The 1,137,106-nt window shown below is 42.4% G+C and overlaps 8 protein-coding genes, 6 long non-coding RNA genes, 1 other non-coding gene and 1 pseudogene across 73 annotated transcripts; 7 read left to right on the top strand and 9 right to left on the bottom strand.

Annotated features, from left to right (window-relative positions):
* Positions 1-23,295: 23,295 nt before the first annotated feature.
* Positions 23,296-38,557, bottom strand: LOC146395664 (uncharacterized). 2 transcript variants are annotated; one of them, XR_014830954.1, is made up of 3 exons: positions 38,414-38,557; positions 28,136-28,256; positions 23,296-25,735 (listed from the first exon to the last, which is right to left on the bottom strand). It is a non-coding gene; the product is annotated as an uncharacterized LOC146395664 (long non-coding RNA). The 2 variants fall into 2 exon arrangements; XR_014830955.1 differs by having other exon boundaries at positions 24,005-24,704.
* Positions 38,558-43,970: 5,413 nt separating this feature from the next.
* On the bottom strand, positions 43,971-106,938 carry RNF145 (ring finger protein 145). Of its 6 annotated transcripts, none has more exons than XM_085001874.1 (12): positions 106,637-106,938; positions 104,798-104,827; positions 100,080-100,282; positions 91,431-91,539; positions 76,053-76,144; positions 66,887-67,122; positions 64,157-64,332; positions 60,737-60,877; positions 57,432-57,614; positions 50,410-50,557; positions 47,873-48,229; positions 43,971-45,584 (listed from the first exon to the last, which is right to left on the bottom strand). In XM_085001874.1, exons 3-12 carry the CDS (start codon positions 100,261-100,263, stop codon positions 45,201-45,203), a joined length of 2,010 nt encoding a protein of 669 aa, XP_084858000.1. In that variant the 5' UTR covers positions 100,264-100,282; positions 104,798-104,827; positions 106,637-106,938; the 3' UTR covers positions 43,971-45,200. The 6 variants fall into 6 exon arrangements, with proteins under 6 accessions (XP_084858000.1, XP_084858002.1, XP_084858001.1 ...); XM_085001876.1 differs by lacking the exon at positions 106,637-106,938 and adding an exon at positions 105,678-106,296; XM_085001875.1 differs by lacking the exon at positions 106,637-106,938 and adding an exon at positions 106,232-106,296.
* A 12,113-nt stretch (positions 106,939-119,051) lies between these two features.
* On the top strand, positions 119,052-133,859 carry LOC146395663 (uncharacterized). The gene is made up of 2 exons (XR_014830956.1): positions 119,052-119,234; positions 130,580-133,859. It is a non-coding gene; the product is annotated as an uncharacterized LOC146395663 (long non-coding RNA).
* An 11,606-nt stretch (positions 133,860-145,465) lies between these two features.
* LOC146395662 (U1 spliceosomal RNA) lies at positions 145,466-145,633 on the bottom strand. Its single transcript, XR_014831661.1, has one exon. It is a non-coding gene; the product is annotated as a U1 spliceosomal RNA (small nuclear RNA).
* Positions 145,634-152,718: 7,085 nt separating this feature from the next.
* Positions 152,719-175,231, top strand: UBLCP1 (ubiquitin like domain containing CTD phosphatase 1). 4 transcript variants are annotated; one of them, XR_014830953.1, is made up of 11 exons: positions 152,719-152,782; positions 156,368-156,566; positions 157,341-157,432; positions 157,841-157,926; positions 158,007-158,122; positions 159,542-159,640; positions 162,346-162,383; positions 162,935-163,680; positions 167,203-168,347; positions 172,295-172,422; positions 174,176-175,231. XR_014830953.1 is itself a non-coding variant. In XM_003134100.5 (11 exons), exons 2-11 carry the CDS (start codon positions 156,413-156,415, stop codon positions 174,201-174,203), a joined length of 957 nt encoding a protein of 318 aa, XP_003134148.1. In that variant the 5' UTR covers positions 152,719-152,782; positions 156,368-156,412; the 3' UTR covers positions 174,204-175,231. The 4 variants fall into 4 exon arrangements, 2 of the variants coding, with proteins under 2 accessions (XP_003134148.1, XP_005672635.1); XR_014830952.1 differs by having other exon boundaries at positions 162,935-163,833; positions 167,210-168,347; XM_003134100.5 differs by having other exon boundaries at positions 162,935-163,033; positions 168,231-168,347.
* Positions 175,232-199,219: 23,988 nt separating this feature from the next.
* On the bottom strand, positions 199,220-214,666 carry IL12B (interleukin 12B). Its single transcript, NM_214013.1, is given in 8 exon segments — positions 199,220-200,280; positions 200,763-200,894; positions 202,258-202,415; positions 204,096-204,298; positions 205,892-206,009; positions 206,570-206,845; positions 210,586-210,673; positions 214,614-214,666. Coding segments are annotated over 6 exon segments (975 nt in total). The 5' UTR covers positions 214,614-214,666; the 3' UTR covers positions 199,220-200,280.
* Positions 214,667-215,704: 1,038 nt separating this feature from the next.
* Positions 215,705-664,524, top strand: LOC106508256 (uncharacterized). 4 transcript variants are annotated; one of them, XR_014830950.1, is made up of 7 exons: positions 237,794-237,931; positions 246,091-246,234; positions 267,978-268,121; positions 485,169-485,298; positions 521,449-521,540; positions 524,364-524,419; positions 661,394-664,524. It is a non-coding gene; the product is annotated as an uncharacterized LOC106508256 (long non-coding RNA). The 4 variants fall into 4 exon arrangements; XR_014830949.1 differs by lacking the exons at positions 485,169-485,298; positions 521,449-521,540; positions 524,364-524,419; positions 661,394-664,524 and adding exons at positions 215,705-215,822; positions 278,524-280,819 and having other exon boundaries at positions 237,625-237,931; XR_014830951.1 differs by lacking the exons at positions 237,794-237,931; positions 485,169-485,298; positions 521,449-521,540; positions 524,364-524,419; positions 661,394-664,524 and adding exons at positions 263,572-264,455; positions 278,524-280,819.
* LOC146395661 (large ribosomal subunit protein uL30m pseudogene) lies at positions 618,425-626,730 on the top strand (annotated as a pseudogene).
* On the bottom strand, positions 619,881-763,086 carry LOC106506544 (uncharacterized). Of its 5 annotated transcripts, XR_014830946.1 has the most exons (6): positions 660,505-663,237; positions 631,279-631,476; positions 624,535-624,657; positions 624,172-624,303; positions 622,726-623,120; positions 621,052-621,330 (listed from the first exon to the last, which is right to left on the bottom strand). It is a non-coding gene; the product is annotated as an uncharacterized LOC106506544 (long non-coding RNA). The 5 variants fall into 5 exon arrangements; XR_002339712.2 differs by lacking the exon at positions 631,279-631,476 and having other exon boundaries at positions 619,881-621,330; positions 660,505-663,190; XR_014830947.1 differs by lacking the exons at positions 621,052-621,330; positions 622,726-623,120; positions 631,279-631,476; positions 660,505-663,237 and adding an exon at positions 762,860-762,980 and having other exon boundaries at positions 624,170-624,303.
* ADRA1B (adrenoceptor alpha 1B) lies at positions 763,010-816,047 on the top strand. The gene is made up of 2 exons (XM_013984885.3): positions 763,010-764,378; positions 814,914-816,047. The coding sequence occupies exons 1-2, from the start codon at positions 763,430-763,432 to the stop codon at positions 815,519-815,521; spliced, it is 1,557 nt and encodes a 518-aa protein (XP_013840339.1). The 5' UTR covers positions 763,010-763,429; the 3' UTR covers positions 815,522-816,047.
* A 10,984-nt stretch (positions 816,048-827,031) lies between these two features.
* Positions 827,032-849,902, bottom strand: LOC146395660 (uncharacterized). Of its 3 annotated transcripts, XR_014830942.1 has the most exons (5): positions 849,482-849,857; positions 847,437-847,563; positions 842,956-843,074; positions 830,593-830,686; positions 827,032-829,095 (listed from the first exon to the last, which is right to left on the bottom strand). It is a non-coding gene; the product is annotated as an uncharacterized LOC146395660 (long non-coding RNA). The 3 variants fall into 3 exon arrangements; XR_014830941.1 differs by lacking the exon at positions 842,956-843,074; XR_014830943.1 differs by lacking the exons at positions 842,956-843,074; positions 847,437-847,563 and having other exon boundaries at positions 827,461-829,095; positions 849,482-849,902.
* A 110-nt stretch (positions 849,903-850,012) lies between these two features.
* Positions 850,013-906,866, top strand: TTC1 (tetratricopeptide repeat domain 1). Of its 10 annotated transcripts, none has more exons than XM_005672575.4 (8): positions 850,013-850,041; positions 851,365-851,725; positions 881,930-881,990; positions 883,421-883,533; positions 888,318-888,354; positions 894,007-894,155; positions 896,544-896,598; positions 906,235-906,866. In XM_005672575.4, exons 2-8 carry the CDS (start codon positions 851,396-851,398, stop codon positions 906,366-906,368), a joined length of 879 nt encoding a protein of 292 aa, XP_005672632.1. In that variant the 5' UTR covers positions 850,013-850,041; positions 851,365-851,395; the 3' UTR covers positions 906,369-906,866. The 10 variants fall into 10 exon arrangements, 3 of the variants coding, with proteins under 3 accessions (XP_005672632.1, XP_003134145.2, XP_020932575.1); XM_003134097.6 differs by having other exon boundaries at positions 850,013-850,067; XM_021076916.2 differs by having other exon boundaries at positions 850,013-850,228.
* Positions 906,867-916,317: 9,451 nt separating this feature from the next.
* Positions 916,318-1,030,010, bottom strand: PWWP2A (PWWP domain containing 2A). Of its 29 annotated transcripts, XR_014830933.1 has the most exons (7): positions 953,902-954,546; positions 952,332-953,046; positions 948,121-948,190; positions 931,736-932,700; positions 923,486-923,564; positions 919,872-920,056; positions 916,871-917,554 (listed from the first exon to the last, which is right to left on the bottom strand). XR_014830933.1 is itself a non-coding variant. In XM_085001868.1 (5 exons), the coding sequence occupies exons 2-5, from the start codon at positions 1,023,558-1,023,560 to the stop codon at positions 917,541-917,543; spliced, it is 1,140 nt and encodes a 379-aa protein (XP_084857994.1). In that variant the 5' UTR covers positions 1,023,561-1,023,666; positions 1,029,946-1,030,010; the 3' UTR covers positions 916,318-917,540. The 29 variants fall into 29 exon arrangements, 7 of the variants coding, with proteins under 7 accessions (XP_084857994.1, XP_020932570.2, XP_005674590.4 ...); XR_014830930.1 differs by lacking the exons at positions 923,486-923,564; positions 948,121-948,190 and adding an exon at positions 927,098-927,517 and having other exon boundaries at positions 916,318-917,554; positions 919,937-920,056; XR_014830926.1 differs by lacking the exon at positions 952,332-953,046 and having other exon boundaries at positions 916,318-917,554.
* Positions 1,030,011-1,060,531: 30,521 nt separating this feature from the next.
* Positions 1,060,532-1,066,616, top strand: FABP6 (fatty acid binding protein 6). The gene is made up of 4 exons (NM_214215.2): positions 1,060,532-1,060,666; positions 1,061,782-1,061,957; positions 1,063,427-1,063,516; positions 1,066,502-1,066,616. The coding sequence occupies exons 1-4, from the start codon at positions 1,060,600-1,060,602 to the stop codon at positions 1,066,553-1,066,555; spliced, it is 387 nt and encodes a 128-aa protein (NP_999380.2). The 5' UTR covers positions 1,060,532-1,060,599; the 3' UTR covers positions 1,066,556-1,066,616.
* A 5,620-nt stretch (positions 1,066,617-1,072,236) lies between these two features.
* Positions 1,072,237-1,136,773, bottom strand: CCNJL (cyclin J like). 4 transcript variants are annotated; one of them, XM_085001870.1, is made up of 6 exons: positions 1,136,430-1,136,624; positions 1,135,924-1,136,038; positions 1,101,483-1,101,696; positions 1,080,356-1,080,658; positions 1,078,369-1,078,528; positions 1,072,237-1,072,437 (listed from the first exon to the last, which is right to left on the bottom strand). In XM_085001870.1, the coding sequence occupies exons 2-6, from the start codon at positions 1,135,984-1,135,986 to the stop codon at positions 1,072,344-1,072,346; spliced, it is 834 nt and encodes a 277-aa protein (XP_084857996.1). In that variant the 5' UTR covers positions 1,135,987-1,136,038; positions 1,136,430-1,136,624; the 3' UTR covers positions 1,072,237-1,072,343. The 4 variants fall into 4 exon arrangements, with proteins under 4 accessions (XP_084857996.1, XP_084857997.1, XP_003359878.3 ...); XM_085001871.1 differs by lacking the exon at positions 1,072,237-1,072,437 and adding an exon at positions 1,073,927-1,075,986 and having other exon boundaries at positions 1,136,573-1,136,773; XM_003359830.6 differs by lacking the exon at positions 1,072,237-1,072,437 and adding an exon at positions 1,073,927-1,075,986.
* LOC146395659 (uncharacterized) lies at positions 1,089,611-1,092,409 on the bottom strand. Its single transcript, XR_014830944.1, has 2 exons — positions 1,092,343-1,092,409; positions 1,089,611-1,092,181 (listed from the first exon to the last, which is right to left on the bottom strand). It is a non-coding gene; the product is annotated as an uncharacterized LOC146395659 (long non-coding RNA).
* Positions 1,136,774-1,137,106: the final 333 nt, after the last annotated feature.

Genomic DNA, 1,137,106 nt, shown 5'->3' with positions numbered 1-1,137,106 from the left:
TCTTGCTAAAATAGAAGTGATTTGCAGGCTTTCCCTATGGAATCCAGTTTGACTCTCCCCAGAGCTAAACACAGGCACACTAACCCCAAAGGGAGGAGGCGGGGCCGGCGCCTCAAGGGGCCGCCCCCTCATTTGCATAACGTCATCCTTCCGCCTCGCCGCAGCCAATCGCAGCATAGGTGCCTTCCAGCTCTCAGCGTAGGGCCTTGCTAGCTCACTAACATCCCTCCTCGGGTGGCGCAGGGGAGCCGGCCAAAGTTCCTCGCAAAGTGGCAAACGAAGAATCTCCGAGCACCGACATCCGAGCTGGGGAGGAGCGGGGCTGAGCTGGGCAGACTCGGGCAGAAGGGAGACAGAAAGAAGGGGAGCAGGATTTGAGTTGGGGTCTGCATCCTGGCCTTTGCGGTCGGTTTAACATCCTCGCCGCGCCCTGAAAGCGCTAGAGGCGCACAGGCTGCGCCCTCGCTGGGCGGATGCCGAGTTCTGCTCCGCTGTTCTGGGACGTCGGGGGCAAATGTGGAGGAGACAGGAGAGCCCGGGCAGAAAAAGCAGGACGTGCATCCCAGGTGCCCACCTCTTCGCTTTGAGGAGGGGGTGGTGGGTTGGAAAATGGGTGCGCGAGATCGGTATTGGGAGTCTGCGGAGGGCACACTGCCTCCACGCTGGCAGGGAGGAGTGGACCCTGGGCCCAGGCAAGCGAGGCGCTATGGATCCGCAGGGAGTGGGGACCAGTGCTCTACCCATAGTCAAGCCTCCGAAATGCTTCTCGCTCGGCAGCATTTAGCCTGAAGGGCGGCGATTAGCCTGGAGGGCGCCGGCGTTAGGCACTGTCCTCACATGCTCACTTCTCCGGAGCACTTCATGTAAAGTGTAAACGGCGGAACGGATGCTCTCCCTGGAGCTGTGCCATGATGCATTTTAAATTTTACTCGAATTCAACCCCCACCCCCTTATCCCCTCCACAATAGTTTTTCTTTAGAGTAACGAACAAAGCAACAACAATGTCTCTGATTAGTTATTTGGTGTAGGGTTTCTCTCCTCCTCATTCTTTCTGTTAAAATGAGGGGCTTGGACAAACCTTTGCCCAACTTCTGTCACCTGCCACCTGTCAAGGAAGAGAGAGACGGAGGAAGGAGGGAACGATCATCGGAGGGAGGAAGGGAAGAAGAAATGGTCTCCTACTTCAGACCTTTCAGCATATATGCTTGTGGCTGGCAAAGGAAATAGCTAGATGTTTCTGGGTAATGCGGCCATCATTTTTTAGCGGGTTGTAACCTCTAATAAGCACAGGCCGAACTTCTGTTTCATTGCCCTCAAAGGAACTCCCTGACTGCAGCCAAATCTGCTAAGGACTCCTTCGGGGAAATTCTCTGCCAGAAATCCAGGTCCCCTTTCTGCCGGCTTTCCTTGGCCCTTTGATTTAGGAAACTCATGGGGTCAGTGATGGAAAAGTACACATGCCCATGTTGAATGGAATGGAGACAGGCAGAAGTTATGCTTTGTGCTCTTGGCAGAGCAGGAAAGTGGGAGCTACTTCCAGACTTCTAAACTAGATTAAAGACTGTGTTTCAGCCCTGAGGCTCCATCCACTGTCCTCAACACTGCTTTATCTCTTGTGCACAAAGCCTGCCCAGTCTCATACCATTTAATGTGGAGCACTTAATGTGATGAGCTCTTTCTCCCTGGTACCATAATTAAATAATTAATGCCATCTCCTCCAAGACCCTCTGGAAGAGATCTGTCTGATCCTCTGGATCCCCACAGCATCTATCAGAGTTCCTAGCACACAGGAGATGTTCATGAAGGCTATGTTGGTAGAAACACTGGAAGGTTTGTAAAGAGGGGAAAGGGGGAGTTGGATATTCTCCATCTCTATAAAAGTTTAATGCACCATTGCCTGCTAAAAACTTCCTAAAGTTCTAAATTTAACCTCCAAGGCCCAAAGCATCCCCAGAGTCAATCCTTTCCCCTGCCTGGACCAGACCCTGCCTTCTCTGAGGGGAATCCTTCAGAGAAGGAGGACCAGGAATCAGGGGCCCCCCTCCTATCAAAGAGTCCCAGATAGCACTGGCATAAGACCCAGACCTCCCCCTCCTTAATTGCCTGAGCTTCCCTTTTACTCTCCGGAGCAGTGTTCGTTCAGGAGACCAGGTTGAATCTGATGAGGTACATAACCCAGTGATGGGGAACACAGAGTTGGGATAAGATCACTGCCAAGGGTGACAGAGAAAGGAGAAACAGCCACTCTGAGGTCCAGGATCAGTGAGAGGCACACAATACATGGATTTCCGGGGGCGGGGGGGGGTGTGAGCAAATCTAGAAGTACTCAGCAAATGAGTGTTTATTGAGGGGCCTGAAGCTGCCTGATCCTAATGAGAAACTGTCCCACAGAAAGAAGCCTTCAGCAACCCAATTCCTACGAATACCTTCTGCCCCATTAAATAAAGTATGCTCACCAACCCAGAGCCAAATAGCACTGGTCTTATCAAAAGATTCCTACCCCCTTTTATTTTTCCTCCTATGGCCTGGTGTGTGTGAAGGTTGTCTTCCTCCTATTTAGTTCCCAGAGATAGCTGGCTCTGGGGCAGGAACTGGGTTGCCCTTGTGCTTTCAATCTGGCTTTCTCACCCAGGAAGAAATGTTTAGGTAGAAAGGGAGCTAAAGAGAAGGTAGAAAAGAGACAGGGAGTGTGATAGAAAAAACTGGGAGCAACACCCAGACCAGCAGAGTGGTAGCTTTTCATGGATTTCCTCTGATGAATATTGAACTAGCCCTTGCAATTTTAAACTTTGAAAATTCCCATAAGCCATTGAAAATTCCCATAAGCCATTTTCAGTCTTATATGTGGAAGGAGCAATTGGAAATGCTCGATATTTCCCCAGGAGTTCAGACTCCCTCAGAGCTTCTCAAAGTTTCTTCCACGGGGAGTGGGATTTGGTGTCTACACCCCTCCCTCTCAGTTGCTCTGAACAGTAGAGTAGAGAGAGCTGCTCAGCCCTCAGGGACTCCCCACACTGAAAGCAGCTCAGGCCCAGTGAGCAAGCCCCCCTCCTCACCCCAGACTTTAAAACCTTCCTGCTCTTGGCTATCCCAACCCTCTTAAGGCACAGAGAGATCAATTTCCTTTCCTGAAGAGCATCAGTAGCGGTAGTAATTTCTGCGGGTGCAAATGGAAACACACCCACCCCCTCAAATAGCAGAGACAAGATAAACACAACCCAACAGGGACTATAGGGACGCCCCAGGGAAAGAGGGAATCTTCTCTGCTCGTTCGCCCCCAGGAGGCCAGACTGAAGACCTGTCCCTTAGAAAAGTCCCTCGATGTTCGTTCGCCTTATGAAGCAGCACACGAACAGCCCCAAAGACGTCCACTCACAGCCTGGAGTCTTGGGCGTGATGAGCAGAGGCCAAGGCGTTGTCCACAAGGGGAGATGGGTAAGAGTGGGTGATGACCCAGGGTCCTGGGAAACTGAGGACCTGAGCGGGAGGCAGCTCCCCAAGGGCCCCAGAGCAACACCCGGATGCCAGCGGGGTGATCGAACAGATCCCCGCCGCCCAGGCAAAAACCCTGCCTGCCCCTGCTCCCTAAGACCTCCACCTGCCCCCCCCCACCCCCGGAACGCACAGAAGCAAGAGATCTGTAGTTCCACCAGATATCTGTCTGTCCTCTCCCCTTACTCCCAGCCCTTTCTGGTAAATGGCAAAGGGAAGGTGGCATTTCCCTTGACACTGGACCCTGTTTCCGACCCCCATGGCTACGGGGAAGGCCCGTCTAGCTGACACTTCCGCATCCTGGGAGTATGTCTCTGCCCATAGTACAAACAGGGAAATTGAGGCCTAGAGAGGAAAAAAAGTTATCCACAGAGAACCAAGAGGTAGAAACCAGGCAGTTAACACCTTTGGGGCTCTGGTTTGGGGGCGCTTTTGCTGCCTAGGACAAGGACTTGGGACACCAAGTTCCAACAAATCTTTCCAAGATCAAGCCCGCCCGGACTCTCTGGAGTTTCCCCTGGAAAGCCTCCAGATAAGAATAGACCGCCTTTGTTGAAGGCTTTAGGGGCAGAAACTCACCGAAGTCCCACAACAGAGAAGGCAGGTAAGATCGCCCCCCGCCCCACTTTACAGATGAGAAAACTGACGCTCCGTGATTGAAATGAAACTTGCCTATGGCCGCATTGCTAATAAATGAAGTCGCTGAACCAAAATTTCCCCAGAACGAGTGCCCTGAACCTTGTGTCCAAACCACTCACCCAGCGTCGGCGCTTATCTCCCACGTTCGCCTTGTTGCTTGCCCCCCAGTTCTCAAAGATCCCTTTATCTCTCGAGCCTCTGGGTATACAGGATGACAAAGGAGCTCGGGCGCAAGTTGCCACCACCACCGCCCCCCCGCCCTCGAGGGCAGGCAGCAGAGAATACAGGAGGGTAAACTGTTCTGAAAAGTCCTAATGCGCAGACTGTATGCGCATTCCCGCGGTCAGACACCGACGTGAGTCTCTCCGCAGCCAGCGACAGGACACACAGGGTCGTGTCCTCTCCAGCCCTGGCTCTGCCATATTTGCTATATGACCTCCGGTCAGTCACCTCTACCAGCCCTAGCTGAGGTTTTAGAGTTCCAGGTGCACGCAAAGTCGCCTAATTGAAATAGACCGAATACAAAAGTTTGTGGGGATGCCTGAGATGCCCATCAGAGAGCAGAAATCTGGACACTTGGCGGATGTGCTTTATTGGAGGAAGACCAGAGCTAAAAGCTAAAGTTATTCTGTGCAGAGAGAATACAGCTGGAGGTACTGCCAGAAAGGTCCTAATCCAAGGCTGACCCGGAGCGGGACCTTATCCCACCCCCTAGCCCTTCCCTACTGTTCTCCATCCGGCGAGATTGGAGTCTGATCAGGCTGATTGATTCTGGAGTCGGAATGGGCTTTGCTCCCCGGGCGGAAGGAGACATCAGGGTGGTGTAATAAGACTCCCAAGGCTGTTTAGAAATTAGCATCCTTTTCAGTAGCACAAACCCGAAAGAAAGAAACCGAGGCCATGGAGGATTTGGAGTGGAAGAGGAGGAGGAGCAGATCTGTTGGCTTAGAGGAAAATAGAAGGGAAAAGTTTAGGAGCCGAGATTCTCGGGTGACAAAAAGTTCGCGCATGTGTTTCCTTTAAGGTGCAATTCACTGGATGTTCACGCATCGCTCCCCTTGGAGGTCTTGGATGCGTGCAATGTGAGTGTGCAATTAAGTTTATATGAACGAAGAGTGGTTGCCATTTGTGGGGCTCTGCAATAGGTGTGTGGCGGGCAGTGAGCAACATCGCGCGCTTGAGTAGCATGCGTGTGACTTGTGCCGGAGGAGGATTGTTGCAACCGTGAGTATGCGTTTGCATGTGTATAGTATGTGTATATGTCATGTGTAGATGTGTCTCGTTTATGTCGGTGGGTGTGCATGTGCAGAAATGTGTGCAAAAGCATCGTACACGTGTGTAAGCCTGAGCTCATACGTGATTCGTGTGTCCGTGCGTGCATGAGAAAACCAGCAAAGTCGTCCCAAAAATCTCAGGTCCAATCAAAGGAAAGATGCAGGCAGGATGCCGACTAAGCGACCCCCGGCAAGAGTGGAAACTGTTGCGCCTTTGGCCTGCGGGTCGCAGGGAGCCCACGGGGTGCAGGACCCACCCAGAGGCTGTGGGTCAGCGCCCAGCTCCGCTCCGCACCGGCAAGGCAGGTTCCCGCCGGGGCCCACAAGTTACTGAGATTGCGCTCTCAATGATCCCTGCTGGACAGTTCCGTGTTTTTAATTGTTCCTGCGAACAGTTTCCGATTATTGATGCCTCATGTCCTAAAAGAGATTGTTTCCGGGTTATCTGCATACTTATTATCTTTATCACCGTCATTATTTGGTGGTTGTTGAGGATGGTGCCAAACCCACCAAGACCGCCGTGCTCTCGGAGGCCGCCCTGGGCTGGCGGTGACCCGCGGTGCCGGAATATTCTCCTTACATGGAGCGACAGCGCCGCCTTGTGATCATCCGGCCTCCTTCGCGTCACTGCCACCGAAGGCAGAACCTTTCCCTGTCCAGACACCTTCTGTTCCCAGTACCTGTTTTCCATTAGCTTCGCTATTCCTCTTTCCCTCACTAGAACGTTCCACCTCACAGAGCCTAGGAGTTCCCAAAACACACCTTTGCCGCTGCACCTTTGTACAGGAGCGGACCTGCCTACACCCTTCTCCGTCTGGAAAAGCTCCTCTCGCCCCGCACATGCTGGGTCAAGTTCACCTCTTAGGTGGAAACTTTACGAACTCATTCTACAGGCAGTCACTCGTGCCTTTCCCTGTTTTGCCTAGTGCTCATTATCACATTGGACAGGAAATATTGTTTGTGTCTCTCCCCCCCTTCCTAATCATGGTGCTCCCCCACAATGTCTGTGGTTGCCTATAGCAGCAACAATAACAGAAGTGACAATAAAGGCTAGTATTTACTGAACATATACCATGGAGCATCTTATAGAATTCATAGTGTACTGTTCTAAGCACTTGACTTTCATTATCTCACTTAATTTACCCAGTAAAATCATGAAGTAATAAGCATCAGTAGAATTACCCATTTTGCGGATGAACCTAGAGCCCCTGTCCAAGGTCACATTGCAGAGCCCAACCCAAGTTTGTTGGTCTGATGTCAGAGCCCACTTTTCCTGACTTCTGTGCCTTGCAAATTTATTCAGCTCTATATCCACAGGCTTTAAGACAGGACCAGGCACAGAGTGGGCATTCATATATTTATGAATAAAGGAATCACTGCCAAGTTAAATTCTTTCCTCTCCAAGAGACTTGGATTAGAAAAACACTGCAATTATCAGATAGTCCGGTTTAAATGTTATCACAACGATTTATCCCAAGAGAAGATGCCACTACTAACTGGTAGGTGACCTTGGTCAAGTCACTTCATCCTCAATTTACTCATTTGTAGTAGAAGGTTTACTGTGAGGAATGAAGGGAAAATATGAAGTAATTGATAGAGCCCTTTGTATTGTAGTCAATACTCAAAAAGTTTGCTATTCATATAATTAATACGGACAATTGTAAAAACTAAAGCACAAAACACAGAACTGACTTACCCCTGGTCACAGAGAATTCACGGTACCTCTGCATAAAATTATCTCACTATTATATCTTCGTTTTCATCGTGGACATAAAATATGTAATAAAATATGCTTGGTTTATTGTGGTTAGGGTGTTAATGTTAACCCTGCTCTGTTATAAAATTTTAAGGGGCAGGGGGGAAAGATATAATTAAACAGTAAATCAGCAGACTTTGACTCTCACCCCTTCCTTGTGCTTTGTAGATTTTTACCAAGAAGGATTTAAAGAAAGACTATAAAAATGCTTATTATTCTGGAAAGTACAAACTCTATTTTTCAATTTAGGGATATTCTGAGCTAGTTTTTTCCCCACTTGAAACATTTTGTTGCTAGTAATACACTAAGAGTTTGAAAATACACATCTCAGCAAATAATAGTACCCAAATAAAAGAGACAAATGAGAGCTGTTTAAATGTATTCTAGACCTTCAGTCATTTCACAAAAAGGCTAAGTTTTAAAGACTCAGGGTCTCTTTGTAGAGTGACCCATTAAATAATTACTCTTTTTAGCAATTTAAGTGAATAGGAAATTTTCTGTCTGATCGGCCTCTAACTTTCCTGCTATCAAGTTATTTAGAAAGATTCTATTGACTGGTATAATCATGTCATAAAAAAGCCACTTCTCCTCAGAGAAATGAATCGAATCAAATCCACCAAAGGCATAAATGTGTCTCCCCATTTCACTGGGATTTCTAGAAACTTCAACCCAGCCCCAATTTAGTTTAGTTCATTAACACCTGCTTCCCATTCTATGCAAGAGTAATGTATGAAGATGAAGAAATGGACGCAGGACATTTTACCTGCAGCAGATTGATGTGTGAAGAGGTTTTATTGTATAGCTGACAGATATTTTATTACCCCTGATTGGGGATTTGCTTCATATTAATGGTACGAAACACTGGCTTTTTGAGAGTCGATAGGGGAGGTCTGTTCTGTTTATTTTCTTCTTTGTTTATTCCTAGTATGGTAGTCATAAGAGATGCTCACCAAAATTACATTTTTTCTTCCTCCAGGTGCATAATAAGATTGAAGCATTCTGATCCTTATGCTTGCAGATGTGACCTTGTAATTTGCTTTGACACATGAGGACTTAGCAGAAGTAGTATGTGTTATTATTTATACGCAGAAGCTTTAAGTACGCCATTCACCAGTATTCCATTCACCAAATTCCCTTCCCCCGTGTAGTTGGCCACCCCCAGATGGAGTTTCTTTCTGCCTGCCACTCTTCAAAAAGATAATGCAGAGTGAAGAGCCCTCCACACAGTGGACATTGAACATGAATAGGAAATAATCTTTTGTTACTATAAGTCCCAGAGATTTTTTTACTGCAGCATAATTGAGCCTGTCCTAATATGCCTAGGAAGGTAACATCTTTGTGTATGTGTGTGTGTACAATGTGAAAATTCTCCTAATGAAAAGTAGACATCCACATCTAATGAAACAGAATAATCAGATAATGAAGTTATTTAATTTGATATCGGTATCTGGTTTTCTTACTCAATCCATATATTTCCTGTGAGTCAAAACATCCCTGGGAAAACTGTGAAGTGGAGAAAACAACTGAATTTTATATATGCAGGAAAGGAATCTCAAAACCATTGCTGGACCGTCACAAGAATTTCCAGCAGGCCCTTTGGCCACAGGCAGATATACAATGAAGGGAATTTCATAGTCTCTGATTTTATTAGCAGTTACATGTGGGAACAGAGTACCACTTCTTCCTGCACTGTGTTCTCTGTAATTTTGGGTTGGGGAAAGGGAAAAAAATACTTGACTAATCCCTCTGTAATTTAGGAACATGCTCTAGGGCAAATCAGTTAACTTTTCCAGACCTTACTTTCTTCATCTGGAAAATAAGGATGCCATGCTGCTTTACTAAGCTAGAACTCCACAATCCTTGACAAAGAGTTTCAGGAATTAATGCTGTAGTTTAAGAATCTTCCCGTGTTTCTATCCTCAGCACTATTTTGTGAGATAGTTGTAATTTTTTTCATCCTGATCCCCAACTTAAAGCTATGGAGACAAGACAGATAGTGCTTCTTTTCCTCAACCTCAAATTTTTAAATGTGGGCATCTGCCAGAAAACTGGACCATATAGATTCGGGGCCATGTGAAATGCTTTGTTATTTTCTAGCCAAGAGGAAACTTTTGCTTTTTTTTTTTTTTTTTTTTTTTAAATCAGAGAGCTATTCTCCTCAGGTTTCATTAGCAGATCACCTAAGGAAACTTCTTGTTAATTTTCAGGAAAATATTGCAGGAAAACATTGATCGTGTGACAAGTGCTGTCCGGTAAAATCATTACAATCCACTCTTTATCCTCAGTGTGGCGTGACTGATTGCCAGAAACAATACCATTGCCTTCATTTGGATAATAATTTACAATTGACAAAGAGGTTGCAAGTGAGCGATTGCCTTGACTCCTCTCAACAAACCATACAAGTGACATTTCTCCCTCATTTCACAAGGAAGAAGCAGAGGTTGGGATTTGCCCTTGCCCCATGGCTAGTAAGCAGCAGGGTTTGGCTATAACCCAAGAGCCACAGCTGCCCATAAAATTAAGAAAGCTGTCTGCAACTCTACCAGGGAAGAGAAACTGTTGAAACCAAGCCACAGGGCACGCCTTTACAGAAAGATGAAGGATGTTTTCTGTTACACACATTATTGCTGTCAGCTGATTCCTGCTTTCTCTCTCCTCTGGGCACCGCCACCCCCCCCCAATTACAGTTCTCTCCTTGAGATTAGATGTGGTCATCTGACATCCTCGAGCCAGAGCATTTACTTATATGTGAGAGGGGCCCAGAGGAATCACTCCCCTCGGCCAGAATTACCAAGGGTAGATCCTTCATCTTGGTCCTGCTGTCATGATCACAATGAGCAGAGGGCTTTGCAAACACCCAACAGATTTCATACAAGCAAGTGGTTTAAGCCACTGAGGGCTAGGGTTTTGCTGTTTATTGCAGCTTCACCAGACTGGCACAATTTCCTAATTCAAATAGAAGCCCTTGGTAAAAGAAAACTATCTCAGTAGGGTGGCCTCGTGTAAGCTTGAGTCACGTGTAATCGACCCTCCATTTCCCCATGTTCTAGATCCACGGTTGGCTGAATCCACCAGATGCAGAACCCATGAATACTGGCCTACACCATTTTACTAAAGGGACTTGAGCATCCTTGGATTTTGGTTTCTGTGGGGTCTTGGAACCAATCCCTTTTGGATACCAAGGGAGGACTGTAACATACCTATTTAAAAGAAAATATTCCCCTGATCCCTCATGTTTTTATTTCAATTAATTCTACTGTCTTACTTAAAGATGAACAAGTATAAAACTAGGGATAAATTCTTTATGCATGTAACACTTAAACAACATGAAACAAAGTTAGAAAAATAATGAAAAACACTACAAAACCAAAGATTTATAAATAAACAATAATAAAATGCTGAAAAACACTGTTTTATGGAAACTAAATTGCCACTCAAATGGCAATATGGTTCTGAGTCCAATAAAGTAGGTTCTTTGGGGGTGGCATATCTATAAAATCTTGTGTAATGTTTCAATTCTTCTACCATTTTCCTCTTTTTGGAACCACAACAAAGCATTCCTTAATTCATATAGTATTAGGAAAAGCTTAAAGGAGTTATTTCAGTATGAAATCCATCTCTGCCCTTTTCTTAGTAGCTAATGACTATTAAGAATCACTGTTGGGAGTTCCCTTCATAGCTCAGCAGTTAACAAACCCAACTATGACCCATGAGGAAGCCAGTTCAACCCCTGGCCTCGCTCAGTGGGTTAGGGATCCAGCACTGCCGTGAGCTGGGGTGTAAATCGAAAATGCAGCTCAGATCCTGCATTGCTGTGGCTGTGGTATAGGCCAGCGACTACAGCTCCGATTCAACCCTAGCCGGGGAACTTCCCTATGCCACAAGTGTGGCTCTATAAAGAAAAATAAATAAATAAATAAATATCGCTGTTGGCACCAATAAACACAAACTAAAAAGTGAGACTGGAAGTCATTTTGCATCAGTCCACAGTTTTAAGGAGAGGAAAGTCTGCCTCTGCTTACCTTTTCAATAGCATCATTGAAATGAAAGACTTGAGCTTTGAAAGCCCTATCGGAATCTAAGAAAATTTCCACTCTCAAAAGTATATTTTATACACCACTGAACTATACACATACAAGTGGTTGAAATGGCACATGTTACGTATATTTTACCACAAGGTTTTAAAAGAATTTTTTTCAGAGAGAACAGTTCGAGCTTCCGAGCAAGATATCCTAACTATCAAATGCCCCCTCCCGCTATTTTGATGCTGGGCAACCTTGAGGCAAGTTTGCCTCTGAACCTGGACAAGCTTGAGGCAAGTGTGCCTCTGAACCTCAGGTCCCTCATCTGCAAAGCAGCACTGCACTTTCAGTTGTTCTAAGGAACAAAGAAGACAGAGTAAATGGAAGAGTCTAGCACAGTACCAGTCTCTGGAGAACTGCTCTGTGTTTTCCTCCTGGGCCCTTGTTAAGGCTGCATTTCTCATCTTCCCTAGCGGCTAGGTAAGGTTATGACTGAGCTCTGGCCAAGACAATGGAGGGGGAATTGATGGCAGCCATTTCCAGACAGAGTCTGCAAAAACCTCCCACAGAATCTTCCACTCTTCTTCTTCCCAGTTCCGTAGGCCGAATCAAAGAATCCAAAACAAGATTCCAATGCTCCAAGGCAGGGGTTGGCAAACTTTTTCTGTAAAGGTGCTGAGTCACTATTTTAGGGTTCCCGGGCCAGACGCTCTCGGCCTCCAATACTCACTCTGCCATTATAATGTGAGAGCTGCTCCAAAGCAGAGGTGATACATAATGAATGGATGTGGCCACGTGCCAATAAAACTTCATTTACAAAAAATTATAAAAATAGTATTCAAATTTGATCCACAAGCCATATTTGTCTAACCCCTGCTCTAGGATGTCAGAATCACAGGATCTGGGTCCCTAAGTGACTACATAAGGAAATACACTTTGATCAAGCAAGAGATAAAGTTCACTTGTGTCATTATGTCTTACGTCATTGAGACTTGAGAGCTGTGTTGGTGTTAGCCTACTCTTACATTTTTGGGAGGAGGTCATGGAGGAGATGTCACCGCCTGTTGAACCTGAGCTGAACCAGGGCAAATGGAGGTGCCTCACCCCCTCCCGTGTCCTTGAAATGTACATGTGCCCTCTGGTCCCCCAGTGGGAATGTTTTTCAAGGACGCAGGCTTGAGAGAGCAATGCATTGTTGAGACCATCTGGATGGGATACGTGACCGAATCTCATTAAGGTAGAATCTCGTTAACATTCTACCTCAATGTTTAAGTTTCTTGCAGGCAAATGTGAAAAACTCCTCATCTTGCAGCCACCCAAGACAAGCCTTATATGTAAGTTCTCATGCTGATCAAACCTGTCACCTACCAGTCTGGAGGGGTCTCTCCTTGCTTTCCACGCATAGGAGCCAGTTTCAGATTTCACCTAGGAAGCTTGTGAGGTTTTGAACAGAGAGACATCACACCTAACCAAAGTGTATGGCTTTCTGCACAACAGACTTCCCTTTCTGCCCTACAATTTCTTTGAAGACAGGGACTCAGAATTATTCCTCTGTTACAAAGCCTTCCTAATACATGCTAATGAAAGAAATAAAACACCATCGAACAGATAATCACAAAGTCAGCCTTTGGTTGTGGCTAGCTACAAGGTAAGAGCCCTCAGAGTCTATCATCTGCTAGACTGCCAACACCACCATTGCAGCTTGGTAGTTTTACCCCTAATTATGAGCAGGGAGCTGAGACTCAGAGGGGCTAAAGAACTTTTCCAAAATCCTATGCTGGCCACACCAGAAACTCAGGCCTATGTGAGTCCCAAATACCACTGGGAGTCTGGGGTTAATAAATGCAAACTATTATATTTGGAGTGGATAAGCAATGAGATTCTGCTGTATAGCAAAGGGAACTATATCTAGTCACTTGTGGTGAGACATGATGGAGGATAATGTGAGAAAAAGAAAAATATATATATATATATGTATGACTGGGTCAATTTGCTGTGCAGTAGAAATTGATATAACATGGCAAATCAACTATGATGGAAAAAATAAAAATCGTAAAGAAAAAGCAAATATCATGCTACCTACCCAGAGTTGGATTCTGAAACCTCTGAAATCTCATCCACCTTCCCTGCTTGAAATGTATTTGTTGGGGAACAATTAACCTCAGGATGAGTAATCTGTCACCATTCTGGCGAGTTTCAAATTTTCCCATTACAAGAGGAAAAATGAGAAAAATATGTCCTAGATAACACAGAGACAAATGCTTCGTTGTCTTAATTGCCTTTCTATTTCAATCAAGGAAGGCATTTAATTATTGCTGAACTACATTCAAAACTCTCTCTCTCAAGAATATTACTCTCTCCAGGTGACCTAACCAAATCTGTGCAAAACAGTTCTCGTGTCTGAATATTGATATTAAACATTTATTGAGCACTTTTTATATGCGAGTGACTAGATTCCTTCCCCTTATGATCTCATCTATTCTTCACAGCAAGTCCATGAGGTGGAAACAGCCATGGTTCCCTTTCAATAAATGGGGAAACTGAGGCACAAAGAGGAGAGAGAGTTTGTCTAAGTTCCAGAAGGAATAGGTGGTGAGGTCAACATTCAATCCCAACCCCCCAGGGTTCGCTGCTCTCTCCATCCTGCTACCCACTGACTCTGGAGAGAGAGATGTACTTTTCCCTTTGAGATTTCAGTTTCTGAGTAAATGTGCAAAACTGATATGGAAGAATCACCCACGGTGACTTCTGTCCACTGCTCTGGGGTCTCTCAGAACCTCAAGCCTCTGGAACTTGAGGTGGGTCATTTAGAAGCTATGTCATCAGAAAGGGAAAATGTGGTTTGGCTTTTGGCAAAAGAAGAAAAGCTCTGGCTGCTCATCACCACTGACCTGGGCCCTGGAAAGGCCCCCACAGCCTTCACTTGGTGAATGACTTCATCACTGCGTTGGAAATCATAAGAAAAGGCAATCACTTTTCCATGATATGCACTGTAAGACCATTATTCTTACCTCACTTTTCTTTTTAAAGAATGAAGAACAATCAATTCGCTATTCATACTCTAAAATTGAATGGCATGAACACATTAAGAAAAAAATTTTCTTGTGTGATGGACTTTACCCTTCAAAAAGCATACTGTAAGACAGAATAGGAGTTCCTGCTGTGATGCAGTGGGTTAAGAATCTGACTACAGCAGCTCAGGTCACTGCAGAGGTGTGGGTTCAGTCCCTGGCTAGTTGCAGTGCATTAAAGGATTCAGCATTGCTGCAGCTGAAGCATAGGTCACAACTGTGGCTCAGATTCAATCCCTGGCCCAGGAATTTCTATATGCTGCAGGTGCAGCCCCCCCCCAAAAAAAGAGGAATAAAGATTAGATTTTGCAATCTGTGGGCCACATCAGTAGGAAGGCTGTCACCTGCAATTTTCACAAGAATTTTTACAATACAGTAAGCTTAGGACAATAAAAGTACACTTATATCTTCAGACCAAAATGTTTTATAATTTGGGTTAAATTTTTTTAGTTTTCACAGTAGTCTTAATGTTAATAGCATAGCTATTTTAAAATATTTCAATGAAAATATTCTATATCACTAACTTTGTGTAGGAGCATGTATGAGAAAACAAATATTTTGAAAATATAAAATATCCTATATTCCTAACAACTAAGAGCGATTGTTAATTCCTTAATTGTGTGTCTTTGAAGGCTTCTATGCATAAGCCTGATCATTTGTTCAAAGGAATCTATTTTCTCTGCAATGAATATGTTAACACTTAAAAAGACTGTATAAGCTCAGCTTTTTGTTTCAAGACTTGTAGAAATCATACAGCCTCGAGACATGAAAGCAATTGCCTAGTATATATTCTTAAACAGCTGGAATTAGGTGAGAAGTGTGAATAAACTTCATTTCCCCCGGTGCTGCTCCATCGCCATGTGTAGAGCACTTCATGAACATTTAAACACCCAAATTCCATTATATTCTGGGGATACCATGCCAACTTGGACTCATTTAAAGGATGTTAGAGACTCAAAGCAACACCATCGGCTTCCAGTTTCCAATCACATCAGCTATCATTATTCAGATCACTCCCCCACACACACACCCACACACACACCCAGCACAACACTGGCTTAAATATTTTCAACATCTCCTGAAAAGGACTGAGGAGTCCAAACAATAGTAGGGAGTGCCCTGGCCAATTTTTTTTTTTAAAAAGACGCATAACCAGAGAGGTAAGTGGAATATTGGAAGCACTGACATCTGCAAGCATTTCCGGTTATTGTTGACTTGGGCTTCTGCTCAGGGAGGGCATGCAGGGAGAGGCCACAGAGGTCAGGGCATGAAGCCTATGCAAAGTGGGCATTTTTTAGACAACCTGCCCACTTCAAGCTGGGGTTTCCAAAAACTTACATCTTCAACATCAGGGCAAAATTAGTCAAAATCTATCCCTCTTTCCCCAAAGCTGGGGGACTCTAGGGCCCAGACTGGGCCTCGGGAAGATTTACATACACCCTGGGACTCACATCCTGAGTTGACTAAGGAATCTCCAATGGTGAAAATGGTACAAGGTGATACCCAACTGGTGGTGCACATGGGTCCTTGACAGAGTGAACTCAAAGCTTCCCAGGGAGCAAGGACACCTATGCCTGGTCTCTGTTACTCCTACCAAAACCTGACAGAAGCAAAGAAGGCTCTCAGTCAAAGGTTGCCAGGAACAGGAAGAAGCACCCCTCTACTGCAAGAACCAGGAGAACCCAAGGAGGCAGAAATACTCTCAGACATGAACAGTATCAAACAGACTAAAAACAGCACCATCATTACCAAGCTTAAAGAAATAGATGGCTAACTTGAAAGTATCTGCAGGAAGCAGGTATAGCAGAGAACACATTGTTATAAGAAACTATCAAATGCGTCCCCACAAAGTTGAGAAAGAAACAAACAGAGTTTTGTAAATAGATAAACCGGTAACCAGTGCTAAAATTGTACTGAATGGAGTTCCCGCTGTGGCGTAGCAAAAACAAATCCTACTAGTAAGCATGAGGTTGTGGGTTCCATCCCTCCTGGCCTCATTCAGTGGGTTAAGGATCCGGTGTTGCCCTGAGCTGTTGTGTAGGTCCCAGAAAGAACTTCCCCCAGACATCCTCTTGGAAAATTCATGTCCTTCAAATCTTTTCTTGAATGTCATCATCTCAATGAGACCCACACTGACCACACCAATAAAACAGCCATCTTTCCTCTCCCCACACACTTATACTCTGAATCCCCTTCTTCAAAGCACTTTACCAAATTCTACCATGAACACTTCTCTCACTTACTGTGCTTATAGTATACAGCCTGCCCCTTACCAGTAGAACGTATGCCCCACGAGACCAGCAATGTTTGCTTGTTTTTAGTTCACTGCGGTTTCCTAGATGCAAAAATATCATGTCATATTATGACACAAACAAATATCAGTTGAATGAATGATCAGTGTAGAGCACCTCCTTGTTCTAGAGACAATATCTTTATTAATGTAACCTTAGACCAAAAGCTATTGTGTGGCAGCCACAGCACAACAGCCATGCACATTGACATCAATGTCACCTGCACTTTTCTCACAAGCGCTGCCTTCCTCTCCTTCCACTCAGCTACCCTCTCCCACACCAAAAGTCCTGCACACTACAACACACAGTTATGTTTCTCTCTTCAGAAAACATGAGCCTAGGCTTATGGGTCCATTGTTCTAACCAACTACGAGTCTAAATTAGACTACAAATCCGTAAGATTGCGTTGGAGCCAGCACTCAGATTACTAGTGCTAAGGGCAGAGAGAGAAGGCAGGTTGCAGAGGTTTTTTAAACTACAATTAATGGGTTTAACAACAGATTGGATAAAACATAAGGAGAATTAGTGTGAACTGATTAATTAGACACATTTTAGATATAAAACTAATTCCATATGTAAATTATGTACAATGTATAAATGCATATTAACCATAAATTAGAATACACTATCCAGAGGAAACATGGAGTTGAAAAATATTTAAAACGGACTAAGCCACAGGGAGGGTACAGTGAGAGATCTAACATGCATTTGATCGAGTCCTAGAAGGAGAGGAAGGAAAGGATGAGCCAGAGGAAATGGCTGAAAATTTTCCAGAAATGAAGAAACACATTCATCTATGGATTAAAGTGATCTGAGGAACCACATGCAAATAAATAAAAATAAATCTTCTAAGAAGGTAGACTCTGAAAGTTCTTTTTTCATAAGGTGAAAAAAATTATAACTATATGAGGTGATGGCTGTTATTAAACATGGTAATCATATTGCAACATATACAATGTCCAGTTATTCTGCTGTGTGTCAGTTAGCTCTCAATGCAACTGGAAGAAATAAAGAATTCAAAAATATGCAACTGGATGCATTGATAGTAAAATTACAGAGAAACATACATAAAGAGAAAAATCCTAAAAGTAAAAAAGACAAGTTACTTTTAAAGGCATGGCAGCTAGGATTTCCTGCTGTGGCACAAGGGGACTGGTGGCATCTCTGGAGCCCTGGGATACAGATTCGACCCCTGGCCTGGCACAGTGGGTTAAGGATCCGGCCTTGCAACAACTGCAGCATAGGTCATCTGATCCCTGGCCAGGAACTCCATATGCTGTGGGGCAGCCAAAAAAGATAAAAAATAAAGTCATGGCAGTTAGACTCCCCTCTAACCAAAGAGCCAAGTATTTTCTCGACAGCAATAATGGAAGGCAAACAACCACGGACCATTTTTCTCTGTCTGACATTTCACTAAGCATAATATTCTCAAGATCCATCTACGTTATCACAAATGGGATTATTTAGGGTTTTTTTGGCTGAGTAATATTCCATATATATATATATATATATATATATATATATATATATATATAGCACATCTTCTTTATCCATTCATCTATTGATGGACCCTTGGGTTGCTTCAATATCTTGGCTATTATCAATAGTGCTGCTATGAACATTAGGGTGCACGTATCTTTTCAAATCAGTGTTTTCATTTACATGGGATAAATATCCAGCAGTACAACTGCTGAATCATATGATAGGTCTGAGTTTTTTGAGGAAACTTCATGTGATTTTCCACAGTGGCCGCACCAATTTACAATCCCACCCACCAGTAAACTAGGGTTCCCTTTTCTCCACATGCTAGCCAACATGAAGCATTAAAAAAATAAAATAAAACAAATCAATGTATATAACAAAACAGAAACAGACTCACAGATACGGAGAACAAACCAGTGGTTACCAGTAAGTAGGAAGAGGGAAGTGGGGAAAGGTGAGATAGGGGTATAGAATTAAGACACACTACTATGGGCAAAATAAATAAGCAACAATATATATTGTACGACATGGGGAAATATAGTCATTATTTTGCAATGACTTTAAATGAAGCATAATCTATGAAAATACTGAATCTCTATGTGGTTGGTGGACTGTGCCCACAGGTCTACAAGCCCTGTACTTGCCAGCCTCAAAACTGAAGAAAGAGAGCTGGAGACAGCGACAGAGACATTAAGAATATTGGATCCAGGATCTTACATGTCTGAAGCAAAAGGGTCCTGGAGAAACATCCCACCATGTATGAAAGACAGCAGGCAAAACAAGATAGCTACCTTCACTACTCAGGGGAAAAGGAGGCTACTATTTATAGGGGGAAGTGACGTCACATTGGGGCATCAGTTACCAAAGAAACCAGCAGCTGAGTTACATCCCTCATAGCTCCTCAGATTAATGATCATGGGGCAGATGTTTCCCTTTAGGACACTAGCAGGTGGAGCCTTTCCAGCTTAAGGATTAGAGCAATCACTAGCTGGGGCAGAGGCAAAGGCATGCATATAAGTCAGTGTAGGGGAAGCAGGGACTGGTGGAGCAGCCTCAGAGAAAGTACGGAGGCTCCTTAAACAGCTAAATATAAAAGTACTATATGATCCAGCAATCTCCCTCCTGGGTATATACCTAGAGAAACCCATAATTCAAAAAGATACATGCACCACTATTTTGCAGCACTATTTTCAATAGCCAGGAACCTAAATGTCCGTCAACAGAAAAGTGGATAAAGAAGATGTGGTACATGTAAGGATAACTTGATCCCCTTGCTGTACAGTGGGAAAAGAAAAAAAAAAAAGAAGATGTGGTACAAATACACAATGGAATATTACTCAGCCATAAAAAAGAATGAAACAATGCCATTTTTAGCAACATGGATGGACCTAGAAATTGCCACACTAAGTGAAGTAAGTCAGACAAAGACAAACATCGTATAAAATTCTAATATGTGGAATCTAACAAAAAATAATACAAAAGAATTTACAAAACACAAACAGACTCAAAGATTTTGAAACCAAAGTTATGGTTTCCAAAGGATAAATGTGGAGCAGGAGGAATAAATTAGGGGGTTGGGATTGACATATACACACTACTATATATAAAATAGATGGGTAACAAGGACCTACTGTATAGCACAGGGTAAACTATTCAATACTGTGTAATAACCTGTATGGGAGAAGAATCTGAAAAGGAACAGGTATATACATATATACATATATATATATATATAAATGATTTACTTGGCTGTGTATTTGAAACTACCACCACTTTCTAAGTCAATTACACTCTAATAAAACTCATTTAAAAAAATAAAATTGTAGAACTAGAGTGTATTATTCCAAACTAGTAGATGTGAACTGAATTATTATGAAAACTTAAGATTAAAAATAATATTGGTACAAAAACCTAACAAGAACAATGTGAGAAAGAAACGTTATAGGCTAATCTTCATGAGCCCAGGTTTTAAAAATGTATTTAAATATTAACAAATTCAATTCAAAATATAAAGAAAGATTTTGAGGTTGATGCCACATAACAAAAATGAATTAAAATAATCTAATCATTAATAGATTAAAAGAGAGAAAACATATTATGGTCACATATAAGAGAAAATAGCATTTGATTAATAGCATAGACAATAATAGCACCTACATCCCAGGGCTGTTATAAGCCAGGGTGTTCTACTTCTTTATTTCTAATAGGTTCTATATTTTCCATTTTTTTGTCAGTTGGTTATGGCAATTTGTGTCTTTCTAGGAATGCGTTCATTTCATCTAAGTTGTCTACTTTATTGGCATAAAGTTATTCATCATATCCCCATGTAATCTTTTCAATTTCTGTAGGGTTGGTAGTGATGTCTATTCTTTCCAGATCTGGGGCACTTTGTATCTTCCATATTTGTCAGACTTGCTAAGGACGTGTAGATTCTCTTAAAGCTTTCAAAGAATCAACTTTTGCTTTCACTGATTTTTCTCTCTTGAGAGAGGGGTTCTAGTCCATTGATTTCTGCTCTAGTCTTTTCTATTTACCTCCTTCTGCTTATAGTTTCTTAAGGACAAGCTTAGGTTATTGACTGGGGACTTTTCTGATATAAGTATTTAAAGCTAAAAATTTCCCACTAAGAGCTTGATACAGCCCATAAACTTTGGTATGCTGTGTTTTCATTCTGATTCAGTTCAAAAAATATTTTAATTTCCCTTGTGATTTCTTTTTAGACCCAGGGGTAATTTAAAAGTGTGTTTTTTAATTTCCAAATATTTGAGTTTACCCATAATCTTTGCTGTCGTGGATTCCTACTTTATTTCTAATATGGTCAGAAAACAAACTTTGATATATTTCAATCTTTCAGAGTGTATTGAGATGTGTTTTGTGATTTACTATCTGATCTATCCTGGAGAAGGTTCCATGTGAATTTGAAAGGAATATATATTCTGCTTCTACAGCTATCTCACATCTGAACATCGCTGTTAGATGCTTAGTGGCTGGTTAGTCCATTGCTTACCCCAAATAGGACCATAAACTCACGTCAGTGGAGCTGCAGGCTCTTCCTATCTCCCTGGCACCAAGACGGCCCCTTTAATGAACAATGCTCCAGGCCAAGGAGCCCCTTCTGGTGGCAGCAACAAGGCCGCTGGCCCAACCTGGATGAACCACCGTCACAGAACTGGGGGTCAGAGAAGGGAGGGAACAGGCCAGGCATCAATGCCACCACCTCATGCGGTTCTCACTCAAACCTCAGAAGATTTAATCAGTTTGTCTTATGCTTTTGATCCATTTCCAGAGAACTGAAATGGCAGTTTTTAAAGTCTTAACCAACTTAATAGTTATTTTTTTAATGGAAACTGTTGAACCTTTTCACTCCATGATGCCAAAGTCTAAAAACATAACCTGGAGTGAAATAATTAAGGTGTAGAAGAGTACATACAGTAGAAGTCCATAATTCCCAAGCTACATGGTTTAGGGATGAGTCTATGCCACTTTTTTTTTTCTTTTTAAGGCCATGCCTGCACCATATCAAAGTTCCCCGGCTAAGGGTTGAATCGGAGCAGCAGATGCTGGCTTACAGTACAGCCACAGCAATGCCAGATCCAAGCGGCATCTGAGACCTACACTGCAGCTTGCAGCAACACTGGATCCTTAACCCACTGAGTGAGGCCAGGGATACTAGTCAGTTCTGCAACCTCACGGATACTAGTCAGGTTCTTAACCTGCTGAACCACAACAGGAACTCCAGGGATGAGTGTCTAAATGGTGATTCTGTGAAGTAAAGCAAGTAACTGATCATATAAGTGAGAATAGTAGTATAGTAGTTACTTTTGGAGGAGGAACACTTTGTGGATTACAAATGTGTACACGATGCCCTGGGATCATTTCCGAGATGCCAATACCATGCTCTTTCTAATTAGGATCGTGGTTAACAAATGTTCACTTTAGAGCCATTTCTTTTTTTTTTTTTTTAAGATTTCAAATTTTATTTATTTTTTCCCCCACTGTACAGCATGGGGACCAAGTTACACATACATGTATACATCATTTTTCCTCCCATTGTTGTGTTGCAAAGTAAGTATCTAGACATAGTTCTCAGGGCTACACAGCAGGATCTCATTGTAAATTCATTCCAAGAGCAACAGTTTGCATCCATTAACCCCAAGCTCCCAATCCCTCCCACTCCCTCCCCTCCCCCTGGGCCACCACAAGTCTATTCTCCAAGTCCATGATTTTCTTTTCTGTGGAAAGGTTCATTTGTGCCCTATATTAGATTCCAGATATAAGTGATATCGTATTGTATTTGTCTTTCTCTTTCTGACGTACTTCACTCAGTATGAGAATCTCTAGCTCCATCCATGTTGCTGCAAATGGTATTATTTCATTCTTTTTGATGGCTGAGTAGTATTCCACTGTGTATATATACCACCTCTTCCTGATCCAATCTTCTGTCGATGGGTGTTTGGGTTGTTTTCATGTCTTGGCTGTTGTGAAGAGTGCTGCAATGAACATGAGGGTGCATGTGTCTTTTTTTTTTTTTTTGTCTTTTTGCCTTTTCTAGGGCCACTCCCGCAGCATATGAAGATTCCCAGGCTAGGGATCTAATCGGAGCATAGCCACCAGCCCACGCCAGAGCCACAGCAATGCAGGATCCAAGTGGCATCTTCGATCTACACCACAGCTCACAGCAACACCAGATCCTTAACCCACTGAGCAAGGCCAGGGATCAAACCCGCAATCTCATGGTTCCTAGTCGGATTCGTTAACCACTGTGCCACGATGGGAACTCCAGCATGTGTCTTTTTTAAGGACAGTTTTGCCTGGATATATGCCCAAGAATGGGACTGCTGGGTTATATGGTAGTTCTATGTATAGATTTCTAAGGTACCTCCATACTGTTCTCCATAGCGGCTGTACCAGCTTACATTCCCACCAACAGTGCAGGAGGGTTCCCTTTCCTCTATACCCCCTCCAACACTTGTTGTTTGTGGACTTATTAACGATGGCCATTCTGACTGGTGTGAGGTAGGTGGTATTTCATGGTACTTTTGATTTTCCTTTCTCTAATAATCGGGGAAGTTGAGCATTTTTTCATGTGCTTTTTGGCTATCTGTATATCTTCCTTGGAGAAATGTCTGTTCAGGTCTTTTGCCCATTTTTCAATTGGGTTGTTGGCTTTTTTGCTGTTGAGTTGTGTAAGTTGATTGTATATTCTAGAGATTAAGCCCTTTTCAGTTGCATCGTTTGAAACTATTTTCTCCCATTCTGTAAGTTGTCTTTTTGTTTTCTTCTTGGTTTCCTTTGCTGTGCAAAAGCTTGTCAGTTTGGTTAGGTCCCATTGGTTTATTTTTGTTTTTATTTCTATTGCTTTGGGGAACTGACCTGAGAAAAAATTCATGAGGTTGATGTCAGAGAATGTTTTGCCTCTGTTCTCTTCCAGGAGTTTGATGGTGTCTTGTCTTACATTAAGTCTTTCAGCCATTTTGAGTTTATTTTTGTGCATGGTGTGAGGGTGTGTTCTAGTTTCATTGACTTGCATGCAGCTGTCCAGTTTTCCCAGCAATTTTTGCTGAATAGACTTTTTTTCCCATTTTATGTTCTTGCCTCCTTTGTCAAAGATTAGTTGACTGTAGGTGTCTGGGTTTATTTCTGGGTTCTCTATTCTGTTCCATTGGTCTCTATGTCTGTTTTGGTACCAGTACCACACTGTTTTGATGACTGTGGCTTTGTAATATTGCTTGAAGTGTGGAAGAGTTATGCCTCCTGCTTGATTTTTGTTCCTCGGGATTGCTTTGGCAATTCTGGGTCTTTTCTGGTTCCATATAAATTTTTGGATTATTTGTTCTAGTTCTGTGAAAAATGTCATGGGTAATTTTATAGGGATTACATTGAATCTGTAGATTGCTTTGGGTAGTATGGCCATTTTTCCAATATTAATTTTTCCAATCCAGGAACATGGAATATCTTTCCATTTCTTTACATCTTCTTTAATTTCCTTGATTAATGTTTTATAGTTCTCAGCATATAAATCTTTTACCTCCTAGGTCAGGTGTATTCCCAGGTATTTGGTTTTTTGGGGATGCAATTTTTAGAGGTATTTTATTTCTGTATTCCTCTTCTAATATTTCACTGTATAGCCATTTCTTAAACAATATATATGTAGCTATATGCATGTCTCTGTACGTACATTACAGGTGACCCTTGCACAATAGGGGCTTTAGGGGTGACGACCCTGCACAGCAGATAATAAGAGTACTCTAATCTCTGCCTTGAAAACAAAGGCACTGCTAAATGATTCATCTAAGCACATGAAGGAGAAACAGTTTATGTAGAATCAGGACTCAAACTGGTTCTTTTCATTGCACATAGTGTGATCTCTAATCACACACAAATTTTCTCCAGACTCAAACATCCATACAATGAGGAGTTCTCTTGTGGCACAGCAGGTTAAAGATCTGGCCTTGTCACAGCAGTGGCTCAGGTGGCTGCTGTGGGGGCAGGTTTGATCCCTGACCAGGGAACTTCCACATGCCCTAGACTTGGCCAAAAAAAAAATATCTGGGAGTTCCTGCTGTGGCGCAGTAGGATGGGCGGCATCTTGGGAGCACTGGAACACAGGTTCAAACCTCTGCCCAGAACAGTAGGTTAAGGATCTGGCATTGCTGCAGCTGCAGCTTAGGTGGCAACTACAGTGGGGCGGCCAAAAAAGAAGAAAAAAAATATGTGAAATGAAAATACAGGTACTATATTTGTTGAAAAAAAAATCCTCACATAAGTGGACCCCTTCAGTTCAAACCTATGTTGTTCAAAGGTCAACTATCTATAAAAAAAATGTATAAATCATATTGTTAATTTGATAATTTATTCATTAAATATTTGTTGAGCAACTTGAGTATGAAAGGCACAGTTGCAGACAATAATAGAGAGAGAAGGTCTCTATTCTCAGGGAGGCTATAGCTTTGCAGGGAGACTGACAGTAAAATGTAAGCCCTCCCCAAAAAAGGTAATTTCAGATTACAATAAAGAGGACAAAACCCAGGGTAATGCACAATAGAGGGCGGCATTGGGGATGAGGGCCTTGAGCCAGGTTTGTCCAAACAGGTCCCTCTGAGGCCAACATCTGAGAGCTAGAGAGGCAGAAGCGTTCTGTATAAAGATTTGAAGCAAATGCCTTTCAGGGAGAGAAAAATAACAAGTTCAGAGCTCAGAAGTGTCTGGAGAAGATGAGAGTGACTTGGGAGGGTGGGAGAGACTTGCAAGCTGACATCGAACATCTGAAGGGTTTGCTCTGGAGGAACTCAAGGCAGGGGAGTGAGGATGAGCAGGTGAAAGCCGAGGGAGCCAGAATGCTGCTCAAGGAAGGGCTGGATTTGCCACCAACAGATCTTAAAGGAGATGGAGTGGACTCTGAGGTGAGGCTCCTGGAGGGGAGCCTCTTTCACAGTCATCCTTTGTACCATGCGAAAGCCACAGGAAGTCATTCTGCATCCCTTTTTTTTTGGAATGTCTCCTGGACAAGCACATGAACTGCAGGAACTTTAGCTCTAAGACATCATCTATTTCAGTAAAATGGTTCTTTGCCTTGTACTACAGAGCGTACGGTATTCATTTGAAGGGTTAGAACCAACAAAGGAAACAAAATGAGGAAGAGGTGCCCAGCCTTGAGGAGTGGTTTTGGGTAGGCATGCTATTTATGAATTGACATCACCAGTTCCCCCTGGTAAAAAGTAAGACTTAGGTTAAACCTCAGAATATTTTTTTAGAGGTCTTTTTCACAGACATATACTGGGAAACTCATTTCATACTGAACTGACTGAATAAAATACATTTATAGCCTATAACTATATACACTTACAGCTTTTTTATAAATATGAACTCTAATTTGTTGTTTAGTTCATATCTGTCTGAGTGGAACATTTAAGGAGAGGCAAAACTTTTTTTAAAAAAGGTTAATTTAGAAAATATCATAGTGTAAACAAATTGTACCACTTTTTGTTTTAAAACAAGACTCCTGATGCAAAGCTGAAGCCACTCAAGAATACTGTGCTTCTCTAAAGAAAGCTGAGATTTTCAAAAGAACATGTGTGAACTGTCCATGATTAATAAAGATTCCCTTTGAGTCTGAAGGGAAAAAAAACTTTTTTTCCTCATATTAAGAATTAAACACAAATGTTTGCACCTGTTTTACTTCCAATCATCAAAAATGGGAAATAACAAATGTCCATAAACAAATGAATGGATAAACTAATAGTGGTGTATTTAAAAATAAAAATATTAGTCAGAAAAATTCATATGTCAAAGATGAATCTCAAATCAATTATCAAATATCAAAGAAACCAGAGAAAAAGAATAAACATTTTATAATTCTAATAATATAAATTCTAGAAAATGCAAAGGTATCTATTGCAAGGGAGAGTAAATCAGGGGTTATTTGGAGGGCTGCAAAGGGCAGGGAGAGAGATTACACAAAGACATGAGGTAAAGATACAGTGACAGATACAGTCATTACCTTGCCTATAACGATGCTTCACTGATACACATATATGTCAAAACATCCCCTACTACACTTTAAAGATGTGCAGTTTATTACCTATAAAGTATACCTTGATAAAGCTTTTAAAAACACCTAAGGAGTTCTTGCTATGGCTCAGCAGGTTAAGAATCTGACTGCAGCAGCTCATGTCACTGCAGAGGCGTGGGTTCTATCCCTAACTCAATACAGTGGGTTAAAGGATCTGGCATAGATCCTTACAGTTGTGGTTTGGATGCAATTACTGGCCTGGGAACTTTAATGTGCCGCGAATTCAGCCATAAAAAAATATATATATATCTATATAAACATAAAATTAAAAAAAAACTGGAGATTTAAAAACATCTCTATGTCCCACTCTTTCTTGGGAAATAGGTTTGTATTAACTCACAGACACCTCATCAAGAGGTACATGAAGAGTCAGCACAGCCCTGTGACTGGAGGAGATTGTCACTCGAATAAGGTTAGTGAACACACTTTTTTTTTTTTTTTTTTTGTCCATTTCTCCTTCCTAAAAAAAGAGCCTCTAATTGTCTTGGAGGGGAATTATCTCTTCTCTATTGTGACAACCTTGATTTAAAAACAACCCTGAACAAAGGGTGGTCACATCATGACCTAAGATGAGTCCAGGGTACCCTCTTCTCTGCAGTGGCATAAGGTGTAGTGGAAGGACAAGGCAAAACTGATGCCCCCTAGTGGTTATTTTAAGGCAGGCTTATCATTTCTGTGTAGAAGGGTTGGGCATGCCAGTCTGGTTGAGGGCAGGACGGGGGTGGTGGGCAACTTTAAACTACTTTTACATAGCATTTTGAAAAGACCCAAGAAATCTCAAGTGTCCAGACTAAGAATTGGGGTGAAGGATAGTTTATTTTATTTTATTTTATTTTTGTCTTTTTGCCATTTCTTGGGCCGCTCCTTGGGCATATGGAGGTTCCCAGGCTAGGGGTCCAATGGGAGCTGTAGCCGCTGGCCTACGCCAGAGCCACAGCAACGTGGGATCCGAGCTGCGTCTGTGACCTACACCACAGCTCACGGCAACGCCGGATCCTTAACCCACTGAGCAAGGGCAGGGATCAAACCTGAAACCTCATGGTTCCTATTCGGATTCCTTAACCACTGAGCCACGACGGGAACTCCGAAGGACAGTTTAAAGTTCCCCCAACTGACACTGTCGGTTATCACCTGGTACCTAAATCCCCAGTGTCAAGAAGTTTTCTGACCCTTCCTAGCCTTATTCTGTGGCTGGTTTTATTTATTCCATGAGCCACCTTTTATTTATACCATAAATACCCTTTTGGTTTCTGTTGCCTGCACGACAAAAGTCTGATAGATGAGGACCCAGGCACCAGATGGGATGAAGGGCTCTTTAAAGCCTCTTTTGATGCTGTGGTCCTAAGCTAAGCACAAATATAATGAGGCCTCTCTTATAGGAATCAGTAGTTATAGATGTGCTGGGAAGATGATACATAGTTCAGTATCTCCGACACGGTGGCTCTAGACACTTTAAAACAATGAAATAAAGCATAATTTGCAGACCAAGGATATACTGGGGATATCATTCCAGAAAAGGGTTCAAAGGACACTTACCAGTGATCCTCAAAATCTTGGAGGAAGATTCTGCCAGAAAACCGTCATCTATTAAGACTGATGTCAACACATAATAAAACAATGGGGTGAATATCGGTAGGGGCAGGGAGGGGGCAGGAATCTGTAAACATCAAGAGAATAATGGAATCATAAACATGCATCAGCAACAGGAACAAATGAGGTGAGAAGGAACCTGAAGAATTCTCTAGCAAATCTTAATAAGGTCTCTCACCAGAAAATCATCATGCTTTGTATTTGATTTTCATTCATATATTTAGTCTATTTCATGAAGTCTTTACTATCGACTCACCTTGGTTTGACTCTCAGCCTAGTTACAGTGGTGAACACTGAGTAAAGAAAAAAAAATAAGAGTTCTCACTCTGAATTAGGGTGGGTGGGTGTAAGAGCATTATAGAATTTGGCATACAAAAAAAATTTCCATTGATTCAAAATCAGTCTTCTTATAAAAACTTCTGGAAAGTTCTCGCTCTAGATAGTTTTTTCCTTTGTTTGTTTGTTTTGTTTTGTTTTACAGGTAGGAACAGTGTTTTGTGCTAGAGAAAAAGCACGCGATCTTGTTGAACACAGAAAATGACTTCTCAGCTTTTGGCTTCTAATGGCAAATTCAATCCACCTCACCAAGAAAAGAAAATTAAGAAAAAAGGAATTTTTATAGTGCGGGAAATAATTGATGTATTGACCGCTATGGATTTCCTGGTTTATTTACCTGGTGATGGTTTTCCTTAATGGCGACTCTGGCATTAAGAAAACAAAACAGTAGTCCCGTCGTGGCTCAGCGGAAAGGAATTTGACTAGCATCCATGAGGACACAAGTTCCTCACTGGCCTCACTCAGCGGGTTAAGGATCCAGCGTTGCTGTGAGTTGTGACATATGCAGGTTGCAGATGTGGTTCAAATCCCACGTTGCTGTGGCTGTGCTGAGGGCCAGCAATTACAGCTCTGATTTGACCCCTTGCCTGGAAATCTCCATACGCTATGGGTGTGGCCCTAAAAAGACAAACAAAACAAAACAAAACATATCTGGGAGCTCCCATTGTGGTGCAACAGAAATGAATCCAGCTAGTATCCATGATGATGCAGGTTCAATTGCTGGCCTCGCTCAGTGGGTCTGGGATCCGGCATAGCTGTGAGCTGCAGTATAGGTTGCAGAAGCAGCTGGGATCCAGCATTGCTGTGGCTGTAGCACAGGCCAGCAGCTGTAGCTTCTATTGGACCCCTAGCCTGGGAACTTCCATATGCCTCAGTGCAGCCATAAAAAGAAAAAAGAGAGAGAAAGAAAAAAAACAAAACACATCTGATAGAAGTTCTTTGCCTTCTCCCTTTTAAATTATTTAGTAACACTGGGTAGCTAAGAAATTGTCTCTGCTCCTCCAAAACCCCCTATGCTAATTGTGGCCAGAAAAGTAGTCATTATAACAGATTCTACAAAGCAGGAAGGGGCTACGCTAATGTTAGGGAGTAAAGAGTGCAATTAGGTGGCTCAGCCTTTGACGTCTTCACTCTGAATCTCTGTGAAGGATAAAGAAAAAAAAAAAAAAAAAAAAAAAAACCTCTGCGCCAAAATTGAAGGGGACCAGTTTTCTGATTGTGTCCTGGGGGATTTGGATAAAGCTCAAGCAATTTGAAGCATACCCTCAGGTTGTACTCAGCAGAATTGCTGACCTCTGCCACTTCCTATCTATCATAAGCCTTTATCAGGAGAAGATGCCAAGTCACAAGCCATTTGGTGGCATATAATTGCTTCGACATTGACAGCAGAGGGGTATATATCATCTCCTCTGCTAAAGAGGGAATGAGTGTTTTAAATGGAAGAAGACTGAATATAAAAGCAAATTTAAATAAACACCAAAGGGAAGCTAAGCCAATACTAAACTGAAAGGAATACCAAAATAAAATGACAGCTCACATATAGGTGGAAGAGAACAATTAATAATGTATGATTTCTAATGGCCCTCTTTCTGATCTATTAGAAATATTGAAGAATCAAAAATGAAAAGAAGAAAGAAAGGAAGGGAGAAGGAAAGCAAATATATAACTTAGAACAGCTTATGAAAGCATGGAACTGATTTTAGATGGTATGTGGAGCACTGTGGATGGTTTGATAGATACAGAATTAAATAGCAGTAAACTGCATAGAGAGAACTGTCTTATCTTCTAAGTCTCAATTTGTTTACATCCATCAAAAGGAACATCTCAGGGTTAGTCTTTCTTCATCTTTTCTTTAACACCTCCCAATCTCCCTTTGAAGAGGAAAAACAGAGCCGGCCATAGGCTCTGAGCCTTTGGCAGACAACAGCATCCAGCTCATATTTAACTACATTATGTTGTTTTTATTGCATTTATTTTTGTGGTTACCTTCTATTTATGGCAAGTGAACTGGTTTCCATTTGTGATCAACCTATACATTTTTTTCCTTCATTTACATTAAAAAAAAAAAAACAGCATCAACTTAAAGACAAAAGCCAGATAAAGTAGAGTACTGGGTGAAGAGATGAAGAAAACCAGTAGTGGGTCTAAGGTTGGTTGAGTAAAATCTTTAAGAAGCACTGAAGTGATTTCAGTGTAAAAAAAAAAAAAAATTTTTTTAAATCATAGACTGTCAGAGTTACAGGCTGCTGGGGCCTCGTTTTACATGAGGCCCAGAAACAGGGCAGGAACCGCCAAAGATATGACAGTACAGCCTGTAATGGCAGAGACAAGATTTAGTCTAAGTTTACTACCTCCTCCTCCTGTGCTGTACCATTCTCTTTAACTTGTAGGCATCTCAAAAGCTCCATGTGTTAGAATTAGCTAAATGTGTCCAGTCCACAAGGACGTCAAAGCAAGCAGGCAGCCACAAAGGAATTTATATTCTTTACGGACCTGGAGAAAACTTGGGCAACTTGCAAAACCACAGTGACATCTAGTGGTGATTTTTGATAATGCAAGCCTTGTTTTAATTTGGTCATTAAAAAGCAAGCACTGTTTTGCAAGTTATTCCACATTGGAGGTTTGTCTACTTTCTCATAAATAGGGTTGATTTTCAATGAAAATATCACCCAGGTAAAGCTATGCTTTCTTTAATGCATCATACCAAGAGGCACACGGTGATTATTTGTTCCATCTTTGGTGATAACTTTGACAACTTAAACTATTTCAGTTAAGTTTACCTATTGTAAAGTTACTGTCTCTTCCTTTCCAATTAATACATGATTTATGAGGCAATATTTTGAGGCTCTGTAAATATCTTTTTCCTCTTCCAACATTCATCCGCTGGTTTTAGTATTCATTGATGATTCTTGCCTGAATCAGTTACTACTTATGAAGGCTGCAAAATAATAACTTCATAATTCTGTTATTCCTTCCTATATTTGTATTAGTTAAATTCTCACTTAAGGAAGATATTTCCATAGTCTCTTATTTATTTGTGTTTGTATTTTTTTCTTCGTCTGAACTCATAATTTTTTACGTCTATCATCTATACCATAGATTATATGTATAGATAGCCAATATGGCTACCTTATTGGACAAAGCAGACAAAAAAAAATTTCTTCAGGTTTCCAACCGTGTCCTCTCTTAATTCTGGGTCTTTGCCCTTATTGTCCCCTCTCATTCAAAGACCTCTTCCTAATAGGTTGTAGATTATGAAAGTACCCATAAGTATATTTATATATGCATTATGTGGTACATATTATATACATTAGATATATTGTTGATTATATGTTCATGTATATGTTATAATGTGTACTATACCTATCTATAATCTGTTGCTATTGTTATTTCTCTTCAAAAAAACAAAAAAATAAAAAATAAAAGTCAAAAAACATGAAGAAGAAAAAACATGAAGAACTGTTCCAGATTAAGGAGTTATGACAACTCAATGCAATGCTTAATCCTGGATTAAGTTCTGTGAGGGGTGTGGGGGAAGGACTTGGAAGCAGCTAGAAAAGACATCATTGGGATACTAGATGAAATCTGAATAATCCAGTGAATCACCTCGTGTGGATTAAATAATGATACTGTACTGGTTTTGTTTCCTGTCTTAATTATTTTACTGTGATTATGTGAAAAAAATGAGGTCATGAGGTCACGAAGGGGCTGATACTCTAAAATATTTAGGAATAAAGCAGAGTTGTCTGCAGCTTATTTTCAAGTGGTTTAAAAAATAATAATATGTGTGTGTTGAGAAAGAGAATGATAAGCATTTGTGGCAAAATGTGAACAACTGGTTGAATATGGGTGAAGGATACACAGAGATTCTTTGTACTATTCTAGCAAATTTTTCTGTAAGTTTAAATTATAAATCAAAATAATAATGACAAAAAAGGTAAAATAAGATTCTAAGGAACTTTTTATGTCTTATTTATTATAAAAAAAAGAGCAAAATAAATGCATAAACTTGCACCTAGAGGCTTGAGAATTTCAAAGTCTCAGCTCCTAAGCTTCTTTCCACTGCTGCTTACAGTTTGAGATAAAGCCTTGCTCTTTTCATGAGGGAATTATCTTGCTAGTCAAGGAAATCTATTATAAATTACTAGTTTAAATTCCCTAGATGTCTGACGAATTCCTCAAAGGCACACGTATTTTATAAAAGCTCACACACTTAATATCAGCATGTACAAAAAACTTTTATCCCGGTTGGATTCTGGTATTGAACCCAACCAACCAACGAGCTGTGATTACCCTTAATTGGGAAGAGAAGAAGTTGGCTTTAAAAAAAAATGCTCTGAAATATCGTTCTCTCCACCTGAAGAGGAACAGAAAATGAATGCGGGTGAAGATGCAGGCATAGAGATGGACTCACTGGGTTTGGGGGGAAGTTGATGTGAACACTGTATAGAGAGAAAAATAAAAAAAAAATAATCTCAGGCTTTGTAACTCAATAGCCATGGGTCAGAATCACAGTTCTAGACCTTACTAGCGTGTGGCATGAGGTCTATCTATTTAACTGCTATGAACCTCAGTTTCCTCACCTGGAGCACTGGGGCTGTTTTTAATGGATATTCCATGCCTGGAACTATAAAATGAATGTACTCTAGGTCCTGAGCCAAGCCTGGTGGATAATGGATAATGTCTGACGGCTGGGGCATCCTCATCTCGTCCCTGAACTGTCACAGCCTCTTATCAGATATTAAGGATCTACTCTGGTCCCCCTTGCAATCCATTTTCCACACAACAGTAGCATGAGCTTCCCAAATGGTGAATCTTCAGCTCAAAGTCCAAATGTCTGAAAGTGGAGGATCAGCCCCTCGGTGACCTCGTGACCACATCCCTGAGTATCTCTCCAGCCTCTCTCAGAATGCCCCTTCCCCACCCTCCTTCTTTCATCTCCTGCACTCTCTAAGCTCTAGTGCCGTCCAACAGACTTTATACAACGATGGACATGTGCCATCTCTGCAACATGGTAGCCACGAGCCACACATGGCTATTGAGTGCTTGAAATGTAGCTAATGTGACTGAGGAGCTGAATTTTTAATTTTTGAAATTTAATTTAAACTTAAAAACCCACACGTGGTTAAATTAAAGGGCTACCATACTGGACAGAGAAGGCACACAAACCTTGCCTAGGTTTCCAACCGGCTATGTCCTCTCTTGCCTCCGGGTCTTTTCCCTGCTCTTCCCTCTCATAAGAAGACCTTCTCTTCATCCTTTGTCTCAGCCTGTACGTCACTTGTTAGATGCTTTAACAGAATACGTTGTGTATCAATTCCGCCACTGACAAACTTTGAACCAACAAATTTTCATTGGTACATAAGGTTATATTTCAGAGAAGGAACACATTACTTTTCTTTTTTTTTATGTCTTTTTAGGACCATACCAGTGGCATATGGAAGTTCCCAGGCTAAGGATCAAATTGGAGCTGTAGCCGCCAGCCTATGCTACAGCCACAGCAACGCAGGATCTGAGCCACATCTGCGACATACACCACAGCTCATGGCAATGCTGGATCCTTAACCCACTGAGCAAGGCCAGGGATCGAACCCGCATCCTCATGGATACTATTAGGGTTCTTAACCTGCTGAGCCAGGACGGGACCTCCAAGAACCCATTATTTATGTCCTTTGCTTTCAACAGATGATGTACAAAGTATTTTTCTCTTTGCCCTTGGCTTTTCATTAATCAAGTGGATGGAGGGCGTGCCACAGGCCATGATTCAACCCATCAGTGGTTTTTTTTGTGTTTGTTCGTTTGGCCTTCACAACATGTTTTAAATAGTGCCCACATTTTAAATGGAAGAGACGTCACTAAAAACCTGGATTCCTGGATGAATGCTCAGGAAAGATGAGAACATTAGGCCCCACTGGGCCCACCTTCACTTCTGCTCAGTAAAAATCCACTAGACTCAGTCCAACAGGGTAGTCTCTAGTCACATGTGGATATTTACATTAAAATTAATAAAAAGTAAATGAGATTGAAAGTTCGACTCCTCAACCCCACAAGCCACACTTCAAAGGCTCAAGCCCCTTGTGGTTAAAGGCTACCCTACTGGACCTTCTGAAATATCATTCTCCCCACCTGAAGAGGAACACAAAATGAATGCCGGAGAGGATGCAGGCATAGAGATTGACGATGTTCTATTGAGCCACCTTAGCTAGAGGGTGGTCGGGGGGGCTGCCTCTGACAGTGGGAGAAAGAGCTCTTCAGCCCTCCGGGGTCCCCAGCCTGCCCACTTCGCTTCATCCCTTTATATCACCCCGTGACCCCTGCAGGCATCTGAACGCAAGAACCTGGACTACCATGTTCTTGGGGCTTCTGCTTAGTTTTGCAATGTTTTGGAAAACACCACTAACCTTATCCGGCCACGAAAGTTTAAAAGGCCTAAAAGCTGCAAGTGATCTGAGAAAATGAATATGAAAGCAGCGATGATAAACCTGGATCTGTGTGTCTGTGTCTGCCTGTATGTCTGTCTGTGTGTCTGTGTGTGTGTGTGATCAGTGCTTCCTTGGAAGAAACTATTCAAGCAGGAAGCAAATTATAGTTGGAAAGTGCTGTGCATATGTGATCAATATTATCAAAAGGTGAGCAAAAGCACTTGTCAAAATGGAATAATTCCACGGAGTTCCCATTGTGGCTCAGCATTAACAAACCCAACCAGTATCCATGAGGACACGGCTTTGACCACTGGCCTGCTCAGTGGGTTAAGGATCCGGCCTTGTTGTGAGCTATGGTGCAGATCACAGACCCCAGCTCCAATCTGGTGTTGCTGTGGCTGTGGCTGTGGCATTCATAGGCCAGCAGCTGCAACTCTGATTCGACCTGGGAAGCTTCATATGCAGTGGGTGCAGCCCTAAAAATTAAAAAAAAAAATAAATTAGAAAGGAATAATGTCTGAGTATGTGACCTGCAGGGGTCACAGGTAACAGGTGGTGGCCGTGGTAGAGCCTGGTGAAGTAGTTCGAGGGAGAGTAGATGCCGTTTAAAGGGGCAGGAGCCCCTAAACTCCTGGCTTATATTACAAGTAGGAATGGGCTTAGACTTTCTGATTTTTCCCAGAGAAGCCAGGAACCTGAATTCTTTATGTGAAATCAGATTTTCAGATGTTAGCTCAAAAGTTTTGGAAACACTGTTCAAGCAAAACAAAGCAGGTTTGCCAGTCAGATTTCATCCTCAGGTACCAGTTTCCCAAGTCTGAGTCCACAGGTTGATGACAGCAGCAGAGAGCCACTCACCAGGCTGAGTCAAGAGAAGACTGGATATTGAAGGATTTACAGTGGGGAGAACGATGCTTGGTTGCCAAGATCCCAGGCTTATCAAGATCTATCTACAGGGCATTCAAGTGACAGGGCACCAGAGAGCACGGATGTCTCGCACACTCTAATTCCCAGACTTTGGGGCACACAGGGATCCCTTAGGGAGCTTTTCAAAATCCTGATGCCCAGGTTTCACCTCAGGCTAACTGAATGTCTAGGGGAACCCCAGAGAATTCCAATGTGCCGCAAAGTTTGAGAACAACCTCACTAAGAGATGCTCTGTGATTCTGAGAACCTGTCTCCACAGTGTGGATAGAGCCAGTCTTTGGAGGTAAAACATGCCTCAATATGTCACAGAGAAGGCGAGAAGGATATTTGGACTTTAAATATTGGAGGTTTTCTCACATTTGGTGGAAAGTGAACCAGGAACAACAAGATTAAACCCCTCCTCAGCCACTTTGGACTTAGGAACAACAGACTTCACACATGGCCACAGGTAGGTAGAGAAGTTGGACCCCACCACACATCAAGGAACACATCACACTTCATTGTTCCTATTTACCGGTGCATCTGCGGAATGGACTGTGAAAGCTCCATGAGGGCAGCGACTCTCCCTGGCATTGAGCCCATGTCTGGTGCCTGGAAGTTACTACAAACCTGTGATTCGATGCCCTGGGGACAGAGGGAAGGCAGGAAGTTGGGGATGGGGAGGATGTGGGATAGGACACTGGTTGAAGCTGTATCTTTCCAATGTCTTACATAGAACTGAGAGAACATCCGTTGTCCACATCAAAGGACAGATGTGGCATTTCACGGATATCATCTGTGGCAGCTACTGAACAAATGAAACTGGCAAAGTATCCAGCACAGAGCAGTGTCCAGGAAGGAGTCCCTGAGATGTCTTTCCTACCACCTCCCCTGATTTTAAGGATAAGAACGAAAGATTCTGAGAAGCAGGTGTCTGTGGACAGGCACACCCCATCATGTAATCATTCAGCGGACCCTGAAGTCAGACTGCCTGGGTCCAAATCTTTAGCACTTGGGACTTTGAGCAGGTCACTAGGTTACTCTGTGCTTCAGTTTCCTCATCTAGAAAATGGGGATGACGATACCTACGTCAACAGATGGGTGCAAGGAGTTAAGGAGCTTTTTCGTGTGTAAAGGGACTAAAAGAGAACCTGGCATGGGGCAAGGGTGAGACAGTATTCTGTTGAAGAAGATGAGAGAAAAGAGGATGGAGTGCTCCTTTGGGATAAACGGGGCAGACGTTTGGAAAACATGGTCCATGAGCTCAGTTAACTAGAAAGCAGGTTCACAAGGCCTTAGGGTCAAAGGCTAAGGGTAAAGGGAGGGGATTCCATCCCCTAGTTCTCAGACCCTATCTCTCTCTCTCTACAGACCTGGGAGCAGTCACTGAAAGGATTAAGTGATTCCATGAAATGACGGCACATGCGCTGGCCCCTCAGCCCTCACCCTGAGCGGGGCGGTGCGTGGGGGCCCCACCAAGTCCATGTCCTCTGTGTCCGTGGTGTGTTGTTAATTGTGCCTCCATATTGAGCTCAAAAGGCATCACCCAGCCCCTGAGTCCACTGAACTCCCTTCATCTCTGTCTCCAGAGTCTAATGTGACACAGATGCACATCCATTTGACAAAGTGAAATGTTAGTCTCTGTTTGCATTTGTGACCTAAGAAGAATCTGCTCCAAGTTTCAAAGTATTCTTTTTCTAACTAGTTAATACAGCTTTCTGTCTCCTTTTTAAACAAAAATATTTCCTAAAAGTTGGGTTTTTTTTCAGAAGTTCGTGTTGTGGCTCTGTGGGTTAAGAGTGCAACTAGTATCCATGAGGATGTAGGTTCGATCCCTGGCCTCTCTCAGTGGGTTAAAGATCCAGGGTTGCTGCAAGCTGTGGTGCAGGTCATAGATATGGCTCAGATCCCACATTCCTGTGGCTGTGGTGTAGGCTGGCAGCTGCAGCTCAACTCAACCCCTAGCCAAGAACGTCCATATGCCTGCCATGGGTGTGGCCCTAAAAAGAAAAAAAAAAAAGAAGCTGGGTTTTTTCCTTCCTCCCCAGTAACTAAGGGTCGTTTGGTTGCTGCTTTCCACTTGAGGCACAAATGCATTTCTTAGGTACCATTTCTTCAATATTGCAGAAATGACAAAAACCTAAACCTCTAACATACCATCAATGGCAATGACATGAAGGCAGCTGTGGACCTGGGAGGTACAGACTGAAAGCTTTACATGTTCTCATGATACCAAGTAGCTCGGCTAATTGGCTTTCTTCCCTTGGCAACATACACATACAGGGCCTTTCAGATGTCAATCCTCCGCTGTCAGCAACACCAACATGCAGAAGCTCCCATCTTTCAAGCTCACTGCTGTTTGAGGAGCTCAAAACATGTGGTTTTTACAAATGTAAAAAAAAAAAATGTGCTTCAGTTTTTTCAAGGAGAAGGAAGCGTTTCAGGGTCATTTAGAGAAGGCTTTGGAAAAGAATAATTAAACAACTAGAAAGAAGACAGGGATTTATAATGTTTCCATCTATCCCTCACATGTTGTTCTTCAGAGTGATGCAATACTTACCTTGCGAAGAAAGCAGTTTTGTATTTGAAAATCTTCTAAAGCAAGACTTGACTCCTCAGTCTCAAAACTTCCCATCTGTCCCCACAAACAGTGATCACAAGGTCCGCACAATTCGTGGCTCTAACCACACAGGTAGCGTTTTCCTGATAAATAAAATATAAAAGGATATTTTATAGCCAGCAGTTCCAACTGGAATTCAGGAGATCCAAGCACCTCTCCCAGCTTTGCCATCCACTATGTGGCCTCCAACAAGTAGAATAATGTGCTCTCTTGTAAAAGAGAATAAACAATCCAGATCCCTGCAGGCTAGTTTACCTCCAAAAATTCTATGGTTCTTTAATTTTGTGTGCTTGTGGGAAAGAACCTGACAGTGTTTTACCTTCAAATATAAATAGTTTCAGACATTTCTGGGTGATCAATCAACCAACACGGTTGGTAGCCCAGGTCAGATCTCACACATGCACTTGTGCTAATGGGCTGGCCAGGCTTTGCTGCTTCACTGCAGAAGCGCTGTAGGCTGTTACATCTGCTGCAATCCTTAACCACAAATGTTCCTCAAGAAAAATGTCTTCATGTCTATTTCTTGTCTAAGAATCTTCTTCCATAAAAGCAGTAGTTCTATCTCCTACTGAAATGAAGGGGTTCTCACACATCTTCTCACCAAAACAGCAGGCGTATTTGCTCCAGAGCAAAAGTTCTCAACTTTTCATGGGATCAGAATCATCTTCAACATTTGTAAAAAGGAAAATGCTCATTCTCCATCCCAAACCTACCCAATCAGAATCTACAGGATTGGGCCCAGGCACCTGTATTTTTCACAAGCTTCCCACCTGCTTCCCATGCCCAACAAAGATGGAGAAACACTATAACAATTTCATGTTAACAACATTGCAAAATTCAAATGTAGATCCAAATTGAAAATACATTCAGATGAAGCATTAGTCAGTAATTCTTTTTTTAACTAACGTAATTAAAGAGAAAATGAAAATATACAGATTCTACACTTTCACAAATGAACACTAGATTCATCCACATTGCATCTGATTCTCTGATAATTTTCACTTTCATCAATACAGAGTATTTGCACTATACAATTATTAAATGAGAACACTAACTTGCCCAGTAATGACAGCATCTCTCGTGAACAGAGGGCTTTGATGACTACAATCTAATTTTCCAGAGCAGGTAGTTGTGGGGAGGGTACCTGGGATGGAATCAAAAGCCCACTCAACCCACCTCCACTCCTGGCAACTGCTACCAGGCAGGAAGGAGTAATCTCAGGTGGCCAGCTTTCCCATTTTCCCAAGGAAGATAGAAATTAAGTTTGTATGTATAGTCTTGCAATTTTTAAATGGTTGGCAATTAATTCAAATGCGTTTTAAAACATCATCTAAAACTGTACCATTGAAGTTCAACAAAATAAAGCAAATTTCATCACCCCAGATTTCAACTGAATGTCCCAAGTGCATAAGCTCTCTTCTGAAATTCTGAATACTGAACCTGAATTCAGTTAGATAATCAAAAATTATCTCACAGAAATTGCTTCTAGCTGGCATGTAATATGCTTTCTGCCTGGAGAATAGAATTCTCTACCATTTTTGAACTAAGGGGTGTACAAGGAGCCATATATAAAGTTCTGGTGTTCACTCAGTAGGTAAGGAGAGAGCTCCTCCTCTGTGCCAGGCAGGGGTCAACCCAACCATAGTTAAGTTTAATATCTGGTAGAGCACATAAAAAAATACACGAAGCTCATCACTCCCTCAGTGGTCAAGATGAAAAATACAGAAGGGCAAAATCTTAAGAGCAAAATAATGGCTCAAAGATTATTTTTTCAGATGAGGCTGAAGCCCAGAAAAACAAAGGCTGGCCAAGGATTACGCAGCTTGAAAGGGAGTAAAAATGATAGCTCATGGAGTTCCCTGGTGGCACAGTTGGTTAAGGACCTGGCATTGTCACGGTCACTGCTGTGATGTGGGTTTGATCCCTACCTGGGAACTTCCACGTTGTCGCAGGTGGCAAAAAAGAAAAAGAAAAAGAAAAAGAAAAGGAAAGAAAGAAAAAGATAGTCCAGAGTGTCTGCCTTTACTCAAGGATCCTCTGGCTACCTATTTCCCTAAATCCAAGTGGACTGATACAAGATCATGAAAAGAAATTAACTGGCTTGATGCCAATCAGAAAGACGACTTCAGTTTGCAAGTTGTCGTTTGGAAAATAATACTCCACCTAGAATTGACTCAGAATTCTTCTACATTCATGGAAATTATCATTTCTAGGTCATCAGAAGCCATTCTCTCTTACCTTGGAACATATATAAAACAACAGCAAAGAAAGGAGTTGCTTATATATATTAAGACTAGAAATGAAAATTAAGGGTCAAACAGCAAAAGTTCATAAACAATAGGTTAGGAAAAGAACACCAGGGCCAATGTTAGGGAGAGCAAGGAAGATGCCTGGGACACAGTGTGGTTAACAGGAGGGTTTGCTGCCTTCACTGGAAATGTCTCACCTTTTATCCTCAACCACCCTGCAATCAAATGTCCAATCCACTGGAGGAAAGTATTTTTCTGAGTGGCCACAATCACTTGTTCTATAAGCTGTTTCTGGTGTTTTTGACTGTTTCCTAAACAAGTTCTGCCTACAAATACAAATATACTATCCTCTCCCTTCAAAGATGGGAGAAACAGGTGTGCCTTAACTGATGAATTACAAAATTGTTTGGAATGCATTTGAATTTCAGAAGCCAAATGAAAGTAAGTGAACTTTAAAAGGAGAAGTGAAAGAGACTTCTGGGTTGGGTGGGTGTGCTTGAGGTTGGGGGAGATTCTGCTATCACCAAATATAAAAATGACTTGGGAGATTAATTCCAAAACTGAGATTATGGGTGATTTTTGTTCTTTTTAAATCCTTTACTTTCAAAATAATAAGTAGTGTTGAAAAAAGGAGGAAAAGATATTTTTCAAAATCATACAGCATTTAAAAAAATTAATCAGGGAGTTCCCGTCATGGCTCAGCAGATATGAATCTGACTAACATCCATGAGGATGAGGGTTCGATCCCTGACCTTGCTAAGTGGGTTAAGGATCCAGGGCTGCTGTGAGCTGTAGTGTAGGTCGCAGAAGCGGCTTGGATCTGATGTTGCTGTGGCTGTGGTGTAGGCCAGCAGCTACAGCTCCGATGTGACCCCTAGCCTGGGAACCTCCATATGCCACCGGGGCAGCCCTAAAGACAAAAAAATAAATAAACAAATAAAAATCTTATTAATTTCTGGCTTCAATTTGCCATGATTCTAAAATTGGAGAAATTCTATTCTAATGAAAACTAGAGTGGAAGTAACTAGAACACAAGACTTCTAAGGTGGTTTTTTTTTTGTTGTTGTTTTTTCTTTCTTCAAAATTGGCACATAATTTAGTAATACCTAAATCTCGGTAAGGCTCTTGTCCCATCACTATAGCCATAGAAAAAAGCCCTTCCCATTTAAATTTGAAAACTACAAAATTTCTCCTTCTCCATAACCAATTAAATTTACAACTTGTCAAAATCTTCTGGGAAAGCAGAGTGTTTCTGACGTAAAAGTCTCATGAAAACACAGCACATTCTTAAAATACAGAAGCCCTAATGAGGGGTTTCAGGAAGACTCATGTTCAGCTGCGTTTGAAAATCAGACCTCTAGAGCCATGCTGTGCAAATAGCATATTTTAGACCATTAGGACAATAGTTTTACATGACAAAAACAAAAAGCAACGCAAAGTGTAAATATATGTTGCCAACTGGTATGACAGTTTTAACTGTTTAATTCCAACTTCGATGTCAAAGTTCATAAGGTGATAAAGTTTTTAAGACAAAACTGGTCATGAGTGAAAATACATATTCACCATATGAAAAACAGTGGAAATCATTAAGCAGACAGGGCCCATGGGGATGTGATATTTTCTCAATTATTTGATCAATGTCATAGAAGGGAAAATGACTCTAACGGTCTGGTTTTCTCTTCAATAGTACAAATTAGATGGTTAAACTTTCATGTCCTCTTCTTGAGTCAAAAGTCTGGCAGTGATTTGAAGACTATTTAAAAAAAAAGAAAAAAAAAAAAAAAACAAGAAAAAAAAACACCGGAAAACAGAAACTTGAAATACAGATAGCACTATATAATGCTACCGTCCTAGCATATTAGAACAAAGAACAAATGAAGTCAGAAGTTCTCAACACGTGTGTGTGTGTGTGTGTGTGTGTGTGTGTGTGTGTGTGTGTGTGTGTATTTTGTTTTAGGGCCACACCTGCAGCATATGGAAGTTCCTAGGCTAGAGGTCGAATCAGAGCTCTAGGCTGCCGGCCTACACCATAGCAACAGCAACATCAGATCCTTAACACACTGAGCGAGGCCAGGGATCAAACCCACATCCTCATGGATCCTAGTCAGATTCGTTTCTGTTGAGCCACCACAGGGGCTCAACAGGTATATTTTGAATCATTCACAGGTGCGCTCCCAAATTTTGGATAATGTTTAAATAAAAAATTAAGTGTTACTTCAGCTGAGGTATGGCAGTCTTTGGCACAGCTGGTGCGTTCTTTCCAGGCCCGCAAGGAAGCCTGAACTCCTGCACCCTTTTGTGCGGGTAGGGCCACGGTTCCAGCCATGGGGTGAGGAGCAGAAGGAACATGGGTCCATCGCTGGGAGGAGCATGTAATTGCTAACAGACAGCATTCCAAAGGCCTTACATTTGCTGTGATCATCAGGAAGGTTCAAGACAGGCTGGCTGCACCAGATACAGCACTGCCACCAACTCACCAAAATACACATGGGCTGTGTTAAGTGACATAAACCTTTGTTTTGAAGTACATGAAATCTTGAGGGGTTTTGTTACTACAACATAATATTGCTCACCTGATTGAAACAAAAGGAGACACACTGATAAGGTGCTATTTGTCCACCAGCCTGCTGAGCTGAGAGGCTCATGTGACTTGGTAAATGGAGCTGGGGTCTCTGCTATCAGGAGGTTAAAAGGTGTAATATAAAATTGATGCCAAAGAAATCCCTATTTGTATGAAAACATCTGAGTACTTTTCCTGAGGTCTACATAAGAGAGTCCCTTGGTGCTAAAAATGACCAAGTTCACTGTGCCGTAATTTCAACTTTATCTGCAATTTTATTTCTTCAAACAGGGTACCAAAAAGTTTAATATCTGGATTTGCACCTTTACACAAGGCTGAAAATCAGTTTTAAATCTGAGATCGTGGCTAGATCTTTGGACAACAGCCTGACTACCCCTAGAGGGAGCCATCTGCTCTGTTTTCTGACTCAACAGGATCACCAGGTCTGAAGCAGGGTTCAGAAATAATTAAAAAAAAAAAAAAAAAAAAACTCCCCAGATGCTTCTGCTGCAGAGCTGGGTTTGTTACCACTGGTGTACAAGATTTCAAAGGACTGATCCTTTTCAATCAAAAAGTTCTGCCATCTGCAGGACATTTTAAAGATATGAGAAGCCTAGTGGGATAAATAAAACCTCCTTAGAATTTCAACACAGCACTTTACAATGATAGTCATCACAGGAATAAAATACAGTTATCTTCAAATTTAAATTTATTAAGACATTCAGCTATGTCTGTCAGTCTACATCCAAATTTGCTACTAAAAATAAAATAAAGTCACATCCCACATTAGGAATACCGAGTCTGAAAAACACTTTTTGAGCCAAGCCTATTGTATAAATAAATGACTAGTTTCTTTTCATATCAAAATTCCCATAAAAAATTACATTCCCCCTCCCCAGTTCTACCTGTAGCCATGATGAATGTAAAAATTTAAATATGACACATCCTTGTCAAAGAAAAGGTGCAAAGTCTATTAACAGCTTTAAAAGTGGCATTTGCAAAGTGTGATCATACAGTTATGTACTCATTCCCAAAGTGCAAATATTGCCATAATTTAACACTGTTTTGATTCAGTTGCAAGAATTAAACATTACACAGGATTGAAAAGTACACTTAGGGCCTTCCTCAGTGCCCTAAAGCCCTTCCCACTTTGGTCTCCTACACTAAGGAAGATTCCAAAGTGTTCATCAGAGTTTTAGTTTACTTCACACGGCCAACACAGTATACAATGTATTAACAAAAGTTTCATATACATCAAAATATTGAAGACTCCATCATAAAGCTCAAGAGTCAGATTACATGAATGCACCCGCAAGGCCCAAGTGCCCACCCACCCCCTCCCCCAAAGCACATACGAAGTATGAGCGTGCTTCAATCTTTGAATATGATCAATGCTTTTACATCTTTGATTTCATTTCAGTGCTGTACAAATAACCACCTGGCTGAGTTCCAATTAACTGAGGGAAAGGGGGTGGAGAAAAGGGCTGGTCACTACTCATACTTTGTAAAAAAGCGTTCCTGTCCCATAGAAAGTGAGAGGTCAGTTTCACTTCTGCCTGCTTCCTCCATGCTCTGGCTCAAGCTCCTCATCCTTCTTTCTTTAGCCCCTTTTAGACACTCAAATCTGATTTTGTTTATCCCGCACAAATCAGGGGCAGTTTCTGAAGTTGCTAAGGTTGAATTTCCTTGGCAAACCTCTACCAAACATCAGCATAGGATGTATAAACACTTTGATTAGCACACGTAGCAAAATTTCTTCCACAATGTCAAAGGGATGAAAGCAGGAGGTCTCCACTGAGAGAACTTCTTGGATTAGATCCTTGGAATGTCAAATCTCCTATCTATCACCTCATACATTCATTCCTCAAATCTGAGCACGAATGCCATTGTGAGCTAATGTCTCCAGAGAAGCAAAGCATCACTCCTGCTCCTTTTCTTCCAGACTGCCCTCAACAGGATGCGCTTCATCTTTTGCACTAAGAGGATTTTCCCTGGGATCACAAGCCCCTTCCTGGCCGTCTAATCTTCTGGCAACGCACTCTTCATTGTCCTTAGAGTCTTCTTGCACCCTTGTGTCCTCAGAACGCTCTTGGCTTGGGGGTTCAGTACCTTCCTCAGGCACATTTTGCTCTGCTCCAGCAGGAGGCTGTGGAACTGGCTCAGACCCTAAGCCTGGCAGCTGCGAGGAGTTTTTGAGGTGGCAGTGGCACAGAGGGCAGGTCTCCTGGACATACAGCCATTTTTTGAGACAGCCTGCATGGAAGAAATGACTGCAAGGTGTGATCACTGCAGATTTCATGTCCTACAAGGGGGGAAAAAGACACCTCATAAACGTCTATTATAAAACCTCTGCTACATTCAAATTCTACTTCCAACACTTCTTTGCCATAAATGCTCCAGAGAAAATATGTAACACAAATCTTAGAATAAGACCTATTTTATACTTCAGTAATAATCTTCTTGCCATCAGAGACACCTTTACACAAATAATGCAAGAACCACTGGCTAAGCAATTTTTTAAAAGAAATAAAAACCAAAAATGAGGAAGGAAGGAGCTTCTTAACTGGGTTCTGCCTCAGTGTGAAACACAAGGCTTACACAACTGTGGCAGTATGATTACCAGGTCTCCATCAGCACAGTGCAAGTGTAATTACAATCTCAGAAAATGTGATGAAGACAGGACTTTTTCCACAGTTTTGCTTCAACACAGCTCAACAGATTATTCCATGATGAGATCATCGGCAAGGAGACAAATCAGCCACATACACCAGGGTATTGGCAAGGAAGTGGCAATTTCGTTAGGGAGAATGTACATCCCAGTTTTCACGATATGGCATAAACCAGTGTTTCTCAACTTGCATCAGAACCACCCGGAGTGCTTGCTAACCATGCATGTTCTGGGGCCACCCCAGACCTACTGATCTGGCTTTCTGAAGATGGCATTCACAAGTCCATAGGTACGGCAAGCCACCCATGTGACTTTATCACACACTCAAGTTTAATAACCACTGAAATAAGAAGTGGTATACTTTGCATTAATAGCACTTGCATAAAATATATTTGGGGAGGGAGGACTGAGGACATGAAGTTTAAAGTGTAAGAACATACATTTGGTAGATCAACCATTAATTTTGTTTAAAGTCCTAGAACAAGGAGTTGTGGCTATAGCAGAAATTCCTTGCCAAGAACTGGTAACACCTGGGAGTCAACTTTTAAGCAGAAAGCCATCCAAGGAAAAGCAGCCAGCTGGGAAGTTAAGCAACTTGACTTTAATTTTCTGTGTGGTATCAGCAGGTAGTTCAGACACCTCAAAAAAAGTGATGTGACAACAGGAAATACAAAAAGAGGCCTCTCAAACCCCAGAGATGGTATATTTATACATTAGCTGCTGAAGTTGATGTGCCCCAAATCTATCTTTGTTGTGCTTTGTCTGCATACAACAAGACTACTGAGCACAAAGGAGCCAGAAGGAAGACAATGCCCCTTAACCTGGGAGGGTAATAACTACATCGCTTCTCAATCTCCCCACCTAGAAACCATTACTTTGCTAGTACCTAAAAGTATGATTCTAACAATGATCAAAATGTGGCAGTTGAATCTTACTCCTAGGAAAAACTCTTATTCTAGACAGCCTTCACACACACACACACACACACACACACACACACACACTCTCACTCTCACCATCTACACTGGAAAGCAGCCTTGGGGCAGTACCTCCCCCGTATATTCACTGATACTACCCATAGTTTTATTCCACTAGCCCACATTCTTCGAGAGTGATTTCAAAGGAAGCGTTTGCACAGTCGCCCAAAATTTCTGCCTGTACTTTCAACTGTACAGTTTAGCTGTAAAAGCTGCTACACTCAAGGTCACCCTCCTGCACAAGTGACTGATGACTAAACTCTAGGTCTACTTTTTATTACTGTTATATTTCCAAGCTGATACAATTACTATTTTTCAATTCTTTCATGACAGAAGACAATCATCAGCTATCCAGGGTGCATACGCCAAAGATGCCAGGCAGACCAACTGCAATGTACACCAACTGGTCTCCTCTGCCATCTCTCCCACTCCACCCACCCACTTCCACACAGAAGCTGCACCCCTCTTAGATAGCCCTCAACCCACAGGTATGCACACGTGCTCCTCGGCTACATTAAGTGAATGGACACCTTTTCCCCACCCTGGAAAGACCAGAGGGAAGAGTCAGAATCTTGGCACACCACTTTTCAGAAGTTGCTGACTCCTGATTGACAGTATATGCTTGAGAGTACATGTATTTGTGTGTGCATATGTTTGTTCAGGAGTGAATATAAAATACACCTGACCTGTTTTTCCTTTATTTATGGGTGAGCAATAATGTTGAAAATAACAATAAATTAGAACTTGAGGGACTAAATTAAAAACTTACTTTAGAAATAAAATGGAAATATTTTATCAGATCTTTAATAATTTCTGAGGTCCACTTTTTTTCAATCCAGAAGATAATTCTGCCTGGAAATTTAACTTATATTTGGGTAATGTCATTAAGGTCGAACAGGTTACACTACATGACCCGCCCAACAGGCTTTTTACAATGCGAGTTACCTGATAACAGATGGCACAAATATCATTGTGTTTCTCAAGCTGCTCTTTTGTAGCAATGGGTAATGATTTAATCTTATTCACAGCATCCCTGCGCAGAAGGAAGCTCTTCCACCCCAGCTGGGCCCGAAGCCACACATTATAGTAGGAATGGATGAAGATGATCATGGAGCCCATTACTGTCCATTCTCCAAAGATGGTCTCTGAGACTCCATAGGCCACCACACAGAGGGCCACAAGAAACTCCAGGAGGCGGTAAGTGCCATTCACGTAGTAGATGACATCATCCATGTTTTCTACTGGCTCTTTTCTGAACTCCTCAACCATAAATAAGACATAAATAAAAAGCGTTCCCAAAACCTGAAGAAAAATTTATGTACATTAAAAACAACATCATCACTAAGAATGATTTTCCACAGACTTTCAACAATAACTAAAGGTATTAATAATACCTTTAGGGTACCAGCTTTAATATCCAGAGGAGACAGTGGTATAATTAAAATGTGGGTGCTATCAGTATCCAGGTATTAGATGCTGAAATGTAATACCTCCAGAGAGAACTTTCCTTAAGCGATTCTGATTAGTCATCAGTCTTCTCTGACTTGTCACTTCACCTTTTCCCCTGGTCACCAAAACCCTAAAAATTCTATCTAAATTTTCCTAATTCCGCACTCCTGTTTCTCAACTTTCAAAGAACCTTCACCTCTACAAGGAAAAATGAATAAATTTTTATTGCCAGTGCTGTATTTTCTTTTACCTTTTACTGATTAGGCAGCCAAGATTCACCTTCAAATCACAATAAGTTTATCAATTCCAAGGCCACACTGTGTGTGTGTGCATGTGTATAAAGTATGTATCATGTCTGTGTAATATATACACAAATCATATATTTATATACATCAGGAAACTATGGACATTTTTGAGTGGGCATTTACTGCAAAACGTGCTCCAAGCAAGCACTAAAATCTCTCTCTCTTTTTTTTTTTTGGTCTTTTTTAGGGCCCCACCCACGGCAAATGTTCCTTGGCTAGGGGTCTAATCGGAGTTGTGGCTGCTGGCCTTCGCCATAGCCACAGCAATGCCAGAATCCAGCCGCGTCTGCAACCTACACCACAGCTCTTGGCAACACTGGATCCTTAACCCACTGAGTGAGGCCAGGGTTCGAACCCACAACCTCATGATTCCTAGTCAGATTCGTTTTCACTACGCCACAATGGGAACTCCCAAGCAGTAAAATCTTTTTAATATTTTATAGTTATTCATCTATTTAATATTTACCTGACAGTTCTGTATCCCACCACTTTGAAAAAGTTTATTACCAAGATTAAAAAAAATACAGTGACACAGGAGAAGTTCCCATCGCGGCTCAGTGGTTAACAAATCCAACTAGGAACCATGAGGTTGCGGGTTTGATCCTTGGCCTTGCTCAGTGGGTTAAGGATGCGGCATTGCCGTGAGCTGTGGTGTAGGTCACAGACTCGGCTTGGATCCCAAGTTGCTGCGGCTCTGGCACAGGCTGGCGGCTACAGCTCCGATCAGACCCCGAGCCTGGGAACCTCCACATGCCGCAGGAGCAGCCCTAGAAAAGGCAAAAAAGACCAAAAAACAACAACACAACAACAACAACAAAAAAAAACAGTGACACAGACAGGCCTAGTATTTTAATAACCTAACTTCTAACTCCTATGCTCAAATAAATGTAATGCATTTATCTAAAAAAGGGACGGATACAAATGAACTTCTCTGCAGAAAAGAAACAGACTCACAGACTTTGACCATAAACTTATGGTTACCAAAGGCGGTGGGGAGGGATGGACTGGGATGTGGGACTGGCCTATGCACACTGAGGTGTATGGAATGACTGGCCAATGAGGACCTGCTGTATAGCATAGGGAACTCTACCCAATATTCTGTGACAATCCATGCAGGAAAAGATTCTGAAAGAGAATGGATGTGTATGCATGTATAACTGAATCATTTTTTTGTATAGCAGAAATTATCACATGATAAATCAATTCCTTCAATACAACTTTAAAAAATGAAAAAATAAAAAATATATAATGCATTCTAGTAAAGAATATGGGAAGTATACACCTAATAGGCACACCCCCCCCTTTTTAGGGCCACACCCATGGCACATGGAGATTCCCAGGCTAGGGGTCGAATCGGAGCTACAGCTGCTGACCTAAGCCACAGCCACAGCAACTTGGGATCCGAGCCACCTCTGCGACCTACATCACAACCCACAGCAACACCAGATCCTTAACCCACTGAGCGAGGCCAGGATCGAACCCGAAACCTCATGGTTCCTAATCAGATTTGTTCCCACTGCAGGGAGTTCCCATCGTGGCTCAGTGGTTAATGAATCCTAGAGAAGGCAAAAAGACAAAAAAAAAAGATTTGTTTCCACTGCGCCATGACAGGAACTCCTAAATAGGCCACTTATAATCATTAATCTTAAAAAAGTTTAATTCCTTTTCTGGAAAGAAAAATAAGAAAATCAGTTATTACAGTTATTATATAATGACAATTAATCTTACCTGTAGAGAGGTGAGAATGCTGCTAGAAATAATGATAAGAAGCCAAAAATCCATGTGGAAAAACTGGCAAATCATATAAGCCATGTAAGCAGGGAATACCAGTAAAAATAAACAAAGGCTCACAGCACGGAAGTGTTTCCATAAACTCCTAGGGAAAGAAAAGAATTCTTTTAACGTGCCTGTCACTAAGTAGCACAACTAACAGGTCTTGCACCATGCTTCAATTTCACATTTTCTGCACGCCCTTCTCCACGCCAGTCACAGTGCAGATTTCAGGGCAAGTCACGTCAAAGGCTTGGTATTTCAAAGCACCTGACTCATTTCTCTTCTCTTAGCCTCCACACTCAGTCTTTTGACAAGTACCATCAATTCTGTTTTTCTTTTCAATAGTTTACTTTTAATCCCATTCCCATTCCTAGCAATTTCAAGATTTCAGGCTTGTGCAGTTCCCATCGTGGTGCAGTGGTTAAGGAACCTGACTAGGAACAATGAGCTTGCGGGTTCAATTCCTGCCCTCACTCAGTGGAATCTGGTGTTGCTGTAAGCTGTGGTGTAGGTTGCAGACGCAGCTCCGATCCTGCATTGCTATGGCTCTGGCTTAGGTCGGCAGCTACAACTCTGATTAGACCCCTAGCCTGGGAACCTCCATATGCCATGGGTGCGGCCCTAAAAAGCCAAAAAAAAAAAAAAAAAAAAAAATTAAATTAAAAAAAAATTTTCAGGTTTGTGTAGCATTAAACCCTAACATTTTAATCTGAAATTTTCTGTCTTAAATCATGGCATCCTCTCCTCACTTGCACCACCCTTGATGAAAATCTCTGCAGTCATGAGTGCAGTGTTTCTAATAGGAAAGGCTCTCCAATGAACAGGGGTATCGCCCCTCCCCTTTGCTGAGGATGTATGGAAAACTATGAACAAGAGGGCTCTAAGACCTACTAACTAGCTGATCTCCCTCCTTCCCAGCCCCTGATCCTAGACAGATGAGTCATTCCAAAGCTCTACTAGCACAATACTGTTAGTACATCTCCTGAACTTCCTAGCCTGGCAATTGAGGCCCTCTACTCCCAATTTTTCAGTCTAAACTTGTCAACATCTGTCACCCCACTATAAGCAAAGATGGTTGTCTAACAGAAAGCACTCTTAAACATCCCACCAGAAATACGTCCATCCCACTCTTTCTTTTGCTAAATTCTTTAGACTAGCTCAAGCTAAAGAAATATGTTCAAACAGGTAATGTAAAACTTTCACAAGGAATCACCTACCTGCTCAGAATCCTTAACACCTATATACCAAACAATCATACAATGAACTGAAGCATTGTTTCAATATATAAATATTTATATATACATATTTTATATATTATATCTAAACATTCTTACTTATACTTTTATACTTATTATCTAAATAAAATTATTTCTATATATGTACACACACACACAAAGTTCTTACCACCCAAATTTAAACTTCTTGAGAAAAGGACAGTAACTCCAGCTCCTAAGCACAATGGCTTGTCTGAAATTAAGTGTCAAATAAAACTTGAAAATTTATTTCTGCTTGATAGTTTTCTAATTAGTTTCCAATTGTTACTAACTATTCTTACCTATCCATCTATCCACCCAAGTGCAAAGCCTTATGATGCAGGTAGGACAAAAGTTAATCACAGTTATTACACAAGTGAATAGTTACATGCATAACTTTATGCTTTGAAGACACACAACAAGTCAAGAGATTTCCTGACTTAAGATTCCCCTTGAACCTTCCTTGTTGTTAATAGTGGAACACATAGGAGGAGGCCCCCATTATGGCAAAAGAAGAAACATAATCTTTTGTTTACTTCTTTGTACACTGTAATATACCAACAGATCATCCTTTAAATATACCCCCTGCAAGTTTATTATTTACTTTATATACCCAATTTGTAAGTCAACAGATGATGGAATGACTTAATACCCACATAAGGGATTAAAAAAAAAGATGCTAGATATGCCATTTCCTGAGTAAATAAAAGCCAAAGTTGGAGTAATTTTTCTTCAACATAAGGATCACAAATCTAGAAAGAAATCAGCACAAGCCAAACAGCTATCCCTTCTCTTAAAAATAAAACTCAATTACAATCTACATAAACTGCATATTGAGACAAATTTTTTAATGATTTCCTATTAAAACAAACACAGAATATTTAAAAACATTAGGAAGAAATGTGACTTTCAACCAAAATAGTTAGAAGTCCATGGTTACAACAAAATTAAGCTGTTTTAAGAAAACATCAGCATCTGCAATATGTTCTGAAATCCACGCAAACTATCTCAGGGAGACAGAAGAGTAGCATAAATCATCCTTTCTACTTTCAACTCTATCACAGTACAAGTGGGAGGAAAAATACCCACACAAAGTTAAACGCTATATTCTGTGGGACTGTCTACAATTAGCAATTCTGAAAAGAAAGTAAAATGGTTAAAATTTGGAAAGCATCTTCCATCTTCTCTTGTCAAACATTTTTCTTATCCTAAGTTAAGGGAAAAACATAAAACCTGCCACAGTAGCTCTGCTGTAACATTCCAAACATAAATACTTTTATTTTTTTAAAGAAAGGTAGGCAGAAAGGAACTGCTTTAACAGTATTTATAAATAAGGCAATTTGCCTTAAAACTTCCAATAAATTTTTCAAAATCAAGTTAGCTATGATCCATTGAAATAATGGAGGTATATATTTCTACATATATACAAACATATTTATACATGTACACAAAAAGTAAATACAACATTATGCCAAAAGTTTTAAACTTATACCTACTCATTTTATATACAAATATATAAGTATGTATAAATCCTTATTTAGGCAGTTAAAGTTCAATAAAAATCTAATTTAAAATTAAACATAAAAAGAAAATCAGAAAATGATACTGGAATCTTGTTTCATTAATAGGTTAAGTACTATTAAACAATAAAAAAATTGTTCTAATCTATCCCAACCCATTGGGGTAAAAGTTAGTCTTTTGAAAATCTGCTATGTAATCTGAATATAGTAGGCTAGAGCTGTAAAATCCCTTTTAACAACTGTAATAAAATTTACAAATAAAAGTTACAATTAGATCCATGGCTCAAACTACCTGAGATCTTTTTAAGTTAAATACTGTAAATTACCTGTAGTCAGATCAAAGACACATGTGGATTTCTCCCTGATAATCATTTTTTTTTAAAGACAGAGACAAGTAGTGTTTCAATATTACCTTTCAATTTTTCTAATTGAGAATTAAGATATTTTTCATTTCCTTTTTTAATCCCCAGTACACACAATTGAATTCACCACAATCCTCGATTCAAAATGCCATCTTTTAGTGGTCTGTGCATAGCCCTCTTTTTATTAGCTAGTATCCAATTAGCTATTTTCAATACCTGAAATGTAACATGCATTCATGACTCCATCTGCCCGTACAAAAGCAAGGGACTGGACAATAACCCACTCTAACCATGTGGCAGGCCTGCCTATTCCGGGTCCTGCCTCCTTCCACCCAATGAAACCACTTCACGTATCCTGTGCTCTTTACTCCTTGCTTGCTTCCCTTTCTATGGTTTTATTTAATCTATCTATCTATCTATATATATATATATGTATATATATATATATACACATATACATATATATGTATTCCTAAAGCATATATTTCTGTTTTAACATAAAAATAACATTCTATATGTCTTCTTTTTAGATTTATTTTTTTGCTTTACATTGCTATGAATCATTCATAATATTTAACGTGTCACTTTTTAACATTCCACTGTGGCTACTGTAACATTTATTCACCCTCTTTCCTGTCTGATTGGCATCTGAATTGTTCCCAGGCTTTGGCTATTACAAATTGTGCTGTGAACATTCTTCTAAATGTCCCTCCTGAACAGGTACCAGAAGGTCTCGGGCATATATGTAGGAGGAGGTAATGCCAAACTGTTTTCCAAAGTGATCACACCAATTTACACTCCCACCAGCATGCTGGGACCTATACTTTCTTCTGCCCCAGGTATCAGCTGACTTTCCTTCCCCTCTCTCCCTTTCTTCTTCCCTATTACTTATTCATTGCTACTCCGTAAGTTTCAAACACTGTCTCACTGTGGTCTTGATTCACACTTCTCTGACCACTATCGGACCACTAAAGAAGATGAACTTTTCTTCACATTCACTGTTTCCTCTTTCACTAAAAAGCCTGATCATGTATTTTATCCATTTCTCTTGCCGATTTGAGTTGTTTATATATTTTTGATACTAATTATTATGCAAGTGTGAATACCAGTTTTTAACTGAAATTATTTTTAGGTAATGTTATTAGTTTTAATAGTTAAATTTATTGCTCTTTTCTTTCATAATCATAGTCATTCTTGGTTTCAGTCCTTCACACCCAGCTCTATCAGTGTAAGAAAATGTTTCCTATTTGAAGGTCTAAAATATACTACTCTATGTAGAGATATAATTTTTTATTGACATTTAAGTCTCTACCATTCTAAAACTGATTCTTTTGTTTACGGCTGTGACAGGAATTCAATTCCATTCTTTTTCAAACAAAAACCATTATTTTCTAGCTACGTTAGAGCAGAGTACCACCTGTGCCCACTCACCTGACATGCCACTTCTGTCCCACACCAAAGTTCCACACGTACATGGACTGGTTGGGGGCTCTGCTCCCGTTTGGTCAAGTTGTCTATACTTGAGCCAATCATTACAAAAACCTCATATCTCCTACTGTGAGCGAAATGAATTTTAATTTATCTTTCTCAAATTGTCTATCTGATTTCAATATGGATATACACTGGCTTCACAGAATGAGCTCAGGGGCATTCTTTCCATTGTCTGGAAGTGTTTGTTTAAAACAGGGACAGCCACTCCTTCAAAGTCTGGCAGACGTGCCTATAATGGCCACTCTGGTCAGGATGTTTCTCATTTGTTTCCATTTCTTTAACAGTTACAGAACTATCCAAGCTTTTTAATTACTGAATCAGCTCTAGTAAGTTATATTTTTCTCACAACTTTTCCATTTCATGTGTTTAAAAAGTACTGCTCTTTTACTACTGATCGTGTTTTCTTATTATTGTAGGCAATGGAGAGAGAGAAGAACAGAACCCTGACAGTATCTTATCCTTTCACAGCCAAGAGCTCTCTTGCCTCAGGCTGATGCTGCTATAGACACAGGTACTAACAGTGACACCAATCCAAAATAACCACTCCACACCCACAAGGGCTTCGCAGTCTTGCTAGTTTCCCTCTAAATTTCCTCTGCATTTGATTTTGACGGAAAAAGCCAGTAATGCTGCTAGTACAGCATCATGGAAGGAACTAGAACTGAATTTACTCGTTCTTATGGCAACGGAATTATGAGGGTTTTTTTTTTTTTTTCTCTTTTCTAAACCTTCCACAGTATTATATTAGCCTTTTAATTAGTATAATTAATAATGCTAAAGGATACTGCCAGTGATGACAAATTAGCAATTGTACTTAGGTCAAAACCCAATTTAAGTGACTATTTAACTGAGTCCATTGAAGTCAACATCTTAAATGCTTCTACTGAGAAAACCAAATTGCAAATAACTGAAACGATCAAAATTATCTGAAATATATCCAAGAGCATTGAGCTTATTTAAATTAAATTCACCTTTCAACCATTCTACCATTTGAGAATTTTTCAGAATGTTTGGCAATCTGGGATATGGGGATAGAAAGATAAATCTGATCAACTATAACTACAAAGATAATTTGGAATAGTTTTTTGTATTATTTTTATTTATTTGTTTATTTACTGATTCATTCATTCATCATTCATTCATTCATTTTGCTTTTTAGGGCGACACATGCAGCACATGGAAATTCCCAGGTTAGGGGTCAAATTGGAGCTGTGCTGTCAACCTACGCCACAGCCACAACACCACCAGATCCAACCTGCACTTGTGCCCTACACTGCAACTTGCGGCAATGCCAGATCCTTAACCCACTGAGCAAGGCCAGGGATTGAACCCACCTCATGGATACTAATCGGGTTTGTAACTCTCTGAGCCACAACGGGAACTCCTAATTTGGAATGTTCCTAAAATCTTTTGTCAAAATTCTATCTCCCTCAAGACTGTCTGCTTCCTTACTTACAAAGCGCTACCAAAGAAGCAATTAAATGAAATACCTCAAACATCAATGATCAGGGTATACACAAGAATGCTGGAAAAAAAAATAGTGGCACTGAGTTTTAAGCAATTCCTTACAGAATATCCTTGTCTAAGCTACCATAGCCAAAACAGAACCTTAAAGAGCTAAATAATAATTTGACTTTTATTCCCTAAGAAAATTTCTGTAATATGAAATGAACAAGAATTCAGCTGGTCCCATAAGGTGTCAAGTTACCCCTACTCTAACCTTAGTTAAATGTAAAAAGCCAGCAGATCAAACAGTTCTTCCACAGATGCCTGTCTTTATAATTGCCTGACAGCTTTTATTTTTCTCTGCTTCACTTACATCTCTCTCAATAGTTTTTCCCCTTTAGCATTACACAGAATAAAATTATATATTATCTGCTATATTTACTGGGCTCAATTTTATGTTCTACATCTTTAAAACTAGATAAATATAGAAAAGTATTATAATTCTTTGAGAAGAAAAACCTGATTTGTAATTACTTGGCCTTTAGTGTGATTTTTTATTTTATTTATTTATTTTTTTGGCCATGCCTGCTGTGACATGAGGAAGTTCCCAGGCCAGGGATCAAACCTGTGCCACAGCAGCAACCTCAAGCTGCTGCAGTGATGATGCTAGATCCTTAACCATGGCTGCCACAAGAGAACTCCTAATGTGACTTTTAACTATAGGAATGTTGAGGGATTAAAAAAAAAAACCCAGAAAAGTCAAACACATAACAAAAATAAAAATATAAACTTGTTAATAAGCTAATACCAACTATTCATCCATCTTCTGTCTCTAAACAATATCTAAATCTTCAAACAACAAACTCATGTAAAGAATATGGCAAAAATTCTGTGAAGTTTCTTACTTGTCTCTGGATGCTCCCAGCGCCAAAACAATGGGATCTGCAATCTCTAACATTGACTGTAGGATAGAAGCTACAACAATGAAAAGGATGATACTGAGCAGGAATGCCCGGTGAACAACCTGCAGTTCTATCAGACCAGTTTGCACTGCCAGGATCAACAGCGTAACTCCTTCTGTCATGCCCCTAAAAAAGTATACATTTTCAGAAAAAAAAACAATCAGAATCACACTTACTTCTGAGAGAAAAAAATCCAACAGCTTATACTATTGTTACATATTTGTTACCTAACTTAAACAGAAAACCTGATCAGAATATTAATTTATAATGTCAATATAACAATATACAATCATAACATATCACTACATGGACAAAACATAATTGCTATTATATTTTACCGTACAATGAGGAGAAAAAAAAGCAACTTCTAAGATAAATAAATAAAAGTGCTCTAACCAAGCTTTGCTAATAATAATAAGTCAGATAACTTTACCATTCTTAGATATCCAATGAATACACATATTTACATCATGAGCTATATCTCGATTATTAAAGAAAGAACCATAGGTAAACATATTTATAAACGTGGAGTAGGAAAGATCTAAGAAGACCATAAAAACCAGAGATATAAATACTTCTTTGGAAACTCAATTTCCATATGGAAAATATATCCAAAGTCCTAAGACCTTTTTATCCTACTGATTTGAATTACAAAGAATCTTGCAAATAAATGAGAAATGAGCAAGTATAGGTACAGTTTTCAAATCCACAAATAAGCAAATATTTCAAAATTGATGACCCAAGCACTGACAAGGAATGCAAAAATTATGGGCAGACCACTGCTGATATATAAACAGATAAAAGAGTTTCTGGAGAAAAATCTGATAATAAATTTAAAATATACACATACACTTCAATTCAAAAATCTTACTGGTAATTTACCCTATAGATGTACTACAAAAGTTAAGATACAGATTTTTAAGATATAAGTATTATATGAGAAACACAGTGAATAATGGAACATGTTAAGCTACCAAGGGGATACATTCAGTATATCCCAGACTTAAAAAACTAAGCAGGACAATCTGACATGTTCAACAAATAAAATGAAAGAGAGATAATACAGAGCTAGCATGAACCTAAGCACTGAGAGAGACTTTAAGAGGCATACCAATCATTTGCAATATGAGCCTTACTGGGTTGAATCAACAAAATGATTTAAAAAATTCAGATAGGTAACTAGGAAAATTTGAATACCAAATTGGGTATTTGATGTCAAGGAATTACTGTATTAGAAATGAATGCTCTATTGTAATTACGGTTTTCTGCCAGAAGATTTATAGGCAAAGTAATGTATCTAGGATTTCTTCCAAACAAATGCAGCTAGCGTGTCATGGACGAGATGACAAGGAAGGTGGAGTTGATGGGGACACACACAAGACTGACCTATTACTAGAGGTGGGTGCCAGGTAATATGAGGGTTCATTTTACTATTCTCTCAACTTTGTTGGTTTAAAACTTTCCTAATTAAGGCTTTGAAAAGACACGAACAAAGATACCCACAGTAGTAGTATTTTTAAAAAGGAAAACAACTCCAAAGGGACACATCTGTTTTTGCAATACTACGTCTTCATCAAAAAGAATGAGATGTATCTGCATATGTTGACATAAACAACACAACCAAAAAAAAATTTTTAAAAACCTATCCAAACCATATTACGTGAAAAAATAAGGTGTAAAACAATGCATATAGCATGTGGAAACAAATATATATACCTTTTCCTATAAGAACTTTTTAAATTGTACAGCAGAAGTTGGCACAACATTGTAAATCAACAATAATTTTTTTTAAAGAAAGAACATTACTTTTAAAAATAACCGTCTAGGGAGTTCCCATTGTGGCACAGCAGAAACAAATCTGATATGAGGTTGTGGGTTCAATCTCTGGCCTCGCTCAGTGGGTTAGGGATCCAGAGTTGCCGCGAGCTGTGGTATAGGTCGCAGATGCGGCTTGGATCTGGCGTGGCTGGGTCTGTGGCCTACGCTGGCAGCCATAGCTCTGATTAGACCCCTAGCCTGGGAACCTCCATATGCTGTGGGTCCAGCCCTAAAAAGCGCACGCACGCACGCATGCGCGCGCGCACACACACACACACACACACACACACACACACACACACACACAACCATCCAGAGCTGTTACCTTTGGGGAGAGGAAATGGGAAGTAGAGGGAGAAAGCTATCACCTTCTATTTGGTGCTTTTTAAATAGTAGAATTTTGTGAACTTAAACATGAATTATTCTTTCTTGCCCCCACCCCCTTTTCCCATTATAAAGGTGGTATTTCTCACTGGCAGGAAAACTATTATAGAACACAGGTTTTTTTCTTTCTTGTCATTAAAAACCTAATATACAACAAAATAAAAAATCCCTTTAACTTACAAGGTACTCAGCATTTACTAATTCTGATATTGCATAAAGATTTAAATACTTTAAAGTTTTTATAAACTTATCTAAATGAAACTATTAAACCCCTAGGTTAATTAAGGTAACAGAACATGACAAGTTCTAGAAATAGTTTCCTAATACTTGAGCTTAGTGATTTAATAACAAATGGATTACTATATTACATCCTCATTAATGTGTTCTTTGAACCTTCCATCAGTATCAAAATCATGTTCAAACTAAAAAAAAAAAAAAAAAAAAAAAAAACTTCAAGAAAGTATCAAATATAGAAATCTGATTTTAACAGTGTAATACTTAAACTTCAAATGGGAAAATGCAAGTTATCAAAAATTACATATATCTAGGAAAGGAAAGTGTCTAATACGCACTGTTAAGTACATACAAGAAAAATACATATTTTACATACAGAAATTGTTTTTTATGGTAGTTTAATTCAAATATCACAACCATTCCAAAAAAAAGGTCCCCAAATTCCATTTTCCTCTAAAATTCATCAACAGGAGTTCCTTTTGTGGTTCAGTGGGTCAAGAATCCAACTAGAATCCATAAGCATACAGGTTCGATCCCTAACCTCACTAAGTGGGTCAAGGATGAGGCATTGCTATGAGCTGTGGTAAAGGTTGCAGATGTGGCACGGATCCAGCATTGCTGTGGCTGTGGCACAGGCCAGCGGCTACAGCTCCAATTTAGCCCCTAGCCTGGGAACCTCTATATTCCATAGGTGCGGCCCTAAAAAGACAAAGGAAGGAAGGAAGGAAATGCATCAACAAAGAAATTCATCATTACTTCTTCAAGGTATCTAAGATATAAATATCTAGAGCTATTCAAAGTAAAGAACTTACCGATTCATGGCAGGATCATTCATGAAAGCTCGATAACCCTGCAAGTAAAACTTGCAGAGTGTCAAAACACCCAAGGCAACAAAAGAAACCGTGAAGACCAAACCCAAAAGTGAGTAAGGAGTGCTGCAGCATTCAGCAATACTAGAAAAAAAAAGGGGGGGGGGGAGGGCGGATGTTGACAGATAAATACTGTTTATTTGGAATAAAAACATCTTTGGCCTTTAAATAACCACCAAGCTTGATCTGTTCCTCAATGAAAACACCCAAAATTTGGGATGAAATTACCTAATCACTCTGTAATAATTTAAATCTAATCTTATTATTACCCTAACCTCATTGTTCTATCTCTCTGGAAAATATTCAGTACATAGCACCAAATCTGAAACAATGCCCTTTTTATTTATCTATCATCTTCAAATGTAGTAAAACTCTAAGGTCTTTAAATATTGTTCAAACTGATACTATTTAAAAGAAACTTGTACATTTGCCCACTGTGCCCCAGGAAAGGCTCTGGCTATTCAAATTGCTCGGACTGTATTGCCAATGTGGTCGCTTGTCAAAACTCCTCCTCTAACCAAATTGCTGTGGGCAAAAGCTGTGCTGATTCTGCAGCCTGTAACTCTGCTTGTTACAACAGTGTCTCCCATACCACTGGTGCTTTAAATTTTAAGTGTAAATGCATTTTTTCTGGGTTATTCTGAAAGCATGTCCAAGAATACAGTCCAGAACCATTTAAAAATAACTTTAATATCAATGTTTAATAAGGAAAACTGGACTTAGACTAAAGTCTGGAAATACTTTCATATTTTATAGAAATATATTCGACACTCTCATTGAACATGTTAGAGAATAATTAACAAGCACTTTTCAAATATATGTAATATTATGTATGCATAATTTGGATTTAGCATTTACACAGCAACTAATAAAATATGTTCAAAGCACAACATCTTAAGTTTTAAAATTTTAGTGAAGAATGTCATGTGTATGGATGAAGAACTCACTCAGGCAGATCAGTGCCTGTCCTTCGCTCTGTGGCTCCATGCCTCCATGCCTCTGCTACATGGTTATCCTTCCTACACAGCTGCTTACAAGTTACTTTTTATGTCAAAATATTTAATTTTAAGTGGGCCAATGTGCATTAAAGAAAAAAATGTGTGGCTTTCAATTAGGAGCCAAAATAGTTACCAATCACAGCAGTTAGCAGCTAAAGAATAAATAATTTTTTGGCATTCTTACAAATCTAATTTTTGAAATGCTTGAAATGTTTGCTCTTTTTCTCAGGGAAATTATTATGTAACATGCTTTAACAAATTGTCCAATAATTTTAAAATATGAGAATCATGGCTAAAAATAATAGTAAAAATTTTACTTCATTCCCACTGGAAAAGTCTGAAATTTTACTGAACACCCACACAATTTCTCTATTCTTTTGTATATATTTAATCTTTTATACTCAATGATTTAATTACATTTTCAAGAGGAACACATTCTTTTTCTCTTACTTTAAAAAAGAATGTGGTGCTGTTTTTCCAAAGAGCACACTAAAGAAAACAAAAGGTTTCAACCTAGCTTTGGGGAAGTGAAAGAGGGTGGGGAATTTATAAAACTTTTCTTCTCTTCTCTCTTCAATGTGACATTTTATTGCCTTTACTTTCAATTTCCTGGCTGCAAAAAAAAACCCTTTTTCTTTTTCAGTTTGTTTGCAGTGCTATCTATGTTGGTTTGTTTTTGTCAGGGTATCCTGGTAAACTTGCAATCCTCCTGTTTTTGTAAGTTGTTCTTTGGCAAAGCAGCACACAAATATAACCTGGCATACAGGAGCATCAGGGACAAATAATAATGCTTAGAGAGATATAAACTAATTAAAGAACCATATGGGAACTTCTCTATTGGGCACCAAATTAAAACATTCTTATACTGAGAAGGGGGAATCTATCCTACCTATGGTAAAAGAATAGAGAAGAAAATCATTTTGACAAGATACCTAGGCGTTACCTAAAACCTCAGAATTACTTTCCTACTTTGTAAGTCCAAATTCATTCACAGCTTAATTTGTTAACCTTATGACACTATACTTCATTTTTGATTGTGCTTCATTATGGATAATAATATGGTTTAAAACACGACCAACCTCAGTCCCATCCTTAGGTTATCCTAACCACAGAACTGTGTGGCTCTTTTTCTCTTTAAATTCAGTTACTTTTTGGATTATTTCAAACTTCTGTATAAATATCTCCATAATATTTACATAAAAACAGTGAAACTTAAATATGAATTACCCATTAAAATGTACCTGATATCAATTTATTGCACATTTATAGAAGCTACTTTAAGTCTTAAAAAGTACAAAATCTGACTCAGTTCCAATAAGTTTAATTATTTTTTTAAAACAGGTATCACCCCATGACATTTTTATTTACTTTGTAATGTTTTCACTCTTAACAAGTAACATGCTCCTTAAAGGAGTGTAAATTTGTCTTAAGTTTCTCACTCCCTACACCATTTGGCACACAGTACTGCATCATTTTGGATGGCTGAGAAACTAAAACTCAAAACTTTTATTCACCTATATGTACTTTCCAGGAGTTTCTTTCTTGCCTTTTAAAGTGACAATGAGCAAGGGAATGAAGATGTATACCCATCTGCTAGATTCTGAGGGCTTGAGATTCAAGCCTGGAATGGAAAAATGGCAAATGTCTAGCATAAGCTCACAACAAAGACTGAGGGGGAAAAAGAACTCTTGATGCCTTAAGATATTTTTAAAAAATCATTTACCTTAAAAATCAAGTCTTAGAATTCATTTAGGTTAAACTATAAAATACTGTGATATACCCATTTTACCATTATTTGACTCTATCTCAATACTGAAGCAAAACATGACAAATAACAGGACAGAGTAAAAGCGTATAGCTAAGTCACAGGGTTTGGACTCAGATGGGGTTTGAGGCTGCACTCCTGCTTCTAGCACTGTCCCCCGAGGCAAGTTACTTTTGGTACAGTTTCCTCTGCTCTAAAATGGTACCTTTCTCACAGGGTTGCTATAAAATTAAGTATGAAGAAGTGTTCACTAGTGCGGCTGGCACATATTAAATACTCAAAAAAAGTGAGTTATTTTTAGTAATGTATTTTCCTTTTCTAATAATTTAACTTGAAACTGAAAAAACATTTTTACAATTTGCTACGTGCCTTTCCACAAATCATTTGCTGCACTTTGGTCCACAGTGCAGCCAAATATACCACCATTACTATATTAGTACCTCCCTGAATTGCCAGACCTATGAATGAAAATCCTATCTTAATTAAATATGTAGCACTCTAACACAACTGACAAAAGTTAATTTGTAAAACTTACTATGCCTAGATCAAAGTTTTCTCTTCCTAAGGTTACATTCTGTATCATACACGCTTAGTAAGTACCTTGTCAGGAAAAGGAAAAGAAGCCTCTCTCGTGATGCGGGCTGATCTCGAGTACTGAAATAGGAGTAAATCTGAAGAGCAAATAAGACGAGCCAGAAAACCATGAACAGTACAGGGACTACCAGTTGATTCCACAGGGACATTCCCAAGGCTAGAAGGCCATATACCTCCACTACCTGAGGAAGAAAATAAGATAGGAAAACATCTTGTATCACTACCATATACACTTTTAAACACAAAAGAGTTTTACTCTAAAGTACTTAAAGAGAAAAACTAAATAGCTTTTCTTTTTTTGCAGGATTGTTTCAGCTAAATTCCTCAGAAGTTAGCTCTTAGGAAATATCGTAGTGTTTTTTACACCACTGGAGTAAAAAAACCATGGTGTTTTTTACACTGGTTTTGCATTATTATTAACAATTGACACACTCATCAAATGGCAACAGTGAACTGCCCTAACAGGGCAAGGATAACACTAAAATAGTCACATTCAGAGTAAAACTATGTAAAGGCAGTTTGAGGAGGCTTGGTAAACTTACTCATGTCTAATCAAAATGATCAGGACTGGCATGAACAAGGCACTACTGCCTGAGGTGCTAGGACAAAGGGAAATGTAAAAGAATTTGCCAGGGTATGTTCAGGAATGTCACACATGAGAAATGGTTTGATGGAAGACAGAATAATCAATCATTTGAGAAGTCTACTCTATTGTGGAGCAAAGACAGTTGGCAAGTCCTTTCCCCCAGATAAATCAATTCCCCTTGCTCTTACTGCGTATTTATCAAACATTTGTCAAATGACCTGGTCTGTCAAGTATATTAACACTAGCAAAAAAGACACAAATAAAAAAGTACACTAAGCTTCTGTAAGTCAATAGATTCTCTGTCTAGCTTATAAAACAATCTCTTATGAGACTGATTAGGAGGAATTAATTCTTACAATCTGATTAATCCTAAGAGTACAGATGTAACCAAGTTTCTAGAGTTACTAAGCCAGGGACCAGAGGCTAGTAACACAACAGGGTACTGCCAGGTAGGTTACAAATGTTAACCTAAGAAGCCAACCAGTCCTCCTGGAACTCTCGAGATAATATCAGAATGTTTCAGTAACTCTAAAGACCTTAAATTAAAATACATCAAATTGCAACTTGTTTGGGTTTCTAATTAATATCTACTTCTGGGTAATAAAGATCCAGAAGTATCAAGTTTAAATACACTGACCTGCAGGTTATTCTAAATTTACATTTTTTTCATCTGTAAATCAAATATTTTTTCTAAAATGGAGTCGAGACTAACCCCTATTTTTCCTCAACTAAAAAACACTGAAAGAAAAGGAGAATTGTCCAGTTAGCTGCAAAGTTATTATCAGCAAACTGATCATTGAGCAGTACTTTTCCTCCTTTCCATTAAAGGAACAGACCACTAAAAAACCTGATATTTTCCATTTCTTGCCTATCCATTCTTTCCAGGTCATGAATTTCATAACCTGTATTTTATTTTCAACTACAATCCTAGTGATACATGAATCTCACAGCAACCAAAAAAGTAAACATTTCATTGAAAAATGGAGGTTTTGTCCTTAAGGTGATTAAATAAACAGTATCCAAGAAATATTTACTGAGTATCTACTGCTTCTTACAAATAAGGGTAGCTCTGTAAGACTGAATTCAGATAAAAAATACATAAATTTGTCATTCTGAATCTGAATAAAACAACCCTTCCCCCTGAAGAACCACTTTCAATAAAGAATGAAAATAACTTCATCTTCCCTGGAAGATGTACTTTCAGGAAAGTTGCCCAAGTTAATTGTTATGTAAGATGATGAAATCAGTAGAATCAGGCTGAGGCCAAGAGCTTAGGGAAATTTTTCTGGAAAATCTGCCCCTGAGGCCACAACAATAGCAACAAGGAACCCTTCACTTAGTACTATCAGTTTGACCAATCTGAAAGCTTCCTGTACCTTAAGGTCATATGCACAGTATAGAGGCAGAAGAGAATGCCCATTTTAATACTCTCTTCATACCCATGCCAGTTTTAAGATCTATTTTATACACTGAAACTTACTGATTAAATCAAATAGAATTATTTATGTCCTGAACACCTACTGTTTGTGTCTGAGAGTAACCTAAGAACAAAGACTTAAAAAAAGCTGGATAAACAGAAGGACATTCTGTTGGCAAAATCAGTTCAAGTATCATATCTAAACAAAATCTGTCAGACCATAGCCCAGAACTATTTAACTTCTCAGTTCAAATAAATCAAACAAATGTAAGGAAGAAACTGTAATCAGAGTAGGATTATCATCAGGGAAAAAAACTGGCTTTGACGTCTAGGTATTCAATTCTACATTATTCTTGTCTTTGTTAAGTTACCACTGAACATTATCTGCCTGGCACTGAATTCATTCAAGCCTTACTATTAGCCTATGTGTTAAGTACAATGTTATTATTAGTTATATTTTACAGATACATGAACTTAAGGGACTAACCCCAGGTTACATAGCTAGTAAGCAGCAGCACCAGAGTGAAAACTCAGTCGGCTTCCAGAGAGGAACACACTTCACTCTACTGCTTCTCAAGAGAACTTAATAAAGAGTCTCAGATGCTTAATTGGGTCCAAAATAGTTGCTATTCTGAAGCGGTCAAACTTAATGTTAATGTGACCATGAGTGTAAATTATAAGAGAACTAAATCTTTAACATGCTCTATGTGGAATTTTATCTACATTGTCTTACCTGAACCAACTCTCTGTATGCAGACTTGGCAAGGTTATAAGGTACTAGAAGGTTAGACCCAAGAAAATAGAGAACTTCCAATCCAGTAAAAATCATAGCAAATTTGTTGATGATAACAATTGTTTCCAGAGGAACAAGGCAGAGGCGTGCTAGCAGAGGAAGCATGTGAGCTGAAAAAAGCCAAATCTGCTTTGTTTTCATGACACAGGAGCATAAAGTACACACCACCAACTGACCTAAAATGGGGAGGAAAATGCATTTAATTTTGAGATTTGATATCCACAAAATCAAAAACAAAAACACTGTCAGTAAGGATGATGACACAGCTTTTGAAGATGTCTAATTAGCATCCCTTGGATAATATTTTAAAGTTTTAACTTCATCTGACCATAATTACATACTCATATGTTCTGTGACTTCTGAGCACAAATTCCTTGGGATCGACTTGAAAATAACAGCACAAAGATCTATTGTCTTTATTACATTCCAGATGGTATATATGATATGCAGAAAGTTTTTTTAAATGTATTTTCAGTATTTTAACTATTTTTAACAATTCATTTACTACCAAATATATTTAGCTCCTTTTACAAAGGCCCTCAATATTGAAATGTTCTGGTCTAGAGGTGGAAAGTATAAAATCCAAGAGATAAAGCTGTCCAAGATCATTCTATAATGAGATTTATTCTGAAATTTTCGATCTTTAATTACTTTCACAGGCTCACACAAGCCTTTCCAAATGACTCAATAATGAAAGTTAGAACTAAAACGTTTAAACAACAAATTCTTCTCACAGAGGATTAATCATATATGATTATAAAAAAGTTAGGAATACAGAGAAATAAAAAAAGAAAAAAATCTCCATCTCCTATAATCGTGTTACCCAAAGGTAGCTCTGTCAATGTCTTCGGTTCATTAAATAAAGTACTGAATGTAAAGCCTTAGCACTGCATCTGAAACCTAGTTAGTGCTCAATAAAAGGCATTCACATGATTTGTTACTTTTTCAGATTTATTCTACACATGTGAACATACACAAATGTTTTAGACAAAGGGGATTATAGTGTACATACAACCAGCTTTTTTCATTTAATACATATTATGCATACATCTCTATAGTAAATATATATACTTGGGTTTGGGGGTAATTACTGAACATATAATGACATAATATTAGATTTAGTTATCTTCAAATATTTCATAATTAGGAGTTCCCATTGTGGCTCAGTGGTAACAAACCCAACTAGTATCCATGAGGAAGCAGGTTCAATCTCTGGCCCCACGCAGTGAGTCAATGATCCAGTGTTGCCATAAGCTGTGGTGTAGGTCGAAGACGAGGCTTGGATTCCACTCTGTGGCTGTGGCATAGGCCGGCCACTATAGCTCTAATTCGACCCCTAGCCTGGGAACTTCCATGTTGCAAACCTAAAAAGACTTTTTAAAAAATTCATGCCTATAAAAAAAAAAGCTTGTAAATTTATGACATCCTTGTATAAACTACTTGGAGCACATTTCCTAATATTTTCTTAGTCTAAGTTTCTGAAAGGGATTACTGAGCCAGACGAAACATTTTTTATGGCTTCTGACACACACTGTCAATTGCCCTCAGAAAAAAAACACCCAGTGTACAGGGTCCCCATTTTCCCACTGACTTGCCAGCAGTAAAAATAATTTAAGAAAGGGAAGGACAAGGAATTAACATTACCAATAAATCTATAAAAGCTTTTGCAATGATTTGGTGAAATGCTTGTTCACATCCTTTGCTCATTCTTATGCTGGGATCTGTAGCCTTGTGTTGTTTGATCAAGATATGAATCTCCTTTGCCATGTGCCTGTATTTTCCCAATGTGTCACTGGAATATTTTAATAACTTTTTTCCCTTATAGTAGGGAAATTTTTATTATAAAAAGTCAAGCCTATCAAGCTTTTCCTTAACTGTTTCCTACTTTCACTGCCATGGTTAATTACACTACTCCCCCAACTCAAGATTACACAAGTTATCACCTAAATTTTTTAGTATTCTTTGTTTAATAATTAATATACTTGGAAATTGTCTTAGAATATGATAAAAAATAAAGATCTAAGTTTGCTTCTCCAGATATGGAGTCAGTTGTCTCAAAACTAGCTATTGGAATCATCCAGTACTTTCTCTCTCTCTTTTTTCTTTTCCTTTTTTTGCTTTTTAGAACTGCACCTGTGAAATACGGAAGTTCCCAGGATAGGAGTCAAATCGGAGCTATAGCTGCCAGCCTATGCCCCAGTCACAACAACATGGGATCCGAGCCTCATCTGTGACCTACACCACAGCTCACAGCAATGGCGGATCCCTAACCCACTGAGCAAGGCCAGTGACCAAACCCACATCCTCATGAATACTAGTTGGATTTGCTTCCACTGCACCACAACAGGAACTCCTCATCCAGTTCTTTTTGAAATGCCACTTTAGTATTCTCCAAAATCTTTTGTATGTATTTGTGTCATACTTGCTATTTTTTTAGTGATCTACTCTGATGACAGTACCACACTACTCCATTTCTCTGACTGGACAAGTCTCCTTTAATTGCTCCTCTCAGAATTTCTCAGAAATTCTTAAACATGCTATCTTCCAAATTAATTTATAAATCAGTCATTTTCTTCCTTCTTGCCAATGAAAAGCAAAACAATATTTTTGTGTTCTATCTATATTGTTAGAAGAATACAAAAATGGAAGATCATTTATATACAAAGCTGAACATTTATTAACAATCTACTACGCTGTAACACATGTGGTATTTTATCCCACAAAGTATTATTATTATTTTTTTTAAGGGCCACACCCAAGGCATATGGAGGTTCCCAGGCTAGGGGTCCAAACAGAGCTGTAGCCACAAGCCTATGCCAGAGCCACAGCAACATGGGATCCAAGCCGCATCTAAGACCTACACCACAGCTCACGGCAAGACTGGATCCTTAACCCACTGAGTGAGGTCAGGGATCGAATCTGTGTCCTCATGGATCCTATTCAGATTTGTTGAGCTACGACAGCAACTCCCACAAAGTATTAATATTAGCCTTTAAAGAACTGATGTTCAAATCACATGAAAAACATTCATAAGGCATTTTAAAAAAAGAAGAAAACTCATGATAATAAAACTGAGACAAGTGGGCACCTAGTGATACAGGTCAACAAAATTTTAGGGGACAGAAAACAAAGATGTACAGGCAACTAAGTGTGGTTTTAGCCAGGCCACTATTCTTTCCCAACCCTGGGAAGAAGGCAGAAGTTTGCTCTCTGGAGATGCTGAAATAGGCTCCTGGATACCATGCATAGGCCAGGAGAGATGTGAGGTGCAGTGCCCCAAAGAAGAGATTATTATTATTAAAAATCTGCACCCAGAAAGATGAGATCTCTCTAGGTCTCTCAAACACTGCTGCCATGCTCACTGCCACCCAACTCTAGTCACTGAGACCAGCTTCCCCTAGAGGGGACAGAAAGATTCCTCCTTGGGTAAACTGACCAAGTCCAAATGAAAAGACCTATAAATATGCACACTTAGGAGTATCCTCAAAAACCTGAACACCAACCACAAAATACATTAGTTGGTAAGCTTTAACAAGGTTCCAATCAACAACTCAGTAACAGTTTAATACAAACGATCACACAAGGACCTCAGATATTTATGTAAAACTCTTGGTTTAGCAGCCTCGGATGGGGTCTAAGCATCACTATTCATAATTTGTTATTTAATATAACCAGGTGATTCTAATCCAGGCTTAAGAAACACTGCTGTCCCACATAAGATAAAGACCAAAACAAAAAGAAAAAAGATTTCAGGGGAAGTGAAGAAAATGCAAGGAACAAAAGAAAGCCTCAAAGTAAACAATATCTAAGAAATCTAAATGACTGTCACAAAGAAAACAAACTCCAGGATATTAAAAACAACAAAAGGGTTGGAAGATAAAGTTAAGAAATCTCAGAAAATAAAAGAGAAAGAGACATAAAGAAAATAGAAGAGTAAGTTATACAGTAGAAATTGGCACAACGTTTTGTAAATCAACTACACTAAGAAAGAAAGAAAGGGGAGTTCCCGTCGTGGCGCAGTGGTTAACGAATCCGACTAGGAACCATGAGGTTGCAGGTTCGATCCCTGCCCTTGCTCAGTGGGTTAACGATCCAGCGTTGCTGCGAGCTGTGGTGTAGGTCACAGATGCGGCTCGGATCCCGCGTTGCTGTGGCTCTGGCGTAGGCTGGCAGCTACGGCTCCGATTAGACCCCTAGCCTGGGAACCTCCATATGCCACGGGAGTAGCCTAAGAAATGGCAAAAAGAGCAAAAAAAGAAAAAAAGAAAGAAAGAAAATGAAAGAGAGAGAGAGAGAAAGAAACGAAGAAAGAAAAGAAAGTAAGTTAGGGGCTCAATATGGGAGGAAACTTATTCAATTAACAGGGTTTCCAGAAAGGAGCAAGAGAGAAAAGAGCATAGAGAAAATGATGGTGAGTTGAGAGAGGCCTCTGGGGACTGATACCTGAGAGTAGAGGGTTGTGGTGTGGAAAAGAGCTGATTTTCATCATAAAACTGTGGTATTTCTTGACTTTTAAAAGTAATTATACTTCTTTGATTAAAAAACTACCTAAAATGCCAAAAGAAATAAAAGTATTTATGGGAAATGCTTTAATACTAGGAATGATTAGGAATTTTCATTCTGGCATATTTTACTTTCACTGTACTCACAGCTACAATATTTAAATTTCCTTGTTCAGCATGATGTAAACTTCCTCTAAGCTCTGCAAATTCCCATAAGTCTAGGCCAGCACATTTAGTGTTCAGCCCTGATTACAGGCTTCATTTATCTACTTCACAGCAGAGTATGACTCACATGCTATGATTCTAAGAGAAAACTACTCCTGCTATTTAGGCAAAAGAAGGAAGGAGTTAGTGTTAGCGGGAATCTTTTCTACACTGCTCCCAAAGAATAGGAAGCTGTTTAACTGGACATGCTGATTCCAAACGGACAATTCTGAATAAATCAAAAAGAAAATGAACTCTTTGGATTTCAATATTCCACTATAAGAAATAACTCCAAGAAATCTGTAACCCTAAGAGTTGATGACATATTCAAATTACTTAGTTTTTCATTAAAAGCTCATTAGTGAAATTAAAGAAGAGGAACAGAAAGTTACTTTAAAGTCAAAGTCTAAAGAAAAATGCTGCTTAATAGTTCATGGATTTTATTTCCAATTAATTGAATCTTAGTTGAGTAAACACACTGTCATAACCACTGACAGGGAAAATCTAAGGAAATATACAGATTTATAATAAATTGCAACAATCACAACATAAAGAGAACACTTTATGAGTTTTCTAACCTAGCAAGTATTTTCATCCTTGGATGTTACCATTATGGAATACACCAACTCACAGAATAGAGCCACTAAGCGACATTATTTTGGAGCCCTACTGTCTGTGAAGAAGAGTATTCTCCTGTACCTAAGGCAAGTTTCATAATTTTTCTAAACTTGCACAGGTTACAGCCTCAATCTAATAATAAACAAAACTTTGAAACTGATTTAAAGTTGTGGCTTTTCACCATCACATCCAAAAGAATAAAATACCTAGGAGTAAATCTACCTAAAGAGACAAAAGACCTGTACTCTGAAAACTATTATAAGACACTGATGAAAGAAATCAAAGATTCCATCCACAAATAGATGGAAAGACATACCATGCTCTTGGATTGGAAGAGTCAATATAATCAAAATGACTATACTGCCCAAGGCAATACACAGATTCAATGCAATCCCTATCAAATTACCAAGGACATTTTTCACAGAACTCAAAATATTTTCAAGTTTGTCTGGAAGCACAAAAGACCCAGAATAGCCAAAGCCTTCCTGAAAAAGAAAAATGGAGCTGGAGGAAACAGGCTCCCTGACTTCAAACTATACTACAAAGCAACAGTCATCAAAACCGTATGGTAGTGGCACAAAGACAGAAATATAGATCAGTGGAACAGGATCGAAAGCCCAGAATTACACCCACGCACCTACAGCCAACTGAATATACAATGGAGAAAAGACAGCCAGTTCAATAAGTTGTGCTGGGAAAACTGGACAGCCACGTGGAAAAGAATGAAATTAGAACACTCCCTAATGCCATACACAAAAATAAACTCCAAATGGATTAAGGATCTAGATAGAAGACCAGACACCATAAAACTCTTAGAGGAAAACACAGGCCAAACACTCTCTGACATAAACCACAGCAACATCTTCTCAGATCCACCTCTTAAAGTAATGACAGTAAAAACAAAAATAAACAAATGGGACCTAATCAAACTTAAAAGTTCCTGCACAGCAAAGGAAACCCTAAGCAAAACGAAAAGACAATCCACAGAATGGGGGAAAATCTTTGCAAATGAAGCGACTGACAAGGGATTCATCTCCAAAATTTATAAATACCTCCTACCGCTCAATACCAAAAAAACAAACAACCCCATCAAAAAATGGGCCAAATATCTAAACTCCAAAGAAGACATACAGATGGCCAAGAAACACATGAAAAGATGTTCAACATCACTCATTATTAGAGACATGCAAATCAAAACCATGATGAGGTACCACCTTATACCAGCCAGAATGGCCATCATCCAAAAGTCTACAAATAATAAGTGCTGGAGAGGGTGTGGAGAAAAAGGAACCCTAGTACACTGTTCGTGGGATTATAAATTGGTGCCACCACTGTGGAAAACAGTATGGAGATTCCTCAGAAAACTAAACACAGAACTACCATTTGATCTAGCAATCCCACTCCTGGGCATCTATCCAGAGAAAACCATGACTCACAAAGACACATGTTCTCCAATGTTCACTGCAGCACTATTTACAATAGCCAAGACATGGAAACCACCTAAATGTCCATCAACAGAGGAGTGGATCAAGAAGATGTGGTACATATACACAATGGAATATTACTCAGCCATTACCAGCATTTTTAGCAACATGGATGGACCTAGAAATGATCATGCTAAGTGAAGTCAGCCATACAATGCGATGCCAACATCAAATGCTTTCACTGACATGTGGAATCGGAAAAAAGGACAGCCTGAACTTCTTTGCAGAACAGATACTGACTCAAAGACCTTGAAAACCTTATGGTTTCCAAAGCCGACAGTTTGGGGGATGGGGGAAGCGCTGGGGTTGTGGGATGGAAATCCTATAAAACTGGATTGTGATGATCATTGTACAACTAAATATGTAATAAATTCATTAAGAAATAAAATAAAATAAAGTTGTGGCTTTTCCTCTACTCTAGCTCAGCCTCCTATGGCATCAGAGAAAAGCTACAATTGTGAGAGGGAGTGAAGAGGTTACAACAAACTTCTTCCTTTTTCTGCCAGCACAACCTCATGCTCTTCCTGACTGACTGAAGCGGGCAGAGAGTAAGGAGAAGGGGGAAATAGGGAACACTTACTCCACTAAGTTCTTAAAATAAGGTGTTGGTGCTCCCTGGAGTTGGAGCGTTTACAACAGATATCCTTTCTCTGGGGCATTTTTTAAGAATTCTTCTGACTGCTCCTATCACCATGGATCTCTCACCTGCAGTACCCTTGATGCTTGTTACATACCCTCCTCTGGCTGTTTTTGGTTCTTTCCTCAGCTCCTGGGAATCTGGAAATTCAATCCTTGTTAAATCTTCTCATCCTTTAAAGGGGCCTCCTGGAAGGACCTAAGGCAATCCCATAGACTCTTGGGGCCCTCATCTAGTCCACAGCAAACTAACATCCTTTGCCTACAAATATTAGATGATACAGAAGAATCCCACAAGACATTCTGACCCCATAGTCATAAACCCAAAGGCCAGTCAGCCCACTGTTGGCCTTTACATCAGATTGGAATTATAATAGTAACCATATATAATGTTTAATATTCTGGAAACATCATTTTATAAGGAAAAAGAAGGAAAATTAATTAACAGTATATTCTATTTAACCTAATATATCCCAATTGATCACATACATTCAATCTATATTAAAAAATTAACAACACATTTTGCATCTTTTTTGTATGAAGTTTGAGCAATCGCGTATTTTACACTACAGTACACCTTAATTTGGACTAGCCACATTTCAAGTGCTCATGAGCTACTTGTGGCTTGTTTCAAATGGTGCAGCTCTAGATTTTGCAGGCCTAAATCAGACACTAGTCTGCACTATCCCTTTTAAGCCACAAAAACCATGTGACTCTCCAAATGGTCCACCACTAACTTCCAAAATGTGACAGGCTGGGAAGGTATTCTGAGAAAACAGCTCTCTAGAGAAATCCTCCTTTAAACTCCAACATTCAAACTCTTAATAACCTCTGCATGGGTAAGTTTAATAATCACATACACGTTTTCTCTCACTTCCTTTTTTCCCACTCTGGCATGGCAGCGTCTGGAAATTCACTTTGGAATATATCTGCATGGTTAGTGTCCTAGCAAACACTTTTGTTTTAAACATCCCACTACCTGAATATTTCAATCATGTCTCAAGATTGTGCTGTTTCTGGCACTTTATTTTTACTATAGGATAACGGCTTTTAACAATAATAAACAACATTAAGACATTTTAGTCTTACAAAGTAATTATTAGCTTTATTTCAAAATTAATCTTCCCAAATACTTAAACAAAACACAAGCAAGTACAGGCTATATGAGATTACAAACATGTAAAATAAGAAACACCTATGTACGGGAGAAAAAGACTAATAAGAAAATATAACATTTGAGCTCCCATTGTGGCACACCGGAAACTAATCTGACTAATATCTATGAGGATGCAAGTTCAATCCCTGGCCTCGCTCAGTGGGTCGGGATATGGTACTGCCATGAGCTGCGGTGTAGGTCACAGATGCAGCTCGGATCCTAAGTTGCTGTGGCTGAGACGTAGACCGGCAGCTATAGCTCCGATTTGACACCTAGCCTGGGAACTTCCATATGCTGTAGATGCAGCCCTAGAAAGCAAAAAAAAAAAAAAAAAAAAAGAAAGAAAGAAAGAAAATATAACATTTAACAATGGCTATATTTTGAAAGAGTCAAGAATAACTGAGTATTCCAATATTTTTTTGTATTGCATGTGCACCAATTTTATACCATAGTAATTAAGACTGGTTCATTCCTACCTACACTTTTCCTTTTTTTATAATACTTACCTATTAAGGCTGTGGTAAACCGATTCATGGACAGGGGTTCTAAATACATGGGTCCTTCATAGGCTGACTCCAGTTCACTCCGAACGTAGTCCCTAAATAAGTAAAATGGTTAGAACGTATTAGATACATTCCAAACACATACGGGAGAGAAGTAGCTAAAGCACAGTATTCTTATAAAAAGCACATTATGTTAATAACACTTCTCTCCCCATCTATACTTAGGAAAAATTTAGGTACCAAAAATTACAGAGGGATGGCCTTCATCTCCTTCTTCCATGGCTCTGGAAACAGAATTAACTGAAATTGAATTTTACTATGCAGAGAAGCAGCCAAAGCACCACTTCATGGGATTTTCTTTCTTCCCAAGGCCTTATTAAATAATTTATGCCCAGGAAAACACCAGCTGAGATGCCATCTCTCAACCCTATTACTTAATTGACAACACCTAATAATATTACATTAAATTTCCCCTCTTTTAGCTAGCTTCCACCATCCCTATCTTATTTTTTTCAAAGTTTTGTCTCCAATTATACTTAATTAGTTACAGGTAAAATCACAAAACTGACTTGTGGCAAGATGATCCTTAAAAAGTCATTTTTTTAATGCATTTTATTGAAGTATAGTTGATTAACAACATTGTGTTTCTAGTATACTGCAAAGTGATTCAGTTACACATACATATATTATTTTTCATATTCTCTCCTCTTATCGTTTATTACAGAATAGTGAATATATATAGTTCCCTGTGTTACATGGTAGGACCTTGATGTTTATCTATAACAGTTTGCATCTGCTAATCCCAAACTTCCAATCCATCCCTCTGCCGCCTCCTTGGCAACCACAAGTCTGTTCTGTCTGTCTGTGAATGTTTCTGTTTTGTAAACAGTTCATTTGTGTCCTATTTTAGATTCCACAACTAAATGATATCCTATGGTGTTTGTCTTTCTCTTTCTGAATTATTTCACATAGCATGATAATCTCTAGGTCCATCCATGTTGCTGCAAATGGCGTATGTCATTTTTTATGGCTGAGTATTGTTCACACACACACACAAATATCTTCTTCATTCATCTTCAGTGGACACTGAGGTTGTTTCCATGTCTTGGCTATTGTAGACAGTGCTGCTATGATCACTGGGGTGCATGCATCTTTTCAAAGATATAATTCTGTCTGGATACATGCCCAAGAGTGGTAGTGCTGATCATATAGTCCTACTTTTAGTTATCTGAGGAACCTCCATACTGTTCTCCACAGTGGCTGTGCCAATTTACATTCCCATCAACAGTGCAAAAGGGTTCCCTTTTCTCTCCACACCCTCTCCAGAATTTATAGTTTGCGGACTTTTTAATGATGACCATTCTGACTAGATAGTACCTCATTATAGTTTTGATCTGCTTTTCTCTAATAATTAGCCATGTGGAACATCTTTTCATGTGCCTGTTGGCCAGCTCTATGTCTTCTTTAGAAAAATGTCTATTTAGGTCTTCCACCTAGTTTTTGATTGGGTTGTTTTTCTGTCTCTGAGTTGTTTAAGCTGTTTGTATATTTTGGAAAGTAATCCCTTGTTGTTCTCATCATTTGCAAATATTTTCTCCTAGTCTATACAATGTTCCTTCTTTTGCTTATGGTTTCCTTTGCTTTGCAAAAGCTTCTAAGTTTGATTAGACCCCATTTGTTTTATTTTTGCTTTTATTTTTATTGCCTAGGGAGACTGACCTAAGAAAACACTGGTACAATTTATGTCAGAGGATGCTGTGCCTATGCTCTCTTCTAGGAGTTTCACTGGGTCTTGTCTTAAGCTTAAGTCCTTTAAGCCATTTTGAGTTTACTTTTGTGTATGGTGTGACGATGGGTTCTAACTTCACTGATTTAGACACAGCTGTGTCCACTGCATATTCTTGCCTCCTCTTTGGAAGATTAATTGGCCAAAGGTGTATGGGTTTATTTCTGGGCTCTATTCTGTTCCACTGATCCATGTCTGCTTTTGTGCCAATATCACGCCTTTTTTATTACTGTAGCTTTGCAGTATTGCCTGAAGTCTGGGCAAGTTATACTCCCTGCTTTGTTTTTTTTCTTTGGGATTACTTTGGCAATTCTGGGTCTTTTATGGTTCCATATAAATTTGAGGATTATTTGTTCTAGTTCTGTAAAATACATCATGTGTAATTCAATAGGAATTTTATTAAATCTGTAGATTGCTTTGGGTAGTATGGCTATCTTAAACTTAATTCTTCAAATTCACGAGCATGGAATATCTTTCCATTTCTTCCAATTATTTGCAATTTCCTTTATTGTTTTGTAGTTCTCAGCATACAATTCTTTTACCTCGTTGATCAGGTTTATCCCTAAGTATTTTCTTTTCTGATGTGATTTTAAAAGGGATTAAAAACTGTCACTTTCAACTCTACAGGGAATCTATAATTAGAACTACAACATTTAAGTATGCTACAAATCTATTTTGAAATAAGTTTTTAATCAAATCTAATATTCCATTTTAAATATAACTGACTTAACATTGATTAGTGAGAAATAACATGATTTAAGTAGTGGCCAAAGAGCCTTTACACTCGGAGAAAACAGAATTTTTAGGGCAGAGGCAAGAAGCAGAGGAAGACATAATTTAAATTATTATCAATAAGTTTCATGGTAACAGAACACAGTTGTCTTAAGTTATTCAGACATCAAAGTATGGAAATTTGTGTAAATAAATTCTGCTTTTTTTTCAACTGCTGAATGCTTTATTCCTTGTGCTTCAAAACAGTTCAAATGTTTCCAGTAATGCTGGAAAACTCATATGACTATATTTACTTTTTCCATGAAACTACTTCCTATTAGGCAATCAAGCTGAATTCCTTTAGCATAACAGCCAAACAAGAAATGACCCTTACATAATAAGCAGGAAAGTATTGCCAAAAATCAAAATTAAAAACTAAGATAAAAATTTTAAAGCAGTTTTGGAAATGATTATTTAGAAAAAAAAAATCAATGAATGACTAGGCTTCTTGAGTGATTTAGCAATTCTCCTCTATCACTCTATAATATTTCCAACAAATAATGTATTAGCAGTCTCTACTGAAAGAGAAGACCAAATTCTTAAGAGGAATGATTCTAATGCAGTGGTTGTCAATCAGGAGTTGAAACCTGTTTTAAAGTAGAGAGAGACAAATGCTACAGAGGTGCAAATTACATAGGTTAGTAGAAGAAACCATCAATATAGTCATTATATATTATATAGTTTTAGGATAGAAAGCTAAAGAATTAAGAGAATTATGAAGTTTCATTATAAAATACACATAAATACCACTTGTGTTTACAAAATCTTTGAAAATGCTATTAAAGAAACAGATTTACATTTAAAAGAGATCAAACTCTGAGTCCTAGTACTATCTAAGCCTTTAAAACCAAATAATTTCTTTTTGGCCATAGCATATCCCTCTCAAACAGATCTAGTTTAATAAGAGGCCAGGGACAACATATAAAGACAGAAAGCTTGCTGCTTGCCAGGGGCTGAGGGGAGGGAAATTGGAAATAAGTATTTAAGGGTACCAGCTTTTATTGTGGGGTAATAAAAACATTTTGGAATTAGTGATAACGGTTAGTTGCACAACATTTTGAACATATTATGCCACTGAACTGTTCACTCTAAAAGGTTAATTTTGTTATGTTAATTTCACCTCAATAATTAAAAAAAAAAAAAAAAAAGGCAGGGGTGGAGCCTACAAGAGAACTATCCCCAAGGGGAAAAATAAAAACGTGACCCAAAAGGACCTCAGTTCCAGGAGCTCTCCCATGTGAGGGCCAAGGGGAGAAGAGGGCAGCGTTGGGTTCCCTGTCATGTTTTCTCTCACATGTTTGCTTTTGTCACCTAATTATTGGTGTTTCACGAATCCAACAAGGAACCATGAGGTTTCGGATTCGATCCCTGGCCTCGCTCAGTGGGTTAAGGACCTGGCGTTGCCATGAGCTGTGTGGTAGGTTGCAGATGTGGCTCAGATCTGGCTTTGCTGTGGCTGTGGCATAGGCTGGCAGCTACAGCTCCCATTAGACCCCTAGCCCCATATGCCCCGGGTACAGCCCTAAAAGGACAAAAGACAAAAAATAATAATAATAAATAATTATCGGTGTTTCATAATAAAATTCAGAAAAGTCAACATTATCGAGAATCTCTTATTGCTGAAGCATTTGTTAAATGTTCTGCTTTACTGCCTAGCCTACTGTAGTTTACTCTGGTTTTTTTTTAAAGGGTCGCACCCAATGTGGACGTTCCCAGGCTAGGGGGAACTTCAGAATTGGAGCTGTAGCTGCTGGCCGACACCACAGCCACTCAAACACCAGATCTGAGCCAGGACTGGGATATAAGACACAGCTCACAGCAACGCCTCAACCTCATGGATGCTGGTCTAGTCTAGTTCATTATTTTTGGCTGCATCCAGGGCATGCAGAAGTTCCTGGGCCAGGGATCAGATGGAACCTGCACCACAGCAGAGCAACCAGAGCTACGGCAGTGACAAGCCCGGATCCTTAACTCACTAAATCCACCAGGGAATGCCAGTTTACTCTCTTTTTTAAAAGTCTTTTGTTTTTATTTAGTCCCTTACCTTAAAGTCTAATTTCACATAACAAAACTTCTAAAGCAAATTAACATTCTCCATACTTTAACCCAAAGAGAACTTGCTAAAAATATGTTGCCAGCACACTGCTATGCTCTGGGAATACTGAAGCAGACAAGAAAGACATAGCTGCTGTTAGGATGAAGCTTACAAACCAGGAGGGGAGCTATATATTAAACAAATGCTTATCCTAACAATTATTTAATTACAACTGTGACAAACGCTGTTATGAAAAAATAGAGAATGATGATTTTTTAAATTTTTATTTTTATGTCAACAGCTCTATTTATTTAAAAACTATTTTCATTATCTTTACTTCTAGATTCATACTTTTCCATTAAGCTAGTTCTTTTTGCATTTTATTTTACCTATTTTTACCTTATTTTACCTCCCACCTACTTCATAGGGTCATTACAAAGGGTTTAATGCAACAACTTCCTTGTCTTTATTCTACCCTATATTTCTCTGTTGTTGTTGGTTTTTTTTAAGTCTCCTCTTAACTTTCTAATTCTTTTTATAACTACCTTTTAGTTCTTCTGCACTTTTCATATTTCATTACTCCGTAATTTGCTGAGACTATAGGACACTAAGGGACATCTACATTTTAGAATCATCATCAACCTTTAGGCTTTAAGAACAACACCCTGATGTTAAAGTTCCCTGCCCCCAAGCGCTCCCTCCTCTGTGACCCTAGGAATAGGTCTCTCTCAAAGCTGCAACCTCCCCCAGGACTGCCCAGCTTAAGCCACTGGATCAGTCATCCCACCACAGACATTAACATCTTCCCTGGGTACTTTAGAGCCTCTCTCCTTTGCTCAACTCCCGTCTCTCAAGACCATCTTCAGCATCTCTCTGTTTGGATGACTCATAATAAGCCCCATCTCAGGAAAGACAGCTGGGCCTAGAAAGCCTGCAGGCCTCTTTGGACCCACTGAGCTTGGCCTGCCAGAACGAGGGCAGTGATTTTGGTGAAGGCTAAACAACTTGTCTTGCCAAGCAGCCACTACTCTACTGTCCCTTCTGAGAGAACAATCTAGGCACTGCATTCCAAACTATACAGAAAAATTGGGAGGCGGGGCATCAACAAAGATCTCTAAGTTATGTATACTGTCAGAGGATCTCATGCTGGCAATGAAAACTTTTGGTTACTCAGTCTTAACAGAGTGGGTCACAGACAACATTAAACACACACACAGACAAGAAAATAAGTCTAAAAAGGACCCAGAGAAGGAATTATTCAAATAATGAGTCATTTTAAGCCAAAATTTAGTCCAAGGAAAGAGCCATGAATTTCCAATTTTTAACAGAATTTTCTAACTATTTTAAGACTGAATCACATGAGATGTTCAAAAGTAGTATCAGAATTTTTCAATTTAGAAGATTTAAATAGTAGAATGTATTAAGCTGGTCAGAGGCAAGAATTCCTTCCTTCCACTAGTAACTGGGAAAAAACCTCCTTCTTAAACCCCTCTTTTCATTTGAGCAATTTCTGCAATGCTGACAATCAACCCTGAGTACCAATAAGCTAAACACTTTGAAAATCCACTTATCTACATCCCCTACGGTAGTCTACTCTCTTTCCACTGTAACTGTTTGGGGGCATAAGGAATGTGTAAGATACATAAAAAGAGCCCCCAGGGACAGGTTCCAAATTCTTATTATAAAGAGAAGCATACAAGTTATAATAATAATAATAAAAATAAAATAATAATGAGTTCCTGTCGTGGCACAGTGGAAACTAATCCAACTAGGAACCATGAGATTGTGGGTTCAATCCCTGGCCTCACTCAGTGGGTTAAGGATCCAGCATTGCTGTGAGCTGTGGTGTAGGTCACAGACATGGCTCAGATCTGATGTTGCTGTGACTGTGGCGTAGGCCTGTGGCTATAGCTCCGACTGGACCCCTAGCCTGGGAACCTCCATATGCCGCAGGTGTCACCCAAAAAAGCAAATTAAAAATAAATAAATAAATAAATAAATAAATAAAACCTAGAGGCTTATTAATTCATCAACTGATTGACGACCTTTATTTCTCACAGTCTCTTAAGCAACCTGGCTGAGTCACCGAACAACCTAGGAACAGTCTGTACATTCTGGTCACTTGAAGTTTTCAAACACTATTAATTACAAAGAAATTTAATCATTTCTACACAGAACAAAGTGGTGAGACTTCCAAGTTATCTTTCACAACATGTGCAAACAAAAGGCTCTGCTCAATTTAAGAGATCCTAGATATGGAGAGGTTCAAACACGAGTACCTACCACACTCTCAGCACTGTGCTAGCAACTCAACAGTTCATTTCCCCAGGGTCTCATTATTTAAATCTCCTCTGCCACACTGCCACCCTGTTTCTCTCTTCAGCTTCTTCCTGACCACCTACTAAACATTTAGTACCTAGACCTGATAATGCTCAAAAGAAGAAAACACATAGCACACCAAAATGGGTCAATTTTATCCCTGTCAAAATTAAAAGTTGAGTATATAATGATAAAATTCATTTCACAATGCCTTTACCTAATAAGCAGCAGTTCTCAACTGAGGAAAATTTTGTTCCCCAGGAAAAAACATTTGGCAATTAGGGACACTTTCTGGTTTCACAATTGTGGGGAAGGGATGCTCTGTGATCAGTGAGCAGAGACATGGTATCATCAACATCCCAGAATGCCTCACAGCAAAGAATGAAAGAAACCCTCATCTACAGCTTTGAATTTTACAAGCGTTCATAAAATGAAGAACTAGTTACCTGTATCCGACACATACATAACTCTTGGAATAGTTTTACTTGAAATCATAGCTACATACCCAAAACAAGGATGAAAAAGAATATACTTGCATCGTTTACAGCCCATGGGCTCTTAAGTCATATACATACAAAACTGATATATAGGTTCATAAAACCAACAATAAAACAAGGAATTTAAGAATAATGAAGTCTAAAAATTTTAGAGGAAAACACTTAACCTTGATGTAAAACCATGACAATATTCTCAAAGAAATGGTCATGTCAGTTAGGTTTTTCTTTTTTTCCCTATAATCTGGATTGTCTCAATTTTAAAGTAGGATTGGTACTGGAAAATATATTCCTTAGATAACTCAAAATGAAAAGCATAGTTTAGAATTTTGAGAATTAAAGACCCTGACATTTATCAAATTCTTATGAATTCAATTAGAATATTAATATTAAATGTTCATGCTACATTAACTGAGCCTACGGATTTTCTATAAAGTTTAAGTCTTCTGAATTGCAGGGTATATCCACTTTATAGACATATTTGTTTTTATTCACTTAAGGAAAATCAGCTTCATTATGTGAGTAAAGGCATACCTTGGAGATACTGTGGGTTCAGTTCCAGACTACCACAATAAAGTATCACAATAAAGAGAATCACAAGAATTTTTTGCTTTCCCAGAGCACATACAAGTAATGATTACATTATACCGTAGTCTACTAAGTATGCAATAGCATTATGTCTAAAAGAAATGTACATACCTAAATTTAAAAATACTCTGTTGCTAAAATATGCTAACCATCATCTAAGCCTTCAGCGAGTCAATCTTTTTGTTGGTGGAGGTCTTGCCTTGATCTTGATGGCTGCTGACTGATCACGGTCATGGTTGCTAAAGACTGGGGTGATTGTGGCCATTTCTTAAAATTAAGACAACAATGAAGTTTGCCTCGCTGAAGGACTCTGGCTTCCAAGAAGGATTTCTCTGTAGCATGCAATGCTGTTTGACAGCATTTTACCCACAGTACGACTTCTTTCAAAATTAGAATCAATTCTCTCAAAATCCTGCCCCTGCTTTATAAATAAGTTTATACAATATATAATATTCTAAATCCTTCTGCTGTCATTTCAACCATCCTCAAAGTGCCTTCACCAGGAGTAGATGCCGTCTCGAAAAAACATATTCTGTGCTCATTCATAGGAAGCAACCTATCAAAGTGTTGGGAGACTGCAACAATTCAGTCACATCTTCAGGTCCCACTTCTAATTCTAATTTTCTTGCTATCTCTACCACATCTACAGTGATTCCCTCCAGTGAAGACCTGAACCCCTCAAAGTCATCTATGAGGGCTGGACTCATCATCTTCCAACCTCCTCTTAAAGTTGATTTTTAGACCTCTTTCCATGAATCACAAATGTTCGTAATAGTAGAATGGTGAATCCTTTCCAGAAGGTTTTCAATTTATTTACTTTGCCCAGATCCATCGGATGAATCATTACCTATGGTAGCTATAGTCTTAACGGGATGTATTTCTTACATGATAAAACACAAAAATCAAAATCAAAATTACCCCTTGATACCATGGGCTGCAGAAAAGATGCTATGCAGGTTTTGTGGTTCCATTTATAGAACACAGAGTAGATTTTAGCATAATTCTTAAGAGTCATAGGATTTTCATAATGAGCACTGGCTTCAACTTAAGAGTCACTAGCTGCATTAGCCTCTAAGAGAGTTAGCCCGTCCTTTGAAGATCTGAAGCCAGGCATTGACTGCTCTTCGCTATAAAAGTTCTAGACTGGATCTTTTTCCAAAATAACACTGTTTTGTCTATACTGAAAATCTATTCTTTAGTGTAGCCACCTTCATGAATATACCAAATTTTATGTGTGTGTGTGTGTGTGTGTGTGTATATATATATATATCTCATCTTCTGCATAACTTGCAGCAGCTTCGAAACCAGTACTTGCTGCTTCATCTTCATGTTATGGAGATGGTTTCTTTCCTTAAACCTCAAGGACCAACCTGTGCTAGCTTCAAATTTTTCTTGGGCAGCTTTCTTACCTCTTTCAATCTTCACAGAATTGAAGAGAATTAGGGCCTTGCTCTGGGTTAGCTTTGGTTTAAGGTCATGTTGTGGCTGGTTTGGTCTTCTCTCTAGACCACTAAAACGTTACCCATATCAGCAATAAAACTATTTTGCTCTCTCTTCATGTGTTCACTGAAGTATCACCTTACTTTCCTTCAAGAACTCTTCTTTTACATTAACAAGTGGGCTAAATGGCACAGGAGGCCTAGTTTTCCTCCTATCTCAGCTTTCTTTTTTTTTTTCCGTCTTCTTAGGGCCACACCCGTGGCATACGAAGTTCCCAGGCTAGAGGTCTAATCGGAGCTACAGATGCTGGCCAAAGCCATGCCAGATCCAAGCCGAGTCTGCATCCTGCACCACAGCTCACAGCAACACCAGATCCTTAACCCACTGAGCAAGGCGAGAGGTCAAACCCATGTCCTCATGGATACTAGTCAGGTTCATTAACCCCTGAGCCACAACGTAAACTCCTATCTCAGCTTTCTACATGCCTTCCCCATTAAGCTTAATTATCTAGCCTTTGATTTAAAGTGAGAGACATGTAACTCTTCCTTTCACTTGAACACTTGGAGGCCACTATAGGGTTATTGGCTTAATTTCAACATTGTTGTGTCTTAGGAGATAGGGAGGCCCAGGGAGAGGGAGAGAGATGGGGAAAAAGCCAGGCAATGAAGCAGTCACAACAAACCATCTATTAAGTTTGACATCTTATATGAGTGCAGTTTGTGGCACCCTCAAACAATTAAAACAGTAACATCAAAGATCACTGAACACAGATCACCATAACAAATATAACAATGATGATGAAAAAGTTTGAAATACTGTGAGAATTACCAGAATGTGACACATGACATGAAGTGAGCGAATGCTTAGAAAAATGACACCAAAAGACCTGCTCAATGCACAGTGGCCACAAAACCTTGAATTTGTAAAAAAAAAAAAAAAAAAAAAAAAAAAAAATGCAGTAAGGCAAAGCCTAATAAAACAAGTATGCCTATACATGTATTAAAGGAAAAAATAGACCCAGCTTTTTAAGAGTTTATGAAATGTTCAATATTTGCAAACATCTTTTTCTACAGCCAATTTCTGAAGTACCAAATTAATTATTTACATTATCCAGGTATTAATTTTCCTTCTCAGGACAATACCACCCTCTACCTTGATAAAACTAGAGTGGAGTGAATGCTGGAAAGTATTTGTAAATCAAATAATTGCTGGAGTTCCCATCGTGGCTCAGTGGTTAATGAATCCGACTAGGAACCAGGAGGTTGTGGGTTCAATCCGGGCATCGCTCAGTGGGTTGAGGATCTGGCATTGCCATGAGCTGTGGTGTAGGCTGCAGACAAGAATAGGATCCCGAGTTGCTGTGGCTCTGGCGCAGGCCGGCAGCTACAGCTCTGATTGGACCCCTAGCCTGGGAACCTCCATATGCTGCAAAAGCGGCCCAAAAAATGGCAAAAAGACAAAATAATAATAATAATAATAATAGCAGCTAATGGACTGGTGTCCAGAATAAAAAATCCCTACAACTCATTCTTTTTTAAAGATAAATAACCCAATTATATAATAGGCAAAGGATCTGAATACACATTTCTACAAGAGAAATTTACAAATGGTTAATGAACACAAGAAAAGATGCTCAATATCATTAGCTATCAGAGACATGCAAGTCAAAAGCACAATGAAATATCACTCCACAGTTACTATGATAATTATACTAAAAAAGACAGATAACAACAAGTATTAGCAAGGATGCAGAGAAATGAACCCTCATATGCTGCTGGAGGAAATGTAATATTGCAGCCACTTTAGAAAAGCTTAAACATAGATACTATGTGATCCAGCAATTCCACTCCAAGATATTGGCCTCCCCCCTAAAAAATTTTGTCCACAAAAAAATAACTACTATTCACAATATTATTCCTAACAACCAAAAAAGCAGAAACAACTCAAATATCCATCATTAATAAAATGATGAATGCATTAATAAAATTTGGTATATTCATACAACAGAATATGATTTGGACAGAAAAATAAAAGTACAGACACAAGCTACAACACAGATGAACCTTGAAAATATTCTAAGTAAAATACGCCAGGAACAAAGGACCACATATATACAACTCAATGTATATGAAACATCCAAAATAAGCCACTCCCTAAAGACAGAAAAGATACTGACATGTGCATAGGGCTGGGGGAAGGGATTGGTAGGAAATGCAGAGGAACTGCTGACAGGTACAGGGTTTCTTTTTGGAGTGATGAAATGTTCTAAAATCAATGAATGTACTCAAACCCATGAGCTGTATACTTTAAATAGGTATGTGAATTTTATCTTAATACCGTTGGTTTTTTTTAAGATACTTGGTTATGAAGCTGCCACATGATCGCTTCTCGGCCTTTTGGCTAAGATCAAGCGTGCAGCTGCCACATGAAACCTGAACTATTACATTTTAAAACTAAAAAATTCAGTCTTAACATTCTATAAATGAGACATTCAAGACTCAATATTTATTAAATGTGACATTTTGTTAATAATTCATGGATAACAGATCTTTGCTAGCCTTTTTTGAGAGGGCACCAAACAGTGTAAATTATACTAAGATGAGAAACACTAAAATATGCCCTTTCTTGACCTTTGTTAATTTACTATCAAAACTAACTTCCTAAGATAGATATTGTCTTACCTCACAGTTTCAAAGAAACAACTTGCCAAAGCAACACATTTACTACATAGGAAAACTATTTCATACCCTACTGATCTTAAAACTAATTTTCTTTCCACTAACCATGCTACCTCCCTAAGAGGACTAAACTAGGAATCAGAAAACCTGAATTCAGATAAAAGTCTAGGACCATCCCTTCCTAGCAGTTTGCCCATTTGAGTTTTTTCATTTGTAAATCCCAAAGGATTATAATAAGGATTAAAATGAAATAAAAAGCAAGAAATGTTTTTGCACACTGTCAAACTTTAATATAATTCTTTTTACTGTTTAAAATAAGTAAAATGTCCTGATAATGAAAATAAACTATAAACATTGGAAAAAACATTCCCATAAACTAAAAGTAAAAAAGCTGAAATTGTCAAAGAGAAATAAACGATTAGGAAAAGGCTTTTCTTTATCTCTGACACTGTCAGGGTCCCCTTTATCCCTCCATAACAATTGTGAACTCGCTAGAAAAGCCTAGACGATAATACCACAGATAAAAATAGAGTGACATGGTTTCAGCCGTCACTACATCACTAAACCATATGGAAACCGAAAAACTGTAAGGTGAAAGTGCAGGTTCGTTGTTTTTTCACCCAGAATTATACTAACAAATAAAGGTAACAACTTTAACGGTTCTACCATCAACTCTGAGATTTCTTCAGCTGATCACCAAACTCCCATCAATTCTAAAAAGCTATCGTCATACAGCTATACCATGGAATGCTCTGCCATGAAAAAAAAACATTTTTTGAAATCTAATGACACAGGAAAATGCTCACAAAACACTGCTACACAATAAAAGCAAGACATAAGAAAGTTGGTTAAAATTCTCTGAGCATTTACGTCATGTGTCAGACACTGTGCTTAGTTTTTTACATGCTTAATCTTAACTGAATCTTTACAACAGCCCTTGAAGAAACTATCAGCATTTTATGGAGTGAAAAAGCTGAGACATATCTTTCTGATAAGTGATCCTAAGGTTACAGAGCAGTAAATAAGGAACATGGAATTTGAAACTATCCAATCACCCAGCCATTTTCCCAAAACACATAGACTTTTTAGGTGCTGAGGCACTCATTTACACACTAGAATGGTGACTCAGGAGCCCACACTAGATACTCCCTAGATATCATTTCTGTTTAAAATGAATACATTAAAATAAGGAAGTGTCTCCACCTTGACCTTGTGCTCAGATTCAGAGGTAGCTGAGGAAGGCCAGAGGAATAGACTGTGTCAAGGTTTGGGACTGGGGGTCCTGAATGGGAGGATACCATGTGGTCTGACTCATGCTGATCCTTGGACTCTAGACTAGACTCTGTGGAGAAAAATGCTACAAGTGGTTTCCGTAAAGGAGGCTAGGATACCAGGACATACTTGTGTGACACAAAATTAGAAAAGTCATTGTCTACACTTTAAAGCAGCTTGATTTAAATCACTGTGACAATTACTAGAAATGCAGCACTACTTTTGCAGCCCCATATTTTGCAATTCTGACATTGGAGGACATAACCCTGGACAAGGACAGCAGCAGAAGTTAAAGACGCCACCTCCAGGTACCATTTTAAGCAAAGGAAATCAACCAGACAGGAACAGAGGAGAGTTACGTGTGAGAAGATTGAGTTTCTAGGAAATACTCTGAAGACTTCCAGAAATAATTAGATGAAATAAGGAGGTGCTGCTTCAACAAGAGAGGCCGAGAGTCAGTGATTATTAGTAATTTTTACTCTTTTGTATCCACTGAAGTGGTGAAAACTTGAAGGTATTAGAAAACTTAAACATGAGAACTTTAACGGGTTATCTCTGAGTGGTATAATTTCAGGTGATTGCTACTGCCTTTAAACTGTCTGTATTTCTCAAAAACTATCTACGGTAAACAGTATAATTTTATAATCGGGACGGGGGTGGGGCGGTAGGTTTTTAAAAAGTCATCCATTCAATTCTAGTAATATAAAAATTCTATTTCTAAGATTAAATTTCAAACCTACACCAAAATCTGTGTTTAAAACCTCTAGACAATTATATCTGGCTATATATGCAAAGTAACTGTCACTCTTCTAACTTCGAGTATATTTTATTTCAGTTATACATTTCGATCAAAATAAAGGAAATATTATACATGCAAATATATTCTACCCCATTATATTTATTGTATGGCTTTTGGTTCACCTGTACTTTAATATTCTATTTCAAAGCAGAAGTTCATATTCATTGGTAGACCAGAGTCTTAAAATTTAAAACCAGCAGACCAAGACAAACAGATAATACCTCACAAGAAGCAGATGTTCTGAGCTCTACAATTTACCTCATGAAATAAAAACTAATATCAATCATCCACCATATCCATGGTTGCACCTTTTGCTGATTTTCAAGCATCATATACTGACTTCCTAAATGATGAAAGTAATAAAGTCTATAATCATTAAACAGTTCCTACAGCCTGTCTTTGGAAATTCTTTTCTCAGGTACTATAGAAAAGCTCATGAGTATATTTATAAGCATAGCCCTTAGGCCTATTTCTATTAAGATTGCTTTTAAAAACAGAAATAAAATTTGAGGTATAATGCCAGTTAGTAATTCTTAATTAATATGATAATATTTATTTGCTTTCTTTTAAAAATCTTTGTTGACAAAAATGTTTACATATTTATATCATTTTCACATTATTTAAGTTTCTATTTTTTGTTTCCATTTATATACACTGTTCATAAATTTATTATTTTTATTAGCAATTCAACATTCTACCATATTGGTGTCATCATAATGACAAATCTCCTTGAGGCATGTGACTTACATCTGGTTTTTCACAATTATTAGTAGAGATATGAAAATCCTATGTGATAACATTTCTTTAGAAAACAAGTATCAAAAAACCAGTTCTGAATACCTACCAGAGCCTCAGCTTCTTAGCAGTGTCCATGAAAAGTATTTTATTGGTAAAGGGAAAAAAAAAAATTTTTTTTTTTTAAGGGCTGCACCCTCAGATCATATGGAAGTTCCCAGGCTAGACGTCAAATCAGAGCTATACCTGCCAGCCTACACCACAGCCACAGCAACATGGGATTGCAGCCACGTCTGTGATCTACACCGCAGCTCACAGCAATGCCGGATCCCTGAGCAAGGCCAGGGATCAAACCCATGTCCTCATTAATACCAGTCATATTAGATTCTGCTGCGCTACAATGGGAACTCCAAAGGAAAATTTTAAATTTAGTCATACATTTCAAAAATGGGTCACATTCTTACCTGGAGATTTGATGTCCAGCATAGAGGAGCAGGGCAGTCAAAAAATATAGGTAAAGCTGAACCAGATGCTGCCTGGGCAAGGTTAGTAGCACAACACTTAAGATATAACCTGTAGTAGAAATTAAGAGAGATATAAATAAAATACAATTCTAATTTAGTTTCCTAATTAATTACACTAATATAAAGAGCTTGAGATAAATTACTTTCCAATTAGGTTTCAACAACTCTGGGGTTTTTTTTACTTCACTACCAAAGTAAGTTTAGTATAGTAAAATCACTGTGGATGTTTCTATTGAAAATATAAGGCATTTTTCACTTCCTTTGTAGATTTTTCTACTTTATAATTGAATACATCACATAAAGGTACAATAGGATTCCTCTCATGTAGTTTTCCTTGTCTCCCTCTTTCTTCCACACCAATCCTCTCATTCTCTGGTCCCAGAGGAAGAGTGCCCTACTGTCCATCTCTGCAACCGCCCTCTCCGTGAGACTCGGATTTACTTTTCCAACTCTGAAAGACCCTCTATCTCCTCTATCTCCCATCATTCCCCTGACACCACCCTTACCTCTCTTTTCAAAGGACCTGCAGGGCTCTTCCCTCCGGTGTGAAAGAAAAACTTCTCTCCACCCTGATTTCTCCTTTCCCTATTACCAATTCTTCTCATTCCACTGACAAATGGAAACTATCTATACCGATGCCTCTATTGTCTAACTATCTATTATTCCCTCTTCACTCTATACAACCTTAAATCCTCTATGAACCCCCTTTACCCTTCCACTCAAAAGAACCTGGAAGCCAACAACTACTTACTTGCCAAATCTAAAACATCCTGTTTATCACTGTCCCAGCATATTCCTTGGCTCTGTGACATGGATTTCATTTTACCCTCTAAATCCTCCCTCTACTTTTCTTTTCACCCTCTCAAATGAACAGAGGTAATTTAGTCCCTAAGCAACTTCTTTTCTCTATATAAAGTATCTACTTCAAAGATCTATTTTGTTGCTTCAAATATACGTTTCCAGATGATACAACAGTTCTGAGAGCAAAAAACTTACTGCTGTTAAGTAGACATCTCATAGCCCATGATGCCTGAGATAACAGTCCACCTAAATGTTCTCATACACAATGAGTACAAACTGAGCACCCTTCCTCCTCACGTGACAAGCTAACTCACCTCGCCTTCTTTCCCTCTAAATTCCATTCTCTCTCACTCAAATCTGACTCATGTGTTATCACCCAGTCCTGCTGAGTCTTCCTCAACAGGCCTCTCATGTTACCCCTCCTTTCCAGTCCCTATGCCCCATCCCAATCCACTCTGTAACACACGAACATACTAAATTCTATTGTTCTTTCAGACTCACTCCATCCTTATCCAACCTATTCTTTGTTACCAAGGTAATATCCCCCAAAACATCACTTTCATTTAGACAATTCCCTTGCTGTGAAACAAAAGTTCTGAACCTCTCAGTGTAGCATTCTATGTCTTGCAATATCTGGTCCCAGTTTTTTTTCCTTTTATGAATGAGTCTGTATGAGGGCAGAGACCTCTTCTTATGCTGAATCGATCATGCTTAAAGCTAAAGAAACAGGGGTAGTGTGCTAGGGACTGAAGAGGAAGAATCCAGATTTCCCACACATCCTAACTTCAAGAACAACCCAGCAGAAGCCGTGTTTTTATTTACTTTTCATTACTTAAAATAATTTCCCCAACTTATTTTGTTAATCTCTATCTAATAGGACTTTGAAGTATTTCAAAGGATGTTTATTATATTTAGGAAGCATTTTTAGTGTTTGTGGCCAGAGGATTTTCTAATCAGTCTATTGCATGAAATCTTTCCTTAAATTCTCTGACTTTTAATGAACTATTATTTTCCTTTCTAGATATTTTTAGTGCTCCCTTTTTCTGCACATCTCATAAAATCAGCTCCCAAATCCTCTAGATTGAACATATTCATTTCATTCATTCAATTATTCAGTCATTCAACCATTATGATAGTAAAAGTATGATACAATATTGGTGCTCTAATAAACAAACATTAGAAGGGCTACAGTTAAGTAATTACGTTTGACCTGGACCTCAAAGGGTAAATGGATCTTTACCAGGCTAACAAAAGGGAGGAAATTTCTAAGAAAAGAGAACAGCAGGTCCTAAAACCATAAAAGCACAAAGAATATTTTAGGAAACAGTAAATCCTATAGGCTAGACTAGATTTTGGTGTAAAAAGAAAAAATCCTGGGAGGGTACTGGGAGATGATGCTGATAGGACTGGTGGCTAAAGCTTCAATATAAAGACATACACGATAATGAGTTTAGCCTGGGCTAATGTTCTCAAATCCTGTAAATACATTTAGGTGAAGTATGAAAACAAAAAATAATGGAGTTCCCACAGTGGCTCATCGGGTTAAGAACCTGATGTAGTCCCCATGAGGATATGGTTCAATTCCGGGCCTTGCTCAGTGGGTTAAGGATTCTGCATTGCCACAAGCCGCAGCATAGGTCATAGATTTAGCTTGGATCCGGTGTTGATACAGCTGTAGTGTAGGCCAATAGCTGCAGCTCCAATTCGACCCCTAGCCTGGGAGGGAGCTTCCATATGCTGCAGGTACGGTGGTAAAAAAGAAAACAACAAAAACCCTATGGCTCACCTTTACTCTCATTTTCCCATTCCAGGGAAAGAATAACTCTGTGATAATAAAATATATCACACAAGAAGATTTTTGAGAAATTATGAATAATTATGGCGATGTACGAGCAGTAAGAATAAATCATCTGAACTACAATAAACAGTTGATCCTTGAACAATGCAGGGTTTAGGAGCACCAACCCCCCTCACAGTAGAAAACTCTAGTATAGCGTCATAGTCGGACCTCTCTATCTGCAGTTCCATATCCATGGATTTAACCAACTGCAGACTGTGGTACTGTAGTATTATTTACTGAAAAAAAAAAACACATGTATAAGTGGACCTGCACAGTTAAGGGTCAACTGTATAATAATCTAATTATCTGAAAAATACAAAACTACTGCTGATGCAAATATGCATCACTATGCACTCTACAGGATTTACAAAAAAAAAAAAAAAAAAAAACACAACCATCTAAATTGACAAGTGAGGCTAACCCAAAAGTAATTTATAATTAAAAAGCAAGAGCTGGAGCATTTAAAAATGATGACCTGATGAATCTTCCTAACAAAATATAGGAATTTCTTCTATTTAAGGGTTATTTTAGTAGTGGGGAAAAAATGAGGACATGGATTAAAACAGCAGCTTTAGGAGTTTTCATTGTGATACTGTGGAACAAATCTGACTAGCATCCATGAGGATGTGGGTTCTATCGCTGGCCTCACTCAGTGGGTCAGGGATCTGGTGTTGCCATGAACTGTGTTGTAGGTCGCAGACAATGGCTCACATCCCACATTGCTGTGGCTGTGGCGTAGGCAAGCAGCTGTAGCTCCAATTCGACCCCTAGCCTGGGAACCTCCACATGCCATGAGTACAGCCCTAAAAGGCAAAAAATAAATAAAATAGCAGCTTTAAGTAAGGAGTTGGCAGGATCAGCCATGAGATATGTATTTAAATAGATCTTATTGGTAGTCTACTGGTGAGTAGTTGAGAACAAGGAAATAAAGACTGTTCTGATGTTCTTTCTAGCTTGGGTAATTGAGCAGATGGCTTTGCTATTAAGATAGGAAATACATAAAGAGGAACAGGTTTGAGATAAAGATGATGAATTCAGTGACTGATAGTAAGTGGAGGTGTCTATTGAATATTCAGGTGGAGTTATCTAACGGTAGTTAGAATTCCTTTATTCAGCATCAGGCACTAGTTAGGTGCTGGGGATACTACTATAATAGACAACCCCATTCCTACCTTAAAGGAGCTAAAAATCTAGTAAGGAAGACAGATGAGTACAGGGACCCCCAGAACACCGCACAATAAGTGGAGGTATGAACTAAATACCACAGGATGGAAGAGGAGGAACACTACCGAAGCAGTGAGGAGATCAAGATCTGCAGCCCAAACTATGTGCTTTTCACACAAACAACAAAAGATTTTGTGAATACCAACACTAAAGAAATCCAAAGAAAAAACACAGCAAAAGAGTCAGAAGGAATGCTAAGTTAAAAGAATCCAGAAATATTTTCAATAGAGAGGAAGTGGTCAACAGCTTCATGAAAATAATGCAGAACAGGGAAACGAAGTTTGAGTTTTACATTTTCAGTCACTAACAACTTTAGTAATTGCAGTTTCAAGAGAAGTCATATCCACTCTTTCCTTCGCAACTTCTACCATGCTAGCTCTGCCTCTCATTACATCTCACCTAAAATCCCAATGGGTCTTCTTACCTCCAGTTTCTCCCCTCCCCAATCCATCACCCTATGCAACACTTCCTAATCAATCTCTAAGACGCAGCTCAGATTCTCAAAGTCCCTTAATGTCTCATCACTACCTACCGAATTAAGCACAATACATAACATGTGTATTCAGGGCTTTTTCACAAATAGCTCCACTCTACCTTTTAAATATAATTTATATTCCCCCTTTTATATCCTGTATGTGGCAAAACAGTTCTATTATTAACATTCCAACAATTACATTTAGACAGTCATTTCTCTTTGCTGTTCTCAGAACCCACAGTGAAAAGCTTCTAAATTCCAAGGTATAGTATAGTCCATAAACATAAATATTACCACTTCCTACTTTGATTTTTAAGCTTATCCTAACAATGAATTATAGAATATAAATGGGGAAGAAAAACACAAGAGTAATTTAAAAAAGATAAAACAGGAGTTCCTGCTGTGGCAAAACAAGTTAAGGATGCTGTATCTGCAGCAGCCCGGGTCACTGCTGAGGTGTGGGTGTGAGCCCCAGCCCAGTGCAGTAGGTTAAGGATCTGGTGTGGCTGCAGCTGCAACACAGGTCACGGCTGTGGCTCAGATTTGATCCCTGGCTCAAGAACTTCCATATGCCATGGGAGCAGACAAAAATAAATAAAATACCTAGAATGAACTTATCAGTAAAAGTCTAAGACCTATAAAAAGAAAATTTTAAAACATTCCAGGACTCAAAAGAAATCTTGAACATAATCAAGTCTCTCTGTGTTCTTTCCTAAAGAAGAGTTAGCGTCCTTAGCTCTCACTTCATCCTAACTTTAAGTTTTAATAATATGCAATCTCAACAAAAATGTCAACAAGGTTGTTGAACAAGATTAGATAATTCTGAAGTTCATATATAAAACAAACAAACAAAAAAAACTCTCTGAAATAAAGAAAAATGAAGAGACTAACTCTATCAGACAGTAAAATAAAACCTAAATCTTCACTCAGATAAGGAACAGAAAAAATGTTTAAGAACAGAATAAAACATACTATACATGCAGGTAACTCCTAAGTGGAGTGAAGATTTAAATGTAAAAATGAAACCACAAAAATAATGCAATAAAACACGACAGAATTTTTCATAAGCTCAAGAATAGAATCAAGTCAAAATCTTAAAGCTATAAAAGAAAAAATGATAAACTACATTAAAAACAAATTCTATATGTCAAAAAAATCTTAAGCAAAATCAAGAGAACTGAAATCGGAAAAAGTAACTCCAACTCATCACAAAGGATTTATTTCCCTAAAATACACAAACTCCCACAAATTCGTAAGAAAAGGTTAACAATCCCATAGAAAAGTGAGCAAAGGACATGTACTCTGAGAGAAGGAAACACACATTTTTCTTAAACACATGAATAAATTTAATCTCACTTGTAAGAGAAATACAAATTAATACTACATTAAAAAAACTTCCAGGGAGTTCCTGTCATGGCTCAGCAGTTAACGAACCCAACCAGGATCCAAGAGGATGCAGGTTCATCCTTGGCCTTGCTCAGGGGGTTATAGATCTGGTGTTGCCCTGAGCTGTGATGTAGGTCGCAGACGTAGCTCTGAACTGGCGTTGCTGTGACTATGGCGTAGGCCGGCAGCTGTAGCTCCAATTCAACCCCTAGCCTGGGAACTTCCATATGCCTCAAGTGCAGCCCTAAAAAGCAAAATTTAAAAAAAAACTTCCATTTTTCACCCACTGAGCAGCCAAATATTAAAGTTTGATAATACTGTTTTAATAAATATATAGGACTGCAGAAACTCTCAACCACTGTCTGTGGAGGTACAAAATAGAATAAACCCTATGAAGAGCGGTATCAATAAGTATCACAAATGTATGTAAATTCTTCAACCTGGCAGTTACACTTCTAAAAATTTATCATAAGACAATATTTGCAGCTGTTGAAATGATAGCTATAGAATTATTTAGTACAGGAGTTCCCGTCATGGCGCAGTGGAAAAGAATCTGACCAGGAACCATGAAGTTTGGGGTGTGATCCCTGGCCTTGCTCAGTGGGCTATGGATCCGGCATTGCCGTGAGTTGTCACAGATGCGGCTTGGATCCTGTGTCGCTGTGACTGTGGCGTAGGCCGGCAGCTGTAGCTCCTATTAGACCCCTACCCTGGGATCCTCCATATGCTGCAGATACAGCCCTAAAAAGCAAAAAAAAAAAAAAAAAAAAAAAAAATTTAGCACAACTGAATGAAACAGCAAAGACAGAAACTATCTAAAATGTCCTCCAATGAAGTAATTAGTGTAATAAAATATAGTACAGCCATACAAGGGTACTATGCCACTATGAAACAGAACTGGAGGGCTACAGGGATGAGAACTCAACACTTAATAAAAATCTTAAGATTTGGCAGAACAGAAAGTGTCAACGTAAAAAAACAATGAATACCTAAAAGCAATAGTTATGTCTGATACACCATGTTACAACAAACAAAAGGTTTAGGACAATAATGTAACATGCGCTCATCTATGCAAAAAGAGGGAAATACATATATCTACACTTATTTATTATATTTACACTTATATATCAATATATCTTTTTATTAACTTATAATAGAAATAGCTCTAGAATTATACACGTGGAAATAGAAATAGCTACTTGGACTCAAACTGAGAATCTATGGATGTGGAAGAGACACAGGAAGAAGGCACTTTTCACTGTATACTTTTTATGCTCTTTTGTTTTTGAACGTAAATAACCAATTTTTAAAATGTATTTAAGGGTGAAATTCTGAAAACTGGAACATTACATAAACATTACATAGTACTCTGACACAGAGGTTGCTCTAACCAAAAAACTGCTCAAGCTGAAAATTCTACTCATGTAATCACTGAGTTTACTCCATTACAGCATGTAGTAAGTGTATTTAAGAAGGCTCAGCTGAGCTCCCGAAGCTGTAAACCAGTGAGTATGAATTGCAACTGTACTAGAACCCATTTAATTTCTAAAATTAATGTTTCTGGTTAGTAGGCAGCTGTTTTTATAACAAACATTCCAATCTATTCAGAAATAATACATATAAGCACATTTTTAAAACCTCAGTACGAATTACTTTAGCTGATTAAGCTAAAAATGTAAGCCAAGTACCCAATTGTTCTTCTACGAGAGATGGAATTATTTCCCTAAGTTGGCTAACATACAAGCCCTTAATAAAGGGCTGAGAATTTAGTGTCTTGCCACATGAAAGAACCTTCTCATTTCAGAGACTTTCCCAAAGTAGTGCCAACTAAGAGAGATGAGTTCATTGTACCCAGATGTTCTGCCTCTAGCCCACTGTCGTTTCTACTATACTATATTCCTTCCCATAATGGCTTACTCGGTAGTCTCTTAGGGTTGTGAGGGGTTCTGAGGGCTAAGCTTTGGAACCCAGAAAGTTCTTCTACAGATAAAAATAAATCTCACAGAGACATAACAACCCTTAACACTTTTATAAAAGATAACTTTCACAATTTTAAAAAAGACATACTTGTAGATAAGCAATTCTAATAATAAAAATATTAATCAAACCACTGCAATACATCATTCAAACCATGTCTGGAGTTATAAAACAGCAATGTTAAATGAAAAATATTGTTGCTATCATTACATATAAACCAAAAATTAATCTAAAAGTTAAGGGTGACTTTTACTATAGAGGGATTTTATCTGCTTCCTGCCTGTATTTCTGGACTTTAATTCCTTTAACCTCTCTACATTATTTCTACCACTAACTTTAAATCATATTAATGACATTTCAAGGAGTATTTTAATATTATACCACCATTTCCCACATTTCATGTAACTGAAATAAACAGTTTACCTCCAAATGATATTAATGTTTTGGAACAATAAAGAATATTGCATTTAAGAAAGCTTACTTTCTGAATTACTACCAAAATCCAAAATAATGAAAAATTAGATCAGGACAAATGTTTGGAAAGGTATTTCTCATTATTTAATCTTATCACATCAAAATTTAAAATGTTTTCTTCTATGTACATGAATTATATCTCAACAAATCTGGAAGATAAATTAAAAAAATGTTTTCTTCTGCCTTCTACATAGTTTCATACAGTAAATATAACACTGTTTTCCTCTAGCCTTAATAACTCATATGTAACTAAGACAAATAAGACTATAAACAACATTCATAAACATTCATCCATGACTATATCACTGTTATCTCAATGTAAATGGACCTTATTTTACCCAAATTCAAGAATATATAAAGATATAAATCAGCATGCTCACCAAAAGGTTAGGAAGATGATGTAGACACTTACCTACATAATGCATATTAAGAGCCAAATACTTATACTGGAAAAGAGGGTTGTTACTGAGGCTACTCCTTTGGATCTGCTGGAAGAAGGAACTGACATCCCATCTGTACAGGACATCCAACAACATGATGCTTGGCACCCGCAGGGCCACATTTAACACCGCCTCCAGTTTCTCCTTTGCAGCCATGTTTCTTCTTGGAGCAGACCTAAAATTCAGGAAACACAATACATAAAAATAAGTCACCTCAGGAGTTCCCGTCATGGCTCAGTGGTTAACGAATCAGACTAGGAACCATGAAGTTGCATGTCCGATCCCTGGCCTTGCTCAGTGGGTTAAGGATCCAGTGTTGCCGTGAGCTGTGGTGTAGGTTGCAGACGCGGCTCGGATCCCGCGCGTTGCTGTGGCTCTGGCGTAGGCTGGTGGCTACAGCTCCGATTAGACCCCTAGCCTGGGAACCTCCATATGTGTGGGAGCGGCCCTAAAAATGGCAAAAAGACCAAAAAAAAAAAAAAAAAAAAAAGTCACGTCAAATAGCTTTTAGATATCCTCTTAATGGATTGTCACATACCATACAAAAACTACGTTAGAGTGTAAAAAGCTCCTTAGCTACATCTATTACTTGTAGATATTTATGAAATAAGCTTTGCATTGTGTTTTCACATTGACTCTCTCAGGTGTGCTCAACTTTACCATTCTGATGAAATGTTCAGGTCTCAAATATTATCTTCAAAAAGCCCCTAATTCCAAATCTACACACTTAACAAAACACCCCATAAAAATACTGTAGCTTTTGTCCAATTAACTTGAAGAGAAAAATTCACTCCTTTAAAATTGAGATTTATGCAGCCTTTGAAAAAGGAGGACAAATTTTAAATAGTTATACATGAAAAAGCTATTCAATAAAAATTTGAAAATTATACATTTAGTGCACAGCATCTCACAGTCTATCCTTTTCCTTATTACTCACAATCAAAATTGAAGTACTGAATTTATGTGATATAGATACAATTCAAAGGATTCATGATATAGGAAAAGGTAACATTATCTGCAATATTGTTTCCTTGAATCATTAAATTTACATTAAAATTCCCACCATCTGCCTTCAAAGTAGGAAAAAGCTTATCAAATTCTTCCCATGACACACAGACATGCTGGCACATGGAAGAGTCAGGCATCATGAGTCTGCAGCCTCTTTGCTGAGGTGTTGATGAGTAGTAGCAGTGGAAGGGGGAAAGAAAAAAAAAAGGGAAGAAAATGAAGAATTTCCCAGACAATCCAACTATTTAAAGGGACAATTTAGAGCAATAATGCTTTATAAGACAGAGCTACAAATTAATCCAAGGAATTACAGGAAAGAGAACAGAACAAACTAAAGTGGTAAAGGATAATTTTAGGAGAAATGATAATTCTGGATTGTTGGCTCTGACAATATCCTTTTAAGAACTTTGCTGAAAAAGCAAAATACACTTCTAGCTTTGGCAGTAATTTCAGACATTACAGGACAAATGAAAACATTTATTTCTGAAGAAAATTATAGTGACAGATTGCTGTGCTACAGTTAAATATTTGTCAGTATTTCCATTTTACCCTCTAATTTTCATAGCTTCCCTAGCTCAGATTGTTGGGGGAAAAGGGGAGAGGCAGCTCAACTTGGCACACCATTAATGTAAGTCTTTCAATCACTGAAAAATTGATTTATTATATATCGTCCCCATTATCTAAATGTTATATATCCTAACAATAATGCAGAATTAACATGTTTATAAATAAATACTGTAATTCTGATTACTTTAAATGAACAAGACCAATTTAATAATTTTCCTACATATAAAAAAATATTTTAAAAGAATTACAACCAAATAGATGTGTCCTAAGGGGGTTAAAAAGCACTGAAAAATAAAATCTCTAGTCAACACATTACAAATTATGCCACTTAGCAACCTTAATTTCTCAAAGCTCGTGATATTTTTAAAGGAAAAAAAAATTCTGAGAAGAAATAGACCAAAATATTCACATTAATATCCTTCTGACAGTGGCCCTGAGGTGATTTTTATTCTCTTCCATCTTTTCGTTTAACAAATGTTTTAGCCTGCTCATGTGTTGAATAGGGGGTAGCCCACTTTAAAAAAATAATTTACTGGAGTTTCTGTTGTGGCACAGCAGAAATGAATCCGACTAGCATCCATGAAAATGCAAGTTTGATCCCCAGCCTCTCTCAGTGGGGCGGGGATCCAGCATTGCTGTGAGCTGTGGTGTAGGTCACAGATGCGGCTCAGATCCCATGTTGCTGGGGCTGCAGTATAAGCCAGCAGCTGCAACTCCAAATGGACCCCTAGCCTGGGAACTTCCAGATGCAGTCAGTGAGCCCCTAAAAGCAAAAAAAAAAAATTCTTGGTAAAAAGTGTAATGTGTCTAGGCCATCTAGATGACATAAAGAAGTACACAGGAAGTAACTACTTACTCTGATGGTCAAAACTGATAACTCAGTGCACTCTTGGGAGTTTATTTCAAAGTACATGACTGATACATTTTTCTCACAAACTTCCAGTCATGTGTGAAAATTACCATGTACCTAGTAAAAACATCACTGACAGGCTTTATTCCATAATGGAGAAAACTGTTTTTTTCCATTTTCTAGAATCCAATATAAATCACTGCTGCTTTTGTAAGTAATAAAAACGGGACAATTACTGAGTTGATATTTGTGGTCTATATTTACTTCATCAGACTTGGAGCCTTTGGTATGTTTTTATTGTTTTGGGGTTTTGGGGTTTGTTTTTTTCCTTTTTAGGGCCACACCTGTGGCATATGTAAGTTCCCAGGTTAGGGTCGAACTGGAGCTGCAGCTGCCAGCCCACATCACAGCCACAGCAACGTGGGATCCAAGCCTCTTCTGCAATGTACACCACGGCTCATGGCAACAATGGATCCTTGACCCACAGAGTGAGGCCAGGGATGAAACCTGCATCCTCATGGATACTAGCTGGATTCGCTCCCGCTGTACCACAATGGGAACTCCCATATTTTGTTATTTTTAAATGTGCCCACTTTCACTATTTATTGTAGCTCTCACAGAGGTAAAGAAAAAAAATTAAACAAAATATTCAATCCTGCATTAGTCAATCAAGACCCAGACTGCTACGGGGGAAAAAAAAAAATCCCCTTAATTCTTACAGAGGGCCATATCCTTGTTACAAAAAACCATTAGCAGAATGGTAAGTTAGCTCTTAATTACCAATACTCCTGCCTCACTAACAGAACAAGAATAAAAAGAAAATCTTGTGTCCCTCAAGCTATTAATACTGAAGAATATCCAAGACAGATCCCTAAACTCTATTGCCTGGTAAACTCAAGGCTCAAATGTCTGAATTCTTAAGAAGGACCTTGGGGAGAAAGAAATATGCCCTTTTAATAACAAATATATTGCTGACTAAATGTTTCATTTATTTCCATATATGAGTGGTATTTCAGTAAGTCACTGGCAAGGTGGTCACGTATAGGGACGTGGAAGAAACAAATTTAAAACACGGAACACCAAATCTAAAATGTTACCCGTAAGAATTGAAAGAGGAAAAAAAAACCAAAAACATTTTGAATCCTTCACGGTAGAAGTGCCATACGATAGGGTTGTGATCATCCTTAATCCATAAATACCTAAATAAATACATACACTACACTCGAGTACGACATACTAAACCAATACCTAAACTGTTGAAATATATCTTATTTGCAGATACCTGCTATCATTCACATCTGACAAATCACTAAATTAAAAACATGAAATAAAAATGGAGTTTTCTCTCTTAGACTGAGACATTATTATATCTCTAATATGTCTGGTTCAAGCCCAATTTATCTTTCTCTTAGATTTATTGTTGGACAGAGCTGAAGAGCACATTCTAAGTGAGAAGGAGCTCAAATTCTCTTAAAACCAACACAACACTAAACAATCCTCAAAAATAAGCAGAAGAGGTGACAGCAAAGAAAATCCAAAGGCTTGACACTCTCTAAAGCCATACATGTGATATTTCCTGCCTTGTTCACTCACATATACTTTACCTCCCATGCAAGATTTTTAAATCTCCTCCTTGAAATGTTTAAACTACTAGGAAAGTTACACTAGGGCATACTGTCTCAGCAAGTAATGGAAACTAAATGTGACTCAAAGTTAAAGATGCTTTACAAAGTAAAAGAGCTTAAAAAAAAAAAATCCATACTTTCTTTTCAATAACGGATAAAAAGGCTCAACAAAAGCTAACCAAAAACAGGATCACACCATTTAATTAAATGACTTTCCCAGGCTTGGAAGCAGCAAATTGCTACTTACGGACACAAGAATGTCCTGTACAAGTATAACACAATTCACCATTCACGTTTCTGGGTTAGCAAACACAGGGGGGGGCCTCATTCTACACTTTCCTGAAAACACTACATTTTGGTTTTGAATATAAAGATATCAAACAAATCATCCTGAACAATATGAAAAATTTAAGTTTTTAAAGTCATAGCTCTTCCTCTTCTCATCTGCTGAAGAACTGTCAAATAAGAAACAGAAAAGGAAAATGTTACCTTACCAAAAAATGAAGAGAATTCACATCTCCAATATACAACAAAAATAAGAATGCCATAGAGCCCAATTTAAAATTATTCCAGTACAATATTTAGAAAGTATTTGACACCTTTTTACCTCCCCACAAGAAAAACAAAAACTATCATTTACCATCAATTGCATCCCTCTGTCCAATCCAATCTGGGAAAAGAAAAAAACTACCATCAGCTAAAGCCAATCTTAAGAAAGACAGATTTTCTGGTTGTCCATATGTTAGGATGGTAAGCCCTGAAAATGTTACTGGGCAGAGGTAAAGCCTAAAATCATAAGCAAACTCATCCAAAAATTGAGATACCCGGGAGAAGAACACACTTCTTACATAAGCATCGGAACACGTTTTAAATATAGCTGGTGCTCCCCCACTCCCACTCATTGCTAGCTAACTTTGTAAGTACCTGATTTCCACAAAAACTACTAGCAATTCGGTGGTTGCTGGTTATCCCCAAATCGGCAAAGATAGGGAGTCCACTCTGAATACAAGGGCCATCTTTAGACTTAAGCAGCCAGACAGAGGAAATAAAAACTGCTATCTCTGCCATTGGGCGTTCAGCCTGGGTCACCACTGCAGCATAGACAGCTCATCTTTTGGGCAGGATTCAAGATTCAGTAGAACTGCACAGTCCGTATTTTTAAAAATTTGGAGGAAAAAAAATGCCTCTCCTCTGCTTTCAAACTAGTTTCCTGTTTACTGCACACTGCAATGCAAAGCCATCCATTAATCTTTGATGCCTTCCCACAGCAAAGCCCCCTTCCTCTCTCCCAGAACCTCCTCCCCCGCCCCCCCCCCCCGACGCCTGCTGATCTCAGTTGCGTTTGAACTATAGTAACCCCAACCCAGCTCGCTGCAAAGCAGGCAACGCAGCAGCAGCCGGGCCGCTGCCGCCGCGGGGCTAGGGGATTACGTTCACAAAAACTCTGCCAGGAGAGAGGCCCGTGCCAGGGAGCTCCCCTTCTGTCTGGCCAAGGGTGCTGGCTCCGCCATGCCACGCACCAAAAAGCTTCTGAAGAAAGAGGCGGGCAAAGTTCTTCATCCATGAACAGAAAGGAGACTCATTCATGAAGGGAGCGGCAAGGATCTCAGGGTTCTCGGTTGGGAAAAAGCAAGAGTAGAGGGGGATGCAGAAGGGAAGGAAGGCAAACGAGACACGAAGCGATGGTGAAAAAAAGGAAGGGGTGAGAGAGCTCTTACTGTAAAAAAAAAAAAGAAAGAAAAAGGACTGACAGATGGGATGCACAGTAAATGGGTCCCCATTCGACGAATGAGTTGGCAGGCCTTTCCGCACCCCTAAACAACCTCAAACCCAAGGAAAGGGCGGAAGCTGAGTTTGGGGCTCCGTAAACCAAAAAAGAGTAGGGAAAAAGGAAAGAGGGGGGAAGCTTGGAAGCAAAGTGGACAAAGACGCAAAAGAGGAAAAGTTCGAAGTTGGGACTGGAGGAAAAGAGCTGGAAAGGGGCAAAGAAAGGGGACGCTCAGGAAGGGGTTTAGAAAAGGCCCCGAAATGGGGTACTGGGGAGGCGAAGGAGGAGCGCGCTAAGTGAGGGCACCTTAGGAATGCCGGAGGAGATGAGGGATCGCTCCAGGAAGGTGGAGGAGTGGAGAGGCGGCGGACAAGGCCCGAGAGCTGGGAAGGGGGCTGAGCCCGCCCCGGGAGAGGAGGGCAGAGTCGGAGAGAGCCGAAGCGGGGGGGGGGGGGGGGGGGGGGCGCAGGAGGACCGCGGGCGGGGCTGGCGGTTGGGAGGGAGGGGGCGCTGCGGGTTAAGAGGGGCTGTGGACGCCGCCGCCGCCGCCGCTGGGAAAAGAGGAGGGGGGCAAGGGGGGAAGGGGCAAAGGGGAAGAAGAGGACAGAACGGGCCACGGCATGGGGGAAGGGAGAGGGGAACAGAAGATGTGGGATGCCGACAGGGGCGCGGGGATGGGAAGGGGCGGGCCGGCGCGGACGGCTCAGTCACCTCGGGCTGCGGCCTCCCTCCCTGCGGGGCAGCACCGCGGCGAACGGACGGGCTCCGCAATTCCCCGGCTCTCTCGCCGACCCTCCCGTTCTCCTCGGGCGGCAGCGGCGGGGACCGGGACGGCGCGGCTCACAGCGGCGGCTCCTCCACGCCGGGCCTTAGATGCTGCGTTTTGGGAGGCGGCGGCAGCGGCGGCGGCAGCGACCCGACCCGTGTGGTCACCATCGTCCGCGGCGGCAGGCGCTCGCGGGCCGAGCTCCTCAGCAGCCGGCGGCGGCCATGGCCTCCTTGGTTCACTCCTCCCGCCCCCGGCGCTCTGCGGCGGCCGTGGCCCGGCTGCCGCGCTGTGCGCCTGCGCGCGCCCCTGCCAGGGCGGCGCGCCCCTCCCCCGTCCTGCACGGCTGCGCACGCGTGCTCCCGCGCTCACTCACAATCGCGCTGGAGGGGTGGTTCCCGGGCCGCCTCCGGTACGTAGGCGGGCGACACAAGCCTCCCGAAGCCGCACAGCCGGTCTGGGCCGCTATGGAGACGCGTACCACGCGGACACCAGCACGCGCACTGTGACACGCGCCATTCTGACACACGTGCCCTCTCACACTCCCCAAACACCGGGAGTCACACGCGTTCACACCCACACTTACCTGCAGGGACCACGTGGGAGAATTGGAGGAGCTGATCCTCACCGAAGGCAACCGCAGTAGCAATGATGCCAGAGTTTTATTTAACTCCTATACTGACTGGTCTAGACTGTCAACTCCTTGGCCTCAGGGACCACTTCTGTGATGGCTCGGCCAGCCGTGCGTAGCACAGAATAGGCGCTCCATAAGCTTCTGTTGAATAAGTGAGTGGATATATAAAGAAATGACTGAGAACTGTTCACTGAGTATTTTCAATTTAAAAATTCCAACCCCTGGTTTAAAGAATCTGTACAAAAAATGTTTACTGTAGCATGAAATTAAACGGTATGTGTTTGTCTTATCTTTCAGTCCAAGGTTCAAAACAGGTTATTGTACACACCCCCTTCCCAAGGTAAGGAAATCATTTGTTCTGCCTAAGTCACTACCACTGATCAGCATTTCTACCTTAATTTAAATGTCAGCACACCTTGTTCCCCCATTTAACCACAGTACAAACCCTGAAACACATTGGGTTCAGAATGAATCAAGGATTTTGCCAGTTTTCTGGGCTTTGGCAGGCCTCCTTATCCCCAGATTTTCTACTTCCCAGCCTCACCACCACTCTCCACAAATTCCCTTGTCCCAGCCCCTTCCAAAAAAAAAAAAAAACCTCTACACTGTTTCTTGCTTTGTCTTTGGTTTGTTTCTGGAAAGTCAGTTGCTGCTACCAGAACCAAACCAGTCTGGCGTTTGAGGTTGGCAATGCCTGCATACACAGAAGATACACACTCAGTAGTGGGTAAAATGTTGCCACTAAGCTGAATCATCCTGAAATTGTAAAGCCTCAACTTCTGCATGTTGGAAGAGAAATTAGGTCCTTCAGTTAGATTTGTGTTGGGGACCCTCCTTGGAAATTCAAGCCTATGGCCCCTGCACTTTGAATGGTAAACCCCAATTCTGAGCAACCTTCCTATCCTGCTAAAATTGTAAATGCAAGCTCTGCATCTAGAAAGTGTAATTCTTGGAGGCATCAGTCAATCAAATTCGGAGTAACTTCCCTTCCACCATTTTGATAGCTCTATAGAATCAAGTTTTTTAAATGTCTGGGAATTGTGTTCATATCTCTATAGCCACCTTTTTTCATCCTGGTGCTTTAGACTACTTTAATCATTAAGCCTGCTACATGCCAAGGAGGCAGTTTTATGAGTCTCTTTATACAGCCTGGTAAATGAGAAATTACAGAGGCCACATGACTAATGACTAAAATAGGAAACTGCCCAAGATAGCAAGACCTTTCCTTTGGTTTCTTCCCTGTTTTAACAATTTTTATATTGACTCAGTCAAGAAAACATAAGGCCAGAAACATTACGATGAAGTCAAACGCGAAACAGATTCTAACTGGATTTATTTATTCTTCTAGGGTGAATTACAGAATCTTAAAAATATTTCTTTAGCACTGTTACTGAATTTATGTGTTTTGTTTAAATGGAGGAGAAGCCTACCTCAGCTTCTGAGAGAGAAGGGGGAAAAATAGGTTCAAAGCCCTATAACCCTCACTATAAGTACTCTGGACTTGTAAAAGCAGGAAAAAAGTCTCATGTCTTTTTAAGTTTTGGATTTTACAGCAGCTGCCTGTAAATGATGGAGTTCAAAACAAGCAAAGTAAATTACTCCGGTAATGAAAGAGTTACTGCTATTACATTGCTGCTAATCCAGTTTTGGGAAAGCTCCACATAGCCAGAAGCAGGTAACCAAATCAAACTAAAGAGAAAAACAGAGGGAAAAAGAGCAGGGGGATGAGTAATAGAGAGGACTGCTCAGATAAAAGAGAACAATCACAGTGCAGAGTAAGTACTTTCTAGAGGCGCACAAACCCACACAAACCAGGAAAGGTCAGGAGAAAAATATGGTAAGTACCCTAAACCAAGCTTAAGGAAATACCCAAATGCCACAGCTTGTCCATAAAAGGAATGAGCTTCAAGTGCTTGAAGGAAAGAAGTAGAGTGTTTGTAACTGTGGAGTGGCAGACCATTCAAGATAACTCTAAAGGTTATCTTACTGTTCACTGTGTCCAACGTTGAGGAGAAAGTCAGCTTAAAGTTGGGAAAAGTGCATATTTTTTATAGTTCTATACATTCCAAAAGGCGAGTTTTTCAATTCCTTATAGCACCAACTCTTGCTAATAATCACATAGAGATAGTCCTTTGTTGCTAATCTGCAGGTAACTGGTTACCAGTTATACACTGCCTTTTTAGATCTAGAGATAAGATCCCATATAATAGATTTCACATAATGAGGCCAAAATCCAAAGAACTTGGATAGCCAACTCTGGAAATTTGGGGAAAGGAGAATTTTCATGAATTCATTTATTCACTCACTATTAGGAACTATTCATTCCTAATAGTTTCTGGGCACTTTGAGATTTTTCTCTGTCCAATTCAAAAAGAGTTAACTGTCTTGAAGAAGAGTCTAAATGATATATAAAATCTCATTCAACCTAGCTATCTCCATGGTTTGATTTTTTTTTTCCTTTTACTCATATAACTTTTTTCTCTTTTTTTTTTTTCTTTTTTTTTTTTTCTTTTTATTTTCCCACTATACAGCAAGGGGGTCAGGTTATCCTTAGATGTATACATTGCAGTTACAGTTTTTTCCCCCACCCTTTCTTCTGTTGCAACATGAGTATCTAGACATAGTTCTCAATGCTATTCAGCAGGATCTCCTTGTAAATCTATTCTAGGTTGTGTCTGATAAGCCCAAACTCCCGATCCCTCCCACTCCCTCCCCCTCCCATCAGGCAACCACAAGTCTCTTCTCCAAGTCCATGATTTTCTTTTCTGAGGAGATGTTCATTTGTGCTGGATATTAGATTCCAGTTATAAGTGATATCATATGGTATTTGTCTTTGTCCTTCTGGCTCATTTCACTCAGGATGAGATTCTCTAGTTCCATCCATGTTGCTGCAAATGGCATTATGTCATCCTTTTTTATGGCTGAGTAGTATTCCATTGTGTATATATACCACTTCTTCCGAATCCAATCATCTGTCGATGGACATTTGGATTGTTTCCATGTCCTGGCTATTGTGAATAGTGCTGCAATGAACATGAGGGTGCATGTGTCTCTTTTAAGTAGAGCTTTGTCCGGATAGATGCCCAAGAGTGGGATTGCAGGGTCATATGGAAGTTCTATGTATAGATTTCTAAGGTATCTCCAAACTGTTCTCCATAGTGGCTGTACCAGTTTACATTCCCACCAACAGTGCAGGAGGGTTCCCTTTTCTCCACAGCCCCTCCAGCACTTGTTATTTGTGGATTTATGAATGATGGCCATTCTGACTGGTGTGAGGTGGTATCTCGTGGTAGTTTTGATTTGCATTTCTCTAATAATTAAGGATGTTGAGCATTTTTTCATGTGTTTGTTGGCCATCTGTATATCTTCTTTGGAGAAATGTCTATTCAGGTCTTTTGCCCATTTTTCCATTGATTGATTGGTTTTTTTGCTGTTGAGTTGTATAAGTTGCTTATATATTCTAGAGATTAAGCCCTTGTCAGTTGCATCATTTGAAACTGTTTTCTCCCATTCTGTAAGTTGTCTTTGTGTTTTCTTTTGGGTTTCCTTTGCTGTGCAAAAGCTTTTCAGTTTGATGAGGTCCCATGGGTTTATTTTTGCTCTAATTTCTATTGCTTTGGGAGACTGACCTGAGAAAATATTCATGATGTTGATGTCAGAGAGTGTTTTGCCTATGTTTTCTTCTAGGAGTTTGATGGTGTCCTGTCGTATATTTAAGTCTTTCAGCCATTTGGAGTTTATTTTTGTGCATGGTGTGAGGGTGTGTTCTAGTTTCATTGCTTTGCATGCAGCTGTCCAGGTTTCCCAGCAATGCTTGCTGAATAGACTTTCCTTTTCCCATTTGATGTTCTTGCCTCCCTTGTCAAAGATTAATTGACCATAGGTGTCAGGGTTTATTTCCGGATTCTCTATTCTGTTCCATTGGTCTGTCTGTCTGTTTTGATACCAGTACCACACTGTTTTGATGACTGTGGCTTTGTAGTATTTCTTGAAGTCTGGGAGAGTTATGCCTCCTGCTTGGTTTTTGTTTCTCAGGATTGCTTTGGCGATTCTGGGTCTTTTGTTGTTCCATATAAATGTTTGGATTGTTTGTTCTAGTTCTGTGAACAATGTCATGGGTAATTTGATAGGGATTGCATTGAATCTGTAGATTGCTTTGGGTAGGATGGCCATTTTCACAATATTGATTTTTCCAATCCAGGAACATGGAATATCTTTCCATTTCTTTACATCTTCTTTGATTTCTTTGATTAAAGTTTTATAGTTCTCGGCATATAGGTCCTTTACCTCTTTGGTCAGGTGTATTCCAAGGTATTTGATTTTGTGAGGTACAATTTTAAAAGGTATCATATTTTTGTATTCCTTTTCTAATGTTTCATTGCTGGTATACAGAAATGCAACTGACTTCTGAATGTTAATCTTATATCCTGCCACTTTGCTGAATTTATTAATCAGTTCAAGGAGTTTTTGGGTTGAGTCCTGAGGGTTTTCTAGGTATAGTATCATGTCATCTGCATACAGTGACAGTTTGATCTCTTCTCCTCCTATATGGATGCCTTTTATTTCTTTTGTTTGTCTAATTGCTGTGGCTAAGACTTCCAAAACTATGTTGAAGAGCAGTGGTGAGAGTGGGCATCCCTGTCTTGTTCCAGATTGGAGTGAGAAGGCTTTCAGTTTTTCCCCATGGTTTGATTTTTGAAAGCCAATTCTAAGAGAAAAACTATAGTTTTCTCAGGCAACAGTAAAAGAGAGAGTGACTCTTTTTGACATATAAATGAGAAATGTAATTATTCACATACCATACATTACACCTGTTTTAAAGTGTAAAATTCCATGGGTTTTAGTATACTTACAGAGCTGTGCAGCCACCACCACAATCAATCAATTTTAGAACATTTTCATCATCTCTCTTCCAAAAAACTCCCTGTATCCATTAGCAGTCACCGTCCCTTCCCCCCAGCCTTAGGCAACCACTAATCCTTCTGTCTCTACAGATTTGCCTATTCCAGACATTTCATATAAATGAAGTAATACAAGATGAGGTCTTTCATGTCTGGCTTATTTCACTGGGCATACTGTTTTCAAGGTCCATCCATGTTGTAGCAAGTAGGTATTTCATTTCTTTTTATTGCCAAACACAATTCCATTGTTATGGATATACCACATTCTGTCTATCCATTCACATGTTGAGGGACATTTGGGTTGTTTCCACTTTTTGACTATGAATCATGCTGCTACAAACATTTATGTACTACAAGCTTTTGTGTGAACACATTTTCATTGGTCTTGGGCATATACTTAGAAGTAAAACTAAATCGCTGGGTTATATGGTAACTCTATGTTTAACTTTTTTTTTTTTTTTTTTTTTGTCTTTTTGCCATTTCTTGGGCCGCTCTCGCGGCATATGGAAGTTCCCAGGCTAGGGGTCTAATTGGAGCCGTAGCCACCAGCCTACGCCAGAGCCACAGCAACGCGGGATCCGAGCCGCGTCTTCGACCTACACCACAGCTCACCGCAACGCTGGATCTTTAACCCACTGAGCAAGGGCAGGGATCGAACCCGCAACCTCATGGTTCCTAGTCAGATTCGTTAACCACTGCGTCACCACGGGAACTCCTATGTTTAACTTTTTAAGGAATTGCCAGACTGTTTTCCAAATTGGCTGCTCCATTCCACATTCCTACCAGCAGTGTATGCAGAGAGATTTACTCTTAGATTCAGATGCACCCTATTTGTTACATGTGGGACCCTGTGCCAAGTGTACATGATTTATAAACACCTCCATTTGTCATGTGTAAAACAAAGGATAATGATAGTATCTACATCGCAGGATTATAATGAAAAGTGACATAAAGGAAATGATGTATGCTAACATTCCTGGTACAAAGAAAGCCCTCAATAAATGTTATTAGTTCCTTTCCTTCTGTCTTTGGTATTTGGTTGGCAACATTTATTCTGTAGTAAAGTTGGATAGAGATAAAATTATAATTCCCTATTAACAATGAGATGCATACACAGTTGGTACTGAGTAAATATTGTTCACAGATAATTGGAAAAGCAGTAGAACTTGTATTCTTTTAATATCAAAATAAATTTATCTTTTTCTACCTCCTGTGGAACTAATACCTAGACTGCAGGAGGAAAAAACAGAAATGTCAGCTTTCTGTTTGGTTGGGATTTTTTAGATTTTTTTCCCCAAAACATTTTTGATTTCTTCAACTTTTTTATTTTGTAAAGTTTCAAATATACAGAATTAAAAGAATATTACAGTCATCACTCATACACCCACCTTCTAGATTCAACAACTGTTGAAGTTCCCTGGTGGCTTAGTGGGCTAAGGATTTGGTGTCATCACTGCTGTGGTACAGGTTTGATCCTTGGCCCAGGAACATACACATGTTGCAAGCACAGCCAAAAGAAAAAAAAAATTGTTAAGGTTTTGAATATTTGCTTTATCTATGTGTGAGTTTTTTATTAAGCTGAGAATAAGTTTCAAACATCAACACACTGCACCCCTAAACGCTCTACCCTCTTTTAAAAATAAGTGTTTTTTCCAAAATTACCAAAGGCCATTACCATACCTAAGAAAATGAAGTTTAATTCCCTAATTCTTTTACTGTCCAATCGATACTTAGATTTTCAAAGTTCTCCCTGAAATATCTTTTACAGATAACTTTTTTCTAACCAAGATTCAATCAAGTTTCACTCATTGCCTTATTATTAAGTCTTATAGGCCAGCTTTGCTTTCAATCAGTTGAGTACTTGTGACTATACTGAGTCTCTAAAATCAACAGAGAAAAAAAAGTTTCATTGTTTTCAGATTTAAGTTCAGCTGATATACCTCTATCCTACCAAGTCACTTTGTCTTGATTCTGTTTTGTTTTTTGTTTTGTTTTTGTCTTTTTAGGGCCACACTGGCGCACATGGAGGTTCCCAGGCTAGGGGTTGAATCGGAGCTGTAGCTGCCTACCTACACCACAGTCACAGCAACACCAGCTCCTTAACCCACTGAGCAGGGCCAGGGATCGAACCCTCGTCCTCATGGACACTAGTCAGGTTTGTTAACCCCTGAGCCATGACAGGAACTCCTATTTATCTTGATTCTAATTAAACCTGAGACCGGCAGCAATACAAAACCATGTGTTCCTTTTCAAGCATGATGATATCCAACTAAATTGAATGGATATTGATTGTCATAGACATTATTTTACTTCCTCCATACCTATGATACCTTCTTTTTAATACCACTTTGAATGTTCTAGCCATGTAGTCTATTGGTCGTTGGCCATGGATGGATCAGTGACTTTATCCCATCTCACATAGCGATTAGTCCAGGGAGGGATCCTTGACCCAAGTCAAGCCAAATCAGGGCAAGACACAACAAGGCTTTTTACTGAACTATTGAGAGAGTAAATCTTCTCTTTCTCGCTAGACCTAAAGAAAAAATCCTTTTTCGGTGACTACAGACAGCCACCTCAGATCCAAAAAAGGAAGAGCCAATCTGAAAATTTACTGAAGGATGTAAAAGAATCCGAAATATCAAGAGAAACCAGGACCTGCTCACAGTGTATGAGCCCTGACCTAAAACTCATCTGAAGCCAGTTTGCTCACCTTCTAATTAGCCAATAAATTACCCTTTTTGCTTAAACTAGTTTGGGGTGTGTTTTCCATTATTTGCAGTTAAAAGAGTCCCAAGGCCTTAAATGTTTTAAATTTGCTAGTGCTGTTATAAAGATGAGAAAGTAACTACAAAAAAATGCTATAATGATAAGTACAAACATAACTGTACAACTTAACAAGTTATTATGAAACCTAATCTAACTACTATCCAGAAAGTCTATCCATAGAGTCTGACTGTGTCAGAAGTCTCCCACATACTCTCTCATAGTCACAGCTGTCTAACCATAAAGTTAACCATTTTTCGGATTTTAATATAGTGACTTCTTTTTTTTTTTGACCACCTAAGTATGAACTCCTAAACAGTGTAGTTTACTTTTGCCTGTTGTTGAATTTTATATAAATGAAATCATATGGTAACTATTCCTTTGTGACTAGCTTTTTCTGCTTAACATTGTGCTTGAGATTCAACTACATTCTTGTGTGAAACTTCATTTTCATCACAGTATAGAATTCTATCTTAGGCATGTAACACTATTTTTAATTCATTCTGCTATTTATGAACATTTGGGTTCATGAACACCCAATTTCCACTTTGAGGCTACTATGAATTACCCTGCTATCAACACTTTTGCACTTGTCTCCTGGTGCACATGCACACACATTTCTCTTAAAGAGAATTGCTGGGTTTGCAGGTTTTCAATCTTTTTAGATAAAACCCAACTGTCTTCCAAGATGATTGTACCTGCTTGCACTCTTCAAGGACAGTCTATGAGCATTCCTATTGCTCTATATTCTAGCCTGCAATGAATATTGTCAGTCTTTTTGATTTTAATCATTTTAGCAGACTTTTTAACTTGCATTTCCCTAACTGCTGATGAGGTCAAGTACATCCTCATATTTGGTGGCCTCTTGGACTTCCTTTTTCTTGTGAATTGCTCAAGCCTGTTACCCAATTTTCTCCTGGGTTATTTATCTTTTGCTTTTTGTTTTGTAAACTTTTGTATATTGTGAACACAAACACCTTGCTACTTACACATGTTGCAAAAGACTTCTTTTGTTCTATAGCTCTCCTTTTCATTCCCTAAATGGTGTTTTTTGCTGAACATAACTTCTGAATTTAAACTTAATATTTTTTATGTTTAATGTTTGATTTAAGCCTGTTTTTCTCCTGCTCCATAGTGCCTTCCCTGTCATAAATCAAGTGTACATATTTGAGGGCATCTGTTCCTAAACTCTCTGTTCCAAACAACTGATTTATCTCTCCTTGTGCCAGTACCAACAGTTTAAATTATTCAGGCTAAATAAGAAGTCTTGGGAGCTCCTGTTGTGGCACAGCGGAAATGAACCCGACTAGGAACCACAGGGTTGCGGGTTCGATCCCTGGCCTCACTCTGTGGGTTAAGGATCCAGCACTACCATGAGCTGTGGTGTAGGTCGCAGATGTGGCTCGGATCTGGCATTGCTGTGGCTGTGGTGTTGGCTGGCAGCCATAGCTCTGATTTGACACATAGCCTGGGAACCTGCATATGTCACAGGTGCCACCCTAAAAAGCTAAAAATTAAATAAAAAAATAAAAGAAGTCTTGATGTGTGATAGAGCAAGTCTTCCCACCTAGTTTTCTTTGCTGTGTTTTGTATTTTTCAAGAGGACCTTGGCTCTTTGCATTTACTTACCAATTTTAGAACCACATTTGGAATTTTGACTTGTTGAGTTTTCCAAGACCCCACTGAGATTTTTAGTTTTCGACACAGAGGTTTTTTTGTATCTTTTATTGCATAAATTCCTAAGATATTTGATGGTTTTGATGCTATCGCTAACGGTAATTTAAACTGTATTTTGTTAGGCTTTGAAGAGCTAATAGAAAATCCCAAGAATCCCTGTCTTCCAGAACTTCCAATCTCATGCAGTTAGGAATAAAGACAGAAATGGGAGGTTTTTTTGCTTTTTGTTTTTGTCTTTTTGCCTTTCTAGGGCCACACCTGAGGCTTTTGGAGGTTCCCAGGCTAGGGGTCTAATCGGAGCTGTAGCTGCCAGCCTACACCACAGCCACAGCAACCCCAGATCCGAGCCACTGAGCAAGGTCAGCAATCAAACCTGCAACCTCATGGTTCCTAGTCGGACTCATTTCTGCTGCGCCACAATGGGAACTACAGAAATGATTTTAACACAAAGTGGATTGGATTGGTTGTGACAGAGGTGGGGAAAGGTTACCATGGAAATACAAATGGAAGAGATTAGCCCATTCTCTGGGGTCATGGGGTGGGAGGAAGGGAGAGGCATTATAAGTGTTGAAAATAGGTAAGTGCTGGCCAAGTGAGTAAAGAGTAAGGCAAACAGAGGGGAGGAGAGCACACATTTGGAACACACATTTTAGAGTGGTAAGATGGAACACTTCCTGCCTCAGTGTGAACTGAAGTGCCAAAACAACAGATTCAGAGACCAGCCATGGGTATGAGGCAAATTTCCTCATGGCCATAATTTATAAAAGGAATGTGAGCAAACTAGTTCCAAGACTTCTTAAGCTAGATAAGGTCATCAAGTGGTGTAAAAGGGTGAGCAGAGAGAGGGTCTGGGAAAGGTTTCTTTGGAGGGAGCTGTTGCTGTCTGTACTACTGGGCAAAGGAGGCTTCTGGAGCCGGGGTATGGGGGTGGGGTTGCTACCTCCTGCTCTATTCTAGTGATAGTGTGATCTTCCAAGGGACCATTCACAGAGGTTGAAATGTGACCCCTGCATAGGGCTGGTGCCTGATGCCCACCTATGAGAGTGAAAGCTTCCTAAAGTTACAGAAGAGAAGCAGCTGCCTGAGGATAGATGAGCATTGCTAGAGTCTGTCAGTGCAAGCAAGAGGGGTGTGTATGTTTTCCAGGGACAAGATGTGTGCCACATGAGAAACAGTTCTGGTCCTGGTTGTTCAGGGTCCTATGCAATAGGATTAAATAGAAGTAAAGAGGGGCCCAAAAGTGAGAAGCTAAAGGTAAAAATCCTATTCCTAGGGTCACAAGTAATAACCTAGAACAGAGATGCATCCATCCAGGTCACTGATACTAGAATTAAGAATCCTCAAACAGGAGTTCCCGTCGTGGCGCAGTGGTTAACGAATCCGACTAGGAACCATGAGGTTGCGGGTTCGGTCCCTGCCTTTGCTCAGTGGGTTAACGATCCGGCGTTGCCGTGAGCTGTGGTGTAGGTTGCAGATGCGGCTTGGATCCCAAGTTGCTGTGGCTCTGGCGTAGGCCAGTGGCTACAGCTCCGATTCGACCCCTAGCCTGGGAACCTCCATATGCCACAGGAGCGGCCCAAAGAAACAGCAAACAAACAAACAAACAAAAACAAAACAAAACAAAAAACCAAAAAAAAAAAAAAAAAAAGAATCCTCAAACAATCCATAGAGATCCACCAGCTTCTTACCATAGTTGATCAGTAATTAAAAGCCAGCTAGCTTCCACTATTTGAAATATCAGTAGCAATAGGCAGCCTGTGCACTCTGCAACCAGGGCCCTACTCTAGTTACTGTATGGGGTAGTTTCCCAGAGCAACTAGAGAAGCAGTGATATTGTGAGGCTCCATCTATCAATGATATCACTTTATATATCCATATATCCTTTTCAATAAAATGCTATTATAAATTTTTAAAAACAAATTTAAAAAGAATATGCATGTGGCACTCAGAAAGAAAGATTCAGGTTTAGCTACCTGCCAGATCCAGAGAAGGTGAAAGCTAACAACAAGTAAGAATTGCATGTCCCTGACCTGTCCTGCTTCAGGTGGATTCCCCCTGGGAGGGGTCTGATGCAGCTGCTGGTGCACAGGGAGGAACTGAGTGGGGAGAGAGCAGAAGTTGACTACAGGTCTTCACACATGGAAAGAACTCTCGCTTTCTGAATGGGGATGGAAGCATTTCAGCAACACCTTTGTAATTACAAAGGAAGACTGTTATTTGTGACTTAAAGTGAGTAGCGCTGCTCATTTATTAAGAAGTCTGCCCAAGTTTGCATTGGAGGGTGGAGGAAAATTACCTCTTCTGAATAAAAATGCCAAGGGTTTGTGGGTGACAAAATCAGCTTGTGTTTTGACTACACCCCAAACATTGCTAGGTAACCGCAGCATGTGAAATACATGCAAGAAACAACAAGCATACAATTATGATAGGATCTCAGATTTACAGGGGGAATGCAGGGAGAGATGAAGTAAGCTGGCGTCGGTTCAGAAGCTGAGCAAAGACTTTCGATGCCATCTAAAGAGTTTGGACTTTAACAGGAAATGGAGCATCGCTGAGGAGTCTGTGCAGGTGAGTAGCTTTATTTGGCATTCACTGTGCTCTAGGTTTTATACTAGGTGGTTTACATGAATTATCGCACTTAATCTTCATTAAAAAAAAATCCTAGGAAGTAGATAGGATAATTATCTTCATCCTACAATTGAGGGAACTGAGGTGCAGAGAGGCCAAGTACCTTGCCCTTTGTCACAAAATTAGTCAAAAGCAGAGCTTATATTCAACACAGAGGCTTGGTTGTGTCACCTCCCTGACCACACTGTACCCTGCTCTCTGTCAGACTGACCCTACAGAGAGGTAATGAATTTGTTCAGAGAGCCACTTCCCAGAGTCTGGAACTCAAACTCCACTGGTCTCCCTTTGGAGAGACCAGAAATTATTCTTATTATTCTCCAAAACTACCTATACACACAGGAAAGAGAGGAACGCTTCAGGACCATTTCCTATGAGCACTCTGAGATGCCTGTACATGGTTCCACAAAGTGAGAGAGCTTGCTTTGCCTATAGGTCTTTGTCATAGACCTCAGAGTACAATGTGGAAAAAAGCCTTTTCTTAAACAGGGAAAAGAGATGGTAGCTAAGAGAGTGGAGCCTGGAATTATTCTACCTCGGTTCATAGACTGGCTTTGCACTTCCTAGCTGTGTGAGTAAGAGCAAGTAACTCAAACTTTCTGCGCATAATTTCTCATTTAATAACACCTGCTTCATACACACACACACACACACACACACACACACACACACACACACAATATACATACATTGTTTGGAGCAATGCCTGGCACAAGGAAGGCAGCCTTAACTATTGCGATTGTTATTATTGCTGTTTTTATTTTGACTCATCATGCTTATAACTTTATTATTCAAAGATACTAAAGATACTAAATGTCAGTCAATATTTATTGAGCACATATTCATAGCATTTGTTAGCTGCTAGGTAGGATATAAATAAATCAGAACACACAATTCCTTCAGACATTAAGTATGATACAAATGAAACATCTAACTTCTGCTTTCAAGCTTCTTCTTAATGTCAGTTGGATGGACTACTTATGATGCCTTGTTTTTAAAATGCTTTGTGTAGAGAGTTCCCATTGTGATGCAGCACAAACAATCTGACTAGGAACCATGAGGTTGTGGGTTTGATCCCTGGCCTTGGTCAGTGGGTTAAGGATCCTGTATTGCCATGAGCTGTGGTGTAGGTCGCAGACGCAGCTCGGATCTGGAATTGCTGTGGCTGTGGCATAGGCCGGCAGCTATAGCTTCGACTCGACCTCTAGCCTGGGAACCTCCATATGCCGCTGGTGTGGCCCTAAAAAGACAAAAGACAAAAATAAAATGAAATAAAATAAAATAAAATAAAAATGCTTCGTGTATATTTTCTTCTTGATTATAATCTCCTCCATGATATGAGCCAATGTTTATTTTTCTTTGGATCTCTCACCTCCTCTCCTTTCCATTTAGGATATTGTATATAGTTAAATTTTTAAAAATTTGGTTGAATGAACATGAAGCAAGCAAAGAACAAATTTATAGGACTACATACCGATGTGACAATACAAATGGAGTGGCTTCACGCTTGGTCACTCTCTCTCATTCTCTGATAATCTTAGATCTGGTTAACTGAGTTCCCTCTTATCTTTGCTTCTGTCCTCATTCTTGGTGACTTCAACAACCACATAGATAATCCATGTGGGTTTTTTCTTTTTTCTAAATTGAGATAAAATTCACATATAAAATTAACCAGTTTAGGAGTTCCCATCATGGCTCCACACAAACGAATCTGACTAACACACATGAGGATGCAGGTTTGATCCCTGGCCTTGCTCAGTGGGTTAAGAATATAGCGTTGCCATGAGCTGTGGTGTAGGTTGAAGACATGGCTAAGATCTGGCGTTGCTGTGGCTGTGGTATAGACCATCGGTTATAGCTGTGATTCAACCCCTAGCCTGGGAACCTCCATACGATGCAGGTGCAGTTCTAAAAAGACAAGAAAAAAAAAAAAGCCATTTTAAAGTGAAAAATTCAGTAGCGTTTAGTACATTCACAATGTTGTACAATTACTACTTCTACCTAGTTCCAAAAACTCTCATTACCCCAAAAGAAACACCTGTTAAGCAGCTATTTTCCATTCTCCCCTTTCCAGTCTCCTAGTTTAATCTGCTCACTTAAATGATCTTTTCCTCCAACCAACCATATTTATCTCTCAAACTGTCATTAACATCGACTTCCCAAACCTCTCTGGAACATCTTTCTTTTCATCACGCCTACAAACATTCCAATTCTGTTCTCTATAGTGCCTACACTTGTGTTCTTCTCAGCATCAAGCTTCCAATCCATTGAGCCTACCAACTCTTTAAATACCCTTCTTAGGTCTTTGCACTTCTCTTTATCCACCATAGATTCTATAATATATAATTTAAATTTCATGCTTATAAATGTTCTTAGCTTTGTCTTTTTAGGGCCTCACTGGCAGCATATGAAAGTTCCCAGGCTAGGGGTCTAATCAGAGCTGCAGTTGCCAGCCTACCCCATAGCCATAGCAACATGGTATTCTTAACCCACTGAGCGAGGCCCAGAATCAAACCTGCATCCTCATAGATACTAGTCGGATTCGCTTCCACTGAGCCATGATGGGAATTCCTTAACCTTCTCCTCTATCGGCTCTGTACTCATGAGGCTGATACTGCTGGATAAACCACACAACTGACCACAATTCATGGAATTACTGCTCCATGAACCCACTGTATTGTGCTGATAAACTTGTTCTCCATTTCCCAGGGGCTCACTCTACTTTCTACTCAAACCTCCAATACCACCTGCCCTCTCTCTCCTCCACTTACTTTTAGCTGAGTAGCTGAGAACACAGAAGTAATCTATCAAATTCCTCATCTTTCCACCATAAATCTGCCAGCTTTTATGATGTTTGGGGCGGTTCTTCTTATACAGTGGGAGAAAGTTCTCTGCTCCTATCAAAGAGCAGATCCTCCACTAGTGATCTGAATCTCAACATTTTTGGCTTTCTTAAGGACTCAAAGACTTAGAACTTGCAGTAATTCCCTTTCTGTTCTATACCATCAACTTTTCTCCCTACTGGATGATAGCTACCAGGATATAAATGTATATAAAATACAGTCTTTAAGGAGTTGCCGTCGTGGCGCAGTGGTTAACGAATCCGACTAGGAACCATGAGGTTGCGGGTTCGATCCTTGCGCTTGCTCAGTGGGTTAATGATCCAGCGTTGCCATGAGCTGTGGTGTAGGTTGCAGACGCGGCTCGGATCCCACGTTGCTGTGGCTCCAGTGTAGGCTGGCAGCTACAGCTCCGATTGGACCCCTAGCCTGGGAACCTCCATATGCCGCAGGAGCGGCCCAAAGAAATAGCAAAAAGACAAAAAATAAAAATAAAATAAAATACAGTCTTTAAAAAAATCCTTTCCAATTTCATGTGCCACAACTGTCACCCCCACTGCAAATGCTTTCTAAAAAATTGTCGACAGCCACTGTCACAACTTTCTCTTCATTCTCCCCTCAATTTACTCCAACCAGAATTCTATTCCAAATATACACCCAATACTGTTCCCAGCATGGTTATCAAAGACTTCCTCACTGTCAAACCCAGTGGTCCCTGGTTAATCCTCATCTAATGCTACTTCTCAGCAGCAGCTCATGTGCCCATCAATCCTCCTTTGTAAAACACTTCCATTTCTTGACTTATACATTGAATTCCTAAGGCGGCTAGAACAAATGACCACAAAATGGGTGGCATAAAACAACAGAAATTTATTTCCTTACATTTTTGGAGGCTAGAAGTTCAAAATCAAGTATCAGCAGGGCCATGCTCCCTCTGAAGGCTCTGGGAAAGACTCACTCCTTGTCTCTTCCTAGCTTTTGGTAGCTTCTTTGGTGATCCTTGGCTTATTGATGATGCATCCATCATCACATGGCCTTTAAATAGAACATCAGTCATTAGATTCAAGGCCCATCATCACTGAGTAAAGACTTTATCTGAACTTAGCTAATTACATGTGCGAAAACATTATTTCCAAATATGGTCTCATTCTGAGATTCCAGCTGGACATGAATTCTGGGGTTAGGGTTAGGAGCTACTTTGTTTCCCTTGCCTGAGCTTAAATGTTGCCATTGACCTAGAGCTTGGCCCTGCCTTTTCTAAATGCACTCTCTCCTGAGGGAATATCATCTATGGTTTTGAAATTCCACTGATGATTCCCAGATTCATGTTCCAGTCCTCACCTATCACCCAAATTCCAGCCACACATTGATAATAGTAGTTAACAATTACTGAATACTTTCCACATGCCAGGTCCCGTAATAAGCTCTTTATATATATTAAGTCATTTAATCTTTATGACAGACTTCCGGGTTGAGTACTCTTTTTATCCCCAGTTCATAGATGAAGATACTAGGTACAAAGAGTTAAGCAAATTTTGCAAGCCCACAAAGCAAGGAGGAGCCAGAATCGGACACTGGCTAAGCTGAGTCCAAAGCCTCCCCTCTTGACTACTATGTACTCTGACTTTCAAGCTCATATATTCACCTGCACAGCTGACATCCACACCTAGATATCTAGTAGGCATCTTAGACATGACCTAAATAAATGCTTGACTCCTGCCCCCCACTACCACCTTAATCTTTCCTTCCCTGTTTCCATATCTTAGCATATGGCACCATGAATACCCAGATGCTCAAATAAAAAATCTAGAAATCAAATTTGATTCTGCTCCTTCCCCATCCACACTAACCTGCATTCCCACTTCCAACAAATCCATCATTGAGCCTATTGTCTTAAGCTCTAGAATAAATGCCTGTTCCGTCCATTTCTCTCCATTTCCACTACCAGCCTTGTTCACACTGAGTTGTCATCATCTCACAAGTTACTGCAATTACTTTCTACCTGGTCTTTCCACTTTGTCTTTTGTAATCTATCTGTAACTCAGCAGCTAAATGGGTTTTTGAAACATAAATCAGAATGACACACCCAAGTTTCAAAGCCTCCAAAGCATCCCCTGACATTTAGAATTAAATGCACACTATTGTTCTTTGTCTCCAGGCCCTGTTTGATCTGGCCCTCCTCACCTCTCTGCCCTTACTTCTACAACTCTCTTTCCTGCTTATTTGGCTCCAGTCACAGCCTCACCCATTTTTCCAGGCCTCTGTACTTCGTCATCTTCAAGCGAGAAAGGCTGTCACAAATTCTCCACCCTCACATCTTCTTCCCATTATGCAGGTCTCAGGACAGAGTCCTTTTCTGAACCCATAACTAATGTTATCCTCCAATAACTTTCTGTCACATTGTCCTATGTTTGTGCTTTAATAGCGTTTATCACTATTTGAAAATGCCTCGTGTATTTGTTTTATTTGAAACAGAGACCTTCTCTGTCTTATCTACGTTAATATTCCCAATGCCTAGAGTGGTGTCCAATACACAACAATTGCTTTGTAAACATATTTTTAATGGGAGAATGAATGAAAATAATTGAATATACAAGCATGGTTAATCCTAGAAGGGTATTCAGGTCATTTTTAAGGCATAGTTAGAAAGTAAGGAAGATGATAAATTATTAGAGAGGAGAAAGGGAATCTCTAGCAAAGAAAATAAGATACACAAATGATCCAATCTTTTTTTTTTTGTCTTTTTAGGGCCGCACTCTAGCATATGGAGGTTCCCAGGCTAGGGGTCAAATTGGAGCTACAGCTGCCAGCCTGCCCCACAGCCACAGCAATGTGGGATCTGAGCCACATCTGCAACCTATGCCACAGCTCACGGCAATGCCAGATCCTTAACCTGCCAAGCGAGGCCAGGAATCAAACCTGCATCCTCATGGATACTAGACAGATTCATTTCCACTGAGCCACAAGATGGGAACTCCCCCAAAATGATCCAATCTTGAATAAGTAATAACAAACAGAGGCTAGTAACTATAATTCAAGTGATATGCAAAGTTGGTCAATACAGAAATAAAACTAATTTATTAGAGCAGGGAGTCATGATCATTTGTTTAACACTGAATGTCAACGTAGGGTGTTTAAATTCATTTATCCCTTCAACAGGTATTAATTGAGTTTCTGCTGGGTTCTAGGTATTGTTCTAGGTATTTTTATTATAATAATGAACAAGAGAGACATAATCTCTGCTTTCATAGTGTTTACAATCTAGTGGAAGATTGGCATCAAATAATAATATTCCATAAACATTTGGAATCGCCAAACTGCCGAAGGGGGTGCTGGTTAATATTTTGGTAACATTGATCAATGTGGTTTCTGTCCCCAGCATTTTCTGTTCCCCTTTGGCCCTTATTCATTTAGCTCATTATTCAGTATGTAATGACTCAGAAAAGGTATGACACAGCAGAACCCAATTTATAACTAATAGGAATTTGTCCCAGCTCTCGAGTTTCAAAATCCCAGTCTTCAGGAGGCAGAGAATATAACTCTGGCATGAAAATTGATTGGGAAAATACTTGATGAGTCAGAGCAAAGCTTCCTGGCCCAAAGACTAGCAGCATTTCCAGGCCGGAGAAGAGATCAGAAGGGAAGTGATTAAAGCTTAGGTGCTACTGGATCTCTGGGAAAGGAAGCCTCTGTCCTCTCTCATTGCCCTGGCCATGGCCCAGTGAATGACAGAACTCCAAGGTAGGTTTGTGGTGCATGAGAGCAGAGGAGACTGGTGCTTCCTTTCTAGGTGAAGCCTAGCTAGTTGATCAACTTCGGAGGAGAAATGGCTTTGTGATAGGTCTAGGAATTTGACCTTTAGAGCCTCACAGAGTCACCAGTGCTTCTCTTTGGTGTCGAAAAGCAAAGTGATCCAAGGCCGCAGAGGAGTAAAACTCCAAAGAAGCTTAGTATTTTTTGCTGATGGCAAGTCTGTCATTTTCCCAACAACAACCAATTCTCTCCTTCTCTGAGACCAACAGGGTGTCCAACAATTCAACTCAGTACTGATCCTAACTACCTGGAACTAGTACAGACCCACAAGTTAAGGGCTCAGTCCCACAAAAACACCCCTACTTTGCATGTCAGTCACAAATGGGATTCCCATGCTACTCGCACCTGCCCAGATGACTGCACATTTGGGAGTTCCCATGATCTCCCCTCCCCCAGGTTCAATAATTCACTAGAACAACTCATAGAACTCAGGAATGTAGTCTACTTACCATTTTATTATAAAGGATACAAATCAAAAACAGCTAAATGGGAGAGATGCGTGTAAGGCAAGGATGGGAGGAAAGGGTAAGGAGAGTTTCTCTGTCCTCCCTGGGTACACCAACCTCCCAGCACATGGAAGTATTTGTTCACCAACCTGGAAGATCCCTAAACCTTGCTTTTGTTTTTTCTTTTTCAGTCACACCTGTGGTATATGGAAGTTCCCAGGTCAAGGGCTGAATCCAAGCCAGAGGTGCCAACTTCACCAGAGATGCAGCAATGCTGGATCCTTGTGCTGGACCAGGGATCATACCAGTGCCTCCAAGGAGACAACCCAGATCATTAACCCACAGTGCCACAGTGGGAACTCCCCCAAACTCTGTTGTTCTAAAAATCTTAATCAATGTTTCATTATGTTGGAGAACTGCTCAGATTGTCAGTGTCGGAAAGTGAGACACATGAACACGGGGAGATCTCGACAAGGCTCCTTACTTCTGCAGAAGGGTGCGGGTACTCAAAAAGCGCAGGCAAAGAAGGAAAGACCCTCCCTCTTTACCCCTAACGCAGGTGATATACCTGTCCATTGGTCAGGTCAGGGTGCACATTCTTCTCAGTTGGCTAACTGAAACAAACTGTTGTTGGGAGAAGAGGTAAAGAGGAGGGGGTCGCAGGAGGGCATCTCAGCCAAAACGGAGCAAAATGGAGTAATCAAGATTTCCTTTGATAGAAAAGACATGTTAATTCTCACAATTACACAGGCATGATTGATAAAATCACTGGCCACTAGGGATTGAGCTTAATCTACAAGGTTGGAGGTATAACTGAAAGTTGCAATCCCCTAACCTTGTGTTTGTTTCCTCTGGTGACCAGCCCCCATCCTGAAGCTATATAGAAGCCAAGAATCATTTTACTAGCATAAATTCAGGTATGAAGGAAAGGGGCTTGCTATGAATAACAAAGACCTTCCTGTCAGAAATGCCTAGGGTTTTAGGAGCACTGTGCCAGGAACAGAGAACAAAATTTTCATTATATCACATACAGAAAATTTTCCAGGAGTTCCCGTCGTGGCGCAGTGGTTAACGAATCCGACTAGGAACCATGAGGTTGCGGGTCCGATCCCTGCCCTTGCCCAGTGGGTTAACGATCCAGCGTTGCCGTGAGCTATGGTGTAGGTCGCAGATGTGGCTCGGATCCCGCGTTGCTGTGGCTCTGGCGTAGGCTGGCGGCTACAGCTCCAATTCGACCCCTAGCCTGGGAGCCTCCATGTGCCGTGGGAGCAGCCCAAGAAATGGCGAAAAGACAAAAAAAAAAAAAAAGAAAGAAAGAAAAGAAAAAGAATATTTTCCATAGCTCAGCATGGTACAGGAGCAGTAGAATGGATTGCCCCAGGCCTAAAGGATATATGGAAGGAGTAAGGCAGAACAGTACCTAGAAAGCCCTATAGATGAGAACCAGATGGTGACAGAAGAGGCCAGCATAGGCTGTTACTGAGAAATTGAGGGAACAAGCGACTTCACAGGAGACATCAGCTTGAATGGATGACAACCAAGGACCACACTTGCCCTTCTCTCATGGCACTAAATAATCTCCCTCATTGAATGGAGGCTCAAATTACTAATATTAGGAGTTACATTTTTTAAAAATAAGAGTTTTTGCAGATCTAAGTTTGCATATTGAGATCCACCTCTGCATTAAATAGGGCTGTAAAAACTCAATAACAACAACAAAAAACAAACAGCCCAATCAAAAACTGGGCAGAAAAATTAAATAGACATTTCTCCAAAGAAGACATACTGATGACCAAGAGGTACACGAAAAGATGCTCAACATTGCTAATTAGCAGAGAAATGCAAATCAAAACTATAATGAAGTACCATCTCACACTGGTCAGAATGGCCATCATTAAAAAGATGATACAAGAAAAGGAGTGGGTAACTATGCTGCACAGCAGAAATTGATACAACATTGTAAATCAACTATAGTTTAATTTAAAAATTAAAAAAAGAAGGAGTTCCCATTGTGGTACAGGGGAAATGAATTGGACTGGGAGCCTCGAGGTTGCAGGTTCCATCCCTGGCCTCACTCATTGGGTTGGGGATCTGGCATTGCCCTTGGCTGTGATGTAGTTTGAAGAAGCAGCTCGGATCTGGCATTGCTGTGGCTCTGGTGTAGGTCAGCGGCGGTAGCTCCGACTGGACCCCTAGCTTGGGGGCCTCCATATGTCGTGGGTGTGACCCTAAAAAGATAAAAAGACAAAAAAAAATTAAAAAAAGAAAGAAATGAATGCAAAAAGTCTTTTCCACTTACAAATAGAACAATGTAATTTTTATTTTGAATTTAGAGGCTTAAGGACAAAAAATGTTGCCAGCCATTTCAACAGACAAATATTATTGCCCACCATTAAGCCATCAGCCACTCCAACTGTGTCCAATGGTGTGCCCTGAAGGGAATTCAGGGTGGAGAAAAACAGGATACTGGCCCTAGTCAGTTAAGATGCATATCTAAAGGAGTTCTTGTGGTGGTGCAGAGGAAATGAATCTGACTGGAAACCATGACCTTTCAGATAGGTCCCTGGCCTCGCTCAGTGGGTTAAGGATCTGGCCTTGCCATGAGCTGCGGTGTAGGTCACAGATGCAGCTCAGATCTGGCATTGCTGTGGCTGTGGTGCAGGCTCCGATTCCACCACTAGCCTGGGGACCTCCATTTGCCACAGGTGTGGCCCCTTAAAAAAAAAAAAAGAAGAAAAAAAGATGCATATCTAAGGAATGATTTCAGTGAGCTCAGACTCCAGCATCCCTCCATACTTAGAAAGGCACTAAAGTCATTAACTTGAGAGTCTGAGATTTTTTTGAGATTAGCAGTAATCTTTTTTTGATGTTTGACAACTAGTTTTTGTTTTTGTTGTTTCCTAGCAAAACTCTTACATAGCCTGGCTCCTCCCTGACCTCTTCTGAGCACTTCCTGGGAGCTATCTGAGACGCTGTCTCCTGGGCTATAATCCTTAGCAAGTTTCCTGAATAAAACATAACTTGCAACTTTAAGGTTGTGAATTTTCCTTCAGTCAACAGGCTTAAGATGAACAGATTTTTGATCTTATAACCTGAAGAGGAGTACTAAATTGTAAAACAAAATTAATCATAGCTAATCTTTTCTGGACACAAACTGCCACGAAAAAAACCTGTATGGGCAGTACCCACTATAGCGAGTGCCTTGAAGGCAAAGAATATGATGCCATGAAAGAGACTCAGCGAAAGGGCTTAATTTCCAATTAGAGGTTCAAGGAAGGCCTCTCTAAGAAGGTGTCTTGTGAGCAGAAACTTCCTAAAAAGGGATAACCAGAGGAAGAAAAAGGAGAGGAGAGCTCCAGGCGGCATCCTGGAGAGAGCTTGGTGTGGTAGAGGAACTGAAGGAGTCCAGTGCATCCGGAACAAAATGAGTCAGAGGCAGAACAGCATAGATGGAGCAGGATAGAGAGGAGTTTGGGCTGGTCATACAGACCCTCAGAGGCCATGTTAAATCATCTAATATAAAAATATAAATAGGGTATAAATCCTTAAGTGTAATGGAAAACCACTGAGGATTTTAAGGAGAGAGCATAGGTGCTGAGTATGGACACTGCCCCACTCCATCAAATGCTGTTGGCCAAGTCTCTGGTGTGACACAACATTGTCTCTATGCAGGTGACACAAGCACATTAGGATTTTTTTTTTTTTTCTTCTTTTTTGGCTGTCCTGCGACGTATGGAGTTCCCAGGCCAGGGATCAGATCCGAGCTATTACTGCAACCTAAGCCACAGCTGAGGCAACACTGTATCTTTAACTTACTGTGCCAGGCAGGGGATGGAACCGGTGTCCCAGTGCTCCCAAGATGCCGCTGATTCCATTGCACCAGAGTAGGAACTCCTCAAAACAAGATTCTTAAAAGAGCAAAGTGAGTGCTAGGCAGAGAAGATTTGTAGGGCCACAGTGGAAGCAGGGAGGTCATGTAAATGGCTAATGAAGTTTTCCATCAAGTGGCCTACCACAGTTTTTGTGACAGAGAAAAGCAGACAGACCATATTTGCTATTTCCAAGGTAGGCAGCAGAGGCACAGGTAGATTCCTAATTTAAGAGCAGCCGGATTTATTTATTTATTTATTATTTACTTATTTATTTGTCCTTTTTGTCTTTTTTTTTTTTTTTTTTGTCTTTTTGCCAGCAACGCAGGATCCGAGCCGCGTCTGCAACCTACACCACAGCTCACAGCAACGCCGGATCGTTAACCCACTGAGCAAGGGCAGGGACCAAACCCGCAACCTCATGGTTCCTAGTCAGATTCGTTAACCACCGCACCATGACGGGAACTCCAAGAGCAGCCGGATTTAAATGGTGCTTTAGAAAAATTAATCTTCTGGGAGCTGATTGCAATACATGCACTGGCTCATATAAGCTGATTGTGTGCACCTCTCCCCAATTCCTCATTCAGTGACACCCAGCTGATAGTCTGAAATCTGCTTTGGTGGGAGTATTTAAACCATGGAAATAGGCAAGTGGTACTAACAGAGCTTCTTTCTCCAGAAGGCTGGTTCTGATACATTTACTAGCACGCCACTCCCTCCAGCTCTTTTTGATATGCCAACAGTAGAATATTATTTAAAGAATCACTGAATAAGATATGGTATGAAGTTATGAAACATTCACAAGGCCGCTCTAGTTAACATGAAAGACATGACATGAGAGACAGTGGGAAGAAAAACGTCTGCAAGACTTGATGGTTTATAAATGGCAGCAATGGAAGAGAGGGGCAGATTGTATTTTCTCCCCTGGAATAAGGCATCATTTCCAGAGCACATCCCTTTGGTGAAGATAACAGAGAGAACATTTCACAGTTTGGTTCCCTGTCATATGTATTTTAAATGTTCCTGCTTCAGCTGTCAATGATTGCAAGTACCTTTTTAAAATTCCGCATTACTGTAGCACAGACTTCTGAATTCTATCACCATTTACTGGTGGAAATAAATGAATGGAACACTAATTGAATCCCAAACTCTCAGTCACTGAGCATAACTGTCTTGACAAAACAAAAGCTCTCCAGAGATATGAGAAGAACACGCTTTAAAACTCAAAAACATCTTGCATTTTGTGAATGTTGTGGAATCAAGCCAGCTTGTTTGGAGACTGACTCTAGCTTTAAATAGATATGTGAAGTTCACATAAGGGTTTTTAAAGGTCATTAGGAAAGGAACTAGAAGGAGATACTAAGGGATTGCTCCAAACATTTTTAAGCATGAAAATAAGTATTCTGTAGGAGTTCCTGCTGTGGTGCAATGGATCGGTGGCACCTCTGCAGCACCAGGATGCAGGTTCGATCCTGGCTCGGCACAGTACGTTAAGGGATCTGGCATTGCTACAGCTGCAGCATAGGTACCAACTGCAGCTCTGATCTGATCCCTGGCCCAGGAACTCCATATGCCATGGGCAGCCAAAAAAGAAAAAAAAAAAAAGTATTCTGTAGAATTTAAAATTTATGTTCGAAGAATAATACTAAACACCTTTTATCATCAAGTCATTCATCTAGCATTTCAAAAGTACTAAATGTGTCAACCCCCGAATCAGTATTAAAAATATAACCACATAAAAACATACAAATATATAAAATACATTAAAAAATAAATTCAAAATGGATTAAAGACTTAAACATGAAGTATGAAACCACAAAACTCCTAAAAGAAAACATAGGTAGTATATTCTTTGACATCAGTCTTAGTAATATTTTTTTATATATGTCTCAGACAGGGGCAACAAAAACAAACTAATGGGACTACATAAAACTAAAACGCTTTTACACAGTGAAGGAAACTATCTACAAAATGATGAAAAGGCAGCCTAATGAATGGAAGAAGATATTTGCAAATGATATTTCTGATAAGGAGTTAGTATCTAAAATATATGAAGAACTCATACAACACACACACACACACAAAAAGCACCACAAACAACCCAATTTAAAAATGAGCAGAGGATTGAATAGACATTTTTCCAAAGAAGACATACGGAAGGCCAACATCACTCCATGATCAAGGAAATGCAAAATCAAACCACAATGAAACAATACCTCATACCTGTTAGAATGGCTATTACCAAAAAGACAACAAACAAGTGTTGGTGAGGAGGTGGAGAAAAGGGAACCCTCACACACTGTCAGTGGGAATGTAAATCGGTGCAACCACTATGGAAAACATTCGAAGATTTCTCAAAAAATTAAAAATAGAACCACTAACAATCTAGCAAATATTCTAAAAGATATATGTAACTGTTCTCAGCAGCATCTACAATAGCCAAGATATGGAAGCAAACAGATAAATGGGAGTTCCCATTATGGCTCAGTGGTTAACAAAACCAACTAGGATGCAAGGAGGACACGGGTCCGATCCCTGGCCTTGCTCAGTGGCTTAAGGATCTGGCATTGCCATGAGCTGTGGTGCAGGTTGCAGATGTGGCTCAGATCCTGAGTTGCTGTGGCTGTGGCTTGGCTGGCAGCTATAGATCCGATTCAGCCCCTAGCCTGGGAACCTCCATATGCTGCGGGTGCAGCCCTAAAAAGACAAAAGACAACAAAACAAACAAACAGATAAATGGGTAAAGAAGATGTGATACACATAAACATACACACAGCAGAACACTACTCAGCTATAAAGAAGAATGAAGTCTTGCCATTTGGAACAACATGGACAGATCCAGAGGGTATTATGCGAGGTAAAATAAGTCAGACAAAGACAAATACCATGCTCATTTATATGTAGAATATACAATACAAAACAAATGAACAAATATAACAAAGCAGAAACAGACTCATAGATACAGAGAACAGACAGGTAGTGTTCAGAGGGGAGGTAAGTGAAACAGGAGAGGAAAATTAAGAGATACAATCTTCCAGTAACAAAATAAATGAGTCACAGGGATGAAATGTTCAGGAATATAGCCAATAATAATGTAATATCTTTTTATAGTGACAGATGGTAACTAGACTTATCATGATTATCATTTTGTAATGTATAGACATTGAATCACTATACTGCATACCTGGAACTAACATAACTGCTGTGGATCAAGTATACTTCAAATACAAACTTATAGAAAAAGAGATCAAGTTGGTATTATCAGAGGTGGGGGTAGAATTGGATGAAGGTGGTCAAAAGGTAAAAACTTCCAGTTATAAGATAAATAAGTACTGGGGATAAAACGTATCATGTGATTAATGCAATTAACACTGCTGTATGTCATATATGAAAGTTTATGAGAGAGTAAATCCTAAGAGTTTTCATCACAAGGAAAAAATTTTTTTTTCTTTTTATTGTATCTACATGAGATGATGGATGTTCACTAAACTTATTATGGTAATAATTCCATGGTATATGCCACATACCTTAAACTTACACGCTGCTATACATCATTCATATTGCAATAAAAATGGGAAAAAATAAAGCAATAAAATAAAATGATAATAACTTCATTATTTTTTCATACTTTCAGCAAACTTTTGTTGAAGGCATTCTATGTGACAAGTAGTTCCCTAGATCCTAGAGACTATTTGAAAATGAATAAGACTACCTTGGTTTTATAAATGGTAATTGGGAGAGAAGGTAGAGTCATAAACAGATTAGAGTACAATGCGGACAATGCAGGAATTCAGTATTTAGAAGGTACTACGGAAGCCCAAGGAGGGCACACAACCCAGTGCTGGGTGAACAGAGGTAGGTTCTAAGGGAGATGACACTAAATTGAATCTTAATGGATAGAGGGAAATGTGTGTGTATGGAGAGAGAATTCCAGGCAGAGGGGAGAGCATGACAAAAGACACGGAAGTGAGAAATGCCAGAGTGATTCAGCTTTAGATCCTTACCTGAAAGGCAGACTGGAGCAAGCCAGGAGCCTGGAGACCTTCAAATCTTCAGTGGTATACCAAGGAGAGGGCAACTGAAGTGCTCCACCTCAGGTGCAGTCAAAAAGGGGTGCACTATCTGTGGGGTATTTTAAACCAATAATAAGAATGACTAAATTGCCAACAATTCTGAACAATAATAAAATACTCCTCTCTGTCAAGGTGGGCATCCCACTGAATGCACCATTTTATGTTCTTCCTAAAGACCTGGGACAAGGAAGTGACCTAATCTGCTTTCTTGACCTGTGAAGATAACAGAGACGCTAGCTGCAATAATAAGTAAGAGAATCTTCTGTTATATCCCCACTCTCGATCCCAGACAGATGAAGGGCACCTCCACTGAGCATCCTCAGAGCACCAAGCACTTTTCCTTAATAACCTTAGCAGTTTCTAATCATATCTACCAAATGAGAGAGAGAGAGAGAGAGAGAGAGGGGAGAGAAGTTTTCAGAAGATACATAGAGCTTGGGATAAGTTGAATTATTAGTAACCTGTGGAAGATCAAGAAGAGATATATAGCAACTGTACATTGATTTGGGGTTGGAACTGCAGATTCAGGAGTCATCAGCATAGAGGCGGTGGTTAAATCTTTGGGAGTGGAAGAGGTAACCTAGGAAAACAGTGGGCCAAAGACGGAACATCAGGAAACTGAGTATTTCAAGGGCAAAAGATGGAACAAAAGTCTAAGAAAGAGACAGTGAAAGCATGCTCAGAGGCCTAAGAATATGGATAGCATAAAATTGTGGCAAAACTTCCCAGGGTCAAAGGGAGGGAGAGTTTGAGAAAATGCCAGAGTTAAATATCAGTAAATGTCCTTGAGGAAAGAGGTCATAGCCATTGTACCTCTTTGTGTTGGGAGGTGGCTACAATGTTAAGAATGCAATGGCAGAAAACTGAAAGATCAGGGAATTACAGACTCTCATCTTATGGCTTAAGTAGATCTATGGTTCCCCTGCCCAAGTCCCACACTGAGCCCTGGAGGTGACAAGACCCCAGAGCTTACCCACAGCCCAGTGTGTAAGGGAGTAAAATGGACATGACCCAGTGTGGTTCAAGAGCCCAGTGAGCATCTCCTTTGCCTTTTAATTGGCATGTGCCCATTAAAGAGACTCACCAGACCAGAAAAGGGAGGGTCCTGGGTGGAAGATGACCAAAAACCAGGTGGGATGAAGAACATTTCAAAAGAGCTGAGGCCCAGAGATGCTTCACATGTGATTCAACATTACATAAGCCTGTACTCACCCTTTGCCTCCACTTAAATATTATCTCAGAAAAATTTACATTATCTAAGAATAAGTTTTTGTCACTGAGTATAAGAATAACACTAATCTGATTAGATTCACAATCCTTTACCATGAGAAGGAGGAAGGAAGAAGAGGAAGAGGAGGGGAAGAAGGAAAGGGAAGTTGAATCTATCTAAGTGGGAAAGAAAGAAAGATAAGGGAATTTAGAAAGCAAAATGTCAGTGTGAACTGTAGGAGAAAAAGTTTGAGGAGGGAGATAGAGGTGTAAATAAGAGGATCCAAAGCAATTCAGTGTGGGAAGAGAATGTGGAAGAGAGAAAAGGGGGGAGGAATGGGGTTATAAATAGCTTCTCTGTGAAGATTTTTGAGCAGTGAATATTAAAACTCAGATTTTTATTTATATTATTCTTAGCTGTTGGTACAGTATCACAAAGAATAAAGATCCAATGAGTCCAGGATTTACAAATTATTTTTTTTCTATAGCAAACATGTGAATTCCAGTTCACAAACTGATGTATGTAAGAAATGTGACTTTATCTGTAATTGAAGTCAGATTTTTACTTATTAAAAATAAGTTTTATGCAAATAAAAACAAAGGACTAGTCATTGGAATTTCTGCCCTCCTGGAGGAAAGACATCAATATTTTTATAAGCTTAACCTCATTCAGACAGAGTTGGAAGCTTTCAATCTACTATAATATAAACCAGACTTGAGAATAAATGATTGTAAATACAAAAACTGGTGGCCATTGATAAACACATGGAAATACCCAACTCTTTATTTGAGGATAAAGGAGAGATTCTGAGGAGAAATCCAAGCATTTGGAACAAAGGTGAGCTGATGGCTGACATTAGAAGTGAGACTTGATCTTTTAAAAAATGCATCAAAACATATCTAGTTTGGAGTTCCCATCATGGCGCAGTGGTTAAGGAACCCAACTAGGAGCCATGAGGCTGTGGGTTCAATCCCTGGCCTCGCTCAGTGGGTTAAGGATCTGGCATTGCTGTGAGCTGTGGCATAGATTGCAGATGTGGCTCAGATCCCACATTTCTGTGGCTGTGGTGTAGGCTGGTGGCTACAGCTCCCATTAGACCCCTAGCCTGGGAACCTCCATATGCTGCGGGTGCGGCCCTAGAGAAGACCAAAAAAAAAAAAAAAAAAAAAAAAAAAATCCAGTTTCAAGTAGTCGCAAACAAAAGTCTTAAAACATACATCCACTAAATGAACAACTCAAGGTGGCAATAAAGGATTTTTAAAAAAATATTTGGCACTTAAATGGCAGAGATCCCTACATTCTTTTTTTTTTTTTTTTTTTTAGCTGTACCTGTGGCATATGGAAGTTCCCAGGCTAGGGGTCAAATCAGAGCTGCAGCTGCCGGCTTACACCATAGCCATGGCAATGACAGATCCTTAACCCATTGAGCAAGGCCAGGGATTGAACCGATATCCTCAGGGAGACTGTGTCGGGCTCCTAACCCACTGAGCCACAGTGGGAATTCCAAGGATGGTTTTGATGAAAGCACTGATCTTTAGGAAAGCATAAATTTGCTTACACGGGAAGCTAAAGAAGGGAAAGAAAGAATAAGTGAATTTAATAAACAGAAAAAACTTACAGAAGATGAGAGAATGGGCTGCTCTTACTGTAGAAAAGAACATGGATGGGATCTTGGAAGTGTATATAATGAATGTATCTGACAATGGAGATCTCATAGAATTTCATAAATTTTCGTAGATTTCATTAACGCATTTCTAATAGAGGTGAGATTCACATAACATAAAATTCACCATTTTAACCATTTTAAAGGTTACTGTTCAGCAGCTCTCAACTATATTCACAGCATGGCCCAGCACATCTTTCACTGCAACAATAAACTTCTTCTTGTCTACAAGTGTTGGATTTTGATTTTTGTCCACACAACTTGAAAATAATGAGCCTTTACCTGAAGATTATAATCATGGGAAAAATGAATTTTCGCTTTCTCCTAAAGTAATTCTGATATTTCCTTTTAATTTCATTCCTATTAAGTGATCATTCCAAGCCTCAAGTGGAAGACAGAATTATCTTTTTTTTTTTTTTTTTTTTTGTCTTTTTGCCTTTTCTAGGGCCGCTTCCCGCGGCATATGGAGGTTCCCAGGCTAGGGGTCTAATCGGAGCTGTAGCCGCCGGCCTACGCCAGAGCCACAGCAACGCGGGATCCAAGCCACGTCTGCAACCTACACCATAGCTCACGGCACTGCCGGATCCTTAACCCACTGAGCAAGGGCAAGGATCGAACCCGCAACCTCATGGCTCCTAGTCAGATTCGTTAACCACTGCGCCACGATGGGAACTCCAGAATTATAATTCATAGCATATCGCTTTATAACTGTAGATTATTTAAATGTGAATCTGAAAAGGAAATTGTTTCTACTTTATTCTATTAGGTAAGGTAATTACAGTATTTTTGTTGTTGTGGGCAAGCCCACTGAAATAATCCAGAAACACAGCAAAAATTTTGCCTTCTAAAATAATTTTTAATATTTTCTCTTTTAGTTTTGTTGCTATTAGTTAAGTGACATAAAAGTGCTCAAATGGAAGCATGATAGAATTATTATTCTCAGGGTAATGTTTTACAAATATACATTATATGTATGGGAGTTTTATTAGTAAATTGCTTCTACATTGCTCCATTTCTACATAAAGTATATTATTGTTTGATGTTGCTATTTAACAAGTCTCTTCTATTGATTCAGGAAAACACAATAGTTTTGTATCCTAAGGTATTCTTCAATGTTCTTTCCTTCAGTTTTTAGGCTTTCCTTCAGTTTTTAGGTAGTTATGTGATTACACAATTGCTCAAATGGAAGCTCAATAGAAGTATAATTTTTAAAATAGTGTTTATATGGGAAAAATAAAGATTTCAAGTAGAGGAAAAATAAATAAAATAGTGTTTATAAATTTATGTAAAAGTGAATGTCATTTTCTTCTATTTCTACACAGTATGAAGATAGTATTTCAATTGTTGGTGTTTAAAGTTCCCAATAACATGAACTGTGGTTGTGGTAAGAGCTCTACATAAGCAGTTATAACCCATAGAAACATCTGAAATTCAAAGTCCATTTCTGTATGACAGATGCTGTATTTACTCTAGTTAAAGAATAACAGGAGTTCTCTTGTGGCACAGCAGGTTAAGGATCCAGTGTTGTCACTGCAGCAGCTACGATCACTGCAGTGGTGTGGGTTTGATCCCTGGCCTAGGAACTTCCACATGCCACAGGTATGCACCCCTCCACCAAAAAAAAAAAAAAAAAAAAAAGACTAATATACTTATCAAAACAAATTTTAGTTTTAAAAAAACTGTCTTAAAATAACTTCCTCTTCTAGATGACTTATAAGAGGCAATCTAGGAAAAAGCTACATTCTTCCTTTTTTTTTTTTTTTTTTTTTTTTGGCTACAGTGTTCAGTAGGATCTCAGTACTCAGGCCAGGGATTGAATCTGGGCCACAGCGGCAAACGCACCAAATCCTAACCACCAGACGGCCAGGGAACTCCCCAAAGCTACATTAACTTTCTTCTGTCAACCATGCTATATGAATCTTGGGAATCTGGGTTTTCTTTTAGCCATTACAACCTTACATTAATTAAAAACAAAATATACCTTTAAAATAAAGGGGAAGAAATCTGCCTCTAAACTGCTTTAAAGACTTACAGTGTACACTGACCATTAAGATTGGGATTTCCGTAGGGAGGAGACTTGGGAAAAGCAGGTAATAAACATGTCTGCACTCAGGTCCCATCTCTCACACATGCCTGCCCTTCTTCATGGACACCTTTGCCTCCCTTGTGCCAACTGGTAGTTTGTGTCACTGCAGGTACCCAACAAATGTTGAGTGAATTCAATTCATTTTGAACCCACAGATACTAGTTAAACTTTTTTTTAATGTTTTAAAGACTTAAAAACACCAACTACATCTCTCCCCATAAATGAATTACAAATGCAATAAGAGTTTTCTGAGCATTTGGAAGGGGTGCTTGAACTTTGCTCTTAAGTGACTTGATTTTTAAAATTTCCATGCCCAAGTTATGGATTATTTCAATTTGAATATGATAAAATTTGCAGAAATGCAAAGAATCTTCAAAAAATCATAATGAAGATATGATAGTATAGAATACTGGGGGAGGCATAATAAAGAGTTAAAAAGGATACTCTCTCCTCATGTATAGCACAGGAAACTATAGTCACTTGTGATGGAACATGTTGGAGGATAATTTGAGAAAAAAAATGTGTGTGTGGGTGTATATATATATATATATACACACATATGACTGGGTCACTTTCCTGTACAGCAGAAATTGACAGAACATTATAAATCAACTATAATCACAACATAAAAAACTTAAAAGGATAGTCTAAAGCTCTGCAGCCAATAGCCACCAGCCACATGTGGCTACTGAGCACTTGAAATATGGTTAGTATGAACTGAGATGTGCTCTCAGTACAAAATACAATGGATGTCACAGACTTAGTATGAAGAAAAGCATGTGATATATCCCATTAATTGTACATTAACTCATGTTGAAATGATGTTTTTGACATATTAGGTTGAATAAAAGTATTAAAATAGATATTTCTTGTCTTTTTTTTTTTTTGTCTTTTGAGGACCTCACCTGAAGCATATGGAGATTGTCAGGCTAAGGGTCAAAATGGAACTGTAGCTGCTGGCCTACATCATAACCATAGCAACATGGAATCTGAGCCACGTCTGTGCCCTACACCACAGCTCACAGCAACACTGGATCCTTAACCCACTGAGTGAGGCTAGGGATTGAACCCACATCCTCATGGATACTAGTTGGCTTTGTTAGCCACTGAGCCATGACAGGAACTTCTTTCCTGTCTTTTTTAATGTAACTACTGAAAATTTTAAATTATATATATGTGGCTTGAATTATAATTCTACCGGATAATGCTGCTCTAGAGTCAAACAACCTGGGTACAAATCTTCCACAAACCGTTGGTGTGACTTAAGCACTTCACCGTGTCTCAGTTTCCTTACCTGCACAATGGGTATAATGATTATACTTAACCTAGGTTAAAGGAGTTTCTCAGACATATTGCTATTGGAATGTGTCAGTGATTGATAACTTAAGAGTAAGGGAACTAGCAGAATGTTCAAAGAGTGAGCGAGGTCAGAGAACATAATTGGAAGTGGGGTATGATTGAGAAATGGACGGATCACTGGAGCAGCCTATTAAAACAAAACCAAAAAGCAACCAGGCAGCTAATTAGGTAATGTTTGAAGGATGATTTCTCATGGTCATAAAAGCATCATGTCCAAATCAGTCGATACAGAATAATCTTGGACAGAAGTTTGCACCATTCATTAGAAATAAAAATCAGGAGTTCCCATTGTGGCTCAGTGGACATGAACCCGACTAATATCTATGAGGATGAGGATTTGATCCCTGGCCTCACTCAGTGGGTTAAGGATCTGGCATTGCCACGAGCTGTGGTGTAGGTCACAGATACAGCTTGGCTCCCCATTGCTGTGGTAGTGGCATAGGCCAGCAGCTACAGTTCTGATTCGACCCCTAGCCTGGGACTTCCATATGCCACACCTCTGGCCCTAAGAAAAAAAAAAAAGAAAAATAGAAAAATCAGACATGACAGAAGATAATATGAGAAAAAGAATGTATATATATATGTATGATTGGGTCACTTTGCTTTGCAAAGAAATAGAAATTAACACAACATTGTAAATCAGTTATACTTTAATAAAAAAAAGGAAATAAAAATCAGTACATCTAAAAAGCAACGCTAATGATATTTCTGTGGCTGTTTACTGGAGTCCTAACGTTGCACTCTCCAGCCTTGCTGAGGAAGCAGAAATTGAGTTAAACCAAGGTTAGAGGAAGAATGCCAAGCAACAAATTGTGGTTTTAAACAGACAGCCACCACAGATTTTCTCAAACAATGTGCAAAATGCAGAATATATAGTTTGCTCTTTTGTTTTGGGACCAAAAAATCTAATCTGATATGCATAAGATTGTAATGAGAATTTAATTAAATAACCATCTAAGGTGCTCTCAAGAATAAATAATAGCTACTATCATTGTTATTAATTAGGAATGCTATTATAGGAAGGTAACAAAGAAAACAAGAATTAAAGATTAGATTCATTATGCAGGAAGAGACTAGTAATAGTGACTCATGACAACATCAGAATTATTGAAATGTAATCAAATTCTGAGGGAGCAATTTTAAGAAAAAATTGAGAGAGATTTGTGTTAACCTAAAATATGAACTACTTGGAACTATTTAATCCTTCTCATGTATGTTAGGAACAGTGATAGAATAAAGTACATTTGCAGGTTGTAGAATTTAAAATTAGTGTAGGAGTTCCCATTGTGGCTCAGCTGTAGCAAACCTGACTAGTATTCATGAGGGTGCAGGTTCGATCCCTGGACTCACTCAGGGGGTTAAGGATCTGGTGTTGCCATGAGCTGTGGTGCAGGTCGCAGATGTGGCCCAGATCCCGGGTTGCTGTGGCTGTGGTGAAGGCCTGCAGCTGCAGCTCCAATTCGACCCCTACCCTGGGAACTTGGATATGTCACAGGTGCAACCTTAAAAATAAAATAAAAATAAAATAAAATAAGTGTAAATCCAAAGAGCTGAGATATTGATAGAGAGGAAGAAGAGAATATGAATAATTTGCTCACTGATAAAATGTGACTATTATTAAAGAATAGAGTGGATAAATGAATAATGAATTAACTAGAATGTGAAAGAGAGAAAAAGAGTAATATTGAGACCTGTCAGGAAGAGAATTAAGACCCTTAACTATCAGCATAGGAGATACTTTAGGAGTGGCTGTTTTGACTTTCGGGGAGGCCTTCTTCCTGAGAACTCTCCCCAACAGTCAGGGGCAGGCTCAGGCAGAACCTGATGCCTTAGGAAGAGATGGCTAGTCCAGAGATAGATATGTGACCTAAGTTATGCCAGTAAGATCTGATTCCAGGATTTGGGGATTTGAAGCTGAGTGATAGACTGGGAGTCAGAGTTATACTAATAGCAGTACTCTCCTAAGGATAAGGTCTGTGGATTTACTATGAAGGATCTTAAACTTGCTTTGGTACCTGGTTCAGCAACACTCAACTAATACCCTATGTCAGGTACTGTGCCCGTTTAATACTTTCCTTCTTCCCCACCTCCCACTTTTTTAGATCAAGGTAGCCTGATTTTCTGTTAGTTAAAATCATAGATAATATTTCAAAACAAATCACTTGAAGTAATATTTATACAGCATCACAAAAAAATGTACCACTTTGGTGTTATCAATGAAATTCTAAATACTAAATGTAAATTCCCTATGAAGTTTATTTCAGAATGAAAAATGAAGCTCCAGAAATATCAAGAAAGATAAACACAGAAGTGAGAGAAGTAATAAAAGCTATCAATAAAGAGGAAGAACAAGAGTTCCCATTGTGGCTCAGTGGTTAGCGAACCCAACTAGCATTCATGAGGACAGGGGCTCAATCTCTGGCCTCGTTCAGTGGGTTAAGGATCTGGCGTTGCCTTGAGCTCTGATGTAGGTCACACACTCGGCTCGGATCCCACTTTGCTGTGGCTGTGGTGTAGGCTGGCAGCTACAGCTCCGATTCGACCGCTAGCCTGGGAACCTCCATATGCCACAGGTGCGGCCCTAAAAGACAAAAAGATCAAAAAAAAAAAAAAAAAAAAAAAAAAGAACATGATTTTTCCATTTGGCTTTAGGACAAAGCATTACACCATCCTTACATTTCTAATCTTGAAAGTGAAAGACTGATGGAAACCATGGCACAAACAGGTCTACAGGCTGTCATTTGAGCACTACTGAGTTAAAACCTAGAGATTTACAATACAGAATTTAAAAAAATCTTTGGGTTATTCAATTGGCTCATTTTATAAACAGGGATTGATGTCAGGGGAAATTGATCACCTCAAGGTCAAAAGGATAATTTTAGACAAGGTTGCTTCTAGAATATCATCTAATGCTCTTTGGACATAAACACATTGCTAAAGAAATGTTTCCTGACAATTACAAGTATAATGACTAAAACAATGGTAGCCTATTCATTACAAACAGCTTACTGGTGATCAAAGCTTGCTTTGTCACGTTATAACAGTCTAGACATTTCACTAATATTTATTGAAGCTTGGAAAATATAAATTTATCCACTTATGAGTCACTGTGGATACAAAAAACAAATAAACGAAACTGCCCTCATAATGTGAAATACCACAACATAATAACAATTTGATGTTCTTGTTTAAGATTTCAAATTGAATGTGGATTAGGTAGCAGTGAGTTATGCTAAATTTTCATCGTGGTTCATTAGTCTAGAATTTGTGGGTAGAGACATTTGTAATCACCTCTCCTATGGCAGAATATATTGTCTTCTATGCACGTGAATTTAAATGTAAACAAGAAGCATTGGTTTTATAGTTAACGCTAAACATGGGTGACTGCCTGCAGGAATATTATATTGTATAACAATAATTTTTTTGAGGATAAATCCCATGTTAAATGTTCTTTAATTTTTAAATTTTTACTTTTTTTTTTTTTTTTTTTTGGTCTTTTTCAGGCCACACCCATGGCATATGGAGGTTCCCAGGCTAGGGGTGGAATCGGAGCTGTAGCTGCCAGCCTATGCCACAGCCACAGCAATGCTGGATCCAAGCAGCATCTGCAACCTACACCACAGCTCATGGCAAGGCAAGATCCTTAACCCATTGAGCGAGGCCAGGAATAGAATCCGTGTCTTCATGGATGCTAGTTGGGTTCACTAACTGCTGAGCCATGACAGGAACTTCAATTTTCAAATTTTATTTTATTTTTTATTTTTAGGGGCACACCTATAGCATATAGAGGTTCCCAGAATGGGGACTGAATTGGAGCTGCAGCTGCTGGCCTATGCCATAGCCACAGCAATGCCAGATCCAAGCTGCATCTCTGAACTACAAAGCAGCCTGCACATCCCTAAGCCACTGAGCAAGGCCAGGGATTGAACCCACATCCTCATGGATACTAGCAAGGGTTCTTAATCTGCTGAATCACAATGGGAACTCCCCATGTTAAATCTTTTTTTTTTTTTTTTTTTTTTTTTTTTTTTTTGTCTTCTTAGGGCCACACTGGTGGCATAGGGAGATCCCCAGGCTAGGGGTCAAATTGGAGCTGTAGCTGCTGGCCACAGCCATAGCCACAGCAATTTAGGAGCCAAACTGCATCTGTGACCTACACCACAGCTCATGGCAATGTCAGGTCCTTAACTCACTGATAGAGGACACGGATCAAAACTTTGTCCTCATGGATCCTAGTCAGATTCGTTTCTGCTGAGCCATGATGGGAACTCCCTTAAATGTTCTTAATCCAATGAAAAAATTAAACCTATGTTTTATATACATTTTGTTTTCACATCAAAAATTTTAAAAATCACTTTCTTCCTAATTATAAAAGTAATACAGAGATTTCCTGTTCTGGGATGAAACAGAGTAGTTGCATTTTTTCCCCCAATCCTTCAGACAAGTACAGCTAAAAACCCTAGACAGAATTATAAAACAAATATAAAAAGGTTGGAAGGTGGACAGAAGGCAGATTGGCTAGCTACCTAGAAAGACAAGGCAGTGAATTCTCAGGGTTCTTTATTTTTTTCTTTCTTTCTTGGGCCACACCTGCAGCACATGGAGGTTCCCAGGGTAGGGGTCCAATCGAAGCTACAGCCACCTGCCACAGCCACAGCCACAGCAACTTCGGATCTGAGCCGAGTCTGCCACCTACACCACAGTTCATGGCAATGCCAGATCCTTAACCCACTAAGCGAATCCAGGGATCGAACCTGTGTCTTCATGGATACTAGTCAGATTCGTTTCTGCTGAGCCACAATGGGAACACCTCTTCAGGGGAAAGCTCTAAAGGCAGTCCCCCACTACTACAAATTACACAGTCGAGTTTCCTTCATTTGGGGAAATTGCAGGAGGGGGTCAGCACATCCGGAGTGCAATGGATAAGCCTCGCCCTGGGAAACCACCTTCATGATCATGGTATCTTCCCTGCCAGGTAAGTATTGAGTTTTCTTTTTAATTCATATTTCTTGGACTACACGCCGGAGACACAACCTAAAAACACCCATGGCCTCAGACGAAAAAGCCTCCAAATCCCACTCTCTCTAGACAAAAAACCAGGAAAGCCATAACCTCGCAAGGAAGAAAACATTTAGTTAATGACCACTTGTGCAGAAAAAAATTTAACATGAGAGGCCCAAGGCTTTTCTCTGTAGAAAGTCCTTTTTTCAAGGTTGGCCTTTGGCTGGCATCTGGGAACTTCACTGATAGCTGCCTACACTATTAAACCTTCCCTAAATGAGAAGAGTGTCTCACTGTGCCTAGACTGTTCATGCAAACCATGTGGTTTATGCTGCTCACTTGCTTTCCTTCTGGGAGCCTGGAATTGGCATTACACAGTGAGTACCTATACCACCAGCTCTCCAACAACCATGGGTATTGAATCTCTAACGAGCTTCCAAGGGAGACAACACTTCATACCTGGTACCAGTCACAACTCACTGATGAACAAATTAAGCATATCCCAGGCCATTCCACCGAGAGAGTACTCTTAGAATCTGGTGCCTGGTTTCCTCCGGACTTCATTCCATAAAGCTTTTCCTTTTGTTGATTTTGTTTTGTAAGCTTCTGTTGTAAATCTCAACTGTGAACACAAACAATAAATTGAGTCCTGTGGGTCCTTCTGGGCATCATGGAACAAAGGAATGTTCTTAGAGACCTTTGATACATTGTTATACTCCAACCAAACATCACAGGAAGAGCAGGGGTTCCTCCATCACCTCTGTCAGCAACAGCCCAGTGGGAAGCCTAGACTTTCACTCCTGCCAGACTATAATGAGGTACTCCAACCCCTCCGCTTCCAGGGTGGTATCGGAGAAGACTGAGTGGGAAGCCAGAACTTTTACCATCTTCCAGTGGAGGTCATGTGGGGAGTAGTGATGAAGCCTCCCTCCCCTGCCATCTAGGTTGGTATCAGCAGAGGCTGGTGAAGAACCAGAACCCCAACCCCTGCACAAGAGGAATAGGGTGCTCTTTCCTGCTCATATGGGGTGGGGTGTCAAAAGAGGCCTAATGAGCAAACTAGACTATACCCAACCTGGGAAAGTATTTGAAAATTTCCCAAAGGGGCAAAAGACATAAACCCACAGAACAAAAAACACTTGAGTAAATCTCAAACAGAATAAACCTAAGTAAATCTCCACCAAGACACAGCATAGATAAACTTCTGAAAACTAAAGACAAAGGAAAAAAATCTTGAAAGCTGCAAGAAAGAAACAACAGGTTATAAACAACAGGAAAAACAATTCAAATGACAGTATACTTCTCCTCTGAAATGGTGGAGGCCAGAAAGAAGTCACACATTTTTTAAGTAACAAAAGAAAAGAGCTGTCAATTATGATTCTATAACCACCAAAAAACCCAATGGACCAACCAAACGCACAAAAAAACCAGATTCCACAACCAGTGAAAATATGCTTTAGTAATAAAGGGAAATCAAGACATTCTCAAATGAAGGAAAAGACCTATCCTAAGAAAATGATTAAAAGAAGCCGTCTAAACAAAAAGGAATTTCCAGACATTAGGAAGGAAAAAAGGACAATGGAAAGAATAAAAATATGGGTAACGGCATTCCCGTTGTGGCTCAGAGGTTAACGAAACCGACTAGGAACCATGAGGCTGTGTGTTCAATCCCTGGCCTCACTCAGTGGATTAAGGATCTGGCGTTGCGGTGAGCTGTGGTGTACGTCGCAGACGTGGTTCGTGGTTCGGATCCTGAGTTGCAGTGGCTGTGGCGTAGGCTAGTGGCTACAGCTCCAACTAGACCCCTAGCCTGGGAACCTCCATATGTTTGGGTGCAGGCCTAGGAAAAAAAAAAGTTAAAAAAAAATATGAGTAACAACAACAAACTTACCTTCTCCGTGAAATTTCTAGGTTATATTTCATGATTGAAGCAAAAATTTTAACATCGTTTAATATGGTTGTCAATGTATATAAACTAGGGAGAGAACAGGAGAATAGGGATAAGTTTTTGCACTTTGCATGGACTAGTAAAATATCATCACCAATAGACTTATAAGTCATGTATATATAATGCCATTATTACAGCAACCATTAAAACATTTATACAAAAAGATACACTTTAAAACAATACAGACAAATCAAAATGGAATTCTAAAATCACATTCAAGTAACCAACAGAAAGACAGGAAAACAGAAAACCCAAACCCAGAATATAATAAAATGGCAGACTGAAGCCTTAGAGTATCAATAATTACGTTACATAAAAACAGTCTTTTTTGAAGTTGCCATCGAGGCAAAGTGGAAATGAATCTGACTAGGAACCATGAGGTTGTGGGTTTGATCCCTGGCCTCTCTCAGTGGCTTAAGGATCCGGCGTTGCCATGAGCTGTGGTGGAGGTTGCAGACACAGCTCAGATTTGGCGTTGCTGTGGCTCTGGCATAGATCAGCAGCAACAGCTCCGATTAGACCCCTAGCCTGGGAACCTCCATATGCCACGGGTGCGGCCCTAAAAGGACAAAAGGCAAAGAAAGAAGAAAGAAGAAAACTCTAAGAAATCTATGATAAAACTAGTAAAACCAAAAGAAAAACAAATGGAAACAGCTAAATGTCCAGTAGGTGAGTGGTTAGACAAATTGTGATAAATCCTTGAAGAGATCTCATGGGCATTATGCTGAGTGAAAAAGGCCAATCTCAAAAGGCATATAGTGTACAACTCCACTTATATAACATCTGGAAAAGATACCATCATAGAGATGGAAAACAGATTAGTGACCAAGGGTTAGGAATGGTGACAGAAACGGGAGTGGATGTGAATATAAAAGAGACAGCACAAGAGAGATCTCTGAGGTGATGGAAGAGTTCTGTATCTTGACCTCAGTGGTGCCTGTATGAATCTACATGTGACAAAATGCCACAGAACTATATGCACAAATGTCCCAATGTCAGTGTCCTGGTTTTGACATTATACTGCAATTACATAAGATGTCATTATTAGAAAAAACTGGGTAAAGGGTACACATGGTCTCTTTTTGCAACCTCCTGTAAATCTATAATTATTTTAAAATATCATGTATAAATGATATACATATATGCATATATGTCTAACACAGGAAAGATTTTCAATAATAGGCATAAAAATTAACAGGGTAAGGATATGCTTTACTATTTTTTATAAGAAAGAAAAATAGTGCAGACATTGTAAAAAATTCAAATATAGAAAAATATAAACAAGGTGAAACTCATCCGCTCTATGATGCCATCAAGAGATAATTTCATTTGTTAACAAATACCTATGAGTTCATCCTATGGTCCCAAGACCTTTAATACTTTGTTATGTATTTCAGAACTCTTCAGAGCATTCGGTCATATACAAATTATAATTCTTATAATCACTGACATGTATAATATGTATTATTACATAACACACTCTCATTATTGACATTCTATTCATTCATTATTCATCCATTTGCAAATATTTACTGAGTACCTGCTTTAGCTAACGTCACGCTAGGCTCTGAGATTACAGAGGTAAACAGGGCAGACATGGTCTGTTCCCACAACGAAGCTTATAGTATGGTAAGAGACTATCACTAAAGAAATTGTCTGAAAGAAATACACAATTATAGATTATGTCAAGTTTAGACAAATGCAAACAGTGCTTTGAAATGGCCAATTATGAAAAGAAAGGATAGTAGCTATGATGGCAAGATACCATGGCATATTTATCATTGATGGAAATGAGCCAGCAGAGAGAGAGAGGTTAAAAGTACAAGAGCAAGAGAGCAATACTGGATTTATAGAAAGCTTCCTGGGAGGGAAGGAGCCAGAGCACAAGTTTATACTTGTGGTGGCTTCAGGTAGAAGGAAACTGCCATATTAAAAACAAGCAAAAGATGGGAGGACAAGTACATATGTAACTTAGTTTGTAGATTTGGAGGACTGAAGTCCAGGCATCCTCTTTGAGAGTTTCTATTTTCCTAGCAAAATATGAGGCAATGTCGTCTGCCAAGAGCAAGAATGTAAACTGGAAGATCTGAGGTGGGAAGAGATTTGAGGTTTTAAGCAGTTATTTGTGAAAGCAGGTTGAACACAGAAAGGCAGGAGTACATTTGCCAGGGTGAGTTAAGGGCCTGTAGAGTCTATTCTATGGGGCAGATTCTAACCATTTTCAGCTCACTGATTGCAGTCACAGGGGAAAGGGGGGAAAAACAGTAGAAGAGAGAAACAAAGTGCCACAGTGTACTAAAAGAAAAAAAAAATTAGAAAGAGGACTGTTTTTCAACTGGAAGGAGAGGAAGAAAGTGGCCTGAGAGAGAAAAGGGATGGAAGAAAACAGGTCAGGGGAAGATGGAGAAACAAGCAGGGTGGTGGTAGATTTCTGGCTGGGGTGCAGGAATGTCCTTCTGTCTTTCAATGCAAACATGGTCACAGTGACGTCAGCAGTTTATCATTTGACTTGGTGAAATTGCTCCACAATTCTTTTAATCCCTTAGATGTGACAACCTATCAAAACATTACCAAGGAATTCCCAGGCACTTTTAGTGGCTGCAGAGGAGTATGAGGCACAAGTATATCAACCTCCACACATTAAGAAGGGAGGCTCTAGGGGAGTTCCCGTCGTGGCTCAGTGGTTAATGAATCCGACTAAGAACTGTGAGGTTTCGGGTTTGATCCCTGGCCTTGCTCAGTGGGTTAAGTATCTGGCATTGCCATGAGCTGTGGTTTAGGTCGAAGCTGAGGCTCGGATCCCACCTTGATGTGGTGTAAACCAGTGGCTACAGCTCAGATTAGAGCCTTAGCCTGGGAACCTCCATATGCCTCAGGTGCAGCCCTAAAAGGACAAAAGACAAAAAAAAAAAAAAAAAAGAAGGTTGGCTCTAGTGAGCAACAAGATGCAGACATCAAATTTTTCTCTTCTTATAGGCAGTTGTGAGTTGCTGTGAGTGCTTTTTAAAGTCCACTTTTTTTTTTTTTTTTTTTTTTGCTTTTTAGGCCTGCCTTTGAGCACACAGAGGTTCCCAGGCTAGGGGTTGAATCAAAGCTGTAGCTGCTGGCCTATATCATAGCCACAGCAATGCAGGATCAGAGACATGTCTGCAACTTACACCACAACTCACGCCAATGCCAGATCCTTAACTCACCGAGCGAGGCCAGGGATTGAAGCTTCGCCCTCATCCTCGTGGATCCTAGTCAGATTTGTTTCCAGTGAGCCACAATGGGAACTCCTAAAGTCCACTTTATATTCATTGCTAGTTACCAAGAGTCCAGTTCTTTTCTTCAAATGATAGCTTTCAATCGACTTGAAGTGTTTTCTCAACATTATCTTTGATATAATGAATGTTTAGCTAAAGATAAATGGACTTGGAGGAATTGAGATATGGGCATAACTTAAAATCATCTGTTAAATGGACCATTTGACTACAATACTCCACTACCATTATTTTCTGAGAAATACTACTGTTCAACACTTGGTTAGATGATTTGTAATTATTAAATTATTTACTTTAGTAATACCAGACTTATCAGACCATTTGTACAAAGCTATTCCATGATTAAAAAGAACCTCCTTATGGATCCTGTTGCTTAGAATTAGTAAAGCCTTAAAAATGTTTTAGCTCACTGTAATATTAAGAAAAACAAGCTTCTCAGTTGTCACGGCAGCAGCACGGGTTTCTGTTGTGGCAAGGTTGGATTTGCCGCCTAGGAACTTCTACAAGCGGCAGGCTTGGGCCCGTCCCCTGGGGGTGGGGAGAGGAAACAAGCTTCTTTAACCACCACTGCAAAAATATGAAGTGGTCAAGAAGCTGCTTGGCATTGGAACAAATAAAAAAAGATTGGATTGAAAGATTATAATTCATTCTGGAGTCCAGTTCCTCGCCTTTTGACCATCTCTTTGGCTGGATTGCTAATGTATGACTTTTGTACAAACTCTTTTAACGTGGGGTTTTCCCTTCCCTATTTTTTGGAGGAAAGAGGTAATGCTTTTTGCTGAAAATGTTTCATTTTTAAAAATGAGCACACTCATACTAGTGAAGTAAAAATTACCACAAAAGTAAAGGAAAACGCAAAGTAGTTTACATGTCTTAACTAAAAAACTGCTAAGACATAAAACCTGGCTCTTTGCTTACTTTCCACGGCAGCCAAAGGGAATCATGGATCAGTTACAATCGCTGCCAAGAAAGAAATATACAAGTAATTTAAGGACTGGTGCATACTTGGTGCCAATATTATTTTTACCTTCCTCAAACCCAAGTTTTGTTTGGCGCCACAACAATCTGGTGGGCAATTTTTTTTTCCTAACATAAAGTGATGCACATTGAGAGTTCGCTATAAATACCAGCTAAGGGCTGCTCCAAAAATCCACTGAAGTCTGGAATTCTTTTGTCAAGGTTTGTAATTAACATTCTGAGGGAAGATTGAAGGGGCGGGTGGATACAGTACTACAGTAACCTCGACGGCAGCTCTCAAAATCAGATTTGCTTTCTTGTCTTCCAAGACTTGGGCTTGCCCCTTCCCTTTCTTGAGGAATCTGTTTCCCTTTACATTGGGAAAAATGGGTAGAATTACTGGTGTTGGTGGCCCCGGGGGCCAGGAAGAGTTCTCAAGTTTACAGTCCTCAAACGTCACCTTTCAGACCTCATTCGGAACATAACAAAGCCACAGGAGTCCTAGGCTTGAGTCCCGCGAAGATCTCAAGAATAACCGGGGAAGCCGGCGAAGCGACTCCGTCCCAGCTCCGACTTCGGCGAAACAATACCAGAGACGTCATAGCCCAGCCCTCCAACCTCCGCCCGCCTCAGAGCCCGCGAGTGGGACGCATGCGCAGAACAGGTGAGGGCCGCCACCGCCGTGGGATCGCAGGCATCTGCACAGCGGCCACACTCTCGTAAAGGCCTGGTCCCCTAGTCTCGGCGACGACGTCTCTATGAAGCAGGGGCTATGCAGCATCACTACCCAAAGAGAAACAAGGGAAACAGCACTCCCGTCCCCCGCGCGCTTCCGTTTAAAAGCCTAACTTCCGGTTCGTTAACCGGTTCCGGTCCTCGCCTCTCACTTCCGGTCGTCTGGGGTTCCGCTGCGGTCGGATCCTGCGTCCGCTGTTGCCGGGGATCCTGCGTCCGCTGTTCCAGGTGAGGGGAAGAGGAGTGTAGCGGCGCGCTGGCCGCGGAGACACCGTTGGGCTAGGGGACCGCAGCTTTGCTGTCCCCTTGACGTCTCCTCTGCTTCCGCCCGGCGTGCAGGCTGGAGCTGCTTGTGGGTGCCCCGTCCGCGTCTGCCCTGGTTCGCGGCCCAGGCCTCCAACCTCCGCCGGCTCAGCACTAGGGCTGCCGCCCTCGCATCCGGCCTCCTCGACTGTGTGGAGGACTCAGTGGGTTTTGCGTCCCCAAACCTCATTTCTCCCTCGTTTCTCTTCTGGGGTTTGCCCATCTCTTCTCCTACCTGTGGAACGCATCCTGGCCCTCTTCGGCTGGGGGCATCTCTACTCCCCCGCTCCCTTTTTTGGGCCGCCCGGCGACATATCCGAGCCACCGACATGACCTAAGCCTCAGCTACCGCAACTCGGGATCCCCAACCCACTGGGTCGGACCGGGAATAGAACCTGCGCCCCAGCGCTACCAAGGCGCTAATCCTGTTGTGTCACAGCGGGAACTCCTCTACCTCCTTTTTATGCTGTCCCACCAGTTACTTCCCGAAGCTCTTGCCTCTCCACTCCCTCGCAGTTGCTGCTGCTGTGCTGTCTCGAGTTGGGAGTTGACAGTACTTTAATAGTTACCTTTTAAGTAGGCAAGTTGAAAAGTTAACTCCCTTATCTCAATTCCTAAGGTGTTAACTTTTGCTGCTGTTATTTTCAAGTTAACAACCTTTGCTACTTTTTAGTTGTATGGTCTCTGGCAAGTTGTTTTTCTCCTTTTTCGGTTTTCTGATCTGCGTAACGAAGACACTAGTTGTCAGTTTAGATTGTGAAGATTAAATGAGATGATTCAATTAATTTGTTGAGCATGTTACTTTTCTATCATCACCGCCATTCATATTGCTTTTTACAGTCTACATAGTGCTGTCACGGCTGTTACCTCATGCCCTAACAGTATTCTTGTCAAGTAAAAATTCCTGCCTTGACTAGAGAAAGTTACCACTGTATGTTTGTTAGGAGAATTTACCCAAACAGCCATTCTTAACTGTTGAGAGGTACACCGTAAAGGAGTGCTTCTTGCTTACTCCTTTGCATTTGATTGCCACCCCCACCCCCAAGTCATTTTTCAGTTAATAAATCTAAGAGGGTCCAAGGTGATACAAAGCATTAGAATTGTGTAAGAAAGAAGGCTAAATGTGAAAACATAAAATGACTCGTGCGTTTGCAGTGTGTTGCTTCATTGTTGTGAATGATCTGAATATTGAAGGAATGAAGTTCAGAAACTTTGAAAAACAGTTTTAAGGACTTTATGTATTAAAAGTTTTTCCGGTGTTTGTTTTGTTGTGCTTGGTTCTTTAGGACAGTTGCCAATTGGGAATTCTTGCTTGGGGCATAGGTGATGCACAACATTTGTATACTGCTTTACTAAGCATATAGAGCCCAAGCCATCTGCATTTTCTTTTTTAAGGCTGAGAAAATTGAAGAATCTGGAGCACTGGCTCTCAGACTTTAGGGTTCCTCAGAGGTGGGGGGAGGTGAGGACTGGGATTTGCTAAAACACAGATTGCTAGGTCTCATCTTTCCAGACCAGTTATATTTTTCACAAGTTACCAAGTTGGGTCCTATTATTGGTTGGTCTGGAGACCACGCTTTGAGAACACTGTCTAGAGGTGCAAAGACTTATACACACTCACCTGGAGTTCAAGTGATCTCACTTCAAATATTCTGCTCTCCCCAAAAGGACATACTGTATTAGTGCTGGTTGCATTCCTGATTCTTCTAAACTTTAATTTTACTTCCATTTCTTACAGAAAAATAATATTTAAATGGTATTTCAGTTTGACTCAAAAGGTCCATTTGACTTTTTATTGAGGATCACAACATTTGTTAGAGCAAGTTCTCTCCAAAAGGAATACATTAACTTCAAGTAATACACCTTTAAATTTTTAGTAGAGCAGGTTATAAACATAAGAATAAATGAATTTGTGGTGCTCTTTTCTAACAGGCATTGTTAAAGACATCTTGTTTCCGAATTATGTTTGTATGTTAAAATTCAGAATTTGCCACCTTTCTTGCAGTTGGTCATAATACTTGAGTGTTTTATTAAATATGTGACAGCATTTGGAAATACAGTACTTTGGGACTAGAAGATCTAGTTCTCTGACCTGTTAGGGGAACAGATTTATTAAAGCTGGTAGAAAGCTTTTGGGGGGACATTCTTGATAAGTGGCAGCTGCTATATAATTTTTGTGTACTTATATTTGTGTGACTTTGTGTTTGGTGTTTACTGATCTTTGGTGCCTTAACTCCTCTAGATCTAATTCAAGAGAGACTGTTGTATAGGAGAAGGAAGAGTCAGTTATGGAAACCTCTTCTGTTATCAGCTTTGAGGAGATTACATAGCCTTTCTGAAACTTCTATTTCCTTGATTGTAAAGGAGAGAGCTTTTGAGACAACCTTGTTAAACGAGATTGCAAAAAATTGTCCAGTATATTAAATATGAAACAAATAATCAAATATTTACTTAGCACAGTGCCTGGAACGCTTCAGTTTCAGTTTCTTTGTGTGTGTATGTGGAGGGGGGGTGTTTTAACATCCTACTAACTAATAGGCACCTTTTTTATTTGTAATAAATCATTTGAGTTTCTAAATATCATATTGGGAGTTCCTGCTGTGGCTCATTGGTAATGAACCTGACCAGTATCCATGAGGATGTGGGTTCGATCTCCGACCTGCTCAGTGTGTTAAGGATCTGGCGTTGCCCTGAGCTGTGGTATAGTCACGGATGCGACTTGGATCTGGCGTGGCTGTGGCTGTGGCATAGGCCAAGGCAGCTGCAGCTCTGATTCGACCTCTAGCCTGGGAACTTACTTAGGTGCGGCCCTAAAAAGAAAAAACAAACAAGACAACAGCAAAAACCAAAAACCAAATAAAATATTATATATGTATGTAAATACATCTTATTTATTTATTTAATTAAAAAACATTTTATTGAGGAATAGTTGACAGTTTCGTTTTTTAAAATGATTTCTTTAACCAGTACTTATGTATGTAGAGCTTTCAGTGGGCCAGGTTCTAAGTGACTTTACAGATGAGAAGACCGAGGCACTAATTGTCACTTAACTTCCCAAGGTTACATAGCTAATAAGTGGAAGAGCTGGGATCTGAACCCAGGTAATCAGGCTCTAGAGTTTGTTCTCTTAACAACTCACTGTCCTACAGTGATGGTAAATGACTTGCAGATGGTAAATGAATATGAATGGTTCATCACGGAGGAACTTGCCTGTAGCATAAGCCTGATCAGAGAGGGAATAGGTAGCTTGTTTTGCAGCTTTCCAGTTGAACAGAGAATCACTGATAGAATATTAGAAAGTAGTAATTCAAAGCCAAAAATTGGGAAAATTTTGACTTTGAGTCCTAATAACTTTGGTATTTTCATAACATTGCTGTAAAGAGAAAATCTTATTTCTTACCATCAAGTTTTAAAATAGGACGCAAGGGATACAGTTTATAAAACCCGAAGTTACAGTTTGGATACATCCGTGATATATCTATTTTAACTTATATATGTCTTTCTTTCTAGGCATCTTTTCCTGAAGGGAAAGCAGCCTCATCATATGTTTCAAGGATGGCTCTTCCTATCATTGTCAAATGGGGTGGACAGGAATATTCAGTGACCACACTTTCAGAAGATGATACTGTGCTCGATCTCAAACAGTTTCTTAAGACCCTTACCGGCGTGCTACCAGAACGCCAGAAGTTACTTGGACTCAAAGTTAAAGGTAATTTTCTCCTCTCTTCACATTTATTGCATTCATGTGTTTATGACTATTTGCAGAATTTATTATATGCTCTCTATAGTAAGTCTTTCCCCTTGGAGATTTCTTTGATAGGGATATTGCTAAAATTATTTAATGATGCAAGTAAGAATATTTAAGGATATCTGAAAATACCACCACTATTAAGATTACATTTGATTCCTCTGACAGTTGGTGTTTGCTTGTTAAACCTTTGACACAGAAGTCCCAGGTAAATAGTGTACTTTTTGATAGCTATCTTCCAGCAGAGCCTTTTCATTACAGCTTGGGCCTTTTACTCCCATCTTTTTTGTTTTGAAAGTAATAATGATAAAAATTAAAGGCAGTGTTGCTATCCAGTTAAAAGGCGTGTTCATCGTGTTAGTCCTATCACTGAAGGGTGAGTTCTGAGTAGCAGTAAATTTGTAGCTATCTTAGACAATCAGTTTTCAGAACTTTCTGGAAAACAGTTATCTTCATCTTGAACAACAGAGTAAAACATGAATTTATTTTTGTTAGTTGAATGAAAGGTGTTCCTTTTAGACAGCATTGGGGAAAAAAATCCAACCTTGCTGTAGTTGTTGCTTATTAGTGTGTTAGAGATTGCTAATTCACCAGTAACAGTTTGTTAATTTAAGAGGAAAAAAAACCTGCTGTGGAATCTGTACCAAACCTTTTAACATTAGGGGTTTGTATAATGGGATAGTGAAACCAGCATCTGAACTTTAGTGAGAAAACAGTCATTTGCTTGTATTGTAGGCAAACCTGCAGAAAATGATGTTAAGCTTGGAGCTCTCAAACTGAAACCAAATACTAAAATCATGATGATGGGAACTCGTGAGGAGAGCTTGGTAAATGTTTACTTTTGTTACCATTTGACCCTTTGAAGATAATATGATTTATATCACACTGTTGCCTCCTGATTTTTATGTGGTAAAATTGTCAGTTGAACAGTCAGTGAAAAATAAAAGCTGCCCAGTGAATGTGGTCTTAACTCAGCAGAAAGCAAATACTAGGGAACTCGTTAGTATATAGTTAGCTGTGTAAGTATAGTGGTAGTGCTAATGGTCAAATTTCACATGGTAAATCTACCCAGTGAACATATATAACGAAATAGAAAGTGTGGAAGTTTTCCTGTAGTGTGTACTTGCAAGGTTCTTGGACTCAAATCAAACCTCTCATTTGTTTTTTATGCTTTTGCATGTATTTGTTATGTTAAAAATTGTGTGGTAAAACAAAATTATTTTTCATCTCAATAGGAAGATGTCTTAGGTCCACCTCCTGACAATGATGATGTTGTCAATGACTTTGATATTGAAGATGAAGTAGTTGAAGTAGAAAACAGGTGAGTGCTTTTCACCATCAAAGGAAATTGTTTGTAATATGAGAAAGTGAATGTTTCATCTGATTGTATTTATTCATTAGGGAGGAAAACCTACTGAAAATTTCCCGCAGAGTGAAAGAGTACAAAGTGGAAATTTTGAATCCTCCCAGGGAAGGGAAAAAGCTTTTGGTACTAGATGTTGATTATACATTATTTGGTAAGTCAGCTAAAACTGTGCTGCATCTTCTATTACCCACAACAACTTTTTTCCTTTCATTTGTGTATTTTGCCGTTGTAATATGAAATATTTAAAAGCTTTTCTTTTTATTTTAAAAGTAAAGCGTTTATTGTAAGTGAAAAAAGGAGTTACCTGTAATCCCCAGACACAAAGATTACCACTTATATTTTTATGTTATATGTTCCAGGGTATTTGTGTGTATATCCTTTTTATGTTTGGTTAGTGATATATGGAACATCTCAGTCATTTAATGTTCATAGTGAGTTAAATATATCTATTTTTTAGTCAGGCAGTATTCTAGTTTAGGGATACATGATAATTTAATCAAGTCATTTTCTATTGATCAACATTTAAATTTTTTTGTGAATGTGTGTTTCTGGGTTACTGTTTTAAACATTTAAAATTTTTGAGGATTATTTAAAAATAATTTTTGATATTTTATTCCTGGTTTTCTATTTAATTATGTTCAGGGCAGATTTTTTTTTTTTTTTTAATATATTACTCATTGAATTTATCACATCTGTAGTTGTATAATGATCAGGGCAGATTCTTGTGTTTAAAATTTTTCATGTTAACAAAAGAGAAACATTTCATCCTCTAATATTGTTAAGAAATGATTAGTTAATTCTTTTATTTTTTTGTTGTTGTCCTTTTTTTTTTTTTTTTTTTTTTTTTTGCCTTTTTGCCTTGTCTTTTTGCTCTTGTGGCATATGGAGGTTCCCAGGCTAGGGGTCTAATCGGAGCCGTAGCCACCGGCCTACACCACAGCCACAGCAACGTGGGATCCGAGCCGCGTCTGCAACCTACACCACAGCTCACGGCAACGCCGGATCGTTAACTCACTGAGCAAGGGCAGGGATCAAACCCTCAACCTCATGGTTCCTAGTCGGATTCGTTAACCACTGCGCCATGACGGAAACTCCTAATTCTTGATATTAGAATGAATTTATGTACTGCTAACCCTAAACTTTAAGAATATGTCATAGGTTAATGTATACTTATTTTAAAATTTGATTATTAAGTTAATTGGACCTGTCATTTTGGTGAAATGTGACTGTATTTGGAAGGTGAATGGCTAAAAGTAAGTATAGGTGGCCTTAGTTTGTTTTTCATATCCTATAATAACATCTACACTTTAGAGGTTACATGAAAAAAAAATTTACAGTTTATTATATAAGCCTGAATTCTGAGTATTGCTCTTTGCAAATTGAACAAAATTGATCAGTTAAAATTGGATCACAAGGATATTGAATTGTGTGCTTTGAAGACATGTCTTTGTCAGCCAGTGTAATTTAGTTCGAAGGAGTTTGTATTTGAGTGTTTTTATTTCAGAAGTTTAATTGATGTTAGGACTTGTCCATGATAATAAACTAATAATCATCTCTGATTTTCTTTTAGACCATAGGTCTTGTGCGGAGACTGGTGTAGAGTTAATGAGGCCATATCTTCATGAATTCCTAACATCTGCGTATGAGGACTATGACATTGTTATTTGGTGTAAGCTATATTTCTTGTTTAGATTTCCGTGAAAATAATGTTGTTCCTTATGTTATTTTGCCTTATAAAATGTGACTTACATTTTATATTTAGCAAATTTCTGACAAAGCATGTTAGGCTTTCTTGTATCTTAATATAAACTTATACTATATTTGCCATAATACCACTGAAATAGTTAAATATGGGGAGAGATTAGATTATGGTGTCCCCAAAAAAGGGCTTATTTTCTCATAAAATTCCACCTTGAGTAGGAACTTTTCTTTCTGATCTTTTTCTTTTTTTTTTTTTTCTTTCTGATCTTCATTGTAGAATCTTTGTATTATTGCTTTCTCCTTTCTTCATCACTTTGATCTGAAAATACTTGGAGAAAGATATGTATTAAAAAAATATAGTGCTATAGCTCAGAAATAAAGGCAATAGGAGTTTATTTAAGGAAAATTAATAGATGAAGGGCTAAAGCAGTGTTACTCCAGTTGTGGTCTGCCATTCCAGGAACTTGTAGGTCTATGATCAGAATGAGTTTGCTCCAAAAAGTAAATTTAGTCCATTACTGAGCACACTGTTTAGTTTAAGTGACTTTTTATTTTTTTCCTTGAAAAGGGAAGGGGAGTGTGTTGATTTACAGCCCCTCTTCCCACAAACACTTAAAAGTTGCGCTTGGCAGTGTCATAAACAGAAAGAGCTATCCTAATTGTGAATTAGGTAAAATCTCATCAGTTAAAGATGGTACTAGGTTTTTGATGAGAGACCACATAGTTCTTCAGTCTAAATTTAATTTGTATTTTCTATTATAATCAGTTGTTTGGTATTAATATGAGTTCACAGCTGTTAGGATTGAATACATAATTTTCTGGTTTTTAAAGATTCAAAAAAGAAAGCTTCCTGGGAAATGATTTTTTGTTCAGCAGTTCTGACATTGGACATGGCATTTGAGAAAAAAGTTTATCCTCTAAATGTTATTAAAGTAAACTTAGTAACTTAGGGAATTTTTTGCAATCATATGTTTAAAATAAGTTATTTTTGTAAATTATGTAATTTCATGGCAGTATGTTGAAAAAGGCACCTCATCTTGGAGCTCAAGTTGACGAGGGTCTTAATTCTGGCTCTGACTACTGTGTGACTCTGGGCAGGTCAGTTAATCTCTCCAAGCCTGAGAAATGAAGATGAGTAAACCTATGTCACAGTGTAGTTGTAAGAATTAAAATACTGGTATAGCTACTAGTAACATGTCTGACATGTAACAGTTACTTAATAATTAGAAACCCCCTTTCTTTTTTTAAGGGCTGCATTTGCGGCATATGGAAATTTCCTGGGCTAGGGATCGAATCGGAGCTATAGCTGCCAGCCTACACCATAGCCATAGCAATGCCAGATCCCGAGCTGCATCTACAACCTACACCACAGCTCATAGCAACGCTGGATCCTTTAACGCATTGAGCAAAGCCAGGAATCGAACATGCATTCTTAACCTGTTAAGCCACAATGGGAACTCCTAGAAACTCTTTTTATTAATAAGCTGTGAATCTGTTTTTTATTTGAGAATTACAGACCAAAAATATATATTGAATTAAAAAATTGTTTTTCCCTGTCTCATGGTTGTTGTCATTGTTGATACATCACTCTCTAAAATTTTAGTTCCACTGACCAATTTTGCATATAAGGTGATTCTTTTGGTTCTTGTGTGTGTACTAAAGATTTTTATTTTGAGAATTCAGGTACCTCTTTTGCCCTTAAAAAAATAACATACACCCACTTTAAGTAATTGAACTTTTCCCCTTTTAAACATTTTACTTGATAATACCTATATAGTTTAGTCCAGGAACTTGAGATGAGTAGCACATAAAACTGAAGGTTCATTTTTTTTGTTGTTTTTCAGGGCCACATCCTGCAGCATATCGAGGTTCCCAGGCAAAGGGTTGAATTGAAGCTGTAGCTGCTGGCCTATGCCACAGCCATATCTGAGCTGTGTCTGTCTGTGACCTACACCACAGCTCACAGCAATACCAGATCCTTAACACACTGAGCGAGGCCAGGGATCAAACCCACATGCTCTTGGATACTAGTCAGATTCATTTCCACTGAGCCATGATGGGAACTCCTGAAGGTTGAATTTTAATATCAGTGATCTCAAAACTGGTTGGTGTCTAATGATGAGTAAGTACGTTTTATGATTTAGTTGTCTCAGACTTCTTGTTAAAAGCTGCTGGACTCAGTGAGCACCAAGTTTGCTACGCTGGCAGAATGCCAACTTTCATTAACATTTTTCAGTGGCCTTCAGCCTAGTAGCCTTTAATATAAACTTTTGATGCATAACATTAATCTGCTTATTTGGACATATAAACCTGTAAGTTGCAGTAGGAACATAGAAGAAAATAGAGATCCAGGCACCCGAAATTCAAGTTTAGAACTGATAGAGAATAGTATTAGGGCTGTTATATAAAAGGATATGAATTTCCTAGGTTCAGAGCTCTTTTAAACATTAGTTACCTGTATCTTTTGGATAGCAGTTTAATTTTGTTGCCTTGAAGACACACTAAAATAAATTTATTTTATAGTTAAAATTACCATAAATATGCTGGGGTTTTTGGGGGATGTATTTGAACTTTTAGTTTTGCTTAGAAAAACTTAACTGATTTATACAGAAGAAATATTTTTGAAATTAAATTCAAGCTTTTCATTTATTGTTATCATTCCTCATGTTTTAGCTGCAACAAATATGAAGTGGATTGAAGCTAAAATGAAAGTAAGTGTTAGGAAACAATCCATTTAAGAATGTTTCAAAACTGCTTTTGTCTTTCTAAAAAGTTCTGGGTTGAATTCATTTCATTGTCGTTGGAGGGAATAAACAAACCAGGAGTTAGAGGTGTGTTTAAAGTCTGTTTAATGGTGGAAACATTAACCATAAGAGTACTTCGGTCTTTTTCAAGAACAGGTACAGCAAACCTTGCTTCTCTTTCCACCATCTTACGATAGTACTTTCTTTCTCGTTTTCTCTCTGGTGTGTGATTCTTAAAGAAATGACGCCCTTCTGCGACAGTAAATCAAGAGGTCACCTGTTTCTGGTGGTGTATTGAGAAGGGTACCTCATTTTGGAGCTAAATAGACTAGGGTTCTTTGGACTGCAATTTTATTAGCTTAGCTTAGTGAAACAAAAATCTTTGCTAATTGTTGAACAAGATGTGGTAGCCGGGGAGGGTAGAAAGTTGGCACTATGGGAAATTATAACTGGACTATTTATAAAACCTGGAATTTTCCACGTTATATTTTAACCATATTGAATATTTGTATTTATAGGAGCTGGGAGTGAGCACAAATGCAAATTATAAGATTACCTTCATGTTGGACAGTGCTGCTATGATTACAGTGCATACTCCAAGGAGAGGTTTAATAGATGTAAGAAGTCATTTTGCTTTTATTTAAATGTTTGTTTGTTTTCAAGTGTACTTTTTGTATTAATATTGATGGAGTAAACCACAGAGTTTTGAAATACATCAGAGCACATAATAAAGTATCAGTTGCATTTTGACATAGAAAGATTTATTTCAGGCTAATATATTTGAATTTTAATGATAAAATTAAGGATCTAGAGGAAGGACTGTCAGGAAAAGTCATGGTTAATTGTCCCATGATGATAGCAGCATGGTGTTGCTAAAGATTGAGCAGGTGAGCAAAATTACCGAGTATCGTCAAGGAAGGTACTAGAAACAGGCCAGAACATACTTGCCCTGCCCTATATAAAACTGATAAATGAGTGCAGATACATAATGTTGCGTGTACTTTGGGGTGATGTGTATGAAGCCCTAGAGTGAGCAACAGGAACCATTGGGAAAGTGTCGGGCTTAGACAATTAAGGTTCTTCTCTTTCGTATTATGAAATTCTACTAACTGCAAGGCCCTGCGATGGGCACTGCGGGGAATAAAGAGATGAGGAGACATAGTCCCTGTCTTTCGGAAACACACAAACAGTAAGAATTGGGGAGAACCTAACAAACTAGGAAAGCTCAGGGGAGACAGTATTTAAAAATTGTCAAAATCAGGAAGTTCCCATTGCGGCTCAGTGGTAACGAGCCTTACTAGTATCCCTAAAGACCCAGGTTCAGTCCTTAGCCCCACTCAGTGGGTTAGGGATTCGGCATTGCCATGAGCTGTGGTGTTGGTCTCAGACACGGCTTGGATCCTGCGTTACTGTGGCTGTGGTATAGGTGGGCACTTGTAGCTCTGATTCAACCCCTAGCCTGGGAGCTTCCATATGCCATATGTGTGGCCCTAAAAAGATTAAAAAGACAAAAAGAATTTGTCAAAGTCATAAATAGAACTTTAAGTCCATGGGATTTTTTTCAATAAAGGAAATACTGTATACATCAGGAAAAATATAATTCATTGCTTACTAAAGTGGTACATTGACAATCTAAATAGTGAAAAGAAGTTTGGGAAATGTTAAACATAGGAGTGTTTATTTTTTTAATTTATTTTTATTTTTTTAATTACTCAATGAATTTATTACATTTATAGTTGTACAATGATCATCACAATCCAATTTTATAGGACTTCTATCCCACAACCCCAGCACATCCCCCCTCCGCCCAAACTGTCACCTTCGGAAACCATAAGTTTTTCAAGGTCTGTGAGTCAGCATCTGTTCTGCAAAGAAGTTCCGTCTGTCCTTTTTTCAGATTCCACATGTCAGTGATAGCATTTGATGTTGGTGTCTCATTGTATGGCTGACTTCACTTAGCATGATAATTTTTAGATCCATCCATGTTGCTAAAAATGCTGGTATTTCGTTCCTTTTAATGGCTGAGTAATATTCCATTGTGTATATGTACCACATCTTCTTGATCCACTCCTCTGTTGATGGACATTTAGGTGGTTTCCATGTCTTGGCTATTGTAAATAGTGCTGCAGTGAACATTGGAGAATATGTGTCTTTCTGAGTCATGGTTTTCTCTGGATAGATGCCCAGGAGTGGGATTGCTAGATCAAATGGTAGTTTTGTGTTTAGTTTTCTGAGGAATCTCCATACTGTTTTCCACAGTGGTGGCACCAATTTACAATCCCACGAACAGTGTACTAGGGTTCCTTTTTCTCCACACCCTCTCCAGCACTTATTATTTGTAGACTTTTGGATGATGGCCATTCTGGCTGGTATAAGGTGGTACCTCATCATGGTTTTGATTTGATCTCTCTAATAATGAGTGATGTTGAACATCTTTTCATGTGTTTCTCGGTCATCTGTATGTCTTCTTTGGAGTTTAGATATTTGGCCCATTTTTTGATGGGGTTGTTTGTTTTTTTGGTATTGAGCGGTAGGAGGTATTTATAAATTTTGGAGATGAATCCCTTGTCAGTGGCTTCATTTGCAAAGATTTTCTCCCATTCTGTGGGTTGTCTTTTCGTTTTGTTTAGGGTTTCCTTTGTTGTGCAGGAACTTTTAAGTTTGATTAGGTCCCATTTGTTTATTTTTGTTTTTACTGTCATTACTCTTAAGAGGTGGATCTGAGAAGATGTTGCTGTGGTTTATGTCAGAGAGTGTTTGGCCTGTGTTTTCCTCTTAAGAGTTTTATGGTGTCTGGTCTTCTATCTAGGTCTTTAATCCATTTAGAGTTTATTTTTGTGTATGGCATTAGGGAGTGTTCTAATTTCATTCTTTCCATGTGGCTGTCCAGTTTTCCCAGCACCACTTATTGAAGGGGCTGTCCTTTCTCCATTGTATATTCTTGCCTCCTTTGTCATAGGTTAGTTGGGTGTAGGTGTGTGGGTGTAATTCTGGGCTTTCGATCCTGTTCCACTGATCTATATTTCTGTCTTTGTGCCAGTACCATACAGTTTTGATGATTGTTGCTTTGTAGTATAGTTTGAAGTCTGGGAGCCTGTTTCCTCCAGCTCCATTTTTCTTTTTCAGGAAGGTTTGGCTATTCTGGGTCTTTTGTGCTTCCAGACAAACTTGAAAATATTTTGAGTTCTGTGAAAAATGTCCTTGGTAATTTGATAGGGATTGCATTGAATCTGTGTATTGCCTTAGGTGGTATAGTCATTTTGATTATATTGACTCTTCCAATCCAAGAGCATGGTATGTCTTTCCATCTATTTGTGTCACCTTTGATTTCTTTCATCAGTGTCTTATGATAGTTTTCAGAGTACAGGTCTTTTGTCTCTTTAGGTAGGTTTACTCCTAGGTCTTTTATTCTTTTGGATGTGATGGTAAATGGAATTGCTTCCTTAATTTCTCTTTCTGATTTTTCATTGTTAGTATATAGAAATGCCATCGATATCTGTGTATTAATTTTGTATCCTGAGACTTTAATAATGAAAATTTAAAGGAGTAAAAATAAGTCTTCAATAAACAAATTCCTACGACAGTAGGGAATTGGTTGTATAAATTTTTGATCATCCATTTAATGGAATTCAGCTTATTATTTGATGTAGTATTTATTTAGTGCTTTAACATTTTTTCATGATACATTATTAAAGTGAAGGAAGTCTTTTAGCAGTATTTTCAAACTGTTAGAAAATAGTTTTTAACCTTTGGTTCAGAGTTTCTGTTAGCTTAACAAAAGATCTGTGAACTTTTTGAGGCTGCTGCTGTTTTTCAAAAAGACTGGTGGTAAATACATGAGGATATCTAGTTGCAATCTTTGATACTAACTGGATTATAGGTAATTAAAAATTTTCTTTTGTGCTTTTTGGTGTTTTCAGATCTTCCCACTGTCAGCAATATTCTCTAATTGAGAACAAAGTAGTTCATGTTTTGGGGAACATATGGTGCTTGACCTAATTACAAAATGACAGCACTGTATAAGAGGATATCGGATTTCTAACCCTGGATCATGCCGCCCGTCATATTTCTTGAGGCTTTTTTGTTGGCTAAGAAAACCAAGAATCTGGTTTATTGTGTCAGTTCTTATATACTTGTCTTCAAGTATTTGGAGTGTTTGTTTCAGTAATAAATAGTGCAAACAAATTTGGTGAATAAAATTCTAGTGAAGTTAAAATATTTTAATAGCTTTTGTAGTAGCGAGGACATTAAATAGAAGAAAAAGACTTTCTCCATTTTAAAATAAATTATAGAAGAAGAAAATGAAAACATGACCCTTGTCATCATTTTTTTTTACTACCATTTAATCTCAATTATTATTAGTATATAATCTCGTAGCACCATAAATGATATTATTGCCTTCAGCGAAAAGTGTTTTTTCTTCCAAAAGTTAATATATTCAGATTTTTTTCTGGATATGTAAAATATATTCACAGGATTCACAAATGAAGTATATAGTGAAGTCTTCCTCCTACCTGGACCTGGCAGCCACTTAACTCTCCTTACAGGCAGTCCCTGTTATTTCTTACAGAGAATTTATACAAATATCAAAAGATACAGATATATGCGGAATTATCCTTTTGAAGGCTCATTTTAAGAATTCAGAAATAAAAGTGAGAATTTACAAATTAATGGTACTTTTGAACTTAAGCAATCAAATGCCCTAGAAATTATGCGCCTATGCCACTGATTTTTTTTGTTACTGTCGTTTTTTTCTTTTTAGGGCCGCACCCATGGCATATGGAAGTTCCCAGGCTAGGGGTTGAATTGGAGCTACAGCTGCCGGCCTACACCACAGCCACAGCAACACCACATCCAAGCCTAGTCTGCCACCTATACCACAGCTCGTGGCAGTGTCAGGTCCCCAACCCAGTGAGTGAGGCCGGGGATTGAACCCACATCCTCATGAATACTAGTCGTCTTTGTAAGCTGCTGAGCCACAGTGGGAACTCCAAAGCATGTTTTTTTGTTTTTTTATTTCTTTTTCGGCTACCCTGCGGGATATGGAGTTCAGAGCCAGGGAATCAGATTCAAGCTGCAGCTGTGGAAGTGCCAGATCCTTAACCCCCATGCTGGGCTGGGGATCAAACCTATGTCTCAGTGTTCCCAAGGCGTTACCAGTCCTGTTGTGCCACAGTGGGAATTCCCTGTGCCAGTGAATTAAAGAGAACGTCAAGGAGTTTCCTCGTGTGGTGCAGCAGGTTAAGGATCTATAGTCACTGCAGCGGCCCGCGTTGCTGCTGTGGCACAGGTTCGATCTCTGGCCTACTAATTTCTGCATGCTGCAGGTGAGGCCAGAAAAAAGAGAGAGAGAAAGTCGGTTGATCCTCTACAAAATATTTAAATATTGTAATAAAAGAGACAGGTACATTGTTTTCTAGTTTTGAAAACAAACCCCATGTGAAACCTCAAGCTCTGAGGGAATATGTGACTGTTCAACAGACATCTAAACAGTTACTATATTCTTAGTTTTTAAATTAAATAGTTAATCTTTTTTTGACCACAATCTTCATGTTAAAATTATAGAAAGTCTTATAATGGGCTTAGTTCAGTTAGACATGAAAAGTCTTTTCAGAAATGAACATTTGGAAGTATATTGTGCCTTAAAGTGTATTGATTGCATCTTCGTTCTGGTCTGTTTGCACAGCCAGCTGTCACTGTCTCACAAGAAAGAAACGCTCTGGCATCATTCTGCAGGGCATTTTGCAGTATTTCTGCTTTTAAGAAAAGATGAACTATTGATAAAGTTTGTTAAATCTAAAATTTTATTCTAAGGTGAAGCCTCTTGGTGTTATATGGGGAAAGTTTTCAGAGTTTTACAGCAAAAAAAACACCATTATGTTTGATGACATAGGAAGAAATTTTCTCATGAACCCACAGAATGGATTAAAGGTAAGACATAATTTTACTTGCTATGCTCATATAACCTGTAATATGTAGTAGAACTTTAGCACTATTGAATTTCATAAATTTTTGCAAGTAATGTATTGCTCTGGCAAGAAAAGCTTAAGGATTTAGAAAAATTCATATAAAATTGAACATCATCTCTTTTGCATTGATATACTTCCTGAGTTAGCCAACTCATCCAGGTGTTTTATTTAGGAACAACTTGAGCTTGCTGACATTGACTTTTACCATCAAAAAGTGAAAGCGTCACAGTTCTATTAGGGATATAAATCTTAGAGAGTTTCTGATGTTTTATTTAGCTGGAAAGCTGGCAGTTAGGTTTTTTGCATTTTTAAACTGAAACTAAGGGAAGTTTTTTTTTTTTGTCTTTTTTTTAGGGCCGCACCTGCGGCATGTGGAGGTTTGCAGGTCAGAGGTTGAATTGGAGCTGTAGCTGCCGACTACACCACAGCCACTGCAACTCAGGATCCAAGCCTCGTCTTCAGCATACACCACAGCTTACGGCAATTCTGGATCCTTAACCCACTGAGCAGTGCCAGGGATTGAACCTGCGTCCTCATAGATACCAGTCGGGTTTGTTAACCACTGAGCCACGATGGGAACTCTCAAGGGAAGATTTTTGAAAATTCATGCAGTATAAATAGATTAGAATTATAAAATGCCAGAGCTAGAAGGAACCTCAGTCATCTTGTCATCTTAATTAAAATTTTTTTTTTTTCTTTTAGGGCTACACTTGCAGCATATGAAGTTCTCGAGCTAGGGGTCAGATTGGAGCTTCAGCTGCCAGCCTTTGCCATAGCCACAGCAATACCAGATCTGAGCTGCGTCTGTGACCTACACCAGAGCTCATGGCAACACTGGATCTTAATCCACTGAGGGAGGCCAGGGATCAAACCTGCATCCTCAAGGACACTAGACATGTTTGTTACCATTGAGCCACAACAGGAACTCCCTTGTCTTAATTTTATAGAAACAGTGTGAGGATCCGAAAGTTCATGACTTGCCTAAGATCACGTATATAACTGGTTAATGATAGAATTTGAATTAGAACTTAAGTACCCCGTTTCTAGGCCAGTGATGATCTTAGCATGAAGTCACATAAAATCTTACATAGATGTGATAGTGATATTTAATCGTAGTAGCAGCATAAAATTGGTAAGAGAGAAATTTGAAACTTGTAATATCTGGCACCTATAGGTTGCTTGTATGTCAATACAATACGAGAATGGAAAAGACAGCTCTATTTTTATGGTACTAATGCAAATGGAGTCTCCATTTGAAGTGAAAATCCTGTTACTAAGATATTTTTGATCTCAGTCTTAAACTTTTTCCACAAGCTGAGTTCTTGATAACTTTAAAAGACAAGAGGGAAAGACTTGAAGAAAGTACATTTTTGAAGCTTTCTTTCCAGACTGCTGATGTGGTCTTTAGTGTATAGTGAGGTTAGTCTGAGGAGCAGGTACTAATCTAGGTGGTGAATTGTCATAAAATACAAAAACTGTTTACTTGGAAGAAAAGTACTCAGCAGTAGGTTGGTGATTATGTTACTCTTAAAAAATACTTTCTTTTTGAGGCCTTAGGAGAAGTGCTCTTCCTATATGTGGGAATATAAGCGCTTACCAGGTATAAATACAAAAATATATTCTTACAGTCTTGAGAAAAGATTCAACTGATCTAAGCTGAATTTTCTATGAAACTAATGGTTACTATCTGTACTGGAAAGGAGGTAAAGTCTTTATATTCAAGGAATCAATACAATTTTTAAAAAAATTATATAATAGGGAGTTCCCTGCTGGCTCAGCAGGTTAAGAACCTGGCATTGTTCCTGATTCAGTTCAGTTACTGACCCTGGAGCTTGCACATGCTGTGGGCACAGCCCTCCCCCACCCCCACCCCCCCAAATTGTGGTATAATATTAGTTTTATGTGTATAATATAACTTAAGATTTGATATTTGTATATATTGTGAAATGATCACCACAGTGAGTCTAGTTAACATCTGTCACCATACATAGTTACAGAATTTTTTCTTGTGATGAGAACTTACAAGATCTACTCTATTTGGCACTTTCAAATACAAGATATGGTATTACTAATGATAGTCACTGTGAGGTACCTTACATCCCCATGACTTATTTAGAGCTGGAGTTTTGTACCTTTGACTCCCTTTACCCATTTCTCTCACCCACCAGGCTCTGGCAACCATCAGTCTAATCTGTTACTTGTATGTATGAGCTTGATTTTGTGTAGGTGTTTTTGTTTTCTTTTGTTTTCAGATTCTACATATAGATAAAACAGGAAATGATTTTTTTAAAGACGTTTACCTTAAAAAAAATATTGTTTTCATGTTTGTTTTTAGAAAAAATACTATTTTCCAGTGAATGTTTGTACCCTCCTCATCTCTGGATGCAGAGAGATGATGATGGAAATTTCTAGTTCTTTATGTTACTTTAGAGCAAGATTTTTTTTTTAACCAAGTACTCAGTTGAATCAGTGAAAGAATTCCTATACGTAAGTCTCTACCTCCAAAAGTTCTAACCCAAGAGAGGTATTTTTAAGCATTCCTCAGGTAATCTTTCACACATCTCCTTTTGATCTGCCCACATTGACATACATAAACATGGTTTTGAAATTGAGAAATATTCTTCAAGTCTGTGTTATCACAGTTTCATAATGCTTTTGATAGAAATCTCAAAGATTTCACAGACATGATTATTTTTAACGTAGTTAACTTCTACTATAAGCTTGCTAATCTTGAAGTTTGAAATAGGAGGCATTGTAGTTTAAGAATTACAGTACTGAACTAAAGGAACTTGAGTTTTGGTCATAGGTAAATAAATAATTACTCTGAAAACTTCACTTTTAATATCTATAAGGAAATGATATAAGAGAATGCAGAAATCTAAATAGTGTTTGTATCTTTGATATGAGACAATAGTGTTAATGTATTTGCCTGCCCTGCTAGGCAAACTTAGATCATTCCTGAAGAATGGTACAGTAATTATCTGAGAACAAGTAAAGTCAACTCGGAAATTTTTTCCATTTAACCAGTTTGACTCTTAGATCCAGAATCATCAGGGTACTTTAGTTTTGTTGTTTAACAGTGCTTAAGACCAAATGTTTAGAAAGTAAAAGTAACTTAACAGGGCCTTGGGTTGAAAATCTTACTTACCAGTCACTGACTCGGTACTTTCTCTTTCAGTCTGAATCCCTTCCTGCTTTTATACTTGGAATCACTTGGGTCCATTGTATATTAATAGTTTAAAAGTTCATATGTTGCCTTTACAGTCTTCCTTAAATGAGGGAATGCTTTGCAACACTGCGATATTGCCCTGGGATTATGCAGAAACTAATCTCACTACATGGTAATATCATGCCTATTTACTCCTAGCTGCAGGGCTAAGCAAGTCCGTGCAGAGTCTTCTTGATCTCTTGTATTCACTGCTGCTGCTGTGAAACAGCGCTGCTTATGCTGTTTGGAGTAGGATCTCCTACAAGAATTGCTTCTGTGCAGACTCTGACGGTGCTACTCAAGCTGTAGGAGCCTAGCTAACTAACAGCTGTGGAGTTCCCTGGCCCTGAGTTGTTCTTAAGCAAATAGAACATATGGGAAATTTTTTTCTGTCCATTTCAAGCTGGTAGTGTGTTTTTCCAATGGAAGAGAAATATATATATATATAAAATCTTTAAAATCTTCTCTACTCTTGATAGATATGGTATCAACTCCTAAGGGCTCATTGTTCTCAACAGGCGGCAATGATTAAATGTCATACCATGACTGCCAGTGGGATAATGTAAAAGTAATTTGTAGTATTGCCATCCTTGGTGATATTCTAATCTCATTAACCATATTTAAGTGATACAGTAGTATAGATTTGAACTAGTTTTCTTAACCGCAATGTGAAGTGTTGGATAATGTCTGTTTTCTGACAGATAAGACCTTTTATGAAAGCACACCTAAATCGAGATAAAGACAAAGAACTTTTAAAATTAACCCAGTACCTCAAGGAAATAGCAAAATTAGATGACTTTTTGGACCTAAATCACAAATATTGGGAAAGGTAAGTGCTAATTGCTTACTCATTTCCTGTTTACATGAATGAATGAAAAGATCGTCTAGCACATGGAGAATAGACTTGTGGTTGCCAAAGGGGAAGGGGAGGGATTGGGATTGGGATGGCCTGGTATTTGGGGTTAATAGATGCAAACTACTACACTTAGAATAAATAGACAATAAGAGCCTATTGCATAGCACAGGGAGCTATATCTAATCTCCTGGGATAGACCATGAGTGAAAATAATGTTAAAAAAAAGAATGTAGGTATATGTATGACTAAATCATTTTACTTTACAATAGAAATTGGCACAACATTGTAAATCACCTATACATTAACAAAAAAGAAAAGGGCAACCTTGGTATGTACATAACTTTTATTTTTATTTAGAATGGATGAATTCTAAAAAATTTTCTGTTAAAAATTACACGTAACCTCATTGTGTAGCAGAAAAATTAGAAAATTTACTCCTTTGGGAAAATAATTACTTATGATTATGAAAGGTAACCATTACTATTATCAGCTTGGTATTTAGTTTTCTAGTCTCTTTTCTGAGCACAAACATATGCACAAATCTATATATGGACTACATAGAAATGTCAAGACTTTGAGGCAAGGAAAAAAACCTGGAGAAGTGGACAGGAATATTATGTACTGCAGGTACTTTTTTGGAAGTAGATCTTTAATAAAGATTGGATTTCACTTGTACAGCAACAAAAGAAACTACGTAATAAAATGACACTGGGAGTTCTCATCATGCCTCAGTGGAAATGAATTTGACTAGTATCCATGAGGATGCGGGTTCCATCCCTGGCCTCGATTAGTGGGTTGGGGATCTGGCATTGCTGTGGCTGTGGTGTAGGCGGGCAGCTGTAGATCTGACTTGACCTCTAGCCTGGAAACTTCCGTATGCCACAGGTGTGGCCCTAAAAAAAAGCAAAGAAAAAAAATGACACTTTGGCCCTTCAATTTATGCTGTTGATTTTTCAGATCACTCTAACGCATAGAGTCTCATAATCCTGTTAGGCTGGCATTTTTAATTCCCATTTCCATTTCGTGGATGGTGTAACTAGGTTATAGAGATAATAAATGCCACAGTGTGAACAAGTTTTACCATCAAAACTCCAGGTCTCCTGAATTTAAGAACTCTTTTCCCTATCCCTATAGCTCTTAGTAATTCATAAACATGAGAAAGAGATCTAAAAATTTTATTAGAAGACTCCTATAAAATAATATGGATAAAAACTGCTTAGTAAATTATTGTCTTTGCATCTTTGTACTCGTGGTCAGAGTTCTTTAGCAGCTTTGGCACACTCTCTTTATGCAAGAAGATCTTTAAATAGAATTTGAGTTTGGGGGAGAAATTATAAAACTAGTTAATATGTTCCTTTCATATTTGGAAGTAAGGCACTTTGGAGTGATAGCATGCAGCCTTCAGAACCATGTTTTCTTCAGTCTGAGCTCTGCCACTTTTTAGCTGTGTGAACTTGGGGAGGTTGCTTAACCTCTTTGTGACAGAGTTATTATCATAGAAAACTCCTAATAGAACTGTTGTGAAGACTAGCTGAATTAATACATATACTTAGAACAGTATTAGTTTAGTTCTAAGCACACAGTCAACACATGTTAGCAGTTATTAATAGTTATTACTTGTCTTGAAAAGTTTTGTTATTAAATAACTTTCTTTGCAGAGGAGAGTTAATGGTTAACTTAAATTTAATGTGATACGGCTTAGATATCTCTCTTTTGTTTCTTGCAGGTATCTCTCAAAGAAGCAAGGACAGTAGTTACAAGTCATACTGGCAGTTATCGAAGATACTTGAGATCCATGAACTTCTCGCTTTTGTGCTAGAGATCATTATGATAGTGCTGGACACTGTAGCAAATACCAGACTGCTTATACTTGGTCTTCCAGTTTTTTTGTAAATTTAATTTTATATTTTTTGAAGATCATAGCAATACATGGAAAAAGATCCCTTTTTCTCCCTCTCTGAATATACTGTAACTCTGGAAAAATAGGTTCTCCAGCATGGAGTACAAACACAAAAAGTGGACAAAAATGTATACTTTACAATGTCATTTTGTGACTTTGGAAACAAGTATGTCATGTGTTTTTGTCTCATTGTGTTGTCTAAGCCCAAACCCATCTTGAAACTACAGTTTTTCTCTTTAAAAAAGGTTTTTAGTAAGGAACCTAGTTTGGTGTGCTTAACATCACTGAGAGTTTTTTTTTAATTCCATTGTCATAAACACAATTTCTCTTCTTACTCCAACATTTACATCTCTAAATTCTGAGCTATCTCAGTTTGGTCTATATGTGTGTCAGTGTTCTTTGAGTAAAACTGGAAAACGTCTGCTGTGATACAGATGTGTCATAGTATGACAAATAGAAAACACAGGACTGAAGAATAAAAATAAGGAACAAGAGTTTGTTTCTTTGTAGTGGCTAAGTAGAAGCACTCCTGCCTGAAACCCTTGTCCTAAAGGCAGTTTGAGGCAGTATGTTTTACGATGGGACATATCACTCGTTCAGCCCTAAAAAGCATGGACAACAAGTTTTTGTTCTGTTCTAGCTCTAACTTGTCTAAGTGCAAACACTGTTTCAGTAAAAAATATCTAGCCATAAGATTAAAAAAAAATTATTTGCATTGCTTATGCCTGCAGATAGGTAATGTGACCACTGTTTTGTGTTTACAGTATTGCTTTATACAGTTCTTGTATTTGAAAGGAATCTGATCCTTTCAAATAAACTTGGTGTATATTGTTCTTACGGGACTATTTCAGTGGTGTAAATAATAAATTCCTTTTCTTAAAATGTTGATAATGTGCTCTTTGTTATCCCAGATATTTTGCCTGTTTGTTGAATTACAAAACAAAGCATTAGGTTCAAGCCAAGACTGCTTATGTGTATGGTTTTAAAAGTGTTTATATCATTGTGCATTTGGAATTTTAGCAGCAAATTAAATATTTTCAATTACTTCTAATAAGCACCATGTTTTCAAAAAGATAAGCTGTTTTCTTTGTGACAGGTTATTATCAAGATATACAGTGCGGTAGAGTTTGGAAACTCTGAATTAAAATGACTCAATGAATACCTCTTAATTATGAGGCTAAATTTAAATATTTAAGAATGGAGTAGAATTTTTTGAGAGCATGTCATTGGTACATTTTCCCACTGTAAGAAGCAGTTTATTATTCCAAAGTAGTCATGGGAAGGGTTTTATCTTTTTTAAGAAAACTGAACACTTAAACCTACTTGTATTGGTCAATAAAGAGCAGGCACTTTCTAAATATAGCTAAAATACAAAAATTAGCAAGACTCGGGAAGCAAAGTTGGATTATTAAAAAACATTTTCTTCCACTAGGTGGTGCCCAAACCAAAGTTTATTAATAAGTTATTCACAATTAAGCAATCCTGGGAGAACATTGTTATTGCTGGCTTAGTGAGATCACATATGCTTGTGTGATTAATACATTCATGTAGTGTGAGAATTTTGCTTTGTCTTTTGTGTCTTAGGGTTTATTGAACAGATCTACCTCTGTATCTCTATGCGGTGTACATGACAGAACCAGGAGATGACAATTCAGGTGCATATTCTAGTGAAATAACAGGTTAGTTTTATGAATATATGTTTCACACTTTCAATTTGTGCCTCCTATAGTGTATTTAATCTAGGGAGTTCCCGTTGTGGCTCAGTGGAGACAAATCTGAATAGTATCCACGAGGACACAGGTTTGATCCCTGGCCTTGCTCAGTGGGTCAAGGATCTGACATTGCTGTGACCTGTAGTGCAGGTCACAGATGCGGCTCGGATCTGGCGTTGCTGTGGCTGTGGTGTAGGCTGGTGGCTACAGCTCAACCCCTAGCTTGGAACCTCCATATGCTGTGGATGCAGCCCTAAAAAGACAAAAAAAAAAAAAAAAGTGTATTTATTTAATCTAAAAACTGCAGAACATCATTAAATTGTTGATTTAAAGGGAAGTTTGGGACCTATCAGCCCCTCAGGTCCTTTATGAAAATCAGTTATTAAATTAATGATATGGTAGGAGTGAGTTTTCAAGGCAAAAATAGACAAGTAGATCATTACCTTAAGGAACTGAAGTCTACTTTATTCGTAGCAAGTAAAATGATCATCTTTTGTGGAGCAGAGGTGGAGCTGGACAGGGACTGGGGAAGAAGGATATGCAAAACAAAGGGAAAATTCAAATTGCTTAGGTTATTGCTTGGTCTTTAAATGATAGTTGATTGCCAAGAATAGTAGTAAAACATATGAATAGTGAATAAACCGGTTGAGGGTTTTTCTCGTCCCAGGCAATCCTCTCTTGAGGAACAGATTGTTAGTTTCCCTGAAAGTATCGATACATCAAGATTTATTAATCTCGGAATTCCTGTTGTGGCACAGCAGAAACAAATCCAACTAGGAACCATGAGGTTTCAGGTTTGATCCCGGGCCTAGATCAGTGGGTTTTAAGGATTCGACATTGCTGTGAGCCATGGTGCAGGTTGCAGATGTGGCTCAGATCTGGCGTTGCCGTGGCCGTGGTGTAGGCTGGTGGCTACAGCTCTGATGAGACCGCTAGCCTGGGAACTGGGAACCTCCATATGCTGTGGGTGCGGCCCTAAAAAGGCAAAAGATTTATTAATCTTATTCAAGTGGTATCTCTAGAGATTAAGTACTTATATATTTGTGTAAGGATATACTAGTTTTGGGAATTGCTTTGGAGAAGTTGGCAGTACATCGATTCCCAACTACCTTTTGGGCCCCTGTTATGTGCTAGACCGTATGCCGGGAGCCAGGTCTCCTGTGATGGAGACGGTGTTAGATGTGATCCCTCCCTCCCTGTGGACAGGGACTGAGCTGTGCATGGACAGAGTGGCAATCTCAGCCCTCTGGGCCTTGCCATTTGCTAAGATATTTCATTTGAAGATTAGAGAACTAGACATAGCAAAGTCAACATATAAAGAGCCTTTCTCACTTTACCCACCACCCGTAGTGAAAAAGTTCTCTGTGCTGTCCAAGAGTGGACCTAGGATGGAGTATCCAGCATGAGGATGTGTGGTGGCCTGAGACAGTGTCAGGGAGAGTACCCAGGAAGATAGATCAAAGGCCCCTTTCTGCTTCTCTGGGGAGTTGCAGTGAGAATATCCCCTTCTAGGCGTTTCATACGTGGGCACCTGAGAACATCCTTTACAGTGTGTTTTGCCTCCCTGCTCTGTATACTGCCACTTCTTCCCCAGTATGTAGTGGGGTTACAGTATAGGCCCTAAGTCTGTGTCTGAACTCTGCCAGGTATTTCCTCAACTCCCAATCCCTAGAACCCTTTCCTCCAATCTTTGGGAATTCATCTCCTGCAGACTGATCCAGAGGCGCTGCATTATAATCAGATCTTTTGGGACATGCACTGCTCTAAGTTTTTGAATTTTTCTTAAAGCAAAAACAAAAAATAAGCCTGAACTTACTCCCCCCACTGGGGGGAATAACGAAGGAACGCTTAAACACTGTTGTATATATTACTCAATTTTTTTGTTTGTTTGTTTATTTTTTGTCTTTTTAGGGTTGCACCCACAGCATATGGAGGTTCCCAGGCTAGGGGTCTAATGGGAGCTGTTGCCACCGGCCTACGCCAGAGCCACAGCAACACCAGATCCGAGCCGGCCAGATCCGAGCCGTGTCTGCAACCCACACCACAGCTCATGGCAACGCCAGATCCCCAGCCCACTGAGTGAGGCCAGGGATGGAACTCGCAACCTCATTGTTCCTAATCGGATTCATTTTTGCTGCACCATGACGGGAACTCCTATATTACTCAATTTTAAGACGATTTACTTAAAAAAAAAAAAATGGGACTACAAATATTCATTTTCCCCCTAAATGGTTCTTTGCTCAAAGAGGAATGGATGCACATCAGTGTTTTGGTGGATTTGATGGTTCTGTTTAATGTTAGACCTAGTGGTTTAAAAGATCTTTGGCGTTTCCGCTGTGGCACAGTGAGTTAAGAATGTGACTGCAGTAGCTCGGGTCTCTGTGGAGGTGCAGGTTTGATCCCTGGCTCAGCGCGGTGAGTCAAAGGATCCAGTGTTGCCACAGCTGTGTTGTAGGTTGAGCTGCTGCTGGGATTCAGTCCCAGTGTTTGGTGGATTTGGTGGCTGTTTAATGTTAGACCTAATAATGGTTTAAAAGATTCTTTGGAGTTCCACCATTAATATGTAAATAAATAAGTAAAGAAGTTAATAAAAGATCCTCACTAGCTACATGTGATTATTTTTATTTTTAAGGGCTATTTTAAGAAATACATATAATTATTAAAGATAATGTATAATCTCACCACCTAAAGGTAAGCACAGTTAACGTTGTGATATACTTCCAGCTTTACTCTCTGTTCATGTGCACTGATGAAGTATCTGTACAAGAATGGCAAGATATGCCTCAGTGGCTCTATGCTTGAATTAGTCTGTGTGTTTATTTTCAGACCCATACAGTTGGAAAGCCTCTGGAAGCAGAGACCATATTTCTTTTTCTTTGGAATTCTTTCCAGGTACATAGTAGGTCTCTGATTTTGGTGGTTATATGATCAATGTGAGTTAAACTAATAATGTATAAACAAACAAGCCATAAAATATGCACTGTAGTTATGTCATTATTTGAAACATTTACTTCTTTAAATGCTTCCAAATGTAACAAGACTCATGACAATATAATGCATGTATTATTTTCCTTTTCTTTTTGCATCCCTGTGTATTGATTTTTTTCCATCCACCTTTATAGGAGGATATATCGAAATAAAGAAGGTGTTTTCATGAAAGCTTATTGTACAGAAGGTATTTGTAATTCTAGTAATGATGTGATGTTGGATGGTTGAACCACTATTGTTTTATTGTCATGATGTACGAGAGAGATTTTCACCTGTCTCTTAGGTACATTCTGCCTTTAGTGTAGCAGTAAATTGACTCATGTAGTTTACAGATACCTTCACAGGACAGTAATAGAGTGCATAGCACCATATCTAAATGCCATAATTCTTTCTCAAAAATTGATATTCTTGGCATTCTGGGAGCTCAAGACCAGATGATTGTTCTGATTAACAGGACACTGATAGGTATTATACCGATGCCACGGAGCAGTAAATCATCAAAAGCAAAGTGCTCCAATTTGCTTGCTGCCATCCACTTCACTGAGTAACTAACTAAGCAGCCCCACTGTGGGGTGCAGGGGATTTGTTTGGGAGCCCACATCTGTAGGAAGTTTTTCCAGGGCCTCTTCTCAAACAGGGTCCGAGATGGGCCCATATTACTGTTACTCTGTCAGACAGCTGCAGCATACTGAAAAAGTGGTGGGGTGCGCCAGGTGATCCAAGTCAGGGAAGGTCCTTCGGTTTGAACGAGGAGAGGAACTCAGCTGAGTCATGTTTTGGAGCTCGGGCTTGGAGCTGAAACAACGTTGAAAGCACATGCAGAAGCAGCAGGTTGGGGCTTGGCCCTGGTGAATGTGGGGGTCAAGAGACCCAGGTTGGAGATCCAGTCCCACCACTTATGTGGGGTCTAAGGTGAGAAACTTAACCTCTCTGAATTTGTTTTCTATTGTTGCGTAACAAATTACTATTACCAAAACTTGGCCTCAGTCCACCAGTGCCGAAGAGAAAATCGGAGACAGAATTCTGGGTGAAGGAGAAAAAGATAGCTTTATTGCTTTGCCAGGCAAAGGAGGCCACAGCAGGCTAATGCCCTAAAGACTGTGCCCTCTTTTGGGAGAGAATAGGAGGTGCTCTTATAGTTTTGGAGTGGAAAATAAGGCCACAGATAAGGATTTGGGTAGATGAAAGCTTTCATTATTGTTCAGATTTGGTTTTTAGTGGCCCCAGGAATGTTTTTTTTTTTTTTTTTTTTGCTTTTTAGGGCCGTACTCACAGCATATGGAGGTTCCCAGGCTAGGGGTTGAAGCAGGGCTATAGCTGCCAGCCTGCCCCATATCTTATGTGATAACATGGCCTCATGACAACGGTAGATCCTGAACCCACTGAGTGAGGCCAGGGATCGAACCTGCAACCTCATGGTTCCTAGTCGGATTCCCTTCTGCTGCGCCGCTATGGAAGCTCCCCCCGCCCTTTTTTTCTCCTTCTTTCCGGAATGAAGAATATTTCACCAAGTAGAGAACAAATTTGTTGGAGGTTTTAGTTCTGCCAAAGTACTCAAAGATATTGTTACGTATATTCCTTGAGGAGGGACCAGGACCCTGCCCCAAGGCTGCATTGTTGTTTCTTGGTTGCTCCTTCCTTGCCTCTGAATCTCCTCCCTTCCCTGATTTGTAACTGTTTGAACCTGTCATTTGGAACTCAGGGAAGGTCATGGAGGCTGAATGAGGCCTGTTTCCTAAAAAACACTTTTGTGCCCACGAGCCCTACAGGGCCCAGCTCAGTTTCATTACCACAAACTTAGTGGCTTAAAACAATACACATTTAGTTCTTCATGATGTTAGGAGTGTGAGCAAGGCTTATCTGGCTCCTCTGTTCAGGGTCTCATGAAGCTACAACAATGTATCCACCAGGCTGGATTTTATCTAGAAGCTTGATTGGGGGAGAACCTGCTTCTAAACTCATTCAGGTTGTTGGCAGAATTCATTTCCTTGAGACTGTATGACTGAATATATGACTGAAGTCCTCCCACTTTTTGGTGGTTGTCAGCTGCCCTCATGTTCTAGAGGCTTCCTGAAATTCCTTGCCATGTGAGCTTCTCCAGTATGGCTGCTTACCTTATCAAACCTGCAAGGAGAGTCTGTGACTCCAGTCTGCCAAGAAGTTATCTTGTATGACATGAAGTAATCATGGCAGTAACACCCCGTCACGTTTGCCATACTCTCTTAGAATCAAGTGACAGGTCCCTCTTATTCTCGGGAGCAGAGATTACACAAATGTGTTAACACCAGGATGTAGAATCATTGAATTATTTTATGGTCTCTGTGCCACAGTTCCTGTTCCTAATCACTGAAGCTAGTATGAAAATAACCTACTTCGGAGTTCTGTGGCTCACTGGGTTAAGAAACCCAATGTTAGTCTCCATGAGGATGCTGGTTTGATTCCTAGCCTTGCTAAAAGTGGGTTAAGGATAGGGCATTGCAGCAAGCTATGGCATAGGCCTCAGCTGCAGCTCTGATTTGACCACTAGCCCGGGAATATCCGTATATTGTAGGTGCGGCCATAAAAAGAAACAGAAAACAACCTGCTTTATAGATTGGTTATATGGATTCAAAATGAGATCACATATAGCGAGTGCTTACCTGGTGCCCAACATATAGTAAGCATTCAATAAATGTCATTGATGATGATGGTGACAAGCATTGGTGATAACCAGTGGATATCCTGATAAATGCTTACAGTCTTGCTAAATCATGGAGACTGTTGTAAGAACTCATTAGAGTATAGAGAATTTCAAGTTTTGAACTTGGGTCTTTCAAAGGATAGCATAAAAGTAGTTGTCTCTGTGATATGGAGAGGAAGGCAATGGCATTATCCAAGACAGTACATAATTCAGGAATAATCTCTAACTTGACTTTTAAATAAAAAGGTTTTTTTTCTTCCTGATTATTTTTGCTTAGGCACATTATTCCATATAACAGAGGAACTCTAATTACTCTAATTTACTTAACTCCCTATTGTTGGACGTTTAGTTTGATTCTATATTATTACCAACAGTGCTGCAGTCAGTAGCCTTCTGCATATATTTGGTGGATTTGTATGTTCTTGTAGGAAGAAGTTATTCAACCATTTATTGAGAGCTTATTATGTATCATATCAGACATTGGGCTAAATGCTGGGTGAATAAAACAGATATGCTACCTTCCCTCATGGAGCATACAGTCCATTAAAGTTTACAGGCATTAAACAAGTAATTCCAAGTATGGAGTGTGTATTATAGGAGGACCTAATATAGTAGGGAGGAGGATGAGTTTGGTGCAGGAGAAGGAACGACAGAATGGCCATGTTCCAGGTCTCGGGTGTGTCCCTGGAACAGGTGCCAAGTGAGGATCCTTGGCTTTGTGCAGGAAAAAAATTCAAGAGGGGATTCAAAGTAAAGTGAAAACAGGTTTATTTAGAGAGATACACATTCCATAGGCAGAATGTGGTCTGTCTCGGAAGGCAAGAGCAGCCCTGGGATGTGGGGTTGTTAGTTTTTATGGGATTAGTAATTTCACATGCTTTTTTTTTAGTGGGAGAAATAATTATTTGGGAGGATTCCAGAATTGGGCCACTGTCCACTTTTGGCCTTTGATGGTTGGCCTTGGAACTCTTACGGAGCCGGTAAGTGTGTTATTTAGCATGCTAATGTGTTGTGATGAGCGTCTAATAAGACTCAAGGTCTCCTGGAAGTCACATCTTCTGCCATCTTGGGCCTGGTTGGTTCTAACTGGTTTTTGCCATATCAACAGCTATGTCATTTTCTTAGTGATTGTGCCTTGCTCCCTTCCTTCATGTCTCAAGGTGAGGTCAGATGCAAGCACTGAAATGCAGCGAAGTTTTGGGGGCCGGTGCAAACAGGTAGGCCATCTCTAGAAAAGGGGCAAAATCTTTTTATCCAGAAATAACAACATTGGAGCCATATTCCTAGTATCATTGAAGTAATCAAAAAAAATGTACAAATTTTGGACCATTAACTCAGAAATATGCTTTTCTTTTCCTTCCTTCCTTCCTTCCTTCCTTCCTTCCTTCCTTTCTTTCTTTCTTTCTTTCTTTCTTTCTTTCTTTCTTTCTTTCTTTCAGGGCCGCACCTGCGGCATATGGAGGTTCCCAGGCTAGAGGTCCAATTGGAGCTGTAGTTGCCAGCCTACACCAGAACCACAGCAATGCCAGATACAAGCCGCATCTGCAACCTGCACCACAGCTCACAGCAACACCGGATCTTTAACCCACTGAATGAGGCCAGGGATCGAACCTGCTACCTCATGGTTCCTAGCTGGATTCGTTTCCTCTGCGCCACGATAGGAACTACTCTTTCTTTCTTTCTTTTTTTTTTTTTTAGGGCTACGCTTGTGGAATAAGGAGCTTCCCAGGATAGAGGTCAAATTGGAGCTACAGTTGCCAGCCTACACATAGCGACAGCAACGCAGGATCTGGGCCGAACCTGTGACCTACACCACAGCTCGTGGAACTGCTGAATCCCTAACCCACTGAGTAAGGCCAAGGATAGAACCTGTGTCCTCATGGATTTGTTACCTCTGAGCCACAATAGGACCCCCCACTAATATTCTTCTTCTTTTTTTTTTTTTTTTTTGTCTTTTTGCCTTTTCTAGGGCCGCCCCTGTGGCATATGGAGGTTCCCAGGCTAGGGGTCTAATCGGAGCTGTAGCCACCAGCCTATGCCAGAGCCACAGCAACCAGGGATCCCAGCTGCATCTTCGACCTACACCACAGCTCACGGCAATGCCGGATCCTTAACCCACTGAGCAAGGCCAGGGATTGAACCCGCAAACTCATGGTTCCTAGTCGGATTCATTAACTACTGGGCCACAACGGGAACTCCCCACTAATATTCTTCTATAATAAAATTTATTTTAACAGCCCCTGATCTCCTGAATAGTAGAAACTTATTCTTGGTCATTTTGGAATTCCCTATGCTTTCCTCAGTGTTGGATCTAAGCCCTGGGCTCTAACATTGTGCCAAACCATTGGGGGCCTGGGATTGAGATGGACAGGGTGCTGGTCTTTGGCTGTCATTTAGCCACACTGGTATCTGCTAAAGTCTCTGAAATCTGCTCCAGACCTTGGCCACTGGTCCACATAGGCCATTGCTACCTCAACCCTTCTTCCAAGTCAGGACCCATTTTTCTCCTTCTTATGTCCATACTTCTACTAAATGCACAGAATTCTGTGGTTCCCTCAGCCTTGAGTCACTCTGTGGAGCCAAAACCCTGTGCTACCTTAGAGCCACTCTCAGCAGCCTTCCTAAGGCCCCCTTCTCCTCTCACAGAAGGGGAAGCTGAGCCAAGGGAAGATGCTTGGAAGCCTCCTAGGTTTTCTCTGCCCAGGGGCACTATGCAGTCATTTCTTTTCTGAATCATGGTGCTCTGGGTGTGGGGCAGCCGTGGCCTGTGGTGTCTTAAAGCTGGATCTCAGTTTCCTGACCAGGGATCAGATGTGGGCCAAGGCGGTGAGAGCACCAAATCCTAGCCATTAGACCACGAGGGGCATATCTTCTTATCTAATAAACATGTAAAATGCTTCTTAGATGAGAAGATAGGCCCCTCGTACAAGAGCCAGGGTTGAGTTTATTAGGAGAGAAGATGTGTGGGAAGAAAGCATGGGGGTGCTCAGAGAGAAAGGGAGAGCCGTGTGCTTTTGGGTGTTTTAAATCACCTCTGTGGGGGTAGTTCTTCCGGGTTTCCTCTAGCCAGCCATCTTGCTGTGTCTGGCTCTGAGTCCATATTTGGTCTGAGTCAGCCCCCACCCCCGCCCAGTGGGCATGTGCATTTTTAGCCAAGTTGGATTCCTGTGCAAAGGTCTCTGGGAAGTTAACAGAACATCTTATGGTCTAATGTCCCCTTCCCTGAGGATCCTATTTGTGCATGTGTAGCTTGGCAGGGGGTGGGAGGGGAGTGCTTGAGGTTTCCTTGACCTCAAGAATGAGAAATATGTGGTCTCTTTATCTTTTATCCAAGCAAGACTCAGCTCCTCCTTGCTCCTGCCATTATCTTTAGTTCGAAGGATCTGTTCACAGGGGACAGATTCCAGCAGCTCAGCTTGGGCCCATCTGTCTTGTGCTTCACTGGTACCTCTCATGGGCACCACTTGAGAAGGCATGCATTTGCTTTATCTTTGATCTCATAAACCTTCATGGAGTTCTTCCTGCCCCCTTTCTTCCTGGGGTTATTTTTTTCCTCATACACTTACTCAATTCCAGAAGAAACTAATCTAGTTGGGAGGAAGTTTTGATCTAACTTATCCCCTGTGTTCCCGAAATTATTGCCTAGCTTTTGAGATTCAAAAGCCCAAGGCCAATTAATTTATTCTCTGTTTTTCTCTGAGGTACCCATTCCCCAAGGCAATGAATGGCTGTGTGAGGGGGAGGAGCAAGAGGTGCAGAGAAATACAGGGAAAAACTTTGTTTAATATTTCAAATTTATCAATCTACTATAAACAGTATGTTGCATCTGGTAGACATGCAATGATGTGTTTGAATCTGTTAAAACACCAAACAATTTTAGGGGGGCCTTTCTTTCCAGATCAGGCTGTTAAGGATTGTTATCCTTGGGAAAATATGATTTATGAATGGCATTCCCTGATAAAGCAAAGTTTATTTTATTCCCACTTTTCCTCGGATGCATCCAAGCCATGAAACAAGAATTACTTGAGTTTAAAATTATACTTAGGGGGAGTTCCCGTCGTGGCGCAGTGGTTAACGAATCCGACTAGGAACCATGAGGTTGTGGGTTCGGTCCCTGCCCTTGCTCAGTGGGTTAAGGATCCGGCGTTGCCGTGAGCTGTGGTGTAGGTTGCAGACGCGGCTCGGATCCCGCGTTGCTGTGGCTCTGGCGTAGGCCGGTGGCTACAGCTCCAAATTGACCCCTAGCCTGGGAACCTCCATATGCCGCGGGAGTGGCCCAAGAAATAGCAAAAAGACAAAAAAAAAAAAAAATTATACTTAGGGACATAAATATTCATAGAAGCATTATTCACAAATAGCCAAAAAGTGGAAACAACCCAAATGTCTATCAACTGATGAATGGATAAGTAAAATGCGGTGTATTAATGCAATGCGATAAAAAGAATGAAGTACTGATACATGCTGTGACGTGTTTGAACCTTGAAAACATTATGCTAAGTGGAAGAAAGAAGTCACAAAAACCGTATGATATAGTTCCATTTACATGAAATGTACAGAATAAGCAAACCCATGAGGCAGAAAGTAGATTAGTGATTGCCTTGGACTGCTGGCAGAGTAGGAAAATGCTGGGATTGGGGCTAATGGCTAAGGGGTGCTAGGTTTCTTTTTGGAGCATTGAAAATATTCTAAAATTGGTTGGGATGATGGATGTGCAACTTTGTGAATGTACTAAAAGACACTGAATTGTATGCTTAAATGGTCAGTTGCATAGTGTATGAATTATACTCACTAGTTGTTAAAAAACCTTGATATTCAAATTGTAGTAGCTAATCATGACTTCAGTTGATAGAAAAGTGAAGCCTGATGTGAGAGTTTATTTATATATATTTAAACAACGTTTTCATCATTTAAAAGTAAAATTTTCCCTTTTTGTGGATCTGGGCCTGAATGTAAACTTATAAATTGCTTATTGGTATATATTAATTAGCCTTTTAGAGGTCAGTACTTAGTATTTCTCTTACCCAGTGAAGTTTTGTTCCTGAATGCAAGTTTTTATGCTCCATGCTCAGTGAGGACAAACAAACTGAAATGTTGGAGTTTGGAGCAGAGAAATGTTTGTTGCAGGGCCAAGCAAGGAGAACAGGTGACTCTGCTCGAAAAACCCAAACTCCCCAATGGTTTTCAGGGAGAAGTGGTTTTTTGTTTGTTTGTTTTTTTGTTGTTTTTTGTTTTTGCTTTTTAGGCCCACACTTGCGGCATATAGAAGTTCCCAGGCTAGGCATTGAATCAGTGGAGTTGCAGCTGCTAGACTACACCACAGCCACAGCCACATGAGATCCGAGCCACATCTGTGACCTACACCATAGCTCGTGGCAATGCTGGATCCTTAACCCATTGAGGGATTGAACCTGCATCTTCATGGATACTAGTTGGATTCCTAACCCACTGAGCCACAATGGGAACTCCAGGGAGAAGTTTTTATAGACAAAATTTGGGGTGCAGAGTGTGTAATTTTTCTTCTGATTGGTTGGTGGGGAGGTAATTGGGGGCATTCCAGGATTGTCAATCATCAGCCTGCCTTCTGGTTTCAGCCAGTCTGGCGTCTCAGCAAATAGTTACCATCTTCCACCTTGCCTTAGTTCCTGAAGAAGAGCTGAAAGATTTTGTGTATATTCCTTGAGGAGGAACCAGGACCCTGTCCCAAGGCTGCACTCTTGTTTCTTCCCTTCCCTGATTAGCAATTGTTTAAATCTGCCCTTTGGAACTCGGGAAAAGTCTAGGAGGCTGAATGAGGCCTATTTCCTACAAACCAGAAATGGAGGACCCAGAAAGGATTTGTACACAGGGGGGCCCCACAGGTTTCAGTTTCAAAATTTACAGAATTGAAATTACTCAGATTTAAATTTCAAAATTTATTTATGTACAGAAAAGACATATAGCAAAAGCATTTGAAAGCAGATGGTGGATTTTTCTGAAAAGTACAACATTTGGAGTTTTCATATCACGATCCAGTTAAATCCTTTTGATTTTGTTACCAAAGTAAACTTGGGTCTGCTCGCCTGTGCAGTAAAGCTAATCTACCGACACCAGGTTGTGGTGAAGGGAAGTACAGTGTTTAATGCAGGGGGTCAAGCAAGGAGTCCAGGACGTCTCATGTTCTCAACACTCGAGTTCCCTGATGGGTTTCAGCAAAGTTCTTTTAAAGGCAAGATGAGGGTATGCAATTGGCTCATGCACAGTTCTCTGACTGGTTGATGGTGAAGTAACCAAGTGATGTCACAGGGGTTGCATTATCAACCCTTAGATGCCAGTTGCTCTGGGGGCTCCAAGCTCGTGGTCATCAGGTAGTTAATCCTTCCATTTGATGAGGGTTTTGGCCTCTGCAAAACAGCTCAGGAAATGTACATCGATACCATTATCTAGGTCTTTAGAGAGGAGCTAAAGCAGAGGATATGAGGGAGGGATCTGCCCCTAGAAGGCCCCATTTTCACCCTGCTCCCTCTTCGCTTATGAGCCATCCTCCTGGTGGAGAGAGCTGGCTGCCAAAGGGGAAATGGCTGGGTTGAGAGCTGGTAATAATAAAATTCAGCTGCTGAGCCAGGCGGGCATACTCTGAATTCTGACCTCTTCAATACAATAACATTTTTGCATGATTAAGTCTGCACAGTTTGTTCCAAAACATTACCTTGCGAAGCAGGCTGTTCTGTGCCTGGATAGCATCCTAAGCTTGGTCCTCGTGGTTTGTGAGCAAGGAACTGAATACTGAAGGCTTGTACAGAGTAGACCATGGACTGGATCAAGCACAAATGGTCACCCCAGGGATATGTGCAGGGAAGTGGGGGCCAGCCATGCCTTGTATTTCCTATGGCAGCATGTATCAGAGATAACAGGTTCTGCGTCTAAGGATCCAGGACTTACAGGCCAGGGTACGTCAACGCATTTGCAGACTCTAGAATCACCCTTAGAAAATCATGTCCTCCAGAGCTTACAGAGAGGCTGCCTGTCCCTCACAGAGCATGTGCAGACAGGGGATGGGCTTTAATTTGGCCTTGTGGCTGATTGGAAAATATTTTTACTTTCTGGACTTTTCTGAGCAGGCACAGCATCCTTTCCTCCTCCAAGCCCCTAAACAGCCCCCCTACCGTCACTGGAAACAACTGTAAGGGTCTTTTAATTTTTTTTTTTTTTTTTTTTTTTTTGCTTTTTAGGGCCACACCCATGGCATATGGAGGTTCCCAGGCGAGGAGGTCAAATTGGAGCTGCAGCTGCTGGCCTACACCACAGCCACAGCAACACCAGATCCTTAGCCCACTGGGTGAGGCCAGGGATTGAACCTGCAACCTCATGATTCGTAGTCAGATTGGTTTCCTCTGCACCACGATGGGAACTCCCATAACATATGTTTCTGTTCAAAAAATACAGCGAAGCCAAAAGAAGGATATAAAAAAAAACAAACAACAACAACAAAAAAAAAAACCCCTTAAGATATATCCATTGTTATCTCCTTGGTATGTATTAGTCCTATCCAACAAAATGAGATGAGGAGTTCCTCTCGTGGCTCAGTGGAAACAAATCTGACTAGTATCCATGAGGACGCAGGTTTGATCCCTGGCCTGGCACAGTGTTACTGTGGCTGTGGTATAGGCTGGCAGCTACAGCTCTGATTCAACCCACATCCTGGGAACCTCCATATGCTATGGGCGCGGCCCTAAAAAGTAAAAAAAAAAAAAAAAAAAAAAAAAGTTGTGGTGGGAGAGTAAGTTGGAAGTTAAAAAGCTTGAGACTTAGCAGCAGAAATCTGTCAATATGTATAGCAAAAGGGGATGGACACAAGCACCACCCCCACGGGCAAATGAGGCAGTTGTTGCCCCTAAAGCAGAAGTGGGATACTTGCTGCTCCTTTTCTTGAAATGTTTCCTGTACCCCCACCTCCACACCAACTACAGGGCTTCTCCCTCACTTCTTTCAGTCTCTGCCAAGGCTTTGCTCAGCTACCTCATCTGAGGCACCATCCCTCTTCGCTCACACTGTCTGAACTAGAGGTTCCTTTGTGTGCCATTCTCTCTCCCCTCACTCTGCTCCATGTTTCTTCAAAGCAGCTGCCACTTACAGGATTTGTTATTTTGTTTGTAGTTTATCTCCCCCAAGAAACCATAAGCTCTATAGGGCAGGGGTTCAGTTATTTTTGTTCACTTTGGTCCTGGTACTTAGAGAAGAAGCTGACACATCCTGTGTTTTCAGTTAAGTGGTTGTTGAATGAATGCCCGATTGATTAGGAGAAGGATACCTGAAAAGAGGAGTAAGCAGGCCCTGTTATTAGTGCAAATAAATGTTTTCATAAAAGACAAAGTCATGGTTTTTCTTTTTTATAAGAAGAGCAATTTTGTTTTCAAGTACCTAGAATAACATTAGGCTAACTAAGGACTTCTGGAATGCTGTGGGATTTCTTTGAATGAAGAGATGAAAATTGTATCTAATTAGCATTAATTTTTATGTGTAAGTGGGTGCATCTAAATTGTATAAAAGCAGTTCTCTTGAATCATTTAAACATCCTCTTTCACCCTTCAAAGCATTTAACACACACTTCCCTCAAAGATTCTATTAATGGGAACTGAAATCATGAAGTTTAAATGCAAAATAATGGAGTTTTTTTCCTTTATGGAGATACGTAGTGAATACCTCAGAAATGGGCAGACCCAACAAGCAGTAACTAAGGACCCCGGGAAGTTAACTCATTGGCCTTGGATAACCTCAAATTTATTAAAAAGAGTATACAAAGAAGGGAAACCCTTTTTATGGGAGAATTCAAATTTAAAAATGTGGCAAGAATTATGAAAATAAAAAATCAGCATTAGGCAAAACAACTGCTGCAGGCAAGTGTCATCACCATATGCTAAAATTAGTGGTTGAAAGTATAATGGGAAAGAGGCTATTAACATAGGCTCGAAGTATCTCTCCATAAGATATACTGATTTTCAAGAGAAAATAGAACCTTCCCAGTGAAGGAGCCTGGTAGACACTACCTAATCAGAGTTAACGTCACCAGTCCTGAGGCTGCAGCACATCAGCTCTGTGATTCACTGAGATGGGCACAGTATCACTGTGTGGGAGCCTTGGCAAAAATGCAGAATCCAACTTAACCCTGAGGAAATGTCAGGCAAACCCAAATTGAGAGGTACTTGACAAAATAACTGAATGCTGCGCTTCAAAAAATGTAAAGATAACAGTTCCCTGGTAGCTCAGTGGGTTAAGGATCGGTGGTGTCACTGCTATGGCTCGGTTGCTGCTCTGGAGTAAGTTCAGTTCCTGGCCTGGGCACTTCTGCCTCTGCTGGCATGGCCCCAAAAAAAAAGGAGAGATGATGAGTGATTAAGGAAGACCAAGGAACTTGGATTTGAAGTAATTATGGGGGGAAGGAATTAAGTGCAATGTTGGATCCTGGAATAGATTCTGTCCCAGAAAAAGACGTTTGTGGGACAATTAGCAGAATCTGGGTAAGGTCTATGGATCAGTTAATAGTATTGTATCAATGTTACTTTCCTGGTTTGGATACTTATACTAAGATTATGGATGCTATCAACATTAAGGGAAACTGGGTAATAGCTATAAGGGAATTTGTATTATTTTTTAGTTTTTTTTCTGTGTCTGAAATGAATTCAAAGTTTAAAAAAAAGGAAAGATAGGCAGATTTATTTGGTCATCTGAATTGAGCAGAATAATGATGTTAACAGTAATAATACTGGCTGTTATGGGTTGGATCTTGCCCCCAACCTCAGTTCTAACACCCTCAGAATGTCACCTTACTTAGAAAAAGGAACACTGTAGATGTAATGAAATTAAGATGAGGTTAGGGAGTTCCCGTCATGGCTCAGTGGTAATGAACCTGACAAGGATCCATGAGGAAACGGTTTCAATTCTTGGCCTTGCTCAGTGGGTTAGGGATCCAGTGTTGCTGTGAGCTGTGGTGTAGGTCACAGACACAGCTCAGATCCCACACTGCTGTGGTTGTGGTGTAGGTTGACATCTACAGCTCCAATTTGACCCCTAGCCTGGGAACTTCCATACACCAAGAGGGCGGCCTTAAAAAGCCAAAAAAAAAAATTAAGATGAGGTTATGTTGGAGTTGGGTTTCCCCCTGGGAAACCTAGGTTTTAATATGCATCCTCTCTCTGGCAATCAGCTATTCATTTAAAAGCAGTCTTCTGGAAATTATAACTTAATAGAATGGGAACTGCCAAAATGGAAGTCAGGAGCCCCAAGTTCAAGTGTGGACCCTGGCATTAATCAGGCTCCAGGTGCTCAGGCAAGGTACTGACCTTCTCTGGCCTTCAGTTTCCTCACCTTGAAAACTAGAGGTTCTCAAACTGTGCCCTGCTGAGTTTAGGGGTGTTGAGGTGGGGCCCGAAGCCTCTCAGTGGTGAATGGGGAGGTGGGACTGAGCAGATGGGAAGATTCAGCCAGAGCAGCTCCACTTTTGTCTGTTTTATGTATAGGACTTAATAAAAATTAATTTTTAATTATGCAGGAAATCTGCTAATGCATCCTTTTTGTAAGCAAATAGAACATTGTAGAAACAATTAAAGCCCCACTGGCACCCATCCTTCCCAGACCCTCTGTAACTTGGGAGTTCTTTGAGATTTCCATTTGATCGAAGGGATCCTGGCTCAAACAAGTTAGGGGACTATTGGTCTGGTTATCCTCTAAGGACCCCAAAAGTGCAAATAAGAGGGATTTCAGAGAAAGGGGCAAGCCGCGACTGGAGAATGTTCTGGAAGGTTGAGTGGAAACCCATGCAATGATTTGCTGAAACAGAATGTCATTCTGGGTGCTGTGATTTGGGGCAATGTCACTGCTGTGTGCTGGCAGTGTACCTGGGAGAGGGCTGGTGGGTGGGAGGACATAGATTTCTGAGTTAGAACAGGAAGGCTTATGTACGTGTCCCAAACCTGCCCTCATCTCCATGGGGAGGGACAGTGAGGTGGCAGTAGGATTGCTTTTGGGGGGCTGAGTTTAGAAAAACAGCAGCTGCAACTAACATTGTGTGCTGGCTAGTGCTGTGAGTCTGATCTCTATTATCCCTCACAGCTTCTCCGGGAGCTGTGACCCTGCCAGCGTACTTGTTTCAGAGGTGAGGAAACTGAGGCAGAAGAGATGAAGGAATGGCCCTGGGGCACATCCCTGTCAGTCGGGAGTGGGGATTTGGGCCTGGGCCAGGTGTACATACCTGTGCTCTGCCCTCTCCAGCCAGTGCCTGCTGCCACTGTAATTACATCCTACCTATATGAGTGCCAGCTGGTGGGTGTGGGAAGGATGAAGCTCACTGGACACTGTTGTCTGTCTAAGATTTGTCCCCAGACTTTCCCTCTCTCCCAAACTCTGGGACCATGAGCAAAATGCTCAGTTCCCTGGACTGCCCCCCTTGCTCAGGTTAGCAAGCAGGTAAGGAAGATGCCAGGGTGGGTGGGGGTGAGAATGGGGGTGGGGTGGCTAGGGCGAAGGGCAGAAGAGGGACGGTTTGTGCTCTTTATAAGAGGAGAAGGGACACTAGTGAGGGCCGCAGAGCCCTGCAGCTTATCACTGGGGCATCCACGCGGAGAGAGGCTGCTCACGACCATGCAGGACCCAGGCCTGGGAGAAGGAAAATGCGAATCAACTCCACTTTCTGCAGGAGGCTTTTCATATGCACGCCTGGTCTCCTGAATGCTGATTTTATTTTTGCATTTTATGAGCTTGAGGGAATTCATTTTCTTGGTATAATATGACCCTCTGGAGAAAGTCTTGTCCAAATCCATTTTGCTCACAGATTCTGTCCTGGAAGAGGGGCTGTACTGAAATGAAATAGAAAGAGGTGATTAAAGTCTGATTTATAGGTGAGGTGAATTGGTAGTTTTAATGCCGCTATTGTATCCAGGAAGGTGAAAGGGAATGAAAAGCTCTTCCTGGGAGCTGGAAGCCTTTGTAAAAAGCAATATTTAAGGGTGCACATGCTCTTATGCCATCCAGGCTGTATTTTAATATATTCACCATGTTTGCCCCTTTTCTCTCTCTCACTAGACTGTACAATCCTTGAAGAAAGGAGCTGGGTTCTTTGCGTCTTGGTATCCCCCACCGGGATATTTTTGCAATTTTCTTTATAAGAAAGGGATTCTACACTGAGGAGCTCTTTAGTCTCAGGAGACTGAGCTGCCTCTTTTTTTCCCCATTGGCTAATTAATATGCCCTCATCCAAACCCAGTTCTTAGAGACATCAGGGCCTCCTAACAATGACTCCTCCGTCTCCCCGCCCTCCAAAAACACAGGGTCTAGAATTAGCCTTCTTTCAGGTGAAAGTACCATGATAAGAATATTAGCAGTAAATTTTTATTGAGGATGTCTGTGGGTCAGATAATTGTCTAGGCATTTTCCAAATGTTAACGCCATTTAATCCTCACAACTACCCTGTGAAATAGGAACTGTTATTGTCCCATTTTACAGATGGGAAAACTGAGGTTTGAGGTGCTCCAGGAAGTTGTTCAGGATCACAGAGTGAGTCAGTGGAAATAGTTACCATGTGCTGGCTGCTTACTGTGGACCAGGCGCTTTGCCAGTCATGTTAAACTGATGATCTCATTTCACATGTTCTTAACCTTCAAGAAATGACCTCCAGTGCTCAGAACGTAAAGCTTAATTCTTTGGAGGCTGGAAACTGTGTGAGGGCAAGGTCTTGTTCACCCTTGTATCCAGAAAGTAGAGGCTGGTGCCAGAGGCAGAGTGATAACACAACCAGTGTTTATGGAGTGAATGAAGGAACAGCAGAGGTGTATGTCCCATGGGATCTGCTTGTCCAGACCACCCCCATACCCACCTCACATAAACATGTGAGTCCTCCTAACACTACGGCTGCCCTTGGAGCAGGCTTCCTGGACATGGTCACCTCTCTGCAGGCACATAGGGTATCACCAGGACCCTACCTGGCACTGCTGGAAATCAAGTGCTCCAGGGTTTCCCCAGGACCATGCCAACTGTAAGGGACACAACCAGATTTTCTGGGTTTTTTAAAAATTTTTTTTATTAAAAAAATTTTTTTTATTACTCAAATGAATTTATCACATCTGTAGTTGTATAATGATCATAACAATCTGATTTCACGGGATTTCCATTCCACAGCCCAAGCACATCCCCCCACTCCCCAAACTGTCTCCTCCAGTGACCATGAGTTTTTCAATGTCTGTGAGTCAGCATCTGTTCTGCAAAGAAGTTCAGTCTGTCCTTTTTTCAGATTCCACATGTCAGTGAAAGCATTGGATGTTGGCGTCTCATTGTATGGCTGACTTCACTTAGCATGATCATTTCTAGGTCCATCCATGTTGCTAAAAATGCTGGTACTTCGTTCCTTTTAATGGCTGAGTAATATTCCATTGTGTATATGTACCACATCTTCTTGATCCACTCCTCTGTTGATGGACATTTAGGTGGTTTCCATGTCTTGGCTGTTGAAAAGAGTGCTGCAATGAACATTGGAGTACATGTGTCTTTGTGAGTCAGGAGTGGGATTGCTAGATCAAATGGTAGTTCTATTTTTAGTTTTCTGAGGAATCTGCATACTGCTTTCCACAGTGGTGGTACCAATTTACAATCCCATCAGCAGTGTACTAGGGTTCCTTTTTCTCCACACCCTCTCCAGCACTTATTATTTGTAGACTTTTTGATGATGGCCATTTTGGCTGGTGTAAGGTGGTACCTCATCATGGTTTTGATTTGCATGTCTCTAATAATGAGTGATGTTGAACATCCTTTCATGTGTTTCTCGGCCATCTGTATGTCTTCTTTGGAGAACTGTCTGTTTAGATCTTCTACCCATTTTTTGATGGTTTTTTTTTTTTTTTTGGTATGGAGCTGCAGAAGGTGTTTATAAATTTTGGAGATTAATCCCTTGTCAGTCGCTTCATTTGCAAGGATTTTTTTCCCATTCTGTGGGTTGTCTTTTCGTTTTGTTTAGGGTTTCCTTTGTTGTGCAGGAACTTTTAAGTTTAATTAAGTCCCATTTGTTTATTTTTGTTTTCACTATCATTACTCTAAGAGGTGGATCTGAGAAGATGTTGATATCATTTATGTCAGAGAGTGTTTGGCCTGTGTTTTCCTCTTAAGAGTTTTATAGTGTCTGGTCTTATATTTAGGTCTTTAATCCATTTGGAGTTTATTTTTGTATATGGTGTTAGGGAGTGTTCTAATTTCATTCTTTTCCACATGGCTGTCCAGTTTTCCCAGCACCACTTATTGAAGGGGCTGTCCTTTCTCCACTGTATATCCTTGCCTCCTTTGTCATAGATGAGTTGGCTGTAGGTGCGTGGGTTTAATTCTGGGCTTTCCATCCTGTTCCACTGATCTATATTTCTGTCTTTGTGCCAGTACCATACAGTTTTGATGATTGTTGCTTTGTAGTATAGTCTGAAGTCCAGGAGCCTGTTTCCTCCAGCTCCATTTTGCTTTTTCAGGAAGGCTTTGGCTATTCTGGGTCTTTTGTGCTTCCAGACAAACTTGAAAATATTTTGTTTGAGTTCTGTGAAAAATGTCCTTGGTAATTTGATAGGGATTGCATTGAATCTGTGTATTGCCTTAGGTGGTATAGTCATTTTGATTATATTGACTCTTCCAGTCCACGAGCATGGTGTATCTTTCCATCTATTTCTATCATCTTTGATTTCTTTCATCAGTGGCTTATAGTCTTCAGAGTACAGGTCTTTTGTCTCTTTAGGTAGGTTTACTCCTAGGTATTTTATTCTTTTGGATGTGATGGTAAACGGGATTGCTTCCCTAATTTCTCTTTCTGCTCTTTCATTGTTAGTGTATAGAAATGCTATCGATTTCTGTGTATTAATTTTGTATCCTGTGACTTTGCCAAATTCGTGGATGAGCTCTAACAATTTTCTGGTAGCGTCTTTAGGATTCTCTAGGTATAGTATCATGTCATCTGCAAATAGCGATAGTTTTACTTTTTCCTTTCCAATTTGGATTCCTTTTATTTCTTTTACTTCTCTGATTGCTGTGGCTAGGACTTCCAAAACTATGTTGAAAAGTAGTGGCGAGAGCGGACATCCTTGTCTTGTTCCTGATCTCAGCGGGAATTCTTTCAGCTTTTCACCATTGAGAATGCTGTTTGCTGTGGGTTTGTCATATATGGCCTTTATCATGTTGAGGTAGGTTTCCATTATGCCCACTTTCTGGAGGGTTTTTTTAATCAGAAATGGGTCTTGGATTTTGTCAAAGGCTTTTTCCACGTCTATTGAGAGGATCATATGGTTTTTATTCTTCAGTTTGTTAATGTGGTGTATCACACTGATGGATTTGTGGATATTGAAGAACCCTTGCATCCCTGGGATAAATTCCACTTGATCATGATGTACAATCCTTTTAATGTATTGTTGGATGTGGTTTGCTAGTATTTTCACAACCAGATTTTCTGATGCCAGTTCTATCCTGGCTGGCCTGGCTGCTTTGTCTGACTTGGCCAACAGCCTCTCATAGATGAGGATCTGAATGTTTAGGAAAATGACTTTATTTAATTTTCAGTTTATTCATTTTCTTTTTAAAAAACAAGTATGGAGAGTTAATGTTTATTGGGTACAGAGTCTGTTTGGAAAGAAAAGAAAATTCTGGAGATGGATGGTGGTGATGGTTGCACAACAATGTGATTGTAGTTAATATCACTGAACTCTGTGCTTAAAAATGGCAAGTTTTATGTTATGTGTTTTTTGCCACAATTTTAAAACCACATATATGGGTCTGTTTTTCTAACATGAGAAGTCTGGGGTAGGTAGTTACGGAAGTTGTTTCAACCCTTTGATGATGTCATTAGGGTCCCAGCATCTTCTTATGTTCATAATCTTTGCATGGTGGTTCCATTCCGGGTGCAAGGTGTCCTCTAAGACTTCTGACATTCAAGGAGAGGAGGGGAGATGCCAGCCATAGCTCAGTCTTTTATCAGGAGAACCCCCCCTCCTTGAGAATTTTCTTATATCTCACGAGTCAGAACCGGGTCTTATGGCCTTGCAGGGCAGCTGGGGCCAATGGAGAAGTGATTACTTAGCTCCCAACCTTTGAGCTGAAGAGGGAGAAGGCAGGTGGGAGTGAGAACTGATTGGACAACTAGCAGGTTGTGTCCAGTGCTCTGACGAGGGTCAGATGGTCATGTAGGAGGGCTGGCCAGGCCCAGGGCTCAGTCTCCTGGTTCCCAGCTCTGAGGTCTTCTCCTAGGACATTTGATACATTTGTAGTGGCTAGTTTCCCAATAGAATGGACTGTCCTGGAGAATATCTTTTCAAAGAGAAACTCTGTCCATTGCTTACATGTAACTGAAAGTAATCAACTGCTAAGCGGTCTTGTTAGTAAAGCACTGGGCATGGTGGGAGTTGGAACACCTGAGTGGTGCCCCAACCTGGCCATAAATTTGGGACAGGTTCCCAGGTTTTGTGCTTATAAAGTATGATTACTTTTTTCTTAGTTAGTGTGATCATTAAGTGCCCATTAAGTGTTTTGGTGTCTCTATATGAAAGGCCTTGAGGAGGATACATAGTCGTTATTAACGAACCATGTGAAACCTTATAACCCAAGATGGTATGTTTCAAAAGTTGGATGAGGGTGACAGAAACGTCACACCATCCCTGTAGGACAAGAGCAGAGTGGAGCGAGGGCTTCAGGGGACACGTAAAATAAAGAGTGTAAACGAACATCCCTATTCTAATTACCTTGCCACCTCGAGGAAGTTGAATGGGTGCACTTAGCTTTTGAAGATAGCAGAGCATGGACACCACTCTCTCTGGTCCCACCAGTTGCACTTTCCATGGGAGACACCACGAGGAATTGGCAGGAATATTTGAGCCCAGAGTGAGCACCTCCCCTTCTCTATCAAGCCTTCCTGGGTGACTCCAGGTTACACAATTGTTCTTCATTCTCACCCCAGGGTACCATATACACTGAGCATTTTAGTGTTGGGTGGTATTGAAGTTGACTTTTCATCCCAGTCTCATAAGCTGTGCCAGGAGTGGGCACTGTTTGGGGGTGGAAACCTGAGGTTTTTCAGACTTCCTCAACCCCGAGGCCTATCTTATGTCCAGACACATGGCGAAGCCTCAGTAAACATGAGCTGACCCTACAGGGATGGGCTGCACATAGCTCTACCAGGTCGGTATTTTTTTTCATGATGCTTTGGAAATGAGTAGAGTCAATTCTAGGTTCAAAGGTGAAAGAAACAAGGGTATCCAGTCCCCGAAGGGGCTTAATGCAGTTCAGCGCCTTTGCAGAGTCCCTTGTTGTTGGAACACAGGGACACCACCTGAGCTCAGCGAGACACTGACTTTGGGGATGCTATAAAGGGAAAGGGACACTCTGCAAAACTCAAAATGAAATTGTGTCAAGGAGGGGCCAGAGTTTCAGTGGTTGTGGAAAAACACTGCAGTCCTGGTAAATGTGGGGACAGGATATCCAGTCAACTGAGGAAGCTCAACAAAATATTATTGCAAAGAAGAATTATATTTTATTTGTATACCATCAGAATATAAAAATAAATAAGTAAACAGAAAACAAATGGAATCACTTTACAGGAAGCACATTCATTACTTAAAAGTAGCATTTTAATGGCTAGGCACTTTCTGGTCACATCTGCTTCTTATGTTCCCCCATGCTGACAAGTAAGAAATTCTTGGCCTTTTTCCTCCACATCTGTCTGCTTCTTCATGTGGCATTAAGGAGCAACCAGCAATTCTGACAATTTTATGTCCTTAACCATAACTACACTTGTCTTCTGTCTTGAATCATAAGATCTTTTTACTTTCCAGAGACTTATCATGTCTCTCCTATGTCTTACAGATAGAAGGGGGTGGGGAGTGAAGTTGAATTTCAATTTCAATCATCATTTTTTTAGCTCTACGTTCAGGTATCTAAAGGCTAAACTTGCCTAGAGGTACCAGTGGCCCTGAATTACCACCACCCCTTCAAGGAAGTTTTCATGGACACAGGAACTAACATGTACTCTCCAGGACCTCCTCAAAGAGTTTGGGTCTCCATGCCTCATTTAACTATCTCTTGTGTTCCCACCCATCAAAAATGTATTGTGGCACTGGAATTAGGACATTATGTTCTTACTGTTCTTACTCTTACTGAGGGCACTTGCAGGCTAGACTGAAAAATTGTCAGTATAAATAACACATACATTCACATTTTGCATAATAAGGCCCATTCCTCATAAATCAGGTCATGAGTATATGAAACATACATCTTGGCACACACATGTTAAATAATAGTAATAAATTAATAAATACATAAATTACTTAAATATTTAAATAACATAAAAGTCAGCTGTGATCTGCTAGCTGGAAAGCCTATAAATAAATTAGTTGATTGTTTCAGTGGACATTTAACATTTAAATAATAAAATACAGCAAAGACATCTTTATAATCCTAAAAAAAAGCAAGTTGGTAGAAAATATCTTTGGGGGAGGGGTCTGCTCCATCATGTCTTTTAACAATTTAGCATAATCCACTTTTCCTCCATGGTTTTGTCCCAAGATTAGAACCTGAAAAAGAAAGCTGAAAGTCTATATGGATTCGAAATTCAGCAGCAAACCCTTCTTTGTCAGATAACACATTATCTGTGGCAATTGGGTTTGGGGATTCCATATCAGAAGGGTCCAGCCCTTCCTTATGTGACTGATTTTGCTGGTACCATGCTTGCTGAATAGCCCCCAGGGATCCCCAGCTAAGATTCTCATTCCTGGGAACAGCTTGCAGGCCACCCATGCTCTGACCTCTGGCTACTTCTGTTTGCCTTCCCTTCTAGAAGGGCAGGACCTGTGTGTCCCTGTGCCCAGCATAGGGCATGGAATAATATGGTCATCAACTAAATATCTGTTCATGACCCAATGTATGTTTCTGCCCTGGCAACTGTGTGTTGGGCACTCCATACCCCCTTTCTTGTCCTGCAGCATCCCCACCATTGTCCTGCATGTGGGTACACTGAGTATGTAAGGTCTGGGCTGGACCTCATGGGCCTGCTCACCTAATTGCAGGACACAGATGCCCATTCACTCCAGGAGGAGCTGTAGTAGCGGTCCCGGGCTTGCACGCGGATGTTGGCATCCTTGTGGCATGTAACCTTGGCTGAGATTTGGTCCGTGAAGAGTTTATCTTTCTGCAAAGGAGAGGGAAATCTTTGGGAACACAGTCTTAAGATGGACTGGGCATATTTTGGCAAAGCACAAATCTCCCCATATAACCACACCTTGGTCTTGGGGCACCTCACTTGTGATTCATTGGGGTGTGTGTGTGTGTAGAATTTGCACTATCTACTGACAGAAGCTCTCAACAGAGACTCAGTTTTTCTACTTTGTAAGATCTAAGGGATAAAGTGTTGGGTCCAGCTTTCGTCTTTCTAGCACAGCTGCCTTGCCTGGGCCCCATGTGGACTCACCTAGTCCAGGCCAGTGGTGGGACTGAGACAGATTTGCTCTAGCTGTCCCCTGGATATTCTGAAATACCATATCCTGATCCTTTTATCAGAAAACTCGTGTTCTATCCCAGGCATTGCAACTTATTAGCTAGCTCTCTGGCCACAGGAAAATGTCTTAGGCTCTGTATTCTCAGTTTTCTCATTTATAAAAGAGGGGTAATAATCACCACTTCTTCACAGAGTTGTACAATTTAAAGTAGCAAAGTATTTAACCATGTAGAAAGTGTGCTATAAATACTACCTATGAATGATACAGATCTTACATGGGAAAGTATCTATGCAGGTTTTGAATAATATTTAGGTAACATATACTCCAGAATAGCTTTTCCCTACCCCACAAAAAAATTCTTAGGAAGTGACTGGATCACTGAATTCTGCCATAGGCTAACCATTACACCCTTTATCCAGTTATTTCTAAAACCTGGGTCCAAGGAGACTCAGGCTTTATAAAAGGGCCTCTAAGGAAGGTTCAGGTAAGGAAGTTTGAAAGCCACTGCCATAGCCTATGTAAACACCAACATTTTGTAAAATAAAATAATTTCACAAAATGTGGAACAGCTGGGAATTATCTGTTTTTGGCTGAGAGAGAGTAGGAATATTCTGTCATCCATTATATTCATTCATCTGAAATAATATTAGGCTCCTTGAGCCCAGATGTCCTATGCCAGGACAAGTTCTGAGAGCAAGAATTAATGATCAGCCATACTGGTGGCAGTAGGGAGGTTAGGTACATGGTCTTGGTGTCCTGGAGACTGAGGTTGTGCCCTGGTTGTGCCACTTCCTGGCTGGGTGGCCTTAGGCAACTCCCTTAACCTCTCTGAGTTTAAATATCATCGCTAGTGAAAGGGAACAAATAACACGGCCTGTCTTTCTGGAGTAACTGTGAAGATTAAGTGAGATATACCTGTGAAGCCCTTAGCAGTGTTTCAGGCACCTAGAAAGTGTCAAATAAACATTGGCTGTTCTTATCATCATTAATCTTCCCCTAGATGTGGACATGCATAAAGCTGACCCCAGAATAGATGGCCCCTGAATCACATCGTACCTTTTCTCTTTTGTTCTTGCCCTGAACTTGAACACCAAACATCAGGGAAAAGTAGGAATGTGGGGTGCTCCAGGTGTCAGGGTACTCCCAGCTGATCTCCACGTGTCGAGAATTCTTTAATGGATTCAGCTGCAGATTCTTGGGAGGGTCTGGTTTGACTGTGGAAGAGAGAGAAACACCCTTTATTTTCCCAAGGGGGCCTTGGAATGAGGTGGTTCTGGCTTTTGATCCCACTTTCACCTCCGACCAGCTCTGAGTCCACATTATAGATACTTAGCTTCCCCAAGCACGTGGTTAGCAGATGCGAGGAACCCCCGCTGGCTGGCGCTCTTGTTGGTGCCCTGGGAGGCAGCATTCACCACGGCCGCCTCCTTTAGGCTCAGAATCCTTCTCGTCACTGCCCAATCATACGGGCCCTGGTGGCAGAACCACCTCTGCTTGGAGGAAAGTTCTTAGAGTCAACAAGACCCTCACATCTGGACTTGCAGTGAAGGGTCACCCTCTCTGTAATCAAACCCCCTCTTTGCCCCAAACTTGGAACTGGGCCGAGCCTTTCACTGGGGGCAAGATGAGGGATTTTTCACTTAGTGTTCTTTCTTTAGTCTTTTCATGGAATCTGACACTGCCTTGTCCAATAGCAGTTATAGCCAAATTGTCTCTATGCTTGGGGCACTCAGGTATTCTCTTAAAATCCCCCATTAGGTGGCAGCCATTGGACTGTGCACGGAAAGGGAAGCCATGAGGGTCAACAGACTATCCTCAAGTAGTGTGCCTTCTTCCAGAAAGGTCAGGGGTGGGGACCGTCCACGGAACAGGCTTGGGCTCTCTGGACCCAGCACCTCTCTTCACAAAGACCAAGGCTCCTAGCACAATGCTCCATAAATATTCTTTCCTCTGTTCTTAACACGATGACATCTTTTCTTTAGGACTCAGCTAAGTGCCACCTCTTCACAGAGACCTTCCCTCACCACCCTGTGTGCACAAGACGCCACCCTTGGCGTTCCCATCGTGGATCAGTGGAGATGAATCTGACTAGCATCCGTGAGGACGTAGGTTTGATCCCTGGCCTTGCTCAGTGGGTTAAGGATTCGGTGTTGTCATGAACTGTGGTGTAGGTTGCAGATGAAGGTCAGATCTGGCATTGCTGTGGCTGTGGTGTGGGCCGGCAGATACAGCTCTGATCCAGCCTCTGGCCTGGGAACCTCCATATGCCATGTGTGTGGCCCCTCCCCCCAAAAAAAGATCCCACCCTCTCCTTCCCACCAAAGGTAGTCTCCCCACAAATGCTAGAGCAGGTTCTGTGATTCGATCACCTCTTATTTCATGATGCCTGTTGAGTGGATAGATAGTAAAGGAAATGACAAGTGGCAAAATCTCCATCTGCCAATTAAAATAGATGTCCATTTTGGAGGGGTTTGTATTCCAATAAAAAGTCTTTTTCAAATGCTAGGGAAACATTACCTGGGAATAATTGCAATTAGTAGGGGGACGCTCAGGTCCTGCATATAAATAGCATGCTTCAGGGACTGCTCTTGGATTCATCACAGAAGATGCGTGGGCAGCAGAATAGAAGTGTCATCAAGAGTCTGCTATTTCTAGTGGGGGCAGATCTGAATTGCGAGCTGTGAGGTCTGCAGCAAGCGGTGGAACCCAGCTAGGACTCAATTTCCTCTTCCTTAAAATGCAGGTAATTGTATCTACAGCGTAATGATCTTGGGGGGGGCGGGTGCACAATAAATGAGATAAAGCACGTAAACCCCTCATTCCAGCGCGTGGGGCCCTGTGAACCTATGACGGATATTAAACCTTATTAAGCACATAGAATCCAGCAAACTCACTGATGTCCCTGATGAAGAAGCTGCTGGTATAGTTTTCATACTTGAGCTTGTGAACAGCTTCCAGCACGACCTCAATGGGCAGGCTCTCCTCAGCGGCTGGGCAGGCACTGCCCTCCTGACACTCCACTCTGTACTTCTTATACTCCCCGAGGTCCTCTGAGAGCGTTGCCGTGCCACATGTCACGCCACGGGGGTCAGTGGAGCTGAAATCAAAGAGGCATTATCCTGTATCCCTCATTGGCAGGTGAATCCCTAGCAGTGGCAGCCAGACGGCCATCTGAGGACACGATTTCTCCAACTGGTTTGGTTCTTCTCAAGGGGATTGTTCTCATGTCCTTTCCATGAGAACAGGCTTTGCCTCTAGGTAATACAAATGTTTAGAAACCATTCTGCACTTACGTGCCTCTGGCCGAAATGAATCCGAACATTTTTAGAGCCAAAGTTCCTGGTTAGATCTCCTTATTAAAAATAGCCATTTCTTTTCCTGATTTTAATTGCAAAAATCAATATATACCAATTAGAAAAAAATTTTAAAAAGATGTCTATAAATGAAATTTGTATGCCTCTTTTAACCCAAATTCCTTTTTTAACGCTAATCTAACTCCATAGATAGAAATGCTATTGACAGCTTATTGTATTCGACATTAACAATAATCCCAGACATTATTCTCTGATTGCTTAAAGCAATCAATCATATAGCCACATGTGTATACACACACGTACACATATTGTGTATATATATATACAGATAGATTTATGACTAGGATCTCTATATATAAAACTAAATAAATACATTTATACATATATGCAGTTATATATTTGTAAATAAATTAATTTTTATATACGCAATAATTATATTTTATATATATATGCATATATATATATTTATAAACAACCATGTTCCCCCTTCTGAACACATTATGGGGACTGCTCCATGATTTGAGACTGCGTATTAAGCTGGGGTGTCATGCACCACAGTTCATTTAACCCGTGCCCTGCTAATTACCAAGAACATCACAGTAACCCTTGCATCTACGTGTCTGTGCACCTGTACAAGCATTTCTTTAGTAAGCATTTTCATTTTAAAGATGAAAAAGTAAGACCTCCAAGGTTAATTTACTCTGTTAAATAGTGGCCGGGCCAGGATAGTCACCTAGGGTTCGCTCTGTTGTCCTACATTGTTTGGGAGCTTAGATGAGAGGGAAGGAAGTCACCTAGAGGGGCTAGTGTAGGTTCTGTATCCCTGGGGACGGGTTTCTCTGGGGAAGCCCAAGTGCACTGGACAAACAGTGAACTTCAGATTAGTGGTGTCAGCAGAAGAAAAAGGGAATTGCAGTGGTCTTGGAAAAATTTCTAGAGGCTTCACAGAGTTTTGGAGTCTGCCTCAGGGCTTTCAGGACCTATGCCCTAGAGCTCTTGTTTCTATTTTTGACTAGAGGGGCAATTCTGGCAAGTCCTTCCTAGCTTCGATCTCTCCTTCTATCCTTCCCGGTGGTGCCATGAGCCTTAATGAACCATCGCCAGGCAGTTTGGATGAGTGGGTTCAAGCACAGCAGAGGCTATTCCCAGGACCCAATAACGTCCTGCCCTAATGCATACATTTGTTCAGGCAATTAGCTTAAATCTCCATCTTCTTTCCCTAATTTAGGCAAGGGCGTATGTGTGGGGGTGGGGGGTGGGTGTTGAAAAAAAATAGGTTTGCCTTTATTTTCTCCCTTAACTGATAGACCATTGCTAGGCTGCCCTTATTTTCTGAGTGAGAAAGTTCTAGGAGAATGCTGAGTGGTTTCACTTACCCTCTGCTGCTTTTGACACTGAATTTCAAATCAGTACTGATTGCTGTCAGCCACCAGCAGGTGAAACGTCCGGAGTAATTCTTTGCCTCACATTTTAGAAAGCTCTTGTTTTTGGGCTCTGGATTTGAAAAGAACAAAAATTCAGTGTTTAGGGGTCTTCTTTCTTTTAAAATTATGAAGATTTTTATTGCGATGAATCACAGGCCACTGAATAGCGAAGATAATCCATTAATTTCCTTGGAAAATGCTGCTGTTCTCCTTGAAGGTGGTTCAGCAAAGACTGGGACTGTCTCAACAGGATGCTGATTCTGTAGAGTATACTACATATCGAAAGGAGGTATTAAGTTTTTTCAAGGCTGTCAGCCCAGTGCTGAGTTATGCACTATGCACGTTAACTTCCATTCGCCATCCAGTAATGTCACTGTTATTTAAAAAGAACAGCAGGAAAAGCATGCAATCCCCATGAACTCAACATGAGATTTTGATGGCTAATAACCCAAAGTGTCCAGCAAAGGAAAAACAAAGCAAAGGAAAATGTAGATTTCAGGTGGTTTCAGTAGGAGACTTGATATTATTTCTTTAACTACATAATTATGTCTTGCCTTTTAAATTTTTATTTTTTTCAATCTCTTTTGGAGCAAAAGAGAAAATTGACACCATCCAAGGGAATGGAATTACCTTTCTGGTCTTTTAAAATATCAGTGGACCAAATTCCATCTTCCTTTTTGTGAAGCAGCAGGAGTGACTGGCTCAGAACTGCGCCTCCTTTGCGACAGGTGTACTGGCCAGCATCTCCAAACTCTTTGACGTGGATGGTCAGGGTTTTGCCAGTGCCCAAGACCTCACTGCTCTGGTCTGAGGTCCACGTGATGCCGTCTTCTTCAGGGGTGTTGCAGGTGAGGACCACCATTTCTCCAGGGGCATTGGGGTACCAGTCCAACTCTACGACATAAACTGGAGAGCACAGGGATTGGGGGTCAGGCTATAAGCTCCACGAACTCCAGGATTTTTGTTTTTGTTTTTTAGGGTTGCACATGCGGCAAACGGAAGTTCCCAGGCTAGGGGTCAGACTGGAGCTACACCTGCCCGCCCACGCCACAGCAACGATGGATCCGAGCCTCGTCTTCGACCTACACCACAGCCCATGGTGAAGCCAGATCCTTAACCCGATGAGTGAGGCCAGGGATCGAATTGGAGTCCTCATGGATACTAGTCAGGTTTGTTACCACTAAGCCACAACGGGAACTCCCCGACTGTGTTTTTTTGACCACCTGGGCATCTGCACAGCTGAAGCACAAACTTGATCAAAACAGCTAATGCTTACTGAGATCATCCCAGGGAACTGGGCCCCACTTGGGTGCAAGGTTGTAGAAGACAGAAGCAGAGTTTAATTTTGTTCATGGACTCATTACGGTTAGGCTGCCGTTAATAATTAACCTCTGATTAGCTGGCTGGTGAGGGAAGCCTTCACACACCAAAAAATGAAAACAGCATAGTATTCCTTCCTGAAGGCCTGGTGGAGATGAGAAGCTTCCAGCACAATTCACTTTCATAGAAACTAAGTGTTGAAAAAGATAGACCAGCACTGACATACTGTCCCCACTAGCTGGCTGGGGAATTGGAGAAAGATGTTTAATCACCTCAGTTTCCTCATCTGTAAAATGGCAATAATAATAGTCTCTGCCTCATAGATTAGGTTGTGAGGATTAAATTAAAAAAGCAGGTAAAACATTTAGCACAGTAGCTGCCACTCAGCATTAGCTGTTATTGTTATTCACAGACCAATGGTCAGACAACTGTTCAGAGAAATTGCCTTCCAATTTTCCATGGGGATTTAAGGATTTAGTTCCCTACTGCATGGAACTCACCAATGGAGATTTTCATTCTCTGTTTTTTTTTTTTTTAAGCTATTTTACATTTTTATGAGGCAATGCAGCAGATCCTAGTCTTCCCATTTTATAGAGAAGGGAACCGAGACCATGAGGTTAAGCAAGGTTACATCAAGTTAGAAACACAAGAGCTGTATCTCAGATCTTCTGTCTTTGCAGCCTGGCATTGGGTCTTCAACACTAGTATCTAAACTGGCACGTGAAGAATACCATTTCAGAGTATGTCACATTAAGTCTTCATTCATGCATGCATCAATTATTAATTAGATGGAATTGTTTAATGCAGTGGTTCCCAAAGCATGATCATCCAGCTACTACCAGAGGCAGCAGGTGAGACTCTGTTAGCATTGCAAATTCTCAGCTGCATCAGGAATTTTGACACTGGCCCAGTCACCTGTTTTTTTCCTCTCCAGATGATTTTGAAACCCACTCTAGTTTGAGAGTCACAGTGGTTAAAAGCCTAGATTTTGGAGTCACACAGGTCTGGGTTTAGATTTAGTCTTATCTCTTGTATTAGCCTGTGGCTTTGAGTAAGGCAATCAATTACTGTTTCAGTGTCATCATCTTTAAAATAAGCAACATACTAGTACTTGTTCCAGAAGGTGGATATATGAATAACACCAGCTAATTCACATAAGAGCTTGACACAGTGCCCTTAAAGGCCCTATAACTGGTGGCTCTGGTGATTGGCATCCAAATGTAAAATGCTGTGGAAAGTCAAGTTTACACTTGACATCAAAGGGACTTGTAACTGAGTGGGTAACAGAGATAGAGGTACAAAGCGCCTGGGGCCCAACTCTCAAAATCGCCAGCTTTGCTGCCACAAGACCACGTGGCACCTTTTGGCTTTCTCTCGTTTTTCTCTGTCCCAGGGGTGACTGAACAGCATGGCCATTTTCCTGTCACAACTAAGACTCAGAAGCCGTCCAAGACCCTTGCCCAAGGGCAGGGGAAACAGCTGTGAAGGCAGCCTGAAGAGGCAGGTCTAGAACCTGTGCTGGACTGCATCTCATTGTACCTCCACAATTGGAAGCCGTCTCCGTGCTTCTTGCATTGCTCTCTGCGGTTTTTGTGGTTTACCAAATCAGAAGTAACTGGGGGTGGACTATGCAAAGGCCAACACTCCTGAGCTCACGAAAAATCCCAGGGTTGGAAGGGATCTGGTATAATCATCTGACTCAGGCCTTTATCTTTTTTCAGGGGAGGGTCTAGAACTCTCTAACCCTCCTGGGGCAGAGCAGAGACACCTGCTCTGCCTTCTTCCAGAAATTCTTAAGACTGGAGGAATAGCCCCCAATTTTTTTCAGGCATGTTAGTGTTGTATCCTCCTCACTATTGAAAGATCATTTCTGATCATCAGCCAAATGTCTTCATTTTAAGTGTATAACTATTTCCTCTTGCTCAGCTGTCCAAGGACAGAGGAAACAATTGCTTCATGTCCTTCTTGTAAAACCATCTTCAAATACCTTAAGCATAAGCACTGAAGCAAGACAATTGGGATCAAGTTCCTGTTCCACCCTTACTAGGTATGTGAAATTGGGTAAGTTACCTAATCTCTGTAGCCTCTATTTTTAACATCTGTAAAATGGGGTGCAAATATTCCCTATCTCTTATGGATGTTGTGAGATGCTTTGCTCAATGAATAGTCACTGTTATTATTATACAATTAAAGATAGTAATTACCAACATTATTAAGTTGGCTTTAATGAGAAACATCTGAGGGTCTTTCAGGCCAGCTCACAATCCGTTAATACATATTTACTGTGTGTGAGATACTAGAAGGACAGAGGGAACTTCTTATTCTAATAATACCTTTTGTTCTACTAATAATTTTTATTGATCACTGGCGTAATAAATAGGTTCTCTTGAATCACCAGAGACATTATTTTAAACAACCCAAACAATAATACTCGCTAACATTTACTGTCACTTCATCATCTGCTGTCTTCTGCATTCTCTAGTACATTTAATAATCCATGTAGGAGTTCCCGTCGTGGCACAATAGTTAATGAATCTGACTAGGAACCATGAGGTTGCGGGTTCAATCCCTGCCCTTGCTCAGTGGGTTAAGGATCCGGCCTTGCTGTAAGCTGTGGTGTAGGTTGCAGATGTGGCTCGGATCCTGTGTTGCTGTGGCTCTGGCGTAGGCCGGCGGCTACAGCTCCAATTCGACCCCTAGCCTGGGAACCTCCATATGCCAAGGGATCGGCCCAAGAAATGGCAAAAAGCCAAAAAAAAAAAAAAAATTTCCATGTAGTAGGTATTATTTTGTAATCTTCAGTTTACAGTCAAGGGAACTCAGGCCCAGAGGTGACCCAGCTCAAAATCACATAACCAATAAGTGTTAGAATCAGACTGGAACCCCTGTCAGTGTGAATCTAAAGTCCATGCTTTCCCCAAAGTGCTTGGCCAGAGCTAAGCCATCTCGGTGCCAACTGAGGGGGTGATAATTTGTGCTGGAATGGAAGATGATAGGACATAGGTCTTAAACATTTCAAATCCTTCACTCTGGAATCTTAATCATATGATACAGCTGGTTTTAGTACGACTGGCAAAGTCCACATCCCTTCTTCAACCACAGTCAACAAAAACCTCCTTCTCTGGTATGGAATGTGGAAGCCAAACAATATAGGTACCCTCAAGGGTGAAGCAAGGACATGGACCCATGTTTTCCCGGAGTGATGGCTCTCATTCGGAAGCCCCAGTGCAGGCCTGCCCACTGCAGTCTGACTTCCCAACAGGGACTGCCTGACAGTCCTGGCTTAGATGCTGGGCCTCTGTAGAGAATTAGGAAAGGCTAGTTACCATTTTTCTCCAGTTCCCATATGGCCACGATGGGAGATGCCAGCCAAACCAGGGAAAACCAGGAGACAACCAGCTGCTGAAGGTGCATCTGCAGGAGGAGGAGAAACAGAGGAGAAGACAAAAGCAAGAAGAGGAGAGAATGTTAATAGTTACGCAGTCACCTTTGGAAACCATATTCACATTCTATCGTACATTGTTTTTGATCTTTATCTTCCTCTTCCTTCTTTTCACTGCCAGGTTAATACTCAGTGAATTCCAGAAGCTCTCTGCCAGTCTCTGGCTGAGAACATCTCCAAATAGAGAACCCCAGACTATCTGGAGCTAAAAGAGACCTAAAGCCAGCCAGCGGATATAATCCTCTTATTTTCAAGATGAGAAACTTAAGGCTAAGAGAATGAACATGGTTTGTTGGGTCTGACATTTAGATATTATTTACTTGGTACCTCCTACATAAAGGGCACTGAGCTGGAGCATTTGACAGTGAAAAGGGATTTTTACCCTGGACCCTGACTTGCAGGTGCAAATACTTTCATTCCGCATTTTTTTTTTTTTTTGCTTTTTGAGGGCTGCATCTGAGGCAAATGGAAGTTCCCAGGCCTGGTGTCAAAAAGGAGCTGCAGTGGCCAGCCTACCCCACAGCCACAGCAATGAGGGATCCAAGCTACATCTGCGACCTATACCATAGCTCATGGCAATGCTGGATTCTTAACCCACCGAGCAAGGCCAGGGATCGAACCCGCATCCTCATGGATACTGGTCAAGCTCCTTACCGCTGAGCTACAACAGGAACTCCCCACAAATGTTTCTTAAGTCAGTGTGTTGAATACCTTCTCTCTAGCTGGGGAGAGAAACGTCACACCTGTGTTGCTATAGCACAAGGCAGTATGTGTGGTGAGTAACCCCAGGCCTAAAGGACTTGGACTGAGGGAGGAAAGGTAATACTGAAGACATCTTTCAAGTTCTGGCTATGAGGCTAGGCTTTGTTGGAGAGGTTTACTCTCTCTCCCTGTTTAGACTGCAGTTGCTCTAACTCAAAGATTACTTCCTCCCACATTATGTAACCAGTGGTTTTCAAACTGCAGCATATGTCAGAATAGTCTGGAGGCATTGCTTAAGCACAGATTTCTGGCCTCCACTCCTATCCTGACCCTAGAATGTCTGACTCAGCAGGTTTGGGGGCGGGGGCCTGAGAATCTGCATTCCTCCACGTTCCCAGGGGAAGCTGATATTGCTGGTTTGAGGATTATTCTTCGAGATCCATTGGTGTAATCCATGTTCAGGGTCCAGAGCCCCTGAAAATCAAGATGCTCTTTGGGAGAAGACCATAAAATATTGATCTATCCACCATGAGATAAAGAAATGCATAATTTTCTGCTAAATCAGCCACCGTCTTAGAGTGAAACTCAGTCTAGATTAGTATCCAGGGTTTATGAACATCTTGCTATACCCCACCTGTGAATTAGAGAGCAGTGATTATTATTTATTTTCAGTCTGTAACACCTCCACCTATCTTGGAGAGCACCAGTGTTCTTTGGGAACATGGTTCCAGAAACCATTGGGCTAAATGAAGAACAAGACTGAAGTTTTTGACCAAATATCCATCTCAAAGGGTTGCTGGGAGCCTGCAGGGAGATGACAAATCATGGAAGCCAATCACATGTGTTAGCTTGTACCAAGGGGAAGAGATAAAGGGAAAATCTGATTTTCCTCTGTGTTGTATGTGATGGATAAGGAAATAGAGGTGCTGCAATTACACAGGCCTACAAAACCCAGATGTCGGCACTCTGGGATGGGAAGCAACAGAGATTCCTGGCACCTCCTGGTGATTCCGTTATGCTCTCTTAACTCTGGGGTTTCCCTTTGGCTAGGTGCCTGGCACTTCCTCACTGGGCCTCAGTCAGAGGCATCTGAGAATTTCAGGTGAACGCCACCTCAGGGTCAAGGGAGCCATGGTGATGGTTCTAAAAACAACTCCAATCTTTGCATCACCTACATTTGAAACCCCAGGACACTGCCAGAAGGTGGCAGATGGTGGTGGGTCACTGTCTGAATCAAACCCAGGGGAAACCAAAAAGGGAGCAGCATGCAGATGCCCTGCTGTTCTCTAGACCCCCTGAAACCATGGGCTACAGTTCTGGTTCCACCCCTTGCTAGTTTCATGATACTGGCCAAATTACAATCTGAACCTCAGTCTCCTCAGCTGTAAAATGGACATAATACCCATCTGAAAGGGTGGTTGGGTTTTATTCCACAGCCCACATTTTTTCGGCATGCTAAGTTTGAGAGTTTGAAGAATTAAACATTTTAAAATAATTTCATTCATTTTCTAAACTCTGGAAATCCTTGTAGGAGGGACACAGGGCCCTTAGGTGTGTTCAGGCTCTTTAACACTGGTGCCAACATGGGCATGCCAGTGACACTTGGCTGGGCATCCCTTTTTCAAGTCTTATTCTGCTTGTTACTTTTTTCATGAGAAAAGCGAATTATTATTTAAAAATAAAAAGACGTAGTCATAAGAGGTGTGAGTAGCACATGCAGAGGGTCCCAGTTCTAGAGACAGGCAGACCTGCGCTGGCATCCCAGTTCTGCCACTTGTTGGTGGTGTGACTCTGGAGGAATCATTTGACCTCTTTGAGCCCCATACTTTTAATCTGCAAAATGGGCAGCTGGTTGTAATGAAAAGATAGTGAAGTAATTAACATAAAGTATCCAGATTGGTGCCCTGATGAAGTCAGGACTCCCAGCTGTTTCCTCTTAGAGCACCATTCCTCCTTTCATGGGGCTGATTACAACTGAAATCCTGTAGTTACTTCTTTTTTTTTTTTTTTGTCTTTTTAGGCCATACCCACGGCATATGGAGGTTCCCAGGCTAGGGATCGAATTGGAGCTACAGCTGCCAGCCTACACCACAGCCACAGCAATGCCAGATCTGAATGGTGTCTGTGACCTACACCACAGCTCACAGCTACACTGGATCCTTAACCCACTGAGTGAAGCCAGGGATCGAACCCGCAACTCATGGTTCCTAGTTGGATTCGTTCTGCGGCACCATGAGGGGTACTCCCCCTAGAGTTACTTCTTTCATGTTTCTCTTTCCCACCATACTGAGCTCTCTGATGGCAGAAATTATGTCTGTCTTATTCCAGAGTCTAGCAGAGAGGGTCCAGCCTAGAGGGGTTTCATTAATTATTAAAGCCTGTGTGAATAGGCAGAAATCATAAAATTTCAGTAAAATGAACTCTTAAGAGGCTGCCCAAATTCCTTCTAATATCTTGAAATTCCTTATTTGAAAAAACTGGGCCATCAGCTCCAGTTTAGTAATCTTTGTCTTAAAATGATATTTTAACCTGATTGTTATTTTTTTTCTAACCTGAAAATTGTCGCACATAATTTACGTGGGTAACTGTAAGACACCAGTACAGTAGACTATCATTTTTCTTCCTTCTCACATTTTAAAACTTCAGAAAGTAGTTTTAAACATTGGTGTTGCTTTCTATTTTTAAAGTGATTAGTTAATGCAAAAGATCTGGGTAACCCAGCTGTCAGTCTAGTTGACTGTCACAGCTCTTAAGCCTGTCACAAATATGGGACCAACTATGCTCACTTATGCGGTATACGTATGAATTCAATTATTTATAGAATTCATTCTTATTTACTGAATGAAAAGCTTTTGAAAAGTTTGTAGTTATAAGGGAAGCTGTTACTATACCATCCCTTAACTGGTGAGTATTAATATTAAGGAACACACTTTTACATACATACCACTTTAAAACAAGACAAACTTTTCTATAAAATATGCGTTTGTCCACAGACCTTAGTATACAATTATTATTAGTTGACTTTTAAAACTAATACTTTATACATGAATCCCCAAAGCACTGACTTTTCACTAGTGTCCCAGAAAGTAATGCTTTCAGGAGTCCACACACTCCACGATGCCTGGTACAGGGGTAGCACACGAATGGTGTCCACCCCTGGACAGACTACGGGCCTGTGGAAGGGGTGGCAGGGCCTAGGGAAGTGCTTACCTTGCTCTGGTCAGGCTGCAGAGTTCGTCGTGTCTGAAACCGTTGTTGCTTCTGCTGCTGCTGCTACTATTGGACCTTATATACCCTGCTCCTACTAAGCTTTCTGATGGAAACTTAAACTAGAAACTGACTTGTTCCAAGTTGCAACACTGAAAACAACTCTCAAAACCTTCTGGGGGAATTTCAAGAAGTTCCTTTTTTCTCTCTCTCTCTCTCTCTGTGTATCAATAATGCAGAAGGAACATAGGCATCAAAATCCCAGGTAGTGAACTAAGAGGAAATGACTTTGGGGTGGGGAAAAAGGAAGGAGATGGGATGCTCAATTCTTTGGGTTGACATCATGGCCAAAGTGCTTAGAGACAATACAGGCAGCCTCCCTGGGCTCCAAAGACTAGAGAAGAAGGAAGGCCAAGGAGAGGTCACCCAGGAGGATGAGTTCAGGACAGGATCCAGCAGCTGTATGCCAGAGCACCCCAAAGTAAAATCTAGGTTTCTTCTGAAGTCAAACAGGATGAGATGAAGGGCAAAGCACCCTCTGCCACATTATTCCTTTAACATCGGGATTCCAGAAACACGCTATTAGTGGTCCATGCAAACCCCCCTCCCCCGTTGTGCTCCATGCACCCCCCCCCCAAGTGCACAGTCATGCAGACACAGCCCTGGGGAGATGATAAATGAACATGTGTGTATTACTAGTAACACTCAAATATACAACAATACTGCCTAGCTCATAGGTACTCACTCATAGATGGATGGGAGCAGAAAGTGAAATATCCACAGTCAGGCATACAACCCATGCCACACTGAAGGCACATCCCTTTGGGCACCTATGTTATATCTTCACACTCATTTGCACTCAAATCTATGGCCCAACGAGCTCTACACAGATGCACAGAGTTAGAAGGACTATCTAGAAATTTCTAGCAGAATTTCACATTGCTAAGAGGGGTACAAAGTTGTACACGGGTGTACACGGATCGTACACATCCCGACCCCCACCTGCACAGCAGCAGGAGCACCTACACCAAGTACTGCAGACAGAAAGATGAGTGCCATAGTCAAATACGTACGCCGCCGACAGATGGCGCTACTGCGAGGCGGTCCTTGCGCGGCGGCGACGCGGTCCGGGAGCGCACCCGCCGGTGACTTCTGCATCTTGGTCTCCAGTCCCAGCCGCGAGGGAAGTTCCTGGGGCCGGCCGGGCGTAAGGTGGGTGCAGATTTCCGCACTAACTTTCCTCTCAGTCTCAGCCGGGGAAAACGGGAAACCCGGGCGAGAGCGGCGGAGCTTCCCAGCCACACACTTCCTCTCTCCCTCCGGGTGTCCTGGCGGTGGGAGGGCGGAGGCCCTGCTTAGCTGGCAGTCCCACTGGTTATCCGACCTTGTGCTTTGGTTTGGGCGGGGACATTACCTCTCGCTCAGAGCGCCTTCTCCGTCGCCTCTGTCCTCTAGGCTTTAAGTGGAACGGAAGTTCTTTTCAAATGAAATAGCAAAGCTAAACATCCTAGGTCGAAAATACATGATTACGTGAACAAAGTAGGTTGCATTATATGTTGGTTGAATGTGTGTGTGTGTACGTGTTCAAATGTGCATGTGCCTTTTACAGTGGGCCTCCCTGAGGAGTATAGCCAGGTGGTGATGGGGAAGGGGCCTTTCCACAGTTTACCTTTGTTGTTGTTATTTTAGGATATGCACCGCGCATTAAATATGTTGTTAAAAATAGATATTAAGTTGGGGGGTTCTTTCTGTAAAAATGCATTCATGTCCCCTGATATATCATCAGATGTTACTAAACCGAAATTTTAAAATGAATTTGATGTGAAATAGTTTCACTGATTCATTTATAATGGCTGTACCACTGCAGGTGGGCCCTTCTGTGACCCTCCATAAAAACATTCATACATAAAATAAGACAAAACATGTTTTCAATGTGTTCATAAAAGCATCTTTAAAATTTTAAAAAATCGATCTGAAACAATATCTAAGTAAGGACAGTGTGCTATTTATGCACAAAAAAGATCAAGATCAACTTTTCCACTCAGATTGCAGCCCCAGGGCCAGTCCTATATAAAAAGTATGGGGTCGCCACTGTTCACTTACCCCAAGGACAAGTACTAAGTGTTTAAGAGCATAGGTTGTGTAATTAGAGACCTGGATTCCAGCACCTGCTCTGCAAATTACTTAAGTAACTTCTCCAAACCTCTGTTCCCACATTGGTAAAGTGGGATTGGTAATAAATAGTACCTGATCTTGGGTTTGTAGTGAGGATTAAATGAGATACGATGCAATGTAGTTATCGCAGCCTCTGGCTAAGTGTTTAATCAGCAGCTATTTTTACTCGTTTATTCATTTACCCTGCCTGTCCCAGGAAAACTCTTGGTAGCTCACTAGCAGACATTTGAAGATGGCAAGAGGAATGAAAGAAGTCAAGGAATTAATGAGAGGAGCCAGAAACAGGGCTCCTAATCATCCTCATGCCATGAAACCGTATGGCAACAGTTGGGCCATTCATTTGGCTCTGAGCGTCCAGGTATCCAAGATGAGAAAAAAGAATCTGTCCTTGCCCTACCTCTGCCCCAGAGGACTGACTTCCTGTTTTGATGAGGCCACTTCACCCACCAAGGAAAGTAGTTCTCATACTTGATCTACAGATAAGAAAAAAAAAAAAAATGAGGTTTTTGCCCCCCGCCCCCCAGGAGGTGGAGATTCGCTAGGTCAGGAGTGGGGCTGAGGAGTTTACATTCTAACAGGTTTGCAGGTGATTGTGATGTGGGAACTGTGGCCCACACTTGGGGCATGCTACACAACCACTGTGGCCACTGCCCTGGAGATACATCCTGTGCCTTACTCATCTTGGGATGCCCTGCAAAGCCGACCAGCACTCTGGTGATGTCAGCCAAATGCCCACGTTCTGCTTTCACAGAAGAGGTTTATCTCTCTGTCCCACTTCACCTTTCAGACCCTGACCCCAGGCGAGCTGAGCCAAAGTTCGTGATCTCTCTGTAGCTTCTCCTGTGGGAAAGGAAGTTCGGGTGACAAACAGGAGGCGTGCGGAGCTCTGAGATGGAGAGGATCCCCCTAGAAACTGAAAATAACTTGAAGAATTTTTTTGACCACAGATCTTTTTTTTCTCTGGAAGAATGCTGTGAATTCTAGCACAAGTTTCAAGTAAAGGGGAACCCACGCATACTCTCTTAAAATTGAAATGTTTTAGGAGTTCCCTTCGTGGCCCAGTGATTAATGAACCCAACTAGGATCCATGAGCATGCAGGTTTGATCCTTGGCCTCACTCAGTGGGTTAGGGATCTGGCATTGCCGTGAGTTTTGGTGTAGGTCACAGATGCAGCTCGGATCTGGTGTGGATGTGGCTGTGGTGTGGCCCAGCTGCTACAGCTCCAATTCAACTCCTAGTCTGGGAATTTCCATATGCCGTGGTGCGTCCCTAAAAAGAAAAAAAAAAAAAAAGACATCTTTTAGAAAATTGCATAAGCAATCCATCTGGCTATATAATTGGATTGTACTATACATATTCTTCAGCAAGTTGCTCTTTTTTTCATTTTTTAAAGTTTTATTTAAGTATAATTGATTTACAACTTTGTGATAATTTCTGCTGTACAACAAAGTGATTCAGTTATACATGCACACACATCCTTTCTTTTTCAAATTCTTTTTTCAAATAGACCATTACAGAATATTAGGTAGAGTTCCCTGTGTTCTACCATAGGTCCCCAATGGCCAGTTGTTTCAAATCACAAGTTGCTCTTTCATTATTATAGTCTCTTTTGTGTCCGGTGACCTCCTGTGTCTTCCTCTAGGTCATCTGGACTCTTCTATCTGGGTCACGTAAGGTGCTTCAGACTTTCTTCCCCAGCCAGCTTCTCTCAAGCTCCTAAAGTGGCTCTTCAGTTCCAGGCATTTATCTACACAGGACAGCTTCTTGGACAGCAAAAGGCCATCTTTTCTCGTGTGTCTCTTTTCGGAGCAAAGACTTTGTACCAGGAGCTCCCATGGCTTTCTCTTTGTCTCCCTGGTCCCCTACAGCCAATCACTGTGAAGGAAGATGGGCTCCCAATGAAAGTGTGAGCGGAGTCAGGTTTGCCCTGAGTTGTGAAGAGGATCAGGATTCCACAGGGGTGTATTCTGCAACCAGGTGGAAATGGATGGACCATCAAGAGGCAGATGTGCCTCTCGGGTGAGCCCCAGTGGTTCGTGCTGCTGCCAAAGTGAAGAAATATGGCATTTGTGGGGCTCATGAGGACCAAGGCTTCTTCCCCTAGATGGTCAGTTGCTTTTGAAGAGACGCTTGCAGTTTAAAGGCCTTGGCAGTAATTCCTATCTGCCATCTCAGAAATGTGTGCTTCTGCAGAGAAAAGCCTGGAAGGCTTTATAGCCAAAAATGTAATAGTATATATACCTGAGTGGTATGAATTGTAGATGATTTTTGTCTAATTCTTTGTGATTTCCTAAATAGTCCAGTGTGTCTACAATGAGCTGGTATTACTTTTCTAATCCGAAAAAAATGTCATTGAAGAAAGAGATGAATGAGGGAGTTCCCGTTGTGGTGCAGGGGAAACGAATATGACTAGGAACCATGAGGTGGTGGATTCGATCCCCGGCCTTGCTCAGTGGGCTAAGGATCTGGCGTTGCTGTGAGCTTCGGTGTAGGTAGCAGGTGTGGCTTGGATCCCGTGTTGCTGTGGTGTAAGCTGGCAGCTATAGCTCCGATTAGACCCCTACCCTGGGAACCTCCATGTGCGGTGGGTGCGGCCCTAAAAGCGAAAAAAAGGAAAAAAAGAAAAGAGATGAATGAAGCAAAAAAAAAAAGGCAGAATATTTACTGGTTAGGAATTTATATTCTACAACCAGACAGTCCCGGGTTAGATCGTGAGCCCTATGTCAACTATAATTGATTGCGCTCCTGGATTATAACCTTCTCCTGGGATGAAAGTTGCCAAGTCACTGTGAAGTGCTGTACTTTATGGGTGGTGATAGAAAGGCGTCTGTGCTAGGAATGATGTTCAGGCAGAAGACTGCCTGAAGTGATCTTATTCAGTTATTTCAAGTGTCCTTCAAATACTGTTTTTTTTTTGTTTGTTTGTTTTAGTGCTTTGTAAAAGATCCCTAATGTCAGCTTCATCTTAAAGAGACTAAGACGTCTTCACCAACCTCCTCCCCTTCAGCCGTATCCATAACTCTGATCACATTTCTACAGTGTCATCCTTCTCTCCTGAGCCCGGGTTAAAAAGGCAGCTGGTGTCAGAAGTAGTTACGGCTGAAGCTTATCATCCAAGTGGGTATCTCAGGCTTGCTCTACTGGACTGACAGCAGAGTAAGTCATATATTCCACTCTGAAATTGATTTCTCAATTTGCATATGGAAATCTTTTTCTCTTCCTTTCTACATGTGTTTTTATGTTAATCCCAGTGAAAGGAATGGGTGTGTGGACAGCCGGAAGGAAGTGGGTATGGCCTGGGCTATAGAATTGCTGAGGTATTTAAATGCTTTTGCTGAAAGGTGTGGGAACAGTTGGTCTGGCCTTGCTGTCAGCACAGACAGGTAGAACAAGACAAGTGGGACAAAGATGGAGACGGCAGGCTTCTGGGGCAAAGCCCTATCGTCTGCATCTGGTGGTCCCTTTCGACATCAACTCAAACCAAGATAATTACTGTATGTCAACTGGCTGCCCCTGCACTTGTAGGATGAATGGTTAAACCATCCTTTAATGAAGCATATTTCCTGCTGTTACTCATCCTAGAGCACATAGAATTCTTTAAGTGAGAAGTAATGTGGCCAAAAATCAGGGCCTGGGATTTGCATCTTCCATTGTGACTTGGTTTGGGAACTCACGTTTGAGGCTCCATTTGTTTTTCTGTTCATAGGAATTTATATTCATCTGGGCTTTTGTTATATCTTGCTCTAGAAATCTGCTCTGGAAAATAACTATTGACCCTAGTCTCTTGCCCTGTCATTTTCTCTCCAGTTTTGAGGCTTAAAAAATCCTCTCCATTTATCTGTCTTTATGTTTGATGGTACTCAAAAAAACAAACAACAACAACAATAACCAAAAAAAAAAAAAAAAAAAAAACCAAACCAAAAAAACCCCATGCTGCTGGTTTAAAAAAATCAAAGAGTACAGGAGTTCGTGCTGTGGCTCAGAGGGTTAAGAACCTGACGTAGTGTCTGTGAGGATGCCCTGACTTCTCTCAGTGGGTTAATCCTCAGGCTGTTGGTATGGGCCTCAGCTGTGGCTCCAGTTCAGTGCCTTGCCTGGAAACTTCCATATGCCACAGGTGCAGCCCTGAAAAGAAAAAGAAAATCAAATAGTACCAAGGTTATTAAATGTATTTACCTGCTTGAGGTACCTTATATACTCCCCAGTGTGAAAATTGTTTATACCTCAGCCAAGTCAGGCTGTCCTAAACTTATCCTTCACATTTGGTGATGATTTTCCAGTCATTTTACTTGAATATATAACAACTGAATATGTAACAACCAAGTAGACAGAAATTTAATTTTGTGCTTTTTTTTTTTTTTTACTAGCTGAAAGATGTTCCTTTAGGCCTTGGGAATTAGTATCATAAGACTAAGACTTGGGCATTGTGACAAACAGGTTACGTTCATGGTGGGGAAACTTGACAAGGCATGAACGTTAAATGATGCCAAGATGAAAGTGTAGCCACACCCTGAATGGGTGATTAGAAACCAAATGAATTTATGCCTAAGGCATTATCATGTTTGGGGTATAAGCAACAGTGGTGATGAAATACCACTCTGTAGGATTTGGGAAGCCAGAGAAATTTAGGAAAAAAAGAAAAGCTGCATCCTTACGAAGAGCAAGATGCAGCAGATCAAACAGATCCTGGAGTTGAGCAGCCCTGGGTTTTGGCCTCAGCTCTGTTCTACTAGCTGGATGATCTTGGGAAAATTACTTCAACTTTCCAAGCCTCGGTGTTCTCATCTGAGGAAGGAGGTACTACTTATAGTACCTACCTCAGAGGAGTTGTCAGGATCAAATTATATTTTGTGTAGAAGGTGGATCAATAGGTGATAACTCTTATTAAAATTAAATAATATAAAAAAGAGGAGTTCCCATCGTGGCTCAGTGGTTAATGAGCCCAACTAGTATCCATGAGGATTCGGGTTCAGTCCCTGGCCTTTCTTAGTGGGTTAAGGAGCCAGCATTGCTGTGAGTGGGGTTATAGGTCACAGACGAGGCTCGGATCCCCTGTTGCTGTGGTGTAGGCTGGCAGCAGTAGTTCCAACTCAACCCTTAGCCTGGGAACCTTCATATGCTGTCAGTACAGCCCTAAAAAAAGACCAAAAAAAAAAAAAGAAAAAAGAAAAAAAGAAATGTGGTTGATTGCCAGACCAGCCTCTGGTCTTATATTCGAGCAATCATTAGGTCTTAGACAAAAGCAGGTCATTAGGTCAGTTGCAAAGCTTTTACAAATTATTTTGTCTTTATTTGGTTGTTTATTTAATTCATTACTTTTTATTTGGCCCCAGTTTTACTGGGCACCTGTTTTGTGCCAGATGCTATGTCAGTGTAGGAGGAACACTGTCCCTACCAGTAATGTCTCATAGTAGCCTGGGGAGCAACCAAAAAGCCAAGAGGCAAGGATACTGCAGTGTGACACATCTTACTATGGTGATTGGGGCAGGGTGCATTAAAAGACGTGCATTTTTGGGGTGGTGATCAGGGAAGGCTTCCCAGGAGAGGTGATGTCTAAGCTGAGACCTGAAGGATGAGGAGTTTGTGAGAAATAATAATGGCAAACTTATTGAATATTTGAAATAATAGCTAACTTTTGTTCTTCTGTCTACCAGGTACCATGCTAGGTGTTTCATGTGTGTTTTCTCATCTAGTACTGACAACAAAACTATGAGGTAGATGCTATCCTACCCACTTTACAGATGAGAAAACAGAGGCTCAAAGATGTAGTTAACTTGCCATGGAAAATGTAGCTAGTAAGTGGGGAATCTGGGACTGAAACACATCATATGTTTGAGTCCTTTGGTACCACCCGTCATGAAAGGTATATTTTGTTTATAAAGTGAGGGCAACTCAGGTTAACAGGAAAGGCATTATCCTCAGCTAAGTCATATGTATATAGGAGGCCAAAGGGATAAGTGGTTTTCTGAGATGTGGAGACATGTGAAATGGGAAGTGCAGAGAGCTCTTGAGAAGAAGAATGACCCGATTCCAGTGGTTTCTGAGAATGATGCTTCCCATATGAGGGTCCGGTGCAGGGAGACTGGGTGCAGAAGGCTCAGGAAAGAGAATGCACAGAAGTCTCGTATGGATGAAGACACCGCTCATGTGTCCTCCCCCTGCACGTAGCATATCTGCTCTCTGATGATGCGCTTCCCAGGTGCCACTGGGTAGACACCAGGTTGCACTGTGCTTACTTTTAAGCCTAGAATATGAAGAGGGCTTGTTAAGAGGAAGCAAGCAAAGGATTGGGAAGATCAAGCAAACACACTTAGTGCTTAGTGTCATGGTACAGGCCAGGTCTAGACAAATTAGCAGTTATCTAGCTAATACTTTCCATTTCTGTTATCCAACTGGATAATCAAGTTTCCCTACAAATTCTTTTTGTTTCTGATCTTGAGTTGAGCTAGGACCACCAATAGGTCTGGGAGTTCGTTGCTTATGTATCAGTTTTTGCAGTGATTTATATATTCTAAAATGAGCAATAAATAGATAAATAAATAAAATAAAAAGAGCAAGAGTCATTTGGACCCATCAGTTTCTGAGGCCAAAACTTCTCCTAAGAATGACCTGTAGGCTTCAGTGGGGAATCCTTGGATGCTGTCTTCATAATGACAGCTCACTTCTTTTTGAAACACTTATTTCTTGCCAGACACCGATTAAGAGCTTTACAGTTAGTTCTCATAGCAACCCTTTTATAGGCAAAGTCACTGAGTGTAGAAAGACAGAGTGAGTAACTTGCCCAGTGTGAGCCAGCAGAGAGATGGCAGAGCTGGGATTCCTGGTCTCAAATGCTGCCCTGGACCACCTCTGCCCAGGGCTGGCGATGTAGTTGGTCCTCATTGTTGTCTGATGGACTCTTTGCCAGAAAAGCCTTCAGAAGGCTTTGGGCTTGAAAGGACCCTAGTCAAAATCTGATCATTTGTTTTCAGTGATGGACTGATTGACAAATTATGCGCTAAGTCACTGTGCTAAGTTCTGTGGACACCGCTGTGAGCAGAACAGCCAGAGACTCTGCCCCCCATGGAAGGAAGAATGGATGTGCCGAGGATGGAATGCTGCAAAGAGGATGAATGGTGGGCGAGACAGAGTAACAGGGAGCCCTTGCTGCAAGAGGTCAGCAGAGCCCTTTCCTATGAGGTGGCATTTAGGATGGGACCTATGAGAAGTGCCCACCATGGCAAAGAGCTTGGTGTCTTTGAGAAACTGAAAAGAGGCCAGTGGGAGGAGAGATGCCCAGTGAGGCCGTGATGCCTTGGCTGGATTCTGTTTCAGAAAGGCCTTGTGTACTGGGCACCTCAAGCACCAAAAGGTGGAAACATTACTGAGCTGAAGCGACCACTGGATGCAAACCAAGACCAGGTACAAATGAGGTTCCTGGGGGCTGCAAAGCATCACTGACTAGACCAGAGGGTTTCAAACCAACTCAGTTTATGGAATGCTTAGCGGCCTAGTGGGATTTTTTTCTTGGTGCCCTTAGGCCAAAAGAAATACATAATGGTTCCATTTATAATTGTGTTCTTTTTTTTCTTTCTTTCTTAACAGCTGCACCTGCAGCATATGGAAGTTCCTAGGCTGGGGTTTGAATCAGAGCTGCAGCTGCTGGCCTACACCACAGTAGAGCAAGATCTGAGCCACATCTGTGACCTACGCTGCTGGCAACACTGGATCCTTAACCTACTGAGTGAAGCCAGGGATTGAACCTGCATCCTCATGGATACTCGTCGGGTTCTTAACCTGCTCAGTCTCAATAGGAGCTCCTTTCATGGCATTCTTAAATCACGCAGTTGCTAATGGGATGCATGTGCCTATTAGGCACTGGACAACTGCTCAAACTTTGGAATCTCTGGAATCAGATTGGATACTTCCACCTTCATTCCCTCTGCCACAGATTGCCTTGTGGTACTCGATTTTTATCACAGTTGCTGAAGGAAATATGACCTCACAAAGATATGGCATCACTGAATGGAAAGCAGCATGATCTAATGTTGACGCTGAATAACCTTGGGTTGGTGCAGCATTCAACAGATGTTGAGTATTTCATGTTTCTTTCCGGGGATTTCAGGGGTCTCACAGCATTTCCATGAATTTATATGGTGCCTCAGGGTGACTTGGTTTCCAGTTTAGGGACCACAGAAACAGACATATTACTTTCAGAATATAGAACAAAGATATTCCTTTGCTGCTAAATCCTTTCTCAAAGCCACATTTGAGCACCTAGTAACATTAGGTGTGGGGATTCCAGCAAGGAAAATTGTCACCTTTTCTGGAAATTGTGTCCTGTTTGCCTATAAAACAATAGGGATGGCCCCAGAGTGCTACCTCAGCCTGGCTACTTTAGAGGAGAGGGGGGAAAAGGTGAGAAACACATGTAGTTCTTCAGCACCTAGCGTGAAAGCATGTGCTGTTGAACAAAGAGGAAATGAGTGTCTGATGTGCAATAGTGATTAGAGGTCCCCTGATGAAGCAATAAATGCCGAGATTCTGAAGGTTGTTGTCAGAACCTGCAGTTAAACTGGCCAAGCCTTGGGGCGTTGTCCCTTGTAATCAGGAACATCCTGCCAGAAGGCAATCATAGGACATGCAAAAAAGGAATTCGACACCCAGCTCCACCAGCACATTCCTTTGGTTGCTCTCATCTGTTTTCTTTCTTTTCTTTTTTCTTTTTTTTTTTTTTTTTTGGTCTTTTGTCTTTTTTAGGGACGTACCCACGGCATATGGAGGTTCCCAGCCAAGGGGTCTAATCAGAGCTACAGCTGCCGGCCTACGCCAGAGCCACAACAATGCCAGATTCGAGCCACATCTGCGACCTACACCACAGCTCACAGCAACGACGGATCCTTAACCCACTAAGCAAGGCCAGGGATCGAACCGCAACCTCATGGTTCCTAGTCGGATTCGTTTCCGCTGCGCTGCAACAGGAGCTCCTCATCTGTTTTCTTAGCTGGATGCCTTTCTTGGTGAGTGAGAGAAAGTGTGAGAAATAGTGAGCAGCAGATAAGCAGACCTGTCTTTGGAATGCCCCAGAACCTTGATGCAATCAAAGTACCGTGTTTTCTTAATGAACAGTAATGGGTAGAACCAGCTGACTTGAAGGCAGTTGAACTTTCTCTTTCCGCATGATATCATGTATGCAAATTTTCTGGGCTGGTTGAGACACTTATGAAACCAGTTCCCACAGCAACAGGGAGATTACCTTACATCATCCTTGGGATGGTTCAACTCAGGAAATCAGCTGGAGAATCCACAGTATCACTCAGAGGTGGAATGTGTTCTCATTGGTCAACATTTTAGGCATGAGAAAAATCTACTTTGAGTGAAGAAGAGCTCTTAGGTTGGTTAGGCCATCTCCTTCTGTCTGGTAGATGATTAGAGACACTGGGGGGAATCCTAGCCTTGGAAATTTTGCACTTGTAGTCACCACATTGAATGGTCCAAGTTCTCTTTGCAAGGTGAGTGTTCTCCTGGATCCACTGATGTGTCATGGTGTGCCACCTGGAAAGTGGTATCAGTGGTTAAGTTATGTAGAAAAAGCATTGTGTTTTTGGGGGCTGAGAGTGGGGATGGAAAAATAGCGGTTTATCCTTTCGAACTTGGTTGATCTGAACTGGAGCCGCCTGTCCTTGATACATACTACATTTATTTATTTATTCATTTATTTATTTTGCTTTTGTCTTTTTTAGGGCCACACCCATGGCATATGGAGGTTCCCAGGCTGGGGGTCGAATTGGAGCTACGTCTGCTCGCCTACGCCACAGCAACGCAGGATCCAAACTGTGTCTGTGACCTACACCACAGCTCACAGCAATGCCAGATTCTTAACCCACTGAACAAGGCCAGGGATCGAACCCGCAACCTCATGGTTACTAGTTGGGTTCGTTAACCACTGAGCCAGGTTGGGAACTCCACATACTACATTTAAAGTAAACTCATGCCACTTTCTGTGGTGGCATACAGGGCATAGTTAAGCATCATGATCTCTAAGAGCTTAGTTGCTTAAACACTGACTCTACCATCTATTGTTTATATGGCATTGGGAAGGATATTTGATCTTTCTGTGCCATACTTTCCTCATATTAAATGGGGATGGTTTTTCTAGTGCCTCCTACAAAGGGCTGTTGTGAAGATTGAAGGAGATACTGTACGGAGAGGACTCATATGCTCTATGAACACAACCTGGCTTATCACAGACATTCAGTACCTACTAAATATTTTTTTTTGAGACACCTGTCATCCAGGACTATATAAATAGATTACAACGTTCCTTGAGTCAAGATGCCTGTTTTTTCTTTCTCTTCTAAGCCTTTCAATCTTTAGAACAATATTGGGCACACACTTGGTGCTGTTGATGAATAAATTATAAAAAATGTTTGCCAGTGAATACTCAGGCATTTCTGAAAGCTGCAAGAACTCTCAGGGGGATGAGGGGAGAGAGAGAAACCCAGTTGCAGAAGCCCCTCTATAAGTCACATGGCTTCTGGCACCATCTCTCCTGGTTCTCCCTTCTCTGCTGATACTTCCTTTTAAGATCCAAAAGGGCACAGCTGACTTAAACCATCTCCAGGGCCAGACACTCCTGGGTGAAAATGAGGGGCTTCTCGAGAGGAAATGAAAGAAGGTAGAGATGTGGTTTTGCCTTAAGTTTCTCTGTTGTGAACCACTGGACGGACTCATTTTGAAATAGAAAGAGGGGCCTGAAAGCGTGATGTAAGTGCAGGCGTTTGAAGTCTCTGCTGGAGAACACACAGAGGTGAGGAGGGATTCTCCAGAATTGTCTTGCTGGAGTCTTTGGCTAGGATGTGGGCTGTGGTAATGGAAAGGGCACAGAAATAGAAACTAGACCATCTGGGGTCTTCGATTCCGTGTTTTCCAAAGGGCAAGTGCCATGTGAGGCGATATTAGGCTGTTAGGGGAACAATTTGTAAACAGTTACTAATTGCACATGAGAACTTCTTTCCATTTCAAGGTTTTTTCTGATTCCCTTGAAGAGGAAGTCTCAGTTTTGGGCTAGTGTGTCTCTAACGCCTCTCCATCATTTGCTGAACTATCTTTTTAACAGAGAGGCGTCCTCAGATACAGAGGTTTCAGAAGGCAAAAGTATCAGGTCCAGAGGGTCTCATCCTTGGCTCTCACTCTACAGAAAAAGAGCTGTAAAAATTACTTTTGCCTGGTCTCCTCCTTCCCCTGAAGAAATCTGTTTTAATCGGTCAGAGATAGGGCCTGGGCATTGGGACTTTTCAAACCTCTCCAGGCAACAGTTTCTAATTAGAATTTTATATTGTATATATTAATCTATTTATGGCAGGAGATCCTGATTTTCTATTTAAGGTAATGCGGTAGAATTTCTTCTCAATGTCAGTCGATTTAGGTAAAATTAGCAAGTGTCTGTTTAAAAAAATGGCACAGTGCAGGTGGCATTTAGATATGGAGGTAACAGTGGAGTTCCCCTTGTGGCACAGCAGAAACAAATCCAGCTCGTATCCATGAGGATGCGAGTTTGATCCCTGGCCTCACTCAGTGAGTTAAGGATCCGGTGTTGCTGTGGGCTGTGGTTTAGGTTGAAGACACTGCTTGGATCCTGCATGGCTGTGACTGTGGCATAGACTGGCAGCCGTAGCTCTGATTTGACCCCTAGCCTGGGAACTTCCATATGCTGCAGGCGTGGCCCTAAAAAAATAAATAAGTGAAAAGAGGTTCAAACTCAAATGCCTTCAGCACCAAAGAGGTGACCCAAATGTATGGCTCTGCCAAGGAAATTGGGAGTGGTCAGGGCTGTGGCCAGGTGGAGAGCACAGTCTCATCATAAAGGTATTCAGATTCAGTTTCTAAAAACATGGTGTGATCTAAATAATAATTCTGCAAGATAACAATTGCCGGTTCTTGGATATGGCAGTTTCTAAGATCTCCTTTAGTTCTAAAAATAAGTTTATGATAGTAAAAGAAATTCAAAATTTCTGCTAGAGGTTTTTGATATGATGGCTATATTCAGAAACCCAGGGGCTTCCTTGATTATAAGGCCTAACACTTATAATAAGAACTAAAATTCATATGCTAAATTCTTTAAAACCGTTGTCTTATTTAATCCTTTCCGCAGCCCTGTGAAGTCAATACGTTTCTAACTGCCTCGTAACAAATGAGGAAATTGAGAATTTAAGTCTTTTGTGTATGGTCTCTAAAACAGCACCATCCAATAGAAAATATAATGTGAGTCATGTATGCCATTTTGAATTTTCACATAGTCATATTTTTAAAAAGTGAAAAGAAAAAAGTGAAATTAATCTTAATAATATATTTTACATTACTTAGAACAATATCATCTCAAAATGTAATCAATATTAAAATTAATCACTGAGGTAGCTTACATTGTACTCAGTACTTGAAATCTGATTTTTTTTTTTTTTTTAAACATAGCTTAGACTTTCCAGTGGGTTAAGAATCCAACTGCAGTGTCTTGTGTTGCTGTGGCGGCGCAGGTTCAATCCCTGGCCTGGGAACTTCCATAAGGCTGTGACTGTGGCCATAAAAAATTTTTTAAAAAATTAAAAAACACCCCCCAAGCTTTATTGAGCTTTAATTTATATACTATACAATTCTCCCATTAAAGTGTACACTTCACTGATTTTTAGTACATTCACATTTGTGCGTCCATCTCCATAGTCAAGTTTAGAACCTTTTCATCACCTTGAGATGAATCCCATACTCTTTAGCTAATTACTCTCCTGGTACCCTGGCCACCCTCTCTTCCCTGAGTAACCACTCATCTACTTTCTAAGGGTTTCCCTACTCTGTTCATTTCATGTAAATAGAATGATACATAGTCTTTTGTGACTGACTGCTGCTTTTGTTTTCAAGCTTTATCTGTGTTGTTACATGTGTCAGTACTGCATTCCTTCTTATGTGCAAATGCAAATAATAATATCCCATTGTACGGCTGTATCATGTTTGGTTTGTCTGTTGATGGATATTTGAGTTGTTTTCACCTTTTAGCTACTATGAATAATCCTGCTATGACATTTATGTACAAGTTTCTGTGTTGACATGCATTTGAATGTCTCTTGGGTAATTACCTAGGGTTGGAATTACTGGGTCATATGGTAACTCTATGCTCAGTCGTATGAAGAACTTCCAGGTTGTTTTCCAAAGTGACTATACCGTTTGACGCCCCCTTCTGTAGTGTATGAGCTTCTATAGTCTTACCAACATTTGTTGTTTACCTGACTTTTTTATTCTAGCCGTCTTTGGTGGGTGTGATGTAGTATCTTATTGTAGTTTTGATTTGCATTTCCCTGATGACTAATGATATAGATTATCTTTTCATGTATTTATTGGCCATTTAAGACCTTTCATGGAGAAATGTCTATTCATATCCTTTGCCTCTTTTTAAATTGGGTTATCTTTCCATTATGTAGTTATAAGTGTTCCTTATGTATTCTAAATATAAGTCCCTTATCAGATAAATGATTTGCCAGTATTTCCCCCCATTCTCTGGGTTGTCTTCTTACCTCTTTTTTTTTTTTTTTCTTTTTTTCTTTTTAGGGAATCACCTGTGGCATATGGAAGTTCCCAGGCTACGGGGTCGAGTTGGAGCTGCAGCTGATGGCCTACACCACAGCCATAGCAACACAGGATCTGAGCGACATCTGTGGCCTATATCACAGCTCACAGATCCGAGGCCAGGGATCAAACCTGCATCCTCGGGGATACTAGTCGAATTCGTTTTCACTGCACCACATGGGAACTCCATCTTCTTACCTTCTTGATGGTGTCTTTTGAAGCAGAAAAGTTAAATTTTGATAAAGTCTAGTTTATCTATTTTTTTCTTTTATTGCTAGTGCAGCAAAAGCTCTAGGATGGAGGTATGTAGTTGTAAACACTTCATTAAGTGAAAAAAAAGATCTCAAATAAGCAATCTTAATTTATACCTTAAGGAACTAGAGAAAGAATAACAAACTAAGCCCAAAGTTTGCAGAGGAAAGGAAATAAAAAATATCTGAGTGGGAATAAATGAGAGAATAAAGAGACAATAGAAAAGATAAATGAAACTATAGCTTTTTTTTTTTTAAAGATAAAATAGACAAACTGTTAGCTAGCTTTACCAAGAAAAACAGTGAGAGGACTCAGATAAAAATTGGTAATATTCTTGTCTCTAATTGTGGCTTTTCTTTTTTTGCCTAGAGAAGTTCTTTTAATAGAGCTGATTTGGAGGTGCTGAATTCTCTTAGCTTTATGCTTGTCTGATAAGCTTTTGATCTTTCCATCAAATCTGAATGAGAGCTTTACTGGGTAGAGTATTCTTGGTTCTAGATTTCTGCTCTGCATCACCTCAAATAAATTTTGCCACTCCTTTCTGTCTTGTGGAGTTTCTGCTGAAAGATCACCTGTTATCCTTATGGGGGTTCCCTTGTATGTGATTTGTTGATTTTCCTCTGTGGCTTTTAATATTTTTTCTTTAAACTTAAGTTTTATCAGTTTGATTAGTATGTACCTTGCTGTGTTACTTCCTGGGTTTATTTTGTACGGAATTCTCTGTGCTTCTTCTGTTTGAGAGAGTGCTTCCCATTTTTGGGAAATTTTTAGTTATGATCTCTTCAAATATTTTCTCTGGCCCTTTCTCTCTTCTCCTTCTGAAACCCCTGTGATGAAAATGTTTAGTGTTGTCCCAGAGGTCTCTTAGACTGTCCTCAGTTTTTTTCATTCTTCTTTCTTTATTCTTTTTTTTTTTTTTAATGAGAGTTGCAACATTAATTTCAGGTTCTCTCTCTCTCTCTCTCTTTTTTTTTTTTTTGTATTTTTTTTTCTTTTTTGCCACACAGGCAGAATGTGGGAATTCCTGGGCCAGGGATTGAACCTACACTGCACAGCAGCAACCAGAGCCACAGCGGTGAGAATGCAGGAGCCTCAACCCACTAGGCCATCAGAGAACTCCCTCTTTATTCTTTTCTGTAGCAGTGATTTCTACCACTCTGACTTCCACCTCAATTATTTGTTCTTCTGCCTCTGTTAACCTGCTATTAGTTCCTTCTAGATTATTTTTCATTTCAGCTATTGTGCTGTTCACCTTGCTCTTTAAATCTTCTAGCTTTTTGTTAAACATTTTTTTAAGTTCTCCATCTGTGTCTCCATTTTTTTTTCCCAAGTTCTTGGATCATCTTTATGATCATCACTCTGTTGAAAACATAGAGTTATTCATGGAATGAATGGGCTCTATGCTCAGGGTCAGAAGGTCTGGATTAAATACTTCTGAACCTATTATGTATCAACTGTATCAACCATGTGAACTTGAGCAATCAAATGAAATTAAAAAAAAATTTGTATGGCCACACCTGTGGCATACGGAATTTCTTGGTCATAGATTGAATTCAAGCTGTAGCTGTGACCTATGCTGCAGCTGTGGCAATGCTAGATCCTTTAACCCACTGTGCAGGGCTGGGGATCAAACCCGCACCTCTGCAGTGACCGAAGGTGCCGCAGTTGGATTCTTTACCCACTGTGCCATGGCAGGAACCCCTCAAATGAAATTTTCTTAGCCTTAGTTCCTTTATTTATGCAATGAGGATAATAATGTTTCCTCTGAGATACTGAATATAAAAGTTCTTTATATGAAGTATAAAATCATAATGAGACATTTTTAATGTGATAGAAAATGTCTTATATGTCCCAAATTTCTTTCTCTTTGGATTTCCATGGTATTAAAAATTCACTCCTTTGGAATAGACATTTTGTTGTGTTTGGTTCTGGCTAAATTATGTTTCCTGGAAAAGATAACATTTTTACACTTCTGTAGCCTTTAACATGTCGGCAGGAATTCACAGACTTCATTGTCACTAAAGGCATGGGATATAGGAGAGATATCTTTTGATGGAGAAAGCAGCAAATAAAGATCTGAAGCATGCAAAAAGGAAGTTCTGGAAGGGCAATTTTAAATGAGCACTAGGGAAAAATTAAGAAGTCTTTTATTAGCTGGGTTAGGCTAGGTTATGCTACAATAAAAATCCACCTCAAAATTTCAGTAGCCTAACCCAGGAAAGGTTAGTTTCTTGTCCATATAAAGTTTGCTCTGAATCTATGCTACTCTCCAGGGGATGGAGGCAGGAGTAGTGTAATTTACATTTTCGTGTGGGGGACATAGTAGGAAGTCTTAATTAAACAACTTTAATAAATTTAATATAGTTTAAATGAGATAATTAAAATCTTCCTATGTCTTGGTGGAAGATTTTACAGTTTATGTAGGAATAAACTTTAAAATATATTTAATATACTATTGTGATTCTGTATGGCCTTCCACCTAGAGTTTAGGTATGATTATTGCATTCTCCTACTGAAAGTTGTATCATGTGGCTTAATGAATATATGTGTTTATGGGGGGGGATGGGACACATCATTTGAGTTAGAACATTAACAAAAATGTATGGCCTTCCACCTAGAGTTTAGGTATGATTATTGCATTCTCCTACTGAAAGTTGTATCATGTGGCTTAATGAATGTATGTGTTTATGGGGGGGGATGGGACACATCATTTGAGTTAGAACATTAACAAAAATGCTACCATTTATGTACCATACTAAGGGCTTTAGATATCCTGTCTCATTTAATCCTCAAAACAGTTTCCCGAGGTAGGTACTAGTGCTGTACCCACTTCATAGCGAGGGAACTGATGTTCAGAGGTGTGAAGTAGTTCGACTTCAGTCACACAACCAAGTTAGACCAAATTCAGGTCTGGTTGGCTCCAGAGACCATGACCTTAACTATAATGTAATGCTGCCTGTCCCTTCCTGTCTCTGGATAGTACATCCTGGGTGTACAGATTTATCGACAAACCAAAATTGATGAGGATGATAAATGCAATAAAATGGTGGGGGTTATATTTGATTTGGCAGCATTTGGGCTCTAGTTTAGGCTGCCAAAGGTGTCCTATTGTACATGTTTAACATTCCTTAACATTACTCCTTTCGGTTAAGACTTTGTGTGTGGTACACCCATTTTAAATGCAAATATCTTTCTCAGGCGCAATAATAATTTAACGGCAGTCATTATGACTACATCATCAAAAAACCCAATTTCTGTCATCAGGGAATTGTCAAGTACAGAAGCCGAAATTTAAAATAGAATTACTAGAAGGCAATTAAATGCAATATATACTCAAATGAGAATTTAACTATAGTTGATTGGAAGGTGCTTTTCATATAAACATAATGGGAAAGCCAGTGATGGAATGGTTTCATAATGGTCAATTATAATAATCAGGAAAGACTTCTTGGAGTAGGTGGCACTTGAAAGGAGTCTTGAAGTCCTGGTTGACATGAAAACTGTATGTTTGTCTAATAATCCTGATTTCCTAAACCACTCTCTAGTAATTGTCTATTTTTTTTCTGCCCGTAACAGTCTCTCTCCATTTTCTCTTCTTTCTTGACACTAATTTAAAAAATGTAACAAACCCGACTAACATCCACGAGGATGCGGGTTCAATCCCTGGCCTCAGTGGGTTAAGGATCTGGTGTTGCCAGGATCTGTGGTGTAGGTCGCAGACACAGTTCAGCTCTCGCATTGCTGTGGCTGTGGTGTAGGCTGGCAGCTACAGCTCTGATTTGACCCTTAGCCTGGGAACTTCCATTTGCTGTGGGTGTGGCCCTAAACACACACACACACACACACACACACACACACACACACACACACACACACACAATGTGACTTGAGTAGGGGCTTCATCTTTTCAAAGATCTCTCTCCTAGGTAGTGTTCATTGGCTTAAAGGTAGGCACTTGATCTACTCTGAACCAGTCCTGATACTCAAACTTACAGCCATCATTGATGAGTTCAGTGATGGGTAGTTGACCCAAGACAAACCAATCAGCTCTGTTTGTAGGATTTTTGAGTTTGGGACTAGAGAAAGTAAGTCTGGGCTCCTCTGTGGGTTTGTGCATTGTGAGATCTGAGATACTGGAGCTGCAGGCAGCCATGCTTCTGGCTGATCTATTTCAAGAAACAATAAAGTTGATCTGAAGAATGAAACAAATGAGAGGCGCAGAAGGGTGTTGGTAGCATTTAAGTTTCCGATTCTACGGGTCTTTGAGATCCACTTTTATGCACAGGTTTGGTTGTTGAATCTTCATATGAACAACTTCTAATATTCCCCGCACCCACCCCGACTCCCACCATCTATCTTTTGCCCTAAGCTTGTCTAAGTTGAATTTTTTTGTCACGTGCGACTAAAAAGAGTTCTGACCAGTATTTCATTGTGACTTCACATTGAAATACATAGAGAAGGGATTATCTTTATTTTATAGAGGAAAAAGTGAGGCTCAGAAAATATAACTAAAATACTAAAAAAAAAAAAAAAAAAAAAAAAAAGAGAGAGAGAGAGAGAGAGACGATCCAAAGCAAATACCCACATACCCACTCTTCTCACACAGGAGAAAACACTGGTAGGTACACAGAGATGCAGGCAGGGAAAGTTTAGGAGACTCAATATATAAACTATGAATAAAATAGTTTCCCATGGTTGCAGGTATTTTGAGTTCTCTGATGCCAAATTTTGGTATCATTTTAGGTTGGGTTTTTTGTTGTTTGTTTTTGTTTTTGTAAGCAAAACCTTGGCTTTTGAGGAAAAAGTAGGAAGCCTGATTCCACCACAGCAGCCACTTCCCATTTTACTTTAGGTCCATGGGGTTACCCAGGTCTGAAATAAGTCATAACTCTCTGTTTGTCTCTTAGTGATGTAATACTGAAAAGAATGGCTTTGACAAGGACCAACTTCAAAATGGTACTTCATGATTGTTTCATTCTTATCAAAGCATGCTCAAATCTGCATTAACGTAGGGATACCGAAAAATTCAGAAAGAACAATCCCTGGAATTTAAGGACAAATTTTGTTTGTACTGTCTTTAAAAAAAGAAAAGATGGAGTTCCCGTTGTGGCACAGTAGAAGTGAATCCGACTAGTATCCATGAGGATGCAGGTTTGATCCCTGACCTCACTCAGTGGGTTGGGGATCTGGCATTGCCATGAGCTGTGATGTAGGTGGCAGACTTGGCTCTGATTTGGTATTGCTGTGGCTGTGGCTGTGGCATAGGCCAGCTGCTACAGCTCCGATTGGACCCCTAGCCTGGGAACCTCCATATGCCGTGGGTGTGTCTCTAAAAAGAAAAGAAAAAGAATTTAGGACATTTAAAATTTTATCTCCCTTTTATTTTGAATAAGATTTAAGGTGGTTTAGAAAGATATAAAAATATAGAAAGACAATAAGTTAAACATAGAGGAAAAATAGAAAAAAAACAACAGTAAGAGTTAGAAGAGGGGCTTATAAATAACACATGTGACATAGCTCTATATATATTTGACAGCTGGTCCCCAGTTTGGGCCTTAAGCTTTCTTGTCAGTGCAACAGGGAAACCCAGCCAATTACACAGTTTGCAATGTCCATGAAATAAAACAAAACCAAGTCCTTGGGAGAAGTACAACTGTATCTAATCCTGTGACCAAAAATAAATGTGCCTCTGGGTTCTTACAAAAAGAGTGCTATGTTATATAAAGTCAAAGGCCTCAAGGGCTCCTTCCAGGAGACTCAGGGATAAGGTTCACAGCCCAGGTTCTCATAGCCAGCAGTATTATTTCTCAATTTTTCTTTTTCTTTTTCTTTTTTTTTTAAGGGCTGCACTTGAGGCATATGGAAGTTCCCAGGCTAGGGGGTCACATCAGAGCTGCAGACACTAGCCTCCGCCACAGCCACAGCAACACAGGATCTGAGCCATGTCTGAGACCTACGTCAGAGTTCACAGCAATACTGGATCCCTGATCCACTGAGAGAGGCCAGGGATTGAACCTGCATCCTCATGGATACTAGTCAGGTTTGTTACCACTGAGCCACTACGGGAACTCCCTGTTTCTCAACTTTTAATCATTGTTATGATTTCTGCCATATCTACTTACTACATTTAAAAATTATTAACCTAATGTATTTTTTGTCTTTTTTTTTGGTCTTTTCAGGGCCACACCCATAGCGTATGGAGGTTCCCAGGCTAGGGGTCCAATCGGAGCTGCAGCTGCCAGCCTATGCCAGAGCCAGAGCAATGCCAGATCTGAGCTGTGTCTACAACCTATACCACAGCTCATGGCAAGGCCGGATCCTTAACCCACTGAGCCAGGCCAGGGATGGAACCGGCCACCTCATTGTTCCTAGTTGGATTCATTTCCACTGCACCATGATGGGAACTCCAAACCTAATATATTTTTATATTTTTAACATAGGTTTCACTAGTATTCTATTTTAAACTTAATTTCATCTTAGCAAGGTAGATGGGCTAGCTCTATTTTTCTAACACTCTTTAAGTTTATAAGTCTATCATAACCAAAAAATTTCTGATGTACCCTCCTCCCTCCCCACCCCAGTGCTACACTTTGGGAAACACTGCTTAGGGAAAAAGACAAATGCAATATTTGAATAACCATGACCTCATTACGTTTTTGTTTTTGTTTTTTTTTTTTTGCCGCACCCACAGCATGTGGAAATTGCTGGACCAGGGATTGAACCTGAGCCACAGTGACAATGCTGGATCTTTAACCCTCTAGGCCACCAGTGAACTCTCCTCATTATGTCTTAATGTCTCTCTAGCGAAATATTATGACCATCAGAGTTGAGAAAACTGAGGTTGAAGAATTTGCACAAGGTCCCACCATAACCGAGCCAGATAAAGCTCAAGTCTTCTAATGAAATTCCAGTCCAGATGAATGTGTGGAAGGCCGTTGCCCCAAACCGAAGTTCAGGTCCTGTTTGACCGTTTGGCCCTTTGCTTCCTCCCAGGATGCCTCACCCGCTGCTTGGTGCACAGATGCCAGCCTGTGGTTATTGGAACCTGTCTGCCAGACCAAAGGGAGGAAATCTGCCAGACAAGATGTGGAACCTAAAAGCGGAACGTCACTAACTGCTGTGGGCATCTCTGCCACTTCATGACCCGTGGACTTTTGGGGAAGTATTTTTGTGGCTCACCAGTCTCTCATTAGGCAAGGGCCAGTTGTCCTGGGCTGGCCTTCTCTACTGGTGGAAAGTACAGCTGGGAGATTTGGAATGGTTGCTGTTTGACTCTGATTCTTGGCCATGAGCTTTTTTGGTAAGATCCTGAGCTGAAATTTGCTGTTGAGGATTGCAGGATTCCTTCTAATCTTTGGGAATGTTTTGAATCATAACTGGCAGTGGCTTTCCGAAGGCAACTTGAGCAAGCTCAGGGAAGAAGCCATCACCCTCTCTCACATGAATGTGCCTTTGGGTAAATCACCCTGAACCCCAGACCCAGAAATGCCATCTGCCTTTTTCCTGAGCCCTGATTTAGAGTGTAAACCTTTTTCTTCTTTTTTACATGAGTAGATGTATTGTTTTCTGCTTCCTCCTTCTCTTAAAGAGATTTTTAAAGTCTCCTGTAATTAAAAAACTTTTTATTATTGAATATTTTTTTATTTTGAGATAATCGTAGATTCATATGCCTTTGTACAAAATGCTGCAGAAACATCCCATGTACCCTTGGTCCAGCACCAGGGATGAACTTGGGTGTTTTCTGTCAACATGAGACCATGTGTTAGGTTTACCCATGGTTTCAGGCTTTATCACTCAGGAGGTACATCAACATTTATTTTGATATCAAGTCTTGATTTGTTTCCTATTTCTTTATTTTTTCCATTGGCAAATTCTTTTTTGTTAAATTATAGTTGATTTATAATGTGTTAGTTTCAGGTATACAGCAAAGAGATTCAGTGTGTATATGTATGTGTTTCTCTCTCTATAGTCTTTTTCAGATTCTTTTCATTATATGTTATTATATGATATTGATTATAGCTCCTTGTGCTATACAGTAGGACCCTGTTGTTTATCTATTTTTAAAATAGTGGTGGGTATCTGTTAATCCCAAGCTCCAGATTTATCCCTTACCCCCTCCCGTTTAGTAACCATAAGTTTGTTTTCTATGTCTGTGAGTCTTTCAGTTTATAAATAAGTTCATTTGTATCACTTTTTTAGATTTCACATATAAGTGATAGCATATGATATTTGTCTTTCTCTAACTTCACTTAGTATGATAATCTCTAGGTCTATCCACGTTGTTGCAAATGGCAATATTTTGTTCATTTTTATAGCTCTGTGTGTGTGTGTGTGTGTGTGTGTGATACATCTTCTATACCCATTCATCTGTTTATGGACACTTAGGTTACTTCCAAATCATGGCTATTGTAAATAGTGCTGCTATGAGTATTGAAGTGCATATATCTCTTGAAATTAGAATTGTCATCTTTTCTAGAATTTCTGCCCAGAAGTGGGATTGTAGGATCATACAGTAGCTCTATTTTTGTTTTGTTTTGTTTCTTTTTAGGGCCGCACCTGTTGCATATGGAGATTCCCGGGCTAGGGGTCCAATCGGAGCTACAGCTGCCAGCCTACGCCACAGTCACAGCAGTGTGGGATCTGAGCTATGTCTGTGACCTACACCACAGCTCATGGCAACGCTGGATCCTTAACCCACTGAGAAATGCCAGGGATTGGACCCGCAACCTCATGGTTCCTAGTCAGATTTGTTTCTGCTGTGCCATGACGGAACTCCCTGGTAGCTCTATTTTTAGTTTTAGTTTTTTTTTTTTTTTTTTTTTTTTTTTTTTTTTTTTTTTTTAAGGAACCTCCGTACTGTTTTCAGTAGTGGCTGTACCAATTTATATTCCCACCACAGTATAAGAGGGTTCTCTTTTCTCCACACCCTCTCCAGCATTTGTTGTTTGTAGACTCTTTGATAGTGGGCATTCTGACTGATGTGAGGAGGTACTTCGTTGTAGTTTTGATTTGCATTTCTCTAATAATTGCTGATGTTGTGACTTGCTCCGTATTTTCCCCTTGCCTCCTGTGGTCTCTTCCCAAGGGTGGCTGTTAGCCCGTATATGCTTTGAGTAAGACAATTTGATATAGGCCCTGTAGTGTAGTGGTTCATACTCTGGGTTTGCTTCTTTGATCTTCCATTTACCACCCTTGTCAGAGGGTGTGTTGTCTACTCTCATTGTACCAGTTACTTACTTATAAAATAGGAATAATTTGACCTATTTCCAAGGATGGCTTGCAAATTACACAATATCATCGATATTAAGGACCCAGAAAGATATCTGGCATACAGTAAGTGCTCTACACTTGTTAGCTATTATTGTTCATATTTCCTCCTTCCTGGCCCTTCTATTTGAGGCATCTATCTACTGTTTCTGATGCATTGGTCCCCTGGGAAAATTCACTTGGTGTTGCCCAGAGCCCTCAGGATGCCAAGGCTGCATTTATTAATTCATTCAAAAAAAAATGTAATCGAGGCCTGCATGTGTCATTTGGTTCTAAGCATTAGAGTCATCAGCTATGAACACCGTAGAAAAGGAGCTTGTGTGCTAGAGTGCAGGACTGACAATAATCATAAAACAAAGAAATGAGCAAAACACTTTCCATGTGCTCACTGTTACGAAGAAAAATAAAATGGTGACATGATAGAGAATGAATAGGTAGCTACTTCACATTGAGTGCTCAAGAAAGGCCGCTCTGAGGAGCTATCATTTGACCTGAGGTTTGCACAACAAGAAAGTATCATCTCATTTAAAAATCTAGAGGAAGAGGGGTTCCCACTGTGTCTCAGTGGTTTAAGGACCTGACATGGTCTCCATGAGGATGAAGGTTTGATCCCTGACCTCACCCAGTGGGTTAAGGATCCAGTGTTGCTGCAAGTTGCAGCATAAGTCACAGATGTGGCTTGAATCCTGTACTGACATAGCTGTGGAGTAGGCTGGCAGCTGCAGCTCCAATTTGACACCTAGCATGGGAACTTCCATATGTTGCAGGTGTGTGCCTAAAAAGAGAGAAAAAAAAAAAATCTAGAGAAAGAGTGTTTTGGGCTAGTGGAACAGGAAGTACAAAGGCCCTGGGGCAGGAATGAACTTCACTGGTCCAGGGAACAGGCAATAGGTCAGAGTGGCTGGAGTACACAGATTACGGGGAGAAGAGGAAAGCTGATGAAGTCACTGAGCTACCCAGGGGCCATACCACACACAGGCCTGGCAGACCAAGGCAAAGGTTTTGATTATCTTTTAAGTCCTAGACAGAGGGTTTGAAGCACAAGAGTAACATGACTTGCTTTATGTGTGAAATGTCTCACTTTTGCTGTAGCATGGAAAGATGGATTGGAGGGTAACAGGAGAGGAAGTAGAAAGGCAATCAGTCTCAATGTGAATAGGTAGGGAAGTAGGTAGGAAAGGCAAGGAGAATGGCTCCTTCCTAAACTCTTTCCTTTTCCATTCATTCATTCATTTATTCCATGGCACTTTCTTGAGTGTCTGTTACGTATCAGCAGCATGTTAGGTCCTGGGACTATACCGATATATGATATTGTTAGGAGCTTTGCAGCCACTGAACTTTCAATGAAATGTCCCTCTCAGTTTCCTGGGTCCTTGAACAGTGCTGTCCATACATCTTCTTTCATGAACCTTAATCCTACAGTCGTGTACCTGAACCAACCACATGCACCTTCACGTGGGCTCACCACTGGGGCGAGGAACCATGTCAGATTCTATCCTCCTAGGTACCCATAATGTCCTGCCTCCCTCAGCAAAACACCAGAGATGCAAATGTGGGGATGCAGAAGAGACGTGGGGGGTGAAGGAAGGCCTCTGAACTGACCCACCAGAAGCCTAGAACCTCCTGGAAGCCCGAGTGTATTTGTGAGCTCCACGTTACAGGGGCCTCTACCTCCAAGGATCGTTGAAAGAACCGCAGGTCATAAAGATGACCTTTGTTTCTGGTCTGTTATCAATGAGGTCATGCTTTTTTTTTTAATAAGATAATTTTTTTTAAGGTAGTGAAACAACATAGCCTAGTATGAAGAGCACTTTTTCAGATTCAATTCACAACCACAGTTTCTTGTGTGAAATTCTGGGTCTAACCACATTTCTCAAATGGTAAAGAAAATGGGTAATCAGCTTTTTTTTTCAAATGAAACCAAGCACCTAATAACTGTCTTTCACTGTCCGATAGTCAAACCCATGAAACTAACTCCAAAGAAAGTCCGCTATGTAGGCTAAACGCCATGATATCTTCTTTACAAAATAGAAATGACAGTTGCAGTTTTTCATGGCGAGAGGGTGGTTCAAGTTCAAGGCACCAATGACCTTGTGGGTTCTTGGGGTCAGAGACCTACTCTTTGGAATGAAGAATACCCAAGGGGCATTCTAGAAAAAGGACAGGTGAAAAAAATCAGTTTAAGCTAGCTTCAGAATTTTTTTTTCATGGCAGGATAATCCTTTGTTTCAGAATATTATTCAGAGACCCAACATGAAAAAGAGAGAAAATAGGATCTACTTTGAAAGTGGGAGAGTAAGAGTAAGGCTCGGCCTGTTGCCACCCACCATACATCTCTCCATCCCTGGCAAGTCTTAGAGCCTGAGACCTTCAGGGAATCCAGCTGGAATCTTATTGGTTTAAACCATGTTAGAGAACAAAGATTGTGTTAATACCTTGCCCCCAAGTTAAATTTTCTTTAGAGTACACCATGTGTAAGGCACTTTGCTATCGAAACAGCGTACGTACCCAGTGCTACCCTTGATCTCATGAAATGTCAAGATGAGGTTCAGGGCGGCTAGATCATGAACCCAAACTTACACCGTTACTAAGGGGCCAATCTTGGCTTAAAACTCAAAACTGGCACCAAAGCTTTTGCTTTTAACTAGTAAACTCTCCTGGCTCTTTCTCTTTGACAGATTTCTTCAGTTCTCAACAGAGCACAAGTATTTCAGGGAATGTTTATAGAAAGGAGACAGGGAGGAGGAGGAGGAGAAAGAAAGAGTAATATGGAGGAGGCCGAGGGAGAGTAGGACTTGGACTAGTGACAAAGAGGAAATTAGTGTAAAATGATAAAAACCCAAGGAACCAGCTGCTAAGAAATGAAACTCCATGGAAAATCCCAAGAAAGATAATACCAGGATGAGAGAGAATGAAGAGGTGGGGGTTCAGCTGTAAGATCACTGCTTACCAGTGGCTGAAATGCCAAAATTTCAACCAGGGCCAGACCCTAGGTTTCTATTGTGGTCTGATTACTTTGTCCTTGAAAGCTGGATTAATATTCACCAACAAACAAATCAACTTCACGAACAGATCAGGAGACTGGTCCAGGACATAGGAGTCCTGCAAAATTGACTTGGACTGCAAATTGAACTGGACTTGGAAAGCTCATAAAGCCAGACAGTGCCCAGGCCTTGGATGGTGGCTTTCCGTGATGTCAAAGCATCATTTCCCCCCCATTTACTGAAGTTTTAGCTAGGTTGCTGAGATGACTGGCTGACAGTGAACTCACCCAGGGGACAATCCAAAAGACAGGAATCTGACTGTGGGATGTATTGTTCTCCAAAGGAATAAAGCAGGGAAAAGAAACATCTTGGCTTGTTTGTTGTGACCGGTCTCTGCCATTGGCTGGTTCACTCAATACCTCTAGTGTTGACACAGTGGAGCACCCACGTCACGGGCAGAGTTGGTGGCAGAGCTTCTAATACTGTTAGGGGTTGGCTGAGTGACTGGGTGACAGTTGTAGTGGAAGTGCCTGCCCCGAGTGTGAGGGGCAGATGGCTACCTGATTCTGTGCCTCTGTTCATCTCTCTGAAGCACTCCACTCATATTTATGCCTTACCTGCTTCTTCAGGTAAGGGATGTGGGGTCACAAGCCAGGAGTGTTGGAAAGCACCTCGAGTCTTATAGGAAGGAAAGGAGAGAAACATTCAATGAGGATATTCTGTATCCAGGCAATTCACAGGCCTTCTCTGATCAGATTTTTTTCTTTTTTTAAGGATAGGCACTATTACCTCCTTTTTTGTTTGTTTGTTTGTTTTTTGGGGGGAGGGCTACACTTGTGGCATATGGAAATTTCCAGGCTAGGGTGGAATTGGAGCTGTAGCTGCTGGCCTACAGTCACAGCCACAGCCACAGCCACACTGGATCCGAGCTGCGTCTGCAACCCATACCACAGCTCACGGCAACACTGGATCCTTAACCCACTGAGTGAGGCCAGGGATAGAACCCTCATCCTCATAGATACTAGTTGGGTTCATTTCTGCTGACTCACAATGGAAACTCCTAGTATAGCTCCATTTTGTAAGAGATACTCAGAAGTTTCTGAGACTTGGAGAGATTGTGTTGTGTGTCCAATTCTTCTCCACTCCTTGTTGCATCCCCTTCTCCTTTAGCTGCCCTGCATCCTTTTAGATGCTTAACCCAAACTCAAGGACACCAGGATAGACACCAAAAGACTGGTCAGGGCCACTCCATGGGCTAAGCAGATAACATGGCTATGGGAAGCAGTCACGAAAGGGGTAACAGGGAGAGGAGGCTAACAAATGAAAAGTACATGTAAAGGCATTCAGCTTTGAGGAAAATACATCGGTGAAAAGGATAAATAAAGTCAGAGCTTTCCAGCTTGTAGCTTCCTGACTAGATCAATCCAATTCATTTCCAATCCCAGGGTTTAATTTTTTTTTTTTTTTTTTTTTTTTTTTGCATCCCGTCAAAACTAGCATATCCCTTTTCTGTTCTCTTCAGGCTCTGCTTTCTGTTGGTAGGAGTGGGTGGTGGCAATGAGCTAATCAGACATGCTAACCTCTACTGTGGGCCAATTAGCCAATGGGCAGCTCTTCCCATGACTTATTGCCATAATTGGATTAAAGTACATCCCTTCTGATCTTGACCTGAAGGATTGACAAATGGTGGGAATTCACACTTCTGTGCCCAGCATCCCTGGGGACAGCACCCAGTACAGGGCTGGACAGGAACTGACGTGTGACCCAGCCTGTTTCTCTGCAATTGTGGCATCAATAAAATGGCTGGAGTCTATTATTTGGACTGAGAACTCTGGTTTCTGTATTATGTGGCGGCCCTACAAGGGGGTGGGAGGTGGCAGGGGTGGGGGAACCATGACAATTTTAAAGTTATTTCTGCCCAGCTGTATTGAGAAATAATTGACATGCATCACTGCATCAGTTTAACGTGTACAGCATGATGGTGTAGTTTACACAGATGGTGAAATGATTACTGCAATAGGTTCAGCTAGCATGTATCTTCTCGTATAGATACAGTCAAAAGAGAAGAAAGAAGAGTAAAGGAAAAAAAATTTCTCCTCGCGATCATAACTCTTAGAATTTACTCTCTTAACAACTTTTCTGGACTGTATGCTTGAGTGTAGAAAGATTGTAATGAATGTAAAATGGGGGATCTGGGAGGGATTTTCCATAATTGTGGAAGCTCAGGTTTCAGGAAAATAAAGACATGCATTATCTTGGGTTTGTAGAAAGTTTTCTTGTTTACACAAAGGCTTTCCTATTCATCATTATATTCAGGTCTCTTACTGGCTCTCCGCATGGAAACGGGGAGGCAGTATTATTTCCACGGCATAGATGAGGAAACCCAAGTTCCCAGAGGTTGAATTTCCCAACAGCCAGTGCACACATTGCGCTAAGGGTGTGGGTGTGGCAAGCCTTACTTCAGTGGCATCTGCAGTCTTGCGGTTAGATTTCAGGTGTGGTGAGGAGAGGGTGGAGATGTAAGATAATTCCTCAGATTTCAACACTTGGCAAGGCTGGCTGTTTTGCATAAGCTGACAGCCAGCTCTGGTTCAGGTACTCTCCTGACTTTACTTTCCAGGTTTAAATTGGCTCCTGGCCCTGGGTTTCCCAGGTATGGAAATGGCACCACCACTGCTTGAAGCAGAGGAGCAGCTGGAGCGCCAGGCCCTCAGCCAGCCTCACCCTCCCACTCTGGGGCAGGTTGGAGGCTGGGTCGCTTCTTCCCAGTGTCTGTGCTTCACATGCCAGTGCCAGCTTCTCTCCCTTTTTTCCTTTACCCTTCCCTTAATTATGTGCCATGGAAGGGGAGATGTCTCTTTCCTCCTTTCACCTCCTTTGCCTCCAAGGAGGGTGAGAAAATGGCAAGAAAGTCAGGCTGGTTGAGGGCAGTACGCCAGTCCGCGTGCTGTGCTCCTGACATCGGAATGTCAGGGGACTTTAAGTTCACTCTCGGGGACCTCACAGCTATTTGGGATGGTTGGTCAGTCCCATAGCAGTGTATATGAGTTAGGAATCAAAGCAACAGAGGTTTTAAGAGTCTTTCTTTCTTCTGAACTCCCTGATGTTTGGAGCTTGGTGGCCCAGGACTGGTCTGATTGCTCTGTGGTGTCAGCATTATGCAGATTCCTTCTTTTCTCCTGATCCTTTTTTTTTTTTTTTTTTGAAGGATTGCTTCATGGTCAAAAGATGGCTGCTAGAGATCCAGTTTTCATGTCTCAAACAGGAAGAAGGAGAAAGCACTAAATGCCAACAGAGTCTAAGACCAGATTATACCCTCTTTGAACTGATTTCCTGGAAGCCCCGCACCAAGGTATTGACTTAACATTTCCTTGGTTGCCCCATCTGCAGAGGTGGCTGGGAGATGTTGTGTCTGTTACTTTTTTTTTCTTAATTTGGGCATATTGCTATCTCCGACAATACAGCCTTTGTTATTATGAAAGAAGAGAAGCAATGTTGGGTAGATCACTAGTAGCCTGAGCTAATCTAGACAATTTTAGTGCATGGCGGTACATTCAGTGCATTCTGCTGAATGCGTGGTTAATTTATTTAGCTAAGTAATTATACCACTCTGGGTCTCAATGTTCTTACCTTCAAAATGGACATAATAACACCTTGTAGTGACTAAATTTTTAGGAGCATTATGAAAATTCAGTGAATTTTATGTCACTATCTTAGATCTACAGGAGGTATACCAGAAGTGCCTAATAAATGTTAGTTGTGCTGGTGATTACAGCAGGTAATGATGATCCATCTTTTTTTTTTTTTTTTTGTCTTTTTGACACTACACCTGTGGCATATGGAGGTTCCCAGGCTAGGGGTCTAATCGGAGCTGTAGCCGGCAACCACAGCAATGCAGGATCTGAAGCATGTCTGTGACCTACACCACAGCTTACGGCAACACTGGATCTTTAACCCACTGAGTGAGGCCAGGGATTGAACCTGCATCCTCATGGATACTGGACAGGTTGGTTAACCACTGAACCATGATGGGAACTCTGATCTAGATCTTGAACTCAGACCAGCAGCACTTTCTGCTCAGTCATGTGTGTGTTACTATGATTCAGTTCTTTAGTGGTCAAATAGGAGGATGAGAGAACTTGCCTCTTTGAAATGCTCTCATTATGGAGATGATCCGTGTACAGAGCTTAACAAAGTGTGTGGTGTATCACAGGTTCTCAGCGAATGTTACTCATTATGATGGGAAACAGGGAGAAGGGGTGTGTGACCGACTCAGTGAGGCTCAGTCAGGAAGGCTTCCTGGGCTAGTGGTCCTGGGTTGTGTTGGGGCAGGTGTAAAGGGGGAGCCAGTGAAGAAGGTGGGCAGGGTGTCACCAGCTCATGGTCTGTTTTCAGAGCAATGATGAGAAGTGTCTGGTGAGACCGGGCCTCAAGGTCAAGGTAGGAAGCCGGCCGAGGTGAGGTAGGGAGGAAGGCAGTGTTTGGGACCTGGAGGGCTTGTGTGCCATGATGAGGAGCCAGCACCCTTGCTGCCCCATCTCATGGGGCTGGTTCCTGAGGGTGGATGAGGTCACATGCACAGAATCAGACAGGGAGTTAGCTGATCTGAACGGTGCTTGGATTGTTGGCATCTGTAAACTGCTACCTGTTAACCGAAGGCCTGAGGCTCCAATGTTGCTGGGATCCTCTGCGAACAGGCCATTAATCAAATAAGGATGGCCACTTTGGCAGAGAAGGGAATGCTAATACCTGGGAGGCTGATCTTATGACTGGGAGAAAGGAAGGCTGCCAAAGGCTCTTGCAGGGATACTGTGTAGCGCAGGGAACTGTATCCAATCTCTTGGGATAGGACATGATGGAAGACAGAATGAGCAAAAGAATGTATATATATGTATGATTGGGTCACCATGCTCTACAGCAGAAATTGGCACAACACTGTAAATCAACTATACTTTAATAAAAAATAATGTTGACCCATTTCTACCGAGCTTTATTCTCCATTAGAAAATAAGGACAGATTTATTTATTAGATTCCCCTAGAAATTATGGTGTTTTGAGGCAGCCCAAGAGGTAAATTCAGAGGTGAGGAGAGAAAGAGGAGGTGCTAGGAAGATGGGGACATGGTGCTTAAGGGATCAAAGGGGCAGCTGGGGCCTCCGTGGGGAGGTAGAATAGAAATAGCACTTGACGTTAAGTCCTGAGTACTTGAGTCCAGTTTCACCTCTGACCCCAAGTTCCCCAAAACTATGTACAGTGTTCTGTAAAAGACGGACAATACTTCCGCTACTGGCCTGACCAGGCTCTTTGATCAAATGAGAAAACACATGGCTGGAAAGTGCACCCAGAATAAAATGCAACCACTGCCCCCATCTCCCAGGCCTCCTGACACATAATAGGACACACTAGCCTCTTTCCCACCTTTATCCATGTGATCCTTTTCCTACTAAAACATTTTTAAAATTTTTTGTATTTTTTATGACCGCTCCTGGGGTTTATGGAAATTCCTGGGCCGGGAATTGAATCTGAGCCACAGATGTGACCTACACCACAGCTGTGGCAACACTGGATTCTTAACCCACTGAGTTGGGCTGGGAATTAACCCAAGCCTCTGCAGCAGGCCAAGCTCCTGCAGCCGGGTCCTTAACTCACTGCACCACAGTAGGAACTCCTGTTTGGAACATTCTTCGGCTGGTGCTTTCCAGGCTTCTATCAGTTTATGTGTCACTTTCTCAAAAAGGCCTTCCCTGGCCTATAGACAGCATGCTCTCCCCTCTGAGCCTCTCCTGCCTAGGACAGTTCGTGGTTAAGCACTCAGGCTCAGAATCAAGTCTCTCAGGTTCAAGTTCACCTCCGGCACATACCAGCAGTGTGACCTTGGGCAATCACCCACATTCCCTGTGCTCCCCTTTCTGCATTTGTAAGGTGAAGGTTATAAATAATATATACCTCACAAAAGTAGTATGGACAAGGATGACTTTAATAGATGTCAGCTATTATTACTATTTATCAGAGCAGGGCACTTTATTTCCTTTCTAGAACTAACCATGTTTATAATTAATTTATTTGTATATATGCTTATTAGCCATCACTCACCCTTTTCCATAACGGGATATTGATGAGGGCAGTGATCATGTCTTTCTCATCCTTTCTTATATACTCTGAGAATAGCTTGGAACTAGAAAATGCTCAAGAAATAGTTGTTGGGGCCAGGAATGTACTGAATGATCATTTCCCAGAATCAAGCCCTGGGGTGACCCAGGCAGTCCCAGGACCCACCAAGGAGCTTGTCAGATGGTCCTGCTTTGCATTTCCTTGTCCCCTTGGTAGGGCTTTCACTTATGTAATGGAACAGCACTGTATCTGAGGGCTTCCCCTCCAGCCAGCCCAGTATTTGACCACAAAAAGGGGGAAGAAAAAATAAGAGAAAAAGAAGAGCTTCAAACTGCATACTTCTTGGGACAGAAAAATGAGCTGTCTTTTTTCCCAGAGTCATGTGAGGGTATAGTGACTGGTGGCAGACTGGGCTGAGCCTCAGAGCAACCAAGCCATGAGGAATCAAGGGCCCCAGCCTGGGTGTCAGCAGTTGAGGCTTTTTCCACCCCTGACCCTAACTTGCTGTGCAACCTTCATCGAGTCACTTTCCCTCTCTGGATCGCTTTAGTGTCTCCTATGCAAATTGAGGGGATTGGAATAAATGATTAAGGTAGAATGCTCAATGCAGTCTTGGTTTTGCCTGTAGATCAAATAATAGTATAATTATTAAGAATAACCTCTTTCATTTTCTAAGTGACCTGAATTAGGTGATAAGTTATAAGGTCCATTTGATTCAAGTCACACTGTTTCCATATTTTTTTGATATGATAAACAGCGCTACAGTGAAACTTCTCATGTTTTTTTTTTTATTTGACAAATATTTGATTAGTACCTATTACATGCCAGGTATGGTTCTATGTGCTGGGGGACTGGGAAGAATTGGACAGATAAGATCTGTGTGGAAATTACATCTTTGTGAGGGAGGCAGATGATAAACTAGAAAACAACAACAACAAAATAAATATTAGGTAGTTAACAAGAAAATAAAGGAGAAAAATGTGATAGATGGTAATAGTGGTCCTACTTTATAAAGTGTGGGGAACATTCTCTTTGAAGAGGTTGCATTTGAGCTGCAACCTGAATGATAAGGAGCCAGTTATATAAAGTCCTAGGGAAACTATACAGCACATGCAAAGGTCCTGAGGCAGGAACAGTGCTGAGTTTGAAGAACAGAAACAGAGCCAGCATGACTGAAGTAAACCAAGTGGTTGGAAATGAGGTTAGACAGATAGGCAGGGATCAGCCCTTAGATTACATAGGGCCAAGGAATTTGAGTTTCATTCTTAGTGCAGAATATCAGTTTGTATTTTTTTTCTTTTTTGGCTGCCCCTCTGCATACGGTGTTCATAGGCCAAGGATCAGATCTGAGCTGTAGTTGTGACCCACATGGAAGCTATAGCAGTGCCAGATCCTTAACCCACTATGCTGGACCAGGGATTGAACCTATGTCCTGGTGCTGCAGAAACGCCAATGATCCTGTTGTGCCACCAGGGGAACTCCCATGTTGTATTTTTTTTTTTTTTTTAGGGCCACACCTGAGGCATATGGAGGTTCCCGAGCTAGGGGTTGAATTGGAGCTACAGCTACAGGCCTATGCCACAGTCACAGCTACACCAGATCCAAGCCATGTCTGTGGCCCACACCATAGCTCATGATAGTGCTGGATCCCCAACCCACTGAGCGAGGCCAGGGATCAAATGCACGTCCTCAAGGTTACTAGTCAGATTTGTTTCTGCTGAGCCACGATGGGAACTCCTCAGGTTGTATTTTAATCACTGGAAAATCATAGAATAAAATTAGCTCTGTGTAGAATGGACTGTGAGAAAAAATTTCACGTATCGGGTTAGTTGCAGCTCAGAAAGCCGTTAACTTCACCCCAGGCTCTGTGGCACTGTGGAAAGAGAATGAACATCAGAGTCAGAGATCTGTATTCCAGCTCCATTGGTATATATCCAAAAGCAGTGAAAGTGGAATCTTGGAGAGATTTGTAAATCCATGTTCATAGCAACATTATTTACAATAGCCACAAAATGGAAGCAACCCAAGTGTCCACTGATGGATGTGTAGATAAACAAAATGTAGTATATAGATACAATGGAATATTATTCAGGCTTGAAAAAGGAGGGAAAGTCTGACACATGTTACCAGATGGATGAACCTTGTAGACATTGTGCTAAGGGCAATAAGCCAGACACAAAAAGACAAAAACTGTAAAGTTCCGCTTACATGAGGCACCTAGGATAGTTTAATTCACAGAGACAGAAAGTAGAATCGTGGTTGCCAAGGACTAGGAAGAGGTCAGACTGGGGAGTTGTTTAGAGGGTATGGAATTTCAGTTTTGTAAGATGAAAAGAATTCTGGAGGTTGGTTGCACAAGAATGTGGATGTATTTAATACTACTGAACTGTACACTTAAAAATGGTAAAAGCTAGTAAATTTCATGTGTTTTACCATAATTAAACAATTTTTAAAAATTCCAGCTACATCATTTGTGGGGAGTGTGATTTGTGGGCAGTGTGGGCAGTGGCCATTAATCTCTCTGAGCCTCAGTTTTTACTTATGTAAAATGGAGACAGTAATATCTCCTAGCTCTTGTGAAGACAGGCTCAGATGCTGTCTGTTGTAGAATTTCATTGCAGACTTTGGAATCTCAGGCTTCCTAGCCTTCCCAGGCAACTCCAAGACCCCTTCTATGAATCTTATTTGAGTTGCCCTTGTGCCTAATATAGAATAGATGCTCAGTGAACGTCTGCTAACTGACTGGCTGACTGGACCCACTTGTGTCGACATGATCTAGAAGAAGCCATATGTGCAAGGAACTATGTACCTGGTACGTAGTTTTCACTCCATAAATATTTATGCAACAGGTGAATGAACAAAGTGGATGATACATCTGGCCATGAATTGTAAAACAGGCTGCCTTTTCCAAAATATAAGCAAGATTTTTTTTCTCCTCTGGTACCATAATACTTGCTTCAGAAAACAAAATAACTGAAAGCCCTTCTGACTGAGTCTTGTGTGAGCATCTGTAAAATTTTCTATTCCTAGAAAATAGCAAATTTCCACAAATTCAGTGGCTTAAATAATAGCAATGTATTACCTTACAATTCTGTAGGTCAGACGTCTGACATGGGCTTTACCAGGGTAAAATCAAGGTGTCGGTGGGGCTGTATTCATGGCAGGAGGTTTCAGGGAAGGACCTATTTCCTTGTACATTTGGGTTTTCTGCAAAATTTATTATTTTATTTTATTTTTTTGTCTTTTTACCTTTTCTAGGGCTGCTCCCCTGGCATATGGAGGTTCCCAGGCTAGGGGTTGAATCAGAGCTGTAGCCACTGGCCTACACTACAGTCACAGCAAAGCGGGATCTGAGCCATGTCTGAGACCTACACCACAGCTCAAGGCGTTCCTTAACCCACTGAGTGGTGCCAGGGATTGAACCCGCATCCTCATGGATACTAGTCAGATGCGTTAACCACTGAGCCACGACAGCAACTCTGGTTTTCTGCAAAATTTAGTTCTTGTGGTTATAGGACTAAGATACTGTTTCCTTGCTGGCTGTCACTGAGGGCAATTCCCAGCTTCTAGAGGCCACTTACGTTCCTTGACTTGTGTCTCCTTTTTTCATCTTCAAAGTCAGCAACTCTGACACAGAAGAGAAAGGTTCTCCACCTTTAAGGACCCAACTAATTAGATTAAGCTCAGCTGGAAAATCCAGGCTACTCCTCTCATCTCAAAATCCTTACCCTTAATCCCACCTACAAAATCCATGTGAGAGATTGAAAGATTCTGGGGATTAAGGCAGAATGTCTTTGGAGGGTTATTATTCTGTCTACCACTTCATCCATTATCACTTTGGAAAAATTGGTTTCTCAGAGCAGGTAATTGTCTCTTAGCAAAGAGCTCTGGGAAATGAGGCCAGCCAAAGGGAATTTTGGATGAAGGGCAGAGGGGAGGCATTGGCAGTAAATGTGTTGGCAGACCTGAGAGGGATGCGACAGAAAGGTTCCTGGTTTCATGGAATCGAAGTTGCTGAAAAGAAGAAAGATGTAGTCACAAAGGCCAGAAAGTTAAACTTGGTGTGTCTTTACAGTTTCCCCTCTGATTCTGCTCTGTTCTGCCAAGGAACAAGCAATCTTTACCTGCCAGGAATAATCAGAATTCTTTCTCCCATCGTTTTCTTCAGTTGATTGATGGGTTGTTAGTGGTTCATTGCTGCCAGAATGAAGAATGCATGTCTTCTTTGCTGGCTTGGTGAAGCTTCCAGATGTTATCAGAACAGGCATGACTTCAGCTTAGCCAGCCCTGGCATAGACTCTGCATGTTGTCATTGGCTCCTACAGCAGGTTCATCCACTAAGCGGGGAACTGGTGGCGTCTGACACAGACCTTTATGTCATTTCTGGATCTTCCTTTCCAGAGAGTCTTAGTAAGTTATGTTACTAAGATGCTGTCTATTTCTTTTCTTTTCTTTTTCGGAGCCTTTTCTTTTTCTTTCTTTCTTTCTATCTCTTGGCCATCCTCCTTTCTCCCTCCTTCCTCTCTTTTCTCTTTTTGCTAGCTTCCTGATGTTTTAGGATGGAAATAATGGAAAAGAATAGAAGCCAATTCAACTAGGGAAGCAATCCAAAGAAGGAGTGTGCACCGTTGTTGTGTGTGATTTCAGATCCACTTGTTTATAACAAAAATGAAATTGTTTTTAAGAGTGGAGTTGTTTTGGGAGTTTCCATCGTGGCTCAGTGGTTAACAAACCCAATTAGAAACCATGAGGTTGTGGGTTTTGATCCCCGGCCTCGCTCAGTGGGTTAAGAATCTGGCGTTGCCGTGAGCTGTGGTGTGGGTTGCAGATGCGGCTTGGATCGGGTGTTGCTGTGGCTGTGGTGTAGGCTGGCAGCTACAACTCCGATTCAACCCCTAGCCTGGGAACATCCATATGCTGCTGGTGGGGCCCTCAAAAGACAAAAGATGAAACAAAAAAAAAACAAAAAGAGTGGAGTTGTTTTGAGCTAAGAATGCAGTTGTCTTTATAAGTAAAGTTGTTTTTATACGAAGAAGGTGCAGGAGGATGTCTCAACATCCATGGTTGCCAATAAGCCCTCGGTAGCTCAGCTTCCCACGGGCCCCACTGGGAGTTTATCATTAATATGAAGAAGCTTCTATGATGAGGGGACCATGTAGGCTATAAATACCCAGAGTTTGAGAGGATAATCCGAAAGTTTGGGTTTGGGCAAGGTGACCCTTTGCTGATGTAAGCAGTGCTCTGAAGACTTTGGGACGTTATGTCCTGCCCGGGTAATGTGGTGATGGCTACTCTTTTAGCCACAGTGGGGAAAGGGATGCAGGGCCCCACGCAGGAAATCACAAATGGAGTTTCCCTAGCAACGTGCTTCAGCTGCAGGGGACTTTTGTCTTGCTGGTAGCTAGATGTCAGGTTCTCAGTTGGCTAAGCTGACTCTCCTGCAAAGGCACACCTTGATTAAATTAGGACTTTATTCCTTTCCTCTCCTCTTGCCTGGAACAATAGTGTAATTAATGTATTAGTGGTTTGGAATATGTTATTTCTTTATTGGCTTATTAAGAGACATCACTCTGTATGCTATTAGCTTGTGAAATTATTACAGTTCCTGAAGTGCACCTGTGTTAAATATTGTCAAAGACAACCTTGGGCAATGAGATTCTGCTGTATAGAACAGGGAACTATATATTTAAGCACTTGCGATGGAACATGATGGAGGATAATGTGAGAAAAAGAATGCATATATATTTATGACTGGGTCACTTTGCTGTACAGCAGAAATGGACAGACTATTGTAAATCAATCATAATAAAAAATTAAAAAAAAAAGACAATCTCGGTCTTGAAGCGTCATTTGCCCCAAGCAAAACTGAAGTTCACTGTTCTAATTTTCCTTGTTGTGATAAAAGGAGTGTATTTTCTGCAAAGGAACATATTTTCTGGTTCTCTTTGGGGAAATGAGGCAATGAGGCTGAAGTGGCCCTGCCCTGGGGGGTGGTGGGCTGTGTGCTGCCTGTTGATGGAATGCAGACTAAAGCCAGAGGGAGGAAATGGCCACTTCTGAGGCCACCAGGGTTATAGGTTTCATAACCCATGGTGGTAATAATTCTCCCGCATGTCATCCTGCAGTGGGATGGCGAGGAAACTCTTCCCCACTGTTTGCTCTGAAAGAAGGTGTGTGTTGGACTTGGACTTGGACTTTCTTGATGCTGCCCAGTGGGAAACCAGAGTCTCATCGGCTGTTAATAGAGGTTACAGCTCTTGGGGATGGAGGTTGTGACAGAGAGGAAACTCCCCCCCTCTGCCCCTGACCACACTGTAGCTTCTCTCACCCAGTCACTCAGATTGTTCCAACAGAGGCAGCTCTGGGCAGGACATTTGGAAAAGGCGTTAGAGGGTTGAAACTATTGGTGTGGTGTCGTCAAGAAGACTCTGTGGGAAACCCAAAGGAAAAAGAGGTAGTTGAGCCAAGAAAGATTGCTAGAATTTTCTTTGGCTTGAGACATTGTATACATTTGAATAATCATAACCAAATTAATATTGAGAATTATAGTAAGACTTGAGCCACAGTTATGTGCTGATCGTGGTTTTACATGGTTTATCTTTAGTTGTTATACTAACTCTAACTCTGTCAGGTGGGCATTATCTGTATCCTATAGATGCTGAAGTTGAGAAAGAGATTAGGAGAGATGTCAAAGGCCAAAGGGCATGGGGGTGGGGCTGAGATTCAAGTTCAGATTCTTTGTTTGTTTTTTTTGTTTTGTTTTGTTTTTTGCTTTTTAGGGCTGCACCCTCAGCATATGGAAGTTCTCAGTCCAGCAGTCAAATCGGAACGACTATGCCACAGCCACAGCCAGAGCAACGCCAGATCAGAGCCGCGTCTGCAACCTATACCTCAGCTCATGGCAACCCCAGATCCTTAACCCACTGAGCGAGGCCGGGGATTGAACCTTCATCCTCATGGATACTAGTCAGATTCGTTTCCACTGCACCACAGTAGGAACTCCCAAGATTCATTAATTTTAAATCTTATTTTCTTTTTCCCTTCCTCCCTCCTTCCCTCCCTTCCTTCATCCCTTCTTTCTTCTTCTATTTTCTTTTTGTCATGCTTGCTTAATATCCTCTTTTAAAATAAATAAAATGTGAGCTCTCACTGTGGCTCTGCAGGGTAAGGACCACTTAGTGTCCATGAGGATGTGGGTTCAATCCGAGACCTCACTTAGTGTGTTAAGGATCTGGCATTGCTGAAAGCTGTGGCGTAGGTCACAGATGTGTCTCAGATCTGGCCTTGCCGTGGCTGTGGCAGGTATGGCTGTAAGAAGAAAAAAAAGGAAAAAAAGTTACACTTAGTGGAAGTCCCTTTGTGTCCCTCCTCATCTCATTCCCCTTCCTTCCTATCCCGAGGCAACTTCTCAATTGACGTTCGGGAATGTCACTTCCATCCTCATTGTGTATGTCTATGGCCATAAATCTCATATAACGTGGTGTGTTTTAAGATTTTACATATGTGAAAAAGGGATAAGAACTCATTTACAGAGAAAAAGATACAAATGGCTATTAACTACAAGAAGAGATTCAACATCTCATTCATCAAAAGAGCAAGGTGAATGCCAATCACCTTGAGATACCATTTTTTTAAACCTGTTAAATTAGTCAGTACTCAAGATTTGGTAACACAGTGTGTAGAAGAGGTTGTGGGGAAAGGGGCACCTAAATTTTGACTGTGTATTAGTAAATCAGTATAATCTCTATAGATGACAATTTGACAATCTCTATCGTAGAGCAAATGCAAAACATTACAATGGAAATTCCATTTCTGGGAATTTGTCTTTAGATATATTTGAATTTCTTTAAAAGCCCATGTTTAAGGTTATTCATTGAAGTATTGCTTGTAATAAAAAGACTAGAAAAAAAATCCATGTATCCATCAACAAGGGACTGGTTGAATAAATTGTAGGGTATCCCCATAATGGAATCCTCTGAAGTTCTGAAAAAGAATGAAGACACTTTCTGTGCTAATATGGAAATTTCTCCAATACGTATTGAGTCAAAACAAAACAAAACAAAACAACAAATTGCAGAAGAATGTGTACATAGTATGTAACCTTTTTTTTTTTTTTTTGCAGCAAAAGTGAAAATGAGCCTAGTTATCCATTGTTTTTTGTTATGTGTGTAAAGAAACTCTGGAAGTTTATATATAAAAACTAATCACAGTTTTGCACGTGGGAGGAAAGAGGGGTGGGGTAAGAGAAAAGAGGAAGATATTTAAATGGATTCCTTACAAATCTTTTTGAGCCATGTAGATGGACTGTGCTCCCTATTGCAAAAGTTAAATGAAGTCAGAGTGATGTTGCACTGTGCTTGTCACTCCATACCTAACCTTTTCCAGTCTGGTTTATATGTTCAAGGCCTAACGGTGTGGTCATGACCCCCATCTTGCCATTCATTATGCTGCCTTGAACTGTAGAATTTTACAACTGGAAACATTCCTGGGGATTACCCAGCTCTCAGCTTTCGCATTAGAGGAAAGAGAACTGAAGGTGCTGAAGTGGCAAGTGGTTGGCCCAGCAGGCCAATGGCAGAATCGGGCTTGCCCTCAGTTCTGCCCACCCCGACTGGGAGTCTGGGGCTGCCATTCCACCCTCCTTGCCCAATGCCAAAACCACCTCTGGATTCTTACTAAGAGGTTAGTAACTTTATGTGTTATCCTTTCCTAGGGACATTTGCTTTTCCGAAACAAAACAAAGATAAGCAACCATCTTCGACCAAAAACTGAGTGGTCACCGTTTTAAGCCATAGGGGTTATTCCAGTCTCAGAGGGTATTAGAGAAAGATGCTTTGGGGTGAGGGAAATGGTTGGGGGTAGGGGATGCTAACAGTGGTGGTGTTGGTAGCCAAGGATGGGGTAAACTGTCTAGTATCTACTTTCCCCTCTTCTCCTCCAAAATAAATAAGTAGTAAAACAAAGGCAACTATAAACAAAAGACAACTGAGTCATCACTCTCTCACTTATAAGATAGGTTCTGCCTTCAGCTCAGGAAGGAACCCATTAGAGGTTTGGATGGGTGATGGTATTGTTGCAAACATTGTTCATGTAACAGTATGTTATCAGACTTTTTGTTGCCGCAGAGACAGTCAAGGCATTACTAAGAAACCCCCCAGCCCCCACCCCAGCAAAGGAGAACTCTGCCAGTCATTGCTCTGGTCCACTTCTCTGCCATCAGGCAGTACCTCATTAACCATCCTGACAGATGAGCACCTTTTAGAATTTACCTTGATCAATGACCCCAGACCTTCTGGAGCTCTTACAGTCAAGCACTCTGTCAAAGAAGTGAGAATACAAAACTCAATAAGTTATGTACTTTCCCCTCAAGTTAAATGGCATAGATGGGTGTCTCCAAAAATTTTATAGCAAGATATTTATTTTTGTTTTTCTGGCCTTGCTCATGGCACGTGGGAGTTCCCAGGCCAGGGATCGAACCTGTGCCACAGACAGTAGCAACCTGAGCCACCACAGTGACAATGCTGGATGCTTAACCCACTGTGCCACAAGGGAACTCCTGCAGCAGAATACTTATAATGGAGTTCCTGTTGTGGCTCAGCGGCTAACGAACATGACTAGTATCCATAAAGATGGGGGTTCGATGCCTGGCCTCGCTCAGTGGGTTAAGAGTCCGGCATTGCTGTGGCTGTGGTGTAGGCTGGCAGCTGCATCTCCAATTTGACTCCTAGCCTGGGAACCTCCTTATGCTGCGGGTGTGGCCCTAAAAAGACAAACACAACAACAAAATAGATAAACAATGAAGGAGCAGCCCTTTCCAAGCTTGGAACTTTGATCACATTTGGGATTTTACCATATTACTTCATGCAAATGCTATTATATTAGTAAATTCCACTAGCAATATAAATAGGTTTCCTTTACTGTTCACATTTCTATTCTATTAACCATTTTTTTCTCCCCAGTCTTCTAGTAAAACTGATGCTCCACGAAGATACCTGTGTTGACTAGTGTATTTGGATATATTATGTGTGGAGCCCAGATCTTTGTGTACTCAAGTTTAAGAAGCATGGATTAGCCATAAGTTGAAAGACTTTTTTTTTTTTTTTTTTTTTTTTTTTAAGAAGGCCAGACAGTAAATATTTAGGCTTTGTGGGCCATATTGTTTATGCTACAACTGCTCAGCTCTTTCTTGTAGAGTAGCAAAAGCAGCCATAGACAGTATGCTAATGAATTGGCATGGCTGTATTCCAATAATCATTTGTTTACAAGACAAACAGATTTAGCCTGTGGCCTGGATTTGGCCTTTGGGCTGTACTTTACCAACTCCTGGATTAGACCATAAAAGCCCAAGAGTTTATAAATGGAAAATATTTTCAGCTGGGACAGATAAGGAAGAAGAGTGGGAATAGAAATACCTTTGATCATTGAAGGCTACACAGTATTTCAAAGAGTAGAGAGGACACGACAACATTTTTAATAAGCCAGGGTAGACAAAAGTGAATGTTTTTAGATTTATGGATAGGTAGGGGACAGGAAGTACAGTAAGTAGATCAGTTTGTCTGGAGGAAGGAAGTCATGTCTAAGAGAAGCATTCTTAAGTTTCAGGGCTGAAGTTCCTGTCGTGGCTCAGCGGAAACAAATTTGACTAGGAACCATGAAGTTGAGGGTTCCATCCCTGGCCTTGCTCAGTGAGTTAAGGATCCAGCGTTGCTGTGAGCTGTGGTGTAGGTTGCAGATGCGGCTTGGATCGTGTGTTGCCGTGGCTGTGGTGTAGGCCGGCAGCTGTAGCTCTGATTCGACCCCTAGCCTGGGAACCTCCATATCCTGCGAGTGCGGCCCTAAAAAGCAAAAAAAAAATAATAATAAAAAAATAAAGTATCAGGGCTGGAAGAGACTTTGCTGATTTTGCTTCTCATCATATTTCCTATTGATTGGGCAATTGAGGTCAAGAGAGACTTTAGATCTGGAAAGAGCCTGAAGAGTACTTAGCCTTGAATACTAAGCTAAGAGATCTCCCTTCTGCCACATACTGCTCAGTGAGGTTTCAACATTTCATCATTTGAATGTTTATTTGTTAATCAACTTGCTACGTGCCTCATGACCAGATGTCTCCCAGGATTTCCTTTGGGATGGAGTTACTTCTCAGCCCCTGTACACCATTGTGTTTCCTTTCTGGACAAGCGTCATTGATTATCTTACTTCTGTCCTTAATCCCTCCAAGTCATCCTCTAGGAAACAACCTGAAGGCTCTTTTAAAACATATAAACCAGGGAGTTCCTGTCGTGGCGCAGTGGTTAGCGAATCCAACTGGGAACCATGAGGTTGCGGGTTCGATCCCTGGCCTTGCTCAGTGGGTTAATGATCTGGCGTTGCGGTGACCTGTGGTGTAGGTTGCAGACACGGCTCGGATCCTGCGTTGCTCTGGCATGGGCCGGTGGCTACGGCTCCGATTGGACCCCTAGCCTGGGAACCTCCATATGCCGCAGGAGCGGGCCAAGAAATGACAAGACAAAATAAATAAATAAAATAAAACATATGAACCAGACCAAGTCACTGGATGGACTCGATGGAAACTCATCAATTTCTTTGTTTTCTTCCTCTTCATGTTTGTTATCTGTCTCCTCTCACCCACCACCCTGCAGACACACGTGCCTTCCTCTGTTCCTTGAACATAGCACACTCCCGGCCTTGTCCCTCTGCTTTTCGCTTGGCCTGGAAGGCTCTTCTCAACCTTCAGGCAGCAGCTGTGGAGACTGAGACAAATCACTGGGTTCAGGATATATTTTGAAAGCGGCAGAGTTGGCGCCTGTTGAGCAACTGGCCATGGAGGGCTGGGCTGGTGCTGGTGGGGGTGCTGGTGAAGGGAAGGCAGAAATCAGGGGTGACTGCTGAGTCATTGTTCCAGCCACCTGCTCCTCACAACCACCAAGGAGTCCTAAGCTCTAGGGGTCTGGGATGTCTAGGAATCTCTCACTTAAGACAGCTGAGCCTTTAGCGCGAAATGAGGTAGGGAGCGAAAGTAATATCGATGGTTGAGAAGGAAGAGAAATAGAAAGATGGGCTATTTGAAAACTAAAATTGCCTTGAATTCTATTACAGGCTGTCCTGGAAACAAGAAGAGGAAGATAGGCTGAGGGGGGAGGTTAGTTTTTAACCAAGTGTGTTTTTTTTTTTTTTTTTTTTTTTTTTTTTTTTTTTTTTTTTAAGGGCTGCACCTGCATCATATGGAGGTTCCCGGGCTAGGGTTCTAATCTGCTGTCTACACCAGAGCCACAGCAATGTGGGATCTGAGCCACATCTGTGACCTACACTACAGCTCACAGCAATGCTGGATCCTTAACCACTGAGTGAGGCCAGGGATTGAATCTGCGTCCTCATGGATGCCAGTCAGATTTGTGTCCACTGAGCCATGACGGGAACTCCCTACCAAGTGTTTTTCTGCCAACAGAGGAAGAGAGACCAGAACCACAAACGAAGTTAACATTTTGTACTTCAGCATCATTTGATCTTAAAAAAACTCCCTAATCTTAGGAGGGGTTGTCCCTGGATAAGGAGTTCTGTTCTGAACTGCAAGATCTGAGTGAAGCATGGATGAAGTTTAGGGTCCCTTCCTCAAATCACTCCTCCTCCGCATCCCATGATGCTGGAATTCCCCAGGGTTAACTTAACTTTCCTTTTGGCTACAATTAATGAAGCTCATTTAATGCATTCCACTACCGTGTCTCAGTTTACAGATGAGCTAATTGAGGCTGGGAGAAATTAAACCGTTAGTGCGAGTTCATACACCTGGTAAACCACACAGGGCAGGAAGAGGACCCAGGTCTGTTTTGAGTCCAAACTCCTTCTGTCACACCAGCGGCCCCAAAATATATTTACTCTTTTAAAACTGGGTACCTTCTCTGTCGACTCTGTTACATGGTACATTAAGCAAGGTAGCCAAGTTCTCAGATTGGGGTGGGCTTTGGGGTCAGGGGGGCTTGGGTGTGAGTCTTGACCCCCTCATTGATCGATCAGTTGTGTGATTTTGGGGAACCTCACCTTCCGTCTACTCAGAAAGGAGGATAGGCTGTGAAGAAGAAGTCCAATAGTATGTGGTAAACATTTTACAAGATGATTTTAATTTTTTAAAGCTGTATATTCTTTAGCCATGAGCTAGCGGTAACAGAACGGGAGAACAGACAACAATGATCAGAACAATAGCTAATATTTACTGAGTGCTTAGGATGGATCAGACACTGTGCCAGGTTCTCTCCATGTCCTATCTTCCTTCATTCTCCAAACAATTCACTGAGGTCTGTACAATAAACAACATCAGTGCATGAACAAGAAGCACATCCAGCTACAAGTAGAGGAGCCAGGATTTGAACCTTGGTGGATGGACCTGGGGGCTGGTGCTCACCACCATGGGATAAGCTAGCATGGGTCTTCTTGGGAAGTTGGAAGGAGGTTGTGATGCTTAGGGGGCATGAATGGGGGGCTTTGGTCCTGGAGGCAGCAAGGGGATTTGGGCATTGGAGAGCAGAGAGGAAGGTGACAGGAACAAGGCTAAGATAAGGTAACCATGGACTGGGGAGTTGGGTGTTTGAAACTACTGTCGCCTGTGGGGTGATGTTGAGGTAAGGCAGCTGAAGCTTGATTCCCAAAGTCAGCCTGTTGGATTTGCCCTGTACCTAGAGACGGTCTTCTGACGGTCTTTGAAACCGTGTTCCACGGTCCCTCAGGGTTCCCCATGGGGTGGGTGAATGGAGGTAGCTCCCTTTGAGATACAACTTAAAGCGCAAGGATCTGAATGGTAAAGCTTGGTGAATTTTTATATATGTGTGTGTCCGTGTAGCCACTGCCTAGGTCAAGATAAAGAACACTTTCTGCACCCCTGGCCCAGCTCTCTACGGTTCCTTCCCAGGCAGTGTCCTCCTCGAAGGTAACCACCATTCTGATCTGGCCTCTTTTTGAACTTTGTATAAATGGAACTACAAAGTTTACGCTCTTTTGTCTGGATTCTTTTGCTCACCATTATATCTGAGAGATTCATCCATGTTTTTTGCAGGTGGCAGTAGCCTGTCCTTTTTTGTTGCTGCGTGGAATTCTGTTTTGTCACTGCTCTGGAATTCTGATATGTCACTGCATATCACTATTTATTGATATTTTCCACTGCTGATGGATGTTTGGGTTGTTTTGAGGTTTTGGGTTTATGAACATGGCTGCTATGAACACTTGTGCACAAGTCTTGTGGTGGACGAAAATGCCTTTCTGTGGAGTCTCTACTCCTGGGTGCATCTAGGGTGGCTGAATATTTAGTTCTGGTAGTTCAACTCTCCTTTTGAATAGATGTTTCATAAAGCGGAGATCCTCATAAGGTTTCACTTGGGGAAAGGGTGTGGTTGCTTAAGATTTATCTTAAAATAAAAGTAAAAACGCCTCCAGTGCAATCTTTTTTTTTTTTTTTTCATTTAAAAATTCAGGACGTGAGTCTCAGAGAGGAGAGTGATTTGCTCAAAGTGTGGGAAAGCTGCATCTGGAACCCAATTACTAGACTGGAAGTTTCATATGGACTTTTTTTTTTTTTTTTTTCGCTTTTTAGGGCCTATACCACAGTCGTAACACAACAACGCCAGATCTGAGCTGCATCTGTGACCTGCACCACAGCTCATGGCAATGCTCGATCCTTAACCCATTGAGCAAGGCCAGGGATCGAACCTGCATCCTCATGGGTACTAGTCAGTTTCGTTATCTTTGAATCACGATGGGAACTCTTCGTATGGACTCTTGAGCTCCCTGAAATGGGGGCTAAATATCACTCAAACTGGCTGCTGGTCAGATGTGGAGAGGACGCCACCATTCAAGTCCGAAGCCCTGGGTTCAAGCCCTCATGCTGTCACTAACCAGTGTGTGACCCAGGGCAGGATGCCCACTGCTGGGAGCCTCAGTCTCCGTCGCTGAGAAGTGGATGCTCCTGCTTGACAGCCTTCTGGGATTAAAGGAGATGACGGTGTGGAGACTCTATAGGCTCAGGAGTATCGTTAGCATCATTATTGTCAAAATGTATTCTAAGGAGTGCTTTCGTAGTCATGCTGTGTTCTTGCAATATTAATGCCTATAATAATTCACTGCTTTACATTTTCTCCACTCTTGGTGGGGATGTTAATTGGTACAACCACTATGGAAAACAGTATGGGGGTACCTCAGGACACTAAATGTAGAGCTACCATATGATCCAGCAATTCCACTGCTGGGCATATATCCAGACAAAACTTTCATTGAAAAAGACACATGCACCCACATGTTCATAGCAGCACTATTTGCAATAGCCAAGACATGGAAACAACCTAAATGTCCATCGACAGATGAATGGATTGAGAAGATGTGGCATATATACACAATGGAATACTACTCAGCCATAAAAAGAACAAAATAATGCCATCTGCAGCAACATGGATGGAGCTAGAGACTCTCATACTAAATGAAGTAAGCCAGAAAGAAAAAGACAAATACCATATGATATCACTTATTTGTGGAATCTAAAATATGGGACAGATGACCCTATCTAAAAAAAGCAAACAAAACAAAAAGCAAACAGAACATGGCCAAGAAGAGCAGACTTGGGATTCCCGGGGGTGGGGGGAAGGGGAGGGAGTGGGAGGGATGGGCATTTTGGGGGTTTGGGGAGTGCAAACTGCTATATCTGGAATGGATGGACAATGGATCCTACTCTACAGCACAGGGAAATGTGTGTGATTGGGTCACTTTGTTGTACAACAGAACTTGATGAAACAATGTAAATCAACTATAGTTAAAAAAAAAAAGCTAATGTGGGAGTTCCCATTGTGGCTTAGTGGGTTAAGGACCTGATGTTGCCTCTGTGAGGATGTGGGTTTGATCCCTGGCCTCGCTCAATGCGTTAAGGATCCGACGTTGCAGCAAGTGCAGATGCCGAGGTGCATTGTGAAGGTCGCAGATGCACCTCGTATCTGGCATTGCTGTGGCTGTTGTGTAGGCCGGTGGCTGCAGCTTGACCCCTAGCCTGGCAACTTCCATGTGCTGCAGTTGTGGCTGTAAAAAGAAAAAAAAAAAGCTTATGTGGCAGATAGACTTTTCCAAAGATGGCCATAGCAACGTATGCCCCATCCTACATGCTGCGCTTTGATGGGACATTTTTATAAAGTGACACATTTCCATTAAGTGTAGGGGCCAGAGGGTCAGTGTTCTCCCTTCTCAAACCTGGGCAGACCTTTGTAGCTACCTCGACTTAACCCATCTTGGCAGAAATGATGGTGTGTGAGGATGAAGCCACAGTTAGAAAGGAAAAGTCTACATTTTGTGGGTATTTCCTAGCGAGAACCGAAACATCCCTGGGGAAACACACCGCAGTAGTTTTTACCTTTCTGATTTCACATTGTGGTCCTTTTCATTTCTCAAGTCTCTTCATTTAAACTTTCCACACAAAGGAAGAAACTTCTAGGTAACACCCCCTCGAGTTAAACGTGAGACTAGAACTGGGTGCTTCTATGTTCCAACTCGGGCGGAATTGTAGTCCTTAGTGAAGAGCCCTCTGACTCCTGGAAAGAGACCTAGGGGCCACATCCTCCTCTGGGGTCTGGGAGTTGGGGGGTGGGAGTGTGGGTGAGGGCGTGTGCACCTGGGATGAAGATGGCTCGCCTGAGCCTGTGAGGACAGCAGACTCCTTTCACCCTGAGTCCTAAACGCGGAATGACATGGATGGGTTTGGGTGGCTGAGAGTCACATGGAGAACTAAATTTTTGCCTCTTCGCTTTTGCCTGAGAACTCTAGATTCCTGTGAAAGAAGGTCCGTCTGTCCAGGAGATCTTTACTACAAATTTAAAAATAACAGATTCTTCACATATGTAAATTGCTTCACCTATTGGGAAGCAGGTTCCCATGTGTCGCTTATTTGATTTTTCCAATAGCCCTGTAAAAAGCCAGAAACTGAATCATCAAGTTCATCATTTTAATTTTCCATTTAAAGGAGCTGAGAAGGTCAGGGCCTTGCCCATAATCCCATAGCTAGCAGGCAGAAATGCCAGTGAAAGAACAAGGTCTACTGGCTTCTGGGCTAGTTTCCTTAGCACAGATTCCAGTGGGAGTGAGAGTTTGGGGCACCAGAGCAGATTGATGGCAGAGTAACTTGAGGGGGTTAAATTACCTCCTCACTCTTTCACCCTGCCCAGTAGCTCTTTGCTGTAGGCGTATTGTTGGCTTTATGTGGAATAAAGTGCCGTAAGTCGGTTACCTCTGTTACCCCTGTCAGAAAAGAACCGTTATATCAGTCATTTACATTTTAGTGAGAATTTCAGGACCTAAGTTTCCCTTCTCAGAGATACTTGCATCTTATGTCTTATCTCTTAGTGTGATTTTTGACATCTGGAAAAGCATTTTCTCAGGGGCAGGCTGGAAGTGCATAGAGAGATTTTATAGACACCCTGGCCCCCAATGACATCATATCAGCAGATGCCAACTTCTTGAATCACAAAAAATCAGTTATCAAGTGACTGGGTGCTGGGCGCCTGGGACACAGTGATGAGTAGACTGTGGTCCAAGGAAGCAGTCACAGTCTGGTGGGGTAGACAGGCAAGGAGGCAAGTATCTGTAATATTATATGGTCAGTGTTCTTATAGATGTATTTAGGGTGCTATGGGTTCAAGTAGGCACTGGAGCAGGAGTGGAGGATGTATCGGAGCTTCCCTAGAGGAGGTGACATCATTTGGGCTGTATCTGTAAGAAGCACTGGAGTATCTTAGCCCAGGTTCTCTGTAGGAGCAAGTCAGCTGATGCTATGGAGATGTGCAGCCTCAGGGAAGCAGGTGTGAGGGGAAGGTGCACGTGTGGAGAGAGGGTAACAGCTTACAACAAGGGGTGAATTACTGCATGGGTCCAGCTCTGGAACTAGCAGGCTGCTTGCTCCATCATGCTGAACATCCTCAGAGAGGCTTTATGGAACTCTGTCCCTGCAGTATCCTGTTGGGGGATGGAGAGGAAACATTTCTTATGCTTCTCTCCCATTTCTGATCCCCCAGTGGCCAAAGTTCACCTCCTGGGGGGCGTTAACTCTCATGCATTTTTAGTTCAAGTCACAGGACCTGCAATTGGCAATTTCTCAGAGTCTGAGTCTGGAAGTGATGGGAGGTGCCAGGAATCACCAGTGGCAGCCTTAGTGGCAAACGCTGGTGGCCCTGGTGGTTGCAGGGGAGATCACCGTAGCCTGGAGTAGGCACATCTGCAAGGTGCCAGGGTGTTTACACACACTGGAGTGTCTCATTCTCACAGTATCTCTGGGATGTGAGTTGCAACGTGGACCCCCCTCCTCCAAAGATATGTTGAAGTCCTAACTCTTGGTATCTGTGAATGTGACCCTATTTAGAAATAAGGTCTTTACAGATGTCAGTGAAGGCATTCTCATGGTGATGTAGCCTTAATGAACCCGACTAGTATCCATGAGGACTCAGGTTTGATCCCTGGCCTCACTCAGTGGATTAAGGTTCTGGCGTTGCTGTGAGCTGTGGGGTAGATTGCAGAGGTGACTTGGATCCCGCTTTGCTGTGGCTGTGGTATAGGCTGGCAGTTGCAGCTCCAATTAGACCCCTAGCCTGGGAACTTCCATATGCCTCAGGTGTGGCCCTAAAAAGACAAAAAAGAAAAAAGAGAGAGATGTAAATGAAGATAAATCCTACTGGTGTAGGGCTGCCCGCAATCCAATATGTCCAATTGTCTTTTAAGAGGAGACGCAGAGACAGTTACATACACGGAGAAGAATGCTGTGTGGTGACAGGGCAGAGATTTGAGGGTGCATCTGTGAGCGAAGGATTGCTGACAAAACTAGAAGCTGAGGAAAAGGCATGGAGCAGCTTCTCCCTGGAACCTCTTGAGAGAGCACGGCTCTGAAGATGATCTTGGGCTTCTACCCTCCAGAGGAATAATGTGAGGGAAAAAATTCTTTTAAGCCACCTGGTTTGTGCTGTTTTCTTATGGCAGCTCCAGAGGGACGGACAAGCCGACCAGAAGCACAAGATGCAGATAACTGCTGCTGAGACCTGTAGAGTGAGCCAGGGTGATGACAAGGCAGTGATGCTGATGATGGAGAGAGCTAACGGCTGCTGGGAACATTCTACATGATGAGTGAGGTTCTTTTTTTTGATTTTTAAAAATTATTTTATTGGAATATAGTTAATTTACAATGTTAGGTTGATTTCTGCTATATAGCAAAATGGTTCGATCTCTCTCTCTCTCTCTCTCTCACACACACACGCACACACACACATCCTTTTTCCTATTCTTTCCCATTGTGGTTTATCATAGGATATTGAGTATAGTTCCCTGTGCTGTACAGAAGGATGGAGGTTGTTGTTTGTCCATCCTATATATAATAGTTTGCATCTGCTAATCCCAAACTCCAAATTCATCATCCCTCCCCACACTTCCTCCCCCTTGGCGACCCACAGTCTGTGAGTCTGTGTCTTTTTTTTTTTAATTGTTATTTGTAAATAAGTTCATTTGTGTCATATTTCAGATTCCATATATAAGGGATATCATATGGTATTTGTCTTTCTCTTTCTGACTTACTTCACTCAGTACGATAATCTTTAGTTGCATCCATGTTGCTGCAAATGGCATAATTTCATTCTTTTTTATGGCTGAGTAATATTCCATTGTATACATGTACCACATCTTAACCCATCCCTCTGTCCATGGACATTTAGGTTGTTTCCATGTCTTGGCTATTGCGAATAAGAGGTGGACACTGTTCTGAGTGCTCTACATGTATTTATTCATTTGATCCTCACTGGACCTGGTAATGAGCAGCTTTTATAATCTCCATTTTCTGAATAAGGATAGCAGGTAGAGGGTCTAAATAATGTGATTAATGTCACAGGCAGTAGAACTGAGACCTTGGCCACAGAGCCTGTGGTCTTTGCTTCCACGCTGGGTTCATTCATCTAAGGTTGTAAAATGCCCCCTCAGTGCTAGACATTAGATGCTAGGTACAGAGATGAACATGCTTTGGTCTCTCTAACCCCAAAACTCTCACTGTCTTTCTGATCCAATCTAGCTGATGACCCCGCCCACACACTGGAGAGCTGTGCTGTCCAAGTATGACAGCCACTACCATATTTCAGCCACTGAGCTCCTGAAATGTGGTCAGTTTGAACTCGCACATGCTGTGTGTGTAAAATACACACTGGGTTTAGAAGACCTAGTACAACAAGGATGTAAAATACCTCATCAATATTTATTTTACTTTATTAAAAATTTTTATTGGAGTGTAGTTGACTTACCCAGCTGTAAGTGTTGTGTTAGTTTCAGGTGTACAGCCAAGTGGATCAGTTATAAATATATTCATTCTTTTTCCCATAGAGGTTTTTACTAACTATTGAGTAGAGAGTTCTCTGATGGCCTAGTAGGTTAAGGCTCCCACATCTTCACCACTGTGGCTCTGATGACTGCTGTGTGGTGTAGGTTCGATCCCTGGCACAGGAACTTCCCCATGCTGTGGGTATGGCAAAAAAAGAAAAAAAAATTAAAAACAGAATGAAGCAAGAGAGAACCTGAAATAAACATTGCAACTCTCAGTCAAAAAACAGACTATTGAGCAGATTTTCCTGTGCTCTATAATAGGTTCTCATTAATCCTCTATTTTTCACAGTAGTATGTATATGTTGTGCTTCCCTCCCCTTTCTTCCCTCCCCCCAACTCATCAATAATTTTTAATACTGACTGTGTGCTGAAATGATTATGTTTTGGATACAGTGGAATAACTAAAATATATCATTCGAGTTCATCACACCTTTTAAAAAAGTGGCTATAAGAAAATTGAAGTCACATGTGTGCTCACGTGACACTTCTCTTGATGGTACTGCAGTAGAATGTGAGTTCCTTGAAGACAGGTGCCATCTCTGCCCTCTTTACCTCTGGTCCCAGGAGCCAGGACCAACATTCAATGGTCCCTCCATACATAGGTGTTGGACAGTGGAGTGAATAAATACACGAATAACCAAATCCCATCCTCTCCTTCATCTGCTCATCTGTTTCCTGAAACACGTAGGTTGGATCTCACTTTTACCTTGCTTTGTCTCTCTGGGCAGTCTCTCCATTTCCCTGAGGCTTACAGAGAATGGATGCTACTCTGTGCCAGGAAACTGAGAGGCTGGATGCGTGGAGGAATTTGGAGAATAAAAACAGAGTATTTCCAACCACAAGGGCAATTACCACTCACTGGGTGCAAATTACTGAAGAAAAAAAAAATGTGCCTGCTGTTGTTCTCAGTGCTTTATCTGGAGTGAGTCATTTAATTCTAACAACCTATGATGTCAGTCCAGCTGTCAACTCCATTGGACAGATGGGGGAAATTAAACCTCAAACAGGTTAAATCTCACCCCCAGGATTACATAACTGGATTCATACTCAGTGACTGATACGACACTGATATGGCATCAAGCATAGGGAAGGGGGGGACTGGTGTCTCCCACCCCAACAAGAATAATCCTGCCTTGGGTCCCCTTTGTTCTGAGGCCCCAGAGCACCTTAGACAGCAGGTACGCCAACTCTAGGGACACTGGGGAACATATCAAGTGTGGGTAGTACCACAAAGCATCTGGCCACATCCTGCCTGTGCATCCAGCCATTTCCTGTCTCTGCATCTTCTTCACTAGATGGCTGGGATTCCCACAGGCTGGCTCTCTTCTGTGCCCGTGATGTGGCAATGAGTGAATAGGTGAGTGACCATCCCAGGTCAAGGAACAACCCTCACCATGCCCTCTGATGACATATCCCTCCCCGTCCTACTGGACCTCAGCTTCTACAGCCAGGACTCTCAGAGAAGCCCCAAACCCCTTATCCTGGCACCACTGAGGGAGACATGCCAAACTTCCACAAGTCTGTGTTAGTTCCTCGTCCCTCCAGGCCAGGTGGTGGGTCTGGAGGTCATGAACCCAGGCACTGGGGGCAGCAGAGTGCAGGTCAGTTCTGAACCTCACCTCTAATGAGCTGTATACTGTTGGAGAAGTCATTCTTCTCCAAGGCTCAGCCTCCTCTTCAGTGAAATGGAGATAACAAGAATCCACTTGTATTATTACTACTCCTGGTCAGGGTGTCACCCCCAGCCTCTCCTTGACCTTTGCTGACCCCCTATTTTAAACTGCTACCATAATCCCCACTGCTGCACAGATTAATATCCGTTTATTTATAATGCCATGTGGCAGTGTTCGTGGATCTGGCAGGTTCGCAAGGACCTTGTAGGTAAATAGTTTACAATTTACCCTTAAGCAGGTGCTTGAACACCGCAAGCCCACTCCCACCTCAGCATCTCTGCATGTGCTAATTTGCTTGCACGCTCCTTGCCCCAGATTTTCTCATGGCCAACGTCCTCTTATCCTCCAGGTCTTTAACCAATGTCTCCTCATCATGGAAGACTTTCCTGACGTGCTTTTCTCCCTGGCCCGTCTCACCTTCCCCCAGGGCACTTATGCTCACTTGGACACCTTGTGCGTTTATCAGGTCACCATGTCCCCTTACTTCCCCCTGAGAGGTAAGGCATGGTTGTGAGGGCGCCATTTTGCCTGCTCACTGTTGCACACCTGAATTAGCGCCTCCTGGTACAGAGTGGGTTCTCGAGAAACAGTTTTGAATAAATGAATATGCATACCTACACATTTGTGTGTACATAGATGATATGTACCTGGATGGAGTGCATTTATCTACTTTTCCTCATTGATCCATTGCAATACTGAGGCTCAAAGCTGAAAATCTGCTTCTAGAGCAAATCTGCGGAATCCCATAACTATAAATGAGCCTTGTGCTCCGTGACCTTCACAGCTACGTCATACCCCTCTGCATTTCATTTCCTTATTTTTAGGGCCACACAGGCAGCATATGGAGGTTCCCAGGCTAGGGGTCCAATTGGAACTACAGTTGCTGGCCTACACCACAGCCACAGCAACACAGGATCTGAGACGTGTTTGCGACCTACACACAAGTCATGGGAATGCCGGATCCTTAATCCACTGAGCAAGGCCAGGGATCAAACCTGCATCCTCATGGATCCTAGTTGTGTTTCTTACTGCTGAGCCATGATGGGAACTTCTGCATTTCACTTCTTCATCTAGAAAACAGAATAGAAATAGTCCTTACCTGATGGATTTTTTTTTTTCCTTTGAGGATCAGATGAGTTAACCAGTGCTTAGAGCAGGGCTTGGTTAGAGGAAGCAGTAAATAAATATTAATTAAATATGGACCGTTATCACTGGTTTTTAGTGAGAGGTATACCTGGGTGGCAGTGTCTTCTGAGGCACTTGACTATGCTGGAGAATTGGAGTGCTTCCTGGTGAGAATGTATGGTGTACATTTGTTTGATGCACATTAATTGAACACTTACTGTATGCCAAGCATTCTGTCATATACTGAAGGTCAGAAAATGAAGACATTATCTCTTTTCAAGAAGCTCTCAACCCACTTAGGGTTACAAACACATTCATTTACATATTGAAGTATTGTTAATAGTAATTATGGACAATATAGTTGATAATATGTAAATAACAAGTAATGAATTATTAACAAAGATTGTATTTAATCACACAATGCATATTTTTGGGGTTGTTCCTATGAACGCATGTGTGGTACATACCATGATGGAGGGCACACATCTTATAGCCGAGAGGGGAGAGAGCCACGAAGACAGCACAGGTGACAGATGGCGGGAGGCTACCAGCACACAGGGGAAGATGCTCAACTCCGTTCTGGGGGCAGCCAGGGAATCTTGAGGAGAGAAGGGGCATTGCAGCTGAGTGGGAGGGATATGTAAAATCAGTTGTGGGAGGTGAGAAGAGAATGTTTCATGCTGAAGAAATAGCTTTAGCAAAGGCCTGAGGGGAGAGTGAGTGGGGCATCTTATAGGGACAGAACAGGTTTTTTTTTTTTTTTTTTTTAGGGCTGCACCTGTGGCATATGGAGGTTCCCAGGCTAGGGGTCGAATCAGAGCTACAGCTGCTGGCCTTTGTCACCGCCGCCGCAGCAACACAGGATCTGAGCTGCATCTGTGACCTACACCACAGTGCACGGCAACGTCAGATCCTTAACCCACTGAGCAAGGCCAGGGATCGAACCCACATCCACGTGGATACTAGTCGGGTTTGTTACTGCTGCACCGCAACGGGAACTCCCAGAACAGGTTTTAACTGCAGAGAAGGGGAGAGGAATGACAGGAGGTAGGCTTGCGAACACAGAGGCCATGGAGGGCTGTGAGATCCGTTAAGGGTTGGACTTTATGTGAAAGGTGTAAGGAATCCAGTAGGGAGCATGTAAAAAGAGTCATTTAATGTGAGGTGCTGGAGCTAGCTTGTACTTGCTCACAGGGGCCAAGGGTTCAATTTTTAGGAAATTTGCAAGCCAAATTTGTATTAAATCACCATAGCTTGCAATCAACGATGGTAAGAGCATTTATACCATGGAAACTGGCAAACACTACAAATCATGGCTCCCCTCCCACTCCGCCTCCCCAGAGAGCTGTAGTTAAACATTTACCACCACTTCACTGCCTTTTTTGTTTGTTCGGGTATTTTTGTTTTGTTTTGCACTTTTCCTTAAAAGAAAAATGTCAAACAACCCAAAGTGCACAGCTGAAAAACCAACGATCTCCATCCTTCACCAGCCTCCACAAAGATGAGAAGGCTTTGCTCATCTTTCCTAACACTGGTACAGAAATATAAAAACATTCATCCATAGACAAAGGGTTGTTTTTTCCCCCAGCAGATGGTATCATGCTGCATAATAACTACAACTTGCTTTTTTCCTATTTTCCATTTCACATTAGACATGGGCATCGACACCTATAGCTCTTATTCATCCTTTTAGAAAATTAGATTATATTCCATAGAATGGATGTACCGTAACACACCACAAAGGGTTTCAACAGAGGGCTGTGTGAAGCGCTTGGGGGATATAGAGAATGAGGCTGTTGGTGTTACCTTACTCAGCGTGGGCTTCCCAGAAGAGGTAGTATTTAACTGGGTCCTGGAAGATCAGTTGGGAAGGAGCGGGGGAAGGCACGTCCTATGGAGAGAGAGCAGCAAGGGCTGGAGGTGAGAATCTGAAGGCCAGGGAAGGGGCTTGCCCCCTCTCCTGGGGCCCTGGGCAGCCATAGCAAGTCGTGGAGCGCCGGTATGGTGGGCATTGCTGAACCCTGCATCTTAACAAGCCTAGCCTGGCTGTGGTGTGGAGAATGGATTGGAGGCAGAAGGTCAAGTGCTATTGGAAACCAGCTCCTTTTGTGCAGTGATGGTAAGTGAGAGTTAGGAGGAGATGATAGACTGTGCCTGCCTTCCTGTTTTCCTTGACAACATTGCAGGAGAACTTGTCCCACGCAGGTCCCAGCTGCCTCTCTCGGGAGTCAGTTCATAATTGGCTGCAGAGCATTCTGGGAAACAAGGGAGATTGCTATGAATCTTTGTAATGAAGGATATAATGGGTTTACACCTGATCTGGGGACCTCCCTTCCACCCAGGCCCCTGCCACAGTCAGTCCCCCGAGGGCTCTAGAAAGTGGGCGAAAATAACAGCAGGAGTGGGCACTTTCTCAGTGTCAGCCTCTGTTCAAGGCTCCTTACCTGTGTTAACACCCTTAGTTCTATATCCGTGCTTCTCCAGCTACTCCAAAACTATGTTAGTTTGAGCATCTATTTTTCTCATTTGGACATTTTTTTTGTCTTTTTGCCTTTTCTAGGGCCTCTTTCGCAGCATGTGGAGATTCCTAGGCTAGGGGTCCAATCAGAGCTGTAGCCGCCAGCCTATGCCAGAGCCACAGCAACGTGGGATCCGAGCCGTGTCTGCAACCTACACCACAGCTCATGGCAACGCCGGATCGTTAACCCACTGAGGGAGGCCTGGGATCCACCCTGCAACCTCATGGTTCCTAGTTGGATTCGTTAACCACTGTGCCACGACGGGAACTCCCTCATATTGGAGTCACCTCCTAAATGGTCTTTCAGCTCTACCTTTGACTCCATACGGTCTGTTCTCTACACTGCAGTCAAGGTGCAAGTGTTCAGTGTATTAGTGGAGTGTGTCCTTGAAGGAACAACAATTGTTCACCCCATTTTTACAGGTGAGAAAATCAGAGAGATAAAGTAACTTGCTCAAGGGCCAGCCAGTGAGTGGAAGCGCTGGGTTCACACTCCAGAGCCCAACCTCTTAACTGCTGTCCTCTGCTGCTTCTCCATGTTCAGATATTGTGCTTATTATTTGTGCAATCATTACAGCTCCTATTATTAGTTCCCATTTCATAGATGAAGAAACTGAGGTTCAAAGAGGGTTCACAGTTGCCCCAGGTCTCGCTGCTAGTGAGTGGCAGAGCCGGGACTTCAACTCACATCTGTCAGAATCTGCAGCCTGAGCCACGCCTTCCAGGAAGGGAAGGGGGTAAGAAAAGATGAGAGACGGTAAGTATGGGGATCCAGCTGAGGACCCCTCACCAGAATGCGGGTGTTCTCCAGCCTCTGATGTTTGGGTCTAGCATCTTCAAAAGGATGACTTTTGTTTTCATAGTTTGGAAATCCCGTAGCACAGCACACACATCATGAGCAACGGCTCTGCCTGGCCACACCCACCTCCTCTCTTGGCCAAGACTGCCTTCAGGATGTGACAGCAAAATCTTGCCTCAGAGTTGGAGTCTGCAAAAGACAGGGCTCCCCTCTGGGTCTGGGGGATAGGTGTTTCAGGAAGTGGTTTCATCCTGCGTGGAGAAAACTCCTGTCCAAACCTGGTCTCACATTTCAAAACTCTGCTCCCAGGCAGTGGTATTGGTGCCCATCCGTGATGGGTAACAGACACCCAGTGATGGAGTCTGAATCATTGCTCAGGGGCCACCACAGGCTAGGGAAGAGCCGAGAAACTGGCATATAATGAATCAGGCATCGCTTGGTTTCCTAGCCAGCCTCAGAATTCACTGATGCTAACCTTGCAGAGCTGGCCTTGAGGAAGCCAAGAATCAGTATAACAGTAACTCACATAGGGAGCACTTGTACGAATCAGGAATCAGCATGTTACACACACCATCCGCTGAATGGTCAATGCTGTGACAGGTTTTATCACTCCTGGTTGAGAGATGGGGAAACTGAGAGTTTAAGGGGCTTACCTCAGAGCTGAGTCTAGATCTGAACCCAGGTCAGACTCGATATGCACAAACAGAACACTTGCACCTTGGCTGCTGCATAGAGAAAAGACTGTAGGGGGTCAGGGGTGGAGCCAAAAGAGCATTTAGGAAGTGACTTCAATAGGCCAGGTGAGAAAAATGGATGCTCAGACTAACATAGTTATGGAGTACTTGGAGAATATAGTTGATTCACAATGTTGTATTAGTTTCAGGTCTACAATTCAGTGGTTTGATATTTTTATAGGTTATATTCCATGTAAAGTTATTGTAAAATCCTGATTATCTTCCCTGTGTTCTACATTACATTCTTGTATCTTATTTAATTACCTAGTAATTTGTACCTCTTAATACTCTTCCCCTGTCTTATTCCTTCTCTAACCCCTCCCCACTGGTAACTACTCGTTTGCTCTCTATCTTTGAGTCTGTTTTGTTATACTTGTTTTTTTAGATTTCACATATAAGTCAAAGCATATAGTGTTTGTCTTTCTTTATTGGACTTACTTCACTAAGTATTTAACTCTCCAGGTCCATCCATGTTTTTGCTAATGACAAAATTTCATTCTTTCTATGACTGAGTAGTATTCCAGTGTGTGTGTGTGTGTGTGTGTGTGTGTGTGTGTGTGTGTGTGTGTGTATACATACCTACCACATCTTCCTTATTCACCTGTTGATGGACACTTAGGTTGCTTCCATATTTTGGCTGTTGTTGTAAGTGATACTGCTATGAACATAAATAATGTGGTTACATGGTGCACATATCTTTTCAGGTTAGTGTTTTCATCTTCTTCACATATATGCCCGGGAATAGAATTGCTGGGTCATCTGATCATTCCTTCCTGCTGTGAATCGTGGTTTAACACCTGACTTCACTTCTGGACTCTTAAGTGCATGAAGGAAGGGCCAGGCTGCTTTGTGTCGCCAATGCATGCCTTGTGTCGAGCCCAGGAAGTGGCATATAGTGGCATATAGTAAGAGTGCAACACAAAATTATTGACTGAGTGTATAAGTAGGTGCTGAATGCAGGACCTAAATGAGCAGATGGCGTTCCCCTAGCAGAGCAATGCAGGTGTCTCTGAAAGGTTGTTTAAAAGGCAAATATGATACCAAATCTTACTCCACTTACTTTAATTACAATACTAAGGAGGAGGAATAAATCTCGCTCTTGAAATGCAATAAAGTCATACTCTAAAATCTGGGCGGACTCTTCCACTCGCTTATATATTCAAATAAGACATAAATAATGGCACCTAAAACAGGTTCCTGACTTGGCTCCACCGCTAACTAGCTGCTGATTATGGACAAGTCAGTTAACTCTGCCTGTCACTATGTGCCTCGTATGGTTTTGGGAGGCTCTAGGTTGGTGGTGTGAAAACCCTTTGAAACCACGGTCTTATTTTTTTATCCATTCTTCTCAGCCTTGTTAGTAACAAGAAGGAACAGGCTTTGAGCCAGAGAGAGTGGAGTCGATTTGCAGGGCTGGAGGATTGAGGCCACAGAGAGGAATGAAAAGGTGGAGAGATGCTTCAGGGGGTGGGTAAAGGGGGGAGAGGCCCAGAGATCACGAGGAAGGGGATTATGTCCTGCGGGCTAAGCATAAGGGGGGAGGGGGTGACTGATGGTTTCTGAGCTGGGGAGGGGGACCTGAATAAAATCGCCCTGGTGGCCGAATGCCCACATGAGGGAAGGCAAAAGAATAACCCCTTTGGCTGGCCGTGTGGTTACACCGGAGTGATGCTGGGCATCCCCTAGGAGACCGTGGCTGCTCTGGGCTGCGGCTCTGAGCACAGGTCTGTGAGGTTGCACCCCGCCTGGCAGCCGTGGGAGGGCAGAGCGTGGAATCCCTGGGAGTGGGCATGGGAGCCGCCAGCCCAGAGCAGGAGCAAAGCCAGCAGGGCAGAGCCCAAGGCCAGGTGGAGAGTGTGAGGAGGAGGCAGCCCGGAGGGGTCGTCCTGCACAGCCTGCCTGGGTAAAGAGGCTGCAGTCCCCCCGAAACAGCCCACAGTTCCCGTGTGGGAATGGGGCGCCATCGTTGACAGCAGGCATTTCCAGAGAGGCTGGGTTTTAAATGTGGGATTATGCTATTTGCAGTTAAAACAAAACCCAACCAAACAAACCAAAAAAACCACAGGCCCAACAGGACAGGTCTGAGGCTGTGCTCGGGTTTCCCTTGTGAGATCCTATTTGATCCCTCTCCCTCCCCTCCCCCTTCAAAGGAAAAAGCCCAGCAAACTCAACTCATCCTCCCTTTCCATCCTGTTCACGCCATTGTCCGTTCTCCTTGCTGGAGCATTTAGTAGCAGCAAAGTTGGTATTAGCTGGAGTCCACTGAAGATGAGTCCACTCGTTCATTCATTCATTCATTCAACAAACTTCCCTCTAGGTATCACACACCGCTTGGTGCTGCGAACACTGCCGCCGTGGTGATGAATGCAGAATTTACATTCCAGTGGGAGAGGAGGACTATGAGACGTAAACAGACTTGGAGGAAAGTGTCCGCTTGTGATAGGCCCTGTGAATAAAGATACCGCGGGGAGAAGAGAGAGCAGATATTTTAAGTAAGAAGACCAGCAGAGGCCTCTGTACCCTCCCTTTTCCCATGCTCTCAGTGATTTAACAAGATGTCACGGGGCTTCCCTGGCCTCACTCATGGGTGCTAATGAGCAGCTGGGTGTTGGCTGAGTAGCTGCAGGGATTAAAAAGGGTTTCCCCTCCACCCTCTGGCCTCTGAAGTAGTTCAGCCCCAGCCAAAGGGAGCAGGTGCAAAGCCCAAATCCTGATTAAGAGCAGGAATTCCCTTTTGCTTGTACAGCTGGAAACATCTGACGGCTGAGTCTGCTGGCAGGGGAAACGCCAGGCTGTGGTGGTCCATCTCCTGCTCGGGCAGGCTGACCTGAAGGGGAACAGACACACGGTACAGGGTAAGTCAGAGTAAGCCTCGCTGCACCCCATGTATCTCCTGCCTTCCAGGTATCCCTGATGCAAGTCTTGCCATGGGTTACTCACTTTTTTGGAAGGTGAAATGGCATCTCGAAATCTCTTCTTTACCAAGACAGATAATTGTGGGAGGTGTGACAACCTCCCATCTTGAAGAGAATGACAAGGTTCTTAGCATGACCCACACAAGGCCCTGTGTGATATGTAGCCCTCACTCACTCCATGGTTGGGGCTGCAAGCTCTTGGGGGCCCAGTGCACAATGACCACTTGGCTCACTGCATGATTGTGACCTCTGGGAGGGCAGAATTTTTGTCTTTCTGTTTGGGTTGGATGGCTGCTCTGTGGCCAGTGCCTGGCTCCTGAGAGGCTCACTCTGTGTTGTTGAATAAGGCATAACGTGAGTCATGAGGTGGATGTTCCAGTAGGGCTTCTTTTAACATGTGTAAAGGACCTTCTGTGTGTCCAACACAGGGCGAAGGCAGTGGTTTTCAACCCTGTTTGCAAATGAGAATCAATCGCCCCCGGAATTCTTAAAAATCCCAATGCCTGGCTCCACCCAGAGCTGTTCTATCAGAATCTAGAGGGGGAGGGCCTCCGTATTTTTCCGCATTTCAATGTGAGCCAAGCGTGAGGACCAGGGACCCAGCTGTATTCCACTTGGTGCTGAAGGCCTGTGTACATCAGAATCACCTGGGCAGCTTGGTTACTGCTCAGATGCCTAGGGCCATCTTCAGAGATTCTGGACCAATATGTTTGAAATGGGGTGGCCTGTTTATACTAAAGTTTAAGAACCTGAAATATCTTGTTGATGTCTATGGTTATCTCTGTTTTACAGACAAGAAAAAAAGAGGCCAAGAGAGGCTACATAGTTTGTCCAAAGGAACAAAATAGGTGACTGGCAGAACTGGGATTGGAACCCAAGGCTTTTGGAGCCATAGTCTGGGCTTACCCATGAGCTCCTCTGCCTTTCCTTAGTGATGAAAACCCTAAGTGTACTCTGGGAGTAAGGGGACAATTTGATTGTGAAAATTAAATAAACTACTATTTTCAAGATGGGCAAATTGGTATTACTACCCCCATGGGAAGGAAGCAAGTCCAGCAGTGCATTGACCTTCATCCCTAGGGTCACCCTGGCTTTAAGGGGGTGAGCTGGGATTCTGACCCTGGTTTCCAGACTCCAAATCTGGCCCATTTTCCTTAGATCCTCAATTCGACATTAGCGAGTGAATCACTGAGGACCTAGGGCATCTGGTAATTTTGTTGCTTGTGTCCTGCGCATAGTAGGTTCTCAAGCAGTGAGATTTACAATGAGCAGCCATGGGGGTGGCTGGCTAGCCGGGTGGGTGAGAGAGGGAGTAAAGGATTCTGGGTGCAGCTTGGTCTCTGTGGTGGGTTTACTGTCTCTATTTTTCAATTAGAGTTGATACCACTAGAGGGCGATATCGGACAAGGAAAAGAACAAAAGATGCTTCTCCGCTGTTTCTAGGACTGGAAGAAGTAATATGTTTGTGGCATGAATTTAAACCGGAAGGGGAGGCTCTAATTCACAGAGCAATTAAAGTGAGCTTTGTTTTCCCCTGGGCTTGTAGGCCATTGGGAACCTTCTACAAATGATGGGAACACATGGGGCCATCCCTGACCTTTCTAGATTTAAAATCAACAGATCAAGGGGAGGAGAGGGGACATCTTGGCCTGAAAAGTGGATGCTTATTGAATAAAAGGCAATTTTTAAGAAAAGACATTCCATAGCTTCCCAGACTTTTACAACATTGATGGGAGTTAATGTTTCGAGAAATGGTATTATGATGGAGTTGAATGCTGAATTAATTTTCCATAAATAAAACCATACATTTTCACAGACTGCTTTTTCTGCCCTATCATGGGGGTGTGAGCTCCTGGTGGGTGAACATTCTCTCCCCTTCCTTTACCCACCCCATCTCCTCTCCACGAGCCCTGGAGTCAGATAGACCAGCTTCGAAGCTGGGCCATGTTGCCACTGGTTTTGACTTGGGGTAAGTCACTTAACTTCTTAGAGGTCAGAGTCATCAGCTGGCAAATAGGGAGAGGAATGATACTGCAGGTTTGTCATGGGGTTCAAAGAGAACACGTGTGGGAAAGTCCCAGCTTGCTGTTGAGCCCTGGACACATGGGAGCCTTTTCCTTGGGATCAGCGTCAAGACTGAGAGATAGGCTAAGTCTCCTTGGGAATTCCTAGCTTCTGCCCCTTCCCCTTCCTCTCCTCTCCTTTTACACGAGGCACAGAAAGTTCAGCCTTCAAAAGAACAGCCAAGTCAACAGTGAGAACTAACCAGTTGCTCTTCCCTGGGGGCTACCAGGAACTCACCTCAAGATTTGCATTTTAGGAGAGGCCTGAGTTGGAGAGAGACCCAGAGGAAAGACTGTTACATGGTGGCCTTTCAGAATCAACACTTATTTTGTGCTAATAATCATGATAATTCTAAGAACATTTCCCAGCATGTATGCTAAATGTTTTATATGCATTGTCTTTAATTCTTACTACAAACCCTGTGAGGAAGGTGTTTTATCAAGTTCTTTTTGCAGATGAGGAAATGGAGAATCAGAGAATTTAGTAGCTTGGGCTGAGGTCACACAGCTATTAAATGGCAAAGCTGGAGTCAACAGCTCTGCTGTTGCTGTTGAGAAGGGGGCTAGAGTAAATACATGCATCATTCACACCACTCCATGTGGATGTCACAGCAAGGTGTAGCGTGTCGGGGAGGTTGAAAGGAAGGAGAGGACACGTGTGACAGAGAGACCCAGAAAAACGGAGGTGGTACCATTTGAGCAGTGCCCTAAGGACCAGAAAAGTTTCCAGCAGATAGAGATGTGAAGGGAAGAGGGCATTACAGCTGAAGGATCCACTGAGAGCAGAGGCAGAGAGGCTGGCAAGCATGGGGTTTGCTTTGGGGACATGGATGTGTCCAGTAGTACGTCACTGTATGAGGGTGGTGCTACTTATTAGTATTTTCCCTTGTTTGGAGAAGGAATATGAGGCACAGAGAGGGCAGTTAACTTGGCTAAAGTCACACAGCCAAGTGGTAGAGCTGGGATTTGAACTGCCGTTTGTCTGACTCCAGAATCTCTTTAAGGTGGAGATCATGATGGATCTCGGCTCAGTCACTAAGAAAAAGGCTTTAGTACTTGCAGCTTCTGGGCAGATTCCAGGCCCAGCAGCCCAGCCATACCCAAGACAGCAGACCAGTGTGTGCCCCTCCCTAGAAGGGTGTGGGGGCCAGGAAGGGGGAGAATATTGAGGAGCAGGACAGCGTTCAGATCCTAAGACAACTGTAGTAGGACATATGACCACCTGCCTTCCTTCCCCTTGTGCCTTGGCATCTGGTTACTCTCGCTCATTCTTTTGCATTGAATCATAATAATAGCCCATTAACCACATGCTGACCCTGAAAGAATAATGAGTTAGGAGGTGGACTTCAGTTTAGAGACCTCTTGAGGTCACAGAAGTGACGGATGGAAGATTCAAGTGCAGCCAGTGCTGCTGGCCACTGCCCTACTCGCCTCCTGGTGATTCTCATCCTGGTCTCAGAACAGCCCCAGAGAGGTAGGTCCCTGAGGCTCAGGGACTCGAGACTGTTGAGCCTGACTCCTGGCCCCCTGCCCTCCAGCCCTCAGAGCCTCCAGGCACCACCACCTCCTCCGTCGTGTCCCCAGGCAGCAGTTGTGATGGACCCTGAGTGTCCCCACCATCCACAGGTCCTGGCCTCAGGCTCCTGTCACCTGAGCACTCAGCCTACAAGGGCAGGAACCCCAGGCCACTTGCGGATCTGTTTATGTGGGTTCTAGGATCCATAGGGTCTGACTCATTTCACATCTGTGACCAGAAACCACCTCGGCCCTGGAGGGACATCTGTTGGGGAGGGACAATAGCCAGCGATGGACCAAACAGAAGTCTCATTTAGAGGAAGGTGAGGTGTGAGGGGTGCCGGAAGGGGTTCCTGCTGCGGATTTAGAGGGATTCCCAAGGTGGTGGGCAGAGTGGAGACTCACCTCTGTGTCTTTGTGGCGGAGAAAGGAAGAACAGGTGTGTATTCATTCTGTCATTCGGTGGTTCATCCGTTCACCCAACATACACACATCCATCACCTGTTCTGCCTCATTCACACTGGGTGTAATTGAAGCCGTGGGAATGGAGGAGGGAGGGTACTAGCCATGAGTAGTCAGAAGTGAGCTGAAAACTCTGCCTATTAAAGCTGGAGATGTGTGCGCCTGGAATGACTAAGACCTTACTGACGTGGAAACCCTGCCCATCTCCATGCCCGAGTTCTGTCTGAGGAGGCACGGGGGCTGGGGTGAGGAGAGGTCTAGGGTCTCCTAGGTGTTAGCTCCCTTCTCGGGGCCCAAGGGCGTTTAATCAGCCTTTGAGAGTTACTGAGTCACTGGACACCCTCGCGTCTGAGTCAGCCCACGTCCCCCTCCCAGGAAGGGCTCCCAGTGTCTCTCAGAGGCAGCACCACCTGCCTGGTTTATTGGAGGGGCGGGAAGGCAGGGGTGTGCCTGTCCTGGACAGAGGGCTGCAGAGTGTAGTCAACATGGGATCCCTCATGACAGCAGCACACAGAAAGCATTTGCTGGGCTTGAGGGTGCATGACACACAATTCTGGTAGTTGTAGCATGTTGATCTTTTTAGGATAGCTTTCTTGGGCCACTTTTAAAATAATAACAGCTGACATTTATAGCATCCTCATTGGATTCTAGACCATGTGCCAAGCATTTTACCGGCACCATCTCAATTCATCCTCACAGGTGGGCACTCTGGCTGTGCCCATCTTACTAATGAACACATGGAAGCCCAGAGAGGAGAGAAGTGCCTTGTGCTGGGCTGTGCAGTTTGGAGTCAAGGGACCTGGGTGTGAGCCCCAGCAGGCTGATGCTAAGGCTCCTACAGTTGACCACCTTATCACATAGCTGCTGCCTGGTGTGTTCTTTCTCAGAAGATGGACCTTTGCCATGTGTATTTTCTTGGCCTCATGCTCAAACACACCCGAAGCTCATTCCCAGCTTTCCCATGGGCTGGCATGTGACTTGGGCAAGTTGCTTACTTCTCTGTATCTGTCTTTGTCTTTTGTAAAATGAGATAATTGTGCCCATTAAAATAGGATTTGGGGTGAATCTAAGGGGAATGACACATAATGATTGTGGAGCATTTAGGGCCATGCTAGGAATGTAGTAAGTGCCTATGGCAGATGGTACTGCCCAAAAGTGGCTGTGTCAGTATCTATCCCATCCCACGGGCTCCTTTCCTTGTGTTCTGGCAATACTTCTTCATTGACCATTGGGTTTAGAGTGCCTCCTCTTGAGCCAGGATGTACCTTGCTCATCGTCTTGACCACCAGAATATGATGGAAGTGATGCTTGGTGACTCCTGAGACTAGGTCTGAAAGTGTCCAACTGGTTCTCTCACTCTCTTGGGATCAGCGCCCAGGGAACCATGACACAGCATGTAAGTTGCTTGGTTACCCTGAGGCTAGCATGCTGGAAGCAGCACGTGGGGAGACCCCCTTCAGAGATGGAGCCCCAGCTCGTCCAACCCCCAGACCTCTGAGTCTTTCACTTGAGGCACCAGGCAGAGGGTGAGTAAGGCTGAATGCCTCGCCTAAGCTGCCACTGCTGACACCGAGTGGAGCAGAAATGACCTGTCTTTACTGAGCCCTGGCCAGGTTGCAGATTGGTGAGCAAAGTAACTGTTTTTGTTTGAAACCCCTGTGTTTGGAGGCAGTTTGCTATGCAGGACTAGATATGAGAGCAAAGCCCAATCACGGCTTCTGGTATGATTACCTCTGCCTGGATGTGCACCAATTCCAGAAGCAAGTGATGAATCAGGAAGATGATGTCCCAAGATGGGGTAAGTTGGGGGCTTGGAAAATCCAAAAAGCACGTCATACTCCTCTGGCTATTTGGGAGTTAACAAATGGCTGTAGAGGCTAACTGGCTCATCTGAGACCAGAAGGTTTGGACTGTGCAGACGAAGGACAAGCAGGAGGCAAGCCCTCTGTGTGGCCGTGTGGGGAGGGGCATTCCTCCTGCACCTCATCCTTGGGAGACCTCTGTGAGTTAAGATAATTTTAAGCTTTCCTCACCACTTCCATGTCAATAGTCTCATATCAGCCACACTGTATGCCTCCAGGATGATGTAGGACTGGAATTATTTACTCCACACTCCTGCCGGGCCAACTGAGGCACAATGAGGGGAGGTGGCAAGATTTGAGGACTTGTAGTTGCTTAGGGACAGAGCAAAGCAAATATATTCTCCTTGCTTTCAAAGCCTAACTCTTCAACTTGCTAGCTGTGTGACCTTAGGCAAGCTACTTGACTTCTCTGTGCCTCAATTTTTCATCTGTAAAACAGGGATAAAGATGACACTGTTTTAGAGAGCTGTGGTGAGGATTCAATTAGCTCTTTCATTCGAAGTGCCTAGGACATTCCTAGCACGTAGGGAAAGACTAGGAAGTGGCTGAATTGGCTTTCGAATCATGTAGTCACTGCCTCAGTAAACCATACTTTATACCCTGTAGGAAACAGTGTTCCTCTCACTCGAATAAGGTGAATGAAGAGGGTTTTGCTAAAGGTGAGGGCAGAGTTAAAGGAATCCAATAAGGGAAGTTGATGTATCCTTGGCGCTAACAAGAGCTGGCAGCTTTCCCTCTGCTGTGCTTGACCGGGCAGGGGAGAGAACAGTTACTGGGGCCAGGAGAAGGTGGTGGGAGTTGTAGGGTGCCTGGCAGGACCCGTGGCCTCAGGTAGAGGGAGGCAGTGAACCCAGTGGGAAGGAGCTGAGAAAGTAAGTATCTCGACCTCATTCTCTCCTCCTCTCCAGTCTCCTGCCAGTGCTTTGATTGGCATAATCTAACTGGAGGCCAGAGTACAAGAGATCCTATAGAAACAATCCATAAATGTTACCCTCCTCAGGGCACAAAGGGTTGAGACAGGTGGAAAGTGCGTCTCGGAACAGCATATGGAAAATATCCAGCACATGCCAAACCAGGTCCCTCTGCAATGTGCTGTTCCAGATGACTGTACTTTCTCACTGTAATGCTCCTTCTGATGTATTGTATCTGCTGGGAGACTAAGCACGTGGTGAGCACTGTGTCAGATTTGTCCCTAGACCTATTCCCAGTGCCTACGCCTGTGCCTGGTTGGCAGTGGTGCGCATTAGAGCTTGGAAAATGAGTGGGTGGATATGTCTGATGTCCCCTCATGGGCCATAAAAGTCTGTGGGAACAGCAACTCTCCCAGCACACTGCTTGCACGTAAAAGGAACTATTGGGTGAATGAATGTCTGTGCAATTGAATGCATGGATGAATCCTAAGGAAGGGCTACCTAGAAGAGCCGATGGTGCCAAGTGCATGTCAAGATTCAACCTCAAGTTAATTAAATTTACCAAGACCTGTTCCTTCCTCAGAGGCACGGTAATGCATACATGAGTCTTCTCCCACCTGTATTGGCACCTCCCTGGTCAGGTGGCACCACCTCCACTTCCGCAGAAGCAAACTAGGGATAGTTGCCTTAAATCCCCTGCTCAGCGCTAGTAGAGGAGTGAGTTGTGGCGATCAGACTCTCCCTGGGCATGGCCTCTCAAATCCTCTGATGATGAAAAATGTGCACTTCTCTTTGTTCTCTCTCTCTTTTTCCCTTTAAGTTGATCACAGGTAGTATTTGTTGTGTTCATTCAAAAACCTATTCACTCAGACTCTGGGAGAATTCCAGGCTCCTCTGGCCATATGGTGATATGGTTAAGTCTTGGGCTTTGCAGCTGCACTGCTTAATTTGAATTCCACCTCTGCCACCTCTTGGCTGTGTGACTTCAGGCAAATTACTTGCCTTCTCTGTGCCTCAGTTTCCTAATCTTCAAAATGGGAGGGTCCAATGCGTTGAAGCAGGCACGTACTTTTAGTACAGTGCCTGGCACGTGGTGAGCACTCCGTCAGTATCATCAGGGTCTTGACCATTCTAGCAACTTGAGAAAAAAAAATTGATGGAAGTTATACTTCTTTGAACAATGGGGAAAAGAAGAGTCACAATCATAGAATAAATTGGGATGAATTAGGTCTCCTTGTGTCTTCTGGCCCACTCTGCTCTAGGGTAGGTACAGAGGGAAAAGGCTCTAATGCTATTTCTAAAGGAGGCATTCAAAAATGAGCTGGTGCCTTTTTAATTTTTCAAGAAAATCTAGAGGCCCATGGCTGTGTCTGGTATTTTCTCTCTCTCTTTTTTCTGGGAAAGTTCATGGGTTCTTGGCTCTAAATACGCTTAGGTCGCTATAGCTTCCCACAAGGAAATTAAATTTTCAGGACCTGCACAAAAGTTTACTTATCACTAATATAATCATCGGTGCTGTCACTGTAGAGCTGTAGGATCCAGGAAGGCGGAGGATGGGATTTGGCGGCAATGAAAAATCATTCCACTGCTGGCACTCTCTCTCAGACATGCAGACCTGTGTCCCTCAAACACACACCAGCCCCACCATGCACGCCTGTACACAGTGGGATGGGGCTTCCTCAGGAGCAGTTATTATCCTGAGTGATTAAAACAAAAAACAAAAAACTTCATCCCAACTAGCCTTTTGGGGGTGCGTGGTTAGCCTGGGCCAAGCATTGAGGCAGCAGGAGAGAGCAGGATGCTACCAGAATGTTTATGTCCTGGTCTTGCCTTCCAGGAGATTCCAGGAGATCACAGAGCCATGTGCTGGGGGACAGAGAGACACCTACCAATAGAATGTAGACTGTGATAAGAGCTATGTAAGAGGTTAAAAAGTTGCCAAAGTTTGCTTTCTTTCTTTCCCTTATTTGTGTGTGACTCTGGGTAGTTTCACACATTCTCAGTGTGGTTTTGGAGGCAAGCAGCCTTGTTCTTTATCCGTCTGGATTTGGCTACAGATTTGCTTCTTAAGAGTAGTGAGTGACACTTTCCGAGGCTGGTGTCTTAGTCTGTAAACAGGATATTAATATCACCTCCCTGGATGTGTTAAGATCACATTCCACTGCAAATAACAGAGGTCAGATGGCTGTGGCTTAACCAAAGAAAAGCTTATTTTTCTCAGGGAAAGTTCAGAGGTAGGCAATCCGGGCTTGGTACCGTTGCTCAAGGGACTCAACCAGGACCTGGGGTCTTGCTGCCCCCTAGTTCAAGGCCACAAGGTGACAATCTGAGTTCCAGGCAAAGTGGCTGGAGGACAGCTATCTGTCCCCCTTTGAAGAGTTTTCTGGAGAGCCCTACCTAGTGACTCCATCTTATACTTCATTGGTCACAGCTGTGTTGGGATGAGCAGCCCTGTCTGCAGAGGACTCTGGGATATCAATTATTTTAACTGGACATATGGTGATCTCAAACTAAGCTGAAGTCCTGTGAGGGAGCAAGAAGGGGAGGGCCCAGCACTATCTGCCACACTCTGTTGGGGATTTGAGAGGTTTCGCTGAGATTATTTATGTCGAACTCTTGACCCAGTGCCTAACATGTAACTGTCATTATCAACTGAGACTCTTTCCAATGTCTTCCCCAGGGATCCCCCAGCAGAGTGGACAGTGGAAGCTCAGGCTCCTTCCCTAAGGGACTCCCCCCTCCTCAACCCCTGCTTGTCAGAGCCTGACTCATGCCTCATGACTCAGACAATCTCAGCTGCTCCACAAAGTCTTCTTGCATCTCTCTGGTCCTCAAAGGTATCACCTGCTCTTTGGCCGACCTGTAGCCTGAAATGGCATTACTTGCATATAGTGTAACATATGTTTCCTGGAATGACTTAACTTACCCCCATGTGTTTATTTTTTTTCTCCCAACTAGGCTGTACATTTCTTGAGGGCAGAAATTGACTTATTCCTAGATCCCTGCCTCAGAGCTCTTGCTACTGGTTCTTACCCATAGAAGATGCCCACATTGAATAGACTGTAGGGTATTGGGAGGCAGCCAGCTTTTGTTTAAGTTGCTAGTAGGGCTGAGATTGTGGTACTCCAGAGATTGGTCCACCTATGTGCAGTAATGAATCATGTTCTTTTTTTTTTTTCATGTCAAATTGTCAGAATGAATCACTTTCTTTGGGTCACATGCTATTCTGTCTACATGGTTTTTCAGAGCTAAGACAGCCAAGATGCGGTTGAGTAAACATGCATTGGGGCTACTCTGAAGAAGAGAGGGGATAAAAAGTGAAGTTTAGAATACCTGGATGGAATCAAGTATTCATTCATTCATTCAACCCTCTGAGCGCCTGTGGTGTGCCAGGCAGAGTGCTGAGTGTGAACCTCATGATCCTGTGCCACATCCCACAACTTCTTCCCACCTTGAGGCAAGATGAGCACCTTTGCACAGCAGTACTCACTTTCTGTGGGTATTGACTCAAGGGGACTTCCTGAGCCCATCAATTTCAAAACCATTTCCTAAACATGACTCAGCCACTTGCTTTCAAGGGGAGCCCTGACAAATAATTAAGAAAGAAGAATGTGAAGCAGGACTACCATGGATGGGAAAGACCTTTTTTTTTTTTTTTTTTGGCCAGCTCATGTCCTGCTCCCTTCAGGGTCTCCAAAAGAGCTTTCTGTGGCCCCCACTCTCTAGTCCGGTGGAAAAGAAAGGATTTGTCTTCAAGCAGATTAGATTTCATTCCCTTAGATGAATGAATTCAGCAAATGATGTCTGAGCCCTTGGTATGTATAAAGTACTTTGCTGGCATGGGTGACAAGAACACAGAGACAGTAAGTCAGTTAAGTAACTGATTAAATGTTTGATTGGACTGTGCTGGCTAATGGGAATATCTTCATCTTTGTAAGACTGATAGAGGACTTTCTCTGTGCCAAGCCTGTGCTTAATGCTGATCATACTTTTTCTCCTTGCATCCTCTGAGGATTTACATCAACACTTGGAGAAAGGTGGAAGATGGAATAATTATCCTTTATCTCCCCCCAACTTCTGCTGGATTCTGTGTTGAATCTGCGAGGGAGAGGGGAAGGTGGGGGATCTGAAATTCTGGCAAGAGACCACTTGTTGGTGGGGCGCCCCATGCCAACACAGGATGACTTCAGGAGAACAGGAATGTCAGAATTTTTAGGTGGTGAGGGCCTGAGATATCTCGCCCACACCTGAGTCTTTCTAAAGTCCAGAGGGCGTGGATGAGATCTACAAATGTCCCCGTGTCCCTTGATAGGGGCGAGGAAGGTAGTTAAGAAGTCAGAGCCAGATGCCTGCCATGAGGTCACTGGGATGTGGTTTGAAGGGATGTCATGGCAGAGTCTTCTGTATAGATGAGCTATAGGTGGGGCCTCAGGATCAACAGAGCCAAAGAGATGCTGAGTCACAGGGAGGACAGCCTGCATTTATGGTGCCACCATTATATCAGCTGTGGACCCTTGAGAAGTTGGTGTGAGCGGTGACATATCTCAGTGGAGGCTAGCCATGATGTTGGGTGGTACCTGGATCTGCCAGGATGACAGGCTTTATCTGTAACAGATGACCTTCCCACAAGGCTGGGAGGGTGGGAAAAATCCTTCTGGGAATTTAGCTTCCCCCTCAAGGGAGACAAGAAGAAGAGGGAATGGGGAGAACTTTCCATTCAGTGGAATAAATTACCTCCATAGATAGGGGCTTTAGCCAGAGAAGAGATGGCATTATCTTAATGTGGAAAGATTAAGAGTTTTTTCACCATTTGTAGGAACAGTGGTTCCAAGTTTGTGACTATGAGTTTTATAAACACAAGAGGAGTGTAGGTAAAAACATCCTCAAATATTTTCTTTTCTGGTCTTCTACTCTTGGCTCTCCTCTCAGAGAAGCTCCTCATAATCTGAAGTGCCTGCCAGGACCCAGGTAGATATTAAACCCATGAATAATGGCTGAGGCTGTCCCCTCCACGGTTTCCCCGAGGGAGCATGTATTCACATTCATCTTTTAATCAATGAAGAAACAGGAGGATGACTTGCCCTTCGGAGCTGAGAGGAAGACCGGATGCTCTTGATTAGAGTCCCTTGGGCTTCTGGTTCCTTCCAGGCGGGGTCAAGGTGGCCCTGGGAGGAGGGCGTGCGAGAAGGGGCAAGAGGTGCTGGCGGGAGAGGTGCCAGCTATTCTGAGCCTGGGGCTCTTCCTGTCAGGGACTCCATCTTTCCTCGGACCCCGGGCCCCAGGTCAGAAGTTCGGCTCACTTCTCCAACACCCACTCTCAGATTCACACACACACACACACAAAACTGTCCCTCACCACAACAGCGAGCAGTGACCCTGCCCTAAAGCCCTTTCCTCTTCCAAAGGCGGGAAGAGGAAGGAATTATGGGAAAAAAAAATACCCAAACCAAAAAAACCTGCTCTGCAGGGAACAGCTTCATTCCTCCCTTCCTTGGAGTACGAGCGATTCTACTTAATTTCTTTCACACCAAATGAGAGTACCGAGGGCCTTGAAACATTTAAACGGGGTGACCCCCACAGTGTGGGTTCAATTTACAGAACCTGGATACACCAACTTACAAACGGGATCAATTCAGAGGTGATTATGCACTTTATAGGCAGTTGTTTTGCTTCAGCATGGGATTCCTTTGAGCTGTGGCTTCTTACAGCGTTTAAGAATTTGCTTATAGATCATGAGTATTTGATGGAAGGCGGAGGCAGAGAAAGAGTTAGGAGGCATTGTCTGCTATAGATCTGGGAGGAATGAAGGAAAAAAAGATGAAGTGCCTCCATAATTATATAAATCAATGGGGAAAGAGGATGGATTTCCCAAATTCAAGGTATACAGAACTTTGCATAGCATTGTAAAATAAGAGCTTATGCAAAAGCCCAACATTTACTGCTATATACTGAACTAGATGATTTACTTACATGAATCCTCACAACAGCTGTGAGAGGTAGGTATTATTATCCTCATCTTGCAGATGAGTAAACCGAGGCCCAGAATGGTGAGAAACTTGTCAAAGGTTCCAGATGTTTCAAGTTCACATTACTCCATAAATCACCAGTTATCAATCTAATCGTGGCTGTGTATGTAGGTCTCCCTCTCTCTCTTTTTCTTTCTTTTTGCCACGAAACACAAAGGGTTAATCAGTATTCACTTCTCCATTTGAAAAATGTTCTTTAAAAAGGAAACTATTTTTGGAGAGAGTGAATTGAAGAGTAAACACGAGTCTCACTGTTAGTTTATTTTCACTGAGTGCACGCACGCCTCCAACGATAATTCATCCAGGATGTGAGCTGGAACTCATTAGAAGTCACTGGGCCTGGGGGAGAAGATAAAACCACGATTAAAGACATCTGAGCCCTTAAGGACAATTTATTATCTTGGATTTCATTTTTAATAGGAGACACTAATTCACACAAAACGTCCCCGGGGCAAATGAGCAGTGCCTTGTAATTGTTGTGGGTAAATGGAATGTCCAGGTCCATGCTGGCTCCTGAGCTGAGCGGTGTACCAGGCGTGCACCAGAGATGCCAGGCCTGGGAACTCCTTGGAACCTTGACCAACCTGGCATTGGAGGGAGGACGATCTCTCGTAGCGCCACGAAATGGAAGATGACTCCAAGTGGTCCCTTAGGTGTTGGCTATTTTTTTTTTCCCTCAAAGATTTCTCCATTCATCCCCCTGGGAGGCTAGAAACTTGGCCTGTGAGATCAGGTTCAAAGCATTAAGATAGGTAGCAGGTGGTGGAGAGGAGAGACTGACTTAATGAGAACCTGATTCTTCGGGTTAGCAAAGTGGGTGATAATGATCCACGATGGACCTCGGGTCCCTTGTCTGCAAAATGAGGTGATGACGCAGCCTCCAAGTCCTTTTCAAATCGGTGGCAGAGTTAGAAAGGCAGAGCGGGGGAAGGCTTCCTCTTTTTCAGTCCCCTCTTATACTGGGATATTGGAAATGCCTATAACAAGAGCAGCAAAAGAATGTTGATTGTTTACTCATTGCCAGATGTTATGCTAAATTCTGTAAATATTGGGGCAGTTCTTTGAAGTAGGCGTTGTCATTATCTCCATTTCATAGTGAGGGAATTGGGAGCACAGACGGGCTGGGAGACTGGCTCAAGGTCACATGAGTCTGGGTAGTGTAACGTCAGCATCTGCATTCTCAGTCAATACAGTCTGTAAAAATGGGAATAAGGGTGCATCTACCCCAGAGGATGACAGTGAGGATGACATGACATTGTGAACTAAAGTGCTTAGCAGAGTTCCTGGCACATGATAACAGCTTGTTAAGTAAATTGGGTTTGTGTAGCTTGGAAAAGCTAATGAGAATAGGAGACTTAATTATGGTCTTCAAATATATGAAGGATTTTTAATGATTCACTTATGTTTGATGAATATTGAATCCCTACAGAGCCAGCCTAAATGCTTTGTATTATTCTTAAGTCTCTGTCATTCAGGAAGAGAATTTAATTTAAACAGGAGAAATGTAATTAGACATAAAAATAACATGACCTTTATACTGGGTATAAAATTCCAGAATAAATGATTGCAATTAGCTGTGAAAGTTGTATTCATAGTGTTTAAATGAAGAACCAGTATTTGAATAGCTTCCGGGTACAATTGTGCAGGCTGTAGACTGCACAAAATCAGGGGCTTCCATTTATACCATAGTGAATATGTGAATAGGCATTCTCTGGAGTTGCATAGTATACAACCTGGATGGCCCTTTGTGGCAGTCCTACCTATTAGTATCAAAGTGTTTAGCTTGAAGCTGGTCTCATTCCAGGTATAGGAATCCATGGCTTTGAATAAAAGTGGAGAGTTGAGGTAATTATCTAGGAAAGATAACTATGTGGCTTGTACCATACAGCTCACCATTCAGGGTTCCATGGCAGTACAGTTGTAGATGACAGACCATGGCCTCAGAATTCCTCCCAATGCAACACTCAAGGGATTTGCTATCAATAAATCAGATCTATCACTCTGGCTGAAACGAAGGTGGTTTAGCACAGTGATCGGTAGACATTCTGAAGTCAGAATGACTGGGTTTGAATCTGAGCTCTGCCACATATGACAGTGGTGGTGTTCACATTGTGGCTCAGTGGGTTAGGAACCTAATATAGTGTCCATGAGGATACAGGTTTGATCCCTGGCCTCACTCAGTAGATGAAGGATCCAGCATGGGCACAAGCTGCGGTGTGGGTTGCAGATGTGGCTCGAGTCCAGTGTTGCCCTGGCTGTGGCGTAGGCCTCAGCTGCAATTCCAATTCGACCCCATGTGCTGCAAGTGCAGCCATATGGAGAAAAAAAAATGATACTGGTGACAGTCAATCAGAACAGCCACATTTTGCTGCAAATAACAGAAACCAAACTAAGAGATATAGAGGGATGCCCTCTTAAGAAACACTGTATCACTGAAGCCCTTGAAGGAGCAGAGGATGATCATATATGGAAAAACTTAAACATTGATGACTCAGTGCTGAAGTGATTCATGAGAGTTTCAGTTCTCATTGTAAAGCAGATTCAGGAACACCTTGACTAAATATTTATATTTTTAGTCAAAATATATGTATATATATTTTTATACCACTTATCACTCTTATACATATTTTTAATCAATGTATAAGAGTAATAAGTGGTAGAAGAAATCTTGGAATGAGTAAGTCTAAATGTACTCTTTCACCAAGTATAATATAAAAATTCTAAATAGTTGTAGTATAGTATCATAGTTTATTTGGCAGCATTTTTTTTTCTTTCTTGTTGGACACAATGCAGTGGTGCATCTTACAACTGATGGCCTCTTAGACTAGAAGAAATGCAGTATATCCTATCCCAAGAAGGCCAGAGGGAGGGCAGTGCTAGGGTTGACTAACTCAGCAGCTCAGCAATGTGGTTAAGAATGTGGGTTCTTTTCATCTTTCCACACTGCCATCCTTGGTCTGTTGGCCTGTTCTTTTAGGTGGCTTCCGTCATGGCCCCAAGGTGGCAGCCCCAGTTCTAGGTGCTGCATGCAGGTGACAAAGTCCAGAGGCAGAAGGGGAGGGCCTCTCTCTGGAATCTTGATTTGGTCAGCAAGGATTCCTAGCAGACTTCTTTTTGTGTTTTACTTTCTGTAATGGGCTCTCCCTTTCCTGATCATCTTCCACATGATTGGGGTCACCATTGGTTTAGGCCAATTACGATGAGTCCCTGGGCCTCTGGAAGGACTCCACTCCCCTGAAAGATGTGATCCCTGACGGAACTGTGTTTCTTTTTCTTTGGCTGCACCTGTGGCATGTGGAAGTTCCTGGGTCAGGGACACAGCAATGACAACTCCAGATCCTTAGCCCACTACACCATAAGAGAACTCCATGATTGAGTTTCTTTTTTTTTAGATTTTTATTTTTTTCATTATAGTTGATTCACAGTGTTTTGTCAATTTCTGCTGTACATAAAGTGACCAAGTCATATATATGTGTGTATATATTCTTTTTCTCACATTATCTTTCATTGTGTTCCATCATAAGTGACTAGGTAGAGTTCTCTGGGCTATACAGCAGAATCTCATTGCTTATCCACTCCAAATGCAGTAGTTTGCATCTACTAACCCCAAACTCCCAGTTCATTCCACTCCCTCTCTCTCCCCTTTGGCAACCACAAGTCTGTTCTCCAAGTTCATGAGTTTCTTTTCTGTAGAAAGGTTCATTTGCGCTTTAGATTAGATTCCAGATATAAGTGATATCATATGGGATTTGTCTTTCTCTTTCTGACTTACTCAGTATGAGAGTCTCTAGTTCCATCCATGTTGCTGCAAGTGGCATTATTTTGCTCTTTTTTGTGCCTGAGTAGTATTCCATTGTGTATACATACCACATCTTTTTAATCTAGGCACCTGTTGATGGACATTTAGGTTGTTTCCATGTCTTGGCTATTGGGAACATGATTGAGTTTCTGATAGCAGGGGAGAGACACAGGAATGACTGTTGATTAGTCAACCAGAAGTGTCTGCCACCCTCGATAAGTTGCTTTTCTTTGTCTCAGTATTTTCATGTATAAAATATGATAATAATAACTACCTCAAAGGATGGTTTGGATTAAATAACACATATAAAGTACTTAGAATAGTGCCTGATAGATGGCAAGGACTCAAAAAGTGTTAGCATTTATTGGTACTGTTGTTATTCTAGTTGTTATTGTAATTTATAATGCCACCCTAAATCTAGATAGGTAAGAACCCAGCCTGCCAGTGAAGAAAAGGAAAATCTGGGCCTGAATTACCTAAGATATTGGGACAGACACTAGTCAATGAGGAAGGTTTTCTGGGGGCAAGTCCCTGTACTAGGTGTTGTTTACAATTTGGGGAGAGTTAAAGGCTTGAGGAGCTTATGTTCTGGTTGTAGTGGCAAGACTTACACTTGGAAAACAAGCAGAGAGCCTTTTACCTCCTAACATTTGCGCATATTCTTCCTTCTTCCTGCAACACAATTTATCATTACCTCTTCCCAATCTTAGCCCGACAAACTCCTATTGATCCTGCTGTGTCAGCTCAGGTTCTTCCCTGTCCCCAAACTTTAGGTAACCTGTGTATGCTGAAGATTTTCATAATCTCCACCATGATAGCAGTATTATAGTGCAATTTCTAGTGTATAACACAGAGTAACTGTGCAGTGTGAGCTTGTTAAATAAAGGAGTAAATGAATGTGTTTCTCTCAGAACTCTTAGTTGTGACAGAAAAATCTAATATAACTTGGCTGAATCCAAAAGAAACTGATGAACCTTATAACCGAAAAGCCCAGAGGTTGGTCTAACTTCAGGTATGGCTTGATCCAGGAGTTCAAATGATGACATTAATATTCTGTGTCTTTACATTTCTCAGCTCTGACTTTCAGAGTGTTGGTTTTATTTTTTGGCTTTCCATGGCATTCCTTGGTATTTCCAGATTTTTATCTTTCCAATTCAATCCCAGTGGTAAAGAACATGTTCCTCTTTCCTACTAAGTCCATCAAATGTCTCATTGATTCTGATTGGGTCATATGTTCATCTGTGAGAATCATGGCCAGGGGTGGAGTTGGGGTAGAGGTTCCCTCTCCTAGAGCATATGGACTATGAGAGAGTGAGAGGGGTAGTGACTCCCAGAGGGGAATTTGGGATACCACATTAAAAGGGAGATAATGGGTGCTAGACCACAAAACAATAAATGTTCACTATAAATGAATGAATGGGTGAATGAATAAATTATATAGGACCAAGTCATAAAATTAGATATTGAGAAGAAAGTGTTATAGAATTTGTAGCAGGGTAGAACAATGTCCATATCCCAATCTCTGGCACCTATGAATATATATTACCTTACATGGCAAAGAGGAATTTAAGTTGTGAATGGAATTAAGATTGACAATCAGCTGACCTTAAATTAAGGAGATTATCATGGATTATCTGGGTATGCCCAGTGTAATTACAAGGTTCTTTAAAGGAAAAGACAGAGGCAGAATAGAATGTCAGAGTGATATGATGTGTAAAGGACTCAACTCACTGTTGCTGGCTTGAAGATAGAGAAAGTGAACCATGAGTCAAAGAATGCAGGCATCCTTTGGAAGATAAAAAAGGCAAGGATATAGATTCTCTCCTAAATCTTCCAGAAAGGAATATTTTAGTGAGATTCATTTTGGGCGTCTGACCTGCAGAACTGTAGGATAATACTTTTGTGTTGTTTCAAGCTACTATGTTTGTGATAGTTATAACAGCAATAGAAAGCTGATTGAATTAAAACAAAATAGTAGATACTCCACAGGAGAATAAATGAATGCATAAATGAATGAATGATACGGGGTCATGTAATGAAATCAAAGAGAGAAAAGTGCCGTAGAGTTTGAAGGGGGGAGAGTACTTTACTGATGTCGTCAAGAAGGGTCCTGGGGGAGGACAGGATTGTAGTTGCAGTATTTTGCAAGCTTAACCAAAGGAGAGAGACTTCTGGCTGAGAAAAAAATGGGAGGTTCAAAGGCAGGAATGAATTGATACATGGGGAAATTCACTGAAATTGTAGGTTACAGTTGGAGAAGAGTATGAGATTAGGTTGGGAAGGTGAGAAAAGGGTGACTGATACAAGTTCTGCAGGTCTGGGATAAGATATTTCTATTTGTTCCAGTTAGCTGAGAAGGGAGGGTAGGCTTTTGAGCAGAAATTGTTTCTGATGAAAAAAGTGGTGCAAAGGCCGGATTAGGGTCAATGGAGACCAGAGCTTGGCTAGGCTGGTAGTGTGGAACTGGAGACAGGCAGCCTGTCTCCAGGAGCAATGGCTGGAACTCAGCAATTAAATAGAAACGAGAGAGATTGCAGGGAGCCTTGGAAGGTAGGGGATATTAACCTGGGGCTCTCCTCTGTCTATGACTTCAGGTTGTCAAAGATACTCCTAAGATTAGAAGCAAAATTTTGGGTGTTGGCGAGTTTCCCTGGGAGAAGGTCCACATCCTTATTAGATTCTCAAAGGTCTCTGTGTCTCCAGAAAAGTAAAAGTCACTGATGTAATTTTAATTCACTTTATTGAAGAATAATATACATACAGAAAAGTGCACATATTGTGAGTGCATAGCTTGCTGAATTTGCACAATCTGAATATCCCTAAGTAACCAGCACCCAAATCAAAAGACAGAACCCTGGCCAGGACCCCAGCAACTGCCTCTCAAGCCTTTCCTGTCATGCCCCCTGCCCCTCCCAGCCACCCTAACCACTGCCTTGTTTTCTAACTCTGCTGAAGCGTGAGCCTGGGGCTGCAGGGGGCCAGCCCCATAGGAATTGAACCACCATTTCTAGAAGCAAGTGTAGGCTAGAAAACCACATATTGTGGCCTTCGTCCAGCAGTTTTGAGATAAAATTGGATAAGAGAACTGCTTTCCAAACATCCCCGTGTGGCTTTAGCTCAGGGCAGAACCCCTCCAAGCAGCCCCCCTCTGATCTCTGACCATCTGACTTGCTGCCAAGGCCGAGCTCCCCTCCAGGGCCTAAAAATCTCTGTGTTTCACTCTGTTTGCTGCATTAGTCACTGTAATCCTGGGGGCTGGGCCTCAGGAAGAACAAAATCTAATTTGGGCATTTCATTTTATGAGTTGATCATTATTTGGTTTCCTCTCCGGTTCAGAATCAAGGGCCAAGAACACAGGCTCTTAAGTACATAGTTACTGTGGTGTGTTTTTATGCTGCCGCGAGTGGCTGAAATGCGTTGGAGGGTAAGAGGATTAGACCGAGAACGGTGTCTGGTAAATATTAATAGGAAGTCATCCCTCGAGGGTGATATAGAGCATTCCAGCAGACCTGAGGCTGGAGGAGACGCAGATGGGACATAATAGGGTTCAGAACCTGTTTGCCTTTCAAACAATAGTCAAATGAATAAGGGTGACTGGATTTCAGATTCAGCTTCTGCCTCAACACATAAAAGCAGGGAACCCAAGCAAAAAGAAATGAGGTGAAGTTTTTGTGTGGCCTCACCAAGAATAATGGATACTGTCAGGGGAGAAAAAAAAAAAAAAGAAAATTAAGTTTCCTCAGAGAAACAGGGAGGGCATGTGTAAGGGGAGGTGAGACGACCATGCCTTCCTTGGTCCGGGGGCAGTGAGCCTGCCCTCCCCGCTGGCCACATCAGGTACACAGGCGGGTCACAGCCTGTCATAGCTGATTATGAGGGGCTGCCCTAATTCTTGAGTTCTGTTGGGATTTGGTGGTATTGATTTGTGTCGGGTTCAGCATCGGCTGGGCTTTTAAACTCTTGGAGAGAGTTTCATTAACATGGGCAGAGAGTTCCCCTGGGCAGACTATGAGGTGGTGGCATTTGTTTGGGTCATGCTTCCCTCTTCTCTCCCTTCCAAGCCATCCTCCTCTGCATTTTCCCTCTGCTGCTCCTCACACCCAGCTCTTCCTTTTTCTTCAACCTGAATTGGCCCTATAGTCCAGGGAACCCCCCCCACCCTTTCTAGTGCCCAGGCTGTGCTCGTTAATGTTGAAAAGCTGTCAGGAGCAGAGATGGTACTTTCAGTGTCCTCTCTGCTTTTTTGTTTTGTTTTGTTTTATTTGAGAAAATGTATGGTCAAAGCTAGTAAGATTTCAGAAAAGCTCTTTAAAATGTTAATTCATTCCTAATTACACTAGGAAATAAAATATATTTATTTGAACATAAAATAAATAACATAAAAAGGTGCTGTAATGTAAAAAATTAAGGTGCCCTGAAAGCTTCCATTTAAATGTGGCAGAGCGAATAGCTCTATTAATCTGGACTTCCTCCCCAGGCCCAGCGAAAATGACATTAATTCACTGAAGATGGTAAAACCCATAAAGACAGAGAAAGAAAATGAGAAAAGTCAACAGGATGGAAGATTGGAGGTAGGAGTGCTAAGGGGCTTCTTAAGGAGTTAGGGGAGCTGAGACCTAGGAGCCTGTAAGGTAGGGGGATGGGAGGCTATAAAAAGCCCATTGGGAGTTCCTGTCGTGGCTCAGCAGAAATGAATCTGACTAGTATGCATGAGGATGCAGGTTCAATCCCTGGCCTCACTCAGTGGGTTAAGGATCTGGCGTTGCCTTGAGCTGTGGTGTAGGTCACAGATGCGGTTTAGATCCCATGTTGTTGTGGCTGTGGTGTAGGCCAGCAGCTAACTACAGCTCCTATTCAACCACCCCTAGCCTGGGAACCTCCATATGCCATGGATGGGTGTGGCCCTAAAAAGACCAAAAAAAAAAAAAGAGAGAGCACATTGACTCACCCCACAGAATGTCTACAGATTCAGGAGTTGGAGGCACTGGGCTCCTCTGCAAGCCAGGATGCAGGTGGCCAGGATGCAGGTGGCCCAAATACAGGATGAGTTTAAAATCTGATTAAGGAGCAGTTAGACCCCCAGGCTCCCCCTCCCAGCCTGAGAAGCTGGATAACTCTCTGTTCCTCCTCCCAGCTGACCACAGAAAATGTCTTTTTTGGAGAATTTGAACTTGAGAGGTTCTGGGCTTGGGACACAGCTGAGCATAGGGGTGATGTGCTTCATTGGAAACGGTATTAAGTGAAAGGCTCTCATTGGATATGGAGAGACCCAGCATCCTTTCATCACTCAGCTCCCACAGTGCAGTGGTCTGCCGCCCACCTCTACACAGGTTTACTGGATGGATGTTCTCGGGGGCACTGAAGCAACACAACAGATAGTCTATAACTATGGGGTCCCTCCTGGTCAGTACTTCCCCCGTAAGTGAGTGAACAGTCAAAGCCTTTGTCTGAGTCTGTTTGGGCCGATTTAACAAAATGCCACAGACTAGGTAGTTTATAAACAACAGAAATTTGTTTTACTGTTCAGGAGGCTAGGAAGTCCAGGATCAAGGAGCTAGCATGGTTGGTGGGGGCCCTCTTCTGGGTTCATAGCTGGCACCTTTTTGCTGTGTCCTCACATAGTGGACGGGGGCAGGGACTGTGTGGGGTCTCTGTATAAGAGCATTAATCCTATTCAGGAAGGTTCCATCCTTATAACCTAACCACCTCCCAAAGGCCCCATCTCTTAAGACCACCACAGGCATTAGGATTTCAACATATGAATTTTGTGGGGGCACAAATATTCAGATGATAGCAGCTTCCTTCGGTGTAGCCAAACACTGAGAACAGCTTCGCACTTGAAACACAGACAACAAAATAAATTAATGGGAGAAAACAAAATATGGAGGAACCAAAGACAATGGAGTGATAAAGAGAAAGGCTTAAAAAAGCATTGTCTTCAGAGAGTTGAGAAATCATGTCTATGAGATAAGAATCGGGTGTTGTAAAGAGTACTATTTGACAATTAAAAATTTAGAAATAATGAGTAAACATTTCAGTAAAAGTCTGTGTGAGACTTTGAAATCAGGCTTGTAGTTACCAAAGGGGAAAGGTGGCAGGGAAGGATGGATTGGGAATTTGGGATTGGCATGTGCACACTACTGTGTATGGAAGGCATAGTCAACAGGGACCTGCTGTAAAGCACAGGGGGCTCTACTCAATATTCCGTGATAACCTATATGGGAAGAGAATCTGAACAAGAATGGACAAGCGTGCGTGCGTGCGCGTGCGTGTGTGTGTGTGTGTGTGTGTATGAATTACTTTGCTGTACAGCAGCAATTACGACAAAACTCAATTACACTTCAATAAAATTTTACAAAATGAAATAAAAGACCATGCAATAGAGTAGAGAAAATCTCCTTGAAGGTAGGTGGAAAGGAGGAGAGAGAAGATGGTAGATAGAGGAAAAATAGAGGATCTGTTTCACAGGCCAAATATCAGTTAATAGCGACTCCGGAAAGAGGGAAAAGGAAACTAGAGGAGAAGGTAATATCAAAGAAATAATATTTCCTGTAACTGAAGGACCTAAATTTCTAGCTGCAAATTGTCCACCAAAGCATTCACAACAAGGACAGCAACAGGACCTACATTGTTAACTTCCAGAATGCCAGAAGCAGAGATGATCTTAAAGCTTCCAGAGAGAAGAAACAGGCCATGTACAAAGGAAAGAAATCAGAATGGCATCAGGCTTCTTAACAGTTACACTGGAAGCTGGAAGTCAGTGAAAAAGTATCTTTGTATTGTTGAGGGAAAATGACATCCATTCTGGAATTGGTTTCCCAGACAAGCTGTGAGTCACTTGTGAAGAATGAAAAAAGATATGTATGATCTTGAAAATTTTATATCCCATAACATTCTTTCTCACTTTGTGTTCTGCCACCTTGAAGGAGTACAATTAGAAAGAGAAATTTGGAGTTCCCGTCGTTGTGCAGCAGAAACGAATCTGACTAGGAACCATGAGGTTGCGGGTTCAATCCCTGGCCTTGCTTAGTGGGTTAAGGATCTGGCATTGCCATGAGCTGTGGTGTAGGTCGCAAATGTGGCTTGGGTCTGACGTTGTTGTGGCTGTGGCATAGGCTGGCAGCTACAGCTCCAATTATACCCCTAGCCTGGGAACCTCCATAGGCTGCTAGTGCAGCCTTAAAAAGACAAAAAAAAAAAAAGGAGAAATTCTTGGCATCCAACAGAGATGAGAGCAGGAGGGAATTCCTAGGCAGATGGTGAAAGAGGTTCCAAAAGGAGAGCTGCCTAGCAGGTGCAGAAGGCACCTAATAGGTTGGAAGTAAAGGATAAAGGATTCCAGGGCGGATGCCCCTAAGCAAAGGGGTTGCTAAGAGATTGCCAGTGGATTTGGATACGCTGAGAGAAATTTAGAATCCCGTGAGGGCATTTAGAGATAAAGTAGTGACAGATACATAGAAAACTAAGCAAACAATAATGTCAGTCATGACCACAACAAAAATAAGGCCAAACGACTCCAGGAAAATAAAAAAGTTGAATAAGAAAGAAAATGAAGTCATAGCATGGCCACTTCTGTGAACAACACGTACACGATTATAGCATTGTCAATGCTAGATGATGATTAACAAAATCGTGATCTAGGGAGTTCCTGTTGTGTGGTTCAGCAAGTTAAGAACCCAATTAGTATCCGTGAGGATGCGGGATTGATCCCTAAAGATCCAGTGTTTCTGCAAGCTATGGTTGCAGATGTGGCTCAGATCCCGCATTACCATGGATCTGGTGTAGGCTGGCAGCTGCAGCTCTGATTCGACCCCTAGCCTGGAACCTCCATATGCCACAGGTGCAGCTGTCAAAAGAGAAAAAAGCAATAGCAAAAAAAGAAAAAAACCCCAAATTATGATCTCAATGTGTTAGGAGAGTGGAGAAAGAGAATGAGCGTATGGGGAGGGGAAACATGTGAGAAGGTCAGGGCCACAGAGGAAAGTCGATTGATAAATTTTAAAATGGGGAGTTCCTTTGTGGCTCAGTGGTAGCAAACCCGACTGGTATTCATGAGGATGAGGGTTCGATCCCTGACCTCGCATAGTGGGTTAAGGATCTGGCGTTGCTGTGAGCTGTGGTGTAGGTTAGACATGTGGCTCAGATCCCACGTTGCTGTAGCTGTGGCGTAGGCCAGCAGCTGCAGCTCTGACTCAACCCCTAGCCTGGGAACTTCCATAGGCTGTGGGTGTGGCCCTAAAAAAACAATATATATGTGTGTGTATATATACATATATACACACACATATACATATATATATATAATGAAACATTCAGGAAACACTGGCTCATGAATATTATTTAATATATGAAAATAAATACCAGGAGAAACATTCCGAAGAGCTGAAAGTCCCTGGCCCTAGAGAGGGAATGGGGTACTGAGACTGATAAAGAGAACTCTTATTTTTCTGACAAAGGCCCTGTAGAATTATTTGACTTTTTAGAAGTCTTATAGTAATTGTTCTCATAAATTTAACAAAAGGAAAAAAGGATCTTCTAATCCTACCTTCTACATATTAATGGTAAATAGTTTGGTGAATATTCTTTTGGTTTTCTGTGTTCTATAACACAAGTATAGTTTTTTATTTTCCCATCTTTGAATAGTTGTTTTCCTTTATGCAAACCGTCTTCCATTTTCCTTTTGACTTGAATCTTCAGTAATTTTTCTATGTTAGAGGGGTTAATAGTAATACTTCTTATTAAATGTATGTTTATTTAGTCACAGTTGCAACCTTCTACCTTGGAGAAACCTTACATCTTATACATGTAAGTGGGACAGCCAGCCCCCAGGGCCCCATTTTCTCTGGGCATCCCTTCAGCTGGCTCACCACTGGGTATCATTTGTCCCTACTCCTACTCAGGTATTAATCAATCAGGGCTTAATCAATTATGGCTTCTCCCAGACACAGATGCAATTTAATGGATAACTCCTGAAGATTAAAGAAAAACAACATAACTTTAAGAATGAGCTGCTAATAAGAAAGTTCCAGCTGCTTTCACAGAAGGTAGAAGGGGTGGTTTCTGTGTAAAGAATTTCCAGTATAAATACTTTCCTAATCCTGCTTCTTGTTTGGGAAGAGGGAACTCCCCAGTGTGGGAGGTATTGGTGAGAGGCTGTTCTCTGCCCTTTCTGTAGAAATCCTCCCCGTCTCTCCTCAGCCCCAGGCAGCCAGGGGATGGGCACATGCTCCAGGCTTGACACCCTTTACCCAGGACTTTGACTTGGAGAGTGACACAGAGATGGAGAGATGCTGTTCATGGTGGTGTGCCATGTCCATGCCGCATCCCCAGGCTTCCTCCCAGCCCCTTGTCTTGTCACTGTGCTGTCATCCACTGCTGCCTGTTCTTGCTACCCTCTCTCTGGCCCTGACATCTGCCCTCTTGAACCTGTTCACCGTTGGGCTGAGCAGAAACCTGGTCCCTCCATTTCTACAGTGCCAAGAAGCCAGGACGCAACCTCCAAGGGGAGCATAGTGATGGCAGGGGACAGTGGAAGAGGAGCACACGGGATAGAACCACCTCTGAATCTAGTGCAAATCTGCCTTGCTCACAGCCTGCCTCTGTGTTAGCAGGGCCAGCAACTTCCCACATCTGTCCTCTTCTCCTGTGGAAGTGCTCTAGGTAGCTTTCAAACCCCAGGGAGGAGAAAGGGTTTCCTCTACTGCCTGTGCAAGGACCGGGCTCTTTCCCAGAGTGCCGGCAGTGCGAATGCTATTTCTCTTCTGGACAAAGCAAATTCTGTCTTCTTTAAGAAACTTTGGTCAGGTCCTATGGCCAAGACAAGACTACTCCAAAATTGTTTGAGATGGATACATTTCCCAAACTCTGGGTGATTCAGTCTTACTTATGGTCATCTGTCACCCTAACAAAAAACAGGGTGTAATTACCTGTCCTGCCTGGGTTTGGCAGTTGGAGATTTGCTGCTCAACGCATGTGTCTGCTTAACCAAGTGGTGGAAGATGGACATGCAACGCTCACTAAGAGATAGGAGTCACAGTCCTGGTAGCCCCGGGAATGCCCAATATCCATGTGCAGAATCTGTGATTAAAGCCGGCACAGAACATATGGCTCAGGCTCAAGGCTAATGAGGCCTCTTTTTCACATCCTGACCCATGTGCTCAGGCATGCCGACAAGCAGTGGGAGATGCAGCAGATCCCACATCCATTTTCCCACCAGTGATGAGGACAAGGATGGCAAGCCTGTCTTGACCATCTAGCTGGGGTGGGCCAGCAGGACCAGCAGGAGTAATACTGCTCATGGTAAAATGTCAAACAGGGATGGCCAGGTGGATTAGCCTCCCCTCTGGTTACGTGGAGGAGGGGGTAGAGGATGAAGATGAGGATGAATATTGTTCTCTGGGGAGGAAAAGGGGAAAGGATTCTCCACAATACCTAACAGAGTACCTGGCATTCGGTGTCTGCTCAGTAAATGTTTATTAATGACAAGCAACACATGATCAGAAGCTAAGGAGACACACAAGACAAAGAAGAGTTCAGAGAAGCCTTCGTGGAGGAGGGGCACCTGTCATCTCCCCCACACGGCTCCTTCGAGATTATTTGCTTAAAAGGTTTCCCTAAGCAGCTAATGCACATGGAGTTCTATGGCCATGGAGAGTAATTATCTGTCATCACTTTGGGTTGGCGTTGACTGGAACTTCTGGATCCATTAGTAATTGTCACTTAAGTTGAATATAAATAAATGATATGAGCTAGATGTCCTTAAATTTCATCCCACTAAAATGACCTCCTAAAACTTAGGCCTTCTAAGGGGTTACTGACAACAAGAAAAATAAATTTCAAGAAAGCTTCCGTGTACACTTGACTAACAGCTGAATCACATCCAAAAGTCATATACCAAACATGGAGTCTCTCAATCCTCCATTCTTATCAATAAATCACCCCAGCTGCCAACCCACACCCATGCATAGATTTTGGCAGACAAGTGACAAAACTGAAAAACTTGAATGTCCATGGCATCATTGGCAGGGAGGAGGAAGGACGCCAAGATGAGAGAATGGAGTACACAGAAGATTTGTACCAAGAAATGTCCATGGGCTGGTGAGCACTCACAGCTGGCTGCTGAGTTAACCTGCTCATTCATCACTCTGCTTCTCAGTCACAAGGAAGTACTTGATATCCTAGCCCAGGAAAATTGCCTTCTTAGGGGAAGAAGGTTATTGACAAGAATTTAGGGGTGCTTTGGGGATATTCCAAAAGTTTGTGAATTGCCAACATGTCCCTCTGTTTGCCTGTGAGAAATAATGTGGGGGCTGATCCCCTCAGTTCAGGCTTCTGCTGAGAAGCCAGAACTGAAAGCACCAAGCAGACCAGCCGGCTCAACTACAGACCATGCCGCTCTCACCCTACCCAGTCACCAAACCTATACCAGTGACCTAATTCTTAGAGTGGTCATGCCAACCTCACACTTTTTTTGGTGGGGCAAGGGGCAGGCTCTAAAGTCTACAGGGCTAAAGGGGGCCTTAGGATATCTCCCCTTCCCTTGGCCGTGCTAAATGCAGAGCCTCCATTTGCCAGAGGAACCTTTCCCTCGTCTCTGGAGACCGGCCTCCTTCTCTTCTACTGTGGATGAGCTTCTGCCATGTGGAAGAGGATGTAGAGTTAACTCCAAGTTCATAGCAATCAAACCTAGCAACCTTGAGAGAAAAACAGAGGACTTAGAGTTCAGAAGACTTAGAAATCCAGAAAAGACTCTTAATATTCTGTCTTGGGTCTCTTGCTCTACCTTTGAACCAACTTCTCCAGCCAGGGAGTTGGGAATGGGCCATATAGTGATTCTTTCAGAGGGAAGGGCATGGAACTGGATTGAAAGTCCCACCAGACTCACAGGGGAAACCTGATAAGGTGGCAGCGATGCCGTAAATGGAAGTGTGTGTTTGGGAAGGCTGTTATCCAATGAACCAGGCAGGAGAGAGTAGATAAAGCAAAGTGGCTTTGTACCCCCACACTGGGGAAATCAGAAAAAAATGAGCAACTGGGTTTGGAGTGAAAAAGAAGCAGACCATGAAGAAATCTGGAAGTAGACAGTGATACCTGAAGCTTTCTTTAGGATGCTAGAGGCTTTAGATGTGGATGGAGAGGAAGCTGTTAAGGCATCAGCCAGGCCCTGGAAACTGCTAGAAAAGTGACTGCAAGAGCCCGTCACACCTCTTCCTACGTGAAGGTCTGTGGACCCTGCCTGGCTGGAGGAAGCATGATACTGACCCTTGGTGGCCTCTTGGTTTAAACTTATTTTCTCTAACTTAAGTAACAAAGATATCCTGGCCTCTTTCTCATTGCTTTGGGAGATTTCTTTCCCATTGCTTGTGGTCACTGAGCTGTCAGAATGGCTGTCAGTTTAGCTAGAGGAAATTTAGTGCTTTTATTTAAACTTTGGAACAATTTATTGTATCCTGAAAGGCAGTTTGCATCATGGTACCATAAGCTGTGATGGAACCCCATGGATAGGGAGGGAGTATTGAATATTTAGAAACACAGGTGTGACCGCAGGAGCCACAGGGAAAATTGGGTCAGCTAAAAGGAGATCTGCTGCTTTCCTAGGAAAGGGAAATCAATGACAGCAGTATGGTCCTCCGACATGCCTCTAAGGTAATATTTTGGTGTGGCAGCACATATCAAAATCACAAATCTGCTTGCCATGGATGGCTCCTGAGGTTGAATGTTGAAGGGTGCTTGGCATATTGTGTTAAGAAGGATTCAGAAGCAGTACCTGGGCTCAGCCAGAAGCAGTGCCTCATGGATACAGTGAAGAATTCCAGTGTCATCAAAACAGAGCATGGTGGTTTACCTCCACTGTATTTGTCTTCTTCAAGCATGCGAGACTCTCATTCCCAAGGATTTATCCCAGGAAACAACTGCGATGGAAGAAAAAATGCTCGAGGCCACGGAAGTGTTCTCCTTGGTCTCATTTACTTCAGCAGCAATTTGTTCTACAGAAGGGTAATGGTCACTTGTCAGAATTAAATTGTTGACCATGAAGACCGCAGAGAAATACAGGAAGATGTGGTACATATTTTGTTGAGGAAAAAGCAAACATTTATATGCATGAAATGATTGCAAATGGATTTTTAAAAAGACCTATAACACATACATATTTGTGAGCATAAAGGGGCCATTTCTTTCATGTTCATTAGTATATGGAACCCAATTCCTATCACATAGCAGGTACACAATAAATACCTGTAGACTATTTTATTGCTAGCTTTATATATTTTTACAATAAAATAGTTCCCCAAAGAAGGAATAAAAACCAAAACCAAAAATCCAAACTGCAGAAATCATAATTTGTTCTGCCTTCTCAGTCAGCATGGCATCATACTAAAACTCATTCTGGGACTTCACTGAGCAACTCCAAAGACATCTGTAAAATTCCTCCAGGCAGTCACACTTACCAAGAAAGTCTTAGCCACTCTTCCTTTGCTTCCAGATGCTCAGGCTTGGGCTTCTGAAAATCTGAAACCACCTTTGTTTATTATTCTTCCTGAGATTGTTAACTTGCCCTCAAGAATGTTTTTCTTTCATTTTGTTTAGTCAGAGAGGTAACAACCTATGAGAATGACTTCAATAGCATCTCCAAGGCCAGTTGAAAGTTTTTGATGGAATTCAGAATTCATATCTGAAGTCTATGAATATGGTTACTGGAGTGATTGACAGATTGAGGCCAGGTATCAAACAGACCTCCAATGTTGACAAAACCTCTGCACGTTGGAATGAACTCTAAATATGTGGACAAGTGATCCATTTCTGTGTAACTTCACTAACTTCAGAAACTCTCCTAATATTCCTTAATTCTATCAAACAATAATTATTCTTTTTCTCGGATCTGCACAAAGCACTCAGAACTCTCGACTAGGAAATTAAAATTTATTTTCAATTTCCTTGGCCAAGGCAAAGGCAAGGGCAAATTAACAGTCTGTAGCATGTCTGGAACTAGAAAAGCATTGAAAATGTGATGGGGAATTACAATGTAGGAAAGTCGTCCAAAGACAATGCAATATTTAGCTGATGGTAATCTCACCAAAATAGACCTGGAGGACAGAGGCTGCTGGATGAACAGGCAGTATCTCTGGGAGCAAAGAAAAAAATGGATAGAGGAGGCGGTTTTTGCAGTGATTTAAACCAAGGAAAATAAAAGCCATGGTGTATCTGTCTACCCCAATCTAATATACAGACAACACAACATCTGTCTATTTCACTGGGCCCAAAGTAGTCAATTCACTGTCACATGTAATTTACTCATTATACAGTAATAGTTTTCTGTCTCTCTTTATTTCTCACCTAAATATCTTCTGTTCCTAGTTCCTTCTTTTTAGTACCATCATTTTTTATTCTAACAATAATTCTTGCATATATCTCCTCTTCAAATTTTATTGCATGTCTGTTGTGAGCAGGCACTATGTAAGCACAAGGGATAGAGGGTGAGTGATAAAAAATGGTTAGGGACACAGGCAATTACAATTTGGTGTTATGATACAAGGATGTATTAGGTGCTCTCAAAGCACTAAGGAGGAAGCCTAACCTTAGTTGGCCAAGGCTTTCTAGAAGAGGTGGCAGATAGGCTAGGTCTGAAGATAAAATGGCTTGGGTGGTGGGAAGAAGCATCCTACATCTTGTATAGATGTAGAAGCATTCTGTAATCCTTCTTCTCAGATAAAAGAACTGTTAACATTTATGTATGTTTCATACCAGTGTTTTTCTTCTGCATGCACACAGACAGGTAGGTAGATGTACAGCTGTGATAACAATAATGATTATATAGATATTCATAAATTTACAGAACTGTGATCATAATCCCTATGTATTGTTCAATGCTGTCTTTCCATGCCTTGAAATATGTATCAAAAACATGGATTTTAATACATGAATGATATTATATTGTGTAGATGTTTCATAATGTATTTATTTGCTCATTCTCTCTGTGTCCATCAGAGTTTTGTTTTCCAAGTCAGAAGAACCAACCCTGGCTAAATTAAGTGGAAGAGTAAATATGGTAATAATATTAGGTAGTCATAGAACGTATGTAAGGGCTGGGGAAAAGGTTAAGAAAAAAGGCAGGTAGACTCAACACTGGGAACTCTATATAGGGTTGACCACAGAAAGCAGTTTTTGCATTTACTTAGGTTCCAATGTTCTGAGAAGGAGCATCTTGCTGACCAAGCCTAGGAAGTGTGTCCCACTGTACCTACAAGGAAGTCGACTTTTCTGTGTTCATATGTTCAGCCTGTATCTCATTCAAATTATATTTTGAAATCAAACACCTACTGGCAAAGTGCACAATTCAGTAAATAAGTTGTTTATTTTCTTGAGTTTATTTGAGATAATTACCTTTATTGATTTTCTTCCTCATTAATTTGATTAATTTAGGGGCTGTTTCTTTTAATATGCTATAGAGAAGCCATTTCTTTTTTCATTCTGGATGGGAAGTGTTTACAAAGGAGAGAATGTGTCTGAAATAATAGAGGATTGAATTCTGCAGGTGAAGCTCTGAGAGCAGGGCTCACCCTGCTTCAGTGTGATGCTGCTGCTGGCTTGGGCATCTTTCTCCCAGACCTCCTGGTAGCAGGCATGCGGCACATCTCCCGATTATCAGTCCTTTCAAAAGGCCATAGCAGTGATACAAGTCCAACTGCCCCTAACCTGGGATGAACATGAACACTAGAGAAGGATGAACTATTTCATGACTCTTCTATAAACTTAGAAGAATGTCTTTTTAGCAAGAATTGGAAGGACATGAAGAACGTTAGGGCCTGGGCTTCCATTAAGTGAATTCGAGTGGGGTCTGGGAAGAAATATTTGACGAGGAGTCTGGGCCCCAGAATGCTGGTCCTGCTTTGCCATCAGCTATCTCTGTGGCTTTGGGGAGGTCATTTTACTTCTCTGGATTTCACCAGGGAGCAGGCCACAGGATCTTAAGGGAACTTTCCCTTCTGATAGCCAAAGATTCTAAGGTAACTTACTTCAGATTTTTTTGATATTGTCTCGACTTCAAATGGCGTATCTTTCACTTTGCTGTCAGGTAGGAAGGAACTGATTGAATAAACGTATATCTTTCCCCCTTACTCTCAAGCTCAGGAGCCTCTCTGGGGCCTGAAAGACCTAGCCAAAAGTCAGGCATAAAACAGACTGAATTCTTCTAGACAAAGTCACTTGTTTCCCTCTGTTTGCATAATTTGATTCTAATGTTCTGCCCTTGTCAAGTTCTTTCCTGCTTGTAGACATTTATGCAATGGGTTATAACTGTATTATTTTATTGTTGGTCGTTAACCATGGGTGAGTCACCTTTTTAAATGGGTTCATGTGGCTTATTAAGGATTCCGTACACAAGGACTAGAGATAAGTCTAGACTAGAGATTTTGGATTGCTGGCATGAACAAACATTGCTGGGTGTCTGTGCTTGGCAGGCAGCCAGGTTGGTGCCAAGATTTGATCGCTTGGGTGTTCTCACAGCCATGTGGCTTCAGGTCCAGGTGATAGTGCACATTCATACGACAGTGGGCAGGGACACCTCTCTGTGAAGGAATATTGAGCTCATTGAGAAGTTTCTATAGCATAGAATTGTTTTCAATTTTCTCTAAGTACATACCTGGCAAGGCTCAGAATTGGATCAGATCCAGTTCTGCAGATAAAATGCCCCCAAACACATTTTCCCTGGAGAAAGGCTGAAAATGTATGCACATTTGTATTTGTCTATTTAAGCAAATCTCATTAATGTGAATGATACAGAAAAATATACAGTGATGGAGTGGTTCATATTCTCAGGCTAGTCTGGAAGGGACTTCATTATGGTTCAGCAGGAAGTTCGCATTTACTGAGGCTGTTTCTACATGAGATCTTTACAAATGTAAGACCCTTGTCCAGGGGTATCAAATACATGGTACTCATGCCTCAATTCTTCCTTCCCAAGGCCAGCGCAGACATGGGTAATGGAAGATGACATTCTTTTCTGCTGAGGCAACCAGACATCCAATGAAGTACCTTATCCCTCCCCCGCCCCAAAGTGTCAACCAGCTTGTCTGTATGGGAAGTCACCTCTGTTGGAGTAGAAGGGAGATCCTGTTACTTCTTGGATATGATTTATGTTACAAAATCAAGTTCTGCTAAGCTCATAAACCAATGGACCAGAATGTTAAATTGATTTTCATTGTATTTGCAGAAGCTTAACTAAGTCCCCAGAGTTGAAGGCAGTGAGTGGTAAGTACTCATGCCTTCTGGGAAAAAAGACGTTAGACACTAGATTCACCCATGGAGAGTTACTGAGAGTCAGCAAAAATGGCACCTCCTGTCTATTGCTCACCTCCAGCCTATTTAAGAGGAAGACTAGACATTGGAGAAGATGGGGTTGACAGAAGGGATGTCTTAGGAGAGCACTTTGGACTCCTCCTGACCACCGTTACCACTTCCAGGTGAATAATAAAAATTCAGAACAAATGTCTGGAGGTACTGGGGGTACCTCCCCTTGCCTAGAAGACTCTGAAGGATGGAGGTTGGCTGGAACCTCCTGTGATGGTGCAGCCAGGAGGGAGGGTAGCAGTGGAAGCATCGATCCTGTGTCATTTGTGGGGCAGGATGATCGTGTTTCTGATGGGCTAAGTAGAAGGTAGGGTAGTGGAGGGTAGCCAGGATTCAGGTACTCTGAAAAGCCCCCACCTTAGAGGGATACTCACCAATCCTTTTATCCAAACGTAGGTTCAAAGGTTATGTCCTCAGAAATGTCTTCTCTGACCACCTAGGCCAGTCACACCTTATTACACCTCTTGGTTTATTTCCTTGGCAGCATTCTGGCACCTGTTCAAGCCTTTTTTTTTTTTTTTTTTTTTTTTGACGGGGACCTGGAGTTAAAGGTATAGAAGTGAAGTTTTGAGGAAGGACTCTCAAAGAGGCCAAACTTTAAAGAGTAAAAAAGTTTATAAGATCGTATTCAACTTATTAATTATTATCCCCAGTGCTCAGAACAGAACCTGACACATAGTAGCTGCTCAATAAAAATATATAGACTAGTAAATCTCTGCCAACCAAGAGCCCTAAGAGGTCAGTAGATATCTACTGGTTCTGTGAAATGCAATTTCCTCAGTCTATAGCCTGCTTGTCTGTGTCTGAGTCAGAGGGGTTTAGTGGGAGAAGCGGCCAGGAACTCCAGATTGGAATAAAGCTTGTCCTCATTGGGTTTCTATTTTTCCTATGCTTTACTGCCTAGATAATAGTGAAGCAATTATTTCACAAAGGTCTTTCCTTCTATCCTGGACTCTCCTAATCCACAAAGTCTCTGGTCCCCTGGACACTGACATGAGTTCTCAGTCAGTTTTGATTAATTTGCTTTGCAGCCAGGTGCTCTTCCCAGCCTTGATATGTCTCCAGGCTTCAGGGAAAGTTGAGCACTTGCCCAGATGTTTGGAGACAATCTAGAAACATGGAAACATACAAAGGCCATGCATTTGCTAATATTGCTTGTGGCTTTCTACACATCCTCCCAAGGGTAAAAATCATTTGCCTTAAGCAGGTGTGTATCCTGAATGATAGGGACCCCAAATAAACACATTTATGAGAAAAACATGGGAAAACCAGGATATATATATTTTTTAAGTCATTGATTTTTCCATGCTTCTGATTGGAATCACAAATGAAATCTCTGACAACCCCAGTCATATGCTGATGAAGGAAATCATAGCCTGTCCTTTCTATAAGATCTTTTTTTTTTTGAATGACAGAAATAAAAATCCTCTACTTTGCTAGCATATTACAGTTTACAGGCATTTCTACCTATTTTGTATCATTTCCTTGAAAAAAAAGTTAACCATCTGCTAAACTTTCAATCCCTCACAAAACTGAAGAATCTTCTGTGTGTTCATTTAATAAATGAACGCCTTTTGGAGTACAGTGTTGAGACATAGCTACCATTGCATGTTCCCTTTAGAGTTAAGAATATACATGACAGGTCACATTTTTTAAAAGTGGGCAAGGCTGTTTTGTGAACTAAAAGGTGCAAAAAAATGTGCGGTCAGGTCTATATGTAAGATTTTCTAGGCCCAGAGTGAGAGTATCTACAAATGGAGGCTCGCTTACATATGTATGAATATTTAAAATGTGTAAACCAGGAGTTCCCGTTGTGGCTCAGTGGTAACAAATCCAATTAGCATCCATGAGGATGTGGGTTTGATCTATGGCCCTGATCAGTGGGTTAAGGATCCAGCGTTGCCATGAGCTGTGGTGTAGGTTGCAGACATGGCTAGGATCTGGCATTGCTGTAGCTGTGGTGTAGGCCAGCAGCTGCAGCTCCCATTCAACCTCTAGCCTGGGAACTTCCATATGTTGCACGTGTGGTCCTAAAAATGCAATAAAATAAAATAAAATGTGTAAACCAAGCCAGGAAACTGCTGAATGAGATACACATTCCACCTTCCTACCTTGATAAGTAGACCTTTATAATGCTCTGGAGGGCCAGGTTTGAATTGAGAGTTTGTGGACGCCTCAAAGAAATTCCCTGCAGAACATGGTGGGGTAAGGAGAGTCCAACCTGGGTGCCCGTCCTTCTTGCTCACTCCCACCTCGCTCCTGAACCACAAGGAGCCTGAGCACAGGTGAGTGCACACCTAGCCCCACATAAGCAGCACCCACACCCTCTCAGGAAAGAGGCCCTGGGAAGGAGGTCTGCATGGTCCCAGAAGTGGACTCAGGGCCAATTTGGCAGGAAAGATGTGGGTGCAGGAGTCTGGTAGACAAATTCCCTTGGTCCCTGGGAGTCTTCACTCCATGGGGAGAGGTATGGTCAGAGGAGGGAATAGGTTTCTCTTAAGTTCAGGGACTTGAGCAGGGTCCTCCTTGGCTGGGTCTAAAGGAGGTACTGAATCCAGTGATAACTGGAATTAAACTGAGTGTTGTTTGCTCAACCTGTATCTATTACCCTTTACTTTAAGTGGACATTTATAAATGCTGCACTAATCAAGGGCCAATTTAAAATGAAGCTCAATTTAGTCTTGACTTTTAACAGTCATTTGGGGCCACTTGGGAAAGAGTATCTGAGAGAACAAATGGACCTAAATTTGAAGTAGGAAAATAAAGTGTGCTGGCGCTAGTCTATACAGATGAATCAAAAGAGCAATCACTGTAATCACGATACCTTTAGTAGTAGAGTTCTTTGGTTTCAAAGCTCTTGCATTCATATGTGTATTTGTATATATGTAGCAAAGGATTCTTAGAAGAATAAGCACGTGTACTTTGAAGTTTGAAAGATGTATACTCTAGGCAAATAAAAAGGACACCCTACTTGACATGTTGAGGAGTACATTTAAGGAGAGTCCATCGTGGGAGTTCCTGTCATGGCTCAGTGGTTAACGAATCCAACTAGGAACCATGAGGTTGCGGGTTCGATCCCTGGCCTTGCTCAGTGGGTTAAGGATCCGGCGTTGCTGTGAGCTGTGGTGTAGGTTGCAGATGTGGCTCAGATCCCTCATTGCTATGGCTCTGGCATAGGCCGGCGGCTACAGCTCTGATTTGACCCCCAACTTGGGAACCTCCATCTGCCACTGGTACGGCCCTAAAAGACAAAAAGACAAAAAAAAAAAAAAATCCACTGGCCTGAGGGGCCAGTGTAGAAGGAAAAATCAAAGATGACTATCAAAGTCTTCAACTTTGGGCCAATTCTGATTAGTCTATAGTATCTGCTTGAAGTGCTTGATTCAAAAAATCTCAGGCCATGCTCAATCTTAGCGGTTGGTACTGAATTGGGTCAGATAGGGGCTATGTTGGCATGTATGCCATGAATGTGCCACCTTTGGGCTTGTAGAATGCATGTGACAGACACTAAGTGTAAGCAGGATTCTTAGGGTCATCTTTTGAAGTTGTCAGCAAGGAGGAAAATCAACCCAAACTCTTAACAAGAATCCTGATATTCTTGAACATTTCTGTCTTCCTCATACAAAAGTGATTCATCTCTGTTTTCTTTGAGAAAGATCTTGCTTTCAAGGTGCTTTCCTGGGTTAGAAAAAGATGGACTAGACACCTGCTAAGGTATTAATTGGTGATAACTGGATTAATATGAGATTTGTGTTTTCTTCTCATCTCTGTCACTAACTAGCTGTGTGACCTTGAGCAAATCCCTTAAGCCCTCTGGACTTCTCTTTCCTTGTCTTCAAAATAGGGGTACTATCTCAGTGATTCTCAGAAGTTTGTGAGGCTTAAAGGAGATAGTGGCAAAGCAAGCACTTGAAATAAAAAAAAAACACTGTAGAGATGTAACCTATCATGATTCCATTAAAAAATGAGCAAATTGGACTAGGGTAGCTTTTCCCAAAGTTTGTTGCTTGAAATCTTAGTTCCATGGGATGTCAACAGGCATTACACTAAACCCATCAAACAAACAAAAAATGTTCTCTGGTCAAATGAATTTGGAAAACTCTGGGCTGAACAAACTTAAGTAGGCATCATTGCCACAGAAATTATTAGCTTTTACTGTTTAATGTGCACCGTGAATCTTTAAAATTGGGACGTGATATGCAGTGGTTCATACACCTATTTGGATACAAGACTCTTCTAAAAATATTAGTCCCTCAGAATTCAGTCCTTTGGAAGTCATTGAATAATCTGCTCTCTTAAGTTCTCTTCAAACTTGAATGCCCTCTGATTGATTTACTTATCAACAAATGTTTCTAGAACTTCTGTCATGGGAAGATACTGTTCGATGTGCAAAATATATCAATGTACACAACAGAGACAAGAAGATCCCTACTTTCTTAGGGCTTACCTCCTAATGAGCTTTGATGTCACTCACTTAAAGGATGCTTATGCTTAGAGAAGAGAATGGTGTCCATTAACTCAAAGAAACAAAACTTTTGAGGAGCGTTGTTACAAACAGAGAAAGCCAGTGGGGAAGGATAGTTACTGGGCAGGTAAGTAAGACTGCTGTTAATTGTGACTCCTGAAACAGCTGCTGAGTTAAGGTTAAACCATGAGCGTTGTTGCGAAGAAGCCAATGCCTTTCTTCCTGGGGACAGTAAATAGATCTCATTCATGCATTTATTCACTCATCCATTGACTAAATACTTCTGGGCATGATATATATCATTCAAAGAAGTGCATAAGATACAGTCTGCACCATCAGAGTCAACTTTAAGATGGGCAGGCAGGTAAAGATGGTAGTGATCGCAACTAAGCATGTTCTGTGTGCCATAGTGGGATGTAAATGGTGAGGTGGGAGCATGCTAATAGGGCATGGGACCCCAGACTTTAGAGAAGGCGTCTTTTTTTTTAAAGTTTGTTATTATTATTATTTTTTAACAATTATTTCCCCAATACAATTTTTTTTCTACTGTACAGCATGGTGACCCAGTTACACACATGTACACATTCTATTTTCACACATTATCATGCTCCATCATAAGTGACTAGACATAGTTCCCAGTGCTACATGGCAGAATCTCATTGCTAATCCATTCCAAAGGCGATGGTCTGCATCTATTAACCCCAAGCTCCCCATCCATCCCACTCCCTCCCCATCACCCTTGGCAACCACAAGTCTATTATCCAAGTCCATAATTTTCTCTTCTGTGTCATATATTAGACTCCTGATGTCAGTGATATCATATGGTATTTGTCTTTCTCTTTCTGACTTACTTCACTCAGGATGAGAGTCCCTAGTTCCATCCATGTTGCTGCAAATGGCATTATGTCATTCTTTTTGATGGCTGAGTAGTATTCCACTGTGTATATTATACCACCTCTTCCTAATCCACTCATCTGTCAGTAGACATTTGGGTTGTTTCCATGTCTTGGCTATTGTGAATAGTGCTGCAATGAACATATGGTTGCATGTGTCTTTTTCAAGAAAAGTTTTGTCTGGATATATGCCCAAGAGTAGGATTGCTGGGTCATATGGCAGTTCTATGTATAGATTTCCAAGGTACCTCCATACCGTTCTCTATAGTGGCTGTACCAACTTACATTCCCACCAACAGTGCAGCAGGGTTCCCTTTTCTCCACACCCCCTCTAGCACTTGTTATTTCTGGGCTTATTAATGATGGCCCATTCTGACTGGTGTGAGGTGGTATGTCATGGTCGTTTTGATTTGCATTTCTATAATAATCAGGGATGTTGAGCACTTTTTTCATGTGCTTGTTGGCCATCTGTTGTTGGCTCTCTTCTTTGGAAAAATGTCTGTTCAGGTCTTTTGCCCATTTTTCCATTGGGTTGTTGGCTTTTCTGCTGTTGAGATGTATAAGTTGTTTGTATATTTTAGAGATCAAGCCCTTGTCAGTTGCATCATTTGAAACTATTTTCTCCCATTCTGTAAGTTGTCTTTGTGTTTTCTTCTTGGTTTCCTTTGCTGTGCAAAATCTTGTCAGCAGACAAACAAAAGAAATAAAAGGCATCCAAATAGGAAGAGAAGAGGTAAAACTGTCACTGTACGCAGATGACATGATACTATATATAGAAAACCCTAAAGACTCAACCCCCAAACTACTTGAGCTGATCAAAAAATTCAGCAAAGTAGCAGGATATAAGATTAACATTCAGAAATCAGTCACATTTCTGTATACTAACAATGAAATATTAGAAAAGGAATACAGACATACAATACCTTTTAAAATTGCACCCCAAAAAATCAAATACCTGGGAATACACCTGACCAAAGAGGTAAAAGTCTTATATGCTGAGAACTATAAAACATTAATCAAGAAAATTAAAGAGGATGTAAAGAAATGAAAAGATACTCCATGCTCCTGGATTTGAAAAATTAATATTGTAAAAATGGCCATACTACCTAAAGCTGTCTATAGATTCAATGCAATCCCTATCAAATTACCCATGACATTTTTCACAGAACTAGAACAAACAATCCAAAAATTTACATGGAACCACAAAAGACCCAGAATTGCCAAAGCAATTCTGAGGAGCAAAAACCAAGCAGGAGGCATACCTCTCCCAGACTTCAGGCAATATTACAAAGCCAGTAATCGAGACAGTGTGGTACTGGTACCAAAATAGACACAGAGACCAATGGAATAGAATAGAGAACCCAGAAATAAACCCAGCCGCCTATGGTTAATTAATCTTTGACAAAGGAGGCAAGAACATAAAATGGGAAAAAGACAGTCTTTTCAGCAATTGGTGCTGGGAAACCTGGAAAGTTGCATGCAAATCAATGAAACTGGAATACACCCTCACACCCTGCACAAAAATAAACTCAAAATGGCTTGAAGACTTAAATATAAGACAAGACACCATCAAACTCCAGGAAGAGAACATAGGCAAGACATTCTCTGATAGCAACCTTACAAATGTTTTCTCAGGCCTGTCTCCCAAAGCAACAGAAATAAAAGCAAAAATAAACCAGTGTTTTTCTTCTTTTTAGGGCCACACCTGCAGCATATGGAAGTTCTCAGTTCAGGGGTTGAATGGGAGCTGCAGCTGCCGGTCTACACCATAGCCACAGCAATGTGGGATCTGAGCCTCATCTGCAACCTACACCACAGCTCACAGCAATGCCAGATATGCAATCTACTGAGCGAGGCCAGGGATGGAATCAACAGCCTCATGGATACTAGTCAGGTTCTTAACCCTTCAAGCCACAGCAGGGACTCCTGAAAATGGTGGACTGTGGCGAAATCTGGCCTGAGACAGGATCATTGCCTAGCACAGTTTGAAATATAGTTGAGGGTAAGTGCTTCAGGTGGGTAGGCAGGGTCTTTTACCTGTGGTGCCCATAAGTCCCTATTATCCTACTCCTTGGGAGCTTCCAAGGGTTATACTTCCTGCTTGAACTGGGAAGGGATTTGATTTTGCAAATCCGGGTCTAATTCTTTCATGTGGTACTTGATAAGGTATTTTAAAACTGTAGCGTGACAGATAAAAAAGGGAAGTGGGAGGGAAGAGAAAGAATGGAACTTGAATTTACACAATTTGGTGAATTCTTCTCCTTCAAAGCATCACCTTGAGGGGGATGTACACTTTGTCCAATGATACATTCTTCTGTAGTTTCCAGCCAGCTGGCCTGCATTGTGGGTTTCAAACCCCAGATTGCATCAGCTCTTACCTGAATTTCCAGCCTGCTGGCTTGCCTTAGAGATTTTGGATATGCCAGCCTGCATAATCATGTGAACTAATTCCTTGAGAACCCTGAACCCTGATGCAGAGGGAGAAAACTCTGGGGTTTGTAGGTATATGTGTTGGGGAAGGGATTACTTAAAACAACAACAACAACAAAAACAAAACCACAAACAAACAGTGGCTTAGCGGGTTAAGAACTCAGCCTGGTCTCTGGCTTCAGTTGGTGGATTAAGGATCTGGTGTTGCTACAAGCTGCAGCATAGTTCACAGATGCAGCTCAGATCTGGTGTCACTGTGCCTCTGGTGTAGGCTGGCAGCTGCAGTTCTGATTTGAACCCTAGCCTGGGAACTTCCATATCCTGCAGGTATGGCAATAAATAAATAAATAAATAAATAAATAAATAAAATTCAAAACAAAACAAGCTTTAGTCCTGGCATTTCCACTGGCCAGTGAGCAGCCCTGAGCAAGACTCAGTACTGCTAAGCTCTAATTTCCCACCTGCCTAATGCCTCTCAAGGTTGCCGGAAGAAAAATTCTGAAAATGGTTTGTCAGTCATCATACACAGGCAGGTGATTATTATCTGGGTCTGGCTTTCTATGAATGCACACTTATTTTTAGGGTCACCCTTTGGTGGCCTCCAGACCTACAACTCTCCAAGATGTCTCATTCCTAGACATTGATTCTTGTCTCCGTCTCTTGAGCCCACACCTGGAAATGAAATCCAATCCTGTTAGCAAGTAGTAGTTGAGGGGGCTGAAAAGCCCCACCGCGGGCCTCAATGGGTTCCGGACCCACAGGCATGGAGAAGTAGAGAAAGAGGGAGAGAGGAACTCATCGAGATGGGAGCAGGGAAGCGGGAGGGAGGAGGAGAGAAGGGGGGTCGTATGCCAGGATGGGTTCCCGGGGGTCCAGGGCTGATTTGCTGGGATAGCTGGATCCGTACTGCAGATTGCAGGCTGATTGCAATAGATTAGCCGGGACCTAAAAGGGGCCTCGTCAGAGCATGAATACAGCACTGAGTGTTCATCCTGGGGATAGAGCCAATCAAACAGGAGAGGGTCAGGGGGAGAGGCACTTTGAATAACCTGCCTCCTTTACTATCACAGGGCTTCAAAACACTACTTGGTCCCATTTCCACTTGTTTTTTCCGTCGCCAGCTGGCCCTTGAGAGGGATGAAACTTTCTACAGTGTCTGAGACTCCCCCGTGTTGCTGCTCACCCTATCCTGATGTTATCTCATCACTCAGCCCTATTCTTTCTTACCACTTATCACAAGCTGAAATTATTTGATAAATAATTGTTTACCCAAACCTGCTTCCTCCACTAGAATGTGCCGTGAGATCAGGACCCTTATCTAACTTGTTCATTCCTGTAGTTATAGCTCCTGACAGGGTAGTACATGTTAATGCTCAAAAAATTTCATTAAGGAATGGGATGAATACATATAATTTACTGAGGACTCTCTGTGTGCCAGGCAAGGAGCCCAGATCTGTGCAGGCATTTCTCATCTTCTCTCTCTTATTTTATTTTTGTCTTTTTTTTTTAGAGCTGCACTGGTGGCATATGCAGGTTTCCAGTCTAGGGGTCGAATTGGAGCTATAGCCACTGGCCTATGCCACAGCCACAGTAACACCAGATCCTAGATGCTTCTGCAGTCTGCAACCTACACCATAGCTCACAGCAATACCGGATCCTTAACCCACTGAGTGAGGCCAAGGATCAAACCTGTGAAATAATGGATACTAGTCAGATTCGATTCTACTGAGCCATGATGGGAACTCCCTCATCTTCTCTTAATGATAGTTCTGTGACGGAAATATGACAGTATTTTACTGATAAGAAAACCAAAACTCAGCCTGGTTAAGTAACATGTTCCTGGTAATACAGTCAGAGCTGGGATTCTAATCTAGGTTTTTTTTTTTTTTTGTCTTTTTGCTATTTCTTTGGGCCGCTCCCGCGGCATATGGAGGTTCCCAGGCTAGGGGTCTAATCGGAGCTGTAGCCACTGGCCTACGCCAGAGCCACAGCAACGCAGTATCCGAGCCGCGTCTGCAACCTACACCACAGCTCACGGCAACGCCGGATCGTTAACCCACTGAGCAAGGGCAGGGACCGAACCCGCAACCTCATGGTTCCTAGTCGGATTCGTTAACCACTGCGCCACGACGGGAACTCCTCTAATCTAGGTTTGACTAATTCCAAAGTATAGGCTCTTAATCACTATGCCAGGAATAAAATATGCTTCATCTATAGTTTCAACATGAATTGATTGGCATTTGCTTCTAGGAGCTGTTAGCTGGAAGAATATTGAAGCATTTCCCTGACTTAGCAGGAAGAGTGCTGAGATCAATTAGTAATGTCTGCAAGGGGTAAGGTATGATATTTAGTGGTACATGTGCTGTTTGGCATTCTTATATTATTTCACTCCCTAAAGATATGCAGTAGAGGCAAAGGGAAAAAATGAAGAGAGGCAAAGAACAATTAGGAAGCAGAGCACTTGATTTCTTTTCTAACACCAGTTTTCACTTCTTGTTACCACTCATTTCTTTGCAGTCACAACACAGCTACCTTTAGGATTGTTTGGCAGATAGAATGCAATCAGAGGTAGGAGCCAGCTTTGAAGAGTCTTGCAAACAAGGGTTGATCTATTGCTTAGTGAATTGACATCATGTTGATGGCCGGGTGTGTCTTCAGGTCATGTGACATTTCTTTGGGTCTCCAATACCTTTGTGCAAATGTGCTATTATTATTTCCCAAGGACCCTTCTGTGAATGAAGGAACAGGGAATATGGAGAGGTAGGTGACAGGCTGCCAAGCCAGATTTAGGGGATTGGTGACTGGTTTCAGGTAAGCCTTTGCAACCCACTGGTCATGGGATAATCACCATATGTTTATTCTGTGTAACAGAAACTTGGGAGGGGGCATATAGGATGTTGATTAAGATCGGGGCTTGTAGAGTTTAAGTCTCAATTTTGCCACTTACTGTGTAACCTTGGGTAAATCATATAACCTCTTTGAGCATTGGTTGCTTACTTAAAATAGCATCCTATCAGGGGCTTATTGGTTTTTTTTTAATGATTTTTATTTTTTCCATCATAGCTGGTTTACAGTGTTCTGTCAGTTTTCTACTATACAGCAAGTTGACTCAGTCACACATACATATATACATTCTTTTTCTCATATTATCATGTTCCATCATAAGTGACTAGGTATACTTCCCCGTGCTCTACAGTAGTATCTCATTGCTTATCCATTCCAAAGGCAGTCGTTTGCATCTGTTAACCCCCAATTCTCAGTCCATCCCATTCCCTCCCCTCCCCCCTTGGCAACCATAAGTCTGTTCTTCAAGTCCATGGTTTTCTTTTCTGTGGAAAGGTTCATTTGTGCCTTATATTAGACTCCGGATATAAGTGATATCATATGGTATTTGTCTTTCTCTTTCTGACTTGCTTCACTTAGTATGAGATTCTCTAGTTCCATCCATGTTGCTGCAAATGGTATTATTTTATTCTTTTTTATAGCTGAGTAGTATTCTATTGTGTATATACACATCTTCCTAATCTATTCATCTGTAGATGGACATTTGGGTTGTTTCCATGTCTTGGCTATTGTGAATAGTGCTGCAATGAACATATGGTTGCATGTGTCTTTTTCAAGGAAAGTTTTGTCTGGATATATGCCCAAGAGTAGGATTGCTGGGTCATATGATAGTTCTATATATAGTTTTCTGAGGCACTTCCATACTGTTGTTCATAGTGGCTGTACCAATTTACATTCCCACCATCAGTGTACGAGGGTTCCCTTTTCTCCACACCCTCTGCAGCATTTGTTATTCCTCGATTTGTTAATGATGGCCATTAATGACAGGTGTGAGGTGGTACCTCATTGTAGTTTTGATTTGCATTTCTCTAATCAGGGATGTTGAGCATTTTTTTTTCATGTGCTTGTTTGCCATCTGTTGTTGGCTACCTTCTTTGGAAAAATATCTGTTCAGGACTTTTGCCCATTTTTCCATTGGGTTGTTGGCTTTTTTGCTATTGAGTTGTATAAGTTGTTTGTGTATTTTAGAGATTAAGCCCTTATTAGCTACATCATTGCATCATTTGAAACTATTTTCTCCAATTCTGTAAGTTGCCTTTTTTTTTTTTTTTTTTTTGTCTTTATAGCAGCACCCGCAGCATATGGAGGTTCCCAGCCTAGGGGTCTAATTGGAGCTGTAGCTGCTGGCCTATGCTAGAGCCGCAGCAACGCCAGATCTGAGCCTCGTCTGTGACCTACACCAAAGTTTATGGCAATGCCGGATTCTTAACCCACTGAACGAGGTCAGGGATTGAACCCACAACCTCATGGTTCCTAGTCAGATTTGTTTCTGCTGCACCATGATGGGAACTCCTCTTTTTTTCTTTTAATGGTTTCCTTTGCTGTGCAAAACCTCGTTAGTTTGATTAGGTCGAATTAGTTTATTTTTGCTTTTATTTCTGTTGCCTTGGGAGACTGACCTGAGAAAACATTTATAAGGTTGATGTCAGAGAATGTTTTACCTGTGTTCTCTTCTAGGAGTTTGATTGTGTCTTGTCTTATGTTTAAATCTTTAAGCCATTTTGAGTTTATTTTTTGCCTGGTGTGAGGTTATGTTCTAGTGTCATTGATTTACATGTGGCTGTCCAGTTTTCCCAGCACCACTTGCTGAAAAGACTTTTTCCCATTTTATGTTCTTGCCTCCTTTGTTGAAGATTAATTGACCATAGGTGTTTGGGTTTATTTATGGGTTCTCTATTCTGCTCCATTGGTGTCTGTATGTCTGTTTTCATACCAGTACGACACTGTCTTGATTACTATGGCTTTGTAATATTGCCTAAAGTATGGGAGAGTTATGTCTCCTGCTTGGTTTTTGTTCCTATATCAGGGGCTTATTGTGAGAAATAAATGAGACATGGAAGGAAACAATTTGGCTTTGGTATAAAGCAAGCACTCAATGCATGTTTGTTATTATCTATGATGAACCTATATGCCTATGTGGAAACTGGAAAATCAAGGCAGTTACCTGAATGAATCTATGTTGCCCAAACAGATAATTGGTTTTTTTTTTGTTTTTGTTTTTGCTTTGTCTTTTTGCTATTTCTTTGGGCCGCTCCCACGGCATATGGAGGTTCCCAGGCTAGGGGTCAAATCAGAGCTGTAGCCACCGGCCTACGCCAGAGCCACAGCAACGCGGGATCCGAGCCGCGTCTGCAACCTACACCACAGCTCACGGCAACGCCGGATCCTTAACCCACTGAGCAAGGGCAGGGACCGAACCTGCAACCTCATGGTTCCTAGTCGGATTCGTTAACCACTGCACCACGACGGGAACTCCGGTGGTTTTTCATTTTTGTTTGTTTGTTTTTTCCCCCTAGTTTACATCTGGGTGTTTTGAATACTCAGCCTCAGTGTTTTTAGGACCAGAAAAGATAAAGGCAGTGTTGTTCAGAGCTCATCATCTCCTTGAAATATACAGTCTGCTGTCCTTGTTGCTACTGTCAGGTCTCTCTCTAACTAAATAAGGGGAAAAGCCATCCTCCCACTGTATGCTGAAAACTATTTTGAAAACATAAAGTTGGGTGTTGTTGCACTTGCTCACAGTGGAAACCCACTGGTCTAGAACAACCCCTCTTCCCCTAATTTTCCATAGGAAATGGCTTGGATCACAGCTACCTATCATTTATTGAATAGGAGGTGTGTGCTGGAACTTTATGCTCTTGACAGCCATCTAAGGCAGCCACTCTTTCCATCTTGGTTCTGAGATGAGACAATGGTAGCCCAGTATGTTTACATTATTTGTCCATAGTCTGGTAGTGGCAGACCTGGGAATCAAACTCAGGCCAGCCAGGCCTTAGCAGCCCCATGCTTCCCAAAAGCCACACTACCTCTCAGAAACTCAGGCTTAATGAAGATGTCTTTTTGGCAGCGGAAGTCAAATGCCAGATGTGTAAGTCAGGAGCTGTGAGAGATAGTGGAGGGGAGGGAGCTGTGGTTCTTGCTCCCTGATGCACACCTAAATCACCTGGGGAGCATTCATGAGGTAGAGATGCCGGTTCAACCCTCAAAGACTTTGATGCTCTTGATCTAGGATGGAGGTGGAGCTTCTCAGGTGGTTCTGATAGGTTTCCAGGCTTGAGGACCACTGAAGCAACAGAAGAAGATCAGAAAGGGTTTAGCAAATTCCTTGTGATTAGGAACTTTTCTCCCTTCTTGGAAGTGGCTGATTCATATTGCAGGTGATGTACCTTCATTTCGGTATCCCCATTGGTAGTGTGTGGGCAATGGAGCTTGACAGCACTGCAGGGTGTTGGGTGGAAAAATAGCTTGTAAAGTGCTATTTAAATGGAAAGCATTGGGATGAAGTGTTCCTGGGGCTTTGAAATGACCTGATTTCAGTTTCAACGTCTTGGTGCTCTGGGCCACATCCCTCCCAGTTCCAGATCATCAGTAACCACTGAGGACCAGGGTTGGAGGTATCTGCTTGCACAGCCTGGGGTAACTGGGGAACTCTGATTGCCCCATCCTTTGACTGAGGAAGAGTGAGCGGATGCATAATTAGAACCATTAATTGGCTCTCAAAACGGAGAATGAGATTTGTGGCTCCCTCTCACAAAGGAAATATGAAACAGTAAACACACTTCTAGTTATGGATGGGACTAAACACACAATTAAACTGAATGCTAATGGCTGTCTCCTGCTTCCTGTGAACATTTCACCGTGGCAACCAGCAGGTGCCCTTTTCTTGCCTTCTCGTTCCTCTTCACTTAATTCTTTTCTGCCATGGCTTTTTGGATGATAATGGGCACATGCCTGAAATAATAGTTAAAAAGAGAATTAAAATTGTTTTAAAAAAAGAAAATTAGATTAAAGTAAGTTTTCAGCTTCTCATGCTATTTGCTTGTAGGATGTAGTAATCTCAGGTACTGAGAACAAGCCAAGACAGGTGAACATCTTTAACTGATATGCCTATTTTTAATACACTGCCTACCAAGGGCACCAAAGCTGGCTTGACTTCTGAAGCTTTGTCAGTAAATTGTGGGAGTAGCAAAATTAAGGGCTTAAGGGTAATAGCCCAGGGGATTGAGACTTTGGGGTATAAGCCCGTTGCTGTTGCCTAAACGCTAGGTGAGGTAATTTCCCTCTATATGCCTACTTTCCTCTGATGTGAATCAGGGATAATAATAACCACTGTCTGGTAGGGCTATATTGGGGGTGGTGGAGGTGGAGTGGGATAAGGGTGTGGGCTGGTTCATGAAAAATCGGTATAAAGCTCTTAATATAGTGCCTGGCACATAGTAGGTACTCAATAAATGATAGCCATTCTGATGATGATGGTGATGAGTAACACTGGCTGGGCAATTTGAGGCCATTAACTTCCTTGAGCTTCACATCCTTCATCTGTAAAAGGCAAGCTAACACCAGTACCTGGGGCATTTGTTTAAAGCTCTGGATAAGAATTAAATGATGGAAAGTACTTGGCACAGGGCTTGGCACATAATAAGAGTTCAATAAGGACTTGCTGAATGAATGGAAAAAAATAAACAAATGCTAGACCAACTGAAGAAGCCCGATCATCAGACCTGGAGCATCTGATATTAGACACAGAGGGAGAAAAATACCAATAGCCCTGGACTTTTTGTCAGTTACATTTTTTTTTAGCAGCTGCAGACTTCCCTTTGCTTCTTCTCTCTTTGTCGCGCCTGCTCCTCCCTTATCAAGAGTGTGCGCTAGAAAAGAGAACGCGTGATGCTGACATACATAAATGAAATCCCAGTGTCACAATGGGCGCCTCGGACAAGAGGGGCTGTGAATAACAGCCTCCTATGCATATCAGCTCGTGAAGCTGGCCCTGGGCTCTTGTCACCTGCCCCAGCCGCCACGTGTCCAGCGTCCTCACCTAGAGCTCCCTCCCAGTCTGGTCTCCAGGGCAGTGACTCACATGCTGACTTTGCCTCCTCTCTGTCCTGCACCACCTTCAGCTCCCCTTCCCTCCCTGTCCCAGATCTCTCTGGAAGAAAACAACCTGGTAAACCAGGGGCGGGCATAGCTGCTTAGTCAGCTACTCACAGGAGTAACTGAACTGTCTTTTAGATAACACTTAGGGTTTTAATTTCAAATTATGAAAGGGATACTTTTATAATTTGAAAACTTCAGGGGAAGAATACGGAGAAAGAAACCAAGCACACGGAAGTAAATGAACATCGCGAGACCCAAGGCAACATCCCAAGCCAATTAAATCAGAATTCCTATAAATGGGATCCTATATCATCATTGCTTTTTATTTTTTATTTTTTAATTTTAATTTTATTTTTTTGTCTTTTTTAAGACTGCATCCGTGGCATATGGAAGTTCCCAGGCTATGGGTCGAATCGGAGCTGTAGCTGCTGGCTTACTCAGAGTCACAGCAACGCAGGATCCGAGCTGCATCTGTGACCTATACCACAGCTCACAGCTGGATCCTTAACCTGCTAAGCAAGGCCAAGAATGGAACCTGCGTCTTCATGGATGCCAGTCAGATTCCTTCCCGCTGAGGTATGATGGGGACTCCCATCATTGTTTTTTTAAATTTTAGAGGTGAGTCCAATGTGCAGGCAGGGCGGAACCATCAACTTAGAGATACTTGCCAACAGCGCTTTGAAGTAGTTCTTGTATTTTTCTTTATTGTTATATTTGGATCATACTGTATATACTATTTGAAACCTGATTTTATTTTCTTTGGCCTGACAATATATTATGAATATCTAACCCGAATCATTAAATATTCTTCTGTGACTTCTATTCTTCTATGTAATTTTAAAAATTGGCTATGTAGTTTTCCATCTTATGGACCGCACCATAATTATTTTTAGCCCATTACCTATTATTTGGCGCTTTTCTAAAATTTTACTGATTAAAATAATACTGAGATGTATTTCTATTTTCTCTGATACTTAGCTAACACAAACAGTATATGAGCGTATGCTGGATACTATTCTAAGGCATTAGGTGTATTTTATTTAGTCTCCAAAACCAGCCTCTCAGGTAGGTCCTGTTATCATCCCCATTTTAGAGGTGAGGAAACTGAGTCTCAAAGAAGCTAAATCACATGACTGATTAGAGGGTGGAGCCAATCTGACTCCCAAGTCCACGCTCTGGAATTAAAATTGCTAGATCAAAAAACATGAACATTTGCAAGGTTTTTGAAACACTTTGCCAAATGGCCCACCAGAAAGGTTTTATCCACTTATTTCCTCACCAGCAACATAGGTGAGACAGAGCAGGGCTCTTTGAGTTGAAAAATCATTCTATAACCAAATAATTATAACCAATTATCTATTATAGCAAAACTTATTGAGTTTCTGATGTTTCACTGGCCTGAAGCTACTTGCTCAAGGGAAGCTGATTCAGCTTCTTCCAGCTGCTCATGAGAGTGAGTGGAACTTGTTTTTGGGAACCTTGGAAGGAGGACAGAGGAATCTTCACATCCAAGAGGACAAGGGAGTCCCAGGAAAGAGAGATAGGTGAGAGAAGAGACTTCTGGAAGCCCACTGAGGGGCTCCATGCGTGCTGATGTGTCTCAAATACAAAACTCTGTGCACCACGTCCCCAGTTCTTCTATGTATTTGTCAAGTCTAATAGCTTGATTATTATTATTTTTCTTTCGGAAAAGGATTTTTAACTACATAAGACTTTTCCTGTCATCCCTTCTCCCCACCACATGCACACTGATATTACCCTTGTTTCTGAGGGATTTCCTATTTATAGCAGGAAAGTAAAAGAACTTGCCAGAACTATGAACTCCTTGAGGACAGGGACCTGTGTCTTTTTTAAAAATTATATTTATTCTCAATGGAGCTGACAGGTCATAATTTTTATTTCTATTCCCAGAGCACCACATCCTATTAATTGATGCTTTACTGTGGTTGTTATAGAGGCCCAAATCAAACTCTCTTTAAAAAGGAGGAGAGTCTAGGATGAAGAGGGAATATGGTTGAATTCAGAGTTTTGAAAGATGTTGTCTATCTGTCTTTCTCCTCTCTGGGCTGTCCTAATTCTTTTTAACTCCCTTTTAACCCTCCCACTGTTGGTGGGAATGTAAGTTGGTGTAGCCACTCTGGAAAATGGTATGGAGGTTCCTCAGAAAACTGAAGATAGAATTTGCGTATGATCCAGCAATCCCCCTCCTGGGCATATATTCAGACAAAGCTATAATTCAAAAACAAAATACATGCTCCCCTATGTTCATAGCAGCACTATTCGCAATAACCAAGACATGAAGCAGCCTAAATGTTTATCAACAGAGAAATGGATTAGAATGTGGTACATGTATACAGTAGAATACTACTCAGTCACAAAAAGAATGAAATAATGTCATTTGCAGCAATATAGAAGCAACTGGAGATTCTCATACTAAGTGAAGTCAGAAAGAGAAAGACAAATACGATATGATATCACTTATATGTGGAATCTAAAATATGGCCCAAATGAACCTATTGAAGAATGGAAACAGATTCATGAACACAGCAGTGTGGCTGCCAAGAGGGAGGGGTTGTGGAGGGGATGGACTGGGAGTTTGAGGTTAGCACATGTAAGCTATTATATATAGAATGGATAAACAACAAGGTCCTACTGTATTCAATATTCTATGATAAACCATAATGGAAAGGAACATTAAAAAAAGAACGTGTATATATATGTATAAGGGAATCACCTTGCTATGCAGCAGAAGTTAACATAACATTGTAAATCAACTATACTTTAATAAAAAAATAGGGAGTTCCCTTTGTGGCTCAGAAGTAAAAAACCCAGCTAGTATCCATGAGGGTGCGGATTCGATCCCTGGCCTCGCTCAGTGGATTAAGGATCCAGTGTTGCCATGAGCTGTGGTTTATTGAAGACATGGCTAGGATCCCGCGTTGCTGTGGCTGTGGCTGATTCAACCCCTAACCTGGGAACTTCCATACACCCTAAATAAATAAATAAATAAATGTGATGTGGATTACCTAGAATATTAAATGATGTAGACATGACTATGCATGAGGTATATTATTATTGCATGTATATTTGTGTGTATATTTTAAATTAATTCATTCATTTTAATGAAGTTTTTATTTTTTAAATAAAAAAAAGATGAGCTCCCTTCACATGGCCCATTTCTTCTCTTGGATTTTATATACAAGTACGGGACAGAGAATTCTCTTTTGTCTTGGGCCTGGCTAATCTGGGTTGATGAGGCCAGGAGCTGCCTGTGCCCATCTCCTGCCATGGGATCCCAGCTTAACCTCAGGGAGAGAGAGGACTGCTCTCCCCTAACATCTGCATGTCAGTCCCAGAGAGGGACTGGCCGACTTGGCTCGAATCACACCAGATCAATCAACCATCGCATCCAGTGGGATAAAGCGTCATAAGAAGCTAGACCATTTCTGTGGTACCTTATGTGGTAGGATGCTGCACCTGGTACCCACAGGAAGGGATTGGAAAATAGTGCCAGGAAGACAAACCAACAATGAACTGTGTTCAGACTCCCTGTCTTCCTAGCCTCGGGTTTTAAATTAATTCGGATTTTTTATTTCTGGGGTTAATGGCATGTTCTTTCTAGTACTTTCCATTCTGTGGATAAGGCAAACACTTGTTTTCATCAAAATATGATTTTTTTTTGTCTTTTTGCTATTTCTTGGGCCGCTCCCGCGGCACATGGAGGTTCCCAGGCTAGGGGTCGAATCAGAGCTGTAGCTGCCAGCCTACACCAGAGCCACAGCAACGCAGGATCCGAGCCACGTCTGCAACCTACACCACAGCTCACGGCAACGCCAGATCGTTAACCCACTGAGCAAGGGCAGGGACCGAACCTGCAACCTCATAGTTCCTAGTCGGATTTGTTAACCACTGCACCACGACAGGAACTCCAAAATATGATTTTTTAAAAAAGACTTCCTCTTTGCTCATTGCTTTCTTATAATTTTAAATATGCAGATATCGTCACATTTATTGCCAAATTTCTCAAATGAGGAGGTCAACCTTTGAAGCCTCCATGTCTCAACCAGTTACTCACTATAACTTGCTTTAGGGAGTTCCTATCGTGGTGCAATGAATCTGACTAGCATCCACAAGGACGCAGGTTCAATCCCTGGCCTCATGCAGTGGGTTAAGGATCTGGCGTTGCCATGAGCTGTGGTGTAGGTTTCAGACGTGGCTTGGATCTGGCATTGCTGTGGCTGTGGTGTAGGCTGGCAGCTGTGGCTCTGATTGGACCCCTAACCTGGGAACCTCCATATGCTGTGGGTGCGGCCTTAAAAAGACACACACACACAAAATTGCTTTAAATATGGGGTCTGGACACACATCTCCACTGCAGCAGCCTCTTGTAGGCCTCTCATGACCCCTGAGTCTCTGAATCCATTGTTATTTCTTGGCCACGTTCTCCTTGTTGCTCCGACACTTCATAATGTGCAGTCTTCCTTTTGAGAGCTATCTCCATTTCAGGAGCAAAGAATGTCTTCGTGAAGGACCTGGATAGACTGTTTCCCTTCCTGGCACTTCTGCCCCTTGGGGTCTGGTTTTGTTCTCTGCCTGTAAATAGAGGTCAGACCCACTGTTTGCTCCCCACCCCCAACACCTTCCATCTGGCTCTGTTTTGCCTTTGGGTGGCAGAATGGACTTGCAGAAGGAGCATAAGCTTTGGAATTAGACAAATTTGGGTTCGCATCCTGGTTCCACTGCTTACCTGGTGTGGGGCCCTCATTGAGGTGACATTTTCCTCCAGATTTCTTTGGGCATCAGTTTCTTCTGTAAGTGGAGGGAAACAACATCACCTGCCTCGTAGGATGGCCACGTAGCTTTACAAGTGAGGTGGAGGCACAAGGCCAGCATCCCAGGAGGTGTGCCAGAGATGCAAATTCCCTTTCTCCCATCCTCTCCCCACCTAAAAGATTTGGTTTGTCCTTTGTCACCTTGGGAATCAGCTCAGTTATACAAATCACCACAGTTATACATTCTAAAAAATTTGCCAATCCATCATATATTTTAAACTATATTCTTACCTTCCATATTCTAAAAAAGCTGGCCTTTAGAAACAAACTGAAAGCTAACTATTCTTTGGTAAAAGCTTCTCTGCTTTTTTGTTTATATAACACTACTTTTTCCTGTCACTCTTCCTGGTGTACAGCCATCTATCCCATGCCCCCTCCCCTCCATCCTTTTCAGCACCTGCTCCATTTTCCTGTGGAAAGAGCACACTCTCTTCTTTTAGGAACTGTTCCTCTTTCTTGCCATCTGGCTCTGGAAGGCTGAGGACTATCATGTGAGCAAAGCTCGAACCAATTGTCATAACTCGCCAGAGCAGGTGGCTGAAGAGTTCCCATCGAGACGCAGCAGTAACGAACCCAACTAGTATTCATGAGGACGTGGGTTCGATCCCTGGCCTCGCTCAGTGGGTTAAGAATCCAGTGTTGCCATGAGCTGTGGTGTAGGTTGAAGGTGCAGTTTGGATCTGGAACTGATGTGGCTGTGGTCTAGGCTGGCAGCTGTCGCTCTAATTGGACCCCTGGCCTGGGAACTTCCATATGCCACAGGTGCAGCCCTAAAAACGGCAAAAGAGAAAAAAGAAAAAGAAAAAGAAAAAAGAAAAGCAGTTGGCTCAGTGGTGGCCACAAGATCCGAGTTCGGTTTGGTGATGTCCTCCTCTTGAATTTTATGTGTGGGTTCTCAAGACATCTTCTTCCTCCTTAAGCATTGCTAATCGAGATTGATAAAGGCTGGAGCTGCCTGTGCCAGGTCTCCTGCTGTGTGGTAAAGCTCTTCCGTCTTAGCAGAGAATGAGTCCAACCCATGGAGAGAAGCAGAGAGCTGAGCTATGGGGTGAGGAGGGAGCAGAGAGATAACATCATTTGATTTCCTGAGGACACTCTAGTCCTGACCTTCCAAGATATGAGCCAGTGAATTCTGATTTTTTTTTTCTTAAACCAGATTGGGTTTGGTTTCTACTTCTTGAAGTCAAGAGCCCTAATAAACTTCTAAAGAAATGGCTACCTTATAAATGAGACTTGTGTATGTGTCACCACAAAATCTGACAACCAGGCAAAGTTGCTAATAAGGCATAGAGTCACATATTGAATTCCTACTAAGGGCAAAAGGATCTGGGGCTGCAAAGGCCCTTCTACATTTTTATTACTGGAAACTGGCATAGTTCCTGGAACATAGAAGGTCCCAATATGTGTATAGGAGTAAAGTAGGGCATGAAGGGAGATCTAATTGGTTCAGTTGGCCAGTCACCTTTCGGTCCAGGAGAGTCTCATTGGCCAGGCCACTGAGTCCCACATGGGCCTTGGCCAGTCCATACCCTGGCTATCTATAGGTCAGGCCAGTTGTGGGTAGGGATTCATGATGCAGAAAATAACCTTATTGCATAAGGATTCTTTAATTTGACTGTGGGATGGCAGATTCTTGAGTCTCACAAGGGGACAGAATAGCCTGGCACTTTAGCTTGGCTTGTCCAGGCCATTTGAGCCCTCGATGAAAGGTTTGGAGAACCACTGGGGGAGCTCCAGAAAAAGCTGAGCTATTCCTGTCCTGAGGGTCTCCCCTGGGCTTCTCTTCCAGAGCAGGGCAGGGATCCCAGACAAAGGGGGTAGTTCTCTGAAGCCACTGGAGTCTGAGCACCTGCCAGAGGTTGGCTGACTCCAGGGTGACCTGCTGAGGTCTGCTGGTGGGAAACAAGCTCCAGCCGTGGGGAGCCTGACTGCTGCCTCTTCTGGGGACAGGGAGGCGGACTGCTACCTCTTCTTGGGATGGGAGCCTAGGAGAGCAATAACACTGCTGGTGTCAGCCTGTTTCTGGCCATGTCCCCAGGCTTTGTTCCCACTGTAAGCTGACACTGGTGGAGAAGGGCCCCTCACCTCCTCCTCGAAGGGTCAAGGGGTCTCAGGGGCAGAATTTATTCTCAGACACCAAGCAGCTTCCTGTAGGGCTACAGAGTGAGTGTGAGGAAAGCAAACCCCACAGAACAGGCTTGGTGAGGAGGGCTTGGCCTTGGAGGGTTGGCGTTTGAAGTCAGTTTGAATCTCTGCCCTGTCTGCACAGCAACAGAACTAACCAGGAGGCAGTGAACTATACCCAGAGGAGCCCACAACAGGGATCTGGGGACTCAGGGATTTTCCCAGCTTTCTCTAAGCAGCTGTGGGACCAGGGCCAAGCCTCAGTCTCCTTATGGTAAACTTAGATAACTTGGGTCACTTGCTCTTGGAGGATTTCTCTTGGTGAGTAATCACACTTCCCATCCAATGATTGATCTAAATTCACTCTTTCTGTTGAGATGATCAGTCTGGAAAATGTGGGCCTCGAAGTTGATTTTCCTTATAGGCAGTAAAGGATGGATGAGAAGCAACATTATTCCAAATGGAATGACAATAGGAATAATTGTTATAAGAATGATAATAACAAAATGACCATTTAAAAAATACTCACTCTGGAGTTCCCATCGTGGCTCAGTGGTTAACGAATCCGACTAGGAACCATGAGGTTGCGGGTTTGATCACTGGCCTTGCTCAGTGGGTTAAGGATCTGGCATTGCCGTGAGCTGTGGTGTAGGTTACAGACACGGCTCGGATCATGTGTTGCTGAGGCTCTGGCGTAGGCCAGTGGCTACTGCTCCGATTAGACCCCTAGCCTGGGAACCATCATATGCCGCGGGAGTGGCCAAAGAAAATAGCAAAAAGACAAAAAAATAAAAAAAAAAATACTCACTCTGAGCCAGACTATTAAGGATTTTATGGTATATTACTGTATGGATATTTTACCACACTCCTCTGGGATGCGTGTGATGATTCATGTTTTAGAGATGAAACTGTTTAAGTTCAGAGAGGTGAGGTTACTTGCCAGTGGCAAAGCTTAGATTTGAACCTAGGTCTGCTTGTTTCTAAATACCATGTTCTTGTCTCCTCTGTTATCAAGTGGGTGAGTGGTACCTTACACTTGATGCGGTGAAAACAAAGATATATAGAGGCAGCAATTACTCACCGCCCTGCTTAGAAGACAGGGCTGATTGTCTCTCAGTTGTTACTGTGTCATTTAAAGCCCTCAGCAACGTAGCCCCAGATTTCTTTTCTCAATTTCATTGCTCACTTTCCCCATTACCTTCATCAGACTCATGCCTCATTCAGCACACTCCTGCTCAGGCAAGATTCAGGTGCTGTCACAGTTTTGAAGATAATCTCTGGTTTTCCCAAACAGTTAGCCAAGTGCCCTTTTGCTTCCGTGGTAGCATGCTACCTATTCTGCAATTACGTTTTAGTCAACAGTCATTTAATGCATATTTACTGGGTGATTCTCTGTGCTTAGTATTATGTTAGGTGCTTGTGAATTTTCTCCTGTCCACTCTCCCTACCCTCTAAGCAACCAACACATAATCAAACTCACAGATCTTTTTTATCAGAGATGTGTCTTATTCCCCGTGAATCTCACATAATTGACAACTTGGCCTGGTACATTAAAGATCCTCGATAGCTATTTGAAATGTCGATACATGACCTAGAACCTACTCCATTTTTTTTCATTTTATTATTATTATTCTTTTATAGTTATTTCCCCAATATTTTTTTTAAACTCCATTTTTTGAATAATGGCTAGTTTCTTTCCTGTACATCCTTCAATAGATTCTTAGACTCTTGTGGACAGGAGCTGAATCTTATGTTGTTTTGTCCCCTTTGAGAAGGAATTTAATACATGTTTATTGGATGAATGATTAGTGAGAAGGATGAGTTCTGGGGAATGCTTGTGCTAATTCTATAGGTGTTGATGAAGCACCTGAGATCATTACTTGAGTGGGCACCATGAAGAGTCAATCCCGTGTAAATCTCATGACTCAATATCCCGTGTGTCTAGTGACCAGGCTTCTGCCTACAGAGTAACATGGGAAAGATTCAGCAGAGGGAGAAAGCAGGCACCAACAAGACACCACTGCTGGTCCCTGGCCACGTCCTCAGCCCACCTGTGGCTGCGATTCCCACAGCGTCCCTCCCTTAGAGGGCTCTCTGCCTCTGGGTAGAAATGAATGTGGCCTGTGAAAAAGCCCTGAGATATTGCAGAGATGATTGCCCCGTATAATTCAACAGTAACTAAAGCAGAAAGAAGGATTGGGACCCTTCCTGAGTCCAGAATCATTGCCCTTGCAACTAGAAAAAGCCAGAACAGGTCATTTGACCTGATTCTAATATTCTGTGTGCAGAAATGATTGAGTGGCTTGGGCCTCAGAATTCTCTTTGGGAGAACTGTCTTGAGACCCTGGGGACAGAGTTGGCAGGAGACAAAGTAATGAAGAGAGAACTGGTGTTTTTTGCATAAAAATAAATAGGGGTTTTGCTTGAGAGAATTTGAAGGAAGAGAGGAAATAGAAGGGAGAGAACCCAGCAAGGGAATATTGGACCTTGACATTTGCATTAGTGGAAATTTTAAGAATAAGGATGTGTGATTTTTGACTGCACATTTTTTGTGTGTGTCTGAGTGCTGTAAACTTTCTCTGTCTTCAATAGACACACACAAACATACACACACACAGACACACACGTCTTGCATAAGTGGGTCTTGGTAGGGGGAAAAAAGAAAGAAATTGTAGAGAAAGTGCTGAGTTTCTTGTTTGTATTGGCGCAAAGAACCCACACAGGATGGTGAGATTGTCCATTAACTGAAATCATTCAGTGGAAGCAGGTGATTAAGACAGAGGTAACAGGACATCCTCAGAAGTGTGGACAAGAATTAGGATTAGGTATTATAAATAGGATGGGGTCTCAAACCAATTTTTATTTGATTTTCAAAGAACAGGGACATTCACTAGGGTGTCTGGTTTTAAGTAGCAGAAGTGGATTCTGGCTAAAAAGCAACTAGAGGACTTTATTAGGTGGATTCTGGGTGAGAATCCAGAGAACTAAAGAGAAAATTGAACAATCAGGTCACATTGAATAGGAACTAGAGGATACTTCTTCAGAGCATCCCTGTGGGGGTGAATCAGCCCAGCCTTTTGCCATGCTAGTGAGGCTCCGCTGAAGATCAGACTTCAGAGAGGAAGTTTTATGGAGGAGTTCGGGTCACACATGCCAGGACCCACCCGTCCCCATACTTGGCTGGAGTAACATGGAGTCATTGACTGTCATCATTGACCACCTTCTCAGGACCACATGAGAGAATAAGAGGAGACTTTTCAAAGAAAGGAAAGGGGTACTGTAACCAAAACTCAGAGGAAGGGCTGCTGGGCAAGCATAAGCAGCAGGTGTCTACACTCACATACCTTGGCTAGGAGATGCTGCTGCTGCATGTACTGTTTGTAAAAATACTGAACACAGGCGGTACAAAGTTCAACCATGGAGAAAGGTATTAAGATAAAAGTGAGGCTCCCCTTCACCTCTGAGCTCAGTTTGTCCTATAGAGGCCACCACTCTTTCTTGTGTCTCCTTCCATGTCAACACACACACACGCTCTACTGCTGCCACCATAAGGGCCTGTCCCCCAGACTCTGAGCCCTTTGGGGGCAAAGCCTCCTTACTTGCCTCTGGGGAACTGACAACTAGGACAGTCTGGCTCCCCACTGAAATTCAGCAGCCAACTGCTAAGAGCCAACTTCTTGCAGGAGGGAGAAAGGGAGGGAAGGAGGACAGATTCTGTCTGAGATCATTTGGTGCCTCACTCCATGATCTATGAGTTGCTTTTAATTTCCTGTGCTCAGCTGCCTGGCAGCCTGATGAAATGAAGGAGATAGCAGGGCTTCAGATCTGGCTGTGCCTTGCCCAGGACTTGTCTGCTCACTGCAGGACCATGATCTCTAGACCCTGAAGAGAGAAAAGCTCTGTGTGTGCCCCCCGTCCTCCGTGTAAAGAGGGTGCAGAATGGGCTGCTCAAAAACTAACACCCTTCCCAGAGGCGGGGCAAATTTCACTACTTAGGCTTTGGGTGTAGACAGGGATGGTTTGGTTCTGGCTCTGTTGCCTCCTGGCTAGTTGCCTCATTCTCTGAGCCTCAGTTTCCTCAATCATAAGTAGAGGAGGTAAGTAGAAGGGACCTCAATTAGTTCTTATGAGGATCCAAAGAGCATGAATTCAATGTGTGAAGCAAGGTGCCTGGGACCTGGCACATACTGAGTTTGTGCTTAGTATTATCATCATTCTTTCTATTTACCACAAAGTCACCAGGATCAGTTCTCAGCAAAATGGCCCAACTGGTGACTTTGTCTTCCATCTTTCCTTGAGCGCACCTTTCCTTTCCAGGTACAGTGTGGTTTGATCTTTCCTCATCTCTTCTGATATGGACAATAAGAACTCCTTCTACTGTTGGCTGCTGCTACTGCCAGTCTTACCATCATAACCACCTGCCACTGATTCAGTGTTAATTTTATATCAGGCATGGTGCCCTGAGCGTGAGGTGTGCCACCTAATATTTAAACAGTCGCTATTCCCACTTCAAGGCTGAGAAAATGTAGTCACGTAGAGTCAGGGTGATTTCCTCCCGATTGAGTGACTAATTAAAACCAGCATTCTGTTTTTATAATAGGATGTAGAGATTTAACGGATTATCTTCACCATTAGGTTTGCATTTTCAAAGTAATCTTCAAAAAGAGGTCAGAGTTTACTCGGAAGAAATGAATTGATAACTGGAGCAAGTCAAACTTCTTTGATGGGCTTGGGGAAGAAAGACTTGTGTTGGTGAATAAGAAATGCTTTCCTACTACCCTTGAAATAAAATAGAATCCATTGCCTGCTCCATCTCAAGTTAGGAGCAATCCTAAATGTATCTGTGAGAGAATAGTTCAAAATTCCTTACTGGGTTTTTTGTTTGTTTGTTTGTTTGTTTTTTTGGCAAAACAGAGTGGTTGATTCTTAAGAATTCTACTTCCTTATGCATGAGATTGGGTAACAAACACAACTCTTCTCCAGACTCAAGATCTCAAGAAAACCAAAGACCTTGCTCCAACTTCAGTGAGGTTCTACTGTTGGGTACTGAGACTTCACCCTGAGAACCCACAAGGCTTCCTGTTTGTAGATGTTGCTGCAGTGACTTGCCCATCTGGTGTCTGGCAGGTGACAGGGATGGACAAAGGAAAAGGGAGTCAGTCGAATAGGGGCTGGACACCAACCCCAAATATGACACATTCTCCAGCTCCATGAGCTCTTAAGGGATGACTGGTCTCATTATTTTTACAAAGACTTCCAAAAAGTGGGAAGTGAGCAGGCTTGGGTTCCATACCTGCAGTCAGTGAGTGACATGCTCAGAATTCACTTGAAGAGGCGTCTTTGGTGAGAATAATTAGAGTGTGGAACATCTATGTAGCTCATTGTTCATCAAGGGCTTCTGCTGTCTTTCTTTGTCCCCTTTCCCCTGCCTCCCTTTCCTTCTTTGCTTCCCCCTTCATTTCTCCCTCTTCCTCCTCCCATCCTTGTGCATTTCCAACTTTTTAAAGTTGAATAGAAAGGATATCTCATGCCCAATTCACACTAAGGTAAGTGGCAAAAGAGGGACTGAGACTGTAAATGCCATCACCACCCTTGGCGGTGGTGCAGTCCTTGCTCTGTTACTGGCAACTCAACGCCTAAGAGCACCTTCCTTCATCTCTCTAATTCTCTGCTTCCTCTGGAAATAGGACAATAATAGCAGCTACCTCAGCGGGTGGCTGTGAGGACTAATTGAGATATGTAAAGTACTTATCAGAGTACCTGGCACATAGCAAGTGAATGTCACTTTATTCCTATAATCCTAGACACTGTCATCATGTAGATTTGGGGCCAATTAGCTGACTTCACATATTGGACTCATGTTTATATGGTGCTTTGCACTATAAAAGATTTATTTTGCAGTGCCATAATTCACTTTCCAATGGGAACTGCTGTATAGCACAGGGAATTCTAGCCAATACTCTGTGATAATTTATATGGGAAAAGAACCTGGAAAAGGATGGATGTGTGTTTATATATAACTGAATCACTTTGTTGTGCAGCATAAATTATAACATAATAAATTATAAATCAACTATACTTCAATAAAACTTAAAAAAACCCTCCAATACCAAAGAACGAAACAAAGAAAGAGAAAATATAATTCACTTTTCATTTGGCAAAGATGTTAATACCTAGTGCTGGTTAGCTTGTGGTGAAATGGGGTTTGGTTCCTCTCATCAGGGCTTGCTGCATTCACACAGTGCTGTGGATACTATTACACTTTATATAGTCTTACAAGGAGGTGAGCCCGGTTCTCATCCCAGTGATGGGATGGGACTTGTTGTCAACTTTTGGAAGGCCGACTTCAGTGTTCACTTGACACTCTAGAAAGTTCCACTGGAGCCAAAGCAAGATCAACTAATGTCTGAAGATGACATGAAGTGACCTGTAGGGATTTAGACAAATCAGTAAGCATTCTTCAGGGAGCGGCATTAAAACAAGGGAAAGAAATTGAAAATGACTCATCTGTGTGTGTGTGTGGTCAAATGGAGGAGGAATGTTTCAGACTATTGTTTATGGCAATGGAGGAATGACCCCTGAAAACTGGAGACCTTAAAAACACACTTGCAAACCCAGTTGGATGACTCACAGACTTCTCAACCTTCCCTGTCCACACCTGCACTTTTGATTCATTCCATCCCATCCATTGAACCCATTTCAGGTGGTTCCACATGTGCTCAGTTAAAAAACCCAGGTGGCATCATCAATTTCTTCATTTTCCTAATGCCATCCAAGTGATCAGAAGTCCTGTGTTTTCTGCCTCCACTGTGCATCTTTCATCAGTCCCCTTGTCATCTCCCTGCCACTCGCCCCTTCACTGTACCATTACACAACCCTGTAACTGCGTTTCTTGCTTCCACTTTTGTCTCTGCGAATCCTATCTCCACAAAGCAGGAAGTGATTTTAGGCATCTGGGCAAAGACTTGGAGAGGGCCTTTGAAAATATGTCTGATCATGTCACTTCCCTGTTTAAAAATCCTCATCAGTAAGATGAGGATGGTGAGCATGTCTTCCTCCTAGGGTTGATGGGAGCAGTAAAGGAGAGACCTCACCTTAAAAGGTCAGCACACAGTGTGTGCTCAGGAATGGTAGCTGTTCTTGTGGGGGACATGATGGTCCCTGCTCTCTTGGACCAGGTTTCTTTAATACTGACTAGGAGACAAGAGACCTGTCCTCATTTGCCATTCATTATCTGTCTTCATTAGCTCTGTAGTCTCGGATAAGCTGCTTAATATCCTCTGAACCTCAGTTTTTTCATCTGTGAAATAGGAGTGATAATATTACCTGCCTCATTAGGTTGTTGTGAGTATTCATTGAGATAGTACATAAAGTGCCTGGCATGATACTTGACACATAGTAAATGCTGAAACAACAGTAACTGTGTGTTTCTGTTATAATTGTTACATCTTGCTGTCTCCCTCGGAGGTGGTTGGTTTTCAGTAATCATCATCTGTGGTGCCCCTGACTGGCATGACTGGTGCAGTTTGCCTACCTCTGGGGTAAGTTCAAGACTCCAGTCCTCAGTATCTGGCAAATAAAATAAAGATGGACACACTGGGAGCATTTCCTCCTGCATCTGCCTTGACTCCTTGCTATTTAGGAGCTGTGTGTTGTGCATCTTTTGCAGGTGAGGCCACTACCATAGCACAACTGGGATGCCATATGCAGAATGACTGGTTCTGGTTTGCCACCCCATTGTTGCCTTTGGCATTCAGGTCTTTGGTGGAGGGATGCCATGGTTGCATTCTTCAGAGCAGCAAAGAGAAAACAGCGCAGCTCTTGCCAATTTCCTTGAGCTCCAAAGGAAAGAAACAAGTAACATGAGTAACAACATGAAAATGAGATTGGGGTTGTGTTGGAATGAGCTGAAAGCCTTAGGGGCATGCTCGAGGAACATCGTTGTTCCTATCTGGCTGCCTGGGATTTTTCATACTGCTGGGTGTAATTTGCTAACAGAAGAGAGGCAGTATTCAAGTGACGGAGTGGAGACAGGAGCCCTGGTGACATGGCACCTAAGGAGAGGGAATTGATGGTGGGAAGACTGGACAGAGAAAGGAGTGATGTCTACAGTAGACTAATAGATTTCCAGTGTAGTGTGTGATGTAGACCTCTCTTCCTCCCCTAGTTCAACTCATAAAGACACTTGCATTCATCTCCTGTATATGGGGAATTGGATCTGCTTGGGGGCATGTGGCAGAGTGCTAAATGTAAACTCAAGGTTGGCATTAGGGAAGAGCAGAGGGAGTCAAAGGGAACCCTGCATGTACTGATCACCATTGTATAAAGACGCAGTAACTTGCTTGGTTATATAAATCTTATCCTCCCCATGAATGTAAATGTTATACAGAGAGTACTCAGATTGCTGTATTAGTCTGAATTAATAAGAAAAGCTGGCTAACATAAACCTCTCTTTCTCCCACTCTTACCCCCTGCAAAGAGAAGGAGCATTGTTTAGCTAAAGCAAGTTGGAGGAAATTATATAGGATCTTTGGAAAACGGGAGGAGACAAGAAGGATTCCTTCAGACTAGAGAGAGAGGGAAGAGAAGCTGCTGATACTTCGACTGTTTTGTTTTTTTAAAAATCTGTTGCTGCTTAAAGAAACATCCCCAGACTTGATGACTTAGAACAGCAACAACATTTATTTTGCTCATGAATCTGTAGTTTGGCCAGGGTTGGGCGGGAACAGTGTGTTTCTCTCTCCACTCAGCTGGGGTGGCTGGAATCTTCTCCTGGCATGTTTACTTTCTGGGCTAGCAAATTCGTGCTGGCTGCCACTGGGGGTCCTTGGCTGGGGCTGCCAACCAGCACACTTACTCCTTCCCCTGGGGGCCTGAGCTTCCTCTTCACCACGTGGCGGCCAGGTTCTCAGGTGAGCATCTTGGAAGTGAGAACTGGGCAGAGCTGTGTTGCCTTTTCTAACCTAGCTTGGGAATTCCTGCAGCATCACTTTAACTGCATTTAGTCATTAGAAGTGAGTCACCAAGTGTGTTAATTTGCTAGGGCTGTCATAACAAAGTACTAGAGGGTAGGAGACTTAAACAACGGAAATTAATTTCTCACAGTTCTGGGGGCTAGAAGTCCAAGATCAAGGTATCAGCAAGGTTGGTTCTTCTGAGGAAATTAATTTCTCACAGTTCTGGGGGCTAGAAGTCCAAGATCAAGGTATCAGCAAGGTTGGTTCTTCTGAGGACTCCCTCCTTGTCTTGTAGACAAGCTGTCTGCTCCCTGTGTCATCACGGTCTTCCGTGTATGTGTGTGTCCTCTAAGCTCTGCTTATTAGGGCACTGTTCAGATTGCATAAGGTCCCAACCTAATGGCCTAATTTTATTTACCTCTTCAAGGGCACAATCTCCAAGTGAGGTCACATTCTGAAGTACTGGGTGGTCAGACCTTCCGTTTATGAATTTTGGGGAGCAGGGATGGAAGGGGAGATGCAAGTCAGCCTGCAATACCAAGGCTAGCCCATATCCAAAGAGGAAGGAATTAGACCCCATTTTTTGATGGGAGGAATATTAAAGAATTGGCAGATGTGTTTTAAAACCACCACAATGGGGCAAGTGTTAGGGGTTTTGGCAAAGGCTGTAGTCGGTAGGACCCTATGCCTCACCTCCACCCCGCACCCTGAAGAGGTTGTGGAATCTCAGAGAAAAGAGAGATAGATCACAGCTTTCAGAATAAAGCACAGAAGTGTGAGCAGCATGGCAGCACCAATACGGTGAGACCAAGTTTGGTTCAGAAGCAAAGGGAGGCTTTATTCTTTGAACAAAGAATAGAGAAACCCAAGCTCCATCCACTGTGGAGCGCATGCTCTCTCTCTAACAGGTTGTGGGCGGGGCTGCTTTATAAGGATCTAGTTCTGGGGAGGCAGCGAGTTCTCCCGGAAGGGTGCAGGTGCTGCTCATGCTCCAGATGGGGCATCTATGCAGTGTCTCTACGCTTGGCCCGCTTCGGTCATCTTGGATTGAGGTTTCGCCCTCGAACTCTGGTCTGAGGTGCCAAGCACAAGGCCTCTGCCTGTGGTACCCTGTGAGCTGGTGCAGCCAGACTGAGCGCAAAGGAAAAGGAAAAAAAAAACCAAACAGGTTAGACTTTATTACCCAGATTCTGTTTTTATTCCACGGGAATTGTTTGTGGGTTTTTCTGCTGACTCATCTTTCTTAGGTCCTGCTTCTCCTTCTTAAGGGTGTGCTGAGCGGGTGAATGTCTGTCTTTTGTAACTGAGTAGCGCGGATTTGGGCACTGTCATAACCCAGGGGAGAGGAGCAGAACTTCTCCACAGTGGCCTTTAGATGTGTTTGGTTGTCACCAGGCCTCAGCCCTAACTGTATCCCCGAGTGACCACCATTTGAAGGTGTATAGATTCTAACTTTAGGAGACAAAGGATACTAGACAGTATAGGATGCATGGCCCTCACATTAGCAAGAGAATAAGCGTCATTAAGGGGCTCAGGAAAGGTAAACAAGTGACTCTAGGGAGGGCTTTTTTGACCCTGTTCTACTTTGTTAGGCCAAATTATGCTAAATTATTTGAAGGTGAGGCTGGTCAGTTTCATTGGCCATTATCACTGTGGGGGTTGTTACCTTTTTTTCTGTTGTTTTTTTAATGGTGATGGTGTTATAAGTAGTTCCTCCAGCCAAGGTCCCTAGCACCCCTATGAGTGCAATGATTCCTACAATTAGTAGTCCCTTCCTATTTCAGATTGGACCTGACATCGAACCATCTGTGAAATTCCATCCTTCCTGAATACCCCTGGTCACATTTCTGTTGTTTTTCTGAAGAGAAGCTTCAGGTCAGAGGTTCACTTGAGTAGTCAAGGGGTTCTGTTGCCCCAGGTTGTCTTTCTGGAGTTTGGGGCTTGGGGCTTCTCCCCTCAAGTGTGATGTCTCCTCAGAGTGATCCTTGTAACTTCAGGGCAGAATAAGAGGTTAGGGTCATTGTGTCATGCATTTCACTCAGGAGTGAGTTGGTCCTGCTGCTGTTGGGCTGCTGGTTTTCCACAGCTTTAGGCTCATCTGGTCTCCTGGGTGTAAGGGATGGAGGGCCAGGTGGGTCATGGCAGGCGGCACCTGGTTACCATATTCCATGAAGGCTTTCGTGGTTTCACCTACCTGGAGGGCATACTTAAATTGTTCCATTTCAAGGAGGCTAAAGTGTTACCTCTCTGGCTTGGGAAATGGGTCTTCCCATACATGACATCAAATGTATTTACATTTGTCTCTTGGAGCTAAGAGTATACAGAGCAGAGCACCTGGGAGTAATTTAATCCAATTTTCTTGAGTCTCTTGGCATAACTTGGCTAAGGCTTGTTTTAAGGTCTAATTGAATGTTTTTACTCTCCCTGATGATTGGGTTATCCAGGCTGAGTGAGAGATCCATTTTATATCCAGGGCTCTTATTATCCCTTTTGTCACTTGAGACATGAATGCTGGGCTATTATCACTTTGTAGGGGTCCTGGGATCCCACATGTGGAGATTATCTCTTTTAGGAATGCCTGAATGTCACTTCAGTTGCTGTTTCAGTTCTACCAGAGAACCCATCTACCCACCCTGAAAACATGCCTACTAGCACCAGGAGACACCTGAAGATGCTCGATGCTCTCAGTATGATAGTGAAATCAATCTTTCAGTCTTCCCCAGGATATGCTCTTCTGGTCTGAATGGATCCTATCTGGGGTATGGTGTTGGGTTGTTCCTTGTGCCAATGGGATGTGTCTCATCTATCCAACTGATATTTTCATGCCAGGAGTTACTGTGACCTCAACTAACCAATTACATTGGGCTTCCCACCTGTAGTGAGTTCCTTGATGAGCCTCCATTATGGCTTGATAAGCTACAGTTTGGGGAAAAAAGTATTGCTCATGTTCATTAATTAGCCACCTAACGTGGTCTCCTAGATCTCTGTGGAAGCCCCATTGTTGGCTTTGTCTAAATCTTCCTTTGTTAAGATTGGGGAGCAATTGCATGGATCTGGCCTCTTAGGTATGAGGGTTAATTGTCAGGTTACTAGTTTTAGGGCCACACTTTTGACAGTTTCATCAGCTTTGTTTTTTCCCTTTATTATTTCTGCATTTCCTTCATGATGACCCTTAGAGTGCATCACTGCCACTTTGTTCAGAAGTTGCACAGCTTCTAGGAGTCTCAGTGTGTTTAAGCCATGTTTCACCTGCTTATTCTCTGCAGTAAGCATACCCCTTTCTCTTCCAACAGTCCTGTGTGCATGCAGAATGGCATTTGGCCTGCTGGAACCTGTGTAAACATTTAAGATCTGCCCTATCCTGAGCTCTAAGTCTCAGGTGAGGACTATCAGTTTGGCCTTTTGGGCTGAAGACCCTGGGGTTGGGCTTCATGCCCCTATGACTTGGGTCTTGGAGGGCACTGCATATTCTGCCAGCCTTTTCCGCTCCCCCATAAAACAGCTCCCATCTGTGAACCATTCCTAATTAGCATCTGGGAGAGGCTCACTTCTAGGTCAGGGCAACTGGAATGGATCCTGTCTGCAGGACCCTCTTTCTGTGGGTAGCAGGGTGGTAGGATTTAGTGTGTGACAGGTTTTTATGGTACCACTGGATTGTACTAAAGCCTGAACCTGTTTTTTGGAGTCCATATCGTGCACACTTTTCAGCCTCCCTTGGCAGGGTGGTGGTACTTGCTACTGCCCGTATCATCCCTTGGTGGTTGGATCTAATTGTTAAGAGACATAAGCAACCACCTGAGTAAGGGGTCTCAGTTTTTGAGCTAATTTCTCAAGGATGATTCTCCTTCTCTAATAAGCATAAAGGGCAAAGGGTTTAGCTGAATCTCAGAGGGCCAGGGCAGGGGCCTGGAGGAACTGATTTTTCAGTTATTGAGACTTTCCTTTGTATTCCAAATTCTACTCAAAAGGATCATCATCCTTTTCTTTCAACTTTTCATATAGAGGCCTAGATATTAGACCATAATTAGGGATCCATATGCAGCCAAACCCAGCCACTCCCCCTCCCCCCAGAAACTCTTGAGCTGGCTTCTAGTTTTAGGAGGGATGAGGCTACAAATGGCTTTTATGTTCTTTTCTGAGGTAGGCGTCTCTGAACTTTCGTGAGAATGAAACACAGGTAGGTCACCCCAGTTTGTGATATTTGAGTCTTTTTCTTATATCCATTATTGGCTAGGTGGTTCAAGGTGGTTACTGTATTTTTGTCAGAGGCACCTAAGTAGGGCTGTTGATCAGAATGTGCTGTCTACATCCTGAAGGAGAGTTCCCTCCTCCAGGTGTAGATTTCTTAGATCTTTATCTAAAGTTTCCCCAAAAGTGGGAGGGGGAGGGCAGATTTTGAACCCTTAGGGCAGGGCTGTTCAGCAATATGATTGTATTTGTTGCATGTTTGGGTCCTGCCACTCCAAGGCAAAAATTTCTTGTAACTCTGGGGCTAATGGAATACAGAAGATGGCATCTTTTAAATCCAATACAGAATAAAAGGTCTTGGTGTTTGGTAGAGTAGCCAGTAAGGTGTGGGGATTAGGAACTACTGGATGGTGGCTTGGCCTTGGTGGCTTGTCGACTGCCCTAAGGTCCTGTATCATTCAGTATTCCCCACTGGGCTTCTCTGTGAGTGTAAAGGAAGACTGGACAGACAGGCTGTATTTGCATATAAGGTGAGATGTGAAGACATGAGACACGAAAGAGGTATTGTTCTAGGTCCATGAGTGGCTGACCCAGGATCATTCCTGGTGCTTACAGTAGGTGAACACATGACCCAAACTTTTTCATCCACCCTTGTTTCAGCCTCAAATTAACTCCAAGTTTCTGGCACCAGAAAGGACAAACTGGCCAATCAAATGCCTATTCATTGCCTACTCTTCCTTTACCACACCAGTCTCCACAGATTAAAAAAAATTAATAAATTCGACTACATAAACATTCAAATATCTTTATGGAAGCAAATTCCACAAAGTGAAGAGACAAATGATAAAATGGTACACAATATTTGCAACACATACAATGGACCAAAAGACAATTTCCTTGTTTTACAAAAAGCTCGTATAAATCAAAAAGAATAAATATGGACAAATAAACCAAGACATGGGCAAAGGATATGAAAGGTAGTTCACAGAAAAACAAATGCAGACAGCCAATAAATGTTTAAAGAGATGTTCAACTTTCTTCTAATTAAAGACTTGCAAATCTAAACAATGAGGTGCCATTTTTCATCTATCAGATGGGCAAAAATCTAACAAGTTTGAAAATACCCAGTGTTATTGAGTGAATAAAGAAACAGAGACTCATTCACAGTCAGTGAGTCCATGTAATATATTTGTTGGGCATTTGGGCAACATCAGTCCTAGTTGTAAATACCCTTTGACCCATGGGCAAGAGTTCAATGCACATATATATTCACAAAAGCAGGCCAGATTATAGCTACAAGAATGTTCATTAAAGCATTGTTTGTAAAAGGGTAAAACTGGAAAGGGCTGTAAATGGGGTTGGTTATTCCAGTTATGGCGTATCCATATGACAGAATGTTATTCAGACGTTCAAAAATGTGCTAAACCATTTTGAAGCTATTAAAGGACAGAAGCAACGTGTAGAACAGTACTCACAAAATGGTTCCATTTGTGTGAATAAAAATGGATATATATGCTAATACACGCCTAAAACACTTCTGGAAAGATTCACAGAAAAAATTTTGGGAACGAGGTAATAGTCAAGAGTGAGAAAAAGCAATTTTACTTTTTGTTTCATACACTTCCATTGTATTCATTTTTTTAGCTTTTAAAATTTTTATTATAGTTGATTTACTATGTGTTAATTTCTGCTGTATAGCAAAGTGACTCAATTTTACATGTATATAATCGTTTTCATATTTTCCATTATGGTTTATCACAGCATATTAAATATAGTTCCCTCTGCTATACAGTGGGATGTGGTTGTTTATCCATCCTATTTATAAGTTTGCCTCTGCTAGTCCCAAACTCCCAATCCTTCCCTCCCTCCACTCTTCCTCCTCCTTGGCAACCACAAGTCTGTTCTCAAATCATTTGCATGTCTTGCTTTTATTTTATTTTATTTTTCGAAAAGGTTTACAGAAATCTCCCTGTAGTATAATAGCCTATTTACATGTCTGTTTTCTCTATGAGTCTGAACTTACTGGTTTGGGTGGGGCCAAGCAGAGTCTACCTCTGTGCAGGAGGAATGACAGGTGGTGGTAATGCCAGCCTGATTTCTGAAGTCACATGAGATCCTGGTGGGAGGCTTGGGAAGCTGAGGTATTCTGTGAACAGAGTAGAACAAAAACAGTGAAATGCCTGGTTAGTGTTAAAACTTCTCTGTACTTCCAGACTGGTGGGAAATAGGAAAACTTGAATCAAAGGAATATATATGCTTTCTTTCTTGTCTCCCAACTTCTCATCAGTTCTGGTTAAAGTTTTAGAATTGCAGTCTGGAGCAGAAGTTAAATCTACCAACCACTGCCGAACGAAAAGAGAGTTTTGCAGATGTCAGTTCTTTGTGTGTTTGTCTTTTTTTGGGATTTAGGACTGCACCTACAGCATATGGAAGTTTCTAGGCAAGGGGTCCAATTGGAGCTGTAGCTGCTGGGCACAGCCACAGTCACAGCTACATCAGATCTGGGCCACATCTATGACCTACACCACAGCTCACTGCAACACCGGATCTTTAACCCACCAATTGAGGTCAGGGATTGAACCTGTGTCCTCATGGGTACTAGTCAGATTTGTTTCTGCTGATCCACGACGGGAACTCTCAGATGTTGGGTCTTGAGCACAGTACCCCAAGAACAGTCTTTTGACTTTGGGGACATCCTCTGACTTTTTTTCTCCAAGCAGGAGTGCTGGCCCATGCAGGAACAAGACAGAAGTCTGGTAATTGTAGGGTGATTCTGCATAAGAGCAGAACACAGATACTTGGCATCAAACTACTCTTCCGTGCAATGAGTACCAGGACGGAAAGTGTGACCCACCGTGTCGGTGATCCACATCCTTCAGTCTTACAGCCAGAGTGTGAAAATGTCAGAGTAACAAACGAACTCAAGTTTTTTATTCCCAGTCTTCATCCAATGTGGAAATAACACACAGTGTATGGCAGCTCTCAAACTTAAGCAGGCATCAGAATCGCCTGGAAAGCATTTTAAAAGAGATTGCTGGGCCCCATCCCCAGAGTATCTAATAGCGCAGATGGGACATGACAATTTGATTTCTACCAAGTTCCTAAATGATGCTGATGTTTTTGGTCTTGGGACCACACTGGTTTATAAGGACACTTCACAATTTTTTTTTTCTCTCCCGTTAATCATCCTCACATCCCTTAGCTGTTCTCAGGATCTCTCCTTCAAATTCATTCATGAAGCCATCTTCTTTTATGATCTCTAAATCTTGTACCTCTCTTCCCCTTTCCTTTTTCCTGCCATGTGCATGTGCTAAAAGACCCTTCTAGCCTCCCTGAAAGGATGTGGAGAGGAAAAAACTAAGCAGGCAGCCAGACTCCTCTTTCACAGATAGGGAGAGGACTTGGAACACTTATTTGTTCATTTTCAGCTTCCCCTTGGACAAGTGGACATTTATCTTCTATCAGGGGCTGGGCATACTCTCAGCATGCAGCAGGGGGTAGGTAGCTTTTGTTTCTGAATCAGCCTTGAGGCCGCCTACGGATGTGGACCACAGAGGGTCCTTGTGGCCTCGTTCCCAGAAGGGAAATTTTGGCAAAAATAGAGAAAAGCCATCCAGAATGTTTGTTTTTAGAAGCTCACTCAATGGGGCCTGGCTCCCTGCAGAGCCCTCTCTGCTTCTTGTTCCTGCTTCTCGTTCTCTCACTTCCATGGCCTCTCTTCTGCCTCCTCCCCTGGATGCTCCAAGGACCTGCCTTTGAGGGCAAGTGTCAGGGCCCACTGGCAGGGATTATTCCAGCGGGGACCATGGCTCCTGGGGAAATAGAAGTTGGATCATTTTTTTTTTCATTGTTGGAAGATAATAGGACCTTTTTTTTTCTCTCTTTCTCCATGTTCCTAATAGAAAAGAAAAGGAAAGAAAAAGAGAAGGGAAGAAGGGAAGGAAGGGAGAAAGAAAGGAGAGAATTTGATTTAAAGTTTACTCAGTCATTATGGGCTGAACAAACCCTGTTCAGAAAGCCATCCTTCCTCCTCCTCTGAGTGACATCAGTCTCCTATATAGACATGGCTCTTGTCCAAATTCAAAAGCATTTTTCTAGAAAAAAAGGAAACTGAGCCCAGCAGTTAAATGTGTGGTCTCATGGAGTGGTGCTTTCTAAAGTTGGAGGTTATGGGTATCCCCTGGGGAGTCATGGTAAAATGCAGATGCTAATTCAAGAGGTCTGGGTAGGGCCCGAGACTGCGTTTTTAATGAGCTCCCAGGTGATACTAATGTTGCTGCTCTGTGGACAACACTGTGTAGCAAGGTTGTAGAGGGCTTACAAATGGAAGTAGCTTTAGAGATAAATTCGAATCCAGTCCTTTTGCCAATAAGATAACCGATTTCTGAGTAGTTGTGGGACTTCCCCAAGGCCATACAGCTGGTTAAAGGCAAAAACTGCACCCCCCCACCCCCAGCACTCTTTCTACTTCCCCAGAAGGAAGGTGAGCATATAAAGCAGGTGCCCCCAAGTTAGGGCCTGGGACTGTGACCCTCTCCACTTAGCAGCTGATTTGAGAAAAGTCACAGATTTGAGAAAAGCACAATTGGGTGTTTCCTTGGTTGGGTCTGGTAATGTATGGTGGTTGTTAAGTTAGAATCTTAAATGAGTGCCTTTATGGTCCACCAGGCACCTCCTGGGGAGACAGAATTGCCTGGAATCATGGGCTGGGCTGGGGCAGCTAGGATCCTCACCGGGGCAGAGCCTCAGAATAAAATCTAAGAAGTGGCGATTGGTATACTAGAAACCTAGTGGATGTTTGATTCCTGAGAGCCCTTGCAGGAATCTCCTGGGCCCTCTCATTTTTATATTGCTCCTCCTCATCATTTTGAAAGTAGCACTTTGTCCAAGACAGCTGGGAATCCTGGAACTAGAAATAAAATTTCCCAAGTGGGAAAACATTTGTTCTGCTGTGTTGATCAGGCCAAACCACTGTGACAAGCTGGGTTACTACAAGAGGGCACCGATATTGAATATTTCAAGACTTATAATTCAGGCCTGATTGTTTTACTTACCAGCTCTGGAGAGAGTTCCTAGGAGGCTAGTACCATTCACTCACTCGCTCACTTAGTCAATCCACAAACATTTATTGAACACTAACTCATGTGCCAAAATTCAAAGACACAAAAAATCCTCTACGCTCTCAAGAGATTCATAGCCTAACATGGGAGATGGGTAAGCCAATTAGTACTTACTATATAGCTGAGTGGTGTAGGAAACATGGTGTTTGGAGCATAAAGGAGACACAGTGACATCAGATTTGTTGGTGGGAGAAAGCTTCCCAGAAGAAGTGATAGTTGAACTGAGTTTTTAAGAAAAGAGTGGGACGAGGTGGGGTTACAGAAAGAGCCTTCTATGCAGAGAGAACAGTATGCACATGGCTGGGGCCTTGGAAATGCTCAGGGGATTGCAAGTTTTTAAGTGTTGTTGGACCACAGGGTTCATGGTGGTGTCACATGGGTGGGTCAGGTCATGAAGACCTTGTGCTTCCTAAGCTATGGCTCAGTTTCAATTAGATAAAGCTGTGAGGTGAAAGTTTATGTAATTAGTTACAATAATAATTATAATCATCATCATAATTACATTTATTAAGCCTAGTGCTATAATTTGATCTTCGCAGTAAACCTATGAAGTAGCTACTGATACTGTACCTGTGGCACACATGTGGAGTTTGAGGCTCAGAGAGGATAACACAAAGCCATGCAGCTGAAGTTCTAATACAGAGGACTTGCTTTCAACCCCATCAGATTCAGGCCACTCTTTCATAACATATATTTTTTTTTTTTTTTTTTTTTTTTTTTTTTTTTTTTTATTAAATTTTATTTTCCCACTGTACAGCAAGGGGGTCAGGTTATCCTTACATGTATACATTACAATTACAGTTTTTCCCCCACCATTTCTTCTGTTGCAACATGAGTATCTAGACATAGTTCTCAATGCTATTCAGCGGGATCTCCTTGTAAATCTATTCTACGTTGTGACTGATAAGCCCAAGCTCCCGATCCCTCCCACTCCCTCCCCCTCCCATCAGGCAACCACAAGTCTCTTCTCCAAGTCCATGATTGATTTTCTTTTCTGAGGAGATGTTCATTTGTGCTGGATATTAGATTCCAGTTATAAGTGATGTCATATGGTATTTGTCTTTGTCTTTCTGGCTCATTTCACTCAGGATGAGATTCTCTAGTTCCATCCATGTTGCTGCAAATGGCATGATGTCATCCTTTTTAATGGCTGAGTAGTATTCCATCGTGTATATATACCACATCTTCCGAATCCAATCCTCTGTCGATGGACATTTGGATTGTTTCCATGTCCTGGCTATTGTGAATAGTGCTGCAATGAACATGCGGGTGCATGTGTCTCTTTTAAGTAGAGCTTTGTCCGGATAGATGCCCAAGAGTGGGATTGCAGGGTCATATGGAAGTTCTATGTATAGATTTCTAAGGTATCTCCAAACTGTTCTCCATAGTGGCTGTACCAGTTTACATTCCCACCAGCAGTGCAGGAGGGTTCCCTTTTCTCCACAGCCCCTCCAGCACTTGTTATTTGTGGATTTATTAATGATGGCCATTCTGACTGGTGTGAGGTGGTATCTCATGGTAGTTTTGATTTGCATTTCTCTTATAATCAGCGATGTTGAGCATTTTTTCATGTGTTTGTTGGCCATCTGTATATCTTCTTTGGAGAAGTGTCTATTCAGGTCTTTTGCCCATTTTTCCATTGATTGATTGGTTTTTTTGCTGTTGAGTTGTATAAGTTGCTTGTATATTCTAGAGATTAAGCCCTTGTCAGTTGCATCATTTGAAACTATTTTCTCCCATTCTGTAAGTTGTCTTTTTGTTTTCTTTTGGGTTTCCTTTGCTGTGCAAAAGCTTTTCAGTTTGATGAGGTCCCATGGGTTTATTTTTGCTCTAGTTTCTATTGCTTTGGGAGACTGACCTGAGAAAATATTCATGATGTTGATGTCAGAGAGTGTTTTGCCTATGTTTTCTTCTAGGAGTTTGATGGTGTCCTGTTGTATATTTAAGTCTTTCAGCCATTTGGAGTTTATTTTTGTGCATGGTGTGAGGGTGTGTTCTAGTTTCATTGCTTTGCATACAGCTGTCCAGGTTTCCCAGCAATGCTTGCTGAATAGACTTTCTTTTTCCCATTTTATGTTCTTGCCTCCCTTGTCAAAGATTAATTGACCATAGGTGTCAGGCTTTATTTCTGCATTCTCTATTCTGTTCCATTGGTCTGTCTGTCTGTTTTGATACCAGTACCACACTGTTTTGATGACTGTGGCTTTGTAGTATTTCTTGAAGTCTGGGAGAGTTATGCCTCCTGCTTGGTTTTTGTTTCTCAGGATTGCTTTGGCGATTCTGGGTCTTTTGTTGTTCCATATAAATGTTTGGATTGTTTGTTCTAGTTCTGTGAAAAATGTCATGGGTAATTTGATAGGGATTGCATTGAATCTGTAGATTGCTTTGGGTAGGATGGCCATTTTCACAATATTGATTTTTCCAATCCAGGAACATGGAATATCTTTCCATTTTTTTACATCTTCTTTGATTTCTTTGATTAAGGTTTTATAGTTCTCGGCATATAGGTCCTTTACCTCTTTGGTTAGGTGTATTCCGAGGTATTTGATTTTGTGAGGTACAATTTTAAAAGGTATCGTATTTTTGTATTCCTTTTCTAATGCTTCATTGCTGGTATACAGAAATGCAACTGACTTCTGAATGTTAATCTTATATCCTGCCACTTTGCTGAATTTATTAATCAGTTCAAGGAGTTTTGGGGTTGAGTCCTTAGGGTTTTCTAGGTATAGAATCATGTCATCTGCATACAGTGACAGTTTGATCTCTTCTCTTCCTATATGGATGCCTTTGATTTCTTTTGTTTGTCTAATTGCTGTGGCTAAGACTTCCAAAACTATGTTGAAGAGCAGTGGTGAGAGTGGGCATCCCTGTCTTGTTCCAGATTTGAGTGAGAAGGCTTTCAGTTTTTCCCCATTGAGGATTATATTTGCTGTGGGTTTATCATAAATGGCTTTGATTATATTCAGGAATGTTCCCTCTATACCCACTTTGGCGAGGGTCTTGATCATGAATGGATGTTGAACTTTGTCAAATGCTTTTTCTGCATCTATTGAGATGATCATATGATTTTTGACCTTTTTTTTGTTAATGTGGTGTATGATGTTGATTGATTTGCGTATGTTGAACCATCCTTGTGAACCTGGGATGAACCCAACCTGGTCATGGTGTATAATTTTTTTGATATGTTGTTGGATTCGGTTGGCTAAGATTTTGTTGAGAAGTTTTGCATCTATATTCATCAATGATATTGGGCGATAGTTTTCTTTTTTGGTGGTATCTCTGCCTGGTTTTGGAATGAGGGTGATGGTGGCCTCATAGAATGTCTTTGGGAGTATTCCTTCTTCTTCAACCTTTTGAAAGAGTTTAAGGAGGATGGGCACCAATTCCTCTTTATATGTTTGATAGAATTCACCTGTGAAGCCATCTGGTCCTGGGCTTTTATTTGTAGGGAGTGATTTTATGACCTCTTCAATTTCATTTCTAGTGATTGGTCTGTTCAGTTGGTCTGTTTCTGCTTGATTCAGTTTTGGCAGGCTGTAAGATTCTAGAAAATTGTCCATTTCTTCCAGATTGTCAAACTTATTGCCATATAGTTGTTCATAGTATTCTCTTATGGTTTTTTGTATTTCTGCTGTATCCGTTGTGATTTCTCCTTTTTCATTTATAATTTTGGTGATTTGGGTTCTTTCTCTCCTCTTTTTAGTGAGTCTGGCCAGGGGTTTATCAATTTTGTTCACCTTTTCAAAGAACCAGCTCTTGGTTTTATTAATTTTCTCTATTGTTTTTTGAGTCTCTATTTTATTGATTTCTTCTTTGATCTTTACAATTTCCTTCCTTCTGCTGACTTTAGGACTTCTTTGTTCTTCTTTTTCTAATTCATTTAGGTGGAGGGTTAAGTTGTCAATTTGGGATCTTTCTTCTTTTTTGAGAAAGGCCTGGATTGCTATAAATTTCCCTCTGAGCACTGCTTTCGCAGCATCCCATAGATTTTGAGAGGTTGTGTCTTCATTATCATTTGTTTCAAGATAGTTTTTAATTTCCTTCTTGATTTCCTCATTGACCCATTGGTTTTTTAGTAGCATGTTGTTTAGTCTCCATGGAGTAGGTTTTTTCTCTTTCCTTTTCCCATGGTTGATTTCTAATTTCATGGCATTGTGGTCAGAGAAGATACTTGAGATAATTTCTATGCTCCTAAATTTATTGAGATTCGCTTTATGTCCCAATATGTGGTCGATTCTTGAGAATGTTCCATGAGCATTTGAGAAGAATGTGTATTCTGATTTTTTTGGATGTAGTGTCCTGAAGATATCAATTAAGTCTAACTTTTCTATTGTTTCCTTTAGGATCTCTGTTGCTTTATTGGTTTTCTGTCTAGAGGATCTGTCCATTGATGTGAGGGGGGTATTTAGGTCTCCTACTATGATTGTATTCTCATCAATATCTCCCTTTATGTCTGTTAATATTTGTTGTATGTATCTGGGTGCTCCTATGTTTGGGGCATATATGTTGATGATAGTAACATCCTCTCCTTGGATGGATCCCTTAATCATTAAATAGTGTCCTTCTTTGTCTTTCTTTATGTCTTTTGTTTTAAAGTCTATTTTGTCTGATATGAGCGTTGCAACTCCTGCTTTTCTGTCATGTCTATTGGCATGAAATACTTTTCCCCAGCCTTTCACTTTCAATCTATATGTATCTTTTGTCCTAAGGTGAGTTTCTTGTAGGCAGCATATTGAAGGTTTTTGCCGTTTTATCCACTCAGCCATTCTGTGTCTTTTGATTGGGGCATTCAGTCCATTGACATTTAAGGTGATAATTGATAGGTGATTATTTATTGCCATTTGATCCTCGTGTTCCAGTTGATTCTATGGTTCTCCATTCTTCTTTTTTTTTTTTTTTTTTTTTTTTTTTTTTTTGGTTGGATGGTCTCCTGTTATTATCTGCTTGAGTGTATTTTTTTTTTCATTTTTTGCAAATGCAATATTTGGTTTTGGCTTGTGGTTGCCCTGTTTTTTAAGTATGCTAACCCCTTCCCATAATTGTGTGTTTTAGCCTGATGGTCCTGTAAGTTCAAACACTTCATTATTATATTAAAATTAAGAAGAGAGACATACATACAAACAAAAAGGATTATTTACCTCCTAACATCCCTTGCCCACATTTTATGGTTTTGATGACTCTTTTATTTTTTTCTTTTTAATTTTATTTTGTTTGAAGCATGTTCATGATTAAATCTGTATGCTGGCTTATTTGAGTGACTGCTCTCTGATTGTATCATCCTCAGTCCTAGTTCTTCCTCTTCTTCTTCTTCTTCTTTTTTTTTTTTTTTCTTTTCTTTTTTCTTCCCTTTCCTTCCTTTCTTTTTGGTTTAGAGAAGCCCTTTCAATATTTCCTTTAACCTGGGTTTTGTGTTGCTGTATTCTTTAAGTTTTTGTTTGTTGGGAAAAATTCTTATTTCCCCTTCTATTTTAAATGATATTCTTGCTGGATAAAGTATTCTAGGTTGCATATTTTTTCCTTTGAGCACTTTAAATATCTCTTGCCATTCCCTCCTGGCCTGTAGTCATAACATATATTTTTAACCCTCCTTTATCATTGTGAAATGAAGTTCAAACATAAGATTCATTTAAATATATAATTTGGAAAATAATATAGTGCCCACCCGTAATGTAAGTAAAAAGAAAAATAATTTAGAATAAAATAATACATATTTCAGTGTGGAAATGCTCAGACCTGACTATTCTAGAAGCCTTATAAAGTAGTCGATGGTTGTACTTGGATGTAGAATCACCTTGAATGCAATAGCTGCAGAAGCAGACTGGTATGTCTGTGTTGAAGGAATGGATACTGTGAGCTGTGACATGCAGAGTGAACTGATTTTCTGAAATGGGGAGCCAAGCTTGGTAAGGGATGAATAGCAAAGGACAATGTTCTCTCAAAAGATTGGCGGCAAAACTGGGACGTGAACTCTGATCAACTAACTGCAGAGCAAACTGTCCCCTACTTGGGGAATATTGTTCCCTCCTGAAGGTGACTTCCTATCTCAGGGGTGGCTGGGAGGGGTCTGAGGAAACCCCTGGGAGATAGGAGTGTGGTGCTGCTGAGTTCAGGGTTCCCCATAGCACTTTGGGATGACAAGTTGGGTTGCCTTGCCTGCCCGACCTTGTTCTCCTAGTGGTTGAGGTCTCTTTAGTTCTGAGCTCTTGGCTGAGACATTTCCCCAGTCCTTCAGTAGGGACACCCAAGTCTTTTGACTAAGCTATAGCAGGAGTCTAACCTCATCTAACCACTTGTGGGACATGTAACACTTTGCACACTGGACTTAAAGAATAAGGCCGAGTAGCTGAGCCTCAGTCCCCCAAACCGGGGACCTGAGGCAAGAAGTGGGAGCCCTGCACCAGGACCACTCCCCACTGCCCACCTGACTCCCCCTCCCCCTACGGCCCCTGCCCAGGAGGCCTGTGACACTCCTGCAAGGACCCCTCAGGACCAGACTCTGAAACCTTCCAAGCTTTCTGTTCACTTGTCTTTTACCTTCAGCAATGCAGGGTATCAGCCAGGCCTCTCAATGACAAAATAAAGCAGCTATTTTATACCCACCCCCTGCCCTAAAAAAAGGCTTCAGAATAAGAGGCTGTTCAGTGATTTTTTTTTTTTTCTGTCTTTTTGCTATTTCTTGGGCCGCTCCCGCAGCATATGGAGGTTCCCAGGCTAGGGGTTGAATCGGAGTTATAGCCGCCGGCCTACACCAGGGCCACAGCAACGTGGGATCCGAGCTGCGTCTGCAACCTACACCCCAGCTCACGGCAACGCCGGATCGTTAACCCACTGAGCAAGGGCAGGGACCGAACCCGCAACCTCATGGTTCCTAGTCGCATTCGTTAACCACTGCGCCATAACGGGAACTCCCTGTTCAGTGATTTTATAAGTTTGTCCCAAACCCCTGTTTTTTGGTTATCTGTTAAACAAACCTTAGTAACCTAAAATTACAATAATTGTTTCTCAAGATGTTCTGGGTTGACTAGGAGGTTCTTCTGATTCACACAGTGTGGCTGGGGCACTCAGATGCCAGTTGGTCACGAGGGACTCTGTTTATCCCTCTTTGTGAGCTCTTCCACACGGCTGTTTAGGCTCCCTCACAGCATGTCTGCTGAATTCCCCAAAGAATCTCTCAGTGGCCAAGACAGATGCTGTGTGTCCTTTTTAAGGCACAGTCTCAGAATTTGCACAGTCTCTTTTCTGCAATATTCTTAGGGTCAAAACAAGTCATGGAACTAGTCCAGATTTAAGGGGAGGTAAGATAGAGCCCATTTTTGGATGATAAATTGCAGAGAATTTATGGCCATCTTTACTCCACCAAAACTGACAATGTTCAAAGCACAGTGCTATGTTCTTGGGAATATTAAGGGTGAGCAAAATCAGACATGATCTTTACTGTCATGAGTGTATAATCTAGTGGCAGGAGAAAGAAATAGGTTAGCTACACAAGTACTTGCTTAAATCAAAGGGCCATGCAGGGAGGTGTTTGATGCTTTAAGACCATAAAAACAGGGAACAAAATCAAAAACAAGAAGGTCAGGGAAGACTTACCTGATAAATTAATACACAAGCTGAGATCTGAAGAATCAGTGAAGGTATTTAAGTTGTTTATATGCCTAGTATATGGTAATTCTTCAACTAGTATTTGTTGAATGCACAGTTAAAAGAATGATGAGCATATGCAAAATTTTTGTGGCAGGAAAACCAGTGCAGGTGGAGAGTGGAAAAGATGCAGGATGTGGTGTGAGAGCAGGCCAGAGGAGGATAGACCATCGTAGCTGTGTTGGGGACTGTCTTGGGGATTTGGGTCTTCAGTCTCAGAGTGATGGGGTTTAGGCCAGAACAACGCGGTCTAATAAGGTTTGGGCTTTGGGAAGGTCACTCTGACTGTAGTGTGGAGAATCGCATGGTTTGGAGGGGTAGGTGATAAGTGGGAGGCTCAGAGAAGAGGGATAGGGGAGAGTAGCTAGGATGCTATACAGTCATCCAGGCAACTGATGCCAGTGTGGTGACCAAGTGATGGATGTAAAGAAAACTCTGAGGAGGGAGTTCCCATTGTGGCTCACAGGTAACAAATCCAACTAGTATCCATTTGGATGCAGATTCGATCCCTGGCCTTGCTCAGTAGGTTAGGTATATGGATGGCATTGCCGTGAGCTGTGGTGTAGGTCACAGACATGGCTCAGATCCTGTGTCACTGTGGCTGTGGTGTAGGCTGGCAGCTGCGGCTCCAATTCGACCCCTACCCTGGGAACTTCCATATGCCACATGTGCGGCCCTAAAAAGCCAAAAAAAAAAAAAAAAAAAAAAAAGAAAAGAAAAAGGAAAATCCTGAGGTCCTCTGTCAAGACTCTGGGAAGAAAATGGCTCTGGAGAGACAGGATTAAGAAGGACTGGAACGCACCTTCTCTCATAATAGCAGCAAATTACAACCAACTGCTAAACAACCTTCAACAAAATAAGACTGCAAACTATCAAAAAAGATATCCTGCTCCAGAAGACAAAGAGGAGGCCGCATTGGGACAGTGTCAGGAGCAGTTAGGTGATATAAGCTACCCAAACCCCGCTGGCTGGGGGGCCTACAGGCTAGTAAGTAACTATCACAGAGGCTCAGCATGGAAGTGAACGTTCTGAGCACCACATCAGGTCCCCGTGCCAGGGCATCTGGCATTGGGAGGAAGAGTCCCCAGAGCATTTGGCATTGAATGCCAGTGGGGCTTGTGCACAGGAGCTCCCAGGACTCGGAAATGGAGACTCCATTCTTGAAAGGTGCACACAGGCTTTCATGTGCGCTGGGTCCCAGGGCAAAGCAGAGACTCCATGGGAATCTGGGTTAGACCTGCCTGCAGTTCTTAGAGGATCTCCTGGGTGTACAGGGGTGACATGGCACGTTGTTAGGGGAAGGACATTGGAGGCAGAGGTCTCAGGAGTAATCGTCCGCATGAACTCCTTTAGAAGTGGCTATTTTGGAAAAGTCTGACCAGTTCCTCTTCTGTCAGCTGCCCCCCAACCAAAAGGCTCTGAGCCCTGGAAGGCAGTTTGCGGCATTCTCAGAGAAAGTCACTGGAGAGACAACCACAGCTTGCTTTTGCCCCTGGAACTGCAGTTCAGGCTGGGGCACCTTCTCTTACCCCAGGCTCTGAAGAGGAACATTGATTTCTGCAGCAGAGAATGTAATTCGGGCCTTTGCTTTCACTTTTAAGTCTCTCCTCTTGTGCTGCTCTTACCCTGGGGCAAGTGAGACCATGGCTCTGGCCATGGATGGCTGTGAACAGGATGAGGCTGAGGAGAGCAGGGTTCTTTACTCAAGCGAATGCTGTTCAAACGTGGTGTGTGAGTCATTGGCATCTCCCTGAGACACAGTAGCCACAGAAACAAGGGCCGCATATCTAGGATGCTCCATCAGTGGCTTGGTGAGAGTGTTGCTTTTAAATTTTTTCATTTTGGAAAATTTCAAACTTATTTACAAAAGGAATAGTAACATGAAGTGCACCATCAGCTCCAACAGTGATCAGCTCATGGCCAGTCTTGTTTTGCCTAGGTTCCCAGCCTCTCTGCCCTGCATCATTTTGAGGCAAATCCTAGATGGTACAGAAATTCATCTGTAAATATCTTAGTATGATTATTTAAAAGACAGGGACCCTTTAACTTTAAAAAATAAGCTTAGAGGGAGTTCCCTGGTGGCCTTGCAGTTAAGGATCTGGTGTTGTTACTGCTGTGGTTTGTTGTCACTGCTGTAGCCCTGTAACTTCTATATGTGATGGGCATAGCCAAAAAAGCTTAGAAATATTAACAATTAGAAATAGCATATTTGTAATTATATGTTACAATGCAAAGATTAAGAGCATTGTTTTTTACCATCAAATAATTAATAGATATTTGTGCACTTTGCCCTAATTGTCTTATTTAAAAGTTTTTGTTGTTATTTGTTTACCTGAATCAGAATCTAAATAAACGCCATACATGGTAATTGATTACCATGCCTTTGAGGTCCCTTGTAATCTATAGGGACCTATTGCTCTCTTTTTAAAATTTGTTCTTCTATCCTTTTTTGGAAGAAACTGGATAGGGTGACCTGTAGAGTTACACCCACCGAGATCTTGCTGACAACATCACTGTGGTGATATTTAACACATTTCTTGTTTCCTTGTGCTCACTGTAAATTGGTAGCTGGATGTTGAATTTTTGTTTATTTTTATTTTCTTGTCTTTTTAGGGCTGCACCTGCAGCATATGGAAGTTCCCAGGCTAGGGGTTGAATCGGAGCTGCAGCTCCTGGCCTACACCACAGCCAGAGCAACACCAAATCCGAGTGCGTCTGTGACCTACACCACAGCTCACAGCAATGCCAGATCCTTAACTCACTGAGCAAGGACAGGGATCCAACCCACATCCTCAAGGATACTAGTCAGGTTCATTACCACTAAGCCACAATGGGAACTCCTGGATGTTGAATTTTGGCTATACTCACAATCAATATTTTTCAACAAGACTGCTTCCTTGGTGGTGTCCTGTTCTTCTACCAGGAGGTACACAATGTCTGATTGTCTTTCTGCAGCATGAGCAGGTTGATCATGGCTTAGATTCACTAATTCATATTGCTAAATGGCATGGACTAATTTTATATTTCACCTTTTTTTTTATTACCTAGAATACCCCTGTGCAAAGAAACTTTCCCTCATCAACTATTTGGTTATGCTGAGGCATAGTTCTTATAGGAAAATATAACTAATTAATATTCAGTTCTTTTCCTTTATTTACCAGTTTTCTAAATAATATGTTGATTCCAAAGCAAGATCTAAGGGTAATTAATGATTATTTTTAAGTATCATGAACTTAAATATATTAGATGTGATTTGTTGGCTAGATGCTCACATTATTTCACCTTTGGCTAATGGGAGTTTCTTCAAGTTGGCTCCTGAGTCCTTTTGATACAATTGTCATAATCTTTGATAGTCTCCTTGCTTTCTGGTTTGACAAAGTTTCCAGCTCATTTTGTACATTTCCTGCCCCAGACATGAAATCAGTCATTTCTCTGAGGCGTCTTTGTTTCTTATAGTGAGAAATGGTATTTAAAGATAACAATCTAGACACAAGGAGTGCTCAGGGCTTCTGGATTGTTTTTAAGCCTTTTCTGCAGACCTAGGAAATATGTATCATGCTGATATGTATCACACAGATAGTTTTTATTCAGGTTCAGCCTTACAGGGTTTTACTCACTACCGTCTGTCTTACACCCGTCTTTCCTTTCTCCCATGTTGAAAGTCTTGGTTTTCTATGGTACAAAATTATTCATTTGACTTAAGCCCGCAACAATCTCAGAATAATAATACCAACATTGCTGCCATCAATACGATTAGTTAAAAAAAGCCTCCCCCCTCCCCACCGCCGCCCCAGGTCCTTATGTACTTAGGATATGTCTTAGTGGAGCTATACAGTCAATTAACTGTGCTTTAAAGTCAGTTTGAATAGTTCCTCTATCTGTGGTTATACCAACAACTGATTACACACTTAAATTTCTTTGCTTGATTTTTACCTTGAATTTTTAGGGAGGGCTTTATAAAACAACATGTATTTTTAAAAAGTCCCTGCCGCCTCAATTCCTTCCTTTTTGCTCTAAGTAACCACTGAAAAATTTTATGTTCTTTCTGTTGCATAGATATTACTCTATAGATGGATAAATAATGCTTCATCCATTTAAGTTGTACCCACACTCAGATAAATTGTAGTATCTTATACATATTTTTATCATTTTTTAACTTGATGATATATCCTGAAACAGCAAACACTGGGTTCAAATCCCACCTATGCCTCTTGGGTCACCTTGTGCTCTTAAGCCCTCTGAGCCTCAGTCTTCTCATTGTAAAATCAGAGTAGCAATACCCAAAGTCAAGGATTGTTGTGAAATTTACATAGGTATATAAGTACCAGCACAGTATATGACACATAGTAGGCACTCAGTGTGTATTGATGAGCCCCTCTTTGTCCCCACCAGTGTTCCATATTGAAGCCTGAGAAGGGTAGGTGGGCAATTTGAGGGTCATTGAATAAAGATGCAAAGAATTACAGTGTTAATCCTGGCTAGAGCCCTGAGGGAGCTCAGCATCTCTCCTGCTTATTTGGCAGGGAGAGAAATAGAGACCTAGAGGGACCAAGTGACTGGCCTAAGGCTACAGACCAGGATGGGAAAAGTCTGCTGGCCACGCCCAGCCCAATTCTTGTTCAAAGTAACTTTTCTCTAAAGCAGAGTTTATCTTCTGCAGTGGGTAGAAGTTTCTCTGCACGTTCCAGCATTCTCTCTGTAAAAGGAGGAACCGGGTGAGGGATGGGTCAGGGAAACTATGCCTTGAAGAAAGTTTCTTCCCTCCCTTGGTATGTAAACATAGTAACACGGCTGGGGCTGATCCCTATCACTGAGCAAGGGCTCATGAATACATCCAGTTGGGGATTGTGGCCATGATAAGGAAGTTCAAGGAACAGTCCTTTACCCTCAGGGGGCTTTAAAACAATTAAAACAACTTCATGTTCATTTAAAAACCAAACATGGGCTGTAAAATTGTGTGTCAGTGCTTAAAATAATAATGCATTTTAATAGCATTGTCTTATATTCATTACCTCAAACTTTGGAGGTTGTAACTATTATTACTTCTGTTTTGTACATATGGAAACCAAGATTTGAGTAGATCTGGTAACTTTCCCAGGGTTACACAGCTAATGAGCAGAAAAGCTGTGTTTGAATACGGATGCTGACAAGACCAAGACGTTGATGCATTTCCACTCTAACCTGTTTCTGAGCTCATTTGTTTTGGGGACAAAGAGAAGGAAAAAAACCAGGAAGAGTATATTTGGGAACAGCTTGAAGGCACTTGATAGTTAACTGATTAAGATCAGCCTTTCTTTCATTCATTTTGTGCTTCTTAAGTGCCTTTAGAGTCTGGGCTCTAAAGCCAGGCTGCCTGGGTTTGAATCCTGCCTCTACCACTTACTAGCTGAGCAGGTGACTTCTCTGTGTCTCAGTTTCTTCATCAGCATACAGGGGGTAATAGTACCTACCTCATGGGCTGTTAAATTCATTGGTAAAAGCATTTAGAACTGTGCCTGGTCCGTGCTAAGGGCCCAATAATCATCCTTATGTTGCTTCTGCAACTGAATGATATGTTTGGTGATCTGAGTTCTGGGCTCTGGTTTGGCTCTATGCCCCAAGAACGATGTGACCATGGGCCCTTATCTGTCACCCTTCAACCTTAATTTCCTTACCTGCCAAAGTAAGGAAGTCTCTAAAGTCTTTCCACTTTGAAGTTTCAGTGTTTGAGGGGGGGGTCTGTCCTCTCTTACCACAGATATGGGAACCCATCTTAATAGCATAGTGTCGATAGCTGAAAACTCATTTTTAAAATGACCCTATTTCACTCTTAACAGATGAGGAAAGGGAGGCTAATGCCTTTTTCTCCCCAGTCTATTTTCTTTTTTTTTTTTTTTAACATTATACACTATTATGTAAGTTACAGGTATGTAATCAGTGAGTCACAATTTTTAAAGGTCATACTCCATTTATAGTTATTATAAAATACTGGCTGTATTCCCCATGTGGTACAATATATCCTTGTAGCTTATTTTATACCTAATATTGTATACCTCTTACTTCCCTCCCTGTAGATCAACCCCTCCCATATCCTTCTTCCCACTGGTAACTACTAGCTTGTTCTCTGTATTGTAAGTCTGCTTCTGTTTTTTTGTTTTTGTTTGTTTGTTTGTTTTGCTTTTTAGGTCTGTACCTGTGACATATGGAAATTCCCAGGCCAGGGGTTGAACTGGAACTGCAGCTGCTGGCCTACGCCACAGCCACCGCAACACGGGATCCGAGCTGTCTGCAACCTACACCACAGCTCACGGCAATGCCAGATCCCTGACCCACTGAGTGAGGCCAGGGATTGTACCTGCATCCTCATGGATACTAGTCGGATTTGTTTCCACTGCACCACCAGTAGGAACTTCCTCATTCTGTTTTGTTATATTCACCATTTTGTTGTATTTTTTTAGATTCCTCATATAAGTGATATCCTACAGTATTTGTCTTTCTCTGACTTATTTCCCTCAGCACAGTGTCCTCCAAATCCATCCGAGGTGCTGCAAATGGCAAAACTTCATTCTTATTTATGGCTCAGGGGAGGGAAAGGGAGGCTTATGCCTTGTCTACTGTTTTTCTCAAAGTATGATCCTCAAACCTCCCACTTCAGAACCACCTGAGCTGCTGTTAGAAATACTGATGCCTGGGCTTCAATTCACCCACCAAGTCAGAGCTTCTGGGTGGATCCTGGATAACTACTATTTAATAAGGGTCCTGGGTGATTGCTGTGGAAACTCATGTTTGAGAACTGCTGGAGAAGAGAAGAGAGAAAAACGAATGCCAGCTTTAAGTGAGATAAACCAGAGCAGGGTTCTCAAACTTGAACGTGCCCTTTTGTTGGTTGAGAAGCTTGGTTAAAATGCAGATTCAGATTCAGGAGGACTGAGGTGGGGCTCAAGAGTCTGCATTTCTTCCAAAATTTCAGATAAAGGTGAAACTGCTCATCCATGGACCATACTTTGAATAGCTAGGCTTCCTCCCCCATTCATGAGCTGTGTGACTTTGGAAAAAGTATTACTCTCAGCCCCAGGTTCTTTATAAAGACAGAGAAAGAAAGTGCCTACATCATAGGATTATTAGCTGTGTTAAACCAAATACCATACAGAAAGCTGCTTGCCATAGCACTTAGCATGTCGGCAGTTGTACAAGATATAGCTTTGTCTCTGTATCTCTGAATATCTACTACAATAACACAAGTTCCATTGATTCAGACTTTGTGGCAGTGGGACGCTGGAAATGTACATTTTTAAATGAAGACCTGTAGGTTACTGTTATGCACAAGAAAGTTGATAACCTGCACTTGTCTCTGTCAAGGGCAGGAAAATCCCCAACCTAATTCTGAGCTCTCCAAATCCCACAGGCATCAGTTTGAAAATGTTTTATTTAGGAAGCCATCTGGTGAGGCCTTCAATAAAACTGTTGCTCCCCAAACAGCACAGGTAATGAGAGTTTTGTGAGGCTGCTTTCATTGCTTTCTAAGCATCATACATCGGGAGACCCCTGTTTCTCCTCAGGATGTCAAAAGTGGACCCAAATCATCAAATACGTGAGCATGACAATCTAACTCTTCTATCTGGGCAGGCATGCCAGGAAATAAATGGGAAGGGGTGCCTTGGATGGAATGCCAGTTCACAGGCTCAGAGCTCTCGACGGTGACTGAGGTTCCTGTTGGAGAGAAATCCGTTTGCACAGCAAACCATTTCCCTTTCCGTGTGGGCCTCTGGCTATAACCTGACCTGGATTTAGATTCTGAAGTTTTCACTTATTGAGTTTGGGAAATGCAATTCACCAAATCTTTATTGAGCATCCATCGTGCTAGGCACTGTGCTAGGTGCAAAGTCACAAGACTAGCAAGACAGTTAACATCCTCGGGAGAAGTGTAGCAGGAAATAAGTACATAAACCAACAAATGAAAAAATAAGACCATTTTATTTTATTTATAATGATTTTTACTTTTTCCATTATAGCTGGTTTACAGTGTTCTGTCAATTTTCTGCTGTACAGTAAAGTGACCCTGTCACACATAATGCATACATCCTTTTTCTCACATTCTCCTCCGTCATGCTCCAACTTAAGTGACTAGACATAGTTCCCAGTACTATACAGCAGGATCTCATTGCTTATCCATTCCAAAGGCAATAGTTTGCATCTATTAGCCCCAAATTCCTGATCCATCCCACTCCTTCCCCCTCCCCCTTGGCAACCCATATTAGATTCCCATGAGGGCTAGGAAGGAAATAAGCAGAGAAATATAAAAGAAAAAGATGAGACTGTTGTGTGAAGAGGGTTAGGAAGGACCTTTTTGAGGAGGTGGTAATTTAGGTAAGGTTCATAGCATGAGCATGAATTGGCTCTTCATAGAGGAGAGGAAGAACAGCCCATGAAGAGGGAACAGTGTGTGTGAAGACTCTGAGGAGGTAAAGAACTTGGAACTGGAAAAATATCAGCATAGCTGGGGAGTGTGTGTGTGTGTGTTAGGGAAGTGATCCCAAATGAGGTTGAAGAGATGACTAATAATAATGGGTATAACTTCTTGAGGACTTACCAGTGTACCAGACCCTGTTTGTTCTAAGTGCTTTGCCTATAATAATTCCTTGCTGCTTACAACAACTTTTATAATATCCATTCTACAGATAATGAAACTAACGCACAGAATGATTGATCAGGGTCAGAGCCAAGTAGGACCTCATCTACTAACAGTTTTCAATGTCTGTTCCCTGCAAAATATGAGATCAGATAGCCCACTTTAGGGACTCTTTACTCATGCCTTGCTTTTTCTAGGCCTCTCTCCTTACCCTTTTGGTATTACTACCTTCTCACACCCCCACTTTTATACCCCTGTTCCCACCCCCAGAGGTTACACAGTATCTTAAGGAGAAGTTGAAAGGTTGGAAATTGTGGGAGTGGGGGGATTGCTCTAATTTTGGCCTATTATGGACAACCAGCTAAGAGTTATTAATTGTTTTCCTTTTCTCTCATGATGACATTAAATAATCATTCAGTAAGAGCAATGTGGCAGACTGGTTAGGGTAAGGACTCAGATGGAACAGATTTGAATGTCCACTCCTCCATTCACTATATATTCTGGAGCCTGAGAACCTATCAGGTATAAGAAACATCATTAAGGTAATAAAAATGGGTCAGTGGAGATAAACTACACAAAAAATGTACATCAGTTGTGAGATTACCTTTATTCCAGAGATGTTAGAATGTGAGAGGGAATATACATGGTATTTTAGAGTCAAGGAAATAGGGTGGGACAGTCGGGTAATTTCTCTAAACCTCAGGTATCTTATCTATAAAATGTGTATAAGGACCCCTCCCTTGCTGGGTTATTGTGAGCAGGTCTTGATTTGTGAGAACAGGCAGACTATATTCTCAAGGTGCTAGTGAAGTGGAAAAGAAATGTGCAAAGTTCAGCTTTGATGAGTGAATTCCAAATTTTGCAATGACACCTTGAGAGAGACGCTATTTTAATTTCAAAATGCATGCAGGCTTTTAAAATTTGATGGACGACATGTATTTTCATGTTGAATATGCTTGGCGGGGTGCACTGTCATCTTTCCTGTGCCCACATTTTCTGGAAGTTTAATCTGTACCCTGTTAGGAGTGAATGAAATAATGCACGGTGTGTGAGTAGCACAGTGCCTAGCACATGGCAAAGGCTTTGCACATGAATTCTTTGTCATTATCCTCCACATCAGACCTTTGGTTCTTTAGTGGGGGGACATGAAGGACTATGACCAGGGTGACCGTATAATTGTCACCCAAACAGACAATTTTGAGAGTGCAAGAAGTCCTATTACTCATTAAATAGCAATGACGGGCATAAACGGAGACCATCCCTTGTAAGCCAGGACGTGTGGTTTCTGTAACCACAAAGTCCTGATCCTATTGTCCAGGAATTTATTGGCTACTGGAGAGATACTAATAAACTTGCACCCCCACATTTTATGGGGTTCAAAGCCTTTCCAAGCCATGAACAATAGTCTACCTATGTAAGAGTTCTTTTTTTTTTTTTTTTAAACTGTGGTCCAAGTTGCCCATAACAAAAGATTTTGGTTTGTGCATGTGATTTTATTATAATAGAATTTTTCTTTGCAAAAGCTTCAGTAAGCCATGGGGATATCCTCCTGTGTGATGTAACAAAAATTCCTCTCCCATCTCTGGAGAAAAGACTTTGTAAATTACAATGTCACAAGGAAAAGAAAGCCAATTAATTTCAGACTCCACCAACCTGGGATCTCTATTAACTTGAGCAGAGGCTGGGACTGATTTTTGCTTTTGCTTCAGCTATTTAATGTTTGTAAAAATGCATTTTTTTTCTTGCATATGCATGAAGTAGGGGCCTGGACATAGGGTTTAGAGAGACTTAAAACTACATGATAGTAATAGCTGATGTATTTTGAGTGCTATCTGTGTCTTAAGGAATTTGGCTAAGCTTTTCTTCTGTATTAATTTATCTAATTCTCACCTATGAAATTGGGACAGAAATTGAAGCCTAGAGACATTTGATTAATTTTGCACGGTAAATGAGAAAATGATGGCGCCCCAAAACAAACTACTATCCTCTACTATATTTTAAGTAAAATATTTTACTTACATTTAATTGATATGAGGTTATTCTGGGGATGCAAAAGAAATAAAAATTGTGTAGTTCAAAATTTGCCTTTATTCTGAAGCCAACAACACCTTGTATGTATAGCTTATATTCTAAGTTTTTATTTTTATCTTCCCTCTAGACTTTGAGTAACTTGTAGTTATATGCAGATCTGTCATATTTGGTGTTTAGCACATTGCCTGGTACTCACATTAGTGCTCATTATTTTGCTTACTGATCGATATTTATTTTAGGCCCTTGGTATGTCAGGCACTCTGCAGAGTATGGGGATAAACAATGAAGAAGATCCACCTGGCTCTTGACCGAATCCAGGTTGTTATCCCACAACCCTAATTCATCATTACTCAATGCATAGTCACAGGAAGGACAATTGAGCCACAAAACTGGAAGAGCCTTAAATTCTCTCTAATGTCACTCAGAGTCACAGGCAACACAGAGCCTTCAGGTTAAGAATAAGAGGGAAAGATGAGCTGTTGCCTAGACATGTAAAAATAATGCAATTTTCCTCCAACCCCAGGGTCTATACAGATCATCTGAGGAACTTGTGAAAAATGCTAATCCAGACACTGTTCCCAGAGGATGTGATTTAGCGGGTCTGGGGCACTCAAGATCATTTTTTCATTTACTTAGCAAATACTTCTTGAGATCCTACTATGTGCCAGGTGCTGTTTTGGACTCTGAGGTTGAGCAGTTAATAAGCTAGACATGTCCTGACCTAGAGGGAGCTTACATTCCAGATCATTCCAAATTGGGAAGAATTTTATGAAGTAGGTGATGAGATGAAGCATGGCATGCTAGGAGGGGTAAGGGATTGCTTTATGCTTGGGGGTCACTTGAAAGCTTTACAAAGAGCTGATATTTGAGTTGACACTTGAACTGTGAGAATGAACTAGCCATGCAGAGAGCTGGGGAAGAAAGTTCTAGGGAAAATGTCTGTGGGATTGCCGTGTAAAAGGAACAGAAAGACCAGTATTGGACTAAAGCGAACTACAAGATGAGATCAGAGAGGAAGGACCAGATCACATAACACCTTGTAGGCCATAATAATGGGTTTGAGTTTTATCCTAAGAGCAGTGTGAAGCCTTAGAAAGTACTGAAACAGGAGAAAGCCATAATTCTTAAACTACACGTTGAGAAACACTAACCGTGGGGTTTGACCTTAGCCAAAGAATTAGGCTCCTGGGAAACTCACCTTATCACCTTTCCACCCATCATTTGTTCTTCTCAGAGTATCTTTCCTTTGCAGGGGTGGCCTTCTTCCTCTGTCACTGTTACTACCTGAAGGCTCAGTGGACACGTTCGACTGAGGAGCCAAGACAAACAGTTGACACAGTCACCTCATTAAATGGTTGTAGCTGATTAACTAAGGGGCCTACACTCCTTCGGAGGCCCTAGTGTCCCAAGGAGAGAAAGAACAGCTGTTTCCTCCGCTCTCATTAAGGACTTAAGCCTTCTTGATATTAAAGAGCTTCCATAAACAAAACCAGAGATTACTGGATGTTCGCATAGAAATTGTTTGTGTAACTGAAGGGCTTCTGCATAAAGGGGAGCCCCAGGGTTGATGAGTAGCATGATCCCAAGGCCTGGAGGGCCGGAGGGCCAGGGCAGATGCCTGAGCTGCATGGAATTGTCCTTCGTGGGTTAATTTTGTTCTCGAAGATGAATCCTGGACCTGAGGAATTGATTATAATAATCTTGTTTCGCAGGCTCGGCCTCAGACTACTGATTGAGCGCTGAGTTTATCCTGCATGGCTGTGCCTTCTCTCCGGGTAGCTCAGGGTTACTTTTGAACTAGGAGTGTATGCCTGGTTTATCTCCCCAAGGTGGCAGCACAGTATTCTTCTTGGGTTGTTCTTGTTTTGGGGAGCATCTCTGTCTTACATCCCCAAAATGCAAGATGATGGAGAGCTTCCGGAATCTTCTAGATAATCCAGGTGACACTAGATGTTTATTCCTAGCAAGTCCTCTGTGAATGTCATGTTATGCATCCTTGAGACCCAGGCCAGCCCTCCCACCTCTTTGAGAACTGCCTTCTCCTTTGGCCCCCATGTTTATAGGATGGGATCCTTGCCTTTCCGGCCAAGGCTGTTAGAATGAGATATGAACCCCTGAGTCAGTGTGGGCCAACAGAGTCTCTGTTCTGAAATATTGAAATGGAGATGCCATCCATTCTCAGCTGGTTGCTAAAATCAAAGACATAGGAACTCTAGATATGTGCTGTCTAGTTTCTGCCACTAAACATTGGTCATTTGAAATGTGGCCAATCCAAATTGAAATATTCTGTAAGTGTAAAATACACACTAGATTGCAAAGACTTGGTGTGAAGAAAAAATTGACTATCTCGGTAATTGTTTTGTATTGATCCTATGTTAAATTATATTTTGAATATTTTGATTAATGGTATATTAAAAAAATAATTTTACCTTTTTACCCTAATGTGTCTACTAAAATGTTTTAAATTACATTTGTGGTTCACATTGTATTTCTTTTGGAAAGTGCTACACTTGATCTTGTCCCATGTGCCTGGAGAAAGAGAAAATTGATCCACAGGGAAAGAAGAATAAAGCAGATGCTTAGAGAGATGCACATAAAAAAAGAACCTGTGACTCCAGAAGGAGAGAGAGAGAATGGGAGAGGAGGGAGAATGAGAAAGAGAAGAAAGAGGAAAGGAGAGGGAAGAGAAGAAGGGGTGGGGAGGGATCGACTAGAAAGAGTCAGAGACAGAGAATCAGAGACAAAGTAATAGGAGAAGTTTGCCTGAATTCCTGATCACAGTTCAGTTCTTGGTTTCAGCCCATGGAGAAGCCTATCAGCCTTTCCGGTCACTTGGTTCTAAGAGACAGCTCCATGTTCTTTTAATAATATTTCCTTTTTGGCTTAAGTGTATTTGAGCTCTTGCAGTGAAAAAAGGTATTTCTAAGACCCAATGATCTGCTGATTGGTGAAACACAGGAATAAGGTTAGAGTATAGATACCATGATGTAGCCTGTGATGGCAAATAGCTGGCGCATTAGCTACCGGTTTTTTTCTATGCCATGCCAGACATTGCTAATCAGTTACGACCCTAGGCATGACTTTAGAATCCTGTTCAGTGATCTCTGATCTCTGGTCAGCCACCCTCAATAGACCAGGAATGGCATATGAGGAAAACCTTATTTGTTATAGGGACAGTTGTGGACATAAAAGCCCAAGGAGATGCAGATTTTTGGTCTACTTGACACATGAACTTTTTTTTTTGGTCAAGTCATTTCCTTTTTCTAAGCCTCAGTTGCCTTGTCTATAAAATGACAATAGTGGTAGTACCTACCTACAGGGTTGTTGTGAGAAATGGGTATTATAATAATAGACACAGTAGCCCTTGGAAGTAAAAACAAGATCCGAGTTGCAATTCTGACCCTCAGCATTAAGAGCCAACCAGATTCTCTTCTTCCCTGCCCTTGGCCTCAAGACATCTTTATCATAGAGGGGCACTGGGTTTTGGAAACAATTCCCAATAACTCTTTTAAGTGAAATGGTGTTATTTTGAGAAGCCAGCCAAGGCCTATCAATTTCAGGTCTTCTTATTTTATTGTATTTTATTTTTGCTTTATTTTCTGCATAGAGGAAGTTGGCACTAAGAGACAGTACTGAAAAGGGAGATTTTGGAAAATGACTCATCTGGAATTTACTGGAGGCATCTGAAATTGGTGGAATTTCAGCCTTTGGGAGAAGAAGAATGTGCATGAGAGAGAGAGAGAAACAGAGAGATTGATTGATTGATTGGTTGATGTTCCTAAGTGCTGTTCTGTCCCTGAAGCATCTAGAAAGCAGTTCTCGGGGAGCAAGAACACAGTATGACTGAGTCTGGGTCTAAGGCAAGTGGTGTTTCTTCTTGGGTTGTTAAAGTGTTTGTTGAAGGCACAGTCCTGTGGATTCAGGCTAATGAAATCTACTCATAATTGTGGCAAGAATGTAGGACAGTTTTTGTTTAAAATCATCTTTCTCACTTACCTAATAAGCATAATCAGAAGTGTGAACTGATATGGTCTAACTTGGGGTTTCGAAAGTATGGCCACCATACCCGTAACGCACTGTTTCCCTTCTTCAAGCACGAAGAAGACTGTCATTGTGGAGTTCCCGTCGTGGCGCAGTGGTTAACGAATCCGACTAGGAACCATGAGGTTGCGGGTTCGGTCCCTGCCCTTGCTCAGTGGGTTAATGATCCGGCGTTGCCGTGAGCTGTGGTGTATGTTGCAGATGCGGCTCGGATCCCATGTTGCTGTGGCTCTGGTGTAGGCCGGTGGCTACAGCTCCAATTGGACCCCTAGCCTGGGAACCTCCATATGCCGCGGGAGCGGCCCAAGAAATAACAACAACAACAACAAAAGACAAAAAAAAAAAAAAAAAAAAAAAAAGAAGACTGTCATTGTGACCACTTGTGAATCATATGCACGACCAAGGGGATGTATCTGTCATGACACTGTCCATCTTCCCACGTCCTGGCTTCAAGAGCCTTCATCCTAAAAGTACTCAGGAAACAATATAGTACATTTGATGATAACTCACAGTTATGTTACCCTTAAAATGTGCCTTCCCCTATTCTAAGAACTTTACACATATTCATATAATTTAATCCTCACAACAACACAGAGAGGTAGGGGTTGCTTTTACGCCTGTTTTATAGATAAGGAAACTGAGGCACAGAGAGATTAGGTGATTTGCCATGATCCTTCAACTGGTGAGTGGAAAAAGTTACACTCTTTTTTTTTTTAATCTTAGTATTTTATTAAAATATAGTTGATAATGTGCCAATTGCTGCTGTATAGCCAAGTGACCCAGTCATACATATACATATTCCCTTTCTTACATTATCTTCCATCATGATCTTTCCCAAGAGATTGGATATGATTCTCTGTGCTGTACAGTATGCCCTCATAGCTTATACATTCTAAATGCATGAGTTTGTATCTACTAACCCCAGATTTCCAGTCCATTGCACTCCCCCCTTGGCAACCACAAGTCTGTTCTGTCTATGAGTCTGTGTCTGTTCTGTAGATAGGAACTTTGTGCCACATTTTAAATTCCACATATGAGTGAAACCATAAGGTATGTGTCTTTCTCTTTCTGAGAAGTCATACTCTTAATGACTCTCTGGAGACCTGGGCCATGAAGTAGGAAGAAGTGAATTCCAGAGCTATTATGAGGAAAGATCATTTTTAACCATCTCCAGAAATAACAATGCAGAATGTCAGGACGGAAAAGGAAGTTGGTGACTGCACAGGCCTCCTTATTTTGGAAATGAGGAAACTGAGTTCCGGAAAGTCTAAGTTCTTTGCCCAAGATCATGTAGAGACTAAGTGGCAGAGCCAGGAGATAACTCAAGTGTCCTGACTCCTGTTCTGTTGTTGATCCGCGGTTCCCTCACTGCCGTGTGTTCCTGGTGGAAAGTTCTGTCCAACTGCTGCCCATGGCATTTCAGGTTAGGTCTCCTAGGATGCTTCCTGTTCCTCTGCTTTGGCTGATCTTTCCTACAAAAGGAGTTGAGGTCCCAGTCTTGGAATTCAAATATGATTTCTGTCTCCTCCCTTTTGGCATTGTCATCAGTTCACCCTTCACATTTCCGTCAGACTGTGTTTCTCACACTGCTACTTGACAATTCATCCTTCCTCTGCTCTAGAGTTTCGATGGTCTTCCATCTCCCCTAAGATGTGGTGCAGGGGGCCACTTCCCTGGGCACAGTGATGGGTCCAGAGTCATGCATGTGGCCTTGGCTGAGTCACTGATACTCCTGAAACTCAGCAAAGGGTTATTCTCTTTCCTAGGGAGTCCTTAAGCGTATAGGATATTTGCCTGGTGGGCAAGCTGAGATTTGTCTGAGAAAAAAGCAGCACAGTGGCAATTCATGGAGCTAATCATATCAGCCAATACTTTCACTTCTTACTGAAGCCAATTCAAATTGGATTTCTGAGAATTTATAACCAAATTCTGCAATATTCCTAATTTACCAATATATCAGTATTTCTTCAAGTTTGTTCCTAGACAATCCATTAATTAGATAAATGTCAAGTATCTACCATAAGTATAGGCAACAAAGACCAATAAAGGTGAGTTGGACACAGTCCTTGCCTTCAATTGCCTATTAGTCCAGCAGGGAAGCTAAGACTCGTACTTAATTGTTGAGTATACAAAGCAGAACATAAAAATGGCCTGAGAGATGCAAGCAGCGTGCTGTGGAGGTACAAAAGGAGGAAGAGTCCGCACTCAGTTGGAGAGCAGAATAAGGCATTTCTTAACAGTATGCAAAATTTGAGATAGGATGTAAAGATTTGGCAGGAATGATAAGAATTGAAGACAAAGAGACCCACATAAACTAAAACACAGAAATGGGAACTTTCTAGACACAAAAGGGGAATAAATAGTCCAGATTATTCAGAGCAGGTATTTCAAAAGGAAGAGTACTAGTAAATTCAATCTGTGTGTCAAATATGACAAAATGTGGCCATATTAATATATATTAATGTCATTCCACCTAGAATAGATTAGGATCATGTCTGTCAGGCAAACAGCTGTCTCTTCAACACATTCTTTTTTTGAATGAAGGAAGAAAAGAATCTTTACCCTTTTCTCTCACTATACAGAACTTCTACGAAGGCAGGGAACACGTTCTTGGTCTTCATTTTATCTCCAACTCCGAGCACCGTATCTGGCTCAATAAATATTTGTTGAATAAATTAATGAGTATTATGGAAGGCTTTCAATGTCAGACCAACAGCTTTGTTCCTAACTCAACAGATAATGAAGGATCCTCAAAAACTTTCAGGAAAACCCAATATTTAACAAGCACCAACGATGTGCCATTTGCTCTGCAGATGTGAGGGCTGTGCTTTAGAGAGAAAGACTAGGTAGTAGTGGAGAGAAAGAAAAGACATTGAAGTAGCTAGTATCACTGTTAACTCGTATCAAAAGTTATTTGAACCTGATCATGAAGACAGTGTCATTAGAATAGAAAGCAGAGAACACCTACGAAAGATTTGGTAGCAGTCTCAGTAAAGTAGTCGGGAAGAGGATCTGAGGGATGGTGTCGAAAAAATATTTTCCAAAGATAGCCACAACAGTACCTCCTTTCCTACCACATCAAAAATAAAGGTTAATTCCCCTCCTCTTGAATCTGAGTGGCCTTATTCCACTGCAACCAAAACAATTTGGTGAAAGAGACATATATGACTTCTGACGGGAAGTTGCAAAAAGTGATCCAACTTCTGCTATGCTGTCTGGAATTTTTTCACCCTTGATATCTTCAGTCATCATGTAAACAGCCTGGCTACTCAGAGGTTTCCATGCTACAAGAAAGCCCAAGACCACGCTTACAGAAAAAGAGAGAGAAGCTTGAATGGACTAGCAGGTGCAGCCCCTCACTATTCTAGCACTATTAAGAAACATCAGGGAAGAACGGCCCAGCTAAGGCCTTCCTGAGTTCCTGACCCACAGAAACCATGAGAAATAGTACATAAAGTTGGTGCTAGTTATGTTGAGTTTAAGAGTAAAAAAGCAATCTGCAGACATGATATCCTGCTCTCTGCTGGGAATATGGATCTGGAGTTTTTTTAATTTATTTTTTATTTTTATTTTATTTTTTTTTTGCTTTTTAGGGCTACAGCCACAGCATATGGAAGTTCCCAGGCTAGGGGTCAAATTGGAACTACAGCTGCAGGCCTACCCCCACAGCCATAGCAACATGGGATCCGAGCTATGTCTGTGACCTACACCACAGCTCATGGCAAGCTGGATCCCTGACCCATTGGGTGAGGCCAGGGATTGAACCGGCATCCTAATGGATACTAGTCCGGTTCATTACCACTGAGCCACAGTGGGAACTCCTGGATCTGGTAGTTATAAATAAAGGCCAGACTAGGGAAATGGACTGAAGCCTCACTGAAGCATCTATGAAGTTATGAGGAAAAAGTTGCCAAGGGAGAGAATGTGGCCAGAAGAGAGGAGGGCCAGGGCCACATTTGCTTGGGTGAGGAAGCGGAATTTGTGTAGAATAAAGAGGTGTTATTAGATGGCTGCATAATTATTTGTTGGTTCATATGCTTATTGTCTGGCTCCCCTGACTAGACTATTAGATTCATTAGAGCAATGATCAAATCTGATTTGCTGCATTAATAAGTACTTTAGTCAGGCTTGCTATAGTAACAAACTGCCCCATAATCTCAGTGGCTTCCTGCAAATAACACTTTTTCACTCCTATAATACTCATGTTCTAGTGTGGGTCAGAGTGGCTCTATTCCAGGCTGCCATCTGCTCCATGTACCTTCTCATTCCAGGGTTCAGTGGAGATAACAGTCTTTAGCTGGGATATGCTTTTATTGGGAAGAAGAAGAAGAGCAAGACGTCTGCGGAAATTGGTGATACCTTTGAAAGCTTCTGCTTGGATGTGCTGTATGTCACACCTGCTCCAATTCTGTTGGCTAGGGCTTGACACGTGACCTAAGCCAAAACAACCTCTAAGCAGCACCACAAGTTATACTGTACTGGATGAATGTATACCCTGTTACAAAGATGTGGGTGGGGCTGAAAGATTGCAAACCATAATTTACCCCTCCCACCAAAGTAATCCTCACGCTTAGCACAATCCCTGTTAACCTAGCAGGTGCTCAAAAATATTTGTTGAATAAATGAATGAACATGATCAGGGAGGTAGAAGAAGATCAAAACATAAGCAGTGTTCAGAAACTCAAGGAAGATTTGACCTCTTAATTTCAAAAAGAATCTGAGAGCAGAAAACATTAGACTTTATGAGTCCAATGAGGTCATATAAGTGGACTGCACATGTAAGTGGACTTTCCTTTTCCATGAGAAATTTCACAGACATTTGACTCAGGTGTGGATTCTACAAAAGGATTCATTTGCTTAAAGTTCCAGGACAGTTCAACTCCGCATCCTTCCTGAACCCTACCCTTCCTTGCTTGCTAGTGCCATTTGGATCTCTTAGAAATGGAAGCTGTTTGGTGTGAGATTGGGATGCAGATGTTCAATGCACCTAAAACTATGTGAACTATCAAAGAACTATGTGATAAAAAAGAAGCCATTCTCCACATCTTCTGTGTGGCACAAGATCAGGTCATGTTCTTTAAGAGCACAGAGTGGGCATTGCAAAACTAGCTGTGGATATGGAAGAGGGGAGAAGAGGGACTGGGAGTTGGCCCAGTAAACAACACAATGAATGAGAATGCTGCTGTGTTTTAATTTAGAAATATCCACGTAAGCTATGCTTGTTAGCTTTTTTTATTTTTAATTCAAAGTAATGAAAAATTGAAAGGAAATGAGATGTTCCATGAGATTTAGCCAGACACTGAATAGGTCTTGTGGAATCTGACTTCAAAATTAGTTATGGATGGCTTTTGGCAAAACCCACTACTGAGATTAAAACACTGCTTGCCTGTTCCTAAAAGGCAGTGGTGTGTACTGCAAGGCCCCTGGTAGGCTATTGCAAGGTTCCCTGTCATTGTCCTATTTATAATTAACCTAGAAGATAAATTAAAAAAAAAAAAGTTTAACTATGTCATATGATATATACCCCGCTGGGGTTTTTTGGCCAAGAAACAAGATCAAATAGTGAAGACAGAAACTTTTTAGATTGGTTTCTGAAATTATTTGTGTGTGTATATAGTATGTGTATGCATGGGTGTTGGGTGTGTGTGTATGACATAGAGATGCAACAGTCTGTGAATTAGAAACTATGAGAAAAGCAAGCACTGATTCTTTTCCCATATAGATTATTACAGAATATTGAGTTCACTGAGCTATACAATAGGTCCTTGTTGGTTATCTATTTTACATGCAATAGTGTGTATATGTTAATCCCAGAATTGATACACACACACATATCTGAATCACTTTGCAGTATACCTGAAACTAGCGCAACATTGTAAATCAACTATACTCCAATAAAAGTTTTTTAAAAATCAAGAGGAAAAAAACAACCACTGAATGATTGTAATACTTTTCTTGCATGAAGCTGAGTATCTCACGTGAATTTGTCTATCTTCAATATCTGAAACTATTTGGGGGCAGTGAACTCTGAAACCCTGAGTATCTAGACTTAACCTTATCTTGAACTCTCAGCAGGAGCAAAAGGGAGAAATGGGAGCTTACTCTTCTTTTCCTTCTAGCCAATGGGTAGTTTAATAGATTTTCATGTTAATGCAGCAAGAGCCTATGGATCAAATCCACTTGGTTTTGTTCTGTCATTTTGATTTCATACATCATTCTGGCTTGCCAGGTATCTTGATAATTGGGTAGAAGGATGAATACAGATTATCCCTCATTGCTAGCAAGCATTTGCGTGTTAGTGCTCAATGCTCCTGCCATGCTGATCTTTTTGTTCATGTGAGCATCTAAGCTGTTTCCAGGCTCTCTCTGTAGACCTCTCCACTCTGTCTACACTGTGTTCTTTCTCCATTGCGCTTTCTCATAGCATCCTGCTCTTTGAACTTTGTGATTCTCTATTTGCCTGTATGTTTATTGTTGTCTCCGACCACACTCTGAAGATAGGGATAGACTCTATTTGGTTTACCACTGCTTCTTCAAGTACCCAGCAGAGTGCCATGCATATGTATGCTTATAGTTTCTGGATGAATAAAAGTTCTAACAGTAGATTAGTAATATCCAGGAATGTTTCACTTTAGAGATGTCAAGACTTCGGAAGTCATGTGAACCTCATAGCAGATCCATGTTAATTGATAGCAGTTTTGTTATTTTCAGTCTATTCTACAGGGGTGCCACAGTTTATTCTTCCAGCATTTGGCCTTAGTTTGTTCCCTGTTTCTGGCTATAACAAGCAATGCACCAATCAATATTCTTTCATATATGTCTTTGTGCACATTTGTAATGATTTGCCTAGGGCATATGCCTAGGAGTGGAACTGCTAGGTAATAGAATATGCATATCTTTATCTTTACAAGATAACACCATTTATTTTCTAGAATGTCTGTTCCAATCGTCACTCCCAGTAGTTGTCTCTGAGTGTTCCTGTTGCTCCACTTCCTTGGCAGTGTTCAATTTGAACAGATTTCTTAACATTTACTAATCTCGTGGGTGCAAAATGGTGGTTTCAATTTTCATGAATCCCATCTGTTTAGGCCAGAGGTTGCAAACCAGCTGTGCATGGCTGAATATGGCCTGCAGTCTGGATGACATTCATGGATATGTTCTGTTTGACCAAAGGGTGTTTTTGAACCAAAAAATTGAAGTAGTTGCCAACATTTGAAAATTGGAGGATTTCACTGAAGAATCTGGATTTCTGTTTTTTTCTTGAGGGAAAAATGGGATGACATCACTACTCAGAGCCCTTGTTCACACGTGGCAACAACGGGCAGTAGTTGAAGGGCAACTGCTTTTGCTTGTCGGGTAGGGGATGTACTTTGAAAACCAGCCACAGTCATACAGCCAACCTCTATCTTTTGGTTATCTTAACTTTTTACCCTCTCTAGGTTTTTAAATTGTCTGCCCTGTTTTGAGCTTTCATAAATAAAGACCTCAGAAGTGGAACAGTGGTAGAAGTTACCCCCTCCACCCAAGTTACGCCAGGAATAACTCTGCATAACAGAGCACTGGACACATGGTTCCACGTAAAGCCCAGAACAGTCTCTGAGCTCAGGGCCTCTTCCTCTCTGAAACCTCTCCATTCATCTTGCTGTGCTATATGCTCCCCTTTTCCTACCCCTTCCTTGGATATGATTTTCCCTGATTCTGAACTTCCTGAGCCTCTTGGTGTTCACTCTACTCCTTTTCACCATTTGTTATGGTTATTTGTGTACTTGCTCCCTTTGCTCTAGTTTGCAAAACTTGTTGAGGTTTGAGACCATGTATTTACATGTTTTTATTTTTAATATTTGTTTGGTTTTTATTATTCATGGCACTTGAAAGTGGTGGCTTGCACATGGAAGTTTCATTCATTCATTCATTCATTTCAATATGTATTTACTAAGTGTTCATATGCCAGGCCTTGTGCTAGGTACTAGGACCATGAGATGCCATCATTGTCCACAAGGATCTGACAGCACTCCAGGAGAAAGGACCCCATTTGTTCATGTGTTTATTCCCTCAAACAATAGACTTATTATTGAATGCTTACAATCTAGGCATTGTACTAGATGCTGGGGAGTAAAAACAGACAAGATCCTTGCATCATGGAGTTTACAGCCAATGAGGCAACAGATACTCAGTTGCTGGTAACTCAAGAAGCTGACCTAGTCTGTGTTGGACAGGGGTTGCAAAGTTAGATTTGAGCTAAGATTGGCATGATAAACATGTGTGAAAGCCCTATAGTGGTAGGATGGAAGCCCAGCTCACAGACCAGGAAGCAGACTCAGTGTGGCTGGAGCCTAGTTTTAGGCACAAGGTTGTGGGAGATGAGGGTGAAGATGAAGATAAAGGTCAGACCCCAAGTCTGGAAATGAGTGCAGTCTAGTATTTAGATGCTAAAATGGAGGTGCATGGAATAGAGACATTCAGCTGTTAATTGAATTAATACACAGCTAAGTGAATTTATTAATGACTGTTCTAGAAGCTTATCATCTAATAGAGAAAATAGAATGTCTAATAAGTTATTGTTCTTTAATCATAAAAGGGAAGAATGGATGTTGAACTTTTCACAGACCTGCAGATTTTGCACTAGCTACAACAAGGAGAATGCTCTGAGCCTGGAGATTTATTAAAGATGGATGGTTCTTTGCCCTCACACCTCACTGAGAAAGGAATAGTCTTCCCCAGGCTTCTATAGTCCCTGAAAAGAGCAGGATTGTTGCCTGTAGAGGATTAACTGAAATAGGTCCATAATGAACCAGCCCTAAGTTATTGACAGCACTTGGCACTTAACTGTAAGGAGCAAGTCTTATTTCTTAAGCTCTTGCCTTACCAGTGTACCTCGAGGCTTCCAAGGTGAACAATCCTAATAGGTAGACTTTTTTACCTCTCTCTAAGGGGCTGAGGATGACTGAAACTTCCTGCCCCTGAGTTGATATTCTAGGCCATGCCCTTGGCTGACCTTTGTCAGGAACACAATTGAAATCTAAAGCATCCTTGGGGAAACCTCCCTGGTGATCCAAGGCCACTCTTAAGAATGGAGGAACTTATTTCTTATAGAATTTATTAAAGTTGATTCCTAAAAGTTATAGCTACGATGTGTAACCTGCTGCTGCCCTATGGCTGGGTTGTTTGTTCTACTGTTATCAGTCTATCAGATATTAACATAAGGAGCCACCTTCGCCCTGATAGCTGGTCCCTTTGCTCACTCTGTCCTTTTGTCTGGAATGCCGTCCCCCTTTGCAATGGTCCTGCCTTCCAAGAAGCCTTTCCCAATAATGCCAGACCGCAATGTTACATCTCCTTCCCAGCCTGCCCATAACTCTTACCAATTACTCTGTATATTTTTGTATTTGATTATATTATTTGCACTTTTTAAATTAAAATATAGTTGATTTACAATATTGTGCCAGTTTCTGCTGTACAGCAAAGTGACTCAGTCATACATATATACATTATTTTTCTAATACTATCTTACAATATATTTTATCCCAAGAGATTGGATATAGTTCCCTGTACTACACAGCAAGATGCCATTGCCTATCCATTATAAATCCAACAGTTTTCACCTACTAACCCCAGATCCCATACCATCCCCTCCTCCCCCACCTCCTTGGCAACAGCAGGTCCATTCTTGATGTCTTTGAGTCTGTTTCTGTTTTGTAAATAGGTTCATTCATACCATATTTTAGGGATATCGTATGGTATTTGTTTTTCTCTTTCTGACTGACTTCACTTAGTATGAGAATCTCTAGTTGCATCCATGTTGCTGCACATGGCATTATTTCATTCTTTATGGCTGTATAGTATTCCATTGTATATATGTACCACATCTTAATCCATTCACCTGTCAATGGACATTCAGTTTGTTTCCATGTCTCGGCTATTGCAAATAGTGCTGCAATGAACATAGGTGCAGATATCTTTTTGAATTGTAACTTTGTCCAGATATATGCCTAGGAGTGGGATTGCTGGATCATATGGTGGTTCTATATTTAGTTTTCTGCAGAACCTGTTCTCTGGGTTCCTACTGTTCTCCCTAGAGGCTGTACCAATTTACATTCCCACCAACACTGTAGCAGGGTTCCCTTTTCTCTACACTTTATCCAGCATTTGTTATTTGTAGACATTACTGATGGCCATTCTGACTGTTGTGAGGTGGTTCCTTGTACTTTTGGTTTGCATTTCTCTAATAATTTGCAATGTTGAGGATCTTGTCATGTGCCAACTGGCCATCCACCTGTCTTCTTTTGAGAAATGTCTATTTAGGTCTTCTGCCCATTTTCCAATTGGGTTGTTTGGGTTTTTTTGTTATTGATTTGTATGAATTGTTTGTGTATCTTGGAGATTAAGCCCTTGTTGGTTGCTTTGTTTGCAACTATATTCTCCCATTCCGTGGGTTGTCTTTTTGATTTTTTTAAAAATGGTTTCCTTTGCTATGCAAAAGCTTATAAGTTTGATAAGTTCCGGTTTATTTTTGTTTTTATTTCTTTTGCTTTGAGAGACTGACCTAAGAAAACATTTGTATGATATATGTCAGGGAATGTTTTGCTTATCTTCTCTTCTAGGAGTTTGATGGTATCATGTCTTATGTTTAAGTTTTTAAGTCATTGTATAAGTAAAAATGACTTATACAACTCACCAGCAAAAAAGCCAACAACCCAATGGAAAAATGGGCAAAAGACCTGAACAGACATTTCTACAAAGAATATGTACAGGTAGCCAACAAACACATGAAAAAATGCTCAACATCCTTAATTATTAGAGAAATGCAAATCAAAACTACCACGAGATACCACCTCACACCAGTCAGAATGGCCATCATTAATAAGTCCACAAATAACAAGTGCTGGAAGGGGTGTGGAGAAAAGGGAACCCTCCTTCACTGTTGGTGGGAATGTAAGCTGGTACAACTACTATGGAGAACAGTGTGGAGGTACCTTAGAAAACTATACATAGAACTACCATATGACCCTGCAATCCCACTCTTGGGCATATATCCAGACAAAATTTTCCTTAAAAAAACACATGCACCCGCATGTTCATTGCAGCTCTATTCGCAATAGCCAAGACATGGAAACAACCCAAATGTCCATTGACGGATAATTGGATTAGGAAGAGGTGGTATATATACACAGTGGAATACTACTAAGCCATAAAAAAGAATGAAATAATGCCATTTGCAGCAACATGGATGGAACTAGAAACTGTCATCCTGAGTGAAATAAGCCGGAGAAAGACAAATACCATATGATATCACTCATATCTAGTATCTAATATACAGCATAAATGAATTTTTCCACAGAAAAGAGAATTATGGACTTAGAGAATAGACTTGTGGTTGCCCCAGGGGGAGGGGGAGGGAGTGGGATGGATTGGGAGTTTGGGGTTAACAGATGTAAACTATTGCTTTTGGAATGGATTAACGATGAGATCCTGCTGTGTAGCACTGAGAACTATGTCTAGATACTTACAACGAAGCATGACAATGGGAGAAAAAAGTATGTAAGATGTATGTGTAACTGGGTCCCCATGCTGTACAGTGGGGGGAAAAATTGTGTTGGGGAAATAACAACAACAACAAAAAAGTCCTCCAGGGACTGTTCCAGAGTGAGTGAGTGATGAGGTGAAAGATGGCATAAGGGGATACCTGAAAGTAAAACAAAGTAGTCTGGAGCAGGATGGCATTTCCCAAATTCACAGTCCTCATTACCAAGCAGTATGGTTATTCCCTTTTCACTGTTTCTCCATTCTCAAAGAGGAAAGTTTGATGAGTTTTCATTTGATAGAATCCTGGTTTGATGGTCCTTGTTCAGCTCCACTTGAACCAATGTTAATTTCCTTTTTTTTTTTTTTTTTTTTTTTTGTAAAGAAGAGCCTTTACCCTGGGCTATAATCCTTTAATAAAATATTGTATATTTTAGCTGGGATTCAATGTAATTGTTCTGCAATTGAGTTTTATGACTATTTTTTAAGTAATACTGTTTTCTCCATTAATAGTACATATAAAGTTTCCTTTTATGTATATTTTTAGCAAAAAAAGAAAGAGATAATCCAAAATTAAGTAAATGAAATATAGGATGTCCACAGGAAAATAAAATCATGAAGGTGGAACACAAATGACTGAATCAAAAATCCCTAGGCTGATAGTTAGAAGGGATAGAATTCTATACAAATTCTGCCCTTCAGAAATTATGCAACCTTGGGAAATTCATTTCCCTTGCCTGAGCTTCTCATTTTCTGATCTGTAAAGTTGGACAAGACAATCACCATGGTTCTGTCTAGCTTGCATATTCTAACATTCAGTCAGGGGAGGTGTCAGAAAAGCCTCCTTGATAGTGGAGGGCTGAGTTGACTTGGAAGGATTTGCTTTGTAGGGAGGTGGGGAACAGTGAGACTGAACAGATGCACCGTGCCAGGGACACGCAGGGTATATTTATTCTCTGGCTATATTTATTCATGCTCACCAGCCCCAAGTTGCCGTCCTTATTTTAGTACTGAATATGTTCGTTTCAGACACCCAAACTTGGAATTGGCCAGTAAATCAATACCAACATGTGACCAATTGATCTCTACCTATTTCCCAGATTTCCTTTCCTTATGACCTTGGAAAAATATGTCTTTACCCTTCTTAAAGAAAATGCTCTTAGTGGGTCCTATTCCCTATTTTCTGACTATTAAGTCTATAGACAACACTTACCAAACTTTTAGCAGGTAGCAGGCACTCTGCAAAGCACTTTAAGCATATTAATTAGCTTAATATTGCAACAGTTTGTAGAGGGAGATACTGCTGTTATCCCTATTTTACGAGGAGAGTGGGGCTCAGAGAGTTTAAGTGACTCTTCAAGGTCACATAGCTTATAAGAGACAGAAATGGAGTTCCAGTACAGGTCTGTTGAATTACAAAGCCCATGCTCTGAAATCTTTACATTATCCATTTTTAGCATTTTCTGTATCATTTTTTTTTTAAATTGAAAGTGAAAGTCAAAGAGTTGAGAATCTAAAATTGAGAGTTTCTTTTAAAAATTTAAATTCATTCAAGACATGTTAATAGAATGGAGTACTATCATTATTAAAATCACAAGTGTATGGGCTGGGCCAGTGCAGGAAAATGTTTGAGTGAAATACCCTGTGAAGAGGGGAGTGTATGTACTGATTGCAGCTCTGCTAAAGCAGTCTTAATATATAGCGGCATAGACTGTAGAGTATCTGAAGGATTTAGACAGTTCAGAGTGTAATGTGTTTTAGACACTTTTTCTCTGCAAGGTTACATAACTCCTTAATATGCAAATTTATATAGAGAAGTAAGGCAGTTTTTTTGAAAGTGCATAAAAAAGGAGTAATTTGCCCCATTGTGGCTAGAACTCTGGGTTCACACATTATAGGCCCACTTGTAGTATTTAGTGAGCAGGTGATTTCAGGAGAAAATTTTAAAAATTTCTCCTGAATTCCCATTCCTTTCCTGTCCTGAATCAACTTAATTGAATCAGAATTTAGTGAGAATGTTTCTATGCCCAGAAGTTTGTAAATATTTTGGATAGCATCCTCAAGGAAAATGCACATGTGAACACGCTTGTAATACTTTGCACTTTCTGTGGGCCCATAAGCCCCTGGTCTCAGGGGAAGCCCCCTGCTTAAAAAAAATTTCTTCTGGAGTTCCCGTTGTGGCTCAGTGGTTAACGAATCCAACTAAGAACCCTGAAGTTGCGGGTTCCATCCCTGGCCTTGCTCAGTGGGTTAAGGATGTGGCGTTGCCATGAGCTGTGGTGTAGGTTGCAGACTCGGCTCGGATCCTGTGTTGCTGTGACTCTGGCGTAGGCTGGTGGCTACAGCTCCGATTAGACCCCTAGCCTGGGAACCTCCATATGCCGTGGGAGCGGCCTAAGAAAAATGGCAAAAAGACAACAACAACAACAACAACAAAATTCTTCTGAGGTCGCAGCTTGGACAATTGGAATAAAGTTGGGGTGAACCTGAAAGGGTCTGGGTTTCATGGCAGGAGAGCAGAGATGCTCATCCTGGCAGTCTCTTACCTTGGTGTAAGGTCTTGTCATTTTGTTTGCTTTTTGTTTTTAAACAAAGACATTCATGACTCCTTGATCTTCACAGCTACCTTCCAGACCACACAGGGCAAATGATTTACACTGTTGTTTTAAGGGTGCAGATTTGGGAGCTAGTTGCTAGTATTAAAATGCCAGTTACTTACTATCTGTGTAACATTGGACATGCTACTTAGTTTTTTGAAGCTTGTCTCTTCTTCTATAAAGGGGAGATGATGATAATGATGATGAGAAGGAGGAGGACACTGCGTAGCTCCCTGGGTGGTTGTGAACATTCACTGATACATGTCATGTAGGCACAGAGAAAACCCTAAGTATGGTCACTTTCCATATCCACAGGTTCTCAATCCTCAAATTCAAACCCAAATGCAGATCAAAAATATTTGGAAAAAAATTCCAGAAAGTTCCAGCAGGCAAAACTTGAATTTACATAGCACTTACACTGTATTGACAACTATTTACATAGCATTTACATTGTACTAGGTATTATAAGTAATTTAGAGATAATTTAAATTATACAGGAGGCTGTGTCTAGGTAATATGCAAGTACTATGCCATTTAGGATAAGGGATTGAGCATCCTTGCATTTTTTTTTAATATTTTTTTTTTTATTTTCCCACTATACAGCAAGGGGGTCAGGTTATCCTTACATGTATACATTACAACTACATTTTTTCCCCCACCCTTTGTTCTGTTGCAACATGAGTATCTAGACATAGTTCTCAATGCTATTCAGCAGGATCTCCTTGTACATCTATTCTAAGTTGTGTCTGATAAGCCCAAGCTCCGATCCCTCCCACTCCCTCCCCCTCCCATCAGGCAGCCACAAGTCTCTTCTCCAAGTCCATGATTTTCTTTTCTGAGGAGATGTTCATTTGTGCTGGATATTAGATTCCAATTATAAGTGATATCATATGGTATTTGTCTTTGTCTTTCTGACTCATTTCACTCAGTATGAGATTCTCTAGTTCCATCCATGTTGCTGCAAATGGCATTATTTCATTCTTTTTTATGGCTTAGTAGTATTCCATTGTGTATATATACCACCTCTTCCGAATCCAATCCTCTGTCGATGGACATTTGGATTGTTTCCATGTCCTGGCTATTGTGAATAGTGCTGCAATGAACATGCGGGTGCATGTGTCTCTTTTAAGTAGAGTTTTGTCCGGATAGATGCCCAAGAGTGGGATTGCAGGGTCATATGGAAGTTCTATGTATAGATTTCTAAGGTATCTCCAAACTGTTCTCCATAGTGGCTGTACCAGTTGACATTCCCACCAACAGTGCAGGAGGGCTCCCTTTTCTCCACAGCCCCTCCAGCACTTGTTATTTGTGGACTTATTAATGATGGCCATTCTGACTGGTGTGAGGTGGTATCTCGTGGTAGTTTTGATTTGCATTTCTCTTATAATCAGCGATGTTGAGCATTTTTTCATGTGTTTGCTGGCCATCTGTATATCTTCTTTGGAGAAATGTCTATTCAGGTCTTTTGCCCATTTTTCCATTGATTGATTGGGTTTTTTTGCTGTTGGGTTGTATAAGTTGTTTATATATTCTAGAGATTAAGCCCTTGTCAGTTGCATCATTTGAAACTGTTTTCTCCCATTCTGTAAGTTGTCTTTTTGTTTTCTTTTGGGTTTCCTTTGCTGTGCAAAAGCTTTTCAGTTTGATGAGGTCCCATGGGTTTATTTTTGCTCTAATTTCTATTGCTTTGGGAGACTGACCTGAGAAAATATTCATGATGTTGATGTCAGAGAGTGTTTTGCCTATGTTTTCTTCTAGGAGTTTGATGGTGTCCTGTCGTATATTTAAGTCTTTCAGCCATTTTGAGTTTACTTTTGTGCATGGTGTGAGGGTGTGTTCTAGTTTCATTGCTTTGCATGTTGCTGTCCAGGTTTCCCAGCAATGCTTGCTGAATAGACTTTCTTTTTCCCATTTTATGTTCTTGCCTCCCTTGTCAAAGACTAATTGACCATAGGTGTCAGGGTTTATTTCCGGCATCCTTGCATTTTGATAAAGGGAGCAGGGAGGTCCTGGAACCAAGTTTCTATGGATACAAAAGGAAGTATGAATGACACAAGCAGCAGTGAGACTCTATCTCAGATCATTCATCAACTCCAAATCCATTTCTTATAATTTATAACAAATTATAATGCATTCATTTTGTATTTTTCTGCCAGATGTAGTTCTGTAGCTATATAACTACATATCATATTTCCCCCCTTTTTTCCCTCTTTCACATAAAGTAAGCAGTTTTTTAGAGAAATTTGTGAAATGGATCAAGAAGTATTCCTGACAATACATCTTATTTCATAGCAAGGTTAAAAGTTTGTTCTTAAGACATACTTGTAAAATTTTGTCATTTAAATCAAAGGCTTCACTGAAGAAAGCTTCCTAGTAATTTATGTGAAATTGCCAGTGATTAATCCAACCCTTTCTCTGCCATCCTTCCTTGTTCTCTCCAAGGTCCTCCTTCCCTTATCCTGCCTCCCATGGCTCCTCCCAACACCCCCTCCCCCATCTTTCATATCTTGGTTCTGGTGTTTCTTCCTCAATCTTCCCTGATCACCCGGACCCCCTCCCCTGACTCTCCCCTGCCCCACCCCAACTAGCAGCTCCTCTGCTTTAAATTCTCCTTTGTTAATGTATTTATCTCTGTTTTTAATTAAATTGAGTAATTCTTTGACTCATGTCTCTTTATCAGACTACAGCAGACATGAAACAGAGCCCATATATTTGCACCCACTCTTGTGCTTAACTTTTGGTTGAATAAACCAAAATAAACAATTTCGTTGAGGCACTGACTCTGTGCCCAGCACAGATGGTGCCTCTCATCCTCATATCGAATTTGGGGGCAGAGGTGGTATTTTATTCATTTCATACCCCAAGCAAGCAGAGGGTCTGAGGGGATAGACAACTTGCTTCAGATTACAGGGCAGGTAAAAAGCCGAGGCCCCACTGCCTCCCATGATGTCTGGAAGCCCAGGGATACCACAGCCACTTAAAGGCTGGAGTATGCAAACCCTTGGGGGGGCGGCTGGAAGCAGGATTCATGGAATTCCCCAACGCCCCAGAGAGCAACAGTCCGCTGCAGTCTATTAGAAGAGCAAACATCGGAAACCAAGTCCCCCAACTAATGAGGTGCCTGAAGTTGAGATGTCACTTATAATCTCTTTCTGTCTACACAATCTGGACCAAAATTGAAAGGTGGTAAAGAATCCTTTCCATTTTTCTAAAGGAAATCTAAACACTTGAACATTGAAAAACAGCTTGTCATCAGAGAGAAAGTTAAAATGGGTTTCAGTATTAACTTCTTAATGATTTTTGAAATATGCAGATCTTGTTGGAGCAGATGTGCCTCAAATGGATGGTTTCCAGTGTCCTGTTAAGATCTGGGATGCCTCAGAGGCTATAAAAATAAAATTCTGAACACAATTTTATTCTGGCAAAGGCTCGGTAACCGTTCTGGATTGGACCAAAATATCTAATTGGCTCAGGCAGAGAGGATCAATGGCATTTTCCAATTGGTGAAGTTCTTATGTGGAGATAAAGTGGAATCATGGGATTGTAATTAGTCGTAATTATAGCAATAGTTTCTTCTGTTTTTGTCTCTTTGCTGAGGTAATCGCCTGTGATGGCTTTGGAATAACTTGTTCCTGAGCCTGGGAAGGGCTCTGAAAAGGAAGTTTTCCATTCAGCTCCCAAATACTCTCCTTAGGCATTAGGACAAAAATGAGTTGTTTTAGAGTTATTCGTGTCAAAGGGCCCTTTTTATTCTTCTTCCTCAAATGGAGGCACCAAGACCACTACAAGGTGCAACCAACTTTGTCACTAATGGAGAAACACCGGCCCTAAGGCAGGAAGACCAATAATGAGGAATGAGACCAAGCAGAGTTTCACTCCCCTTGGGGAAGGCAGTGAGTCAGATGTGCTGCCTCACACTGGGCCGTTTGCACAACTGCTTTTTTGTTCTTTTCCAGCGGTGGGGTGTTAATGGAGGTAAATTACTACTGGCATGTCTGGAGCACACCCTCTGTGGGACACTGGTTCTCCTCTTCCATCTCTCATCTGACTGCTGATTTCTGTTCTTTTCCTCCACTCGATAAGAAAATCCTTTGGTGAAAATATCCATCACATCATTCCTTTTGTGAGCCCATTCTAGTAAGAGATGGAGAGTAATACGAGTCCTAGAAAATTGTGGAAACAACTTACCCTAGGCAAGTGTACATTCTTTATCAGATTCCAGGCCCCACTGACATGTGGAAACATTTTAGACAGGGTCAAAATGAATTTTACTGCTTCTCTAGAGGGAAGGTCTGTCTAGCAGGATTTTTATTCCTCATAAGTAATAAGCATAATAAGACACAATTATATAGCAATTACTGTGTACCAGTCAATCACCAGTTCTTTCTTGCATACACATTGAGCTGCTAGCATTGTTGGAACCATTGGGAGTAAAGCAGGGACACTGTTGCAAACCTAGTCCTTGCTCTGGCGGTGCTTACCTTGCAGTGGGAAGATGCCTGTTTGAAGCCCGTTCTTTGTCATGAAAAGGAATTAGACTTGCTTGGTCATTCTGGGAATCAGAGTTAGGGAAGAGACAGTGGAATTAGAGGGAGGTAGATGGGCTTAGGCCAATAGTTCTGAAGTGTGGTACTGGACCTGCAGCTCCTGGAAACTTGTCCCAGTCACACATTCTCAGCCCCACTTCAGAGCTAATGAGGCAAAAACTTGTGTTTGACAAACCTACCACTGATGGTGACGTTTAGACACATAAGGAAGAATACTCCACCCAGAGAAGTTTTCTAGCATCAAACCGAGCTGTCACTGCTGGTGGAATGGCATTTTCTGTCACTGGATGGGTACAAACAAGACAGCTTGAAAAAGTGAAGGCTTGGACTTTAGCAATTCCCAAACTTATTCAACAACATAATTTTATAATTACAAGGTACTGACAGGACACAATGGGAGCTAATAAAATATAGTGCACTGTTGCATTAAATAAAGTAGATGGTGCAAAAGTGCTCCCACATGAAATAACTGCTGCCAGAAATTATCAAAAGTTGTTTTTATAGTTCATAATGTACACAAAACACGTCAGGGTAATAAGATAATTTAAGAATGTGTTAATATGAGTATTGCTAATATAGACATTCTCCCACCCCTTGCAAATACCCAGTACCATATCAAGAATGAGAAAATCAAATGCTCTAGTGTTTGTTTCATCCTGAAAATATACTCTAGAATAAAGTGGAGGGGAGCGGGAATTATATTTTTAATCTTTCCATTCTTTCCCATGACTTTTCTATCTCTCCATCACTCTCTTTTTTTTGTTTTTTTTTTTTTTTTGTTTGTTTTGTTTTTTTTTTTGGTCCTGGCAGTTCTCCATCCTTGGCTTGAAACCCTTTGGGTTTGGGACCTAGTGTTTTCCTCTACCTCCCTCCCCCAAATCTCAGCCTTCCCATTCTTTCCTATATTCTTGCTCCCAGGAGGCTTTATCCATCCTGATCAGCCCTCCAAGTTCAGGGCATCTATCTGCTCATGAATCTGTGCTGATGGTATTGCAGTTGGCTGTGAGTTGTCAGTTTATCTCTTGGAGAACCTGTTTCCTATTTAAGTGGAGCCTTCTAGAGCCAGTGCCTATTAGGGAGAGAGTTTTAGAAAAGACAGCTGGGAGAGGTGCACAACATGGAGAGAATTTCTCAAGGTTGGCCCCTGGAATAATTCCCTGAGTCAGAATTATCAAAGTGTTTTGTTAAAAGTAAATTGTCTGCTCCTACCCAGATACGTGAAATCATGAATCTGGAAATGGTCCCTTGTTTTTGCCTTTTTACAGTGTCCCAGGGGAGTCATGCTCATTCAAGTTTGGGAACCATGGGAGCCTGGTCCCTTCCCTAACTCATGCAGAATCACTCTTCTGTCCTCAGTCAAGTCCAGACTTGACCTGTCTAGTATTTTCCAGAGTGATTCTTCACTGGAGTTGCAACTACCTCAGGAACTGAAATGGATGGTGAAATATAACCATCAAGTTGGCTTAAATTGGATACAGCCTGGGGAAGAGATGGGATGTTTCAGTTGCATTCCTGTTACTCATGTGAAGTCTCCACCAGCTACCTCCTTGGCATTACAAATCAGTTTGCTTTCTCTGCGGTGGGTCTGGGGGTAAGGTGGGCAGTGTGGGGATGACGGGATGAAGACAGGGAGGCAGGAACACTTTACTCTGCTTTCCCCACAACTACTCCATGCAAATAGAGATGTTTAGGTCACTTGTCCTCTGTGATATTTTGGCCTCATTTATAGTGGGAATTAACGTGATCAAGAGGCAACATTCTGGGATCCTTTGCAATAATCTAAAAATAAACAAAGCCCCAAAGATCCATTCCTTCTTTCCAGTAATTTGAAGGAAGGCAGATGGTGCCCAGTAACCTGATTTGAATTGCCAGTAAAGCTCATCTTTTTGCTAAGCACTTGCCGTTAAATTTTAACGGATGGTGTCAGGAGGTGCAGAATGAGTTTTGAGAAAGGTTACTTTGGGCCTCTGGGGTGGGAAAGTAGGGAAATGGAATCTGTCTCCATAAACCTTTGCTGTGAAGGAGGGGGCTTGAAATTTAAAGATTGAAGGGAGAAGTGTGGCAGAAAAGGATGACTTGGCAGGAAAGTGGTGAGTTTCAAAGAACCTTGACATCCAAGTTGTAAACTTGAGGCCATCAACTTTGTCTCACTTATGGCTACCTTCCCATAGCCATATGGCTACGTGTGGCTACCTTCCAAACATCCTTATATGTTTGATGGGTAATCAATAAATGCTGGCTGAGTGAATGAGGAAAACCCTTGACTGGTAAAAAGGATAACCAGAATAAAGAGGAAAGAAAGTAGGACCAAGACAGGCTAAGAATATGCTCCCACAAAGAATTGCAAAGATGAAAGCAGGAGTCCTAGCCTGGGAGCTTGGGTTCTAGTCCTGATCCTGATATTATGTCACTGATAAAAGTGTCATAAGCCACTAGATGGAGGAAGGTGGGGATCACATTGTGTTGGTGACCTGTCTCCTTCCTCTGGGACCAGAACCCAAGACTCCAAACCTTCCAATGCTGTTTCCGTAGATGTCAACAAACTTGTGTGCTTAGTGACTGGTTTATTGATTTTTCTAACTCAAAATGGATAATTTGGTTGATTTTTTTTTTAAATGTCAAAATGGATAGAGTGGAAGATCAATAAGATCCGTTTCAACCCTAAAATTCTGTCGTGTATTTTATTACATTTGTAAAGGGCCAGGTTTGGTTTGTTTTGTTTTGTCAGTACCCAAAATGTTAGGGTTCCCAAACCTGCCTAACTCAGTTACTGGTCTGCGGAAATCCTGAAGGATTTTCCTAGAGAAGAATCAGTTGTGGCCTGGCTCTCTTTGCCTCAGGAATCAGGCATCTTTCTCTATTGCCGGATTTGGATAGCTTTTGCCTGCCTATTAACCATTCCTGTTATTCCTTTCATCATGCCTCCCCCTCATTCTCACTTCATGTGGTTATGGTTGGGCTGACCCTGCTCCCAGCCCTGCCTCCCATGGGTGGACACTTGACTAATGTTTAGCCAACTAGAGTATTGTATAGCCTCTGGCCACAGTACTGGGTTCAAGAATGAAAACTAAAAACAGCCTAATGAGACAGCCTCATTTGCCAAAACAATTGAGAATGTGGTTCCCTGTTTTCACCTGAGTTTCACCTAAACTATAATTGTATATGGCCATCAGCTCTTGAGGGGAGCCTAGACCTGAGAATGAGGCCAACATGGAGGAGAACAAAACTGAACAGTGAAGAAAGAAATTCCTGGTGCTGGCATATGACCATTTTTTAATTAATTAATTAACTGCTTTTTAGGGCCACACCCATGCATGTGGAGGTTCCCAGGCCAGGCTTGGGAATCAGAACTGTAGCTGCTGGCCTACACCACAGCAACGTGGGATCCAAGCCACATCTGCAACCTACACCACAGCTCAGGGCAATACCGGATCCCTGACCCACTAAGTGAGGCCAGGGATGGAACCCACATCCTCATGGATACTAGTTGGATTTGCTTCTACTGCCCCACAATGGGAACTCTTACCATGTGACCATATAGATCAAGCTATACCTGAAGGTAGTTCTATCCTGGACTCATCAGTTCTATGAGCCAATGTATTTCCTTGTCTGATAAAGTTTATTTTAATTGGGTTTTTGTCACTTGGATTGAAGAATGTCCCAAGTAACACAGTTACTTTGATGCTCAGGGTGAAATGCAAGGACAAGACAAAAGGCCATCTGTAAGGTAATGAGCAAACATAGTGAGCAAGAGCACATAACCTGCTGAGTTTGGATAATCCCAACTAGCAGAGGAGCAAACTTTAGTACTACTACTTTGTTATTTTATGGCTAAATTGCAACTAATCTGTTTATACCTGACCTGTTACAGTCACAGAGGTAGTATGCCACAGTGAGGGTTTGGCAACGTAGAGTCCTCAAGTTCTGGATGTTTGTTGAGAATGCAGATTCCTGGGCCTACCCCAGAATTATTGATTCACAGTCTGAGTAGAAGACTGGAATTGGCTTTCTTAAAAGATTCCAAGGATATGCATTAATGTGTGAGGTAATAGGAGAAGGAGATCAGACTTTAAAATTAGATGGTCTGGATTTGAACATGGCCTCTGCTATTTCCTGTATGACCTTGGGCTAGTAGCTTAGTTTCTATTCAACCTCAGTTTTCTTATTGGTAGGATGTGGATAATAACGCCTCACAGGATTGTGAGGGTAAATGAAATAATGCATGCGTATAAAGCTCTCAACCAAGTGTTTTTAATATAAGAAGTAGTATTTTTATTAAAATCTAAAACTATAAAAGAAAGGAGCAGGCCTAAGAAAGCTCACAAGGAAGAGATAGATGTTATGTTTGAACTGTGGTGCTCCCCAGAATATGACATAACATGCACAGTGGTTAGAACTGGAGGTTCTGGAGTCAGAAGGCTTGAATCAAGTTCTGATTCTGCCACTTACCTCTTGCGTGACTTCCTTCTTGACTGCCTTTCTGCCTCAAGTCTTCTGATCTGTTAAATGAGATTAATGGTGGTACTTAACTCACTGGTCTTTTGGTAATGATTCAGTAAGATAAGGAATGTGATGGAAAAAATTTTTTTAAAAATTTAAAAAATAAGGAATGCAAAGGACTTGAGAATAGTAGTTTATGATGACCACTTCCTCCTTTTCCTGTTACAGTAATGCTTCCCCATGTGCTTCACAGCCACATGGACTTAATCCTCTGCGATCTTCTCCCACAGGCCCCAGACCCTGTTATAGCATGAAGAAATTAGATTCAGAGAGAGAGGGCCTTCTTGAGCTGAATCCCCCATAACGAGGGCTCCAGCTGGGAAGTAGCAGAGGCTCCTGCTTTGTCCTGTGGGGGCCTGGTTTTTTGTGCCAACAGCATACATGATAGGAGAAATGTCTAGAAATTCGAATTGGCATTTGCAAAGTGTCAATGCTCTTAGCATTTTCTTTCTGACGAAGCCTCAGGAAACCTCAGGACCCAACGTATTAAGCAAATGAAGAATGTTTGGGCCCCAGGTCCTGCTGATGGATGCAGCCCTCTAGTCCTGCCTGCTAGGTCTGTGTAGCTATTGAACATTTACAATCCTGTTCAATATGACTTTTCAAGTGGAAAAGGTCTAGCAAGCCATGTAACAAGGAAATGACTGCAGGAGCAAAATGACTGGCTATGCTGTAAAAGTGCTTGGAGGAGTTTGAAGGAGTGTCTACACCTGAAATACAAGTTGGGTCTCATCTTCCTAATGTAATAAATGAGATGATCTTTAATATTTCTTTTAACCTTGACTTTAAGATTTTTAGATTCCAGATTCTATCATGTTATTCAGAAGTGCTTCTCTTAGGAAGTCTCTGTATCCCTCTGAATTGCCAACAGTGGGAAATAGGATGGGTGACATCTGCAATTGAAACCAGGCCATGTTTTTGAACAGTTGGCAAATCTAAGTTATTCTCTTCTCCCTAGGATGGGTGCAGGGTTGCATATTAATTTACAATTACTCATAAAGTAGACAGCAAAGGCTTCTCTTTTGTCAACACTTGGACATACAAATTAGGTAATATAGAATGGGCAATGAATATTTATTTCATTTCCACCTTGCCTCATGGTGCCAGTCACCTTAAATGAGACCAGATTAACATCAGAAGTGACTCACACTTGGTTAGGTATCCAAGTCTGCCCCCTCAGATTTGCTGCATTTGGGCCTCAATTTGTCAGATGAATTCTGTTACTAACTATGCAAGCACAGAAGCAAAACCACATAAGCCTATCTCCAGTTTATGGTGACGATGAACTTTAGTATTTCAAAGTGGTCTTTCGTTCTAACAGTATGACAAAACAAATTCATAGAAAGACTGAATAAATAAATAGAATTTTATAAAATACTCCAGTATAAAAGACAAAAATTTCTAGAGGCAAGAAAGAAACACAGAAATCAAAGTCAGGACAATAATGAAGGGCTGACATTTCAGCAAAATTTCTGACCCAGATGTAGGCTTTAAGAGCTGAAGCTTTGGGATCTGACACTTGCTCAGGTATAGAAGATGTGACCTCAAGTCCTCAACAGCAGGGAAATTAGAACAAGCTTCAGCATAAACCTGGGAACCTCCTCAAGCTGCACTTTTAAGGGAATGGCAACTGTAACAACTCTACATTTGGGTCTAGGAAAGAAGCCCTCCTTCTAAGGCCCTGGTTTAAAAGAAGAAAAAAAGTTGTATCTAAGAAAATAAAACCCCAAGTCTGCACCATACATAAGTGTGGTATCCAAATTATACTGGTTATAAGTTAGCACAGACTTCTAAAGTCATTGCCCAGGACTGAGGGATTGCCCAGGACCTAAGATTTTCAGTGCTAAAATAGAGAATCTCTGGCAAACCAGAATGGTTTGTCACCCTGCATCAATTGGTAATTAAAGTGAGTTTAATAAGGACTTATTTACAAATGAATGGACAGGGTTTGGGGAACCTAGTAAGGAATGATGCCACACCCTGGGCCTACCGGTCATGAGGAGACATTGCCACCCCTAATCCTGAAGGGGCAAAGAGAGACTGTGGTTACTGAAACCCAGAGAAATAATCTCCCTGGAGCTTGCTGCCTGCCAGGCGCCTTTAATGGAGAAGATCACACCAGTTTCCTTCTCCCTTCCTTCTGAGCTCCTTTTGGGGCTTCCCATTGGATAAACTCAACTAAAAGCCAGAGGACAATGGAGCCCATTGTCATAGACCATATAAGTCCACCTCCTGAGACCCGGTGACACAAGGTAAAGAAGGATGCAGAATGGATCTTGACAGACAAATGAAAAATAACCAGGAAAAACCCTTAATGAAATTGATGGTTGAGTACCTGAAATGTCCATCTCCTGTTTAGTAGGTCATACAGTATCAGAATGAGAAGAATACAGGGTAAGGCTTAGGAGAACTGAGCCTTCGTGGTACAACTGGTATTCACAATCCATGGGACTTTGAGAAAATATCTTTCTTTGCATCACACTACTTATCTACTAATTATGAAATCTTTCCAGAACAGAAGTCTCATGCTGGACATCCATGGATCAAATCTTAATGCATATGTATATTGTTGGGCCAGTACAATATTTTAAAATAAACATGACATCTCAACATTGAAAACGTCAGGAGAATTTACTAGTTTAGTCAGCATACCCCCCCCCATTCCTAGTTCCTTAGACTCACCTGGCTTACTCCACTCATTTATATTACCTGTCTGCTCTCCATCAGAATTTGATTTTGCAACCCTTGAATGAGCTCTTTTAGCTTTCAGCTGTAACAGTCTGTGAAATTTAAGGCATGCTGTATTTTTTGCATATGAACATAGGCTTTTTGAATTTTCTAATCTAGGTAGATTATAAAGTTGGCAGGTGTTTATTTTTGCATATCTTCCTTTACATCTTAAACACAGCACATATGCAGTTTTATGAAGCATATGGTTTTCCATGTGCCTAAATACACTTTGTTGATTTGTCCTTTTCCCAAGTTCTCCAAAAGCCCAGTAGAATAAACACAAGCTGCCACATGGAAAACAATTCTGAGGAAGAGCCCAGCTGGGGTGGAAAATGTGAGGGGATACGATAAGCTGCCAAGTGACCATATTCTGGGTCCAAGTTTCCCTAGTTCATGAAGACTACGATTCTTTTTCTCCCCCTTTTCATGGTACATGGTGAGCATGGGTGTGAACCAGTTTGAGTGTGGAACTGCCTTTTGCTTTTTTGGCTTATGATGAAGGATGGAGCAAAAAGGCAAATTTGGCCTCTCTATGGCCAACCTTGAATGGAAACACCTGGAAATGTTTTACTGGGTGATGGGGCCCTGAGTTTTATATCTCCTGACAACAGTCATGGCAGGAAGTCACAGCAAGGAGGAGACTGTTTTCCAGGCCCAGAGAGAAGATATTCTGAAAAGAAAATTTTCTCCATAGACCAGCCCTGTTGAAGAGATGCTAACAATGAGCTTGTTGGGTCAAGGAACCTTGAGGTAGGTGTTAGTGGGAATTGCATTTAGATTCCCAGAAGGACTGAGAAACTGACACTGTCTAGCCAGCATTTGATACTGAATCTGACTGCTTGCCGAACTCAAAAAGAATTTCCCCTTCAGCCCTCCCTCAGCACTTCCCCTGTTACACTGTTTCAGTCATTGCTGGAAGATGATTAGGCCAAAGGATTAAAGTGTTGAAAAAGAAGCTTCTAGCTCCTTTTCCAGAATAAACAAAGATTTGGGTTGAACATAACTTGTGAACAAGTGTTAGTTTTTCTCAAGGAAAGGTAAGTGTGTTTTTGAGTGTTGCAGGCTGAACTGGCACTGATGAAGTTGTGAAGGAGAAAATTTGGTCTTAACTGTATCCCCCTTCCTTTCTGGGACTTTTTTTGTTGCCCATAACTTGCCATTCCTATGCCTTCCTGCATCCCAGCACTTCCTATTGTCTTTATGTACCTATCTTACCTGCTAGCTACCTGACCCTCGGCCCCCAGAACAACTTACCTCTCCTCTATGTCCCTGTGTCATTGAGATTTCTTGCCGGGTTGGATGACCATAGAATTTAGTGTTCAAATCAGGACACTTAAAAAAAAATTGGGGTGGGAGTTCCCGTCATAGCTCAGTGGTAACAAACCCGATTAGTATCCATGAAGTTGTGGGTTTGATTCCTGATCTCTTGCTCAGTAGGCTGAAGGATCTGGTGTCGCTGTGAGCTGTGGTGTGGGTCGCAGACACGGCTCAGATCCTGCATCATTGCTGTGGCTGTGGCATTGGCCACCTACTATAGCTCAGATTCGACCCCTAGTCAGGGAACTTCCATGTGCCGCAGGTGTAGCCTTAAAAAGACAAAAAAAAAAAAAAAAAAAATGGGGTATAGTTAACTTACAGTATTGTGTTAGTTTGAGGTGTACAACAAAGTGATTCCATTAAATTTTTAAGATTATAATCCATTACAGGTTATTATAATATATTGAATATAATCCCGTGTTATACTGTAAATCTGTGCTGCTTATTTATTTTTTGTATAGTAGTGTCTGTTAATCCCATACTCCTAATCTGTCCTTGCTTCCCTCCCTTTCCCCTTTGATAACCATAAGTTCATTTCTATGTCTGTTAGTTTATTTCTGTATTGTATATAGATTCATTTGTATTATTTTTAGATTCTACGTGATATCATACAGTATTTGTGTTTCACTGACTTAATTCACTAAGTATAATATTCTCTAGTTCTATTCATGTTATTGCAAATAGCAATATTTCATTCTTCTTTATGACAATATTTCGGGGTGTGTGTGTGTATACACTATATATTAAGCCAGTAATCTGTTGATGGACACAGGTTGTTTCCATGATTTGGCTATTATAAATAGTGCTGCTATGAACATTGGAGTGCATGTATCTTTTTGAATTAGAGTTTTCATTTTTTTCTGGATGAATAACCAGGAGTGGGGTTGCTGAATCATATGGTAGCTCTGTTTTTAGTTTTTTAAGACACCTCCATACAGTTTTCCATTGTGGCTGTTCCAACTGAACATTTACACCAACAATGTAGCAGGGTTCCTTTTTTCCTACACCCTCTCCAGCACTTATTATTTGTAGACTTTTTAATGATGGTCATCCTGACCAGTGTGAGGTGGTACCTCATTGTGGTTTTGATTTGCATTTCTCTAATAATTAGCGATGTGGAGCATCTTTTCATGGAGTCTTGGCTATATGTATGTCTTCTTCTGTTTAGGTCTTCTGACCATTTTTTATTGGGTTCTTTGGTTTTTTTTTTTTTGTCACTGAATTGTATGAGCTGTTTGCATATTTTGGATAGTGAGGATATTAACCCCTTGTCAGCTACATCATATTTTAAATATTTTCTCCCAGTCTGTAGGTTGTCTTTTTTTTTTTTTGGTGATGAAAACCAGTGCACTTTTAAGAGGAAAAGAGTGCTTTTAATAATTAGACCTACATGACAATGTTTTATCCTCCCAGAGAATATATTTGTATTTCCACAGGGGCTTTCTGGCAATTAAAAAAAATTAAAGTATAGTTGATTTACAGTGTTATATTTATTTCTGGTATGCAACATAGAAATTCAATATTTTTATAGGTTACACTCCATTTAAAGTTGTAAAATATTGGCTATATTTCCTCTGCTGTACCTTACATCCTTATATTCATTTTATATCTAGTAGTTTGTGCTTCTAGTGATATCTATATCTTGACCCAACAAAAATTTCTAAGGTTGGAGATTTTCATACCCTGACATAGTAGCAGGTGAGTTGAACAATTTGGAAGCAGGTAAGGCTTTTGTACCAGGTTAAATCAAACCAAGTGAATGCCTAGGGAGTCCCATTTGGGATAAATAAATCTGACACCTACCCTTAGAAACTTTCAATTTAATTTGGAAAGTCAGTACTGGTGGGGATAAAAAAAAGTGCTTGAGACAGGTTTAGAGAAAAAAACTAGCATATGTTCATTTTTAAATGCTTTATCCCCACAGCTTCCAACAATGAAAAATAAAACACTGAATTATTATTGACATGATTGGTAATTTTTATTCTGTGCGCAGTCAAGAAGAAGTAACTAGACCACAAAATATGCAGAATTGTTAATGTCATATGAATGAAACAAACTAGAGGCAGAGACAAATAACCAAGGAGAGCCTCTTCGGGGTAGTCAAGGAGAGCCTCTTGGAGGAGTTGGCATTTATCTGAGACCTGAAGCATGAGAATGAGCCAGCCATATGAAGGTACATGGGAGAGTATCCAGCAAAAGGGACAGCACATGCAAAAGCCTGGGTTACTAGTGCATGCTTAAGATCCTGAAACAAACTGATATGCCTAGAAGGTGGGGATGATATGTCTATCAGTACTGTATTCATTCCTGTAATTTGCTGAGAAGTTTTCTGTTGTATGCATATGATATAATTTGTTAATTCATCAGTTGATGAACATTATGTTGCTTATAATTTTTGGCTGATATGAAAAAAGCTGCTGTGACTATTTAAATGTAAGTCTTTGTGAAACCTTATGTCTTGGGTACATGCTTAAGAGGAGTTGCTGGGTTATGTGGTGGCAATTGGCTGATTGATTTTTATTTTTGTTTCTCTGTATAGGTCCTACTTTCTTGTTTATGTATCATATGTATATTTTTTCATTGTAAACTTGACATTTTACGTAATATAATATGGCAGCTCTGCAAATCAGATTCCTTCTCCTCCCAGAGTTTGCTGTTGTTGCTGTTTGTTGTAGTTAACATTGTTAGTTTGTTTACTGACTTTTCTGATCTATTTCTGTAAAATCTATATTCTTTGTTGACTGTGGCCAGGGCTTAGTTAGCTTAGCTGTCAGTTAATGGTTAGACAGATTGCCTTAAAACACCAAGAACCATCATGACTCCCAGTCTTTGAAAAGGAGCTCTGTATGAGTGTTTAAGTGTGCCTTGAACACTTAACCAGGCAAATGAAAGCCTCGGTTCCTGCTTGCACAGAACCTCACAGTCAGACAGAAATGAGAGTGTGGTGCTTTCTCAGGTCTTTCCTGTGCCTGTATACAGTCCCATGCATGCCCATAGCTTTTTAGATTCTCAGGAATATGTCAAAGCTTTTCAAACACCCATATGGATATCTCATTTCCCCAACTTTGCCTTTCAAGGTTTTTGTTAGTTCATTGTGTTATCTACCAGCTCAGACAACCATGAAATTAAGCATTTGCTTGTGACTGTTTTTGACAAATGCCCATAAGGAGACACTGGGTGAGCTCTGACTCTGGTCAAATAAATATAGCTTTGAAAGTGAGATCTTCCAGAGAACTACCAGACATGTCAAATAATGGCAGTTCTTTGGGAATGGGGCTTTGAAGTACCTCAAGTCCCACAATACCTCCTTCATTATGTGCCTTGCTGCTGGTTTTCACCATAATTTGAGACTGTTAACTTTCAAGGCTACTCTAAATCTAGAGAGTGGGGATAGGACTAAAGCAAGTTTAAATGCCACAAATTGTTGTGACTAAGATTTATCTGTGTTTCTTACATAAATGCTCCCCAGATTGCTTCCAGAGTATTTGATTTCCATATTTATAAAAAGGTTGATTCTAACCTTACTTTGCCAATTTTTCATTGCTTTTATGGAGGAAAGAATTTTCAGAGATCCTTACTCTGCCATTTTCCCCATTTAGCTTTAATTTGCATTGCCATAATGACAAATAGTACTGAGCATCTTTTCATGTGCTTATGCGCCATTGTTACATTTTTGATGAAATGTCTATTTAAATCTTTTTTTAAAATTTTTTCCTAATTTTACAAATTACACTATTTTTCCTCCTATTAATGAGTTATGAGAATTTTTAATATATTTTTGTATACAAATCCTTTATCAGATAATGTTTAGCCAACATTTTATCCCACTCTGCAGCATATATTTTCTATTTTTATAATGGTATCTTTCAAAAAGAAATTAAAATTTTTTTGATGAATCTACATTTATGAATTTTTTCCTTTTATGGTTTATGTCTTGTGTTCTTTCTAAGAAATCCTTCCTTGACTCAAGGTCACAAGATTTTATTCTAAAAGTCTTATAATTTTAGTCTTATGTTTAGACTTATGAACTCATTTTGAGTTCATTTTTTGTATATTTATATCCACTCACACCATTTATTGAAAGGCTATCCTGTCCCTCACTGAATTACCTTGACACCTTTGTCAAAAAAGTCAATTGACCATATATGGTGGATCTACTTATGGATTTTTTACTCTGTCCCATTGTTAGATGTCTCTCCTTATATCATTATCATATTGTTTGAGTTTATAGTAAGTGTTGAAATTGTATGGTTTATGTCCTCCAATTTTTGTCTCCTTTGTATAGGTATATATTTAACTTTGTAAGGAATTGCCTATAGTAGTTCAAGTGGTTGTGGATTTTATCCTCCAAACAGCAGTGAATTTGAGTTCCAGTTTCTCCACAAACTTGTCAACATTTGGGTTGTCTGTCTTTTTAAATTTCAGCAATCTAATTGGTACTTCATTGTAACTTTAATATCCCTTGCCTTGATAACTAATGATTTAGAGCACCTTTTCATCTGCCTGTTGGCCATTCACGTGTATTCTTTTGTGAAGTTTCTTTAATTGGGATTTTTGTTTTTGTGCTATTTGTTCTACACACACACACACACACACACACCCCAATCCATCTTCTCAGTCTGTGACTTTTTTCATTCTCTTAATCGTCTTTTGATGAAGTCCATTTGATCTTTTTTCTTTTATAGTTAATGCTTTATGTTTTATATTTAAAAAGTCTTTGCCTTCACCATGGTTTTCAGTTATTTTCCTAAGTTTACCTCTAGAAGCAATAGAGTTTTATTTTTTATGTACAGATCTGTGTTTCACTTTCAATTATATTTTTGACCATAGAGGGGTTAGTTTCTTTAATTTTCCAGATGTTCAGCCAGTTGTTCCAGTGCCAGTCCTTTCTCCTTTTGAACTGCCTTAATGATTATTTAAAGGATATTAAGCAAAGAAGGAATGTGATGTGTTTGCTAATGTGAGGAAAATGGATGGAAAGCTGTGGGAATATCTGTGAGAAGGCTACTGTAGCAATCTAGACTTGGTATGATAGTGGTCACAACCAAAGCAGCAGTAGTGGAAATAGAATCATTTGTCTAAACTAATAGTTACTGGTTTGTGTTGATCCTGCATGTTTCCCACTCTTACCCATCTCTACAGTTTCAGTGCACAGAAAAGGATAGCATAACATGATGGACAATTCCATGAGTAATGAGTTAAGTGTTAAGATTTTTTTTTTGTCCAGGCTCTGCCACTGAGACTTTACTAATCTTATGACTTATCATTAAAACCTGTTTTACCATTAAAAAAAAAATTGGTCATCAGTGATGTCCTACTCTACCCTAAATTTATGATTCTCTGCTATTCTCTGAATATTCCAGGAAAGTTGGTCAATGAATTCCTGATATCATTAAACTCTCTTTGGTCCTTATTTGAGCTCTCTGTCAACTATAGAAAGCTATAAAATACATTAACCATTCCTTCCTTTTTGAAACTCTAGTATTCTTGGGCTGCAGTGCTTCTACTCTCCTGATTCTCTAATTTCCTCTCTGGCCATCACTGCCTACTCTCCCTTTGCACAACTTTTAAATGTTGACTTTAGCCACAGTTCTTGCTATGAGCATCTTCTAATTATCTGTGTTTTTTGGGGGGGCTATCTTGTCTATATTCATGACTTCAAGTTATCTGGATGTTATTGACTCACAAATTTCTACCTCCAGGTTAGGTCTTTTTAAAAAAATTATTCAATGACTTTTATTACATTTATAGTTGTAACAATATAGTTGTAAACAATCGCCAAAACCCAACTTTATGGCACTTCCATCCCAAACCCCCAGCCCATCCCCACCCAAACCCCCAGCCCATCCCCACCATCCCTCAACCTGTCTCATTTGAAAAACATAAGTTTATGAAAGTCTTAAGTCTGTATCTGTTGTGCAGACAAGTTCATTGTGTCCTTTTGTAAGAGTCCACATGTAAGCAGTAGCATAGGATGTTGTTGTCTCACTGTCTGACTAACTTCACTTAGCATGATAATTTCTAGGTCCATCCATGTTGCTGCAAATACTGTTATTTCTTTCCTTTTAATGGCTGAGTAATATTCCATTGTGTATATGTACCACATCTTCTTTATCCACTCCTCTGTTGATGTCTTGGCTATTGTACATAGTGCTGCAATGAACATTGGAGTATGTGTCTTTGTGAGTCATGGTTTTCTCTGGATAGATGCCTAGGAGTGGGATTGCTGGATCAAATGGTGGTTCTATTTTTAGTTTTCTGAGGATTCTCCATACTGTTTTCCACAGTGGTTGCACCAATTTACACTCCCACCAACAGTGTAATAGGGTTTCCTTTTCTCCATACCCTCTCCAGCATTTATTGTTTGTAGATTTTTTGATGATGGCCATTCTGGCTGGTAGAAGTTTGTACGTCATAGTGGTTTTCATTTGCATTTCTCTAATAATGTGATGTTGAACATCTTTTCATGTAATTTTGGGCCATATGTATATTGTGTTTGGAGAACTGTCTTTTTAGATCTTCTGCCCATTTTTTGATGGGTTTGTTTGGGTTTTTGGTATTGAGCTATAGGAGTTATTTATAAATTTTGGAGATTAATCCCTTGTCAGTGGCTTCATTTGCAAATATTTTCTCTCATTCTGTGTGTTGTCTTTTCATTTTGTTTAGGGTTTCCTTTGCTGTACAGAAACTTTTAAGTTGAATTAAGTCCCATTTGCTTATTTTTGTTTTTATTGTCATTACTCTAGAAGGTGGATCTGAAACAATATCGCTATGGTTTATGTTGAAGAGTGTTTGGCCTTTGTTTTCCTCTAAGAGTCTTATAGTATCTGGTCTTATATTTAGGTCTTGAATTCATTTTGAGTTTATTTTTGTGTATGGTGTTAGGAAGTGTTCTAATTTCATTCTTTTACAGGCGAGGTCTTAACTTCTAAACTTGGTTTTTAAATGGTCACCTGCACTTGACTATCTCCTAAGTCACTAACATCTCCCCCTAAACTGCATCCCCTCTTTGTTTTCCTGATAACTGACATTGATCCAGCCTCTCAATTTCAGATGCCTGAGAGTCATCCTAAACTCTGTTCTCTCCTTAACGCTCCACACCCAACTCCCCAAACCATTTATCTTTCCTTAATATTTTTCACGCTCTAATCTAAATTGGAACACTTGGAAAATGAAGGGGACACAATTAGGACCTAAGCCAGAACAAGTGATATAAACTAGGAATGCTCTAGGCAGTGATTTGTGATTAGCCAAGACCTGAGACACAGAAAGAATTCCAGAGTGGTATGAGAAAGCACATTGCTTTTGAAAAACTGTGAGAATGGCCATCTGGCTAGTCTAGGGTGTATGTGATTGTGTGAGGGGGAAGGTAGAGTAGTGAGAGATGAAGCTGGAAAAGTAATTGTAATGTCAGATTCTGCAGGTTCAAAATGTCTCTTACCTTTAGGATGAACCATGAATGTTATTGGAAGCATGCTTAGCATTTGTTTCCCCCTCTTTCCTAACAGAGCCATTTCCATGTAACCACATGCTTCAAGAGAAACTGATCCTACCCCTAGCTCCACCAGTGGGTCTAACTGGTCCAAGAGTCACTTCTGTCCCTTTGCCTGGGATTGTTTCATGGAGCACATGACCCTGCTTTAGCCAATGGTACATTAGGAGACTCTCTTAGAGGGTGTCCAAGGAAAGTTTTCTCATTCCTAGCAGAAAACCAAAATGATTGCCAGATCTCAAAGTCATTTCTGTAATCGCTGCAACCATTTTAGTTACTGATCTGAGGCTAAAGCAGTCATTGATGGTAGAGTGAAGAGATGGAAAAAAGCAGGCTTCTGGATGACTGTGTGAGCTGCTGAACAAAATCCCTGCCCTACCTCTGGACTTCCATCAAATATGAAGCAGTACGTGCTTTATTACTTAAATCTTTTTGAGTTGAAAATTTCTGTTACCAATAACAATAACCAATAATGCTCTGATATACCAAGAGACTGAAGGATGTGAAATAATGGGCTTGATTTTATGAGAACTAAGGGGAAGTGTGACCTGACCTGCATGTCACTTCCTGTCCCTATCACTTGTTTGACAACTGTTGCTGCTGTTTACTTGACATTGTATTGTTGTCTTTCTGATATTTTTGAATAATCAAATGTCTGGAACTTTTTTTTTTAATTTGGGCTATATCTCTGCCATATGTAAGTTCCCAGGCTAAGGGTCAAATCAGAGCTACAGCTGTCGGCCTACACCACAGCCACAGCAATGCAGAATCTGAGCCACATTTGTGACCTATGCCACAGCTCATGGCAATGCCAGATCCTTAACCCACTGAGCAAGGCCAGTGAGCCAACCTGTGTCATGGATACTGGTTGGGTTTGATATTGCTGAGCCATAATTGGAACTCCAATGGTTTGAAAACTTTTTGAATCAAGGACAGAGAAACCTTTTACTTCTTTGTAGCCCTACAACCCTTTACATAATCCACACATTTTTGTTTATTCCACCCACACAGCTTCTTTCAAAAGATGACTGAAATGTTATCTCTATTTGGAGATAATAATTAGTCTCATCTTTACTGGCTTCCTCTTGAATGTGGAGGGAATTATTGGATGAAAGAATAGGAACATGGTGGCCATGTGGCCTATTGCCCCTGAGTACTACTTGGAGACTAGCCTGGCATGGAAATGACCAGATGTTTGAAGCCGAGCCACTGGTGAGTGAAAGAAATAAGTTAGCTGTCATACTTCCCTTTGCGTGAATGGTTTCTGCATTGCAAAGCTACTGGTGCTGATAATCTCATACAGCTGCAATTGATCACTTAACCCCTTCCTAAACTTGGAGCTAGAAGACCCTGGAAGGCCAGTTAGACCTCATGGGTGTGGGTACACTAGTGTTCATCTCGTACAGGCTTTGCTGGAAGAAGTCATCTCAAATCATCACCTAGGTACACAGGTGTTTCTGGATCTGAGGAAGTTAACTGTAAAACGTGAGCAATGGCTAAGTAAAGGCAACAAGAAGGGAAGTAGAGGGGTTTATTAGGCAGCTCTGAAAAAGCAAAGGAAAGGCGATGGTCTAAAATGTAGGGAGTACCAAAAAATAAAAGTCTTTTAGTTTACTTGAAGACATAAGCAGAGTCTCTCTGCCCCCAACACCATCCTCCCCCCACCATTTCCCTCTTTCTTTGGATATCGACTGTTTTCGAGGCACTGGAAATATAGTTGTGATCAATAATGTGCGTAATATTTTATCTCATGAGACTTTGGGTCTAGCAGAAGTGACGTATAGACATAAAACTGCTCTAAGAAATATTTAATTTCAAATTTGGCAAACTTGACCAAGGACAAATGCTGTCTTTTGAGAGAATGGGGGTCCTAACCTAGCCTGTAGGGCATCAGGGGTTTACCTAAGGAAAGAACCCTGAATCTGAGAATAGAATGATGAGAAATTGCTGACCAGAAAAGGCAGTTATGTGTTGGGCCAAGAAGATAAGGATAGTGGGCAGGCAGGGAGCAGAGGGGGATGGGAAATCTCTTGGTGGAGGGAACAGCTTGCCTGGGGGCCTGATGAGGAGAGAGTAAATAGACGGGGGATTTGTGAAAGTTGGAGAGGGAAATAGGGGTTGCATCCTATAGGGAAAGTATCAGCAACTATAGCCTTTAGACCAAATCCAGTATCTCCTTTTTAAAATAAAGTTTTATTGGAACAGAGACATGTGTCTTCATTTACATAATGTCTATGGTTGTTTTCATGCTGTGATATTGGAAATGTACAGTTGCTATAAAGACTGAATGGCCTGCAAAACCTAAACTCTTTATTATCCGACTCTTAAAGAAATATTTGCTGACCCCTGCGGTAAGGTCTTACAGCTGGGCATGTGGTGAAGTTTTTTTTGTTTTTTTTAATTACAAATACAATAGGAAGGCTTTGAGAGGAAAGCAGGGACGGAACCTAACGAGATTTCCTTTCAAAAGGAGAACTCCAAGCACAGTAGGGGAGGACAAATTAGAACTGGGGACCCTTTGCAGATACAAGGAGCCTCAGAGTTTCCGAGAGAAGGGCTGGTGGTTTGGACTAGAGGTATGCCAGGTGGATATAGAGAGAATTATAGGCATACCTTGGAGATACTATAAGTTTGATTCACCTTCACCACAATAAAGGGACTATTTCAATAAAGAGAGTCACATGCATTTTTTTTTTTGTTTTTCCAATGCATTTAAAATTATGTTTACACTATACTGTAGTTTCTTAAGTATGCAGTAATGTTATGTTGAAAAACAATGTTACATACTTTAAAAATAATTTATTGCTTCAAAAATGCTAATCATCATTTGAGGCTTCACTGGGTGGTAATCTTTTCACTGGTGGAGGAGCTTGCCTCAGTGTTGATGGGTGCTGACTGATTGGCATGGTGGTTGCTACAGGTTGGGGTGACTGTGGTAATTTCTTAAGATAGCAAATTAAGTTGGCCATACTAATTGACTCTTTCATTATTTCTCTGTAGCCTGCATGTAGAATGTCTTTCAAAACTGGAATCAGTCCTCTCAAACTCTGTTGCTGCTTTATCAACTAAGTTTATGTAATATTCTAAATCCTTGGGTGTCATTTTAGCCATCTTCATAAAACGTTCACCAGGAGTAGATCCCATCTCAAGAAACCGCTTTCTTTGCTCATCCATTAAGTTTTATCAGGAGGTTGTAGTCACATCTCAGGAATTTAGTCATGTCTTTGAGCTCCACTTCCAATTCTAGTTCTCTTGTTATTTCCACCACATCTGCAGTTACTCCCTCCACTGAAGATCTGAACACTTCAATGTCATCCATGAGGGTTGGAATCAACTTCCAAACTCTTGTTAATGTTGATATTTTGAACTATTCCCATGAATCATGAATTTTTTTTTTTTTTTTGGTCTTTTTGCCTTTTCTAGGGCTGCTCCCGCAGCATATGGAGGTTCCCAGGCTATGGGTCTAATTGGAGCTATAGCTGCTGGCCTATGCGAGAGCCACAGCAACGCGGGATCTAAGCTGCATCTGCGACCTACACCACAGCTCATGGCAACGCCAGATCCTTAACCCACTGAGCAAGGCCAGGGATCGAACCCGCAACCCCATGGTTCCTAGCGGGATTTGTTAACCACTGAGCCACAACGGGAACTCCGAATCATGAATATTCTTAATGACATCTAGAATGATGAATCCATCCAAGAGGTTTTCTACTTTGCCCAGATCCATCAGAGGAATCACTGTTTATGGCAGCTGTAGCCTTATAAAATGTATTTCTTAAATAATAAAACTTGAAAGTTGAAATTTCTCCTTGATCCATGGGCTGCAGAATCGATGCTATGTTAGCAGGCATGAAAACAATATAAACCTCATTCATTGTCCATCTCCATCAGATCTCTTGGGTGACCAGGTGCATTATCAATGAGCAGTAATATATATATTTTTTGTCTTTTGTCTTTTTAGGGCTGCATCTGCAGCATGTGGAGTTTCCCAGGCTAGGGATTGAATAGGAGCTGTAGCTGCCAGCCTACGCCACAGCAACAGCAACGTGGGATCCAAGCCAACACCTGCGACCTTCACCACAGCTCACAGCAATGCTGGATCCTTAACCCACTAAGTGAGGCCAGGAACCGAACCCGCAACCTCATGGTTACTAGTTGGGTTTGTTAACCCCTGAGCCACGACGGGAACTCCAGCAGTAATATTTTGAAAGGAATTTTTTTTTTTCTGAGTAATAGGTCTTAAAATATTCATTAAACCATGGTGTAAACAGATGTGCTATCATTTAGCCTTTGTTTTTTCACTCATAGAGCACAGCAGAGTAGACTTAGTGTAATTCTTAAGGGTCCTAGGGTTTTTGTAATGGTCAGTGAACACAGGCTTCTGCTACAAGTTACCAGCTGCATTAACCCCCAAAGGATAGAGTCATTCTGTCCTTTAGAGCTTTGAAGCCAGGCATTGACTTCTCCTCTCTAACTATGAAAGTCCTTGGTGGCATTTTCTTCCATCATATCCAAAATAGGGTTGTTTCATATACGCTGAAAATCTATACTTTAGTGCAAACACCTTCATTAGATATCGTTAATTAGATATCCTGGGTAGTGTGCTGCTTCTGGCACTTCTGTGTTATGGAGATGGCTTCTTTCCTTAAATGTCATGAACTATCTTCTACTAGCTTCAAACTTAATTCTGCAGCTTCCTTACCTTTCTCAGCCTTATTGAATTAAAATTAGAAGGCTGGCTTTGGATTAGGCTTTGGTTTAAGGAAATGCTGCAGAAGGTTTGATCTTCTATCCAGTTAAAACATCTTCCATGTTCGCAATGAGTCTGGTTCACTTTCTTATCATCCATGTGTTCACTGGAGTAGTGCATTTAATTTCCTTCAAGAACTTTTTTTTGCATTCACAGCTTGGCTAAGTGCTTAGCACAAGAGGCCTAGCTTTTGGCCTGTCTTGGCTTTTGACATCTCTTCCTCATTAAGCTTAATCATTTCTGGATTTTCACTTACAGTGAGGGACGTACAACTCTTCTTTTCAATTGAACACTTAGAAACCATTGCAGAATTATTAACTGGCCTAATTTCAGTATTATTGTGTCTCAGGGAATAGGGAGGCCCAAGAAGAGGGAGAGAGATGGAGGAACAGCCAGATGAAATGGTGGAACAGTCAGAACACATGCTGTGTTTATCAAGTTTGCAGTCTCATATGGGTGTAGTTCATGTCGCCATCCACCCAAATTACAACAGTAACATCAAAGATCACTAATCGCAGATTATCATAACAAATATAATAATAATGAAAAATTGTGAAATATTTTGAAAAGTACAAAAATGTGATACAGAGAAATGAAGTGAGAGACTGCCTTTGGGAAACTGACACTAAGAGACGTGCTTCATGTAGGGTTGCCACAAACCTTCAATTTGTAAACAAACAAAGGCAATTAAAGGAGTTCCCATTGTGCCTCAGTGGGTTAAGGAGCTGACGTAATGTCGGTGAGGATGCGGGTTCAATCCCTGGCCTTGCTCAGTGGGTTAAGGATATGGCATTGCTGCATGCTGCTGCGTAGATCACAGATGCAGCGCAGATTCCATGTTGCTGAGGCTCTGGTATAGGGTGGCAGCTGCAGTTCTAATTCGACCCCTGGCCGAGGAACTTCCATATGCTGCAGGTGCAGCCCTAAAAGAGAGAGAGAGGGAAAAAAAGGCAACTAAGTAAGCACAACGAAATGAGGTATACCTGTAGATGGATTTGTGATCTCTAGGAGTTGTGTGGGGTAGGGCAGGGCTTGGTGATCAACTTGGATCAGGGAGAGAGAGGATTCCAGGACCATTCCCGGATTTCTACCTGGTTTACCTGTGTGGATGAGGATGTCATCAACAGAATGGGGAGCACCAGAGCAGAAGCAGAATTGAGAGGGAAAGACTTGAGCTTTGAGCTAGTACCTGCCTAGTTTACTACAGTGGGTGAATATAACCCATTCTTTTTATAGAACCTGTAGATGAGTTGTACTATTTTTCTCTAAAAATAATATGATAACCTCCTTTGTGCATTTCCTCGATTGTTTCCTTAGGATACAATCCTATAAGTAGAGTGGTTGGGTAGAAGGCTATGTACCTTTTTAAGCAATTTGATCTGTATTACTGAATTGCCCTCCAGAAATGTCATTTCAATTTATACTTCCACCCGTGTGTGTGGCTGAGGCCAGGTTTGGTTCAATAGGCAGCATATTACTCAGAGTTGGGTGTCAGAATCTGTCCTATGACTTTTTTTTTTTTTTAAATCTCCATTGCTTCCGGCTCAAGGTATCAGTGCTTTAAAAATTTTCCATGTTTGAAGGGATTTTTGTGGTGCTGATATATACTTTGACCATTTTATGGTGGAATAACATTTTTCAGAACTGTGGTTGACATTCAAGGCAGGAATCCTGGCACATGAGCCTTTCCTGTTCCACCTCTCCTTGGTGTGATATAAGTTAATTTACTACCTGAGTCATCTTATACCCTACAATATGTTAGCTGGTGTTCTGGGTCATATCTCCTCTCTGTCTCCAAAGAGGCTTTTGTTTTGTGTGGCACATCCATCCTCAGTCAAGCTCAACAGCCTTTATCCAGCCTAGCAGTTTTAGCTGCCACCCAGTTGCAGCCAGGCTAATGAAGCCTTTTGGCACAAGGATCAGGTTTGTAGTATCAAGGAAGCTTTCTGGGGTCATAGTGAAGTGGGGGGTTTGGCTTTGGAGCAAGAACCCCCAATCTACCTATTATTGATTGTCTGTCTTGAGCGGCCCCGTGATTATTCTTTTTCTTTTTTCCAAGTTCTTGACCATTTATTAAAAATTTAATTTCCAGGAGTTCCCGTCGTGGCGCAGTGGTTAACGAATCCAACTAGGAACAATGAGGTTGCGGGTTCGATCCCTGGCCTTGCTCAGTGGGTTAAGGATCCGGCGTTGCCGTGAGCTGTGGTGTAGGTCGCAGACGCGGCTCGGATCCAGCGTTGCTGTGGCTCTGGCGTAGGCTGGTGTCAACAGCTCCGATTAGACCCCTAGCCTGGGAACCTCCATATGCCGCAGGAGCGGCCCAAGAAATAGCAAAAAGACAAAAAAAAAAAAAAATTTAATTTCCAGAGTTCCCGTCATGGCGCAGTGGTTAACGAACCCGACTAGGAATCATGAGGTTGAGGGTTCGGTCCCCGCCCTTGCTCAGTGGGTTAATGATCCGACGTTGCCGTGAGCTGTGGTGTAGGTCACAGACGCAGCTCGGATCCCGCGTTGCTGTGGCTCTGGCGTAGGCCAGTGGCTACAGCTCCGATTCGACCCCTAGCCTGGGAACCTCCATATGCCGCGGGAGCGGCCCAAAGAAATAGCAAAAAGACAAAAAAAGATTTAATTTCCATGTAATACAGCATTGTAAGTCAACCACATGACTTCTGAATTTACTCTCTCATCTGTAAAATGGGATTTTTACTAGCTAGTTGATGAGTTTTGGGGAAGCGTAGCAATAAAGCTTGTCAGGTAGTAGGTCCAGTCCTTGGCACTGAGTAGGTGTAGGATAAATGATACTTTATTAAAAAATAAAGCAGGAGTGGTGGTGTCTGTGGAGTTTGAAAGGGCTGCTCCACTTCATGCCTTTAGTTCCCTAAACTCTGAGACCCTAAAGTCTCTCCACACAGCAAATTGATCACAGTTCCTTATTTAAAATTGAGGAAGTGTTTCTGAGAAGGGAGAAATGATAAGTGAGGTTAATTTTCCAATCCCTGGTCAGCTCGCAAATGGAAAAAAGTCATGGATAAAATGCAGTGCAGGACCTGTCTTCCCCAGATGTCTTTCTCACCAGCTGGATGTACCTCCTGAAATCTCTAACATGTATTTAGGTTAAAATGTTACTAGTGTTAAAATACAGTTATCTTTTAGAGGAGGTGCAAGATGATCTGGGGGTAAGCTCTGCCACTTTTTACTGTGTGAACTTGGGCAAGTTACTCCATATCTCTGTGCCTCAGTTCTGACATCTGTAACAATAGGAATGAGAACAGGGTTTGGGGAGGAGTAGATAAGATAATTCCTGGGACGTAAGTACTCAATAAATTTAGCTGTTGTTAGTAGCTATTGTTAAACCCTGCGAAGAAGAGATGGGTGATGATATGACTCCACTGGGAATAAATTTAAGTTGCTTTCTCCTTCATGTAGGTCAGTCTCCATAGCCTTTGCAAAATAGGCACTATTTTCTATTCCTGTTTGACCTAGGAGAGCAACCAAATCTCAGAAAGATTAATTGGATCTGAGTCACATACCTTCCTCAGGATGCACTCAAGAAACAGGGTATAATGCCCACCCCTCCTTCAGCTGTGATTATAATAACCCAAATACCCCTTCTGACTTCCCAAGAGAGGGCTGGTGGTGGTAGCCATTGACGTCTACCTGGGCCTCCTCTCAAGAGAGTCCTGTTGAAGAGCTCCCTAATGCTCTCCCTTTTGGAGGAAGGCAGGGCCCTTGCTTGCAGAACAAGCTGCAAAAGCAAGGTCACATCCTATACCTGGAGGCCACAGAGATTTTACATCTCAGCTCATACAGCGATGACTCGGCATTTAGAGATGAAAAATCATCTCCAAAACTACGTAGGCGACTTATTTACAGATGATTGATCCCACTGTGTACTACGGCCAAATCCACTTCTGGCCTCATGCCTGGTAACGTGGGGAAAATACCACGGCTGCTGTGTCTAGGGTACATTTCCATCTGCCAGGCATTCTCTTGTTCCTGGGGGAAGTGAGTCAACAGTCTGTCGATACTATGGATTTAGTGTCTTCATGTGGGTTCTGGTGTGAGAGTTTTTGTAGTGCTTTACACTCTCCCACCTCTACCAGTCACAATTATGATATCAACCCCAGAGGCCAGACACTGGAGTCTTCTCTCTCCTCCATCTTTAGATTGTCTGCCTGATAGAGTCAGAGAATCCTAAGTCCATTCAGTAGGTAGTTTATGAGTGCCTACTCTGCGCTCAGTGATGTCCCAGAATAGAAGGGAAGTCACCAGAAAATGCGGCATAATTAGATGAAACTGAGCTCAGACAATAATAATTACAATATCACCTATTGATTAAGCACTTTGTTGCCATCCACTGTGCTAGAAACATTACAGTTCATCCTTCCCTGATCCCTCCATTGCATGTGCTATTTTCATCCCATTTTACTCTTATTGGAACAAAACACAGAGAGGTTAACAGGCTGCCCCCAGATGGCACAGCTAGGCAAGTGGAGTTGGATTTCAAAACCATTTCAAATTGGTTTTTGGTATTCATGATAGTTATGGCCTATCAAGTCCCCATAAACAGTGAGTGAATACTGAACCATTGCTTTTAGGGGAAATACAGGGTTAGGGTGCTCTTGTTGTCCCACACCAACTGTAAATGTGTGGGTTGAGTGACTCAAATTGTTTGATGCTTTGCATGTGTCTGTAAATGACTACAGAAATGCCATGAGTATTGACTTTGGAGTTACAAATACATTTTAGAAAGTCGGCAAATTCAAAAACATGGAGTCTGTGAATAATGAGGATTGCCATAATCTTACTCCACAACATCTCTCTGGGCTTCTTCACCCTTTATAATGCTGTGGCTGACGGCCTCTAGGATGACCCCCAGTGGTTCCCACCTTCTAGCCTTCATGCCCTCGGCAATTCTCTTCCCTTGAGAATGTCCTAGACCTAGTGAGTGATTTCTAAGAAGTAGAATGTGGTGTAAGGTAATAAGATGTCACTTTCAAGATTTAATTACAAAAGGACTATACCTTCCATCTTGGACACCCTCCCTCATGCTCTTGCTGGCTCTTTGGGAAAGCCAGATGCCTTGTTATGAGTTGCCCTATGAAGAGGCAAACGTGGCAAGGAATTGATAGAGCCAGCTAGGAAATGGGGCTCTTTATTAAGCAAGGAAACAATTCCTGAGTGAGCAGATAACTGGTCAAGCCTCAGATGAGACTGCCCTGGCCAACATGTTAGTTGTAGCCTTGCAAGAAATCTGAAAATCAGAGGCAGGAAGCTCAGCCAATTTAAAAAACATTTTTAAATATTGTGTTAAGCCAGTAAGTTTTAGGGTAATTTGTTATCTAGCAAAAGATAACTAACGTAACCAACTTCTTCTAAGCTGGATTTGTTATATTGTGTAGCAATAATGTATTTACACAGAGAGAGCAGGCTGGATTTGACCCAAGGATATAGCTTGCAGAACCTTGAAATTACAGTGCTCCCTTTGTCCCTGAAAAACACATGTTTCCCCATCATCCCCTTTCATATCTCACTTGACAGATTCTCAGATCCCAAACCCAGGACTCTTCATGCCTCTGTCAGCAGCCCTTCCTTCTGGCTCTGGCTGTCAGTGTCATCACTGTCATTATCCTGCTCCTGCCAAGCAGTGTACTAATCACCTCATGAGCATTATTACATTAATCCTTTCAACAATATGGAGAGGTAGCTATCATTCTCCATCTAACAAATGAGAGGGCTGGGGCTTAGAGAGCTAAGCAACTTGTCCAAGGTTACTGTAACTACTTAGTGGCAGATGTGGACCTAGCTCTCCTGATTTATAAATACCAATCTTTTAATAAATTCTCTACTAGCTCTAAATAGATGATTTTATTCTAGCATGATGAGAAAGATCACCAAAGTGAAAAAGAACCTCAAGTAACACATTGAATCTCTTGATCCCAACTGTAGACTTCAGAGAGCTAGAGCTGTGATCACTAGGCTAGTGGTTACATGAAGGGTAAGCATCAGACTCTCCTGGGGAGATTGTGAATACGCATGCACATTTCTGGCTTGTGCCCTCAGAAATTCTAATTTCACAGACATGGGATGGGGCCTAGGAATCTGCATTTAGACCAGCACCCATGATGATTGTGGTCTAGGAATCCTAGGTCCAGTGGGAAGCATCACAGTTTCTGAGATCCTGCTAGAAAGCTCTGCAGTCAGGGTGCTATAACTAAGATGCTTTCAGATGCCCCTTTCTGAGTTTCTGGTCCTTTTGAATGACTCAGTGGCACCACAGACTTTGCTGATATACTGCTAATAATGACCTAATACCACACCCTTAGAAAGCATAACTGTTTCACTTGAAGTCTCACACTAGGAAGACAACAGACAGAAAGTCTGTTTTTCTCCCCCTGCTTCCTGTGTCCTTCAGCCCCATTCCTGGTGTGTCCATGCATACCAAATAAGTTAATTTTATCAGAAACCTTTAATACCTTAATATGGATGTCTCTAGCCCCACTGAGCTTTGGAGGGAAGAAAGGGGATCATCTGCATTTTAACTTTCTATATAACTGCTAGTACAAATAAGTAAGGGATGGCCCTGCTTAGCACATAAGGGGTTGGCATTTGTGGGAATGTGGAGGTTAATGTAGATTTTGCACAAATGATTTTTTTTCCTGCTTGGAGATTTAGACGTTCATCTCTCTCTCCTTGCAGCAGCATCTTAGCTACAGCGTGGGAGTCAGTGAGAGCTCTATTTTGGAAGGTGGTCCTATCCTTTCAAATTGACAACTTGCTTGCTTTTTGGTCAATCCTCAGATGCCTGCTCCAGACCCATTCTTTCCAGAGGTGTCCCACTCTCCCATTGAATGAGAAATGAATGCGCCATTGCAGTCTTGCAGGTGCAATGCATCATTCTGAGCCAGTGCGGGCTCCTTTGCTTCCACTACACACATGCCATGAATGCTCAATTGGGACCACTGGCTTTCTCCAACCTGACTTCTCATCTAGTGGATGTTGTTTGCGTGACGGTGGTAGAAAGTGAATAATATAATGTATTTCCATGAAGATACTTGTAATCAAATATTTCCAGGTCCAGTGTTTCAAATCACATTATGATGTGTGCTCTGGGAAGAAGTGACATAAGAGTGTGTGTGTGTGTGTGTGTGTGTATGTGTGTGTGTGTAAAATTGATCAGCTTTATCTCCTCATCTGTTAGAATAACACAAAGCAGCTCAGGCAAAAACAGGAAATGGGGGTCAAGATGTTTCATTTGTGACACAGAATAATCCATGACTTAGGGTATTTCATTTGATGAGTTTAAATCACAGTACTGAGGAGCACAGATGCTGAATCCAGGCTCCACCACTCACTGCTCTGTGACTTTGACCACCTTCCATAACCTAAATTTCAGTCTCTTTATCTGTAAAATGAAAGTAATACAAGTACTTCCCCCACTGGGTTGTTGCAAAGAAGAAATGAAATGGTGTTTGTGAAAGTGCTTACCTGCCTGTCATGTAGTAATTGCTCAATAAATGTTAGCTATCTCTTCATTATATTTTCATTCAGAAAATATTTATGGGGTGCCTTTTATGCACCAAGCACTGTTTTTAGGTACTGAGGCTAAAGCAGTGAATAAACATATAGGAATCCCTGAAGAAGTCAGACAAGTTAACACAACTTGGTAATGAGGGCAAGCACCAAGCAGGGGAAGGTGCTCGGCTCTTTTTCCTGACTGCCCTCCTGGGAGCCTTGTGGGGTATGAGGAGTGGCTTGGAAGTCCTGGGCAGCTTATGATGATTAGAGAAACCTTGGATAAGAGGCATAAAGAGATTAGTTCTGACCTGACCGTGTCAAGGCAGTCAGTATTGGGACGCAAGATGGAGCCAAGGGCCTTTGAGGAGCACACAGAGTTCTGGGCCCCCCTCTTGGTCCCTGGGGCCAGTTAGTGGAGGCTGGGGAATGGCTGCTTGTATAGACCATGATTATCATCTTTGCTATAAAACTTTTCTAGCTTGGGATCAATGGTTGGGGTGAAGGGGGCTTCTAGATCTCCAAAAGTTCTATGCAAAATAATGTACATTTGTGCAGGCAGAATGATCATGAATTTCATCTCATACTCAAAGGAGCCTGTGACCAAAACTGGGTTAGGACTGCTTGTCTCCACATTCCTAGGAAGAGTGAGCACACCAGACCATGCCAGTCTGTACCTAATGTTCTTGCATAACTGTGAAGAGGGCTTCCTTTTACTTTCCAAGTTGTCTAGGTGACTTTTTGGTTTTTTAAGCTGTAAGGCTTCTACCTTACTTCTTTGTATTGTATACATCTGTATCTTTTAGATGACTTTCAGCCCTGAATTGAAAAGAAGTCTAGAATTCTGTTCCGGTGGGATGTTGGGATCAGTGGTAATACCACTCACTGACTGCCTAGGCTGATGTCCCTGGGTACCACCTGTCTGCACAGAAAGAAACATAAGTGGCTTTGCTGTAGGAATCATTAATAAGATTTCAGACGATTCCTTCCAACAGGCTGGAGAGTGTGTTTCTGCTCTTGCCTTAATTCTCCTCTCCTATGCTTCCTCATTTCGCAAGCTGATAATATGACATTGTGCCAATTCAGGCAGTAGGCAGGATGAGGCAAAAACACAAAACACCTGGATAATCAACAAGATAGATGATTAGAGCTGACAGCCCCTAACGCTGGAGACTTAGGTCACAAAAATCCCCAGTCTGTTTCTGTTGACCTGAGCATGAGGTATGTGTCTGCATGTCCAAGAGGCTTAGCCATAACGGTGGCTGGAATATGCTTCCCTTCAGGAACTAAAAAAATGTCTGAATTTTGCTTCCTAATCAGCAAAACAAACAGAAGTAAAGGGAAAGTACATGTCAAACAGCATAAAGAACCAACAATTAAACATAGATGAATGACTTAATTTAGAATGTTCACTCCAACTTCCTACCTTTTTATTTTTCCTCTTTTGTCTCTTTATGAGTTTACCATTTTCTATGCACAAGAAAAAGAATGATTTTGGCTAACGACTTTAGACTTCCTTGGGTTTTCTAGACTTGGAGAGCCAGGAAATAGCACAGGGTTAGGGATAGAGGAAGAGAAACAAGAAAAGAGCAAGTAACTGTGAATCAGAGTGTCCTTTGAGAGAAATATTCCAGCTCACTTATGTTTGAGGTCTAAGGCTTTCAGTGAATGTTACATTTGCTCTATGGCTTTGGTATAATAAGTGAAAAATGACCAGAGATAGAGCTTTCCAACCAGAAGACTCCTATTTCCATATTTCTTTCTTTCCTTTTTCTTTTTTCTTTTTCTTTCATTTATTTATTTATTTATTTATTTTTACATGGCTGCCCCTGTTGCGGCACATGGAAGTTCCCAGGCTAGGGGTTGAATCAGAGCTGCAGCTGAGGCCTATACCACAGCCATAGCAACACTGGGACCCCAGCTGCATCTGTGACCTTGCTGCAGCTCGTGGCAACTCCAGATCCTTAGCTCACTGAGTGGGGCCAGGAATCAAACCTGCATCCTCAGAGAGACTATGTCAAGTCCTTAACCCGCTGAGCCACAACAGAAACTCCCCTATTTCTTATAGAATTATTGAATATAGCAAAAGATTATCCAGTATGATATTATCTGACCTGTGTAAAGCACAGCTTCCTATCGATATACCTCCACAGGTACATACACATTCCCTTGGGCACATACTCCGTACCCCAGCCTTTCCTTGGGGGCTTTCTGCAGTCCATGTGAGTATGGATCAAAGCTCTGAATGCTCTCTTTCCAGAAGCCACCTAGCTGAGCACAGGGGATTAGCTCTAAGGTGAAGTTCAGAGTCTTCAGCCAGAGGTGGGACCCTCAGGCACCAGAAAAGCATGAGCCCTGCAGTGGGAGCTAAGGTCATGGTTCTCTGGGAGCTCAGGGAACTCATCCTTGGTACACACTAAGTTTGACTAGTATACATGGTGGCTCTGCTAGTTCCACCAGTCAGGCTGTAAAGCCACAGACTGCATTCATGCAAATCAGGCAACTCTAAGGTATAGATCCTGGTAGTATGCAGTGGCCTTCCCAGGGACTTCGACAGCTCTCGTTATATTTGGGTAATAAGATATTACATGACTCAGAGATGTAATTTAACACATACACCATACTCTGCAAAGGCCATGGTTCATAGTGGGTCTGCAGGCATAGTTTTTTATTAGTATTGCGTTGTTTTTGCCCTGACAGCATTTGGGGTTTTGCTGTGGTGGTGGTTGTTGGTTTTGGCACTCACAATTTTAAAACAGTGAGATTTCACATAATGACCCAATTTGTTGTTTTTCTTCTCTTCACAAGGTCTAGTTTCCCTAGGTCCTCACTACCACCAGCCAAACGGAAGCAGCCATTTGCTCTTCATTTAGCCCAGTTTCTGTCTGGCACAGTGCTCTGTCGCTGCAATCTAATCACTCTGCCACCTTGATTTGGAAGCCCAAGTTCTCCTCTGTGGTAAATTTGGGCCACTAAGCCCCCTCCTATAGAATCTGGCTGGTGCAAACTGGCGATGGCCCAAGGCTCCATCTAAGGAAGGAACTTTCTAAGGACCACCTCTGCTCTTTCTGACAATAGATCTGCACTGGTGATTGCCACCTACAGAGCTTGGCACACTGTGAGCAATGGTGCCCAAATTGCAAAAGGAGAGCCCGTGACCCCCTTTCAGATGAGTGTATAGGTATAAAAGCCCCCCATGAGTAAAGGGAAGGAGAAGTCTGTTGGCTATTTTCTCATCTAACCTCCTCATTTTATAGATGAGAAAACCTAAGCCCAAAGAATTCCTGTGATTATTCCAAAGTCCTACACCTTGTCAAGAGCAGATCCTACTAGATCCAGGGTAAAGATTCAAGCCTTCTGATCCTTGGTCCAGACTATTCCCTGCTTCTTTTTTCTTGCCATTATTTTGAGCATATTACCCTGGACTGAAGTCTGTTTCTTCCCCTCCCAGTGGAGGCCCCTTAATAGGTGTTCACCCTCCTTGTTAGTCAGTGGTCATGAATTTCACAAATACTGCAAATGTGAATTGTCTGGGTTGCATCTCCCAGTTGGAGTCTAGGGCAGTCAATATTTTCCCAGGGTGTTATCTCTCAGCAAGACTGAAGCCAATAAGTGGCAAGCAGGCAATCAACAAGTACTTATTAGTCCCCTGATCTTTGTTCAGCTTTCTCAAGAAGTATTACATTTAATTCCTCTTAGAGCAAGTGACAGACATCCCTGTCACAGTTGCTTAAGTAAAGGGGAAATCTGTTGGCCCCAGAAATCAAAGCATGAATATCCAGTTGTGGGAAGGGCAGGGTCACAGCTGAGCCTTGGGAGAATTAGAAGCAGAAAATCAGCAATATCAGGACTCTCTGGTTCTCACATCTACTATGCCCTGTGTGTTGGTCTCATCGTCACTGGTAGAAAAATGTCCACCAGTGTTTCCTAATTTTACGCTTTCTGCCTCTGCCACTGGGGGAAATTCTTTGATCGATCTAACCTAGGTCAGGTGCCTGTCCCTGACCCATCAGCCACAGTGTGGGTGGGGAGGAGGGAGATGCTCATCCAGTGTGAACCAGTCGGCTGGGACCTGGGATGGCTCCTCCTGTACTAAGAAGACAGCTTCCTCTTGAAGGAGGGTGTGAAAGTGGTGAGGGTCTCAGAAAAGGAGAGAGAGGAGCCTTGGAAAACTGTCTTAATCTGATGGGGTTGCTATTGTGAAATGCCATGAACTGGGTGACTTAAACAGTAAACATTTATTACTCATCTTTCTGGAGGCTGAAAATCTGAGATGAGGGTGCTGGCTGGCATGGTTGTGTTCAAGTGAGAGCTTGCTTTCTTGCTTAACTGAACCTTGCAGTACCTTCTCTCTGTGTCCTCATATGTGTTTTTCTTTGTGTGATAACCCTCTCTTTTTTTTTTTTTTTTTTTTTTGGTCTTTTTAGGGCTATACCTGTGCAATATGGAAGTTCCCAAGCTAGGGGTCTAATCAGAGCTGCAGCTGCCAGCCTACACCATAGCAACATCAGATCCAAGCCATATCTGTGACCTACACCACAGCTCATGGCAATTCTGGATCCTTAACCCACTGAGAGGTGCCAGGAATTGAACCCACATCCTCATGGATACTAGATGGGTTTGTTACACTGAACCACAATAGGAATTCCTCGTGTCTCTTATTAAGGGCATTAATCCCATCATGACAGCCCCACCCTCATAATCTCATCAGACTTTAATTACTTCCCAAAGACCTCATCTCCAAAAATGATCACATCGAGGGTTCAGGGTTTCAGTGTAGGAATTTGGGAGGGCACAAACATTCAGTCTGTCCTAAAGAGTAGACATTGCATCCAGTATATCTGCCCACAGAGTCTTACAATTGAGTGAGGGTTAAAATTTACATATAGAAGCATCGGTGATAAAAGACTGCCTTGCATGTCCCTGATGCATCATTGATTATGTGGAGGAGGCATGTCAAGAGGGTGCTCCTATAATCAAGGATGACACCCCACAGAGTTCAGGCCTTCTCAAATTGGTATACTGGGGTAGAAGGTGCTTGAATAAACACGATCCTTTTTCCTGGTGCCTCAGTTTTACTCAAAATTAGGTGTAGGTAGGGGGAGTCCATTAAAACCAACATATGACACATACATTATAAAGGATAATATGCAATTTGTATGATTTTTAAAAAGATGAAGTTCCCATTGTGGCTCAGTGAGTTAAGGACCCCATGTCTCTGTAAAGGTGCAGGTTCGATCCCTGGCCTCACTCAGTGGGTTATGGATCCAGCATTCCTGCAAGCTGCAGCGTAGGTCACAGATGTGGCTTGGATCTGGTGTTACAGTGGCTGTGGGGTAGGCCACAGCTGCAGCTCCACTTTGACTCTTAGCCCAGGAACTTCCATATGCCACAGGTGTGACCATAAAAAGAAAAAATAATAAGTAAAATAAAACACAATTTAAAAGATGAAAAAAGAATGTATACATGTATGTGTAACTGGGTCACCATGCTGTGCAGTAGAAAAAAAATATATATATATATAAAGAAATAAAAGTTAAAAAGAAATAAATAAAAGGTGAAGAAATTCAAGCTTTTTGGCCAGTCCCTTTCCCAATACAAATTCACACTCTACTGTGTTAATGAACTTTGGTAAAGAAGTTTAAAAAGTCTGCAGGGTAATCGTGAATTCCTGAGTAAACTCCACTTGTAAGAGCCTATGTGGGCTTGGGGTACTTAGTAGCTCCTCTGGGCTAAAGGAATTTGCTGTGGGTGAGGAGGGATGAGACAGGCTAAAAGGAGATGCCTGAACTCCCACTGGCAACAGTATGTAGATTTTTATCTTACTTTGGGAAGTAGAATTTCCTCAGTGGCACCACAAACCAGATGAGATTTAATTGGTTTATGCCTCTGTAATCTCACTTCTGGGATCTAATTTATTATTTTATAGTTCTACAACCTCAGTTTTGGGATCTCCAGACTGTCCTTGTGATTCGCATATCACTTTCAGGACTTTCTAGGTAAATGCTGCTTAAGTAATGCAAATGAGAGGGGCTATTTTGCTAATTAGATGGATTAGATTGAAGGGTACCAGGCCTCAAACTAATAGGAGAGACTAGAGAGAGTATGGCTTTAGGATGAGGTCAGTGGAGGTAGAGATGGGAGGCCTGTGGATAACTTTTTTTTTTTTTTTTAGTGGAGAAAGAATTAGTTTGGAAACTTGAAGATCTCTGTTGGATAGCTCCGGAACACCTACTTTGTGCCAGGTTGTTTTTCTACCTGTTCCAAGGGGAGCCATACCCTTGTCTAAGGCACACATCTCCACTTGTGTCCTGAGCACCTTCCTCCCCTCCTTATCGTGGATCAGTTGATTGTCAGTAATTACCACTTCATGTGTTTACTTTTGGCCTCTTCCTCTTACTGGTGTCTTCCATCTGTGTTAAAGACGGAGAGGCTCTTCTGTCCATCTCCCATATTATTGCCGATTCCTCTCCAGCCACACTGACGTCCTTGCTTCCAGGCGGACTCTTGCTCCAGGGCCTTGTACTTCCTGCAGCTTCTTGCTGGAATGCTTTTCTCCCAAATATTCATAAGCTTGCTTTCTTCCTTGAATACATTGCTGAAATGCTTTTCCTCCCAAATTTGTATTCCTGAAGACATTGCTTAGTTGTCATCTTCTTGATATAACTTTCTTGGCCTTGAAATCTAAAATTTCTTCTCTCCTTCCCCAAGCTTATCCACCTCCCTGCCTTTTTATTTCCTTGGTAATTACTATTGTCTGCTCTGCTACATATTTTTCACTTATTTTTTCTCTCTCTCTCCCACTGGAATATAAACCACATGAGGGCAGGGATTTATTTTTTATTTTTTTGGCAGAAGGTCTTCTGTTTACCAGTAGATTTCTAGACCTGGCACACAATAGGAACTCTCTAAATGTTCACTGAATGAATGAATTTAGTCATTTGGGTATCACCTCTATAGTTTTTGCCAATATTTTAATTTTAATTGGTTCACCTTTTTTTCCCCCTGTCTTTTTAGGGCTGCACTTGTGGCATGTGGAGGTTCCCAGGCTAGGGGTCTAATTTAAGCTGCAGCTGCTGGTCTACACTACAGCCACAGCAATGCCAGATGTGAGACGTGTCTATGACCTACACCACAGCTCACGGCAACACCAGATCCTTAACCCACTGATCAAGGCCAGGGATTGAACCCGAGTCCTCATGCTGAGCCACAAATGGGAACTCCCCTAGCTCACTTTTTAAACTCTAATTTTCTTATAAAGAAACCTTATATCACTATTAATGGAAAAACCAGTATTGTTTTGTATAAATAAAAAGTATGCCTCAACACATTTATTATAAATGCATAGTTATTATATAAAAGTTTATTTCTAGGGAGTTCCCGTTGTGGCTCAGTGGGTTATGAACCTGACCGGTATCCATGAAGATGCAGGTTCGATCCTTGGCCTCCCTCACTGGGTTAAATGTTCCTGCACTGCTGTGAGTTGTGGGGTAGGCTGGCAGCTGACCCCTAGTCTGGGAACTTCCAGATGCTGCGGGGACAGCCCTAAAAGAAAAAAAAAAAGAAAGAAAAAAAATAAGTTTATTTCAATATAACTCAAACTTGATTTAGCTCCAGTGGTATTAAAATGATATTTTGAAGTACATTGCATTAAATGCCTATATATTTCTTGAGGTTCTGCCCTAAGTTGGTCTTTTCGATATACTTTCTATGGGCAAATTCATCAGCAGCACATCATCTCATTTTCCACATTGTTCAAATGGCAATTCTCTGACACCATCTGGATGTCCTATAATTATTTCAATTCCGACCCTAACTCCCTAGAGTTAGTTCAGACCCCATAAGTTAAGGACAAGGTCCTTTACAGGTTGCCCCCACTTCGGACACAAGCCATGAGTCTCAGGGATCACCCACACTTCTGGTCCCCTCGTATTTAATAATTAGCTGAAACAACTCACAAGACCCACTGAAAGTGCTACACTTAGGATTGTACTCTTATTATTAAGGATATAACTCAGGAGCAGCGAGATGCACAGGGCAAGATCTGAGGAGGGGGGAGGGGACACAGGGCTTCTCTGCTCTCTTCTCCTCGAATCCAGGCACATGACCCTCCTCCCATCACTGCAATGTGCTCACCAATCAGGAAGCTCCTCTGAGCCTTGGTGCCCAGAGTTTTTATTGGAGTTTTATTATATAGACAATATTGATTAAATCATGAACATGTGATTGAACTCAATCTCCAGCTCCCTTCCCTCACCTGGGGTTGGGCTGACCTAAGGTTCCAATCCTTTAATCATGTGGTGGGTCTTTCTGGTGACCAGCTCCCATTCTGAAGCTAACTAAACCCACTAAGAGTCATTTAATTAGCATAACAAACACACTCCTGTCACTTAGGTAATTCCATCTTTTTTCAAGCTTTGTGCCAGGCACTGGGGACAAAGACAAGATATATTTTTTTATTATGTCAGACACAGATATACATATGAATCACAAATTTATTAGCTCAGCTCATATCTCTCTTGTGAAATTGAGGGTCTTAGAAACAACTGCTACCTGGGTGTCTTTTTTAGGAGATACCATGGTACTTATGATCCATCAGTATCTAAAAATAAACACTTCTCCCCATCCCACCACCCTATCCCACAGATAAATGCTTTTTCCTGTATTTCCTCTTAGTAAACATCATTATATCACCATCCATCAAGCTGTACAAGTATGTAACTTGCTTTGACCAATTAATTTAAGCATAAGTAAAGTGAGAGTGTGCCAGTTCTGCACAGACACTTTGAGAAAATAAAAGGTTTTTGTCAGACCTCTTAAACTTTTGCCCATAAAGAGTAAGAACCAGGTAGTCATTGCTGTCTTAGCCTGAGTTTTAGAATAAAGACTCATTGAACATATTTAAATTTAAACCATAGATTGGAGATTATCCTAGTCTAGTTGAGCCAAGCCAATCCATAGGCAACCTACATTACCATAAACATGAAATAGAGACTTCTTTTTGTAAACCACTGAGATTGGAAGGGGCAGTATTTGTTACACAGCATTGTCACAGCAGAAATGTGACTAATACATTGGGTATCCATCTAATAACTTTGGTGGGGATAAAAAACTACATGGCTGTAGCTATTTCCCAGGATACAAAAATGCCCTCAATTTTTTTCTGGTGACACACTATTAAAGTCAGTGCCATGAACTCAGTGCTTTTTTCTACACACTATGAATCTTAGGATCCAGACATGGCAAGACAGGGCTCCCTAAAAGAATCTAACCTATTTATATTGGAAAATCTACCTTATATTCACAGATGTTTCTCCCACAGCTTGAGTTTTCATAAAGCAAACTAGATGTGGTGGTGTCAGTCACTTAAAGCATACAATTTTAGCTGTGTGGAACAATAAGTCTCTAATATAACCACAGGGGAGTTGCCACCACTTAAATGAGAAAAGCTGGTCTCCCAAGGCAGTGAAGCACATTGTTACCTGTCAGGGTATTGAGTTTCTCAGTGTGGGTTTTCTTTTGTTAGCCATTCGAAGCTATGCATTCAGCTACTGCTTATTTCATTTTGTGCTACCAATGCATGGTAAAATGGATGAAACTGTGTGAAAAAACCTCTTTAATTCCTAATCTCTTTCTCCACTACTAAAACTTTCTTATATTTTTTGTTTTAAATCAGAAATGGGTTTTAAGATTTATTCTGGAAATTTTCCATTTTGTAAATGGAAATAATAAAAATAAAATCTAAATTGTAAGGCTAAAAAAAAAAAAGGGAAGCAATCAAGGATAGTGGTTATGGTAAAACCCTATGAATTAGACTTCTTTGAATTAGACTTTGAATCCAGGTCCCATCAAAAATGGTGTAAAAATGACTTAAGTTCCTAGCCTCAGTTTCTTCATTTGTAAAGTGAGGATAATAAAAGTGCTCATCTCAGGATTATGACAAGTCAGTGAAATAATCTTTTGAGGCTTAGCACAGTGCCTAACAGACAACAAATAGCCAGTAAATGATAGAAATTATGATAGGGAGAATTTTGTTAGTGTAGTTTTTCTTAGGAAAGTAGCTGTTCATTATAGAAAGACAGGCTGTATCATGGCATTTGCTTTGACCTTTTTATTATTGGGGGAAAAAAAAAAACCTCAAGACCCAAATTGTGATTAATTTATACACTGTGTTTATGAACAGCTAAGCTTTCACTACTTCAGTTCTCTGAGAGGAATAAGGGTCGATGACACAGAAAATTTGGACTCACCACAAAATGAACACTTCTGGAACCTTCATTTAGTTGCAATCAAAATAGACTGGGCTCTCTGGTAATACACTGTGGGCAAGTTTCCAGGCAAACACAGAGTGCTCTTGGATCCCTCCACACATAGCACACTAGAGTGACAGCAACTGTGCTGTAGATCAGCCACGGTGAAATGTCTCTCCAGTGAATTTGCAAGGAAGATAAGAACATTCCAACAGCTGACGTGTTGCCCAAATGGCAGGTCACCTCACTCTCAGGTCTACTTTTTTCCTGACTGCAAAGAACACCAGGGTAGACAGCCTTGGGTTTATGAAAAATGTGATTGCTAAGGAAAGTTAATTCTTTACAGAAACTGCAAGTTGATAAGGGTTCAGATTGATAAGAATTTGTTATAAGACATATTTGACGTTTACCTTGAAAGATCCTGTGAAGTACATGTGTGTGTGCCAGTGTGTGTGTATGCATGCACATTGCTGGTACCTTTTGTTTGAAATGAGCAAGCAGTTATAAATTATATAAACCAGCCATTTGAAATAATGTCTAACATTCCTCCCCTGGAGAAAGAGAATATTTTCTCTCCCATCTAGGCATTCTGTTTCTGAGTCCATTTACTTTCTGTCAACCACTTCGGAATGCATTTAACTTAAAAGCGAAGCTAGGAAAATTTACAAATTTATTTTCTGTAATACAGAGCTTGGGACTTGTTCCCATTTGAAGTATGTGTGTGTGTGTGTATATATATACACACATCTATATATAGACAAACACATACATACAGTCTTGAGTTCACTCAGAAAATAAATAATTGCTATGTAATCCTAGAGCAAAGATTAATATGACTCACATGAAAAATTAATGAAGAATCACAGTAAAAATACACTTTATTTTCCTAGAAGAAAATGCAAGGCATTTTACCTCTCCAAGAAACAAAGAATATTATATATATGTATATATACGTATATATACCATTATTCAATAAATAAAAAAGAAAAAAATATACATATTAAGTATACCTTATGAGGGAGACAGTAAAGAAGAAAAGAAAACAAAAGATAAAGGGGAAGAAAGAGACATAGAGAGAAAGTATAAGTGAAAAATGAGATAGCTACACACTAACATAAATGCATAAACATAGTGCCAGACATTTTCAGAGGGTAGCATTGCTCTGTATTACTCTTTGAAGGCAGTTATTACCGTCTCTAACACTGGGCCCCAGTTCAGATGTTTGGTTTGTGGCTCATGCTCTGTAGCCTGATGAAATTTATTTAGTAAATGGTCAGACCCAGCCCATAGTTTAGGGTTTCTTCTGCTCTGCAGTAGAATCTGGTGGAGATGGATGATATTCTCTTTAATTGACTCACTGCGTGAGGCTGAGGGCCATTTGAATCCCTCTTGAGAGAGACAGTACCGAATGACAGGTGAGATTAAATTTTCTTTATACATAATCATATTGTTTTATTTGCTACAATAAGCAGGAAATAAAATGAAACAAACGAATCTCATACACACCCAGAAAGGCCATCCGAGAAGAACCTGTGAAAGGGACTAAGAAGGAATGTTTTGGGTAGAGGCAAGAGGAAATCCCTAAAGGGTGGTGTCCCAGATGCCAAAGGAATGGTTAACCTACATCTCCTGGAATTCTACTTAATTTTTTCCAGTAATTTTACTGAGGTATAATAAAAGGCATAGTAAAATGCACACATATTGAACACACAACTCCATGTCTTTTTATCAAGTATATACCCGTGTAATCACCACCAAGATAAAAATGTCGAAAAGTTTCATATCCCCAGAAAATAATCTCATGTCCCTTTCCAGTTAATATCCTTTTCCCCTGCACTCCTCAAAGTAGTCCTTTAGCTCTACAGGCCAGTTTCCTCTGTTCTTGAACTTCATGTAAGTGGATTCAAATAGTGTCTATTCCTTTGTTTCACATCATTTGCTCAGCCTACATTTAAAAATTCATTCATGTGGTTGTCGGTATCAGTAATTTACTCCTCTTTCTAAATAGTAGTCCATTGTATGAGTATGCAGCATTATCTATTCCCCTGTTAAGGGACATTTTAGGCTGTGACAAGTAAATGCACTACAAATACTCCTTTACATGTCTTTTTAGATCCACTCATTTCTCTTGGGTACAGACTAAGAGTATAATTGCTAAGTCATGAAGTGGGTGGAGGTTTAACCTTATGAGAAACAGTTTTCCAAAGTATTGTGCTAGTGTATGCTTCCATCAGCAATTTATGAGCATTCCAGTTGCTCCATGTCCTTACTAACATGTGGTACGATTAGTCTTTTCAAGTTTAGTCTTTCTTGTTCCCGTGTAGGGTGGTATCAGTGGTGTCTCACTGTGGCTTCAATTTGCATATCCTTGATGGCTAATATCATGTATCACTTTTTCATATGCTTATTGGCCATTCAGATATTTTCTTTTGTGAAATGATGCCTACAGTTTTTTACCCAGCTTAAAAACCTGTTTTTATTTTTAAATTATTTTAACTTAAAATAATTTAACAATTTAAACATTTTAACTTTAAATCATTTAAATCAGTTATTTGTTGGAATGTTTAGTAGGTTTACATTTAAAATGATTACCAGTAATTTGCTGTCTTGTTATTTGTTCATCCACTTTTCCTGCCTTCTCTTGGATTCAAGTGTTTTCTATTTTTCCATTTCATCTTCTGTGATGCCTTTTGCCTATATTTCTTTGTATTATTTTTAGTAATTAAACATTTAGAGACTATAATCTTTATTCTTTAATTTATTACAGTCTACCTTATATTATTTACCAATCTATCAATAATGGTAGAACCTTACAAAAGTACAGTTCTGCCTTTTGTCATGTATTTTACTTTGTATATATTATAAACCTGAGGATATATTGTTACATATGCTTTAAAAAATAGTTTTGTAAAGAAAAATATTTAAATCTTCCTTTCTATTTCTGCAGTATTCATCCCCTTAAGTGTTTTTCATTTCTCCCTGTAGCTGTGGACTTAGGTTACATCTGGATCATTTCTCCTTTAGCCTGAAATATTTTTCTAGTGTTTATGTAGACCAGGTCTGCTGGTCATAGGTCCTCTGTTTTTGATTGTCTGAAAATGTCTGAATTTTGCCTTTGTTTTAGAAGGATATTTTTACTGAATAGAACATTTTAGATGGACAGTTTTCTTTTTCTGTCAGCACATTCAAGATGTTGTTCTGTTGTTTCCAGTGAGAAATCAATTGTGATAATGTTGCTGTTTCCATAAATGTAATGATTTTCTTTTCCTCTGATTGATTTTTTAATTTTTTATTCTTTATTTTTTGTCTTTTTAGGGCCGAACCTGTGGCATATAGAAGTTCCCGAGCCAGAGGTCAAATCAGAGCTGTAGCTGCTGGCCTATGCCACAGCCACAGCAACGTGGGATTTGAGCCACATCTGTGACCTACACCACAGCTCATGGCAACACCAGATCCTTTAAGCAACGTGAGATTTGAGCCACATCTGTGACCTACACCACAGCTCATGGCAACACCAGATCCTTTAACCCACTGAGCAGGGCCAGGGATTGAAACTGTGTCGTCATGGATACTAGTTGGGTTTGTTACCGTTGAGTCACAACTAGTACTTCTTTGATTTTAAGATTTCTTCCTTTTTTTTTTTTTTTAAAGCAGTCTGTAATGTAGCTACAAGTGGGTTTTTTGGTATTTTTTTCTGTTTTGTGCTTTTAAAATATTTGGGTTGAAGTATTTTCATCTGTTTTGGAAAATTTAGGGCCATCATCAATGCAATCTTTTTCTCTGTTTTCTCTCTTCTTTACTCCTGTGACTTCAATTACACTTATGTCATTTGAATTGATATTGTTCCATAGGTCTTTGATACTGTTATTTTTTCTCCTTTATTTTTCTCTCTGTGCTTCAGTTAAGTAACCTCTATTGATTCTCTTCCAGTTCACTAATCTTTATTCTGTTCTGTCCAGTCAGCTGTTAAGCCCATTCAACAATTTTCTTTTTCTAAGATATAGTATATTTTAGTTACAGAATTTCTGTTTTGTTCTTTTGTAGAGTTTTCATTTATTAGACGACATTCTCAATCCCTATCCCCATTGGCTCCTTCTTTTCTTCTAACTTCTTTAACATATTTGTAACAGTTATAAGTCCTCTGAAAATTTCATCATTTGGCTCATCTCTGGGTCTGAATCTATTGATATGTTTTATGTCTTTTAACTTTGAGTCACCTTTTCCTGCCTCATCATATGTCATAGTGTTTTATCAGCATGCCAGACTTAATAAGTAAAAGACCAGAAGAGACTGAATTAGATTATCATTTCCACCAGAAAGGGCTGACCCTCTGTCTCACATGCAGCTATTTTTAGGGGCTGAGCTCATCAACCTGGTTAGCAGTCAAGCTACATTGGAGCTGGATGGCCAGTAGAGTTAGTTTTAGTTCATCTCTGGTTTAAATATCTTGAAGGAGACTGGTACCCCTCCCACCCCACCCCCCGCCCACTCCAGCAGGTGTGAGGATATTAGCACCATGACTATGAAATTTTCTACACCTTCTTCTAGGCTGTCTGATCATTCCACTTATTGAATGAAATTCCCATGAGGGAAAATTGGTGGATGGGGAGGGCTAGTTCTGAGTTTGGGGTTCTTCCACATTCCACTGTGCCATGCCAGCCTGTACATAGCCTTTAAAAACTTGGCTGATTTCCCCTTATTCCCATAAATTTAATTGCTCTGTCTACCACAGGCTTGCTTTTCCCCCAGACTCAGTAGATCCCCTAGAGATTGAAATGGTCTCCAGTCTGTGCCCATCTAAAAAAAGGTCGTCTCCTTGTCTGGATTTCAGTTTCAGATTTTTTTTTTTTTCATTTACAGACTTAAAAGGCTTCAGAAAGAAGTAAGGGGTTGGGTTTTGCTTTGCTTTTTTTTTTTTTTTTTTTTTTTTTTTTTTGTCCTTGGTTTGTTTTGTTGAGTTTTTGTTTGTTTTTTAGTTTACCTGGGTTTTTATTGTTGTTAGGGAGTGATGGTGTTGTATGAACCTTAGTAACCTGATAGTAGAATTCTTGAATTTGATTATCACTGAACAGTAGATTCCTTTAACAACCCATTTTATTTTCAAAATAAGGTGATTAATGATTTATGGAATTATAATCCACCTGTGGATGATTTTTCCCAACTGTAGCGCCCAAAGCCAGCTAACCTTCAAGATTGTACTTTCCTGCCTCTTTGAGAGGCTAACATAGAGATCATAAGAAAGGCCTATTTTACAGACAGGAAGGGAAGGGTAACTAATATTTGTTAAGTGCGAGAATGTAGTGTGTCCCTAAGAGTTCTGCTTGGCCCTTTACATACATTACTTTAAATTTTAAAATGGGAAATGTTTATTGGGCATTTACAGTAGGGTAGAGGAAACTGGTCAAGATGGAGTTTGCATGGGAACCATGGGGTCAAGGTCGCAGCCAGGGAACATGGACAGAGATGAAGAACAGGTCTTTCTGAGGGAGGAGGGGAGCTATGTAGTTAGTGTTGATCTTGGGAATGAATTTACTTGTTCCTGATTTAGTGTGTACCAGGAGCCAGGAAATGAGGCATCTGGACCCCACATGCAAGCTACACATGCTGATGCTTGGTTCTTTGTTCAAAAATAGGACCCCGTGGGCGCCACCAGGGTGGGAATCTCAAACACAGGACAGTCTCACAAATGTGGAATGCTTAGCGACCCTGAATTTCTCACTGCATTATGGACATTTCACTTACTTTTGCTGTTCTGTTTCCTGGGAAAGATTTTGTTTGGCATGGAAATAATGACACCACATGGCAGTGCCTTAAGGTGAAGGGCTTTTAATGCAGCTTGGGCACAACTGATGAAATTGTGAGTAAGCTACATTATTCTCTGTGGGAAATGGTACATTCTGAATGATGTTCTCCCAAAGTTACATGATGCCTGCTGTAAAGAAAATGAGTGGTTTCTTCCTGTGCTTGTCATGTAGCCCTTATTTCTACTCTGCAATTCCACTTCTCATGCATTTTCTCTCCTCTTCTCTTCCTTTTCTTCTGACTTCCCAACCTTCTTCTCCCTTCTCCTCCCTTTCTTTTGTTTTCTTAGCTGCTCTTTTCTTTCCTCTTTCCCTCTAATTGTAAGTGCTGTTGGTTTCACTAATAGTCCTTTATTCTTAACTTGGGGTGATCAGTGTTATCATTATCTTCTTAGGCTTTCACATAGTGCACTTAAATTTTTCAAAGCCTTTCAGATGTAATAATAATGACTATGATGATGATAGCTAATACTTGTATGGTGCTTACTTTGGTTGGTTGCTTTTACTAAGTGCCTTACATGTATTACTCATTAAAGCCTAACAAAGCTTTTTGAAACATGTTATTATTTTTATCCTCGCTTTGCAGATTAGGAAACTGAGGCACAGAGAAATAATTTGCTCATTTGGTTTACAAGTAGTGGAACTGCAATTTTTAATCCAGGCAGTCTATCTCCTGGGTACTTGCTTTTTTAAACACCATCCTAAATCATCTCTCATTTAAACTACCTTATTATTATTCTAAGCCCAGGGGATCTCTAGAGAAGACACTATTTTTCTTATTTCAGAGATGAAGAAACTGAGGCTAGAACTGACCAGACACTCTGAAATGATAGACTTGCAATAACTTTTTGAGGAAGATAGGGCTTTAGCCTTGGGAATGGGAGGAAAGCGAGTGTGTGTGTGTGTGTGTGTGAGAGAGAGAGAGAGGACTTAGGACACTCATTGTTTAGGAAAGATCTCTCCTTTACATCTTTATATATTGGGTTAAAAATCACAGAAAACCTAACAACAACTAAATCATAGATTTATTTCTTAGCAAAACAAAGTAGAAGTTCCAAGGAAGGTTGATAATTCAGCAAGATCATTAGAACCCAGCCCTTTCCATCCTGCCATCCTCAGCATTTTAGTTGTTCACCCTCATCCTGGAGGCCTCATGATTGCAAGGTAGCTGCCTTAGCTACAAGCATCACATTTTCTTCTGACCACATAAAAGATAGAAACAAAAGCAGTCAAGATGTTGAGAAACTGCCTCATGTGTGTCTCTCTCTTTATCAGGGAGGAAAGTATTTCTCAGCATATTTCTCATTCCATTTCAGAGAGCAGTACTCAATCATGTGGCCACAAGGAGAGTCTGGAGATTATCTGACAAAAAAAAAGCTGAGTTTGCCATGATTAAATTAGCAGAAGCAATCATGATTCTTCTCTCATGGCTAAGTACTTGGCAACCCAAACGAAATCAGGTTTAAGTTAGTGCTATGTTGTGTACATGGTAATTACCTTAAAATACTTCAGCGTAAATAGTGATGTGTATGTGTGCAAGTTAATACTAATCAGCACTCTAGGAATGAGTGGTTAATTAGTATATGAAGAGCCCTTATCTGAATGATTACCTTTGGGTTAGTTAATTAACATAAGGAATGTTATGAGTAATTTTTATTGGTGAAATAAATTGTTGAAGATCTGTTAGAAGTGGGGTGACAAGACCCACAACCTGTGCGTGAATACAGTAGGAGAGTCTCATATGCTCAGAGAGCAACACCAGAAGTGGAAGTTCCAGAGCCCCTTGGCCTGCATCTTCCCGTGGAGGAGCCCACCACCTGGTCTGGTGATGAGGCCACTGATTAGGGTTTAAGAGCATCCATTTCTGAGGGAACTGCTCTTGCAAGGGGCTTTCTGGGGAACCTAAAGGTAGAAAGAAGGGTAGTCTCTCCTTAGACCCAGATGGTTGTTTGCCTGCTTGGTAATAAATATCTGTATGCTTGGTGAATTTTGTCTGAGACTTGTTTTTAATTGAAAATACCACCATAGAACAAGGTTGCTAGAACAGGACTACTGTACCTCTTTCTCCCTCTAACCACCAGAGGCTATCAACCAAAAGGAATCTGATATTTGCCAAACGGTCAGCTTAGCTTAGGTCTCTTCACTCGAGTCAGCCCAGGAAGAAAGAGGGATCGCTGTCGAAGAGACTACCAGACTGGGAATATCACATAACAGGATTTTAAATTGAGACCATTTCAGTGGAAACACCACAATATAATAGGAATGAAATTCCAAAGTAAGATAATAAACCAAAATACAATAAAAAATAACCATTTTGGAGACACCAAATGATTAAGAGTAGATTTTGAAGAAGCATTTGTGAAAAACCATCTTTACATTGATTGGATGCTATTTGGTAAGACTTAACCTTCCAGAGGCAGAGGTGGTGGGTGGTTTACCCCTTACCTCAAGTGTAAGGTCAGAACTTTGCCAGAAGATCACTTGACACATTGTTATATGTCCCTTGGAGATAAAGTGGGCATGACTGACTAATGTTTCATACACACTTGAGAAATGTGATGAATTTCTAGGTGGAGATGGCAAGGCAGAAGGAAATGGAATTGCTGCTATATTGGGAGAAACTTCTGTCTCCACTATTGGAGGTGAAAGGTCCAGGGACACAGAGGGCCAAATATGGAATCCATGGTAGAAACGTTTGCATAGAGCTATCTAAAGAGGAATCTTGGAGTTTCCTTGGTGGTGCAGCAGGTTAAGGATGTGGCATTGTCACTATTGTGGCTTGTGCCTGATCCATGGCCCTGGAATTTCTGCATGCCATGGATGCGGCCAAAAATATAAATAAATAATAAAATAGAAAGGAATCTTTTCCCAAAGAGCTTCTTCCAGAAAGCAAGTCACTCCTGCAGAGAGCCTGTATGATACCTTTCAGAAAATAAACTGAAGCTGAGAAGGAAGGTGGGGAACATTCATATGAAAGAGGAATTTTGCCTGAATTAGGAGAATAGCAGACAGAGGGACTCAGCTGAAGAGCCCCCAGAAGAACCCACAAAGTGCTCAGAAAATAAAGAACCAGTATACACCTCTGCCAGGCCCATAGAGCCCAGAGTCATCTTATAGCAGTGTCAGATGAATAAGTCTCTCCCATCCATCCCTTTCCGTACTCCAAGACTGGGGAGAGCAGAAGCCATGGTTAGTAGTCTGAGTAAAGAGAAGTAGAGAAAGAAATGAAAAGTTCCCCCCATGCCTCTGTTTAGAAGGCAGGAGGCTGGCACATGCCTGGCCCTACTGAAGCAAAGGAGAAAGAGAAACCCCCCAGTCTCATTTACAGTCCACTTGATTACCACAAGGGGGTAGGCGTCATAAGTACCCGGCTGAGGCCATGTTTGCTACTTAAGGTGATGGTAGGACTTGCATTTACCCAAGAGTGGTCCAGGAAGTCCTAGGCCTGCTGGAATTTCTGTGTGCATCACTGAGCATATTTGAAACGATAGGGGACTCCTCAGCTCACATAAAGGGACCCCCTATTGGACTCCTTCCCCAGGTCTTTGACCTCCTTTGCTCTTTACGCTCATCTTCTGTTTCTTTTTCTTGGTTTCTAGATCTGTTATCTTTTGCTGTGTAACTCATGACCACAAATTTATTGACTTAATACAAGCACACATTTATTATCTCATCATTTCTGTGGGTCAGGAGTCCAGGCCTGGCTCAGCTGGGCACCTCTCACAAGGCTTAAACTGAGGTATCAGCTGTCACTCTGATCTCTTCTCAAGGCTCCACTGGGGGAAAGACTGGCTTTTAAGCTCACAAAGCTATTGGAAAAATTCAGTGCCTTATGGCCTGTTGGATTAAGAGCCTCAGTTTCTTGCTGGCTGATACATGAAAGCTACCCCCAGGTTCTAGCTGTTTTTTTATAGAATTCTGCCTTCATTTCTTTGCTGCATGAACCTTCTGATCATGGCCACTTGCTTTACTAAAGCCTGCTGGACAGAGTCTTGTTTGCAAAACTGGTGTTAGAAGCTCTTGTAATTGGAGTCTTGACATTCATTACTTTTGTCGTCAGTTCTTTTGGTTGGAAGCAAGTCACTGGAGGGATTATACAGGATGTGAATACCAGAAGGCAAGGATGGTTGGGGGACCATCTTGGGGTGGGTCCATCACAGCTTGTAATGTCTACACCTTGTGCAGCTCTAGCTTGGTGGATGAGGATAGGAAAAGTCAGCAAAATAGCTTCAAGGTGGAATGCCTATTAGACACATGCAGTGTACTATTGTTGAGGCCAAACAACTCACCCAGTACAACCCCACTGGATTATTATGGTAGAAAGTGTCTGCCTCTTTTCTCAGTTTTATCCACATCTCCTGCTATACCTGTTGGGAGTGTGCCATGGCTCAGAAGCGGCTGGGTATGGTCTCCAATTGAGACAAGAGCTGAGGGGTAAGAAAAGTCATCCCAACACACTAACTTGTATGAAGCACATGCTAAATACTAGACTCATGGTAAGCACTTTATATGCATTGTTTTAAAGAATGCTCTCACTCTTATGAGGGAGGTACTCTTATTAGTGCCATATTACAAATGGAAAAAAAGGGAGGCTTAAAAGTTCTAAGTAACTTGCCCAGAGTAAGAAATGGAGCCAGGACTTGAAATAAGGTTAGTCTGCCTCCAAGCTACTCTTACCACAATCTTAAAGAAAATGTAGGCACCTCAGCAAATTCAGGGGGCCTGCAAATAGTACTTTATTTGGAATCAGGAGATCTGAGTTCAAGTGCAGCGCAGTCTCTTATAATCTGTGCTTTGGGGCTTCTTACTTGACCTCCTTGAATCTCTTTTTTTCAGTCATTCAAAAGGGAATCATAAATAATTTCATCATTCATATGGAAAAAAATAAACTTTGACCCTTACTTCACACCATGCACAAAAATTATCTTAAAATGGATCAAAGTCTTAAATGTAAGAGATAAAACTATAAAACCTAAGTTAGGCAAAGATTTCTTAGATGTGCCATAAAAGTAAAATCTATAAAAGAAAAAAATTAATAAATTGGACTTCATAAAAATTAAGAACATTTGCTTTTAGAAAGACACCATTAAGAAACAAAAATATAAGTCACAATCTAGAGAAAGTAGTTGCATAATATATATCTGATAAAGGGCTTGCATCCAAACAATAAAAATAATATAGCTTAGTAATAAGACAACCTAATAAAAAAAAGGCCAAACATCTAAATGGACACATTACCAAAAAGATATTGGAATAACAAGCATATGGAAAAATGCTTAATGATATTAGACATTAGGGAAATACAGTTAAATCTACAGAGAGATGTCACCACAAATTCACTATGCCATATATTAATTATATCTTTGAATCTTAACCAAGACCCTTTAAGTGAGGCACTTATTCCCATTTTACAGATAAGGTTCTTGTATTAAGTGGAAACTCAAGGTCACAAGCTAAGATGCAGGGCATCAGGCTTAAAACTCAGCACTCTGGTCCCAGTGCCCAAGTGCTATCATGACTCTCTTACTCTACTCCAATATCAGGTTCAAGAGGGCAAAGACATCACCTGTCTGGTGCACAGCTGGAGCTCCAGTTCCTTACATGTAGTAGGCACTTGGTCTTGCTCATGAATGAAAGCCAGTCAGTGCACAGTAGGGCTCAGTCAGCACTTTCCTACCATCAAAGAGCCTTTGTGAATGGGCAAGGCATACCTACTATGGTTTGGGATGCCCTTTTATGATGCCTTTTATTTGAGTTCAGAAAACTCTACAACTAGTCTTGGGTGGGTCCTCTTCACATTCCCCCGATCCCCTCCTTCTCCCCTTAGTTCCTCTTTTTTCTTTCTTCATTCCTCTTCTCCTTTCCTCTCTTCTTTTCTTTCTCTCACCACACGTGCAGTGTATGGTAGTTCCCAAGCTAGGATGCAAAATCAGAGCCACAGCTACAGTCCTACACCACAGTAACACTTGATGTGAGCCACATTTGGAACCTAGGCAGCAGCTTATGGCCACGCCTAATCCTTAACCCAATGAGTGAGGCCAGGTATCAAACCTGCATCCTCATGGACACTATGTTAGGTTCTTAACCCACTGAGCCACAGTGGGAACTCCTCTTCTTTTCCTTTTCTTTAATGGAGTAATGTGACTTTAACTTTGTCCATTGGAGAGGACACATGGTGATGCCAACTGCCAGGATAAGCTGTGGGGCTTCCTGGGACAGCATCCCTGAGGCTACCTGGCCTGCCCCAAGGCCCTGTTCCACCTGTGGTGAGCTTTTGTGGGCCTTCGCTGCCCACAACTATGAGGGAGCTTGGCTGGCCCACCCCTTCTACCCAAGGGAGGTTTGTCAGCTTTAAGTCAATCCACTGAGGAGCAAAATATGCTCCTTTCTAAGAGAGAACACAGAAGGGCCTAAGAATAGTCAGGTGGAGGAAGCAGGCAGCAGGATTCAAGTCAGGCAGGACCTGGCACCACACCACTAGCTAGGAACCACCTTTCTCCTCTGAGGGTAGGAGACACAGAAAATAAAGTTTGCTTCCCCCTCCCAAGAAGAGGGGAGGATGGGGGCTAAGTTGGATTTGCTTTCAACTCTTGAATCAACATTGAGCCTGCCTTGTCTGCCAAGCCATATGGTTTGCAGAGAGGCAGCTGCAGACTGGGTTTTGGCAGATGGAGGGAGCTATGCTGAAAATGACAGAGTCTAGCAACGGGGAGGCAAGGGGGCTGGTAGGTGAGAACCTGAGGAGGAGGCTGACTGGGAGCAGGAGGAAAACCTAAGAGAAAGGCAGGAGACAAAGCAAAAGGAAGTATTTTCTGATAAATCAGGTAAAGAAAGGGGGAAAGTATTATTTGTCTTAGAACATCAAGGATCCCGTAGTACAGATGCTTGCATGGCTACACAATAATTCACAAGCTTTTTTTTTTTTTTTTTTTTTTTTTTTGGTCACAGTCCTATACTACCTATACTATATTTTTTTTTAACATTTGGCTTTATAGTGACTCTTGAAACACTTAAATTTATTTAAAAAGGAAAATGTCATCACTGCTACATGTTGAAAGTTTGTTATAATTGGATGGGGATAAGGAAAAGGAAGACAATATGGTGCTGTTAAATTCTAAATAGATACTGTTGCCTCCTGAAAATTCTGCACTTGGACTTCCTCTTTGTTAAAAAAAAAAGGAATTAGAGTGTTAAAGACAAAATAGCATAAAACTGAGACTTCTTAATTGATATGATCAGAAAGTTTGAAAAAAAGAACATTTATCATTGTGTTAATCAGTGTTATTTAATGCAACAGTATATCAGTGATTCATGTTTTACTAGAACATTTCAGAAAACCATGACAGAAACAGCAGAACCAATTCCTAGGGACCTAGGAATTAGAGGCTTGGACTTCCAGTTGTAGCTCTGCTACTATCATCTTGGACACATTTCTTTGCTATAGGTCTCAATTTTCTCATCTCCTGGGAGGAATAGAGTTGAACCTCCCAAGAAATTGCAACTTGGTTTCTTGTTTTCAAGTTACATACTGAGAATGATTCTGAAGCTGTAGCTGAGCTTAGTGTAGGAAAGAATGTCGTGATAGGGAGTTCCCGTCATGGCTCAGGGGTTAACGAATCTGACTAGGAAATATGATGTTGCGGGTTTGATCCCTGGTCTTCCTCAGTGGGTTAAGGATCCGGCGTTGCCGTGAGCTGTGGTGTAGGTTGCAGACGCAGCTCGAATCCCGTGTTGCTCTGGCTCTGGTGTAGGCTGGCAGCTACAGCTCCAATTTGACCCCTAGCCTGGGAACCTCCATATGCTGCGCCAGCGGCCCAAGAAAATGGCAGAAGACAAAAGACAAAAGACAAAAAAAAAAAAAAAAAAAAAAAAAAAAAAAAAAAGAATGTCGTGATAGATTAGTGATGTCTGCACAGGTGCAGAGCTAGAAATGGTGAGATGCAATGGCCATCTACTATTCCTAGATTAGAAAATCTCTAGGATATCCTCTGATGTTGGCAGCCTGTGGTTGCATGATTTACTTAATCAACCAAGAACATATGTGCTTGTTTATTTTCTCATGACAAATAGCAGAGTATGAAATAAGACAATTTTTGTAAGTGATAAGCAAATACTCATTGAGCATCTACATTGTGCCAGGCCTTGAGCTAGGGATGTAAGGATGAATAGTAAGATATAAACCCTGTCCTAGTGGAGCTCACAGTCCTGGAAAGTGTGGGGAGGCTTAATGAAGATGCATAGGCATATTTCATGTAGGTTTTACATCATGTAGTGAGTACATTAGGAGTACGTGAGGGATATTGGGAAAACTCAGAGTCCCCTTGATCAAAGGTTTCCTAGAATCGTATTCTGACCAAGGGGTGATGCAGTCCAGTACTCTGGAAGTTCTCAGGGATTCATGGAAACTGTTATAGTTTGAATTGTGGCTCTAAGAAAAGATATGCGGAAGTCCTAACTCCTGGTACCTATGAATATGGCCTTATTTGGAAATAGGGTCTTGTAGGTTGTTTTAAGCTGAATTGCTCCTCTCTCTGTCAACCCATAAAAAAGTTGTGTTGGAGAATCCCAATCCCTACTACCTCCAAATGTGACCCAATGTGAAGACAGGGTTTTTATAGAGATAATTGTTAAAATAACATCATTAGGGTGTTCCCTAGTCACATATGACTGATGTCCATATAAAAGAATGGGGAAATTTGGGCATAGAGACACACACAGAAGGAAGATGATGTGGAGAGACATAGGGAGATACAATAAGATGGCCAAAGATAGACTTTGAATAGATCCTTCCCTCATGTTACCCAATAGAAGGCAACACCCCACTATGAACAACTGTATGCCAACAATTTGACAACCTAGAAGAAATGGACAACATTCTAGAGAATTACAGCCTGTCAAAACTGAATCAAGAAGAAATAGATCAACTGAACAGACCAATCACAGGAAATGAAATTGGATATGTAATGAAAACACCCGCTATAAATAAAAGTCCAGGACAACATCGATACACAAGTGAATTCTACCAAACATACAAAAAGGAACTTACACACATCCTCCTTAAACTTTTCAAAACTGTTGAAGAAGAAACACTACCAGAGACATTCTATGACACCACCATCACCCTAGTACCAAAACCAGACAAAGATACCACCAAAATAGAAAACTATAGGCCAATAACTTTGATGAAGATAGACGCAAAAATTCTCAACAAAATTTTAGCCAACCAAATCCACAACATATAAAAAAAAATCATGCACCACGACCAAGAGTGATTCATCCCAGGTTCATGAGGATGGTTCAACATATGCAAATCAATCAATGTCATACACCACATTAACAAAAGAAAAGTCCAAAAGCACATGATCATCTCAATAGATGCAGAAAAAGCATTTGACAATGTCCAACATCCATTCACGATAAAAACTCTTACCAAAGTGGGGATAGAGGGAACATACCTTAACATAATCAAAGCCATTTATGACAAACCCACAGCAAATATAAGACGCAATGGAGAACAACTTTTGAAAGCCTTCCCACTAAAATCTGCAACAAGCCAAGGATGCCCACTTTCACCACTGTTATTCAACCTAGTATTGGAAGTCCTAGCAAGAGCAGACAGACAAACAAAAGAAAGAAAATGTATCCAAATTGGAAGAGAAGAGGTAAAATTGTCACGGTATGCAGATGACATGTTACTATATACAGAAAACCCTAAGGACTCAACTGAAAAGCTACTTGAACTGATCAACAAATTCAGCAAAGTAGCAGGATATAAGATTAACATTCAGAAATCAGTCACATTTCTGTATACTAACAATGAAATATTAGAAAAGAAATACAAAAATACAATTCCTTTTAAAATTGCACCCAAATAATCAAATACCTGGGAATAAACCTAACCAAGGAGACAAAAGACCTACATGCTGAGAACTGTAAAACATTAATCAAGGAAATTAAAGAGGATGCAAAGAAATGGAAAGATATTCCATGCTCCTGGGTTGGAAAAATTAACATTGTAAAAATGGTCATATTACCCAAAACCATCTACAGATTCAATGCAATCCCTATCAAACTACCCATGACATTTTTCACAGAACTACAACAAACAATCCAAAAATTTACATGGAACCACAAAAGGCCCAGAATCGCCAAAGCAATCCTGAGGAACAAACACCAAGCAGGAGCAATAACTCTCCCAGACGTCAGGCACTATCCCAGAGCCATAGTCATCAAGACAGTGTGGTACTGGTATCAAAACAGACATACAGACCAATGGAACAGAACAGAGAACCCAGAAATAAACCCAGACACCTATGGTCAATTAATCTTTGACAAAGGAGGCAAGAACATAAAATGGGAAAAAGAGAGTCTTTTCAGCAATTGGTGCTGGGAAACCTGGACAGCTGCATGCAAAGCAATGAAACCGGAACACACCCTCACACCCTGCACAAAAATAGACTCAAAATGGCTGAAAGACTTAATGTAAGACAAGACACCCTCAAACTCCAGGAAGAGAACATAGGCACGACATTCTCTGATAGCAACCTTACAAGTGTTTTCTCAGATCAGCCTCCCAAGGCAACCGAAATGAAAGCAAAAAGAAACCAATGGGACCTAATCAAACTGACAAACTTTGGCACAGCTAAGGAAACCATAAAAACAAAAACAAAAAGACAACTTACAGCATGGGAGACAATAGTTTCAAATGACGCAACTGACAAGGCCTTAATCTCTAAAATATACAAACAACTTATACAACTCAACAGCAAAAAAGCCAACAACCCAATGGAAAAATGGGCAAAAGACCTGAATAGACATTTCTCCAAAGAAGACGTACAGATGGCCAACAAGCACACGAAAAAATGCTCAACATCGCTAATTATTTGAGAAATGCAAATCAAAACTACCATGAGATACCACCTCACACCAGTCAGAATGGCCATCATTAACAAGTCCACACATAACAAATGCTGGTGAGGGTGTGGAGAAAAGGGAACCCTCCCGCACTGTTGGTGGGAATGTAAGTTGGTACAACCACTATGGAAAACAGTATGGAGGTACCTCAGAAAACTATACCTAGAACTACCACTCTTGGGCATATATCTGGACAAAACCTTCCTTCCTTAAAAAAGACAAATGCACCCATGTGTTCATTGCAGCATTATTCACAATAGCCACGATATGAAAACAACATAAATGTCCATCGACAGATGATTGGATTAGGATGATGTGGTATAAATACACAATGGAATACTATTCAACTATAAAAAAGAACAAAATCATACCATCTGCAGCAACATGGATGGAACTAGAGACTCTCATACTGAGTGAATTAAGTCAGAGAAAGATAAATACCATCTGATATCACTTATATCTGGAATCTAATATATGGCACAGATGAACCTTTCCATGGAAAAGAAAATCGTGGACTTGGAGAACAGACTTGTGGTTGCCTAGAGGGCTTTGGACTGGGAGGGACCGGGAATTTAGTGTTAATAGATGCAAACTATAGCCTTTGGAATGGATAAGCACTGGGATCCTGCTGTGTAGCACTTGGAACTATGTCTAATCACTTATGATGGAGCATGCTAATGTGAGAAAAAAAGTGTATACATGTATGTATAACTGGGTAACCATGCTGTACAGTAGAAAATTTATAAGAGCACTCTAAACCAGTTATAATGGAAATAAATGAAAATCATTATATAAAAAAATAAAAATAAATTAATAAGTCCACGCATAACAAATGCTGGTGAGGGTGTGGAGAAAAGGGAACCCTCCTGAACTGTTGGTGGGAAGGTAAATTGGTACAACCACTATGGAAAACAGTATGGAGGTACCTCAGAAAACTATACCTAGAACTACCATGTGACCCAGCAATCCCACTCTTGGGCACATATCCAGACAAAACCTTCCTTGAAAAAGACACATGCATCCGCAAGTACACTGCAGCTCTATTCGCAATAGTCAAGATTTGGAAAGAACATAAATGTCCATTGATGGATGATTGGATTAATAAAATGTGGTATACATACACAGTGGAATGCTACTCAGCCATAAAAAGAACAAAATAATGCCATCTGCACCAACATGGATGGAACTAGAGACTCTCATACTAAGTGAAGTAAGTCAAAAAGAGAAAGACAAATATGATTTCACTTATATCCGGAATCTAATACAGTGCACAAATGAACCATTCTACAGAAAAGAAACTCATGGACATGGAGAACAGACTTGTGGTTGCCAAGGGAGAGGAGAAGGGAGTGAGATGGATTGGGAATTTGGGGTTAATAGATGCAAACTATTTCATTCGGATTGGATAAGCAATGAGATCCTGCTGGACAGCACTGGGAACTGTATCTAGTCACTTATGATGGAGCATGATAATGTGAGAAAAATGAATGTGTACATGTATTTGTGACTGGGTCACCTTGCTATAATGTAGAAAATTGACAGAACACTATAAACCAGCTATAATGGAAAAAGATAAAAATCAATATAAAATAAAATAAAAAAATAAAATAAGGAAACAACTTGATTTTGAACTTACAGTCTCCAAAACTGAGAGACAGTGCAATTCTTTTTTTTTCATGTATTTTTTTATTAACATATAGATGATTTACAGTGATGTGCTAATTTCTGCTGAACAGCAAAGTTACCCAGTCATACATAAAAATATATTCCCTTTCTTATGTTATCTTCCACCATGGTCCATCCCAAAAGATTGGATACAGTTCCCTGTGCTATGTAGCAGGAACTCATTGCTTATCCATTCTAAATGTAGTAGTTTTCAACCACTAACCCCAAACTTCAAGTCCATCCCAGTCTCTCTCCCCTCCCCCTTGGCAACCACAAGTCTGTTCTCTATGTCTGTGACTCCATTTTTGTTTTGTAGACAGACTCATGTGTGCCGTATTTTAGATTCTACATATGAGTGATATCATATGGTATTTTTCTTTCTCTTTCTGACCTACTTCACTTAGTATTATAATTTCTAGTTGCATTCATGTTGCTACAGATGGTATTGATTTCCTTTTTTATGGCTAAGTAGTATTCCATTGTATATATATATATATACCACATCTACAGTGCAATTCTATTGTTGAAGCCACTCAGTTTGTGACACCTTGTTGTTGATACTTTGTTACAGAAGCTTTAGCAAACCAATACAAAGATTTTTAAATGCAGGATGAGGTCACACTGGATTAGGGTGAACTCTTATTCATGACTAGTGTCTTTATATGAAGAATAAATCTTAGAGACACACATACACGGGGAAGAACTCCATATGACAATGGAGGTAAAGAGCACAGTGATGCACCTACAAACCGAGAGATGCTAATGATTGCCATCAACCACCAAAAGCTGGGGGACAGATATAGAACCAATTGTCTGTAGAACCATCCAGAAGGAATGAGCCTTGCCAACCTCCTGACTTCAGACTTTGTCTCCAGAACTGTGAGAGAATACAGTTTGTTTTAAGTCACTCACTTGATGGTGGTTTGTTATGACATTCTTAGAGACTAACACACTGATCCTTTATCTTGCTCTCTTTCCCCCATCCCACCTCTTATTTCTCCTTCTCTGGGACTCACAAAATAGACTACGCCATCTACCAAGGTGAACACCATGTTCAGGAGATGAAAATGTAAGGTGTTGATACTTTGAAATGTTGACCTTAGTTTTCCCAGTACTTTCCGTAACCATTACCTCTTTTCCCCTCACATTTGGATGGCTGGGTGCAAGTTCTCATTGCACAAGTAGGTCTTAGCTTTGAGTTTACAGGGTAAAGTTGAGAGGTCTTATGATGGGAAGAAGAGAACAGAGCAGTAGCAGTGTTCTGTGTGGGGCAAATAAGGAGAGATAGATGAGAATAGGACCCTCTCGGTGGGTGCCACCTATTGCTGGGCTGGATCACCCCTTCTCAGTCCTCCTCTAACCTGTGCAAGACCCCTGAAGCTCAAACACAATCCAGGAGAGATCAAGGGGGGAGAGAGGTGCAGGCGTGACTGATAACGATTCCATTGCCAGTAGAATGAGATGTGTATTGAGGGACAAGGTGAGAAGAGGGACCCAGAATACAAATGAAGTTCAATTTAGAAAACCCAAAGTGACTTTTTTTACAGTTGAAGATTGAGTAGAGAGAGATACCTGCCACAAGACTGTGATTCTTCTTTCTCTGGAGGTGAAATAAGCTCAGATATGACTTGTGTATTTGAGTTTTATTTATTATTATTATTATTATTATTATTATTGGTAAGTTTATTGAAGCATAACATATATCCAAATCAAAAGCATACAGCTCAACTAATATTCTCAAAGTAAACTTATCCATATAATCAGCACCCACACAAAAGAACATTACCAGCAATGTAAAAGCCTTCATTACCTACTTCCAATTTTACTAACCCCTGCTACACCCAGAGGTTAACCACCCTCCTGACTTCAAATAATTGCTTAGACTGTTTTTAAACTAAAATGGAATCAAGTCCAAAGTGTAGTCTTTTGTGTCTGACTTATTTTGCTGAACAAGTTTGTGAGATTCTTCCATGGTGTCACAAGAAGCTGTAGTTTATTTCATCCTATGACTGTAAGGTGTTTCCTTGTCTGAATATTCCAGGACCTCTCTATCAACTCTGTTCTAGGCAGGCATGGGGGCTGCTTTTACTTTTTAGCTATTGCATTTAATGTTACTATGAACACTCATGTACATATCTCTTGGTGCACATAGGTTGGCATTTCTGTTGGGAACAATCTGAGGAGAGGAATTTCTGTGTCTCAGAGCATGGTTCAGTTTTAGCAGACACTGCCAAACAGTTTTCCAGACTGATTGTACACTCTCATCAGAAGTGGACAAGAGTGAGGGTCCATCCACATCCTTTCCAATACTTGTATCGATTCTTTTTCGTTTTGGTCATTCTAGTTTAAGTTAGGGTTTTGGTCAGTGTGTTTCTAGGATGAGCACAAGTAGTGAGTTATAACACACATTAGTGAGACACTAATTCCAAGATGCTGCATGGCATTTTCCTGATCATTTCCTGTTGTAATTGGCCCATCTGCTCCTCTGCTCCCTCTGCTAGGGAATTTGGGAACAAAGGGACAACTCTGTTTTCACCACCATATAACATGGACATGGAAGAGAGGTCTTTTTTTTTTTCTTTCACTTTTTAGGGTTGCACCTGCGGCATACAGAAGTTCCCAGGCTAGGGGTTGAATCAGAGCTACAGCTGCTGGCCTATGCCACAGCCATGGCAACATGGGATTTAAGCCACATCTTCAACCTACACCACAGCTCATAGCAACACCAGATCACTGACCCACTGAGGGAGGCCAGGAATTGAACCTGCATCCTCATGGAGAGTAGTCAGATTTGTTTCCATTGTGCCACAAGGGGCACTCCCTGAATAGGTGTCTTTTGAGATCATCTGTCTTACTTCCTCTTTATAGTGATGAGAAAATTGAGTAGGGGGGATGAATTTTCCAGAATCTTCCACCTTGCTGACACCTGAGTTAGGACTAGGGCTCAAGCCTCTGATCATGAATCCACTGGATTTTCTACCTCCCTATTCTATTTCTTCATTATAATGTCCAAATTTTACCACCAAATTTGGCAGTTGAGTTATCATCTTGGGAAAGAGTAATCAATACGTATCAGCCTAGGTCTGAAGTATGAGCCCATCTCTTTGGGTAATGTGGACAGTCATGGGAGGGTTTCTAGATAGAATGGATGAGCTGCATTCTTCAGCCTAGTCGTCTGCTCAGAGATTGAGATGATATTGCATTTCAGAGTTTCCCAAAGCCTCTCTAATCCTCAGTTCTCATCAGCCTTGGTATCTGCCCTCCAACTCTGTGTCCTAGTTCCCAGACAGAGCCATGCCATCAATCAGGAGGGGGTGCGGTGATTGTGTTTTTTCTCTCTGTCTCCCCATATTATGTGTCTTTTAATGTCAATAAACTGATCTAGTCACTTTTTCTTAGATAAGGAGAATACTAAGACTTATGGAGTACATGCTTTGTACCAGCTACTACATCATTTAATGCTCGCATCAGTGCTGTGAAGCCAGCACTCTTTTATCCCTATTTTTAAAATGAAGCATGGGAATTTTACAGACATCAGTTTGTCCAAAGACCCACTGTGGTGGAGCCAGGACCTGGTCCCAAGAATTCAAGGCCACACTCCAAACCAGGGCCTGGCAGCCTCCGTTACTGCAAACCATTAACATGGGATTCAGTAGGGAGAAAATGCTGCTCAGGGCATGCTTTCTTTAAGAAAACCATATAAAGGAAAATCCGAAGCTATAAAGCAGATGTATTTCCTTGCAGAAGAAACACGGTGTTGTTTAAATCCAGCACTCCACCGGGAGCACTTAAAATGTTTGTTTTCACAGAATTCACTACTTGACTTAGGGGCTTGGCAGAGTCAGAGAAATGCAACTAGAGTGTTAGGGAACTTCTAGCCTCCAGTGATCATTGGGAAATTAAGATAAAGCATCTCTTCATTGGAAGGGCATCAGGGAGGCATTGTGTAATCATAGATTTTAGAGCTGCTCCACAGGCAAAAATACCTATGGGTAAAAAAGGTAGTGGGGAAAGAGAATTGCAATATACAGGACAAATTCAAGAGGGCTCTCTTCTCAGAGATGGAGGTTCTTTTCCTGAGAAGTGAGAGGAAACTATTGCAGAAATGAGATTCCACAGGGAGAAGTCAAAGGTACATCTTGCTCTGATGGTAGAAGGGATGAACTTATATCAATTAGGGAGAAGGATGTTCAGGAAACACATAAAAATTTATGTGAAATCTTGACTGCGGGTAGAGGTCAGTGTTGGAAATTTTGATTTTAAACCTTTGAAGCCTGCTTACCACATCCTCCCTCGTGTCACTATCGACTCTTCTGCCTAAAACCTGCCAGTGGCCTCCCACTGCAGTTAGAATAAAACCCAAACTCTAGCCCATGTCCTGCAATCCATACCTTGTCTGGCTCCTTTCTGCCTTACCAGCCTCTTCTCATCCCACTCTCCTCTTTATTTCTCCAGCCACACTGGTCTGGTTTCTGTTTCTTGAACATGCCCTACTCATGCCTGCTCAAGTCCTTTGAATTCACTGGTTCCTCTACCTGGAATTCTCTTTCTTGGCCTTTGCGTCACTGGTTTCTTCTCATCTTTCTAGTCATTTTTCACCCCCTTAGAGAGCTTCACATTTATCAGGTGATTCCACCTCCTTCATAGACTTACCATAACCTCTAATTAGCTTGTTTATGTGTCTTTTTTTTATTATTATCTATCTTCACACACTAGATTGCAAGCTCCAAGAGTGAAAAGAACTTGGGTTTTCTTTGGTATCATTCGTACCTAGAACAGGGCTAGGGATTGCTGGACACTGAATGTAAACTTTCCAAATAAATGAATAAACTGCCAGTAGAACTAGATATCTCGCTAACCATGTGAAGAATGGTAAAGTTCCTACTAATAAACACTGGTTTTAAAAAAAAGAATAGGATCAGCCATTTTTTAAAATCCAGCCTAAACCTTCTCCTATGATTAAGAGTACCCCATATCCCAAATATAAACCCATCAAGTACAAATATCTGAATTGCAGACAATGAGATTGATTTCTTGAATCACATCATGAGGGGCTTTATGAACCCACTTACTCATGAAACTGGTAAAAATTATTTAAAAACAACCATTTCAAGCCTCTGAAAATGGTCCTAAGATTATATAGCAAATGAAATATCTGTTCAAAAGAATCTATGAAAATTTTGTAAGAAAAGTGGGAATCTGTGGTTTTGGGGAAAAAAAAACAAAAACAAAACATTCCCTCTATCTCCATTCTAAAGCCATTAGAACTTCACTCCAGACTGCTGAAACTAAGAACACAGGACTGCTTCTACCCCTGGTTCTGGATGGAGGACTTTCTTCTAGGAGGAGCAGGATATCACTTCTTTTTTTCTTTTCTTTTCTTTTTTTTTTTTTTGTCTTTTTGCCTTTTCTAGGGCCACTTCCTGTGGCATATGGAGGTTCCCAGGCTAGGGGTCTAATGGGAGCTGTTGCCGCCAGCCTACGCCAGAGCCACAGCAACGCGGGATCCAAGCCGCATCTGCGACCTATACCACAGCTCACAGCAATGCTGGATCCTTAACACACTGAGCAAGGCCAGGGATTGAACCCACAACCTCATGGTTCCTAGTCGGATTCGTTAACCACTGCGTCACAACGGGAACTTCAGGACATCATTTCATATCCTGTCCCCAGTGACTTGTTGCTGAGGCTAAGTCCCAGATGAATGTGATCTAGAGGAGGAGGCTCCTTCTTACCCTTTGCAACTCAAAGAATGGGGCTCTAGATTAGGTATGGTGTGCTGAGAATACTGGCACCCTAGCCGCCCCTGCTCTGGCTCATAAGTTTGGGATTTCATGCCAAGAGAAACAAACTTAGAAGAACTCAGGAAGCAGATCAAGATGGTGGAGGAGTAAGACATCTCGCTCAATTTCTCCCACAAACACACACACACAAAAATACATCTACATGTAAAATGACTCGAACAGAACATCTATTGAATGCTGGCAGAAGACCTTAAGCCTCCAAAAAGGGCAAGAAAATCTTGACATAACTGGGTAGAACAAAAGAAAAAGAGAGAAGGAATCAGGACAGGACTAGCATTCCTGGGAGGGAGCCGTGAAGGAGAAAAGGAACCCACATCCTGGGAAGCCACCTAACCGACTGGGAGATCAGCCAGGACAGAGGGACCTCAAAGTCTCTGAGAAAAGTGCAGCAGCTGTTCTGAGGAGGGCAAAGCAGAGTGAGAGCCGCACAGATAATCTGAACCACTGGCCCAGACACCACAGCCTGAGATGCTCAGGCAGGGCCTGGGTGCTGAGACTCAGACTCTGGAGGTCAGGCATGGGGAGCGGGCTGGTGCTGACTGTGTGGGGACAGCCTTGGGGGCTAAGGAGTGATGTGCCATGGGCAGGGGAGTGGAACACCATGGCAGAGGGAAACTGGGAGAAGGTCTGGGCCTGCAGGAGAAGCAAGGTGCCATTGTTGTGTAAGGTGAGAGGAGGGGCAGACTGCCACAGGAATCTCCATGGGCATGCGTGAAGGCTCTCGGAGGGCCAGGTGACTCTGACACAGTCTACTGATGGCAAGAAGCCATTTGCTCAGGCTACAGGAGACTGGACACTTCTGTGTGAGCTGGGGGCAGCATGGGGCTAAGTGCAACACAGTGCCCTTTGTGTGATCAGCAGGTGGCAGGGACAGACCCCAGAGGTCTTCTTGGAGGCCAGAGGGAGGCATGGCCTCCCACCACTGGAGGCCTGCAAGTGGGCTCTGCCTGCAGCCCCAGTCACTTCAGAGGCTGGCAAAAAGCGCATGCGCGGGGGCGGGTACTGCTACCAAGCACCACATGTTGCTCTCATGCCCCTGGGAGCATACCGCCCTGCAGCTGCTACAGCCAAATGCTTTGGGTGGCTCCCAGATGCTTGATCACTGTCCCTTCCCAAGACACTACAACTAGGAACAGTTGGTGCAGCACCTCCTGCATGGGCTAAGTGGGATGGGGTACTTCCTGTGCAGCCTGCAGGTGACAGGGCAAACCACTGCAGTTATCACTGACTCCAGAGGTGGATGTGGCCCACCACCAATGGGGATCTCTGAACCAGAACCACTTGCAGCCCCAAACACCTCAGAGGGCACCACAGAGGAGGACATTGTGATGAAACACCACCTGTTGTTGCTCTTGCTTCCCTGGGAGCACACCTGCTCAGCTATTGCCACTGCCAAGTGCTCTGGGCAGTGTCCAAATGCTTGATCACTGTCCATTCCCAGGAACCTGCAACTAGGAGCAGTTGGTGCAGCACCTCATATGGGGGCTAAGCAGGACAAGGTGATCCTTGCATGGTCTACAGGTGGTGGGGGCAAATTATCGCAGTTATCACTGACTCCAAAGGTGGGCATGGCCCACTACCACTAGGGGTCCGTGGACAGGCACCACCTGAGTTTCCCATTACCTCAAGCGCACCACAGAAGAGGACACTGTGACCAAACACCACCTGTTGTTGCTCTCGAACACCTGGAAGCACACAGGTGCAGTTCTGCTACTACTGAATGCTCCAAGCAGTGCCCACATGTTTGGTCTCTGTCACTTCCCAGGATGCTGCAACTAGGAGCAGCCTGTGTGGCACCTCCTATGCAGGCTAAGTAAAACGGGTTGCTTCATGCAAGGTCTGCATGTAGTGGAGGCAAACGACCACAGTTATCACTGACTCCAGAGGTGGGATGGCCAACTACCATTAGGGATCATTGAACAGGCACCATTTGCAGCTCCAGTTACCTCAGGGGAGGGTACTGCAATCGGATACTACCTGTTGTTGCTCTCACTCCCATGGGAACTCACACAACCTGCTGCTACCACTGCCAAATGCTCTGGGCACCTTGTCAATCTGCATAAGGCTCATTACCACTTCTCAGGGCCCTGCAACTAGGAATAACCAGTGGCACCTTCCTGCAGGTCCTTGCTGCTGTTGAGAGCCCAGCAACCAGGCACTGACTATTGGCCCTACCCATTACCTCCTTCTCCCTAGAAACACACTCAGCACCCTGGGGATAAAAGCTTGCTCACACTAAAGGAAGAGACAGCAAATATTCAAACTCCCACACCAAAAATAAATACTAACCCCCACAAAAAAAAAGGACAAATGGGTGCCCTTGCATAGAAGTAGCCCCCAAAGACTACAGTTTGGCTTCCCCAAATTCACAGAACAACATAAGCAAGATAAAGAAGCTCAGAAACCATTGCCAGTTAAAGGAAAAGGAGAATTCACCTAAAGTAGCAAAAAATGAAACAGACTTCTGCAGTCTGATAGACATTGAGTTCAAAAGGGAGGTAGTGAAAATACTGAAGGAATTAAGGCTGAATATGAATCAATTAAGAGTGGAGATAAAAAGTAATGCAGATTCCTTTAGAAAGGAACTAGAAAATATAAGGAGGAACATAGAAAAATGAGAAAAATCATTTCAGAGATGCAAACTGAACTAAAGGCACTAAAGAGCAGAATGAATAATGCAGAGGAATGAATCAGCGACTTGGAAGATAGAATAATGGAAATCACCCAATCAGGACAGCAGACAGAAAACCAAATGAAAAAACACAAAAGCAATGTAAGAGATCTATGGGATGATGCAAAGCAGGCCAAACTACACATAATAGGAATTCCAGGAGGAGAAGAAAAAGAAAAGGGGATTGAAAACATATTTGAAGACATTATGTCTGAAAACTTTCCAAATCTAAAGGAAACTGATACCAAGATACAGGAAGCACAGAGGGCCCCAAACAAGTTGAACCCAAATAGGCCCACACCAAGACATATTATAATAAAAATCGCAAAAGTTAAAGATGATGAGAGGATTCTAAAGGCAGCAAGAGAAAAACAAAGCATTAAGTATAAAGGAACCCCCATAAGGCTATCAGCTGGTTTCTCTACAGAAACACTACAGGCCAGAGGGGAGTGGCAAGATGTATTCAAAGTTCTGGAAGGAAAAACCTTGCAGCCTAGAATACTCTATCCAGCAAGAGTATCATTTAAAATACAAGGGAAATAAAGAATTTCTCCAACAAACAAAAGCTGAAAGAGTATAGAAATACTAAACCCATTCTGAAAGAAATACTGAAAGGGCTTCTTTAAATAAAAAGGAAGTAAGAAGAAATAGGATGGAGGAAATCACACCTGGAAAGCAATCACCTAAATAAGGCAGCATATAGATCTAAAAGACAAAAAACAAAAACAAAAACAAAAAAACCCCAAAACTACTGTATAAGCAATGATAAACACAAGGAACAGCAATAGGATGCATATGAAGATATTGAAAAAGGACCACAAAATCATAGAATGTGGGGAAGGAAAGTAAGAAAATATAGATTCATTTTTTTTAATAAAGTGTTTGAGTCTATGTGGCTATCAGGCTAAAGAAAACAGATACAGGAAGGGGTTAACATATTTAAAAAACAGAGCAACCACAAATCAAAACCAAATATTACATTCACAAAAACTAAAAAGAAAAGTACTCAAGCATAAAATAAATGGAAATCATTCAACAAAAAAAGAAAGGAAAAAGGAGAAACAGAATCAAATGGAAAACAAGGTTTAAAATGGCAATAAATACATATTTATCAATAATTACCTTAAATATCAATGGACTGAATGCTCCAATCAAAAGAGAGTGGCAGATTGGATAAAAAAGCAAAAACCTACAATCTGCTGTCTACAAGAGACTCACCTTATGGCAAAGGACACATATAGATCGAAAGTGAAGGGATGGGAAAAGATATTTCATGCTAATGGACAAGACAGGAAAGCAGGAGATGCAATCCTCATATCAGACAAAATAGACTTAAAATAAAGGCTGTAAAGAAAGACAAATAAGGACACTATTTAATGGTAAGAGGATCCATTCAAGCAGATATTACAATCATCAATATATATGCCCCTAATATAAGAGCACCCAGATACCTACAACAAATACTAATAGACTTAAAAGTAGAAACTGATGGAAATACAATCATAGTAGGAGACGTTAACACCCCACTCACATCAATGGACAGATGCTCTAGACAGAAAATCAATAAGCAACAGAGATCCTAAATCATACAATGGAAAAATTAGAACTAATTGACATTTTCAGGACATAACATCAAAAAGAAATCAGAATATACATTATTCTCAAGTGTACATAGAACATTCTCAAGGATTTATGACTTACTGGGGCACAAAGCTAACCTCAACAAAATTAAAAGTATAAAAATTATTTCAAGTATCTTCTCTGACCACAATAGAATGAAAGTAGAATTCAACTACAGAAAAGAAATGAGAAAAAACAAACTACATGGAGACTAAACAACATGCTACTAAAGAAACCAGTGTGTCAAAATGCTCAATATCACTGATTATTAGAGAAATGCAAATCAAAACTACCATGAGATACCACCTCACACCAGTCAGAATGGCCGTCATTAACAAGTCCACACATAACAAATGCTGGTGAGGGAGAAAAGGGAACCCTCCTGCACTGTTGGTGGGAATGTAAGTTGGTACAACCACTATGGAAAACAGTATGGAGGTACCTCAGAAAACTATACCTAGAACTACCATGTGACCCAGCAATCCCACTCTTGGGCATATATCTGGACAAAATCTTCCTTCCTTAAAAAAGACAAATGCAGCCACGTGTTCATTGCAGCACTATTCACAAGAGTCAAGATTTGGAAAGAACTTTACTGTCCATCGACAGTAAAGTGGATTAGGAAGATGTGATATATATATATATCTATATATATCTATATATAGATATATATATAGATATATAGATATAGATATAGATATAGATATACAGATATAGATATATAGATATAGATATATAGATATATATATATAGATATAGATATATAGATAGATAGATATATATAGTGGAATGCTACTCAGCCATAAAAAGAACAAAATAATGCCATCTGCAGCAACATGGATGGAACTAGAGACTCTCATACTAAGTGAAGTAAGTCAGAAAGAGCATAACATGTGGTGTAGGTCACGGATGCAGCTTGGATCCCGCATTGCTATGGCTCTGGTGTAGGCCAGTGGCTACAGCTCCGATTTGACCCTTAGCCTGGGAACCTCCTTGTGCCACAGGAGCAGCCCAAGAAATGGCAGAAAAGAAAAAAATAAAAGAAAGACAAATACCATCTGATATCACTTATATTTGGAATCTAATATATGGCATAAATGAACCTTTCCACAGAAAAGAAAATCATAAGTCTTGGAGAATAGACTTATGCTTGCCAAGGGGGAGAGGGATGGAGAATTATGGATTGGGAACTTGGGGTTAGTAGATGGAGACTATTGCCTTTGGAATGGATAAGCAACGAGATCCTGCTGTGTAGTGCTGGGAACTATATCTAGTCACTTATGATGGAGCATGATAATGTGAGAAAAAAGAATGTATACATGTATGTGTAACTGGGTCACCATGCTGTACAGTAGAAAATTGACAGAACACTGTAAAGCAGCTGTAATGGAAAAAAACATACACACACACACACCCCCCAATGGGTCAATGAGGAAATCAATAAGGAAATTTAAAAATACCTCGAGACAAATGATAATGAAGACACAACCACTCAAAATCTATGGGATGCCACAAAAGCAGTGCTCAGAGGGAAATTCATAGCAATACAGGCCTTCCTCAAAAAAGAAGAAAAATCTCAAATCAACAACTTAACCCATCGCTTAAATGATTTAGAAAAAGAAGAAAAAATAAAACCTAAAGTCAGCACAAGGAAGGAAATCATGAAGATAAGAGAGGAAAATCAGAGGTTAAAAAAACAATAGGAAAAAAATCAATAAAACCAAGAGCTTGTTTTTGAAAAGGTAAACAAAATTGACAAACCTCTGGCCAAACTAAACAGGAAGAGGAGAAAACCCCCCAAAAAAAAGAAATGAAAAAGGAGAAATCACAACAGATACTGCAGAAATACAAAAAAAAAAAAAAAAACAAACAAACAAACAAAAACTTCTAAGAGAATACTATGAACAATTATATGCCAACAAATTTGACAACCTAGAAGAAATGGACAACTTTCTAGAGACATACAGCCTGCCAAAACTGAATCAAGAAGAAATAGATAAACTGAACAGACCAATCACTAGAGATGAAATTGAATGTAATAAAAACACTCCATACAAATAAAAGTCCAGGACGAGATGGACTCACAAGTGAATTTTACCAAACATACAAAGAGGAACTTACACTCATACTGCTTAAACTTTTCCAAAGTGTTCAAGAAGAAACACTACCAGAGACATTCTATGACACCACCATCACCCTAATACCAAAACCAGACAAAGATACCACCAAAATAGAAAACTATAGGCCAATAACTTTGATGAAGATAGACGCAAAAATTTTCAACAAAATTTTAGCCATCCGAATCCAACAACATACAAAAAAGATCATAAACCATGACCAAGTGTAATTCCTTCCCAGGTTCACAAGGATGGTTCAGCATATGCAAATCAATCAATGTCATACACCACATTAACAAAAGAAAAGTCCAAAAGCACATGATCATCTCAATAGATGCAGAAAAAGCATTTGACAATGTCCAACATCCATTCACGATAAAAACTCTTACCAAAGTGGGGATAGAGGGAACATACCTTAACATAATCAAAGCCATTTATGACAAACCCACAGCAAATATAAGACGCAATGGAGAACAACTTTTGAAAGCCTTCCCACTAAAATCTGCAACAAGCCAAGGATGCCCACTTTCACCACTGTTATTCAACCTAGTATTGGAAGTCCTAACAAGAGCAGTCAGACAAACAAAAGAAAGAAAATGTATCCAAATTGGAAGAGAAGAGGTAAAATTGTCACGGTATGCAGATGACATGTTACTATATACAGAAAACCCTAAGGACTCAACTGAAAAGCTACTTGAACTGATCAACAAATTCAGCAAAGTAGCAGGATATAAGATTAACATTCAGAAATCAGTCACATTTCTGTATACTAACAATGAAATATTAGAAAAGAAATACAAAAATACAATTCCTTTTAAAATTGCACCCAAATAATCAAATACCTGGGAATAAACCTAACCAAGGAGACAAAAGACCTACATGCTGAGAACTGTAAAACATTAATCAAGGAAATTAAAGAGGATGCAAAGAAATGGAAAGATATTCCATGCTCCTGGGTTGGAAAAATTAACATTGTAAAAATGGTCATATTACCCAAAACCATCTACAGATTCAATGCAATCCCTATCAAACTACCCATGACATTTTTCACAGAACTACAACAAACAATCCAAAAATTTACATGGAACCACAAAAGGCCCAGAATCGCCAAAGCAATCCTGAGGAACAAACACCAAGCAGGAGCAATAACTCTCCCAGACGTCAGGCACTATCCCAGAGCCATAGTCATCAAGACAGTGTGGTACTGGTATCAAAACAGACATACAGACCAATGGAACAGAACAGAGAACCCAGAAATAAACCCAGACACCTATGGTCAATTAATCTTTGACAAAGGAGGCAAGAACATAAAATGGGAAAAAGAGAGTCTTTTCAGCAATTGGTGCTGGGAAACCTGGACAGCTGCATGCAAAGCAATGAAACCGGAACACACCCTCACACCCTGCACAAAAATAGACTCAAAATGGCTGAAAGACTTAATGTAAGACAAGACACCCTCAAACTCCAGGAAGAGAACATAGGCACGACATTCTCTGATAGCAACCTTACAAGTGTTTTCTCAGATCAGCCTCCCAAGGCAACCGAAATGAAAGCAAAAAGAAACCAATGGGACCTAATCAAACTGACAAACTTTGGCAAAGCTGAGGAAACCATAAAAACAAAAACAAAAAGACAACTTACAGCATGGGAGACAATAGTTTCAAATGATGCAACTGACAAGGCCTTAATCTCTAAAATATACAAACAACTTATACAACTCAACAGCAAAAAAGCCAACAACCCAATGGAAAAATGGGCAAAAGACCTGAATAGACATTTCTCCAAAGAAGACGTACAGATGGCCAACAAGCACATGAAAAAATGCTCAACATCGCTAATTATTTGAGAAATGCAAATCAAAACTACCATGAGATACCACCTCACACCAGTCAGAATGGCCGTCATTAACAAGTCCACACATAACAAATGCTGGTGAGGGTGTGGAGAAAAGGGAACCCTCCCGCACTGTTGGTGGGAATGTAAGTTGGTACAACCACTATGGAAAACAGTATGGAGGTACCTCAGAAAACTATACCTAGAACTACCATGTGACCCAGCAATCCCACTCTTGGGCATATATCTGGACAAAATCTTCCTTCCTTAAAAAAGACAAATGCACCCATGTGTTCATTGCAGCATTATTCACAATAGCCACGATATGAAAACAACATAAATGTCCATCGACAGATGATTGGATTAGGATGATGTGGTATAAATACACAATGGAATACTATTCAACTATAAAAAAGAACAAAATCATACCATCTGCAGCAACATGGATGGAACTAGAGACTCTCATACTGAGTGAATTAAGTCAGAGAAAGATAAATACCATCTGATATCACTTATATCTGGAATCTAATATATGGCACAGATGAACCTTTCCATGGAAAAGAAAATCGTGGACTTGGAGAACAGACTCATGGTTGCTTAGAGGGATTTGGAGTAGGAGGGACCTGGAATTTAGTGTTAATAGACGCAAACTATTTCCTTTGGAATGGATAAGCACTGGGATCCTGCTGTGTAGCACTTGGAACTATGTCTAATCACTTATGATGGAGCATGCTAATGTGAGAAAAAAAGTGTATACATGTATGTATAACTGGGTAACCATGCTGTACAGTAGAAAATTTATAAGAGCACTCTAAACCAGTTATAATGGAAATAAATGAAAATCATTATATAAAAAAATAAAAATAAAAAATTAATAAGTCCACGCATAACAAATGCTGGTGAGGGTGTGGAGAAAAGGGAACCCTCCTGAACTGTTGGTGGGAAGGTAAATTGGTACAACCACTATGGAAAACAGTATGGAGGTACCTCAGAAAACTATACCTAGAACTACCATGTGACCCAGCAATCCCACTCTTGGGCATATATCTGGACAAAACCTTCCTTCCTTAAAAAAGACAAATGCACCCACATGTTCATTGCAGCACTATTCACAAGAGTCAAGATTTGGAAAGGTCCCATTGGTTTATTTTTGCTCTTATTTCTATTGCTTTGGGAGACTGACCTGAGAAAATATTCATGATGTTGATGTCAGAGAGTGTTTTGCCTATGTTCTCTTCCTGGAGTTTGATGGTATCCTATCCTATATTTAAGTCTTTCAGCCATTTTGAGTTTATTTTTGTGCAGGGTGTGAGGGTGTGTTCCGGTTTCATTGCTTTGCATGCAGCTGTCCAGGTTTCCCAGCACCAATTGCTGAATAGACTGTCTTTTTCCCATTTTATGTTCTTGCCTCCTTTGTCAAAGATTAATTGACCATAGGTGTCAGGGTTTATTTCTGGGTTCTCTGTTCTGCTCCTTTGGTCGGTCTGTCTGTCTGTCTTGATGCCAGTACCAGACTGTTTTGATGACTGTGGCTTTGTAATATTTTTTGAAGTCTGGGAGAGTTATTGCTCCTGCTTGGTATTTGTTTCTCAGGATTGCTTTGGCGATTCTGGGTCTTTTGTTGTTCCATATAAATTTTTGGATTGTTTGTTGTAGTTCTGCAAAAAATGTCATGGGTAATTTGATAGGGATTGCATTGAATCTGTAGATTGCTTTGGGTAGTATGGCCATTTTTGCAATATTGATGTTTCCCTCACACCAGTCCAAATGGCCCTCATTAATAAGTCCACAAATAACAAGTGCTGGAGGGGCTGTGGAGAAAAGGGAACCCTCCTGAACTGTTGGTGGGAATGTAAACTGGTACAGCCACTATGGAGAACAGTTTGGAGATACCTTAGAAATCTATACATAGAACTTCCATATGACCCTGCAATCCCACTCTTGGGCATATATCCAACAAAACTCTACTTAAAAGAGACACATACACCCGCATGATCATTGCAGCACTATTCACAATAGCCAGGACATGGAAACAACCCAGATGTCCATCAACAGATGATTGGATTTGGAAGATGTGGTATATATACACAATGGAATACTACTCATACATAAAAAAGGATGACATAATGCCATTTGCAGCAACATGGATGGAACTAGAGAATCTCATACTGAGTGAAGTAAGTCAGAAAGAGAAAGACAAATACCACCTGATATCACTTATATCAGGAGTCTAATATAGGGCACAGATGAACCTTTCCATGGAAAAGAAACTCTTTAACTTGGAGAACAGACTCATGGTTGCCAAGAGAGAGGGTGAGGGAGTAGGAGGGAGTGGGAGATTGGGGTTAATAGATGCATACTATAGCTTTTGGAATGATAAGCCCTGGGATCCTGCTGTATAGCAGTGGGAACTATGTATGGTCACCTGTCATGGAGGATTATAATGTGAGAAAAAGGAAAGTATACGTGTTTGTGTGACTCAGTCACTTTCCTGTGCAGCTGAAAATTGACAACATTATAAATCAGCTATCATGGAAAAAATAAAAATCATTATAAAATATAAAAATATTTTAAAAAATTAAAAAAAGAGGACCCCAGATTACTACACCCTTCCACTAAGTGCTCAGCTCCCAGAGTGGGAGTGTTACTCTCAAAGATGCAGGCCGTTGTCTCTACCCCCGGCTCCAGAACTCTGGTTCTAAGATTCTCTCTGGGGGAGAAATGGACCATAAAATAGCACCTGATTTCTTCCCAAAGGAAACAACTTTGTTTGCAATATTGTGGTGTTCAAGCCAAATGGTGCTCTCAAAAACAGTGGAAGTAAAGATGAAAAGCAATTGGGAGGACATTCCTAGTTTCGAAGAAGATACAAGCTAAACTGCAGGCTGACTATATTGTTGGACAGACCTAGGAAGGTCAACTGGGAGGATCCTTCCTGGAGCCAGAACAAATGCCATACACTGACCTCAGGAATGGTTTCTTCAAGGGAGCATCTCTGTTTGGATTAGTGTGCAGAGAAGTTTATGTTCAAGAGCATTATTCAAAACAATAGATAAATCAGCTGGCAATCAGTAGAACCTTACATCTGGGTGTGGCCCAAGAAAGAGATGAAGAACACTCTGAGAAACTGTTATCACCTAGAGTGACTGTAAGCATACCCAGAATTGTGCCCTCCTGAGTTTCAACATAAGAGTGTTAAAACTGTGATGGAGTGGGCGTGCAGGGGGATATACTTCACTAAAACAAACCAGCCAATCACTAATCAAGTAAATAACAATAATAGCATTAAGAGATAAGGAAGTACACAATACATTATGTAAAATGTCCAGTTTCCAATAAAAAGTGAGACAAGCAGAGAAACAATGAATTATAATACATTTACTGGAAAAGAAAGTAGATGACAGAAACTACCTGGGAAAGTGACCAGATTTGGGGTTTCACTGAAAAAGTCTTCAAAGTAACCATTACAGATACATTCAAAGAATTAAAGTAAACCATAATTAAAGAAGGAAGATACAGTGACAATGTTGTACCAAATAGAGAATATTGGTAAAGAGGTAGAAATTATGATAAAAAATTCATGGAAATTTTGGAACTGGGAATTGCAATACCTGAAATAAAAAATTCACTAGAGGAACCAGTACTAGATTTGAATTGGCAGGAATAATAATTAGAGAACTTGATATAAATCAATCAATTTATATTCAATGCAAAGAGAGAAAAGGATGAAGAAAAATGAACAGAGCTTCAGATAAATGTGGAACACCATTAGGTGCAGTAACATATACATAATGGAAATGTCAGAATGAGAGGAGAGAGAAACACACAAAAAAATTAAGAATAATGCCCGGAAACTTCCACAGTTTATTGCAAAACGCTAATCTACACATCCTGGAAGTTCAGTGAACTCCAACAGGCTAAACCCAAAGAGGATTACAAACATCCAAATCATAGTAAAAATGCTCATAGTCAAAAACGAGGGGAAAAAATGTTGAAAGCAGCAAAAGCAAAAGGAGTCATTACTTACAGGGGAACCACAGTAAGATTAACAGCTGACTTCTCAGTAGAAACAAAAGGAAGCCAGAAGACAATGGGATAACATGTTCAAAGAAAAAAAAACCTGTCAGTCAAGAACCCTATACTTTAAAAAGCAATCTTTCAAAAAGATGAAGGGGAGGGAAGAAAAACAAAATCCTTAAATAGTCCCAGATAAACAAAAATGGGGAGAATTTGTTGCTAGCAGACTCAGATTATAAGAAATACTAAAGGAAGTTCTTCAGGCTGAAAGGAAAGGATCCTGAATGGTATTTCAAATCCACACACAAAAATCCAAAGATCATCCAAAAAAGTAATTAGGTAATTATAAGGGACAGTATTAATGCTTATTTTCTCCTTTTTTTCTGTTAACTTATGCATACTGAGGAGGAAGATCCTGCTGCCAGTCCCAAGTAAGGATTCCCACTATGTGAAGGATGGCAAAGATAATAGCAATACCAGTCACAGTAGAGCCCACAGATCTTGGCCACTGCATCTTCTGCAAATTTGGAGTCACCAAGGAGAACTCAGCACAGGTTCTGGTTGAAACAACACTTAACTCACAAAAAGGAGAAAACATACAGCAAGATCAGCATCTGTGGTATGTCCTGATCTTACATGGCTAGTGGGTCCTTTGAAAGAGCTGATAAAGGGTGTTGGAGTGTGTGCTCCCCCTGTCATGCTAGAGTTTAACACCTGTTCTCTCCCCCTGGGGGAAAGATATACTAGTGCAGCTGGCTGGGTGGGTGCTATATTGATGCATTCACTTAAGCAATACAAGGAAGTTCACTATATAAACAGAACAGAAGAAAGATTTTTTTTTCTAATAGAAGAAGAATGAGAGACCAAGCAATAGCTTGGCCCCTAGCCACCATGCAAAGGAATGTTCCATGCTCAGGGCACTATTTCAGAAATCCCAGGGAAGGGCAACACATCACAGAATCGCTGCTTCCCCAACAGTATAAAAAGCAGTCACACAACCAAATATGTATAAAATATATTGTTGGACTGAAACATAGAGAAATATATTTATTTTTTTTAACTTAATGATTTTTCTTTTTTCCATTACAGTTGATTTACAGTGTTCTGTCACTTTCTATTGTACAGCAAAGTGACCCAGTCACACATACACACACACACACATATATATATATATTCTTTTTTTCACCTTATCTTCCATCATGTTCCATCACAAGCAACTAGATATACTTTCCTGAGCTACACAGCAGGATCTCATTGCTTATCCATTCCGAAGGAAATAGTTTGCGTCTATTAACCCCAAATTCTCAGTCCATCCCATTCCCTCCCCTTCCCCCTTGGCAACCACGAGTCTGTTCTCCAAGTCCACGATTTTCTTTTCCATGGAAAGGTTCATCTGTGCCCTATATTAGACTCCGGATATAAGTGATATCAGGTGGTATTTGTCTTTCTCTTTCTGACTTACTTCACTTAGTATGAGAGTCTCTAGTTCCATCCATGTTGCTGCAGATGGCATTATTTTGTTCTTTTTTTATAGTTGAATAGTATTCCATTGTGTATTTATACCACATCATCCTAATCCAATCATCTGTCGATGGACATTTATGTTGTTTTCATATCGTGGCTATTGTGAATAATGCTGCAATGAACACATGGGTGCATTTGTCTTTTTTAAGGAAGGAAGATTTTGTCCAGATATATGCCCAAGAGTGGGATTGCTGGGTCACATGGTAGTTCTAGGTATAGTTTTCTGAGGTACCTCCATACTGTTTTCCATAGTGGTTGTACCAACTTACATTCCCACCAACAGTGCGGGAGGGTTCCCTTTTCTCCACACCCTCACCAGCATTTGTTATGTGTGGACTTGTTAATGACGGCCATTCTGACTGGTGTGAGGTGGTATCTCATGGTAGTTTTGATTTGCATTTCTCAAATAATTAGCGATGTTGAGCATTTTTTCATGTGCTTGTTGGCCATCTGTACGTCTTCTTTGGAGAAATGTCTATTCAGGTCTTTTGCCCATTTTTCCATTGGGTTGTTGGCTTTTTTGCTGTTGAGTTGTATAAGTTGTTTGTATATTTTAGAGATTAAGGCCTTGTCAGTTGCATCATTTGAAACTATTGTCTCCCATGCTGTAAGTTGTCTTTTTGTTTTTGTTTTTATGGTTTCCTCAGCTTTGCCAAAGTTTGTCAGTTTGATTAGGTCCCATTGGTTTCTTTTTGCTTTCATTTCGGTTGCCTTGGGAGGCTGATCTGAGAAAACACTTGTAAGGTTGCTATCAGAGAATGTCGTGCCTATGTTCTCTTCCTGGAGTTTGAGGGTGTCTTGTCTTACATTAAGTCTTTCAGCCATTTTGAGTCTATTTTTGTGCAGGGTGTGAGGGTGTGTTCCGGTTTCATTGCTTTGCATGCAGCTGTCCAGGTTTCCCAGCACCAATTGCTGAAAAGACTCTCTTTTTCCCATTTTATGTTCTTGCCTCCTTTGTCAAAGATTAATTGACCATAGGTGTCTGGGTTTATTTCTGGGTTCTCTGTTCTGTTCCATTGGTCTGTATGTCTGTTTTGATACCAGTACCACACTGTCTTGATGACTATGGCTCTGGGATAGTGCCTGACGTCTGGGAGAGTTATTGCTCCTGCTTGGTGTTTGTTCCTCAGGATTGCTTTGGCGATTCTGGGCCTTTTGTGGTTCCATGTAAATTTTTGGATTGTTTGTTGTAGTTCTGTGAAAAATGTCATGGGTAGTTTGATAGGGATTGCATTGAATCTGTAGATGGTTTTGGGTAATATGACCATTTTTACAATGTTAATTTTTCCAACCCAGGAGCATGGAATAACTTTCCATATCTTTGCATCCTCTTTAATTTCCTTGATTAATGTTTTACAGTTCTCAGCATGTAAGTCTTTTGTCTCCTTGGTTAGGTTTATTCCTAACTATTTATTTTTTTAGGGTGTGATTTTAAAAATTATTGTATTTTTGTAAGTAATACAATATATTTGAAATGTATTTGCCAATAACAGTACAAAAGAGAGTGGGAGCAAAGCTGTATTCAGCCAAGGAAATGTTTACAGATGATAAAATGATATTTATAATAATGTATTTTTGGCTTTATATCATTAATAAATGTGTATAGATTTGTAGATATCCACAAAAAGGGGAAAATGAATAAAGCTATATAGAAATAACATTTCTATGTATAATCAGACTTAAGCTAGTGTAACCATGAAGCTTATTTCATACAGTAGAAAAAAAATGTATTGGTTAAATAACTATTAAAAAAGTAAGTTATAATGTAAATAGTAAATAAGAAACAAAATTTTAAAAGTCAATTTAAATGTTTCATTCAAAAATATTCACTTAATGCAGAAAAAAGCAGTGAATAAAGAATATAAGAACAAAAATACAGGAGATACATCAAATATAAACAGTAAAATGACAGACATAAATCTGATTATATCAATAAGAACATTAAATGTAAATGGATTAAACAATCAAAAGGAATTGATTGTCAGATTGGATGAAAAAAATAAGATCAAGCCATATGTTATCTATAAGAGGCATGGCTGTAGCTTCAAAAAGATAAATAGATTGAAAGTAAAAGGTTAGAAAAAGCTAATATCATGCAATTAGCAACCATAAGAAAGCTGGAGTGGTGTATCAATATCAGACAAAATAGACTCCAAAGCAAGAAATGTTACTAGAGATAAACAGAGACAGTTTAAAATGATTAAAGGATCAATCCTCCAGTATAATATAATAATTATAAACATGTAGTAACAGAGAACCATATACAGGAAGCATAATGTGACAAAAATGGGTGGAGAAATAGACAATTCAATGATGATAGTTGGAGACTTAGCACTTTATCTTCAATAATGAGTAGAACAATTGAACAGAAGAACAGCAAGAAAATACAAGACTTGAACATGACAAATCAACTAAACCTAACAGGCATTTATAGTATGCTCCACCCAACAACAACAGAATATATATTCTTCTCAAGTGTACAGGAAATATTTTCCAGGATAGACCATAAGCTATGTGAAATTAGAAACCAGTAACAAAAAAAAAGGGGGAAACTCATAAATACGTGAAGAGTAAACAACACATTCCTAAACCAGTGGGTCAGAGAAAAACTCAAAATGAAAATCAGAAAATACTTTGAGATGAATGAAAATGTAGACACAACATACTAGAATTTATATAATGCAGGTAAAGCATGGCTTAGAGGGAAGCTTATAGCTGCAAATGCCTATATTAAGAGAGAAGAAAAATTCCAAATCAGTAACTTAATCTTCTACTTTAGGGTATTGGGAAAATGATGAACAAACCAAACCTAAAGAAAGAAGAGGGAAGAAAATATTAAATACTAGAGCAAAATGAAGAATAGAAAAACAATAAAGAAAATCAATGAAACCAAAATTTATTTTTTCAAAAACATTGACAGAATTTACAAACTTTTATCCAGATTGATGAAGAAAAAATAACACTCAGGTTACTAGAATCAGAAATGAGAGGACATCACTATCAACCTTACAAAAATAACAAGGTGTGTGAAGGAATACTATGAACAATTGCATGCCCATAAATTAGGTTACTTAGAATAGATGAATTCCTAGCAAGGCACACACACATGAATACATAGGACTCAAAAAGAAGTAGTCTGAGTAGACCTGTAGCAAGTTAAGAGATTGAAATAATAATAATAATAATACCCCCAAAGATAACTCCAGGCCCAGATGATTTTGCTGCTGAGTTCTACCAAACATTTATAAAAGAATTAATATAAACTCTTCACAAACTCTTTCAAAAGACAGAGGAGAATAAAATATCTCCAAACTCATTTTATGAGGCCCGTGTTACCCTGACACCAAAGTTATACAAAGACATTACATGAAAAGAAAATGAGAGACCACTGTATTTGACAAATATGGATGCAAAAATCCTCAACAAAACACTAGAAAACTGAATCTCACACCATATGAAATGCAGTGTGCCATTTTGCTTGTTGCCTCCCTATCGCAAAATGGAAGCTCCAACTCTACACATCACATCTATGCTCAAGGCAGGAAAAAAAGGGGGGTAGTACAAGCATTTCATTTTCTTGTATGAGTACTCTTACTTGTATCTTTTGTAAAAACCAATCATTTCCAAAAGTTTCTCAGCAGACTTTCACATTTATTTATATTATTGGAGAAAACTGGGTCTTTTGGCCACCCCCAGATACAAGTGAAAATGGGGAAAAGGCTGAGTAGTAAAAGTGAAAGAATGTCAAGGTTGGCTTACAACAATCATGATTCATCTTTTGAGGCTGGAAAAAGTCCTCCCTTGAACAAAATCAGGATTCTCTTAGCAGGCAGGAAGCTGGGTAGGCTTCTCACAGCATTTGCCACAACTACCATGCCATATTTTTTTCCCAAACCCTTGTGTCCTCAGATTCTAACCTGTGTCATCCTTACAGCCTGCATGGTAGCCATGTAGGTTCTGTGTTAAAGTTAGACTCTGATAGGTGAGTGGCTCAGAGTGCCCTATAGAATTTTCTACAGTGTGTTTCTTGGAATGAAAACTGGATTCTGTGGTCAAAACCTTTAGGGGAAATATTATGTTTAAAACTTGGTGTTTAAGCTAGGGTTATCGTTTGCTGAGTACCTCTCATAAGAACTGTGTGAGGTGCCTTAGAAGTCCTATCTCGTGTAATCTTGGTAACCCTATGACATAGGTTCTGCTACAATCATCTCATTTTTACAGATAGAAGTCGAAGTTTTGACAGGTTAAATAGCTTTTTCAATGATGTACAGCTGTTAAGTGACAGAACCAGTATTCAGATCAGGGGACTCTCTTCCCACAGCCAATACTCTTTATGAAAGATTGCCACAAAGCTAAAAAGATTGCCTGTTCCAGGACTTCTCAGGGCCTTTACTGTACTAGAATGTGTTGTGTAAAATAAAATGTATTAGAACTTCCAAGAGGAAGGTCTAAGTTATTGACCATGGAAATATCTATTCATCAACTATCTAGCAGGACTTTGAAGGATTAGTGTCCTGAGTAACACAGTCCCGCAAATACTGGTGTAGTGAAAAAACATTGAACCACGAATTAGAAAACATGGGTTCTCTCTGCCATTCCCCAACCTACTTCCCTGGTTCTTCTAGCTAATTCTTAACTGCCTCTTAAAAATTCACCATCTCATTTCAGCATATCATCTCCAGATAGCTTTTCTGGATCTCCGGGCCTGATTTTTGTGTTCCATCCTGTGATTAGATACTGCTCTCTGCAGTGATTTCCCAACAGGGAGAAAATGCCCCCTCTCCAGAAGCAGTAACAATGATTGGAGACATTTTTAGTTGTCAAAACTGGTGTAGGGGTAGGGTGCCATGGGCATTTGATGAGTAGAGGCCAGGGATACTGAGCATCATAAAATTAATAGGGCAACCCTCCCCCATGACTGAGAATTAGCCAGCCCATGTCAAGCATGCTGATGCTGAGCAATCCTGATCTATGTTTATTTGAAACATATTACCTAGCACACTGCCTGAATCTGGTATTTATTTGTCTGTGTTGATCCCTCACCCATTGTCAGTTTCCTGACTAGAAATCAGGATTTCTCAGGTCACAGGCAGGTCTTAACATCAACCACTGAAGTAAGGGGTGAAAAGTTATAGTAGGTTCATTTGGGAGTATCTATCTTACACATGGCTCCCATTCTTGAACACTGCTGCATGTGAAATTGATCCCAGAAGTAAGTTTGTACCACGTGACTCTTCTTTTGTCCTAATCATTGGAACAGAGGTAGATATGAGCCCATCACATTTACTCTCCAGGGAATTTAGGTTTGACACTGAGAGGAACTAGTCAGCCTCTGCTGGTTCTTTTGAACTTGAGGCTTATCAAGCAGCCATCTTTGCCACAGTATGTGAAAAAATCTGATCAAAGGAAGAAAATGAATCCATTGCAGATGGGTACAGACACAAGAGAATGTGGCATTCTGGAGACAGTATCCCTGCTTCCTAATGGCTTTCGATTTGCTGGTTCCACTTGATACCAGGAGCATTCCTCTTGTACTTTCTTTCTATGGTTTCATTCATAAACCCTTATAAGAAAAAAGAAAAAAAACTCCCTCTCTTATATGTTTGTCCGAGTGGGTTTCTGTTTACATGCTACCAAAAAGTATTGATTAAGCTACAAGTCAGGAAATATAATCCAGTTTTCTTAGCCTTTAGTATAAGTTTCTTCCTTTCCCCCAAATGTGAAAGTTTGGAGGAGAAAAGAAATAGATCAGAGAGAGTGTATGAAATGGACATTAGAAGTCAGCTCTATAGTTGCATTTTCAACTACAAAGGGTAGCTGGAAAGGCCATCCCTATTTTTAGATGATTACCCAGAAAGATGTGACTAATGCCTGGGGGGCTTGCTTTAGACTCTAAACTATATAATGCTACAGAAGCCTGAGTTTGCCTCTGTAAATGAAAGGCATTAACAGTCTACTCCAGTTTCAATACATCAAAAGAGGCTTGTGGAGACAATTATTTGCTCAAGGGGCACATGACCTTGTTGGACCTGACATTCATTTTCTCTTCCTTTGAAAACAATTAAAATTACATAGTTGAAATTGTGCACAATCTTTTGCTTCTTGATGACTACCACAAAGAAATAATAATAATGTTAATAATAAGTGGCTGTTAATTTGAAATAGACTTCTGGAGTCTTTTTTTATAAAAAGGGAAAGAGGCAAAATGAAAACTTCTCTGGATGTACAAAGGTTTCCGGATATGGCCATGTAAACCTGAAGCACCCTTGGCTGTGATGGCTGGAAAAGCACAGGAAATAGTAGCTACAGTGGATGGTGTTAGCCTGGCCATCAGGTTTGAGTTCTGTGGTTGGCTCCAAGTTGGCCCAAGAACAGATTCTGTCAACAGTGTGTTTTCATACAGGGCCAGCCATTTCCCTGAAGCAGGCCGACCCTCTGCTTATTCCTTGACCTCCGCCCACAAATCTGGGATGGTTTTCTAGAGAAATAGCTGTTACATTCCCCTGCCTATTTTGTCCTTGATTTGCACAGCACAAATGCCAAGAAACATTCACACAATGGATTAAGGTACCTCTGAGATCGCTACTGTGCTCGATGGCAGACTGCGTATTTGCAAAAGCTTGCCTACGTCTTTGTCAACACACGCCATTTGTTCTTTTTCTTTACCTATCAAAATTCCACCCCTTATTATTTGAGGCAAGGGGTAGGAGAGGAGGGCCCTACTGACCATTGTTTCCAGACCTCAAAATAATTTTTTCTTAATTTATTTTCTTTGGTGATCCCCAACTTCAGGCACCTTCCTTCTTGGTGCTGGTTGAATTATTATTCTTTTTTTTTAAAAAAATCCTATTTTCTTACAGCTTTTATTTTAGGCTATAGATCTTCATAGGTATAGAGTGTATTAGGCAAGCCCTTGGTTTGGCACATCTTTGCTTTCTGCTTCCTAAACCTTCAATGTCAGGATTAGATGTGGAATAACGAGCTTAGATCATTTTATTAACTTTGTAATCAAACAAAAATCTCAGATTCAGAAAATTTTCTATTGGCATGAAAGAATTTTTTACATTGATTAAAAGAAAGTATAGGAAAGAATAAGATGATTTCTTGGATTATTTCTAGCCAATAATCGGAGTCAGGATTTCTTTGACTCTGAAGAAAAATCCCAGTGCTGGCTCACTCACACTTCTCTTTCAGAAGCCTCTATTAGAATGTGGACAAGCAGGAGTGGGGGAGGTCTGTAATTTTAATGGGACTGCAGAGAGTACTTTAAAAAATTGAGCATTTCCATGAGAACAAATATAATAGCTCCTACCTGATGTCATAAGCATTTGTTCTCTTTAAGAATCCAGGCGTGTAGGCAAGTTTTTCTGACGTAGGAGATGACTGGGTCCCTCAGGACACTGAAGGGTGTCACTTGCAGGGCACTGTCGGCTCCCTGCTTTGTGACTTTCCATGAGTCTGGGCTTTGATTTTGATGTTGCTTCTCTAAAGCCACGGACATTGCAGCCAGGCAGTGACTCAAGCAGATGGCTGACTGTGACAAGCCTCTTCTGATTGGTAATAAAAATACCAGAAGCTACACTGCATTGTGTACAAATACGTGAGGCTATTGCAGATTCCTTTGTATATCTGGATTCTATTTTGAGAGTGGGTTGATCTTTTCCATGCACAACCCTCACAGAATGAGCAAGCACGCCAGGTGTGTGTCTGAAGCATCTACTGCAGTTTGTGAGAGTCAAGATTTTTTTTTTTTTAATCAGCCTTCTAAACCTTATTTTTCCCCTCTAAGGTTTCTGACAGGCTGTGCATGGTTTGGGGATAGGAGAGAGAAAAATTTCGATCTTCTTATACCATCAGAGATACTCCCAAATTGAATGACTAACTCACCCTGTATTGCCTCTCTCTTCCCTTCAGAGATGCTGCTAATGAACAAAACAATGAGGAAGCGTAGAATTGAGGGTGGGAGCAGTCCTTTGGGCAGGAAATCCATTCCCTGGGCAATAAGTCCAGTCAAGAGTTGATTTTGAACTTACTTTGCTTAGGTTATTGCGTTTGGTCATGGACATTTCAGCATCAGCATCACCTGGGGCACTTTTACAAAAATGCAGATTCCAAGGCCATGCCTTCCGAGGTCCTAATTGAGCATGTTTAGACTGGAACCAGGGCATCTTTATTTTGAACAAGAAGCCTAGATGATTCTAACCTGCTACTTCTGCATTAAAATGTAATATGATTAAGTTTATAAGTCAGAGGGCCAATTGCAACCCTGAGTCAGCTAACTGCTAACTCTGTGGCCTCAATCTGCCGATCATATGGATTGTGGGTGGGACAGAGAGGAGCAGTGGGATGGAGAGAAAAGATAGTAGATATAGTAGATGAGGGGTCTGAAGGTTCCATTTCTAGTCCTTGTTTTGTCATTTATTAGCCATGTGACCTTGGGCAAATGTCACTGGGAGGCTCAGTGTCTCATCTGTAGAATTCATGCCCTGCTTACCTCATTGGGTCAGGAGGATCAAATGAGAAATAACTTTCTAAAACATTGCATGTTAGAATCACAGTATTTTTATAAAGAAGCAGTATTTTCCTCTTTGAATCTAATGATGGCATACTCATACTCAGCATCCCCAGACCCTAGAACCTTTGCTCACTCAACCAAAGGAAGCCTGGTGCATTGTTGTGGTTGATTCTGAACACAGTTGTCACAACCTGGGAAGGCAGTGGTTTTCAGAATTGCCAGCTTCAGAGTTCCCATTGTGGCTCAGTGTGTTAAGAACCTGACATAGTGTCTGTGAGGATACAGGTTTGATCCCCAGCCTCACTTGGTGGGTTAAGGATCCAGCATTGCTGTGGCTATGGTGTAGGCCAGCAGCTGTAGCTCATAATCGACCCCTTTCCCTGGAACTTCTGTAGGCCACATGTGTGGCCCTGAAAAGAAAAGAAGGAAAAAAAAAAAAAAGAATCACCAGCTGCATGCATAAAAAGGGAAGATTCTGGGGCTCCTTTCTAAATCAGAGTCTCTAGGACTGTGAGCGAGAGGCAATGTGCCATTTTAGTAATACAGAGATCATTTGTATTATATTAAAAGTAGGGGAGGAGTTCCCACTGTGGCGCAGTGGGATTGGCGGTGCCAGGAAGCAGGTTTGATCCCCAGCCCAGCACAGTGGTTCCAACTGCAGCTCGAGTGGGGTGGCCAAAAAATCAAAAATAAATAAATAAAGTAGCTGGGTAGTAATAATGGAAGTTGGGGGCCTGAGAGCTGACTATGACCTCCCAGGCCTCTCTCCTACTTCCTCTGGCCCAAGAATGAGATGTGTCTTTGTGCCCCTATCCTCGCCTTTATCTCACACCCTTCTCCTCTAGCCCATCCACTCTTTTAACCTACTCCTCAGGCCAGTCCAGCTACACGCTACTGCAGCCTTGGACCTCTGCTCCAGAATTATCTCCCTTTGTCAAGCCTCGTTCCCCTCCTGCCGTGTCTCAAGCTACCTGCCCCCAGTGCCGTTCCCATGACGGTGTATAGTAAAGGTTCTGTTGCTCTCAGGACTCAGCTTTTGTTTTTGAAACATATTTTTTGCATTTTATCATTTGACCAAAGCATCCTGTCCAGGCATTCCTAGAGAAATTCTGATAGAGGAGTCTGAGCCATCATCACCAGGTCAGGCAGGATGATGGTGGAAGGAAAGGGTACAGTCCCCGAGTCTGTGCAGCCGTACAAGCCAGGCTAGTAAGACTTCATGCTGGTCAGCCCGATTCCTGGACTCCTCCATCCTCTCCCCTGTCCCCTCCCTTCCACTTTCCAAAACAAGGCAACAGGGGGTTTTCCTCTCTGAACATGGAAGGTCTCCATCCCCCGGCCTTCCCTTATTTTATTACCCAGCTCCAGAGAGTGATGTGGCTCTGATCTGACACGGCTGCCGTGGATTTCCTAAAGGCTGCCAGTTCCTCTCCAGGGAGCTGGAAGCCTCCTTTCTGGGCAGGGCCTGGCCCATGGAGCCCTGTGTTTCTGTTGACGGATTTCTGGTGTGACATGGAGCTCATCGTATCAGAATTCTCAAGGCCGATGTTTTCCCAAAGTACCATTAATGAAACCTCATTCCCCGCGTCCTGTGTTTTGTTGAGGGCAGTATGTCTTCAGCCAGCAAACAATTTTTAAAGATTGTTTTTGCTTATTTTGAGGGACAATATTTAAAAACAAACAAACAAACAAAAACTTCCTGCTTTTAAATTGAAAAATAAAATGGACAGAAAATTAGGAAGATAAATATGGGGGGAAGGGTTGGAAAAAAAACACATTTTAGTGATCTTCAGTGGGGGTTAGGAGATGACAGGCCCTCCGTTTGGTAAGACAGCAAAATCAGGCAGCTAAGGGTCATAGAATGCCAGAAACGAGGGAAACAGAGAGGGGCCAGAACATAGTAACTCTTTTATGATATCCTATGTCTTACAGAAATACTTTCAGGAATTAGAGGCTGACGTGTCCAGCTGCATCTCATCAACATCTTGAACAGGGGTCAACAAACTGCCATTTGCCCCCTGTTTTTATAAATAAAGTTTTGCTGGAACTTTGCTATGCCCATTCCTGTTGTCTCAAGCTGTTTAGTTATAGACCAGCAGAGTCGCTATAGCAGACCATATGGTCCAACACACCCAAAATATTTGCTATCTGTTCCTTTACAGAAAAAGTTCACTGACCCCTGGTCTAGAATGTTGTATCCCCTAGAGAACTACTTTATAAACGTGTCCCCTTAGCAACAGAGTGTATTTTTGCAAAGCATGTTTTAAATGTAGATGGCCATGAAAAAGATATGGGGTGTTATGAGGAGGGCTAAGAATCACAGTCTAGCTACTCAGCCATTCCTCTGAATCCTGTCCCCCAGTCGTATCACCAGAACTCAGCATTCTACGGAATAGAGTTTGAAAATCACTCAGCACATATGCTTCTTGAGAGAAGGGTACTGCCTTCGTTTTTTATGTGTCTATTTCACGACTGACTCATAAAACACATTCAAGATAACATGATGGATGAGTAATAGAATGAAACACTCCCAAACCCCACGGCCACTGTCAAATCTGTCTGTGTACTCGGTCATCTAAACAACTACCCCAAGATTAATTTATGGCTGCTATTTCTTTTTCCCATACCCTCATGTTGCCGGTTTCTGACCTTAGTCCTATCCCTCTGCTGAAACAATTGTCATTGAGGTGCCCAGTGATATTCTTAGCTACCACGGCCCTGGATGTTCTTTGGTTCCTATTTTCTAGTGACCCGCTAGACGTTTGACACTTTGAATCTCCCTACCCCCTGGCTTCTTGTTCTTCTGGATTCTCCTGGTTATTTGTGTCTTTCTTTGATCTTTGCTTCCCTGTCTCTGAAATGGGCTCTGTTTCTCTGGCCTCAAATGATGGCGTAGTTTTAGCATTGACATCACCTCAATCTCTGTTTAAATGTTGAGCACTCACAAGTCACTAGTTCCTAAATTTCAGACTCATTCACCTCATCCTCTGCTAGACAACTCCACCTGGTACCCCAAACGGTACCTGTCTCAGTCTGAGTTCCCCATGGTCATGATGAGCTGCTTCCTCTTCAGTATTCTCTCTTTCACTTGATAACATCATCGCCTGGCGAGTTCTTGCCAACTTCAACCTTATAACTGTGGCATTTCAAATCAAACACCAAACACCAAATTTTACGCGTTTTGTGATCTAAGGATTTCTTTCCTCCATCCCCTTTCTCCACCTTTCATCACCTCTCTTGGGATGGTGCCACAGTCTTATAACTGATCTCCTGAGGTTTGTAGCATATCCCAATCTCCACTATGCAACTCCAGAGATTATGTCTCTCACCCTTCCCCCAGCACTCACCTATTTACATGCTCTGAAAGGCTTCCCAGTGCACATGGGATAAAAACCAAAATCCATTAACATGGCTTACAAAGCACTACAAGGGTTGGTCCCTGTTTTTCTCTCCAAGCTTATCATGCAAAAAAAAAAAAAGTTTTTTTTCACTCATTGTCCTCTAGCCATGCTGGTCTTTCTTTTTGTCATATATGCCCTGCTCTTTACAACCAAGCCTTTATTCATGCTGTTTCCTCTGCCTGATATGGTCTTTCCTAAATAACTCCTTTTTGTCTTATAAGTCTTAGCTCAGACACCACTTTCTTGGAGATGCTGCTTTCCCTGAGCAAGCCAAATGTAGCCATCATAAGTTCTTAGGGCATCATGAACATCTGCTTCCTAACTCTTGTCACAGCTGTCATTTTACACTTGTCCTTACAATTATATGTTTCTCTCCACTCACTAGACCCTAATCTCCAAAAAGGTAGGAGCCAAGTCTGATTTTGCTCCTCCACATATCCAGTGCTCCCTATCTACAGCCTCCAGCACAGGGCCGTCACCTGAAATGGTTAAGTGAATGAAATTGCATCCCTTTCATCCAGAATTGTTCCCCTTAAATCTTCCCTGAGTACATTCTACCTAAAAGACCCAGCAAACCTATTCCAGCCTGCCCTTAAATGGTTCCTCATTGGCTGCAACATAAAGTCAAGCCTCATGCCATGCAAACCCTGTCATGATTTTGACCTTCCGTGCTCATCTGCGGCCCTCACTATCAGACATTTTATACTCCCAGGATCCAGATCCACTTCCTGTTCTCAGCCTATTGTGTCCTTCCTGGCCTGTGTTATACCACAGGCCTTTGCTCCTTGAATAGGCTTCAGCAGGATTTGTGGATTGTTAACATTTAAGCATGTTGCTCTTCCTCCCTCCCAATTGACTTCCCCCTCTCTTTCTCTTCTCTGTCTCTCTTTCCCTCCCTCTCTTTTTTTCTACGTGTACGTGCACTTGGGGGAGCATTTGAGAATAAGTTGAAGCCATCAATGGTACTTCACCCCTGAGCATTTCAGCAGCTATCATCTAAAAATAAGGTCATTCTTCTCCACAACCACAGCATAATTATCATGCTTGGGAAATTTAGCATTAATATAATACTATTATACAGAAAAAATTCATGTTTCCCAGTTATCTCAGTAGTAAACTTATAGCTTCTTGTTTTCTTTTGTTTTCCATCATTTCATTCCCCCAACCCCATTCTTCTATTCAATGTCTGTTTTGCTGACTCTAATTCCTCATTTCCACACTTATTTTGAGAAGGGTGAAGATTGAGAGCTGTACATCAAAACCTGTTTCTTTTTCCTAAACTAAGAGCTTGACCTCATTTCTGAGTCCCCCTTAAAGTTAAGTGTGTGATTTTTTTTAAAAAATCTTTTTAGGGCTGCACCCCTGGAGTTTCCCAGGCTAGAGTTCAAATCTGAGCTGTAGCCACTGGGCCACACCACAACTCACTGGACCACACCACTGCTCACAGCAACACCACAGCTCACTGGACCACACTACAGCTCACAGCAACACCAGACCCTTAACCCACTGAGCAAGGTCAGGGATCCAACCTGCATCCTCATGGATACTAGTCAGATTCATTTCCGCTGAGCCACAATGGGAATTCCATATGTATGTGATTATATGACCAAGTTTTAATAGCTGTAATGGGTGCAATGTCAGGGTTTAGGTTTCTAAGAAGTAGCAAAATCTTATGCTCTTCTCTTTTGCCAGATGAGTGTAGACAATGAAGACATGGCTCTGGGAACAGTGGAGCCGCTACAAGATAGGAGTCCTGGGTCCTCAAATCACTAGACAGAAGAGAGTCTCATGCCAACCAGGCTCACCTGCCTTGAGTTTTTAGGTGAGCAAAAATACATTTCTATTATGTTAGTCTTTATATGTGGGGATCTATTTGTTAGAGCAGCCAGTGTCACCAAATGGGGTAGTGATCCTTCTATGGAAAAAGGACTATTGCAGTTTTCTTGTCCAGAACCTCTCATCTCAGGAGAGAATGAAAAGTGGAGGGGAAGGTTTGAGCCTCACAGGCTGAAAAACAGGTGGTCCTAGGAGCTATTACCCTGAGTCAGAGAAGGAGCTTCAATAGATGCAGGAACTCAGGACATGGAGTCTCATGTCCCAGATATCTCTCTTCCAACATGTGTGTGTGCTTATGTCTAAATATCCTTTGTGCAGTGAGGAGTCCATTGAAATTAAGTAGCACAGAGAAAATAATCAACATGAAGCGTTTTTATAAATAAAGAACTAACAAAATGGAAAGAAAAAAAATCCATGAAAATTTGGTTTGACAGTATGAAAGTAATATGACTAAATAATTACAGCCATTATGTTAACTTCTCATTTTGTCTAATTACCACACAGCACAATAAAAAGATTTATCATTAAATATGTCAGCTTTCCTTTGTTGTTCATTTATTTGATCACAGTTCCAAACTTTGTTCTTGAATGTACAGGCTGCATTATTTGTTCATGTTGCTGCTCACAGCTTAAAAAAATTAGAGGGAAACTTTCTACCCTCCTGTCATAAACCATATTAACACTGAGTAAAATTTAAGAACATTCTGTCGATATTGAAATCTTAGGGTTCTTGCTAACTTGTTTTAATTTTTGACTGTGTGAATTGAATTGGAAAGGTGCTGAAGAGTGAGAACTGTTCCTGAGCAAGGGATCTGAAGCTTTCCATGAATCCTCTGGTCTGGCCAAAGCCTGGTTGCTTCATGCCGCACTTGTGGTCAGTTAGACCAGCTAGGGTTTGCTAATCAACCTGACTTTGCTTACAAGACATCAGCATCTCCATACATTTGATTAATTGCATGTATTCCTGACAGTATGACTTGTATATGTTAATTGTATAATAATATACCAGTGGCATTAAGGTGTTGAGGCAGAGTTACTCTGCACGAATAAAAATGGAAAACCTCACACTGTAACATCAACAGATGCTATAAAATAATAACAGCATCTGACACTGACTGGGCAGATACTGTATACTGGCCAAGCACGGTTCTGTGTTATATCCTAACGGATCTTCACAACAGTCCCATGAGGGAGCTTTAGTACTTCCTCATCTAAACTTTGAGAGGAGATGGAACTTGCCCGAAGTCACAAAGCCCAGGTAACTGGGACTATCTTACAGACAGGTCAGTAAACCCGTTTACCTTTTCCATCTCCTCTCCCTCACGCTTTCTCCTTAGTATATTCTGAGAGAATACCCGTCCTGGCTTAGGCAAAACTGTCACATAGGGAGATTTGCGTTCACTGCTCCTCCACTGTGCCTTGAAGATTTGGGTCCTATTGACATTGATTCGAGGTGAGATAGGAGAATTCTCACTATATATATTTCAACTATTATCTGTTCCCAAAGAGTATAGTATCTTGTGTGTGAGTGTGTGTGTGTGTGTGTGTGTGTGTGTGTGTATTCAAAAATATATACCATGTGCTAGGTGCTGAGGACAGCCCCATTCTCAGCAAGCTTTTCATCTGCTTGGGAAACACTGAACCAGATAATCATAGTAAGTGCTGTGATGGGAGAAATATAGAATTCTGTGGGATCTTCTAACCCAGATCTGGGGGGAATCAGGGAAGGCTTCCTGGAGGAAGAGACATCTATGTCAAGGCCTGTAGTAAGGGAGGAAACCAGGAAAAGGAGGAAGATAAGAAAAGAGGGTCCCAGACAACAGAACAAGCATGTGTGCTGTGTGGGCCAGGAGAGACTGTTGCATACAGCTCTTGATAGGACAGACTTCACTGCATAAGCGCTGAGTGATCCTTTCTAGAAAGTTTTTCCCTGTTTGCTACAGAACATGATTTTCTCAACATCGCACCGTTAACAGATTTTTCTATCAATAACTCAATCAGATTTAAGTATTTACTATAGAAGGCATTGGGTAAGGCATTGAGAAGAATTTGAAAAAGGCTGAGACCCTGCTTCTACTTTCAAAGAGTTTACTGAGAGTGGAGTTGAAACATTCTCAGAGGAAAATAAAAAACAGAAAACTTTTAAATAATAATGCAGACATTTAAATAGGAGGAAGAAAAACTTGAGGTTGCAACTCTCAAGCTCTGGATTCCTACTATAAGTCCACCACTTTCCAGCTGTGCAAACTTGCACAGATTCCTTAACCTTTCTGGGGTTCAGTTTGGACCTATCAAATTGGAATAATAAAAGGTCCCTTTCAGGATGCATCAGGTATTAAATAGGTAATGTCTATGCAGCATTTGGTATGCTGCTCAGCCCAGAGCAAGCTCTCCGTAAAAGTTTTAGCCACTAAGGTAGTGCTATAATACACTCCATAAATACCCAAAGGCCTCTTCTCTGATGCCATCACCCTAGCATCTGACTCTCCTCCTTCCATCGGATTTCCTTCTCAAGCCAGCATCATCTTCTTGCCAAAGAAGCATAAACCACAGGCTTTGGGGAAGCTGGTTTGTCTGTCTCACAAGCAAGCCTCAAAGTCTCCTGCATACCTTCCTAAATCCCCCTGCATGGTCTGTCCCACCACACTGTTGGGGTGAGAGGGACCACTTTCTCCTGACCTCTCAGCCCTCTCTCTGCTTTCTTAGCCTTCTGTCCTTGCTCACATGGCAGCTAATTACAGACCATCCGCTGACATCTTTTACCATGCTATAAGATATTTTTATCCATTATTATTTCTTTTAACACCTAACATTTGTCGAGCTGACAGGACTTGAAAAAAACACTAAGATCTTATCAATTTACCCTTTAAAGAACAAGTGACAGTTTTGAAATAACAACACTAAAAGCAACTCATTTATTTACTTACTTATTTGGTGGGTAACATTGAAATGTCTGGTCATTGCCTGGGAAAATTGGGGCACCTTTAGAATCTGGGGAATGATAAGGGAGAGTAGGTTTTTGATAGTACTGATGGGAAATGGTAGGTTTAAAATTGTAGATGAGTTAATTTCAAGGTTGTGGTAGGCCATGCAAGTGAAAATATCCAGTCAAGCAGTGGATTGTTTTGGGAGTTCCTGTTGTGGCTCAGGAGGTTACAAACCCGACTAGTACCCATGAGGACAAGGCTTCGATCCCTGGCCTCGTTCAGTGGGTTAAGGACCCGGAGTTGCTGTGAGCTGCAGTGCAGGTCACAGACATGGCATGGCTCGGATTCCATGTTGCTATGGCTGTGGTGTAGGCCAGCAGCTATAGCTCTGATTCGACCCCTAGCCTGGCAATCTCCATATGCTACAGGTGCTGCACTGAAAAAGCAAAACAAAACAAAACACAAAAGCAGTTGACATTTCAGAATGGAGTTGAAGGGAGAGGATGTGGCAGAAGTAGATTTAGGCATCCTTCCTAGGGGGATGACCCCACTTTAAATAAGAGTCTTCTGGGTCAGAAGCCCCAGTGACAAAAATTGACAGAACACTGTAAACCAACAATAATAAAAAATATTAAAAAAAGAAAAGAAGTCCCAGTGAAGGGGCACGTTTTAACCAGGGTGAGAAATGCATCACCAGGACTACGTGTGCTTCTTTGCCCAAGACGAGGGAATCAACTGAGTCCCAAGACTTCTGGGGCTGCTGTCCCCAGGAGGCTTACCTTTCAGGTCTCCTCTTCTATATTAAAACGCCATGCGAATTTTCCAGTTTCTCTGCAATATACACACAAGATTTTAAATTATTTGTGAGTAAAACTGACTCTGCAGGATGGTAGGGAGCGTTTAGCTTGTGGCTTCACATGGAACAGATTATCCTAGGCATACCCACATGGAAGGGAGCTCGCACTTTAGTTCCTTTGCAATAAGGAACTTTGAAAAAAAAATTAAAAGTGTTGTTGCTGTTGTTTTAGTAGGAATTTGATCATCACATTGGCTGACCAGTGAACAGGAGAAGTCACAGGGTGTGAGTGGGACCTCAGAGAAGTGTTGAAGAGGGTGAGACCGCCAGGAAGGGGGTACAGTAGAGGGGTTGCCTGGGTGATGCCAGGTCTTAGCACCTTATGGGTGCAGTGAAGGGTTCTGGAAGGGAGAAAGAAGAGTTGGGAAGCTGAGTCTTGGCAGTGCTGTTGGCCCAGAGTAGAAAGGAGGGAGAAGGCCTTGGGCTGGGTGATCAGGGCACTGCTTGCTTTGAAGCTCTGTGAACCAAGGACTCTCTAAAGTTCTCTGTAGGGCTACCAGCAAGCTGAGATTTCTCTGTGGAGTGGAAACAGATTGCCAGAAATTCCATCCCACAGCATATTTCACTGACAGATTGGGTGTGATTTTTCCCGAGATGGGGGTGTTTCAAAAGCAAAGGAGGAAAGGGAGGCTGGGAAGGGGGAGGTAGGGGGGGAAAGACAGCTGTCAGCTTCACTGTGGCTTCGGGACAGCTCTTGCAGATGTGGGCAGAGCAACAATCGCCAGTTCCCCGAGCCGCAGGCAATTCACCAAATCCCAGAATGGGGGAAGGTGGGGGCAATCCAGATTGTAGGAGAGGATCCCAAGAGTCTTTTGGACACAGAACCTAGCCTCAGGACAGGTTCACTTTGCGTGTAAAGGAACATCTCTCCTTGCACCAAATTAAATCAACTTGATCAAAATTTGTAATGCAGAGGAGCATAATTAAATTGAAGATTTTAATTAGGCACAGTTTTGATGAAACTTAACGGGAGCCGGCAGGAATACTCTTGCTGTCTATTAAACATAATCCTGCCTGGTGAAGAGCTCTTTAGTTGATGGTCTTTAATGACTGCACAGCTCTCTGCTTCTTCACTGGTGTTCCAGTCAGTCTGGAGGAGGATGGGGAAGATGGGGAAGGGCATAGGGACTGGCCAGAGAGAGAAAGGAGTGGGACATGCAACCTGCAGGGAGGCGTCTCCTTCAGAGCAGCGTTGGTGCTAAACTTTCGAGATACCCACTTCCTCACTTTTCATCCGTCAAAGTGGAGAAATGGCAAAGGGCCGCTTCAGGGTAATGAGTCAGGGCAGAGAGGGCAGGGCTCCCTGCTGGCTCAGAGGCGTCTCTGCTGGCCCTTTTTCACTCATCACTTCCCGCCTCTCAATTTCACTTCACAAGGCTGGAATCTTACACTGGCCTCCCAGTGGGGGAAAACGAAAACAAAAACAAAAACAAAAACAAAAAAGAAGTCTTCTGGGAGCAGAGATCCACAAGAGCCCTCAGGCTGCTGGATTGGATATTAGTAAATGCTACATCACTGAAAGAATGAGGGGATGGACAGGGCAATTCACCCTAGAACTCTGTTGAAAAAGAGGAGATAAAACGTATGGGCCAGTCATGACTGCTGCCTTTTTATAAAAAAAAAAATGGGCTTCAATGAGAAATTCTTCCTTCTTCATCTCTCCTTTTCTTTCTTTGTCCAATCAGTGTTCTACCGAGGTAGCACTATGGCAGGTACTCTACCAGGAACTATATATTTGATGGGGAATACTAAGAGTCTGAGCTCTCTGCCAGCATGGAACTACCAGACTAGTGAGAGAGACAGGCAGCAGGCACATGTTTAGGACTTATGAGAAGCTCTGAGAAGGAATAACAGAAGAGCCATCGTTTGTTTAGGTCAGGGATTAGCAAACCACTGCTGAGACTCCAAGTCTGCCTGTTGCCTATTTTTGTAAATAATGTTTTATTGGAACACGGTCAGGCATATCACTTGCATATCGCCTGTGGATGCTTTTGCTACAAAAGCAGAGTTGAATAGTCATGACAGAGATCTCAAGGCCTGCACAGCCCAAGAGATTTCCTATCTGGCTCCTTACAGAAAAAGTATGCCAAATCTTAGCTTAGATGAGTAGGACAAACCTCTTGGAGAAGAAATTTAACCCAGACTAGAGGAGGAGAATTTAGCCTGGTGAGGAGTTGCATACACTGAGAGAAGCAAGAGTGATAGTACTGTGACCAGGAGGAGTTGGGTGTGTTCAAGGACCTGGAAGGACGTCCATGTGATTGGGTGGTAGTGATGGAAGGATACAGCGCCTGGAAGAGATGGAAGAAAAAGGTAACCCTGGAAAGGGATTTGGATGTGATTCTGAGTGCACTGGAACACCACTGAGGAGTTATAAGCAGGGGCAAGAGGTGCTGTAATTTTTAAAGAGTCCTCTTGCCCCAGTGGTCAGAGTGGCTTGGAGGAGAAACAGTCCCAGATCCTGTTAGACAAAGTGAAGATGCTAGCGACTTAGATCAAGGTCATGGCAGTAGAGGTGAAGAGTCATGGGCAGATTTGCAATATGTTTGGGAGGTAAACTTGACAAGATTTAGAAATAACTTAAATGTGGAAGGGGTTGATTAGGAAGAGGGAGGGATCAAGAATAATCCCCCTTAGGATTTTAGCTGAAGTGGCTGGGTAAATGATGATACATACCATTTACTGAGGTTGAGAAGACTGGAGCTGGAGAGGAAAAGGTTAGGTGGAATGATTTAAGAGTTCAGTACTTTTCAGCTTTCTTAAAATTGAAATTCATATGAGACACCAACTAGAGATGACAAGGAGACAGTTGGATATATGACCCTGAAGTACAGATGAGAGGCTTAGGATGAAGACAGAAATTTGTGAGTCATCAGCATGTAGATGCCATTTAAGCAGCAGGACTGGATGAGCTCACCTAAGATGGGCAATAAAGAGAAAAATAAAGGGGACCTATAACTGATGATTTCCCACAGACTGCTTAGCTTCAGCATGGCCTGTTTCTCATTGATATGTATCAAAGCATTAGGCTGAGGGTAAATTACTGAAGAGACTTAATTAAAGAATATCCTGAAAGACATGAAGTGAATTATTCTGAAGCATGTGCAGTTACTTCGAGACAACACCCAAAAGTAATACCAAATGCAGGGCCTTGTATCTCTTTATATATGAAAGTATTGGTAGTGTATGCGTTCTTGAATGGTGCATGACAGACTTGCTCTTCTGAGCTTTTATATATCCTTCTTCAAGTTGGATAACAGTTGAGTCATTTAAAGTGGTTGTTCCCAATCACAGCTTCCCAGCAGAGTCATCTGACCAGCTAGTTGAAAATATGAATTCCCTGGGCTCCCACCCAGAATGATTTGATAGATCTATGGGAAGTTCCCAAGAGTTTGTTTTCAATGAAGACCCTGGGAGATTTTGATATGGGAAGCCCATTGTTTGGCATTTGGTAACTACAGTCTTCATGGATATTTCAAAGGCAAACTTGAGATTGTGCCACTCCAATAACCATATCTTCTAAACTGACTGGGATCTAAATTTGTGAGTTTGGGGGAGTTCCTGCTGTGGCTCAGTGGGTTAAGAACCCTTCAAGGTGTCCATGAGGATGCAGGTTCAATCTCTGGCCTCACTCAGCGGGTTAAGGATGCAGTGTTGCCACAAGCTGTGTAGCATAGGTCCCAGATGTGGCTCATCCTGTGTGGCTATGGCTGTGATGTAGACTGGAAGCTGCAGCACAGAATGAACCCCTAGCCTGGGAACTTCCATATGCTGTGGGTACAGTCCTAAAAAGAAAAAAAAAATCATGAGGTTGGTATAAGATATAAATATTGTTCTTATACATACAGTAGGATTATTGGCTCCCTCCATATTCCTTCCTCTTTCTCAACACCTCACCGAAGCCTGAAGATCTTAGTCTATAAAATGTTTCCAGGAGTTCCTTTGTGTCTCAACAGATTAAGGCTCCAGTGTGGTCACTGCTGTGGCTTTGGCTATAACTGCCGTATGGTTCAATCCCTGGCTTGGAAACTTCCACATGTTGCGGGTGCAGCTAAAAAAAAAAAAAAATTCAGCCAACACACATACATACAATACCTTACACACATTATGTTTCTTCTTATCTTTCCTTCTCTCTTCCTCTTGTGCATGTGGACGTTCATGTGCACACACACCCCTCTGTATTTATCTTTAGCACCACGGCCTTGGTTCAAGTGTTCATCATCTTGCAGTCAGGCCTTTGTAATAGTGTCCCAAGGGCTTATGTTGCCGGTCCAGTCAATAGTCGCTCTCGTTCATCCTCCAACATGCTGCCAGAATTTACTTTCATAAATCGGATTCCTTCAAGGTCCTACCCTGAAAGAGACTCCCTATTGGTGCATCATTGCCTATTAGCAAAAGTGTAATCCCTTGGTATAGCATTCAAAGACTGCTGTAGAATGACACAGTCTCCTTTGTCAGCAAGCCTTCCTTCGTTCCTGGTACCAATTCAGTCCTGTCATCCACACTAACCCACCTATACCTGCCAGTGCACGTCTGCCCCTCATACTTGCTCACCCACCTCTGCCCCTCTTCACCTGCCTTTTTGTACCTACTCATATGAATGAACACAACTTCATATCTCGATCTGAAATTCATTCATCCCTATAACTACCTGATCAAGTTTTATTCATTCTTGAAGATTCAATTCTTATATTCCCTTTTTTCTAAAGTCTTCTTAGGCTCCAAGGGCAGAGCCCGATATTGCATCTTTTTTTTTTCTCAAACTAGCAATTTGTACATATTTTTACTGAGATGTTTGTGATTGTTTCTTTCTCACAAACCCCTAAGTCCTAAATCAAACTGAAATTATTCACCTTTCTATCCCTAGCACTTAACTCAAAGGTAGGTTTATTATTCTTTTAGCCATACCCATGGCATGTGGAACTTCCTGGGCCCAGATCAAACAAGCCACAGCTGTGTCAATGCTGAATCCTTAACCACTACTCTACCAGGGAACTCCCAGAGATAGGATTAAAGTGGGCCCTTGACAATGCATTGATATATTTTTTTTTCTTCTCTTCTTGCTGTCAGGTCCTCACTAAGCTGAATTCTTAGGGTGATCAGTGTATCTGTCTGTAGTAGCCCATCTTCCATCCTCTGATTTGCTGGTGATTAGGAGAGCAGAGAGCTGAGCTTATTAGAATTTTGTGAAAAACAATCGTTGATACGTTCCTGCTGGGCACCAGAGTGACTGTCTTTGAGTGAAATGCTTCCACTTTAGTGCATGGTCTTCTTGTAGACTTGTATCTTGTACCTTCCTTCTTTTTGGGTTTTCTTACATGTGTTTTGGTAATTTAGGTTACTGCATAGTAATCTTTGAACAGTCAAAAAATGTGTGTTTTCTATTATGTTCATTGCCCTCATACTGAAGTTTAAAATGGAGAACAATGAAGACGAGAGGCCATGAAAATTCATGGACAGTAGTAGGTGTCCTTATAGACACAGTAGGTTGTCCTTAACCCAGTGTCTACAGATGGGCTTAAGGCATTCCATGAGTCCTTGCTACGTTATATACAACATGTGTGATCATGCATGTGGATTCTTCTGGGCATAGGTTCCATAGTTTTGTAAGATTCTCAAAGTTACCTGAGACCCATAAGAATTAAGACCTACCCATGTAGAATACATTTTCATGCCTTTCTTTTTTAATGCCCATCTTTAAAATTAGCGCATGAATCTTAAAATACCTGGAGAATGTGAATGATTTCTATGCTCTGTGTTGACTCCCTTGTCCTCCACTCTTCTCAAGAATCTCCAGACTTGCTCTGTTCACCCATTATTTTAGCCTCAAAGCCAAGGAGAGAGGAGGCGGAATCATTTTTAACAAGTCCTGTAAATAAACCCAGCGTCTGCCATATTAGATCATTGTAAAACAATTCCCTGAAGCCCAAGGGATTAAATAATAAAAGAAAATGCTTTTCACGAAAACATGCAGATGATAGAAAATATTCTCACTGTGGTAATTTACACAGATTACTTCATGACAAATTGGTTGTTTGAGCTGGTCCTGTTGATCACTGAAACACTGTACATTTTCTCCTGAGTTTGGAAATAATTGCAAATGCATTGTGAGGCCCAGGGCCTTTGTTACTGACTCACCAGCATGCAAATGAACTTTAAGAGATGCCTGGGGGTCTTAAAGCCACAGCTAATGTGTTTTGTTTACAAAACAGTTGTCTTCAGTATTCCACATCAATAGGTAGAAATTGCCAGTGTTCATTTAACATTTTTTGAGCCATGCTGCCATTAGGGTCTACTGGAAAAAGGATATGGGATACCACCTGGTAATAAATGCCTTGCTGTCTTCATCTCTCCTCCATCTCCCACTGTCCCCAGTCTGTTCTTCCCCATGTATTTCTGTCTCATTAAATGATACTCATTCACCCACTTGACCAGAGGGGGAACCATGGGCACCATCTGGACTCTCTCTCTCCTCATTGCCTATTGCTAAGTCCTGTTGCGCTTACACTCTCTTCTCATAACCTCTCGCTTAGGTTCAGGACACCAGAATCTCTTGTCTGGATGTCAGCTGTGGCTCCTTGTTTCCCTCACTCCAACCTGTAACACCTTAACTTTGATGAACAAGTGCCTGTACCCTTTCCAGGTGTCTGGGTGCACATGCCCATACCTACTGATCATAGGGTAGGATGGGTAGTGTTTGTTCACTCCACTTCAGCCTGCATTTTTTTTTTCTGGTCTTTTTAGGGCCACACTTGCAGCATATGGATGTTCCCAGGCTAGGGGTTGAATTGGAGCTATAGCCTCCGGCCTATGCAACAGTCACAGCAATGCCAGATCTGAGCCGTGTCTGCGACCTACACCACAGCTAACAGCAGTGCTGGATCCTTAACCCACTGAGCAAGGCCAGGGATTGAATGTGCGTCCTCATGGTTGCTCGTCAGATTTGTTTTCACTGAGCCACAACCGGAACTCCCATTGGCCTGCATTTTATAGTCCATCTAAGGTGGAGCCCAATTTTTCTCTGCAAATTACAGGCCTATGTAATCCAATTTGAGACTATACCCTAAGGATTCAATCATTGCTTTTTGTGATTGAATAGCAAGAGGTTTAGAAGACTCAGTTTGAGAAAGTCCCTCTTTGATAGCAATAATTTTTTGATTGCCTATTCATAGTCTTCTTTTGTCCTCCAGAGGGAGTCTTTCATTCTCTGAGGTCTGATGAAGCTGTCAATTTCAGCATCCCAGCCCCACCATAGGAAACACCTGTGACCCAGATTGGCCAGTCCACATATCCCTGACTCCTGGGCCGCAATGACTGGCTCATGTCTAGGCATGGAACCAGACCAGGCCATTTAGAGCCTCCTGAGAGTAATGATTAAACACAGACAAAAATAAATGCTCTTTCCTTTGAGGATGCTACGCTCAAAGGATATAGGTGTATAAGCTGCTGGTAGCTATTTTGCCATTGATGAAATCTTGTCTGCAATATATAGTCAACAAAGGCAAGTGACTATGGTAGTGGTGGAGGTGATGGTAATGGATAACATTTATTAAGTGCCACCCATATGCCAAGAACTATTCTAAGAGCTTTATGTATATTAACTCATTTAACCTTCATAGACCTTATACTTATAATCATTATCATCATTATTGTTGCTATTATTTTCCCTATTTCGTAGATGAGAAAACTATGACATTTAAGGGTTAAATAATACGAGGTTATAAAAAAAGCTCTTAAGTGGGGGAGGCACAGTTTGAACCCAGGCAGCCTGGTTCCTGAGCCTGTGCTCTCAACCATTTCATTCACTGTTGACAGAACAGGAAGAGGAGAAGGAAGGGGGAGGAGGAAGGGGAAGGGAGACATGGATCCCCAGGACCTTGCTAGGGTCCTTGGATCCTGAACTCAGGGTTCCTGGATTCCTAGTGGTAACCAAGAACCTTTCATTTTTTTTCACAAGTCAGTTTGAATTGGATTTCTGTTCCTTGCAGCTTGACTAAAATATTCTGCCTCTCATCATTGCTCATTCTGTCTCTTGTCTTATTGCTTTGCCTTAAATAATAATAACAGAAAAATAATAGTAGTGCATGGTATAAACTTGGAGGATATAAAGAAGATATCTTAAATGAAGATGTCATAAGGTTTGCATGTAATATAACCAATTCAAGGTTGTTATTTTTGTTTTCTTCCATTCTTTTTTTCTAATCATTTACTTATATACACATATAGGGTTGTGTATATATATATTTTTTCTTATCTTGTTCTCTTATCACATGTGCATTCCCCCGTGTATATTTTTGAAAGCATGATCTTAATGGTGGCATACTGTGTATGTATGTATGGGTATGTCTCTCCCTGACTTGTCTGTGTTTCCTAGTATTTGACCTCTTTCCTGATTGACCCTTTTTATGGGGGACCAGGAAGGATACTAAGGTCTATGGTGTCAGACTTGGCTTCTGCCTATATTCCTTGGCCTTCGTCTCAGTGAACAGGGCCTTGGGGACCAGCCTTACACCCCACATCAGCCCCTCCCACAACTCGGTCTCCCAGCCAGGGAGGAGACCATGTCGGGGATGTCAGAGGCAGAGCCATCTTGCCGCGGCTCATCCCTCCGCCTGTGAACCAGAAGGGCTCTTCAGCCAGCAGACTGGGAATAAGACACACTCAGGAAAAGGTCCAAACTTCTTCACAGATCAGCAAGCAGAAAGCCAGGAAGGCTCAGCAGTTCCAGGCGTAATTTATTCTAAGGCATGCAGAGTTACCAGTTAGCACAGTAAGAAACCTCTTGTTCCTGCCTTTTTAACTCCACACATCAATAACAATTTGCTTGGCAAAGCCCCGGGTGCTGGATCTAAATATGCAAACCACCGGGGAGAAACACAAGGATAACGTTGAGAAATTAGATTTAAAATAGCAAAAAAACTCTTTTCACCATATCCCTCTCAGTTCGTGCTGAATAAAGGCTCCTAACATTTATGAAGCATTAAACACCACATAAATGACTAGTTATTGATGTGTAGATGAAAAAGAATGTGAATGAAGGAGTAAAAATAGCACAGCTGTATATAATGCAGATGTCAGTCTCCTATTTGATAAATCTCTGGATGTTACTCCAAGTGATGAGCAGTGGTTGATGAAGAGAGATTTTAAGCCTCCCTCCTCCCAAAGTACTGAAGGCAAAGACTAGAGACAGAAGGGGTGCTAGGTAGTCTTCAGCCAAGGAGAATGTGAAGCCAGAGGAGTTCAGGACAGTGTGGTCATTCTAAGTCAAGTCACAAAAGCAGAACCATCCCCCCAACCATCCATTCATTCATAATTTATTATCTATCAGATATACTCCTGCTTTCAACTTTGGCCTTGCTATCCACTACTGAGGGCTAAGTTTGTGCCAAGTATTTTACAAAGTGTTTTACATGAATCTTCTCACTTAATCCTCATAACCATCCTTTGAATTTTTATCTTTCCCATAAACTGATGAGAAAACTAGCTCAAAGAATTTAAGTGACCTGTGGAAGGATGAGCAGAGAGCATGTGCCATACCTACAGACCCAATGATCCAGACCTCTTCTCCTACCTATTGTAGCTGTTGAGTTCCTACCATGTATGAAGCTTTGGATTAGGCATTGGAGCTTAAAAAGGAACCTTCAACAAGGCCCCTGCTGCCCTAATTCCTGGGGTAGGTATAGCTGAAATTGACTAGAATCTTTGGAGTCAGAAGACTGATGGTCTCAGAGCTTGTCACTGGAATACCCAAAAAAGAAGGTCCAGAGGGTCATGGTGACCTCAGGAAGAGACACCTAGCTGCACTTGGGTGGATTTGGAATAATTCAACACGCATCTTAAAGAATGAGTCATGTTCATGAAATAGAAACAAGGGAAACACTCTAGGTGGAGGAAGTAGCACAAGCAGAGACAGTAACAGTTAACTATAAAATCACACATTCAAACACTGTAGAAATTTGAAAAATACACACAAACCACCTATGAAGAAAATTAAATTTCCTGAGAGACATGAGGAATATGGCTCTAGCCAGTGATTCAAAGACCACACAGCAGAAGTGAGAGGATTTGGGAACCAAAGTATCTCTTGTACTAAAGGGTGTGTGTTGACATACAATTCACTGCAGCTGAGAGCCTAAGGGTGCAAACACATCAGTGCCTTTGTAAAGCTGACAGTTCCTCCTCACCATCCCCCACCTAAGTCTACAACTCTCACCCTCCACCTCAGCCCTATTACTAGATCTCCTTAGCTTGAATTTTTTCACAGTACTCAACACTGAAATAGTAAATGAAATTGTTTGCTTCTTTACCTGGTTATTGCCTTTCTTCCCACAAGACTGTAAGCTTAAAGAGAGCAGACTGTGTCCATCTTTTCCTCTACTCTTTCTTTAGTAAGTAGAATAATGTTTGGCATGTGGTATAGCCTCAATACTTGTCAAATAAATAAATGAACTCGACAGAGAAAAAGAGCAAGATTCTGCCAATAGTGGAAGGCAGGCTCAATGAAGTCCTGTTATGGGCCAGGCTCCTGTCATTCACCTGGGCCTCATGGTTTCACCCTAATCACTTTTAAGTGGTTTGGAGTCAAAATCACTTCTACTGCCTTGGAATGGTTTGGGGAATATCAGAAGCAGTAGTCCCAGGCCTACTATCCAAATGCTTCTTTTTATCACCTTTCAGATACTGGCAGGCAAATTGCTTGCAATCGCACTTAGCCAACACTTGCCCCTCCTGCACCCATAACAGACATTGCAAATCAATCATGGCAATTTTTCTTGTAGCTTTAGAATCCTTGTCAATACCACACTCCAGACAGACATGGCTAATCGATAGGAAGTGGCATTAAAGATAACACTTACTTTTCATCTTCTGAGCATGGAGAAAACTAAATAGATGTGAGAAGGGAGTAATATAAGTAGATATAAGGAGGAAGGGACAAATCTATATTCCAAGAAAATATTGTGCGCTTTATGTCTTCAGACTCCTCCAACAATGGCAAATAGAACAGCTTTGAGACTTTATAACACAATGGTTATGAACATAAACACAGATGTCATGATAGCTGGGTTGCAGTCCCAGTTTTATAGTTTTCTAGCTACATAGTTGAGAGCAAATTACTTAACCTCTATGAGCCTCAGTGACCTCATCTGTTAAATAGAACTAATAACCATATCTAGCTCATCAGACTGTTGCAGAGGATATGATAAAATAATTCATATAAAGTACCTTGTCTGGTGCCTAGGACACAGTAAGTGATCAATAAATATCAACAGATAAGATCAATAAATATTAGAATTGACAGATTTATAAACATAAAATTAGCCAGGAGTTGAATCTTGAACTCCAAAAATTGATGCCCTCCTTCTCAGGAACATAGAAGACTAGTCTACTTTCTATTCAACTCCAGCAAGTTTTCTATTTCCTTCTTCTGATTTTTATTCATTCATATTTAAACCACTATTATAAAAACATTAAAGAAAATGTTTTAAACAATAAGCACTTAACCATAATTACAGCCCTTTTACACAACTCATTTCATTTTTCCTATTCCTTTCCAGGCTTTTCCCAAATGTAGGGTAATTTTTTTTAATGGTAATCTGATTCTTCCTGTTTTTATTTTCAATTTTTATTTTTATTAATGCTCTGAACCAGGGGGTTTAGTTTTTAGACCTTTCTCCACCACTTCATTGCCATGTTCAAATCACTTGGCCTCTCTCAGACTTAGTGCCCCCCTCTGTCCAATGGGATAATAACAAGTACATTGCTCACCTCATAGATGAGAAAATGGATATGAAAATATAAGGTTTAAAAAACAGTCTTAATTACCTCAAAGGGAAAATATATATAGGAGCAAATGAAATGATAAATGTGAAGAAACTTTTGTAAAATGGTATTATTAAATGAGCAGGGAGGAGGAAAGTCAACATGTAAAATTGAAAGGAAACTAGGAAATAATTCTGTAAGTTGTGGAATTGAAATCCTTTAAAATGATAGTAAATCTTACTTAAATAAATCTCTTTGCCGATTATGGTAAATTATTGGATTTTCTTGTTTGCTTTTATTTTTTTCTCTTTCCTTCAAAACATTTTAGATTCAATGGCAGTTTTCTTTCCTAAGTAACAGTATTCCCCAGGGTCCTCAAATATTTAGAGAACCTATTGAACAAAATGACCTATAAGTTATACTGAGTAGAAAATAACTATCAAGCTGAAATCACAGGCAAGTTAGATAAGCAAAAGTAAACGGTGTTTGAAACCCAGACATCACCAGTCCCTTCATCTTTCTGGAACTTTCCCAAGGGAATCTTCTCACAACAAAGGATTAGTGAACAGTGTTGGATTACTTGAGGACCTCCCAGGGGAAATGACAGAGTTTAACCACAGTGAACAAACCTGAAAATTTCTGCATCAGTAAGGATAGTTGAAGTGATGTTGCAGTAACAAACAATTCCCACACCTCAGGGTCTTAGCACAGCCAGTGTTTATTTCTCATGTACATTAAATGCCCAGAATGGGTCAACAGGGAGATTCTGCTCAGTGCGCTTACTCAGGGAAAGAGGCTCATGGAGTCTCCATCATGATATGCGTGTCTGTGACCGCCTCAGCACAGGGAAGAAAACAATGCACACAAGTAACATGTGTCTCTTCTCACTTCTCATGTTCCATTAACTGAAGCCAGTCATGTGCCACACCTAAGTTTAAAGGAGGTGGGAGCTGCACATGGCTGGGAGGAGAGCCAGGGGTGTTAGACAGCAGTAATGATCATCATTACTATTTAGATATTCTTCATCTCTGAGGTCTTTTTATCTCTTATTTCCAAGGAGTGTTGGGGAATAAGATGAAATAAGAGAAGGGGTAGAGGGAATCCTTTTTCTCTTTGTATCATATTTGCAGTTCTCAGTCTTCCTGGCTTTTATTTCCTTCCAGATCTTTCCCTGGCCTCTAAATTCCTCAGTCTTTTAACGTAAGAGAAATCCCACTGTGGCATATTGTGTTATTGCTCTCAATTTTTCATGTCCATTACTGGCCTTAGCTAATAAATGGACCTTCTAGTACCAGATCCTATCTTCCTCAGAGGGTGTGTGTGTGTGTGTGTGTGTGTGTGTGTGTGTTGCAGGCAATGAAAGAAAAATCTTTTTTTAAACACTTATTAATTGGTGGAGTGGATATTTCTCTGAATTTTACATTAGAAAAGTCTTAAGAGGATGGGAGTTCCCGTTGGGTTGCAGGAGAAAGAATATGGCTAGTATCCATGAGGATGCAGGTTCAGTCTCTGGCTTTGCTCAGTGGATGGGGAATCCAGTGTTGCTGTGAGCTGTGGTATAGGTAGCAGACACAGCTCAGATCCTGTGTTGCTGTGGCTGTGGTGAAGGCTGGCCACTGTAGCTCAGATTGGACCCCAGCCTGGGAATTTACATATGCTGCAGGTGTGGCCCTAACTCCTCACCCCCTGCAAAAAAAAAGGGTGTGTGTGTGTGTGTTGGGGGCAATAAAAGAAAAACTTTTCTTTAATACATATTAATTGGTGGAGTGGGTATTTCTCTGAATTTTACATTATAAAAATCTTAAGATGAGGACACAGTTCAGCTTTAAGTGAAGAGTGTGGGATCTGGGGCCAGGCAGTCGTGGATGCATCTTTGACTCCTTCATTTACCAACTGTGTGACTTTAAGGAAATTTCTTAGCTTCTCTAAGCCTCAGTTGCCTAATCTGTAATATTGGCAATGATAATTCCTATTTCTCCATGGAGGTGTAATGAAGATCTAATGTGGATAGTACCTGGAACATAGGGAGCATTGAGGAAATACTGGCTTTTGTTATAATGCTCATATCCTCCTGCACCTAGGAGTTCCTTTCTTAACCTTTGTGACCTTTGTGACTAGCACAGAAAACAGTAGGACCATCGTCTCCTTGAGTGTGGGGCACTTTTCTGTTAAATCACAATGTTTAGGATATTTTGGCTCAAAGTGTCAGGAAACCAAACTCAAAATGTCTTAAAAGCAAAAGAAACAAAAAGCCATAGGACTGGAAGATCAAGGTTAGCCAACTCGAGGCACAGTTGAATCCAGCTGCTTAAGTAATAACACCAGAACTCCCTTTCTGTTCTCTTTATCTTTTCTTATTTGTTCTGTTATCTGGCTGCTTTCTTCCTCACAGTGATAGAAAGACTGCCAAGAAGCTTCAGGGTCACTTCTTACTTTCTTAATAACTCTGCTAAACAGAGATTTTTCCTTTGCCCAACATATTTTAATAAAACATCTCAGAATTGCTTTTGATTCGTTCTGCTCAGATATCTGACTATCCCTGAAATAATCACTGTGGCCATGGGAATGTAATACACTGATGGGGGAAGCCTAGTATTCACTACACCAGAACTGCAAGTAGAATTAGCCATCATCTGCACTGGAATAAGCTGCTCTGAGAGTGTTGGAGGAGTTTATTTCCAGAGGAAAATAGGTTTTACTCATCAGAACGGTGACTGACTGTTGGGCAAGAAAACGCAATAGGTAGCTATACACATCTTGTGGATAGACATCAATTTTGAAACAGCACTGCCCCACCTTTGGCAAATAGGCAGTATCTACATCAGTGTCCTCCCATCCCTTACCCACAGCCAACCATGGAAATCAATCATAGTCCTCTTGTCCCTTGAGCTCAGAATATACTTCAGAATCCTGCTCGACACAGTGCTCCTGGAAGCTAGTACAAATTGACAGAAGTTTCCATGAAAGATCAAACTATTTTCTTTTTCCAGGTCATTTTCGGGTGAACCACTAAGCCATGTCATTCCTTCCTCCTTGCTTTCTAGTTGACTTTTTTTTTTTAAGTCAAAATATCTTATTTCTACTTACAACATTTTATCTAGCCACATTTGGACTATTGTCCTGATCTGTTGGGATCTTCAGTCTTGGTTCTCTCATTCAAGTTTCTGTTATACTTCAAGTTTCATGCCATCCATAAGATCAGGCCATGTCTCTTTTGATCAATGAAGAGTGGGATGGCCAAGAACTGAGTTCTTGGTACATCTCAAAACCTCACTTTCTAGTTGATTGTATTTTGATTGTGAACAACAAAATTGGCTGATATTCTAGGATGGGAACATACTAAGTACAATATACATACATATGCATTCAAATGCTATTTTTTCTATTTTTGATTGACTTGGTAAAAGTCAATCACTTTTTTTCTATTTTTGATTGACTTGGTAAAATAAACTGGTCATGCCTAAATTCATCAGTCAAGGTTCAATCAGGACAAAAGACAATTATCTAACAAAGAAGAAAATGAACTTTAGATCTCTCTAAACTAAGTCCATCATAGCGCCCAAAGAAAAAAAATTTTTTCCCCAACATGGCAAGTGGCAGGAAGCACCATGGCCTTGGAAAATAAAGTGCTTGGGTGAAGCAGAAACAGTTTGGCTCACGTCAGTAGTTTGTTTAGCTTGATGTAGGAGGAATTTAGGGGCATACATGGAGTGGGAGAGCTGTGTCTTGCCTCCCATGGGAATCCAGATATGTGGGGCGGGAATATAACTGCACATCAGAATTCAAACTCCTCCTGGTATTTGGGAATCTGCCTCTTGCTGCTTAATACAGACTGTTCTCACACCCCGGCCTAGAAGGTTCATCTTGGATGCTAAGGGACAAGGCCTCCATGGGACATTCTACTCTGTTGTAGAAGGCTAATCAAGAATGGTCATATTTGTTTTTTGCTTTTTTACTAGCGTGAGGGTACATGAGACCAAGGGCTGGGCTCATTGCACCGTAAAGACCCCATCAGTCTTTTTCTTTGGCCCTCAGCTGCATGAAGAGGTCTTTGTTATCACTGCTGGGACTTGGGAAGCCAAAAGCAAAAGTGACATTGCTGCTTATTAGTTGATCTTAAACCATCACTGTATCTCCCAACTGATCCTGTGGTATTGTTTCTTGGGCTAAAACCTTCCCTTGCTTTTTCAACATTGTCATGGACCTTCTATTCCCTTCCCTCATTCCTACCACTGAGATCATTCTTTCCTACTGTGTGCAGAGGGCTCCAGTATTGGAGGAGCTGTACTAAGCATTCTACATCTATTACAGCTTATATAATATTCACTCAGTCCCTAAGAAAGCAGCAGTATTATAAACTTTCTTTGCAAATAAAGGCATTGAGGCTCAGAAATACCAAGGGACAGGTGGCACGGGAGCAGAAGCAAGCATCTAAGCCAGACCTTGCCTCTAAGCTAACTGGTACCCAAGCATTCGGCACCCTTCCCTCCTAATGGGTAATTCAGCCAATGTTGACTGAATTCCTACTACATTGTGCTAGCCTTGTAAGGACATCATGAAAGATGTAACTCTTTTAAGTCTCCAAAGAAGCTGCCTGGCATCACTTTAAATGCTGATCCAGAGCAAGGGACTTGTAGCCAGCAGGAAATTTGTTTGTGGTCTAAAGTAATGCTCCCACCCTGAGCTGAATCCAGAGGTAGACTTAGATGTGCCATAAATGCTGGTCTTCACATGCATCCAGAATCCTTTCCAAAGGCCCAATGTGCCTCTTTTAAAGATGTAACTGGCCAAAGATGCCTGCGATAGCACTGGGTACAAGGCCTTGGTGGGGGGTGGGATGCCTCTGTTTGCCTGAGCCCAGTCCAGACATGCAATGGCTGTGTCTACACAGAGACATGGTTGAGGGTTTGCATCTAGGCTTGTAGATGACACTAGTGATCCCCAAGTACTATTTGGATGGGTGGGGGGGGGCAACAGAAGACCCCTATTAAAAATATTGCTCTGGGAATGATGGAGTGGGAAGTGATTGTCAAATGAATATAGCGTCTCCTTGGGGGAGATGGAAATGTTTGGAACTAGATCAATCTGATGGTTTTACAATATGGTGAATGTACTAAATACCACTAAAACGTACACTTTAAAATGGTTTATTTTATATTGAATGAATTTCACCTTTATAAAAATAATAAGAAAAGTAAAAAAAAAAAAAAAAGAAAAGAAAGAAAAAGAAATTTCCTCTGCTCATTGCCATAGTGCCTGCAGTGCTATTGTTCAGAGTAGGACTAACCATCCTTTACTACAACCTCCCTCCAGCCCCTGTTCCCATCTGGACCCATTACACAGGACCTTCTGGTTCATCTGAAGCACTGAGCAGGTAGCTTCCAGACCTCCTCCTTTTTCTTATTTTCTCTTCCCTGTGAGAAGAGGTATGCCTTCCCAGATTGATGGAATTGGAGAAAAGAAGTAAATCCTCTCATGTCTTTGTCTTAAGGTCATCCATGGTCCTAGTTAGCAGCTCTGGGTTTATTTTGTTACTTGTTTTACTACATATACGCAAAGGGACCTGAGGCCTTTCTGCTGCCCAGAGCTACCTCCTTCCTCACCAGCTGCTCCCTGAGTCCTCGTCCATCACGAGATCTAAGTGTACCTCTTTCTTCATCTGCGTTCATGCTCTCCTTTGCAGGAGTGCATTGGCCTCATTTCTCTGGGAAGGGCTTTTCTTTAAGGAACATCTTACCACTTCCTCATCCATCTTGAAATTCTCAGTGTTCAACAGCAACCAACAAAAGTGACATGAAACTATTTGTGTAGTAAAAAAATGTAGTTATTGATTTCCTTTACATCAGTTTGCATTTCAAATTCAAGGCAAAAGGCCATTTTTACAGTCAATCACCAGCTGCTTTGGTTACATTTGCCCTTCTAGGCCAATGGACTAAACATTTAGAAGGACAAGTAAGCTCACTCTTGCAAAATCTATCATGTTCAAAATCTGGAACTTCAAAGGAAAACAAAAAGGTCTTTTCACCCCTTTCCTTAGTTCAAGTTGTTTCTTCTTTGGAAGCTAATTTCTAACAGTAATCACAGGAGAAAGGAGGTTTGAGCAATTATGCTGTGAATCTGATCTACAGAGGCAGCCCACTGGGATGCTCTTTTCCTCAGGAGCTATAATTTTGGCCAAAATCATCTGGGAAACTTTCCTCTTCTAATTTATTCTGCCTATGGAGACCTTGTTAATCATGCCAAAAATGCTTCACATTTGTATAGCCATTTTAGATTTTTTCCAAACCCTTGTCACATTAATCATCTCACTTGATCTTCATCAGTCTCTTGAGAGGTGGGTAGAAAAGGGAATGGGATTTATACATTACAGATGAGGAAAGTGAATCCCAGAGAGGTTAAGCAACTTGCCTGAGGTCACACAGCCTTCCAGTCAGAGAGTACCAGGTCTTAAGAACATATTTCCAACCCTCTAGCTTTATACATAGACTGAGTCACAAATGTGGATTGCTGCCCCACTGGTCTGCATCAGAAGCCCAACTGAAAAAGTTCCAAGAAGTGAAGTTCCATCCCTGGACATATTTGGTTCTCCGTTCTCATTAATATTTGACTTGGGCATCACAGTTGTTCTTCTGGAGTTATGGTTATCATGAGGTGACTTGTTGTTCTCTTTGCCACTTGCCTGATGCGTGCAGAAATCAGAGGATGGGGGAGTGACTTGGGTAAATTTTCCTTTGATCTGCTTTAAATGAAACCCTATTTACAAGATACACTTCACTTCTTTTGATGTGCAGCTCACTAATTAGCTCACATCTGAGAGCAGTTTCCCTGGGAGAAAAAAAAAATTAATTAGCTCATTCCATCTCAAAAAGACACAATTCTTGAACTAATTATGGTATTTGAATGATTAATCTCCTTTAAATACACATGTGTTCAGGAATTTTACAGTTAGGAAGAGTATATAATGAGAAAAAAGACAAAGTAAAAAGGGAGAGCAACAAGGTAGATTTCAAGGCAAAAATCTGCCCTTGAAAGCCAGAGAGAAAGTTGGGGATCCTTTATTTTTTCAGGTAGAATATCGTTAATTTGCAAAATTATGGAGTAAGCAATATTTATCTTGAACAAGTCTCAAGTGTCTATTTTTCTCTTCTTTACCTGCCCTGAAGGCCAGTATCTTTATTTATATATATATATGTAATATATATATATAATTATTTTTATAATATATATATCATATATAATTATTTATATATATAATATATATATAATTATTTTTATTTTTTCCATTTTAACTGGTTTACAGTGTTCTGTCAATTTTCTCCTGTACAGCATGGTGACCCAGTTACACATCATGTATAGATTCTTTTTTCTCATATTATCATGCTCCATCATAAGTGACTAGGCATAGTTCCCAGCACTACACAGCAGGATCTCACTGCTTATCCATTCCAAAGGCAATAGTCTGCATCTATTAACCCCAAGCTCCCAATCCATCCCACTCCCTCCCCCTCCCCCTTTGCAACCACAAGTCTATTCTCCAAGTCCATGATTTTCTTTTCTGTGGAAAGGTTCATTTGTGCCATACATTAGATTCCAGATATAAGTGATATCATATGGTGTTTAAACTACTGTGAACTTGTTATCAGAAAAAAAAGATGTGTGGGGGGATTTGTTTAAATTATACTAAATTGCTAAAAACCAATAACAACTGTTTATCTAGCTTTGCTCCTCCCACAATTATTTAGTCTCTAATAGAAAGCTGAAATTGTATCACAACGACTGATCCTCTATTTGTCAAGTTGGCATTATATTCCTTTCTGATTAATTGTTGGTGGCTGTCTGATTCATGTCACAGCTGTATACTATACATTGTGAATAATAATTCTATGACATATCATGATGTCTGCCATGGGAACAAATATTTAGAGTGACCATATATAAATCATGTGTCTACCATCCGTTTATAGCTTGTAGGAGAAAGCAACATTATTTGGCAATGCAGGGAGCCCTCTTCAGGGTTTGTGAAATCGCATTATAAAGGGTATCACCTATTCCACTCAAAAGGTTGGCTGCCACTATAGATTATATTTCCAGTGGGTAAGTGTTTTTCTTCAACATTTATATTGTATATTCCTTGAGCATAGAAACTATTTCTTTTGGTATCTCAAGGGCATGGCTCTTGGTTGGCCCTAAATAAATATTTGTTGAAAAAAGCACAAAGAAGATAACAGTAAGTGTGGAAAGAAATGTGCTACTAAATAACAGTTGAAAGCTGGGTGAAGCTGAAGGAAGGGTGTCATGTAATATACCTGTCATCATCAGGGTTCTCCAGAGAGAGTAAGCCTCTCTCTATCCCTATCATTTCTATTTATTATGAGGAATTGACTCACATAGTCATGGAAGCTGAGAGGCTCCAAGAGCTGCTCTCTGCAAGCTGGAGACTCAGAAAAGCCAGTGGTTGTAATTCAGTCCAAGTCTAAAGGCCTGAGAACCAGAGAAGCTGATGGTGTAAGTCTCAGACGGGGGGAGGAGACCGATGTTCCCCGTCCAGGAGGAACACATTCTCCCTTCCTCTACCTTCGGCTCTAGATTGGATGATGCCCATCTCCCGGGGGAGGGCAGTTTGCTTTACCGAGCCCACTGATTTAAATGCTAATTTCTTTTGGAAACATTCTCATAGACATACCAGGAAATAATGTTTAGCCAAATATCTAGACACCCTGTGATCCAGCCTATCTGACACATAAAATTAACCATCGCAAGACCCCTTAGATGAACTGGTAACTGAAATTAAGCAGATTTTAACTCCAGTCATCCTGGCAGCCAACACAAAATGAGCAACTTTGGGGGTCATAGAGTTCTCATTCTGTAATTTGAAAACCTATGCAGATCCATCTGGAGGGACAACATTTTTCCTGCCACTCGGTCTTAGGAGAAATAGATCATGTGGCTTATCCTTAGTAAAGACCATTGAGTAATAAAATGGCCAGATCTTTGAAAAAGGTTTTGCAGATGATTCAGTAACACTTTTTTTTTTTTTTTTTTTTTTTTTTGTCTTTTTGTCTTTTTGCCATTTCTTGGGCCACTCCAGTGGCATATGGAGGTTCCCAGGCTAGGGGTTGAATCAGAGCTGTAGCCACCGGCCTGCGCCAGAGCCATAGCAACGTGGGATCCGAGCCGTGTCTGCAACCTACACCATGGCTTACGCCCAATGCCGGATCCTTAACCCACTGAGCAAGGCCAGGGATGGAACCCGCAACCTCATGGTTCCTAGTCAGATTCGCCAACCACTGAGCCACAACGGGAACTCCTCAGCAACACTTTTTTAAGTGGAGCTTTTTGTATCAACTCCCTAAGATAGAGTGAAACAGGATGAAATTGTGACCCAGTGAAGCTATTTCTGAAATAATATGGAAAAAAAAAAAGAATATGGTAGGAGGGTTAGCTTTGGAACTCCTGTGAGTGCCCCCACCCCAAGGAAAACTCCAGACTTCTCTGTTAGCCTTTTCCGTGGGTCTCGCTCTAGTACAGATAGTAATCAAGTCACTTATTGACATTAAAATTATTGACACTAAATAGCTGATAATGTCTTCATGCAGAGCTGCAAGGAGTGCCTCTTCCTGCTCACCCCAGCCCCCTCCTAATGGGAGAGAACTGTGAACCTTCACTCCTGGAGGTGGTGGAGTTTTGGAGTGGGCTAGAGGCTTTGCTTGCAAAACCCCACAAGTAAGACATTTCTCTGAAGTCTCATGTGGTATTTTAATATGCATTCATTTTTGCTTTCTACTCCACAATAGCATCTGGTTTAATTCTTAATTTGTATTTCTTACCAAGTAATGCAGTCAAACCCCTGCCCTGCACAACTTCCCTCCAGTTCCTGCCCTTCCCACCACACATCTGTGACTAAAACACACTGTTCACACTGTAAGAAGGTGCATGGGGTTCACCATGGTGACCTTGGGAATAGGTTTATGTAACAATGTATTAAAGTAAACATTTTCACTGAGGCCTCAGATGTTTAAGTCAGTTGAAGAAGACCACAACGCAGACATGGCCTTTGAGAATTGGTTAGGTGACACTTAAATCCCATAATAAGGGTATAAAAGTTTTGGGAGAGATTTGTGGTAAGCATTTATTATTATTATTATTATTATTATTATTATTATTATTATTTTGAGAAAGCCATGCTTAAAGGTATCCAGGGGCTTGACAGCACACAGGAACTGAATCTGGAGGGTAAGAGAAGGGCTGATTAGAGCCATGGGAAGCTGAGGAGAGGTGACTATGCTGGGATTGGCTGGAACTCCCAGAGCCAGAAATCCCCGTGGACCAGACACGGGCCATGAGTGAGGAAAAATATGTGGGCAGTAGGGGAGGATGGGGAAAGAAAGATACTGGTGCCCTTCCTACACCCTCTACCTAGTTGAGGGTGTGTGACAACTATGAGTGAAGTTTGGAGTTTTGAACTTTTGAACTTTTTAGGACCAAGTGAGACTACAGTTCACAATACTTTGTGTTGTATAAAATTAATCAGAAAACCACTCCTCCCCCCAGTAAGAGAAAGAGAAAATAGGAGAATAAAACATGACAGTGTAATGCAGGAGTTAAGATTCTTGGCCTTAGCACAAGTGAAACTTTCTACAGAAAAGAAACTCACGGACTTGTAGAACAGATTTGTGGTTGCCAAGCAGGAAAGAGTGGGATGGACTGGGAGTCTGGGGTTAATAGATGCAAACAATTGCATTTGGAGTGGATAAGCAATGAGATCCTGCTGTATGGCACAGGGAACTGTATCTAGTCATTTGTGATGGGACATGATGGAGGATAATGTGAGAATAACAATACACACACATATATGTATGATTGGGTCACTTTGATGTGCAGTAGAAATTGATAGAACACTATCAATCAACTATAACGGAAAAAAATTAAAATCATATAAAAAAAGTTTGTAGCTCCCATCGTGTTGCAGTGGTTAATGAACCTGACTAGTATCCAAGAGGACTAAAGTTCCATCCCTGGCCTTGCTCACTGGGTTGAGGATCCAGTGCTGCTGTGAGCTGTGGTGTAGGTTGCAGATGCAGCTTGGATCCCTTGTTGCTGTGGTTGTGGCTCTAATTCAACCCCTAGCCTGGGAACTTCCATATGCTGTGGGTGTGGCACGAAAAAAAGATAGAAGACAAAAAAAAAAAAAAAAAAAACAAACAGATTCTTGGCCTTACGATGTTATATACTCTTGGATAGTATATTTATATTAAAAGAGGAGCAGATAAAAGAGGAAGCTTACTACCCGTTGGATTAATTCCAAAGAGTGGTATTTCAGGCCCCACGCACCTGGCTGGTCAGGAGGATATTTGGTTTCTGGTTCCTCAGATTATACCAAACTACCATTTATAACAATAATGGTGTCTGTGGGTGCCCTGTTGTGGCTCAGCAGTAAAGAACGCAGCTAGAATCCATGAGGATGTGGGTTCAATCCCTGATCTTGCTCAGTGGGTTAAGGATCCTGTGTTCCCAAAAGCTGTGGTATAGGTTGCAGATGAGGCTTGGATCCCACATTGTCCTGACTGTAGGCCCGTCCTGTCCTGATGTAGGCCTGGCAGCTGCAGCTCCAATTTGACTCCTAGACTGGGAATTTCCATATGAGGTAGGTGTGGCCCTAAAAAGCAAAAAACAAACAAACAGACAAAAAGTGATGTCTATGATGTGTAGCTAGTATTTGGTCCTAGAAAAATAAGAAGATCCAATCTAGACAAAGGGATGCTCATAACAATAGATGTAATCATTTACTGAGAGGTCACCAGGAGCACTGTAGTTTTCTTACAATAAAACCCAAGGTGGGTAATTTATATCATTTTATAGAAGAGGAAAGTGAGGCTCAGAGAGGTTAAGCAACTTCCTCTAAGTCCCACCAGCAGGAAGCAGCAGTGCCAGGATTTGAATGAGGTTTTGGTTACTTTAACCACTACTCCCTGCTGATCTGCTTTCCCAGTCCAACCACGGCCGTAGGGGTTTTATTGTGCTTTTTCATCTCTATTCTCTTCTTCATCCTCCTCCTTCTCTCCCAGATGATGAAATTTCATTCCCAGCTAAACTCAAGTCACTTCTCCCCATTGTCACTGAGGACACTTGAACAGAGTCTCAACAATGTTTTGCCAGTGAACTTCTCTGGCTCCCCAGGAATCTTAGCCAAATCCTGCAAAAGGCTGGGCAGGCAAAAAACCAAAGATAGAAAGTGAGTTCCCAGTCCTTGTGCAGTCATGTCAGAGTTCTGTCAACATGGGTTAGGTTGAGGTTGAAGAGGAATCTATCTGAAGGTTCCAAGAAAATATCACAGTTGGAGTTTGTAGGATAAAACTCAAATGCCACCGTATCATTAATTTGTCCACTCCTTCTGGCTATACTGAGAAAGCATTTATCTGTTTAGTATCCACCACAGTAAAGCAGTTTGCCCTTGGAAAGTGGGTCAGCAGTGTCTTGCTTCCTTCTTTCAGGGCAATGCTGGAGCACACCCATTCAAAGCTGCAGGAGTGCCCCCATAGCAATTGCAGGACACACTCAAAACAGCTGAGCCCCATTAATACAGTCTCTGTGGGCATTATTTCTTGCTCATTCTTCCCTGACTGCTTAATTATTTTTCTTAGGCTTCTATGGTGGAACTTAAAAGAGAGTATTAACACAGCCAATATAATCAACAATTCGGCAGACCTCGTGCTAAAGCAGCATTAGGTTCAAATGACATTTTTTGATGAACAGTGTCGGGTCTCTGAGTTACACAGGACTCTTCCCAGAATGAGCTTCTTGACCTGGGAGGAAGCCAGAAGAGCACTTTTTGACTGGATCTTCTTGTGAACTCTGCCCTTGGATGTACATTTGAAAGAAGATGATAGAAATTCCTCTCTGCAGGCAACTGATCTGATCCCTGATTAAAACATATTCAACCCTGAAATTAGTAGAGATCAGTGAAAAGAAATGAATGATGGCTTGATCCTGAATGCTAGAGCTTCTTGACTAAGAGGCAAGAGCCAGAGCAGGAAGAGGTAACAATGAATCATTGCCAAAGCAGGAAAGGAGGCCTCAAAGAAATTCATCCACAAAGTCTTTCATTGATCCATTGATTTCTAAAAAATATTTATTTAGCACCTAGTAGGTTTGGCATTGCTTAAAATAATAAAATGGATGATAACAACAATAGAAAACACTTTCTGAGCATGTTATGTCTTCGTTAGTTTGGACTGCTATAATGCAATACCATAGAATGAGTGACAACATTTATTTCTCATGATTTTTGAGGCTGGCAGTCTGGGATCAGTGTACCAGTATGGTTGGGTTCTTGGTGGAAGGTTCTCTTACTGGTTATGTCCTCAGATGGCTTTCCTTGGTGCATGCACACCATACAGGGGTCTCATGTCTTTCCCTCTTTTTGTAAGAGATCCCATGTCTGTTTCTCTTTTTACTAATCCCATGATGGGGGCCTTACCCTCATAACCTTATCTAAACCTCACTGCCTTCTAAAGGTCCCACCTCTCAATGCTATCACATTGAGGATTAGGGCTTCAGGATAGGAATTTGGGGGTGGGATGGGACACAACATTCAGACTATAGCAGTCTAACTATGGGCTGGGCTCTGGATAACTATTTTAAATGTATTGTTATATAATCTGCCTAACCCAGCCTTATCATGTAAATACTACTGATATCCTCATTTTTTTTTTTTTTTTTACTTAGAACAACAGAAACTTATTATCTCACAGTTCTAGGGGCTAAAAGTCTGAAGTTAAGGTGTTGCCAGGGTTGCCAAAGTCTCAAAGAGAATTCTCCCTTGCCTCTCCCAACTTCTGGTGGCTGCTACATTCTTGGCTTATAGCAGCATAGCTCTCATTTCTGCCTCTATCTTCACCTGACCTTCATTTGTGTGTCTTCATATGACCTTCTTAAATAATACCAGTCGTTGGATTTAGGGCCTTCTCTAATCCAGTATGAAAGCTTCCGAACTGATTATTTCCCAAGAAGTTTTCATTCTGAGGTTCCAGGTATATAGGAGTTTTTTTTTGGAGGACATTATTCAACCTAATGCAGTAATCAATAAAATATTTGGTTATTATTTTACCAAATAATCATTAGATATAAGATTTTACTGAGAGTAAAAAAAAAAAATGTGTAATACTGGCCACAAAAAAAGACTTGCTCATTAATATCCTCATTTTTATAGGTGAAAATTTTGAAACCAGAGAGATTAAGGAGGGTAATTAAGGTCACACAACCAGTAAATGCTAATACAGGACAGGAACCTCACCACGCTCTTTACCATCTTTCAGTCCTGCCCTAAAGGACAGAAGCTTAGGCAGATGAATAGAATGAAAGCATAAACCAAGAAGGAAACTACAAATAGAACTTTTGCTTCCAACAGTATTTTAGACAGTATACTCTCAAAGGCCCCTGTGTCAGTAATCTATTGTTTCGTAATATTCCAAGATTTAGCAACTTCAAACAGATGAACAGCGATTTATATTTGTCATAATGCTGTGGGATGGTTGGACTCAGCTGGGCACTTCTGCTCCACATAGTAACTTATGTAGCTCACATAGCTAGAAGCTCAGCTGGGTTTGAAACTTCTATGATGGCTCCTCCATCTCACCATGTGGCCTCTCCAGCAGTTTAGCCTGAACTTCTTAGGTGGTAGACCTGGGCTTCCAAGAGAGCAAAAGCAGAAGCTTTCTGCCCTCTTAAAGCTGAGGCCTAGACCTGGCAGTGTCAATTATGCAGCATTCCATTGGCTAAAGCCAATCACTGGTCAGTCCAGATCTAAGGGCAGAAATACAATCCACCTCGCATAAAAGCAGCGTGCATGTGTTGGGATAGAAGGAACTATTTATGGTGTCCATTTGTGAGTTGTGAGCCTGCAAGATTGGGGAGCTGAACTTGAGACATTTTCTTTAAGTTGGGCCCTTCAGAGGGAAATAAAGTGGTTGCAGGTCAGGAATGCTTCCTAATTTCCTGAAGAAGCAGATGCAAATCCTTTCTGGAGAAAAGCACCCTCAATATACTCCAGCAAGAGCCTCATTAAGTTGAAGTGAGTATGAGTGCACAATTTTAAAAATCACCAAAAACACGAGAAATAAGCCACCATGAGTAAAAAGGAATTAAAAAAAAAAAACATTAAATTTAATTTTAATGGGATCCCTCAAGGGCTTCAGATTTTGAAATTATCATATACAGGATATATGTATGAAATATATTTTTAAATGAAATATTTTTATTTGATGAATTAACTATCAACATGACCCAGCCAATATGAAAAAGGGAACCTTTTAGAAATTATAAATATAATTATTGTTATTAAGTCAATGCTAGGGTTAAATAGCATAATAAGTATAGCTTGAAAAACAATAAGTAAACTAGAGGATGGAACGGAAGAAATTACCAATACACCACTGAGAGGCAAGGAGATGGAAAGTATGAGTGATTAAAAGACATGGAGAATAAAATGAGAAAATAGCATTGCTTGCATTGTTTAATAGAGACCCTGGAGAAGAGAATAGATGAGAAGATTATTCATAAAGGTAATGTCTGAGGATTTTCCAGAACTGAAAACCCACCTGAGTCTACCAATGCAGGAAGCACAGTGTATAATAAGTAGGATAAATAAAAAGAAACACATGTCTACTGCACTGTCATGAAGCTGAAGAAAAAATCAAAGACAGAAAATAATCTTAAAAGTAGCCAGAGAAACACATGCCCCTCCCATAAAGATGGCTATCAATTTTTCAATAGTAACAATGGGTATGAAATGACAGGAAAACAATCTTCAAAGTGCTGAGAGAAAATACCGTCAAACTAAAATTGTGTGCTCTGGAACACTACCTTTCAAGAATGGAAAAAATAAAAAATATTTTCAGATAAACTGGGGGACGTTACCTCTGGCACATCCTCCTCACAGAACTTTTGTGGTCTTTCCAAGGAGGAGAAAAATGATCCCATTTATCATAAAAACATTAGCAGAGAAGATAAAGGAATTTCTTTAGCCAAATTAAGAATCCTTATCAGAACTCCCACTCCAACCTCATTCTTAGTGTTGATATATTAACAACATTCTCTTGAAAATGAGGAACCAGGTAATGAGCCTGTTACAGGCTGGGCTCCACGGGAAGCAGACAAAATGCAGTTTGCTGAGTTCTCCTGAGATGGTTATACGTAGAAAGAAGAAGGAGAAGGCTGGCTTAAGCAGAGGGAGAAATTGAGCTACACAACATTTCTAATGAAGACCTCGACCAAACTCACAGAGTTCTGGAGCCAAGAAAGCCCTTTATAACTATACCCAGTTGGGACAAAGAGCCTAGGCCTTTCCCCCTCTTGTCTATTAGAAATTGAATGAGGGTTGGTCCTGGGAGGAAGCATACCTTGAGTGGGACCAGCTTTCTTCAAATAGACTGATCCCGAGAAAGGACTTAAAAGTGAAGGGCATCTTCTAGCAGCACTCCCAGCAGCACTCTGTGAGAATGAATGTTTGATTCTTGAAGGGTTATCTTAGTAGTATATTATGTCATCCACCACATATGGCCATTAACACAATTTCTCTTCAATATTGTCTGGAATTTTTCCAAAGAGGATATGCAGATGGCCAATAGGCACATGAAAAAATGTTTGACATCACTAATTATTAGGGAAATATATATCAAAACTATAATGAGCTATCACCTCACACCCATAAGAATGGCTATTTTTTAAAAGGCAAGAAATGACAAGTATTGATGAGGATGAGGAGAAAAGGAAACTCATACACTGTTGGCAGGAATGTTCCTTGGAGCAGCCATAATGGAAAACAGTATTAAAATTCTTCAAAAAATTAAGAATAGAACTACCATATGATCTAGCTATTCCACTGTTGGGTATTTGTCTGAAGATTATAAAACACTAATTTGAAACATTAATTACTTTAGGTTCATTTCAGCATTATTGCCAATATCCAAGATATGAAAACAATCTAAATGCCCAACAAAAGATGAACAGATAAAGAAGATATGGCTCATGTATATATGTATGTATGTACACACATGTACACATCCCTGCATACCTACTTATACACACACACAATATGTAATATTACTCAGCCATGAAGAATAACAAAATCTTGCCATTTGTGACAACATGGGTAGACCTAGAAGGTGTTATGCTAAGTGAAATAATTCAGGTAGAAAAAAGACAAATGCCATATTATTTTACTCATACATGAATTATAAAAAAAAAGTTAACCAAAATAAATAAATAAATGAACAAACCAAACAGAAACAAAGATGTAGATACAGAGAACAGAGTAGTGGTTACTGGAGGGGAAGGGGACAGGGAGGACAGGGCAAAATGGGTAAAGGGAGTCACGTGTATAGTAATGGGTACAAACTACATGCTGGTGGTGAACATGCTGCAGTATATACAGAAGTCAAAACATATTGCTTTTACATATGAATCTTAAAATACATATATATTGTCTAGTCATCCAACCAATGCAGTAAGACAAGAAAAAAAATCTGAAGAGTTAAAAGGATTAGAAAAATTTCCAGTATTTATGGATAAAATAATTACCTAAAAAGCTCAAAATAATCTACAGGAATATTATTAAAATGAACAAATGATTAAGAAAGTGGCAGGATCAGCAGGTTAAGGACCCAGTGTTGTCTCTATGAGGATGCAAGTTCGATCCCTGGCCTCACTTAGTGGGTTAACAATCTGGCGTTGCCACAGGCTGCATGGTAGGTCGCAGATGTGGCTCAGATCTAGTATTGCCATGGCTGGGGTGTAGGCCTCAGCTGCAGCTCTAATTCAACCCCTAGCCTGGGAACTTCCATATGCCACAGGTACAGAAAAGGGAAGTAAATAAAAAATAAAAAGAAAGTGGCTGGGCATGAGATTAAAATGTAAAAATCATTTGCTTTCCTAATCACTAGCCAAAACAGATAGAATTCTTATATCCAATAGCAGTTTCATGGACAAATTGTTTTATAATTATGCTTTGCAAATTGTACATATATTGCAGGTACTCTTTTGTATGTATCAAGCATTTTGAAATTAAAAAAAAAATTTTTTCTTTTTTGGCCACCCCCAAGGCATATGGAAGTTCCTGGGCCAGGGATAAAATCTGAGCTAAAGCTGTGCAGCAATGCTGGATCCTTAACCCACTGCACCTGGGCCAAGGACTGAACCAGTGCCTTCACAGAGATAAGGCAGATCATTAACGCACTGTGCCACAGGAGGAACTCCTGAAAATCTTTTTAAAGAAAGAAAACCTTGCATCATGAGAGATAATGGATATGTGTCACGTGGAAAGACTAGAAAAGGCTTTATGGAGAAGATAGATGGGAAACTGGCTTTGCATTACAAATAGGACTTGAGGAACAATGAAACTAGTTGAATGGCAAGTGACTGAAAAGAATGTCAAAGACTGTCTCTCGCCACCCAGCCTAGTGATAAGGCAGTACTTAGAATTTTCTTAGGACAAAAGTGCAACCTTTTTCAAAATGAGGAGAAAAACTTGCCCTCGCTTCTGCCTGTGAGAGCTGTGGAGCTTGGTGAATTGTTGGCTGGAGATACAAAAGAAGGAATGCAGAGGCTGCCCAGTATGACCACATTAATACCTTAGACCTGAGCCCAGGCTTAGGTACCAGGAAAAGTTCTAAATTTCTAGAATTTGACCAGAACAAAGCTTCTCACTACCATATACAGCATGACCACAAAACCAATTCTTTGGGAATGTTGTCGTATTTCATAGATACAAGTTTAGTGAGTTGACATCTAATGTTTTTTGCCTACCTGATGAAAGTCATCTACTTTTCTTTAAGACACTACACCTGAATTTTGCTTAGGAGAATAACCCCTCCTAAGTTTCAGCCCCTGTAATTTAGAAGGGTTTTCTCCCATAACCTCCAAGGATGGACAGTTGACCTAGGTCTGGACAATTAAGTCATTTCTTTTCAGTTGGCCATAGTGAAGCTTCAGAGGTAGGCACTGGATGTAAGCCAGACCTGAAATACACAGTTCTAGGTTTTTAACTAGGACCGAGGGGAGAGAGAATCATTTTTCCTATGGGGGGTTGCTGAACCCATAGGATCTAGGTCTGGTACTGATGGGGGCCGTGTTGTCACCATGGAAGGACAGATTGCTGAAGAACAGAGTGAAAGCAGAGCCAATAGTGGGAGAGGAAGAGTTCCCTGGTAATGAGTACTCTGTTACTTACACTGAAAGAGGCTTAACTTATGGTTTGAGAATGTCCTTCAGTGTTGGACTGGGAAAAGCAGTGTGGTGGAAAAATCAGAGAGACGTGACTCAGGTTTTCCTCTAGAACAGAAACGTTAGTAGCACCCTAGAAAAATTAATTAACATCCTGTGCCTAAATTTTCTTATCTGTAAAATGGAGATTAATAATAGTACATATCCCCTACATTGTCAAGATTAAATGTGATAACACAGTACATGACACACAGAAAATACACAGTAAATATCTACTATTTTTCCTATTAGCATTTTACATACTGCCTTCGCTACACTCTGCTGCTCTGCTATTTGCCTTCCTTTCCTTTCTCCCTATGAAATTATTTATTTTGAATCTACTAGTAGGGAGAAAGAGATTGAGATTATTCATCTAGTCTCCAGGACAAATAAAAGCAATTTAAGCCTGAAACAAAGCAAGAAAATGGAATTTCTTGTCAAGGAAGATGTGAGCAATGACTGGTTAGCAGATGACAGCCCTATGGGCTTTCTTTGACACTGTCAGTCAAGCTTCACTTCATGTTAAGCTGACTATTACTACTGCAGAGAACTTGTCTGGGAAGTTGAGGAGGGTTAACAAACCTTACCCTGTGGCCCCTGCGGTTACGTGGAAACCTAATGCTTGTCACGTTGGATGTGTCCAGATGTGGTCCAGGTCACCTAAATCCTATATGTCATGAAGAAGCTGGAGCTTTAGGATAGCAGTGTCACATAAATGCTCCTATTTTCCAAAAGAGGATGAGAGCTCCTAGAATCCCCAAAACACAGATCGCTTGAATGGAGGAGACCGGTCCAGACAATTCTCCATTTTCAAATCAGAGCCCAAAGTAAGTAGCCTAAGGTCCCTCATCATCCAGTTAAAATTACAAACCTCTTTGTAGTACTTTTCTCTGCTGGAATCAGGAAGAAATGTGCACCCAGGTTTGTAAATCAGTCTTAACTAATATTCCACTTCCAAACAGTTGGCCTTTGAAGCAGCACTGCTTTGTAAAAGGTTCCCAGTCTGCTTTAGAAGAAAATAGTGTAGTAATCCATTAGCAATCCATGGAAAACAGTCAGGAGAAGTCCTGTTGGCTACAAGTTTGCTGACCTTTAAGAGTGGGCCAACAGGTGGTTTTAACAGGGGCGGGAGTTGGAAAGTTCAGCTAGCTCTCCTTCCTGGACAGGCCCTGTTATTTCCATTTATCTCATCATGTATTTGATTTTGCATGTTGTCAGAATGATTGTGACTCATCACTCCAGGTTACTCCCCATCGTCCCTGAGATAAGAAGATAAATTGTAGAGTATTACAACTGGGCCAGCTAGATAACAGCTTTTTTGTTTTTCCTTTTACAGAGGGGTGGTCTCCTGTCCCAACAGATATCCCCAGTGCATGAGACTAGCCTGCTGCAGAAGCCTATTGTTGCCTTTTCTTTGACTTCTTTGAGGTAAAGATATCATTGATTCTGAAATATAGGAGAGGCTTCTGGGACCGTCTGGTAAAATCTGATTTTATAGATGAGGAAACTGAGGCCCAAAGGAAGGAAATGGTTGGTATGAAGTTACAGAGGGAAATGCAGGCTGCCAGTCTTTCTGCAACATTATTTTCATTTACTTTATTCTTTCTCCAACTTTATCTCCCCAGTTATGGTCATCAAACTTCCCAAAAGGAATTTTTTGAAAAATAGCAAATAAATTAACAGCATGTGTCACATTGCACCCTTAGCAGAAGGAGGTAACGTAAATACATCATGACCATGACCAGCTTATATCTCAAAGGCAAGCAACAGAAAGTGACAGACTTGAAATGGTGCTGATAGTAATATTTTACTAAGAAGTGTGTCCCATTTCCTACCTCACATCAGAAATAGTTCTAAGATCCAGAATGTAACACATTCCTTTATCTGTAATATCTGCTGAAGATAGTATCTGAATAACATATTGATAATTGCGCATTTTGATAATTTTGAAAGTTTTGATTGTTTTGCATTTAAACAAATATGTACTGAGCCCCTACTCTGGGCCAGGCATGTTGCTGGGTGTTCGTAAGACACAGATGAATTAAGCACAATCTCAGATTTGAAAAGCTCACTATCTGGTTGGGAAGACAAGTAGACTAAAAAAAAAATGCAGTGAAGGATGAAGGAAATTATGTGTACGGAAGGCACAGTAATGGCACAGAGGAAGGGAAGATTAACTTTGGAAGACAGCAGGGAAGTTTTTACAGAAATAACATCCAAGCTAGGCTTTGAAGGATAAAGAAGAGTTTTTTAAATAGCTCTTGTCCACTGATCCACTTAAAACAGCATACCCAGGACATGCCAATCAGTCTTTTAGGTACTGGAGGTTGAGATACATTAGATAGAGTCCCTGACCTCTCAGAATTTATAGACTAGACAAGAGGCAAATATATAAACAAAGAATTACATTGCAGTATATTAAGAGCAAGAATCATTGAGAGAACCCAGGACAGTCATAAGGAAAAGCCATGTTGTGGAAAGAACTTGGTGGGTATTTTCCTTCTGTTTGTAATGCTCCTTTTCAGCAATTACTTATGGATCATCTTGACAGCAATGGTATATCAACAGGAAAATAACTATTTGCAAGAGAATTAATGAGAAGATAAGGAAACATGAAAAAGTGATAGAAACCTAGCTGTCAACTTCCATTTAACAAAAATTTTTAAGCCCCTACCATGTGCTAGGCACCATACTAATTTGTGGGCCTATAAGAGAGAAAAGTATGACGTGGCCGTAAAATCAAGGGATTAATGGCGTGGGTAATGGAGTAGGCCAGCCTATGTTCAATTCCCAATTTCCCACCACACTAGCTATGAGATTTCAGACTCATCGAATCTCTCTGTACTTTAGTTTCCTCATCTATAAGTGGATGACAAAATAACTGGTTATTGTGATATTAAAAATAATAAAACAGGAGTTCCTGTTGTGGCTCAGCAGATTAAGAACCTAACATAGTGTCCCTGAGAATGTAGGTTCAATCCCTGGCCTCACTCAATGGATTAAGGATCCAGCCTTCCTGCAAGCTGTAGCATAGGTTGCAGATGTGGCTCAGATCTGTTATTGCTGTGGCTGTGGTGTAGGCCTGCAGCTGCAGCTCCAATTCAACCCCTAACCGGGGAACTTCCATATGCTGCAGGTACAGCCTTAAAAAGAAAAAAATAATAATAATAAGCAAAAGAATCAACTTAGTCCTGGGCACATGGTAAGTGTTCTGTAAAAGTGTTAGCCATTGAAGAAGATGAGGAAAAAGAGGAGGAAGATGGTAAATAGATGCTGAATTTGAAGGGCTTTGTAACAAATTTAGACTTCCCCTTCAGCCACTGAAGCCATTAAAAGATACTGTGAAATTGGATTGTTACGATCATTATACAACTACAGATGTGATAAATTCATTTGAGTAATAAAAAAATAAAAACTAAAAAAAAAGATTTTAATCCAAGAGCAAGAAGTGACATGATCAAATTAAATTTTAAAAATATACTTATGAAATAAATTATAAATATACACAAAAGCAGAGAAAGTACCATAATATATTCTCATATACATATCACTCAGATTCCACAAATGTCTAGACTTTGCATCATTTGCTTCATCTATCATTTTTTCCTCTGCTTAAGAATTTTAAAGTATTATAAAGCAAATCATCACAGACATAACTTCATACTTACATACCTATGAATTTATCTTTTAAAAATATGGATATTTTCCTACAAGACTACCATGCTATTATCATTCTTAACACTATTAATCCTACGGTGTTATCTAACACACATTCTACATTCAAATTTCTCTAGTTGTCTTAAATAACTTCATAGTTGATTGAAATCAGGATCTAAACAGTGCCCACATATTACATTCAGTTGGTCTTTTTAATTATTTTCCCATACCACAGTTTGTTTGTTTGTTTGTTTTTAAAGAATTAGATTTCTCTTTTTGCTTATTTATGGTGTCATTTAACTTGTTCCTCTATACCGGTTTTCCTATAAATTGGAAGTTAACTCTAAAAGCTTAATTATATTTGGGTTCAGCAGATTTTGTCAGGAATATTTCATCATTGTAAGTTTTTCAACAAAAATGTTCAGGTCTCCTTCTGGATGTATGATTGAATAGCATTTCCCTGCCGCATTAAAATAAGCTGTAATCATGTGACTTGTTTTTGTTAATTAAATAAGGGTGGAAGCAAAATGTCTATTCCTGGGAAGAGCTCTAAGAGCCAGTGTATGATTTGCCTTGTTCCTTTCCCTCTGCCAGTGTGATCATGGAAAGGCATGTTGAGATGCACTTCTACCAGCCTGGGCCCATGTAAGGTAAGTAGCCACAGATATTTATGCATATTTGTTATTTCAACATAGTCTTGTCCATTTTCACTAATATATTGCATCAAATCATAAGGTACATAGTATCTAGTTGTCCCACTTTCAGTAATTAGTTGGTATATTCACTCTCTTCAAGCATTAATGAGACGTTCTTCAGGATAGTTCATATACTAGGCTATAAAATGAGTCTCAGTAAATCGAAAGGATTGAAATAACAGAAAGTATGTTTTTCAACCAGAACAGAATTGAATTAGAAATCAACAGCAGGAAGAAATTTGAGACCACAAATATTTGAAAATTAAACAATACATTTCTAAATAACACATGGTCAAAGTAGAAACCACAAGAGAAATTTGAACTGAATTATAATAAAAACATAACATACCAAAATGTATGCGATGCAACTAAAGCAGTGATAAGAGGGAAATATGTAGCTTTATAAATGCCTCTGTTAAAAAAAAAATCTTAAATCAATAACTGAGTCTTCCACCTTAAGAATCTAAAAAGCCAAGAAAACACAAAGTAAGAAGAAAGGAAGTAATAAAGATTAGAGTAGAAATCAGTGGATTATACCACAAAAAGTTAAGAATGTCAATAAAATCATAAAATGAATGTCTGAAAAGACCATCAAAATTGAAAAACCTTTAGCCTAAGGAAAAGAGACATTCATCAAAATCAAGAATGAAAGAGAGGATATCACCATTACCACCACATAAATTACAAAGATAAGGGAAAACCATGAATATCTTTATACCAACAAATAGACAACTTAGATGAAAATACTTTTAAATCCCCAGAAAAACACAAATTACCAAAACTGACCCAAGAAGAAATAGAAAATCTGAATCTATCCACAGCAAGTAAAGAAATTGAATTAGTAACTAGAAATCTTCCCACCAAAAAAGCCTAAGCCTAGATGGCTTCATTGGTGAATTCTGTCAAACATTTAGAGATATAATAGCAACCCTTCACAAATTTTTTTGTGGGACTAGTATTACTTTTGATAGCAAAGCCAAAGACATAACACAAATGAAAAATACAAGGCTGTATCCCCAGTATAGACATAAAAATTCTCAACAAAATGTCAGCAAGCCAAATCCATTGTCATAAAAAGATCAGACATCATAGTTAAGTGAGAATTATCCAGGAAAGCAAAGTTGGTTTAGCATTCAAGGGGATGGATGCTTCATCCCTCCATTGTAAGTTTCCTTCTCAGTTTTTAATGATTTCATCCACTGATGATCATTGTCTAAATCAATTATTTCATTAAGAATTGCAGAATGAGGAGTTCCTGTCATGGCTCAGCAAGTAACAAACCCAACTAGCATCCATGAGGATGCAAGTTCAATCTCTGGCCTTATTCAGTTGGTTAAGGATCGGACATTGCCATGAGCTGTGGTGTAGGTTGCAGACACAGCTTGAATCTCGTGTTACTGTGGCTGCGGTGTAGGCTGGTGGCTGCAGCTCTGATTGTACCCCTAGCCTGAGAACCTACATATGCTGCAGGTGCAGCCCTAAAAAAAGACAAAAAAAAAAAAAAAAAGAATTGCAGAATGATGAGTCTCTAATGCTCTCCTTCCTAACACATTTATTAGTTAGACTCCCTCTGTGAAATATAAAAATTTCCCTCAGCAACTAGGGCTATTATGCTATTTGGAATACAGTTCACCCAGGAAAGGTGGGATATATATTTTGTTTTTTTCCCTTTAATTGCAAGTTTGCAGAGTAGGGTGTTGGTGATCTAGTTATTTCTAATAGTGTCCAATGACATAATTTTCTATTTTTCTCCTTTCCTTTTCTTTTCACATTCTATTTTTTGAGTATCATTATGAATTTATGGTTTTTATAGATTCAATGTATTTTAATAAATTTTAGTCATTATTCTTTTGATGCATAGATTGTCCTGTTTTAGCCAATGGAAAGTCCCTCATATCAGATGGTAATCTTTTTAACTGGACCTCATTACTCTTTGTTAGTTTCCTTGCTTCCAGTTCCTTACAAAATAACATCCACAACTCAACTTTTCTTTTTCTTGCCATTTCTACAAGGATCTCTGCTTCCTTTTTGTGGGAAGGTATTTAGAGATCACAATCTGAGTCCTAGGCTTATTCATTATTCCTGAGTTGCCAATGCTTCTAAGCTTTTTTAGTGGACAACTAGGAATAAGTGTTTTTGAAAAAGAATCATGAGTTCACAGTGATATTTGCAACTTATTTTGAGAGCATTATGCTAAGTGAGATAAGTTAGAAAAAGAAAGACAAGTACTATATGATATCACAAGTATAACTTAAAAAAGGTAAACATGCGAAAATAGTAAAATGATGGTTATCACAGGTTGGGGGATGGGTAATTGGGAGATGTTTAAAGGTAAAAATTTGCAACTAGTAGATAAATAAGTTCTGTAGAGCTAATGTACAGCATAATGACAATAGTCAATAATATTATATAAAAAATTCAAGGTTGCTAATAGACTAGATTTTTGCTTTTCTCAACACAAAGAAGAAATGATCATTATGTGATATGATAAAGATGTTAGCTAATTTTACTGTATCATATTGCAGTATACACATTTACCAAACCAACACGTACACCTCAGACTTATACAATGTGATATGTCAAATATATCTCAATTAAAAATGTATAGTATTTATTAACTCCTAAAATATAGTTGTATTATTTTATTTTGCTAAAAATCTTTGTCCTAACAACATTTATATGATTATACTTATTTGTTTTATCCTATAATATACACAAAATATTTCCCAAAGTAATACCAACTTTCCATAATTTGTACTATATTTATAATATATTTATATGACATATATCACCTATAAAATATGCTATATTTATAATATGTAATGTTAGTATATAATAATATATTTCTGTACTTATTTGCAATATAAGAAATAATCATTTTTTGGGTAAAAATTGGTGAAATATTGGTAATTTCATATGGTTCAACCTAATACTAACAATAAGACTGCTGAATGAACTTTAAGATTTATTTGCAGCTTTTCTTGGTTCTTAAAATATATTTCACAAGAATTTAAAGTCAAAGTACTTTTACGAAAGTTACTTGAAATAATCATTTTCTTGGTGTGGTTATTTTAATAAACAGTTGGTTTTTATTTCAATTTTGTTTTAATTTTTAGAAATATCTTGTTTATTTTACTTTTACTTAATGTTATCTTTTGAATGTGTAAACATTTACATGATTCCAAAGTCAAGATATAAGAGGATACATTCAGGAGTTCCCATCATCGCTCAGTGGAAATGAATCCGACTAGGAACCATGAGGTTGCAGGTTTGATTCCTGGCCTTGCTCAGTGGGTTAAGGAGCAAATGTTGCTGTGAGCTGCAATGTAGGTCGCAGACAAGGCTTAGATCTGACACTGCAGTGGCTGTGTTCAGCGACTACAGCTCTGATTCAACCCCTAACCCAGAAACCTCCATATACCATGGGTGCGACTCTAAAAAAGCAAAAAAAAAAGGGGGGGGATACATTCAGAGAAGTTTTACTGCTAAGCTGTGCCCTCAATTGTGCATGTCCTCCCAGTTTTATAAGTTTTGGGTTTATCATCCAGAATTTTCCTTTGGAAATATAAGCAAATAGTATATCCATATGAGTGTGTAAGCTTGTAAGTGGTTTCTCCTTTCTTATACAAAGTGATATATATACTCTTCTCCATCTTGCTCTTTCCTCAGGAGAATACCAGATTAGCATTTTGAAAAGATCACTCTATTTTCTGTAGGCAGAAGAAATTGGAAATAAACAATCCTACTGCAAATAGGGAGGCAAATCAGGAGGCTACAGCAGTTGTCTTAAACACGCAGTACTGGTAGTAGCCAGGACTAGGACAGTGACAGTGAAGATGGACAGAAGTAGACAGATTGCAGATAATTCTTGGAGGTTAGAGGTACAGTATTAGCGGTTATTTGGATGTAGGGGGAACCCACAACTTTGTGCAGAAAATTCAGGTCATCCCCCTGGTCACATTTCTATTCCCAATGGGATGAAATTTTCTATGAAATAGAATACTAGACCATATTTTTACTCTTTTCTTAAAAAAAAGTTATTATAGAAAATTTCAAATGTACTTAAACTAAAAGAGGACACTGGACCCCAACATACTAATCACAGAGATTCAACAACTACCAACCTATGACCTATCTAATTAATCTATACTCCCAGCTTATCTTATCACCCTCTCTGACCCCTAAGAATATTTTGAAGCAAATTCTGGGTATCTATCTTATCATTTTATCCATCTCTTCAGTGTTTTCTGGTACCTTGGGGAGACATTGTTATCCAAATCTCAATGTCCCCTTTTCTGATCCCTGCTATTCTGCTAACTGACTCATTAAAGTTCACTCCTTTATTGTAAAGCTTTGATCCTTTTAAAAATTCATTACAGCTTGTGTTTCACAGAGATAACCAATGCACAGTTTGACTTAAAAATAGAATCCCTTTGCTTGTTGGAGGGTAGTGATGGAGAAAAGGTCAGGTATAATGGTGACTTATTCACCCGCAAACACTCGAGGAGCCTGACTTCCCTATGAAAGCCCTGCAGTTTGGTTGACACTAGAAGCCCTAGCCAAGTGCCCTTGTGCCACAAGGCAGAGAAGGGGACATGTTATTCCTCCTAGAGAAGCTTCCTGACTGATAGAAACCAGTCAGCCTCTCCTTTTGGACTTCCTCCTGAGCCATGACTCAGGGATAACTTTCTACTCACATCCCCAAACACTTGGGCTGCATGTATTGCAGCCTATCTCCTTGCCTCAGTGGAAGGCCTTTCCTCCTACTTGGAGTCTTCATTGTCATTACTTGTAGCCTGAAGCTGCCCTGACTTAGCTCAGTGTCCTTTGCACCAATATCTGCTTTACTGTACAAGCTGTCTCTGTAGGAGTTACCATTGCAATGCTCAGTTAGTTACTGGTAGTTTTCCTAACCTCCCTCAAAACTCCATTCTCCCATCTTGAAGATAAAGCCCATTTTACCACCTACTTCATAGCGTCAATGTGATGATTAAAGATGGTGCCTGAAGACACCTAGCACCATGTCTTAGGTACATTGTTGTTACTACATTTAACTCATCTCCTGGATACTCATTCAGTCTACCGCATTTACCCCATGTTCTGAGTGAACCCTCTTTCTTGTCTGCTTATATTATCGTTGTTATACAGTATGGACCTAGGAAAGATTCTTGATCATTGTGAGTCTCAATATTCTTATGTGTAAAATGGGATTTTAAACATGCTCTGTAAAATGTGTTGTGAATTAAACAAAACAACAACAACAAAAAGGGATATAAAAGGGGCCAGCACTGTGCATGGCACATAGTAAGTGTTCAACAAACACTTGAATGATTGCCAGAGCCTGGGCTGGGTTATTGGTTGGGGTGTATCTCTCCAACAAGTCCTTCTCCTCAGGGTGGAAAGATTTCAGTGTCACCCCCTGAGGTGGGCAGAGAGAAATACGTTTTTCCTAACAAGTCTAACAAGTCTGATGTCAGAGGGCTGTGAATAAAAGTTGTTCTTGGAAACTGGACCCCAAAGCAAGCTCATCTCCAACATCAAGTTGTTTGAGCTAAGCAGAATTATTTAATAAATGCCACAAATTTCCAGAGTTCTACAGGCTAAAATGAGCTAGTTTCATTATTTATCAATTCTCTCCATATTATCAACCATAGTCAACTAATCACTTATCTTGTCCTGGAGCTAGGAAATAAATCCATTTTAGGTAGATTGTGACTATAGTTCTGCAACTCAGTAGCCTTTGTGCTACTAAACTCAGTTAAACAGGTCCCCAGGGATGAGGGGGTGGGAAGGAGACAGCACCATAGTGGAAAAAGTGGTTTTAATTTTAACTTTTATTCTGTATTAACCATTTTCCCACACTGCTTTGTAAATCACAGAGAGGAAAAAGAACAAAGCAATAAAAGCAAAATATATTCAAATAGAGCCCCACAGTGTAGCATAGTAGTAGGTGGTAGTGTCCTTGGAGGCTTAATTTTTTTTTAATGCTCCATTTGCTTCTGAATTTGAAATTTCAGAAGGCAGAAAAAAAAGTTTTGACTTGTTTAAAAAGTAGTTTAGATTGCCTTTAAACCAAGACCAAAAAATGTCCCCTCAAAGCTCTCCTCCAGGACTAAATTCTTTTAAAAAAAAATTTTATTAGGATATAGTTGATTTATAATGTATCAATTCCTGCTGTACATCATAGTGACCCAGTCTCATATATGTATATATATACACATTCTCTTTCTCATATTATCTTCCATCGTGATTCTTTTTTAGTGACAAACGAGGAGGATATTAGCCTCTTACTTCAAAGGTTTGTTGAGGGCTATTGTATTAATTCATCTCTGCGTATAGTGGAGTTGCATGATATACACATTAAATTGAATTTAACTGCCTGCATTTGGCAAAAGAGGAGAGAGGTAGAAAGGATTTGAAAAGTATGGGCAAGTCCACCCACCACTCCACTTTCCCCTGAGCAAATGTTCGTTAGTTTCAGGTGGATGCACTAATTGCAAAAGTGCTTCTTCAGGCCAAATGTGAGTTTTGGTGCTAGGAAACCCAATTTTTTTACAGTAAAATCTTAAAACTTCTTTATTTGGTGATCAAAGGAAGAAAAATCAATGTCTTCCACCCCTGAAGAGAAACATAAAAGGGACTCTGAAGGGTAGTTACAGCTTTATACACCAACTTTAAATGAACCCCCATAAGTGATGGGACTCGACTGCAAGTAGCTTTGGGAGCCATGAATCAGGGTGGCCATCCAGATCACAGCAATTTCCACAATGGCACCTTCTGTCTTGTCTCCCTGGCTGAATGATCCTGGGGCACAGACATGACCTAAGCAAGGACAATCAGATTCTCCATTCCAAGAACCTTAAATCTGAGAGAAGATATGCAGACAGAGATGTCTCCAGAGCAGAGTTATTTGAGGGGCAGCTTCAGTGACTCCCAGGACTAAAATCTCCCAAATTGCTCTGGTTTCTGTTCTTTTCAAATTCTAATTGTTTGGCAACTCTTAGGATTCTGTGACTTTTCCTAATATCTTCAAGGAAGTTAGCCAGAGTTGCGTTTTGTGTTTGCAACCCAAAGAACTTTAATTAATACAGCAAGTTATCATCCCATTAAGTTAAAAGCTTCTTGGAATTAGAACAGAATCATTAACAAAAGCTCGAAGGGCCTGGAAGGTGCCCACTACACAAACAGCTCTGAATGATACAAAATCAAGATACCAAAGGACAGGACCAGGGCAGTTCAAGGCTATCGGCTGATATTTTTTAAGGTGAGTTCCATGGAACCCTAATCCAGCAAAATGATTTCCGACTAAAAGGATTTCATGGTCAAGTAAGTTAGAGAAATGCAGTAGACATTATTCCTCACCGAGAAAGGCAGATATGCCCTTCAGACTCACTTAAAAGCCCAGCAGTAAAGACATTTAATTTGCTAAACCAGAATTTTTTAAATGTATCACATTGCATCTAATCTTATCCACCACTATTCCTCTAGTCATCCCTCAAACATCTATTAGCATGTATTTGGGGAAGTATTAATAGAAGCTACGGGGAGGGTACTGCTAGTGAGATGTTTCCTTGAGCCTCGGCTTTACACTTACACCTTTCTAGTAAAGAGATCTGGTCTCTCCATCCTTCCCTGGTGTTTCCTGAGAACTATACTGTGCCCAGCCCTGTGCTGGGTGTTGTAGGGACAGCCATGCTGAGGTGGGAGGAAGCCTGGTGGAGCCCTCGCTCTGACCTGGAACTCACAACTGGCTTTGTTCCCAGGTGCAAACCTTGACCTCATTCTGAATCAATTTCCTTGTCTCTCAAGGGGTCTAGTAATAGCAGTCTCACCTCATGCCTGGATTGTTAACAAGATATAATAGGATAATGGATGTGAGGGCACTTTGTAAACTATAAAGTATTACATGAATATTAGCTATTAGAAGGTATGAATAACTTACAGAATGATGTCAGATATTAGGAGAGAGAGAGACATCAAGCAAGCTGTAGGATCACAGGCTTATATCTGTGATTTTTTGCTACAATAAATATTTTAATATCACAGTCGAGCATTAAGTGTGTCAAGACAATTTACTAATCCACTGAAACACGAATTTTTCTCTTGAACTTGTGTCTGTTATTCTACATGACAAACTACCCCCCAATTCAGTGGCGTATAGTAATCAATATTTATTTCTTATGTGATGTCTATAGATTGCCCAGGATTCAGCTGATCTGGACTGGACTTGGCTAGGTTTGGCTCTAATCTGTGAGTTGTTCCAGGTCTGCTCTATATGTCCCTTACCCACCTTGGATATATGGCAGTGATAATGGCAGAGTACAAAAGGGCACATCTAACCACACAAGCACATTTCAAGCTCTGGCTTGGTCATGTCCGTTAACCTCCCACAGGACAAAGCAAATCACATGACAGATCCCAGTATCAATGGGATAGAATGGGATTCCATGTAGGTGGAATATGGGTAAGGGTAGAGAATATTTACTGAGCAATAACTCAGCTTCTGCATTCTCCATGTTTTTACCTTCTTGCATTTCAAACAGGTATTCAGATCTAGAAAAGTTTACTTCCTCAGGGATTATTTTGGGTGTAAGAGGCAGTGAGGGTAAGACTGGAAATTTTCCTGTTTGTAATAAAAGCCTAAAAATTACTGAAGCAACTATATGTTTTGAGGTCAAGTGAGAGAATGCCTTTGAACCAGAGAATAAAGAGGAGCATTCACAGAATTTAAGAAGAAACTAGTGAGGATGGAAATATCATTGGCCAAAACATGGTTCCTAAGTACTGAGATGCCATGCCTCAAAAAAAAGTCCCCCTAGAGCCCTCCTACACTGCTGGTGGGAGTATAGATTGGTGCAACCACTGTGTAGAGCAGTGTGGAGTTTCCTTAAACATACCCCTAGCCCAGGAACTTCCATATGCTGCAGGCCTGGCCAAAAATAGGAAGAAAAAAAAAAAAAAAGCCCTAAAAATAGGACTACCATGTGGAGGGAACTATATCCAATCTTTTGTGATAGTGATAGAACATGATGGAAGATAATATGAGAAGAAGGTGTATCCATATGTATGACTGGGTCAGTTTGCTTTACAGCAGAAATTGTCCCTCTGCTGGGCATATACCTATATAATTCAAAAGGATACACACACACCCCAGTGTAAATTGCAGCATCATTTACAATAGCCAAGACATGTAAGCAACCTAAATGTCCATCAATAGATGATTGATTAAAGAAGATGTGGTTTATATACATAATGGAATATTACTTGGCCATAAAAAAGAACAAAATAATGCCATTCGTAGCAACATGGATGGGCCTAGAGACTATTATATTAAGTGAAATTAGAAAAAGACAAACCTCACATGAGATCACTAATATGTGGAATCTAATGAAATGATACAAAAGAACTTATTCACAAAACAGAAACAGACTCAAAGATTTCAAAACCAAACTTACAGTTACCAAAGGGGAAAGCAGGGAAGGATAGATTGGAGGGTTTATAGACACACTACTATACACAAAATTTGATCAATAGCAAGGACCTGCTGTATAGCTCAGGGAAGTCTATTCAGTACTCTATGATAGCCTATATGGGGAAAGAGTCTGAACAAGAATGGGTATATATGCATACATACAGGTGATTCACTTTGCTGTACACCTGAAACTCACACCACATTGTAAATCACCTATACACCAATAACATTTATTTTAAAAAGTTCCCCTATCCCCCATACTTAAAGTGACCACTGATTCCTAAGCCATAAGGACATCTCTAGCAACCATGATATTGGAGTTCTGAACTCTTCTCCCACTCTCTGGATGCCACCTAAGGTTCTGGATTGAGATGAGACCCTGAGATGGTGCAGGGTCCCATTATGACTGAAGCTGAATTTCCTGTTGTCTTTGACACTCATAATAATAGATTGCTCTTTTAAAAAATTAAAAAGATGATATAACTTGCACAGATGTATTTACAGCCTGAGATTCATAACTACCATGTGGGTTATTTCATTTTTTTGGTATTATAAATGGGTGTAGTGAACTTTTAGGGTGATTTTTAATTTGTTGCTGGATTTAGCACATCAAAATACAGATACCCAATTAAATATGTATTTCAGATGAACAAATAATTTTTTTACTATTAGTATATCTAAGCAATATTTGAGGCATCCTTCTACTAAGAATTCTTCTTTATATCTCTGAAAGACATATTTAATTGGGTGTCCTGTATTTTATTTGATAATCCTGTGTAGGGCTCTGTTAAGTGTAAAGCACATTTGGACCAGTAAGGGATAACTTTTGGATGACTTGGCCATTTCTGGACTGTCCTGTAGCTATCCAACATACTCATTGAGGGGTAGAGTTAATCCAGAGTCATGAAAGAAAGAAAAGGTGGACTTCCCACTAGGGACACTGAGGGGTACTCCCTTACCCCTGGTGAATCGAGTGCTCGCCCACAACTTGGCCTCTCTGTTCAGAAGACATGTCAGGCAAAAGCATTAGGAATTCTCACATCCAGCTTGCTTCTTCCCTGACCTTACTAATTTAGGATGGTTTCCACAATTTTGTGGACATAGCTGTGTAATCTAATAAAGGTAGATTAAATTACAGTTGAGTATTTTCAGATCTGAACATGGGAAAAATGTATCCTGTTTCAAAAAACGATAAACCTCCCCATACTCGTTCTGTTTTTCTTTTATCTGGGAACTGGGCAAACAGGAACTATCTTGGGTTATTGTATGTGAAAGTCCTCGAAGCTGTGTTGGTTTTGTAACCAAAAAGAAAAAAGAGAGAAAGAGAAAAAAAAGAAAGAACAAAGCAGAAGAAGAAAGAAACCCCTCAAATCCACAAAATTTTGTTCTACCATGTATCAAAGATATGAGGAACCTGAGCTATAACTTCAGAAATAGATATTTCATGATAGAAAATAAAAAATAAAAGCACTCATCTTGATCTCCACCACACAGCACACATACACACTTGCACCATTTCTGAAGGCTCTTCAAGTGAGAAATGCTGGCTACTAAATCACTTAGGTAATTCTGTGAGCAGAAAGAAAGAACATGAATTTGAACCAAATGAAATATTGGTTCTGTTAAGGTTCAGCTAGCAGCATATTTAGATACAGAGATTTTGATCTGGTTCAATAGGTTTAGAATATTAGGTTGGTGAACTCTGGTTTTTGGTTCACAGCGGAGGTTGAGCCCTAAGAGAGAGAAAATGATGTTCTTTCCCACTTTGCATCTTAAAAAAAAAAAAAAAAACCTGTGTTTCCCATTATTTATTCATTGTTTGGCAGTATTAGCTTTGTGTAGTCGTTTTATGCATAATAGCACGTCTCCAGTGAAGTGGAGTTTGTTTGCTTAAAACTGGTGTGTGTTTCTTGGCCATTTTCTCATGAGTGGCATGTGATGGGCAGGACCCATGGCAAGTCCAAGAGGCTGGGGTTGAACAGAAGACTATCAGAAATGCAGTCTCAGTCGATTTTGGATACCCTCCAAGAAATTTTTTTCTTCTTGCCTCAACAAATGGATTTGGAGCATCCTATAACTCAGAAGATTCAAGATGAGATGCTCAGAGCTCCAGAAAGCACTTAATTCAGGCACTACGTATTTTCAATCTATTGCTTAAAGTTGCCCTATGTTTTAAGAATAAAATTTCTGAAAACAAAGTGAAAAATGTATCTAAATTAACCCACCCCCAAACAAACAATAAAAGACCTTTGAGGAGTAAAATTAAAGTGAAAAGATAACAAAAAGTTTTAAATACTGTAAAACTCTTTAGAAACACCTCTGTATAAGGTACCACCTCACACCTGTCAGAATGGCCATCATTAATGAGTCAACAAATAACAAATGCTGAAGGGGGTGTGGAGTAAAGAGAACCCTCCTACACTGTTGGTGGGAATGTAAACTGGTACAACCACTATGGAGAACTGTATGGAGGTACCTCAGAAAACTAAATATAGAACTACCATATGATTCAGCAGTCCCACTCTTGGGTGTATATCTGGATGAAACCTTCCTTGAAAAAGATACATGCAACCATATGTTCATTGCAGCACTGTTCACAATAGCCAAGACAGGGAAACAACCTAAATGTCCATTAACTGATGAATGGATTAAGAAGAGGTGGTGTACACACACACACACACACACACACACACACACACAATACAATACTACTCAGCCATAAAAAAGAAGAAAACAATGCCATTTGCAGCAACATGGATGGAACTAGAGACTCTCATACTAAGTGAAGTAAGTTTGAAAGAGAAAGACAAATACCATGTGATATCACATATCTGGAATCTAATATATGGCACAAATGAACCTTTCCACAGGAAAACTCATGGACTTGGATAACAGACTTGTGGTTGCAAAGGGGGAGTGGGAGGGAGTGGGATGGACTGGGAGTCTGGGGTTAATAGATGCAAACCATTGCTTTTTGAGTAGATAAGCAATGAGATCTTGCTGTATAGCACAGGGAACTTTATCTAGTCAGTTGTGATGGAATATGATAGAGGATAATGTGAGAAAAAGAAAAAATATATAAATGTATACATGACTGGGTCACTCTGCTATACTGTAGAAATTGACAGAACACTAAATCAACTATAATGGAAAAAATAAAAACATTAAAAAACAAAATAAAGGATGATAGAATACTGTCTGGATGATAGTATTAATTCTCATCTCATAGGTATATTAAATACTAGTGGAAAATATGAACGAAACAATTAGCTACATCCTGAAGAAAATTTGTTTATATGTAATAGAATTTTTTCTTATTTTCTGTATAGTCTTCTTTCCCTGAAATAGAATTGATGTACTTGTATGCATTACAAGAACAAAATTTCCATAAAAAACGAAACACTATGTTCAGTGTACAAGTTACAAATAATTCTTAGTTGTTTATTTTTAATATTTCCCCCCAAAAATCTTTAAGAAACAGATAAATCCCCTCTCACCACCACAACTCCACAGATATACCTCTCATATCTAAAATACATTTATTGCGTGAGAGGTGTCTGTCCTAGTTAGATTACATAATCAGCCCAATAACTTAAACTTACTACAGGTGAAGAAACAAAGGAATTTCAAGCTATCAAGGGCCATAATCCCTTGATTTTGCAGATGAGTAAACTGAGGTTCAGAGAGGTGAAGTGATTTACCCATGCATTATGAAGCTAGAACAAAAACTTGAATCTCTTGCTCTTGGGTCAGAGCATAAAAAGAATTGATGCTCATAATACTATCCCAAAGCCTCAGAACAACCCAAATCATCCCAGAGAGACTCTCCTGGAATGGCTGACCTTTAGCCATTCTGTAGTCCTTACTAGGCAAGATATGGACATTCTGGAAAGATGTTGAACAATCCCAGGATTAGAACAAAAGGATTTTCTGCCTGACCCTTAATTACTTACAGAATTTCTGAAACAACCCAATTTCTGTAAGCATTCATAGTTGTTTTGCCTCATGTGGGGGGCCTTACATTCTCTCCCCCTTTCCCCTACTAAAAAAATGATCTTTGCTAACTTGGGCTTAAGCCATAGGATTTTTGAAGCTGTCGTAAGAGGGTCCTGCCTGCCTGTAACTTGTTTTTCCTTAGGGACCTAAGGCCTTGACCTGTAGGACATTGCTATTTGTTAAGCAACATGGGATAATTAATCAATATTTTGCCATCTTCTCTCTCTGACTCCATGAGGAGGACATGGCTGTTCAGCTTCTGTTTTTTCTTTATGGCAACACTTGCAAACCCTGAGTCTTGGTTGACAAAGAAGAAAAAAATTTGTAAACATCCTGGGATTAATTACTACTGGGATCTGTCTGCTCATCCATGCTAATAAAGTAGGAGACTTCCGTCTATTTATCATCTTTATTTCCTCAGAGACACCAGAGAATAGCCCTCCCTAGCAGAGTGGAATGAGTCTGATTAGGGCAGGAGCCCAGCCGCCTGAATCCTTCATCACACCATCAGAAATTCTAAAAAGTGCTGGGGCGGGGGGGCGCAGATAGTACAGAGTACCTATGTGACCTTTTGTCTCTTGTAGACCACAGTCATCAGCCAGATTAGCATCTGAGGCAGGGAGTGGAAGGGCCTAATGTTCAGCCCTGTGTTTTTGCTGAAACTAATTTCCTTTCCAGCATTTGAGCCCTCGGTCACCGGGCCTTCCTGGCAGGTCTAGCTTTTTTGCCTAAGAACAAATGTCACAGTCTTTCTTATCTTAAAAGGGAATGTGCTGTCTCACTGGCCTACAGTGTGTTCCTGGGACCCCCAGGTGCCTTGCTTGTGCTTGCTCTTGACTAGTTGCAATGAAGATTGGCCAGAAGCAATGCCTAGGCTCTTGGCATGGTACCCCTTTAGTCAGTTCTTCCTGTTCTTTTGAAAGAAAAGAGGATTAGCGCAGTTAGGGGAATAGGTTTTTGGGATAGGAGAAAGGCAGAAGTCAACACAAAGAAGTCATAAAGTATGGAATATGTTAGATCCCTCAGGCTAACATGGCCTTCAAAGCCTTGCATGGCTGACCTCTAGTTCTTCAACTTCCTCTCCCTTCACAGGCCCTACACTCTGTGCCCTAGACATACTGGCCTTGTTTCATAGCCGAGTTCCCTCCCTCCACAGTGCCTTTTGCATAAGCTGTCCTAAATTCTGGAACATCCCTACCCCCCACTGGTACCCCATCCCCTTAGCTCTCTAATTTTACCCAACACTCAGCTCTTAGTTCCAACGTCATAGACTCAGGTTGCTTTGCTTGGACTTTTGAGCTAGGCAGGGCCCACCTCTGTAAGGACTCAGAATACCTGCTTTCGCTGTAATTTTATACTCGTTTGTGGGCACAGTTGAATATCTGTTCCTTTCAAGTGATGATAATCTCCTTGAAGTCAGCTTCTGCATCCTGTTTCCCCGATGTCTGAAGCCCCCAGCACACTTCATACCACATAGGAGATGTCTGTGGAATGGATGCAGTCTGGTTAGGCTACGCAGGTGTTATGAGCAGCCTTTTTCCCAATAAGGAAAGTAAGCCCTTAGAGAGGTAAAGCACCTCACCCAAGATCATGAGCTAGTTAATGGCAGAGCAGAGACTAGAGACTAGGCCGTGTAACTTCTAATACATAATCAATACATAATTACTATACTAATATGTAATTACTATACTGATAAGTAGGTAGTTTCAAAGAACTGGATTTTGATCTTGACTCTTCCATTTCCTTACCATGTAAGCCTGACCAAGTTACATAACTTCTCTAAGCCTCATTTTCCTCATTTGCAAAATGAGGTTAATAATGTACCCACATCATAAATTGATATAACTCCTATAATAACTGTCAACCATTATAATTCTAGGGATGCCTCAAAAATCTAGACTTTATTAATTAAAAATCTGTGATAATTCAGGGAAGAATTTGGCTGGTGTTGGCCTTTTCAAAATCTATGAACTCCAAGCTCTTGAGCTGTTCAGAACCTATTTGAGAAGAGGGGAAAGAGGACGAAAGAGTTAGAATGCAAATGGAAGGTTTTAAAATATTTGGGAGACAGTGTATTTAAACTGCTTTAAAGGACAAATTGTTTTTAAAACGTCAAGTTAGGCATTTTTAGAAGCATTTATTTACGGACAACCGTGTTATGATAATTACAAACACTTTTTTTCTATTCATTAAAGTAGGTTCCCTAAGGGATTTCTATAGTACAGTTATTTATTAGCCTGCTTCCAATTAGTATTGATGCTTAAAAGTAACAAAACTACATGTCCCTTAAAATATTTTGTAATTGATCGTCTCACTGGTTCCAGCAAGTCCATGTATCCCAGCTCTGATGCCGCCTTTTTTTTTTTTTTTTTTTTTTTTTTTTTTTTTTTTTTTGTACAAACCAAGCTCCTCCATGCCTCCAAAGCTTTCCATTTGCTCTTCCCTCTGCCAGGAACACTCTCCCCCAGATCTTCAAAGAGAAGTTCGCTTCTTATTAGAGCCAGGTACATTCATTCCTTATTGTGCACCTTGCTAAAACAGTCCTCTTCCCCTTATGCTGCTTGATTTAAATTACATCATTCCACTCCCAACTTCCATTGGGAATTATGTAGATCTTTGTGGCTTTATTTATTTCCGGTCTCCACCTCTAGGTTGGGGGATTCACAGGAGAGGCTTCTCTCTGTTTTGTCTCAGTACCTGCGACAGTGGACAGTGCCTGGTATGTAGCTGGTGCTCAGGAATTATTCAGTGAATGAATAAAATGTGCAATTTCTAGGCCAACTTGGTAACTGGGTTAGGAAAAGCTGTTTGCATCTTGATACATGCAAACACATAAACAAAGTCTTTAAAAAAAATCTCTCTAGTGCGAGAGCTCTTCCTTTCAGAAATAGCGTACAGTTTCAGCATTTTTACAGTGAATCAGCTTCAGTATTGGCAAACACCAGTAGTCAGGGAGATAAGAGCTGTTGAAAGGGTAGTTAAGATTGACTGATGTTTTAATGAAACAACCTACAATAAACCTCACCTTTCTCTCTCCTTATCCCACCCACACAACTCCACCCCGCTTTATGAAAATTTTACCCTAGAAACTCTTGAGACAAAATGCCTTGTTTTTTGAAATTAATTCAAGCTGGAAGAAGGTAGTAATGGTATCATTTATATGGGTACACAAATTCTAGGCTTGATAAATATTAAACCAATCATCCAGGGAAGCCAATATAAACAGCATGTTCTCATTGATTAATTTATTTAAGAAATTCCGTCTGATTTACTCTCAGAGGAACCCCATGGAAATTTCATTATTTGATGATGAACATGTTGATGCAACCTTGTACTAATGAGGAAAGTTACTGACCCACAAAGACTACATGACTTGTTTAAGGAAATACGGGGAACCAGTGGGACAGATGGAACAGGAAAATTCTGACTCCTTTTTCCCCTTGGCAAATCTTCCTCTCCTCTCACTGGATTTTTTTTTTCCTTTCCCACTTGCAAATCTTCTCTCTTTTCACCTCTACTCCCCAGCTGCACCCTCTGTACCCCTCCTTTCAAAACCATCTCTCAGTTATTGCCTTTGTCCTCAGGTCTATATCTTGTGGATAGCTGGATAAGAAGAAGTTGGTTTCACCAACTGGTAACTCAAAGTGTTGTGTATAAACTAAGGCTCCCAAACTCAGGTACCTCCAGGGACTTAGAAAATTTAAGTAAGTGAACCAGGCTGAGTGCCACACACTGGAGAGTGGTGGAGACTATGGAAAATGGCAATAGCATGTGTCCCATCAAGAAAGGACAGCTGCTACACAGCTCTGGTCCATTGTTGCTATGAAATGTGAACCCAGCATGACCAGATTTTTCAGGCTGGATACTTGGGGTTTTATGGGGAATTTTCTAAATTTGAAAACCCTGTATGGGCCTCCAAATTCATGTTTGATTGGATTCAGTCCATAGGCTGCGCTGGCTCAGAGTCCCTGTCAGTGGCTGAACTCACTCCACCTCATAGGACCTCATCTTTCTGTCTTACTCTCCTGCTCCTTTCCCACCACAACCTCCCCCCACTGCCCAGCATGTACTTTTTTTTTTTTTTTTTTTTTGCAGCATCCACAACATATGGAAGTTCCCAGGCTAGGGGTTGAATCAGAGCTACAGCTCCCAGCCTGTGCCACAGCCACAGCAATGCCAGATCTGAGTTGCGTCTGGCAACTCACCGCAGCTCATGGCAACGCCAAATCCTTAACCCACTGAGCAGGGCTGGGGATTGAACCTGCAACCTCACGGCTGTTAGGTTTGATAGTGCTGAGCCACAATGGGAACTCCCTGCACTCCTTTTTTTAAAAAAAAAAAAAAAGTTTATTCTCTCTCTGCCTCTCTTTGTGTACTCTGAAGTTGAGAGTTGTGTTCCCTCACAAGGCAGACTTAGTGGAGAGAAGAAAGGTGGAACCAGGAAGAGTGGGGACTCACTTATGGGCTCAGGCTAGGGGCTTGCAGTGGAAGAAGACAGAGCAGAGTAGAGTAACTTGGTTTGGCTATAGCCCTGGTGCTGATAAAGATCCAGCTTAGAAAAATATGGAGAATAAACACCAAGCAGGGACCCCAGCAATTCCTGTGCTCTTCTCTCACTTTCCTCTCAGCTTCTCCTTCACTAATTCTGTTGTGATAACATTATCCAAAGTTTTCTGTGGGCTTTTCCACATGATCCAAGAACAATAAGTAAACAACCAGAAAAAGAATTTATAATGGCTTCCAAAGCCAAATTCTAGGCTAAAGTTGTAAGGACAGAGTGGACACCAGCCCAACTTCTGTCTTGGTGGGAAACTGTCTGCCAGCAGCTGGGGTCCATGACAGTGACCTTAAGAAGCTGACATCAGTCACAGCCCTGTCCCCAACATCCAAGGCATTATTTAATAGCCTGTCTCCCAGGAATGGAAAACAGGCCACAATATGTGGAAATAACAGTCCCAATGGCAAGCTTTAATGCTTTACATGTATTATCTATTAATTCTACGTCTATGAGATATGTACTATTAATTTCATTTTATAGATGGGGGAACTAAGATACAGAAAGGTTGAACAATTTGCCCAAGGTCACAAATATACCTTTTCTAGGTATATTTGAAAGCTAAATGGGATTCTGCATGTGCTACATTAATAAGATGCAAAGTACTGAAGAAGTGTTCATTTTAATTTTAAACTAATTTGCACAAAGCTATTAGCAGCAGATAATATGTTAATATATTACCCTTCCCAGGGGACTCATTCACTCAATAAATATTGATTGAGCATCCACTATTGTGCCCTAGATGTAGGAATGCATATAGGACGTTCTAGAATCTCCAAGACTCAGTCCAAAGTGGGGTCATGTGAGGACCCCTCCTACCACATGGCCCTGGACCAGGCATATACTTGGACTCGTTCTTAAGCTAGGTGGTTCTTTCAAGAGAATGCACCGTTCAGTGATAAGCACCTACCCAGAAGGCCCCCTTGCTGTGCAGGACTGCTGAGTCTCTTGTCTGCCTATGAGTGGACAATAAATCCTCAAGCCCTTATGCCACTCAGCACCACCTTTGCTGCCTTTGTTTGCTCTGCATCAAGGCCCCTTTCCAGACACTCCTTGCTTACATTCCTACTCCTGGGCTCCAGGGTCAAGTCCATGATAGGTCACCTCTACTCGACTATAAACGGCAAGTTCTGGGAAAGGCCTTAGATGAACCCGCTTCCCTTTACTTATCATAGGACAAACCCCTTCCTCCTACTTTGGGGCATTTCAAGGACATCCAAAAAGACTAGCAAAGTGGTGACCTACTAGTGTATGGGAAGGTACTGGGATTCAGGCCAACTGATGCTTGTCAGCTGGAAAAGTGACTTCCCTCTGGGGAGTCACATTTTCTCCACAAATAAGCTGGGAAGTTTGGTCAAAATATTCTCTTCTTTCCTTACTGTTATCACTGTCATATTCAAAAGACCCTCTTAGAGACTCAGACAGATGGAAGGGGATATAGGGTCACTCTAGGCAAAGCCAGGCTTTCTCACAAGCAGGGTGGACATGCACCTCTAGGGTGTACTTCCAGGAGTGGTAGGCTCTTCCACCTTCCCAAGGACAGAAATGCTCCCAAATTATAATTATTTGGGAAGTCTGAGGCTATGTTTAAATGCAGTATCCTTACTTAGCTTTAAGTATCCTTAACTCTGAAGGGAAATGCATCTTGGGGTTGCATTAAAAAGGAAAAAACAAAAAACACCTCACTATGGTGTGAAGCTGGCAGTTGCCAAGGGAAATAAGTAAGATAGGACTTTGGAGAACTAGCAGAGAGAAAGCATTAGATGAAGTCTCTTGAGAGGATAAATAGCATTTGTCTTTTTACTACTCTATTCCTGGTACATCCATGGTCCTCTATCTTTAAGCCCATCTCTATCTGACCGACAAGTGAATGAACAGTCCTCAACTTTAGGCGAAGGAAAGTGGAGAGAACTCCTGGGAAGAACCTTATGCTTCCTTTAGAGGACAGAACCAATCCAAGAGCACAGACAATTCAGAGTTGCACAGAGATGGAGGTCCCAAACATAAGCCTATAGGAGGGAGCCTAGAAGAGGCCAGAGGGCAGGACAGTGGAACCCTTCACTAGCCCTCTGCTTCCATTCTTTTGATGTTATTCATGTTGGGTGGGACTCCTGCTAAGAGAGACAGTGTACTTAATGGTTCTGAGTACAGGCTTTGGAATCAGAGAGACTTGACCTTGAACCCTGGTCCTGTCACTTACCAGCCATGTGACATCAAAAGCATTACTTCATTACTTTGTGCCTCAGATCCCAGTATGTTAAACCGGATGCTAATGGTAACTAGCCCATAGCAGTATAACAAGGGTTAAAGGTGAAACTGAAAAACACCTAGCTCGGGGTAATGCCCCATAAATGATACAATGAAGATGAGAAAGTACAATTGATTCTAAGGAACTAGGCTTATGAACACCAGTGCCACTTGGTGTGTGAGTGAGGAAATGAATCACACCATATGTTCTGATGCCAAGACCCAAAGGAGTCTGGGCAAGTCCCTTACCCAGAGTCTGCAAAAGGGGTATAATATCTTCCCCATGGGAGTTCAGAGAGGATTAATTTATTCAGCAAATATTTATTAAACAACTATAATGTGCCAGGAGTTTCCCTGTGTATTTGATACATCTGTGAACTAAATAGGTAGAAGTTCCAGCCCTCCTAGCCAACATGTAGATCTTTTGAAGGAGTCCCTGGCACTTAGTAAGCCCTCAGGGAAGGAAACTATGAGAATGTCAGAGACAAAAGACCACCTGCAACCCAAGACAGCTTCATAGACTCAAAACCCAGATTTGCCATTTCCCCAGCTTCATGACCTTGCACAAGATCTTAACCTCTCTGGGTGTCAGTTTCTCTCATGTGTGAAAGGGTGGTAACTGCTCCCTTCTTGAGAGCTGGGTAATACGGAAGTGCCTGGTACATGTTAGGCCATTTCTGCCTGTCAGTTACTGTACTAGTTTCCTAAGGCTACCATAACAAACTTGGTGGGTTAAAATAGCAGAAATGTATTATCTTGTTATTCTGAATACTAGAAGTTCAAAATCAACATGTTGGCAGAATTGGTTCCTTCTGGAGGCTCAGAGGGCGAATCTGTTCCTTGCCTCTGGTTCTTGGTTCTGAACCAGAACTAGTTATAGGCAATCTTTGGTGTTCTTTGGCTTATAGCTGCATCCCTCCAATCTTGCCTCCATTTTCACCTGTTTTGCTCCATGTGTCTGCATGTCCCCTCCTCTTCATTTCAGGGCTCCTGTCATTGGATTTAGAGCCCACCCTAATCCAGTATGGCTTCATCCTAATTACATCAACTAAGACCCTTTTTTTCAAGTAAGTGAAACAGAAGGGAAGAGAGCAGGGCACAACCCTTAAAAGAACGACATAGTCCTTGAGTATATAACAAAAACCAGTTAGAATCAGCCAGTTCCAAGGCGGTGGGCTTGACGTCCAGTGGTCCTTGAGTTTCACTGTATGCTCATTGTAACACATTAGGAACAGAATGCCATGTCTGTGGACTCCATGACAGTTCCAGGGCTAACCATTAGAGGACAAAAAGTGGGTGGTGGCCCAGTTCCTAGAAACACTCACCCTTTCCCAGAAATAGTTGGAATAATCCTCCCACTCATCAGCCTGTGAAATTTTCCAGCTCATAAAAACACAACCGCATATTTCAGGACCTTTCACATCTCACCTTCCAAGATGGCCCACATTCTGTCTCTTTCTCCCAGGGCCATTGTCTCACCTCTTGAGATGACCCGCACTTTATCTATCTCTCAATAAATCTACTTCTTTTCTATCACTTTGCCTCTTACCTTTTCCTACTGTGCTGAGCGTAAGGAACCTTAGCCCCAGTAATTCCTGATGCAGTGGGTGGTTCTAATTAAAGGATTATGAGTTTGAATCTCAGTCTGAGTCTTGGCTGGGTTAGAGTCACAGATGTGGATTTGAGTCTCAGTCTGAGGTGTAAGATTTCAGCATCGCATTCTGAGGTTTCAGGTGAACATGAATTTGGGCTTGGGGGGACCCCTATTCAACTCACTATAGTTCCTTTCTAACCTGTCTCCTTCTGTGCAGGGTTTCAGAGCAACGCCTTTTGAGTGGACACAGCAGGCTTCACGGTCAGAACCTGGGGAGTGTTCTGTCCCCACTGTTTCTCCTGTATCACCGCTAGAACCAGAAAGATCATACTGGTCTCTCAGTAAATAGCTACTAAATCGTAACAGGGAATGAGCTAGAATCCTACAGCCACTTGAGAATCATTTCCCTAATGACAGAGGAAGGTTTGAGAGTTTCCCATGTGTATCCACAACCAAGAAATGAGGCACTGCTCACCTTGGAAAATGAATCCATTCTTTCTAGTCCAGTGGTGATTTAACTCCAGGGGCCAAGGTATTAATGAGCCCATTACGTTTCTAGCTATTATATCTACATCTCAACAGAGAACTTCTGGAGATAAGGTTTTAAATCAAAGGAGTGGCTCTAATGGTAGAATTTTCATGTGCTTCGATGGGCTGCTGTGAGGTTATTTGGAGAAAGGTAGAAATCGTAGTCATTCAATTTAATTGTGCTAACATTTCTTGAGCAGCTCCCACACATAGGGCACTGATCTAAACACCCAAGTGGAGCTCTCTAAAAGAAATCCCAGTTCCTGCCTATCAGGGATTCATGATAAAGTAATAGCACATAAATAACAATAATGCAAGGGAGATGCACTATGAAAGAAATACGAAGAATATACACACAAAAGGCAGAGATTAATTTTAATGGCAATGAAGTGTGGGGGAAAACCAAAAAACCTTGAGGAATAGGCAGATTTTAACAGGTGAATTCACAACTGGAGGAGGCAAGGATGGCATTCCAGGTGAAGCACCTAGGATGAACAAAGATGTGGCAATGGGGAAAGCAGAGTACACCCAGCAGCTATGTGTTATCTGATCTAGTGTCAGAATGTGCTGTGAAGCCATGTGGGAAGTTAAGAGAACTAAACCTAGTCTTGGTGGTAGAGGGCCTGGATGGCCAGGCTCAGGCTGTGGTGTTGATCCTGAAGGTCATGGCTAATGCAGGAGAGCAGCATGCTTAGGAGTACCCGTCTGCCTGGCATCACGCTGCTGCCCTTGCTCTGAACATGACAGAAGGTAATTCTCAGACAACAGTCTTCTGGTCTAAAGTATAGGTGGCACTTCTCCTATTTTGCAGCCTCCTTGTAAAAATTCCACTGAGTAATGCACGCAACTGCTTAGAACAGAGCTGGGTGCATACCAAGCAGTTAATAAATGCTCATTATTAACTATAAAGGTTTTGACAAGAGAAGTGATTAAATTGAGGGATACTTGGCTGGTTGGTTGTTTTCAGGATACAACTCATGACTACCCAGACAAGCTGCCTGGCTGAGTGAAGAAAACTGAGGGAATAGAGGACAGAGTAGCTGCATTTTGCCATTAGGACAAGCTGGTCCAAAATTTGGGGCAGGCTGAGGGGAACAAGACTGCAGCTGGGATTGGGGACAAGACTGCATCTGGGATTGGGCCCACAGGCAGCCCTGCATGCAGGAGACTGAAGCGAAACTGAATTTTGTCAGCAGCCAATAGAGGGAGGAATAGTTTGCTTTTGTTGTCCCAGGGAAGCAGTTTGTCTTCTCAAGAGAGGGAAGAGAGGATCTTGGAGCATTGAGAACATCTGTCAGGAGCTACTTAACCAAAGGAGTCAAGGGTAAAGGAAACAGCACAAACAAAGGCCTAGAGGTGAGATGCAATGTATGGAATAGCCAAGCAGGTGCTGGGCAATTGCACTCATCTGGCAACATCCTGGTTCCTGCTCCAGAGGTGAAACTGGCACCAATGTCCTGCACTTGTCTTGTTTATCCCAAGGCCTGCATGTCCTCCTTCTCCCTTGCTTGTGCAGAGTCTACTTGTCTTGCCCTGTTTAGGCTCACACCCTGCTTGGAACCTTTTCCAACAACTCCAGCCTATGCCGGTCTCTGTCTTCTCTAAACACAAGTTGTGCTCAAGACAGACTGCAACTATTTAGCACTGAAGTTGTTCTTTCATCTGCCAGACAGGAAAGATGACTACTCAGAGGTTTCTCCTGTAGGGCAAATGAAAACCTATATGAGTACTCAACACAGTTACCTGGTGCCTAATTAGTGCACAGTAAACATTGGCAGTTCTCCTGATGCTCCTCCTCCTCCTCCTTCACATCGATATTATTGCCATTGTTTGGAGACACATGGTGGATTGCATCCTTGGGAACAACACACCACTGAGGACATGAGTGCGTGGGCATGAGCTGTTTTGCCAACCCTTTTTCTTTCCCTCAGGAAAACATTCTGGAGAGCTAAGTGAATGAATGTGACATTATTATTGCAATAACCTTGAATCCACTCTAATTCATGTTTATTTTTTAATCATCTGCCAGCTTTGGTACTTAAGCTTCATGAGTCACACATTCCTTGTGGCAGACCTCATAATATATGGTGACTCACCAGTGTACTGTGGCCCCGAAGGTGAGAACGTCTGCTGAAGTTTTCACTTGTATTATTTCTCCCTTCCTGGCTAGAGTGTAAACTCTGTGAGGACAGGGACTCTGGCTGACTTCTTCCCTCCCAACCTTGGTATCCAGCACAATGGTTGGCTTGTAGCTGTTGCTGACTAGTTGTGTCTGATGAACTGATATCAGGCTTATCAGCGTCAAGCTTATATTCCCTCAGCAGTGTTTATAGAAAGGCATATGTTTGTTTGAATGCTGGAAATTTCAGAGGTATGTCTGCAGTTTTAACCAGTTCCTATGAAAAGCTCTAAAAAGGGAGAGAACTATATATTTATCAAGACTTTGGGAGGTATAAGTATCAGAAACCTTAAGAAAAAAAGGGCAAAAATGCATTTATGTAACTGACAAGTCCAAAGGTATCGTTTAGTTCAGGTAAGGCTGGATCCAGGTGATCCTATTTTATCAGCAGGAATATATCTTTCTAAGTCCCTCAACTCTGTTTTTTTCTCTAAATTTTCAAGCAAGTTCTAAGTAACTTGGCAAAGAGACACCAACAGCTTTAGGCTTATGTTCTATCAGCTTAACAACAGCAGGCAAAACATTGTCATTTTCCCAATCATTTTAATAGAATCTGAACCTGACACTCCTAGAGTTAGAATAGGCCACATACAATTCCTGTGACTCAGTGTGATCAGGTATTGGTTACCTGTTGAACTTAGTCATGGGGTGGGACAGATATTATCCAAATCACTGGTTTGGATGTTCAGAAAGAATGAGCTTCCAAAAGGTAATCTTTATGCAGTTCCTAGAGACAGGAAATGGGTACTAGGCAGGCAAATATTTTTGACATTTGGCAAGCCTAAGTAAGGAACAATGATTATGTGTAGAAACAGGAACAACTGTTTCCATGTCAACTGCTGTCACCATGGTGAGAAGGATACTAATCCATTGCATCATCTATGGACAGAGAAGGGCCTTTTGCAGCAAACTCTAGACTCTGACTTTGGTGCTAGCATTTCAGAGTTACACTTATGAGACCCTCTCAAAGAGAGCCTGTCCCCACAGACTGAAGAGCTATTGGTGGAATATGCTAGCTATGTGAAGAGGAACCTTGCATATGAGTGAACACAATTTACATAACCAGCATTGGGGAGCATCTGGGGACAGCTGCTGATCAGTTAGCAAGAAGGTGAATGACCTTTGTCCTGGTCTGATTGCCCTATCCCAGAAATTACCTTCTCATGTGGCCCCAGAAAAGACAGTAATGCACCATTCCACCCCAGTGCTTGATCTTCCCTTGTTCTTAGTTTTCTGTTCCCCATTAGTGAGAGTTGACCCTGGACAGCATTGAGCCTTACAGCAACTTACCGCTATGGAGAAAAGCACTGGTTTGGCAGGAGCATCTTCAAGATGATGAAGGTCTTCTTGGCCAGGGTTCTCTTTGTTTCTTTCTTTCTTTTGTTTTTTCCTGAAGAAAGATTAGTTTCATTTAGATTTCTGTGCTCAAGTTACTAGTCAAGTGTGGGGTTGAAGTAAACACATTTTGAGGCATGCAAGGTCTTGAAATGATTTACCAAATAAAAAGTTAAGTGATTATTATTTCCAAGGAAATAAAAAGTAGGTTTACAGAAAAATAAAAATACTAGACATTATACAAGAAAGATAATTTGAAAAACACTAGTGTTGGGAAAAAAGATTTACTTCATTCTAAAAATCTAAACTCTAACTGTTCATCTAATACAAAATTGTATAATGGAAAGATTTGGAGAGGGAGAATGTAGGGGTAGAAAATTGGGAAAGATTTTTTTGTTTGTTTTCTTGCCTTTTTCTAGGGCCACTCCTGTGGCATATGGAGGTTCCAAGGCTAGGGGTCTAATCGGAGCTGTAGTCACTGGCCTACACCAGAGGCACAGCAATGCAGGATCCGAGCCACATCTGTGACCTACACCACAGGTCATGGCAACGCCGGATCCCCAAACGACTGAGCAAGGCCAGGGATCATATCCACAACCTCAGGGTTCCTAGTCAGATTTGGTGACCACTGAGCCATAACAGGAACTCCAGGAAAGATTTTTTTTTTAACTCAGTGAATTTTATTACATTTATTGTTGTACAATAATCATCACAACCCAATTTTGCAGCATTTCCATCCCAAACCTCCAACCCATCCCCTCACACCCTCCTTTCTCCACTGGAAAACATATGTTATTCAAAGTCTGTGAGTCCATATCTGTTCCGTAAAGAAGCTCATTGTATCATTTTTTAAAATTTCACATATGGAGATGGGATTAAGATGGCAGAAAAGAAAGACTGGAGCTCAACTTCTCTCCTAAAAACGACAAAATTCACAACTAAAAGCTAAGCAATCCCCACCCAAATGGACCGGAAACCTTAAAAAAAGATATCCTACTCCAGAAGAAAAAGAGGAGGCCACATCAAGAGTTAGGAGGAGCAATTTCGTGACATAAACAACCCCATACCTCCTGGATAGGAAGCTCCACAGACTGGAAACTAACTGGTTCACAGAGACTCACCTACAGGAGTGAGAGTTCTGAGCCACACATCAAACTCTCATGTGTGGGGATATGGCACTGGGAAAAAGAGCCCCTGGAGCATCTGGCATTGGAGGCCAGTGGGGCTTGGGCACAGGAGCTCCACGGGACTGGGGGAAATGGAGACCCCATTCTTAAAAGGCACACACAGACTTTCACGTGCACTGGGCCCCAGGGCAGAGCAAAATCTCCATGGGATTCTGGGTCAAACCTGACCACAGTTCTTGGAGGACATCCTGGGAAAACAGGGGTGAATGTGGCTTGTTGTGAGGGAAGGACATTGAAAGCAAAGCTCTCAGGAATATTCAGCAGCAGTGCCTTTCTCTGGAGGTGGCCATTTTGGGAAAATCCGGCCCCACCCTTCAGTCAGCTGCTGAGAAGCCCCAGGGCAAACAACAACCCAGGTGGGATCAAAGCCCCGCCCCTCAGCAAAGAGGCTACTTAAAGACCCCTCAGGCACACAGCTGCCTCTAATCCCATCCAAAGACGAAGCCCCATCCACCAGAGGGATTAGAATCAGCTCCACCTACCAGGGGGCAGGCATCAGCCCCTCCCATCAGGAAGCCTTCAGCGAGCCCCCATACCGACTTCAGCCACAGGGGGGCAGACACCAGAAGTAAGAGAGACTACAACTCTAGTATCTGTAAAAAGGTCACCACACCAAAAACCTATAAAAATGAAGAGACAGAGAACTGTAACTCAGATGAGGGAGAAAGGAAAAACCCCAGAAAAATCAGCTAAGTGAGGAGGAGATTCTTAGCCTCCAGGAAAAAGACTTTAGACTGTTGATGCTGAAGATGATGCAAGACATTGGAAATAAACTGGAGGCAAAAATGGATAACTTACAGGAAACACCGAGCAAAGAGATACAAGATATAAAACTTAAACAAGAAGAGATGCAAAATACAATAACTGAAATAAACAATTCACTAGAAGCAGCTAACAGCAGAATACAGGAGGCAGAAGAACGAATAAACGAGGTGGAGGACAGATTAGTGGAAATCACAGATGCGGAACAGAAAAGAGAAAAAAGATTGAAAACAAATGAAGAGAGTCTCAGAGAACTCTGGGACAACATGAAATGCATGAACATCCGTATTATAGGGGTGCCAGAAGGAGAAGAGAGAGAGAAGGAGACAGAAAAATATTCCAAGAGATAATAGCCAAAAACTTCCCTAACATGGAGAAGGAATCACTCACTCAAATCCAGGAAGCACAACGAGTACCATATAAAATAAACCCAAGGAGGAATACACCGAGACACATATTAATCACACTGACCAAAATTAAAGACAAAGAGAAAATCTTGAAAGCAGCTAGGGAAAAGAAACAAGTAACATACAAGGGAACCCCGATAAGGTTATCAGCAGATTTTTCAGCAGAAACTCTGCAGGCCAGAAGGGAATGGCATGATATACTTAACGCAATGAAAGGAAAAAACCTCCAATGAAGATTACTCTACCCAGCAAGGCTCTCATCCAGATTTGAAGGAGAAATCAAAACCTTCCCAGATAAGCAAAACCTGAGAGAATTCAGCAACACTAAACCAGCCTTACAACAAATACTAAAGGAACTTCTCTAGGCAGAAAAGAAAAGACAGCAACAGGAAACAAAAATTCCACAAATGACAAGGCTCAGCAGTAAAGGTATATATACAGTAAAGATACAAAATCTTCCATGCACAGTTATACCACCAAATTCAGAAATCATGAGAAGAGGTGGGTACAAATGCAGGACACTGGAGATGAACTTGCAATTAAGAGAACAACAGCTTAAAACAATCTCGTATACATATAGACTCTTATATCAAAACTTCAGAATAACTGCAAACCAAAAATCTACAATTGATACACAAACAAGGAATCTCTGAAGAATAAATATATCTCATAGTAAGTAAGTGCATAATCCACCATGAAGGGGGTCATTTGACATCATTCTTGGAATGCTGAAGTCTTCTTAGAACTGATTCTGGTTTCTTCTCCATCAAAGAATATATGATAATTATAATTAAATAATGCAACCGTAAAAATAAAATAAAATCTAAATTATATCCAAAAAACAAAAAACAAACAAAACAAACAAACAAAAGGCACAACAATCCAAAACCAAGAGGTACAGCAATAGCAGTTCTAAGAAGGAAGTTCATAGCAATACAAGCCCACCTCAGGACACAAGAAAACCTCAAATAAACAACCTAACTTTACATCTAAAGCAGCTTGAGAGAGAAGAACAGACAAGACCTAAAGTTAGTAGAAGGAAAGAAATCATAAAGATCAGAGCAGAAATCAATGAAATAGAAACCAAGAAAACCATAGGAAAGATCAATGAAACAAAAAGCTGGCTCTTTGAAAAGATCAACAAAATTGATATACCCCTAGCCAGACTTATCAAGAAAAAAAAAAATAGAGGACTCAAATCAATAAAATTAGAAATGAAAAAGGAGAAGTAACAACGGACATCACAGAAATACAAAGGATCATAAGAGACTAGTATATGCAACTATATGCCAATAAAATGGAAAACCTAGAAGAAATGGACAAATTCTTAGAAAAGCACCATCTTCCAAGACTAAACCAAGGTGAAACAGAAAAGATGAATGGACCAATCCCAAGTACCAAAATTGAAACTGTGATTAAAAAACTTCCAACAAACAAAAGTCCAGGACCAGATGGCTTCACAGGCAAATTCTATCAAACATTTAGGGAAGAGCTAACACCTATCCTTCTGAAACTATTCCAAAAAATCGCAGAGGAGGGAACACTCCCAAACTCGTTCTATGAGGCCACCATCACCCTGGTACCAAAATCAGACAAAGATACCACATACACACAAAAAAATTACAGGCCAATCTCACAGATGAACATCGATGCAAAAATCCTCAACAAAATACTAGCAAACCAAATTCAACAATACATTAAAAGGATTGTACATCGTGATCAAGTGGGATTTATCCCAGGGAAGCAAGCGTTCTTCAATATCCGCAAATCCATCAGTGTGATACACCACGTTAACAAACTGAAGAATAAAAACCATATGATCCTCTCAATAGACGCGGAAAAAGCCTTTGACAAAATCCAACACCCATTTCTGATAAAAACCCTTCAGAAAGTGGGCATAACGGGAACCTACCTCAACATGATAAAGGCCATATACGACAAACCCACAGCAAACAGCATTCTCAATGGTGAAAAGCTGGAAAGCATTCCTGCTGAGATCAGAAACAAGACAAGGGTGTCCGCTCTCACCACTGCACTTCAACATAGTTCTGGAAGTCCTCGCCACAGCAATCAGAGAAGAAAAAGAAATAAAAGGAATCCAAATTGGAAAGGAAAAAGTAAAACTATCACTATTTGTAGATGACATAATACTATACCTAGAGAATCCTAAAGACTCTACCAGAAAACTGTTAGAGCTCATCCACAAATTTGGCAAAGTCGCAGGATACAAAATCAATACACAGAAATTGATGGCATTTCTATACACTAACAATGAAAGAGCAGAAAGAGAAATTAGGGAAGCAATCCCATTTACTATCACATTGAAAAGAATAAAATACCTAGGAGTAAACCTACCTAAAGAGACAAAAGACCTGTACTCTGAAAACTATAAGCCACTGATGAAAGAAATCAAAGATGACACAAATAGATGGAAAGATATACCATGCTCTTGGATTGGAAGAGTTCATATTATCAAAATGGCTATACTACCTAAGGCAATCGTCAGATTCAATGCAATCCCTATCAAATTACCAGGGACATTTTCCACAGAACTCGAACAAAATATTTTAAAGTTTGTTTGGAAGCACAAAAGACCCAGAATAGCCAAAGACATCCTGAAAGAGAAAAATGGAGCTGGAGGCATCAGGCTCCCGGACCTCAGACTATACTACAAAGCAACAATCATCAAAACTGTATGGTACTTGCACAAAGACAGGAATATAGATAAGGGGAACAGGATAGAAAGCCCAGAATTCAACCCATGCACCTACAGCCAACTAATCTATGACAAAGGAGGCCAGAATATACAATGGAGAAAGGACAGCTTGTTCAACAAGTGGTGCTGGGAAAACTGGACAGCCACATGGAAAAGAATGAAATTAGAACACTTCCTAACACCATACACAAAAATAAACTCAGAATGGATTAAAGACCTAGATATAAAACCTGACACTATAAAACTCTTAGGGGAAAACACTGGCCAAACACTCTCTGACATAAACGACAGCAATATCTTCTCAGATCCACCTCTCAGAGTATTGACAGTAAAAACAAAAATAAACAAATGAGACCTATTCAAACTTCAAAGTTTCTACACAGCAAGGAAACCCTAAACAACACTAAAAGGCAACCCACAGAATTGGAGAAAATCTTTGCAAATGAATAGACTGACAAGGGATTAATCTCCAAAATTTATAAACACCTTCTGCAGCTCCATACCAAAAAAACAAACAACCCCACCAAAAAATGGGCAGAAGATCTAAACAGACAGTTCTCCAAAGAAGACATACAGATGGCTGAGAAACACATGAAAGGATGTTCAACATCACTCATTATTAGAGAGATCAAATCAAAACCATGATGAGGTACCATCTTACACCAGCCAGAATGGCCATCATCAAAAAGTCTACAAACAGTAAATGCTAGAGAGGGTGTGGAGAAAAAGGAACCCTAGTACACTGCTGGTGGGATTGTAAATTGGTGCAACCACTGTGGAAAGCAGTATGGAGATGCCTCAGAAAACTAAACATAGAACTACCATTTGATCCAGCAATCCCACTCCTGGGCATCTCTCCAGAGAAAACCATGACTCGCAAAGACACATGTACTTCAGTGTTCATTGCAGCACTGTTTGCAATAGCCAAGACATGGGAACCACCTAAATGTCCACAACAGAGGAGAGGATCAAGAAGAGGTGGTACATATACACAATGGAATATGACTCAGCCATTCAAAGGAATGAAATACAAGCATTTTTAGCAACATGGATAGACCTAGAAATTATCATGGTAAGTGAAGTCAGCCATACAATGAGACCCCAACATCCAATGCTTTCACTGACATGTGGAATTGAAAGAAGGACAGACTGAACTTTTTTGCAGAACAGATGCTGACTCACAGACATGGAAAAACTCATGGTCACTGGAGGACACAGTTTGAGGGTTGGGGGATGTGCTTGGGTTGTGGGATGGAAATCCCGTGAAATCAGATTGTTATGATCATTATACAACTACATATGTGATAAAGTCTTTTGAGTAATAAAAAAAGAAATAGAAATTTAAAAAGATAAAAAATAAATAAAATGTCAGATATAAGTGATAACATAGGATGTTGTTGTCTCACTGTCTATCTTCACTTAACATGATAATTGCTAGATCCATTCATGTTGCTGAAAATGCCATTATTTCATTCCTTTTCATGGCTGAGTAATATTCCATGGTATATATATATACCACATCTTCTTTATCCACTTAGTTTTTTGTGGAGTCTCCATCCTGTTTTCCATAGTGGTTGCACCTATATATGCTCCCACCAAAAGTGTAAGAGGGTCCCCTTTTCTCCACACCCTCTCCAGCATTTATTGTTTTTACTCTTTGAAGATGGCCATATCACCATGTGTAAGGTGGTACCTTGTAATAGTTTTGATTTGAATTTCTCTAATAATTAATGATGTTGACATCTTTTCCCATGTTTTTTGGCCATCTGTATGTCTTTGGAGAACTCTCTGTTTAAATCTTCTGCACATTTTTCGATGGCATTGGGTTGTTTTTTTTTTTTTTGATATTGAGCTACAGGAGGTGTTTATAACTTTTGTAGATTAATCCCTTGTCAGTGGCTTCATTTGCAAATATTTTTTTCCATTCTGTGGGTTGTCTTTTCATTTTGTTCAGGGTTTCCTTTGCTGCACAGAAACTTTTAAGTTTAATTAGGTCCCATCTGTTTGTTTTTATTGTCATTACTTTCAGGAGGCCAGGTCTGGCAGCCAGGGAATGTACACTTTTTCCCGATTGGAGATGGACAGCGTTGGTGAAAATGTACAATACGGAGACAGCCTCTTTGTCCCTTCTTTCACGGCGCTGGACTGCTCAAATTTTTTTGGCATAAGTGGTTGATTATATAGACAGTTTTTTCACTACAGATTACATCATAGTGTTAAAAGTACATTGGTTAACTTTTACATGGTACAGCAGCTGTACATCATGTTCTAAGATCATTGTTTTAACTACATTTAGTGAGTACAATTTAAGGGCAATTAGGTACAATACATCATGTGGAAAGGAGGAGACTCAGTACAAATCATCCCATGGCCAGCAAGTCTCCACAAGTTGAAAACGTCATGGACACAAGAATTTTGCATTTACAAATCTTGTTTTTAGACTAATGTATATCTTTAAGCATTATGGCAGGAAGACAGTATAGGAAAATATAAATCAACTTAATTAGCTACTGCTTAGAAGCTTCTAAAATAAAGGACAAAACTCACAGCTGGGTTTCTTTTGATCAAGAATAATATATGTCTAACTTCTATAAACCTCATTAAAATCCTAACTCTAAAGTTTACTGTAACTAGTTAGTAGATAAACACTATGCTTTAACTAAGTTGGATATGAATAGGGAAAAGTCTTTCAGGATGAAATTCTTGTTATTTTATTATTGTAATTTTGTTAAATCACAAATCACCACAGGAAAATAACAATGGAAAATAAGAATAATAAGTAAATAATCAGGAAAGACTAAGGAAAACTGAATAACAAAACAGTAGGAAAGACTAGGTCACCCGAGAAACAATCCATGTTCTCCAGCGCAAACATGGAAATTGTTTTCCCAGAAAAGCCCCAATTCTTCCACATAAACATCAAAATGAGAGCTGTATAACCTGAGGCCTGTCCTTGGAATGTACCATACAGGCAGGCTTTCATCCTGACCAGAGACCCATCTTTGGCATGCACCATTCAGTCAGCTCTTTTTCCCAGTGCCAGATCCCCACACATGAGAGTTTGATGTGTGGCTCAGAACTCTCACTCCTGTAGGTGAGTCTCTGTGAACCATTTAGTTTCCAGTCTGTGGAGCTTCCTATCCAGGAGGTATGGGGTTGTTTATGTCACGAAATTGCCCCTCCTAACTCTTGATGTGGCCTCCTCTTTTTCTTCTGGAGTAGGATATCTTTTTTTAAGGTTTCCGGTCCATTTGGGTGGGGATTGCTCAGCTTTTAGTTGTGAATTTTGTCGTTTTTAGGAGAGAAGTTGAGCTCCAGTCTTTCTATTCCGCCATCTTAATACTCTCTCAGATTGTTGTGCCTTTGTTGTCATTTGCTTCCAGGTATTTTTTAATTTCCTCTTTGATTTTTTCAGTTATCCACTGGTTGTTTAATAGCATATTGTTTAGTCTCCCTGTGTTTGTGGAATTTTCTTACAGCTTTTTTTCTTGTTGAATTCCACTAATACAGCATTGTGGTTGGAAATTATGCTTGATATAATTCAATTTTCTAAAATTTATGAGGCTTGATTTGTGGCCCAGATTGTGATCAATCCTAGAGAATGTTCCAAGTGTACTTGAGCAGAATGTGTGTTCTGTTGCTTTTGGATTGAATGTTCTTTTGATATCTATTAAATCCATCTGGTCTAATGCCTCAGTTAGGGCCTGTGTTTCCTTGTTAATTTCTCTCTGGATGATGTGTCCATTGCAGTAAGTGGGGTGTGAAAGTCCACTGATATTATTGTGTTATTATCAGTTTCTCCTATTAAAGTTGTTAGCAGTTGCCTTCTATATTGAGGTGATCCTATGTTACATGCATATTAATTTATAATTTTTATATCTTCTTGGACTGAACCTTTGATCACTATGTAATGTCCTTCTTTTCTCTTAAAATATACTTATTTTCTTTTTTTATTTTAATGATTTTTATTTTTTTCAATTATAGATGATTTACAATGTTCTGTCAATTTTCTACTGTACAGCAAGTTGACCTAGTCACATTTACATATATACATTCTTTTTTCTCACATTATCATGCCTCATGATAAGTGACTAGATATAATTCTCAGTGCTATACATCAGAATCTCATTGCTTATATTCCAAAAGCAATAGTTTGCATCTATTAACCCCACATTCCCAGTCCATCTCACTCCCTCCCCCTCCCTCTTGGCAACCACAGGTATGTTCTCCAAATCCATGATTTTCTTTTTTTTTTTTTTTCTTTTGTCTTTTTGCTCTTTCTTGGGCCACTCCCATGGCATATGGAGGTTCCCAGGCTAGGGGTCAAATCGGAGCTGTAGCCTCCAGCCTGTGCCAGAGCCACAGCAACACAGGATCCGAGCCATTCCTGCAACCTACGCCACAGCTCATGGCAACGCCAGATTGTTAACCCACTGAGCAAGGGCAGCGACTGAACCTGCAACTTCATGGTTCCTAGTCAGATTCATTAACCACTGCACCACGATGGGAACTCCAAGTCCATGATTTTCTTTTCTGTGGAGAGGTTCATTGGTGCTATATATTAGATTCCAGATACAAGTGATATCATATTGTATTTGTCTCTTTCTGACTTACTTAGTATAAGAGTCTCTAGTTCCATCCATGTTGCTACAAATGGCATTATTTTGTTCTTTTTTATATCTAAGTAGTATTCTATTGTGTATATACACCACATCTTAATCCATTCAATGGACATTTGAGTTGTTTCCAAGTCTTGGCTATTGTGAAGAGTGCTGCAATGAACATATGGGTATATGTGTTATTTTCAAGGAAAGTTTTGTCCAGATATATGCCCAAGGGTGGGATTGCTGCATCATATAGTAGTTCTATGTATAGTTTTCTAAGGTGTCTCCATACTAGTGTCCATAGTGGTTGTACCATCTTTCATTCCCACCAACAATGCTGGAGAATTCCCTTTTCTCCACACTCCCTCCCACAGTATATATTTGCGGACTTGTTAATGATGGCCATTCTGACTGGTGAAAGGTGGTACCTCATAGTAGTTTTGATTTGCCTTTCTCTAGTAAGTGATGTTGAGCATTTTTTTCATGTGGTTTTGGCCATCTGTATATCTTCTTTGGAGAAATATCTATTCAGGTTTCTGCCTATTTTTCCATTGGGTAGTTGGCTTCTTTTGCTGTTGGTTGTATAAGTTGTTTGTATATTTTAGAGATTAAGGTCTTGTCACTTGCATCATTTGAAATTATTTTCTCTCATTCTGTAAGTTGTTTTTTGTTTTTTCTTATGGTTTCTTTTGCTATGCAAAAACTTGAAGTTTGATTGATCCCATTGATTTATTTTTGTTTTTATTTCTATTACCTTGGGAGACTGATCTGAGAAAAACATTTATAAGGTTGATATCAATGAATGTCTTACCTATGTTCTCTTCCAGGAGTTTGTAATGTCTTGTCTTACATTAAATTTTTAAGCCATTTTGAGTTTATTTTTGTGCAGGGTGTGAGGGTGTGCTCCAAATTCATTGATTTACATGTAGCTATCGAGTCTTCCTAGCACCACTTACTGAAAAGATTTTTTCCCATTTTATGTTCTTGCCTCCTTTGTCAAAGATTAACTGACTCTAGGTGTCTGGGTTTATTTCTGGGTTCTCTATTCTGTTCCATTGGTCTGTATGTCTGTTTTGATACCAGTACCACACTGTCTTGATGACTATGGCTCTGGGATAGTGCCTGACATCTGGGAGAGTTATTGCTCCTGCTTGGGTTTTTGTTCCTCAGGATTGCTTAGGCAATTCTGGGCCTTTTGTGGTTCCATATAAATTTTTGGATTGTTTATTGTAGTTCTGTGAAAAATATCATGGGTAATTTGATAGGGATTGCATTGAATCTGTAGATGGCTTTGGGTAGCATGGCCATTTTACTACATTAATTTTTCTAACCCGGGAGCTGGAATATCTTTCCATTTCTTTGCATCCTCTTTAATTTCCTTGATTAATGTTTTATAGTTCTCAGAATATAAGTCCATCACTTCCTTTGTTAGATTTATTCCCAGGTATTTGATTATTTGGGTGCAATTTTTAAAAGAATTGTATTTTTGTATTTCTTTTCTAATATTTCATTGTTAGTATACAGAAATGCAACTGATTTCTGAATGTTAATCTTATATCCTGCTACTTTGCTGAATTTGTTGATCAGTTCAAGTAGCTTTTCGGTTGAGTCCTTAGGGTTTTCTGTATATAGTAACATGTCATCTGCATATAGTGACAATTTTACCTCTTCTCTTCCAATTTGGATACATTTTCTTTCTTTTGTTTGTCTGACTGCTCTTGCTAGGACTTCCAATACTAGGTTGAATAACAGTGGTGAGAGTGGTCATCCTTGGCTTGTTCCATATTTTAGTGGGAAGGCTTTCAAAAGTTGTTCTCCATTGCGTCTTATATTTGCTGTGGGTTTGTCATAAATGGCTTTGATTATGTTAGGGTATGTTCCCTCTATCCCCACTTTGGTAAAAGTTTTTATCATGTATGAATGTTGGACATTGTCAAATGCTTTTTCTGCATCTATTGAGATGATCATGTGGTTTTTGACTTTTGTTAATGTGGTCTGTGACATTGATTGATTTGCATATGTTGAACTGGCCTTGTGAACCTGGGATGAATCACTCTTGGTCGTGGTTTATGATCTTTTTTATATGTTGTGGATTTGGTTGGCTAAAATTTTGTTGAGAATTTTTGCATCTATCTTCATCAAAAATATTGGCCTATAGTTTTCTATTTTGGTGGTATCTTTGTCTGGTTGTGGTATTAGGGTGATGGTGGTGTCATAGAATGTCTTTGGTAGTGTTCCTTCTTCTTAAACCTTTTGGAAAAGTTTAAGGAGGATGTGTGTAGTTCCTCTTTGTATGTTTGGTAGAATTTGCCTGTGAAGTCATCTGGTACTGAACTTTTATTTGTAGGAAATTCTTTATGACATATTCAATTTTATTTCTCATGATTGGTCTGTTCAGTTGATCTATTTCTTCTTGATTCAGTTTTGGCAGGCTGTAAGTCTCTAGAAAGTTGTCCGTTTCTTCTAGGTTGTCAAATTTTTTGGCATACAATTGTTCATACTATTCTCTTACTTTTTTTTCTGCAGTATCCATTGTTGTTTCTCTTTTCATTTCTTATTTTGCTTATTTGGTTTTTTTTTCTCTCCTCTTCTTGTTGAGTTTGGCCAGAGGTTTGTCAATTTTGTTTACCTTTTCAAAGACCCAGCTCTTGGTTTTATTGATTTTTTCTATTGTTTTTTGAATATCTATTTTATTGATTTCCTCTCTGATCTTTATGATTTCCTTCCTTCTGCTGACTTTAGGTTTTGTTTTTCTTCTTCTAATTCATTTAGGTGGTGGGTTATGTTGTCAATTTTAAATTTTCTTCTTTTTTAGGGAAGACCTGTATTGCTATGAATTCGCCTCAAGCACTGCTTTTGTGTCATGCCATAGATTTTGGGTGGTGTGTCTTCATTATCATTTGTCTCCAGTTTTTTTTTAAATTTCCTTCTTGATTTCCTCATTGACCCATTGGTTTTTTAGTAGAATGTTGTTTAGTCTCCATGTAGCTAGTTTTTTCTCATTTCTTTTCCTGTTGTTGATTTCTACTTTCATTCCATTGTGGTTCAGAGAAAATATTTGAAATAATTTCTGTACTCTTAAGTTTGTTGAGGTTAACTTTGTGCCACAGCATGTGATTGATCCTTGAGAATATTCCATATGCACTTGAAAAGAATGTATATTCTGGGGTTTTTTTGGATGTAATATTCTGAGAATATCAATTAAGTCTAACTTTTCTATTGTGTTCTTTAGGATATCTGTTGCCTTACTGATTTTCTGTCTAGAGGATCTGTCCATTGATGTGAGTTGGGTGTTAAGTCTCCTACTATTATTGTATTCCCATCAGTTTCTCCTTTTATGTCTGTTAGTATTTGTTGTAGGACTCTGGGTACTCCTATATTAGGGGCATATATATTAATGATTGTAATATCTTCTTCTTGAATGGATCCTTTAACCATTAAATACTGTCCTTATTTGTCTTTCTTTATGGCCTTCATTTTAAAGTCTATTTTGTCTTATATAAGGATTGCAACTCCATTGGCATGAAATATTTTTCCCATTCCCTCACTTTCAATCTATATGTATCCTTTGCCATAAGGTGAGTCTCTTGTAGACAGCAGATTGTAGGTTTTTGCTTTTTTATCCAATCTGCCACTCTGTGTCTTTTGATTGGAGCATTCAGTCCATTGACATTTAAGGTAATCATTGATAAATATGTATTTATTGCCATTTTAAACCTTGTTTTCCAGTTGATTCTATGTTTCTCCTTTCTTCCTTTCTTTTTTAGATTGGATGGTTTCCATTTATTTTATGCTTGTGTACTTCTCTCTTTAGTTTTTGTGAATGTAATGTTTGGTTTTTATTTATGGTTGCCCTGTTTTTTAAGTATGTTAACCCACCCCTTCCTGTATCTGCTTGCTTTAGCCTGATAGTCATATAGGCTCAAACACATTATTTATTAAAAAAAAAAAAAAGAATCTCGATTTTCTTACTTTCCTTCCCCACATTCTATGATTTTGTGGTCCTTTTTCAACATCTTCATGTTTGTCCTTTTGCTGTTCGTCATGTTTATCATCTCTTTTACAGTATTTTTTTTCTCCACTTTTATATCTGTATGCTGGCTTATTTAAGTCATTACTTTCTAATTGTGGGTTCCTCCATCCTATTTCTTCTTACTTCTTTATTTAAAGAAGGCATTTCAGTATTTCTTTCAGAATGGGTTTAGTATTTCTATACTCTTTCAGCTTTTGTTTGTTGGAGAAATTCTTTATTTCCCTTGTATTTTAAATGATACTCTTGCTGGATAGAGTATTCTAGGCTGCAAGATTTTTCCTTCCAGAACTTTGAATACATCTTGCCACTCCCCTCTGGCCTGTAGTGTTTCTGTAGAGAAACCAGCTGATAGCCTTATGGGGGTTCCTTTATAATTAATGCTTTGTTTTTCTCTTGCTGTCTTTAGAATCCTCTCATCATCTTTAACTTTTGTGATTTTTATTATAATATGTCTTGGTGTGGGCCTATTTGGATTCAACTTGTTTGGGGCCCTCTGTGCTTCCTGTATCTTGGTATCAGGTTCCTTTAGATTTGGAAAGTTTTCAGACATAATGTCTTCAAATATATTTTCAATCCCCTTTTCTTTTTCTTCTGCTTCTTGAATTCTTATTGTGCATAGATTGGTCCACTTTATATTATCCCATAGATCTCTTACATTGCTTTTGTGTTTTTTCATTTGGTTTTTCTGTCTATTGTCCTGACAGAGTGATTTCCATTATTCTTATCTTCCAAGTCAGTAATTCATTCCTCTGCATTATTCATTCTGCTCTTTAGTGCCTTTAGCTCAGTTTACATCTCTGAAATGAATTTTCTCATTTTTCTATGTTCCTCCTTATATTTTCTAGTTCCTTTCTAAAGGAATCTGCATTACTTTTTATCTCCACTCTTAATTCATTCATATTCAGCCTTAATTCCTTCAGTATTTTCACTATTCCCTTTTGAACTCACTATATGTCAGTCTGCAGAGGTCTGTTTCATTGTTGACTGCTTTAGATGACTTGTCCTGTTCCTTTAACTGGGAATGGTTTCTGAGGTGCTTCACCTTGCTTATGTTTTTCTTTTTCTGTGAGTTTAGGGAAGCCAAACTGTATTCTTGTAAGGTTAATTCTATGCAAGAGCACCCCTTTATATTTTGGGGGAGGTTGCTATTTATTTTTGGTCTGAGAGTTTGAATATTTGCTGTCTCTTTCTTTGGTATGAGCAGGCTGTTATCCACAGGATGCTCAGTGTGTTTTCAGGGAGAAGGAGGTAATGGGTAGGGCCATCAGTCAGTGCCTGGTTTCTGGGCTCTCAACAGCAGCAAGGACCTGCAGGAAGGCACAGGCTACTCCTAGTTGCAGGGCCCTGGGAAGTGGTAATGAGCTCTAGGCAGATCTACAAGGTGTCCAGAGCATTTGGCAGTGGCAGCAGCAGGAAGCATGAGTTCCCAGGGGAGTGAGAGCAACTACAGGTAGTGTTAAATTGCAGTGCCCTCCTTTGAGGTGATTGCAGCCGAAAGTGGTTCCTGTTCAGGGACCCCTAGTGGTATTGGGCTATGCCCACCTCTGAAGTCAGTGATAACTTCAGTGATTTGCCCCCACCACTTGTAGACCATACAAGAAGCACCCTGTCCCACTTAGCCCACACAGGAGGTGGTGCACCGTCTGCTCCTACTTGCACGTCCTGGGAACTGACAGTGATCAAGCTTGTGGGTGCTGCCCAGAGAGTTCAGCAAGGGCAGTAGCAGGCCTGATGTGCTCCCAGGGGAGCAAGAGCAACAACAGGTGGTGTTCGGTTGTAATGCCTTCCTCTCTGGTACCCTCTGAGGTGATTGGGGCTGCAAATGGTGCCTGTTCACAGACCCCTAGTGGTGGCAGGCCATGTCTACCTCTGGATCCATAGATAACTGTCGTGGTTTGCCACCCACCACCTGTAGACCATGCAGAAGCACCCCATCCCACTTAGCCCATGCAGGAGGTGCTGCACAGCTGCTCCTATTTGCAGGGTCTTGGAAAGGGGCAGTGATCAAGCATCTGGGCATGGCCCAGAGCATTTGGCAGTGGCAGCAGCAAGGAAGGTGTGTTTCTAGGTGGGGGTGAAAGCAACAATGGGTGGTGTCAGGTGCAATGCCCTCTTTTTTTTTTTTTTTTTTGGCTGACCCCTGAGGTGACTGGGGTCACAGGTGGAGCCCACTCACAGGCCCCCAGTGGTGGCAGGCCACGCCTCCCTCTGGCCTCTGAGACAGCTACTGTGATCCATCCCTGCCACCTGTAGATCACACAAGAGGCACCATATTGCACTTAGCACCTCCACTGCCCTTAGCCCACACAAGAGCCTGCACAAGAAGCACATACATAGCCTTCACAAGAAGCACCCAGTCTCCCGTGGCCTGAGCAAGTGGCTTTTTGCCACCTGTAGCCTGCACCAGAGGCACCCCACCCTCTAAGAGCCCACATTCATGTGCAGGAAGATTCCTATGATTGTCCACTCCTCCTTCTCTTTCCCTCCTCAACAATGGCAACTTGTTTCTCCTGTGGGCCCAGACCTCCTCCCAGGTTCCCTATACAATGGCATTCCACTACCCAGTCCATAGCACACTGTTCCCCTGCCTGTGGCACATCACTCCTTAGCCCCTTAGGCTGTCCTTACATAGCCATTCTTAGTCCTCTCCCCAGAACTGACCTCCAGAGCTGGAGTTTTAATACCCAGCCCCTGCCCAAGCATCTCAGGCTGTGGTGTCTGGGGTGGTGGTACAAATGATCTGTGAGGCTGTCACTATTTTTCCCTCTTCAGTTCAGCTGCTGCACTTTTCTCAGCAACTTTGAGCTCTGTCCATCTCGGGTAATCACCTGGTCAGTTAGTTCCGGGGTGTGGGTTCCTTTTCTCTTTCATTGCTCCCTCTCAGGAAGGCTAGTGCCACCCTGATTCTTTATCTCTATCTCTTTGTCTTTTGTTCTATCCAGTTATGTCAAGAGTTTCTTGCCCTTTCTGAAGGTTTAATTTCTTCTCCCAGTATTCACGAGACGTTCTGTGCAAATCGTTTTACATGTATATTTTTTTTTATGTGTTTGTAGCAGAAGGTGAGTGTGACATCTTAACTCTCTGCCATCTTGATCCTTCTCCTCTTATAATATACTTTATTTTAAGGTCTCTTTTGTCTGATATGAGTATTGCTGCACCAGCTTTATGTTGGTTCCCATTTGCATGGAATATTTTCTTCCATCCTCTCACTTGAATTTGTATGTGTCCCTAGAAGTGAAGTGGGTCTCTTGAAGACAGCATACATTTGGGTCTTGTTTTTGTGTCCATTCAGCCAGTCTATGCTTTTGGTTGGGCCCTTTAGTGAATTTACATTTAAGGTAATTATTGATATGTATGTTCTTATTGCCATTTTATTAACTGTTTTAGATTGGGTTTTGTTGGTCTTTTTTCCTCCCTTCTTCTCTTACTCTCTTCTCTTTTGTCTTGATGCTATCATTAGTGTTGTATTTAGATTGCTTTTTCTTATTTGTGTGTGTATCTGTTGTAGACTTTTGGTTTGCAGTTACCCTGAAGCTTTGATATAGGGAAAAAAAAAAAAAAATATATATATATATATATATATATATATATATATATAAGTTTTTGGTCTGATTTTGGTGGCATATTTGTGTGTGGGTGAGTTCCCAACTTTACTACATGTATGCTTTTACTGGTGAGCCTTGTCATTTGTAATATTTTTGTTTTCTTTTCTCTTCCACCTAGAGAAGTTCCTTTAATATTTTTTGTAAAGCTGGTTTAGTGCTGCTGAATTCTCTTAGCTTTTGCTTGTTCATGAAGCTTTTGATTTCTCCTGCAAATCTGAATGAGAGCCTTGCTGGGTAAAGTAATCTTGATTAGAGTTTTTTCCCTTTCATCACTTCAAGTATATCATGTCACTCCCTTCTGGCCTGCAGAGTTTCTGCTGAAAAACCTGCTGATAACCTTATCAGAGTTTCCTTGTGTGTTTTTTTTTGTTTGTTTGTTTGTTTGTTTTTATTCCCTAGCTGCTTTCAAAATTTTTTTCTTTGTCTTTAATTTTGGTCAGTTTGATTAATATGTGTCTTGCCATGTTTCTCCTGGTTTTATGTTACACTTATGTTGTGCTTCTTGGATTTGAGTTAGTGATTCCTTTCCCATGTTTAGGAAAGTTTTTGGCTATTATCTCTTCAAATATTTTTCCTGTCCCTTTATCTCTCTCTTCTCCTTCTGGCACCTCTGTAATAGGGATGTTGTTGCATTTAACATTGTCCCAGAGTTCTCTTAGACTGTCTTCATTTCTTTTCAATATTTTTTCTCTTTTCTGTTCCACATCAGTGATTTCCACTAGTCTGTCCTCCATCTTGCTTATTTGTTCTTCTGCCGCCTCTATTCTGCTGTTGTTTGCTTATAATGAATTTTTAATTTCTGTTATTATATTTTGCATCTCTGCTTGCTTAGTCCTTAAATCTTGTATTTCTTTGCTCAGTGTTTCTTGTAATTTATCAATCTTTGCCTCCAGTTTATTCCCAAGGTCTTGAATCATCTTCACTATCATCAGCCTAAAGTCTTTTTCATGGAGATTGGTAATCTCCAGATCACTTAGCTGTTTTTCTGGGGTTTTTTTCTTGCTTCCTTATCTGGGTCATAATTATCTGCCTTTTCATTTTGTATAGATTTTTGGTGTTCTCTCATTTTGGCAGACAATAGAGTTGTAGCCTCTCTTGCTTCTGATGTCCATCCCCCTGTGGCTGAAATTGGTAGAGGGGCTTGCTGTAGGCTTCCTGATGGGAGAGCCTGGTGCCTCTCCACTGGTAGGTGGAACCAATTCTTATCCCTCTGGTGGGTAAGGATTTGTCTCTGTGTGAGATTAGAGACAGCTCTATGCCTGAGTGGTCTTTAGGCAGACTTTTTGCTGATTGGTGGGGCTATGATCCCACCTGGATTATTGTTTGACCTGGGGCTTCTCAACCCTGATGGGTGGGGCCATATTTTTCAATAATGGCCACCTCTAGAGGAACACACACTGATGATTATTTCCAAGACCTTTTCCTCCAATGTCCTTCCCCCACAAATGGATACAGTCACACCTGTTTTCCCAGGAGATCCTCCAAAAACTACAGTTAGGTCTGACCCATATTCCTATAGAGTCTCTCCTTTGCACTGGGACCCAGTGCACATTAAAGCCTGTGTGGGCCTTTCAATAATGGCTCCTGCACACAAGGCTCACTGGCCTTCAGAGCCAAATGTTCCCAGGGCTCCTCCAAATGCCAGATTCCCAGGCAAGGGGGCCTGCATAGGGCTCAAAATTCTCACTCCTGTAGGTGATTCTCTGTGATATAGTTACTTTCCAGTCTGTGGGCTGCCCACCCAGCAGTTATGGTGTTGCTTTCATTGTGTAATTGCCCCTCCTACAATCTTGATGTGGCCATTTCTTTGTCTTCTGGAGTAGAATATCTTTTTTGATAGTTTTCAGTCTATTTGGTTGAAAGTTGTTCAGTAGTTGGTTGTAATTTTATTGCATTTATGAGAGAAGATGAGCTCCAGTCCTTCTACTCCACCATTTTAATCCCGTTACCACTGCACTCTTGAAGAGAAATAAAATACAACTGAAAGACACATTTTACTTGCTTTGATAAACCTCTTTCCTTGGGTTTTCCTGCTAGAGAACTGTACTAAGAGGTCTTAACTGACATTGTGGCTATTCTACAATAATTCATTAATACTAAGAGTGGTGGACAGAATAAAGACCATAAAATTTTAGAATAACCAAATAAGAAGTAACTTTATTAATCACTAATTTATTAATCATTAATCATAAGCTTTGTGAGTTCATCAGCTGAATCTGTCTTGTTCACTGCTATATAAGAGTCTGGCATAGTGTCTAACACTCTGCATTTGCTGCCATTCGTGATTACAGTGTTCGTGGAAGGCATCACTAATCGATCAACTTTTTCCATTGATTGAGTATGATCTCAGAATAAACAACCTAAACCACCACTTAAAGTATTTAGAAAAAGAAGAGCAAACAAAACGCAATAGAAGGAGGTCAGCAGAAGGAAGGAAATAATAAAGATCAGAGAGGAAGTAAATAAAATAGAGACAAAAATGGAAAGATCAATAAAGTCAAGAGCTATTTTTTTTGAAAGAATAAATAAAATCGATAAAACTAGGTTCACTGAAAAGAATAGGACCCAGATAAACCAAATAGGAAATGAAAGAGGAGAAATAACCAAAATATTAAAAAAAAATCATCAGAAAATACTACAAATAGTTATATGGCAACTAATTGGACAACCCAGGAGAAATGAACAAATTTCTGGAAACATACAACTTGCCAAGACTGAATCAAGAAGAAACAGACAATTTGAACAGACCAGTCATCAGTAGTGAAATTGACTTGTAATAAACAAACTCCCAACAAGCAGAAGTCCACAACTGGGTAGCTTCACAGGGGAATTCTACAAAACATATAAAGAAGAGCTAATACCTATCCTCCTCAAACTATTGCAAAAAATTGAAGAGGACAGAACACTCCCAAATTCATTCTGTGGGGCCACCATCACCTGACACCAAAATCAGACAGGCACTACAAAAAAAAATTGCAAACCATTATCTTTGATGAATATAGATGCAAAAAATCCTCAACAAAATATTAGCAAACTAAATCCAACAGTATATAAAAAGGATCATACACTATGATTAAGTGGAATTTATTCCAAGGACACAGAATAGTTCAATATTTGCAAATCAATCCATGTTACATACCAAATTAACAAACAGAAGGATAAAGATCACATGATCATCTCAATAGATGCAAAAAAAAAAAGCATTTGAAAAAATTCGTCATCTGTTCATGATTTTTAAAAATGCTCATCAAAGTTGGTATACATATCTCAATGTAATAAGTGCCATTCGTGACAAACCCACAGCTGACATCACAGTTGTGAAAAGCTGAAAGCCTTTCCTCTAAATTCAGGAACAAGATAAAGATGCCCACTCTCACCTTTTTTATTTAACATAGTATTAGAAGTCCTAGCCTCAGCAGTCAGACAAGAACAAGAAATAAAAGGTACTCAAATTGGACAGGAAGAAGTAAAACTGTCAGTATTTGCAGCTGACATGATATTTTATGCAGAAAACCTTAAAGTCTCCACCAAAAAAACTGTTAGAACTAATAAATATATTCAGTGAAATTGAAGGGTAAAGATTAACATATATAAATCTGTTGTTTTGGTATACAAATAATGAAATATCAGAAAATGAAAGTTTAAAAAATTAAAATTAAAATTGTATCAGAAAGGGAGTTCCCATTGTGATGCAGCAGTTAACAAACCTGACTAGTAACCATGAGGACGCAGGTTCAGTCTCTTGCCTTGCTAAGTGGGTTAAGGACCCAGCATTGCTGTGAGCTGTGGTGTGGGTTGCACAGGTGCCTTGGATCTGGCATTGCTGTGGCTGTGGTGTAGACTAGTAGTTACAGCTCAGATTCGACCCCTAGCCTGGGACCTACCATATGCCATGGGTGCAGCCCTAAAAAGACCAAAAAAAATTGCATCAGAAAGGATAAAATCCCTAGAAATAAACTTAACCAAGGATTTGAAAGACTAATGCTCTGGAAACTATAAAACATTGGTGAAGGAAATTGAGTCTGACACAAAGAAATAGAGCCTTGGCTCTTTGAGTGGAAGAATTAATGTTGTTAAAATGGTCCTACTACTTAAAGCATTCTACAGATTTAATAAATTCCCTATCAAAATACTCATGACATTTTTCACAGAATTAGAACAAATAATGCTCAAATTTATATGGAACCATAAGAGACCCAAAATTTCCAAAGAAATCTTGAGAAAAAAAAAAAAAAAAAAAAAAAAAAAAAACAAAGCTAGAGACATCACCTTCCCTGACTTCAGACCATACTACAAAGCTACAGTAATCAAAACAACACAGTTCTGGCACAAAAACATACACATAGGTCAATGTAACAAAATAGCCAGAAATAAACCCATGTACCTATGGATAATTAATCTATAACAAAGGAAGCAAGGATATGCAATGGAGAAAAGACCATTAATTGATGTTGGGGAAACTAAGCAGCTACAAGTAAAAAATGAGATTAGGACATTCTCTAACACCATATACAAAAAGAAACTCAAAATGGATTAAAGACCTAAATGTAAGACCTGAAACTATAAAACTCCTAGAAAAGAATATAGGCAGAACACACTTTGACATAAATCATAGCAATATTTTTTTTAATCTCTTCTAAGGCAAATGAAATAAAAGCAAATATAAACAACTTAAATATAAGCTTTCACACAGCAGCGAAAACCATCAAAAAAAAATAAAAAGCCTACTGAATGGGAGAAAATATTTACTAATTATCTGACCAACAAGGGGTTAAAATTCAAAATATATGAAGAATTCTATCAAGAGAGCAAATAGCCCAATTGAAAAATGGGTAGAAAATGTAAATAGACATTTTTCCAAAGAAGATACACAAACTGCTAATGGGTACATGAAAATACGCTCAACATTGCTAATTATAAGAGAAATGCCAATCAAAATAATAAGATATCACTTTATACCTATCAGAATGGCTATCATCAATAAGAACACAACAAATGTTGGTGAGGATGTAGATAAAAGGGACTTCTTGTACATTGTTGGTGGGAATGCAAATTGGTGCAGCCACCATGAAAAAGCAGTACTCAGTTTCCTCTAAAAACTAAAAAAAAAAAAGAACTACCATATGATCTAGCAATTCCACTCCTGGGTATAGATCCAGAAAAAATGAGAACACTAATTCGAAAAGATACATGCCACCCCAGTGTTCGTAGAAGCAATATTTATAGTAGGCAAGCTATGGAAGCAACCCGTGTCCATTAACAGATAAAGGGATAAAGATGTAATATATATAAGTGTATACACACACACACACACATACACACACACACACACACACACGTAGGAATATTACTGGGCCATTAAAAAGAATAAAATTCTGCCATTTGCAACAATGTGGATGGATCTAGAGAATATTATGCTTAGTGAAATTAGACAGTAAAAGACAAATACTGTATGATATCACTTATATGTGGAATCTAAAAAATAAAGCAAATGAATGCATATGGCAAAACAAAAACAAACAGGTACAGAAAACAAACTAGAGGTTATCATTGGGGAGAGGGTAGAGGGAGAAGCAGGATAGAGATACAGGATTAAGAGATAAAAACTACTGTGTTTAAAATAGATAAGCAAAAAGGATATATTGGACAACAGAGAATTATAGCCATTATTTTGTAATAACTTATTGGAGTATAATCTATAAAAATACTAAATCACTCGGCTATATACCTGAAACTAATATAATATTGTAAATGAACTGTATTTCAATTTTTAAAAAGAGTGTGGTCTCACAATCATTCTGTACTCAGAATCCCAAGAATCTAATGACTGTCAATCAATTTACCATAAGCTGAAAGTGATTTACCATTTCTAACAGTCAGTATGTCAAGAGTTTGTCTGAATCTTAAGGAAAGATTCTTTCAACTATGTGGTTTCCATTTAGGAGAAAATAGAGACTTCAGCAGTTATCAACTAGAATAGTTGCTACTTTAGGCTTTGCAGTGCTGCACAATTTCTCCATTCTATAGCTTTTACATTAGTCCTCAGAAGAAATTTTTTAAAATAAGATATTATACATACAAATTAACTTCTGGGGAATGCATGCTGTTAGCAAAGAGTTTTAACTTCTTAGTAATCTGCAGGCTAATAATTGGCATATAGAAGACAGTCTACTTCAGTGAAAGGTTTGATGCTCAGATACTCAAAGAAGATCCTCAGGAGTTCTTTCCCTTCCTTCACTGCTGACCGTTTATCATTTCAAGTGGTAAAGAAATGGCACTCGGAATGAATAGCTCACTCAGGAAGCACATTCCTTTCCTTTCAGATTTTTAGGCTAAGTGACATTGAGAAGCAGTCAATTATGGACAATTTAGGATCCTGAAAATAACTGTAGAAATTACATTGACTTTTTTATAAGAGGAATATGCTCCTGGAAGATATCTATTCATATAAACCCATTATGCAGAGCCATGGATACAGCCAGAAAGATTACTAACAGGTCAGTCAAATTACTGTGGTAATAGGAGCAAGAAAGAAACTAGGGCTGCAGATGATCAAAAACTCCTTTGTTGAACTGAACTAAGAAGTCCTAAATTGGCATCAGTTCCAGTAAACAAGAACTATAACCACACTTACTAGCAATAAGATCATGCCAATAATACCTGACAGTTAAATTCAAGAAAGGAGTAAGGAAATAGTCATTTCCATACAGGTTGACTTGAAGACTATTATACAAATTCAAGGAACATATAGAGTCTGCTAGTCGGGACTCCTAAGTTATTATTGGGTTCTGAAGGGCAATTAGCCATCCCCTGCTACCTGCTAGGAAGAGGCAAGAGCACCTGACGTCAGTCTTCGGTTTTGGGTGTTATTGGAATGACCTAGTGATTGGGCATCAGTTCGCAGCAGGGCTCAACATCAAGGTTCTAACTTGGATTAGCACTGGTGGGCTGGGGTACCTCTTACCATCAGACAGAACTCACCTTCATGTTTGCATCAACAATTGAGGCAATTGTATTTACACTAAGAAGGAACAATTTAGGAGATAGATCCCAACACTTTCAGAAAGAGGAAATTAGCCTCTAAACTCCTTGAGCACAAGTGGTTCTCCCTGTTATTAGAATGAGGGATGGGTATGGAGAAATTGTGGAAGAGTAGTTAATAGCTTGGCTTTGGTATCAGGCCTGGGAGCATATCCTAGTTCTGCTACTTTATAGCTGTTTGGCACCAAATCTTTATTTAAATTGATTGACCTTTTTTCTTTAAAATGGGAATATAGCATCACCTATTTCCTCTTCATTAAAATGGAGATATAATAATAAGCATTGTTGTGAAGATTATATATTAAAAAATATTTAAAGTGCTTAATACCATTTGGAATATCTACCAAGATAGACCATATTCTGGGAATAAAACAAATCTTAATACATTTAAAAGGATTCAAGTCATGCAAAATATATTTTCTGAACAAAATGGAATTAAATTAGAGATCAGTAAGACACAGGTATCTATAAAATCCCCAAAGAATTTGGGAACTATATAAAACACTTCTTAATAACCCTTGAGTTAAAGAAGAAATCAAAAGGAAAATAAAGTATTTTTAACTAAATGAAAACAAAAACAAAGCATATCAGAATTTACAGGAAACTGCAAAAGCAGTACTTAGGGAGAAATTTATAGCACTGAAATGCCTATGCTAAAAAAGATCTCAACTCATTTACATGAGCTCCCGCCTTATTAAACTAGTCCCACCTTATTAAACTAGAAAAACAAGAGTAAGTTAAAGCCAAGGTAAGCAGAAGAAAGAAATATTAATAAAAAGTAATGAGCATGTGAATTAAATAGAAAATAGAAAAACAATGAGGTAAATTACTGAAATCAAACATTGATTCTTTGAGATCAATAAAATTCATAAACCTGTAGCCAAACTGAGTAAGAGACAGTGCCAGATATCTGGAATAGGAAAAGTAACAACACTACATATTCCTTGGATATTAAGGCAATAACAAAGGATATTATGAACAGCTCTATGCCTATAAAATACATAATAAATGCATGTACATTTGACAACTTAAATGAAAGGGACAAACTCCTTGAAAGATGTACTCTACCACAGTTCACTCAAGAAGAAATAACCTGGATTTGTAGTTAACTTTTTCAGAAAATAACAAAACACAAGGACTAGGTAGTTTCCTTGGGGAAATGTTTAAGAAAGAAATAATACACAAACTCTTAAAAAATTGAAGAGGAAGGAATACTTATCAATTCATTCTCTGAGCCCTCCATTACAAATGAATCACTACCTGATTTCAAAACTTATTATAAAGATACACTCATTGTCAGTGTGACGTTAGTATCAAGACAGATAAATGAGTGTATCAGAATAGAGTCCAGAAATAGATCCACAAGCACACGGACAACTGTTTTTCAGTAAAGGTGCAAAAGCAGTGGAGCGGACAAAAGATCTTTTCAACAAAAACTTCTAGAAAGTTGAATGTCTGTATGGGAGTTGGGGAGACAGAACTTTAATTCATACTCTGCACCATATCCAAAAATTAAGTCAAAATGGATCATAGATATAAATTTAAAACCTAAAACTATAAACTCCTAGAAGAAAATATAGGATGAAATCTGTATGATCCTGGTTTGGGCAAAAATTTCTTAAAGATAACACAAAAACACATTTTCATGAGAGAAAATAATATATTGTACTATATCAAAATTAAGAACTTCTGCTCTTTTGCATTACACTGTTGAGCAAATGGAAAGACAAACCACAAAATGGGAGAGATATTTGCAAGTCATGTATCTGTCAAGAATATTGTATTCAGACTACATAAAGAATGCTAAAACCCAATGATAATAAAGCAAACAATCTAATTTTAAAAATGGATAAAAGATTTGAACTTACACTTCACCAAAGACATACATGGATGGAAAACAAGCAAATTACAAAGATATTCAATATCATTATCATTAAGTAAATACAAGTAAAACAATGAGATACTGTCATGTACATGTTAGAATGGCAAAAATTAAAGACTAACCATAGTTAAGCATCGCCAAGGACATGGAGGTTCTGAAGCTCTCATACACTGCTGATGAGGATGTAAAATGGTACAACCACTTTGGAAAACAGTTTGGTAGTTTCTTAGAAAGTTAATCATGCATGTACTCTATGCTCAGCCATTGCACGCCTCAGGATTTACCCAAGAAAATGAAAGCGTGTGCCCATACAGAGACTTATACATGAATATTCATAAGTTTATTTGTAATAGCCAAAACCTGCACATTTCTGTCAGGTGGTAAAAAGATAAAAGTGTGGTTGACGTTGAAATGCTACTCAGCAGTAAAAACAAAGAACTTTTGATACATGCAACATGGCTGATTCTCCACATCATTACCCTAATTGAAGGAAACCAGACCAAAAAAGGGTACTTATTGGAGGATATCATTAATATAAAGTTCTAGGAAATGGAAACTAATTTATACTGAGAGTAGCATATCAGTGTTTATCTGGGAATGAGTGGGGGCTGGGAGGGATTATCAAGGGGCCCTAGTAGACTTTTGGTAAGGCTGGATATGTTCATAATCCTGAGTGTGGTAATAGTTTCACAGGTATGTGCATAGGTCCAAATTTATCACATCATACACTCTGAACATATACAGATTGTTATTTCAATTAGACCTCAATGAAGCCATTTTTTACAAAGTGTTTAGGCTGGCATGCAATCATGGGTGAGCCCACATGAAGGGGATCCTCCTAGCTGAGAAGCCTAGAGATGCGACTCTGGAACCTTCTTGGTAGAAAGGCAACCCCAAAAGAGTGTTCCCCCTTCTGCACCTGATGAGGACTGGATGGTTCCTGCTTCTACTGCTGTTGTGGTAGTAAGACAAACCTAGTAGACAGATTTTTTTTAAAAAAAGTTTAGCACCCTGTAGATGCTTTCTTTTGATTCCAATTATTCCATGATTGGCTATGCCGTTTTTTTTTTTTTTCTTTCTTTCATGATGAATTTCCAAAGTAGGGAAAGCTTTGATCTCACAGGCCAAATATATTCGATCTCACAGATCAAATTCTAATCCACAGGCAGAGGGTGCAGTGCACGGAGAAGTGGGGTTGGTTGAATAATAGCCTCCAAGGATGCCCTCAACCTAATCCTGGGAACATATGATTATACTTCTTTACATAGCAAAAGGGACTTTGCAGATCAATTAAGTTTCAGATCTTGAGATGGGGAGATAACCTTGGATTATCTGGTGGGTCCAGTCTAATCGTGCGTCCTTAAAAGTGGAAACCATTTCCTGGCTATAGTCAGAAAGTGATAGCAGCCTGAGAAGGATTTGATGCCTTCTTGTTGCTGGTTCTCAGATGTAGGGGGATATGTTCATGGGCTGTTTCAGCTCTAGAAGCTGAAAAAGGCAGGGAAATGAGTTCTCCCCTTGAATTTCCAAAAAGGAAAGCAACCCTGTCAAAACGCAGAATTCCTTAGTCCAGTGAGAACTGCTGGATTTCAAACCTACAGAATTGTAATATAATGAAGTTGTGCTGTTTTAATCCACTAAGTTTGTGGTGATTTGCTACCTCAGGAATAGCACACTAATCTAGGCAGGGAAGAATACTGTGATCAATTAATAATGTCTACCATGGACACTATAAGGGAAAGAAGCACGTGTGTCTGTCAGATTGGCTCTCATCTTCAAGTTGTACTGGCATGGGAATGAGGGGGGCACTTTCATTTATGGTATCTACTGTGTGCCAAGCTCTAGGCTAGGCTCTTTACTTGTTTTTCTTAGTCATCTTCATGTCAGCTTTGTCATGATGTACCTATCATTTCACCTTTTTATAGGTAGGGATCAGAGAAATTAAGACCTTGACTCCAAATTAAGATCTTAACTCCAAATGCTAAGGTTTTTGCCAAGCAAAACACAGAGCCCCAAGAAAATCTAGGTGAACTAGGTTTCAAGTGTTGATGCAAAACAAGAACAAACACAGATGAAGAGCCTTTATCTTGGAACAATACTTCTGGCCCTGGAAGTAGCACATGTAACATTATTAGCACAGCTGGAGCTCCTAGAAGTGTCTTGGGAGTGGGAAGGAACAATACATTTCTAGTATTTGGTAATTATCATGAAAACTACTTGCTCCTTGTTTATGCTTAAACTTCAGCACAGAGGAATGCCACTTATTTTCCCTCTCAGCACCGATGTGTGTGACACATCCAGCCAGCTGCCTCTCTAGGCTCCTGGCCCCCTCTGGGAATAGGGACTTGTTTATGCCTCTGCCGAAGAGGATGCAACGCTATGCATCCTCCTTGCCTTTACTCCCTCTTCCAAGATTGCTTCATAAAGACATGCTTCAGATAACACTGCTAGATTCCTCTGTCTCGTAGTGAAATTGCAACATCATGTGTTGGGGCAAGGGAGGAAACAAGACCCCAGATATCCTTCCAAACAGAGCTGTGGAACCTGGCCAGGTCAGTGTCATTTGCCATTTCACCATCTTTACTTTGAAGGAAACTAATGAGCTGGGGAGGCAGATGGAAAATGTCGAGAACGTAGCTTTAACACTGAATACTTCTATGACTTAATCTCTCTGAGCATTAAATTCTTTTTCACCCAAAATATGAGAGTAATAACAGAAGCCTCACTGGGATATAGCAATGGTTATGATTGGTTGAGCATGTTCTGTGAATTAGGCACTGTGGTAAGGGCTTTACAAGCAAAACTTACACATCCCAACATCCTTATGAGAGATATAGTACTGTTATTACACTTTGCAAATGAAGACACACAGGCTCAAAGAGAATTAGTTACTTGGCTAAAGTCACACAGCTGGTAAAGAAAACTAACCAAGCTACTTGACTCAGTGCATAGAACCACTGTGGTAAATTAGCACAGTGCTTTTTATAGGGCACGTATTCAATAGATGTGAGCTAGAATTATATAAGCTTTCATATTAGTATTTAGTATTACTGAGGCCCCCTTAATCCTTCTCTCCTTTTATTACTTGTTTATAGTAAAACAAAACACAGGTATGGGAAACCACACAAGCCCCAGAAGCCCTCCCACAGACCCATCTAATCACAGATGCCCACCTACAGGTGACCTTGACTTTTGTGGAAGTAACTCTTAGTCAGGCTGCTATAACAAAATGCTATACATGGGGTGGTTTTTAAACAACAGAAATTTACTTCTCATGCTTCTAGAGGCTGGAAGTCTGAGATCAAGGTGCCAGCATGGTTCTAGAGATGGTCCTATTCAAGTTACAAACTGCTGGCTTCTTCTTGTGGCTTTGCATGGTGTAAGGAGAACAAGAGAGCTCTGTGGGGCCCATTTCACAGGCCGTTAATCCCATTCATGAGGATCCCAGCCTCATGACCTAACCACCTGTCATAGGCCCACCTTCTCATATCATCACATTGTGGGGTAATAGTTTAACATATGAATTGGAGAGGGAAACAGATGGAGATAACAAACATTTGGTCAATTACTATAATTTTGTTGAATTTCCTTTTAGTTTTTTCACCCACTGTGGATCCCTAGATGCTATAGCTAGCTTTCCCCAGTCTTTAGGATGTTTCCTGCCTCTTCTAATCTACAGGTTTCTAGCCCCATCTCACCTTCACGTACAGTTCTTTCTTTTTCTTACACTTTTTCTAGCTTGCTTTCTGAGATTTATTGACTCTTCCTTCACCCCCCAACTTTTAACTAGACTCTTTTTTTTTTTTTTTTCATCTCTATTGTCCACATCCTGCTCTATTCTTGTTCTGCTTTCAGAGGTCTTCCCCACTGTGGGTCCCTCTCCTGGAAGAGGAGCCCTAATGGTCAATTTCAGGAGCCCATGAGAGCTAGACTGCTCCAGCCCTCCACCCTCTCTCTGGACCCCTTGTGCTTCCCCACCAGGCTTGGGCAAAATCCCCCCAGGTTCAGCTGCCACTCTCAGATTGGCCCTTGTATTTTTCAGCAAGTTCCTGATGCTTTTATTGGGTTTCTTGCATTCTTAGGACTATCAGATACCCCATCACTTCCTTCCTCACACACAAGCATTGATACTGTGATCCTTGGAGCAGTTGCTGCTTTGTCCTTATAGCTTGTATTTCAGGATTCATGAAATACTATCTAATTTTGTTTTTGGCTCTGTTATGTATTTGCTTTGTTATCTGGTGATTAGGATAAATTCAAAACACTTTGGTCACACTCTCATCTTCCAAAATCCCCTAGAACTCTTGAATCCTTTGATTACAAGACCCTGTCCATGCCTGGATTCTCCCTTATGCATGGAAGACCTCCAAATGTATCCTACAGGTGCCTGCCTCATGTTCCACCCAACCCCACGTTCTCTCTCTAGTGGTAGAAACAATTGGTATGTTTTGGCAAGACAGGTCTATTTTTCTTCACAAAAGGGTTTACCTTGACATGAGAGATCATTTAAAAGCGTTTAGCAATGAACAGAATTGAAAAGAGACCAAAGAATCCTGTAGTGGGAGGAAATTGGACCACAGATTTAAAATCCCTTCCATCTTCAATGTCTTAAGATCCAACAATTCAGGAAGAACTCCCTAAGCACTCCCAGCTTCTTTTAATTAATCTTATCTTGAGGCAGCAGTAAGCAACCCTAGCATTTGGACCTCCACACCTTTGAATTCAAGATTTCCAGAGGTCACCAGAGCAACATCAGAATTTCTATTCGCATTTTCATAATTATAGGCATGCAAATGCTTGTATACAAGAAGTTCCCTTTTTGCTTGACTGCATTAGACATCATCCAAAGTGGGAATCATTTCTCCTGCTTTACATGAATTCAGAGTCTGAGTTAACAGCATGGGTTATCATCATTTTATATTTATTTCATCTCGCATTCTTCAGGAACCCTCAAAATAACATTTGCTTCAAGGAAGCAATTTCTCATTTTTTTGGACATTCACATTAATGGAGAGGAATTTTTGTATCTTTATATTAAAAGAGAGAGAAAAGCTTGTACAACACAGAAGTTTTGTATCTGTTCTTACAAATACCTCTTCCAGCTGTATTTTGCAAAAATTTAAAGAAAAAATCAAACCTTTTTAGAACCCTGGTGTTGTGTTGGGAGAGGAGGGGAAGAGGACGTTGTAGTCTTTTTCTCCTAGCACCTCCACACCCATCTTTTTCCAAGAGAAAAGAGTTATCTGATGGGTCTCACTTGAGGGTGCTATTTGGATCCCAATAAATAGTAGGCAAAATTATTTTGTGTGTGCTGGAAAGCTTTAGCCTTGAGCCAGAGCTCAGTGTTCCAGCCCAATTTGTCAAAGAGTTTGTAAATGGGTGTCAGGCACAAGACCAGCTAATAATCAGATGGTACATGAGTTTCCCTTGTGTGTAGGAGGCATGGCATTGCAGAGCCTCTGGTCTGATGCAAACAGCACATCTAACCACACTTCCAACCTCTTTGGTTACTTTGCTGTCTGATTGGTGGGCTAAGAAAGCAACCACATACATGACTTGGGGCATGTTTTATCTCTTTCCTTGCACACAACTCCTTCCCACTTCCTATGTGTTTTATATAACCTTCATATTGATGCCTGGACAATTTCTGGTTTTTAAAGCACAGGTAGATTCATGCCCACTTTCTACTTCTAAGAAGAAAACTATGAGCAATAGTCTCATTGCCTAAGAGGTTAAGTCTTATATTTTCAGCATGGCATTTAGTTATCCTTTTACTCAGACTCCAACATACATATGAAGATTCATTTCCTGCCACCCCCTACACCCTCCATCTTAATATACACTGTGTTGTAGCCCTTCTGAGTTGCTTGCTTCCCTAAAGCACATGTGTGCTTTCACACCTCCATGCCTTTTTTCAAATTGTGCCCTCTGCCAGAAATTTTCATTTCTGCTTCCAGCAAATCCTTCCAAATATAACTCACAAGTTATCTTTTCCATGAAATCTTCCCCTGGGTCCTTGTCTCCAATGCCTTCCCTAGAAGCAGGGGAATAGAGTGGATTTACTCCTCTCTCCTGGGAGCTCTACTCGTATTTCTCCCCCTTTTAGGGATTCACTCCCATTTATCCCCAACCCTCCACCAGATTAATGCCTCATTAAGCCTGGCAATGATGGGCTAGGTTTTGGGTTCCTTGCTGCTTATTACAATGCCTAAAATATTATAAGTGTTCCATAAAAGTCTGCTAGGTGACTGAATTAATGGGTTAAGGGTGTGTCCAATCTTTAGAATCAGTCAAAAAAAAATCGACTACCAACTGTATACAAAGTACCATGTTTTCACTATGAAAAGTAGTCCTGAAAGCATGGACTATTAACTGGTTATAAGTTCTTAGAGTCTTGTTATCTCTACTAATCATAGGGAAAGATCAGAACACTTGGGACTTGAGTCAGCTCTGTCACTTCCTTGCTCTGTGGCTTTTAAGTCGAAATCTCAATTTCCTTATCTGTACGATGGGGTGAAAAACTATCATAGCTGTCTTACCTCCCCTTAGGATTAGTGTGCTAATCAATGTCATTATGTCCATGAGAGCAATTTAAACTAGCTTCCCTCACAGAGTAAGACCTGGAGGGCATAAGACAGAGGAGAAGTAAGTTTTGGTAAAGAAAAAGTAGTAAGCAAGGATCCAGGGGTCTGGAAGAAGGCAGATCTGGGCTGGATAAGGATGCTAAGTATGAGGAGAAAGACCAATGATCAGGAGGAAAAGGAAATCTAGACCATGTCCATGGAAGAATATGGAGAGACCAGGTAGGGTGAAGAAAGAGAAGAGCGCATTCTAGTCTTGGGAAGGTGAGGAGGATGGGTAACCTGCCTCCAAGTCCAGATAGAATAGGACTTAATCATATAGCAAAGCTTAGAACAGCATGGCACTTTCTCTTCCAGTTCCCAGACCCAGTTACTATTGGACATTTCTGAATGATCACATGAGTTATGAGTTTGTTCCCATCCCTAAACAGTCCTTTTTACCTGCTATTTGATGATCACAGAGTTTGGGGCCAGAGCCACACTCATTAGTCACTTGCTCTTGCTGCTAGAAAAGCCCGCAAAGGGGAGGAAGGAGTGTCTTGTCCTATGACGGGATGTGAAAGGTAAGGAAATGGAGAAAGGTGGAGGCATGTCCAGGGGTTATGCCCCCACCCCATCCAATCCACTGGATGATTACAGAACTGCTCTGGCTTCAATCAGAACAGCTAAGTGAGGCTTATCAGTGAATTAATGTTTCTCAGGTGGCATTATTAGTTTCATTCTGGTGCTAAAAGACAACTGTTAGAGGCCTAGAGTATTCTCATAAGCCCTTTCTCTTCTGCTCTATCAATAGTTTTTCAACTACATCCTGAGAACTCAAAGGATCTAAAGGCCATCTTGAGTCTTTAAAAAATTGGTCAAATTTCATTTTTAAAGACATATAATCAACTTTAAAATCCGTCATAAACAAACATCCCCTCAAATGTGCTATACTAAATTTAAGACCTTTAAATCTATCATATATATTAAGCTGTCCTGTGGGGTTAAACATTTATGTGTGAATAGATATAGATTTGGAGTAAAGCGTCTCCTTTTTTTGTTTGTTTGTTTTTTGAAAGTATTTCCTGACATTGCAAGATAAACCACTTTCACAACTATTATCATTTATAAGTGGAATCTAAAAAATACAACAAACTAGTGAATGAAAGGGGAAAAATAGCACACTCACAGACGTAGAGAACAAACAAACCAGTGGTTACCAGTGGGGAAAGGGAAGGAGGGAAGGGCAAGATAAGGGTAGGGGATTAAAAAAAAAAAAAACCCACTATGATCACTTGCAATGATTTGTCTGTTTGAATAAGATTTCCTTAATTCTGGATAATGGTCAGTTTTGGTTGCAAGAGACATAAACTCAAGTCATACTGGCCTGAGAGACAAAAGGGACATAATTGGTTTATATAAAAGACAACTCCAGGGATTAGGCTGGATTAAGTTCCAACTAGATCCAGACACCTTCTCTTGGCAGAGCTTTCCCCTGGGTCGTCTATGTGCAACAGTCGCCAGCAACTCCAGACTGATGCTCTTTCTGTGTGCAAAAAAATCTTCCATTTCCAGCACTCTTTGGTCCTGCCTCCCAGGCCCACCTTTGTAGCCAAGAGTGGGACCAGCCACTTCAGAGCCACTTAATCCAAAGTGGGAGATGGGAAATGGGGAATAGGGACTGGGTAGCAAAACAACAGAATTCCACTTTCCTGGGGAGGCTGAAAAAAATACCCCAAACTGCACTGTCTCCCTTTAATCTCAGTCCCTAATTTCAGCCCCCTGTGGTTCCCAAAACGACCTCATTGTTCTTATATATTGATTTGATAATAGGTTTTTTGAACCTAAAAGTTAAGTGTATGCTAATAAAGTAGCTCTTTTATTGGTTTATAGAGTTGATAATTTCTTCATAAAAATTTGTCCAAAAAGAGTGGGGTTTACCTGCAGCCAATTAACCTATGACAAAGGAGAGAAGAATATACAATGAAGAAAGGACAGCTTGTTCAACAAGTGGTGCTGTGAAAACTGGACAGCCACATGTGAAAGAATGAAATTAGAACACTCCCAACACCATACACAAAAATAAACTCAAAATGGATTAAAGCATTTTTAGCAACACGGATGGACCTAGAAATTATCATGCTAAGTGAAGTCAGCCATACAATGAGACACCAACATCCAATGCTTTCACTGACATGTGGAATCTGAAAGAAGGACAGACTGAACTTCTTTGCAGAACAGATGCTGACTCACAGACATGGAAAAACTTATGGTCACTGGAGGAGACAGTTTGGGGGGTGGGGGGATGTGCTTGGGTTATGGGATGGAAATCCTGTGAAACTGGATTGTGATGATCATTATACAACTACAGATGTGATAAATTCATTTGAGTAATAAATAAAAATAAAATAAAATAAAATAAAGAGGTGGAACAAACCAATAGAAAAGTTAGTGGCTTAAAACAGTGAGCATTTATTTAGCTTAGAAATATGCAAGTTGGAAGTTTAGACTGGAGTCCACTGGCAGTTCTGGTTTAGGCTCACACGTCTGAGGGGGTTGACTGACAACTGCCTGGCCTCACCTAGAGTGGATGGCTGGCCAACTTGGCTCTCCTCCAGCAGGGTAGCCCAGGCACACTCTCATGGTGAAGGCAGAGGAGCAAGTGCTTTTCAAGGCTCTGTTTATGTCACATGCGCTAACATCCTATTGGCTAAAGCAAGTCACATAATCAAATCTAGAGTCAAAGCTGAAGGGCACTACCAGGGTACATAGCAAAGGATGTAGATATAGGAGGGATAAAGAAATGAATGAAACTAACCTACTGCAGGGAGACTAGACAGATGCACTCACAGATTATTAAATTTTATATAAATGCCTAATAAAATGCATACATAACTAACATGTGACGAAGGATAATGATTTGTAATCCCATAGCATTTCACTGATTCTGAAGTTCTTTTCCCCAACATCATCCATTTTAATCACCCCCTGTGATTATGGAGGAGTCGTAACTTTAAGTAGATAAGCATGAACCTGAAATTCTAATGACAAACCTCCACCTTAACCCATGTCTTTCTAAACCAAGAGACAAACAAGTGGAACACACACAAAAGGAGCAGCAGTCTCCATGAATTCAGGCAGCTAAGGAATCTTTGAAGAGACCAAAGTCATCTGGGATGTGGCTATATGCAAAACGATGAGTTTTCAACCTTTTTAATGCAGTAAACCCACTCTTTTTTTTAATTTTTGCCTTATTTTATTTATTACTCAAATGAATTTATCACATCTGTAGTTGTATAATGATCATCACAATCCAGTTTCACAGGATTTCCATCCCATAACCCAAGCATATCCCCCCACCCCCCAAACTGTCTCCTCCAGTGACCATAAGTTTTTCCATGTCTGTGAGTCAGCATCTGTTCTGCAAAGAAGTTCAGTCTGTCCTTCTTTCAGATTCCACATGTCAGTGAAAGCATTGGATGTTGGTGTCTCATTGTATGGCTGACTTCACTTAGCATGATAATTTCTAGGTCCATCCATGTTGCTAAAAATGCTGGTATTTCATTCCTTTTAATGGCTGAGTAATATCCCATTGCGTATAGTACCACATCTTCTTGATCCACTCCTCTGTCGATGGACATTTAGGTTGTTTCCATGTCTTGGCTCTTGCAAACAGTGCTGCAATGAACACTGGAGTACATGTGTCTTTGTGAGTCATGGTTTTCTCTGGATAGATGCCCAGGAGTGGGATTGCTGGATCAAATGGTAGTTCTATGTTTAGTTTTCTGAGGAATCTCCATACTGTTTTCCACAGTGGTTGCACCAATTTACAATCCCACCAGCAGTGTACTAGGGTTCCTTTTTCTCCACACCCTCTCCAGCACTTACTGTTTGTAGACTTTTTGATGATGGCCATTCTGGCTGGTGTAAGATGGTACCTCATCATGGTTTTGATTTGCATTTCTCTAATAATGAGTGATGTTGAACATCTTTTCATGTGTTTTTTGGACATCTGTATGTCTTCTTTGGAGAACTGTCTGTTTAGATCTTCTGCCCATTTTTTGATGGGATCATTTGTTTTTTGGTATGGAGCTGCAGAAGGTGTTTATAAATTTTGGAGATTAATCCCTTGTCAGTGGCTTCATTTGCAAAGATTTTCTCCAATTCTGTGGGTTGTCTTTTCGTTTTGTTTAGGGTTTCCATTGCTGTGCAGAAACTTTTAAGTTTGATTAGGTCCCATTTGTTTCCACCTCTTTATTTTGGCAAAAGGGAAGCATTATACTCCCTAATGTGGAAAGCTAAAATCTTGTCATATCTTATACATCGTAATTCTGAAATTTCCTCAAGCCTCTCAAGAAAAGGGACAGAAGTAGAATTCCAAGGAGTTCCCATCATGGTGCAGCGGAAACGAATATGACTAGGAACCATGAGGTTGTGGGTTCAATCCCTGGACTCACTCAGTGGGTTAAGGATCCAGCATTGCTGTGAGCCGAGGTGTAGGTTGCAGATGCAGCTTGGATCTGATGTTGCTGTGTCTGTGGTGTAGGCCAGCAGCAGTAGCTCTGATTAGACCCCTGGCCTGGGAACCTCCATATGCTGCAGGAGCAGCCCTAAAATGACAAAAGACAAAAAAAAGAAGAGGAAAAGAAAAGAAATGGAATTCCAAGATTTTTAAAGCCTTCTAACTAATATTCAGGTACCCTCTGAGGCAACATTTATGAAGTACCTCATTTAATCACAAGGATTTTGTGGCGAGGTGATTAAATGAGTGGCAGGGCTGAATTCTCCCCCAAATGTGCCTGCTTCTCATGACAGGTCTCAATATCTGCTGTATTTGACTGCCTTATACCCCTTATACCAAGGTCAGAACTGTTCTACTTGGCCTTACTCTAGATCCATCTTGTTCTCCAGTGGTGTCATGTTTGTGTATCTTGGATCATGGATTTATCTTTTCTCAGGTTTTTTTCTTATCCTCATTGTACTGGAAGACGATCTATTTATTAACATACTGGTTTGACACTTTAAAAATCACAAATTATCAATTTCCTCATATTTGTTTCTAAGAAATTTTGTTGTAAATAAATGGGGGAAGGGAAGTTGCTTTCCAAAGATCTCAAGAATCTAGCATTTTCTTAGCCCAAATTTGGCCCTCACTCTGGATTTCTGGCCTCAATATTTGAGTTGTTCTCTCCACACCCAACAGAGGTTATTTTTAAGTTGCAATTTTATCCAAAGACCATTTTTCAAAAAATGTCTTGGAAGGTCCTGCATTTTCTCTTCAGCTGGGGAACTGTCCCTCAGCCACACCCCCTTGGTCTGGGAATTTATTTTGGTATATGCAAGAGTCACATGTTTTTTTTTGATGAAGTCATCAGAGTATTTTGTTTCCCTGCCCTTGATCATATTTTCTTAAGGAAGGTTGGTCTCTCTCATCTGCCAGGGACAGAGATGTGGGTGCTATTTGCTGTCATTTTCAGAAATGGCATCACTACGGACTAAAGCCATGCCTCTGCTCCACACAAACCCCACCCACGCTTTACCTGGGGTACCCCCAATCCAAATCCTTCTCTGTTTCAAGTCCAACCCATTCGCTTTTCCGTGATGAAGAGTTCCTTGATTCCGGGTTCATGACAATATCCCTCTGTTCTGAACGATTAGAGCCTGAAACACTTGATTATGAGATAATTTAGCACATTCTTACTAAATGTATACATGTGCCAGGCTCTACCTTCAGCAACTTTAGAGCCTACTGAGCATAGCGAACCCACAAAACAAATAAATAAAACACAGTAAGGTAGAAATAATGATAATTTTTTAATAGAATAATGGAATAGAATGAATAGGAGGATCAAGGGCTGTTTCAGATAAGGTCATGGGGAAAAAGATCTCTAGGAAGTGACATTTGCATTGAAATGATTCGACCCTCTCCTCTATAGAAAGAGCAATCTGGGTGAAGGGTTTCATAAATGCAAAGGCCCTGAGGCAGGAACTAACCTTGTGAACAGTGTGGCAAGAACAGAGAGAGTCGGAGTTCAGTACTGCTGGATAAGACTATAGAGGAACAACAGCTGGCCTACCAACTATGCCCGAGTAAGGACTTTGGATTTTGCTCTAAATACAGTTGAAGTATTGGAAGGATTTAAGCATAGAAGTGATATCTGATTAATGTTTATTAAAATCCCTGCAACTGCTGTGTCAAAACTAGATTAACCAGAGAGATAAGTGCGTGTGATGGATTTTTACACTAAAAATAATAGAGATTTGGTTAAAGATGGAAGAAAAGTTGGAATGATTTTTTTTTTACCAGCTTTTCCCTGAAAGTAATCATTTCTTTCCTCTGTGTGTTATCTGTTTTCTTTTAAACTTGGGCTGAATCTTATGTTTCATTCTACTATTTGCATTCCCAAATCAGAATAGAACCTGTGGTATGTACTTAGATATTTGACTAATTAACTCTGCTAGGTTTTAAAGCTAGGCATTTAAATTAGGCATCTGGTCAACCCCCTTAAGCTATACATTAAAGTTGGAATGCACCAGTGAAGTCCTTGGGTTTAAGCTTAAATTTCAATCTGTCAACGAGTAAAACTTTTCATGCCAACCGTCTTTTAGACTTAGGCACACCAGAAATTCCCATGACATTTATACTATGGTGAAACAGTTACCTATCTATTTCCAAAGGATGGAAAATAAACTTCTGTTTTATGTAAGCCATGGTGGTCTGGTCTCTGTACCTTGTAGCCACCCACAATCCTAACTGATATCATTGGTCATCTGAACATTGATAAGTCATGCTACTGGCTTCCACTCTGTGAAACAGTCAGTGACATGTGGTAGGTAGTTTCTAGGACTCTGCCAGACACCATTTCAAGGCTTTCACACGTTTTCAAGACAGCAGGTGACACCTGGGAAGACCTGGGGCATTTCCAATGCCTCCTCTTCAATTATTTCCTCACTTGCTGTCAGATTTCACTTCTCACCAACAGAGCTTATTATTCAAGGTGGCTAAACTCCAGGTGAAGTGAGAATATCTTGACCTTTCTCTATGAAGCATCACTCTTTCTGTAAGCTTAAACAGTGTTGCTAATGGATGGTAAGATGGTCTACCACACACTTTATTTCCTATAGACTTCTTAGGTTTATTTGAACAAGTCTTCCCTCTGCCCTTGGTAATTGGCTGAGCCAAGGAGGTATAAACCAAACGAAACCACTTGTGAACTTGTAGTTTCCTCTTAAGCCAGAGGGTTCCTTGAGGGTAAAGGGCTGTTTAGTTATAGTATAGAACAGAGGATTTTAGAGCCTGAAAGGGGAGAAGGAAAATGTCCAGAAAGCTGAAGTAACTTGACCAGAGTTACAAAATCTTTAGATGATATAGTAGCTGTATTAGTATCTGTAAATATTCACTTCCCTCTCCCCATATTGGAGTATATTTTGCAACTCTATACATGTTGGGCTTGGCCATTTGACTTGCTCTGGCCAAGGGAAAATGAGCAAACATGACGTAAATCATCTGAGAAAAAATTTAAATGTGATTGCTTGGTTCAATTTGATTTCTTGTTCCTGTGTCCTCTGCCATGAGGAGTTATGCTCCAATAGCTGCTTTTCTGCTAACACAAGTCCTGGAATATACAGTGGACTTAAACCGTGCCATTACCTGGAAAAGAGCTATAACAACTGACCTGCAGCTGCTACTATGTAACATAAGAAATAAGGAAATGTTTTTGAGACTTGGGGGCTGTAGGTTATGCACCATGACCTTGTAAAAGCTCCTAAACACAGATAAAGCTGGGACCCATACCCAGTCCTTTCTAGCTCCAAATTTTGTGCCCTTTTATTCATCACACATTCCTGTCTATCCACTCTAGTCTGTGTTAACCTCACCAGCAGATACTGATTTTTCAGACCCATGCTTTTAAGCCCTCTCCCTCTCCAACACTCAAAGCATTTTCTTCTATTTTCCTTAAATGCAAACTCCTGCGCTCATAGAAGCCCTTCCATCAGCTCTCAGCAAATGATAAACCTTCCTAGATCACAAAGGAAAAGATCACCATGCATGAACTTCTTTACCTTCTCTGCTATATTCCCACATTTATTTATAAAACAGCTTATCCTTCCTCCTTGCCTCTCAGCTCATGGGAAAGCTGTTCTATCTGCTGTCCAAAGCTGATGTCTCCACTATTCTCTTAAATCTCCTTTGGAATCTCACTCCAGCAATTATCTCCTCTTTTTTTATTTCTTTCATTCATTTTCCACTCTTTATTTTTTTCCCACCAGCCTACACACATGGAAGTTTTCCTCTTTTTCTAAAACAAAACAAACAAACAAAAATCTTCCCTGATTTTCTCATCTTATCAAACCACTTTTCTATTTTGCATCTTTCTTGGACATCAAAATCCTCCACAGAATTGACTCCCTCCCTAATATTGCTTCCTTACCACCCTCACTTCCTCACCATCTTTGTTTCCTTGTTACAATCTCATAGCGTTCAGGTTCTGCCCATGCACAGCACATCAACAGCTTCCTGATTGCCAAAGCCAATGATTTCCAGTCATCCTTAGTCAACTTATAAGGTTGACAGATAAAATATAAAACCCCTAGTTATATGCACTATTGGGGCATATATACATACGTAATTTATCTGAAATGCAAGTTTAACTGAGTGTTGTGTATTTTTATTACTAAATACGACAATTCCAGCAACTTTCCCTTCTTCTAATATGACCTCAATGGCAGTTCCTTCTTCCTTGGAATCTTCTATAGTCTCAAGACGATTATTTTTCTCTTCCTGCCTCTGTAACTACTCCTCTTTCTATCCTCACAAATGTTGGTGTTTCCAGGGTTAGACTTCAACAATCTTCTCATTCTATATGATCTTATTTACTCTCATGGTTTCGTCTCATTTATGCTGATTTCCAAATATCTACTGCCAATTTTATTGTGCCTTGCAAGCCCTAAATTGTCACACCTAACGACTGGACACTCTACTTGGATGTCCCATTAAAATCTTAACCTCACATACCTTAAGTTACACTAGCTCCTTCCTGAAAACAGCCCTCCTCATGTGTTTTCTATCTCAGTTTAAAGCATCATCCAGCCCAGAAATCTCAACAAGTTCATTGATTCCTACCTTGCCCTTTAGGCAGTCTCATGAACTTAATGTCTGTCTTTATTCTGTTTCCTCCTTCCTACACCATGATCACTGTCCTGGCTCAGATTCTTATCATTGCTTATCTGGATGGGTATAGTGGCTTATTCCTTCCCATCTCCTTGGTCTTGCAACCCCTCCTGGCCATACTCTGCAGTGCAGCCAACCCATCCACTAATTTCCAATCTATCCCCTCTCCTACTTAATATGATTGGTTCCTATTGTTCATAAGATAAATCCAACTCGTTAATATGATATTCAAGTCTCTTCAAAATAAGATCCCATTCTATTCTTTTAGCTTTATCTCTTGACACATCTGTTCATGACCCCTATATCCACAATGGATGACTCATTATTCCAATCACTAACTATAGCCACAATAGATGACTCATTATTCCAATCACAAACTATAATTCATTTGTCATACTGATGTATTGCCTTTGCAAATATTCCAAAAATATGTTACCATCCTCTCTGCCACAATAGTCCTACCTCTCCTCCCCTATATACATATGTCATATCCCTAGAAAGGTTTTACACACCCTAAAAAGACCAATTCATAAAAGCCGGCTCATTCCTTCTAAAGGAGTTTCCCTGGATAATGCAGCACATGGAAATTTCTACTTCAGATTTGTCAGTGAGTTTTCTAAGACAAGCTCACATGAATGAATGCATCTTATCTGATTCCTAAACATCAAAGAGAATTTGGTCTACTAGAGACTACAAGTCACTTTATCATAGTACTCAGAGTTACATGGTAATAAAGAATATATAGCTTAATGCCAACTCTGAGGGTGTTTTGGCTCTGTCCTCTGTCACCCCAGGTTGCTGAGTTGGATTGATTATTCTGACTAACAGAGCAAATGTTTCTTTCATCCCATCTAGCTTCACGTGTATACCCTTTAGCTTCTAATTTGGGCAAAGAGGGCAACCACCCAAAGCATAAAACAGGACTTGCAGGATGACAAACACGTTTCATTTTGGGGCCAACACCTTAATCAATTAGTAATGCCTTCCTAAAGTGCTAAAGTCACATCCAGATTCTAAAGCCACATCCAGATATAAAGAGTAGCATGATTGATTAGTTTTGGCTGCTATGGACCTGGAAAAATGAGTAATAATTATGTCATAATTTTGCCATCTTATCAAGGGTATTTGAATAACTACCATCCCATTCTATAGTCACCAAATAAGTTTTCATGGCTATACTTTTAATATGAAAATGAGCTTCTTTGCCTAAAATTCTAATGGTATGAACATTTCCTTTACATGGTGTTTTTGTTTATTAGACTTTATAGCTTTAATTAGAATATTTAATTTAAAGAAAACCAGTTTTTTTGAGCATACAGTATTAAGCAAAGAAGCATGAAGTGTAGTCTCTGCTTTCAAGGAAATAACTCTCCGGATGGGAAGACAAGCCACAACTCATTAAAAGTTTTTTTTTAAGTATGTGAATTTAAAATAACAATACAAATAATAATGCAAACTACATCATAATCTCTGCCTGGTTAATTGCCAAATGGGTGCTTTGAATTATAATGATGGAGATAGCATGAAGTTATTTGCTATGGCCTTAGGCATTCCTGGCATTAGAAGAAAAGATTCAGTGAGTTGTATCCTTTCTAGAAAATGTAAAATGTGAAATACCCAGCACAAATCTGTGAGATGCAAATACATTACTTGTCAGGAATAGTAAGATAATAAGGAGATTTTAGTTTTAATAGATTATTTTTTATTGGTAATCATGACTGATTTATATTTTTTCTCCTCTAATGAGTTCCTGATTGGTTAGTCATCTGGGTGAATATCTGAAATGTTTTGACCACCCAACACCACTATATTTCCATAATTTTCACATGGTGATACATATGGATGAATCACTGCTTCTTACTCCAGTGATAAAACTTGAGTCCCAACACCTATGTCTAAGGCCGTTACATTCCTTGGCCACAGTGATTATTTTGGGATAGCCATGCGACTCACACCAAACTAGTTAGATTCTCTTAAAATTAATTGAGGAACATTGCTTGTAAGGCCAAGAAGAAAGAGGTATTCGCACTTCCCCACCAGGCTTAACCTTGAGATATTTGACTTGCTCCAGCTCCCTTGTCAGCATGCAAAGCCTAAAAATGAAGGCACCACACAGAAGAGGGTTGCTGAGTCCAGCTGTGTCTAAAGTAAGTTACAGCCTTGGACTTTTCAGTTATGTATACCAATCAAGCCCCTTTTCTTGATCAATCCATTGTGAGTTGAGTTTCTGTCATTTATAACCAAGAGTCATTAGCGTTAAAATCCTTAGCCTCATTTAAGCATAACATCTTGACTATAACATCTAGCAGGCTTCACTTAGAAGGTCTCACACTAGAAACTATCATGCTAAGTGAAGTCAGCCATACAATGAGACACCAACATCCAATGCTTTCACTGACATGTGGAATCTGAAAAAAGGACAGACTGAACTTCTTTGCAAAACAGATGCTGACTCACAGACACGGAAAACTTATGGTCACTGGAGGAGACAGTTTGGGGGGTCAGGGGATGTGCCTGGGCTGTGGGATGGAAATCCTGTGAAATCGGATTGTTAGGATCATTATACAACTACAGATGTGATAAATTCATTTGAGTAATAAAAAAATGGGAAAAAAAAGGTCTCACACTATCCCCTTTAACTTGTTCTTCCTAAACTTACCCATCCATTAACTTGCTCAATTTCTACCACAATTTTCTGAAGTAGAACAGAGTTGGAATTATTGATCTCAGTAGATAGACACATTGACTTTAACCCAAAGAAGCTGAGATACTGTCACTATCACTAGGAGTCTCCAAATTAAAATCCTTAGATTAGGGCTCAGGACTTCTGATTCTTAGCTCAGGTTCTTTTGCTAAATCTTCCCTTTTCCCCCATATTTCATTTCTGCACCTGCCAGTTTTATAACATGGTTCTCATAATTGTGGTTCCTACTTTGATTCTGGTAGAATGGAAGCAGCTTCTTGGCTGACAAACATTTTGGAGGGTGTGATAGGGTGAAGCAGATTTTGTTGATTAGAGTTTCTTCACCCAGAAAATTGCCCCTATTATGGGATAATTACAGACCTATCTGATGGGGCTTAATCTGTAATGGTGATCGATGATGATGAAGATAATGATGATGGTGGTGGGTGATGATGATGATACAGTGTTGGAATGAGAAACAGCTGCAAATGGGTAGTAGGATCTAAGGAACCAAGATTTGGATATTGACCACATTTGCAAGTAGCAGTGACCACTATGGACAACTCTGCCCTTAGCCGATTTCAGCCTTGGCAGTCACAGTTTGTACTAAATTAAGATGTTCTCAGGCTGAGTGATAGAGTATAGCATCACTGGAAATCAGACCCCCAGGTGCTGGAAGCCATTGGAGCCTGGCACATAGGCAGAGTCACTTGGCAGTACAACGTCCCCCTTGGGAAGAAAACTGGAAGTGAAATAAATGAACTTGACAGCGTGTGCTATTGCCAAGCATAAAACTGTTTCCCATAAGCAATCACTTGCAAGACAGTAAGAGAATTCTGTCCTCTAGAGAAGGGATCCCCAGTGAAAAGGTTAGAGCCTCCTAGTGGATCTCAGGGTCTTCTCAAATAGATTTTAGATGCCAGAATGTAGCATTCTTCACCTTATTAACATCAAGAGCTGATTCACCTGTACGCCAATAGTGACCACCATACACCCCACACTCACTCATCCCCAAGCTTTGATGAGTCTCCATGGGGAGGCTAGTTCAACTTCCTCTTTTGGCCCTCTTGGGAATCTTAATTCATGACTTCTCCATATCATTCAAGTACCCTCCACACCTTAATCCATCCCAAATCTTCCTGGAGTAGTATTTACTCTTCTAAAAATACTGATATCCTATATATAAATGCAACCTCATTATTTGTAAATCACCTTACCAAAATCAAGCTCATATTGCCTGGGAACATGTATTCATTTATTCATTCCCTTAGTGAAAATTTATTCATCTTCTACTGTGTACAAAAGCTCCAACATGTCAGAGGCTGAGAGTTCAAACTATGCCGTGTTCACATCATAGCACAGTATCTGATGCACGACTTAGCACACAGCAACATTCAGCAAATGCTGAATAAATTAGTAAGAGGGTTAAAGAAATTTAGTATAAAGCCCTGTGCCTCAAGGAGCTTGCCGAAAGTGCCTTGCTGTGTAAAACTGAAGAAAAGGATCGCTAAGAACCCACCTCTTCCTAAAATTCTAAGATTCGTAGCTTTTAAGTCTTGGTTAGAAGAAGGATGGGTATGTAGGTAGGTAGATACATACATACATACATACATTCATACAAATATACATGCATATATAGATGAAGAACCTATATATCAAAAGATGAAATGACATAGCAGGTGATGTCACAAAGCATTCAGTAATAAGGCCCATGTAGGAGATAAGAATTGGAAGTGATCAGAGGAGGGAGTGATCCCCGTGGCCTAGAGAAGGAAGTTAGAGGAAGATTTAAAGAGGAGATAGGACTTGCATGAGACCTTGAGGAAAAGCCAAGTTTGGTATGAGCACAGAGTTGATGAAGCTGGGATTTATTCAAATGGAACAGGAGAACTTAGCCTCTACAGGTCTAAGTGGGACAGAGCTTTCTGACCAGGAAGAAAAAGTGGCTAAAGGTGATGCACCTGTCTTCTATGTATGGCGCACTGTTCTATTTACTTATCAAATACCCTTACAAACATTCAACATTGTTTTTTTTTTTTTTTCTTTTTGACCACCCTGGGGGCATATGAAGTTCCTGGGCCAGGGATCATATCTGAACTGCAGTGGTGACCTATACTACAGCTGAGGCAACACCAGGTCTTTAATCCACTGTGCTAGGCTGGGGTTCGAACCTGTGTCCTGGACCTCCAGAGATACCACTGATTCCATTGTACCATAGTGGGAACTCCACATTTGACATTATTTATTGAGCACCTAATATATGCCAGGTACTCCCTTCAGGTGCTAGGGACACTGCAGTGAACAAAATGGACAAATTCCATGCCCTCGGGGAATCCCCATTCTAGTGGGAGGTGCTCAACAAACATTTATTGAATCATTTACAAGTCCAGAACAGTAAAGAAAACAAAATAGGAAGAATCCAGAGAGGTTTCTGGGTATCTCTAGGGAGGAGAAAACAATGGCTGCCATGAGAGAGATTTGGGGCTATCTATGGGCCTGGATGGTTCTTCCCTGATTTTGGAATGAAACACTAGCCCATCTCTGGCTGCTACACAATCTAATATATTCATCATGTGACTTACACCTCCCACCCCCCAGCAGCCTCTGGATTGTACATTATTTGGAGTAATTGCCAAGCACTTAGAAAAAGCTGTTTATTTTTAAATGTGATTAGGACCTGTCTCTTGTGTTCTGGAAAAGCATGTGAGCTGCTTAGAGATACAGAATACTCACAATCATTAAGCACTCTTAAAACCAATTTTTTTTTTTTTTGTCTTTTTGTCTTTTTGCAATTTCTTGGGCCGCTCTCGCAGCATATGGAGGTTCCCAGGCTAGGGGTCTAATCAGAGCTGTAGCCACCGGCCTACGCCACAGCCACAGCAACTTGGGATCTGAGCCGCGTCTGCAACCTACACCACAGCTCATGGCTATGCCGGATCCTTAACCCACTGAGCAAGGGCGGGGATCAAACCCAAAACCTCATGGTTCCTAGTCAGATTCGTTAACCACTGCACCACGACGGGATCTCCAAAACCAACTTTTTTATCTTGCTAAACAACAAACTTGCTAAGTTGGTTTAGGGCAAAGCATAACCATTCCCATATGACTGATAGAAAAACAGAGATTTAGGGGTGATTAAATGTACCATCTGAGGCCAAAGAATTTGGTTGTTGCATTTTTAGCATACAGCGACTATAGCCACTGTACCACTGTGCCGCCTCACCATAAGTTACAAATCCCTCTCCTATGCAAATAATGCAGATAGTCCCCTGAAATGAATACTATTCTAGAAAAAGGAAGCCACTGCCTTCTTGATTTGGTGTTTTACTTGGTGGCAGGGCAACCAGTCGTTCTAACTAGGCCACAGGAAGCCTATTTCTCTTTAAAAACCCATTAGCAAGCTGGCAAAATCTCATCCTATTACCATGTAAATAAATAAGGATAAATTTCTCCACCTTAACCTCCCAGGGCTGAACCAAAGCTTTCCCCATTCTGAACATTTTTGATAACCTGCTCATTCTGGAATACCTCACAATTAAAGATAGCGTGCACTGGAAGTCAATAATTCATTGTGGAGGGGAAAAAAAAAAGGATGAGATAATTAACATTCTCTGGCTGATTTTGGCTGGGAAATGGCTTAGTAAGCACAAGGACATTTTTTGGGCTCTTTCCATCATGAGGGTAGAATAAATAAGATGGAATCTTTTACTCTCTGAACCTGAAGGATCCCTATCAGGCCGGTTGGCCCCAGGGCTTGGCTGAGCTAGGTTAAGGCTTTCTACCTGTGGTGAGGGGAACCGACCAGCAAAAGCAGCCCTGAACTGGTATGCAAATGCAACCCACTGATGGGTGGGTTATAGGAGGCAGGCAGAGGGTGTTTCCAAGCAGCTTTTCCTTAAGCTTCTCCCCAACACCCCAAGATTTAACTTGTCAGTGAACTGTTCTCTGACTTCCAATTTTTTTTCCTTCCCTGATCTCCTTTATCAACCCCAAAGAGCCTTCCTTAGCGTGCCCTTCTGTAAAGGGGGAAGATAATACATAGCAGGCAGAGTTAATGAAGATGGAAGCATCAGCATTATCTTTACCATTATCATCGTCATCACTAGCTTTTATGAATCATTTATGATGTGTCCAGTTTTATGATGTGCTGAATGTAATTCATTTGCATTATTACATTTGATCACTACTGGGATAAATAGCCACTCTTTAAACCTCAAAAAAAAGTAAGCTAGAAATAGATTTTTAAAATTCTGTGTCACACAGTGAGAAGTAAACTAATGAAACACATACCCCCAAGGGGGATGGCGCAGGCAGTTGGAGAGAGTTTGGGTACATTTATGCATGACAGAACCATAAATGGGTGCTGGGATATACCTAACCTTTATGGTTGACGTCAGCAGAGAAACGGTTTCTCTGTCTCTTAACCGAGATCAAGTGTGGGTACAGCATGACTGTGCCCTCTGGGTGCCCATCCCATGGGACCTCGCTTGGCAGCAGAACGTCAGCCTGAGCAGACCATGGGTCTGTCCCAGTATGGAAATTCCTATATTTTATGGTGCTATGATTCTTAAGATAAATTTTTGTAGCTATTACTTTGGTTTCTATGCTGACCCACTGACCACTAGCCCAGTCCCTTTGTTCCCTCTTAATTCTATTTTCTCAACATTAGCAGTGAGATTCTGGTGGTAATTCACTACATCAAGTCAGAAGGGAATTGTCCTAAAATGTTGTAACCCTTTAACCATCCCATGGAAAGTTGTCCCCCATACCCATCCTTATTATAGACCTTAACACCCCCATACCTGTCTTTGTCTCCTTCTCTGATGAAAGGGTCATCCTCCTTCAATCTAAGGCTAATCCCTCTGGCAGTCTGGATCCTACCCCAACACATACTTCCTCAGAGACCTGACCACATCCATAAACTCTCCCTCTGGCCTTCATCTTCAGCCAAAAACCATCCCCCTTCCCAGAAGCAACTACACTTGTATCCCTCCCTCATCTTACAAAAAAAAAAAAAAAGGCCTCCCTTGATCCCTCATCTTTTTATAGCCATTATGTTGTCTCTTACCCCATCAAACCCAATGATATTAGAAACTTGTCCCTCCTTGTGTCTTCAGTTCCTCTCCCCACCCACCATTTCTGCCTGCAGTCAAGCTGGTTCTACTCATGTTCTACCTCTGAAACTCCTCTCATCAAGACTACACTTTTGATAAGATCCACTAGGCACTTTGAGTCACTTTATTGGCTTGCTCTGTGATGGTGCACAGGGAGGGTTTCCTTCTTAAAATTCTACTCTTGGATCACTAGATTTCCTCATATTTCTCCAAGTCCTCCTTTTCACTTTCCGTCAAATATTTCCCCTGAATTGAGCCTTTTCCAGGCTGTCCTCATCTCTCATTCTATGCTGTCTTACTGGGAGATCCGATACTATGGTCCAGTCCATTTGCCAGTGACTCTCCATCATGTTCATTTCTCCATCCCAGGTGTTTTCTCCTCACGTCCTGTACATCCCCATCTAGATATTCCACAAGCTTCTTGCATCGGTTTCCTAATGCTGCTCTAACAAATTTCCACAAACATAACACTTTAAAATACACAAGTTTATTATCTTACAGTTCTGGAGGTCAGAAGCCCAAAATCAATCTCAGTGGGCTAAATTAAGGTGTCCACACAGCTGTGTCCTTTCTGGAAGCTTCAGGGGAGAATCTATTTTTTTGTGTTTTTAGTTTCTCTAGGTGCCTGCATCCCTCAGCTTATTACCCTGAATCACTCCAACTTCTGTGGTCATATCTTCTCTGACTCTGACCCTCCTGCCTCCCTCTTATAAGGACCCTTGTGATTGCACTGGGTCCACCCAGATAATCCAGGATAATCTCTCCATCTGAAAATCCTTTACTTACTCACATCTGCAAGGTAAGGTAACATAGTCACAGGTTCTGGGAATTTGCATGTGGACATCTTTAGGTAGCCATTTTTATGCCTACCATACCAATAGGATTCAGCATATCCAAACCTCTTTTGCACCAGGATATCTCTGTTTTGGTGATGAACCATCATCCACCCCACTGAGCCAGCCAAAACCATGGCATCTTTCTTGACTCCTTCTTTTCTCTCATCCCTACATCCGTGAATAAGCCTGTCCTATCTATTCTTACCCTCTCTTGGTTAAATGCACTTCTTCCCACCCCTTGGTTTGAACTATCATCACTTCTACTCTGGATTACTACCACAAGCTCTTCACTGCTAATCTTACTTCCAATTTCTGTCCACAGAGTTTTCTTTTGAAAACACAAACTTTAATCTTAAAACTCATAAAGTTCCACCACCACTACCAGGATAAGATCCAGGCTCCTTAACATAAGGTCCCTCATGGTCTGGCCTCTGCCTCCCTTTATAGCCTTATCTCCTGCTACCCACCTCTTGCTCTCTTAGCCTTTGATCACAATAACCACTAGCAATTCCCCCATAAGATATTTGGACATTTGAACATGCTGGCACATCTACCCTGCATTCCCTTTCCTCCCACCCCTGAAACTATTTCACCTCACAATTCATTCTTAAAAACTAGCTCGGTCAGCACCTCCTCTAGAAAGTCTTCCCTGATATGATAGATGGCAAAACTACCCTGAATTCTTTACCCACCCTCTCACTGTATTCTTAGCTTCTGCAAGATGGCTTAATAGCTCCTCCAGTTAAGAGGTGGAATCTACTGGGGTTACCTTGTGATGCAGTGAGTTAAAGATCCGGCGTTGTCACTGCAGCAGCTCAAGTCATTGCTGTGGTGCAGATTTGATCCCTGAGCTGGGAAGTTCTGCAGATCTCAGGCAAAGCCAAAAACAAACAAACAAACAAACAACAACAACAAAAAAAAAAACCAGAGGCATGCTCTACTTCCCCATATCTTGATGAGTAAGGTCATATGGCTTTCTTTGGCCAGTGTCAATGAGGTTTTAACAGTTGTCCCACAAAGAGATGCTTACAAAGCACTTGCACCTTGTTTTTGCTCTGCTTTCACCATGAGTACCTGCCTGGACTAGCCTATTAAAGGATGAGGTATGTGGAACAAAGCTGAATTAGAGCAGAGCAGCTCCCAGCCAAGGCTGTCACTGACCAGCCAACAACCATTCTATGCCCAAATATGTGAGGGAGCCCAGCCAAGATCATCTAGACTCACTAACTGATCTGCAGCGACCATGGATATTTGAGTGATCCGAACCAAGACCAGAAGAACCAACCAACTAACCCAAAGACCCATGAGCTAAATGAAGGCTTGTTTAAGCCACTGAGTTTTACGGTGATTTGTTATGCAGAATTATTTTGATTAAAAATATCGGAGTTCCCATCGTTGCACAGCAGAAATGAATCTGACTAGGAAACTTGATTAAAAATGCCTAAGACACCTGACCTCCAGACTGGGTTATATACCCTTCCTCTGTGTTCTCATGCCAAGCTCAGTGTATTACTGTCATAGCTCAGCAGGTGTCTTACTCTGTTGCAGCTGTCTGGTTACTGTCTGTCTTTCCTTCTAGCATACTCAGTCCAGGAGATTATGGTCTATGTCAAATTCATCTTCAACTTTGTATTTCAGTGCCTAACATGGTAGCTGGCACATAGGAGACCCTCTGTAAATATATTACAAATAAATTTTAGCAAAGCAACTATGAAATTTTTTCCATTTTACTATGGTTGAGTTGGCAGGTGAAACTTACAGCTGCTTTTGTTTATCAATCACAATAAAACCTCCTCCCACCCCTCAACCTCAAAGAGAAGGAGGATAGCTTTCCAATCTAGATATAAGGAATAGTTTGTACAACAACAAGGAAGAGCATGCACAAAGACAGGAATTAGGAATGAGCCTGCCAGATAAATGTGTTTAGCAAGAGCAGAGTTTCATGAATATCAGCTGTTAGCACAGCTGGGCTTTACTCTCAACTCAGCTGCTTATTGGTGGTTTTATCCTGCAGGAATTAAATCACCTTCCCAAGCCTCAATTTCCTCATTTCCAAAATAGTGAAAGTAGTACCAACCTTGTGGGGTTGTCATACAGATGGACACGCCATGATATTATCCCAGCAAAGAAACAAAGAAGATGGGAAAAGAGAATGTCAGTAACAATTATGATAATCATCTACCATAGGAGCTCCTCTGATTCTGTCAACCCTGGGGTTTTTAAGGATGAATTTCTAGGTGAAATAGTGACAAAGGGAATACAGGGTAGATCCATCATGGTAAGTCTTCAATGTGGGCACAGGACATGACACATCCCCAGTGTCCTCAAGGTCCCACCATGTGGTCCTGCTTCAACCCTGCGTTCTAAAATTGTCCTTTAACATGAACTTGTGCAGAAGGCCCACCTATAGGTCTGTTTCCTGATTGGTAAAATGAAGGTGCTCAACAAAATGAACCCTGCTAACTCTTTTAGTAAAAGAACTCATAGCTCACTTGATGTTCTCTTTAACCCCACTCTACTGTGCAGAATCTGGAAAGCTAAACTCTGCTTTCAGACTTCCTTTCACCTAGAGTTTAGATGTGGTGTAAGTTCTGCCCATTAGATGTATATACACAAGACTTTGATCTGGGATTGAATGTAGGAGAGAGGACAGAGTGAGAGACATACATTTTGCCAGTGAATGGTAGAAAGGTGGCATGCTTCTAGGGTCATGTCCATGGTGGCAGTTTCTCATTTTGCAGCTCAGGTGGAGACCTAGTTCTGTCCTGTCATTTGCAGAGTGGTCCTCCTGGAAGCTTGCCCTTAAATCTGTCAATTCAGCCCACCCAACAATTATATGAGCTATTTAATAACTTCCTAACAACAAAAACAGTAATAAACATTGATCTATTTATTAATAAAACTCTATTTAAATTTACTAGTTCTGTTGCCTACAACTGGGACTTCTAAGCACCATAAAGGGGAAGGAAGGGAAGAAGCAAAAAGAGGAGGGGAGAAGGAAAATAAGCAAAAGAGAAACAGCAATCAAAAAGGTATCTTATGGGGTTAATAGATGCAAACTATTGCTTTTGGAATGTATTAGCAATGAAATCCTGCTGTGTAGCACTGAGAACTATATCTAGTCACTTATGATGGAGCATGATAATAGGAGAAAAAAGAATGTATACATGTATGTGTAACTGGGTCACCATGCTGTACAGTAGGAAAAAAAATTGCATTGGGGAATAACAACAAAAAATTAATGGAGTTCCCGTCGTGGCGCAGTGGTTAACGAATCCGACTAGGAACCATGAGGTTGCGGGTTCGATCCCTGGCCTTGCTCAGTGGGTTAACGATCCGGCGTTGCTGTGAGCTGTGGTGTAGGTTGCAGACACGGCTCGGATCCTGCGTTGCTGTGGCTCTGGCGTAGGCCGGTGGCTACAGCTCCGATTCAACCCCTAGCCTGGGAACCTCCATATGCCGCGGGAGCGGCCCAAGAAATAGCAACAACAACAACAACAAAAAGACAAAAGGACAAAAAGACAAAAAAAAAAAAAATTAACATAATGGAGTAGTCCTGTAAGAAAAGAAAAAAAATAAAATAAAACAAAAGAAGTAAAAAGAAAAAGAAGGCAGCTTATTTTCTCTTTATAGATTTCTTAAAATTATAGGAAGTTCATGGAAAGATGTCCATGGCATACTACATTTTTAAAAAGGTGTATAAATATCCAATTTTTGCAAAGAAAAAATATATACACATACATTCATGTATATGGATAGTAAACATTTTAAGGAACACAAACCAAATGATAGCAACTGTTATTTCAAGATAATAAAATCACAAAGATTTTTTAAATTACTTCTAATTATTCTATAAAGAGCATGGATGATAATAATAGCTATGTCTCATTTCCTCTGGATCCCACTCTTATTCTCTAATCTTGGCTGGTTACAAGTTTATCAGATATATTAGTCCTTGCAAATGTATGCTAGACTGAACATACATACAATCTCTGGAAATACTTCTACAGAAAAGACAGCTGAGGCTGATCCAACTTAACTTCTTTTAATGTGTTACCTCTCCCAAATAACAAATTCCAGTAAAGTGACTAGAAGTACTAGTTTCAGAGTCAGAGTTTGGTTTCTAAATCCGTTTGGACATTGAACAGTTATGTAGCCACAGGAGTTTCTTCCATGAGCCTGTTTCTTTCATCTAAAAATTGGGTATAAAAATAGTACCTGCCACCAGGGTTGGTGTGAGGATCCAATGAGATACTGCCTCTGAAAAGCATGCTTGTCAGATCATGCTCAATAAATATTAGCTACTACTACTATTATTACTATTAGCATTTTACTGTGATAAGATTTTAGTACACATATTTCTATAATTCTGAGAATAATAAGGGTAAAGATTTTTCGCCTCAGACACATTAAACTAATGCTGATTCTGAGTTCTGCAGAAGTGGAGATGCTGTCCTAATCATCTTTGTATTCTGAGCATCCAGTGTAGTGCATGGTAATTCGAATGAACAGCTAGGTAGATGAATAATAGGTGGATGGAAAGATGGACAAAGACAAATAGATGGGCGGGTGTTAAATAAATGAGTGTATTTCTGGTGGGTGGATACGGGGAGGGAGGACCTTAGGTGACTTGGTGTATCAAATCCTGGATGGGAAGGCAGGTGGTTGAGTGGTAGATGAATGATGGAATGGGTATTTGGGTGGGTGGGTGGATGGGAGGAAGAGTCTCAATGTCTTAGTGTGTAGAGAAGGCCAGGATGGATGGGAAGGCTGGTGATTGGGCAGGTGACTGGATAGATGGATGGATGGATGGATAACAGACAGACAGAAGGATGTTTTCTCCCCATCCATCACCACCGCCCTCTCTTCTTCAGTTCAGGGTCTCCAAGTAATGCATACAGACCCTGCCAGGGCGCTCCCCAAGGGGTTAGCATACTTGTTAAGCTACCCAGCTGCCCTACAGCACCGAGGACCTGGGGGGAGAGCAGTGGTGCTTTGACCCGCAGGACAGTGCAGCAGGGCGGGGATGGGGTCGCCTGCCCCCACCCTGCTGCGACCCAGCCGATCTTCTGCGCTGACGTTGGCGACGTTGGCGGCGGCGGCGGCCGCGGCGGCGGCGGCGCGGCTAGGCTCTCTGGGTCCTCGGTGAGTTATAACGCACATCTAGCGCCGCTGCTAAAAAAAGGGCTGTGACTCACCGCGGAAACTTCCACCAGTGCTGGCAGCATAGGGGTGGGGGTTGGTGGGCGGCAGCAGCGCCTGCAGCCAGGTGTGTCTCTAAAACACACTGACCTGGACCGTCGTGGCGTGGGAGTCAGGCGGAAGCCCAGGAGACCCCAGCTTCCACCCATCAGCCTGTCCGCAGCCTGGGTTCCACCGCTTTGAGCTCAGAGCCAGCCCTTTTGGGATAAATAACCTGGAGCGGCTGGTGGCAAATGGTTGGTAGCCCACACTTGGGGTGCCTAAGCGCTCTACTGATCTTAATTCACTTAACCCTCAGAACAGCCATTAAGCAAAGAGATGTGATTATCTCTCCTTGGCAGATCCAGATTCTAAGGCCAGAGAGAAAAAGGGACTTAGCAGAGGTGATACAGCTGGTACAACCAGGTCTCTCGGTTTATTCAGTAAAGTAATTTGTAAAATCATGAATTTTTTGTGTGTTAATTTTTTCTGTTAAAGTATAATTGATTTACAATGTTGTGCCAATTTCTGCTGTACAGCAAAGTGATAGTCATACACACACACACACACACACACACACACACACACATATATACACATTCTTTTTCTCATATCATCATCCCCATCACATTACATCCCAAGAAATTAGACAATTGGACACAGTTCCTGTGCTACACAGTAATGTGACAGAGCTGATGCAACCATGTCTCTCAATATATTCAGTCAAATTATGGAACCCCTGCTCCGTGCCCAGGCCTTGGCTGATGACAAGGAGATGGAGGAGCATGGACCTTGAAGAATAGAGCTCATGAATGCTCTTTCTTTGTCATCTCCATAAGTGTTGACATGGGGGAACTCAATTCCATCCCTTTCCACCCCATGAATTCAAGAGAGTTTGAGCCCTACTCTTGTACAGAGCATAGTGGCACAGAGAGGACAGAGTGAGGGTTAAAAAGGTGACTATAGCAGCCTTAATTCATTCATCTGTTCATCCACCAAGTAGTTATTAAACACCCACTCTGTGCCAGTGTAACCCTGACTGGCTCCTACCCTTGCGGAGCTCAACCTGTGGGTAAGATAGGAGAACAGGTGTGAGAAGGGCTCCATCAGGTGCTAGAGGGACATGACACAGAGAGGGTACACCCAGGCTAAGCCAGGCATTAAGGAAGCTTTCCTGATGGAAACAATCTTGTTATCAAGGCTTGGAGGATAATTGGAAGTCAGGCATGTGGATATGACGTGGGAAGAGAGTTTCAGTCAGAGAGGATGTCAAGTGCCTAAGTCCAGAAATGTGAGCCATTGTGCTGTGTTTGAAGAACTGAAAAGCATTCAGTGTACCTGCAACAATGAGGGCAAAGGAGCAAGAGCAGTGAGTAACCAGAGGTAGGAGCCAGGTGGGGAAGGAAAATTTGCTATGGTTTTGGGACTAAGCCAGAGGGCAAACAAGCTAACAACCCAGCACACAGCCAGCTGCATTTACCAGGAGCAGAGCCATATCAGTTCTATTTGTGCCAAAGAGGGCATAACAAATGTCATGCTGATGAGAAAGGGACACTATGGAAGGCTTCATGGAGGAGGAGGCATTTAGGCTGTTCCCGGTTAATAGACTTTCTGTTGAAAGGGAAATGAGAGAGCAATAGAAACCATCTTGGAAGCAGCATGGATGGCATAGACCTCATCCAGCTCTTTATGGACCCTCTAGAAAGGCCAGGGAGATGTTCACAGGACCAGGACTAATATAGCATGATTCTTCTAGGTCCTGAATATATATGTGGGGGTCTAGGGTGTGGATGAAGTAGCTCACAATGACACTGTGAACACAGCAGACACAGCCCTCTCCTTAAGAGATTGCTATTCATTGGTGCTGGTGACTGGAAGACAATCACTTCTCTTGAATGGTATGTATGGAGCACTTACTACATGGCAGGTGCTATGATAGGCATTAGAAAGGCAGTGGAGAACAAAAACAGACATGAGTCCTAACCACATGGAGACTGATTCAGTAAGGGAAAATATTAACCAAATACAAGTCCCAAATAAATAAATAAGACCTAGGCACAGGTATGTGGTGCTAGGAAAAGGCAGAAGAGGATGGCTATATTTGGGAGAGCCCAGACAAGACTCTTAATGGTGTTACCATTGAACCAGGGTCTGGAGGATAAGTAGGTTACAAGACAGAGATGGGAAGGAAGAGTGTTCCCTGCAGAGGGACCAATGTGTACAAACCTCTCTCGGGGGAAGAAGGTCAGGGTGATTGGGGTGGAGAATGGGGAGGGAGCTTGGGACACCATGAGACTGGTCAGCAGGGCCTTGTAACTACCCTAACGACTAGGAGGTGTATCCTAGGAACAGTGGCGATCGTTGAAATGTGTATAACCTGGGCAAAGTTGTGGACGAAACACCCCAAGTGCTCTGGATATGGAGAGAGCCAGAGAGGAAACAGAGATGCGCCATTTATTGACCTCATCCTTTATTCATCTGACTTCACTTCACTTCAACAATAACTCTGCAAAGTTCTGATCTCTGCCAATGTCATGAAGAGAAACCCAACGCTTGAAGAAGTTATGTCCTCAGCTTGTTAAGTGGAAGATTCAAACAACAATCACTACAATCTCCGATCTTTCTAATGGGGATGAAATTGGCTTCCCAGAAGATTGCACCAGAAGTTAGTAAAATAGGACTTGGATAACCATAAAGAAGTTAAAGAGGCTTTTTCCCTTAAGGGCAAGCCATCAGCAATAAAGAAATGAGACTGAGAATGGCCCAAAAGAAAAATAGTACAGGAACTGCCTACATAGAACATAATGCAGGGGGAAAAAAAAGGGCTGGAAGGAAAGATACAGAGTTTGCTCTCAGAAGCTTATCTCTAAGGGTTATGGATAATGCTTATTGTTTAATTTGCTTAACTGCTTTTTCTTAATTTTCCATGATGAATAGATGTTTCTTATATAAGTAGGGGAAACACTAGCAGTTACAGATTCAGGGGATCATATAAGCTTTTTCAGTTCTCACAGGCAGTATCTATATTGTGATTGTTTTTTCACCTTCGTATGGAGCCCAGTGTGATGCCCAGCGCATAGTAGGTGCTCAATAAATAAGTTAATGGATGCCCGGCGCATAGCAGGTGCTCAATAAATAAGTTAATGGATGAAGTAGTTGGAGATAAGAATTAAGGATGGAAGAAGGATGGCTTTTTTTTCCTGAAACAATTTTCTGGTCTTCATATCAAGAATCACTTAGCCTTGAAACAAACCAATGAAACTGTTAATTTACCTGCAGTCACCTTCATAGCAGAGTGACCATACCTTCACCTATGCCAGCCATACCCAACAAATGCCTCAGCGAGTTTTAGTTGAGCTCTTTCAAAGTGTTCAGCCACGCACAGGGTCTGTGAGGGAATAGATACAGAGCAGTATAAACCAGAGCCCCTTGCCAGAGCAAATATTTTGGTGCTGAATGATTTGGCTGCATCTAAGCAAGCGAGACCTGAGAACACTCACTCGCAAGGCTGTCTCTCTTAACCAAATGGCACCCCATACTATGATGTTATAATATTAGGTTCTTAATCATGGAAACACTGGCATCTGTTTCGGCAGAAGCTCCCTCCCAGATGGCGCGTCCTACTGTTTTTGTCGTCTGGAACAGTGTGAGGTTTCTTAAATGGCTTTAAGCTTCCAAGTCTCTTCCACACAATGGCAGCCTGTTAATTAAGTGGTCCCTTTGTGATTACATTTGATAAATATGAGATGAGAAGGGTTTATTGAGATGTGAAGAAAAAAGGAAGGCAAAGCAACAGGGAGGAGCTCTTGTGGGCAGAAAGGCCTTTGTGTGGGCTTCAAGGGAATCAGGAACAGCTTAGGATGCACAGAAAGGAGAAAGCTGGATTCACAAACAAAGCTGCTGCCCCTACTTGGTGGGCATCCAGCCAGATGCACACGGTGCGTGACCACTTTCTGGTGACCGTGCCTCGACCGTCTCTTTCCACAGAGGCAGGCAGGGAAGGTGGAAACCTTCCAGTTCTTGCTCAGAGTTGAGTGACTCGCCGACGTGTGATTGTCAGTCACCCTGCCAGGCGCCGTTTTGATTCTAGTCGCCAAGGTTCGGGAAGTGCAGCTCCAAAAAAGGTATCTGCTTTGGAAGCAGTGTTCTGTGTTCTTGGAGCAGCAGATGACTAGTGACAACACACAATTAAATATAATTGTATGAACTCAGCTTGGAGGGTTGGTGAAGTTTCAGGTCTGACTTGTTAAACTTGGCCTTCTCCAAGGACCTAGCAACGGTTCTCCAAAAACAGCACTCCAAGGAATCAGGCCTAAGGATAAGTGGAGGCTTCAGTTTGAACACAGACCTCTGTCAGCCACCCTCCTGCCGCCTCCAGGCAGAAATACATCAGCCCCGGGCTGGAGAAAAAAATCTGTGATAGCTGATGACTTCCTTGTCTTGCCTACTGTTTCATTGTTTGTTCAGCCACTCATGCAAGAATATTTGTGAGGTATCTTCTAGGAGGGAGACATATAGCTGGGGATGTAGTAACTGGGCTTCTGTGCAACTGCCCTTACGAGCTTGCAGTCAAGCAATCTCAAGATTCTGTGAACACTTGAGGGCGTAGGCTTTGGCTTTTCTCTTTATATTCCCAACACCTAGCACAGCTCCTGCTGCATAGTAGGTGTTCAATAAATGCTTGTAGAATGACTGCATGAATGAATGCTATTTGCTACCGGCTCCTGTAGTTAGTATTGTTCTATATCTTTCTTTACTTCCTCCTTCTGCTGTCATTATACTTATTTTTCTGGCTTTGGTGGCTATTGAGAACAGCTGTTTCTTAACTGCCGTACCCTAGCACTTGGAAATGATTAATAATTCGCCTTTTGGCCATCGCTCCTCCAGTTCCCTCTGATCCTCCCCTGGTGTCATCATCTGTTCTTAGTCACCTGTAATAAGAAAAATCATTTGTTTTGACTTCTAGTGATTCTTTACTGCTTGCAAAAGTTTTAACTTGTAAAGTGTGATTTCAGGGACTGCAAGAGAACCTCTAACAAGCCCCAGTACCACTCAGGCTGCACCCACCCAAATACTACCCCTAACCCGAACCCCCTTCAGCCTTAAAGTTTAGCATCAGGAGATTTAAACTTTCATTCCACCATTAAAATAAGATTTAGAGAGTATTTCCCCTAAAACAGGCACCACATTGACAATCACATTTTTGCACACAGTAGTATAAATCATAACAGATCCTGTGCCAAAGGTGGATTGTTACACAGCGGAAAGAAAACTGGAGAAAGCACAGGAAAGTCCAGATAATTGGCCCCAGGCCAGAGCTGCCCAGGCAGAAATCTCCGAGGTTCAGCAGTTAGGAACATATTTTTATTATTGCTATTATTGTTACAACAACAGTTAATGCTATTACCATTAGTGTTTGCTGGACACGAGTTCAGCAGATTTCAGTTTCTTTAGTGATATGAAAACTCAGCTGTCAGTTACATTTTCACAGTTATCCACGACTAAGCTGATCCTTTTGTTTTTATTCATTTTTAAGTGTCAACAGATGTTCTCTTAAAATATTCACAGGCTGTATCAAAGGGAAAGGTTTTGATGGCTAGTTAACTTAAATAGAACTGGAGCTAAGAGGAAAGGATTTCTTTGGGTAATAAGCATAAAACAGCATTCCTTAACCGTCCCTTAACCAGGTTCTTCTTCCTGTGGAAGGGAACTCCTCAGTTCAGCCTCGAATTCTGCAGGACTTTGCAAAAACTGTTTAAACTTGTTGTCATATGTGGCATTGATGAGCCAGTGGAATCCTTGACTCTGAACATGTTACCCTACATGTTCTTCACTATGGCAGCCTCCTCTGGACCGCAGGGTGGCCATCTCCAGGGTGGCCCCCGCCCCGTGCAAGAAAGTTGATAAAAGGTTTTCCCACTGGTCAGATGCTCCTACCTCCTATCCATTACCCAGTGTATTTGCCTGGCTTCTGATCTCCTACCTTCTGAATTCCATATATATTTCTTGACTCCTCACCCCTGGTCTGTTTGAATTTCTCTCCTCCAGAGGCTTCTTCCAAGCATGGTGCCCTTTGGCCTCCTCATTTCTCCTAGCTTTCTTACTAGTCTCTGTACACCATCATGACCATGCCTCTCCCCACAGAAGAAATACAGAGGATACAAACCTACGTCTTCCCCATCATACCCTGGCTGCAAATTGTAACAGCCTGGCTGCAAATTGCTGGGCAAGAAATAGGACACAAGTTACTGCAAGCAGGGCCTGGCTCATTCTTGTTCCCTAGTCTGTGGCCTAAACTCTTCCTCACAAGACTGCAGCTACACTCTGATGCTTCTTTTATCTTGACTGGCTTTCCTGGCAAGATAGAAGATCTTGAAAGGCAAATCCCTAGAAGTGGTGGAGTGTTCAACTTCTCCCTTCAGCCTTGCTCACAGGGACACATAATTTCTGCAGCAGCATAAGAGAGAATGTTTTTTTTTTTAAATAAACTTTGTTTTTTAGCACAGTTTTTAGTTCACAGCAAAGCTAAACTGTGAAACAGAGTTCCCATATACCCCCAGCCCCTACCTATGCATAACCTCCGCACTAACAACATCCCACACCAGAGTAGAACATCACTGATGAACCTGCATGGACCTATCACTATCATCAAAGTCCATAATTTACATTAGGATTCATTCTTGGTGTTGTGCATTCTTTGGGTTTTGACAAATGTACAGCAGTATGTATCCACCATTACAGTGTCATGCAGAGTAGTCTCACTTCCCTCAAATTCTCTCTCCGCCACCTATTCATCCCTCCATCCCTCATGACCCCTGACCACCACCGATCCTTTTACTGTCTCCATAGGTTTGCCTTTTCCACGATGTCATATAGTTGGAATCATGCAGTAAGTAGCCTTTTCAGATTGGCTTCTTTCACTTGTAATATGCATTTAAGTTTCTCCACATCGAGGGAATAGAATTGACTGGGAATTTGGGGTTAGTAGATACAAACTATTACATTTAGAATGGATAAGCAATGAGGTCCTACCATATAGCACAGGGAACTATATTCAGTCTCTTGTTATAGAACATGATGGAAGATAATATGAGAAAAGCAATGCATGTGTGTGTGTGTGTGTGTGTGTGTATGAATGACTGGGTCACTTTGCTGTACAGCAGAAGTTGACGCAACATTGTAAATAAACTGTATTTTATTTTTAAAAATTTTTAAAGCTTCTCCATGTCTTTTCATGAATTGATACTTCATCTTTTGAGTAATTCTTCTGAGTAATATTCCATTGTCTGGATGCATCACAGTGTATTGATAGATTCACCTGCTGAAGGACATCTTGATAATCTCTACCTTTGGCAACTATGAATCAAGTTGCTGTAAACATTCATGGGAAACATTGTTTTTAATTATATTTCTAATCAATGATGACTTTTGGATGAGCAGGAACGAGTGTCGACAAACATATGGGTCTCAGTAAGTAGGATATATAGCCAACCCCAAACCTCCCAAACACCTGTTCTCAAATTGTCTGTAGATAAATCTCTCAAGGAGCTTGTAAAAGACATAGATTTTTGAGCCCCACTCCCAGAAACTGACTCAGTAGGCCTGGGAAATCACCAGGTAAAAGGAACATAAGCTTAATCTCCATAAGGGAGGAAGCAATGGAAAGTTAAAATCTCCTCATTTGCACCCAGGAGGATCATAGATAATGAGGAGTTGGAGACAAATAACCAAAACTCATTTGATGAAGACATTTTGTTCTCTGAGCCTCTTGGGGAAATGACATGGTGGCTAAAAGAATTGTTGATATGTACTATCCTCTCCCATTAAAAGGAGCTAAAAAAGCCCTGGGCACCAAGATGTGAACTATTTCCTTCAGGGTAGAATGGAACCACTAAAAATAGCCTTGGAAAATAAGGAGTTGTAGAGGTTCAACAAGGAAAACAAATCAGAAATAAATTTGGCACCAAGAAAGAAAGGAGGAGAAGGAGACAAACTCTCCCAAGAAATAGAGAAAAAGAGGCTATTAGCTTGGGTACATAAAAGCAGGTACATTTTTCCCACCCACAGAGCTGCTGGCTGGCTCTCCTGCAGTGTAAATCAGTCCCTCCAGAGCAGAGGGAGATGAGTCAGAGAATTAGCCAGGATAGGCTGGATCATGCTAGAGTAACAAACAACCCATCAAATCTCAGAGCACAGAGGTTTGTTTCTCATCCCTGCTATCTGTCTCTTGAGGGTATAGAGTGGCTCTGCTCCTTGCAGTCAATCAGGGGCCCAGCTGATAAAGGCTTCATCCCCCCATGTGCTTCCAAGATCACTAAGGGGTGAGGGTGTGCTGCACTGTCTGGCACTGACAATTAAATGCATAAGCTTGGGGAGTTGCCATTGTGGCTCAGTGGTTAACAAATCTGACTAGGAACCCTGAGGTTGCGGGTTCAATCCCTGGCGTCGCTCAGTGGGTTAAAGATCTGGCATTGCCACGAGCTGTGGTGTTGGTCGCAGAGGCGGCTCGGATCCCGCATTGCTGTGGCTCTGGAGTAGGCTGGCAGCTACAGCTCCAATTAGACCCCTAGCTTGGCAACCTCCATATGCTGCGGGTGCAACCCTAGAAAGACAAAAGAAAAAAACATGCATCAGCTTGGAAATGATGCAGAGCACTTTCACTCATGTTTCATTGGCCAGTGCAAGTTGCATGGCGCTGCTTGTATTGAAATGAAGATATACCATGTGTCCAGGAGGAAGAGAATGAGAAAAGGTATAAACAACTCTGCTGAATATTGTAGTCAGAAATAGGTGCTGAGACAGGCTGGGTGGGAACATGGAGGAGAGGCTCCCTGAAACCACCAACTGGCAATTTGAGTTTCGTCTCCGTCCTTACTAATCAAGGAAGCAGGCCTCTCCAATGCCCGTGATTGTGTCCTGGGCTTCACTTCCTGTCTGCGAGAGAAAGGGCACTGTGGTGATGAACAGGAGTCAGGCCAACGCTGTTCATATCTGGAACCTCCTAGTTGTGTGACCTTGGACAAATTATTAATCTCTCTGGACCTCACCTTCCTCAGCTGTCCAAGGTGGATGACAAGAGCACTACCTGGTGGGGTCATTGTAAACATTATGTGAGATCATGCAAGAAAAGAGCTTTAGGCCAAAGCTGCTCAATCTAGGCCCTGCCAACACACCACTCAGAGCTTGTTAACGTGCATTTCTGATTCAAAGGTCTTGGGTGAGGCCTAAGATCTTGGACTTCCAACAAGCTCCCAGTAATACCAATGTGGCTGGTTCATCATTCATTCCTTAATAGCAAGGATTGTAGAACAAACAATATCCAGACAAGGTAGATTCTTCTTAAAACTGGATTGAGAGATTCCAAAGATTCTCCTGCCCCTGCCCTTGATGAAAGGAAGTTAAAGCTGCTTGTTGGTGCAGATGTTTGTGTCTGACGTTTCCATGGCAGCCTTGTGGTTGGTGGAATAGCTTCTAGAATCAGGAGGTCTGGGTTGGTATCCAGATTCTGCTACTCAGAAGCTCAGGGGGTTGGGCATATCGTGGAAACTCGCTGAATATCTGTATCTACATCTGTACAATGAGCGTAATATTTCAGATCCACAATCCATCATCTGTGGTTCCACAATCCAAGGAGCTCTGAAAACCAAAAGTTTCTTTACTCAGTTTGGCATACAATGACATGGCAGCAAAAGCTGACCCATATTGGCATGAGGGTGTTATTCAGCTTTTATTTTATGCCTTTGTGACTATTTCTGTATTTCATCATAGAAATACGAACGGGTGTGATAAACACTGGTGCAGACCCTGCTAGGGTTAGACAATGTAGAGCAGGTGTACCGCTGACATTTCTAACAACTAAAAAATTCTAAAACACAAGGGTTTTAGAACGGACATTATGGACCTGAAGTCCCTCTTTTTCCCATAGTTGAAGGAAGAACGGGAAAAATGCTTGTAAAACACCAGGCACCATACTTAACACAAAGTAAGTGTTCAACGAACAGGAGTCATTGCTGAAATGATTATTCCTCCCAGGACTTCCTTGGACAGACAGGAAAGGAATTTGGGAGGCAGGTCCCCTAGACCTATAAGGACAGGATCTATTTTGTCCCCTTGTTTTCGGCCACTTGATTTGTCTTCCGTTTTCTCCTGTAAAGGGCAGGGGGGGAATGCACAGAAATGAATGTATACTGTGAGAGTGCAGACAAGGAGATGGAGCAAAAGCAAGGCTCAGGCAGATGGAAAGAGTCTCCCTGTGCCCACAGAGGCAGCCAGGCAGGAACTCAGCTTCATAGGCAGCCTAAGACAGGTGTTTTCCTTGAGGCCTCTGAATACACTGGTGCAGAGTGTCACTTGAGCGAAGGACTCGGAGGGAGGGGATGGGATCTCCAGTCCTTACCCTGCCGTTCACCTCCTGGGGGCACTCTGGGTTCCTTCCTCTTCACAGGTCTCAGCTTTGTGTGTGTGTGTGTATGTGTTTGCTATTTTCTTGGGCTGCTCCCGCAGCATATGGAGGTTCCCAGGCTAGGGGTCGAATCAGAGCTGCAGCCACTGGCCTTCACCAGAGCCACAGCAATGTGGGATCCGAGCCGTGTCTGCGACCTACACCACAGCTCATGGCAATGCCGGATCCTTAACCCACTGAGCAAGGCCAGGGATCGAACCCATAACCTCATGGTTCCTAGTCAGATTTGTTAACCACTGAGCCACGACGGGAACTCCAGTCTCGGCTTTCTTATGTGCCGACAGGACCAATAATGCAATCCCTGCTCCAACTGCTGTCGCAGGGGACACATTAAAAGCGATTTCAGGAGTTCCCGTCATGGCTCAGTGGTTAACGAATCCGACTAGGAACCATGAGGTTGCGGGTTCGATCCCTGGCCTTGCTCAGTGGGTTAAGGATCCGGTATTGCCATGAGCTGTGGTGTAGGTTGCAGATGCAGTGTGGATCCCGTGTTGCTGTGGCTGTGGCGTAGGCTGGCGGCTACAGCTCTGATTCAACCCCTAGCCTGGGAACCTCCATATGCCACAGGAGCGGCCCTAGAAAAGGCAAAAATAAAAAAAAAAATTTAAAAAAAGGCGATTTCAGATGTGAATGCATTTTGAAAGGGAAAGTCTGCCTTTACAGGTTGAGTATAATTATTTGACTAATTTGACTACAAGCAGGAGACTGGTGAGAGGACTGACATCACACAGGGAACTCTGGTTAGCATGTTCTCTAATCACACTTGTGCTGTCAACTCTAATGGCATTGTTATTTGCACTTGGCTCCCTCACCATCGCCACAGCCATTTGTGCTTGTCAATTAAGGCCAGTGTGATTGAGTTTCTACAAGATTAACTCAGCTGCTCCTGCCCCACCATTTCTTATAGACAACTGAAATCAAGGCTTTTGGATATTGTTATTTGGACTAACAAACAATTGCTTGAAAAAAAAAGCAAACAGGACACATTTGAGAATCTGTCCTTCCTATGTCTATCTTTATCTCTGTCTACAGACTCTTTGGCTAATGGCTTTCCCACTGTCTTCATGGCCCAGGTTAAGAGCGTTCGCTTTAGGGTTGGATAGACCAGAGTTAACACACAATCCAGACTCTTCCACTGCCGTGCTGTGTATCTTTTGGCAAGACACTGAACTTTCTGAGCCTCAGTCTCCTCATCTTTAAAATGGGAATAATTGGAGTTAGCTAGTGTGTGTTATTGTAAGATTTAGATATATGGATGGGATATTATAATTAAATTCCTATTGTCTCCAAAATCTCCCACATGGGATACAATAAAAAGTAAATATACCTATATGCTAAACAGGGGTGACATACTGATTTAATTTAAAAAATTGGAGCACAGAACCAGGAACAGTAACCCCAGGAACCAGCAATGGGAGAGAAGACTAGAGGTTCAGAAGGTGTTGGAGGAGTCTAGAAAGGCATCTTGTTACATGTCTTTCCCTAGCTCAAGAGTGTTCCTTCATAACCCAAATGTGTTGGAGTGGGTAGTGCAGCCACAGAGTTTGGAGATGTCTGGAAGAAACTGATGCAGGTAACTTACACCTGGCCATGTCTTCACAAAGGTGCAGAATCACAGAATCCAGTGCTCTCCTGGAAACAGGCCAAGAACAGTGGGAGGACTCCTGGGACAGCCTGGCATGCTTTTGCTGGCATTCATGACAAGAGGCTGGTTTATAGAAGGCAGAAGTTTGGGTGGAGCCACATATCACATTGGGTCTAGGAGATAGGACTTCATAGGCCAACGAGCTGCCCATTTCCGAGACAAATATGCATGGGTTTCCCATGGGCCTAGGGGATGCTAGCAGAAGCCAACAGTGCCTGAGCCCCCATGATGGGACCCCAGAAGTTAGATGTTCTAGCACAGACAACCAGGTAGGAGCTAAGAATGTCGTAAGAGATCAGCTTGAGCATACAACCAGAGCCTCTGAGAATCTACAAGTGTGCACGAGAGCCACCAAGTGGGTACCTGTCAAAAAAGGCACTGACGACTTGTTCTATCAGCCTTGTAAGGGGGTCTTTTGCCCTAATCCCCACCTCTACCCTGACTCTGAAAAAGCCATCTAGTTACAGGGACAGGAAAGAAGTTAAGTACAAGTTGAAAGAGAGGTTATGCACCCCTGTAATTCCCCATTGCAGATCCCTATGGTTAGAATTGGAAGGGTCAGGAGGACTTTGAATAAGGTGGGAGATTGAAGTTTAGGTCTCACTTCGAGGGGCCCACATATTACCTGAATTTGAGTGTGAACGAACAAAATAGGACTTGTTTTTGTAACTTAAACCAACGAGAAAGCAGGAGATGGAACTATCCCAGATGTCATCAAGGGGGGCTGGGCAGGAGTCTGCAGAGCACCCGGGGGTGCAGCTTAGAGGGCAAAAGAAATTAGCTGTGCCTCCCTTGAGTTCAGCCTACTCAGTACGTTGGGTACGTGTATCAAGTGTTTAACTCAGACACTGCTGCCTGGCTCAGCTGTCACATGACAGTGATCACTACAATTATCTTTATCTTAATATTCATCACAAACTGATTTAGACCTTTTGGTCAATGTACAGAAACACAGTATGCCTATTAAATGAGAGGATGGGGAGATTTCTTACTCTGCTTAAAAAAATTTAGAAAGCTCCCATCTTCACGGAAAATTCAGAACCATCTACAGCATCAGGCTGCCTTGCGGTCTGTCAATACTGTATAATTGAGAGCTGCAAAGGCCCTTCTCACACCTCAGAATATCATGGTGATGTTTTGTCTGTCACCAGCTTCAGCCGCAGGGTTGGAGTGAAAGGTTACAGATGTGACTGGTTATCTTCCCAACGCCTGGTTAAGGTGTCATGAAAGTCAGGCACTCTAGACTTCCCATCAGAACAGAGACCCCAGCATGCTCAGAGCCGTGCTCTCATTGTCCCTGATGACAATCTTCCTGTCCTAGGGCTCATTTCCTTCTGGTCCTGCTCTCTGCTTTCCTAGCATGTCTGATAAACCAAGCTGTTTGTTGACAGAGCTTCAGGAGGCCAAGGGCCCAAATGTGAACCCTTGCTCTGTCATTTATTATCTGGGATCCCTGGACAATTTTCTCCCCTTCACCTGACTTCTGCATTTCCTTCTGTAAAATAGGAACTGTGGTGTCTTCCCTTTTTGTCTCACAGGGGTATTCTTGGGTTCAACTGCAGTTGTGGATGTGAAAGGGGTTGGAAAATATAAAGCCGCATTTAAGTTATATTGAGATGCTCAGGAGTGTTATGTCCTCATTTATTAAACCCAGAAAACATTCTGCTTATGAATTGGTTGGACCTCAATGGACTTCAACGGTAGGAATCCTGGCAACGTGTTAGGGTCAGTATGAAAAGTATTTTTATACATACAGTCTTCACTTTGCTGTACAGTAGTAAATTGACAGAACACTGTAAACCAACCACAGCGGAAAAAATAAAAATCATTTAAAAAATAAATTTTTTTTAGATTTTTAAATAATAAATAAAAAAAGAAGAAGAAGAAGAAAAACATTTTGACAGACCTCAATCTGTCCCATGAACTGCTTTAAGATCCAGTGATGCTTCTGATAATAAAATGCCACTAGACTCAGTGTTTGATCTGGCCCAGTCCAGGATCTGCCCAAAATTTGCTGTTTAAAAATTTAGGGAAGTGCCCATTGTGGTTCACTGACAACATAGTGTTCTTGAGAATGTGGGTTCAATCTCTGGCCTCGTTCAGTGGGTTAAGTATCCAACACTGCCATAACCTGCTACACAGGTCGCAGGTATGGCTCAGAAAAGGCTTTGCTATGACTGTAGTGTAGGCTGGCAGCTGCGACTCCAATTTGACTCTGAGCCCAAGAACTTCCATATACCATAGGTGTAGCCTTAAAAAAAAAAGGAAAAAAAATTTTAATTACTGTCAAATTAAGAGGCTTCTTTGGAACTTGTTCCTTTTTTCCACAGATGTGTTGTTTTCCAAGCTGGGCAATCAGTGCCTCTGCAATAGCCCAGCCCTCCTCCTGTGTAAGGAATTGCATTATATTTGATGCCTTAGAGCAGGCGCCCTTGCTTCACCTGTGCAGCCCACTGACCCAGAATTTTCTGAGGAGAGGACTTTGTCCTCAGTGCTGACAGGCAACATGAACTCTGTGAGGCCAAGAAAAACATTTCCATTGGCCCCCAAGAGGTAACGTCCAAGTCTAGAGTGGCTCCAGACTGAATCGAGCAATTAAATCCTTGTCTGCCCCTACCCAAAACCTCAAAAATGTTAACATCTTGCACGTGTCAAGAGGGTTATTTATGAAACTATTTGCTTGTCAACCCCAAGAGGACATTCTGTACTTTTTTGCTGGAATACTGTATATTTATGAACCGTAGCTTGAAAACTAACTTGTGCAAGAATATTTATCAGAGAAAAACTCTACCAGCCTCTCACGAAGCACAGTCTGCATGCAGTCACCGCTGCGCGGTGGCTGGACAGGGTCCTGGTAGAGCGATAGTTTGTGGCTTGCTGCAGCAGAGAATGAATTCCAGATGTGTGCTTCTTCAGGGGAAGGATTTCACTTTTAGATAAGAGGCTTGTTTTCTTTCTCTCTCTCTTCTTTCTTTTTTTAAAACTCTAGTGCCTCCTTCCCAATCTTGAACAATTAGTCCTGAACTTTTAGAACATGTGGTATATTTGTTGTTTCCTGCACAGGTGCAGCCTTAAAAACAAAAGAAAAAAAGTGATGCTTTAGTACCCACCTCCTTGACCTTGTCAAGTCGCGAGCTAGCCTTCTGATCTCCCAGTTTTAGATCTGATTATCTGGTTATCTGTTCCCAGAGCATGACATTTGGTTGGAGGAGAGAGGGCTTGGTGTAATGCGGGCTAGACTCTAATCTGGGACAGTAAAATCCCTGCGAGAGACTGTTGACACCATTCTTCCCCAAGGACTGCCCTATGGGGCCAGCGCACCTCCAGCATGTCTCTGTGGCCAGCATCATCAGCCAACAGGGGCTCCTGCTGACAGGAACAGTGAGCCCATCCATCATCACGGTGGATTCCTTGCTCTCTCTTGAGCTTGGGCAGTGAATTTATAATTCATTTTTCTGTTCTTTTCAGAATTGAAGGGCCCAAAAGGGGAGTAGTTTGTGAGTGTGTGTATTGTACAGCGACAGGTAACAGCACTTCTATCTGGGGACCTAGAGAGACCTGAAGGGACACGGAAATCTTCACATACACAGAGTGACATGTATTTAATCCTCATGTTTTCCACAGCTGTAATGTCCATGTTTCTATTCTTCAAAGCCTCTGAACCTTGATGTAGGGCTTATTCCTAAAAGTCTTGGCTGGTAATGTCATACACACCAGGTAGGTATACTTGGTGATAAAATGAAATCCTTTTAGCTCATTTCCTTCCCACACCACAGAATAGTAATACTAAGTTATTACCATTATGGCCATTTGTCAAATATTTAGCATTTAACATACTCTCTTTCTGATTCTTAGAAACTGCAAAGATTTTATCATCCCTATTTTACAGGTTAAAAAAAAAAGTGGAGACAGAGAGGTTAAGTATTTTTCCAACAGCCACGTGACTGATTATAAGTGGAACTGGTATTTGAACCCAGAATGTACTGGCTCTCTGATGGGAGAGAAGAAAAAAGAGATAAGAAGTTGGAGGAAGTAGGGGAGGAGAGGGAGTTGAAGCATAAAACAAAACCATCAACCCTTGGGAGATGGGTATTTTTTACCCCAGCTGTCATTCCAGCCTCGGTTGACCTCCATGAGTGAGGCACGCTGCCTGAAGGACATGTCCCTGTGTGGAGGGCCCCAGTGTGTTCGTCCAAGGGGTTTGGGAAGGGAGGTCTCCGTGGGAGAGGACCTGGGTCATCCTTGAGCTTCTTGGCTACAGAAACATCAGCCTATCCAGCAGGGGGTTATCCGGGGCCAAGTCAGGAATCTAAAATCCCTGAAAGTTTCTGGGGCTGGTCACTGGGATTCAGACTCCCCCAGTGTCTCTCTACACCAAGGTCAGGACACAGAATCAAGCCGTCTCTCTGCCCTGGCCTTTGCCCACCCCACCCACGGTTGGTACCTTGCCAACAGGGAGCAGTACCTTTTGGGAGAGCCAGGTCCTTGGGCCTCAGGCCACAGTCCAAGCTTGGGAGACTGTGGGAGGGCCCCCAGGGGTGTGAGGGCAGCCCGGGCTATAAATCCCAGGTCTGGGCATGGGCACAGAGCCAGCAAGCTCACATAGAGAGCATCAGACTGGGAGGGCCAACTGCTTAAGGAAAGACTTCAGGCAGTCTCCACACCTTGGTGGAGAGGAGGCTGTGCCTAGAGGTGTCATCCAAACACTGTTTGCTTCATGGAGTCATCATATTTCTGAGTCTTCATATCTTTATGAGACCATGTGATTGTGTCACAAATGCCCCATCCATAAAGTTAAGCCCAAGGCTAGTTCTACTCCTTATTCTGCTGTAGTGTGAATTTAGGCATGTCTCTTGACACCTGAAAAAAATAGGAAACAATAAAAAAAATTGTTTAAATAGGAAGAGCACTTTATAATCTAATAAAGATTAGAAGGTAGAAGTTGTGTATTTGAGCTCTTAATTGACATCCCCTTAACTTCCTGAGTATATGACATTCGATAAGTTACTTAATCTCAGTTTCCTAGTCCAGAAAATGGAAATAATGAAAGATCCACTCTATAGAAATGTTGTGAGGATAAACTAGAACACGAATATAAGCGAATTTGGTTCCCGGCACCTAAGTGCTCAATAATTGTGAGCTTTCAAAAAGTATTAACTTTTAAACTTTTAATTTAACTTCCTGGAAACAAAACAAAACCATAGGAATAGGAATGTGCTTGGGACACTGCATATTACTGTGAGTAATCGAGTGCCTATATACAAGGAGGTAAATTAAATTCAAAAATGTTACCAGATTTGGCCAAGCTGCATAGCCAGGCATCACTGGTTTGGGAAATGAAATCACATCAAAGATTATGAGAAAATTGCTCCGAGGCTGACCTTACTAAAGGAAAGTTTATTTGCTGGGGAGGGAGGGGGGCTGGTGGAAGGGCTTCTGAAGGCACTAGATTAAGCCATTCCATGACCGTCCTGCTGCAGTTAGACCTTCCAGGAGGATGAGGTGTCCAAGAATGTATTTTTGCCAGGCTCCCAATGGTCCACCCTTGCTCAAGTCTCCTGCCTAAGGGAAGAAGGACTGCTACAAATGGGAAGAATTTGTTTCCCAGATTTGGACTGTATCCCAGCCAGCGGGCATTAGTAGGAAAAGCAACTGTGTTGAAGGCAGAGAATCCGAAATTCAAATCTTCTCTTAGCCATTTCCTCACTGACCTTGGACAACCTACTGAACCTCTTTGAATCTCAGTTTCCCCAGGCTCCAAGTTATGGATAGCACATGCCTATGTCTTTGGTTTGTGGTAAGGCTAAAATACATTAGTAGTAGGGGATTTCTCCTTCCTGCTCACCTCAGTGACAAATCCTGAAAAATAAGAGCACTCTCCCCCATTAGTAATGCCCTAATGGCCGAGTACCTGGAGACACAGATCCACCTTCCAGTCAAGATGGCAGAGTGCAGTGTTCCCTGGAGGCCTAGTGGTTAATGAGTCAGAACTGTCACTGCGATGGCTCGAGTTCTATCCCTGGTCCAGACCTTTCTGCATGTCCTGGGTGTGGCAAAAACAAAAACAAAAACAAAAACAAAACAGCAGAGTGAATCAAGGCAAGAAGCCCTGCCCCTTCAACATTCAAAATACCAGACTAAATATCATTTTTAATTTTAACCATAATGTAGTGGCTGGAAGTCAGGAAAATCTGCAGATTCCAGGAATGAAGAGAGAAGTCAAAACTCTTTAGATCTAACATATCTCACAAGGAGAGGAAAACTGCTGGCTTACATCTGCCTGAGGAACTGTAGAAGCCATGGCTGCTCAGGGCAATGATGTCAGAACTGGGTAGCATTCTTCATCAGCAGAGTCATTTTGTCTGGGATGCTACTCTTCCAGAAGCAGGAAAGTCAACTGTAGAAAGATTAATCCTGAAGTGTCCAGTAAACTCCATTAGCAAAAAAAAAAAAAAAAAAAAAAAAAAAAAAGGAGTTCCCGTCGTGGCGCAGTGGTTAACGAATCCGACTAGGAACCATGAGGTTGTGGGTTCAATCCCTGGCCCTGCTCAGTGGGTTAACAATCCGGCGTTGCCGTGAGCTGTGGTGTGGGTCGCAGACATGGCTCGGATCCCGCGTTGCTGTGGCTCTGGCGTAGGCCGGTGGCTACAGCTCCGATTAGAACCCTAGCCTGGGAATCTCCATATGCCGCGGGAGCGGCCCCAAAAATGGCAAAAAAAAAAAAAAAGAAAAGAAAACTCCATTAGCCAGAATTCCACACTCTGCTGTTTTTATCCCGTTGAGGTTTTACCTTGGATATCAGGAAATGATTGTGCTGGTTTTTCCTTTTATCCATAATCACTCAACATGTTTAGCCATTTTTCTGTTCTGTATTTCTTGGCTCCTTTGGAGGGGAATGAGAGAACATCCCCAAGCAAGAATAACATAATCTGACTCTGATTTTAAGGGACCAGGAGCTTCTTTCCAGTGCACCATTAAAGGCTATTTACAGGAGAAGGAACGGAGACTAGGACTTTTGGGGTGGAGGGCATGAGTGAGAGTCAGAGAAGCAAGGTGGTAGGGGGTCAGGAAGGGGTTGGTGTGGAGGGAAGGCTCCTCAAAAGAAGGAAAGGCCCAGGGTACACATGGACATAGGACACTGCAAAGACCTCCGTTTGAACCATGCAGAATTTGCCAGTCTTCATAGGATCTGAGGACAGAATGATCTGAGCCCTGAAGGGAAGAGAATTAGAGTTAGCAAAAAGCTGTGTACCTGCCAGGAAATGTATGATTATTATTAGGGTGATAGAGCTTTAAGATGCTAAAGAAAGACCTACTCAAAAGAATATATTCCTACAAAGGAGGAGATTGCAAATGCTTCCTAAAAAGAACGTTGCTTTTAGATTTATAAAAATGCCCCCAATTTAAATATCCAGCTGATAAAAAAAAAATTTCCAAGTCATTGATTTTGAAAGTAGAATAGTGAAAATAAAATAAAACACAGCTGTACCATTTACTAAAGGGATGGCACAAGGATGTCACTTCTTGTTTCTAAACCTGCTTCTTCACCTATAAAATGGGAATGGTAATAGTACCCACTTCATTAGGAACATTGTGAGAATTAAGTGCATTTAAGTCTTTATTAAGGACAGTGGTCGTTCGGCATAAGCCCTAGCTATGGTTTAGGCAGGGCTGTTTCCCCAAGATGCCCATTAGCTGTCCTGAGACCTTAAATGACGTGACTTTGCAAATCTGAATTTGTAGATATAGAGATCAAGGGTATAACTGCCCTAGTTGTAAGAGTTTGAGACTGGATCCCAAGATGGCCATTTTTCCAAGGAGTGAGTTGGGACACATGATATAACCTCACTGAGCCTCGTTTTTTATATATAGAAAATGGGGTTGATGATAGTACCAATCTTAGCAACCTCTCAAAGGTTGATTATTATTGTTAATATTAAGAAGGGAAGGTCCTCTCTCTGCTTAGCCTTCCATTGGGGGCCTCTGAAGAGAATAATCACCATATTCACTGCAGGGATTTTGCACTCAGTAGGTCAGCGGCCAGCAGGCAGACTATAAACAGTTATATAAGATGTGGAGTGTCTTATCTGCACAGATTGGATTCATCACAAATTTACAAGGTCAAAAATTCCAGTTAAAGCATTTCGGCCTTGACTTGAAGACCATGAAAAAATAGGGCAGGATCCATAGCACCTTCATAAACTGCACATTGTTACCATCATAAAAAGTACAAAAAGGTGTCCATTTGGAGAAAAGATTACAATAAAGATGCTTGGATTAGAACTAGAATATTCTCAAGTTCACAAGAATATTCCTTCTATGAATGCAAAACTGACAGTGGTTAAACATGTGATAAGAAGCCCCTGAAGTTATTTCGAGAGGAAGCCATGTGTAACGCCTGCCTCACCATCACTGGAGAATTACTGTGTGGCTTCTAGACCCTGTGGACCAGGAGGCAGTGAAGTCCTAATGCTGGAGCAGTTTCAGATTTAAACATGCAAATCATCTTTATTTAGAGATCATGAGAAAGTGTTTCCTTTAAAATATATTTTAAATACTTAAAAAAGAAAAAGGCAAGTTCCCAGTTGGCTTACCTTCCCTTTGCAGATCTGAGCTTTTGGTGTCCTTTAGGCCAGACCCAAGTAGTTATCCTTTCCTCGCTGTCCTTCGTACCTTTCCCCCATTCCATGATGAAGGAAGAAACAATGAGGGTCCTACACCCACTAAAACTACATCCTATACTAGGGATCACATCTGAGTAACTTTCAGGTTTTAATGTTCAAATGACACCGCTATGGTTGCTGCCTCTGCATCACCACGCAATTCCTCTTCATTATAGGGACAGCCCACATATTGGCAGAAGAGATCAGAATTGATATTATTAAGAAGAGGACCAGAAGGAGGAGGCCTGGAATTACCTAAGGGTAAAATCAGCCAGCAGTAAACAATCCTAACTAATCGTCTAGAAAGAAAAGGTTCCATCTATGTGCCCACTTCTACCATCCCTTTCGAAATCCATTTCAGAAATACAAAGGTATAGATTAGAGCTCAAATACATAACAAGTGAGTCGAAGTATTTAAAGGGAAAGAAACTCTGATTCATGTGCCTCTGATTGCAGTTTATAATTGCTCCTTTCTTGCTAAATGGGCTTTCCCAGGCCAAGATGGGAAACCATGCAGCAGCCCTGTTCTGGGTTCTGGGTCTCCCTCATGTCACTTGCCTGTGCTGTACCAAGGTCCACCCTCACCGATGGAGTATCAGAGGCAGAGATAAAAGTGTGAGCCCATCAGTGGGAAAGTTTGGAGTGTTGAACTATTAAAGCCAGGGAACAGGGAAGCTTAGAACCCAGATGGTGAAAGACAACAGAACTGGTGTCAATCCCATCACTAACTGTGTGATCTTAGAAAGGTGATTGAACCTCTCTAAGGCCCAGGCTCCTCACTTATGAAATCTCATGGAACTGTGGGAGCACTAAAGTAGAGCTCAGCATAGTACCTGGCACATAGGAAGTGCTCTGCGACTTACTCATTCAACATGTGCTCAGCCAACAAATACTTACTGCCTGCAGAGTTCCTGTTGTGGCTCAGTGGATTATGAACCTGACAGGTATCCATGAGGAGGTAGGTTTGATCCCTGGCCTGGCTCAGTGGGTTAAAGTATTTTGTATTGCTGCAAGCTGCAGTGTAGGTCACAGACGTGGCTCGGACCTGGCATTGCTGTGGCTATGGCGTAGGCCTGTGGCTGAAGTTCCAATTCAACCCCTAGCCTGGCAACTTCCACAAGTGTGACCCTAAAAAGACAAAAAAAAAAAAAAAAATAGTGCCTGGTATTTTGAATAGATATCTCAGGCCCAGAGGAAGCAGGTGCTTACCCAAGGTTACTTACTCAGTCATTAGAACTCAGGGTTCCTGGGAGTTCCCGTCGTGGCGCAGTGGTTAACGAATCCGACTAGGAACCATGAGGTTGGGGGTTCGATCCCTGCCCTTGCTCAGTGGGTTAACGATCCGGCATTGCCGTGAGCTGTGGTGTAGGTTGCAGACGCGGCTCGGATCCCGAGTTGCTGTGGCTCTGGTGTAGGCCGGTGGCTACAGCTCCGATCGGACCCCTAGCCTGGGAACCTCCATATGCCGCAGGAGCGGCCCAAGAATTAGCAAAAAAGACAAAAAAAAAAAAAAAAAAAAAGAGCTCAGTGTTCCCAACTCCCAGGTCAGTGCTGTTTCCCTGACCTGGGCAGTATGATCTCAATCATTCCTCCAACTCTTTGCTGGCATAGTCCCAGGGAATTAAGGCTGCCCTGTTTTGGAGGCAGTCACCAGTAGAGCATGATCTGGGGGAAACTGTGAGACCCCAAGTGCCTCAGGAGACCTCCCTAATGGATTCTCCTCCCTCCTGATCTGAAGTTCCTCATTCTATCTGGGTTAAGCAACGGAGCAGAAAGAGACTAGCAATTCCTCAGTTCCACTATATACCAAATACTAGTTTTGGAAGGTTAAATATATCTTTTTGTTTAGTCCTCATAATACCTTTGTGAGGCAAGTATTTTTGTCCCCAATCTGCAGGTGAAAAAACTGAGGCACAGAAATGTTCAGTGACAGTTTGAGTTAAATTGTGTCTTCCCCCAAAAAAACATGTATGTTGAAGCCCTAACTTCCAGTAACCCAGAATGTGACCTTATTTGGAAAGAGTCATTGGGAATATAATTAGGTAAGTAAGATGAGGTCATTAGAGTGGGCCCTAATCCAATATGACTGGTATCCTTATAAAAAGGGAAAGTTGGGACATAGAGACATGTCCTGAGGGAAAACACCACATAAAGACGAAGGCAGAGAGTGGGGGGAAGCATCTGCAAGTCAATGAATGCCAAAGATTGCCAGCAAACCACCAGAAGCTAGAAGAAAGGCATGGAATAGATTCTTTCTCAGAGACCTCAGAAGGAACCACTCTGCCAACACCTTGATCTTGGACTTCTTGCCTGCAGAAGCATGACAGGATAAAGTTTCTGTTGCTTAAGCCACTGGTTTGTGATGTTTGTTTCAGTAGCTGTGGCAAATTAACATAGTGACTGTGGGTCCACACATGACCACTTGGTTGCTCAAGCCAGAAACCTAGGAATCATTACTGATTCCTCATTCTCTGTTACCTTCCATCTGAGCCATCAGATCCTACTGATGCTTTTCCTCCTTAATATTTCTAATTCATAACCTCATTCTATCTCCATTGCCATCGCTGTCATTCAAGCCACCATCATCTCTCAGCTGCATCGCCACTATCAATTTGTATCAGGTTTTCCTAACTCTTGCCCTATCGCAACTCAAATCCATTTTCCTCAAAATAGCCAGAATAATCTTCAAATAAATCATACCCCATCCCTCCCCTGCTTAAAAACTTTGCAGTGGCTCTCCAATCCTCCTGGGATAAAGCCTGAACTTTTTCCTAAGCCAGAAATCCTAGTGTCTGCCTCAGTCCTACCTCATCTCATCCCTGATCTCTGTGTTTCATCCAGATTTACTTACTTTTAGTTATTCTCATTCATCAAATTTAACTCTCTCATGGTCTTTGCATATGCTGGTCCTTATGCTTAGAATGCTCCTCACCCGCAACCCAATACCTGCATTTTCTATCCTGCTAACTGCAGTGTAACTTTCAGCTCTCAACCTACACGATTCCTCAAAGAGGCTTTCCCTGACCACCATCGCCCTCTAAATTATTTCTACCTTGTTATTCTCTGGCTAGAACCATGTTCTTTTTCTTCAAATCTCTTACTGTAATCTGTATCTATATATTCTCCAATGTATGTACTTCCTGAGGAGATATTTATAAGAACGGAGACTTTGCGTTCTATACACCTTTGTCTCCCTTAGTGCCTGGTAGGTAATACGTGGAATGGTGTTGGCACTCAATAAATATTTCTTGAATGGCTGAATGAAAGTCAACATTGGCGTTCAAACCAGGTTCGATATGACTCTGATGTTCTTCCACCATAGCATGCAAACAATTACCTCTTGAAGGTTTTAGTGAAAATTAACTTATTATATAATTTCTGCTTCTAGTTACGATAGAGCACCTTGATTTAGACCGATCCTTTTATTATTTTTAATTAAAATAACCCTAAAAGCAAGATTAAATTCAAGGGCAAAAAAAAAAAAAAAACAAAAAACGTCTGTTTCATAGCATCAGAGAACAACCAAGGCAGCCAGGACTTGAAGGCATAAGATTCCAAGGGAAAGAGACTCCAAGAGAGGTGAGCTTGATATTTGCTCCACTTTATGCTTTAAGGAATTTACAGCACCCTAAACTGAGTGGGAGTGAAAGGCCAAGAAACCAAGCAGAAGGCAAGTGGTCAGAAGCCAAAAATACTAACTTTTACAGAGCTGGAGAGACAAAGGTGAAGTTCATGGACATTAGAAAGAGGGGTCCTAATAAACACTCCATGCTTCCAGTTAAGACCAAGAGTCAAGACAAACTGGGAAGAGACTAACCCCCACTAACTCTCAGTTGAGAACCATCTCCATCCCTGTTTGGACAGACAGGATCTGTTCTTTCTCTAACTGCTAGCCAGAAGAAAATAAATTTTTCCCTGGAGAAAGATGACATCATCGAGAACCTTCACAGTTTCTCATATACCACATCCCATACTTCCCTCATTGCCACCCTATGACGTTCGTCATCTTCAGAGAAGACAATGTGAATTCCACATAAGTCTGAATCCCCTTGGACAGGCCCAGGCAGATGCCAAGGGCAGAGCGCAGGACTCAGAGAAGGATCCTGAGTGACTAGTCAGAGCTGACAATTTGAATTGAAATGAGAGCTCAGCTGCCTGCAGTTTCGCTTTGAGAATGGCGATCTGTCTACTGTGCAGCCACATGTGGACATATGGAGACCCAAGGTAAAGAGCGCACAGAGCGAATGTCAGCAAAGGAATGACTTCCTTTTCGACCAGCCACGGATTTGGCTTCAACTATTAGAATAATGTGATATTACAGATGGAAGGACCTTTAAAATTTGCCTAAGCCAAACCTTTAAGTCTTTTGCTTGCACTGATGAAGCCCTGAGGATGGGAAATGATCTTCCTACATCCACACAAAAAATCGAGTTGGTTCTTGAGCACAGGCGGCTGCACTCTGCATCCAGCTGAACTCCTTCCTGGGTTCACTGCCTCAGTGAAGCTCCAAGCTCAGATGACTCTAGCCAGCAGCCCATCAGCACTGCAAACAGCTTCAACAAGACCATAAATGTCATGTTAGACATTAGATGATAAATGTGACTTCTCCGTAGCAAAGAGAGCCCTAATGGGAAAAGACAATGGGATTCCCATGGAATTACATTCTTCCTCTCCCCAAGGACATCACAACAATTTCCCATTTATAGTGTTGTCCTAATAAATACAAAGGAAGTCATAATTCACAGCCATTATTTAAAGTAGTCGTGTTGTTCTCACTTTTATAAAACAATTAGGCAGGATGTTTTCTATCAAGTAAGCAGCTGGGCCTTTAAAAAACAACAAAGCTGGCACTTCCATCTGTGCTATTACCTTGAAAATTGGGATGGAACCTCAGAGTTTGGGAAAAGGGCAGCCAACGAGGTGGCAGGAAGGCCAGGTTCTTGTCCTTGTTTTTGTTTCTGGTTTGGTCTGGATGCTTTGAGCAAATCTCTTAAATTCAGTGTGAACTACTTGTTGAGCTCTGTGCTAAGAGCTGACAAGGCTCCTCTCCTGTCACCTTCATGACAATCTTCTGAGATAGCGGCCAAGGAAATGAGGGCTCAAAGGGCTTCTGACTTAAGTAGGGCCTCTTGGAACTCTCATGATAGATGGGATTCTAACTCAATTACTGAGTATTTGGCTTCAGAACCAGAATCCTTTTTGTTGTATTGTGTCTGTTTGTTTTTGTTGCATTGTGTCTGTTTGTTTTTGTTGCCTTAGCTTCCTCAACTGCCTGCAATGTCAGTGTCAGCTGAAACTATTCATCTCTCAGACACGTAAATAACCTCAACTCAAATATCTTCCTATGTGGCAGGTCATAATTTCTCAAAATCCTCATGGTCATGCCTTATCATGAGCACTTTTGACTTTAGATCTGCAAGTACTATCTCTGTCCATCCCACACCAGCATTTCCAGGTGAGAAACTCAGGTCCTATGTGTCCAAGAAAGAAAGAAAAAAGGAAGGTGCAACTAAGGTCCTATGTGTCCAAGAAAGGGAAAGAAAGGAAAGTCCATTGGCTTACTAACTTTAAAAACAAGGTGAGAGGTCACAGGAGGACTCACAGCTCATAGTTCAGGCTCACCCTCATCCCACCCCATCTAGCCAACTGTCTCTTCCTTCCCTTCCCCCAGGACCCCAGAATGTCTTGAGTGCAGCAATTCTTTCAAAAGCCTTGAGGTTGGCCAACATTGTGGACTACAGAGTCCCTGGCCAAGCAGGAGTATCCAACCAAGCATTGCCTCAGTGATGCCAGTGTTTTCTCTAAACAGGAGTCTCAAGCATCTGCTAGGAATGCAAATCTTTCTCTATACATTACATGCAAAATAAAGGGGCTAAGAGAGATGGAAGATGCCCAAACTGGTATAGCACAGGGAACTCTAACCCAGTATCCGGTGATAATATATATGGGAAAAGAATCTAAAAAAGAATGGGTGTATGTATATGTATAACTGAATCACTTTGTTGTACAGCAGAAATTATCACAACATTGTAAAACAACTATATTTCAATAAAACCTTAAAAAAAAAAAAAAAGATGCCCAAACTGGGTTCTCTGAACCCCAGGACAATAGGCTATATTCAAAACCCAGATTCATCCTATACATTTTTCCTCAGTGAAGGCACACACAATGTCAGGCATTTTAAGCTAGAATTATATCCAGCTTTGTGTGGTATCTATGATTTTCTCACCAAATTCTAGTATCAATTATTTATGTTTCTGGTTAATTTAAAAAGGCTCACCGAAATCCTTTACTATCTGACATTTGATCATTTACTCCTTCAATAAACATTTATTGATCAATTAGTCTGTGCCAGGCTTGGGTGTTCAGTGGTAAATAAGATGAAGTCCTTGCCTTCAAGGTTGTGACAAACAGTGAATAAACAAATCAATTTGTCTATTTACAGTAAATAAATAAATTTGCGTAATGACATTAGATAATGACTGGGGGACTTAGAATTCCAAGATATACACCCGTGTAAGTCCCCCTTTCAAATCCAGCCTAAGGAATTCTAATTAGTTTTACACACCTTTCTGGAATGGTTTTAAGCTAGAACACAGTCCAACCAAGAATGTGAGCCCAGGTGAGACTTTGTGTCAGTCTTCACTGGATTATGAACATGAAAATGTTTCTTTGGGAGATACATGACATTCAGCAAGAGCGTACAAGCTGTGCAGTTATAAGCTAGTTCATTACCTATTTTGCATACAACACAGTTTGGATCTTAATTTAGACCTTGATGCCAAAGCCTTTTTCCACAGAAAGGGTAGAGAGCAGAGGAAGATGGCTCAGAAAGAGCAAAGTTCCTTCCAATTCTTCGCTCATGCTTTAATCTCCACAGAAGTGCAATTAACCAGGCAGCCCCTTCCCAGTGCTTTCATCACCCTTACTTAGAGAGGAGATTTCTCTGGGCACAATCAAGTGCTTTCAAAGCCTGAAAGTCATGGCTTTTTAGTGAATGTAGCTTGTCCATTTCCATTTCATTCAGAACATGAAGGAAAGAGATTGCTCTTTGTCAAGTGGATAAGGAATAGGGGGTGGAGGGGAAGACAAAAGACCAAGAAAAATCTATATTCTGACAGCATGTAAGTAACTGTGAAGATGTTTAAATATACAGGACTGTGAACAGCCTTTTAAAAGATTTCACAGACCCATAGAAAGTACAGTTGGAGAGAATCTTAGAGACCTATGAGCCCAGTACTGTGCTTGACATAAGGGGAAACTGAGTGCCCAAAAGGAAAGCAGGCTTTCTAAGGTCTTAAGGTTGATTGGTAGCCAAGTAAGAACTAGAATCCTGACCCTCCGCTGCCCTTTCTGTAACCAGACTGTTTCCATACTCCCTTTCTTCATGTATCCTCTTTTATGCTGTTTTTATCACTTTGTTCCAGCACAGAGAATCCTCCCTTTTGTCCTAACCCAAATATTCTCCAGTTTGCAAAGAACCACTCTAAATTCCACGTGCTTCAAGAAATTAACCTAGTTATGCTAGGAATAATTTCTGCTCCATTCTCTGAGATGACCATATTTGTAATGTGAGTCATGCATTTGTTTGTGTTGTAGGTTGCAAGTGACAGTTTACAATGTAAACTGTCTTAAGCAAAAATAAAAAGGCACAGTTTGTTAGCTGCAAAACTGAAAAGTCCGGGGATAAATCTTACTTCAGGCTTGAGTGTATCCTGAGGGTTTAACAATAGCTTCAGGACTCAGCAGGATTTTCTCCATTTCTCTTCCTCTGGGTGAGCTCCTCTCTCAAGATCTACACCTCATGATGGCAAGGTGGCTGCCAGCAGCTCCATGTTGAATCTTGTCCTCTTAACAGCACCAGCAGGAAGTGGCTTTCCTCTTTCCCTGCAGTTCCACAGAGTTCCCATGTAGGAGTCTCATTGGATCTGACTGGACACATGCTTGTTGTTGACGGGCTGTGCTCACCTCCTCCTAGACTCAGGAGATAACTGTCTTCATTAGACAGTTGTGGTGCCGGCATAGAAATACTTGGTTGTTACTGTATGATTTGTGCACAGTGCAACATGATAGTGTTAAGGGCAAACTAAGAAACTGACAAGGCTTGCTAAAGTCAGATTTTGCAACCATGATTCTACAGTTTTCCGATATGATGCCTCACTGCAGACTTCCTGAGTCTGTTGGGATCTTGTGCCTGATGGGCCCAATTCCACCAACAACAACCCAAAAGCATTTTCCATGGGAAGCTAGGGCATCTTCAAGATACTGAAGTCTCTGAATACCCTACAGTCCATTGTCTCCTTGTATGTTCTGTTGATAATATATCCTTTGAGCTTATCAGATTAATCTGTAACTTCTGGAAGAGTCAGTTCAGAGGGTACATTTTTGACAAGCTTCTGATGACTTTCTGCCCTTCTCTGAGTCAGTTGCTATAGCCACAGGAATGTGATGCTTCAACTGGTCTGGCCTGATTCACATGACTACCTGAGTAGCTCCACATGGCCATATAGTAGAAATGAATATAGTGTTGGATTTTTTTAATACTATTTATTTTCTGGAGGATGCTGAACAACTCTTAATAGCATAGAGTGTGGAGTGGCAATTCTAGCAAGGAAAATTAGGATGTGTTACCAGGAAAAGAGGAAATGGATGTTGGGCAGAGAAGAGAAATGTAGTTCCATCACAGGTAGTGTTCTCCCACCATTTTATATGTATAAACTTGGCTTTTCTGAATCAATTTTAGGCCCCTTGGGGGTAAAAACAGAGCTCAATATTTAATCAATAATAATTACATTGTTATTGAGTAGTCAAAAATGAGCATTTATTAGGCACCCGCAGAGAGCAAGGTCCTATGATGATCAGAGGAATCTTAAAGATCAAATATTGCTTCAGATTTGGGACTCCAACTCAGTGCAAAAACATACCCTAAATATCTCCCCTATGCCAAGTATGGTGTTAGTGCTGTGGATACAAAGTTGAATAAAATATAACTCCACCCTAAAAAGCCTCATCTAGTGGGAATAAGAACAAAAATACCACCTTTTCTTGAGTATCTACAAATGTGCCTATATTCCATATACATTAATCTTAAGTCTTAGCACAACCCCTGCAAGGTGTGATGTATTATTTCAGTATGGTTTTACTGAGACCCAGAGCATGACACCTAATATCAAGTTTGGAGGCCAAATAAAGTGTTAAGAATGTCCAAAGTCACACTGTAATACGGAGTAGAGTGGAGAATTTTAGTTGCAAGGTGGCTCATAGTTGCTTCTGATCATTTAGGTATGTAGATATTAAAATAGTAAGCGGGAAAGAGGAAAATGAAAACCCATTGCAAAGCCCTTTTAGCAGACCCTCTCTTCTGAAGAGTTCTGAAGAGCCCTTAAAGCTTCCTGCCTGCTGCAGTCTTTAATTTTACTTTTGAACACATTACATCCTCAGCCCTTTTCTATGTGAATTACAGAGCCATTCAACCATCAGAGGAACTCAGTGCCAGATAAATACAATGTATTATAATTACCATTTTGGTCATAATTCTTTTTTCTTTAATGGAGCATAATCTTTGTGGCCACTGAACACTACTTCTGGCTGATTAGGCTCTTAGTATTTAATACGTTTCAATAGGAAATGAGCAGAATTAGTACAGTATCTTGAATAATGAGCTATTAATGTATTTTTAATGACCAAGATGTTCTGACAAGAAACTTGTTGATTTTTGTCACCATAACAGTATTGCAGAAATAATCTGCACGTGTAGTGGATGGTATTATGTGAAGTGAGATGATGCTTTAGTACATTCAGGGCACTCTTTTAGAAGGCAGCTCAACTTAGGGAAGTTGTCGCAAAAGAGGAAAGAGCTTAGAGATCTGAATTGAATTTGAACTGTAACAGTTTCATAGTATTCTAACCATAAGAAATTTATTTCCCATAGAGGATTTCACTTAATCTTCTTTTTCCTTACTTGTTAGTAGCTATTAACCCACTTCACAGATTGGCAAAGTGGAAAGGTTTGTCCTCCTTTTCTTTCCTCTAATCTAGAAGGATAATTTCTATCTGACTCTAAGCACAATCATAGAATCAGCTCACTGTTTTGTTTTATTGTCTTGTTTTGTTTTAGTAGAAGAGATTATATAATCTCTCTGGGTCTTGGCTTCTTCATTTGTTAAGTGGGGATAATGAAGTGCATGTGTCATAGGATGTTATAGGAATTAAGTTAGATTAATTCATGCAAATCACCATTAGGTCTTCTCCTCCTTTATCCCCTAGGCCAAGTCAATTAATGTCCCCTGCTGAAGATATTACTCCTTGAGGAAATTTTACATAAATTTTAGTAGACTTTAATATCCTACTTGAGTTGTGAACCCCCTAAGGTCAAGGGCTGTTCCTTACCCTTTTTATGTCTTGCATTTAGCACAGTATTGTACACAGAGAAGGTATTCAATAAATACCTGTCAAAAGATTGCCTCTCAAATACTTTTCAGCATGTTCATGCTACAGCTATTTCCAATAGACCTCTCAGAGATACAGAGGGCAAATTTATACCTGGTGTTGCCTGCACTTTTTGTGGAATCAGGGCCTAAAAATATTAGGGTTCAAATTAAGAAATATGAAAATGCCTCATTGAATGGTCATTGACTGTCATCAAAACTTTTCAATGAATTTGATATAATGAATATGTGTTGAGATACCATAAAATTAAGTTGACCAACGAAGAGAAGAAAGGAAGAACCCAAAACCTAGTGTATTTGTGTGCAATGTTTTTTTATAATGCTTTTTATCTTTTTCATTAGAGCTGATTTACAGTGTTCTATCAATTTTCAACTGCACAGCAAGGTGACCCAGTCACACATACATGTATGCATTCTTTTTTCTCCCATTATCATGCTCCATCACAAGTGACCAGACATAGTTCCCATGTTTTATTGTAGATGGTGATTTTTAGTATGTAATTAGATTGGGATATTTTAAATAGGGAAGACTCAGCAAGGAAAGAATATTTGCCATCTAAGAGAACGTTGCTGATGATGGTGATGACAGTTACTGTTTCTAGAGCAGTTAGGACATTCAGCTGCTACACCAAACAGTGTACATGTATTGATTTATTTCATCTTCAAAACACTAAGAGGTAAGTGCTATTGTTGCCATTTTATAAAAGTTAAATCCCTTAACTTAGTCATATAGCCTCTATCTAATAGAGGCAAAATTTTAACACAGTTCTAATGATTTTATTTAAAAAAATTTTTATCATAGTCGATTTACAATGTTCTGTCAATTTCTGCTGTACAGCAAAGTGACCCAGATATACGTGTGTGTGTGTGTGTGTATTCTTTTTCTCACATTATCCTTCATATATTCCATCACAAGTGGCTAGATATAATTCCCTGTGCTATATGGCAGGATCTCATTGCTGATCCACTCCAAATTCGATAGTTTGCATCTATGAACCCAAAATTCCTAGTCCATCCCATTCCCTCCGCCTCTCTCTTGGCAACCACTTGTCTGTTCTCCAAGTCCATGAGTTTGTTTCTTTTCTGTAGATAAGTTCATTTGTGCCATATATTAGATTCCAAATATAAGTGATATCATGTGGTATTTTTCTTTCTCTTTCTGCCTTACTTCACTTAGTATGAGAGTCTCTAGTTCCATCCATGTTGCTGCAGATGGCATTATTTTGATCTTTTTTGTGGCTGAGTAGTATTCTATTGTATTTCATATATACCACATCTTATTAATCCATTCATCTGTGGATGGATTTAGGTTGTTTCCATGTCTTGGCTATTGTGAATAGTGCCACAATGAATATATGAGTACATGTATCTTCTTCAATGAAAGTTTTGTCCAGATATATGCCCAAGAGTGGGATTGGTAGATCATATAGAAGTTCAATATTTAGTTTTCTGAGGTACCCCATACTGTTTTACATAGTGGTTGTACCAATTTGCATTCCCACCAACAGTGCAGGAGGGTTCCCTTTTCTCCACACCCTCTCCAGCATTTGTTATTTGTAAATTTACTAATGATGGCCATTCTGACCAGTGTGAAGTGGTATCTCATTTTAGTTTTGATTTGCCTTTCTCTAATAATTAGTGATGTTAAGCATTTTCTCATGGGCCTGTTGGCCATCTGTATGTTTTCTTTGGAGAAATGTCTATTCAAGTCTTCTGCCCATTTTTCAATTGGGTTGTTTGTTTTTTTGCTGTAGAGTATATGAGTTGTTTGCATATTTTGGAGATTAAGCCCTTATCGGTTGCATCATTTAAAACTATTTTATCCCATTCTCGAGGCTGGCTTTTTTTTTTTTTATTGTTTCCTTTGCTGTGCAAAACTTTGTCAGTTTGATTAGGTCCCATTCATTTGTTTTTATTTTTATTTCTATTGCTTTGGGAGACTAACCTAAGAAAACATTAGTACAGTTGATAGCAGGGAATGTTTTGCCTGTGTTCTCTTGTGGGAGTCTTATGGTGTCTTGTCTTAGGTTTAAGTCTTTAAGCCATTTTGAGTTTATTTTTGTGCATGGTGTGAGGGTGTGTTCTAGTTTCATTGATACATTCAGCTGTCCAGTTTTCCCAGCACCACTTGCTGAAAAGACTATCTTTTTCCCATTTTATATTCTTGCCTCCTTTGTCAAAGATTAATTGACCATGGGTGTCTGGGTTTATTTCTGGGTTCTCTATTCTGTTCCATTGGTCTGTATGTATTTTTTTGTACCAATACAACACTGCCTTGATTACTGTAGCTTTGTAATATTGTCTGAAGTCTGGGAGAGTTATGCCTCCCTGATGATTTTTCCCCTCAGGATTTATTTGGCAATTCTTGGTCTTTTTTGGTTCCATATAACTTTTTGGATTGTTTGTTATAGTTCTGTGAAAAACGTCATAGGTATTGCATGACAGGGATTGCATTAAATCTATAGATTGCTTTGGGTAGTATGACCATTTTTACAATGTTAATTTTTCCAACCCAGGAGCATGGCTTATCTTTCCATTTCTTTGAATCCTCTTTCATTTCCTTGATTAATGTTTTATAGTTTTAAGTATATAAGTCTTTCACCTCCTTGGTAAGGTTTATTCCTAGGTTTTTAATTTTGGGGGATATGATTCTAAAAATTATTGTGTTTTTACATGCTTTTTCTAATATTTCATTTTTGGTATACAGAAATGCAACCAATTTCTGAATGTCAATCTTGTATCCTCTACTTTGCTGAATTCATTGATCAGATCAATTAGTTTTTGTGTAGAGTTCTTAGGGTTTCTATATATAGTATCATGTCATCTGCATAGTGTGACAATTTTACCTCTTCTCTTCCAATGTGGATACCTCTAATTTCTTTTTTTTGTCGGATTGCTGTGGCTAGGACTTCCAATGCTATGTTGAATAAAAGTGGTGAGAGTGGGCATCCTTGTCTTGTTCCAGATTTTAGTGAGAAGCCTTTCAGCTTCTCACCATTGAGTGTTATGTTGGCTGTGGATTTGTCATAAGTGGCTTTTATTATGTTATGTTCCCCCTACACCCACTTTCAGTAAAAGTTTTTCTCATGAATGAATGTTGAATTTTGTCAAATGCTTTTTTTGCATCTCTTGAAATGATCATGTAGTTTTTGACTTCTTTTGTTAATGTGGTGTATGACATTGATTGATTTGTGTATGTTGAATGATCCTTGTGAATGTGAGATGAATCCTACCTAATTGTAGTGTATGATCTTTTTTATATGTTGTTGGATTCAGTTGGCTAAAATTTTGTCGAGAATTTTTATGTCTATATTCATCAAAGATATTGACCTATGATTTTCGTTTTTGTTAGTATCTTTGTCTGCTTTTGGTATTAGGGTGATGGTGGCTTCATAGAATGTCTTTGGGAGTGTTCCTTCTTCTTCAACATTTTGGAGAAGTTTAAGAAAGATGGGTACAATTTCTCCTTTGTATGCTTGGTGGAATTCACCTGTGAGGCCATCTGGTCCTGGACTTTTGTTTGTAGGGAGGTTTTTATTATATATTCATGTCTAGTGATCTGTCTGCTCAACTGATCTATTTCTTCTTGATTCAGTTTTGGTGGGCTATATGTCTCTGGCAAGTTGTCCATTTCTCCTAGGTGGTCAAATTTGTTGGCATGTAATTTTTCATAGTATTCTCTTATGGTTGTTTTTGTTTGTTTGTATTTCTGAAATACCCATTGAGATTTCTCCTTTTTCATTTCTTATTTTGTTTATTTGAGTTCTCTCTCTCCTCTCCTTGATGAGTCTGGCCAGAGGTTTGTCAATTTTGTTTGCCCTTTCAAAGAACCAGCTCTTGGTTTTATTGATTTTTTCAATTCTTTTTGAATCTCTATTTTATTGATTTTCTCTCTGATCTTTATGATTTCCTTCGTTCTGCTGAATTTAGGTTTTGTTTGTTCTTCTTTTTCTAATTCTTTTAGGTGGCAGGTTAAATTTTTGATTTGAGATTTTTCTTGTTTTTTGAGAAAGGCCTGTATCGCTATGAACTTCCCTATAAGAACTGCTTTTGTGGCATCCAATAGATTTTGAATGCCTGTGTTTTCATTATCATTTGTCTCAAGGTATTTTTTAATTTTCATTTTTATTTCCTTTTTGACCCATTGGTTTTTTTTAGTATCATGTTTTTTAGTCTCCATGTAGTCAGTTTTTTCTCATTTCTTTTCCTGTGGTGATTTCTAGCTTCATGCCATTGTGGTCAGAGAAGATAGTGGAAATAATTTCAATACTCTTAAATTTGTTGAGGTTAGTTTTGTGCCTGAGTATGTGTCAAACCTTGAGAAAGTTCCCTGGGCACTTGAAAAGAATATATATTCTTATTTTGGGGGATGTAATGTCCTGAAAATGTCAATTAAGTCTCATTTTCCTACTGTGTCATTTAGGATCTCTGTTGCCTTATTGATTTTCTGTCTAGAGGATCTGTCCCTTGGTGTGAGTAGGGTGTTAAAATATCCTACTATTATTGTATTCCCAGCAATTTCTCCTTTTATGTCTGTTAGTATTTGTTGTATGTATTTGGGTGCTCCTACATTAGGGGTGTATATGTTGATGCGTGTAACATCCTCTTCTTGAATGGATCCTTTTATCATTAAATAGCGTCCTTCATCTTTCTTTTGGTTTGTTTGATTGTTGTCTCTTTCCTCAAGGTGTGCAGGCTATTATCCATTTGATGGGGTAATCACAAGCTTCCAGGGAGATGGAGTCAATGCAGGGCTAACAACCAGGCAGTGGTTGATGGGCCCTTGACAGTGGTGACAGGAAGGTGGTGTTGGCTCCTCCTAGTTGCAGGACCCTGGGATGTGGCAGTGACCCTAAGGCCAGTGTAGGTAGTTCCTGGAGCATTTGGCAGTGTCAGCAGCAGGGCATGTTCATTCCCAGGGGAGTGAGAGCAACCATGGGTGGTGTTTGGTTGCAGTGCCCTCCTCTCTGCTGACCTCTGAGGTGACTGCAGGTGGTGCCTGTACATGGACCCCTAGTGGTGGCCATGCCCACCTCTGGAATCTGAGATCACTGTGGTGATTTTGCCCCTACTGCCTCTAGACCATGCAAGAGACACCCCATCATGCTTAGCCCAAGCAGGAGGCCACATCACCCACAGCCCATGCAAGAGGGGGCCACCACCCGTAGCTCATGCAAGAATGCCTCACCACTCCAAGAGTCTGCACATGCACAAAGAAAGATAATCCTATGACTGTCTGTCCCTCCTCCTCTTGCCATCCCCTACAATGGTACCTTGCTTCTGCTGTGGGCCCAGACCTCCTCCCCGGTTCCCTCAGCTGTGACACTCTGCTCCCCACCCCCTGGCCACCACTCCCTAGCCCTGAGGCTGTCTCCAAACAGCCAACCCTAGTCCTCTCCCTGGTACTGACCTCTGGAGCCTGAGTCTCAGTGCCCAGCCCCCTTCCAAGCTTTTCAGGCTGTGGTGTCTGTGTGGCTTTCTCTCTGCTTTGCCCTTGGCAGTCCATCTGCTGTGCTTTTCTCTGAAGCTTTGAGGTCCCTCCGTCTTGGCTGTTTTTCCCATCATTTAGGTGGCTTCCAAGGATGTGGATTCCCTTCCTCTTTCACAACTCCCTCTCAGGAGTACTAGTCCCAGCCTGATTCTGGGTATTTTTTTTCCCTCTCTCTCTCTTTTTTTTTTTTCCTTTTGTTCTACCCAGTTATATGGAGGGTTTCTTCCCCTTTTTAGAGGTTTGAGATCTTCTGCCAGTGTTCAGTATATGTTCTGTGCAAATCATTCTGCATGTAGTTTTTTTATGTGTTTGTGGGAGGAGATGAGTACTACATCTTACTCCTCTGCCATCTTGATCCCACTTCCTAATGATTTTAAAATAGCATATTTAACTAATTTAACCAATTTTCTAGCTCTCTCTTCTTCTAATGCAACAATAAATTAAATAATAATTTAACTAGAAAAAAATTTCTACTATATGTTTAGAGAATAAGAAAAACCCTATGTTGAATGTGCTGGTTTATTTAGCAATGTAATAATAAGAATTTCTAGGTGCTTATGAAGAGTTCACTCAGGGAGTTCCCACTCTGATGTAGTGGGATTACAGTGTCTTTGGAATGCTGTGACACAGGTTCAATCCCTGGCCGGGCACAGTGGATTGAGGAATCAGCATTGCCACAGCCACGACTTAGGTCAAAACTGTGGCTTACATCTGATCCTTAGCTCAGGAACTCCATATGCTGCTGGGAAGCTAAAAAAAAAAGAGTTTATTCTGGGGTAGATATTTTATACAGAAACATTCTAGATGTTATCTCTCATTTACAAACTCTGCAAAGATATAATAGCCTTGATTTATAGATGGGAAAACTAATGTTTATGCCACTAAAATAAACTCCCCCAGTTCCCAGAGGTGGTAAATGGCAGAGCACAGGTATTTCTCCTTTTACCTCTCCTGAGGCAGTATTATACCAGGGAAAGTTTTAATATATAAAAAGCATGATTGGGGACAAGCTATGGAAAAGACATAATAACTCAGCATTCTTCTCAAGTTGTGAGGCTCAAAGGGGTTTGGGTATTTTTGTATTTTTTAAGAAATTATTGAAAAACATCTCTCAAATGTTTGGGATTTGAGTAAGGGATGGAAATATGTATTTGTTCCCTTGAGAATGTTCTCCTCTGTGTATATAGGTCTCTGTGTAATTTCAAACAAAATTTAGTCCGTATGTTCCTGATTCACTTCCTTAAACTTATTGCCATGTTTGCAAGGCCCATTTAAAGTCTGTGACTTTCGAAGTTGCTCTAAGCTACTTGTCTTTAAAGCAGAGAGTTGTATTTCCCATGAGGGAACTGGACTTGGCCCTCAGAGAAAAGAGGATGCATTCCATGCTCCAAGATGCATATGATTTCCAAGCCTGGCTGGGGTCTCCTTTTCCACCCCTCTCCTGGAGGTCTCAGTCCAGTAACACTTTACTCACTGCCCAGAATCAGGATCTGTTTCATCTTCCTTTTCCTCTTATACTCTGTTCAAAATTCAATATAGTATTAAAATCTAATGTTTCTCTCCCTGAATTATTTTTAAGTACATTGAAATTTATTGCAAGGACAACAGAAATATCCTTTTTAAAAGATAAAGAATACATTAAAAATAAAACATTTTCATTTTTTCCAAGTTTCCCTCCATTTTTTACACACATTCTCAAATTTTTACAAAGCTGTAATCAAAGTGGAGATACGATCCAGACAAAATGCTACTTAAAAGAGACACATGCACCCGCATGTTCATAGCAGCACTATTCACAAGAGCCAGGACATGGAAACAACCTAAATGTCCATCGACAGATGATTGGATTCAGAAGATGTGGTATATATACACAACAGAATACTACTCAGCCATAAAAAAGGATGACATAATGCCATTTGCAGCAACATGGATGGAACTAGAGACGCTCATCCTGAGTGAAATGAGTCAGAAAGACAAAGACAAATACCATATGATATCACTTATAACTGGAATCTAATATCCAGCACAAATGAACATCTCCTCAGAAAAGAAAATCATGGACTTGGAGAAGAGACTTGTGGCTGCCTGATGGGAGGGGGAGGGAGTGGGAGGGATTGGGAACTTGGGCTTATCAGACACAACTTAGAATAGATGTACAAGGAGATCCTGCTGAATAGCATTGAGAACTTTGTCTAGATACTCATGTTGCAACAGAACAAAGGGTGGGGGAAAAAATGTAATTGTAATGTATACATGTAAGGATAACTTGATCCCCTTGCTGTACAGTGGGAAAATTAAAAAAAAAGTGGAGATATGATTTTATATCATGAAAATTTCACTTAATCATAAACATGTTTCATCTTAACTCTTAACTCTTTTTAATGTCTGCATAATATGCCATTAAATTGGTGTTCCATAATATAAGTTCAGAATTGTTAGATTTTTTCAAATAGTTTGAAACATATGTCCAAAGAGTAAATACATTCAGAGTTCCAGAGTTCCATTTCAGTGTGGTAAATTAAACTCCTAACGGACTGACCATCCTACAGACAGTAACTATAGACTATGGAGAATATGGTTTAAAAACAACATTCAGGAGTTCCCGTTGTGGCACAGTCAAAATGAATCCTACTGAGGTTGCGGGTTCGATCCCTGACCTTGTTCAGTGGGTTAAGGATCTGGCATTGCCATGAGCTGTGGTGTAGGTCACAGAGGCAGCTCAGATCTGGCAATGCTGTGGCTGAAGCATATGCCAGCAGCTACAGCTCCGATTCAACCCCTAGCCTGGGAGCCTCCAAATGTTGCAGTTGTGGCCTTAAAAGAAAAAAAAAAGACAAAAGACAAAAAAAAATTTAAATAAAATAAAAGCAACTATCAGAAGCCTCCAGAAAATGAACAAAATCAAGTATATTTGGAGGAAAATCAAAACTTGGAAGAAGAGACTAATGCAGAGCTTCTAGTTTTTATAGTTTTGGCCTCAAGTGAGACCTAAGTAGTAGTACAGAATGAAGCAGGTAAAACTCCAAAGAAAACCCACCATCTTTCTAACCTGAAGAACTAGAGGAGAGAGACTAGGTGAGCATAAATGCTGAACAGTAACATAAAAGCTCAGAAAGCAGAAAACCAGAAAAGAGGTGGCCCTAATTCTACATAAAAACTCTTCCATAGTATCTGGCTAACTTATATACCATGTATGAACAAAGCAGACAAATAGCATCTTGCAAGTAGAACTGAGCCAGAGCGGAGCTATCACTCATCACAGCAAGAATTTGCAGTTTGAGTCTAACCAGTACGTGCTAATTTCCAGCTGAAACAAAAACATCTACACTCTTTCAGGGGATGTAACGGAATCCAGAATCAACACAATATAGCATTTGTAATATCTGGGATATAATTCAAATTTACTCAGCAAATAAAGAACCAAGAAAATGTGAATCATTCTCTAAGGAGGATCAAACTCTGAGATGACCCAGATGTTGGAATTATGCAAGGACTATAAGTAGCTAATATAATCTGGCTAAATGAGAAAAAAGAAAATATTCTTGTAATGAATGAAAAACAGAAAATCTAAGCAGATAAATGGAAATATTTTTAAACCTGATGGAAACCCTAGAACTGAAAAATGGGATATCTGAATTTTTTAAAAAAGCCATTGGATGGGTTTAATAGCAGAAGAAAGTTGACAAAAAAGCATTGGTAAACTTGAAAACAGAGAAATATAAATGATACAATTTAAAAGATAAAAAGAACATTGAATTGTAAATTGGTGCAACCACTGTGGAAAACAGTATGGAGATTCCTCAGAAAACTAAACATAGAACTACCATTTGATCCAGCAATCCCACTCCTGGGCATCTATCCAGAGAAAATCACGACTCGCAAAGACACATGTACTCCGATGTTCACTGCAGCACTATTTGCAATAGTCAAGACATGGAAACAACCTAAATGTCCATCGACAGAGGAGTGGATCCAGAAGATGTGGTACATATACACAATGGAATATCACTCAGTCATTTAAAAGAACGAAATACCGGCATTTTTAGCAACATGTATGGACCTAGAAATTATCGTGCTAAGTGAAGTCAGCCATACAATGAGACACCAATATCAAATGCTTTCACTGACATGTGGAATCTTCTTTGCAAAACAGATGCTGACTCACAGACATTGAAAAACTTATGGTCTCTGGAGGAGACAGTTTGGGGGATGGGGGGATGTGCTTGGGTTATGGGATGGAAATCCTGTGAAATCAGATTGTTATGATCATTATACAACTACAGATGTGATAAATTCATTTGAGTAATACAAAAAAAAGAACATTGAAAAAAAATGACCATAACCTCAGAGAACTGTAGGATAAGATCAAAAGATCTAACATATGTGTAATTAGATTCTCAGAAGGAGAAAGTGGGGGAAATGGAATAGAAAAAAATATTATAATGGCTGAAAACTTTCTAAATTTTGTTGAAAGACATAAATTTATAGATTCAAAATACTCATCACAATCCAGGCAGATGGGGGGAAAATACATAACAGATTACAGATAAATTGCTGGAAAACAAATATAAAGAGAAAATCTTTACAGAAGCCAGAGAAACCCAACACCTTATATACAAGGAACTGATGACTCAAAAGACCCACAAACTTCTTATTAGATATCATGGTAGTCAGAAGATGAGAGCAATAGCTTTAAAATACTGTAAGCAAAAAATGATTAATTCATATTGTTATATCTAAGGACATAATTCTTATACCTAACCTCTTTTAAAAGGGAACTTCAATGAAATTTTCAGTTAAAAGAAAACTAAGACAATTTGTTGTTGGAAGAGTTCTATTTTCAAGAAATGATATGAGTTCCCACTGTGGCACAGTGGGTTAAGAATTTGACTGAAGCGGCTCAGGTCGCTGTGGAGGATTGGGTTCAATCCCCAGCTGGGTGCAGTGGGTTAAGGATCTCGTGTTGCCACAGCTGTGGTGTAGCTGCAGCTGTGGCTCAGATTCAGTCCCTGGCCCAGGAACTTCCATATGCTTCAGGTGCAGCCATTAAAAAAAAAAAAAAAAAACTGGAGTTCCCATTGTGGTGCAGCAGAAACGAATCCAACCAGTATCTGTGAGGATACGGGTTCCATCCCTAGCCACGCTCAGTAGGTCTGGAATCTGGCACTGCTGTGACTGTGGCATAGGCCAGCAGCTGGAGCTCCAATTCAACCCTTAGCCTGGGAACCTCCACATGCCATGGCTGTGGCCCTAAAAAGCAAAAAATTAAACAGCAGAAAATGATAAATTCCATCAAGCATAATGCAAATGATACCAGAGGAAAATTCAAATCTTTAGGAAGGAATTAGTAGCATCAGAAATGGTAAGTATCTGGATAAATATAAAAACTATTTTTTTACCCTTTATTTCTTTAAAATACATGTGACAGTTTAAGAAAAAACTATAATATTGTCTTGCAAGGTTTATAATATAAGTGGATAGACTATGTATGACAACTACAGCATAGTTGTAGGTGGCAGACTGCAGAGAGGTAAATAAAACTCTATCATTACAAGTATTCTACATTTTATGTGCCATGGCACAGTATTAACCCTAATTAAACTTTGAAATCTGAAAATTTCATATTATATTCCCTTAGAGTAACTACTAAAAATTTAATGCAAAGAAGTATAGCTAAAAAAGCCCATAGAAAAAAATTGAGAAGTCTAACATTAAAACAATCTGAAAGAAGTCAAGAAGAATAGAAGACAGAGGGCAAAACGGAAATCAAATATTGAAACGATAGGTCTAAATCCAGCCATGTCAATAATTATGTTAAAGGTCATGGGCTACTAGTATGCATTGTTGCTAATAGGAGAAACTAGGTATATAGTTATAGGAATACTCTGGATTATTTTGTAATTCTTTTGTAATTCTTAAACTGTTTTCAAATACACATTTTTTTTTAAATGTGAGGGACTAAACACTTGAACTAAATTATCAAAATGGGTATAAAAGAAAGACCAGACTATATGCCACCTGCAACTCACACTTTAAACGTAAAGGCACATGTATGTTGAAAGTAGATAGGTATTCCATGTACACCCATGGAGTAAATCACTACATCATGCATATAATAAACATAAGAAGGCTGAAGTGGCTACATTAAATTAAAATTAAACATATTTTGAGGCAAAAAGGTGATGCCAGAGATAAAAAGGGGCATTTAAAAATAAAAAGGGCCAATTAATCAAAAATACACATTATCATAAACAGATAAATGCCTAATAAAAAGCTTCAAAGGACATGAAAATTGATAGAATCAAAGTACATAAACAAATCAATCATCAAAACAGAAAAATTTACTCTTTGACTACTGATAGAGCTAATTGGGTGCTATGACAGGGGCCCCCAGATATCAATATTTTAAATTACAGAGAAGGCTATTTACATCTCTCCTATCTTGTTGCTCCGCAATCCCCAGGATATACTTTTATCTCCATGGCCCATGATGGTTCATCACTGCATCCTCTCTCAGAGTCAGAAGAGGAAATGGGAGGGACCATACCCCTTCACTTTAAGAGTGTAGTCAGTAGAATTTGCACACATGTTTCTGCTCACATGTAGTTGGTCAAAATTAGCCACATGGCCACCTCTAGCTGCAAAGGAAGATAGAAAATATAGTCTTTATCCCCTGTAGCCAAACGTCCAGCTATAAACCAGACGTTCTATCACTATGGATAAAGAGAAGGGATTAAAAAAAAGACAGAGAAGGGATAACAGGATATGGCCAGAAGTCTCAGACACACCCCATTTTATGAGTTCTTTACTTGTAGAAAGACGTTCTTTGAACAAGCAGAACAATAGATTGTCATGTCATGTGCTCATAGTTCTTAAAGCATGCGATATTTTAGGGGATCACCTGGTGCAACTCCCACTCAAGTTTTAAAAGGCAGAACCACATTTTATAGGATGTCTCAAAGCTCTTGGGAATCTGTCTTGCTTTCTTGTTCTCGCTTCCTCAGAGCCTAAAACAGTACCTGACACATAATAGAGACTCAATAAAGCTTGCTGAGTAAGTGTTCACATGTTTCTCAATTCTATTTCTTCATTGTTTGGGAATTTCTGGATCTGTTCCATTAAAAACATGAGTTAGGAATTATTTGGGGCCCCATTTGACAAGGAATGTTAGGAATCTTCTGAAGCAATTTAAGGAAGAGCTTTTATGAACAGGACAGAGTAAAAGAGAAGCATTATCAGTCTTCTAGTCAGAAGGACCCCATGCAAAACCCTGAGCAGGCTTGGCCCTCCTGCTTTAGAAGTTTCTGTGCTGTGACTTAAGGCTCTCTCATCCCACAAAGTCACCCCCTTGGCCTATGCAGGGGCCTGAAACTCCACCACCAATCATTCCTGGAGGTAAATCAGTTATGTGAGAGGCACTGTGACCCAACAGATCACTGTGGTTTAACAACACCTTCTAGAATACAATTCCATCAGACTGTAGCAAGCAGAGGACTGAAAAATGGGAATGGTAAAAAGACATTTTTTTTTAATTGTGGGGCAGAGCCCAGATCATAGGGAGCTTCCCAAAAGAGCAGACCAATATGAGAAAAAGAATTTGCATGTATGTGTGTGTGTTGTGTATGACTGGGTCACTGTGCTGTACAACAGAAATTGGCACATTATAAATCAACTATACTTTAAAAAAAAAAAAAAGAGTAGGTCAGAGTGAGGGGAGAAGGTGAACAGAAACAGACCAGTCCAGCCAAGAAGCAACTTGACACTGGACACTGGGTGGGGACAAGAGACCCAGGCTCACATGTACAACCCCTCTCATGTCCCAGATGGCAGCAGGCGCTAGAAAAATATTTGTTGATGAGATCAATGGCATGTGATATTTATTTAATTAATTTATTTAATGTTTATACCATGCTAACTATGTGCCCGGCCCCATTCTAAGTGCTTAGCAAATATTCACTTGCATTTAACCAATGCAACAGCCTTGTCAAAAGTAAGAGTTTGAGAGCCAGTTCTACCAGTTACTGGCTGTGTCCTTGGGCCAATGACTCATGCCTTTAGAGAGGCTCATTTTTAATCATCTCTAAAAGGGGTACCATTAGTGATGGTACCTCAGAGTCACTGTGAAGAACTGTCTAGCTAAGAGCCATAAAGGCACTTTATAGACTGTGAAATGTTTTGCAAATCATGACCAGTATTATAAGTAAACCCAGGACTGGCTCGAGAGCGAATAACAACTAAAAAAAATCATCCTCTTGGTAATCATGATTATTATCATCTTTTACATACCTGTGGACTCTGGAATTGGATGATTTTGTTCAAGTCTGTGTTCCCAGTCTATTAGCTACATGAATTTAGGCAAGCTGCTTTCTCTCTCAGAGATTCTGTGCTCTCCTCTATAAAACTAGGACTAACAATAGTCCGTATTTCATGGAATTGTTGTGACAACTTGGAAAAGAATAAAAATAAAGCACCTGGGACAACAACCTGGAGTAAATGCACCGTGAAAGGTATAAACTTCCACTCCTTTTAAAACACACAATGTATGAAGTAGGTATTATTGTTATTGTCCTTATTTTCCAGAGGAGAAAGCAGAGGGACAGAGAAGTTGAATCTCTTGCCTAGTGCTACATACCTAGGGAGTGGTAAAGTTGAGATTCCTAGACAAATCTGTCTGACCTGGGCTTTTGTGTGGTTGCCTAAGTGAATGTTCTCATTCTTCATAATGACACCCCAGAAATGCTTAAGGGAACTCTTGAGCAAAAGAAAAAAGATTAAGGAAGAAAAAAGAGAAGGAGTTCCCACCACGGCCCCTGACTCTTAGCCACCCAATCTCTGCCTAAACCCTTCCAGTGGTGGGCGATTCATTTCCTCCTGAATTATTCATTCTTCAATCAATTAACTAATGTGTTTTTGTTTTGTTTTGTTTTTTTGCAGTGTGGTTGATGTGCAATATATGTGTATATATATATATATATATATATATATATATATATATATATATATATATAATTTCAGGTGTACAATATAGTGCTATATGCCATTTATCGTTTTTATAAAATATTGTCTCTACTCCCTGTGTTGTGCAATATATCCTTGTATCTTATTTATTTATACATAGTAGTTTGTACCTCTCACTCACCTAGCCCTATATTGCTTCTCCCCCCTTTCCATTCCCCACTGGTAACCCCTAGTTTGTTCTGTTTGTGAGTCTAAGAAATTAATACATAAAGGCCCTGAGTCTGTTTCTTTTTTTGGTTACATTCACTAGATAGTTTTATTTTTTAGATTCCACAAACAAATGATATCATATAGTATTTGTCTTTCTCTCTCTGACTTATTTCAGTTAGCATAATACCTTCCAGGTTTATTCATGTTGTTGCAAATGGAAAATTTTTCATGACTGAAATAACATTCCATTGTGTGTATATACCTCATCTTCTTTAGCCATTCATCTATTAAGGGCCACTTAAGTTGCTTTCATTGGCAGTTATAAATAATGCTACTTTGAACACTGGGGTGCATGAGTCTTTTTGAATTTGTGTTTTAATTTTTTCAGATATATACCCAGAAGTGGAATTTCTAGGTCGTATGGTAACTATTTTTAATTTTTTGAGGAAATTCCCTACTGGTTTCCATAGTGGCTATACTAATCTGTGTTCCTACCAACATTATACATGGGCTCCCATTTCTCCACATCCTCACCAACATTTGTTATTTGTGTTCTTTTTGACAATAGATAGCTGTGAGGTAATATTCCAATGTGGTTTTAATTTGCATTTCTCTGATAATTAATGATATGAGCATTTTTTCATATGCCTATTGGCCATCTATGTCTTTTTGGTAAAATGTCTATTCATGTCTTCTTCCCATTTTTTAATCAAGTTGATTTTTTAATGTTGAGTTGGATTAGCTGTTTATATATTTTGGATATCAACCTTTTATTGGTAATATAATTTGCAAATTCTTTCTCCCACTTGGTTGTCTTTTCATTTTGTCAGTGATTTCCTTTTCTACGCAAAATCTTTTAGTTTAATTAGATCCTATTTGTTTACTTTTTTCCTATTTGTTAATTTTTGCTTTTATTTCCTTTGCTTTAGGAGACAAATCCAAAAAATATAATTTATGTCAAAGATTGATCTGCCCATGTTATTTTCTAGGAGTTTTATAGTTTGGGGCCTTAATTTGGGTCTTTAATCCATTTGTAGTTTATTTTTGTATACAGTATTAGATAATGTTTTCATTTCGTTCTTTTACATATAGCTGTCCAGTTTTCCCAGAACCACTTGTTGAAGAGAACATCTTTTCTCAACTGTATATTCTTGCCTCTTTTGTCATAGATTAATTGACCATAAGTGCATGGGTTTATTTATGGGCTCTCTATCCTGTTCCACTGATCTAAATATCTATTTTTTCCTGTACCATACTATTTTGATGACTGTAGCTTTGTAATATAGTCTTAAGTCAGGGATCCTGATTCCTCAGTTCTGTTCTCTCCCAATATTGTTTTGGCTATTCAGGTTTTTTTTTTGTTTCCATACAAATTTTTAAATTATTTGTTCTACTTCTGTGAAAAATGCATTGGTATTTTGAAAGGGATTGCATTGAATCTATAGATTGCCTTGGGTAGAACTAATGTTTATTGAGTTCCTACTATGTGACAGGCCCTGTGCTAGGCACTGGGGAAGCAAGGACAAATGGGACACAAGATCTCTAACATCATGAAGCTTGTCGCTCAGACTGGTCAGTAGAAACCAAACAAGAGAACAGGAAGTAGGCACAGTGTTTATTGACTTTGATAAGTAAATTGAGGGAATTAAGCAGATTGATGGCACAGAGCTGAGGGAGGATCAAATTTAGGTGGAGGAAGAGACGGGGAGGAGTTCATAGAAGTCTTCTCTGAGGAGGTGACTGAGAGAAACACAATTATTGGCAGACATCCTTGATGGTTCAAAAAAAAAGATAGTTGAGTTGCTGTTGTTGTTGTTTTGCTTGTATTAGCAGGGAAATAAATCTCCTTTAGCACCACATCATGTCCTAATTATATAGCTTGGGGTCCCAGAGAAGTCTATTTTTTCCCATTTCTGATTTACAGCTTCTCCAATGTCTAGGATTTGAAGATAGCTGTCATCTCTCCTATCCCCCCAAATCCCTTCTCCCCAGGCTTCTCAAGCAGCCTCCACAGGGTTTGGAGACCCAGACATATGCTGCAGTTATTTAAAACAGCCCATGGCAGCAAGGATTCAGGTAAACAAGGGGGTCCCAGAGACCCCCAGTGGAGAGGCAGTGCGGATCCTCCCAATATCTTGGAGATGACTGGCCAGCTCCCACAACATTGCTTGTTCATTTCCCTGGGGCTGCTGCTGATTGCTGACTGCTGACTGCTGGCTCCTGTCAGGCGTTAATTCTCTGACATTGGAAGGGAGCAGGCGAGGTTAGTGTCTACAAGGGCTCTGGCTGGAAGCCTTCCCTTCTCTCTCTCTTGAAAACAGTTTATTTTTTCGATGTTAAAATCATGTCCCTCCCCCTTGGTTTGAACACCAAAACAAACCCAGCTGTCCCAAATGCTAGGCCCAAACCACAGACCTGTGGCTGCAGAGCCAAAGAGGCAGTAGGAAGAGCTGCTCAGAGTCTTGCTCCTCCAGATTCCTGCTGTGCTACACTAAGGAAGCAGGGGCGACATGTTCTGCAAAGGCCTAGCCTCCCCTTCGTCAGCATTAAGCAGGAAGGCACCTCAAGGGCAACAAGTCTGCCCTGTCCCACAGGAGGCTCACAGGAGGCAGAGTCTATGTAAACTCCTAGGGCCTCAGGGTTAGCTGACACCCCCTTCCCTACCTGCCCTGAATGGTCGCCAGCAACTCTAGGGGCTCCCAGCACACTCTCCAAATGTCTTCCTTGCTTGGTTTGGAGATAAAAACAACTGCTGCTCCTTGCTTTCTCACATTTTCCACTGAGGTCACTTGGGGCAAGACTGAGTCAGGGCTTCCAGAAGGTCTGGCAATAGTGTGGAAGCAAACAGTGGCGCCATTAGTACAGGACACACTCTACCCAGCCCACTCCACAGCAGTAGAATCAGAGCAACAGCATACAGCTTGAAAAACTGGCCTTCAGTAGACTTCACGCCACTTTGTCCACTTACTGGGGTCTTCTCCACTCAGCCTGATCTGTGGCTATGTTTCCCTGACTCATATCTCCTCCCTACCCTACACCCCACCCCTGCCATGCTGAGAGCTGGAGGTAGGGTGAGGCTAGTGAGGCACCCAGGGTGCAAAATCAAAGGAAGTAGTCTCCAGGTCATGCAAGTTCAATGTTTTTTGCACCCTGGGCACTTCATTCCTCCCATCCTGCTGCAGGCCCGGCACATGCAGTGTTTCATTCAGTCTCCTATATTTTATTTCTCTGCTCTCTCCCATCCTCCATCCATTAGAAAGAATCTATATATGACTTCATATTTCTATGTAAAAGATCAGGTCTAGCTTGGAGAGGTCTTTGTTTGTTTATTTTTTTGGCCAGATAATACTTCAATTTTTCTATTGTTGTCATTGCCTATGCTTAAAATTCAGATGATGTCAAGTTAAAAAAAAAAAAGATCTGCATTTCTGGCTTCTTTCAAAAACACACAAATTTCAAAAGAAGTTTCTGACTGGAGCAGAGCTACAACTACCTCTTTAGGCTCATTGGACATGGACTATGCTCTCCAGCCCCCCACAGCCCCACCTGTGCCAACTCACCATTATTACCTGCTTGACCCTCACAGGCATTTGAGGTGGCCACCTTTCATCTAAAAACAGATTATGTCCAGGCATAAAGTAGCTTGTCTCTTATGGTACAATTCTGCCGGCAGTGACTGACCAGGGTGGGAAACTGAGGCAGGAAGGAAACAGGCAAGATTTTCTGATGTCCTTGAACTCCGACCATGGAGATAGGTCCCCATTCTACCAGCCAGGGTGTAGAAAATATTGAAACCTGGTTTGGGGGGGGGAACGTGTTGTGTGACAGCATCAGAAGAGCTGCAAGGACAAAGGGATTAAACTTGAGATGAAAACAGCACTGACCAAGGGTCAGGAGGCCTGCCTGGTATCTCACATTTTCCGCTGACTTCTGTGTGATGTTAGACATGACCCCTCTGAAGCTTCAGTTTCCTCATCTCTTAATAAGGTGGATTATTTCTAAAGTCCCTCTCAGCTCTAACTCTCTTGAATATAATGCTTACTATTCTTCATCAGAATTATTCTAGTAAAAGAGAATCTCAGAACATTGTTCGGACCAGCTTAAAAGAGCAATTGAGGGAAGATCAGAAACCACATTTCACTGATAGCATGGAATTTTGCAACTTTCATAGTGCTCTACTTATCTTTTCATAAGTTCTCTGATTCCAGGGAGAATATACACTTAGAGCTCAAACAATAGCCTGACTCAACAGTCTCTTGCCTTAACAATCACTTGTCTGCTTGAGAATTCACTAGGTGTGGAATCTATTCTGCTAAAGACTGTGCCTCTACCTTGAAAATGCTGGAGGATAGGGATGCTCTCTGTCCACACTGCAGGAGGCAGTCAAAGTGGAATTCAATGCAACAGATATCAACAAATATCTAAATAGTTCTCTGTGCAGTGTGGATGGTAGGCAAACCAGGAAACACAACCAGGAATAAAGCCCAGGTCTTGTGCTCAAGGAAATTACAGTAGGGCAGTGAGGTTGACACAATGTCCACAGAATCCACACAACACAGAGTAAGATAAAAGTCAATCAGAGTTATAAAGTGCCAAGAGGAGTCAATAAAGAAGGAGTTATGCACATGTTAGGAGGTAAAATTTAGACCAGTAGTGAAGAATGAATAGACGAGGATGGTGAGGAAGGAACACAGGCTTTAGTAACTTACTGATCCACCATCTACCATGGATGGAAGCTTTCTACTGCCTGACATTGCTCTAGGCACAGGGATGTAAAGCTTAGCAACGTAGGAAGGAGCCCTGCTTTCATGCACTTACTTTCTATAGGGAGATTTAGACAAGCACACAAATATGTAAGATAATTTCAGATATTGTTAAGTGAGAAGAAGAACATGAAATGAATTGATTGTCATAGATGGTGATTTTAAGGTGGAAAGGGAGGACCCCTCTGAGGAGGCTCCAGCTGAGCTGTGTCTAGAGATGATCTGGAGAAGAGCACTCCAAGTCATTTCCAAATATTATACATTGCCAGTATCCCTGGGAGACAGAGATGCCCCAGAGGAGTACTGATACAGGTCCTACCGTAGCTCACACCATAAGGCTACTGGGACTGGCTTGGGTCTTTCTTAACCTAAGACTCATACATCCAAAATGGTTTTTTCACAACATCATAAACCAACTATACTTTTTAATAATTTTTTTTAAGAATTTATTATTAAAATGATTTTTCCACCAAACTAAAGGCAGCATAAATTGGTTCCCAACAGAGAAAAGACAAATTCCCTCTTACAAAATGTTGTTTTACATCCATATCCTCTGGCATAGCCCCCATTTCTCTAATTGAATGAAAGTAACATGGCAGAGGGGGAAAAGAGTGATGGAGCCAAGGAGGGTGGAATATTCCTTTCTAGGGCTATACACTTGCAGACAGAGGGCAAGACAAAAGCTCCAACTTGAGAGAGGATTAATATGGTGGAATAGAAGGACTTGAGCTCAACTTCTCTCCTAAAAACGACAAAATTCACAACTAAAAGCTGAGCAATCCCCACCCAAATGGACCGGAAACCTTAAAAATATACCCTACTCCAGAAGAAAAAGAGGAGGCCACATCAAGAGGTAGGAGGGGCGATTTCCTGACATAAACAACCCCATACCTCCTGGATAGGAAGCTCCACAGACTGGAAACTAACTGGTTCACAGAGACTCACCTACAGGAGTGAGAGTTCTGAGCCACACATCAAACTCTCAAGTGCTAGGATCTGGCACTGGGAGAAAGAGCCCCTGGAGCATCTGGCATTGGAGGCCAGTAGGGCTTGTGCACAGGAGCTCCACGGGACTGGGGGAAATGGAGACCTCATTCTTAAAAGGCACACACAGACTTTCATGTGCACTGGATCCCAGGGCAGAGTGAGGTCTCCATGGGAATCTGGGTCAAACCTGACCACAGTTCTTGGAGGACATCCTGGGAAAACAGGGGTGAATGTGGCTTGTTCTGAGGGAGGGACATTGAAGGCAAAGCTCTCAGGAATATTCAGCAGCAGTGCCTTTCTCTGGAGGTGGCCATTTTGGGAAAATCAGGCCCCGCCCGTCAGTCAGCACTGAGAAGCCCCAGGGCAAACAACAACCCAGGTGGGATCACAGCCCTGCCCCTCAGCAAAGAGGCTACTTAAAGACCCTCAGGCACACAGCTGCCTCTAATCCCATCCAGAGACAAAGCCCCACCAACCAGAGGGATTAGAATCAGCTCTACCTACCAGGGGGCAGGCATCAGCCCCTCCCATCAGGAAGCCTTCAGTGAGCCCCCATACTGACTTCAGCCACAAGGGGGGCAGACACCAGAAGTAAAAGAGACTACAACTCTAGTATCTGTAAAAAGGTCACCACACCAAAAACCTATCAAAATGAAGAGACAGAGAACTATAACTCAGATGAGGGAGAAAGGAAAAACCCCAGAAAATCAGCTAAGCGAGGAGGAGTTCTTAGTCTCCAGGAAAAAGACTTTAGATTGTTGATGCTGAAGATGATGCAAGACATTGGAAATAAACTGGAGGCAAAGATGGATAACTTACAAGAAACACCAAGCAAAGAGATAAAAGATATAAAACTTAAACAAGAATAGATGCAAAATACAACAACTGAAATAAAAAATTCACTAGAAGCAGCTAACAGCAGAATACAGGAGGCAGAAGAACGAATAAGTGAGGTGGAGGACAGATTAGTGGAAATCACAGATGCGGAATAGAAAAGAGAAAAAAGATTGAAAACAAATGAAGAGAGTCAGAACTCTGGGACAATGTGAAACGCACCAACATCCATATTATAGGGGTGCCAGAAGGAGAAGAGAGAGAGAAGGGGACAAAAGAAATATTCCAAGAGATAATAGCCGAAAACTTCCCTAACATGGGAAAGGAACCACCCACTCAAATCCAGGAAGCACAACGAGTACCATATAAAATAAACCCAAGGAGGAACACCCAGAGACGCATATTAATCAAACTGACCAAAATTAAAGACAAAGAGAACATCTTGAAAGCAGCTAGGGAAAAGAAACAAGTAACATACAAGGGAACCCCGATAAGGTTATCAGCAGATTTTTCAGCAGAAACTCTGCAGGCCAGAAGGGAGTGGCATGACATACTTAACATGATGAAAGGAAAAAACCTCCAACCAAGATTACTTTACCCAGCAAGGCATTCAAATCATTCAGATTTGAGGGAGAAATCAAAACCTTCCCAGATAAGCAAATGTTGAGAGAATTCAGCAACACTAAACCAGCCTTACAACAAATACTAAGGGAACTTCTCTAGGCAGAAAAGACAAGACAGCAACAGGAAACAAAAATTCCACAAATGACAAGGCTCACCATATATAGTAAAGGTATATATACAGTAAAGATACGAAATCATCCATGCACAATTATACCACCAAAATCATAAATCATGAGAAGAGGTGGGTATAAATGCAGGACACTGAAGATGAACTTGCAATTAAGAGAACAACAACCTAAAACAATCTCGTATACATATAGACTCTTATATCAAACCAAAAATCTACAGTTGATACACAAACAAGGAATCTCTGAAGCAGAAATATATCTCATAGTAAGTAAGTGCATAATCCACCATGAAGGGGGTCATTTGACATGATTCTTGGAATGCTAAAGTCTTCTTACATCTGATTCTGATTTCCTCTCCATCAAAGAATTTATGATAATTATAATTAAATAATGCAGCTGTATAATTAAATAATACAGTTCTACAATTGTATTATTAATAACCATTTCTCTCCATGGTACAATGTAAGGTCTATAATGTCTTGTTTATCACATCACCTAGAATGGTGTAATGCCTATATTGAAGAATCAATAAGATGTAACAAATTGTGAGGACGTATTTATATAGTTACACTGTTTTTTAACTAATTTGTGTATTTTATATTTTGCTGATTTTCAGAGGGTGTATTATTGTTATTCTTACCAGTTAAGTTATTCTTTTTATTATGTTATATAAAATATTTAATGGTATATGAGGCTTTCTTCTTTATAAATTTTAGTTGCATAATATACACAATTTTAATATAATGCTAATTTTTAAAGAAAAACTGAAATGTAATAGATAATACTAAATAGTAAAGATGAAAGACATACAAAATGGAGTAAAGCATAGAATAAATTTCTTATTTGTCTCAGCATATTTTCCATTCCACTTCTCCAGAGGGAGACACTTAATATCTGTTTCTTAAATTCCATGATATAATAATCCATTTGAATGTAATCGTATTTAAATATATGTATTTTATTCTATAAAAAAATATTCTGTGATAATCTATGTGGGAAAAGAATGTGAAAGAGAATGGATGCGTGTACACGTATAACCGAATCTCTTTTGTTGTACAGCAGAAATTATCACAAACTTGTAAATCAACTATACTTCAATAAATTTTTTTTAAAAAGGAAAAAAAAAGCTCCAACTTACCCTTTTTAGTGTTAGTACAAGCCTCCTGAAGTCCTGGCTCAAGATGGACAAGGCAGCATCAGGAATTTACTTCCATCATACCTGTTGTTTGAGGTAGAGTTTTCATGGCTATGTTGGTCTATGTTTTATTTTTATTGTGCTTTTTAAAGAGGACAAGAGGGGAAAATAAAGTATGATTGATTTAACAGCTATACAACAAGCACCTATTGTGTCTTCACAAAAACATTTTTCTCATGAGCACAAGAAAAGACACAGTGGTGTAGAATCCCCAGATGCATTTGAGGAACTGCAAGTCCTGGGTATGGCTGGAGTATGGGTCCATAGGTGGCCCAGCAAGGGCCAGGCTGTAGAGGAAGACTGAAGCAAGAACCTCAAGGGTCTTGAATGCCAGGCTAAGGAATTTTAAGTTCATCCTATAGGGTACAGATAATAGGGAGCCATAGAAGACTCTGAAGCAGATAAGTGTCATTGTGAGATTCTAGGCAACAAGCAGGGAATAGACATTTCTGCATGAGAAAAGTGAAGAGTCTGAGGATTCACCATCCTATTCAATAGCTGAGGGGCCATGGGGTTGATATTCACCTTCAGCAGCATTAACCTTCTGACCCTGGATTCTATCCCAACCCTGTTTCTCCACCTTTGGTGCAGCTCAGAGTGAGGGGTGCAGGAGCGAGATCCAGGAGCCTCCCTGGAAACACAAGTTCTGTCCAGCAGCTGCTCCATCGCTCAGGATTGATGGATTCTGGCTCCCAGAGGGTCAGAGGGCCTTGCCTCTGAGGGAGTGGGAGATGGAGCTGCCTTGGTGTGGCTCAGAAAACTGGACCAGGCTTGGCAGCACTTGAGAATGGTTTGGAACTTCATACCAGGTTTTGTTTTGTTTTGTTCACAGGCCCTGAACTAAGCTGCAGGAATAGGGTCTGTGGGCTTGGATCTCCTATTGCTCCTTGGTTCCCACAAGCTGCTGAGGGCCTTTCCTGGCTTGGAGCCACACCCAACTTATCAGCATGGTCATCTTCTTTCCAAAATTGAGCCTACCTACCAGAGGGACCATGGTTCACTAGATCACCTCCGGAGCTGTTAGTTACAACAATACCCGTGGTTTATCGAATGATTTCCACATGACTGAAGCCAAGTTAAATACATACATCCTGTCATCTGATGGCCAGAACAGCTTAATGAGGTAAGTACAACTCTTTTCTTCATTTATGAGCCAAACCAAGGTGCAGAAAGCAACTTGACCAGCCACACAGCTAATATTTGGCAGAACCTAGATTCAAAGCTGGTTCTGACTCCAAAGCTAGAGCTCTGTGGCCCCTTAATCCCCATTTCTCAGTGCTTCCCTTGGGCAGCTGCCCCTTCCTCTGCCCACCAAGAGTTCCCATTACCTTGCAGCTGTATTTTCTTAGGTAAATATCCAGTTCCTCCTACATGGAGCTCCTTTTTCCAGGGAGTCTCAGCTCTGCAATGAATTAGTTATACAACCCTGGAAAAAGTCCCTTTATCCATCTGGGCCTCAGTTTGCTCATCAGTAAAATGGGGATGCCCTGCCTATTTTTAATAGTTGATGCAGGAATTTAATTATCTGCTCCTAACATCTCAGAAACCTGTGATGGGCAGATAATCAAAAGGTTTTATCACGTCATTGAAGAAATGACTCATCCAGTCAGAGGTTCAAGTCCTGCCGGGGGCAGTGAGCACTCATGAGTTCTCCACAAATAGTCTAGGGTAACAGGTATCTGTACCAGGGGCAGCTCTATTCCTGCCAAGTCTGCTGGCAAAGCTCTCTCTTGGCTCTTTCCACAGAGAGAGGTCACATTCCGTGGCCTGACAGCCCAGCACAGGGCAATAGTCCTGTCCAGACACAAAGAAAATGATCATTAAAGGGCCTCTGTTTGTTCATAAAATGTTTATGAGCCTCCAAGTTCTCTTTTTCGTTGGTGAGGTGAGAAGATGGGAAAGGAGAGAGGAGAGACTGTCTAAGGAGAGCATAGAGGATCTCCTTGTTTGTTCTCAATCTTCTGTTAAACAGAAGTACTGTCTACCCCAGGCTGAGACCAATAGCTTTCCCTACAGGCTGGCTACGCACTGCTGTGTTCTGAGCTCAGATTTGGGTCTGACTTAAAGGAGCTTGAAGGCATCATTCTGGGGCTCCTATCATATCTGTCATCTTGGTTTCCTGGAGTTGTATCAAAGTACCCATTATCTGGGTGGCTAAGTGAAGCAGAAATGTTTAATAGCTCTGGAGGGTAGAAGTCCAAAATCGAGGTGGTGGCAGAGCCACATTCCTTCTGAAATGTAGAAGAGAAAGATCCTTCTAGTCTCTTTCAGCTTCTGATAATGTTACCAACTTCAGTCCTTGGACTTTTTAGTCAACAGAAATTGATAAGAGACCAGACAAGGAATCAAAGGAAGGCTTTCCTGGGACTCTTGCTGCAGGATGAGGGAGCAAAAACAAGTAACAGATTCCTTTTCTTGCTCTCTGAGGTGGGGAAACTAGTTCCTTAAAAGGAATGAGGGTAGGAACACATTGGTGGGTTGGGCAAAAGGAGTAGCTTAGGTGGTCTGCCCACCTCTTGAGTGGTGCTGTGTGCAGGGATCATGCATGGTACCCTGCTTTTGCTCTTGGCACCTCAGAAGTTGCAGTTGGTTTGTGGTCTTTCTGTATCTTATCATTCATAATTGCCCCAAATGCCCATGAGTAGTTGTTTTTAATCTCTTACGGTTTCTTTGTATTCTGTTGCTTATGGAGGCATTTGTCTACCTGCAAATGCTTTGGTAAAGGATCCCCAGTCTATCTCAGTAGCCCCAGAGATTCTCTGGCTTCTGACCTCATACTTCCAATCTCTGCCTTCTCCATGGCATTCTCCCCACATCTTCACACCATCTTCTATCTATTAGCATCTGTATCCAGATTGTCCCTTCTTATAAAGACACAAGTCACTTGGATTAGGGCACACCCTGATGACCTCATTTTTACTTGGTTACCTCTGTAAGGGCTTTTTTTCCAAGTTAGGTCACATTCTGAGGTATGGAGGTTAAACTTTGACATGTCTTCTTGGGGAAAACAATTCAACCAATAATGCCTGCCCTTTTCACACTGTAGGGAGAAAAAAAATGGCCCAAAAGATTTGGATCTGAGTCCAGTTATGCCCGTAACTGTCTTCTTGGTTTTGACAAGTGATTTTCAACACAGTTCCTCATCTTTCTGATGAGAAAGATTAAATGATATCATAGAAATCACTAACTTTACAGCTTAAAGTGACCTCTGAGATCATGCATCACTTCCCAAAGTACTCACAAGAATATTAATCCTACAAAGCCTTCTTAGGATAACACTGGAGATTGATGCTTTGAGTCCCTCTCAGAGATTCTCAATGTGCATTAGCAGGACAAAGGCCCTGAGAAGTCCTATAGTAAAAATATACCTTTTTGTCCCAGAATCTCTCCTACGCATTTCGCTGTGGAAATCTATTACTTAGATAATCTCTTGTAACCCTGTCTTGATTACTGATCCGCACTTGAGAAATGGTCATCTAGATTAACCCCTCTGGTTCATTAAAAAACCAGGACTTAGACTTCAGTCACCTCCTACATTAACTACCGCCAAATCCCAAATTCTCATCTTAGGTTCAGTTTTGATAGGAACCTAAACTAAGACATCTTTGTTCCCCAGAATAAAAACAACTTTACTGCTATATTTAAATTTTTTAAAACTGTTTTAGGGAGTTCCCATCGTGGCTCAGCAGAAATGAATCTGACCTAGGAACCACGAGGTAGCGAGTTTGATCCCTGGCCTCACTCAGTGGGTTAAGGATCGGGTGTTGCTGTGAGCTATGGTGCAGGTTGCAGACACGGCTTGGATCCTGTGTTGCTGTGGCTCTGGCAGAGGCTGGCAGCTATAGCTCTGATTAGACCAGCAAGCCTGGGAACTTCCATATGCTACGGGTGTGGCCCTAAAAAGGCAAAAAAAAAAAAGAAAAAACTATTTTAATACTATGTACTCACTAGTTAATTTTCAAACAATGCAGAAAAGAATAAGGAAGATAAGTAAAACTCATCTTAAATATTTCCACCCCAAAATAACCGGCCAATATGAAATCTTTATTATTTCTTTCACATTTTGATTGGAGAAGAAAGTGATGGGGCTTAGGAACTGGGATGAGAGCTGCACCTAGAATCAGTGAGCTCAGAAGCATGTTCTGATGTTAGTTCTTGCTCAAATTTTATGTAAATTCCCTGGCCTTCTTCTGCCTCTGCTTCCCCTTACCCCTCTAGGGGAAAATGTGTCTGTCTAGTGAAGAGCCTGAAGATTGGTAATATTAACGGCTACCATTTATTGGGTGCTTACTAGGTACACACAATATTATATAACATGTTACTTCAAGAAATTAATCTTCATAACTACCAAAGGATGGACGTGAGAATATTGAGAATTTAAGTGCTGGTAGTAGCAACAGAGCCAGACATTGAAACTAGATCTGCCTAACCCTGGAGCCTTCCACATAACCACAACTCTACAACTTCTTATACCAAGTGCTGCAGACATCAGTTGTGTTTTCTGACTATTTGGCTCTGATTAAATGCTTTTGCTATATGAAGTGTTATTTCAGCCCTTTGCATCTCACCTCTCCAAGGCAGAACTTAGGAGAACTCAAATCCAATTCCAGTCTTGCTTGCAACTTGAATGAAGACATGTGTCTCAGATTCTGCTAATTGAACACACTCCTATAAATTTTGATTCCGAAGATAGTAACTCAAAGAAAGTGATTTTCAGGAGATCCATTTTGCTGGCAAGAATAGTGGCAAGGGGGCTGACTTTTGAGATGACAATGTTTGTAAGGTTGAGATCCTGGCACAGAGGCAGGGTGGCTTCCTTGAGAGTTTGGTGGTCCCTCCACCATAGCAGGGGCAGTGGTTCCTCCCTCAGTCCAGTCCTAATGAGTAATGTTTTCATTTCCCCTGGAAGCTTAGCTTCAAGCCTGGCTCTCCATTTCTCCTAACAACAGTTCTCAAATGTTATATCCTCAAAACAATTTTACACTTTCAAAAATATTGAAGACCCAAACAGCTTTTGTCTGTGTAGGTTATATCTGTTCTTACTCACTGTGTTCAAAGTTAAAACTGAAGAAAAAAATTATGCATTTATAAATATATTTTCAAAAATAATAATATTACATGTTAACATAAATAACATATTTTTTAAATAACTACTTTCCAAGCAACAACAACAATAAAAAATAGTAGGAAGAGTGGCATTGTTTGACATTTCTGCAAATGTCCTTAATGTCTGGGTTAACAGAAGGTGTTTGGATTCTCATATTTCCTTCTACATTCAGTTTGTTGTGTGTCACATGTCATGTGGCCTCTGGAAAACTCCAAGGAATACTTATGAGACAATGAGCCTGGAAGAGAAGCACATACCATTTTAACATTATGAAAATAGTTTTGATGTAAACCTCTTGAAAAGATTTCAGGAACCTCCAGGGGTCTCCAGACCACAGTTTGAGAACTATCGCTCTAGTCTCTAAGCTTCTACGTGCCTTACATCCTAGGATTCCAATTCGGGATGCATCTGATTCACATGACAGATCATTTTACATCCTAACTGTCAGCCTAATAATATGGTCCCATCCTTCAGAATTATTCTATTCACTGGTCCATTATCCGTCTGCTTTGAGGAATCATTGAGTATTAAAAGCTCTATTCAAAAAGCAGAGAAGCCTGGTTCTGCCACTAACTAGCTGTGTGATCTTGAATAGATCAGCTGTCCTCTGTAGGCCTTAGTTAGCCACTTGCCAAATAGATATTTTTTACTTCATGAGACGAGTTAAAAATTAAATTGAATAGTAGGCATGAAAATGCTTTTAACACATTCATGTTCAAGGACCTCACCTAGAAGTCCTCAGCAAATGTCTCCTGTTGGATCCAATTTGGGTCAAGTGCCCATCCCTGAACCAATGCCAAGTTCTGGGTGATAAGATAAGTTGATTGCCTCAATCAACATTTACTTCAGAGCTTGGGGTAGGATGACTTATTCAAATCATGTGGCTTGGAAATTCTGCATTCTGTTAAGAAATTAGAAGGTCGCAATAGTTGTTTGGATGGTAATCAATGAGTGTCCAATACAACATCATGGATCTGATTTATTGACCAAGGAAAATGATCACAACATACAGTAAAAATTAGATTAAGAAGAGTATGTCTACTAAGACGCCCGTCTTATGAAATACCTGTATATGTATGTATGTAAAATTTGCTTAGCTGGAATGACTGAGGAATAGCATTTTGGGTAATTATGCACTCTTGTTTGCTTATGGGTTTGTTGGGGGTTTTTTTGGTTCATCTAGGTTTTATGTAATAGAAAGTGTAGTACTTTATGCAAATTTCAATACAGGAACAAGTCTCCTACAAAGATAGGAAGCATAGGCACTGACTAACCTATTTCTTATTCCTAGCACCCATTAGCCTTCCATCCTAGGACCTAAGGCTGACCTCAACTACCATCCCTCATGCTACCTAATGGAACCCTAGATGAAGGACAGAACTAGCCTTAAGAAACTTCTCTCATCTGTGTACATTTTGCTTCAACATCCTTAAAGAATCACTAAACCAGGATCTCTTGCTCAGAATAGAAAGCAGTCTATTTTCATTCATATGCAATTCTAATTTTCAGTGGTTCTCTTCCCCTTTCCTCCCCCTCTCCTCAAGCCCTCCATCAGCTCCCATGACCTTATCATGATATTTAGAATAATAGTCTTTTCCCACAGGTCATCAGCTTCTAAAATAAATATATTTCCATCAACGGAAGCTGCAGAGTCACAAAAATTATTATACCTCAGTTCAGAGTCACAAGCTCATTAAAGACTGATTATTGTGCTTTTCCAAAAAGAATGGCAGCGGAAGAAGCAGGATGATTCTTTTTTATTTAACTAGGGAAATAGATGCATAGGCAGATTAATGTAAATGGCAGCCTTTGGAGGAGGCAGCTGAGTTAGCTCGTAGGTAAGAAAATGAGGGAACAACAACCAAAGAATAACCCCACTAAGGTTTTGATAAGCATTTCATTATCATCTGAATTTTTCAGGAAGACATCAACAGCAGTGAGGCATCTTGGACAGAAGGAAGACTCTAGAAGCCAGGAATTCTAGATCCTATATTGCACTTTTCTCACATTTATGCCTTGTCCACCTCTCTGGGCCTTTGAAATTGGGTAAAATCAGAGATGGCAAATGACTGACATTCCTCCACTGTCCCCTCCTTCCTCTGCCTGGCAACCATGACTAATCCATTCCAGAATCCTTTCCCAGTGAAGCCAGATGTGGCCTAAGAATCAGCATCCTACTTCAAGAAGTTACTCTCCACTGATCAGTGAAGACATGAGCTTGTCTATTATCCCTGGGCTAATGATTTCTAAAATTCCTATAAAATCCCGACCCTCTGGTTTCCCTTTGCTAACCCAGGCTTACTTCATTTGTTAAATGCTTATATCTGGCATTTAACAATCAGTCCACTATTAACATCTCATTCATAAAAACAACTGATAGTTACTGAGTGCTTGGAGTTGAGAGGAAGTTGAAACTGGCAACATGTCTGACTTTAAATGTCAGAGGAAACTATCGTGCAGGAGAGTCAGTATAGTCTGTGTGGCTCCGAGAGATAGGATGGGAACCACTAAGTGCAAGTTACAGGAAGACAAATGGTGGTGTTTGCAGGGCCATGGGCTGACCCATACCTCTATCTCTGGAGGTATTTCCGGCAAAGTGGGCTCAGCCACTTCCCAAGGAAGGTGTAGGACATGGCTCACAAGACTAAACACCTACAAGGCTGGGCAGGTTACGTGATTATGTGAGGCAAACCAAGTGGAAGCAGTACAGGGCATGGCAAGGCTGATGGTGATCAGAGACCACATGTCCAGTCTAAAGGGGGAAGCCATCAGGGTGCTCCAAACAAATGCACCTCTGTGTTTATCTCCTCCCTGCCTCCCAGCCCTCCAACTTCTTGTTTCCTCACTAGACAACTAGCAGTGTCTATCACAAATGCATATGTGAAAAATGAGAAGGTGGTGTAAATGGCATATGAAAGATGCTATGGGAACACAGAGCAAAGGGATATGGATGTGGGATTATGAGGCTGATGGAGACCTCCTAGCACTAGCTCTGGAGTCCAGTGCACAGAGGTAAAAAGGAAGGGCTCTCCAGGTAGAAAAGTAGTACAAGCAAAGGCACTGGGGTGAGAAAATCTTGTAGCAGAGGAAACATGAAGCAGGAAGACAGAAACCTGGAAATGAAAGTCCTAGACAGATCACAAAGGTGTTCATATGCTTTCTCAAGGAACTTGGGCCTTAAGATGGAATTTAGGGGTTTTCCCATTGTTCCTCACTCCTCAGCTTTCCCATTGCAACCCTTACGGTGTCTTGACCCCACTCCTTACTCATGCCCCCCCCCCCAGCCCCCGCAGGAGGTTGGGAAACAGGCACAACTCATCTGATTCATGGATTGGGTTTAGAGGAGGAAATGGATGCTAGTGGCTTAGGCCCCATGGACCTGCCTGCCCACAGAGCACTTGTGTTCTGGCCTGCTCCCTGCCATTGCGTCAGAGGCCAAGGTCCTTTCCCCAGGAGGCATACAGTGGTTCTTCTATGCTTGCAATCATATAAGTCTGTAATCCAGGGATGGAAGTGCTAGAAAGCCTATTGGTTGGTACAACTAAAAATAGCATTCTTTAAACAGCCTCATCGAGAAGAAAGGTGAATTTTTGTTCCACGCTTGACTGATTCTTGTGTTTCCTCAAGTGGTTCAGAACTCAGGCTTGCAAAGGGGTGAGGGAAAATTCTGGTTGACCACCTGAAACGCCAATTACAAACCTCTCCCCAGATCTACTCAATCTCAGAGGCTGAAGCCCAAGCATATATCTTTTGAAAAAGTTTCCAAAGTGTTTCTGATATACAACCCTGGTTAAGAACTCTCCACATAAGTACAAGGGAGCCATAGAAGGTTTTTGAGCAGAAGCCTATGGCAGAGACTGAGCGTTGCATACCCAAGCATCTATATTCCTCATCATCCTAATTAATAAAATTCATTTAGAGCAGAAATGTATCCTCAAAAAGGACTGCATTTTCCAGCTCCCTTGCAGGTAGATATAGCCATGTGCTGGTCAGTGAAATTAAAGCAGAAATGTTGTGGTGGCAGCTTCTGGGACGCTGTCTTAAAAGATAGCTGGCATGGGCTCTTTTTCCCATCGTATGCTTCATCTCTTCCTGTAAACTTCTCCCTAGAGTTTGGATGTGATGACTGGAGCTCTAGCTGTTATCTTGGACCTTGAGTACAATGGTCATACCCATAGCATAACAGCTAGAGATATCTGAGCCCAAACTGCCAAGGAACCACCATATCAGAGGAAGAAATAAAGTCCTGTATTGTTCAAGCCTCTGTTATTTTCAGTCTTCTGACACCTGCTGCTGAACTTCATCCTAACTGGTAGAGAAGGAATATGGACCAAAATGTATTTTAATCACACCACTCCCTGTGTTGGGCTTACTTAAATTAGTCACCCAACACATTGAAAACCCATAATGTGCCAGGCACTGAGAACAAAATGAGGGACAAAGCAGACAAAATCCTTCCCTCTTATTGCTTGTAATCTATTGAAGAGCATGGATAATGATCAAGTAAATAAATAATAATTACAAAACAAGAACAATACAGGAAACAGATATGATACTGAGGAAAGGAAGTGGGGAGGTAGCAGTGGTCAGAAGACCTCCAGTAGACATGGTGGTCAGGGAAGCCTCTTTAAAGAGGTGATGTTTAAACAGAAGACTAAAAAGTGAAAAAGAACCAGTCCTGTGAAATGGAGGTGGAGGGAGGAGACTGCAATAAAGGTGATGATATATACAACGGCCCTGGGGCAGGAAAGGGCCCTGTCTGATAAAAGAAACTTAAAGCAGACCAGGGTAGCTGGAGCTGGGCCATTAGTAGAACAAAGACAATGATTCTCATAGCAACTGGCATTGACCCAATGACAAAAGGAACAAATCTATTTGAACATAGATCTTGCTAGTCCTCATTTTAAAATTTGACATCTTACGTGACATAACTTTCTGAATATAATGGATACCTCTGTGAAACCAAATGGCATATGTTCATGGCCAGAAGAAAGGAGCAAACAAGCCTTCATATATTGTGGAGCTGAGGGTGGTGGTGGAAAAACAGATGGTTTTCCTGTTGGGAAATAAACTTCCAAGGAGAGTAGAATATGTCCTTTGAGTTTATTCATGAGTCCACAAAGCTCAGCTTTCTTAGCCAAACACAGCACACCACAGGAACCTTTAGATACCAAATATTAGCATCTTTCAAAAATTTCCACTGGAAGTGCAGTGATCAGTGGTAGCTTTTCAGGAGGGAATGGAAATCAAAAGAAAAATTTTTTTAAGGGAAAGTTTTAGTGCTGATTAGAAGAAAGAATGGTGGAAGAATCAGAATTCCCTGGCAGTTTCTCCAAACCAAGCAGCTAATTTGTCCTAGAGCACAGAATTAAGTGAAGGATTTTTCTCGAAAGTGAGTTAATACTCCAAAGGCATCAGTTCTCAACCCCGTAAGACTAGGAGCACTGAGACCCTTGCTTCATAGGTAGACACGGGGTCCATTTCCAATTTAGATTCAGTAAATGGGCATCAGGGCCCAGGGGTCTGCCTCTTTAACAAGGACCGGGTTTTTCTGCTGTCACTGAGAAACTGTCCCATCTGAGCTGGGAGAGTGGATTGTTAGGGGAAGAAGGAAACAAGTCCAGGGACCTTAGGCATTTCACACAGCTCTGGGGTGCATTCATACTGGGCCAGGTTAATGCCTGACTCAAAACCTGAGGCTGCTCACTTCCCACCTTAACCTCCCTGTGATCTGTGCTGTCACTCCCTGCTGTCACCCTCAACTCCTCACCTCACTCCCACTCTGTCCAACCTCTGGCAAAACCCCAGTCCTGAATAAAAAAAAAATCCAACTTCCTGTCACCCCAAGCAGCTTGCTGTGGCTAGAAAAGAAGACACAGACAAGGCTGCTGAGTCTTACTTTAACTTTTGGGCCACAGATCTCAGATCCCCACTGATCTTCCTGCCAAGGCCAATAGTCCATCTGTGCATTGCTTCTCTCCTGCTCAGGGACTTTGCTAACATCTTCCTCCCTGTGTATTCCTTTGTACACAAGCTTTCCTTCTTCACTGGATCACTAGGCCTACTGGCTGTGATATCTCCTGTCACTTTGGTGCCTACATCTATCCGCAGTGGCTACCCACTTTCCTCTGTCCTCCCAGAGCAAACTGCCTTTAAAAATTGTCTCTACTTGCCACCTTCAATCCCTTCCCATGCATTGTCATTGTCATCCTCTTTAGCTGGGCTTCCAGTCCTCTGTTATACAGAAGTATCTCCCCTCTAAGGTCCCTAGCCACCTCCATGTCACCAACCCAGTGGTTGCCAATATCCTTTGCCCCCACTAGCAATTCTTTTTGAACGGCCCACAGCATTTGGCACAGATGGTCACCCCTCCCTTTTCTTCACTAGGCATCTAGGACCCCATCCTCTTCCAGTTTTTCTATCTCTCCAGACCTCCTTCTCTATTTCTTTTACTGCTGCTGTTCCCCTGACTCCTCGATACTGGGGGACTCCTGGGGCTCTGCCCTGTGTCCTTTTGTCTCCATCTTCTATCTTCACTCTCCTAATGAACTCATCCAGTCCTGCCTGTGGCTTTAAATACCATCCATATGCTAACTCCCAGACTTAGATCTTCAGCCCAGCATTTCCCCTGAATGCCACACTTGGATTAGCTAACTTCTCACTCTTAATGTCTTTTAGGCATTTCAAACTTAATATGTCCAAAGCAGAATTCTGAATTTCCCTCCCTGACTTCTACTTTTAAAAAAATTTGCTCCTCCTTCAGTGCTTTAAAGCTCAGATTGCACCTCATTCCACCAGGTTCTCAGGCTGAAAATGTGTCATTCTTAACACTTGGCATCCGATCTCTCAGCAAGTCCTGTTGATGTGCTCAGTCTGACCGCTCTTCACCACCTCCACCCAACACTAGAGTGCACACCCTTCTTCCTCCCCTGGATGACTGCAGAAGCCTCTCAGCTCATCTCTCTGCTTCCACTCCTGCTCCAGCCCCCATGACCTGTTCACACAACAGCCAAGGGAGTCTTCATCATCATTAAATAAGATCATGTCATTTTCTTGACCCAAACTTTTCCACTCTTTCTAATCACATTTGGAATGAAATCTAAACTCTTAGAGGGAACAACACATCCCCACACAAGACCCAGCCTACCTCGTCAACCTCATCTGGAGGAGATGTAACCAGAAGCATTTAAGAGAAATTGGCTCTAGCTCTGTGCCCAGGAGTTTTCTGCCACTTGCCATGTCTTTCTTGCTTATGAGGCTCATGATGGCATTTAGCTCCTCCTCTGATATATCTGAGAGATGGATAGGTGAAGAACATTGATTCTTCACCACATGAAGAATCACAGGCAATAACCTCACAGGATTTGCTAGAACCATCAAGCGCTCTTGTTTGTGAGTTATAGAAAGCCCCACTCACAGTCTTCCTACAAAATGGGCTGTGTTAGCTCACATAACTGATAGGTCCTGCAGGATTGCTACTTCAGTCATTGTTTGACAGTCATCAGGACCTGCTCTCTCCCCATCTCTTGCCTCTGCTTCTATTTATGATTTCTCCATTCTCAAGCTCCGTGTGTGTTAAGTGGGCTACCCTCTCCTGACGTACATCCTTCCTGCCTCAAGCACAATTGAAAAGACCAGTATGCTTTTTGCTCAGCAATTCTCTGTGGCCAGAAATGGGACACATGCCCATCCCTAACCAGTCCCTACAGCCAGATGCCTGAGAGGCCAGTCCAGAACCCCTAAGGCCCAGGCTTGAAGCCAAGTCAGTATTACTTCTCTCAAAACATATGGATTGTGAGTGGAGTTAGCATCAGGAGTTCCTAGAGGAAAATTAAGTATGATACCAAAATAGGGGGGAATGGATGCTTGCTGGCAAAACAAAAGCCTTTTATATATATCGCAGACACATGGTCATTCAGCCCCTACTAAATTCACTTAATGGACAGGAAGCTCACTACCTTATGAGAGTGATCTACTCTATTTTTTTTTTCTTTCTTTCTTTCTAGGGCTGCATCTGTGGCATACAGAAGTTCCCAGGCTAGGGATCTAATCAGACCTAAGTTGCAGCCTACACCACAGCCACAGTAATGCAAGATCCGAGGAACATCTGTGACCTACACCACCAAACGTGGCTTGATCATGCTTGACTTGATCACATGATCAATTGCTTGCATTTAGGAAGCTGCTTGCATTTTAACACATGGTATTGTAATATGTACCTACAGAGAGTAGCATCAGACTCAACACAAGGAGGTACTCCTACTCAGAGAGACACAAAAGAAATGAAACTAGAACACCCAGCTCTTAATCCGAGGCATTCGCAATCACTGAGCGGCAAGGCAAGCAAAGCCTCTGCACAATTTAAGCACCTCTCTCTCTCTCTTCTAATCCTGCTGCCCCATCCAAGTCCATAGACTTGAAATTAGACTTCACTTGTATTAATAAAATCTGCAATTATTAGCCTCACCATACTGTTAGCAGCCATTTTATACTAGTTTATATTAAACTTATTCTCAACCAAACTTCCAGGCTTTCTGATCTTGACAATTATCAAGTCACATCTCTCTAATTTTCTTTTTGTGTAGTTGGTTTTTGGAATCTGAATACTGTATCTTAATAGTTATTTCAGTTCACTTTCATTCTGCTGATTTTCCCATGATTCTTACCATTTTAGGTATTGCACAATAATATGTATAATTCCTTGTGCTATACAGTGAATCCTTGTTGCTATTTTATATATAGTAGTTTGTTAATTACATACCCCTAATTTGTCCCTCCCTCTTCATTTTCCCCTTCAGTAACTACAAGTTGTTTTCTGTATCTGTGAGTGGCTTCAGTTTTGTATAATCATTAAGTTGTAGTATTTTTTAGATTCTCCATCAAAGCAATATCATATAGTATTTGTCTTTCTCTGTTTGACTTATTTCCCTAAGCATAATATTCTCTAAGTCCATCCACATTGCTGCAAATGGCAGAATTTCCTTCTTTTGGCTGAGTAATATTCATATATTCATATATATACCACATCTTAATTCAGTTGTCTGTTGATGGGCATTTGGTTTGCTATCATGTCTTGGCTATTATAAATAGTGCTGCTATGAACATTGTGGTGCATGTATCTTTTCAAAATTTTAATTTTTTCCACATATATACCCAAGAGGGAATTTCTGAATCATACAGTAGTTCTATGTTTAGTTTCATAAAGGAACACCCATACTGTTTTTCCATAGTGGCTGCACCAGTTACATCTCCACCAACAGCCGTGTGACTTTCTGTGCCCTCCCGTGGGAGGGATGTACTTCCTTGCCCTGTTAATGTTAGGCATGGACTTATGGCTTGCTTTGGACAATAGGATGTAAGCAGAAAGCAGACTGTTTAAGCAGACTGTATAACTCACTATGCCCTACCAGGCCTGTCCCTTCAGCCAGGGCCCAGAATGAAGGTTCCCAGTCACTGTCTCGAAGAAACAACTGAGCCAGCATGAAACATGAGCAAGAAGTAGACCTTCGTTAATTAGAAACCACTGAGATTTAGGGACTACTTATTGTCACTAATACATAATTAATGTTCAACCTTAATACATGGGGAAATGGAGACCCTAACACCCAGCTAGTTAGCACAGCTATTTGATACCTTTCAGTAGAGCTAAGTAGAGTTACTCAGGTCTCCTAATATTTAGGATATTAATTTACCCTTCAATAGATGCACATTGAAGTTTTATCAAGGAAGAAAGAATAAAGTTCTTAAAGTTCATTAAGGAATTTTTTCTAAAGGACGTTATTATAATCATCCTACTGATATTAGTAGGAAACCCTTATGATAAGAACCAAGAAGTGTTATATGGTGTGTTAGTTTAGGCTGCTATAACGAGTTGTGTAGACTGGATGACTTAAACAACAGAAATTTATTTCTCAAGTTCTGGAGGCTGCAACTCTGAGGTCAAGGTGCCAGCAGATCCCATGTCTGTCGAGGGCTCACATCCCGGTTTGCAGATGGTCGTCCCTCATTGTGTCCTCACATGGCCGAGAGCAGAGAACAAGCTCTCCTGTCTCTCTTTAAGAGCACTGATCCCATTCATATGGGGGCCACTCTTAGAACCTCATCATCTACCAAAGACCCCCACCTCTGACGACTGCCACAGTGGGAGTTGGGATTTCAACCTATGAATTTTGAGGGGATTCAAATATTCAGCCTATAATCTGTGGGAATTTAGATACCTAAATGTATCCTTAAGCATATTGCAAAATAGGCAAACTGGAATTCCCATCGTGGCTCAGTGGAAACAAATCCGACTAGTATCCATGAGGACAAAGGTTTGATTCCTGGCCTCACTCAGTGGGTCAGGGATCCGGTGTTGCTTTGAGCTGCGGAGTAGGTCACAGACTGGGCTCGGATCCTGCGTTGCTGTGGCTGTGGCATAGGCCGGCAGCTAAAGCTTCAATTGGACCCCTAGCCTGGGAACTTCCATATGCTGCAGGTGTGGCCCTAAAAAGCAAAAAATAAAAAATAAAATAAAATAGGCAACTTAGTTTGGAGTTTTCAGTTCAGTAATCATAATGTACTCAGCATGGACTAATCAGTGTGGTAGATACTGGGTATTCAGGTGAAAGTAAGATCCAGGCCCCCTTCCCCCCAAATCAAACTTAAGCCTAGTCTACTGTTCCCACAGTGTGATTTGAGGATGAGCTTTCTTGCTAAGTACTCTTTTTTTAAAATTGAAGTATAGTTGACTTACAGTGTTTCAGGTGTCCAGTGAAGTGATTTAGGTATATATATAATATTATATATATGTGTGTGTGTGTGTGTGTGTGTATATATATATATATATATATATATATATATATCAAGATATTCAGCATCTCATAATAAACTATAAGGGAAAATAATCTAGATATATATATGTACATAACTTTTTTTCAGATTCTTTTCCCTTATAGTTTATTGCAAGATACTGAATATAGTTTCCTGTGCTACACAATAGGTCCTTATTGCTTATTTATTTTATATACACAAAGTGCTCTCTTTAAAAAGGTAGACATGTGGTGTGTTATTTTGATCCTCCTCAAAAAGGCATGATAAAGCTAACAAGCTCTCAGACATCCTAGGGTAGAAAAACCTGCTCAATTTTGTTTAAGCCGTTATGTCCCCAACTTATTTGGCCATGGACTCTCCATTTTGAATAACACCCGTTCGTATCCTGTGAACTTGTGTTCCCAGGTACAGTCTCATGAAAACAATGTTCCCACCCTGCTCCAGTGCTGCTTACGCCCTCATCCCAATGCTACGGGGAGTGCCACCAAGATTCCCCTTTTCAAAGCCAGCAGCTAGGCCTTGAGTCCTCCCTTCCTCTGGTCCCCTCCTTTCCTTCCTGCCCATAGAATTCCCTCATCTGGGCTCATGGGATCCTGGAGGGGAATAACTTAATAAAGATGTAGCACCAGTCCTGGGTAAGTGAATTTCATGCTCACCAGGAAGGAGCTTCCTGGAGTGGGCCAGGAGATGGGGCTATTTTGGTGCAGGCAGGCAGGCGGTCAATCACAGGACAGAGGCAGCTGCCCACTCCTCCTACTCTCAGGCTGCCCTGTGAGATGTTCTCACTCTGTGCAGTCCTGCTGCTGCTCTTCCAGAATGTCACCCTAACTCTGCACTGTTGAAACAGAGCTGGGGTGTGTGATTTGCCTGCATACTGTGTGTGCATCCCCCTTCTTTGCACATTCCTTCTGCCTGGAGTTACAAGAATCCAGAAGCAGGAGGAATTTATGTCCAGAGCTCAGCTGGCCCAATACCCTCATCTTACTGATGAGAAAACTGAGGCACAGAGAAGCTAAATGGCATGCCTAAAGGTGGGAATTAGGAACAAGAGCTGAAGCTTGTAGACCCCAAGTCCAAGATGTTTTCTGCACTATAATGAGGTGTTAATAATAACAAAGAAACTCTAGATCACCACAAACTTCTATGCTGTACATACATACACATACCTGTGGAAAATATATATGCAAAGATATGCATATTCTTTTAAAAAGTCAAGTAGAACCATGCATATTGCAGCAGCTTGTGTTTGTTTTGTTTTTCACTTACTAATGTTTTGAACATCTTCCCCATGATTACAGCTCAATCTACCGCCTTTTAAATTCCTGGTGTCCCTGCTTTTTCTCTTGCCTTCTCATCATCATTGCTGAACACAGCAGTCAGAATAATCTTTTTAAAATGTAAATCAGGTCGTATAACCTCCAGGCTTAAAAACCTTCAGTGGCCTCCCATTACCCTTAAGACAAAGGCCAAACTGCCAGTCTGATCTCCAGGCCGTAGGCGACCTTGCTCCTCCCTTCCTGGCCTGACCTCTGGCAGCCACACAGACTTCTCTCCTTAAAGGCACCAGGCTCCTTCCCCTACCTCAAGCCCTTCTATAATACTCTTCCCTCTGGGTGAAATGCCCCACACACATGCACACACATGCAGCACACATGCATGCATGCTCACATTTGCACATGCATTCACACACACACACACACACACCCCTCCTCTAGTCTTGAAAACTCAGCTCAAACATCATTACCTGTTTCTCCTGATCTCTCTTCCACACCTAGACTATACCAAAGCTATTACTACTCACCTTTAGTGCAGTATTTATTTTTCTTTGCATCTTTTCCAGGTGTATATATACATTTATTTATATTTATTTAATATGCATATATTACATTTATGTATAATAATATAAATATATTTGTATTTTATATATATATATATATATATATATATATATATAAAATATACAGTGGGAGAATTTGATGAATAAGTTTCTCTCCTGTGTATCTTGTAAGGTCTATAGGGGACCAGCTTTGTGCATCATTATATCCTTTGCATTTAACTCAGTGCTTAGCAAATAGCAGACCCTCGATTAATGTTTATGGGGTGAATGCATAAACGGAAATGCCAAAGGAATAGCGAGTATGTGGTAGTTGTAAGGAAATCATGTCAAAGGAAAAGACCCTCCTTCCCCTGGCTGAGTCTGAGGCCTAGAATTAGGAAGACAAGTGCAAATTGCAAGCCTCAAATCCAAGTTTCAAAGGAGTAGTGCCTTTTTTATTTTTAAAAAAATATTTATTTCCCCTCCTCTGAGCCCTCAGTCTGCCAGACTGGAGATGGAGAGGCTAAAGTCTTCTTTGGAGCACCCCCATCCCCTCCCAGCCAGGAATGAGAACACAGCACAAACAGTATAATCATGTGATGCTCTGAAAACAGAAAAAAAGGCCTGTAATTCCAGCCTCTCATGGAAACCACTGAAAACATCGAGGTCCACCCCCTACAGTGACCCTTAAGCCTGGCAGCCCTGCTCACTCTCTGTGCTCTGCATGGTCATAGAATTCTGCTATGACTCAGCTCTCCGGTTCCGGGGTCCTGTCTTCCTGGGAGCACCAAGCTGCCATTCCCACAAAGTTTCCTTATGTCCTCAGGGGCTTCCTGCAGAAAGGTGCACCATCCCTCATGGCCTGAAGTACCTCCACACAAAGCAGAAAGCACCACTCTTGGAGAACGTGCCTGGGAGGTGCATCCCCTGCCCCCTACCCCAGCCGGCCCCTTTCCCAGACCTCTCTTCCCTTTCCATACCAGAGGACATGTGTTCATTGCCTCCTCTTTCTGTTCCCCCAAGGACATCTAGTGATATTTTTTCACAAGTTGCAGATAGGCTGTGGGCTGTAGACTGCTTCTGCTGATAGGAATCCCCAAAGCAAGAAGCCCAGAAGGGCCAAGCTACCTGTTTACAATGGGAAGGAAGAAGAGAACTGAAGAAGCTCAAACACAAATTAATAGTCCAATAAATTATCTTGGCTCACAAGTCACTTTGATGCCTCACACACCCCCACGTCCTGCCTGAGATGAGACACTGTCAGCTTCAAGAAGGTTTTGATCACCAGGACTCAGCCCTATGGGAGGGATTGCGGCTCAGAGAAAAGAGAGGGACTTAAGAGGAACTGGGGGCTACTAAAAAGATTGAGACACAGGAGGTGGGGCGTCTGATAGCTGATTTCCCAAGAGCCTACACTAGAAGGCTTTTCCCCCTCCCCACAGTCACAACCAGCACCCCCTTTCTCCCTATACCACCTTAAGGCACTCTTCTGAGACCTTCTGAGAACCTTTTCCACCTCCATGGGAATTTAGTTGGGTCGAGTCTGGAAAAACAAGAACGGCAGAACTCAAGAATGGGACTTTTGCAAAGGATGAGAGGTGGGTGGTGAGTAGAACAAGCCCTCCCAATATTGACTGCTAGGCAGAACGGACCTCAGCCCAGCTCTTTTACAACTAATCAACAAGAAAGTTCTTCTCACCCCATGGCCCCTGCCTATCCAAATTACAGTTTCTTTTGAGGAAGCTATGGCCCATCAGCAGTTAGAAGACAGCCAAGGGGTGGCTGGTGAGACTGTAGCCTAAAGATGAAAGAATTAGTCACATACCTGCAAGCCTGGACATCCCCATTCAGAAAGCTTTCACCTGAGCTCAGATGTTACCTCTAGTAGCTCCCAGCCCTCCAAGGAAGATGCTGCCAGCTCCTGCATGAACCGCAAGTGGCCAGAATGACTTGTTCTGTTAGCTGATCTGTAGCAGCCAGTCTGTTGGCTTGTGACTCAAGGGCAGAAAGAAATTCCTCCTTTGGTTCATCAGCACTGGTTTCTGCCAAGGATCTGGGTAGGGGACAGGTTCTGGGCTTTCATTGGCCTCTGCCTGACACACGAGCCCAGACTTAGACTATGGCCAATGGAGCCACTGGTTCCCCGGAACCTTGAGTTGTGTCCAAGATATCATCTGAGGTGGAGTATCTCCTTACCACAGGCCCTCCTTGGCTGGAAATGGCCATTGAATCCTGTGGGGATAAGGACAGTGATTACCAAGGCTTTACTCTGCCTTGTCCTAGACAGAGATAAGAACCCCGCAGGGAGTTCCCGTCGTGGCGCAGTGGTTAACGAATCCGACTAGGAACCATGAGGTTGCGGGTTCGGTCCCTGCCCTTGCTCAGTGGGTTAACGATCCAGCCTTGCCGTGAGCTGTGGTGTAGGTTGCAGACACGGCTCGGATCCCGCGTTGCTGTGGCTCTGGCGTAGGCCAGTGGCTACAGCTCCGATGAGACCCCTAGCCTGGGAACCTCCATATGCCGCGGGAGCAGCCCAAGAAATAGCAACAACAACAACAACAACAACAAAAGACAGAAGAAAAAAAAAAAAAAAAAAACAATCAGCATCCTTTAGGCCCTTGAGCCAGACTTAAATCAGTAAACCTCTGCCCCCACGCATGTTACAGGTTTTCAGATGGGTCCCACTAACAGGGTTCCGGTAGAGGAGGAAGAGGCTCAGATGGGAAGGGAAGCAGGATACTTGGGGAGGACACCCGAGAGAAAAAAAAAAAAAAAAGAACCCCGCAGGACTAAATATCCGTGCCAGTGTTGGCCGTCATCAAATGCTTGAGTGAATGAATAACTGAGGGGAATACATGGCTTTGTATCAACAAATATTCATGATCTACATGTTTCCAGAGCTATTTTACATGCTGTGGGGGATATAGATATTGTTTTGGATGCTCTCCATATATAATTCTTCTAGGTAAAGAAACCAGATTCATGCAATGAGCTGTATTCACTCAATACGCAGTTACTGAGCACCTACTCTGTGCTGATCACTGTGTTGGGACAGCAGCTATGATCAGCCCCTGCCTCCATGGAGCTCACACTCTCATGAGAAGGACAAGAAATTAAATGAATAATTTCCAAGTGTGATGAATATTTCTGAGTGCTGTGAAAAGCAAAAAGAAGGGAGCCTCATTGGAACATGCTATTCAAGAGAAGTCTTTCTGGGAAGGGCAGAAGGAGGAGGAGGGAAAATAGGGACCTATGCTACAAAGATGAGAAAGCAGACCATCACTGGACATATGAGCTCAGAAGCTAGTGCAGAAATTGAGACACGGCCAGCTCCTCACATTCACTCCCACCCATCAAAGAAGCTATTGTTTGATCTTGGACAACTTCCTCACTTGGAGCCTCAGTTTCATCATCTGTGATAGAATAGTGATAATAATATGACCATCTCAAAGGGTGGCTGAGAAAATTAAATGAGGTAATTAATACAAGAAAAGACCTTAGCAGAATAAGTCTCAACATGCAATAGCTAATATTGTTATTATCACAAGAGCTTAGCTGAGGCCAGAGCCAGGGAAATCGTAACACTAAGCTCAATTCAATTCATCCTGATGCAGCAAAGTCATGAGACTTAGTGACAAGCTGTGTCTAGATAACTGAGATGGAGAAAGGATCAGCAGTGATCCACTCATCATTGATGAACAGTGTGGAAATTACAATGAGCTGTGAATTAGGACAGCAGAAGACTTGGGCTTGACTCCTGACTCTGATATTTGGTAGCAGGGTAACTGGAAAATCACTTAGGACTCTGAGCCTCAGTTTTCACATCTGCAAAATGGAGATAGCACTGGCTTCTCTGTGTAGGTGGTGGTACTGCAAAGCAAGGGTGGTACTGCAAAGAAAGCAAAAAAGTAGGTGTGAAGTCACTTTAGTCAAATTGTAAAGTGCTACCAGTGTGTGGATTATTATTATCCAAAAAGTTCTATCTCAGGAAACCAAAAGTACATGCTTTGGACTGAAAGCAACAAAGAGAAGATGCTGTATTTTTTTTCTCCTTTTATTTGCTTTTAAAGTTACTAAAGCTGGGCGTCTCAGCTTTACCATGTCTACAAATCACATGGGTGTCTCAGTAAGTGCTGAGTCTGATTCAGTTGGTCTAGGTGGGACTGCATTTCAAACAAAATCATGGACCATCCTGTGGTTGCTGGTCCATGGACCACACTTTGAGTAACAAGATTCTCTAGAGGACCACCCAGGAAAAGTGGTTACATTCCTTGAGGTGAGCTGACAGCATAGTCTAAGGGAATATGTGGGAACCTGCAAGAGTGTTCAAGATCTCCAGCTGTCAGTGTCCTACCTGCCACTCTTCCTTCATTGACAGTCACTCTTGCAATTCAGCACTATCAAGCACTATCAAGAGTGTCAAGAACTATCTAAATATTTGGCAAATATGTACTCATTTGATGCACTAAACAACCCTATATGATAGCTACTATATTTGCCCCTATTTTACCGATACGGAAATTAAGGCTCAGAGAGGTTCAGTTGTTTGCCCAAGATCACACAGCACATAGTCATTATACTTCCCACTCCAGAGCGGAGCCCAGAGTAGAGAGTAATAAAACAAAACACATTCTACAATCAGCTGCCCCTCCAAGCTACAGAGCAGAAAAGCAACTGCTGATATATCATCCACTGCCAAAGGCTGTTAGAGCTGAGTCACTCAATGGCAGTGACCAAAACATACTGTTGCTGATCTGTCCTGGTTCCTGTCCCACCTGATGTTCATCTCCTTCCCATTCTGTGAGCTACCTCTTTCCTTGTGTATATCACAGCTTAAAAGCTTTGGCTCTGAAGCCAGACTACCTAACTTCAAACCCAGCTTCACCACTTACTAGTTACTTCATTGCCCAAAGGTTCAGTTTTCTCATTGGTAGCACAGAGATAATAATAGTGCGACCCTTTAGAGTTGTTGAGAGGATTAAATGTGATGATGCATGTTCAGCACTTAGCCCAATATCTGATACACAGTATAGGCTCCATAACTGTCCTTGGTGTGATTATGTACATAAAAGTAAGAACCGGCCTATAGCTGCTGCGCTGTGAACTCAGCCTGCCACACCACAGCTACTTGACTACTTCCTCAAATGCTGTGAGGAGGACCCAAGGCATGTGGGCTTGGGCAGCATGAATGACTCGTACTTCTGGCAGGAAGTTCCAGGCCACTGCACCTGCCCGCCACATCTGCCACTGGTTCTCTTAGAAGATGGGGAATGTGTCACATTTACGCACGTTGATTGCGCGTTGGGGAGCATTTTGCACAAATGTATGGGTCAACTTCTCATGACTCTGGCCCCGGGCCTGCTATGAATCAGCCTTGCAGTCCTTACTTAGCACCACACCCCCAGAGACGTCCTGCTCCCTACATCCTCCCTCCACTCCTACCTGCTGTCACCAGTTACCACCCTGAATCCCCCAGAAACCTGGGGTGGAAGGGAGAGATGTTGAGTGATGTGAATGACAATTGCCACAGAGCACACTGGCCCTCCAGGATTTTTTAACTGCTATTAAAAGATACTCCAAGTCATTATTGCGGTGTTATGGGGACTTAGCTGATTGCAGCTAATCTCAGACTCCCTTTGTGTTCCTAATGGAGGGGAGCGGCCTCATGTGAAAAATCCCATTTTGTGCCTTTCTTCTAAAATTTAGTTTAAGAAAAATAACTCTGGGCCATATGTGATATTCAACCATAGAAAATGAATAAGATAAGAGTTTAGGTACAGAGCAACTGAATCAAAGGAGAGTCAGGTAGACATTAGAAGTGGAGACACACAGGATGAGTTAAGGAGTAAGGGATATTGAACCATTTGGGGAGCAAATTGTCCTCTTTCAATTCTCCTCCTTCCAGTTGCATCAGTAAGAAACTCTTCTTTAGAGCTAGTGTGTCCTTAATATCTTCTAATACTGGCTAATCTCCCTTTTTAACAAAGAAACAGCTGGCCCACCCTGGCAGGCAACATGGGACAGCCTGCTTGGATTAATATCCCAGGGAGTTCCCTTATAGTGCAGTAGGTAAAGGACCCAGCGTTGTCACTGCAGCAGCTCATGTCACTGCTGTGGCACAGGTTCGGTCCTTGGCCCAGGAACTTCTGCATGTCACAGGTGCAGCCAAAAACAAAAAACAAAAACAAAAACAAAAACCAGCTAAGATACACATTGACCTTGAGACTGTGGGCAAGTTAATCAACCTTCCTGTAGTTCAGTTTCTTCATCTGTAAAATGGGAGTAATTATAGTCCCTCTTTCACAGAGTTACCATGAGGATTGAATGAACAACTTCACATGAAGCAGGCTTGGCACATAGCACTCAGCCAGTGTGAGCTCCTGACTCTTATTTGGCTGACCGGAATTCAATAGCTTTGTTTTCATTGTACTTATTTTGAAGATTCTCTTCTACTTGGGGGATATGGTACTGGTTGTCCTTTTTTAGCAGTAATATAAAATAATTTGTAGGAGTTCCCATCACGGCTCAGTGGAAACAAATCTGACTAGCATCCATGAGGGTGTGGGTTCTATCCCTGGCCTCAGTCAGTGGGTTAAGGATTCAGCATTGCCATGAGCTGTGGTATAGATCGCAAACATGGCTCATCCTGTATTCCTATGGCTGTAGTGTAGGCTGGCAGCTACAGCTCTGATTCAACCCCTGGCCTGGGAACCTCCATATGCCATGGGTGTGGCCCTAAAAAAACAAAAAAAAATTTTTTTAATTTTTAAAAACAGTTTTGTAAAGGAGACTTGTATACTCAGTCAAAAATAGTATACCAGCAATAAAACATGTAATATTAAGTAGTGGCAAAAATCACAATCAAGTGGTACTTGAACAACTGAATTTGGAGAAGAATGATCCAGTCCAATCCATTCATTTTACAAATGAAGACCTGAAACCCAGAGAAGGAAAGTGATTTTCCTGAGGTCACTCAACAAGTTTCAGGTCGAGCACCTCTAGAATCCAGAACCCTTACTCTCAGCCAAGTGGTTTACCCAACACACTGTACTCAAGTCATCAAGTTGATAGTGTCTTAAGGCAGGACAAATTAAAGGGCAGCTTTGAAATAAGTAGTCACTCCTTTTGAAGACTTATAATTGGAGCTATTGTTAGGGAAGTCAGCTTCAATGAGCTCCTTTGCTCATGAACACACAAAAAAGAAATAATATCATTTTCAAGGCCTTCAGAGTATTCAGGCCAGGCACAAAAACAAGTCAGAACCCAGAATAGTTTTCTTTGGAGCATATGCAAGATATGTCTTTGGGTACCTAACTTTTTTTTCTCATAAAAGCATAGTCAGGCTAAAGTAGAAAACACTGTAATGATTTTTTTAATATAAAAGTAAAAAGAGCAGGCAAGAAGGTGTTTGTCTTGTTGGAGAACAAAAGATGAATTTACGTGGTCCAGTGTAACCACAGCGTAACAAGATTACAGTGTGGGGGGACATCAGTCCAGTGGTGATCGGAGAGCCAAAAACAAATTTCTCCCTAGCTACGGGCTGAGTGCTTACTGATTCCAAAACTGAACACTGAACTTTCAAACCTCTTTATCCTTTCTCTTTAGTCATCAGGACCAGGGGGGTGATGAGTCTTTTAATTTCCATCCTTGTTTGGTACTGATTACTTGCAAATGCTCTGGATACCAAGGAATGGGCGTCATTCTATTAGTAGGAATGACCACTTCCACCCACACCAATTGCAATAAGCAGCATACTGAACTTCATCTCTTGAAGAAGCCCCACCTTCCCTTTCAGAAGATCAAACTCATGGCTTAATAGAATCTAGAGCAAAGAGAAAGAGTACGGTGTGAAACAAGAAAAAGAGATGTACCTAGGAGTATATTATCTGATAAATATGAATGTTTCCCAGCTATACTTCCCATGCATTATTCCATGAAGATCACAAACTCAGAAGTCTTCAGGGTCCAGCAAGTAATGGAAATGAGAGGACTAGGCCCTCTTGGGGACAATGGGTACCTGGAAAATATGTATTCCTCTGAAGAAGCAGCAGCACTTCAGCTCCACTCACCTGTTGCCTTGTGATGTGGACTCAGTATTACCAGCTCTTTCCATCATTAAAGAGAAGCCAGAACCCACATTTTTATGTAATTTTTTTTATTTTTTTTAAATGTCAATGATGAATTTGCTTTTTCCCAAAACTCAGTGTAGGCTCCACACAAGCATCTGAGCACCAGATCCAGCCTGCAGGCACCTCTGCTCCGTGCCTCTCCCTAAACAGTCTCATTCCTTCTGAACTTCAAGTACAAAGCATGAGCAATGACTCCCCAGGCCACACTCCAGCGTTGCCCTCACCAGTGTTCTAAATCTGCATTTTTTCCACTCAGGACCTCCTTATGTTCGTTCTTTCTTTGTTTTGGACCAACATTTAAGGCATGGATAAAGGAGAAGGAGGAGGCAATGAAGGAAAGAGAAGAACCTTGTCCATGGCATCCAACATGGGGGAGCTCAGGATGTTCTCTTGTTCCTCCTGGTAGCCCCAACCCTGAACACAATGTCCAGGGCATAGTATGTGCTTAATTAATGTTTGTGAATAGATGATAAAATGAAGAAATAAACTATAAAACAAATGGAGTCACTGTGTTGTCCATAAGGACTAATAAGCCAGGATCTGAAGCCACCGAAAAAATTATCAGCCACTGTAGAAGAATCATGGGTGGAGAGACTGGAGCTTATGAAGTCAGAGGTCAAACTAGGGGAGTAAAGAAAGAGAGAATTTTAAATTCCAGAGCCTGAATCAAAGTTGGGATATATCATTTGAAGACAGAAAGCATCTGAGTCATTTTTCTGCAAATTATTAGCCACATGATTTGGGTCAAGTCATGGAAGCCCACTGGATCTTGGTTTCTATGTCTGGCCAGAATTATCTGTATTCTAAAGGGTGGGCTAAGTGGTTAACGAATCCGACTAGGAACCATGACGTTGTGGGTTCAATCCCTGGTTTCTCTCAGTGGGTTAAGGACCCGGCATTGCCGTGAGCTGTGGTGTAGGTTACAGACACGGCTTGGATCCCGCGTTTCTGTGGCTCTGGCATAGGCCAGCAGCTACAGCTCCACTTAGACCCCTGAGCTGGGAACCTCCATATGCCGCAGGAGCAGCCCTAGCCTAGAAAAGGCAAAAAGACTAAATAAATAAATAACTAAAATGCTTAATAAACTGAAAACACTCAGAAGTGGGTGAGGGGACAGGAGAGTCAAATCACGTAGAGGATGATGAGTCAGAAGGATGATGCAGAGCCAACATGTTTCTTGGGCTGTCTGCATCATTTAACATGTCAAGATGACTGTTGGCTCAACCCTTGGCTTGAATCATCCTGAGGAACAGGTGCCTGGCCAACCAGGAGTTTGACTCCAAGCTGATTGGATGACTAAGTGGGGAGGAGCTCCTGAACTTGGCCAGGGACTGGACAAAGCTAAGATGGCAGCCAAGAGGTAAAGCAGCCTTCCCTGTCCAGCCCAAGGACAACAGGGTTGTCTACAAACCTCATCCTGCAGTCTGTTTCCAAGGGTACACATGTAAAAATTCTCTTGGGGTCTCAGTGTCAATGAAGAGGGCACACCAATGAACAAGATCATTCAGAGTGTGAATTATTTATGTTCATAACATGCAAGTTTATACAGATCCATTAACAAAAATTACATCTGGCAACCATTTCTAAACAATTACAGCAACTGTGGTTTTAAGCAGTGAGTAAGACAATAAAATAGAGCAGCCATCCTCAAGCCTGCAGAGTATCGCCTTGACCTCAGCAACTGGGAGCTGGATAAATGGTTAGGAACATGGTCTCTGGTTCACATCCTATCTCTCTCACCTGGGGCCACTTAAGCTCTCTGAGTCTCAGTTTCCCCAACTGTAAAATGGGGAATAATAATAGTAGCTACTTTCAAGCAAAGTTGTTGGGATTAAATGAGATGCCCTTTGCAAGATGCTAAGCACAGTGCTTGCCTCAGAGAAAGCAGTCCAGAAATAGTAGATAGCACGTCTTCCTCTATGGCCACTTTGGAATTCCATCTTAGATCTAGTCTCTTTATTACTGGGATCTGGAAGTTTCTAGGCTGCTAAGGGTGGATGAACCATATAATTAAGACTCTTGAGGACAAGAGGGGCTTTTTCCTTGGTGCCAGAGAGTATCTTGAAGGTCCATAACAAGCTTTTTTGGGGAGACCAAGAGGACCCCAAATTTAAAAACTCTAGACCACCAAAGAGCTCTTCACCCAGCACTTTGATATGTTTTCTTACACTGCATCTCAGTGTAAGATTTTGCTTGATGAAAATTGTTTACTTATAAAAGGAATTCAAACTCTTTGTTGTACAAAGAAAGAAGCTGAAACCCAGAGTGAAGTGACTTACCCAGGGATACTTTGTGAATATATGACAGACACCATACTGGCATTTATGTCTCCAACCTTTGTTAAACATATATAATAATTAGTCTAAGTTATTAATTATTGGATAATTGATAACTCCAATGTGACTATCCTACCCTCAGTCAGATCAAAGTAACACTCAGTCCAATATGCTCTTTCTGCTTTGCAATGTAGGCAAGATGACATTATCTCACATCCAGGGATATTGGAAATCTCACGTAGATATGTAATATTTATTATATACTTCATGCCTGGCATTTGCAAAACAACCCAAGAACCTTCACCTTCTGTTGCTTTACTTTGGCTTCTATTTTCAAAATGGTGGAAGAGCAAACCCAGCCATATTAAAGACGATAGGGAGGAAATTAGGAGGGAGGGAGAAAAGAGAAATGAAATCCCAAATTAGAAGGGTTCTAGATATGTACAGTATCTAACCTCCAGAAATACCATGAAATTCCCACGATCATGTCCTTGCATGCATCCTCAGAGCCAGCAGCTATTGAGTGTGTTTTTGAGCCAGGGCACGTGCCAAGCACTCTGCACATGTTTTCTCATTTGAATCTCTCAAGAACTCTGAGATAAGTATTATTATTCCCATTTTACAGATAATAAAAAAGTAGAGAAAGAATTAAGTACATAGCACAAGATCATAAAACAGGGGTCAGAGTCAAAATTTGAAATAAAATTTGTGTGACTCCAAAATTCTTGCTCTTATCCATGATATACTATGGACTCACTCTAATGCCACATGTAACTAAGGCTCAAACAATCAAAACAGCTAAAGAGAGAAATAATACAATAGTGTAGGGGGGGTCCCACCTGTCCTACCCACTGATCATGGACCCCAGGGAGAATGTCAGATAGAAGTTGTGCTCTGATGGTTGGTCCACCACCACATGCCTTTTGCAGCATCATCACCACTGCCTATAGAGAGTAATTCTAGACGTGATTTTTCATTTGACCTAACGGTGAGCCAGTTATGTCACTTGAGAAGCAGCAGCAGTCAGGTCCAATACTAGGAGAAAATGACTGTGTTTCGACTCCATCAGTCTCCAACAAAGGCAAGTCCTTCTAAGGGATGGTCAAGGAAAATTTTGGCCACTCATCATTTTTCTCCATACTTGCTCACATTAGAACCCAGTTCCCTTAGAAGTTATGCCTCCTTCTTTAGACTAGCAGAGAGCCCAATAGGAAGACAGGAGAGCCAGCTCTTTGTGCTCACAATGCCACCAGTCACGAGAGAGATGCCTCCTCACTCTCTGACTTCTGAGGAGCCAAATGATTAATAAGCCTGGACCTGGTATTCGGGTCTAGTCTCTGAAGGCTGAGGGAACTAAGTTAAGCTAAGTTGATCTGTTTAGACCCTCGGGAGGCTCCAGATCTTACATAGCAGACACCAATCAACACCTCCACCCCCTTCCCTGGGAAATCCACCTTGCCTAGTGCCCAGGCCAGGCCCCTTCCTGGCTCTGTGGGGAAATGAAAGGGACAGCTTCCTGTCCTGGAGGAACAGTCATAGCTGGGCTAGGACTGGGACTTAGACCCAAGAAAACAGAGGCTACAGAGCCTACAGAGCTGCTCTCCTGAATCAGCCCCCCTCCTCTGCCCAGCCAACCAGCCTCTTGATAATTCATAATCTCGATGACAGGAGAGAGGTGGGGGAGCCAAGAAAAGAAAAGAGATCCTTTCCAGCGAACTGGGATATGAGCTGTTGAATCCAGGAGTTTATTTTATTAAAAATAAAAAGGGGAAAGAACAAAGTTGACCAAGTGTGATTACAGCGTGTCTGAGGATGCACAGGGCTGGGTGGCCTGTGAAACATGAGGACTTTCTCCTTCAGCCAGTGGTTTTTGTCTTCCTTGTGCCAAACCACCCACCACACTCCCTTTGCTTTTTCTAAACGAATTGACCCGTTTTATTCAAACAAATAGACCAATTGTTTGAGTGCCAGGCAACAAAGCCTTCATATTCTCCTGCAACTTAGCAAAGTTTCTCACACAACAGCTTGCCTGCCTTCTTGAGCTGATGAAATATACAATTTAATCATCTAAGACCATGAGCCAAGGTGACTACTGGAGGAGACAGTCAAACATAGCCGTCTACATGTAATGAAGGTCCAAGGCCCTGTGGAACTCAGTGGAAAACAGTGCTCTTTGGAGCTGCATCCTATTAAGTCATTAAATTTTCCTCCAGTTGGCGTTTTCACTTGTAAATACTGAAAGCATCAAGAAACAGTTCTAGACTGCACCATTCTGCTGCTGACAGCCAACTTTGTAATGCAGTACCCCATGACTTCTGCCCCTTGAAGAGGGTCACTCTGCCCCTAACCATTTGTGCTCTGCAGACCAGCCTGCTTAAGGAACGAAGCCCCTCTCTGCCTTCAAAGGCTGGGGCAGGTACTCATTTGCTGCTGGTACACAATAAGAGAATAACTCTGGTTTTAGTAGTGAGTGTTTACATACATATCTGTAATTAATATTAATGTGATATTTTTTCTGTACCTGTGAACTGTAATACAACCCAAGAACCTTTATTTCCTGTTGCCTCACCTTTATTCTCAAACTCGTTCATGAGTCTTTGCTTTTCTTACCAAGCTATGAATATCTCTTGTTTTTCTAAATCAAGAGAACTACAGTGGATCTTAAAGGAGAGATCTTAAATATGTATTTTTCTATCCAATATTTGGCTCCCTGCCCCAGAGCCACCGCTACAGGACCAGCTCATGGTTGACATTCAGTAAATATTTAGCAACTTAATCAGGGCATTGGTTAAAAGGCTAACCAGTGCTTGCCTGATCAAAGGTGACTTCAGGTCTTGTTGGCTGTGCTTCTTTGACTAGACTAGAGCTGCAGGGACTTTTGCCATCATCTAATAAACACACACATGCAATTATAAGCTACACAAGAACAGATTGGCATCCTCCCTTTCCCAAATGGTTCATTTGGAGGGTGATCCCAGGAAGCACACAGAGAAGATTAGGGAGGAAACGTGAAAAAAAGCACCTAAGATGAGATGTGTCATATTTCCAATGGGAACCTTTGAGAGAAAACAGAGCGCATACCCCAGAGTTGCCCCCCACCAAGGGGTATCTTCTACCAGCTCTAATCTGTGAATTGAAGGATACCCCTGCAGATATCAGTCCCCAGACTGCCTTTCCCACAGGCTGAGCAAGTTGCTACAGCCCAAGAAAGGCTCCAGGTGGAGTCACAGGTGCGTGAGGCAAGAAGCTGGCCAGCAAGAGGATGATGAGTCTGGGGTAGGAGCAGGATACTGACAGTGGATGATATAGCTGGACTCCCTAATGCCTATAGCAGTGCCTGGCTTATAGCTGGTGCTCCAAAACAAAGTTGTGCAAATGAATGCATTTATTTTATTGGTTTTATTTTTAAAATTTTAAGGTGGGCACTTTCTTCAAAGGGAATCTTAAGAGCAAAATTCATAATGTAAATGAGATTAAAAATGATTTGCCTGATTTAAGGACTGAAGCCCCATCGCCTCCTCTCACAATACACAGATAGCTGTGAGGAACATCTAGGGTGCCTCAGAGTACAAGGTGGGAACCCCTGATTTAATTCCTGCCCCTCGTTTTACAGTCAAGACAGTCGAGGTGCCGTGTTTGTGCTGACACCACAAGTTAGTTCTGGGAGGGAGCCAAAGGCAGCCCAGGAAAGTTGGTGAGTGAGGGTGGGAACAACCCTGAGCACTGGCTGAGAGTTATCAGGACCCTCCCCTGAAAGCACCTGGGAAGCTCTTGCTGAGAGCTGGAATGTTTCTCCTCCAAAATTGGCAGGGGAAGAGATGATCATCAGCTGCAAAGTTATGACACCTCATCAGTCTCCAAAAACACAAGTAATTAAGTCTGTTGTCATTCACATCCCATTGCTCCAGAACCAAAAGTTAGCACCCAAGGGGGATGTTAGCACCTTCCATTGTTGCATCACCCAAATCTGCTTTCCACATCTGCCAGAAAGACTGTCATACTGGACATGCAGACTCCACACCCCCATGCAGATTGGGTCCCCTCTTCCCTGGGAACACATGCCAAGAAAATCTTGAGGGGGCATCCAGGAGCAAAAATCCTGAAGAATTTGAAAACATGAGTTTCTGCTAGAAAGCCAAGTTTGAACTCAGTTTGGACAGAGAGAAAGAGACTGAGATGTGGAAGGGAAAATTTCAGCATTGACTTCCAGGAGCTTTTGGATTTCTTGGGGCAATGTTTGGATCTGTGCATGGCACCCACCCCTCTGAGTCTAGGTCTCCTGTTGCCAACACTGAAAACTCTCAATTCATCTGCCTTTCTTCCATTCTTGACATCAGTCTGAAAACCATGTGAGGCTGCCAAGACCACCTACCAGTTGTACAAATGCAAGAGGGAAATCCTCCCTCCTAATTCTCTCTGAAACACCCAAGCCTTCCTTCTGCTGACAAGAAAGAGAAAAGAAATCATGAGGAATGGTTTGGTGTAAACCCCAGTGGAAATTAGATCTTCATCTTGGTCTGTTCTTCAAAGAGCAAAGCTCAATGGATCATTCCAATTGGGGCAACTTGCCAAACTCCTCATTTTCACAGTTGAGAATTTAAGGCCCAAAGAAGAAGTGACTTGCCTAAGGTCTCACAGTTATTTACAGAACATCTGTGACCAAAATACTCATTTTTCCTAATTCCTGCTCTAGTGCCTTTTTTCCTATACTAATTTTATGTAAAATCTACCTTTTTTCCTTTTGCTCTTTTTCTTTTCATTCTTTCTTTGTTTCTATGCATTTGTTTGTTTGTTTAGCTTTGTGCCTGGCACACAAACTCTAATCAAATATTTGTTGAATAAAGGATTATATAAATATATGAATAACTCTCCCTGCTAAGAGAAATCCTGAGACTCTTTTAAAAAGATAATTTTTTCACCTTCAGAGGTCTTCCAAACAGTACAAACATAAGCATGTTGAACAAACTGCAATTCCTTTTGAAGTGAAATATCGTTGACGTATGATTTTACGTTAGTGTCAAGTGTACTACTTAGTGACTTGACATTTGAATGTGATATGAAATGATGACCACAGTAAGTCTAATAACTGTCCTCACACAAGGTTGTTACCACATTTTGACCATATTATTTATCCTTTATGCATATTATATCCCCATGGCTTATTTATTTTATAGTCAGAGGTTGGTGGGCCTCTTAATTCCCTTCACCTACTTCATCCCTCCTAAGTCCCTCCCCTCTGCAACATCACCCATTTGTTCTCTGTGTCTGTGAATCTGTTTTCATTTTAGTTTGTTTGTTTTTTCAGATTCCACATACAAGTGAGATCAGATGGTATTTGTTTTTCTCTGTCTGACTTATTTCACTTAGCATAATACCTTCTAGATCCATTTATGTTGTCACACATGGCAAGATTTCTTTTTTATGGCTGAGTCATACTCCATTGTAAGTATGTATGTATAATATATATACACATATCTTCTTTATCCATTCATCTGTTGATGGACACCTGGGTTGCTTCTGTATCTTGACTATTGTAAATAATGGGGCCGTGAACATTGGTGTGCGTATATCTTTTTGAATTAGTGTTTTTGTTTTCCTCAGGTAAATAACCAGAAGTGAAACTGCTGGATCATATGGTAGTTCTGGTTTTAATTTTTTTAGGAAACTTCATACTGTTTCCCATAGTGGCAACATCAGTTTGCAATCCCACCAAAAGTACATGAGGATCCACTTTTCTCCACGTCCTCACCAAAACATATTATTTGTGTTCTTTTGGATGATAGCCATTCTCACAGTGTAAAGTGATATCTCATTGTGGTTTTGATTTGCATTTCCCTGATGATTAGAGATGCTTAGCATATTTTCATGAGTCTGTTGGCCATATGCATATCCTTTTTCAAAAATGCCTATTCAGGAGTTCCTGTCATGGCGCAGTGGTTGACGAATCCGACTAGGAACCATGAGGTTGCGGGTTCGATCCCTGGCCTTGCTCAGTGGGTTAATGATCCGGCATTGCCGTGAGCTGTGGTGTGGGTCGCAGACGCGGCTCGGATCCCGCATTGCTGTGTCTCTGGCATAGGCTGGCGGCTACAGCTCCGATTAGACCCCTAGCCTGGGAACCTCCATATGCCGCAGGAGCAGCCCAAGAAACGGCAAAAAGACAAAAAAAAAAAAATGCCTATTCAGTTCCTCTGCCCATTTTCTTTATTGAATTTTATTGAGGTATATAGTTGATTTACAGGTGTTAGTTTCATGGTAAAGTGAATCAGATATATATTATATATAATCAAATATTATATCTAGATATATAGAGATATGGATATACACAGATAAACAAAAATATCCATTTTTTAGATTCCCATATAGGTTATTCTGGAATATTGAGTAGAGTTCCCAGTGCTAAGCAGTGGGTCCTTGTTAGTCATCTATTTTATATATAATAGTGTGTATATGTTAATCCCAAATTCCCTCTGCCCATTTTCAATCAGGTTGTTTGGGATTTTTTTAATGTTGATGTGTATGAGTTATTCATATGTTTTAGATATCAACCCTTTACAGATATATCATTTGCAAATAGCTTCTCCGATTCAGCAGGCTGTCTTTTTGTTTTGTGGATAATTTCCTTTATTGTATAAAATCTTTTAGTTTGTTGTAGTCCCATTTGCTTAGTTTTGCTTTTGTTTCCCTTGCCTGAGGAGACAGATTCAAAAAAAAATATGTCATTAAGGTCAATGTCAAGGAGCATACTGTCTACATTTTCTTCTAGGAGTTTTATGATTTCAGGTCATACATTTAAGTCTTTCTTTTTTTATTTTCTTTAGGGCTGCACCCACAGCATATGGAGGTTCCCAGGCTAGGGGCTGAATTGGAACTGTAGCTGCTGGCCTACACCATAGCCACAGCAATGCGACAGACAAGCTGCATCTACAACCTGTACCACAGCTCACAGCAACACTGGATTCTTAACCTACTGAATGAGGCCAGGGATCAAACCTGCGTACTCATGGATGCTAGTCATATTCATTTCTGCTGAGCCATGATGGAAACACCACATTTAAGTCTTTAATTCATTTTGAGTTTATTTTTGTGTGCAGTATGAGACAGTAGTCCAGTTTGATTCTTTTACATGTAACTGTCCAGTTTTCCCAGCACTACTTATTAAAGAGATTGCCTTTTTCTTTTAATTTTATGTCCACACCCACAGCATATAGAAGTTCCCAGGCCAGGGATCAAATCCAAGCCACAGCTGTGACTTATGCTACAGCTGTAGCAATATTGACCTTTAACCCACTGTGCCAGGCTGGGGATCAAGCCTACACCTCCACAGCAACCTGAGCCTCTACAGTCATTTTCTTAACTTGTGCCACAGTGGGAACTGCAAGACTGTCTTTTCCCTACTGTTTATTTTTGCCACTTTTGCCATAGACTAATTGCCCATATAAGCATTGGTTTATTTTAGGGCTCTCTATTCTGTTCCATTGATATATGTGTCTGTTTTTGTGCCAGTACAAAAAGCCTAGACTACTTTAGTTTTTGTTGCATGGTTTGAAGTCAGGAAGCATGATACCTTCAGCTTTGTTCTTCTTTCTTAACATTGCTTTGGCATTTGAGATCTTCTGTGTTTCCATACAAATTTTAAAATTATTTGTTGTAGTTCTGTGAAAAATATCTTTGGTATTTTGATGAGAATTGCATTGATTATGTGTTGTGTTGGGTAGAACAGTCATTTTAACAATATGATTTTTTCCAGTCCATGAGCATGGTGTATCTTTCCATTGGTTTGTGTCATCTTAATTTCTTTCATCAGTGTCTTATAGTTTTTAGACCACAAGTCTTTTACCTCTTTGGTTAGATTTATTCCTAGGTGTCTTGTTCTTTTCAATGCAATTGTAAATGAGATTGTTTTCTTAATTTCTCTTTCAGTTAATTCTTTATTAATGTATATAAACATAATACACTTGTCTCTAATAATTTCTGCATATTAACTTTGTATCCTGCAAAATTGAATTCATTTATTAGTTCTAAACAAACTGCATTTTGTGTGTGTGTGTCCATGGTGTACAGCAACATGATGTGGAATCTCAGTTCCCAGACCAGGGATTAAACCTTGGCCACAGTGGTGAAAGTGCCAAATCAAAACCAGTAGACCACCAGGGAACTCCCCCCAAACTGCATGCTTTCTCTCCTTTTTTTTTTTTTTATCCTTTTTAAGGCTGCACCCGCAGCATATGAAGGTTCCCAGGCTAGGGGTCAAATTGAGCTACAGCTGCCAGCCTGCACCACAGCCACAGCAATGCAGGATCCGAGCTGCATCTGCAACCTACACCACAGCTCACAGCAAGGCCCAATCCTTAACCCACTGAGCAAGGCCAGGGATGGAACCCCCAACCTCCTGGTTCCTAGTCAGATTTGTTTCTGCTGCGCCACAACAAGAACTCCCCAAACTGCATTCTTGATAGAAGGTGCAGTTGCTCAGTGGAGGGTAATGCAGCTCAGAGTTCACAATTAGAAGGGATGATGGAAAGTAAGTGGCACTTGGCAGCAATTGAGAACACCACTGCAACAGTACCTTCTCGGGGGTTCTTAGATTCACTCCCTATTGCTTAAGGCAGGGAGAAAGTAATCAAAAACTTGCTTCATGGCAAAGTTGAAATTACTTCCAGTTCTAAAATTCTGTAATTCAGTATAGCAATTGACTAAAAATTAAGATATCTCTGCTACTGGCTATGGTCATGTCTACACCTTCAAAACACTTAACTTGGGAGTTCCCATCGTGGATCAGCAGTTAAAAAACCTGACTAGCATCCATGAGGATGCAGGTTTAATCCCTGGCCTTGATCAGTGGGTTAAGGATCTGGTGTTGCCATGAGCTGTGGTGTATGTCGCAGACGCGGCTCAGATCCCGAGTTGCTGTGGCTGTGGCGTAGGCCAGCAGCTACAGCTCTGATTGGACCCCAAGCCTGGGAACCTCCATATGCCGCAGATACGGCCCTAAAAAGACAAAAATAAAAATTAAAAAATTAAAAACTTAACTTGATTAGGTCATTTGGAAAAACAAGAATTTATTTCAATCCAAAACAGTTGCAGGGATTTCCACCTAAGAGAGAAGTCACTAGACACCAGTCCATCGCTATTACAGCCTGAGCTTGTCTTTCTTTGGATTTACCTACTTATCATTGGCACTAGAGCATTGCAAAGCAAACAATAGATTTTATTTTTGTTAATTTAAAGGTTGCTATTCACTAGTCATTCTTTTATTTTCAACAAAACAGCCTAACTGTAAACACTGTTTTTTAAACACGCAGACATTAACAATGAGAAATTCTTAAAATTTTACGAACATTCTTCCTTTCATGTCTCTAACTCTGTCATTCAATATTTTAATCTCATCCTGGTGCTTCCAGTCCCCTAGAACTACCTTTCTTTGACTACATTGGGCTGAGGCTTTTATGTTACATTGTCTATTTTTTTTTTTTTTTGTCTTTTTGTCTTTTGTTGTTGTTGTTGTTGTTGCTATTTCTTGGGCCGCTCCCGCAGCATATGGAGGTTCCCAGGCTAGGGGTCTAATCGGAGCTGTAGCCACCAGCCTATGCCAGAGCCACAGCAACGCGGGATCCGAGCCGCGTCTGCAACCTACACCACAGCTCACGGCAACGCCGGATTGTTAACCCACTGAGGAAGGGCAGGGACCGAACCCGCAACCTCATGGTTCCTAGTCGGATTCGTTAACCACTGCGCCACAACGGGAACTCCATGTTACATTGTCTAATTCTCACAACATCCCCACGATGTGGCAATCATTAGCCCTATTTTACATATTGGAAACTGAGGCTCAGAGAGTTTATGACCTGCCCAAGTGTACACACCAAGTGACAGGGATCAGTTTCAAGTCCAGATTTACCTTATTCCAAAGAACAAGTCCAAAAAAAATACGTAGAAATTGTTTTTATACCTTTACTATGTGCCTGCAGGCACTGTGCTAAGTATCTTATATGCATTATCTTAGAACTTGACAGCAAGTTGATAAAGTAGGTTTTATTCTATTGCTGGGAAATCTAAGGCATAGACAGATTAAGCGACTGGCCCAGAGTCACTGGCAGTGGGCAGAAAAAAAGAAGATGCAGGGGTTTTGACTGTTAGGCCCAAGCTCTTAACAAGGAAAATACACGGCATCCTCCGTTCTACCAGTCTAGCCGTATTTTCGCATTCATGAAGTCACAATCTACACACTGTTCTGTAACTTGGTTTTTTTCCTTTGAGGTAAAGGTAGTGGGTTCTCAATCCTTGACTTTAAACTTGAAATGACACAACTCAGTCCTGCTCCCTTAAACCAACAGTTGGCCCCTGCTCTCCCCGATGGCCCCACTGCTCCATCACAGCCCACATACTGACCTCTCACCTCAGTCTTCCGCCCCTCTGTCGCACCTCAGCTCCTCACACTGGTTTCACCTTCAGCTCGTCATCTTACACCTACCCCTCAAACCAAATACCGTATAGAGGTCCACTGACCAGACCTCAGGTTTCAAACAAGCTTTCGTCTCCATGATCTGGCCACGTCTGCCCACTCTGGTGAGCCACCTCGTGCCACCCAGCCTGCTACCCAGAACTAGAACCTTCAACACAAACCCTTCCTCGCTACCACTTGCCACCTTTCCTAGACTGGTTCTCACTTCATGAACAAGTCAGCAACAGGAATTCCAATTTTCCTTTAGTTTGAAAATAATATCCGATGTTACCATTTAAATAAGGAGACGAGAATTTCTTAGTAAATAGGCATGGACTACACCGCCCAGAGGTTGAATTACATCCACTGCTCTGCTTGAGCTAATCTCACTATCTGGCTTTGGGGAAGTCACTCCAGCTCTCTTGTCATCAGTTTCTTTATCTACAACAGGTAGAAATAGATGGTTCCAGACCCCTGCAAACTTTATTATCTATCCTATTACCTCATCATTAAAGAAATGACAAGACTAGTAGATATTCCTGTCATCAAGGTTTTGGTCAAATCATCAACCAAACAAATGAGGCTGTTTAAACAATCCAACTGCCAAGTTTACCTTGGGGAAGAAGGGGAGGAATCAGGGCATTTGGACATTCCAGGACCTCACCGGAGGCCACACATGAAGTTGATGATAGTGTGCCGGCTACAGTGAAATGAAATCAGGGGATCCTCGAATAAATGGGGTGCACTTTGGAATGAGCGAGCACTTTCAGTGAGTAGAAGACTGTTGTCTGACTGAAACCAAAATGAAATCTACTTTTTTTTAAATGTTTTTTTTTAAAGTTTGGCTTAATCTCTTGTTTTTCTCTCTTCCTTATGTAATCTTGTCGGATGCGGCGTCAGAAAATCATAAATCATTCATGGTGCTCTGAGGAAAAAAAATCACTTGTGCAAAGCAGACGCAATATAAAATGAAATAGGAGAAGTTTTTGTATGAAACCCAAAGAAAAGCATACTTCAGATGGTTTCTAGCTCATGATGATCGCTAAGTCCCACAGTCACTATGTTGCTCAGCCACTTGTTTTAAGCTTTTTGTGCTTCATTGTAAATGGAGACTGAGTTAAAGACATAGCTTGTCACAACTGTATTGCATTTTTCCAGGAGTCTTAGAAAAGATACTTCTAGTCATGGCAATTGTGGGGACGACTTAAGCTGGCATGTTTTATTTTCTGCTTAAAGAAGCCAAGAAAGCCCCCTCTTTGTTCAAAAATATCATTTTCAATATGCCCATCACTGCTGTCCATAATTCCTATGAGTTCATTAAATTCCCTTTGTAAAATATGCCTTCCCAAACCCTACATACAAAGACACAAGTAGCCCCCAGCAGAGGTAACCCGTAAAGCTAACGTTCAAATATTAATGCCTTAAATAAATTGGTTTAGCTTTATGATTTCAAATGTGACACCTAGCTGTGATGAAGTTTCTCGTAAACAAGCAAATTATGGGATTTTTTAACCTCTTTCATAATCATCAACTCATTTGAGCTTCATAGAAGTAGCACGGCAGAGTTCCCATTGTGGCTCAGCAGACTAAGGACCTGACATAGTGTCCATCAGGATGCAGGTTCGATCCCTGGCCTCTCTCAGTGGGTTAAGGATCTGTGTTGCCACAAGCTGTGGCATAGGTTGCAGATGAAGCTCCAATTCGACCGCTGGCCTGGGAACTTCTGTGTGCTGCAGGTGTGGCTGTTGAAGAAGAAGGAGAAGGAGAGGAGGAGGAGGTAGCAAGGGCAGGTATGTGTTCATTCATTAAGTCATTTCTACAGCAAACATTATTGATAATCAAGCACTATTCTAGGGTGCTAAAAATACAGACAAGATAACATGGCTTGCCTTTGAGCCACTCACAATATATGGGGTGACAGGTAAAAATCATTTTAGAGAGAGAAACGAAAATAAATACAACTCTCAAAAGTGAAATACTTTGTCCTAAGTCAAATAGCTGGAAAATTTTAGAGCAGAGATTTCCTCCTAGGTCTCCCAAGTCTAAGTTCAGAACACTCTCAGAGAAATGCAAATCAAAACCACTCTGAGGTGCCATCTTACACTAGCCAGAATGGCCATCATCAAAAAGTCTACAAACAGTAAGTGCTGGAGAGGGTGTGGAGAAAAAGGAACACTAGTACACTGCTGGTGGGATTGTAAATTGGTGCAACCACTGTGGAAAACAGTATGGAGATTCCTCAGAAAACTGAAAATAGAACTACCATTTGATCCAGCAATCCCACTCCTGGGCATCTATCCAGAGAAAACCACGACTCGCAAAGACACATGTTCTCCAATGTTCATTGCAGTACTATTTGCAATAGCCAAAACATGGAAACAACCTAAATGTCCATTGACAGAGGAGTGGATCCAGAAGATGTGGCACATATACACAATGGAATATTACTCAGCCATTCAAAGGAATGAAATACCAGCTTTTTTAGCAACATGGATGGACCTAGAAATTATCATGCTAAGTGAAGTCAGCCATACAATGAGACACCAACATCCAATGCTTTCACTGACATGTGGAATCTGAAAAAAGGACAGACTGAACTTCTTTGCAGAACAGATGCTGACTCACAGACATTGAAAAACTTATGGTCTCCGGAGGAGATGGTTTGGGGGTGGGGAGATGGGCTTGGGCCGTGGGATAGAAATCCTGTGAAATTGGATTGTGATGATCATTATACAACTACAGATGTGATCAATTCATTTGAGTAATAAAAAAAAAGAAAAAAAAAGAACACTCTCAGAGAAATCCTACAGCTTTTTGTAAATGGACAAATTTTGATGGGGAAAATAAGGGAAAGAAAGCTCCCAGATTCAGGTCCTTCCCCTTAGAAGAATAATCTGGGTTAATTACCTTAGGAACTAGTGAGCAACCAGCAGAACTGACAGAGAATTCTCAGCAGAACCACTGAGGGACAAATTCCCATAGGTCAAGTTCACAATTTCTCTCAGCCCAGAGATGACGTCCAATCTGGCAAAGTGCCTGGCATTTGGTTAGTCCTCAAAAAAATGTCTATTTACTCTCTGTCCAATTGAATTGAAGGTAGTCATGTGACCACTTGTGGCTATGTTACCAAATGACAGACAGTTGCCCAAAAAAACTTTTTGAGATCTCTGTGATATTGCTTTAAATGCCCAGTTCCATAGTATGGGAAAGCTTTAACACATCCTCAAGATCTTTGCTTTTTCCTGATGCTGAGGATCTTATCATTTGGTTCATTATCAATATTTACTCCCAGGTACCAAGGCACAATCTTGTCCCCATTTTCCTTTTCTCTCTCTTCTCTCTCTCTCTCTCTCTCTCTCTCTCTCTCTCTCTCTCTCTCTCTCTCTCTCTCTCTCTTTTTTGTTTGTCTTTTTAGGGCCATGTCCATGACATATGGAAGTTCCCAGGCTAGGGGTCAAATCAGAGCTGCAGCTGCTGACCTATACCACAGCCATAGGAATGCCAGAGCTAAGCCTCATCTGCGTGACCTATACCACAGCTCGAGGCAATGCCGGATCCTTAACCTACTGAGCAAGTCCAAGGATCAAACCCACGTCCTCATGGATACTAGTTGGGTTCATTACTACTGAGCCACAATGAAACTCAATTGTCCCCATTTTTTCAAGAGAAATCTGTACCAGCCATTTGCTAAGTTTCCAAGAATTTACTGAACATCAGACAGTTGTGGAGGGTAGTTACATCACGCACCACTCAACACAGCTGATTCACCATCTTCTGGTTCTACCACGCCCGCTCTCTCCCTCTGTCATATTTCCCACTCCCTTTCCAAAGCAACAAGGATGTCCTTCCTCTTTCCTTAGGCTCAATTATACCATATATCCAGAGTCTTAGTTTCTACCACAAGAGGACTTACCAAGGGCATTTTCCCACCAAAGTGAATCTTTCTTTAGAAAAAAATTCTCACATCAACTGATAAGACAGTAAGAATTTTCTTCCTTTCAGTCTACCCAAGACTAAAAATCAAAACTGTAGACCACTGCCCTTTGTGTTCAGTATTTTTCTGTGACTATATGATGAAAGACGGCAAGAGTTTCTCTCATAATATAGTTTCTAAATGCAAAACTAAGGATTACTTTTACTTCAATCCAATGCCTCTCATATCCACCTGGATTTGATTTTTTGCCACCACCTGCTTTCTCTACCCTGAGTATGGTGTGATGTTTTCTGGGTCCATGCATTAATCAACAGAAAAAAATCATCAACACTATGCTAGGGAATGGGGAAAATTAAGAATCATGGCTCTGTCCTCTAAGAACTCGTAAGCTAATCTTTGATCATGTAATCTTACTGTGGAAAATGACAATGTTCTAGCTTAAGTTTCCTTATCTGTAAAATGATGGTGTTATAAACATCTATCTCATAGGGTCATTGCAAAGAGTAAATGAAGTAAAGCCAAAAAAAGGCAAAATGTGAAGTTCTTGGCTTGGCATGTGGCTAACAATAATAATAAATTGAGGGCAAAATTATAGATCAGTATTAATTGCTGAATGAAACAGGAAAATATACATAAGGCAGACTTGGATAAATTTCATAGAAGAGATAAAAGATGCTAGGATGGTATGTGGGAGGGTAAGTTTCACTCTCATTCAAAGGATTGAGAAAGACTATTCAGAGTGGATAGAAGTTGAGGGGGGTATGAAAAATGAGTAGGATTAGACAAATGGTCTTGGAAAGTCCCACAAGGAGTTGATAATCAGTGTTGAAAAGTTTTCTGTTTCTGGCAGTGTTTCAGTCTTGAAGGATGATGATCTTGGCTCCTATAGGGAGTAAGAAGCAAAGTTGCTGTATTCAGAAATTATTTGGTTGGTAGAACTCTTCAAAACTTTACATCTAAGATTCTCCTTGATGCCTGTGCAATCTCTGAGTGGCATAGAAATGTAAGATTGGGCATTACATTACCTGAAAATATCATTTAGACCAATATTCATTAGATGTCTCAACTGTAGCTGTAGGTACAACATCCCTGCCCCAAAGTCATCTAATTATCAGTTTGTACACCTCCAATTACAGGGGGTTCATTGCCAGTACAATTTTGATCACAGTTAACATATTGAAAAGAACCAGAGGTGGGGAAATAAACAGGTTTATGGGAGATCATGGTAAGAAGGTCATGGATTCCAGAAAGCACAATTTTAGAAGGAATCTTAATTTTATTACTAGTTTGGCCCTAAGCAAGCCACTTAATCTCTCTGGACCTCAGAGTATCTCTAATATAGCTCTAAGATCTTTGAACCCCTAATCAAAAAGTTAACACAGCTCAAATGCCATATTGTAGAGAAAAATCAACTGAAAATAAGCATGCAAAAGTATTTTGTAACTTTTCAATTATAAAATAAAGGGATTTTTATCACCACTATAAAATCACTTGACTTTAATTCAGTAAGCAGCAGCACATCAGTCTCCAGGAATACAGAGATAAATATCCCCCCCTGCCCGGACTTAGCCTTCCTGGAAAGCCTTGTATCCAACATGGACACCACAGTTTAATAGGGATGCCAATACACGATGGTTTGACCAGAGATTGGACCTATTGCTGGGACGCAAGCTGTCATTTAATTGGAAAGTCTTATTAGAGGTATGTGGAAGAGACTAAAATTCTTCTAAACTACTGAAGGCAGAACAAGTATCCACAGGTAGAAGTTCCATGGAAGTGAATTTCAGCTTTGTGGAAGAAGAGCATCTCAATAGTTAGAATTTGGAAGTGAAGTGAATTTCTTCTTTGTGGAAGAAGTGAATTTCAGTTTTGTGTAAGAAGAGCATCTCAGTAGTTATAGTTGCCCATTTAGAACAGTTAGTAAGAAGTTCCTATTGGGGCTTAGCGGGTTAAGAATCTGACATAGTGTCCACGAGGATGCAGATTTGATCCCCGGCCTTGCTCAGCGGGTTAAGGATCCAAAGTTACTGCAAGTTGTAGCATAGATTTAAGATGTGGCTTATATCTGGTGTTGCTGAGGCTGTGGTGGTGCAGGCTGGTAGCTGCAGCTCCCGTTCCACCCCTAGCCTAGGAACTTCCACATGCTGCAGGTGCAGCCGTAAAAAGACAAAATAAGGGAAAATGTTGTGAGTCCCTATTACCAGAAGTATTTCAGAAGGATATGAAGACTAATTCTCCAAGTAGCTATAGGAGACATTTCTGCAGGTTCTAGGAGGTTAGCCCAAAAGTTATATATATCCTCCTAATTTTGAGCCCACAGTCCCACCATACACATTAATGTTTATCATGGTTCATTCATTTATCCAACAAATGTTTAGTGGCTACTCCTGACTTTGGGATGAGCGTGCTGGGTTTAAATCTCAACTCTACCACTTCCTAGCTATAAGATTTTGGGCAAGTTAGCTTTGCTGTATCTCAGTTTCCTCATCTATAAGATGGAAATCATAATGGTTCCTGCTCATAGAGTTGCTATAAAGATGAAAGATGATTTGTGCAAAGCACTTGTGAACAGTGTCTGATACATCATACACAGTCACTTACTAGCAGACGTTTGGAGCAATAGGACTATATGTCAGGCATTGGCTAGATACAAAGTCATCGGGGTTAATAAAACAGATGTGAATCCTACCTTTCATGAGTGTAAAGTCATCCAGTAGAGTATAAAAGATATTAATCAAAAAGTCAAAAAGTATAAATACAGCTTCAAACTATGACAGTTGTACGAAGGGGAAAAAAAGGATGCTATGATAGCATATGACAGAGGAGACGGACTCGTTTAGACTGGGAGGTGCAGGGAAGCGTTCTTTAAGAAGCAGGTGTAATACAGACACATCTCAGCACCAGTGGTTTAAAGGGGTTCCCAGTGTCTGGCCTTAGCATAAGTCAACCAGCTGTATGCTAGGGTACAAAGTCATCTGTCTATCTGAGTCCTAATTTGTGTATCAAGCCTCACATGAGTCAGTGTAAATAGGCTCTCTTTGCTTTGGCTATTAGTTCTCATTTGATTTTTCTCTGAAATCTGGGAAACTCATCAGTCTATCCATCTGTTCATATATACATATATACATAAATACCACATACATAAATATAAATATATAAATATTTATATACATACATATAGTTTCATCCATTTCACCTCTAGGGAATTCAAAGATATGCAGCCTCCAATCTCAAGGAACTCCTGTAAAGGAGGCTGATATGTGCACAAGTTCCTATAAGTAAAGATGCATTGGGGAGATGGAGGAAAATGTGGAAATTTGAAAAAAAAAAACTGGAAATTCAACACAGGCGATGCAGGGAGAATTTTTTTTTTAAAGGTGTTATGTTGAAGCATGCTAGGAAATTCTAAGCAAAGCGAATTCAGAGAAATCAAATCTTATTAACTTTTGGGTTATTAAAATCAATGCATAAAGCTAAACACATCATGACTAGGTGATATTCAAAATCCTTTGAAAATCCTTTATCAGAGACCATGTTGAAGAATGACATACCATCTCTCAAGAAATCCAGTAGAGCCAGTATTTCCTCTAGTCCTGAAATCAATTGCTTTTGGCTTCAGTTGAGCATCAGATGGATCTTGAGGTGCTATGTTATAAGAAAAATATGAATTCTTAAATGCTGAGGTCACACATAGTGTGAGGTGCACAGGACAGGAGAGAACCAGTCATCACCTCACCTCCTGCATCCTCCAGGGTGGCACTTACTGTGTGGAAAGGAGAAGAGCTGTCCCCAGTAACTTAACTGTTAGTTCACTCTTACTTTCTACCTCTCTCTATCAATGAATCTGTCTTTTATTTTTTGCCAAATCAACAGTTAAATGTGCATGCAATATATATAAATTATGTGTGTCCAATGCAACGTGATCAAAGACCTGAGGTCACTAAAGAGATGTGCTTTCAGGAAATAGCTTACTTACACTATACAGCTGAAAGTTGGGGTCTGTATTCATTTCCTAGGGCTGCCCGGACAAACTACCACAAAGTGAGTGGCTTGGAATAACCAAAATGTATTCTGTCACAGTTCTGGAGGCCAGAAGTCTGAAATCAAAGTGTCAAAAGAACCATACTCCCTCCAGAGGCTCTAGGGGATAGCCTAGAGCCAACCTTGCCTTTTCCAGCTTCTGGTGGCTCCTGCATTTCTTGGCTTGTGGCAGCATAGCCCCAGTTTCTATCTCCATGTGGCCATCTTCCCTGTATCTATGTGCCTCGATCCTCTCTCTTCTCTGAAAAAGTCATATGGATTTAGGGCTTGCTCTAAATCCAGGATGCTCTCACCTCGAGATCCTTAACTTAATTAGCATCTTCAAAGATCTCATTTCCAAATAAGGACACATGTATAGACACTTTTGGTTAGAACTTGGGCATGTCTTTGGGGGGCCACCATTCAACCTACAAGATTCAAGGAAGAGGATAATAAAAGTGAGTTAAAGCTCTATTTTGACAGGCTTCGAGTGCCAATTCCAAACATCTTTGAGGCCTTAATCCTTTGCAGAGTTGTGATGCTAGCAACTTTGATGTCAAAAACTATTTAAATGCCCCTGCTATAGGGTCCCCTCCTCTGCAACCAGTTGACACCCTTCAACCTTCTTCCCACTAATTTAATTACTCACTGGGACCCCTGCAGTTCAAGAAGCCTAGACATACTTCAAAGTCTGCTTTTCCACATCCTAATAAAAATTCCATGACATATCCCATTCTCTACATGAATGATGGTGAGTCAACTAAAATAATCCTAATTAAGGCACTAGCTCATTAACATTGTTAAAACCTATAAACTGTGCCCTTAAAGTGTGATAGTGTTGATACCAGCTCCCCTCTGTGAACAAAGAGCTGCTGCAGGAGATACCACCTGAACTTGATGGGAAGAGGAGAAATGCCCTGGCTAGCCCCTTCTTCTTGCCCCCAGATCTCCCACCATTGGCCCAACCCAGCCAGAAGCCAGCTGACCCAGAAGTATGGAAACAACAGCTTACAGAGATCAGCTCCCTGCAACACAGAACAGAGGAGGGAGTAAAAGGCATGGATCTGAGGTCACGGAGCCACAGGACAAGCACATATTATTATCCCCATTTTATGGAGTAGGCCATAGAGCTAAGCAAAGTTTATTAATTGCCCAGAGTTACACAGCTAGTAAGTATTACTGTGGACTTTGAATTCATGTCTATCTGAATCCAAACCCTGACTTCTTGCTCTGTTCTGCTCTCAATACCATCATGGGCATTTCAGTTGCTTTGTCCAACTGCCTTGGTCAAGAGATAGCTTGGGGTTCTCATAGGCTGTTTCTGGACTATCACATCATCAAGAGGATCTTCTCTAGGTTCAATATTTGGATTTTGTGGAGGACACAAAGAAGTATTGCTTATACCTCCTTTCAAGGAAAGACTCGCCATACCTGCGGCTGTGAATACTGTCCTCTCAAGCAGGGCTATTTCAACTGCAGAGAGCTATCTAGTGTAAGACTGTGCCCTTCCCTGGCAGCTCATGTCCACTAATTGATAAAGGCTGGGTTTCTCGGAGCCACTGTGGCAGAACACCACAAACAAGCATCACAGTTCCACTTCTCCCACTGCCCAATCCTGCATCCTCTCCTTTCCACAGGTGTTGATCCCTAACACGAAACCTTGTCTCCACACCTGCTTCTAGAGAACCCAGTGTGTGATGGGCTCTGTTGTTGTTAATGTTCTTACCCTGGCCCATAAACCCCCAATCTAAACATACTCAGTTTGATGGTACAGCAACATCCATTACACTGGACAGTCTGCAGTATACAGTCCTCTTAGTCTACAGGCCTCTGAACCCGCCCTCACCGAGATTTTTCTGGTTAGGCTAACAAGCAACTGCATTACTCTCAGATGGTGAGGCATTTGGTCATTTTTCTTGATGTTCATACTTGGCTGGTTCCCCCAGAGTCAGTTACCAGAAAAGCATTTGATCAGAAGGTGTGTATGAAAGACTTATGTGCTGAGAATTATAAAACATTAATCAAGGAAATTAAAGGAGATATAAAGAAATGGAAAGCTATTCCATGCTCCTGGTTGGAAAAATCAATATTGTAAAACTGGCCATACTACCCAAAGCAATCTACAGATACAATGCAATCCCTATCATATTACTCATGACATTTTTCACAGAACTACAACAAACAATCCAAAAATTTATATGGAACCACAAAAGACCCAGAATTCCCAGGAATTCTGAGGAACAAAAACCAAGCAGGAGGCATAACTTTCCAGACTTCAGGCAATATTACAAAGCCACAGTAATCAAGATAGCGTGGTACTGGTATGAAAACAGACATACAGACCAATAAAACAGAGTAGAGAACCCAGAAATAAACCCAGACATCTATGGTCAATTAATCTTTAACAAAGGAGGCAAGAACATAAAATGGGAAAAAGACAGTCTTTTCAGCAATTGGTGCTGGGAAACCTGGACAGTTTCATTCATATCAGTGAAACTGGAACACACCTTCACACCCTGCACAAAAATAAACTCAAAATGGCTGAAAGACTTAATGTAAGACAAGACACCATCAAACGCCTAGAAGAGAACATAGGCAAGACATTCTCTGACATCAACTTTACAAATTTTTTCTCAGGTTGGTCTCCCAAAGCAACAGAAATAAAAGCAAAAGTATCCTGCTGAATAGCATTGAGAACTATGTCTAGATACTCATGTTGCAACAGAAGAAAGGGTGGGGGAAAAACTGTAATTGTAATGTATACATGTAAGGATAACCTGACCCCCTTGCTGTACAGTGGGAAAATAAAAAATTTAAAAAAAGCAAAAGTAAACCAATGGGACATAGTCAAACTGACAAGATTTTGCCCAGCAAAGGAAACCGAAAAGAAAACACAAAGACAACTTACAGAATGGGAGAATATAATTTCAAATGATGCAACTGACAAGGGCTTAATCTCTAAAATATACAAACAAGTTATCCAACTCAACAGCAAAAAAGCCAACAACCCAGTTGAAAAAATGGGCAAAAGACCTGTATAGACATTTCTCCAAGGAAGATAAATGGATGGCCAACAAGCACATGAAAAAATGCTCAACATCCCTGATTATTAGAGAAATGCAAATCAAAACTACCATGAGGTACCACCTCACACCAGTCAGAATGGCCATCATTAATAAGTCCACAAATAACAAATACCGGAAGGGGTGTGGAGAAAAGGGAACCCTCCTGCACTGTTGGTGGGAATGTAAGCTGGTACAACTACTATGGAAAACAGTATGGAGGTACCTTAGAAATCTATACATAGAACTACCATATGACCCAGCAATCCCACTCTTGGGCATATATCCAGACAAAACTTTCCTTGAAAAAGACACATGCACCCGCATGTTCATTGCAGCTCTATTCACAACAGCCAAGACATGGGAACAACCCAAATGTCCATCGACAGACAATTGGATTAGGAAGAGGTTGTATATATACACAATAGAATACTACTCAGCCATAAAAAAGAACAAAACAATGCCATTTGCAGCAACATGAATGGAACTAGACACTCTCATCCTGAGTGAAGTATGTCAGGAAGAGAAAGACAAATACCATATGATATTGCTTATATATGGAATCTAATATGCAGCACCAATGAACCTTTCCACAGAAAAGAAACTCATGGGCTTGCAGAACAGACCTGTGGGAGGGAGTGGGGTGGATGGGAAGCTTGGTGTTAATAGATGCAGACTATTGCCTCTGGAATGGATTAGCAATGAGATCCTGCTGTGTAGCACTGGGAACTGTGTCTAGTCACTTATGATGGAGCATGATAATGTGTGAAAATAGAATGTGTACATGTATGTGTAACTGCATCACCATGCTGTACAGCAGAAAATTGACAGAACACTGTAAACCAGCTATAATGGAAAAAAATAAAAATAATTATATAAAAAGAAAAGGTCTGTAGAAATACTATCCCCAGCTCTTTAACTTCACCTCCTGTTTCTTATGCAGAGGGTAGGGACTGTCTTCTGAACCACTTACTTTCTTAATTGTGAGGACTGAAACACATCCTAGTACTTCTTCCTGTTAGGGTCCATAGCACTTCTTCATGTTAAGGTCTACCTGGATATAGCCAAGTTTGGGCTATGCCTTTTTTGCAGAATGTCCTTTTGAGGCACCCAAAATGCTTAGAAAAGTGCTTAAACTCATCAATTTCTGCCTGCTAGCTCTCCTGGCCATAATGAAGTGGCTTCTAGAAGCCATCAAGTCCACCTCTCCACCCTTGAAAAAGGACCCTTCTCTCCAACACACCAATATTTTTTCCTTTAATATGAAAGAGAATCCCTTTTTTCCTTGGCTATCCAATCAGATGGCAGTGAGCTACAGAAGTTCTGTAGGATGGTAGCTGGCCTCCCCCACATACTGTTTTCTTCCTTGCCAACTAATTCCTGCCCTTAACCTTCTTAGGTGTTAGTACAGCACCTATTATTCATGACTGCACTGACATTTCTTCTCAATCCCCGAAGCCGGTGGTGACTCATCCTCCCCTGTCATCGAAGGGCATCGCTGGACTGTGTACAGTACACTGCATGAAGTCCATGTTAGCTCTTCTCTGACGTCTTTCAACAGAGGCACTCTGGAAACTTTTTGATGACCTAGAAGCAAACGTGAAGATGTCCAATTTTATGGCCTATAGACTAAATTAAGCCACTTTCCTGGATCACACAGGGACACAAGGACTCTGGACTTGCTTGGGGGAGCAGAGTCCACAGGTTAGTTTGGCAAGGGTCTAAAATGTCCATCACCTTCAATAGGGGTATGTGTTTGAACTTACCCACCCTCCACAATGCTCTTAGCACAGAAATGCTCTTACCTCAGTGCAAGCCTCTTTCTTCAAACAGTGTCTTTTTTTATAGGATATTTTTATTCTGCTGAAAAGAAATGAGCACTTATTGAACTGGATAAGACTCGGGAGGCTTGATCCCAGATAACATTTGTGTCTCCTCAGCACTAATGAAGTCACATAGGACTTCCTAGCCTCATGGATGTTTGGTAGGACAAAATTCTCCTCACTCCTGTTCTTAGAGCCTGAACCATAGTGATGCAAGGATAAGAGAAGGGAACCTCTGGTAATGGAACTTAGTGGAGAAATTGACGGTGACCTTTTGTAACACCTACCACCTATGAAAGGCATGGCCATACAAGGGCATGATTGTATTAAAATGACCCTATGTCAGCTGGGATGCTGGGGAAGAATTGAAACAAGGCTGAGCAGAATCAACCCCTGCAATGTCTATAGGGTTTCTACAATGAGCCTGGGATACAAAATAATCACTTTTCTCTTCTTATGCACTCCATTTTGCCCAGCTGACAGTAGGATCATCTTGCCATGAACTCTACCACCCCTTGCCACAGTTAGGGGCCTAGTGCTTGTGTTCTCCTGGCCAATAGGAGGGCAGGTTCCATCCTGACACAGTCCCAGAATTTGCTGTCCATGTTTTCTTCTCCCTAAGGCATGCGTAAAAAGCAATTGCCCATGGGAGCAGGCCTGGGACTCAGTCCTGCAGCTGGAAGGGCCATTCATCTGCCTAAGGCTCTTTCCCAAAGGAACTGATGATGCGGCTTCTGGAATTAGAGCCTCAGGTCATAAATCAGGGCTTGTTGCCTGGTCCCTTGTCACCTCTTCCTTGGCTCCATTAGTCCCAGACAGCCTCAGAGCCATAGACTCTGGGAATGGTTCACAAATAAAGCTTTAACTCCTGGTCCAAGGTGCCTTCCCCACTTACAACACACTCTGCTAAGCTGGAAGGACTGGGTGATGTTGGTGGCCCCAGATGGCCCTGGGACTATAGGAAGACCCTGTCAAAGCTGCTTCCATCCCATTGCACCAGACCAAAATGTCATACATGAGCCTAGTCTGGGAGTGTCCTTTATTCCCTCTCTGTGCCAGGTGCCCAATCCACGTCCAACAGCACATCAGTTAGCAGATTTCAAAAACTAAGAAATGAAATAATTATTTCAATGCTCTGTATTGACATCATACTCTCCAGGCTCCTAAACACTTCCAAATTCACTATCGTATCAGATACTCCTGACAACCCTGAGTAGCCACCAGTGCAGGGATCAAAGAACAAATTTGTCATCATACTCACCATTTTATAGACTGCCTACTGTGTGCTAGGAACTGTGCCAAGTGCTTTCCATCCATCATCTCATTTAATGCTCCCAACAGCCCTAGGAGGAAGGTACTGTTCCTGACAGCATTGTACAACTAAGAAACCTGAAGCTCAGAAAGACAGTGCAACATGTCTGAACTAGCTAGTGACAGAGCCAGGTTTCAAGCTCAGGTCTAAAACCTTAAGCTTTTAGTGACCACTCTGTTATTCTTTCAGTCTAAGAAGTGGTGTTTTAATGGTAGCTGGAATGACCATTATTCATCCTGAGGATAAGGATGGGTATTATATCACAAAGTGACTGTCCTCTACTTCTTCATTCTTCATTTTCTCCCCAGAGTCACTTTCTACTCTCCCTTGCCCTCTGACTTCCTCCCAGAAAAAACTTCAAGGCTCAAGTGCTGGCTCAAGCTAGGTGCTCTGTATCCTAGAACAGGTTCAGAGCTCTTCAGCTTGGTCCTGTCAGGACTCCAGGGCTGAACTAGATCTGAGAGTCAGAGGAGGGAACTGGCAAGACCAGTCACCAGATCAGCATCAGGCAACCCTGACATGTCCAGATGGTCAGGACCAGCAAGCCCGGAATGACCCACTTGAATTAAGGGTTCAAAGATAAGCAGCAGCTCTTACCTATGCCACATTCAGGGCCAGGAGCCAAAGTGAAGGTTAAGAGCCAAGAGGAAGAGCATGTGAGAGCAGGACACAGGGTCTCACTAAATGGCAAGTATCCAGTTCAAGGGATCTCCCACCTCAGCTAAGTCTAGGCTCACACCTGAGCCAACTGAGAACCATGAGAGCTAAGAGGAGAACTACACTCAGAGCAGGGTTCCAGGCCACTCAGAAGGGCTCAAAAGTAAGGGACCAGTAGAACAAACAGTCCCAGACAGTCTTGGGGAGGGGGCTATCCCCTGTTCCCTGTCAGGTGCAATCTGGCCACTTAATTCAACTAAAGTGTTATTGGATGATAGTAGCATATATCTCTTAGGTAGCACATAACAGAGTGAAGTATCATCTGTAATCCTTAACACAGCCCCACAAACATAGTAGGTATCAGTGAGTTCCCATTTCATAGATCAGCAAACTGAGGCGTGAACTACCCAAAGTCTTCTAGGAGAAGAGGCAGGATTAGCGCTCTGGTCTTCCTGGCCTTCTTGAAAATGTTCTTTTCTCTCTAGCATGCATCTTACCTAAGAACCATTAACTGGCATCCTCATATACTAGAGAATTAAAGAGATCATGCATGTGTCCAGTTGTCAGCTAAGGTATTCTAGGTACTGCCTCTATATCAAACAGTATTCTGGGTGACTCAAGTACAACAGGAGATGAGACCCAGAGTCTTCAGTTAAATACCTCACTGCCCACCTCTCCTTCCAGACTTGGCCAGTGTCCCTCAAAGCCCAGCAAAGAGCTAACTTCTTTCTACCCAGCCCTGGCCCTTGGGAGGGCAGGTTGAGCCTGGTGTTGCATTGCCACTTACTCTGCTCATTACAGGAACCACACCGTTGACGGAGGTAGGACCATTGGGCCAGTGGATTAGACTGTATCATTTTAATCTAAACAGTATCCTCTGTGATCAGTGGCCTCTGCAGGCCCAAAGGTTTCTGTTTGTTTGGAGCTGGGAGGATTTGCTCGGATTAGCATAGAGATTGCACACCAGGGAAAGGGGCCCAGCAGCTGCCGATGGACCGGCTAGAATGCAGTCAGCAACCCCTCCCCATGGACCACAGCCCTGGAGTGACACAGCACTTCACTGGGCTCAGGCAGCAACAGGCGTCTGCTTCTAAGAGAGCGTGATGGTGGGAATGACATCTCTTGGTTATCTTATCACTCTCCATCAACTGAAGCTCCTTAGGAATGATTTCAGCCCCCTTCCTAGCAGCCAGTGCTATAAATAAAGATTCCCCAGGGATGCTGAATCCTGCCCTTTATCCCGACTGCCTCTGTGACTCATCCTACAGGCGGATTCTTCCTCCATCTTCTTGATTACAGGGAGGGGGAAGTGAAAGTCTGCAAGTGGGTGTGCATGGCCACGCTTGTCTGCATGCCATGTGCATTTGCTTAGGTGCCATCTGTGTGCGTGCATGAATGCATATCTGAGCATAGAATTATGTGTGTATACTGCATCTATTTGTGACTATTTAATTTTAAAGCTAGAGAGGGCTTGCATTCTTATGTAAACTGTGCCATGAGGGCTGTTAGCTAAGACGCCATATTAAATCACATCTACTAATATTTATTAAGGCCCTTCTTTGTGCACAGCCCAATGCTAAGCAAGGAGACTAAGACATAAGCTATATTATCTTCATGGACTACAACTGCTTAAAGCAAATAATATCCCTGAAGTGACAGCAGCGGTTGAGAAAGCATCATTTCATGAAAAGAAAAGCCTCACCTGTAGCAAAGAATCAAGAAAGCACTCACTTACTGAGTTCCTCTCTGTACCAGGTCCTTACTAAGTGCCTCATAATTTATTTCTCACAACCACATCTTACAGATGAGAAAACAGCCCCATAGAAGTTAAATAACTTGCCTAAAATCACACAGACCATAAAAGTCCAAAGTAAAATTAGAACCTAGAGCTTTGGGGCAGAATTTTAGAGGTCATCTCATCTAAACCTTCATCTGATGTTTGCAGCTATCCTGAAAACTATTCATTTGGCTCCTTGGTGGGAGGAACTCAACTTTCTATCTGTAGACATTGCCAAACTGCTGGAGAGCTCTCTCCTAGTTCGAGTCCCAGTGTACCCTCTTATTTCTGCCCACCCATTCTTATGCCCTCTGGGGCTAACAAAACAAGTCTAATTCCTGTTCCTATAACTTCCCTTCAGAATCCTCCTGCACTGTCAGTGGGAATGTAAGCTGGTACAACCACTATGGAGATCAGTATGGAGGTACCTTAGAAATCTATGCATAGAACTACCATATGACCCAGCAATCCCACTCTTGGGCATATATCCAGACAAAACTTTCCTTGAAAAAGACACATGCACCCGCATGTTCATTGCAGCTCTACTCACAACAGCCAAGACATGGGAACAACCCAAATGTCCATCGACAGACAATTGGATTAGGAAGAGGTTGTATATATACACAATAGAATACTACTCAGCCATAAAAAAGAACAAAACAATGCCATTTGCAGCAACATGAATGGAACTAGACACTCTCATCCTGAGTGAAGTATGTCAGGAAGAGAAAGACAAATACCATATGATATTGCTTATATATGGAATCTAATATGCAGCACCAATGAACCTTTCCACAGAAAAGAAACTCATGGGCTTGCAGAACAGACTTGTGGTTGCCAAGGGGGAAGGGGAGGGAGTGGGGTGGATGGGAAGCTTGGTGTTAATAGATGCAGACTATTGCCTTTGGAATGGATTAGCAATGAGATCCTGCTGTGTAGCACTGGGAACTGTGTCTAGTCACTTATGATGGAGCATGATAATGTGTGAAAATAGAATGTGTACATGTATGTGTAACTGCATCACCATGCTGTTTAGCAGAAAAATGTATTGCGTAAATAACTATTTAAAAAAATAATAATAAAAACTTCCCTTCAAATAAAGGATGACAGCCATCATGCTCTCTTTCTCACTGAGCCAGACCCTTCAACTGTTCCAAACTTGAACGAATTTTGAACCCCTAAGTATTTATTCATTGCTGCATCCCTCTTGCTAGTATCCCCAGCAATGGCACATTTCAGTTAAGTAAATATCAGTTGAGTGAATAAAGAGATAAATGAGCCCTTTCAGGATAGATGGTGCCATGATTTGTTTCATTAAGTCTTTCGTCTTAATTAAAGATTTCCTGGAGTTCCCGTCGTGGCGCAGTGGTTAACGAATCCGACTAGGAACCATGAGGTTGCGGGTTCGGTCCCTGCCCTTGCTCCGTGGGTTAACGATCCGGCGTTGCCGTGAGCTGTGGTGTAGGCTGCAGACGCGGCTCGGATCCCGCGTTGCTGTGGCTCTGGCGTAGACAGGTGGCTACAGCTCTGATTGGACCCCTAGCCTGGGAACCTCCATATGCCGCGGGAGCGGCCCAAGAAATAGCAACAACAAAAAGACAAAAAGACAAAAAAAAAAAAAAAAAAAAAAAAAAAAAAAAAAAAGATTTCCTGGTTGCCAGGAAAAGATCGCATTCTGGCTAATGCAAGTGAAAATTCAGGTTTAAAGGAAGGATCCAAGGGTCTCTAAAGAAAGCTAAGTGTGGAAGGATTAAAAGCCCTGTGGGGAGTTCCCGTCGTGGCGCAGTGGTTAATGAATCCGACTAGGAACCATGAGGTTGCAGGTTTGGTCCCTGCCCTTGCTCGGTGGGTTAACGATCCGGCGTTGCCGTGAGCTGCAGTGTAGGTTGCAGACGCGGCTCAGATCCCGCGTTGCTGTGGCTCTGGCATAGACAGGTGGCTACAGCTCTGATTGGACCCCTAGCCTGGGAACCTCCATATGCCGTGGGAGCGGCCCAAGAAATAGCAAAAAAGACAAAAAATAAATAAATAAATAAAAGGCCTGTGGAACAGGAACTGTATCAGAAAGCTCCCACCACCATCCCCTCTCTGCTTCCTTGTGTTCTCTGACCTCTACCTTCACTTCCTGTGTCTACTATGTTCTCTTCTTGGCATGCTGGTTTCCACTATTGCTCATGGCCCGACGTTGTAGCTATCCCATAGCAATGTTTTCATGTGGCTCATGTCCATCAGCATTAAGTAGCAGGGGCTCTGTGTCCCAGCAGAAAGGAACTAATTGGTTATATTTGAGTCAAGTGTCTACTCCTAGACAAATCAGCATTGGCCAGTAGGCAGTGGGGAGCAGAGAGGATCATTGAAGACATACATGCACCCTTCAGCACCCCTTTAACAAGAGTTCAAAGGGTATGTTAGAAGGAAGCGAAGATTCTTTGGGAAAGGAGTATGGGCGAATAGCAATTCTGGTATCTCTGGTACACCTTTAAATATCAATATTATAAATCAATATGAATGGCTCATGATGCTCTCAGAGTTGTAGTTTATCCTTAGGATGTCCAAACATGGGCCCTATGGTCTAGGGACTCCCAGAACTTCTGTAATTCTGCTTCAGGGCCACAGGGCCCTGGAAAGCCTGAGCAGTGGCCAAAAGTGGTCTGGAGAGGGCTCAAGCTTCCCACCTGCAAGAGGATATTCTACTGGAGTTATTAGTGTTTCCTTAGGTCTTATCAGTGATCTTAGAAATACAGAAGATCAAATTAGCAAGAACTAAACATAAACAGCCCATTCTCTTTTTCCCTTTTTGCATAGAGAAGGCATGTGTACATGGAGTATTGAGGGTTATGGTTACAGAAGGGCTGGAGAAAAGGGAAATGTGGCTGTTTTATAAAAGAAATTAAAATTGATTAAATCATAGACTGGAGTGTCCTTAGAGATCACCAAGCTCTGTGGTTATCAAACTGTGTTTCTCAGACCACTAGAGTTCCCCAGAAGTACCCAAAGAACCAAAGGATGAGGTAACAGTAACAACTGACTGGGCAGATTTCCAACCACTGCCTCCACCTGGCCCACTAGAGTTTTCCTGGTAATCAAAGCAATTCTGCTGTTCTTAATATTATATGTTGGGTTGCTCTGTGTTATTTCACTCTTTTATAGGTGAGTAAACTGACTGCAGAGAGAGGTAGAGTGACATGCTCAGGATCGTACAGCTAGCTAGAGTCTGAGCTAAGCTAGTCCAGCTGAGCTGCCTCCCAGAGCCCTCTGTCTGTTGGCACAGGTCATATTGAGGCAAGAAAGAGTGCAATGATTTTTGACAGGGATAAGTATCATGACAGCTAACCATCTGTGATTTTCTCCTGCAGCGAAGCATTAGGCATTCACTACTGACATGTTTCCATTGCCCAATAGCCTGAGTGCAAAGCTGTGCTTGGCAGTGTTCAAGTGGCAGGACAGTGATGAACTGGTAGCTTCAAGGCTCAAGCCCCCTAAAAGGCCAAACTCACTCCTTACATGTCTGTCCATTTTGCAATTGGCTAATTCATAAAGAGACCCTGTAACCAGGTAATTTAATTGCAATCAGCAGAGCCCAACACTAACTAGCATGAAAGAGAGTTTGAGAGGGAATATTAACACGATCTCCAAACTGACAATGTCAAGCCACAGTGGCTGGAATAAATGAAGGTCAACCAATTTTCCTGAGATGTAAGGTCATAGGAGAGGGAAACAGGGGAATGGACTCAGTTCGCATGACCACCACCTTAGTGTTCACTGAGGTTCTTTTGTACAACTGCTGGGTCCAGGCTGTCCAGGTCACCATGCTTACTGCTTCCCTTGGGCCAAGTCCTGGGCAGCATGGCTCATCCAGTCAAATGATACCTAGCTCATTGCTCCTTCTCCTGTCTCCCAGTTTGACCTGGCTCTTGACATGCTTCTACTACTCCCAGAATCATAACATTAAACTCTCATCAGACCCCCAAAGAGAGTTTCCTTGCTGTCTCAGGGTCTTGCACCCTGGTGTTCTGATTCCTTTATTTGATTCACACATACAGTTTCTGACCATGCCTTCTCTTCTGGGAATCTGGGAGTGGTTTCTTTGGGACCAGGATTGAGGGCAAGATGCAAAAAAGTGTAGCAAAATTACCCCCTTCTTTGACAGGCTATCTAAAAACTGGACTCAAGGGAGTTTCCATCATGGCTCAGTGGTAACAAGCCCGACTAGCATCCATGAGGACTCGGGTTTGATCCCTGACCTCGCTCAGTGGGTTAAGGATCTGGCGTCTCCATGACGTGTGGTGTAGTTGGGAGACACAGGTCAGATTCTGTGTGGCTGTAACTGTGGCGTAGGCCAGCGGCCACAACTCTGATTAGATCCCTAGACTAGGAAGTTCCATATGCCATGGATGAGACCCTAAAAAAAAAATACAAGATAGATAGATAGATAGATAGATAGATAGATAGATAGATAGATAGATAAAAACTGAACTCAAACATGGAGTTAGTTCAATTCAAGGATTTAGGGACAACACTATTCCCCATCTTGGTTCATGAATTTTAGCCTTAGAGAACACAGTCAGCTCCAACATAGTTCTTCACCAGCTCTCCTAGAAGGCCTATGGGGACTTCATACAGACTGAATCCCTTATGTCAGAGTCACTGCAGCAAAGACAAATTAGGCCCACCCCATGGACTTTGTTGCACAAACAGTTAAACTCATAACCTCCAAAGTCACTTCCAGCTCTAAGGGTTCATGATTCTCTGATGAAAAAAAATGGGGATTTATTTCTAAGAAGAGGGTGATGAACATCTTATTCAATGAATCATAATTGATCCAGCCAGATTCTGGAGACTTCCAGGCTGATCATTGAGAACACTGCTAGGATGCTGAATTTCTGCCATTTTCCTGGGAGTTTATGACATCAGAGAGCAACATTTTTCCTGACTCTTGGAGGAAGAATGTTATCTAAACTATGAGGTGATAGACCCTGTCTACCCTCGGAACCAAATACATCACTTTCTGATTGACTCAAACTAATCGACCAGCAGCTGAGGAGTTATGATTATTGATTGAACTGACCACTTACAACAGACAGGAAAAGTTGTCTATGCCATCTGCTCAGCAAGCAACCTTCATTGTGGCCAAAAGCCAAGGATAAATTCAAAAGAAAAAAATCAATTCAATTATGCACGTGAAACTAAGCTATATTTCATGGTGGGGGAGCTAAAAAGAAATTGGTCGTCCCATGTAACTGAAGAATATTTTCCCAGCCCTCAAATGGCATATGTTTTGAGTTGTTTCTCCAAAATGAGAGTGGTTTTTTTTTTATCAACCATCCACAGTAATCCTTCTTTTAAAAAAAAAGTGTTAGCCATGCCATATGTGACCACAAAACACAGGGGAGCTAGAAATGTTTAATCCACTGCCCTTCAATCCTGAACACTATTTGAGGTAGACTCGCTATCTTGGGTGAGCAAGGATCCCCAGATATATTCCTAATGTATAAAAAGTCAGACACTTTAGCACATAATCAACTGTATCATCAGGTCAGTTACACAAGTCGCCGTTGTGAGAGACAACTGCTGGGATCTTGAAATCAATTTCCTTTCCTTTGGCTGGTTCTGAGTAACTCTGCACACCTGGAGTGTTTGGCTTGCAGTACTTCTGAGAAGAAAATGAAAGTTGGAAATAGAAATGATACGTTGCAGTTGCCCTCTCATTAGAAGAGGCAGGGGCCAAACTTAGCCCAGCACATGCTGAGAATGCTGAATAAGATCAGACTCATGATTGTCAGGATAGGAAGAGACTGGGAGAGCAAGCAATCTGAAGCAGAAACTGGTGATAAAAAGAGTAATGATAAAAAACAATAGTAAAACCTATTGATTGTAGAGACTTTAGTTAGATGCCTAGCCAGCATCCCTAGCTCCCTTCTTCTTTCCTGACAGAACTTCAATTTTCTTCAGGCACCTCCCTCCATATAGCCTCAGGGGAAGCTAACTGTACTCTTCAACGTCAGGGTGAGTTCCATTGATTAAATACTTCTCACGAGTAATTGGTCAGATCTGGCGTGTGACCCAATTCTGGACAATGAGAAATATGCAGAAGTTTGCTGGTGAGATTTAAAACAACAAAAAGCTTCTTTGCTTCAAGTAGAGAATCATAGGAGAGACAAAATTCTTCTCCAGCACAGTGACACATCTAGATATGGTGTCCGGAAGTAAGTCAGCCATCCTGATACCAGCCTAAAAATTGAACCAGGAACTCAGGATCACAAATAGGAATATGGAAAGAGCCAGGTTCTTGGTTACCTCACTGGGAAACTAATTTAACTAACCCTGAAGACATTCTCTCCCTGAACTTTCAGTTATGTGAGCTATTGAATACTTCCCTTTTTAGATCCACTTTGAGATGGAGGTTCAATTACTTGCAGCCCAAAACATCCCAAGTTAAAGAATGCTTACCATGTGCCAGTCACTATGCTTGGTAGCCTACAAGCATTATGTCCCATATTTGTCTTGTGGCAACCCTGTGAGATGAATATTGTTATCTGATTCTACAGTTGAGGAAAATAAGTCTTGGAGAGATTAAATAATTTTTCAGAATCAGTTGGTAAGCCATGGAGATTAGATTCAAAGTTTAAGCATGTCGACTCCAGGGCCTACACTTTTAGCCTCCATGCTCTATAACAGAAAAGGAAAATATTTCCTCCAAAAATCATGATACGTCAGGATTATTTGGGGATTAAAACTGAAGTCCAGGGCTCTTTTAAGGCTCTTGTGGATGGTGATGATTTTGGAGATCATGAGCTAATGTGGTCTCTCCCATTACTCTTTAAACAAGGTATCCCTTTTCACGGGACCCATACTCTCAATTAAATGACTGGCCCTTCTCTCTAATCCTTGGCCACATTACCTGGCTCTCTATGCCCTTCCACCTTCTTTTTCATTTCTGCCTTTTCAGCTCATTAATTGACGTATTTCAGCCACTGAAGAGAGATTTTATTATCCTAGAAAATCCCCCATGGCAGGGGGAAGATCATTGCCAGTAGGAAGTTCTCACCAGGAAGGAGATGAGGCTCGGGGCTTGTAGGATGAGTTGGCAGCTTTCCTATGCTAATTGGTCTCAGTCTTGATTCAGCAGGTCTCCCAAGCCATGTGACAGCTCAGTAGTGGCCAACAGACCCAGCCATGGGAGACGGCAGCCACCTGAAGCTGCTTCCAGCTGAGGATGTCACCAGAAGTTCCCCCATAGGGACCTCACAGGCCTTTGATTATCCATGAGTGGGAGGACAGACTGACATCATCATGCAGAAATGATGCATTGCAAGATCCTGGGAGTGGGAAGGAGTAGGATGGCATGGTTTTGAGCATGGTCTCATAATTAAACAGATACAAATTTGACTCTCAGTTCAGTTACTTGTTAGTTAGTGGATGCAAAAAAAGCAAGTAACAGAACTTCCTTGAACCTCAGTTTCCTCTTCTGTAAAAAATAAGAGTAGGATGATTGTGGGGGTTAGATATGATGAGCATTATGCCTGGCACATAGTAAATACTCAGTGCCTTTGAAGAAACTATTACTGGCTATAATAATGATGAGGATAATACTGAAAAATTGCGTGAATAGAGAACACATGTTAATTCCAATGGTCAAAATGTCTTCTCCTTAGTAACAACTCCCCATAGGTCCTAGCCTTATTCAAAAACACTCTCCACTTCTATTTTGCACCATGCTCCTATGTTTCTTCCCTCCTTAAGGAAAGCACAATTCAGTGCACTTGAACTTTACTCAATCAATTGGCTCTTCTGTGAATAGGTACAAAGATGATTTCCTGTTGCATCAAGCTGTGTTAATGGTGAACACCCACCACAGCTCACTGGAGCCAATTAGTCAGGCTACATACGGAACTGGAAAAGGTGAACCAACACAGATATGGTTAATTTCAGGAGGAAATGTTGGTTATAGGGTAACTCAGCCTCAGTATTCAAAGCTATTACAATGATCTTATAGGTTTATGGTGTAAAGACTTGGACTACTCGACTATGCTTATTCAAATATCTCCCCAGAATTCCATTTTATCTGCTATTGATTATGATGTGGTTATCCAGTTGGCAAAAATATACATGTCTTATTTGACATAGTACAGGGAATATTTGCACCCAGATTTCTTTCTCTCTTTTTTTTCATTTTTAAAAGTTTTATTGAGATTTAATAGATTAACAACGTATGATAATTTCTGCTGTACGACAAAGTGATTCAGTTATACATATACATACATCCATTCTTTTTCAGATTCTTTTCCCATTTAGATTATCACAGAATACTGGGTAGAGTTCCCTGTGCAATACAGCAGGTCACCATTAGCCAATTGCACCCAAGTTTCTAAGTCTGTTGGTTGAAGTAAGGTCATGGACAGATTATCCTTTGAGCAATGCAAGGACTTGCTATTTAATTGGATCATCTACTCATCGTGCCTGTATATGTAAAGCTGAAATATATAGAAAAGCTGATCTAGTGCAGATTTATAACTTTGCTCTGTGGAGCCCTAGAGGAATAGTGAAGCTGCCACCAAGGGTTTAGGGCTAGGGAAACACTGGAGTTCATAGAACTCCAGAATGAATGCCCATCCTGACTTCAACCAGGTTGTCTATTTCTGATTTCTATGTTGGGTTTCCATGTAGTATTACTCAAAACTTTTTTTAGAAGTTTGGAAATCACCCTCCTGATTGAACCTACTCATTTTTCAGGAGAGGACACTGTAGCCCCGAGAAGTCAACTGACTTCCAAGGTTGCAGAGCTAGCCACTAATAGAATCTGAACTAGAATTCCAGACTCAAAGATCAGCATACCTGCCTAACAAAAGCTACGGTACAACACACTTCCAACCTTCATGACTGTCACTGTGAACATCAACAAACACTACTGTCGAATACCTCCCTGCGGTGTGTGGTACTGTAGTTAGCACCTTGGGGCTTTGAGGGGCAGAGTGCAGGGGTAATATCAAGAAGACTTCGGGGAGTTCCAGTCATGGTGCAGAGGAAACAAATCCAACTAGGAACCATGAGGTTTCAGGTTCAATCCTTGGGCTCGTTCAGTGGGCATTGCCGTGAGCTGTGGTGTAGGTCATAGACATGGCTTGGATCTGGCATTGTCTCAGCTGTGGCACAGGCCAGCAGCTACAGCTCCAATTAGACCCCTAGTCTGGAACCTTCCATATGCTGTCAATGTGGCCCTAAAAAGACAAAAAAAAAAGACTTCTGGAGAATTAATACCCAAAGTTTTGAACAGGATATATGAGTTTACCAGGTAGAAAAGGGAAGAAATGGGAGCACTCCAAACATGAAACCTCTTTAGAATTGAGAACCATTTTATAACTATAAGGCCTATTGTTCTGAACAAATTACCAAGTGTAGTAGTCAGAGTCCAGTCAGGAAATAGCAAGCATATTAATATTTCAAATCAGAGGATTTAATCCAGAGAATTACTACAAAGTGCTGAAAATGCTAAAAGAACACAAAGGGAAAGTTGAGGTAAGCCAGAGACTGGGAAAATGGAGAAAGCAGCTACTACCTCGAGGGTTGGAACAGAAATGAGAATATGTTATTATTTAAGTGCGGGAATGCACTTAGGACTGCACCACTAAGGGTGCCAAAAAGGGGGATGGAACTACAAGGAGAGGCCACTGGGTCTATATGAGGACCAACAGGGAGGGCTCTCCCAGGGCAGTACTGAGCTATTGTGGCTGAAAGAATTGTCAGAGATGCAGTCACTCCCAAAGCTAACAGAAAGAACACACCATCTCATTTCCCCCAACCTTTCAGCTTCCTCCTAGTCCTTCCCCTTGGCTGAACCTACCAAGGGGGCATGGAGTCTGAGGTCTGCATGGTCCAAGCCCTGTAATGCAGAGCAGATCCTGGGAAGGTAAACAGGGTGCTGAGAATAAGCAGAAAATAATCAGCACACCATATTTTCTAAATTTAATATTCTCCCCAGAAATTTCCCCAGGGTCTGTGTTCCCCCTCACCTACAAACACATATTTACAGAGTAATGTACCCACATTAGCAACCCAGTCATGGACATTTGCAATTCTTTGTCATCCGGTACCTGAAGTCTCTTCCTATTTGGTTGGAGGATCCCCCACTGCACAAAGATGAAGCTCCAGAGCCTTGATTTCCCATTTTCCCTTACAGTAGGAGGTTGCACATGACCATGGCTCCACCAATCAGATACATCTATTCCTGGACTTGAAATCAGGAGCTAGTGACAAAGTAGAGACAAGGGAGTTCCATCCTTATGGAGAAGTAGCCACAGCCAGGTTCCAAGTGCTGTGGCAACTGTGCCTGACATGTGATTTAGCCCTTAATCACTAGCTTCCCAGGGACTTTGAAAACTATCCAAATCTGTCAATTATTTTATTTTCTCTTAAATATCATCTAGAATAATTAATTGTCTGTTGCTTGCAACCAAGAACCTCTACTAACATAAACTCCAGCCTTGATTTCCTGAAGATTCTTATATCTTCAGTCTAGCACTTAATGATTGCCCATGAGTTTTAGGGAGCTTCATCTCCTACAATATCCAAGAGAAATAGCCAATGGCAAATAAGTAGGCTTTGGCATAGAATCCTCTAGATGTCCTGAGAGGCTGAAATATGCTACCAGCCTCTAGTATCCAGAGGAATGGAAGCAGACTCCTTCCAGTCTTGACTGTGGACAAGAATCACGTGGGGAAGCCTTGAGGGTTAAGTTTCAAACTCAGTGGCTTCAATCATCTTCATATCTCTCCCACAGAGATACACCCTATCCAAGAAGCTCTTGACTTTGTTGCATCTCATGCCCTCTCCCAGGCCAAGCACTTTCAAAAGTTATTAACTTCCATTCTTTTGCAATTTCAGAACTTCCAGCCTCCTTGCAATATCAGCCAAGGCTCTTTAAGGATGAGGGTTCTTGTCCTGCTCCTCTTATTCTAAATCATCATCTATTAAATTAGTCATCTATTGCTGCATAATAAATCACCTCAAAACTTAGTGGCTTAGGGAGTTCCCATTGTTTCTCAGCAGGTTAAGAATCCAACATAGTGTCTGTGAGGATGCAGGTTCAATTCCTGGCCTTGCTCAGTGGGTTAAGGATCTGGTGTTGCCATGAACTGCGGTGTAGGTCGCAGATGCAACTCGGATCTGGTGTTGCTATGACTGGCATAGGCTGGCAACTGCAGCTCCAATTCAATCCCTACCCCAGGAACTTCCTTTTGCCACAGGTGTGGCCATAAAAAGATAAAGAAAAAAAAAAAAAAAAACCTTGGTGGCTTAAAACAATAATAGTAGCTTATTACCTTTAATGGTTTCTAGGGTCAGGAATTCAGTCAGGACACAATAGGAATGGCTTATTTATGGCCTCAGCTAGGAAACTCAGTCTGGAGGTTACACTTATCTTAGGGCTCATTCACTCATCAGTTCCAGTTGATGCTGGCTGTTGGCTGAGGACCTAACTGGGGGAGATTGACTGAGGCACCTCCTATGCCTGGCCTCTCTATGGCTTGGGCTTCTTTACAACATGGCAACTGGTTTCCAAGAGCCAAGAAGAAGCTATATTATCTTCTAACCTAAGAAATCATGTGGCATTACTTTCACTACATTCTATTGATCAAGGTAGTTACAAAGGACTATCCATTTCAAGGAGAAGAAACAAAGACCACCACGTCTCAATGGAGGAATGTCAATGTCATTGTAAGGCAAGCCCGTGGAATGGGGGATATATTGACACATCTGTCTTGAAGATACTTTCTGCCCCAGTCACCTTCAGTAATTCTCAGCTTTAAAAGGCCTCCTTGGACCATGTAACGACTCACTCTGTACCTGACCTTCTAAGTATACCCATCCTCGGTGAATCCAAAATAGACTACACCTTCCCACCATCGAGGATGGGGATTGCATTCAGTGGGTCTCAGATGTTCTTCTCAATCCTTCTCCTGAATAAAAGCAAATAAATGCAAATGTCATCTCAATAGAGCTCTCTGCTACACACACAAACTCAATGATACTGATTTCAATAACCTCTTAGAGCTCTACGCTGCTTTGTGGTTCACACTGTGTTTTTGCTTGCACAGCTCATTTAATCAATAAACTCCAAGATGATTTTTCTGATGAAAAAAATAAATAAAATGACACAGAATTAAGTACAGACGTGGCTTGAAAATTGCACATGCTACACTTTTCCCTGCTCAACTTCTGCCACCTTGAATTATATTCATGAAGACCCAACCCCTCAAGGGCTGACACCTCAGCATAAAATACATTCCACATCAGCAAGTTTGTTGAGGTGAGAGAGGAAACCAGGTAGGAAGGTGGTTCACACAACAGGAAGAGGAGGAGCTAAAGTTGAGTTAATGTTCCCAAGCTAAGGATCCTGCAGGATCTGGATGACGTTGAGGCAGAAAAGCACCAAATAAATTAACTGTGCTTTTAGCCCTTAGGCAAAGCTTCCGTGATTCATTGCTGAGAATTTTCACAACACCCTCCTGCAGCTTTGCCCCGTCAGTCCTTCATTGTAGGCCAGGCCCGACTATATGTGAGATGAGGGTGAAGTTGTGTCAGGGAAGCCAGAATTGAGTGAAAACTCTAGACTAGTCAGTGACATAGAGATTTTGGTGGGAGAGAATCACTTTAGGTTTCTACCAGGACTGTAGAATAGGAGTCACCTGCACTTGTCAATAGCTTTAGTTATCGATGCTCAGATTTGAAATTGGGCCTCTCATGGTAAACAAAAATAATAGCCATTTGAAGACACTTGGTTTGTGCCAGTCACTGACACGCCAATCACTGTGCCCTTCACGAGTATTTATTGAATTTGATTATTCAATCAGATCAATCAAACACGTGTTATTGATACCGTCATGATATCCTAGAGCTTATATTCTTTGAGGTATGGACTATTAGAGCTGGGCCCAAAACAACCTCTGTGGGGTTCCAGAGCTCTACACATTAACCACAAAGACATAGAACTCCATTCTGGTAATACATGTGTCTTCCATGACCTGAGGGGTTAGTGCCAGGCATCCAAGGGTCCATCTTGAGCTTCAGGGCTCAGCAAGTTGAACAAAGAGTTTAGAGTATCTAGTGATTTGTGGGGACATCTCAAAGGAGGAAAACAGAGATGTTCTCACAGGTCCAGGCTAGGTAGAAAAGGTGTCAGAAGGACTGGCCAGGCTGAGGTTAGAATCCCAGCTCTGCTAGCTAGCTATGTGACCTTGGGTAAGGTACTTCACCTCTATGAAAAGAGGGAATAAAATAAGATTATGAGCTTAAGTATAGTGCCTGGATCACAGGAAGTGATCATGCAATGTTTAATGAAGATGAAGATGATGAGGGTGCAGCCTAGATGGAGGGTCTCCAAGTGGCAGCCAGAACCTGGAAGCTAAGAATGAGATTATTGCAAAACAAAGTGGGGCACAAGATACACATTCCAGCATCTCAGAGGTAAAGATTGGGAGTTTTCACCAAGCCAGGAAAAAGGGAGAAATTCAAATATCAGTAAAGATGCAAATCACTCTTTCTTTAATTCATTCCTCCATTCAATCATTCAATAAATATTTCCCAGGCACCTGCTAAGGAATACAGGAACTGGTACTGTCTGAGAATGCTGGAAAGAGAGGCATTCAGGATCAATCATCAAAAGCCATTTGGCAATACCAGTCCAGAAATGTGGAGCTATGCTGGTGGATCAAGAAACAGTGTGGGGACTTGCAGCCTTCTCTCCCATTTCAAATAGCCTCACAGGCTTTGAATCTACCACCAGGGAGTTTAAGATGCCACAGGGAACTAGATCGGAAAGGCCTCTCTGGATGTCCCTGTCCACTCTGGACCACCCCAAGTAAACCTGACCACTCTTAGAGCCAAGCTCTGAGACAGACCTGATTTCGGGGCCTCAGGCTCACCCCTCACATGGCCAAAATAGGAAGCTGCTTACCCCTGGAAGGGGCCAGTCAGCCAAAGCAGTCCTTGTTGATCTGCCAGACCCCCCTCACCAGAGCCAGGCCATGGTGGCCCACAGGGAGACATCCCCTCAGTGGCCCCACTCACATATACCAAGTGCTTATTATGTGCCTGTCTCTGGTCTAGGCCTGGGGATCTAGTGTTAAATAAAACAAACAAGGTCCTGCCCCACTAGGGTATATTTTCAGGTTAGAGAAAAAAACAACTGGAGGGCCACAATCCCTTATCTGAAACCTTCACTACCAGATGTTTTGGGGGGATAGAGAAGTTTTTACATTTTAGAGAGATCATGCAGTTCAAATTCCATGTAATACGTTATACCCCACAGAGTCTGGACCAGCTCTTCGAACACATTAGCCATTCTGTAATTGCACCTATCCGTATTTACGCTAAGAGGAATAAATTGAGGAAGATAGTTTCACACCAGATCAGGTCAAATTTTGCTATAAAAGCTGCAAATACATATCAAAAACAAACTGATGAGTGCCAAGCCTATTTTTTTAATGTTCCCGTTTCAGGGCATTTGGAATTTCAGAATTACAGAGGGTAACTGTAAACAAGGTAGTTTTAGAGAGTGATACAGGCAATGAAGACAATCAAAGAGGATCATATGATCCCGAGTGGGGTAGAAATGGAGCAACTTCATGTAAGCTGTGTTCTCATCTAAAGCACCACGCGAGGCCCTCACACATGGTCTCTCCTCCCTGGGAGGTAATGTGATCACTTTCATTTTGCAGTAAGGAACTGGAGAACTGGCCCCATTCAGAACCTCATTCTAGGCCAGCATTTCCCACATCTCCGCAAACAAGTACCACATTCACATCCCACTCTGCTTGCCCTTAAGGTTCTCCTTTAAATCAAATTTCTTTTCACTTACATAAATTTATTTCTAAAGGAAGCATTAGAGAACCACCATAAATGCAAAGATGGTATCTTTGTAATGCACATAAAAATGTTTGCCTCTGCACTGTCTAAACATTATCTATACAGAACTCACTTTGAGAAATGCTGACCTAGGCCAACAAGTGGAACTCAGCCTGAACCCAGTGTTCTTCTCATCAGGCACTGCCTTTCTCGACCAGGATGGCAGCAAAGACCAACTAGACCCATTTCAGCAGCTCACCCCACATCTTAGACTCCACAGAATCTTCACCTTCCTAGGAACATGTCCAGAATGGACTCTGAGGGTCGAAGAAGAGAACTAACCTCCAGGTACTGTGGTAAGTGCTTTACAAAGAGTACCTTGTTGAAGCTTCGTAACCCTGGGGTAGATGATGCTGCTACCCTCATTTCACAAAGGGAGGCCAAGGTCACAAAGCTACCAGAGGCTAAGCCGGAATTCACACTCAGCTCCCAGGCCTCTAGAGCTTGCACTCAGTATTTACAACCGCAGCCCACCCCAGTATCATTTCCATCTTCCCTTAGGCATTCCAAAGCTCTCTGCTGTACAACTCAACTGAAGTTCTCACAGTGGTTTGCAGGTGTTGTGGTTGTATCTTTCTTACCCACCAGGCTGTGAGCTCTGAGAAGGCACAGCCCATGTTTTTATGCTCCCTGAAGACTGTAAGATCTATGAACGTGGACATGATTTCTGTCTTGTTCAATTTTGTATCCCCTTCATGTAGTGCAGTGCCAGACACCTCCAGGAAGTACTCAGTAAAAACTTGTTGAATGAATGAATGGATGGACAGAAGGAGGCTAGGTAGCCACCTACAAATCTGGTATCCCCACCAAAAAAGAAAACTATCGCCCAATATCATTGATGAATATAGATGCAAAAATTCTCAACAAAATCTTAGCCAACCGAATCCAACAACATATCAAAAAAATTATACACCATGACCAGGTTGGGTTCATCCCAGGTTCACAAGGATGGTTCAACATACGCAAATCAATCAACATCATACACCACATTAACAAAAAAAAAGTCAAAAATCATATGATCATCTCAATAGATGCAGAAAAAGCATTTGACAAAGTTCAACATCCATTCATGATCAAGACCCTCGCCAAAGTGGGTATAGAGGGAACATTCCTGAATATAATCAAAGTCATTTATGATAAACCCACAGCAAATATAATCCTCAATGGGGAAAAACTGAAAGCCTTCTCACTCAAATCTGGAACAAGACAGGGATGCCCACTCTCACCACTGCTCTTCAACATCGTTTTGGAAGTCTTAGCCACAGCAATTAGACAAACAAAAGAAATCAAAGGCATCCATATAGGAAGAGAAGAGATCAAACTGTCACTGTATGCAGATGACATGATTCTATACCTAGAAAACCCTAAGGACTCAACCCCAAAACTCCTTGAACTGATTAATAAATTCAGCAAAGTGGCAGGATATAAGATTAACATTCAGAAGTCAGTTGCATTTCTGTATACCAGCAATGAAACATTAGAAAAGGAATACAAAAATACGATACCTTTTAAAATTGTACCTCACAAAATCAAATACCTCGGAATACACCTGACCAAAGAGGTAAAGGACCTATATGCCGAGAACTATAAAACCTTAATCAAAGAAATCAAAGAAGATGTAAAGAAATGGAAAGATATTCCATGTTCCTGGATTGGAAAAATCAATATTGTGAAAATGGCCATCCTACCCAAAGCAATCTACAGATTCAATGCAATCCCTATCAAATTACCCAGGACATTTTTCACAGAACTAGAACAAACAATCCAAACATTTATATGGAACCACAAAAGACCCAGAATCGCCAAAGCAATCCTGAGAAACAAAAACCAAGCAGGAGGCATCACTCTCCCAGACTTCAAGAAATACTACAAAGCCACAGTCATCAAAACAGTGTGGTACTGGTATCAAAACAGACAGACAGACCAATGGAACAGAATAGAGAATCTGGAAATTAACCCTGACACCTATGGTCAATTAATCTTTGACAAGGGAGGCAAGAACATAAAATGGGAAAAGGAAAGTCTATTCAGCAAGCATTGCTGGGAAACCTGGACAGCTGCATGCAAAGCAATGAAACTAGAACACACCCTCACACCATGCACAAAAATAAACTCCAAATGGCTGAAAGACTTAAATATACGACAGGACACCATCAAACTCCTAGAAGAAAACATAGGCAAAACACTCTCTGACATCAACATCATGAATATTTTCTCAGGTCAGTCTCCCAAAGCAATAGAAATTAGAGCAAAAATAAACCCATGGGACCTCATCAAACTGAAAAGCTTTTGCACAGCAAAGGAAACCCAAAAGAAAACAAAAAGACAACTTACAGAATGGGAGAAAATAGTTTCAAATGATGCAACTGACAAGGGCTTAATCTCTAGAATATATAAACAACTTATACAACTCAACAGCAAAAAAACCAATCAATCAATGGAAAAATGGGCAAAAGACCTGAATAGACATTTCTCCAAAGAAGATATACAGATGGCCAACAAACACATGAAAAAATGCTCAACATCGCTGATTATAAGAGAAATGCAAATCAAAACTACCATGAGATACCACCTCACACCAGTCAGAATGGCCATCATTAATAAATCCACAAATAACAAGTGCTGGAGGGGCTGTGGAGAAAAGGGAACCCTCCTGCACTGCTGGTGGGAATGTCAACTGGTACAGCCACTATGGAGAACAGTTTGGAGATACCTTAGAAATCTATACATAGAACTTCCATATGACCCTGCAATCCCACTCTTGGGCATCTATCCGGACAAAGCTCTACTTAAAAGAGACACATGCACCCGCATGTTCATTGCAGCACTATTCACAATAGCCAGGACATGGAAACAATCCAAATGTCCATCGACAGAGGATTGGATTCGGAAGATGTGGTATATATACACGATGGAATACTACTCAGCCATAAAAAAGGATGACATCATGCCATTTGCAGCAACATGGATGGAACTAGAGAATCTCATCCTGAGTGAAATGAGCCAGAAAGACAAAGACAAATACCATATGATATCACTTATAACTGGAATCTAATATCCAGCACAAATGAACATCTCCTCAGAAAAGAAAATCAATCATGGACTTGGAGAAGAGACTTGTGGTTGCCTGATGGGAGGGGGAGGGAGTGGGAGGGATTGGGAGCTTGGGCTTATCAGACACAACTTAGAATAGATTTACAAGGAGATCCTGCTGAATAGCATTGAGAACTATGTCTAGATACTCATGTTGCAACAGAAGAAAGGGTGGGGGGAAAATGTAATTGTAATGTATACATGTAAGGATAACCTGACCCCCTTGCTGTACAGTGGGAAAATAAAAAAAAATAAATAAAAAAATAAAAAAAAAAGAAAACTTCAAAAAAAAAAAAAAAAATCTGGTATCCCAGTACCCAGCACAGCACTTGGCATATAGAAGGATCTCAATAAAGATTTGTGGAATCATTAAATGACAGTCCTGTTTCTTTCAGATTAAAGCAGAACTAAGATTTTCTGATTCTATTATCTAAAAGTCAAAAGAAAATGAATTTTAAATGGGATGTTCTTCTGTTTAAATACATAAAAAGCAACCTACCAATAGGCAAAGAAAGAAGAGAGAATATTTTCCAGTTCAGTTACTCAAAATCAATTCAGATAACCTTAAAATGTTAAAACCCTTGGATGTGTAACCAAACCTGAGCCCCAAAAAAGACACCTTTTCGTCAATGTGCTTCCACAAGAACACTTATTGTAATTCCCAGCTTTTATATTAACTCCGCAGAGTTGAATGGCACCAACTAATTTGAAGTGATTAAATGTGTTCCTGGAATTCTCAAGTGTTCCTCCTGACTCAGATGGAAGGTGTGTGCTCAGGGATGGGAGGGAGCACATGACGGTCTATTGTTCACTTAACGTGGGTGTGGAACGGTAGAGAGAAAGGGTAGGGGCCCACAAGTCCCTTATTTCACAGAGCTTGGAAATTTAACACGATGTGAAACCAACTGCATGTTGAAGAGCACATTAGGTTCTCTGTCAAATCCATTCTTGTTTTATGACGTGATCATCACAGGAAACACACTCATCGGCCACGCTCCAATGGAATCTCAGATGTAACAACCTCTAGACACAATACTCAGGGACAGAGAGTGCGGTCTTGCACAGGGCAGAATGAGCATCTTATTTCTCCAAATCACCAAGACAGAAAGATGCAGGATCATTGTACATAGTCAAGGATAACAGGGGAAGTGCCTAACTCAGCGCCTAGCACATAAGAATCCAAGAATTCACTTCTGTGATAATAAAAGAGGTCCATGTAACCAAACTCTGTCGAGGTTTCAAATATTTATTTACATAATAGAGGCATTTTGGAAATTGCCTGCATTTCTTTCATTTTTTCCTGCCCAGCAACCCTCTGAGGCCAACTGACAATGGCTTTATTATCTCCATGCAGCTAAGGAGGAAATCAGGATTCAGATAATCAAGTGACTGACCCAAAGTCACACAGCAAGGAGGTGGCAGAACTGGGATGGAAGTGCAGCTTTTTTAGACTCCATGGGCTATTTCTCTGGAGTTCTCAGCCTCTCCCACTGGATGATTTGACAGCGTCTTGACGGGCCCCACCCATTGATGAATCAGGCAGCCATTTGAGCAGAGTGATTTTTCAAAATTTCACTGTCTCCAAAAATGTCTTCTTGGAGTTGTAGCTCAGTGTGATAAAAACCCAACATAGTATCCATGAGGGTGCAGGTTCATCCCTGGTCTTGTTCAGTGGGTTAAGGATCAGGCATTGCCGCAAGCTGCAGCATAGGTCACAAATGTGGCTTGGATCCCATGTTGCCATGGCTGTGGCATAGGCCTGCAGCTGAAGCTCCTATTCGACCCCTAACCTGGGAACTTCCATATACTGCAGGTGCAGCCATAAAAAGGGGAAAAAAGTCTTCCATAATTATCTTCCAAATTTCCTGAAGTGCTTCTCTTCAAGGTCAAGTACCAACGGGTAACTTTCACAGAGATGTCCCATCGCGGTTTTCAAAATAACCCAGTCCTGTTCCTGCTGGTGAACACTTGAGTCAAGATTTTGCTTCCAGAGCCCCAGTGCCTTCTTCTATGAAGAAAAGAGTTTGGGTCACATGATCTTCAAAATCCCCTCCTACTGGGACATTCTCTATCACTCTGAGTCTAAGCAGACATCTAAAGAGTTTGACCACCTGTTCCTCTTCCACTTATAAAAAGCCCAATACCAGGATAAGGACAAAGGCTAAAACAAATAATCCTAAATTTGATATGGAACCGCAAAAGACCCTGAATTGTCAAGAAAAAAATATTGAGAAAAAGAATAAAGCTAGAGGTATCACACTCCCTGACTTCAGACTATACCACAAAGCTACAGTAATCAAAACAGTATGGTACTTACCCAAAAACAGACACATAGATCAATAGAACAGAATAGAGAGCCCAGAAACAAACCTACACACTTATGGTCATTTAGTTCACAAAAAAGGAAGCAAGAATATGGAATGGAGAAAAGATAGTCTCTTCAGTAAGTCGTGCTGGGAAAACTGGGGAGCTACATGTAAAAGAATGAAATTAAAACATTTTCTCATACCATAAACAAGAAAAAGAAACCTCAGTATGGATTAAAGACCTAAATGTAAGTCCTGAAATCATAAAGCTCCTAGAAGAGAACATATGCAAAACACTCTTTGACATAAATTGAGCAACATTTTTTGGATTAGTCTCTGAAGTCAAAAGAAAAGCAAAAATAAACAAATAGGACCTAATTAAACTTAAAATCTTTTGCACAGCAAAGGAAACCATCAACAAAAGGAAAAGAAAAGCTATTAAGAGAAAATATTCACAAATGATATGACCAATAAGAGGTAAATATCCAAAATTTATAAACAGCTCATACAACTCAATATCAAGAAAATCAAACAACCTAATTTTTAAAAAGTGACAGAAGATATTTTTCCAAAGAATACGTATAGATTGATAACAGGCATATGAAAAGATGCTCAACACTGCTAATTATTAGAGAAATTCAAATCAAAACAAAAACAAGATATCACCTCACACCTGTCAGAATGGCTATCACCAATAAGAACACAAATAACAAATGTTGATGAGGATTTAGAAAAAGGGGATATTCTTGCACACTGTTGGTGAGACTGTAAATTGGTATAGCCACTATGGAAAACAGCATGGAAGTTCCTCAAAAAACAAAAATATTGCTATCATATGATCTAATTCCAATCATAGGCATATATCCAAAGAAAGTGAAAACACTAATTTGAAAAGATACATGCACTGCAATCATTATTATTTACAACTACCAATACATGGAAGCAACCTATATGTCCACCAGCAAAAGAAAATGTGTACTAATGAGGTTCTGTGTTATGAATGTTTTTAGAAGATTACAATGTGGTGGACTGCAGACCTCCTTTGTTAGGGTGTATGGTGTTAAAAGTATTTTGAATTAATTGCAACATTTACACATTGGAAGGTTTCACAGAAAAGTTCTGAGTTTTGGATACTTGTGAAAAATCAGAACTAGCAACACTGGATCTGCCTTCCTGGATAGAGAAATTAAATAAAGCTGAAGAGCATCTGACCCCTTTATAAGACTAAGCATCTCCAGGCTGCCATGGTCCCCTCCTTACCCCTCGAACCCCCCTCCTTATAGTAATACACCTAATTTCCATGGGCAGGCAAAAGCACTCCTGCTTGGTTCCTGTATTCATATGACTCTGCAACTTCTTTTTCTGCTCTATACCTAATACGTGGCAGATAATTGATGATCAGTGAATACTTATCAAATGAATGGGGAAAAAAAAGAAAATGCAGTGTGTCTGTGTGTATAATGAAATATTATTCATACATAAGAAGAATGATATTCTGTCATTTGCAACAATGTGGATGGACCTAGAGGGTATTATACTTAGTGAAAAAACAGAGAAAAACAAATACTATATTTGATATATTTTATCACTTATATATGGAATCTAAAAAAAATGAATATAACAAAACAGAAACAGGCAGTTCCTGTCATGGCACAGCAGAAACAAATCTGACTAGGAAACATGAAGTGGCAAGTTCGATCCCTGCCCTCACTCAGTGGCTGGGATCCTGTGTTGCTATGGCTGTGGTGTAGGCTGGTGGCCATAGCTCCAATTGGACCCCTAGCCTGAGAACCTTCATATGCCACAAGTGTGGCCCTAGAAAGAAAAAAAAAAAAAAAAAAAACAGAAACAGACTCACAGATATAGAAAACAAACTAGTGGTTACCAGTGGGCAGAGGGAGTGGGAGGGGCATGATAGGGGTAGGGAATTAAGAGACACTACTATGTATAAAATAAATAAACAACAAGAATATATTGCACAGCACAGGGAAATGTAGCCATTATGTCATAGTAACTTTAAATGGAGTATAATCTATAAAAATATTGAATCACTGTGTTGTACACCTGAAAGTAATATGTTGTAAATCAACTGTACTATTAAATTTTTTTAAGTTTTTAAAAAAGAATGACACCAATTGTGCTGGTGTCTATGAACCTGCTAAGTGTGTTTGGCTGCTTCTGCATCATCCATGAAAACCACTAAATGGTGGCCCCTCCTAATCCTTGTCACCACCACAAGTTCACTGGTTTCCTATGAACATAGAAAGCAGGGGGCAGCAGGTGTGAAGGAGGGAGAGAGACAGAAGACACTGACTCATGAGATGGTCATAAGGTCTAAGAAGGGAGACAATTATGCCCACTAGATTTTAAAAGCCACGGGATCTTAGAGTTCCCTTTGTAGCGCAGTGGAAACAAATCCGACTAGGAACCATGATGTTGCAGGTTTGATTCCTGGCCTTTCTCAGTGGGTTAAGGATCCGACGTTGCTGTGAGCTGTGGCTTAGGTCACAGATGCAGCTTGGATCCCACGCTGCTATGGCTGTGGTGTAGGCCGGCAGCTGTAATTCTGATTAGACCCCTAACCTGGGAACTTTCATATGCCGCAGGTGTGGTCCTAAAAGACAAAAAGACCAAAATAAAAATAAAAAATAAAAACCACAGGATCACAGAACCTGATCCCCAGAAGGAGAAAGAGGGAGAGAACTGAAACTCTCATAAGAATTTCAATCATACTCAGCAATGTATACATCTGATTTGTGTTGATAACCTAGGAGTTAGATCAAGAATACAGACATTGGGGGCTGTTAGCACCTCAAAAATGTGACTTTTAAATATTTTATTATTATTTTGAATTATTAATTATTGACCATTCACAAGATGCCAATCACTATCTAAAGATTTTATTTGTATTATCTCCTTTAATCCTTAAAACATTCCATGAAGTTATCCTGACAGTACTGACCTCTTGTTTTGCTTGGGAGTTTTCTCACTATCTGATGCTAGTATCAATGAACAGATGCTAAAGTAGAGGCTTGGGAGGGAATCATGCTGAGGACACATTTGAGCTGCTTACTCTAGTATAGGATGGCAAATAGATTTTAGCACAAGTGCCAGATACATTGAATGCTGGTGGTAACCTAGAGTGTGGGTTGAGAAAGGTTCTTAGATTAAATCTGGATTTTGGAGTTCCCGTCATGGCTCAGTGGAAACAAATTCAACTAGGAACCATGAGATTGCGGGTTCAATCCCTGCCCTTGCTCAGTGGGTTAAGGATCTGGCATTGTCGTGAGCTGTGGTGTAGGTCGCAGATGTGGCTTGGATCTGGCATTGCTATGCAGCAACAGCTCTGATTAGACCCCTAGCCTGAGAACTTCCGTATGCCACAGGTGTGGCCTTCAAAAGACAAAAAAAACCTAGGTTTAGTGGGAGAGTGACATGATTGCCAGGCAATGTCTGATGTGAGTAGTAGAGGGAGAAGTATCACTATATGTGACAAATATTTTCCAGCCCCACTGAAGAACAACTTCCAGATCCTTACTCCCATGCAAGACTCCTGTGTATGCCCAGGTATGCTCTGCACAACTCTGAAGGGTGTCATTCATAGAATTCAAAATCACTGTAAATGGAACCCTCTGGAATTGTGCAATCCATAACCTACACAACTGTGCTCAGTAGCCCTGCTCCTGAGGGAAATGAAAACTGAGGTAGGAGTTGATCACCTGGTCTGAAGAGATGCGTCCTTAAAGAGTAGATATTTAGTGCAAAGAGTTCCAAATGGGAAGTAAAGGGTCCTTGGCCTGGCTCTTAATTTGGTGCTTGGCCTGGAGCAACCTCTTTCACTTTTCTGGCCTTCAGTTTTATAGCTTATTAAATGAGCTGTTGGATGACAGGGTCTCCAAAAACCCTGCTAAATGTGCATGTGGTTAACTCTGTGTTGTTCACCTTTGTTGTTCTCCTCCCCCTCTTGTGACATCATAGCCCAATTTTGTTTGGGGGAGCTGCCCTTCCCACTCTCAACTTTTATGCTTTACTCCAGCCATGAGCATATGACTAAACTAAAGCAAGCAAGGCATCTCATCCAGCCACAGTGACTGGTTCAGAGCTGGACCTAAACAGGGCTAATGAGATGCAAGTTCAGGGACTTGAAGTGGGCTTTACCTTTCTTATTGGATGTGCCTAGAAGGATGTTGCCCCAAGAAAGGTTGGTCGTAAGTTGGTTGAGCATGAGAGGAAACTCTTTTTTAAAATAGAGCCCTTAGCAAAAATTCAAAATCAAAAAAAAAAAAAAATAGAGACATTGTACTCTGGTCAGACACTTTGAGCCCTATACCAAGCTTCTCCTGGAGCCAGACATTCTCTAAAATGAACCCATAAATTCCTTTTGCTTAAGTAGTTAGTGGGACTTCCCATTAAAAGAATCCTAACTGAAAATGTATGAATTCATGGATCTAAAGAGTGACTGTTGCCTCCTCTCACTCTGGCCAGAACTGGTCTTGATATCACTGACAGGAGCACAACAGAAATGAGAAGTCTGCACAATGCTTTGAGATGCTCGTGTCATGATGCACATTCTAGATTCCATTGGAGTGCTTCTCCCACACACACCACACGCACACAATGGGACTAGAAAACAAAAACGAAACCAGTTATGGCCATGCTTACCGAGTTTACACTTCCAAATGTGTCCTGACACCTGGGGAGTCAGGCTGTACATTTTTTTTTTATATCAGCAATGCTTCTAGTCCTCTTTTGGAAGGACTGCAGATCCAGGCGTTTTCAAAACCCCCATAGAGAACACCCTAAATCAAAATAACAACCATCCTTTACTGGCCACCCCTTAGGTATAAGGGGCTATGACAAACACTGAGAGATGAGCAACAACAAGAGAAATGTCCAGAACCTCGAAACATTTATAATTTAGATGGAAAAAATAAGGTTGGTGTCCAATCCATTCAAACGTTACACTCCAGTTGGCTCATAAAAATAATTTTCACATTTTAAGTGGGTTTCTAGGCAAACCCTTAGGCTCTTCTTTCCTCTACCCCATTTTGGGTCTTTATGTGCTTTGAAGTGAATACCTGTGAGGCCCTTCTTGCTAAGAACTGTCTCTTCCTCATCAATGCAGTGACTATATATGCTATCCCAGAAAAATGCAACCCCTTTTCTCTGACCAGTGTTTACAGTTCAGGGCCGGTCATGTACCAAAGCCTAGCCGGTGATAGAAGCCATTGCCTACTGATAGCCGTTTGGTCCAGATCAAGCTCCTGACTCTCAGACTTATCTGAGCCCTTCCATGGGAGTCTTGGGACAAGATGGATGTAAAGAAGCCAGGCTTTTTATGGCTGCCCATGTACTAAGACGTAAAAAAGAGGAATTGTTGTGGTCTTGTTTCTTGTGCATCACAGAAAGAGAGTTTCATCCTGTGGAAAGGAACAGAGATGAAATATGGTACATGAGGAGTAATTCAAAGGGTCTTCAATCCTTGGGTCTAATTGCTCCTGAAGCCCAGATACATGGCAGGTTTTGAATTGCATCTTATATTCACCTAACACAGTATATTCCTGTTTTTGCCTAAGTTTCTTAAAGCTAGTTTTCTAGAACCACATGTTCTTTCAAGCACATGGTCCTTATAGGTCTCAAGCCTCTGCTTCCAGTTTAAGTCCACCCAGCCAGAGTTAGTCACTCCCTGATTCCTGCATTTGGACCTTCCTGGCTGTGAGCCTTGAGCCCCCTCCAACTTGATGCCTTCTGTTCTCTCAGGCAGGACTTCCCCACCCTCATCCCAGTCTGCAAAACTCCATCTGGATTCCTGTGAAGGTAGGGGAGTAGAACAAATCCCCAAGAATCTGTGATACCTGGGAGGAGGTGTGGACTGTGCCAGGGCTATGTCCACAGTGCTGTGGGAGCCCCAAGGAAGGAGCAAGCAGACTGGGCTGCAGAGGCGGGGAAGGTCCCCAGGGACTTTGCTAATCCTCAGAGATGGGTGGGACTTTAATATGCGGAGAGACCTGGGGTCATTAGGAAGAATCCAGCATAGAAAGAATATGTCTAGCAGAAGAAAAAAAAATGAGCCAAAATGTTTGCAGGAAAATGGATAATACAAGCTTTAGCGCATCCCTAAGCAACAAAGTCTTCCATCTTGATTCCTACATGATTTAACAGACTTGGCTCCAACTGACTTTGCCCTTTCAAAATAATTCTTGAGGAGAGAGGGAAAAGGTTGATTACATGTCCATTGTTTAAAAAAATAAAAGAAGAAGTTCCCATCGTGGCTTAGTGGAAACGAACCTGACTAGCAACCATGAGGACGCAGGTTCGATCCCTGGCCTCACTCAATGGGTTAAGGATCCAGCGTTGCTGTGAGCTGTGGTGTAGCCCAGCAGCTACAGCTGCTATTCGACCCCTAGCCTGGGAACTTCCATATTCTGCATGTGTGGCCCTAAAAAGACAAAAGAAAAAGAAAAGAAAGGGAAGGGAAGGGAAGGGAAAGGAAAGAAAAGAAAACCTACCAAAAATATGGAAAATTATGAAATCACCTATAATCTCTCCACCTACTCAGACACAAGCTCAGCTAATGTATTTGCCAATATATTTATTACCTCTTTTTAAAGCATTTAAACATTTATATATAATAAAAGTAGATTTGAACTATTTGTATAGTTTGGCACCGTTTTTTTTTTTTTACTTTTAATATTTTATGGATAGAATGTCATTAATATATACATCATAATTTTACACCACTGTTATTAAATAGCTGCATGGAATTCTCTGTATAGATGTATGATAATGCCTTAACCAGTTCCCTTTCGGCAGACATTTAGGCTGCTTCCAATAAGGGGGGGGGGGAGTGTCTGTGACTTCGCTTTTTTATTTTATGATTTTATTTTTTTATTTTACTTTATGATTTTATTTTTCCCTTATGGTTGACTTACCGTGGTCTGTCAGTTTCTACTGTACAGCAAAGTATATATATATACTAGATATAGTTACCTGTGCTATACAGAAGGATCTCATTGGTTATCCACTCCAAATGCAATAGTTTGCATCTATTAACCCAAGATTCCCTGACCATCCCACTCAGTCCCCTGTCCTCTTGGCAGCCACAAGTCTGTTCTCCAAGTCCATGAGTTTCTTTTCTGTGGAGAGGTTCATTTGTGCCATATGTTAGATTCCAGATACAAGTGATATTATATGGTATTTGTCTTTCTCTTTCTTACTTCACTCAGTATGAGAGTCTCTAGTTCCATCCATGTTGCTGCAAATGGTATTATTTTGTTGTTTTTATGGCTGACTAGTATTCCATTGTGTATTTATACCACATCTTTTTAATCCATTTATCTATCAATGGACATTTAGGTTGTTTCCCATGTCTTGGCTATTGGTAATAGTTCTGCAGTGACATACAGGTGCATGTGTCTTTTTCAATGGAAGTTTTATCTGGAATATGCCCCAAGAGGGGGGTTGCTGAGTCATATGGTATTTTTTATATCCAAACTGTGATGGACTGATCTTTATGCATTTGCTTGCTTGTTTTCTTAAGGACAATTCCAGCAAGTGGGATAACTATGTTAAAGGCTTTCATATTTTCAATCTTTTGACACATACTGTCCACCTTTAGAAATGTGCCAATTTGCACGCCCATCATCACTGTATGAGACAGTCAGTTTTCTCTCACCCTTTTCACTTTTTAGACTCAGTTTTATTCTTTTCTATTTGTCCAGTGGGTAAAAAACAGATACCATTGTTATGCAATTTTCATTTCTTTTATTAACATAGAAATTTCTGCATGATTACCCATGCATTTTATTTAAGATTGATCCATTCATGTCCTTTTCACATTATTTGGAAGTGATTCATATTTTCATGATTTATCTATATGGATTTTTTCTTTTTTTATGGCCAAGGCTGTTGCATATGGAAGTTCCCAGGCTAGGAGTCAAATCATAACTGCAGCTTCTGGCCTACACCACAGCCACAGCAATATGGGATCCTTAATCCACTGAGTGAGGCCAGGGATCAAACCCTCATCCTCATGGATACGAGTCAGGCTCTTAACCCACTGCACCACAATGGGGACTCCAAGGATTTTTTTTAAATATCTAATATTAATTATGTATTATTGAAATAGGTTGACTATATGGGGGGGGCGTTGGTTGTTTGCTTGCTTGCTTTGTGGCCACACCCATGGCATCCATATGTTCCTGCGCCAGGGGTTGAATCTGAGAAGCAGTTATGACCTATACCACAGCTACGGCAATGCTGGATCCTTAACCTACTGTTCCACAGTGGGAACTCCTATCCTTTGTATTTTCACTGGATAATAAGTAAATTTTTTCTACATACATTTTATATTTTTATTGATACTCTTTCTTTTATGGCTTCTAATGTTAATGCTGGTGCTAAAAAAAATTTCCCTAACCCAAGAAGCTAAAAATATGCACCTCTGCTTTCTTTTAGTATTTTATAATTTAGACATTCATATTTAAATATCTAATTTATGTGAAATTTATGTTATGTAAGGTGAGAAGTAAGACTCTAACTTTATTTTTTCCAAACAGCCAAATATCCAAAATTGACACCAACTGTAGAAAGCAGAAATGTCACCTTTATCACATAATAATTTTCATGCACAGTTGGATATGCTTTTTGATAATCTATTGTATTCCAACTATCTGCCAACATAACCCTCCAATAGTCACATCATAAAGCTTTTTAATCTGGTAAGGCAGTTCCCTACACATAACCCTCCTTTTTCAAAACATTTTTCTCTATCCTTAAGCATTTATTCTTCCAGAAACACTTTGGAAACATTTTGTTAGATTCTTTCCAAAGCCCATTGATATTTTGGATGGAATTGTCTTAAATTAATAGACTAAATGGTGGGGCATTGACATCTTTACAATACTTCCAGAAATATAATATATCTTTTCATTTATTCAAGTCAACTTTCATGCTCCTCACTAAATTTTTTCATTTTATCTCTCTAGGTCTTATACGTTTCTTGCTAAAGTTTATTCCTGGGTATTACTTAGTTGCTATTGTCAGTGAAATCTCTTTTGTATTAAATTTTATTGCTAGTATATAGAAAACCCTTGAAATATATATGTATAGATATAGATAGACAGAGATGGAGATGGAAATGGAGATAGCTAATATTGGACCTGTCTGGTGGAGCAGGAGCCATGGAAGTGCCTCAAGAAAGAGGAAGAGAGAGAGATGTCTTGACTTCTCCTATTTCTCCCCTTCCCACCATGCCCACCACTGACCAAACCCAGCTAGAAGCCAAGTGACCAGGGAGCCTGGGAACTGCAGCCTGGAGTGAGGGATCAGCCCCCAGCCATTTTAACAGCACAGGGGAAGTTGTGAAAGCAACCCTGGACAGAGGGGACAAGGACCAGTATTAGGTGCCTTCATAAGAACTATCAGTTGCTTCTAAAAATCTGCTCTTCAGAATTCCCATTGTGACTCAGCGGGTAGCGAACCCAACTAGTATCCATGAGGATGCAGGTTCAATTCCTGGCCTCTCTCAGTGGGTCAAGGATTGCCATGAGTAGATGCGGCTCAAATCTCGCATTGCTGTAGCGTGGCCTAGTCCAGCAGCTGCAGCTCTGGTTCAGCCCCTAGCCTGGGAACTTCCATATACTGAAGGTGTGGCAAAAAAAAAAAAAAACCTGCTCTCAAATCATGAATGGTTTTGACTCCACCATGATGATCACAAGAATGTGCATTGGAACAGGATAGAAAGCCCAGAATTAAACCCACGCACCTACAGCCAACTAATCTATGACAAAGGAGGCAAAGATATACAAAGGAGAAAAGACAGCTTGTTCAATAAGTGGTGCTAGGAAAACTGGACAGCCACATGGAAAAGAATGAAATTAGAACACTCCCTAACACCATACACAAAAATAAACTCAAAATGGATTAAAGACCTAGATAGAAGACCAGACACTATAAAACTCTTAAAGGAAAACATAGGCCAAACACTCTCTGACATAAACCACAGCAACATCTTCTCAGATCCACCTCTTAGAGTATTGACAATAAAAACAAAAATAAACAAATGGGACCTAATCAAACTGAAAAGTTTCTGCACAGCAAAGGAAACCCTAAAAAAATTGAAAAGAAAAAATTCTCAACATCGCTGATTATAAGAGAAATGCAAATCAAAACTACCATGAGATATCACCTCACACCAGTCAGAATGGCCATCATTAATAAATCCACAAATAACAAGTGCTGGAGGGGCTGTGGAGAAAAGGGAACCCTCCTGCACTGCTGGTGGGAATGTCAACTGGTACAGCCACTATGGAGAACAGTTTGGAGATACCTTAGAAATCTATACATAGAACTTCCATATGACCCTGCAATCCCACTCTTGGGCATCTATCCGGACAAAGCTCTACTTAAAAGAGACACATGCACCCGCATGTTCATTGCAGCACTATTCACAATAGCCAGGACATGGAAACAATCCAAATGTCCATCGACAGAGGATTGGATTCGGAAGAGGTGGTATATATACACAATGGAATACTACTCAGCCATAAAAAAGGATGACATAATGCCATTTGTAGCAACATGGATGGAACTAGAGAATCTCATATTGAGTGAAATGAGCCAGAAAGACAAAGACAAATACCATATGATATCACTTTTAATTGGAATCTAACATCCAGCACAAATGAACATCTCCTCAGAAAATCAATCATGGACTTGGAGAAGAGACTTGTGGCTGCCTGATGGGAGGGGGAGGGAGTGGGAGGGATCGGGAGCTTGGGCTTATCAGACACAACCTAGAATAGATTTACAAGAAGATCCCGCTGAATAGCATTGAGAACTATGTCTAGATACTCATGTTGCAACAGAAGAAAGGGTGGGGGGAAAACTGTAATTGCAATTTATACATGTAAGGATAACCTGACCCCCTTGCTGTACAGTGGGAAAATAAAAAAAAAAATTGAAAAGACAACCCACATAATGGGAGAAAATCCTTGCAAGTGATTCAACTGACAAGGAATTAATCTCCAAAATTTATAAACAACTTCTGCAGCTCCATACAAAAAAAGCAAACGACCCCATCAAAAAATGGGCAGAAGATCTAAACAGACAGTTCTCCAAAGAAGACATACAGATGGCCAAAAAACACATGAAAAGATGTCCAACATCACTCAATATTAGAGACATGCAAATCAAAACCATGATGAGGTACCACCTTACACCAGCCAGAAAGGCCATCATCAAAAAGTCTACAAACAGTAAGTGCTGGAGAGGTTGTGGAGAAAAAGGAACCCTAGTACACTGTTGGTGGGATTGTAAAGTGGTGCAACCACTGTGGAAAGCAGTATGGAGATTCCTCAGAAAACTAACCATAGAACTACCATTTGATCCGGCAATCCCACTCCTGGGAATCTATCTAGAGAAAACCATGACTCGCAAAGACACTTGTACTCCAATGTTCATTGCAGCACTATTTGCAATAGCCAAGACATGGGAACCACTTAAATTTCCACAACAGAGGAGTGGATCAAGATGTGGTACATATACACAATGGAATATTACTCAGCCACTGAAATGAACAAAATACCAGCATTTTTAGCAACACGGATGGACCTAGAAATTATCATGCTAAGTGAAGTCAGCCATACAATGAGACACCAACATCCAATGCTTTCACTGACATGTGGAATCTGAAAAAAGGACAGACTGAACTTCTTTGCAGAACAGATGCTGACTCACAGACATGAAAAAACTTATGGTCTCTGGAGGAGACAGTTTGGGGGTTGGGGGGATGTGCTTGGGCTGTGGGATGGAAATCCTGTGAAATTGGATTGTGATGATCATTACACAACTACAGATGTGATCAATTCATTTGAGTAATAAAAAAAAGAAAAGAATGTGCATTTGTTTTAGAACAATATTGAACGCGGATAAAAAATAGGTGATTCACAGGCTAAGTCTCTGAGTCCTCCCACACTTTAACATCCATCCCTGGCAAAGGTTTCTGTTCCATGTCTTATCCCCTGCTTAGTTGATAGTGTTGTTGATGGCAGAGTCTGTATTTTTTCCATGTTTGCATTCCCCGTATGCCTGGCACAAAGTTCAACCAAGTTCATCTAACACATGAAAGAGCAGATAGAATAGGGCTTCAGTGTTCCCATCTATCAAGTGGGAGCCTTGAACATCTGCCTTTTTAATACTCTGTGTGAAGGAGCAGTTCCTCTTGGTCTTCTTGCTTTGGGGAGGTGAGAAGTGGGTTTACCTTCTGTGCCGCCCACATGTTTCTGTTCTCCTCATGATGAGTCATCTGGGAGCCAGACACCACCGCTCTCAGACAGAACATGTTAGGTACTTGCTCAGGAGCAGGAGGGCCATAAATCTGTGCCGCGTCCCCGTGGTTACCTAGGGAACACTGGGGCACAGCCAAGAAGGGGGGACTGTAGACAGAGAGAGCTCTGGCCAGTGTCCCAGCCTCTTGGCAATAGCCCAGTAAGCACTTCCCACTCTTCTAGTTTGGAAACAGTGTCCTGTCCCCTGTGGAGGGCAAAGGTGGCCCCTGCCAAGAGGCTCTGAAATGCACCAAGATCCCCTACCAAACATTCAAAGAGATAAAAGGGATCAGGCAGCAAAATGACTATGACAGGAACCAGGGCAGCTGGAATCTGGTCCTGCACGTCATCCCTTCACCATTACACAGGCAATCATAAACAGATTCCCCCTTCCATTCTCTGCAGGTGTGAAAATTAAATGAAACAGTATACTAAATTGCTTGGCATAAGTCCTGATCACAGGAAACAATTAATAGAAGCAGTTGTAAATTTAATTATTAGTAGTAGTACTGATAGTAGCAGTAGTAGATTATTCTCACCATAATCTCCCAAATTTTATTCCACTTTACTAATGAGGAAATTGGGCCCAGAGAGATTAAGCAACTTGCTCAAAATCCTTCTACTAAGAATCAGATCCACTGATAACAGCCAGCTAGCTACTGTAATGCATGGGGATTATTCTGGAAAGTCCTGTGAGAGTGTGTGGGAAGAATGGACAGTATCACTCAGCTCTATTCAGCTCCACACCCAGACAGGCACCCTTACTGTGGTTGTATGATGAATGGAACACCTCTGGACCTTTCTCCAAACCTTACATAGTCTCATCCTCAACCTCTGAAAACAGAGTCCCTGGGCTCTAACTGGCTCTGACTGGGTCAGAGTGTCCACCCCTAGAGCTGCAGGGGAGGGTCATCCTGGGTCTGAGAGGTCGGGGGCTTAGAGAACAGTCATGAGTACAAAGGGATATAGAATGGAGGCTATAGGCCCAAGCAAGATGTGTGTGTGTGTGTGTGTGCGTGCATGTGTGTGTGTGCATGTGTGTGTGTGAAGCTGAAAAACATTTGCCAAAATGTTTACAGAAGTGCTCTCTCTGGATAGTGGAATTAAAAAGCTGATTTCCCTTTTGTTTTCTAGACCTTTCCATAAAGTTACCATAAGCACATAGTTTGATGATTTTTAGAACTATTTTCTTTTTTTTTTTTTTTTTTGGTAGAGCATATCATCATTTATTCAATCCTTTTAGAAGCTATTTTCCTTTGCTTAGTGGTTAAATAATGCACATAATATATAGTTATATTAAGTGTATATACTTCTAAGAGTTTGAGACTGGATATTTGAGGCCTCAGTCCTGGTTCTGGCTCTGAGTGACCACAGTCATGTGCCTTGTCTGGCCTTGGTTCCAACATCTGTGAAATGAGGGGAGGGCCACACAACCTCTACAATCCCTTCCAGCTGTGATTCTCTCCCCTTCGGTGTACATACAGCAAGTAAAAAGGTATGAAACAGCTGGATCCTAAGAGCCTGCTTGAATATGAAGAGAATAGAGTTGACCCTTGAACAACCATTTATATATGTACATATAGGTGTGTATACATCTAAACATATATGTATGCATATATATTATTTTCTGTAATTGTTTCATAATAGAAATAAGTTCTGAATGAAAATGATACATTCATGGAATTGAAAAAGTTGAATATGTTCCTAGAGCCCCCAAGAGCACCCCTCCTCACTGGAGACCCCCTTACCTACTCCAGCCCTGAAAAATATCTCCCTCCTTTAGAGGAAAGAAAAATTAACATTACTGACTGGAGCTACTATGTGTCAGACCTAATATACAAAGTGTTAGGTATGATACACACAGTCTAATTTAAACTCATAGTGTGGGAGTTCCTGTTGTGGTACAGCGGAAATGAATCCAGCTGGTATCCATGAGTATGCAGGTTGAATCCCTGGCCTCGCTCAGTGAGTCAGGGATGCAGCGTTGACCTGAGCAGCGGTGTAGGTCACAGATGCGGCTCAGATACCATGTTGCTGTGGCTGTGGCATCAGCTGGCAACTGCAGCTCCGATTTGACCTCTAACCTGGGAACTTCCATATGCTACAGGTGCAGCCCTGAAAAGCAAAAATAAATAAATAAATAAACTCGTAGTGTGGTTGGCACAAATGGCAAGATTTCTTTTTTTTTTTTTTTTTTTTGCTTTTTAGGGCCTCACCTATATATGGAAGTCCCCATGCTAGGGGTCGAATCAGAGCTACAGCTGCTGGCCACAGCAATGCCAGATCCAAGCCATGTCTGAGACCTATAGCAGAGCTCATGGCAATGCTGGATCCTTAAGCCAATGAGTGAGGCTAGGGATCGAACCTGCATCCTCATGGATCCTAGTCAGGTTTGTTAACCCCCGAGCCTTGAAGGAAACTCCCAATGAGCTTTCATTTTCTATAGCTGAGTAATATTCCTGTGTGTGTGTGTGTGTGTTGTAGGTGTATACATATATCATATCTTTATCCATTCATCTGTCTGTGGACTCTTAGGTTGCTTCCATATCTTGCCTATTGTAAATAATGCTGCAATGAACTTTGGAATGCATATATCTTTTCTAATTACTGTTTTTGTTTTCTTTGGGTAAAAATCCAGAAGTTCAATTGTTGGATTACATGGCAGTTCTGTCTTTAATTTTTGAAGATCCTCCATTCTGTGCACCAATTTCCATTTCTACCAACAGTGTAAGAGGGTTCCCTCTTCTCTGCTTCCTTGCCAACATTTGTTATTTGTTGTCTTTATAATATGGAACAAAAGCAAAAATAAACACATGGGAGTATATCAAACCAAAAAGCTTTTGCACCTCAAAGAAACTATCAATAAAACAAAAAAATAGCCTACTGAATGGGAAAAGATATTTGCAAAAAAAAAAACCATCCAATAAGAGGTTAATATCCAAAATATACAGCAAACTCATACAAATCAACATCAAAAAACAAACAACTCAATTAAAACATGGGCAGAGGGCAGAGGAGCTAAATAGGTATTTTTCCAAAGAAGACATACAAATGGCCAACAAACAGAAGAAAATATGCTCACCATCACTAATCATCAGGGAAGTGCAGATTAAAACCACAGTGAGCTATAACCTCACACCTGCCAGAGAGCACTGGGATCTGGAGCAGAGGTTAGGGCTGAAAGGAAGCAGGGGTTGCATAGAGGAGAACAGATTTCCAACACAAAATTCACTGAGAAGATAGATTAAAGAAATAAACAGAGAGACAATCAAATAGAGCAAACTTTCTACACAATTTTGCCTACAAGAAGCGCCGGTTTTAGGGATGGGATTAGAGGTTGGCATCAAAAACCTGGGTCAAAAACAAGAACCCCCTGGAGTTCCCATCATGGCTCAGTGGAAACAAATCTGACTAGCAACCATGAGGATGCAGGTTCGATCCCTGGCCTCGCTCAGTGGGTTAAGGATCTGGCATTGCCATGAGCTGTGGTATAGGTCACAGACGTGGCTCAGATCCTACAGTGCTGTGGCTGTGGCATAGCCCAGCGGCTATAGCTCTGATTCAAGCCCTAGCCTGGGAACCTCCATATGCAACAGGTACAGCCCTAAAAAAGGACCAAAAAAGAGAGAACCCCCAAAAAAGTCTAAAAAGAGAAACCCCATCAAAGGGCACAAGTTTCACAAATTCTTCTTAATTTTGACTCTCGGTTAAGACTTTTATTCACTCATTCATTCTCTTATTCATCTAATAAATATTTATTGAACACATATGAGCCATCTAACAGTGTATTAGCCCCTGGGATGTGCAAAAAGAAACACCCTGCCTGCTCTCACTGAGCCTGAAGTCTAGGGAGGGAGAGGGCTATTGATCCAATAACCACAGGGAGGAGTGAGTAAACACAAGCCAGGGGGAATGCTCTGAGAACAGGGATATGGTTTTCTGAGAGCAGTCAGGAAAGGAACCTCACCTGGACTGAGATGGGGAGGGACAAGACTGTCTTCCCTGAGGAAGGAACTCTGGCTCGAGACTTGAAGAGCCACAGGCCCTTGACAAGGAGAATAAGCCACGGCAAGTGGAGGCCAATGTCATCTTTAATGGGTCCAACCAAGACAAGACTGGCAGTATTGGTAATCGTACAACCTAGGCTTAACACCTACACCTTCTGAGACATTCAGCCCACTCATTTGCACTTTCTGGGCCTCCACTTGATGATCTGCAAAATGGGGTGATGGACTAAAATGATGTTTCACAAAATGTGGCCTGCTGGGCTTCTGGAGTAGAATCCTTGGATTTCTTGCAAAAAAAAAAAAAACATAAATTCCTGGGCCTCACTTCAGACTTCCTGGATCAAACTATCTGGGACTAAGAGCCAAGAATCTGCATGTTAAGGCTCACTCAGGGGAATCTTATGCTGAGTAAAGTTTGAACATCGCTGGCTATGTAGGAAAACTTTTGTCTGCTAAATGACTCCCTGTTTCTTTCTGAATTCCTAGGTTCCCCATGGAGCAGCCGCAAGAAGAGGTAAAGCAGGCAGTCCTCAGGCTGAGCGAAGGAACATTCTCAAGTTTTTAGGTAACAACAAAGGTCTAAATATTTCTACCTGGAGCTGGTCTAACAGCCTTAGGGACAAGTTCCTCAGCTTGACTTGAGAGAAAACAGCTCCAGACCGAATAATTTTTTTCTTTTCACTTTCCACCCCTGGGATTTAATTGAAAATATGTATTCACTGAAGTCTGTTCCCTGCCCTTTTCCCTCCTTTTCTTCTTTCCTTCTCACGGAGCTGATTCTCTTTGCAGGATTGAGGGCTAGTGGACATTCACATGGGTCTCCCTTCCCTGCTTTCTTGGGCACGAACAGTCACCCTCTGACATGATGGTTTATAGTCTGTGGGCCTCTTTGGTCTGACAAACAGGAAAAATTCCTCTTGACACTAATTGTACCAGTGGCCAAGAATTACAGGCTGCAAGCTAGCTGCCCCAGCCCGCTGGACCAAGCAGGTTCCCTTCCCCTCTGCCCAGCAAGTTCCCAGGACCCGCCGCCCCCACACCGCACTCCCCAAGCCCACCAACACCCACTGGTGTTGGTCTCCAACCTAACCTTGAGTTCTCTATGTGAAGAGATATTTTCAGCAAGTCCTGGACTCTCTACATGAGGTACAGCCAATCTCACAAGTTGCTTCTCAAAGGCCAGATATATCGTTTCCTCCTACTTGATAGAACTCTTAGGTTAAAATGAGATCGTGCATGTAAAGCACAGAACACAAGCCCGGCACACCGTAAGCTCTCAACAGATGTTACTTAGTGTTCTTTCTATTATTGTTATTTTTCAAGCCACTCTTTGTTCATGGCTATTTATATCAGAAAAAAAAAGAAAGAAATCAATTATATCACCTGGCAAGAAAAGGGTTGAAAGTATCACCGAGACATCAACTAGGAAAATCTGTACCCAAATACTCCAGATACTGAGAAATCTGTTGTATGTGTTTAAGCTTATAAAAAAACATCAACAATAACGACCACGTTTTGAGGGCTTTGGAGATGCCAAAGTCTCATTCAATCCTTATAACAACTTGATGGGGTAAATACCATTAAAATCCCCATTTTACAAATAAACAGAAGCTTAAATAAATGAAGTAAAGTCACAAAGCTAGGAAGGGGCAGCAACTGGAATTTGATCTGATGTTTAATAAGCTACTTCCTTAGGTCTGACATATCTCCTGCTGTCTTTGGAGTCTACATCTACATTCTCTCTCTTCCATTCCACCCTCCCCCCTCTCTGACAACAGTTAGTTGCCGTCATAGGATCAATAACCTTTACAGTCCTTAAAGGCAATTATTGGATCAGGTCTCCTTCCCTTCCTCTTGGAAGAATTAAGGCTCAAGCCTGATACAAGACCTTGACCTCACTTGAGGTTCCCAGGGAGAGGTTAGAGAAGAGGTGTAATCCTCAGATCCAACCCAGGAGAAGGGCCTTTGTTTGCATTGTACAATAGGATACAAACCAAAACAATCTCTGCCTCTCTGCCCCGTGGCTCTGGCCTGCTGAGGTGCCCAGAAATTCCTGTCACTTTCTTTATCAGTGAGGTCAGCCTGCAGCCCAGCTTGGGTTACCTGAGAGGTGAAAAGTATCAGCTTTGAGTCAACCACTTCGGCTCTAATCCTGTCTCTGAATAATATTGAGCAAGTTAATTAATTGCTTGTATCCTCTGTTTCCGCACCTGTAAATTGGAGCCAACAGTGTCTTTCACCAGGTTTAGTTTGGAGTGATTAAGTGAGATAATGCCTATGAATTAGCTCAGCACATGCTTGGGGCATTAACTGCACTCATAGTTAAAACAGAGGAGGCAGTGCTTACCTCTGGTCGGAGAGCACTCCAAAGGATTGGGGTGATATTTGAAAGCCCTTCCAAGAACTCGGAATTCATACAATGGCGCTAACTGCCATTATCCCAGGTGCTCCTGTCTAGAACTTCCCACAAAATCTTCCACATACCCTACCCCTGAGCACTTACCAGGGCAGTCTCACAAGAGGCAGAAAACCAAGACTCCTCCTCCTACTCTCTTCATCTTTTCATGACTCCCAAGGCAACCTTCCAAATCCCTCTGTCTGGCGTCTAGTAAACAGTTGAGAAACGCTGGGCATTTCCTGTCCCGGCATTCCTCAGGACATGGTGGAGATGGGCAAAGAAAACTTGCCTCTTTCTCACACTCCTCCCTCCTTGCGGTGCCCATGGGGCCTGAAGTGACGTCACTATTTCCCAAGCATGCCCACCCCCATCCCAGGGTCCTACCCTGTCACCTCTGCCAGAGCAGGCAGAGATCACTCTACGACATCACTTCCTGGCCTTGCTCCCCAGGGGCTCAGCCTGTCCTCTCCAATGCTGGGCTCTAACGCTTTGTCCAGATACAATTTTTAGATGCCCCCAAGGAAGAAGGTTCCCACCACTTCCTTTAGACCTTTTTGAACTTGGTGGCCACCCCAAGTGAAAACCCCCCAGAAGGGGTTGGATGGTTTTGTTCGAAGAGCACAAAAGAGGAAGAAGAGGAAGGATAGAGAAACTTGAGATGCATGTCATGCATTTATGTGTTTCCTTATTTAACTCACATCACTGTTCAATGTCAGGCATGACTCTCTACATTCTCAGAGGGACATTCCTGTTATTCATCTTAAGACTGTGAACTCTGAGAAGACAAGAAAGGCCAGCGTCCATTCACTTTATTCAGTGCAAGTTCTGCTCCATGATGAATGGTAAAACACTGGATTAGTTCTGTTTCCCAAAAGTGAGAGTTTGCACCAAGATAGAGTGAGCAGGAGAGAGGCTCGGCAAACAAAAATAAGAAGTAAACAGGGTGGAAATCAATTGGTCAAGGGGCCCTGCCAGGAACTTGGCACTGAGGAAGCCCCTACGAGGAATTTAGGGAAACTGTGGAGTAAAACAACATATCCACAGCTCTCAGTAAGTTCTAGGGGCCAAAAAGTTAAAGAACCACTGGGAAGAGGTATCCCTTTTTCTTATGAAATTTGGAGCAGGGAGGAATAAGATTAATACACATAAAATTACAGAGGACATCACCATAATAATCTTGCCACTTTGGGCCAAGTGTTTTTTATGAGCCAGGTCCCAGCATAAGCATTACAGACTATAGCTCTCATAATTCTTGCAACCACCTATGTGTTGTGCATTATCTCAAAAAACAGAAAGCATTATCCCCAGGTCTCAGATGAAAAAAATGGAGGCCAAAAGAGTGTGTGTAGCTTGTCCAAGGTTACTCATCTGATCAGCCCAAGCTAAGATTCATACTTAGAGTCTGTGCCAGGCCTCAGAAATGGGTGACAGTGGTGGCAAAAAAGAGGCATGGAGTGAAGTCACATCTCCAGGCTATGGACCCTGATTCTGCCTTAGGTAAATCCCTTCCCCTTTCTAGGCCCTTGGGTCTCCACATGTGGTTAGACTAGATCAAGCGTCAACAAACATTTTCTATAAACGGCCAGAGAACACATGCTTTAGGCCTTGCAGAATAGCCATCTCTGTTGCAGCTGAACAACCCTGCCATCAGACCATAGACATACCCTAGACAATACCCAAATGAATGGGCGTAGCTGTTCTCTAATAAAACTTGTGTATACAAGAACAGGCACAAGGCTGGATCTGTCCCATGGAAATCTAGTTTGCTGACCCTGGACTAGATGGACTGGAGTCCATCTGATTCTAACATTTCAGATCTTGATTTTAGCAGTGGAGCCCAGAGGGGCCAATGTCTTGAAAAATCAGCTGTATGGCGCCTACTGCCACAACTTTGTTTCACCTTTGATGGTTGCAACAACTGTGGTTAGAAAGTAAACTCTCACCGTGGCACTACAAAGACAGCTCGGAAGTGTTTTTAGCCCCAGAAACACTCCGTCAGCAACCTGATACAGACAACTACATCTGTCTTGTGAAGAGCGTGGTGCAAACACAGTTGTGTGCTCACCTTCACACAGATTGCAACCCAAAGACCTTTTCTGGAGAAATTTGGGGGCCACCAAAGATTTCCAGACAAGCAATGGGCAAAGCCAGAGTTATTCAAGAAAACAGCATACGCTTCCCTTGGCCCTTAGTTCTGCAGCACTGCCTGTTGGTGTTAGAGACCGGTTACCTTGTCCTCCAGGAGAAGCTGCTGGGGCATGAAGGAGGAGGGACCCATTCTTTGTTCCAGACTCAGGAGGCTTTTCACACTCCATACTTTGGCTCTATAACACCCCAGCCCCCAATTCAGGGCTCCGGGCTCTCCCCAAATGTGTGTGCTCCTGACATGATTTCAGCCCCTGGATGACTTGGCAATTAATCTTCAACAGCCTACTGCAAAAGGCTTCTCTGAGCTCTCTCGCTTACAGGGAAATGCTATGCAACTGGAATTTCTGGGCTGGAGGAATCCTTGCTCACCAAAGATTGACAAATTATAATTTCCAGAGAGAAAAGCAAGTTTGCCCAGAGAGAGCTGAAATCCTTTGCTCCTGTAAACCTTCAACTTGCTGCCTGTGGAGGCAGAGGAAATGCTGCCACTGCAGCCACTATCTCCTGCTCAGAAGAAAAAGTGCTTCTCCTCTCTCCCACCTGGGCTATAGCAGTGGCGAAAATCCTCCTTCAAGTCTTCAGAAACCCTAGCGTATCTCATGAAGCAGAAGCCCCACACCTCCAATTCGTTTTTCAATTTTAGTCTCATTTACTGGGTGGTCTCTATTCCAGCTGTGCCACCTGCCAGCCCTGTGGCCTTGGGCAACCAGTCTGAGATTCAGTTTGCTCATCTCTACATTGTCAATAATAATAGCATCCACTTCACAGTATTGTTATCAGGATTAAATAAAAAAAATATACATAAGGCATTTGGGGCACAAGGCCTAGCATGTGGTAAGCACTTGATAACTCTTGGCTGATATTATCACTATTACTCTATGCCAGGCACTTTACACACATTGTCACATTTAATCCTCCCCTCAGCCCTTCAGGGAAGGGACTATTATGATTTTCATTTCAGATAAGGAAACCATAGCTCAGAATGGTTAAGTGACTGGCCCAAGGACACACAGCTAATAAGTTAGTCAAACTGAGACACAGACCCAAGGCTGTCAGATGTTAGTGTTCAGACTCTTCGTCCCTTTATCATCCTGCCCAAGGTCACGTTAGCAGCTGTTAAATGAGGAAAGCAGGATTACAGTCCAAGTCCGCTCTCAAATCCTCAGCAGGCCTGGCAGCAGTGCTGACCTGGGAGCCCAGAAAGCCTGACCCAAGGAGCTCCTCTGCAGAACCTTCCCGCCTGGACAGCTCTGCCACGCCGTCCCCTCCCTGACCTCTGCCTCGCTCGGGAACCTGATCACATTCTGTCTTCTGCTGTAATTTCCTTTAGGGCTAACACTGAACCTTCTGCTGCCTTTTTTTTTTTTAAATCTCAGTCTGGTACAGAGAGAAGGATGCAAGCTTTGGAGCCAGACAACAATGCTTTGAATACCAATGCTCTTTACTCCTTCAATGGGCTTGACCATGTCATAGAACCTTTCTGAACCTCAGTTTCCCCCTTTCTAAAATGGGGATAATTTCTACCTTGTACTGTTGTGAAGATGTAAGTACACACACACAGTACCTAGCACCATGCCTGCCACATTGTATGTACTCTCACCATCATCATCATCTCCCATGGCACCTAGATCAGTGCAAGGTTATTGTTTGGTTTAAATCACCTTTGATTTGTCCATAGCACCTAGCATGGTGCCTTACACAGAAGAGATGCTCCTGTATACAGCTAGTTGAATTGAAAACTGGAGAGAGCGAGAGAGGAAGTACCATGCAAAACTGCACCATCACAGGTGAGAGATCTCTTCCCACAAGTTCTCTAAGCAGATCTCTGAATCTCACAGCCTTGGTCTCCCCCAGGTCAAACCCAGTGACAGCTTCTCCTAGAGGGCTCACAGAAATGGGAGTTTGCAACATCAGAGGTTTCTAATGTAATCAGATGGATAATGAAAAGGTTCTTCTTCCCCAACTCTCAAGTGAGTCAGAGCTCTGTGCTTGGCTTTGCCCCAGGGAGTACCGAGAAAATGAAATATCGTTTGTATTGTCATGACACCTAAACAAATGGTCGATTCCACGGGTCAAATATCAGCCAGAGGAGTTAAGGAGCATCTTCAGTGAAGGGAGGAAAGGAGCAACAGGGAAAGGACCATAAGCAAGACGCTCAGTGGCATCCTGGTACGTGGCTCCTTTTAAGACTAGTAATACCTGTTTGCCTTATGGTGGGATGTTTGTTTTACTTTCATGAAAGATGCTGGTAAGTTACAACATGTCTAAAATCTACAAGGATTTTGAACCCCTCTATCTGGCTCAATAATCCTTTCCACATCCTGAGACCTGAATCAAGATGTAAGGTTTCAACTAGGTTAGAAACCATTCTCTTAAATAACAAGTATAAACCAAATCTGAGTCTCAGATTTGCTCTTTTTTTCCTGGCCTTTTGCCACCACAGAAAAATGTCAGATAGGCTGAGTTTTCTCATTGCAGCTGGTTACTGTGATTATGTAGACACAGCCTCCATAAATTCAATGGTGTGTTGCTGGCTGTTCAATAGCTGGTGAAATTAATGCCCAGGGAAGTGGGAAATGGGCCACCACAATCAAAATGTGGACTCGGAACTTGCTCTTCATTCTGCCCCACTCTTTCCCTCCCACATCACTGTCTTTGTGCCAATTGCCAGCTTTCTGCCAACTTCCTGGCATCCTCTTTCTCCTTCCACTCCCCCTTGGTAGTAAACCAGTTCAAGAGAAGTGCCATCATCCTCGACTTGAAGATATATGAGGATGGTGGGAGCTGAGTGTATGAGACCTCACTCCCCCGACCTTGGATGATGCGTGGCAGAAGGGGCAGCAAGGTTGCCTTTAGAGGCCACTTTATCCAGCAAAAGGAAGCCAACCACCTGGAACTAGAAGACGTCAAAATATCATCTGGCCCAACTCCTTCTTCCAGACAGATCAGTACATGAGCCACTCAGGACCAAGGACAATCTGTCCTCTTCATAAGAACCTCTGGCAGAGGGCTGCCCAAGTTGCCCCCATCTCACGCCCTACTGTGTAAGTCACAGTGGCTGCCATGTATGACCTCCCTCAGGGGCAGAGGAAGAGCACAGCTCTGTGGACCAGGGAAATGGATTTGAAAACCAGCTCTACATCTGACTGGGTATGGGAGCTTACCAATTCCCTCTGCTTCCTGGACCCCCTCCAGGATAGGAAGATGGGCAAGGGAGGGTTCTGCCAGCTCTTGAAGAGCTAAATCACAATAAACCTGTGACTCCCTTATTTTAAAATCTTCAAATACAATTTAAGCTGGTTTAATTGAAATTTTTAAAAGTATGCTTTCAGGCTTATCTCTACCACAAATTCCTTAATCTCAGGGAATTCCTTAAAATCATGTATGTTGTGCATTTGAGAGTCTGTAAATTTTGGTGGGAGAAGATTAAATCCTTAGGTTGTGATTTTGGTGGGAGAAGACTAAATCCTTAGGTTGTGAAGCTTAAATCCTTAGGTTGTATAATATTGTGTGTGTGTGTGTGTATGTGTATACATATATATATGTGTGTGTGTATAAAATAAGGAGTTTAAGGACCCACTTCTAGGATGAAAAGCTTAAATGTACATCACCCTGAGTGGCTTCCCAGTCCCCTACCCCTGAATATCAGATTATAGTGACTATCAAGGGCAGGAAGTAAGAAGCCCTAGATGAAGGATTTTGGATAGCAGTAAAAGAAGGTATCAGGCTTTGCTTTTCAATCTCCAGCTGTCACTGCCTATTGCTCTGCCATATCTCTATCAGCCGTATAACCCCAGGAGTGTACTAACTCTCTGAACCATGGTTTTCTCAACTCTCAATAGAGAACTGGTATGTTTCTCCTAAAGGTTGTCATGAAGAATTTCTTTAAAAAATTAATAAATGCTTGGCTATCAGTGGAAACTCACTAAGTGTGAGTTCCCACACAGAACTAGTAACTGCTCAGGTCCCAAAATTGACTATTTGGAAGACAGGTCCATCTATAACAATCAATCCACCCCTACCTCAGATGTATAATCACCATGGAAAATAGTACAGAGGTTCCTCAAAAACTTGAAAGTGGGACTACCATATGATCCAGAAATTCCACTTCTGGGTATATATTCAAAGCAAGTGAAAATAGGATTTGGAAGCGATATCTGCACTCCCATGTTCATTTGCTGAATTATTCACAATAGCCAAGATATAGAAACAACTTAAGCATCCATAAACTGATGGGTGGACAATGACGATGTGGTGTGTATATATACAGTGGAATATTAGTCAGCCAAGAGAAAGAAATAACTCCTGCCATTTGCAACAAGATAGAGGAGACTTTAGGGCATGACAATATGTAAAATAAATTAGACAAAGACAAATACTATATGATATCACTTATATGTGAAATCTAAAAAACAAAAAATTCATAGAAACAGAGTTAAGGTGTGGTCACCAGGGGTTGGGGAGAGGGCGTGGAGTGGGGAGATGTTTGTCAGAGGGTACAAACTTCCAGTTATAAGATGAATAAGTTCTGGGGCTCTAATGTACACTGTGTGATTGTACATATAATAGTGTATTATATACATGAAAGTTGATAAAAAGTATAGATCTTAAATGTTCCCACCACAAAGAGAAGTGGTATTTATGTGACTTGATGAGGGTATTGGCTAACACTATAATGGTAATCATTTTGCAATATATAAGTCTCTCAAATCAACACATTTTATGCCTTGAGCTCACACAATGTTATATGTCAGTTACATCTCAGTAAAGCTGGGGGTGGGAATTTACCCCCAACCTTGCTTCCGGGGGAAAAGTGTGACACCGCAGCTAAGTGCTCAACTTTGGATAGACCTGTAGTTGGAAATTCTCTCCTTGATGGTCATGTGGATTTAGGCAAAGAATTAAACTTCGCTCTATCTTGGTGTCCCCATAAATGAAAATGATTATAAGAATAGTCCTTCTTTCCGTGGGTAATGGGGAAAAAAAATGCGAGAAGTACTTAGCATGCTTTCTGGGATGGGGACATGACAACAGTTGGATAAATGTTAACTAACATAAGGCTCTCCCCCAGCATCTTTTGCCATACCTACTCTCCTAAGTACCATTCGGCCACCTTGGGGAGGTGGTGTCCCTATAGCTGAATGTCCAATATGGATATCAGGCAGAGAGGGGAAAAAAAATCAACAAATAATCCAAATCACCCAACTCTCTTCCCCACAAGCCCGAGGTCTCTTATCCCACCCCCACCCCGTCCCACCCCCAGATAGCCCACAGTTTGTCCTTCATTTCTTTGAGGTCTTGACTCAAACATCACTTCAGTGGCATCCCAAACACTTGTATAAAATTTCACATGCCCCCCCACACCATCCTGTCACCCCATCCTTGCTTTATTTTCTGTTACACCTGTCAGCAAAGGAATCTGTTTACTTTAAGGTTTGTTTCCTCCCACTGGAATATAAGTTCCCCCAGGGCAGGGATCTCTGTCTACCTGATTCAGTGGCTCTACCCACAGCCCCTAGAACAGACCCCAGGGCAGACAGCAGGCACCCAGTTAACACTGTGTTGAATGAATGAATGAGTGTCTGAGTGAGTGAATGAACGAATGACAAGAAGATTCTGAGTTTTAATTATGAGACCAGAGAGGTTTCGCAAGGATGGGGGTTGGTCTCGGATCTGACTCAAGTCCCTCTCACCTGCCTAACCTTGGAATTCTTCATCTTTTAGCTGCCACACAAGTTGCATAGGCCCCTATATCTGGGTGCTGACTCCAGGCGCCGTTCATTTAAAGGAAAGCACCGCCACCCTACTTTTGAAACTGCAGCCTGCATAGGAGTGAAAAGAGTCCCAGTGGGCCACCTCTGGGTGGGGGACAGGGGGATCCCCGCGCCCGGGTCACTCCTCCTCCCCACCCCTCCCACCGCCTCTTCCCCTCCCCCCACCGGCTTACCCTGGGGGCGGCGGGGGCGCAGCGGGCCTCCAGGCTGAGCCCGGTGGCGGCGGCGTCGAGGCTGCGGGCGCCTTCGCTGGACCCGCATTGCCCCCTAGTGCCGCGCGGAGTCAGGGCGCCGGGCTCCCCCGCCTGATGTCACCGCCGTGCAGTCAGCCCAGAGGCGGCTCATTGAAAGCAGACCCTCCTCGGCGCTGGCTGGGCGGAGGCGCAGCTGTCCGCAGACCCGCCACGGGCCGGGCAGAGCCGGGCGCCCCCTGCCCGGCTGCCCGCTCCTCCCCGCCGCTCCCCGCGAGCCCGGCCCGGCGCGCCTGACGTGGACCATTAAACTTGGAGCTGCCGCCTCGTCCCCTCTCTCCTCCTCCTCCCTCTGACAGGCGAACGAGCGGCTTGGTGCAGGCAGGAGACGTGCTGCCGGGCTGGCCTGCCCGGGGGAGATGACTTCTCGTCAGGAGGGCGCCTCTGGGAAGAAGACCACGGGGGAAGCAAAGTTTCAGGGCAGCTGAGGAGCCTTCGCCGCAGCCCTTCCGAGCCCTGTCACCCCCCTGGCTATGGAGGGCGGACTCTAAAATGAATCCCGATCTGGACACCGGCCACAACACATCAGCACCTGCCCACTGGGGAGAGTTGAAAAATGCCAACTTCACTGGCCCCAACCAGACCTCGAGCAACTCCACACTGCCCCAGCTGGACATCACCAGGGCCATCTCCGTGGGCCTGGTGCTGGGTGCCTTCATCCTCTTTGCCATCGTGGGCAACATCCTGGTCATCTTGTCTGTGGCCTGCAACCGTCACCTGCGGACGCCCACCAACTACTTCATCGTCAACCTGGCCATTGCCGACCTGCTGCTAAGCTTCACTGTGCTGCCCTTCTCAGCGGCCCTGGAGGTGCTGGGCTACTGGGTGCTGGGCCGAATCTTCTGTGACATCTGGGCGGCAGTGGACGTCCTGTGCTGTACAGCCTCCATCCTGAGCCTATGCGCCATCTCCATCGACCGCTACATTGGGGTGCGCTACTCTCTGCAATACCCCACTCTGGTCACCAGAAGGAAGGCCATCTTGGCGCTCCTCAGTGTCTGGGTCTTGTCTACGGTCATCTCCATTGGGCCTCTTCTTGGGTGGAAGGAGCCGGCACCAAACGATGACAAGGAGTGTGGGGTCACTGAAGAACCCTTCTATGCCCTCTTCTCCTCCCTGGGCTCCTTCTACATCCCTCTGGCGGTCATTCTGGTCATGTACTGCCGTGTCTACATCGTGGCCAAGAGGACCACCAAGAACCTGGAGGCTGGCGTCATGAAGGAGATGTCCAACTCTAAGGAGCTGACCTTGAGGATCCACTCCAAGAACTTTCACGAGGACACCCTCAGCAGTACGAAGGCCAAAGGCCACAACCCTAGGAGTTCCATAGCTGTCAAACTTTTTAAGTTTTCCCGGGAAAAGAAGGCGGCCAAGACCTTGGGCATTGTGGTCGGGATGTTCATCTTGTGCTGGCTACCCTTCTTCATCGCTCTCCCACTTGGTAAGTTGGAGCCTTGGCGGAAGGGAATTGGGCATTTTCAGATCTTGGGTTGATTGATGAGCTCACTAGAAAGTTTTTGTGGGATTTGGTTTTTCATGCAGCCTGTGTGTGTTTGGAGGCTGGGGACTGTTGCTTGTTCTGCAAAGGCTTTGCAGATTAGGTAGCTGGCTAAGAACCAACTCAGGTGTTAGTGGAACGTGCTAAGTATGGTACGAGTCACTTGAAATAGAACCACAGGAGGAAAATCTGGTATGTGGAATGACTCATTCAACAGCTTCAGTTTAATAATTAAAAAGGACACTGGACTTGAACATCACACTAGCATCATTTCAGTAGTAATGATGTGCCAGCTAAGGCAGCATCACTAATGCAGCATACAAAATAGTTTGTAGTTGCCGCAGACACGGCGTTTGGGAAGCAGGGAGGCAGCTCGTACACAGAAAGGCAGTTTTTCATTCAGCATCTTCAGGGCTCTTGCAGAGACCCAAGCTCCTCAAGAGCTTTGCAGAGGCTACGTTCTTCCCCTCCTCCCTTCGCCACTTGCTATCACCTCCATGCTCTCCCTTCACTAGGAGTTAATGAGAGCATTTTGCAGCCTCACAGCCCCAACCAGCCTTTCTCTAAAGCTTAAGATTTGAAAGAGAAGGAAGATAGCCAGAAGGTCACATATTCTCAGTTTTCTCCCAAAAATTTACCTAACTCTGGTGATTTATGGAATGCCTAGCGTTATAGTTGCCTCTCACATTTGGCTGCCAGACACCAAAACCTGCTAGTATGAAACTGAGCCCTTCCTCTCCCATAAAAATGTGCCCATTTTCTCTTTGGGGATCCTGCTAAGTGAGTTCCTTAAAAGGCTACCTGACCTCCTCTAAGGATGAAGCTGAGGTCTGGTTAGGAGGTAAACCTAGAAGGTTTAGGTAAACCTAACAAACTGTCCACATGGCTCAGGAAACACTTGCCCCTTCTCTGAGGTACTGATCTGCTTTGATTTCTTTGTCTTTCCCCGGGGGGACACTCTAGAAGATGAATGGATGGAGGTTTTCATGACAGAGTCATGTGCTGTGATATCAGAAGAGGCAATGGCTGCTGCATGCTGGGGACCACTAATGCTCAGTCACCCCAGGGGCTCCGTTAGAACTGAACATAACCCAATCCTCAAGTAACAAAAATCTTAAAGACACACTGCTTCCAAGAGAAAGAGGCAAATGGAAAGAGGGCAAACTGATGTCAGGAGTTTCCATCTAAAAATGATAAAGAAAAAAAAGCTGTTTAACCTACTCTCCATGTTGTCATTTCTGAGGCAATCTTGCAAACTAATGCCTTTCAGAAATATTTTCAGTGTGCTAAGTGGAAGGGTATGAAGCTCTACCCCTCAGCAGTGATCACATCCCACTGCACAGAAGCTTTCTTTTCTTTTCCAAGGTCTCTGGACCCTTTTGCAGGTTGGTTGGGATAGAGTAGAACTGTTCAAACTGCATTGGACCATGCAAAGATTATGGTTATACATAGAGGTGATTTGGCCCCTAATTAGCTATGTGACCTTGGGCAAATGATAGCTCCTCTGTGAGCCTCAGTTTCTTCATCTGCAAAATAGGACTAATTACTCTTTGCTCCGTGGGGTTTGCGCTAGGGCATGGGAAGGTCTTAATACAGTGTCTGGTACAGAACACAATGAAAGTTAGCTCTTAGTACTACAAATCAAACCCCAGTCACCCTGCAGCCATAACTGTGTTTTTTCTCCTTTATTCATTTGCCCATCTCACACCTGTTGTTATAGGCTTATAAGGGAACTAGATTTTTTTCCTTTCTTCCTCTTTTCTTGAGCCTCAGCCTGCATCCTCAAGAGGGGGACAAGGCTGCAGAAGGATGCAGGAATGGATCAAAGGTGCAGGCTTTCACCTTCAAGGGCAGGGAAAACAGATGAGGAGGCTGCCAGCATGTTGAAATGGAAGGAGCACTGCTCAGAGTCAGGAGCAATAGAGTTTGCATATGAGCTGTGCCATCAATTAGCTCTGTGAACCTAGGTTTGTTGCTTTGCCTTTCTGGGCTTCAGATCTCACTTCCAGGGAAAGAGGGCTCTCAAACTTTAATAAGGATCAGAATCATTTGGGAGCTAGATACAAATTCAGCTTCTGTGGCCTAATACACAGAGAATCCGATTCAGTAAATTGGAGGATTCCCAGGAATCATGTGTTTAGCCCACCAGGTGATTCTGAGCAGGTAATGGACAGACCAGATTTTGAGAAGCACTGGCCAGAGGAACTCTCCGTTCCCTTCAGGCTCCAGCCTCCGATACCAAGATTTTTAAATGCTACAAAGATTAGCGCTTCTCCAGCCACTCAGTGGTGCAGGACCATGTGGCTTCTCTCTGGGTCCCTCTCTTCACACCCACCCTCAGTTTCTTCTCACTTACTCTATTTCCATTTCCCCCCTTTCTGTCTATGCCTTTCTGAGATCTTGTCTTCCTAACATCTGGGGTTCTGGGTTTCCACACCATAGAAAGCGAGACATTTCTTGCCATCCTGATGCTATCAGGGTTTGTTTCTCTTCTCCTTGCCATGAAAACTTTCTGACCAACCATTATCTTCCAGAGATTCTCCCAGTGTGGTCTCCCTGAGCTCACTCCATCCACAGAAAGGGTTCTTCTGCAAACCCAACCCTTGGCATAAGGAGTATGGACTTCTGGCCTTGAGCGCGAGATGGACTCCAAAGTTACTCAAGAGTTTCAAACAGAGAAGGTGCTTAATTAACATCTTCTTAGTAATTTAGAAGAAGCATCTGAACAGAATGGAGAAGTGGGCTTCCACTTCCTCTGAGTTCAAATAATACCCAAATAAAAGTAGCATGATTAGAACAAAAACCCCTTTGAAATCTGAAGCAGGTTCCAAATTCTAAATTTTCCATGAAAGCCTTTTCACTCAGAAGGGGAGAAAGCAGATCTGGGGGAAGAGAGTGGTTGGCAAACATAGAAGCCCAAGTAGGAGTAGCTTCCAGTTGGCGATAGACTTTCAGGTGCCTGGATGGCACGAGATCTCCATTACTGTGTTTGTCTTCTCCATGGGAGAGAAGGGTTGGGATTCCTTCTGGGGAGAAGAGAAAATAGCCTTGCCCTCTACAGGGTCCTGGTCAGGGGCCCCATTTGTTTTCCTTCCTCCCTTATTTTTATTTTTAGGAGCAATTTGGGGCTGCCTGCAGAGCCAGGCTTCATCTCCTTCAGAGCCCGCCCACCTGTAACACCCTCCCTACCTCCTCCTCACCCTTCCCCTGTGGCCTCAGACCAAGTCGGGCCAGGGACCAGCTCTCACTTACTCAGGAGCAGGGATAGATCCACCAAACAAGGACCTCTTTATTCAGCCCCTGGAATCAGGCCATGAAGGGACAGGAAATAATTGGAATATAATATAGCAGCATTTCTCCTTGATGGGCCATGTGCAAGATGTCCAAGGAATCTTCAGCTGTCCTGCATTATAATGAAAGCCAACTCCCACCCGCCTGAGGAAGGCCTGGTCAGGGTCTCAAGAAGTGGCCAGGCTACTGAGGGATGTTCATTGCATTGGGGAGGGTTGCGGGTAGCAGGAAATGCTGGGCAGCCAACTGGAAGCTGGGCTTAGTGCGTTGTTTAGAAAACACTGGAACCTTGCCTCGATCCAAATCTTTCTTCCGTCTTTTAAAATGCTGAAAGGCACCAGGAAGCCATTATTGCGCTAACTGCTTTCCCCTCCAAATAAATGAAGGTCAATTTCAAAGAAACGGTTGTGCTCTCTATAGTACTGGAACCAAATAGGAATCCCTCTCTCCATTGATTTGTTTCTCCAGTCCGCTCATTCAAATTAGGGCTGATGAATTTCCACCTCCCACAAGAGCACAAGGGAGGGTAAGGGTCTCAAAGATGACTCAGGACAGAGCCATCCCCACAAACACACATACTAATCCTCCAGTTCTAAGGTTTCAAAACACAGGGATATGAATTGTTCCCAAGGAAAACAGTTGGTTTGAATGAGGGGAAATTTTACATACAGGGAATCCTTCCTAGAAGAGAGACCTCTTATTACAGGAGAATACATCCTACCATTTATGAAATCATTAAGGAAGACTTCCTAAAGCATCTACTGTGTGCTAGACATTGTACTAATCACCGGGTTGTTGACCCAAAGCAAACATGGGCCCTGCCTGCAGGAGGCTGACGGCCTAATAAGATCATATTATCATGGAGCACATACTATGTGCCAGACATTCTGCTAGGCCCTCTGCAGACATTATCTCACTAATCCTGACAGCTACCCTGACAACTCCCGAGTAATTGCTCCTTCTCAGCAAATGAACATACCAAAGCTCAGAGAGGTTAGACTTCTTGCTCTAGGTCGCACAGCAAGTAAATGAGACAAGAATTGAATCCAGGTCTGTCAGAACTGCCGCTTACCTGTCCCCTGCGCAAAGGAGATGTCTGACCTTTTTGCTTTCTGGTCCCAACCTGCTCACATAGCAGGTGTTCTCCAGAAACCCCAAAGCCATGTCAAAAGCTGATTATTCTACTTCTGTTACAAAACCCTGTCTTTCTTCCACTCCCCACTCACCCCTGAAAAAAAGATTTACTCATAAAATATCAGGGAAAGTCATTCACATTCTAGCTCAGGGCTAGACTTTCTCCACAACCTCCTGCACTGTATATCTTGGGTCTCTCAAGATTTGGCATGTAACTGAGTGCAGAACTTATCAGTTAAGAGGCCTTGGGTTTGTCATTCTCTCCAGGTGTGAAAATGAAATAGGGAGTTCCCGCTGTAGCTCAGCAGGTTGCAAACCCAGCTAATATCCATGAAGACGCCGGTTCCATCCCCAGCCTCGCTCAGTGGGTTAAGATCTGGTGTTGCCGTGAGCTGTGGTGTAGGTTGCAGACATGGCTCAGATCTGGCTTTGCTGTGGCTGCAGTGTGGGCCAGCAGCTGCAGCTCTGATTCGACCCCTAGCCTGGGAACATTCACATGCCACAGGTGCCGCCCTAAATAAATAAATAAAATAAAAAATAAATAGATAATACTACTTACCTGTTAATGTTGGTTATGAAAATTAAAAATTAAAACTAAATCAGGAAAAGCACATACCAGTTGTTCTTCCAAAGCTCACTAGTAATAAAGTTAAACATATTCATTACTATCAAAAAAGATTGGGCATTTAGTCACCCCCGCTAGGAAGAAAAAGTGGGACCTTGCCCTTCATCTAGAGACCTAGCTCCACATCATTAGTCATTCGCTTATTCATTCACTGATAAGTATGTATTTATTGGAAGCCTACTAGGTCCAGGCATTGTGCTGGCGATTGAGTTGTGAGCAAAGCAACTATGCTGCTTGTTCTCATAGAATTTAGTTCTGGTGGGAACACAGGTAATTTGAAAAATACACAAATGCAAATAAACATAAAGACAAGTTATGGTAAGTGGCTTGAAGTGGTGTGCTTGTATGGGAAGTATACCTCAGTATATCACAGGGGTCCCTGAGTGGCATTTAGGCAGAACTCTAAACAGTTTGGAGGAATTAATTCAGTGAAGGAGACGGGCTGAAGAAGAGATCTCCAGGCAGAAGGAAGGGCCTACCTGAATGTCCTGAGGCAGGAGCTGGTGGGGCACTAACAGCCTGGAGAATAGAGGGGAGGCAGGTGCAAGCTGAGGCTAGAGGTGTGGGCAGAAACCAGGCCATGCAGGGGCTTTTAAGGGGCTTTTAAAATCCTTAGTCTAAATTAAGGATTTTAGATTTTATCATAAATTGCATTGGCCTCTACCAAAGAGTTTGAAGCAGACAAGAGGTGCAGTCTGAATTATGTGTTTAAAAGATGACTGGGGCAGCTATATGGAGCATAGATCAATGCTGGGGAAGTTAGAAGAACATAACCCCAGGGAGAGCTGGTGGTAATTTAGATCAGGCTGGAGATGGAGAGAAGTAGATAGACTCAAGGACTTGGAGATGGGTTGGTTATGATAGAGGAGGGTTAGTGAGAGCAAGAGATGTATCTGGAAGAGCCCTGAGGTAACTGGGTGAAACACAACCAAGAGGATTCCTCCCAGGAGATTCTGCAGACACCATTCATCAAGACTCACGAGATACCATGCTAAGAACAATATGCCAGATATTCTTTTTCTTTTTTTTTTTTTTCTTTTTAGGGCCACACTTGCAGTATATGGAAGTTCCCAAGCTAAGGGTTGAATTGGAGCTGCAGCTGCCAGCCACAGCAACACCAGCTCCGAGCCGCATCTGCGACCTACACCACAGCTCATGGCACTGCCGGATCCTTAACCCACTAAGCAAGGCCAGGGATCACACCCGCATCCTCATGGATACTGGTTGGGTTTATTACCACTAAGCCACAATAGGAACTCCTGTGCCAGTACTCTTTGAGTCGAATAGACAATATGTCCCAACCCAAAGCCAGGAGCCGTGACCATCAGCAAACCCATATGCTCATTAGAAACATCTGGTTGGGGGAAGTGGTGGTTGCTGTTTTCAAAAGCATAGATTCTTAGGCTCCACCACAGACCTTTTGTATCAGAATCTCTCATGATGGGGCAATGAATCTCAATTTTTAGCAAGTTCCCACAGGCAATTATGCCACCAGCATAACACCTATCTTACCCATGCCTGGGAACCTGGAATGAACACCCCATGGAGAGCCAAGAAAATTTAGTTAAGCTTCCCCCAATGCAGCCAGAAGCATCCTCAATCCTGCCCAGTCCTTCAGTCTGCATGAAGGAAGGCAGAAGATTATTAGGAGGGAAGATGAATTCTTCAAACTAGAGCCTCCCTGGAGAAGGGGAGGAGATGAACACTGTGGAAGCAGGTCTTCAATGTTGCAGGTACACTGCTCAACACTGAATGTTCAGCACAGCCCCTCTGCAGAGCCAGCATCATCACCCTGTGTCTAGAGTTCAGAGAGGTTTGGCAGATTGCCCAAGGTCACACAGCTAGTAAATGATGGAGTCTATTGGAATCCACATTTGGCATTCAGTAAGCATTGTTATATTATTTTTGTTGTTACTATAGTTCTTCGAGACATTTGTCTGAGGTCTGGTGCCCATGGGTGATAAAATTTTTACTGGCTTGTGATAAAATGAAAAAAAAAGTTAGGAAATTGTGTATTTTTCCAAATGTATTCAATATAAATGACTTTTCTTTTATTCTAAAGACTATGTCCTATCTATTTTGGGACACTGAAATAACATTTCTTTAATGGAATGATAGTAATAAGCGGTGGTGATAGTCATTGTGTGAGTGTGTGTGTGTGTGTGTGTGTGTGTGTGTGTGTGCATGTACAGCATTCTACTTGGCAGAATAGTAACCCTATGTCTATACTCACCAAAAATTTTTTTTGAAATTTTACTATAAACCTCTTAAAGTCTTGGAATCACAGGAGGCACCATGATAGTTAGACATAATAAATAATTGTGAGAGAAAGCAGGAAGAAAGGGGAAGGGTGATTTATCCTCTCAGTGATGGATCCGTGAATTAGCCTCAGCTTTGCCACGAGATTCAAAAGCTTAGAGCAGAGGGGCAGAGAGGGGGAAGGATGATGTGTAAAGGGTCATGCCTGTCAGGGATGATAGGATGGGGGCCATTTGTGGAAGCGCCCAGTCCCGCTGGGGTGAGATGCCAGCTGGTTGGGTGTGTGTGGCTGCAGTGCGTTACAGATGGGCCTATTAAGATCTGTAGTGCAAGAGATGCCTTTACCTGAGTACGTGTGGCTCATAAAAATAATGGATGGCCGCCAGGCCACACTTGGAAATTGCTTTCTCCCATAGCTGTGGGATGTTTCCGCAGTCACTGTGCTCCCCAACCAGGTCTGATAATAATAATACTAATAGCTACCATTTATTAGGTCTTGCCATGTGCCTGGCTTATGCAGGGCTAAGGGTGCTTTCTCTGAGTTCTCTCATTCACTCTTCTCTAGAGGCTTATATAGTGGACACTATTGTTGTCCCCATTTTACAGATGAGGAAACTGAAGTTCAGAGAGATTGAGTAGTTTGCTTCAGGCCCCCCAGCTTATTAGTGACAGAACCTGTATTCACATGTGGACCATCAGATAAGGCTGAAGCGTTCATGATCAAGAGTACCTTAGGTGTGGGGCCCTAAGCTCTGATTTATGGAAGCCCAAAAAGCCTAGGGAAACCAGAGTCTTATTCTGAAAAAGTGGAAAGGAAGAGCAAGTGGCTGCCTATTATTCAGCAGCCAAGCGGCACCGTATCCTGGTGAGAGCATAAAGAATATAAAAGTAATTGGGTCTTTCCCCGAGCAAACAAAGTCAAAATTTCTCTTTTATTATGGGTGCTTTAGACTTTTTTTAGCTTCACAACTTATTATTGGTATTACCTTATACCTTTAAGTCTTTTATCAAATTTGGACTTTGGGGTTAAACACATAACATTTAGAAGACTTTTTCACAGCTTAATTTCTGGCTGCATACATTTCCGAACTTGATTCTCCTCTGCTCCACATAAGCATGGTCTCAGCACCACAGGACTCTGTCCTGTCTTGGATCGGCCTCTGGTCCTACCTCTTGATGTCTGTCACAAGGCTGGCATCGGGGACAAGAGAGTATTTCTAGAAGCTGTTTTTCCACTTTGCAGTAACCCTGGCTAGTGATGACCTAGCTATACAGAAAGAAAAGTCTGCACACCATTCATGCATATTCAGCAGAACTCCAGAAAAATGTATCTTATCTCTTAGCTAGTTCCCCAAAATCCCATGGCCCCTGTACTAACACCTACATGAAGGAAACTATGACGGAAGGAAATCTGGGTGAGAATAGATAGCGGACCTTACCAGTTGCAGGTGATAGATCTTGCTTGTTAAAACTTTACAATATCATGCAACTTGGAGGAGACATACTGAGGTCCCTCCCAGGGCCTTGGGGGGTCTCATGATAAGAGTTGCCCTGAGGTTAAGTAAGTACCTGTGGTCCATCCCAAACACTGCAGGATGGCTCTCTAGCAACCTCATAACTGATGGACTTCTGTGTGAACTTCATGTCCGCAGTGACCGTGCCTTTCCTCTTTGCCTAACGCGGGTGCTAGGAGTGTACTCTAACTCAAACCACTTGCTGTTTGGCCAAATAGCCATTGCATTTTCCCTCCCCTAACTGTTTGCTCATAGTGTTCCCTCTAGCAGGAATGCTCTTCCTCTACCCTCTGAATATCCACATGCTGCCTACCTGTAGACCCCCAGATTTGTGATACCTCTCTTAGTCAGTCTTTCCTGGTCCCCACCTCTTTTCCTGGCAGTGGTGGCTGCCTTTATATCTTGTGTATAGTGCTTGTCACATGTGTTCATGGGGATCAGGCCTGATGGGCACATCTTTAGCAGTGTTACCAGGCTGCAAACCTCTGGGGGAAAGGGTCTGGGTTTCACTCACCTTCCTGTTCTCCATGCCCAGAGGTGAGTACCTACTACCTCCCAATAAAAATAGCAGTTACAGCTGTGATTCGTACCATATTGCCAGACTTCCTCTACCATTTGAACCTCCCAATGGGCTATCAGGTAAATATTAATGTTCTGCTCCTTCTATAAATAAGGAAAGGGGCTTCAAGATTAGGCGACGTGTCCCATTCGTTGAAACTACCACAAGCACGTTGATAGGAAACTGTCTTAACTGCAGTTATGAAACCAAAATGCCAATATAGGCCTGGTCAGGGGGCCAGTGAAGAAGGACTGCATAGGTGAATACCAGAACAGACACAAGGGAAACGCTTGAAAACTGGACAGCATCTTCATTCTTTATAAAAGTTGCCATTCCACCTGCCTTTAGAGGAAACCTGTCTATTGCCATTTGGTCCCCACTTCCCCTCACCGTATCAACCCTTGTTACCTCCTTCTCTCCTCTGGGAGGGATGTGATCAGAGCAGGCCCCCACAGAAGTAGGAAAAGAGGAAACGATTTCGATGACTTTATAGCAGAGCCTGATCTAGACCTTTTAGAAAGGCCCGAGGTACTGAGAAGTGAACTCTGCCCCCACCTCCAAATATAATTCTAGATTTTCTCTCTTTCTCTCTCTCTCTCTTTCTCACACACATACACAGCCCTAAAATAAATGGAAGACCAACATTTTGATTTATCCCATGAAGTCTACTTTGGTTTCTTTAATATCAAAGAATATCCCCCCCAAAAAAGTGAAGGTGCCCAGCTTTGCTAATGCTCTAAAGATATGTTTGGTCTATTTGTGAGTAATATCACATCACTCTATAATGGGGCGATGAGACACCCCACTTTGCCTGAGCCAGTCTCCACTTATGTCTGTTACTAAAGGCACCATGATGATTATTATAACCCCCACTTATTCTCAAAAGTGTCTCAATTTGAATGATGAAAGCGCCTCGATATTTTAACTCCCAGAATAAGAATGTTTACAGTGGCATATTCAATAGTGCCTTGGTTTCACTGAGGAGCCTGAGATGCGGGAGGAGAGAGAGTCTGGTACCCAAGGTCTCAACAGTCCAGAAAAAGACCATTAATGAGAGAAGGAAGTGAACAGTAATTTAAGGAAGAAAGACACAACTTCACCTGTGTGTTTTTTGTGGGAAAGAGAAATTAATAGAAAAGTTGATTGGATGAGTTTCCTGGTGGCCCAACGATTAAGGACTCAGCATTGTCACTGCTGTGCCTCATTGTCACTGCTGTAGTAGGGTTCAATCCCTGGCCCGGGAACGTCTTCATGCCACAGGCATGGCCAAAAAAGACATGTTTACATCTTCATTCAATTTACCTGAGTTGCGCAAATGAGTAACTGAGCTGGGATCTGCATCCATGACTGGCTGACTCTAAACAGGTAATGAGTACGTAAGTGAAGGAGTGGATCCAGTACAACAGAAGACAAATGGTGTGATCTGAATGATGAGCGCCTCCAGATTGAAGAGGAGATGGAAAGGGTGGGTGGAAATATTTGGGGAAGGAGAAGAAAAGAGTATTCTATCTTAGGGACTTCTCAGGATGGAAAGACTCTAAGGGAGGGGCACCTTCACCATCTATCACTCCCTCCTGGCCTGACAGAGTATAGGTCAGCCCAGGATACTGTCCTCACTGGCAGGCTTGTGTTCTTTGGACTCTGTCAGTAGCACACTCATGACCACAACCAGAAACAGCACTCGTGAGCCCCCTTTGAACACTCAAGTGCCTCACTCTGGTGCGAGCACACAAAGTGCACTATAAAAAGTCACACTGATGAACAGTTCAGGCCAAAATGTTCAGAAACAGAATGTCCTAGCACATGCAAGTGGACCTTTCCTCGCAGAGCCCCATTTAACTTTTTCCAGGAGTATCTGCCCACAGTGGCTTGCTCCCCTGAAGCTGGGATGCACAGGGGGCTTGGTTTCACATGCTTTTTAGAATTCTTCTTTAAGACAGAATTCCCTACCAAGCTGACAGGCATCACTTAGAGGCTGAGCTCAGCACCCTGGCCATGCCCCAGAAGGAGGTTAAAATAGGACCAAGGGCAAGCCAGGCTCACTGTCATTCTCAGGCATGGCCCCCAGGGCTCACACCACCAGCACAGGGCCAGGCAGAGATCCAGAGAGGCAGCTGGTAGGGGAGGAGGGGATGCCACCAACTGGAACAAAAAAAAAATTACATCTCCAACTTATATATTCAGGCCATCAATCACCCCCTGGCATCAAGAGAAAGTGGTAGGGGCCTCTCCCTGCTGCCAGGTATACCTTTACAGTGTCATTTGTGACTCCTTGTTCTGAACCCTTCAGGAATTTATCTTAAACAAGGGTTCTTAGGCTTTTTTGTTGCATGGGCCCTTTTGGCAACCTGGTGAAGCCCCTTCTCACAATAAATACATAAAATGAGAGACATAGGATTTCAAAGAAAATTGATTATGTTGAAATAGTTATTATAACATTGAAGAAACAAATTTATTGCAGAGTAAAACAGTGTTCTTTATTAATATATTAAACAAACAATATCTAGCAGCAAGTCGCATAAATAACTACTATAATTTGAAATAGTGACAAGTGGAAATATTTCAAGATATCTGCAACAAATGTAATATCGTATCATAAATCTGATTTCTATGGGTGACAAATCTTGCTCATTCTACTATGGCTTGCCATCTGCATTCCTATTGAACAAAACGCTTTCAGGCAAAGGTTAAATTTTTTAAAAAAAGATAATTTTTCCCACACAAGTTCAGGAACCCCTTAACCCCAGAATAAGAATCCAGACTTATGACATTATAAAGAGGTACTTCAGGGCATGAGGTTTTCTATACTTTATTCTCTCAAATTATGTAGTCTTGGGACCCCAGGGAACCTAGACTATGCCATCGTGCTTTGAAACTGTTTTGCATGATTAGCAATTTTTTTACTTTATTTAAAAATAGGGCATACACTTTTATTTAAATCAGAAAGGGTGAAAAAAGAGAAAAATTCTTGTGTCTACCCTGGACTCCAGGCCCAGCTCTATCCAGTACCTTTAGTCTTTTCCCCCAGGAGCAAATATGTTATCAGGGGCATATGGTTCCAGAAATATTCTGTTTATTCATAAGCATCCATATACGTGTGTGTGTGTGTGTGTGTGTGTGTGTGTGTGGAATGTGTGTTTCTATCCTGTTTATTGTTACAAATGGCATCATTTTATAAACACTGTGATGGAGGTTCCATTTTATTATACTCAGCAGCACATCTTTGACATAGTTCTCTGTCAGAATGTATAGTTACTGCTTTTCTTTTCATGACTGTATAGTAATTCATTTACAGAGTATCCTATTTTATTTAACAATTTTCCAGTTGATTAACCTTAGGTTATTTTTGGTTTTTACTACTAAAAACAATGTTGCAATGAGTGCATTTGGGTGTATGTCTGTGTCCACAAATTCAGGATAAATTCCTAGAAGTGGAATCACTTAAGCAAAAAATATTTGCTTTTTTATTTTATTTATTTGTTCATTTATTTATTTATTGGCTTTTTAGGGCTGCACCCACATCATGAGGAGGTTCCCAGGCTAGGGGTTGAATCGAAACTATAGCCACCGGCCTGTGACACAACCACAGCAACACAGGATCTGAGCTGCGTCTGTGACCTACACCACAGCTCACAGCAACACCAGATCCTTAACCCACTGAGTGAGCCCAGGGGTTAAACCTGCAACCTCATGGTTCCTAGTTGAGTTCGTTTCTGCAACCTCATGGTTCCTAGTTGAGTTCGTTTCTGCTGTGCCATGACAGGAACTCCATACTTGCTATTTTAGATTTAACCTGATTATCTTCAAATTTACCAAATAAAGAATTTAAAATATATTAAAAGGTAAAGTGTTGTTAAAACAAATAGATTAGATCTATGTCTGCTAATCTATCATGTAAGAGGGTTGTTCATGATCTTTAAGTAGAAAAGTAAGTCATGGAATAAAATGTAATCCTATTTTTTTTCAGCTGTGCCCTTGGCATACAGAAATTCCTGGGCCAGGAATCGAGCCAGAGCCACAGCAGTGACAATGCCAGATCCTTAACCTCTAGGCAACCAGGGAACTCCTTAACCTCTAGGCAACCAGGGAACTCCTTAACCTCTAGGCAACCAGGGAAATCCTATTTTTAAAAGCTATTAATTTAGTCACCTCCAGGGGTAGAATGAAATGAAGAGGAATATATTAACTTTTTTATACACTTCTGTATTATTTCATATTATTTCACATGTGTATATATGTGTGTGTATACATATATATGCAGGTTGGATCACCTAGTGTTTTTATCAGTAAGTATCTTGTGTGGACCTCTGGCCGTTTCAATAATCTGAATCTTTTTTTTTTAATTTACATCTCACATCTTTTTAGTGATGCATTGCAACCCATAATAGAAGTTACTATAATGCGAGAATTCCCGTTGTGGTGCAGCGGAAACTAATCCAACTAATATCCATGAGGATTCAGGTTCAGTCTCTGGCCTTGCTCAGTGGGTCAGGGATCCAGCATTGCTGTCAGCTGAGGTATAGGTTGCAGACATAGTTCGGATCCCACGTTTCTGTGGCTATGGCATAGGCCAGCAGCTGTGGTTCCGATTCGACCTCTAGCTTGGGAATTTCCATATGCCGCACGTGCGGCCCTAAAAAGCCAAAAAAAAAAAGAAGAAGAAGAAGAAAGAAAAAAGAAGGTACCTTAGCCAATACACTTAGAATAAACATATGTTCTACTTGTGATTAAGAAGATGTGATAGAATATACATCAAGTTCTGATAGAATTATGATGGGACTTGTATTTTTTATGATTTGGGGGGGAGTTAGTGGCTATGTATATATATATATATATTTGTTGTCTTTAGTCTATTTTTTTTTCCTTTTTTTGGTCCCCCAGGGCATATGGCATTTCTAGACCAGCGATCAGACCCAAGTCACATTTGCGACCTATGCCACAGCTGCAGCAACACCAGATTCTTTAACCCACTATGCTGGGCCAGGGATTGAATCTGCATCCTGCTGCTGCAGAGACACTGCTGAACCCTTTGTGTCACAGCTGTCTTTAGTCACTTTTATTCCAATTTTACTTTTTATATACTTAATATAGTTCTACTTTATATTTCCTGCTGTATGATCAGCAGCTGTAGAACACTTAAAAATTACATAGTCTACTTCCTCAGCTTGGTATAGCCCTGCCCACTCCCTCAGTTCAAAAATGTGTTGTCAATGTGTTGATTTTTTGCTTTTTTCTTTTTTTTCAAAAAGAGAGGAATTTTCTCTCTCAGTAGCAAAAAATAATTTAGACATAATAACAGGATACAAAAAAGAAAGGAACAGTTACCTATAATCCTTCCCTCTGTATAATCATGTGTGTTTTCCTATGGAACTTTCCAGAATTTTCTCTTTGTATGTATTTGTGTGTGTGTGTGTTTACAAATTGGGTCATTTAGCGCTTTTATCACTAAGTATCAAATGTAGATGTCTCGCCATTTCACTAAATATGAATCATTTCATTTTTTTTAATTTATAGTTCACATTTTTTAATGATGCATTGCAATTGGTAATAGAAAATACAGTTAGCAATGAGATCCTGCTGTGTAGCACTGGGAACTATGGCTAGTCACTTATGATGGAGCATGATAATGTGCAAAAATAGAATGTGTACATGTATGTGTAACTGGATCACCATGCTGTACGGTAGAATAAAAATGTATTGGGGAAATAACTATTAATAATAATAAAAGAAAATACAGTAATGTACTTAACCAGTCCACTTATGACCTAGGGGTCATATTTATGTAAATAGGTAAGGCACACACAAGATACCATATTCACCAAAAAAAAAAAAAAAAAGAAGATACCACATTCACAAGACCTAAGTGTAGAATGAAAAGAAAGTCGTTCTAATTTCCCTGGTCCCTATCCATCTAATTCCCCTGCCTCATGGCAACTACTATTACCAGATTCTTGCACATCCTTTCAGAGATGTTCTATGCATATCAAAATATTTGTTCTTTGTTTTTTTAATAAAAATAACACGCTATAAATACTACTCTGCACCTTGCTTTTTTCACTGCACAGTGCATCTTGGAGATGTTTTGACTTCAATATAAATAGAGCAACCTCCTTTTTAATAACTTCATAGTATTCCTTTTTTTTCCAAATAGACTTCTATAGAGGGGCATTTAGATTGTTTTAAATCCTTTATTATTACAAACAATACTGTAGTGAATATTTTTGTAGCTACTTCACTATTTCCCACATTATAAGATTAAAATCCTGGAAGTGGAGTATTCTGAGTAAATTTCTTTACTTTTTATTAAAATTGCCAAATCATCCATCAAAGAGATTGTGCCAGTTTACATTTCCACAACTGACATTTGAGAGCAACTACTCACTTCTCAGCAGTTTATCGATTTTTTTTCATCTTTGCCAACTTGATGGGTGAAACTTTTGTGAATGAAGTTAAGCATCTTTTTGTATGCTTGATAACCCATCCCTTCTTGATGTACAATTGTTTTGAGTTTTTAGCTGTGAGAAATATTCATATGCATGGATTTTCCTTTTAATATATTTTGTACACCTGCCTTTTAAGATTGCCTTAGGCTAAAATCCACTTTGAATAGGTAGACTCACATGAAAAGCCTCAGACAGGTATTTTCAAATTACCCTCTGGGAAGGATGTAGCAATTTGCACTCCCCCTAAGTGTATTTCAGCACAGCTGAAGAAACCACTTTTTATGCTGATAGCTCCTCCTTGCCTGGGGAAGTCTCAGACATCTGCATGGCAAGTCAGCTCCCCCTCTGAAGGGGTAAGATGACTTGAAAGCTTCAAGTCCTTCCAACTACTTTAGTGTCAGCTTCCCAGAGTTCAGGGCTAGCAAGCTGCTCTTGGAATGCAACATCCCATCCATCAGAGGAGCCAGAGCAAGCAGCAGCCTTGGAATGTGTGTATTTTACCCAGGATCTGAGAACAAAAAGCAGTCACCCACAGTGTGTAAACAGATTTGATCTTTCACATGCTGCCAGGCCCACCACGATCCACATCCATGGTTCGAGTCTCTGGGGCTGATGTACTAATTTAAAACCATAACAAAATAAAACACTTCCCTCCCCACCCCTCCCCACCCCAGGAAAACAATCAAGGTTGAGGCCCTCAAGGATGAGTTAATAAGGAAGAATTCCTCTGGGCATCTACGTTTGCCCCACCCAACGCTGGGGGACTGTGAGAATCCAGGGAACACAGTGGACAGTCTATATTTAGACAAGGGCATGGCAAATGTACCACATTTTAGTTGCAAAATTCAAATTGGCTCTGGAAGATGCCAGCCTAACAAATTGAAAATTGAATTGAGCCTAAGAAGCAAGGGGGGAAAAAAAACCCATAGTTCCCATTGTGGCTCAGCAGTAACAAACCCGACTAGTATCCATGAGGATGCGTGTTCAATCCCTGGCCTCGCTCAGTGAGTTAAGGATCCGGTGTTGCTGTGAGCTGTGCTACGGGTCACAGATGCAGCTTGGATCCCGTATTGCTATGGCTGTGGTGTAGATCAGCAACTGCAACTCCAGTTCCCTAGCCTGCGAACTTCCATATGCAGCCCTAAAAAGAAAAAAAAAAGAGGAAGAAGAAGAAGAAGCAAGGAGATGGCCTCTTGAGCAGATTCTGCTGGGAAAGGAGGCTTTTCAAGAAGCAGTCAATGGGCCTTGGTCAGTCAGGGTCATGATTTAATCCCGACCTTGAACTGCTGGTTTGGATGGAGAGGCAGGTTATCTTCATACTGTAGTAAATCTAGAGGTGTTGGAACCAGCATCTAGGACAAGACAGGGAAGGGTGAACTTTGACCCACTTCCACCGAGTTGGGAGATGAAGATGTTAAGCCAGGAACTGAGATCAGCCAGGGATTTTCAGAGCCTCAGGAAGGGCTTTCCTGCCACCTGTCTCTGTCACTGACATCCCCCCCCTCCCCGCCGCCCATAAAGAGGGCTGGCACCTTCCCTTCTCCGCAACATCCCTTTTAGCCCATCGTGAGTCCTGTTTGACTGGCAGCTTGAAGTACTAGAAAGAACAGAAGCTTTGAAATCAGACAAATCCAGGTCTGAAGTCCTGGTTCCGCAGCTCATCTCTAAGCCTCAGTTAATATATCTGTAAAACAAGACTGAAATAATCTGTTCATAGGATTGGAGTGAGGAATAAATAGGAAAATGGATGAAAAGGACTCAGCTGGGTGCCAGATACTAGTAAATATTTCATAAACATCAGCTATTAATGTATGTGAAACCTCTCATATAAAATCTCCTTTGGAGGAGATATTTCATAAGTATATTTTGATAAATTGATACTTTGATAATTCTATGAGCAGACTGTGTCTTTGGAGGAAATGGGACCAAGTCCTTCTCATTAAAAGGTTAAGGGATCAAAAATAATTGGAAACACCCATGACTCCTCCACCTGGATTTAGCAAATGTTAACATGTTGATGAATTTGCTGGTGTGTCTTCTTTCTTCTCTTAAGAAATAATAATCTGTTGCAAATATGCCTTAGAAGCCCCCAGTCCTCATCCCATTCCTGTCTCTCCTTCTCAGAGGCAATCACCAGGGTGCATATAATTAGGTAGACTTTCTTCTCTACATCTTCCTAGCTGTGTCCTCTTAGGAGTGATGAAGAATGAGGCTTTGGATTATGTCAGTTCTGTGTTCAAATTCTGATCCTACTCCTTTGTCAGTTTCATAGTCTTTGGCAAATTGCTGAACCTCTCAATTTCTTCTCTCCTGCACTCCTCTCTAAGATGTAACAAATAACCCCTACTTGGCTGGATTCTGCAACAATGAAATAAAATTATTCAGGTAAAGCAGTGAGTAGTCCACAACCAAGGATGATTTTGTTTCCCCACCCCCACCCCCTGGGCACATTTGGCAGTGTCAGGAGACATTTTGGATTGTCACCACTGGGATGTGCTCCTGGCATCTAATGGGAAAGGCCAGGGATATAGCTAAACATACTACAATGCACAGGACAGCCCCCACCACCATGACAAAGAATCTATCCCAAGATCCCAATAGTGCCAAAAGAGAGAAACCCTAATGTAAAACCTGTTGTCACTTTATAAGGGCTCAAAAATATTTATTTCAATAAATGTAACAAATTGTAATTTTTAAGACATATGTTAGACACTTTCACATGCATTATCTCACTAGTATTCAGTGAGCTGCCCCTTCTCGGTAAAAAGAATGACAGAAGGCAAACACCATTGCTTTTGCTTGCTGAGAATATCTATCTTGCTTATTAAAGTCATAAACTTATTTTAAATATAAAATTTCAAGCTAATAGATTAATTGGAAGTCGTGATTCAGAGCCTAACCCCTTTCCTTTTTCTTTGTGAAGAACAAATTGTATCAGCACTTTCTGCCACAAAATGGGTTCATTTAAACCACAAATATCCCTTCAATCTAAGTAGCCCCAGGGATTAGCATGGCCAAAAAAATAAGGCATCATAATTAAAGCAATATTTTTGGCCCTTATTCACAAAGACTGGCTCCCAAATGCTCAAGAGACCACATAAGTGGGGTAGAATATGGGGAAGAGGAGCGAGACAAAAACTCTGCATCTCTGATTCACCCCAGGCTCAGGTGGACTCCAAATGTTCTGCCCAGGGATTGGAACCACTATGTGTGTCGCACAGAGAGCACTCACCATGAAAGGACTTTGCAGTGCATCCCTAAGTGTGGTCTCCAGCCTAGCAGCATCCACATCACCCAGGGACTCTATAAAGATGACCCCCCCAGAACTACTGGGTCAGAAACTGGGGGAGAGGCACTCTGGACTCTCAGATTCTCCTGGTGATTCAGATGCACACTCAAGTTTAAGAACCACTAACCTGAGTTGCTGTCGTGGCTCAGGGGAAATGAATCCGACTAGTAACTATGTCTCACTCAGTGGGTTAAGGATCTGGTGTTGCCATGAGCTGTGGTGTAGGTTACAGACATGACTCAGATCTGTGGTTGCTGTGATGTAAGCCAGGGGCTACACCTCTAATTCAGCCTCTAATCTGGGAACCTCCATATGCCACAGTGCAGCCTAAAAAAAAAAAAAAAAAAAAAGAACCGCTAGCCTAATAAGACCAGATCGCACTTTCCCTGCCAGTCCATTTCTTGTTGTCCATGGCCCTCCCTGCTGTAGCTACGCGGCTCACCCATACCCATTCAGAAGTGGAGCCCCTCCTTATTGGCATTGCCCTCGCCCTGGAAGCTTCACCCATATTCTTTGACTTTCAAAAGAATGTGAAGGAGATACCATTATCCTTTTTTCCAGATGAGAAAATCACAGCTGAGAAAGCTAAAACAGCTTGCCCAGGGTCATACATACAGAAAAGGGCTGAAATCAGGATCTGAATCTAGGTCAGCCTGCCACCAAATCCTATCTTCTTAATGAAGACATCACTCTGCTCTGTGAAGATGAATAGAGACAGAACATGAGCAAATCAGCCCTGTTCAGGCCAAATTGTAAGCCCTGCCAAGTTAGTCTTTTGTGCCCCTCAGCACCTTTCCTGGGTACAGGTAATCCCCTGAGGTGCTTAACCTAGAGGCCAAGGCTGCCCACACTACAATACTCTTCTAGCTTTTTCCTTATGTCTTGGGACTTCAAAATCCCACCCCTGGGGTGCTTAACCTAGAGGCCAGGGCCACCCACAGTGCAATACTCTTCTAGCTTTTTCCTTATGTCTTGGGACTTCAAATCCCCACTCTTCCTCTTACTAGCTACCTGACTTTGAGACTGACTCAATCTCTCTGTGCTCTGTTTATCATCTGTAAATCAGTTATAATAATATAGTCATATCAAGATTGTTAAGAGGATTAAATGGGATAATAAATATGAAAATATTTAGCCGGTGCCTGGTGCATAATTAAAAAAAAAAAACCTCTTTTTTTCCCCCATGTTTTGCACACCAACAATTATCAAAACTACTCAATCCAGGGTTGAGTCTCTTGCAGTCTCATTTATTGGCCAATTTGCTAATATGATGAGCTAATCTTCACTAAGGTATTAATTCATAATAATGCTTTTCCGCGTTAGCTCCCAATATACCATTTGCACTTCAACGAGGAGCCTTTAGTCTCTGAAACTGCACAGTTTGGGAGTGATTAGTGGTGGAAATATTAGGGAATGTAGAAGGCCAATGGGGACCCCTTCCCCATCTTTCATAGTACTCCAATGCAACCCTAATAGACAAGGAATCCCAAAGAAATGGGAAATGAGATGAGAAAAGGAAGTTTCGAGGTTGCAGCTGGCTTTGACGAGAAGAGACAGAGCTACTGGCATCTGAATTTTAGGATAGGTGGGAACAATGCAAAAAAGAAGTGAAATCAAAGACTAATGAGCCGTTTGCCAACATTTAATACAATTGCTTGAGATCTGCGTAGTTGGATGTAATAAAGCTTCATTAAAAAGTAGTTATAACAACTAATAAGACTCTAATTAAATTACCTTTCACTGGGCAAGCTGCTTGTGAGGTCTTAATTAGGTTATTTGCCTCCATTGGCCTAGCCTGGGAACAAAAGAATGTCTTCAGTGATGCCTAGAAAGCCAGATCTCTAGATTCATGCAGGAAATGCTAAGAGTCTCTAAATTTGGGGGCAGCCAGTCTGAGACCATCTTAACTTTCCAAATCCACAGAGTGTGGCCAGAGTGAAATCCTGTAATAGGTCCCACTGCTCTTAGAAGCCAGACAGTTTTAAATATGGAAAGGGTATTTAAAGATGGAAATTCTAAACATTTCATTTTACAGAAGAGGGCCCTGAGAATCAATGTGTTTGAGGTCTTCCAGCAAGGAGCAATGTCCCCTCCCCCAACTCCCTCCCACTATGGTCTGGAAAAGACACAGCACTCTGGTTGCTAGTATGGATTTTCATTTGGGAAGGGAGAAAGAAATAAAAAGCATTGGATTCTCAGAGGCTCCTATCTTTGAAGCCGTGTATGTGTGTGCGTATGCGTGCGTGCGAGCCTGCATGTGTGTATAATGTGTTGATAAAGCCCAGATAAATAGAAGACCTCCATACAGTGTGAGCTGAGCTCTCTCCAAAACTGTCTTTGCACTGCTGCCACAATGATCTTCCTAAAACGTAGTTACAATCACCAGCGTTCTGATGGACTCCCCAGGGGGCCCCTTCCAGGTTCTTGAGCAGGGAGAAAAGTCCCTTCACAATTGGGTTCCAGTCTACCTCATCACTCAAGACTAAGCTTTGTGCCCAACAAACGGGAGTCCCAGCTCTGCCCTCACTAGCTGGGCAACCTTGAGCAAATTACTTAATCCTTCTCCACTTGGGCTTGCTGCCTATAAAATGGGAATACATTTTACTTATCATGGGAATAGGAGAATTAAATGACAATAAAGCAGATAAACCACAGGTGACTCGTGCTATTACCTCTCCAACCACACAAGAGCAATCTCCTTTCTCTGAGCATGCCTGGCTCACTCATGTCAGAAGCCTTTGCACATGCTCTTCCCTCTGCCTACAAGGCTCCTTGCCCTCTTCTCTGCATCATGAATTCTTCCAATCCACATATCCAGCCCAAATGTCATTTCCCCTTGCAGTCTTCCAAGGCTCCCCAGGCAGTGGCCACTCTGCTCATGGGCTTTCTCTACCTCACTTTACCCCCATCAGAACCTTTGTCACACGGGACCAAATGGGGTTTTGATGTCCCTCTTCTCCAGGAAACTGGGTCTCACCTAGCATAAGCCTGGCACACAGAACAGAGTAAGTGAGTAAAATCTTAACACAGGAACTATGAGGAGGAACTGTGAAAAAGGAACAAGGTTGGTTCCTCTGTTGCTTTTGCTCATGTCCCCAAAGCTGAAATAAAAATAAATTCTGTGTATGTGCACACACACCCCCCAAGATATTAGCAGTAATTACCCGCAGTTGTTTTTGTTTTCTTCTTGTGCTTCTCTAATACATATGCTTCTCTATGTATTGCTCTTGTTATAAAAAACTGAAGAATAAAGACAATTTTTCAAACAAAGCGTGCCGAAAGCACAAAGGAGATACATGAAGGGCCAGTTTTCCAAACATCTCTGAAAAGGTTGAAAGTTGCCTGAATTTCAGTGCGGTACAGTTCTGAGTTAAGGCCTTGCATTCTCTGAATTTCTTGTCTGTGATGTCTATGACAGGAGCTACTTTGGAGGTATGAGGTGCAGACCAGAAGGCAAGTCACTTTCTCAGTATCTTTAAGGTGACCTTTTTGGGAACTGTGAGTTTTTAGGGGCAGGAGAGTGTTAAGTACTCTTCTGTCCAGTACAGTAATCACTGCCACAAAAGGTGAATTGAACTGATCATTCATTAAAATTACATAAAATTAAAAATTCAATTCCTAAGTGACAGGAATCACATTTCAGGTGTTCAGTAGCCACACATGGCTGGTGGCTACCACAATGGGCAGCACATCATTGCAGAAGGTGCTACCAGACAGCACTGAGTTAGTGTTTCTAGGCTTGCTCCAAACATGGTTGGTGATGTCTCAAGAGAATAAACACATCCATTTGCCCCATGAATATGTTATTTCTTGCTTAAATATATATATTTATTCATGGCAATGTGAAACAATGCAGTAACTTTGGAAAACAGTTTGGCAGTTCCTCAGAAAGTTAAACATAGACTTGCTTCATGACCCAGTAATCTCATTCCTGGTATCTACCCCAAAGGATTGAAAACATAAAGATTTGTACACATGGAGTTCCCCTTTAGCTCAGCAGTAACAGATCTGACTAGTATCCATGAGGACATGGGTTCGATCACTGGCCTCGCTCAGTGGGTGAAGGATCCAATGTTGCCATGAGCTGTGGTGTAACTTGCAGAAAAAGCTTGGATCAGGCATTGCTGTAGCTGTGGTGTAGACCGGCAGCTGTGGCTCTGATTCAACCCCTAGTCTGGGAACTTCCATATGCCGCAGGTACAGCCCTAAAAAGACAAAAAAAAAATGTACACAAACCTTCACAGCAGCATTATTCATAATAGACAAAAGTTGGAAATAACTCAAATGTCCATCCGTTGAAAATGGATAAATAAATTTGGTATACACGTACAGTGGAATATTATTTAGCCAAAAAGAAAGATATATGCTACAACATGGATGAACCTTGAAAAGGATGTGCTAAAGGAAAGAAGCCAAACAAAAAGGTCACATACTGTGATTCGTTTATTTGAAATGTCCTGAGTAGGCAAATCCACAGAGACAGAAAATAAATTAGAGGTTGCCAGGGGCTGGGGCGGGTGAGGGATGGGAGTGATTGCCAATAGGTACTAGGATTTTTGGGTTTGGTTTTGGTTTTTTGGGGGTTTTTTTGTTTTTTTTTTTTTTTTTTTGAGAGTGAAGAAAATGTTCTGGAATTAGATAGTAGTGATAATGGTACAACTCTGTGCATACACTAAAAACCACTAATTATACACTTGAAAAGGGTGAATTTTATGGTATGTGATAGGTCTCAATGAAGCTATAATTTTTTTTAAACATACTGTCCTAATGGGGAAACAACCTAAATGTCCATCTATAGGCACGTGAAGAAAAATCCCTGACCATGTAACAGCTTTGATGCAGTTATTAGAAAGAACAAATTAAATCTACTGAAGAAAGATCCTCAGGACAAACTGTTGGGGAGGGGGACAAGCAAGTTTCAGAGAGTTCCACACAGTATAAAATGTTATATAAAAAATACGAAAATCCCAGGAGTTCCCGTCGTGGCGCAGTGGTTAACAAATCCAACTAGGAACCATGGGGTTGCAGGTTCGGTCCCTGCCCTTGCTCAGTGGGTTAACAATCCGGTGTTGCCGTGAACTGTGGTGTAGGTTGCAGATGCGGCTTGGATCCTGCGTTGCTGTGTCCCTGGCGAAGGCCGGGGGCTACAGCTCCGATTCGGCCCCTAGCCTGGGAACCTCCATATGCCGAGGGAGCGGCCCAAAGAAATAGCAAAAAGACACACACACACACAAAAAAAAAAAGCGAAAATCCCAAATATTCCATTTTCTGTATTTCATAACAATACAGGCATTGTTAACATTTCTCTTTATTATGCTTCACACATACTGTGTTTTTCTTTTTTTTTGACAAATTGAATGTTTGTGGTAACCCCGAATCAAGCAGGTCCCTTGGCACCATTTTACCAACAGTAACTTGCTCACTTCATGTCTCCGTGTCACATTTTTGTAGTTCTCACTATTTATTCTATCTGTTAAGGTGATCTGTGATCAGTGATCTTTGATGTTACTATCATTATCGGGGTGGGGAGAGATAAACTGTGTCCATATAAGACTTAACCAATAAATATGTATGTTCTGGAGTTCCCGTAGTGGCTCAGCAGGTTAGGAACCCAGCTAGCATCCATGAGGATGCAGGGTCGATCCCTGGCCTCGCTTAGTGAGTCAAGGATCTTGCGTTGCCGTGAGCTGCAGCATAGGTCATAGATGCAGCTAGGATCCCAGTTGCTGTGGCTGTGGTGTAGGCCAGCAGCTGCAGCTCTGATTGGATCTCTAGACTAGGAACTTCCATATGCCACAGGTGCAGCACTAAAATATCTAAGTAAATATATATATGTAGTCAGCTGCTATCTTCGAGGCAAGACCCTCCACCTGCAAAAAGATTACAACTAATGAAAGCTCACATGATAGTTAACATTTTTTAACAATGAAGTATTTTTTAGCTAAGATATATATTGGTTTTTTAGACATAATGCTATTGTACACTGCATAGACTACAGTATAGTGCAAACATACTTTTATATGCACTGGGAAACCGAAATATTTGAGTGACTTGCTTTATTGCATGGAATATTCATTTTATCACGGTGGTCTCAAACCAAACTGCAATATCTCTGAATGCCTGTAGAAAGAAAAAAAAAAAACTGTAAGGTTTTTCACCAAAAAGATACCCATAGCTACCTCTGAAGGAATAGCCTGGAATTAGGGGCAGTGGTCAAAAGATAATTTCTTAATTTTTGCAAAGAAAAAGGGTTTATTTGTGTATGTAATTTAAAATTTTGTAAAGGTCTCTTTATTAAAACAAAAGCATAAATTAGATCTCTGAGAATAAAAAGAAAGCTTTAACTAAGAACAAGCTTCAAAGAAATAAACTGCCTAAGTATAAGCTGACACTTTGTTAATTTAAGTTCTTGTATTCGCCAAGGAAACGCACATCTTACTTTAAAACTTTGCTAGCCCTGATGTCTCCAGAGCCCACTTCCTCTGATTTCCCTGCTAAAAGAGCTCCAGACCTGAAAGTCCCTAGCTCCAACCTGATTAAAAGTTGTTAGTTGAATGATTCCCTCACTGTGTCAGCTGTCGTCGCCTCTCACTAGCCAGATCTATCTAGGTAGCACCTTGAAATGCTTTTATGCTTCCTGTAGCCTGTGCCTCTGCTGAAATGATTGAAGACACTGCATGCGACCTATTTAGGGGATTTTTTTTTTTTTTCAGAGTTGGGGAAGAAGAGATTTGCTTTTCATTTGATTTTTCCCAAATTTTCTTCAATTTTTTCTTCCCCAGATCACAAGGGGAAAAAAAAAGGCAAAAAGAAAAAGAACATAATGGAATACTTTCTCATTCCGTAGCTAAAATGTCTGTGATGCTTTTCTTCCAGTCAATATATTATTACTGAGTGACTTGACGACCATAGTTGGCTCTCACTCTGATTCATTCTCTCTCTTCCTCTGATTCTCACTGGCCAATTTTACCTTTCTGGGTTTTCTCTTCCTTTCAAACCAATAGCTCTTTGTCATTTAGTGAAGTTCTTTACCCACAATTTGGCCATTTATTTACACCACTGTCTTGGAGACCACTTTTACCTTTAGGAACTTTATTTGCTGTTGTTGTTCTTTAGGGCACACCTGCAGCATGTAGAAATTCCCAGGCTAGGGGTGGAGTTGGAGCTGTAGCTGCCAGCCTACACCACAGGCACAACAACACCAGAACTGAGCCTCGTCTGCTACCTACACCACAACTCATGGCAACGCCAGATCCTTAACCCACTGAGCAAGGCCACATCATCATGGATACTAGTCGAGCTCGTTACCATTGAGCCACAGTGGGAACTTCCAGGAACTTACTTTTTTCTTTTTAGGGCCACACTCATGGCATATGGAAGTTCCTAGGCTAGGGGTCGAATTGGAGTTACAGCTGCCAGCCTATAGCACAGCCACAGCAACGCAGGATCCGAGCTGCGTGTGCAACCTACACCACAGCTCATGACAACACCGGATCCCTGACTCACTGAGCGAGACCAGGGTTCAGACCTGCCTCCTCATGGATACTAGTCACATTCGTTTCTGCTGTGCCACAACGGGAATTCCCCACCTTTGGGAACTGCTTAAAGCAGGCAGGTCCTGCTCCCTCTGAACCTTTCGAGCATACTTTTTTTTTTCTTTTAACGAAACTCTCTAAAGATACCAATTTACTCAGGATGACCCAGGAACAAATAATCCCTTTTGTAATAGCAGAATGTCTTGGCAATCTGCTTTCTCACTAGCCACCATCTCCTGGCCTGAGTGTTCTGCTCCTGTGTTTTCATTTCTTACATGTCTGACCCTGGCACAGTGTCCTGCAGGCTGCTCATTCTTCCGGATACAAATTTCATCTGCCCTGTCTTTTGAAGAATCATCGAAATAGCACAAGGTCTCTGTTAATCAGTCAAAAATTGATTAACATACAGAGAATGGCTAAGAGCCAAAGAAACATCAGAATGATGTTGAGAAACCTGGTCTCTCAACATGCTATGTTACAATTTTGTCAAAGTGTCCCTAATGAAAGATGATTGCTTGCTCATGACAAATGAATCAGAAGCCTCTAGTATGTATGAGATTGACAAAGCCCTGCAATTCGCACCGAGCCAGCACAGCCACCATTTGTACAATGTGCCAGGCACTGTGCTAAGTGCCTCACATACATTGTCTCCTGTGATCTTTACAACAGCCCTAGAGATATTATTAGCCTAACGTTACACATGTAGAAACTGAAGTTCAGAGGTTAAGAGGCTTACACAGATCACATAGTCAGGTCACATGTTGAGTGCCTACTGTGTGTCAGGGTCTCTTCTTGGCACCGTGGCTCCAAGAATGCATGAGGCAGGCAAAGCCTTCACTTTCATGAAGCTGCCATTCTTGGAGGGTGGGTATGGACAAATACTACTTATATAAGAGAACAATCGGGTCATTGTAAGTACCAGAGAGAGAGTAAAGCAAGATGGTGTGCTAGAGGGGGCCAAGAAAGTGGCAGCCAGAGTGCTGGAGTGAAGAAAAAGAGGAGAGAGATGACTAGAGGATGTCGGATGGAAAGATAGTATGGACATTTTTTATGGCCTTCTGGGTCATGATAAAGAGTTTAGAGTTTTCTCTAAGTACAGTAGAAAGTCATGGGAAGGTTTTAAGGGAAATAATATAATCTATAAAGAGCTCTATGGATAAATGGAGAATGAATTATAGAGGCTCAAAAGTGGAGGCAGGGAGGACGCTTGGGAGGCTTGTAGCAGTGGTTCAGGAGAGAGGTGATGGTGGCTTGGGATTGTGCTCTGTTCTTACATGTAAAAAGCGAAAGCACGGGGGCGGAGTGGAAGGTGGGACATGATCTAGGGATTTCCCTTGTCGTGCAGTGGGTTAAGGATCCAGCACTGTCACTGCAGTGGCTTGGGTCACTGCTGTGGCTTGAGTTCAATTCCTGGCCCAGGAACTTCCACATGCCATAGGTAAACATCTGATGCAGGATTTATAGAGAATTCCTTGCCTTCCTTCCTAAATCGACAGGAGACATCTTCAGGCCTTGTCCTATCTTACAGTGAATGTGTATAAAGTGTGTGCCACTTGTTTTTTGAACTTTTTACTGGAGTGTGACATGCACACAGAAAAGTGCGGCCGTCATAAGGGTGGAGCCCTACTGATTTTCACAAAATGAACACATCCGCATAAGCAGCACCCAGAACAAGAAAGAAAAGATTATTCCCACTCAAAAGCTCCCCTCATGCCTCCTTCCTGTCAATCTCTGGCATTCCAAGTATGTTTTTCCAGAATGACATTCTGTAAATCAGTTTTCTCAGTCTTGCTTAACCCATGACCTCTTTTTCTAAACTGAAAGCTGCATGCTCTCTGCCATCAGATTCTCTTACACCACCAGCCAAGAGATTAGAGCTTCTTTTCTGTAATGGGTAGTATGAAAACAACAAGATTTTCATATTTTAAAAATTATAAAATAATATTCAATGTGCTTTTTTCAGACGACATAAATTCCTATTCCCAGATTATGTTGCAACCCCTTTTAAGAATCACATGCACAAATTCTGAAAAGACTGCAAGTTGCCCTTGTCTAGAAGGACAATCTGTAAATTTAACAGCACAGATAGTAGGACTGGGATCCATGAATCTGCAATAGGACAAGGCCATGGTAGAGTTCCCTTTGTGGCTCAGTGGTTAATGAATCCAACTAGGAACAATGAGGTTGCAGGTTTGATCCCTGGCCTCGCTCAGTGGGTTAGGGATCTGGCATCCATCATTGTCATGAGCTGTGGTGTAGGTCTCAGACACAGCTCAGATCCCACGTTTCTGTGGCTCTGACATAGGCCGGCGGCTACAGCTCTAATTAACCCCTAGCCTGGGAACCTCCATATGCCACAAGTGCGGTCCTAGAAAAGAAAAAACAAAGAACAAAAAAACAAAGAAAAAAACAAGGCCATGGTTTCCAGGCTTTGTTCAGGAGACAAGACACTGGCAGAGAACTAATATTTACTGAGCATTTATTATGTCTCTGGCACTGAGCTAAGTGTTTCTTTTTTTTTTTTTTTTTTTTTGCTTTTTAGGGCCTCACTTGCGGCATATGGATGTTCCCAGGCTAGGGATTGAATCGGAACTACAGCTGCCAACCTACACCACAGCCACAGCAACGCTGGGGATCTGAGCCACGTCTGCACCCTACACCACAGCTCACAGCAATGCTGGATCCTTAACCCACTGAGCAAGGCCAGGGACTGAACCCACAACCTCATGGTTACTAGTCGTATTCGTTTCCACTGCGCCACCATGGGCTCTCCTGAGCTAGGTGTTTCAGATGGTATCTTATTTAACCTTCACAGCACTTTGAGGATGATATCATTCTCCCCATTGTATAACTAAGAAAACCCAGGCTAGGAAAGATGCAATAATTAAGCCAACTTGTCAGGGCTCCTAAGTGACCAGACTTGAAACCAGCTCTGTCTGTTTCTCTATCCCATTCTCATTTCACTCACCCAAAGCAGCCTCTCATGTTTCTCTTCCTTTGATCTGTACTTGATAAATTGAAAATGTTGGTCTCAGTATTGGGTTCCTGCAATAAGCTGCGTTTCTTCTAATGGTTTCCCATTCACATTCTTTTTTTAATGTGTGTACTTTCAAATCAACAGTAAATCTATTCGTAAATGAAATGGGGAACCTGGCCGTCATTTTGCTTCCTTCCAGAAAGCGAGGGCTCTTTAAGCCTGATGAAGTGTAATGCTGGCTATAAATCGGGGGAAAAATGAATGAGCACAATTTAAATCGCCCAACCAAGAGCCTGGCCATGTGAGCGACACGGAGCCACATTACGTCACCATATTATCCGTTATTGAGAAGGGAGCCAGCAATTAACAAAGCAATCTAGATTAACCGTGTTAACATCTCTGGCAGAGAAATCCATGTTCTCTGGCTTTCTGGAAGCTCTTCCAAGCTCAAGCTGTCCCTGGGTTCCTTGGCTTTGCGTCATGAAGGGAATTGATTTGATCAATTATATTGCTGCTGCCTAATTAGTAAGCACGGCCACACTCGCCCATCGGTTTCACAGAGATTAAACTTGGGATCCTGACTGCAGACCAATTTCGTAGCTGAAAGTCGTTGTGCCTTTCATCCTCGATCCATACGAAGTTCCCCAGAGTTAATCATACTAGGACTGTAGTCCAGAGCTGGGGGCAGGTTTTCAAAGTCCAGGCAACTGGATCTCCTACATAACAACACAGATTATTTTGTGAAAGCGTCTCAGAAAGCCTCTGCCTTTCTGCACATGGCAGGTATCACCCTTCGCAAAGCACATCCACCCTTGCCCTTTCATTTGGGTTTCCCCATTTCTCAAGAAGAAAAAAGGTACAGCTTTCATTTTAGACACTAAGAAAGGCACCTGCCCAGAAATGATTACTCAAGGCCACAAAGTGCTTCTCTACCAAGATTAGTCATCCTTTTTTTAAAGTAACTTTTATTGGATTAGTTTTGTCTTATTTCAAGAAGTTATACATGCTCACTGTAGAAAAATTCATAAGATACAGAAAAGCAAAAAGACAGTGATAAAAAGCCAGCCTTCAAACATAACCACTGAAATGACTGATGCATGTTTATTCAGCTATTTTCCACAGGATGGTATCATATGTACTATTTTGTAACCAACTGTTTGTCTTTTGATATATTATGAACATTTTTCCAATCATATTCACTAATCTTGATTGGTTGATATATACAGTTCACTAAGCCAGTCACGTATGTTGGATATTTAGGATCGTTCCAAAATTTTAGTTATGATAAAAAATGTGTCCATAAAATCCTTGTATCTAAATAATAATAACTAACATGTATTGAGTATTTATTATGTTCAGACACTGTACTAAGTGTTTTGCATGTTTTATCTAATTTAACCCTCCCAAGAGTCCTGTGGATAAATAATATTACCTCCATTATACAGATGAGGAAACTGAGGCCCAGAGAAGTTAAGTAATTTGCCTACCATGACAGAGATAATGACTCCCAAGGAGGCACCCACAATCACTAAGATAAATTCTTAGAAGTATAATTTCAGGATAACTAAATACATGAAATTGCAAGGTCTCTGAGTCATATCACCCAACTGCCCTCCAGAAAGCATGTCCCAATTAATAATTCCACCATCAGGAAGAGTTCCCATTGTGGCGCAGTGGTTAACGAATCCGACTAGGAACCATGAGGTTGCGGGTTCAATCCCCGGCCTCGCTCAGTGGGTGAAGGATCCAGCGTTGCTGTGAGCTATGGTGTAGGTTGCAGACGCAGCTCGGATCCCGAGTTGTTGTGGCTCTGGCATAGGCCGGCGGCTACAGCTCCGATTCGACCCCTAGCCTGGGAACCTCCATATGCCGTGGGAAGCGGCCCTAGAAAAGGCAAAAAAAAATACAAAAATAATAATAACAATAATAATAATTCCACCGTCAGGAAACGAATGCCCACGCAGTTGCATCATCAGTAGTGCCCAACACAGGGCACTATTCATTTGTATTGTCGTTAGGGAAATGAAGCCCAGACTTCTGTTAGCTTATTCATACTCTTGAGAGCATGCATGCAACCCAGTTCCCAATCAAAACATTGATTTTCTTTAAAACCATTTTCCTTTTTCTGGTACATGGGCCCCTTTGAGAATCTGATGGAGACTATGAAGCAGCTACACAGAAAAGGCACAAGTGCACATGGAATAACCCTGTGTTTTTCAGGAGTTCAATTCCCCAGCAGTTAATGAACCCGACTAGGATCCATGAGTTTTGATCCCTGGCCTCGATCAGTGGCTTAAGGATCCAGCATTGCTGTGAGCTGTGGTGTAGGTCACAGGAGTGGCTTGGATCCCACATTACTGGGGCTGTGGCAGTGGTATAGGACAGCAGCTGTGGCTCCAATTCGACCCCTAGCCTAGGAACTTCCATGTGCCACGGGGGCAGCCCTAAAAAAAGCAAAAAATAAGTAAAAAAAAGAACTCCTGTGCTTGCTAGAGTTTTTCTATATCAACAGCACCAAAACTAAAACTAAAAACAAGGCTAATAAACCCAATCAAATGCTAATTTGACCAGATTATGCTTTTTAACAATCCTGCAGTATAAGGAACCAGATCAGAAGAGGCTAGAGTGAAACACCAAGGCACTCTAATGGTGCAGTTGCCATGTGGAGAGGAGGTACCCAGGTCAGAATTCTCTCCTGAGGTCGTAATGTCCTCCACCAAACCAGCAAGACCTCAGAGCAGATGGACAGGCCAGTACCGGCCTGCCTGCATTTGTGTGCTTCAGCAGCCTCCCAAGAACAAGGCTGGGATCCTCCTGCCAAATGCACATCTCCACAGGCTGGTGCCTTTCATGATCTCTCTCTCACATCCTGCTCCTTTATGGTTTGGAAAGCCTTATCCCAGATCAGTCAAGCCTCCACCAATCCTACCTGCTCATGCCAGCCCCCTTCCCCCACTTCCATCACAAGCATTAGATGAGGACGAGAAGGGAGGAGAGCAATGGGGGCTAGGACCTCGCCCATCCACCTGCTGTGTTGCTCTGCCAGGCAGATTTTTCTGGGAGCTTTCCTTGGCCTGAGCACATGTTTTGGGCGCCATGATTGATAACGATTCACCAAGGCTCAGTGACATTTTCAGAACTGAGGGTGGAACATCTGGTCTGAGCCTGCAAGGAAAGAGGTGGACAGAGGAATTAGCACTCTTGAGTTGAATTGCCCTTTTGGGTGACCCAGTGGAGAATTTGGTTCCATCTGGATAAACAGGCTGGGGCTGCCAGGCCACCATGAGACACATGCAGAGGATGCAGGCACCTCCGCGGGCCACAGCCTGAGCTGCTTTATCCTTGCTGCCCATCCATGGCCACCTTGGGGTGTCTCATTTTTGCACAAGACCACCATATCCTTGTCAAAAATATGGGGAGGAGTGGTGCTGGGAACGGGGGCTGTTCTTTTCTTGTCTGCTTAATTCTGTCTTTTGATGTCTATCGATTTTTCTACGTTCTGTGTCCTATCCTCTTGCTTTTGTTCTTGGCGTTGCCAGGATGATCTCTAGATGATGGAAGGATTTGTGAGTTAAACATCCCTTCTCTTTCCACCTTCTCGGGTCCCTCGGACTTATTTTAACAAGGCCAGGAGGTGGCAGAGGATGACTTTTCAATTCTAAATAATTATAGTTCCTCTTGAATTTGGCTGGGAAAATGAGTCATCTGAAAACTAATGTATTCACACCCAAACATGGCTTTTCTGTTTCCCCCTGCACCCCTACACTCCCTTGTGGAATCTGCCTCACTTTTCTTTTTTTGCTTTTTTTGCCTTTTTTTTTTTTTTTTTTCTTTTAGGCCACATCCACAGCATATGGAAATTCCCAGGCTAGGGGTTGAATTGGAGCTGCAGCTGCAGGCCTATACCACAGCCACAGCAGTGCCAGATCTAAGCCGAGTCTGTGACCTACACCACAGCTCACAGCAATGCTGGATCCTTAACCCACTAAGAGAGGCCAGGTATCAAACCCAAATCCTCATGGATACTGGTAGGATTCGTTACCACTGAGCCACAACGAGAACTTCATGCTTCACTTTTTAAAATGTCCTTTTAGTTCTTTGTGCTTCCCTCACAAGTTCCAAATTGCCAGTGAGACTTAATAGCTTAATATCTCTGTGAGTGACTACTTAATAACTCTGTGACTCTGAGCAAATTACTTCTCTTCTAAGCCTCAACTTCAACATCTGCAAAATGGCAACAGTAACTATACCTTCCTCATTGAATTGTTTTGAGTCCTGAGTGAGATAATGCATGTTAGGCATTTGGTACAGTGCTTGCCTCCTATAAGCTCCCAATAAATGATACTGTTGTTGTCATTATTATTAAAGTCAGATCACCACCGTGATCTGTATTTTCTTTGGCAACATCATAAAGACTGAGTCCGTTTCTAACTATCACGAGAGTCCGCATGCAAACTCCACCGTCCTTGTGATCGGGACCCTGTGCAGGAAATCAGGCCCCCTCTCTTAAGCACTAAATAGCCTAAAGTCACCAGCTCTCTGAAACACGCTTGTCCCACTGCCACTGCACCCATCCACAAAGGCAATGCAATTCCCTGCTCTGCCAGCTCCTGTTTCCTCAAAATATGCCAAGATGAAATCATTTCTGCAGGAAAGTTCTCTGAAAGTAGCGATGTCAAATAACTGCTCTTTCCCAAACTGTCACCCACACACATCCCCCTGTCCCAACACGTGACCAGGGCCCCCTGGTTTTCGTCTAGGCACCTTCATATGGAATGTTCCAGGGAAATAACAAGTCTCCAGTTTGTGGGAATCAGCACTGGGGTGCAGAACAATCAGTTGCTCTGGAGTCAGGCCTAGAATTGAATCCTGTCTCCACCACTATGTAATCTTGAGCAATTTCTTTAATTGCTCTCAGGCATAGGGTTTTTTAATCCATAAAATGGGCATAATAATTATATCCACTTCACCATCTTGTAGGGACTGAATAAAATAATTGCTGAGCTCTCCTTGCTTCTCCAGTCGGTGTTAATCTCCTGGATTAAATTCTCAACCAGTTCCAGGCACCTAAGATATATTCAATAAAGACTCTCCGAAAAGTGGAGCAAAGCTTGGGGACCACCCGCAGCAGGCAAACATCTAAAAACCTACATCAAATTGAGAACAGAGCATTTATTTACATGGAAAGAGATGGAGAAAATTGTATTTTCCGAAAATCGAGTTCTTTGAAGAAAGGAACTGTCTTTGGGAAAATTTTTTTTTTTTTTTTTTTTTTTTTTTTTTTTTTGTATTTTAGGGCCACACCCGCAGCATAAGAAGGTTCCCAGGCTAGGGGTCCAATCAGAGCTGTAGCCATCGGCCTGCGCCAGAGCCACTGCAGCTCGGGATCTGAGCCACATCTGCAACCTACACCACAGCTCACAGCAATGCCTGATCCTTAACCCACTGAGTGAGGTCGGGGATTGAACCCGTGTCCTTATGGATATTAGGTTCGTTAACCGCTCAGCCACGATGGGAACTCTGGGAAAATAATTAGAGCTGAAAATGGAAAGTGAAACCCATCTCCCCTGATTACCACCCCCATCCACCTCTTCCTCGCTGCCCTCAACAAGGCTGATGCCAAAGCTACCAAAACAGATAATGAAAACGATTGCCTTAAGAAACAGTAAGAATTAGGAACTCTTGGAACAGCCTGGGAGAGGAGCTGAAGTGTGAGAAGGCAAGGGATAGGGTGGCCATGGAGCCCAGCGTTAAGTGGTTCTTTAAATGCTTGGTGTGGGTGCTTTTCCTCTTGTGGAATCACTGCTTCAAGGTGGTATAAGCAGAGCAGGCTGTCAAGGAAAATGGAGCCCAAGAAGCAGGGAAAGTTATTCCCCCCTGCCTCACCCCAAGAATCCGGAGACTTTGAGGGAGGGCTTCAGACATCCCAGGGTTATGGAAAAAGGAAGTCAAGATAATCTCACCTGGTTTTCAAGGGGCAGGAAGGCCCCCAGCTGATGTCTGGGCTACACATATGTAAATCACACACACAGTAAATATTGAACTGCATCCAGTCCCTTCTTCATGGAAATTCTCCACAAACATTCTCCCATGGCTGCAGCAAGCCCAGTCAGCTCTCTGTCATACAGGCCATCTCTGAGTTGAGCAGTAAATTGTCCCCCAGGCACTTCCATCTGCAGAGTTTCCCAGCTGTGAGGAGCCTTTGAGCTATAAGAAAGGGCAGCGATTTGGGGATCATTTTATGGCATGTCTGGGGATCTGGACCAAGAGGCAGGAGATGGCCCAACTTTGCTAAAATCTGGACAGTAGCACGTACTCAGCAGCAAAGACTAATCACTTCATTATACAATATTCATGACCTCAGCGAAGTGCCTGGCCCTCAGGATACAGAAAGGCAGGTGAGGGCTCTGGTGAGAAGAGAAAATGCCCAAGAGAGAGCAGTCTGGCATCACTCCCTCTGAGGACTGCAGGTGAAAAGGAAGGCATGATGCCCAGATGTGGCCCCCTTGGGGAGCAGTACATCCCAGACCAAGCAGACAAGTGGAGAGAAGATGCAGAGCGGTCCAGGAGTCCAGCCGTCCAGCCTGAACCCAGCAAGCCAGTATGGATCTAGGGGAAAGTCTGGATTACCACCAGCCAAAGGACAGAACAGAGGGATGAGTCACAAAGAGTCAGCAGACAGCTGCTGAGAGAAGGGATGAAAGGCATTGCATGGCCCCTAATGGCCTAAGTGGCCCAATCTCTGCATTTTACCACCTAATTCCCCAAGGCCAGTAATTGTCCCTGTTCTCTCTGGAGCCTTTCATCCAAAAGCACCAAACCTCTCTGCCAAGCAGCAGGTTCTTCTGCTCCCTCAGAGGGCAGAATCCAGTGTTGCACAGCTTGTATTTTCTAGGCTCAAAGATACTCTGGCCACAGGCGTGTTTGTACCTTCTCCCCAGTCCTCATTCCACCTCTAAAATGGGGTGAACACAGCTGAGAATTCAAGAAGCAGGGAGCCCTAAGCTCCTCTTTTCCCCTATATTCTCAATCTCTCTTTCTCTCTCCTTCTTTCCCCTTCCCTCTCTCCCTGTTTGTCCTTAATTACAAAAACAATGATTATTCATTGTGAAAAAAATTTTTAAATAAAAATGAAAATCTTCCTATAAAACCATCCTCGATTAAAAAAAAATTATGAACAATTTTCTTTACATTCACCCAGGTTTTTTTTTATATGAACATATACACATACATACACACACACAATTTTTTTGTAAAAAGCAGATCATACTAGACATTCTTTCCTGAAATTTGCTTTTTTTCTACTTAACTCTGGTCATGGGCTTCATTCCATGTGGACCTAGCTTATCATTTTAATAGATGTATGATTTTTTCAAGGTGTGAATGCTACATGGTTTATTCTACAATCCCCCATTGCTGGAATTTTGGTTATTTCCCATTTAGGGGGAACATTATTGCAATTTCCTGTACATTTATCTTTGCTCCCTTTTAAGGGTACTTCTGTAAGATAAATTCCTGGATGTGGAGTACTTCCATCAAAAGCTAAAACTACACTCATTTTAATTGTATAGATAACACCAGTTTTCCACCCAAAATTTGCACACACAGAATGTATGAAAATGTCTGCTTTTTCATACCTTTGCCAAACTAATAGACCTGAAATATATTACTGATTTTTAATTTACAATATGTGTTTGGTAAAGAAATTTTATGATGTTTTCATTAATTCATTGCCCATTGTACTTATTCTTCTTACTTGCTTATCCATATGATTTGTTTTGTTTTCTACTGAGTTGTTTTCTTGATTTGAGAGTTTTATGTATTAGAAATATTATTCTGTTTGCTGTCATTTGAATTACAAATATTTCTCTCAATTCTTCTTTAAACTTTGTTTTCAAAGTTTGTGACCTTACAGAAATGTCTAGGCAGGAGTTCCCATTGTAGCTCAGTAGTAACAAACCCCGTTAGTATCCATGAGGATGCAGGTTCAATCCCTGGCCCTGCTGAGTGGATCAAGGATCTGGTATTGCCAATTGCCATGAGCTGCAGTGTAGTTCACAGATGTGGCTCAGATCTGGCATTGCTGTGACTGTGGCATAGGCCTGTAGCTGTAGCTCCCATTCGGCCTCTAGCCTGGGAACTTCCATATGCTGTAACTGCAGCCTTAAAAAAGAAAGAACTGTATAAGCAAATCCAGCAATACTTTTCTTCATGCATCCTGAACTTCTGTCATGCTTAAAAATTTCTTTCCTATTTCAAAATCATAAAAAATATTCCCTTATATCTTCTAATATTTTAATAATTTTTAATATTTAAAGTCTTGGCTCCATCTGGGTTTATTTTAATGTAAGAAATCCAGCTTTGTTTCTAAATAGCTAGACTCTTATTATAATGGGAGTTCCCATTATGGCACAGAGGAAACGAATCTGACTAGTATCCATGAGGATGCAGGTTTGATCCCCAGCCTCAATCCGTGGGATCCGGCATTGCCATGAACTAGTGGTGCAGGTTGCAAACACGACTTGAATCCTGTGTTGCTGTGGCTGTGGCCTAGGCCAGCGACTACAGCTCAAATTCAACCCCTAGCCTGGGAACTTCCATATACTGAGGGTGCAGCCCAAAAAAAAAAAAAAAAAAAAAATAGCCAGACTGTTGTCTCAATATCACTAACTTTTTTCTCAATACCACTTATAGAATAATCTGGTTTTTTCCCCACAAGCATATAAAATTCTTGTGGATCTTTTTGTCTTTATAAATGATGTCATTTCATTGATCTATCTGCCTTTTCTTATACTTCCTGCCCTAGTATTTTTAAATTACTTTTATTATATGGTTTTATGATAAGTTTTAATATCTGTGCAAGTGAATTTCCCTGCCTTCCCACACCACTGCACCATTCCTCTTTATTTATTTTAATTGACCTGGCTTTTTTTTTTTCACGATGATTCTTCTATAATCTACATTCTTCCATACATTTAGTTTGCAATCATTTAGATTCCCTTTCCACTCACAGCCCCCTTCCCCCGCAAAAAAAAAAAAAAAAAAAAAAAAAAAAAAAAAAAACCTGGTTGTATTTTAAAGAGATTGTCTTGAATTTACAGATGAAGTTTTCTTGGATAGAGACTTTCTATGCTAAAGCAAGCTATGTCTCTCCATTTATACACGTCTTTTTTTTATGCCCCTTCATGAAGTTTCATAGTTTCCTTCACATAGGTCCCACCAACGCTCAGTTTTAGAAGGTTTTTATGGGGAAATTGTTATTTCCAGCCAAGTCAAAGCATGGAACATATTCAGTTTGGCCTCAAAGATGGACCCTTAAATACTGCAGAAACTACTTCATCCCACTTGCTCCCAACTCTGAGCCTAAGCCAAGAGGTAGCTTCCCTCTTTGAAGCTGGAATGGGTCCATCAACTAACCAGCCAGCAGTTGATGGCACTGACCCCATGCCCAGCCCTGTGCTAGAAGCATAAGATAGTAACTCCATCCTCAAGGAGCTTTGACACTGCCTGCAGAGACAAGGGGCACATCCCTTAAGAATGGCATTTTGTGTTATCCCATGTAGTATGGCCTCTGTTTTTATGGGAAATATAGGACAAGCAGGCTGGAGCAGTCAGGAAGGATTTCAGAAGGAGATGAAAACTGAACCGGACCTTGGCATGTGGTTACCACTTAAATAAATGAAGAGGAAGGAAGCAAATTACAAGCAGGAGAATCACTGCACAGTCATTTATGTGGCACCTACTATGAACCAAAGTTTTACACTTCACTACAAGCCATGCTCTGTGTTTGGTGTGAGAGAAACCAAGACAATTAAGTTTGATCCTGGCCCCAAGGAGCTTATAAACAAGAGAGACAGACCCTTAAACAAATAAGTTTAGCAGCTGCTATGATAGAATTCTGTGGAAAGAATAGCAGAAACTTCTAATCTGGTGAATATGCATCTCTTGGATACCCATGGTTGGCATTCAGTGAGTCTGTGAGCCCCTGAATTTATACGATGCTACATTATTTGCATCATAACCAGCATTTTCAGATTAAGAAGCACTGAGGCAGAGTGCCACAAAACTCTTGGCTTCTAAATACTTGTATTTTAATGAACAGATCAAATACATATAAAGACACTTACAAATAACAATTCTAGCCCAAGCTTCCCACAGCTCAAAAGTATTCTGAGTGTTCAGAGACAATATTGTCTGTTGTAGAAACGCCCAGCTTTGAGACCAGGCAGATTTGGTTTTGAACTCCATCTCTGCCATTTAATAGTTGTGTAATATTGGGGGAGTTCGGTCCACTTGAAAACTTGTTTTCCTCATCTATAAGCTGAAAATTGAGAATTACAGAACCCACTCCTCCCTCCTGCCTTATAGTGAGGGTGAAATTCGGCAAAGCGTGTCGGTCACCTGGATCTCAGCAGGTCTTCACCGCCTGCTCATTCCTTCCTTCTGTTTTCACACTTCAGAGGAAACTGTGCGTGGTGGGCTGTGGTTATGAGAAGGAGGAATTTGAGCCAGGCCTGGGAGGGATGAAGGGGCGGAGGGGAAAGGAATGGAGATCTCAGGCTAGTGGACAGAGTAGATAAAAGGAAAGGAGCCAAAAGAGTCAACTCATGTTGCAAAGAATCAGTCCATTGCAGCCAAGCTGAGCAGTTCTTAAATTCCAGCCTAAGCAGCTTGAACTTTATCCTATAAACTACAGGGGCCGCTGGAGGGTTGGGGACAAGGAGGTCAATCCCATGGTGAGGTGGCTCTCAGGCCAGCCTTTGCTCATCTGTAAATCCCAAGATAGCCGGGAAAACAATTTTTAAAATCAAATTGTAATGTGGACTAAGGCAATGCTTCTCACCTTGGGATCTTGTGAAAAAGCTGATTCTGATTCACTGGATCACTAGATTCTGTATTTCTAACAAGCAGTCCAGGGTTGTCGATGCTATTTACCCATGAACCTCACTTGGAGATGCCAGGGGCCAACATCTTTTGGGTTTATTGCTTTTATTATTAATATTGTTCTTGTACCACATGTTGGCTGAGTGCCTTCCTGTGTCAGGCACTGTGCTAGACCCTGAGGAGAAAGAGAAGAATCAGACATGAACTCTCTTTTGTAAAAACTCACGGTCTAATCTGAGATGAGGCATAGCCCTAAGCAACTGTAATTCAAGACAAAAAGTGATAAATGCCGTATTTTAGCTTCAGATAAAATAGTTTGATAATCTGGTGAAGACAAAGATTGTTCCCAGTTGAGAGAGAAATTGTCTGGTGCTTAAGGAAATGAATGGAAATTTCTTTTTCTTACTATTAAACAGTGAGTAAGAACCCGGACTTCAGACTTAGATTTTAATCCTCACTCTGCCATTTAATAGACATGTGACTTCATTCTCTTAAACCTCGGTTTCCTTATCTGTAAAATGAGATAGAATCATAGCAGGGCTTCTGGAAGGATTGTATGAGAGAATGTTTATAAACATAGTACCTCATACCTGATTCCTAGTTCATTGTATGCGATGGCTTTGGTGACTATTACTGTTTTCAGCATTTGCTATAAAACTTAACATGGGTCTGTTGGCCCCAAAATATTGCACTTGTTGGAGCATTTTGTGATCTCATTCCAGGGTTAAGTGGCAAGTGAAAATGTAAAAACCTCAAAGGGAATTTCCAAATCCAAGGAAACCTCCTTCACAAAGCCAGGGCTGAGAGAATTAGCAACTAGTATTTTAAGTGTTTTGAGTTTTTATTGGGCCAAACTGTTTCCACTGGGGAGACTTGGCTGAAGGTGTAGCCAAATACTCCTAATAAGAACCATGTTGAAAGGGAGTGCCACTCTATGTACAAGCTGATCAGAACGGTCCTGCCACCCACTGGGCTCCCTGGAGGTCATCTGCTTATGTGATGCTGACTGTGAAATCAGTCAAATCAAATTTATGATCCTGGAGACCCAGACTGTCAGAGCTCAGAGGGATGTGACAAAGCACCAGCCCTGGGTGGACCAGATATATGATGCTTTTCATCCCTCTATGCCTTGCCAAAGGCTCCGAGTCCACCCTTGGTCAGTCCTTCCACCAAGACCCCCTCTCCTGCCTCACAGAGGGAGAATAAGGTATATCAGGGGACCCACAGGCACATCAGGAACTAACAGGGGAGACTGCTGAGCTTAACCACAAAAGATCTCATTTCACACCTCTCTCTCGTATGACCTGTGTGAGACCTTGGGCAAGCACTGCCTTCTAGCTGCAGCTCCATGGCTTCATCTGTAAAGTGGGAGAATCCCACTTTGCTCAGAGAGTAGCCATGGAGATTAAGTGAAGTAGAACATAAGAAATTTGCCTGACACATAACAAGGACCCAGTAAACACAGTATCTTTTGGTTCATTTTTCATTTTTTAAATAATATTCATTTAATTTTTCCCAATCACAAAAGTAATTCATGTTTATGGAGAAAATTTTGGAAAATACCAGAAGGCCCAGAGAGGGAAAATTCGCCCATAATTTCACCCCTGAAGGATAAACACTGTTGATGTTGCCCTCCTTTCATGTGTATTTTCCCAGCCTTTTATATACATCAACATCTGTATTTTGTTTCCCCATGAACTGAATTGGAAGCGATTAACAGCTTCTGTTGGGACTGCCTAGGTTCATATTCAAATTCTATCTCCCACTAGCCCTGTGCTTAGAGCAACTTGCCTGCCGTTCCCCCAAGTATAACAGTCATGCCTCCAAGAGGGTCGTTTGGGTTGGGCCATCAGGGAGTGCTGTAGACTGAAGTGTGGAATGGCGCCCCCTAGAGCCATGCAGGGCACAGTCATGCCGGACTGTCTTGGGAACGGAAATAGTTGAAAGAATAACTGTGAAAAGACGGTTCTTGTGATGGAATGTGATGGGGGATAATGTGAAAAAAAAAGAATGTATATGAATGTATGGCTGGGTCACTGCTGTACATCAGAAATTGATAGAACATTGTAAATCAAATATAATAATTTTTAAAGGGATTTTTTTTTTTAAAGTTAGTTACACATTTAGAAGTTCCTGCTGTGGTGCAACGGGATTGGGGGTGCTAGGACTTTGTTTTTTGGCTTTTGTTTTTTTGCTTTTTAGGGCCGCACTTGCAGCATATGGAGGTTCCCAGGCTAGGAGTTGAATCGGAGCTGCCGCCGCCTACATCACAGCGACAGCAATGCAGGATCTGAGCCGCATCTGCGACCTACACCACAGCTCACAGCAATGCCAGATCCTTAACCCACTGAGTGAGACCAGGAACTGAACCCTCAATCTCATGGTTCCTAGTCAGATTCTTTTCATCTGCACCACAACAGACTCCTGAGACACAGATTTGATCCCCGGCCCCACATAGTGGGTTAAGGATCTGGCATTGCTACAGCTGAGGCTTAGGTCGAGATCTGATCCCTGGCCTGGGAACTCCATATGCTGTGGGGCAGCCAAAAAAGCTGGTTGTGCATCTAGCCCAGGGGCTAACACAGAATAAGAGCTCGTCAAATAGTAGCCACTATTCTACAAACAAACTGGTTTTGAAGAGTGAAGTTTTATTTGCTGAACATGATCCAGCCAAAAGGGCTTCTCCTTGTGCTGATACTGCAGGCTTTGGCTTTTGGTCCCTGCACTTCACTGTCCCTCTACATGGTGCTCAGGCAGGCAAAGGCCAGCTGGTGTGGGTGGCTTCACTGCACCATCTGCTTGCTGCTTTAATTCTTCCCCCTCAAGTTCTCCCTCCTGCTCTCCCCACCATGTGTGAAGCTTTCAAACCCCCACCCCAAGCTCTTTCAGAAGTGGCAACTCATGTGATATGCTTAAAAGTCCTCAGTAAGAAGCTAGCGAAAGGCGTCTGAGTGGAGCTGTGGAGCCTCTTGCAAGTGGATTCCCAGGACTGCGCCCATAACACTGTTCAAAATGACTATGAATCTGAATGATGTGCAAGATAGCTTGAAATGACAGCTTGAGATGGTACAGGAAACTCTGACTCATATATTCAGTCAGTCAGTGAACAAACATTTATTTAGCTACTACTATTTGCCAGGGGCTGAGTTCTCCAGGAGAAAGTATTACCTGTTTACTTGTCTTTCAGTCCTTCAAGTTCCTCAAAGAGGAATTCCTCTCATCTTAGGGCCAACAAGTCTTCATCACCCTTTAATCCCAGCAAATCTCCTTTTTTGAAAAAGAGAGCAGGCTCAGACCCACCACTGTGTGGAGCCATCTAGAGGTACTAATATCATTTTGTTTTCATCTTATGTTTCTTTACCCCTGCATTCTGTTTATGGCAAATGATACAGGTTTTTAAATAGTGAGAGAAAATTTCATTTTTAAAAAATATTTAGTTTAGGGAGTTCCTATTGTGGCACAGTGGAAACGAATCCAACTAGGAACCATGAGGTTGCGGGTTTGACCCTTGGCCTCGCTCAGGGGGTTAAGGATCTGGCATTGCCCTGAGCTGTGGTGTAGGTTGCAGATGTGGCTCAGATCTAGCATTGCTACGGCTGTGCTGTAGGCTGGCAGCTGCAGCTCCAATTCAACCCCTAGCCTGGGAACTTGTGTATGCCACAGGTGTGGCCCTAAAAAAGAAAAAGAAAAAATATGCTTGTTTATTTAGTTTAGATACTGAAAGTGAGTAGATTGAAAGAAAAGCAGGAGTTCCCATTGTGGCTCAGTGGTTAATGAACCCAACTAGCATCCATGAGGATGTGTGTTTGATCCCTGGTCTCACTCAGTGGGTTGAGGATCTGGCGTTGCCCTGAGCTGTGGTGTAGGTCACAGATGTGGCTTGGATCCTACATTGCTGTGGCTGTGGTATAGGTCAGTGGCTATAGCTCTGATTGGACCCTTAGCCTGGGAACCTCCATATGCCGCAGGTATGGCCCTAAAAAGACAAAAGAAAGGAAAGGGAAAGGAAGGGAAGGGAAGGGAAGGGAAGGAAAGGAAAGGGAAGGGAAGGAAAGGAAAGGAAAGGAAAGGAAAGGAAAGGAAAGGAAAGGAAAGGAAAGGAAAGGAAAGGAAAGGAAAGGAAAGGAAAAAGAAAAGCATTAAGTAATAGGTGGTCCAGGTGGTAGAATGACTATTCACGATACTTAGGAAGCCCTAGACTTGAGATGGGTGAGGCTTAATTAACCCTCTGAGCGTTTCTGACCCTGTCAAGCCCATGATGACAGCTATGGATTCTCCCCCAGAAAAATGCGTGAACATCACATATAATTTCAGCAAGCTCAAGGACCACTTAGAGCTCCATCCTTGGGCCTGAACTGGAAAGCGTAGTAGGGTGAGGTTCCCAATGTCTGGTCTGCACTGAGAGCTCATCCTCTTAGCTACCTTCCTCATCTTCATAGCGGTAGTACTGGCAGGAACAGCAGCGCTGGCAGTAGTAAGAGTAGCTGTGCTTGCGGCAATCAAATAGCTGTACTTATTGACTGCTTTCAACATGCCAGGCACTTACCAAGCCTAAGATCAACTCATCCATGTGGAAAAGAATTATCATCATCCCCATTTTCCAGGAACCAGAGCTCAAGTAACTTCTCCAGGGTCACTCTGCTGGGAAGTCAGAGTCAGCCCTTGAACCCAGGTCTACCTGCCTGTGATGTCTCAGTGGGTCCTTGACCACTGGACTCCACTGTCTCAATAAATGTTTTTTGGATAAATGAAGGACATTTGGGCAGGTTCCGGCTGTCATTCTACCCTTCACCAGTTGAGTGACCTTGAACAAGTCCCTCACCCTCACTGATCTTCCTTTAAGGAAGAAGGTTTCCCAGTCCTGCCAAGCCATGATTCTCAGACACACGGCAAGGAGCAAGGAACCATTGCATGAGCAAGAGAAGTAGAGCCAGGCCCCCAGACATACACTGCGAGTTGGTGGCCCTGTCAAAGAGCAGGCTCAGCCCTAACTTCCAGCAGAGAGAGCAGGCTTCCAGGAACCAGCATTTCCCGTTGACATTTGCTCCCTCTCCTGGCAGCTTCACTGCCTCCCCGCCCCAAGGTCTGTTTGGGTGTCCAGAGAAAAAGATCCCTGTCACTGATCCATTTTCATGCTCCAAGAGGCTAAGCACTTTCCCTAAACAACGAGGGTTTCTTGGCTCCCACCGGGGCAGGCTGGTGTGGCAAACGGGGCCCCTAATCCTGGTGGCTACTGTGCTGCTGGGGAGAGAGGGAGGAGGGAAGGGGCAGAAATATGTGTGGAATCCAGGCGCCTGGCAGGCCAGGCCCTGACCCACACTGCCCCTCTGTGGTGGGTCTGGAGAAGCAGAGATGGGCAGGGTTTTTGGCTCTGACCTCATGGAGACTGAATGGTGAGGCTAGAAAGGACTCAGATCAAACCCTCAAGTAAAGGAGGAAAACTATGTCAAATTATTATGTAGTACAGCTGAAACTAATATCATATTGTCAGTCAACTCTATTTCAGTAAAATAAATGAATACATTTTTAAAGGAGGGAAACTGAGGCCCAGAAAAGAACAAATTACCCAAAATGATACATCAAGTTATCAAACATAGTTTTCTTACAGTTAGGTTTCCAGTTCAATAAGTGGTTTACAGAAATTATTTTTTTATTTTTTTAATGAGAGTTGCAATGTGTATTTCAGGTTCTGTCTTGGGGGTGTTTTGTGTATTTTTTTTCTTTTTTGCCACACAGGCTGTATGTAGGAATTCCTGGGCCAGGTATTCGAACCCACGCCACACCACAACAACCAGAGCCACAGCCCTGAGAATGCAGGAGCCTTAACCCACTAAGCCATCAGAGAACTCCCTACGGGAATAATTATTATTTGGTTAGTTAGCATTAATGCAGAGTTGATTTAGGTGGCAGGTACCTAGTACCCAGTGTGCTAACAAAGACTTCACGTATTTTATCTTGTTTAATCCTCACACCAACCCAGGGAAGGTTGTGCTCTTCTTAACTCTATTTTATCGATGAAGAAACTGAGGCTCAGGGACAGTATGAAACTTGCCCAAGGTCACATGTCTGATGAGAGAACCAGGATTCTCACGAGAGTTGGAATTTAAGAAAAAGGAAGTGTTTGTCAGAAGTCACTGAGGGCTTGCTCAGTGTGGGTGAGCCCAGCTGAGGTCTGCTGAGTACCTCTCAGAAGCACTCTTGGAGAGTGCTTTGGAAGAAAGTAAAGGCAAAGATCCAGCCTGTCTTTGTCCTTGACAAAGTGCTTCCATGTGATAGAGATGAAAAAGAGGCTAGAAAGAAATGTCAAATGGTATAAGGCGACAGAATGATTTATGCCCCTATCATAATGCCATGTGCATTCTGTTGCAATGACCTGTGAACACAGCAGCCTCCCCACAAGCCTGTGGACTTCCACAGGGCAGGTACCACATCCCTTTTTGTCTGTATCCCCATAGCTTGGCCACATGCCTGGCACTTAGCAGAGCTCAGTATTTGTGGAATGAATGAACAAATGAATGAATACATAAAAATGTAAAAAGCTACCACTCTTATATGCTGGTGTCCTGATCTGTAACATGGAACCAACTATAGACCCTTCATCATGCAATTATTGTGATAATTAAATGGGCAAATGGTGTAAAAAGGGTTTAGTGTAGGACATATACGGAGCACACACAACATAAATGACAGTTCTGATGAACATTAGCTATTAACATTATTGTTAATTCGTGTATCCTTTAAAAGCTTGTCCCTCAAGATGCCCCTGATTTTAGCAATTTATTGCTCATTTTACTATCACCTTCAACAGGGTTGACATGCAGAGCTACCAGTGTGTCTTCAGCAAGCATGTTTCCACACCCGGATCTCCTCTCCACCTTTGCCACAACTGTCTGTGCATCCCCAGCCTCTATCCCAGGCCCTACATGTCCTCGTAGGTGGTGTGCCTACCTGTGCACATGCTCATCAGAATTTACCCTCTAGGATAATGCCCAAGGTATCCAAGTGTTACCTGCCTCTCTCCACTTCCCCACATTTACTCTACAGTGTCCCATTTTGTCAAGACCAGTTTAACTATGCTCTTTCGACTCAGTCCCAGAAATAAGACCCTCCCCAAGGACAGAAACAACTCACCCCACTATGAATATGAGGTGTACACACATCATATTTGCCTTTGCACTGGGCCCTTCTGTCCAGCGTCTTATTCCTTACAACAATCTGGGGTAGTGGAACAAAAACCTAATGAGGCAGCCCTTGTCACAAATCAGGCCAGCAGGTGGTGCCCTCATGGGCCTCACGTTGGGTTAAACCCAAGTGTCTTCACTCCCACATTTCTCCTGAATTAAGTCAGTGTACTTTTACTTAGCAGTTACCCCGGGTGTGAATAACTCTCTTTCCAAGTTTAATCCCTCTCTGGCTTAAGCCTGCCCCAGGGAGCCTGGCTATTTCCACGCCCCATTACCCACCCACCTCCCCCCGACCCCAGCCATCATCTCTGTGTGACCAAGCAGAGAAGTAGGAGGCTCCCTGTAACCACAAGCCAAAGCTCAGATAATCAAGAAGGGCAAGTACTACAGGGGAGATACTCAAGTGGAATCCAAAATAGGCATTCGTACAGCATCTGTGCCACCACTGTGAGATCTTCAGCCACTTTCTGGGTCTCAGTGTTTCCATCTGCAAAGCAAGGAGGTCGGACTTCGTGATTTGCTAAGATTCCTCCCACTCAGATGCTCTTCATTCCACAAATGAAGACCAAGCCCTTAGGAAGCTCACAGTATAGCAGGAGAGATAAGGAAGGAATATGAAAGTCCTGTACCACAGGCAGTGTGGCTAGCTTAGGGACATGGCTTGAAGTCACAAAATGTTCTGTAAAGTATAACTGCATTTTTTAAAACATTTGCCTATGTATATACAACAGAAAAAAGAAATCTGAAAGTATCTGCGCCAAAATGTGGTATCTCTGCATTGTGGGGTTATGTGTGCTTTTAAAATATTTTTTTCTTTTTGCTTTTTAATAGTTTCTCATTTTCCGCAAAGGGTATGATCATGAGCATTTAAAAAGAAAAAATCTTGTTTCATATTCAAATGGAACTGAGTTTAAATCCCTGCTATATTACAAACATGCTGTGTGACCTGGGGCAAGTCACTTCACCTCTCCAAGTCTCAAATGCTCACATTTAAAAGGGAAATTGTTTTTAACGTAATATTGCCATAAAATGCTTTTGAACTTGACATTCAGAGGAATGAGTTGATCATGTTTCTCAGTTCATGGGACCTCACCTCACATCGTCACCAGTCTAATTCAGGCCTCTATCTTATTTTATTGATTTCTTTTTATTCTCATTTCCTATTCCCTTTTCCCTCTGTCTCACCCTTAGGCAACCATTTCGTATTTGATATGTATTTTTTAAGCTTGAAAGTGTTTTTGAAAAATGTGTGTGGTGTTTGGTGTGTTACTTTAAAAGTATTATGTTATAAATTTCATTGTTTCCTACTTTTTTCCACAAAGAACAGAGTAGTTAAGATCTTTCCATATAGCTTTTTGGACAGTAATCCAGGACCTCTGACTGCTGCATAATTGCTGTGCTTACATATACCCTACCCTACCTTCCCATGATTCCTTGCAAGAGCCACCCAGGTGTTTTCCAACTCCATCACTGTAAACAACACTGTCCTGAGCCCAGTTGTACATGACTTCTGATAGACCTGTGTGAAAATTCTTTGAGGTCTCTATCCTGGAGCAGAACTGCCAGGTCAGGAGGTATGTGTGTGCTTAATGGGACCAGAAGGTCCTCACAGCCTGTGCCCCCACCCACCAGGCAGGAGACTCCCCATGTCCCCACATCCCTGCCTGCACTTGGTACTATCAAGCTTTTAAATTTTTGCCAACCTAACATATAGTCTATCACTCTGTGGTTTTCACTTGAATTTGACTACCTAATATTTTGAGCATCTTAGCATATGTTCATTAGCCCTCGGGTTTCCTAGTTGGTAAGCTGCCTGTTCCTATTCCTGTTCCTTGCCCACGTTTTACTAGGATTGCTGTCTTTTTCTTGTTGACTTTCAAGAGTCCTTAATCTAAATATCAATTGCTTGACTGTCTCAGACTTTGTAAATATCTTCTCCCACTCTTGCCCTGTAGTTTATCGTTTTGAAGCGTTAAGTCGTTTTTCTTCACCTCTACATCTGTAAAATCATCCCTTGCCTTGTCTCCTTTTACCTTTAATCTTTCACCTTCAGGTCTTTAATACATCTCATATTTGACTTGGAAATACTGTATGGCATTCTGTGAACGATGAAATGATACAGGTTAAGCGCCTAGCACAATGCCTCTGACCCAAGAGCTGTACAATTGTGGGTGATTGTTACTATCATTTGAATAGAAAGTGGTGAGCGCTGCCCTAGGAAATCTAGCGTTAAGGAGAGTTTGGATGCTGTTTAGCTAGGTCAGGAAAGGTTTTATGAACGAAGGTGAAGTGATGGAGGTTGGCTTTAAAAATGGATGTCAGGAGTTCCCGTCGTGGCGCAGTGGTTAACGAATCCGACTGGGAACCATGAGGTCGCGGGTTCGATCCCTGCCCTTGCTTAGTGGGTTAACGATCCGGCGTTGCCGTGAGCTGTGGTGTAGGTTGCAGACGCGGCTCGGATCCCGCGTTGCTGTGGCTCTGGCGTAGGCGGGAGACTACAGCTCCGATTGGACCCCTAGCCTGGGAACCTCCATACGCCGCGGGAGCGGCCCAAGAAATAGCAAAAAAAGACAAAAAAAAAAAAAAAAAGGATGTCAGAGTCATTTATTTTGAGAGGAAAGGCAGTCAGTATTCCAGGGAGAGGATCTGGCCTAGTCAAAGCCCAGGATGCAGGAATGCCATCGCTTAACAAGGTTTAGGCAAATCACACCGAAGAGAGGAGCTGACTACTCACCCACTGCTGTCTGTCTTTCCGCCCCTGCCCACTCCCCCTTCCCCCTGCAGGCTCCCTGTTCTCCACCCTGAAGCCCCCCGACAACGTGTTCAAGGTGGTGTTCTGGCTGGGCTATTTCAACAGCTGCCTCAACCCCATCATCTACCCGTGCTCCAGCAAGGAGTTTAAGCGCGCCTTCGTGCGCATCCTCGGGTGCCAGTGCCGCGGCCGCCGTCGCCGCCGCCGCCGCCGCCGCCTGGGCGGCTGCGCCTACACCTACCGCCCGTGGACGCGCGGCGGCTCGCTGGAGCGCTCGCAGTCGCGCAAGGACTCGCTGGACGACAGCGGCAGCTGCCTGAGCGGCAGCCAGCGGACCCTGCCCTCGGCCTCGCCGAGCCCCGGCTACCTGGGCCGCGGCGCACCGCCGCCCGTTGAGCTGTGCGCCTTCCCAGAGTGGAAGGCACCCGGCGCCCTCCTGAGCCTGCCCGCGCCCGAGCCCCCCGGCCGCCGCGGCCGCCAAGACTCGGGCCCGCTCTTCACCTTCAAGCTCCTGACGGAGCCCGAGAGTCCCGGGACCGACGGAGACACCAGCCACGGGGGCTGCGAGGCCGCGGCCGATGTGGCCAACGGGCAGCTGGGCTTCAAAAGCAACATGCCCCTGGCGCCCGGGCAGTTTTAGGGCCCCGCGCACCGCTTTCCATCCCTGGGGAGGCGGTCATTTGGGGGGAGGGCGGGGCGGAGGGGGGGAGGGCAGTGTTGGCGCCCGGTAGACGCGGGCCCCACGGGGAAACGGGGGGAGGGGGGCGGGGAGAGGGGCAGCTGCTTTTCTGGCAGGGGCATGGGTGCCAGGTACAGCGTGGTGAGCTGGGCCGAGCATGCTGAGAGCCTGGGGGACCCGACGCCGGCCGGGATTTCCGTCTCTCTCTCTCTCTCTCTCTGTGTATATATCTAAACGAGTCCCTCTGTACATGTATTTAACCGTGGGTACACGTGCGTGTGTCTGTGCGGTGTACGTGTGGTGTGAGTGTGTGCGTGTGTGGGGCCGCCCGCGCGGGGGCAAGAGCGAGTGTGCGCCCAGGAGGCAGCGGGGGCGTTTTTTGTCTTGTGACTTCGTACCTCTCAAGCCCCTCCTTGTACTTCCTGAACGGTGGCACTTTGGCGGGGTTGGAAACAAAGTCGGACATTAAAGGTGGTTTCTCCTGTTCCGCTTTTGAGTAGTTTGTGAACCAGGTGACAAGCAGGATCTTGAGTTTCCTTTTCCTTCGCGTTCAGGTGTGCCCTGGTCTCTCCCACCAACCGTATGGGCAATGGTTTGCTGCCCCCAAACCCACGTTGGCCCCATTTCTGCCTTTGCCATTCCTGCCTTCCAGAGCTAAACAAATCTGACCTTGTGGCTGAAAGTGACCCCCTGAACATGGCCCATACATCCTGCTTGCCTGCTTTTGACTCCTAGTGGCAACTGAATCCTCCTGCTGTGGGCAACACTGGGCAATGTCCAGCATGGCCCTGAACCTCAGGACTCCAATCTTATCTGGGGCTACCAGGCCAGCACCCTAGGTGGGCGTGTCACCTGATAGAGGTTGGGTCCCTTACTTCATACAACATCTTTAGACCAAATACTGTTTGCCTGTGCCCATGGAACCTGAAAAGGAAAGCAAGAATGCAGAATTCTCTGGACAAGATAAGAACCCATGTGTCAATACAGCACACATGGGCGCAAGAACCCTCCTAAGCTCTGCTGACTGGCCAGCCTGCCTGGGAAAGGAGCACTGAGGAAAGTCCCACAGAGAGGAGCATACCTTGAAGAAGGTAACTTCTGTTCTAGTCTCAGAGCCTGCGACCAATTTACTACATGACCTTGAGAAAGTCACATCCCTCTGGATCTTGGCTTCCCTTCTGTGTAATAAGATTGGTTCTAAGATCTTTTCTGCCTCTAAAAGCCGCTGGTTTTCTAAAAGAATTAATTAAGGATGGGGAACAAAACAGGTAGTATTTTTCTCCTCTGAAATTAAAAAAAAAAAAAAAGTATGAGAGGAAAACTCCTACCCCAATCCCTTTCTCTTCCTTTGTTTTTCTCTTTCTTTTTTTTTTTTTCTTTTTCCTTTTTTCTTTTTTAGTCTTTTTGTCTTTTTAGGGCCACACTCACGGCATATGGAGGTTCCCAGGCTAGGGGTCCAATCGGAGCTGTAGCCACCTGCCTACAGCACAGCCACAGCAACATGGGATCCGAGACACGTCTGTGACCTGCACCACAGCTCACGGCAACACCGGATCCTTAACCCACTGAGGAAGGCCAGGGATCAAACCCGTGTCCTTGTGGATGCTAGTCAGGTTCGCTAACTGCTGAGCCACGACGGGAACTCCTTCCTTTGTTTTTTTCTAAGTCGAGAGTCGTAATTTTTCAAATGGCAAGAGCCTCTTCCAATAATATTAGTACATCAGTCATTTATTCTATAGGTAGTTGGAATAGAAAATGCCTTAAGTGGGGACGGACATTCATTTAGCTGAAAAGTATAGGAGTATCAGGCATGGCTGGATCCAGGGGCTTCAACAATATTGTTAGGTTTCCTCACAGACTCTTATTCATCTAGCTCCCACCTTTAATCTCTGCTTATCTTTGTATCCTGTCCTTGTTTTTTTTCCTGCAAATAGCTTTCTCATATCATTCTTAGAACTTGAACTCTCCCTTCCCCCAAGGAGAAATAAGATTTCCTAGCATCGCTACTCCAAAAAGAAAAAGAATATCCAGAGAAGCTAGATGTTCTGTATCACAGACCTCTTTGAGACTCTGATGAAAGTTATAAGTATGCATCCCCCCCCAAAAAAATGCACATACCAAAAAATTGAAATATCCATGATATTCTGGATTCACTAGTTATTTGAACTAAAGTAGACAATCAGAATTGTCTAGGTTAATCCCCTCATCTTTGCAGATGAAGAGACAGGTAAATAAAGTCACATTAGACTAGGATTAGGACCTGGGTCTGCTACCTTTCTGTAATACTTTTTTATTCCTTTGTGCCACCATCTTGGGGCTGAAAGCATCTTCCAGTAGAGAGGAGGCCTCTTCTTGCCTGTGTAGAGAAAAGGGAGTCCTAGGGAAGAAAGAGTCTGCACCCAGGCTTCTTTCCCAGGGAAGAAGGTACAGTTTGGGGCAATCCTCTGAAAATATTTTGTTAGCAACACAAATCTTTCAGACAGTCTGACACAGAATCCTGATAGAAGTGCAGCCCAGCTTGAAGTGGGGAAAGGAGGACAGAGCCTGGCCCCCTTGGCCTCCTCAGCTAATTCACTGGGCCACCCCACACACCAGAGAGCTCTGGTGAAGTTTGAAAATAAAGTTGAAGATCTGTAGTCTAGTGCCAGTGAAAGGGACTTGGATTCAGTAGGACTTGGGTTCAAGTCTTGACTCTAGGTATCTTTTGGTGATTCACCTTGCCTCTTCTGGTCTGCTTCCCATCTCTCATACGGACATGATCATCACAGCCCAGCAGGAAGCACAGAGGATTCAATGAGATCATTGTGGTATAAACACTGACCTGTGAATCACTGGGCAGAGGCAAGTTATAATTTGGACCTCAGATATCTGAAGCCACAGGCACCGAAGGTATTTCCTGAGCTGCTCGGTTCCAATGACCTCACACTTTACTGGTGTTTGGAGGCCACCCAGGCAGCACAAGGAGACAGTGGCAGCCTGCTAACTCTTGCCAGAAGGAAGCTTGGCCAAACAGTGGCTCACATCCCTGGGGAGTGCTAGGTTTCAGATCTGCCCGCAGCAAAAGCTTGCCTTATGCTGACCTCTCCAGGTCACCTCACTGTGGTCAGCCTTAGAGAAGGCCCCAAGTTCATCAAGAGCCCTTGGAGTGAACAGGCCACAAAGAAGCTCTACTTTATCCTCTCTGGCTACCCAAACACTGCTGGGTTATTTGTCACCCTGGAGGCATGCACAGAGATACATGCTCCAAGCAAAGTAGAGAGGAAAGTGGCTTGGCAAGGGTCATAGTTACTCCTGCAGTGCTGGGCTCAAATCCCACCCCTGCTACAGGTCTAAACCTCAGTTTCTTTAACTATAAACTAGGGATAATAAGAGTGCTTACTTCATAAGGACATTAGGAAGATCAAATGAGATCATGAGGGTGATACCACACCCGCCACTTGGAAAACGTCCAGTAGACAGCAGAGGTATTAGTTATTCAGTTCATTACTTTGATATATGAAGTTTAGAAAATTTGAGTAAAAGGACAAAGAAAATAAATTCAGTGCTATTCATCAGATGCCAGGGTTTCAGGACTCAGGGTCCACCCTGTAGAAGAAAGACACAAGTTTACAACAGAGTAAAAGAATTTTGGGAGTTCCTGTTGTGGCCCCACAGTAACAAACTTGACTAGTATCCATGAGAACACAGGTTCGATCCCTGGCCTCGCTCAGTGGGTTAAGGATCCAGCATTGCCCTGTGAGCTGTGGTGTAGGTTGCAGACGTGGCTTGGATCTGGCATGGCTGTGGCTATGGGGAAGGCCAGCAGCTATAGCTCCAATTCAACCCCTTAGCTGGAAAACTTCCATATGCCACAAATGTGGTCCCAAAGAGATTAAAAAAAAAAAAAAAAAGAATTTCATGTCCTACAGGATGGAGAAACATGTTACTCAAAGAAGCAGTGATCAGCCCAAACTAAAAGGAAAGGTGAAATTTAATAAAATAATGTTATGGAACATCCTATAGGGACAAAGCCAGAATAGGTATTTGGTGAGGAAAGCCTGGATGCTTTAGGGATGGTATATCCTGCACCTCCAATAGCCCTTTCCCACTTTATTTTTCTCTGTAGCACTTATCACTGCTTAGCATGTTATGTATTTTACCTGTTTTATGGGTTATTTTTGGTCTGTCTCCCCACATACACTAGAAATACATGTTCCATTAGGGTGGGGACTTTTGCCTATTTTGTTCACTGCTGTAATCCTCAGCATCTAAAGGAGTGCCTGCTGGGTGTTGTTCCTGTCGTGGCTCAGTGGTTAAGGAATCTGACTAGGAACCATGAGGTTGTGGGTTCGATCTCTGGCCTCGCTCAGTGGGTTAAGGATCCAGTGTTGCCGTGAGCTGTGGTATAGCTCGCAGAAGCCGCTCGGATATGGCATTGCTGTGGCTCTGGCGTAGACCGGTAGCTACAGCTCCAATTAGACCCCTAGCCTGGGAACTTCCATATGCCACGGGTGCAGCCCTAGAAAAGACAAATAATAATAATAAAAATAAATAAAGTAGTGCCTGCCATATGGCACTTAGAATGAACGAGTGTATGTTACCCCATGGTGATTGTGGGAGTGCTACCATAGCAGTAGAGCAAGTGCTAGGGGTGCTCATAGCAGGGGCTCCTACCTCTAACCTGATGATGGGAGCCACGGCAGGGGGTAGTTCTGGTCAGGGAAGCCTTCCCGTAGGAAGTGGCATCTGAAGAATATCAGCTGGGCTCCCTGAAACCCCTGTGTTTCCATTATTATGTTTTTCACTTGCCCTCCATGGAGACAGGAGTCTGGAGGCCAGGCATCTGGCCCTCGCCCAGCGCCTAAGTCCCCACCCCTCTAGTCCTCCATGTGCTGTCTGACAATCAGAAGCATTAAGCCAGAGACAATCCCTAAACTCTACCAATCTGTGACTTCACTTTTTGTTCTCTCCTCAAAGCACATTCCTCAGAGACAATCTATTTCTGGAGACATCACTGGGATTAGTAAGATAAACAGCTCTGGCCCTTGCCGATGGCCTCATTCAGAAAAGCAGCATCTGTACATAAGCTTCCAAAACTGCTTGGGAGCAGAGGAAAGTGCTCAAACCTAGTGACTGCCGTCACGTGTACTGCCAGCTGCTACTGTTAGAAGCACATTTATGTCTCTCCCAAATACCATCTAAAACCAGGCAACCACTTACCCCTGTATTTCTCTCCCTCGTTTGTTCTTTCATTTATTCTACAAGCGATCACTGAACACCTACGCAAAGCTGGGAGCCAAAGAAACAAAGGAGAAAAAAATACAGTTTTGCTCTCGTGAAAATTTCAGTCTGGTAGAAGAGATCGGACATGCCCTCAAAAAAACACGTACACAACGTAGAGAGAGGTTCGTGTAACACAAGGATTAAGCATTCAAACCAGAGTCAGACAGAACTGAGTGAAAATTCTAATTCTCCTGTTGATGAGTTTCGTTTTCTTGGGCGAGTCACCTCCCCTCCGTGAGAGGCAATTTTCGTGGTCTCTAACAGGGAGATAATCACGCCTCTCGTAGAGCTTTGCTGTGAGGATCGGTTTCCATAGGCTGTGTTCGGCACAGGGTAATTGCTCAGTACATGGCCATCGTGATTACCAGGTGCCGTTGGAGGCATGTAAATCTAGGGCTCCGAGAATTCAGGGGAGAAAGGGCTCCTATCCATCTGCGCAGAATCAGAAAGGCTTCACAGAAGAAGTGACATCTGAGCTGGTTCTAAAAGACGTGACTCAATAGAGATGGGAAAGAAACAGGGGACTGAGAAAACAGGCCATGACAAGGAAGAGGAGGAAATGGGAGGCAGATCAAGGCAACTCTGAGAGCCACTGATGCAGGACCACTCTTGGGGGGTAAGAGATCACTACACAGACGGACAGAGAGAGCACCTGGGGGAAGGAGCGACTCCAGCCTGGATGGACTGTAAGAAGGAATTATGGACTGAATGTGTCCTTCCAAAGTTCATGTGATGAAGCCCTAACCTTCAGTGTGATGGTGTTAAGAAGTGAGGCCTTTGGAAAGTAATTAGGTTCAGGAGCGGTCATGAGGGTGGAGCCCCCATGATGGGATTGGTGCCTTTATTGGAAAAGGAAGAAACACCAGCGCTTCCTTTCTCAGCCATGTGAGGACACTGAGAAGGTAAGCCCCTTGCAAGTCAGGAATAAGGTGCTCACCAAGGACAGGATCTCCTTGCACCTTGACCTTGGACTTCTAGCCTCCAGAATTGTGAGAAATCAATGTCTGTTAGGTGAGCCACCCAGTCTGTGGTGTCTGTTGGGCAGCCCAAGCTGATGAATACAGGAGGTTCTGAGAGGTCAGAAATAAGGACCTGGACAAGGAACCATCTGAAAGAGGTGAGAAGTGACAAGGTGGGTGTCTAAAGGACATGCCCAAGCAGTTCCATGTCCATGCTGCTGCCAGAGCACAATTTTCCTACGACAGGCTGAGCAGGTACAGTAATCCCCACCTGACAGATGAGAAAGCTAAATCTCTAAAAGTCCCTTTCCCAGATCACAGGCTAATGAAGGGGAGAGTTAGAACAAGACGCCACACTGCTTGGCCCCAGCCTAGAATGTGTTCCCTGCTACTGGATCTGTCTGTGTCATAGACGTGTTTCAAGCCTAGATTCCATTCAGAACATAGCTTGGAAAATGGCAGTGCAGGCCCTCGTTAGGGCTGAGTTCAAACCCTAGCTCTGCTATTCACCAGCATGTGGTTCCAGTGAAGTGATTTTTTAAGCTCCCTGAGCCTCAGTTCCTGCACTAGTAAAACTGCCATAGATAGAATGTTCTTCACACAGTTGCTATGAGGAATAAATGAGCCAGTGCCTGGAACTGAGATGTGTTGGACTATAGGAAATGCTGGACTAGTATTAGCGATTAAATCCATGTCCTCACTCTGAGAAAGAAAGCAGAAGAAATGAATAGTGCACCCAGGTCACCTGAGCAGGGGCAGATGCTACCATGTCTTGGTGAAAGGATTCTGGGAAGGAGTCTTTTCCCAAGGCGTCTTGGAGCCTAGGGGCTCTCACACCTGCAACCCATGGAATGGAATGGAACATTGCAAGGTGCAACCCAGTATATGTAGATAAAGAGATTCACATCATCAGGATTTCTTAGTCTCCACACCGTTGAAATTTTGAGTTGAATAATTCATCTCTGGAGGGTGGGGAGGGGGCTGTTTTTTGAATTGTAGGATGTTTTGCAGCATCCCTGGCCTCTCCCCAATTAAGGTCAGGAGCATTTCCTGTCCCCTTCAGTTGTGGCAGTCAAAAATGTCTCCAGACAATTCTCCAGATGTCTTCCGGGAGACAAAACTGCCCACAGTTGAAAACCACTGATGCTTGTCGATAGAAGGAACAAACGTTTTGCAAAGTTTATCTTACTTACAAAATGTACTCTGATAGTCTCATTTTGTACTCTCAGATGTCACTTTTTTTTTTTTTTTTTTTTTTTTTTTTTTTTTTTTTTTTTTTTGTCTTTTTGCTATTTCTTTGGCCGCTCCTGCGGCATATGGAGGTTCCCAGGCTAGGGGTCAAATCGGAGCTGTAGCCGCCGGCCTACACCAGAGCCGCAGCAACGTGGGATCCGAGCCGCGTCTGCGATCTACACCACAGCTCACGGCAACGCCGGATCGCCAACCCACTGAGCAAGGGCAGGGACCGAACCCGCAACCTCATGGTTCCTAGTCGGATTCGTTAACCACTGCACCATGATGGGAACTCCAGATGTCACTTTTTAAAAAGTGCTAATTGTGGCCCCCAACTTAATTTCACAGTGCAAGAACCACAGTTCAAGAAACACTGCTCACCCTTCAGAAACTCAGTTGTAACTGTTTTCCAGTGTCCCCTGTCCTTCCCAGAGGGGAATCCTTATTGAGAATTGAAAAGATGTTTGGGACAGGAAAGTTACATCCTCCTAGGACCTCTGTCCCACCCTTCACAAAATGGGGGTCAAATGCTTACCTCAAAGGCTGGGTGGACAATAATGTACCAATCCCTTGAATAAGCACTATCGCTGAGCAGTTGCTATGTGCCAGGCAGTGTGCTAAAGGATTTGCACACATATTTCCTCATTTAATTCTCATACCATTTCTGTGAACAGAGTCCTGCATTTTACCGTTACTTTAGGTGAGGAAACTGAAGCTTGCAGAAGCTAAGTAACTCGCCTAAGCATTCAGACTTAGATGTGGGGTTTTTAAATACTTCTGCAGGCTCTTCGTCCTCTTATTAAGAGGTAAAGTCTAGTTATCCACTCCTTGAATAGAATGCAGCAGAAGTGACTCCTTTGGGATTTCCAAGGTCATGTAAAATGATTCTGTCTCCGGAGTTCCCACTGTGGCACAACAGGATCAGCAGCGTCTTGGGAGTGCTGGGATGTAGGTTCGATCCCCAGTCTCACACAGTGGGTTAAGGATCTGGCATTTTTAGGTCACAACTGTGGCCCGGATCTGATCCCTGGCCCAGGAATTCCATATGCTGAAGGGCAGCCAAAAAAGGAAAACAAAAAACAAAAAAAAAGACTCCGTTTCCCCGTGTCTTCCTTTCTTGAAATGCTTGTCCTTGAAACTCACCTGTCATTTTATAAGGAAGCCCAGGCCACCTGAAGAGGCCATAGATGATGTTCCTACCAGACAGGTAAGTGACCCTTGAGTGAGAACCACCCAGCTGAGCTCAGTCACCCCCCCCACAATCATGACAGATAATAATTAATAACTGTGGCTGTTTTGCTCCACCAAGTTTGTTTTATAGCAACAGATAACTAGTAAAGAAGGGAAGACCTAGAAAGAAAGAAAGAAAGAAAGAAAGAAAGAAAGAAAGAAAGAAAGAAAGAGAGAGAGAGAGAGAGAGAAAGAAAGGGAGAAAGAAAGAAAGGGAGAAAGGGAGAAAGAAAGAAAGGAAAGACCTAAGATTTCTACTGAGACATCCTGATCCTCGAACCCACACTCCTAACCATTACCCGTAGCACCAGCAAGTGCCCATAATATGGTCATTCTCTCTTGACAGAGCTAAGGAAATGCTGGCCAAGATTTGACTTATAAAGGAGACAGAGGGCATGCTAGGAAAGAGCAGGGAATCAGGGCAGGAAGGGTTTGAGCTTTGTGGTTTGATTTTTTTTCCCCAGCTTCACTGAAGTTCAATTGACAAGTAAAAATTGTATATATTTTAGAGTTCCCATCGAGGCTCAGCAGAAATGAATCTGACAGCATCCATGAGGACACACGCTCGATCCCTGGCCTTGCTCAGTGGGTTAAGGATCCAGCGTTGCCATGAACTGTGGTGTAGATCACAGGCACAGCTCAGATCTGGTGCTGCTGTTGCTGTTGCTGTGGCTGTGGTGTAGGCCGGCAGCTGTAGGGGTCTGATTTGATCCCTGGCCTGGGCACCTCCATATGCCATGAGTGCGGCCCTCAAAAGACAGAAAAGGAAATTGTATATATTTAAGATATACGGCATAGTGTTTTGATCTAAGTATATATTCTGACATGATGACCACAATCAAGCTAATTAACACATCACCTCACATGTTACCCTTTTGTGTATATGTCACAACTTAAAAGCTACTCTCTCGGCAAATTTCAAGTATACAAGGCAGCATTATTAGCTATAGTCACCATGCTGTTCATTAGATCTCCAGAACCTATTTATCCTGCATATCTGAAACTTTGTCTTCTTTGACCAACATCACCCCACTTCCCACATCCCCCATCCCCTGGCGACTGCCATTTTATTCTTCGTTTTTATGAGTTCAGTGTTTCAGATTCCACATGTGAGATCATACAGTATTTGTTTTCTGTCTGGTGACTTCATCCATTCCTGTGGCTTTAAACTCTCTTCACACAGGGATGACTCCCAAATCAGGTCACCAGCCCAGGCCCTTCATAGGCTTCTCAAATTTATCAAGTTCCCAACTGACCTCTTGGTTCTTCCCCAATCCTAGTAACTGCATCACCATTCACCAAATTCCATCAACCAAATAGCCCTCTGTCTACTTGACTTTTCTCTGAATCTCAAACCCCACACCAATCATCAAAAGGTCGGCTAGCTTCTTTTGCAAAATGCACCTAGAATCCATTCACCTCTCATCCCCTCTGCTGCCACCACCACCGCCACATCCTCCAGCCTGAGCTACTGCAGTTGCCTCCCAACTCACTTCCCTGCATCCCCCTTAGAAAACTGTCCATTTGCACCACCCTTCCCAGCTGTAAGAATGACCCCTTTGAAAAGTAAAAGAGGAATTCCTGTTGTGGGTCAGTGTGTTAAGAACCTGACTAGTTTCCATGAGGGTGCAGGTTTGATCCCTGGCCTCGCTCAGTGGGTCGGGGTCCCGGTGTAGTCAGGAGCTGTAGTATAGGTCACAGACAAGGCTTGGATCCAGTGTGGCTGTGACTGTGGTATAGGCTGGCAGCTGCCCCTCCAATTCAGTCCTTAGCCTGGGAACTTCCATATGCTTCAGGTGCAGCCCTAAACACACACACACACACACACACACACACACACAAAGTAAATGAGACCATGCCCCTACTCAAACCTTCCAATGAGTTCCCACCACAATCACTCCACACTGTGTGCAATGATCTGCCCCCATTTCTTCTCCCACCTCCTCTCCTACACTCTTCCCTCTCTCCTCTTCTTTAGCCACACTCTGGCCTCCCTTGATGAAAACACCAGGGACATTCCTTTCTTAGGGCTCTGCTCGCTCTATACCCTCTGCCTTCGCTATTCTGGATATTTACAGTTTTCACCCTTTGGGGGACTTGGTTCAGATGTCACCAGCTCATAGAGGCCTTTCCTGATCACACATTCTAAAATACATCATCTGACTCTGTAGCTCCTTACCTGGCTTTCCCTATCTTATAGCACTTATCGTGAACTGACCTTTTAAAAAATTATTTATTTAGGGAGTTCCCATCGTGGCTCAGTGGTTAACAAATCCAACTAGGAACCATGAGGTTGCGGGTTCGATCCCTGCCCTTGCTCAGTGGGTTAAGGATCTGGCGTTGCCGTGAGCTGTGGTGTAGGTCAAAGACTCAGCTCAGATCTGGCGTTGCTGTGGCTCTGGCATAGGCCAGCAGCTAAAGCTCCGATTAGACCCCTAGCCTGGGAACCTCCATATGCTGCAGGAGTGGCCCTAGAAAAGGCAAAAAGACAAAATATATATATATACATTTATTTATTTAGGAGTTCCTGTTGTGGCTCAGCAGAAGCGAATCTGACTAGCATCCATGAGGATGTAGGTTTGATCCCTGGCCTAGCTCAGTAGGTTAAGGACCCGGCGTTGTCATGAGCTGTGATGTAGGTCGCAGACACAGCTCAGATCTGGCATGGTTGTGGCTGTGGCCAGTGGCTACAGTTCTGATTTGACACCTAGGCTGGGAACCTCCATATGCCTTGGGTGTGGCTCTAAAAAGAACCACACAAGAACTTTAGAAATACAGACTCATGGCGACCCTCTCTGGCTTCCTCCAGATTTAGTAGGTGGAAATAAACCAGTTATCTGCATTTTTTTAACAAATGACCCAGTGGTCTGTAGAACACATTTTGAGAAGCCCTGTACTTCAGCATGCAACGCATCTGGAAAGGGACCAGGTTTTACTCCCCACCAGATCCCTTAAAGAGTCTACTGTCTTCCGAAACCCAGTCGGGTAAACATTGAATTGGAAGGGCCATTCCTCTCTCCCCCAATCACTGCGTTTGTCTGTCACGTGCCTAAGCCCAGGTGGCTTCAGGAAGGAAGCCTCTCAGCTGAATCTATTTCCCAGATTGCTGACCTCCCCACCTCTGCCTCCTGTGAGGAAGGAGCCAGGCTTGGGGCTAAAAGAGTGGTGTTCTTAAGAAGCTCGGGGAGCCGGTTTCCAGAAATCAAACATCAGTTCGTTTTCATGTTTTTTAAATCACATGGGCAGGTTTCAAGTTCCTCCTTTTGCAGGCGCATTAATATTTGGCATTCGTTTTCTGTGTTTTCTGCCTCTGCGGAGAGCTGGGATCACGATTCCCGGGCGGGGAAGCAGCGCGCCCAGGTGCGCGGAGTTCTCCTGCGGGCGCCCGCGGCTAACGCCGCCAAGTCTCCAGCTGAGCGCAGCAGAGATGAAGCCTCCAGGGGCCGCTCCTCGCCGCCCAGAGTCGGGCTTCCTTCCTCGGTACGTGCAGAGACTAGAAAACAGTTCTTTAGACACCGCAGTGACCGAGACCGCTCTACGCCCCCTTCCCCTGAGCAGGTGCTCGGAACTGGGCGAGCTCGGCGGTGAGGCGGACCCGGGCGCCACCTGCTGTCCATCGCGCCTAAACCACGAGAATGTAAAGGGAAAAAATTGCTTTGCAATTCACTGGCCTCCCCAGGAGACAAGTCCAGGGACAGAAAGTGCACCAAACACCGAGGAAGTGGATTTGCTGAACTTCTTCCCTGTACCTGAGAGGTAAGTCTACATCTGGTCCCTTTCTGGAGAGCTTTGGGACTGGTGAGGAACATAAAATTCAGATTGCATTTTTCTACCACGATCGTACAGAGGTGTGCCAGCAACTCAACAAAACTATGAAATGTGTGAAGCATTTCCCGGAGCACTAATTGTATGGGGTGAGACAAGAATTAAAACGTCTTTAATATAAAACTAGAATTTTAGGATAAAACGAGGGACTTGAAAGAAATGTTTCTCTCCTATAGTGCTCCAGTTTTGCTCCCCAGACCTTTCCGGTTCTGCATTCACTCTCTCCTGCCATTGGGGATATTTTGATGGGAAAATCTGAAAAGCTCTAGATTAATAAACAGATGCTGTTGAACAAGCAGTGGAAAATACCGTTAGATAAGCCTTGACTACACGGAGGCCTCCTGGCAGAGGTGAAGCAGGGGTTTCCAGGAAGACTGCTAAGGAGCTGCAGCCCACCTGGAAGGACTTGGAGGAGGAAAGAAGCGGGAAGAAGGATGGGCATTGCTAGAGGGAGAAACAAGAATACAACCTAGCTTGTCGCCACTGTGTCAGTGGGGAAAGTGGGCAGTGTGGTCGGGGGCTTCTGAAAGCACAGCAGGGAGTTTTTTTGTTTTGTCTTTTTGCCATTTCTTGGGCCGCTCCCACAGCATATGGAGGTTCCCAGGCTAGGGGTCTAATCAGAGCTGTAGCTGCCGGCCTACCGCCAGAGCCACAGCAACGCAGGATCCAAGCCAAGTCTGCAACCTACACCACAGCTCACGGCAACGCCGGATCCTTAACCCACTGAGCAAGGCCAGGGATCAAACCCGCAACCTCATGGTTCCTAGTCGGATTCATTAACCACTGAGTCACAACGGGAACTCCCAGCAGGGAGTAATTTTTTAACTGGATAATCTGTTGAGAGTGTGAAAACAAAGGCAACTTCATACAGTGCTTGGAGGTGGGCTTCGTTTTGGAGGGCAATTTGGCAATATCTGAAACATTTTAAATGAACAGTCCTTCAGCAGAGCCCTCCGAGGCCTCTGACCCACAGTGATACTCTTACAAGCCCACAGGGATGTACAAGGATGTTCACTGCAGCATTGTCTGGAGAAGGAAAAAATAGAAGCGATGTAAGTGTCCGTCCTGAGAGAAGGGCTTAAATAGAGTAAGCACATCCACGCTGTGAAATAAATGCACTGGTTAGAAAGAATGAGGTCACTTGCTCTGCACTGCCATAGAAAATCTCTAAAATGAGAGAGTCTATGGAAAAGAGTCCTAACCAAAAAGCAGATATAACTGTACATGTAGTTTCATTCCACTTAAATACTTTTTTTAAGCTATATGTTTGTATGTGTGATTCCCATCAGGAAATGGGAATGAGCGTGGGAATCAGGGGAAAAAAGAGGAGCAGGGAAGATTTTTTATTTCATGTATTTTCTATCTTGGCTTTTTCGTACGCAGATAATACATATATTCTTAAAGTACTCTAAGGTTTTTTTTTTTAATTGTGGTAAAATACACATAAAAAATTTACCATCTTGCCCATTTTTAAAAATATATATATAGTTGATTTACAATGTTCTGTCAATTTCTGCTATATAGCAAATGACCCAGTTATACATATATATGCATTTTTTTCTCATATTATCTTCTATCAGGTTGTATCACAGTGATTGGATATAGTTCCTAGTGCTATAGAGCGGGACCTCATTGCTTATCCATTCTAAATGGAATAGTTTGCATCTACTAACTACCAACCCCAAACTCCCAGTCCATCCCACTCCTTCCCTCTCCCCCTTGGCAACCACAAGTCTGTTCTACATGTCTGTGAATTTGTTTCTGTTCTGTAGATATGTTCATCTGTGCCACATTTTAGATTCCACATATAAGTGAAAGAGAAAGATATGGTATTTATCTTTCTCTTTCTGACTTACCTTAGTTAGAGAGTCTCTAGTTCCATCCAGGCTGCTGCAGATGGCATTCTTTTGTTCTTTTCTATGACTGAGTAGTATTCCATTGTATATATGTACATCTTTTTTTTTGTCTTTTTAGGGCCACACCTATGGCATATGGAGGTCCCCAGGCTAGGGGTCTAATCAGAGCTATAGCTGTCAGCCTATGCCAGAGCCACAGCAATGCCAGATCCGAGCGGCATCTGTGACCTACAACACAGCTCATGGCAACACTCGATTCTTAACCCACTGAGGGAAGCCAGGGATTGAAGTGTAACTTCATGGTTTTTAGTCAGATGTTTCCACTGCATTATGACAGGAACTCCTTTTTTTTTTTTTTTTTTTTTTTTTGTACCGCATGTTCTTAATCCATTTATCTGTAGATGGATTTAGGTTGTTTCCATGTCTTGGCTACTATGAATCGTGCTACAATGAACACAGGGGTGCATTATCTTTATGAATGAAAATTTTGTCTGGATATATGCCCAGGAGTGGGATTGCTGGATCATATGGTAGTTCTATATTTAGTTTTCTGAAGAACCTCCATGCTGTTTTCCATAGAGGTTGTACCAATTTACATTCCCACTAACAGTGTAGGAGGGGTTTTTTCTCTCACACCCTCTCCAGCATTTGTTATTTGCCATCTTACCCATTTTTAAGTGGACAGTGGTGTTAAATATATTCACATTTCACATTGTTGTGCACCAATCTCCAGAAATTTTCCATCTTCCAAATCTGAAAATCTGTTAAACAACAACCCTATTAAACAACTTGTTAAGCAACAACACCTCATCCACCATCCGCCTCACCACCCCCTGGCAACCACTGTTGTACTTTATGCTTCATTTTTTAAAGTTTTATTGAAGTATGGTTGATTTACAATGTTGTGATAACTTCTGCTGTAAACAAGGTGATTCAGTGAAACATGAACACATCTACTTTCTGTTTCTATGAGTTTGACTAGTCTGGATACTAGGTATTCGTCTTTTTCTATTAAAATATAGTTGATTTACAGTGATGTGCCAATTTCTGCTGCACAGCAAAGTGATGCAGTCGTATGTATATAGACATTCCCTTTCTTTTATTATTTTCTATTGGTACTCGTCTTTTTGTGATTGGTTTATTTCACCTAACAAAATGTCCTCAAGGTTCATCCATGTCATGGACACGTCAGAGCTTCCTTTCTTTTTAAGGCCAAATAATAGTCCATTGTATGGATACATCATAATTTGTTTATCCATTCATTCGCTGATGGACGTGAGGGTTGCTTCCATATTTTGGCTTTTGTAAATAATGCTGCTGTGAACATGGGTGTAAAAGTACCTCTTCAGGACCCAGGTTTCAGTTATTTTAGATGTATATCCAGAAATGGAATTGCTGAATCATCTGGTAATTCTAATTTTTTGAGAAACTGCCATATTGTTTTCCATAACAAATACACCATTTTACATTCCCACCAACATTGCCCAAGAATTCGAATTTTTCTACCTTTTTACCAACAGTTGTTATTTTCTGTTTGTGTTTTTTTAGTAGTAACCATCTTAATGGGTATGAAATGATCTCGTTGTGATTTTGGTTGGCATTTCCCTAATGATTAGTAATGGTGACCATCTTTTCACATGCTTGTTGTCCATTTGCGTATCTTTGAAGAAACGTCCTTTGCCCCTTTTTAAATTAAACCATTTATTTATTTTTATTCAGTTTCAAGTAAGTCTTTAAAGTCAGTTTCCTTGGAGTATAATTTTTTTTGGCTTTTTTTTTTGTTGTTTTTTTTTTAGGGCTGCACCCACAGCACATGGAAGTTCCCAGGCTAGGGGTCTAATCGGAGCCACAGTTGTGGGGCCTACACCACAGCCACAGCAAGAGCAACACAAGATCTGAGCCACATCTGCAACTTACACCACAGCTCATGGCAATGCCAGATTACTTAACCCACTGAGTGAGACCAGGGATGAAACCCACATCCTCATGGACACTAGTCAGGTTCGTTTCCACTGAGCCATGATGGGAACTCCCATTCAGGTATAATTTACATAAAATAAAACTCACTCTTGCAGGAGATAAATTAGGAGTTTGGGATTAACATATACACACTACTATATATAAAACAGATAAACAACAAGGACCTAGGGAGTTCCCATTATGGCTACCCAGGTTATGAACTCAACTAGCATCCATGAGGACGCAGGTTTAATCCCTGGCCTTCCTCAGTGGGCTAAGGATCTGGTGTTGCCATGAGCTCTAACATAGGTTGAAGATACAGCTGGGATTCTGAGTTGCTGTGGCCGTGGCTGTGGCTGTGGCATAGGCTGGCAGCTGTAGCTCTGATTCAACCCCTAGCCTGGGAACTTCTATATACTGCAGGTGCAGCCCTAAAAAAAAAAAAAAAAAAAAAAAAAAAAAAAAAAAAAAAAATCCAAGAACCTACTATAGAGCACAGGCAACTATATTCAATATTCAATGTCCTATAATAACCTTTATTCTAAAAAAGTATACACACACACACACACACACATACACACTCACACATACAGTCTTCATCCTGAGACTAGAATCCAAAAATTAAGTGACATGATTAGATATACACTTTGGAAAGATTAATTTGGTTCCGGCTGGAGAATGAATTAGAGAAGGAATGGAAAGTTACTGCTCCATCAGAATTAGTCCAACTCTCTAAATGGCTATAATTTAAAACAACAACAAAAACCTAAAAAATAACAAGTGATGACGATATATGGATAAATTGGAACTTTTGGGGATTGTGGGAGGGAATATAAAATGGTGCAGCCCCATGAAATACAGATGAGCAGTTTCTCAATAACTTAAACATAGAAAACCATTTGACAATTCCAATCCTAGGTATAAACCCAAAAGAACTGAAAACAGGGACTCAGACAAAACTTGAACATGACTATTCATAACAGCACTATTCTCAATAGCTAAAAGGTGGGAGTAACCCAAATGTACATCAACTAATGGATGGATAAACAAAATGTGGTATAGCCATACGATGGAATATTATTCAGCTATGAAAAGGAATGAAAAGTACCAATACATGCTACAAGGTGAATGAAACTTAAATCATTCTAAGTGAAAGAAGCCAGATACAAAAGGCCAGAGGTATGATTCTGTTTAGATAAAATATCTAGAGTCAGCAAATCCATAGAGATAGAAAGCAGACTAGTGGTCACCAGAGCTAGGAGAGGGGGAAATGGGAAATGGCTAATAATGGGTATAGGGTGGCCTTTGGGGGTAATACAAATGTGCTGGAACTAGATAATGGTGATGGTTACACAACATTGTGAATATACTAAATGTCACCTATAGTAAATTTCATGTAATGTGTGTTTTACTACAATAAAAAATGTTTAGTTTGTTCTCATCTGTACTGGAAGGAAGTTGATTTCGTTATGCCCTTCTGGGTATAACTTTTTAAGATGCCGTAACTGTTCAGGTTTGCACAACCGCTCTACTTGCATGATGCCTACCTGTAGGATGACTAAAGTAAAACACCCGACAGGCAATAATATTAAATCATACAATGAGAGAATATTCTCTTTTCAGTCTCTCTTACTCCTGATTTTACTCCTTCAAGTTGAAAGTCCCATTTGTATGCTAGGAAAGCCCTCACATCTAATAGTTTCTCTCTCTCCCTCTACCTCTCTCCCTCCCTACTGCCCACTGTCCCTCTCTTGTTTAATAAGAGACCACAGGCCTCAGGCTCAGAGCTTTAGGCAAGCAGCCTTAGAGCTCAATTTTAATAATACTGTTTTGTTTTCATCGTATTTACTTTTACTGAAAACTCTTTAGAGCAAGTGGCATGAGGATTTCAACTATGCAGATGTGACATAAAATTTTCCTTTTAAAATAAAATGTATTAAGTGGTAAAATTATTTTTAAATATACATAAATAACAGAAGACCACAGAAAAGCAAAAATCAGGATGTGGCTATTGCTCATGACTGAAGTTTGGGAAACAGCACCCTGTTCAATTACTGCTGTTACTTCTTAGGAACTATCACCCATCAAATTACAGGCTGTGGACAAAGTTCTGGCTCAGACTCACATTGTACCCTCTCCCATCCACCCCTACCCTGTCACTGTGTCACTGGAATGGAGCAAAGGGAGTGAGCCAGAGAGGCCTGTGGCTTGGAAATTAAAGCTCAGGAGACAGGAGCTGGCTTCTCCTCCAAGGTCTTTCAAGCGACCGTGAGGGTAACTGGGGACTCTGCTGTATGTCCTTCACAGAGTCCTGAGCAGAGGAAGGGATGGAGGAACAGTGAAACAGTGAAAAGAATCAGTCAGCCTGGTCTGCCTCCCAGCCTCCCAGTTGCCACCTCATCCTCAGGAAGTGAGAGGATCTTCTAGAAAATAGGTCTTGATGGGTGTTCCTGTTACGGCTCAGCAGTAACAACCCTGACTAGCATCCATGAGGTTGTGGGTTCAATGTGGACTTGCTCAGTGGATTAAGGATCCGGCGGTGCCATGAGCTGTGGTGTAGGTTGCAGACGTGGCTTGGATCCCAAGTTGCTGTGGCTGTGGCATAGGCCAGCAGCTGCAGCTCCAATTTGACCCCTAGTCTGGGAACTTCCATATGCCACCGGTTCGGAGGAAGGAAGGAAGGAAGGAAGGAAGGAAGAGAAAGAAAGAAAGAAAGAAAGAAAGAAAGAAAGAAAGAAAGAAAGGAAGAAAGAAAGAAAGGAAGAAAGAAAGAAAGAAAGAAAGAAAGAGAGAGAAGTAGGTCTTCATGTGTTGTGCACACACTGCTAATCCTGGTTATCCTTCTGAAAGGATGCTACGGGCAGACTCTGTTCCTGTGAGAAGGGGTCAAGGTAACTCTCCAAGCAGCCTCCACAAGCACTCAAATTTCTTCTCATCCTTCATCCTTTTCAAGGAACCGCTCACAGCCATGATGACAAAAAAGCCCCCAAGTGAACACTACTTCTAAATCTAAGATCTAAAAGACTGTTCATTTTAAGGTATAATAAAAGCAACTCTTGTGCTTTAGTTCTTAGAAAAATCTTCCTAGAAAAGAGAAAACATTTTGAGGGGTTCCCAATGCCCTTCTAGCTGATGCCTTGAGAGCCTTGGGATTTTAGTGTAGATGGCTGGATTAAATAGCAAGGCAGCTCTGTGGTTTCTTAGGGGGAGCAAGCATGTATTTAAAAAATGCTAAAACATCACTGGGCTAAATTAGTGGAAAAGTTAACTGGTATCATTCCTGCTTTTGATGGTGAAATTTTCAAAAAATTCACTCATCCCTAACACAGACCTAACTCTGTGCAGTACACATGTTTGATCAGTGTCAACAAAACAGTGGTTAATCAGAGCAAAGAGTAAAGCTCCTCCTTTAAGCTCTGCCTCTGCCTGGGAACATTCTCCTACAAATGTTTCTTCTCCCTTTAAAAATAGAGTTTTTTTTTTAAAGTGTTCAAATAGTGATTACGTTTTGGCTCAATATGTGTCGCAGATGAAGATATAACTTCACACAACTCCCCAGCAGAACCTAGCCAGAAGAAAACCCTCATTAACTGAACTCAACTCCTAGGGTAGAAGGGTGCTATTTACCAGCTTGGAAGAGATGGACAGGAGGAAGCTTGTTCTAGCCTAAGGGACAAGACTGGACGGTCAGGCTTGGGAGGGGTCCTTGTTGAGCCCTGAGACTGTTCATGTGTGTCGTCATGGTGGTCCATCGGCACACGTCCTCACATCCAGCCCTGTCCTAGACATGGGAGAGGGAGAGATCGAAGTTCCTTTCACGGATCCAGAAGGAACCATTAACTTTGGGTTAGAAACTTCTGCCTAGAAAACAGGTCCCGGAGTTCCCTAGTGGCCTAGAAGTTTAGGGATCCAGTGATGTCATTGCTGTGGCTCATATTCAACCCCTGGCTCAGGAATTTCTGCAGGCCTCCGGCTCAGCACCACCACCACCCCCCCAAAAAAAGAAGAGAGAGAGAGAAGGAAAGAGAAAGGAAGAAAGAAAGAAAATAGGTGGTGATCTTCTGCCCTCAAGTCAGGAGAAAGGGGAGTGGGAGATAGACAGTTGACACCATTCCTTGCTTTTCAAAATTTTTCTTCCCAAGTACCCAATGGTAAAGCATAATTAATTCATTTGAACTGTGAGGGTGGGGTAGAACCAAAGTATGCTGAAAATGATTTAAATAATTGAAGTTAGCCTCACGAAGTCACGAAGCCTCACTGTAGCCGAAAATTGAAACTAAATAATGTATCGTGGACTGTTTATGAGGACTGGGTAATTTGTTAAATAATCTTAACTTTGCACCCTTCAACCTGCCTCCTTCAAAGTCATCTCCTTTCAAAAAAATCACAAAAGAGAGTTAACAAGAGAATAAGTGTATGGAACAATAAGACATGCTCCCCTGAATTTTTTTTTTCTTAGAACATTAATTTTGCTTTGCCAGTGGAAATGGACACTACTGAGTGGTTAATCTGTTTCTATACATTTGTATTTCTAGAAAATCAGTTCCTCCTCATCCTCACAAAACAAAATCTAAGGGACAAACTCTGACCACCTACTCTCAGAGAGGACACAGGCACACATTTTCATGTCACGCTCCTGGGAATGGAAGTGAAGAAAACCTCTTATGGGGGAAAGCACTTCAGCCACCCCTGAACAAAGGAATTTCTAACGCTGACTGTCTGCTTGGTGAGAGAAGAAGAAATAGAGGGGGGTAAGCACAGTGAATATTTTGATAAATTGTCTTGTTCGTGTACTTGTATGATGAAGTCGAGAGTATTAGTCAGCTCGGGAGGCCATGACAAAATTCCACAGACTGGGTGGCTTAAAACAACAGAAATGTATTTTCTCACAGTTCCGGAGGCTAGAAGTCTAAGATCAAGGTGTTGCCAATGCTGTTCTTTGCAGCCTCTCTCTCCTTGGCTCGCAAATGCTGGCCCTCTCACCGCGTCCTGACATGGCCTTATCTCTGTGCCTGCAAACCCCTGGTGTCTCTCCCTCTTCTTAAAAGGTCGTCAGTCCTGTTGGAGTAGGGCCTCTCCCTTATGGTCTCATTTCACCTTCTCTACCTCTTTATAGGTTCTGTCTCCAAGTACAATCACATTGGGAATTAAGGGTTTCAATATGTGACCTGGGGGTGGGGGGTGGGGGGACACAATTTAGTCCATACCATCCGTGTATGGAAATCTTCTGGAAGGACACACACAAAACTCATTAATATCACTTCTGGAGGAATGGTACTGAGATTCCAAGTTAGTCCTATGTCTTCTACCTGAATTTTTTCTTTTTTAATCTTTTTAGGGCTGCACCCATGGCATGTAGATGTTCCCAGGTTAAGGGTCGAATTGGAGCTGTGGCTGCCGGCCTACACCACAGTCACAGCAATTGAGGATCCGAGCCACATCTGCAACCTACACCACAGCTCACTGCACCACTCCAGATCCCCAACCCGCTAAGCGAGGCCAGGGATCAAACCTCCGTCCTCATGGATGCTAGTCAGATTCATTTCCACTGAGCCACAATGGGAACTCCTACCTGAATTTTTTAAATGATACTGTTTTAATAGATAATGATAAAAGGATATGAATCAGAAGGGATGACAAATTTTAGCCTGCTCCGTACACTTACATACAACCAGCCGTGAGTGTAGATAGCCCTCTGCCTCCCTTCTAGGCCCCAGGGCTAAGAAAGCCTACCTTGGAAGGGATTAGCCTCCCAAGTGGTCCCCAATCCATCAATGCTCAGGGAAGTAATGTCCAAGGAAGGTAAGGACCAAATGGGGAAATAGCAACATTCTGTTGCCAAGGCTGTAGGCCAAGAGTGTTGTCCATGCCACCCAGTTCTGATGGCAAAGGTCCAGCGGAGTGACCACAGGAGGAGTGGAAGGGGCATTTGGAGTCTGAAGGTTTTTGACAGCCCCCACAACCTCACCACTCATTTCTCATCCCACATTCTTCCTGTAAAGCCAGCACTGCTGGCAGAAATAACATCTCAAGGGCTTATGCAAGAAATCTGAGGGTAAATGAGAAATTGCTTTCATCCCCTGAACTTACATAAACCTCTTAATTGCCTCCATGTCTGTGGTTGTTAGCCACTAATTATTAGGTGTTTTGCCTCTGTCAGCATTTTCATAAAGTGTTCCTTTCTGTGAGGAATGATAAGCATTTAATCAAGGCTGAATTAGAGGCATGTGTACCAGAGGGAGGGGCGGAGTGGGGTGGGGTGGTGGTTGGGATTGTGAGGCTGTCTGTGTGGTTTTGAAGCTGTGAGCCAACATGGAAGAAAGCACTGAACCGCAAGGCACTGAAACAGTCGTGGTAACAGAAGCTGCTTTAAACTCTGCACTTGAAATTGGGCCAGGTGCTGCGTTAAGACCTCTGTATCCTCTGATTCTCACCAGAAAACCTTGGCGGTGCTCTTATAAATGAGAAGCTCAGAGAGAGTCAGCCAGCAAGAAGTGTGTGCCAGTGAGCTGGCTGCACCTAACAGAACAATCGACAGTGGCTGGAACGAGTCAGAAGGGTTTTTCTCTCACATGAGACGTCAGGGGGTAGGGGACCGAGGGCTATTGTGGCAGCTCTGTACCACAAGGAGAGGCCTATGTCCCTTCTAGCAATTTACCTGCACTACCTTCTAAAGTGGACATAATGTCTCTCTTCCAGGCAGGAAAAGGAAAACAAGGGCAAAATCTCATCCAGCTGACTCTGCCCCCCTTTTATTGAAGGAGATTTCCAGGAAGTCCCATCTCTGTGTGCCTCTACTGCATCAGATGGCTATGTTTTCTGCAAGATGGCTATTATGTGCCTGAGATTGTGGGGTACAAAACATTTGCATGTTGTATTTATTGTTCATAACAGCCCTGTAAGGAAGACCTTTTCAACCCTGGGTTCTAGTTTCATCCTTGCTGTTATACAGCTAAGTAATATGAGATAATCACTTTCCTCCTGGCCCCCAGTTTTCTCACTTGTTTTATGAGGGTCTAGACTAAATAAGGAGTCCTTAACTTAAGGTCTATATACCCCTGTGGGGACCGTGGATAAAATTCAGGCAGGAGCAGAGTTCCCTTCGTGGCTCAATGGTAATGACTAGTATCCAGGAGGATGCAGGTTCGATCCCTGGCCTTGCTCAGTGGGTCAGGGATTAGGCATTGTCATGAGCTGTGATGTAGGTCACAAATGTGGCTCAGTTCCTGCATTGCTATGGCTGTGGCACAGGCTTGCTGCTGTAGCTCTGATTTGACCCCTAGCCTGGGAACTTCCATATGCCTCAAGTGTAGCCCTAAAAAGACAAAAAAAAAAAAAAAAGCAGGGAGGAGGGCTGTGAATTGAGGTGGGGGAAATTATTACATCCTTGTTTTCCTTAACTTCTGGTTGAAATTTAGCATTTCCTTCTATTATGACTCTAGGCAGTGGACCACAGTAATATTAGCAGAACCTATGAGTTTTTCACCAAAAGAAATCATAAATATTTTAGAGCATCTTATAGTTGTTTCAGATATGTTAAAATATCATTTATGTTCACCACTATTTCAAAATTATGGTAGTTGTTACACCTGCCCTATTTAAGGTGTTAATAAAGAGATATACATCTATATCTATACAGATATCTTACAAATTTTGTTTTTAATATTCTAGTAAATATATTTCAATATAATTTATTTTCTTCATAATCCTGTATATCTTGCTTTATGCCTTTAAAAACATTTTTTCTGAGAAGAGGTCCACAGACTTCAGCAGATTGCCAAAGAAGTCTATGGAACAAATGAGACAAAGCTTCTGGAATATGAAATCTCTTTGCTCCTCTGCCTGTAAATGAAACTGCCACTAGCTAGCACAGTCATCCTGAATAAGTCCCTTCATCTCTCCATTTCCTCAGTTTTCTCTTCTGTAAAATGGGAATGAGGAGTTCCCATCATGGCACAGCAGAAATGAATCCGACTAGGAACCATGAGGTTGAAGGTTCGATCCCTGGCCTCACTCAGTGGGTTAAGGATCTGGCATTGCCGTGAGCTGTGGTGTAGGTTGCAGACATGGCTCAGATCCGGCATTGCTGTGGTATAGGCTGGCAGCTGTAGCTCCGATTACACCCCTAGCCTGGGAACTTCCATATGCCGAAGGTGCGGCCCTAAAAAATAGACAAAAGACAAAAAAAGAAAAAAAGGGGAATGATACCTGCCTTATCTGGTTAAGAGCTGCTAGGAAAACCAGAGAAATCTGCACATGGACATACGCATGCAGAGCTTGTGCGTCTTCAGTTACTGAAGTCAGCTTCTGAAGTGCTACGCAAATGATAAGGTTTATGAACGTATTCAACTTTAGACCTGTTTTGCAGAGATGCTGATATTTTTCTGTCACTTTGAGATGTGTCCTGAGACAGCCATATATTTTTCTAGTGCCAGACTGGGATTGAACTAGTATAAAATTCAATAATAAAGGGGAAGTTGTACCTTAAATACACTCGGATAGAACTTTTTAAGACCAGAAGGAGATAACATGAGATTTTTCCAGTGGGTTATAGAGTTCCAGTTATCTTTCACTCTGAAAAACTTTAGCCAATATATCATGGCTTTAAAAACAAATAGATCAACCAGTCATTTCTTCTGTAATCTCTAAATACAGGGGTAATTGGACAAATAGGACAGGAAAGTTGGTTTGTTTCCTTCATAATCTGTGCCTTTAAAAAAAAAAATCCGTGTTTTTACATCTGCCGAGGTGACCATAATTCATGTTTTAAATAGCAAAGTAAATATCTACAAATATCTTATTAAATGATATTTTAGAAGGGATGTCAAATTACATTTGGATGTTACTTAATGCTTTCATAGTTTTAAACTGAAAGACATGGGGTACAGGAGAGATCTTGGCCAAGAAAGATGGTTCCTAAACAAGCTAGTGTTTTGATCAGTTTCTCCAAGGATTTATGGAAATACTCTGGGATGTTTTTCTTGGGGAGGATATCTTGTTTGCACAACGAAAGATGTCCTTTGTTTTCTGGCTTCGAGAGAATGTCATTCTGATACTGAGGTATGAGCCATATAGATAACTCAGATAAAAGTTAGGATTGGTAGGAGTTCCCGTCATGGCTCAGTGGTTAACAAACCTGATGAGCATCCATGAGGATGTGGGTTCAATCCCTGGCCTTGCTCAAAAAATTAAGGATCTGGTGTTGCCATGAGCTGTGGTGTAGGTTACAGACGTGGCTGGGATCCCAAGTTGCTGTGCCTTTGGCATAGACTGGCAGCTGCAGTTTTTATTCGATCCCTAGCCTGGGAACCTCCATATGCTGTGGGTACGGCCCTAAAAAGACAAAAAAAAAAAAAAAAAAAAAAAAGTTAGGAATGGGAGAAATGTTTATGCTATTAAAAAAGAAAAAGAAAAGCCTACTTTTATATTTAAAAAAAATAGAATATAAACCCTGGTTTTCTTATCTTGATACTACTAAGAGATCATTCATTCATTTACTCATGCATTTGTTTACAAGTGTTCCTTGACTACCTGCTTTTTGCAAGGCATTGTGCCAAGCATGACTGATATGGCCCCGCTCTCATGACACTTAAAAGACTAATGTTGAACATTAACAAATTTGGAGTTCCCGTTGTGGCTCAGCAGTAAGGAACACGACTAGTAACCAGGAGGATGCAGGTTCAATCCCCTGGCCTTGCTCAGTGGATTAATTATCTGGCATTGCCATGAGCTGGTGGTATAGGTTGCAGACGCAGCTCAGATCCTCAGTTGCTGTGGCTGTGGCGTAGCCCAGCAGCTGCAGCTCTGATTCGACCCTAGCCTGGGAACCTCCATATGCCACATGTGCAGCCCTAAAAAGAAGCAAAACAAATTTTTTAAAAAATCTTAAGAGACAGGCTCTATTCTACATATTGCACATACGTTAAATCATGTATGCGCCCCACTCTAGAAGGAAAACACTCTTACCCCATGTTACACTACAGATGAGGAATCTGAAGTTTACTGAAGTTAAGGAGCTTGTTCAGGTTTACAGGACTAGTCAGAGACTGAGCTGGGATTCAGTCATGGCCAGTCTGATGCCATGATCCATGCTCTAAAACAGTGGTTGGCAAACTACTGCCCACTGGCCAAGTCCAGTCCAATGTGTGCTTTTGTAAATAAAGTTTTATTGGAACACAGATGTTCTCATTCATTTACAGGTGTCCATGGCTGCTTTCACTTGAGGATAGCAGTCCAGCAGGTGCAGCAGAGATCACATTGTCCACAGAGCCTAAAATATTTACTACCTGGCCCTTTATAGGAAAAGTTTGCCAACTCCTGCTCTAAAACAGCTGTACTTTCTCTCTAACAGAAAGATAGGAGGTAAGTAAAATAATTGAAAATAATTTCTTAATGTGCCATGACTCACGAAATGAAGTGTTATGAAAGAGAATCACTGCAGTGACAGGATGTGGTTAAAGGCATCCCTCTTTAAAATGTGAGCACCCAGAGGGGGGAATCTTCAAGAGGAGGTCTGAATCCTGGGACAGAGCTTATTACTGAGGAATTTGTAGATTATTTAGCTTGCCCAATATCCAGTGCCTCTGCTTTGACCTGAACAAAGGATGACAAAGAAACCATTCTCCTTTCTGGAATGAAAAGATTTCCTTCCCTTTCAAATGGGAGCCTAGGATGATGCAGTGAGGGGAATGACAGATGAAAATGTTCAGCACAGTGTTTGACACCAACTTGGCACTCAACAAACACCCCCTCCTTCCTTCTTGTCCTTGCCACCTGCTGGACTACAATTGGCCTGCTGCCTGAACTTGCAAAGATTTGTACATCATGAACACAATGCTTTATGCTTTAAAATGGGCATTGACATTTAATATAGTAAAGTGAGGGTTAGAAATGTGTCTCCTAACTCAGAATACATTGTATTGTCCAGCTGATGAATCCCAGAGGGAAAAAATGTGCTAGCTCAGTCACCCCATTTGCGATTGGGGCACAAATTCCCTTTCTTGGTCCAAATGCCCAAGGCTGAGGGCAAAAGAGGGTTGGGCAGTCAAGCAAGTGGGTGCAGGATGCTTGCCTTGGCAGTCTTCCGCATGACTCCCTCCAAGATTGTCAGTCTCCGTTTTATATGGTACCTTGATCCATCCATTACCAGCAATAAAGACTTCATCTTTAACCAGGCTCTGAGCCATTTGCCTGACAAGGAAAAAATGCTGAGTTTTCCTGCCAAGTATATATCCATATATATTTTTACAGATATAAATCACCTTCAAAGCCACTTCTGCTTATTACAGTTAAGGTTACTATATCTGCTCACCCCTTTTGTCTTAGGAAAGCAGAGACTTTGTGGTTAGACCCAGCTTTATGTCCTTGTTCTGTTCTACTAGACATAGAACCTGGAGGAAAACTTGTAACCTCTCTGAGCCTTAGTCTCATCATTTGCAATAATATCTATCAATGCCATCCATTTATACACTATTAGAGTACCTGCTGTGCACCAGCACTGTGCTGAGCTCTAGGAATATCAAAGCAAAGAAGACAGACAAGATTTCATTCCTTGTAGTTCTTACAGTCTAGTAGAGACAGTTACAATAACTGAGTAAATAAATACTCGAGATTGTTACAGATGTGATAACTGGTATGGAGGAGAGAGGGTGGTGTAATAGACTGAGCTATTTAAGTGATATTGAGGCAAGACCTGCAGAATGGGAATGAGCAAACCATGGGAAGAGCTGTTAATGGCATCAGGCAGATGGAGTGGTAAACAGAAAGGTCTGCAGATGAGGAAAATATTGTGTTGTAGGAACAGAAAATAGTACAGTAACCAAGAAGAACAGTGGTACAAGATGAGGTCAGAGAGGTAGGTATAAGCCAGCTCACATGGGCCTTATGGGTCATGGACAAGGACTTTTAGATTTTGTTCTAATCAGACTGGGAAGCCAATGAAAATGATTAAGATGTGCCCAGGATTCGTGTGTTTTAAAAGATCAGTCTGGTTACTGCATAGAGAAGGGATCTTAGGAAACAAGTATGAAAGTAGGAAGGCCAGGGTCTTGTAAGGATTACTTACAATTACAAATGTAAAATAATGAGCACAACCCCTAACCCATGGAAGTTCTCCATGAGCATGAGTTAGCTGTTATTCTGGAAAATCGAATCCTATCTTGTCTGGTATAGCAGACACTAGTTTTATGTAGTTTTTAATTAAAATTTTAAATTAAAAAACTAGTATTTCATTTGGTCACTGGGAAATATATCTGAGAAACTTGGATATATGAATCTACTTTTTTAAAAAAATTATGGCCACACCCACAGCATATGGAAGTTCCTGGGCCAGGAACTGAATCTGAGCCACAGCTGCAGCAACACTGGGTCCTTTAATCCACTGTGCTGAGCCAGGGATTGAACCCATGCCTCCATAGCAGCCTGAGCACTGAAGTCAGATTCTTCACCCACTGTGCCATAGCAGGAACTCCTGAACTTACTTTTTAAAAACTGTAAATTCTATGAAATCTGAGTACAGAGTCAAGTATTTTTTATGAAAATTTAATGTCCAAATTGAGATGTGTTATAATAGTAAAATCTACACATGATCCCAAAGACTTAGTATGATAAAGAAAATGTAAAATATTCTCTTAATAATTTTTATATTGATTACATGTTCAAAGTTTGGACATACTGGGTTAAATTAAATATTATTTGAATTAATTTCACTTCACTTGTTTTTAAAGCTACTAGAAAGTTTAGGAGTTCCTGTCGTGGCATGGCAGAAACGAATCCGACTAGGAACCATGAGGTTGTGGCTTCAACCCCTGGCCTCGCTCAGTGGGTTAAGGATCTGGCGTTGCTGTGAGCTGTGGTGTAGGTCGCAGATGTTGCTCGAATCTGGCATTGCTCTGGCTCTGGCGTAGGCTGACCGCTGTAGCTCTGATTACACCCCTAGCCTGGGAACCTCCATATGCCACAGGTGCGGCCTTAAAAAGACAAAAAGACAAAAAAAAAAAAAAAAAAAAAGGTACTAGAAATTTTAAAATTATATATGTTACTGAGTCCAAGGTTATATGGCTTGCCACACGAAAGGCCAATAAATGGAAAGATGGAGAGTTGGGGCAAGGAACAGTGTCTTTATTCAGAAAGCCAGCAGATCAAGAAGATGGTGCACTAGTGTCTCACTGAAACATCTTATCTGAGTTAGAATTCAGATTTCTTTTATACTAAAACGTGTGACTGGTTATTGCCAACTTCTTGGTGCCAGAATCCTTTGTTCTCACAGCTGTCCACCTAGGCCTGATCACAATGTTCCTATAAACCTCCAACAAGATAAAAGTTATTCTCTGTTCTGCAAATTTGTTGTTGTTTTGGCTGCACCTGAGGCAAGCAGAAGTTTCTGGGCCAGAGACTGAACCGGCACCACAGCAGTGATCCAAGCTACTGCAATTACGTCACTGAACACTCAACCCCCTGAGCCACAAGGGTGTTGTGCAACTTTTTAAGGGAAAAGTGTTATACCTTAAAGGTCGAAGCCTTGAGGATGGGCTGTCCTGTATACTTCAGGCTAAGGCAACATTCTTTTACAAAGGTGCAGAGCCAGCATGACTAAGCACAGGCCACAGAGCACAAAGGCTAGAGCTAAAGGAATAGATCCAGTATGGTGTCAGATTTGTTCTTCTCTGTTACGCATGTGTGCTCACATTTTACAGCTTTTGGACATGCTAATCAAAAGGAAACAGGAATTTAGAAATTTAAATGCACAAAATGTTAACTCCTGATATGTCTCCTGTAAGAAATCTCAATTTGAAGATTATAACTGGGTAAAAATAAAAATCAGTAGCATCTTTTGGAAACACTATGGGAACACAGGGTCTACATCTTAATTATATATTTTATATATATATCTTATCCTCAAGGAATTCTTTTGGCATCCCTGACTATTCCTGGATAATGGACCCTGCTTTAGAAAATTCAGGCACCCCAACTCTAGGAGAAAAGGCTCAGGATTTAGAGGATCCCTGAGTGTAAAGTGTTATCCCCAAAGCTGGATTCAGTAAGCCTTGTGATATTAATGTATCCACTTTAAGCACAAAAAGGACCCAGTTAGTCTAGCATAGATTTAAATCTCTAGGTCCAGGAAGCAAAGATGCACAGAGCCTCCCAAAACTTAGTACAACGTATGCATAATAAGTCACCGGGAGAGGTAGGAGTGATTTCCATCTCTGCCTGCAGATGCTCCACAAAGCAGTTAAAATCAATTGCTTTAACTTAACTTTAACACAGTTAAAGTTTGTGCCATGACCTCTATGAAATACTTTAGGTTCATTATCCCATCTAAGCTTCATGAAACTTTCTGAGGTAGGTATTAAGGTTCAGTGACTTGTTCAAGATCAAATCACACAGCTGCTAAGAGGCAGAGCAGGGATTCGGATTCAAATCCAGGCAATCTGATACCAGAGCCTGCATTCTTAAACACCATACTGGACAGCATTGCCCTTGCAATGCCAGTGACTCGGAGAACCACCCTTGAGGATAAGGCCCCTTCTCTTGCACCTTCCATCACTTCCAGCCATTGCTGAGATATGCTTACCCCTCCCTAACTCCTTGTTCTGCTCCTAGCCCAGGGATAACTGGCCACAGACCAAGAGGACAACTTCTTACTGATGGAGAGATGGGCAAGTGCTGCTAAGAAGTCACCCATCTGCTCCCACAGAAAGAAAAGCAAAAAGTAAATGATTATTTTGCTACTCTTCAGATATACTGCTGTAACTAGCAGCATTCATTCATCCCTTCAGCAAACTTTGGCAGTCAGTCCCCTGTCTGGGGGTGTGTGAATGAAAGCTTCACAAATATTGTCACTATTAATTATATTATTATCATCAGTAACACTAATAATAATTAATCAAATTACAATTACTATTAGTAATTGGTCATAAAAGTGATAATACTGTTAACACCTTCATTAACAATAATAATGATTACAGGAGTTCCCGTCGTGGTGCAGTGGTTAACGAATCCGACTAGGAACCATGAGGTTGCGGGTTCGATCCCTGGCCTTGCTCAGTGGATTGAGGATCTGGCATTGCCGTGGGCTGTGGTGTAGATTGCAGACTCGGCTCGGATCCCGCGTTGCTGTGGCTCTGGCGTAGGCTGGTGGCTACAGCTCTGATTGGACCCCTAGCCTGGGAACCTCCATATGCTGCAGGAACAGCCCAAGACATGGCAAAAAGACAAAAAAAAAAAAAAATTTTTTTAATTTTTAAAAATTTAAAGTAATAATAATAATAATGATTACAATAACAGCAAATATTTATTGAGCACTTGCTGTGCTAAGTGCTGTTCATATTAAAGGATTTTTTTTGAGTTCCCTGGTGGCCTAGTGGTTAAGGGTTTGGTGTTTTCATTGCTTATTCTTTGGAGCTCAGTAGTGCCTTTATCCCCCCTCTCCCCCCTTCCCCACTCCCCAGGTTTGATCCCAGGCCTGGGAACCTCTGCATGCCATAGGCATGTCCCCTCCCGCCCCCATCCCCACAAGAAAAGTATTTTTTTCCCACCTTGAGTACTTACTTTCTGTGTTTTAGATAAGACATGTTTAATTCTTACAACAGTGGGATAAGGAAATTCCAGACGTCACAAAATCTTTTGACACAACCCATCAGAGCACTGAGTTCCTCTGTGTTTTGGTCATAAATTCCTGAAAGAGGACCATTCCCCCATGTGATAACAGGATGTTCACTGACCCCTCATAACTGTAAACAAGACAGAGGAGATCTTTGTGCTGGGAAAATAACAACAGCACTGCTCTCTAGATGAATTTCCTTTTACAGAGGGGTTTGTAAGCAAAAAGAGACAAAATCTCTGCGGTTCCAGGAATTGATTGGTTGGCTTGCATCTCTAAAAATATTTTTTTGATGTCCTTCAGCCTCTCCTGTTTTTGTCCTCTTAATGAATTATTCCTCTTTCAGCAGCCTAACTCAAATGTCTTATTAGTAAAGATCTACCAAACTGGCCCAACTGGATGTTGGTCTTCTTGATATAGAAAGAAAAGAGTGGATTGCTTATTCTTTGGGGCTCAGCAGTGCCTTTATTCCCCCCTCTCCCCCCTTCCCCCACCCCTGACTTCTTACGGATGGGACTGTTTCATATTAGGTCTCTTGTCTCCAGCTGTTGTCACAAGGCCTGTCACGTATTGTCTTTAATATTCATGAAACATCATGTGCCTAGGCCTGTGGTCCTTGTCTTCTAGATTTTCTCATTTCTCTCTGCCAAAAACTTAAGTGGGAGGATCCAGTGTTATCCAATTTTTGCATATGAGATAAATTTATATATTAAGCTTAGAAGCACTAATTAATTTGCTCCAAAGTAATACAGGTAGTCAAATGATGGAGCCAGAATTAGAATTCCAATAATCAAATAATCCACCTAAAGCTTTTTTCATGACATGTAGTACCTAATAAGCACATAATCAATGAAGGTTAGCTATTAGAATTACCATCCAAAGTTGGACAGCTAGTAAAGTAAAAAAGCTGACACTGGAGTTTCAGTCCTGGCTCAGCGGAAACAAATCTGACTAGTATCCATGAGGATGCAGATTTGATCCCTGGCCTCACTTGGTGAGTTAAGGATCCAGCATTGCTGTGAGCTGTGCTATAGGTCGCAGACTCGGCTCAGGCCCCATATTGCTGTGGCTGTGGCATAAGCCAGCGGCTTCAGCTCTGATTCGACCCTTAGCCTGGGACTCTCCATATACTGTGGGTGCGGCCCTAAAAAATTAAAATTAAAGAGCTGACGCTATAATGCATTTATTTTATTTATTTACTTAGTTTGTTCTAAAATTTACAGCCTTTCTATCACACCAGAATTTATTAACAGGACTTCTTAAAGGTCTTAAAATCTAAACACTTTTTTGAAGTTCCTGCTGTATTTTAAAAATTAAGAAATATTAAAAAGTCTCCAAAATTGACACACACATATATACACAGGTTTTTGTTTTTGTTTGTTTGTTTTGCCTTTTTGTTGTTGTTGCTTTTTAGGGCTGCACCCACAGCATATGGGAAGTTCCCAGACTAAGGGTCGAATCAGAGCTATAGCTGCCAGCCTACACCACAGCCACAGCAACGCGGGATCCCAGCTGAGTCTGCAACAGACACCACAATTCAGGGCAATGCCGGATCCCCACCTACTGAGTGAAGCCAGAGATCTAACCGGCATCTTCATGGCTACTAGTCAGATTGCTTCCGCTGTGCCACAATGGGAACTCCATTGCTTGGGGTCTAATAAACATTCAGTAACGTTTTCTGAATGACTATGTAGGCCAACAGTTTGCTTTTGGTTTCAGGGCCACTTAACATTCTCAAATATTATGAAGGACCATAAAAAGCTTTTGTTTATGTGGGTTACTGTGTAAGAACTGAAAAAATTGTAATATTAATTTATTAATTCACTTAGGATAACAATACACCCATTACATGCTAACACAAATAATCCTTTTATAGATGATAATTATGTTTTCCAAAACTATATATACATATACATATATATACACATACATATATACACATATACATATATATACATATGTGTGTATATATATATATATGGTGGTGTTTTACCTTTTTGCAAATCTCTGGCTGAATAGAAGACATCTGAATTTTTATCACTCCTTCTGTATTCAATCCATTGCGCTATCACAGGACACAAAGCCTCTGGAAAATCCACTGAACATTCATGCGGGAAAGAACATGGAAAGGCAGATAACAACTTATTATTATCAACACTGTTGATCTAGCAGTGAAGCCCTTAAAATGCACACTGCGAGAACCATTCGATCGAAAACTTTACTTTTGGACAAGTAAAGCTTCAGGATTCCTCTGTACACAGCACAGGCAGCATGAGAAAGGTCAGAGCCAAGGTGTAAAAGGAACAGCACAGACACAGCCTTTCTCTTTTTCTTTTTCCCTCCGACGCTGAGTTACACGGAGACTAGCCGTAACTCAAGATGGCAACCGTCTCTTATACTTCAGGTCGTACAATGACGTCACACAGGGACAGATACGCCCTCTCTCCTGGAGGTTTTACTACATTTCCCAGGACGCTTTGCGAACAGCGACGCTATTGGCGCCGACGGAAGAGCCCTTGACTGAGCGGAAGAAGAGGATCTCAAGCTGGGAAGGTGAGGACGCTAGGAGCTGTGAAGCAGTAAGTAGCCGCTTAGGTGTCTTCTCTTCAGGTTTAGGGACACAGCTAGGGTACGAATCCTTGGGGAGCGTGGGGTGGCCCGTCTTTAACCCTGGGGCCTCAACCTCCTGCGTTTTTCCACTCCACCTGGGAGCGCAGAGAAACAAAACGTTGCTGTGGAGGCAAGTCTCCTTATTAAAATCGTGTTGTTTTAAGTTTTCTTGAGACGTGCTGGAGGGAATTCGGGCTATTGTCGCAACACAAGCAAGGGTCGTTGGCGTGAATTTGTTGCGACCGGAGGGGCGGGGCTGGTGACAGTCTGATTCAGCTTCTGCAGCAGTGGTTCTCAATTGGCTGCACGTGAGAATCACCTGAGATGCCTTTTTAAAAATACAGATGCCCTGGCTCCACACCAGACCAGTAAATCAGAATCTGTAGAGTGTAAGATAGTGAGCACTCGTTCTTGGTAAAGCGTCCAAAGTGTTAATGTTGTGCAGCCAGGGTTGAGAACCACGCTTTTAGTGGCTGATTCTGACCCCCTTGAGAATCCTGATTAGGGCCACCTGAGCCAGGGCTCCCCTTCCACTCTAACCTGCCTCGGCTCTACCACACACATTTGGGTGAAATTGATAATTACTCTTTTGGTAATTCGTGTGGTGGTGCTGGAAAGACAGGCCATAGTTTCTTATTTACAACCTGCTGTTTATTCTGAATAAAGGTTAGGGACTCTTCATTTTTCTTGCCATTGTTTTCACTTCTGCCTACTTTTTTGCTACTGGGACAAACTGGAAGAAGTGGAAAGTGGAAGAGTCACGTTTAAATAGGTTTTATCTTGTTGCTTATGAGAAGTGCTGGAGAGTTCCCATTGTGGCTCAGCGGCTAACGAACCCAACTAGTATCCATGAGGATGCAGGCTGGATCCCTGGCCTTGCTCAGTGGGTTTAGGATCCTGCGTTGCTGTGAGCAGTGGGGTAGGTCCCAGAGGTGGCTAGGATCTGGCATTACTGTGGCTGTGGTGTAGGCCAGTGGCTACAGCCCCTATTTGACCCCTAGCCTAGGACCTTCTATGTGCTACAGATGTGGCCCTAAAAAGCAAAAAAAAAAAAAAAAAGTTCTGAAAAGTATCGGTTAAAATTACATTTGACATTGTTTATGGACTTATGATATCCTTTATATGTGAATACATAAATGAATGAATTTCAATGAAAAGATGTTAGGGTACAATTTGGGCTTTGATGCAGGAATTTGTTCAGATGTGATGGTTAGCATTTGATAGGTAGATAAATAACCATTACCTAACATGTTTTCTCTTTCCCAGAGTTTGAGCTTCACCTCCTTCACGATTGAGCATGGGAGAGAAGTCAGAAAACTGTATGGTTTCAGAGGATATGTTCAATGGTTTGAAAGTTACAGATACCCACGAAGCAGAATGTGTTAGCCCTCCAGTTGCTAATGCCAAAGATGACCATACCCAGAGCAAGCTGCACAAGGATGTTGAGGCTCGTCCCCAGGAAGACCAGGAAGAAGAGGAGTGCTTTCATGACTCTAGTGCCTCATTTGAGGAGGAGCCAGGACCCAACAAGGTTGAGAACAAATCTGATGATGATGTGAATTCCTCTGAACTAGATGAAGAATACCTAATAGAACTGGAAAAAAACATGCCAGATGAGGAGAAAAAGGTATATATTACATTTATTGTGCATGATTTGCTATGTTGTCTAGCTTCCTTTTGTTTTTGTTTTTTTTTTTTAATGGCCTCTTCTACCGAATACAGAAGTTCTGGGTCACTCATTGAATCTGAGCTGCAGCTGCCCACCTACACCAACACCGGATCCACATTTTATCCATAAAATGAGAGGGAAAATTGTTACTTGTGTTTTCATTTAATCCTTAGGACATACCTATGATATGCATACTGTTAGCATTCTGTAAGAGAACATCTAAGAATAGTATAGCAGCTTGCCTGGAATCACATATCTAATAAATGGCAGAACTAACCTTCAAAGCTGGATTTCTTTGATTTCCAAGCCAAAGTATAATGTAGAATTTAATAATAAAAACAGCTGTTTTCCTACAAAGCAGATGCTGTAATAAAACGTATACTCTGCTGCTACTTTGCCCCTGGGCTAGTGACTGTGCAACTCTCTCACTTCGGGAGACAGAGGCTTGGTGTCCTCCATACTGATCTCATAAGTAAGGTCACCTGAAAAGTTACCGTAATATCTGAGTTTGTCTGCAACGAACTTGAAAGAGGTTTGTAACTCATGCCTCCGAGGAGCTCACTCGCTGAACAGGTTTTGATGGATTGGTGATGGAATGAGATGCTAATATGCAGTATAACAGTGGGAGTGAGGATGTAGTGAGAGGTGAGGTGAAGCAACTTGTCTGTGTTCCTCCTTAAGCACTTTTCGATATCAAATCTGTTGTTTTTAGCTTTGGCGTGCCACCAGAAGAAAGGATAAAGGATAAGTACAGCCAAGTTTGTAAACTGTTTCAGCAGAAATGGCTTGGAAAATTAAATCGAGTACCATTCAGTAACATGAGGGAAATGATTTTCCAGAAAGCGAGTGCTTGGTTCAGCTTTCAAATCACTGGTGCAGGCTTTTTAGAAACATTAATTCTGATACCTTAATATATTTTGCCCTGCTAAAGTGAGTTTTCTCCAGTGCCATCATTTGGACAACCAAGTGGTTTATCTCAGAGTGTTACATACTCTGTTCCCCATTCCCATTATAATAAAACATTTTTTGTCTCCTGATCAGGAAATTTTAAGTTCTGTAAATATTATTTGAATATTTTTTGAAATATTATTATTGAAAAATTACTTGAAATAATTGCTTTTATTGCTTATAAACTATTCTAAGTAGCAAAATACTTTTTAAGTTTTTTCTTTTTAAAAAATTACAGTATTTACATATTATGAAACTTTTAAGTTCTCATGTGAACAGCTCAATGAGTTTTGACGACTGTGTACACCTGTGTAACACACCAATTGTAGTTCTCCCCTATTCTTTTTTTTTTTAGTGGTGTTGTGGTAAATATCTCTATGAAATTATTAATAGGAAAACCACCAAAGCAGATGAAGAAATGCCTCTTTGCTGCTCATAAGGTTTGGTTTTATAGGTCACAAATGGCCAAAACATGGGAAAACTCTCAACCTCACTAATTTTAAATGCAGGCGTTCCCTTCATGGCTCAGAGGTTAACGAACCCAACTAGGATCCATGAGGATGTGGGTTTGATCCCTGGCCTCCCTCAGTGGTTAAGGATCTGGTGTTGGCATGAGCTCTGGTCGCAGTGGTGTAGGCTGGCAGCTGCAGCTCCGATTGGACCCCTAGCCTGGGAACTTCCATATGCCACAGGTGTGGCCCTAAAAAAAAAAAAGCAAAAAATAAAAATTTGAAAAAGAAAAAAAAACAATTAGGGAGTTCCCATCATGGTGCAGCAGAAGTGAATCTGACTAGGAACTGTGAGGTTGCAGGTTTGATCCCTGGCCTTGCTCAGTGGGTTAAGGATCTGGCGTTGCCATGAGCTGTGGTATAGGTCACAGACGTGGCTTGGACCTGGCGTTGCTCTGGCAGTGGCATAGGCCAGCAGTTGTAGCTCCAATTGGACGCCTAACCTGGGAACCTCCATATGCCCCGTGTGTGGCCCTAAAAAGACAAAATAATAATAACAATTTTTAAATGCAGATTAAAACACTATATTCACTTCTCAGATCAGAACATTGCTCTGATGTTGACAAGGAAAGAACTCCTGTGCCAGTGTTGGGAGTTTGAATTGCTACATCATTTCTGTGGGATACAGATATCAAATTTTTATGTGAACTTTTCTTTAGATTAGGGCTCTCAATAGAACCTTCTGCAACAGTGGGAATGGTCTGTATCTACACTGTCCACTATGGTAGCCACTGGCCATTGGCGACCACATTTCAACAGTAATCCGATTGGTGAGCAGTTGAAATGTGACTAGTACAGCTGACAACTAAAATTTTAAAAATTCTTGGAAATTCCCTGGCAGCACAGTGGGTTAAAGATCCAGCATCATCACTTCTGTGGCTTGGGTCATTACCATGACCAAGCACAGGTTCAATCTCTGGCCCGAGAACTGCATGCCACAGGCATGGCCAAAAAAAAAAAGAAGAAATTATTAATTCATTTGAATTTAAATAGTTACTTGTAGCTAGTGATTGCCATATTGGATTGTATGGCTTTAAACCTCTTGTTCTCTTTTAGTCATTTATTTTAAGGAAGTTATTAAATATGTGTATAGATGTATATATAAAGATATGTTGTAGGGTCATTCATAATTTTGGAAAACTAGAGCTGGTATTGAACAGAGGATGTTGCTTTAAACAGTTTTGGCATACGTATGCAGTAGTGTATAATAGTTATTAAAAGGAAGGAGATAAATCTTAGTGTTGACATGGAAAACTGCCTGTAATGTTAAATGAATTAAGCAGATGTGGTAATATGATTTATAATAAATATGTACTTGGTATCTGACCAGTTCCTGGCACAGAGTTCCTAAAACCTTTGAAATTTCCTAAGTGAAAAGAGGTCAAGGTATATTTTGTTATTCATAACAAGCCCCTTTCAACCACATCTTAGTTAATGTCAGGGAGGTGACTTTTGGAAAGCCCCTAAGGATGAGGTCTATCAAAGTTTGGAGCTCTCGGTCCCATCCCACTCCACCCCCACCTCTAGGGAAGGGAAAGGGGCTGGAGGTTGAACTAATCACTAATGACAGTGATTAATCGATCATGCTTATGTGATGAAGCCTCCACAAAATCTCAGAAGGATGGGGATCAGAGAGCTTCAGAGTTGGTGAACACATGTAGGTGCTGTGAGGGTGACACATCTTGAGGGCATGGAAGCTCAGTGCCCCTTCCCACAAACCTTGCCCTATGCACCTCTTCCATCCGACTGTGCCTGAGTTATATCCTTTATAGTAAAGTGGTAATCTAATAAGTAAACTTTTCCTGAGTTCTGTGAACTGCTCTAGCAAATTAACTGAACTTGAGAAGGTGGTCATAGAACTGCCAATTTATAGCCCATGGGTCAAAAGCAGAGGTGACAGCCACAAACATAGATGGAGTTGGAGGGTGTTATGCTAAGTGAAATAAGTCAGAGAAAGACAAATACCATATGGTATGATTTATATGTGGAATCCAAAAAATAGTGAATATTAAAAAAAGAAAGCAAACTAGTGGTTAGCAGTGCAGAGAGAGAAGGGGGAGAGGCAAGATAGATAGGAGTGGGAGACTAAGAGTTACAAACTTCTGTATATAAAACAAGCTACAAGGGTATATTGTACAATATGGGATGTAGCCAATATTTTATAATAACTATAAATGGAGTATAACCTTTAAAAATTATGAACCACTATATTGTACATCTGTAACTTACGTAATATTGTACGTAAAGTATACTCAGCAAAAAGGAAAAAATACGGAGTTCCCGTTGTGGTGCAGTGGTTAACGAATCCGACTAGGAACCATGAGGTTGCGGGTTCGATCCCTGGCCTTGCTTAGTGGGTTAACGATCCGGCGTTGCCATGAGTTGTGGTGTAGGTCGCAGACGCGGCTCGGATCCTGCATTGCTCTGGCTCTGGCGTATGCTGGCAGCGACAGCTCTGATTAGACCCCTAGCCTGGGAACCTCCATATGCTGTAGGAGCGGCCCTAGAAAAGACAAAAAGACACAAAACAAAACAAAACAAGACTTGCCCTGTGGCTGAGAAGATAATCTAGGCTCAAATGGGTAATGGTTCTCGGCATAACTCATAGATCAAGAGTAATGGAAAAGGAGTTCCCTGGTGGCCTAATAGTTAAGGATTCATTGTCACTGCTGTGGCTTGGGTTTGATCCTGGCCTGGGCCTGGGAACTTCTGCATGCTGCAGGCACAGCTGAGGAAGAAAAAAAAAAAAAAAAAGGAATAATGGAGGAGGAGGGCAGTAAAGTTTGGGTTAAAACAGTCAAAATCTCTTAAGGAAAGAACTGTGTATGTGTTTCAGCAGCAGTCTTAGCTCTTTGTGAAAACTTAAATGTAGATAGTACTATCCAGAAGAATGAGATTTTTAACTACCATTTGAGAGGTGCTAGATGTACAAAGCAAATAAGTGATTGTTATTTATATATTTATTTATTTATTTGGTTTTTTAGGGCCACACTGGCAGTATATAGAGGTTCTCAGGCTAGGGGTCAAATTGGAGCTGTAGCCACTGGCCTACACCACAGCTCACAGCAACGCCAGATGCCTAAACCCAGTGAGCAAGGCCAGCGATCAGACCTGGGTCCTCACGGATACTAGTCAGATTCGTTTATACTGAGCCACAGTGGGAACTTCCACATAAGTGATTCTTAAAGGCTTGTCTGAGGTGGACGTATCTGATAGATGAGAATTATTGCTGTAATAATATGATACAAAGATGCTTACAGTTTGGGAACCTATAGAATATACTGCCTTGTGGTGGCACCTTCATGGGCTGCTCATCACCGTGGAGTTCTTAGGCCTCATGTGTAAGTAAGTTCTCTGCATACTTCTTATGCATGCACTAAAGTTTAAGGACTGCTGTTGTGGGGCCTTGCACATTAATCCTTCATTGAATAGCTGAGTAAGTAAAGTTCTCTCCCATGAGGGTTCTTAAAAGTTAGAGATTTTATCTCATTCATTTATTTTAAAAAGTTTGCATTTCTTCCACATGCCAGGTATTGTTTAAGGCACTTAGAAATGCAGTGGTGAATAGACAGGGTTTCTCTTCTGTCATACACATATTCTAATTGATGGGTATGGGCAGAGGTGGGGAGAATGATAAGATGAAGCATTGAAGGGATAGAATTTGGAAGGATGGGCAGAACTGCTTTAAATTGGTTGGTCAGGAAAGGCCTCTCTGGAGAGGTGCCATGTCAGCAAAGACTTGGAGGGGAAGAGAAGTCAAGTGTGTGAGGATCTGAGAGGAAACATTCCATATAAGGGGAGCAGTTAGTATAAAGGCCCTAAGGTAGCTACAAGCTTGGTATATTCTTGCACGCAAGGATTGGAAGGACCAATAGCTGGAGCATAGCGATTAAGGAAAAGAATGGGGTGATGAAGTAAGAGAGGGTCTGATGATGGAACACTTCGTGAACTGTGGTAGGGAATTTGAGGTTTTTTCCAAATGCAGTAGGAAACAGATGGGTAATTTTAAGCCAGGAGAGGTGTAAAAGTTATTTACATTTTATTAAGAGTATTCTAGTGGTTGTGCAGAGAACGAAGGGGCAGTGAGGAACATTAAGACCAAATAGGACCTTGTCTGGTAGCCTGGGCAAAGATGATAGCTTGAACTGTGGATCAGGTGGCAAGAAGTGAATGATTTCAGGATTCATTTTAGAGGTGGAGTAGAGAAGACATACTGGATTCATTTGGGAGGGCTGGAGTGAGCAAATAGCATGATTCCTTGGCTTAAGCTGCTGGGTAGCTGGTGATGCCCTTAATAGATACAGAGATGACGGGTGAACTTTGAGTTTGTCAGGGCTCTGGTGATTTAATTCTTGCATGCAAATGAAAAAGTTTTTTAATTTGTAAGCCCAAATGCAGATTTCATCATTTTAGTAGGTTTGCTTCCTGGTGCCATTTGCTTGCATATAGTGTTCATTTACAAATCCACGTAGATTCATTTAAGGGAGACCAAAAATCTGTTGCTTGGTGAACATGGATTCAGAGCACATGGTTTCTGGAATTTTAAAACATTTTCCTCAGGTTCTGAAACTATAATGGATTGTTCTTCCCTTTAAGACTGTTTAATCTTTAACCAGGAACCATTATGGAAGTATTGGTTTAGTTCTGTATCAGTTCTTAAATGATTTTTATTTTTTCCATTATAGCTGGTTTACAATGTTCTGTCAGTTTCCTACAGTACAGCAAAGAGACCCAGTCACACATACATATATACATTATTTTTCTCACATTATCCTCCACCATGCTCCATCATAAGTGACTTGATGTAGTTCCCAGTGCTATACAGCAGGGTCTCATTGCTTAGCCATCCCAAAGGCAGTAGTTTGCATCTATTAACCCCGGATTCCCAGTCCATCCCACTCCCTCCCTCACCTCCTTGGCAACCACAAATCTGTTCTCCAAGTCAATGAGTTTCTTTTCTATGGAAAGGTTCATTTATGCCATATATTAGATTCCAGATATAAGTGATATCATATGGTATTTGTCTTTCTCTTTCTGACTTCACTTAGCATGAGAGTCGCTAGTTCTATCCATGTTGTTGCAAATGGCATTATTTTCTTTTCTTTTTTTTTTTTTTACAACTGGGTAGTATTCCATTGTATATATATGTATACACATCTTCTTGATCCATTCATCTGTTTATCAGTTCTATATCAGTCTTTCCCCCATCTTATTTTTCTTAAATCCCACATTACTTAAGCCTTTTGATTTCCATATTTCTGCTACCTCATTGCATTATCTTAATCTTATCAATGTTGTTAAAACAGTGGGCATGTTTGCAGAGAACAATCTCTTGGTTGCTTCCAGAAAGTATTAAGTAACTTTTCTGTAGTGGCCTGAATATTCTGTTAACTTCATGAGAAAATCCTTTCTGATTTTTTGTTTACCTTTTATTTCATTTTTAATGGGTATTCTTTTGAACTAAGGTTACCATATTTCTTAGAGTTTACCAGTATTGAGTTGAATGAATGCTACTGACAAGTGATTAAATAAAATTGTAGAATTTAAGAACTGAAAGGGACCTTAGATTTCTTATCTTGAGTTTAAACCAGGGGAAGCAAGGGTTTTTTACTTTAAAACATTTGGAAGTTATTTACTGATGGAAGAGTTAAGGTGGCAGTCAGTGTTTCCTGTGTTTATTAAGGAAGATCTCTTTATGTAGATCATTGGTTCTCAAACTTAGTGTTGTGTCTAAGAATGACAGGAAATTTACTAACCATGCAAAGCCCTGAGAAGTGTCTGATACCACAGACTTGCAAGGTGGCATCCAGGAATCTCCTTTGTTAGTAAGCATCCCCCAGGTTTTTTTGGTTTTTTGAAGTATAGTTGATTTACAATATTGTATTAGTTTCAGATGTACAGCATAGTGATTCATTTATATTTTTTCTTGGTTATATTCCATTATAGGTTATTACAAGATTCTGAATATAATTCCCTGTGCTATACAGGAAGTCCTTGCTGCTTATATCCCAGGTCATTTTGGTACAGACAGAACTGTGGCCACACCTGGGGAGACAGAGAGCTAGATTGACATGGAAAACCAGTGTACTGACTGTATGCAACATCGGAAGAACTTAATAATAGGATGTTTTCTTTTATCCTGATCTGTGCTCAAGAAAATAAAAAAGACTTGTTGGACAGAATTTAAGCAGTATCAAAATAAGGAAATTTCTTTCTGTTAAATCGGGTTTTGGGAAATGGACTTTTCTAAAAAACAAGGAAATATTTCTGACACCAATCATCTTTCCTCAGAAGGGTAAGACAATGAGAATCAGGTTCTAACTACAGCTTAAATCTATAGATCCTCCCTCCAAACTCCCATCGGACTTCTAAAAGTGGCTTGTGGAAAGAGCAAATGTGTCGGTATATGTAACACAAATGATTTCTGATTTCATAGAAACTAAAACTGATGCTTTTGTTTCCTTTTTAATGATAAAAAATTCCCTTCAGAGTAATTTGTAGCACTGGTGTCCCTGGTGTAGCCCTGTCTCTGTGGGGTTTCCTCATCCATTTAAGATTGAAACAAATTTTTATTGCCTGAACTTACATTTCCCAGTCCTTTAGCAAGTAAAAAACCCTTTAAAGTCCTCCTTTTTACCCAGATGTAATTGCTCTCTGCTCACTGTGCTTGACATAAAAAAAAGCTTATTCCCATTTCTTTTGTGGCAGTTACTTTACAAAGCTGCAGGGGGAAGCAGAGAGCTGCTGATAGATTCATAATATGGAAATTAACTTGCTGATGTGACCCTCTTGGTTTTCTTCCTATTGTCTATTAAACACATGCTTACAGCAGAATTATTTAATCAAGAGATTTTTTCCAATGTACTTAATGCAATTTTTGTCGTTTAATAATGACGGAAGGGATATACACTTGTAAGTTCCAAGTCAAGTGTGTTAATGTTGTGTTCATTGACCAAAAGTTTAGGGAATATCCCTCGCCAGCTAATGCATTGACAGGGTCTCTAATTGAGAGTGGTTGTTTCATGATTAAGAAGGAAATGGAGGAGCATCTTGTGACATTTTTGGCAGGTTACACCAGTGTTTACACCAGTTGGAGTTCTCTAAGATTTTGAGTGACAGAAAGCCATTCCCTACACTGAGGTTAAAGAGGTATTCACGTATTTTCTTCTATGGTTTTACTTTTTACATCTAGGTCTGCAGTACACTTGGAGTTTATTTTTGTGTATGGTGTGACATGTCAAAAAAAAAAAGATTTTATTTTTCCAGGTGTTCCCGTCGTGGCACAGTGGTTAACGAATCCAACTAGGAACCATGAGGTTGCGGGTTCGATCCCTGGCCTTGCTCAGTGGGTTAAGGATCCAGCGTTGCCGTGAGCTGTGGTCATAGACATAGACGCAGCTCCGATCCATCATTGCTGTGGCTCTGGCATAGGCCGGCAGCAACAGCTCCGATTAGACCCCAAGCCTGGGAACCTCCATATGCCGCAGGTGCGGCCCTAGAAAAGGCAGAAAGACAAAAAAAAAAAAAAAAAGGACTTTATTTTTCCAAATGACTACTAGTTTGTCCCAGCACTATTTTTAAAAGTCTTGCTTTGCCTCAGTGATCTAGTTAAATTTTAGTATCAGCTAAGACCAAGTTTGTATCCTCTCTCAAATGCTCACTTTCTTCCTGTTTGTCAGATTATCATTTAAAACCTAACTTAGTTTACAATGGCATTATTTATAAAAACAAAGAGCCTCATTTAGACTCAGATTGGGTCACCAGAGATTTGAGTGGTAAGGAAATTTTAAAATAACTTAGGGAATTGGTTTAAAAATACACAAGTATGCTGTTGAGATGGTTTTCTGCAATATAACATTTCATTCTTTCATCTTTAAGAAAGTGTCGTTCCCCATGTCTTGACCTTGTGATCCAAGAAAATAATTTCCTGTAAAATAAAAGATCCTGAGCATCCCTGCATTTGTGAGGGCAAAGAATAGATTTTAAATGCTTGTAGATTAAATTCATTCATCTGCAAGGAATCTTTTTTGCTAACTTCATGGAAATGGCCTTGGATTAACTGTAGAAGAAAAACCCAAGGCCTGTGGTACAAGTCCCTGATTCAGTGAGGTAGAGGTTTATTTTTAACATGGGTTTCAAAATGACTATAGATCAGGTGTCTGGGACTCGATGACATGTTCTGGAGCAGTGTCATTCTTTTTTCAAGTGCTCTAATTCTTGTAGCAGGAGAAATAAAAATGACTTTTTTTTTAGGACTGTGAAGCATGTAAGCTCTGTGCTTATTACTTTTTTACATCATTTTCTGTGCCTTGCTCATTTACTTCTTCCTGCATACAATTCTTTACCTGTGGCAGACAATATATTCTTGTGGTTAAGAGCATGAAAAGTTAGACATATCTATTTAGCTCCATCATTTAACTTGCTGTAAAGAGGGATAATAATAGTAGCTCTCTCACAAAGTTGCAGGGTTAAATGACTAGCACATAAAAGGAATCAGAAAATGTTAGATTTAGCCAAGTCAAAATTCAACACAAGTGTAGACTAAAGAATGCATAGGGGTCTAGAACCTCTAAAATCTCTTAAGAGTCATTTTTAGACACATTTCCCCCAAGATGGCAAGCATAAATGGATGTCACAATTTTTTAGAAGTATGCTAACTTCAGTGATCTATGAAGAAAGAACAAATTGAGTGGGAATTTGGGGTTAGGGTGAGAGAGGAGGAATCACAAATTTGGAAGGGGCAATGAAAATTTTCTGGCAGGTTTTTTTGTTTTTGTTTTTGTTTTTTAATTTTCAAGCCTGTACCTATGGCATGTGGAGGTTCCCAGGCTGGGGTTCGAATCAGAGCTGCAGCTGCTGGCCTACACCATAGCAACACAGGATCCAAGCTGTGTCTGAGACCTATACCATAGCTCATGGCAACACCAGACACTTAATCCACTGAGTAGGGCCAGGGATCAAACCCACATGGTCATAGATACTAGTTGGGTTTGTTACCGCTGAGCCACAATGGGAACTCCTGTTTTCTTTCTTAATCTGAGTAGTAGTTATGTGGACATAAATTTTACATCAGTGTATTAGGCTATACTTTGTTGTATGTATATTTCTCCATATGTATTTCTATCTACTCTTGATAGTGAGATATTGAAATCTTTAACAGTTGATTGGTGGGTTCTTTGTCTCCTTTGAATTTTGTCATGGTTTTTACTATGTTTTTTTAAATTATTCCATAAATTTTATTACATTTATAGTTGTAGTCACTATGTATTTTTTTTTTTTTGGTCTTTTTTGTCTTTGTTGTTGTTGTTGTTGTTGCTATTTCTTGGACCGCTCCCGCGGCATATGGAGGTTCCCAGGCTAGGGGTTGAATCAGAGCTGTAGCCACCGGCCTACGCCAGAGCCACAGCAACGCGGGATCCGAACCGCGTCTGCAACCTACACCACAGCTCACGGCAACGCCGGATCGTTAACCCACTGAGCAAGGGCAGGGACCGAACCCTCAACCTCATGGTTCCTAGTCGGATTCGTTAACCACTGCGCCACAACAGGAACTCCATCACTATGTATTTTATAACTCTGCTGTTAGGTGCATATACATTTATAGCTGTTATATTTTCCTGCTTTATTGACTCCTTTATCATCATGAACTATTCTTTCCTGTCTAGTAATATTTCTTATTTTAAACGCTATTTTATCTGTTACTTCTAGGCACTGCTGTAGAGTGAATGGTTTCATTCCTCCCCCCCATTTATATCTTAAAAACCATTGAATATCTTAACTGGTATTAAGAGACAGAGCCTTTGAGAAATGATTAAGTCTGGAGGGTGGGTGGAGCATTCATCAGTGGGATCAGTGCACTAATAGACCAAAGAGAGTTCCCTTGACCATTCTGCCTTTTGAAGTTAAAGTGAGAAGACCTCTGTGAGCTAGGAGGCGGGCCCTCACCAGACAAACGCTGAATCTGCCAGCACCTTGATCTTGGACTTAAAGAACTGTGAGAAATTTTTTGTTGGTTATAGGCTACCCAGTCTATGGTCCTTTTGTGATAGCAGCTCAAACTAAGACAGCCACCCTCCTCTCTTATATGGTTACTATTTGTTTATATATTTTTTCCTTCCTTTTACTTTCACCGTGTGTGTGTCTCTGAAGTCTGTCTTATAGACAGTACACAATTGGATCTTAAATCTAGTCTGGAATTCTCTGACATTTGATTGGAGTGTTTAGTCCATTTACATTTAATGTGGTTATTGACATGGTTGAATTTACATCAACCGTTTTGTCTTCTGCATATCTTGTGTCTTTTTTATTCATGTTTCTTTTACTGCCTTTTTTACATTAATTTTTTAGTGTACCATTTTAATATTTTTTTTTTTATTTCTTTTTCTGGCCACACCTGTGGCACATGAAATTTCCTAGAGTAGGGGTTGAATCGGAGCTGCGGTTGCCAGCCTACACTACAGCCACATCTATCTCTGGATCTATACCACAGCTTGCAGCAGCTAAGCCTGATCCTTAACCCAATGAGCAAGGCCAGGATTGAACCCATTTGAACCGTCTGTTTCTTAACTTAGCTAAGTTTTCTTAGTGGTCACTGTATGAATTACATTATGCATTTATTCCAGTCTATTTTAATGCTATGTAAAATACAGAAATTTTGCTTTAGTGTAGTTTCATTTCCTTCTCCCTCCTTTGCTGCCATTGTCATATATGGTATGTCAATGTATTTTGTAAAACCAACCATATCTTATATAACCTTGTCTTTTAAAGAAATTAAGAGAGAAAATAATATATTTATAGGACCTTTGATATATTTAACATTTTCAGTGCTCTTCACTTTTTCATGTAGATTTACCATCTGGTGTCATCCCTTTTCAATTCAGAGGACTTCCTCTAGTATGTCTTGTAAGGCAAGTTTGGTAGCAGTAAATATTTTTCTGTCTTTATCTGTAAAATGTCTTTATTTTGCCTTCATTTTGAGGTATGGTCCTGCTAAATATCTAATTCTTGATTGGCAGTCTTTCACTTTTTTTTTTTTTTTTTTTTTTTTTTTTGGTCTTTTTGCCTTTTCTGGGGCTGCTCCCGTGGCATATGGAGGTTCCCAGGCTAGGGGTCAAATTGGAGCCATAGCTGCTGGCCTACGCCACAGCCACAGCAATGTGGGGTCTGAGCCGTGTCTGCAACCTACACGACAGCTCACGGCAACGCCGGATCCTTAACCCGCTGAGTGAGGCCAGGGATCGAATCTGCAACCTCATGGTTCCTAGTCAGATTCGTTAACTACCGAGCCACAACAGGAACTCCTCACCATTTTAAATATATCATTACACTGCCTCTGGCCTTCATTGTTTCTGGTAAAGAATGAAATATAGGAGTTCCCTTTGTGGCTCACTGGTTAACGAACCTGACAAGTTTCCATGAAGATGCAGGTTTGATCCCTGGCCTTGCTCAGTGGGTTAAGGATCCAGCATTGCCATGAGCTGTGTGGTGTAGGTTGCAGACACAGCTCAGATCCTGTGTTGCTGTAGCTCCGACTTAGCCTGGGAACATCCATGTGCCATGAGTGATTGCGGCCCTAAAAAGCAAAGGAAAAAAAAGAAAGAAAGAAAGGAGATGTTAATAATTCTGCTGTTCCCCTATACCTAAATTGTTTTTATCATGTTGCTCTCAGATTGTCAGTTTGTTTTTGAACAGTTTGACTCTGGTATCTCTAGATTTGAGTCCATGTCCAGATATTGTGAAGAGTCTGTTCATTTTTTTTTTCCATCTTTTTTTTTTCTGCTCTTAGTTCCTCAGGTTGAATATCTGTTACTCTAAAGTTTACTTTTTTTCATGTCACTTCAGATCTGCTGTTGAGCCCTTCCATGAACTTTTCATTTCAGTTATTTAAGCTTTCAACTTTTTGTTTTATTTTTTTTCTTTTTAAATGATTTCTGCCCCATCTCATGGTTATTTCTTTTTTTTTTTTTTGTAAATCTTTGTCATCATGCTCTCATATAAATCTTTAAATATATTCCTTTTAGTTCTTTCAACAAATTATTTATTGCTGTTTCTAAGTCTGTTGGATTTAATATCTGTGTATACTCAGATGCTTCTGTTGACTTTTTTCCTGATTATGAATCAAACCTTTCTGTCTCTGCATAGCTTATAATTTTTTTGTTGAAACTGGGCATTTTAAGTAATATTGAAGCAACTCTATAGAGTCTGATCTTCCCCCACCCCTACCACCCAGTTACTTTTGTTTTTGCTCTTTGGCCCTTCTGCTTGTTTGTTTAGTTATTTACCCGGACTGAAGCTGTTCAATTCATTTTCTGTGGAGTGTGTGGCTGCTGATAGCTCTGCTTAATTGGGTTTTGGTTTTGTTCTTGTTTATATTTTTAAGTCTGGCTTTCCTGGTATTGCTTCCGTTTCTGCACAGCTTACTTGTCATCTAATAGCTGGCTAGAGATTATGTTCAAACATCTCAAATGAGTAAGGCTTCCACCTGCTATCACTGGATCTGTGTGTTGATTTAGAGGTGTATTCCAAGTTAAATAATTTTCAGGTCTGCCCCAACTGGACCCTCTTGAGTCTCCTCAGCACATTTATACAGGCTTCTGATAGAACAAGGATATGTGAATAGTTTTAGCCCTCTCCATTTTTCCTAAGCATGCATACCAACTCCGGTCAGCCAGGGATATTTGAAAAGCTTATCAAGTACCTCTATGAGTGTCTCTTTTTATATCTTCCCGTTACGTTTCTGTCTGGTCCCTGGGTTCCTTTGTTTGCTCAACATGATTGCAACCACAAATTAGCAGAACTCCTGCCCTTCCCCATTCAGATTGCAGCACCACTGAGCATGGATTGTTTCACCTTCTCCTAATCAGGACAGCCTTCTCCAGCAGTGGAACTGCTGTTTTTTCATAGCCTACCTTGCTGTGTTACAATTACCACATTGAATGTTGGAAGGAAGATGAGAGCAGTCTCTAGCAAATGTGCCACAGATTTCCACGGTTCTTTCTTGAAGTTCAGTAGTTTTTCATGAGTGTTACTCACTTTGTTGTAAGCCTTTAGTCCATTTCCAGGACACTTGAAGTAGTTGTTTTTGATCTTTTTGTCCAGTTCCATTGTTGCTTTTAAGTTAGAAGATTTGGCAACCTCCTTACTTAGCCACATCAGAATTCCCACCTATGAGTTCCCTCTGTGGCTCGGTGGATTAAGGATCTGGTGCAGTGGTTCGGGTTCGATCCCCCATCTAGCACAGTGGCTTAAGAATCCAGCATTGCTGCAGCTATGGCATAAGTCATAGTTGTGGCTTGGATTCATTCCCTGGCCTCAGAACTTCCAGTTGTGGGTGTGCCTGGAAAAAAAAAAAAAAAAAAGGGTCCCACCTAGTATTGAGTGTCAAACTCTAAATATTCTGCACATTCCAATATTAAAACTAAATCAGAAGGGATAGGAAGAATTAAGCCTTAAAATGAATTACAAACAGTAACAAATTAATGTAATTATATCAAATTGATTGCATATTAACATGACTATCAAATTGATTATATAGAGAAGATAATTCCAATAACTTGGACATAGTCCTCTGCCTGTACACTGTTAATAGGATATATCCTAAAGTCAGAAAGAACTGCAAAGAAATCTTTAACTTAATATAGTAGGTTATTGGTAGCCATACTCATAGTGTAATTTTGAAACTTTTTTTTTTTTTTGTCGTAGAATGGAGCAAATGAGTAAATATATTGCAGTTACTGGGAACCAGAATTTTCACTGTGGGAGTTGGTGTGATGTTCACTTATCTGTTTTTTGTTTTTGTTTTTGTCTTTGTCTTTTTGCCATTTCTTGGGCCACTCCCTCAGCATATGAAGGTTCCCAGGCTAGGGGTGTAATCGGAGCTGAGCTGCCAGCCTACACCAGAGCCACAGCAACATGGGATCCGAGCCGAGTCTGCGACCCACACCACAGCTCACGGCAACGCCGGATCATTAACCCACTGAGCAAGGGCAGGGAGCGAACCCACAACCTCATGGTTCCTAGTCGGATTTGTTAACCACTGCGCCACGACGGGAACTCCTGATGTTCACTTATTTGAATACATACGTAAAAGACTTCACTTGGTGCATTCTTTGACTCCTGGGATTTTTGTTTTGTTTTCTTTTTTTAAGATTTATTTCCATGGGTTTCTTCACTGAGAGAGCCTAAAAGCAGTGACTCCCTGTTTACAGTGAACATGCTAGCATGTAGATCTTGGTTTCTGCACTAAAAGAATCCAGGACTCCTTGGAGAAATGGGTGGTTCCAGGTAATTACAAAGTAATTACACCTGGAATATAATGTATACCTGCAGCAAAGCCCACCCTTAGGGGGACAGATCAGGCAGTTTTATGCTGATACTGAAAGTAGGCTAAGAAGACTCGGGCAGGAAATCTGGAGACTGTCCCAACAGGGCCCCATGAGAGGAAGGGTGCAGTCAGAAGAGGACCTTAACAGACCCCTCTTGCCCAGGTCTAAGGGGGATGTACAGTATTCTTCAACCCATGAAACCATTTAAACATTATGTAACATTCCAGACTTTTTGCAGTGCTTTTTTATTCTCTTAAAAATACTCTGTGAGGGAGTTCCTGTCACAGCTCAGTGGTAACAAATCCAGCTAGTATCCATGAGGACGTGGGTTCAATCCCTGGCCTCGCTCAGTAGGTTAAGGATCTAGCATTGCCATGAGTTGCAGTGTAGGTCACAGACCTGGCTTGGATCTGGTGTGGCTGTGCCTGTGGCTGTGGCTGTGGTATAGGCTGGCAGCTACAGCTCCAATTTGACCCCTAGCCAGGAACTTCCAATGCCACAGGTGCCGCCCTAAAAAGACCCTCAAAAATAAATAAAAATACCCTGTGAGGCAGAATTGAATTGCCAGACTAGAGGCATTATGTATAGTCTGCATTCAGGGGAAGATCTTGTGGGGGAAGGAAGTGAAAGGTTGTCCTGGGGGAGAGATAGGTTTTGTGCTAGACTTTGAAAACAGGAAAATTTGGTTTGGACGGTTGGAAGGAAAATATGGAAGAGAAACAAGGGCATTCCAAGGTGAGTGCATAAGCAAAAGAATGGAATGAAGAATAAGATCAGACTGAAAGGGGAGGGATTGTGTAGTGGTGGGAGATAAGGTTGAGTAGATTGGAATAGAAGTTTGCTGTAGTGTAAAGAATAAGAGATTTCCAAATCTTGATATATTTGTTTTTAACCCATGAGATAGGTAAATACTTCCATTGCCTATCTCTTAGAATTGTCTTGAGAAGCAGATGGGCTAACATGTGACAACAAATTTTAAGCAGTGAGAAGCTATGCTGATATGGGTTGTATTTACTTTTGAGTAGCAGGCTGGAAAGTTTGCAACTGTAATAACCACTTGTTGCAGGAAACCCCATTTATCAGGGGCGTTGTCTATTTGAGATTTGCCTTCACAGTTCCTGTGATGATTGACAATGCAAAATAATATCACTGTTTCCCCCTGAGTTTTCAGTGATGGGGAGGAGTACTTGGTAAAGAGCCCTGTAAAAATATCTTTGGTTCCCATTCTTAAGGAAATTCAGTTCTAGGGTAGTTGTTTCCCCATGAGGCCTCTAGAATGCATTAAAAGGCATTGTGGAGGCACGTGAGAGGGCTCTTAACCATGTTAGACCAGAACCTAGGAAATTGGCAGCTGATAATGCTGCAGAATGCCAGCACTACCGGTTCCTTTATGTGTTCCTGGCACTTAGCATACTAAGTAAGACTTAGACTCTGCGAAATCTGTCCTTGGTTTCCAGTAGCATTGCACAGTGTAAGTGCATCCTTAGGAAAAAGAGTATGTTCCAGCAGCAGAATAAATCCTAGGCTTTGTACTGCAATCAAGTTAGTCTCTAGGCACAGCTGGGAGATAGTGCAGCCTTCTCTTCAAAGTGCTATTTTTAGCTGTTTCCAAGGAGATAGTCAGCATGATATTGATAATTGCATTAATCCTCAATTTATACAGTCTGTGGAAGCAGAGCTCTTTTCCAGTGTTTACTGCTGAATGGGTCACTGAGTTGTGATTTATGGAAAAATAAAATGCCTCCCTTAGAATAGTTGGCCTCTGAAATACATTCTGGAGCCCGGCTCTTTGCCAGTTCTTTTAGGCCTAGTTATAAAAATGCCATGAGTTTTTCTAGGGCTGCCTACTCAGGCTGGCTCTTATCAGTAATTCCTTCTGGTGTACCTTGTATCTAGGCTTTTCCCATTGGGATCTTTATGTTCTAAATTTACCAAATAATAAAACTCTTAATACACATACATACACAGACTTCACAAAAGCCTGATCTGGCGATCTGAATGACTCATCTGTGTTCATAGAACATTCTTGATAAGTTGGAAAACAGATTGTAGAGAACAGATTATAGATCAGAGATCTATGGAGATCAGAAAGTAGCTTGAGATTAGAATTAAAGCAGAGAGATTGAAATTCATTAATAGATAGACATTTAACTTTAATAACCTGATGAGTTGACCTTCTCTAGAGAATTTTTATTTTTAGTGTAACTTTTTACAAATATATATTACAAAAGTTCCCATCATGGCTCAGTGGTAACAAACCCAGCTAGTATCCATGAGGACATGGGTTTGATCCCTGGCCTCGCTCAGTGTGTTAAGGATCCGGTGTTGCTGTGAGCTGTGGTGTAGGTTGCAGACATGGTTTGGATCTGGCGTTGCTGTGGCTGTGGTGTAGGCCAGCAGCTGTAGCTCCAATTCAACCCCTAGCCTGGGAACTTCCATATGCCTTGGATGCAGCCCTAAAAAGACACCAAAAAATATGTATATATAACAGAATTTTAAGACCTGGGATGCATTTATTCATATGATCATATAGTTTCCTCTTATTAATATGCTAACTTGCATTAATACATTTTCTAATGTGAAAGCAACTTTTCATTGTTAAAGTTCACTATTAGAACTTGATTAGTCAATGATGAGTAGGTTTGTCTGTATTTGTGTGAATTTAAAATTGATCAAATAAATTTGCTTTTGTGGGGTTTTGATTTTACCCTAATTGAAATTATTTTATAATTTATAAAAAAATTTTAAGGTTTTTATATACCCCTTCACTCATTTTTTCCATCCCTCCCAAGCCCTGACCTCTGACCTTGGTGGTTTTTGTTTTGTTTTGCTGTTTTCCTTAGATTCCACATATAATAGAAATCATATGGTGTCTGTCTTTCTCTGATTTATTTCAATATCATAATGCCCTTGAGGTCCATACATGTCGCAAAGGGCAAGATTTCATTCTTTTTATTCACTGAATAATATTACATTGTGTATATATACTGCCGTTTCTTTTTTTATAGCATTTTTAATTGCTCAATTACTTTTATAGTTGCACAATGATATCCCAACCAAATTTTATAGCATTTCCTTCCCAAACCCCCAGCACATCCTCCCATCCCCCAACCTGTCTCATTTGGAAACCAAAGTTTTTCTGTCTGTGAGTCAGTATCTGTTCTGCAAAGAAGTTCATGTCCTTTTTTTAGATTCCACATGTAAGTGATAGCATTTATGTTGGTGTCTCAATGTCTGACTGACTTCACTTAGCATGATAATTTCTAGGTCAATCCACGTTGCTATAAATGCCATTATTTCTTTCCTTTTAGTGGCCAAATGATATTCCATTGTGTATATGTACCACATCTTCTTGATCTACTCCTCTGTTGATGGCCGTTTAGGTTGTTTCCATGTTTTGGCTATTGTATATAGTACTGCAATGAACGTTATAGTACATGTATCTTATCGAGTCATGGTTTTCTCTGGACAGATGCCCAGGAGTGGGATTGCTGGAGCAAATGGTAATTCTACTTTTAGTTTTCTGAGGAATCTCCAGACTGTTTTTCATAGTGGTTGCACCAATTTACATTCCCACCAGCAGTGAAAGAGGGTTTCCTTTTCTCCACACCCTCGCCAGCACTTATTGTTTGTAGACTTTTTTGATAATGGCCATTCTGGCCAGTGTAAGGTGGTACCTCATAGTGGGTTTGGTTTGCATTTCTCTAATAATGAGTGATGTTGAACATCTTTTCCTCTGTTTTCTGGCCATCTGTATGTTTTCTTTGGAGAATTGTCTGTTTAGATCCTCTGCCCATTTTTTGATGGGGTTGTTTGTGGGGTTTTTTTTGGGGGGGGGTGGTATTGAGCAGCAGAAGGTGTTTATAAATTTTGGAGATTAATCCCTTGTCAGTCGCTTCATTTGCAAATATTTTCTCCCATTCTGTGGGTTGTCTTTTCGTTTTGTTTAGTGTTTCCTTTGCTGTGCAGGAACTTTTAAGTTGAATGAAGTCCCATTTGTTTATTTTTGTTTTTATTGTCATTACTCTAGAAGGTGGATCTGAGAAGATGTTGCTGTGGTTTATGTCAGAGAATGTTTGGCCTGTGTTTTCCTCTAAGAGTTTTATAGTGTCTGGTCTTATATTTAGGTCTTTAATCCATTTGGAGTTTATTTTTGTATATGGTGTTAGGAAGTGTTCTAATTTCATTCTTTTCCATGTGGCTATCCAGTTTTCTCAGCCCCACTTATTAAAGGGACTGTCTTTTCTCCATTGTATATTCTTGCCTCCTTTGTCATAGATGAGTTGGCTATAGGTACGTGGGTATAATTCTGGGCTTTCTATCCTGTTCCACTGATCTATATTTCTGTCTTTGCGCCAGTACCATACAGTTTTGATTATTGTTGCTTTGTAGTATAGTCTGAAGTCTGGGAGCCTGATTGCTCCAGCTCCATTTTTCTTTTTCAGGATGTCTTTGGCTATTCTGGGTCTTCTGTTCTTCCAAACAAACTTTTAAGTGTTTTGTTTTAGTTCTGTGAAAAATGTCCTTGGCAATTTGATAGGGATTGCATTGATCTGTAGATTGCCTTGGGCAGTATAGTCATTTTGACAATATTGATTCTTCCAATCCAAGAGCATGGTATGTCTTTCCATCTGTTTGTGTCATTTTTGATTTCTTTCATCAGCATCTCATAGTTTTCAGAGTACAAATCTTTTGTCTCTTTAGGTAGGTTTATTCCTAAGTATTTTTGATGTGATGGTAAATGGGACTTTTTCCCTAATTTCTTTTTCTGATCCTTTGTTGTTAATATATAGAAATGCAGTCGATTTCTGTGTATTGATTTTGTATCCTGCAACTTTGCCAAATTCATGGATGAGCTCTAACAGTTTTCTGGTAGTGTCTTTAGGATTTTCTTAGTATCGTGTCTTCTGCAAATAGTGATTGTTTTACTTCTTCCTTTCCAATTTTGATTCCTTTTATTTCTTTTTATTCTCTGATTGCCATGGCTAGGACTTCCAAATCTATGTTGAATAATAGTGGTGAGAGCAGACATCCTTGTCTTGTTCCTGATCTCAGCAGGAATTCTTTCAGCTTTTCACCATTGAAAATGATGATAGCTCTGGGTTTGTCATATAGGGCCTTTATTATGTTGAGGTAGGTTCCCTCTATGCCCATTTTCTGAAGGGTTTTTATCAGAAATGGATGTTAGATTTTGTCAAAGGCTTCTTCTGCATCTATTGAGAGGATCATATGATTTTTATTCTTCAGTTTGTTAATGTGGTGTATCACACTGATGGATTTGTGGATATTGAGGAATCCTTGCATCCCTGGGATAAATCCCACTTGATCATGATGTACAGTCCTTTTAATGTATTGTTGGATTTGGTTTGCTAGAATTTTGTTGAGGATTTTTGCGTCTGTGTTCATCAGTGAAATTGGCCTGTAAATTGTGTGTGTATGTGTGGTATCTTTGTCTGGTTTTGGTATCAGCATGATGGTGGCCTCATAGAATGAGTTTGGGAGTGTTCCTTCCTCTGCAATTTTTTGGAATAGTTTCAGAAGGATAGGTGTTAGTTCTTCTCTAAATGTTTGATAGAATTCTCCTGTGAAGCCATCTGGTCCTGGACTTTTGTTTAGTGTAAGTTTTTTAATCACAGTTTCAGTTTCGGTTCTTGTGATTGGCCCATGCATCTTTTCTGTTTCGCCTTGGTTTAGTTTTGGAAGATTGTACTTTTCTCAGAATTTGTCCATTTCTTCTAGGTTTCCCATTTTATTGGCATATAGTTGCATGTAGTAGTCTCTTATGACCCTTTGTATTTCGGTGATATCTATTGTAACTTCTCCTTTTTCATTTCTGATTTTATTGATTTGAGTCCTCTTTTTTTTTTTTTTTTTTTTCTTGATAAGTCTGGCTAGGGGTATATCAATTTTGTTGATCTTTTCAAAGAACCAGCTTTTTGTTTCATTGATCTTTTCTCTGGTTGTCTTCATTTATATTTCATTGATTTCTGCTCTGATTTTTATGGTTTCTTTCCTTCTGCTAACTTTAAGTCTTGTCTGTTCTTCTCTCTCTAGCTGCTTTAGGTGTAAAGTCAGGTTGTTTATTTGAGTGTTTTCTTGTTTCCTCAGGTAGGCTTGTATTGCTATAAACTCTCTTAGAACTGCTTTTGCTGCATCCCATAGGTTTTGGAGTGTTGTATCTTTGTTGTCATTTGCTTCTAGGTATTTTTTAATTTCCTCTTTGATTTCTCCAGTGCTGCATATGTTGTTTAGTCTCCACGTGTTTGTGTTTTTTGCAGTTTTTTTCTTATTGTTGATTTCCAGTCATATAGCATTGTGGTCAGAAAAGAGACTTGATTTGTGGCCCAGAATGTGATGAATCATAGAGAATGTTCCGTGTGTACTTGAGAAGAATGTGTATTCTGCTACTTTGGTTTTTGTTTGTTTGTTTACTTTTTAGGGCCGCACCCATGGCATATGGAGTTTCCCAGGCTAGGAATTGAATTGGACCTGCAGCTGCTGACCTACAGCACAGCCACAGAAATATGGGACCAAGCTGCATCTGTGACCTACACCACAGCTCATGGCAAAGCTGGATCATTAACCCACTGAGTGAAGCCAGGGATCAAACCCACATCCTCATGTATCCTAGTCAGGTTTGTTAACCACTGAGCCACAAAGGGAACTCCTGTTCTCCTGGTTTTGAATGGAATGTCCTATGAATATCTATAAAGCCATCTTGTCTAATGCCTCACTGAGGGCCAGTGTTTCCTTGTTGATTTTCTTTTTGTATGATCTGTCCATTGCTGTAAGTGGGGTGTTAAAGTCCCCCGCTGTTATTGTGTTGTCAGTTTCTCCTTTTAAGGTTGTTAGTAGTTGTCTTATGTATTGAGGTGATCCTATGTTGGGTGTATATACATTTACAATTGTTACATCTTCTTGGATTGATCCTTTGATCATTATGTAATGTCTTTGTCTCTTAAAATGTTCTTTATTTTAAGGTCTGTTTTGTCTGGTATGAGTTTCACTACTCCAGCTTTCTTTTGATTCCTGTTTGCATGGAGTATTTTCTTCTATCCTGTCACTTTCAACTTGTATGTGTCCCTGAAAGTGAAGTGGGTCTCTTGAAGACAGCATATATATGGATCTTGTTTTTGTATCCATTCAGTCAGTTATGTCTTTTGGTTGGGGCATTTAGTCCATTTACATTTAAGGTAATTATTGATTTGTATGTTCTTATTGCCATTTTATTAACTATTTTGGATTTGTTTTTGTTACTCTTTTTTCTTCTCTTGTTCTCTTGTGATTTGATGACTATCTTTAATGTTGTATTTGAGTTTATTTTTCTTATTTGTTTGTGTATCAATTGTAGATTTTTGGTTTGCAGTTGCCCTGAAGTTCTTTTTTTTTGTTTTTTTGTTTTTGTTTTTGTTTTTTGTTTTTGTTTTTGTTTTTTTTTTTTTTGTCTTTTTTGTCTTTTTGTCTGTTGTTGTTGTTGTTGCTGTTATTGCTATTTCTTGGGCCGCTCCCGCGGCATATGGAGGTTCCCAGGCTAGGGGTTGAATCGGAGCTGTAGCCACCGGCCTACGCCAGAGCCACAGCAACGCGGGATCCGAGCCGCGTCTGCAACCTACACCACAGCTCACAGCAACGCCGGATCGTTAACCCACTGAGCAAGGGCAGGGACCGAACCCGCAACCTCATGGTTCCTAGTCCCTAGTCGGATTCGTTAACCACTGCGCCACGACGGGAACTCCGCCCTGAAGTTCTGATAAAGGAGTCTATATATATACAAGATTGTTTTAAGTTGCTGGTCTCTTAATTGCAAGTGCATCTCCAGTGTCCTGTATTTGTACCCTCCTCTTCTCACAGTTTCTGATTTTGGTAGCATATTTATGCATGGATGATTCCTGCCTTTACTGTATGTATGCTTTTACTGTTGAGCCTTGTCATTTGTGATACTGTTTCCAGTTGTGGCCTTTTCTGCCTAGAGAAATTCCTTTAGTATTTGTTGTAAAGCTGGTCTAGTCTTGCTGAATTCTGTTTATCTTTTGCTTATCTTTAAAGCTTTTGATTTCTCCTTCAAATCTGAATGAGAACCTTGCTGGATAAAGTAATCTTGGTTTGAGGTTTTTTTCCTTTCATCACGCTAAGTGTATCGTGCCACTCCCTTCTGGCCTGCAGTTTCTGCTGGAAAATATGCCAAACCCTTTTTGGGGTTCCCTTGTATGTTATTTGTTTCTTTTCCCTAGCTTCTGTATTTTCTCTGTGTCTTTACTTTTGGTCAGTTTGATTAATATGTGTCTTGGGGTATTCCTCCTTTGGTTTATTTTATATGGTACTCGTTGTGTTTCCTGGATTTGAGTGAGTGGATCCTTTCCCATGTTAGGGAAGTTTATGGCTAATATCTCTTTGAATAATTTTTCTGTCCCTTTCTCTCTATCTTCTCCTTCTGCCACCCCCTATAATACGGATGTTGGTGCATTTAACGTTGTCCCAGAGTTTTCTTAGACTGTCCTCATTTCTTTTCAACCTTTTTTCTCTTTTCTGTTCTGCATCAGTGATTTCCACTAGTCTGTCCTCCACCTCGCTTATTCATTCTTCTGCTTCCTATATTCTGCTGTTGGTTGCTTCTAAGGAATTTTTTATTTTAGTTATTGTATCTTGCATCTCTGCTTGCTTAAGTTTTACAAGTTTCTGCTTGTATTTCTTTGTTGAGTGTTTCCTGTAAATTACCCATCTTTGCCTCTAGTCTATTTCCAAAGTCTTACATCATCTTCAGTATTGTCAACCTAAAGTCTTTTTCCTGGAGGCTGATAATCTCCAGATCACTTAGCTGTTTTTCTGGGATTTTTTTCTTGCTCCCTTTTCTGAGTTATAGTTCCCTGCCTTTTCATTTTTATAGGTTTTTGGTGTGGTTTCCTTTTTGCAGACAATAGAGTTGTAGCCTCTCTTACTTCTGATGTCTGCCCCCCTTGTGGCTGAAGTTGATATGGGGGCTTGCTGTAAGCTTCCTGATGGGAGGGACTGGTACTTGCCACTGGTAGGTAGGGTTGATTCTTATCCCTCCGGTGGTTGGGGCTTTGTCTCTGGGTGAGATTAGAGGCAGCTGTGTGCCTGGGGGGGGGTCTTTAGGCAGCCTATTTACTGATGTGTGGGACTGTGGTCCCACCTGGATTGTTGTTTGGCCTGGGGCTTTTCACCGCTGATGGGTGGGGCCAGACTTTCCCAAAATGGCCACCTCCAGAGGAACACATGCTGATGAATATTCCCAAGAGCTTTGATTCCAATTTCCTTCCCCCACAATAAGCCACAGTCACTCCATTTTCCCAGGAGATCCTCCAAGAACTGTAGTCAAGTCCGACCCAGATTCCCATGGAGCCTCGCTTTGCCCCAGGACCCAGCGCACACAAAAGCTTGCATGTGCCTTTCAAGAGTGGGGTCTCCGTTTCCCCCAGTCCTTTGGAGTTTCTGCACACAAGCCCCACTGGCTTTCAATACCAGATGCTCTGGGGGCTCTTTCTCCCAATGCCAGATCCCCAGGCATGGAGCCCTAACGTGGGGCTCAGAACTCTCATTCCTGTAGGTGAGTCTTTGTGATACAGTTGCTTTCCAGTCTGTGGGCTTCCTACCCAGTAGGTTTGAGGTTGCTTATATCACGTAATCACCCCTCCTGCCTCTTGATGTGGCCTCCTTTTTTGTCTTCTGGAGTAGGATATCTTTTTGCAAGTTTCCAGTCTATTTGGCTGAAAGTTGTTCAGCATTTGGTTGTTAAGTTTTTGTTTTTATGAGAGAAGGTGAGCTCCAGTCCTTCTATTCTGCCATCTTAACCCCCCAACTCTATATCACCATTTCTTATCCATTCATTCTCAATGGGCAATTAGATTGTTTCCATATCTTGGCTATTGTGAATAATGCTGCTGTGAATAAGAGGATGCAGATACCTTTCTAAGTTAGTATTTTCATTTTCTTCAGATGAATACCCAGAAATTGAATTGCTGGATCATATGGTAGTTCTATTTTTAATTTTTTAAGGAATTTCATTACTGTTTTCCATTGTGGCTGTACCAGTTTACAGTCTCACCAACAGTGCACAAAGGTTTTCTTTTCTCCACATTCTTGGCAACACTTGTTATTTCTTATATTTTTGATAATAGCCATTCTAACTGGTATGAAATTATATCTCATTGTAGTGTTTGATTTGCATTTCCCTAATGATTAATGATCTTGAACATCTTTTCATGGATGTGTTGGCCCTGTATGGCTTCTTTGGAAAAATGTCTATTCAGAGCTTCAGCTCATTTTTAAATAAGATTTTTATTTGTTTGTTTGCTGTTAAGTTGTATGGGTTCTTTTTGTATTTTGGGTATGAATCCCTTATCAGATATATGATTTGCAGATATTTTCTTCCATTCATTTTGTTAGTGGTTTCCTTTGCTGTGCAGAAGCTTTTTAGTTTGATGTAGTCCCATTTGGTTTGGGGTTTTTGTTTTGTTTTTTGGTCACACCAGAAACCAAACCTATGCCACAGCAGCAGCCCAAACTGCGAATCCTTGACCTCCTGCACCACTTGTTTATTTTTGCTTTTGGTATCAGACTCAGAAAGTCATCACCAAGACCTGTGTCAAGGAACATACTGCCTTTGTTTGCTTCTTAGGAATTTTAGAGTTTCAGGTCTTTTGTTCAAGCCTTTAATCCATTTCAAGTTAATTTTTGTATATGGTGTAACGTAGCAGTCCGTTTTCATTCCTTTACATGTAACTGTCCAGTTTTCCCAGCACCATTTATTGAAGAGACTGTCCTTCCCCATTGTATATGCTTGGCTCTTTTGCCGTAAATTAATTGACCATACGTGTGGGGGTTGTTTGTTTTGTTTTGTTTGCTTTTTAGGGCCACACCCATGGCATGTGGAGGTTCCCAGGCTAGGGGTCCAATCGGAGCTCCAGCTGCTCCAGCTGCTGGCCACACGGGATCCAAGCCACATCTGTGACCTGCACCACAGCTCACAGCAATACTTGATCCTTAACCTGCTGAGCAAGGCCAGAGATCAAACCCAAAACCTCATGGTTCCTAGTTGGATTCGTTTCTGCTGCATCATGACAGGAACTCCATGTGTGGGCGTATTTCTGGGATCTCTATTCTTTTCTATTTCATGAATCAGTGTGTTTGTTTTTGTGCCAATACCATGCTCTTTTAGTTACTATAGCTTTGAATTTAGTTTGAAATCAGGGGAGTGTAATGCCTCCAGCTTTATTCTTCTTTCTCAAGATTACTTTGCCCACTTGGGCTTGAAATAACCTTTAACTGGATTTATTATGCAGTTTGACTTCCAGCATCTAGTACCCCTTCCTGTATGGAGGAATTCCCTAGTTTTATAATCTCGTTGAATGACAGTCCCCCATGTCCCTCACATCATTCTCTGACAGCCAAGGCATGTGACCTACACTTGGCTCATTGGATGCCTCTGACCAAAACTTTAAGTCTAGATTGGGGCATGGTGTGGAGTCCTGATCCAGATTTAAAGTTTTGGTCAGAGGCATCCAGTGAGCCAAGTGTAGGTCACATGCCTGCTCTGTAGCTCAGGGAATTATATCTAGTCACATGATGCAACATGAGGAGGAGCATGATGGGGGATAATGTGAGGAAAAACAACGTGTGTATGTGTATATATGTGTATGTATGTCAGAGTGAGTGGGTCACTTTGCTGTAGAGCAGAAATTGACAGGACATTGTAAATCAGCTATAATAGAAAAAATAAAAATCTTTTAAAAAATCTGGATCAGGGCAAAGAAAGGAGAATGTCTAGGATTTGTTGGCTGCTATTATAGCATGTCTTAGCAGAGCTGCCTTTTTTTTTTTCTTTTAGGGCCTCATCTGAGGTATGTGGAAGTTCCCAGGTTAGGGGTTGAATCAGAGCTACAGCTGCCTGCATACGCCACAACCACAGCAACTCAGGATCTGAGCCACATCTACAACCTACAATGCAGCTCACTGCAATGCCGGATCCTTAACCCTCTGATCAAGGCCATGGGTAGAACCCACATCCTCAGGAATACTAGTCAGGTTCTTAACTTGCTGAGCCACAGTGGGAACTCCCAGCAGAGCTGCCTTGAATCCTGCCTGTTTTCTAAGCCTGTATTTCAGGCTTCCCTCACATTGATTGTATGAGCCCCACAGTAGCTTTCCAGTAAATAGGCCCTTTTAATTTTTTGTTTTTAAGAGAAATAGTCTTTTTGCTTGCATCCAAAGATCCTAACTAATACAATAAAGACATTACAATCCATGGACCTCCCTTCTGGGTAGTACTAGGTAAATGTGGACATATTTTTGTGTTTTGATTGCCATCACCACCACCCATTTTATTTTTTGCTTATTCTCTTAAAATATCCTTTCTCCAGATGTGTTATGTCCTTTTTTTTTTTTTTTTTTTTTTTTTTTTTGCCTTTTCTGGGGCCATTCCTGCAGCATATGGAGATTCCCAGGCTAGGGGTCTAATCAGAGCTGTTGCTACTGGCCTACGCCAGAGCTACAGCAACTTGGGATCCGAGCCATGTCTGCAATCTACACCACAGCTCACAGCAACGCCGGATCCTTAATCCACTGAGCAAGGCCAGGGATCAAACCCGCAACCCCCTGGTTCCTAGTCGGATTCTTTAACCACTGAGCCATGACGAGAACTCTCCAGATGTGTTATGTCTTAAAAGGAATCTGATCTGCTGAACATCTGGCATATAATAGATACCATAAAAATTAGATTCAGGGAGTTCCTGTTATATCTCAGTGGGTTACAGACCCAACTAGTATCCATGAGGATGCAAATTCGATCCCTGGCCTCAGTGACTTAAGGATCCGGCTTTGCTGTGAGTTGTGGTGTAGGTCATAGTTGTGGCTCAGATCCAAAGTTGCTGTGGCGTAGGCCAGCAGCTGCAGCTACAGTTCAACCCCTTCCATATGCCACAGATTCAACCCTGAAAAGCCAAAAAAAAAAAAAAAAAAAAAATTAGATTCAGCTTATGCCTGCCTTTTTTTAGTTTCTTTATTTATACTCATCAAGTGCTCTGTTTCATCCAGAATATAATAAGGTATTTGGAAAGCACCCTCTCCTCCAGCTCATTTACAGATCTTCTCCTGTAGTGACAATATTTTTAATTTGGTTCCTAAGCTTAAGAGTACTAATTTTGGAGTTCCCATGGTGGCGCAGCGGAAACGAATCTGATTAGGAACCAGGAGGTTGAGGGTTCGATCCCTGGCCTCACTCAGTGGATCAAGGATCCGGCCTTGCCATGAACTGCGTTGTAGGTTACAGATGCAGCTTGGATCCGATGTTGTTATGGCTGTGGTGAAGGCTGGCAGCTGTAGCTCTGATTGGACCCCTAGCCTGAGAACCTCCATATGCCTAAAAAGCCAAAAAAAAAAGTGGTAATTGTTTAGGGTCCCAGCTTGTACTTTGGATGAAGAACCCTGCTAACAGTATTTTCCTTCCTTTGAAGTTTTTATTTAGTCAGAAACCCAAGAATGAAGAAAGATATTTGGAGATATTATCTTTCTTAACACTGTCAAATGTGGTGTGCAGACCCTTCTGACAGTTCTGCTTTTGCAGGGCTGAAAGCACACAGGGATCAGCACATGTCATCTTTGCTCTACAAAATAATGCTCAACTCTGCCTTTGAGTTCCCTGAGTTCCTGGCCATCTATGTGAATTTCTGTGTTGTTAGAATAAGCTACGAAAAGAGAGCCTTATCTTACTATCTTCAAATTTCGCTGTTACCTGCTATAGCCTACTGCCCTCACCCTGCAAATAAGACTTGTCCCCCATAGTGCGCTCTGCTGGTATCGTATGTTTCCTTCATGACACAGACTGCAGTTGTAGCTAAATAAATGTGAAGTTACTTATCTTACAGAAAAATAATAGCTCATATTTGTTGGGCCCTTATTTGCCAGTCTCTTATGAGCTTTACATACATTATCATGTTAATCCATAAATCTTTTAAAGCCTCAGTTTTTAGATGAGGAAACCAAGGCTCCGAAAGATCTGGAACTTGTCCCAAATCATGCAGTTAATAAGCCATAGATCTATAATTTGAATTTATAATGGTAAGCCACTGAATATGTTGGTTAGTTTCATTTTAATAGAAGTTACTGTTCCATGCAAAAACAAGAACCATAGAAAAGTTAGGTTTTGTCTTTTAAACATCAAGAATGTGGTCGATGATTAGCCAGATGGTCAGGTATTTTTCTCTATATCTCTTTGAGATTTAGATAAAACTGACCCTCTTCTCAAAAGTAAAGCTGCTGCCTATTAAATAACCTAATGTGTGAGGGAAGGAAATTTGTAATGAAATGTAATTTGTTCACTTAGAATAATGTTGTGAGAAATGATGTTATTCTCTGATCTCTTTCAGAGAAGGAGAGAAGAGAGCAGTAGACTAAAGGAGGAGGGAAATGAGCAGTTTAAGAAAGGAGGTAAGATACCTTTTTCAACACTGATGCTGGGCATCTTGACTCATTCTTTTGTAGTCTGTGAAGAACATTTGGAAACAACTAGCAAACCTAAACTGCTAACAATACTGTGTTGCTTCACAACACCTTGGAATTTTGTTTTTTACCAGGTCCAAATTATTCACAGCTGACAGTGACCAGTTAACATGTGGCTCTAGGCCCAAGCATAGTTTTACTTTTCTATAATCCACTGTCTGTATAAACCCATTTAAATTAGGAGGAAAAACTCCTCAGCTATTGCCTTGGAAAAAATCTAACCTGAAAGGTTAAAAGGCTGCTTACTGCTGTGAAAACTGGCCCAGTGGGTCCTGCGATGGCTTGTACTTAGCTCTTTCCTTTGCCTTTTTCTGTGGATGCCTTAAGTAGAGAGGTGTTCTTCATGTCCTCTGCATTTCCTGTATTTGCTTAGGAACAAGTGGGGTTTATTCTTATAAAAAGTTGGGGGAACTTTTTGATCTTGAGATAGCGTTGTTTTACATCTCAAAGTGTGACTGCTTTAAAAATCTGGAGTAGTAACATTTTCTCCTAGTTACTTTTAGGGTAAAAAATATTTTTTTTTCTTACATCCTCATTTAGCAGCCATCACCTTTTTTTTTTTCCCCTAGGAGAACTAATGTTTCCAATTTTGAAAGTGTATTGTATATATTGTATCTATGTGTGTTTTAGTATTAAATATTTCAAACCTCAAAAAAAAAAAAAAAAATGGAGTTCCCGTCGTGGCTAATGAGACCAATTTGTACGCATGAGGACGCAGGTTCAATCCCTGGCCTCACTCAGTGGGTTAAGGATCCAGCATTGCCATGAGCTGTGGTGTAGGTTGCAGACACAGTTCGGATCCTGCCTTGCTGTGGCTGTGGTATAGGCTGGCAGCTGTGGCTCTGATTCAACCCCTAGCCGGGGAACCTCCATATGCTGTGGATACAACCCTAAAAATACACACACACACAAAAATTCTATGTATATATTTGAATTAAAGACATTATGCTTTCATGGAGTCAACCTGCCTAAAATTGGTCCCATGAAATGTTTGGAGAGATGTTTTATGGAGCTAAAAGCAACAATGTGAAGATCAGTAGTTGACTGATTTATAAAAGAAAATGGTGATTAATTTATACATTCATTGCCCCCCACAGAATTATGGTCAGGGCACTAAAAGAAAATGGCCTACTCAGCTCCTTTCTGGGTATTTTTTTTCATCTCAGTCTGTTAATCCCAGACTTTAGTTCCCTAATTCCCTTTCAAAACTCCTTTCTAATTTGATAAGCCAAATGAAGGTTGAACATGCAGAGACCTTTGTCCCAAGAATGGAAAGCCATGCATTCTGAAATCCTTTGGAATACAATGATATCAGAAATAAAATCATAATGACCTCTTATATTTTACCTTATCCTCAGATTATATAGAAGCCGAAAGTTCTTATACTCGAGCCCTTCAGATGTGTCCATCCTGCTTCCAGAAAGACAGGTCTATTCTGTTTTCAAATAGAGCTGCTGCGAGGATGAAACAGGTAAGTATCTTTGACGTTTTCATTTTAAGCACGTGAACTTAACGGTATTTTGGTAGAACAGCTTCTCTTCAGAAACAAGCATAGGGACTTTAAAGTTGCTGCCTCTCTTTTCCTGCACGTATATTTCCCTGATGTAAAGAATGGAAAAATATTTTTAAAAACTTAAGTCATATTACTGGTCACATTCCTCATTAAAGTGGTCAAGTTGGGAGTTCCTGTTGTGGTGCAATGGTGAACAAATCCGACTGGGAACCATGAGGTTGCAGGTTCGGTCCCTGGCCTTGCTCAGTGGCTTAAGGATCTGGCGTTGCCGTGAGCTGTGGTGCAGGTTGCAGACATGGCTCGGATCCCGTGTTGCTGTGGCTGTGGCATAGGCCAGCGGCTATGGCTCCAATTCGATCCCTAGCCTGGGAACCTCCATATGCCGCGGGAGCGGCCCAAGAAATGGCAAAAAGACAAAAAAATAAATAAAAATAAAGTGGTCAAGTGAATGCTTTCGTGGAAGGAAGGCTTACAGTCTCCACCAAACTAGGGCAGGTTAATCAAACAAGGGGCCAAGTAGTACGTGTCCTAGAACAGCAACAGCAGCTTATTTTAGCCTCTGGAATGCTAAGTAAAGACTCAAAGGCAACACTGATTAAAACTCTGGACATCAAGGTGCTTATTCCTGAGCTTCTGATTTTCTGTTCAAAGTGGGGACACAGAAACATCTGAGAGTTGAGATGAGAGGTACCCTTAAATGCAAAATAGGTGTCAGGGGAAGTTCAAAAGTATTTTGTATTTCCAAATGATTGAGAACCTGATATAGCAGGATGTAGAGGAGACAAGAGTGCAGTTATATTTGGTACCGTGTTGGTATTAAAAGTTAGATTTGTGATTTGTTTGATATTTATATTTAGTCAGTATAGTAAATCTCACCTGATTATAGTAAATAATGAGAGCCTGACAAAAACCAATTTCACTTGTTTAACTGTGACTACTTGTATTCAAAGCAGAGGGGGCAGATTTTTGTTTTTGTTTTCTTTTTAGGGCTACACCTGCAACATACGGAAGTTCCTAGCCCGGGGCTCAAATCAGAGCGGCAGCTGCCAGCCTACACCACAGCCATAGCCATGCCAGATCCGAGCTACATCTGCAACCTACGCCACAGCTTGTGGCAACATTGGATCCTTAACCCACTAAGTGAGGCTAAGGAGCAAACCCTCATCCTCACAGACACAATGTCAGGTTCTTAACCCACTGAGCCAAAACAGAAACTCCAGAGAGCAGGTTTTGTTTTGTTTTGTTTTTTTAACACTTCATTAAGCAACCATGAAGCAGACCTAAGATGAGGTGAAGTAGTTTTCTGTTTGTTTAGATCAGGTATCAACGTCACTTTCTTTTTCGATGTTGCGTAAGATTCTCTAGTGCTTCTGCCAAAGTTACTTTGGTTTTTTGTGGGGGGGTTTTGTTTTGTTTTAATTGAGGTGTAGTTGATTTACAGTTACAAGTGTTGTATTAGGTGATTCGGTTGTGAATATAGATATGAATAAGAATATATACATTCTCGTTGCAGATTCTTTTACATTATAGGTTATTACAAGATATCGAGTATAGTTGCCTATGCTGTGCAGTGGGTCCTACCAAAGTCACTTTGGATGACAGGTTTTTTTTAAGGTGGGAGGTGGGGGGGTGAATATTTGGACATGCAAAAAGTTTTTTTCTAACCCAGATTTGTATGTTTATTATTGGATTCAGTGTCAAAGGTGAAGTATTTTTTAGAGTGATTCATATGGCATGGGAGAAGGAGTAAATCTAGAGTATACAAACATATTTTGTATTAGGGGAAATAAAACAACTGATTTAAGTTTGTTTAAAGCAATATTCATTGAGTTTTTCTGTTGTGGCTCAGTGGAAAAGAACACAACTAGTAACCATGAGGATGTGGGTTCGCTCCCTGGCCTCACTCAGTGGGTTAAGGATCAAGCATTGCCGTGAGCTGTGGTGTATATTGCAGATGAGGCTTGGATCTGGCATTGCTGTTGTTGTGGTGTGGGCCGGCTGCTGCAGCTCCGATTCAACCCCTAGCCTCGGAACTTCCATATGCTGCAAGTGTAGCCCTGAAAAAAAAAAAGAAATTTTCATTAATATATCCTACCATCGATGAGAATTCACAGCTAACAGTTTTTACACTTAGCTGGAAAATTCTGATCTTTTGCTTTTGCCTCTCAGAGGCATCTTGCCATGTTCTTAGGCTGGAAATTGTCATTGTGAAGTGAGATCAATGATGCTTTCAGTGTCAGAGAAAATGCACCATACCCATTTGACCCCTGAATTTGAGATTCTTTGTTCACACAGTTGCTAAGTTATTGGACTGGTATAATCAACTTGTTTTTGAGTTAGGAAAATGTATGGCCTTGCTAGTCTTTTGTGTGTCACATCTGAGGAGGACTCAAAAGAGAATTGCTCTGTGACTGTTTCTTATACAAAGGGTAGGTCTGTTAGTGGGGGTTTTTTGTTTGGTTTGTTCTTCTAACTTGTGTTCTTAATATTTTAAGAACATTCTAAAGTTACGGACTTGGGAGTTCCCTTGTGGCACAGCAGGTTAAGATCCAGTGTTGCACAGCTGTACCACAGGTTCAGTTCCTGGCCCAGGATCTCCCACATCCCGTAGGGGTGGCCAAAATATAAAAAAAAAAAATAAAGTTACAATTTTGGAAACTTTCAGGATTATGTGCTAAAATGATTTAAGGAGCATAGTCTGAATTGAAGGAAATGATGGGTTAACTGCTTTAATAAAGAATTTCTGAAAGGCAGGTTTGCCAGTTCAGCCTCCCTGACTGGTGTGCTTGGCCGAGCTTTATGTTTCATGTTTGGAGAGGGAAAAGGCAAACTGGAATAAGGGCAGAGTTTTGGCTCTAGGTCTGGGCACACAAGAGCAGACAAAGCCCTAAAAAATAGGCTCTAAAGATAGTAGCACCGTAGCAGTTGTACACATACTCCTATTTCAGGAAAAAAACTTTGAACACACCCTCACCATGCAGAAGTTCCAGGGGCAGGGATCCAGCCTATGGCACAACAACAACCCAAGCCACTGCCATTATAGCTCTGGATCTTTAACCTGCTGTGCCATGAAAGAACTCCTCAGAAACTTTAAAATATGAAATTATGTGTCTTAGATTTATAGAAATCGGATAAGTTGGGAAAATACTAACAGATTTCTTTACTATAGGACTTCTTGTTAGAGTTTTTAATATGTGAATTGCAGTGATGAACATTGGAAGAGATAATATAGTGTTTCTTATATGACTCTTGAACCTTTTTTGCTTATTGTGGGTAAGATACACATGATATAAAATTGACCATTTTAACCATTCTAAAGTATACAGTTTAGTGCCACTAAATACATTCACAGCATTAGGCAACAACCATCACAACTCTGGTTCCAGTCAGTCACTCCCTATCCTGGAACCGGTTTTTTGTTGTTGTTGTTGTTTTTGTTTGTTTTGTTTTTTAGGGTTGCACCTGTGGCATATGGAAGTTCCCAGGCTAGGGGTCCAATTGGAGCTGCAGCTGCCGGCCTACACCACAGCCACAGCAACGCAGGATCCGAGGTGCATCTGCAACCTACACCACAGCTCATGGCCACACTAGATCCTTAACCCACTGAGCGAGGCCAGGGATTGAACTTGCATCCTCATGGATACCAGTCAGATTTGTTTCCTGTAAATCATTATGGTAACTCCCCTGGAACCATTTTTGCTTGAATCCTGAAACTCAGTTTGGTAGACCTTGCTCTAAAATATTCTCAAAATGTTTGTTATTGCTACAGTAGCCATTATGAAAGTATGGGACCTTTATTTGAACTAAGATTGCTGTAACATTGTGGAAAATTTCTAACTTGGGCAAAACATACACTTGTAGAGCTTAGAAAGTTAAATTACAGATTAATGTCAGAGCTAGAACTAGAATTTAGTTATTTTGATATCCAGTGTTCTTTCCACTGTCCTGTGCTTCTCCATTCAGCTAGTTAAACAAGTTATGTATCTTATTTGGCAAGTTTTTTTGTTTTGTTTTGTTTTTATGGTCGCAGTTCCTGGACCAAGGGTTGAATCAGAGCTGCTACAGCTGCAGCCTACACCACAGCCATGGCAACACCAGGTCCAAGCTGCATCTGCTACCTACACCGCAGCCTTTGGCAACGCTAGATCATTAACCCAATGAGTGAGGCCAGGGATGGAACCTGCATCCTCACAGAGGCAACTTGTGTCCTTAACTTGCTGAGCCCACAGGGAGACTCCATGTTTTGTATTTTTCTTTCATCAGTGGATAAATTAAGGTTCATAACTGAGATGTGACAAGCCGTACTGTGTCTGTAGTTGGACCATCCGTATACTTTCTGGAAGCTATCTCTTTGGGTGTGATATATAACAACTAGCCACAGAGGAGGGTTATTAATTCATTGACTCACAGTCAATCATTTGCCCTGTTTATTGATCACAAAGTTTTCTCAATGTCAACATTCTAATGTAAAGTGTCTTGCAAATACAATAGGTCACTTAAAACAATCTTTAAAGATACTTTAGGAGGAAACTGCTTGAATAATTTGTTGCCAGGAGGCTTTCAGGACAGAGCTGTCACCCTTTTTGAAGCTCGGAAATAACGTGTATGTTTTGGTGTGATTTTTTTGAAAAGCATTCTGCATCTCCTTAAGCAGTTACTAATGATCAGCTTATATCACTGAACCTTTGAGCTATTGAGGCAGAACTAGAGTGACACATATTTAATGATTTCTTTCCTTTTAGGACAAGAAAGAGATGGCCATCAGTGACTGCAGCAAAGGTACAATTTTTGGTCTCCTTACATGTTAACACACAAGAGCTTTATTCCAGCTAGACAGCCAAATACAGAGGCTCTCTCTCAGTCAGCCATGTCCTTGTACACATGTACTCTTCTTCTCGGGCCATTAAAGAAGAAACTTTTTAGCCTTTCTTAGAAACGGAGTGCAGAGTAGTCATCTCCATGGAGGCATGCCTTTGAATGGTTCATTCAGTTAATCCTGTGTTGGTAAATAATATGGAAGATAATTCAAAGCTACCAGAGCCACAGAAACTTGTGGAACAGAATTTAGTTTCTGTATGTCCAAATTACCCCACTTTGAGATTGAAAATGAAGATCTTAGCTGCTATTGGGGCATCCGGATCTTTGTGTTTGAGAGGGCAGCTGTGGAAGGAGGAGCTTCTGTTAGGGAGTTGGTGTTCTCTTCAGATGTATTTATTCCTCCAAACCGCCTTGCCATCATTTTAATTATTCTTTCAAGCTCCACGCAATGAATCAAGCCGTTGCTGTACGCTATCTGAGTTCCGTCATGATCTTTCAATTCCAGCTAGTAGAGACACCCCGAGACAGAGGATCGCTATTGTTTTTTTCAAAACTTTACTGATAGGCCAGGTGTCTTGCCTTTATCACCTGCTTGGGTGGAGAACACACATGACTTTTTCCTGCATCCTGCTACTCTCATGAGTTATTCTAGCTAACCACTACTTTTATAATTGGTGGGTTTTTTTTCTGTTTTCCTCCTTTGCATATTTTCTCTGAGAGAATTGCAAAGTTGAAAAGATCTTCATATATTATCTAATCCCATTCTCAGACTTAGCATGAATTCTCTCTTTTGTTTTTGGGTTTTTTTTACATTAATTAGTCACCCTCTCTACTGGATTTCTTTTCTTTATACTTGGTTATTTTTTTAGAGTATCTGAATGAAACTTAACTACATTAGAATCTAGCAGAATACTTCTGATCTATTATTACTATCTTAGGCTGAAACTAATTCTGAATGTACTGTTTCGTTTGGAAGATATTTTAACCTTAATCTTTGTGAGATATGTGGGTTTGAAGAGTTTAAATTAGGAACAAGCTGCTGATTTTCAGAGTTCTTTTCTCTATAACCAAATGGTAAGAAAAACGCCCTATAAGCCTGATAAGCAAGGTTTACACAAAGAAACAATTCATTTCTAGCTGTAGCCCTCAGTGTAGGAGCCTTGCAGAGGAAAGTGAGGAAAGTGTTTCCAACCAAAGTGTTTTCCAAATTTGTTTCTGGATTTGGCTAAACCAGTCTTCTTGTGCTTATTCTTAGTTGTTATGGGTTCTGTGTAATGAACCCCTGGGCAGAATACCTTGACAATAGTGTGGTTTATTTGTATTAAGGACTTTCTCCTCCTCCTCCCATCACCCCCAGACACATACCCATTCAGTGCAGAAACTTTAGCAAAGACTCAGCTTATTACTTTCCTTTTTTTTTTTTTTTTTTTTTAATCTTTTAGGGCCACATTCTTGGCGTATAGAGGTTCCCAGCTAGGGGTTAAATCAGAGCTACAGCTGCTGCTGTACACCACAGCCACAGCAACACCAGATCCAAGCCAAGTCTGTGACCTGTACCGCAGCTCATGGCAATGCCGGATCCTTAACCCACTGAGTGAGGCCTGGGATTGAACCTGCATCCTCATAGATACTAGTCAGATTCATTTCCTCTGAGCCACGATGGGAACTCCAATTTAGCTTATTTCTGAGATCATATTTGGAGTTCATCACTGTCAGTCATATGGAACAGTATTTAATGCCAGTCACCTTAGGGTTTTTAACTTTGGCATAAACAAAGTTTAGGTTCATTCTTTTTATATGGGTTAAGAAAGACAATCACAAGTGATAAGTTGATTTTAGAGGTTTGTACAAGGTAATCCTGGGAAAAGTTCCTTGTCTTCAATACACATTTGTATTGTTAGAAGCCATCCACTAGTTGAGAAGGGGACAGTATCTGAGTTAAAATGTAATTTTTGTCTCTTTTTTTTGCCTTTTCTAGGGCCACTCCCTCGGCATATGGAGGTTCCCAGGCTAGGGGTCGAATCGGAGCTGCAGCCACCGGCCTACGCCAGAGCCACAGCAACGCAGGATCCGAGCCGCGTCTGCAACCTACACCACAGCTCACGGCAACGCCAGATCGTTAACCCACTGAGCAAGGGCAGGGATCGAACCCACAACCTCATGGTTCTTAGTCGGATTCGTTAACCACTGCACCACGACGGGAACTCCTTAAAATGTAATTTTTAAAAGATGTAGTAGAGGTCATTGGAATATTTTGTCCTGTGGATGTTATGTAACTGGAAATATTTTAAGAGAATATGATGTGTTAGACTAAGGGGGAGTTGACACAATGTAAAGTCTAAATGTTGAGGTTTGGGTTCTTTCAGAAAATCTTCTCCTGGACAGTTCCTGTTGTGGAGCAACTAGTATCCATGAGACTGCAGGTTCGATCCCTGGCCTCGATCAGTGTGTTGGGGATCCGGCATTGTCATGACCTGTGGTGTAGGTCACAGATGCGGCTCGGATCCCGTGTTGCCGTGGCTGTCGTGTAGGCTGGCAGCTGTAGCTCTGATTCGACCCTTAGCCTGCCACAAGTGCAGCCCTAAAAAGCCAAAAAAAAAGAGCTTCTCCTGAACCAGTATCCCAGTCCAACCACTATACCATTTCTGTGAGCCTCTTCCTTAAAAGATTGTCTATGCTTGGTGGTGTGTCTCTTTTGTTTTCCCCCGTCCTCTCCTCACACATCCATGGGGCGGCTTCTTTTTCTTTTTAATTAAGCATAGTTGATTTACAACATTTCTTCAATTTCTGTAGTACAGCAAAGTGACCCAGTAGGGCGGCACCTTCAGCTTATGGAAGTTCCCAGGTTAGGGGTCGAATCAGAGCTGTAGCTCCCAGTCTAGGCCATGGCAACTTGGCATCCGAATCATGTCTTCGACCTACACCACAGTTCACAGCAACACCAGATCCTTAACCTACTGAGCAAGGCAAGGGATCAACCCTGCATCCTCCTGGATTCTAGTTGGGTTCGTAACCCACTGAGGCACAACAGGAACTTCCCCATCAGGTTTCTGTTTCATCCATGCCCCCAAAACCCATCTTATAAAGGTCACCACCAACTTCTTGCTCTATAGTTGCTTCTCTGTCTTCATCTTACTTAATGTCACAAAAGCATTTAATGCAGTGTGTCATCATTCCTCTTTTTTTTCCTGCTTCATTAGCTGTTCTTTCTTACACTCTTTTGCTGGCTTCTCTGCCAACCTCTTCATTTTGGAAGTCCCTAGAATTTATTTATTTATTTACTTTTCTTGTTTTTTTAGGGCTGCACCCCTAGCATATGGAAGTTGTGCATATGGAAATTCCTAGCCAGGGGTCAAATTGGAGTTGTAGCTACAGGCCTACATCACAGCCACAGCAACGTGGGATCCAAGCCATGTCTGCCACCTACACCACAGCTCATGGAAACACCGGATCCTTAACCTACTGAGCAAGGCCAGGGATCAAACCCACATCCTTCTGGATACTCTTGGGTTCATTACCATTGAGCCGCAAGGGGAACTCCCGAAGTCCCTATATCTTTATCTATAGGCCCCTCCTCTTTTTTTTTCCCTCTATATTTTCTCTCTGTATGAGCTCATCCACTTCTAAAACTTTAAATAACCGTCTGTACACTAGAGTTTATATCTTTGGCTCTGCCCTGTGGTCTGAAGCCCTGTATCCCATTGCAAACTTGACATCTCTTGTGGAATGTCTAGTAGGCATTGCAGATTTAATGTGCCCAGAACAGAATCGGGTGCCTCCCTTGTCTCCATGGATGCATGTAAGAACATAACCTGCAGTTAAGTTTTTTTCATTCTAGTAAATGGCATTATTATTCTGAAACTAAAACCTTTGGAGTCATCTCTGATGATTCTTTCTTTCATTCCACATGGTTTAGTTAATTAGCAAGTCTTTTGGGCTCTGATTCAAAGACATTTTCATAATCTGTCCTCCTCTTTCCATCTCCACTGCTACCAGTTTAGCCAGCGTCATCTCAACCAGACCACTGCAGCGACCTCCCATCTGTCACTGCTTTCTTTCGCTCATCCTCTCCACACCATAGCCAAAATGATCCTTTAAACTGTAAATGCGATTGTGTGTTAATCTGCTTGAAACCATTCCACTGTCTTCTTATCACACTGACGTAAAAGTCCAGGCCCCTTTCCCTGGCTGGTTCCCCTCCATGACCTAGGCAGTGTAGACATCATTAACCTCATCCCTTCAGCAGCCCCTAACCAACATGGCAAAGTTTTTTTTTTTTTAACCCAAGTCACAGCAGTGATAAGGCTGGATCCTTAACCTGCTCCACCACAAGGGCACTCTGTGCCAAAGTTATTCTTGCTTTAGCACCTTTACTCTTGTTAGTCCCTCTTCTATACACTCTTCCTAAGCTTCTCAAATGGCTGGCATCCCTCAGATACTCACTTTTCATATTCCTTGAGCACTCTCTAAAGTTAGCTTATTCCCCTCTTCTCTTGAATTTACATTACCTTGTTTTATTTTTCTCTTTAACACCGTAACTATCTGAAATTACTTCTAATTTCTGTGCTGTGTACTCTTGCCTCCTAGCATAGCTTAAAGCTTCATGAGAATATGGACTCTGTTCTGTTTGCCGCTATACTCCAAAGGTACACTGCATTAGATACATATATTAGGTTACTAAATAAGTAGTTACTGAAATCATGAATGAATTTAAAAATGTGTATATCATCTGAAAAGAATGAAGATTCTAAAGCCATGATATTGCTTTCTAACAAAAAAAAAAAAAAAACAAGAATAGAAGAATTCAGTATACTTGAACCAAAACATAGACACAGGATTATTAGGACCATTGTTGTTGGATAAAGGAAAGGATCTTAGGCACCAGTGACCTGAGGGTATTTAGAGTAGGAGTTGGAAGAAACGAGGGTTTAATGAAAAGTATAACTTCACTAGTCATGGGGTGACTTTAGTAGTTGAGGCCTAGAAAAAAAGACAGTGATAATAAAGTCTGTCACCAAACTGTTATCCCTCAACTTTTAGATTATACCATCAAATTCCCTCTCACTCTTTCACTGTGCACCCCAGCACTCTGTTCTGGCTGCTCTGAAGTGGGGGAAGGACTAGTAGGTGGAAACCAGGACATGAAGTATAGACCAGGATTTGGTAAATTATAGCTACTAGCCAAAATCAGACTGCATGCCACCTGCTTTTGTACAGCCCTCGAGCTGAGAATAGTTTCTACATTTTTAATTGATTAAAATTAAAAGAGAAATAATCTTAAAATTAAAAGAGAAATAGTATTTCAGGATACATGAAAATAATGTGAAATTTAAATTTCAGTATCCATAAAGGTTTGTCATGATACAGTCGCTCTTCTTTATGCATCGTCTATGCTTGCCTTCGTGCTGAAGTAGCAGCATTTTTCAGTGGTTGTAGCAGAAATAGTCTGTCCCACAGAAGCTCACATCTTCACTATCTGCCTTTTACAGAAAGTTTGCCTACCCCAGGTATAACTTTTGACAAATGGAGAGTGGTTAATAAAGAAACCTGATGTAGCTAGGAATGCGTAGGCTCTTTTCCACATGGTAACAATTATTTCTTCTCTTTTTACAGCAATTCAGTTAAATCCCAACTATATCAGGGCAATATTGAGGAGAGCAGAGTTGTATGAGAAAACTGACAAGCTAGATGAAGCCCTGGAAGACTATAAATCCATTTTAGAAAAAGACCCATCAGTACATCAAGCAAGAGAAGCTTGTATGGTAAGCCTAATTATTTTGTGTGTGTGTCTTTTTTTTTTTTTTTTAGGGCCACACCTGCGGCACCTAGAGATTCTCAGTCTGGGGGTTCAGTTGGAACTGCAAACTGCTGGACGCCACAGCCACAGCAACGCAGGGTCCAGCAGCATCTGCAACATATACCACAGCTCAGTGCTGGATCCTTAACCCACTGAGCAAGGCCAGGTATGGAACCCACATCCTCACGGATACTATCAGATTCATTACTGTTGAGCCACAACTGGAACTCCAAACTAACCTACTTATCTCTCTTAAAATGACTCTAGTTCTTGTCCTTAGCACCAAAAATCCTTTTGCTTCTAAACATCATAATATTATGTCAGTTTAAATCAACTACAAGTTGCTGGTTTTCCTTCCTTTAAAAACAATGACACCTTTGTGCTTTTACCTTTAGCACCACTCTGATTGTCTCTAATGCCCAGAGTAACTTCGAAAGGATATACCGCAGAATTGGATGTGTATGTTATTGCACCCAAATAGCAGATGTTCAAATAAGTTTAAGAAACACTGGTTCTGGGAGTTCCCGTTGTGGCTCAGGGGGTTGAAAACCTGACTTGTATCCATGAGGATGAGGGTTTGATCCCTGGCCTTGCCCAGTGGGTTAAAGATCCGGTTTTGCCATGAGCTGTGGTGTGGGTCACAGATGTGGCTCGAATCCTGCATTGCTGTGGTTGTGGCGTAGGCCAGCTACAGCTCTGATTCAACCCCTAGCCCAGGAATTTACCTGTGCCGCAGGTATGACCCTTAAAAAAAAAAAAAAAAAAGCACCGGCTTTAACTAAACAAGTTTCTTTGATGCCAGACTTGCAGAGGGCCATTAGGATAGAGAGGTCTTTCCTGAACCCCGTATGGAGCAGAGATGCAGGCCAGCGGGCAGGAGTGGGGAAACTACAGACATGTTTTATTTAAACCAAGCTTTTTTTTTTTTTTTTTTTTTAATTGAGGCCACTTTCCAACATTTAAAAATGGAAAGATTTTACTAGATAAAAATCTAAGTTAGACTCCTCTTAAAAACTGGATGATGTGGACATGCCGACTCCTTCTGGAATTCCTGCATGCTGGCCTTGGGCTGAAGCTCTCCAGTTCCACTGCTGAGCACACTGCAGGCTAATGCCTAACACCCATTCCATTACTTAATTTCCATTTCTCGTCTGGGCCCTGGCGGCATCTGAGCCCCTGCTACACAGGATTTCCCATTTAGTTCCGGGGACTGTTACTCCACCGATGACCCGAGAAATGTTGGCTCATCTCCCTGCACTGATAGGCTTTGGTTTGGGTTTTGTTTTGCTTTGTTTTGACACACACTTGAAGTGAATCCCTTCAGTAGTAACAGATCTTTTATTTACATAGAATGTAATTATAGGAGAAAGACTCATTGGGGTAATTAAAATACAAAAGTTATTTGAAAGCAGTTTTAATCCTTTATCTGACTTTTAATTTATCTCTGAATGGTGTTAGGATTTACTTAAATATAACACAAGGAAAGGGAATAGAGTTCTTATCATCTTGACTAAATTCTTGGTAACCTTTATCCTTGTCAAATTACTTTTAAGACTTCTGTGAAAGGGAGCCTTTTATTAAAGCTAGTTGTCACATGCATAACACTTTATTTTGAATTTATATTATTTTGAATTATTATGTCTGAGTTAATACTGTAATCCCAGAGTGCTTGGGGGCAATTACACAGCTAAAAGTAGCCAGAGAAGATTGTCGTCTGGATCAGTGGTTCTCAGCTGGAGGAGATTTGATTTCCAGGGATGTTTGGCAGTGTGTGACACTTTGTCATGACTGGGAGGGTACTATTGACATCTAATGGGTAGAGGCCAGGGGTACTGTAAACATTCTACCATGCATAGGACAGCCCCCACAATGAAGAATTGCCCAGTCTAAGATAACATCAGTGCCAAGGTTGAAAAACTTTGAATCTAAGTGATCATTTAAAAACTTCCAATATTGATCTGATGCTTTCTCAGCAGATTAGATTGTATAAAGAAAAAACTTCAGAAACACAAAGGAGCAAGAAAATTAAGTATCGCACATAATCCCACCACCTAAATATACCAATGTACACATTTCCTCTCAGGCATTCTGTATGTGTATTTTCACCACATTTTTACTGAGGTCCTCCTCGCCCACTGTGCCAAGAACTTGGAATATAGAATTGAACCAAATAAAACCCTTGTCTCTGTTGCTCACCCACAGACAGATACTTGATGTTTTTCTGTATTTAATAGGATTATATATATATAATGTACTTAATCTGATCTCTTTTTCACATTAGGTTTTTAATGTTTTTCAAATTCAATAAAGCCAAAGGATTTTCACAACCCATATTTCTGTGCTTTTCTCTCAGAGACTACCTAAGCAAATTGAAGACCGTAATGAAAGACTAAAGGAAGAGATGTTAGGTGAGTCTGCTTCCCTTACTTTCTCTTGACTGTAAATAGCTAGGAAGCCAGAGATGGGGGACTTCAGTACTTTTATTCATTAGAGGAGAACACAGCTGTTAGAAATAGCTTTGAGGCCCTTCCTTTGTTATGGGCACCAGTATCATGGGGCTAGTGAGTTTTGGGCAATTTTTGACTCTAGAAAGAGCAGTATGGTTTAAAGTGGGTATCAGCTTTTCAAAAACTAAACCGTTTTGGTTTTTGGAAAATTTTCCTGCCTTGAAGAATGCAAACATAGTTCAACTCCCAACCTGGTGCACACCAACCTCTATTTCAGATCATGAAATTCATAAAAGCAGTTGTGTTTCTTCAGAGAGTAAACAACTTAAGGTTTTAAGTTCAAAGCCAATACCATGTCAGAAGCAAGGGAATTTTGTTTTGAAAATGGAGTCAAGAGTCTCTTTGGTATCTGAGAAGATATGAGAAGGCAGGAAGTAGTAATTAGTAAGAAGGAAAAGACTGGGTAGAGGGTTAGGAAAATGGATTTATTTGACCCATGTTTTACTTCTTGCGTTTGCCAAAGTATTTTTATGGTTGGGATTAGAGAGCTTCTCTCATGAACAGTCTGCTTGACTAAGAGGAGTAAAGATTCTTAGACAGAGACCTGCCTAGTGTATTTTGCATATAACCTGTTGATAATTCTCTGTTTAGGATCTCCTATATGTCCTTCTACATGAATATTTTCAAAATCTATCTTGTGAGTTATAATCACATGGGCCTAAAAGAGAGTCATTTAAAATAAATTGCGTCTGGTCATTTATTGGCTTTTAGGCATCATTATGCAGAGAATGATACAAATTTCTCAAAAGATCACTTTGATAGCAGAGCTGATGGAGAAGAAGCCATTAAGGAGTTCCCTGGTGGCTCATCAGGTTAAGGATCTGGCATTGCCACTGCTGTGACTAGGTCACTTCTGTGGTACAGGTTTGATTCCTGGCCTGGGAACCTCCACATGCCACGGGTATGGGAAAAATATGTATAGAAGCCATTAACCTAATTGATCCTAAGCACTTTGGCCCCTGCTGGGTAGATTTTTCCAAAAAGAACTGCTTCAGGCTTGGGAAATTTCTAGAATCTTGCCCAGTTTTTCTGAAAATGGATCTTTCCCTAATATATGTATTTAATTAAATTTGAAACTGTGTTTGCGCAGAAAAATTATTTTGGAAGTACTTTTCCTTCAAAGAAGAGGGAAAAGTGTTTTCTCACCTATTCACAATGATGCTTATTTTAGAAAAAAAATTGCATTTAGCCGAGCTGGTTTTCATGCTGAAAGAAATGACTTTGTGAGTGACCATAGTGAATTTGGAAAAGACAATTAGATACTAGTCTCTGGGTCCATTTTTTTGAACCATCATGAAACAACAGAATAGGTATAAATTGAGTCTTACTGGCATTGTCAGTTCCAAATGGAATCCAGACTTCCAACTTTCCTTGTCACCCTAAATTCTAATGAGCTGATATTTCCTGGTCTCCATAGCATTGCCTTTTACTTATATCATTCCCTTCATTTGAAATATTCAAGTAGAATTCATCCTTCGGTTGCTTCTGTAATGAATTCTTCCATCATACTTAAACAACTTAAGTTGCCTGGTAAATAATATGTCAGTTTGTTGTCACACATCAATAATTTGAATGGCTGGACTCCTTCATTTTCTTAATGAATATGAGTCATGAATGAAATATTTCGTCTAGGCATTGCGCATCATAGGAGAGCCTTAAAGGGAGACACCACTCTCTGCATGGCCTCTCAGCTCCACAAGAGCGTTCTGGTGGTCTTCCCTCCTGTTACAGATCACCTAGCTTTGTTTCATGTATGTTGAGCTCCTTGGAGGCTGGTTCCTCTAGGTGCAAAGTCATGTCACTTCTTAGAAGATCTGAGCAGGGTGTTTGCAGTGGACTGCATGATGTTTAGTCCTTCTTTGGGAATGATGGCTCCTGCTGGAAGACTGACAGTTAACGATTTTTAAAAGTGCTTAACACCATTTGTCCTTGGCATTTACAAAGTTATGTAACTAACTAAATGAGGTTGCAGGTTTGATCCCTGGCCTCACTCAGTGGGTTAAGGATCTGGCATTGCCCTGAGCTGTGGTGTAGGTTGCAGACTCAGCTTGGATCTGGCGTGGCTGTGGCTGTGGTGTAGGCTGGCAACTGTAGCTCCGATTGCACCCCTAGCCTGGGAACCTCCATGTCCTGAGGGTGTGGCCCTAAAATGACAAAAAACAAAAAAAAAAAGAATAATCAGGCAACTTTGAGAAACAAACGTTTGAAATCATAGGAGTTTGGATGGCAGGCACAGCCTTTTGGGTATAAATAATTTATTTCTTTGTTTTGATTTCATGGTATTGAATTTTTTGCTGACATAGATGGGTTTTTTTAAAAAAAAAGATTCAAAGTAAAATATAAGAGCTCTTTTCAGATCCTTGTAGCTTCTCTGCTGAACTGTGGGTACAGAAGACAGACCCATAGTGTGCTGCTCTGCATTTAGGAGTGTCTTCAAAAAGCCTGTCTGTTTAACCTTGTAGGGGAGAGGAACCTTCCTGGAGTTAGGGTCTGTCCATAGAAGGTGGCAAGGTGAGCTGTTGTTCTCAGCAGCCGTGCTGGACAGGCGAGAGCTGTGTGCTTGGAGGCCAGATGATGATGCTAACGTAGGTCTCTGAACAAGCTTTGGTTACAAATAGAAAAGAATGTAAGGTTAGACTTCTGTCCTCACCATTTGCAGATTGTTTTATCCTGTATCGTGGTGCAGCCATCAAACCACAAATATGTGGAACTGCTAAGAATCTTTCTGTGTACATTTATGATTTCTTCCCTGACCTTCTGTCATCTCAGTGTGTCAAACTGTGAGGCGGAAGAAAAAGTTGTCTGCTTTCTCCAAAAAGTAACATGGACTACTTTTCACATCATCTAAGAGGAATGTCCTACCCAGGCAGTGTCAACCCTCTAATCACTGGAAATAAGTGTTGTTGGGTTTTTTTAGTTTAATTTTTAATTTTAATTTATTTTGGCTGCACCCATAGCATATAGAAGTTCCTGGGCCAGGGATCGAATCCGAGCCATAGCTGTGACAACACTGGATTCTTAATCCCCTGTGTCCCAGCAGGAACTCCCAGTTGGTTTTTAATATCAGGCATCTGATAGAGATTTCACTCGACAGCTGCAAAAAGTAGGTAATCTTTTGGGGCTGGTTCTCAAAATATTATGCCCAAACCAGTGCATTACATGAGGACTCGTCCAAAATGCATATTTTCCAGCCCACCCTAGGCCTACTTGAATCAAAAGTTGGAGATGAAGCCCAGCATTCTGAGTTTTAACAACCCCTCTAGGTGTTTCTGATGCATGCATACTTGAACTTATCCACCACCACTTGGGGATATGATTGGTGAGGGACAGGACAGTATAGTGGCAGCTGGGGGTGGGGGACAGGGGTGGTGGTGAGCAGCTCTGCTTGGAGAGAGGCCTGCTGAGCAGAAGCAGGCAAGTCACTGGGTTTACCTTTCCCTTCTTGTGCTGTAGCTGCAGCAGAGGGAGAGTAGAAAGTAGACATTTCAGAACATGTGCTGTTCTGATTCACTCAACTTGAAATATCACATGGCTCTCTGTAACAAGCCATTCCTTGCCAGGTTTCATTTCTGGTGTTTATTTGGACAAACTGTCACTGGAGAAGTTGAGTCGGCTCACTGTAGGTTATCACCATTTACCAAGTATAGGTAGGGAAACCACCCAGGTCCTGGGTTGCGTATTTCCAGATAGCATGTCTAGCTTATCTTCCAACCATTCCATGAGATCTGCTCTTCCTACCTCAACCAAGAGCTGCCAGGTGGCTGCCAGGTCCTAGAAAACCTAGGGTTGTGGCATGAAACTCAGTGATTCCCCTGCAGGATCCAGAGACGTGGGCAGGGCATTGCCCCAGGAGCCCTGCCTTCCTTTCACTGGCACATGCAGAGGCCTCCGTCGTCACCAGCCCAGGTTTCCCTGTCGTACTCTCCCCTCCCTCCACTTTCTTAGGACGTGTTCCTGGTCTCCTGACTCCTGAAGTTACTCAGATGTTCACTCCTGGCCACTAGCATCCCAGTGGGCGCACATTTGTGAACTGAATGCCACCTTGGATGATCCACGTTCAAGAGCTCTGTTTGGAGCTGAAAGTAACGTCATTGTCATTGTGAAGATGCAGCCCATTCTTTTTTGGTTGATCCTGTGCATTCATTAATTACATGGTTCAATTCTCTGCAAGTCGTAGAAGGTCCTAGAATCACCCCCCTCACTGAAAATCACAAGCTTTGAAATTGTCCCTTAAAATTGCTGGAGCCCGAGTTCCCGTTGTGGCTCAGTGGTTAATGAACCCAACTAGTATCCATTGAGGACGCAGGTTCGATCCCTGCCCTTGATCAGTGAGTTAAGGATCCAGCGTGGCCATGAGCCGTGGTATAGGTCAAAGATGGAGCTTGGATTCCATGTTGCTGTGGCTGTGGCGCAGGCCGGCAGCTGCAGCTCCCATTCAGCCCCTAGCCTGGGAACCTCCATGTGCCAAGAGTATGGCCCTAAAAAGACAAAAAACTACTGGAGCCATCCTGTGGGTATGGAAATCCAAGCTTTTTTTTCTCTCGTTTCTCTTCCTGCTGCCCTAATACTCATTACAGACTGCTGCACACACGTGCTCTGTGCTCTGACCACAAGAGAATCTCAGCTAGTTCTGTTTCTCTGTGGCCCACGCAGTAGGGAATGTCAGTTTGGGGTGTTTGGTGTCCTGCTTTTTGTCTCATTTCTTAGTTGCTGCTCTGTTAGCGTCTCCTTTCAGGAAAACCACTCCTGCTGCTTTGACATTTCATGGTAAGGCTTCCTTCATCCTCCACTTTCACCTAAGAGATAATATAAGCATTTTGAATTGGGTGTGAATATTATCTTCTCTATTCTGTGCTATCTCTTAAATTGCTTTTTGCTCAGAGGGAAGCCAGAATCAGCTGCATGGGTTAGTTTCCTGCCTCCAGATTCAGTTGTATGCATTTCGATTCCCTAAGAAGAGAAAGTCCCAAAGGACCTAGTCTGTTAGACCCAAACCCCAGTGATCTTAAGGAGGTGAAGATAAATGGCCTTCCCAGCTCTCGTGACGGTGAACTGACTACTGCACAGTCAGTATCTCCAGTGAGAAATTATGCATAATGAGTCAGGTTATTATGATACAGTGTTGCTTAGAGACACAGAAATTAACATTTATCAGAACTAGATCCATTGCCAAGTATTGATCTGTAGTCATGAACATTCTTGTCTGGGCATAAGCAGTGTTGAAAACTCTTCTCTTTGACATGGTAATCTGATAGATGAGGTCCTAACAGGGACATGTGGGCACTTTCAGGCTGAGTGATGGTGCCAGATTTGTTACAAGTGGAGAATAAGGGAACCTGATTGATTACTGCCCAGGTAAGGGGCGGTGTGGTGTTTGGTGGCCAGTAGAAAGTATGGCAGATAGGCAAGGTTGGCCAGCAGTCCTGTCTTGGGTACACAGAGGCTGCTCTGGGCAGCCAGCCTAACTCCCAACCTAACTCCAAACAGCAGTAGAGAATTTGTGAGTTTGTGAGTGTCCACACCCCAAGCCTGACCTCTACTGAAGGTTCTTCTCTGCTACCATCATAAACAGTAAAAGGTGAATTTTTCAGACACCAAAAACTTACTGGTTCTACCTTAATGTTATGCTCTTGCCTGTGTTACTGCTGACCCTGTGCTGATTTTAGAGCTTTTTTTTTTCTTTCTTCAAATTCAAGTATAGTTGATTTATAATGTATTGCTTCAGGTGTACAGCGTAGGTTCCAGGTTCTTTGCAGATTATGCACCACTTGGGGTTATTACAAGACAATGAGTATAATTCCCAGTATATCCTTGTTGTTTATTTTATATATATTTTAGCTTTTAATCCCATACCCTTAATTTCACAGCTGCTTTCCCTAACACCGTAGACATCATACATTTGTTCTGTGTCTAAATGGCCTCTTTCCCATTATGTTACCCTGAATTTCGTCAGAACCACATCAAGGCTCTCCTATTCTGGTTCATCTTTCACTTTGCCCCACAGAATTATCAACCCTGAAAGCTGTTCTCACACCATCAGTTGGCCTTCACTGTGGCACACGATCCAAAGACCACTGGGCCTGGCTCACTGGAACTTGATGGCTGCACCTTCCCGCTTTCCTTTCAGCTGTTGCCCATGGCTGCTGCCTATCTCCAGACATTTGCTCCATCCATTTTTGCCTGCACTGCCCACTTCTGCTTTCTCAAGTGGTTGCACACCTGCCTGTCCTTTGGTGGCAGTTGAAATGCAGACTCTCACACACAAACCTCTGGAGAGCTCCCTCCTCCCTGCACGTGCTGGGAGGGATCTTCTTACTGACTCTCATAGCATTTTTTTTTTGTTTTTTTGTTTTTTTTTTTCTTTTTAGAGATGCATCTCTAGCAAGTTCTCAGGCTAGGGGTCAAGTCGGAGCTGTAGCTACCAGCCTGCACCGCAGCAGCGGTAACTCGGGATCCAGGCTGCATCTGTAACCTACACACAGCTCACGGCAACACTGGATACTTTAACCCACTGAGTAAGGCCAGGGATTGAACCCATGTCCTCATGGATACTATTGGGGTTCATTACCACTGAGCCACGACGGGAACTCCTCGTAGCATTTTATAACTCAGCTACGTATGAACTGGCTTCTGTATGTGTCTAGTTTTCCATCATATCTGAGCTTATTCTGGTGTAAAGACTGTGTTGTGTATCTTTGCATCCCTGCCAGGCATATGTACTTAGTACACGTTGGTTGAATTAATTCAAGCCAGGTAACCTCAGGTCTTCTCTAATGTGGAGACTGTTTAATTACATGTCCTTATTAGGTGACTGCTACCTGCCAGGGACTTTATGTATGTAGTCTGTTTAGCAAGCAGAACTCTCCATCATCTACCCTGCTGGTCTGGAGATAATAGACTGTTATGGAGTGTTATAAATAGGCAGAGATTTGAAAATAAAAGGAAAAAGAATAATGCCGTATGTGTTAGGCTGGGTCCTTAGAGAAACAGAAGCCAAGATTGGATTGGAAATACAAGACATTCATTGAGGGAAACACCTGCAAGGGAAAATGAGGCAGAGGGGAGGGGGCAGGAGCTGGAGGTGAGTGAGAGCCCCATCTGCTGCCAGTGGAGGAGGCAGGAGCTTGAGTTGGCAAAGTCCCGCACCACAGTGTAGTCCTGAGGATGTTTCTGCAAAGCCGCTGGGGAGTAAAAGTTACCTGTTGGGGCGGCGGGGGGTGGTCCTCTGCTCTGTCCCTGCCGTGCTTGGTCACTGACTCTGAGCAGCTGTGGGACCCACGGCCTCCACATGGAGGGCCATGGCTATGCTCCTTGCGTCTGGAGAAGTGCTTGTTCATGGCCACTCTGTGGAATCAGCCAGCTAAGGTTCAAGGCTCCTTGTGGTGGGCGGGTCCCTCAGCTAGTTAGGCAGAGTGAAGGCCTGCAGAAGGCTGCCTGCTCCAGTTTGAATCCTTGTGCTCTTGCTTTGCCACCAAGGAAGGCACAGTGGCCTGCTCATCACCTTCAGTAACTACCCCCTATCCTTCAGAACACTGCAGAGCCTCAACTCTCCTAAAACATCTTCCTCACACCCCTGCATGGGCCTGAGAGCCCCTCTCGGCTCACCTCAGTCTCATGTCAATCTGCCCACTAGCCTGGGAGCAGCTCAGAAGCCAAGAATCACTTGTGTTCTTTAGATCCTAGTACCACATATATAATAGATACTAAATAAATGGTGCATTTTCACTTTCATTTGTTCTGGAAGTAGAGGTGGACTTTCAGTCATTCCTCCACGCAGGAGGTGGCCCGTGGCTTGGTCGATAGTCCAGAGTGGCCCTGGGAAGGGCTCCTCCTGAGACATGTGGCATGAGATGCCTCACTTCACTCATTCCATGTCAGAAGAGCCAAGAATTGTAGCAGCAGTGACATTTTATTGGGCTTCTTTAAATGTTTGTTGCCTCCCTGTTCTCTCTCCCCAACCCCAGCACAGACAGACTGCCAGAGCTCTGGCTAACTCATGTTATCCTGGGGAGGCCCTGTCTTTTATTGGCTTATTGTGATCCCCTATTCATGCATCCATCTGCCCACAGCTGGGCTCTCGGCCTCTCTGTTCTGCCACCTGTGTGCAAGGACGAGGCCTGTGCCAGTGATTCTCCTTAATCAGCAGCACTAAGCATGTGTGTTACAGTTTTAAGTTTGGGAAGCCTGCCTGGAGAGTGGTCAGTCTGGGTTTTAGGAGCCTTCTCAGAATATGATGAGCTTCTGGGGGCAAAATTTTCCATATGCTGCAGGGGCAGCCCTAAAAAGACAAAAAAAAAAAAAAATTTCAAAATACTCCTAGTTTCAAATATTCCATCCTATTGCCCCACAAATCTCTATAAATCTCTCAGATATCCTGGAAACTTTGTTTTGCTCTTTAGGGCTGCCCGCACAGCATATGGAGTTCCCATGCTAGGGGTCAAATCAGAGGTACAGCTGCTGGCCTACACCACAGCCACAGCAATGCTAGATCGGAACCACATCTATGACCTACACCACAGCTCACAGCAATGTTGGATCCTTAACTCATTGAGTGAGGCCAGGGATCGAACCTGCGTCCTAATGGATGCTAGTCAGATTTGTTTCCGCTGAGTCACAATGGGAACTTCTCCATGGCCCTCTTGTATGTAGAATCAGCATAAAAATACATGGTTACATTACATGTCTTAAATTTGGCATTATGACATGAACTCTCCTGGTGATGAGTAAGTAAAGCTTGAAACTCCAGGGCAGGAGAACTGGACTGTTGAGGTTGATGATGCTGTGCAAGTGAACAAGATCTCCCGTTTCCCCACAAATGTTTGTGGAAGCTAAGGCTTTACTTAGAGCTAGCAGCTCTTTTTTTTTTTTTTTTTTTTTTTTTTTTTTCTTTCCTTTTCTAGGGCCGCTCCCGCAGCATATGGAGGTTCCCAGGCTAGGGGTCCAATCGGAGGTGCAGCCACCGGCCTACACCACAGCCACAGCAACGCTGGATCCTTAACCCACGGCGCAAGGCCAGGGATGGAACCCGCACCCTCATGGTTCCTAGTGGGATTCCTTAACCACTGCGCCACGATGGGAACGCCCCAGAGCTAGCAGCTCTTGAGTTTGAACCCAGGTTTAGTAGCAACCTGGAGAGTAGAATTAGATTCAGCAAGCTGCTCTGCTGTTTCATAGAGCCTTGGGGGGACCCCTGCCCTCCCCGCCAAGCAGCCATGGGAGCAGGCCACCGCTCACCCCAGAGCCTGTGTCCTCCAAGTGGCTCTGGTCAGTCTGAATGGGAAGCTTCGCTCTCCAGCCAGGCTCCCTCACATTCATCTGCATAGGCAAGCAGTGGCTCAGGGCTGGATGGCTCTGAAGTGACTGTACTGCTCAGGCACCCTGGGAGCTGCAGCTTTCGTAATTTTAAAAGAGGGATTTCTCTAACTGCGGAGAGATACTCTTTCTGCTTTCTAATCAGATAAGTGAGGCAAGATCAGTTGGTGTCGTCCTGCTTCTGCTGATTCCCTGTATTTATTGGACTTTGCTTTTACATTGCAGGTAAACTAAAAGATCTTGGGAACTTGGTTCTCCGGCCTTTTGGACTCTCCACAGAAAATTTCCAGATCAAACAGGATTCCTCTACTGGCTCCTACTCCATCAATTTTGTTCAAAATCCAAATAATAACAGATAACAAAGATAACAATAGCTTTTAAAGCTGGTTTGGAAATTGCGTGCTGCTTGCTGTTAGCAAGGGAAAAGGCCTTGCCCATGTTTAACTTTCAAAAGCATCTTATCTCAAAGACAGGCTATCTACTAGAGCCCAGTGCGCCCTCTCCCCCTTGTTTTATGATCAGGGTGAAATGCACTTCCTGATGCAATGAGCCTAATTTGATTTCCGTTTTAAGGTAGTGTCTGTGCAGCTCTTGCCCTGGTTCTGGCTGTCCCTCATTGTGTCCAGGAGAAAGCCTGCTTGTCAAGGCTTACCTCCTGAAGTGCCACAGAGATAAGCCTAGCCAGAGTCATTTGGGCCGAGCAAACCTGCCGGTCGGAGACTAACCCAGCCAGGATTGATGGCATTCCCACCTGCTGCCCCCAATCCCCCATCACACATGCCACCCAGGCTGCTGTGTGTGGGCTCAAGCGTCCCCTGAGTTCCTCTGTGGTAATAAATGCTTCTGTGATGGTCTGAGCCGGGTTGTGAATTTTGTCCTTGTGATGACAGCTAAAGCAGGTTTTCCGGCTTTAGGAGCAGCATTGGTTTTGAGCACTTACTGTTACTGGATTGCAGGAATCTGCCCAGAGCCTTAGTTCCCACCTTGAAGATGATCTTGAAGAGTTAACCATTCTACCAAATGCCAGAATTCAGAAACTCCCACCTTATAAGCTGCCTGTCTCTAGGTTTGTGCAGATTATTATGAAATCATTGCTTTCAACCAAGCATCAATCTTAGTAATTTCAGCTTAAAATAGCTTCATTTGGGAATGGTAGTATGTGAATCCCAGAACAAAACCGTATTCTTCTAGACTCCATGAACCCAGAAGTGTCAAAGATAGCTTTTTTTACCCCTCGTTGTTGATGCTGATAATAAGCTTTCGATTGTTACAGTTTTTCTTTTTTTTCTGAAATTTTGTCTTTTTAGGGCCACACCCAGGCCATATGGAGTTTCACAGGCTAGCGGTCAAATTGGAGCTATAGCTGTGGGCCTATGCCACAGCCACAGTAATGCTGGATCCAAGCCACGTCTACGACCACAGTGCATGGCAATTCCAGATCCTTTAACCCACTGAGCAAGGCCAGGGATTGAACCTGTATCCTCATGGATGCTAGTCAGATTTGTTTCTGCTGAGCCACAACAAGAACTCCCGATTGGTATGGTTTGAATGTCAGAGGCAGTAACATGCGGGTTTCATCTTAGAAATGAAGTATGCATGGGAGTTCCTGTCATGGCACAGTGGTTAATGAGTCCAACTAGGAACCATGAGGTCGCAGGTTTGATCCCTGGCCTTGCTCAGCGGGTTAAGGATCTGGCGTTGCTGTGAACAGTGGTGTAGGTCGCAGACGTAGCTTAGATCCTGCGTTGTTGTGGCTGTGGCGTAGGCCAGCAGCTACAGCTCAGATTAGACCCCTAGCCTGGGAACTAACGTATGCCGTGGGAGCGCCCCTAGAAAAGGCAAAAAAAAAAAAAGTACGCATGTAATTCTGTAAGTGGTGTGCGGTAGGCATGCTCTCAGTGTTAACAATTGTGCTGTTTGTTCTTTTGATCTGTTCCTCAAAGGCCCTGAGCAGTTGTTGGTAGGCAGTGGACATGTGTGGTATCCACACTTTGTAATTTCCTAAGCCTGTCTCCCAGATTGAAATGAAATTCTTCATGCAGTTTCTAAGGGGAAAGTGAGAAGGACAAAGAGTGTGGTAAGCTTTGCTTTACTGTCTTTATGATAAATCTGGCATCTAATTTTTCCCCAAAGGCGTGGGTGAGAAACGACACAAGTTACACAGAAACCTTGGGTGAAAGCACTGTGGCCCAGCCATTGGTGCTAGGTGCTTTCTGGGCAGCCAGGACCCTGCTACAACGGTACTTCTCAGAACACTTGACCCTAATACCTCTCCACACACAGAACAGCTTAAAGAGCACTTTAGTTTATGTGAATTATATCTCTTGATGTATATCATATTAGACATTAAAACAAATTTCTTAATATTAATTTAAATAACATACATTTTTTAATATATTTTTAGAAAAAGTATCTTCTAGGAGTTCCTGTCATGGCGCAGTGGTTAACGAATCCAACTGGGAACCATGAGGTTGCGGGTTCGATCCCTGGCCTGCTCAGTGCGTTAAGGATCCGGCGTTGCCGTGAGCTGTGGTGTAGGTCGCAGACGCAGCTCGCATCCAGCGTTGCTGTGGCTCTGGCGTAGGCCAGTGGCTACAGCTCCGATTCGACCCCTATCCTGGGAACCTCCATATGCCACGGGAGCAGCCCTAGAAAAGGCAAAAAGACAAAAAAAAGTCTTCTAAACAAAATCTTTTAGTAAGAAGAGTTGACAGTATTTTACATTTTTGCAGACAACTTTAATGTGTGGCTTGATAGAAAATAACAGGATTCTCACATCTGCTTCCAGACTTAGTGTCTTGAAACCACATGTGGTGTAGCCTGGAAAATTCTGCATATTTGTGACAGAATGATGGTGAAAAAAGCAAATAACCTCTTAGAAAGAGATGATTTCATAGCCACTATGGAAACAGTTTTGACTCCTTGGGAGACTGCAAGGATCTCAGAAACCCCTGGGGAGCCTTGGAACTACCTAGAGGACGACTTTGTCAGATTGAGACTTTTGAGCTGTTACTGAGACTAAGCAAAGGTCAGGGCTTTGCTTACAGCTATCTCAATCTCCAAGGAATAGGAAATAGACTGGAACAGGCTTTCTTAAGATACTATCGTGGCTGCCCAGAGTAGGGATTTTTCTTCTTAGGCCTCCTCCCTCCACCCACGTCCTCCTCTGCTCCCTCACTGAAGTCTTACAGGAGGCCTAACAAGACCTAATTAAGTGCTTCTAATGAGGGGGCCAAGTAATGTATCTGGAAAGAAAAGGAAGGGGATCTAAGTAGGTGTAACTTTGCTGGAGCCAAAGAGTCTATCTACCACTGTTATTATTCTACTTTTCAAAATCTAGAAGAAAAGATAGATTCAAGCCTTTTGAAAAATGTTTGACTATAGAAAAATCCTTAAAGAGTTGAAAAGTAGGAAAAGCGTAAGTATAAGGATGCTAAGATGTATGATTTAAAGCCTTGTGATGCTTTCTTCTTCCCACCAAAAAAAAAAAAAGTACACCAGAATTTACTGCTAAGGCAATCGCACCTGTGACATTGTTGATATTCTTATGTGACAATGCAGTGAGTCAGAATGATTTTGGTCTCCTTTTAGAATTTCCTTGAAGATTCAAACACTTTTTTTTCTTTAAAAACTATCTGCCTCCAAGAATAGGCCTTGAGCTCCTAGAAGATAAGGCGCATATTTATATTCAATAGCACCAGCATCTACCGCATTATTAGAAACTTAGTCATTTGGCACTAAAGGACATCCCGTAAGTGGTCTCAATGTGAAAAAACCATTCTATCCAAATGTCTGTAGATTCTATGGCCTTCGTTTTGTACCTGTTTTTAAAAATGCCTCCTTCACTTCTAACCAGTATCTTGTTACCAAGATGAGTAGAAAATAGTCATCTTCAAAATTTCAAGACCAGGCAAGTGATTTAAATGTCAGCTTAGATGGTTAACGTGCTGTTTTTCACCTTCCAAGAAATGTGGTGGGAGGCGGTGAAGGACAACAGCTTCGTCTCCCCTGGTAACAGCCAGAGGCTTGATCGGTGAGTTCGTGAGTTCTTGTATTGTCCAGAATGACCTCAACACCCCAGCCTTTATGGCCCCCATTAACTTCCTGCAGTAGTGTGTTCATTTGGACAGGTATGCTCTCTGGCCAGTGTGGAAGACTCAGCTATTTCCCAGCAGTGAATCCAGTAATTATATACTCTTTGTGAAGCTTAAAAAGATGTTTTGTAAGGAGTCCTTTTAACAGTCGAGCCCCTCTTGTGCGGCCATGTAAAGTGACCTCAGACAGTGATTATTCGACTTGGCCGATAAACATATGACTCCTGGCTTTTCATTTTTGCATCTTGGATATTTTTAAGAGCTTGTCTTGAGACTTTCAGAAATCCCCAACTTGTCCTCTAGTTGCAGCCTCCCCTTCTTCCGGGTCCCATTTCCAGTGCAATCTTGTGTTCTCTGCATGTTTCCACAATGTCTCAAGCACCTTCACACCTCTGTCACAGGAGCAGGTTTTCCACCTGATGGATCCTCTGTAGGCTTACCCAGGATATGGCTGTTACTACAACAAATTCAGTCATACTTTTTTTGTGCAGAGTGTACAGTGGATTAGCTGATTTTCCTCACATCACGGATCCAAACCATAGTTAAATCCTGTTCTTAAAATCCAGCCTCCTTTTGGAATTCCCTTCGTGGCTCAGCAGTTAACGAACCTGACTAGGATCCAGAGGATGTGGGTTTGATCCCTGACCTTGCTCAGTGGGTTAAGGATCCAGTGTTGCCTTGAGCTGTGGTGTAGGTCAGACGTGGCTTGGATCCCATGTGGCTGTAGCTGTGGCATAGGCCAACAGCTACAGCTCTGATTTGACCCCCTAGCTTGGGAACCGTTTCCCTTCCATCACAAGCACTGCATCTGTTCTTCCCCTATCCTTTTGCTCCTTGTCACATTACCCAAACCCCCCAAAATGTGGCATCTTATCACAAGTTATTGTGCTTATAGGCATAGAGAACATTACACCATGCCGAGATGCAGAGGGCTAGGAGTTGGCCGTGCCTGCCGGCTAATGACCTGAACACTACAGCACTGGGCCTGCATTTGAGCTTCAGTAAAATGACAAGACTCCACATACTGGACCTCCAGAGTTGCTCAGGTATAGTCAAAGACTTGAATATTTGTTTAGTCCATAAATGACGAAAGTCATGATTCCTACAACAGTTTGTGCAGTCAAAGGTAGGGAACTGCTTTAGGAAATGTTGCTGGGCCTGGTGATTATTTCTGGTGCTTCTCAGATTTCTGCACTGGCTTCCAAGACCACTGCTGAATCACCTCTGACACAGCTCTCAAGCTAGAATCCAGACTGCTTTAGGAAGACCAGGTACAGACTTTCCCGGAGGCATGTTACTGTCAGGCTGGACTGTTGTGGACTGGGGAGCTGGCAGCAGCTGTTAAATGTAAACCGGATTGGGAAGTGTATTTGTAAGGTGGTTTGTCTGATCCCAAGAGCTAAGCAGACTTGCAGATTCTTTTATAACTGGTTTAGCAGAACTTGGAATGTCAAAGGGAAAGGTTGTGATAGGAGACCAGGGAGGATGGGACTCGCCATGCAAATTATTGGTTGCTTTAATCATGAGATCTTTAAAGAGAAGGGCCCAAGAACCCCTCCAAGACCAGCGTGTGAATCTGAGACACCACACAGGACAGGAGAAATCCGTAATTTAGGCCCCTGCCCTTTGTCTGTGCTTTCCCATGAGCTTGCTATTGGTGGAAGGAAAGCCTGCAGCCCACAGTTCTGTCCTGGCTGCTGTGATCACTTCGGCTTTTGACCCTGCCTTTCATCTCCCTACCTCATCCAGCCAGCCCAAGAGCTGGGGCTAAAATAGAGTATCAGAGTGACTGCCTAAAACCCTCCAAAGAGCGAAGAAACTAGTGATAAAATTAGTTTATGAAAGCAAATGAGAATGTCCTCATATTTCAAAATATAAAAAATTTGGAAGTTCCCTTCTGGTGCAGCAAGTTAAGGGTTCCCTGGCCCAAGAACTTCCACATGCCACAGGTACGGCCAAAAAAATAAACTTTTTTCAAACTTCCTGACTAAAGGTTAGTAGCTGTTGAAGCTAGGGATGGGTACATGGAGTTTGTTAGTTTACCTTTAGAAATGTTTAAAACATTCTACAATTTTAAGAATACTCAGTTTTCTTCTAATTTCCCAGCCCTCTGAGGTCCGCGGGCTAGGAATCAGCTCCATCACACAGGAGTTCATTTCCAGCAGCCGGCTAAAAATGACTCCCTACACCTGTGATTTCCTTTCCATCAAAGGGGAAACTGGAAGCTTGCATTTCCTTCTTAGTTAAAGCATGGCAGAGCCTGCTGCCCCATGCCAAGGAAGCACACAGCTAATAAACTGTGGCTGATTCAGTCCCAGCTGCTAGTTCTGGCTTATTGGAAAATACAGCCTGCTCTAGATGGTAACTGTCAGGCACTAGGGCTCCTAAGCCATCCGGCATCATGACAGATGGGAGGGGAACCGACCCAGAGGCTCTTCAGGAAGCCCTTAGTTTCCAGTGTCAGGAGCTAGTTCTGAAGATAGTGGAGCCTCACTGTCCTTGGTGTGGTGCTGTGCCAACCTGCTGCCTATATCAGGCACCCCACCTAGACACAGGGAGCCACCTCATGCTGCCAGACCCACAGGTGCCTTCCAAGTCCCCAGACTTATTAGCAAGTCAGAAATCCACAGACATGCAAGTCCTCAAGCAAACTAAAAACAGAAGCCCTCAGGGAGGCCAGGGATGAGAAGCAGGAGAGTGGAGTGAGGGGACAGAGTGTGTAAATTTCAAAGGATTGTGGACTCTGTCAAGGGATGGTTTGACTGTCCCCAAATAGAAGGTCCTATGTGCATTTGGCCTCAGGAAGTTAGCGAGGAGGAAGCAAAGTCTGATAATTTCTTAGAGCTGGGTGATACTGACTGGCATTGCCACGGACAGAGCTGGCATCAGAGGCCCTAAAGCTGCCAAAGCTTTTCTACCCTCTCCTTTTCTACAGGCATTAAAGCAGCTGCATATAAACAAGTAAATCAACCCCATCACCATCAGCGATAAAGCTGCTTTATGTCTTACTGAAGTCCCTGGCTGTGCTTTTTCTAGGGCAGTGACACATCAGGCTCCCCTTAACCTCATGGCATTTCCCACTGCAGATGTTTCACTTTTAGATCACAAGTTTGAGTGGCTGTGAATTCAGACACAAGTTTAGAGAATATTTTACATAGGGAAAAAAATTCCCTGATGTTGCTTGGCTGAATTAAAGAGAATTAAAGAGCTTGGGAAGTTCCTATTACGGCTCAGTGGTAAGGAGCCCAACGTCTATCCATGAGGATGTGGGTTTGATCCTTGGCCTCGCTCAGTGGGTTGAGGATCTGGCATTGCAGTGACCTGTGGTGTAGGTAGCAGACGTGGTTCATATCACAAGTTGCTGTGGCTGTGGTGTGGGTTAGCAGCTCCTTGCTCCGATTTGACCCCTAGCCTGGGGAACTTCCATAAGCCGCAGATGCAGCCTTAAAAAGCAAAAAAAAAAAAAAAAAAAAAAAAGCAAAAAGGAGAACTAAAGAGCTTGTTAAGTGAAATGTGTATATTTTCCATAGCCCATTCTGGCCCTTGTGGCCACTGAGTGATTCTTCTGTCAGGATGGTTAACTGACAGAACTAAGATTCTAATCCATGTCTCTACCTTTGACAAAAAAGCAGGTTATGTGAAGAAAAGCATTATCCTAATATCACCTGCTCTCTTTCAGTCCTTCCTATTGGAAGGTTGCTTCTATAAACATGCTTCAGGAGGGAATGACAAAAGGGCTAATCCTAGAGTATTACTTCTTAAGGACAAGGACTGAGCCACACGTATTTGGCCAGCCTCTTTTTCCCTCTGGCACAGAATTCCTGAGGTGTATTCTCTTTCATCCCAGGGTCATACCTTCTTGATATCAAAGCAGAAGTGTTAGTCCATGAAATTTCCTTTTGAATAAGCAAAGATTTGGCAGGATGCTAATCACTAGACAAAAGTATACTTAAAAAAACACACTCTGTTCAAAGCCCTGAGGAAAAAAATCGTTACATAAAAGGAGGAGAAACAAGCTATCAGGTATAAAAGCAGCAAATGGCTTACATAAAAGTACAGTTTAAAAGTGTGGTTATATACCTGGCATGCCTAGGGTGACACCAGTACACTCCGTACATGATTTGAGGGCATGAATCTAACCTTAATAAATGATTATGCTTCCTTAGCTGAAGACAGCACCCAAAAAGATCCCAAGTTGCAGCCATGGCTTTTGTCACTCATCCCCTCTATGTTGTAGGAGTTGATCTATACTGACACATACACTAGATGATCAGGAATGGTGTTGGATGGATCTCTTCTGGGCCTGCCCAGGTAATGTGCATATGACTTGTTTACCTTACCTAGTTCTCTAGTTGCATTTTCATTTGTAGGAAACTTGAGGGGAAAAAAAGATATTAACAGAGTCAGAGTCTAGTGGCTTCCTTTTTTACACTCATTTAGATAGACTAAAATGAGAGAATGTTTGTGATTGAAGATTCCATATACACTCTGGAATAACAGGCAGCCTTCTAGAGGCTGCTTTACTCAAATGGGGGGGAGGGAAGTATACTGACCAAAAGTTTCCGGGCCATCCCTAAAATATCTCAACTGTCTGGTAGGTTTCAAGAGGCTAATTTTTCCTGGCAACTGAGTGTTTGTTTCTGGTCAAACACTTGACCTCACACTGAATGTATGGGGCTTTTAAAGAAGCAACCATTTATCCATAAGGGTAGGACTACTTAAAATTAAAACAAACCTACCAGTAGATGTTTAGTTACATCCAACTTTGGGTGGCAGGTTGTTGGTTTCCATGAGAAAACAGTAATGTTGTGCACGGGGTCCTAATTCAACTTTTCTCCTTTCCTCTGTCCTTGGTCACAGAGATCCCATAAAATCTCCCAGTGATTAAAATCCGTTTGTTCTTCTAAGGAAGCAACACTACTTAGAACAGCTAAAACAGCTCCCTAAAGGACAAATTTTAACAATGTAAAAGCTAATCCTTAAAACCTAACTCCTAAAAAGTAAACAAATAGTTTTTAAATAACTAATTCTTTAAAAAAAAAAAAAAAGCCTTTATTGGATACATGTTCCACAGCTTTCTTTAGCATTTAGGTCTCTGCATATTTTTAGATGAGAAACAATGTCATTCAAGTCTACAAAACAAAAACAGGCTTGTGAAGATTTGAAATACAGATGACGGCAGCATGAAGCAAAGCTTAAATATTAAGCAACTAAAGCAATGAAAGTGAAATAGCAACATAGTATGTCTACATTTTAAATACCACCAAGTTTCACTTTTTAAAAAATGAAAATTGGGTTTATAACAAACACCATTGAGAATGTCATAAGAAAAAATAATCTGATACTTAAAACCTGATCTCTCCCAAATTCTTTTATATTAGTTCCTGGTCATTTCCATCACTCTGCACAAATATTTATAAAGCTTAGTTAGAATTTTTTATTACACAGAATCTGCTATGACCTAGGAGTTATCTGGTTCTGCTTGGTTACAGATCTCAAAGAACAAGATCGAACCCAGCCTAGGGCCAGAGGCCAGGGCACCGGGACAGTGTGCCTGCGCATTAGCTTGAGCCCTCCCTGCTGCTGCAGCTCCTGAGCTTTTTCAGACTTGATCAAATGTATAATGACTTCATGATAAAGAGTTTTCCATAAAGACAATTTTTTTTTATTTTTTTAGGACCGCACCCGAGGCATATGGAAGCTCCCAGGCTAGAGACCTAATTGGAGCCATAGCTGCCAGCCTACACCACAGCAACTCCAGATTGGAACCACGTCTGCAACCTATACCACACAACTCACAGCAAGGCCAGGGATCGAACCAGCAGCCGCATGGATACTAGTCAGATTCATTTCCTCTGTGCCACAAGAGGAACTCCCTTTATAAAGACAATTTTAGAATGTGATCAAGGCTTCTAATTACTCAGAGTGTAATTAGGATTTGCATTAACTTGCTAGAAACAAGACTGCCTACCTTTTCTCGAGTTGTAAAACAAGTATCAGTCAGGTATAGTAAATATTGTAAAACTCATCCAGAAATTTTTGTTAATTCTGAGTGTGGGGTTATTAAGTAACTGCAAACCTATATAGTTTGACCGCTTGAGCCAAATGCTTAGTTATGTTACTTCAAATAAATTTTTTTTGGCATTTTTCCTTTTTTTTTTTGTATTAAGTAATCAATATGGATTATCTTTCTGGTTTAAAAAATAATTCAGTATTGCCACTAAAAAACTTCAGTTTTATTATTAAAAGTACGGCACCATCAAATATAAAATGCCTTAAAAATGTAGTACTAACAGGTCTATCTGGTTTTCTCATTATTGTTTTTTTCTCTATTTATTAAAAAAAAAATTAAGGTTTTTCAATAATATGTATTTTCTATAGACAAGAAAAACATCTAGGTCTCCATTAACAAGAATCCATACCCCATGCATGAAAAGTTCACCGTCTTTATGGGTCTGTTCCTGTTGCTTGTTCCCCAGGGTCAAGTCCCACCTGACACCTGTGAGAACTTCTTGCACTTAGAAAGCTGTAGAGAGAGGTCAACATCAAAATTGAGATATTGTCACCTTTTCTGAATTAGATAAAATCAGTAAGGACAGAGAAAAAAAGCTTCTCTGGCTCAGCAGAAGAACTAGCTCTTAAGAGTATATTTTCACTCCAAAACGAACACTAGCCTATCCACTTTGAGTCAGAATATGAAAGAATGTAGTAAAGAAAATGTGCACAAAATGTTAAATACTGGTGGCAAATAAATACATCTTACTTAGTATGTTCTAACAAGCAAATGTATATTTAAGATAATATAGCCCTGCTTTATTAAAAAAAAGATCCAAATTTTCTCGGTGGGGCGGGGGCACTTTGCCATCCTTTTCGTAGGATGTTAGATAATCTTTTCTTGTTTCCACTGGCACCCTGAAGGAAACATCGGCCTTGGCATTTGTGACTATTGCTGTTTCAGAGGAGGGCCATTCTAGAAACACCTTTGTTCATATCTGAGCTGATTAACATTAAACTGTGGATACACGCAAGTTTTAGTATGAAAAATAACTCAGCATTTCTATCATCATCCCATGCCTTTTAGGCCTGTCCAAAATGTACTGAGAAGAACTTCACATTCAAAAGAAGTTACTGTCAGTGATTCTTCATACATAAAATTCAAGGGAGTTCTTCGCCTATTTCACATCACTTTTCTCCTCATCTCACGCATAATTTATTGCAGTAGTCTGTTTTTAATAAAATATTCCCCTAATACCTTTTCTTCAGCTTAACACAGCACAATTCGCAAGTGCCCCTTGTATAGACTGTTGGTTTTAACCACTGCCTGATCATTTACTTCTTAGTGCAGCTTTAAAAATCTGAGTCTCCAATTTCATTCAGTCCTGATGCTCTGGTGTTCTCTGTGTCACTGTGGTGCAGGTCCATGAAACCAGCAGCCTGCTAATGTCTTTGTGCTGAAATATAGTAAAGAAAAGGAAGAAAACGTAGTTAAGTACAAGTAATTTATATGAGAAAAATGATATCCCTATTTAAATTAGAGCTATATAGATTGTATCACATCCAATTTTTTTCTTTTAAATCAGTTAAACTTGAACAGCGTGGATTTTTGTGAGAAAACAACTCACTGCCACTATAAACCAGCAGAAACATTCATGTTATTTATGAAATATATCTGGCCAAATTCCAACACAAATAAAATGGTTGTCACTTTCAAATAGTCAATCTGCACATGAGTGTTTTTTTTTTTAATACTTAATTGTGAATATTTGCCAAATAAAGGGGGGATTTTGCTTTGTTCTTTATTCTGCCATTTCACAAGTAACAATATTAAAGTTTGCAAGTCAGCTTCACCACTTGGACTATGAAACACCAGCAGACTTCCTCTAGCACAGGCTGCCTACAGGCTTAAGACACAAATTTATATGGGGGAAAAAAAAAAACAGCTATGTAAAACTCAACTGCAGATCACACTGTCCACAAATGTGCAAGAGCAGAAAAGGAAAGGCATGGAGGGTGGCTCCCCAGTGGTAGACACACAGCACATCAAAAGGCATCAAGAGCACCATTTGGCTACTAGAAGCAACTTACGTACACTGGTTCAACTGACCACAGCGTCCCTTGTTAAGCCAGCAAACCAAATTATCAGCAGAGGCACTCTGCACCTTAGCTCCAACAGAAAGCAGGCCACCAAGCAGAACGTTTATAAAGGGCAAGACCTGTAAAAATTACTGTCAAGTAGCAAGACTAGAATACCCAACATTACTGACCTTGCTTTGATACCAAATGGTGGTAGAAATCCCATTGAAACCTCTACAATCCCTGGTTATGCCTTTCAAACCTGGGAGCCTAAGTATCAATGAGAGTTTAAATTCCAAAACATGTGAGCAGTGGAAAGAACGACGATTATTTTTGGTCCAATGTATTTTTAAACTAAAGATATGGTACCTTCCGTGTAATAATAACAGACAAAACATAGAAAAAGAAAAAAAAACCACCCCATTCTTCCCAGTATTTAACTTCCAAACATTTCAAAGTAGCTGTATTTCTTAGAACTCAAGATCTTCACTTCCAGTGCTGCCATGCTTCACTTACTGGATCAAAGCCTATAAAATAAACTTCACAGGGGGGTCTATCACATTTCTTCTCAAGCAATGAAAACTGGCTTCTAGCCATAAATATTGCACACATCAAAACAGAAGGTGATGTAGTCCTTGCTACTAAAGAAACAGAATGACTAACATCATTTTAAAATTAAACACTGAGCTAAGGAAAGTTTTTATGTCTAAAACTAAGATACTGATATGATCATAATAAATTCAGACTCACGGAACTTTGGAAGTAAATATCCCCATTTTATAAACTGAAAGAAAAAGGTAAACAGCCAATCCCCTGTACAATTTCATTTCCTTCTATTTACAACTCAACCTTAGTGAAGCCTATTCAAGTTGGCAGGAAAGCCAAGGACCAAAGCAGATCTTATTATTCCCATAGGAGGTGCAGAAAACTGAAAATGCTATTCCCTCAGATCACCTGGTAGCTATCACTCCTACATAGGTAAGAGTCCAAAATATCCCAGCCTCAATCTTGAATCCAACATGTGCCATTCTGACCCAGTTTGCAAATCACAGCTCACATACAATGATACAATTCAATTAATATCTCTTTACTAGCTTCAAACACTAGTGAGTTAAATAGCCTTAATTCAAGAAATAAAAAAAAAAAACTAACTTCAAAAGCAGCACAGCAAAATTTCCTCAACTTTTCCTGCTAGCCCCCAAATAAGCCTTTTAGGCATTATCCTAGGTGGTTTTAATAAATGTACTTAAATAGATTACAGATATATTTAAGCATTCCTCTTGAGTTTTGTAAATGACAACGGTTTTGAGGTTTAATTCACTTATATACAGCTACACATATCCTTATATATTAAGTAATGACTAAGAAGTAATGAGTATAAAAGTGACAGAGACTGAGACAATGAAAAGATAAATCCGATACTTGACTTCCAGTGGACACTCAGTCATCCTTGACAAAATTCTGCAGTTGTGACACCCAACTTCTACCCTAGGAGTAACTCCTCTCAATTCAAGGAAGCTCGTGGGAGGCTAGCTCTCCTTTTATTCTTCTTTTTTTAAACACAGCAGCTAATACTGGTTAAAAGTTATTTTCACTCATTCAAACTATCACTTACATGAATACACCCAGCTAACCAAGGTCAGTAAAGACAAGGAGAAAGAACTAATGCATCCCTTTAAATCTAGCCTAACCTACTTTGGGAATGATAAGGATGACATGATGCCCTCTTCACTCTGTGGCAGGGCTTAACACAGACAGACCTGCCCGTTTCACTGTTAACTTCAATGCTCCCAGTCTGAATCCACAGTGGTCTGTCAGACACTGTAAGGGAGCAGCAGGATTCGTCACTGTCTGATGTAATAGCTGCCATTTGTTGAGACCTATGGTAGAAAAAACCAAGTTAACAAAAATAGAGCAGTCATTTGAGTTCTTTTTAATCCATCTTACCAAAAAAAAATTTAAAAATAAGACCAAACTTCAATTGAATTTTTCATAATTAATTTATCCTAGGTAACTCACTGGCTTCAAAGAACGTGAAGCTCTGGTAACAGGAAAGACTTGGTGTGTGCACACCAGTGCTGGCCAGGAGAGGGCACTCTCCAGCCCAAGTCAACTGAGCAGCCAAATGCCTAAAGGCTCATGAAGATGTTAGTCCTACAATAATGCTCACATTTAATGCTCCTGACAAAAAATTTTTACTAGCCTAACACTAGGCTAGTGTTGGAGTAGTCATGATCTCCTCAGTATTCAACAAGGGCCAAAGTTGTCACCCTATCTGTAGCATATCATGAATGAGCTCAGAGTTTCCCTCTTGAAGACTGACCAAAAACTGCCCGAGTCCCATTCTCCTTTAATGCCAGGGGGGAGCATCAGGCCTGAGCTTACTGTGAGCTAACCACCTGCTTGAAATGGGTTTGACAAGGTTAGCTTTCTCATTTAAGCATAATTCAGGTAAAAGATTGTTGTTTTAAGCCTTTTTAAACTATTGTTTCCTACTTCCCTACTTTAAATACAGTATAAATAAGAAACAACTCATCTATCTCATCAGTGTAATCAACTCTGGGATCACAGATTTAAACATGCAGTCCCTACAACATGTTTTTAAATGCTAAACCAGAAGTGTAGCATATAATCAAAACCTTAAGGCTCTTCTGGCACTGAAAAAGAGAAACTTTATACACCTGATCTAGAAATACATACACATGTTTACTTAATTTTAATAATTTTTTTGTCTTTTTAGGGCCACACCCATGGCATATGGAGTTCCCAGGCTAGGGGTCTAATTGGAGCTACAGCTGGCGGCCTACACCACAGACACAGCAGCACCAGATCTGAGCCACGTCTGCGACCTACACCACAGCTCATGACAATGCCAGATCCTTAACCCACTGAGCAAGGCCAGGGATCAAACCTACAACCTCATGGTTCCTAGTCGGATGTGTTTCTGCTGTGCCACGACAGGAACTCCAAGAGTAATTTTCTTAAATGAGGTTTAATAAGTTTAATAAAGGCTATTTATCCTTTTTTTTTTAATGAGAAAACTTAAATATACTACTAGCTACAATGGAATAGCAGTCACACAAGAAAAAAAGATGAATGCACAAGGAATTTATCTTTTGAACCTCTCTATATTTAAAACTTGGGTTTCAATAATCATTCTAAAAAAATCTTTTTTTTTTTTGTCTTTTTGCCATTTCTTGGGCCACTCCCGCGGCATATGGAGGTTCCCAGGCTAGGGGTCGAATCAGAGCTGTAGCTGCCAGCCTACGCCAGAGCCACAGCAACGCAGGATCCAAGCCAAGTCTGCGACCTACACCGCAGCTCACGGCAACGCCGGATCGTTAACCCACTGAGCAAGGGCAGGGATCGAACCTGCAACCTCATGGTTCCTAGTCGGATTCGTTAACCACTGCGCCACGACGGGAACTCCAAAATCTTCTTTTCATTTCTAGCCAAGAGGAAAATCAAGAAACTGCATCAAAGAATGGTGTTATCCATGTGCATTTCCCCTCTCCAGTGCCGTGTAAAAAACAAACATGCAAGACCCCAGTCCACAGAGTCTGGCCCGCTAGTCTTTTGTGTTCATGTTCAAGATGAGTTTCCTCTTAATGCTTTTAGGATCTCTAGGTCTGTCCTAAGAAACTGGCTGCAGTCATAGGATCCATTAGCAAGGGCCAGGGCACGCTGGCAATGAAGCGTAAAAGTAAGGAGACCGCATTAAAAAAGAAAAAAAATAAGAAGACGGCCCTGATGAAAGGCTACAATTTCATTGGAAATTACTTATTTTGTCCTTGACGAGAAAGCTTACATGCAACAATGGCAGCTATTCCTGGGACGCAGCAAAGATATAAAGGTGCAAATCAGAACGAGGAAAATAAACATTCAATCTCCCCATCTCCCTTTCAGATTGTGAGAAAGGAGCAGAGGAGGTCACACTCTTAAAGCAAAGCCCAGAACTAAAAACTGAAGAATTAAGATTATATACATGTAGCTACTGTCTTCCTGGACAGTTGATATAAATTTTCTCTTATACAATGTAGAAAAATGCAGTATGAACAACCAGGAAAGGCATAAATAAGTGCCTCATTTTGTAACAGACATTCTGGTTTCCTAGTCTTTTGTTTTTTGTTTTCAGGGCTGAACCCACGGCATATGCAAGTCCCAGGCTAGGGGCCAAATCAGAGCTGCAGCTGCCGGCCTACACGACAGCCACAGCAACACAGGATCAAAGCTGCATCTGTGACCTACACCACATCCAGCTCAGGGAAATGCTGGGTCCTCAACCGACTAAGCGAGGACAAGGATCAAACCCACATCCTCATGGATACTAGTCGGATTCATTTCCACTGCGCCACAATGGAAACTCCATGGTTTTCTAGTATCAATATTATTTTTCTAACCAGTTAATTTTCTAGAGTTTTAGACAAACTGCAGCACAACAGGACTCACACCAAAATATGGCAATAAAAAGGAAATGTTAAAGTCTGCTTTTTCACCACTTGGCAGACCACCACTGTCCAGGAAAACTCAGCTAATCTGCACAACTTAAAAGCTAACAGTACAGCTTTGAGGTTCTAATACCTTTGGAAAGTCCTCCTAAAATGATCTCTACTCCACTGAACCCACCACCTCAGATACTTCTCATGCCTTTGAAAGGATGTGAGATGTGCCAGGCTTCAGAGCTGGTGACTGCTCATTAGTACATAAGTGTCTGAATCACAATTACTTTTTCATTCAAGAGTCAAAATATGTTAATGCACCTCTACCCTCACCATAATCCCTATAACTGCCAACCCAGTAGCCCTCCACAAATGCCTGTTGGAACCAGTCAGTGCATGGCTACTTTAGTTTTGGCCAATCATACTATGATTACTGGAATTTTCAAGTAAGAATAATATTTCTGTAACACTTTTTTCATCTATATGTTGCAGAAAGATACCATCAAAAGTTACCTAAATGAAATTTCTATGCCACACAAAGTGGTAATTGTGGTGATGACAGCAAGTATTTATGCAAATCTTAAGCGAGGCACTTTATTGCTTTAAACATTCAGATTCTTCCAATTACCTTTTGAGGAGGTACTATTACTCTCCCCCATTTCACAGATGATGAAACTGAGGTAACCTGCCTAAGATCACATAGCTTCTAAGTGGCAGATCCAAGTCAGGCTTAGCCTAGAAATCTGTCCCAAGAGCCTGTACTTTCATCAACCAAATGCCTGAAAAGTGAAAAAGAATGCTTCTTTGCGCAATGAAGGACTGATTATGAGTACTATTAGTGCAAAAATGTTAAGGAACACTCCAACTCACCTGTACTACTGGCAAGTAATATTCTCATTAAGTATCCATTTATATCATTTGTAATCAACAGGATAATCTTCTCACATTTCTAAAAAAGAGTATCCCCACATAAGCAAAAAACTTATACTTCTCCTGGGGAAAAAAAAATTATTACTTCTAGGCCTTCTTGGTAGCTTGTAAGCAGACTTTGACTGCAGAGAACTGAGGGACACTGAAACTACAGAATTATATTAAATATTTAAAAAACAGGGCAGTTCCCATCATGGCACAGTGGTTAAAGCATCCGACTAGGAACCATGAGGTTGGGGGTTCAATTCCTGGCCTTGCTCAGTAGTAGGTTAAGGATCTGGCATTGCCGTGAGCTGTGGTGTAGGTCACAGAGGTGGCTCAGATCCCACGCTGCTGTGGCTCTGGCGTAGGCTGGAGGCTATAGCTCCAATTAGACTCCTAGCCTGGAAACCTCCATACGCCAAGGTGCATGAGCTGTGGTGTAGGTTACAGGCACAGCTTTGATCTGGTGTTGCTGTGGCTCTGACGTACATAGGCTGGCAGCTATAGCTCCAATTAGACCCCCTAGCCTGGGAACCTCCATATGCCGAGGGTGCGGCCCTAAAAGGACAAAAGACAAAAAAAAAAAAAATTTAAAAACAAAAAACAAGCCCTTGCTAAAACTTGATATGCATTGTAATTACAAACTTTTAAATTTACATAAGGGAAAAAGTGTGATTATAACAAGTCTTAACATTTTAGTTGTGGAGCATCTGTTTTCCTTTTTCCTCTGTTTACTTTTTAGGGCTGCATCTGCAGCATATGAAAGTTCTCAGGCTAGCAGTCAAATTGGAGCTGCAGCTGGGAGACTGAGCTGCAGCTCCTGGCCTATGCTGCAGCCACAGCAATGCAGCATCCCGAGCCCCTATCTGCAACCTCCACCACAGCTCTCAGCAACACAGGATCCTTAACCCACTGAGCAAGGCCAGGAATCAAACCTGCATCCTCATGGATATCAGTTGGGTTCTTAACCCGCTGAGCCACAACAGGCTGGGAACTCGTTTTTCCTCTAGATATCTGCACTGGGATAGAAAAAATTATAATTAAGTTTAAATCATGGTTTGGGGCAGTAAAAGATTTCTAAGGCTTTAACAAAAGGAGGTAAATTGTCATATTATGATAGAAGGAAAATTCCATATTTGAATAATGGCCATTTTATTCAACTTATTTTTCATTGAGATCTTAGAAATATAAGGAATTTAAAGAAAAACATTTAATTCATATTTTGAGTTCAGACCAGTTATTATAAAACAGGCCATTTTCAACATCTAAGTTTTTTTGTTTTTTGGTTTTTTTTGTCTTTTTGCCTTTTCTGGGGCCACTCCCATGGCATATGGAGGTTCCCAGGCTAGGGGTCTAATCAGAGCTGTAGCCACCGGCCTACGCCAGAGCCACAGCAACGTGGATCCAAGCCGCGTCTGCAACCTACACCACAGCTCACGGAAACGCTGGATCCTTAAGCCACTGAGTAGACAAGGGATCAAACCCGCAAGCAACCTCATGGTTCCTAGTCGGATTCATTAACCACTGAGCCACCGCAGCAACTCCTCCACATCTAAGTTTTATGAAATTTATTAAAAAAAAAAATGTCCAATAGAAGGCCTACAATTTAGACACTATATACAGCCATCCAAATTTCTTATTAAAAAATGAGAACTTGACACAAATTCATTATTTGAATAAATCCTTATACTTTTTTGGGGTTTTTTTTTGTTTGTTTTTTGGGGTTTTTTTTTGGTTTTTTTTTTTTTTTGCTTTTTAGGGCTGCACCCGTGGTATATGGAAGTTCTCAGGCTAGGGGTCCAATCGGAGCTGCAGCAGCTGGCCTATGCCACAGCCACAGCAACACAGGATCTAAGCTGCATCTGCGACCTATGCCACAGCTCCTGGCAATGCCGGATCCTTAACCCACTGAGCAAGGCCAGGGATAGAACCTGCGTCCTCATGGATACTAGTCAGATTCGTTTCCGCTGAGCCACAACAGAAACTCCTAAATCCTTATACCTTTTGAGTCTAGAGTTTCTTCTTGTTTTACACATCCCCACAGCCAATCTTTAGTTTATGCTTACATAACATAGGAAATCTCTAAGCAAAAACTCAAGTTTGGCAGTTAGCTTTCTCAGAGATTAGATTCATCAAAATTTGGGAGTTCCGCTCAGCAGAAATGAACCCAACAAGTATCCATGAGGATGTGGGTTCAATTCCTAGCCTTTCAGTAGGTTAAGGATCTGGTGTTGCCATGAGCTGTGGCACAGGACACAGATGAGGCTCTGATGCCACAGAGCTGTGTAGTGTAGGCCAGCAGCTACAGCTCTAATTCGACCCCTAGCCTGGGAACTTCCATATGCCCTGAGTATAGCCCTAAAAAAAAGAAGAAAAAAAATTTTGACTCAATCTAAACAAGATGATTTAAAGGAATGGTATACAACTTAGTATTTCCTACCAAAGTGTTGTATATAAGATCTTAGACTCTTAATAGAATTATCTACCTATGTCTAGGCATGTTCATTTTCCATTGATAGTAAAGACATAAAAAGTAGAAAAAACAAGGAGTTCCCATTGTGGCTCAGCACGTCAAGAACCCAAATAGTATCCATGAGCATGCAGGTTCAATCCCTGGCATTGCTCAGTGGGTTAGGGATCTGGTGTTGCCACAAGCTTCCATGTAGGTCATGGATGCAGCTCAGATCTGGTGTTGCTGTGGCTGGGGCGGAGTCCGGCAGCTGCAACTCAATTTGACTCCTTGCCCAGGAACTTCACATGCTGAGGGTGTGGCCCTAAAAAAGACCAAAAAAAAATTTGTAATAGTACACATTTTATAAAAATACGGCAAAGAGTGTGATGGTATATATATAAATTATGGAAACTAACTCCACTACTGAAACCATTTAAATGGTTTCCATATTCATAAAATTGTCTAAAACTATTGCTTTTGTCACTAGGAGGTAGTAGTTTTAAGCTAAAAACTACTCTTAAGAGTAATTACTAGATAAAGGCAGTCATGCATATTGACCTAAAGCAGTTATAGTTCTTAGAAACGGCACCATTAAGACTGGTGCAGGACTGCAGGCTGACTAGGAAGGAGTGCAGGAAGCCAGGCTGCCAGTACTATGAACCAACCAGTGCCTAAGAGCACTGCTGTGACTTAATTTCCTAACATCTTCAAAAGCAATGCCATTCAAACTTAAAAGATTTATATCAAAAACCCAAATTATAGATGGATGGTACCATCCAACAATGTGGATGGTATTTAATGCCACAGAACTATACACTGAAAAATGGGAGTTCCCTGGTGGCCTGGCGAGTTAAGGATCCGGCACTTTCACTGATGTGATACAGATTCAGTCCCTGGCCTGGGAACTTCAGCATGCTGTGGGTAAGGCCAAAATGGTAAACTTTTATGTTAAGTCTATCTAACAATTTTTTAAATACAAAAAAAAAGCTCAGCGAATCACAATCCTCTATTAGTATGAAGGAAAAAATGATTTCACCTAAAGTCTCAAAAAAAGTTAAGGGAAAAAAGCTCCCACTCAAGTCATGCCCCTCACCCACCCCCCCACCCCAAGGCTGTACCTTCAGCATATGGAAATTCCCAGGCTAAGGGTCGAATCGGAGCTGTAGCTGCCAGCCAACACCACAGCCATAGCAAATGGGATCCAAGCAGAGTCTGTGACCTACACCACAGCTGCAGCAGCACTGGATCCAAAACCCTGAGCGAGGGCAGGGATCAAACCTGCATGCTCAAGGACACCATGATGGATTCTTAACCTGCTGAGCCACACTGCAGCATATGTAGTTCCCAGGCCAGGGACAGGATGAGATCTCAGCAGTAGCTGCAGCAACGCCAGATCCTTTAACCCACTGTGCTGAGCCAGGGACCGAACCTGTGTCCCAGCAATCCAGAGATACCTCAGATCTCATTATGCCACAGTGGGAACTCCAAGCTTTCATTTCTTAAAATTCTATTCACTCTTTGTTGAATGAAGGAGTAAACTGTAAATACAGAATATGAAAGACTATGTTAACTAAGTCAGAACTAGGTAAAAGGCAGATTAGCCATTTTATTTCTCCTGGTAATTGGCATGTAACCAGCTTTCGGTTCTATTTATGAATTCCCTCTATTAGGAATTTCAGTTTTAATAGCAATCTTATTAGTACAATATCAAAGCAAACACTAAATTTGTCCCAACTTATAAATAGGTTCATCAAGCATTCTTTCTAGCAAATGCTCTACTGGAGGCCACCACTGGACACAAAACACTGTCCTGAATTAAAACATTATCTTTTCTAGACATCTGCCACTCTGCTACAAGCACTAACAAATGTGAACCAACGCAGCACTAAGTGTAGAAAAACTCACAATTTAAAATGTGCAAAAGATAAGTTTAACATATTTCCAATTCCCAATTCAGGTATTCTGCATTTTATATATAAAGGGATGTAAATGTATATCTTCTCTTCAACATTACCAGTAGTGCTCAGTGTTTTACAAATTACAAGTTCAGACCTAATGAAGTTATATTCATTTAGCTGATCTTATTGTTCCAATTCCTTTGCCTGCAGACCATCCTTATTTCTGTAATTTGGGTATATTGCCTTTTCTGTTTAGTACCAATCTAAAATTACTTATAAACTCACCAAGTCCTGCAAATGGACTTCACACTAGTGAATTCTACTTTCTGTCTTACTGTTACCTCAGGTCTCTTGTTCCCGATCTATAAATGGGAGTCCCTTCCAAATTTAAAGAACAGACCCCTATAAAACGGTAAAACACTTTAAAGCTTTACATCTCTCGAGAGTTTTAGAAAAACATCTTTAGTTTTTTTCCTCACTTAGTTTCCCCCTCTTACTAATCCTGTTCTAGACACTTTTCTTAGACCATAGTTTTGGCCTAAGCCTAGTTTTCTCTCTGCAATGGGAAAAAAAATCCATGTTTACCTCCATACAAAAAGGGTCTCCTTTTTGTTGTTAAAAGAAATCTAAGAACTAATTGGCTACACTTCCCCTCAACTCTGTCTCCATATACAGTAGGTACTGGACTGCTATCTTAGCTGCTTAAGAAATTTCTATGTGAATAAAACATTGTTTAACATGCAACTGTTGGATTAGTGTCTAGAATATACAGTACATCTTATAGATTATAGAAATTCTTTAAGATTTCTTGTTAAAACTTCAGATAAATACGCCAGACACCTGGTTTAAAACAGAGGGATTATTTGGCCTAATTAGAGATCACGCACATCTGTGATTATGCTTCAACTTTTCCCTCAAAGGTATGGACTATATCAAATTGTTATTTTCGAACACAACAATCATGATTTTATCATTTTCTTCTTTTTCCCCATGGCTTCTGTAACAAATCAAATTTGGTTTATGCCATAAGGGCCCATTTGCCTGAGCAGTTGACTGCATTAGGAATATTCAGTGTTAAAACCACTATGTTATATATAACTCACCTGGATCACTACGCAAAGCCTTGGATTATAACATTGATGACTCTGCTTCGCCTGATTTAAATCTTTTTGCACCTTAGATTTCAAACTCTGAAAATTATCTGAATGAACAAATTTACTAGTCTGAAATACTTGGAATATCTTTTAAGATATTTCCTTAAAGCCTCTCAATCATACTGTGAACTTCTTTCAACCTGTTATAATAAAAGAATTTTCCAAATAGTATAATTGTTTCTGTTTGCAGGAAAGAATATGTTCTATTCAAGTGAAACCTCTTTTTTAAAATTGTGTGTTTATTATAATCAAAAAGCATTGACTGAGTTCCCAAGGAGAAACTCTACTTGCTTTTACAGAATCCTTAGATAAATCAAAGAAGTCCATAAGCTTAAGAAAGCTGTCAAAAGACTACAATTTTTAACCTCCATTAATCTTCCCCATAATTCCATAGTAACTAAGGTATTTCAAACTGGTTACTTAGAAATCCATAAAAAGTTCTCTTTAAAAGTGTCAAATTGACATTAAAAAGTTAGACAAAAAAGTATGAAAGCAACTTAAAAGTTTTTAGAACAAACTTGCCTCCACAGGCATTCAGATTTTTAAGGATACAAAGATAAAAATGGAATATAAGAAATCAACTCTAAGGGACAAATAAATGGACCTTGTAGAAAATAGTATAAGCCCCAAAAGTAATGATATGTGAGGCATAAGACCAAGCAGAAAAGAGACTGGTTGTAATTACCCAAATGATAAAAAAAAAAAGAAAGAAAGAAAAAAGAGGCATGTGATGAAGTATTAGGCTCAAAATGAGAAAATTAAAACCCACACACTTATGAGAAATTGGCAGAATAGAAATTGCTTCTATTCTCAAACCTAGAAGCATACCAGACCTCTATACTACAAAACCTCATTTTAAGAATATATTGATTACTTATTTGAATTTTATCTATGCTCAGAGTATTATATATTCCCTGATAGGGCAGACAGGAAAATAAGTGATTTTTCACCTTCTCTAGACACTATTACAAATAATTTTCTACCATCTTGAAATTTTTCAAAGCTTTTTGAGAAACACACACAAATAATTTGGATTTAGTCGATTTTATTTACAGCTTTTTTTTTTTTTTACATTTCAGAGCATTACACAATTACATTTTTTCATTTTCTGACCTGCAAACAGATACCTTAAACGGAAATATTTTTTAAAAATTATCAAACTAGGTACATCCAAAAACGCAATAATTACACATATGACAATGAATTCACAAAGTGTAATTTACCAGGACGTATCCTAAGAATTTAGGAACAGTCTGTCAGTCAGGAGAAATCTGACCAAATTTAGCAGTCAACTATTTACATATCCAAAGACAAACCTATCTAAACTCCCAAACCAGAAGTTTGAAAGTTTTTAAGTCTCCATTAAACAAAAGAGAGTAATGATTCAAACCTAGCCAGCCTTGACAGTCTTAATTCCCCTATACTGGGCTATTTCCCCAGTCTGGAACTCAACAGCAAGCATCTCAGTTTGTCAAACTACTAAGTATCAAACTCTTGTGCCATTATGCACATAGAACGGCAAAGTGTGCATTAATTAAAAGACAAGTAGTCATTAAACATCCAAACTATTCCCCCAGCTCACCAGCCCTTACTATGATCCCAAATATGCAACCTGTGTCACATAGTGACAGGCTATATTTTCTATGTGTATGTATCTATGTATATATACACACATACACACAGTACTAGATACAAATGTCAATTAACAGTCCCTGCAAAAATTCATTTTCAGTTGAGGCTATGGCTCCTATGCCTTGGGATGATATTAGACTTCAAAACTGAAAAACACTGCTAAAATATCACTTCCTTAAGACAAAATTTGATTCCTTGGTTCAGTTTAAGCTTCTCGGTCTAAAAATGGCTATAAGGTTAAGTATAAAAAAACAGCCAACTGAGTGCAATCTCTCTCCAGTTTGGCCAAGCTATTTCGTAGACTAGAAAATCTGTGGTGCCTTCCAAAGGTTCTTGCCTACCTTTACTGTCCATGTTCACGTTTCAAACTGGGTCAACAAAGCCCGCACTTCAGGGGTCAGCTGCTTGGCAGCCTTAGCTGCCTCTGTGATAGCCTTGCGATACAGGCCCTTTCTCTTCTTATTAAAGCGTGACTGGAAGTTTTCTAAAAAGGGGGAGAGTTGCGAAAGAGCCAGGAAAGATGTTGTTGGAGACCCGAACCATGAAATACGGGCCTCCTGTCGGACTAAAAGGCCGTTATCTTTCCGGCTCACAGTTATAGTAAGAATACGGGCTGGCCACCAGGGGAAGCCATATATCTTGGCCCAAACAATGTCCCCTACACATATGGTCCTGCCATCTGGTGTGACACACTTAGAGACGTTTTTGGAAAAGACTTTCATTTTCAAGGAATTACTGAGCTTTTTCTCTTCCTTTGAAGAGGAGGGAGTGGAGGTGGAAGGTGCATGCATACACCCTGGAGGAAAATCAAAGCTTTCAGAAGAACTACACTCAGAGTTGGAGGATTTCAAATCATCTGTGCTATCAATGCTACACACTGAAGCACTGGAAGAGTCAGATTTCTTTTGATTTAGGGTCATGTAAACAGAGATATTGCTTTTGCTGCCCTTTTTGCCCAGTGTCTGTGGTTCATCCTGCTCACCAGGCACAGGCACTTGAGTTGTGTCCTGAACCTCACTGCTGGCCTCTTCAGGGCCTTTGGAAGGACTCTGATTTTCTGAAGGGGCCTCACCTGCTGAGCGCGTAGAGGTGCAGCGGGACTGAGGCTTGGGTGCCATCTTGCCACTCCGCATTTTCTCCAGTCCTGTCTTCAGAGAAGAGTCATTTTCTTCATTCCTGTACCTCTGTGGTTTTAAACGAACCCGGGGTGGAAGGGAACCTGAGCTAGGATTCTGATATCGACGTGTGAAATGGACTTTTGAATGTGCACTTCTGGACGTAGAGGTGTCACTTTGCTTCTTCTGTGCCTTTTCTTTGGCAATTTTCAAAACTTCCCGAGCTTTTGCATGATCCATGTTCTTACTCTGGAGCACTTTTTTAGTACTTAACTGAGCTTTTGATGTATTTGCCTGAGCAGAAACTTTGACTACTCTGCCTCTGCTGTGAGCAATATTTGAAACCTTAACCACAGCATTTCTTTTCTGGCTTTCGTTTTGGTTTTTCCCATCCACTTTATGGTCAGTTTTCAGTTTTTTGTTCACAGTAGTTACACTTTCATTTCTCCGTTTTTTATCTTCATATTTAGAAGAGTCACTTGCATTACTACCTTTTCTAATTTCTTTTTTTTCAGCAACAACACTGTTTTTGCATTTGTCACACAAGACTTGCCTGGGTCGTAGTTTAATAGCATTCATTATTGAAGTAGGTTCTTCCCTGTACATTTTTCGTTTGGGTCGCTTAATTTTCCGAGGAGGTGGCTGAGGTATTGATTGGTTATATGTGTCCCTGATAAACAAAGGGGGAGGATAAGGTGCTCCTTCATGGAAGAGAGGCGGTGGTTTGGAAGTCCACAGGCTTTCGGCCAAGCTCAGCTCGGGAGGTGGGACAGGAGAAGGGACATCAGGAACAGCACCATTCACTTCCCGCTTCACTTCTGTCCCTGCTTGGAATGTATTACTTTGGAGCTGCATGGCTTCAGGTTTATCCTTATATTCCCTTTTGGGAAATATTGTCACAGGGATCCCATGGGGCCCAAACCTTTGAAAGAAAGGAAAAGAGCCATTAAGTTAAGGTCTTTAATTTTCTTGAAACCGATGTTTATTTGAGCCTTCTTGAAAACTATTTCACATTTTAAAAAAAAAAAAAAAAAACCTATGTAAGAACACCTCCCTGCAAAAGTGCTAAAGCATTCCTTTTTTTGGTCTTACATTTTAGGTAAACTTGATGAGAAATACTTGGTGCTCTAAGCAATGCCAGAATAATCTGACATTATCTAAAACAGATCTTGCCCGTCTTGAATCAGAAAGGATGTGCTATCAGGTAGCTTAATGTTTAATGTCATTTGATACAACATTCCCTCAACTATAGACAGCATATTCAATAAATGCAGTTATAAATCTGTAATATATGTATCTTCCTCTGGCTATAATAGCTTTTAAAAGCTTCACAAGCAGAGTGAGCCTTAACTACCCCAAAATTTTTAATCAGTAAAATCCCATCTCCACTTTACTGTTTAAACACTAAAGATTCAAAGACATTTGCTTCTTTACTCTTCTACCCTCTTTTTTCTTTCTATTTTGGCCACCCCTTGGCACATGGAGTTCCTGGGCCAGGGATCAGGGATCATATCCGACCTACAGATGTGGAAACACTAGATCCTTAAATTGTGCTGTGCCAAGGATCAAACCTGCATCACAGAGCTCCCGTTGCAGCCCAGTAGGAACTTCTACTGTAACTCTTAAGCCTTTTATCCACCCTGACCCCCCATTCCTACCAAGAAGAAAAAAAGCAACCACAAAAATACTGGCAATTCAGATTCACAAATTACCGCAGAAGCAGAGGTTTCTAGCTTTTTTTTTTTTTTAACCTTTTTAGTGCCGCACTTGCAGCATATAGAAGTTCCCAGGCTAGGGGTCAAATCAGAGCTGCAGCCACCAACCGAAACCACAGCAACACGGGATCCAATCCGAATTTGCGACCTACACCACAGTTCATGGCAATGCCAGATTCTGAATCCACTTAGCGAGGATCTTCAGTGATACTAGTCCAATTTGTTACCACTGAGCCACGATGGGAACTCCCACTAGCTTTTTATGTATTTATCTTCTGTTTTTGTCTTTTTATGGTGGAGCCCTCAACATATGGAGGTTTCCAGGCTAGGGGTCCAATTGGAGCTATTGCCGCTGGCCTACACCAGAGCCACAGCAACACCAGATCTGAGCTGAGTCTTCAACCAACACCACAGCTCACAGCAACGCCAGATCCTTAACCCACTGAGCAAGGGCCAGGGATCAAACCCGCAACCTCATAGTTCCTAGTTGGATTCGTTTCCACTGCGCCGCGATGGGAACTCCCCCACTAGCTTTTTAAAATAACATCATATATTAAGAAATATCTTCACACTGCAATCCAGGAAAGTGTTTTATGTATGTATACATACATGCATATATACATATATAAATATACACTTAAGCAAAAAAAAAAAAAAAAAAAAAAAAAAAAACGCTTGACCTTATATTATCTTTTCCGTTAATAACTGTCTTTTTCCTACTCTGGTCTATTTTCATTTCTTCTGATACTAGGCAGATGCATTAAATGAATTTCAAAACTTCCTTTCAGGGCGTTCCCATTGTGGCACAACAAAAACAAATATGACTAGTATCCCTCAGGATTCGAGTTCAATCCCTGGTCTTGCTCAGTGGGTTAAGCATCCAGCGCTGCCATAAGCCATAGGGTAGGTCACAGATGCAGCTCAGATCTTGCATTGCTGTGGCTCTGTGCTGTGGCTGAGGTGTAGGCCAGCAGCTGTACCTCAGATTCGACCCTTAGCCTGAGAACCTCCATATGCCTCGGATGTGATCTAAAAAAGAAAAAAAAACGTCCTTGCGGGTCCAGACCTAATTTGCAAAGTCCTTGCATGGAACACAAGTCTTTACAATTATCAGTTTCTAATCAAACAGGGGTCAAATAACCTTCCTGCTCACGCAGACGTATAAATGAGCTAAACACAAAAGACCTGTGAATCTAGGAATTCCTGTGAGGATGCTGGTTTGATCCCTGATCTCTCTCAGATGATTAAGGATCCAGTATTGCTGAGTTGTGGTCTAGGTCACAGATGTGGCTTGGATCCCGAATTGCTGTGGCTGTGGCATAGGCTAGCAGCTGCGGTGCTGATTCAACCCCTAGCCTGGGAACTTCCATATGCTGCATGCAGCCCTAAACAAAAGAAAAATAAATAAAAAAACCCTTAAATCTAAACTTGCTATACTTAGATTTCTGCACCAAAAAACAAAACCAGGGGAGTTCCCGTCGTGGCGCAGTGGTTAACAAATCCGACTAGGAACCATGAGGTTGCGGGTTCGCTCCCTGCCCTTGCTCAGTGGGTTAACGATCCGGTGTTGCTGTGAGCTGTGGTGTAGGTTGCAGACGCGGCTCAGATCCCGAGTTGCTGTGGCTCTGGCGTAGGCCGGTGGCTACAGCTCCAATTCAACCCCTAGCCTGGGAACCTCCATATGCCGCGGGAGCGGCCCAAGAAATAGCAACAACAGCAACAACAACATCAACAACAACAACAGACAAAAAAAAAAACCACTGGAGTTCCCCTTGTGGCACAGCAGAAACAAATCCGACTAATAACCATGAGGTTGAGGGTTCAATCCCTGGCCTTGCTCAGTGGGTTAAGGATCTAGCGTTGCTGTGAGCTACTGTGTAGGTCACAGATGTAGCTCAGATCCTGCGTTGCTGTGGCGTAGGCTGGCAGCTGTAGCTCCGATTGGACCCCTAGCATGGGAACCTCCATATGCCGAGGGTGTGGCCCTAAGGTGGGGAAAAAAAAAAAAAAACAGTACCAAATAATTACATCCTATACATGTGAACAAATGGTATTGAACACAATACAATTCTAATACCTATCCTCTAAGGCAGAGGTGCCTAGAGCCCAAGGACAAGCATCTAGGCATCACAAAGTAGTCCTAACATTATTAGATGCAGGTGTTTATAGGTCTGCTTTTCCAAAGAATGAGTCTTGGTTCTCTGTCTATAAAAAGTCCTATGTACCCAAAAAAGTACAGAATATATTTATTGGCAAGAAATCTTGAGATCGGAGAGTTCCCAACGTGGCACAGTGGTTTAAGATTCTGACTAGGAACCATGAGGTTGCAGGTTCAGTACCTGGCCTTGCTCAGTGGGTTGAGGATCTGGCATTGCCGTCAGCTATGGTGTAGGTTGCAGATGCAGCTCGGATCCTGAGTTGCTGTGGCTCTGGTGTAGGCCGCGAGGCTACAGCTGTGACTGGCTCCCTAGCCTGGGAACCTCCATATGCCGCGCGAGTGGCCCTAGAAAAAGCAAAAAGACAAAAGAAAAGATCAAGTTCTTTAGGGCTGTAGATACACCCAAACTTTGGCAGGAACAGAGGAAGAGCCAACACCAGGATATCTAGTTTCAGTGCCTAAATGGTTTCTTCCTTAAGTCGTTTGCTAGCTTCGCTACCACAAACCAGTAAGGTATAGCAAGTACAAACCACTAAGTGAAGAGGAAAGCCTTTTTTACCTAGGGTGGGACAAGTTTGGGTCTGGGTTTAATCTACAAAGGACACATTCCCCACTACATCAGACTTGGGGAAAAGCAGTTTTCTAGTCTAGCACAGCGTTTGGTACCTAAGTGTTAGCCTTCCTGACTATTAATTGCAAGGCACTTTGAGCATCTGATCTTCTCTCATATGTGCGTGCTCAATAACCACTTTTTCAAGATGACAAGAAAGAGGTTTTGTGTTTTAATGTGGAGCTGCATAAAACAACTCATCTGAAGTGAGACCACTATTTGTATTAATAAAATTTTCTAACTTGTATTAAGAAACCATCATTTTTATCACTTATAACTGGAATCTAATATCCAGCACAAATGAACATCTCCTCAGAAAAGAAAATCATGGACTTGGAGAAGAGACTTGTGGCTGCCTGATGGGAGGGGGAGGGAGTGGGAGGGATCGGGAGCTTGGGCTTATCAGACACAACTTAGAATAGATGTACAAGGAGATCCTGCTGAATAGCATTGAGAACTATGTCTAGATACTCATGTTGAAACAGAAGAAAGGGTGGGGGAAAAAAATGTAATTGTAATGTATACATGTAAGGATAACCTGACCCCTTGCTGTACAGTGGGAAAATAAAAAAAATATATATATATATATTAAAAAAAAAAGAAACCATCATTTTGCCCCATTGAACTTTCAGATATTTCCATAATTGAACAAAGGATAAATCCTTCCTTTTTAATACAAAAAAATTTTTTAGGGCCATACCTGCAGCATATGCAAGTTCCCAGGCTAGGGATCAAATTGGAGCCACAGCTACCAGGCTACACCACAGCCACTGTTTTTGAGCCACATCTTCGACCTGCACTGCAGCATGCAGCAACACCACCAGATCCTTAACCCACTGAGCAAGGCCTGGGATCAAATCCTCATCCTCACGGTAGGGTTCTTAACCCACCGAGCCACAACAGTAACTCCAAATATCCTTCCTTTTATTAGGAATAACTAAGCTGCGACTATCTTTTTTTTTTACCAGGTTTCACCAGCTCTGTATCCTTACACATTACTGAACCTCTCTAAACTCAGTTTTTACATTAAGCAAAAGGAAATAACACCATTTCCTACCTTGGGATTCAAGGGAGGATGAATAAGTCAATAAATACTAGTCTTTTTTCTTGGTTAGAAATTACTTCATTTTATTTACTTCATTTATGGAGTTCCCATCGTGGCTCACCGGAAATGAATCCAACTAGGAACCATGAGGTTGCAGGTTCGATCCCTGGCCTTGCTCAGTGGGTTATGGATCCGCTGTTTCCATGAGCTGTGGTGTAGGGCGCAGATGTGACTCGGATCTGGCGCTGCTGTGGCTCTGCCGTAGGCCAGTGGCTACAGCTCTGATTAGACCCCTAGCCTGGGAATCTCCATATGCCGTGGGTGCGGCCCTCAAAAAAAGACAAAAAAAAAACTTACTTCATTTAAATAACTTGATCTTATTTTCAACTAATAATTACTAGAGTTTGGGATCCTTTCTGTATCTCTAATTTATGATCTCAATGTGAGGATGATCCAGCCAGTTATTTTAAAGTTGTTTATGTGGAATAAGCTGTAGAATTTAGTATGTTCACCTTCTAGGGTCTTTTTCCTTGCCATTCCTCCTAATCATGTAAAATACAAGCATTAAATGTTTCTAATAACACACGAAGGCACTTATTTATATAATGGTGAATAGAATCTGCAGGCACCAAAAGAAAAAAAAAAAAAAAACACAGAAGCCCAAACTGGTAATTGTGGGTGATGGGTTGACAAAAGCAGAAAAATATTTTTAAGTAATAGCAAAACTTCCTCAAAGAACCAGAAGATAAATCATTTTAAGAGGAAAGGGGGATCAGTGTCCTACTCTGTCTTAGCAATCATGCTGTTACCCCTCCATGGACAACACTTAATACCGCGGCAATGTTTTCAAACTGCCTGTGAGGACACTGATTGTGAAATCAAATTTTTTTTTTTTTTGCTTTTTAGGGCCATACCTGCGGCACATGAAGTTTCTAGGCTAGAGGTTGAAGAGGAACTGCAGCTGCTGGCCTCCGTCACAGCCACAGCAACCCGGATCTGAACTACATCTGCACCCTACACCACAGATCACCCCAATGCTGAAGCCAGGAATTGAACCCTCATCTTCATTGATACTACTCGGGTTCTTAATCTTAACCTGCTGAGCCACAACAGGAACTCCCACAACTATAATTTACATTAAAAAAAAAAAATCACAGTGTAAATACATATAACTGCAGTGAATCTGCTTCATTTATGTGTATAACGTGTATGTACAGGGGTCCACAGGTAGCCTACAACAACTACACTCAGAAGTTTCAAAGCCGGAGTTCTCAGTCTGGCTCAGTGGAAACAAAACCAACTAGTATTCATGAAGATGCAGGTTTGATCTTTGGCCCCACTCAGTGGGTTAAGGATCTGGCATTTTCATGAGCTGTGGGGTAGGTCACAGATGCTACTCAGACCTGGCGTTGCTGTGGTTGGCAGGAGTAGCTCTAATTCAACCCCTAGCCTAGGAATTTCCCCACTGCATGGGTGTGGCCCTAAAAAAAAAAAGTTTTTGGGGAAAACCAGGTAAAGTGAGAGACCACCCTACACTATCTTTTCGAATTCCTGTAAATCTATAAAAAGTTTCAAAATTAGCTCTCATCTTAATAATTTAGGAGTAATGAGTGTCAAAATTTTGCAGAGGGAGAATATTGAGACTTAATAGTTATTATGTGTCAAGGCAGAAGAAAAACACTATGAAAAAGAATCTTCAGCTAATATAAATGCCAAAGAAATGCTCAGGAAAAAAGTTCAGGAGGGTTAGTTGAGATAGGCCCCAAGGTTTTGCAGCCTTTTTTTTTTTTTTTTTTTTTTTTTGGCCAAGCCCCTAGCAATCAGAATTTCTCAGGCCAGGATCAAACCCACAACACAGCAGTAACCAGAGTCATAGCAGTGGCACCACCAGATCCTTAAAACCCACTGAGCTACCAGAGAATTCCTAGGCCCCAGTGTTGTCTGGACCAAACCTCCCTCTAATAAATAGATCAAGGAACAACAAGAATCCTTTCCCTCCCAGAATTCTTTCCTTAAAGAACATACAGGAGGAAAAAACTATATGCAATTAATGTATTTTTCTTAACTATCTAAATTTATTTTCATTTCAAGCAGATGTTTTCACAAACAACCCCAACCCCCTTCCTTAAATTAGCAAGAAATCATCAAGAAGAGAAATCTGGAGTTCCCATCATGGTGCAGTGGTTAACGAATCCAATTAAGAACCATGAGGTTGCGGGTTCAGTCCCTGCCCTTGCTCAGTGGGTTAGGGACCCGGCGTTGCCATGAACTGTGGTGTAGGTTGCAGATGTGGCTCGGATCCTGCGTTGCTGTGGCTCTGGCATAGGCCTGTGGCTACAGCTCTGATTAGACCCCTAGCCTGGGAACCTCCATATGCCTCGGAGCAGCCCTAGAAAAGGCAAAAAGACAAAAAAAAAAAAAAAGAGAGAGAGAGAGAAATCTGTGAAGCAAACTTAAATTTTGGTTCACACTGCATCTCTGTTGAGATTGTTTATTGTCAAAGCTTACTCTCAGGACAAATGAAATTAAATCAATAGTCAGCTACATGCAATAGAAAATTTTACAAAAGAAAATTTACATTACACCTATTCATCAAAAAATTAAAAATACAAGCCAGCACACCCCACTTGAGTATATATATCCAAAACAAACCAAAAAGTCTCAAAAAGATACGTGCCCACCCATGTCCACAGCAGCATTTATACTAGCCAAAAGGTGGAAACAACCCAATGCCTATTAACAGACAAATGGATAAACAAAATATTGGTACATATATATACAATGCAGTCTTACTCATCCTTAAAAAAGGAAATCCTGTCACATGCCACAATGTGTATGAACCTTGAAAACATCATGCTAAGTGAAATAAATCCATCATAAAAAGAGAGAAACAGTATATGATTCCACTTACATAAAATACCTGAAGTCGGAGTTCCCGTTGTGATGCAGCGGAAAGAATCCACCTAGGAACCATGAGGTTGTGGGTTCAATCCCTGGCCTGGCTCAGTGGGTTAAGGATCCGGTGTTGCCATGAGCTGTGGAGCAGGTCACAGATGCAGCTCAGATGTTGCTAAGACTGTGGTGTAGGCCAGCAGCTACAGCTCTGATTCAACCCCTAGCCTGGGAACCTCCATGTGCCTCAGGTGCGGCCCTAAAAAGACAAAAGACAAAAAAACATTAAGCATAGAGTTTTCGTTTTGCAAGATAAAAAAAACTTCGGGAGATCTGCTTCACAGCAGTGTAAAGGTACTCAATACTGCTGATCTATATATACTCTTAAAAATGATTAAGATGGTTTATTTTATGTGTTTTTCGCCACAATTAAAATTTTTAAACTTTCCCCTCTAATGTAGAGGGAAGAGTTTGATGAAAAGCAGTTTATTTCCATGCTATTAAAGGATCTGTTAGCACAGGGGAAATAACAGTAATTACACTGGAGAATAACAGAACAACACTCTGACCTGAGAGAGGAGCCAAGTGAACACCACTATGGAGGACACATGCCAATCAGGTTCCTGCACATGTACCCTGAGCGCACAACACTCCCTCTATAACCTGAGCCTCTCCTGGTTAGGTATCAGAATAACCTAAATTGAGTAATAGTTCCCATTCCATATACTGTACTAAATCAATACATGATTATTTACTGAGGAAAAAGGCTTAAAAGGACATTTTTGTAACAACTGACAAATTAATAAAATATGGGCTACAAAATGGATAAAGTTTTCATATCAGCATTTCCTGAATTTAAAAACTATGTTGTGATCATGTACCAGAATACCTTTGATCTTAGGAAACAGATACTCCAGTATCAAGCGGTAAAGGAGAATAAAATATACAACCTACTCTCAGTTCAAGGGAAAAGACATGTTTTTATAAAGAATGATCAATCAAGCAAAATGGGGCAAAATTTTAAAAATTAGTGAATATAAAGTTTGCTCTGCTTTCAAATTATTTCAAAATAAGGTTTTAAAAGATTACCTTTTTTTTTTTTTTTTTTTTTGCTTTTTAGGGCCACACCTGCAGCATATGCTAATTCCCAGGCTAGGGGTTGAATAGGCGCTACAGCTGTCAGTCTACACCACAAATGGATAAACACAGCAATGCAGATCCAAGCCTTATCTGTGACCTACACCACAGCTCATGAGCAAGGCCAGGATCAAACCCACAACTTCATGAATACTAGTTTGATTCGTAACCCACTGAGCCACAATGGGAACTCCCTAAAAATATAATCTGAAGTTTAGTTTATCTCAGTTCCATCAAAATCTTCAAGCAAAGAAAGTATATTTTTAAAAAAAAATTTTTGTTCTACTTAAGCATAAATGCCAGCAAAATCACCAAGTACCACTAAGCCCAAAATCTATATTGAAATACAAGTATTTGTCAGATAGTATAAAAAACTAGGTCCCAGCCTTAGGATCCAGCTGTAGCAGGTGAGACCAGAATGCCAAAGTCACTGCCAAAAGAAGGTATCTATAGACTAGAGGGAAAAAAAAGCACTGAGGATTAGTAATTAGGCAATTAGCTTTGCAGGAAGGGGACTTCACCTTTGGGCCCAAATAGATTAAGTGAAGAGCAAAGTAACAGTGGCTGCCCATTTGTGAATGTTGATCACCAACTTAGGTTAGTTTAAACAAGTGAAACACTGAGTAGGTGAGGTAAAAGCTAGCAGGTTAAAAGCAGCATCAGAGGAAATCACATACCAACCTGATTCCCCCTTCTGTAGGAGGCAGGTAAGGAATCAGTCTTTAACAAACAATAAAATACAGATAAGCTATCTGATGAAAAGGCATGTTGCTGTGTGTATGAGGGTTAACTAAGTGTGATGGATAGAGAATAGCAGTCTCTTCATAAGACAAGGCCAGTGAAGGCTTCTGATTATATACTGATGGGACCAAAAGTGTAAACCACTTTATTAAAAACTTTAGTTCAGTTGAACTTTAGTTAAAGTTCAACTATACCACAGAATACAAAAACATCTTCCTTTCCCTAACTTTGAAATGTGTCAAAGGTCAGCCCTTTTCAATTATGTTTTAAAAGCATGTTAAGAAGCAGAAAGACTCTAAGGACTAATTTCCCTAATGAGACTAACTTTTCATGACAAAGCCCATAATTTCCTCTCAAGCCATCTGCCCCAAGAAGTTATTGGGAAGAAGAGATTGAGATGCTTCCCCCACGATTCTGAAAACAACTCCTAGTTGTCTCATTCCTTAGTAAAATCTAAATGCCATCCTTCCTTAAGAAAAGGGGGAAATTATCCTTCACTAGCATTACCTGAAGCTTCCACAGACGTCTTCAGGTTATTTGGAAGATGCAGATTATACTGTAGGCCACAACACATCTAGATCGAGTGTCTATTCAAGCTAACTACTCAAGTGGCTGTAATAGCTGTTGTCATTCATCTTAGTTCTGCACCTATATAGCACTATGTGCCAGGCACTATGTGCCAGGCACTATGCTAAATATGCACTTATTTACATCATTTAATTATCACAATACCACCACCCCCTTTCATAAAAGGTTATCACTATTTCCAATTTACAGTTGATGAAACTAAAGCAAAGGGTATTGGCCTTCCCAAGATCTCACAGCTACAGAGTTCTGTAGTGGCTCAGCGGTAGTGAACCTGACTAGTATCCATGAGGACACAGGTTCAATCCCTGGCTTCACTCAGTGGGTTAAGGATCTGGTGTTGCCATGAGCTGTGGTGTAGGTCACAGAGGCGGCTCAGATCTGGCATTGCTGTGGTGTAGGATAGCAGCTGCAGCTCTGATTCCACCCCTAGCCTGGGAACTTCCATATGCTGCAGGTGCAGCCCTAAAAAGACAAAAAATAAATTAAAAACCTCACAGCTAGTAAGCAGTAGAGCCAAGATGAACCCAGGCAGTTGGCGCCAAGTCAGGTTCCTGACCACCACTACCGCTTCCCTTCACTTTAAGTTACTTAACCCCTCTCCTTCAGGCCCATGGCCCCACTGAGCAAGTGGGGGAGCTAACAGGTCCACATCCTCCTAACTACAGAGGTGGACAGGCTTCAGAATTCAGAATTTTTCCTAGTTTTCAAAAGATAACAAGCATTCTATCATCAAGCATACTAATATTTTAGCTGTGAAATGCGAAAGAACCTTCACAACAAATGGATAAATACATACAACATCCTCACATAATTTCAGCCAGGTTAGGTTTGGCCACCAAAAACTTAAAGTTCGGTTTTCAGAGCTTTTTGGATATTAGAATTGCAGTTAAGGGAGTTCCCACTGTGGCAGAGTGGAAACGAATCCAACTAGGAACCATGAGGTTGCGGGTTTGATCCTTGGCCTCACTCAGTGGGTTAAGGATCCAACACTGCTGTGAGCTGTGGTATAGGTCACAGACTCGGTTTGGCTCTAGCGTGGCTTTGGCTGTGGTGCAGGCCGGCAGCTGTAGCCCCGATTGGACCCTTCCTTAGCTTGGGAACCTCCACAGGTCACAGGTACAGCCCTAAAGACAAAAACAAAAGATTAATATACATAATTGGGAGTTCCCTGGTGGCTCAGCAGATTAAGAATCTGGTGTTGTCACTTCTGTGGCACAGCTCACTGCTATGACACAGGTTGGATCCTTGGCCTAGAATCTTCCACATACCATAGGTATGAACAAAGAAATAATAAAGAGATGGTGGATGGAACTGTTTTAAAAAAAGTACACAGGGAGTTCCTGTCATGGCGCAGTGGTTAACGAATCCGACTAGGAACCATGAGGCTGCGGGTTCCATCCCTGCCCTTGCTCAGTGGGTTAACGATCCGGCGTTGCCGTGAGCTGTGGTGTAGGTTGCAGACGCGGCTCGGATCCCACATTGCTGTGGCTCTGGCGTAGGCTGGCGGCTACAGCTCCGATTCAACCCCTAGCCTGGGAACCTCCGTATGCCATGGGTGTGGCCCTAAAAAAAAAAAAAAAAAAGACAAAATTTTTTTTTTAATTTAAGAATATTAACTGGTGGTAGAGGGTTGGGGGGTTGCTGCATAAAAGTCTTGAAAAAAAATCTCTGAAACCTTAAGAAAAGTCTATGTAATCCGCTTTTACAAAAATAGCTTTTGGAGGGAGGGAAAGAGAGGTTAAACACAAATAATTTAGATTTTCGGGGTGCTCCATCCACAGCATGTTCCCAGTCAAACCCACACCACAGCAGTGACCCAAGCCATTGCAGTGACAAGACCAAATCCTTAACCTACTGAGCCACAAAGGAATCAATCTAAAATTTAGATTTTAAGCTCCCTATCACGTAACATCAAACAATCCTCTAAAAACACCTTACATGGATATTTTGGAAATATAAATGAAAACAACTATAGGCAAAACACATGTCAGAGTTTTTAAAAGCAGAAACAGTCATAATATCTGTACGGTACTCAAATTATTTAGCTCCCTAATAATTTCTTTTTTTAAAACAACCATCCAAGAAAATGGTAACAGCCACAAAGGGCAAACTATTTCTAAGAGCCAACAAATCCTGACTTCATTTTTGTACATCGCTTAGAGAAACACTCTTTTGACTTTCTGCAACGAGAATGAACTCTGATATAAAACAACCTAATTATTAATGTAAATACTCATCACAGTTTTCAAACACTTGAAAAGAATTCTGTTGGTCCTGTCTCAGGACACCAATAAGCAGTGTTAAATTCTGTTTCCATTATGACTTCTATGTACATTTAATATTTCTATTTATTATTATATCCAAAAGGGTCCACCACAGGTCAAAGTTATTTCTCGAGAGCTCAACTTTTTTATTTTTTGCTTTTTAGGGCCACATGTGTGGCATATGGAAGTTCTCGGACTAGGGGTGAAATCACAACTGCTGCTGCTGGCCTACACCACAGCAACACAGGACCCAAGCCACATCTGCAACCTACACCTTGGTTCGTGCCAACACTGGATTGATCCTTAACCCAATGAGCGAGGCCAGGGATGGAACCTGCAATCTCATGGTTACTAATCAGGTTCATCACCGACTGAGCTAAAACCAAACTCCCAAGATGGACCTTTTTCTTTCTTTCTTTTTTTTTTAAGGGCCACACTGGCCGCATGTGGAGGTTCCCAGCTAGGGGTCGAATCAGAGCTACAGCTGCTGGCCTACACTGCAGCCACAGCAATGCCAGATCCAAGTTGAGTCTGCAACCTACACCACAGCTCAGGGCAACACCGGATCCTTAACCTACTGAACAAGGCCAGGGATCAACTAGGATACCACATGTTTCCTAGTCAGATTCATTTCTGCTGTGCCACGACACGAACTCCTCCTGGACTTTTTTTAAAAGGCAATTTATTTCACTATTTCTATCTTACCAAAAACAGGCTGTCCAACAACTTACTGTATTTTAGTCTTACGCTTTTCCTATTCAATCGTCCAGTACTTAAGTCAATGCTGGATCTTCTGCTCACAACTAGCTTCAAATCTGACATTCTGTGAGCCCTCCCATGATGAAATGGTGTCCACTGCTGCCAGGGGCACACCAAGCAGGACAAAACATTTAAGACCCAGGACTAAATATGAAAAAGAAACCCCTCTTCTAAAAATGCCCAAAGAGTTCACTAAATTGAACTGAAGAGCTGTTCATATTTTAAAAGCAAGCAACTAATCCTGTGAGTGAGGAACAGAGTTCTCTACAATTTCTACCTACCAGGGTAACTCCCTACCAAGATCATAAGCTAAATGGTAATGGTAAAATACAGTTAAATGTATTAAAATTAGAATGGGATTTTTTTCACATCTTAGAGAATTGTGCATCACTCAAAAAGGCATCTTCAATTTCTTTTTTTTTTTTTTTGCTATTTCTTGGGCTGCTCCCACGGCATATGGAGGTTCCCAGGGGAGGGGTCCAATCAGAGCTGTAGCCACTGGCCTATGCCAGAGCCACAGCAACGTGAGATCCGAGCAGCATCTGCGACCTACACTACAGCTACACTACACAACGCCGGATCGTTAACCCACTGAGCAAGGACAGGGACCGAATCCGCAACCTCATGGTTCCTAGTCGGATTCGTTAACCACTACGCCACAACGGGAACTCCAGCATCTTCAATTTCTCAGTGCTTTCTTATTCAAATCAAAATGTAATTCTCAAACATCACTGTGACTCTCAGGATTCATCTTATTTCACAAGTAAAAGCATCTTCCATACCTATTGATATCCACCACTTATAATTTTAGGCAAATTACTAAATCTGAGCCTTGGCATCCTTATCTGTGAAATGGAGATTAATAGAATTTAAACTCACTGGATTTTCCAGAGTAAAATGAAACAATGTATACAAAGTGCTTTGGCTCAGTTCCTAGTTTAGGAGTGGGAAATACATAGTAGCTATTATTAATTACACAAAGTAAGCTTGGCAACCTTCCTAGATGGTGCAAATAAGCAAAAAAGAGAAGTCAAATATTAAAGGATGTATGTGTTTCACAAGTCTAAAAAACCACTCTATTTTAAGGCCACTTGGTCCAAAAGGAAAGAGATAAAAATTATGGACTACTTAAAACTTCTAGTGGGCAACCAGATTTAAGAAACCATTTCCAGGTCTAATTACCATTTCTACAGAAAGGATCTGGATCTGCCACCCAAGTGGCCCATCCTCACATGTATATAGCTTACTTCGTAATTACATTCCAATCAAATTACCCAATAACCTTTGTAACAGGTTGAACAGATTTATGGTCCTACTATTTTGGCAAAACTACTCCCTAAAAATCAGTTGTCTCCAAATATGGTCTAGGAATCCGATGCATCAGAATCACCTTGTTCAAAACAAACTGGAACGGAGCTCAGAAATCTTAAGAACATTTAAAAACAACTGCCCAGAAGGGTCTGGCAAAAATTCTATATTAAATCCACCCAGAGTATAACTTAACCTCCACTTACTTTCTTTCTTACAAGCTCTGCCACTAAAGCACTTCTGTTCTGCTCATGTGTCTGAATTAATTGGAAAATTAAGGGAGAACAGGACCAAAAAAACATTAAGAAATAAAGACACGTCTCAAATAGTAGCTATTTCAAGTAACTACTAGGGACAGTTTTCATTTTTTAATCAATAGGACTGATATTGACTCACCTATAGAGAAGATGAAGATGAAGGAACACAGTCTTTGAAGCCTCCCCCCACCCCCAAGAAAACCTGATCTTAAGATTAAACGTAGTAAACTGTGCACAACGAAGTATGGTCTTATTTACACATAAATGATTGAAAATTAAGCTCATGAGAAACCCAAGTCCAAAAAAACATGCATGGCAGAGTTTGTGTCTAACACACCTAGTTACCTAATTTATAAAGTTTTAGTTATTTGCTTATTTTTGGCCACATCTGTGGCATATGAAGTTCGAGGGCCAGGGATCGAATCTGAGCCATAGCTACAACCTATGCACTGCTGCAGGAACACCAGACCCTTAACCAATTGGATCCTGAACCTGCTGCCACAGTGAAAACTCCTCAAACTGGACTTTTAATATCCAACTAATCACTTCCAAAGTAAATCATTAGTACAAGAAGTGAAGAAAAAAAGAAGTGATAAAAAAAAGCCAACTCTCAATACAGTGAAATATTAGTACAGCAGTGTGTGTCCTAAAGCTGCTTAGGTCAGAAAAAGTGATAAGCACTTGCCTCTATGCTATTTTACTGTGGAAATCCTTTAACGACACCTTGGGATATAAGCAGGATAACAACCAAAAACATTTCAAGTGTTTTAAATAATGTACAACTCCACACAATCATTCAAGCATACTACTTGAAGTCCTTAATTCTCAACCTGGACACTTAGTATAAGCTACTCATATCACTACTCACTGCTTCACCAGAATGGCTGTATATTTTTCCCACCAAAAGTACAGCTATTGCACCATACGTTTCATGGTCTCTGTAAAGAAAAAAAATCAGACTTGGTTTATATTTCCTTAAAACACAAGTAAATTTTCTACAAATTGTGTTAAGAACTTAGTGAAATCTTTTCAATTATTTTTAATGCAACAGTATCCCACATACATAAAAAGACAGTATTTGTAAAAAGATCAATTCCAAAATACTAATAGCCACAACCTTTAATAAACATGTACCACAAAATTAAAATGAACAAGGGCGTTTATATTTTTATTTTTTTATTTATTTTTAACTTTTTTCCTTTTTAGTTCCCAAGCTAGGGGTTGAATTGGAGCTGTAGCTGCCAGCCTACACCACAGCTACAGCAAAGTAGGATCCGAGCCTACACCACAGCTCACAGAAATGCCAGATCCTTAACCCTCTGAGCAAGGACAAGGAACGAGGACAAGGATCAAACCTGCATCCTCATGGGTACTAATCGGGTTCATAAACCACTGAGCCACAACGCGAACTCCCTCCCAACAAGGGTTTTTAAACCTAAGCATTTACTTCATGGTTCCTCAATTCATATCAGATCTCAGAATTTCAAAGCAGCTTTTTAACTTTTTTTTTAAGATGTGGAGAACAGTAATAAACTATTTAAATCATCCCTCGTACAGTAAGACACCACAGGTCTTATTAAATATACCCCTTCAAGTATAGAGAAGGCTGAGAAACTACCTTTTTTTCTCTTTAGCCTCACCTGCAGCATTTGGAAGTTGTCAGGCCAGGAACCCATGCTCCAGCTGCTGCAATGCCAGATCCTTAACCTGCTGCACTGGACTGGAGGATGGAACCAGCGCCACCATGGAGACAAGTAGGAACTCCAGAAAGTACCTTTTTTAGAAACCTGCGCTGAAGGCCTCTGCCCTTGGAAGATTATCTTGGCTGGTTAGATTTTCCTATTTTCAGAGTTACTAAAGTTGGAGGTGTGTTTAAGCGAAAGGCCTAAAAGTTTGCAGGCAGGTAAGAGATAATGTTTCCACTGACCCAAAACAAGGGATGAGAGGCTTTCACAAGAGGCCCTTAAGAGACTGCAGTTGTCCCCTTAGTTTGTTCCTGAGGGAAAAGAACTATTTTAAAAAACATGGAAATGCATTCAAGGAGATGTAATCTGAAGAAAAATCCAAAATGTGGAAAATTCTACCAAAGTCTATGGCTTAATAGATATACTGCCAGAGAATAAAAGTAATGGCAGGAGAACCACAGATGAAAAACTTCTCAACCAACTCCAATGTACCAACTTTCCTTGCATTCTAATTTGAACAAAACAATGTTAATTGAGACAATCAGAAATTACCACTGACAGGATATATGATAATATTAAGGAACTGTTGCTATTATTTGAAACAGTACAGTTACATTTTAAAGTCTGTATCTTTTTTAGAGATCTGTACCAAAATATTTATGGTTAAGGGGTATGCTTAGGATTGATTAGCTTCAAAATAATCCAGTGGAGGTGGGCTTATGATAAAACACTTTTGGCTAACAGTTAATAAATGTTGAAACAAGAGTGATACACACATGGAGGTTCACTTATCATAAGGAAATTAAATATTATGCTACAACTGATTATTCTAAAATCATCAAGACAGTTTAAAAACTGACAGAATGCTTATTACATAATGCTAAATGAAGAAACAAAGGTACATATGTCAAAATTGCAAAAGATAAGGAAGAAAATAGGAAAACCAAACTGAATTTGTGAGTTAGTTGATTATCTAATATATCTGCCAGTCATTAGACTCTGCTAATAAATTCAGGAGTAGGCAGGCAATCTAAACTACCTATAAGGGCTGGGTATAAAACAACAGTGGAGGAGCCTGGAGTAAACTAGAGAATGCAAGCCTCACTTTAAAGGCATTCAGTTTCAAATAAATACTATGCTACACAAAATCTGCTTGTAACCAAATACTCAAATATCCTTAGGTTGAGGGTGACCATGCCATTTATCTACCAAAGCAAATTACTCTGAATAAAAAAGGGAGGCGGTAACAACAAACCAGGACAGTACAGGAAAACCACCTGGTCACCCTCTTCACTTTACATATATTATAAACTGAGGTATAAAGTTTTGTTTGCTTATTTGTGTTTACAGTCTCCTGCAGAGCAGTTCCTCTGTGACTCAGTGGGTTAAGTATCTGGTGTTGTCATTGACCTGTCTCAGGTTGCTGCTCTGACTTGGGTTTGAACCCTGGGCCAGGGAACTTTCATATGCCATGGGCATGACTAAAACTTTTTTTTTTTTTTTAAGTCAACTGCCTAAAGTCAAAACGAATTGGCTTCATAAGGACTAGAGACTGAATCCCAAAGAGGAACAGAGGTTTACCCAAAGTGTTAATTGGAGAGGCAGATGCTAGAAGTCAGCACCCCAGTATCCAGACACTATCCAGCTCCATCTACTGTTTAGTCCCATTTTCTTTTCCGTAAGTTTTTTGTTTGTTTGCTCATACCCACAGCATACACAAGTTCCTAGGCTAAGGATTGAACCAGCATCACAGACTGGCCTATGCCACAGCAGAGACCTGATCCACAGCAGTGATTAGGCCAAATCCTTAACTGCTAGGCCACCAGGGAACCCCTAGTATATTTAATTACATGTGCCCTGCTCATTTTTTCCACAAAAAGATTATCTTTAAAAACGTGTTCTTCAAGCAAATAATTATAAAAAAATAAGGCAAAAAAATACAATGACAGTAAGGTGAAGAATGTTTAATGCTTTCAAATGTAGACCCTTGCTCAATTCAACTATATATGAAATCCTGTACTCTAGAATCACTTTTTCTACATGGTGGACAATTCTTCCAACTTTAAAAGACATTTTTGTACCATGCATGGTGTTAGAATAACTAACTAATAAAAATAGTTTGACACTTTTATTAAACTCCCTGTAATTACCAAAAAAAATAAAATAAAATAAAAATAAAAATAGTAACTGGCCCCTTGGAAGATTGAAGAAAAGCACCCATATATTGATGTACTTAAGTCTCCCAAATGTTGGTTCTTTCCTGATTATCCTACAAAACAAGCAAGAACCACGATTTCAGAGCCCACTGTTCCCAGGACACAGCTAAGGAAATGGGGGACTCTCCAGAGCAGAAGGTGCGATGGCTATGAGCTGAATGAACAATATGCTTGGCTCCAACACCCTTACAAACCACTTCATCTCATACAGCTACTGAAATGAAGATAAGCATTGTATTTCAGAAATATACAATTCTTTATTTACTGCTTAATAGGAAATTTGCCAGCCAAATTACCTTTCTAATACGAAATTAGAAAAAGCATAGGCTTTAGGATCAGACCAACCTACATTTGAATCCTTTGCCATTTACAAGCTAAATGGCTGGCCGAATTGAATGAACTTCTAATTTCCTCCTATATAAATGAAAATTCCACCAGAGTTGCGAAGACTAAAGCATGGTACTTAACAGGCACTCAGTAGGAAGCTCTCGTGTCTAAAGGTTTCATTCAATGGCCAATTCGAATAGGATACAAACTATTTTTAAAGCAAGTGATGACTACAGCCATGGTCTTGGCAAAGCCAGTAGAGAGTTATCTCTCAGATCATCAATTAACATCAACACTGTGCAGTAAAATACGCAATCAAGTAAGTGCAGATTACAAAACATACTACATTTTTCCGAATTAAACTATGAAAAAGATATTCAACTAGTCAATCATTGGCCCATAGTAATTCCTTGAAGGGCTAAATTTTATTTTATGGGGGGGGATAAAATTTTAAAAACACCGTCTGATTTCCTCACCACTTCCAAGATGTGTGTGCATCCTATATAAGCTTCTAGAAGGCAGAATACATATAATACTCAGAATGCCTAGGAGAGTGCTCTACACGGATGTGCTCAATAAATATCTGTTGAATGAAAAATTGATATGGTTCCCTTAATGGCTTTTTAAAAATTACTTTAGTGACAGGATCCTTTCACTTCAAAATGTTAAAATGTGAAAGGAACCCCAAGGAAAGAAACTGCTCTTTCTAAGTACTGTCAGTAAAAATAGACCCAAACTCAAACAAATTGCAGTTCCCTACCAAAGAAAATTTTAAAATAAATAAAACACCAACACAATGAGCACCTCAAAACAGAATAGCACCATCCATTCTATTTCCAGAAACAACTTACCTTTTTGCACTTTCCTTTTGCAGATTTGAAATCCAGATTCTCACACAATCACCGGCCTTCACTTCTGTTTAATTCAATAGCATACACACTATCAAGCATACACTCTCTTTTGCTATCAGTAGAAAGCACTTTGGTCTTATTTTGCTTTCTAACGACAAAAAACAAAAGTATTTAAGTCCTGACGTAAATTCTACTTCAAAAAAAAAAACAGCCAGTTCCCATTGTGGTGCGTTAGAAACGAATCCGACTGCTAGCCAGTGGATTCGGGTTTGATCCCCGGCCTCGCTTAAGTGGGTCAGAGATCCAGCGTTGCTGTGAGCTGTGGTGTCGGTTGCAGAGGAGGCTTGGATCCCATGTTGCTTTAGCACAGGCCAGCAGCTAAAGCTCCGATTAGACCCCTAACCTGGGAACCTCCATGTGCCGTAGGTGCGGCCCTAAAAAGCAAAAATAATTTTTTTTTAAAAAGACAAAAAAGAAACTAATTTTTTTAAATTTTTTAAAAAATGTAAGACGTAGGCGTAAAGGCTCCCATCTTCTCCCATGCTTCAATTATGTATCCCAAATGAGGAAAGATTCTTAGGTCTGGACGGGAGGGCAAGCAGCTAAAAGTAAAACATACTAAAATTAACCATTTCTAAACAGGTGAGACACTAAGTGTGTGCTGTTGCAGGAAACAGAATGAAGAGCCGTGAATGGGAGTCTCTGCACTTCATATCTGCAAAAGAAGAGAATAAAAAGGTTAAGGTAACTCTAGACCTAGAAGAAAGTATCTTCTTCACCTGTTTAAAGTAATGCCCAAACAATTAAAAAAGGAAAATGTGGTACAAGAGACTGGCTATTGAGTTCACACCCAAACGTTGTGGGTGAACTCAACCATTTAAACTGTATCGTTTGAGAAGTTAGTATTTGAATACTTTTATACCACATCTCGATACTAAAGGTTAAAAAAAAAAAAACATCTCTTCTTTAGACTTTTCTTAAAGCCATCATCATGATGAACCAAATATGCTTCCATACTGAACTTATCTAGGGGGAATTAGTTCTAACTAAGAATAACAGTCAAGGATCTCATTTTTAATAAATGCTTTTCCCTTTATAAGGAGTGACAGCCTTTTGGGAGTCCCAAAGCACACACCCCTTTTTTCAACCTCATTCAAGGCTAATTTGAGAACAGGGCAGTATCCCCCATCCAGCACCCCGTTCTCTGCAAAAAGCCTTCTGCATTTTGCATTAACCCATCCACCCTTGTGTGGGTGAGCCAGGGCCAGGTCATAGGAAAAGGCCGAGGCTGGGGGTGAGACCCGCAAGGCCGTCAACACCCGCGCCCCCGACCCGGCGGGACACCTGCACTCGCGGGCGTCCACCTGGGGCAGGGCCCGCCCTCCTGCGGCCCCACGCGCCTGCCCCTCTCGGAGCACGCGCCACGCGCCGCGCGGGACCCAAGGGCGGTACAGGCAGCAGGGCGCCTAAGAGGCGGGAGCCCGAAGTGAAGGGGCCGCCCAGGCTCGATCCCTCCCCGGGGACCGTGGGGGCCGGGGCGCCCGGGGGCGTGCTGGGGAGGACGCGGTACCTTTTGGACAGATCCATGAGGACCCCCGAGAAGAGCTTCTCCCCGAGGCGGAACGACACGACGAGCGCGTCCTCAATGATGTGGTCCAGCGTGACCCGCACCTCCGAGCCGGGGATCAGTTGCGACACCGCGGAGTCCCCGCCCGCCGGCGGCACGAGCGCAGGGGCTGCTGGCTGGGGCAGCGGTAGTTCCTGGCGCTCCTCGGGAGCTGGGGGCTGCTCGGGCGGCGGTGCAGGGGAAGGTGGAAGGTCAGGGCCCTCCTGAGACGCGGCTGCCGTCAGCTCCACAACACCGGCAGGCAGTTCGTCCGCCTCCAGCTCCAGCCCCGCCGCCTCCGGGCTGCAGGCGAGCTCCCCCGGCGGCGGCGGTGGCGGCGGGAGCGGGGGCTCGTCGGCCTGAGGAGAGGACTGCTGCCCGTCGGCCTCGGCGTCCGGCACAGATGCTTCAGTGGCCGTGACCGGGAGCGGGTCAGTGCCGGCCTCGCTGCCGGGGATGGGCTCCATCTCCGGCTCGGCCTCGCCGGCGCCCCCCTCCCCGGGGGACGCTGCAGTCGCTGCCGCCTCTGCAGCCACAGCCGCCATTTTCTTCCTGGCTTCTCCCTCCTCCAACTCCGGCTGCTGCTGCGGCGGCGGCGGCAGCGCTGCTGGGTTCCCCGGGCCTTCCCCGCCCTCACGCTAACAGTTTTGTCCCGCCCTTACCCCCCCATGCTCGCTATTGGCACTGCGCCATTGGTTCCATCCTACACCCCTCCCGCACTTGTGACATTCCACTGGTCAAATCAGGACGTCTATCACCCAGTCCATCCCTCCCATGCAGAGTAGGAACTTCTCATTGGCCGGGCGAGTTGTCAAATGTGGTATCTTAGAGGAGGAGTTGGGGACGGGCTCAAAGGGGGCGGGGGAGTCACCGAAGCTGAGCCTTATACTTAGCTCCTCTTTCTATTGGCTGGAGGAGAAAATAACGTCTTACAGTTGGTCTACCCTCCTGCCCATTATCAGCCGGTTTTTCAGAGGTGGAGTAAACGAGGGAATCACGTGGCGTTCCTACTCTTTCAAAGGCGACCGAGGGGTGGAGAAACGAAGTAATAAGGGAGGGGAACCGCCTCCCAGGAATCCCTGCGCAGAGGTCCTTAGAATAAATGTTATTTCTAGGCGCAGACCTGCTTGCTGCCGCGTGTGGGCACAGGCTTCTTTGAGAGGGACAACTAAAAGTTTGAAGATAATTCTAAAAAACAGTTTTTGAGCTCCTACCATGCAAGGCATTTGCACGGGAATAGAATAGAATAATGTGTAAGACATTCCCATAACATCACTGCAGCTGCTCAAGCTCCCACAAAAAGTGTTTCCTCGACGTCGCTCTACTTTCTAGGAACAATGCACCTACTTATTCCAAAGTAGGAAAATGCTAACGAATCTCTTGCGAAGGAGGGCATTAAGAATCCTAAAGTGTCACTGAAGCAGCCTGGGTCGCTGCCACGGCCTGAGTTCAATCTCTGGCCAGACAACTTACACAGGCCTCAGGCGCAGGGAAAGGAAGAGGGAAGGAGAGAGAAAGGAAGGAAGAAAACAGGAAGGACACCATGCACACTAGATTAAGCTGATGATTGTCAGCTTAATGTATGTCAGAGAGCAGTCCTGGACTTTCTTGTGAACACTACTTTTTGGAAAGTGGTGACACCTGGCTCCTTGCTCCAGCTTTTTTCGTTCCGGGCCTCTCCTATGCCACAGGTGCAAAAAATCCTCTCTCTTCACCGCCCTAATGCTCCTACTTCTCTGTTCCCATTTTATGTTTCTTCACTTGTGTAGAAGAATCTATTGAACCCATTTCTGACTAATTGCACCTCAGATTGAGTCTTTTCTCCAGAAGAGACTGTAGGCACTGAGAATGCCTACAGCAAAGAGAGAAAAGTTACCAGCTTTAGGTGGAGTGAAAAATGAAATTCTAAAGATTACTTACAGCTAATGTTTATTGAGCACCTCCTACGTGTAGGCATTAATACAAACACTTAGTATAATATCTCATTTCATCCTTATAACACTCCTATAAAGCAGGTACTATTAACCCCATTTTATAAATAAAGAAATTGAGGGAATTCCCCTTGTGGCTGAGTGGAAACAAAACCGACTAGTATCTATGAGGATGCAGGTTCGACCCCTGGCCTTACTCAGTGGGTTAAAGATCTCAGTGTTGCTGTCAGCTTAGTGTAGGTCACAGATGCAGCTTGGATCTGGTGAGTCTTGGCTGTTGCATAGGCTGGCAGCTGCAGCTCCAATTCACCCACTGGCCTGGGAACTTCCATGTGCCACAGGTTCAGCCCTGAAAAAGCATAAATAAATAAAGTGGTCTTCTTAAAGATCACACAGATGCTATAGAAACCAGGTTTTTGCAAGTGCATGAATGTTTCACTCATCCATTGAACAAAATAGTTCATCTCCTGCAGGCTAGATGGCTACAGAAAACAGGCATGGATCCCACCTTACAGAGTTTTCACAGTGATCAATTGTCTATATTTCACCATCATCACGTAACTAAACATAACATATAGCTCCTTGACACTATTAGACCCACACTGAGTTCCCATACTGTATAATATCCCACAGGGAGGAAAATACCCCTCAAGACCTAAGACCTGATTGTCTCTTGCAGTAATTCATTGCAAGACACTGTAGTGAGTCATTTAAATTAAGGATTTATAGCAGATAGTAGCATACCAAGTCACCATTTGAAATCACCATTTTCATCCTGCAACTCAAGAGGCTCAACTGGCTTCTTATGGTCACATCAAGTATATTCTCTTCTTTTTGTCATTCAAGGCCCTCTCTGTTTCTACTCTTTCCAGGTCTGTTCTCTATTAAACTTCAAGCTTCCTAAGAACTTTCATCCATTTATTCAACAAATAAATATTCAAGGCAAACAAATAAATATGTCACTGGGCTAGGCAGGCAGAAGGCATGCAGAAAGAACATGAAAGCCTCCTAGGACTTACTTTTCTAGCAAAGGAGCTAGAAAATAAGCAAAGAATAAATAATGCTATTACAGATCATGAGCAAAGCCATAAAAGAAAGAAACAGGGTGAGGTGATAGGGAGTAGCTGGAGGAGGGGCAGAGAGTATCTCCTTTAGATAAAGTGGTCAGAAAAGGCCTAAGGGCAAAAAATTTTTTTAAGAATTTTATTTTTTGGGCGTTCCCCATTGTGGTGCAGTGGTCAACAAATCTGATAAGGAACCATGAGGTTGCAGGTTCAATCCCTGGCCTTGCTCAGTTGGTTAAGGATCTGGCGTTGCCGTGAGCTGTGGTATGGGTCGCAGACGAGGCTCAGCTCCTGCGTTGCTGTGGCTGTGGCATAGGCCAGTGGCTACAGCTCCGATTAGACCCCTAGCCTGGGAACCTCCATATACCGCGGGAGCAGCTCAAGAAAAGGCAAAAAAAAGACAAAAAAAAAAAATTTTATTTTTTGGTCTCATCTATAGCATGCAGAAGTTCCCAGCAGGGATTGAACCTGTGCCACAGAAGTGACCTGAGCCACAGCAGTGACAATGCCAGATCCTTAACCAGCTGAGCCACATGGGAACTCTGAGTATAAAACCTTTTAACTAAAATGCAAAGCATAAGAATAAGCCATATGACACTGCAGAATGTACCATATGAATCAAAAGGAACAGCAATTGCTTAAGTCCTCTAGCAAAAGAGGGCTTAGTTTATACCAGAAAGAGACCAGTGTAGTTGAAGAGGAAAAAAGCAAGAAGATAAGTAGCTGAGACAAGATTGGAAAAGAAGGCAGGAGTACATCATATTTTATGCACTGCAAAGACAAAAACAAGCAATTCTGCCCTCAGGGAGTTCCATAGCTACTAAGAACCCAGCTTTTACATGGGCTCCTAGTCTCCTCTGTCTTCAGCCTCCTCCTGGCATACAGTCAGCATAGAGGAAGCCGTTGATATTTGTGGAATGAATAGCTACATGGTATATGTTGCTGAATGGATGGAGGTTTTGATGAAGGACTGGAAGGCTGGATGGTGTCTTAGTCCATTCATGCTGCTAGAACAAAATGCCACAGACTGGGTGGCTTATAAACGAGAAGAAATTTATTTCTTACAGTTCTGGAGGCTGGAAGTACATGATCAGGATGCCAGCACGATGGAGTCAAGGCCCTCCTCCAGGCTGCAGAATTCTTATTGTGTGCTCATTGGCAGAAAGGGGCAAGGGAGCTTTCTTTGCCCTCTTTTTTTTTTTTTTTTTTTTTTTGCCATGCCCACAACACACAGAAGTTCCTGGGCCAGGGATTGAACCTGTGCCACAGCAGCAACCTGAGCCACAGCAGTCACAATGCCAGATCCTTAACCCACTAGGGCACCAGGAAACTCCTAGGGCCCCTTTTATAAGCGCATCAATCTCATTCCTAAGGGCCCTGCTCCCATTACCTAATCATCTCCCAGAGCCCCACTCCTAATGCCATCACCTGGGTGGTTAAGATCACAACAGGTGAATTTTATTTTATTTTATTATTATTATTATTTTTTTGGTCTTTTTGCTATTTTTTGGGCCGCTCCCGCGGCACATGGAGGTTCTCAGGCTAGGGGTCGAATCAGAGCTGTAGCTGCCGGCCTACACCAGAGCCACAGCAACACCAGATCCGAGCCACGTCTGTGACCTACACCACAGCTCACGGCAACGCCAGATCTTTAACCCACTGAGCAAGGGCAGGGATCGAACCCGCAACCTCATGGTTCCTAGTCAGATTCGGTCACCACTGAGCCAGGACGGGAACTCCACAACAGGTGAATTTTAGAGGGACACAAACATTTAGACCACAACAGATGAATAGTTGACTGGACAGATCATTGAAGGGATGGGTAGATGAATGGCAGGGATAAGGAGTCCAGCTGACTACCCAAGTGCATCTTTGCTATCACAAGCAGACTTTGACCTCTGAGTTCTGCAGGGTACTAGGTTTGGTGGCTAAAAACTCAGAGAGTGAGGAGTTCCTGTTGTGGCGCAGCAGAAATGAATCTGAGTAGTATGTGTTAAGACACGGGTTCAATCCCTAGCCTGGCTCAGTGGATTAAGGACCCGGCATTGCCGTGAGCTATGGTGTAGGTCGAAGACACAGCTTGGATCTGGTGTTGCTGTGGCTGTGGTGTAGGCCGGCAGCTGCAGCTCTGATTCAGCCCCTAGCCTGAGAACTACCTTATGTCACAGATGCAGCCTAAAAAGCAAAAAAAAAAAAAAAAAAAAAAAAAAAAAAAGAAACAAACAAACAAAAACAAAAGAACCTCAGAGAGTGAAACTGAATGAACCTGTATGTGACTTCCCAGTTGGGCTCTGACTGGAGTTCTCATCGTGGCTCAGTGGTTAACAAACCCCACTAGGCTCCATGAGGATGTGGGTTCAATCCCTGACCTCGCTCAGTAGATTAAGGATCTGGCGTTGTTATGGCTGTGGTATAGGCCAGCAGCTGTAGCTCTGATTGGACCCCTAGCCTGGAAACCTCCATAGGCCACAGGTGTGGCCATTAAAAAATAGTAATAATAAAACAAAACAAAAAAAACAGTTGGCCTCTGACTAGCTTATGATCTGGCATGATTTTATGCAAGCTGCTTAACCTTTTTTGTGGCCACACCCACAGCATCTGAAAGTTCCCAGGCTAGGGATTGAATTGGAGCTACAGCCTGGCCTATGCCACAGCCACAGCAATGCCAGATCTGAGCTACATCTGCCACCTACACCATAGCTTGTGGCAACACCGGATTGTTTGTTTTTTGGTCTTTTTGCCTTTTCTTGAGCCGCTCCCACGGCATATGGAGGTTCCCAGGCCAGGGGTCGAATTGGAGCTGTAGTTGCCAGCCTATGCCAGAGCCACAGCAACGCGGGATCCGAGCCACGTCTGTGACCTACACCACAGCTCACGGCAACACCGGATCCTTAACCCACTGCGCAAGGGCAGGGACCGAACACGCAACCTCATGGTTCCTAGTCAGATTCGTTAACCACTGTGCCATGACGGGAACTCCCCAATACCAGATTTTTTTATTTTATTTTATTTTTTTGTCTTTCCAGCAATGAAGGATCCGAGCTGCATCTGTGACCTACACCACAGCTCAAGGCAAGGCTGGATCTGTAACCTACTGAGCAAGGCCAGGATCAAACCTGCATCCTTATGGATAGTCAGATTAATTTCCCCTGAGCCACAATAGGAACTCCAACACCGGATTCTTAACCCACTGAGTGAGGCCGGGTATCAAACCTGCATCCTCACGGACACTACGCCAGGCTCCTTACCCACTGAGCCACAATGGGAACTCCCTATAACGTGTTTTAATAGTAACTACCTTCCTATAGGGCTTGTTTTTAAATTATGCAACACATATAGGAAGTGCTTAATATATATCATAGTCAGTATAGCTCAAAAACTGTTAGCACCCTGATCTAGAAATTCAGAATTATCACTGCATCTGGGGTTGACCATATTCCAGGAGCTCTGACTCCTAATAACCAAACTTGTAAGAGAAGTAAAAACCCTAACACTGGAGTATTGGTTGTTGAAGAGGGATAATACAGCTAATTATGTCTTAGGTTTTTTTTGGGGGGAGGGTGGTTTCCTGGGCCGGGCCTCTCAGGAAATCAAATGCAGACAACAGCATGGGTAGCAGAGACTCAGGACAAAAGAAACAGACTGACAGCACATGGCTGTGAAGCCACAGTGACTAAGTTGTTCCTCCTATTCTAGGCTTATTTCTATCCAAGTAACCAATATTTCTCTTCTGACATCAGATCACCTACTCCTGGACCAAGACTGTGATGGGTAACTACAGACAGACATGTCAATCACAGGCTCTCTCCCCAGGTGTCTCAGCAGTTCTCAGTGTATTGAGGGATCTCTGAGAATTCAGTAAAAAGCTGTGTTTTATGTATTGTGCGATCGCATTTATGTAAAGTACAAAAACAAGCAAAACAAGGAGTGCCTGTAGTAGCTCCGCAGTCAGGAACACAATTAGTATCCATGAAGATGCAGATGGGACCCCTGCCCTCCCTCAGTGAGTTAAGGATCTGGCGTTGCCATGAGCTGTGGTGTTGTGGTGTAGGTCACAGCTCAGATCCTGAGTTGCTATGGCTGTGGTGTAGGTTGGAAGCTGCAGCTCTGATTCAACCTCTAGCCTGGGAACTTCTATATGCCACGGGTGTGGCCCTACTAAAAAAAGAACACACACACACACACACACACACACACACACACGTAAAACAAATATATGCTGTCAGAAGTCAAGAGAGGGGTTATTCTTGTCAGGGGAAGGCGGACAGTACAATCAGTGACTAAAAAAGAATATGAGTGGGGTTTCCTGGAATTCTGAGAATTTTCTGTTTTTCAGTTACTCACTAATACAGGAATGTTCATATTACAAAAATTCATCAAGCTGTGCAAATATATGTGCTTTTCTGTATTTTTTTTTTTTTGGCTGTGCCCATGGCATGCAGAAATTACCAGGCCAGGGATAAAACCTGCGCCACAGCAGTGACGGTGCCAGATCCTTAACCATTAGGCCAACAGAGAACTCCATACACGTGCTTTTCTGTATATAGATCTGTATAAGTTGTCTAGTGTCTTAAACAATATACATTTATTTTATCAGTGTCTGGGGGCAGAAATCCAGGCATGCCTCATCTGGTTCCTCTATTTAGGGTCTCTCTCAAGGCTATAATCAAGATGCCAGCAAGAGTTGCAGTCTCGTGTGGAAGTGTGACTAGGGGAGCTAGGGGAGTCCACTTTTTTCTTTTTCTTTTTTTTTTTTTTTTAGGGCCTCATCCACAGCTTATGGAGGTTCCCAGGCTATGGGTCGAATTGGAGCTACAGCTGCTGGCCTACACCACAGCCACTGCAAAGCCAGATCCGAACCACATCTGCAACCTACACCACAGCTCACAGCAATGCCAGATTCCTGACCCATTGAGTGAGTCCAGGGATCAAACCCAAAACCTCATGGTTCCTAGTCGGATTCATTTCCACTGTGCCACAATGGGAACTCTGGGAAGAGCCCGCTTTTAAGCTCACTCACATGATTTTGGTGGAATTCAGTTCCTTGGTGGCTGCTGTTCAGAGGCTTCTCTCAGCTTCCTGTCATGTGGGCCTCTCCATAGAACTGTTCACAATTCACAGCTTGCTTCATCAGAGCAAGCATGTGAGAAGAGCCTGAGAGAACTGGTGCAAGAAAGAAAGAGTGGTCATAGTTCTTTACAGCCTAATCTCAGAAGAAGCATCCCATCACTTGTGCTGTATTCCCTTCAGAAGCAAGTCACTAGGTCCAGCCCAAACACAAAGGGAGAAGATCATAGAGGGACATGTGAGCTGATGGTCACATAATTTAAAGGTTTTAAAAGATGCAAAGAAATAACACTCCAGGGTTTCTCCAAACCTCCATTCACCCCCACATCCTCATACCGACTCCGAAAAAGCCTCTTGCTCAATGTGAATGCTTTCTACCTCATACCACGTGATCACTAGCAACAGATTCTCACCTCAGACTAGCAGGTGGAAGAGACTATCATACTAAAAAAGGAAGTCCTGGAGTTCCCACTGTGGCTCAGAGGGTTAAGAACCCAACATAGAAGTTCCTGCTGTGGCACAGCAGAAACGAATCCAACTAGCAACCATGAGGTTGTGAGTTCGATCCCTGGCCTTGCTCAGTGGGTTAAGGATCTGGCATTTCCATGAGCTATGGGTAGGTCACAAATGCAGCTCAGATCCTGTGTTGCTGTGGCAGCTGTAGCTCCATTTCAGCCACTAGCCTGGGAACCTACATATGCCGTGGGTGTGGCCCTAAAGAGCGGGGGGGGGGGGGGGGGGGGGACCTGACTCATATCCATGAGGATGCAGATGCAGGGTTTGATCCCTGGCCTCACTCAGTGGGTTGGGGATCCAGCGTTGCCGTGAGCTGTGGTGTAGGTCACAGACGTGGCTTGGATCCTGCATTGTTGTGGCTGTGGCATCGACCCCCAGCGTAAGAACTTCCATATGCCATATGTGGCCCTAAAATGCAAAAAAAAAAAAAAAAACCTTTACCCCAAGAACTATAAGACGCTGATGAAAGAAATCAGAGATGAACAAATGGAAAGATAAACCATGTTCTTGGATTGGAAGAATCAATATTGTCAAAATGACTATACTACCCAAGGTAAATCTACAAATTCAATGCAGTTCCTATCAAATTATCAATGGCACTTTTTACAGAACAAGAACAAAAAATTTAAAAATTTGTATGGGGAGTTCCCGTCGTGGCGCAGTGGTTAACGAATCCGACTAGGAACCATGAGGTTGCGGGTTCAGTCCCTGCCCTTGCTCAGTGGGTTAAGGATCCGGCGTTGCCATGAGCTGTGGTGTAGGTTGCAGACGTGGCTCGGATCCTGCGTTGCTGTGGCTCTGGTGTAGGCCGGTGGCTACAGCTCCAATTGGACCCCTGGCCTGGGAACCTCCATATGCCGTGGGAGCGGCCCAAGAAATAGCAAAAACACACACACACACACACAAAAAAAAATTTGTATGGAAACACAAAATACCTCAAATAGCCAATGCAATTCTGAGAAAGAAAAACAGAGTTGGAGGAATCAAGCTCCCTGTCTTCAGACTATACTACAAAGCTAAGTCTCAAAACAATATGGTGCTAGCACAAAGACAGACATAAAGATCAATGGAACAAAACAGAAAGCCCAGAAATAAACCCACACAGCTATGGTCATCTAATCTACAACAAAGGAGGCAAGAATATATGATGGAGGAAAAGACAGTCTCTTCAGTAAGCGTGTCCTGGGAAAACTGATGGCTCCATGTAAAAGAATAAAAGTAGAACATTCTCTAACACTATACACAAAAATGAACTCAAAGTGGATTAAAGACCTAAATGTAAGACTGTATACTATAAAACTCTTCAAGGAAGACATAGGCAGAACACTCTTTGACATAAATCGCAGCAATTATGTTTTTGGATGCACCTCCTAAAGTAATGAAAAGAAAAAGAAACAAATGGGACCTAATTAAACTTAAAAGCTTTTGCACAGCAAAGAAAACCAGAAACAAAATGAAAAAACGACCCACAAAATCAGAGAAAATCTTTGCACATGTAGTGACTGACAAGGGATTAATCTCCAAAATATACAATTCATTCATGTAGCTCAGTGTCAAAAAAAACGAACAACCCAATCAAAAAATGGCGAGAAGATCTAAACAGACTTTTCTCCAAAGACGACATACATCTTTAGAAAGAAGATGGCCAAAAAGCAGATGAAAGGATGCTCAATGTCGCTAATTATTAGAAAAGTGCAATTACAATGAAAATTACAATGAAGTTTCACCTCACATTGGTCAGAACAGCTCATTAAAAAGTCTGCAAGTGTAGATCTTGCTGTGGTGCAGTGGGTTAAGAATCTAACTACAGTGGCTCAGTTTGCTGTTGAGGTGTGGGTTTAATCTCTAGCCCAGCACAATAGGTTAAGAGTCAGGTGTTGCCGCAGCTGTGGCTTAGGTTGCAGCTGTGGCTGGGATTTGATCCCTCACCCAGGAACTTCCATGTGCCCTGGATGTGTGTGGGGGGGAGGGGAACAGGACTGGGCAAACCCTAATAGTTGTTCCTTGTCTTGAGGAAATGAAAACTGATCTATGCAAAAACCCAGCAAGAAAGGGAGCCTCAGAGAGGTCACAGAAAACTTCTAAAGCTAGAGAGTAGGCCTGTCAGTCTCCAAAGAATGTGCTCTAGGCAACTTTGATTTTTTGGCTGCTTCTTGTATTTCTTTAGCCATCCCCTGGGACAAGATCCTTGGGTAAATGGCATATCAGTGTATATTTTTGTTCAGTCGTCTAGTTTCAAGCCCACAGGTTAAATCTGACCTTAAAAATAAAAGTAGAAAATATGAAAACAAAAACAAGAACAAAACCTGACCTTAAAATCTGTACACCCCTGATTGCATCCACCCCCTCAAAAAAATTCTGAGAACATTTACTTCCTCAACATTCCTCTGAGTTGGGTTCTCCCACCATTTCAAGTGTGGCAGTTATTAGATTATTAGACCCTTGTAAAGTAAGACTTTATTTTATAGCTTCCTTAGCATAGTGCTGGGCCAAGTAATAATATCTAATATTTATCAATTGCTTACTTCACATCAGGCTTCCGTATTATATCCCTATGAGGTACATTGCATAATTATCACTATTACAGATTAGGAAACCGAGAGACAGAGAGGTTAAGTAAGATGCCCAGGGTCACACAGCTAGAAAGTGCAGAGATAATATCTTTTTGCTCATTGATTGGAAAGCACTTCCTATGTTTTTTTCTAGGAAGACTATCATTTGCTCTGACAGCCTTAAGTGAAGCTTTCTGAAAAATGGGTGGAAACCTTTGCTAAAGAGGTACCTATGAAATGACATACATTCTTGAAAAGCCACAAACTCCTGATCATTTTGCTAGTATTGCTTCTGTGTCATCACAGTTTCTCTGTCTTGGTGTCCTTGTCTCTACCTCGAATAATAATAATGTACCTCAAATAAACTGGACCATGTCTATGAGGCAGCAAATATTTTTATTATCCCTCCCAAAGGTCTGGAGGACTGGGCAGGAGCGTGGAGGTCCTCTGGTTCATCCTATGTAAATTCTGAGCCAGAAGCTGGGGGCCGGGCCCTGGTCTTAGCATTCAGTTCACAGCTACTCTCTTCCAAGCACCTATTTCAGTGTTTACTCCTAGTGTTTCTCATTATACAGTTGCCACATATGCAAAATACAAAAATGACCTAATTTTTTTTTTTTTTTTTTTTTGTCTTTCTAGGGTTGCACCCATGGCTTATGGATGTTCGCAGGCTAGGAGTCAAATTGGAATTGGAGCTATAGTTGCCAGCCTAGGCCACAGCCACAGCAATGCCAGATCTGAGCTGCATCTGCGACCTACACCATAGCTCATGGCAACACCAGATCCTTAACCCACTGAACAGGGCCAGAGATCAAACCAGCATCCTCATGGATACTAGTTGGGTTTGTTACTGCTGAGCTACAATGGGAACTCCTACTTTTTGTTTTATTTCTATTTGTTTGTCTTTCAAACAGCAGGGATTTTTTTTTTAGGAAGTACTGTGTCTACAGCTATACATAAGAAAAAACCCTTGCGGTGTCTGCCTTATTCATCATTTGCACCTCTACCACATGGCACAGTGCCTGGCATACAGTAGGCCTTCAAAAATATTGGTAGAATTCAAAAACAACTGACTAAATCGGTGAATGGTTATTTCTGGGGGTAGGATCACTGTGGATTTTCTTTTCATTCTTGTTTTTTGTTTTGTCTTCTTAGGGCTGTACCAGCAGCATATGGAAATTCCCAGGCTAAGAGTCCCATCAGAGCTGCAGCCGCTGGCCTACCCCACAGCCACGGTCACACCAGATCCACGCCTGTCTGGGATCTACACCACAGCTCACAGCAATGCCGAATCCTTAACCCACTGAGTGAGGCCTGGATTGAACCCACATCCTCATGGATATGAGTCAGGTTCTTAACCCACTGAGCCCCAAGAGGCATTCCCGAGTCTTTTCTTTTTGCCTATCTACAAGTCCCAGTTACCCTAATTTTCTCACTTTTCTACAATGACCATGTATTTTTTAGGGAAAGTGCTTAAAATCTTACTTCAGCAAGTAACAACATAAATAAGTGAGTAAGATGGAGCCTAAGTAGTCTTGTAACAGGAAGATTGCAAACACCGGCTCTCTGGACAGAGTGTGTGGAGCTGCAGGCATGACTCAGCTGTCTGGGATCTCATGGGGAGAAGGAACAAGGGAGTCTTCATCCTGGAACCAAGTGGCTCCACCAGCCTCCCATTTCTGCTCCCTTTTGGGTCACAACACATCATTTTTTGCTCTCATATATTTACTGGGTGAAAGTGACAAGCAAGTCCTAAAAGTTTTCCAAGAACTCTGAAAGACTCATAGGGAGTTCAGAGACCTTGGCCGTCTCCGTGGCGCTGCCCTCAACTGTCCCACCCCAACCCCCAACCGTCCCTGAACCTTCAGAGGTGACCCTAGCCTGTAAATTGGCCACCCCTATCCAAATCCAAATTCCTTACAGACTCAGCCCACCCCACCCAGGTCTGTGGATGCTGAAGGGAAGAGACAAGCCAGTTTAGTTGTACTCCTCTTTGTTCCCTTGACCTTGAGGCACTTAACTCGGTTGAGCTCACGGTGGGGGGGAGCCGAGCAGAGTTATTGAATGAAAGGCAAGAGACCTTGGAGGGCTCTTGGAGCCCGTGCTTCTTCTCTCTGCTTTGGTCACCATAGTGACTTCTCTCTAAAGCCTCAACCCTGTGATTTTTTGCTAGATATTCATTCATAACAAGGCCACCTCTGCGTTTCCGCCCACGGGGAACAGAACAGAGTGCATTTGCAGGCACGTGGCTGATGCACTGGGCCTTTAAACTGGGGGCCAGGCGGGGCGTGCGGTGGGGGCGGTCGTCTGCTAAGTGGCTGGGGAAGAATTCAGGTCTGTTCTGGTTCCCTCACCTCAGTTTACAGAGGAGAAAGGACTTGCCCAAGGTTTCTCAGCCCTTTGAGGGACAGCCCGGACTGGAACGTGAGAGCCCTGACTCCTGGCTCACTACTCACCAGAATCCATCATCAGGGGTACCCAGCACCCAGGGTCTCATCCCAGATTTTCTCACTTCTTGGCCTCTTGTGCCAAGCACTAGAGTCACATATACTGGGACTGTCACTGAAGGTTACTGAAATTTATGGTAATCAGATCCTGATCAGCTCCTAGAGAAAGGCCAGAATTAGGATTCCTGTAGTGAGACAAAGCACTGCCGTTTCCAGTACAGATTTGCAAGTAAAGTAACTAATTTAATCCTTTCTCCCTGCAAAGTGACTGTTATTATTCCCTTTTAAATTGAGAAAACTTCTGAGAGTGGTTGAATGGGTTAACTTGGAGTCAGAGGAGAATTTCAATGTTAACTGCAATTTAAGGATAAAGAATGGCACAATAGCTCTTTGTTACTGACTTTAGAGTCACTGAGATCAAGGCCCTCCATTTCCCTGCTGTGTGACTCTGGGCAAGTTACTTAACTTCTCTGAACCTCTATTTCTCCATCTCTAAAAACATGACAACATCTGCTTCATAGAGTCATGGTGAGGATTTAATGCAGGAATGGATGTAAATCACTGAGCCCTGTTTCAGGGTTTCTGTACTCCAACTTTAGAAGTATTCTCCTGGTAGAACGTATGGTCATAGACAAAAAGAGAAAATCTACACCCCTTTTCAAGGCTCACCCAGAGCCCAAAGTCTTTGCTTTGTGTCAGCCAAGGAATAGAGTGTTTTAAAAAAGGACATCCCAAAGAGAGGAAAGTGAATTTGAAATATGCTTTCCATAGCTTGATTTCACATTTTTAAAAGATTCAGACAATGGACAAGAAGGTAAGAGTAGAAATATGTATCTTTCTATAGCCTTGCTGCCGATACATACAGAGCTATGCTGTCCATCACGGTGGCCACTAGTCACCTGCGGTTACCAAAGACATGAAATTTACATGGTCCTAACTTTTTTTTTTTTAGGGCTGCACCTGAGGCATATGGAGGTTCCCAGGCTAGAGGCTGAATCGGAGGTACAGCTGCCAGTCTATGCCACAGCCACAGCAACACCAGATCCAAGCAGCATCTATGGCCTACACCACACCTCACTGCAACGCCAGATCCTGTGAGAGGCCAGGGATCAAACCTGCATCTTCATGGATACAAGTTAGATTCATTTCCACTGAGCCACGATGGGAACTCCTACCTGATTCTAAATGAGATGTGAAGTAACTATAAAACACATACTGGATCTTAAAGATGAGATAAACTATTCCATTGATAATTTTCATACAGGCTACATATTAGAGTGATATTTTAAATAAAATTTTACCCCCTCTTTCCTTTATTTTTATGGCCACATTCATGGCATATGCAAGTTCCCAGGCCAGGCACTGAATCTGAGCCACAGCTGCAGCAAAGCCAGGGGCTGGGGATAGAAACTCCACTTCTGCAGAGGCCCAAGCCACTACAGTCAGATTCTTAATCCTCTGTGCCACAGCAGGAACATCCATTTTTTGATGTTTTTAATATGGCTACCAGGAAATTTTCAGTTATCAGTATGGCTCACATGGTAAATTCTGTAAGACAGAGCTGGTATAAAAACTCTAATTCCAACTCAGCTGACTCTGAAGGACATCTCACATTTCTCTTCTTTAATTCATACAAACAATATTGTCTGGGAGGTATTGTTATCTACATTTTACTCCTGGAGGACAATCTTAGGGATGCCAACCCTACATTTTGCCTGATAAGGTCACCAGATTGTTATCAAACAAAAGTTCCCATGTCCTAAGCACAGTGAAGCCAGATAAACTGAAATGTCAGAGTTTGGAGCTGAGAAAGGTTTATTGTAAGGCCAAGCAAGGAGAACAGGTGGCTCGTGCTCAAAAACACCCAACTCCCCAATGATTTGGGGGGGAGGGAATTTTTATAGGCAAAATTTAAGGTAAGGGCTGTAGGGTTTGTGAGTTTCTACTGATCAAATGGTGATGAGGTATCAGGGCACTCCAGGAATCTGGCACTCAGCCTGAAGTTGCCTGGGTGGGGACCTTAGTTCTCCAGAAACGCTTAAGATATTGTTGTGCATATTACTTGAAGAGGAACCAGGACCCTGCCCCAAGCCTGCTCTATTGTTTCTTGACAGACTCCTCCCTTGTGTCTGCAGCCCCTCCCTTCACAGATTAGCAACTGTTTGAACTTGCCCTTTGGAGCTCAGAGAAGGTCATGGAGGCCCAATGAGGCCATTTCCCTACAATCTAGAAAAGGGGGACGCAGAAAGAAGTTGTACCTGAGACCCCACAGGGTCCTGACTGGTTTCAAAAACACTATTATTCTGTATTATCCTCATTTCCTAAAGACGTCTTTAATTATAACAAAATCAAATATTTCAACCATGTAAAACAGTACATTAACCATCCCCTCCAACTGTCTCCCATAAAAGCAGCTGGCATTCCTTAAGAGCTTATTATTTTATAGGCACTGGGATAATGTATGCTTTATTTCATACAGTTCTTTTTTTTTTCTTTTTTTTTTTTTAAGTTTTGAGGCCACACCCAAGGCATATATAAGTTCCCAGGCTAGGGGTCGAAACCAAGCTACAGCAGCTGGCCTACACCACAACAGCAATGCCAGATCCAGACCGCATCTGTGACCTACACCATAAACAGCTCACAGCAACGCCCGATCCTAAACCCACTGAGCGGTGCCAGGAATCAAACCTGAATGCTCATGGATACTAGTCGGGTTCTTTACCGCTGAGCCACAACAGGAACTCCCTCTTATTCAGTTCTTTAAAACCCAAGAGGTTGGTACTGCTATTATCCCCATTTAACAGATGAGAAGCCCAAGGCTCTGAGAGCAATTTGGCTTATAAATTAGGGCTATGGGATTGTGAGAAGATAGGGCGATAGGGTGGGGGCGGTCTCCAGAAAAAGAGAACCCCAAATGGCTTTCTTGACATAAGAGAAACCATTTTGGCCTAAGTCATTTTGTGATTTAAGCCTGGCCAAAATGCTTCCCCTGGAACAAGTCTCAGTAATCAATGATCTTAGCAAACAAAGGAATGCAGGAGCAGAGAAACGGCAGTCAAACAATAGTGTAGTGATAAAGTGTCCTGGAGTTCCCATTGTGGTGCAGAGGAAACAAATCTGACTAGTATCCATGAGGATGCGCATTCAATCCCTGGCCTGCTCAGTGGATTAAGGATCCCACGTGGCTGTAGCTGTGATGTAGGTCACAGACATGGCCCAGATCCAGCGTTGCTGTGACTGTCGCATAGGCCGGCAGCTGTAGCTCCAATTCGACCCCTAGCCTGGGAACTTCCATATGCGTCAGTGTAGCCCTAAAAAAGATAAAATAAGGCAAAGATAAATAAAGCAGAGTGCTGTTTCCTCCACAAGGGGTATACGTAAGTATAACTCTGAGCTCTGTATGAACAAAGGCCCCACCCAGGTGGAGGATGGAATGTCCACCTTGACCCCAATTCTATGGTGACTTCTCTGCTCTAGCATCTTCATGACTATACATATACCCTTAACTTAAAACTTTCCAAATTTTGCTGTTGGAGGAGATACTGCTTTTGGAAAGACCCCTGGTGTTCTCCTGACTTGCTTAGAGTAATAATATATCCTTCCTTCTCCCCATCTTTGGCCTAGTGTATCTTTGACTCAACACCCACCAAGAGGTCAGCCCAGATTTCTGACAGATTTTCAACTGCCAAATGACAAAAATAATACTATTTAATAACGAGTATCTTGTCCTTTACTTCAGGGAAAATGATCCATGGATTGGGGGAGGGCAGTGCCTCATAAGCAGCAGAGTACTTCTGAGAGACTTGGGGCAAGAGCAAAGTTCCATAGAACATGAGATGAGGCAATGCAGAAACAGGGCATGATTGGTTAGGTCAGGGATTTCTTTATAAGGCCAGCAGGCCTGTTTTTCCAGGGTAAGGTAAGTCAACAAAAGCTGAGAGGACTGAGATGGGTATCCTTACATTTCCTAGACAGGGAGGCGTTTCCAGTAAGTATGGGCTGACTTAGGTTCAGATTTGTGACTTGGGCCAGGCTACTAGGGTTACGCATTTTGTGGGCCTCAATACAGATGTATGAATATGAATATAAGAATTTCCTTGATTAATTCCCCACTTTTTTTTTTTGTCTTTTTTTTTTTTTTTTTTTTTTTTTTTTTGTCTTTTTGCCATTTCTTGGGCTGCTCCCTCGGCATATGGAGGTTCCCAGGCTAGGGGTCGAATCGGAGCTGTAGCCACTGGCCTACGCCAGAGCCACAGCAACATGGGATCCGAGCCGCATCTGCAACCTACACCACAGCTCACGGCAACGCCGGATCGTTAACCCACTGAGCAAGGGCAGGGACCGAACCCGCCACCTCATGGTTCCTAGTCGGATTCATTAACCACTGCGCCACGACGGGAACTCCTAATTCCCCACTTTTGATGAGTACTCTTGGTTGTACTAGAGTACTGATCAATTTTAAGATGTGGAGTTCCCATTTTGACTCAGCGGCCTAAGAACCCGACGTGTCCATGAGAATACAGGTTTGATCCCTGGCCTTGCTCCATGGGTTAAGGATCCTGTGTTGCCTCAAGGTGTGCCCATAGTCACAGATGCGGCTCTAATTCAACCCCTAGCTTGGGAACTTCCATATACCACAGGTATGGCTGTAAAAAAGAAAAAAAAAATTAAGGTGTTAGCTCCCCTCTGAGCTATTGCTTTTTGTTAATGCTGGGATCAGTTTGGATCTCTGACTACAATTTTTTTTTTCTTTTGTCTTTTTAGGGCCGAACCCATGACATAAGGAGGTTCCCAGTCTAGGGGTCCAATCAGAGGATGGACTATGCTGCCGGCCTATGCCACAGCCACACGGGATCTGAGCCATGTCTGCAACCTACACCACAGCTCATGGCAATGCCGGATCCTTAACCCACTGAGCAAGGCCAGGGATCGAACCCATGTCCTCATGGATGCTAGTCAGGTTCGTTAACTGCTGAGCCATGACAGAAACTCCTCTGATTACATTTTATAAGTTAGTCTTTTTTTTTTTTTTTTTTTTTTGTCCTTTTAGGGCCGCACCTGTGGCATATGGATGTATCACCTCACACTGGTCAGTGTGGACTCAAGTTTGGCACTTGCCATCATCCTCTACATGGAGGAAAACATTAGCCACTGCAGCTGCTGACCTGAAGCCCCCCTTGAATGGAGCTCAGGGTTGAGACCAGGAGTGAGGCACTCTGCTCTGGGAAAACTGGAAGAGCAGGTCTTCAGAGAGTTAAATATTTTCAGGAGATTTTATAGCCCAATTCTTGCATCTCCTTATATCTAGGAAAACATTAAAATCCTTCAGTGATGACTGATGTCTGTGCCTAGTAGAAACAAACAGCAAACTTCTGGACTTCCCGTCGTGGCGCAGTGGTTAATGAATCCGACTAGGAACCATGAGGTTGAGGGTTCGGTCCCTGCCCTTGCTCAGTGGGTTAACGATCCGGCGTTGCCGTGAGCTGTGGTGTAGGTTGCAGACGCGGCTCGGATCCCACGTTGCTGTGGCTCTGGCGTAGGCTGGCGGCTACAGCTCTGATTAGACCCCTGGCCTGGGAACCTCCATATGCCGAGGGAGCGGCCCAAGAAATAGCAAAAAGACAAAAAAAAAAAAAAAAAAAAAAAACAGCAAACTTCTACAAAATGTGTGCAAGGCAGCATGTAATTCACCCGTCACCTTTAAGACTTCTATCTTGATACTCTTTTCTCTTTGGGGCGGTATTTCAGAGCTATCTGAAATATTGCCTCCTGGGCTGTAGTTAGTGGACAAAATAAAAGGTGTCATGGTCATCTATGAGAAGAGCCACTCCCAAAGGTAGGCCAGTGAGCCCTGAGGGAACTCAGGACAGAGAAGACAAGACTGCCCCAAAGCTGAGGTGCCTATCAAAGGAGTAGTTCCAGTAAGCCCGGACCTTTAGATCTTCCCAGAGAAAGTGGTTTCCTGTAAATCTTCTTCTGTAAATGTGGGTATCTCTAAATCTTTGGTTTCTACTACCTTCCCTTTGTTGCAAAATTCATATATCCTAGCTTACCCCCAACCCCCTTGGAGTGGCTTTTGGGGGCTACCTGAGATACTATCGTCTGTGCTTAAGTCTTAATTTCACCCCAAATAAAACTTAACTCTCAATTTTCAAGTTGTGTAATTTTTTTTTTTTTTTGGTCTCTTCTAGGGCCACACCCTCGGCATATGGAGGTTCCCAGACTAAGGGTCTAATCAGAGCTGTAGCTGCCGGCCTACGCCACAGCCACAGCAATGTGGGATCTGAGCCGTCTCTGCAACCTACACCACAGCTTACAGCAAAGCCAGATCCTTAACCCCCTGAGCGAGGCCAGGGACTGAACCTGCAACCTCATGGTTCCTAATCAGATTCGTTAACCACTGAGCCACAACAGGAACTCCAGGTTGTGTAATTTTTTTTTTTTTTTTTTGTCTTTTTGCTATTTCTTGGGCCGCTCCCGCGGCATATGGAGGTTCCCAGGCTAGGGGTCCAATCGGAGCTGTAGCTGCCAGCCTATGCCAGAGCCACAGCAACTCGGGATCCGGGCCGCGTCTGCAACCTACACCACAGCTCACGGCAACACCGGATCGTTAACCCACTGAGCAAGGGCAGGGATTGAACCCGCAACGTCATGGTTCCTAGTCGGATTCGTTAACCACTGCGCCACGACGGGAACTCCAGGTTGTGTAATTTTTTAAGTCAACATCAGAATGGCCATCATTATAAAGTCTACAAATAACAAATGATGGAGGTGTGGAGAAAAGGGACTGCTCCTTTACTATTTGTGTACATTGGTACAGCCACTATGGAAAAGAGTACAGAGGATTCTCAGAAAACTAAAAACAGAACTGCCACTGATCCAGCAATCCCACTCATGGGCATATATCTGGAAAGGATGAAACCTCTAATTTGAAAAGATACATGCACCTCAATGTTCATAGCAGCATGATTTCCAATCACAAAGACATGGAAGCAACCTAAATATCCATCAACAGATGAATGGATAAAAAATACATGGTATACACACGTACACACACAAAACTGAATACAACTCAGCCATAAACATGAATGAAATAATGCTATTTGCAGCAACATGAATGGACCTAGAGGTTACCATACTAAGTGAAGTCAGGTAGAGAAAGACAAATATCAGATAACACTTATACATGGAATCTAAAGAAAAAAAAAAAAAAAAGATGCAGGAGTTCCCGCTGTGTCTTAGTGAAAACAAACCCAACTAGTATTCATTAGGATACAAGTTCAATCCCTGGCCTCACTCAGTGGGTTAAGGACCAGCCTTGCTGTGAGCTGTGATGTAGATCACAGATGTGGCTCAGATCCTGAGTTGCTGTGGCTGTGGTGTAAGATGACAGCTGCAGCTGATTCTACTCGTAGGTTGGGAACTTCCATATGCTGCAAGTGTGGCCCTAAAAAAAAAAAAAAAAAGCAAAAATAATATTAAAATGATACAAATGAACTTATTTACAAAACAGAAGTACGCTCACTGACATAGAAAGCAAATTTATAGTTACCAAAGGGGAAAGAGGGATGGGGAAGGATAAATTAGGAATTTGGGATTAAAAGATACACACTACTCTATATAAAACAGATAAACAACAAGGATCTACTGTGTAGCATAGGAAACTCTACTCAATATGCTATAATCACCTATAATGGAAAATAATCTGTAAAAGAATTATACGTATATATACATTTTATTTATTAATCCAGTTGTATGTATGTTACTGTATCACTTTGCTATATACCTGAAACATTGTAACTCCACTATACTTCAATTAAAAAAAAGAGAGAGAAAAATTCATACTACAAAAATAAACACTTCCAGGGCATGTACTCTCCCACTAAGTTGTAGTATTACTGGACTCATTTGCCGGGATTTTTTTCATTTGCCCTATGAAGCCATGGATCAGTTAGGTTTACATCATATTCCAGAAAGTAATTTCCTATTCTAAAATCAAAGGAACTTCTTCTTCTTCTTCTTTTTTTTTTTTTTTTTTTTTTTTTTTTTTGTCTTTTCTAGTTCCTCACCCATGGCATATGGAGGTTCCCAAGGCTAGGGGTCTAATCAGAGCTATAGCCGCTGGCCTACGCCACAGCCACAGCAACGAGGGATCCAAGCCGAATCTGCGACCTACACCACAGCTCATGGCAACACCAGATCCTTAACCCACTGGATGAGGCCAGGGATCGAACCCGAAACCTCATGGTTCCTAGTCGGATTCGTTAACCACTGAGCCACGAAGGGAACTCCAAAATGTACTTCTAAACCTTTTGCAGAGGCATGTGCTTGTAGGAAAATTTGCAGTGCTAGACTAGGAGCAGTTTGTATTTAGGTAATCATAAGAATGTGGTCATGAGACTGCATCGATGTTTTTAAAGATTATGCTATCTGTCTGAGCTCATGTAGTTATGACAGGAAAAAGTTAAGGCAAGGCACTGAATCCTCTGGCTGTAAAATTCAGACTACGTAAGTGACATCTGGTGGGGGGTGAAACTATATTTTATGGTGACACTGGGACTGGAAAAAAAATTGGTCACAGGGAGGACCGAGGGGTCTCTAACATCACGGACAGATCAAAGTTTTAGATGGCAAATCTGAAAGAGTACCCCCCTAGCAATGGCCTGAAAGATACAGATGATAGCATTATCTTTCCAGACCAAGACCAAAGGAAAGAAAAAGAAAAGAAAAAGAAGGGTTTTGGAGTTCCTGTTGTGACACAGCAGAAACAAATCCGACTAGGAACCATGAGGTTGTGGGTTCAATCCCTGGCCTTGCTCAGTGGGTTAAGGATCAGGTGCTGCCATGAGCTGTGGTATAGGTCACAGACATGGCTGGATCCCAAGTTGCTGTGGCTGTGGCGCAGACCAGGGGCTGCAGTTCCGATTGGACCCCTAGCCTGGGAACCTCCATATGCCACAATGCCACAGGTGCAGCCCTAAAATTTTTTTTTTAATTAAAAAAAAGAAAAAGAAAAAGAAGTGTTTCATGTTTGAGATTAGAGTATGAAGTTTTGATCTGGCAACTTGGGTGGAAGCAGCCTACTTTGTTTTTTTGTTTTGTTTTGTTTTTGTCTTTTCTAGGGGGGCATCCGTGGCACATGGAGGTTCTCAGGCTAGGGGTTGAATCGGAGCTGTAGCTGCCAGCCTACACCACAGCAACGCCAGATGCAAGCCAAGTCTGCGATCTTCACCACAGCTCACTGCAATGGTGGATCCTTAACCCACTGAAGACCAGGGATCGAACCTGCAACCTCATGGTTCCTAGTCAGATTTGTTTCCTCTGCGCCACGACAGGAACTGCGAAAGCAGCCTACTTTGTAATGTCAGCGGCTTTTCACCCTAGTCAGCTTGAGATGAAGGCCAGTGGTGGAAATGCGAGTCTAGGAGTTGGGATGCCCTTAAGTTTAGCTGCTGTGTTGATGGTGAGGAGCACTTGATAAGGAGCCTATGCCCTGAGGCCCCAGGGCATTTGTGTGTGTGTGCGTGTGTGTCTCATCCAGAAGATCCAAGTTCCAAGTTCTAGGTTGTGGGGAGGAAAGTTCACAGAAACTAGATCAGGAAAGAATTCTTTAACCTGTTGGAAATACACCTTGGCATAATGCATAAGGGATTTATAGGAGTTCCCATTATGGCACAGTGGGGTAAGGAGCTGGTTTTGTCACTGTAGTGGCTTGGGTCACGGTTGATGTGCAGGTTTGATCCCGGGCCTGGGAGGTTCCACATGCAGTAGTCACAGCTGGGGGGTGAGGGGGAAATAGAGGGAGGGGGAGGAAGCACTCTGCAATATTGTATCATTTCAGGATAAATGAAAAAAGTATCAATACGGGGTTTGACCATAAGGGTCATGGGTCTCTCTGTGACCATTTAATAGAGTCGGTTTGTGAGTTCCAAATGGTGTGCTTCATATAGCATGTACAGCTAAAGGCAGAACATTAGGCTGTGGAAATCTCATGGATTCTGAAAACTCTGGTAGTTTAATCAGGATACCACTGGTTTTCTCAATTTTTTCTGATGATTGAGGATGGTAATGCCACATAGTATGGAGAATCTTACTTAAAACCCGTATAATTTACCCAGTGAATTAATGGTACACCCTAAACTGGGATAATATGATCTAAAAGAAAGGGTTTTTTGCAACCATAAGGGCATCAGTCTTCCTGATGGGAAGGCTTAAACCCATTCAGGAAGGAAGCAAACAATGACTGGTAATATTGACTATCTTGTGCCAGAGGCAACTGAACAAAATCCAATTGCAAATGCTCAAATGGTCCCTTTGGGGGTGGAGTTATTTCCCCTGAAATGATTTTACCAGGAGTTTATGATTTTGACTATAAAGCACTGATTAAAAACTGCAGTTGCAGCCCTATGGCAATTTCCCTACCAGTGCTGTCCCGTAATTTGGTTTGTTTTTCTGTTCCCATGGTGTATCATGGAACATAATGTATGGAGTAGGGGTACCCTGGGAAAACCAAGCAGCCATCCTGACTCTCCCAGGGCTTGGAGGTCTTAGTAAACATAAACCCTTTGATTTCCAGTATCGCTGTTCCCTGAGATGGGAAGGACTGCATGGTAAAATGATGACCTATGACATTACAAGTTGAGTTAGAATATTAATGGGCCTTTGAATCCTGAGATTTCATCAATCTCTGTGGATGCAGTAGCTTTGGCATGAAAATCTGCACACGCCTTTCTCTGGTATATGGTATTGGTTGTTTCTTTTAGTGTGAGTCTCAGTCTTATTTATAGCAAGTGAAGACGGAGCAGAATAGCAGAGAGAAGTACTTCTACTTGTACCTCCCCTTTATTTTATCTTTCGTGGGTAGCACATGGAAGTTTCCCAGCTAGGGATCAAACCTGCACCTCCAGCGGCCATCTGAGCCACTGTAGTCTGATTCCTAGCCCATTGTACCACAACAGGAACTCCTGTCCCCCCTTTTTCTTCCTTGTAGGGCCTCGCCTCTGGCAGAGGAAATTTCCTAGGCTAGAGATCCAATCGGGGCTGCAGCTGCTTACACCACAGTCACAGTAACACCAGATCTGAGCCACATCTGTGACTTATACCACAGCTCATGGCAATGCCAGATGCTTAACCCACTGAGCGAGGCCAAGGATCCAACCCGCATCCTCATAGATACTAACCAGGTTCTTAACCCGCTGAGCCAGAATGGCAACTCCTGTGCCCCCTTTTTAATAGGAGCATCACTTGGGAGTTCCCCTGTGGCACAGTAGGTTGAGCATCTAATGTTGTCACTGCTGTGGCTTTGGTTGCTGCTGTGGCATGCGTTCAGTCCACATCCAGGAGGCAAGGCAAAAAAACAAAAATGAAAATGAAAATAATTGGAGGTCCCACTGTGGCACAATGGGATCCAAGGTGTCTTGTGAGTGCTGGGATGCAGGTTTTATCCCCAGCCTGGCATGGTAGGTTAAGGATCTAGTGTTGGCACAGCTGCAATTTGGGTCACAACTGCAGCTTGGATCTGATCCTTGACCTGGGAACTCCATGTGCTGTGGAAAGGCCAAAAAAGGGGGGAAAAAAGGTGCCACTTGCAGTTAGAAAACCTCTTTGTTTGCCTAACATTCCAAAACTATGTACCACACCAAAGGCATAGCAGCTAACAGTATAAATGTTAACTGATTTTTCTTGAGCAATTATGCATCCTACTGTGAAGGCAAGTAATTCTGCCAGTTGTGCTGAATTACCTTTCAGGAAAGGTCTACCTTCAATGAACTCATGTTGAGTAGTGACCACATCACCAGCTTGATACTTTCCCTGTTTGTTTTCGGTATAAGACCCATCCACATAAAGAATTAAATCTGGGGGGAGTTCCCGTCGTGGCTCAGTGGTTAACGAATCTGACTAGGAACCATGAGGTTGCAGGTTCGATCCCTGCCCTTGCTCAGTGGGTTAACGATCCGGCATTGCCATGAACTGTGGTGTAGGTTGCAGACGCGGCTCAGATCCAGTGTTGCTGTGGCTCTGGCGTAGGCTGGCATCTACAGCTCCGATTAGACCCCTAGCCTGGGAATCTCCATATGCCACGGGAGTGGCCCAAGAAATGGCAAAAAGGCAAAAATAAACAAGTAAATAAAGAATTAAATCTGGGTTATACAGGTCTACGTCCTTTAGATTTGGACATGGGGTAACTAATTGCAAAATGATTGTCTCACAGCTATGTTCTTCTTCCACACCTGTGAGGCAAGTAAGGTAGCAGGATTAAGAACATTGCAGGTGGAGTTCCAATTGTGGCTCAGCAGTGACAAAACTGACTGTGATTCATTAGGAACCAGGTTCAATCCCTGGCCTTGCTCAGTGGGTTAAGGATCTCAAGTTGCCATGAGCTGTGGTGTAGGTCACAGACGCAGCTCAGATCTGGTGTTACTGTGGCTGTGGGGTAGGCTGGCAGCTGCTGTTCTTATTCAACCCCTGGCCTGAGAAACTCCATATGCCATGGGTGCAGCCCTAAAAGAAAAAGTAGGAGTCCATAAATAGTGGGTCTACTTGAGGAAAGATACTGAGTTTAGAAGAACAGCATGAAGTGTTTGGAGATAAACATCATTTCCTAAGGTCAATCTGAGTCCAGCAGCCTGCTGTAATATTCAACAGGTCTAATTCTTTCACCATGGTCCAATCTTGAGTTAATATTCTTAAAGCCTGGAGGTCTCACTGTGGTGCAGTGAGTTAAGAAGCTGACTGCAGTGGCTTGGGTTGCTGTGGAGGAGCAAGTTTAATCCCTGCTTAAGACAGTGTGTTAAAGGATTCAGCGCCAGTCACAGCTGTGCCTCAGATTCAATTCCTAGCTGGGGAACTTCCATATGCCTTGGGTGTGGGCATTAAAAAAAAAAAAAACCCTAAATCCTGATTATTCCATTCATGGGGGACTAGGGTCAAAGACCTTTAGTTGGGTAGACAAAGTGCCAGGGAGTTTTGGAGGGCTGTCTTAAGGTCCATAGATGGCTCATTTGTGTTTGTCTTCCTGTGATGGGGGTTCTGGTGTGGAAGTTTTGGTGAGTTCATACAGAGGGGAAGATGTTGAGGATAAATTAGGAACCCAAAGCCTACAATATTCTGCCAGGCCTAAAAACCCTCTACGTTGTTTTTTGAGGGGTAGGTTCTAGAAAGTTTTGTATTCATGTATATGTTTTAGAGAAAAGCAAAATCTCTTAGTGCTTTAAGTAATGCCCTAAATAGTGAAACCGCCAGATTGCAAAACTCAAAGTTTTCCCTTTGAGGACTTATGACCTTTGTTTGCCAACTCTTAGAGTAAATACATTGAGTCTGATTTAGAGGCTTCCTGTATGGGGACTATAGCAACAGATCACTCACATATCGTAAAAATGAGGGAATTGTAAGGTATTTAGGTCTCGATAGAGGGACTGGGAAAAACATGCGGAGCTTCAGTAAACCCCTGAGGCATTATGGTCCAACTATACGGCCAACTGCTCCATGAAAGATAAATAAATGTTGGTGATTTGGATCCACAGGGATGAAGTGAAGTCTACCACTGTGAGCTATTTAGTAGTGGCACCTGTGATTACAAGCTCTTTGGATTGGGTACCATCAGAAAATGAGGTATCACAATTTTATGATTTATTCTTTTATTTTATTGTTCTTTTAGGGACACACCCACAGCATATGGAAGTTCCCAGGCTAGGGCTTGAATCGGAGCTGTAGCCACTGGCCTACACCACAGCCACAACCACAGGATCCAAGCTATATCTGCAGCCTACATCGCAGCTAACGGCAATGCCAGTTCCTTAACCCACTGAGCAGGGCCAGGGATCAAACCCACATCCTCATGGATACTAGCTGGGTTCATTATCGCTGAGCCATGATGGGAACTCATCTCCTCTATCATTGACAGCAAATCGTAGGGCACATAATAATTTTAATTCAGGTTCGTCAGGGAATTCAAGGGTTTTTTCTTCACCAGGAGAGAGGTATATGTGTTCTTGTATGTTATTTTATTTATTTTTGTCTTTTTGCCTTTCCTAGGGCCACTCCTGCGGCATATGGAGGTTTCCAAGCTAGGGGTCAAATCAGAGCTGTAGCCACCGGCCTACAGCAGAGCCACAGCAACACGGGATCCAAGCCACATCTGCGACCTACACCACAGCTCACGGCAACGCCGGATACTTAACCCACTGAGCAAGGCCAGGGATCGAACCCGAAACCTCATGGTTCCTAGTCGGATTCGTTAACCCCTGTGCCACGACAGGAACTCCTGTGTTCTTGTATTTTAGATCAAGGATCTCAGCCCATTAACTTCAAAGGGGTTGAATCACAAGGTAGTAAGGAATGATTATTGGAGATTTTGGTGCTAGGGTCATCTGGACCAGTTTTAATAAGTATTCTCATTGTATCTTGTTTGAAATCCCCACTATTTTATATTGTTTTTCACTCTGAGGGGTATGTTGTTTTTAAATGCTAGGGGCTGACTTAGATTTAGATTTGTGACTTGGGCTGAGCCAACTGGGACAGCCTCCATTTTGTGGGTCCCAATATATGAATTTCCTGTATGAGAACCCACATTTGATCAACCAAAGCCTGTTTGTCATAAGTTCTACCTTCCCATAACTGTCCTAGGAAGTGACTGCAGTTTGTATTTGGTTGTGATTTGATGAGGTTTTTTGTTTGGGGTTTTTTGTTTGTTTTGTTTTTTTTGTTGTTGTTTTGTTTTTTTATCTTGTCTTTTTAGGGCCATACCTGTGGAATATGGAGGTTCCCAGACTAGGGGTCAAACTGAAGCTGTAGCCACGGCCTGCAATTTAGCCACAGCAACACCAGATCCAATCCTCCACTGTGACCTATACCACAGCCCACAGCAATCCTGGTTCCTTAACCCACTGAGTGAGGCCACGGATTAAAACTGTGTCCTCATGGATGTTAGTCAGATTCGTTTCCACTGAGCCATGACAGGAACTCTGTTTTTTTTTTCTGGGGGGGGGAGGTTGTTTGTTTGTTTGCTTGTTTTGCTGCACCTGTGACAGGCAGAAGTTCCTGTGCCAGATATGGAACCCTAGCCACAGCAGTGACAACATCAAATCCTCAACCACTCGGCCACCAGGGAACTCCTGTTTTCTGTTTGTTTGTTTTTAAGAATCCTGTTATAGATTCATTTCTTTTCCCTCCCCAGTCCACCCCAGTCTGTACTTGAATTTGGAGAAATGTAATTATAGATGAAGTGACGCATACACCTAAAAGCAGCTCAATACCTCTGCCTTCATTCTGTAAGAATGTGGAAGAATATGGGATTTCTACTTAACCAGCCCTTCTCACTTCCCTTCTGACGGGAAATGTCAGGAAGCTCTGGAGAAGGCCCGGCTGTTGTTGGGCTGCCTGCCTCCTTCTCACCCAAAGCTTCCTCAGCATCCTTCCGGGCAGTTCCTAAGGGCCTGAGAGAGTTTTCACCTGGCAGGGGATTTAGAACCAAGCTTCCCATGCCTGACCTACAACTGATTTCTAACTTGTCCTCCTGGCTTTCAGCTGGCAGAGCGCAGCCCTTAGGGTGGTCATGCCTGACTTTGAAAGCTGAGACGAAACCTGCTCAGCATTAACTTCCAACTGCAAGTTCAAATCCTGAAGTTGCAGAGTTGCAGGGTGGGTGATTAGGGTAGCTGGCATTTTAAAGCTACAAGCATAAGGGGAGGCCATAATAATCAAGTCTCTTAGTCATACTGGACTTGGGATTATAAGGACTTCTACTTGTGTGATGCTTTACAAACATGGTATCCTTTAGCCTCATAGCAACTCTAGCTCACCATACACGTGAGAGAACAGAGGCTAAGGGAAGTGAAGGGATCCACCCTAAATCACACAGCCAGTGAGGGCTGAGCCAAGGCCCCAAACCTGGTCTGTCAGCCTCCAGAGCTGAGAACCGTGAAATAGTTTGCCCAAGGTCCCGTCATGGCTAGTAGATTACCAAAATTCCAATTAATGAATCACATTACTGTACATGGAAACTAATACAACATTGTAAAGCAACTATATTTCAATTTTAAAAAATCCAATTAAAACAAAACTGAGAGACCATGCCTTCCCCAACAAACATGCAGAGATGAAAGAAATAATATCAAAAATGAGTGAAGGGCGATGAGATGAGCATTGCTTCAGGCCCTCAAGCCTCTGCAATTTCTTATTTCCCTTTTGAAAGGCAATTTGATAATCTATACAAGGTCCTTAATTTTTCTTTTCTTTTTTGGCCACACCCACGGCATACGGAAGTTCCCGGGCCAGGAATTGAACCCATGCCACAGCCGCTGCAATGACGATGCCGGATCCTTAACCCACTGTGCCACAAGAAAACTCCCTTAATTGTTCAATTCTGTTTCTAGTGAAGGAATTTTTAGAAAACTTTATGAACAAAGTATTATATGAACTTATTCAAGAGGAGGAAAAAGAAACACACTAGATTTCACCAACAAGATTTGGTAAATAAATGGTAATATCGCCACTCAATGGTATAGTGTGCAACTTTAAGTTGTATTCATAAAGATCTGCATTAACATGAAAAGTGCTTTGACAAGAGTAAAAGGATAGAAAGTATTACAATGTTCAATTGCATAAAAAATCCTGGGAATAAAAATACTCTAAAATATTTATAAGGATATTTGAATGTTAGAAATAGAAGCTATTGTAATTTTTCTTCTATTTTTTGGCATGATTAAAATTTTCCATAATATTTTTCCCTTAATGGGTAAATATTGGCCACTATAAAGAGTAATCAAAAGTATGTACTCTGGTCTTTGAAAGCTATCCCAAGAGAAGGAAAATCAAAAAGTAATATTAACATCTTTGGTAAGTGTAAAGCAGCTCAAAGTGACTAATTTGAAGGGAGTATGATAATTTATTCAGACTCTGCATCTCCCCCTTTCCTTTCTACTCCTTTGTTTTATTTTCTTTTCATTGTCAATCACTACCTGAAATGATAGATCTTATTTACTTAGGTACCTATTTACTTAATTGTCCCATCTGTTCCCCTCTCTCCCAGACTGTCCTCACCCCTGCACCTATAAGGGTTCCTGGCAGTAAGCAGACCTTAATAAAAATGTGTAGCCTGGGCTCATGTGTGCCTACCATCACGGCAGAGGATACCTTCCAGCTGCCCAACCTTCAGGACCCTGGCATGCCACCCATCGCCAAGATCACAGTGCTGGAGGAGGAAGAAGCCAGGGCCCTGGGAGTCCAATGACAGCTCAGGGACATGGGGCTTCCCAACCCTGGTCCAGGCCTATGTGCTCCAGGGGGACCCAAGAGTACCTGCCACTCAGTCCCAGCCCAGTCTGGCACCAATGAACAGGTCCTTTACATGTAGGTGCTGGGCAGCCCCAGAGGCCTAAGTCTGGGCACTACCTCCACTCGGCTACTCTTGGGGGGCCTCACCCTCAGCCCCAAGTCCTTTGAGAACCTCTGGTTCCAGACAAGCCCCCTGGGGACCTCAGAGCCACTAGTCCCAAACCTGGAGGACAATGGTATCTTTGAGTCACTTCTTGACTTCTTCTCCTGCAGGGGCTCCAAGTCAGTGGGCTGGAGGGGCTCGGGGGCTTCTAGAACTTCCTGGGACCCCCACCTGGGCCTACTTCTTGATAAGCCTGGACTATTCAAAGAAGAGGCAGCCAACAAATCCATGACTAAAAAAACTACCCAGCCCCAGGAAAGGCAGAAAGGCTCCCAGTCGCCCCCAGCATCCCTCCCCCAACACCCCAACTCAATGGACTGGGTCTCCCACTTCAAAGGCCAGAGAAAGCTCTGTTGAGACCTGCCCACCAGCCTTTTGCACTTTTTTCCTATAATTTCAATGTCTTAAACTGGTTTATGGTTTGATTTGGTTTGGCTTTGTTTTGAGAAACTCCTGAGTGTGCCTGAAAAAAATAAATAAAAAGTGCTCAATGGTTAATAATTTTACTAGTATCCATGAGGACGCAGGTTCGATCCCTGGCCTCACTCAGTGGTTTAAGGATCCAGCGTTGCTGTGAACTATCATGTAGGTTGCAGATGAGGCTCGGATCCTGCATTGCTGTGGCTGTGGTGTAGGCTGGCAGCTGTAGCTCTGATTCGACCCCTAGCCTGGGAAACTGCATATGCTAGGAGTTTTTTGTTTTGTTTTGTTTTTTTTTTTGGTCTTTTAACAAAGACAAAAGACAAAAAAATACAAAAGACCAAAAAAAAAAGAAAATGATATCTAGAAGGAACGAATTCACTCTTGCCCTGACGTTCCCCTAAAGCCAAAGTGCCTTATGACACTTTGCTTATAGTACAATGTTTTTTACGTTCACTTGAATCAGTAGTTCAAAGACGAGAAACTGAGAAGGGAAGGACTAGAATGTAATTTAAAAACATCTCTGATCCGGCAGCTGTTATAAGAACCAGTGGCAACTACAGATGTGATACATTAATTTGAGTAATAAAAAAAAAAAAAAAAAAAGAACCAGCGGCAGCCTGCAATGGGTCAGGATTTCCATAATAAATCATGCCCACTGCCAAACTTAAAAAAAGAATTTCCATTGTTGACCAAAAAGCTAATAAAAATAATGACCATATTTGGAAGGTTTACCACATGCCAAGGACTGTGTTAGTACTTCTCTGTATTAATAACATTTCATCTCCGTGATAGCCCTATGGATAGACATTATTACTCTCACTGAAGAAACTGAGTCTCAGGGAGGTTAAAAAACTTGCCCAAGGAGTTCCCATCGTGGCGCAGTGGTTAAAGTATCTGACTAGGAACCATGAGGTTGCGGGTTCGGTCGCTGCCCTTGCTCAGTGGGTTAATGATCCGGCATTGCCATGAGCTGTGGTGTAGGTTGCAGACGCGGCTCGGATCCCGCGTTGCTGTGGCTGTGGTGTAGGCCAGTGGCTATAGCTCTGATTAGACCCCTAGCCTGGGAACCTCCACATGCCCTGGGAGCGGCCCAAAGAAATAGCAAAAAGACAAAAAAAAACAAACAAAAAAAAAAACAAAAAACTTGCCCAAGGCCATCCAGATGGCAGATGGTAGAGCCAGAATCCAATGTGAAAACATTATATATAGTTTTCATCCCTGGCTAAGCATGAGAAAATAGAGGTTAGCAGACCCCAGCGAAAGTTGCCAACTCAGGATATCCCCAGTCTGGCCCTGAGATGTACTGAAAAGTCCCCACAGGTGACTTGAAATTCCCCAAAAGTTGAACATCTAGGCCCGGTTCAGTCTTAACCCAATCTCAGCTTTTTTTAAAATTTTTTTAGTATTACAGGGCCATTCCCTGCATGTATATATGTATGTATTGTCTTTTGGGGGCTGTATCCTTGGCCTATGGAAGTTCCCAGGCTAGGGGTTGAATTGGAACGGCAGCTGCCAGCCTACACCACAGCCACAGCAACTCGGGATCCGAGCCATGTCTGGGACCTACACCACAGCTCACAGCAACACAAGATCTTAACCCACTGAGCAAGGCCAGGGATCAAACCCACATTCTCTCTGGACTCCAGTTCTCCCATCTGCTTTGTGGGTTCCTAATTACCCCCCCTCAAGAATATTATGAAGTTCAGGTGACCTGATATACATCAAACAATCTCCCAAGATGCATCACACCTGGCAGCAGGGCTACAACACAGTTGTTTTCTTTAATCAGTCTCTCCCTTTCTCACCTCAGTCTAAAGACCATTCCAATAAGGCTCTAGCTTTTTCCAACGAACATTCTCCAGCTGAGATAAAAAGGCAGCTGTGGCCTTTGCTTGCGTCTGCCTGCTTCCTCACTGAACACTTCTGCTATTTCTAGCTCGTCTCTCATCAAGGTCTTTTTCCTTTTCCAAGGTAGCTAGGATACAGGCTTGTTAGGCCTGGCTCTGAATTCTCAGAGGTGGCCAAAGCAGAGCCTTGGACAAGTAGCCACATGGGGAAGCTGAAAAGGACAGAATCAAGAGAAAAAATTTTGTCCTGAGAAGGGAGACAAGGCCAGCCAAGCCCTTTCCTCTGACAGCAAATCAGGAGCAGAAAAGGAGGGGCTGGGGGGACAAAGGGAGAATCTTTATTCACTCTTTCCTACCTTCCTTCCCTTCCCCTCTCTTTCCTTCCCTCCCTCCTTTCTTCTTTCCTTCTTCCCTCACTCCTTTCCTTCCTTTCTTTCTAGACAAAAGAGGTCAGTGTTCTTGAAAGGGCTGAATGATTCGGGACTCCAAATAACCTGATTATCGACTAGGACTCCTGACCAGCTAAGAAGGACAGTGTCTTGGTAGGGACAGGCTACTGTGGCATGTTTAGGCCGAAGAAAAAATGAGAATAAAAACTATCTCCCCATGGCTCTTTGTTTGGTTGAGTAAACTTCCTGCTTGGCAGTGCAAACAACTGGCAGAACCTCTCCTGAGAGGGCATGGACCACTTGTCTCTGAAATCACTCTCCCAAGCCCCAGTGAGAACAGGAGAAAGGGTACAGGAAAGAATTCACACAAACATCTTGGTTTAAATGCCTCCTTCTTTCAGCTAGGTCTCCTGATTTCCTTTTCGATTTTCTTTTTTTTTTTTTCCCAGATTAAAACCTTTTTTTTTCCAATAAACACATGTACATAATGAACAATTCAGACCACTCTATTGAGTGAAAAGTAAGACTTCTTTCCACACCAGTTCTTAGATTCTTGGTTACAACTATTTTCTTCCCCACACCAAAGGTATTACATAACATCGGAATTCCTGATCCAAGAATTTTTCTTCCTATAAATTATTTCTCTCTCTTTTTTTTACTTTTTGGGGCTGCCCTTGTGGCATATGGAGGTTCCCAGGCTAGGGACTGAATTGGAGCTACAGATGCTGGCCTACATCACCACCATAGCCGCACAGGATCCCCAACCCACTGAATGAGGCCAGGGATTGAACCCACATCCTCGTGGATACTAGCTGGATTTGCCTCTGCTGCTCCACAACGGGCACTCCATTCCTATAAATTATTTCAATCACCAGATTTGTATGGAGCCCTACTTATATGGCTGGCACTAGACTAGACACAGAGGATACCATGATAAGCAAAGAGTCACAGTCCCTGGCCTCAGGAAGCCTACAGTCTAGTGAGGAAGAGCATCAGTAAACAAGTAACTACCTATGCGTAATTGTGAGAAGTGCCATAAAGGAAAAATGCAGGCATACAACATGCCTGCCCAAGAAAATGACATTTAAACTTGTGTCTGAAGAGTTTTAGAAGTTAATACAACAGCAAGAAGTTTTCCTGCCAACAGAAATAGCATGTGCAAAGGCCCGGCAGCGGAAAAGTGTCTGGCAGGAGAGACTGAGAGAAGGCAGTGTGGCTGCACAGAGTGAGAGGCAGGTGTGAGGTGAGGTTTAAGGACAGGCAGGGCTGGCTCACACAGCCATCTGGCAACTCTGGCAACAAGCCCAAAGCTTTCCAGAGCTGGGGCTGTTAACAAGGCCCTTTGCCGAGTGCTTTAGAGAAATCAAAGACCTTCCAGAAATGACTTGAAAAAATAAAATACGGCCAAAGGAACCAAAAGCTAACAGCATGGAATTCTAGCAGGGGGAGGGGGTGAGGGAGGGGGCAAGGCAGAACACCCCTCAGGGGGCTTAGAGGCAGGACAGAAGCCATTACCAGGCGGGGAAGGGAGGGAGTACCCAAAAGAACTGAAAGCAAGATCTTGAAGAGCTATTTGAATACCCATGTTCATAGCAGCATTATTCACAGTAGCCAAAAGGTGGAAGTACCCCCCATGTCCATCAATGAATAAATGAATAAACAAAATATGGCCCATTTATACAACACAACATATTCAGCCTTGAAACAGAGGGACATTCTGACACATGCTACAAAATGGATAAACCTTGAGGACATGATGCTAAGTGAAATAAGCCAGTCACAAAAAAGACATATACTGTATATAGGATTCTATTTATATGAGGTACCCAGAGTCATCAAATTCATAAAGACAGAAAGTAGAATGGTGGTTTTAAGGGGCTAGGGTGTGAGGAGAATGAGTATAGAGTTTCAGCTTGGCAAGATAAAGATTTCTGGAGATTAGTTACCCAACAATGTGAATGAACATTCGTAACACTGCAGAATGGTATGCTTAAAAGTGGTTAAGATGGTAAATTTTTTTTTTTTGCTTTTTTAGGGCCGCACTTGCGGCATATGGAGGTTCCCAGGCCAGGAGTCCAATCAGAGCTATAGCTGCCAGCTTTCGCCACAGCCACAGCCATGCAGGATCCGAGCCACTTCTGCAACCTACACCACAGCTCACGGCAACACCGTATCCTTAACCCACTGAGTGAGGCCAGGGATCGAACCAGAAACCTCATGGTTCCTAGTCGGATTCGTTTCCACTGCACCACAATGGGAACTCAAAGACGGTACATTTTATGTTATGTGTACTTTACCACATTTTTTTTTTAATTGTACTATGATATCGCAACCAGGATACTGGCACTGACACAAATCACTTGCCTTATTTATCTCTCCCCCATTTCACTTGTACTTGTGTGTCTTCGTGTGTGCCTTAATTCTATACAATTTTATCACCTATATAGGTTCCTGTGTCCACTCACAGGAAGATACAGAATAGCTCCATCACCACAAAAATCCCTTGTGTTGCCTTTTTCATGCCCAACCCCTGTCTCTCATCCATCGTCTCTTTCTAAAACTTGGTCATTTCAAAAATGTTATGCAGGAGTTTCCATGGTGGCTCAGGGTTAATCAACCCAACTAGTATTCATGAGGACTTGGGTTCGATCCCTGGCCTTGCTCAGTGGTTTAAGGATGTGGTGTTGTCATGAGCTGCAGTGTATGTTGTAGACTCGGCTCAGATCTGGCATTGTTGTGGCTGCAGCATAGGCTGCCAGCTGCAGCTCTGATTTGACCCCCTAGCCTGGGAACTTCCATATGCCGATGGTGCAGCCCTAACAAGACCAAAAAAAAAAAAAAAAAATTATGTAAATAGAATCATACAGTATGCAGTCCTTTGGATTTTATTTTTTTCCCCTCTAAATTCCCTGGAGATTCATCCAGGTTGTTGCATAGGTCAGTAGTTTATTCCTTTATGTTGTCAAGCAGTAAATTTTCCATGATGTGTATGTATTTCTGTTTGTTTGGCCAGTCACCATTGAAATACATCTGGGTTGATTCCAGTGTTCGACTGTTACGAATAATGTTGCTGTGAGTGTTTGTATACTGGATTTTTGTGAAAACCTAAGTTTTTATTTCTCTGGTTGAATGCCAGTTGCATAGTTTTTAAAGAAATTGCTGAACTGTTTTCCACGGCTGTACCACTGACATTCCCAGAGTGATTCATACTCTCTGCATCCTCCCCAGCATCTGCTGTTGTCACTAGTTTTTATTTTAGCCATTCTGATATCGTGTTGTTGTTTTAATCTGCATGTCCTTAGAGCTCATGACACTGAACATGAAAATGTGCTTATCTGCCATCTATATATCCTTTTTAATCAGTTTTCTCTGTATGTTTTTTACCCATATTCTAATTAGACTGCTTTTATTTATTTATTTTTCTTCCAAATGTGTAAATGTTTATTTGCAAGTAAGCAAAAAAAAAAAAAAAAAAAAAAAAAAGGTAGTAAGTTACATTATGGCTCAGTGGGTTAAGAATCCAACTAATATCCATGAGGATGAGAGTTTGACCCCTGGCCTCACTCATTGGGTTAAGGATCTGGCATTGCTGCAAGCTGCAGTGTAGGTTATAGATGCAGCTCGGATCTGGTGTTGCTGTGGCACAGGCCAGCAGCTGCAGCTCCTATTTAACTCCTAGCCTGGGAAATTTCAAATTCCATGGGTGTAGCCCTAAAAAGACCAAAAAAAAAAAGGAAGAAGAAGTCATAACCTGCTCATGGAAGGTTAAGGACATTCTCAGCCTACACCATGTTTATCAGAGGTTCACTCTGAGGTGGCTGCAGCAATATCCAAAGAGCAGAATCAGGAGTTCCCATTGTGGTGCAGCAGAAACGAATCTGACTAGTATCCATGAGGATGCAGGTTAAATCCCTGGCCTTGTGCAGTGGGTGGGAGATCTGGCGTTGCTATGAACTATAGTGTAGGTCCTTTTATTTATTTTTTAATTCTGAGTTTGAAGGTTCTTTATTTATTCTAATAAATAGCTCTTTGTCAAATATGTGTTTTGCAAATATTTTCTCCCTTTGGGTAGCTTACCTTTTCATTCTCTTCACATGGGATTTCACAGATCACAGCTTTTGTACTTTAAGGTCCAATTAATTAGTTTTTCCTTTTAGGAGTCATACTTTTTGTATTAAGTCTAAGAACTCTTTGTCACATCTTATATACTGATTTTTCACACTTTTTTTTTCTAAACATTTTATAGTTCTACAATTTACATTTATGTCTATGATCCATTTCGGTTAACTTTTGTATAAGGTGTGACGTTTAGGTTGAGGTTCATTTTTTTTGCCGATGGACATTTGATTGGATTTGCTTGATTTTTTTAAAGACACACTTATCTAGCCTTAAGATCAGACATTTAGATTTAGCCATCAACAGCATGGATACCAAAGAAAATTCCTCCAAAATCCACACTGAAACCCTTTGTTGTAAAGCGTTACATTTTCCACAGAACAGAAAGTAAAATGACCTGTTATACGATTAGACACAAACATAGTCCTTGGGTTTTTTGTCCCTACACATGAGTAGTCACTAAAACATGTTTTCTCTGTAGCAGACAAGCCCTGCCACCACCACTCTGCAGCTTGGCTGAGTTCACAAATCTCTTGTAACCTGTGGCTTTTCTGTCACTTCTCTGGCTCTCCTCTCCTGCTAAGCATTATTTCCTGGCAGTAATTAAAACCATCTGCCACCGTTACAGTCACTGCAGCTGCTGGAACTGTCACAACCACCTTGGTTTCATGGTTTCACGGCTTAACAAAGTATTGGTCTCTACCACTAGAGAGGCCAGAGCATTTGCCTTCAAAGTTTCCTCTTTCTGTGGGTGTAGAATTTGAAGAGTAATTGCAATTGCCACCTCAAATTTTGCTTCTATTGTTACCAAAACTGTAATAGCCACCACTGCCATCATATCAACCACCATCACCATGACTGCCACCAATGCCACCCTGACCACTGAGGTTTCCTCCATGACCAAAGCTACATTCCCACCAAAATGACCTCTACGACCACTTCAAAGGATGACCTATAATGTTAGAGGTTCAGTTGGAATATGAATGGGGCTTTGAACCATGCAGGGGCTCCTGGACATGGATGCATGTACCAGTACTTGGAGCTCTTCTGCAGAAGTATTCTTCATTCCAGAGGGAAGGTCACAGTTTGAAAACCTTGAGAACATAGAAGCTCATCAGGAGACAAACTGAAGCCAGATTAAAAAAAAAAAAAAACACGGAGTTCCCATCATGGCGCAGTGGTTAACGAATCCGACTAGGAACCATGAGGTTGCGGGTTCGGTCGCTGCCCTTGCTCAGTGGGTTAACGATCCGGCGTTGCCGTGAGCTGTGGTGTAGGTTGCAGACACGGCTCGGATCCCACGTTGCTGTGGCTCTGGCGTAGGCCGATGGCTACAGCTCCGATTAGACCCCTAGCCTGGGAACCTCCATATGCCACAGGAGCAGCCCAAGAAATAGCAATAACAACAACAACAAAAAAACAAAACAAAAAAACCACACACACACCCTGATCCCTATCAGCAGTTCCACCCTTGAATCATTGCTATGAAACTTCTCACCAAATATTCACAGGTTGGGACACTGAGGTTTTTCAAGGCATGAGTCTGCTCTGACCCCCTTTGCGATAAGCTATTTTTTTTTGTCTTTTCTGCTATCTCTTGGGCCGCTGCCACGGCATATGGAGGTTCCCAGGCTAGGGGTTGAATCGGAACTGTAGCCACTGGCCTCCGCCAGAGTCACGGCAACGTGGGATCCGAGCCGCATCTGCGACCTACACCACAGCTCACGGCAACGCCGGATCGTTAACGCACTGAGCAAGGGCAGGGACCGAACCCGCAACCTCATGGTTTCTAGTCGGATTCGTTAACCACTGCGCCATGACGGGAACTCCGCGATAAGCTATTCTTTTCTCCTTCACCCCAAACTCTCTCCGAGATTCGATTTGACCACCATGCACAAAGGCCAGGTTTCAGCAACACCATCACAAAGATAAATTCTGTGTACTAGGGGAGGAGGGGTAAGAACGCTTAAGATCTACTCTCTTAGTAAATTTCAAAAACATAATGCAGCACTGTTAACTATAGTCATCATGCAATACATTAGATCCCAAACTTAATCATCTTATAAGCGAAAGTTGGTACCTTTAGCATGGTGTTTCAGAATGAGAATTCTGTGTATGGAGTCATGGTCACCAACACGTTACAAGAGGAGACCCCTTCGTGCCACTGCCTTGGTCAGTCATGATTTCAATCACTTCGATTTTCGCACACTGCTCGAAATAACCTCTTGGGTAATGCTCTTCAGTGTCTTCTGATGCCGCCAACAAAAGTCCTTTTCACTGTTAATTGGGCACCTGGTCTTTGAGAATCTTCTCTTGACACATCCCTCTTTGGCCACCCGCCTCGCATTCACAGCTCCATCCACAGTGGCAGTAGGGGACAACTCCAAAGCCCGAGAGCACGGTGTTTGGACCTCTCCTGACTGCAGTCCCGCGAGCGTTCCCCATGGCTTGAGATGGCTCTCTGACACTCATCTCTTGTTTTGAAGTGAAACCCTCTAATGAAGAGCCTCAGCTGTTGGGCCTCTTTGGGAGCCTCTGACTAAACGGGACGCCAGTGGGAGGAGACTGTAGTGAGGCTTACTCAGCAGTGAGCACCAGGAGAAAGTGGGTTTGCTTGATTTTTAATCATCACCTCTCTCCTCCTGTTACTCATTCTCAACACAGAGTAGTCCCCACTCCCAAATCTTCTAGTATGTGCAGGGTTAGGTTTTGTTTTGGTCTAAAATAAATTGACATTACCTCTGTTTACAGACATTCACAGAATCCCCCTAAGGTCCTAGAGACCTTTCAAGGTGTCTCCAAAACAAGATTGGGCATCAGTGCACCAGAAGCCTTAGGGAGTTTGATGTATTGTTGCTTTTCTGATTTTCTTCATTTTTATTTCTTTTTTAGCGCTGCACCTGTGGCATACGGACTTTCCTGGGCTAGGGGTCGAATCAGAGCTACAGCGGACCACCTATGCCACAGCCACAGCAATGCAGGATCCAAGCTGCATCTGTGACCTACACTGCAGCTCAAGGCAATGCCAAATCCTCAATCCACTGATCGAGGCCGGGAATCAAACCTGCATCCTCATGGGTACTAGTTGGGTTCTTAACCCACTGAGCCACAACTGGAACTCCTATTCATTGATTTCATATTACAATTTATAGTCATGCTAGTAGTTATCATGTATGGTGTCCAGGTGTACATAATGTTGACCATATGGTGTCAATTGCTTTACACTATTTGTCTCTTTATCTTCACATGTGCCGGGCAATGTCATTAGCTATCACGTAATGTAAATTAAAACTAAGAGATGCCAATCACACTCATTAGGATGGCTATAATATGAAAAAGATGAAGAACAGCAGGGTTCAGTCAGGATGTGGAAAGACTCGGACCGTCACATACTCTTGATGGGAATCTAAAAAAGGTGCAGCTGCTTTGAAAAGATGCAGCTGGATGTTTTTCAAAAGGTTAAACCAGCATTACCATCATGTGCACCATGATGGGAACTCTATCAAATGCCCATTAACTCATGAATGATTAAAAATAAAAGTGTGGGAGTTCCCATTGTGGCACAGTGGAAACCAAATCCAACTAGTATCCATGAGGATTCAGGGTTGATCCCTGGCCTCATGCAGTGGGTCAGGGATCCAGCATTGCCGTGAGCTGTGGTGTAGGTCACATACACGGCTCAGATCCCATACTGCTGCGGCTGTGGCTGTGGCTGGCAGCTGCAGCTCTGATTCGACCCCTGACCTATGAATATCCATATGTCAAGGGTGTGGCCCAGAAAGCAAAAAAAAAAAAAAAGAAAGAAAAAAAAAAGTGTGGAATATCCATACAACAGAAAATTTGGGGGCAAAGGACAGAAATGAAGTACTGATACATGCTATAATCTTGAAAACATTATGTGGGGGTTCCTTATGACTTAGCAGTTTGGAGTGTCTATGTCAGTTCATGGCTTTCCCTTTCAGGACCCTAGTCCCAGTCCAGTGACACAGGTAGCACAGGTGGCTCTGAGAGCCCTGACTCCCAAGGACCCACCACCAATTTGCATGCCACCAGAAGTGGGTATTTCTGACCTTAAGTACATCAAGCAAGCCCTTCACCAGGATCTGAGGCAAGAGGCACAAAAAGCAGACTGACCCCCTGGAGACAAAGGAAGAATGGGTCACCCAAATTCTGGTCCTGGTTCTTCACCCAACTAAACCTGTATCTTAAATCCTATCACTTTTAGGGGCCTTAGTTTCTCCTTTTGTGAATGGGGGTGGGGAGGTGGGCAGTGGCTGGACCGGTTCTGGGTTGACTGAGACCGGATCTACATTCTGTCATGCATACCATTGCCATGGCAAATGTCACTGATGGATCACAGCACTGGAGATCCAGCTTCAGACTCCTCAACGCAGTGTGCTAATCAGCTATCATACCTTCAATAGATCAGAGTTAGCACAGAGCTTAGCACCTACTAGCTATGTACCTAAACTGGGTTGTTTCTGATGTCCTGATGCTTTGAGCCTCTAGGTTTGCAAACAAAACAGAAATGGGACATAGGAGTGGTAGGAAAGGAATGGAGGCATTACAATCAGAAAGTCCTGGGTTTGAATTCGAGCAATGCCATTACTAGCTGTGCAATCTTGGGTGAATTAGTTCTCTTTGAACTTTGGTTTATTTTTTCCGTTTTTGGCCTTGCCCACAGTATGCAGAAGTTCCCAGCCCAGGTATCAAACCTGTGCCACAGCTGCAACCCCAGCCTCTGCAATAATGCCAGATCCTTAACCTGCCGTGCCACAAAGGAATTCACTGAATTTCAGCTTGGTCTTCTCTATATGATGAGAACAGGGTCCCTAACATAAAAGGAGTTGTACAAATTAAATGAGATAATACTTGTAGCTTTTGTTGCACATGGAGCATAAACAGACATGTCCAGCAAACAGGTACACTAAGAGACTTGTCTTCCACTCTGCCATGTTCCCCTCTCCGCCCCACGCAGCAGAGAAGCCCTGACAAGTGGCTCCTGATTTGTGCTGCTGGTGTCCCCTCCCTACAGGGCTGTCTTTTCTGTTGATGTCAGATGGTTCTCTGCCCTTCCAGCGTTCCCTGGGGCCTGCCAGCATGTCAGGGAGCTCAGTCAGGACAGCTTCACAGTCTTCCAGGCAAAAAGAAAACCATCGGAGGTTAGTCAACCGTGGGCTTTCCCCTTGATTTTCACACTTGGCCTCTGCTTAATGACAGCAGCACCAGATGCTGGATGAAGGTGGGAATATTGTTTCTGAGAAGCAGTGGTGTAGCTGGGCTATTTTTTTGTCATTTAGTATAGGTTCCAGGGGCCACTGTGGGGAAACTTGGCTTATAATTTCTTCAGGCCCTAGATGGCAAGTTCATGGCCCAAGTGTCTCCAGTCTCTCCACCTTAGCCTATCCCCCATCACCATACCGACTTAGAGCTGGGTTTTCTGGGAAGTAGACTCTGAGATAGGGATTTGTTGGTTTTGGTTTTGGTTTTATTTTTTTAGGGCCACACCTATGGCACATGGAAGTTCCCAGGCTAGGGGTCGAATCGGAGCTGCAGCTGCCCGCCTACACCACAGGCACAGCAGTGCAGGATGTGAACTGTGTCTGCAACCTATGCTGCAGCTCGTGGCAACATCGGATCCTTAACCCACCAAGCAAGGCCAGGGATCGAACCCACATCCTCATGGATACTAGTCAGATTCTTAACCTGCTGAGCCACAACGAGAACTTCCTGAGATAGAGATCTGCATGTGACAAATTTACTAAAGATGCTTTCACAGTCAACAGCTGTGGGGAGGGAGGGAGGGAAGTGGGTTGGAGCATCGGAGAAGGTGAATTATGATGTACATGCAACAAAGGCCCCAGTGTCTCCTTCTAGGAGCTCAGGAGCTGGAGTGGCCTGGGCAATGTTGTGCCTCATGCTGTTGACCCACACTGACCAGTGGGGTGGGACTCTTCAGTCAAGGGCAGATCCTGGAGAAGGTCCGCAACAATACTCCCAGCAGATGGGTGAATGAAGGATTGTGTCCAGGAGGCATAAGCCCACAGCACTGTCTCAGAATCCATCACAGGCTCACACAGACACTGCATGTCTTCTCTGAGGCAATGTAGGGCTTCAGAACTGTCTTCCAGACTGCGCTCCCGGCAGCCATCAGCAATCCGTGAGGGCTAGCAGGCTAGAACAAATGTCTGTGTCACCCCTGTTCTAATCTTAACCCTTCCTTTTACAAAGTCAGAAACTGAGGCTCAGAGAAAGAAAGGCACGTGCCCAAGACCACAGAGGTTGAGTTCAAATGAGAGGCAAGGCTAGAATCCTTGACTGAAACTGATGCTTTAGACCGCCTCAGGTGTATGTATGTATGTATGTATTGCTTTTTAGGGAGGTTCCCAGCCTAGGGGTTGAATCAGAGCTACAGCAGCCAGCCTACACCACAGCCACAGCAACATCAGATCCTGGCCGCATCTTCGACCTACACCACAGCTCATGGCAACACCGGATCCTTAACCCATTGAGTGAGGCCAGGGATGGAACCCGTGTCCTCATGGTTCCTAGTTGGATTTGTTAACCACTGCGCCACGGCCGGAACTCCTAGACCTCCTAAGATTTAGATTTAAATTAACTCAAGTTAAAAGAATTAGTTCCTCATTTGCACTTGCCGCATTTCAAGTACCTAACAGTCACATGTGGCTGGTGGCTACTGTATTTGTCAAATGCAGGTCACTAGAACAGGTCCATCGTGGAGGAATGTTCCACTGGGCAGCACTGCCCTGGACTCACTACCCATTCTGCTTCTTTGTCCTCAATTTCAAAAGTGAGGATACCCCCCCAAACACCTTTGTTATCCTTAGCAACCCATCTGTCAGTGGTTGGTGATGGTGAGTTATGATAAGGGATATGCGAAGGTGGATGTTAACAGAAATATCTGCCTAAGTGCAAACTCTCCTGGGGCTACTAGGGACCCAGGGATGGACTGTTTTCTGCAAAAGGAAGTCATTATTTGTCAGGAGAGACGTACAGTTCATACTTTATTTACTCATTCATTCATTCAACAAATCATCAGCTTCAGTCTAGGGCCAGGCACTAGCTGGGTGCTGGGGACACAAGATGAATTAGACAGGGAGTTCCCGTCATGGCTCAATGGTTAACGAATCCAACCAGGAACCATGAGGTTGAGGGTTTGATCCCTGGCCTTGCTCAATAGGTTGAGGATCCGGCGTTGCCGTGAGCTGTAGTGTAGGTCGCAGACGTGGCTTGGATCCCGAGTTGCTGTGGCTGTGGCGTAGGCTGGTGGCTACAGCCCCAATTAGGTTCCCTAGCCTGGGAACCTCCATATGCCACGGGAGCAGCCCTAGAAATGGCAAAAAGACAAAAAAAAAAAAAAAAAAAAAAAAAAAGATGAATTAGACATAGCCTTGCCCTCCAGATGTTCACAGTCTAGTGGGGGAAACACAAGGTACATCTTTCCTTTTCTTTTTCTTTCTTTTTCTTCTTCTTCTTTTTTTTTCTTTTTTAGGGCCGCATTCACAGCATCCGAAAGATCCCAGGCTAGGGGTTGAATTGGAGCAGTAGCTGTTGGCCTACACCACAACCACAGCAACATGGGATCTAAGCTGCATCTGTGACCTACACCACAGCTCATGGCAACACCAGACCCTTAACCCACTGAGTGAGGCCAGGGATCGAACCTGCATCCTCATGGATACTAGTCAGGTTCATTAACTGCTGTTGCCATGAGCTGTGGTGTTGGTCACTGACGCGGCTGGGATCTGGTGTTGCTGTGGCTGTAGCTCTGATTCGACCCCTAGCCTGGGAACCTCCATATGCCACCGGTGTGGCCCTAAAAAAAAAAAAAAAGAAAAGGCCAATTCAAGAGGGACACTTTGGTCCTCCTTTCTGTCTCCCTGAAAGCAGGAAGTATCTCTCTCCTGTGAAAACTGCACCTTCATCTTGAAGTAGAAGGACACCCTTATTGCCAAGGATAAGGAACTTGGGCCAAGAATCCTGTATAAACAAACCTTGTTACATCTTCAATTTACTACTCCAAGCCCAAGCTCTGTTTAGATTCCTCATTAAAGGAGCACCCAAAACCTATGTTTCTTTGTCCTATCAATTCCTCACAAATTTATTATTTGTCTAAAAAGTATAAAATTGCTGCTTTAGCCACTTTTCAGGTTTCATTTCTACGGGACCTCCTTGAATTAAAATGTGTTCATGGAGTTCCTGCTATGGTGCAATGGGATCAGCGGCATCTTGGAAGCACTGGGACACAGGTTCGATCCCTGGCCTGGCACGGTGGGTTAAGAATCCAGTGTGGAGTTCCCGTCGTGGCGCAGTGGTTAACGAATCCGACTAGGAACCATGAGGCTGCAGGTTTGATCCCTGCCTTTGCTCAGTGGGTTAACGATCCGGCGTTGCCATGAGCTGTGGTGTAGGTCGCAGACGCGGCTCGGATCCTGCGTTGCTGTGGCTCTGGCGTAGGCTGGCCCCTAGCCTGGGAACCTCCATATGCCACGGGAGCAGCTCAAGAAATGGAAAAAAAAAAAAAAAGAATCCAGTGTGGCCACAGCTATGCCTCAAGTCATGACTGTAGCTTGGATCTGATCCTGGCTGGGGGACTCTATGTGTTATGGACCGGCCAAAAAAGAAAAAATGTTTATTTTTCTCCTGTTAATCTTGTGTCAATTTTTTTTGGCTGCACCTGTGGCATACAAATGTTCCTGGGCCAGGAAGTTCCCATTGCGGCTCAGCAGTAACAAGCCTGACTAGTATCCATGAGGACGTGGGTTCGATCCCTGACCTCGCTCAACGGGTTAAGGATCCGGCGTTGCTGTGAGCTGTGCTATAGATCACAGACTCAGCTTGGATGCAGAGTTGCTGTGGCTGTGGTGTAGGCCAGCGGCTGTAGCTCCAGTTCAATCCCTAGCCTGGGAACTCCCATATGCTACGGGTATAAAATGGAAAAAAAAAAAAAAAAAAAAAGTTCCCGGGCCAGGAATCAAATCCAAGCCACAGCAGTGACAACACTGAATCCTTAACCACTAGACTGCCAAGGAACTCTGATCTTGTGTCAATTTTATTATTAGTTCAGCCACTGAACTCAACAAGAGAAGAGGGGAAAGTTTCTCCCTCCCTGACACTTCCCTATTACTGAGTGAAAAATGAGCTGGAGAGTATGGAAACTGGGAAACCTCTGGGAAAGCTGTTGATGATGGTTGTCATGGAGACACAGAAAAGAACGATGGGGCAGCTATGGGGCTTGGTGACAGGCCATGGTAGAAGAGAAGACACCGTTGTCACAACAGTGATTGAGGAGTTCCCTATGGCTCAGCAGATTAAGGATCCTGTGTGGTTACTGCTGTGGCTCAGGTAATTGCTGTGGTGCCAGTGGTATCCCCTAGTCCAGGAACTTCCTCATGTGGCCAAAAAAACCCAAAAAACAACTGTAATTAAATAGCTTTTTGTGCAACTGAAACTGAGCAGGACTCTGCTGATCCTTCCTGGATACAAAAGGCCCTCTGTGCCCCCTGTTCTTGCATATAGAAAAAGGCTTTGCTCTCCTAGGCTTTCCCTGAGTTCCAAAAAGCAGACTCAACTGTTACTAATTAGGGAAGTGAGAGAATGCAGAAACAAAGGAAGAGCAGTCAAGAAACAATAGCTCTGCGTAAGACTCCTAGTTCATCCTCAAGGGATATGCAAATAACCTGACAGCGTATCTTTGAGTTGTTCTGTGGGAATGAAGACTACCCTTCAAAGGGAGGATGGTGACCACATGCTAAACACAACCATGCAGACCGCAGACTGGGCAGAATCAGAAGGTTGATGATTAAGATTCCCAATGCACCACCCTGTTACCCCACCACCAACCAATCAGAAGAAAGTCAAGCCTCTTGCAACCCTCACCCAAAATGTTACCTTTAAGAACTCTTCCCTGGGAGTTCCCACTGTGGTGCACTGGGCTAAGAATCCAACTACAGTGGCTCAGGTCACTGCAGAGGCATGGGTCTGATCCTTGGCCTGGTGCAGTGGGCCGAAGGATCTGGCATTGCAGCAGCTGTGGCATAGGTTGCAGCTGTGGCTTGGATTCAATCCCTGGCCCGGGAACTTACATAGGCCATGGGTATGGTCAAACAAAAACAAAAACAAAACCCAAAGTCTTCTCTGAAAGCCATCAAAGAATCCAGGCCTTCAGAACACAAGCCACCATACTTCTTGCAGGTTTGTCACCCTGTAAATAAACGCTGTCCTTTCCTTCACTACAACTCAGTATCAGTATATTGGCTTTGCTGCATGGCAGGTGAGGGAGCCCAAGTTCAGCTCAGTACCTAATTAGCTGCTTAATGTCTTTCTTCTCCCCTCTTGGACTGAAAGCCCCAAGAAGGCAGCAGTGGCATGTCTTTTGGTTCATTTCCTGACCTTGGGCAAATTAATTCTTTTTTTTTTTTTTTTTTTTGTCTTTTTGCCTTTTCTAGGGCCGTTCCCAGGGCATATGGAGGTTCCCAGGCTAGGGGTCTAATTGGAGCTGTGGACTCTGGCCTACGACAGAGCCACAGCAACCGGGGATCCCAACTGCATCTGCGACCTACACCACAGTTCATGGCAATGCCGGATCCTTAACCCACTGAGCAAGGCCAGGGATTGAACCTGCAAACTTGTGGTTCCTAGTCAGATTTGTTAACCACTGCACCACGACGGAAACTTCCCAAATTAATTATTTTAAGGCTTGGTTTTTCCCTTCTGTAAGATGCAGATAATACTGAGAACCCTCCTTCTTGGTATTAGGATTAAATGAACAATCCAGCAATTCCTCTTATAGGTTGCAAAGAAAAAATGTTGCCTGCCATTCCAGTTTTGGAAGAATCAAGCCATTACCCACTGCAGTCACCCACCTGAGGGGAATTTAGGATGGAGAAAAAACAGAAAACATTCTGTGCCTTGGATATATTGGCCCCTCAATAGCTAAGGTGTCTACCTAAGGAAAATTTTCAAATTACTCCATATATAGAAAAGCGCTAAAATCATTAACTTGGGATGATTAGCAGTAATCTTTTTATGCTTGACAAAAAAAGCATATATCTTCTGGATCTTGTTTCCCTTCTCAGAGCAGTTCCTCAGAGCTATCCGATAGGCTGTCTCCTGGGCTATAGTCCTCAGTAAAGTGCCAAAACAAAACTTAACTCATGGAATTCCCATCGTGGCTCAGCAAAAATGAATCTGACTAGTACCCACAAGGATGCAGGTTCGATCCCTGGGCTCCCGCAGTGGGTTAAGGATCCATGAGCTGTGGTGTGGGTCACAGACATGGTTCGGATCTGGCGTTGCTGTGGCTGTGGTGTAGGGCAGTGGCTACAGCTCCAATTTGACCCCTAGGCTGGGAACCTCCATATGCCACAGGTGTGGCCCTAAAAAAAAACAACAAAAAAAAACCCCTTAACTCACAACTTTTATATGGTGTTTTCTTTCAATTGACAGGGTATATACCCAAAAGAACTGAAAGCATGGACCTAAACAGATATTTGAATACTCATGTTCATAGCAGTATTATTCACATTAGCAAAAAGGTAGGAGCAACCTGATATCCATCAATGGATGATGAATAAATAAAATGTGGTCCATACATGCAAGAGAACATTATTCATACATGAGTAAATTTCATACATGCTACAACATGAACCTGAAGATGTCATGCTAAGTGAAATAAGCCCGACACAAAAGGACAAGTATTTTGTGATTCTACTCATATGAGATATCTAGCATAGGCAAATTCATAGAGACAGAAAGTAGAACTGTACTTACTGGGGGGTGGTTGCACAACAGTGAATATACTTAATGCCTCTGAACTGCATGCTTAAAATTGGTTGACAGTCTGTAGTACCCATTGGGGCTCAGCAGGTTAAGAATCCACCTAGCATCTGTGAGGATTCAGGTTCGATCCCTGGCCTTGATCAGTGGGTTAAGGATCCAGCATCGCCACAAGCCACAGTGTTCACTGCAGATGTGGCTTGGATCTGTCATTCCTGTGGCTGTGGAGTAGGCTGGCAGCTGTAGCTTGGATTCGACCCCTAGCCTGGGAACTTCCATATGCCACAGGCATGGCCCTAAAAAGAAAAAAAAAAAAGGTTGATATTCAATTTTACGCTACATATGTTTTACCACCATCACAACAAAAAGATTAAATGAGACACCTTATAAAGCCTCTTAGCATAAGGCCAAATACCCATTGTCATCATTTTCCCCCATTACTGCTTTAATAAAGGGAGAAACCAAGAGCTAGGGGAGCAGAAGCAAGCAAGTTGGCTAACTCTGTGACTGCCTCAGGGACTGGTCACAGCTGAGATGACACTGGAGTGAGACTCTGCTGCAGAGTTGGAGGGGAAAGCTCTGGGAGGCCAAAGCCGCACATCAGATGAGCCTGAAACGACCAGACTGTCGTTCTCGAGAAGGGGGCTCCACACCCTTACAGAACAGGAGTTGGGGGTGTGGGGGACGTCCACCTGGGTGAGCCCTTCCCCATAACTGCCTAAGAACCTGTCCTTTGTCTTCAAAAGGCAGGAATTTCTGGGCCTGGGTGCATTTGCTTTTGGTATCTTGACTGCTGACCTGTACCAGCAGCTGCTAAATATGATATGCTTTCTCTAAAACCCAGTGGGCAGGCAGAATATAAGTTAGTCTAACCCTCCTAGCTTTTCTGTCATAATTACTATTTTATTCCTTGTGGAAAGAGAAAATAGCCAGAGCACCTGCTCCTGGAGGCATCAGTTGCCCTCAGCTTGCCTTGGTACATTCCTTTTTTTTTTTTCTTATTAGGGCTGCACCTGCAGCATATGGAATTTCCCAGGCTAGGGGTTGAATCGGAGCTGCAGCTGCCAGCCTATGCCATAGCCACAGCAACTCGGGATCTGAGCTGCATCTGCAACCTACACCACAGCTCACAGCAACGCTAGATCCCTAACACACTGAGTGAGGCCAGGGATCAAACCCATGTCCTCACGGATCTTAGCTGAGTTTGTACCTGCAGAGCCGCAATGGGAACTCCCAGTACATTATTTATATGTATATGATTTTTGGGGAAAGACTTTTAGGAGTCTTAGTCTAGCCCACTCATTTTACAGCAAAGCCAGCACAATGCCAGAGAAGTAAACAGACTTGGAGAGCAAGGACTGTGGTAAAATCCTAGCTGCCCACTTCTAAACTCTGCAAATTATTTATTTGTCTAAAGTTTTATTGACATATAATTAATTTACAAGGTTGTGATAATTTCTGCCAAACTGTCCAACTATATATATATATATATATATATATATAAAATGATTTTTATTTTTTCCATTATAGCTGATATATAGTGTTCTGTCAATTTTATGCTGCACAGCAAGGTGACCCAGTCACATATACATGTATATACTCTTTTTACTCACATTATCATGCTCCATCACACATGACCAGACATAGTTCCCAGGGCTACACAGCAGGATCCCATTGCTTATCCTCAAGCAAGTTCTTTAACTTCTAGAGGCCTCATTCCTCCTCAGTACAGTAAGGATAATAATACCCTTCTATTAGAGATCTTCTAAGGAAAGAAGGCCAAGACAGAGTTTCAACTTCTGGCAGCTGACTGGAGGGAAACTTGGCTGCCCCTCCTCTGGGAGGGCACTCTGCACCAGCGGGTCTCTTCACGCTCCATCTCTCGCCTGCTGCTATTGTCTCCCTGACATTTCTCCTCCCCTGAAATTGTTTGTGTGTGTACTTGTTAGTTGTATTCTTCCCCCTTCCTCCAGCAGAAAGGAACTCTGACCCACTCTCAACCAGCAGCTAGGACTGTGTCTGGCACATTAATGGCCTTAGTAAATGTTCGTGGAATAAGTGGCACTCCTGAGTCACTCTGGGGTTCGATCCAGCCTCGTTTCTTCAAATCACCGTAGGGCACCAAAGGTAAACTATTTCAGTAACTGTTGAAAAGCCGTCAGCCTACTTATAGCTGTGTGGACCAGAAGTAGTTCCTATCTCCAAGGCCTAGAAAAAGAGGGTAAGTAAAAGGAAGGCTTTGTGTACCAGCACCTCTGTTGCTGGAACTCAGTGCCCAGGTAACCCAGGAAAGGCACTGGAGTTCTGAGGGCTGAGGTGGGAAGAAGATGGATGTGAGGAGGGTAAGACTGAGTGGAGAGAATAAAAGAACCCAGAGCAGGATGAGCTTTTTAAAGCTCTGAGTCCTGGTGCACCGAGCAGTATGTTGGCGCTATGGGTGCTTAGAAACCACTGTGTTGAACCACAGCTTAGGAATGAAATACACCGGCTCTAGGTCCAAACCTAGGTCCATCCCTTACCTCCTGTGTGACCTTGTCATCGTAAAACCAGCCCCAATCTGACCCTATCCTCCTGGTTCTAACAAGACACCAAGGGGTTTATCAGAAAGCACAGGAAAAATACCCCCGCAAACCCTGCAGCCAAAGCATGCAAAGCAGCGCCAAGGAGAGAATTTTGACCTCAACACCCGGAACCAAACTCCCCCCACCTCCCGCCGCTTCACGGAACCAAAGAAGAGGGACACGGCTGGAACCTGAATGCTGGAACCCTTTCAGAAAGGACAGGTCTGTCGTCCGGGAAGACGTGGGCCAGAAGCCTCATTCTCACACCTTACCCTACGTGGCCAAGTTCCATCTCCCTCCCATCAGAACCTGCCCCACCATGGCTTCTGAGTACCAGCCCTCCTCCCCTAAGTCAAAAGTATGAGTGACTCCCAAATGGCGAGACAGATTTGAGCTGTATTTCCAGCCTCCTTGCTGACCGACCTCACAATAAAGCTGTTTTCTTTCTCAAATGCCAGTGCCATAGTACCCGCTCTATGCACAGCAGGCAAGCCCTTTGCTCAGTAACAATCTGTGTTCCTGTTTATTGCTTCTCTGGGTCTTAGTTTCCTTATCTGTGAAATAGGATGATAATGATAATGATAATGATACAAGGTACTTTACAAAGTTATCCTGTGGTTAAATGAGATCAATCACCCAACACTCAGCAAAACATACTGTTGAAATAACATTTCTAGGACCACAATGGAGCCACTCCTGCTGGGGTGCCAAGTTAGCAAACCAAAACTTAGATACTTTCAAGTCCCTGTAAATGCTCTGCCTGACCAGGTAAACAGTACAGCCAATCCCCAGAAGCCAAGCTAACTCTTGTCTCTATACTTATTTCCTGTTATTTTTTTCTTTATCTATTTTTCTCCTCTTTGTTCCCCCTTTTTTTTTGGAGGTGGGCACCGGACCTGTGACATATGGAGGTTCCCAGGTTAGGGGTCAAATTGGGGCTGTAGCTGCTGGCCACAGTCACAGCAATGCTGGATCCTTAACCCACTGAGCAAGGCCAGGGATCTAACCTGTGTCCTCATGGATACCAGTCAGATTCGTTACTGCTGAGCCACAACAGAAACTCCATTCTTGTTCCTTATTTTTAACTTAGAAAACCTTTCTGTCTTCTGCCCTATTTTGCAGTGTTTGGACACTTGGGAAAAGAGACTGCCTGCTCTTGAAGCGTTTATATTACCTGAATTGTCTTTTTTTTTTTTTTGGCCAGGCCTGCGGCATGTGGAAGTTCCCAGGTCAGGGATCAAACCTGTGCTACACAGTGGCAATGCAAAATCCTTAACTTCTAAGCCACCAGGGAACTCCCTAGAAGGGTTTTTATAGGCAGGGAGCCCAGGCCTCTCATCCAACTGCTTGTTTCCTCTGCAGAGCCTCCCTCCGGAAGCAAGAGAAGCAGACATAAGGGCCAGAATGCTTCAGAAAGTATGTCTTTATCCCTACTGAGAGCAGGTGTAGATGGAGGGTCCTAAAACCCCCTCTACATCCAAGAAGTGCAGGTGCAAATACCTTTCCACTGGCTCGCTATGCACCCTTGGTCAGACCCTGGTCTACATCTTTCTGGGCCCAGGTTAGTCCTGCAGAATGAGGGGGTTGATTAGATTGAGGTTGCAAACTCAAGTGTCACTGGGGCTAGGCTAATGACAGAATTATCTAGGAATATTCGTTTCCTCTACAAAGAAGAAGATTCTCTTCTGATTTCCTTAAAACATGCCACTCTCATTAGATAGAGGCAAACTATCTAAAGTAATAAAGACAAAACTGCCAGTGGTGAAGAAAATGGCAATGGGTCCTTAGTCTCAGTGGAGGGGACAAAAGGGGACAACCTGTCTTCAGGGGCAGCTGTGAGATGCCAACTCTGTCTATCAGGGTGTCTGACACTCAGCACCACCAATATGGACAGACAGGCCTGATGTTTGCAGGACTTGTGAGCTTTCTAAAGAAGCTAGACACATGAATTTTTATGTGAAATCTCCCAATTTTTTAAATGTTGGCTCAAACTTTTCTTAAACAGTGGGAGGGCCAAATACAACATGTTCTGAACTGTGATCCACCAGTTTGCAATCTCTGGAGCTGGTGTTTTTAAAGCTTCCCTTCTCCTGGAACATGGAGGAAGAAGTGAAGGGAGAAGGAGGACAGGAAGAAAGGAAGGATGGCAGGAGCCGCAGGGGAATCTCTGAGACCTGGTTTGGCCTCTGCTGAGCCTCTGAACCTCTGCTGGTTCAGCAGAGGGGAGGGGGAAGGGGGAGGGGAAGGCCCAGCCTTTCCAGGCTGTGAGGCTGTGTTTAGTAAACCATCCTTTCCTCTTGCTTTCAGTTCTCACTTGGGAGAAACATAATGGCCCCAGGCCTCAGGAGTGTCTCAGCAGGTCTGAACAGGATGCTTCACTTTGTGGTTGAAGAGGCGGTGCCCTGGCTCCCAGGACTGGTGGAGGAAGGGAGAGGAGGGGGGACTCAGCATCTTAGGCCAGAGGAGGGCCCCAGGCCTTGGCCTCGGGCTGGATTGCTGCCTGCTCCCCAGCTTGCTTCTAGCTCCCGAGGAGCCCTGGATAGCTTTCCAACTGGGCCTCTGTGTCAAGGAGGGAGTTTATAGCCCATGGTCAGCATGGCTGACCGCCAGACTGGCAGATGGCCAGAGCCCAGAGCACATTGGGAAGGAGCATAAACAAGGCCCCTGGGGGGCAGCTGTGACCCAGAATCTTCCAGCAGAGGAGCAGTAAGCTGGGAGGAAGAACACCAGGGGGACACTTCCCCCCAACCTCTCAGGCTCCCTGGCCCAGGCATCATCAGCCAGGCACAGGGTGGCACCCTGGGGGCACCAGGCAAACAGCTGTCACAAAAGGGCTGCAGGAATCCACTTTTAAGGGGCCTTTCAGCACTGATCTTCTGAAACTCTGTGAATCCATGACTATGACTCAGCTTCTCTCCTACTGTAGTTCTCTCTGTAGAGAGGACATCTGTGGGTTCCCTTGCCTAGAATCCACTTCTCTCCTTCTGTTAGCAGCACCCTAGTAATCCTTTTGGATACTACCCTTTCTCCACTCAGTCCATGCACGTTGGGTAAGACTGACCTGGCCTTTCTACCTGCCTGGTTCCAGGGTGGGTGTATGTGCCAGGCCTGGCCTGGCTGATCAGCCAGTTTCTGCTGGGCCCACTGAGACCCAACCCAGGAAATTTTGCTGGAACTCTCTGGAAAAGAGACATTGCCAGCAATCAGCTTACTGCACATCTGGAGGGGCTGGAGACCATCTGGCCATGACATGGGAGGGGCTTGAGACGAAGCCACCACAAAAGAAGACAGCATGGAGAAGAGGGAGAGAACTAGAGAGGGAGCGAGGGGACCAGATGGATGGATGCTTTGATGTATATACAAGGTAGGGACTTGACAAAATGGTTTAAGCCCCTGGACCCATCTTTCACTGATGAAGTATTAAAGCCCTGTACTTTTCAGGGAAAAGTCAAGAATATGCCCCTGTGGCATAAAAGTTATTTTGAGCAGGAAGCATTTGAGTTCCTAATCTGCCTAAAAGCATAGCTTCTGAAAAGAATTCACTTGTCCTGGAGTTCCCGTCATGGCACAGTGCTTAAGGAACCTGACTAGTGTCCATGAGGACGAGAGTTTGATCACCGGCCTTCCTCAGTGGGTTAAGGATTCACCACTGCCGTGAGTAGTGTAGGTCGCAGACGCAGCTTGGATCCAATTCAACCCCTAGCCTGGGAACCTCCACATGTCATGGGTGCAGCACTAAAAAAAAAAGACGAAAGACAGAAAAAAAAAAAAAAAAGAAAAAAAGAAAAGAATTCATTTGTCCTAAAGGGAAGATTGACTAGAGACTAGAGTTAGCTGCCTAAATGGACATTGTCATAAAGCTGTCCTGTCTCCCATCTAGCCTCCTAAAGGCCCATTTCTCTTTCCTCATAATCATTTGTTTTCCTGTAAGTGCCCTTCTCCCTCCTCTCCTTCCCTTATTAAGATGGTATAAAAACCCCAAATTCTAACCACCTTTTTTTTTTTTTTTTGTCTTTTTGCCATTTCCTGGGCTGCTCCCGTGGCATATGGAAGTTCCCAGACTAGGGGTCCACTTGGAGCTGTAGCCACTGGCCTATGCCAGAGCCACAGCAATGCCGGATCCTTAACCCACTGAGCAAGGCCAGGGATCAAACCCGAAACCTCATGATTCCTGGTCGGATTCATTAACCACTGAGCCACGACAGGAACTCCCTAACCACCTCTTTAAGTCACATTTTTCTGTATACTCCTGTGTGTTATGTGATTAAATCTACCTTTTTTCTAACTAATCTGACTGTTGGTTTAATCTGCAGGCCCCCAATTACATAATGTAAGAGGGTAGAAGTAAAGTTCTTCCTCTCTTACATCATTTATGTATGTTATGTATTTATGTATTTGGCTGTCCTGTGGCATATGGACCACGGAGCAGATCTGAGCTGCCGTTGTGACCTACACTGCAGCTGTGGTGCCGCCAGATCCTTTAACCCACTGTGCCAGGCCAGTGATGGAACCTGCCTCCTGGTGCTGCAGAGACCCTGCCCGTCCCGTTGCGCCACAGTGGCAACTTCTCTTATATCATTTGTATAAACAAAAAATCTGACAACAGCTTCCAGGACTCCAGCAGTCCACATGAGATTATATAATGATATTATGTAATTACACAGTAAATTTATGATTTACACTGTGATTGGCCTAAGGAGTAAATTTGACCTTGTCTACTTTATTTTAGCATGTAAAGAAGCTAGCAATATCCTGGGCCTCTGAAATCCTGCCTTGGTTGCCTGAAACTAGAGGAGTTTTCCCAAGAAGCTCAAGGATCCTGGTTGCATTCCTGCCCTACCTGTGCCCCCTACATACATCCTAGATAGCTCTGGTCAGTGCCTACACCTGCAAAAGGGAATGCTGCAGGTCCCTTCTCCCTCCTCTCCTTCCCTTATTAAGATGGTATAAAAACCCCAAATTCTAACCACCTTTTTTTTTTTTTTTTTTTTTGTCTTTTTGCCATTTCCTTTATTCATTCATTTGCTAATTCCACACATATTTTTGGAGTATCAACTGTTCAGAAATGAAGTTCTTTTTTTTGTTGTTCTTTTTTTTTTTTTTTTTTCTGCTTTTTGGGGCCACACTCACGGCACATGGAGGTTCCCAGGCTAGGGGTTGAATTGGAACTACACCACAGCCACAGCAACTTGGGATCCTAGCCACATCTGTGACCTACACCACAGCTCACGGCAATGTTGGATCCTTAACCTACTGAGTGAGGCCAGGGATAGAACCTGCAACCTCATGGTTCCTAGTCAGTTTTGATTCCAATGTGCCACAACAGGAACTCTCTGAAATGAAGTTATCCTCAGAGGTCTTCGAATTTGGTGAGGAAAACAGACCAGTAAGACAGATTTCCTCAGAATGTGACGGCTGCTATGCTAGAAAAAAACACAGACTAGGGAGAGTGGCAGGCATGTCATAGACGCTTCCTGAAGGAAGTGACCTCTGAGATGCATTCCACAGGATGAGAAGCCGGATAGAGGGTAGAGGAAATGCTTTCCAGGCAGGCAAAAGGAGCAGCATGAAATGCAGACTCCAGGGGATGGAGGCAGCTGAGGCCTGTCAGCGGGACAGGCTGGGGTAGAGCCGGAGTGGGGAAGAAGGGCAGGGGATGCCCATCAGGGAACAGGCCCTGTCTGACAAGCTACCTTTGATGAGGACTGCTTCCTGTGTGTACAAATGCTCAGAGAGAAGACAGTTCAGCCGCAAACCTGCAGTCAGGGCAAAGCCTGACTCACAGCCACAGAGGAAAAGACAAACAAACTGGAGGATGCCCAGCCAGGGTCTCAGCTCAAGGATGTGCAACAAGGCCCTGGAGGCCACCGAGGACGGTTGGATCTCGCCACTGGAAATGACGGAAGGCAGAGCCTAGAGCCTCATCTTCCCCCGCCTCTCCCACTCCCCATTTCCTCCCTTCCCCATGTGTGTCCTCCAGCTCTACAGGGCCTGTGAGGATGGGAGCTATTATGGGTAAAGGTAGGACTTTTGGAGTCAGGCAACCTGGGTTCCAGTCCTAGCTGGGCCATCAAGCACGGCCCTCTTCCTCAGCCCCTCTGTGTCTGTCTCCTCCTCTGCAAAATGAAGCTAGTAATAGTATAGATTCAATAAAGTGATACCTATCTGGTGGCACAGTCATGAATTCATTCCCTTACTCTTTCTTTCTTTTTTTTTTCTTTGTCTTTTTGCCTTTTCTATGGCTGCTCCCGCGGCATATGGAGGTTCCCAGGCTAGGGGTCTAATCAGAGCTGTAGCCACCGGCCAACGCCAGAGCCACAGCAACGCGGGATCTGAGCCACGTCTACGACCTACACCACAGCTCCTGGCAATGCTGGATCCTTAACCCACTGAGCAAGGCCAGGGATCGAACCCGCAACCTCATGGTTCCTAGTCAGATTCGTTAACAACTGCGCCACGATGGGAACTCCTACTCTTTCTTTTTATATTGTCTGCATAGCACCCCTTTCTTCAGGGATCTACAGCATTCCATGTGCTCTGTGGAGACTTTCAGTCACAGAGCCTTGACCTCTTCCAGGCCACAAGGATGGGACCTAGCCATTCATGCTATCCCCTTCATAGAAACAGTGGTTGGTCTCTAGGGTGGACTCAAGACTCCAGCAGGCCAGCTAGAGTGTTGATCTCTCCTCTCTGGTCTTACCATGCTTGGAGAATATGAACTTTCAGAAAGCCCATCTACCTACAAATTAAATCACATTATTATTATTATTATTATTATTACTTTATTTTTAGGGCCGCAAGCCTAAGATATGGAAGTGTAGTCTGGAAACTACACTACAGCTCACAGCAACGCCAGATCCTTAACCCACTGAACGAGGCCAGGGATCAAACCTGCATCCTCATGGATTACTAGTTGGGTTCATTACTGCTGAGCCAGGACAGGAACTCCCAAAGTCCCTCCTTAGAAGGGAATAGGGCCAAGATGAGGAGGAGGAGGAGGACATCACCATGCATTTTTTGAAGTCAAATCTATTCCTAAACTTCCCAGTTTGAAGAACAAACTCATTTGCATTTTTCTTAAGCCAATCTAGTTTTTTGTTTTTTTTTTTTCTTTTTCTTTTTCTTTTTCTTTTTCTTTTTGGCTGCACTCACAGCATGTGGAAGTTCCTGGGCCAGGGATCAAATCTGCACCACAGCAGCAACCTGAGCTGAAGCACTAACAACACCAGATCCTTAACCTCTTGGGCCACAAGGGAACTTGGGTTTCCCTTACATGCAGCTCCAACACTCTTACTGAGCACAGTATCTGCCTGCATAGGAAGAGGTACAGTGAACTGTCACCACAATGAAGAGGACAAAAACGGTCTTAAGCTCCTTCACCATCACCCCTTTCCCTCTCAGTACCCAGTCTCGCTCCTTTCCTTCTGGCCTGGGGAGCAGGCTGCTGGCTGTGTTGGCTTCCCATGTGCAAGAAGGGGCTGGGGTGAAGGATATAGTGACAGACAGGCCAAACACCCAGGGCCCACCAGTTAGCATGGGAGCTGCAGCAGCCCTGCCAAGGTCCTCAGCCTGCCTACCAAGAGTGATGTGGATTGGCTGCCTGGTAGAACGGCCAGACACTGGATTCCTGGTCTGAATCCTGTTACTATAATTGTGTGACTCCATTACTTTATTTTTCTGGGCTTCTGTTTCCTTGGCTATAAAAGTGGAACCAGAACAGCTCCTGTTTCTCAGAGAAGCTGTGAGGACTAATTGAGGAAAAAAAATTAATTATAAACATAGGATTCATCGTATGCTTGACATATTCCAGGCACCATTTTAACCACTTTACAAACTATTAGTCCAATTGACGTCCACAGTAAGTCAAGGAGATAGGTACTATTATTATTTCACTTTACAGATGAAGAAACTGAGGCATAGAAAGGTTAATAACTTGCCCAGAGTCTCAAAAACTAGTAAGGGGTAGAACTGGGATTTGAATCCAGGTATTCCAACCTCAGTCTGCATCCGTAGAGGTTCAGGCAGGAAAGAAACACTGATGTCAGAGTTTAAGAGAAGGAACCTGGAGTTCCCGTCGTGGCGCAGTGGTTAACGAATCCGACTAGGAACCATGAGGTTGCGGGTTCGATCCCTGCCCTTGCTCAGTGGGTTAACGATCCGGCGTTGCCGTGAGCTGTGGTGTAGGTTGCAGACGCGGCTCGGATCCTGCGTTGCTGTGGCTCTGGTGTAGGCTGGTGGCTACAGTTCCGATTCAACCCCTAGCCTGGGAACCTCCGTATGCCGCGGGAGCTGCCCAAGAAATACCAAAAAAAAAAAGAAAAAAAGAGAGAAGGAACGTAATACAGGCACATGGTTAGAAAGGGGCTCGAAAACTGAGGGAAGATGAACAACTGTAGATGAACCATCTCCAGAGATGAAGGGATGAGTGGGTGTCACTGAAGCCCAAGAAGCGCCTTGGCCAGCTGGTAGGAGCTGGGACACTGCAAGAAGGGGCCATTCTCTGTAGCCGCTGCCAGAAGCTGCAAAAGTGGTAGTGTGGGGGGGTACGTCGCCACTTCTCCCCAGCCTCGGCTCTAATCCATCAGTACCTTCCATTGGCTGAATTTACTAGGAAGCCAGCGGACAGGCGAGCCTGGGAAATGTAATTGAGCCCCCAGATGTGAGCCCAGCAAGGGAAGGACAGGGAATGGGGCTGAGAACAAACAGTAAATGACTTGCATATCCACCGTGCCATACAGCCTCGTCATCAAAATGCAGGCACATAAGGGCAACTGTGCCCATAAATGGCAATTATGGGGACAAGAATTTAGGTCTCTGACTCCTGGTTCAGTGATGTATCCAGTACAGGAGTAGAAACCAGCAGTTACGGGTGCCCTATGACACTGAGGAGCAGAGCAGAGCAGGGGGCTAGTGGGGCTCCTGATGGTGCCTCCTCCTCTTAGTCTTTGCATATCTGGAAGCTTCTACAGATGGCTCTCCACACATCTGCCAGAAGAAGCAAGCATTGTTTTTCTCTTTAAAGGGAGTGAGAGCAGCCTGAATCTTCCCAGCAACTGCTTTTGGATCTGAGAGAAACAGATGCAGCTGCTGCTGCAAATTAGAAGGCAAATAAATGGGGTGAGGTGCCCCACACCCTCCTTTTGCAAAGACCATCATCTCTGTCTCTGCAGAGTCCCCTCACTCCCCTCATCCCTGCAGGCCCCATTGTATAACCTCAGTGAGTAGCTGGGAAGCATCTGCCACCTGCTGCCCTGGAAGCAGGCAGGATCCCACAGATGACAGCATGAGCAAGAGCAGAAGGTCCAGGCCAGAGCACAAGAGACATGGAGTCTGAGCCTGTCCTGCCAGGACAGAGTAGAGATGGTCATGGGAGCCCTTCTCTTTGACCAGAATTCTGCCTCTAGAGATTTATCAGAGATAAATCTTACTCAAGGGCATAAAGCTTTCTGGACAAGGCTATTCCCTGCAGGGTGGGTTACACTTCTCAGAATACTAGGGGGAAAATGTAGCCCATCAGAGATGATTTGATTAAGCAAATAATGATGTCCCTGAACAATGGAATGTTCTGTGCACCTACAAGGAATGAAATGTCTACATGAGCTGAAATGGGCTGATCTTCAAGACAGACTGTCAAGTGAAACATTCAAGGGACAGAACTGTGTGTCCAGTGTGCTCACGTCTGGGGGAGGGGCAGGGAAGACATGTTTTCCTATATTTATACAAGCACCTCTTGCTATCCAGATCCATTTGGTTTCTGGACTCAGAGAGCAGGGATTCAAAGCAAGAGATGCCACATTATTGGAAACTGGGACTCCTGTATTTCATTTCCGGCAGCAAATGGCAAGAGTCCAACAGTTCATCTAGAGGCTACCTGAACCCATTTTGCTGCGGAACTCGAACAGTGTTTGGATAACCAGGGTACACAGTAAGGTTGTCTGTGTAAATACGAGTGTCAGGCCTGTGTATGTGTGGGCTCTCTGGGAAGATATACAGGGAACTGATTAGCAGTGGGTGCTGCTAGGGAGGGTAATTCAGTCCTGATGGATGGGGCAGAAGGGAGACTTATTTTTCAGTTTACCTATATATTGCGATGGCTTTAACATAATGGCCCCCTGGAGTTCCCTGGTGGCCTAGTGGGTTAAGGATCCATTCAGGATTGTCACTGCTATGGCCCAGGTCACTGCTGTGGTGCAGGTTCAATCCCTGGCCCAGGATTGGGTACAGCCAAAAACAAAACAAAACAAAGCAAAAAACACCCACAGCCCCCAAATTCTTTGAGGGGTGGGGTCAATGTCTCATCCTGTTCCATATGAGCCGGTTTGTATCTGCTTAGACTGTGAAGAATGATGGAAGTGATACTGTGTGACTTTCAAGGCTAAGTCATAAAAGGTCATCCAGGAGTTCCCATTGTGGTGCAGCAGAAACAAATCTGACTAGTAACCATGATGTTGCAGATTCGATCCTTGGCCTCGCTCAGTGAGTTAATGATCTGGCGTTGTCATGAGCTGTGGTGTAGGTCACAGACGTGGCTCGGATCAAGCATTGCTGTGGCTGGGGTGCAGACCGGTGGCTGTAGCTCCCATTAGACTCCTAGCCTGGGAACCTCCATATGCCACAGGTGTGGCCCTAAAAAGCAAAATAAATAAATAAATAAATAAATAAAAAGTGATGCAGCTACATCTGGGACACTTTCCTCTCATTCTCCAGCCACCGCTGGGAGAAGTCCAAGCCACTTGGAGGGGCCCTGTATGGGCGCTGCGGTCCACAGAACCACCTGACCTCCAGCTCCAGCTAACATGAGGTCTCTTGGAAGTTCAGCCCCAGTCGAGCATTCAGATGACTGCACCCTCAGCTGCCATGTGACCACAACAACTTCAGAGACCCTAAGTGAGAACCACCCATGTGAACCAAATCAGCACATAGAAGAGACAATAAAACATTGCAAGAGACAATAACACACTGTTATTTCAAGCCCCTGAGTTTGGGGGTAGTTGTGTGTGTGTGCATGGGTGTGAATATTAACTAGACTACATTGTGTGTGTGTGTGTGTATTTTTTTCTTGGCTGCTCTTATGGCATGTGGAAGTTCCCAGGCCAGGGATCGAACCCGTGCTGTAGTTGCAGCCTGAGCCACAGCTGCATCAATGCTGGATCCCTAACCCACTGTGCCACAAGGGCACTTCCTAGAACACACATTATGAACATAGATCACATATATTACCTACTCAAAATTAGCAATATCTTCCTTGTAACCATACAGGGATGGTGCTAAATGTAAAATGTGCAGTATCTCATTTATTTCTCACAAGTTCACTGTAGTCATCTCCGTTTCAGAGATGGGAAAACTGAAGCTCTGAGGGGTTCTTTGGTTACTGCCCAAGATCACCCCTCACAAAAGGCAGCCCCGGGATATGAAACCGGGAGGCCTCTCTGGCCCTGGGCTAGCCCCTGGGAACCTGCTCTCGCTCCCTGCCCCCCGTGGGCCTCACCTTCCCCCATGAGGAGTAGGGGAACAGGGGAGGAGTGGGAACTCACAGCCCACAGGGGCCTGATCAGTAACACAGAGGGGAGAAGTGGGCGTGGTGGGCTCAGCCCTGGGAAAGCCTGCTCAGCGTTGCCAGATTGTTAGATTTTTAAATAGAATCCAGAAATCAGATTTTCATGTGCAATCCATTCCTGTTTTAACACTGGCAACTGGATTTTTTTTTTTTTTTTTTTTTTTCATGTGTAGACTGAAAAGCAAAACAAAAACAAGAGCCTGTGGATTTGCCTCTCTGGACAAGAAGATCTCCAAGGAGTCTTCGGCGCAGACATCCTGACTTTCCACAGAGCCTCTCCAGGGAGACAGCGCAATTCCAATCTCAAGAGGCTCAATCTGAGGAAGGAGAGGGAAGGATGAAGACGAGAGGCCCCAGCTTCTCCCGCAGCTCCCCTCCCCGCAGGGAGGGGGACACAGCGGGTGCCGGGAAGCCGGGCCACAGGGAGCCACAGCAGTGCTGGAGAGCAGCTGAGCCTGCCGTCAATCAGCCGCCATGGGCTGCCCCCCTTCCCAGAGCTGTCTGTCCACTCCCTGGGGCTGCTGGAGGCAGGCGGGGCACCAGGGGAGACTGGATTTCCGCTGCTGCGGGCACCACCCCCGCCCATACCGGCCCTCTTCTCCACCTCCCTGCTCACCCCACCGCTTTTCCAGTGGGAACCCTGCCCCTGCCTCCTCCCCTGATCGACCCTCCTTAGCAGAGGGGATTGATCTAGTCCTCAGCTGTCTCTTGGGGCCTCTGCCCCCACCCCCCACCCCACAGTGTCTTCCCCACTCCCTCCTCAGCCTGCGGCCTGTTCCATCTTCACTGACTTGTCTTCCTCTGAGATCCAGCCAGGCAGAGCACAGCGGCGTGATTGATGAGCTAGGGAGCTCTGGCTGGCAGGCCGGTGGGCAGCCAGCCAGAGCCATGGCTCTCACAAGATAGCAGAGCTGCCCCCGGGAGAGCCCCCAGCTACCAAGATTCTCCCTGGGGTCACCCCTCTGCCCAGACTGACATGGCAGCCACTCTGTCCAGAGCAGATAACCCCAAGGGCCACTGGGTACCATACCTGGCACGCAACGGTCCTTCATTTGATGAGAGAGCTCTGTTCTCTCTCCATTCCAAAAACAGAGACCCAAGAAAATAAAGGCAGTGAACGCCTTAAAGCTGGAAACATTGTCATTCAGCCATGCCACTGAGTCCAGGTGTCTGTAATTTGTTCATTCATTCATTCCTGCAACATGAGGGTTTGCTCTGAGGATCACCACTTCATTGTTTTTTTTTTTTTTCGTCTTTTGTCTTTTGTTGTTGTTGTTTTTGTTGCTATTTCTTGGGCCGCTCCCGCGGCATATGGAGGTTCCCAGGCTAGGGGTCGAATCGGAGCTGTAGCCACCAGCCTACACCAGAGCCACAGCAACGCGGGATCCGAGCCGCGTCTGCAACCTACACCACAGCTCAGGGCAACGCCGGATCGTTAACCCACTGAGCAAGGGCAGGGACCGAACCCGCAACCTCATGGTTCCTAGTCGGATTCGTTTTTAACCACTGCGCCACGACGGGAACTCGTTCATTGTAATTCTAGTGTGGTCTCGAGGGGCAGACTGGTTTGAATTCAGGCTCCATCGCTTCCTGGCTACATGACCTTGAGCATGTCACATCACCTCTCTAGGCTGCAGCTTCTTTCTCGTGGTTACTGCTGTGAGATTGTCAGATAACACACGTAAAGTTTTTAGGACAGGGCCTGGCAGATAAAAGAGATCCAGAAATGTTCTCATTCAACAAGTAATTGAGGGCCTACCACGTGCCAGGTTCAGGGGCTACAGCTCCAGAGCCGGGCAGATAAGATCCCTGCTCTCACGTAGCCTGCCTTGGAGAGAGGGAAGACTGACAGAAAACACCTAACTGAGCAGACAAACAGGAAAGAGCAGGAGAGCTAACAGGTCACAGGATGGTGAGTGGTGGCCAGGAGCCATGGGGGGTGGGGCGAGGGTAGGCCTGTGGACCCCTCCAAGGAGGTGATACTGGAGTAGAGTTGGGATGAGAGCACAGCCAGGTGAAAATCTGGGGAAATAGCTTTTTAGGTAGAGGGAAGAGCACATGGGAAGGTTCTGAGGCAGGCATAAACATTGGAATATGTAAGAAACCAAAAAAGAAGAGGGAGGGGCCAGCGTGGCTAGAAGAGCAAAACAGAAAGCATAGGAGATGTACTGGGAGACCTAGACAGGCCAGAGCAGCAAGGATGCGTAGCCTGGACACAGGCCTAATTGCAGATGCCATGGCGGGTACAGGATGGTCTGAGAGGCAGAGGAAACAGGTCTTTTCCCAGAGGCCCAGGAGGAGAAAATTGAGTCAGGCATCTGTGATGATTCCTCAGGTTTTTCTTTGAGGGGCTGGATGAACGGTGGTGCGGTTTACTGAGATGAGGCAGCTCTGTGGCTGTCGTGTACTTCGCTTTATGCCATCATTCAAGAACAGCATTTAGCACTGGTGGTCTCTGTCTTTAGGGACTTACGGTTTGGGTGGGGAGTCAGAGAAATGAGCAGGTGATGATGACACAGTGTGACAGCTGCTAGGATGGGGAGGGTGAGAGGGAGCACCCACCCAGCCTGGGGGAGGGGCCCGGTATCCCGAGGAAGGACCTCTGGGCTGACGTGCTCCAGTCCCTCTCTCCAGCTTCCCTCCCTCCCCGTGCTCCAGCTACACTGACCTTTCTGCTCTTCCAAAGAGCCATTTTCTTTCCTGCCTCTGAGCTATGCACATGCAGTTGCCTCTCCTGTCACAGCCTGTTTCTATCCCCCTATGTTCAACTCAGAGTATTTAATTTAATTTTTTTATGGCTGCACACACAGCATTAGGAAGTTCCCGGGCCAGGGACTGAATCCAAGCCACCACTGTGGCAATAACAGATCTTTTTCTTTCTTTCTTTTTTTTTTTTAATAATGAATTGTTAATTTTTTTTCCTTTCCTTTTTCTTGTTTATAACCACACTTGCGACATATGGAAGTTTCTAGGTGAGGGGTTGATTCAGCCTACACCACAGCTACATCGACACTGGATCCAAGCTACATCTGTGATCTATGCTGCAACTTGTGGCAATGCAGGATCCTTAATCCACTGATCAAGGCCAGGGATCAAACCCACATTATCACCGAGACAGTGTTGGGTTCTTAACTTGATGAGCTGCAATGGGAACACCCATGCTAGATCCTTTCTTTAGCCCACTGCACCAAGTCAGGGATTGAACCTGTGTCTCCACTGTGATCTGAGCTGCTGCAGTTAGATTCTTAACCCATTGTGGGAATTCCCAGATTATTTTATTTTTTTGGCTGAAATTGTTGAATTGACCATCTCCTCCTACAAGAATCTGAAAAGGTGATAAACCGTAATGGAAAAGAATATGAAATATATATATATTGGAGTTCCCATTATGGCTCAGAGGAAACTAATCTGCCTAGTATCCATGAGGATGCCAGTTAGATCCCTGGCCTCGCTCAGTGGGTCGGGGAGCCGGTGTTGCCATGAGCTGTGGTGTAAGTCAAAGCTACAGCTCCAATTTGACCCCTAGCTTGGGAACTTCCATATACTGCAAGTGCAGCTCTAAAAAGCAAATATATATATATATATATATATATATATATATATGTGTGTGTGTGTGTGTGTGTGTGTGTATATATATGTATATATAACTGAGTCACTTTGTTGTACAGCAGAGATTAACATAACATTGTGAGTCAACTATACATCAATAATTTTTAAAAATAATCTGAAAGGGGATGGGAACAGTGTGTCTTATTCATTCCTGGATCCCAAACCCTCGGCACAACCCAGCACATGATAAGTGCTTTATTAAGCATGGGTTGAATGAATGAGTGAACAAATGAAGGAAGGTGAGGCCTGAAAAAAAGAATTGAGTTAGACAGGCAAAGAGCAGGGGAGGTGAGACTATTCCAGGCAGGGGGGATGGCTTGTGCAAAGGCCAGGAGGTGAAACACCATGGCATAGTCAGAAAACCAAAAAGGGAGTGCCCGTTGTGGCACAGCAGAAACGACCCAACTAGGAACCATGAGGTTGCGGGTTCGATCCCTGGCCTTGATCAGTGGGCTAAGGATACTGTGTTCTGTCGCTGTGGAATAGGCCGGCAGCTGCAGCTCCAATTAGACCCCTAGCCTGGGAACCTCCATATGCCGCCGGTGCACCCATAAAATGCAAAAGACAAAAAAAGAAAAGAAAAGAAAACCAAAAGGACTGACAGATCTGAAGCTACCTGAATTTCCTCCGTGCCCTCAGCCTGGCACACGGGGGTCCTCAGTAAGTGTGGAGGCCTCCCTCCTTGCTCCCATGTTGTGAATAGAGTAACTGTGCCTCATTCTGTGCTGGGCACAGACTGGCACATCATAAGTGCTCCATAATTTTTGGACATTGAATAATGCTGAAAGGACATTCACCCCTCAGCTGCAAAAATGATAGGACTTGGAGCTCTCTTGCCGCACAGAGGGTTAAGGATCTGGTGATGTCACTGCAGCAGCTTGAGTCACTACTCTGCTGGCATGGATTCGATCCCTGGCCTCAGAAGTTCCACTTGCCATGGCCCGGCAAAAAAAAGAAAAAAAGTGACAGGACTTGACTCCAGAATGTTAGCTCCAGGGAAGCCTTTACAGCCCAACCCGCCTCACATCACCAATGAGCAAACGGAGGCCTAGAGAGGGGAATGGATTTGGGCAAGCTCACAGGGCAGGTCAGTGGCAGAGCTGGGATGGGACCCAGATGTCCTGACTGCTGGCCCAGAGCCTCTCCCACCCTGTCCCCACTTCTACCAGTCTTCCTCCTTCCCTCCCCAGCCTTCTGCCTTTTAAGATGTCAGAAACCAGCAGATTGGAGCCAAGAGAAAATCCCTGAGTGCCTTTCATCAGGGTGAAGGCATAGTGTTACAGGGAGGGCAGATGGGGCCACCCATTAGCAAGCTATTAACACTGAGTTCCTGTGGCTTCCACTGGTGCCTCTGATTAACCCATTAGCACCCACTGGAAGCAGGAAGCACAGAGGCCCCAGAGGAGTGAGTAATGGAGTAAAGCAGCTTTGCTAAGTCCAAGGGAGCAGAGTAGGAGAGACAGAAAAGGGGTCTCTCCTGTTTCCTTGGAAGGTGGGTTTCCTTGGAGAGCCTGCCAGGTAGTGTCAGGGATGGAGGAAACCAGGCAGAACTCAGAATCACGGCATTTCGAGCTGGAAGGAGCCAGTTGAGCTGACCCTTTGTACTGGTGGGAAAACTGAACAGCAGAGAGGTGGACTTTGTCTCTGAGTCACTCATAGAGGACCCAGGATTCCTGCCTATCACGCTGTACCACAGGACTCAAGTGTGTTATAGGAAGTAGGCCTAAAAACACAGCAAACCATTATTAGGACACTGAGCTCACTGCTCAACAAATATCATCTTATTCTCACAGCAACCCTGAGAGGTAAGTACTGTTATTTATACCCAAGCTGAAGCTCAGAGTGGTTGAGTAATCTGCCCCAAATCACACAGCTAATACATGGAAGAGCCAGTATTTGGACCCAGACTGACGGATCGCCAAACCCCCGTCTTTGTCTTCAGGCCATCTTGCCGAGCAGCACAAATAAACAAAACTACCATTTGATAAACATTGTCTGCAGGGCCCTTCACTTCGTCATGCTTTTTATTTAAAGCACTCGAAGATGATATTATTGTCTGATTTTACAAGTGAAAAGCCCCAGTGAGGCCAAGGAACCCACCTAATGTCACACACACACAGAAATACTGTCAGAATTGGAATGCAAACCCGTTTATCCTACTCCATTGCCAAAGCTCTGGGGCAAAGCTCTGGGCAAAGCTCTGGGGCAACTCCACTGCATGGATGTGAGGATCCCCTGCTCCAGGACAAGTGTGTAAATGTGCCTACCTCTCCGCTTGGCATCCAGACAGATCCTTCCACTTGTTCATCTAGTCATTCACGCGGACACAAATATAATATTCAGTGCCTGCTGTGTCTGCTGGGCCCTTGCTTATAAGACCAATGGGATTCCAGCTTGTACAGCTTCCATTCTACCTGGGGGACAGGAAAGACAAGTGGCAGTTCCAGTAGGGTAGGGATAAGCATAGGTCATGGCATCATCAGTCCTAGGGGACAGAGAAGTCCAAGCTGAGACTTACAGGCCAGTTAGACCTTGGTCAGGTAAAGAGGAGCTGGGAGCAGCCCAGGCAGAGGCCCAGAGGCATAAGAGAGCTGCAATTCCACCAACAGCTGAGGCCAGAGCTTTAGCTCTGGGAGAAGCCTGATGGAACTGGAGATTCAGGAAGTGGCTGGAGCGTGAACTTTATCCTCAAGACAGTGGGGAACCACTACAGGATATTAAGTGTGTCATGAAGATTTGCATTTAGAAAGCTTGACTCTGGAAGAAGGACGTGCTGGGCTGGGGGTAGATGCCTGGAGGCTGGTTTGGTAGAGTTTCCAAAGATTAGGAGGGCTAGGGTGATTGATTAGATCTGGGAGTGAGGGGCAGGGCAGATGGCTGATTTCTGACTGGGCTGCAGGAGGAGGGGAGCGGGGGTTGGGAGGAGGAAGACGAGTTCCTTGGACCTGCTGAGTATGAGATGCCTGAGGGCATCCAAGGGGCTCTGTCTGGAGTGTGGCTGGACTTACTGGCCTTGATTTCTGGCCTCCTGGTCATAAGTTTGTGCAGAATATGGACTCCAGACCTTCCTACATGTGCCTCAATTTCCTCATTTGTAAAACGGGTAACAACATCTCATAGAGTTGTGAAGATTAAAAGGATATAAAATATGCAATTAATGTATAGAGCATTTAACATAGCCCTAGGTTCATGAGGATGCTTAATAAGATTAGCTGAATAAATACATGAATGGGAGTTCCCATTGTGGCTCAGTGGTTAATGAATACAACTAGGAACCATGAGGTTGCTGGTTTGATCCCTGGCCTTGCTCAGTGGGTTAAGGATCCAGCCTTGCTGTGAGCTGTGGTGTAGGTTGAAGACGCAGCTCAGATCCCGTGTTGCTGTGGCTCTGGTGTAGGCCAGCAGCTACAGCTCAGATTAGACCCTAGCCTGGGAACCTCCATATGCCCCGGGAGTGGCCCTAGAAAAGGCAAGAAGACAATAAACAAACAAACAAACAAATAAATACATGCATGGATGATTTGGTGGGCTATGGCTGCTCAAAATTATTTGAGAACAAAGAATTGATTTTAAAACTCTTGGACCAGGAGTTCCCATCGTGGCACAGTGGTTAACGAAACTGACTAGGAACCATAAGGTTGCAGGTTCAATCCCTGGCCTTGCTCAGAGGGTTAAGGATCTGGCATTGCCATGAGCTGTGGTGTGGGTCGCAGACATGGCTCGGATCCCGAGTTGCTGTGGCTCTGGTGTAGGCCAGTGGCTACAGCTCCAATTCAATCCCTAGCCTGGGAACCTCCATATGCCACAGGAGCGGCCCAAGAAATGGCAAAAAGACAAAAGTAAATAAATAAAATAAAATAAAAACTCTTAGACCAGAGTTCCTGCTGTGGCACTGCAGAAACGAACCCACTAGGATCCTTGAGGGTGCAGGTTCAATCTCTGGCCTGGCTCAGTGGGTCCAGGATCCAGCACTGCCGTGAGCTATGGTGTATGTAGGCTGCAGACTAGGGGTGGATCTGGCACTGCTGTGGCTGTGGTATAGGCTAGCAGCTACAGCTCCAACTGGACCCCTAGCCTGGGAACATCCAAATGCCTCGGGTGCGGCCCCAAAAGCAAACAACAACAACAACAGCAGCAACAACAACAACTCTTGGACCTTTTCCTTCCTTCAATGTACAGGGCCAGGCCGGAGGGTCGGGGAGAAGTATAGTGATGCCAATGTGAACCTGGAAGAGACTGTAAGGGAAGGGATGGTGCCATTTTCCACCCTCACCCTAACCTGGAAACACACACGCACACAGCTCTAGGAGGCAAAACCTCTCCTAGATACTGAATAACAAATAAACCTATACAACAGGGGGAATCTGAAGGCTCTTAGGGATGTTCTACGGGTGTAAAGTTTTGTGACATGGTTTTGAGAGGAAAGGAATGGCCAAGCCTTTCTGTGCTCTCTCAGTGGAGCTGGGGATCTTTCTGCAGGAAAGCCGTTCTTTCTTTCTTCCTTTCTTTCTTTTAATCTTTTTAGGGCCACACTTGCCACGTTGGGAAGTTCCCAGGCTAGGAGTCGAATTGGAGCTGCAGCTGCCGGCCTACACCACAGCCGCAGCAACGCCAGATCCAAGCCAAGTCTGCGAGCTACATGGCAATGCCAGAACCCTAACCCACTGAGCGAGGCCAAGGATCAAATCTGCATCCTCAGGGATATGAGTTGGATTCATAACCCGCTGAGCCACAACGGGAACTCCAAGAAAGCACTTTTTAATCTAGGGAATAGAGAAAAGAGATCAAGGTAGAGATCAGAATTGAGTTCATTCACTTACTCACTCAATCATGTAATTCATTCAACTAATTCAAAGGTTCTCAACCAGGGGTGATTTTGCCCCTGGTGAACACTTGTCCATGCCTGGAGACATTTTTGGGTGTCACAACTGGTGGGGAGGCGGAGGTGTGCCCTTGGCATTTACAGGGTAGAGGCCAGGGAAGCTGCTAAATATCCCCAAATACACAAGATAATCCCCATATCAAAGAAAATTCCAGTTCAAAATGTCAATAGTGTGAAGGTGAAGAAATCCTGATCTAGTTAGTATTTACCGAGAACCTATTGTGTGCCTACTTGGAGATACTGGAAGGAAAGGAGACAGTCAGCTTTACTACCAGGGAGGGGAGACACACACCAAATTTATCAGGTGATGATATGTGTCATTAGGAAAATGTGAGCTATGCTGGGGCTGCAGCACAGGGAAGGGGCTTTGACTATTTCACTGCAAAGAGCTAGGGGACTGGAACTGCTGGGGCAAAGGCCCTAAAGGCTGCCAGGAATCTGGCTTCAGTTACTCTGCAAATACTTCTGAAGTGCCTCCTGTGTGTTAGGCACTGTCCTGGGTGCAGCATATAGATTGTAAGGAAATACAGACACGAATTCCTGCCCTCATCAACAGTGCAACCTCTGGCCCCTAAGAAGACTTTATAACAATGGGGGAAAGTGCTTGCTTTGGGCACTGAGAAGGCAGCACTGAACCAAATGTGGGAGCTGAAGAAGGGACCCTCCCAGGGAGAGGGGCCCTCCAGTGCAATGGCCCTGCAGCATACGGAAGGAACAGGGGATGGGCCGTATGGGTGAGTGAATCAGCAGAAGATGAATCAAAGAGGGGTTAAGGGCTGAATGTTTGTGGCACCCCCCCAATTCATATGTTGGGATCCTAACCCCAAAGTCCAAGTATTAGGAAGTGAGGCCTTTGGGAAGAGATAAGGTCACAAGGGCTTTCATGGGGATTAGTGTCCCTATAAAGGAGGCTCCAGAGAGATCCCTGTCCCCCGTGGTGGCCCTGGTCTCTGACTTCCAGTTCCCAGAATTGTCTGCAAAATAAATGTCTGTGGTTTAGAAGCCACCCAGTCCATAGTACTTGGTTACAGCAGCCCTTACAGACTAAGAGGTCATGGGACCCTGATTATTGGGCCTCGTGGGCCACTGTAGGGACGGTTACTCAGAGGGAAGTGGCAGGAACGACCGGGTTCTGAAGAGAGGCATGACCTGACCTGTCTGTGGAAAATAGACTGCAGGATCTCCAGGAAAAAGCAGGGAGACAAACCAGTGAAAGGATGTTGTGATCATCTAGGGAACGTGTGTTCAGGGCTCAGACTTACATGCGGGAGACTCAGGGGAATGAGTGCTTTAGGAACATGTTCTCAGGCGACAAGGACTCCTGAGAGGCTGGTTGTGGCCATGGACGGGGGAGAGGAATCGGAGATGGCACTTTGAGCAACTGTGGCTGCAAAGGGGAAGAGTGGGGAAGCAGGCCGGGGAAGACGTGGAGAGAATCCCACCCGTGGGAAAACAGCAGAAAGTCACTACCATGCGTGCACGCTGGCTTTGCAATGACTACCAGACAGCCTCGTGGAGAAATCGGACCTAAAGAAATACACCTGGGCATGACGATATTACACATGTTTTTAAAGTCAAGGTGCATAGGCAGAGACCTAGGAGAACATCAGTATTAAAAAGAAGGGGTGCAAGAATCACATGGTGGTGGGGAAAGTGCATTCCATTGTGATGCCAAGTAGAGGAGGAGCCTGTAGGGAGGAAGAAAACCAGGACATATGGGAGAAGGATAAAAGCTTTTCAAGAAAGCAAGAGGAAGTAATACACACAAAACTGATGCTAGTGAGTGAGTCTGGGGAGGGACACCTGGTATTAAGGGACAGGGCTAGAAGGAAGGGGGACTAAGAGGGACAGTAGGCTGGAGGCCCAAATGCCATTGAGGAGATGTTGCAGCAAAGAGTAAGAAAAGGAGGGGGAGGAGGTGCTGGTCAAAGGGAGTGGGAAGCCCTGAAACTGGGACTCTGACACTGGAGGAGGTGTGATGCTGGTGTCAGAAGTCAAGGATAGGACTATGGGAGGAAGTGGTGGGGTCGGGGGGTGGGGGGGCTTGAGGATGAAGTAATGGTGACAGTGTAAGCAGAAAGAAAGAGCAGGAATGACTTTCTTTTCCACATGCCATTTCCCCGGCCAGGAGTAACCCAAATTGCTGCAGTGACAGTGCTGGATCCTTAACCTGCTGAGCCATAAGGGAACTCCAGGCATGGCTTTCTTGACGGAATAGAAGCCATGTCTGGCCCAAGCCATTGTGATCTCCGCTCGGCCACAATGCTTGCCCTTGAACAGGTCTCAGTAATCAGTCATCTTAAGGAAAGTAAGAGAATGCAGGAACAAAGGAAAAGCAGTCAAGAAACAAGAGTTTGAAGATAAAACAGAGTCACAGTTCCTCCTCCAGGGATACCCAGGACAATCTAACACAGTCTTTGTGTTCTGCGGGCCCCCACCAGGTGGAAGATGGAATATTGACCCGCCTGGCTTCAATCAACTAAAGCTTAGACTCTGTCCACCATGGCCCCAGCTCCAGCATATATTCATGAATATGCATATAACCTTAGCTTAAAACTTCCCCAAGTTTGCTGTTGAGGAGATACTGTTTTAGAAACAATCCCTGGTAGTCTTCTAACTTCCTGCAAATAATAAATCCTTCCTTCCCCCCTCCCCCTTCTCTGGCTCGGTTGTATCTTTTGGCTTGACACCCAGAAACGAACTCAGTTTTCAGGTAGTAACAGGATTAAAGGAGATGATATCTGACAAATGAGAGCCTCCTCTAAGAAACCTGTAGGAGAGAGTAACAAGAGGAATTGTCTGTCTGGACTGGAAGTAATGTGGAAGGAGGGGTAGAAGGAACGAGTTGCAAAACTCCACAGGAGCAAGCAAGAGAGTGTCTAGACCCAGATCAGGGGAAGATACAGGGCCCTGAGGTGATGGGGTCGGGCAGGTTTCAAGCCAGAAAGAGGAGGGAGTTCCCAGAGTGGCGTAGCGGAAAAAATCCGACAAGGAACCATGAGTTTGCGGGTTGGATCCCTGGCCTTGCTCAGCTGCCAGTAAAGGATCTGGCATTGCCGTGAGCTGTGCTGTAGGTCCAGACACGGCTGGGATCTGGCATTGCTGTGGCTGTGGTGTAGGCCTGCATTCGACCCCTAGCCTGGGAAACTCCATATGCCATAAGTGCGGGCCTAAAAAGCGAAAGAAAAAAAAAAAAAAAAAAAAGGCAGGAGCAGGAAGGGACTGAGAAGAGGCTGAGAATCCAGCAGAGCTCTGATGAGGACTGCTGGCGTCTGAAGACACCATGGAGGAGCGCGGGGAAGAGGGGGTACTGGGTCCGCCTGGGAGTCGTACTGACGCTCGTGGGAACCAGGGTCCAGGTGATGGAGGATGGACGTCGTGAGAAGCTCAGGCTTCTTGGAACATAGTTACTCTCGGAACACCTATTCTGAGCCACACCTTTAATCAATGTTTGCTATTGCTTTCATTATTTCTCCGGGCTGCCAGAGGAAAGAGCTTCTGAATTCCTCCGGGCGGCCCTCCCAGTTCACCGGGGAGGGAAACCGGCTGGGGTGGGTGGGTCTCGGATTCCAGCCGGGCGGCGAGAGCCACCGCACACCCCTCAGCTGCCCTCCGGAAGCTCCTCCCGATTCCTTATCAGCCAGGAGCTCCCCAACCGAGCGCCGATCCCATGCCGCTTTCAGAGCCCCAGGGAGCTGGGTGTGTCTTCCACGCTTTTGCAAAATCGGAAGAAAAAAAAAAAAAAAGAGGCGGGGGAAGCCCCGGCGAATCTCGGGTCCCAGCCAGCGAGCTGGCTGTGCACTGGACTCACCTTCAGAACTAGGCGGCGCAGTAGGAGCCAAAGCCGCGCGCTGCTCCCAGCGGGGAGCGGGAACCAGGCGGAGGCCCCGGGCGCAGGCACCTCCCCTTTCCCCGGGGAGGAGCCTCCTCCGTTCCCAACTGCAGCCACTCTCCCGGCCCTCAACTGAACCTCGGGAGCGAGGCAGCTCCCAACCCGGCGGTTAGCTGCGTGCTGGGTGGCCTTGGGCAAGTTGCCTCCAGCCTCTGGGCCTTAGCTTTTGTCTTCTAAAAAGAAGACACTAGACTCGACTTCTCCAAAATCCCTCCAGGTTAAAGCCGACCCTGCAATGACCTACCTTCGCTGGATCTGAAACTCTTCCCTCTCCATAGCCTTCAGGCGCAGCCTGGGTTATCGCAGATGGTATTTGCCCATTCTGCATCCTTGGGGGCAAAACTATTGCAGTACAGCTGTGCTTCCCAGCGGAGGTCTGCACGCTTTTTCTATGAAGGGCCAGATAATAAGCATTTTAGGCTTTCTAGGCCATACGCTCCCTGTCATAACTATTCAACTCTGCCTTTGTAGCAAAAGCAGCTGTGGACCATGGTAAACTAATGAGCCAGGCTGTGTTCCCATAAGGCTTTGTTCATGGCAGCTGATTTGAATTCTTCTAATTCTCAGGCATCGAGGAATTTTTATTCTTTAAATACTTTTCTCTTTCACTTAAAAACACAGAAAGCATTCCCAGACTAGCAGGCTGCACTAAATCAGGCCTCTTGGCCTCAGGCAACACTTTTTTGGGGTTGGTACCCTCACTTCTCCAGTGCTGTTTCCTCATCTGCAAAATCCTGACAAATGGCAGCATGTTTGTGGGGATGAAGTCAGGCCACAAACGAAGCAGCTGCATAACTGATGTCATTCTCCATGTTGTAGCTGTACGTGTCCCTAATGGAAGACAGTGACTTAGAGAGGTCAGGATGGTGTCTTGCTGGGTCCTGCACTCCCCCCCATTTCCCGAGTGCTTGCCATGTAACAGGCACTGTGTGAGCGGCTCAATGTGCAAATCTCATTGAATCATTTCATGCCTAGGAGATAGAAATTGGAGGCAGATAGGATGGGGGAGAAGGAGAACCAGGCATGGCTTTCATGACAGAAGAGAAGCCATTTTTGGCGTTAAGTCATTATATGATCTAAGCCTGGTCACAAAGTGTGCCCTAGAAGGAGTCTCCGTAATGAATGATAGTGATGTTCCCCCTGTGGCTCGGCTGGTTAAGAACCTGACATAGTCTCCAGGAGGATGCAGGTTTGACCCTTGGCCTCACTCTGTGGGTTAAGGATCTGATGTTGCTGTGAGCTGCAGCTTATGTTACAGATACAGCTCAGATACAGTGTTGCTGTGACTGTGGGCATAGCAGCAGCTGCAGGTTTAATTTGACTCCCAGCCTGGGAACTTTCATTTGCTGTAGGTGTGGCCTTAAAAAGGAAAAGAAAATTAATGATTATAAGTGAGGGAATGCAGGAACAAAGGGAAAGAAGTCAAGAAGCAACAGTTTAGTGATAAGGCACAGTCCTAGTTCCTCAAAGGATACACTAACAATCTCTGAGTCCTGCAGGAACCAAGGCCTCCACCCAGTTGAAAGGGAATGGTAAGGCTGACTTGAATCAACTAAAGCTTGGATGCCTAAGCCCCTTCCTGAATATCCACTCACATCTTGGTTTAAAACCCCCATTTCTGCTGCTGGGGAGATACTGCTTTGGGAAAAATCCCCAGTATTTTCCTTACTTGCTGCAAGTAATAAAACCTCCCATTCTTCAACTTTGTTGTGTCTTTTGGCTCCACACTCCCCAAGTAGCCAGCCCAGTTTGAGGATAACAAAATGACATATTCCTACTTCACAGGTAAGGAGACTGAGGCTCAGAGCCCAGATTTGAACTGGGTGTTAGGTCTGCCTCCAGAACCCCTTTCTTTGTTTTCCTCTGAATAAACTTAGAGCAGCTCAGTCTGGCAATGTGACTTCAGGCAGGGAACTTTGTTTTTCTAGACATCTGTAAACACTTTGCTCAAGAAACAAGAATTAATACCCTCTATGTGCAGATGTCATTTTGTCCCCATTTTTTAGAAGAGAAAACTAAAGGCTCAAGAGGTTGAAAATTGAATTCTGGACCTGTATGGTCCTAAACTGAGCTCTTTCGACGAACAGCTTCCATGTAACTGGTTACAGAGCCCACAAACCTAGGAGCCCTCTAGGTCTCCTCCATCCCTTACCTTAGGTCCAGTATGTTGGCAAGTTTTTGCTTTTTTTTTTTCCTTTTCCACACCCATGGCATATGGAAGTTCCCAGGTCAGGGATCAAATCTGAGCCAGAGCTGTTCACCTAGACCACAGCTGCAGCAATGCTGCATCCTTAATCCACTGCACAGGGCCCACTCTGCTGGGCCAGGCATTGAACCAGCACCTCCACAGAGGCGAGCCGGATCATTAACTCGATGTACCACAGTGGGAACTAGCAGCAAATTGTTTTGATCCATCCTTGAAAATACATCCTGAATCTGTCATTTCGGGGAGGGAGAAGAGCTGCTCTGGGGCTACTGTAGTCTTTTTAAAATGTAGGTCAGATCTTACCATAACCCTGCTTAGATCCTTGGAAACTTTCCTGGCTGACATGGAATAAAATCCCTAAACTTACCTTGCCTTCAGGGCACTGTCCCATCTAGCCCATCTCTCTCTCTGTCCCCTGCTCATGGCTGCATTTCCTTTGCTCCAGCTTCAGTGGCTTCCTCTCTGTAACTCACCACGGTCCCCTGTCCTCACCTGAGCTCTTGCCCTTCCTGCAGGTCTTCAAATGAGAGATGGGAATGATGCCTCTCTAGCCAGGCTTCCCTGGCCACCCCTCCCCCCACTCATCACAAGCCCTGATTCCTCCTCTGTCCAGAAGTTACCGCAACCTGACACCCTCCACACACTGTGTCTCCCGCAGTGGAATGTAAACTCCATTCCAGCAGGAACCATGTTTGCTTGTTCTCTCTCTCTTTTTTCTCTTTTCTTTTTTGACCACCCTGCCACATATGGAGTTACCGGGTCAGGGATCAGAGCCGAGTCGCAGTTGAAACCTATGCTGCAGCTGCAGCAGCACCAGATCCTTTAATCCACTGTGCCGGGCGGGGGACTGAACCTGCGTCCTGGCGCTGCAGAGATACCGCTGATCCCATTGTGCCACAGCAGGAACCCTTGCTCATTCTCTTAAATCCCCAGTGCTTCAGCCAGGTCTGATGCACAGTAGGTGCCCGAGAGTAGGTGCCCTACAGTATGTGGTGAGCTAATGACTCATTCTGCCTGGATCTCTAGCCTTTCTGTGGGAGATCATGAACTTGCTGCAGAACCGCTGGACAGACATTGAGTCCTACCATATGCCTGGCCCTGTGCCAGCCAGTGAAGCACAGCCACAAAGACATGCCCAATCCCAACGCCCTGGGCAGAGACAGGTGCTCACACAGTAAGGCCAGACAAGGTGGGCCCAGGTTCTCCTGAAAACCGTCTGAGCACAAAGGTAGTGGGTGATGATGCCAAGTGGCTCCTGAATCCTAAAGGAAATCCCATCCTCTCTGTCCCAGAGCTGGGCCTCTCACCCCAAACGCCTCCTGCCTGAACCACCCTCCTCCCCTGCACCCAAACCCTCCCTGGCTTTGATCCCTCAAGAACCATCCTCATGGTGTAGCTTTAGTTGAGCCCAGTCCTAGCACTTATCACTTTTCAGGGTCTGCCAGTTTCCCTGTCTGTACCTGCTTCCCACCCCCACCCCACGGGGCTATTTTTTCCAAGGAACTGGGACTTTGATCAGCACTCAGTGCAGTGCTAAGCACAAAACAGGAGCTCGAAAAACATCTGTTTCCTGAATGAACAAATACACAGATCTTCTGAGAAGTTAGAATTTCATCTGAGGCCAGGACAAGAGCCTTTCTGCATAAGCCATAGCCCATTCTCTGTGTTGGCCACTGGCCTGGCCTGGCCACCCCCATCCCTCTAGGGACTCTGGTGTCAAGCCCGAAAGTGATTCCTTTCCTTTTCACTTTTTTTTAACTAGTCCACGATGGTACACATTTCTTTTTTTCTTTTCTTTTCAGTCTTTTTTCATCTTTTTTTAGGGCTGCACTGACGGCATATGGAGGTTCCCAGGCTAGGGGTTGAATCAGAGTTATGGCTACCAGCCTCTGCCATAGCCACAGCCACGCCAAATTCAAGCCATCTCTGCGAGCTACACCACAGCTCATGGCAATGCCAGATCCTTAACCCACTGAGCAAGGCCAAGGATTGAACATGCATCCTTATGGATGCTAGTCAGATTCGTTTCTGCTGAGCCACGACAGGAACTCCTGGTACACATTGCAAGAAGTACGAAGGAGGAGTTCCCTTTATGGCTCAGCAGTTAACAAGCCTGACTAGGATTCATGAGTGATGCCAGAAAGATGGTGCCGGAAAGATGGTACCAGAATCCGGGTTCTTGTTCACGGTGGTCGAAGAATGAACTCCTCGTACACACAGGCAGCAAACAAGTACAGTTTTTATTAAAGGCAAGCAGACAGCTCCCAGGGTTACTGGGAGGGGGGAGAAGAGCCCCCTTTCTCTATTGTCCTTTAGGGATTTTTTTATTCCTTAAAGTTGGGGGTGGTACCAACATGGGGTCCAGAGACATGTGGTTTTCTTCCACTGGCCTGGCTCAGTTACCTATATCAATACTTGTCCAGTAGGGTCCTAGGGGTGGAAATGTCCTGTAAGTCCCACGGTTTCTTTGCCCTTTTCTTCCCGTAAACACAGGGGATTAGAGATTAATGTCCTTCTGGGTGTAGGTACACTCCCTACAATAAACAAGACCCATGGGCATGTTACTCCCTGGAGCCCTTAAGCCACAAATGTTAATCACATCAAAAAATGCATCGAAGCCCATGCTCCTTCACTGACTACCTGAGTTAATATTCTGCCTCACGAGGACACAAGTTCAATCCCTGGCCTTGGTCAGTGGATTAAGGATCCAGTGTTGCCACGAGCTGTGGTGTAGGTCACAGATGCGGCTCGGATCTGGCGTAGCTGTGACTGAGGTGTAGGCCAGCGGTTGCAGCTCCAATTTGACCCCTAGCCTGGGACCTTCCATATGCCAAATGTGCGACCCTAAAAAAAAAAAAAAAAAAGGTACTAAAGAGTATGTGCGGATGTTTCTCCCCCTGTTTCTTCCGCAGAAGCAGCCGCTGCTACTGCTTCCCCTCTTCCTTATGGTACCTGCCCCAGGGATGCCTGCAGCTGTATTTCCAGGCCTCTATTTTTTTCTTTCATTTGTTTTCTTTGGTCTTTTTAGGGCCGCACCCATGTGATATGGAGGTTCCCAGGCTAGGGGTCCAAATCAGAGCTATAGCCACCCGCCTATGCCATAGCCACAGCAATGCTAGATCTGAACAATTTCTGTGACCTATACCACAGCTCACGGCAACACTGGATCCTTAACCCACTGACCAAGGCCAGAGATCAAACCCACGTCCTTATGGATGCTAGTCGGGTTCATTAACCACCGAGCCTCAACGGGAACTCCTACAGGTCTCGTGAACCACAGGGAATACGCCTGCTGGAAGGAAGAGCGTCAGCTCTAGCATGACTGGCCTCACTCCACCACAGAGTCGAGGCAGAGATGATGGATGGGGTGAAAGCAGAAGGCTAGAATATTCCCAGGCTCCAGGGCAGCAGGAGAACCCCTTTCAAAGAGAACAAAGAGTGCCTGCTGTCCCCCATTCCAGGGTCTTTGCTGGGCCTCCAGGAATCTCTTTCCTGAGATGCTGCAAGGCTTGACAAAGGATGCGGAGAGGCCCAGGCACTCTGGGGGAGAAATTATCCACCAGAGTGGGACTGGAGAAAGGGCATCCCCAACCTGGCTCCTTCTGCCAGTTCCATTTCCAAACCTTCCCCAATAAGGCCCTCTCTGCCCAAAAACATGAATCCAGGCAATACTATGTTAAGATGAATCTTATGAGGAACAAGAAGGTAAACCTGGTGGGTTCTGAGGAAGACTAGTTACCTAATCCTGGGTCTTTCTGGCATGCATATGAGCCTCAAGTTTTGTTAATCTGTTTTGGCTGCACCCATGGCATGCAGAAGTTCCCAGACCAGGGACTGAATTCCAGCCACTACAGTGACAAGGCTGAGTCCTTGCCACTTGGCCACCAGGGACCTCTCTTTTTTAATGTGGGGATGACAGCTCCATTTTTGAGTCACCAATGAATTGAAAAGAGTGGGGAGGGTTCAATTTCCTATTTCCCACCAGACGACAGAGGCAGCAGATATCCTATATTCACAGCCCCGCCACACCCCTGATGGCCCCAGACCTCATTAACTATGGGACCTTGTCTGCTAAATAATGCATGTTTGCACCCAAAGATGAAAACCATTTGTCATTCCTGCTCTAAATGTAGCTCTGCCTTAGCCCTACTAGCCCACGAGGTAGACCATGGGAATGGCATCCCCTGGAGTTTTGCAGTGCACAACTTGTGCATCCCTCCATGAGGGCCCGTCCAAGGTGAGAGATAGCTCTGGAGGCACCAAGGGGAGGATGGAGTAGGGGGTAGCGATGGGGGGCTTTGATACTGTGACTGAGCAGGGCCCTGTTAGTCTCCTGGGCACACAAGGCTCTCTGTGTCCTCCACTTCTTGTTTTTAGGGAATAAGCTTCAGCCTCTACGGATCTTCCCTGAGTTCCAAAGGGCAGTTGCTAATGGAGGAAGGGTGGGGATGCAAAGACCGGAGAGGAGCAATTAAGAGACAATAGCTCAGCCTTGGGGCAGGGTCCTGGTTCCTCTTCAAGGAATATACATAACAATATCTCAGCCTTTCTGCAGAACTAAAACCCCCAACAATTAGAAGAACTACTTGATGACACATTCTTCATTCCGGGAGGAAGGAGGACCACCAGAACCAGTCCTGGGGGCCACTAAACACCAGCTTAGAAAGACAATGGCAAGCTTGCCACAGATCCTTATCTGTGGCCCTATTTTCCACTCCCCAAACTATAAAGCCACCTCCTAAACCCTTCCAAAGTGGGCACAGTCTTTAGGGCATTAGCCTGTTGTAGCCCCCTTTGCCTAGCAAAGCAATAGCTATCTTTTTCTCCTCCCCCCAAAACTCTGTCTCTGCTTTCTATCTGGCAACTGCAGATGGAAGCCAGGTTTTGGCAGTAATACTCTCCCACTGCCCAGGGAGTACTCCTTTCTCTCTTACACATTGGACTTATTAGTAAGGACCTCAGTGGAACAAAGCATCCATTGCTAATAACAATGACACATCTTGTGAAGTACTGTCACAAGAGGGGGGCCGTTGAAGTCACAGGCCTTGGAGCCTCTCACTGCCTGTGTGACCTTGGGCAGATGACACCACCTATCTCCCCATGTGACTGAGAGAGAGAGAGAGAGAAGGCAGGTGCAGTGCAGTCATAGAGGGACCATCTGGTAAATGGCAGTGTGATGACAATGGAATTGCAATCGAGAGGACAGTCATTTCCAGACTCTCTGAACCTCAGCACTGTTGACATCTGGGGCCAGATCATTGTTTTGTTGTGGGGGCCATCCTGTGCCTCGAAGGATATTTAGCAGCATCCTTGGCCTCCATCCACTAAAGTCTGCCCCCCCCCCAATTATGATAACCAAACATGTTTCCAGATAAGGAGACTAAATCGCCTCCAGTTGAGAACCATGCTGCTGGAGCCGAGAGGGTGGCACGGTGGCAGCGGAAGCAGGAGGTGGGATGTGAAAGGCAGCAAAGGCTGCCTCCCTCTTCTTGCAAAACTCCACAGTCAGCGCGTCTTGCTCTGTCCCTGGAGACCCTTTGTTTCTGCTGGAGGCTTTCTTCTGAAAAGTCTGCAGTAACTCTGTGTGTGTGTGTGTGTGTGTGTGTGTGTGTGTTTGTGTAGGTGGGGGCAAGAAGCCAGAGAGAGAAAAAAGAGAGGGCAACTGCAGATAAAGGGGCAGGAGGAAAGCTCTATGGCCCCCTGGTCACTACCCTCCGAACACACAAAAATACAGCCCTTGGGGCATCTGGCAGTGGCGTCTAGGGTCCTTTGACCCTCCTCTAATTGAGCTGAGGAGAAAGACTTAGTGGCTCCAGCCCCAGGCCAGAAGCGAGGAAGGGGAGGCACCAGCCTGATCTCAGCTCCCCTCTCCCTACCAGACTGCCCACCAGCAGGGCCGGTCCACCAGGCCTCTCATCGGAACCTGACTCCTCCCTGCGCTGGCTCAGCAACCATCCCTCTGCACCCACAGACTGCAATCACCTCCCAGGTGCCTCCCTGCTTCCAAGCAGATGGGATGACCTATAAAAATAGTAAATCAGATCCTGCCATTCTGGCTCAAATCCAATGACTTTTCCCAGAACCAAATCCAAACCCCGGCACACCTGCAAGTGTATTTGGTCCCTGGCCCCCACCTTCTACCTGAAGTTCCCCTGCCTGCTCTCCCTAGTCCTGTGTCCTCAGCACTAAGGTGTCCTTTACCAGGCAGGCCTTCCCTGCCCACCTGGTCTGAAAATGACCTCCTCACACTTTGGCACCTCCTCCTGCTGTGAAGTCTTCACAGCACCATTGACCACAGGATTACCTTGTTTCTTTGTTGTCTGCCTCTCCTTGCCTGGAATCTCAGTTCCTTGCCTGTCATTAATTTCTGCATCCCCAGGGCCCCTGTGGGTGGCACCTAGTAGAGGCTTCATAAATACTTACTGAGTAGACAAACAAATGAATGATTTGATGGTCTCAAGAGCCTCTCTCTGCACTATGGTTCTAAGTCTCATCACAGGCTTTGTGGCTTCTGGCTCAGCAAGGCTCACAGGCAGGGCCGGCTCAGCCCACAGTGATAGGGCAGCAAGTACAGACCAGGCAGCCCTAGGAAGGTGGGAAGAGGTCATCAGAGACAAAGGCAAGGCTGTCCTCTCACATGGGGAGAACATTTGAGAGGCTTGGACATCCTTCCATGTCTAATGATGATCCCATGGCTTCAAGAGTCCTTTCCCTCCTTTCAGCAGTCTCTATGTGCCTCCCCCCCTTTTTTCGCTTTTTATGCCTGCATCTGTGGCATATGGAAGTTTCCAGGCTAGGGGTCAAATTGGAGGTGCAGCTGCTGGCCTATGCCACAGCCACAGCAACACCAGATCCTAGCCACGTCTGTAACCTACACCTACACCACAGCTCATGGCAATGCTGGACCCTTAACCCACTGAGCAAGGCCAGGGATCGAACCTGCATCTTCATGGATACTAGTCATGTTTGTAAGCTAAGGAACCAAAATGGGAACTCCTCTTTGTGACCCCTTTTTAAGAGTGCCTCATTGTTTCTATTACTATTATTATTTGCAGTCTTTTTTTTTTTTTTCCCCCATTTTAGGGCCGTACCCGCAGCATATGGAGATTCCCAGGCTAGGGGCTGAATTGGAGCCACAGCTGCTGGCCTACACCACAGCTACAGCAATGCAGCATCCTAGCTGAGTCTGTGACCTACACCACAGCTCCTGGCAATGACAGATCCTTAACCCGCTGAGCGAGGCCAGGGATGGAATACTAGTCCTCATGGATAATAGCTGGGTTTGTTAACTGCTGAGCCACGATGGGAACTCCTCATTGTTACTATTATTATTATTATTATTTATTTTTGCTTTTCAGGGCCACACCAGCAGCATATGGAGGTTCCCAGCCTAGGCTAGGGGTCCAATTGGAGCTGTAGATGCTGGTCTACACCACAGCCACAGCAATGCAAGATCTGAGCTACATCTGCAACCTACACCACAGCTCATGGCAATGCCAGATCCTTAACCCACTGAGCAAGGCCAGGGATCGAACCTGCGTCCTCACGGATGCTAGTCAGATTCTTTTGTGTGTGTGTGTGTGTGTGTGTCTTTTTAGGGCTGCACCCACGCATATGGAGGTTCCCAGGCTGGGGTCCAATCAGAGCTGTAGCTACCGACCTACACCACAGCTCATGGCAATGCTGGATTTCTAACCCACTGATCAAGGCCAGGGATCCCCCAGATGCTAGTCGGGTTCACTAACCACTGAGCCACGATGGGAACTCCTAGTCAGATTCTTTAACCACTGAGCCATGGTGGGAACTCCTGTTACTATTATTAAGCTGGCTTTTCTCCTAGGAAGGACACTCCTGGGAATGGTGGCAGGCCCACCTTGGTCCAGAGATGACCATGGGGGAAAGGGGGCCCCTGCTTCCTCTCCCAGGCCCAGCCTTCCTGGGTCAGGCTGTGGAGCATGCCACCAGAGGGCGCTCCAGGTCACATTATCCCGGTACATTGGCCACCAGAGGCGGGTGGGCGGGGCTGAGCTCTGCTGTCCCACATGCTGGGGGCCTCTCCCCCTCTCTTTCTCTCTCTCCATCTCCCTCTCTCCAATTCATGTCCTCCTCCAAGAAGTGGGGATGGACATGCCTTCTCTGTGGAGGAGGTTCCACATCCCACCCTCTACCCCTAGCCAGTTCCTCTTGGACTGAGCCCCTCACTGTGCAGTCACAGGCCACGTGAACTTCTGAGCCAGAAAAGGCTTAGTCAGGGTCCCACTGCCTTATCTCATTGAGGGATAAGCTGAGGCAGTGAAGCACATGAACCCAGTGTTAAGTCTGGGTTCATATCTTGACTCTGTCACTTAAGAGCTGGACAACCTTAGGTAGATCCCCTAACCTCTCTGAGCCCAGGCTGTAGACGTTCCAGCCCCTCTCAGGGCTATGAGAAGTGATGCATGCAATCTGATTAGCACTATGCATGGAGAGAACCATTACCATTATGAAAGTGGCCTCCCCAAGGGCACCTGTCAAGCTGAGGTGACAGATCTGGACCTAGAATCCCTTAACTCTCAGGACCCTGCTCCTCCTGCTGTGGTGGGCAGAAACCACCTCTGGTTGCATACTTATTTGGGGGAGAGGTTATCAGTTGATGTCACAGGGCTCTTCTCAGGTGCCTCACCTGTGCTTTTGAGCCATGGGCTTCCTTTAGGAATAGTTCCACCCATTCTCCTGGCCTGGCCACACCTGCGCTCCCTTCAAACCCAGCCCGGGGGCAAGTGGTCTCCAGGGTGCTGGGGGAGCATGAACCCTCATGGAGGATCTGGCACCTACTCTGTCCTAACCCTTCTTAAGGAGACATAACCCTACAGGTAAAATCTTACAGATATGAAGTAAAGAAATGCACAGCATTTCCCACTGCAGTTTTGTTTGTAGTAACAGATGGAAGTAACCTAAATGCCCCTTCAGTAGGTGATAGGTCAAATATATTATGGTAGAATCATAGAATATTAGGCAGCTGAAAAAAAGAACCAGGACCTTCTTCTTCTTCTTCTTTTTTTTTTTGTTTTTGTTTTTGTTTTTCTGTCTTTTTAGGGCTGCACCCTCGACATATGAGGTTCCCAGGCTAGGGGTCAAATCTGAGCCAAAGCTGCAGGCCTACGCCACAGCCACAGCAATGCCAGATCCGAGCCTCATCTGCAATCTACACCACAGCTCATGGCAACAATGAATCCTTAACCCACTGAGCAAGGCCAGGGATTGAACCTGGGTTCTCATGGATGTTAGTCAGATTCGTTTCCACTGAGCCACAATAGGAATGCAGAAGAACCAGGACCTCTTTGATCTCAACACGGAACATTCTTCAAGCTGTATTAAATTAAAAAATCAAAGTGTAACAAAGTGGGGAAATATATACACACACGTAAATGTATACACATTTGCATATATATGCCTCATGTTTGTCTGAAGGATACAAAATTGATCATTTTGTTTACCTGGGGTGGGGGGAATCAGGGTGGCAGGAGGCCTGGGATTGAGGGGAGATTTTCTTTGTAGCCCCTTTTGTTATTCTTGCATATTGAAACAGGTAAATATATTAGCTGTTTTGAAAATTAAAAAATTTTTATGGCCACACACAGCATTTGGAAGTTCCCGGGTCAAGGACTGAATCCGAGCCACAGCTGTGGCAATGCTGGATACTTAACCCACTGCGCCACAAAATTAATTTTATTTTACTTTATTTCATTTATTTTTTTTCTTTTTAGGGCCACACCTGGGGCATATAGAAGTTCTTAGGCTAGGGGTCGAATAGGAGCTGCAGTTGCTTGCCTATGCCACAGCCACAGCTAACACCAGATCCAAGCCACAACTGCGACTTACACTGCAGCTTGAGGCAGTGCAGATCCTTAACCCACTGAGTGGGGTTAGGCATTGAACCCGCATCCTCATAGATACTAGTCGGGCTCATTATCCCTTAGCCACAATGGGAACTCTATTTTATTTTTGACTGCACCCATCACTTGTGGAAGTTCCCAGGCTAGGAATCGAACCTGTGCCACAGCAGTGACAATGCCAGATCCTTAACCCAGGGAACTTCTGAAAATTAATTTTAAAACTCTTTAGAAGTTCTCATCCTGGTGCAGGGGAAACGAATCCGACTAGGAACCATGAGGTTGTGGGTTCAATCCCTGGCGTCACTCAGTGGTTTAAGGATCTGGCCATGCTGTGAGCTGTGGTGTAGGTCGCAGAGAAGGCTCGGATCCTGCGTTGCTGTGGCTCTGGCGTAGGCTGACATCTGTAGCTCCTATTGGACTCTTGGCCTGGGAAGCTCTATATGCTTCCAGTACAGCCCTATAATGCAATATAAATAAATAATGATAAATAAATAAAAATAAATTGAAAAATAAAACTCTCTTTAATGAAAGGAAATGATGGCCAAATAAAAATTACATAATATAATACCACATAATATGATAGGACATGATAAAATGTAAGCTTTTGGGGTTGGAGAGAATCCAGCTGGGATTCCTTCTCCCCTCTCCCTCCCCCTCTCCTTCCCTCCTTTCCCCTTTCTCCACCCTCTCTTCAGGGAGCTGCCTTTCCTGGATCACACCACATGGTGTCTCTGAACTCATTCATTCCTTCATTCATTCACTCATTCATGCCTTTGTCATATATTTATTCACCAACTGTGCTCAAGGACAGATGCAGGAATCTAGGCAGGCATAACTCTACTTTCTGCTGTCCATGGGGGAGAAAGAGTGTGAACACAGTGTCATTAGAATTAGTATAAGTGCCAGGAAGGAGAGGTGACACAGCAGTACAGAAAAGGGGACCTGACATAGCCTGTGGGGCTGAAAAGGTCCTTCTGAGGAAGTAATTTTTTTCCTTTCCATTTATTTTTGAACAATCTCTTAAAACCTCTTGTGAAAGAATTCAAACACATAGAAAAATAGGGAGACTGTTATTGTGAACCCCAGGCACACATCACCCAGTTCCCACAATGAGCACCTGTTTGGTGTCTGCCCGACTCACGCCTCCACTTCACCCCTACACAATTATTTTGAAACAACTCCCATGCATCGTATTATTTGCTCTGTAAATACTTCATTATATATCTCTAAAAGATAAGGACTCTTTAAAAAGAAAAATAAAATCACCACACCATCATCTTGCCTAAACAAAATGAACCTTTCCTTAGGAGAGGAAGTGACATTTAGGCTGACAGCAAGCCAAGCAGGTACAAAGACCTGAAGCAGAGAGGGGAATAGGAGAAAGTATATTTAAGGAATAAAGAGAAGCCCCGTGTGGCTGAAACAAAGAAGACAAGGTTGGTGGGCAGTGGCCAGATCATCTGGGGCTTTGTAAGCCATGGTGAGGAGTCTGGCTTTGAACTTCATCGTCATAGCAATAAGTAGCCCCTGAATGGCTGTAATCAATGTTGAGAGATGATCTGTGGGCAGTGAAAAAAATAATTCCAGCCAAATACCTGGGCCTCAAATTAAGCCTGAACTGTGCTTTGCTATTTATTTATTTATTTATTTATTTATTTGGGCTGCACCCGCAGCATACGGAAGTTCCTAGGCTGGGGCCAAATCAGAGCTACATCACAGCCACAGCAACACCAGATCCGAGCCCCATCTGTCACCTGTGCCACAGCTTCCTTCAGTGCGGGATCCTCAACTCATTGATTGAGGCCAGAGCTCAAACTCGAATCCTCATGGATACTAGTGCAGTTCTTGAGCCACAACAGGAACTCCTGAACTGTGCTTTTCTTTGAGCTTGTGTATTGTAGGCTGAGTGGTTTTATCTCCTTTAAGATGTTTTGACTTCCATTTGACAGGATGTGTGTTCTGGAATCAGGCGGACTGTTTAAATCCCACCTCTGCCCTTGAAAGGGGTGTGCTATGGGCAAGCCTCTGTCTCTTTCTGAGCATCCTTCTCCTCATCTGTAAAAACACCCATGGAGTTCTTGCTTCAGAGCTCTCTGGGGAGACAGGAGGGAGTCCACAGGGGAGTCCCAGTGACAGGCTTTATCCTTCCTGATTCTTACCCCCCTCCATATTTTCTTTCCTGGAAAATGCACTTAAGAGCCTGAAAGAGAAGCCAAGGGCTCAGGACCCATCTGGGGCGGGAGGCCTCACCCTGCCAGCAGCCTTGAGCTCTGGCTTCCTGCTCTCTCTGAAGTCTGTCCTGGAGTTTACAGCCCCATGGGTAGGGCTGGGGTGGGGAGTCTGGAGGGAGGCTGTAGAGCAGCTACGCTTCCCCATTGGCTGCTCGAGGCCAGTGGTGCCCCAGGTAGAAAACCCCCTGAGTCAAAAAAAATGTGACGGGTCTCCTCCTCCACTGCCAGCAGTGTGGTTTTAATTTATGATAAGGCCTGAGTCTTCTGCCTGGCTTCGGACTCAAGGCCTCCTGGTCAAGGACAAGATCCCAGTAATGATTAGATTGTTACCCTTGGCCAGGATGTGCAAACTCAGCATATCTACTCAGGAAAACCACAGCCGGGGCGGGTCGATTCCACCAACTTTCCCCCACATATGCCACACAAGCCCCTGGCTAAGGTGCATGCTGACACCTGTATACATCTCCTTGTGTGTATATGTACTTTCCTCCCCACATCCCCGCCTACACATGCATATATGCACAAGCATGCATGTGTAAATAGACACATGCACACTTACATAACACTGACACACACACCCACAACCTTTTAAAACATACAAACAAAAATGCACACACTCAGATACACCCACTCTCATGTTCAAGACACATCTACTGTGATAGCTCATTTCTAAAGGGGGCTGCCATTCATTCTTCTCTGCATGTGCATGCTGCTCACCTATCAAAAGGGCAATCCTATTTCCTTCTTCTTGAATATCTGTGGAACAAGTAACATTCTGAGATTTCCGAATCCAGGCTATAAGAGGACGGGCAGCTTCTACTCCCTCCTTGTTGGAAGTCAACTGCCAGGTGAGAAGTACAACCATTCTGAGACGGCCATGCTATGAGGAAGCCCAAGCTTGTCAGATAAAGAGGGAAGGAGGAGCCATGCTGAGGGCCACTAAACGTCAAGCACATGAGGGAAGCCTTCTTAGACCTTCCAGCTTGGCTTAGCTTGCAGCAGCTTTGTGAGCCACCCCTGGTGATGCCATTTGGTGCAGATGACAACCCAGCTGCAACCCTGCCCAAATTTCTGACTCATAGAAATGATTGGAAATGATACAATTTTGTTGGTTTAAGCCACCATGTTTTGGAACCATTTGCTGTATAATAATAGTCATTGAAACACCCGAGCCTATTACATACTCATTTATGATCATATGTATAAACTCATGTACGCTCATACATAGATGTGCTTGCATATATGCACATACCTTCCTCTGAGACAGTAGTTACTGTCAGCCCAACATCCATTCCCACTTGACTTCCTTCCAGACACAACTCTGTCAGCTGTCTGCCCTTTCTCTAGGCAGCCTTGTTCTTTGAAAGGCTGATCCCATCCTCAGCTCCAGAAGGGGGATCCTCATAAGTCTAAGCCATACTTGGTCTAAGCCAATCTCTTGCCCCCTTAACAGAGATTGGTTTAGCTTTGGCTATGTTTAATTCTAGTGAGACATGGGGGGAAGTAGGGTTGGGACTTCTGGGAAAACTTCCTCATGCTTAGGAAAGTTCCCCCTGAAGCAAAGATGAATTTATTAGTCACAGTATTTATTCTTAGTGTCTGAGTGTAGGATATGGAAATGCTGCAGCCATTTTGTGACCATGAAGATAAAGAATTAAGCACAGTGGAGAGGTGGGCATTATTATTATTATTAGTCTTTTTTTTTTTTTTTTTTTGGTCTTTTTGCCATTTCTTGGGCTGCTCTCGCGGCATATGGAGGTTCCCAGGCTAGGGGTCTAATCGGAGCTGTAGTCGCCAACCTACGCCAGAACCACAGCAATGCAGGATGTGAGCCGTGTCTGCAACCTACACCACAGCTCATGGCAACGCTGGATCCCCAATCCACTGAGCAAGGCCAGGGATCGGCCCTGCAACCTCATGGTTCCTAGTCAGATACGTTAACCACTGAGCCACGATGGGAACTCCTATTATTAGTCTTTTTAGGTCCTCACCTGCGACATATGGAAGTTCCAGGCTAGGGGTCAAATCAGAGATGCAGCTGCTAGCCTACACCACAGCCACAGCAATGCAGAATCCTTAACCGACTGATCGAGGCCAGAGATTGAACCTGCATCCTCATGGATACTAGTTGGGTTCAATACCACAGATCCACAACGGGAAATCCAAGGTGGACATTATTAATCCAATCAGACAGTTTGACAGTCCCATCCCTGGATATGTCATATGAGATAATAACTTTTATTGTTTGGGACGGTTGCTTGTTTGTTTTTTGGCCATGCCTGTGGCATGCGGGAAGTTTCTGGGCCAGGGATCAAACCCATACCACAGCAGCAACAATTCTGGATCCTTAATCCACTGAGCCACCAGGGAACTCAGTGATGGAATTACAGATGACCCTTATCGTTCTTCGGGTTTTTCTGCATTTTTTTTAATGTTATGCAAAAAAGCAAATGTTACTTTTATGAGGAGAAAATGATTTCAAACTAAAAAAAAGTTTATCCCAGGTTTCAGCACCAAAAACAAAAACAAAAACAAACAAAAAAGCAAAAAAAACCCCAGAACAAACAAAGTTTAATCGACATTTTAGCCAAAAGTATGAAATTGGTTGTAAGAAAATGGAATAAGGAAACGAGTTCTCTTGTGGTGCAGTAGGTTAAGGACCCAACATCATCACTGCAGTGGCTTGGGTTGCTGCTGTGGCACGGGTTCAATCCCAGACCCTGGAACTTTCACATGCCATAGGCACAGCAAAGAGAAAAAAAGAAAGAAAGAGAAAGAAAGAAAGAAAGAAAGAAAGAAAGAAAGAAAGAAAGAAAGAAAGAAAGAGAAAGAAAGAAAGAGAAAGAAAGAAAAAAAGAAAAAAGTGGGAAAAAGGAGAAAATTTCAAGGAGAAGTGGCAAAAGGAAACATAAAATCAATTTGTGCATGACGGAATCTTACAGGTGCCTTCAGGAGTCCTGACCTGCCCTTACCAAGGGAGTCTTGTAGCCTAGCCTCTGAACCAAGGCCGAACAGGTAAAGAGGATCATAGACACAGTTCCCACTGAAAGGAACGTCTGATCAAGGCGGCAGCCTGAGTCACGTGTGAGCGAAAGGCATGTCAGGCAGGAAATGAGAGGTGAGCTGGAAACCGAACCCACCTGGGGGTGGGGAGGCATGGGTTCTGTTCCCAGTTCTGGCACCCAGCGACCCTGGGCAAGTCATCAACCTCACGCTCTTATCTGTCAGATGTATAATGACAGTAATGGGGATGCTGCGATGATCAGATGAGATAACCTATCTGTGACCGCTCTGTGAACTCTGAGGCGTGCTATAGGTCACCTTTCAACCTGCAACTGTGTCTCTGATGCAAAGGAATCTCTCCCTGTGCTGGAAATCCAGACTCAAAGCAAGCAAGTGGAGTCCACCATTTGGGGGCAGGGCCACCTTTGGATGGTCCTTCAAGACCCCACCATGCAGGCTGCAGCCTGCACAGCTCTGACATTACGGAATATGAAGTCAGGAAGGGCACTCATGCCTCAGCTCAAAGACCCACACAGCCGGTTCTCCTGTAGAGCAGTCCACCTCACGGAGATAAAAAAGAGCAGCAGCCACTTCCTGGCCTTCTCTGAATGTCCGATCCTTTCCATACTTTAACTGCCTGCTCTGGATAATTACTTTTCTCCTGCTTATAAGCTTAGAGCAATAGTAGTTCCCAATAACTCGAGACTTAATAAGGCTAAATTATAATGAGTGTCCTGTGGAATTACACACCACATTAACACCAAATGAGTTCATTAGAAATTCATTAGGAGTCATTCCGGTGGCTGCCACAGGAATTAATCACCGTGAGCCAGCAGCAGGAGAGGGGGCAATGAAGAATTGCACAGCAACTGGATGAAGACCTTTTGGCATCTGATTTGGCCTGAGGCAGTATTTTTCATGGGTCATGGGCTGCTCTGGTCATTAAGTTTGGAGGTGACGTTGCTTGGATGGCGTTAGACCCACCTCCCTTGATTCATCCTCCTTGCTGGCACTGGTCTCAGCTAGGATTAGACAGAAGACATGCAGATGGGCAGGCTTCCTGTCCAATCCTGGCATGCTGAGAAGTTATAGAGAGGACTCAGGTTTCTTGTGTGCCTGGCATGCATGTCCCCTTCCTCTGTAAGAGCCCTTCCGAGTTCTTTCCATGTTCCTTGAAGAGATACCTTCCCGCTGCTGCACATGGGTCTTCATGGGCCTGTCAATCAAGACCCTCTACCCATTCCCAGGAGTCAGATACAAACTAGCTAGGCCAATGGAACATTCTGTCCTGGTACCTTTTATTAGCTAGCATGTACTAGGTATTTTCTAGGTGCCAGGTCCCTTTCTTTTTTTTTTTTTTTTTTTGTCTTTTTGCTATTTCTTGGGCCGCTCCCGTGGCATATGGAGGTTCCCAGGCTAGGGGTCTAATCGGAGCTGTAGCTGCCAGCCTATGCCAGAGCCACAGCAGCTCGGGATCCGAGCCGCGTCTGCAACCTACACCACAGCTCACGGCAACACCGGATCCTTAACCCACTGAGCAAGGCCAGGGATCGAACCTGAAACCTCATGGTTCCTAGTCGGATTCGTTAACCACTGCGCCACGACGGGAACTCCGCCAGGTCCCTTTCTAAGTACCTTTACATATTGAGTTACCCAGTCCCCCCCACCCCTCCCACCCCCGCCCCCATGTCTCTAGGAGCCGGGTTTAACTATTAGCTCCATTCTGCCAACAAGGAATTCCAAACACAGAAGCTAAGTAACCTGTCCAAGAGATACAGCCAGTAACTGGTTGAGGTGGGAATTCGAGTTTCAGGTGGAGGGCTGTAAGGATGGAAGGTGGGTGAAGGTGATTTATTCAACAGCTGTGTCCCATGGGGTTCTGTCTCTTCCTTCCTTCTTTTCTTGTTCTTTTTTTCTTTTTTGGGCCACAACCGTGACATGTGGAGTTCTTGGGCCAGGGATTGAACCCATACCACAGCAGCGACTCAAGCCACTGCAGTGACAATGCCAGATCCTTACCCCGTTACACCACAAGAGAGCTCTTCTTCCTTCCTTCTTGCTCTCTGGTGCTGTGGGCTATCTTAAGCTCTGGTGGCCTAGCTTTGCCATTCCTTCTATGTGCTACTCCACACTCTCCAAGAAATCCCTATCCCCTGTCCCTCCTTTTTCTGCTTTTGAGGGCCACATGTAGAGCATATGGAAGCTCCCAGGCTAGGGGCTGAATCGGCCTACGCCACAGTCACAGCAATGTAATATCCCTGACCCACTGATAGAGGCCAGGGATCAAACCCACATCCTCATGGATACTAGGTGGATTCATTTCCACTGTGCCACATGGGAACTCCTCCCTGCCCCCTTTTTAAAAATCTTGCTGGTCACATCTGAAAGAGCCCCAAGTCACTCAACAAGTACCTGTAAAGCCCCTACAACAGGCCTATCCTGGGTTAGGTGCTATATGGGTCACACAGAAACACAAGGCCCATTTCCTACCTTCCTGCCACTTATGTCTCAGATAGAAAAACAATGGTAACAACTGAATCCAGATTGTAAGTGGAAGAGAGCCAGACCTGGGCGGGATAGATGGGAGGAGAAAAAGGCTTCACGGAGGGCACAGCACATGAGCTTTGGGGAAAGTCACTGTCATGGACACCTATTGGTCATCTGCCCATCCCACAATCCCTTCTTCAAACACTGTCCCTTTCTTTTCTTTTTTCCTTTCAGGCCACCCCCCCAGCATACGGCGTTCCCAGATTTGAGCCACAGTTGCAACCTAAGCCGAGGCTGTGGCAAAGCAGAATCCCTGACTCACGGTGCAGGGCAGGGATTGAGCCTACATCCCAGCACTCCCAAGACACCTCAGATCTTTTTTTTTTTTTTTTTTTTTTTTTGTCTTTTTGTTGTTGTTGTTGTTGCTATTTCTTGGGCCGCTCCCGCGGCATATGGAGGCTCCCAGGCTAGGGGTTGAATTGGAGCTGTAGCCACCGGCCTATGCCAGAGCCACAGCAACGCGGGATCCGAGCCGAGTCTGCAACCTACACCACAGCTCACAGCAACGCCGGATCGTTAACCCACTGAGCAAGGGCAGGGACCGAACCCGCAACCTCATGGTTCCTAGTCGGATTCGTTAACCACTGCGCCACGACGGGAACTCCACACCGCAGATCTTGATGTGCTACTGTGGGAACTCCAAAACACTGTCCCCTTCCATCAGTTGAGTTGGTCCCAATGGCCAAAGGGGTTCCTCAGGACTCCCTGTGTGAGCACCTGCACTGGGTCTCTATTTAGAGAACTCCCTAGTAGGAAGCTGAGAAGGCCAGACACTTGTGTTCCCCTCACCCCATCACAGGGCAAGGAGGTGCCTGCTTGTGACCTGGGCTTGACCAATTCCCAGGAAGACATTTTCTCTGAAGCTTGCAATGCAAAGTAGCAGGGGCAAGAAAATCCACTCTGGTGGGGGGGGGGGGGGACACATCCAGTGCCCAAGGGAATGCTGGCTGCAGTGCCAGGGTACAATGCCACTCTTGATAAGGGCTGCAGACTGCCCCAGTCTGCTTTTGGTGGTACTGGCAGTGGGAACCTCACAGAACCATTTCTGTGACATGATTGTGGCTGTGGTTCTAACAATTTGTCCACTCTCATTCCTACTTTTTTCCAAGCCTGAAAATTCTGTGATCTGATAACCTCACAATAAATTTTCTGCTCAAATCAGTTTCCATCTCTCTCCAGACTTAGCCACCAACAGATGTGTGTTCTGAAAGCCCTGCTGCCTGAGAGTGCAAGAACAGCAGAGAAAGGAGATCTAAGGAGAGTCTAGCAGACAAATGAGATAAGCTACAAGAGAGAGAGAGAGAGATTCCTCTAGTTCCTCATGAAACCTTCTGTTTCCACCTCCTTGGGTTCCCCAAGTTGCCCCTGAATCATTGAAATATTAGGTTGAACTCTATGAAATTGTCGTTTTCACAAGTCAAAAAGGTCAAACAGCAGCAATTATGTATGTTGTAACCTTATGAGTTCCCCTTTTGGCCTAAGCTAGCTCAAGTGAGTTTTTTTTTTGTTTTGTTTTTTGTTTTTGTTGTTTTCTGTCTTTTCTAGGGCCGCACCCACGGCATATGGAGGTTCCCAGGCTAGGGGTCTAATCGGAGCTGTGGCCCCCGGCCTACACCAGAGCCACAGCAACGTGGGATCCGAGCCACATCTGTGACCTACACCATAGCTCACGGCAATGCCGGATCCTTAACCCACTGAGCAAAGCCAGGGATCGAACCTGCAAACTCATGGTTCCTAGTCGGATTCGTTAACCACTGAGCCACGACGGGAACTCTTTTTCTTTTTTAAAAAATTTCTTATTTTTTAGGGCCACAGCCTCGACATACGGAAGTTGCCAGGCTGGGGGTTCAATCAGAGCTGCAGCTGCTGGCCTACACCACAGGCACGCAGGACCTGAGCCGCATCTTCAGCCTACACCACAGTTCATGGCAATGCCTGATCCTTAACTTACAGAGTGAGGCCAGGGTTTGAACCCACATCCTCATGGATACTGGTTGGGTTCATAACCCACTGATCCATGATGGGAACTCCTCAAATGAGTTTCTTTACTTGCAACTCAAAGGGCTTTGTCTGCAACAGGCAGACACGCCATTAGCTCACAAGCAGGGTGTGAAGCAGGCAGAGACACAGAGCAGAAGCAGGCGACAAGGGTTTTCCCTGCCTGGCAAAGACTGTCCCCGGGAGGAGACCACTCTGCAGACAATGGCTACCGGACTTCCCCTTTCTCCTCTGGGCATTAACTCCGTGGTCACTGTCTCCTGCTGGTTTATGATCCCTGAACACCTAGAACTTCAGCGCCTCCCTACTCACCTCAAATAAAACCACAGCTGATCCCTGAACAATAGGGGACTGAACTGCCTGGGTCCACTTACACGCAGACTTTTAAAAATATTAAATACTATAGTACTACACAACCTGAATATGGTAGAATCTGAGAAAGCGGAGGAATCACAGATACAAGGGGGACCGTACATTTTTCAGATTTTTGACTACACAGAAGGTCCATGCCTTTAATCCCTCACGTTGTTCAAGAGTCAGCTGTATTCAGAGGAGTTCCCACTGTGGCTCAGTGGGACTAGTATCCATGAAGACTCGGGTTTGATCCCTGGCTTCACTCAGTGGGTTAAGGATCCAGCGTTGCTGTGAGCTGTGGTGTTAAGTTGCAGACACAGCTCAGATCCCGAGTTGCTGTGGCTGTGGCATAGGCTGGCAGCTGTAGTGCCTATTTGACCCCTAGCCTGGGAACCTCCATATGCCTTGGGTGTAGCCCTCAAAAAACAAACAAAAAAAAAGAGTTAACTGTATTCACGTTAACACATGGTCTTTTTCGGGGGCGGGGGAGGGGGGCGCTGCACCTGTCGATGCAGAAGTTCCTGGGCCAAGGATCAAAGCTACACCACAGCAGTGAACCAAGCCACAACAGTGACAATGCCAGATCCTTAACCCACTGAGCCACTGGGGAATTCCAATATTTGGCCTTGTTTTTTGCTTTTGTTTTCTCCACATGGTGTTTCCTAGTCATGTGTGCACTTTTTCCTACCTAACCTAACTGTCCAAAACCAGGGGTCTGGTTGAATAAGGTGTGGTATATCCATAGAGTGGAGTGCTACATGGCCATTAAAGTGACAGCTGGGACTAGGGTGGCACTCAAGTGGTGGAAGTGATGTGGAAGACTTGATAAGGGTAGGTGGCATGAGGAATGGCGTTGGGAACCACCCACTGATGAGAGGAAGGACCACTGAGCTGTTCAAAGCCTGGCTGGGGGTAGACTACGAATCGGTGGTGGTAAAGCTGCAAACCTAGCTAGCCCTAGTAACTTTTACTTAACACACTCATATACTTTCTGCCAGGCTCTGAAAAAAGTGCTGCACAGAAATTAACTCATTTAGAAGTTTCCATTGTGGCTCAGCGATAACGAACTGGACTAATAACTATGAGGACACAGGTTCAATCCCTGGCCTCGCTCATCAGTTAAGGATCCAGCATTTCCATGAGCTGTGGTGTAGGTCACAGACCTGGCTCGGATCTGGTGTTGCTGTGGCTGTGGTGTAGGCCGGCAGCTGCAGCTCTGATTCAATCCCAAGCCTGGGAACTTCCATATGCCTCAGGTGTGGCCCTAAAAATACAAAAAAAAAAAAAAAAAAAAAAAGAGTGAGAGAGAGAGAGAGAGAAAGAAAAAGAGAAGAAAAATGAACTCATTTCATACTCATAACAACCCTTTACGTTAGGAGCAATTATCCTCTCCATTTTGCAGATGAGAAAAGGGAGACACAGGAAGGGAGGTAACTTGCCCAAGGACATACAACCAGCAAGTGGCAGAGCTGGGATTCAAACTCAGGCAGCCTTACCTCAGAGTCTCTATCTCTTCTAACTATAAATTTCTTATTCTAATTTCTTGTTCTTGTTCTTCTTCTTCTTCTTCTTTTTTTTTTTTTTGGCTGCTCCTGTGGCATGCAGAAATTCCAGGGCCAGGGGTGGAAACTGCACCACAGCACAGACCCAATCCATAGCAGCAACTATGCCAGATCCCTAACCCACTGAGCCACCAGGGAACTCCTACTTCTAATTTCTAATGGTGGATAACAAAGTGCCAACTGGACTTTCCAAGGGAATGCTGGATTTCCTAGTCTCTGACCCCTGAGAGCAGAGCTAGCAGGATCATCCTGGAATAAACTGCCACCAAAGGTCCCATTTGGCCTTGATAAGCTAGGATCGACCCCAATTAGCATCTCAGATTCTTGGCTGAGAAAAGTTTGATCAAGGGGTCTATAGACCTGATGCATCACTTACTCCATGCGTGGCCCTGGAAGGTCCTGGGGTGGGGAGGTTCCAGGGAGGCCAAGTACTCCTCTTCCAACCATGGACTCCAGCACTTGCATTTCCCACCTTCTTCATCAATTACACTCAAGATAAAGGTGGCTAATTTGAGGCAGGAGCCAGAGTCCAGGTGAGACACTGGGGTGGCCCAGGGGGATTAGCCTTAGGGTCATTCTTTATCTCCAAGGGGTATAGCTGCTCTAATGGCTCAATTGTCCCATAAAACCCCACTCTGATATGAAGGCAGTTTGAGTTCATTTACCCCTCTTGGAAGATTCTCAATGAGTGTCTGAATAAACAGGTGAAAAGAGAGAGTTAGGGTGTGTGTGGGAGGAGGGTTGGAGGGTCAAACACACACACCTAGACTCCAGTGAAGGGGAGCACTGCTGAGTAAGGCGTTCTGGCGCCAATCCTGTCCTTTCCCACACCCCTGCCACTCCCTTCCTGGCCTTGATGCTGACTTTGGATGAGCTGCTGAGGAGACCAGCTCTGATGGTACGGGAGGAAGTCAGTGGGAGAGGGAGTGAAGAGTGGGTCTGGAGGGGCCATGTAGTCCACTGCCTGCTCTCGCTCCGTTCCCTGGCCTGGAGCTTCTCAGGGTAACTGCAGCACAACCACCAGGGAACCTGTCACATGCAGATTCCAGGCCCCCATCAGGCTACCAAATCAGAACTGCTGTGGGTCAGGGTCCAGAGGGCTCCGTTTTTCACAGGCCCTCCCCTCCTGTATCCTCAGCAGTGTGTAGAAAGACCCCATTTGAAAAACACAGTCTCACAGCCTATTCCACAGAGATCTGAACAAATAAAACGATCAGAGGTATCCCAGTGCTTACTAGGTACTCATCCATAAGGAAGTACGAAATGCAGCCTCTCTTTTTAAAGAGATTACAATCTAATTGGCAGATGAAAGATATTTGATGAAGAGTTAAAACTAATGCTACAATAAATAATGATTCTGGAGCTCCTGTTGTGGCTCAGCAGTTAACGAACCTGACTAGCATCCATGAGGACACAGGTTCGATCCCTGGCCTCGCTCAGTGGGTTAAGGATCTGGTGTTGCTGTGGCTGTGGTGTAGGCCAGTGCCCACAGTTCTGATTCAACCCCTAGCCTGGGAACCTCTATATGCCACCGGTGTGGCCCTAAAAAAACAAACAAACAAAAAAATAGTGATTCAAAACAATAGGCAGACAGGTTGGACAAACCTCCGAGTGGGAATAATAACATCATTCAATGAACACCTACAAAGTCCTAGATCCTGTGCTTAAGCCCTTTATTTATATACTCTCATTTAATCTCATTTTAAAAAGCGCCATCATTGCTCAGCAGTAACAAATCCAACTAGTATCCATGAGGATGCAGGTTCAATCCCTGGCCCCACTCAGTGGGTTAAAAGATCCGGCGCTGCCATGAGCTGTGATGTAGGTCACAGATGTGGCTCAGATCCCGTGTTGCTGTGGCTATGGTGTAGTCTGGCAGCTATAGCTCTGATTCAACCCCTAGCCTGGGAATTTCCAAATGCCGCAGGTACAGCCCTGGAAAAAAAAAAAAAGATTGTGTATATGAAGGCTTGGGGCTAATGTACATGACTCTAAAGTCCCCATTTCCCCCTGAGTCATTGCAAGCAGCTGGTAGACATCAGGGGATTCCCTCTAAGGGACAATCTACAGGTTGAAGTAATCAGAGAAGGCTCCCTGGAGGAGGTGGAGTTGGAAGGACAATTTAAATTTGGAAAAGACAGGAAAAAAGTGAGCTGGCATTCCAGGCAGGCCAAGACATGAAGGTGGAATTCTATGAAGTGCATACTTCCTCAGAGACTAGAGACCCCAGGGAATTTCAGGTCACTGACTATACTCCATCCCCTAAGCATCTCTAGTTTAACCATCAATTGTCTTTTACATCCAACTTACATCCCAATTATTGCTGTGAAATTATTTTCTTTCAAGGTTTACAGAGAGATAGCAAACGTTCTATTGTTTTTCCCATGCCTACACCAGTGTGACATAATGCTTTCTATCAGTGGCTTTCCCCATCTGGAAAGTCCCTTTTTTTCCTTCCCCCGCCCCTTTATAGGGTCGCACCTGCAGCATATGGAAGTTCCCAGGCTAAGGATCAAATCAAAGCTGTGGCTGCTGGCCTGCGTCACAGCCACAGCCATGCCAGATCCAAGTTGCGTCTGTAACCCACGCCACAGCTCACGGCAATGTCGGATCATTAACCTGCTGAGAGGGGCCAGGGATCGAACCCACATCCTCACAGACACTATGTCAGATTCTTAACCCACTGAACCACAGTGGGAACTCCAGGATTTACTTTTTAGTATGATAGTTGGAGAGGGCTCGGAGAAAAGAGAACCCTCTTACACTGTTGGTGGGGGTGTAAATTAGTAACACCACTGCAGAAAACAGCATGGAGGGTCCTCAGAAAATAAAAACAGAACTACCTTATGAGCCAACGACCCCACTCCTGGGCATGTATCCTAAGAAAACCACAATTTGAAAAGATACATGCACCTGTATGTCCATTATAGCACTACTTGCAAATAGCCAAGACACGGAAGCAACCTAAATGTCTGTAGAGGAATGGATAAAGAAGATGTGGGACATATATACTATGGAATATTGGTCACCCCTAAAAAGAATAAAATAATGCTATATGCAGCAACATGGATACTAAGTGAAGTTAGACAGTGAAAGATAAACATCGTATGATATCCCATATCACTTATATGTGGAATCTAAAAAAAGGATACACATGAACTTACTTGCAGAACAGAAACAGACTCACAGACTTGGAAAACAAACTTATAGTTATCAAAGCGGACAGGTGGAGGGAAGGATGGACTGGGGTTTGGGACTGGCATGTGCACACCGAGGTATATGGGATGACTGGCCATCAGGGATCTGTTTTATAGTATAGGGAACTCTACCCGATATTCTGTGATAATCTACATGGGGAGAGAATCCAAAAATGTATATAATGTATTCAGTATACCTGAATCACTTTGCGGTACAGCAGAAATGATCACAACATTGTAAATCAACTGTGCTTCAATAGCAGTTCCTGTTGTGGCGCTGCGGAAACGAATCCGACTAGTGTCCATGAGGATGCAGGTTTGATCCCTGGCCTCGCTCAGTGGGTCGGGGATCTGGAGTTGTCATGAGCTGTTGTGTAGCTAGCAGACACGGCTCAGATCCCACGTTGCTGTGCCTATGGCATAGACCAGCAGCTGTAGCTCTGATTCGACCCTTAGCCTGGGAACTTCCATGTGTTGTGGATGTGGCCCTAAAAAGCAATGGGTGTGTGTGTGTGTGTGTGTGTGTGTATGGGTGTGTGTATTTCAATAAAACTTTAAAAATGGGAAAAAAGTAAAAATAGTAACATTGTTAAGCTAATGGGATCATGGAGGATTTCTGGAAACAGAGTCTTTAAAAACTGTTGAAAGTCATCTTGGTAGTAAATATGAAATATGAACTATACACAGGGGCTCTGTCCGAGTTACTATACTTACACTATACTGAACTATACACTTTGTGTGAGTTACTTACTTACTCTGTCTGAACCTCTGTTTCCTCCTTGGCAAAATGGGAACAATAATGGTACCGACTTCAGAGTTGTTTGGAAGATTAAATGAGATAAATGCAGAACACTCAGCATCATGCCCAATGCATGATAAACACTCAGTAAGTGTTAGCTATTATTGTCATTGTTATTTCATTATTATCAATAAAGGGAAATTCTCCTATGTTCTAAGTGGGAGCATAAACTGTTCTAGCCTTTCAGGACAGCATTAGAGTACAGATATAACTAATATAGAAATTTATATAACTTTAGATACAAAATCCCTTTGTTCTAGGAATTCATTCTTAGCAAATTAATTTTAGTAAATAATTTGACATGTGCACCAAGAGGGGTGAATGAAAATGTTTACCTCAAGAGTTATTTATAAAAGAAGATACACAATGGAATATTACTCAGCCATTAAAAAGAATGAAATACCAGCATTTTTTGCAACACGGATGGACCTAGAAACTATCATGCTAAGTGAAGTTGGCCATACAATGTGACACCAACAGCAAATGCTTTCACTGACATGTGGAATCTGAAAAAAGGACAGACTGAACTTCTTTGCAGAACAGATGCTGACTCACAGACATTGAAAAACTTATGGTCTCCGGAGGAGACAGGTTGGGGGGTGGGGGGATGTGCTTGGGTTATGGGATGGAAATCCTGTGAAATTGGATTGTTATGATCATTATGCAACTACAGATGTGATAAATTCATTTTAGTAATTAAAAAAAAGAACAAATAAATACAAAAAAAAGAGTTATTTATGAAAAGAAGAAGGTTGGGAACAACCTAAACAGCCAGCAGTAGTTAGGTAAATTATGAAACATAGACTATGTATACAACATACCTTTATGCAATGACATACACATGTACTTACAACATTACATAAAAAAGGTGACAGAACAGTATTATCTCATTTATATAAGAAAGTACATGTATGCATTTTATTTTATTTTATTTTTTGTCTTTTTGCTATTTCTTGGGCCGCTTCCACGGCATATAGAGATTCCCAGGCTAGGGGTCTAATCGGAGCTGTAGCCGCCAGCCTATGCCAGAGCCACAGCAACGTGGGATCCGAGCCGCGTCTGCAACCTACACCACAGCTCACGGCAACACCAGATCCTTAACCCACTGAGCAAGGGCAGGGACCAAACACGCAACCTCACGGTTCCTAGTCGGATTCGTTAACCACTGTGCCACGACGGGAACTCCCATGTATGCATTTTAAAAGCTAGAAGAAGAACTATGTCTAGATACTCATGTCGCAACAGAAGAAAGGGTGGGGGAAAAAACTGTAACTGCAATGTATACATCTAAGGATAACCTGACCCCCCTTGCTGTACAGTGGGGAAAAAAAAAAAAAAAAGCTAGAAGAATAAATACCAACTGTTATCAAGGGCCATCTCTGCCCTATGAAATTTTAATATATATAATTTAGCATCAGAAAATCCATAATGCAATATGTGGAGAAGGATGTGGGTGTATTTTCTTTTCTTTTCTTTTCTTTTTTTTTTTTTTTTTTTTTTTTAGTAAGACCCTTGGCTGGCGTAATGAATTCTAAGATTGGAGATTACAGACTGGAAAAATATGGCAAAGCTGGTTTCATCAGTTCAGAAACCACTCAATCCCAGGTTTTGTGGTTGGCAACCCTGATGAATTCTGCTTTGGACTGAAATAATGGGGCGTCTTGGAAAGCTGACTCTGGAAAAGGAGAGAGACTTGCAAAATTTTCCTTAATTAATAATAACAGGAATGAGAGCCTTTGTAAGTTGCTTCATACTTTGCACGGCCCATCTGTCTGATCCAGAGCGTAGTCCCGTGAGACATGCAGGGCAGGAGTTATCACAGAGAAGATGGAGTCTTTTAGGGTGAAGCGCTGCCAGCATCAGAACAGGGACTGGAAGCAGGGCTCTGAACTCCTAGCCCTCCCAAGTTGTGAAGCTGGAACAGAGTAAAATTCGCCACACTTTTAACCCTTGCCTGGCAGATGGCAGGTCTGTGGGGCACCAGCACCCTGGGTCCACGGGCTGCTGCCTCGTGTTGCTTGTATTATCTGCACCCATCTCGTGTCTGTTCTCCTTCAAGTGCTGTTTGCTGCAGCCAAACTCACTGTTTCATTACGGCCCTCCCCACCTTCCTCACATTGCACCCCTCATCTTAGAATGTGATCTGCCTAGGTTCTGTCTCTTCCAACCTCATTGCCTCTCCAAACATCCAAATCCCTTCGAGACCTGTATTAAATGCATCTCCTAGGCAAAGCTGCACCAGCCAGCTGGACACCATGGCTCCCTCCCCAGGCCTTAGATCTCTTTTGGGACACATCACAACCTGCTGGCATGAGAGTTCTCTGCAGGTGTGTTTTGTCTCTGGATCTCACTGGGAGCTCTTTTGGGAAGGGGGTATATCTCATTGTTTCCTCAGTACTGGCCCCACACTGAGGTGCCAGATGCACTTTGGTTGATGAATGCCGGGGTGACTGAGTAAATGAGGGGTGATGAGAGCACAGATGGAGGGAGGGAGGGCTGGCCACAGGTGGATGACACCCCAAACCCTGTGCAGAGCTGGCCCTGGACTTGTGGGAATGGCAATGGGATTCCAGCCAGCAAGTCCCCAGGGTGAATAACCTCAGGGCACTGCTCCTCCAAGTCCTACCCACATCGTAAAACTGCAGGTGCTTCCTCTTCAGGGGCGGGAAGGAGAAGTGGGGTGACTTGGGGGCTGAGCCTCAGCACCTGGCAGAGTATATAAGCTGAGGCCCCAGACTCCTCAGCATTGCAGCCCTCCTGCCTCATCCTTCGGCTCCTGGACCTCCCAGCTCTCCAGCGGCATGGCCTTCACCGGCAAGTATGAGATCGAGAGTGAGAAGAACTACGATGAGTTCATGAAGCGCTTGGGTGAGTGAGCTCCTGAGAACACCTTCCTGGGGCTGGGCTGTCTTGGCCAGCTCTGTGCCAGGAACCCAAACTCCATGAGACCCAGAGAAGCTAAGTGACTAGTGCCAGGTCACACAGCTAGTTAAGAGAGGTAGAGATTTGCTTGGTTTATTCACTCAAATATTTCTTGAGTACCTGCTATACGCATGGGCCAACCCAATGTTACTGCTGCGACGCCTCAGCAAGACTTGCCCAAGGCTTCACTGTGCATCAGTGGCAAAGAACATTAGATCCTCTAGATATGATGATGAGATGATGAGAGGTGTCCCCACAACTGGCCTGGAGAGAGGTGATCAAGGAGTGACAGCACAGAGTCTAGGTTTGACAAGCCACTTGTTCATTGAATCATTCAGCAAACAGGGGCCTCTTACAATGCTAGGCACTGCGGATGGAGTCAAAGACACCAGTCCTTTGACTGCTCCATTGCAACACTGGTTGTGAGGAACCAATGAGGCAGTGGACTTGACAGTCCTGCAGGAATCTTAGTGGGCCAGCTAAGTGGGAGGCAATGCAATTGTCTAGATTCAGAGGACAGTCCCAGGAGACCTCGGCCTCACCTCCTGGTGGGAGAAGGACCCTGAAAGCAGGGCCTATGTGGGGAGGCAAGAGCCCTTCTGAGTTAATTAACCAGGACTGGCCCTGAAGGAACAGCAAGTTGGCTTCTTCTACAACAATGTAGTTACAGGAAACTTATATGTTAAATAAAAGCATTAGAAGACAGTCCTGAAGGCCCTGTTCCTTCTCAAACTTTATGACCTTGGCAAATTTCTAGTATAGTTCAGAAGAGCAGCTATGATTTATTGCTAATTATACACTAGGAGCTTTACCAGACACAGTCACCATAATCAAATCCTTGCAACGGTCCTGTGAAATGGGCCTTCTCCCCACTCTGAGGATAAAACACTGAGGTTGGGAGAGGCAGTGACTTGCCCACGCCCCTCGGCTCTCGACAGAACTGAGACTTATGCTCTTAACCCTGAGGCTAGCCTGCCGCAGGGCAGGCAAGGGCATCCCCCAAACCACAGGTTACAGGCACCTCTTACAGGCTTACGAGCTCCGCTTGTCTCCCGGCCCAGCACTCCCCAGCGACGCCATTGACAAGGCCCGCAACCTCAAGATCATCTCGGAGGTGAAGCAGGATGGCCAGAACTTCACCTGGTCCCAGCAATACCCCGGGGGCCACTCCATCACCAACACGTTCACCATCGGCAAGGAGTGCGACATAGAGACCATCGGGGGCAAGAAGTTCAAGGTGAGAGGCCGCCAGCCCCCCTCCCTCCTTCCTAGTCATGTCCCCCCTGCCCCCCAGCTGCTCCCCAGGCTGAGGCTTTGAGAGCTGGAGTGACTTGCCAATGCAGTCATTCCTGGTTTTTACTTTTTATAGCATTTTTTTTATTACTCAATTACATTTATAGTTGTACAATGACATTCCTGGTTTTTAATGCTACCATCAATAACGGGCACTATAATGATAGCAGAAACTAACATTTGCTGAATCCTTAACGCACACATTCCGGACACTTGCTACCTCTGTCATGCACCTTAATGCAGGTAAGCCCATGAGGCCACGACAATTACTGCCATTTTACAGACCAGGAGCTGAGCCGAGACATGGAATTAAGTAGCTGCCAGGTTCCCACAGCAGCAGCAGCTCTTCGCACCTGGGCCATCAGGCTCCAGAGAGCACAGCCACATTTTTACGGGGCCTCCAGGGTGGCCTAGAGATGAATGGGCCCAGGCCCTAGAATCAAACTCATCTGGGTTTGAAACTGCCATCTTGGGAAGCAAAGAAGTGTTACCCAAACAGGTGGCTGTTTGTCCCCCTCCGACCCAGACTGGCCCCTCAGGTCTTCCTCCTGGTCTGGATCCCCTCTGCAGTCCCCAACCCTGACCACGAGAATACTTTATTCTTCAGGCTGCAAGGTGGAGGGTAAGCAGCCATAATATTAATATTCTGCCACTCGGGCATTTAAAAAATTTAACCACTTCTCACAGACGTCTTTCTGTGTCAGCACATATTGACTTTGTTTTTTTGTTTTTTTGTTTTTTGTTTTTTAGGGCTGTACCTGCAGCATATGAAAGTTCCCAGGCTAGGTCAAATTGGAGCTGCAGGTGCTTGCCTATACCACATCCATAGCAACACAGGTTCTGATCCGAGTCTGCGACCTACTCCTGCTGAGCCACAATGGGAACTCATGCTTATTTGTTTTTAAAGGCAGCACTGTATCCTATCATATGGAAATGCTATCACTTACTGCTCCCTCACTGATGGATATTTAATTATAGATGTTTAGGTTATTTACCAGTGGATACCCCAGGCTGGATACTTAGGTTGTTCACCATCACAAACACTGCCGTACTCAACACCCTTGGATGCCACTGGCATCATTCTAGGAACGATGGCCACAACTGTCACCATAGTTTAACAAGACGTGCACATCACGGGGCCAGGCACTGCTCTATGCGCTTCACATATATCGCAGTAAATTATTTGATCTTTGCAATAACGTCACACAGTAGGTACAGTTACTATCCCCATTTTAGAGATAAGAAAACTGAGGCACAGTGAGGTTCAGTGACTTGCCAGGGTTTGGATATATGTAATTGTATGCCTACAGGGCAAATTAACTCCTAGTGGGGGGTGGGGGGGGCTGCTGAGGCTGAAGACCTGGTCTGCGGTTGGGGGGCTTGCAACTCAAACTGTGTTATGTTCTTCTCCAGGCCACTGTGCAGATGGAGGGGGGGAAGGTGGTGGTGAACAGCCCCAACTACCACCACACCGCGGAGATTGTGGACGGCAAGCTGGTGGAGGTAAGTGTCCTGTTGTTTCCAGCACTGCTGATCAGAAGGCTTTCTGCCCCCAGCCATGGCCCCTGAGAGGCAGGCCTCTGGGCAGCTGGCTTCACGGGCATGCTCCAGGGGTCAGGCTGGGTGCTGGGTGCTCATTTGACCTTCACAATCTCCCTGTTAGATAAGGATTTTTATCCCCACTTTGCAGGTGAAGACACTGAGGCACAAGGAATCTAAATGATGAGCTGGAGGGCACAGAGTGTTCTGACAGAGCAGGGATTTATTTGGCACTAGGCAGTCTGACTCCAGTGTCCACACGAGGCCACCTCGGAGGCACAAGTCTGGACCCTTCCTAGAGTGTAAATGAAGGAGCCAGTCCAGGTGGCCTTGCAAGGGCGGCTCCACTTCCACAAGAGACTTCAGCCCTTGTGCTAGGGCTTCAGGTTTTTCAAGAGAAGCTAGAAATTAGCATTTCAAAGTGAAATTTCCAGATCAACAAATGTTGCTAACTAGTTACACACTTTTTTTTTTTTTGGTCTTTTGAGGGCTGCAACCACGGCATAGGTAGGTTCCCAGGCTAGGGGTCAATTTGGAGCTACAGATGCCAGTCTGCACCACAGCCACAGCAACACCAGATCTGAGCCTTGTCTGTGACCTACACCACAGCTCACCACAACACCAGATACTTAACCCACTGAGTGAGGCCAGGGATCGAACTTGCATCCTCATGGACACTAGTCAGATTCGTTACTGCTGAGCCATGACAGGAACTCCCATTACACATTTTTTTAAAACGCTGGCAGGGCCAGCTCACATATCTGTGGATGGACTGCCCACCCCGTTCTCTGTGAACGCAGGTGGGAGGTGCCGCCCTTCATCTCACGTGTGTACACCCCCCATCCCCCGTACCTTGGGCTCCAGAGATGGATGTGAAGTTACAAGGACAAAGCAGGTGTTTCCACAGTCACTGCCCCCTAGTGAGCCTCTATCCTGGGCTGAAGTCCCCTGGAGAAGGTCTGGTCTGTCTTCCCCAGGCCTCTCCAGAAGAGAAGTGACGAGGGAGCAGGGGTTGGCCACCTCCTTGCCTCCCTGTCTCCTATATCTCTGTCTCAATCTTCTTCCTTATTTCCTTCCTCTCAAGCCCTGTCTAGGGGAAAGGAGCATGTGGGCCCAAGAGGCTCAGTGTCTCCCACTACTCCCATTTTAAAGAGAGTCACAGAGGCTCAGAGACAGCAGGGAGCTTGTCTAAGGCCACACAGCCAGTTCATGGTAAAGGCAGGTCACATCAGCTGACTTCTAAACTTTCTGCCTGCTCTTCCCAGGCCAGTGGGTCTTTGTTCACACTTTAATTTCTTTTTTCTTTTTTCTGCCTTTTGTACTTTTAGGGCCATACCCTCGACATACGGAGGTGACCAGGCTAGGGGTTGAATCAGAGCTGTAGCTGCCAGCCTACGCCAGAGCCACAGCAATGCCAGATCCGAGCCGTGTCTGAGACCTATACCACAGCTCATGGCAACGCCGGATCCTTAACCCACTTAGCAAGGCCAGGGATCAAACCCACAACCTCATGGTTCCTAGTCGGATTTGTTTACGCTACGCCACGACAGCAACTCCTGTTTTAATTTCTAAAACAAACAAACAAACAAACGAAACCAAAAAATAAATATACGTACAGTGTTTAAAAAAGTACGTATGTATACTGGAATTCCCGTTGTGGCTCAGTGGGTTAAGAGCCTGACATAGTCTCCATGAGGACATGGGTTCGATCCCTGGCCTTGATCAGGTGCAGGTGCAGCTGTAAAAAGAAAAAAAGAAATACACATGTAAGTGTGTGTATGTATACATATGTACACATACATATACATGTGTGGCACAAGTGACTATACATTTTGGAATGGAAATTGATGTCTTGGAGAATCTGATGAAAGCTAGAAGGTTCTGACTCCCAGAGGCAAGGCTCCCCATCCTGTGCAGGGTGCAGGGAGAACACAGGTCCCACATGGAGTGAAGCTGTTTCCTGATTCCGAGGGGTGCCCAGCCATAGAGCCTATATGGTATAAGCAGTGCCCAGAGCTCAGGGCCATCACGCACATGCAGGCACAGGCACACACACAGATGCACATGCACATGGACAAGACACCAGAGAGAGGCTGTCTTGGCTGTAGATCTCCCCCCTCTGGAGGCCCAGAATCATCCTGGAAACCTCCCTCCTTCTTCACCAACAGGGGTGCATTTCGTGAGCATTCTTCCTCCCGCCTCCACCCACCAGCAGCACGCCTTCTCTCATCACCTCTCCTCGAGACTGAGCCCCAGCCTCCTCCTTCCCTCTATCTTCTGTCCACCCCACACGCACATCACACCTTACTTCCCACTGCTGGCCTTTGACAAAACTGCTTCCACAAAACTCCATCTGCCATGCACCTCTGCTCCTGAGAAAGCGGCTTTCCTCTGCTGGGGATCAGGGCCAACCGATGCCATGCACACACCACATCACAGCACATCTCAATGGCCCCAGGCCCAGGGCGCCACATGCAGTGAGCCTCCTCCTCATGCCAAGCGAATAGAACCCTCTTGCCAGCCTCTTTCACGAGACCTTATGCTTCCCAAGGGCAGAGACCATATCTTCCCATCACCGAGCACAGGTGCCCCATAAATGCTAAACGGTACAGACTGAGCATGGTCCCTGATCCTTCAAGGGGTGATTGGCTTTTCAGTTTTCTCATCTGTACAACGGAACAACGGGACAACCTCCATATCGTGGGGAGGCATAAATGGGACACTGCAAGGGACATGCCTGGCACAGGTGAACTGAAATGGACAGATGGGTAGAAGGTTATCCCACAGCGAGTCCTGTAACCAGTCAGGAAACTGAAGCCCAGAGAAGTGGTGCAGCGGGGTTGACTCCCACTCAGGGCTGGGATTCGAGGCTGGTCTGCCTTGTCTGGGCCCCTACATGGTCCGTGAGGCCCCTACGCTAACTCCCTCTGTTCTCGCTGCTTTTTCCAGGTCTCCACTGTCGGAGGCGTGAGCTACGAGCGTGTAAGCAAGAAGCTGGCATGAGCTAGTGGGCAGGGCTCTGAGGGGGCCACAAAGCCACAAATAAACCTGGTGTAACAGTAGACCTCCGTTTGATCCAGAACTTCTTTGTCTTTGGTTCCCTAGTGTCTTGGGGCAGTTCTGGCTGGTGGGGGTGGGAAATCCTGAGGACGGCTACACAGGCCACACCTTGGCCCTGAGGCCCCTGGTGGGATCCATGTCATGGCATGTGGCGGGGAGACCTGGATGTGGATGGAAGACTCCTGACCCGCAGGGAGAGGGCACGGTGGGCACAGTTCTGAGGACCCCTCGCAATAGCCTGCCACTCACACTCTGAGTGGGCACCATCACCTGGGAGGGGTAACCCACTGACTCTCAGATGGGCCATAGGACAGGTGTATGGGGGGTAGGGGGCAGGACTGAGACTTCCAGGAAAGGCCCCCCCCCCCCCAGCTGGGCTCTGAGGCTGCACAGACACCGGGATGGATGCACCACGGCTTAGCTGGGAAGGTGCTTCAGCATGGCTGTGACTCTCCACTAATTTGCTGCGGAGTTGCTTTTTTGGGGTTCACCTTACCTGCTGGCACAACAGGGGCCAGGAGGACCAACAAGGGACTGAGAAGTGAGTCTATGAGAAAGCACCAGGAAGGTTCTAAGGAACCAGGAGGTGTCATGGTTTGAGCCAGTAGGGCTTGGACAGGGGGGCCTGGGAGAAACATGGAGAGGCTGCGGTGGGCTGGGAAAGGTGTCAGAAAGGTCACTCTGATCCCTGGTGGGTACCCGGAGCCCTGCGTCAGGACGCTGAGCATCTGGATTGAGCAAACCTCCCTGATTCTGGCAACTGCTGGAGGCATGGGAGGGGAGAAGGGAGGTCTGCTCGACTCCAGGTAGGACAATGGCTGCCCTAGCGTCTGAATGGGATGCTTCTCATTCTCCTCTCTCCTTGGGAGTGTACTCCATCTGGGTACCACTCTGACTTCTGTTTATCTCATACTTACTCTAAGACAATTCACTTATCTTTACTACACTGGAAACTTTATATCTCTTCTGCACATGGAAAGCCAACATCATTTGCCACAAATAGATTTAAATTATTTTTTTAAAAAGCCAAAGCTGAACGATCTTGATTTCTAGCCAGATTTTGCTGCCCAAAGCCATGAGCCTGAGGCCTCCCTTCATGAAAAGGATGAGAGACACATACAAGAGCCAGTAACATCAGAGAGGAAACTCTCTCCTTCACTAATCAAAATTCCTGCAGGACTCCTTGAAAAGAGAAGAATATACTCATTATAAGATTTGAATTATCTAAGTGTCCATTAGTGAATGAAGAGATAGATAGAGAAGATGTGATATATATATACATATCATTCAGCTATAAAATACCATTCAGCTTTAGAAAAAGAATGAAATCTTGGATTTCCTGTTATGGCTCAGTGGTAACAAACCCGACTAGAATCCATGAGGATGCGGGTTCAATCCCTGGCATTGCTGTGATCTGTGGTGTAGCTCGCAGACGCAGCTCAGATCTGGCACTGCTGTGGGTCTGGTGTGGGCTGGTAGCTAGAGCTCCGACCTGACCCCTAGCCTGGGAACTTCCATATGCCTCGGGTACAGCCCTAAAAAGATTAAATTAAAAAAAAAAATTAAAAAAAAAAAGGAATGAAATCCTGCCATTTGTGACAACATGGATGGACCTTGAAGGTATCATGTTCAGTAAAATAAGTCAGATGGAGAAAGACAAATATTGCATGATTTCTCAAAAAATCAAAACAAACTCATATAGATACAGAGAACAGATTAGTGGTTACCAGAGGGGAAGGGGGTTGAGAGGGATGAGCAAAATAGTGAAGAGGAACAGTTCTATGGTGATGGTAACTAGACTTGTGGAGATTACTTTGCAGTGTAGACAGACGTCAAACGATAGTGCTGTACACATGAAACATAATACAAAAAGAGCTGAATTATCTAACTTATCTTGAATATACAGATCCTACACATGGGATATTACAAATGAGGTTTGCCTGAGAGTTCCCATTATGGTTCAGTGGAAACGAATCTAACTAGTATCCATGAAGACGTGGGTTTGCCATGAGCTGTGGTGTAGGCTGCAGATGCGGCTCGGATCCTGTGTGGCTGTGGCTATGGTGCAGGCTGGCAGCTGTAGCTCCGATTGGACCCCTAGCCTGGGAACCTTCATCCACCTTAAAAAGAAAAAAAAAAAAAAGAAAGAAAGAAATGAGGTTTGCCCAACACCTTGCAAAGGGCCTGCCACACAGCAGGTGTTTAATAAGTGCTACCTGACCTCAGGTCCTTGCAGTGCATGTAATCTAATGGCCTTTCACTCAGAGGCCAGCCTCAGCCTGGACAGACAATACTGCCCAGCTCACTGGCAGCTCACTCCTTGCTTCCTTCCACATTCTGCCCTGAAACTTGTTTATCTTTCCAAGAACAGCACTCAGCCTCTCCCACCCACCCACCAAGCCAGGACCCTGTGAATTCCATCATTTTGCCAAGACTTATTGCTAATTAAGTGAAGTAGGTAAGCATTAAATTAAACTAGCAGTGTTGCTGTTTCCCCTCCAGACTGAATAATTACTCATAATGAGCTTGGATAATAAGTCTCTAAATAACAGAGAGTTAACCATAATTAGGCTGAAAATTGAGAGAGAGGAGGAAGGGAGAGGAGAAAGGTTAGACAAGAAAGGGGGAGGTGGGTGGAGAGAGATTGGTTTTACTTTGGTAACCGATTCAAGGACAAATTCAAATTGCTGGCAGGGGAGAAATTCTGAAGCTAGTATTCTAGAGTCACAGACAAATGCAATAGAAGGGCCTGAGAGCTCAACTAAATTCTGTATTCCACAGATACAGAAACAAAGGCTCAGAGAAGGGAAGAAATCCATCTAAGATCACACAGCAGAGCGAGTCTCAGATTATTTAGTGGCACTAGGCATCACTGGCTGATGGAGGCTCTAGTTTCTCATTCCAGCTTATGGGTAAGTGGAATAAGTGGAGATGGAGGTGAAGCATCCATTCTGCTGGCATCTTGGAAAAGAGGTTTCCTCAGAGCCAGCAGAAAGGAAAGTTTTTAAGAGCTTCAATTCTGGAGTCACACTGCCTGGGTTCACATCCCTCTTCTACCACCTAGCGGCTGCGTCACCTTGGGGTAAGTTGATCCATTTCTCTGAGCCTGTTTCCTCTTCTGTCAGTGGGGGTAATAACTGCACTTACTACCTAATAGAGTCATCACGCTCTGAATAAAATATTAGCCACTGTCACCACGACCACCATCACCTGTGTTACCACCACCACCACCTTCAAGCCAGTGTGATCAGAGTGCCAGGAGTGCCTCCTCCACTCATTTGCAAGGCACGTGGGCAAGCCGTGGTACTCTCTGCATCTTGTCTTTCCCTAGGTAAAGCAGGCTAATACGATTGTCCCTTCCTGGGTCACAGAGGAGTTGCAAAGGTAAAGGGTAAAAATTCATGCTAGGAATTCCCATTGTGGCAGAGTGGAAACAAATCCAACTAGTATCCATGAGGATGCAGGTTTGATCCCTGGCCTCTCTCAGCAGGTCAGGGACCCGGTGTTGCTGTGGCTGTGGTGTAGGCCAGGAGCTGCAGTTTCGATTCAACTCCTAGCCTGGTAACTTGCATATGCTGCTGGTGTGGCCCTAAAAAGCAAAAACACCACCACCAACAACAAAAATAAAATAAAAAAATCCATGCTACTGTTCAGATGCCTTCCCTGATCACTTCACCCACCCCCTAGGGAATAATCTCTTATCTCTCTGCAAGGACAATCATTTCCCTCCTGCCAAGCTCATCTGGTCAAAAGGAAGCTTCTCAAAGCATCTTTAAAGACCACCACTAGGTGGCGCTCCACCACCCACCTGTGGCCCCTAGGACACCAAGGTGTGAGTGTGTATGTTGGGGGTAGGGGAGAGTGTGACGGGGTGGCATCCTGAGTGAATGGGCAGTGGTGTGGTTGTGTACATACTTCCGAGGGGGTGGGGTAACACAGAGGCCACATGGCTCCTAAGGCAAACCCAGTCCCACCACCTGCTCGTGGTGAGACCTTGGGCCTTTAAACATGAGTATCCTCATCATGAAATCAGTGCTAATAATACTGGGTCATGATGTTGTCATGAGGACAAAGGAGCTGGAGGAACGAGAGCATAAGCAAAGTGTCACGTACAGGGCCTGGAATACAGTAAGTGCTCAATAAACAGGGCCCTTCTTGACAGTTCTGCTGGTGTGAATAACCACACACTGGGTCAGAGCTTTCAGAGCAGGGAGGACTTTTAGCCAGGGTGGAAGCCTGGCACTGCATGTGTATCCTGTGGGGGTCCTATTAAAAGCATAGGCCAGGAGTTCCTGTCATGGTTCAGTGGAAACGAATCTGACTAGCATTCATGACAACGCAGGTTCGATCCCTGGCCTCGCTCAGTGGGTTAAGGATCTGGCACTGCCATGAGCTGTGGTGTAGGTCACAGACGTGGTTCGGTTCTGGCGTTCATGAGGCTGTGGTGTAGGCCAGCAGCTATAGCTCTGATTAGAACCCTAGCCTGGGAACCTCCATATGCCAAAGGTTGCAGTCCTAAAAAGATAAAGAAAAAAAAAAAAAAAAAGGATAGGCCAGGCCCCACTGAAGACAGCAGGACACTTTAGGTACACAGACCAGGGAGCTGTCACTGTTCTGAAGTGCTCTCCAGCCACGTGTGACCCTGGAGAAAATCCTAGTCCCAACCCTCCCATTTTGCAGATGAAAAACCTGAGACCTAGAAAAGGGAAATGAACTGCTCATGTCCAGAGCCAGGGTATGAAGGCCTGACCTCCAGTATATGCTTCCTGCCGTGGCTCCACTGATACTCGTCGGAGCTGGGCCTGGAGAAGCCTGACCACTTGAGTTCTTCCTTTAAGGCTAGAGCTGGGCTGGAGGGAGGCGCAGCTCTGGGGCTCATATGAGCCCTCACCCAAAGGGAGGGGCCCACTTACCTACAATATTCCTCATAGAACTCACCACTGAATAGTGATTCCACATGTATTCTATGCTTTCTTTCTTTTTTTTTTTTTTTTTGTCTTTTGTCTTTTTTTGTTGTTGTTGTTGTTGTTTTGTTGTTGTTGTTGTTGCTATTTCTTGGGCCGCTCCCGAGGCATATGAAGGTTCCCAGGCTAGGGGTCCAATCGGAGCTGTAGCTGCCAGCCTACGCCAGAGCCACAGCAACGTGGGATCCGAGCCGCGTCTGCAACCTACACCACAGCTCACGGCAACGCCGGATCGTTAACCCACTGAGCAAGGACAGGGACCGAACCCGCAACCTCATGGTTCCTAGTCGGATTTGTTAACCACTGCGCCACGACGGGAACTCCTTCTATGCTTTCTTATTGTAAACCTAGTACGTAGTCCGGGCTGACAGGCTGCCCATCTTACCAATGAGGAGACAGAGATTCAGAGTGGAGAGGTAGCTTTTCTGAAAAAGGTAGCTAAGAGCAGACAAATTTGGACCTTCTACCTTTTAGACCCAGCGTTCTTGTCTACATACTGGGAGTTGCAAGTTTCCAGCCTAAGAACCACCTTAACTTACAATGTGTTTTATTAATCTTCTATTGCACTACAAAATTTTTCTGTATTTTTTAAATCACAAAAAAATTTCCAGTTTATACATTTCCAGTCTCTCTGAAAACCTGAAGTTGTTGCAACATGGAGCTTACATTCATGAAAAGTAGAATTAGCCAGAGCCGAAGAGAAGCCACATCCCCTACAGGGGATAGTTCCCACCACCTCACCCTGTCTCGGTCATCCAGCTGATTCACTATGTTACCTGCCTGGTCCTGGTGGGCTTTGGGGCTTGAGCCTCCTGCCAAAGGCTATGGCCTTTCTCCTGACATTCGTCACCAAGGGCTTCCCTGAGGAACAGAGAATGAGGTTAATGAGGCTGGTGAGATTCCTTCCCGGGAACTTGGGGCCACGGATTGCCAGAGCCAGGCCAGAGGTGGGGGTCCCTCCGAGGGGATGCCCTGGGGAAGCCCCAAGCCTGGTCCCAGATGGGGCTTGGGGAAGCCCTCCCAGATCAGAGCCTGTTGGGGGCAGGCAGATGGAGCCATCACATGTTAGCCTGTGGCAGCCGCACAAGAAGCTATGTTCCTGTATTTCTGTCTGTCGCCGAGCATGCTCTGAGAAACAACACCCCCACCCTCGTCACCGTGACCCTGTCAATCCAGAGCATGAATGCCTGGCAACTCTCTCATGAACCCATATCCATTACCACGTCTTCTCCATCAGGGGAGCATGATAGCAAGGTGGGGAGCCTCACACTCATTCAAAACTCCTGAATGAGGCAGCTCAGGGCAGCGGGGCACCTCCAGGCTGCCTGGGTCTGAATGGAGGCTCCCTCCTTCACCACTGCTGTCTGTTGGCAATGAACCTCTCTGAGCCCCTTTTCTGATCTGTAAGATCAGCTAATAATAGTCTCCACCTTGCAGGGTTGTTAGGATGATAGGAAATAAAATAAGCAAATTCCTTAGTAGAGTGCTTTATACACAGCAAATGCTTAAATGCCAACTGTTTGACGGTGCCACCATCACCAGGTGCTGATATTCTATATATTCTACCAGCAGGAGGTGGTGCAGGGCCCAGCCATCAAACCCAGTGAACAAACCAACAAGATTGCGCTAGATGATTTAACAGCTATAAAGAAAATAAAGGGGTTAAGGCGAGAGACTAGGGGGACGACAGAGACCTCTTTGGAAGGCAACATGTGAGCTGAGCGTTCTCAACCTTGGCACTGTTGTCATTTGGGGCCACTCCATCCCCCTTACTATGGGGGCTGTCCCATGCATCGTGGGATGTTGAGCAGCATCCCTGGATTCTACCTGCTAAATGCCACCCAGGCCCCTCTCTCAACTGTGACAACGAAAAACATCTTCAGACATTGCCCAACGCCCCCTGGAAGGCAAAAATGAGCCCTGCTGGGAATCAGCGTTAAAAGGGCTTAAGGGAGAGGAGCATTCAGATGACAGAACAGAGGGCTTGGATCCAGAAGAGATTTACTTTGAACCCAGAGAGAATGAGGAACTGGAACCCTCACCCCGACCCTGATCCAGGTATTCCCAATGTGTAGCCACTTAACTTAAAACAAATCACTCTCATTACATATACACTGGGTTCTGTTTTTCTGGAGAACCCGGCCGGATTCGGTGGTAGAGCTAGGATGTCAAGCCTCACTCCCTCTGCTGCCCCAGCCCATGTCCCAGGGAGGCTCAGCTCCAATTCAGAGGACAGCAGCCAGGCTTGCTGTCACCCACCCCCAAAACCTCTCCACACCAGCGTAGACACCCACTCCCAGAGGCTGACGTGGAAGAGGGTAGGCCAGGAAGAGAACCAAAAGAGGCCACAAGCAGGTGACGTGTTTATTGTGGGATGGCTTCTTCTGGGGGCCAGGCTGGCTGTGAGGCTCTACTGGCGAGCGGGCGGCGGGGGGACCCTCACAAGCACTCAAGCGCCCGGCCCCAGAGCAGACAGAAGCGATAACTTGGGATCCAAACAAGTTGTACATAAATAGAAGGAGGTGGGCAAAGGAAAAGGAGAAAACAACAAACAAACGTGCACTTTCCTATCCGAGTGTGACAAAGTGGCCGCGCCGTGCCTGCATCCAGGCTCTTCTCTTACTCCGCTTCCACGCTGAGGCTCCGGTCTGTGCCAAACACCACCTTCGGATCCAACTCCCGGCAGCCCTCCCGCCAGTCTCCTGGACTGGCAACCAAGTCAAGAAAACCAAGATGGGTTCTCAAAGAAAACAAAACAAAAATCGCTTTTGTGGCTCTTGGCACCTCCCAGTTCTAGCGGGTGAACAACGTGTCCCCCGATCCCAAACCAACCAAAAAATAAAACACGTTGAGCATAAGCTGCGTCAGAATAAAAACATATTGCACATGGCTCCAAGAGTCTTCCTGAGCACCCCTCACTGCGGAGACCCGGATACTGGCTTTTGATCCAACCCCTCTCGGATCCTCTGCTCTGAGCCAAACTCCAGGCTGAGGCTGGCTTTAACCTCATGCACCAGACGCATATGGTGGAGGGAGGTGGGGGCTGCTGGTTTTAAATCTTTGTCTACTTTTCAACAACTTTTTTCCTCTGGGTGGAGAGTGAAGTTCTACAGGTGATCAGAGCATCCAAGATGTGGAATCTTCTGGAACCGAGAGCCTGGAAAGTGGTTCTCCCCAAGCATATACTTTTGCCAAGGAAAGTCTGTGGTGACCCATGGGCCAGTCCCAAGGAGGGTTAGTTAAAACCTACAGCCCTCGAGTGGGACAGGCAGTGTGGCAGTCACCATCGATTTTTCAAAGGAATTTTCAAGTATCACAAAATCCCTGATACAGCATGTAAACAAGACATCTAACTGAACAGAAAGCTAGGCCTCTTCGGGAAGCAGCAGCACATGAAATATCTAAAAGGCTGAAGAAGGTTTTCGGTTCCACAACAAAGCAGGACCGCCACGCACACGGCGCCTCGGCAAGCGGCCGCTTGGGCATGAACGCACACACAGGCCCCTGGGTATGGAGCCAGGGAAGGAAAAGCACCCTGGCAGGGGGGGTCCTGAGAACACACCAGGCTGCCCCCTTTTTTCAGTGGTGTAGCTGCCATCGGCAAGGAATAAAGGAGTCTTTGATGCTAAAACCTGGACGTGTTCGTGGACTGCTGGTGTGTCTCCAGGTCCCAGTCTCCTGGCCTCTTCCCAGGTCTTTTCTTTGCTGGCTGGGCCCTTCCCAGGGGGTGGCCACCGAGCCACCCCCTTGCACCCCAGCCACACGTGGAAGACGTTTTCCAGAGGAATGCTCTTGGGTGAGGTATGTCATTGACTGTTTTGCTCTGGTCAGTTTTATATAAAAAGAACACCGACTCTCTCTTCGAGGGCCCTCAGACTCCACGGGGACAGCCTCCCAACGCCTCGCTGGGCCAAGCTCCTCTCGTCAGTGTCCTCTTTTTCTGCCTGGGTCTCCAAGGCCTCCTTGTATGGCTAACTAACAGTGTCCTATCTGTCGAAACAGCCGGTGGGGAATGCGTGGGGAACGCTGAAGTAGCTGCTCCCATAGGTGGCGGCCAGGCAGTGCCTGGGCTCAGCTGCGATGGCCATCTGCATGCTGAGGGACGCGGGCAGCGGCACAGGACACACGTCCATGGGCTGGAGGGTGGGGTACAGGGCATGGAGGGATGAGCTGGTGCCCCCTGAGAGCAGGGTCCCTGCACGGTGGGCCTGCAGAGAGTCCCGGTAGGCCAAGCACAGGTCCTGGACGGGGCTCTGGAACTGGGCCAGGGCCATCGTGGTCGGCTGGCTGAGGCCAGGGTACGCGGACGGCTGGAACAGCACTTGAGTGGGGGCGGCGGGTGCTCCAGGCACCATGGCCAAGGCCTGGCTCTTGACTGCGACGGCATCCTTGAGGACATTGTCATAAGCTCTGAAAGGAAAGACTTGGGAGGTCAGAGGCCACAGCAGCAGACACCTGCCCTGCTGAAGAGGATGCCAGGAGATCCACAAACAGTTAGTGCCGGGCCCCTCCCAGACTGTGGCACTGGCTCAGCTGTTCTCTGACGAAACTCAGTCCCCAGCCCTCAGCTTGGAGGGTTTCTCTACTGACCCCTCAAGACTAGTCTTGCTGTCCCTGAAGCCCCTTGGCGCAGCCTCACCTCTGAGGTCAACACTGCAGACAACAACTTCCAGGTCACTACCTGGTCCCTCCCGTGGAGTTGGAGCTTCAAGAGGGAGGGCCTGTCTGCTTTTGCTCATCACTGCATCCACATGCAGAGCCCCCGGGACTTAGGTAGGCACCACCTCTGCCTTCAAGGCACTTCCTGTCAGTTCCAGCCCGAGCTGGCTCACTCCTAAGCTAGTAGGTTTCAATCAGGTTGCCCCTGGGTCCTTAGCGCCTTGGTCTGGAAAGGGAGATGGAACAGGTTTTTTTCCATCTCAAAAAACAAAACAAAACAAAAAACCCACAAAATAACAACAACAACATACCCCAATAAAACTTTTTGGGAAAACAAATCAATTAGAGGCTTCTGTAAGAAAGGAGCAAGTGGAGGTGTTCCTGCTGCCGCTCAGCGGACTGCGAATCTGTCTGATATCCATGAGGATGAGGGTTCCATATCTGGCCTTGCTCAGAGGGTTAAGTAACTGGTATTGCCACAAGCTGCAGTGTAGGTTGCAGGTGTGGCTCAGATCTGGCATTGCTGTGGCTGTGGCCAGCAGGTGCAGCTCCTATTTGACCCCTATAACCAGGGATATGCCTCAGGTGTGGCCCTAAAAAGAAGAAAGGAAGGGAGGGAGGAAGGCAGAAAAAAATTTAAGAAAAATAAAAGAGCAAGTGGAGGAGTTCCTGTTGGGGCTCAGTGGATTAAGAACCCCATGTAGTGTCTGTGAGGATGTGGGTTTGATCCCTGGCCTTGCTAGGATCTGGAGTTCCCACAGTCTGTGGACAATCTGTGGTGTAGGTCATAGACGCGGCTTGGATCCGGTGTAGCTGTGGTGTGGACATGTAGCTGCAGGTCTGATTCGACCCCTTGCCTGGAAACTTCCATGTGCCACATGGGGAGGGAAAAAAAAGTAAGAAAAAGGAGCAAGTGGAGGCTGCAGCAAGTCTGAGAAGGGAGCTACCCCAGAGGGACAGACTTGGGGAAGAGGCAGGGCTAGGGTCTCAGTACCCAGGGGCACCCATCCTTGCTCAACCCAGTGTTCTCCAGCTTTGGGCACCTTCTAAAAGGCACAGAGGTTAAAATAAGGGCTAGGGAGCAGGGCTGATTTCAGAGGCATAAGACAAAGACAGTTGCAACAGGAGGCTGAGATGTGGCTCCTCCTGGGCCTGGCCCGAGGTCAGTGGAGCCAGCCTCCGGGAGATGCCGCCAGCTGTTGGGAGGAAGAGAGACCAGGTACAGCAGGGCAGAAGCTTTCTGTCCTCTCCATCCTCCTCCCTGCAGTCCCTACCGAGCTCTTTGGCCCCCAGTATCGGTTTCGTGGTATTGTGTCCAAGATGCCTTTAAACATCCTCCCTGAAACACTGGACATTTCCTCCCCAAGATTCCCAGGGACCCGTGCAAGGAGGCTCTGGCCTCTTAGGTGAAGCCACTCTGGGCTTAGTGACTGAGACGGCTTTGCAGCTACATCTGAGAAAAGCAGCTTTTCTTTTTTCGGCCACCCCAAAAAAGCATACTGAGTTCCTGGGCCAGGGATCAGACCCAAGCTGCAGTTGCCACCTAAGCTGCAGCTGCAGCAACGGGATCCTTAACCCATGGTGCCGAGCCAGGGACTGAACCTGCATCCCAGTGCTCCCAAGATGCTGCCAATCCCATTGTGCCACAGCGGAAACTCCGAAAAGTAGCTTATAATGAATCTCTCTCTCTCTCTCTTTTTGGCTGGATCTATTAACCTACTGCGCCGGGCTGGGGATTGAACCTGCATTCCAGTGCTCCAGAGATGGTGCCGATCCTATCGTGCCACAGAAGAAACTCCACGAGAGTCTCTCCAAGTGAAAACCCAGAAGATTGACTGAGACACTGTGTCAAAGGGCCCAGGCTCTCAGAATGCTCAGAATGCTGTGCACAGAGCCCCTCTTCTCCCTCACTCTTAACCTGGAAACTGCAAAACCAAAGCTAACCAAAGCTACCCAAAGTTGGTAGGGCCAACCCTCCCACTCCCAATTCTATCAGGAGTCACCACAGCCTACTTTCTGTAAGTCACCAGCCCACCATCAGCCTTGGACCACCGGAAATCACCTGAGGTGGGCCTCATGAGCAAGTGGAACTTTGTATTTCAGAAACACAGACGGAGCGGGAGAGGAACTTACACCAGCAGGATTTCGATGCACGTGCTGAGCTGTTCCAGGGAGTAGTTGGAGATCCTCTGCAGGTCTCTGGTCCAGTAGGGAGAAAGCTGAAGGCAAATCCTAGAGGCCCCAACACACGCTGCGGCCACCACGGAAGGCTGGAACTTGTAGAAAATATGATCTGAAAGAGAATCACAGAGAGAGTTGGCATCGTAAAGCCCTGCTCTGGAGTCCAGGGCCCCTCCTGCCTGTGCCCTTGGGAACTGGTAGACAAATGACCAGGTTCAAGGTTGTTCCTTGCACACACACACGATGAGAAATTAAAACAGCATGAAGTTCACATCTGAATCCCAAACACCCTGGCACTCATTCAGCCTACAGAAGCAGTTTTCAAAATATCATCCCTGGCTTCCAGGGGCTGCAAGGGGCTTGCTGATGGGCTACAAGCTGAACTGCCAAACATCCATCCTTCCCTCTGGTTCTTAGGGGTGAATGACACTCTATTTAAAAGGCTTCTGTTTGGAGGTATGACTGAAGGCTACTTAAAAACAGTAACAAGCCTCACTAAAAATCTGCTTAAAGAATGAATGAGTGAAGGAGTATCTAGAGGAGTTTGATATTTGTAACTAAAATTGGTACCTGACTTACATTTACCGGGTAATCTTCCTCCCTTCTTCCCACAGCTTTACTGACACATGATTGACAAATCCCAACTGTACATATTATGTGTACAACGTGATGTCTTGGTACATGATTGTGAAATGATCTGAGAATTTTTTTTTTTTTTGGCCCGCATGTGCTGCACATGGACGTTCCAAATCAGAGCCACCGCTGCTGGCCTTCGCCACAGACACAGCAACACCAGATCTGAGCCGTGTCTGCAACCTACACCACGGCTCAGGGCAATGCCAGATCCCTGACCCACTGAGCGAGGCCAGGGATCAAACTCGTATCCTCGAGGATACTAGTCGGATTCGTTTCCACTGCGCCACAATGGGAACTCCATGATCTGTGAAATTTTAATGTCCCACTAAGATATCTGGCAACACAGCAAAGCTGGTACGTCCTATGAGCAAAGGCATACTGCTGAAATTCCCACAATTTTCATGACAAACACTTGCTTATTAGTGCATTACTATGCTGTCTTAAACTGTTTATGACTTTTGATGATTTCAATTTGGCTGTCAAAGTATGAATCAGGCAGGGTAGTATGGTTACAGGCACAGTCACAGGGTCAGACACCCCAGGTTCAAACCTTAGCAATGACCTTGGGTAAGTTACTTCATGTCTTAAGTATCAATTAAGGAAACTGATTTGTAAAATAATAGCACCTAAAAACCAAAAAATGAAAATAATAAAAAATAAAATAAGAACAGCAGAAATAGGATTTCCAAATGAGATAATGCATGCAGAGCACCAAAATAAGGTACCTGGTACACAGTAAGCACTCACTTAATGCTCGAGATCACCATCGTTGATACTGTTACTCACAACTACTTTTGGGGTGGGTTCTCAGGTGGTGACATCAACAGTGTTTCTGACCTAGTATTTTATGTAATACCTAGGTTTTAAGACATTGCGAAGAGTGAAATTCAAATAAAAGTTCCCAAACTGGGTAAGTTTATTGCTAAAGCAGATGTAAACATAATCTTCCCTCCACGCCACTTGCATGACGGCAGATCTTCTGGAATGACTACCTGTGAATCTGTGTTATTTAGATCACTTGCAATGTTCCAGGTTAGTGTACAAAAAACCACCAGGTGTTGTGTAAACAGGCGGGCTACCAGCTGCCTGCACAAAAGCTGCTATCTTTTTCACACGTTATTGCTAACACAGGGAGCGAGTCCTTACTCCTTCTCTGCTCATCCCTGCAAAGCGGGAGTGATGTGGTGATTTGGGTGGGTAGGCCCTGGTGGCAAGGACTCCCTGGGGGCAGACCTCTTGGGTACCCTGATCCCCACCCCCGTGTGCGTGAGGAAGGGCAGACAGGCTCTGACATCAGCCCCACCTTGCAGGGTGACCTCTAGGAAGTAGTGGGCATACTCCTTGAGGCAGTCTTTGGTCTTGCGGGGGCAGGTGGTGGGCCAGCTGTGGCAGTGGTGGTCCTTCTGGCTGACCGAGGCCAGGAGGTAGTAGTCGAGGAAGTGGGCAGGCGTGGGCAGGCAGAGGTTCCAGCTGAAGGCCTCCAGCAGCAGCAGCTCCGTGCTCAGCAGCTCCTTCTTGGTGAGAGAGAAGTTCTGGCTGCTCAGGATCCTTGTGCTGTTTATCTGCTCCAGCTTGGGGACATGGTCTTCCCTATCCTCAAACTTACCTGAAGGAAAAGCACAGGTTACTGGGAATCCGCCTTCACTGTCAAGGCCCAAGTTAAAGCACCCAGATGGTGTTCACAGAGAGAAGATAAAGCCCAAAGGCACACATTCCAGATCTGTCTCACCCGGGCTTGAATCCCCACACCATGGCTTCTAGCTGTGTGACCTTGGAAAGATGTCTCCCCCTCTCTGTGCCTCAGTTCTCTCGTCTGTAAAATGGAACCTAAAGCTCCACGGAGTTCCTGCTGTGATTCAGCAGGTTAAGAACCCAACTAGTATCCATGAAGATGTGGGTTCAATCCCGGCCTCGCTCAGTGGGTTAAAGGTCCAGCGTTGCAGCAAGCTGCAGCTTAGGTCATGGATGTGGCTCAGATCTGGGGTTGCTGTAGCTGTGGTGTCGGCCAGTGGCTCTGGCTCAGCCCCTAAGCTGGGAACCTCCATATGCCACAGGTGTGGCCCTAAAAAGAAAAAAAACAAAAAACTGGAAAACAATAGAAAGACATGACATGTGACTTGTAAGGGAAGGCTTTAAGAGGCCTTACAGCCTCCACCTACCCCCCACCCCGACCAGAGTGCTGTACTGAGACGCCCATGTAAGGAAGCAAGTCTAGCCTATTGGAGGTGAAGAGGCCATAAGGAGGAGAGCCGAGGTGTTCAGGCAACAGCCACCACTGATGGTCACACCGACGAATGAAGCTACCCTGCACCTTCCAGCCCAGTGGACCCTGCAGCGATGGTATGAATGAGCCCAGGTGGAACCAGCGCAGAAACCTCCTTGCAACCCACATCACTGTTGTTTAATATCGCTAAGTTTTGGGGTGATTCGTTTTGCAGCAACAGATAACTGGAACACATTCATATCAATGGCTAGTGGCAAAAAAGGCATGAAACCCCACTGAAAGACATGCCATACAGAAGGAACAATGCCCTCATACCAGAAGGTCCTGAAAATAAACTGTATGAAATAAAGCCACATGGAGCTAGAAACAAGCAAACAAAAATAAAAGGGAGGCCTTGGGTTATCCCACTCAAGGGTCAGGATTTACACAGCAGTGCCCCTGTCCCCCCACTAGGCAAGTCACCACCTGTGGATGACCACGGTGGCAGCCTCTGCTCTGGGAGGCTCTACAGGTGAGGCTGCAGGGGCATCCAAGCCACACCCCCTCACTCAGGGGAAACCGCGCACACATGCCTCTGGCCTCGGCCACTGAGGTTCTCCAAGGCACCAAGCCCTCCTCGCCACCGCCAAGTCTTTGCCTGCATAGCCCCTCTGCCCGAAGCACCCTTCCCATTGCCTCTCCACTCCACCACCCTCACCCTGTTCTTCACCTCGGAGTCACTGCTCCTTGGAAGCCTTCCCTGACTAGCGCCCCCACGTGCTGCCTGACGCTCACATCAGATGGTGTGCCCTGAGTCCTGGCCTTGGTCTGGTCACCTTGGCCTCCAAGCCCAACCTCCCTGGGTGCAGAAGAGCAGCTGAGCAGGCGACAGAAGAGGCAGTGGGAGACCCAGGGAGCTCCACGCACACATCTGCGCGGATGAAGGGAACAGCCAACAAAGCATCCACACACCTGTGCACAACTGCCAGCACCCTGACCCAGTTCTCAGCAGACAGTCGTGCCGACTGAGAGATGAGGAAGTAACCACTTTGGGCTGCCCTGCAGCAAATACAACACAACACATTCCTCACCAAGGCCTCAAAGGACGTCACTGAGAAATGAAACACCGACTGTGGGAAGCCTGCAGCTTTGTTCTCAGGGCACCAGGAAACAGCCCACTGAAACAGCCCATCTTTGCCAGGGAAGAGCAGAGGGACAGAAATGATGACTGCCCAGTGGTTCTGAAGCAGCTTGCAGCAACCCAGGCTCATCTTCTTCCCGAGCCCCATCGGCAGGAGCTGGGCCCGGCAGGGCACGGCCTCCACAGCACACACGTTTTCTCACCTTATACCAGGGCAACTCAGGCAGGAAAAGGCAAGGACAGTGCTGCCTGTTCTCCAAGGGGAAGAGGCTCTTACACACCGAAATCCTGGCCACCTTGCAGAGCCTCATGGCCCTGCCCCCTCCCCAAGCACAGGATCCAGCCACACTTGGAATCTGACCCCTCTTCCAGCAGGACAGGCTCACCCCCTCATCCACTGTATCATGTGTCCTCCAGAGCTCTCAGTTCAGAGGCCACTCGGTGTCATCAAGGCACCTCTCACCCTCAGTGCTACACTCCAAAGGTCAGTTATCAGTGGCCAGCACCTGAGCTTTAATAGGTCATTAACAGGTCTGAGCCCCAGGAGGACAAAGGGTCCCATCCCTTTGCTGCTGTGTCCCCAGGTCCCAGCACAGTCCCCAGCACACAGTAGATGCCCAATGACTATTCCTTGAGAGAATGCATAGTTGAAGTGCAAGCCTGTTGAATTGTTCTCTGATGTTCTCCATATGTATTCCCTAATATTTCTCCAATGATTCACATATTCCTTCCGCAATTTAAAAAGAAGTTCCCATCGTGGCGCAGCAGAAATGAATCTGACTAGGAACCATGAGGTTACAGGTTCGATTCCTGGCCTCCACTCAGCAGATTAAGGATCCCATGTTGCTGTGGCTGTGGTGGAGGTCGGCAGCTATAGCTCCGATTGGACCCCTAGCCTGGTTACCTCCATATGCCACAGGTGCATCCCTAAAAAGACGAAAAAATTTAAAAAATTAAAAAAAAAAAAAAAAAGAAGTTCCTGCTGTGGTACAATGGGTTAATGACTTGGCTCTGTGGGAGTGCTGTTCCTATTCTCAGCCCGGCGCAGTGAGTTAAGGATCTGGCATTGCTGCAGTGTGGTGGGGGTCACAGCTCCAACTTGGATTCAGTTCCTGGCGTGGGAACTTTCATATGCCACAGGTGTGGCTAAAAACAAAATAAATAAAAAGAATTTTTTTGTGTGAAATTGTCAAGGTTTCCCTGAACCGACTGAGCCAATGCTGTTCACAGACAGTCAATAGATACGAGAGCTCTTTTCTTTCCGGAGCAGAAGGTGGCAAGGTGGCATGGTGAAGGCAAGGCTCTGCCAGAAACGTGCATGGCATATAGCAGCACTGAGATCCTTCCACAGCCTTCCAGGAAGCCAGTAATCTATTCTAACAGGCAGATGTGCTTAATCAGATAAGTTCCTTGCTGCCCTCAGTGCTTTTCAAACCTTTCAGAGGCCTGCCTTTTCCCCAGACACCAGGCCCAAGAGGATTAGCCTCAACTGGAGGGGGCCATGGATTACTGAGGAATCTGAATTCACCTGCTCCCTCTGTTCCCCCGACTGGGGAGGCTGCACGGGGACCCACCGCACTGCAGGCCAGAGCAGGGCATAGCTGGCTCTGCACCTGACAGCACTCAACTCCAACAGGCTGTCGTTTCCTCTGCAGGAATACACCCCACGAGGAGAAAGCATGGCCACGTGGGATGCAAAGTGCTGTGACAAGTGCCCAGCACACAGAAAGGGACAGAGCCCCACACTGGGCAAGGGCACCAGGCTTTGTGCTGGACACATGCTGGATCCTCCCAGGTAGGTCCTGTTCCAAGCCGCAGAAGCTCGGAGAAAGTGCTCACACAAGCACTCAGCTCCACATCTAGGAGCAAGCTCGGAGCCCCTGGCTCCTAGCGAATGACACATTTTACAGCCAGCAAATATTTTATGAGTTTCCTGGTGTTGCACGTGCCAGGCAGACGTTTCCTCTCCTCCTCCCATGACCGTGCGCAGAGCGGCACTTTGTCCCCAGCCCACCACCCCTGAGCGCCACCACTCAGCTGCTTGCTCCTTATTGACAAATAGCACAGAAACAGATGCCTGGAAGTCTTTAGGCAGGTCCCCTGGTAGGGGCTGGGGACAGAAGTCAAGTCTTTCCAAGTCAGACGAGAGCCACAGACTCTCTTCAAATCGTTTGATGTACTTTTTATTTGGAAAAATTTCAAATCCACAGGATATGGCGGAAAAAAAGAATAATAAATCCATATGACTTTTCGCCAGATTCACCAATTGCTGACACGGAGCCACACAACTGCTGTGTGTGTGTGTGAGAGAGAGACAGAAAGAGAGAGAGAGAGAGGGTGGGGGAGGAGAGAGAGAGTGAGAAATGCTGGTTTGGCTGAACCATTTTAATTAAGTTGCAGAGATGACAGGCACCCCTGGGTACTTCAGCATCCATCCCTGAGGTCATTTTCCTCCAGAATCATAATGCTGTTAGCAATCCCAAAACATCAGCACTAATGCAGTCACACCATCTACCGTTCGATCCATATCTGACTTTCCCCAAGGGCCCCCAAATGCCTTTATAACCTTCGTTTTCGGATCCAGATCCAACAAGGCTACACATGGTGTCTGTTGTGTCTCTTCAGTCCCATTCTTTGCTTTTCACGACACAGGCTTTTGGGATGAATCCAAGCCAGTTGTCTTGTACTATGTCCCATACATTCTGGATTGCCTGACTGAAAGGTTCCTCACAATCAAACAGTCTGGGCAAGAAAATGACAGAGGTGATCTTCTGCCCTTCTCACTGGATCACACCAGGAGTTACGTAATGTCAGTCTGTCCCAGCAACAGCGATGCTACCTTTGATCGCTTGGTTAAGGTGGTGACACCAGATCTCTCCATTTTAAAGGTACCAATCCCCTGTGAAATTAATAAGCAACCTGTGAGGTGACACCTCAAGACGAAATGAATATCCTGCGGCCTAACAACCTCTAACTCAACGGTGTGGCATCCACAGATGATCCTGTGCTGAATAATTACACCGGGATTGAAAAAAAGAACTTTTAACAATTCTACCAACTCATCTACATTTTATTTTATTTTATGTTTTTGCTTTTTAGGGCTACACCCACAGCATATGGAAGTTCCCAGGCTAAGGGCTGAATCTGAGCTACAGCTGCCGGCTTTTACACCACAGTCACAGCAACGCAGAATCTAAGCCGTGTCTGCGACCTACACCACAGCTCACGGCAACATCAGCTCTCCGACCCACTGAGCAAGGTCAGGGATCAAACCCGCATCCTCATGGATACTAGCAGGATTCGTTTCCGCTGCACCACAACGAGAACTCCCTACATTTTTCTCTTTGGATAGTCATGTTCTTGGCCCCAACTCTGAACAGCAGGAGCACAATCAACACACTAAGAACAATAAAAAAAAAAAAAAACCCTCTAAACTTATCAAAGCCCTAGTCCTCACCCTGAATCTGGAAGGCCACGCACATGCACGTGAGCTGTTAGTGTTGGTGGTGAAGGTGAAACATGCAAATAACACCTTTTAGGATGCTCTGCGTCACTGTTCCCACCACTCTCAGGGGCTGGTGCAAAGAGAGCCTGAGCCATTCCTGGCAGGTCACACAGTTAGTGGACCGATGACCAAAAGTCCGACAAGTGTCTTAAACTCTTAATCACAGACTAAGCGATGGGGGGGGGCAGACACTGTAATCCAGCAAGTCTAAGGAGGGACATTCACACACTGGATTTTTTCTTTAAAAAAAATTTTTTTGGCCTTGCCTAGACATGTGGAAATTCCTGGGCCAGGGATCAAACCCATGCTACAGCAGTGACAATGCTGGATCCTTAACCTGTTGAGCCACCAGGAATTTTCTCTTTTTGCTTAGTTTTTATTTTTTTTCTTTTTAGGGCCACACCTGCAGCATATGGAAATTCCCAGCCTAGGAGTTGAATCAGAGCTGCAGCTGCCAGCCTATAAGCCACAGCCATGGTAACACCAGATCCCAGCCGCATCTGCGACTTATACTGCAGCTTGTGGCAACGCCAGATCCTTAACCCAGTGAGTGAAGCTAGGGATTGAACCTGCATCCTCACAGACATTATGTCAGGTTCTTAACCCAGTGAGCCACAACGGTAACTCCTTTTTTTTTCTTTAATAGTATTATAGTAAAATACACATAATATGTACCATTTTAACCATTTTTAACTACATTGATAGTGGCACTAACTACATTCACGCTGTTGTGCAACCAGCCTTCAGTACTCTTTTCATCTTGCAAATCAAAACCCTACACCCATTCAACAAGTCCCTGTCCCCCTCCCTCACCCCTGGTAACCACCTTTCTACTTTCTGTCTCTATGAATTGACTGTTCTAAAGACGGACCCTTCTTCCACTCACTGTCCTGACAATCAAGCCTTAAAGTAGACCAAACAGAATTTCTGACTTTTCTGAAATAGGAGCAACAGAAGCAATTTTTTTTCTTTTTAGGGCCGCACCCTCAGCATATGGAGGTTCCCAGGCTAGGGGTCAAATTGGAGCTACAGCTGCCAGCCTACGTCACAGCCACAGAAACACCAGACCCAAGCTGCATCTGCAATCTACACTACAGCTCACGGCAACACAGAATCCTTAACCCACTGAGCAAGGCCAGGAGAGAACCAAGTTTTAATACAACAGCCATTAAGACGATTCTTCTTTGCTAAAGAAGTGCAATTCGTTTAAAAGCAGGCAAAACTGCTGCTTCTCAAGAAAGATCACGCTCTAATTTTAAAGTCTTTTCTCTCCTCTTTTCATCGGAGGATGAGAAAATCTGATCAGGAAGTGATATCCCACGGCTACCCCTCCCCATTCCAGCCCCGCCTGACTCTGCGGGCTGCTGGTGACACAAGGAAGGGAGACAGGCGGGTCAGAAAGTAAAGAGCCATCCTAGTGGCCACCTGGCACTCCAGGTGGGCCTGGCATCTTTGCAGCTTACCATGGAAAGGGCTAGGCGGTAGAGGAGGTGAGGACCCAACAGGAGAGAGAAAGCCCTGGTGAAAGGTTATTACCCCAGTACCTGAAAGAGGAGTCCTGGGCCCTTTAGATTCCAAGCTGGGCCAGGCTGAATGGAGACCTTTCTGATGCTAATTCTTTCCTCCTTTCTCAGAGGGGAAAGAAATGGCCATTAGAAGGAGCGGAACCAGCTAGCTCTCTTTACAGCTAGTCCTGAGGATATTTATTGAGGGCTGAGCATCCTGTGACCAGGGACAACTAGGATTCTGGGGGAGGTCCTGATTGGAAACAGGCAAGACTGCCCGCCCCAAGGACTTCAAGTTCAAGCTCAGGTGCCAGATCTCTATCCTCACTGCTGTTATGACTTGTATGATTTCAAGCAGTCACTCGGAAACCCATACATCAAACGGTGGTACGAGGGCTCAAGGAGATAGCAGGTACTGTGACTGGCACAGGACCCAGGGAGTAGGGAGTGCTTTGTAAATGGCAGTAGCAGCTGCTGTATTATTTACTGAACAGGGCGCTTCTTATTTGCACCCTCGACTGGGGATCTTCTAAAGTCCTATTAGATGGGTAGAGATGAAATGCTACATTTCTGACAGGCTCAGAAAAAAAGGGTGGAAATAAGCCTGACCAAAGGTTCCCCCAGCCCCACAGATGGCACTGGCTGGGCTGTGCTAAAAGCCCTGAGAGGATGCTCTGGCCTCTCTCCCCTAGACTCTGACCTTGAACTCAACCTGCCTGCTGGTGGTTCCAAGGTTCACAGAGGGAGCAAGGCCAAGGGGAGTGCAGGGCCCAAGGCCTTTCCTGGAGGCGTCCTTCTCACAGGCCTGGGACTTTCCCAGGTCTTCTAGCTGCTGAGCAAAAGGCAGGAATCCACACACCAGGATGTGAGCCCAGAGGGCAGGGGGTTTCACAGTTCGCTTCCCTCTGCACCCCAGGCTCCACCACAGCACTGGAGGCATCAAGCAATGTGGGGCCCTCAGGGAGCGGCGGCCTGTCGGGGGGCAGCTGTGCTTGTTATGCCCTTCACAAGTGCTTTCAGTTCATTCTGGGAACAACCCAGAAGTTGGGAGTATTTTTCATGTGGAGTCAGAGGCTCAGAAAGGTTGAGTTGCCCAAGTCACCCAGCTGTTACGGGTGAGAGCAGAATAAAATGTCTGGCTGGCTACTTATTCCATGAGGATGGGGACCACATCTGTCTTAGAGGACATTATAGAGATCATTCCCTGCACCTATCACAACAGGCAGCATAAACTCAACGCTGAATAGTTTCTTCCTTTATTTTTTATGGCTGTACCAGTGGTATATGGAAGTTCCCAAGCTAGGGGTTGAATCAGAGCTGCAACTACAAGCCTATGCCACAGCCACAGCAATCGGGATCTGCGACTTACGCTGCAGCTTACGGCAACACAACACCGGATCCCTAACCCACTGAGCAAGGCCAGGGATCAAACCCACATCCTCACAGAGACAACATCGGGTTCTTAACCCACTGAGCCACAATGGGAACTCAGTTTTTTTTTTTTTGAATGAACACACATAAACGGCTCCAAGTCCAGAGCCTTCTATACGCCATGCAGGAAACCTCAGATCTAGTCACAAGGACCCCTGCAATCCCATAAAGTCTCCATAATGAGCGTATCTTTCTGGGCGCAGGAATTCCCATGGATGTGGGTGTCAGGCCAGCTGAGGCCTCTTTCCATCTAACTTCCTTGTTCTCCACCAATACTTTTGTCTCCATCATTCCTCCTGCTGATGCTACTTAGTAATTTAATTCCAGAGATTTTCCACTGAAGATCTGTTTGATCGAGACGTAAGTTTTTCTTCCAATGGCAGAACTTAAGTCAAACAGTGAATCTCCTTTCTATAATAAAGAACAACCTCTTCTCCACCCAAAGTAGCTTTTCATTAAAAAAGAACTCTTTGGCTTTGTGTAGGTATTGAGGTCAGAAGGTTGCTTGCTCCTTGTCCCCAAAGGCGCATGGCTCATACGTCCAGCACACCAGTGTCTTTCTGAGGAAGCAGGGGAGACAGATTTTGAGCAATTTCATAGAGAAGCCAGGAAACTAATCTGGGGACAGCACTCTCTGAAGGCGGCGTGACTGTGGTTTGACTCCCAGCAGGGAGCGGCAGAGGATCACCCTGGGTTCTCCGGCAATTCAGGCACTCACAGCTGTGCAGTCTGGGGCACACACCACGGGAGTAACAGAAGTAGACAGAACTGTGGTGAGGATGTCACGAGGGCGAACTTGCTCGGGTTTATAAATCTCCGCTCACTTCAGCACCAGCCATGCAGTCAGAAATACAGAGGGGGCAATGACAGGTTAATTTGCGGATAGGATTTGAGGTGGGGGAGAGAGAAAGCCAGGAACAGAGCAAGAAACCCCTCCAGCGAGAAGACAGTGCTTCTGGAGGTCTTCAGGGAAGGGAGGAAGCTGTAAATACCATGGCAGGTGGGAAGCAGCGAGTGTCCCACTCCCACTCTGTCCCTGAAGACCTGCTACAGATGCTACGTTCATGAGCTCCACTCTCCAGGGATCTGGAGGTTAGAAAGCGTCCTGCAGAAACAAGCCTGGACCTCCAGGCAGACCTTCCCTGGTGAAGCTCTTTTCTCAGGACACAAAGGAAGCTCCTTAAGGAATGTGCACAGTCCTCATCATTGAAGGTTCCTTCCACACACCTGCACCCACTAAGTGCTAAGCCTGGAAGACAGTGGCGCTCAAGACAGGTCAGGTCCGCATCCTCACAGGGCCTTACAGCTCCTCCCTCCTTCCTCTCTTCAAAGCAAGGCTGCTCTGTCCATGGCTGCATCTGGCACAGAGCAGAGCTCAATAAATACTGAATGAATGAATGAATGAATGAATGAAAGCACATTTTTGACAGGCTGACTCAATTCCTGAGTCCAGCTTTAGACTGGAGGTGACGTTATGGGAGGTTGTTTTCTCCAGGAGGAAACTGTAAAAAAATGCCTCTGAGATCAGACATGGCATTCGGCCAGCTGGGTCACACACCGGCTTCCCCTCTGGCTGGGAGGACTTCCCCGTCTCAGGATGGAGCGACTGGTGCGATGACTTCACATGGTGACCCCAGCAAAGTCTGGGCTCCTTTGTGTTCCTCTGTACAAGTGACCCAGGTTATTTCACTGCCAGAAAGAGTGGGAGCTGTGGGATGTGGCCCTGTCGTGTACACTGCTGGCATATGCGGCGAGGGGCGAGCAAGGGCTTGGTGGGGAGGAAAGGAGTTCTCCCCCTGTAATGAAGGTCACTGCTTTGCAGACTGCCCACTCCCAGCGCACCAGGGGCTGCTCTGGACCAGGTCCAACCGGGCTGCCAGCTGCAAGAAGAGCAGAGAGCGAGTCCTTTTCGGCTGTGGTGCTGAAGGCGTGGACATCAGGGGTCCTGGATCCTTTGTTGTTCCAACCTCTCTGCTCAGAGCAGGCGGGGGAGAAGAGGAGGAGGAAGGGGGGGAGAGGAGGAGGAGGGGAGGCAATCTGCGCTGCCTCTCTCAAGGTTGGAAGGGGAGCTGCTTCTAGACTGCGACCCAGTCCTTAGGGCTGAAGTATTCATCCAGGTGAGCTAAAATGTGGCTCCACAGGCCAGAAAAGCAGAGAAACCAGGCATCTTCCACTGCTGACCTGACTCTTGCTGCTACAGCCAAGGAAGATCATAATCTGCTGTGGGACAAAGGCTGCTGTTGTGCGGCGGCTGAGAGCAAGGACTTGGGGGGATGGGAAGAGCCTACCTGGGTCCCCATCCTAGCGGTGCGCCCACAGGCATCACCCAACTGCTGGGGCTCACTTTCTTTCTCGGTCAACTGGGGAAAATGACAGTGCCTACTTCATAGGATTGTTTTGAGGATTAAATGAACCAATTCACACAAAAAATTCAAAACACTGCCTGGAGTATAAACGATAAATATTAATCATTCCATGATCACTGAGGCCAATCACATTTTGATTACATAAAAGAAAAAAATTTAGTGAATTTGCAAGAAATGTTTATTTTATTCTTTGTTTTTCCCATTTTCTAATTTCCTATAAAAAACAAGTATCACTCTCCTGCTGAGGAAAAGTGGTTACTACTTCTCAGAAGACAAGACGCCACTAATGGGGAGTTCCCTTTGCGGCTCAGCAGGTTAAGAACCTGACTAGTATCCATGAGTATGTGGGCCTCACTCAGGGGGTTAGAGATCTGGCACTGCTGTGAGCTGTGGTGAGGTTGCAGATGTGGCTCAGATCTGGCATGGCTGTGGCTGTATTGTAGACTGGCAGCTGCAGCTCCCATTCAACCCCTAGCTCAGGAACTTCCACGTGCCACAAGTGCAGCCCTAAAAAGCAAAAAAAAAAAACCAAAAAAAACCCAATGCCACTAATGGGACCCTTAGAAGCCAGAAGTGGCAAAGTAACTGCCACAGAAGGTTCTCAAATGTGGATCTGCCCTTGTACAAGACTAGGACATAGGGAGAGGCAAGACATGCTCTGTGAAGACCATCTTGAAAATCTAGGCAAATACACCTAAAGTAAAAATAATTTCGTCTCACCACCCAGGGAAGGGATAGGCTGGCATATTTCCTTTAGATCTAGAAATGGGTTTTTTTGTTTTTGTTTTGTTTTGTTTTGTTTTTAGGGCCGCACCCGTGGCATATACAGGTTCCCAGGCTAGGGGCTGAATCAGAGCTGCAGCTGCTGACCTACACCACAGCCACAGCAATGTGGGATCCGAGCTGTGTCTGTGACCTACACCACAACTCACAGCAATGTCAAATCCTTTACCCTCCAAGCGAGGCCAGGAATCGAACCTGCAGTTCTCATAGATACTGGTCAGGTTAACCACTGAGCCACAATGGGAACTCCCCGGAAGTGGTTTTAAACCATCTGAGTTCTCCTGTGGTGCAGCATGTTAAGAACTCAGTGGCTTGGGTTGCTGCTACGGCGCAGGTTCGATCCCTGGCCCAGGAACTTCCACATGCAGAAGGTGTGGCCCCAAAAAAGAAATTAACCCATGCAGGTTAAGATTCTCCCTTCCCACACAAAACCTCAGAGACCAGAACCCCAGGCCCTGGGCAGACAAACGTGCCAGAGCAAATGGTGTAATTTCTGAGTTTCTAGACCAGCCAGCTGTCTGATAGGCACTGCACACAAAATCCTTCCCCACATAGTTCTAAGCCTGTAGGTCTGCAGAGATGGGAACAGGAAATGGAAAATCACAAGTCCTCACTCACTGTGGAGGAACACTGCAGCCCCGAGCTGGGATCTGCTCAGCAAGGCCCTGAGGTCACAGACCACTGTTTCCAGTCTGCCCTGTGCTGTGTGGCCAGCACTGAAATACCAATTGGAAAATGCATTGATGTTGCAGCAGCTTTTCTGAGGAAATAATGAACTGGCATATTAAGTGCACAAATCAAAGGTAAGACCCATCCTGATTCTTGAAACGTGAAACCACGGCAGGGAGGATACGCAGTCTTCCTCCTGGCTTCTCTTGCGTGAGACACAGGGAGTGTTAAATGATTTCCTGCACGGGGGAAGCCACATTTCCTGGCAGATTTGGGTTTAATCCTATAAATAAATCTGATGCTTTGTCTGAAGTAGACCCCTGAGCAAGGCCACCTGGAACACTTGTCCGCTTTGCACCCACGGCCTCTGATTAGTGCCCGGAGGGGTCTCAGGCATTCCTCGATTTGGGGCGAGCTGGAGTGCCTTCCTTCATCCTTGCCCAGGAGGGACATCCAAGAGGGATTAGGACTGCTTTTAAGTTTCTGTCTGAAATCTCCACAGGGGTGGGAGGTGAGGGGGAAGGGGGGTACCCCCCCAAGGTCCCTCCCCTCACCTCAAAGAAGCTGCTTCTCAGAAGTTAACAGTTGCTAAGTAATCAAAGCAGGGGGCAGAGAGGAGAGAGATGCAGGGGTGAGAGGGGAGTGAAGGCGGTTTACCAGGAGAAAGACAGGCCTCTCCTAGAATCTCCTGAGGCCCACAGGCAGTTCCTTTTTTCAGTACCTGCCCTAAGAGATGAGACTATTGATTTTTGGTTTAAGAAGCCTTAAAAAGCAATAGCTCTGGGAACTCATTTCTCACCTGGGCAGCGTGGATAGGATAAGGCAGAAAGGCAGGATGTGAACGCACTCCCCGCCGGGAGCACAGATGGAAGGCCCAAGCGGACAGTGATGAGGGGCCAGGATGGAGGAGGGCCGTGGCTTCTCCTTTGATGGTGTACTGCTCTGGTGGAAAAGCACGAGTGGGTCCAAAGGCCCCCCACATATGAAGTTCAATTTAAGAAAAAAAGGATCTCCTCAGCCGTTGTTTAAAACCTCTGCAAGGTAAGTCAATGCTACCTACCAAAATCTCTTTTTTTCTTTTCTTTTTGGGGCCACGCCCAAGGCATATGGAGGTTCCCAGGTCAGGGGTCTAATTGGAGCTACATCTGCCACAGCAACACAGGATCCGAGCCGTGTCTGTGACCTACACTACAGCTCACAGCAATGCCAGATCCTTAACCCACTGAGAAGGTCCAGGGATTGAACCTGCATCCTCATGGTTCCTAGTCGGACTTGTTTACTCTGTGCCAGGACGGGAACTACCCTTACCGAAATTTTTTTTTTTTTTTTTTTGTCTTTTGTCTTTTGTTGTTGTTGTTGTTGCTATTTCTTGGGCCGCTCCCGCGGCATATGGAGGTTCCCAGGCTAGGGGTTGAATCAGTGAATCAGAGCTGTAGCCACCGGCCTACGCCAGAGCCACAGCAACACAGGATCCGAGCCGCGTCTGCAACCTACACCACAGCTCACGGCAACGCCAGATGGTTAACCCACTGAGCGAGAGCAGGGACCGAACCCGCCACCTCATGGTTCCTAGTTGGATTCGTTAACCACTGCGCCACGACAGGAACTCCCCTTACCGAAATCTTACACACCCCTGACCAAAGCCATCCCACCTCTGGAACTGTAACTCACAGACATAATTCAGTGAGCAAAGATGGAGAGAAAAGGACAGTTGTCATATTGTTACACCGGGTAAAAGAAATGGATGGCAACATAAATATCCAATTATTTTCTTTTTAGGACCACACCTGTGGCATATGGAAACTCCTGGGCAGGGGTCAGAATCAGAGCTGCAGTGGCCAGTCTACGCCACAGCCACAGCAACACCAGATTCAAGCTACATCTGCGACCTACACTGCAGCTTTTGGCAACGCTGGATCCTTCACCCACGGAGAGAGGCCAGGGACCAAACCTACATTCTCATGGATACTATGTCAGGTTCTTAACCTGCTGGGCCACAATGGGAACTCCAGAAATACCCATGGACAGAGCAATCATTCAAAAGATGGCAGTGTTGATAATACGGAGAACCCTGCAGTCCGTAAAAAGAGTACAGCAACCCCACATGGGCTGAAAGGAAAGATGTGCCCTAACATTCTATGAAGAAGGCGCCTTGGTATTAACGCACTGTGTGAATGTATTTGATTCTGCTTATTCCCCGTGCACACCGACCTGGTGAATACGGACCCATGCTCCTAGAGGAGATGCAGGGTTAGCTTCCTGGGAGCCTCTGATCAAAAACCAAAGAACACGTAACCTGTTTTGTGTGTTTCTGCTTAATAGATGGTGGATTCATGACCACTGAACTCACAGCCAACAGCACTACGCCTCATGCCTGACAAAGCTTACGGAATGCACACATTTTCTCCTACAGTACACACTTCAGAGCATTCTTGAATGTAGGAACAAAACATCACACTTCAGCACAATGGTTGGGGGCCACTATACACAGCAAAATCACCAAGAAGCTGAGAAATGAAGAAATACGGCACTAAAGAGGGCAGGAAAAGGACACTTGTTTTAAGCATGAGAGCTGAGACAAGGCGGCAGAGCGCTGCCTGTTCGACCTCAGCCGGGGGTGTGCACGATGGGCGGCCCATCTTCTGCTGCTCTGCACATGTCCGTGAACAATCCCAGAAGTTCCAGGAGTACTAATTTCGGGGTTACAAATAAATTTCAGTGAGTGGACGACTTCACAAGTGCAGAATCTTAAAATTATGAGGGCTGACTGTATATGTTTGTATAGGCATAGAACATTTCTGGAAATTATACTCAATTGATTTGGAAAAAGATGTAAGAAATTGTTCCCAGAAGTTATCTTTGGAGAGGGGACAGGCAACAAATTTTTTATTTTAATTGATTAATTAATTTATGGTCTTTTTCTAGGGCTGCAGCTGCAGTACATGGAGGTTCCCAGGCTAGAGGTCCAATCAGAGCTACCACTGCCAGCCCACACCAGAGCCACAGCAATGCCAGATCCAAGCGGCGTCTGAGACCTAGACCACAGCTCACAGCAGTGCCGGATCCTTAACCCACTGAATGACGCCAGGGAGGGAACTCTCAACCTCATGGTTCCTAGTCAGATTCATTAACCACTGAGCCACAATGGGAACTCCAACAAATTTTTTATTTTAGTCGTTGAATCTCATTTTCAAGTGAGTATACCATTTCTGACTTTAAAAATCCAGGAGGGAGTTCCCTGGTTGTTTAGTGGTTAGGACTCTGCGCTTTCACTGCTGTGGCCTGGGTTCAGTGCCTGGGCTGGGAACTGAGATCCCACATCAAGGTGCTGCATACCATGGCAAAAAAAAAAAAATCTGTAGGAGGGAGATGGGCCTTTCTATAGAAGTGCAGCACCACGTGAGACTCACACTCAGCTAAGGGACCCTGCTCTGCAGAAGGACCTTTGCACAGAGAGGTCCCTTCCTTGTAGAGAGGCCAGGGACCACCCTCCTGCCTGATGCTTCCTTCTTTTGGGGAGAAGGAGGGCTGAGATGGAGGCCAGCACCAGACTACTCAGGCTCACCTACAAAAATACAGAAGTCAGAACTTTAATGCCAAGAACAGATGGACGTGTCACCCTTAGCCTCCACAGCTCTGCACAAGGCAGAAGCAGTCACCCATGGTCAGATGGGTCTCACCAATGACTCGGCACTAAGAAACCATGTTTTCCTGGAGAGAGGGGTAGAGGTCTAGAGGTCACAGTGAAAGAAAACAGAAGTTTGCAAAGAGAAAATATGACGGAATTGGGATTAGATGGAGAGGGGAAAAAAGAATGGAAAAAGGAGGAAGGGAGGGAACCTGGCAATTTTGTTTACTGGGCAGTTCATACTGTGTGATCTATGGCTCATTCTCGCACCCCCCCCCACCCCTGGAAATGAAAATAGGTTTATTTTCTCAATAATAAAAATACAGAGGAGTTCCCATTGTGGCGCAGCGGAAACGAATCTGACTAGGAACCGTTGTGGGTTCCATCCCTGGCCTCCCTCAGTGGGTTAAGGATCTGGTGTTGCCATGAGCTGTGGTGTAGGTTGCAGACATGGCTCGGATCCTGTGTTGTTGTGGCAGTTGTAGCTCTCATGTAACCCCTAGCCTGGGAACCTCCACATGCCACAGGTGTGGCCCTAAAAAGCAGGCAAGCAAACAAACAACAGAACACAAAAATATAAATACACCTGGATTTGGAAGGTTACACACCAAACTGTGGGACTGGGGCTACAGAGCTGGCAGAGAACTAATTTTTAACATTAGGTGCTTCCATATATTTTGGATTTTTTTTTTTTTTTTTTTGGCTGCACCTGCGGCATATGGAAGTGGCCAGGCACCGAATCTGAGCCACATCTGTGACCTAGGCCACACTTGGAGCAACACAAGATCCTCAACCCACTGCACTGGCCCGGGGAATCAAACCTTTGCCTCCACAGAGAACCAAGCTGCTGTAGTTGGATTTTTAACTCACTGCACCACAGGAGGAACTCCCTATTTCAGATTTTTTTTTAAACAATAAAAACATATCTCATACTTTTTTGTATCAACCTCCCAAAGTCCTACCCTAGAAAAATGCCACTGGGCATGCCTCTTGCCTTTCTGGCTTTCTTTCTCACCCTCTTTTCTTCCTCAGGCTGGTCCAGGCCCTGGGACTAAGGACTCAGCACCCAGTCATCTCTGAGCAGTAACAATCAGGCAAAAGCAAAACTCCCAAGGTTCCTTAAAAAGTTCAACAAAGAATGACCATACATGACCAGCAATCCCACTCGTAGGTTGGTACCCCTAAAAGAATGGAAAAGAGGTGTTCAAAAAAAAATTGGAACTCGAACACTCACAGCAGCACTCATCCTAACAGCCGAAAGGTGAAAACAACCTAAATGTCCATCACTAGATGAACACAGAAACAAATTATGTTCTGTCCACACCATGGAGTGTATCATTCAACCATAACAAGGACTGAAGTACTAACGCATGCTATAGCAGAGATGAACCTTGAAAACAGAAAGCAAAAGAAACCAGACACAAAAGATTACATATTGCATGATTCCTTTTCATATGAAATATCCAGAAAAGGCAACTCCATACAGATCCAAAACAGACTGATGGTTGCCAGGGGCTGGCGGGGGAGGAATGGGGAGTGCATGCTTAATGCAGACATGAGTTCTTTTCGGGTGATGAACACATTCTGGAACCAGCCGCACAACAATGTTAAATGCCCTAAATGCCACGGAACTCTACACTCTGCAAGGGGTAAAACGGTGGATTCCATGCTGTGATATGAATTCTAACTCAAGCGAAAAAAAAAAGAGAGAGAGAGAATTCCACACTGTGTGACCTTGGGCCTCTCTGAACCTACAGAACAGGCAGAAGACAGCACCACCCCACAGATGGGTTGTGAGGATTCCAAATGATGTGCGTCAAGTGCTTGGCACACAGCTGGGCATGTAGAAAGGGACAGGTAAGCAATGCAGTCACCGCGGCCGGCGGGATGACGACTATTACGTGGGACTGTCAGAGCCAACTCACCTACACGTTGGGGGATTTCTATGTTGACAAATTATCCTCCGAATTCAACAACAATAATAAGACAGGTGGGGAGGGTTGCCATAAAAGATGAAAGACTGAAGAAGAGAGTGGCTCTACTCTATGGTATATATTTTTCTTCTTTTTCTAGGTCCGCACCTGCGGCCTATGGATGTTTCCAGGCTAGGGGTTGAATCACAGCTGCAGCTGCAGGCGCAGGCCTACATCATAGCCAGGGCAATATCTGGATCCGAGCCGCATCTGGGACCCACGCCGCAGTGTGCAGCAACACCAGATCCTTAACCCACTGAGGGAGGCCAGGAATCAAGGATAGTAATCAGTTTCTTAACCCTCTGAGCCACAACGGGGGCTCCTCTGTGGTGTATTTATATCTAGGTTATATTTATTAGGATTCTCTCCTGTGTTAAGGAAGGGAATGCAGTCAGTCTGGTCACAGAGAGGCAAAGGGTGGTCCCGCCACTGGTCTGCACACAACAACCTATAAGCTCTTGCTTTTCTGCCTCCTTCCACAGGCCTGGAGACACGAGCCCTCCTGGGCCATGTCTTATAAGGGCAGAAAGGGGTGTGTGTAGGTGAGAGAGTTCCATCTATGCAAAGGCCCTCACTTAGAAGAAGTTCTAAAAACCTAAGAAAGGACAGCTGGAGGCAAGAAAAACTGTCACCCTTCTCATCTAGGAGTTATCTGCTAAGAAATGAGAACTCAAAACTTCCTGAGGCAAGGTGACCTCCCCTTGTGGCTGACAGTCAGCCTGGGGAGAGGAGGGGGGAATGAATAGGATTTCAGGCTGTCATGGAAACTTTTCTTTCCTGGGGCCTCTGAGCATATGGCAGGTGTCCTGAAAAATCCTTCCCTGCCGCCTGCCTGAGGCCGGCTGCTACCCTCAGACATGAGGGTGAGGGCACCTGCCTCTCCCTCTGAAAGGCCCCCTCCCTCTGCCTCAGCGGCAGCAGCACAAAGGAGTCCCCAGTGTGCACCCACCACCCCAGTCCCCCCAGACAGACACCAGGGAGCTTTGGCGGCCCCATGGAAATCCAAGTCCCCTGCCCCCAGGGGCCTCAGTGCAGCCCACAGATCACAGACAGCAGCAGGCCAGAGGCCACATCACAGACTCCTCTGCCCCCCCCCGAAATGCGATGCCTACCCTGCCCTCCACTGACGGGGACGTCTTGCAACCCCCCCCCCCATCTCTTTCCCAAATGAGGGAGAGCTGAGTGTTGGTTTGGGACTTTGAAGTACAGGGCAGGCCGGACTCCCAGCAAGAGAGGCTGTGCTGTATAACATGGGAAATCCAGCTGGCCCGAGGCAAAAAAACCCACAAATCAGGAGGCTGAAAACCTGAAGTTGCCAAAGGGATTAAAGTAACAGCAGGTGAAAAGATGCCAGGGTGGAAAACAAGGCAGAATTCTGAAAACTCTAAAGCCATGCACGTGGAGCTGGGTGAGTGAGCTGGGGGGTTCCCAGCAGCGTGCCCAGGACAGACAAAGCCACCGGAGAAAATGGGCACCATCTTCTCGAAGCATCAGTGGGAATCAAGGACTGGGGAGGGGCTCGTACAATAAAATAGGACAATAACATACTGAAGAGGAGAAGGTACAAACTGACCGACTGAATTTCAAGGAGAAAATGCTCTATGTCAAGGAAACAGAGCTGCAGCTGGCCACTCTGGGGTGTTCTGCTCCTGAGCATGGAGGGCAGCCTAGAGGAGCGTGGAAGTCAGGCTCTAAGAGAGTACCCGGCTCCGTTCATTTCCTTCAGTACATGATTTTTGTTGTTGTTGTTGTTTTGCCTTTTTAGGGCCTCACCTGCGGCATATGGAAGTTCCCGGGCTAGGGGTCCAATCAGAGCTATAACTGCAGGCCTGCGCCCCAGCCACAGCAACGTCCGATCCGAGCCCTGTCTGCGACCTACACCACAGGGCACGGCAACACCAGATCCTTAACTCACTGAGCGAGGCCAAGGATTGAACCGGAGTCCTCATGGATACTAGTTGGGTTCGTTACCACTGAGCCATGACGAGAACTCCCATAAATATTATTTTTGAGGTCTATGTACTGCTTAGTGGGGGAGGAAGGTGTTAATGAAAAGTCCACGAGGCCATGGGGCTGTACCTCAGGGACACCTCACCTGCCCAGGGCAGTGGGGAAGCTTTCTCCAGAATGCACGTGCGAGGCTTGAGTGAGGGGCCTGCATGACTTTTAACCAGGACCAGATGGCAGAGGGAGGGAATGGGAAGCGCTTGGCTGGAACCCAAGGATGGAGGGCAGAAAAGCATGAGGTCAGTGAGGCAGGACCCTGATGGCTGATCCTTACCCTAAGACTGTCAATAAACCAGGGGGGATTTTAAGTGGCAGGGTGGCATGGCAGACAGTGTTTTAAGCAGATGACGAGAAGAGCAGCACATTCATGTAGTTCTTCCTACCAAGGCAGATAGATGGTCAAAGCTATGCTGTGTTTTTAGTGAGGCCTCACTGGAAGAGACCTATGCCCAAGCCTGAGACTACATAATGGGTCCTGCTTGAGCCTCACGAAGCAGTCACGCTTCTAAAAACCTCTAAGAACAGTACGTGCTACGTTTCCCCCCCACACCCGCCAGCACATTCAGAGAGGCCCTATACCAGAAAGCAGCTGACATGGGGCTAAGACACAGGTTCTGATATCATGCAGTTCTGAGCTCAAATCCTGTCTGCTATGGATGAGCTGTGTGACCCAAGGCAAATTTCCTTTTTTTTTTTTTTTTTTTAATATATATATATATATTTTGTCTTTTTGGCATTTCTTGGGCTGCTCTCGCAGCACATGGAGGTTCCCAGGCTAGGGGTCGAATCGGAGCTGTAGCCGCTGGCCTACACCACAACCTGCACCACAGCTCACGGCAACGCCGGATCATTACCCCACTGAGCAAGGACAGGGATCGAACCCGCAACCTCATGGTTCCTAGTCGGATTCGTTTCCGCTGCTCCACGACGGGAACTCCCCAAGGCAAATTTCTTAACCTCTCTGTGCCTTGGTGAAATGGAGTACTAAAAGTATGTGTCTTCTAGGGTCACTGGATTAAGATCAATCTGCTAAAATCCTTATCTCTCAGCCTGGTGCATTACAGATGCTAAAGAAAACACTGATTATTAATACTACAGCATTCAGCTAAGGATGAACACAGAAGACACACAAACACCATGAAATACAGAATGATTCTCAAGGGCCTGGGATCACTGAGTGGGAGGACAGAGCATGGGGAAGGAAGCAGGTTCCACATACTTGCAAGCAGGAGACAGGAGACCGCCACGGCGTACAGCTGCTTAGAGGTGCTGATGTTATAGCGATCCAGGAAGTGGTCCAGCAGGTAGACGGCCAGGTGCCGGGCAGCAGGGCACAGCTGGCAGTGGCTGCTCAGCAGGGTCAAGATGTCAACAAAGAACCGGCGGCTCTTCAGGAGAGGGGAGTGGGCTCGGAAGGCAGGCAGCTTCAGCTCCTAGAACAGGCAGGGCAGAAGGTCAGGGCTGCCTCTAGAGGGTCTCAGAGGCCCACCTGCCAGCTGGTGAGTGGGCATCGATTCCCTCCATACCCTCTTCGTTTTCCTTCAAAGTTTCCAGGATGGTAGCCCCTCTATTTTAGACACCCCTGGATCACCTCCATCTGCCCTCACTGAGCACAGGCTTCGTCAAGTGTCAGGAACATGATGGCAGAGGCAGATGAAAGAGACCACCAGCTTGGCTCAAAGAAGCCCATCATTTCCAGGGAAAGGCTGACTATCTGAGATGCAAGAGGCCATGAAACATGTAGGCATCAGAGTTCCCGCTGTGGTGCAGCGGAAATGAACCCAACTAGTATCCACGAGGAAATGGGTTTGATTCCTGGCCTCGCTCAGCGGGTTAAGGATCCAGCATTGCCGTGACCTGTGGTGTAGGTCACAGATGCAGCTTGGATCCTGCATTGCTGTGGCTGTGGTATAAGCTGGCAGCTGCAGCGCAATTTAACTCCTAGCCTGGGACCCTCCATATGCCACAGGGGATGCCCTAAAAAGCCAAAAAAAAAAAAAAAAAAACCCTCAAAAAAACCATGTAGGCTTTGAGTTGGAAACCCATGCCCAAATTCTGGTTCTTGTACTGAATCAGGATGTACGGCCTTGGTCAACCCATTCTCACTGTCATTTCCTCCCATTGAGAGCTGAGAACTAAACGAAACACACATGTGAACCTCTCAGGGTCCTCGGCTTCATTCCCTCTAAGGGTGGGATTATGAGAGACACTGTTTTGAAAAAACTAAATGTAAAAAAAGTTGTTAAAATGAGAGTACAAAGAACTCCCATTAAATGCTGACATTTTAGCTGTGTTTTCTTTCCATACACAGATTTTTTTTTCCTAACGTGCACCTCCTCCTCCAGAGGAGGTGACTTTTCCTTTGTAATTTATGCTGTGTCATATGAATTATTAGTCTAACACAAGAAAAACCGACAAGAGAAATGTCACCCAAGATTTTTCATTTTTTCTTTTTTTTTTTTTTTTTTTTTTTTGCTTTTTAGTGCTACCCCCACAGCATTTGGAGGTTCCCAGGCTAGGGGTCCAATTGGAGCTGTAGCTGATGGCCTATACCACAGCCACAGCAAGGTCAGATCCAAGCTGCATCTGCGACCTACACCGCAGCTCATGGCAACACCGGGTCCTTAACCCACTAAGCGAAGCCAGGGATTGAACCTGCATCCTCAAGGATGCTAGTCAGATTTGTTTCTGCTAAGCCACAACAGGAACTCCCAATCAAGACTTTTAGATGGAAAAACTTTTATTGTGTATCAACCATATTTATAATTTAACCAAAGGAGACCAGGCACATTTTATTTAGGAAATGTCTTGGCAACATTTTGCCAAATAGGGAAACTAAAGAGAAGCAGAACTGAGGAAAAACAGGAAAGGAGACGCTGGCAGAAAAGGAATTATGAGGGCAGGTTCGCTGGGGAGGAGACCTAAACAAACGGGTGCTCGTCCCCGTCAAGCCCTCTCTTAGCCCCGGGCCTTTACTTAAGTAGCAACGGCTCTGGGACCAGGAGACAACTATTTATTCACTCATTCAAGAAAAATCAGTTGGAGTTACAGTCTTGGCTCAGGAGTAGTGAACCCAACTAGTAACCATGAGGATGCAGGTTTGATCCCTGGCCTTGCTCCATGGGTTAAGGATCCGGCGTTGCTGTGAGCTGTGGTGCAGGCTGACAGCTACAGCTCTGATTCAACTCCTAGCCTGAGAACTTTCATATGCTGCAGGTGAGGACCTAAAAAGACAAAAACAAAACAAACAAACAAACAAAAAACCGAGAGATGACAATTCATTCATTTCACTCAGTAGGTATCAACTACCTTCTACATATCAGGTATTACTCTAGGCACTGGGAGTACACTCTGGAATGAGTCAGACACAGACCTAAATGTGTTAGAAAATCTAGAAAACTCTTGGAAAAAAACAGGAGCAAATCTTTATGACTAGATTAGGCAATGGTTTCTTTGATATGACATCCAAAGCAGAACAAAGAAAAAAAAACAACGTAACTAAAGATTTCAAAATTGTAAGCTTTCAAAAGATATCATCAAGAAAATGAAAAGACAACCCATGGGATGGGAGAAAATGTTTGGAAATCATATATCAATGAGAGACTCCAATTCAGAATATATTCAGAACTCTAACAACTCAGCAATAAAAAGACAAAAAAACCAATTTAAAAATGGGCAAAGGACTGAATAGATATTTTTTCCGAAAAGATAAAGACACTGCCAATAAGCACATGAGAAGATGCTCAATATTACTTATCTTCAGGGAAATGAAAAATCAAAACCACAGTGAGACACCACCTCACACCCATCAGAATGTCTATTAGAAAAAGAAAAACAGGGAGTTCCCTTGTAGTGCAGCAGGTTAAGGATATGGAGTTTTCACAGCAGCAGTCTGGGTTGCTGCTGTGGTGGGGGTTCTATCCCTGGCCTGGGAACTTCCACATGTTGGGGATGCGGCCAAAAAAACAAAAAGCAAAAACGGAAAATAAACAAAGTGTTCATGAGGATGGAGACAAACTGGAAGGCTCATATAGTGCTAGTGGGAGAGTAAAATCATACAGCCATTGTGGAAAACTATCTGGCAGTTCCTCAAGATGTGAGACACAGTTACCACACGACCCAGAAATTCCAATCCTTGAGGTACACCCAAGAGAACTGGAAGCACACAACCTTCTAATGGATACGGGGTTTTTCAGGGGTGATGAAAATGTTCTGAAATTAGATAGTAGGATGACTGCACAACTCTGGGAACACACTAAAACCGAATGCATACTTTTAAAAGGTGACTTTTACGGTATGCGAATTGCATCTCAATAAAGTTGTTATAAAAAAAATAAGATGGGAGCTGCCGTTGTGGCTCCGTGGTTAACAAACCTGACTGGCAACCATGAGGACACAGGTTTGATCTCTGGCCTCCCTCAGTGGATTAAGGATCCAGCTTTGCTGTGAGCTGTGGTGTATGTCACAGACGTGGCTCAGATCCCGCACTGCTGTGGCTGTTGCGAAGGTCAGCAGCTACAGCTTTGATTCGACCCCTAGCCTGGGAACCTCCATATACCATAGGTGGGGCCCTAAAAAGACAAAAGACAAAAAAAAAAAAAAAAAAATATATATATATATATATACACACACACACATATTAAAATGGACACATCACCCACTTTCATGGAGTTTATGGCCCATTTAGAAACAGAGATGGCAATTTTGGAATGCCACCATGATCAACACCTACGAAGGAAAGTTACGGGCACTGGGGGAGCTCCCTCCCTTCCCTGAGGAAGAGCTCTCAGCACCCTGGAGCTGTGGCTCACAGAAGGGTCCCAAAGCCTGAATCAATTATTTCCTGTTCCTACTGTTTGCACATGAAGAAAAAGTTTGAAAAAGTCCTATCACCTCAGTGCTTTACTCAACCAGTAATAATCTAAGACTAGAAATAGATGTGAGACTCAACTAGTAATAGATCTGAGACTAGAAAAAAAATTTGTTTTGGCCGAGCCCAAGGCATGAGGAAGATCCCTGGCCAGGGATTGAACCCACGCCGCAGCAGTGACCCAAGCCACAGCAATGACAATGCTGGATCCTTAACCTGCTGTGCCATCAGGGAACTCATAAGAATTTTAATGTATCCTTTTCCTCAACCTTTTATTTTTTTCAAATAATGCAGAAAATCTTTTTGTTGTTGTTTTTTGGTTGCTCCCGCAGCATGTGGAAGTTCCTGGGCCAGGGATTGAACCTGTGCCACAGCAGTGACCCAAGCTACTGCAGTGACAAACGCCAGATCCTTAACCCGCTGCATCCCAAGAGAACTTCCGAGAACATCTTTTTTTTTTAGTAAACAATTTGTCATTTTTATTGAAGCACAGTTGATTTAAACTATTGTGTTTTTTTTTTTAAAAAAAAGAGGTGTTCCTGTCGTGGCACAGTGGTTAACGAATCCGACTAGGAACCATGAGGTTGCGGGTTCGATCCCGCCTTGCTCAGTGGGTTAAGGATCCGGCGTTGCTGTGAGCTGTGGTGTAGGTTGCAGACGTCAGGGTCAGATCCTGCGTTGCTGTGGCTCTGGCGTGGGCTGGCAGCTACAGCTCCAATTCGACCCCTAGCCTGAGAACCTCTATATGCTGCGGGAGCGGCCCTAGAAAAAGCAAAAAGACAAAAAAAAAAAAAAAAAAAAAAAAGAGTCCCCCTCGTGGTGCAGCAGAAATGAAACCGACTAGGAACCAGGAGGCTGTGAGTTCAATCCTTGGCCTCACTCAGTGGGTTAAGGACCTGGAGTTGCTGTGAGCTGTAGTGTAGGTTGCAGATGCGGCTCGGATCTGATGTTGCTGTGGCTGTGGTATAGGTCAGCAGCTGTAGCTCTGATTCGACCCCTAGCCTGGGAACCTCCTTGTGCTGAGGGTGTGGCCCTAAAAAAGCAAAAAAATAAATAAAATAACATAAAATAAAATATTGTGTTAGTTTCAGGTATAAAGTGATTCAGTTTTTTATACATATATATAAAGAATACATATACATGTCCTTTTTATTTTTTCAGATTCTTTCCATTATAGTTTATTATAAGATATTGAATATAATTACCTAATACAGTAAATCCTTATTTTTTTATCTATTATTTACATAGCAGTATGTATCTGTTAATACCATACTCCTAGTTTACCCCCCGCTTTCCCTTTTAGTAACCCTAAGTTTGTTTTCTATGTCTGTGAATCTGTTTCTATTGGGAAATTCATCTGTATTATTTTTTTTAGATTTCACATATAAGTGATATGATATTTTTGTCTTTCTCTGTCTGACTTACCTATGATAACCTCTAGGTCCATCCATGTTGCTGAAAATGGTATGATTTAATTCTTCCTTATGGCTGGATAATATTCCACCATATATATGTACCACATCTTCTTTATCCACTCTTCTGTTGATGAACATTTAGGTTGTCCCCATATCTTCTTGGCTACTGTGAATAAGGGTGCTATGAACATTGAAGTGCATGCATCTTTTCGAGTTAGAGCTTTCCTCTTTTCTGGATATATGCCAGGAATGGGATTGCTGGATCATGTGGAAGCTCTATTTTTAGTTTTTTAAGGAACCTCCATACTGTTCTCCATAGTGGTTGTACCAATTTACATTCCCACTCACAGCGTGGGACGGTTTCCTTTTCTCCACATCCTCTCCAGCATTTATTATTTGTAGATTTTTTGTTTTGTTTTTTAATTTTTTATTAGTTGATTGACAATGTTCCATCAATTTATGCTATACAGCAAAGTGCCCCAGTTACATATATAAATATACACATATATATTCTTTTTTTCACATTATCCTCTATCATGTTCTATCACAAGTGATTAGAAGTCTCTAGTTCTATCCATGTTGCTGCAATGGCATTATTTTGTTCTTCTTTATGGCTGAGTAGTATTCCACTGCATATATGTACTGCATCTTCTTAATCCATTCATCTGTTGATGTACATTTAGGCTGTTTCCATGTCTTGGCTATTGTGAACAGTGCTGCAATGAACATATGGGTGCATGCATCTTTTTCAATGAAAGTTTTGTTTGGATATATGCCCAGGAGTGGGATTTCTGGATCATATGGTAATTCTACATTTGGTTTACTGAGTTATCTCTTCCATACTATTTTGCACAGTGGTTGTACCAACTTACATTCCCACTAACAGTGTAGGAGAGTTCCCTTTTCTCCACACCCTCTCCAGCATTTGTTATTTATAGACTTCCTGATGACGGCCATTCTGATCAGTGTGAGGTGGTACCTCATGGATTTGTAGACTTTTTGAATCATGAAGAAAATATCAACTTCCTTAAGGAAAATATCTGACTTTGCGTATTATTCATCTTCATTGCTTCACGCATTCATGTCGCCGCCACGGGACTTCAAGCTCCTTGAAGGCAGGTATCAAGGTCTGCTTCTGCTCATGCTTGTTTTCCCACCATGCTGGTGTGGCAAGGACATGGTCAGGGGCCCACAAACTAACTAGTGAAGGAGTAAAGGGAGGGAGGGGAGGAGGGAGGGACTGCAGCTTGAGCACCGAACGCCCTAGGCCCCAGACGAAGGGGTGGACATCTCTGTAGGGTGGCAGGTCAGTGGGGACTTCAAGGAGAAGACATCTATTGAGTCAAATTTTGAAAGGACATCTAGGAATTAACTAACTATTGAAGATACAAGAAGGAAAGGAAACTCAGCAGGAAAAACAGCACCTGCAAGGCCACACTAGGGAATCTGAAGCCTTTGGAACAGCCAGACAGGGAGGGTATACCTGGACAAAGCAGGCCGCGAGGGTAGGCAGGGCCCCAGCTTGTATGTCCTACTAAGGTATCCAACCTGCCAGGAGGGCAACAGGGAGCCAGCAAAGGCTTTACAGCAGGGTGCTGACATGGGCAGGGAGGTCATGAGCGAGGTTCTCTCAGCCAGGTCCATGCTGGGCTACAACCAGTCCGCTGGTAATAGCTGGTAGAAGCCAATGTGTGGCTGCAGCCCCCTAATGATGGCCCCCCTTCCCCATCTTCCAGCAGCCCCCACAAGCCTGCAGCCTACTTGGGTATTTCCTCTTGCCAAGAAGCAAACACAGTCACAGATTCCTTGTGCTCCATAGACAGCAGCTGCCGGAAATTAGCTAAGTGACCTTTGTCCTGGGCTGCGCTGCCCTCATCAAAGCAGTTCAAAGGCCCCCAACCCAAGAAGTCAGATACGCAATGTCCTGACTTCCCTCCCTGCTCAGCTCAGCCCAGCCAAGCTTTACTCCCTCTGGATTCCCCCTTGTGTCAAGAGAAGCTCAACACAGCACACTGCAGGTCTTTCTGAACACTCTTCTAGGAAAAGGGCCCACTGGCCTGTGCAGATTTCACAGGAAGCCAGGGGTGAATAAAACAAAAAAAAGCTATGGACCTTTGGAACAGGCAAGAACAGCTCGAGAAGGAGTCAGCAGGAAGGGCTTCCTGGAAAAAGGTGTCTCCTGGGTGGGCAGGCTGCAGAAAGCTAGGACAACAGCTGCCTGCGATGTTCCCCATCCCCCTGACACAGGGCTAAAGGTCACTTCCTTAGAGTGGCTCTCTGACCCCTCATTGTTCCAAACCAGGTGTCCCCTGTTCTCTCTCTCAGCACACGGTTCTTCATGGCCAGGTATTTACTTATTTATGTGCCACTTCTTGCTACACGAGTTCCATAGCACAGGGGCCACATTCATCCTGCCCATACCATCTACCCAGTGCCCAGAGCCTGGCACAGAGGCAGGTGCTCAAAAAAATATCTGTATGGGAATTCCCGTCATGGTGCAGCAGAAACAAATCCAACTAGGAACCGTGAGGTTGCAGGTTCCATCCCTGGCCTCGCTCAGTGGGTTAAGGATCCGGCGTCACCGTGAGCTGTGGTGTAGGTCACAGACGCGGCTCAAATCTGGCGTGGCTGTGGTGTACACCAACCGCTGTAGCTCTGATTCGACCCCTAGTCTGGGAACCTCCATATGCCGCAAGTGCGGCCCTAAAAAGAAAAAAAAAAATCTGTATAAGCCAGAGGGAAGGACCAGCCATCAAAAAAGCACGGAGGAAACTTACACGCATATTACGGACTGAAAGAAGCCAGTCTGAAAAGGCTACCTACTGAAGACTCTCAACTGTAAAAGGAAACATTGTGGAGGGAAAGAAAAAGGATGAGTGTTGGCCAGGGGCTGGGTGGGGGAGAGATGACGAGGGGCTCACAGGGCAGTGAAACTACACGGTATGCACTGTGATGGCGGATACATCTGTCCTCACTCACAGAATGCACAATACCAAGAGTGAACCGCAATGGAAACTGTGTGACAACGTGCCTGTACAAGTTCCATGACTGTAACCAATGGACCACTTTGGTGGGGGTTGTGGGTAGTGGAGGAGGGGGTACATTGGGGCGGGGGGCAGGGGTGTATGGAAAATCCCTGTACCTTGTGTTCAACATGGCTGTGAACCTCAAACTGCTCTACAAAATGAAGTCTACTAAAAAAATAAGAATGAGCACAGGGGCGTCTCTTCCTGTTCCAATGCACCCCTCCCTGCCACATACGAGGGAGCAGCTTGGCGAGGATTGTAAAGTCAGGCAGTTCTGGAGCAGAGTCTTTTTTTAGGGCCACACCCAGGGGATATGGAGACTCCTGGGCTAGGGGTTGAATTAGATCTGTAGCCGCTGCCACAACATCAGATCCAAGCAACGTCAGATCCTTAACCCACTGAGTGAGGCCAGGGATCCAACGTGCATCCTCATGGATGCCATTCATTTCCACTGAGCCTCAACGGAACTCCCTGGGGTGGAGTCTTGCCTCCACTATTTACTAACCTCGGGCATGTGAGTTCTGAACTCCAGGGTCCCCATCTGAAAACCGGGGCTCACAAGGCCATTATATAAAGTATCCGGCCCTTAACAGCACTCAAGCATGCGTTAGTGGCCTTTCCCTCAAACTGGGCAATCAAACCTCAGATAAACTGAGCTTATCTGCCTTTGTCGGGCTCTCAAAGGAACCTGCTTTGGAGGGTGGAATGAGACATTCCACCTGGGGATTTATAGCTGGGCCTGGGGGCGTGGAAAAGGAAGCCCATCCACCCCACATGCTCTGCAGAACCCCTGAGCCAAAGGAAATGAGAAGCCCTGGCTTCTCCCCTGCACCTCAGAGCAGGCGACTCTTTGGCAGAAGAACAACAATGCGGGACAACGGCCTGCCTGCCCTGTTTGGTTTAGAGTCCAGCTGGTTACTCCCTTAACCCAATTAGGGGGGAAAGGCATTCATTACAAGGGCTTTGCTCTAAGGATCACATTCCTCCTCAGGCACTCTTGACCTATGCCAGCTCAAGACCACGGCAGCCAGCAGCAGGCTGCACAAAGCCAGCCCCTCCTCTGAGCAGCCCGGATTCCAGAAACAAAAGGGCAGCCCACGAGGGGTGGCTTGTGAAGCTCTCCTGGATTAGGCCGGCACTTGGCAGGCACACAGGAGAGCAGCCGGCGGGGTGGAAAGGGGGCAGGAACCGGCCAGGCAGAGTGACCTTGCTCATGGGGCAGGCGGCAGAGAAGCATCAGTGGGGAGGACAAAGATGAGGAAAGGCAGAGGGGCAGGCAGAGGCTTCCCGAAACTCTCCCTCCCACCTCTGGCCCATCAGCTGAGCCTCAGGCATATGTAGAGACGAGGAGTGGGGGGGCACAGGGATAGATGGCCATGAATGGGGTTCCTTAAAAAAACCCTGCTTTTGTTATCTCAGGAGTTTACCGTATTTTTTACAATAATAACAATGAGACTAGGAAAAAACTACTAGGTATACACCAAAATGTGAACCAATGGTTATCTCAGAGAGCTGCGATACCACATGATTTTTACGCCCATGCTTTTCAACACTGTGCAGATTTTTAAAAACATTCTATGTGTAACACTTCATTATTTCAATTACTGTTTCCAGCTTGAGAAAAATGGTGCGAGCGTGACTGGAAGACAGCCACTAGATGCCCGAGGACTCCTTGGCAACCTACATCATTGCTCTGACAAACTTAGTCTTTCACCAATAGCATGCCCCGTGCCAGCGAGGGCTAAAGATCCCATTTCATCCTTCCAAGACGCAAAGGCCCCACCAAGGCACTAGCTTGGAGTAGTGTTCTTTTCTTTCCTTTTCGTGTTCACTAATACATTTTCTAAAAAAGAATAACAAATATCACATATAACTCCTGATGCAGAGAGACGTACTATCAAGTTTCACATGGATTCTTCAGATGCTTCTCTGCGCAAACTTTCACAAAACAGGATCCTCACCTACAAGCACGTCCCCCGCCCTCTTCAGAAACCTCGTAAGGTTGAGCTGTGACCTAACTACACCCCGATTTTGGACATTCCTCCTTCCCATCTCCCCCGGCCCCTCCCCTGCCACAGCTCCCTCCCATGAACAGTAGCTACTGCTGATTCAAGTGTTCCTCTATTCCCCGACCCACCCACAGTGTGACCCCCAGGAGGGAGGGAGCCCCTTTTCTCCAGGTCTTGGCTGTACCCTTGGTATTCAACACACAGGGTGCATGTGTATCAGCTGAATGAGTGAATGAATGTATGAATGAATGAATGGGCTGTTCTGTGATGAATACAGGTGCACCCCAAGCAAACACCAATGGGGGGATCTTTCTACCTGGTACTGTCTCTGCCCTCCTCCCCTGTCTTTTTGACATGGTCCTGCACCCTTCCCTGGGGTAACCAACAGAAGAGGGGATGGCTCCCGAGTGAGAAACCCCAGGGAGACCAGATGTGCCATTCTGGGGGAGAGGATGGCGGTGGGTGTCAAGACAGACTCAAGTCCTTGCTGCCCAAAAGCTCTGCCTGAGGCTTCGGAAGCAGAAAGAGGATTATCTGAAAGGGACAGTGCTTTGAGAAAGGGCAGGGACAAATGAATCATGACCCAGAGAAACCCAAACCGAGCTACACACAGAGGCAACTGGGCTGTCTGGATAGGCTTCCAGGACCCCAGGCTTCCTCCTCCCCGACACAGGTGCTGACCTCAGCAGAGAGGGCAAGTCCTCCACACCTGTGTTGAGCTCAGATGTGCCTGGAAGCATGGGCAGGGCCAGCTCCAAGTGCAGTTCAACAGACCTCAAGCCCATAGCCAGGACTGCTGGGCAGGGACCCCAACCCAGACGGGGGAGAAAATTCACTGTTGTGCCCATGTGCTGACATTTTGAGGTGAACCTCAGAGGGCTTTGAAGGTCACGTGCACTGTGAAAGTTCAGCCAGTCACCCTGGTTTCTCTTCATACTACGGGAGGAAGCAAAGTCTTCATTTGGCCCCTGGGTGTCCTGTACTGTGTTACTTTCTAATTGCCTCACTCTTAACCCACTCTTCCTTCCCATCTCAGCTTAAAAGTCACTTCTGAGGCGTGTTCCCTATTCACGCCCCTGTCGGATAGTCCGTGAGCCTCCAGGACTTGCCATCCATCCATCCATCCGTCCATCCATCCACTATCCTTCCCCAGCCCTTGACTGTAGACATCATGAGGCTGGGTTCTTCTCGTTCAGCTCTGCGACCCCAATGCCTGACACCAAAGAGATACTCAATCCTCACCCAAGCTCCAAGTCTGGGGAATCGCAAATGCTTGAAATGAAAAGGTAAGAAGAGTGAGTTCCCTTCATGGTGCAGCGGAAACAAATCCGACTAGTATCCATGGGGATGCGGGTTTGTTCCCTGGCCTCACTCAGTGGGTAGGGGATCCAGCGTTGCTGTGAACTGTGGTGCAGGTCCCAGACACCGCTTGGATCCCAAGTTGCTAAGGCTGTGGTGTAGGCTGGCAGCTGTAGCTCCAATTCGACCCCTAGCCTCAAAACTTCCATATGCTGCAGGAGCAGCCCTAATAAGAAAAAAAAAAAGGTAAGAGAAAAGGCTTTTTGCTCATGATCTTAGGTTAAAGAAAACTATTCATCTTCTACGTTAACATTAGGTTTTTAATAAATGCACTTCACAGAGAAAAAAAAAAACTATTCATCTGAATAACCAATTCAAATTACACAAAGCTTGGTAATTGGGGTGGGGGGGGGAGACAAGAAACTGGGGATGCTGAATTCCAAGGGAAAGAGAACGCTGTCCTTGCCTTGGGGTGGCATGTGTCGCAATCTACCCGACAGCAACAGAGGGTTACCAAGGAGGAAGCAGGTCAGTGTTTACAGAGGGCTGGGAGCTTCAGGAATTATAAATTATGCCCTCCTCACTTGGTCATTTCATAGGTAATGCTTCTCGATGTGTGTTCCATGACACCCCAGTCCCTGAAGAAAAAGGTTCCATGGGCCATTAGCTTGGGAAACACCACATACAACACTGCTTCTTCTGAAAAGAAGTCATATATTGGTCCATTAGAGACCCTGAAACATTTGTTTGGGAAAAAAATTACATGGTTTTGAGAAATGCCAGGTTAAATTTATTTATCCCCAGACCACTATCACCTTCCACCCTTTGGGTGGAGGCAGAGTAGCAACATCCCAGAGAGCTTGTTCTGATAAATGGTGCTTTAGGATGCTGGCGGCTGGGCTCTAATGTATTGGGGAAAATTAAATCCCAGTGCATCTGCAAGGCAAGACTGGCGAAAATTCTGGGCTCAATGCCTAATAATTTGATGATTTTAAACCAAGAAATTAACTGAAAACTTTGCTGGGTTAACTTAAAAACCACAGCTTCCACCTGCAGAATGGCCCTTGGTAAGAATTTCCGCATGGCTAGAAGGGCCACCAGAGGCCACAGATGCCAGCCAACAAAGCCCCGGGCAGCCGAGTGCTGGGTGTGCTGCCCTGAAGGGTCCAGACACTCTGTCCAAGATTAACATCCCCACCCATGTCCCATCTCTCTCTCTCTCTCTTTTTTATTGGTCTTTTTAGGGCCACAACCACAGCATATGGAAGTTCCCAGGTGAGGGGTCAAATCTGAGCTGCAGCTGCCAGCCTATGCCACAGCAACTCAGGATCCAAGTCACATGTGACCTACACTGCAGGTCACAGCAACACCAGCTCCTTAATCCACTCAGTGAGGACAGGAATCAAACCCACAACCTCAAGGATACTAGTCAGGTTTTTAATCCACTGAGTCCCGGCGGGAACTCCCCATCTAATACATATATATATGTGGGTATAACATATAACTTTGGCAGCTCCCACTCCTCTGTAAACATAGACCTGGCTCCTCTTTGGTAACCCTCTGTTGCTGTTGGGTAGACTGAGGCACATGCCACCCCAAGGCAAGGACAGAGTTCTCTCTTTCCCCCAGAATTCAGCTCTCTGAGTTTTATACCTTTCCTCTGGTTTTCATGAGTATTTGAAATTGCTCATTATAATAAGCAGTTTTTTTTTGTCTTTTTGCTATTTCTTAGGCCGCTCCCACAGCATATGAAGGTTCCCAGGCTAGGGGTCGAATCGCCAGAGCCACAGCAACACGGGATCCGAGCCGAGTCTGCGACCTACACCACAGCTCACGGCAATGCCGGATCATTAACCCACTGAGCAAGGGCAGGGACCGAACCCGCAACCTCATGGTTCCTAGTCAGATTCGTTAACCACTGCGCCACGACGGGAACTCCATAATAAGCAGTTTTATATGACTTTCCATTTTATATATACAGAGGTATTGTATATACCATCTGAAAGCTTCTATCTCATTTGCCAGCACTGCATTCCATGCATTTTACCCTCTCATCCTCCAACAGGCCCATGAGCTGAGGGATCATCAGCTTCCCAGTACACCAAACAAGGGCAGCTCAGAGGGGCTAAGGAACTTGCTAAAGGCCACCTGGTTAACAAAACATGGATCTGAACCTGGGCTTTCTGACCCCATGCTCTTAACATTATGTTTGAGAGCCTCCATGGGATAGTTTAGGTTTGTTTGTGTGTTTTGTTGTTGTTGTTTGTTTTTTGTCTTTTTAGGGCCGCACCCACGGCATATGGAGGTTATCAGGCTAGGGGTCGAATCGGAGCTGTAGCCGTCAGCCTACGCCAGAGCCATAGCAATGCCAGATCCGAGCTGCATCTGCGACCTACACCACAGCTCATGGCAACAACGGATCCTTAACCCACTGAGAGAGGCCAGGGATCGAACCTCCTGCAACCTCAGGGTTCCTAGTCAGAGTCATTTCCGCTGCGCCATGATGGGAACTCCTGTTGTTGTTTTTATCTTTTTTTTTTATGACCGCTCCTGTGGCATATGGAAGTTCCCAGGCCAGGGATCTAACTGGAGCTGCCAGCCTATGCCACAGCCAGAGCAATGCCAGATCCAAGCCGAGTCTGTGACCTACACCACAGCTCACAGCAACACTGGATCCTTATCCCACTGAGCTAGGCCAGGGATCAAACCCACATTCTCATGGATACTACTCGGGTTCACTTCTGCTGTGCCACAATGGGAAGTCCCTGTTTGTGTTTTCTTTATAAAATAATGTTACATTTAACTGATTATAAAATATTTTATCACTACAGATTTAAAAATATGATGAGTACAAAGAAAATTAAAATCACCACCCCCCACCAGCAAGTGAGTACGTGCAAGTGTGAGTATAAGCCCTTCCAGTCTTATTTCTCTGCATACAGATGCCCTTGACAATTTAACCCAAGTTAGGCCCTCCATCTCAACAGCCAGCCTCTCCAGGTGGGCCCAGGCTGAGGTGCTGCCACTAACACTAGCACCCAGGAGACTGAGCCACAGAAGTGCAATGGCCAAGGCCACATCGCAGGTTAGTGGCAAATCCTTGCTTGGACATCAGAGGAGCTGACCCGGCCTGGGGTGTGACACTGCTTTAACCGTGACAACTGCTTTACAAAGAGCCCAAGGTGCAGAGCAGGGCTGAGCTGCTCCCCCACACCAGCCACTGAAAGAAAACCACTCTGGGTTTCCTCCCTGTGCTTCCCACCACGCTCATCCTCACTGCTGCCAACTGCTGCCTCCCCAGGGAGGCTGGGCCTCCAGGCACTGGGCCAGCTGCTTGGGAAACAGCTCCAGGGGTTGAGTCGGCCAGAGAACAAAGAGCCGCATGGTGAAGAAACACCATGGGTAACCAAGGTGACCAACAGGAAGTGAAGACTTGCAAATTGAAAGGGAAAAACAAAGGGGAGGGGGCGGGCTGGTTCTTTCGAGGCCTCAGGAGGACACACCACAGACCTGGGAGGCCCTGCTACGCTGGGGATCACTCACCCTCCTTCCTCTCTCAGTCAATTGCTTCATAAAGCCCAAGGAGGCATTTTCCGTAAAGAATCAACTTCTCTGCAGGAACATTATTTCAACATTCTCATGCAGGTGGCTTGCAGTACATGAGGCCAGCAATGCTGCTGACATCCCCTCCTGATCATGCTCATGTCTGGCCGGCAGCTTCCTTCTAGCAGAGAGTGAGGTCGCCCCAGCCACCCCATCTCTCACAGACCCCCGGAACTCTGCAAATGGCAGGAAGGCCAGCTGCAAAAACACCTTTCATTCCCAAGAGACAGAGCCACTGCCCTTCAGGGCACAAAGGTAGGTCTGCCACCCCCTCAGTTTCCCCTCTCCCACCCCTGCCACTGAGCCCTGCCAGCACCCCATGGACAACACTCATACCTTATGATAAACTCCCCCTCCCTGCATTCTTCCATTCAGCAGCTTCCTGATATGACCACGTCCCACACCTTCTCTCAACTGGGGGTGCCCCTCATTCCCCCACACCCCTCATTGCCTTAGGGGCAGGGGGGCACAACGAGCCCCCTTCCATGCTGGTTCTCTGCAACAGGTCCAACCCTTGACTCTCTCCTCCTTTTACTCTGGGTCACCATTCCTAAGCTGTGGCTTCAAAAGCACCTCACGCCACACTTCAGCTCCCCTCCCCAATATCCAGATTCCTTCTGATGGATTCTCCTGAGCACCCTGACACCACTGTGCAGCCCGAGACAGGCCAGTAGGGTAAACACCACCAGTAGCCCCCAGTTGCTCCAGCTGGGATTCCATTCTCCTGCTGACCTGGGTTTCTGCAACTGTGATGGGTGGATTACAGGCATTGGAATCTCCCAGGAATCTACTGAAACACAGCGGCCTCCTCCTCCCCCCAGTACTGAGCTGGATAGTCTCTTCCAAATTCGTGTCCACCTAGAACCTCACAGTGTGACTTTATTTGGACATAGCATCTTTACAGAGGCAATCAAGTTAAAGTGAGGTCCTACTGGATTAGGGTGGGCCCTAATCCAAAGACTGGGGTCCCTAGAGAAAGAGAAAACAGGGGCTCAGAGACATGTAGAGGAAAGACAAGGCAAAGACAAACACAGGAAGAAGGCCTGGTGAGGATGGAGGCACAGTGATGCAGCCACAAGCCCAGCAACACCAGGATGCTAGAGGAAGCAAGGAAGGATGCTCCCTGAGAGCTTGCCTGTGGAGGAGGCACAGCCCTGCCCATACTCTGACTTCAAACCTCTGGCCTCCAGAACTGCAGAGAATAAATCTCTGTTGTTTTAAGTCACCTAGTCTGAGGCAGCTCTAGGATCTACAATGCTCCCTTCTCCTGACTTAATCAGGCTTCCTGAGACAGAGCTGGGCCTCTATCTGCACTTTCCAAGCACTTCGTCCGAGTGTGAGGCTCGATGGTAAGCTTCACGAAGGTAGGGAATTTTGCTTTACTCGTCACCTGTATCCCCAGTGGCTAGCAGTGCATGGCATGTGGCCGGCTGTTAAAAAATGTGTGCTAAATGCAAGACTGTGCATCTGTGTGGCAAGAACTACTCAGTAATAATAACAATAAAATGAGACAATGTGCACCAAGCATTCCACAACATCTGGCAAATGGGGCCCAATAAACATCTACTCCCTTACCTTAGAGCTTAGAGCGCTGTGGGAGTCTTTCAAAGATTACACAGAAACCAGCAATTGTTGGAAGGAGCTTTCTAAAAACAATGTTCATCATGAACAAAGCCAGTCCCTCAGCAATGGAAAAACCAATTTGTTCCAATGAGTAAGAAATGTGAAGTCTTTCACTGTTTGTTAACTGGTCCTTTTGACCCTATTTCCTCTTTAAAACTCAAGTCTCCCCACTTCCTGCCCTGGTTCAGATGCCATCTCTTTGGATCATGGCCAATACCCATGTCTCCAAAGCCAAGGCCATTTTCTTTCTTACTTTTTTTTTTCTTTTTTTTGGCCCCCTTGCAGCATATGGAGTTCCAGGGCCAGGGATCAGATCCAAGCCACAGTTGCGACCTACATTGCAACTGTGGCAACACTGGATCCTTTAACCCACTGTTCCAGGCGGGGATCAAATCTGAGACCTGGCACTGCACAGACACACTGATGCCATTGTGCCACAGCAGGAACTCCACCAAGGCCATTTTCCAGTGATCCAGCACTTCCCCCGCACAGCTCTCCTCATGTCTCAGGATAACTGAACATCTACAGAGACCTGCATCCCAGAGCCAATGCTCCTGGTCCATCTCCCTCTCCTCCCCTTGCCACTAGACCACCCCAGGCAGGTCACTGATGCATGACTATCTCATGCTGTCCCTTGGCCCTGGCAGGTGAACTTTCTCCACATCTCACCTCCTCAAAGCTTTTCGCACCCACCTAGGCAATGAGGGGCCACCATTGGTACAATGGTTAAGAGTGTGTACTTTGAAGCCAGGTTGCCTAGGTTCAAATCTTGGATCTGCCATCTCTCTGCTATATGACCTTGGATAAGTTATTTAACTCTAAACTTTAGCATATTTCGGAGTTCCCATCGTGGCTCAGTGGTTACAAATCCAACTAGGAACCATGAGGTTGCAGGTTCGATCCCTGGCCTTGCTCAGTGGGTTAAGGATCCGGCCTTGCCATGAGCTGTGGTGTAGGCTACAGACGGGGCTCGGATTCCGTGTTGCTGTGGCTCTGGCGTAGGCTAGCGGCTACAGCTCCAATTCGATCCCTAGCCTGGGAATCTCCATATGCCGAGGGAGTGGCCCTAGACATGGCAAAAAGACATAAGGTAAAATGGGGATAAATGAGGAGAGTTTAGTACCTACTAGAGGGGGGTGCCTGAGGACTTACATAATGGCAGGGGCCAAAGTCAAGTGCACAGCAAGCACCCATTAATGGGGAAGAGCACTGCTAACTTTCACTGGCTGTTTTAACCATTAACAAATGGAATGGCCATAAGGGGTTTGATGACTATCCTCAGCTGTGCTCAGGACCTGAGTGGGGTTTGGGCCTGTGGTATCTCTTGGTAGAGCCTCTCAGGGTCTGCATAATACACAAGGTTCAGTAAAGGGCTGCCTGATAACAAGCCGTCTGCCAACAAGCTACAGGGATGGTGGAAATGAGCCAGCACCCTGCCTTCTCAGACCCACAGCCAGGCTACCTGTGGCCACCTGGCTTCATCCCTCCTGATCTGAATGCTGAATCTCCTTTACCCAAAACAGGCTTCCAGAGAGGATCCTGACACCCACCTAGGCAATGAGGGGCCACCGTTGGTACAATGGTTAAGAGTGTGTACTTTGGAGCCAGGTTGCCTAGGTTCAAATCTTGGCTCTGCCATCTCTCTGCTATATGACCTTGGCTAAGTTATTTAGAGGTCAGATAAAAATTCTCCAGAAACCATTTCATGGCCCATCTTAAAAGTAACTACGCAGGAGTTCCCATTGTGGCTCAGCAGGTTAAGAACCTGACTAATACCCATGAGGATGCAGGTTTGATTCCCTGGCCCTGCTAAGTAGGTTAAGGATCCAGCATTGCTGTGAGCTGTGGTGTAGGTCGCAGAAGCAGCATGGATCCTGCATTGCTATGGCTGTGGTATAGACCAGCAGCTACAGCTCTGATTTGACCCCTAGCCTGGGAACTTCCACATGCCACTGGGTACAGCCCTGAAAAACAAAAACAAAAAACAAACAAACAAAAAAAAACAGTAACCATGCAAAATAAACCCTGAAATATTAAAGGATAATGGAGTATTATGTCTGCAGCTTGGCCCAGTAGAAGAAAAATGTCTGAAGATAGAAAAAGGGAATGAGAAGGCAAATGTGCTAAAATGTTCACAGCTGTATACTGTGCTGGCAACTCTTCTAAGTTTGAAATTATTTCAAAACAGAAAATTAACACAGAAGAGATCAACGAGAGAGTTCCACTAAGAGCTGAGAGATCTGTACCACCCCAGATGGCTGCCCAGGGCGTTCCCCCGACCAAGGGGAAGTTCTCATTACACATCACTGTCTTCAAGGCTGGTTGCAACTCCCCTGCATGTCGAAAGCCAGACTCCAGACAGCAGATCGCAAGGCTTTAAGTTCCAGCTCTCCCACTTAGTTGAGGACCCCGGCTGAAGCCCTTGGAGGCTGTGTCTGTACCAGCAGATGGAGTTACTGGCAGCCATGCAATCCACCCACCAGACAGTGAGGTCTAGGAAGGCAGTGTGTGGGCTGTAAAGCGCAGACCCCCCAGATAAGGCATCTGTGATGAACACATACCGATGGCGGGGCCTCTTATGCAGCAGCTGCTCTGCTCAGAACTGGGGAGACAGCCCTGGCTTGTCCTCAGGGGCCTGCCATCTAGGGAGGGAACCATATCCAAATGGAATAATCCCATGAAAAAGTATACAATTACAAATTGTGCTGAGTACTGAAGGAATAATTGGAAGCTAGTGAAAACACGGCAAGCACCCAGCCTAAGACAGGGAAGGTACCTCTGAGAAAGTGGCTGACAGCTAAAGAACACGTAGGTTACAGCATATTCTAGTCTCACAGTGAACACAAGTTAAGGATCCTACGAGGAAGGAACAGGGCAAATCAAGAATAGGGGGTGGCAGGAGTTCCCTGGTGTGTCTGCGGGTTAGGGATCCAGTGTTGCCACTGCTGCAGCTCAGGTCACTGCTGTGGCTCAGGTTCAGTCCCTGAACTGGGACCTTCCACATGCCTCAAGCACAGCTAAGCAACAGAAAAACCAAACCACCCGATTAGAAAAGGCAGGGAGTTCCTGCTATGGCGCAGCGGAAATGAATCCGACTAGGAACCATGAGGTTGTGGGTTCGATCCCTGGCCTCGCTCAGTGGGTTAAGGATCTGGCGTTGCCATAAGCTGTGGTATAGGTGGCAGACACGGCTCAGATCTGGCGTTGCTGTGGCTGTGGCTCTGATTAGACCCCTTGCCTGGGAACCTCCACATGCCGCAGAGGTGGCCCTAAAAAAAAAAAAAAAAAAAAAAAAAAAAAAAGGGAGCATAAATAACAAATGCTGGTGAGGACACAGAGAAAGGGAAACCTCCTACACTGTTGGTAGGAATGAAATTTGGTGCAGCCACTGTAGAAAACAATGTGGAGATTTCTTGAAAAACTAAAAATAGAACTACCGTATGACCCAGAAATTCCACTTTGGGTGTATGTACATCTGAAAAAAATAGAAACACTAATTCGAAAAGACACACACACCCCAATGTTCACAGCAGCATTATTTACAATTGCCAGGATATGGATGCAACCTAACGTCCTTCAACAGATGAACGAATAAAGATGTGGGGTGTGTGTACATACACACACACACACACACATATATATAATAAAATACTTCTTAACCGTAAAACAAAAATGGAATTTTGCCATTTGCAGCAACATGGATGGACTTGAGGGCATTATGCTAAGTGAAATAAGTCAGACAGAAAGACAAATATTGTATGATATCACTTATCTGTGGAATCTAAAAAATACAACTAGTGAATGTAGCAAAAAGAAGCAGACTCACAGACATAAGTAGTGGTTACCAGCGGGAGGGGAAGGGGCAAAATAGGAGTAGGGGAGTGAAAAAAAGCATTATTATGAGATTATATGAAGTCTTATCTGTGAAACTTTTGAAAATTGTGAAGGACTATAGAATTTAAAGAAGCTTTCATCCAATGTAAAACAATGTAATGCACGGACCTTATATGGATAGTGATTTGAACAAACCAACTATAGGGTTCTCGTCATGGCTTAGCCGTTAGTGAACCTGACTAGTACCCATGAGGACAAGGACTCGCTCAGTGGATTAAGGATCTTGTGCTGCCGTGAGCTGTGGTGTAGATCACAGATGCACCTCAGATCCCGCGTTGCAGTGTCTGCAGCTCTGATTCAAACCCTAGCCTGGGAACTTCCAGATGCTGCAGGTGCAGCCCTAAATAGACAAAAAACAAAAAAAACCAAAGCAAGTATAAAAACCATTTCTGAGACAGCTGTGAGAACTGAGTACAGACTGAGCAATAGAAGACAATTTTTTAAATTTATTTTTAGGGCTGCAGGGATCAAACACACATCCTTATGGATGCTAATCAGGGTTTCTGTATGGCTGAGCCACAAGAGGAGTTTTGCAATAATGGCATATTTGCTACATTTTGTTTGTTTGTTTGTTTTTTGCTATTTCTTTGGGCCGCTCCTGCGGCATATGGAGGTTCCCAGGCTAGTGGTCGAATCGGAGCTGTAGCCACTGGCCTACGCCAGAGCCATAGCAACGCAGGATCCGAGCCGCATCTGCAACCTACACCACAGCTCAGGGCAACGCCGGATAGTTAACCCACTGAGCAAGGGCAGGGACCGAACCCGAAACCTCATGGTTCCTAGTCGGATTTGTTAACCACTACGCCAGACGGGAACTCCTGTTTGTTTGTTTTTAAAGGCCTTCATCTGTTAGTAGATATTGATGGGAGAAATGACACACTGACTGGAGAACAGGTGAAACAGGTACTGAACCTGGGTGGGAAGTACATGTGTATCTTCTGTGTATCTTTTAAAACTTCTACATAAAAGTTAAGGAAGAAATAGTGGTTCATACCAAAAAGTCAAAGTTCTCAGTGGCCTTGATTTTTTTTTTAACAGTGACCAGAGAAGCCAACTGTTATTACACACACAGTGATCTACTTCGTCACATCGAATGACTCCTCCTATTTTAGTGTAAGGATGAACCACAGGGAAACCAATTGCCCTTCAACACGCATTTAGGTTTTCTCCAACCTCTCCTCACAGTAACCGAGTCTATCCAATTCCTCATGCTTCTTTCTGTTCTTATGATCCTTCCCACCCCTCCTTGTCACCCCAACCCACCTCTCAGGTCAGGGGATGACCGTTTCTGGACTAAGTAAGCAGCTGGTGCTGCCAGCATGGATGTCCCCATGACGAAGAATGTCCAGGCTCGGTACCACTGCTCCAGTGACCTGCAAGGGAGCCAGTGCCTCGGGACAAGTCAAATTTGGCCTCGGGTTTCGGTTTCCAAGCAACCGCCACTGGAGTGTAGAGGGAAGCAGACACTAGAGTGATGGGGATAAGAGGGAACTTGAGGGCTGAAGGTCAGCAGCTCTCACCCAGCCTGACACAGGTCGCAGGCTGGTTCCCTGCTGCAGATGGGCCTCTCCAGATCCTGGCAAGTATTCAGAGTTCTCCACCTCTTCTTTCCTATCCTTTAGTGCTTTTCCCATTCCGGGGTCCTGATCCTTTTAAACACAGCCAGGAGACATCATTTTGAGCTACTGAAAGGGCATGGTCTCTTTTATTTAAAAAAAAATTGGGGGGGACTGCAACCAAGGCATGGAAATTCCAGGACCAGGGATCAAATCCACAACATAGCAGGGACCAGAGCCACAGCAATGACAATGCCAAATCCTCAACCCACTAAACCACCAGGGAACTCTGGACATGAACTTTTTTCAAAGGCTAATATCCAAGGTTTGCAAAGTTACTGGGAACCAAACACCCTCCCTCATCACTGGTACAAGTACAAGCTGGTGCGACATTTGGGAATTTGTTTTTTTTTTTTTTTTTTTTGCTTTTTAGGGCCACATATGCGGCATATCCAGATTCCCAGGCTAGGGGTCAAATTGGAGCTACAGCAGCCAGCCTACGCCACAGCCACAGCAACTCGGGCTCCAAGATGCGTCTGTGACCTACACCATACTTCACGGCAAGGCCAGATCCCCAACCCACTGAGCAAGGCTAGTGATCAAACCCATATCATCATGGATACTAGTCAGATTTGTTTCCACTGCACCACAACAGAAACTCTAACATTTGGGGATTTTTTCAGCTGGTGAAACTCAGTTAAAATCACACCCGGCAACCAAAAATTCCATTTTAGGAATTTACTCTCATGACCACACTTGCAGATAGAAGATAGGATCTCCATTGCAGTGTGGTGTAAAATCAAATGCAACAGGAAAAAACGATCCAACTACCATCAGGAGAGGAATAAACGAACAAATTATGTATATACATAGAGGGGAATATTACTCGGCAATAAAAAAAGAAATAAACTCCTAAGAGAGGAGTTTCGGTTGTGGCTCAGTGGTAACAAACCAGATTAGTATCCATGAGGTCTTAGGTTCAATCCCTGGTCCTGCTCAATGGTTAAGGATCTGGTGTTGCTGTGGCTGTGGTGTAGGCTGGCAGCTGCATCTCTGAGTTGACCCCTAGCCTGGGAACTTCCATATGCCAAGAGTGCAGCCCTAAAAAGACAAACAAACAAACAAACACCTCTCAATAGATTCAACAGAGGTGAATCTCAAATTCGTTACACTAAAAAAAAAAAAAAAAAAGACAGAAACGAGTATGGACATGTTACTCCATTTTTATGACATTCTAAAACAGGCAAACTAATCCACACAGACAATAAGCAGATAAATGATTGCCTAGGGCTGGGAGCACAATGGGTGAGTGACTGAGAAAAGATACCTGGGAACTTTCTAGGTTGATGGAAGTGTTCATGTCTTACCATGGTACTAGTTACACGAGTGTACACATCTGCCAAAACTTACTGTACACTTGAGGTTTATACACACTTAAGATCTGTACATTATACTATATATAAATTACACTTCAATTTTTTTAAAAACAAAGCTGCTCCATCTATATATCCTACAAAGAAATGAGTTAATCATGATGTTACCACACAATAAAACCTTATGAAGATATCATACAAGAACAGTTGACAACCCAGAGAGTTACATAGTATATACAGTTAAGAAAAAAATTGTGGGAGTTCCCATTGTGGCACAGCAGAAATGGATTCAACTAGTATCCATGAGGATTCGGGTTCGATCCCTAGCCTCACTCAGTAGATCAGGGATCTAAAGATGCTGTGAGGGGTGGTATAGGTCGCAGATGCAGCTCAGATCCCATGTTGCTGTGGCTGTGGTATAGGCCGGCGGCTCCAATTTGACCCCTAGCCTGGGAACTTCCATAAGCTGCAAGTGCGGCCTTAAAAAAAGAAAAAGAAAAAAATTGTTATGGAACTATAATATACTAGGATGAATAACATAAATATACTTTATGTAAAATAAAGTGTATATGTTTGGATTAAAAAAACAATGAGGAGTTCCCGTCGTGGCGCAGTGGTTAACGAATCCGACTAGGAACCATGAGGTTGCGGGTTCAGTCCCTGCCCTTCCTCAGTGGGTTAACGATCCAGCGTTGCCAGGAGCTGTGGTGTAGGTTGCAGACGCGGCTCGGATCCTGCGTTGCTGTGGCTCTGGTGTAGGCCGGTGGCTACAGCTCCGATTGGACCCCTAGCCTGGGAACCTCCATATGCTGCTAGAGCGGCCCAAGAAATAGCAAAAAAAAAAAAAAAAAAAAAAAAAAAACAACGAAAAAAGAAATGTTCCATGCATTCATCCAACATAAATATATTATATTGAGTATTTAATCTATATCTTCGTTGTTACAGTGTGCAGAAAAGACCCCTGGGAAAAAAATCCCTTCTGGTTATGGAGCTTCTGTTTGGCTGTTTCATTAAAAAAATGTAAATTACTTAAATATAAACATTAAAAAAATCAAATGGTGCAGGGAAGTGTGTAAATTCCACTACTACCTGGGTGAGAACACACACACTTCGTTTGTTTACGCACAGAATAACTCTGGAAGGATTTATGAGAGATACTGGGATCAGTGGTACCTTTTAGGCCAGGAAACTAGAGGAAGAGGGGCAGAGGTGGAAGGAAGCCTCTTCACCATCCACCCTTTCCTGCAGCTTGGGGTTTCCTCTTTTTAAACCATGTTCTTACATATCTATTCTAAATAAACACAATCAATTGTTCCTAATTTTTGCTAAAGTCCAATAATCAGGAATTGGATAGAGAAGAATGACACATCTGAAGTTCTCTGTCATGGCATAGCGGAAATGAATCCAACTAGGAACCAAGAGGTTGCAGGTTCAATCCCTGGCCTTGCTCAGTGAGTTAAGGCAGCTGTAGCTCCGATTAGACCCCTAGCCTGGGAACCTCAATGTACTGCATGTGCAGCTCTAGAAAGCAAAAAAAAAAAAAAAAAAAGTATGACACATAAATCAGAGTATGATATACTGTGAAATTAACAGTGTTTTGAAAAAAGATAATTTTCCATTTTTATGGGGAAAAAAATTCCAAAGTAAAAATGTATTGTGATGACACACATACAAAACTACAGAAGAACCTTCATTAAAAGGTCAAGAGATTACTTCCACAGGGTGGGACAGTGGGAAGAATTTTACTTCCTTCTGTTTGCTTGTATTTAGTTTTGCAGTTTCCTAAACAAACAGAAACCCCATTCTGTGTGTGTAATAACTTTATAAAAAAAAAACGAAAAGAGAGAAAATAGCAGACCAACAATGTCCCCTCTTTCTGCCAGATCCTCTCAGAGAATTGCTGGCTGCCCTCTCTTTACCCAAGGGGCTGTGTGGTTTAGGAAGACAAAGAACATAGGGCCAACAGTCCCTCCCTCATCTAGGGGGCACAGGCTTTCCCAGCCAACGGAGGTTCCGCCAAGACCCCCCCCCCACCCCCCCCTACACACAAGCCAGACGCCAGGGAGACTGAGGGAGGACACCCATACCCATTTTCTCCCAGGACATCGTGGAGGCTGGGGACAGTCTCTCTCCCAATTTACAGATGAAAGGAAGGCTACAAGCTAAGTCTGCTTCTTCCCAGATAAGGTGCACAGAGACCAAATCTTAGCTGAGTGCTGAAGGCACACCGAGCACTTCTGCATTCTAAGACATATTCTATATTCTAAAACACCAAGTGCAGATTCAGTTTTGCCCCCAGCTTCCTACAGAATACAGGTGAGGCAGTGGAGTCAGGGAGCCTCCAAGCTTCCTGCCACATTCAATGACAGCTTGTCCAGCCTCTGAGGCCCATTGTCCATCCTCTGCATACACCTCAGGGGCAGGCCAGACCATTTCTGCAGGATGCACGCGGGGAAACTCCTGCTCACACCAAAAGCCTCACCTTATCTCCAGGAAGGGGCCCTGCGGGCCAGCTGCTTAGGGTCTCACTTGAAGACCACCACCCTAAGGCAGTCCCATCAGGAGGTACAGGCTTGTCAATACCAGCACTGGTTTTGAAAGTGACACACTCCTAGAACTAAGCTGGGCAGACACAGGGCCGTTCCTGGGCAGTCCCAAGAAAATTTTCTTGTGGGTAGATCTGGGCGTGCCTCATGATTTGAGAAAAACTGCCCGCCTGAGAGTGCAGAAACCCAAATGGAGGGGAAGGGAATAGAAAAACCACTTAGGGGATGACCTAGCCAAATGGCTAAGCATGGACCTGGGTCACCACCTTCTATAAGGAGACAGATGTTCAGCCTTACAGTGGGGGAAATCAAGGAATTTAAGGGGAGGAGTGAGAAGAGAGAATAGTGGTGTTGGAAAAGGGAAATAAAAGGATATTCAATCTTCAGGGGTCACTAGAAAATGGTACTCTTTTTTTAGGATGCCTGCAGCATATGGAAGTTCCCAGGCTAGGGGTCAAATCAGAGCTACAGCTGCCGGCCTACACCACAGTCATGGCAATGCTGGATCTGAGCCGAATCTTCAATCTACACCACAGCTCACAGCACCGCCAGATCCTTAACCCACTGAACCAGGCCAGGGATCGAACCCTCGTCCTTATGAGTCCTAGTCGGGTTCATTAACTGCTGAGCCACAAAGAGAACTTCTGAAAGTGGAACCGTTTTAACCAGGTAAAGGACAAAGCTGGGATGGGATTCAGCCACATCTGGCTGTCAGAGTTCAGGAGAGAGAGGATGGCCCCCCGGGGAGGCATCTTTCCCTTTCCCTGGCCAGGCCAGGGGAAACAGCAACAGCCCACCTCGTCCACCACCGAGGTAGGCAACAGCAGAGGTTGTATCACTTCAAGGTGAGAAGCACCATGCACAAGTGACACACTAGGACCCACCAGGCAGTCAGCCCTTCCCAGTGCCCAGAACAAGGCAGAGCCCAAGGCTGCCGGCTGCTCAGGGTGGTTTAGGGAGATGCCAGCTCTTGAGGACCATCTAACACAAACTAAAACACAGAGCCTGCAGTGTCCCAAGAGGGCAAAGCCTTGATTGTTCACAGCCTTGTACTTCCATTCTTTGCTAAAATGAATGTTTTTTTCCTAAGCAAACTTATGTTCAGCCTTTGAAACAATTAGGAATTTGATCTCAAGACCGTTACTGACACCCTCTGAGTCCTGTAGTTTCCCATTTACAAAACAGGGTCAATCCCAGCTCTGAGGCAGCAGATACGAAGTGTAAGTGAGATAATACACAGGGGCGTGCCTGGCACACTGCCTGAAACACAGGAAGTGCTCAATTAACAGCAGCCCTAACATTATCTTCACCAAAGGTCATTTGTTTAGTGTTTTAGAAGGTCTTTGTGTAAATTCAGTCACAAATCAGTAAAAATGTCCTTTATCAGTCCACTGTTCAAAAAACATGGTCTCAGAGTTCTTGCTATGGTGCAATGAGCAATTGATCTGGCTTGTCTCTGCGGAGGTTCCACCCCTAGGTCGGTGCAGTGGGTTAAGGATCCAGCGATCCTGCAGCATGGTGTAGGTCACAGCTCCAGCTCAGATTTGATCCTTGGTCCGGCAATGTCCATATGCTGCAGGGGTGGCCGAAAAGGAAAAAAAGAAAAAAAACAAAAACAAAAAAACAAACATGGTCTCACACAGCGAGACCTTTAAGTATGTGAGGAAGCCAGCTTCAGAAAGCAGGAAAAACACATTCGGTGGCTTCTTGCTCTGCAAATCTCGAATCTGGGGTGGTGGAGACCCCTATGTGACTCCAATGCTGGGAGAAGGCGAACACCCTACGGAAGAGGAGGGAGCCTCTGGCACATGTGCTCCCGGAAGCCCCAGGCAATAAGGCTACCAGGTCACGCCAAGCAGGGCTTGTCAACGGGAAGTAGAGGTCAGGAAGGGGGTACTTTTTCCCCAAGTACCCCCCCAAATCCCTATATTTAGAGTTTTCCATAGGCTTTCCAAGAAGCCTCCTATCACAGTGATGAGGGTCCTTAAACATTTCCTTTGTTTACTAACATAAGCACTTCCTCCTAACTGGAGTGTAGATTATGCATAAAATGAACATAAATCAAAAGGAGACCAGAGCAAGTTCCATCTATTGTGCTGCTCATTAGAAGATAAAATTCAGGAAGGAAAAACAGAACCTCCCAGCAGAGGTCTGGGAAGCATGATCTAGATTTCTCTTATCTGGGCTCAACTTGCAGCTCTTTTCCTAAGATCCCGAGGCTGGACTTTGGTCCAGACCAGTAAATCTGCCCTTGTGGGGAATTCTTTTTCTAGCCCTTCCCTTTCCTCTCCTCCCTGCATGTTATCCAAGGAAAGAATGAGACTAAGTCTGTAGGAGGCTGGGAGGTAGCCTCCACCTGATCCTGTGCCTGGCACCCCAGACAACACCATGGTCACTCACACAGACTGCCCCAGCTGGGCCAGGCGGCATCCCTTGGGACATGCCAAAGCTGGACAGAGGGTCTCTGGAAAGCATTCCTATAAAACCACTTGATGCGCTCTAGGAAAGTCCATCTGAGTCTGTCCTTCCCTTCTGTGCTCCCCCAGGAGCTGTGCCTGCAGCAGGTGAGGCAGGGGACACCCCTTACCTCCCTCCACACCACACACCGGCCTGGGAAGAATGTGGAGACAGCAGGCACACCTCATGCCTGCAAGGAGCTCACAGTCTGCTGAGTAGGACAAATTAATACCCAGGTGAAGGACCAAGACAGAAGCATGAGGTTGGGGCCTGCACACATGGGGTAGGGGAGAGAGGCCTGACAGACAAGAAAGTTGGCCCCCAAGTTGAGAGCTGTCCTGTGTCCTAATTTCATCATGTGCACCCAGGACCTGCTAAATTAAACTGGGGTGGATGAATCTTTCGGCAAAAAAAAACAAAACAAAACAAAAAACAAAAGGAGTACCCGTTGTGGTTCAGGGGTAACGAACCTGACTAGTATCTGTGAGGATGCAGGCTCGATCCCTGGCCTCACTTAGTGGGTTAAGGATCCAGCACTGCCATGAGCTGTGGTGTAGGTCACAGAGAAGGCTCGGAAATGGCATTGCTGCAGCTGTAGTGTAAGCTGGCAGCTGCAGCTCCGACTCAACCCCTAGCCTGGGAACTTCCATATGCTGCAGGTACAGCCTAAAAAGCAAAAAAAAAAAAAAAAAAAAAAAAAAAAAACAAACAAAAACCCGAAAACACCAGAAAAAATAAAAGCTGTACACTCCTGGAGGCATATTCCTGGTTACTAGAAAAACATCACCAACAGCTTCCTTGTTACCATCAGTCTGCTCCTCCCCTCACAGTCAGTAAAGAAGTTCAAGGGCACAGGTATGACAGTTAAGAATCCTGATGCCCCGTCTGGCTGGCATTCCCAGTCCCAGCAGGAAGTAGCTGAATGAGGGGGGGCTCTGGGTCTGCTCCAGCAGAAGCAGTAGGGGCCAGGCAGGGGGTAGAATGATCAAAGGAGTAATTTAAGGCTGAGCACAGAACAAAGGTGGTGTGCAGAGGAAGGAGAGGCAGCCATCTCTCCATAGCGATTTGGGCAGGAAGAGGGTTCCACTCTCCCCCTCATCAGTCAGCAAGCCTTAACTGGGCTGGTTAGATCTTGCTGATGGGGTCTGGCTTCTGTGTCCTAGCCCTCAGCAGGTATGTGACTTACGGCCCACTTCTGCCTTTCCCAGCCTCACCTCTATTACCACCCAATGGTCCAGTGAGCCAATGCTGCCTTTCTTATGAGGATTACCTGTCACGCTTGTGAACTCCTCGGAGGGTTGGTCACAAACCCCAAGCTTTACCTTGACCATGCACTACACAAAAGGGGCTATCGGCCTCACATGGAGCATTCATTAGGTGGAAGAGCATGGCACCTGTCATGTACCTGTCATGGGCCTCACAAGGGTCTCAGGTGCTCTCAATGAATCCTAATGTTCCCAGAAAACATTTCCCCCAGTTCACAGAAGAGGAAATTAAAGAAGATTCCCTCTTCTCATCATTCTGCAGAGGAGGCTCTGTACTGGACACTGTGGCCTGGCGCTGAACAAGACAAACACAGGCCTGTTCATCTGCAGCATACATTCTCGTGGGGGCGGGGGGGGGGAGGACGACAATGAGCAAACAAAAAATAATCTCAGATACTGTAAATGTTATAAAGAAAACAAAACAGGATGATCTGATAGAGTGACAGAGAAGCAGATTCCAGACAGAGGGAACACTCCATGCAAAGGCCTTGAGGCATGAATGAGCTCGACTTATTCAAGGAAGAGAAAGGAGGTCGGACTGGGATGGAATAGGAGACAAGGGAGGAAAGCAGGCTGGGCTGGACTGTGTCTGTCAGGTATTACAGGTGGTCCTAGGACTGGGGACTGTAAGTACAACAGGATGACAGTGGAGCTTTGAGCAGAGAAGCAACACAATTTAAGTTCTGGTTGTTTGAGAAGCATGGACAATGGGAGCCAGGTCTAAAAAGATTAAATAAGCCACTCAGGGAAGTTTCCATTGTGGCTCAGCAGTAACAAGCCCGACTAGTATCCATGAGGATACATGATCAAATGATCCCTGGCCCTGCTCAGTGGGTTAAGGATCAGGCAATGCCATAAGCTGTGGTGTAGGTCACAGACACAGCTCGGATCTGGCATTGCTGTGGCTGTTGCATAGGCTGGCAGCTACAACTCTGACGCGACCCCAAATCAGGGAACTTCCATATGCTGCAGGTGTGGCTCTAAAAGGCATAAATAAATAAATAAATAAGCAAGCAAGCAGCTCAGGTTTCACCACCATTGCTAGCTTGCATTCAACACCAAGGTTTGTTTCCCCAATGTCACATCTTATACACTGTAATATCATGCTATATTAGAATCTCATATCTGACAAAGTGGGACTCCCACTATCTCCATCCTTCCTGCCTCCCTTCTTGCACCAGTCAAGGAAGGATAACTGCTCCTGGTTCTATGAGAACAATTCAGCAGCATATTTGGAAATACACTTTGTAGTCATCTGGCCACATTCAACAAAGAGTATGACATAATCACCAAAGGAACCCAGTATGGAGAAAAGGGAATCCTCCTACGCTGTCGATGGGAATGTAAACTGGTTCAACAATTATGCAAAACAGTATAGCGTTTCCTTAAAAAACTAAAAATAAGAAGAGTTGCCCATATGATTCTGCAGTTCCACTCCGGATCATGTATCTGGAGAAAACTCTTAATTCGAAAAGATACTTGCACCCCAATGTTCACAGCAGCACTATTTACAATAGTTAAGACATGGAAACAACCTACATATCCATGGACAGATGAATGAATAAAGAGGTGGTACACAGATACAATGGAATATTACTCATCCATAAAAAAGAACAAAATAATGTCATCTGGGAGTTCCTGTTGTGGCTCAGTAGTAAGGAATCCAACTGATAACCATGAGGATGCAGGTTCCATCCTTGGCCTTGCTCAGTGGGTTAAGGATCTGGTGTTGGCATAAGCTGTGTTGCAGGTCACACACGCAGCTCTGATTCCAAGTTGCTGTGGCTGTGGCTGGCAGCTGTAGCTCCAATTCAACTCCTAGCCCAGGAATTTCCATATGCTGCAGGTGCGGCACTGAAGAAAAAAAAAAAAAAAAAAAAGCCATTTGCAGCAACTTGGATGTACCTAAAGATCATCATACAAAGTGAAGTGAAAGAGAAAGACAAATATCATATCACTTATATGTGGAATCTAAAATATGACATGAATGAACTTATTTACAGGACAGAAACAGACTCAGACCTAGAAAATTAACATGGTTATCAAAGGGGAATGGGAATGGGGAGGGATAAATTATAAATTTGGGATTAGCGGATACAAGCTACTATATATAAAATAAACAACAAAGTCCTACTGTATAGCACAGAGGAACTCTATTCAATATCCTGTAATAAACAATAATATAAAACAAAATGAAAAAGAGTATATATATATATATATATATATATATCACTGAATTACTTTGCTGTACACCAGAAACTAACACACTGGGGAGTTCCCGTCGTGGTGCAGCAGAAACAAATCTGACTAGGAACCATGAGGACAGAGGTTCAATCCCTGGCCTCACTCGGTGGGTTAACCATCCGGCATTGCCGTGAGCTGTGGTGTAGCTCACAGATGAGGTTCAGATCTGGTGTTGCTGTGGCTCTGGCGCAGGCCAGCGGCTTCAGCTCCAATTAGACCCCTAGCCTGGGAACCTCCATATGCCATGGGTGTGGCCCTAAAAAGACAAAAAGACACACACACAAAAAAAGAAAGAAACTAACACACTGTAAATCAACTATGCTTTGATAATAATAATAATAATAATAAAAATCTAGGATTTACCCTAATAAGACCAGCTGCAAGGCACAGGTGACCTCAAGCATCACCTTCTGAATTTTCTATCTCTAACCTGTAAAACCTGGACACACCTGTCCTCCCTGAAGATAGGCAGTCCAGTGGTGAACTAATATGGCATTACGGCATGGGGGAGGCACAATTAATGGGGAAATGCCCGCCCTGCTCCTGTGAGTGGCTGGGAGGGGAGATGAGAACATTCTTGCTTGGACACAAATAGTTGAGGATTCTCAGATAACTGAGCTGATGGAGTTTATACTGCTCTCACAAATCCTTCTTGCTAGAAAAGAGCCAATGAGGTCAAAGCCATTCCTCCCCAGCTATAAGCAGAACTGTTGACAACCATTCAAGCCTACGATAAACAACGAAGCCCAGTTTCCATGGCAGGCCTCACTTTCATTCAGCCACTATCTCCAGAAAAGGACCAAGACCTTACGGCCTGGTCCACCATCCCAATGCCTCTGCTTTTTAAAATGAACCATCAAGACTGGATTTCTTCTCCAGACACTTAGAATGTGCTGTACCTTGGGCCCTTCTATTCTGGAGATAAGACAGACCAAAAGAAGTAGAGTAAAGCCACAGTCAGCACAAGCAAAGCAAGAGAGAGACAGACCAGTAGAAACAGATAAATAAAAAGAAAAAATAACTGATTTGAGTGGAAGACAGAGACCCCCTCATGACGAAAAATCCCTGAATAGCTGGTAACTTTTTTTTTGGCTGCACCCAGCACATGTGGAAGTTCCTGGGCTAGGGATAGAACCCCTGCCACAGGAGCAACCTTAGCTGCTGCAGTGACATCGTGAGATCCATAACCTGCTGTGCCAGGGAACTCTAGCTGGTGACTTTTTAAGCAGAACTCCACAGACACCAGGCACAAATGCATTGGATGTGAGACCTGTTTATGTAGGGACCCAGGTAATCCACTAAGAAGACTTCTCCCTCACTGTACTGGGTTGCAGCGTGTCGCCCCCAAATTCTGCCCAGCACCTCAGAATGTGGCCTTATTTAGAAATAGGGTCTTTTCAGATGTAATTAGTTAAATTAAAGATGAGGTCATTCTGGATTAAAGTAGCCCCTATTCCAATGACTGATGTCCTTATAAGGAGAGAAAATAGAGACACAGACAGACATACAGATAGAACACCATGTGACAACAGAGTCAGAGATGGGAGTGTTGCATCTCCGGGCCCAGGAATGACAAGGAACACCAAGGAGTAGCATGGCCCTGCCAATACCTTGCCTCCAGAAGTGTAAAAAGACGCATATTTGTTGTTTAAGTCCTCAGGGTTGTGTTACTTTGTCCCAGCAGCAGTGGGAAACCAATATACACCTCTATTCACATCAGTTCCCCCAAACCACCCTTCCCAGTCTCAACCCAGGGGCAGGCTCTGACTCTAATCCACCTGGACTCTTCCACCTTCCCAGAGCCCATCAGCGTTTCTCCATTTGAGGTGAGGGGAGAGCAAAGATCACATTTCAGCTGCCCCCACCTTCTGCCACCAGAGGCAAACAGGCAGGGGAGTGTTTATTCTCTCCACACGTTCTTCTAGTTTTGTAGCTTCTTTAGATTGGTGTTTCTTAAATCTTGTTCAGTCCCATCCTAGAGATATTTGGAGTGGTGGAATAACTATGTATGCTTTATACTATCACTCACCTAATCATTTTTTATATCAAGTCACTACTTTAAATTATTTTGAAAGGAACTGCTACATCGTTACAATATACAGAAAATCAGCACCATCCTATGCAGAACTTGCTAGACGTATGTTTTTAAAGTGCACATTAAAATAAGTACACAATAATTATTTTTAAAAGTCCATTCATGTACCATTTAAAATAATCTCAGGTGACAACACTATGGGATATATCACCTTAAGGAGTACAGTTTAGCTGTCTAAGAACTCTGGGCTCCTAAGCAGAAAAATCAATGTAAACTCTCCTATCTCGTGTCTCACCCTCCGCCTGCACGACTGTGGCCGCAGGAGGAAAGAAAGGCACTGGGAGCTCCTAGTTTCCACTCCGGGGGACTTGAGGATACAGAGTCGAGAGGGAAAGGGACTTTAAATATCTAGTCCTGCGAGTGACAAGAGCGGGGAGGGACTTACCTTCTCGCGCAGAGTGCAGTGGACGTCCGAGGCGACGCGTCCTTCCCACCACGGCTCATCCATCACCGCTTCAGCAGCGCAGCGGTCTGAGGCTACCAGGCTTTCAGGGCGCACCCTGTGTGGACACGGGCAACTTAAGAGGCGGCAACACGCCCCCGGACTCTGACCCCCGGCATCCCTATCCTCGCAGTTCCCTGCCGGGGGTTTGGCTGGGCGCCCCCTCCTGCCCTGCTCAGCAGAGCTGGCGGTCGCCTCCCGTCCCGGGAAGGTTGCGGTGCCCCGTCCCCTCTGCTCGCGGAACCTGGGGCGACCTGGAGCTGTGCAACAACTTGCAGGATTTTTATCTTCCCTTCTGCAAAAGTTGCAGAGAAAGTTGCCGACCCCGCTAGCTCTCCTGAAGCTGGGGCTCCGGCAGCGGCCACCAGCTCGCCGTCCCCAACTCCTCCCCCGCCGCCCAGTCTTTGTCCTGCTCCCACATCCTGCCCTCGAGCCGGGGCGCAACTCACGCATCTCTCTCCGGGCGTGGGGTCTGCGGGCACCGGGCCCCTATCAGGATCGAGCCGGCGGTACCCGCGGATGCCTGCACGCGGTTGAGCCCTTGCTCTGGGCGTTCCACGATCTCGACTGCCGCCTCCGCAGCCCGGCTCGCCCCCGCCGCCTCGCCCTGCGTGCGCTCGAGTCCCGCCGCGGCTCGCAGCCTCCCGGCCGCCGGGGGCCTCCCTCCGTCGCTGGGGGAATTGGGGGCCGGGCCTCGCGCATGCGCCGCCGGCCCCCGCACCTCGCGGGGCTGGGGGTTGGGAATTGCAGTCTTTCTTTCGCCGGCGCTGGCTGCGTTTCCTGTCAGCTCTCCTTCCCTGTCTCTGTGGAAAGCTTCCTCTCACCTTGGTTGAGACTCCCAGGGTCTCCTGGGCACCCCGCGGGGCTGACGCGGGAGCGCTGGGTCCGCGGCTCCACCGGCGCGCGCCACTCGTGAAAGGCGCGGGCAGGATGCCCCTAGAAAGTTCTCTGGCGCGCGTGCATCGCTCTGGCCATCCTTATCTCGGTTCCACCTGTTTTTTCTTTTACTTTTTTTTTTTTGTAACCTGCTCTGCAGTGGGTGGTGGATTTCCAAACGGGCAATTCCCACGAAAGCTTTAGAAAATCTGCTCTTCATTATCCTCGAGTCCCTGTTTCCAAAGGAGGT

This window comes from Sus scrofa, chromosome 16 (assembly GCF_054392235.1).
Source record: "Sus scrofa isolate SSC_HxYL_T2T_F1_AM1 chromosome 16, Sscrofa_HxYL_maternal_Yorkshire_Landrace_v2.0, whole genome shotgun sequence".
Classification (NCBI taxonomy): Eukaryota; Metazoa; Chordata; class Mammalia; order Artiodactyla; family Suidae; genus Sus; species Sus scrofa.
The sequence above is the reverse complement of the archived record's forward strand: the minus strand, read 5'-3'. Positions and strand labels throughout refer to the sequence as shown.

What these genes read in the sequence shown, in the direction of transcription:
- FABP6 (NM_214215.2), top strand. Translation starts at nt 1,060,600, where the DNA reads ATGGCCTTCACCGGCAAGTATGAGATCGAGAGTGAGAAGAACTACGAT. An exon ending in TCGGGGGCAAGAAGTTCAAG is followed by an intron (nt 1,061,958 to 1,063,426) that starts GTGAGAGGCCGC and finishes GTTCTTCTCCAG; the next exon opens with GCCACTGTGCAGATGGAGGG. An exon ending in TGGACGGCAAGCTGGTGGAG is followed by an intron (nt 1,063,517 to 1,066,501) that starts GTAAGTGTCCTG and finishes TGCTTTTTCCAG; the next exon opens with GTCTCCACTGTCGGAGGCGT.
- TTC1 (XM_005672575.4), top strand. Translation starts at nt 851,396, where the DNA reads ATGGGAGAGAAGTCAGAAAACTGTATGGTTTCAGAGGATATGTTCAAT. An exon ending in CTGCTGCGAGGATGAAACAG is followed by an intron (nt 883,534 to 888,317) that starts GTAAGTATCTTT and finishes CTTTCCTTTTAG; the next exon opens with GACAAGAAAGAGATGGCCAT. An exon ending in AAGCAAGAGAAGCTTGTATG is followed by an intron (nt 894,156 to 896,543) that starts GTAAGCCTAATT and finishes CTTTTCTCTCAG; the next exon opens with AGACTACCTAAGCAAATTGA.
- ADRA1B (XM_013984885.3), top strand. Translation starts at nt 763,430, where the DNA reads ATGAATCCCGATCTGGACACCGGCCACAACACATCAGCACCTGCCCAC. An exon ending in CTTCATCGCTCTCCCACTTG is followed by an intron (nt 764,379 to 814,913) that starts GTAAGTTGGAGC and finishes TTCCCCCTGCAG; the next exon opens with GCTCCCTGTTCTCCACCCTG.
- CCNJL (XM_085001871.1), bottom strand. Translation starts at nt 1,136,682, where the DNA reads ATGCGCGAGGCCCGGCCCCCAATTCCCCCAGCGACGGAGGGAGGCCCC. An exon ending in ACTGCACTCTGCGCGAGAAG is followed by an intron (nt 1,101,697 to 1,135,923) that starts GTAAGTCCCTCC and finishes TGCCTGTTCTAG; the next exon opens with GAGCTGAAGCTGCCTGCCTT. An exon ending in TGCATCGAAATCCTGCTGGT is followed by an intron (nt 1,075,987 to 1,078,368) that starts GTAAGTTCCTCT and finishes CTTTCCTTTCAG; the next exon opens with AGCTTATGACAATGTCCTCA.
- UBLCP1 (XM_003134100.5), top strand. Translation starts at nt 156,413, where the DNA reads ATGGCTCTTCCTATCATTGTCAAATGGGGTGGACAGGAATATTCAGTG. An exon ending in TGTTGATTATACATTATTTG is followed by an intron (nt 158,123 to 159,541) that starts GTAAGTCAGCTA and finishes ATTTTCTTTTAG; the next exon opens with ACCATAGGTCTTGTGCGGAG. An exon ending in ACCCACAGAATGGATTAAAG is followed by an intron (nt 168,348 to 172,294) that starts GTAAGACATAAT and finishes GTTTTCTGACAG; the next exon opens with ATAAGACCTTTTATGAAAGC.
- RNF145 (XM_085001874.1), bottom strand. Translation starts at nt 100,263, where the DNA reads ATGGCTGCAAAGGAGAAACTGGAGGCGGTGTTAAATGTGGCCCTGCGG. An exon ending in CTTTTCCTTTTCCTGACAAG is followed by an intron (nt 60,878 to 64,156) that starts GTACTTACTAAG and finishes TTTTTTTTCTAG; the next exon opens with TATTGCTGAATGCTGCAGCA. An exon ending in GCATTCTCACCTCTCTACAG is followed by an intron (nt 48,230 to 50,409) that starts GTAAGATTAATT and finishes ATTTTTCTTCAG; the next exon opens with GTTTTGGGAACGCTTTTTAT.
- PWWP2A (XM_021076907.2), bottom strand. Translation starts at nt 954,482, where the DNA reads ATGGCGGCTGTGGCTGCAGAGGCGGCAGCGACTGCAGCGTCCCCCGGG. An exon ending in CTCATGGATCTGTCCAAAAG is followed by an intron (nt 932,701 to 953,901) that starts GTACCGCGTCCT and finishes TTTCTTTCAAAG; the next exon opens with GTTTGGGCCCCATGGGATCC.